Source organism: Bufo gargarizans, chromosome 2, assembly GCF_014858855.1.
Source record: "Bufo gargarizans isolate SCDJY-AF-19 chromosome 2, ASM1485885v1, whole genome shotgun sequence".
Taxonomy (NCBI): domain Eukaryota; kingdom Metazoa; phylum Chordata; class Amphibia; order Anura; family Bufonidae; genus Bufo; species Bufo gargarizans.
In genome coordinates this window covers 461,488,462-462,641,894 of record NC_058081.1, presented here as the reverse complement: position 1 = coordinate 462,641,894, position 1,153,433 = coordinate 461,488,462, and the positions used below count along the sequence as shown (strand labels likewise).

General features: G+C 44.7%; 1 pseudogene; it reads left to right on the top strand.

The window, feature by feature from the left end:
* Positions 1-126,310: 126,310 nt before the first annotated feature.
* Positions 126,311-140,092, top strand: LOC122926047 (annotated as a pseudogene).
* The last annotated feature ends 1,013,341 nt before the right edge of the window (positions 140,093-1,153,433 follow it).

Sequence of the window (1,153,433 nt, the reverse complement as noted above, 5' to 3'; positions counted from 1 at the left end):
GTCCACTCGTAGAGGGAGGGGTACTGTCTCAACCAGACAGCTGAGAAGCTCTGACAGAAGCCTTTCAGAACCTCCTCCTTGAGTTTTCTTTGTATTGGTCTTCAGTTCCTCATCTCGTTAGCCTCTCTCAGCTGTCATGTAGTTGTACTGATTGCTTCCCTTGAAATTCCTCCCCATAATGCATTACTGGGCGGCTTATACTTCTTCCTGGAGTGTGTGTGTATGGTGATCCTATTTCCCAGTCTGCTACTAAGTTAAGTGCTGTACATTTATCTGTTATTTTCTGTTTGCTGGATCCCCGGTGACCCTGACTCCCTCCGTGTCTGGTGTAGGGAGCCGGTGGTCGTGTCCCCTCACTATTGTAGGGTGTTCAGGTGTTATATAGTCGAGGTACGTGGATATGCAACCATCCACCTCTGGGATTTTTGCATAGGCTGAGCAGCCAGGGAAAGTGCCAGGTTTTGTTGGTTCCTTAGCTTTGGATCCAGTGAGTCATATATGCATGTTGCATTGTCTTGTTTTCTGTACACCGTCCGTGACAATTTGGTGGTGCAGAGGTTCCTTAAAAATTACCCTGATATGTCAGAGCTGCTGCATAAAGTGCGGGCCGTCTGTGCATGGTTTCGGCGTTCTCACCCTACTACTGCTCGACTGTCAGCGCTGCAGCGTAACTTCAGCCTTCCCGCTCACCGCCTCACATGCGACGTGCTCACAAAGTGGAACTCCTTGCACATGCTGGCCAGGCGATAGTGGAGTTTCAGCTGTAGCATGCACGGGTGAGTCACTTTGCAGAACAGAACCACTTCACCACCAATGACTGGGCCTCCATTCAAGACCTGTGTTCCTTGTTGCACTGTTTCGAGTACTCCACCAACATGGCCAGTGCCGATAACGGGTATAAAGAGAAAGAAAAAAACGAGGGTTAATCCAGTCTAGTGGATGACTCCAAGAGACAGGATATAACTAGAGGCACCAGTGGATGAAGAACAGGGAAAGAAAAAACAGAGGGAGGAGAAAAAAGTAATGTAGCAGGGGAGGCAGCTGGAAGGGGTGTTCACACTTAAAGAAATCAGTGGGTGGGAGGAAATGAACGAAAGTGACTTAAGTCATGGAGGTTATACCCCTAAAAAGAAGCGCCAAAAACCCAAGAGTGTATGTATTAGAGAAATATTTTAGTATGCAATAAAGTGATTAATTGATAACTAACTGTAAATGAGAGTTAGTCGACCACCCAGATCAGGGTGACTAAAAGAAAAAAGTGGAGTCAGTGGACAATATATGTGAATACTTTCACTTATTGTGATTATAGGCATGCTATAGTGGTGTGTTCATTGTCCACTGACTCCACTTTTCTCTTTTAGTCACCCTGATCTGGGTGGTCGACTGACTCTCATTTACAGTAAGTTATCAATTTATCACTTTATTGCATACTAAAATATTTCTCTGATACACTCTTGGGTTTTTGGCGCTTCTTTTTAGGGGTGTAACCTCCATGACTTGTTAAGTCACTTTCGTTCATTTCCAGTGCCGATAACGCCGTTCTCAGCGTTACTATCCCACTTCTATGCCTCCTTGAAAAAACGCTCCTGGCAATGATGGAAGAGGATGTGGCACAGGAGGAGGAGGAGGAGGAAGAGGGATCATTTCATTTGGTTTCCAGCCATTCATTCACAAGTGGCTCCGAGGGTGGGTTCCTGCACCCACAAACGCCAAGTACACAATTGTCCAGCCAGTGCACAGTTCTGGAGGATGACGAGGTGGAGGATGAGGAAGAGGAGATGGAGGAGGAGGAACCATGTTCACAGCAGGGTGGCCCACAAACCAGCTCATGGCCATACAGAGGACACAGACGATACACCTCCCACAGAGGACAGCTGAAAGATGGGAAATTTATTAAAGTGTGTCACAAATGTGTGACAAATTATTGAAGCGCAAATGTGAGACAACTTGTTAAAGTTTAAGCATTAAATGAAAGGAGGTGGCACGCATGAATTAAAGAAGAATTTCTGAAATTTTATTCCCTGTCACCTATGCCGAGCTGGGTTTCTATCCGGCAAAATTTGAAAAATGTCACCTGAGAATGCAACATTTTTGGAAATTTATGTTCCTGTCACCTATGCAGAGGTGCCCCCGTGACGTCCACCGTTCATTTGGATATCTTCTCTATCAAATTCCGATGTTCTTTTCTGTGCCTACCATGTTGATCTTTGTTATCGGCGAATCAGGGTTCCAATCCGGAGAGGGAGAGTGAGAAAGAGAGACCACATCCAAGGTTGATAAATGGATGATTTTTTTATCGAGCGGAAATATGGGAAAAGTTATTTAAGCGCAAATGTGGGACAAATTATTGAAGCGCAAAAGTGGGACAAATTATATGGCGCGCATCAACTAAAGAAGAATTTCAGAACTTTTATTCCCTGTCACCTATGTAGAGCAGGGGTTTATTCACGTGCAAAATTGTAAAAATTAGTGAAATTTATTAACCTGTCTACTTGGTAGAGCAGGGGTCTAAGACAGAAAAAATTTGTTTAATATCACCTGAAAATGTAAAAGAAAAGTAGTGAAATTTATTATGCTGTCAATTAGGTAGAGGAGGAGTATATCACACCCAAATATTGGTGAATTTCCCCTGAAAATGTAACAGACAAATTTGTGAATTATTTTAACCTGTCTACTAGGTATAGCAGTGGTATATCACACCCAAAAATTGGTGAATATTACCCGAAAATGTTACAATAAAAAAAAAACTATATAGATTTATGAGGTGGAGGTCCATATGGAGTAGGAGTTTGAGTAGGTGGTGGATGGATGTAGCATTGCAGGTGGAAGCAGCGTTGGAGGATGATGAGGTAGCCAACACTAGTTTTTGGTTTTAATTTTATTTTTTAATTATGGTACACTCCAAAAGAGTGGGAAATATCTAAAAAACAAGAATGAGCAATTGCACTGTAGTAACTGTTTGCCGAGTCCTGACTCAGGAAGTACTGGTACTTCCTAACTTTAAAAGTACATTGCGGCGCGGCGGGGGTTAATAGGAACAGGCATCCTGTCACAACGCCGGGGGGGGTCATGTGGCCCCCCCGTATCGGCAATTCAGACCTGCGGTTTGCGGCTTTTACCTGCAGTTTCGGTTGCGGTGGCAGGCGGTGCCATCGGGTCCCCATGCGGCTGTAGGGGGGACACGATGGCATGGAAGGCAGTGCGATGTCTAAGGAAGGCATTGCGCTGCCTTCCGGTGATGAGCCTGTGAGATCCAGCCCCCTGGATCTCACAGGCCGGAAGCTGTATGAATAATGCACACAGTATTACTCATACAGCCAATGCATTCCAATACAGAAGTATTGGAATGCATTGTAAAGAAGCAATGTAAAGAAGGTAGGGTTCGCATGGCCCAAAAGATCAAGTCAAAGTGGGACAAAAAATAAAGTGAAAAAAAGTTGAAAAAATAAAGTTTTCCCCCCAAAAAATTAAAAGTTTCAATTAAAAATAAACAAAAACGTAATTTTTCCCAAATAAAGTTAAAAGAAAATTGGTAAAACATAGGGGGAAAAAAAAGTATACATATTAGGTATCGCCGCGTCCGTATCGACCGGCTCTATAAACATATCACATGACCTAATCCCTCAGATGAACACCGTAAAAATAAAAACTTTGCTAAATAAACAATTTTTTGTTACATCATAAAAAGTACAATAGCAAGCAATCAAAAAGGTGTTTGCCCACCAAAAATAGTACCAATCTAAGAGTCACCTCATCCCGCAAAAAATTAGCCCGTACCCCTACCTGAGACAATCGCCCAAAAAAAATAAAAAAAACTTTGGCTCAGAATATGGAGACACTAAAACATCATTTTTTTGGTTTAAAAAAAGCTGTTATTATGTAAAGTTTACATAAATAAAAAAGCATACGGATTTGGTATCGCCGCATTCGTATTAACCGACTCTATAAAAATATCTGACCTAACCCCTCAGGTGAACACTGTAAAAAATCTAAAATAAAAACTGTGCTAAATAAACCATTTTTTTCACCATACATCACAAAAAGTGTAATAGCAAGCGATCAAAAAGTCATATGCACCCCAAAATAGTACCAATCAAACCGTCATCTCATCCTGTAAAAAATAAGACCCTACCTGAGATAATCGCCCAAAAACTGTAAAAACTCTGGCTCTCAGAATATGGAGACACTAAAACATAATTATTTTTTTTGTTTTAAAAATGATATTATTGTGTAAAACTTAATTAAATAAAAATAAGTAGACATATTGACCGGCTCTATAAAAATATCTCATGACCTAACCCCTCAGATGAACACCGTAAAAAATTTATAATAAAAACTGTGCTAAATAAGCCATTTTTTGTCACCTTACATCACAAAAAGTGTAATAGCAAGCGATCAAAAGGGTCACACACACCCAAAATAATGCCAATCAAACCGTCATCTCATCCCGCATGGGGTAATCGCCCAAAAACTTAAAAAAATTATGGCTCTCAGACTATGGAAACACTAAAACATATTTTTTTTTGCTTCAAAAAAGGAATCATTGTGTGAAACTTACATAAATAAAAAATAAGTATACATATTAGGTATCACCGCATCCGACAACCTTCTCTATAAACATATCACATGATCTAATCTGTCAGATGAATGTTGTAAATAACACAAAATCTAAACAGTGCCAAAACAGCTATTTCTTGTTATCTTGCCGCACAAAAAGTGTAATATAGAGCAACCAAAAATCATATGTAACCTAAACTAGTACCAACAATACTACCACCCTATCCCATAGTTTCAAAAATGGGGCCACTTTTTGGAGTTTCTACACTAGGGGTGCATCAGGGCGGCTTCAAATGGGACATGGTGTCAAAAAAAACAGTCCAGCAAAATCTGCCTTCCAAAAACCGTATCACATTCCTTTCCCTCTGCGCTCTGTCGTGTGCCCGTACAGCGGTTTACGACCACATATGGGATGTTTCTGTAAACTACAGAATCAGGGCCATAAATTTTGAGTTTGGTTTGGCTGTTAACCCTTGCTTTGTAACTGGAAAAAAAAATATTAAAATGGAAAATCTGCCAAAAAAGTATTACTATTACTATGTATTATAGAAGTAGATAAATTAAAACTTGGAAATTTGCAATTTTTTAAAAATTTTGGGTAAATTTTATATTTTTTTATAAATAAAAATTATTATTTTTTAACTTCATTTTACCAGTGTCATGAAGTACAATATGTGACAAAAAAACTGTCTCAGAATGGCCTGGATAAGTCAAACGTTTTAAATTTATCACCAGTTAAAGTGACACTGGTCAGATTTGCAAAAAATGGCCAAGTCCTAAGGTGAAATAGGGCTGAGTCCCTAAGGGGTTAAGGCTTATATACATGTCTATTCTGCACAAGGTACAGACAAGTCCTTGTGGGATCTATGCCTGGTTCATTTTAATGAACGTGAGCTTGTCCACATTTGCTGTGGATAGGCGGCTGCGCTTGTTTGTGATGCCGCCCCCTGCCGTGCTAAACACACGTTCAGATAATAGAATGGCTACAGGGCAGGCCAGCACCTCCAAGGCATAAAGGGCAAGCTCAGGCCATGTGCCCAAATAGGAGACCCAGAAGTTGAAGACGGCAGACCCGTCATTTAGTATGTGTAGGCGTGTGCACACATACTGCTCCACCATGACAGTGAAATGCTGCTTCCTGCTAAGACGGTCCATATCAGTTGGTGGTGCTGGTTGTTGTGGCGTGCTGACAAAGTGTTTCCACATTTCGGCCATGCTAACCCTACCTTCTGAGGTGCTTGTGGTGCCCCAGCTGTGTTGGCTAACTCTTCCTCGCCCTCTGTCTTCACCTGGTGCTTCCACTGTGCCCCCCGCTGTCAGGTGGGAATGCCACCAGCAGCGCGTCTACCAGTGTGCGTTTGTACACGCGCATCTTCCGATCATGCTCCAGTGAGGAAATTAAGGATGGTACGTTGTTCTTGTACCGGGGATCCAGCAGCTGGTAGAGAATGAGGAAGTGGATTAGGAGGAGGAAGCAACAGGAGGCAAACTGAAGCACCCTGCAATCCTCGGTGGTGGAAGGACATGCGCCAAACTTCTATCCGCCTCAGGCCCAGCTGCCACTGCATTTACCCACGGTGCTGTTAGGAAGATATAACGTCCCTGACCGTGGTTACTGGTCCACGTATCCGTATTGAGGTACACCTCCCCACAGGCAGCGTTGTGCAGTGCACACCGGATTTTGTCCCCCACTTGGTTGTGCAGGGAAGGGATGGCTCACCTGAAAAAGTAGTGGCGGCTGGGCACGACGTACTGTGGGACAGCCACCACCATAAGGCCTTTAAAACTATCCGTCTCCACCAGATGGAATGACAGCATTTCAAAGGCCAGTAATTTAGAAATGGTGGCATTCAGGGCTAGGGATCATGGGTGGGTAGGGGGGTACTTTGTCTTTCTCTCCAGTGTTTGGGAGATGGAGAGGTGAACGCTTTAGTGGGACATTGTGGAGATGCTTGGTGACCCAGATAGTGGTGTTGCTGGCAGATCCTCTGTTTGCGGTGTTACAGGTGGCACTGTCACTCCAGAGGTGGATGAAGAAGCAGAGACTGCAGCAGAAGAGAAAGCAGGAGGAGCCAGAGACCTTTCTTGGTTTTTGAGGTGTCTTCTCCACTGCAGCTTGTGCTTAGCATTTAAATGCCTGGTCATGCAGGTTGTGCTCAGGTTGAGAACGTTTATGCCTCGCTTCAGGCTCTGATTGCACAGCGTGCAAACCACTGGTGTCTTGTTGTCAGCACATTGTCTGAAGAACTGCCACGCCAGGGAACTCCTTGGAGCTGGTTTGGTGTGCTCGGTCCCTTGTTGTGGTGGGCAGTAGCAGGCATACTGTCTAGAGGACGGCCGCTCCACTTTTGCACCCTGCTCCCTCTTCCGCTGTGCTGGTGGCTCTGTGCGACCACCGCCTCTTTCTCCGAAATACATAGGTCACTTGTATGACCTTGATTCCATGTGGGGTCGAGGACCTCATTGTCCTCCACATCATCTTCCACCCAATCTTCACCCCTGCCCTCCTTGTCGGTCTGCACACATTCGAAAGCCCAAACATCTGTGTTTTGTCATCATCCGAGACATGCTGCGAAGGTCCTCCCATGTACTCATCTTGACACATAAGTGGTTGGGCATCGGTGCACTCAATCTCTTCCACTTCTAGGGCAGGGATAGGTAGATGGCCCTGGGAAAACCTGCTAACTGAGTCATCAAAAACCAGAAGAGACTGCTGAATGACTTGGGGCTCAGACTGCTTCACTGATTTGCAAGGGGGTGAGGTGAAAGACTGATGGACATCAGCGGCAGGTGCCAACTCTGATCTTTCAGCAGGAGACTGGGCGGGAGACAATGTGAAGGAACTGGAGGCACTGTCAGCAACCCAATCTACTATCACCTGTACTAGTTCAGGCCTCACCATTCGTAGAGCACTATTCCCACTTGTGCGTGTAGCTGGCACAGATCGACCACGTCCTCTCCCTGCAACAGGAGCTCCACCAGCAGCACCATGACCTGGGCCACGTCCCTTATTTGACACTCTCCTAATATTTCTCAAATTTAGGATCTTGCCCTAAATGGGTGTTTAATTAATAGCAGAATAGAGCCACAGTATGTAAAGGCTGTATCTCACACTCCCTTATCCAGACTAGGCCGCAATTAAAGATTTGTGCCCAAAACGGGTGTTTGTTTAATAACTGAATATGACAGCAGTATATAACACTTGAATTTCACATGTGCTGATGGTGCAAGCTCAAAATTTTTTACTATTTTGCTCAAAATAGGGTGTTTTATTAAAAGAAGACTATAACCCCAGTATATAAAGGGTGTATCTCACATGCCCTGACCCACACTAGGCCTCAATTAAAGATTTGTGCCCAAAATGGCTGTATTTAAAATAACTGAATATAACCACAGTATGCAAAGGCTGTATCTCACACGCCCTAATACAGACTAGGCCGCAATTAAAGATTTGTGCCCAAAATGGGTTTGTTTAATAATTGAATAGAACCACAGTATGTAAAGGTTGTATCTCACACGTACTGATCCAGACTAGGCTGCAATTACATTTTTGGCCCAAAATGTGTATTTGTTTAATAACAGAATATGACAGCAGTATATAACCCTTTAATTTCACACTGACAGATGCATCAAGGGCTGTAAAATTGGGTATTTTGGCAAAAAATAGTTTTTAAAAACCCCCAAAATTATGGCTGTATTTCTAGCTTAAATTGCACACTGACTAATCCAGATGTTGTATATTGACAAAAAAGTGTTTTTTTTTTAGTAACAGAATATGAAAGCTGTTATATAACCCTTGAATTTCACACGTGCCGGTGCTGCAAGGGCTGTTAAATTGGGTATTTTTGGAAAAAAGTGTGTTTTTAAAAAAAAAGAAGAAAATTATGGCTGTATTTCTAGCTTAAATTGCACACTGACTAATCCTGCAAATGCACCAGATGTTGTATATTGCCAAAAAAGAGTGAGGTTTCTTTAAAACCAGATTATTCGTGCAGTTTTTCAAGCTTGGATTTCAATGTCACAAAAGCTCAGATGCAGTGCTGGTGCACTGAGCTTGCATAAAATGGCCACTACCCACCTAACTAACAGACGGATAAAATGTATTTTTATTTTTTATCACTGGGCTCAGGGCAGGGTAAAATGATTGTGCCCTGCACCCACACAATTAAATGTATGTAGATTGCTGAGTTAGATTCAAGTTCTGAACAAAGATTCTCTCTTATTCTCTCCCTGAAATCACCAGCAGCATCATCTCCCTACACTAGTAAAAGCAGAGTGACGTGCAGCGCTACGTGACTCCAGCTTATATAGGGGCTGGGTCACATGCTGCACTGGCCAATCACATTAGTAGGCATGGCTGTGATGGCTTCTAAGGTCAGACAGTTAAACGCTTGTTGATTAGCTGCTCTGCAGCCTTTCAAAAAGCGCCATAAAAAGCACCGAACACTGAACCCGAACTTTTACTAAAATGTTCGGGTTCAGGTCCGGGGTCCAAAAATCCTAAAGTTCAGTATGAACCCGAACTTTACAGTTCGGGTTTGCTCAACCCTATTTACCATCTATTCACAATTAAATCAAGCAGCTCTAATAAGTTAAAAACATTCATGTATTTTTATATGCTCCATCTGCATTTGATCCCCACAAGACAAGACAGACGAGCCTCACCTTTGGAGTCCAAGTCCAGTTTCTTAAGATCAGGAATTCCATCAGAATTGTGCTTAACAATTTTGCTTCTTGTGCAAAGCCATAACAAAAGGACTCTGTAGGCATACACATCAGAGGAAGCTAAAGCTGGTTGCCCCAATTTTAATTCAGGAGCAGTAAACAACGGGAAGCAAATAAAGGTGGCTGAACTCTGCTGCTATCTCTTGTGAAGTCAATGTCTCCAGCTATGCCCCTCTCGCGATTTATAGCAAATACATTATTTTTATGTAGAGATTAGGGTTGAGCGAACCCAAACTGTAAAGTTTGGTTCGTACTGAACTTTACGGTGTTCGGCACCCCAACCAGAACCCGAACATTTCAGTAAAAGTTTGGGTTCAGGTTCAGTGTTCGGGTAATATTAATATACCATCTGATCAGAGTTTTTTCCAATCCGATAGTATATTTTAACTTGAAGCGTCCCCATCATCATGCGAACGCCTCTAAGTTAGAATATACCATCGGATTTGAGTTAGATCATGAAAACTCAGATCCGACAGCATATTCAAACACAGAGGCGTTCCCATAGTGATGGGGACTCTTCAAGTTAGAATATACTGAGAACTGTGTACATAACGGCCCCCTGCTGCCTGGCAGCACCTGATCTCTTACAGGGGGCTGTGATCCGCACAATTAACCCCTCAGGTGCCGCACCTGAGGGGTTAATTGTGTGGTTCACAGCCCCCTGTAAGAAATCGGGTGCTGCCAGGCAGCAGGGGGCCAGACCCCCCTTCCTCCTTAGTATTAAAATCATTGGTGGCCAGTGCGGCCCCCCACCCTCCCTCCCCAGTATTAAAATCATTGGTGGCCAGTGCGGCCCCCCCTCCCTATTAAAATCATTAGTGGCTAGTGCGGCCCCCCACCCCCTATTAAAATCATTGGTGGCTAGTGCGGCCACCCACCCCCTATTAAAATCATTGGTGTCCAGTGCAGCCTCCCCTCTCCCCCACTAATTAAAATCATCGGCTAACAACCCCCCTCCCCCCCCATCATTGGTGGCAGCGGAGCGGCAGTTCCGATCGGAGTCCCAGTTTAATTGCTGGGGCTCCGATTGGTTACCATGGCAGCCAGGACGCTACTGCAGTCCTGGCTGCCATGGTTACTTAGCACTTTTAGCAGCATTATACTTAAATGCGCTGTCTGTGACTGGCCGGCGCTCCTCCTACTGGTAAGTGAAAGGTCTGTGCGGCGCATTGCTTATAGCACAGACCTTTCACTTACCAGTAAGGCGAGCACCCGGCTTGCCACAGACAGCGCACATATATATAATGCTGCTAAAAGTAGTAAGTAACCATGGCAGCCAGGACTGCAGTAGCGTCCTGGCTGCCATGGTAACCGATCGGAGCCCCAGCAATTAAACTGGGACTCCGATCGGAACTGCCGCTCCACTGCCACTAATGTTGGGGGGTTGTTAACCTGTGGCCACTACCACCAATGATTTTAATTAGGGGTGGGGGGGAGAGGGGAGGCCGCACTGGTCAATGATTTTAATAGGGGGGGGCCGCACTAACCACCAATGACTTTAATAGGGGGGTCGCACTGGCCACCAATGATTTTAATACTGGGGAGGAAGGGAGGGATGGAGGGGGGGCGATTTTAATACTGGGGAAGGAGGGGGGTCTGGCTCTTACAGAGTGCTGAGATCCGCACAATTAACCCCTCAGGTGCGGCACCTGAGGGGTTAATTGTGCAGATCACAGCCCCCTGTAATAGATTGGGTGCTGTCAGGCAGCAGGGGGCCGTTATGTACACAGTTCTTAGTATATTTTAACTTGAAGCGTCCCCATCACTATGGGAACGCCTCTGTGTTAGAATATACTGTCGGATCTGAGTTTTCACGATTGCGAAAACTCAGATCTGAAAAAGCTAATACTATTATTTTCCGTTATAACCATGTTATAACAGATAATAATAAAGTGAAGTTCGGGTCCCATTGACTTCAATAGGGTTCGGGTTCAAGTTCGGATCAAGTTCGGATCCTGAACCCAAACTTTTTTTAAAGTTTCGCAGAAATCCCCGAACCCGAACATCTAGGTGTTCGCTCAACTCTAATAGAGATCAAATAATTATGTTGGAGGCATGTAGTGTATGCAAGCCATTTGTGACCCCTCTCAATTAAGGGCCTACTTTCCATTTAGCAGTGCAGTTATATGTGGTAAAGCCCTTTTTGTGGTGAAATTTTTTATGTGACACTGGATTTTTGGGGAAAATGTATGGGTAAATGTACACATCCTTTTTCGATATGGACTGAAGTACTTAGTGGTGAAATTCTTTGTGACACTGTTTTTTTTGGGAAAATGTATGGGTGAATGTACACCTCCTTTTGCGGTATGGAATGACTTACTTAGTGGTGAAATTCATTATGTGACACTGGCTTTTTATCGGAAAATGTATGGGGGATTGTACACCCCCTTTTGCAGAATGGACCGACTTATGTTGGAGGCATGTATGGGAACATCATTTATCGAAAGCATATGCAAACACCAACCGATGGTGTGTAAATCTCCAGAAATAGGTAATCGGCACGAAGGAGCAGTAATTTTCACAGCCAGCTCGAGGCATCCTCCTGGAAGCTTGACCTCTGCATGTCAATGGTCTGCATTGCGAAGCTTGTCTAAAAGAAAAATCCCACAGTGCTCCTTCAATAACAATGGACTCTGTATACCATTATACCAATGTATAATTTCTCATACATGAGATTGAAAGAGTATTCCAATCACCTCTATGCCCACATCACTGCCAAAAAGCAGAAGGGTCTTGCCATTGAAGTGGGCATAGAGCTGAACCTAAAAGCTCAATTTTCATGTTTACCGGGACTCAAAGGAAGGGACAGAGATCCTGTGCTCATGCAGATTTGATCAAAGCCTCCACTCACCAAGGCAAGCACAGAGGATCAGATTGTGTGGACAAGTTGGTTCTGTGGTACGTGCACAGAGGACGATCTATTGGAGGTGTTACCAAAGACATTTACTTGCCTCCTGCTCTTCCTGCAATATGGCTCTGAGGCACTCATGGCTATTTTGGGGACGTGGTTCCAAAGATACTTTGACTATTGTTTGGGTAAGCTGGTGATCAGTTCTCAGGACCTTATTTGGGTAGCAGCAATGTGGACCGGGTATGACGTGTCTGGATCAGGGTCGGCCACAGAGCTTGTTTTCTCTGTGCCTGTCGAACCTCGCATAGACATTTCTTATCCCATCCACACAGAGGACTTCAAGACTTAATGGAATGATATTCATAAATCAAAGGACTAGGTCACGTTGGAGGATCCAGTTATCAGCAACCCAGCTCGTCAAGGAATGAGCTGAAGTTGGCTTTTTTGCTGGACTGTTCTCCTTTTATCGGCCATAACCCCATACGTTTCTTGATCCATATGCATTACCATTGTGGTTACCCTGACACTGGTCGTCAATCCATTCTTGCTGATGAAGCACTTTGTTTTTTTCAGTTTGTCTTTTAAATCTTGGTTTTGCCCCTTCTGTGTTGTATTTTATGTGTGCTAATATCCTGTTTGTTAAATAAAGTTGTTTTTTCTACCCTGTTAAAAAAATAATAATAATTGGCTTGTGATTTGGTAGCCAGAAGAAGAAGACATGCAACTATTCCATTTGCGTGTCATCTCTGCTTTGGATTCACTCCTGTTTTTTGGGCATTAGCAATACTAATGGATTACTGATCAAATGCTGACCGGGTGAAGGCGGAGGCTCAACAGACAGCATCCGCTTTTTGGTGGCTATTGTTCTGACGTTTTAGAGGAAGGGCAAAATAATCAGTGACGTCAACACAAACTTACTGCTGACACTCTCTCCACTCTGTTGGGGGGGCTCTACTTGTATAAGCATTTAAAAGAACAGGTTCTTTAGACATCGATGTGGAATCAGCTGATGATGGTGTAAAAGGACTCACAGTCAAACTGACTCACAGTATTATTTCACTGCCACAACACACTCACTATGCGTGTTACTGCAAGGCACAGTGTTCTACACCACTATACAGTCTCTCTGCAGCTAGGAAATAGCTGTTTTTAACACAATTCGCCACAAATAAATTTGGATCAAATCAAATATTTTCGGAAAATTCGGCGAACCGACCGAATTAAATTTTTGAGAAACTCTAGTGGTAAACAACGTCTGACTTTTTCCCTCCAAAACATCGTCTTCTTTAAACCCTATGGCAGCTGTGGAAAATTACCATCTTCTCATTCAAATTCCTAACACTCTCTCAGTATTCATTAGCTCCTTCCACAGAGCCTTGCAAATACAGTGATAATGAACAGGATATATATCCCAACATACAAACAACATGTAGTAAAACTGTAATAAACAGTATAAGTTAATAATTTTAAGAGTAATAAAGTAAAAAGTTTTAACTTTGCACAGGGGAAAAGGCAAATTTCCACAAATGTCCAAACGTCTAAGTATCCCCTAATCCAGGGCACTGCATATGCTACTTAACAGTGCTGTAATTTCAAGTCGACAGATTTGATCTACTATATTAATCTACTCTGGAAAATGGAGGGGCGGGTGGCTCCTATAAATGTGAGCCACAGGCGAGTAGAATCTCAGAAGGGGAGGTAAATTGACAGAGCGTATATGTACAATTGTGCTCACTGGAATTTGCCTCACTTGAACGGGCATCATATTTGCAGACAGCAGCATATTCAATGCTAGGTTACTGTGAAATGCAAAAACTGAAAAACCCAGTTGCTAACATGGTCTGTTTATTTAGTTCATGTTAAAATAATGGAGCAGTGCAATCATAAAAAACAGTCCCAAAATGCACTTTGTACGCATCTGTGCTTAGTCATATCATATACTATTGTAGGAACCAGTGAAATTTAAAAACCACAAGAACCAATAGCTAGTGTTGATTGTGAATATTCTAATCGCAATTTTTTTTTTCCGAGAATATTGGCACTTTGAGAATTTGCAAATATCCAGAATATAGTGCTATATCTTCGTAATTTCAAATATTTTAGATTTTTATTCAGTACCCATGATCCCTCACTGCTGCTTGCTTGTGGGCCAAGGAGAAGGCTGCAATATCTTTAATTTTAGGAGTAGTGTTGATCGCAAATTTTCATTTTGCTAATTTTTATTGCAAATTTTCCAATTGACGATTTTCGCAATCAAGAAAATGATGACTGGAGATCACAAATTCTCAAATTTGTGAATATATGATGAATATTTGCGCAAATATTAGCGAAATATTGCAAATACGAATATTGCCCCTGCCGCTCATCACTGCCAATAACCATGAAAACGAAAATGACATAATCATAGTGTAATATGTATCATAATCATGGTGTAATATGTATAAAAAAATATATATTGTCATTATTATTTATATTGATATTATATCAATATAAATACTAAAGATCATTCCTCCAATTAATACCCAAAGGGAAGTTGGTGTTAGGATTTAAAATCCAAAATGCTTCTCTCATGAACAAAGATGCTGCCAATTTCCTCTCCGTGTGGGTTTGTTAACCCTTTCAATGCCATAGGACTTAAAGCTAGACAGACTGCCTTTATGTTGTTCAATAATATACTTCAAAGCACTAGAAGAATTCACCTGATATTTGAAAATATATGATACATTTTCATCAATGTCTGTCTTGATTTTTTCTAATTAGACAGCTGTCACAATTAATGAAAAATTCTTATTTTGTATGGTGTACTCAAGGAAGCTAAAATATATATATTTTTCTCAGTGTATTTACAACCGTACAACAGTTGCCTCCACATGCCGCTGCACCATTTTAAGATACTCGTAGCTCCTCCCCCTCTTTGCTGCACAAACACTGTCTTTCTCTATGATCGCACATCATTTTTTATTACCCTATAACATAGGTAAATATTTGAACTCTTGGCTGAAGACTGTGGAAAAAATGTTCAATTTTTTTCTTGTTTAGTGTATCTTGAAAAAATGATTGCCTAGATTTTTTTTATTAACCGGATATAAGGCTCTGTCTAGCATCCATATGTTGTATCCTCTCTTGAAAAATATCCCATTCATTTCAGATACCTGCATTTAAAAAAAAAATCATAATTCAAACATTGCAGTCATTGCAGTAATAATGTAGCAGGGATGGCATGATGTAGCCTCCAGAATTGCATTATCTGCCAATGGTTTTATGCACCTTGATACATTTATTTACACTGGCCCCTTTCAAAGTAGGATCTAAAAAATGAACCTCATCCTCATGGGTTATACTGGTAAATTTCTGATTACAATTATTATTAACACAATCCAAAAAGGCCTGGGTGGGTGCCATATTGCAGTGCTAAATGATAAGAATATCATCAATATAGCTCCCATACCAAGCGATATCCTCCCTAAAAGGATTTGATGCAGAAAAAATAATAAATACATTTGAATATTGAAACTTGCATGGGAGGAAATTGGCAACATCTCCTATTCATGAGGGAAGTATTTTGTATTTAAAATCTTAACATCCACTTCCCTATCGGCCTTAATTAGACAAATGATCTTCTGCATTTGTCTTGATATAATGTTTTTTTCTTTTATATGCATTGAGATTGTCATTTCTGGTACCATGATCATTGGTCCTTGTGATTTTTTAATGTCACTAACCCATACAAGCATTTATGCTGATTAAGCATGGGTATATGCAAAACGCGCCAGTGTCCTTGGACCTTTTATTATGATTGCATTGTTCTCTTACTTTAATATGAACTAAATAAACCGGCCATTTTAGCAGCAAGATCTTCCTTTTCCTGCAATAGTGCTTACAGTGGGAGTAATGCTTTACCTAATGTTCTTTCTATTGAGGTGTAGAAAGCGGAAACAGCAGCACTCCAAAGATGATAGCGCACCAGAAAGGCAGCAGGTAGATGGGTGTTCGTTTTTTTTCCTATTTTATCACAATTGCTGCATTTTCTAAATAAATTGGTCAACCCTTATAAGCCCAATTTAATTTCTATGAAAACTATCTGCATTAAGAGGAAAATCTATTTCCATATGCAAGGATTTGTAGATGACTATAAGTGAAAATGTAAAATATAGCAATATAATGTAGACACTTTATAATATTCTTTTAGAAACTCAATTTAATTTTCAAACCAGCATTTAAAATGGAAAGAGGCAAATGTAAGAGTGTGTATGGGTCAAAGTGAGTCATGTTGCATTAAAGGTGAAGTCTTCCAATTTAAGCTGGTGGAGCTGCCTTCACCTACTATTAGATTTAATTCTAGATGTCCTTTCTTTCGTGTGCAAGATTTATCATAGCAAGATTGGTGCTTAAAGCAAAACTGCAGCCATTGTATTGCTAAGTGCTACTTGTACACTACCAAACTCATTTTTCAATGTATTATTTAGATAAGCAGAAACCTGAACACATTTTTCTTGCCCTTGAATTATGTTGACTGTGCTTTCAGAGAAACATATGACTGCCAAATGTGATTGGTGGCTTTTAATGGATGGTATACAAACATGAAATGCTAAGGCTATGAGACCTAATTATGGAGCAAGGGCAACTTCTTCGGCTCTTCTTGGTATCAATCTCTACAAAAAAAAGAACATGACATTTAAAGAACAAAATAATATATTTTATTTTTTCTATCTTAACCATCTGCATTAGGAAGAAGATATAAATGTTGAAGAAGAAAACTTGATCAAGGGTTTAAGATCTTATTCACACATTTCAGATTTGGTCAGTATTTTGCATTATTTTGAAGCCAAAATCAAGGGTGAAAGCAGAGAAGTGAAGATATTGAAATCTTTCCATTATATTTCTGCAGTGTTTAGTATCCCATTCTGGTATTGACTTTAGAGATGAGGGAATCAAAGCTGACAAGTAGAATTTGTTACGAATTTCAGAATAAGTTTGATTTGCACCGAATTCGAATTTCCTCACGCTTCATAGTAACCAATCACATTTTTACTAAAATGACTGCTGCATGCGTGAGGACATGGAGAAAGGAAATCTGGGAAGGCGGGATCACCCATACTGACATGCATGCAGTCAATCAGCAGCCAGCCAACCCTGTTATGTCACAGCCGTATAAATATAGCAGCCATCTTAGATTCTGCCCAGGGAGAGACGTGTCTGCAGGCGCTAGGGACAGTGGTAGAAAAATCATCATTGTGCAAAAAAAAAAAAAAGATTTACAAGTGCAGGGAAAGATTATTTAAAGTGTAGGGAAAGGATAGAGAGGAATCATTCCACTGCATTATTGTTGTTCAGTTATATGTTCAGTTATATGTTCTAGAGCATTTTTGGCTTGTATTAGTGGGACAAAAAGTGATTATTAGCTGTTGTCTGGTGAAGTGCAAAAATGACAGCTCTTTTTGTCGTGTATTAGTGGCAAAAGTAAAATATATTTGCTGCTCAGCGGTGCACTTATCTGTTTTAAAGCCCTTTTTTGCATATATTAGTGAAAAAAGAAAAAATATATTTGGTGCTCAGTGGTGCAGTTATTTGTTTTTAAAGCCCTTTTTTGCGTGTATTAGTGGAAAAAGTAAAAATATCTTTGCCGCCTAGCGGTGCAGTTATCTGTTTTAAAGCCCTTTTTTGTGTGTAGTAGTGGAAAAAGGAAAACTATATTTGCAGCTCAACGGTGCAGTGAGATATTTTATAGCCCAGTTTGCCGTGTATTACTGGCCAAATACAGATATATACGCCTTTCATTGTTGCACTTATCTGTAGAAAAGCCTTTTGCGTAAAAATATAAAAAAATTAGGGTCTAATTGCCATTCAATGGTGCAGTGAGATATTTTACAGCCCAGTTTGCCGTGTATTACTGGCGAAATACAAATATATTTGCCTTTCATTGTTGCACTTATCTGTAGAAAAGCCTTTTGTGTAAAAATAGAAAACCACTGTTCAGTGGTGCGGTGAGATATTTTACAGCCCAGTTTGCTGTGTTTTACTAGTGAAATACAAATACTGTATATTTGCCTTTTTAATGGTTGGCTCCTGATAGATATGGACATGTTGTGTTAGACAACTGTTCACATGGTGCAGTACTGCGTGGTGGCCTTTGTTTATGTGGTGCTGCACTGGTGGGTTGGTGGGACCCAGTGCCATGGGTGGCATTGTCAGACAGCAGGGTTGCTGTTTGACTCCTGGGTCCCACCGCCTACTAGGGCAGAGCCGCTTTGTCACCGCATTGTGCTGTGCCTTTTTGTCCGAGTAGGTCCCACTCAAAGAGGTGACTTTGGCGTGGTGAGTGGGCTTATGCCTTTTGATCAAAATGTACACTAATGCCTCTTGTACAGCATGCAGTTTTGACCTCATGACTGCCCAAATACCTGAAGTGTGCAGTGATTCTAAGAGTGACGCCTGTCATCTGCATTTCATACGGACTCACAGTATTATTTCACTGCCAAAGCAGACTCCCTATGAGTGTTACTGCAAGGCACAGTGTTCTACACCACTAGCCAGGAAATAGCCGTTTTTTAACTAAATTTATGCAAATTTATTTGGAATGAATTTTTCCAAAATAAAATTGCCAAACCGAATAAAACATTTTAAAAATTCGCTCATCTCTAATTGACTTACAGATGTTGACAATAAATACTGGTCAAAACTGCAAAATCTGAACAAATCCTAAGTCATCTGTCAATTATTTTTTTTTTTTATTAAACCTACAAATGATGTCAATAACATAGATATAAATGTACACCAATATCATCAAAATATTTTCTTTTATTACACAACCAAAGCAGATAAATGGTCAAAATAAATGGCCATTGGCACTGAGTGTGTTGCAGAGAAGTAGTATGGCGTGTGGTGGGTAAAACTTCATATGATATTTCTGTGTATGTTTAAATAGAATTGATGCTCCTCCTGATGATCTCATTATCTTAGTAATATTGTTACTCATGCCATGCTCTGTACATTTGTCCACCTTTTTTGTTTCAGCTGTTGCATGTGCACTTGCCAGCTGAAGGTATCTGTGTTGGTCCCATGTTCATAAGTGTCCGCATTGCTGAGAAAAATGACATTTTAATATATGCAAATGAACATCTAGGAGCAACAGGATTTACCTTACTTTTATTCATCATCTACTTCCTTGATAAACTTGGACATTTTTTTTCAATAATGGAAAGTAAATTTGTAACAAAATAGAAACCTATCATTTTCTCATCCCATTTAGCCAAATTCCAAAATATTAATTAGCTATATTCATAGATCCAATATATGTCTGTAACAATTTTTCAATTAAAAAAACATATTAGGATTGTCATGATAAAACTGTTGAACTTTATTAGACCATATTTTCAAAAAAGAAAATAATCATTTTAAGCATAGTGCAGACAATAGTTTTAGTAAAAATAAAAAAAAACATTAGTTACTTCCTTTTTCATGAAGATGGATATATATTTGGGTATATGAAAATAATTATGTCCATGCATTTTGTATTGGCATTACAAAGCGAAGAATTCAAGTATATATTTTTTAAATAATTCCCTTTCTAAGTTAAATAGCTTGCCCTTAACATTTGCGTTCACAAATAAATCAACTTAATTAATACAGTATATTACCAAGTTTATTGGCAGCATTTTTGCACAATTATCTAAATGTCAACTACCATCTGACAAATGCCTCACATTTGGAAACAGATTTTTTTGTATTTCTCATAGTCCAATTAAAAAAAAGAACATAAGAAAAATTGAGGCTTTTCTCATGTCTAGGTAACAAACAATATTACTTGATGTCAGAACTACCGTAGGCTATATCACTTTATGCAACTCTCAGAAATGCATTGTTATTATTCATTATTCCTTGGAGAAATGTCTCCACAACTTTCCTATACATTGTAATCCCAAGCTGGGAGGTAACATAAATCATTGTTCTTAATAGAGATCATGGAAAGGTAGAACTGGACCAAATGCTTACCTTAACTTTTCACCCAATACTACCTCATCTGTCATTGCTGCTGAAGATCAATGAAGAGGATGAAGACCCTAACCCTTACTTAATGGAGCTTCAGGTGCTCCTGTAGCTATCATGATCGGCGTGCTGATCACATATGTGATGCAAAGGGAGGGAAATGGGAAGGCCCTGTCCAAGGGAGAGGGAAAGGTGGTGACCCCTAACTCACCTTGAGGCTGGCCCCTCACTGCCCTGACGTCCCTAGACGGGTTCCTCACCCGTATGCCGATCACGTGCCTAAACCCTGGCTTTCCCTAAGATGAGCCCTACGTAGTGAATAGGGCGGTGGGAACACTAGTCCGCACCACTAACACTAAATGAAAACACCAAGGAGAGGACAGACAAAACATATAATCCCAGGTGGGCGACAACAAACAACCAACAGGGATCCGGAGGGTAACACTCTGGAACAACAACCAGGAATCACAGCTACACAGCTCCAGTGGGTCAGTATAGAAGTCCAGGCAGGAAGCTCTATATCTGGCAACCAGAGAAGTGGGAGAGGGGAATATAAGGAGGTTGGGAGTGCTAGACAAGAAACAGCTGAGGAGCTACGGATCCCTGAGTGAGCCAATAAGGATTGCAAGGCTAACCCAGAAAGCTACCATTAAGAAACAGCACTATCTTTAGACATAGAGCGCGCAGCCACCCGCTGGGTCCTGACCCCGGGTATAACAGAGTCAGACGTGGCTCTTGACACCCTCGTGACAGTAGCATACAGTATGCATCATGTCACAATAAAGCCACTCTGATGTCATCTTGAGTGTATAGAATGACTTTGGAATTTGAGCCTCCATCCAGCATCCTCACTAGATTCCATGCCTCTTTTAACTTGGTTTCTTTGTGCCGTTTATTTCAAGAAAATTTTGTAAAAGTGTTTTGCTACCTATAGCTTGTTCATATGCAATCACATTAATCTATTGAAATTTGAACAGAACTGGTTAGAACTGTGCTAAGCATATTACATGTTCAGGCATATGACCATGTTCTAGAAGACTTTTAAAGGGATTTCAGAAATATACAGCAAAAACACATTAGAAAATATGAATATTCAAATATTCAATGGAAATTCAGGAATATATTACACCACACAATTCATAATTCCAGATAAAGGGAGTCTGTCACCAGGAAATTCACAGTTAAACCACAATGCCTTGTAGGAATAGTTTATCTGAATATAATGGTACCTTTCACTTTGTGATCAATTACTTTATTTTGGAGAAAAAAAATTACTTAATCCACATGCAAATAGGCAGTTACATAGACAGAGGGCAAGCTCAAGCCACTCAGTGGACCTTTACTCCTCCTGCTTCCACTGCCAGCACCTTCCTCTCCATCTTGATTGACAAGACCAGATGATAACTATGCAGGAACCTGGCCCTGTCATTTAAGGCTGAGTTCACATCTCAGTTATTTGGTCAGTTATTGCCATCAGTTATTTTTAACCAAAACCAGCAGTGAAGCCTACTCAGAGATTAGATATAATAATTAGATATGCATCAGTTCTGTGTTTTTGACCAACATCTGACTTAAGATAACTGATCAAATAGCCGAAGTGTGAAGTCAGTCTAAGATGGAAAAGGGATGTGGTTCCATATTTCCCTATGGATCCAAATATATTTTATTTTTTGTAGACATTGTAGATGATATATGTTATATTTACACATTGACATTTATTTGCATACATGATGTGGTTCCAATTGGGTCAAAAATAAATTTTATTTTTTTTAGACCTTGCACATTAAATATTTTTAGCATGTATATTTAATGCTACTGTGTTAATATGTAGTGTCAGATTTTTGCATGTGTACTAATGGTGCTGAGCAGCCCAACTGACAACATAGTGTATTAGCAAGACAGAAATCTTAAGTGCATCTGAAAAAAAGCTAAATAAAGTAGGATCAAAAGAGAAAGTTCTAACTATTCATAAGCTGGGTGTAAACTGGACAGCAGGCTTGCAGAAGAATATTTTAGTAAGTGGGGAATATTTATCTTAGCTGTATATTCACTCATTTTGACCGATATTATGGTGGATGCATAATCCTAGAAAACTGATCTTGTACTGTACCTGCTAGCACAAGATTTGCCAGATTAATGGATCCTCTGGGTTGCTACAGATTTTACTATGGGCTAAAGCGGTAAAATGGAGTCTAAGGGAATTTGTGTTCTTCACCCTTAAACCCTTAAGTGTGGACATTCCCACAGGGAGTCCCCAGAATGCTTCACTGAAGTAGTCCTCATTAGCAATGGCTGATGTGCAGATGGATGAAACATCAGTTTGTGTTACCAAACTAGGAGGCAAACATGGTTGGGCAGACAAAATATAAGGGTAAGCAGAGTTCTTGCATATGACAGACAGGAGTACATAATACCAGGAAACACAGGAGAGGAAACAACTGCCTTCACACTGTTATAATGTAAACCTTTGATGCCCTCACATTGTAATAATGTTCCCATGTGTGCCCCCACAAAATAACAATGTTCCCAATTGTGCCCCCATATTGTATTAATGCACCTCATTTGTGTCCCCACATTATTATACTGTCTGCTTCTATGCACCCACATTATCATAATGTCCCTATTTGCCCTACACATTGTTATGATCCTCCTGCACATTGCTATAATATTTTCTTTCTGTGTCCCCATACGTTATTATGTCCTCATTTGTGCCCACAGCTTGTTATAATGTATCCATTCTGTGCCCCATCTTGTTATAATGACCCCCTCTGTGTCACCACATTGTTATAATGTCTCCATTTGTGCCAATAAAAACAAAAGTATTAAAAGGGTTGTGTCACATCATACATTGGTAGAATATCACTAGGATATGACACCTATAGGAACTATCTCTAGAACAGGATCTCCGAAATGAACAACAGTGCTCATGGAAATTAATGGAGGGAGGTCACGTATATGCGTTAAGCTGTCGTTCACTTTAGATGCTCCGCTTTATAGATAGGTGCGGGTTGAGGGTCCCACTTAGCGATATGCCACCAATATCTGAGATGAGAAAGCCCCCTTAAACTCACCTGTCTCTCAATTCTCATTGCTAGAAGTCTGATCTTCCTGCGGTCTGCTGTCCATCAGTTTCCTGAAGCAGGTAACGTGATGACATCACTGTATCACACCCCCCATGCTAGGACACTGACATCATCACAGTATTTAGTAAGCCACATGACTAAGCCAGCCTGTGACTTAATAGATTAACTGGCCGGGCAGGGAGTGAAAGGCTCTCTATATCACCATATCTTTCAACTGGATCCATATCCTAAGGATGCAGATCCAGTTGAAAATGCCACTGGACATTGATGGCCATCCTTTCCCTTCTGGCCCAATAAGGCCTCTTTCACACGGGCGTCATGTTTTTTGCCCGGATAAGAGCCGGGTGCGTTGCGGGAAAATGCGCAATTTTCCCGAGCGAGTGCAAAACATTGTCATGCGTTTTGCACTCGCGTGAGAAAAATCGCGCATGTTTGGTACCCAAACCCGAACTTCTTCACAGAAGTTCGGGCTTGGGATTGATGTTCTGAAGATTGTATTATTTTCCCTTATAACATGGTTATAAAGGAAAACTATAGCTTTCTGACTACAGAATACATAGTATAATAGTGCTGGAAGGGTTAAAAAAAATAAAAAAGTTAACTCACCTTATCCTCTTGTTCGTGTAGTTCGTTCCCGATCTGTTCTTTGCTAGCTGTGGGCTTGGGCTGGGGGGGCGGAGCTAACGCCAGCAGGAGATGGCTGCATGAGTGAATAGCTCCGTACACAAATCGCCCTAACTAGCCTGGATATATAGCCTGGAGATCCAACCATGGTCAAAATCGGAGGACCCAAGCCTAGTGACACTGCTGACCAGCATAAAACCCCTGCCTGCAAAGGAGATATGGACAAATTTATTTTAAAAAAGCGGCCTCTGCTTATGTGGCGCGGGAAAGCAAGATGGCGCCGGCCTCACCTCGCACTGCAGGCCGCCCACAGAAAGAACCGTCCGATTCGTCTCAGGAAGCGGAGGCAGAGGTAGACAGCTTACCTATCTCTAGATCGTATCTCAAAGATGTCCTCACCTCCTCTCTAACGGCAGCGCTGGAGCCTCTGAGCACAGACCTTACAGCGATTAAACAGGACGTTAGCTGTGGGCTTGGGCTGAATGACCTGTGGTGACGTCAGATCACATGCTCCAATCACATGGTCCATCACCATGGTGATGGAGCATGTGATCTGACGTCATCAAAGGTCCTTTAGCACAAGCCCACAGCTAGCAAAGAACAGACCGGGAACGAACTACGCGAACAAGAGGATAAGGTGAGTTAACTTTTTTATTTTTTTAACCCTTCCAGCACTATTTTACTATGCATTCTGTATTCAGAATGCTATTATTTTCCCTTATAACCATGTTATAAGGGAAAATAATACAGTGAATAGACTGTCACCTAGAACCCATGCGTGAAAATCGCACCGCATCCGCACTTGCTTGCGGATGCTTGCGATTTTCACGCAGCCCCATTCACTTCTATGGGGCCTGCGTTGCGTGAAAAACGCACAAAATAGAGCATGCTGCGATTTTCATGCAACGCATAAGTGATGCGTGAAAATCACCGCTCATGTGAACAGCCCCATAGAAATGAATGGGTCAGGATTTAGTGCGGGTGCAATGCGTTCAATTCACGCACCCGCGCGGAATACTCGCTCGTGTGAAAGGGGCCTAAGAGTTACATCCCCTGGGATCTCAACACTGCTGGTACTATGTACTATATCTCATTATGTTATGCCAATGCAATCATACAGTCATTTAGTTTTACTTTTATTGAAAACAAAAGATACAGTAACACATACTTGTATTTTGCTTTCTATTCTTGCATGTTATGTTCGTGCCTAAAATACTGGAAGAACCAGACTATAAGACTACTTGGGTAATTGAATTGATGGAATTTCAATGTTGTTTTATTTTATTTTATTTTATTCAATGTGTAATCCTTTCCTTTCATACAATGAACTTTTCTAAAATATCCATAATTCGGCTATTATTATGTTATACTATTAACCATTTGTGCATGTATAATCACTTATGAATGGTTCCCAGGAGCCTTATACTTGCTTGTGTCATTTCACATATAACATGTGTAGTTTTGAACAAAAGGGGATATCCAAGAGCTATATTATTATGTATATTTTTCCTTAGTATTGTGATCTTTGTACCATATCTGTGATGCATGCTTATGGTCACATCAGAATAAATAAATCACACTTTGTGCCTCAAATATCATAAGGCTGCCATAATAATTATCTTGCTATGTAAGTTTAGGCTTACACAACCTGCAATGTGAACATTTGATAGTTGCATAAAAAAATAAAATAGAAAAGATAAATAAGCTTCAGTTCTTTTTGACCATTCCACTGGAGCTCTACACCTCCCTAAATTTTGATATACATTAAACATACTTTCTAAATCATGGCAGGTGGCTCCTGGGAGGTAGGACAATGTGGCAAAAAATAAATTAAAAAATTAAGCACTGACACATTCCTTTTCTTTGACCATGACACATGACTCTCCCTTTTTATCATGTACCATGTTTCTTTTTGTGACCCACCTCCTCCATGCATGTTTAGGCACTGGGGCTAAGTCTGATGACACACCATTCCAGCAACACATACAGTTAAAGTTCAGGAAGAGCTGCTTTATGGAAGAAATCAGCCCTCTATTAAGCTATCACGTCTGATATGGCAGGTAACATACGTGTGGTGCAGAGAAGAGGGAAGGAGGGTACCCTTTCACAAGGGAGAGGGAGGAGTGGTGACGCCTATATCACCTAGCACTGGCACCTGGCTGCCCTGACTTCCCTAGATGGGCTGCTCACGAGTATGCCGATCACGTGCCTCATCCCTGGCTTATCCTGAAGAAGCCAGAGGTAGTGAGTAGGGCAATGGGAGCACTAGTCCTCACCACTGACACCTAGGGTAACAACAAGGAAAGGACAAACAACAGTAGCACCACATACAATCCCCGAAGGGAGACAACAAACAGGAGAAAACCAGAGATCCGACAGCACCAGTTCCAACAGCTCCACAGCAACTCCACCAGAGGTGAGAATAGAAAATCTGGAAGGAGGTCTATATCTGGCAACAAGGGAAGTAGAAAGGGAGAATATATAGTAGCTGGGAGTGGCTGACAGAGAACAGCTGAAAGGAAAAGCTACAGATTCCTAAATGGGAAAAAATAGGATTGCAAACCAAAGCAGAAAAACCTGGACCGGAATTAATTCCCACAACTAGGTCATGGAGCGATCTCTTGCAACCGAGCGAGTAGCCACCCGCTGCAACCTTCTGACCCCAGGCACAATAGGGTCAGTGATTGGTCATGACACCCTTGTGACAACTGCACCCTGGAGTTTTGCTAGCTCTTCCTTGAGTCTGGGAGGTCTATGTGACATTCTAGGAGATTTAACAAATATGCCTTAAAGAGGACCTTTCACCAGAATAAAGTATCTAAACTGACTATACAGACGTGTAGAGCGGCACCCAGGGATCCCCCTGCACTTACTGTTATCCCCGGCGCCACTCCGTTCTCCGGTTATAGCCTCCGGTATGTTCATAGTTAGGCTCCACCCAGGGGAACCTGCCGCGGTCTCCTTCTCCTATGCTGTAGCGCTGGCCAATCGCAGCGTTCAGCTCATAGCCAGGCTATGAGCTGAGCGCTGCCATTGGCCAGCGCTACAACATAGGAGAAAGAGACGCCGGCAGGTTCCCCTGGGTGGAGCCTAACTATGAACATACCGGAGGCTATAACCGGAGAACGGAGCGGCGCCCGGGGATAACAGTGCAGGGGGATCCCTGGGCGCCGCTCTACACGTCTGTATAGTCAGTTTAGATATTTTTTTCTGGTGAAAGGTCCTCTTTAATACCACTGAAACTTGTAGAATTGTTTTAAATTTTATTTCCCTATACAACATTTAAAGAAAGACTTACTGAACTTAGTGATTGTGATTAGCAAGTTATATATTTTAGACAAGCATTTTTAAGTAATAAACCAAAGTAGTTCGTAGTTGGCACATTCATAAAACCGAGAGCATTTAATAATGCCCTCAGTCTGTGTGTGATGTATGAGATCCATGGGAGTGCCGGGTTAGAACAAGGACTGTTTTCTTAACACTTTGTGCCATCTTGAAAGAATACTTAAAAAGCCAAAGATTGTCAGATGACAGCAAATCTATCCTACAGAATAACTGTAGGGCTTGTTCACATATTTCTGATCTTCAGCCAATAGTTCAAGCTGTTATACAAAATTTCAAGTATTTCTAGAGGGGAATGTTAATTAAGCAAATGTTGCATTGTTCATGACTTCCAGGTCTCCTTCAATCTTAGCAATATTATCTATACCGTTGCCTTGGAATGGAAGAGTAAAAAGTCAAGCAAATGTTCTTTGCTTAGCACTGTTAAAGGGTAGTTACCCATAAAGAAATGGGTTCCTGGTATGAGACACTCTGTTTTCTTTTTCTTTTGGAAAAGGAAGTAGCTTGCATGTCTCTTTTTAAACAGAAGCATTATGTGGGGATACAAGAACAGCAATAGATATAAAAGGGGAAAATTAAGTAACATACGTTTTGCTTTTATCCTGAAAGAGCAAGTTACAGATGTAAGGCTTAGGCCGTATTTTCTTTCCGTGTCCGTTCCAATTTTTTTTTTTGCAGACCGTATAAGAAATCATTAATTTCAATGGGTGGGCCAAAAAAAATGGAAGGTGCTCCCCTTGAGGAGGCTTCCTTAAATATCAGAGGAACTTAAATAATTGTCTAAGGAAGGATTTGCAGATGCATGCACAAGCCTTTAAAGAGGTCACAGCTGAGCATGCACACTCCCTAAGGGGAGAGACTGGGGCAATGGAGACAGCAGCGGTTGCCAAGTGTCATAGTAAATAGCAGGGCAGGGAAGGGCACAAATCTCTGACCTGCGGTAACAAGTGCCCCTTTGTGCCACAACATAATAATAATAATATCTACTTTTGTGCTCTCTCCCCACAAACAGTAATAATTCCCTTTTTAGGATTCACACAGTAGTAGTGCTCTTAGATTTTTTCAGATACATAGTTCTCCGACACTGTATTAGTGTCCCTTTGTGCAAGAACATTGATCTGAAGTCGATTCATTAAAAAATTTCTCTGTACAGCATTAAAATGTATTGGCTCCTTGGAGCCAAACTTTGTTTCATGTGAAGTCACGCAAGACTTCGGTGAATTAATTCAGTATTCATTTCTGCATCTTTGAAAACATTTACAATTATTAATCCAAAGTCAGGTTTGGTACCGACTTCGGATTGCTATTTTAAAATGTTTTTAAAGACAATTAAGTGATTACAGAATTTATTCACCAAAGTCTAGTGCAACTTCGGCTGAAACCAATTTTGCCTACAGTGAGACAATACATTTTAATGCTGTACTGAGACAGCATTAAAACAGAAGTATTTAAACAAATTGACTTCGGGTCTCTGATCTGTAGCTCGATTCATTCAAATTATGACATTGTAGACAGATATCTCCCTGGGTATCATTTACTTAACCGTTTTACTGAGTAGACAGAAGCAATGTGTAGTTTTGATGGCTGTATATTTGATTGACTACTTTGCTGCAATCCAAATATGTTACCTTCTGCAACCAAACTATTGCTATAATTTAATATGGCATTGTTATTTAAGACAAAAAAGATTGTGTCTGTATTTTAAAAAGCTGTGTTTCAGTAAAATTCTGCCATAGCTCAGCAATCAGAAACTCTTTATATTACACTTTATTTAAAATGACATGTGGAAATGCCTATCGGCTACCTAGACTAAAAGTGGCAGCAACCCACTCAAAAGCAGGGAATGTATAACTGGGAACATCTGTTTGGGGAGAGGAGAGAAAGTGACAATTATTTTGCTAAGTCTCTGGTGATATCTGAAGCTATTATTCAAGATGTGAAAGTCAGCCATTTCTGAAGATGATATTATGCTTTGAATAAAAGTCTCTTCATATCGTCAAGAAAGTAGGTGCTGGTCCTTCTTTGCTATATACTAGTGGGCCGCCTTCGCTGGACACGTGCACCACGTTCAAACTGCAGGGCCGACCCATCTTCTTCAATACTCATGATATCTCACAGTCTGATAAAAGTGGCAGGAGAGGTGAAGACTCAGATGAATATTGTCTGCTGGATAGAACCTCGCAGTCGGATCAAGGTGCTGAGGAGGAGGCAACATAAGTGAATAAGGGCAGTGGCAACAGCAATAAAGAGAAGTGTCCATGTACCTCCCAAAGAACAATCAAAGCCACGTCTGCTTTGGGATCTAGTGATCCCTACATCAGCCGTAAAATAAGGTAATTCAATATCAATGGGGAAAGCCTTTATTATTCCAGTGCCAGCATGCCAAACAACACCACCCAGTTTGCACCGCTTAGAGGGACCAGGTCTTAATGATGACAATCCTCATCTTATACTGGGTTTACTTCATCCAAATCATCCTTCAAAGTCTCCATGTCCTAAAAAAGTCAGCAAGATGCAGAGAAAGGAGGAGCTGGATGTTCCTGTTGACATATGCTCATTAGTGATGAGCAGCAGGGGCAATATTCAAATTTGTGATATTTTGTGAATATTTTGTAGAATATTCATTATATATTCACGAATTTGATAATTCGCTATTATTTTATTGATTGCGAAAATCAGCAATGTAATATTCGAGCAAAGCGAGTCGCTTTTGCTACATTTTCCAAGCTGCTAAAAGTTTACTGAAGATACAAGATGTGCAGCACCTGATACTGTGGATACTGGAAGCCTGTGCTAGCATTTCTCCTGCGGTGTTGCTATCAGTGTGTGAAGAGTGGGAGAAGAGGGTTGCATTGACAATCCAACACAATGGGCAGCACATTGAACACATTTTATAAGTGGTCAGAAACTTGTAAATAACTCATGAAAGTATAATGTTACGCTAAAACCAAGCACACCTTTGTTTTTCTTGCGAAATTCCTAATAAGTTTGATGTGTCACATGACCCTCTTCCTATTGAAAAAACTAAAGTTGGATTCAAAATGGCCGACTTCAAAATGGCCGCCATGGTCACCACCCATCTTGAAAAGTTTCCCCCCTCACATATACTAATGTGCCACAAACAGGAAATTGATATCACCAACCATTCCTATTTTATTAAGGTGTATCCATATAAATGGCCCACCCTGTATATGTATATATATATATATATATATATATATATATAAGCTAACTAACAATCTAATGTAATGAGTGGAAAGCACAGAGCACAGCAATGACACTGCTGTCTCTCTCAGAACTTAAAAAAAAACTGCATAAAAATGGCTGCTGGGGAGGTTCTTATATAGTAAGAGGTAGGCAATTTTCCTATTGGTTGCTAGGGACGTTGCTAAGCTCAGACGACTTTGCAGCCTTCTTATTGGCCCACATACAAGAATCAGGGAGGGATCATGGGTTCAGATGAAAAAAAAAAAAAGTAGAATATTCAAAAATACTAATATTTATCACTGTGTTCTAAATATTTACGAAATCTTGAAATGCCGATATTCGCGATTAGTATTTGCTATTCGAATATCCGCGCCCAACACTAATGCTCATCAGTATAAGATGAAGTAGAATGGAAGGAAAAGCAGATGGCAGAAGAAGGGCTATCACCTGTAGGACAGGAGAGTTCTGGGGTTGGACAAGTGGGTGCAACCCATTTAAAGGTGCTGCACGGCCATTAACAGTGAAGACCTACTGTACAGTGTGGTCTTTGTTATTAAATTAAAGGCAGCTGCGGGCTAATTGGCCACTCGGTTCTTCACCCACGCCTCCCATGGCACGGCTGCTCCATGTGGCCATAGCACTAAGGCAGAGTGACCTGGGTTTACCTGATTTATAGCAATTTGTGACAAATTAATTTGTAACAAATCACATTTCTTTTTACTAAACTTTGCTCATCTCTAAACTGGACAATAAGGTTTGGGGTATAGCAAATATCTATATTTCACCACTTGTTAAGCATAGGTGATTCTAATTTTACATTAATTCATGTTAGCTAGAAATAATGCAGCACTATTTGCAATATGGGATTTTAATGCAGTAATAAATAAGACATTAGATGTAATAGTTCATGTAGCGTAAAATCACAGAAGAAAAATCGGTCCTGCAGGAACTGTGATGGGAGAGAATATGAAGGATACAGAACCCATGTCGGTTAGTCTATTTCTGTTACTCCAGGAAGCATTTCAAATTATCATGTATAGGTTTGGTAATAGCAAATAAAAATGCTTTACACCTGGTGGATAATAAGATAATATATATGCCTAGGGATGTATCGGATGATTACGTTGATTACGCAGGATGGGGCGGACGCTGGTGAAAGACCGAGATTAATGATAAATCCAGCTTGGTTGGATATGATTGGTGCACAAGACAATTATTATTATTATTATTATTTTTTATTAATGAGGGCTCATTGGCAGACACAAGAGGTACTAAGGGAGACAGGGAAGGCATATAAGAAGGGTTATTTTATTTTAATATATTTCCGTACATAAAAAAACCAAAAGTGATGCAATTAAAATGACTTTAACCCCTTAACGCAAAACGCTGTGCATGTACGGCAGGGGATGCATTGCAGAAGGAGCTGCACCTGCCCGATCACTGCAAGGGCCTGGCAGTCCCTGGTAGCTGGGTCCCTGCTGTATCCGCTGTTTACAACGATGCCAGCGTATTAACCACTTCTATGCCACGGTCAGTGCTAACCGCAACATAGAAGTGGTTTGCGGCAGGCGAAGGAACTCATTGGGTCCCCGCCCTGCTGTGGCAGTGACCCGATGTGTGACAAGGAAGCCTGATGTCATGCAGAGACTGCCCAATGCCTTGCATGGCATCAGGACCTGACTTCTACGGGTGCCGAGGAGATCCAGCCTCAGGCTGGGTCTCCTAGGCAACCTGTTAGTGTATTACAAGTTGAAAAAAGAAAAAAAACTCCACTTTCCCCTGATTTTATAATAAAAAACAGAAAGAAAAAAAGAAAAACCACACATATTAGGCATCGCCGCATCCGGAACAACCGGCTCTAAAAATATGTCACATGATCCACACCGTTCAAAAGACACCATAAGAAAAAAACTGTAAAACAAGCCATGTTTGTCAACTTACATCACAAAAAATGAAACACTTACCCTGGGTTCACACCTGAGCGTTTTACAGCGCGTTCAAACGCGCTGTAAAACGCTCAAGACATGAAATCCAATGCTTCCCTATGGGAATGGTTCACACCTGGGCGTTTTACAGCGCGTACGAACGCGCTGTAAAACGCCCGACGCTCAAACAAGTACTTGAGCTTCTTTGGGGCGTTTTGACGCGCGTTTGTAGCCATAGGACACTGCAGTCAATGACACAAACGCGCGTCAAACGCGCGTTTACTATTACAAAAAACGCGCATAAGAACGCGCGACAAAAACGCGCGTAAAACGCGCGTTTGCGCAACGCTCAGGTGTGAACCCAGGGTAAGTGATCAAAAAGGCACATGCCCCCAAAAATAGTACCTATCTGTCACCTCATCCCACAAAAATTGAGCCCCTACTTAGGATAATCAACCAAAATATTTAAAAAAAAATATGGCTCTCAGACTATGGAGACACTAAAACGTGATTTTTTTGGTTTAAAAAAATGCTTTCATTGTGTTAAATGTAAAAAAAAAAAAAAATAGTATACATATTAGGTATCGCCACGTCCATAATAACCTGCTCTATAAAAATACCACATGACCTAAAAACTCAGGTGAACACCGTAAAAGAAAAAGGTGTCAAAAAGCCATTTTGTCACATTGCATCACAAAAAGTGTAATAGTAAGTGATCAAAAAGTCATATGCACCCCAAAATTGTACCAATAAACCAGACATCTCATCCCACAAAAATGAAACTCTACTTAAGACAATCGCCCAAAAAATTAAAAAACGATGGCTCTCAGACTATGGAGACACCAATGCATTTTTTTTTGTTTGTTTCTAAAAAGATATTAGTGTATAAAACTTAAATAAATAATAAAAAGTATACCTTTTAGGTATTGTTGCATCTGTAACGACCTGCTCTATAAAAATATCACATGATTTATCCCCTCAGGTTAACACTGTAAAAAAAAATCTAATACAAATGGTATCAAAAAGTCATTTTGTCACTTTACATCACAAAAAATATAATAGCAAGAGATCAGTCATACACACCCCAAAAAAGTGCCAATCAAACCATCAGCTCATCCCGCAAAAATGGTATGCTACATAATACAATTGCTCAAAAAATATATATATATATGTCTCTCAGACTATGGAGACACTAAAACATGATTTTGTTGTTTGTTTCAAAAAATATATTATTGTGTCACCTTACATTACAAAAAGTGTAATACCAAGCGATCAAAAAGTCATAAGCAGCCCAAAATCGTACCAATCAAACTGTCATCTCATCCTGCTAAAATCATACTCTACTTAAGACAATTGCCCAGAAAAATAAAATAAAAACTATGGAGACTATGGAGACACTAAAGCATGATTTTTTTTTAGGTTAAAAAATGCTGTTATTGTGTAAAACTTAAATGAAAAAAGCATACATATTAGGCATTGCCATGTCCGGAACAATCTGCTCTATAAAAATATCCCATGACCTAACCCCTCAGGTGAACACCGTAAAAAAACACAAAAAGTGGAATAGCAAGCCATCAAACAGTCATACGCACCCCAAAATACAGTGGGATGCGAAAGTTTGGGCAACCTTGTTAATCGTCATGATTTTCCTGTATAAATCGTTGGTTGTTACGATAAAAAAAGTCAGTTAAATATATCATATAGGAGACACACACAGTGATATTTGAGAAGTGAAATGAAGTTTATTGGATTTACAGAAAGTGTGCTATAATTGTTTAAACAAAATTAGGCAGGTGCATAAATTTGGGCACTGTTGTCATTTTATTGATTCCAAAACCTTTAGAACTAATTATTGGAACTCAAATTAGCTTGGTAAGATCAGTGACCCCTGACCTACATACACAGGTGAATCCAATTATGAGAAAGGGGGTCAATTGTAAGTTTCCCTCCTCTTTTAATTTTCTCTGAAGAGTAGCAACATGAGGGTCTGAAAACAACTCTCAAATGACGTGAAGACAAAGATTGTTCACCATCATGGTTTAGGGGAAGGATACAGAAAGCTGTCTCAGAGATGTCAGCTGTCTGTTTCCACAGTTAGGAACACATTGAGGAAATGGAAGACCACAGGCTCAGTTCAAGTTAAGGCTCGAAGTGGCAGACCAAGAAAAATCTAGGATAGACAGAAGCGACGAATGGTGAGAACAGTCAGAGTCAACCCACAGACCAGCACCAAAGACCTACAACATCATCTTGCTGCAGATGATGTCACTGTACATCGTTCAACCATTCGGCGCACTTTACACAAGGAGATGCTGTATGCGAGAGTGATGTAGAGGAAGCCTTTTCTCTGCCCACAGCACAAAAAGTGCCGCTTGAGGTGGGCTAAAGCACATTTGGACAAGCCAGCTTCATTTGGAATGAGGTGCTATGGACTGATGAAGCTAAAATTTAGTTATTTGGCCATAACAAGGGGCGTTATGCATGGAGGAAAAAAAACACAGCATTCCAAGAAAAACACCTGCTACCTACAGTAAAATATGGTGGTGGTTCCATCATGCTGTGGGGCTATGTGGCTAGTGCAGGGACTGGGAATCTTGTCAAAGTTGAGGGATTGTCATGGTCTTACCTTCTTGCTGTTCTCCTTCGTTTGACATGTGCTGGCGGCCATCTTGGTTTCTGGGTTTCTTGTAGCCTCCCACCCTGCGGCTTCTCCTTCCCACTGGGAGCTCATATATATAGGAGGTCTGTGGCTTCAGTTCCTTGCTTGGTCCTCCTGTGTTCACATGCTTCTAAGACTGCTGCTGCTTCTGGTTCCTGATCCTGGCTTCGTCTGACTACCCTGCTGGTTCCTGATCCAGGCTTCGTCTGACTACCCTTCTGGTTCCTGACCTCTGGCTTCGCAAGACCCTGCTTCGGTTTAGCCATCCGTTTGGACTTTTGCCTTACAGCTTGATTTTCAATAAAGCCTTCTTATTTCCACTTATCTCTTGTTGTACGTCTGGTTCATGGTTCCATGACATTAGGACCAAGCCATGAATTCTGACGGTACAGGGCCATCCTCGCTACCTACGCTGGTTGCCAGACTTGATCAGCAGGATCACCTGTTGGGTCGGTTCGCTGTGGCGTTGCAAACCCTGCTTGAACGCACGGCTCATTTAGCTTCCGTTGCCGATGGGTCGGTTGTCGCTCCTGGGCCCGCTCCTACTGCCGCTCCGGTTGTTGCGCCAGACTCTCCCCTGACACCTGTTGCTGCGCCTGCGGTGTTTCGGGGTATGACCGGTTCTGCCCCCCTTCCACAGCGCTTTGGGGGAGAGCCAACTCAGTGCCGAGGTTTCCTTAACCAGGTGGGCATTTATTTTGAGTTGCTGCCACATGCCTTTCCTACTGAGAGATCAAAGGTGGGCTTCTTGATCTCGCTGCTCTCGAACAAGGCCTTGGCCTGGGCCAGCCCTTTATGGGAGAACAACAATCCGGTGGTTGCCGAGTTTTCCAGTTTTGTTGCTTCTCTTCGGAAGGTATTCGATGTGCCGGCTCGTGCTGCCTCTGCTGCGAAGCTCCTTATGTCCATCAGACAGGGTTCACGATCCGTAGCTGAATACGCCATTGAGTTTCGTACCCTGGCAGCAGAGGTGGGCTGGAATAATGAGGCTCTGGTCGCTGCTTTCTCTCATGGTCTCTCGGATGCCTTGAAGGATGAGGTTGCAGCTAAGGACCTACCAGTGGAGCTCGAGTCTCTTATTACTTTCCTGATTTTGATTGACACCAGACTCAGGGAGAGACCTTCCTTTAAGGAGAGCCTGCGGAGGCCTTCTAACAGATTGGCGCCTACGTTTGCTGTCCCACCCGTGCCTCCCTCTCCTCCCACGCCTCCTGGGGATGACTTGTCTGGGGGTGAACCCATGCAGCTGGGGTTTGCTCGCCTGTCCGAGCGGGAGAGGGCACTCCGGAGACGGGAGGGCCGGTGCATGTACTGTGGTCTCGGTGGGCATTTTCGGTTGGCATGCCCGAACCGTCCGGGAAACGCTCGCACCTGAGATCCTGTCGGGGGCAGATCTTGGGTGGAGTCTCCTCGTCCCCGGTTTCCCGTTTTGACAAACCACTGATTACTGTTGTCCTCTCCTGGGTTGGGGGCTCGGTGACGACCCAGGCGTTGGTGGACTCTGGTGCTGGTGGTTTGTTCATTGATAGTGTGTTCGCTGCCGCCAATTCCATTCCTCTGCAGCCTCGAGGTTCCCCACTGGCTCTTGAGGCGATAGACGGCAGACCCTTTCTGCCGCCACACGTGACTCATGAGACCCTTCCAGTGGGGATGGCCATTGGTGCCGTTCACAGAGAGTCGGTCTGTCTCCAGGTTATTTCGTCTCCACACTACTCGGTGGTCTTGGGGTACCCCTGGCTCCAGAAGCATAATCCGACTTTCAATTGGAGATCGGCCGAGATCCTCTCGTGGTCACCGCAGTGTGGGGCTAGTTGCATCCATGGGTCTGTCAAGTTGCTGTGTACTTCCTCGGACTCTCTGTTGCCTCCTGAATACGAGGAGTACCGGGATGTATTCGATAAGGTGCGTGCGGTTGCCCTACCTCCGCACCGTCCATACGATTGTGCCATAGAGTTACAATCTGGTGCCGTTCCTCCTCGTGGCAAAGTCTATCCACTGTCGGTAGCGGAGAATGAGGCCATGGAGGAGTACGTAAGGGAGGCGCTTTCACGCGGACACATTCGCAAATCCTCGTCCCCGGCAGGGGCTGGATTTTTCTTTGTGAAAAAGAAGGGCGGTGAGTTGAGGCCTTGCATCGATTACAGGGGTCTCAATCGCATCACGATCAAGAACGCTTACCCGATACCCTTGATTTCCGAGCTGTTCGATCGCCTCAAAGGGGCCACGGTCTTTACCAAACTCGACCTGAGGGCGGCATATAACCTGGTAAGGATCAAGGCGGGCGATGAGTGGAAGACCGCGTTTAACACCAGGACCGGTCATTATGAATCCTTGGTTATGCCCTTTGGGTTGTGCAATGCGCCCGCAGTCTTCCAGGAATTCATCAACGATGTTTTCCGTGACCTGTTGCAGCAGTGTGTGGTGGTCTATTTGGATGACATCTTGGTATATTCTGAATCCATGGAGGCCCACATTCTGGATGTCAGACGAGTGTTGCAACGGTTACGAAAGAACAAGCTGTTCGGTAAGCTTGAGAAATGCGAATTTCACCGATCCCAGGTAACCTTCTTAGGTTACATCATTTCCGCTGAGGGGTTCTCCATGGATCCTGAGAAGGTTTCGGCTGTCTTACAGTGGCCCCAGCCCAGTGGTCTTCGTGCCCTGCAGCGCTTTTTGGGCTTCGCCAATTATTATCGGAAGTTCATCAGGGACTTTTCCATGCTAGCCAAGCCTCTCACGGATCTGACCAGGAAGGGCAGTAATCCCCAGGTCTGGCCGCTCGAGGCCATCCAAGCTTTTGAGGCTCTAAAGTCCGCCTTTGTGTCGGCTCCGATTCTGTCGCATCCCAACCCTGGGTTGCCTTTTGTCCTCGAGGTGGACGCGTCTGAGACGGGAGTAGGCGCCCTTCTGTCTCAGCGTAGAACACCAGAGGGTCCTCTGCTTCCTTGTGGGTTTTACTCCCGGAAACTGTCTTCCGCGGAGTGCAACTATCAGATTGGTGACAGGGAGTTATTGGCCATCGTGCAGGCCCTTAAAGAATGGAGGCACTTGCTCGAGGGCTCGGTGGTTCCGGTTCTCATCCTGACGGACCACAAGAATCTGACCTACCTCTCTGAGGCCAAGAGATTGACACCACGTCAGGCCAGATGGGCTCTGTTCTTGTCACGTTTTAATTACGTGGTCTCCTACCTACCCGGTTCCAAGAACATCAGAGCGGATGCCTTATCACGGCAGTACTCCGAGCTGTCCGGGGAGGAGTCGATTCCGACTTCGGTCATACCTCCGAATCAGATCCTGGCCGCCATTCGCACCAGCCTGACCTCTCCCCTGGGTGAGCAGATTTTGGCGGCTCAATCTGGTGCTCCCTCTGGGAGACCCAACGGCAGATGTTTTGTGCCTGAGGAGTTGCGCACTCGGTTGTTGCGAACCTACCATGACTCCAAGGCCGCGGGGCATCCTGGAAAGAATCAGCTGTCCTGGGCTGTTTCACGTCTGTTCTGGTGGCCTTCTCTACGTTCCGACATCGCCGCATATGTAGCGGCATGCTCCGTTTGTGCCCAGAGTAAGTCCCCTCGGCACCGTCCGTTGGGCCTTTTGCAACCCATAGCCACCGGGGAGCGTCCATGGTCACACCTGGGGATGGATTTCATTGTGGACCTCCCTGCATCCCGAGGCCATACGGTCATTCTCATGATTGTGGATCGGTTTTCCAAAATGTGCCACTGTGTTCCTCTCAAGAAGTTACCCTCTGCACAAGAGTTGGCCACGATTTTTGCCAGGGAGGTCTTCCGGTTGCACGGTTTGCCCAAGGAGATTGTGTCGGATCGGGGGAGTCAGTTTGTGTCCTGGTTCTGGCGCTCCTTTTGCTCCAAGTTGGGGATTCATCTCTCTTTCTCCTCGGCCTACCACCCTCAGTCCAATGGGGCCGCAGAACGATCCAATCAGGCCTTGGAGCAATTCCTTCGTTGCTATGTCTCCGATCACCAAGACAATTGGGTTGACCTCCTGCCTTGGGCTGAGTTTGCCAGGAACACGGCGGTGAACTCTTCCTCTGGGACGTCTCCCTTCATGGCCAATTATGGGTTCCAACCTGCCGTGTTACCGGAGGTATTCTCTCCCCAGGATATTCCGGCTGTGGAGGATCACCTTTCCGTCCTACGTGCTTCTTGGGTACAGATCCAGAGGTCCCTTGAGGTCTCTGCGCAGCGCCAGAGACTCCAGGCTGATCGCAGACGAGCGCCCGCTCCTTCCTACCAGGTCGGAGACCGCGTATGGTTGTCCACCCGCAACCTCAACCTTCGAGTGCCCACTCCCAAGCTGGCGCCTCGCTTTGTTGGTCCCTTCCGAGTGCTTCGCAGGGTAAACCCGGTAGCCTATGCCCTTGCGCTTCCTCCTGGCATGCGGATCTCCAACGTGTTTCATGTCTCCCTGTTGAAGCCACTGGTGTGTAATCGTTTCACTTCCTCGGTTCCTCGGCCTCGTCCGGTCCAAGTGGGCAATCGTGAGGAGTATGAGGTGAGCAATATCCTGGACTCACGCCTGGTCCGCGGTCGGGTGCAGTTTTTGGTCCATTGGCGTGGTTATGGTCCAGAGGAGCGTTCCTGGGTTCCCTCCGCAGATGTCCATGCTCCTGCCTTGCTCCGAGCCTTCCACGCACGCTTCCCTCAGAAACCGTTCTTTACTCCGCGGAGGAGGGGCCCTTGAGGGGGAGGTACTGTCATGGTCTTACCTTCTTGCTGTTCTCCTTCGTTTGACATGTGCTGGCGGCCATCTTGGTTTCTGGGTTTCTTGTAGCCTCCCACCCTGCGGCTTCTCCTTCCCACTGGGAGGAGCTGGATGCCTAGCTCATATATATAGGAGGTCTGTGGCTTCAGTTCCTTGCTTGGTCCTCCTGTGTTCACATTCTTCTAAGACTGCTGCTGCTTCTGGTTCCTGATCCTGGCTTCGTCTGACTACCCTGCTGGTTCCTGATCCAGGCTTCGTCTGACTACCCTGCTGGTTCCTGATCCAGGCTTCGTCTGACTACCCTTCTGGTTCCTGACCTCTGGCTTCGCAAGACCCTGCTTCGGTTTAGCCATCCGTTTGGACTTTTGCCTTACAGCTTGATTTTCAATAAAGCCTTCTTATTTCCACTTATCTCTTGTTGTACGTCTGGTTCATGGTTCCATGACAGGGATGCATGGATTCCACTCAGTATCAGCAGATTCTGGAGATCAATGTCCAGGAATCAGTGACAAAGCTGAAGTTGCGCCGGGGCTGGATCTTTCAACAAGACAACGACCCTAAACACTGCTCAAAATCCACTAAGGCATTAATGCAGAGGAACAAGTGCAACATTCTGGAATGGACATCTCAGTCCCCAGACCAGAATATAATTGAAAATCTGTGGTGTGACTTAAAGAGAGCCGACCATGCTCGGAAGCCATCAAATCTGAATCAACTTAAGATGTTTTGTTAAGAGGAATGGTCCAAAATACTTTCAACCAGAATCCAGACTCTCATTGGAACCTACAGGAAGCGTTTAGAGGCTGTAATTTCTGCAAAAGGAGGATCTACTAAATATTGATTTTGTTTCTTTTTTGTGGTGCCCAAATTTATGCACCTGCCTAATTTTGTTTAAACAATTATAACACACTTTCTGTAAATCCCAAAAACTTAATTTCACTTCTCAAATATCACTGTGTGTGTCTCCTATATGATATATTTAACTGAATTTTTTATCGTAACAACCAACGATTTATACAGGAAAATCATGACCTTTAACAAGGTTGCCCAAACTTTCGCATCCCACTGTAGTACCAATCAAACCGTCATCTAATACTGAAAAAAATGAGCCCCTACATAAGACATTCTCCTAAAAAATAAAACTATGGCTTTCAGAATATGGAGACACTAAAAATATTTATTTTTCAAAAATGTTTTATTATGTAAAACTGAAACAAACAGCCAAAAGTCATATTTGGCATTGTCGCGTCCATAACAACCTGCTCTATAAAGATAACTCATGATCTAACTTGTCAGATGAACGTTGCAAATAACAAAAAATAAAAACAATGACAAAAAAGCAATTATTTTTTTTTACTTTGCCTCGCAAAAAGTGTAATATAGAGCAGCCAAAAATCATCTGTACCCTAAAATAGTACCAATAAATCTGCCACCGTATCCCGTAGTTTCCAAAATGAGGTCACTTTTTTGAGTTTCTACTCTAGGAGTGCTTCAGGTTGTCTTCAAATGTGACATGGCAAGTTAAAATTATCCCAGTGAAATCGGCCCTCCAAAAACCATATGGCGTTCCCTTTCTTCTGCGGCATGCGGTGAGCCCATACAGCAGTTTACGACCACATATGGGGTGTTTCTGTAAACTACAGAATTAGGGCAATAAATATTGAGTTTAGTTTGGCTGTTAATCCTGGCTTTGTTAGCAGAAAAAAATGATTAAAATGGAAAATCAGTAAAAAAAAAAGTTAAGCTCTGAAATTTTATCTCCTTTTTTAAATAATTCTTGTGGAAAACCTAAAGGGTTAACAAAGTTTGTAGAATCAGTATTGAATAGATTAAGCGGTGTAGTTTCCAAAATGGGTTTTTTGGGAGTTTCTACTCTAGGGGTGCATCTGTGTTGCTTCATGTAACGGCATACAAGGGAATGCTCCAAACTCCGGACGGAACCTCACAATTAGCTGCTAGCAGACGAATAGGAAAAGCACCCAAGCGGCTTACACTCCTAGCAATCAGTCTAACAGCATACAGTGAATCCCCCCAAGAATGAGACGATGCTCCGTGTTGAGGGTCAAGCAGAAACTGACTGTACTTCAAGTACAGCCTCTTTTTATTCACAAACCACAAACATAGTACTGCCCACAGGGTTTTGAAATGCAACCAATCAGTATATTACAACACATACAATGTAAGTAAAGCAACCAATCGTTCACACCCCCAAAGGACCAGAAGGGAGACTGCGACACAGGACAGATACAACACATCCCCACAATGCATCATGGTTTCCTCCTCTCTGTCCCGGAGACAACCGAGGAGCAATCCAATTATCTCTCAGGACAAAGGGAAATCGCCAATACACATGTGGAGACAACAGGACAGACATCACCATTTAAAAACACAGTGGAACACACCCAGCATTTTCCTCCCTTCTGTCTATCCACCCAACTGTCTCCCAAGCTGACAAGTTACACAAACATATATACGCTTGGTTCTTTAAAGTGGTATACCCATATGCCCTAACATAATACTTACAGGAATTACCGTATATAGTGGCTGGGTTTGCCACAGGGCCATAATCCCGAGGCAAGAGGCTTTTTGTCAGACGAAGCCTGGATCAGGAACCAGCAGGGTAGTCAGACGAAGCCTGGATCAGGAACCAGCAGGGTAGTCAGACGAAGCCAGGATCAGGAACCAGAAGCAGCAGCAGTCTTAGAAGCATGTGAACACAGGAGGACCAAGCAAGGAACTGAAGCCACAGACCTCCTATATATATGAGCTAGGCATCCAGCTCCTCCCAGTGGGAAGGAGAAGCCGCAGGGTGGGAGGTTACAAGAAACCCAGAAACCAAGATGGCCGCCAGCACATGTCAAACGAAGGAGAGCAGCAAGAAGGTAAGACCATGACAGTACCTCCCCCTCAAGGGCCCCTCCTCCGCGGAGTGAAGAACGGTTTCTGAGGGAAGCGTGCGTGGAAGGCTCGGAGCAAGGCAGGAGCATGGACATCTGCGGAGGGAACCCAGGAACGCTCCTCTGGACCATAACCACGCCAATGGACCAAAAACTGCACCCGACCGCGGACCAGACGTGAGTCCAGGATATTGCTCACCTCATACTCCTCACGATTGCCCACTTGGACCGGACGAAGCCGAGGAACCGAGGAAGTGAAACGATTACACACCAGTGGCTTCAACAGGGAGACATGAAACACGTTGGAGATCTGCATGCCAGGAGGAAGCGCAAGGGCATAGGCTACCGGGTTTACCCTGCGAAGCACTCGGAAGGGACCAACAAAGCGAGGCGCCAGCTTGGGAGTGGGCACTCGAAGGTTGAGGTTGCGGGTGGACAACCATACGCGGTCTCCGACCTGGTAGGAAGGAGCGGGCGCTCGTCTGCGATCAGCCTGGAGTCTCTGGCGCTGCGCAGAGACCTCAAGGGACCTGTGGATCTGTACCCAAGAAGCACGTAGGAGGTGATCCTCCACAGCCGGAATATCCTGGGGAGAGAATACCTCCGGTAACACGGCAGGTTGGAACCCATAATTGGCCATGAAGGGAGACGTCCCAGAGGAAGAGTTCACCGCCGTGTTCCTGGCAAACTCAGCCCAAGGCAGGAGGTCAACCCAATTGTCTTGGTGATCGGAGACATAGCAACGAAGGAATTGCTCCAAGGCCTGATTGGATCGTTCTGCGGCCCCATTGGACTGAGGGTGGTAGGCCGAGGAGAAAGAGAGATGAATCCCCAACTGGGAGCAAAAGGAGCGCCAGAACCTGGACACAAACTGACTCCCCCGATCCGACACAATCTCCTTGGGCAAACCGTGCAACCGGAAGACCTCCCTGGCAAAAATCGTGGCCAACTCTTGTGCAGAGGGTAACTTCTTGAGAGGAACACAGTGGCACATTTTGGAAAACCGATCCACAATCATGAGAATGACCGTATGGCCTCGGGATGCAGGGAGGTCCACAATGAAATCCATCCCCAGGTGTGACCATGGACGCTCCCCGGTGGCTATGGGTTGCAAAAGGCCCAACGGACGGTGCCGAGGGGACTTACTCTGGGCACAAACGGAGCATGCCGCTACATATGCGGCGATGTCGGAACGTAGAGAAGGCCACCAGAACAGACGTGAAACAGCCCTGGACAGCTGATTCTTTCCAGGATGCCCCGCGGCCTTGGAGTTATGGTAGGTTCGCAACAACCGAGTGCACAACTCCTCAGGCACAAAACATCTGCCGTTGGGTCTCCCAGAGGGAGCACCAGATTGAGCCGCCAAAATCTGCTCACCCAGGGGAGAGGTCAGGCTGGTGCGAATGGCGGCCAGGATCTGATTCGGAGGTATGACCGAAGTCGGAATCGACTCCTCCCCGGACAGCTCGGAGTACTGCCGTGATAAGGCATCCGCTCTGATGTTCTTGGAACCGGGTAGGTAGGAGACCACGTAATTAAAACGTGACAAGAACAGAGCCCATCTGGCCTGACGTGGTGTCAATCTCTTGGCCTCAGAGAGGTAGGTCAGATTCTTGTGGTCCGTCAGGATGAGAACCGGAACCACCGAGCCCTCGAGCAAGTGCCTCCATTCTTTAAGGGCCTGCACGATGGCCAATAACTCCCTGTCACCAATCTGATAGTTGCACTCCGCGGAAGACAGTTTCCGGGAGTAAAACCCACAAGGAAGCAGAGGACCCTCTGGTGTTCTACGCTGAGACAGAAGGGCGCCTACTCCCGTCTCAGACGCGTCCACCTCGAGGACAAAAGGCAACCCAGGGTTGGGATGCGACAGAATCGGAGCCGACACAAAGGCGGACTTTAGAGCCTCAAAAGCTTGGATGGCCTCGAGCGGCCAGACCTGGGGATTACTGCCCTTCCTGGTCAGATCCGTGAGAGGCTTGGCTAGCATGGAAAAGTCCCTGATGAACTTCCGATAATAATTGGCGAAGCCCAAAAAGCGCTGCAGGGCACGAAGACCACTGGGCTGGGGCCACTGTAAGACAGCCGAAACCTTCTCAGGATCCATGGAGAACCCCTCAGCGGAAATGATGTAACCTAGGAAGGTTACCTGGGATCGGTGAAATTTGCATTTCTCAAGCTTACCGAACAGCTTGTTCTCTCGTAACCGTTGCAACACTCGTCTGACATCCAGAATGTGGGCCTCCATGGATTCAGAATATACCAAGATGTCATCCAAATAGACCACCACACACTGCTGTAACAGGTCACGGAAAACATCGTTGATGAATTCCTGGAAGACTGCGGGCGCATTGCACAACCCAAAGGGCATAACCAAGGATTCATAATGACCGGTCCTGGTGTTAAACGCGGTCTTCCACTCATCGCCCGCCTTGATCCTTACCAGGTTATATGCCGCCCTCAGGTCGAGTTTGGTAAAGACCGTGGCCCCTTTGAGGCGATCGAACAGCTCGGAAATCAAGGGTATCGGGTAAGCGTTCTTGATCGTGATGCGATTGAGACCCCTGTAATCGATGCAAGGCCTCAACTCACCGCCCTTCTTTTTCACAAAGAAAAATCCAGCCCCTGCCGGGGACGAGGATTTGCGAATGTGTCCGCGTGAAAGCGCCTCCCTCACGTACTCCTCCATGGCCTCATTCTCCGCTACCGACAGTGGATAGACCTTGCCACAAGGAGGAACGGAACCAGATTGTAACTCTATGGCACAATCGTATGGGCGGTGCGGAGGTAGGGCAACCGCACGCACCTTATCGAATACATCCTGGTACTCCTCGTATTCAGGAGGCAACAGAGAGTCCGAGGAAGTACACAGCAACTTGACAGGCCCATGGATGCAACTAGCCCCACACTGCGGTGACCACGAGAGGATCTCGGCCGATCTCCAATCGAAAGTCGGATTATGCTTCTGGAGCCAGGGGTACCCCAAGACCACCGAGTAGTGTGGAGACGAAATAACCTGGAAACAGACCGACTCTCTGTGAACAGCACCAATGGCCATCCCCACTGGAAGGGTCTCATGAGTCACGTGTGGCGGCAGAAGGGGTCTGCCGTCTATCGCCTCAAGAGCCAGTGGGGAACCTCGAGGCTGCAGAGGAATGGAATTGGCGGCAGCAAACACACTATCAATGAACAAACCACCAGCACCAGAGTCCACCAACGCCTGGGTCGTCACCGTGCCCCCGACCCAGGAGAGGACAACAGTAATCAGTGGTTTGTCAACACGGGAAACCGGGGACGAGGAGACTCCACCCAAGATCTGCCCCCGACAGGATCTCAGGTGCGAGCGTTTCCCGGACGGTTCGGGCATGCCAACCGAAAATGCCCACCGAGACCACAGTACATGCATCGGCCCTCGCGTCTCCGGAGTGCCCTCTCCCCCTCGGACAGGCGAGCAAACCCCAGCTGCATGGGTTCACCCCCAGACAAGTCATCCCCAGGAGGCGTGGGAGGAGAGGGAGGCACGGGTGGGACAGCAAACGTAGGCGCCAATCTGTTAGAAGGCCTCCGCAGGCTCTCCTTAAAGGAAGGTCTCTCCCTGAGTCTGGTGTCAATCAAAATCAGGAAAGAAATAAGAGACTCGAGCTCCACTGGTAGGTCCTTAGCTGCAACCTCATCCTTCAAGGCATCCGAGAGACCATGAGAGAAAGCAGCGACCAGAGCCTCATTATTCCAGCCCACCTCTGCTGCCAGGGTACGAAACTCAATGGCGTATTCAGCTACGGATCGTGAACCCTGTCTGATGGACATAAGGAGCTTAGCAGCAGAGGCAGCACGAGCCGGCACATCGAATACCTTCCGAAGAGAAGCAACAAAACTGGAAAACTCGGCAACCACCGGATTGTTGTTCTCCCATAAAGGGCTGGCCCAGGCCAAGGCCTTGTCCGAGAGCAGCGAGATCAAGAAGCCCACCTTTGATCTCTCAGTAGGAAAGGCATGTGGCAGCAACTCGAAATAAATGCCCACCTGGTTAAGGAAACCTCGGCACTGAGTTGGCTCTCCCCCAAAGCGCTGTGGAAGGGGGGCAGAACCGGTCATACCCCGAAACACCGCAGGCGCAGCAACAGGTGTCGGGGTAGACTCTGGCGCAACAACCGGAGCGGCAGTAGGAGCGGGCCCAGGAGCGACAACCGACCCATCGGCAACGGAAGCTAAATGAGCCGTGCGTTCAAGCAGGGTTTGCAACGCCACAGCGAACCGACCCAACAGGTGATCCTGCTGATCAAGTCTGGCAACCAGCGTAGGTAGCGAGGATGGCCCTGTACCGTCAGAATTCATGGCTTGGTCCTAATGTCAAGGAACCATGAACCAGACGTACAACAAGAGATAAGTGGAAATAAGAAGGCTTTATTGAAAATCCAGCTGTAAGGCAAAAGTCCAAACGGATGGCTAAACCGAAGCAGGGTCTTGCGAAGCCAGAGGTCAGGAACCAGAAGGGTAGTCAGACGAAGCCAGGATCAGGAACCAGCAGGGTAGTCAGACGAAGCCTGGATCAGGAACCAGCAGGGTAGTCAGACGAAGCCAGGATCAGGAACCAGAAGCAGCAGCAGTCTTAGAAGCATGTGAACACAGGAGGACCAAGCAAGGAACTGAAGCCACAGACCTCCTATATATATGAGCTAGGCATCCAGCTCCTCCCAGTGGGAAGGAGAAGCCGCAGGGTGGGAGGCTACAAGAAACCCAGAAACCAAGATGGCCGCCAGCACATGTCAAACGAAGGAGAGCAGCAAGAAGGTAAGACCATGACACTTTTAAACAGGCCACTCCAAAACCCAGTGGCGAGGTTGGTTTTGCCACACATCTCCCCCTCCCAGGGAAGACTAACCAGATACCTGACCTCACGGTCAGTACCTGAGTTAGTCTGGCAGTCCAACTACAACCCAATACTGGACCTGTTGAATCTTGGGGCCTGGCTCTGTTCTGTATGTCCCCAGCTGTTGAGTGTGCATCTGCCACTCCTTGCTTTGTGGCTCTCCAGCTTGGAGCTGTAGGTACTTGGTGGGCAGAGGCCGACTGCGCTCTGCCCAGATGCCAGCTCTTCTGCTGGGGTGAGGGGGGTACAAGCCAGTCCTGTAACAAGGGGGTCGGTGGAGCAGAGGCTAGCGGCTCTCTGCCCTGATGCCAGCTCTTCCGCTGGGAAGGGATCAGTGGGTATCGCAGGCTCATCCCCTGCCCCCAGAACTCGGTTGGGAAATAGCTGGGAAGGGGATGGCTCGCTTACCTCCTCCTCCTGGTATCCCTGCGGAGATGGCTGGAGATCTGGTTGTTTGAGGGGGAGACCGACTGTCTCTTCTTTGGCTAAACAGCCCTGTTGCTGGGGGACAGGTCCCACTGTCCCTACCCCCTGTGCTGTAAGTGCAGAGGCCACAGTCCCATCTGCACAGTTGTGGGGCTTACTGTCTCCCCCTGGTAAGTTAAGCTGCCGCTGGGGAATGGAGACTAGGCTCCCAGTTCCCAACAAATCCTTCTGTTGCTGTGGGATGGAGACTGGGCTCCAAAATCCCAACAACTCAATCTGCTGCTGGGGGACAGGACCGACTGTCTCTGCCACCTGTAACTCAGCCTGCCACTGGGGAATGGAGACTGGGCTCCCAATTCCCTGTAAATCACCCAGCCGCTGGGGAAATGAGACTGGGCTCCCAATTCCCTGCAGGACCGGTGGAGAGACCTCGGTCCCATCTCCGCCGGCCACCTGGGGTTCTTCCCAGTAAACCTCCACAATATCTTCCCAGCTGAAGAGGTATGGCTCTGGGTCTGTCACTCTGCTCTCCTGCTGAGCCTTCTTACTGGAGTGGAACAGCTGCTGGTAGCCCTGTTCCAGCTCCATCTCCCGGGTCACCAGGTCGACCAGGTCCTGCTCAATCTCATGAGTGTTGTCCCAGTCATACCTGCTCTCCCACCACTCAAAGAGGTCCCTGAACCGTGCTTCTGTAGGGCTCCCAAACTCCAGCTCTGAAAATGTCTCCCATAACAAGCCAGGACCATGAAACTCCTCTCCCTCTGGCTTGTCATGCTCAGCTGTCCTGGGTAGGTACTGTGCCCCATACCACCAGAGCACCTGGTAGGCATCTTCCTTAAAGGGAACCTGTCATCTGGATTTTGTGTATAGAGCTGAAGACATGGGTTGCTAGATGGCCGCTAGCACATCCGCATTACTCAGTCCTCATAGCTCTGTGTGCTTTTATTGTGCAATAAAAAGGATTTGATACATATGCAAATTAACCTCAAATGAGTCCTGTCCTTGACTCATCTCACGTACAGGACTCATCTCAGGTTAATTTGCTTATGAATCAAATCTTTTTTTTACACAATAAAAGCACACAGAGTTATGCGGACTGGGTATTATGGATGGACTAGCGGCTATCTAGCAACCCATGTCCTCAGCTCTATACACAAAATCCCAGTGACAGGTTTCCTTTAAGATGAAAAATGACCCGGTCCTTAAGGGGTTAAGTTCCAATTAAATAAACAGGACCAACAGTAAATAGCAAATCCGTCTGATACCAATAGGATGGCATGGCAGCAGATACAAGATCAATATAAAGAGAAAAATATATATGAATATATGAAAAGGATTAAAATTCTGCAAGGAAGGAAACACTTTTTACAGGGTAATTTACCAGGTAAATTGTTGGGTTCATTAGTAGCTGCCCAAAGGAAAACAAACTATATCGCTAAGTTATCTAATAGTAAAGGACAAGAAGTTGAAACACAAAAAGGGAAAATGGAATTGGTAAGGGAATATTACGCAGATTTATATAAAAGTAAGTTCCAAAAGGATAAGGATGAGATTGGTGCATTTTTGGGAACTGTAAATATTCCATATTTAACAAAGACCCGGATGGAGATGTTACAGGCCCAAATTATGGTGTACAACACAGGAAATATAGTGAGTATTGCATTCCATAACAAAAAATGAATCCACTGGGTTGGATGGCTTATCGTTTGAGTAAAGTGGGGTATTGGTACCCAAGCTATTGGATGTGTGGAACGCCTTGGTGCACAGAGCCTTGTTACCTCCCACTAGTGATAGACGAACATCGGCCGTAACGATTCGCATATCATTTTTTTTTTTAGGCCACGGGAGTACAGGCTCCCAAAATTAGGCATTCACCTGACAGAAAACATCAAGTGATTATGTAGTTGGAGGTACAGTACAGACCAAAAGTTTGGACACACCTTCTCATTCAAAGAGTTTTCTTTATGTTCATGACTGACAGGGCACACCTATGAAGTGAAAACCATTTCAGGTGACTACCTCTTGAAGCTTATCAAGAGAATGCCAAGAGTGTGCAAAGCAGTAATCAAAGCAAAAGGTGGCTACTTTGAAGAACCTAGAATATGACATATTTTCAGTTGTTTCACACTTTTTTGTTATGTACATAATTCCACATGTGTTAATTCATAGTTTTGATGCCTTCAGTGTGAATCTACAATTTTCATAGTCATGAAAATAAAGAAAACAAACTCTTTGAATGAGAAGGTGTGTCCAAACTTTTGGTCTGTACTGTACATTAGGCGGTCAGTGGATATCAATTTAACTGCAGGGTACAAAATATATGTCAAATACATATGATTAAAAGAACAAAAATTATAAACTTGGATTAAAAACAAAGCTAACAAAATCTCCCCTCTTGAAAAAACAAACAAATGATAATAGTTGAAATTCCATAACACGTGGTCATCGACAACAGGTGTTGAATTCCTCCAAGGTCCCAAACATTAGGCATTCACCAGACAGAAAAGAACAAGTAATTAAGTGGCTGGAGGTATATCAGAAGTTCATTCAATATAAATTTTACTGTAGGCCAGTGTAGTACAGGTCCCAAACATTAGGCATTCACCAGACAGAAAAGAACAATTGATAATGTGGCTGAAGGTATGCATTCAACGTACATAAATGATGAAGTGATTATGTGGCCGGAGTGATATTAGACGGTCAATGGATATCAATTTTACTGCAGGCCAATGGACTACAGGCCCCAAAATGTATTCAATCACCGTACAGAAAAGCACAATTGATAATGTGGCTGGAGGTAAATTAGGCGGTCACCGTATATCAATTTTACTGTTTGCCAGTAAGATTACAGGCCCCAAAAATTATGCATTCACCGTATATAAATGATCAAGTGATTATGTGGCTGGAGGTATATTGGACGTTCATTAGATATCAATTTCACTGCAGGCCATTACAAATAGAAGTCAAATACATATGTTTAAAAGAACAAAAAATATAAAATTGGATTAAAAACATGGCTAACAAAATCCCCCCCTCTTGAAAAAAAAACAAATAATAATAGTTGAAATTCGATAACACGTGGTCGTCACAGGTGTTGAATTCCTCCGAGGTCCCAAACTTTAGGCATTCACTGGACAGAAAAGGTCTTTTATGCTGCTGTATTCAAAAGACAGGGACCATATTTTGTTCTGGGTGGTTGTGGACATTTGTGGGCTGTCATGAGGAAATTCAATTAAACGTGGTCGTCACAGGAGTTGAATTCCTCAGAGATCCATGCCTAATTCATTTTTAGAAATGTGAGGTAGTCCACACTGTCTTGAGCTAGGCGAGTGCGCTTATCGGTCATGATCACCCCTGCTGAGCTGAACGTCCTTTCGGACAGGACACTCGACGAGGGACAATCCAAGAGTTCCATGGCAAATTGTGCCAGCTCTGGCCACAAGTCAAGCCTGCAAAGCCTGCAAGTGACCAATGCATATTCAAACCACCCTCTTCTTGCAGGCAGGGTAGGATTGGTACCCGCACCTGTTTCGCTGTGGGTGGAAATTCCTCTGCCAGCGGCTGCAACACTTGAATGCAGCATCTCTTGTGTAGAGGCCTGGAAATGCTGCATTCTGCCAGCCCTCTGTGATTCTGGTAACATGTTTGCCATTTTGTGTTTGTACCGGTGGTCTAAGTACGTTGCCACAAAGTACTGGTCCATTCCCTTTATGCTTTTTGTATGGAGGTGCCTCTTCAAACACTGGAGCATGAAGGCCACCATTTGCACTAAATTGGAAGCAGTGGAGCACCCTGGCTCCTGCTCATCGCCCAGGAGAATGTCGTCCTCGGTCTCCTCCCCCAGCCACGGACAACACCATGGATCCCCAAAAAGTTTAAAGTCCCCCTAAAACCATGCTCTTCTTGCTCCTCCTTCTCCTTCCCCCAGCCACAATCCTCCTCTAACTCCTCTGCAGACTCCTGCTGACATGTCTCAGATGGAGTAGCCCCATCTGTTAATTTATTCAGCATTGTGACTTCCTCATCTTACAGCTCCTGCTTGTCGATGGCTTTATCAATGACACAACGCAATGCACACTCCAGAAAGAAGGTACAATGCCAATGATGGTGCCCTGGCTGCGACTGACCAGTTTGGTGATCTCATCAAATGGCTGCAGAAGTCTGCATGCGTCACGCTCCCCAGAACCTGTCCTGCCACAGAGTTCGTACAGGTAGTTGTTAACGGCACGTTTGTGCTGGAGAAGCCTATCAAGCATATACAAGGTGGAGTTCCAGCGTGTCGTGCTGTCACAAATCAGACGTCTGACGGGCAAGTGCGAGCATCAGCATGGCGAGCCATGGCCGTGTAAGACCTTCTAAAATAGGCAGAGATTTTCCTGGCCTCCCACAAGACATCCTGGACCCTGGGGTATTTGGCAACAAATCACTGCACAACTAAGTTCAGGATGTGTGCCATGCACGGCATTTGTGTCATTTTGATCTGTTTCAGCACGCTCAGCAGATTGGCACCATTGTTGCACACCACTTTACCAACTGTAAAATTGATCGGGGTTAGTCACTGATCGGCCTGTGACCGCAAAGCTGAAAAGAGTGCAGGATTGGTGTGGCTCTTGGTTTCCAGGCACAACAGCCGCAGCACAGCATGGCAATGTCTTAGCTGGCACGTCAAATATAGAGATGTCGCAAACAAAAAAATTTCCGTTCGCTAACGGCGAATGCGATTTTCTACAAATGTTCGTGAACGGGCGAACCGGGCGAACCGCCATTGACTTCTATAGGCAGGCGAATTTTAAAACCCACAGGGACTCTTTCTGGCCACAATAGTGAAGGAAAAGTTGTTTCAAGGGGTCTAACACATGGACTGTGGCATGCCGGAGGGGGATCCATGGCAAAACTCCCATGGAAAATTACATAGTTGACACAGAGTTGGATTTTAATCCATAAAGGGCATAAATCACCTAACAATCAATTTTTTTTTTAACAACGTGGTTTAAAACATCCAGTGTGTGTATACGATCAGGTATGATGTTGTATCGATAAGGTAGTGTAAGGGTTACGCCCGCTTCAAAGACATTGACAGACCAAATTCCCCTTTTAATGCACCGCAAACAACCGCAAACAGTCCATTTGCACAAGGTTGGATACCAAGCTAGCCATGTCCCATTGAGGTCATTGAAGGTTTCTTCCTCCACCCAGCCACGTACAACACCACGGGTGCCGGAAAGGTGAATTGAATGGATTTTTCGAACGGGGAGATGGTCAAAAAAATGCTGGCTCCCTCTCCTTTGTTTGAATCCACAGTCACTGCATCTGTGCCGTGCAATTTACTGTCCCACCCGACATGAGTGCTATTTTCTATAGTTCTCTCTTCTCATCAGTTTAATCCCTGTTACGTCCCCAATCTGGGGTCCATTTATTAAATGGATTTTTTGAACGGGGAGATGGTTAAAAAAACGCTGGCTCCCTCCCCTTTGTTTGAATCCACGCCACGGTCACTGCGTCTGCGCCGTGCAATTTACTGTCCCACCCGATATGAATGGTATTTCCTGTAGTTCTCTCTTCTCATTAGTTTAATCCCTGTTACGTCCCCAATCTGGGGTCCATTTATTAAATAGATTTTTCGAACGGGGAGATGGTTAAAAAAACACTGGATCCCTCCCCTTTGTTTGAATCCATGCCACGGTCACTGCGTCTGCACCGTGCCATTTTATTGTCACACCTGATATGAGTGCTATTTTCTGTAGTACTATTCTCATCAGTTTAATCCCTGTTACGTCCCATATCAGGGTGGTATTGCCTTTTGTGGAAAAAAAAATTAGGCCGGGTACCTTCGACTGCCTTCACAGTGAAAGACCAAACTCTGATACACCAAACTGAATTGATTTTAGGAACCGGGAGATGGAAAAAGCAGCTTGGTCGGTCCTCTTACTCCCAAGTTGGGGGACTGCGCACGCACGGAGCAACGTGCTGTGACACCCTATATGAGTGGTGTCTTAACTAGTACTATTCCTATCAGTTTAATCCCTGTTACGTCCCCTATCCGGGGACGTGTGTCGAATTGATTAGTCATTGTCGAATAAACGACATCCTGAAATAATTTTGTTCTTAGCTCTCTACTTGCTTTGTATTGGAATTGATGGGGATTTAAAAAATTGTCTGCATTATTTCTAATAAACTATTAAGAGACTTTATTATGATTTTTTTTTTTATGTATTTAAAACCCACCCATACAACGTAAAAAAAAAAAAGAATGTACTGTATTTTTCGCCCTATAAGACGCACCGGCCTATAAGACGCACCTAGGTTTTTGAGGAGGAAAATAAGAAAAAAAATATTTTGAACCAAAAGGTGTGCTTTTGGTGGGTTTTGAACTAATTGTGGTCTGTGGATGGCACTGTTATGGGGGATCTGTGGGTGACGCACTGTTATGGGGGATCTGTGGGTGACGCACTGTTATGGGGGATCTGTGGGTGACGCACTGTTATGGGGGATCTGTGGGTGACACTTATGGGGGATCTATGGGTGACACTTATGGGGGATCTGTGGGTGGCTTTTATTGGGGTCTCTGTGTATGACAGTTTTGGGGGGGGATCTGTGGATGACACATATATAGCATCTTATGCTATGTGTCATCCACAGATCCCCTCCATAAGTGTCCCTGTAGTGAATGACCCTCAATACAGGTCTGGGGGCCGGCATCTGGCTTTATAATGACAGCGGGGCCCGTGCAGTGACTGTATTCTACTACACGGGCCCCGCTCACTGTATAATCGTATATCTAATAGTAAATAGTTATGTGCATAATCGCATAATGAGCGGAGTACTTACAACTACAAGCGCTCGCCGAGAGGAGGGAGGAGGCAGGAGGCAGGCCGGGAGGACAGGCGCTGGCAGCGTGAGTCATACGTCATGCGCCCACGCCGCCTGCTTCATTCATAAAGTGGGCGGCGAAGGCGTATGACTCACACACTGCCAGCGCCCGTCCTCCCAGCCTGCATCGCGGCGGGTGTATCATTGAAAATCGCAAAATAATTTGCGCAAAAAATTCGCACGAAAATTCGCAAATAAGCTGCATTCGCCGTATAAGACGCACTGCTATTTTCCCCCCACTTTTGGGGGGGGAAAGTGCGTCTTATACGGTGAAAAATACGGTACGTTTTTTCTATGAGAAAACATCTAGCCGATCGCTTTTGGTCTGATTATAATGAAGCAACGGCCTTATCATCTGGGATGTGGCAACATTGCCAACACACTCATAGAGGTGATGATTGCTTCATTGTGATACGCAAGCCCCTTCACCACAACAAGGTAACGATCACGAAAGGGGAATTGACACTTGTATGTGCCTTTTTTGTTTTGTTTTGTTTTTGCAGCAACAGTGCAGCACCAGAGGCCAGAAAAATTAGGCATGTACATATGCCTGAAAAACAATGTTATTGTTGCAGCCGCTGTTGTAGCAGCGGCCGGAAAAATTGATGTTTTCAAGGCAGAAAGGTGAGTAAAACATTGCGGCTTGAACCCTAGTTGGTGGTGGAGAGTTCACGAAAGTCATCCGGTAGGCAGACATTAAATACATCAGCATGGGGACCATTTTGAGGCCAAGGCATGTCATCAGGCCTTTTGTTAGTTAAACGTATCCCCTACTGTCAGTCCCTTTGGTATCCATGCCTCATTCACCTTAATGAAGGTGAGGTAATCAACACTTTTTTGACCAAGGCGACTTCTTTTGTCAGTGACAATGCCTCCTGCTGCACTGAAGGTCCTTTCTGACAGGACACTTGAAGCAGGGCAGGCCAGAAGTTCTATAGCAAACTGGGATAGCTCAGGCCACAGGTCAAGCCTGCACACCCAGTAGTCAAGGGGTTCATCGCTCCTCAGAGTGTCGATATCTGCAGTTAAGGGGAGGTAGTCTGCCAACTGTCGGCGGAGTCGTTCTCTAAGGCTGGATCCCAAAGGGCTGTGGCGATGTGTAGGACTGAAAAAGCTCTGCATGTCCTCCATCAAAAACAAATCTGTAAAACGTCCTGTCCTTGCCACCGTGGTCGTGTAAGGAGGAGGATTACTTTCACCTCTCCCCCAGTTAGATTCCCGTTGTGCTGTGACATCCCTTTTATAAGCTGTGTAAAGCATATTTTTTAGTTTGGTTTTGAACTGCTGCATCCTTTCTGACTTCTGGTAACTTGGTAACATTTCCGCCACTTTCTGCTTTTAACGGGGGTCTAGTAGCGTGGCCACCCAGTACAGGTCGTTCTCCTTCATCCTTTTTATACGAGGGTCCCTCAACAGACATGACAGCATGAAAGACCCCATTTGCACAAGGTTGGATGCCGAGCTACTACAGGTGACTACAACGAGCACCCTGGGATGCCTTCTGTGGATGGTGTTCCTCCTCCTCAAAGCCACATTCCTCCTCTAACTCCTCTTCCTCATACTCCTCTTGCAGCGTTGCCGCAGGTCCGGCAAGCGATGATGACAAGGCTGTTTCTGGTGGTGATGGTGACCACAACGCTTCCTCTTCACGCTCATCTACAGCCTGATCCAGCACTCTTCGCAGGGCACGCTCCTGGAAGAAAACAAATGGGATGAGGTCGCTGATGGTGCCTTTGGTGCGACTGACTAGGTTTGTCACCTCCTCAAAAGGACGCATGAGCCTACAGGCATTGCGCATGAGCGTCCAGTAACGTGGCAAAAAAATTCCCAGCTCCACAGATGGCTTTTTCTTGTTGGAGCAGGCGGTCGAACATTAGGCGTGTTGAATTCCAACGTGTTGGGCTGTCGCAAATCAAGCACCTCACTGGCATGTTGTTTCGGCGCTGAATGTCTGAAAAGTGCGCCATGGCCGTGTAGGAACGCCTGAAATGGCCACACACCTTCCTGGCCTGCTTGAGGACGTCCTGTAAGCCTGGGTACTTAGACACAAAGCGTTGTACGATGAGATTCAACACATGTGCCATGCATGGCACATGTGACAACTTGCCCAAATTCAATGCCGCCAACAAATTGCTTCCATTGTCACACACCACTTCAGTCCAGTTGGTGCGAGGTCAGCCACTGATCCACCTGTGCGTTCAGGGCGGACAGGAGTGCTGGTCCGGTGTGGCTCTCTACTTTCAGGCAAGTCAACCCCAAGCCGTCAGCAGGTTGACCCAATGCGCAGTGTAGGTGATATGCCTGCCCTGACCGTGCTTTGCAGACCAGGTATCAGTGGTCAGATGGACCCTTACTGAGTAGAGGTTTGGGATTGCCTTATTCGAAAAAGAAATTTGTCCGGTTACCTTCCACTGTGGTGTCCCAATAGCGACAAATTTTTTGAAGGCCTCAGACTCCACCAGCTAGTATGGTGAAAGCTGGCGGGCTAAGAGTTCCGTCAAGCCAGCTGTCAGACGCCAGGCAAGGGGGTGACTCTGTGACATTGTCTTCTTACGCTCAAACATTTCCTTTACAGACACCTGACTGTGGGCAGATGAGATGGAACTGCTGAAGGTGAGAGGCGGAGTGGCGGGTGGTTGAGAGGGGGCAAGGAGGACAGCAGTGGTTGACGTGGCTGAAGATGCTGGACCAGGAGGAGGATGGTGGCTTTGAGCTTGTGTGCTGCTTGTACTCGTCATAATGTGTTGATCCCATAGGCGTTTGTGATATGCGATCATGTGCCTTCGCAAAGCAGTTGTACCTATGTGGGTGTTGGATTTCCCACGACTCAGTTTCTTTTGGCACAGGTTGCAAATGGCATCGCTGTTTTCAGAGGCAGACACACAAACAAAAATGCCACACTGCTGAGCTTTGCAATGACGGCATTCTGGTGGTGGCAACAGCATGCGTTGATTGGCGTGCTGTCTGGCTGACCCCGGGTGCCGATACATGCTGTCTGACTGTGCCACTTGCTCCTTGCGACGACCTCCCCCTGCTTCCAACTCGTCTCCTCCTTTTCTCTGTCTCCCCTTCTGAACTTTCCCCCTCTTCTTCTCTTCGAGCAGGCACCCACGGACATATTGTCATCATCAGCCACTTCACTTGCATCTGACACCTCAGCAAAGGAAGCAGCAGCGGGTACAACATCATCATCATCATCACACTGTACGTCCATGTGTGTAATGCTGCCTGACTGAGACATATCCCTGTTATCTACATCCCCTGGCAATAATGGTTGCGCATCACTAATTTCATCCAACTGATGTGTAAACAACTTCTCTGAGGGATCGAGTGAAGTGGCTGTGGTGGCTGTGGTGGTAGTGGTGGTGGTGGCGGCGGGAGGGAGAGTGGTAACTTGAGAGCAGGTGACCAAAGCTGAGCTGGAAGAGGATGGTGCGTCAAGGATCTTAGTGGAAGCTGTTGAAGATTGGGTGTCCTGTGTAAGCCATGCAACTATTGACTATCAGAATTTTTTGGGTTCAGGGTACGTGGCCTCTGAACACTGGACATTATTCCAGGGCCAGTGGAAATCACAGCACCACGAACACGACGGCCCCTGCAGCGTGGCCTGCCTCTGCCTGTCATTTTTTATTAGATAAGTGTTACTATGCGTGCAAGATACTGTGCCACCCTATATAAGTGGTGGGCAGTGGGCACAGTACAGTCTGTGTGGGCCTGACACACACGGGCTTGCAAATGTAATTATATCACAGAAAAAATTTCAATAGAATTTTTATTATCTGCAAGGTATTTGAGTGAATGACACCCTGTAATGGTATGAGTGCAGGCCTAGCCACTAGCCAGTGGGCACAATACAGTATGTGCTGGTTGACACACACGGGCTTGCAAATGTGATTAGATCACAGAAATTTTTTAAATATATATATTTTTTTCTGCAAGGTATTTCAGTGAATTACACCCTGTAACGGTATGAGTGCAGGCCTAGCCACTAGCAGTATACAGTATGTGTGGGCCTGACACACACGGGCTTGCAAATGTGATTATGTTACAGAAAAATATTAAATATAATTTTTTTTTTATCTGCAAGGTATTTTCTGTCACACCCTGTATGAATGGTGTGACTGAGCCTTCAGCCTCTCACACACGGGCAGCCAGGCAACTGCAATATCTATCTATATATATATATATATATATATATATATAAAAAACAAATACAAAAATAAAAGCACACTGATGTACCAGCCCTGAAAAAGGCTTTTTGGGGTGCTGTCTGGATGCTGTCCTTACAGCAGATGAGTCTGTGGACACAGAACAATGCCCTAGCTAACGCTTTCCCTATTGAATCAGCAGCAGCTACACTTTCCCTCCTCTCACTGTGAATGCAGTTTTCAAATGAATCTAAAATGGATGCTGTCCAGGAGGTGGGAGGGTCTGGGAGGGATGGTCTGCTGCTGATTGGCTGGAATGTGTCTACTGACTGTGAGGTACAGAGTCAAAGTTTACTCAATGATGATGTATAGGGGGCGGACCGAACATCGCATATGTTCGCCCGCAGCGGTGAACGCGAACAAGCTATGTTCGCCGGGAACTATTCGCCGGCGAATAGATCGGGACATCACTAGTCAAATAGCTTCTTGGGAGCTGGGAGGGTGCAGCAGAAGAGGTGGTAGCAGTGGAAAAGGAGGAGTCAGCCGAGGAGGAGACGGAGGATTGAGTAGGAGGAGGAGGAGAAGAAGAGGCAGGCCTGCATGCAATCCATGGCGGTAACACCAAATCCACATGGGTGCCATGGGTTACATGCTTGACAGCAGTCAGAAGGTTCACCCAGTGGGCAGTAAAAGTTATGTACCTTCCCTGCCCGTGTTTGCTAGACCACGTGTCTGTGGTCAGATGTATCTTGGCACTGACACTGTGTGCCAGCGATAAATTCACTTGCCGCTGAACGTGGCCATGTAGCTCTGAAGTGCCCTTCTGGGAGAAATATTTCCTTCTGGGGATCTTCCATTGCAGTGTGCCAATGGCCACACATTTTCTAAAGGCCTCTGAGTCCACCAATTTATATGGCAGTAGTTGGTGGGCTAGAAGTCCCGACAAGCCAGCGGTCAGACGTTGTGCAAAAGGATTATACAGCATCATCATTTTTTTACACTTGAACATTTGGGCCACGGAAGCCTGCCTTGTGCCAGATGAACACAACGACGGTACAGTGGAAGGTGGAGTGGAGGGCAAATGGGAAGAGAGAGAAGAAGGAGCAGGATGTGGAGCACCAGGAGTGTGGCTTTGTGGGTTATGACGGCATTGCTCCCACTGGGCTCGTGATGGAAGGCCAGGTGCCTTCTTAAGGCGGTCGCCCTAGGTGAGTGTTGGGATTACTGCGACTTGTGCATTGACAGCGGCTGTTGCTACCTCCTCTTCCTCATCCAACGCCAAGAATGGCTGCACATCGGTAAGGTCTGGGATTTGATGGGAAAATAATTCCTTTGACTCAAGTAGAGGGGCTATGGTGTTGGTTGTTGTGGTGGTGGGTGGTGTCTTTGGTAGTGCACACAGTTGAGAGTAAGGAAGGTGCAAATAATGAGGATGAGGAGGGTGCAGAAGCGGAAGTGAGCCACTCAACCAACTCTGGTCCGTCCTTTGACGTAATTGAACGCACCTTCTCCTACTTCCCACTTAGACTCCGGCCTGGTGCACCTGCCCGACCACTACCACCCATGTGGAATGACCTGACTCTTCTTCTGCATATCATTTTCAAAATTATTGTATGAAAAAGTACCTATAGAAGAGCAGTATTTGTGGAAAAAGGTACATAGAACCCCTTTTCTGGTTTTCTGGTGCCCACAAGGGCTGGATTAGCCGCGTTATATGCAGTAGAGATTGAGGCGCTCAGATCATTCAGCTTTGCATTTAAAAAAATATTTTTTATTGATACTTTGGTTTCATAATCCAGTTGCTAAATTTTCACATCAAACTTAAATAAAGGAAAATGACTGAACGTTTCAGTCTCTATGGACCTTCCTCAGTGGTCAAATTTTATCTGCAAATAACGGGTTCATAAGAAATATTGTCATTGTCAAGCAGTATGAAAACTCATAAAAGAGGCAAAAGAAAGGAAAGAAACAGACAAATAAAAAATAAATAATAATTCACTATAGTGGCTGTCACCCTAGAGCCACAAAAAAAATCTCTACCCCGTTCACAATATACACGGGTGGACCACATTGTCACCGATGACACTACAAAAAATTTGAGACTCCACAGCATGACCAACAAATCTTTAGACAGGGGCTACCCACAATCTATTCTGAATAATACCTTATATGACTTGACAGAAACTTCTTTGCCACTTCAGACTAAACAAGACAAACGTGATAGAATAGCTTGTGTTACAAGCCTTAAAGAAACTTTGGTCATTACTAACCAAAGCATATCCAGATGTTAAGGAGTTCCATCAGCCCGCATTAACTTGCTACAAGAGATCACCCAATATTAGGGATGAGTTATTCAAGGCCGATGTTGGTAGCTTCACCAGGACACCAAAACAGTCATTCTTAAGCAGCCGCAACTGGGTACATATCCCTGCCTACACAGCACCCAATGTTTAAGCGTAATCTAGGGAGAATATGTTACACATCAATGCACGGGACAGAACTTTCCAATCAAAGGATTCTTCACTTGTGATTCCAGTTTTGTGGTTTATTTATTAAAATGTCTATGTGGTCTCGCATTTGTTGGGGAAACTACACAACATATCAGAGACTGAATAAATAAAACACAAAGACCGTGATCGCCGAACAGTGTGCTGTCTTCCTGGCGCTAGAGTTCGACACATCGCGGATCGGGTTGACAGATTACTGGGAGGGGCTGGAGAAGATCCAGCGGTCATGGTCCATATCGGTACCAATGACAAAGTTAGGGGTAGGTGGAGAGTCCTTAAAAATGATTTCAGGGATTTAGGTCAAAAGCTGAGGGCAAGGACCTCAAAGGTAGTATTTTCCGAAATACTACCTGTACCACGGGCCACACAAGAGAGGCAGCGGGAGGTTAGGGAAATTAACAAGTGGCTCAAAAACTGGTGTAGGAAGGAGGGGTTTGGGTTCCTGGAGAACTGGGCCGACTTCTCTGTCGGCTACAGGCTCTATCATAGGGACGGGCTGCACCTCAATGGGGAAGGGGCAGCTGTGTTGGGGAGGAAGATGGCTAGAAGGTTGGAGGAGTGTTTAAACTAGGGCCTGGAGGGGAGGGTAATTATGTTATAGAATGGGAAGATAGTGCAGATAGAGACCGGGGGCGAGGTAGTGAGACTGGGGGAGGAATGGAAGGAGGGACTAGAACAGTTCAGAAGGAAAGGTGTAGAGTAAAAAATATACATAAACCTCTCAAATGTATGTATACTAATGCCAGAAGCCTGACTAATAAAACTGGTGAACTGGAATTAGTGATGTGTGAGGAGGACTATGACATAGTGGGAATAACTGAGACATGGCTGGATGATAGCTATGACTGGGCAGTTAATGTGCAGGGTTACAGTCTGTTTAGAAAAGATCGTCAAAATCGGAGAGGGGGAGGGGTCTGCCTTTATGTAAAGTCCGGTCTAAAGACCACACTCCGTGAAGATATAAGTGAGGGACATGAACATGTGGAGTCACTGTGGGTAGAGATACATGGCGCTAAAAACAATAATAAATTACTAATAGGAGTTTACTATAAACCACCTAACATACCAGAGTCCACCGAAAATCTACTACTAAACGAGATAGACAAGGCGGCAAATCATAATGAGGTGGTTATTATGGGGGACTTCAACTACCCAGATATAGACTGGGAAACTGAAACTTGTATATCTCATAAAGGAAACAGGTTCTTGGCAATAACTAAAGACAATTACCTCTCCCAACTGGTTCAGGACCCGACTAGAGGGACGGCCATACTGGACTTAGTATTAACCAATAGGCCTGACAGAACAACAGACATGCAGGTTGGGGGACACCTGGAAAAAAGTGACCACAAAGTAATAACCTTCCAATTATCATTCAAAAGAGTGTTTCTACAGGGAGGAACAAAAATACCAAACTTCAAAAAAGCTAAATTTAGCCAACTAAGAGAGGCCATAGGCCTAACTAAATGGGATAAAGTCCTCACAAATAAAAATACAGCCACAAAATGGGATATCTTTAAAAGCATCCTAAAATCACATTGTGAGAGGTACATACCGTATGGGAATAAAAGGTTAAGGAACAAAAAGAAACCAATGTGGATAAACAGAACTGTAAAGAAAGCAATAAATGACAAAAAGAAAGCATATAAAACACTAAAACAGGAGGGTAGCACGGAAGCACTGAAAAACTATAAGGAAAAAAATAGAACATGCAAAAAACAAATAAAAGCGGCCAAACTAGAGACTGAGAGATTAATTGCCAAAGAGAGTAAAATTAACCCTAAAATGTTCTTCAATTATATAAATGTTAAAAAGTATAAATCTGAAGGTGTCGGCCCGTTAAAGAGTAATGAGGGGGGAGTCGCAGAGAGCGACGAGGAGAAAGCAAAGCTGTTAAATATTTTTTTCTCCAATGTATTCACTGAGGAAAATAAACTGTCAGATGACATGCCGAATGTTGAAATAAATTCCCCATTAAAAGTGTCCTGTCTGACCCAGGAAGAAGTGCAACAGCGACTTAGAAAGATTAAAATAGACAAATCGCCAGGACCGGATGGCATACACCCCCGTATCCTAAGGGAATTAAGTAATGTCATAGCCAGACCCTTATTTCTGATATTTGCAGATTCTATATTGACAGGGAATGTCCCACAGGATTGGCGCATGGCAAATGTGGTGCCAATATTCAAAAAGGGTCCAAAAACAGAGCCTGGAAACTATAGGCCGGTAAGTTTGACATCTGTTGTGGGTAAACTGTTTGAAGGTTTTCTGAGAGATGCTATGTTAGAGCATCTTAACGGAAATAAGCAAATAACGCCATATCAGCATGGCTTTGTGAGGGATCGATCATGTCAAACAAATTTAATCAGTTTCTATGAGGAGGTAAGTTCTAGACTTGACAGCGGCGAATCAATGGATGTGGTGTATCTGGACTTCTCCAAAGCATTTGACACTGTACCACATAAAAGGTTAGTATATAAAATGAGAATGCTCGGACTGGGAGAAAACGTCGATAAGTGGGTAAGTAACTGGCTCAATGATAGAAAACAGAGGGTGGTTATTAACGGTGCACACTCAGATTGGGTCACTGTCACTAGTGGGGTACCTCAGGGATCAGTATTAGGCCCTATTCTCTTCAATATATTAATTAATGATCTTGTAGAAGGCTTGCATAGTAAAATATCAATTTTTGCAGATGACACTAAACTGTGTAAAGTAATTAACACTGAAGAGGACAGTATACTACTACAGAGGGATCTGGATAGATTGGAGGCTTGGGCAGATAAGTGGCAGATGAGGTTTAACACTGACAAATGTAAAGTTATGCACATGAGAAGGAATAATGCAAGTCACCCGTACTTATTAAATGCTAAAACACTCGGTAACACTGACATGGAAAAAGATCTAGGAATTTTAATAAACAGCAAACTAAGCTGCAAAAAACAGTGTCAGGCAGCTGCTGCCAAGGCCAATAAGATAATGGGTTGCATCAAAAGGGGCATAGATGCCCGTGATGAGAACATAGTCCTACCACTTTACAAATCATTAGTCAGACCACACATGGAGTACTGTGTACAGTTTTGGGCTCCAGTGAACAAAGCAGACATAGCAGAGCTGGAGAGGGTCCAGAGGAGGGCAACTAAAGTAATAACTGGAATGGGGCAACTACAGTACCCTGAAAGATTATCAAAATTAGGGTTATTCACTTTAGAAAAAAGACGACTGAGAGGAGATCTAATTAATATGTATAAATATATCAGGGGTCAGTACAGAGATCTATCCCGTCATCTATTTATTCCCAGGACGGTGACTGTGACGAGGGGACATCCTCTGCGTCTGGAGGAAAGAAGGTTTGTACACAAACATAGAAGAGGATTCTTTACGGTAAGAGTAGTGAGACTATGGAACTCTCTGCCTGAGGAGGTGGTGATGGTGAGTACAATAAAGGAATTCAAAAGGGGCCTGGATGTATTTCTGGAGTGTAATAATATTACAGGCTATAGCTACTAGAGAGATATCGTTGATCCAGGGATTTATTCTGATTGCCTGATTGGAGTCGGGAAGGAATTTTTATTCCCCTAAAGTGAGGAAAATTGGCTTCTACCTCACAGGTTTTTTTTGCCTTCCTCTGGATCAACCTGCAGGATGACAGGCCGAACTGGATGGACAAATGTCTTTTTTCGGCCTTATGTACTATGTTACTATGTTACTATGTTACAAGTCAACCATTAGACTGGGCCACACCCTGCTACCTATCCCATATCATTTTTCTGTAAAAAAACACCAGGTCTCCCAACTACGATATCAAATTTAGGAACAGGTTGATTCACCCAGGAGAGGGGTAACCGGAAACTCCTTTTAAAACAAAGAGAAGCCTTCTGGATCCACAAATTGGGAACACTTTCACCGCACGATCTAGCTCACGAATGTGACTTCTTTATCAATGTCTAACATGTCTTATATGGTTATACATGATGTGTGTAGGATCTAACATCTTGTTGTTTTTATTTGTTTACAGACCCACCGATTCTTTAACTACATGGTCTTTCCCATCCCTTTTTTTCCTCCCCCCTTCCATTTTCCTTCCTTTCCCTCTGCCTCTCCCCCCTTCTCCCACCCTCTACCCTGGTTCCTTCCCTTCATTTTTATATTTTTTCATATTTTTTCTTTAATTAGGCAATATTGATTTCCTAACGTTATATTGTCTTCCTTCCTCTGGATCTATATTTGATAGTTTATACCGGGCATCCTGCATTTAGTGTTGGTGACAGTTCTTCCACACTATTTAAATATATCCAGCCCATACATACTAAGTAAGACATAATTTATTACGACGGGGGCGGAGCTAACTGCCAAGGAGTGAGGACGCTCTGAACTGCAGCTCCTGCTTTATTGAAAGAATCCATAGGCATCAAGCCTTCAAAATAACCCAACGCGTTTTTAAACGCTATCATACAATAGATCCACCTTGCTGAACATAAATATCTGTTCATCGTACTCAAAATTCAACTCGGGAGGACTTATAAACTTGCGGCCTACAGAAGCCTGAGTCGGGTAGGCCGGACGGACGGCTAACAAGAAAGAGTTCTCCATTACCATCATCTAGAAGGAGTTCTTCTCCACAAGAGGACACGATCGGAGGATAAGGAGAAGTCTGATATAAAGGATTGCAGCCGGCGGGGCTGATTGGTGCGGCCTGAGGCGGAGGGAGAAGTCGCGGCCTATCAGAGCAGGTGGAGCGCTAACCGGCCGACTCGCTCTTAGGAACGGTGAGCCCACAGCGTGCCCTGGAGTGTCCCCCCACACTCAGTCCATAACCCGGAAGACTGAAGGAGGTGCCCGGTAGCCACTGCGAATGTGCCGGAGGTGAGGCGGGCCTCTGCATCAGCATTGGAAGTTGCGGCCTAGTCCGGACCCGCGACCGCGGACTAAAGTTACAGCCGGCTGACTGTAGGCCTCTAAATTATACTTGAGGGGGACCATCCATACATTATACTAACACCGGAGGATACGGGCAAGACTCCGATCATTACCACGGCCGTGCCCCAGCTGAAAACCGATACCTTTGCAACACAAGACCCTGCGGCCTAGTCCGGCCCCAAGACCGCGGCCTATATTTACAACCGGCATCATTTTTGGGGATCTGATCCAGCGCCCTGTCCTGCAGCAGAGGAGTCTTTTAAGGGCTCCAGAACCCAAGAGTTAAGGTACTCACCTTGCCTTACATGCTCCGGTTTTCAAGGAGATCATATTCACCAGCATTGGCTCCCGTTGCATTGCTCAGGGACTTAGCTCAAACAGCAGTGGTGTGCTCAGGTGCAACTTCACTGTACCAGGCCTGTATGCGCCTTATAGAGCTGGTCTGTGATAGCTTATTACCTCACAACCCCTCGGTTGTGACTGCCTAACTTAAAACATAAAAGATTCCTGCATGGTAAATACTGCTAAAATTTAAAGAGACAGTAACCAATTTTTGTCTAAGTGCAGATTACACTACAGCACCTGTTCCCATCTATAAAATGGCCTAAAGGGCCTAATTTGGCTTTCCTATTTTACTTCTTAAAGGGACAGTACCACATTTGAATGTACAGAGCATCATGGTCGCTGCTACCTAGATCCTCCTCATGGGGTCAGTGAGGAGGGAAAATAAGTGACTGACATATGCACATATCGAGTGATGTGACAATTTATTTGACAGTTTTATGAAGTAGTGAGTAAAGTGCTGACAGGGCTAGATCATTAGCACTTATGGTGAAAACTGGTAGACACAGGGGGACTGATCAAGACTCTCACAAACAGTTAAAAGGCCCTTCTCTTGCACAAACAGACCTTGATAGGTTCATGATGAAAAAAAATCCAAGCACTCAAGGGGCCTCTCAGTCCACTCCAAAAAATACCTCACAAAAACAACATTTAGCTCAGCTAGACAGAGACAGTGAGGAAGAAGAACGAATGCTACTCCTGGCCTCCCTATTTCAAGGTCCTTCATATCACAAGCGTTATCCAGGGCTCTAAATCTGGTGTTAGAAGAGCTTTCAGAGAAAAAAAAAAGAGAAGTGAGGCAAATTGGCCATAGGGTTGAAGCACTGGAGTCAAGTCAGTCAGCCATAGCTGAATACACAAGTAAGAACTCGGTTGCTCTCTCTGTCTACCAACATCATATTGACCAATTATATGACTACCTGGAGGACCAGGATAATAGAGGCAGGAGGAACAACATCCGTATTAGAGGCGTCCCAGAATCCGTTGCCATGGAAGCAATTCCGTCCGCAACAAAATAAATATGCCTACCATTACTAGGTGAAGATTATAATGATTCTATTATAATAGAAAGAGCACACCGTGTCCTCCGCCCTAAACCTAAACAAGGTGACCCCCCAAGGGATATAATCTGTAAGCTCCTAAATTTTGCTCAGAAGGACCTAATAATGAAAAGAGCCAGAGAAAAAGGAAGTGTCGAATATGAAGGCTCACAAATCCTCCTGTTTCAAGATCTGGCCCCAACCACCCTTAATAAAAGACGTGAATTAAAACCTCTCACAGACCACCTCAGACAAAAACGCATTGCTTTTAGGTGGTTGTTCCCATTTGGAATGTTGATTACTTACAGAAAAAAAAATATGTCTTGAGATCGCCAAAAGATCTTCCGGATATTCTCACAGCTCTAGAAATACAAGATGTGAACATTCCGGACTGGTCGGCCACCAATGATATTCTAATCCCACAGGAAATCATACCTCCTACATCCTGGGAAACCGTTGTGGGAAGTAAGCCACAAAGATCTAAGAAGAAACAAGGGAAACTCACCCCAAGACTAGGGATGAGCGAACTCGAACTGTATAGTTCGGGTTCGTACCGAATTTTGGGGTGTCCGTGACACGGACCCGAACCCGGACATTTTCGTAAAAGTCCGGGTTCGGGTTCGGTGTTTGTCGCTTTCTTCGCGCTTTTGTGACGCTTTCTTGGCGCTTTTTGAAAGGCTGCAAAGCAGCCAATCAACAAGCGTCATACTACTTGCCCCAAGAGGCCATCACAGCCATGCCTACTATTGGCATGGCTGTGATTGGCCAGAGCACCATGTGACCCAGCCTCTATTTAAGCTGGAGTCACATAGCGCCGCCCGTCACTCTGCTCTGATTAGCGTAGGGAGAGGTTGCGGCTGCGACAGTAGGGCGAGATTAGGCAGATTAACTCCTCCAAAGGACTTGATTAACTGATCGATCTGCAGCTGTGGATCATTGAGCTGCTGATCCTTAATTGCTCACTGTTTTTAGGCTGCCCAGACCGTTTGTCAGTCACATTTTTCTGGGGTGATCGGCGGCCATTTTGTGTCTTGTGGTGCGCCAGCACAAGCTGCGACCAAGTGCATTTAACCCTCAATGGTGTGGTTGTTTTTTGGCTAAAGCCTACATCAGGGTGAAGCTGTCACACCAAGTGCATTTAACCAGCAATAGTCTGTTTATTTTTTGGCCATATACTACATCAGGGGCAAGCTGCGCCTGTCACCAAGTGCATTTAACCCTCAATGGTGCGTTTGTTTTTTGGCTAAAGCCTACATCAGGGTGAAGCTGTCACACCAAGTGCATTTAACCAGCAATAGTCTGTTTATTTTTTGGCCATATACTACATCAGGGGCAAGCTGCGCCCGTCACCAAGTGCATTTAACCCTCAGTAGTGTGGTTGGTCAAGCTATCACACCAAGTGCATTTAACCAGCAATAGTCTGTTCATTTTTTGGCCATATACTAAATCAGGGGCAAGCTGCGCCCGTCACCAAGTGCATTTAACCAGCAATAGTCTGTTCATTTTTTGGCCATATACTACATCAGGGGCAAGCTGCGCCCGTCACCAAGTGCATTTAACCCTCAGTAGTGTGGTTGGTCAAGCTGTGACACCAAGTGCATTTAACCAGCAATAGTCTGTTCATTTTTTGGCCATATACTACATCAGGGGCAAGCTGCGCCCATCACCAAGTGCATTTAACCAGCAATAGTGTGGTTATTTTTTGGCCATATCCCAGTCTAATTCTGTCACTAAATCCATACCGGTCACCCAGCGCCTAAATACTAGGCCTCAAATTTATATCCCGCTAAATCTCTCGTTACCGCTGTCCTGTTGTGGCTGGGAAAGTTATTTAGTGTCCGTCAAAGCACATTTTTTGTTCTGGGTTGAAATACAATTCCCAATTTAGCAATTTAAAAATTTAGTGGTTTCTGCTGTATCAGAGCTATTTGAAATCTATCCCTAAAAGGGTATATAATATTCAAGGTGCACATAGGGTCATTCAGAATAACTTCACACACCCGCTACTGTGCATTTCCAAGTCTAATTCTGTCACTAAACCCATACCTGTCACCCAGCGCCTAAATACTAGGCCTCAAATTCATATCCAGCTAAATCTGTCGTTAGTGCTGTAGCTGGGCGAGTTATTTAGTGTCCGTTCAAGCACATTTCTTGTTCTGGGTTGAAATACAATTCCCAATTTAGCAATTTCATAATTTAGTGGTTTCTGCTATATCAGAGCTATTTGAAATCTATCCCTAAAAGGGTAGATCATATTGAAGGTGCACATAGGGACATTCAGAATAACTTCACACACCCGCTACTGTGCATTTCCAAGTCTAATTCTGTCACTAAACCCATACCTGTCACCCAGCGCCTAAATACTAGGCCTCAAATTTATATCCAGCTAAATCTGTCCTTAGTGCTGTAGCTGGGCGAGTTATTTAGTGTCCGTTCAAGCACATTTCTTGTTCTGGGTTGAAATACAATTCCCAATTTAGCAATTTCATAATTTAGTGGTTTCTGCTATATCAGAGCTATTTGAAATCTATCCCTAAAAGGGTATATAATATTCAAGGTGCACATTGGGTCATTCAGAATAACTTCACACACACCCGCTACTGTGTATTTCCAAGTCTAATTCTGTCACTAAACCCATACCTGTCACCCAGCGCCTAAATACTAGGCCTCAAATTTATATCCTGCTAAATCTCTCGTTAACGCTGTCCTGTTGTGGCTGGGAAAGTTATTTAGTGTCCGTCAAAGCACATTTTTTGTTCTGGGTTGAAATACAATTCCCAATTTAGCAATTTCATAATTTAGTGGTTTCTGCTATATCAGAGCTATTTGAAATCTATCACTAAAAGGGTATATAATATTCAAGGTGCACATTGGGTCATTCAGAATAACTTCACACACACCCGCTACTGTGTATTTCTAAGTCTAATTCTGTCACTAAACCCATACCTGTCACCCAGCGCCTAAATACTAGGCCTCAAATTTATATCCTGCTAAATCTCTCGTTAACGCTGTCCTGTTGTGGCTGGGAAAGTTATTTAGTGTCCGTCAAAGCACATTTTTTGTTCTGGGTTGAAATACAATTCCCAATTTAGCAATTTCATAATTTAGTGGTTTCTGCTATATCAGAGCTATTTGAAATCTATCCCTAAAAGGGTATATAATATTCAAGGTGCACATTGGGTCATTCAGAATAACTTCACACACACCCGCTACTGTGTATTTCCAAGTCTAATTCTGTCACTAAACCCATACCTGTCACCCAGCGCCTAAATACTAGGCCTCAAATTTATATCCTGCTAAATCTCTCGTTAACGCTGTCCTGTTGTGGCTGGGAAAGTTATTTAGTGTCCGTCAAAGCACATTTTTTGTTCTGGGTTGAAATACAATTCCCAATTTAGCAATTTCATAATTTAGTGGTTTCTGCTATATCAGAGCTATTTGAAATCTATCCCTAAAAGGGTATATAATATTCAAGGTGCACATTGGGTCATTCAGAATAACTTCACACACACACGCTTCTGTGCATTTCCAAGTCTAATTCTGTCACTAAATCCATACCGGTCACCCAGCGCCTAAATACTAGGCCTCAAATTTATATCCTGCTAAATCTCTCGTTAACGCTGTCCTGTTGTGGCTGGGAAAGTTATTTAGTGTCCGTCAAAGCACATTTTTTGTTCTGGGTTGAAATACAATTCCCAATTTAGCAATTTCATAATTTTGTGGTTTCTGCTATATCAGAGCTATTTGAAATCTATCCCTAAAAGGGTATATAATATTCAAGGTGCACATTGGGTCATTCAGAATAACTTCACACACACACGCTTCTGTGCATTTCCATGTCTAATTCTGTCACTAAATCCATACCGGTCACCCAGCGCCTAAATACTAGGCCTCAAATTTATATCCCGCTGAATTTGAATACAATACATTGGGCCAAATAATATATTTGTTGTTGTGGTGAACCATAACAATGAGAAAAACATCTAGTAAGGGACGCGGACGTGGACATGGTCGTGGTGGTGTTAGTGGACCCTCTGGTGCTGGGAGAGGGCGTGGCCGTTCTGCCACATCCACACGTCCTAGTGTACCAACTACCTCAGGTCCCAGTAGCCGCCAGAATTTACAGCGATATATGGTGGGGCCCAATGCCGTTCTAAGGATGGTAAGGCCTGAGCAGGTACAGGCATTAGTCAATTGGGTGGCCGACAGTGGATCCAGCACGTTCACATTATCTCCCACCCAGTCTTCTGCAGAAAGCGCACAGATGGCGCCTGAAAACCAACCCCATCAGTCTGTCACATCACCCCCATGCATACCAGGGAAACTGTCTCAGCCTCAAGTTATGCAGCAGTCTCTTATGCTGTTTGAAGACTCCGCTGGCAGGGTTTCCCAAGGGCATCCACCTAGCCCTTCCCCAGCGGTGAAAGACATAGAATGCACTGACGCACAACCACTTATGTTTCCTGATGATGAGGACATGGGAATACCACCTCAGCATGTCTCTGATGATGACGAAACACAGGTGCCAACTGCTGCGTCTTTCTGCAGTGTGCAGACTGAACAGGAGGTCAGGGATCAAGACTGGGTGGAAGACGATGCAGGGGACGATGAGGTCCTAGACCCCACATGGAATGAAGGTCGTGCCACTGACTTTCACAGTTCGGAGGAAGAGGCAGTGGTGAGACCGAGCCAACAGCGTAGCAAAAGAGGGAGCAGTGGGCAAAAGCAGAACACCCGCCGCCAAGAGACTCCGCCTGCTACTGACCGCCGCCATCTGGGACCGAGCACCCCAAAGGCAGCTTCAAGGAGTTCCCTGGCATGGCACTTCTTCAAACAATGTGCTGACGACAAGACCCGAGTGGTTTGCACGCTGTGCCATCAGAGCCTGAAGCGAGGCATTAACGTTCTGAACCTGAGCACAACCTGCATGACCAGGCACCTGCATGCAAAGCATGAACTGCAGTGGAGTAAACACCTTAAAACCAAGGAAGTCACTCAGGCTCCCCCTGCTACCTCTTCTGCTGCTGCCGCCTCGGCCTATTCTGCTGCTGCCGCCTCGGCCTCTTCCTCCGCCTCTGGAGGAACGTTGGCACCTGCCGCCCAGCAAACAGGGGATGTACCACCAACACCACCACCACCACCTCCGTCACCAAGCGTCTCAACCATGTCACACGCCAGCGTTCAGCTCTCCATCTCACAAACATTTGATAGAAAGCGTAAATTCCCACCTACCCACCCTCGATCCCTGGCCCTGAATGCCAGCATTTCTAAACTACTGGCCTATGAAATGCTGTCATTTAGGCTGGTGGACACAGACAGCTTCAAACAGCTCATGTCGCTTGCTGTCCCACAGTATGTTGTTCCCAGCCGGCACTACTTCTCCAAGAGAGCCGTGCCTTCCCTGCACAACCAAGTATCCCATAAAATCAAGTGTGCACTGCGCAACGCCATCTGTAGCAAGGTCCACCTAACCACAGATACGTGGACCAGTAAGCACGGCCAGGGACGCTATATCTCCCTAACTGCACACTGGGTAAATGTAGTGGCAGCTGGGCCCCAGGCGGAGAGCTGTTTGGCGCACGTCCTTCCGCCGCCAAGGATCGCAGGGCAACATTCTTTGCCTCCTGTTGCCACCTCCTCCTTCTCGGCTTCCTCCTCCTCTTCTTCCACCTGCTCATCCAGTCAGCCACACACCTTCACCACCAACTTCAGCACAGCCCGGGGTAAACGTCAGCAGGCCATTCTGAAACTCATATGTTTGGGGGACAGGCCCCACACCGCACAGGAGTTGTGGCGGGGTATTGAACAACAGACCGACGAGTGGTTGCTGCCGGTGAGCCTCAAGCCCGGCCTGGTGGTGTGTGATAATGGGCGAAATCTCGTTGCAGCTCTGGGACTAGCCAATTTGACGCACATCCCTTGCTTGGCGCATGTGCTGAATTTGGTGGTGCAGAAGTTCATTCACAACTACCCCGACATGTCAGAGCTGCTGCATAAAGTGCGGGCCGTCTGTTCGCGCTTCCGGCGTTCACATCCTGCTGCTGCTCGCCTGTCTGCGCTACAGCGTAACTTCGGCCTTCCCGCTCACCGCCTCATATGCGACGTGCCCACCAGGTGGAACTCCACCTTGCACATGCTGGACAGACTGTGCGAGCAGCAGCAGGCCATAGTGGAGTTTCAGCTGCAGCACGCACGGGTCAGTCGCACTACAGAACAGCACCACTTCACCACCAATGACTGGGCCTCCATGCGAGACCTGTGTGCCCTGTTGCGCTGTTTCGAGTACTCCACCAACATGGCCAGTGGCGATGACACCGTTATCAGCGTTACAATACCACTTCTATGTCTCCTTGAGAAAACACTTAGGGCGATGATGGAAGAGGAGGTGGCCCAGGAGGAGGAGGAGGAGGAGGAAGAGGGGTCATTTTTAGCACTTTCAGGCCAGTCTCTTCGAAGTGACTCAGAGGGAGGTTTTTGGCAACAGCAGAGGCCAGGTACAAATGTGGCCAGCCAGGGCCCACTACTGGAGGACGAGGAGGACGAGGATGAGGAGGAGGTGGAGGAGGATGAGGATGAAGCATGGTCACAGCGGGGTGGCACCCAACGCAGCTCGGGTCCATCACTGGTGCGTGGCTGGGGGGAAAGGCAGGACGATGACGATACGCCTCCCACAGAGGACAGCTTGTCCTTACCCCTGGGCAGCCTGGCACACATGAGCGACTACATGCTGCAGTGCCTGCGCAACGACAGCAGAGTTGCCCACATTTTAACCTGTGCGGACTACTGGGTTGCCACCCTGCTGGATCCACGCTACAAAGACAATGTGCCCACCTTACTTCCTGCACTGGAGCGTGATAGGAAGATGCGCGAGTACAAGCGCACGTTGGTAGACGCGCTACTGAGAGCATTCCCAAATGTCACAGGGGAACAAGTGGAAGCCCAAGGCCAAGGCAGAGGAGGAGCAAGAGGTCGCCAAGGCAGCTGTGTCACGGCCAGCTCCTCTGAGGGCAGGGTTAGCATGGCAGAGATGTGGAAAACTTTTGTCAACACGCCACAGCTAACTGCACCACCACCTGATACGCAACGTGTTAGCAGGAGGCAACATTTCACTAACATGGTGGAACAGTACGTGTGCACACCCCTCCACGTACTGACTGATGGTTCGGCCACATTCAACTTCTGGGTCTCTAAATTGTCCACGTGGCCAGAGCTAGCCTTTTATGCCTTGGAGGTGCTGGCCTGCCCGGCAGCCAGCGTTTTGTCTGAACGTGTATTCAGCACGGCAGGGGGCGTCATTACAGACAAACGCAGCCGCCTGTCTACAGCCAATGTGGACAAGCTGACGTTCATAAAAATGAACCAGGCATGGATCCCACAGGACCTGTCCGTCCCTTGTCCAGATTAGACATTAACTACCTCCCCATAACCATATATTATTGGACTCCAGGGCACTTCCTCATTCAATCCTATTTTTATTTTCATTTTACCATTATATTGCGAGGCTACCCAAAGTTGAATGAACCTCTCCTCTGCCTGTGTGCTAGGCCTAAATATATGCCAATGGACTGTTGCAGTGGTGGCTGACATGAAGCCTGATTCTCTGCTATGACATGCAGACTAATTCTCTGCTGACATGAAGCCAGATTGTCTGTTACGGGACCTTTCTCCTCTGCCTGGGTGCTGGGCCTAAATTTATGACAATGGACTGTTGCAGTGGTGGCTGACGTGAAGCCTGATTCTCTGCTATGACATGCAGACTGATTCTCTGCTGACATGAAGCCAGATTGTCTGTTACGGGACCTCTCTGCTCTGCCTGTGTGCTAGGCCTAAATATATGCCAATGGACTGTTGCAGTGGTGGGTGACGTGAAGCCTCATTCTCTGCTATGACATGCAGACTGATTCTCTGCTGACATGAAGCCAGATCGTCTGTTACGGGACCTCTCTGCTCTGCCTGTGTGCTAGGCCTAAATATATGCCAATGGACTGTTGCAGTGGTGGGTGACGTGAAGCCTCATTCTCTGCTATGACATGCAGACTGATTCTCTGCTGTCATGAAGCCAGATTGTCTGTTACGGGACCTCTCTGCTCTGCCTGTGTGCTAGGCCTAAATATATGCCAATGGACTGTTGCAGTGGTGGCTGACGTGAAGCCTCATTCTCTGCTATGACATGCAGACTGATTCTCTGCTGACATGAAGCCAGATTGTCTGTTACGGGACCTCTCTCCTCTGCCTGTGTGTGTGCTGGGCCTAAATATATGCCAATGGACTGTTGCAGTGGTGGCTGACGTGAAGCCTCATTCTCTGCTATGACATGCAGACTAATTCTCTGCTGACATGAAGACAGATTCTCTGTTACGGGACCTCTCTCCTCTGCCTGTGTGTGTGCTGGGCCTAAATATATGCCAATGGACTGTTGCAGTGGTGGCTGACGTGAAGCCTCATTCTCTGCTATGACATGCAGACTGATTCTCTGCTGACATGAAGCCAGATTGTCTGTTACGGGACCTCTCTCCTCTGCCTGTGTGTGTGCTGGGCCTAAATATATGCCAATGGACTGTTGCAGTGGTGGCTGACGTGAAGCCTCATTCTCTGCTATGACATGCAGACTGATTCTCTGCTGACATGAAGCCAGATTCTCTGTTACGGGACCTCTCTCCTCTGCCTGTGTGTGTGCTGGGCCTAAATATATGCCAATGGACTGTTGCAGTGGTGGCTGACGTGAAGCCTCATTCTCTGCTATGACATGCAGACTAATTCTCTGCTGACATGAAGACAGATTCTCTGTTACGGGACCTCCCTCCTCTGCCTGGGTGCTGGGCCTAAATATATGCCAATGGACTGTTGCAGTGGTGGCTGACGTGAAGCCTCATTCTCTGCTATGACATGCAGACTAATTCTCTGCTGACATGAAGACAGATTCTCTGTTACGGGACCTCTCTCCTCTGCCTGGGTGCCGGGGCCTAAATATCTGAGAATGGACTGTTCCAGTGGTGGGTGACGGGAAGCCAGATTCTCTGCTATGGAACCTCTCTCCAATTGATTTTGGTTAATTTTTATTTATTTAATTTTTATTTTAATTCATTTCCCTATCCACATTTGTTTGCAGGGGATTTACCTACATGTTGCTGCCTTTTGCAGCCCTCTAGCTCTTTCCTGGGCTGTTTTACAGCCTTTTTAGTGCCGAAAAGTTCGGGTCCCCATTGACTTCAATGGGGTTCGGGTTCGGGACGAAGTTCGGATCGGGTTCGGATCCCGAACCCGAACATTTCCGGGATGTTCGGCCGAACTTCTCGAACCCGAACATCCAGGTGTTCGCTCAACTCTACCCAAGACGCATCTTACCTGAAGAAGAATAAGCTCATTCACACTAAATGTCATTTCTACTGCATTGTTTTAATTAGATATGTGTGACGGGGTGTTCGCTGGTCATGTGGGTCCCTCTAGTTATCCATTTCGCTCTCTTAGTGCCAGTGTCGGCGTGTAGGAATCTGGATTGGGGGGCCCGGGGGGCCCGGGTGGCCAGCGGCACAGGCTCTTGCTGATTTAAGGGGGGCTCAGTAGTGGCCTTCCCGGTTAACACTCCAGCAAGTATCTGTGAGATTAACAACTAATTTTTTTTGCTAACTATACTACTCACTGCTTCTACACTTCTTATGTTTAACTCATATCACCACAGTCTTTAGATTTATATACAGTTGCAAGAAAAAGTATGTGAACCCTTTGGAATGATATGGATTTCTGCACAAATTGGTCAGAAAATGTGATCTGATCTTCATCTAAGTCCCAACAATAGACAATCACAGTCTGCTTAAACTAATAACACACAAATTAAATGTTACCATGTTTTTATTGAACACACCATGTAAACATTCACAGTGCAGGTGGAAAAAGTATGTGAACCCTTGGATTTAATAACCTCCTTTGGCAGCAATAAATTCAACCAAACGTTTCCTGTAGTTGCAGATCAGACGTGCACAACGGTCAGGAGTAATTCTTGACCATTCCTCTTTACAGAACTGTTTCAGTTCAGCAATATTCTTGGGATGTCTGGTGTGAATCGCTTTTTTTGAGGTCATACCACAGCATCTCAATCAGGTTGAGGTCAGGACTCTGACTGGGCCACTCCAGAAGGCGTATTTTCTTCTGTTTAAGCCATTCTGTTGTTGATTTACTTCTATGCTTTGGGTCGTTGTCCTGTTGCATCACCCATCTTCTGTTGAACTTCAGCTGGTGGACAGAAGGCCTTAAGTTCTTCTGAAAAATGTCTTGATAGACTTGGGAATAAATTTTTCTTTCGATGATAGCAATCCGTCCAGGCCCTGACGCAGCAAAGCAGCCCCAAACCATGATGTCCCCATCACCATACTTCACAGTTGGGATGAGGTTTTGATGTTGGTGTACTGTGCCTCTTTCTCCACACATAGTGATGTGTGTTTCTTCTAAACAACTCAACTTTGGTTTCATCTGTCCACAGAATATTTTGCCAGTACTGCTGTGTAACATCCAGGTGCTCTTGTGCAAACTGTAAACGTGCAGCAATGTTTTTTTGGACAGCAGTGGCTTCCTCTGTGGTATCCTCCCATGAAATCCATTCTTGTTTAGTGTTTTACGTATCGTAGATTCACTAGCAGGGATGTTAGCATATGCCAGAGACTTTTGTAAGTCTTTAGCTGACGCTATAGGATTCTGCTTCACCTGATTGAGCAGTCTGCGCTGTGCTTGTGCAGTCATCTTTACAGGACGGCACCTCCTAGGGAGAGTAGCAGCAGTGCTAAACTTTCTCCATTTATAGACAATTTGTCTTACCGTGGACTGATGAACAGCAAGGCTTTTGGAGATATTTTCCAGCTTCATGCAAGTCAACAATTCTTAATTGTAGGTCTTCTGAGAGCTCTTTTGTGCGAGGCATCATTCACATCAGGCAATGCTTCTTGTGCAAAGCAAACTCAGAACTGGGGTGTGTTTTTTTATAGGGCAGGGCAGCTGTAGCCAACACCTCTAATCTCATCTCATTGATTGGACTCCAGTTGGCTGACACTTCACTCCAATTAGCTCTTGGAGGTGTCATTAGTCTAGGGGTTCACATACTTTTTCCGACTGCACTGTGAATGTTTACATGGTGTGTTCAATAAAAACATGGCAATATTTAACTCTTTGTGTGTTATTAGTTTAAGCAGACTGTGATTGTCTATTGTTGTGACTTAGATGAAGATCGGATCACATTTTATGACAAATATGTGCAGAAATCCATATAATTCCAAAGGGTTCACATACTTTTTCTTGCAACTGTATATGCAAGTCATAGTCAGTTTTATGAGTATAATACCTCTGCTTCCTCTGACCTCAATGTAGGTTCTGACCTAATTAGGTCTGTTAAAGGGACAATGTTATCCCGGGTATTGAATATTCGCAGAGGGATGTTACTGTTTGCTCATTTCTTGTTCTTGATGTTATTTCTTTTACCTTTCAGTCCCCTCCCACCCCTCCATGTCCTTAATATGTGTGAACCAATGTGTCATCAGCGGGGCTATGTAAGTACAAGATTGCATTACCATCACATTTACCATGATGGAGATACATCTAGCCACATATAATGTCAGGGGCTTTAAATCCCCTGCAAAAAGAGGTCAGATTCTTCATTTTTTGCACAAAGAAAAAAATGATGTGATATTCCTACAAGAAACACACTTTAAAAACAAAAGATCCCCTATTTGTCTAGATCGCATTATAACCTTTGGTTCCATAGCTCTTCTGAGCACTCTAATAAACTGGGAGTAAGTATTGGCTTTCACAAACACATTGACTTCAACATGAAAGATATAAAAACTGATCCCAATGGAAGATTTCTGTTTGTAAAAGGTATTATAAATTCCCAAATATATACATTTGCTAACCTGTACGCCCCAAATGCTAGCCAGATAACCTGGTTCAAAAACACATGGCAGCAGTTTGAGGAATTCAGAGAAGGAACGACCATTATAGCCGGAGACCTCAACGTCGCACTTAATCCTCAAGTAGACACCTCTTTGGGCAAGTCATCGGTTTCGACAAAAACGCTCAACACTATTAAGAGGTTAGTCACTAAAAGTAACCTTATTGACGCCTGGAGAGCCAACAACCCAAATACGAGAGACTTTTCCTATTACTCTCACCCGCACAACACATACCATAGAATCGATTATATTTTAATCCTTGTAGCTCTGATACATTGCTGTACAGAGACACGTATTGGAAATATAATACAATCCGACCACGCACCTACATTCCTTACCATTAAACTACCTGATGCATCCCCTAGGACATTCATATGGAGACTTAATGAGACTCTTTTAGACAATTCACAAGTCAGAGATAAAATTGATGCAAAGCTTAAAGAATATTTCTTACTAAATAATGTGGGATCGATATCCCCTCTGATGTTGTGGGAGGCGCATAAATCAGTTTTTAGAGGTGAAATCATCTCAATAGCCTCTCACGAAAACAAACAGAGACAAGCTAAAGCAGATGACTTATATAAGAAAATTTCCAAATTGGAATCCATGCACAAAAGTTCCCTCAACAAACAACTATTACTAGAACTTTCCTCTACTAGGGAAGAACTTAGGGAACTCCTTAATAAATACTCAAGATATACCTAACCACCATTCATAAATTTTACGCCATCCCAAGATATACCTAACCACCATTCATAAATTTTACGCCCATGGAAACAAACCTACTAAATTTATGTTGGCAGTAATAAAACAGCGTAAAAGGAAATCTAGAATCTCAGCAATTCGGATTGATGGGAGTACAGTAGTTAATAAAGATCAGGAAATAGCAAAGGCCTTCCATAAATTCTACTCAGATTTGTACAACATAGGGAAGTCTAAAACTGACACCCTTACGGAAGAAAAAAGGGCCATCACAAAAGAGTTTCTTAGTAAAATTCAGCTCCCTAGTCTGAATTCTGAACAAGCTATGAACTTATGTGCCCCGATCAAACCCTCTGAACTATCAGACAAGTTAAAGAAGATGGCTAAAGGAAAATCCCCCGGACCGGATGGTCTACCAATGCTGTATTACCTCACTTTTAAAGAGACATTAATGCCTCGCCTACTTAACTCCTTTAATGAAGCATTTGCTGGCAAGGCTTTCCCATCTCAGTCTGTTGGTGCACACATCACTCTGGTCCCCAAACCACAAAAGGACCCCACCTTATGCTCCAGTTACAGGCCTATATCTTTGTTGAACTTAGATATTAAAATATATGCCAAAATTCTGGCTAACAGAATAAAACCTATTTTAAATATACTCATACACCCGGATCAAACAGGGTTTGTTCCTGGACGTGAAGGTAAAGATAACACGTACAAAGTTATCAACACTATAGCTCTTGCAAAAAAGACTGGGACTCCATTTGTGGTATTGGGGACGGATGCTGAAAAAGCATTTGACAGAGTGGCATGGACCTTTGTTAAAAGTATTTTGATCAAGTTAGGCTTCCCCATCCCTTTTATAGAGGCGATTTTCTCTATGTATACATCTCCTAGCGCCAATATTAAAGTCAATGATACCCTCTCTCAGTCAGTTTTGATAAACAATGCAACCAGACAGGGTTGCCCCTTATCTCCGATTCTTTTCATTCTAACGATTGAACCTCTTCTCCAATGCATTAGGCAATCTAAAGAGATAAAGGGCTTACTATGTGGTCAATTGGAGATCAAGCAAGCCGCATACGCCGACGATCTACTCTTAATGATCTCAAATCCAACACAAGCTTTCCCTGCTATAATCGAGATTTTTAAAACCTTCGGCTTCATTTCAAACTTTAAAATAAATCTAGCCAAATCGGAAGCGATGAACATAAACCTCCCTCCCAAACTCCTACAGTCACTTAAAGAAAACTCCCCATTTGAATGGACTAACTCACATATTAAATTCCTAGGAATAAATATTACACCGGACTTAAATAGATTATATGAAGCTAACTTCCCTCCTCTCTTAAAATCCATCCCAGCAATATTAAACTCTTGGTCACCATCCTTTATCTCATGGATAGGTAGGCATAATATATTTAATTCTCTAATAGTCCCTAAATTCACTTACTTACTACAAGCCCTCCCAGTAAAACTACCAAACAGCTTCTATGTATCCTTCAGAAAAATGTGCTCCTCTTATATCTGGGGAAATGTTAAACCCAGAATTTCCAATAAGATTCTGCTCCTTCCTTTCACAAAAGGTGGAATTGGATTACCATCTATTAAAAGATACCACAGAGCTGTGCACCTTAATAGAATCATTGATCTGATCAGGAAACCTCACCACAAACTATGGATCCCATTGGAAAATAAACTGGTAGGCTGTCCTATTAGACCTTTATTACTATCAGATTTTGAAAAGCCACCTCGCACGTACACAGGTGGTCCACTGGCGTCGGTAACGCTAGCACTTTGGAAGAACAAAGCTGTAAAAGATACCTGTCTTAAATACCCATCATCAATTATTAACATAGGGGACTCCATCAGCATTTGTAAATACAGTTCTTATATCTTCCCTCCTCAATTAATAAACTCTAACCAGCCAATACAGGAGCTACTAGATGAGGAAGGCACCTTCCTTGACCTACCCGCCCTAACGAGTAAATTAAACCTACCTAACCTCAACCAGATGCAATTTTCATGCTTAAAATCTATATTCGGCCCTATTCGTAAAAAGAACCAAAACAGTTCTTCTTTAAATTGGTTTGAGAAATTAGCCTCACAAACTCAATACCCATCAAAGATTACCTCCCCGGTGATGAGAAATTTATTACCATTAGATGTTATTCCCTCTTTATACTTCATTAGGGAATGGGAAAATGATTTAGGAAAGAAATTCTCTGATAAGGAGTTACAGATTATTTTAAGTGCTCAGAAAAACATCTCAAGATGTGTAACCATACAAGAGAATGCATACAAAATTCTCACAAGATGGTACCTAACCCCAGTTAGGTTAAGTCAGATGTATGGTTGCACATCTAACAGTTGCTGGAGATGTTTGTCTGAAAAGGGCTCTTTCCTACATATATGTTGGACGTGCCCTATAATAAAAGCCTTTTGGGATCTGGTCTTTAAGCTGGTGAGGGAAATCCTTGATATGAAGGGGGAAGCGCTTCCTTGCTGCCCTGAAATCGCTTTATTGTCGCTAGTACCTAGCCCTATTTCAGTCTCAAAAACATATCTTTTGAAGATACTGATGGCAGCAGCTAGATTATTGATAGCATCTAACTGGAAATCAGTGGTTCCACCTCCATTAACGCAATGGAGAGGTAAAATAGAAGCTATAGCCAGAATGGAGGAACTCTCACACTGGGACCTCCGATCCCGTCATAAATATATTAAAATATGGTCTCCATGGACGGCTAAGAAAAACATCATTTCTCCTCACCAGCTTGGGGAGTGAATCCCCTCATCTCCCTGAGCACCAGTTCACATTACACTTCTTCACTACATTTTCAGTGGGTAATGAGCCACCTATATCTCATTACGCCTGAAATACCGCTGATTTGTTAGGAAAACCTTTGCATCATATTAGCATACCCTACATATTAATACTTGGTATGCATTCCTCTGATTCGCGGGCCCAAAATCATCGCACAGTCTGTTCACATTCCTATCCTCTCCGTCTTCCCCCCCCCCCCCCCCCTCGTTATCTACCTACAGTGCCTTTACTTCTGTTGTCACTGTTCCTACGTTTTAATTCCGGAATACAGTCACTAGCAATTTGCTGGTCTAACTAAATTACAGCACTTTCTCTCTTCTGAATCTAAGCTTGAGCCCATGTGGTCTCATATAGAGGTTGAGCAGGTTTGCAAATTTGCGGTAAACGTGATCCAGGATTTTTAATGTTGGTGCGCCCATGGATATGGATATCACCCTCTTTCTTGAACAGCACCCCATATATAGTTGATTCTCAGTCTTCGATGTATCTGTACCGCTTGTTAGCCAGATTTCATATATTCTGCTGTATTAGCTCTGCCATAATGTATTAATATCTGTGCTTTGTACAAAATACGGTCTTGTATTCCATGTTTGTAACACTTACTTTACATGTTTTAAAATCAACAAAAAGATTTTAAAAAGAAAGACATTATTTATTACATTTTTCATAATCTGTAATCGACTGAGCTGGTGGAACGCATATCTAGGGGTCTTCCGCTCATGTGACATCACATGAGGCGCAACCACATGACCAGAACTACATCTGGTCAATACATTATAGATAACGCCGCACGTACAGCGCCCTGCCAACTGTTCCACATGCTTGACAGGTACCTAACATTCTCTTTTTCTTTTAGGATTATCCCCCTTCTTTATGTGATACCGGCATGTTTGTTACATTATGAACCACTGCAGGGTCATTTACTAATGTATTGTATATTGTGCATATTCTCTCAGTCCACCGGATATTATAATCTACAACTACCTGTATCCATATATATTATTGTTTGCAACCACCCTTAATCATGTATATAATCATGTATCCAGAAAACAAAGGATCAATTCCAGCTTCTGAAGTATAAAATAGTTTGTTCTTTATTTGGCTTCTAAAATTTAAGATCCAACATACATCACACGGAGAGACACAAGGTAATTGTGACGTGTTTCGGGCTACTGTATTGAGCCCTTCATCAAGACAATACATAGTGCACTAAAAACAAGTACTTATATACAACACAGATAGGTTCCTCCTCCTTTTTTGATTGGCTAAAGGTCACATCCCAGGCCCAGGTGTTCTGATCGCAAACAGAAACTTTTAAGTAGAGAAATATATTGGATGTTTGTTTTGGAAACTTGTATACCGAAGGGCCTAAACAGAAAATATGATTTAACACTGCAATACATGTAGTCCATCAGTGTGTGCTTTCAAATACATTTTACTAATTTGTTGCCTCCCCACCCATGTGCTCTTGGCTGGACTCCTTTACCTAATCCAGGAACACCTGGGCCTGGGATGTGACCTTTAGCCAATCAAAAAAGGAGGAGGAACCTATCTGTGTTGTATATAAGTACTTGTTTTTAGTGCACTAGATATTGTCTTGATGAAGGGCTCAATACTATAGCCCGAAACGCGTCACAATTACCTTGTGTCTCTCCATGTGATGTATGTTGGATCTTAAATTTTGGAAGCCAAATAAAGAACAAACTATTTTATACGTCAGAAGCTGGAATTGATCCTTTGTTTTCTGGATATTCTAAATGTGGCTGGGTTCAAGCCTTATCTTCCGTGCTTCACAAGGGTGATCAGAGGTGAGAGCTGCAACTTTCTTTTTTTTCTATATAATCATGTATATTATTGTCTATAATCACCTTCAATCATGTTTACTTTGTACCACCTGATACGCATCTCCTTACCTTTTCATATCTTGTATAGCTAGATGCTTCATTTGAATTTGAATTTTTTTATTTCTTTGTCTGTCTCTTTGCTCCCTTATGTTTTCATACTGGTTCACAATGACAATATGTCCTAGGTACCCGTTATTTGCAGATAAAATTTGACCACTGAGGAAGGTCCATTGAGACCGAAATTTTCGGTCATTTACCTTTATTTAAGTTTGATGTGAAAATTGGGCAACTGGATTATGAAATAAATGTATCAATAAAAAATATTTTCTGAAATGCAAAGCTGAATGATCTGACTGACTTTCTTCACAGGTCAGGGTCAAAGTCAAAATGAGTTACAGATTTACTGTTTATTTCTATGCTGAATAACATGGCAAAAGAAGGTCCAAAGCTGACTATAGCTGAGTCTATATCTCTACGGTATGTGTAGTTGCAATAATAGGCATTTTACTTCTCTGAAATACTGATGAAAACATGGTAATTTTACTTATTTGCTAGAGCCATCAAAGTTGTAGAAGAGCCTAAAGCTCAATGCTAAAGTTGCTACCTTGCAAACCAAATAGTTTTTGGGTTTAAGACCCAATAAAAACTTTAATAACAGAAATGTATTTTTACATCCTAGCTAGGAGACAAATTGAAAGGATGTTTGACTTTGATATCTGACTTTCATCACTGGTCAGCATTAGGGATGAGCGAACTCGAACTGTATAGTTCGGGTTCGTACCGAATTTTGGGGTGTCCGTGACACGGACCCAAACCCGGACATTTTCGTAAAAGTCCGGGTTCGGGTTCGGTGTTCGTCGCTTTCTTCGCGCTTTTGTGACGCTTTCTTGGCGCTTTTTGAAAGGCTGCAAAGCAGCCAATCAACAAGCGTCATACTACTTGCCCCAAGAGGCCATCACAGCCATGCCTACTATTGGCATGGCTGTGATTGGCCAGAGCACCATGTGACCCAGCCTCTATTTAAGCTGGAGTCACATAGCGCCGCCCGTCACTCTGCTCTGATTAGCGTAGGGAGAGGTTGCGGCTGCGACAGTAGGGCGAGATTAGGCAGATTAACTCCTCCAAAGGACTTGATTAACTGATCGATCTGCAGCTGTGGATCATTGAGCTGCTGATCCTCAATTGCTCACAGTTTTTAGGCTGCACAGACCGTTTGTCAGTCACATTTTTCTGGGGTGATCGGCGGCCATTTTGTGTCTTGTGGTGCGCCAGCACAAGCTGCGACCAAGTGCATTTAACCCTCAATGGTGTGGTTGTTTTTTGGCTAAAGCCTACATCAGGGTGAAGCTGTCACACCAAGTGCATTTAACCAGCAATAGTCTGTTCATTTTTTGGCCATATACAAAATCAGGGGCAAGCTGCGCCTGTCACCAAGTGCATTTAACCCTCAATGGTGTGGTTGTTTTTTGGCTAAAGCCTACATCAGGGTGAAGCTGTCACACCAAGTGCATTTAACCAGCAATAGTCTGTTCATTTTTTGGCCATATACTAAATCAGGGGCAAGCTGCGCCTGTCACCAAGTGCATTTAACCCTCAATGGTGTGGTTGTTTTTTGGCTAAAGCCTACATCAGGGTGAAGCTGTCACACCAAGTGCATTTAACCAGCAATAGTCTGTTTATTTTTTGGCCATATCCCAGTCTAATTCTGTCACTAAATCCATACCGGTCACCCAGCGCCTAAATACTAGGCCTCAAATTTATATCCAGCTAAATCTGTCCCTAGTGCTGTAGCTGGGCGAGTTATTTAGTGTCCGTTCAAGCACATTTCTTGTTCTGGGTTGAAATACAATTCCCAATTTAGCAATTTCATAATTTAGTGGTTTCTGCTATATCAGAGCTATTTGAAATCTATCCCTAAAAGGGTATATAATATTCAAGGTGCACAATGGGTCATTCAGAATAACTTCACACACACCCGCTACTGTGTATTTCCAAGTCTAATTCTGTCACTAAACCCATACCTGTCACGCAGCGCCTAAATACTAGGCCTCAAATTTATATCCAGCTAAATCTGTCCCTAGTGCTGTAGCTGGGCGAGTTATTTAGTGTCCGTTCAAGCACATTTCTTGTTCTGGGTTGAAATACAATTCCCAATTTAGCAATTTCATAATTTAGTGGTTTCTGCTATATCAGAGCTATTTGAAATCTATCCCTAAAAGGGTATATAATATTCAAGGTGCACATTGGGTCATTCAGAATAACTTCACACACACCCGCTACTGTGTATTTCCAAGTCTAATTCTGGCACTAAACCCATACCTGTCACCCAGCGCCTAAATACTAGGCCTCAAATTTATATCCCGCTAAATCTGTCCTTAGTGCTGTAGCTGGGCGAGTTATTTAGTGTCCGTTCAAGCACATTTCTTGTTCTGGGTTGAAATACAATTCCCAATTTAGCAATTTCATAATTTAGTGGTTTCTGCTATATCAGAGCTATTTGAAATCTATCCCTAAAAGGGTATATAATATTCAAGGTGCACATTGGGTCATTCAGAATAACTTCACACACACCCGCTACTGTGTATTTCCAAGTCTAATTCTGGCACTAAACCCATACCTGTCACCCAGCGCCTAAATACTAGGCCTCAAATTTATATCCCGCTAAATCTGTCCTTAGTGCTGTAGCTGGGCGAGTTATTTAGTGTCCGTTCAAGCACATTTCTTGTTCTGGGTTGAAATACAATTCCCAATTTAGCAATTTCATAATTTAGTGGTTTCTGCTATATCAGAGCTATTTGAAATCTATCCCTAAAAGGGTATATAATATTCAAGGTGCACATTGGGTCATTCAGAATAACTTCACACACACCCGCTACTGTGTATTTCCAAGTCTAATTCTGGCACTAAACCCATACCTGTCACCCAGCGCCTAAATACTAGGCCTCAAATTTATATCCCGCTAAATCTGTCCTTAGTGCTGTAGCTGGGCGAGTTATTTAGTGTCCGTTCAAGCACATTTCTTGTTCTGGGTTGAAATACAATTCCCAATTTAGCAATTTCATAATTTAGTGGTTTCTGCTATATCAGAGCTATTTGAAATCTATCCCTAAAAGGGTATATAATATTCAAGGTGCACATTGGGTCATTCAGAATAACTTCACACACACCCGCTACTGTGTATTTCCAAGTCTAATTCTGGCACTAAACCCATACCTGTCACCCAGCGCCTAAATACTAGGCCTCAAATTTATATCCCGCTAAATCTGTCCTTAGTGCTGTAGCTGGGCGAGTTATTTAGTGTCCGTTCAAGCACATTTCTTGTTCTGGGTTGAAATACAATTCCCAATTTAGCAATTTCATAATTTAGTGGTTTCTGCTATATCAGAGCTATTTGAAATCTATCCCTAAAAGGGTATATAATATTCAAGGTGCACATTGGGTCATTCAGAATAACTTCACACACACCCGCTACTGTGTATTTCCAAGTCTAATTCTGTCACTAAACCCATACCTGTCACGCAGCGCCTAAATACTAGGCCTCAAATTTATATCCAGCTAAATCTGTCCCTAGTGCTGTAGCTGGGCGAGTTATTTAGTGTCCGTTCAAGCACATTTCTTGTTCTGGGTTGAAATACAATTCCCAATTTAGCAATTTCATAATTTAGTGGTTTCTGCTATATCAGAGCTATTTGAAATCTATCCCTAAAAGGGTATATAATATTCAAGGTGCACATTGGGTCATTCAGAATAACTTCACACACACCCGCTACTGTGTATTTCCAAGTCTAATTCTGGCACTAAACCCATACCTGTCACCCAGCGCCTAAATACTAGGCCTCAAATTTATATCCCGCTAAATCTGTCCTTAGTGCTGTAGCTGGGCGAGTTATTTAGTGTCCGTTCAAGCACATTTCTTGTTCTGGGTTGAAATACAATTCCCAATTTAGCAATTTCATAATTTAGTGGTTTCTGCTATATCAGAGCTATTTGAAATCTATCCCTAAAAGGGTATATAATATTCAAGGTGCACATTGGGTCATTCAGAATAACTTCACACACACCCGCTACTGTGTATTTCCAAGTCTAATTCTGGCACTAAACCCATACCTGTCACCCAGCGCCTAAATACTAGGCCTCAAATTTATATCCCGCTAAATCTGTCCTTAGTGCTGTAGCTGGGCGAGTTATTTAGTGTCCGTTCAAGCACATTTCTTGTTCTGGGTTGAAATACAATTCCCAATTTAGCAATTTCATAATTTAGTGGTTTCTGCTATATCAGAGCTATTTGAAATCTATCCCTAAAAGGGTATATAATATTCAAGGTGCACATTGGGTCATTCAGAATAACTTCACACACACCCGCTACTGTGTATTTCCAAGTCTAATTCTGGCACTAAACCCATACCTGTCACCCAGCGCCTAAATACTAGGCCTCAAATTTATATCCCGCTAAATCTGTCCTTAGTGCTGTAGCTGGGCGAGTTATTTAGTGTCCGTTCAAGCACATTTCTTGTTCTGGGTTGAAATACAATTCCCAATTTAGCAATTTCATAATTTAGTGGTTTCTGCTATATCAGAGCTATTTGAAATCTATCCCTAAAAGGGTATATAATATTCAAGGTGCACATTGGGTCATTCAGAATAACTTCACACACACCCGCTACTGTGTATTTCCAAGTCTAATTCTGGCACTAAACCCATACCTGTCACCCAGCGCCTAAATACTAGGCCTCAAATTTATATCCCGCTAAATCTGTCCTTAGTGCTGTAGCTGGGCGAGTTATTTAGTGTCCGTTCAAGCACATTTCTTGTTCTGGGTTGAAATACAATTCCCAATTTAGCAATTTCATAATTTAGTGGTTTCTGCTATATCAGAGCTATTTGAAATCTATCCCTAAAAGGGTATATAATATTCAAGGTGCACATTGGGTCATTCAGAATAACTTCACACACACCCGCTACTGTGTATTTCCAAGTCTAATTCTGGCACTAAACCCATACCTGTCACCCAGCGCCTAAATACTAGGCCTCAAATTTATATCCCGCTAAATCTGTCCTTAGTGCTGTAGCTGGGCGAGTTATTTAGTGTCCGTTCAAGCACATTTCTTGTTCTGGGTTGAAATACAATTCCCAATTTAGCAATTTCATAATTTAGTGGTTTCTACTATATCAGAGCTATTTGAAATCTATCCCTAAAAGGGTATATAATATTCAAGGTGCACATAGGGTCATTCAGAATAACTTCACACACACGCTTCTGTGCATTTCCAAGTCTAATTCTGTCACTAAATCCATACCGGTCACCCAGCGCCTAAATACTAGGCCTCAAATTTATATCCAGCTAAATCTGTCCCTAGTGCTGTAGCTGGGCGAGTTATTTAGTGTCCGTTCAAGCACATTTCTTGTTCTGGGTTGAAATACAATTCCCAATTTAGCAATTTCATAATTTAGTGGTTTCTGCTATATCAGAGCTATTTGAAATCTATCCCTAAAAGGGTATATAATATTCAAGGTGCACATTGGGTCATTCAGAATAACTTCACACACACCCGCTACTGTGTATTTCCAAGTCTAATTCTGGCACTAAACCCATACCTGTCACCCAGCGCCTAAATACTAGGTCTCAAATTTATATCCCGCTAAATCTGTCCTTAGTGCTGTAGCTGGGCGAGTTATTTAGTGTCCGTTCAAGCACATTTCTTGTTCTGGGTTGAAATACAATTCCCAATTTAGCAATTTCATAATTTAGTGGTTTCTGCTATATCAGAGCTATTTGAAATCTATCCCTAAAAGGGTATATAATATTCAAGGTGCACATTGGGTCATTCAGAATAACTTCACACACACCCGCTACTGTGTATTTCTAAGTCTAATTCTGTCACTAAACCCATACCTGTCACCCAGCGCCTAAATACTAGGCCTCAAATTTATATCCTGCTAAATCTCTCGTTAACGCTGTCCTGTTGTGGCTGGGAAAGTTATTTAGTGTCCGTCAAAGCACATTTTTTGTTCTGGGTTTAAATACAATTCCCAATTTAACAATTTCATAATTTAGTGGTTTCTGCTATATCAGAGCTATTTGAAATCTATCCCTAAAAGGGTATATAATATTCAAGGTGCACATTGGGTCATTCAGAATAACTTCACACACACACGCTTCTGTGCATTTCCAAGTCTAATTCTGTCACTAAATCCATACCGGTCACCCAGCGCCTAAATACTAGGCCTCAAATTTATATCCCGCTGAATTTGAATACAATACATTGGGCCAAATAATATATTTGTTGTTGTGGTGAACCATAACAATGAGAAAAACATCTAGTAAGGGACGCGGACGTGGACATGGTCGTGGTGGTGTTAGTGGACCCTCTGGTGCTGGGAGAGGACGTGGCCGTTCTGCCACATCCACACGTCCTAGTGTACCAACTACCTCAGGTCCCAGTAGCCGCCAGAATTTACAGCGATATATGGTGGGGCCCAATGCCGTTCTAAGGATGGTAAGGCCTGAGCAGGTACAGGCATTAGTCAATTGGGTGGCCGACAGTGGATCCAGCACGTTCACATTATCTCCCACCCAGTCTTCTGCAGAAAGCGCACAGATGGCGCCTGAAAACCAACCCCATCAGTCTGTCACATCACCCCCATGCATACCAGGGAAACTGTCTCAGCCTCAAGTTATGCAGCAGTCTCTTATGCTGTTTGAAGACTCCGCTGGCAGGGTTTCCCAAGGGCATCCACCTAGCCCTTCCCCAGCGGTGAAAGACATAGAATGCACTGACGCACAACCACTTATGTTTCCTGATGATGAGGACATGGGAATACCACCTCAGCATGTCTCTGATGATGACGAAACACAGGTGCCAACTGCTGCGTCTTTCTGCAGTGTGCAGACTGAACAGGAGGTCAGGGATCAAGACTGGGTGGAAGACGATGCAGGGGACGATGAGGTCCTAGACCCCACATGGAATGAAGGTCGTGCCACTGACTTTCACAGTTCGGAGGAAGAGGCAGTGGTGAGACCGAGCCAACAGCGTAGCAAAAGAGGGAGCAGTGGGCAAAAGCAGAACACCCGCCGCCAAGAGACTCCGCCTGCTACTGACCGCCGCCATCTGGGACCGAGCACCCCAAAGGCAGCTTCAAGGAGTTCCCTGGCATGGCACTTCTTCAAACAATGTGCTGACGACAAGACCCGAGTGGTTTGCACGCTGTGCCATCAGAGCCTGAAGCGAGGCATTAACGTTCTGAACCTGAGCACAACCTGCATGACCAGGCACCTGCATGCAAAGCATGAACTGCAGTGGAGTAAACACCTTAAAACCAAGGAAGTCACTCAGGCTCCCCCTGCTACCTCTTCTGCTGCTGCCGCCTCGGCCTATTCTGCTGCTGCCGCCTCGGCCTCTTCCTCCGCCTCTGGAGGAACGTTGGCACCTGCCGCCCAGCAAACAGGGGATGTACCACCAACACCACCACCACCACCTCCGTCACCAAGCGTCTCAACCATGTCACACGGCAGCGTTCAGCTCTCCATCTCACAAACATTTGAGAGAAAGCGTAAATTCCCACCTAGCCACCCTCGATCCCTGGCCCTGAATGCCAGCATTTCTAAACTACTGGCCTATGAAATGCTGTCATTTAGGCTGGTGGACACAGACAGCTTCAAACAGCTCATGTCGCTTGCTGTCCCACAGTATGTTGTTCCCAGCCGGCACTACTTCTCCAAGAGAGCCGTGCCTTCCCTGCACAACCAAGTATCCGATAAAATCAAGTGTGCACTGCGCAACGCCATCTGTGGCAAGGTCCACCTAACCACAGATACGTGGACCAGTAAGCACGGCCAGGGACGCTATATCTCCCTAACTGCACACTGGGTAAATGTAGTGGCAGCTGGGCCCCAGGCGGAGAGCTGTTTGGCGCACGTCCTTCCGCCGCCAAGGATCGCAGGGCAACATTCTTTGCCTCCTGTTGCCACCTCCTCCTTCTCGGCTTCCTCCTCCTCTTCTTCCACCTGCTCATCCAGTCAGCCACACACCTTCACCACCAACTTCAGCACAGCCCGGGGTAAACGTCAGCAGGCCATTCTGAAACTCATATGTTTGGGGGACAGGCCCCACACCGCACAGGAGTTGTGGCGGGGTATAGAACAACAGACCGACGAGTGGTTGCTGCCGGTGAGCCTCAAGCCCGGCCTGGTGGTGTGTGATAATGGGCGAAATCTCGTTGCAGCTCTGGGACTAGCCAATTTGACGCACATCCCTTGCTTGGCGCATGTGCTGAATTTGGTGGTGCAGAAGTTCATTCACAACTACCCCGACATGTCAGAGCTGCTGCATAAAGTGCGGGCCGTCTGTTCGCGCTTCCGGCGTTCACATCCTGCTGCTGCTCGCCTGTCTGCGCTACAGCGTAACTTCGGCCTTCCCGCTCACCGCCTCATATGCGACGTGCCCACCAGGTGGAACTCCACCTTGCACATGCTGGACAGACTGTGCGAGCAGCAGCAGGCCATAGTGGAGTTTCAGCTGCAGCACGCACGGGTCAGTCGCACTACAGAACAGCACCACTTCACCACCAATGACTGGGCCTCCATGCGAGACCTGTGTGCCCTGTTGCGCTGTTTCGAGTACTCCACCAACATGGCCAGTGGCGATGACACCGTTATCAGCGTTACAATACCACTTCTATGTCTCCTTGAGAAAACACTTAGGGCGATGATGGAAGAGGAGGTGGCCCAGGAGGAGGAGGAGGAGGAGGAGGAAGAGGGGTCATTTTTAGCACTTTCAGGCCAGTCTCTTCGAAGTGACTCAGAGGGAGGTTTTTGGCAACAGCAGAGGCCAGGTACAAATGTGGCCAGCCAGGGCCCACTACTGGAGGACGAGGAGGACGAGGATGAGGAGGAGGTGGAGGAGGATGAGGATGAAGCATGGTCACAGCGGGGTGGCACCCAACGCAGCTCGGGTCCATCACTGGTGCGTGGCTGGGGGGAAAGGCAGGACGATGACGATACGCCTCCCACAGAGGACAGCTTGTCCTTATCCCTGGGCAGCCTGGCACACATGAGCGACTACATGCTGCAGTGCCTGCGCAACGACAGCAGAGTTGCCCACATTTTAACCTGTGCGGACTACTGGGTTGCCACCCTGCTGGATCCACGCTACAAAGACAATGTGCCCACCTTACTTCCTGCACTGGAGCGTGATAGGAAGATGCGCGAGTACAAGCGCACGTTGGTAGACGCGCTACTGAGAGCATTCCCAAATGTCACAGGGGAACAAGTGGAAGCCCAAGGCCAAGGCAGAGGAGGAGCAAGAGGTCGCCAAGGCAGCTGTGTCACGGCCAGCTCCTCTGAGGGCAGGGTTAGCATGGCAGAGATGTGGAAAACTTTTGTCAACACGCCACAGCTAACTGCACCACCACCTGATACGCAACGTGTTAGCAGGAGGCAACATTTCACTAACATGGTGGAACAGTACGTGTGCACACCCCTCCACGTACTGACTGATGGTTCGGCCCCATTCAACTTCTGGGTCTCTAAATTGTCCACGTGGCCAGAGCTAGCCTTTTATGCCTTGGAGGTGCTGGCCTGCCCGGCAGCCAGCGTTTTGTCTGAACGTGTATTCAGCACGGCAGGGGGCGTCATTACAGACAAACGCAGCCGCCTGTCTACAGCCAATGTGGACAAGCTGACGTTCATAAAAATGAACCAGGCATGGATCCCACAGGACCTGTCCGTCCCTTGTCCAGATTAGACATTAACTACCTCCCCATAACCATATATTATTGGACTCCAGGGCACTTCCTCATTCAATCCTATTTTTATTTTCATTTTACCATTATATTGCGATGCTACCCAAAGTTGAATGAACCTCTCCTCTGCCTGTGTGCTAGGCCTAAATATATGCCAATGGACTGTTGCAGTGGTGGCTGACGTGAAGCCTCATTCTCTGCTATGACATGCAGACTAATTCTCTGCTGACATGAAGACAGATTCTCTGTTACGGGACCTCTCTCCTCTGCCTGGGTGCCGGGGCCTAAATATCTGAGAATGGACTGTTCCAGTGGTGGGTGACGGGAAGCCAGATTCTCTGCTATGGAACCTCTCTCCAATTGATTTTGGTTAATTTTTATTTATTTAATTTTTAATTTAATTAATTTCCCTATCCACATTTGTTTGCAGGGGATTTACCTACATGTTGCTGCCTTTTGCAGCCCTCTAGCTCTTTCCTGGGCTGTTTTACAGCCTTTTTAGTGCCGAAAAGTTCGGGTCCCCATTGACTTCAATGGGGTTCGGGTTCGGGACGAAGTTCGGATCGGGTTCGGATCCCGAACCCGAACATTTCCGGGATGTTCGGCCGAACTTCTCGAACCCGAACATCCAGGTGTTCGCTCAACTCTAGTCAGCATCACAAAGAGTTTTAGAGTTACTGTGTATTTTTTTGCTAAATCATATAGCCAAAGAAAATCCACACCTGCTTAGAGCTGAGTCTATAGCTTAATAGTAATATTTGGTTTATAAACTAGTATATTTTAGGCTCAACACCCAATTAAACCTAACACACGCTATATTTTTAAACCCTATCTAGGAGACAAATTGAAATTATGTTTGACTTTGACGTCTGACTTTACTCACTGGTCAGCATCAGTGTTAAAAAGAGTTGAGAGATTCTATCCTTTCTACCTCCTTACTTGCACCCCTTAGTACGCTATGTAATTTCCCCCTCCTTTCTATTCCTTCTATATATTCTCAACAGTCTCTAATGGTGCTCTCGGCTACACATTGCCTCTGTACCTTCCTTTGTATGTGATGTTTTAATGTATAGTCGGCAGCAAAATACCATCCCTACTCACATTCCTTGGGTTATGCTCCCTATGTTCCCAGAGGCCCTTAGATTATATACATCATAGATGTGTAGTCATCTAGAAATATTATATTCGGGACGGGGTAGATCCGACTGGTATTCAAGGATCCTTGGCATTGCTCCCGACCTCACAGTGCCTCTGTGCTTAGATACGTTTGCGACGATCCAGTGTGAGGCCGGCAGTATACTCTCACAATTATTCGCACAGCCCAGTATGTTGTATTTTATCTTCATATCCAGCGGCCTTAAGATTATGCGCATGTCGTTTCTGCAACCTCTTACAGATGCTACTTTCGTGATGAGGTAGTTCCGACTGGTACTCAAAGATCCTCGCTGGTACTCTTGGCCCCACAGTGCCTGTGTGCTTGTTCTACCTGTGTGAGGAGCCAGTGTGAGGCCGGCAGTTTACTATTATAAATATTCGCATAGACCAAGATATTTTATCTTTGTACTCAGCGGCTGTACGGTTATATGTATGACATATTTGGAAACCATATACAGACACTATTCTTAGAGCAATGTAGTTCTAACCTGCAATCAGCGGTCTCTGACGGCGCTCCCGGCTGTGCTCTGTCTCTGTGCTTTCATATACATGTGATGATTCAGTGGACAGCCGTCAGCGTAAGGTCATACCTATTCACGCTGCAAGTGCCCCTTTCTATCTGTTCTCTGCGGCCATAAGCTTATATTTAAACCATGATTAAACTCACCTATAGGTCTTAGGGTTACTGCTTGGATGTTCGGTTAGGCACTCAACAGACATTAACAGTGCTCCCGGCTACACATTGTTTCTGTGCTCTCTATTTATGCGATGATTCAGTGAGTAACCGGCAGCACAGAAGTGTACCCTATCCGATCTATTTTATTTTATTCTACATGTACTCAGCGGCCTTAGGCTTATAGTTTCAATATATTTGGATTAAGATTCTTAAATATCCCCATTTAATGAGGTTTTAGCTTGTACTTTATAACCACTGGTGATGATGCCGACTACACATCATCTTCATGCTCTCCTTTTCTGCATGGATTTCATGTGTAGTTAGTAACATAATAGCTCATTATCCCATTAACACTTGAGTTCTGTTCTATTTTTATGTATCCAGCGGCCCCAAGCTTCATTTTGAAATTCCTGGGAGAATTAATCCTAGGTGCTATGGATACATCCTTTCCAATCCTATTTTCCCTTAAAGATAATTAGCTTAGCTCTCTACTTGATAGGTCATTCAAGACCAGTTTAGTATGATTCTAATAGGTTCTTTTCTGTTCAATTTATATTTGTTCTTTTTTTGTTCTGCACAGGTCTCTCATTATCCAGTGGTGCATCCATCCGCGACGGTCCATCCTACCTCTGAGACAATGGCTTTTAATTCATACGTCTTACTCAAAAGCTAAGTACCCTGAGCAACTCACGTTCCTTAAACGCTTCCTCAAGTGTTGGTTGCGTCGCTCTGCCACTCCTCGTCACCCCATAATGGCTATTAGTATTGCCTCTTATAATGTTAAGGGATGTAATTTGCCTTCTAAGCGGATCCAGATCTTTGGGGTGTTGAGGAGAGCCAAAGCGAACGTAATCTTCTTACAAGAAACACATTTTAAATCTCAGCACTTTCCCAATTTATCCTTCTCATTTTGCCCTACTTGTTTTCATTGTGGTTCCCCCATATCAAGATCCAAAGGAGTTAGTATCGGCTTCCAGAGTAAGTTACCCTTCATCCTAGATGACCAGCTATGTGACCCTGAGGGTTGTTTCATTATGATCAAAGGCAGATAGGCCAACACCTATACACCTTTATAAATGTCTACGCCCCAAATAGTTGCCAGATTCCCTGGCTAAAGTCAATCCTACTAAAAATATAATTTTTTAGAGATGGCATCACTTAAACCTGGTCCTAAATCAATTCATTGACTACTCATCACACAAATCAGCCCAATCTCAAAAGGGCATTCGCTCTTTATTGAGGTCACCTAAGGTGCCAAAACTCACCTAATAGATGTCTGGCGTACCATACACCCAGACTCTAGAGACTATACTTTCTACTCATCACTGCACAGATCGTACCAACGCCTAGACTATTTATTTATCTCAAAGGAACATCTTCACTTGTGTGCTAGAGCTGAAATAGGTTCCATAATCTTATCTGATCACGCTCCCATATTTCTACATATGAATTCCCCCCTTAACCATAAACCCTCTAGTCATTGGCGATTTAATGAGCAACTCACCAATCTACCAACCACTAAATCTAAACTGAAAGATCTTCTTGAAGAATATTTCAACACGAACTGTTCCCCCGAGGTATCGCCTCAAATAATTTGGGATGCCCACAAAGCATTTATTAGGGGCCACTGTATTAGCTTAGGGGCGCATGTAAAAAAAGAAAGACAAAAACAGTTAGACGCCCTCTATGAGAAAATTAGCTGGAGGGTGCCCATAAAAAATCCCAATTAGAATCACACTTAATAGAACTCTCTGCATGTAGGGCTGCCATCAAAAATCTATTAAATACGGCCTTTGCTAAACTATACCTACACTCTCAATATAAAATATTTGCTCATGGAAATAAAGCTTCTCGATATATGATGTCCAGACTAAAACGTAGGAAACTAAATAATTATATACATAAACTAAAGACCCCAGAAGGTCCACTAACCTTCGAACCAAGTAAAATCGCTTCCCTATTTAGAGACTATTATGAATCTCTCTACAATCTTAACTCGACGCAACCTCCCTCTGGCAATACGGTGGTCCCTCCACCCCTTACTTCATATTTTAGCGGCTTGTCCCTCTCCTCTCTCTCGGAACAGGATAAGGTTTACTTAGCCTCCCCATTTTCTTCAGAAGAACTCCTACAAGCCATTAAAAATTCCCCAAAAGGAAAATGCCCAGGCCTGGACGGGTTCCCTATACCCTACTACATGGCTTTCCATGAAATATTAATCCCACACCTTATCCCAGTATACAATAACGCCTTACAAGGTATTCCACTATCGACGGACATGACCAATGCCCACATTACCCTAATTCCCAAGGAAGGCAAAGACCATTCTTTATGTCCCAACTACAGACCCATCTCTCTTCTTAATATTGATTTAAAACTTTTAGCTAAGATGCTCGCAAACAGGTTATCAAAGTTTCTCCCCGCGTTAGTCCATAGAGATCAAGTGGGATTCGTGAAAAATTAGGAAGGGAAAGACAACACGGCCCGTATTCTTAACATTATACATTATGTTAAGAGGAAAGGCCTTCCTCTGGTCCTTCTCAGCACAGATGCTGAGAAGGCATTCGACAGAGTTAATTGGCCCTTCATGTATGCAGCGTTGCAATCTCGTAACTTCCCCCTTCCCTTTATAGCAGCAATTAAAGCAATGTATCAGCATGCCTCAGCCTCAATTAGGGTCAATGATACCTTATCAAAACCATTTAAGATTAGTAATGGCACCCGGCAAGGCTGCCCCCTATCTCCCCTCCTGTTTGTCCTCGCCTTAGAACCCCTTCTACAGACTATTTGGATGGATTCTGACATCTTAGGAATAAATCTGGGTGACCAACAACATAAAATAGCCGCGGACGATCTGCTCTTAATAATAAGTAATCCTGGAATAGCTCTCCCAAACATTTATGGCCATTTAGAAACATATGGCTCACTTTCTAACTTCAAGGTGAATCATAATAAATCACTAATAATTTCCACAGGACTTAAAAAATCTTTGAAGACCCATCTAGAAGCGGACTCGCCGTTTAACTGGTCGTCCCCTTTCCTAACCTATCTAGGTATCAAAATGAGTACAGATCCCAATCAACTCTTTAATTTGAACTATATTCCTCTTCAAAATAAATTGGCAGAAGATTTAACTTCCCTTGATATCCCCACACTCTCGTGGTTTGGGAGGAAAAACATATGTCACTTATTATCCCTAAACTCACGTACCTCCAACAAACTTTACCAATTCCCAACCCTTCCATTTATTACTCTAAACTTAAGTCCATGTTCCGTTCCTTTATATGGAATAAGAAAAAGGCCAGAATGTCCTATATGTCTTTGTCTTACCTGAGAGAGAGGGGAGGGATTGCGTTGCCAGACCCTGAACTCTACGGTAGAGCTATTTTACTCACTAGAGTGGTGGACTGGTTGACGGCTCCCAAGCAAAAATCCTGGGTCCCAATGGAGGAGACACTGCTGGGACTTCCGTTCAGAGCGGCTTTACTGGGACGCATGTCTCCGCTGCCCCCTCATCCTGATATCACCCCGGTTATGAAGGCCACTCTGAATGCGTGGTACACCTTACAAAAATCACCCTTGTGCTCCCCACTCCCATCTCCGATCCTTAAAATAGAGGACATTTTTCATTTAGCCCCCCAGGCCTTACAGAACAGCATACCCACTGAAATTGCACGGTCTAATTTGAAGCTGACGGATCTTTACAAAGATTGCAAACTACTTACATAAATGAAATGGGCGATCTCTTAAAAAGCTCACGCCCTAACTTTTCTGAGCTCCATTTCTTAAGAGCATACATGTCTCAAAACATACAATTACATATGTTGCTACATCCTATTACTTGGTTTGAACACATTATCTGCCGAGATTCTACCCCATATAAGCTGATTTCACAATGGTACAACAGATTAAGAACTCCTCCTGAAGCCCTAACGCCGGCTTTTATAAGACTTTGAGAAAAAGACCTAAACAAGAATCTCTCTTCGGAGGATACCTGCATCATTTTTAACTCTTCACATAAATCCTCAAGATGTGTCAGGGTTCAGGAGAATAACTATAAAATCATCTCAAGATGGTATAAAACCCCTGACAAGACATGCTTATACTGAACTTCAGCTTCTGACACTTGTTGGAGATGCTCAAAAGAAAGGGGCGCTTTTATCCACATATGGTGGTCCTGTCCAACTTTACTCAGTTGGTGGGAAAAGGTTTTCCAAGTCTGTAATAAGATTTGCAATACCAACATCACCCCGTCTCCGGAAGTTGCTCGCCTGAATCTTTACCCTCGCAACCCCTCTCCCCCTAATCTACTTCGTCTCAAACAGCTAGTGAACGCCTCAAAATTGCTGATTCCTTTATTATGGTTGTCAACCGAGGTTCCCTCTATGGATCAATGGTACCAGAAGATTGACCAAATCTTCCGACTGGAAGAGCTATTCTCATGGGAATTGAGATCTCATCATAAATTCCTAAAGATCTGGAGCCAATGGATTTCCTTTAGAGGATATTAGATGAAAGTTAGCACAATTAGTATGTTCCCTGGGGTTACAGCATTAAGGTCCCATATCAGCTAGCTTCCCATTTGCTCCTTTCCTGACCCCCCTCACATTATTTAGCGTTGAGTTGCTCAGAAGGTAATGTTGCTTATGTTTTGGGCCGTCCCGGATGGATCGTAACGCCTAGATTTAAGGTAATTAGCGGATATCTTTATGACAATAATTGCTACCTGGTTATTAAGCATGCTTTTATAAAGCATACCTATCGGAGGCTTGTGCTGCTGATTAGCCCTTGAGACTTTGTCTTATCTTACTTGGTGTATAATTAATATCTGACAGACCTGTACTCTGTCTCTTTTGTATGTAAGAGCAGAGGAGTATGTTACTTCTCTTCCGCTCTATTTTTGTTTTGTATTGATTTATTCAATACAAATTTTAAAAATCAAAAAAAAAAAGTTTAGAGCCAAGTCTTCTGATTTTTCTCACTGGTCAGCGTAAAATGAGTTTCAGATATAAATAAATATATGCTGCTAAATCACATAAGGGAATACGGAATCCTGCAATAAGGAATTCACTTACTTTAGGGTGCAATAGCAGGTTTATTTACTTTAGAGTTCAATAAGGGGTTAATTTCTTTTGGGGTGCAATAAGGGATTCACTTACTTTAGGGTGCAATGGAGGTTCACTTAATTTAGAGTTTAATAAGGGGTTAATTTACTTTAGGGTGCCGCTCTGTTCTCCTGCTTTGCCCTCCGGTATGTTCAGCCACTTGGTTATAGTAGGCGGAGACTTAGGTTTCTATTGGGTCTTGGGCCCAAAAAAAACCTGTGGTTTGAAAGGCAGAAACCTTAGCATTGAGCTATAGGTTCGTCTAAAGGTTTTTTGTTTTTGTTTTTGCAAATTAACTATGTTTTCATCAGCATTTCAGAGAAGTAAAATGCTTATTACAACTGCACATACCATAGAGCTATAGACTCAGCTATAGTCAGCTATGGACCTTCTTTGGCTATGTGATTTAGCATACAGATTAACAGTACATCTATAACTCATTTTGACTTTCACCCTGACCTTTAAAGAAAGTCAAACATCAAAGTCAAACTCAGATATCCGAGTGAGCAGACTGAGCAGATATAATAGTCAAGAATCAGAATAAACACTGTACGGGTATCATACAGTTGATCGCTGTGTGCATCATGTTCTAGTGCAGGGACATTCAGAGTTAGTCTACTTTCACACTCGCGTTTTAGCTTTCCATTTGTGAGATCCATTAAGGGCTCTCACAAATGGTCCAAAACGAATCAGTTTGCATTCTAATGCATTCTGAATGGAAAAGGATCCGCTCAGAATTCATCAGTTTGTATCAGTTTGCATCAGATCAGTCTCCATTCCGCTTTGGAGATGGAAACCTGCTGAAGAGATGCTGAAACTGAGCCAAGCGGATCCATCCTGGCACACAATGTGAGTCAACGGAGACGGATCTGTCCTCCAATGTTCAAGACGGATCCGTCCTCCAATGTTCAAGACGGATCCATCTTGGCTATGTTAAAGATAATAAAGCGCATCCGTTCTGAGCGGATGCAGACGGTCGGACAAAAAAATTGCTTTTTATACACTTTTTATTACTGTGTTCATCTGAGGAGTTAGGTCATGTGATATTTTTATAGAGCAGGTTATTACGGATGCGGCGATACCTGATATGTATACTTTTTTATTTACTTAAGTTTTACACAATAACAGCTTTTTTCTGTCTTCATATTCTGAGCCATAGTTTTTTATATTTTTTGGGCGATTGTCTTAGGTAGGGGCTCATTTTTTGCAGGATGAGGTGACTGTTAGATTGTTACTATTTGGGTGGGCACATGCCTTTTTGATCGCTTGCTGTTGTACTTTTTGTGATGTAAGGTGACAAAAAAATAGTTTATTTAGCACAGTTTTTATTTTTTATTTTTACGGTGTTTATCTGAGGGATTAAGTCATGTGATATGTGTATAGAGTCGGTCGATACGGACATGGCGATAACTAATATGTCAACTTTTTTTATTTTTCTAATTTTTACCAATTTTTTTTTTACTTTATTTGGGTAAAATTACGTTTTTGTTTATTTTTACTTGAAACTTGTAATTTTTTGTGGGGAATTTTTTTTTTATTTCAACTTTTTTTTTCACTTTATTTTTTCATCTTTTAGGGGTCTGATCCCCTATATCATACAGGTTCCTGCCTGTGAGATCCAGGGGGCTGGATCTCATAGGCTCATCACCGGAAGGCAGCGCTGATGCCTAAGTAAGGCATCGTGCTGCCTTCCATGCCATCGGGTCCCTCTTACAGCCGCACAGGGGTCCCGCCAACCGGTGCCACCGCAACCTGTAAAAGCTGCAAACCGCAGGTCTAAATTGACCTGCAGTTTGCAGTGATCGCAGACACGGGGGGGGGGGGGGGGCACAGGACCAATGATTTGAGCAGGCACCTCTTTGCGATCACCGCCCGCCAGGCATCGGTGATCGGAACTACACATCACAAACCATTACGTCATGTGTCCTCAACAGGTTAAATGCCAGTGTCATATATCGCCATGTGCATCATGTTCTAGTGCACCGACATTCAGAGTTAAACCGTGAATTTAGTTATACAGTTATTGTGCCTCAGCATTAAAAGGCAGGTGTCATGTATTGGCATGTGCATCACGTCCTAGTGCACCTATGTTCAGAATTTAACCGTTATTTTAGTTAAACAGTATTAAAGGCATATGTAATATATTGCTTTGTGCATCACTGTGCAGTGCATTCATATCTAATCTGTTCTGTGAGCTGTAGAATTACATTATGTCCATATTACGAGCAGGGAAAATTTTGCTCCCTTTACATAACTGTGCAGTGGAGGGAAATTCATCATATCAAATCCCTTCTTTTAGCTGTACCGTTATGTTAAGTCTGTATAACGGACAGGTGTATTTTATTGCCGTGTACATAATTATGCATAGGAGATAAATTTATCATAGCTAATCCCTTCTGTTAGTAATACAGTTGCTATACACTATGGCCCAAAGAGAGTTGCCTGGGTTCTCCAAAGGAATGGGCAGTTGCAAAAATATTACTGTAGCCAGCACAAAAAGCATCAAAAGAAGAGTAAGCCAAGCCAGAGCTGCCACTGTCATCCAGCAGTTATATTTCAATTAACAATCCAGCTGTACTGGAACGGTTGACTTGCTCTTCAACATCATCTCAAGTCAAGCCAGGAATCTGTGGGTTCCTCTGACACCATGATTAGTTGTATGGCCCAGGAACTGCCTCTATGCCCTCACATGTCCTGAAAATGCTTCTTGTTTTTGCTGCTCTGTCTGTTAGCCAATTAACGGTAGCCGCTGGATCTGCTCCGTTTTCAGCGACGATGAGCTTTTTGAGGACAGTCAGCAGTTTCAGGCCAGCATAGAATGCACCTGGCAACCAGGAGAAAGGGGGTTACTATCATCAAGGGGTGGTGAAGATGGCAGCATGCCTTTGAGACAGCAGGGTGGAAGTGTGCCCATGAGACATCAGGGTGGAAGAAGTGGGAGATCTGTCGCTAAATGTGGGAGAGGTACACCATCTGCTACTTGGGAGAGTGCCTTTGAGGAATGCATTATCAGTGCACGGCTTCATAAAAGCAGAGGAAGGAAAGGCATCACATAGTGGGGGGGGGGGGTAAATGCCACACTCAGCAGTGTGGGAATTTTCAGGGTACATTGGCATGGCTGAATGCATGGTTTGTGGGCAGAAGGAGAGCCAGGGCACTTATGTTGGCACAACGGCCCTGCATCAACACATGGAGCCTTGGAGAAAGACAGACAGGATTCTGAGGAAAAGTGCAGCCTGATCTATAAGTGTTATTCCCTCTGAGTATCTTGCAAAGACATTGCCTGCCATTATTGTAAAGCCTGCCTGTATTCAACATTTTATGTGTGGAACCGACCAAAGACTGTGAATAGTTGAACTGTTTCAGTAAAGGAAGTTCTGGTTCACTGTAACTTGTGTTCCTCAATTATTCCTACAATAAATCGGTGTGCCACCATTACCGGCACTGACGTCACAAACTTAAAGGGATCTTGCCACCGGCACATTAAAAAAAACTGCAACATCCAGGTGCAGTCACAAAAACCATCAAGCGCTACAAAGAAACTGGCTCACATGCAAACCGCCCCAGGAAAGCAAGACCAAGAGTCACCTCTGCTGCGGAGGATAAGTTCATCTGAGTCACCAGCCTCAGAAATCGCAGGTTAACAGCAGCTCAGATTAGAGACCAGGTCAATGTCACACAGAGTTCTAGCAGCAGACACATCTCTAGAACAACTGTTAAGAGGAGACTGTGTGAATCAGGCCTTCGTGGTAGAATATCTGCTAGGAAACCACTGCTAAGGACAGGCAACAAGCAGAAGAGACTTGTTTGGGCTAAAGAACACAAGGAATTAGACCATGCAGGGGCCTGGAGCTGCAGTTCTATCCGCCCCTACGTTAATCCAGCCCTGCCCCACTTAATCAGCTTCATGTCCTGAACCAGCTCAGGCTCTCTTTTATGTGCCTGGTTCACGCTGTCTGTCACAACATCTTTATCAACACTGCACATGAGCTCGCTAACCATAGAACACTGTGGAGACTGCTTATCTTCACCTGAAACGTGTGGTACACCTAACACTGCCACATTTTCCTGCACATTTTCAACAATGGGTTCTCCCAGCTGTGTGTTCTCAACATTAATCAGCATTTCTAAATCACATACATCTTGACTAGCAGAGGGAGCTTCTTCCCTGGTCACAGCCTGCAAAGGCAAAGAGGTGTCATCATTATCATCTTCACAATTACATATTTCACATAACTTCACATTTTCATTAGGCCTTTCAGTTAACTTGATATGTTAACTTTGCACCTTATCTGCACCACTGTTTTCAATGGTCATTTCACTTAAACCATTGTGTTCAATGTGCATCTCCCTCACACTTTCATTTAAAGGGATAGGTACAAGCTCTGCAGAAGTTTTGTCACTTGCTGCAGAAGTGTCTCCATTTCCCCACAACTCCCAGAACAAGGCGAAATCACAGCCCAACATTACACCATACATGAGTGTATTCGCAACTCCAAGTTAATAGGTCCCAGTTTCCACTGGAGTCTCATACTCAGTGAGGGTCACAGGATAGTTCTCTCTATCCCCATGACTGTCCAGCACACTTAGCATTTTGTCCAACATAGGCTACTTTCACACTGGCGTTTTGGCTTTCCGTTTGTGAGATTTGCTCAGGGCTCTCACAAGCGGTCCAAAACGGATCAATTTTGCCCTAAAGGAAAAGGATTCACACAGAATGCATCAGTTTGCCTCCGTTCCACCTCCATTCCGCTCTGGAGGCGGACACCAAAACGCTGCTTGCAGCGTTTTGGTGTCCGTCTGACAAAACTGAGCCAATGGTGTTCAAGACAGATCTGTTTTGGCTATGTTAAAGATAATATAAACTGATCCATTCTGAACGGATGCAGACGGTTGTATTATCTGAATGGATCCGTCTGTGCAGATCCATGACGGATCTGCACTAAACGCGAGTGTGAAAGTAGCCATATAGTCCCCAGCTACCAATATGTTATGTACCAGGCTCACCTGGCTCCCTGCGTCCAACAACGCTTGGACTGGAGTGCAATTCACCACAATGTTTCACATTTTCGTATCAGTCTCTAGTCCTGGTGTCTTAACACCTACCGGCTCGGCGCATAGCGGCTGCCGCCGGCTCACATCACAGTTCACGGCTTCTGAGGTACCAGGGCACTGGTCAACAACATGCCCAACCTCCCTAGCCATGATCACTGTCACTTTGTCTGCTACACAAGCAATAACAGGAACGCTCTTACCCATTGACGTCACAGGTTTCACAGTCCCGGGAAATGAGGGTGCACCAGGAACATCTCCCCCGAGGTTATCATTCTTCTCCTGGATCATCTTCTTCTTCTGGATCGTGGGAACCTTCTACCCTGCCACGATCACATGCAAACTTCTCCATGCAGTGGTTGCCATGGGAAACACCTTAACCTTGAAACGCATTCTTTTCCGGACAATGAGTCACACATTCTACTGAAGACTTTTCCTCTGATTCTCCAGCCACACAATAAGAAGCACTTTCTCTGTTCCAATGGAAAGTCTTTGCCCAGCACAAATTCCACTTCCAGGGTCTCACATTTTAAGAGCTCCCATTGCACAGAGCCATAGTCTGTTACAAAGGTCAGACACACAGTGGTATCTGTCTCTGGCCCCCACTTCATAAAGTCCAGAGTTTTGGTCATATGTTTAAAAAAAAATTGAGAATCGCACTCTGTTTGCTCAGCGTTTAGGTACCAGTCAAGGGCTATAAATAGCCAATAAATATAGAAGTAAATTTGAGGCACACAATTTTTCACGATTTTCAAAAATAGGGCATTTATTCATTAGCATATATTGCTGTCATCCATAGGCCCAATCTTTTTCAGATGCATCCAGCGCCCCACTCACCAACACTCGTCCGAGCAGATAAAACCGCAGATGAAAGGTCCTTCGTGACCGAAACGTACGGTTTCTGCCAATATGTGTGTAATCTGAAAAAGATTGGGCCTATGGATGACAGCAATATATGCTAATGAATAAATGCCCTATTTTTGCAAATCGTGAAAAATTGTGTGCCTCAAATTTACTTCTACAGAGTTTCGGTCATGACCTGAGACACTTGGCGGGAATCTAGTGTGACCCACACCTGGCTTCCTCCAATCACCATCTTGCAGGTTCTCTAAAATGTTTTGTCACGTCTCCTGATCAAACAATCCTCCATTGCACTTTGCGCCTGTTGGTTGCCCTTAGCAACGACACCCATCGCCTTTTCCTTTGGAACTCCAGGCACATCATTGACACCTTGGACCTTTACAAAGTGTCCACTCAGCATTGAAGAGTTTCTCTTCAGGGCCATCTGCAGTTGATCCTCCAAAGCCTCCTGCTCTGCATCAAACCACATCAGCTCACATTGGGTACAACCCATCTGTTTGGCTAGGTTTTCCTGCCGTTTTATCTGCCACTACCGCTTGGCATACCCCTCCATGAGACCCATGGTAACAGACAGTCCTGTAGCAACAAAGTTTATGCAACTTTGGCTTCTGGCCCTTTAAATTTCATCAAGTTTATTTTTTTTTTTTCTTGTAACACAGCAAAAACATTTTCTCCACTGGTCAGTCTATTTTACTTGGGCTTCCAGCCCTTTAAATCATCACAGCAAACAGTGTCCAGATTTGCAACAGCTTCACCGGACAAACAGACTTCCGGCCATTTAATTCCAACACCGTAGCAAAGCAGCATTCAGCAGCACCGGCTCTTTCTGTCAGGCTGTTGCACCTGGCAACACTTTTCTTTTCACTTTCCATTGCCCCTAGCAACTGGCTGTTGTGTGCATCCTTCACCAATTGTAAGGGATCGCTCTCTCTCAGGGGGTCGCAATCACAGACTTCTTCGCAGACAACAGCATTTAATGTCCAAACTGGGCGCTTTATCGTGGCAATTCAGCACCCGCACAAACATAAGCATCAAAACAAACACCTGTCTGTCTAGGCTCTGACTAATACACAGTATTTTTCCCTGACACCTCTAAGCACACCTTATACATAGGGTCTTAAGGTCCAGGCCTTAGCAGGTCCGCTCACCGAACACAAGTCCAGACAGGGAAGAGATTGGGCTGCACATAGCCTTCTTTCCCCTCCGCCCTCTTGGCTGAGACCACCCAAAGCCTCTGTAGGCCTCTGTTTCCAAGTTTTCCCTCCCCAGACTGACACACAGAGGGTTGGTTTTATCCTTCCTTGATTGCAGCAGGCCTCACCTGCGATCACCTCTGGCAAAAGACAACACAAGGGAGGGTGTGGACTAACAGATCCCACTGCCAAACCTCTTCCCCAGTCCAAATGAAATCCAGCCCAGAACAAAATGTAGACAAAACTGTCTCAGCAAACTACGCTTGGCTGAAACCCCTGCGGCTTTCTGGATTTTATTTATCTCACCCAGCTGAGGTATCTGGGTGGGATATACATGCCTTCCAGCACTTATACTGTACATATCACCACACTACCCATAGACAACATTTTATGTTCCATACTATGCTGTTTCTGCTGTCGCTAGTTTTGTGGACGAAAGTTACTATATCCATACTCTGTCCACATACACACTGCACTCTTTCTGCTCCCAATTAAAAGGCATAATTTTTTTGACTTGTTCAAAACAACCCACTTTTTATTCTTCTGACCCTGTCAGGCAAAATTTTTGGTTGCTTGATCCCCCATGGCACTTTTTCATTAAAAAAAATTTATGCCCTAAATGTGTGATTACCTGTAGCGATGTATGTCAGTGTCACTTAGACATCATTTACTATTGCTGTTATTGCGTTCCAGAGCATGGGGAGGGGAAAATAAAAAAATCTTAAAAAATAAATGAAAAGAGATAACAAGTTTTCCTAAAAATTCCTAAGAGTCATTGGAGGCAAGAGGGGATTATATACAAATTTTCAGGGCAATTGGAGAAACTTTGGCTCAACCCAAATTGATTTGGTTCCAAACTAAACTTTTTGAAAAAATTGGAGATCCTGGACCAAAACAAATCACTCTTCTTTAGTGGCTCGCTCTTCTTTAGTCTGAACCGATTTGGAACTGAAGTTTTTGAAAAAATTGTCAAACTTGAACCATATCTCAACAGGTTCACTTATCTTCAAGCAGCAGCATACATGCCTATTGGTAGCTGGTAGTGTGTGATAACAAACAGCTGATTTGAAAGCACATTGCACTGTTAGACAGATTTGTAAAATGGTGGCTGTCTCAAGCGATTTGTAAGGGCCAAAGAATCAAAAAAAGTTTGGGATTTACCATAATTGGGGGGGAGTAATTTGTAACAAATTAGATTTGTGTGCAATCATTTTGCTCCTCTCTACTGTAAAGTTGAATTTACACCGCATAATTTTATAGCCAATTGTCGGGAAGGAAGTGTTCCTTCCTGACATTTGGCTGCTCGTTTAGTGAAGGCGAGTGCTGCATTTACATGCAGCGATCTCCTTCACAGTATGTGGATGAGGGATTAGAGTTGAGCGAACACCTGGATGTTCGGGTTCGAGAAGTTCGGCCGAACATCCCGGAAATGTTCGGGTTCGGGATCCGAACCCGATCCGAACTTCGTCCCGAACCCGAACCCCATTGAAGTCAATGGGGACCCGAACTTTTCGGCACTAAAAAGGCTGTAAAACAGCCCAGGAAAGAGCTAGAGGGCTGCAAAAGGCAGCAACATGTAGGTAAATCCCCTGCAAACAAATGTGGATAGGGAAATGAATTAAAATAAAAATTAAATAAATAAAAATTAACCAAAATCAATTGGAGAGAGGTTCCATAGCAGAGAATCTGGCTTCCCGTCACCCACCACTGGAACAGTCCATTCTCAGATATTTAGGCCCCGGCACCCAGGCAGAGGAGAGAGGTCCCGTAACAGAGAATCTGTCTTCATGTCAGCAGAGAATTAGTCTGCATGTCATAGCAGAGAATGAGGCTTCACGTCAGCCACCACTGCAACAGTCCATTGGCATATATTTAGGCCCAGCACACACACAGGCAGAGGAGAGAGGTCCCGTAACAGACAATCTGGCTTCATGTCAGCAGAGAATCAGTCTGCATGTCATAGCAGAGAATGAGGCTTCACGTCAGCCACCACTGCAACAGTCCATTGGCATATATTTAGGCCCAGCACACACACAGGCAGAGGAGAGAGGTCCCGTAACAGAGAATCTGGCTTCATGTCAGCAGAGAATCAGTCTGCATGTCATAGCAGAGAATGAGGCTTCACGTCACCCACCACTGCAACAGTCCATTGGCATATATTTAGGCCTAGCACACAGGCAGAGCAGAGAGGTCCCGTAACAGACAATCTGGCTTCATGTCAGCAGAGAATCAGTCTGCATGTCATAGCAGAGAATGAGGCTTCACGTCAGCCACCACTGCAACAGTCCATTGGCATATATTTAGGCCTAGCACACAGGCAGAGCAGAGAGGTCCCGTAACAGACAATCTGGCTTCATGTCAGCAGAGAATCAGTCTGCATGTCATAGCAGAGAATCAGGCTTCACGTCAGCCACCACTGCAACAGTCCATTGTCATAAATTTAGGCCCAGCACCCAGGCAGAGGAGAGAGGTCCCGTAACAGACAATCTGGCTTCATGTCAGCAGAGAATTAGTCTGCATGTCATAGCAGAGAATCAGGCTTCATGTCAGCCACCACTGCAACAGTCCATTGGCATATATTTAGGCCCAGCACCCAGGCAGAGGAGGGAGGTCCCGTAACAGAGAATCTGTCTTCATGTCAGCAGAGAATCAGTCTGCATGTCATAGCAGAGAATGAGGCTTCACGTCACCCACCACTGCAACAGTCCATTGGCATATATTTAGGCCTAGCACACAGGCAGAGCAGAGAGGTCCCGTAACAGACAATCTGGCTTCATGTCAGCAGAGAATCAGTCTGCATGTCATAGCAGAGAATCAGGCTTCACGTCAGCCACCACTGCAACAGTCCATTGGCATATATTTAGGCCTAGCACACAGGCAGAGCAGAGAGGTCCCGTAACAGACAATCTGGCTTCATGTCAGCAGAGAATCAGTCTGCATGTCATAGCAGAGAATGAGGCTTCACGTCAGCCACCACTGCAACAGTCCATTGGCATATATTTAGGCCTAGCACACAGGCAGAGCAGAGAGGTCCCGTAACAGACAATCTGGCTTCATGTCAGCAGAGAATCAGTCTGCATGTCATAGCAGAGAATCAGGCTTCACGTCAGCCACCACTGCAACAGTCCATTGTCATAAATTTAGGCCCAGCACCCAGGCAGAGGAGAGAGGTCCCGTAACAGACAATCTGGCTTCATGTCAGCAGAGAATTAGTCTGCATGTCATAGCAGAGAATCAGGCTTCATGTCAGCCACCACTGCAACAGTCCATTGGCATATATTTAGGCCCAGCACCCAGGCAGAGGAGGGAGGTCCCGTAACAGAGAATCTGTCTTCATGTCAGCAGAGAATCAGTCTGCATGTCATAGCAGAGAATGAGGCTTCACGTCAGCCACCACTGCAACAGTCCATTGGCATATATTTAGGCCTAGCACACAGGCAGAGGAGAGGTTCATTCAACTTTGGGTAGCCTCGCAATATAATGGTAAAATGAAAATAAAAATAGGATTGAATGAGGAAGTGCCCTGGAGTCCAATAATATATGGTTATGGGGAGGTAGTTAATGTCTAATCTGGACAAGGGACGGACAGGTCCTGTGGGATCCATGCCTGGTTCATTTTTATGAACGTCAGCTTGTCCACATTGGCTGTAGACAGGCGGCTGCGTTTGTCTGTAATGACGCCCCCTGCCGTGCTGAATACACGTTCAGACAAAACGCTGGCTGCCGGGCAGGCCAGCACCTCCAAGGCATAAAAGGCTAGCTCTGGCCACGTGGACAATTTAGAGACCCAGAAGTTGAATGGGGCCGAACCATCAGTCAGTACGTGGAGGGGTGTGCACACGTACTGTTCCACCATGTTAGTGAAATGTTGCCTCCTGCTAACACGTTGCGTATCAGGTGGTGGTGCAGTTAGCTGTGGCGTGTTGACAAAAGTTTTCCACATCTCTGCCATGCTAACCCTGCCCTCAGAGGAGCTGGCCGTGACACAGCTGCCTTGGCGACCTCTTGCTCCTCCTCTGCCTTGGCCTTGGGCTTCCACTTGTTCCCCTGTGACATTTGGGAATGCTCTCAGTAGCGCGTCTACCAACGTGCGCTTGTACTCGCGCATCTTCCTATCACGCTCCAGTGCAGGAAGTAAGGTGGGCACATTGTCTTTGTAGCGTGGATCCAGCAGGGTGGCAACCCAGTAGTCCGCACAGGTTAAAATGTGGGCAACTCTGCTGTCGTTGCGCAGGCACTGCAGCATGTAGTCGCTCATGTGTGCCAGGCTGCCCAGGGGTAAGGACAAGCTGTCCTCTGTGGGAGGCGTATCGTCATCGTCCTGCCTTTCCCCCCAGCCACGCACCAGTGATGGACCCGAGCTGCGTTGGGTGCCACCCCGCTGTGACCATGCTTCATCCTCATCCTCCTCCACCTCCTCCTCATCCTCGTCCTCCTCGTCCTCCAGTAGTGGGCCCTGGCTGGCCACATTTGTACCTGGCCTCTGCTGTTGCCAAAAACCTCCCTCTGAGTCACTTCGAAGAGACTGGCCTGAAAGTGCTAAAAATGACCCCTCTTCCTCCTCCTCCTCCTCCTCCTCCTGGGCCACCTCCTCTTCCATCATCGCCCTAAGTGTTTTCTCAAGGAGACATAGAAGTGGTATTGTAACGCTGATAACGGTGTCATCGCCACTGGCCATGTTGGTGGAGTACTCGAAACAGCGCAACAGGGCACACAGGTCTCGCATGGAGGCCCAGTCATTGGTGGTGAAGTGGTGCTGTTCTGTAGTGCGACTGACCCGTGCGTGCTGCAGCTGAAACTCCACTATGGCCTGCTGCTGCTCGCACAGTCTGTCCAGCATGTGCAAGGTGGAGTTCCACCTGGTGGGCACGTCGCATATGAGGCGGTGAGCGGGAAGGCCGAAGTTACGCTGTAGCGCAGACAGGCGAGCAGCAGCAGGATGTGAACGCCGGAAGCGCGAACAGACGGCCCGCACTTTATGCAGCAGCTCTGACATGTCGGGGTAGTTGTGAATGAACTTCTGCACCACCAAATTCAGCACATGCGCCAAGCAAGGGATGTGCGTCAAATTGGCTAGTCCCAGAGCTGCAACGAGATTTCGCCCATTATCACACACCACCAGGCCGGGCTTGAGGCTCACCGGCAGCAACCACTCGTCGGTCTGTTGTTCTATACCCCGCCACAACTCCTGTGCGGTGTGGGGCCTGTCCCCCAAACATATGAGTTTCAGAATGGCCTGCTGACGTTTACCCCGGGCTGTGCTGAAGTTGGTGGTGAAGGTGTGTGGCTGACTGGATGAGCAGGTGGAAGAAGAGGAGGAGGAAGCCGAGAAGGAGGAGGTGGCAACAGGAGGCAAAGAATGTTGCCCTGCGATCCTTGGCGGCGGAAGGACGTGCGCCAAACAGCTCTCCGCCTGGGGCCCAGCTGCCACTACATTTACCCAGTGTGCAGTTAGGGAGATATAGCGTCCCTGGCCGTGCTTACTGGTCCACGTATCTGTGGTTAGGTGGACCTTGCCACAGATGGCGTTGCGCAGTGCACACTTGATTTTATCGGATACTTGGTTGTGCAGGGAAGGCACGGCTCTCTTGGAGAAGTAGTGCCGGCTGGGAACAACATACTGTGGGACAGCAAGCGACATGAGCTGTTTGAAGCTGTCTGTGTCCACCAGCCTAAATGACAGCATTTCATAGGCCAGTAGTTTAGAAATGCTGGCATTCAGGGCCAGGGATCGAGGGTGGCTAGGTGGGAATTTACGCTTTCTATCAAATGTTTGTGAGATGGAGAGCTGAACGCTGGCGTGTGACATGGTTGAGACGCTTGGTGACGGAGGTGGTGGTGGTGGTGTTGGTGGTACATCCCCTGTTTGCTGGGCGGCAGGTGCCAACGTTCCTCCAGAGGCGGAGGAAGAGGCCGAGGCGGCAGCAGCAGAATAGGCCGAGGCGGCAGCAGCAGAAGAGGTAGCAGGGGGAGCCTGAGTGACTTCCTTGGTTTTAAGGTGTTTACTCCACTGCAGTTCATGCTTTGCATGCAGGTGCCTGGTCATGCAGGTTGTGCTCAGGTTCAGAACGTTAATGCCTCGCTTCAGGCTCTGATGGCACAGCGTGCAAACCACTCGGGTCTTGTCGTCAGCACATTGTTTGAAGAAGTGCCATGCCAGGGAACTCCTTGAAGCTGCCTTTGGGGTGCTCGGTCCCAGATGGCGGCGGTCAGTAGCAGGCGGAGTCTCTTGGCGGCGGGTGTTCTGCTTTTGCCCACTGCTCCCTCTTTTGCTACGCTGTTGGCTCGGTCTCACCACTGCCTCTTCCTCCGAACTGTGAAAGTCAGTGGCACGACCTTCATTCCATGTGGGGTCTAGGACCTCATCGTCCCCTGCATCGTCTTCCACCCAGTCTTGATCCCTGACCTCCTGTTCAGTCTGCACACTGCAGAAAGACGCAGCAGTTGGCACCTGTGTTTCGTCATCATCAGAGACATGCTGAGGTGGTATTCCCATGTCCTCATCATCAGGAAACATAAGTGGTTGTGCGTCAGTGCATTCTATGTCTTTCACCGCTGGGGAAGGGCTAGGTGGATGCCCTTGGGAAACCCTGCCAGCGGAGTCTTCAAACAGCATAAGAGACTGCTGCATAACTTGAGGCTGAGACAGTTTCCCTGGTATGCATGGGGGTGATGTGACAGACTGATGGGGTTGGTTTTCAGGCGCCATCTGTGCGCTTTCTGCAGAAGACTGGGTGGGAGATAATGTGAACGTGCTGGATCCACTGTCGGCCACCCAATTGACTAATGCCTGTACCTGCTCAGGCCTTACCATCCTTAGAACGGCATTGGGCCCCACCATATATCGCTGTAAATTCTGGCGGCTACTGGGACCTGAGGTAGTTGGTACACTAGGACGTGTGGATGTGGCAGAACGGCCACGTCCTCTCCCAGCACCAGAGGGTCCACTAACACCACCACGACCATGTCCACGTCCGCGTCCCTTACTAGATGTTTTTCTCATTGTTATGGTTCACCACAACAACAAATATATTATTTGGCCCAATGTATTGTATTCAAATTCAGCGGGATATAAATTTGAAGCCTAGTATTTAGGCGCTGGGTGACCGGTATGGATTTAGTGACAGAATTAGACTTGGAAATGCACAGAAGCGTGTGTGTGAAGTTATTCTGAATGACCCTATGTGCACCTTCAATATGATCTACCCTTTTAGGGATAGATTTCAAATAGCTCTGATATAGCAGAAACGACTAAATTATGAAATTGCTAAATTGGGAATTGTATTTCAACCCAGAACAAAAAATGTGCTTTGACGGACACTAAATAACTTTCCCAGCCACAACAGGACAGCGGTAACGAGAGATTTAGCGGGATATAAATTTGAGGCCTAGTATTTAGGCGCTGGGTGACAGGTATGGGTTTAGTGACAGAATTAGATTTGGAAATGCACAGTAGCGGGTGTGTGAAGTTATTCTGAATGACCCTATGTGCACCTTGAATATTATATACCCTTTTAGGGATAGATTTCAAATAGCTCTGATATAGCAGAAACCACTAAATTATGAAATTGCTAAATTGGGAATTGTATTTCAACCCAGAACAAGAAATGTGCTTGAACGGACACTAAATAACTCGCCCAGCTACAGCACTAAGGACAGATTTAGCGGGATATAAATTTGAGGCCTAGTATTTAGGCGCTGGGTGACCGGTATGGATTTAGTGACAGAATTAGACTGGGATATGGCCAAAAAATAAACAGACTATTGCTGGTTAAATGCACTTGGTGTGACAGCTTCACCCTGATGTAGGCTTTAGCCAAAAAACAACCACACCATTGAGGGTTAAATGCACTTGGTGACAGGCGCAGCTTGCCCCTGATTTAGTATATGGCCAAAAAATGAACAGACTATTGCTGGTTAAATGCACTTGGTGTGACAGCTTCACCCTGATGTAGGCTTTAGCCAAAAAACAACCACACCATTGAGGGTTAAATGCACTTGGTGACAGGCGCAGCTTGCCCCTGATTTTGTATATGGCCAAAAAATGAACAGACTATTGCTAGTTAAATGCACTTGGTGTGACAGCTTCACCCTGATGTAGGCTTTAGCCAAAAAACAACCACACCATTGAGGGTTAAATGCACTTGGTCGCAGCTTGTGCTGGCGCACCACAAGACACAAAATGGCCGCCGATCACCCCAGAAAAATGTGACTGACAAACGGTCTGGGCAGCCTAAAAACAGTGAGCAATTGAGGATCAGCAGCTCAATGATCCACAGCTGCAGATCGATCAGTTAATCAAGTCCTTTGGAGGAGTTAATCTGCCTAATCTCGCCCTACTGTCGCAGCCGCAACCTCTCCCTACGCTAATCAGAGCAGAGTGACGGGCGGCGCTATGTGACTCCAGCTTAAATAGAGGCTGGGTCACATGGTGCTCTGGCCAATCACAGCCATGCCAATAGTAGGCATGGCTGTGATGGCCTCTTGGGGCAAGTAGTATGACGCTTGTTGATTGGCTGCTTTGCAGCCTTTCAAAAAGCGCCAAGAAAGCGTCACAAAAGCGCGAAGAAAGCGACGAACACCGAACCCGAACCCGGACTTTTACGAAAATGTCCGGGTTCGGGTCCGTGTCACGGACACCCCAAAATTCGGTACGAACCCGAACTATACAGTTCGAGTTCGCTCATCCCTATGAGGGATCACTATTTCGATCCCTCATCCCCATACAGAATCATTGTTTCTGGTCAGTAGATTGCTATTTAGACATCATGATCTGCTGCCCAGAAACTTAGATTGATGTGCCTGCAGCAGATTTAATTGTCAGGAAGGAGCATTTGCAGGAAAGGTTGTTCCCGATAATCTGCCCGAGAAACAGGCAGTCTAAATTCACCTTAACTCACTGTCTGACCTTTACTTCTAGATGTTACAATAATTCATTTATTAAAGAATGATAAAAATGAAGGCATTATACAGTGTCTAGACAGAACATGTTAAATGTATTCTTGAAATTAAAAATGAAGCAAAATTGCACCTAATATGCTCCATATTCTGTACCTGTATAAATATATTATTTCTACAGCATATTTCAATGCACAGATGTGAAGGAGGCCTTAGGCTGTTTATGTAGCACTTAGAACACAGCTGTATAAGCTGGTACCCAGATCAGATCTTGTTGACCTCCACTACAAGGTTTGACAGTGAATAACTTTCAATACAGGAAATGTCAGTTTACCATCTGTAGCACAGAAGGATTCCTACACTGTTTACAACATTAAGAACCATTTTTCATTCACACTATTTGTATTTTTATAGAGTTTTACTTAAACTGGATATTTATGTACAAAAATGTTGAACTCCAGTTGGATTAATGAAAGCAAAAAATTTAAAAACTGATAAATTCACCAATGCAACAGTCAATGCAATAACTAAATCAACTATAACTTGTATAAATACATTCCAATTTCACACCCTGACACCTTGCATTACTTGGAGAAGGAGATTTCTGACTGTGCTACTGATTGGAAGACAAAAGGAACACAGAACAAGCACTATGATCACTAGAAACGATTAGAAGCAAACAGATGGAGAATGACATCTAGTGGTGGTGGGACATTAGTTATGGTATTTTACACAATGTTAACATAAAACTCAGTTGTGGGTTAATTATTTGTGCAGCATGTTCATAAAAAAAAAAAAGCACACGCAAGCCATAGAAATGTAAAGAGAAGCTGTAATATGAAAAGTCAAAGACAAATTAGTACTTACTAGGGAGTACTGTATAATGGAGCTAATAGCTGTTTCTCAGTTATTTGCAAGATAATAGTAATATTTTTGTATCCAAATTGATTCTACCCAATCAAAGGTGCTCCAATAACCTTAAAAATTGGTATATGACATGCTGAGGTCTCTTATGAGGTCTCCTATTTTTCTCTCTCTACGGCACTGGCAGCAGCATCCATATGCTATGGAACATGATGGTTGGCAGGCAGAAAGCAGTAGTGGCATGATGGGGCTGACAATAAATAGCCACCATCAGCAGTGGCAGATACATTCACTGGTCTGAGCCTGATGTGTCATCGTGGCACCATGCCTGATTAATTTTGACAAAAAATGATGTATTGGACTCTGGAGAAGGCCAACTCATCTGTTTGGATGTGATGACACCACTTTTAAACCTGGAAAACCCTCTCTGAGATGACACTGGAGACTGGACAAGACAATACAGAGATAGCTAATTGGGCCAGTTCCAGCAACTGTTCCAATCTGCCTGCCCAGAAGTCCATGTGGTGAGGGAACGGGGTATGTGCAGAAAAAGGGTCACAGTCCAGGTAGGACTGAACCTGGTTATTTAGGTGTAAGTCTATATTTGCTGATTTACCTCAGCCTGTTATGGCACCTGAAAAAAACTAGCAGCTTCTGCTACTTGTGGTGGCAATGTGGGTGGAAGGTGGGTGACTCGGAGGGGTGTAGAGGGGCCTTCTGGTAAGACACGTGGGCAACAGTTGTCTGATAAAAGCTGCAGCACACAGTATATCCTGATAAAACAGCAATTTGTTTTGGTAACAGAAAAATATTCTTCTATTTTGCTCTGATAACGAGGGCTTAAAAGCATGGCTATCCAGCAATCATCAGTACATAACCAAGCAAACACACAGCTTGCCATGCTGACAAGTGTGCCTGAGGACCACATTGTTTCCTGATCTGCCCCCCCCCCCCCCCCCCACTGGCTGTCACGAACAGTTTCATCATCATCAGTCTTGTGCTCCCCCACCAATGACTCCTCCTCTTCCAGTGGTAGCTCCTGATCCTCATCTACCCCTTCTTCCTCCATGAGACTTTGTCTGTATGGGTCCTCAACAGATACAAGGGTGGCCAGTAAGATGTGCAAGCTGTTCCTCTTCCAAGATCCCTTGTTGCATCCGTGTGAGTATCTGCTCTACGATAAATATCAGGAGGATGACATTGTTGATGCTGTAGTTGTCCCTACTGACAAATCAGTTGGCCTCTTCTAAGGCCGGACTATGCAGCATGTGTGTCTGATGAGCTGAAACTGCCTGACCTCAAAACAATACATGCTCCCTGCTCAGTGGGTCTGGTGCATGATGAAAATTATTCACAGATATACAGGGAGTGCAGAATTATTAGGCAAGTTGTATTTTTGAGGATTAATTTTATTATTGAGCAACAACCATGTTCTCAATGAACCCAAAAAACTCATTAATATCAAAGCTGAATATTTTGGGGAAGTAGTTTTTAGTTTGTTTTTAGTTTTAGCTATTTTAGGGGGATATCTGTGTGTGCAGGTGACTATTACTGTGCATAATTATTAGGCAACTTAACAAAAAACAAATATATACCCATTTCAATTATTTATTTTTACCAGTGAAACCAATATAACATCTCAACATTCACAAATATACATTTCTGACATTCAAAAACAAAACAAAAACAAATCAGTGACCAATATAGCCACCTTTCTTTGCAAGGACACTCAAAAGCCTGCCATCCATGGATTCTGTCAGTGTTTTGATCTGTTCACCATCAACATTGCGTGCAGCAGCAACCACAGCCTCCCAGACACTGTTCAGAGAGGTGTACTGTTTTCCCTCCTTGTAAATCTCACATTTGATGATGGACCACAGGTTCTCAATGGGGTTCAGATCAGGTGAACAAGGAGGCCATGTCATTAGATTTTCTTCTTTTATACCCTTTCTTGCCAGCCACGCTGTGAAGTACTTGGACGTGTGTGATGGAGCATCGTCCTGCATGAAAACCATGTTTTTCTTGAAGGATGCAGACTTCTTCCTGTGCCACTGCTTGAAGAAGGTGTCTTCCAGAAACTGGCAGTAGGACTGGGAGTTGAGCTTGACTCCATCCTCAACCCGAAAAGGCCCCACAAGCTCATCTTTGATGATACCAGCCCAAACCAGTACTCCACCTCCACCTTGCTGGCGTCTGAGTCGGACTGGAGCTCTCTGCCCTTTACCAATCCAGCCACGGGCCCATCCATCTGGCCCATCACGACTCACTCTCATTTCATCAGTCCATAAAACCTTAGAAAAATCAGTCTTGAGATATTTCTTGGCCCAGTCTTGACGTTTCAGCTTGTGTGTCTTGTTCAGTGGTGGTCGTCTTTCAGCCTTTCTTCCCTTGGCCATGTCTCTGAATATTGCACACCTTGTGCTTTTGGGCACTCCAGTGATGTTGCAGCTCTGAAATATGGCCAAACTGGTGGCAAGTGGCATCTTGGCAGCTGCACGCTTGACTTTTCTCAGTTCATGGACAGTTATTTTGCGCCTTGGTTTTTCCACACGCTTCTTGCGACCCTGTTGACTATTTTGAATGAAACGCTTGATTGTTCGATGATCACGCTTCAGAAGCTTTGCAATTTTAAGAGTGCTGCATCCCTCTGCAAGATATCTCACTATTTTTGACTTTTCTGAGCCTGTCAAGTCATCTTTTGACCCATTTTGCCAAAGCAAAGGAAGTTGCCTAATAATTATGCACACCTGATATAGGGTGTTGATGTCATTAGACCACACCCCTTCTCATTACAGAGATGCACATCACCTAATATGCTTAATTGGTAGTAGGCTTTCGAGCCTATACAGCTTGGAGTAAGACAACATGCATAAAGAGGATGATGTGGTCAAAATACTCATTCGCCTAATAATTCTGCACTCCCTGTACAATGCTCATACAGACACCCCTGTATATACAAAGTGGAATTCCAGCAAGTTGGAACATCGCTGATCAAGGGGTGCAATGCCAGATTGTTCTGTAGCTACAAATACATGAGGGGATTTCTTGTCACATGCAGGGATCATGTGTTAATTCTCCCAAATGCAGCACATTCACAAAGTCCCTGCCATTATCGATGACCACGTTGCCCAGTTGGAGTTGGCGGGGAGGCATTCGGTGGGATATTTTCTGCTTGATGCACTGCATTTTAGCAACGGACCGGCTGGGTAGAACATCTCAGGCAGGCTCATAAGCTCTAACACAGCATGGCAACTCTTCCCTTTACACATATGATAGGAAGGAGCGAAAATGGAAGAAACACTCTTGCTTGCTTCTGTTGGGGAAGGGAGGCTGTCTATTGACGATGATGGGAGGGATAAGTAGTCTGACAAGCACCTGGTGTGGGAACCAGACTAAGGGTCCATTCACACGTCCGTGAATGTGTCCGCACCCATTCCACAATTCTGTGTGTGCATATAACATTTAATATGTGCAAGGCAAACAGAAAGGAATGGGGAAGTGGACGTGATCCTGTGGACGCAGAGGCCATGATCCTGGGCGCATTGAAACTGTGCCTGCTGCCAGAGCAGAAGAAAAACAATCATCCACGATACCTAGCTTCATGTCCCAGTTTGCAGGACGTCGCAGGACAAAACTCTTGAAGTCAGACCAGTGCAACCAGGTGGTCAGTTGGATTGCAGCAGATAATGCTTCCAGTCGGTTAAGCACCACCCTTTCTTCCACAAAGTCCAGTCACAAAGTCCAGTCTCAGTAGCCAAGAGTCTGGTCAACAGAATCCTCTCCCTGATCCTCCTCCTCCCACCATGGAGAGTCTGGCCAAACAAGTGATCCCACACTCGGAAATTCTGAGGATCTCTTTTCATCGCCATTACTTGATTTGGCCCTATCGCCAAGCATGCTTGAAGAAGGACATGAGATTTTGTGCCTGATTCCCAACCTCTTGAGCATCCACAGTCACAAGAACATGACGGTGGGGAACGGCAATTAGTGTTTAATGAGGTGGATGATGATGAGACACCGTTGCCAAGGAGTCAAATGCAATTACTGTCTCAAGAGGTTGATGAAGAGGATGAGACACAGTTGTCAATCACTGAGGTTGTAGTTAGGTTAACAAATCAAAAGGATGATCAGAGTGAGGAAGTGGAAGAGGAGGTGGTGGACGATGAGGTCACTGACCCAACTGAATGAATGGTCATCGCCTTTCCAGTCAGCTTCTTTTAATCAGAAGCAAGTTGTGGGCATGGATGTCTGACCTCTGTGACGTTTTAAGAAACTATGAGGGATCAACACAGATGTTGAGTGGTGATAACGCTATTATCAGCATAACCATCCCACTTCTGTGTCTACTCAAACGCTCACTGCTCATAAGTAAGGATGTCATGATTTTCATGTGAAAGAGGTGGAAATGGGGAAAGAAGACATTACACAGGGTGATAGCCAGACCACCCTCCGTCCGTCTTCTCAGTGCGAATTGGACGATGAAGAGGAGGACGAGGAGCAGGAGACGGTTGCCTCCGCTACAGAGGGTAGTACACATGGAAGTTTAATTCTATCTTTTCACCGTGGGTGGGCAGAAGAGGAGGAAGAGGATAAGGAGATTGAGAGTGATCCTCCTGATGACGACAGCGAAGTCTTGCCTGTTGGGACTCTGGCACACATGGCTGACTTCATATTAGACTGCCTTTCCCGCGACCCACATGTCATACGCATTTTAGACAACACGGATTACTGGGTGCTCACCCTTCTCGACCCCGCTACAAAGAGAACTTCTCATCTCTCATTCCCCAGGTGGAGAGGACGAGCGAAACGGTGCAATACCAGAAGATACTTGTTGAAAAATTGCTCAAAAAATTTCCATCTGACAATGCTGGCGGCAGAGTCCGTATTTCCTTGGGTAACCGAAGAGAGGAGACAAGGGGAACACACAGCAGTTCCAACAGAGGCAGGGCAACACTCTCCAAGGCCTGGAACAGTTTCATGACACCCCGCCAGCACCCTCACCCTGATGCGTGGCCTAGTGTCACACGGAGGGAACATGGTGAAGTAGTACGTAGCAGACCGTGTCAGCGTTAGTGTTGAGCGGGAGGTGAAATATTCGATTTTGCGATTATTCACTTGAATATTCGTCTTATATTCGTCTAAATTGAATATTCATCATTTTTGTATTTATCGCAATTAATATGCGATTTAATCATTCGCATATTATGATTTTTTAGCTTAGAATTAGAAGTTATAAATTATAACTTCTATTTGCCTTATAACTTATTAATATGGCAACTTTCATATTCTTTAATCTTGGAGATCTAGATTTAACACAAATATAGCGCTATATTCTATGTCTTTATATTAATAAAAGAATCAAGATAGTAAAGTATTCTTTATTCTACATCAACAAAGATAATGAAGTATTTTTCATCAACGTAGATAGCGAAGTATTCTACATCAACAAAGATAGCGAAGTAATCTACACCAACGAAGATAGCAAAGTATTCTACAATATAGAATACTTCGCTATCTTCGTTGATTTAGAATACATTGCTATCTTCATTCATGTAGAATACTTCGCTATCTTCGTTGATGTAGAATCTACATCAACGAAGATAGCAAAGTATTCTACATCTTCCTCAATTTAAGTTATTATAGCATTACGCAATAATAATAACTAAGAAAGAGTAACTTTAATACGGTGTTATGCTAACTTTTGTGGAGGATTTCAATGCTGTATTGGGACAACATAGGAAGATATATCGCTTTACTCGATAATTATGTAGTTATTATTAAGGTACCAATATGATATTTGCCTGCCTATACAGTCTACTATGTTTGATTTGTTATCCCGATAATACATCATTTAAATAATCGTGTGCGTGTGTCTGTACGTGCGTGCGTCTGTACGTGCGTGCCTGTATTTGGATTGGAAAGAGAGTAGAGAGAGACCGATTCTAGAGAAATTTTGGAAGGCCGTTATCAAAGTCACTGTTAAAGGCGAGGCCGTTGTTAAACTCACTGTTAAAGGGGCGGCCACTGTCAAAGTCACTCTTAAAGGGGCGTCCACTGTTCAAGTCACTGTTGAAGGGGAGGCCACTGTCAAAGTCACTATTAAAGGGGAGGCCGTTGTCAAAGTCACTGTTAAAGGGAAAGCCATTGTCACAATCACTGTTAAAGGGGAGGCCGTTGTTAAACTCACTGTTAAAGGGGCGTCCACTGTTCAAGTCACTGTTAAAGGGGAGGCCATTGTTAAAGTCACTGTTAAAGGGGCAGCCACTGTCAAAGTCACTGTTAAAGGGGAGGCCGTTGTTAAAGTCACTGTTAAAGGGGCGGCCACTGTCAAAGTCACTGTTAAAGGGGCAGCCACTGTTCAAGTCACTGTTAAAGGGGCGGACTCTGTCAAAGTCACTGTTAAATGGGAGGCCATTGTTGAAAGTCACTGTTAAAGTTGGGGTATCTTGTTAAAGTGGCACCCACTGTAGAGTTTAGTTCTTATATTTGTCTTGAATATAAATGTTTTTATTTTTATTTTACTTCCATATAGTTCCATAGGGAACTATATAAATATCTACTCATTTACCGTTTTGATATAAAATTTTATTTTTGATGGTTGATCTTACCTTGCAGCATATGTTGCAGAAGGGATATGATGAGTTAAGGTCCCGTACAGAGAAGCAGGCCATTGTTCGGAGAGAAACATACCGGCTGTGGCAGCTACATGGCAGCATTCATTGCAAAAATGCAATTTTAAAAAAGTGGTCGGACCTGAAATGACACAAGATGGATCTGATCAAAGAGGTCAGAGCCAAAAATTGTCCAGGTACAATGCTTACATTAATTTTCTATCACCCACCTATTGTTAGTTATGTGTTCAGTTATGCAAATAAGTATGTCTATCCCTTTACAACTGATTACTTAGTACAGTGGTGTCAAACCGATGAAGCGGGTGCTAGAGGAGGCACTTAGAGCCCTCTCTGTGAGCCGCATACCCCTGAAAAGGTCTAAGGAGTACTAATCGGCTTTAGACATTTCCTACCATACAGCTTCGCAGGCACACTATTAACAGCACAGTCAGCATATTGAATGTAGTCAGGCTCTTTCAGCAAAATGATAATTGTGTGGAAGACAGACTATACTGGTATTCAGGTACAATGGCAGTGTTGGCTATTTGAGATAAATAAATTAGTTGGTTTTCTGTTCTGCCTCAAAAAAGTTCTCCAGCACGGATTTAGTACATGGTGGGACACGTAGCTGATTATTCCTTTAAAATATATACATACACTCACAGCGAGATACAGATCTGTATATGATGTAAACCCTTACCCAATGTGAAAACAGTTGACTTGGTCCACCTCATTTCAATAACCCTGCAACAGTATCTTCTGAACCAATACCCCCCGCTACCTCATCCTAACTATTAACGTACTCAACTGTAAACCATCTGAAAGACTTCATTTGTAGTTTCATCTAACACCAAATCAAGTGAAAGCAAACATAGGGGTAATCATTATGCCATCCAGATCCCACCATAGATTAATTTGTGTACCGTTATCTTATTTTATTTTTTATTTTTGCTTTCCTTGTTTATCTTGGTATTTTTGGAAAATTTAGTCATTACAGATGCTCCTTTTCCAAAAGTACGTGCTAAGCATTCTAGAAAGAAGGTGGTGGTGGAAGAGAAGGAGGTGACAGAGGATGAGAAGGGTGAGGAGAAGGAGCAGGCAGGACCATCAGGGCATCCGGCCCATAGCCCACCTGATGCAGATGAGGTTCGAGGATGATGATGAGGAGGAAGATGACGAGGTGGTGACACCCCACGCCAGGAGGGTAAATATATTCTGTTGATGTTTTAATTTAAAAAATGTACCCACACACATACAGGTGTCAGTTTAGTCTTCACCACAGGCAGATTTTATTCAAGCAAACAATTATAAATAAGTTCAAGTTCAAACTCTAATTTTTATTCAGACTTCAGATATTGCATAACCTAAAGTCCCCCACTTTGCGTTCACTCCAAGCAGTGTAACAAAAAGATTGGTATATCATCACTCTTTAGGGTCTGTCAGAGACCATGCTCATTTCTCTGCAGGTTCAGTTTTCACATCTCCTGTCCACCCTTGAAAACCCAGACCCTAATTAAATCCACGTAAAAAGCTTAAGTAGTCTTAAGAGCACCTTTCGGATTTCACCGGTCATTTTTACAGATTTTGATTTCAAACTACTTCTTACGCATCTGGGCCCCTAAAATGCCAGGGCAGTATAACTACCCCACAAGTGACCCCATTTTGGAAAGAAGACACCCCAAGGTATTTTGTGATGGGCATAGTGAGTTCATGGAAGTTTTTATTTCGTGTCACAAGTTAGTGGAATATGAGACTTTGTAAGAATAAAAAAAAAAAAAAAAAAATCAGCATTTTCCGCTAACTTGTGACAAAAAATAAAAAGTTCTATGAACTCACTATGCCCATCAGCGAATACCTTAGGGTGTCTACTTTCCAAAATGGGGTCATTTGTGGGGTTTTTCTACTGTCTGGGCATTGTAGAACCTCAGGAAACATGACAGGTGCTCAGAAAGTCAGAGCTGCTTCAAAAAGTGGAAATTCACATTTTTGTACCATAGTTTGTAAACGCTATAACTTTTACCCAAACCATTTTTTTTTACCCAAACATATTTTTTTTATCAAAGACATGTAGAACAATAAATTTAGCGAAAAATTTATATATGGATGTCTTTTTTTGCAAAAAGTGAAAAATACCACCAAAAAGCAATGAAATACCACCAAATGAAAGCTCTATTAGTGAGAAGAAAAGGAGGTAAAATTCATTTGGGTGGTAAGTTGCATGACCGAGCAATAAACGGTGAAAGTAGTGTAGTGCAGAAGTGTAAAAAGTGGCCTGGTCATTAAGGGTGTTTCAGCTAGGGGGGTTGAAGTGGTTAATGCTCGGGTTCCCCCATTGACTTCCATTATACTCGGGTGCTCGGTAGAGCACCTGAGCATCCCGATTAGTGATGAACAAACATCTGCCGGGATGGTTCGCGAACCTGAAAAACCTTCAGCTCATATTTGCAGCTAATAAATAATTACTAGAAGTGCACAAATAGTCCCACAACATGGACAGTGACATACCAGATGTATTATTCAAATTTGCGATCTCCATTCATTTGCGACTGGTATATCACACCAGTTATAATTATTTTTTCCAATACCGTTTGTCACTGTGTGTAGCAGAGGGAACACAGCAAAAGTGCAAACAAATGCTGCTGTACCCAAATGCACTATAAAGAAATTATATTATTGGTATATAACACCCCGCTTCTATCAGTTTTTTTGGGGGGCGACTGGTATATCACACCAGTTATGATTATTTTTTCTAATAGTGTTTGTCACTCTGAGTAGCTGCAGTATCACTGCAGAACCGCTCACCACTGCTGCACAATACAAATCCACTATAATATGTGAAGAGAAATGTGACTCCATCTTGTCTGGAGACATCACCCCGCTCTGATTTACAATCTGTACCCAATGTTGTCCTGGAAGCCAGACCCATCACATACCAATCTGCACAAGCAGCAGAATTAATTGCACTCACGAGAGCATGCATACTACATGAAGGCAAGCCAGTCACCATTTACACTGATAGCAGGTATGCACATGGAGTGGTCTGGGACCACAGAGTTATTTGGCAAAGGAGAGGATTTATTGCAGCTGATGGTAAGCACATCTCACATTCTTGTCATACAACTTTTAGAAGCCATAAGATTGCACTCACAGATTGCAATTGTCCACTGCAGGGTGCATACTGGTGGTAAGGTAAAGATCATGTGTCCCAAGGCAATGCCCTGGCAGATGCGGAGGCCAAGAAGGTTGCACTGATGGCCCCGGCCACATTGCAAATGGTGAATTTAGTACCTTCTTCACTTGGGTTAACTCAGATGCTTGTAGATCTCCAGTCCTCAGCTACTGACAATGAAATGGCCGATTGGTGTTATCCAATCTTGCAGAAGAATCCTAGGACAGGATCAATCTGCAAAGAGGTGAAACCATGCATACCACAGCACAGCTCCCCTCTGTTCATTGCACATTTTCATGGTGTACGACACAACAGCATTCAAACAACACACATGCTGCTAGCACAGAATTTCTATATTACAGGCATTAAACAGTTAGTGTCAGATTATGTTTGAAGGTGTATCACATGTTTGAGGAACAACCCAAACACCAAAGTCAAAGTCCCATATCAACACCTTGATTACCCCACCACTCCTTTTACACATCTGCAGGTAAACGTTACATACATACCTAGACAGAAAGGTAAACAAGAATATGCCTTGGTCATAGTTGACATGTTCTCAAGATGGCCAGAGGTCTACCCTACAAGATCAGAAGATGCCAAAACAGTAGCAAGGATACTGACACATGACATCATTCCAAAGTGGGGCTGGAATGATGGTAATTGAATCTGACCAAGAGCCAGATTTCACCTCAAAGGTAAACAAGGAGCTGACAAGACTACTTAAGCTTGAATGGAAATTTCAAATACCATACCACCCACAAAGCTCCAGCATTGTGGAACGCATGAACAGAACCCTAAAAGATAAATTGAGAAAGGCAACAGGGGGCACATTTGAGAAATGGAAATATATACTGCCAATAGTCTTAGCTGAGATCAGGATCACCCCTAATAAAAAGCTAGGGATATCACCATTTGAGATACTCATGGGGAGACCTTTTCCCATACCATGGGCAAAGAACCTCATGGTAGTATAGGAAGGGGACCTCAACCTCATTAGAGAAGAATATGTAACCAGATTGATTAAAGCCCTAAGTGAAATTGAGGAAAAAGTTGCTTGTAAGTCTCTTTGTCTTCCACAGGAACCAACTCATCCATTCCAAGTGGGAGATATTGTGCTAATAAAGAAATCAAAGAAAGGAAAATTTGCAGGAGACTTCACCTACGGACCACCGACTACAGTGGTAGCCGTGACCCGCACAGCTGTACTTACAGAAGAAGCACCTACCTGGGTCTACGCCACCAGAGTAAAACTGGTAAAGGAGGCACCCCAAAAGGAGGTAATAATGGGGACAGACAGTCTTGACCTCAAAAAAGGACAAAGTGAGGTACTAACGGGAGCAGACAGCTCTGACCTCCACCAGGATGCACTCCCTCAATTCTGGAAGATGGCCCAGACGGTCCACTTGGACTGTGGGATTACTGACAATCCTAATGACTCTGCCGGAGGATAACAAAGCTGAAGTTGCTATAACCCAGAAAGGTGGAATCACTACCTTCTGGTACAATTCCTCCAGTACTCACGTTGCAACTTAATCCTTCTGTTTATGCAGCATAATGAAGTGCAGTCCTTCCACGAGATGTGGCAACCACTATAAGAATGGAAAGGCTTAAATCTGTATTACTGACCCTTATTGGGGTAATAGATGCACATACTGGGGGTCAGTAGGATGGAATACAGGAGAAGACTGTAGGTATAAACCACAGAATGCGCTTAATCGAAAGGATAAGAATTGTAAATCCTTGATTAGTAGAATGACAATTATCAACGGAGGGGAGTGCCACATAGATGTTAGCCTATATCCTACAGAATGGGCATGCCCTAAGATGATGTCTAAGATGAAAATAGTTATAAAAATAGAAAACCCCAACAAAGGTGATGAAGATGATTATGTGCTGGGATGGTACTTTCACAACATGGGGGGGGGGGGGGCAGAGATTTCATTGGTCACCAAACACTTTGAAATAAGAGATATGTGTCAATCCTCATAATGGACATATCCTCAGAATCAAACATACCCTCTAAAAACCCATATACAGTCCCTAGGAAACATACTGGCTATTTCTGACCCTACCTATGAGGATACCCTGGCAGCAGAAACTGGGTTCTCTGATGTCAACCTATGGTTAGAATGGATGAAGTACAGTGCAGCTTCAGTAAATAAAAGTAATTGTTATATTTGTGGGGCTGCAAAGCCACATTTAGGGACTGTACCCCTGAACCTTCCCCCCATCGTAGAAGGATGCTTCCTTGAACTGTTTACTAACTCCACCTCCAAGAGTTCTTCTTGCGAGAATTGGAAAACAAAATACCCTGTCCTCACAAAAATACCAAATACAGGGGAGGGAATACGTGTTTACCCAGGAAATTACACCTGTTACAAAGGAGGAAAAACAGGGAGATTCTTGGGAAAATTTAGTAGAGAGTATTGCCACAATTACAGCCATCAAAACACTAACACGACCCAAGGCCAGGTGCAATCATTGAGGGACATATACTGGATATGTGGAGACGGGAAGATAAGATCTTGGTTAGAGGGGGCTTGGAAAGGAGAATGCACTCTTGCTAAAGCCATCATGAACATACACATCTTCACTGAAAATGAAAAAGACACCAACACACATATATGCAACCGTCGCGCCCTACCAAAAGGTAGCTTTGACCCACACGTGTATATTGATGCAATTGGGGTCCCAAGAGGGGTCCCTGATGAATTCAAGGCCAGAGGTCAGGTGGCAGCAGGATTTGAATCCATAATTCCCCACATAACAATCAACAAAAATGTAGACTGGATCAACTATATCTACTATAATCAACAAAGGTTTGCAAACTACACCAGGGATGCGTTACAGGGTGTAGCAGAACAGTTACAGGCAGATTCCATTATGATATTTCAAAACCGCATGGTACTCAATATGATACTTGCAGAAAGAGGTGGTGTCTGTAAGGTATTGACGGACCCCTCATCATGCTGCACGTTCATACACAACAACACCGACCATAATGGTAAGGTCACACCGGCAATAAAGAAACTCGAGGATTTATCAATTGAGCTCAAAAGAAACTCAGGTATCAATAACCCTTGGGATCAGTATTTTGGCTGGTTCACTACCTAGAAACAAGCACTTGTACAGTTGGGAATCATTATCCTGATAATTATTATAGTAATAGCAATAGTTGCAACATGTATCATACCATGTGTACGGAAACTGATAATTAAAGGAGTATCAAATATGTCATTTTATGAGACTCTACTGCCTAATCCTGAAGGCAACTCACCTGAAGGATATAGAAAATATCTGGCGGTATACAGGGGCAAGGGTAAGAACCATATTATCTAAGACATTTGGTTCTAAGAGGGGATTAAAGAGTAATGTGACTCCATCTTGTCTGCTCTAAATATGTAAAGAATTGTGATAATATCTCACCCATGCACTGTTTCAAGTTCCCCGCTGTGAGTTAAGTTTTGCTTATCTGGAATCCCCCAGAACTAGTACAGACATTCTTGCCTTATTTAGGGTCATTTGGCCCAACTGCATAACTGATTAAAACATATTCTTTTTGCTTACTGCAAGTACATATACCATATAAGGATGCTCCGGTAGTATGTGTATGAGCAACAATGTGTATCTTTATGATTCGTTTAACGCTGTTATGCAAACTTTTCTACTGCCTATATAAGGCCAAGCTATAGCATAATAAAGTTAGAGTATTTCTCAGTGATACCTGGGTGTGTGTCATGTTATTGCAGGCTGAAAAATATCTCTCCTGAAGTCAGTAAGATAAAACCAAGGTGGTCGTAGAGGTCCAGAAAGGTCCAAATCCTTTCAATATGCTTTCTATGTTAGAAAGTATATTATAAGTGTATTACACCCCTCTGTACTGCACACCTATCAATAGTACACCTATACTAGACCTTAAAAGGACTTTGGTGGACCTATCTGATAGCGTTTTTGTCCCTAACAGTCTGTCCCTGCTCCCCACAGCAACCTTTCCCTACACTGACAAAAGAATGAATGTAAAATGGCAGCCAGATCAGGTATTTATTAGGTAGGGGGATGTCCATAAGCTGAATCATCTCAATTTGCTGTCCTGTACCACCTGATGGATATGTCATGTGTCAAAGTTCTTCAAAATGTAAAAAAATATGGCAGACAAGAATATCTCCATATGTTCGCATGTTCGGCGAATCGCAAACGGGCAAAGTTTGCCACGAACCGACCGTCGGGCGAACCGCAAGGCCATCTCTAGTCCTGATGTGTTCAGCAAGAGCACCCGAGCACTTTGGTGCTCGATCATCACTAGGGTTGAGCGAACCCGATCTGTAAAGTTCGGATTCGGACGAACTTTAGAATTTTTGGACCCCGAACATCAACCCAAGCTTTTCAGTAAAAGTTCAGGTTTGGGTTCGGTGTTCGGCGAGAAAATGGTGCTTTTTGAAAGCGCCAATCAACAAGCGTTTAACTCGTTTGCATGGAAAGCATGGCTGTGATTGCCCAGTGCAGCATGTGACCCAGCCTCTATATAAGCTGGAGTTACATAGCGCTGCACGTCACTCTGCTCTTATTAGTGTTGGGATATGATGCTGCTTCTGTGTGGGAGAGAATAGGAAATCATTTTTATCAGAATTGCTTGGTAACTCAGCGATCTCTAGCGATTTTGTTTTGTGGGTGCAGTGCACAATTTTTTTACCCTGCCCTGAGCCCAGTGACACAGAAAAGGAACTTTTATCCGTCTGTTAGTTATGTGGGCGTCGGCAACCAATTTATACAAGTTCAGTGCACCAGCACAGCATATGTGCATTTGTGACAGTCAAGTACAAGCTTGAAATACTGCAATTATATTCTGGGTTAAAAAAAAAAAACATTTTTGGCAATAACCTACATCTGGGGCCTTTGCTGCATTTGTCACTGTGAAATACAAGATTTAAATACTGCAATAATATTCTAGGTTTAACAAAACACCAATTTTCGTCAATACCCTACATCTGGTGCCTTTGCTGCATTTGTCACTGTGAAATACAAGCTTGAAAGACTGCAATAATATTCTTGGTAAAAAAATATATATATTTTTGGGCAATACCCTACATCTGAGGCCTTTGCTGCATTTGTCACTGTGAAATACAAGCTGGGAATACTGCAATAATATTCTGGGTTTAAAAAAAATCACCCATTTTTGGAAATAGCCTACATCTGGGGCCTTTGCTGCATTTGTCACTGTGAAATACAAGCTTGAAATACTGCAATTATATTCTGGGTTAAAAAAAACACAAACATTTTTTTTTTTTTCAATACCCTACATGTGGGGCCTTTGCTGCATTTGTCACAGTGAAATATAAGTGTTAGATAGTGCTGTAATATTCTTTCATAAAAAAACACCCTTTTTGGGCAAGTTAATAAATTTGCTGCATTTGCTGCATTTGTCACAGTAAAACACAAGCTTGAAATACTGCAATTATATTCTGTTTTTTTTTTTAAATGCCAGTTTTTTGCAATAGCCTACATCTTGGGCCTTTGTTGCATTTGTCACTGTGAAATACAAGCTTTAAATACTGCAATTATATTCTGGGTTAAAAAAAAAACACCAATTTTTTGCAATACCCAACATCTGGTGCCTTTGCTGCATTTGTCACTGAGAAATACAAGTAATACTGCAATCATATTATGTGTTTAAAAAAAAAAAAAACATTTTTGGCAATACCTTACATCTGGAGCTTTTGATGCATTTGTTTCTGTGAAACACAAGCTTAAAATGCTGCAATTATATTCTGGGTTTAAAAAAAAACAACTAAATATTTTTTGCAATAGCCTACATCTGGGCCTTTGCTGCATTTGTCACTGTGAAATGCAAGATTGAAATACTGCAATAATGTTCTAGGTTTAACAAAACACCAATTTTCAGCAATACCCTACATCTGGTGCCTTTGCTGCATTTGTCACTGTGAAATACAAGCTTGAAAGACTGCAATAATATTCTTGGTAAAAAAAAACTCAATTTTTTGGCAATACCCTACATCTGAGGCCTTTGCTGCATTAGTCACTGTGAAATACAAGCTGGGAATACTGCAATAATATTCTGGGTTTAAAAAAATCACTTATTTTTGGCAATAGCCTACATCTGGGGCATTTGCTGCATTTGTCACAGTGAAATACAAGCTTGAACTACTGCAATTATATTCAGTTTTTTTTTTAAAACACAAACTTTTTTTGCAATACCCTCATGTGGGGCCTTTGCTGCATTTGTCACAGTGAAATATAAGTGTTAGATAGTGCTGTAATATTCTTTCATAAAAAAAACACCCTTTTTGGGCAAGTTAATAAATTTGCTGCATTTGCTGCATTTGTCACAGTAAAACACAAGCTTGAAATATTGCAATTATATTCTGGGTTTTTAAAAAATGCCAGTTTTTTGCAATAGCCTACATCTTGGGCCTTTGTTGCAGTTGTCATTGTGAAATACAAGCTTTAAATACTGCAATTATATTCTGGGTTAAAAAAAAACACCAATTTTTTGCAATACCCTACATCTGGTGCCTTTGCTGCATTTGTCACTGAGAAATACAAGCAATACTGCAATCATATTCTGTGTTTAAAAAAAAACACCCATTTTTGGCAATACCTTACATCTGGAGCTTTTGCTGCATTTGTTTCTGTGAAACACAAGCTTGAAATACTGCAATAATATTCTGGGTTTAATTTCTTTTCTTTTTTGCAATAGCCTACATCTGGAGCCTTTGTTGCATTTGTGACAATGAAATACAAGTGTTAGATAGTGCTGTTATATTCTGTTATTAAAAAAATACCCATTTTGGGGAAGATAATACATTTTCCGCCTTTGTTGCATTTGTGACAGTCAAATACAAGCTTTAATTACTGCTGTTATATTCTGGGTTTAAAAAAAACACCAATTATTTGCAAGACCCTACATCTGGGGCCTTTGCTGCATTTGTCACAGTTAAATACAACCAGTGAATACTGCAGTTACATTGTTCGTTGACAAATTAACATTTTTTTGTGACCATGAAGTAATTCCCACTGTAATTCACACTGTTGTGTGAACTCAAGAAATGTTTCCTCTTTATGACACTGGCACTGCCTTATTTTAAGTTAACTTAATTGTTGACTATTGGGGGTTACATTGTCGCCTGACAAAAACCATCTGTTAGTTTGGTTTGTGAACACAAAGAATGAGGAGAGCATCAAATAAGAGACACTGCCCCGGTTGTGGTGCTGCTGGTGAAGCTCCTGTTGCAGGGAGAGGACGTGGTCGATCTGTGCCAGCTACACGCACAAGTGAAACACCTTCCTCAGGTGCAAGTAGGCGACAGAACCTTCAGCGTTATTTGGTAGGGGCGAATGCGGCTCTATGAATGGTGACACCAGAACAAGTACAGGCGATAGTAGATTGGGTGGAGATGACAGTGCCTCCAGTTCCTTCACATTGTCTTCCGCCTAGTCTCCTGCTGAAAGATCAGAGTTGCCACCTGTGGTACATGTCCATCAGTCCTTCACCTCATCACCTTGCAAATTAGCCAACCAGTCTGAGCCCCAAGTCATGCAGCAGTCTCTTCTGCTTTTTGATGACTCTGCTAGCAGGGTTTCCCAGGGTCAGATGAAGACTGGGTGGAAGATGATGTGGAGGACGAAGAGGTCCTCGACCTCACATGGAATCAAGGTCATGCGAGTGACCTGTGTAGTTAGTTCGGAGGAAGAGGAGGTGGACGCACAGAGCCTCCAGCACAGCAGAAGAGGGAACAGGGTGCAAAAGTGGAGCGGCTGTCCCCTAGACAGTACGCCTGCTACTGCCCACCGCAGCAAGGGACTGAGCACACCAAAGCCAGCTCAAAGGAATTCCCTGGCGTGGCAGTTCTTCAGATAATGTGCTGTCGACAAGACGCAAGTGGTTTGCACGCTGTGCAAACCTGAGAACAACCTGCATGACCAGGCATCTAAGTGCAAAGCACGAGCTGCAGTGGAGTAGACACCTCAAAAACAAAGAAAGGTCTCTGGCTCCTCCTGCTTTCTCTTCTGCTGCAGTTTCTGCTTCTTCATCCATCTCTTGAGTGACAGTGCCACCTTCCACCCAGAAAACAGAGGATCTACCAGCAACACCACCATCTGGGTCACCAAGCATCTCCACAATGTCCCATGGAAGTTTTGAGCTCTCCATCTTCCAAACACTGGAGCAGAAGAGGAAGTACACCCCTACCCACCAGCGATCCCTGGCCCTAAATGCCAGAATTTTTAAATTATTGGCCTTTGAAATGCTGTCATTCCGTCTGGTGAAGACAGAGTTTTATAAGCCTTATAGCGGCGGCTGTCCCACAGTACGTCGTGCCCAGCCGCCACTATTTTTCCAGGCGAGCCATCCCTTCCCTGCACAACCAAGTGGGGGACAAAATCAGGTGTGCACTGCGCAACGCCATCTGTGGCAAGGTCCACCTAACTATGGATACGTGGACCAGTAAGCACGGTCAGTGATGTTTTATCTCCCTGGGTAAATGCAGTGGCAGCTGGCCCTGAGGCGGACAGCAGTTTGGCGTATGTCCTTCCACCACAGAGGATTGCAGGGCGCTTTAGTTTTATTCCTGTTGCTTTCTCCTCCTACTCCGCTTCCTCATCCTCTACCACCTCCTCATCCGGTCAGCGTAACACCTTCACCACCAACTTCAGCACAGCCAGGGGTAAACGACAGCAGACAGTTTTTAAACTTATCTGTTTGGGGGACAAACAGACCGATGAGTGGTTGGTGCCAGTGAGCCTCAAGCCCGGCCTGGTGGTGTGCAATAATGGGCAAAATCTCGTAGCAGCTCTGGGCCTAGCCGGTTTGACGCACATCCCTTGCCTGGCGCATGTGCTGAATTTGATGGTGCAAAGGTTCCTTAAAAAATGCCCCGATATGTCAGAGCTGCTGCAGAAAGTGCAGGCCATCTGTGTGCGCTTTCGGCATTCTCACCATGCTGCTGCTCGCCTGTCAGTGCTGCAGTGTAACTTCGGCCTTCCCACTCACCACTTCATATGTGACGTGCCCACAAGGTGGAACTCCAACTTGCACATGCTGACCAGACTGCGTGAGCAGCAGCAGGCAATAGTGGAGTTTCAGCTGCAGCATGCATGGGTGAGTGGCTCGCGGAACAGCACCACTCCACCACCAATGACTGAGCCTTCATTCGAGACCTGTGTGTCTTGTTGCGCTGTTTCGAGTACTCCACCAACAGGGCCAATGCCGATGATGCCATTCTCAGCGTTACTATCCCACTTCTATGCCTCCTTGAAAAAATGCTTTGGGCGATGAGGGAAGAGAATGTGGCACAGGAGGAGGAGGGTTTCAGGGTTTCAGGCCAGTCATTCACAAGTGGCTCCGAGGGTGGGTTCCTGCGCCTACAAATGCCAGGCTCACAATTGTCCCGCCAGGGCACAGTTCTGGAGGATGATGAGATGGAGGATGAGGAGTAGGAGAAGGAGGAGGAGTACCTGTGTTAACAGCAAGGTGGCACCCAAACCAGCTCATAGCCATCACTGGTACGTGGCTGGGGGAATACAGAGGACACAGACGATACACCTCCCACAGAGGACAGCTTTTCATTTCCTCTGGGCAGCCTGGCACACATGAGCGATTACATGCTGCAGTGTCTCCGCAATGACTGCCGAGTTGCCTAGATTCTAACTTGTGCTGATTACTGGGTGGCCACGCTGCTGGATCTCCATTACAAGAACAACATACCATCCTTAATTCCGTCACTGAAGAGTGATCGTAAGATGCGCTAGTACAAACGCACGCTGGTAGACGCGCTGCTGGTGGCATTCCCACCTGACAGCGGGGGCACAGTGGAAGCACAAGGTGAAGGCAGAGGAGGAGGAAGAGGTCTCCAATGCAGTACCTCAGAAGGCAGGGTTAGCATATCCAAAATGTGGAAAATCTTTGTCAGCACGCCACAACAACCAGCACCACCAGCTGATGGTGGAGCAGTATGTGTGCACATACCTACACGTACTGGATGATGGGTCTGCCCCTTTCAATTTCTGGGTCTCCAAAATGGGTATCTGGCCTGAGCCCTGGAGATGCTGGCCTGCCCAGCAGCCAGTGTATTGTCTGAACGTGTGCTTAGCACGGCAGGGGGCGGTAACACAGACAAACGCAGCTGCCTGTCCACAGCCAAAAGACAAGGTCACGTTCATTAAAATGAACCAGGCATGATAACACGTCACTGGCTCTTGACTGTGCCTGTTGCCGCCCGTTGTCTCCCGGTGTGTCACCCCCGCCCAGTGCTTCACCATAGTGGCCAGCGCCAAGTGGAAGCAGGAGGAAAAGCATCTGAAATTGCTCCAGGAGATGACTAGCCTCCCCCACAACCGCAGGTGCTTCAACTGTGACCAGTGCAGCCGGCCTACGCCAATATGACGGCGTGGGCCTTCATGTGAACGTCGTGCTCTGCCATCCTGCACGGTTTGAACCCACCCCACTGAGTGAAGTCAATCTCTATGACCACGTTTACACAGCAAGAAATATAATTCCTTCAGAAGCATGGCAATAACGTGTGCAAACAGAACTGGCTAGTATTATTTGATGATGGGTCTTCTGCAATCCCAGACTTTAGAGATCCTCAAAAAGTTAAAGAACTCCTATAGGAGAAATATGAAAAGAAGCGATGGTATGTTCCATCAGAACAAGCCTGGGTGGTGGCCTTTGTTCATGCCTTAATATCTGGGTCCTATGCGAGTAGCACCAGTAGTACACCAGAAGAAAAACCGTTAAAAACTCTATTGAGGGAGGCTGCTCCGTCTCTGCAGCTGAACAAGTGGACCCCTAGCCAGTCTCCTGTTGTGGCTCGCAATTAGGTGCCCCAGCAGCAGCATCATCATCATCATCAAGAGAAGAAGCAGTTTGACCTCCTGAGTGACCTTGGAGCAGACATCTTCGCCACCCCTGCACCGCAGCCGGCTGCCACCGCTAACTTTGCCAATTTTGCAAACTTCAACAGTCAGACAGCCCAAAATGCTGCCAATGCAGACTTTGCAAACTTTGATGCATTTGGACATTCTAGTGGTGCCAGTAGTTTTGGAGCGTTCCCCACATTGAGTCAGACACCCACCCAGCCTTTAAATACAGCTGCAAATGCAAACTTTGCTCAGTTCAACAACTTTCCCAAGTCCTCCAGTGCCGACTTTGGGGCCTTTAAGTGAACTGGAGCTAGTAAAACAGCTGCTGTTAGTAAACCAAGTCAGCCTTCAGCAGATAAATATGCAGCTTTTTCAGACTTAGACAGCATCTTTGGCAGTGTGCAAGGTGCCAGTGCACAAGGAAGTAGCTTTAGCAGTGCAACAGTTTCCTCTAACCCTATCCTGGCTGCTCCTGCCCCAACAGATAACAATGTTTTTAGAATCCCAGCTGCAGTCCCAGCAGCGCACACCCACCCACCTCAGTCAGTTGGGGGAGCATTTGGAGCTTCTGCCTCCACAAACCCGTTTGTTTCTGCTTCTGTTGCACCTGCCGTAAACGCCTTCCAGACAAATGGCCAAGCGCCTCCAGCTTCTTTTGGAACAACCTCACTAAGCATGCCCGCTGGGTTCGGGACATCGGCATCATACAGCCTTCCTACCAGCTTTAGAGGCACTTTTCATCAGCCTGCATTCCCCCCTCAGACTGCCTTCCCCCAACAGACTGCTTTTTCACAGCAGCCTAATGGTAATATACAAGGAGCTGATTTTGGTGTGTTTGGTCCAGCAAAGTCAGTGGTTACTCCATTTAGATAGGTTGCGGCTCCTGCAGTCTCTAGTAATCCTTTTATGGCCGGGGCACCCTTGGGACGGTTTCCAGCAGGAAGTTCATCAACAAATCCTTTCTTATAGCCTCAGACTAACACAGGAACTTACCAGGCATCACCGTGCATGCACTGCCTCTTGCACTATTTGTCTTGTTTAACCAGCGTAAGCTTTAAACACAGGGAGTTCTTTCAGAGCCTGCAATTATTTATATATTTATTTAAAATAAACCAGGCATGGATCCCACAGGACTTGTCCGTACCTTGTGCAGAATAGACATGTATACCGGCCTTACCCAGCCATTGTTATATTACAGCGCAATTGCTCATTGTTGTATTTTTGATATTTCCCACTCTTTTGGGGTGTACCCCAATTTAAAAAAAGAAATAAATTAAAACCAAAAACCTGTGTTGGCTACCTTGTCCTCATCCAGCGCCATTTCCACCTACACGGATACGTGGACAGGTTAATAAATTTCACTAACTTTTCTGTTACATAATTGGGTGACATTCACCAATTTTGGGCTGTGATATACCCCTGCTCTACCTAGTGGACAGGTTAATAAATTTCACTAATTTGTCTGTTACATTGTTGGGTGAAATTCACCAATTTTTGGCTGTGATATACACCTGCTCTACCTAGTGGACAAGGAAATACATTTCACTAATTCATCTGTTACATTCTTGGGTGACATTCTAACATTTTTGCCATGAATATACCCCTGCTCTGCATAGGTGAAAGGGACCTAAATTGCAATAAATCATCTGTTACACTGTCAGGTGACATTTTACCAATTTTGCCTTATACAAACCCCTGCTCTGCATAGGTGACTCAGACCTTATTTTTTGTAAAATCGCCTGTTAAATTGGTGGGTGACATGAACACAGTTTTGCCGTGAAATAAACTACTGCTCTACATAGTTGACAGGGCCCGAAATTTTTTATAATTGTCTGTTCCATTGGTGGGTGACATTAACCCATTTTTGCTGATGAAAAACCCCTGCTCTGCATAGGTGACAGGGACTTAAATTTGTAAAATTTGACTTTAATTGGCCCTTTCATTCGATCCTTCTGCTTTAATGACTTTTCAGCCCACATTTCAGCTCGACCACATTGCAGCCATTGAACTCCCTTGGATGTGGATCACTTTCTCATGCTCCAACTCCAGAGTGGAACCCTGATTCGCCATTAACCATGATCAACATGGTAGGTGTATTAAAGTACATCAAAAGTTGATAGAGAAGATATCCAATTGGATTGTGGACGTCACGGGTAGAGTTGAGCGAACACCTGGATGTTCGGGTTCGAGAAGTTCGGCCGAACTTCCCGAAAATGTTCGGGTTCGGGATCCGAACCCGATCCGAACTTCGTCCCGAAGCCGAACCCCATTGAAGTCAATGGGGACCCGAACTTTTCGGCACTAAAAAGGCTGTAAAACAGCCCAGGAAAGGGCTAGAGGGCTTCAAAAGGCAGCAACATGTAGGTAAATCCCCTGCAAACAAATGTGGATAGGGAAATGAATTAAAATAAAAATTAAATAATTAAAAATTAACCAAAATCAATTGGAGAGAGGTCACATAGCAGAGAATCTGGCTTCCCGTCACCCACCACTGGAACAGTCCATTCTCAGATATTTAGGCCCCGGAACCCAGGCAGAGGAGAGAGGTCCCGTAACAGAGAATCTGGCTTCATGTCAGCAGAGAATTAGTCTGCATGTCATAGCAGAGAATGAGGCTTCACGTCACCCACCACTGTAAGAGTCCATTTTCATAAATTTAGGCCCAGCACCCAGGCAGAAGAGAGAGGTCCCGTAACAGAGGATCTGGCTTCATGTCAGCAGAGAATTAGTCTGCATGTCATAGCAGAGAATGAGGCTTCACGTCAGCCACCACTGCAACAGTCCATTGGCATATATTTAGGCCCAGCACCCAGGCAGAGGAGAGAGGTCCCGTAACAGACAATCTGGCTTCATGTCAGCAGAGAATCAGTCTGCATGTCATAGCAGAGAATCAGGCTTCACGTCACCCACCACTGCAACAGTCCATTGTCATAAATTTAGGCCCAGCACCCAGGCAGAGGAGAGAGGTCCCGTAACAGACAATCTGGCTTCATGTCAGCAGAGAATTAGTCTGCATGTCATAGCAGAGAATGAGGCTTCACGTCAGCCACCACTGCAACAGTCCATTGGCATATATTTAGGCCCAGCACCCAGGCACAGGAGAGAGGTCCCGTAACAGACAATCTGGATTCATATCAGCAGAGAATCAGTCTTCATATCATAGCAGAGAATCAGGCTTCACGTCACCCACCACTGTAAGAGTCCATTTTCATAAATTTAGGCCCAGCACCCAGGCAGAGGAGAGAGGTCCCGTAACAGAGGATCTGGCTTCATGTCAGCAGAGAATCAGTCTGCATGTCATAGCAGAGAATCAGGCTTCACGTCAGCCAACATTGGAACAGTCCATTGGCATATATTTAGGCCCCGGCACCCAGACAGAGGAGAGGTTCATTCAACTTTGGGTAGCCTCGCAATATAATGGTAAAATGAAAATAAAAATAGGATTGAATGAGGAAGTGCCCTGGAGTCCAATAATATATGGTTAAGGGGAGGTAGTTAATGTCTAATCTGGACAAGGGATGGACAGATCCTGTAGGATCCATGCCTGGTTCATTTTTATGAACGTCAGCTTGTCCACATTGGCTGTAGACAGGCGGCTGCGTTTGTCTGTAATGACGCCCCCTGCCATGCTGAATACACGTTCAGAGAAAACGCTGGCCGCCGGACAGGCCAGCACCTCCAAGGCATAAAAGGCTAGCTCTGGCCACGTGGACAATTTAGAGACCCAGAAGTTGAATGGGGCCGAACCATCAGTCAGTACGTGGAGGGGTGTGCACATGTACTGTTCCACCATGTTAGGGAAATGTTGCCTCCTGCTAACACGTTGCGTATCAGGTGGTAGTGCAGTTAGCTGTGGCATGTTGACAAAAGTTTTCCACATCTCTGCCATGCTAACCCTGCCCTCAGAGGAGCTGGCATTGACACAGCTGCCTTGGCGACCTCTTGCTCCTCCTCTGCCTTGGCCTTGGGCTTCCACTTGTTCCCCTGTGACATTTGGGAATGCTCTCAGTAGCGCGTCTACCAACGTGCGCTTGTACTCGCGCATCTTCCTATCACGCTCCAGTGCAGGAAGTAAGGTGGGCACATTATCTTTGTAGCGTGGATCCAGCAGGGTGGCAACCCAGTAGTCCACACAGGTTAAAATGTGGGCAACTCTGCTGTCGTTGCGCAGGCACTGCAGCATGTAGTCGCTCATGTGTGCCAGGCTGCCCAGGGGTAAGGACAAGCTGTCCTCTGTGGGAGGCGTATCGTCATCGTCCTGCCTTTCCCCCCAGCCACGCACCAGTGATGGACCCTGGCCATGTTGGTGGAGTACTCGAAACAGCGCAACAGGGCACACAGGTCTCGCATGGAGGCCCAGTCATTGGTGGTGAAGTGGTGCTGTTCTGTAGTGCGACTGACCCGTGCGTGCTGCAGCTGAAACTCCACTATGGCCTGCTGCTGCTCGCACATTCTGTCCAGCATGTGCAAGGTGGAGTTCCACCTAATCGGAACGTCGCATATGAGGCGGCGAGCGGGAAGGCCGAAGTTACGCTGTAGCGCAGACAGGCGAGCAGCAGCAGGATGTGAACGCCGGAAGCGCGAACAGACGGCCCGCACTTTATGCAGCAGCTCTGACATGTCGGGGTAGTTGTGTATGAACTTCTGCACCACCAAATTCAGCACATGCGCCAAGCAAGGGATGTGCGTCAAATTGGCTAGTCCCAGAGCTGCAACGAGATTTTGCCCATTATCACACACCATCAGGCCGGGCTTCAGGCTCACCGGCAGCAACCACTCGTCGGTCTGTTGTTCTATACCCCGCCACAACTCCTGTGTGGTGTGGGGCCTGTCCCCCAAACATATGAGTTTCAGAATGGCCTGCTGACGTTTACCCCGGGCTGTGCTGAAGTTGGTGGTGAAGGTGTGTGGCTGACTGGATGAGCAGGTGGAAGAAGAAGAGGAGGAAGCCGAGAAGGAGGAGGTGGCAACAGGAGGCAAAGAATGTTGCCCTGCGATCCTTGGCGGCGGAAGGACGTGCGCCAAACAGCTCTCCGCCTGGGGTCCAGCTGCCACTACATTTACCCAGTGTGCAGTTAGGGAGATATAGCGTCCCTGGCCGTGCTTACTGGTCCACGTATCTGTGGTTAGGTGGACCTTGCTACAGATGGCGTTGTGCAGTGCACACTTGATTTTATCGGATACTTGGTTGTGCAGGGAAGGCACGGCTCTCTTGGAGAAGTAGTGGCGGCTGGGAACAACATACTGTGGGACAGCAAGCGACATGAGCTGTTTGAAGCTGTCTGTGTCCACCAGCCTAAATGACAGCATTTCATAGGCCAGTAGTTTAGAAATGCTGGCATTCAGGGCCAGGGATCGAGGGTGGCTAGGTGGGAATTTACGCTTTCTCTCAAATGTTTGTGAGATGGAGAGCTGAACGCTGGCGTGTGACATGGTTGAGACGCTTGGTGACGGAGGTGGTGGTGGTGGTGTTGGTGGTACATCCCCTGTTTGCTGGGCGGCAGGTGCCAACGTTCCTCCAGAGGCGGAGGAAGAGGCCGAGGCGGCAGCAGCAGAAGAGGTAGCAGGGGGAGCCTGAGTGACTTCCTTGGTTTTAAGGTGTTTACTCCACTGCAGTTCATGCTTTGCATGCAGGTGCCTGGTCATGCAGGTTGTGCTCAGGTTCAGAACGTTAATGCCTCGCTTCAGGCTCTGATGGCACAGCGTGCAAACCACTCGGGTCTTGTCGTCAGCACATTGTTTGAAGAAGTGCCATGCCAGGGAACTCCTTGAAGCTGCCTTTGGGGTGCTCGGTCCCAGATGGCGGCGGTCAGTAGCAGGCGGAGTCTCTTGGCGGCGGGTGTTCTGCTTTTGCCCACTGCTCCCTCTTTTGCTACGCTGTTGGCTCGGTCTCACCACTGCCTCTTCCTCCGAACTGTGAAAGTCAGTGGCACGACCTTCATTCCATGTGGGGTCTAGGACCTCATCATCCCCTGCATCGTCTTCCACCCAGTCTTGATCCCTGACCTCCTGTTCAGTTTGCACACTGCAGAAAGACGCAGCAGTTGGCACCTGTGTTTCGTCATCATCAGAGACATGCTGAGGTGGTATTCCCATGTCCTCATCATCAGGAAACATAAGTGGTTGTGCGTCAGTGCATTCTATGTCTTTCACCGCTGGGGAAGGGCTAGGTGGATGCCCTTGGGAAACCCTGCCAGCGGAGTCTTCAAACAGCATAAGAGACTGCTGCATAACTTGAGGCTGAGACAGTTTCCCTGGTATGCATGGGGGTGATGTGACAGACTGATGGGGTTGGTTTTCAGGCGCCATCTGTGCGCTTTCTGCAGAAGACTGGGTGGGAGATAATGTGAACGTGCTGGATCCACTGTCGGCCACCCAATTGACTAATGCCTGTACCTGCTCAGGCCTTACCATCCTTAGAACGGCATTGGGCCCCACCATATATCGCTGTAAATTCTGGCGGCTACTGGGACCTGAGGTAGTTGGTACACTAGGACGTGTGGATGTGGCAGAACGGCCACGTCCTCTCCCAGCACCAGAGGGTCCACTAACACCACCACGACCATGTCCACGTCCGCGTCCCTTACTAGATGTTTTCCTCATTGTTATGGTTCACCACAACAACAAAAATATTATTTGGCCCAATGTATTGTATTCAAATTCAGCGGGATATAAATTTGAGGCCTAGTATTTAGGCGCTGGGTGACCGGTATGGATTTACTAACAGAATTGGACTTGGAAATGCACAGTAGCGTGTGTGTGAAGTTATTCTGAATGACCCTATGTGCACCTTGAATATTATATACCCTTTTAGGGATAGATTTCAAATAGCTCTGATATAGCAGAAACCACTAAATTATGAAATTTCTAAATTGGGAATTGTATTTCAACCCAGAACAAAAAATGTTCTTTGACGGACACTAAATAACTTTCCCAGCCACAACAGGACAGCGGTAACGAGAGATTTAGCGGGATATAAATTTGAGGCCTAGTATTTAGGCGCTGGGTGACCGGTATGGATTTACTAACAGAATTAGGCTTTGAAATGCACAGTAGCGTGTGTGTGAAGTTATTCTGAATGACCCTATGTGCACCTTGAATATTATATACCCTTTTAGGGATAGATTTCAAATAGCTCTGATATAGCAGAAACCACTAAATTATGAAATTGCTAAATTGGGAATTGTATTTCAACCCTGAACAAAAAATGTGCTTTGACGGACACTAAATAACTTGCCCAGCCACAACAGTACAGCGGTAACGACAGATTTAGCGGGATATAAATTTGAGGCCTAGTATTTAGGCGCTGGGTGACCGGTATGGATTTAGTGACAGAATTAGACTGGGATATGGCCAAAAAATAACCACACTATTGCTGGTTAAATGCACTTGGTGACGGGCGCAGCTTGCCCTTGATGTAGTATATGGCCAAAAAATGAACAGACTATTGCTGGTTAAATGCACTTGGTGTCACAGCTTGACGAACCACACTACTGAGGGTTAAATGCACTTGGTGACGGGCGCAGCTTGCCCCTGATGTAGTATATGGCCAAAAAATGAACAGACTATTGCTGGTTAAATGCACTTGGTGACGGGCGCAGCTTGCCCCTGATTTAGTATATGGCCAAAAAATTAACAGACTATTGCTGGTTAAATGCACTTGGTGTGATAGCTTGACCAACCACACTACTGAGGGTTAAATGCACTTGGTGACGGGCGCAGCTTGCCCCTGATGTAGTATATGGCCAAAAAATGAACAGACTATTGCTGGTTTAATGCACTTGGTGACGGGCGCAGCTTGCCCCTGATTTAGTATATGGCCAAAAAATGAACAGACTATTGCTGGTTAAATGCACTTGGTGTGATAGCTTGACCAACCACACTACTGAGGGTTAAATGCACTTGGTGACGGGCGCAGCTTGCCCCTGATGTAGTATATGGCCAAAAAATGAACAGACTATTGCTGGTTAAATGCACTTGGTGTCACAGCTTGACCAACCACACTACTGAAGGTTAAATGCACTTGGTGAAGGGCGCAGCTTGCCCCTGATGTAGTATATGGCCAAAAAATAAACAGACTATTGCTGGTTAAATGCACTTGGTGACAGGCGCAGCTTGCCCCTGATTTAGTATATGGCCAAAAAATGAACCGACTATTGCTGGTTAAATGCACTTGGTGTGATAGCTTGACCAACCACACTACTGAGGGTTAAATGCACTTGGTGACGGGCGCAGCTTGCCCCTGATGTAGTATATGGCCAAAAAATGAACAGACTATTGCTAGTTAAATGCACTTGGTGACGGGCGCAGCTTGCCCCTGATTTAGTATATGGCCAAAAAATGAACAGACTATTGCTGGTTAAATGCACTTGGTGTGATAGCTTGACCAACCACACTACTGAGGGTTAAATGCACTTGGTGACGGGCGCAGCTTGCCCCTGATGTAGTATATGGCCAAAAAATTAACAGACTATTGCTGGTTAAATGCACTTGGTGTGACAGCTTGACCAACCACACTACTGAGGGTTAAATGCACTTGGTGACGGGCGCAGCTTGCCCCTGATGTAGTATATGGCCAAAAAATGAACAGACTATTGCTGGTTAAATGCACTTGGTGTCACAGCCTGGATGTTGAAGCTCTATATACCAGCATCCAACACGATCTTGGCCTAGCAGCAATCAGACATTATTTAAACAAAAAAGGGATACAACACCAAGAGCACAATGAGTTTGTTTTATCACTATTGAATTTTTTATTGACACACAATTATTTCACTTTTAATGGGAAGTATTATTTACAGATAACTGGGACAGCTATGGGGACCATCTGTGCCCCGAGCTTTGCAAATTTATTTCTAGGGTGGTGGGAAGAACAGGTGGTTTTCACAGAGGATAATTTACAGTTCACAGATCACATACTATACTGGGGTCGTTTTATAGACGACATTATAATTTTGTGGGACAGCACAAGTATACAATTTCACGAGTTTGTTAATAAACTTAATAATAATTTATTAGGCCTTAAATTTACTGCGGAGATAGACCAGAGAGCTATTAACTTCCTAGATCTCACTATAGCCCTGGAATCAGATGGTGGCCTTAAAACTACCATCTATAGGAAGCCCACGTCGACAAACAGCCTCCTACATTGGGAAAGCCACCATCCAACCAGCCTTAAAAAAGGAATCCCAATAGGACAATATCTGAGGGCAAAACGAAATTGTTCGACAACTGAAGACTTTGAAAGAGAATGTGGGCTCCTTTATGACAAGTTCTTGGCAAGAGGATATCCAAAAAAAGACTCTACATTTCGCATACAATAGAGCGAAGAAAAGCTGCAGAATGAATCTACTTCTTGGAAATAGACAAACAAGAACACCAGATGACAAAACAATACGATGTATTGGTACGTATGATGGACAACATGAAAAGATACGTAAGATCTTGACACGTCATTGGCCTATACTACTCTCAGACGACGAGTTGAGGGAGATCATCACCCCTAGACCAGCCATTACGTACAGAAGAGGGCAGAATATAAAAGAAAAACTAGTGCACAGTCACTTTATTCAGGACAAAACACAAACAAAACCCACCTGGCTCAGAACGGTTGGGTCTTATCCATGTGGGGACTGTAGCTTCTGCGGGCTGATGTCACCAAGGAAGGAATTTACAAACCCTAGTGACAATAAAAAATATAAGATCAAAGAATATATCAATTGTAAATCAATGGGAGTAGTCTACGCCATTCAATGTGACTGTCCGAAGATTTATGTGGGTAAAACCATGCAAGAATTGAGAAGACGCATCTCAAAACATCTTAGCATGATTAATACTACTGGCGATACACCCCTCTCAAGACATATGCACTATATACATAATGGCAATGCTCAGAATTTGAAAGTATGGGGAATACAAAAACTGAAATTAGGCCCAAGAATGGGCAACCTAGACCAGAGACTACAACAAGTGGAAACCAAATGGATATATCGGCTAGGTAGTCTGGCCCCGTATGGCCTGAATGAGGGATTTACCTATGCCTCATTCCTATGAGAAAGATTCCTAAAAAACAATTTTATATTAATGTAAATAAAGAAATGTATAGAACTTATGATTTGCATAATATGGGACGGATAAGATGACTCCTGGGAAACCAAGACAATGATCAGAATACTGGATATGATTCTGATAGATATGATGTACCACCAAGCAGATATATGTGAGTACAAAAAATAGAGAGTAGATGATACAGAATAATATATCTCATACAAGACCCCTCTAAATATATCCGTATATATTTATATATAAAAAAAATAAAAAAATAAGATCTATATAAAATAATAAAAAAATAAGATCTATATATATAAAAAAAAAATAATAATAAATATAATGAGTAAAGGAAACAATAACCAATAAACCTTAATCTAAAAGTATATAAAAAATAAAAATCCCTACATTATAATGGACATAACAATATTAGATCAAAATAACTCAAGACCTGCTATTCACTATGATTAAGAGGTGTGAAAATAAGTAAACAAATATGATCAAAGAGTGTATTAATTTAAAAAGATAGAATAAGTAGACACAAATAATGTCAGTAATGAATCACAAAATATAGAATATAAAATAATAATTCAAAGGATAATAATAAAAAACCAAACAAAACACATTAATAAGTATATTTAACAAGACTTAGAAATGAGCACGTGCCTAATTGCACAGTCATGCACTAATAAATACTTACGTGGTGGGAGTCTGGAGAGTCCTGGGATGTGTGACATCCTATTAGAACCTATAAAATACAAAAGATAAAAAAGACATTGATATAGGGCAGGCAGTGTCCAATAATAAATAAATTGCAGATAGAGGGGCTCAATCAGGTATAGATAAGATACTGATATAACATTAGACTGTACATCAGATAAGCCCGATAGAAAAATTAAGAACAGGGTAGTATGTAGTATCAGATGATGAAGGGAGAATAGAAGTACACCTAATGAGTCTCAGCATATACTGTATGTAGGGGTAATAAAAATATTAAAAATTAAAAATATTAAAAATTTTAAAAAAATATATATAAAAATAAATATAAAATATTAATTTATAGATAGGGATATGGATGTAATGAAAGAGAGGGGAGTGCACATTGAGATGCATCATTATTAGTAGTTAAAATAAGGTCAAAGGATTAGAACCTAATGAGATATCTGCACCTGAAATGTACAGGGGAGAATAAATACAAGTACCTAACAAATCTGACGTGTCTGCACAATCACCCTGAGCAGCCGCACTACGATCTATGACCGGACGGAACTGAGACTAAGTCAGATGACATGCGCAATGGGAGATGGCGCATAGTCTAGACGTCATCTAGAATGGAAGAGCGCATATAGATGGAATTGACATCAGCCAGCGACCAAGTGCCCAGACATGCGCATTTGGTCAAAAGGATCGACAATTTAGACCAAGGATTAGCGCAACCTAGTTGGCGCAGGAGAACGGTCATTGGCTGGGGAGACACTAGGAGGAGACATCAAGGAACGATAAGTGGTAGACACATTAAGAGTGGTTGAGCGGTCTGACTAAGAGAAAGAGAGACACGCATTGGATAACAGAACCGCCACGCCCATAGGGAGGTTTTATAAACCGGGATCCGCCCCCAACACACACTTCACTGCCCAAACCCCTGAAGACGCCAAGTGTTTGGCGAAACATGTCGGGGGGCAGATAGTGTGTTTTAGCCAGTGTATGCATGGCTAGGAGATGACCTGTTGTTAATATAAAAAGAGAAAGTGTACCTCATGAGGGCGACTGCTGTTTGAAATAGCGCACTGTGCCAATAACAGAGCGCAGTAACATAGCACTGGGGCACCGTAATAATAGGCAGGAGAGCCTCAAACAGCTATTAGTTACAAGCGCCCTCTAGTGGGATCACCCAGTAAACAGAGTCACCGGCACTATGATGAATGTATCTAGCAAGCATAGCTGATTATTTTAATTGTAGTGTTCGAAACATTTTAAGGACAAGTAATAAATGTTACATTTTAGACTTAGTAACACGTGTCAATCAAGGACATCTATGGTCCTAGTGACCAATTGTAAATAAATAATTGTATAGTCCTAACACGTGTTAGGGAGAGATATGTAAAGGTGGTCATACAGCTTGACCAACCACACTACTGAGGGTTAAATGCACTTGGTGACGGGCGCAGCTTGCCCCTGATGCAGTATATGGCCAAAAAATGAACAGACTATTGCTGGTTAAATGCACTTGGTGACGGGCGCAGCTTGCCCCTGATTTAGTATATGGCCAAAAAATGAACAGACTATTGCTGGTTAAATGCACTTGGTGTGATAGCTTGACCAACCACACTACTGAGGGTTAAATGCACTTGGTGACGGGCGCAGCTTGCCCCTGATGTAGTATATGGCCAAAAAATAAACAGACTATTGCTGGTTAAATGCACTTGGTGTGACAGCTTCACCCTGATGTAGGCTTTAGCCAAAAAACAACCACACCATTGAGGGTTAAATGCACTTGGTGACAGGCGCAGCTTGCCCCTGATGTAGTATATGGCCAAAAAATAAACAGACTATTGCTGGTTAAATGCACTTGGTGTGACAGCTTCACCCTGATGTAGGCTTTAGCCAAAAAACAACCACACCATTGAGGGTTAAATGCACTTGGTCGCAGCTTGTGCTGGCGCACCACAAGACACAAAATGGCCGCCGATCACCCCAGAAAAATGTGACTGACAAACGGTCTGGGCAGCCTAAAAACAGTGAGCAATTGAGTATCAGCAGCTCAATGACCCACAGCTGCAGATCGATCAATAATCAAGTCCTTTGGAGGAGTTAATCTGCCTAATCTCCCCCTACTGTCGCAGCCGCAACCTCTCCCTACGCTAATCAGAGCAGAGTGACGGGCGGCGCTATGTGACTCCAGCTTAAATAGAGGCTGGGTCACATGGTGCTCTGGCCAATCACAGCCATGCCAATAGTAGGCATGGCTGTGATGGCCTCTTGGGGCAAGTAGTATGACGCTTGTTGATTGGCTGCTTTGCAGCCTTTCAAAAAGCGCCAAGAAAGCGTCACAAAAGCGCCAAGAAAGCGACGAACACCGAACCCGAACCTGGACTTTTACGAAAATGTCCGGGTTCGGGTCCGTGTCACGGACACCCCAAAATTCGGTACGAACCCGAACTATACAGTTCGAGTTCGCTCATCCCTAGTCACGGGGACATGTGATCAGGCAAACGTTATCTAAAGTCAACAAAGCGGCAGCAGTGCCTCTCCTGTCTAAATTTTCCAATTCCAATATACCCCAGTGAAATTCCCAATAATTTTCTATTCCTGTATTGTTATTTATTGTCACTACCTCTCCGATTCGAAAGAGGGTAATTGCCATGCGCCCCCTCCTTTACTTGGAAGCATTGGCTTCAATAATTTGTCCCACATTTTCGCCCGATCACATTTAATTTCATCCATTGACCTCCATTGGATGTGCTATCCCTTTCTCACGCTCCCTCTCTGGCGCGGAACCCTGATTCGCCGCTAACCTTGATCAACATGGTAAAAGAACATCGAAAGTTGATAGAGCAGATATCCAATTGGATTGTGGAAATCATTCAGGGGGACGTGCGACATGGACGTGCGACATGCGACATGGTGGAGCAGTATGTGTGCACACGCCTACACGTACTGACTGATGGGTCTGCACCCTTTAACTTCTGGGTCTCCAAATTGGGCACATGGCCTGAGCTTGCCCTTTACGCCTTGGAGGTGCTGGCCTGCCCTGCAGCCAGTGAATTATCTGAACATTTGTTTAGCATGGCTGGAGGGGGTTATCACAGGTTATATTTCACAATGTTTTGGGTGTGTACCCTAATTTAAACAAAAAATAAACATTAAAAACAAAAAACACTGTAGGCTACCTCCTCCTCCACCGTCGCTTCCACCTACACCACCAAATCCACCACCTCATCAACCTCCTACTCCATATGGACCTCGTCCTCCTAGATCAAGATTATTATTTTTTTATTTTTGCGTATTTTATGTTATTTTAAGTCATATTGCCATGCTCTTAACCACATTTTGATGCCATTTGCAGCCCTCTAGCTCTTTCCATGACTTTTTTAGAGCCATTTTAGTGCTCCAAAGTTCGGGTCCCCATTGACTTCAATGGGGTTCGGGTTCGGAGTCAAGTTCGGGTCCCGAACTCAAACTTTTTTGTGAAGTTCGGCCGAACCCATCGAACCCGAACATCCAGGTGTCAGCTCAACTCTAATCATCACTAATACTGAGTTTACTCTGAAGATCAGGGTCAGAGCAAACACATCCATTTGTGTCCAATAAGTTTAAAGGATAACTCTTGTATATATTTATTTTTTTGGGAGTTTTGAATTGTGGTGATTAATATCTCCTTGGTGGCCCTATTTCAACTTTTCACTGTGGATTCAATTACCTCTTATTTCCACATTTTTGTTCCCTGTACTGCCTATTTTTACCTTTGCTTAAAATAGGGTTGCTAGGCATGGTACGTCTATCTGCTGATAGATGGAGCACGCAGCGTGCAGGCTCATATTACTGACAGCCAGGGACTGTAAGTACATGATTAAACAAGCCAGGTCCTCCCCAGCAGCTGGTAACATTGCCTGGGCTGTGTGCACTTCTCCCTGCGCTTGGCAAACGCTCACTCACTCAGCAGAGCTAGAGAATGCAGAGTTGGAGCAGCGCACAATAGGGAAGGGAGATCTGCCGTCTGCTCAGTGTATAAATGAAAGCAACATGTGGTAAGAGGACCCCTTTGTGCTGCAGGAGAATAACCCTTTAGGGGGGAGGGCTCTGGTTACTGACACTTTTGGGGGGCTACTGTTACTGGCTAGTGCATGTGAGGAGCTCAATGCATTTTGGATAGTGAGGGCAGGCGGGATTAGCCTCAGGGTGAGGGCAGTGGTGGCCATCTTAACTGAATAGTGAAATTGCAGTTTTATGCAGACTGGTTGCTTAGGGCTGAATCTTATTAAATATGCGGTAAGTCAGTCTAATAGTAACTGATTCTGGAATATCATGTTATTAGTAGCTACGTATATGAAAATTGAAATTAGGGTCTAAATGTGACAGTTATCCTTTAATAAGGGCAAGGATGATGATTAGAGAATAGCGAATCAAAGTTGATAAAATTGAATTTGATCTGAATTTCAGGAAAGATTTGATTTTTACCGAATCTGAATTTCCTCATGCTTCGTGGTAACGAATCGCATTTTGTTCCTAAAATGACTGTTGCACATGTTAGGACATGGAGCAAAGAACTCTGGGAACGAGAGATCGGCCACAATGCCATGCATGCAGCCAATCAGCAGCCAGCCAGCCCTGTGATGTCCCAGCCCTATTAATAGCCTCAGCCATCTTGGATTCAGCCATTTTCCAGTGTACTTAGTGCAGGGAGAGACGTCAGCAGGCGCTAGGGAAAGTGCTAGGAAAGACTTAAAAACTTTTATTTTGCTGAATAGAAGTTCAGGGAAAGAGCATTAGAAGTATATGGAAAGGATAGGGAGGAATTATTCCACAGTATTAATAGCAGAACAGGGTCCAATAGGGGAGTGTACAGCCTGGGTAATAGGAACTATTCTTTTACACCTTGCTGCACTGACTGGGAATCCAAATTGCCATTATACTGCTGTTTTCAGGTTTGCAATAGATGATACCTCTGTAATTCCAGCAAACCGTTCTTTTTATTGGGTTGCAAGTTCTGTGTGATACAGCCATTAATTAACAGGGTGTATTACTAGGAAATATTTTTATGTCTTATTAGCCCTTCGGTGGTGCAGTTATATGTTCTAAAGCCTTTTTTAGGGTGTATAAGTGGGGGAAAAAAGACTTATTAGCCGTTGTGTGGTGAAGTGAGAAAATTGCAGCCCTTTTTGGGGTGTATTAGTGGAAAAAGAAAATTATTATTTGCCGTTCAGCAGTGCAGTTATATGTCCTAAAGCTTTTTTGGCCATTCGGCAGTGCAGTTATAGGTTCTAAAGCTTTTTTACAAATTTTATTGAGCAAATCAATACAATACAAAAATAGAGTAGAGGAGGAATGACAAATCTCCACTACTCTTACATAGGTCAAAACAAAATACAGGTCTGTCAAGTATATAATATATAATGCGGCATAATCCATGAGGAAAATCGATAGGCAGACACCAATTGAAAAAGATAGATAGAGGACATCACATTCTGTGTCAAAGTGTCACTGAATATCACAATACATCTGAGTATCACATCACAGTATCACATCACATCCGAGACGCACATCACATCCGAGACGGGCCATAATGGGGAGAATAGTACCTTCTGTAGAGTTTGTAGATGAGGAGGTATTGGAGATGGAGGGGGGAATTAGATGCAGTGACCCCATAAAAATAGGGGTCGGTTAATTACGGGATAACTTGTCTAATGGCCTCTAAAGGAAAGCCATTGATTCCAGATCTTTAGAAATTTGTGGTGAGATCTCAGCTCCCATGAGGATAGCACTTCTAATCGGTAAATTTGATCAATTTTCTGATACCATTGTTCCATAGAAGGAACCTCGGTGGATAACCATAATAAAGGGATCAACAATTTGGCAGCGTTCACTAGTTGTTTGAAAAGAGCTAAATTAGGGGGAGGAGGGTCACAAGGGAAAAGATTCAGGAGGGCAACTTCTGGAGTTGGGATGACAGTGGATTTGCAAATCTCATTACATATTTGAAAAATCCTTTCACACCATCTTTGTAAAACTGGGCATGTCCACCAAATGTGGAAAAAAGTACCTCTCATCTTTGAGCACCTCCAACATTTGTCTGATGCCAAAGCTGAGTAAAAACATGTCTTATCAGGGGTTTTATACGACCGTTTGATAATTTTATAGTTATTCTCCTGAATCTTGACACATCTTGAGGCCTTATGCGAAGAGTTATAAATGTTGAGGGTTTCTTCTGGGGAGAGACATTTATCTAGGTCTTTTTCCCATAATCTAATGAAAGCTGGCGTTAGGGCGACAGGAGGAGTTCTCAATCTGTTATACCATTGTGAGATCAATTTATATGGGGTAGAATCTTGAGAAATAACGTGCTCAAACCATGTTATAGGGCGTAGTAAAGTGTGCAAATGGGCGTTTTGAGACATGTATGCCCGCAAGAAGTGAAGCCCGTTAAAGCTAGAGCAGGGTATTTTCAAGAGATCACACATTTCATTTAGAGAAATTAGTTGGCCATTCTTATAGAGATCTACCAATCTCAACTTAGACTGACTAATCTCTGTGGTAAGGCTGCTCTTTAAGGCCTGGGGAGCTAAATTAAATACGTCACCTACTTTATGAATAGGAGATGGGAGTGGGGAGCTTAGGAGTGAGTTCTGCAAGGCGTTCCATGCATGTAGGGTAGCTTTCATAACCAGGGTGATATTTGGATGAGGGGGTAATGGAGACATGTGTCCTAGTAGAGGCGCTCTGAAAGGGAGTCCAAGCAAGGTTTCCTCCATCGGGACCCAGGATTTCTGTTTGGGAGCAGTCAACCAGTCTACTACTCTAGTGAGTAATATAGCTCTACCATATAATTTGGGGCCTGGCAATGCTATACCTCCCCTCTCTCTTGGGTAAGACATAGATTTATAGCACATTCTGTCCTTTTTCTTATTCCATATAAAGGATCGGAGCATGGACCTAAGTTTAGAGTAGTACGAGGAAGGGACGGGTATTGGTAAGGTCTGTTGGAGGTAAGTAAGTTTAGGAATGATAAGAGAAAGTAGGATATTTTTCCTCCCGAACCACGAAAGTGTAGGGACATCCAGGGAAGTTAAGTCCTCAGCCAATTTTTTCTGGAGAGGGATATAGTTCAAGTTAAAGAGTTGGTTTGGGTCTGTGCTCATTTTTACACCTAGGAAGGTTAGGAAAGGAGAAGACCAATTAAAAGGCGAACACGATTCAAGGTGATTTTTCAAGGATTTTTTAAGGCCGGTGGAGATTATTAGTGATTTATTGTGATTCACCTTAAAATTAGAAAGTGACCTGTATGTTTCCAGGTGGCCATAAATCTTAGGGAGAGCTATTTCGGGATTGCTTACTATTAAAAGCCAGTCATCCGCAAAGGCGGCTATTTTGTGTTGTTGGTCACCAAGAGTTATTCCCTGAATGTCACTATCCATCCGTATGGTCTGTAAAAGAGGTTCCAGGGCGAGGACAAATAGGAGGGGAGATAGAGGGCAGCCTTGATGGGTGCCGTTACGTATCCTAAAGGGGTCAGACAAGGTATCGTTTACCCGATCTGATGCTGAGGCATAATAGTACATAGCTTTTATTGCATGTATAAAGGGAGAAGGAAAATTGCGAGTACATAAAGGACCAGTCGACTCTGGCGAAGGCCTTCTCAGCATCCGTGCTGAGAAGGAACAAAGGGAGGCCTTTTTTCTTGATATAATGATGATATTGAGAATACAGGCCGTGTTATCCTTTCCCTCTCTTTGTTTAACAAAACCCACTTGATCTCTGTGGATTAGTGAGGGGAGACGTTTCGCCAATCTGTTTGCAAGCATCTTGGCTAAGAGTTTTAAATCTATATTAAGAAGGAAAATTGGTCTGTAATTGGGGCATACAGATTAGTCTTTACCCTCCTTGGGGATTAGAGTAATGTGAGCTCTGGTCATATCAGTTGATAATGGTATACCCTGCAGGGTGTCATTATAAACTGGTAGGAGGTGCGGGATCAGTACTTCATGAAAAGACATGTAGTAGGGTATAGGGAGTCCATCAGGGCCTGGGCATTTTCCCCTGGGGGAGTTCTTAATGGCCTCCAAAAGTTCCTCAGAGGAGAACGGGGAAGCTAAGTGTATTCTGTCCTGTTCCGAGAGTGAGGGGAGGGCTAAGCCATCTAAATATAAATCAGAAGGTGACAAAGCTACTGTGTTACCCAAAAGAGATTGTGGTGAATTGAGGTTATTATTCGTAGTAATCCCTAAATAAGGAAGCTATTTGACTAGATTCAAAGGTTAATGCACCCTCTGGGGTTTTCAATTTATGTACATAATTTTTTAGCTTCCTACGTTTGAGCCTGGACATCATATAGCGGGAGGCTTTATTTCCGTGAGCAAATATTTTGTATTGGGAGTGTAAGTAAAGTTTGGCAGAGGCCATATTTAAAAGGTTTTTGAGGGTGGCCCTACATGAGGATAGTTCTTTCAAGTGAGATTCCAACTGAGACCTTTGTGGGCACTTTCAAGGGAACTAATTTTTTTCATGTAGGCAAGCTATCTTTTTTAATATGAGCCCCGAGGCTGATACAGTGGCCCCTTATATAGGCTTTATGGGCATCCCAAATTGTTTGTGGTGAGACCTCAAGGGTGCAACTTGTAGTAAAGTATTTTTCTAAAAGGCATTTCAGCTTAGATTTAATATCTGGTGAGCTAGTGAGTTGTTTGTTAAACCGCCAGTGGCTAGTGGGTCTATGGTTAAGGGGAGATTTCATATGAAGATATATCGGGGCATGGTCGGATAGGATTATGGATCCCATTTCAGCCCTAGAACACAACTGTAGATGTTCATTTGAGACAAATAAATAGTCTAAGCGGTGATATGACCTGTGCAGTGATGAGTAAAAGGTATAATCTCTGGAATCTGGATACATGTTACGCCAGACATCAATTAGGTGACCTTTGGCCAAAGTATGTAGCAGCGAGCGAATACCCTTTTGAGATTGAACAGATTTTATGGGAAGAGGAATCGATGAGGGGGTTTAGGACGAGGTTTAAGTCTCATCCTAGCACTGTAATGCCCTCTCTAAAAGATTCCAATTTTTGTAGGATTGCTTTAATCCAGGATATCTGACGACTATTTGGGGCGTATATATTCACAAAGGTATAAAGGTGTTGACCTATCTTACCTTTGATCATTATAAAGCGACCGTCAGGGTCACACAATTGATCATCTAAAATAAAGGGGACCTTGCCCTGAAAGCCAATGCTTACTCCTTTAGAATTTGACGTTGGGGAACCACAGTGATACCATGTGAGGTAGAATGAAAAAGATAGGTTAGGGAAGTGATGGGTCTTGAAGTGTGTTTCCTGCAGGAAAATTATATTTGCTTTATCTCTCTTCAATATCCCAAAAATCTGGCTCCGCCTGGATGGTGAGTTGCAGCCCTTAACGTTATAGGAGGCAATTCTAATAGCCATCATGGGGATGAAGAGGAGAGGCAAATTGCTGAATCCGGATGGCATGAGGGCTTATTACAATAGTAAACTGTACAAGGTACTCAACGTTTAGTCGGATTGGTAGAAATGCCGGACGTAGTTTTGGTGATGAGATGGCCCGTCTCGGATGGACACACCGCTGAATATTGAGAGACCTAGATAGAAAACAATAGAACAAACACAAAATAAATAAAAGAAAAATGGAAGTAAACACAACAAATGAGTCCTGAGAGACCTGGAGAGAGGGGGAAAGTGGCATTTGCCAATTATTATGGACCCGGCTCTCTATTGTAAATATCATATAAGCCGCAAGGCTGAAGCTATAAGGTGTATGAGATAGATAGGAATGGGGTGCTGGACCATATACACCCTTAATATGTTATCTAGTCTGATGGTACAAGGAGAAAGGTAGGGGAGCAGATAGATGGATAATGGGGTATAGGGGGGTGTATGGGGGGGGGGCAGGACTAAAGGAAGGAGGATATTTTCAGCCAATAGAAATCTTTGGGACATGTGAACTCCGGGATATAGGTATCTGGGACTGGAATTAGTACCTTGAGGGATTATACATTACAGGAGGCACAGAGTTAAGCCAGAGGCTGCTGAAGGTGCTGAGAACACAATGTGGCAAAGTGATACTGAACTGAGAACATAGCATTGCCACAGAATTCTTAGTATACAGAGAATTAAAATAACGAGACAGATATTAAGGCATTCTGTCTCTGGATATGATACTTGAAAGTAATCCTGGTACCTTAGGCATATCTCAAGGAAAGAGAAGAGGAGGAGGAATCAGAAAGTATACCCTGAGACATATATAGAAAAGAAGGGAGATAAGGGGTACAGAGAGGGAAAGCTGAGAGCTTTATACTCATCATATGAGGCACAGAATGTAGAGATATGGCGTTTTATTGCTTCAGAAGGTGTCTGTAGCTATGCGTCTTGGGGTGAGAGGTTGGTTTTAATTCTTCTCTTTCTATCTTTGGGCCTTGGGGGTGCACTTTGTTTCAAAGGGCACGATCCTGGGAAGTTCCGGCAGTGAAGTGAAGTCCTGGACAGCGTCCCAATTTTTGATTTCCAGGGGGAAATGTCTAAAAGGGTTGAATGCAGGGCCCAGGTCCAGGTGAAACTTGATGGTAATCCTCTTTCCTTGGTAAGAAAAGGATAGTCCGAACGGGAACTGCTATCTGTAGAGGATTTTATGGCTTTTGAGCCAATCTGTGAGAGGTTTGAGGGTCCTTCTTTTCTGAAGTGTCATTGGAGCTAGATCTTGGTAGACACTTATTGGCACCCCATTGCATTTTTCTCCACCTGGCAGACGTGCCTTGGTTATTACAGCTTCCTTGTCTTGGAAGTGGAGGAATCTGCAGATGATATCTCTAGGGGGCTCCTTACCTTTCAGTTTCGGACATAAAGCCCGGTGAGCTCTCTCAATTATTAAATTATTATTGAAGCGGAACGTTCTGGGCCTAGCAAGCCCTCGCATGTCTCTTTGACAACATCAGAGGAGTCTTGAGGAGAGTCTGTCTCTGGAACCCCCCTAAAGCATAAGTTATTTCTTCTCCCACAATTTTTCTGATCCTCTAGGGCATTAAATGCCTCGTTGAGATGTGATTGGCATTTCTGCAGGCTGATGGCTGTGGCCGTCTGGAAATCCAGGATTGCGGCCTGGTTATTCTCAAGGGCTTCCACCCTGCCACCTACATGCCTGACGTCCTCACGAGCGGTTCCATCGCTCTTTGCAGTGCAGAGTCCAGATATTTTCTGGAGATTGGGAAGTGTTTGAGGTGCTTGTGGTCCTCTGCATCACTGCCGTCAGCCTGAAGTTACGGCTCACTCTCCTCTGCTTCTTTGTATGGCTCCGGCGCCATCTTGGCTTCCCGCGCAGCACAGATTACAGCGGCTATTTTGATAAACTTGTCCATATCTCCACAATTCGTGGAGTGCTTTTTGGAGAGGAACGGGTCCCCTGTTTTCTGCTGGCCGATTTTGCCCATTATGTACGCTAGGCAGCCAACGTTAGCTGATATAATGCCGGGTCTAAGCAGCAGAGCTCAAGCGCACATGTCCATTCCGGTCTGGCGCTAGCTCCGCCTTCCTTCTAAAGCTTTTTTGGTGTGTATTAGTGGCAAAAAAAAAGTATTATTTGCCGTTCAGCGGTGTAGTTATTAGTGTTGAGCGAGCACCAAAGTGCTTGTGTGCTTGGCTGCTCTGGCCGAACACATCAGTATGCTTGTGTGTTCTACCGAGCATCTGAGCACAATGGAGGTCAATGGGAGAACCCAATGCACCCCCTGCTCTAAAGAAGAGAGGGTGTCTGGTTCACAAAAAAAGGTTAGAAATTGAAGGAAACCCCATCTGGAAACAGCATTAAGAGGAAGGCTGAATGAATCTTGGACTGCTATTATCTATGACATACAATAGACAACCACACAAAGGCTATATGCCAAAAGCCAGGTATATGCAAGCCATCAATCTATCCATGAGACAGATAACAGGCTTAGTCAGCATATCTTACAATGGCAGCCTTGTGCACTCTGAGACATCCCAAACCAGCTCTCATTTGACTGAGAGCAAGTAAGCCTCAATGTTACTTCAGATCTGTTGGATGGCTTGGGTGGACCTGCGCACCTAGATAAATATCATTAGGGAGACAAAAAGTTTTTCTGATTGTCCTAACATAATATTCAATAACCTTTCTATACAGTTTTGTCGTGTAAACTAATTTGCATAAACATGGGCATATGGGAAAGACATGCAAATGTGTCAGGACTGGAATAGTGGATCAGGTATGGAATCCTTTGGCAGGGACGAAATAATCCCAAAAATTAGTGTAGTACAAAAAGGTCAATCCAATCGGGTAGTTGGTTCCAGGTCCGGGTCGTGGCGGGGAGCAGAAATCGTAAATCGAGGAAACAGGCAAGGAGTCGGTAGCTGGGAAGTCAGAATAAACAGTGGATTCACAGGGAAGATCTGGGTGTTCACCATAAGGTTTAATAACTCAGGAATGAGTCAAGGCTCTCACTGGCTTTAAGTACACAGTGAACCCAAGACCACTCTCCAGGTTGCCGGGCAACCAGGAGGCTTCCTTAGTCAGAAGCCAATCATAAGGCTGAGGGCGGTGATGGAGGCTGAAGCCCTCCCCCATCCTGAGTAGCACCTGTGGTCTGGAATGGCGCATGTGCACTACACTCGTACCCCCGCGCACTCGCGTGCGGCTTGTGTACCGCTCACGAGCAACCGGCGTCCGACTCGCGCAGATGCACTGGCCACATTGACGTCAGGTGTCCTGTCAGGAGGAAGAGGAGGATCTATCAGCGCCCGCCGCCTGCGAACCCAATGCGAAATGGCCCCCCTGGTTCCCTGACAAAATGAGCAGAATCTGATAGTTTTTTAGCTGAAAAACCATTTGCATGGAAAATTTGTGATCTACACTACTCATGAACAGCACCATCTATTGGTTTCATAGTCTTATGACAAGACAATTGCTCTTGTCATAAGACTATAAAATCAATAGATGGCGCTGTTCATGAGTAGTGTAGATCGCAAATATTATAATTGCAAATTTGTATTGTGAATTTTCCATGCAAAAGGCTAAACTAATAATCTTGTCATAAGACTATGAAACCAATAGATGGTGCTGTTAATGACTCATGAATAGCACCATCTATTGGTTTAATGGTCTTATGACAAGAGTAATTGTCTTGTCATAAGACTATGAAACCAATAGATGGCGCTTTTCATGACTCATGAACAGCGCCATCTATTGGTTTCATAGTCTTATGACAAAAGTAATAGTCTTGTCAAAAGACTATGAAACCAATAGATGGCACTGTTCATGAGTAGCGTAACTTGCAAATTTTCCATGCAAATGGTTTTTCAGCATGAAAACCATATGCTTATGAAGGTTATTGAATTTTATGTTAGGACAATTAGAAAACTTTTAGTTTCCCTAATGATATTGATCTAGGTGTGCAGGTCCATTCAAGCCATCAACAGGTCTGAAGTTAATTTGAGGCTTACTGGCTCTCAGTCATATGAGAGCTGGTTTGGAATGTCGCATAGTGCACAAGGCTGACATTGTAAGGTATGCTAACTAAGCCTGTCATCTGTCTCATGGATAGATTGATGGCTTGTATATACTTGGCTTTTGGCATATAGCCTTTGTGTGGTTGTCTATTGTATGTCGTAGATAATAGGAGTCCAAGACGCATCCAGCTATTCTCTTAATGCCGTTTCCAAACCATTTTGGTAGGGTTCCCATCAATTTCTAACCTTTTTTTGTGAACCAGACATGCTCTTCTCTTCAGAGAAGAGGGTGCGGGGGGTTCTTCCATTGACTTCCATTGTGCTCGGTATAGCAGTGGTACTATACACCCAAAAATTGCTAAATTTAACTAGAAAATTTAAGTAGTAAAATGATATAAAATATGTAAAAAAAATATATAATTGATTTATGAGGTGGAGTTCCATATTGAGTAAGAGTTTGAGGAAGGGGCGGTGGACGTAGCAGTATAGGTGGAAGCGGAGGTGGAGGAGGACGAGGTAGCCAACACAGGTTTTTTGTTTTAATTTTATTTTTTAAAATTAGGGCAAACTCTAAAAGAGTGTGAAATATCCAAAACACGAGAATGAGCAATTGCGCTGCAGTATAACAATGGCTGGTTAGTGCCGGTATACAAGTCTATTCTGCACAAGGTACGGACAAGTCCTGAGGGATACATACCTGGTTCATTTTAATGAACGTGAGCTTGTCCACATTGGCTGTGGACAGGCGGCTGCACTTGTCTGTGATGACGCCCCCTGCCGTGCTAAACACATGTTCAGATAATACACTAGCTGCAGGGCAGGCCAGCACCTCCAAGGCGTAAAGGGCAAGCTCAGGCCATGTGCCCAATTTGGAGACTCAGAAGTTGAAGGGGGCAGACCCGTCATTCAGTACGTGTAGGCGTGTGCACACATACTGCTCCACCATGTTGGCGAAATTATTCCTCCTGCTAAGACGTTCCATATCAGCTGGTGGTGCAGGTTGTTGTGGCGTGCTGACAAAGCTTTTCCACATTTTGGCCATGCTAACCCTGCCTTCTCAGGTGCTGGCGGTGCCCCAACTGCGTTGGCAGCCTCTTCCGCCTCTTCTGCCTTCGCCTTGTGCTTCCACTGTGCCCCCGCTGTCAGGTGGGAATGCCACCTGCAGCGCGTCTATCAATGTGTGCTTGTACTCACGCATCTTATGATCACACTCCTTGCGGAGCACTGCAGCATGTAATCGCTCATGTGTGCCAGGCTGCCCAGAGGCAATGAAAAGCTGTCCTCTGTGGGAGGTGTATCGTCTGTGTCCTCTGTATCCCCCAATCCACGCACCAGTGATGGCCATGACCCAGTCTGGGTGCCACACTGCTGTGAACATTGTTCCTCTTCCTCCATCTCCTCCTTCTCACCCCCCACCTCGTCATCCTCCAGAACTGTGCCCTGGCTAGACAATTGTGTACCTTGGGTTTGTGGGTGCAGGAACCCACCCTCTGAGCCACTTGGGATTGACTGGCCGGAAACCCTACGAAATGATCCCTCTTCCTCCTCCTCTTCCTGTCCCACATCTTCTTCCATCATCGCCAAGGAGGCATAGAAGTGGGATAGTAACGCTGAGAATGGCAATATCGGCAATATCGGCACTGGCCATGTTGGTGGAGTACAGCGCAACAAGGATCACAGGTCTCGCATGGAGGCCCAGTCATTGGTGGTGAAGTGGTGCTGTTCCATCTAGCGACTCACCGGTGCGTGCTGCAGCTGAAACTCCACTATCGCCTGCTGCTGTTCGAACAGTGTTGCCAGCATGTGCAAGGTGGAGTTCCACCTTGTGGGCACGTCGCATATGCAGTCAGGTTCAGACCCTGATGAGAATGACGAGCATGCAGATGAACTTCCCTGAGATGGTTTCTGACAGTTTGTGCAGAAATTCTATGGTTATGCAAACCGATTGTTGCTACAGCTGTCTGGGTGGCTGGTCTCAGAAAATCATGGAGGTGAACATGCTGAAAGTGGAGGTACTGGGCTAGTGTGCTTACACGTGGTCTGTGTTGTGTGGATCTACTGCCAAATTCTCTGAAACGCCTTTGGAGATGGCTTATGGTAGAGAAATGAGCATTCATTGTATGGGCAACAGCTCTGGTAGACATTCCTGCAGTCAGCATGTCAATTGCATGCTCCCTGAAACATTGCAACATCTGTGGCATTGTGCTGCGTGATTAAACTGCACATTTCAGAGTGATCTTTTATTGTGGGCTGTCTAATCAGCACCTTGATATGCCACATCTGTGAAGTGGGATGGATTATCTCGGCAAAGGAGAAGTGCTCACTAACACAGATTTAGACAGATTTGTGAACAATATTTGAGAGTAATGGGTCTTTTTTGTATGTAGAAAATGTTTCAGATCTTTGAGTTCAGCTCATGCAAAATAGGAGCAAAACCGAAAGTGTTGCCTTTATATTTTTGGTCAGTGTAATTACATAGATATTTTAAAGTATTTTCCGCTCCATAAGATGTACAGTATATAGGATTTAGATGAGTCAAAAAAGGAAATAAATATTTTTTTTTAACAAACTTCAGATCAGACTCCCAATCTTCAGACCTTATATCAGACCCCTAATCTTCATCACATCCCCAAATCATAGCCCCCAGTCCTCATCAGACCTCAGATCATCCACCCAATCTCCATCAGATCAGACACTCAATTTTCATCAGACTCCTAAATCAGACCCCCAGTATTCTTAAGACCTCAGACCAGACCCCAAATGTTCATCATACCCCCAATCTTTATCATACTCCCAAATCAGGCCACCAATCCTTATCAGACCTTAGATCAGACCCCAAACCTATGTTCTGATGCTGTACACAGTCAGGACACAGCACATCGAGCACCAGAAGAGAGAGAGCAGTGAGTACAGACAGCACCAGGAGCGCTATATTCACAGCTCTCTGGTCCTACTGTGTACTAGTGAGCGCTTACATAACGGGGAAAAAATGGTCTCATGGAACAAAAAATTTTCCATTACAAATTGCAACTTTTGCCACAAAAACACAAGCACGCCTATGGCTATGTCACTGGAAAAATATAGTTGTTGTGGCTCTTGGAAGGCCACAAAGAAAATCTTTCCTTTTCTTTGTTGATTGTTTTTTCATTGCTGCATTGAAGCCTTAGACATGCAGATTTTTTTTATAACGTTTGTATTGTGGGTACTGTGCATACAAAAGATTGGGCAACTACAGGTAATAATGATTGGAAAAGAGTTTCCGTTTTTTATCGTTATTGTGATGGGTTGTTGTTTGCCCGTTCCACAAGTAACTACAATTTTTAGATTAGATGTGTGGATGTGTCACAGATAAGCCATAATCTTTTTCCCAGATACATTTGGCTGATCTAGGGAAAGTGAAAGATTTGAAATATTTGTTGTTCATCGTTCAATCGTTTCACACTATGATTTTGTCACTTAGAATGAGTTAGCAAGTCTAATAGGGGCCTTATATTTGTACTGGGCACTTTATCATGTTACTTATCTGGAGTTTCTGCAAAACAAGATACTTCATCCTTTTATTATCTGATGAAAGCACATCAACAGATCTTAAGAGTATTGCATGCATCACTATTTGATAAGGTCATGTCCATTTTTCATACAAGTTCATTTCTGCTTAGAGCTTTTATAACTCAGTTCCCATCCTTGCATCAGACAAAGGATTCCTTTTTTTTTTGTGGAACTTTGGGCATTCAGATTCTACTAAAATAAATGTTGCCCGAGGAAAGCACAGCTACTGCGCTGGTATTCTGCAAAATAATACATTTTCAGTCAGTCTGGTCACAGTTCAGGAAGTATTGACATGTTTACAAACTTCATTATATTAAATGTATTTTTAAAGGGAACATGTCACTATGAAAATGCTAAATAATTCACAGGCAGCACATTATAAAGCAGAAGGAAATGAGCAGATTGATATATAGTATTATGTGAAAAGATTCAATAAAACTTGTATTTTATACATTTATATTTCTGTCCATTTTGGGCTTTGAAGTCAAGGAGTCTTTCCCATAAAATCCTTTCCCATAAAACCATATAAAATCTATCTATAAAACTATATATCAATCTGCTCTGCTTCTCTTGCTCTATAACATGCTGCCTGCAGCGTAGACACAATGTTCAATGTGACAGGTTCCCTTTAAGATACATTTAAACAGAAATGTTAATTTCCAGGGGCTATATGATAAAATGAAAATTGCCAAACAATTTCTGATTGGAAGTTCTCTAGACACATTGGGAAAGATTTATCATGAGGGTAATTTTTACATAAGGGACATTTTGAAAGTCAATTGTGCACTGTGCAGTAGTTTGTGTTGCCATAATTTGTACAAAATTGATGAAATGTCACAAACTTTTTGATATATTTGGTGAATCTTTAACCCCTTCAGGACCATGACATTTTTCACCTGAAGGACCAGGCCATTTTTTGCAAATCTGACAAGCTTTTGCTTATCCAAGCCATTCTAACATTGTTTTCTCATAACACATTGTACTTCATGATTGTGGTAAATCTGAGTAAATATGTTTTACCTCTATTTATTAAAAAAATACCAAATGTAAGTAAAATTTGGAAAAAAAAATGAATTTCTCTGCTTTTAAGATGGATAGTGATCTCATAAAGAAGTCACTACTTAACATTCTCCATATGCCTACATTATGATGACATTGTTTTGTAAATGTTTTTAGTACATTAGATGGCTTAGAAATTAGAAGCAATTTTTAAAATAATAATAAATAAAAAATATCAAAACCCCCTTTTTAAAGGACTAGTTCATTTATGATGTCACTTTGAGAGTAATAAATTGTCACATTTTGGAAACTACACCCTCTAAATGATTCAAAACTGATTTTACAAACTTTGTTAACCCTTTATGTGTTCCACAAGAATTGCAAGTGCAGGTGAAATTTCAAAATGTAACTTTTTTTTGTTGCAGATTTTCAATTTTTTATACATTTTCCTGTAACACAGCAAGGGTTAACAGCAAAACAAACCTCAATATTTTTAACCTTGAATCTGAAGTTTCTAGAAACTTCCCATATGTGTTTGTAAACTGTTGTATGGGCACATAGCAGGGTTCAGAAGGGATGGCAAACCATATATGGTTTTTAGAGGGCAGATTTTGCTGCAATGGTTTTCATGCACCATGTTGCATTTGAATAGACACTGAGGTACCCCTATAATGTAAACCTCAAAATATGACCCTGTTTTGGAAACTACTCCGTTCATGTAATATTTTGAGGATTGTAGTGAGTGCTTGGATCCCACAGACTTTTCATAACATTTAGAAACCTGCAGCTACAGTATGAAAATGAAAACTTACATTTTTTTTCCAATAAAATATTTCATTATATTCATTTTATGTTCACAAGGTGTAACAGGAAAAAAACATCCCAAAATGTATTACCTATTTTCTCCTGAATACAGCAATACCCTATATTTGGTCATAAACTTTTTTCTTTAGGTTTTTCAGGCTCTATGTCACAATTGAAGACCCCCTGAGGTACACCTACAGTAGAAACCCCCATAAGAGACCCCATTTTGGAAACTAAAGGGGTGTACTGTGCACTTTAGAATTTAGAAACTGCAACACCCCATATGTGGTCATAAATTAATGTATGAGCCCATAGCAGGGCTCAGAAGGGAAGGAGCACCATTTGGCTTTTGGACAGCAGATTTCACTGGAATAATGTAAAGGCATCATTTGCAATTGTAGAGACTCTGAGGTACGTACCCCTACTGTGGAAATCAACAAAAGTAGACTACATTTTTGGAAACTAAACCCCCAATGAACTTTTAAAAGGTCTGTAGTGAGCACCTTAGCCCAAAGGGTTTTTTATGAAATTTAGAAACCAGAAAGGCCCATGTTTTTTTTTTTCATTTTTACAAGGGGTAACAGATGAAAATCACCATTCAATTTGTTCCCCATTTCCTCATATGTGGTCCTAAAGTGCTGTTTGTGCACACTGCAGGGCTCAGAAGAGAAGGAGTGCCCTGTGAATTTGAAGCTTAGATTGATGATTTATACAGCATTGACTGACAACTGCTTTGGCCTTGAGGTTAAACAAAAATGGAAACTCCCATGAAGTGACCCCATTTTATAAATCACACCTCTCTCAGAATTTATCAGTGGGTGTAGTGAGTATTGTGACCCAACAGGTGCTTTGCAAAATTAATTCACAGCAGATGTTGAAAAGTGAACATTATAGTTTTTCCACAAATATGCAATTTTGTTGCCAGATATCTTGTGCCCATCATGTGCTAGTGTGAAAAGTAATCCCTCTACATGTGGCCCTAATCTTTTACCTGAACATACACCATTCATGTTTGAGGCTCAATGTGGTGACTTACTCATCTAGTGCTGACAACTGTGGAGGCTCTGGGGTGAAATAATAAATTGAACCCCTCAGAAGTAACCCTAAATCAGAAACTAGACCCGTCAAGGTATTTATTAAGGGGTGGAGTGAGCATTTTGACACAACAGGTGTTTTACAGAAATGAATGAGCATATATAATGACCAATTTTATGGGGATACGTTGTACTATTTAAGAGCACCATTTAATTTATTATGTCTGTTATTGGAAAATGGGAAAATAATTCTTTGTGTGGTTAGTGAAAAAAATAAAATATAGAATTCCGCCAAGGTTTTCAGAAGTTGTAACATGACAGTGTTCACAATATGCTTAAAATGTTATAACATCTTTATACTGAAGCGATACCAAACATGAATATTTTTATTATCTACTACTTTTAAAAAATAAAAACCTTTGAAAAAAATCTAAATTTTCTTTCCATCACCTCTTTCTGACAGCCATAACTTTTTTTATATTTCAGTGTACAGAACTGTATGAAGGCTCATTTTTTGCGGGACGAAATTTAGATTTTATTGGTACCATTTTTGTAGTATGCACATATTTTTGATCACTGTTATTCAATTTTTTTTTGGGGGGAGGCCTACAAAAAATGGTGAACTGTGTGTTTTTAATTTTTTATCCAGTATGGTGATAAGCGTGTATTACATTTTTATTCATATTTTAATAGTTCAGACATTTTTGAACGAGGCAATAACTAATTCGTTTTTTTTATAGTTTTTTTTATATATATTGGGAAAGGGGAGTAATGAAGCAGAAATTTTCTGGATAGTTAACACATTTTCGTTTATCCATCTTAAGTTTCAAAACTGATAGCACTATAACAGATCACTTTATCAAAATCTGTCCAGATTGCCTTGTATACTTAGTGCTGACATCAGCTTGAGTACATCCAAACAGGTATGGACATGCCCATTGGAATATCTCCAATATAATGCATTAATATTATAGCTGAATAGGCTTTGCATGTAAAACTTAAAATCTAGACGTGTCAGGCAAATTCCGAGTTCATATTTGGAATCAGCGCGCTCATTTTTGTATAAATCACATGTTTTTCTCTCAGTAGCAAAATCATTGTTGTGCGTAAATGTGTAATTCATTTGAACTGCAGAGTAATCATTTTTCATAAAAAATTAAAATAGCTGGTATAAATAAAGCAGTGAAGAGCAGAACCTAGCGTTCCTAATATGATAATGCCGTGTATGATTTACTGAGCATTCTTCCTGCCTTTAATTTAATTTATTCCATTTTTATTATATTTATTAGAAACAAACGCAAAAGGTATTTCCTATAAAATGTAAAGAATAGATGTTTCTGTTGTAGCCGTCATTTAGATAAAACTGTCTGGATAAGTTCACGTTCACTATGCACTATGCTTTTCCTCAAAAATATTAAAAAGAATTTTATTGATAAAATGAAATGGAATGCATCATATTAGTTTATACAATATTGCTATTATTATTCGATACACTTGTTTAGGCACATTATGCATTATGTGTTTCCTTCCAGGTTGCCTTCCAAGATTATTACATGAAAAAATCTATTATAATCCAATGTTGCTAAACTATAAAATTTTCACTTCTCAAAAGGCCCATGATCGAGTTATCGAATCAATCTTCTCTGATTTAAATGTTTGACATGTAGTGCCTTTGGCATAGGAAAAATGAAAGCAACACAACATAGAGGTGCATATGTCATACAGTGGCCACGCAACTACTTTATGTGGCTGTCAAAAGTCAAAGATCTCATATTGTATAAATACACAGCCAGATCTACAGGATAAAGGCAAGGTCATATGGCTATTGTATGACGCTGTATACTTTTGTAATGTTTATATACCATACATCTTGAAGCTCTCCAATGAGAAAGCTGTTACTGCACCCAAGTACCATATGCATTTTACAAAATGGTAATTGCAGAGATGCAAAGTGAAATTGTGATAGTTGGGGGGCTCAGATTCTGCATTGGGCTTCCAAAAGGTTGCATTTATAAATGTATGCATGAAGGGGCACCTGGCAAATCATTAAAACAGAAGAACTTTTAATGCAAAACAATTAAAATGTTAATTTGGACCCCTTTAGTCAAAAGTGAAGCTTAAAAGCCCGATACACAGATGATGTCAGGAGGAGAAAGAAGAATAAAAAAAAAAAAAAATTTTGTTTGATCATTTTGCTCTCCATGGCTTCTCCTTTCTTCCCATTGAAAAGACATACACAATTGGTCAAACCAAACGTTTATGTGTATGGGACAGTTGGGAGGGAGTCAGACGAGATAGCTGTTGATCAAACAATAATTTCACCAACAGCTATTGAATGTGTATGGCTAGGTGTTAGAGAAAGTGATTTTAATGTTTTAGAGCCTGGAATCTGAACAGCTGGATGTCGACACAGATTACTAGTAAGCCAAGAATTGAAGTAAATCAAGTGATAGTTATAACGATTCCATGCCTCAAAAGGGCATGCTGCTGATGGTGGTTATGAGCATATACTTTTGTACTGATATGGTGGGTTTAAAATTGTGAAATGTGAATACATTCATTGTTGCATTGTTTAATAAAAGAACACTCCTGGTGAAACTGATCTTCTGTGTATAGACCCTCTAGAGGCCATCAGTGTATGTGCAGTGTCCCAGTCGGACCATTGCAAAGGTGATTGGTTTGCTAAAAAGGGTTAAAAATTTGATGTGCAATATTTGTGTATTGAATTCTATCCTGTGGAGTGTGCAGATGGGGTTAACACCAGCCTGTTAGCAACTGTAGTTAGGTGGGATCTCTTAGTTAGGTAGGTTGTTTTACTGAAAGCTAGTTCAGTCTAAAGTGTGAGTCAGGAGAAGAGGAAGCAGAAAGCCCCCCTGGGGGAATGAAAAGCTGCCAGCTTGGGAGAAAGACACTAAACAAACCTCTGCGGAAGAAATTGAGGAACATTTGGGAGATAAAAGCTTTTGAGGAGAGGTGTTTGTTAATGTTTATGGAGAAAGCCTGCATATAGCTTTGTAACTTCATAACATATTTGTCTAAGAGTATCAGAAGCTTTAGCACCCATGTACAGTGTTGAAACAGCCTGATTCACTGTTATATGCTAGGGCAACAACTCTCTACCAACAATCAGGGCCGCATCTGTGGCTGTTCAGCCTCATAGGCCTAACCACTAGGCCTGAAGCCTATATAGTATACCCTATATAGAGTCAGTAGAAAGTCCAAAATGATATCACAGTAACCTAGGATCTAACCTGATCACATCATCACCCCAGACCCAGGCAAGTGGGGTGATGTCATCAGGACTGCCTGCCCTGAGATGTACGTAGCAACTCATGCCACAGATTGGAAGAGGTCTATGGCCTGCATTTCAAATAGTGAAGGGGAACAGGAGTGATTTTAAATTTTTATTGTACTAAACAATAACACTATTGGGTGACCATTATATACTGGTACTGTGAGTAGCGCAACAGAGGGCGGCATTATATACTGGTACTATGGGGGCATTACAGGAGTAGCATTATATACTGGCACTACAGGAGGATTGAAGGGTCTATATACATTTGAGGACTGATCAGGCTTCTATAAATTTGTCTGTAAAAAATAATTCAAAGCAACTGGACGTACTGTAGATTTCTTGAAAACGTTTCACTCGTTCTTCCAACGAGCTTTCTCAATTCTGAGTGATTGTACAAAAATTTTGGGAATAAATATGTAACTGAATCCACATCTGGTAATTATACCCAGCATTGGGTCAAAGGTGTTGATCCCATTATCCTAATTGGAGTCAGTAGGTGATAAAGACTTCCCAGAAAAAGGAGTCAAGACAGCATTGTATGTGGTAGACAATAGATGTCTAACCCCCCACCTCTATTCAAGCTTAGCTTCTCCATTTTTACATAGATGGCCTCCTTCACGCCTCGTTTGTACCAATCGGCCTCCTTATCCAAAACACATACTTGACTGTCTTCAAAGGTGTGACCTGTTCCTTTTAGATGTAAGTACACGGCTGAATCTTGACCAGAGGTTTTGGCTCTTCTATGCTGAGCCATACGCTGATGTAGTTGTTGTTTTGTTTCGCCGATATACAGTTCTGAGCATTCCTCGTTGCACTGGACTGCGTACACAATGTTGTCCATCTTGTGTTTAGGCGTTGGGTCTTTGGGGTGAACCAGTTGTTGCCTCAGTGTGTTCTATAAATTTGGTTTCTGATCTGGTGGTCTGTATAAATTAGGGGGCTGATTTTGGGTCTATATAAATTTGGGGCTGATCTAGTGGTCTGTATAAATTTAGGGGCTGATTTGGGATCTTTATTTTCGTTTTTTTATTTTCAATATGTTTATTGAGTTTTTGAGGGGTTTTATTAAAGAAATTATGATTTATTGTATAGACGAGCACTCCTCATCTGGTCTTATGCAGAACTTGGCATTTATTGGTTAAAATGTTTTTTTTTTTTTTTAAAAGATATACAATGTAGATATAAGATTATAAAAAATGATATGACGTGTACAGTTGCTCATTTGGAATCTCACATGGACACGGACATGTATTCAATACAAACTTAGTTGCAGTTGGTGCAAATGAGAGTGCCAATGAAGAAGAAGTCAGTTTCAGACTCTGAAACGTGTATGGTGTGAATAAGGACTATACACACATTCTACATATGAATAAATCGCACATAACTCCTTTTGTTTCTCCCTGAAAGCACTTCCAGTCATCACAGCAAACCCTGTCCGTGGATTGGCCAAAACAGGATCGGCACTGTACATGTAGGAGGCTGAAAGGCTGATGTCTTTTTTGCGTGCCTGCCCTACAGCAAAACTAGAGAAGGAGAGTCGGATTTGCAAGAGCTGCTATAAGCAGGATAGCCGCGAAGACACCAGACAGGTAACGGCAGTTGAGGTTGCTATCGGCGGTCACGTGGGATGCCACGGTAGGCCCGACAACCCACTGCCTGAAAGTTACACTTACCCACCTAACAAGTGTGAATATATTGTCATCAAGTTTTATTAACGATATTCATTAGATCGACTGAACTATATTAACCACTACTAATCCATTGGGACATTGCAATATTAACAACTATAGAAGGACATTAGAATTGTCCAACAGGGGAAAAGAGACTACAAGACAACCATAGGAGAATCTCTCTCTCTCTCTCTCTCTTTCTCTCTCTCCTTCCAGAAATATATATATTTATAGCAACGGTGAGGGTGGCAGAACGATCATCGGGTGGAGGGTCTGGATTACCTCGGATCCCGTCATCACCCGAACGCTGCCCTTATGCTGCGCGGACCACGTCGAGTCTGAGAACATAGCCTGATCTGTGAAAACACTGAGCGATTAGTTTCCACAACCCGATCCATGCCTGATCACACAATAAGTAAACAATCCTACCTAGCGCTCCCGCTCCTGCCCGGCCCTGCATAAGTTTGCGAACCTGCAGTGCAGTAAAAGCTCCATCGGACCTGTCTTTCCCCAACCTTAAGACCTATATCACTGCAGTCTGGCCACACAGCAACTGGCGTCCACAAATCCTACACACCTCGAGCCAGAACCCCTCATTACAAACCAAAAGGGCAACTCCGCTTTCAGATATACCTGAAGCACGGATACATCGTTGGACCGCAGGAAGCATTACATCGCCGCGGAGACGCATCGCAGCGAACTCAAAGAGGACTGGTTCGCAGCAAGGTTAGCACTCATACATCGCGGACAAGGTGCCGTACTCCTGGAGCCGTTGTGAACAAGACATCACCGCTGAAGTCCTGACGCTGACAAGTGGAAGCCGCCACAGCGCAGCACAGTAAAGAATTGTAGTGTCCCACTAGGTATGGGTGGGCACTACACAAGGGTCAATTGGTGTGCGCGTTACTCCTACTCACAAGGAACAGAAATGTCATATTTAATTCTGCATTTAATGTATGTTTAAATGTGTTGTTATATGCAATGTACCCCTGTCTAATGCAGCAGCAGGCCTAGTTGGGTGTAGTTAGACATCCCAGACACTAGAGGGAGATAGGGAGCCCCTAGCATAAATGTCCAGGCCCAGACAGGGAGAGTTAGTGCAGAGTCAGGAGTCTGAGAAGACAGAGGTTAAGAAGCCTGCTCCTGACATGCAGCTGGATAGCCCTGGCTGCTAGTGATGTCCAGGAGGCTGTTGAGAAACTCCATTGTCCAGTAAAGTTTACGTTTGGTTCACTGCATACTTGTGTACCCTCATCTTTCCAACCATCAACCGGCGTGCCACCGGCCAAAGGCACTGGCGTCACGAATACCACAGGGACCTTGCCCCAGGCACACAAAATACCTGTAACATCCAGGGCACCTCAACTACCATCAGGCCTGGTCCCTCTCTACAGAGCGTGCCCCAGAGGAATTGTGTCTACCTCTCCTTCACTGCCACGCTCCTGCCCAGGGTTCTTCAAATATAGTGAGTACCCTCGATTGCCCATAACTGTGACCTCACTTCGTCATCCCCTGCAGGTCTGGCGTGTTGCATAAATTGGCGTCACGAACAGGATCCGAATATTCCTGCGCCATAGCGGATTTTAAAACTGTGTGCTGAAAGTTGTCTTAAAGTGACATGCCCCAATTGTTTTATTGAAAATTGCTGGGCCAAAGTGAACTGTAATATTTGCGGTGTGAAGATTGCATTGTATGGACTGTTTTCTGCTTATTTAAGCCACCTCTTGCTGTCAGTGACTAGACAGCTATTTTGCTCAAAGATGGCCGCTGAGCTTGCTTGAAATTGTTTGCTGCGTCATCTTCATCATAAATTGGCGGTAAAAATTGGCGCCTTCTGCTAAAAGTGCGGGAAGGCTGTATGCTGGCGCCACCGCCCTGTCTGGACATTTGCATGTCTGCTGTGATGGACTCCGCCTCCCCAATACTGGAGTACCTGGGGGGCGGCCTCCCAGTGCAATGGGAGGATCTGTCTGAACTTATTGGCGCCACCCTGTCGCTCTCCAGAGAAGGATTGAGCATGTTGAGAAGTGAGGACTTTCCTGCTGATATGTCCGCGCCTGATTTATTAAACATGAATGTGACTGGTGTCGAGCAAGAGGACGCTCCACCGGCCTACTCTCCGGGACCGGAGAGACCCGCCTGCCCGCCACCGAGGACGCAACCGGAGACCTATTATGGCTCCTGGAGAGACTTCTTCCAGCCCTCGTTCAAGTGGTCCGCATTGATGGCAGAGATCCGGGAGGCCGCAATTAAGAAGACGACTAAAACTAAGATTTACTACGAAGAACTGGCAAAGACCGTTCACGAGTGCCACACTGACACACAACCCCGCCTGGAAAGGAGGATGGGGTTGGTTGTGGCCTTTGACAAGGACCGAGGCTTCGGTTTTATAAAAGACTACCTGACTGGACGAGACTTATATGTCAACAGGAGGTCCGTCAAGCGGAGTTACCTCCCAGAACGTCTACACAACCTCCGCGAGGGAGAGGAGGTTGAATTTACCCCTGCTGAGGGCCTGCGAGGCCCCTACGCCACTGCCGTGTCCCGTCCTAGGAAGAAGACAGAGGACTGGGACCTTGATGAGGACTACTCTGGCTGCGAGCGTGAGTCTGTGCGCTCTCCGGAGGACAACCCTGGCTGCGAGCGTGAATCTGAATGCTCTCCAGGACCGGCCCATCATGCCTTCCAGGAACGGGGCTCTTTCATTGGCCCAAATGTGTTCTGGCAGCCGACAGTGGTAGAGAAGAGGGTTAGCCCATGGCCCTCACCTGAGTTGCCTCGCAGGGAGAAAACTGTCCGTGAGCTTCAGGATGCAGAGAGATTCAGAGCTGCCCTGGAGAATATCCGCAGAGGGAGGAAAGCGGACGCCTCACCTGAGCCTGCAGCGGCTGCGCAGGACGAACCACCCACCGCTCAAGTGCCGACGACGACAGCGGAGACCAGCGATCCCGACTCCGAAAGCCTGGATGACCAGATCGTGCGGCTGGAGCTGAAACTGCGGGAGCTACGCCAGACTGCCTCCGCCAGGATCCGGACTCCACCTGGCCTACAACGTAAGGACTCAGACGTCTCTGGGTCTAAGGTGAGAGTACCTGTCCCTGCCAGTCGTCCCTCCTTAGTACCGGCACCTGCGGTGGGATCCTCATACGCTGTGCACCGGCGCACAGAGCCAGTCGTTCCAGAACCCACCGGACCGCTTGCAGCAGCGGTACCCAGGCCAGTGCAGCAGCCTACGATTGTTATGCCTGCTCCGGTGAGGTCAGCGACTGTGATAACCCCTAGGCCTATGGGGCCAATACCTATTAGGGGTCCATTTATGTTACATTTGCCCCCCAATACTGTGTTGTGGGCACATCCATCGATTGAACCTCAGTACAGGCCCAATATACAAATGGAGCCAGGGAGCACCACTGAAATGCAAAGTGGATATGATATGCCCCTGTGAATTGGCCTGCTAGGCCCTTGATGTTTGCTTGTTTTGCCAAGGGATCCTAAAGAAGATTTAACCCTTTCAGGACAGGAGTCCTTCGTTGTTTTGGCCCTCTGTTGCTGCTGCCAGTTACCCACGGCTCAGTGGAAGCGGCAAGCCACTGAAGTACCACGTGCAGCAAGGCCATCTTGTTTACAGGACCTCCTGCCTGCTTTCTCAGAGTGAAAACCCAGTTGTGCCTGTTTTCATGCTGCACCTTTTAACCCTTTAACCCCCTTTTCAGGTTGATTAAGGGTATTACAGCACTACTTTGATGTGTATGCCATTTAAATAATGTGGACTATTTTATGTGCTGCTATTTTATTATGCAACTGAAATTTAAAGGAATTGGGCCCAGGGATAGACTCAAATGCACATGAGCCTCTGAGATTTTGCTACTATTTTAAAGTATTGTGCCCAGAGATGGACTCCACCATGTGTGAGCCTCTGTGATTCTTGCTGCCCTTTATAGCCTCCTTTGCCTATATCTCTACTTAGCTGTGGATTGAACAAAAAGAAAAGAACCTGGGTACGGACTCATTTTAAATGCTTTGAGCCTCCAAGAGCTGTTATTTAATGTTTACATTTTCCATGGACTACAACTGTTCTATCATGGACAATTTGCACTTACAAAGTATTATATGGACTATCCTGGTATTTATTGTTATGCTGTGCCAGGTCAGCGCCCCTGTTCCCATTGTTTTATCCTGAGAGAAGAGAATGACGCCCCTTTTCACCATTACTTGCTCCTATTCCAGTGGAACTGCCTAATATATGTATACATATAATGTATATTTTGCAAATGTAGATGTGTTTTCCTGCTTTGCTTTATTGTCCTCATTACAGGTGCAGTATCCAGCTGTGCAGGGACCCTCCATGTTGCGCCGAGGACGGGCAACGTTATAGCGTGGGGGTATGTAGTGTCCCACTAGGTATGGGTGGGCACTACACAAGGGTCAATTGGTGTGCGCGTTACTCCTACTCACAAGGAACAGAAATGTCATATTTAATTCTGCATTTAATGTATGTTTAAATGTGTTGTTATATGCAATGTACCCCTGTCTAATGCAGCAGCAGGCCTAGTTGGGTGTAGTTAGACATCCCAGACACTAGAGGGAGATAGGGAGCCCCTAGTATAAATGTCCAGGCCCAGACAGGGAGAAGTTAGTGCAGAGTCAGGAGTCTGAGAAGACAGAGGTTAAGAAGCCTGCTCCTGACAAGCAGCTGGATAGCCCTGGCTGCTAGTGATGTCCAGGAGGCTGTTGAGAAACTCCAGCCTTCCTGAGAACAAGGGAGCCTAAGTTAGCTCTGAAGAGATACCCCAGTTGCAGGATTCAACCTCCTGGGAGAAACCAACAGTTACCCACCTGATAGGAGCAGGCGACCCAGGGTAAGCAAAGTGACCCTGATAGGCAGAGGAACTTAGGAATCATAGCAAGCAGTATAATACCTGAGGAAGGAAGTAACCAAGGATATAAGCCACCCTTTTAGGCATCCGGGCCTTGGGAGATATAAAGCCAGAGCAGGAGTTCTAGAAAGGACATTGTACAGTGATTCTGGGAAAGGTACAACCTGCTGCTGAGTGCTTGTGGAATTTACCCTCAGTGTAACTTGCATGACTATTGCCTGCCATATTTGTGAATAAGCCCCTTTTGTGGAACTGTAATACAGAGACTATACTACTCCCTGCTGTACAAAGTTGGATTGTCCAGTAAAGTTTACGTTTGGTTCACTGCATACTTGTGTACCCTCATCTTTCCAACCATCAACCGGCGTGGCACTGGCGTCACGAATACCACAGGGACCTTGCCCCAGGCACACAAAATACCTGTAACATCCAGGGCACCTCAACTACCATCAGGCCTGGTCCCTCTCTACAGAGCGTGCCCCAGAGGAACTGTGTCTACCTCTCCTTCACTGCCACGCGCCTGCCCAGGGTTCTTCAAATATAGTGAGTACCCTCGATTGCCCATAACTGTGACCTCACTTCGTCATCCCCTGCAGGTCTGGCGTGTTGCAGAATCCCACACAGCTGGCGTACAAGATCATTGGTAGCTGACCTGGGCGCCGGGATTAGAAGAACAGCTGAGCCTGCTTAAGCTACCGGAGGTCAAAGAAGATCCCAAGCCGAATACCTGATCTCAAACGTGAGTACTCCTGCACAGCACTGTTTTCAGAACTGACAGGCAGGGAGATCATATTCAGCGATCGGAGTGACACACATAGCCAAACCCGCAGATGCATCTAGTGACAGGCTCAGGCTCCTTATCCCATTCTACCTTACTCAACGCTTTCACACCGGTAGAGTTGACAATCTCAGACATCTGTTCTAACAGTAATGGTCAAAATCGGCCCAAGCAAATCCAGACCTCCCTCCAGCAAGTGTCTCATGGGCTCATTAGACTCTTACATGCAGAAACGCCCTCTGGCACCACCAGCAAAGGCTTCACACACGCAAAAATCCACGCCTAATAGCTCTTCACTCAAAACACCACCACCAATAATTCAGAGCTGGAAAGCTGGAAGGATTAGTACGTGATCACTGCGGCAAGTCTACAGTGATCACGTGGGGCACTTGGAGCCTGAAGATAGTGGAGCGCGCGCACGGGAGTGAGAGAGCAGACAGGCAGGCATCGCGTACAGCGCATGCGCGATTCTGTTACATGGTCGCACTTGTGTACGCCCGAAAGACGGGAACGAGAGGCGATTGAGGCGGAAGGCGGCAGGGGCGGTACGGCCAGAGGAGAGGGAAGGGCTACCCCCTTGACTTGTTTCTTGACTGTTTGAGCAAGAAATTTGAACTTTATAAGAAGATTTTTTTATGAATAAACAGCGCAGGAGAGCGGGACTAACATGGATAACTACACACTCAAGATAATCTATAAGGTACTGTTGATAGTTTATAAAGTGAAAATGTGGTGAAAGGTTCGCTTTAATGAGACTCTTCTCACTACTCCAGAGGCACACAAAAGAATATCAGAAAGTCTCCACACATACTTCAGGTTAAATATCAACACGGAAGTATCCATGCCAGTAGTATGGGAGGCACACAAGGCAACCATCAGAGGCGAATTCATCTCCATCGGCACATATTGCAAAAGACAGAGACCAACAAATTAGATCCCTACAGACAGAGATCTCACATTTTGAAAAACTTTGCAAACAAACAATCTCTAATAGCGCCAATCCTTTAAAAACTTAGAGTCCCGCCTAAAACTCAGAAACCTACTGAACAAAAACTCTGCTAAATTATATATGTCAGTCAGGGCATTCTTTCTATGCCCATGGGGATAAGGCCTCCAAACTAATGATGTCCCTTATTAAGAGAAGAAAACCCCACACTTTTAGAAAATAAATTAAGGATAAAACAGGGACTATTACTACCGACCCCGAGAAGATTGAAAAATAATTTATTGCCTTCTACTCCACTTTATACCAACTACACCCTTTAGATCAACGAGTAAGTCCACAAGAAACCCTTGCAGCAATTTCCAAATTTCTAACCAGAGCCTCCCTCCCCAAACTAGATCCTAGTACACATTCTAACCTGTTAAAACCCTTCTCACAGGAAGAGGTCCGGTCCACCCTGCGAAGGTGCCCTAAACAGAAAGCACCAGGCCCAGATGGTCTCCCCTGCTCTTATTATGATTCTTTTTCAGATATTATTCTCTCTCACCTGACGGACACATTCAATGCGTACCTCTCAGGCTCTAACATACAGAGACAGACCCTTGAAGCCTATATTACCTTAATCCACAAAGTATATGCCACCCAATTAGTTATAGGCCTATCTCTTTGTTAAACACAGACCTGAAACTTTATGCAAGCTTGCTGGCCAACAGACTTAAACCTCTAATTCCCTCATTGATTTCTCCAGAACAAGTGGGGTTTGTGTCCGGAAGGGAGGAGAAGGATAATACCCTGAGAATTCTCTCCATAATGCAAATAGCCAACCAGAAGAAAAAAAAACTGGTTCTGCTGGGAACAGACACGGAGAAAGCTTTCGACAGGGTGGACTGGACCTACATGAAACAGGTACTCTTACACTTTGGCCTACCACAAGAGTTTGTTGATGCCATATTCCGGATGTATGATACCCCTTCAGCCAGACTCTGTATAAACCAAACCCTCTCTGCACCTTTTCATATTTGTAATGGTACACGTCAGGGTTGCCCTTTATCACTAATCCTTTTTGTCCTCTCTTGAACCACTATTAGTCTCTATCAGACTCCACCCAGACATAAAGGGATTTGATGATGGCAAATTTGAACATACCTCAGCTGCATATGCAGATGATATTTTACTGACACTGTCGAACCCATTTTCTGCCTTACCAGCGCTGCGGGATATCTTATAGAATATGGCATGATATCGAACTTCAAAATAAATGCTTCCAAATCAGAAGCACTAGGACTTAACATTAGTAAAGAAGAGACTGAAACCTTGTGATCATCCTTTTCATTGGCAAAAATCATATATCACATACATAGGCATAAAATTCAGCCCAAAATGGAATGAATTATATTCGCTCAACTACGCCCAGATCCCGAACACCTTTAGTCAAATACTATCATCATGGTCTTTACCCTTCCTATCCTGGATGGGTCATAAAAACCTAATAAAAGCGATACTGCTCCCCAAATTGACATACCTGTTTCAGACTCTCCCGATACCACTCCCAGTAACTTTTTTCAACAACTTACGCAAAATTGTCAGCATCTACCCTTGGAACGGCAAAAAAAACGGATTAAATTGGATCCTACTAACACAGCACAAATCAAGGGGAGGTATGTCAATCCCTGACTGGAGATTTTATTACGAAGCCACCCAAATCACTAGGATAATACATTGGCTAAGGGAAGATGAAAACAAACTTTGGCTCCCATTAGAAAACCTACTAGCCCCCCTTAGAGCACTGCTTTGAAAAAAAAAGAAAAGAAAAACCCACCTCCCAACTTACGCTAAATGTCATGACACAAGCCACTATATCAATTTGGTACCAGTATATGAACTCTCTAAGTCCCATAGTTTCTCCCTTAAAGGGGTATTCCCATCTTGCTAAATCATCCTGAGCTGCAGTTACAGCAGAAATCACTTCCTGGTTTGAGGCTTCTAAAGCTGGGCTGGCTTAGAAAGCTAGAGTGAAGGCTGGCCACGTCTCCTTATTAGCTCACACTGAGAGCTCGTTCATGTGGATAGTATGATAGTATTGTCCCCAGTGTCCCTGTACTACATAACATTGTGCCCAGCGTTCCTGCAAAAAATGACATTGTGCACGGCATCCCTGCAATAAATCACATTGTGCCCAGGGTCCCTGCAATAAGTCACATTGTGCCCAGCGTCCCTGCAATAAATCACATTGTCCCCAGCGTCCCTGCACTACATAACATTGTGCCCAGCGTCCCTGCACTAAATCACATTGTGCCCAGCTTCCCAAAACTAAATTACATTGGCCCCAGAGTCCCTGCAATAAATTACATTGTGTCCAGCGTCCCTGCTCTATATATTTTACCCCCTTTGATAGTTCTAATAAATAAAATCGTTGGTGGATAAGTGGTTGAGATTCTCCTGGCACTTACATATGCTGTCTGTGCACCTCCTCGCTCCTATGGGCACCCTCTCTCTCTCTCTCCGACGCTCGCCTGGAAGGCCGCGCTGCATACAGAGCAAGCAGCTCTGTATCAGACACGGCAGAGAAGAAATTAGATCAGCGAATGCGCGGTTAGCGTGCGCGTTCCTGTGAGACTGTCTGGCCGTCTGGGTGAACAGTAAGTGCGGTCTGCGCAAGCGCAGCCCATAGATGCGGCCGTGGAGCTGTGGCCGTATCTATGGGTTTCCAAATGTAAACAATGCTGTAAGAGGGAAATAATTTTTCAGAATGGCTGCATTATAAATAATAGAACCTAATTGCAAAAATAGTCTATGGCACTAGGGGAATTTTTTTAGCTATGATCTTAAAGATGAGAATACCCCTTTAATGACGTTAGCAGGCATCCCAGAACTACATCAGGAGAAAAACAAAGATACAGGTCTCAAGTTTACAGATGTTAGCTCCATCATGTTACATACCTTTCTCAACCCAGAACAATTGGAAGATCCTTTGAATCACCTCCCATTGCACGCATTACATAAAGCACATGTCTGCTCACTAATTAAACCGTACCTCATCCAAGCTACTATTCCCAGGGAACTAACACAATTTGAAAAATTGGCGGCCTCCTCCAACCCCCCTAAACATTTGCTATCGCAGATTTATAACATTTTACAAGTAACTAAACATCCACATACGGGAGGTTATCTGGGGGAATGGGAGGAAGACCTAGACACCACCTGGTCTACCGCGGAGACCAAACTAATTTTCCTAAAATCTCATGGAATTTCTAGATGTACCCGGCTTCAAGAAAACTCATATAAGATAGTTACTAGATGGTACCGTACACCTGTGATACTCAAACAGATGACCTGTCTAAATTCAGACACATGCTGGAAGTGTAAAAGCTCAAGAGGCATGTATATCCACATGGGGTGGGACTGTCCGGCGATTAAACCATTCTGGAACCAGGTACTTAACTTAATCAAAGTGATATGCACCTTAACACAAGACCCAACTCTGGCCTCTATTTTCCTTAACATCCGCCTTGATAACATTCCACTAGAGAAAATAATACTTTTCCAATACCTCACCGCTGCAGCTAAGCTATTGATACCCCAACATTGGAACCAACCAAGCTCTTTTCACAGTGGCTGCACAAAGTTAACCATATTTTCCACATGGAAGAACTTTCGGCATGGGAGCTAAGAACACATGCTAGATTTCTCAAAATATGGGATGGATGGGTTAAATACTGCATCTCAACTCCTGCTATACAACTTTTAGACTCAATCTAACATACCCCATGGGTGATCATAACCTCTCTCCATATAATTGAGGTCCTTCCCTTCTTCCCCCCCTTTTTCAGCATTTTCCCCTCTCTCAGCATTATTAGTTCAAATTGCCTTTACTGAATAAGTGTTAAGCAAAATACTAGTATTTGGCTGTATTTGTGAGAGGAGAGGCTGATTACATGGCTACTTACTTGCACCTGTGAGGCCAGGCTGGGTGGGTACTAGGCTATTTATAGGCTCCTGTAGGCCTAGGCTGACGACGGTTCAGCTGATTTCACTACCTGTGAGTCAGCTCTAGGATACAGCAGCATGGTGTGGAGGCTCCTTACGGCTGGGCGATGGCAGAATGTCTTAGCAGGGCGCTGGTATTCACGGTAGGATCGGAGTGGTTTGCACGGGACCAACGCTGCGGTCCGCGACATGTAGCGCTCTGAGATGTAGCAGAGTCGGGCGCTAAACGGTTGAATGAGGGTTGTTAGTTGGTTCAAGTCATGCATGCTGTGTTTTTGGTAAGAAAAAAAAAAAAAAAATGCTGTGGTATTGCATTTGATGGCATGGTGCCTACAGGGCGGCATGCGATGTGCAGTACTCTGGTTCAAAGCAGAGCGGGGTGCTAACGGTCTAGGGAATGCTCGGCTGTCTAGGGGCTTGTTGGGGGTCATTGCTTATAGTTGTTGGCCTAGCAGGCGCCTGGTGTAAGTATGGTCGCAGGTTTCCTCTATTAAAAAAAAAAAAAAAAAAAAAAAGTGTGTTTTTAACATGCAGGGGCACATCCGTAGCTAATGCCAAACATGCAAGGAGTTGGGGTATGTATACCAGGGGTCTGCATGTGGGGATCCACGCAGATCAGTTGAGGTGCCCGCATTTGAGTTCTGATGCTCCTATAGGTAAGAGTGGTTTATCTATAAACTGTATGTTATGGGCACGCATGTGTCAGCGGTTCTGGGCTGGGGTATAGGTGCATTATATGTTGCCTTATTGTCGTTGCTTCAAGGTTCATGTTCATACACGTTTATGTTTTGTTTTTTGGTGGTGCTGTGGTGACCATCCCGGAAAAAAAAAAAAAAAAAAAAAAAGCCTGCAAGCATTATGTGGGGGTGTTACCTTCATAGCTATGGCCACGTGTCTGCATTTACAATTTATACTCTGTTCACCACTAGAGCTGCGTCCATGAGTTGCTGTTGCATAACATTGATCCCCTGTTATCTCAGATTGCATTCACAGCTGCGTTATACAGTGCTCTTCATGCTCACAGCTGGGCCCATATCATGTTTCAGGCACTACTCACATCCAGAGCTGCATTCTCCCACCTGTTCATACATCACTTCGGCTTCCACTTAAGGCCGCGTTTTCCTTTTCATTGCTACATCATGGTTACTCAGTATTTTCTCGGGGGCAGTCAGTACACCGCTCTGATACCGTTCTCCTAATGAACATAGCTGCTTTCCTTCAGGTCACATTTCTTCCCTCGCAGACGCCTGGCCCCACCATTAGGGTCTCTCGCGCCTGGCAGTTAATAAGTCCTGTCACGATTACAGGCGATTACGAAATCCTGTCATGTCTACAGGTTAATAAGTCCTGTCACGTCTTCAGGCAATCACGAAATCATGGCACGACTACAGGTTAATAAGTCCTGTCGCGATTACGTCCCGATCCATTATCAGAGTTAAGCGGCTTATGCCATCCTCTAAGTTTTTGGGTCCTTTATTAATAATAAGAAAGAATTTAAGCAGTGGCCTGGGGGATAAGTATAGGTGTAGTATTTGCTACCAGCAATAGTTGGTGTCCGAGCAGGGCCCTTAGCGAATGGTTGGACTTCATTAAGTCTTCTATCACATTCACCATTGTTATTTCAGTCCGCAGCTCCCGGGTTCAGACCTTCTTGCAATATGTTCATATGATCGTCAACATAGGGGTAAATCGTTTCTGACTACCGTCCGCTCTTTCAAAACATCAACTTTAGCTACCTCCTAAAACAACGGCACGTGACAAAGAGGTAAGGTGTATAGAAGTCGCTGATATGTACGGTATATTCCGCACCTTCATCGGGCAGAGTTTTCGGCGTTCAAAGCGGGCATCGTAATGGTATGTATATATTTATTCTAAATACGGTCCATGCTTTTTGGCCCCTTTAGGCTGCCCTACAGCAGCAGTTACGGCACAATTCTACTGCTTGTTGAAGATAGGGTTAGATAGGTTAGGGACACCTTTCTGATAGCCGATCCGAACACAAGTGTTAAGCAAAATACTAGTATTTGGCTGTATTTGTGAGAGGAGAGGCTGATTACATGGCTACTTACTTGCACCTGTGAGGCCAGGCTGGGTGGGTACTAGGCTATTTATAGGCTCCTGTAGGCCTAGGCTGACGACGGTTCAGCTGATTTCACCCACCCACCCACACCATCTTACAGTCACTTCATATAGGGGTGGCCCCCTTTAGGCTGCCCTACAGCAGCAGTTACGGCACAATTCTACTGCTTGTTGAAGATAGGGTTAGATAGGTTAGGGACACCTTTCTGATAGCCGATCCGAACACAAATAGTCTTTATGCTGTACAGAACATTGTAATAACATTTGTTGAATACTGAACTATATTCTGATTTATGCATACAATGTACTCCCATTGTTGAATCATATACTTTTCATAAAATCAATAAAAATAAAATTTAAAAGAAAGGATTATGGGTTGCATTGACGTCACCACGGAGGATTAGTTTACCCTGCTTAAGTTTTAAAACTTTCAGCTTGAGATAGTTTAGAAATCTAAGAGGGCATTTGTTTGGAGCATATACCACTACCACTGTGTAGATGACATTATTGAAGTAACCACATCGGATTATGTAGCGGCCATTTGGGTCTATCTGGGAGTTCATAGAAGCAGGAATTCCTCAAAAAGTTACAGGTGAAACTCGAAAAATTTGAATATTGTGCAAAGTTCATTTATTTCAGTAATGCATCTTAAAAGGTGAAACTAATATATGAGAAAGACTCATTACATGCAAAGCGAGATATTTCAAGCCTTTATTTGTTATAATTTGGATGATTATGACTTACAGCTTATGAAGCCCCAAAGTCACAATTTTGAGGTACCTTTTGATTAGGTGGTATGGATTAATTAGTTATTAATTTTAAGCTGAATTAATGCAATTCCTTTTAATTTGCATTACTGAAATAAATGGACTTTTGGATGCTTTTGCATCATATTCTAATTTTTAGAGTTTCACCTGTAGGGCTAAAAAAATAAAAAATGAAACAAAAGCAGTAATAGCGGCATGAATAGCCGCCTACAGCATTTGGGGTGAAGTCCAGCAATAGTTATCGAGTCACGACGGAATGGGCAGTTCCACCACACTGTTGGTTAAAGTTGTAATGGTTCTTCTTCCTTCTTGGGACCACCAGGTGCCATTCTTGGTCCTCATGCTGATGAGTGAGTGTAGATCGGGCACCAGACGAGGCCAATGGTATGTTTCATGAGTGCAAGAGCTCTTTCTCTTCCTCCAATGTGCAGATAGTGAAGCATTCACCATTTCTTTAAATTAGGATTTTAACAGTATACTCCCAACGTTATTGATTATTGGTCTTGCAATGTCAGTGTGATGGGGCATAGGTGGCGGCGTAGTTGGAGGGTAACTGCCGATAGGTCTACAAAGGGCTACACAGATTGGTATAGGGCTGGTAGTTTCCCCATTTTCTTGCAGCTTCTAGAGTGGCCTCTTTAATATGGAAGTGTATTTTTGCCAAGATATCTCTCGGGCCCTCTTCCGGCACGTGTTTATGCAATGGGTGGCCGCACCCCAGGGCCCTCTATGTTGCGTACCAGATATATGAAATGCTGAGTGGTATGTTGCGGCCTAAAATGTCTCTTTATGTGTGTCACGGTGCTCCTACCTGGATACAGCTGGACCCCAGGCTTTGGCTCCAAAGCAATAAATAGGGGGAATAATTGAGTGATTTGAAGAAATAACTTGAGACCAGACCTTGAGATGAAGTTCAATGGCAGCTTTACTTGAATAAACGTTTCTCCAAACATTTTCAGGCTTTGTCTTGGTTGCAGCAGGCTTTAGCATTAAACTGTCAGGCAAACTCCACTCTGCTATATTTTTCTCTCACTCTGCTGTACTGACAAGCTAACTTTGTGTCCTTGTTTCCTCTTTATGCTGCACTTCACTCTTGTAGTCAGACTTATGTTCAGTCAAAAAGTAGGTTAGAATCATGGCAGCTCCAACATGGAGTGTCAACCAGCACAAACCAGAACTGCCCCACTTCCTACCCGTAGCAAGCAGGACTGTCCCACTTCTGAACAAAGGGGAGAGGGGGAGAATGAAATGGTGAGTTCCATTCTATATAACTATAGCTCTGCCGTGTTTGCTGTCTCCTGCTAGTGAACCAGGCACATTACATGAACAGTTACATAACATTATTATAAATGCACAGTGTTGAGGGACCTGGAAATAAATATATAGGTGACATACAGGTTAGACCATAAAATAAAGTAGCAAGGTGCAGAAGTGGTAACATAACGTTGGGACAGCACAGTGAGCTCTATCTATAGCAAAGTCCAGTACAGAGCAATCCGGTAAAAGTACAGACATAATGTCCACTATGTATTTCTGTAGCTCTGAAGGCTGTATATCCTTGGAGGTGCCGCAGAACTTTACATTGTTCCGTCTGGATATATCCTCTAAATCCACTAGTTTGGATCTCAAATATTCCACATAATCTGTTAGGACACTGTGAGCATCAATTAGGTGATTGAGTGAAGAGGCAAAGTCCCCCATTTTAAATTCCACATATCTCATTTTACCATCCAATTCCTTCACAGCGGATTGGATTAGGGATGTAAACTGCGTCAGGTTGGCGGACATGGAGGTGCTAAACTCCATCAGCATCTGCTTTAATAAGTTACCTGATGCTGGCTGCTCTGAGGTTTGGAATTTCTGCAGGGATTCCACCAGCATGCTGCAGCCTGGTGCTTTAAGGGAGTCTCGGCGGCATGGCCTTTGCTTTGCTGGGCTGGTCGTCGGAGTCGGCAGGAAAGAAGGCATATGTGGCTGAATAGCAGGTAGGCCCATGTCTGCCTTTGCCAGTGGATCATACCTCATTTTCGGCAAAGGCACCGTGGAAATGTGCAGAGAGGCCATGGAGGCTTGTAGATTGTCACCCGGTGAGGCAGGCAGAGAACCAGGGCCCCGCTGATGGGCCTGTGTCGGGCTGGTGCTGGAAGGAGAGGAGTGTGCACTGGTCTCGGCGGCATTATTGTTATGCTCCTGTTGGAAGAAGAAATCCAACTTGCTTTGTGGATTCTTTTCCCTCTCGGCATCATGGGCATAGGTTTGTAAAGTTCAGGAGTGAAATTAGAGTGAGAGGAGTTGCTATAGCAAGCTTTGCTGGTTTTGGTCTGCAGTGGAGACGGAGCTCAGGAATTATGTTGCCATCTTCCTCGGCTGCCTAGCCACACCTATCTGGGGTCATTATAAGTTTGGGAACTGATTTGCAAAATCTTTAACAATCTTCCATCTAGCATGTGCCATATAGTAATACAAGAGTCTTCTTTATGTGGCAGAGGGTGCTGCACACACCTGTCCAAAGATGTGTGCCTTTGATGGTCTGGACCAAATGGAGAATAAAAGGAAAGTGAACATCTCAAAACTGTTGAAACATCAACTGTAAATCACTGAATCTGCCCTTGAATACTTCTTTTAAAATATGTTGTTCCCCTTATTCGAAAATAATGTCTGTTTAAATTGATTCAATGGGAGAGGGGACACAATTTGCCTTCTCCGCCTTGGGCACCAAAATGCTTTGTCCCAGCTAGGGATGAGCGGACCGCTGTTTAGGTTAATCATGTCACCCATTAGACGTCTCTTCTCAAGATGAAATAAATATAATTTTTTTTTTTTTATCTTCCTTCATAACCAGGACCCTCCATGCCGCTTCTAAGTTTAGTCACTCTCACTCAGTACTTTTTCCAGCTGTAAAGCATCCTTTCTATGGACTGATGCTCAGAACTGAACCAGATGAGGCCGCACCAACGTGGTAATATTACATCCCTGCCCGGCGAGTCCGTGCCTTGTTACTAGTGTTGTTCGAGCACCAAAGTGCTCGGGTGCTCGAGTAGAACAGCTCAGGATTCTCGGGAGAACAATGGAAGTCAATGGGAGAACCAGAGCATTAAACCAGGCACCCACTGCTCTGCTGAGCAGGGCCTGCTGCTGAGCTGACCCTCTAAAACATTAGGAGTGAGGGCAGCCTAATAAACATGTTAATATGATGGAGGAGGAGGACAAGATAAGGGAGATTGAACCATATACCTTTTTTAGTGGTGGAAGGGGTGCATGGGATTTATTTATTTATTATGCCCCCGGCAGAACTAAATACACGCTCTGACAAAACAAAGACGGCGGGGCAGGTCAGCACCTCCAAGGGGTAGAACGCCAGTTCGTGCGACGTGTCAAGCTTGGATACCCAATATTTCTAAGGCACAGAGGGATCACTGAGGATGCTGACACGGTCTGCTACATACCCCTTCAACTTCTTCTAAAATGTTTCCCTCTATTGTGACACTAGGCCGCTCATCAGGTTTAGAGTGCTGCCGGGGTGTCATAAAACTGTCCCAGGCCTTGAAGAGTGTTGCCCTGCCTCTGTTGTGACTCCTGTGTGTTCCCCTCGCATCTCCAACTCAGTTGACCAAGGAACTACGTACTCTGCAGCCAGCGTTGTCAGCTGGAACTTTTTGGAGCAATTTTTCCACAAAGACATTCTTGTATTGCACCATTTTGCTTGTACATATCCACCACAGGAATGAAGGATGAGAAGTTCTCATTGTAGCGGGGGTCGATAAGGTTGAACAACCAGTAATCGGTGTTGGCCAAAATACATACAACGTGAGCGTCACGGGAAAGGCAGCCTAACATAAAGTCAGCCATGTGTGCCAGAGTCCCAAAAGACAATACTTTGCTGTCCTCATCAGGAGGATGACTCTCAATCTCCTCCTTCTTCTCTTCTACCCATTCATGCTGAACAGATGGAATAAAACGTCCATGGGTACTACCCTCTGTAGCAGAGGCAACAGTCTACTGTCTTCCCAAATTTCCACCTCTTTCACATGCAAACTGTTTGCCTTAATTGTGATCAGCTAGTGTTTAAGTAGACACAGAAGTGGGATGGTTACGCTGATAGTAGCGTTATCGCTGCTCACCATCTGTGTTGATTCTTCAAAGTTGCGTAAAACCTCACAGAGATTAGCCATCCCTGCCCACCTGTCGCTTGTGAAGAACGGAAACTGACTGGAAAGGCGACGACCATGTTGCAGCTGGTATTCCACTACTGCCCTCTGCTGCTCACAAAGCCTGGCCAACATGTGGGACGTGGAGTTCCAAAGCGTGCTCACATCACACAACAGTCAGTGAGCTGGTAATTGCAAGTGCTGCTGCAGCATTGCCAGACCAGCAGAAGCAGTCGATGACTTGCGGAAATGGGCAGACATACAGCGCACCTTGACCAGTAGCTCAGGCAAATTGGGGTTGATTTTGAGAAACCATTAGGTTGAACATGTGGGCTAGGCATGGTATGTGTGTGAGCTTGCCGAGCTCCAAAGCTGCCACCAAGTTACAGCCATTATCAAAAACCACCATGCCTGGTTGTAGGTTGAGTGGCGAGAGCCACAGCTCAGTCTGGTCCCTTATCCACTGCCACAGTTCTGTGGTGGTATGCTGTTTGTCACCTAATCAGATCATTTTAATGACGGCCTGTTGCCGCTTTCCTACTGCAGTGCTACACTGCTTTCAGCTCCTGAATGATGTCTGACTTTTGCTGCATGATGATAATTCTGAGGTGGAACTAGGGGAGGAGGCAGAGGAGGAGACGTGGGCTTGCAGCCAGTAACGTAGGTGGTGGTGAAAACCATGATGGAATTAGGGCCCACAATTCTTGGCGTTGGTAGCACCTGTGCCATCACAGGGTATGACTCGCTCCCTGCCTCAACAACGTTCACCCAGTGTGCGGTCAGGGAAATGTAGCATCCCTGGCGAAAAGCACTTGTCCATGTGTTATTCGTTAAGTGGACCTTCCCAATAACTGCATTGGTCAGGACACATGCTGGTGTAAGGCTGAGAGTACACACCGTGAAATATATTGGCGGCTGGGGACAGAGTAACGCGGACGGTCACCGCCATCAGGCTGCGGAAAGCCTCATTGGCCACAAGCCAAAATGGCAACATTTCCAGGGCCAACAATTTGGAAAGGTGTGCATTAAGTGTTATGGTCTGTGGGTGGGTGGGTGTATGGGTATCTGCGCTTTTGTTCAAAGGCCTGGAGTATAGACATCTGTATGCTGCGCTGGAACACAGAAGTCGATGTGTTAGCTGATGGTGTTTGTGAAGGTCCAGGTGCATGTCGGGAGGCATCTGTCACGGCCTTTGCTGTGTGCGCCGTGACACTTGTGCAATGCATGCAGTTGCCGGTGGCAACGTGTTGCTGTTATGGCATGTGGTGGCAGTGTCTTTGCTTTGGCTGTGTGCACCGTGACATGGTTGCCACGCATGCTGTTGCCGGTGGCAATGTGGTTGCTGGTGTGTGCATGTCCCCTTTAAGTTGTAGCCTTCCCCTGTCTGGTGCTGTAAGGGTTAACCCCCGATTGGGTGTGGTCGCTTTGGGCTATTTAGCTTCTGCTGGAAGCCTGTAGCTTATTGTTCCTCCAGCCTTGGTGTGTGCTGGTGGTTCACTGCTCCTGGCTTTACCATTTGTTCAGTGAGGGCCACCCTGTGGTCATTAAGGTCTTCCCAGTTTCTCCCTTGTATCCTCTATATACCCAACCCCACTTGTTGTACAAACCGGATTCCAACAAAGTTGGGACACTATACAAATCGTGAATAAAAACTGAATGCAATGATGTGGAGGTGCCAACTTCTAATATTTTATTCAGAATAGAACATAAATCACGGAACAAAAGTTTAAACTGAGAAAATGTACCATTTTAAAGGGAAAAATATGTTGAATCAGAATTTCATGGTGTCAACAAATCCCCAAAAAGTTGGGACAAGGCCATTTTCACCACTGTGTGGCATCTCCCCTTCTTCTTACAACACTCAACAAATGTCTGGGGACCGAGGAGACCAGTTTCTCGAGTTTAGAAATAGGAATGCTCTCCCATTCTTGTATAATACAGGCCTCTAACTGTTCAATCGTCTTGGGCCTTCTTTGTTGCACCTTCCTGTTTATGATGCGCCAAATGTTCTCTATAGGTGAAAGATCTGGACTGCAGACTGGCCATTTCAGTACCCGGATCGTTCTCCTACGCAGCCATGATGTTGTGATTGATGCAGAATGTGGTCTGGCATTATCTTGTTGAAAAATGCAGGGTCCTCCCTGAAAGAGATGACGTCTGGATGGGAGCATATGTTGTTCTAGAACCTGAATATATTTTTCTGTATTGATGGTGCCTTTCCAGACATGCAAGCTGCCCATGCCACACGCACTCATGCAACCCCATACCATCAGAGATGCAGGCTTCTGAACTGAGCGTTGATAACAACTTTGGTTGTCCTTGTTCTCTTTGGTCCGGATGACATGGCGTCCCAGATTTCCAAAAAGAACTTTGAATCGTGACTCGTCTGACCACAGAACAGTCTTCCATTTTGCCACACTCCATTTTAAATGATCCCTGGCCCAGTGAAAACGCCTGAGCTTGTGGATCTTGCTTAGAAATGGCTTCTTCTTTGCACTGTAGAGTTTCAGCTGGCAACGGCGGATGGCACGGTGGATTGTGTTCACTGACAATGGTTTCTGGAAGTATTCCTGAGCCCATTCTGTGATTTCCTTTACAGTAGCATTCCTGTTTGTGGTGCAGTGTCATTTAAGGGCCCGGAGATCACGGACATCCAGTATGGTTTTACGGCCTTGACCCTTACGCACAGAGATTGTTCCAGATTCTCTGAATCTTCGGATGATGTTATGCACAGTTGATGATGATAGATGCAAAGTCTTTGCAATTTTTCGCTGGGTAACACCTTTCTGATATTGCTCCACTATCTTTCTGCGCAACATTGTGGGAATTGGTGATCCTCTACCCATCTTGGCTCCTGAGAGACACTGCCACTCTTAGAAGCTATTTTTATACCCAATCCTGTTGCCAATTGACCTAATTAGTGTTAATTGGTCTTCCAGCTCTTCGTTATGCTCAAATTTACTTTTTCCAGCCTCTTATTGCTACTTGTCCCACCATTTGTTGACACCGTGAAATTTTGAATCAACGTATTTTTCCTTTAAAATGATACATTTACTTGGATTAAACGTTTGATCTGTCATCTACGTTCTATTACAAATAAAATATTGACATTTGCCATCTCCACATCATTGCATTCAGTTTTTATTCATAATTTGTTTAGTGTCCCAACTTTTTTGGAATCCGGTTTGTATGTTTGGTGTGGGTTTATGTTCAGGGTTTGTTGTACGTCTTGTTTCTTGTTACATGTCTGAGCTGTTGTTGGTGCTTGTCCCTGCATGTGTGCAAGACGTTTTCCTTGTGTGTGTTGTACTTCCGCGAGTGAGCTGGTTTCCCGGAGGGGGAACCATAAACCTGTATCTAGTGCTGCCTGGAGCTTCCGTGCATTTGGTGTTCGCATGGAGGTCTGGTAAGATTTTTGGTGCCGTCTTTCCATCTCTGCTGCGGCACGTAAGTGTTGGTTGTTGCTAGTGTTCTGTTGTTACACTGTTTACTTGCCTGACGTTCAGTTGCTGCATATGGTATTTTCCCTTCACCTGTTACTAGGCAGCTGGAGACTAGACATGTCCCGAACTATTCGCCGGTGAACAGTTCCCGGCGAACATAGCTTGTTCGCGTTCTCCGCAGCGGGCGAACATATGCGATGTTCAATCCGCCTCCTATATATCATCATTGAATAAACTTTGACCCTGTACCTCACAGTCAGTAGACACATTCCAGCCAATCAGCATCAGACCCTCCCTCCCAGACCCTCCCACCTCCTGGACAGCATCCATTTTAGATTCATTCGGAAGCTGCATTCTTAGTGAGAGGAGGGACAGTATAGCTGCTGCTGATTTAATAGGGAAATCGATAGCTAGGCTAGTGTATTCAGTGTCCACTACAGTCCTGAAGGACTCAACTGATCTCCGCTGTAAGGACAGCACCCCAAAATGCCTAGAACCTCAGTCTGCTTTTTTTTTTTCCTGTGTAATCAAATTGCAGTTGCCTGCCTGCCTGCCAGTATGTGTGTCAGGCTCACAGCCCTGCAAGTGCGTAGTGTCACCAGTGCAACTCATATCTGGTATCACATTCGATTACATTTAAAGAAAAATAACAATTTTGACTGTGAATAACTAGCAGTCAGTTGCATACACGTGTTTGTGTGTTTAAGGCCCAGCTGCAAGTCCATAATGTCACTTCAGCACCATTCATATCTGGTGTCACATTCGATTATATTTAAAGAAAAACAAAAATTTTGACTGAATAACTAGCAATCAGTTGCACACACACGTGTTTGTGTGTTTAAGGCCCAGTGCCAGTGCATAGTGTCAATTCAGCGCCACTCATATCTGTTGTCACATTCGATTATATTTAAAGAAAAACAATAATTTTGACTGTGAATAACTAGCAGTCAGTTGCACTCACGTGTTTGTGTGTTTAAGGCCCAGTGCCAGTGCATAGTGTGTGTAGAGGGAAGTCAGGTGGGCGTATGTATATGGATAAATATATGTATCTGCCCCTTCTTTGATATGTGTATACAGTATTTATGTATATATATGGGCCCCTTTATACGGCCAATAGGGATATATATTTCCTGTATGGCCGTGTATATATTGGCACTGTATGACAAGTGTGGACATATGCATGTCCCCTGTATGTGATGCCCCAGGTATATGCGAGTGTGTGTGTGTGTATATATAGATATGTGTATGTATTTTCACGCATGTCTATGTATATACATTCATGTCAGCATGACAGTATGTATGTGGGCTTATTGCTGCCCATTCATGCCCCCGGTTTTGTATGTATGTGTATATGTTTATAGATGTGCCCCAAGCATCTGTGGATATATGTAGAGGGAAATGTATTAAATATTCCCTAAATTCAAATCCCTATCAACTCTTATTAACAGTTCATCCCCCATGTTTAGAGAAAAACTTGTGCTGATAGCCTGTAGGATAACAGCTGATTAGTATCTAGTCCTCTTTTATTCAAGCCCCAAACAATCAGACTCTCTGGCACCGTTTGTCAGGGGGCTTTCTAATCAGAGACATCATAAATAGAGTTGAGCGAACACCTGGATGTTCGGGTTCGAGAAGTTCGGCCGAACATCCCGGAAATGTTCGGGTTCGGGATCCGAACCCGATCCGAACTTCGTCCCGAACCCGAACCCCATTGAAGTCAATGGGGACCCGAACTTTTCGGCACTAAAACGGCTGTAAAACAGCCCAGGAAAGGGCTAGAGGGCTGCAAAAGGCAGCAACATGTAGGTAAATCCCCTGCAAACAAATGTGGATAGGGAAATTAATTAAAATAAAAATTAACCAAAATCAATTGGAGAGAGGTTCCATAGCAGAGAATCTGGCTTCCCGTCACCCACCACTGGAACAGTCCATTCTCAGATATTTAGGCCCCGGCACCCAGGCAGAGGAGAGAGGTCCCGTAACAGAGAATCTGTCTTCATGTCAGCAGAGAATTAGTCTGCATGTCATAGCAGAGAATGAGGCTTCACGTCAGCCACCACTGCAACAGTCCATTGGCATATATTTAGGCCTAGCACACAGGCAGAGGAGAGAGGTCCCGTAACAGAGAATCTGGCTTCATGTCAGCAGAGAATCAGTCTGCATGTCATAGCAGAGAATGAGGCTTCACGTCAGCCACCACTGCAACAGTCCATTGGCATATATTTAGGCCCAGCACACACACAGGCAGAGGAGAGAGGTCCCGTAACAGAGAATCTGTCTTCATGTCAGCAGAGAATTAGTCTGCATGTCATAGCAGAGAATGAGGCTTCACGTCACCCACCACTGCAACAGTCCATTGGCATATATTTAGGCCTAGCACACAGGCAGAGCAGAGAGGTCCCGTAACAGACAATCTGGCTTCATGACAGCAGAGAATCAGTCTGCATGTCATAGCAGAGAATGAGGCTTCACGTCACCCACCACTGCAACAGTCCATTGGCATATATTTAGGCCTAGCACACAGGCAGAGGAGAGAGGTCCCGTAACAGAGAATCTGTCTTCATGTCAGCAGAGAATCAGTCTGCATGTCATAGCAGAGAATGAGGCTTCACGTCAGCCACCACTGCAACAGTCCATTGGCATATATTTAGGCCCAGCACCCAGGCAGAGGAGGGAGGTCCCGTAACAGAGAATCTGTCTTCATGTCAGCAGAGAATTAGTCTGCATGTCATAGCAGAGAATGAGGCTTCACGTCAGCCACCACTGCAACAGTCCATTGGCATATATTTAGGCCCAGCACACACACAGGCAGAGGAGAGAGGTCCCGTAACAGAGAATCTGGCTTCATGTCAGCAGAGAATCAGTCTGCATGTCATAGCAGAGAATGAGGCTTCACGTCAGCCACCACTGCAACAGTCCATTGGCATATATTTAGGCCCAGCACACACACAGGCAGAGGAGAGAGGTCCCGTAACAGAGAATCTGGCTTCATGTCAGCAGAGAATCAGTCTGCATGTCATAGCAGAGAATGAGGCTTCACGTCAGCCACCACTGCAACAGTCCATTGGCATATATTTAGGCCCAGCACCCAGGCAGAGGAGGGAGGTCCCGTAACAGAGAATCTGTCTTCATGTCAGCAGAGAATTAGTCTGCATGTCATAGCAGAGAATGAGGCTTCACGTCAGCCACCACTGCAACAGTCCATTGGCATATATTTAGGCCCAGCACACACACAGGCAGAGGAGAGAGGTCCCGTAACAGAGAATCTGGCTTCATGTCAGCAGAGAATCAGTCTGCATGTCATAGCAGAGAATGAGGCTTCACGTCAGCCACCACTGCAACAGTCCATTGGCATATATTTAGGCCCAGCACACACACAGGCAGAGGAGAGAGGTCCCGTAACAGAGAATCTGGCTTCATGTCAGCAGAGAATCAGTCTGCATGTCATAGCAGAGAATGAGGCTTCACGTCAGCCACCACTGCAACAGTCCATTGGCATATATTTAGGCCCAGCACCCAGGCAGAGGAGGGAGGTCCCGTAACAGAGAATCTGTCTTCATGTCAGCAGAGAATTAGTCTGCATGTCATAGCAGAGAATGAGGCTTCACGTCAGCCACCACTGCAACAGTCCATTGGCATATATTTAGGCCCAGCACACACACAGGCAGAGGAGAGAGGTCCCGTAACAGAGAATCTGGCTTCATGTCAGCAGAGAATCAGTCTGCATGTCATAGCAGAGAATGAGGCTTCACGTCAGCCACCACTGCAACAGTCCATTGGCATATATTTAGGCCCAGCACACACACAGGCAGAGGAGAGAGGTCCCGTAACAGAGAATCTGGCTTCATGTCAGCAGAGAATCAGTCTGCATGTCATAGCAGAGAATGAGGCTTCACGTCAGCCACCACTGCAACAGTCCATTGGCATATATTTAGGCCCAGCACACACACAGGCAGAGGAGAGAGGTCCCGTAACAGAGAATCTGGCTTCATGTCAGCAGAGAATCAGTCTGCATGTCATAGCAGAGAATGAGGCTTCACGTCAGCCACCACTGCAACAGTCCATTGGCATATATTTAGGCCCAGCACACACACAGGCAGAGGAGAGAGGTCCCGTAACAGAGAATCTGTCTTCATGTCAGCAGAGAATTAGTCTGCATGTCATAGCAGAGAATGAGGCTTCACGTCACCCACCACTGCAACAGTCCATTGGCATATATTTAGGCCTAGCACACAGGCAGAGCAGAGAGGTCCCGTAACAGACAATCTGGCTTCATGACAGCAGAGAATCAGTCTGCATGTCATAGCAGAGAATGAGGCTTCACGTCACCCACCACTGCAACAGTCCATTGGCATATATTTAGGCCTAGCACACAGGCAGAGCAGAGAGGTCCCGTAACAGACAATCTGGCTTCATGTCAGCAGAGAATCAGTCTGCATGTCATAGCAGAGAATGAGGCTTCACGTCACCCACCACTGCAACAGTCCATTGGCATATATTTAGGCCTAGCACACAGGCAGAGCAGAGAGGTCCCGTAACAGACAATCTGGCTTCATGACAGCAGAGAATCAGTCTGCATGTCATAGCAGAGAATGAGGCTTCACGTCACCCACCACTGCAACAGTCCATTGGCATATATTTAGGCCTAGCACACAGGCAGAGCAGAGAGGTCCCGTAACAGACAATCTGGCTTCATGTCAGCAGAGAATCAGTCTGCATGTCATAGCAGAGAATGAGGCTTCACGTCACCCACCACTGCAACAGTCCATTGGCATATATTTAGGCCTAGCACACAGGCAGAGCAGAGAGGTCCCGTAACAGACGATCTGGCTTCATGTCAGCAGAGAATCAGTCTGCATGTCATAGCAGAGAATCAGGCTTCACGTCAGCCACCACTGCAACAGTCCATTGTCATAAATTTAGGCCCAGCACCCAGGCAGAGGAGAGAGGTCCCGTAACAGACAATCTGGCTTCATGTCAGCAGAGAATTAGTCTGCATGTCATAGCAGAGAATCAGGCTTCATGTCAGCCACCACTGCAACAGTCCATTGGCATATATTTAGGCCTAGCACACAGGCAGAGGAGAGGTTCATTCAACTTTGGGTAGCATCGCAATATAATGGTAAAATGAAAATAAAAATAGGATTGAATGAGGAAGTGCCCTGGAGTCCAATAATATATGGTTATGGGGAGGTAGTTAATGTCTAATCTGGACAAGGGACGGACAGGTCCTGTGGGATCCATGCCTGGTTCATTTTTATGAACGTCAGCTTGTCCACATTGGCTGTAGACAGGCGGCTGCGTTTGTCTGTAATGACGCCCCCTGCCGTGCTGAATACACGTTCAGACAAAACGCTGGCTGCCGGGCAGGCCAGCACCTCCAAGGCATAAAAGGCTAGCTCTGGCCACGTGGACAATTTAGAGACCCAGAAGTTGAATGGGGCCGAACCATCAGTCAGTACGTGGAGGGGTGTGCACACGTACTGTTCCACCATGTTAGTGAAATGTTGCCTCCTGCTAACACGTTGCGTATCAGGTGGTGGTGCAGTTAGCTGTGGCGTGTTGACAAAAGTTTTCCACATCTCTGCCATGCTAACCCTGCCCTCAGAGGAGCTGGCCGTGACACAGCTGCCTTGGCGACCTCTTGCTCCTCCTCTGCCTTGGCCTTGGGCTTCCACTTGTTCCCCTGTGACATTTGGGAATGCTCTCAGTAGCGCGTCTACCAACGTGCGCTTGTACTCGCGCATCTTCCTATCACGCTCCAGTGCAGGAAGTAAGGTGGGCACATTGTCTTTGTAGCGTGGATCCAGCAGGGTGGCAACCCAGTAGTCCGCACAGGTTAAAATGTGGGCAACTCTGCTGTCGTTGCGCAGGCACTGCAGCATGTAGTCGCTCATGTGTGCCAGGCTGCCCAGGGGTAAGGACAAGCTGTCCTCTGTGGGAGGCGTATCGTCATCGTCCTGCCTTTCCCCCCAGCCACGCACCAGTGATGGACCCGAGCTGCGTTGGGTGCCACCCCGCTGTGACCATGCTTCATCCTCATCCTCCTCCACCTCCTCCTCATCCTCGTCCTCCTCGTCCTCCAGTAGTGGGCCCTGGCTGGCCACATTTGTACCTGGCCTCTGCTGTTGCAAAAAACCTCCCTCTGAGTCACTTCGAAGAGACTGGCCTGAAAGTGCTAAAAATGACCCCTCTTCCTCATCCTCCTCCTCCTCCTCCTGGGCCACCTCCTGTTCCATCATCGCCCTAAGTGTTTTCTCAAGGAGACATAGAAGTGGTATTGTAACGCTGATAACGGTGTCATCGCCACTGGCCATGTTGGTGGAGTACTCGAAACAGCGCAACAGGGCACACAGGTCTCGCATGGAGGCCCAGTCATTGGTGGTGAAGTGGTGCTGTTCTGTAGTGCGACTGACCCGTGCGTGCTGCAGCTGAAACTCCACTATGGCCTGCTGCTGCTCGCACAGTCTGTCCAGCATGTGCAAGGTGGAGTTCCACCTGGTGGGCACGTCGCATATGAGGCGGTGAGCGGGAAGGCCGAAGTTACGCTGTAGCGCAGACAGGCGAGCAGCGGCAGGATGTGAACGCCGGAAGCGCGAACAGACGGCCCGCACTTTATGCAGCAGCTCTGACATGTCGGGGTAGTTGTGAATGAACTTCTGCACCACCAAATTCAGCACATGCGCCAAGCAAGGGATGTGCGTCAAATTGGCTAGTCCCAGAGCTGCAACGAGATTTCGCCCATTATCACACACCACCAGGCCGGGCTTGAGGCTCACCGGCAGCAACCACTCGTCGGTCTGTTGTTCAATACCCCGCCACAACTCCTGTGCGGTGTGGGGCCTGTCCCCCAAACATATGAGTTTCAGAATGGCCTGCTGACGTTTACCCCGGGCTGTGCTGAAGTTGGTGGTGAAGGTGTGTGGCTGACTGGATGAGCAGGTGGAAGAAGAGGAGGAGGAAGCCGAGAAGGAGGAGGTGGCAACAGGAGGCAAAGAATGTTGCCCTGCGATCCTTGGCGGCGGCAGGACGTGCGCCAAACAGCTCTCCGCCTGGGGCCCAGCTGCCACTACATTTACCCAGTGTGCAGTTAGGGAGATATAGCGTCCCTGGCCGTGCTTACTGGTCCACGTATCTGTGGTTAGGTGGACCTTGCTACAGATGGCGTTGCGCAGTGCACACTTGATTTTATCGGATACTTGGTTGTGCAGGGAAGGCACGGCTCTCTTGGAGAAGTAGTGCCGGCTGGGAACAACATACTGTGGGACAGCAAGCGACATGAGCTGTTTGAAGCTGTCTGTGTCCACCAGCCTAAATGACAGCATTTCATAGGCCAGTAGTTTAGAAATGCTGGCATTCAGGGCCAGGGATCGAGGGTGGCTAGGTGGGAATTTACGCTTTCTATCAAATGTTTGTGAGATGGAGAGCTGAACGCTGGCGTGTGACATGGTTGAGACGCTTGGTGACGGAGGTGGTGGTGGTGGTGTTGGTGGTACATCCCCTGTTTGCTGGGCGGCAGGTGCCAACGTTCCTCCAGAGGCGGAGGAAGAGGCCGAGGCGGCAGCAGCAGAATAGGCCGAGGCGGCAGCAGCAGAAGAGGTAGCAGGGGGAGCCTGAGTGACTTCCTTGGTTTTAAGGTGTTTACTCCACTGCAGTTCATGCTTTGCATGCAGGTGCCTGGTCATGCAGGTTGTGCTCAGGTTCAGAACGTTAATGCCTCGCTTCAGGCTCTGATGGCACAGCGTGCAAACCACTCGGGTCTTGTCGTCAGCACATTGTTTGAAGAAGTGCCATGCCAGGGAACTCCTTGAAGCTGCCTTTGGGGTGCTCGGTCCCAGATGGCGGCGGTCAGTAGCAGGCGGAGTCTCTTGGCGGCGGGTGTTCTGCTTTTGCCCACTGCTCCCTCTTTTGCTACGCTGTTGGCTCGGTCTCACCACTGCCTCTTCCTCCGAACTGTGAAAGTCAGTGGCACGACCTTCATTCCATGTGGGGTCTAGGACCTCATCGTCCCCTGCATCGTCTTCCACCCAGTCTTGATCCCTGACCTCCTGTTCAGTCTGCACACTGCAGAAAGACGCAGCAGTTGGCACCTGTGTTTCGTCATCATCAGAGACATGCTGAGGTGGTATTCCCATGTCCTCATCATCAGGAAACATAAGTGGTTGTGCGTCAGTGCATTCTATGTCTTTCACCGCTGGGGAAGGGCTAGGTGGATGCCCTTGGGAAACCCTGCCAGCGGAGTCTTCAAACAGCATAAGAGACTGCTGCATAACTTGAGGCTGAGACAGTTTCCCTGGTATGCATGGGGGTGATGTGACAGACTGATGGGGTTGGTTTTCAGGCGCCATCTGTGCGCTTTCTGCAGAAGACTGGGTGGGAGATAATGTGAACGTGCTGGATCCACTGTCGGCCACCCAATTGACTAATGCCTGTACCTGCTCAGGCCTTACCATCCTTAGAACGGCATTGGGCCCCACCATATATCGCTGTAAATTCTGGCGGCTACTGGGACCTGAGGTAGTTGGTACACTAGGACGTGTGGATGTGGCAGAACGGCCACGTCCTCTCCCAGCACCAGAGGGTCCACTAACACCACCACGACCATGTCCACGTCCGCGTCCCTTACTAGATGTTTTTCTCATTGTTATGGTTCACCACAACAACAAATATATTATTTGGCCCAATGTATTGTATTCAAATTCAGCGGGATATAAATTTGAGGCCTAGTATTTAGGCGCTGGGTGACCGGTATGGATTTAGTGACAGAATTAGACTTGGAAATGCACAGAAGCGTGTGTGTGAAGTTATTCTGAATGACCCAATGTGCACCTTGAATATTATATACCCTTTTTGGGATAGATTTCAAATAGCTCTGATATAGCAGGAACCACTAAATTATGAAATTGCTAAATTGGGAATTGTACTTCAACCCAGAACAAAAAATGTGCTTTGACGGGCACTAAATAACTTTCCCAGCTACAACAGTACAGCGGTAACGAGAGATTTAGAGGGATTTAAATTTGAGGCCTAGTATTTAGGCGCTGGGTGACAGGTATGGGTTTAGTGACAGAATTAGACTTGGAAATACACAGTAGCGGGTGTGTGTGAAGTTATTCTGAATGACCCAATGTGCACCTTCAATATTATATACCCTTTTTGGGATAGATTTCAAATAGCTCTGATATAGCAGGAACCACTAAATTATGAAATTGCTAAATTGGGAATTGTACTTCAACCCAGAACAAAAAATGTGCTTTGACGGACACTAAATATCTTGCCCAGCAACAACAGTACAGCGGTGGGTAACGAGAGATTTAGAGGGATTTAAATTTGAGGCCTAGTATTTAGGCGCTGGGTCACCGGTATGGATTTAGTGACAGAATTAGACTTGGAAATGCACAGAAGCGTGTGTGTGAAGTTATTCTGAATGACCCTATGTGCACCTTCAATATTATATACCCTTTTAGGGATAGATTTCAAATAGCTCTGATATAGCAGAAACCACTAAATTATGAAATTGCTAAATTGGGAATTGTACTTCAACCCAGAACAAAAAATGTGCTTTGACGGACACTAAATATCTTGCCCAGCAACAACAGTACAGCGGTGGGTAACGAGAGATTTAGAGGGATTTAAATTTGAGGCCTAGTATTTAGGCGCTGGGTGACAGGTATGGGTTTAGTGACAGAATTAGACTTGGAAATACACAGTAGCGGGTGTGTGTGAAGTTATTCTGAATGACCCAATGTGCACCTTCAATATTATATACCCTTTTTGGGATAGATTTCAAATAGCTCTGATATAGCAGGAACCACTAAATTATGAAATTGCTAAATTGGGAATTGTACTTCAACCCAGAACAAAAAATGTGCTTTGACGGACACTAAATATCTTGCCCAGCAACAACAGTACAGTGGTGGGTAACGAGAGATTTAGAGGGATTTAAATTTGAGGCCTAGTATTTAGGCGCTGGGTCACCGGTATGGATTTAGTGACAGAATTAGACTTGGAAATGCACAGAAGCGTGTGTGTGAAGTTATTCTGAATGACCCTATGTGCACCTTCAATATTATATACCCTTTTAGGGATAGATTTCAAATAGCTCTGATATAGCAGAAACCACTAAATTATGAAATTGCTAAATTGGGAATTGTACTTCAACCCAGAACAAAAAATGTGCTTTGACGGACACTAAATATCTTGCCCAGCAACAACAGTACAGCGGTGGGTAACGAGAGATTTAGAGGGATTTAAATTTGAGGCCTAGTATTTAGGCGCTGGGTCACCGGTATGGATTTAGTGACAGAATTAGACTTGGAAATGCACAGAAGCGTGTGTGTGAAGTTATTCTGAATGACCCTATGTGCACCTTCAATATTATATACCCTTTTAGGGATAGATTTCAAATAGCTCTGATATAGCAGAAACCACTAAATTATGAAATTGCTAAATTGGGAATTGTACTTCAACCCAGAACAAAAAATGTGCTTTGACGGACACTAAATATCTTGCCCAGCAACAACAGTACAGCGGTGGGTAACGAGAGATTTAGAGGGATTTAAATTTGAGGCCTAGTATTTAGGCGCTGGGTGACAGGTATGGGTTTAGTGACAGAATTAGACTTGGAAATACACAGTAGCGGGTGTGTGTGAAGTTATTCTGAATGACCCAATGTGCACCTTCAATATTATATACCCTTTTTGGGATAGATTTCAAATAGCTCTGATATAGCAGGAACCACTAAATTATGAAATTGCTAAATTGGGAATTGTACTTCAACCCAGAACAAAAAATGTGCTTTGACGGACACTAAATATCTTGCCCAGCAACAACAGTACAGCGGTGGGTAACGAGAGATTTAGAGGGATTTAAATTTGAGGCCTAGTATTTAGGCGCTGGGTCACCGGTATGGATTTAGTGACAGAATTAGACTTGGAAATGCACAGAAGCGTGTGTGTGAAGTTATTCTGAATGACCCTATGTGCACCTTCAATATTATATACCCTTTTAGGGATAGATTTCAAATAGCTCTGATATAGCAGAAACCACTAAATTATGAAATTGCTAAATTGGGAATTGTACTTCAACCCAGAACAAAAAATGTGCTTTGACGGACACTAAATATCTTGCCCAGCAACAACAGTACAGCGGTGGGTAACGAGAGATTTAGAGGGATTTAAATTTGAGGCCTAGTATTTAGGCGCTGGGTCACCGGTATGGATTTAGTGACAGAATTAGACTTGGAAATGCACAGAAGCGTGTGTGTGAAGTTATTCTGAATGACCCTATGTGCACCTTCAATATTATATACCCTTTTAGGGATAGATTTCAAATAGCTCTGATATAGCAGAAACCACTAAATTATGAAATTGCTAAATTGGGAATTGTACTTCAACCCAGAACAAAAAATGTGCTTTGACGGACACTAAATATCTTGCCCAGCAACAACAGTACAGTGGTGGGTAACGAGAGATTTAGAGGGATTTAAATTTGAGGCCTAGTATTTAGGCGCTGGGTCACCGGTATGGATTTAGTGACAGAATTAGACTTGGAAATGCACAGAAGCGTGTGTGTGAAGTTATTCTGAATGACCCTATGTGCACCTTCAATATTATATACCCTTTTAGGGATAGATTTCAAATAGCTCTGATATAGCAGAAACCACTAAATTATGAAATTGCTAAATTGGGAATTGTACTTCAACCCAGAACAAAAAATGTGCTTTGACGGACACTAAATATCTTGCCCAGCAACAACAGTACAGCGGTGGGTAACGAGAGATTTAGAGGGATTTAAATTTGAGGCCTAGTATTTAGGCGCTGGGTGACAGGTATGGGTTTAGTGACAGAATTAGACTTGGAAATACACAGTAGCGGGTGTGTGTGAAGTTATTCTGAATGACCCAATGTGCACCTTCAATATTATATACCCTTTTTGGGATAGATTTCAAATAGCTCTGATATAGCAGGAACCACTAAATTATGAAATTGCTAAATTGGGAATTGTATTTCAACCCAGAACAAGAAATGTGCTTGAACGGACACTAAATAACTCGCCCAGCTACAGCACTAGGGACAGATTTAGCTGGATATAAATTTGAGGCCTAGTATTTAGGCGCTGGGTGACCGGTATGGATTTAGTGACAGAATTAGACTGGGATATGGCCAAAAAATGAACAGACTATTGCTGGTTAAATGCACTTGGTGTGACAGCTTCACCCTGATGTAGGCTTTAGCCAAAAAACAACCACACCATTGAGGGTTAAATGCACTTGGTGACAGGCGCAGCTTGCCCCTGATTTTGTATATGGCCAAAAAATGAACAGACTATTGCTGGTTAAATGCACTTGGTGTGACAGCTTCACCCTGATGTAGGCTTTAGCCAAAAAACAACCACACCATTGAGGGTTAAATGCACTTGGTGACAGGCGCAGCTTGCCCCTGATTTTGTATATGGCCAAAAAATGAACAGACTATTGCTGGTTAAATGCACTTGGTGTGACAGCTTCACCCTGATGTAGGCTTTAGCCAAAAAACAACCACACCATTGAGGGTTAAATGCACTTGGTGACAGGCGCAGCTTGCCCCTGATTTTGTATATGGCCAAAAAATGAACAGACTATTGCTGGTTAAATGCACTTGGTGTGACAGCTTCACCCTGATGTAGGCTTTAGCCAAAAAAACAACCACACCATTGAGGGTTAAATGCACTTGGTCGCAGCTTGTGCTGGCGCACCACAAGACACAAAATGGCCGCCGATCACCCCAGAAAAATGAGACTGACAAACGGTCTGTGCAGCCTAAAAACAGTGAGCAATTGAGGATCAGCAGCTCAATGATCCACAGCTGCAGATCGATCAGTTAATCAAGTCCTTTGGAGGAGTTAATCTGCCTAATCTCGCCCTACTGTCGCAGCCGCAACCTCTCCCTACGCTAATCAGAGCAGAGTGACGGGCGGCGCTATGTGACTCCAGCTTAAATAGAGGCTGGGTCACATGGTGCTCTGGCCAATCACAGCCATGCCAATAGTAGGCATGGCTGTGATGGCCTCTTGGGGCAAGTAGTATGACGCTTGTTGATTGGCTGCTTTGCAGCCTTTCAAAAAGCGCCAAGAAAGCGTCACAAAAGCGCGAAGAAAGCGACGAACACCGAACCCGAACCCGGACTTTTACGAAAATGTCCGGGTTCGGGTCCGTGTCACGGACACCCCAAAATTCGGTACGAACCCGAACTATACAGTTCGAGTTCGCTCATCCCTAATCATAAACCTGTTTTCCACACCTCTGCCCCATGGCTAAACTCCATGCCCCTACTTCCAACATTTTGGGACTAGGGGGAAGCACTCTTGGGATTTGAGGAAGGCACACTATGATGTCACAAGCCTGAGAAGGGGGGGGGGTGAGCTGTTTCTGGGGCTGATATAGGAGTCCCAAGTGAGGAACAAGGGGGCTCTTGCAACCGGTCTACATGGAGAGACACATGGGAGAGAGCAGCTCCATGACATGCCCCTGGAGAAGGAGCCTGTATCCTGGACCAGAAGGACCCCCCTAGAGACGAGCAACCCCCCCTGGAAAACTAGCATAAGTATCATTACCCTATCCCACCAACGAATACCTACCCTATACCTGTGGCCCCTACCTACCCCATTACCCCTGTTATACCCTTATCCCTGTCACCTGCACCCCTACCCTTAACCCCTGGACCACTAATCCCCCACATTAACCTTATAGGAGCATCTCCGCTCCCTATTCTCGGTTAATCCCTGCAACCCTGTGTCTTTGGCCTGCATTTACCCTTGCAGCGCCTCTGTAAACCCTTCGTTCTTAGGGATAGTTTTTAGTCCAGTTTGGGTGGGCTGCTAGTGTGTGTGTGTAAGTGTATTGTATAGTTAGTTTGTGGGTGGAACTTGGGATTGTGTAGTGTAGTTTACTGTATATTTAGTGCTGTATTGTTAGTGCTGTATTGTTAGTGCTTTGCGTACGTTGTGTACTGTAGGTTAATAAATACTGTGTGTTATTTTTACCTACTGTGTAACGTGTTTTTATTAGCGGTAGCTGGCTTAGTTAGGCGCTTGCAGCTAGCTTAGTGATTAGCGTATGGCAAGGCAAAGTATTGTATTATTATATAAAGGTATAAATAGGCAGTCGATAGACGGCTCCTCCTATTTATAAATATTAATTTTTGATATTTGCATAAATATTGGTGATTAATATTCCCCTTTTACAGTGTCTCTTCAGCGCCATTCATATCTGGTGTCACAGCTTGCATGCATAGTACAACTTAACTGATCAAGAAAAAAATGACAGGCAGAGGCAGGCCACCCCGCAGGGGCCATCGTGGTCATGGTGCTATGATTCCCTTTGGTCCTAGAATAATGCCTAGTGTTCAGAGGCCACGTACACTGAACTCGAAAAGTTCTGAGGACATAGTTGACTGGCTAATACAGGACACCCAATCTTCTACAGCTTCCGCTCGGAACCTTGACACACCATCCTCTTCCAGCTCAGCTTCGGGCACCTCTCAAGCTACCACTCACCCGCCGGCCGCCAACACTAGCACCACAGCCGCTTCACTTGATCTGTCAGAGGAGTTATTTACACATCAGTTGGAAGAAATGAGTGATGCGCAACCATTATTGCAAGAGGATGTAGAAAACAGGGAAATGTCTCAGTCAGGCAGCATTGCACAGATGGACGTATGCTGTGATGATGTTGTACCCGCTGCTGCTACCTTTGCTGAGTTGTCAGATACAAGTGAAGCGGTTGATGATGACGATGTGTCCGTGGATGTCACGTGGGTGCCCGGTCGAAGAGAAGAACAGGGGGAAAGTTCAGATGGGGAGACAGAGAGGAGGAGACGAGTTGGAAGCAGGGGGAGGTCATTGCAGGGAGCTAGTCGCACAGTCAGACATCATGTATCGGCACCCGGGGTCAGCCAGACATCACGCCAATCAACGCATGCTGTTGCCACCATCAGAATGTCATCATTGCACAGCTCAGCAGTGTGCCATTTTTTTTGTGTGTCTGCCTCTGATAACAGCAATGCCATGCAACCTGTGCCAAAAGAAATTGAGTCGTGGGAAGTCCAACACCCACTTAGGTACAGCTGCTTTGCGAAGGCACATGATCTGAAATCATAAATGCCTATGGGATCAACACATGAGTCAAAGCAGCACACAAACTCAAAGCCACCATCTTCCTCCTGGTCCAGCATCTTTAACCACATCAACCACTGCTGTCCTCCTTGCCCCCTCTCAACCACCCGCCACTCCGCCTCTCGCCTTGAGCAGTCCCTGCTCATCTGCCCACAGTCAGGTGTCTGTCAAGGACATGTTTGAGCGTAAGAAGCCAATGTCACAAAGTCACCCCCATGCCCGGCGTCTGACAGCTGACTTGTCTGAACTCTTAGCCCGCCAGCTTTTACCATACAAGCTGGTGGAGTCTGAGGCCTTTAAAAAATTTGTAGCTATTGGGACACCGCAGTGGAAGGTACCCAGCCAAAATTTCTTTGCACAAAAGGCAATCCCCAACCTGTACTCGATTGTGCAAAAGGAAGTCATGGCATGTCTGGCACACAGTGTTGGGGCAAGGGTCCATCTGACCACTGATACCTGGTCTGCAAAGCACAGTCAGGGCAGGTATATCACCTACACTGCGCATTGGGTAAACCTGTTCATGGCTGCCAAGCATGGAATGCGTGGCTATGCAGAGGAGTTGGTGACACCGCCACGACTTGCAGGCAGGCCTGCTGCCACCTCCTCTACTCCTCCTACTCCATCCTCTTCCATAACCTCCTCGGCTGAGTCCTCTTCTGCTGCTGCATCTTGCTCCACATCAACGGCACCCCCCCAGCTCCTCAGGGGCTATTCCACATCCCGGATACGACAGTCTTAGGGTTGACTTGCCTGAAAGCAGAGAGTCACACCAGACCAGCACTCCTGTCCGCCCTGAAAGCACAGGTGGATCAGTGGCTGACTTTGCACCAACTGGAGATCGGCAAAGTGGTGTGTGACAACGGAAGCAATTTGTTGGTGGCATTGAATTTGAGCAAGTTGACACATGTGCCGTGCAATACACATGTGTGTAATCTGATCGTACAACGCTTTGTGCATAAGTACCCAGGTTTACAGGATGTCCTCAAGCAGGCCAGGAAGGTGTGTGGCTATTTCAGACGTTCCTACACGGCCATGGCACACTTTTCAGAAACAACATGCCAGTGAGGCGCTTGATTTGCGACAGCCCAACACGTTGGAATTCAACACTCCTAATGTTCGACCGCCTGCTCCAACAAGAAAAAGCTGTCAACGAGCATTTGTATGACCGGGGTGCTAGGACTGCCTCTGCGGAGCTGGGAATTTTTTGACCACGTTACTGGACGCTCATGTGCAATGCATGTAGGCTCATGCGTCTTTTTGAGGAGGTGACAAACCTAGTCAGTCGCACAGAACAGAACAGTCAGTGTTATATCTGTTTGGTGCATTCTCTCTGTGTGTTCTCTATGATTGCTACATTCTGTGTAGTTTACTCTTGTGGTGCATGTGGACCGCGTCGATATCCTCCATTGTATGCATATTTTGCTGGGGTTAGTCGATTACTGCGGTCCACATGCGGTCGGGCTGCTCCCCTAACTAAAGACACGCTACAGTGTCATGGGCTGAGCAGCTCCTCCAGAATTGCCACTAATTTTTTTGTTTTTCATTTTCTGTCTTGTTAGATTTGAGTGTGTTTGCCTTTATTTGGCACTCTAGCACTTTTTTGCACCTGGTAACCTCCCTCACATGGTCTGGTGTGGGTGTGGCTCACGGCCTGGCTTCATCCACATTGTACAACCACAGCATTTATGCTGGGCAATTGTGGGGAGCTTGGCTGTGAGCTGAATTATATCATCCCCAGACCGTGTTCACACCATAGTCAGAGCAGTGGTTAGGACCTCTTGCCATGCTGAGAAACCGTGACGTGGTGCATGTGGGCTCCGATATCTCCATGACTGGAACATATTGGCAAAAGTCTCAGCTTTTAATACCTTTACTTATGTCTTGCCAGCATAGTCAGTGTTATATCTGTTTGGTGCATTCTCTCTGTGTGTTCTCTAGTCAGTCGCACAGAAGGCACCATCAGCAACCTCATCCCATTTGTTTTCTTCCTTGAGCATGCCCTGCGAAGAGTGCTGCATCAGGCCATAGATGAGCGTGAAGAGGAAGAGTTGTGGTCACCATCACCACCAGAAACAGCCTTATCAGCATCGCTTGCTGGACCTGCGGCAACACTGGAAGAGGAGTGTGAGGAAGAGGAGTCAGAGGAGGAATGTGGCTTTGAGAAGGAGGAGGAAGACCAACCACAACAGGTATTCCAGGGTGCTCATTATCACCTATCTGGTACCCGTGGTGTTGTACGTGGCTGGGGGGGAAGAACATACCTTCAGTAAGATCACTGAGGACGAGGAACGGGACATGAGTAGCTCGGCATCTAACCTTGTGCAAATGGCATCTTTCATGCTGTTGTGCCTGTTGAGGGACCCTCGTATAAAAAGGCGGAAGGAGAACGACCTGTATTGGGTGGCCACGCTACTAGACCCCGGGTATAAGCAGAAAGTGCCTGAAATGTTACCGAATTACCTGAAGTCGGAAAGGATGCAGCAGTTCCAAAATAAATGAAAAAGTATGCTTTACACAGCGTATAAGGGTGATGTCACAGCACAACGGGAATCTAACAGGGGAAGAGGTGAAAGTAATCCTCCTCCTACCACGACCACGCTGGCAAGGACAGGACTCTTTACAGACGTGTTGTTGATGGAGGACATGCAGACCCCTTCGGGGTCCATCCTCAGAGAACGTCTCGAGCAGACTACCTCGCCTTAACTGCAGATAGACACTCTGAGAAGCAATGAACCCCTTGACTACTGGGTGTGCAGGCTTGACCTGTGGCCTGAGCTATCTCAATTTGCGATAGAACTTCTGGCCTGCCCCGCTTCTAGTGTCCTGTCAGAAATGACCTTCAGTGCAGCAGGAGATATTGTCACTGAGAAGAGAAGTTGCCTAGGTCAAAAAAGTCTAGATTACTTTACCTTTATTAAGATGAATGAGGGATGGATCCCGAAGGGACTGACAGTGGGTGATACATTCGACTAAAAAAGGCCTGATGACTGAGATGAGCTGCCTTGGGCCACACGCTGCTGTATTTTATCTCTGAATGCCGGATGACTTGCATGACTTATCCGCCACCAACTAGGGTTCAAGCCGCAATGTTTTAGGGCACTTTCTGCCTGGGAAACATCAATTTTTCTGTCCGCTGCTACAGCAGTGGCTGTAACAATACCAAATTTTTCAGGCATGTGTACATGCCAAATTTTTCTGGCCTCTGGTGCTGCACTGTGGCTTCAAAAACCAAACAAAAAAAAGGCACATACATGTGTCAATTCCCCTTCGTGATCGTTACCTTGTTGTGGTGAAGGGGCTTGCATATCACAATGAAGCGACCACCTCTATGAGTGTGTTGGCAATGGCAATGTTGGAACACCCCAGATTATAAGGTCGTTGCTTCATTGTGAACAGACCAAAAGCGGTTGGCTGGATAATTTTGCATAGAAAAAAACATAAATTTTCTTTGTGATCATCTAAGGTAATCATTAAAGCCTACTAGGCCAACAATGGGGCCCATTGTTTTTCAAAGCCTATGGTCATGCTGAGGTAGTTCAGTGACCCAGAAAACAATGATTCTGCAGTGTGGGCCACTGAACTACCTCAGCATGACCATAGGCTTTGAAAAACCGCCATCGCCTGCAATCTCCCAAACGTGCGCACGAGCACAGTCATCACTACAGAAAAAAAATTCTGTCATGAGTGTGTCAACTATTGACAACTCTTTGCGGTTGTCTAAAATCTATTCCATACACGTCCCCTGATAGGAATAGTACTACTTAACACACCACTCATATCTGGTGGCACATTAGATTGCACGCGCAGTGCCCCAAATTGGAAGTAGGAGGACCGACCAAGCATCTTTTTCCATCTCCCGGTTCCTAAAATCGATTCCATATACACGTCCCCTGATAGGAATAGTACTACTTAACACACCTTATAATAATGCAGAAAGAGGCAACGCGGAGAGAGGAGTCTGAAGAAGAGGAGTCAGAGAAGGAAGGTGGCTTTGAGGAGGTGGAAGACCAAACACAGCAGGTGTCCCAGGGGGCTTGTCACCTTTTGGGGACCCTTGGTGTTGTACGTGGCTGGGTGGAGGAAGAGACCTTTAATGACATCAGTGAGGACAAGGAACGGGACATGGCTATCTTGGTATCCAACATTGTGCAAATGGGGAGTTTGCAGTTGTGCAAATGGACTGTTTGCGGTGCGTTAAACAGGGAGTTGGGTCTGTCATAGTTTGGTCTGTCACTGAAGCGGGCGCAACCGTTACACTACCTGATGGATACAACATCATACCTGATGTTTTAAAACACGTTATTCCAAACAATTTAGGAATGTTAGGTGATTTATGCCCTTTATGGATTAAAACCCGACTCTGTGTCAACTACGTAATTTTCCATGGGAGTTTTGCCATGGATCCCCCTCCGGCATGCCACAGTCCAGGTATTAGTCCATTTGAAACAACCTTTCCATCACTATTGTGGCCAGAAAGAGTCCCTGTGGGTTTTAAAATTTGCCTGCCTATTGAAGTCAATAGAGGTTCGCCCATTCGCGAACATTTGCGGAAAAATCACGTTCGCCGTTCACGAAGGGAAAATTTGATGTTTGCGACAGCTCTACTGGAGACTCCTTGTTCATCTGATTCCCTGAGGAATCGGTTATCTCCTATTTCTGACCCCTATGCCAGGGACCGTTAGCGTCAGCAGGATCCAGGTTCCAGGGCATGAGCCCTCCCACCTTCAGGGTTTGCTCATGCGTTTAGGAGATCAGGGTCAGGATTAGGGCAGTTGTAGGTTGTGGCCTGATACCTTTGCTGTAGTCTGTCCTAGTAACAGTTCCCACTATGCGGCAGGGAGTTTCCCCCACTCCCCACCGTGACAGCATCCGGGTTTACATCTTGGACAGGAGATTGGCCCGCTCTTAACACAGGGGAAGAGGAGTAATGGTGTGATCCGCAGACACTGATTGTGGACCTAGGCGTTTGTCCCACCTATTAGACTGCTTTGATGCCATGTGGCGGATCATGCTGGTGGTTGTGGGGTTGCTAGTGTTCACGCCCCTGCTTATTTTGGCACGGCACAGGTTGAAAAATGACAATTTTTTTATCATCTGCACTTTCCTTGAAAAAGCACCAGACTGCGGAACACCTACCCCTTGGCAAGGGAGATTGCCACAAGGGGGTGCTCCGGGGAACGTGGCTGGCCTTTTTGGTGTGGTCTGCCTTCTCCCTTTTGCCACCCCACTGCCTCTTCCAACCTGTTGTGGTGCTGCGGATCCCTCCCCCTCTGTACTGCTGTCGGCTTGCCACCTTCCCAGGTTGGGTGAGTGACTTCATCGTCCACCACCTCCTTTTCCATTTCCTCACTCTGGTTATCTTCCTGACTTGTTGAACTAACAACCTCATTTATTGACAACTGCGTCTCATCCTGATCATCAGCCTCTTAAGACACTAATTGCCGTTGACTTATTGGCAACTGTGTCTCATCATCTACCTCGTGAAACACTAATTGCCGTTCCCCACCATCATCTTCTTGTGATTGTGGATGCTCAAGAGTTTGGTAATCAGGGCACATGATCTCATGTCCCTCTTCAAAGGGGCTTGGTGAGAGGGCTAAATCAAGGAATGGCGATGAAATGAGCTACTTGGAATATTCTAGTGGTGGGAAGGAGTATCAGGGTGAGGATTTTGTTGACCAGACTCTTGGCTATTAAGACTGGACTTTGTGGAAGACAGAGTGGTGCTTAACCGACTGGAAGCATTATCTGCTGCAATCCAAACGACCACCTGGTTGCACTTGTCTGACTTCGAGAGTGGTGTCCTGCGCCGCCCTGCAAACTGGGAAATGAAGCTAGGTATTGTGGATGAGTGTGTTACACCGTGCCCAGTGCCATAACCTCTGCATGCACCATCAGCAGCACGCCCACTTCCCCGTCCCTTACTGCTCGCCTTAAGCATATTAAATGGTATATATGCTTGCAAGTATGTCACACATACAGTAGCGCAGGTTTTGTAAGTGTATGCCCAAATAAAGCACACAGAATGTCACTGATATTTTTGGATGCGCTTAGGACAGGAGATGTAGCACAGATAATGTCGCTGTCTGCACCGTCTATGAAAAAAGTACACTGTATGTCACAGATAATTTTAGAATGTGCAAACATTATACAGGAGGTATAGCACAAATAATGTCTCTGTCACCAGTGGCTAATAAAAAAAAATTACACTGAATAAATGTCACTGATATTTAGGATCCACAAACTTTATACAGGAGCTATAGCGCTGGTAATGTTGCTGTCACCAGCAGCCAAACAATTGCGCTGAATGTCACAGATTTAGCAGAAGTTGTGTCACTATCAGAAGCTAACTAACAATTGCAAGCAGTTTAGCCCGTTTAGTTGCGCTAATAATATATATTGCAGCCAGATACAACTATAGTCCTTTAAAAGGACTATTGGGTCTCTAACAATTCCACGCAATTTAGCGCAGGTTGCGCTAATAATTATATTGCTGACAGATACAACAATAGTCCTTAAATGGACTTTTGGGTCTCTAACAAGTTTTTTCACTAAAATATTAAAATTTCACTCCCTACACTATCTGTCCCTTCTTCAGCACAACTCTCCCTAACTAAGACTGAGCCGGACACGTGTCATCGGATGCTATAAAGCCAATCACTGTAATGCCAGTAGCCAACATGACTACGGCATAACAGTGAGTGCTAATTCCTCTAGTAAAATTAGTGTTCAGCAGAGCATGCTCGCCCAACACTACTCGTTACATAAAAATAAAAAATAACAATCTTGAACCAAGAGGCGGAGGTCCAAGTGGAGAAAGAATTTGAGGAGGCTGTGGAGGTGTAGGTGGAAGAGGCAGAGGAGGTGGAGGAAGAAGCTAACACTCATTTTTTATTTTATTTTTTAAATGTGTCTATTGTTAAATGTGTCTGTCATTTATGTGGGTGACCTTTAGACATTTTTGGTGGTGTGGCCAGTATATTTCTCTACTCTGCCAATATATGACATAATAATCTTGAGCCTTGAGGCGGAGGTCCCAGTGTAAGATGAGTCGGAAGTGGCGCTGCAGGTGGAAGAGGAGGACGTGGCGGTACAGACGGAGGGGGCAGACGTGGAGGCCCTAAAACATTGGGAAATAGCAAAGAAAATGCACAAACTGCAGTGGAGTTTAACAATGGCTGGGTGCAGCCGGTATACCTCTCTACTCTGGTCAAAGTATGGACAAGTCCTGTGGGATCCATACCTGGTTCATTTTAATGAATGTGAGCTTGTCCACGTTTGCTGCAAGACAGGCCAGCACCTCCAAGACTTAAAGGTGGTGAAATGGTGCTGTTCCGCAGAGCGACTCATTCGTGCGTGCTGCAGATGAAACTCCACTATCATCCACTGCTGCTCGCACCGTCTCTCCAGCATGTGCAAGGTCAAGTTCCACCTTGAGGGTACGTTGCATATGAAATGGTGAGCAGGAAGGCCGAAGTTACGCTGCAGCTCAGACAGGCAAGCAGCAACAGGGTGAGAACACTGAAATCACGCAAAGACGGCCCTTACTTTCTGCATCAGCTGTGACATATTGGGGTAATTCTTCACGAACTTCTGCACCATCAAGTTCAGCACTTGTGTCAGGCAAGGGATGTGTGTCAAACCAGCTAGGCCCAAAGTTGCTACGAGATTTCGCCTGTTGTCGCATACCACCAGGCCAGGCTTGATGCTCAGCGGCACCAACCACTCATTAGTCTGTTCTTCCATGCCCGCCCACAGCCCCTACACAGTGTGGGGTCTTTCCCCCAAACATAAGTTTCAGAACAGCCTGCTGTCATTTACCCCTGACTGTGCTGGTGGTGAGTTGGTGGTGCAGGTGTTGCACTGCTATGTTGAAAAGGTGGTACAGGAGGAAGCAGATGAGGAAGCAGAGAAGGCAAAAGGAGGCACCGAGAAATGACCAATGATCCTTGGTGGTGGTAGGACATGCACCAAACTGCTGTCCGCCTCAGGCACAGGCACCACTACATTTACCCAGTGGGCAGTTAAGTAGATATAACATCCCTGCCCATACTTACTGGTCCATGTGTCGATGGTTATGTGGACCTTGCCACTGATGGCGTTGCGCAGCGCATATCTGATTTTTTTTTACCGACACTGGTTCATGCAGGGCAGGGATGGCCCGCCTGGAAAAAGGATTGGCGGCTGGGAACCACATACAGTGGGACAGCTGCCATCATGACATTTTTAAAACTCTTCATTTCTATCAGATAGAATGGAAGCATTTAAAAGGCCAGCAATTTTTAAATTCTGGCATTCATGGCCAAGGCTCACAGGTGGGTATGGGGGCACTTCCGCTTTCTCTCCAGTGTTTGGGGGATGGACAGCTGAACGTTTCCATGGGACAGTGTGGAGATGCTCGGTGGCGGTGGTGTTGCTGCCACATCCTCTGTTTGCGGGGTGGCAGGTGCCACAGTCACTCCAGAGAGGGAGGAAGATGCCAAGAAGGCAGCAGAAGTAGGAGCAGGAGGAGCCTCTGATCTTTAGTGGTTCTTGAGGTGTCTACTGCACTGCAGCTCGTGCTTTGCGGTTAGATACCGGATCATGCAGGTGGTGCTCAGCTTGAGAACATTTATGCCTCACTTCTGGCTCTAACTGCACAGCATGCAAACCACCCATGACCTGTTGTCAACACACTGCCTAAAGAACTGCCATGCCAGGGAACTCCTTTGCCCTGGCTTTGGTGTGCTATGTCTCTTTGCATGGCTGTGATTGGCCAACTGCAACATGTGACCCAGCCTCTATTTAAGCTGGAGTCAAGTAGCACCGCCCATCACTATGCTCGGATTAGAGTAGGGAGAGGCTGCAGCTGCTGTGAGGGAGAGATCAGGGAGAAATCTTATGAAGATTCAGAACTGCTTCTTTACTCAACGATCAACAGCAAATGTGTTTTGTGGGTGCAGTGCACAATTTCTTTAAGCCTGCCCTGAGCCAACTACTACTGAAAATGAACTGCACACCTGGGATTACACCTGCATAAGTGATTGTCACATTTAGGCCAGAAATACAGCTTTTAGTTTAGTGGGGTGAAAATAATGCATCTGTTTCATATAGTGCACATCTGGGATAAGACATGCATAAGTGAGTGTCACATTTAGGACAGAAATATGGCTTGGCATACTGGGGTGAAAAAACCCTCTGATATACTGCACATCTGGGATAACACATGCATAAATGAGTGTCACTTTAGGCCAGAAATGCAGCTTTTTGCTTACTGGGGTTAAAAAAAAAAAACTTGAATATACTACACATCTGTGATTACACATGCATAAGTGATTGTCACATTTAGGCCAGAAATACGGCTTTGGCATCCTGGGCTGAAAAAAACCCTCTGATATACTGCACATCTGGGATTACACATGCATAAGTGAGTGTCACATTTAGGCCAGAAATACAGCTTTTTGCTTACTTTGGATAAAAAAAACTCTAACATACTGCACATCTGAGATTTATACATGCATAAGTGATTGTCACATTTAGGCCAGAAATACGGCTTTGGCATACTGGGGTAAAAAATAAACTCTAACATACTGCACATCTGGGGTTACACATGCATAAGTGAGTGTCACATTTAGGCCAGAAATACGACTTTGGCATACTGGGGTGAAAAAAGTCTCTGACATACTGCACATCTGGGATTACACCTGCATAAGTGATTGACACATTTAGGCCAGAAATACAGCTTTGGCATAATGGAATAAAAAAAGCCTCTAATATACTGCACATCTGGGATTACACATGCATAAGTGATTGTCACATTTTGGACAGAAATATGGCTTTGGCATACTGGGGTGAAAAAACCCTCTGATATACTGCACATTTGGGATTACACGTGCATAAGTGATTGTCACATTTAGGCCAGAAATAGGCTTTTGCATATTGGTGTGAAAAAATCCTCTAATATACTGCACATCTGGGATCACACATGCATTAGCGATTGTCACATTTAGGCCAGAAATACTGCTTTGGCATACTGGGCTGAAAAAACACTCTGATATATTGCACATCTGGGATTACACCTGCATAAGTGATTGTCACATTTAGGCCAGAAATACGCTTTGTGCTTACTGGGGTGAAAAAAGCCTCTAATATACTGCATATCTGGGATTACACGTGCATAAGTGATTGTCACATTTAGGCTAGAAATATGGCTTTGGCATACTGGGGTGAAAAAATCCTCTGATATACTGCACATCTGGGATTACACATGCATGAGTGTCACATTTTGGCCAGAAATATGGCTTTTTGCTTACTGGGGTTAAAAATAACCTCTGATATAGTGCACATCTGGGATTAGACGTGCATAAGTGACTGTGAAATTTAGGCCACAAATACTGCTATCATATAGAATAAAAGAAAATAAAAAAATTAGTGCAATACCCTACCTACATCAGAGTTTTTATTGGCGGTTAATTATTTTTAACAGATATAACCACTTTTTACTTTGCTTGGTGAACGCTAACTATGAGGCAAACATCTAATAAGGGATGCGGTCATGGTCGTGGTGTTGGTGGAGACTCTGGTGCAGTGAGAGGACGTGGCCGTTCTGCCACAGCTACACGTCCTACTGAACCTACTACCTCAGGTCCCAGTAGCCACTAGAATCTACAGCGATATTTGGTCAGCCCCCAATGCCGTTCTAAGGATGGTAAGGCCTGAGCAAGTACAGGCGCTAGTTAATTGGGTGGCCAACAGTGGATCCAGCACGTTCACATTATCTCCCACCCAGTTTTCTGCAGAAAGCGCACAGATGGCGCCTGAAACTCATGCCCATCAGTCTGTCACATCACCCCCGTGCATATCGGGGAACCTGTCTGAGCCTCAAGTCATGCAGCAGTCTCTCATGCTGTTTGAAGACTCTGCTGGCAGGGTTTCCCAAGGGCATCCACCTAGCCCATCCCCAGGGGTGGAAGACATAGAATGCACTGACGCACAACCACTTATGTTTCCTGATGAGGATATGGGAATACCTCAGCACGTCTCTGATGATGACAAAACACAGGTGCCAACTGCTGCGTCTTTCTGCAGTGTTCAGACCGAAAAGGAGGTCAGGGAGGAAGACTGGGTGGAAGACGATGTAGGGGACGATGAGGTCCTAGACCCCACATGGAATGAAGGTCATGCCACTGACTTTCAGAGTTCGGAGGAAAAGGCAGTGGTGAGACCGAGCAAACAGCGTAGCAAAAGAGGGAGCAGGGTGCAAAAGAGCAGCCATCGCGAAAACAGTTCGCCTGCCACTGGCCACCGTCACCAGGGACCGAGCACACCAAAGTCAGCTTCAAGGAGTTCCCTGGCATGGCACTTCTTCACACAATGTGCTGACAACAAGACACAAGTGGTTTGCACGCTGTGCCATCAGAGCATGAAGCGAGGCATTAGCGCTCTGAACCTTAGCACAACCTGCATAACCAGGCATCTACATGCAGTGGAGTAAGCACCTTCAAAACCAAGAAATGGCTCCCTCTTCTGCTGCTGCCTCGGCCTCTTCCTCCGCCTCTGGAGGAATGTTGGCACCTGCCGCCCAGCAAACAGGATGTGCCACCAACAACACCACCTCCAACACCAAGCATCTCCACCATGTCACACGGAAGCGTTCAGCTCTCCATCTCACAAACCTTTGAGAGAAAGCGCAAATTAACACCTAGCCACCCTCGATCCCTGGCCCTGAATGCCAGCATTTCTAAACTGCTGGCCTTTGAAATGCTGTCATTCAGGCTGGTGGAGATGGACAGCTTCAAACAGCTCATGTCAATTGCTGTCCCACAGTATGCCGTTCCCAGCCTCCACTACTTCTCCAGGAGAGCCGTGCCCTCCTTGCACAACCAAGTATCGGATAAAATAAGTAAGCACGGCAAGGGGCGCTATATCTCCCTAACTGCACACTGGGTAAATGTAGTGGCGGCTGGGCGACGGGCGGAGAGCTGTTTGGCGCACATCCTTCAGCCGCCAAGGATCACAGGGCATCATTCTTTGCCTCCTGTTGCCTCCTCTTCCTACTCGGCTTCCTCCTCTTCATCAGGTCAGCGACAGACCTTCACCACCAACTTCAGCACAGCCAGGTGTAAACGTCAGCAGGCCGTTCTGAAACTGATGTGTTTGGGGGACAGGCCCAACACTCTGCAGGAGTTGTGGCAGGGTATAGAACAACAGACCGACGAGTGGTTGCTACCAGTAAGCCTCAAGCCCAGCCTGGTGGTGTGCGATAATGGGCAAAATCTTGTTGCAGCTCTGGAACTAGCCGGTTTGACACACATCCCTTGCCTGGCGCATGTGCTGAATTTGGTGGTGCAGAAATTCATTCACAACTACCCCGACATGTCTCAGTTGCCGCATAAAGTGCGGGCCGTCTGTGCGCGCTTCCGGCATTCTCATCCTGCCGACGCTCGGCTGTCTGCTCTACAGCGTAATTTCGGCCTTCCCGCTCACCGCCCCACATGCGATGTGCCCACCAGGTGGAACTCCACCTTGCACATGCTGGAGAGCAGCAGCAGGCCATAGTGGAGTTTCAGCTTCACCACTTCACCACCAATGACTGGGCCTCCATGCGAGACCTGTTGCGCTGTTTCGAGTACTCCACCAACATGGCCAGTGGCGATGACGCCATTATCAGCGTTATAATACCACTTCTATGTCTCCTTGAGAAAACACTTAGGGCGATGATGGAAGAGGATGTGGCCCAGGACGAGGAGGAGGAAGAGGGGTCATCTCTAAAACTTTTCAGGCCAGTCTTTTAGAAGTGGCTCAGAAAGAGGATTTTTGCAACAGCAGAGGCCAGGTACAGTACAAATTTGGCCAGCCAGGGCCCACTACTGGAGAACGAGGAGGATGAGGAGGAGGATGGGGATGAAGCATATTCACAGCACGGTGGCATCCAACGCAGCTCGGGCCCATCACTGGTGCGTGGCTGGGGGGGATACGGAGGACGCAGACGATACGCCTCCCACAGAGGACAGCTTGTCGTTACATCTGGGCAGCCTGGCACACATGAGCGACTACATGCTGCAGTGTTGCCCACATTTTAATGTGTGCTGACTACTGGGTGGCCACCCTGCTGGATCTCCATTACAAAGACAATGAGCCATCCTTAATTCCCTCACTGGAGCGTGATGGGAAGATCCGCGACTACCGGCGCACACGGGTAGACGCGCTCCTGAGAGCATTCCCGACTGATGCCGGGGGACAAGTGGAAGCACAAGGCGAAGGCAGGGGAGGAGGAAGAGGTCGCCAACACAGATGTGTCAGCACTAGCACCTCAGAAGGCAGGGTTAGCATGGCCGACATGTAGAAAAGCTTTGTCACCTTGCCGCAACAACCGGCCCCAACTGCTGATATGAAGCGTGTTAGCAGGAGGAAGCATTTGAACAACATGGTGGGACAGTACCTATGCACACGCCTATACGTACTGACTGATGTTTCTGCCCCATTCAACTTCTGTGTCTCCAAATTGTCCACATGGCCAGAGCTTTCCCTATATGCCTTGGAGGTGCTGGCCTGCCCTGCAGCCAGTGAACTCTCTGAACGTGCATTTAGTACGGCAGGAGGCGTCATTACAGACAGACACAGCCACCTGTCACAGCCAACGTGGACAAGCTCAATTAAAATTAACCAGGCTTGGATCCCACAAGACATGTCTGTACCTTGTGAAGATTAGACATTTATACCACCATAAAACATACATTCTTGTACTCAAGTCAAGTGCAATGATTCTTTGTTTTCTTTTTTTTTATTTGTCCCAATATTTTGGGGGCAACCTACCCCAATAAAAAAAAAAATATATATAAACATTGTTGGCTACCTCCTCCTCCTCCATTGCTGCCTACACCTACCACACCACATTCACCGCCTCCTCAACCTCCGACTCCATATCCACCTCCTTCTCTGAGTTGCAGGTTAATAATTTGTAATTTTTAGTTATTTTATTTTAAGTTATTTCCCTATCCACATTTGTTTGCAGAGCAGTTGCGATGCTCTTAAGCACATTTTACAGCCTTTTACATCCCTCTAGTCTTTTCAAGGACTATTTTAGAGCCATTTTAATTTAAAAAAGTGGCAATTTTAGTGCCCTAAATTGAAAAAATTGTTATTTTCAATTGTCGGGTGACATTTTACACTTTTTGGCGTATACAAACCCCTGCTGTGCGTGGGTGACAGGGGCCAAAATCTCTCAAAATCATCTGCTCTATTGCTGGGTGAAATGAACCCCCCTTTGCCGTGAATGAACGCCTGCTGTGCCTGGGTGATAGGGGCCTAAATCTCTCAAAATCCTCTGTTCTATTGCTGGGTGACAAGAACCCCCTTTTGCCATGAATGAGCCCCTGCTGTGCCTGGGTGACAGAGGCCTAAATCTCTCAAAAGCCTCTGTTCTATTGCTGGTTGACAAGAAACCCCTATTGCCGTGAATAAACTCCTGCTATGCCTGGGTGACAGGGGTCTAAATCTCTCGAAATCATCTGTTCTATTGCTGGGTGACACGAACCCCCTTTTGCCATGAATAAACCCCTGCTGTGCCTGGGTGACATGGGCCTAAATCTCTCAAAATCCTCTGTTCTATTGCAATGCTAAGTGATATGAACCACCTTTTGCCGTGAATGAACCCCTGCTGTGCCTGGGTGACAGGGGCCTAAATCTCTCAAAATCTTCTGTTCTATTGCTGGGTGACATGAACCCCTACTTTGCCGTGAATGAACCCCTGCTGTGCCTGGGTGATAGGGGCCTAAATCTCTCAAAATCCTCTGATCTATTGCTGGGTGACAAGAACCCCCTTTTGCCGTGAATGAACACTTGCTGTGCCTGGGTTACATGGGCCTAAATCTCTCAAAATCCTCTGTTCTATTGCTGGGTGACATGAACCCCCTTTTGCCGTGAATGAACCCCTGCTGTGCCCGCGTGACAGGGGCCTAAATCTCTCAAAACCTCTGTTCTATTGCTGGTTGGCAAGAAACCCCTTTTGCCATGTATAAACTCCTGCTGTGCCTGGGTGACATGGGCCTAAATCTCTCAAAATCCTCTGTTCTATTGCTGGGTGACAAGAACCCCCTTTTGCCGTTAATGAACCCCTGCTGTGCCTGGGTGACAAGGGCCTAAATCTCTCAAGAGGTTGCCAACGCAGCTGGGGCACCACCAGCACCTGAGAAGGCAAGGTTAGAATGGCCCAAATGTGGAAAAGCTTTGTCCACCTTGGAGGTACTGACCTGCCCTGCAGCCAGTGTAGAGTGTGAATGTGTGTTTAGCACGGCAGTGAGCATTATCACAGGCCACAGCCAATGTGGACAAGCTTACGTTTATTAAAATGAACCAGGCATGGATCCCACAGAACTTGTCCGAACCTTGTGCAGAATAGACATTTATAGCAGCCTCAACAATCCATTCTTGTACTCAAGTGAGGCTATTCTTTGTTTTATTTTGTTATATGTCCTGATATTTTGGGGGGATACCTCAATTTAAAAGTAAAATATAACACAAATCAGTGTTGGCTACCTATTCCTCCTTTACCACGGCTTCCACCTACACCGCCAAGCCAACCAACACCGCCACATCCACCCATCCACTGCCTCCTCAAAATCCTACTCCTAGATCCAGATTGTTATTTTTAATTTTTCTGTATTTTATGTTATTTTAAGTCATTTTTCTATCCACATTTGTTTGCAGAACAGTTGCCATGCTCTTAAGCATATGTTGATGCCTTTTGCAGCCCTCTAGCCTTTTCCAGGACTATTTTATAGCCATTTTTGTGCCCAAAAGTTCAGGTCCCCATTGACTTGGGGTTCGGAGTCAAGTTCGGCTCCCGAACCTGAACTTTTTTTTTAAGTTTGGCCGAACTCGTCGAACCCGAAGATCCAGGTGTCCGCTCAACTCTAATTAGGTAGAGAAAAGTGTGTTAGTGCTAAAAGCCACAAGGGAAAAATTGGACTTTTGTGGTTGTATATGACAGAGAGAAAACTAAAGTTTCAGGAAGATTGACTCAGAGAGCAATCATATAGGCATGTCTGCCCTTCCCTCCGTCTGTAGAACTCTGAGGACTGTGGAGATTGGAACTTGTATAAGAATCTGCTGTTCAATGCATGATAAAGACTGCATCTGCTGTGTTTGAAGTTTATTGTAAGTAAAGGACAGTTATTTGTTGCTCACCATTGACCTATACTTCAGGGAACCCTGTCTTGCACCTCAGAACATAGCACCATAAATGGCCCCCCAAATCAGGCCATCAGGCAGGAGAATTCCCAAGGACAAGGAGTTTCCTAAAAGGAAAAAAAAAAACAGGTGTGCCCTTCCCATCACTGTACACTGGCCCAGGGAGTAAGAAATACAGAGCAGGCAGTGTGAGTACAACTACTCCTATCCACTGTGCTGCTCCTGCGGTCCGGACGTTACATGACAATATGCACACTCCCAGTTTAGGACTTGCACACTTGGTACAACAGTGTACAGCTTTGCCAACAATGTTAACAATTATCTATAACAAATGCTAATAGCTTTATCAAAGGTGGGCCAGAGAGACCAAATTATTCATATAAAAATCATTCTAGAAGGGTAAGAGGCAACAAAAGAAGGAAGAGAGAGATGAATAGCATTTTAGAGAACACAAATGTGGCATGACAAACAACTTTTCACTGTAGAACTGTTATAAAACCAAGAGCTTCTCTCAGAACATGACCCTTGTTCCAGCCTACACTACAAAATTAAGCATTATCCCTGAACTTGCTTCAAAAGCAAATGAATAGACCAGAAACATGATTCACTGTTTCCTATTTTATTTATGTGAACTTTCCTCTGTTCAGTATAAAGAATTTATAGAAAAAATGCTACTGAAAAATTATTAGCATTAGCAGTGTCTAATAACTGCATATCTTTAGCCCCCCCCCCCCCCCCCCAAGTACATGGCTTCTTAATGGTTCATTGTGCTCATACAGAGTAACCTCCACATGCCATGCTATAATGGAGAGATCTCTGATGCCAATACACAGATCCAATGGTGAAGCACAAGTTGAACTCAGCAGTCAAGAAAAGCTTACTGACTTCTTTAGCCAGGGTGCTTAAGTCGCGAGGCTGCCTTCAGAATTTGTCAGAGACACCAGGCTCAGCGATCTCCCCACAACAGACCATCCATAGACTCCGCCACCAAGAAAAGTCTAAACCCTGTGTTTACCTACCATCATAATGGGACATCCACATTTAAACTTCATACATTCTAAGGTTCTGATGGCCCTGTCACTGTCAGTGCATTAAATAACAAAGGGGGTATCTTTCCACAAAGACATTACCAAAGATCTTAATATCGTCTCTCAGTAGCTGCAAAAAAATGCAAACTAACCTAGAGAAATTTGGCTCTCGTACTACCTATATTGAAAACAAGATAGGAGAGTTCTTAGCTGCACATAATGATCTGTTGGACTCACGTGCATCTCTTGAAGAGGAGGTCCATGTTCTCCACAATAAAATGGTGGATTTGGAGGATAGATCGAGGGGGAACAATATAATTTAAAAGGCATACTGGAAAATATTCTGCCTACTGAATTTGGCACAACTTTTCCAAGTACTTCTATCTTTATGCCCTGATATTGATTTTACTATTGACAGGGCGCCTAGAATTCCAAAAGTGAAGTTAGCGTCAGATAATCCACCCTGGAATGTATTGGTGTGAATTCACATCTACCATATTAAGGATATCATATATGTTATATCTTCTTTTAACTATTAAGATCCTGATTTCTACAACATTTCTTAATAAACTCCAAGCCCTCATCAATAGTTACATTTGGGGAGTATCCTGGGCCAGAATTAAGTGTTCAACTCACTGATGTAATTGACGGTCTGTTCTTCCCCCCTCTTCACGCTCATCTACAGCCTGATCCAGCACTCTTCACAGGGCACGCTCCAGGAAGAAAACAAATGGGATGAGGTTGCTGATGGTGCCTTCGGTGCGACTGACTAGGTTTGTCACCTTCTCAAAAGGACGCATAGGCCTACAGGCATTGCGCATGAGCGTCCAGTAACGTGGCAAAAAAATTCCAAGCTCCGCAGAGGCTGTCCTAGCACCCCGGTCATACAAATACTCGTTGACGGCTTTTCTTTGTTGGAGTAGGCGGTCGAACATTAGGAGTGTTGAATTCCAACGTGTTGGGCTGTCGCAAATCAAGCGCCTCACTGGCATATTGTTTCGGCGCTGAATGTCTGAAAAGTGCGCCATGGCCGGGTAGGAATGCCTGAAATGGCCATACGCCTTCCTGGACTGCTTGAGGACGTCCTGTAAGCCTGGGTACTTAGACACAAAGCGTTGTACACTGAGATTCAACACATATGCCATGCACGGCACATGTGACAACTTGCCCAAATTCAATGGCGCCAACAAATTGCTTCCATTGTCACACACCACTTTCCCGATCTCCAGTTGGTGCGGGGTCAGCCACTAATCCACCTGTGCGTTCAGGGCGGACAGGAGTGCTGGTCCAGTGTGACTCTCTGCTTTCAGGCAAGTCAACCCCAAGAAAGCGTGACACTGTCGTATCCAGGATGTGGAATAGCACCTGGGGAGCTGAAGGGATTCAGTTGATGTGCAGCCAGACGCCGCAGCAGAAGAGGACTCAGCCGAGGAGGTTATGGAAGAGGATGGAGTAGTAGGAGTACAGGAGGTGGCAGTAAGCCTGCCTGCAAGTCGTGGTGTGTCACCAACTCCGTTGCAGAGCCACACATTCCATGCTTGGCAGCCGTCAGCAGGTTGACCCAATGTGCAGTGTAGGTGATATGCCTGCCCTGACCGTGCTTTGCAGACCAGGTATCAGAGGTCAGATGGACCCTTGCCCCAACACTGTATGCCAGAGATGCCATGACTTCCTTTTCAATCACTGAGTAGAGGTTTGGGATTGCCTTATTAGAAAAAAAAAATTCGTCCGGGTACCTTCCACTGTGGTGTCCCAATAGCGACAAATTTTTTGAAGGCCTCAGACTCCACCAGCTGGTATGGTAAAAGCTGTTGGGCTAAGAGTTCCATCAAGCCAGCTGTCAGACGCCGGGCAAGGGGGTGACTCTGTGACATTGGCTTTTTACACGCAAACATTTCCTTTACAGACACCTGACTGTGGGCAGATGAGATGGAACTGTTCAAGGTGAGAGGCGGAGTGGCGGGTGGTTGAGAGGGGGCAAGGAGGACAGCAGTGGTTGACGTGGCTGAAGATGCTTAACCAGGAGGAGGATGGTGGCTTTGAGCTTGTGTGCTGCTTCTACTCGTCATCATGTGTTGATCCCATAGGCGTTTGTGATGTGCGTTCATGTGCCTTCGCAAAGCAGTTGTACCTAGCTGGGTGTTGGATTTCCCATGACTCAGTTTCTTTTGGCACAGGTTGCAAATGGCATCACTGTTGTCAGAAGCAGACACACAAAAAAAAATGCCACACTGTTGAGCTTTGCAATGACGGCATTCTGGTGGTGGCAACAGCATAGCATGTGTTGATTGGCGTGCTGTCTGGCTGACCCCGGGTGCCGATACATGCTGTGTGACTGTGCCACTAGCTCCTTGCGACGACCTACCCCTGCTTCCAACTCGTCTCCTCCTTCTCTCTGTCTCCCCTTCTGAACTTTCCCCCTCTTCTTCTCTTCGAGCAGGCACCCACGTGGCATCCACGGACACATCATCATCATCATCAACCACTTAACTTGTATCTGACACCTCAGCAAAGGAAGCAGCAGGGGGTACAACATCATCATCATCACACTGTACGTCCATGTGTGTAATGCTGCCTGACTGAGACATATCCCTGTTATCTACATCCCCTGGCAATAATGGTTGCGCATCACTAATTTCATCCAACTGATGTGCAAATAACTCCTCTGAGGGATCAAGTGAAGCGGCTGTGGTGGCTGTAGTGGTAGTGGTGGTGGTGGCGGCGGGCGGGAGAGTGGTAACTTGAGAGCAGGTGACCAAAGCTGAGCTGGAGGAGAATGGTGCGTCAAGGTTCTTAGCGGAAGCTGTTGAAGATTGGGTGTCCTGTGTAAGCCAGTCAACTATTTTCTGGCCTGCCTCTGCCTGTCATTTTTTATTAGATAAGTGTTACTATGCGTGCAAGGTACTGTGCCACCCAATATAAGTGGTGGGCAGTGGACACAGTACAGTCTGTTTGGCCTGACACACACGGGATTGCAAATGTGATTAGATCACAGAAACATTTTCAATAGAATTTTTTTTATCTGCAAGGTATTTGGGTGAATTACACCCTGTAACGGTATGAGTGCAGGCCTAGACACTAGTCAGTGGGCACAATAAAGAATGTGTTGTCCTGACACACACAGGCTTGCAAATGTGATTAGATCACAGAAATTTTTTTAATATAATTATTTTTTTCTTCAAGGTATTTGAGTGAATGACACCCTGTAACAGTATGAGTGCAGGCCTAGCCACTAGTCAGAGTGGGCACAATACAGTATGTGTTGGCCTGACACACACGGGCTTGCAAATGTGATTAGATCACAGAAAAATTTTCAATTGAATTTTTTTTTTCCTGCAAGGTATTTGGGTGAATGACACCCTGTAACGGTATGAGTGCAGGCCTAGCCACTAGCCAGTGGGCAGGATACAGTATGTGTTTGCCTGACACACACGGGCTTGCAAATGTGATTAGATCACAGAAAAATATTCAATAGAATTTTTTTTTTTTTCTGCAAGGTATTTGAGTGAATGACACCCTGTAACGGTATGAGTGCAGGCCTAGCCACTAGCAGTATACAGTATGTGTGGTCCTGACACACACGGGCTTGCAAATGTGATTATGTCACAGAAAATACTAAATAGAATTTTTTTTTATCTACGAGGAATTTTCTGTCATACCCTATATGAATGGTGTGCACTGTGCACACAGTGCTGCTGTCTATGACTGAGCCTGTAGCCTCTTACACACGGGCAGCCAGGCAACTGCAATATACATATATGTACAGGGAGTGCAGAATTATTAGGCAAGTTGTATTTTTGAGGATTAATTTTATTATTGAACAACAACCATGTTCTCAATGAACCCAAAAAACTCATTAATATCAAAGCTGAATATTTTTGGAAGTAGTTTTTAGTTTGTTTTTAGTTTTAGCTATTTTAGGGGGATATCTGTGTGTGCAGGTGACTATTACTGTACATAATTATTAGGCAACTTAACAAAAAACAAATATATACCCATTTCAATTATTTATTTTTACCAGTGAAACCAATATAACATCTCAACATTCACAAATATACATTTCTGACATTCAAAACAAAAACAAAAACAAATCAGTGACCAATATAGCCACCTTTCTTTGCAAGGACACTCAAAAGCCTGCCATCCATGGATTCTGTCAGTGTTTTGATCTGTTCACCATCAACATTGCGTGCAGCAGCAACCACAGCCTCCCAGACACTGTTCAGAGAGGTGTACTGTTTTCCCTCCTTGTAAATCTCACATTTGATGATGGACCACAGGTTCTCAATGGGGTTCAGATCAGGTGAACAAGGAGGCAATGTCATTAGATTTTCTTCTTTTATACCCTTTCTTGCCAGCCACGTTGTGGAGTACTTGGACGCGTGTGATGGAGCATTGTCCTGCATGAAAATCATGTTTTTCTTACCTTGCAGACTTCTTCCTGTACCACTGCTTGAAGAAGGTGTCTTCCAGAAACTGGCAGTAGGACTGGGAGTTGAGCTTGACTCCATCCTCAACCCAAAAAGGCCCCACAAGCTCATCTTTGATGATACCAGCCCAAACCAGTACTCCACCTCCACCTTGCTGGCGTCTGAGTCGGACTGGAGCTCTCTGCCCTTTACCAATCCAGCCATCTGGCCCATCAAGACTCACTCTCATTTCATCAGTCCATAAAACCTTAGAAAAATCAGTCTTGAGATATTTCTTGGCCCAGTCTTGACGTTTCAGCTTGTGTGTCTTGTTCAGTGGTGGTCGTCTTTCAGCCTTTCTTACCTTGGCCATGTCTCTGAGTATTGCACACCTTGTGCTTTTGGGCACTCCAGTGATGTTGCAGCTCTGAAATATGGCCAAACTGGTGGCAAGTGGCATCTTGGCAGCTGCACGCTTGACTTTTCTCAGTTCATGGGCAGTTATTTTGCGCCTTGGTTTTTCCACACGCTTCTTGCAACCCTGTTGACTATTTTGAATGAAACGCTTGATTGTTCGATGATCACGCTTCAGAAGCTTTGCAATTTTAAGAGTGCTGCATCCCTCTGCAAGATATCTCACTATTTTTGACTTTTCTGAGCCTGTCAAGTCCTTCTTTTGACCCATTTTGCCAAAGGAAAGGAAGTTGCCTAATAATTATGCACACCTGATATAGGGTGTTGATGTCATTAGACCACACCCCTTCTCATTACAGAGATGCACATCACCTAATATGCTTAATTGGTAGTAGGCTTTCGAGCCTATACAGCTTGGAGTAAGACAACATGCATAAAGAGGATGATGTGGTCAAAATACTCATTTGCCTAATAATTCTGCACATAGTGTGTGTATATATATATATATATATATATATATATATATATATATATATATATATAAAACACACTGATGTACCAGCCCTGAAAAGGGCTTTTTGGGGTGCTGTCAGGACGCTGTCCTTACAGCAGATGAGTCTGTGGACACAGAACAATGCCCTAGCTAACGCTTTCCCTATTGAATCAGCAGCAGCAGTATTCTCCCTCCTCTTACTGTGAATTCAGTTTCCGAATCAATCTAAAATGGATGCTGCCCAGAAGATGGGAGGGTCTGCTGCCGATTGGCTGGAATGTGTCTGCTGACTGTGAGGTACAGGGTCAAAGTTTACTCAATGATGATGTATAGGGGGCGGACCGAATATCGCATATGTTCGCCCACAGCGGCGAACGCGAACAAGCCATGTTCGCCGGGAACTATTCGCCGGCGAATAGTTCGGGACATCACTACAGGTGGTATCTCTCTTATATAATGTTTCCTCATGCCAAATACCTGTGACATTTCTTGTAATTTTTTATTATCCGCTAATGACAGCATTGACATTATCTGCGGGATATCTCCTGTGTGACGTTTCCACATCCCAAATTACCTTTTTAAATTTGTTTGCGCATACACTTCCAAATCCTATGCTACTGTACGTGTGACATACTTTCAAGCATATATAACATTTAATATAAAGAAGGCGAGCAGTACGGGACGGGGAAGTGGCCATGATGCTGATGGTGCATGCAGGCCGTGGCCCTGGGCAGGTAAAAATGATGCCTGCTGCCAGAGCACAAAAAAAAAAAAACAATACCTAGTTTCATGTCCCAGTTTGCAAGGTGATCCCACACTCGGATATTACGAGGACCTCTTTTCATCGCCATTCCCTGATTTGGCCCTCTCACCAAGCATGCTTGAAGAGGGACCTGAGATCTTGTGCCCCGATTCCCAACCTCTTGAGCATCCAGAGTCACAAGAGCATGACGCTGGGGTAAGGCAATTAGTGTGTAATGAGGTGGATGATGATGAGACACAGTTGCCAATGACTCAACCGCAATTACTGTCTCAAGAGGTTGAGGAAGAGGTTGACACACAGTTGTCAATCACTGAGGTTGTGGTTAGATCAACAAATCAGGAGGATGATCAGAGTGAGGAGGTGCTGGACAACGAGGTCACTGACCCAACCTGGGAAGGTGGCAACAAGCCGTGCGAGAAGAGCAGTAAAGAGGGGGCAGAGATCTGCAGCAATGAAACAGGCTGGAGGAGGCAGTGGGGTAGCAAAGGTAGAAGGCGGGCACCACTGAACAGGCACGCAACTGTTCCACAGAACACCCCCTTGCAGGAATCTCCATTGACAAGGGGTAAGTGTTCGGCAGTATGGCACTTTTTTTAGGAAAGTGCAGACGACATGATACACCACATGGCATCCAAGCACTGTAATAAGTGCGAAAAGCGCCTTGGTCCACAGTCTGTGTCTGCAGGTCACACCACTGCACCCTCTTCACTGTGTTACATGCTGGACAATTCCCTGTCGAAGGTGCAGTCCTGATACCTCCCGCTTTGCACCTGGACCTTAGCAAGCCCCATCAGCGACCACCTCCACTTCCGTGTTTCAGCGCAGCGTCCAATTGTCCTTGCCCCATGTCTTTGAATGCAAGCGCACATTCCCAGACAACCACCCACAGGCCATAGCACTAAATGTGCAGCTTTACAAATTACTGGCCCTAGAAATGTTGCCATTTAGTCTTGTGGACACTGAGGCCTTCCGCAGCCTGATGTCAGTGGCCGTCCGTTTTACGCAGTCCCCAGCTGCCACTATTTTTCAAGGTGTGCCGCGCCAGCAGTACACTAACATGTGTCCCGTAACATCACACATGCCCTGACCAACGCCGTTACTGGGAAGGTCCACTTAACCATGGACACATGGACAAGTGCATTCGACCAGGGACACTACATTTCCCTGACAGCACACTGGGTGAACGTTGTGGAGTCCATGAGCGATCCGTACCCTGGGATGGCACAGGTCCTACCGACGCCAAGGATTGCGGGCCCTACTTCCATCAGGGTTTCCGCAGCACCTACGTTAGTGACTCCAACTCCCACTTTTCCTCCTCAGCCTCCTCCTCCACTACCACCTTCGAATTATCTGTGTGCAGCACTAGTTATCCATCAGTCGGTAGCTGTAAGCAGTGTAGCACTCTAGTGGGGAAGCGGCAACAGACCATGCTGAAGCTGATATGCTTAGGGGACAAACATCACACAGCCGCAGAGCTGTGGCAGGAGCTAAGAGACCAGACTGAGCTGTAGCTCTCGCTACTTAACCTAGAACCAGGCATTGTTTTGCCTGATAATGGCTGTAACTTGGTGGCTGCTTTGGAGCTCGGCAAGCTCACACACATTCTATGGCTTTCCCACATCTTAAACTTAGTGGTTCAGTGGTTTCTGAAAACCTCCCCCAATTTTCCTGAGCTACTGGTGAAGGTGTGCCTCGTGTGTGCTTATTTCCACAAGTCGTCGGAAGCTTCAGCTGGCCTGTCAACGCTGCAGCAGCCCTGGGAATTGCCAGCTCACCGGCTGTTGTGTGACGTGAGCACGCGCTGGAACTCAGCGTTCCACATGTTGGCCAGGCTTTGTGAGCAATAGAGGGCAGTAGTGGAATACCAGCTGCAACATGGTCGTCGCCTTTCCAGTCAGCTTCCGCCATTCACAAGCAAGGAGTGGGCATGGATGTCTGCCCTCTGTGAGGTTTTAAGAAACTTTGAGGATTTAACACAGATGGTGAGCGGCGATAACGCTATTATCAGCGTAACAATCCCACTTCTGTGTCTACTCAAACGCTTGCTGCTCACAAATAAGGACGACATTTTGCATGTGGAAGTGGTGGAAATGGGGGAATACATTACACAGGGTGATAGCCAGACCACCCTAATTTCATCTTCTCAGCTCGAATTGGACGAGGAAGAGAAGGAGGAGGAGCAGTAGACGGTTGCCTCCGCTGCAGAGGGTAGTATCCATAGAAGTTTAATTCCATATCTTCTGCGTGAGTTGGCAGAAGAGAAGGAAGAGGATGAGGAGATTGGGAGTTATCTGATGATGACAGCGAAGTCTTGCCTGTTGTTATTCTGGCACACATGGCTGACTTCATGTCAAGCTGCCTTTCCCGCTACCTGCACATTAAACGCATTTTAGACAACACGGATTACTGGTTGTCCACCCTTCTCAACCCCGGCTTTAAGGAGAACGTCTCAACTCTCATTCCTCTGGTGGAGAAGACAAGCAAAATGGTGCAATACCAGAAGGTCCTTGTTAAAAAATTGCTCCACAAATTTCCATCTGACAATGCTGGCGGCAGAGTCCGTACTTCCTTGGGCAACTGAGTAAGGGAGAAAAGGGGAACTCATTGCAGTTCCAACAGAGGCAAGACAACACTCTCCAAAGCCTGGGACAGTTTCATGACACCCCGCCAGCACCCTCACCTTGATGCGCAGCCTACTGTCACAAAGAGGGAAACATTTTGGAAGATGGTGAAGGAGTACATAGCAGACCGTGTCAGCGTCCTCAATTATTCCTCAGTGCCTTACCACTACTGGGTGTCCAAGCTGGACATGTGGCATAAACTTGCGCTCAACGTCTTGGCGGTGCTGGCCTGCCCTGCCACAAGCATTTTGTCTGAGAGGGTATTTAGTGCTGCTGGTAGGATTATAACAGATAAGCGTAGCCACCTGTCAACTGCTAACAGGTAGACATAAAAATGAACAAGGCCTGAATTGACCCTGACATCTTGACTCCACCAGAGGAAAGCTGATGAACATAAAGGCACTTAAAATGTGTTTATAATGTACTGAATACACTGTACAGTACAATTACCATGCCACCCCTTCCACCACAAAAAGGGGTATATTTGTTGAATCTTCCTTTTCTCCTCCTCCTCCTCCTCTTCTATCATATCAACATGCTTATTTGTCGCATATAATGCCCTCACATATATGCCCTTGCATATAATGTTTTACAGGGTCAGCTCACCTACAGGCCCTCACATATAATGTTTTACAGAGTCAGCTCAACTTCAGGCACTCACAACCTTTTAGAGGGTCAGCTCACCAGCAGGCCCTCACCTACAAACTTTTACAGGAACAGCTCACCTGCAGGCCCTCACATATAATGTTTTACAGAGTCTGCTCACTTGCAGGCCCTCACCTACAACTCTATGGAATGGTCAGCTCACTAGTAGGCCCTTACTTACAATCTTTTACAGGGTCAGCTCAACTGCAGGCCCTTGAATATAATTTTTTTAGAGTGTCAGATCACCAGCAGGCACTCACCCATAATTTTTTTTAGAGAATCAGCTCAGCAACAGACCCTCAACTATAATTTTTTTGATGGTCTGCTCAGCAGCAGGCCCTCAACCATAATTTTTTCATGTTCCGATCAGCAGCAGGCCCTCGCCCCTAATGTTTTAGAGAGTCAGCTCACCAGCAGACGTGAATCATAATTTTTTCGATGGTCAGATCAGCAGCAGAGACTCGCCCCTAATGTTTTAGAGAATGTAACGGTCGCGTACACATAGACACAGGGGGGAGGGAAGTGACCACTGCGCTACACCCTTACCCCTGGCCCTGCCTACTTGCCTCGCGAGTCCTAATGACAGGGGACAACTGGACAGCAATCTCTAGCTTGAACTAAGTGCAGGGATGACAGACAGACAAACAACAGAACGTGAACGGACTGAGTCAATACCAGGAAAGCTACAAAGTACAAATGGAGCAAGCAGAGAATAGTCAGGAGAAGCCGGGGTCATAAATACCAGGAAAGTCGTGAAGTACCAAAGGAGTAAGCAGAGGATCGTCAAGAGGAGGCCGGGGTCAGAATACCAGGAGAGCAGCAAAGTACACAAGGAGCAGGCAGACAATCGTCAGGAAACATCAGGAGGTAAGTGCGCCAGGAAATACAACATCACAGGTGGAACCTAAATTAACAGGCAACCTGTGGCCAGCAGGCTGCCTGTATTTATAGTGGGGAGTGAAGTCATGTGACGTGGCCAGCGTCACATGACCGACAGACCAACCAGTCGAGCACCAAGTGATCAGCTCGGCGCTCAAGGCAGACATAGGAGCAGGGAACCTCCCAGCTAGCAAAGCCACCCTGGGAACGAGGTCAAGCACAGATCCTTGCTTCCGAAGCTAAGTAGCAGGTCTGCGGCTAATGGGAGACCGAGTGCACCTTCGGAACCCCATTACAGAGAATCAGCTCAGCAGCAGACCCTCAACTATAATTTTTTTGATGGTCAGCTCAGCAGTAGGCCCTCAACCATAATTTTTTCCATGTTCAGATCAGCAGCAGGCCCTTGCCCCTAATGTTTTAGAGAGTCATCTCACCAGCAGACCCTTAACCAGATTTTTTTAAATGATCAGCTCAGCAGCAGGCCCTCACCCCTAATGTTTTAGATGGTCAGCTCAGCAGCAGACCCTTACCCCTAATGTTTTAGATGGTCAGCTCAGCAGCAGGCTCTCGCCCGTAATGTTTTAGAGGGTCACCAGCAGGCCCTCACCCCTTATGTTTTAGAGGGTCACCAGCAGGCCATCAATCATAATTTTTCAAAGGTGTGTATGATGCCCTCCTTTATATGTAATAAAGGGTGTATTGGAGTGCTGGTTCCTTGTAACTTTTGGCAGCCCTTTCACTTAGTGCATAGGCTTTATGAGTGTAGGAGTACCACTGCCTGAACAATTGTACCACAATGTGAATGAGGCCCTCCTTTATGTGATATACAGGTTTTAATTTTTGGCAGCACTTGCATTTTATATACAAATAAATATACAGGAAGTAATGTTTCCTAACAATTTTTCCTCTAAAATATATTTTATCTTCTGTTTTGTGCATATTGTTGTCAGTCTGTAAAAGTGGCATACTACTATGACAACATCATTCTCAGCAGCGACCTGGGAGTCCAATATGCATCCAGACATCCTCCCCATGCTGTTCCAGGACCATTTTGGTGGTGTTTCCACCTATTTCTGACCTTTTGTTCAGATACCCTCCCCTCTTCCAAGCAGGGGGTACCTGGCTTAATGCTTGGGTTATCCCATTGACTTCCATTGTGCTCAGGTGCTTGGTAGAGCACCAGAGCATCCTGAGGTGTTTGGCCCGAGCACCTGAGCACTTTGGTGCTTGATCAAAACTAATCTAGTCTTCATCACATGCATCATAGCGTTTTTCATCAACTGTCATTTGAAAAAATAAGAGTGAGCAACCTGCTTCATAATAGTTTCACTGTCTGCCATCGGAAACATTTCTGATTAAAATTGCTTATGATTGTGAAATATCATTCCCGTTGTATTTTACTGTTAAACTGATCTATGTGCTAAGTATATCCTTGCCAGTGGCTTATCCCCATGGGTAGGGAAGCAGAGATCAAAGAATAGTCGGACAGCAAATTAGTTTGCAGATTCCCCCAAAATTGTTTGCAATGTAATATGTTTGGTCAATTTTACATTGAATAGATAGGCAGATATAATATAAAAATGTATACCTGAAAAATTAGCACTAAGCAATATCAACCCCTATACAAAAACCTTAAAGTACATCCTTCCCTCAGCAAGCTACATAGGCTTTGGGGTCTGGTTAAAGCCTTAAATTGGCATCGGGCAGCAAGAATTCTAACTTTCAGCACTAGTCTCTAATAAAATTGCCTATGCAAGGGTAGAAATAATATAGTAGCATGTTTTATTCATAGCAATGGATTACTTAATTGTTTCCAAGATGATTTCTAACATGGCTTGCCATGTTTTATTGAACATCAAAACATTGAAGGATTTAAAAATTAATGCAAAAGTTCCTAAGTTGAAATGATTTTGGAATAAAATACTTAAAAAAAAATGGAAGTTTAAAAGTAGGACAGCTCAGCATTTCTATTCTGTATTTGCTCTAATTTTAAAGGTGTTGAGCTGGGCTGTGAGAATTCTTACTGTTTTTGTGCTTATATCTAAAAGTTAACAAAACCTAATTACAATACAATATTTTGACACATTACACTTTGGTGAATAATCAGCTTGGCCTTTCTTAATAGTGATAGACGAACATCGGCTGGGATGAAGGTTTATGAACCGCAAGTTTGCGGTGGGCACCATTCACTTTAATGGGAGGCGAACCTGAAAAACCTTCAGGTCATTATTTCAGCCACCAAAAACATACAAGAAGTACACAAATCGTCCCACAACATGGACAGTGACATACCAGAGGGGGATCAATGGAAAAAATTCCTACAAAAATATGTATTTTATTTAGGGGCCATTTTTATGCATCTTTAAGGGAAACTCCCAAAAATGTGGTCTGCTGGAGCCTAGATATTTTTTTTTTTTTAGGCCACGGGAGTACAGGCCACAAAAATTAGGCATTCACCTAACAGAAAACATCAAGTGATTATGTGGCTGGAGGTATTTCTAGACAGTCATTGGATATCAATTTTACTGCAGGCCAGTACAAATAGATGTCAAATACATATGTTTAAAAGAACAAAAAATATAAAATTGGATTAAAAACAAGGCTAACGAAATCCCCCCTCTTGAAAAAAACACAAAAAATAATAGTTGAAATTCGATAACACATGGTCGTCGTCAACATGTGTTGAATTCCTCCGAGGTCCCAAACATTAGGCATTCACCGGACAGAAAAGAACAATTGATAATGTTGCTGGAAGTACATTAGGCGGTCAACGTATAACAATTTTACTGTTGGCCAGTTATATTACAGGCCCCAAAAATTATGCATTCATCGTACAGAAAAGATTAAGTGATTATGTGGCAGGAGGTATATTAGACGTTCAATGGATATCAATTTTAATGCAGGCCAGTGGAGTACAGACCCCAAACATTAGGCATTCACCGAACAGAAAAGATGAAGTAATTATGTGGCTGGAGGTATATTAGACCGTCAATGGATATCAATTTTACCGCAGGCCAGTGGAGTACAGGCCCCAAACATTAGGCATTCACCAGACAGAAAAGATCAAGTGATTATGTGGCTGGAGGTATATTAGACGGTCAATGGATAACAGTTTTTCCGCAGGCCAGTGGAGTAGAGACCCCAAACATTAAGCATTCACCATACAGATTAGAAAAAGAGACCAGAAAATGGCCAAATGGTAGGAGTGGAAGCAATCTCCACCCAACAAAACCATAGGTCACTTATACAAATAACTCAGTACCAGCTCCCAAGCAAATAAACAAAGAACGGAGCTCTAAGTACCGTATGTAAAAAAATTTTTTTTATTATGACATGATTTAATGATAATATATATAATAAGCCGTTTAAAAAGTGAAGGAGAGTGACAGAGAAAGTGCCATCCTGGCACTGCACACATATAAAAAAAAAGATATAATAATAAATTTAAAAAAGCGTCAGAATGTAATATAGTTGTCAACTGTTTGAACATATAGCAAATAGTACATATAAAGAATATATGGTGAGTCTCAATCAAAATGGCTACATGGCTAAAGGATAAGGGATCACATGCATGTGCTAAAGTATCCAGACTGCAGGCGATCCACAGTAGTAACCAGGTATAAAAAAAAAACACCTATATCCAATGCCAATAAAGCCAAAAGACAGGGACTCACCTAATAATATTAGTGTGCTGTACCAACCAGGATGGCGTGTTTCGGCGTGCCTTCGTCCGGGGGTAACGCCATCACTGTGAATCACATATTTATATGTCTCTTCCACCAATCGGATGCGAAAAGATAATCACATGTACTTGTCCCCATCTGTGTATGTGTATCGGCGCGCAGAGCTCCAGCCAAACCGCGCCCACATCACAGCAGAGGAGAAGAAATAACATTAACCAGTTAGTGATAAATCACATAAACTGGCTATCTGCATCTGCGAGTATGAGGACATTTGAAAAGAGTCAACATATAATTATGAATTATATTGTGCATATGTATGATAATAAATAATAATAATGACATAGGATGTCTGATCCCCTTTGAAATATACATGATTATAGATATTCATTATGAATTAAACACATAAAAAAAACATAATTGTAATAATACATAATTATGATAATAGATAATAGTACACATTATGTGATAATACATGATTATACATATCAATTACAAGACACATACATAATTATGATAATGAACAAATTTGATAGTCTATGTAAATACATATAATTGTGATAATATATAAGTTATAAATAAATTAAATACATTAATACATAAGATCAATGAACAATACATAATTGTGATGATGTTAGTGATGATGAATCAATGTGAAAAAATTAAATTATTATTTTGTGATTCATAATGAAAAAGGGGGGAGGGAAAGGGAAGGAAAGAAAGGAAAAGGGGAGGGGGAAGGGGGAAGGAAAGAGGGGAGAAGAGGGAAGGGGAGGGGATGGAAAAGGGGAAGAGGAAGAAAAGAGGATATAAAAAAAGTGGATAACAAAATGTCACATACATATTATCCAAGAGTGGTATATAAGAAGTAAACATAAGTACAAAAATTTGATGAAAAATGAAAAAGTGATACACCAAAATTGATTTAAAAAAATGCATTATGAAATAAAGGATATACTCAAAAAACATATTATGATGACATCATGACGATCATGACTGCAGTGAGGAGATGAGTGATATGTCAAATGAAAAGGGAGTGTCCCAAAATGTGAGAACCCAATCCATGGAAGGATAGGGGTTCAAAAGAAGAGAAAGAAGAAAGAGGAGAAGCCCACGTTGTGCAAGACATCAAAATAGTAGATAAATATCCCATCCTATGAGGGAAAGAGAACATATTAAGTAACAAAATAAAATTATTAAAAAATAATAAATGAAAAATAACAAAAAAAATAATAATAATAAAAAAATTTAAAAAAGAAGATTCACAGTCGTGGCCCCAGCGATGACAGGAATTGTTGTTTAGACCCCTGGGACGTAAAGTCCCAAGAGTCCAAATCCACCAGCTCTCTTTTTGAGCTAGTCTCTTAGATACGTTGCCTGCACGTAAATTGACTTGGACATAGTCGATCTCTGACCTTTAGAAATCTGGGAATACATGAATGAAATTCCTTGAAATGTCTAGCAATTGGTTTTGCTCATTCCCATTTGTTTCTTGTACATTGATAATATCTTTTACGTGTTCACGTACACAAACTTTTAGTTTGCGCGCTGTCAAACCCACATATATTTTAGAACATGGGCATGATGCATAATACACTACCCTGGAGCTCGAACATGTGAGAGAATGATGAATTTTAAAGGACTTCTTCCCAGAAGAGTCCACAAAAGCATCTGCCCACTCCATGTTGGGGCATGCGACACATCTACCGCAAGGTCTAAAGCCAGTTTTTGGTCTACCTTGTCTGGCAAAAAGTTGGGGAGATGGTGGTTGTAGATAACTTCTGACTAGATTGTTACGTGTTTGCTCTACGGGCTGCGACTAAAAGCCGTGTAGACAAAAGTTATTCCAAGATAGGATCTGTCAATAGTATGGGCCAGTGTTCAGTCAAGGGTTTTCTCATTTCTTCCCAACAGGAATGGTATGTGCTTATAAACCTGATTTTATTGTCAGATACTGTATCTCTTTTTGGTTGTAGTAAATCTACTTGTTTTTGTGTCTTTGCTCTCCAGTATGCTTTCTTAACCGCTTTAAGTCCGCCCATAGGATATAAACGTCCTATGGGTGGACCTCTATTTCTGAAAGCACGTTTTAAAACGTCCTTTCAGAAATAGCAGCTGCACGCTAATCGTGCAGCTGCTGATCGGGTTGCCCGCTGTCAGTGACAGCAGGGCAACCCAGAGAGAAGGCAGGGACAGTGCCCAGGTGTCCCTGCCTTCCGGATCGCTGCAGACACAGCGCTCACCGAGCACTGTGTCTGCAGAGCAGGAAGCGCTGAGCGCTTCCTGTTCCGGCCTGGCGGTTATGTGACCGCCGGGACCGGAGCGTGCAGGAGCTGTGTGACGTCTTACAGAGACCTCGATCAGCCCTGCTCTGAGGCTGTACAGCGCAGAATCACGCTGTACAGCCTCTCTGGGGGGTGCATTTCTTCTGTAACTGGGGCTACTATGTCAGGCCCAGTTACAGGAGAAATCAACAGTGAAAAAAAAAAAGAAAAAGTGAAGCAAATGTCCCCCAGAGGTCTTGTATGACCTTATGGGGGACGAAAAGTGTAAAAAAAAAATAAAAAAAATAAAGGGTTGAAAAAAATAAAATAAAAAAAGTTTCACATGTAAAAAAAAATAAGGTCCCCAAGTAAGGAATAAAAAAAAAATTAAAAATAGAAAAAATAAAATAGACATATTTGGTATTGCCACGTCCGTAAAAACCAGCTCTATAAAAATATCACATGAGCTAACCCCTCGGGTGAACACCGTAAAAAAAAAAAAAAAAAAAAATGTGTCAAAACAAGCAATTTTTGTCACCTTGCATCACAAAAGGTGCAACACCAAGTGATCAAAAATGCGTATGTCCCACAAAATGGTACCAATAAAACCATCACCTCATCCCACAAAAAATGAGCCCCTACATAAGAAAATCTCTCAAAAAATAAAAAAAAATATAGCTCTTAGAACATGGAGACACTAAAACATCATTTTTTGGTTTTAAAAATACTATTATTGTGTTAAAGTGAAACAAATAAAAAAAAGTATACATATTAGGTATTGCCGCGTCCGTAAAAACCAGCTCTAAAAAATATCACATGAGCTAACCCCTCAGATGAACACCGTAAAAAAATAAATAAAAAAACTGTGTCAAAACAAGCAATTTTTGTCACCTTGCATCACAAAAGGCGCAACACCAAGTGATCAAAAATGCATATGTCCCACAAAATGGTACCAATAAAACAGTCACCTCATCCCGCAAAAAATGAGCCCCTACATAAGAAAATCTCTCAGAAAATATAAAAACTATAGCTATCAGAACATGGACACATTAAAACATAATGTTTTTGTTTCAAAAATGCTATTATTGTGTAAAACTTTAATAAATGAGAAAAAGTATACATATTAGGTATCGCCACGTCCGTAACAATCTGCTCTATAAAAATGTCACTTGACTGAACCCCTCAGGTGAACGCTGTAAAAATAAATAAAAAGAAACTGTGCTAAAACAACCAATTTTTTGGTCACCTTGCCCCATAAAGTGTTATAATGAATGATCAAAAAATCATATGTACCCAAAAATAGTACTAATAAAACTGGCACCTTATCCCCTAATTTTCAAAATGGGGTCACTTCTTGGGAGTTTCTACTGTAAGGGTGCATCAGGGGGCTTCAAATGGGACATGGCATCTAAAAACCATGTGGAGTTCCTTTTCTTCTGCGCCCTGCCGTGTGCCCATACAGCAGTTAATGACCACATGTGGGGTGTTTCTGTAAACCGCAGAATCTGGGTAATAAATATTGAGTTTTGTTTGGCTGTTAACCATCGATGTGTTAAAGAAAAAATTGGATTAAAATGGAAAATCTGCCCAAAAAGTGAAATTTAAAAATTTGATCTCCATTTTCCTTTAATTCTTGTGTAACGCGTAAAGGGTTAACAAAGTTTGTAAAATCAGTTTTGAGTAACTTGAGGGGTGTAGTTTCTACAATGGGGTCATTTATGGGGGTATCCACTATGTAGGCCCCACAAAGTGACTTCAGACATGAACTGGTCCTTATAAAGTGGGTTTTGGCAATTTTCTTAAAAATTTGAAGAATTTCTTCTAAACTTCTAAGCCTTCTAACGTCCTAAAAATATAAAATGACATTTCCAAAATGATGCCAACATAAAGTAGACATATGGGGAATGTTAAATAATAAATATTTTATGAGGTATCACTTTCTGTTTTAAAAGCAGAGAAATAGAAATTTAGAAAATTGCGAATTTTTTAAATTTTTGGGTAAATTTGGGATGTTTTCATAAATAAAGGTGAAATATTTTGACTCAAATTTATGACTATCATGAAGTACAATGTGTCACGAGAAAACAATCTCTGAATGACTTGGATAAATAAAGGCGTTCCAAAGTTATTACCACATGAAGTGAGATATGTCAGTTTTGCAAAATTAGGCCTGGTCAGGAAGGGGGCAAATGGCCCAGATGGGAAGTGGTTAATAGAGCGATGGCTGTAGCCTCTTCTTCAGATAACTAGCTTGTTTTTCAAAGGTCGCATCATCAGAATATATCCAGCGGATGCGTAAAAATTGACCAATTGGAATAGCACTGATCGTGTTTCTGGGATGTAAAGAGGTTGCATGCAAATAAGCATTTACAGCTTCCTTGCGGTAAACATCTGTCCTAATATGACCGCCAGAGTCTCTAATCACAGATACATCTAAGAAATCGACTCTCTGCTTGTGATACATATACAGGGAGTGCAGAATTATTAGGCAAGTTGTATTTTTGAGGATTAATTTTATTATTGAACAACAACCATGTTCTCAATGAACCCAAAAAACTCATTAATATCAAAGCTGAATATTTTTGGAAGTAGTTTTTAGTTTGTTTTTAGTTTTAGGCTACTTTCACACTAGCGTTGTTTTAATCCGGCGTTCAATTCCGACACTGGAACTGCCCGCCGGATCCGGAAAAACGTGTGAAAACGGATTACATTTGAATCCTGATCAGGCTTTCGATCACAATGGAAAAATGCATTGGAAAAAACGGATCCGCCATTTATGGACTTTAACTTTTTTTTCACATTTTTCGGGTTTAACATGCAAAAGCCGGATCCGTTTTGACTGAACACACAGGGCCGGATCCGGCGTTAATGCAAGTTAATGGGAAAAAAGCCTGATCAGGCGTTCAGTCAAAGTGTTCAGGCTTTTTGGCCGGAGGTAAAAATACTGCATGCTACGTTTTTCTGAAAAGCCTGATCAGTCAAAAAGACTGAACAGAAGACATCCTGATGCATCCTGAAGGACTGACTCTCCATTCAGAATGCATTAGGATAAAACTGATCAGTTATTTTCCGGATTTGAGCCCCTAGGACGGAACTCAGCGCCGGAAAAGAAAAACGCTAGTGTGAAAGTACCCTTAGCTATTTTAGGGGGATATCTGTGTGTGCAGGTGACTATTACTGTGCATAATTATTAGGCAACTTAACAAAAAACAAATATATACCCATTTCAATTTATTTTTACCAGTGAAACCAATATAACATCTCAACATTCACAAATATACATTTCTGACATTCAAAAACAAAACAAAAACAAATCAGTGACCAATATAGCCACCTTTCTTTGCAAGGACACTCAAAAGCCTGCCATCCATGGATTCTGTCAGTGTTTTGATCTGTTCACCATCAACATTGCATGCAGCAGCAACCACAGCCACCCAGACACTGTTCAGAGAGGTGTACTGTTTTCCCTCCTTGTAAATCTCACATTTGATGATGGACCACAGGTTCTCAATGGGGTTCAGATCAGGTGAACAAGGAGGCCATGTCATTAGATTTTCTTCTTTTATACCCTTTCTTGCCAGCCACGCTGTGGAGTACTTGGACGCGTGTGATGGAGCATTGTCCTGCATGAAAATCATGTTTTTCTTGAAGGATGCAGACTTCTTCCTGTACCACTGCTTGAAGAAGGTGTCTTCCAGAAACTGGCAGTAGGACTGGGAGTTGAGCTTGACTCTATCCTCAACCCGAAAAGGCCCCACAAGCTCATCTTTGATGATACCAGCCCAAACCAGTACTCCACCTCCACCTTGCTGGCGTCTGAGTCGGACTGGAGCTCTCTGCCCTTTACCAATCCAGCCACGGGCCCATCCATCTGGCCCATCAAGACTCACTCTCATTTCATCAGTCCATAAAACCTTAGAAAAATCAGTCTTGAGATATTTCTTGGCCCAGTCTTGACGTTTTAGCTTGTGTGTCTTGTTCAGTGGTGGTCGTCTTTCAGCCTTTCTTACCTTGGCCATGTCTCTGAGTATTGCACACCTTGTGCTTTTGGGCACTCCAGTGATGTTGCAGCTCTGAAATATGGCCAAACTGGTGGCAAGTGGCATCTTGGCAGCTGCACGCTTGACTTTTCTCAGTTCATGGGCAGTTATTTTGCGCCTTGGTTTTTCCACATGCTTCTTGCGACCCTGTTGACTATTTTGAATGAAACGCTTGATTGTTCGATGATCACGCTCCAGAAGCTTTGCAATTTTAAGAGTGCTGCATCCCTCTGCAAGATATCTCACTATTTTTGACTTTTCTGAGCCTGTCAAGTCCTTCTTTTGACCCATTTTGCCAAAGGAAAGGAAGTTGCCTAATAATTATGCACACCTGATATAGGGTGTTGATGTCATTAGACCACACCCCTTCTCATTACAGAGATGCACATCACCTAATATGCTTAATTGGTAGTAGGCTTTCGAGCCTATACAGCTTGGAGTAAGACAACATGCATAAAGAGGATGATGTGGTCAAAATACTCATTTGCCTAATAATTATGCACTCCCTGTAGGTGAGTTTGATATTCCTAGAGTTGTTATTGAGTTAACTCAAAAATCTCATGTAATTGTCCCTCGGTTCCCTGCCATATCAAGAAGACATCATGAATGTACCGAGCCCAAAGAATGGCATGGTCCATGATGACGTGTCTGTCTGACAGAAAAAGGTCCCTCTCCCACAGCCCCTGGAACAAATTTGCATATGAAGGCGCACATGCTGCCCCCATAGCGGTCCCCTGGAGCTGCAGGAAGAAGGACCCATTGAAGGAAAATAAATTCCTAGTAAGGATAAAATTTAGCAATAGAAGCAAAATCCCTTGACATATTGCTGGCAGAAAGGAAAAATTCCACTGCCTGCAAACCATCAGTGTTGAATACTCGTGTAGAAGGATTCTACGTCACAAGTCACCATATAGGTGTCCTCCTCTAGGGTAATTCCCTGTATCTTTTTGGATGATGAGAGCTTCATATATCTGGAGATGTTTTTCTCCAATCCATTATCCAGAATTTTCATCAATTCACCTTTAAAGTAAAGTAAAGGATTGAATGTTAATTTTTGATAACACATTTTATTGCTTAATTGTCGATACGCTTCCGCTAGATACATATCGCGAGGCCATATCACTAAATTACCCCCTTGTCAGCTGGTTTGTAAACCACAACCAACATATTTCTCAGTCTTTTCAAACTTTGTCGCTGACCGTCCCTAAGATTGTCAGGATGAATAGGGTCACTTATAGGTCACTTATACAAATAACTCAGTACCAGCTCCTGAGTGAAACAGAGAGGCCTTATCCCCCGCTGCCTCAGGATACAAGTCTTTCCCTCTTTTCCCATTGATGAGGAAAACTTTGTCTCTAAATGGGAGGATACTTGCAATCAAGGCTCTTTTAAATTCATGGAGCTTTTGGTTGGTCTAAAAAAAGAAGTCATTGCAGTGCGGAATTATTGAAAAACTTCAAGGAACAACTAGATACAAAATACCCAATTTGGAAAAGGAAATTCAGTATGTAAAGGTAAAGAAATTTGCCAGAGACAGTAACTATGCACAACAAAATTGTGTCTATAGATGGAGAAATAAAGAATACAATAGAAATAGACCCCTCAGTAGATCCTCCTCAGTGTCTTCCCTGTCATCTCTGGGGGACTCCCAACCACAGGGGGCTCACCCTACCCGCCTGGCTCGCAATAAGAGGAAGATGGACCATGGAAATGGACCTGGGAGAAAACGACAACAAGACCCAGCCACAAATACAAAACATCTGGAGAAAGATAAGGTAATTAATTTATCAAGTCATGTATTCTCTGATACGGACATTTCATTGTTGGAGAAGGGCTTATCATAGGCACCCAGTTCCAACTTTGATCACTTTACTGCCATCAAAGATTTACATCTCTAGGAATATAAAACTCACCTATATGTATCACAAGCATTTCTTAGACGTATCTGTGATTAGAGACTCTGGCGGTCATATTAGGACAGATGTTTACCGCAAGGAGACTGCTGTAAGTGCTTATTTGCATGCAACCTCTTTACATCCCAGAAACACTATCAGTGTTATTCCGGTTAGTAAATTTTTATGCATCCGTCAGATATGTTCTGATGATGCGACCTTTAAAAAACAAGCTAGTGATCTGAATCATAATTATTTATGTGTCTTGCAATTGATATTTATAATTATGTATTATCACATAATGTGTACTATTATCTATTATCATAATTATTTATTATCACAATTATGTTTTTTATGTGTTTAATTCATAATGAATATCTATAATCATGTATATTTCGAAGGGGATCAGACATCCTATGGCATTATTATTATTATTTATTATTATACATATGCACAATATAATTTATAATTATATGTTGACTCTTCAAACATACTCATACGCGCAGATGCAAATAGCCAGTTGGTGTGATTCATAACTAACTGGTTAATGTTATTACTTCTCCTCTGCTGTGACGTGGGCGCGTGGCGCACGGTGCCAGCCCCGGCACCTCTCGCCTGTGCGTCCTTACGCCAAGACCATCCGATCTTATGACTATGTCACATGAGTGTGGGCGTGGTGGCGGGACGCCGGCCGGGAGGAGAGCTGGGAGCGGTTTGACTGGAGCTCTGCATGCTGATACACATACACAGGTGGGGACAAGTATATGTGATTATCTTTTTGCAGCCGATTGGTGGAAGAGACATATAAATATGTGATTCACAGTGATGGCGTTACCCCCGGACGAAGGCATGCCGAAACGCTCATTGGGGTAGTGCTATCCTGTTTAGTACAGCACACTATCATTATTAGGTGAGTCCCTGTCTTTTGGCTTTATCTAAGAGGTCAGCGTCTCACACGCGCCTCTTCAGATGAGCCGTGACACGCTCCTAATCTTCCCGGCTCAAGTAAGATGCCTTAAGGTTGAAAGATTTGATATATATCTTTCTTTATACAGCCACAGTAGTAACACTCCTTGTCGGCGAACAGACAATATATACCCCCTAAAACTTCTGCCAGTAGACGCTTTTACATTTGCCAACTACATCTGATAGTGCCTGTGTATACATATAAATATATGAAATATCAGTCACATACTTATTTAAGTCACCTGCTACTATATTTTATAGCCTGACCCAGGATTTGCTTTTAGTCACTATTATTTTGCCACTCTGTGGCTAATACAATATAAAATCTATTTTCATAATAGAGATTTCGATTATATATATATAAATATAGCAGCATAGATACGATAATATTTTTAATTAATATTTTTTTTATCGTTTATGATCATTGCTGCTGTTTTTGTATATATATATATATATATATATATATATATATATATATATATATAGTAATTCCCCTCTTTTGTGCACTTTAGTGATACCTACCATTTTTATATCCTTTGATACCTTTTATTTATAGCTATATTCTTCAATATTTATTTATTTATATATTTATTTATATATCCTGTTTGTTATACAGAATCATCACAGGGAAGCACAAAATTTATGTCTTCAAATATATGTTTCTCTGTTTTTGTTTTTGTCTTTATTTTAACCCTTTTTTTTAGACTTGATAAAGGGGATTTTAACCCCCGAAACGCGTTGTCTTATGAATAAATGGAACATTGCCGAAATTAAAACACGGTCCTTGATTGGTTGTCTCGTGCGCCCTCAGCAGTCCACACACTCAACTTAAGGTTTAGCGTACTCCTCTTCATTCCCATTACCCTAGTGGCAGGGTGACCCCTGCCCAAGGTGTTAGGACGGATCTTGGCTGCACCAACCTTCCTCTATCTATACTCGATCTCCATTGCAGTTGCATCCAATTGATGCAACCGCAGTAGGTGAGCAAACCATTTCTTTTTCTAGAAAATTGTTTGTTTGAACTTACTCACCCTATAAGCGCCTTCTCTATCCTACTGGCCATCATTGCTTTTGGCTTTATCGGCATTGGATATAGGTGTTTATCTGATACTTGGTTATTACTGTGGGTCGCCTCCAGTCTGGATACTTTAGCACATGCATGTGATCCCTTATCCTTTAGCCATGTAGCCATTTTGATTGAGACTCACCATATATTCTTTATATGTACTATTTGCTATATGTTCAAACAGTTGACTAGGGATGAGCGAACCCGAACTGTATAGTTTGGGTTCGTACCGAATTTTGGGGTGTCCGTGACACGGACCCGAACCCGAACATTTTAGTAAAAGTCTGGGTTCAGTGTTCATCGCTTTCTTGGCGCTTTTTGAAAGGCTGCAAAGCAGCCAATCAACAAGCGTCACACTACTTGCCCCAAGAGGCCTACTATTGGCATGGCTGTGATTGGCCAGTGCAGCATGTGACCCAGCCTCTATTTAAGCTGGAGTCACGTAGCACCGCACGTCACTCTGCTCTGATCAGTGTAGGGAGAGGTTGCAGCTGCGACGTTAGGGCGAGATTAGGCAGTGATTAACTGCTCCAAAAGACTTCATTCAGTGATCGATCTACAGCTGTGGATCATTGAACTGCTGCTATTCAATTGCTCACTGTTTTTAGGCTACCCAGTGCGTTTTTCAGTCACTTTTTTCTGGGGTGATCGGCGGCCATTTTGTGTCTTGTGGTGTGCCAGCACAAGCTGCCACCAAGTACATTTAACCATCAATAGTGTGGTTATTTTTTGGCTATATCCTACATCAGGGGCAAGCTGAGCCTGTCACCAAGTGCATTTAACCCTCAATAGTGTGGTTGTTTTTTGGCTATATCCTACATCAGGGTCAAGCTGTCACACCAAGTGCATTTAACCATCGATAGTGTGGTTATTTTTTGGCCATATACTACATCAGGGGCAAGCGGAGCCTGTCACCAAGTGCATTTAACCCTCAATAGTGTGGTTGTTTTTTGGCTATATCCTACATCAGGGTCAAGCTGTCACACCAAGTGCATTTAACCATCAATAGTGTGGTTATTTTTTGGCCATATACTACATCAGGGGCAAGCTGAGCCTGTCACCAAGTGCATTTAACCCTCAATAGTGTGGTTGTTTTTTGGCTATATCCTACATCAGGGTCAAGCTGTCACACCAAGTGCATTTATCCATCAATAGTGTGGTTATTTTTTGGCCATATACTACATCAGGGGCAAGCTGAGCCTGTCACCAAGTGCATTTAACCATCAATAGTGTGGTTGTTCTTTGGCTATATCCTACATCAGGGTCAAGCTGTCACCAAGTGCATTTAACCCTCAATAGTGTGGTTATTTTTTGGCTATATCCTACATCAGGTTGAAGCTGTCACCAAGTGCATTTAACCATCAATAGTGTGGTTATTTTTTGGCTATATCCTACATCAGGGGCTTGGCCGTGCTTGCTATTTTATTGAGGGGTGAAATACAATTGCCAAAATAGCAGTACCCTAAATCTGGTGTTTCAGCTGTGGCCAGCCAATTGTAATACTGTCTGCTGTCTGGCAAAGGATATATTTTTGTACAGGGTTGAAATACAATTCCCAACTTAGCAATTTCCTAAATTAGTGGTTTCTGCTGTATCAGGCCTACTTTAAATCTATCCCTAAAAGGGTATATAAGATTCAAGGTGCATATAGGGTTATTCTCAATAACTTCACACACACGCTACTGTGCGATTCCAAGTCTAATTCTGTGTGTAAACGTATACCTGTCACCCAGCGCCTAAATAATAGGCCTCAAATTTATATTCATCCAAATCTGTGGTTATTGCTGTAGCTGGTCACGTTATTTAGTGTCCGTCAAAGAACAGTTTTTGTTCTGGGTTGAAATACAATTCCCAATTTAGCAATTTCCTAATTTAGTGGTTTCTGCTGTATCAGACCTACTTTAAATCTATGCCTAAAAGGGTATATAAGATTCACGGTGCAGATAGGGTTATTCTCAATAACTTCACACACACGCTACTGTGCAATTCCAAGTCTAATTCTGTGTGTAAATGTATACCTGTCACCCAGCGCCTAAAAAATAGGCCTCAAATTTATATTCATCCAAATCTGTGGTTATTGCTGTAGCTGGTCAAGTTATTTAGTGTCCGTCAAAGAACAGTTTTTGTTCTGGGTTGAAATATAATTCCCAATTTAGCAATTTCTAATTTAGTGGTTTCTGCTGTATCAGACCTACTTTAAATCTATCCCTAAAAGGGTATATAAGATTCACGGTGCAGATAGGGTTATTCTCAATAACTTCACACACACGCTATTGCGCAATTCCAAGTCTAATTCTGTTCATAAACGTATACCTGTCATCCAGCGCCTAAATACTAGGCCTCAAATTTATATTCTGCTAAATCTGTTGTTACTGCTGTGCCTTTTTTTAGTGTAATACGGTACCTAAATAGATAGCCAGATAGTGTTGGGTGTCTGTAAAAAAAGGCCTGAATTTGAATTCAATACATTGGGCCAAATAATATTTTTCTTATTGTGGTGAACGGTAACAATGAGGAAAACATCTAGTAAGGGACGTGGACGCGGACATGGTCGTGGTGGTGTTAGTTGACCCTCTGGTGCTGGGAGAGGACGTGGCCGTTCTGCCACAGCCACACGTTCTAGTGTACCAACTACCTCAGGTCCCAGTAGCCGCCATAATTTACAGCGATATTTGGTGGGGCCCAATGCCGTTCTAAGGATGGTAAGGCCTGAGCAGTTACAGGCATTAGTCAATTGGGTGGCCGACAGTGGATCCAGCACGTTCACATTATCTCCCACCCAGTCTTCTGCAGAAAGCGCACAGATGGCGCCTGAAAACCAAGCCCATCAGTCTGTCACATCACCCCCATGCATACCAGGGAAACTGTCTGAGCCTCAGGTTATGCGGCAGTCTCTTATGCTGTTTGAAGACTCTGCTGGCAGGGTTTACCAAGGGCATCCACCTAGCCCTTCCCCAGCGGTGGAAGACATAAAATGCACTGACGCACAACCACTTATGTTTCCTGATGATGAAGACATGGGAATACCTCAGCATGTCTCTGATGATGACGAAACACAGGTGCCAACTGCTGCGTCTTTCTGCAGTGTGCAGACTGAACAGGAGGTCAGGGATCAAGACTGGGTGGAAGACGATGCAGGGGACGATGAGGTCCTAGACCCCACATGGAATGAAGGTCGTGCCACTGACTTTCACAGTTCGGAGGAAGAGGCAGTGGTGAGACCGAGCCAACAGCGTAGCAAAAGAGGGAGCAGTGGGCAAAAGCAGAACACCCGCCACCAAGAGACTCCGTCTGCTACTGACCGCCGCCATCTGGAACCAAGCACCCCAAAGGAAGCTTCAAGGAGTTCCCTGGCATGGCACTTCTTCAAACAATGTGCTGACGACAAGACCCGAGTGGTTTGCACGCTGTGCCATCAGAGCCTGAAGCGAGGAACCTTAGCACAACCTACATGACCAGGCACCTGCATGCAAAGCATGAACTGCAGTGGAGTAAACACCTTAAAAAGAAGGAATTCACTCAGGCTCCTGCTGCTACCTCTTCTGCTGCTGCCGTCTCGGCCTCTTCTGCTGCTGCTGCTTCGGCCTCTTCTGCTGCTGCCGCCTCGGCCTCTTCCTCCGCCTCTGGAGGAACATTGGCACCTGCCGCCCAGCAAACAGTCACCAAGCATCTCAACCATGTCACACGGCAGCGTTCAGCTCTCCATCTCACAAACATAAGAGAGAAAGCGTAAATTCCCACCTAGCCACCCTCGATCCCTGGCCCTGAATGCCAGCGTTTCTAAACTACTGGACTATAAAATGCTGTCATTTAGGCTGGTGGACACAGACAGCTTCAAACAGCTCATGTCGCTTGATGTCCCACAGTATGTTGTTCCCAGCCGGCACTACTTCTCCAAGAGAGCCGTGCCTTCCCTGCACAACCAAGTATCCGATAAAATCAAGTGTGCACTGCGCAACGCCATCTGTGGCAAGGTCCACCTAACCACAGATATGTGGACCAGGAGAGCTGTTTGGCGCACGTCCTTCTGCCGCCAAGGATCGCAGGGCAACATTCTTTGCCTCCTGTTGCCACCTCCTCCTACTCAGCTTCCTCCTCCTCTTCTTCCACCTGCTCATCCAGTCAGCCACACACCTTCACCACCAACTTCAGCACAGCCCGGGGTAAACTTCAGCAGGCCATTCTGAAACTCATATGTTTGGGGGACAGGCCCCACACCGCACAGGAGTTGTGGCGGGGTATAGAACAACAGACCGACGAGTGGTTGCTGCCGGTGAGCCTCAAGCCCGGCCTGGTGGTGTGCGATAATGGGCGAAATCTCGTTGCAGCTCTTTGATGCACATCCCTTGCCTGGTGCATGTGCTGAATTTGGTGGTGCAGAAGTTCATTCACAACTACCCCGACATGTCAGAGCTGCTGCATAAAGTGCGGGCCGTCTGTTCGCGCTTCCGGCGTTCACATCCTGCTGCTGCTCGCCTGTCTGCGCTACAGCGTAACTTCGGCCTTCCCGCTCACCGCCTCATATGCGACGTGCCCACCAGGTGGAACTCCACCTTGCACATGCTGGACAGACTGTGCGAGCAGCAGCAGGCCATAGTGGAGTTTCAGCTGCAGCACGCACGGGTCAGTCGCACTGCGGAACAGCACCACTTCACCACCAATGACTGGGCCTCCATGCGAGACCTGTGTGCCCTGTTGCGCTGTTTCGAGTACTCCACCAACATGGCCAGTGGCGATGACGCCGTTATCAGCGTTACAATACCACTTCTATGTCTCCTTGAGAAAACACTTAGGGTGATTATGGAAGAGGAGGTGGCCCAGGAGGAGGAGGAGGAGGAGGAAGAGGGGTCATTTTTATCACTTTCAGGCCAGTCTCTTAGAAGTGACTCAGAGGGAGTTTTTTTGCAACAACAGAGGCCAGGTACAAATGTGGCCAGCCAGGGCCCACTACTGGAGGACGAGGATGAGGAGGGGGTGGAGGAGGATGAGGATGAAGCATGGTCACAGCAAGGTGGCACCCAACGCAGCTCAGGCCCATCATTGGTGTGTGGCTGGGGGGAAACGCAGGACGATGACGATACGCCTCCCACAGAGGACAGCTTGTCCTTACCTCTGGGCAGCCTGGCACACATGAGCGACTACATGCTGCAGCGCCTGCGCATTGACAGCAGAGTTGCCCACGTTTTAACGTGTGCGGACTACTGGGTTGCCACCCTGCTGGATCCATGGTACAAAGACAATGTGCCCACCTTACTTCCTGCACTGGAGCGTGATAGTAAGATGCGCGAGTACAAGCATATGTTGGTAGACGCGCTACTGAGAGCATTCCCAAATGTCACAGGGGAACAATTGGAAGCCCAAGGCCAAGGCAGAGGAGGAGCAAGAGGTCGCCAAGGCAGCTGTGTCACAGCCAGCTCCTCTGAGGGCAGGGTTAGCATGGCAGAGATGTGGAAAAGTTTTGTCAACACGCCACAGCTAACTGCACCACCACCTGATACGCAACGTGTTAGCAGGAGGCAACATTTCACTAACATGGTGGAACAGTACGTGTGCACACCCCTCCACGTACTGACTGATGGTTTGGCCCCATTCAACTTCTGGGTCTCTAAATTGTCCACGTAGCCAGAGCTAGCCTTTTATGCCTTGGAGGTGCTGACCTGCCCGGCGGCCAGCGTTTTGTCTGAACGTGTATTCAGCACGGCAGGGGGCATCATTACAGACAAACGCAGCCGCCTGTCTACAGCCAATGTGGACAAGCTGACGTTCATAAAAATTAACCAGGCATGGATCCCAAAGGACCTGTCCATCCCTTGTGCAGATTAGACATTGACTACCTCCCCTTAACCATATATTATTGTACTCTAGGGCACTTCCTCATTCAATCCTATTTTTATTTTCATTTTACCATTATATTGAGGGGCAACCCAAAGCTGAATGAACCTCTCCTCTGTCTGGGTGCCGGGGCCTAAATATCTGACAATGGACTGTTCCAGTGGTGGGTGACGTGAAGCCTGATTCTCTGCTATGACATGCAGACTGATTCTTTGCTGACATGAAGCCAGATTCTCTGTTATGGGACCTCTATCCTTTGCCTGGGTGTCTGGGCCTAAATATTTGACAATGGACTGTTACAGTGGTGGGTGACGTGAAGCCTGATTCTCTGCTATGACATGCAGACTGATTCTCTGCTGACATGAAGCCAGATTCTCTGTTACGGGACCTCTCTCCTCTGCCTGGCTGCCTGGGCCTAAATATCTGACAATGGACTGTTCCAGTGTTGGGTGACGTAAAGCATGATTCTCTGCTATGACATGAAGACTGATTCTCTGCTGACATGAAGCCAGATTCTCTGTTACGGGACCTCTCTCCTCTGCCTGGGTGCCTGGGCCTAAATATCTGACAATGGACTGTTACAGTGGTGGGTGACGTGAAGCCTGATTCTCTGCTATGACATGCAGACTGATTCTCTGCTGACATGAAGCCAGATTCTCTGTTATGGGACCTCTCTCCTCTGCCTGGGTGCCGGGGCCTAAATATATGACAATGGACTGTTCCAGTGTTGGGTGACGTGAAGCATGATTCTCTGCTATGACATGAAGACTGATTCTCTGCTGACATGAAGCCAGATTCTCTGTTAAGGGACCTCTCTCCTCTGCCTGGGTGCCTGGGACTAAATATCTGACAATGGACTGTTACAGTGGTGGGTGACGTGAAGCCAGATTCTCTGCTATGGGACCTCCCTAGCCACATTTGTTTGCAGGGGATTTACCTACATGTTGCTGCCTTTTGCAGCCCTCTAGCTCTTTCCTTGGCTGTTTTACAGCCTTTTTAGTGCCGAAAAGTTCGGGTCCCCATTGACTTCAATGGGGTTCGGGACGAAGTTCGGGTCGGGTTCGGATCCCGAACCCGAACATTTCCGGGAAGTTCGGCCGAACTTCTCAAACCCGAACATCCAGGTGTTCGCTCAACTCTACAGTTGACAACTATATTACATTCTGACACGTTTTTTTACTTATTATTATATCTTTTTTTGATATGTGTGCAGCGCCAGAATGGCGCTTTCTCTGTCACTCTCCTTCACTTCTTAAACAGCTTATGATATATATTATATTTAATCATGTTATAATAAAAATTACATTCACCATACAGAAACGAATAAATGATTATGTGGCTGGAGGTACATTAGGTGGTCACAGTATAATAATTTTACTGTTGGTCAGTTAGATTACAGGCCCCAAAATGTATGCATTCACCAGACAGAAAAGATCAAGTGATTATGTGGCTGGAGGTATATTAGACGGTCAATGGATATCAATTTTACCGCAGGCCAGTGGAGTACAGACCCCAAACATTAGGCATTCACCGTACAGAAAAGAACAATTGATTATGTAGCTGTATTTACATTAGGCGGTTACCGTATAACAATTTTACTGTTGGCCAGTTAGATTACAGGCCCCCAAAATTATGCATTAACCGTACAGTAAAGATCAAGTGATTATGTGGCTGGAGGTATATTAGACGGTCATTGGATAACAATTTTACTGTAGGTCAGTACAAATATATGTCAAATACATATGTTTAAAAAAACTTAAAGTATAACATTGGATTAAAAACATGGCTAGCAAAATCTCCTCACGTGTCACAAAATCTCCTAGGTGAAATTCAGTAACACGTGGTCGTGACAGGTGTTGAAATGCTCCAAGGCCCAAACAATTAGGCATTCACCATACAGAAAAGATTAAGTGACTATGTGGCTGGAGGTATATTAGACGGTCATTGGATACCAATTTTACTGCAGGCCAGTGGAGTATAGGCCCCAAACATTAGGCATTCACCAGACAGAAAAGGCCTTTTATGCTGCTGTATTTACATAAGACAGGGACCATTATTTGTTCTGTGTGGTGGCGGATATGTGTGGGCTGTAGGAAATGCAATTATTCATGGTCGGCACAAGTGTTGAATTCCTCCGAGATCCATGCCTCACGACAGTGTGTAATCCACACTGTCGTGATATAGGCCAGTGTGCTTATCAATCGCGATCCCCACTGCTGCGCTGAACGTCTTTTCGGACAGGACACTCGACGAGGGGCAAGCCAAGCGTTCCATGGCAAATTGTGCCTGTCCACAGGTCAAGCCTGCACACCCAGTAGTCCAGGGGTTCCTCGCTTCTCAGAGCATCCACAACGGCCGTTAACCCGATGTAGTCGATCTAGGCGTTCCCTGAGGCTGGATCCGGAGTGCGGTTCTCGATGGGTTGGCTGCAAGAATGATCTCATATGCGAAGTGACCAACACTTCTTCAAACCGCCCTCTTCTTGCATGCGCAGTAGGATCGGTACCCGCAACTGTTTCTCTGTGGGTGGAAATTCCTCTGCCAGCGCCCGCAACAACAGAATGTGCAGCACGCCAGACCTGCAGGGTATAGCGACAGTGAGGTCACGGTAGGGGCAATCGAGGGTTACTCACTTTTTGGAGGACCCTGGGCAGGCATGCAGCAATGAAGGAGAGGTAGACACGGTTCCTCTGGGGCACACTCTGTATGTAGGGACCAGGCCTGATGGTGGATGAGGTGCCCTGGATGTTACGGGTATTTTGAGTGCCTGGGGCAAGGTCCCTTTAAGGTTCGTGACGCCAGTGCCTTTGACGGTGGCACACCGGTTGATAGTTGGAATAAGTGAGGTACACAGGTGGTGTAGTGAACCAAACGTTGCTTTACTTAACAGTCCAACTTTGTAAATACAGATGGTAACACAGTCTTTTAGATCACAGCTTTACAAGCAGGCTTATTCCACAAGATGGCAAGTATTGATTATGCAAGATACTCAGAAGGTAAATCCACAATGCACTCAGAATCAGGTTGTACCTTTCCTCAGAAATAGCGTACACTGTTCTTTCTAGAACTCCTGTCTGGCTTTCTATCCCAAGGCCCGGATTCCTAAATGGTGGCTTAAATCCTTGGTAAAATATATATCTTCCTCTCGTATTAAATCCTTGCTTTGCTTTTCTAAAGCATCTGCCCATCAGTGTTACTTATCTTTGCTTGTAATATCCTGACTTGTCTGGTGAAGGACTGTGGGTTTCTCCCAGGAGGTTCTGTCCTGCTACTGGGGTATCTCAACTGAGCTAAGCTTAGCCTCAGGAGCTTCAGGCTGACGAGGTAACTCCTCTAGTCCCCTGGAATGAACTCGGTCTCCAAGCAGGCTGTACTTCATCTAGCCCCTTGGTGCAGCTAGAAACCAGGACTGCTCAGCTGCATGTCAGGAGGAGACCCTCAGCATATCCTGGGCTGGTGCCTTCTCACTTCTGTCTCCACAGACTCCTGACTATGACCTAACCACTCCCTGTCTGGGCCTGGACATTTATACTAGGGGCTCCCTAGCTCCCTCTAGTGTCTGGGATGTCTAACTACACCCAACTAGGCCTGCTATTGCATTTTACAGGGGAACATTGCATATAAAAACACATTAGAACATACATTAAATGCACTATTAAATATAACATTTCTGTTCCTTGTGAGTAGGAGTAACGAGCACACCAATTGACCCTTGTGTAGTGCCCACCCCTACCTAGTGGGACACTACAAATGCAGCATCTCTCGCAGCAAGGCCTGGAAGTGTTGCATTCTGACAGCCCTCTGTGATACTGGTAACATGTCCGCCATTTTGTGTTTGTACCAGGGGTCTAAGTACGTTGCCACCAGTACTGGTCTTTGCCCTTTATGCTTTTTATACGGGGGTCTCTCTTTAAACACTGAAGCATGAAGGCCCCAATTTGCACTAAATTGGAAGCAGTGGAGCGCCCTGGCTCCTGCTCATCGCCCATGAAAATGTTGTCCTCGATCTCCTCCCCCCTATCCACGGACAACATCAGGGATCCCCAAAAAGTTTAAAGCCTGTTCTTCTTGCTCATCCTCCTCCCCCATGAACCATCCTCCTCTGACTCCTCTTTAGACTCCTGCTGACTTGTCTCAGATGGAGTAGTTCCCCCAGGAATTCATTCAGCATTGCAACTTTATCATCTTCCAGCTCCTGTTCCTTGACGGCTTGATCAATGACACAACACAATGCACGCTCCAGATAGAAGGCGTAAGATACGAGGTCACTGATGGAGCCCTGGCTTTGAATAACCAGTTTGGTGATCTCATCAAATTGCTGCAGAAGTCTGCATGCATTACGCATGAGTAGCCACTGGCACGATGAAAAGAAACCAAGCTCCCCAGAACCTGTCCTGCTGCAAAATTCGTACAGGTAGTCATTAACGGCACGTTGCTGCTGGAGCAGCCTATCAAGCATATAGAAGGTGAAGTTCCAGCGCTGTCACAAATTAGACGTTTGACGGGCAGGTGATGTCACCGCTAAACGTCAGCAATGCGAGCTATGGCCGTGTAAAATCTTGTAAAATGGCCAGAGATTTTCCTGGCCTGCCATAAGATTACCTGGAACCTGAGGCATTTGGCAATTATTAACCGCACAACTAAGTTCAGGATGTGTGCCATGCATGGCACATGTGTCATTTTTGCATTGTTTTGCGTGCTCAGCAAATTGGCACCGTTGTCGCACACCACTTTACCAACTGTCAAATTGGGCAGGGTTAGCCAATGATCGGCCTGTGACCACAAAGCTGAAAGGAGTGCAGGACCGGTGTGGCTCTTGGCTTCCAGGAACAACATCCACAGCACAGCATGACAACGTCTCACCTGGCATGTCTTGGGGGGCGCAGAGGAAGAGGCAGTAGCAGTGGAAGAGGAGGAGTCAGCCGAGGAGGAGATGTAGGATGGAGCAGGAGCAGTAGAAGAAGAGGCAGGCCTGCATGCAATCCATGGCGGTAACACCAAATCCACACGGGTACCATGGGTTGCATGCTTGACAGCCGTCAGGTTTACCCAGTGGGCAGTAAAAGTTATGTACCTTTCCTGCCCATGTTTGCTAGACCCCCTCGATCAGTATTTGGCGAAAACAGGTATATACAGTGGGATGCGAAAGTTTGGGCAACCTTGTTAATCGTCATGATTTTCCTGTATAAATCGTTGGTTGTTACGATAACAAATGTCAGTTAAATATATCATATAAGAGACACACACAGTGATATTTGAGAAGTGAAATGAAGTTTATTGGATTTACAGAAAGTGTGCGATAATTGTTTAAACAAAATTAGGTAGGTGCATAAATTTGGGCACTGTCATTTTATTGATTCCAAAACCTTTATAACTAATTTTTGGAGCTCAAATTGGCTTGGTAAGCTCAGTGACCCCTGACCTACATACACAGGTGAATCCAATTATGAGAAAGAGTATTTAAGGGGGTCAATTGTAAGTTTCTCTCTTCTTTTAATTTTTTCTGAAGAGTAGCAACATGGGGTTCTCAAAACAACTCTCAAATGACCTGAAGACAAAGATTGTTCACCATCATGGTTTAGGGGAAGGATACAGAAAGCTGTCTCAGAGATTACAGCTGTCTGTTTCCACAGTTAGGAACATTTTGAGGAAATGGAAGACCACAGGCTCAGTTCAAGTTAAGGCTCGATGTGGCAGTCCAAGAAAAATCTCGGATAGACAGAAGCGACGAATGGTGAGAACAGTCAGAGTCAACCCACAGACCAGCACCAAAGACCTACAACATCATCTTGCTGCAGATGGAGTCACTGTGCATCGTTCAACCATTCGTCGCACTTTACACAAGGAGATCCTGTATGCGAGAGTGATGCAGGGGAAGCCTTTTCTCCGCCCACAGCACAAAAAGTGCCACTAAAGCACATTTGGACAAGCCAACTTAATTTTGGAATAAGGTGCTGTGGACTGATGACACTAAAATGGAGTTATTTGGCCATAACAAGGGGCGTTATGCATGGAGGAAAAAGAACTTAGCATTCCAAGAAAAACACCTGCTACCTACAGTAAAATATGGTGGTGATTCCATCATGCAGTGGGGCTGTGTGGCCAGTGCAGGGACTGGGAATCTTGACAAAGTTGAGGGACACATGGATTCCACTCAGTATCAGCAGTTTCTGGAGACCAATGTCCAGGAATCAGTGACAAAGCTGAAGCTGCGCCGGATCTTTCAACAAGACAACGACCCTAAACACTGCTCAAAATCCACTAAGGCATTTATGTAGAGGAACAAATACAACGTTCTGGAATGGCCATCTCAGTCCCCAGACCTGAATATAATTGAAAATCTGTGGTGTGACTTAAAGAGAGCTGTCCATGCTCAGAAGCCATCAAACCTGAATGAACTAAAGATGTTTTGTAAAGAGGAATGGTCCAAAATACCTTCAACCAGAATCCAGACTCTCATTGGAACCTACAGGAAGCATTTAGAGGCTGTAATTTCTGCAAAAGAAGGATCTGGTAAATATTGATTTCATTTCTTTTTTGCGGTGCCCAAATTTATGCACCTGCCTAATTTGTTTAAACAATTATAGCACCCTTTCTGTAAATACAATAAACTTCATTTCACTTCTCAATTATCACTGTGTGTGTCTCCTATATGCTATATTTAACTGACATTTTTTATCATAACAACCAACGATTTATACAGGAAAATCATGATGATTAACAAGGTTGCCCAAACTTTCGCATCCCACTGTAGCACCACTCAATCAGTATTTGGAGGAAACAGGTATATGGCACCCCTCAATCAGTATTTGGTGGAAGAAAGTATATAGCAATAGCACCCCTAAATCAGTTTTTATTGGAAGAAGGTATATGGCACCCCTCAATCTGTATTTGGCGGAAACAGGTATATAGCACCCCTCAATCAGTATTTGGCAGAAACAGGTATATAGCACCCCTCAATCAGGATTTTGTGGAAGTAGGTATATAGCATCCATCAATCAGTATTTGGCGGAAACAGGTATATGGCACCCCTAAATCAGGATTTTGTGGAAGCAGGTGTATTGCAGCCCTCAATCAGTATTTGGTGGAAGAAGGTATATAGCAAGCACCCCTCAATCAGGATTTTGTGGAAGTAGGTATATAGCATCCATCAATCAGTATTTGGTGGAAATAGGTATTTGGTACCCCTCAATCAGTATTTTGTGGAAGCAGGTGTATCACACCCCTCAATCAGCATTTGGTGGAAGAAGGTATATAGCAATAGCAGATCTCAATCAGTATTTTGTGGAAGAAGGTATATGCCACCCTTCAATCAGTATTTGGCGGAAACAGGTATATAGCACCCCTCAATCACTATTTTATGGAAGCAGGTGTATCGCAGCCCTCAATCAGTATTTGTGGAAGCAGGTATATAGCAATAGCACCCCTCAATCAGTATTTTGTGGAAGAAGGTACAGGGAGTGCAGAATTATTAGGCAAATGAGTATTTTGACCACATCATCCTCTTTATGCATGTTGTCTTACTCCAAGCTGTATAGGCTCGAAAGCCTACTACCAATTATGCATATTAGGTGATGTGCATCTCTGTAATGAGAAGGGGTGTGGTCTAATGACATCAACACCCTATATCAGGTGTGCATAATTATTAGGCAACTTCCTTTCCTTTGGCAAAATGGGTCAAAAGAAGGACTTGACAGGCTCAGAAAAGTCAAAAATAGTGAGATATCTTGCAGAGGGATGCAGCACTCTTAAAATTGCAAAGCTTCTGAAGCGTGATCATCGAACAATCAAGAGTTTCATTCAAAATAGTCAACAGGGTCGCAAGAAGCGTGTGGAAAAACCAAGGCGCAAAATAACTGCCCATGAACTGAGAAAAGTCAAGCGTGCAGCTGCCAAGATGCCACTTGCCACCAGTTTGGCCATATTTCAGAGCTGCAACATCACTGGAGTGCCCAAAAGCACAAGGTGTGCAATACTCAGAGACATGGCCATGGTAAGAAAGGCTGAAAGACGACCACCACTGAACAAGACACACAAGCTGAAACGTCAAGACTGGGCCAAGAAATATCTCAAGACTGATTTTTCTAAGGTTTTATGGACTGATGAAATGAGAGTGAGTCTTGATGGGCCAGATGGATGGGCCCGTGGCTGGATTGGTAAAGGGCAGAGAGCTCCAGTCCGACTCAGACGCCAGCAAGGTGGAGGTGGAGTACTGGTTTGGGCTGGTATCATCAAAGATGAGCTTGTGGGGTGAGGATGGAGTCAAGCTCAACTTCCAGTCCTACTGCCAGTTTCTGGAAGACACCTTCTTCAAGCAGTGGTACAGGAAGAAGTCTGCATCCTTCAAGAAAAACATGATTTTCATGCAGGACAATGCTCCAGCACACGCGTCCAAGTACTCCACAGCGTGGCTGGCAAGAAAGGGTATAAAAGAAGAAAATCTAATGACATGGCCTCCTTGTTCACCTGATCTGAACCCCATTGAGAACCTGTGGTCCATCATCAAATGTGAGATTTACAAGGAGGGAAAACAGTACACCTCTCTGAACAGTGTCTGGGAGGCTGTGGTTGCTGCTGCACGCAATGTTGATGGTGAACACATCAAAACACTGACAGAATCCATGGATGGCAGGCTTTTGAGTGTCCTTGCAAAGAAAGGTGGCTATATTGGTCACTGATTTGTTTTTGTTTTGTTTTTGAATGTCAGAAATGTATATTTGTGAATGTTGAGATGTTATATTGGTTTCACTGGTAAAAATAAATAATTGAAATGGGTATATACTTGTTTTTTGTTAAGTTGCCTAATAATTATGCACAGTAATAGTCACCTGCACACACAGATATCCCCCTAAAATAGCTAAAACTAAAAACAAACTAAAAACTACTTCCAAAAATATTCAGCTTTGATATTAATGAGTTTTTTGGGTTCATTGAGAACATGGTTGTTGTTCAATAATAAAATTAATCCTCAAAAATACAACTTGCCTAATAATTCTGCACTCCCTGTATATGGTACCCCTCAATCAGTATTTGGTGGAATCTGTTATATAGCACCCCTCAATCAGTATTTGGCAGAAACAGGTATATAGCACCCCTCAATCAGGATTTTGTGGAAGAAGATATATAGCATCCCTCAATCAGTATTTGGCAGAAACAGGTACATAGTACTTCTTGATCTGTATTTGGCGGAAACTGGTATATAGCACCCCTCAATCCGTTTTTGGCGGAAACAGGTATATAGCACCACTTAATCAGGATTTTGTGGAAAAATTTATATTGCAGCCCTCAAGCAGTTTTTTGGGGGGCAACAGGTATATCACACTCGTTGCAATTAGTTACTCCAATAGAGTTTTTCCCTTTATCTAGCTGCGGTATTGCAGCAGAATTGCACACAACTGCTACACAATACAAACACACAATAATATAATTTCTATGAAAGAATATTATTAGTATATCACACCCCTCTATATCACACCTGTTGATAGCACACCTATTCCAGTCCTTAAAAGGACTTTTGTGGCTGGCCCTATTAGCTAGCGTTTGGTTTTTCCTAACTGTCCCTGCTCCAAAATGCAACCTCTCCCTACACTGGCAAAACACATCATGTAAAATGGCTGCCAGATCAGGTTCTGTTATAGGGTTGGGGGTGTGTCCATGTGCTGAAAAGTCTCAATTCGCTGTCCTGTCCCACCTGATGGATATGTCATGGATCAAAGTTCGAAACTATGCAAAAAAATATGGCACGTGCGAATATCGCCATATGTTCACATGTTCGGCGAATTGTGAACAAGCCCACCGCAAAATGGCCACGAAATGACCGCCAGATGAACCGCAAGGCCACCTCTATTAGCTAGCACATCCACTTCTGTGTCCCAGTGCAGCGTACATATGTCTATAACCCAGGCCTTTGAATGAAAGCGCAAATACCAAGCCACCCACCCACAGGCCATAGCACTAAATGCGCACCTTTCCAAATTGCTGGCCCTTGAAATGTTGCCATTAAGGCTTGTGGACACTGAGGCTTTCCGCAACCTGATGGTCGTGACCTTCCATCGTTATTCTGTCCCAAGCCGCCAACATTTTTCATGGCATGCAGTCCCAGCCTTACACTAGCATGTGTCCCGTAACATCACCCGTGCCCTGACCAACGCAGTTATTGGGAAAATCCACTTAACGATTGACACATGGACAAGTGCTTTTGGCCAGGGACATTACATTACCCTGATGGCACACTGGGTGAAAATTGTGGAGGCCAGGAGCGAGTTCTACCCAGAGATGGCACAGATGCTACCGATGCCAAGGATTGCGCTCCCTACTTCCATCAGGGTTTCTGCCGCCACCTACGTTAGTGGCAGCAACCCCCCCTTCTCCTCCTCCGCCTCCTCCTCCACTTCCACCTCTGAATTATAATCTTGCAGCACCACTCAGACATCAGTTAGTAGCTGGAAGCAGTGTAGCACTTCAGTGGAGAAGCGGCAACCGGCCAGGCTTAAACTGATCTGCTTAGGTGACAAACAGCACACCGCCGCAGAGCTGTGGCAGGGAATAAGGGACCAGACTGAGCTGTGGCTCTCACCACTCAATCTACAACTAGGCATGGTTGTGTCTGATAATGGCCGTAACTTGGTAGCTGCTTTAGAGCTCGGAAAGCTCACATACATACCATGCCTACCCCCACGTGTGATACTTAGTGCTTCAGCCAGGGGAGTAGCTAGAAATGACTGGGCCCCATAGCAAAAAAAATTATGGGCCCCCCCTCCCGGATCTCCCACCCCCACATACCTATTGGACCTCCCACCCCTTCCAGAGAACCTGACTACTCCTTCCTTGGCTTCCCCCCAGCCAGGCCCGAGCCGCGGACCGCCCAAGCCCCGCCCACTACAGCCGCGGACCGCCCAAACCCCGCCCACCTGGCTGCCCGGCTGTGTAAAAAAAAAAAAAAAAAAAGAATGCAGTCCGGGACGGGCCCCCAGTGGCGTAGGGCCCCATAGCCACTGCTATGGTTGCTATGGCAATCCCTACGCCACTGGCTTCAGCGGTTTCTCAAAACCTACTCCAATTTGCCTGTGTGCCCATTTCTGAAAGTCATCTAGAGCTGCCGCAGGTTTGGCAGTGCTGCAGTAGCATTTGAAATTGCCAGCTCACCTGCTGTTGTGCAACGTGAGCATGTGCTGGAACTCCACATTCCACATGTTGGCCAGGCTTTGTGAGCAGCAGAGGGCAGTAGTGGAATACCAGCTGCTATATGGTCGTTGTCTTTCCAGTCAGTGTCCATTATTCACAAGGAGTGTGCATGGATGTCTGACCTCTGTGAGGTTCTACACTACTTTGAGGAATCAACACAGATGGTGAGCGGCAATAACGCTATTATCAGCATAACAATCCCACTTCTGTGTCTTCTCAAACACTCACTGCTCACCATGAAGGTGGACACTTTGCATGTGGAAGAGGTGGAAATGGGGGAAGACATTACACAGGGTCATAGCCAGACCACCCTAGTTTCGTCTTGTCAGCGCGAATTGCATGATGAGGAGGAGCAGGAGACGGTTGTCTCCGCTACAGAGGGTAGTACCCATAGCAGGTTTATTCCATCTGTTCAGTATGGACGGATAGAAAAGGTGGAAGCGGATGAGCAGATTGAGAGTCATCGTCCTGATGAGTACAGCAAAGTCTTGTCTCTTGTGACTCTGGTACACATGGCTGCCTTTCCCGTGACCCTCGTGTTTGTACACATTTTGACCAACACCAATTAATGGTTGTTCACCCTTCTCAACCCCCTCTACAAAGAGAACTTCTGCTCTCTCATTCCTGTGGTTGAGACAATGAGCAAAATGGTGCAATACCAGAAGGTCCTTGCAGAAAAATTGCTCCAAATATCCAGCTGTGAACGCTGACTGAAGAGTACATAGTTCCTTGGCTAACCAAGGAGGGGAGATGTGGGGAAAACACAGCAGTTCCAACAGATGCAGGGCAACACTCTCCAAGGCCTGGGACAGTTTTATGACATCACACCAGCACCCTCAACCTGATGCGCGGCCTAGTGTCACAAGGATGGAAACATTTTGGAAGATGGTGAAGGAGTACATAGCAGACCGTTTGAGCTTCCTCAGTGATCCCTCTGTGCCTTACAACTATTGGGTGTCCAAGGCCTGGATTGCCCCTGACTTCTCTACTCCACCAGAGGAAAGCAGTTGAACATAAAGGCACTCTAAATGTGGCTTTTATGGAGTATTGAATACACTGCACCCTTTCCAACACTAAAAATGGTATATGGTTCAATCTCCCTTTTCTCGTCCTCCTTCTTCCTCATATCAACATTCTTATTAGGCTGCCCTCACTCCTAATGTTTTAGAAGGTCAGTTCAGCAGCAGGCCCTCACTCATAATGTTTTAGAGGGTCACCAGCAAGCTCACATCCATAATGTTTTTGAGGGTCACCAGCAGGCCCTCACCCATAATGTTTTAGAGGGTCACCAGCAGGCCCTGGTCCATAATGTTTTTGAGGGTCACCAGCAGGCCCTCACCCATAATGTTTTGAGGGTCACCAGCAGGCCCTGAACCATAATGTTTTTGAGGGTCACCAGCAGGCCTTTGCCCATAATGTTTTTGAGTGTCACCAGCAGGCCCTGAACCATAATGTTTTTGAGGGTCACCAGCAGGCCCTTGCTCATAATGTTTTTGAGGATCACCATCAGGCCCTTGCCTATAATGTTTTAGAGGGTCACCAGCAGGCCCTCACCCATAATGTTTTTGAAGGTCACCAGCAGGCCCTAACCCATAATGCTTTAGAGGGTCACCAGCAGGCACTTGTTCTTAATGTTTAGAGGGTCCCCAGCAGGCCCTCGCCCCTAATGTTTTAGATCATCAGATCAGCAGCAGGCACTTGCCCCTAATGTTTTAGAGGGTCAGCTCAGCAGCAGACCCTCACCCCTAATGTTTCAGATGGTCAGATCATCAGCAGGCACTCTACCCTAATGTTTTAGAGGGTCAGCTCAGCAGCAGGCTCCTGCCCTTAATATTTTATATAGTCAGATCAGCAGCAGGCACTCGCCCCTAATGTATCAGATGGTCAGATCAGCAGCAGACCCTCACCTCTAATGTTTTAGATGGTCAGATCAGCAGAAGGCACTCGCCCCTAATGTTTTAGAATTTCAGCTCAGCAGCAGGCCCTCGCCCCTAATGTTTTAAATGGTCAGATCAGCAGCAGGCCTTTGCCCCTAATGTTTTAGAGGGTCAGCTCAGCAGCAGGCCCTCGCCCCTAATGTTTTAGAAGGTCATATCAGCAGAAGGCCTTCGTCCCTAATGTTTTAGAGGGTCAGCTGAGTAGCAGGCCCTCGCCCATAAAGATTTAGATAGTGTTGATCGAGCACTGTAGTGCTCGGGGGCTCAGGCCGAACACATAGTGATATTTGGGAGCACCTGTGTATAATGGAAGTCAATGGGAGAAACCGAGCATTAAGCCAGGTACCCCCCTGCTCTGAAGGGGGGATGGTGCCTGGTTCATAAGAAAATGTCAGAAATTGTTGGTAACACCACCGAAATGGTTCTGTAACAGCGTGGGGAGGGTGTATGGATGCATCTTGGACTTGCTGGTCGCTGCTGGGAACTATGTTGTCCAAATAGTATGCTACTTTTACATAATGACAATGATACGCACAAAACCAGGGGGGGGGGGAATCGATTTTAGAGGATAAATTGATAGAAAACATTATTTCCTGGATATTTACTTTTATGTAAAGTGCAAGTGCTGTCAAAAATTACAAGGAAGAGGCACTCCGATACACCCTTAGTTACACATAAAGGAGGGCATCATACACACTCTTTATAAATTATGATTGATGGCCCGCTGGTGACCCTCAAAAACATTAGGAGCAAGGGCCTGCTGATCTCACCATCTAAAACATTATGGGCGGTGGCCTGCTGCCGCTTTGGTGACTCTAGTTAACCTGGGGCCGATGGCAAATCCCCTTGACGGCGACGATCCATTCAGATGTCTGGCCTATCAACTTGCGATGTAATTGTCAGCTCAAAACAATTGTAAACTATAGGTAGCAGGGAATCAGTGCTTGATTCCGGAGAGAGGCCTGAGAAACGGCTAACACATCCAAGGAAGGCAAGCGGGTGGCGCACAAATCACACACTCCCGACTTGTGGAGGTAGTGACGATAAATAACAATACAGAACTCTTAAGATGCCCTGTTATTGGAATGAGTAATAAAAAAATTACAGAGAATGTCACTGCGGTATTTTGTATGAGGAAACGTTATACAGCAGAGGCACTGCTGCCGCTTTGTTGACTCTATATAACTTCTGCCTCGTGATGTCCATGGTCCATTTGGATATCTTCCCTATCAACTTTTGATGTTCTTTTATGCACCTAATATGGTGACCACCGGTAATGGGGAATCATTGTTCGATTTCGGAGAGGGAGCCTGATAACTGATAGCTACTACTTTAAAGCAGTAGGTAGGTGAGCTGACCCAGTAAAAGATTTTAGGTGCGGGCCTGCTGGTGAGCTGAAGTGGAACCGACAAACCCAACTTGATTTTGATGGCTACATTAATCTGCTGGTGACCGTCATACAGCTCTACAGATTTGTTTCCACCTGCATCTTTCTCAACAATCTGTGGCCTTAGTCTTTTATCCAGACTCTGTCATTGTGCCACTATGTGGCCTCCTCATGCTGCCATTTCCACAGTATGTCACCTTGCCACTCGTGTTTATCACCATGCTGCTGCTGATGCTGCTTAAAAGGCCTTAAAGTGATCACCAGGCCCACAATCTAATTAGGGTTTTACGCACAAAACCAAAGTAATCTATTTTATAGGAAAAATTAATTGAAAACATTATTTCCTGTATATTTACTTGTATATAACGTGCAAGTGCTGAAAAAAATTACAAGGAAGAGGCACTTCGATACAACCTGTATATCACATAAAGGAGGGCCTCCTTCATTTTGAGTTGCGGGCCTGCAGGTGAGCTAACCCTGTAAAAGATTTGAGTTGCGGGCCTGAAGGTGAGCTGACCCTGTAAAATATTTAAGGTTTGGCCCTGCAGGTGAGCTGACCCTGTAAAAAATTAGATGTGAGGGCCTTCTGGGGAGTGGACCCTGTAAAAAATTAGATGTGAGGGCTTGCTGGTGAGTGGACCCTGTAAAAAATTAGATGTGAGGGCCTGCTGGTGAGCAGACCCTCTAAAAAATGATATGTGAAGGCCTGCTAGTGAGCGGACCCTCTAAAAATTATATTCAAAGGCCATATATGCGAGGGAATTATATGTGACGAATAAGCAATGCATGTTGATATGATGGAAGAAGAGGAGGAGAAAAGGAAGATTCAAACATATACCCTTGTTTGTGGTGGAAGGGGTGCATGTAAAGTGCCGTTATGTTCATCAGCATTCCTCTGGTGGAGTCGGGAAGTCATGGTCAATCCAGGCCTTGTCAGCATTTTCAGTTGACAGGCGGATGGGCTTATCTGTTATAATGCCCCCAGCAGCACTAAATACATGCTCAGACAAAACGCTGGCGGCAGGGCAGACCAGCACCTCCAAAGCGTAGAGCGCCAGTTTGTTCCTTGTGTGTAACTTGGACACCGAGTAGTTGTAAGGTACTGAGGGATCATTGAGGACGCTGACATGGTCTGCTATGTACTCCTTCACCATTTTCCAAAATTTTTCTCTCCTTGTGGCAGTAGGCCGCACATCAGGGTGAGTGTGCTGGCGGGGTGACATGAAACTGTCCCAGGCTTTGGAGAGTGTTGCCCTGTCTCTGTTAGAACTGCTGTGTGTTTCCCTTGTCTCCCCTCCTCGGTTGGCCAAGGAAGTACGGACTCTGGTGCCAGCGTTGTCAGATGGAAAGTTTTGGAGCAATTTTCCAACAAGGATCTTCTGGTACTACACCATTTTGCTCGTCCTCTCCACCTGAGGAATGAGAGATGAGAAGTTCTCTTTGTAGCGGGGGTCGAGAAGGGTGAATAACCAGTAAGCCGTGTTTTTTAAAATGCGTATAACATGCCGGTCACGGGAAAGGCAGTCATGTGTGCCAGAGTCCCAACAGGGGAGACTTCGCTGTCGTCATCAGGAGGATCACTCCCAATCTCCTCATCCTCTTCATCATCTTCTGCCCACCCACGCAGAACAGATGAAATTAAACTTCCTTGGGTACTACCTTTTGTTGCAGAGGCAACCATCTCCTGCTCGTCCTCGTCTTTAGCATCCAATTTGCGTTGAGAAGGCAAACTGAGCGTGGACTGGCTATTATCAACCTGTGTAATGTCTTTCCCCATTTCCACCTCTTCCACATGCACAGCATCGTCCTTAAAGGGAACCTGTCACCGGGATTTTATGTATAGAACTGAGGACATGGGCTGCTAGATCGCTGCTAGCACATGCACAATACCCACAATACCCAATCCCCATGGCTATGTGTGATTTTATTGTGTAAAAAAAAAAGATTTTATAGTTATGCAAATTAAACTGATATGAGTCCTGACCAGGACTCATCTCAGGGACAGGACTCATATCAGGTTAATTTGCATATGTATCAAATCATTTTTTTTTTTCACAATAAAAATACACAGAGCTATGGCGACTGGGTATTGTGGATGTGCTAGCGGCCATCTAGCAACCCATGTCCTCAGCTCTATACAAAAATTCCCGGTGACAGGTTCCCTTTAATTGTGAGTAGCGAGCATTTGAGAAGATACAGAAGTGGGATGGTGACGCTGATAATAGCGTTATAGCTGCTCACCATCTGTGTTGATTCTTCAAAGTTGCGTAAAACCTCACAGAGGTCAGACATCCATGCCAAGTCCTCGCTTGTGAATAGCGGAAGCTTACTGAAAAGGCGACGACCATGTTGCAGCTGGTATTCCACAACTGCCCTCTGCTGCTCACAAAGCCTGGCCAACAAGTGGAACGAGGAGTTCCAGCACATGCTCATGTCACAAAACAGCCAGTGAGCTGGCAATTTCAAGCGCTGCTTCAGCATTGACAGAGCGGCTGAAGCTGTCGGTGACTTGTGGAAATGTGCACACACGCGGCGCACCTTCCCAAGTAGCTCAGGCAAATTGGGGTAGGTTTTTAGAAAAAACAGAACCACAAGGTTGAATATGTGGGCAAGGCATGGGATGTGTCTAAGGTTCCCCAGCTCCAAAGCAGCCACCAAGTTGCGGCCATTATCAGACACAACCGTGCCTGCTTATAGGTTGGGTGGTAAGAGCCACAGCTCAGGCTGGTCTCTTATCCCCTGCCACAGCTTTGCGGCGGTGTGCTGTTTGTCATCTAGGCAGATCACCTTCAGCTCAGACTGTTGCCGCTTCCCCACTGCAGTGCTACACTGCTTCCAGCTACCGACTGATGACTGACTGGTGCTGCACGCGGATAATTCTGAGGTGGAAGTGGAGGAGGAGGCAAAGTGGGGGTTGGAGCCACTAATGTAGGTGCAGGCGGAAACCCTGATGGAAGTAGGGCCCACAATCCTTGGCGTCGGTAGCACCTGTGCCACCCCTGGGTACAAGTCGCTCCCGGCCTCCACAACATTCACCCAGTATGCCATCAGGGAAATGTAGCATTCCTGGCCGAAAGCACTTGTCCATGTGTCCGTCTTTAAGTGGACATTACCAGTAACTGCGTTGGTCAGGGCACGTGTGATGTTAATGGACACATGTTGGTGTAAGACTTGCACGGCACACCTTAAAAAATTGTGGAGGCTGGGGACTGCGTAAGAAGTGACGGCCACCAACATCAGGCTGTGGAAGTCCTCAGTGTTCACAAGCCTAATTGGCAACATTTGCAGGGCCAGTAATTTGGAAAGCTGAACATTTAGTGCTATGACCTGTGGGTGGGTGGCTGGGTGTTTGCTCTTGTGTTCAAATGCCTGACAAAATGACATTTGGACGCTGCGCTGAGACAGGGAAGTGGATGTTGTCGCTGATGGTGCTTGCAAAGGTCCAGGTGCATGCTGGGAGACATCTGGGCCTGCGTCTTGGACAGGGCATTTGCCAGCATGTATCACGGGGAAGAGCAGGCAGTGTTGTGACCCGCAGGCACAGATTGCGGACCCAGGCATTCGGCCCACCTATTAGGGTGCTTTGATGCCATGTGGCAAATCATGCTGGTGGTGGTGAGGTTGCTAGTGTTAACGCCTCAGCTCATTTTGGTGTGGCACAGGTTGCAAACTACTATTCTTTTGTCATCCTCACTTTCATCAAAAAAGCACCATACTGCCGAACACGTCCCCCTTGGCAAGGGAGATTTACGCAAGAGGGGGCTCTGTGGAACAGTTGCGGGCCTGTTCGGTGGTGCCCGCCTTCTTCCTTTTGCCACCCCACTGCCTCCTCCAGCCTGTTGCAGTGCTGCAGATTCCTCCCCTTCTTTACTGCTCTCCTCGCTCGGCTTGTTGCCGCCTTCCCAGGTTAGGTCAGTGACCTCGTCGTCCAGCACCTCCTCTTCCACTTCCTCCTTCTGATCATTCTCCTGATTTGCTGAGATAACCACAACCTCAGTGATTGACAACTGTGTATGATCCTCTTCCTCAACCTCTTGAGACAGTAAATGCGGTTGAGTCATTGGCAACTGTGTCTCATCATCATCCACCTCATTATACACTAATTGCCTTTTCCCAGCGTCATGTTCTTGTGACTCTGGATGCTCAATAGGTTGGAAATCGGGGCACAAGTTCTCAGGTCCCTCTTCAATCGTGCTTGGTGAGAGGGCCAAATCAATTAATGGCGATGCAAAGAGGTCCTCGGAATATCCGAGTGTGGGATCACTTGCTTGGCCAGACTGTAAATGGTGGGAGGATCAGGGTGAGGATTGTGTGGCCCAGACTCCTGGCAACTGAGACTGGACTTGTTGGAGGACAGGGTGGTGCTTAACCGACTGGAAGCATTATGTGCTGCAATCCAACCAACCACCTGCTTGCACTGGTCTGACTTCAAGAGAGGTGTCTTGCGCCGCCCTGCAAACTGGGATATTGTTTTCTGGCAGCAGGCACAGTTTCACCGCGCCCAGGGCCGTGGCTTCTGCGTGCACCATCAGCATCACGGCCACTTCCCCGTCAATTAATGCTCGCCTTCTTCATATTAAATGTTATATGTTAAAAAGGACTGTTTATAGGCAAAGTGTGGATAAATTATGGAAAATATATATTTGTTGTCAGTAATATTTTTCCCTATATCTGGCCCTGACACACACACACACATGCTTGCAGCGCAGATGTGACAATTCACTGCAGACACTATTTATAGAAAAAGTGTGGATGAATTATGGGAAAAATATATTTGTTGTCTGTAATATTTTTCCCAATATCTGGCCCTGAAACACTCATGCTCTTGCAGCGCATATGTAAAAATTCACTGCATACACCGTTTATAGGCAAAGTGTGGATAAATTATCGAAAATATATACCGTATTTTATAAGACGCACCGGCCCATAAGACGCACCTAGGTTTTTGAGGAGGAAAATAAGAAGAAAAATATTTTGAACCAAAAGGTGTGCTTTTGGTGGGTTTTGAACTAATTGTGGTCTGTGGATGGCACTGTTATGGGGGATCTGTGGATGGCGCACTGTTATGGGGGATCTGTGGGTGATGCACTGTTATGGGGGATCTGTGGGTGATGCACTGTTATGGGGGATCTGTGGGTGATGCACTGTTATTGGGGATCTGTGGGTGACACTTATGGGGGATCTGTGGGTGACACTTATGGGGGATCTGTGGGTGGCTCTTATTGGGCTCTCTGGATGGCACTGTTATGAGGATCTGTGTATGACAGTTATGGGGGGATCTGTGGATGACACATCTATAGCATCTTATGCTATGTGTCATACACAGATCCCCTCCATAAGTGTCCCTGTAGTGAATGACCCCCAATACACGGGGTGGGGGTCGCATCTGTTTTTATAATGACAGCGGGGCCTGTGCAGTGACTGTATTCTACTACACGGGCCCCGCTCACTGTATAATCGTATCTCTAATAGTTAATTGTTACGGTATGTATATAATCGCATAATGAGCGCTGTGTATTACTTACAACTACAAGCGCTCGCCGCTCGGTAGGTAGCACAGAGGAGGCAGGCCGGGAGGACAGGCGCTGGCAGCGTGCGCCTGCTTCATTCATAAAGTGGGCGGCGCAGGCGCGTGACGTATGACTCACACTGCCAGCGCCCATCCTCCCAACCTGCCTCCTCCCTCCTCTATGCTACCTACTACCGAGAGGCGAGCGCTTGTAGTTGTAAGTAATACACAGCGCTCATTATGCGATTATATACATAACAGTTAACTATTAGAGATACGATTATACAGTGAGCGGGGCCCGTGTAGTAGAATACAGTCACTGCACGGGCCCAGCTGTCATTATAAAAGCAGATGCCGGCCCCCAGCCTCTCCTCCCTCACAGCCAATACACCCGCCGCGCGGCATCGCGGCGGGTGTATAATTGAAAACTCGGCAAAATCAGCAGCATTTGCTCCATAAGATGCACTGCTATTTTCCCCCCACTTTTGGGGGGGAAAAAGTGCGTCTTATAGGGCGAAAAATACGGTATTTGTTGTAAGTAAAATTTTTCCCAATATCTGGACCTGACACACACACGCGTGTTTGCAGCGCAGATGTGAAAATTCACTGCAGACACCGTTTATAGGCAAAGTGTGGATAAATTATGCAAAATATATATTTGTTGTCAGTAATATTTTTCAGAATATCTGGCCCTGACACACGCGCTTGCAGCGCAGATGTGACATTTCACTGCAGACACCATTTATAGGCAAAGTGTGGCTAAATTTTGGAAAATATATATTTGTTGTCAATAATATTTTTCAGAATATCTGGCCCTGACACACACACACACGCACGCACACTGAAAATTCACTTCAGACACCTGTCATGCCCCACTCTGACAATGAGCGAAGGTCAGCCAGGATAGCAGCACGGGTTTAGTGGTTGATTTGGAGCCGTGCTAGATCCGCCTCTCATCAGGTGCACTGGGTGGGGTCATTAGTTTAAATAGCACACTGCCCAGTGCCCTGAGCGGATTATACTGTTCATTTTGGTCTGGGAAGCTTGGAAGGAAGGTTGGCTGTCAGTTCCTGCTCTCAGAGATAAGTGTCATTTCTAGTTCGGTTGTTTGTGTCTTCTATTCCATCCAGGTTCTGTGCGAGCAGACTGCTCCTATCTCCCCACTTCACCATCTTAGTGAGTTCAGGGTTTTGTCAGCCCAGGCTGGAGGACACAGCACACCTACCTTCAAGGTCTGCTGTGGGCTGAGCAGTGCAGGGAAAGAGGTCAGGGAGAAGCTAGGAGGTGACCCTTCCCCTGTCTCTTGTCCAGAGCCTGGTTGGTGTGTTATCTTTTGTACAGAGTGCACGTCCCACATGACATTATAATCCGCCATACTGTGACGGCCATTGCTCAGCGCTTTTGTGATGGCGTCAATTGATGCACTGGTTGACCGCACGCAGGGTTTATCCCTAGAGGTTGCGGATCTGTGTAGTTCGGTCACACAGTGTCAGAGGGTGCTGGCAGCAGGTACAGGTCAAATTGTTGGGGAGCCTAAAGTCGCTCTTCCTGAGAAATTTGCAGGGGGTACTGATGATTTTTTCCTCTTCAAAGAGTCATGTAATTTGTACTTTTGATTGTGCCCATTTTCTTCAGGTAATGAAGATCAAAGGGTGGGTATTGTCACGGATGAGCCGCGAGAATATTGAACTGTCCTCCCAATATTATCAATATTACTCTGCCTTATTAAACAGTAATTATTTCCCTAGGCCCCAGAACCTACAATTTGATTATTCAGAGCGTCTTCTTCTGTTGTACCCAGAGAACAACATAGTCCTTTTGTTCAAGTCAGTCAATAGATGCCTAGCAGATAACGCAATTACAGCTGGCTTCCTATGGTTGACAAAAGAACTTCTCTTCCTGAAGAGATATCACAGCTAGGTGTGAAGACAGCACCTGGGGGGAGCCGATTGGTGTCGCTGCTATCAGGATCTGTAAGCTGGCTTGCTGCAGACAAGCCGGCACCAAGGTTTCCCAGACTGCAACATGAATCTGAGATATGATTTTTACCCCTTTAAGAGAGCCCATGCATCTTACGGACGTAAAAATTACATCATCGTGTCACTCAGAAGTCACTGGACGTTTACATAGGACAAACATAACTCTAAGATGTGCCCAGGTAAAGTTATGGTGTTACTCCATCATAGAACCAGTTATAATAGTAATATTTGGTATCCCTGAACTCCATATTTTGTAGGGAATGTGAATATGTGCTTGTTACTTGTGTACAGCGGAGACATCCCACGATATGGCACATGCCATATTTCAGAACTGACATTCACCTCAGGAATACAGCCGGCCCCAGCAGGCGGACTCTCAATTCCCCGCCTTGATTCTGAGACCCTTTATAACACATCTAGAATCTGCTAAAGGAGTTCTCCACTTTTAACAACACCTAAAGAGGGCCTCAGCCAGAGAACCTGTGGGCTGTAGGCATATTACACTGGACAAAGGCTTCTTGGACTTGACCCCTGCAACGGACTATTTCCCCAACGGACATCTTTTCTGCGGAAACTAAGTATTTTCTTTCTTTTCTCTCTTTTTGTTTATTGGACTATACTCTCCTTGATTATTGTGTTAATAATTACTGTGCATCGTGATAATTTGTATTGTATATAGATATATAATAAATGACCTCCAAGTCATTTCTCTAGCCATATGCCTGTTTTCAAACACTGCAAAAACTTACCCTAGCCTCTCCGAAGGGAAAGCTACTCGGTTGTGTTATCTAGATAGTGGGGTCCTTGCTCCCATAAATTGCAAGGTGGTGGCAGTTAAACTACCCTGTGTGTAGTTCCGGTCGCAGTTCGTCGCACGCTTACTTGCGGTCAATCGGAGGTCCACTCCCTGCGCTTTCAGCCTATCGACTGTACGGACTCAAGTTAGACTGTCGGTGTGCTGGAAGTGGCTGGGGGGCCTGTTTGCGGATTGACCACTAGGGGCGCTGTGACGGTTTCGTGACGTATTGTGGCCGCGGCGGTCGCAGTTCGTCACAGGTATCATCATGTCTTTGCTTAAAGGGGTCTCGCAATCCTGGGCTTTTTCTCTGCCGCCCGGTTCTCTGGCCCTCCGGTCGGTGGAGGAAAGCCCTGGGATTGATTTACGATGACCCAGATCGAGTTTCGATGGCAGAATCAAAATTACATAACTTACTACAGGGTAAAAATACTGCTGAGGTTTACTGCACAGAGTTTAGGAGGTGGGCTATGGAGTCGGGGTGGAATGACCCCACGTTACGTAGTCAATTTTGTCAGCGGTTATCTGAAAGGTTGAAAGATGCCCTGGCTTTTCATGAATACCCAGATACTTTGGAGAATGCAATGTCTTTGGCTATACGTTTGGATAGACGTATCAGAGAGGTGTAAGGGTCCCTCTGTGCAGGGAATTCCTCCCGCGTGCGGTTTTGTTTTACCAGCTGCCCAGGGTGATATTGCTTGTTACTCTGGGGTAGGGGAGGAACCCATGCAGTTAGGTCAGATATCTGGCCATTCTGATAGTAGAGACCTTCGAAAAGTGCACAATCTATGTTTCTATTGTGGGAAGAAGGGTCATTTTATTTTTTCTTGTCCTTATGTTAAATCACAGGTGGAAGAGAGAAAGGAAAAAAAACCTCCCCTCACACTTGGTAGTATGAATGGTGTGGTGGAGCAGACGGGTATGCAAGCTCCCTGCAGTTCCCGTTTTCTCCTTTCAGCTATGGTGGTGCTAGAGTCTAGAAATGTGTTTGTTGATGTTTTCCTTGATTGTGGTGCTGGGGTAAATTTAATTGACTTTCTTTTCTTCAGGGCCTGGGACTAAGTACTTGCACGTTAGAGAACGAGATTTGTGTTTTTGCAATTGATTCTTCCCCTCTTTCTCAAAGGAGCCTTACTCACAATGTTCATGGTATTCATTTAAGGGTGGGTGATTCACATGCTGAGATTATTTCTTGTTTTGTCATGAAGGATTTGTCAGCTCCTATAGTGTTGGGGTTGCCATGGTTGTCTAGACATAACCCAATTATAGACTGGCAAGCAAGACAAATCATTGGTTGGAGCAAGTTTTGTTCGGATAATTGTCTTGTTACATCTATCGCTGAAGTGTCCATTACGGCCTTGCCTCAGTATCTCTCGGATTTTTCGGATGTCTTTTCGGAGGGTGGAGTTCAGGAATTGCTCCCTCATCGAGACTATGATTGTCCAGTGAATCTCATTCCGGGGGCTAAGTTGCCTAAGTCTCGGCTTTACAACCTCTCTCAACCCGAGAGAGAGGTCATGCGAAAGTATGTCGCCGAGAGTTTGGCAAAGGGTCATATCAGACCATCTAAGTCTCCAGTGGCAGTAGGTTTGTTCTTCGTGAAGAAGAAAGATGGATCACTGAGACCGTGTTTGGATTTCCGGGAGTTGAACCGTATTACAGTCCGGGATCCATATCCCCTGCCTTTGATCTCTGATCTTTTTGATCAGATTGTTGGAGCCAAGGTGTTCTCCAAGTTGGATTTGAGAGGAGCATACAATCTGATCAGGATCAAGGAGGGGGATGAGTGGAAAATGGCCTTCAATACGAACGAGGGTCATTTTGAGAACCTGGTAATGCCTTTTGGGTTGACAAATGCGCCAGCGGTATTTCAGCGATTTGTCGATGATATTTTTCATCACTTGGTGGGGAGGTTCGTAGTAGTTTACCTAGATGACATCTTAATTTATTCTCCTGATCTGAAGACCCATCAGGATCATGTGAGACAGGTTTTGACTAGTGATGAGTGGAAGGGGTAATATTCGAATTCGCAATATTTCACGAATATTTTTTAGAATTCGAAAATTCGCGATTTTTTTTTTCTTGAAAAAAATCGACAAGGTAATGATTGTGGAATATGCGAATTTTCGTAATTAGAATTTTCGGATTAAAATTTTTATTACGAATTTTTCAGCTTACAACTATTAGACAAAGAAGATTATAGCACTATATTAGCTAAATTGCTCTATATTAGATTTTTTGAATATTCGCTATATTGCTGTAACAGTTTTTTCGAATATTCGTAATTTATAGCAATATAGCGAATATTCGAAAAAAAAACAAATATAGAGCAATTTAGCTAATATAGTGCTATAATATTTTTTTTTATAGTTGTCATTTTTTTCCAATCTGAACTTCAGATGAGAAAAAAATTACAACTATTAGACAAAGAAGATTATAGCACTATATTAGCTAAATTGCTCTATATTCGTTTTTTTTTTTTCGAATATTCGCTATATTGCTATAAAACTTAGTTTTTTCGAATATTTGTAATATTCTAAAACAAGAATATATAGCAATATAGCAATATAGCGAATATTCGAAAAAACGAATATAGAGCAATTTAGCTAATATAGTGCTATAATCTTCTTTGTCTTAAAGTTGAAAAATTTGCAATAAAAATTTGAATCCGAACATTCGAATTACGAAAATTCGCATATTACACAATCATTACCTTGCCGAATTTTTCAAGAAAAAAAAATCGTGCACTTTCGAATATGACCCCTGCCGCTCATCACTACTCCTAAAGTCAAGTATATTGCAGCCTTCTTATTGGCCCACAAGATAGAAGCAGGAAGGGATCATGTGTACTGATTAAAAGAAAAAAGAAAAAGTCTAAAAGAAAAAAATCGGAAAAAAAATCGAATATTCGAAATTGCGAATATATAACTATATTAGCGAATTTTCGAAGTACCTATATTTGCGATAAAAATTCGAAATTCTAATATTCGTGATCAACACTAGTTTTGACGATCCTTCGGGAGAATAAGTTATATGCTAAACTGAAGAAATGTTTTTTTGCAGTGCAAGAGCTTCCGTTCTTGGGATACATGCTTTCTGATTCCGGTTTTCGTATGGACCCCGAAAAGGTCCGGGCAGTTCTGGAGTGGGACCAACCGGAGAATCAGAAAGCTTTGATGCGGTTCTTGGGGTTTACGAATTATTATAGAAAATGTATTTCGAATTATTCCAACCTAGTCAAACCCCTTACTGATATGACCAAGAAGGGCGCTGATGTCTGTCTGGTCGGATGAGGCATTGCAGGACTTTTCGGCTATTAAGGAGCGTTTTGCGTCTGCTACCATTCTGGTGCAGCCGGATGTATCTCAGCCATTCGTGGTGGAGGTTGATGCATCAGAGGTGGGGGTTGGGGCGGTGCTTTCGCAGGGTTCTTCTCCTGGCAAGTGGGTCCCATGTGCCTTCTTCTCCAGGAAGCTCTCGGTCGCCGAGAGGAATTATGATGTTGGAGATAGGGAGTTGTTGGCTATCAAGTTGGCCTTTGAGGAATGGCGTCACTGGTTAGAGGGGGCGTCTCACCCCGTTACGGTGTATACAGACCATAAGAATTTGGCCTACCTGCAATCTGCCAAGCGCCTGAACCCTAGACACGCCAGATGGTCATTGTTTTTTACCAGGTTCAATTTCGTGGTTACCTTTCGCCCAGGGGTTAAGAACGTCAAGGCAGATGCCTTGTCTCGTAGCTTCCCTGGGGGAGGTGATTCAGAAGATCCAGCGCCGATTTTGGCAGATGGAGTGGTGGTCTCCACTCTGTACTCTGAATTGGAGATAGAGGTATTGGGAGCTCAGGAGGGGGCTCCTGGTTCGTGTCCCCCAGGGAGGTTGTTTGTTCCTGAGGGCCTACGATACAAGGTATTCAAGGAACATTGCGATACTGTTCTCGCTGGACATCCTGGTGGTAAGTCCACCTGTGATCTGGTGTCCCGGAGGTTCTGGTATCCAGGGTTACGTAAGAGTATTGAGAATTACGTGACAGCTTGTGAAACCTGCGCTCGGTCAAAGGTTGCTCATACTTGACCGCCTGGTTCACTTCTTCCATTGTTTATTCCATCTTGTCCTTGGACGCATTTGTCCATGGACTTTATTACGGACCTGCCGAGTTCCTCCGGGAGAACAGTGATTTTGGTGGTAGTCGACCGTTTCAGTAAAATGTCTCACTTTATACCACTAACGAGTCTGCCTAATGCTAAGACTCTTGCACAGATCTTTGTGGATAATATTGTGAAATTGCACAGTATTCCTTCGGATGTGGTCTCTAATAGGGGCACACAGTTTGTCTCCAGGTTTTGGAGGGCGTTCTACTCTCGGCTTGGCATTCAACTTTCTTTCTCGTCGGCTTTTCACCCACAGTCGAATGGTCAGACGGAGCGTACCAATCAAAACCTGGAGACCTACTTGAGGTGCTTTGTGGCTGAGAATCAGGAGGACTGGTCCTCATTCTTATGCTTAGCAGAATTTGCATTGAATAACCGTAGGCAGGAGTCCACGGGTAAGTCGCCATTTTTTGGCGCATACGGTTTCCATCCTCAGTTTGGTACCTTTTCTGGGTCTGGTTCCTCCGGGATGCCAGAGGAGGAGAGATTCTCTTCTGCCTTGTCGTCTATCTGGCAGAGGATTCAAGGGAATTTGGAGAGGATGGGTGAGAGGTATAAACGAATGGCTGACAGGAGACGTGTGACTGGTCCAGACCTGTGTGCGGGTGATCTGGTGTGGTTGTCCACTAAGAATATCAAGTTGAGAGTGCCATCTTGGAAAATGGGTCCAAGATTTGTTGGTCCGTATAAGATTTCTGCGGTGATCAATCCGGTGGCGTTTCGGCTGGATCTTCCGCAGACTTGGAGGATCCATGATGTCTTTCGCAGGTCTTTGCTAAAAAAATATGTTAAACCGGTGGTACCATCACCATTGCCTCCTCCTCCTGTTCTAGTCGAGGGAAACTTGGAGTTCGAGATCTCCAGGATTCTCGACTCGAGAGTTCTTCGGGGTTCCCTCCAGTACCTGGTGCACTGGAGGGGATACGGTCCTGAGGAGAGGATGTGGGTTCCGGCGTCAGATGTCAACGCCAGCCGACTGGTGAGGGCCTTTCATAGGTCCCATCCGGATAAGGTTGGTCCAGGGTGTCCGGAGGTCACCCATAGAAGGGGGGTACTGTCATGCCCCACTCTGACGATGTACGTAAGTCAGCCAGGATAGCAGCACAGGTTTACAGGTTGCTTTGGAGCCGTGCTGGATCCGCCTCTCATCAGGTGCACTGGGTGGGGTCATTAGTTTAAATAGCACACTGCCCAGTGCCCTGAGCGGATTATACTGTTCATTTCGGTGAGGGAAGGTTGGCTGTCAGTTCCTGCTCTCAGAGATAAGTGTCATTTCTAGTTCGGTTGTTTGTGTCTTCTATTCCATCCAGGTTCTGTGCAAGCAGACTGCTCCTACCTTCCCACTTCACCATCTTAGGGAGTTCAGGGTTTTGTCAGCCCAGGCTAGAGGACACAGCACACCTACCTTCAAGGTCTGCTGTGGGCTGAGCAGTGCAGGGAAAGAGGTCAGGGAGAAGCTAGGAGGTGACCCTTCCCCTGTCTCTCGTCCAGAGCCTGGTTGGTGTGTTATCTTTTGTACAGAGTGCACGTCCGTCGTGACAACACCATTTATAGGCAAAGTGTGGATAAATTATGGAAAATATATATATTTGTTGTCAGTAATATTTTTCCCAATATCTGGCGCTGACACACGCTTGCAGTGCAGATGTGAAAATTTACTGCAGACACCGTTTATAGGCAATGTGTGTATAAATTATGGAAAATATATATTTTTGTCAGTAATATTTTTCCCAATATCTGGCCCTGACACACTCACATGTGCGCTTGTAGCGCAGATGTGAAAATTCACTGCAGACACCGTTTATAGGCAAAGTGTGGATAAATTATGGAACATGGCTACTGGCATTACAGTGATGGAAGTACTTATTTGCACGTTTATTGGCGAAAAATGTCAGGGGAGGAGACTCAAGCATGGTGCTCGAGCACATGCAGTACTCGGCCGAGTAGCGCCATGTGCCAAGCATAGCGATGCTCGAGCCAAACAGGTATCCGGTCAACACTAGTTTTAGATGGTCAGATTAGTAGGCTCTTGCTCCAATAGTTTTTGAGGGTCACCAACAGGCCATCAATCATAATTTTTTAAGAGTGTGTGTGATGCCCTCCATTATGTTTAATAAAGGGTGTATTGTAATTTTTTGCAGCCCTTTCACTTAGTGCATAAGCTTTATGAGTAAAGGAGTCCCACTACCTGAACAATTGTACCACAATGTGAATGAGGCCCACCATTATGTGATATACAGGTTGTATCGGAGTGCCTCTTCCTTGTATTTTTTGGCAGCTCTTGCACTTTATATACAAGTAAATATACAGGAATGAATGTTTCCTAACAATTTTTCGATTTTTATGTTTGGCTTTGTGAGTATCATTGTCAGTCTGTAAAAGTGGCTTAATACTCAGACAGCATCATTCCCAGCAGCGACTTGGGAGTCCAAGATGCATCCAGAGTGAAATTATAAAATATGTGTATTGTACAGTGGGGAAATGTTGCAATTACAATTATTATTATCAATGAGTAAATATGGAAGTATAAAGGAACATATATATATATATATATATATATATATATATATATATATATCACATACATAGATACTTGTACACAATAATAGTCAGAATTGCTTAAACTACAAAATTACAATATAAAAATACCCCCAAGACCATTTGGTAACTAAACAACTAAATCACTCTTACTTTACAGTAATTACCATACATGGGTCTGTCTAGGTCTCTCAATCAGTCCTTCTTTTTCCACTTCCAGTTTCTATGTCCTCCTTCTCTGCCTGTGCTTTCTTCTTTTCTTTTCTCTTCCTCCCTTGCTGTCCAGTCCCCGTCCTCCTTTGGGTCTCACACTTTGGCCTTTTATATGATTAACAGCCAGTTGCAGAATCTTCTTGAACATGGCCTGGACACATCTGATTGGTTGCTCCCTATGATTTTCTAGCACTTTCTGGTTAACTCTGGTTAAGATTGATAGAAGTAGCTGGAATGTCCAGCATTTTCCTTCCCCATTAGCCACTGTACCACCTACAGGACAACTATCACACATTCCTTAGGCAGTTCACAACTATTTGATGCCTTTGATATGTTAATATTCTTTTTCCCAGACAGTACCTGCTCATGCTGGCTTTGAAAACCTTTCATACGTCCAGGGTACCAATACAATATATAGCTTATATTATTTTCCTAAAAATGTATAAAAGTCTGTATTTCTTACAACTGGAGGTAACATTTTAACATGGGTGTTGTAGAGTTAAAAAGGCATTTGTAGAATGCTCACCTCTACAGGTCTTGCTCTACACCTCTATTATCTGGTCTGCTTCTGGCAGTTGTTCATTTCTCCTTAAGGCCTCCAACTGACTGATACCTGGGTCCATGGGTGGCTATGGTGTCAGCTTCCTCTAGCACTGCAGTCTCTGAATGAACTAGTTTAGACTGGATTAGATTACTCAGCCTCATTTACTGACTCCGCATTATTCTGACTCACTCCTTTCCTCCTCTCTAGTGGCGGCTGTGAGATATGTGCTTGCATAATTACACAGTAACTGTACCCCCACAGTGTCAGTAGCATCACCAGATCCTAAAGCAGACATGTCCCTCGCTGATCTTTGAGAGGTACGTGGCCCCTGATATTTATTGCTGCTGCCATCACCCTCCTCCTCTGATGTTGCCCTCCTCCTCTGATGTTGCCTTCTCCTTAGCACAGAATGATGTTCTTCTCATTCTGCTAGATCACCTCTCTGCCTGCTGTAGCACGTATTGGCTCATCCAGGCTGTCTGTCAGCCTGGGAGCCAATCAGCCAACCTCCTCTCACTTCCACTCAGGGTCACCTGAGAACCCTTCTTCCTCCAAAATGCTTTTTTCCCACCAACATGTGCACTAAAATGGTGCTATGCACTATTGTAGTGGATTCATCCTGAACCCACCTAAAAAGATTTGTGTTCATCTGCCATCGGAAAAATAGCAAAGTTCAGATTGAACTTGGTTCAGTCCGACCTGGTTCTCCCAGCCTTACTTCATACATATCACAACACACACTAGTTTAAAGTCAGATTCATCTCCCAGTTTGGAGAGCCCCCCTCTGAAAGAAGAGAGGACCAGGCTCTCTGTCCTGGAGAGAGAACACCAAAAAAAAAAATGATGCATTAAATGTCTATAACAGTGCGATAATTTAATTCTCGTGACAATTTTCTTACGAATTAAATCCTGTAAAAATGCAGGAGTATCTATAATAAAAAAATTACTATTCAAGGTGCTAGAGAGTGCTAACCTCAGTTGAAAATATGCAAACCAAGCCACCTCACCTAAATTTGCCCTTAGTTCCGTAAGGGACAAAATTTGTCCACCACTGACTACTTGGTGTAAGTACTGCACATTTTTGGTCCTCCAATACTGGCGGCAGCTTGAGTCGTTTAGATTAAGAAGTTTTGGGTTATGCCATAATGGGGTGCAAATAAGCGAAGCCTTAACTCCACACCAACTCCTTATGAGAGAGCAAGTCTTCATAGCCATTCTGCAGAAAAATGTGTATCCGCTCAGTGTGTTTAGTAAATAATCTGATTCCAGTACGGTGAAAAAATCGGAGAAACCTGCATCTTTCACCACTTTACTGCAGAAGGGACTATTTTGCCAATCATTAACCTCCTCCCGTCACACTAACGCCGAAAGGCGTCAATGCTGCGGCGCTCCCAGGTCACACTAACGCCAATAGGCGTCATCTCGCGAGACGCGAGATTTCCTGTGAACGCGCGCACACAGGCGCGCGCGCTCACAGGAACGGAAGGTAAGCGAGTGGATCTCCAGCCTGCCAGCGGCGATCATTCGCTGGCAGGCTGGAGATCCGAATTTTTTAACCCCTAACAGGTATATTAGACGCTGTTTTCATAACAGCGTCTAATATACCTCCTACCTGGTCCTCTGGTGGTCCCTTTTGTTAGGATCGACCACCAGAGGACTCAGGTAGGTCAGTACAGTCGCACCAAACACCACACTACACTACACTACACCCCCCCCCGTCACTTATTAACCCCTTATAAACCCCTGATCACCCATGATCACCCCATATAAACTCCCTGATCACCCCCCTGTCATTGATCACCCCCCTGTCAGGCTCCGTTCAGACGTCCGTATGATTTTTACGGATCCACGGATACATGGATCGGATCCGCAAAAAGCATACGGACGTCTGAATGGAGCCTTACAGGGGGGTGATCAATGACAGGCGGGTGATCACCCATATACACTCCCTGATCACCCCCTGTCATTGATCACTCCCCTGTAAGGCTCCATTCAGACGTCCGCATGATTTTTACGGATACATGGATCGGATCTGCAAAACACATGCGGACGTCTGAATGGAGCCTTACAGGGGGTGATCAATGACAGGCGGGTGATCACCCATATACACTCCCTGATCACCCCCCTGTCATTGATAACCCCCCTGCAAGGCTCCATTCAGACGTCCGCATGCGTTTTGTGGATCCGATCCATGTATCCATGGATCCGTAAAAAATCATGCGCATGTCTGATTGGAGCCTTACAGGGGGGGTGATCAGTGACAGGGGGGTGATCACCCTGATTACCCTGATCACCCCCTGTCATTGATAACCCCCCTGTAAGGATCCATTCAGACGTCCGCATGCGTTCTGTGGATCCGATCCATGGATCCGTAAAAAATCATGCGCATGTCTGATTGGAGCCTTACAGGGGGGGTGATCAGTGACAGGGGGGTGATCACCCTGATTACCCTGATCACCGCCTGTCATTGATAACCCCCCTGTAAGGATCCATTCAGACGTCCGCATGCGTTCTGTGGATCTGATCCATGTATCCATGGATCCGTAAAAAATCATGCGGATGTCTGAATGGAGCCTTACAGGGGGGGTGATCAGTGACAGGGGGGTGATCACCCTGATCACCCCTGTCATTGATAACCCCCCTGTAAGGCTCCATTCAGACGTCCGCATGCGTTTTGTGGATCCGATCCATGGATCCATGGATCCGTAAAAAATCATGCGGATGTCTGAATGGAGCCTTACAGGGGGGGTGATCAGTGACAGGGGGGTGATTACCCTGATCACCCCCTGTCATTGATAACCCCCCTGTAAGGCTCCATTCAGACGTCCGCATGCGTTTTGTGGATCCGATCCATGTATCCATGGATCCGTAAAAAATCATGCGGATGTCTCAATGAAGCCTTACAGGGGGGGTGATCAGTGACAGGGGGGTGATTACCCTGATCACCCCATGTCATTGATAACCCCCCTGTAAGGCTCCATTCAGACGTCCGCATGCGTTTTGTGGATCCGATACATGTATCCATGGATCCGTAAAAAATCATGCGGATGTCTGAATGGAGCCTTACAGGGGGGGTGATCAGTGACAGGGGGGTGATCACCCTGATTACCCTGATCACCCCCTGTCATTGATAACCCCCCTGTAAGGCTCCATTCAGACGTCCGCATGCGTTCTGTGGATCCGATACATGTATCCATGGATCCGTAAAAAATCATGCGGATGTCTGAATGGAGCCTTACAGGGGGGGTGATCAGTGACAGGGGGGTGATCACCCTGATTACCCTGATCACCCCCTGTCATTGATAACCCCCCTGTAAGGCTCCATTCAGACGTCCGCATGCGTTCTGTGGATCCGATACATGTATCCATGGATCCGTAAAAAATCATGCGGATGTCTGAATGGAGCCTTACAGGGGGGGTGATCAGTGACAGGGGGGTGATCAGGGAGTCTATATGGGTGATCACCCCCCTGTCATTGATCACCCCCCCCTTGGTAAGGCTCCATTCAGACATTTTTTTTGGCACAAGTTAGCGGAAATTTTTTGTTTGTTTTTGTTTTTGTTTTTTCTTACTAAGTCTCATACTCCACTAACTTGTGTCAAAAAATAAAATCTCACATGAACTCACCGTACCCCTCACGGAATCCAAATGCGTAAACATTTTTAGACATTTATATTCCAGACTTCTTCTCACGCTTTAGGGCCCCTAAAAAGCCAGGGCAGTATAAATACCCCACATGTGACCCCATTTCGGAAAGAAGACACCCCAAGGTATTCCGTGAGGGGCATATTGAGTCCATGAAAGATTGAAATTTTTGTCCTAAGTTAGCGGAAAGTGAGACTTTGTGAGAAAAAAACAAAAAAAAAACAATATCCGCTAACTTATGCAAAAAAAAAAAAATTCTAGGAACTCGCCATGCCCCTCATTGAATACCTTGGGGTGTCTTCTTTCCAAAGTGGGGTCACATGTGGGGTATTTATACTGCCCTGGCTTTTTAGGGGCCCGAAAGTGTGAGAAGAAGTCTGGGATTCAAATGTCTAAAAATGCCCTCCTAAAAGGAATTTGGGCCCCTTTGCGCATCTAGGCTGCAAAAAAGTGTCACACATGTGGTATCGCCGTACTCAGGAGAAGTTGGGGAATGTGTTTTGGGGTGTCATTTTACATATACCCATGCTGGGTGAGAAAAATATCTTGGTCAAATGCCAACTTTGTATAAAAAAATGGGAAAAGTTGTCTTTTGCCAAGATATTTCTCTCACCCAGCATGGGTATATGTAAAATGACACCCCAAAACACATTCCCCAACTTCTCCTGAGTACGGCGATACCAGATGTGTCACACTTTTTTGATGCCAAGGTGGGCAAAGGGGCGCATATTCCAAAGTGCACCTTTCGGATTTTACCGGCCATTTTTTACACATTTTGATTGCAAGGTACTTCTTACACATTTGGGCCCCTAAATTGCCAGGGCAGTATAACTACGCCACAAGTGACCCCATTTTGGAAAGAAGACACCCCAAGGTATTCCGTGAGGGGCATGGCGAGTTCCTAGAATTTTTTATTTTTTGTCGCAAGTTAGTGGAATATGAGACTTTGTAAGGAAAAAAGATAAAAAAAAAAAAAATCATCATTTTCCGCTAACTTGTGACAAAAAATAAAAAATTCTAGGAACTCGCCATGCCCCTCACGGAATACCTTGGGGTGTCTTCTTTCCAAAATGGGGTCACTTGTGGCGTAGTTATACTGCCCTGGCAATTTAGGGGCCCAAATGTGTGAGAAGTACCTTGCAATCAAAATGTGTAAAAAATGGCCTGCAAAATCTGAAAGGTGCACTTTGGAATATGTGCCCCTTTGCCCACCTTGGCAGCAAAAAAGTGTGACACATCTGGTATCGCCGTACTCAGGAGAAGTTGGGGAATGTGTTTTGGGGTGTCATTTTACATATACCCATGCTGGGTGAGAGAAATATCTTGGCAAAAGACAACTTTTCCCATTTTTTTATACAAAGTTGGCATTTGACCAAGATATTTTTCTCACCCAGCATGGGTATATGTAAAATGACACCCCAAAACACATTCCCCAACTTCTCCTGAATACGGCGATACCAGATGTGTCACACTTTTTTGCTGCCAAGGTGGGCAAAGGGGCACATATTCCAAAGTGCACCTTTTGGATTTCACCGGTCATTTTTTACACATTTTGATTGCAAAGTTCTTCTCACACATTTGGGCCCCTAAATTGCCAGGGCAGTATAACTACGCCACAAGTGACCCCATTTTGGAAAGAAGACACCCCAAGGTATTCCGTGAGGGGCATGGCAAGTTTTTAGAATTTTTTATTTTTTGTCGCAAGTTAGTGGAATATGAGACTTTGTAAGAAAAAATAAAAAAAATAAAATCATCATCATTTTCCGCTAACTTGTGACAAAAAATAAAAAGTTCTATGAACTCACTATGCCCATCAGCGAATACCTTAGGGTGTCTACTTTCCGAAATGGGGTCATTTGTGGGGGTTTTCTACTGTTTGGGCATTGTAGAACCTCAGGAATCATGACAGGTGCTCAGAAAGTCAGAGCTGTTTCAAAAAGCGGAAATTCACATTTTTGTACCATAGTTTGCAAATGCTATAACTTTTACCCAAACCATTTTTTTTTTGCCCAAACATTTTTTTTTTATCAAAGACATGTAGAACAATAAATTTGGCGAAAAATGTATATATGGATGTCGTTTTTTTTTGCAAAATTTTACAGCTGAAAGTGAAAAATGTCATTTTTTTGCAAACAAATTGTTAAATTTCGATTAATAACAAAAAAAGTAAAAATGTCAGCGGCAATGAAATACCACCAAATGAAAGCTCTATTAGTGAGAAGAAAAGGAGGTAAAATTCATTTGGGTGGTAAGTTGCATGACCGAGCAATAAACCGCTAAAGTTGTGGAGTGCAGATTTGTAAAAAAGGGCCTGGTCACTAGGGGGGTATAAACCTGTGGTCCTTAAGTGGTTAAAAAGGCATAGTTGGGAGGCCACAAAATAGCCCCTAAAGTAAGGGAGGTTAAGACCTCCCTGACTATAGGGCATAGAAAAATAAAGTGCCTTCAGTCTCACGCGCTTCCTCCCCCATAATAAATCATTGAGTATACGCTCTATCAATCTGAAATACTTGTCTGGGATCCATATAGGCGAGTTGCGCAGGACATAAAGAACCTGGGGGAGCACTACCATTTTTATCAATGAGATTCTGTCCGCTCTTGCTAGCAGAATTTTTTGCCATGTCTTAATTTTCGCTCTTAACTTCGTCAACAAGGGAATCAAATTAAGTTGTAAATATTCCTGAGGTTTAGCGGAAACTGTTATCCCCAGGTACTTTATTGAATCAGAAATCATTAATCGGTTATTAAATTTGCCTCGCAATTCGTCTATAGGGAGGAGGACGGTCTTCTCCCAGTTGATCTCAAGTCCGGATAAATCGGAGAAGTGATCAACCAGGTCCATTATACGAGGGAGAGTAGTATCTGTTTGATGAATAAAAACCAGAATATCATCTGCATAGAGGGATACACGGTCATGCTTCCCCATTATGCCAAAACCAGCCACCTCCGGATCTTGTCTTATCATAACCGCTAGAGGTTCAATATAAATATTGAATAAGAGGGGGAGAGGGGACAGCCTTGGCGAGTGCCTCTTCCCAAAGTAAAGCTCTCTGTCATTGAATCATTGATCCTAATCCTGGCAACTGGGGAATTGTAAAGTAACTGGACCATCGCAATAAATCTTGGGCCAAAGCCCATTTTTTTCATTATCTCCCAGAGAAAAATCCACTCCACCCTGTCGAAGGCTTTTGTAGCATCCAGCGACAGGATGGAGCGGGCACCACGCTCCGGGGATTGATTATTAGTGAATAACCTATGCAAATTGTGATGGGTGCCCCTATTTGGCATAAAGCCATTTTGATCTGGGTGAATAATCGTGGGCATAACCCGCGAGAGCCTCCTAGCCATAACTTTTGATAATAGCTTAGCGTCAGTATTTAATAAGGATATTGGTCTGTAGGAGCTCAGTTCTACCGGATCTTTATCCTTTTTTAGAATTAAAACAATGAGAGCCTCCATCATAGAATGTGGCAGTTTCCCCTCCCTGAGCCGCTTGGGAGAAAACCTCCGACAGGTGGGGGAGAATCACATCGCTATACTTGCGATAGACCTCATATGGGAGGCCATCTGCCCCTGGCGATGAGTTCCCCGAGACAGACCCAAGGGCCTCCTGCAACTCCGTAAGAGACAGCTCCTCCTCCAGATATCCCCTCTGAGCTTCATTTAACGTTGAGAGTGGAATTCTCTCTAGGAACTGCATCGCCAGCCCAGATGACAAACCAGGAGAGGATCTGTATATCTGAGCAAAGTATTGTAAAAAAGTATTCCCAATTCCCTCTAAATCTGTTATGGTTTCACCCTCTGCATTACGGATGAAAGTAATGGGTTGTTTTTTCTTGTCTTGTTGTGTAATTATTCTGGCTAAAAGCTTACCCGGGCGTCCAGATTCGATAAAATAATTGAGCCCTCTTAAAGAATACCCTATGGTTTGCTTTCTCTGTTACATATTTCTCCAAAGAACAGCTAGCCTTCTGCATTCCTTCCCTATTGTACTCAGTAGGGTGGCTAGCATATCGCTCAGCTGTAAGTGCGGCAGTCTTAGCTAACTCCTCCTCTTTCTTCCTAAATGTTCTTTTTGCTGCGGCAATCTCACTTATAAAGGCCCCCCTCAAGTATGCTTTAAAAGCATCCCACACTGTGTTGATATTGGCAGAGGGAAGATTCACCTCCCAAAAGGAGGACATCACTAATTTCATTGACTGTAGATTATCCATAATAGTGACCCAATATGGATTCAACTTAAATCCTAGCCCCCTGGTATCCTTATTCTTTCCGCTGCGGACCTCAACCAGTACGGGCGAGTGATCAGAGACTGTTCTTACTCCATATCGCATCTTACAGATATTACTCAAGTTGCTCTCATTGGTAAGTGCTAGATCGATCCTTGACATTGCTCTACCCCCCCTGCTCACACAGGAGTATACTCTCTTTCCTCCGCCAAAATATTCCCATATATCCACCACTCCAAGCTCTGTGCAAAATTGAAGCAGCGGGGAATTACAGGGATTCCTCCCCCTTTCCGCATCCAGTGAGAATCTATCTTTTTTAGGGTCAATGACCGCATTAAAATCCCCCATCAGGATTAAGCGACATTCTGGTCTCTTTTCATAAAAGAGCATTAACTGAAGCAATGGATACATTGAGAATGGCAGGGGTATATAGAAAAAAGCTAAAATATAACTATCGCCATACAGCATGCCATGCAAGAAAATAAATCTACCCTGAGCATCTATATAGGATTTTATGAGGGTAAAGTCTATAGAATTATGAATAAGAACCGAAACACCCCTAGAGGAGCCACTAAAGGTAGAATGATACGATTGGGAGTGCCATCCCATTGTCAAGCGGAACACGGTTTCTTTGGTTAAATGAGTTTCTACTATACAGATAATCGCTGGAAGGTATCTTTTTAATGCATCCATGATCGCTTGTCTTTTAACTCTTTCCCCAAGTCCTCTGACATTCCAAACTGGGAGAATATAGGGGAAAGTTTAAAACTGGTTTCACACAATTTTAACCACATTGTGGTACAATTCAATATTTTGCACAAAATGTATGTGACACCTGTATGGTTATATAGAAGAGGATTCAGGGCCTCCTCAGACTGCCCACGCTGTGGCGATCCCGAGGCAGATCATTTACATCTGTTCTGGGACTGCCCAATGGTGAGTAGGTACTGGAGTCTGGTCCAAAAGAATTTGGCGCGCAAACTTAAAATTGTTGTTCCCCTGTCCCCCAGGATCTGGGTCCTGGGAGACTTATCTGAGGTTAACCATCAACCTATAAAAAGTCACTTGTTGGTTAAGGTGATGTTCTTGGCTAGGCTCCTGATTTCAAGATCTTGGTTCTGCTCTCCCGCCCCAGACTGTAATAATTGGCTGAGCCTGGTGGAAAAAGTGAAAAGCTATGAGAAGATCCTACACAAACAAAGGATCTTATTCAAAGTGGAATAGCCTATGGAAAGACTGGGATATGGCTAACTAATTAGGACTTTTTCCCTTTTTTTTTTTTTTTTTCTTTGGTTTTGTTTTGTTTTGTTGTTTCCTGCAAGGTGGGGGATGGGTGGGAGGGGTGAGTTGGGGAAAATTCTATTTGTCCGGTGTTTCTTTATGTACTGTAGTGATGAAGAATGTGAAGGTATATCCGAGCATGGGTGAGTCTCCAGGATGGTGGAGGGGGGACTTCCCGGCATTGAATGATGTTGGGAGCTCTCAGCTATTTAAAATACCGAGCGATATGTGGGCGGGGGGTGGCGGCTTGGAGTCCGGGGGTCCCCGGGTGCCGGGCGCGGCTCGGGGTACGGCTCTTCCCGTTGGATACGGAGTTCGAGCGCAGGCAGGGATGGATTATACGCGACGAGCACGCTATTGTGTGCCCTTTTAAGGAGACAGAGCTGATTTCAGGCTCTGTTCTCTGTCTATATTTCTTTTTTCAACTGCCAGTGTCTGACATTCGATTTGAGTTCCCTGCTGCATGAAATATCTATGCGAATATATGCAAGGTATGGCGAACTATGGCCCTGATATTGATTAATCATATGGGGATGAGGCAGTGAAATATGTGAGTGGGTTTTCTACCACTGTGGTGAGACTGCTGGACCCCCCTTCTTGGCTTTTGCCCTATTAAAGGCTTGCGATTAAAGATCGCTGCAAGCTCGCCTACAGGTAGTATGGGAATATCAAGCGATTGGCCACATTGGTGCCAACCTCTTGGCTTGTACTTACCTGTGTCTGGGTGAGGGCGTGCGTGAGTGGTGCTCACTGCTTGGCGGATGTCTGGACTTCGGACCTCTATCCCTATAGCCACATAGAACTTGGGCTGAGAGTTCATTTACTCTATTAAGCCATGGATGCTGGGTGGTCCTGGCACCCTCCCACTAGGAGACCTCCCTTTGTTTTTTGTTTTTCTTTTTAATGTTAACACTGTTATGGATATTTGTATGAAATTTTTGTTAATTATGCTTACTAGGGATGAGCGAACCCGAACTGTATAGTTCGGGTTCGTACCGAATTTTGGGGTGTCCGTGACACGGACCCGAACCCGGACATTTTCGTAAAAGTCCGGGTTCGGGTTCGGTGTTCGTCGCTTTCTTCGCGCTTTTGTGACGCTTTCTTGGCGCTTTTTGAAAGGCTGCAAAGCAGCCAATCAACAAGCGTCATACTACTTGCCCCAAGAGGCCATCACAGCCATGCCTACTATTGGCATGGCTGTGATTGGCCAGAGCACCATGTGACCCAGCCTCTATTTAAGCTGGAGTCACATAGCGCCGCCCGTCACTCTGCTCTGATTAGCGTAGGGAGAGGTTGCGGCTGCGACAGTAGGGCGAGATTAGGCAGATTAACTCCTCCAAAGGACTTGATTAACTGATCGATCTGCAGCTGTGGATCATTGAGCTGCTGATCCTCAATTGCTCACTGTTTTTAGGCTGCACAGACCGTTTGTCAGTCTCATTTTTCTGGGGTGATCGGCGGCCATTTTGTGTCTTGTGGTGCGCCAGCACAAGCTGCGACCAAGTGCATTTAACCCTCAATGGTGTGGTTGTTTTTTGGCTAAAGCCTACATCAGGGTGAAGCTGTGACACCAAGTGCATTTAACCAGCAATAGTCTGTTCATTTTTTGGCCATATACAAAATCAGGGGCAAGCTGCGCCTGTCACCAAGTGCATTTAACCCTCAATGGTGTGGTTGTTTTTTGGCTAAAGCCTACATCAGGGTGAAGCTGTCACACCAAGTGCATTTAACCAGCAATAGTCTGTTCATTTTTTGGCCATATCCCAGTCTAATTCTGTCACTAAATCCATACCGGTCACCCAGCGCCTAAATACTAGGCCTCAAATTTATATCCAGCTAAATCTGTCCCTAGTGCTGTAGCTGGGCGAGTTATTTAGTGTCCGTTCAAGCACATTTCTTGTTCTGGGTTGAAATACAATTCCCAATTTAGCAATTTCATAATTTAGTGGTTCCTGCTATATCAGAGCTCTTTGAAATCTATCCCAAAAAGGGTATATAATATTGAAGGTGCACATAGGGTCATTCAGAGTAACTTCACACACACCCGCTACTGTGTATTTCCAAGTCTAATTCTGTCACTAAATCCATACCGGTGACCCAGCGCCTAAATACTAGGCCTCAAATTTAATTCCCTCTAAATCTCTCGTTACCCACCGCTGTACTGTTGTTGCTGGGCAAGATATTTAGTGTCCGTCAAAGCACATTTTTTGTTCTGGGTTGAAGTACAATTCCCAATTTAGCAATTTCATAATTTAGTGGTTTCTGCTATATCAGAGCTATTTGAAATCTATCCCAAAAAGGGTATATAATATTGAAGGTGCACATAGGGTCATTCAGAATAACTTCACACACACCCGCTACTGTGTATTTCCAAGTCTAATTCTGTCACTAAACCCATACCTGTCACCCAGCGCCTAAATACTAGGCCTCAAATTTAAATCCCTCTAAATCTCTCGTTACCGTTGTCCTGTTGTAGCTGGGAAAGTTATTTAGTGCCCGTCAAAGCACATTTTTTGTTCTGGGTTGAAGTACAATTCCCAATTTAGCAATTTCATAATTTAGTGGTTCCTGCTATATCAGAGCTATTTGAAATCTATCCCAAAAAGGGTATATAATATTGAAGGTGCACATAGGGTCATTCAGAATAACTTCACACACACCCGCTACTGTGTATTTCCAAGTCTAATTCTGTCACTAAATCCATACCGGTGACCCAGCGCCTAAATACTAGGCCTCAAATTTAATTCCCTCTAAATCTCTCGTTACCCACCGCTGTACTGTTGTTGCTGGGCAAGATATTTAGTGTCCGTCAAAGCACATTTTTTGTTCTGGGTTGAAGTACAATTCCCAATTTAGCAATTTCATAATTTAGTGGTTTCTGCTATATCAGAGCTATTTGAAATCTATCCCTAAAAGGGTATATAATATTGAAGGTGCACATAGGGTCATTCAGAATAACTTCACACACACCCGCTACTGTGTATTTCCAAGTCTAATTCTGTCACTAAACCCATACCTGTCACCCAGCGCCTAAATACTAGGCCTCAAATTTATATCCAGCTAAATCTGTCCCTAGTGCTGTAGCTGGGCGAGTTATTTAGTGTCCGTTCAAGCACATTTCTTGTTCTGGGTTGAAATACAATTCCCAATTTAGCAATTTCATAATTTAGTGGTTCCTGCTATATCAGAGCTCTTTGAAATCTATCCCAAAAAGGGTATATAATATTGAAGGTGCACATAGGGTCATTCAGAGTAACTTCACACACACCCGCTACTGTGTATTTCCAAGTCTAATTCTGTCACTAAATCCATACCGGTGACCCAGCGCCTAAATACTAGGCCTCAAATTTAATTCCCTCTAAATCTCTCGTTACCCACCGCTGTACTGTTGTTGCTGGGCAAGATATTTAGTGTCCGTCAAAGCACATTTTTTGTTCTGGGTTGAAGTACAATTCCCAATTTAGCAATTTCATAATTTAGTGGTTTCTGCTATATCAGAGCTATTTGAAATCTATCCCAAAAAGGGTATATAATATTGAAGGTGCACATAGGGTCATTCAGAATAACTTCACACACACCCGCTACTGTGTATTTCCAAGTCTAATTCTGTCACTAAACCCATACCTGTCACCCAGCGCCTAAATACTAGGCCTCAAATTTAAATCCCTCTAAATCTCTCGTTACCGTTGTCCTGTTGTAGCTGGGAAAGTTATTTAGTGCCCGTCAAAGCACATTTTTTGTTCTGGGTTGAAGTACAATTCCCAATTTAGCAATTTCATAATTTAGTGGTTCCTGCTATATCAGAGCTATTTGAAATCTATCCCAAAAAGGGTATATAATATTGAAGGTGCACATAGGGTCATTCAGAATAACTTCACACACACCCGCTACTGTGTATTTCCAAGTCTAATTCTGTCACTAAATCCATACCGGTGACCCAGCGCCTAAATACTAGGCCTCAAATTTAATTCCCTCTAAATCTCTCGTTACCCACCGCTGTACTGTTGTTGCTGGGCAAGATATTTAGTGTCCGTCAAAGCACATTTTTTGTTCTGGGTTGAAGTACAATTCCCAATTTAGCAATTTCATAATTTAGTGGTTTCTGCTATATCAGAGCTATTTGAAATCTATCCCTAAAAGGGTATATAATATTGAAGGTGCACATAGGGTCATTCAGAATAACTTCACACACACCCGCTACTGTGTATTTCCAAGTCTAATTCTGTCACTAAATCCATACCGGTGACCCAGCGCCTAAATACTAGGCCTCAAATTTAATTCCCTCTAAATCTCTCGTTACCCACCGCTGTACTGTTGTTGCTGGGCAAGATATTTAGTGTCCGTCAAAGCACATTTTTTGTTCTGGGTTGAAGTACAATTCCCAATTTAGCAATTTCATAATTTAGTGGTTTCTGCTATATCAGAGCTATTTGAAATCTATCCCTAAAAGGGTATATAATATTCAAGGTGCACATTGGGTCATTCAGAATAACTTCACACACACACGCTTCTGTGCATTTCCAAGTCTAATTCTGTCACTAAATCCATACCGGTCACCCAGCGCCTAAATACTAGGCCTCAAATTTATATCCCGCTGAATTTGAATACAATACATTGGGCCAAATAATATATTTGTTGTTGTGGTGAACCATAACAATGAGAAAAACATCTAGTAAGGGACGCGGACGTGGACATGGTCGTGGTGGTGTTAGTGGACCCTCTGGTGCTGGGAGAGGACGTGGCCGTTCTGCCACATCCACACGTCCTAGTGTACCAACTACCTCAGGTCCCAGTAGCCGCCAGAATTTACAGCGATATATGGTGGGGCCCAATGCCGTTCTAAGGATGGTAAGGCCTGAGCAGGTACAGGCATTAGTCAATTGGGTGGCCGACAGTGGATCCAGCACGTTCACATTATCTCCCACCCAGTCTTCTGCAGAAAGCGCACAGATGGCGCCTGAAAACCAACCCCATCAGTCTGTCACATCACCCCCATGCATACCAGGGAAACTGTCTCAGCCTCAAGTTATGCAGCAGTCTCTTATGCTGTTTGAAGACTCCGCTGGCAGGGTTTCCCAAGGGCATCCACCTAGCCCTTCCCCAGCGGTGAAAGACATAGAATGCACTGACGCACAACCACTTATGTTTCCTGATGATGAGGACATGGGAATACCACCTCAGCATGTCTCTGATGATGACGAAACACAGGTGCCAACTGCTGCGTCTTTCTGCAGTGTGCAGACTGAACAGGAGGTCAGGGATCAAGACTGGGTGGAAGACGATGCAGGGGACGATGAGGTCCTAGACCCCACATGGAATGAAGGTCGTGCCACTGACTTTCACAGTTCGGAGGAAGAGGCAGTGGTGAGACCGAGCCAACAGCGTAGCAAAAGAGGGAGCAGTGGGCAAAAGCAGAACACCCGCCGCCAAGAGACTCCGCCTGCTACTGACCGCCGCCATCTGGGACCGAGCACCCCAAAGGCAGCTTCAAGGAGTTCCCTGGCATGGCACTTCTTCAAACAATGTGCTGACGACAAGACCCGAGTGGTTTGCACGCTGTGCCATCAGAGCCTGAAGCGAGGCATTAACGTTCTGAACCTGAGCACAACCTGCATGACCAGGCACCTGCATGCAAAGCATGAACTGCAGTGGAGTAAACACCTTAAAACCAAGGAAGTCACTCAGGCTCCCCCTGCTACCTCTTCTGCTGCTGCCGCCTCGGCCTATTCTGCTGCTGCCGCCTCGGCCTCTTCCTCCGCCTCTGGAGGAACGTTGGCACCTGCCGCCCAGCAAACAGGGGATGTACCACCAACACCACCACCACCACCTCCGTCACCAAGCGTCTCAACCATGTCACACGCCAGCGTTCAGCTCTCCATCTCACAAACATTTGATAGAAAGCGTAAATTCCCACCTAGCCACCCTCGATCCCTGGCCCTGAATGCCAGCATTTCTAAACTACTGGCCTATGAAATGCTGTCATTTAGGCTGGTGGACACAGACAGCTTCAAACAGCTCATGTCGCTTGCTGTCCCACAGTATGTTGTTCCCAGCCGGCACTACTTCTCCAAGAGAGCCGTGCCTTCCCTGCACAACCAAGTATCCGATAAAATCAAGTGTGCACTGCGCAACGCCATCTGTAGCAAGGTCCACCTAACCACAGATACGTGGACCAGTAAGCACGGCCAGGGACGCTATATCTCCCTAACTGCACACTGGGTAAATGTAGTGGCAGCTGGGCCCCAGGCGGAGAGCTGTTTGGCGCACGTCCTTCCGCCGCCAAGGATCGCAGGGCAACATTCTTTGCCTCCTGTTGCCACCTCCTCCTTCTCGGCTTCCTCCTCCTCTTCTTCCACCTGCTCATCCAGTCAGCCACACACCTTCACCACCAACTTCAGCACAGCCCGGGGTAAACGTCAGCAGGCCATTCTGAAACTCATATGTTTGGGGGACAGGCCCCACACCGCACAGGAGTTGTGGCGGGGTATAGAACAACAGACCGACGAGTGGTTGCTGCCGGTGAGCCTCAAGCCCGGCCTGGTGGTGTGTGATAATGGGCGAAATCTCGTTGCAGCTCTGGGACTAGCCAATTTGACGCACATCCCTTGCTTGGCGCATGTGCTGAATTTGGTGGTGCAGAAGTTCATTCACAACTACCCCGACATGTCAGAGCTGCTGCATAAAGTGCGGGCCGTCTGTTCGCGCTTCCGGCGTTCACATCCTGCTGCTGCTCGCCTGTCTGCGCTACAGCGTAACTTCGGCCTTCCCGCTCACCGCCTCATATGCGACGTGCCCACCAGGTGGAACTCCACCTTGCACATGCTGGACAGACTGTGCGAGCAGCAGCAGGCCATAGTGGAGTTTCAGCTGCAGCACGCACGGGTCAGTCGCACTACAGAACAGCACCACTTCACCACCAATGACTGGGCCTCCATGCGAGACCTGTGTGCCCTGTTGCGCTGTTTCGAGTACTCCACCAACATGGCCAGTGGCGATGACACCGTTATCAGCGTTACAATACCACTTCTATGTCTCCTTGAGAAAACACTTAGGGCGATGATGGAAGAGGAGGTGGCCCAGGAGGAGGAGGAGGAGGAGGAGGAAGAGGGGTCATTTTTAGCACTTTCAGGCCAGTCTCTTCGAAGTGACTCAGAGGGAGGTTTTTGGCAACAGCAGAGGCCAGGTACAAATGTGGCCAGCCAGGGCCCACTACTGGAGGACGAGGAGGACGAGGATGAGGAGGAGGTGGAGGAGGATGAGGATGAAGCATGGTCACAGCGGGGTGGCACCCAACGCAGCTCGGGTCCATCACTGGTGCGTGGCTGGGGGGAAAGGCAGGACGATGACGATACGCCTCCCACAGAGGACAGCTTGTCCTTATCCCTGGGCAGCCTGGCACACATGAGCGACTACATGCTGCAGTGCCTGCGCAACGACAGCAGAGTTGCCCACATTTTAACCTGTGCGGACTACTGGGTTGCCACCCTGCTGGATCCACGCTACAAAGACAATGTGCCCACCTTACTTCCTGCACTGGAGCGTGATAGGAAGATGCGCGAGTACAAGCGCACGTTGGTAGACACGCTACTGAGAGCATTCCCAAATGTCACAGGGGAACAAGTGGAAGCCCAAGGCCAAGGCAGAGGAGGAGCAAGAGGTCGCCAAGGCAGCTGTGTCACGGCCAGCTCCTCTGAGGGCAGGGTTAGCATGGCAGAGATGTGGAAAACTTTTGTCAACACGCCACAGCTAACTGCACCACCACCTGATACGCAACGTGTTAGCAGGAGGCAACATTTCACTAACATGGTGGAACAGTACGTGTGCACACCCCTCCACGTACTGACTGATGGTTCGGCCCCATTCAACTTCTGGGTCTCTAAATTGTCCACGTGGCCAGAGCTAGCCTTTTATGCCTTGGAGGTGCTGGCCTGCCCGGCAGCCAGCGTTTTGTCTGAACGTGTATTCAGCACGGCAGGGGGCGTCATTACAGACAAACGCAGCCGCCTGTCTACAGCCAATGTGGACAAGCTGACGTTCATAAAAATGAACCAGGCATGGATCCCACAGGACCTGTCCGTCCCTTGTCCAGATTAGACATTAACTACCTCCCCATAACCATATATTATTGGACTCCAGGGCACTTCCTCATTCAATCCTATTTTTATTTTCATTTTACCATTATATTGCGAGGCTACCCAAAGTTGAATGAACCTCTCCTCTGCCTGTGTGCTAGGCCTAAATATATGCCAATGGACTGTTGCAGTGGTGGGTGACGTGAAGCCTCATTCTCTGCTATGACATGCAGACTGATTCTCTGCTGACATGAAGCCAGATCCTCTGTTACGGGAGCTCTCTCCTCTGCCTGGGTGCTGGGCCTAAATTTATGACAATTGACTGTTGCAGTGGTGGGTGACGTGAAGCCTGATTCTCTGCTATGATATGAAGACTGATTCTCTGCTGACATGAAGCCAGATTGTCTGTTACGGGACCTTTCTCCTCTGCCTGGGTTCTGGGCCTAAATTTATGAAAATTGACTGTTGCAGTGGTGGGTGACGTGAAGCCTGATTCTCTGCTATGATATGAAGACTGATTCTCTGCTGACATGAAGCCAGATTCTCTGTTACGGGACCTTTCTCCTCTGCCTGGGTTCTGGGCCTAAATTTATGAAAATTGACTCTTACAGTGGTGGGTGACGTGAAGCCTGATTCTCTGCTATGATATGAAGACTGATTCTCTGCTGACATGAAGCCAGATTCTCTGTTACGGGACCTCTCTCCTCTGCCTGGGTGCTGGGCCTAAATTTATGACAATGGACTGTTGCAGTGGTGGCTGACGTGAAGCCTGATTCTCTGCTATGACATGCAGACTGATTCTCTGCTGTCATGAAGCCAGATTGTCTGTTACGGGACCTCTCTGCTCTGCCTGTGTGCTAGGCCTAAATATATGCCAATGGACTGTTGCAGTGGTGGCTGACGTGAAGCCTCATTCTCTGCTATGACATGCAGACTGATTCTCTGCTGTCATGAAGCCAGATTGTCTGTTACGGGACCTCTCTGCTCTGCCTGTGTGCTAGGCCTAAATATATGCCAATGGACTGTTGCAGTGGTGGGTGACGTGAAGCCTCATTCTCTGCTATGACATGCAGACTGATTCTCTGCTGACATGAAGCCAGATTGTCTGTTACGGGACCTCTCTGCTCTGCCTGTGTGCTAGGCCTAAATATATGCCAATGGACTGTTGCAGTGGTGGGTGACGTGAAGCCTCATTCTCTGCTATGACATGCAGACTGATTCTCTGCTGACATGAAGCCAGATTGTCTGTTACGGGACCTCTCTGCTCTGCCTGTGTGCTAGGCCTAAATATATGCCAATGGACTGTTGCAGTGGTGGGTGACGTGAAGCCTCATTCTCTGCTATGACATGCAGACTGATTCTCTGCTGACATGAAGCCAGATCCTCTGTTACGGGAGCTCTCTCCTCTGCCTGGGTGCTGGGCCTAAATTTATGACAATTGACTGTTGCAGTGGTGGGTGACGTGAAGCCTGATTCTCTGCTATGATATGAAGACTGATTCTCTGCTGACATGAAGCCAGATTGTCTGTTACGGGACCTTTCTCCTCTGCCTGGGTTCTGGGCCTAAATTTATGAAAATTGACTCTTACAGTGGTGGGTGACGTGAAGCCTGATTCTCTGCTATGATATGAAGACTGATTCTCTGCTGACATGAAGCCAGATTCTCTGTTACGGGACCTCTCTCCTCTGCCTGGGTGCTGGGTAGTGTTGAGCGCGAATATTCGAAAAGCAAATTTTTTTCGCGAATATCGCAACTTCGCGATTTCGCGAATATTTCGAATATAGTGCTATATATTCGTAAAAACGAATATTCGTTTTTTGTTTCCCCCCCCCCCCCACAAAATTACAGTACACATATAATTGATTGTTTCCCAAAGGTCCAACAGCTCAGATCTTACTCACATTGCCTAGAAAGTGATTGAGGCGCGAATCTTCGTAAGGCGATTTTATTAGCGCACATGCGAATATCGGCACGTCCCAGAACAGAGGCAAAGGGCTTTGCATTCATACATTAGTGAATTGAGTTGCGAATCTTCGTAAGGCGATTTTATTAGCGCACATGCGAATATCTACACTTGTCCCAGAACAGAGGCAAAGGGCTTTGCATTCATACATTAGTGATTGAATTGAGCTGCGAATCTTCGTAAGGCGATTTTATTAACGCAAATGCAAATATCTACACTTGTCCCCAGAACAGAGAGGCAAAGGCCTGTGCATTCATATAGTATAGCACCATATTCGCGAATACGTAGAACTTCGTAAAAGTCGATTTACGAATATTCGTATTTTTTATTTTACTTTCCACCTTACAGATTACATTGATCTGTACTCTGTCAACTACTGTCATCACCCCCCACTGTATCTCGATTGATTCCCAAAAGTCTCACATTCCCTAGAAAGTGATTGAGGTGCGAATCTTCGTAAGGCGATTTTATTAGCGCACATGCGAATATCTACACTTGTCCCAGAACAGAGGCAAAGGGCATTGCATTCATACATTAGTGATTGAATTGAGTTGCGAATCTTCGTAAGGCGATTTCATTAGCGCACATGTGAATTTTGCATAGCATATGTATTATGCGATAATTCGAATTATCGCATATGCGAAATAATAACGAATTTGAATAATCGCGAATATTTTACGAATATTCTTTCGAATATTCACAAAATTTCGCGAATTCGAATATGGGACATGCCGCTCAACACTAGTGCTGGGCCTAAATTTATGACAATGGACTGTTGCAGTGGTGGGTGACGTGAAGCCTGATTCTCTGCTATGACATGCAGACTGATTCTCTGCTGACATGAAGCCAGATTGTCTGTTACGGGACCTCTCTCCTCTGCCTGGGTGCTGGGCCTAAATATATGCCAATGGACTGTTGCAGTGGTGGCTGACGTGAAGCCTCATTCTCTGCTATGACATGCAGACTAATTCTCTGCTGACATGAAGACAGATTCTCTGTTACGGGACCTCTCTCCTCTGCCTGGGTGCCGGGGCCTAAATATCTGAGAATGGACTGTTCCAGTGGTGGCTGACGTGAAGCCTCATTCTCTGCTATGACATGCAGACTAATTCTCTGCTGACATGAAGACAGATTCTCTGTTACGGGACCTCCCTCCTCTGCCTGGGTGCTGGGCCTAAATATATGCCAATGGACTGTTGCAGTGGTGGCTGACGTGAAGCCTCATTCTCTGCTATGACATGCAGACTAATTCTCTGCTGACATGAAGACAGATTCTCTGTTACGGGACCTCCCTCCTCTGCCTGGGTGCTGGGCCTAAATATATGCCAATGGACTGTTGCAGTGGTGGCTGACGTGAAGCCTCATTCTCTGCTATGACATGCAGACTGATTCTCTGCTGACATGAAGCCAGATTCTCTGTTACGGGACCTCTCTCCTCTGCCTGTGTGTGTGCTGGGCCTAAATATATGCCAATGGACTGTTGCAGTGGTGGCTGACGTGAAGCCTCATTCTCTGCTATGACATGCAGACTGATTCTCTGCTGACATGAAGCCAGATTCTCTGTTACGGGACCTCTCTCCTCTGCCTGTGTGTGTGCTGGGCCTAAATATATGCCAATGGACTGTTGCAGTGGTGGCTGACGTGAAGCCTCATTCTCTGCTATGACATGCAGACTAATTCTCTGCTGACATGAAGACAGATTCTCTGTTACGGGACCTCCCTCCTCTGCCTGGGTGCTGGGCCTAAATATATGCCAATGGACTGTTGCAGTGGTGGCTGACGTGAAGCCTCATTCTCTGCTATGACATGCAGACTGATTCTCTGCTGACATGAAGCCAGATTCTCTGTTACGGGACCTCTCTCCTCTGCCTGTGTGTGTGCTGGGCCTAAATATATGCCAATGGACTGTTGCAGTGGTGGCTGACGTGAAGCCTCATTCTCTGCTATGACATGCAGACTGATTCTCTGCTGACATGAAGCCAGATTCTCTGTTACGGGACCTCTCTCCTCTGCCTGTGTGTGTGCTGGGCCTAAATATATGCCAATGGACTGTTGCAGTGGTGGCTGACGTGAAGCCTCATTCTCTGCTATGACATGCAGACTAATTCTCTGCTGACATGAAGACAGATTCTCTGTTACGGGACCTCCCTCCTCTGCCTGGGTGCTGGGCCTAAATATATGCCAATGGACTGTTGCAGTGGTGGCTGACGTGAAGCCTCATTCTCTGCTATGACATGCAGACTAATTCTCTGCTGACATGAAGACAGATTCTCTGTTACGGGACCTCTCTCCTCTGCCTGGGTGCCGGGGCCTAAATATCTGAGAATGGACTGTTCCAGTGGTGGGTGACGGGAAGCCAGATTCTCTGCTATGGAACCTCTCTCCAATTGATTTTGGTTAATTTTTATTTATTTAATTTTTATTTTAATTCATTTCCCTATCCACATTTGTTTGCAGGGGATTTACCTACATGTTGCTGCCTTTTGCAGCCCTCTAGCTCTTTCCTGGGCTGTTTTACAGCCTTTTTAGTGCCGAAAAGTTCGGGTCCCCATTGACTTCAATGGGGTTCGGGTTCGGGACGAAGTTCGGATCGGGTTCGGATCCCGAACCCGAACATTTCCGGGATGTTCGGCCGAACTTCTCGAACCCGAACATCCAGGTGTTCGCTCAACTCTAATGCTTACAGATTAGAAATGGTGGATTCATGGAGTATGTAATAAGGATTTAAAATTTTGCACTGAAATAATAAAATATTTATAAAAAAAATAAAAAAAAGTCAGATTCATCTAAGCTGAAATCCAAGGTGTACAAGCATATATTCTTCCTCCCTTAAAGCATAATGTTTGGACACTTGTGCAGAGCAAGCCACTCTTTCTCCGGACAATTAACACTTCTGCATGTACAAATATGGGCAAGCATTCTGCCCCCATTAAGGCATAGTTTTTGAATGCTAATGCAGAATGACCCACACTTTCTCGTGACAATTAACATTTGTGAACAGATAAACATGGGCACACATCCTGCCCATGTTGAGGCATAATTCATGGATGCTTGTTCCCAATAAGCCACAGTTTTTTTCTATAACACCATGTGTGTTTAAACACTATCTGCCCCGGACAATTTTTGGAAGCTTTCTAATATGAAAATTCATAACACAGCGATGGCACATGTATTTTTAATCATGATGTTTGTTAGCACCGTCAAACATGCATTTTCCCATAACTATATATATCATTGTCACTGACACTATTGCTGTCATTGTGTTCAAGAGCTTAAAGGGTTGTGTGAGAGACCAAAATTCATAAAAAAAATTATAAAATTAGAAAACTATTTTCATTTTTAAAAGTCCTAGCCGACTAGAGGGTTTTATATACCAGTTTTTTGGGGGGAATTCAAGCAACTTTGTTTTGTGACAAATCGATTCAGGTCCGAACCAAACTTTGTTAAAAATTTGCCAAATTGGGCACAAAGGGAATCTCAAGAAGTTTTCTTTCTCTCTAGTGATGCGTCATTTAGATGGAAGGAAAATGATGGTTCAAAGTGCAGGATGATAGCAAAATGTACTCTGAATCCATTAGCTAAGATGGCAAATAATTATTCCGCTATCATCCGTAGGATCAATATCAAGTACTCATTTTAAAAATACAGAAAACATATGATCACATTGATAGCTAAAGTAGTGTAGTAACTAAACAATTTCCAAAAGTAGATTTTCCACAAAAAAAATTATCTAACCTTGTAGTTTCCACAAGACAAATACAAACTGTTGATCACTTGATACTGTGTAGAACTACTTGAATTTAAAGGCTATGTTCACCTTCACAATCACATTTCTTGCACTGTCCAAGTACATACATTGAACATGAAAAATAAAAAGTATGACTGTGTTGTGACCTGGAGCAAGGGTACTTTGGAGTCTGGATGTTTATGGACATTTGCCCATATTGCTGCTATGCAACACCATCTACTACTTTAGTGTACTTTGAAGGATTAGCTTGCACTATGATCTATGTTATTGTTTACACTTATATTGTTTTATACTATTAAATTGCTGTGCACAGAGAAGCTAGTACATTTCCACTGTTTTCATAATGGACTATGCAGAGCTGAATTTTGGAGGGGAATGCCACATAGTGACCTTTTATCTTTCTGGTTTAGCTTTTTCAGACTGTTGTTGAAAACTACTTAGCCATTCCTATTAACTTATAGTGATGCCCAATAATGGTATATGGCAGCCTTGGACTGCATATTATTGTTTTTAAACGGTGCTTCTCCATCTTCACCCCCCCATTATAAGGTTTTAGATCAGTTAGCAACTATATAACAGTAGAGCAGTCAGAGCTCCTAGTTATCTGCAGATAGGGACCAGTGACTGAGCCAGGACAACTGAGCCACTGAACCTGGGCCACTAGCCCTTTGGCCAGAGTCCCAGTATTCTACTATAGAGAGAGAGATAGATAGATCAGGCCTCTACTCAACACTGAATCTTCTGCTACTATAAAGGAGACTGGACAAGCCAGCTCAGTGAACTGCCTGTATTGTTTTATACCAGAGTTCCTCTAGAACCACACTGTTTTACTGCAATCCTGACTTATTTCCCATTTGGGTGAATCCCGCTTTACCATCCTCTCCTGAGAGCATGAACACATGGTGACACTTCAACAGTGTATGGACCAAGCATGGAGGGCCACCTCAAACCGACTCATTGCAACTGCAGAACCAGACTACGTAAAGTTTTTGTTGTAGTCTGTTAACACAGAGACACATGGATCTGCCTAAAATTCATAGATACAAAACTACAGAATATGTCTAAACAAGATGTTTTGCATAGTTGCTAAATTATTTTTAATCTTAGACTCTATACAGAAGTCATCCAAAAAAAGCAAAACTTTAAATTATGGGGCCCTTACTTTTCTATGTACGCCACTTTATTTTTATTTATTTTTTACAACTGCCCTTCAATTTACCTTTCCTCTTGCCTTGAAATTTCCTGAGACAATTGTCACAACATGACTAGGTTTAAAATAAATGTTATTCACAATGACTTAAAGAGTAATACAAAATTATTTTTCAAAGATGGTCCTTTTGCATCAGTCATCCTGGAATGTATTGAGCCATGAGGAAAGGTAAAGAAATAGATGCTTTCAATAATATACTTGTAAAAACTTCTAAAATCCTAAATTGGTGGATTTGGAAACCAGATGGATCCATTATACATGCCCATAGAGTTCTATTATGACGGATCATACTTTTAAAAAATACAAAGGCCGAGCACTCGTATGTGCCAAGCATAGCGATGCTCGAGCCGAACAGCAGTTTGGCAGAGCATGCTCGCCCAACACCATCTTTAACCCCTTAAGGACTGAGCAATTTTCCATTTTTTCGCATTTTCATATTTTACTCTGCCTTCCTAGAGCTATAACTTTTTTTTTTTTTGCACACATAGCCATATTAAGGCTTATTTTTTGCAGGATACGGTGTACTGTCTAATGGCAATATGTTAGATTGCATAAAATGTAGCAGGAAGCTGGAAAAAAAATTCCAAGTTCGGTATTGGAAACAAAATGCAATATCACTCTAGTTTTATATCTTTTGTTCCCTGTGCGGTAAAACTACCTGTTTCCTTCACTGTACAGATCAGCACAATTATGGCAATACCACATTTACTGTATATACTTTTGCTTGTGTTTTAATACTTAAAAAAATAAAAATGCATCACCATTTTCTGCCCCCACAACGTTTTTACATGTACACTATATAACTACGGAGCTGGCTCCTTTTTTGAGGAGTGATTTGTACTTTTTATGGATACCATTTCCGGGATATGTCCTATCTTCTGCTATATCTTGTGGATCCCTTCAAATCAGTGGGTCTGTACCGCAATACGGGATTCACACGGCCAGGCACAGAGCCCTTACGTTCATGCGAATGCACTCTTACTTTTATGACCTGTTTAACTGATGTGTGGAGAATCCTTTAACATTTAAAGGGGTTGTCTCACTTTAGCAAATGGCATTTATCATGTAAAGAAAGTTAATACAAGGCACTTGCTAATCTAAAGTTATTATCCATATTGCTTCCTTTGCTGGTTGGACTCCTTTTTCCAACACATTATACACTGTTTATTTCCATGGTTACAATCACCCTGCAATCCATCAGTGGAGGCCGTTCTTGTACACTATAAAAAAAAAGCTTTGGCCGATTTGGTGGGCGGGACCATGGGAGTGTCCATAGGCCAGTACTTTTTCCTATTGTGTGCAAGCACAGCCACTACTGCTGGATTACAGGGTGGTTGTAACTCCTGTATACAAGCAGTGTATAATGTGATGAAAAAATGAATCCAGCCAGCATTAGTAAGTGTCTTGCATTAATTGTATCTACATATTAAATACCATCTGCTGAAGTGAGACAACCCCTTTAAATCCATTTGCTTAAAGTAGTTGTCACAGGAAAAAAATATTGTTTATTGTTAAATCTAGTTCATTATTTTAAACATGTTTGGTATTTATACCTATTAAGAATGCTTTTGTCCCGAGATAGTCCAATGTTAATACAATGCCACCTGCTATTTCTATTAAACAGTATTATTGTATCCACCTCAGTAATTATGTTGAGGTGGTCACAAAAATACATTTCTTATGCCTTAGGGCTTGTTTACACGACTGTTTCCCCTCCGTGCCCGTGCTGTGGACCGCAAATTGTAGTTCGCAATGCATGGGCACCGGCCATGGGACTGCCGCATTCACATTGCGACCCCATTCACTTGAATGGGGTCTGCGATCCGTCCGTTTCGCAAAAAGATAGAGCAAGCCGGGCCACAATATGGCAATGGAGGGGCAACAGTCCTGTGAATGAGCCCTTAGGCTAGGTCTACACGACGACATTTGTCGCGCGACATTTTGTTGCATCAATGTCGCGCGACAATTTTTATAATGTCAGTCTATGGTGTCGCACTGCAACATGTGACATGCTGCGACTCCGACGCGAAAGTCGCAGAAAATCCATTCAAGATGGATTTTTCTGCGACTGTCACGTCGCAGTCGCAACATGTCGCATGTTGCAGTGCGACACCATAGACTGCCATTATAAAAATTGTTGCGCGACATTAGTGCAACAAAATGTCGCGCGACAACTGTTGTGCCCTATCTGTTGCGCAACTTTTTGTCGCGTGACAAATGTCGTCGTGTAGACCTAGCCTTATTCACACAGTCACTGCTTTGGTCAGTGATTTCCATCAATGATTGTGAGCCAAAACAAGGTGCGCTCTAAACACAGAACAGGTGCAGATTTTTCCCTTATACCTTATGTCTGTGGAGCTTCCACTCCTGGTTTTGGAGCACAATCACTGACCAAAACACTGACGTATGAATATGGCATTACAGATATGTGACAAACTACTGGTTCTCTCTATTCTTCTTTCAAATTTGTATTGCAGTTTAGTATAGGTGGTACGATAAGCAAAATGCCAACCTGTAAATATTTTTTGACTATATTTGCTTCAGCAACAAAATATTGAAAGGATAATAACCAGAACTAAACAAGATGATGATTTATTGTCACCAAATAATTGTATCAATTTGTCAAGCAGTACTAAAACAAGGGCAAAAAATAACAAAAAAACAGGACTTTTCAAATTATGTTTCGCTCATCAGTTTTCTTTGCAAATTAGCTGCTTGGATGAGAGTTATGCGAAGAAAGAGAGAAATAAAATTGGTGTCTCCAGGGTATAAATTAAAACATTAAATTAAATACTGTATCTTGACAACCTTGTTGAAACTGCCATTGTGTGCAATATGTATTTTCTAGATAATGATATGTGTTCAACCTTGTAACTTCGCAGTTTTACTTTAACTTAGTCTATATATAATTTACCGTGATTATCAAGTTCAGTGTTGGCAGGAAACTGGACAAAGGCCAAGTGCAAGAATAATTGTGCATTCTAGTAATGTGGCATATTAAATTTCCCTCTTTATATTGCTACCGTTGCCTTGCCATGAACTGAGGGTTTTAACAAACTCAAAGTTACACAATTCACAGCCTGACAGAACGTTATAACAAAAATAATAAATATTTTATTAGAAAATAAGGGTAGGTATAGATAAAATCAGGCATACAGGAATCAGTAGTGTGGAGAGGGGACTGTAATATACCATCCACAACTCTGATCGCCTGAATAAATCACCTATTTATATGTGGCAGGAATCCAGTGTTGGAGCACACTGATTGATATCCAGCCTCAATATATAAGGTATAATAAGTACAACACCCAGCCTGGGACTACTATATAATATGCAATGTTGTTGTAGCTGCTAATGGTGTGAACTAGCAGACTGATACTTGCATATATTAGTGTTTGCAGTCCATTGGGCCAGATTTGCCCAGAAACTGCTCCCCTATAGGCTGAGCGAGGTACCACACAAACTGTGCTGAAGCAGCGGCACTCGTGATGGTGATATCACTATATTAGTATGCCTTCTGCCCTAAACACAGCTGACACCAGTGCTACGCTCTACGCGTTTCAACATGCTGAGGTGGCCGCATGTCTCATCAGGAGCGAGCTACACTTCAAATCGTGTGTCAAAATCTGAACACTGCACTGTAACGTGCGTCTCTCGGCACTGTGATGGCCATGTGTGGCCAGCCGCACGTCGAGACTAAATAATCTAAGACCCGCCCCCATGCCGGTGGGTGCCAGCTCCAGCATCCAATCAGGGATAGAGACGCATCCTCTGATGCGCTCCCTGACGATGCCGTCGCCCTCTCCAGCATAATGCCAGCACGGGGAGGAGCATCACTATGCTCTCTTTGTATCTAAAGGGAATACTTACAATGCGGTCGCACAACAGGCAAGTGACAGCGCTAAGATAAGATGATCAGGGTATTTCAAAGGGGTCTATAGAGAAAAGGAGCAGCCATGTATACCCTATATACAGCAGGATGAGTGACGTATAGGGTTTGGAATATCTGACAAAGTACATCCCTATTCATTAGATGATGTAAAGACTAGTGTTCAGAAATGACCTAGAGGAGAACTAAGGGCGCTACTACATGATGCATGTGAGCTCTAGATAAAGCATGCAAATGACAATGCCTCATTATGTCCCTTGGGGTAAGCAGTGTCTAGCTTAAAAATCCACTGCGTCTCCTTGCGGAGCAGTGACACATCAATGTCACCTCCGCGGATAGATGTAGTGGCATGTTCAATACCCTGGACACGAAGCACGTCTGGATTGCCCTCATGAGACTCACAGACGTGACGTGCAACAGATGTATCGCGCTTGTTCTTAATGTCCAAAAGGTGTTCGCCAATACGTCTCCGTAGCTCACGCCTGGTTTTCCCCACATATTGTACACCGCACACACAGGTGATAAGGTATACTACTCCCACTGATGTACATCTGATCAGAGATCTGATACAAAATCTCTCCTTTGTTACCTGGCTCACGAAATATTGCCCCTTCATAATGTTACTGCAGATGACACATTTACCACATGGGAAGGTGCCAGTAAGCGTATTCCTGAGCCAGGTATCAGATGTGGGGTGTAGATAGGTACTGTGGACCAGGCGATCACGAATATTGGAGCTACGGCGGTATGTGATGGCGGGACGGTCTGACACTAGTGTACCAATGTCAGGGTCCGATTGCAGGATAGGCCAATGTTTCTGAAGAATCTCCCGTATGCGCACTTCTGCTTTGTCGCTATGATTCTTCTGCTTCTGCATATGTCGCTATGATTCTAGGGAGATGTGGGTCCGGTGGCCTCTGTTTAGGTGTCAAAAGTTGATCACGGCTCACACTCATCGAGTGATGGTAGGCCTTTCTGAGTGTATGCTCGGGATACCCCCTGCGTGTGAACCGTGATCGCAAGTCATTCGCAGCCACCTTAAAATCCCGAAGTTCGGAACAGTTCCTCCTAGCCCTCAGATACTGGCCTTTCGGAATGCCGCGTCTGAGGGCCAGGGGGTGGCCACTGTCCCACCTCAGCAGACTGTTTGTAGCTGTCGAAACAAGTTGGTCGTGATTCTCCTGTCTGGTGACACAGTGACAGTCAAGTCCAGAAATGTAATTGCCCTCTCCTGTATATCGGACGTGAAAAATAGGCCCAACTGGTTACTATTTAGTTCAGCTACAAATTTAGCAAACCAGTCCTTAGACCCTTTCCATAGCAGAAACACGTCGTCGATATACTTGATCCAGATTAATATCGACGACGTGTACTGTTCCATGGAATCGCCAAACACGACCTCCTTTTCCCACCAGCCCAGGTAGAGGTTTGCGTAAGTCGGGGCACATGGACTACCCATCGCAACTCCCCTGAGCTGGTGGAAAACTTGACGGTCAAACAAGAACACGTTGTGATTAAGGACAAATTCTAGTAAATCCATCACAAAGGTATTGTGGCGGATAAGATGTGCACCTCTCTGTTGGAGGAAGGTCCGTACAGCTTGACAACCCTTGTCGTGTGGAATAGAGCTGTATAGGGCCTCCACATCCAAACTAGCCAGCCACGTGTCTGTCTCACATACAATACCCTCAAGGCGTTGTAGAACATCCATCGTGTCACGGGCATACGATGGTAGACATGCCACAAAGGGCCTCAAGATCACATCAACATATGTGCTAATGTTAGCTGTGAGGCTCCCAACCCCCAACACGATGGGTCTGCCTTTCAATGGTATACTCTGCTTATGCAGCTTGGGAAGGCTGTAAAACACAGCACGAATTGGGAACTTAGGTGACAAGAACTCCAACTCGGTCTTGCTTATAAGTCTCTCCCTAGCCGCTGCCTTTAGGAGTGTAGACAGTTGTTCACTGAAAATGGAAGTTGGGTCCGATGGAAGACGTCTGTACGTGGTTGCATCTCGTAGGATGGTGAGGCACATCTCACGATACGCATCCTGATCCATAATGACAATGTTACCCCCCTTATCTGAGGGCTTAATGACTATGTTGGTGTCACCCTCTAAGCCTCCCAATGCTGTTCTTTCCTGGGGACTAAGGTTGTCACGACCTGCCGTTTGGCCCTTCAAATTACGAAGGTCCTGAGTGACAACCGTGACAAAGGTGTCAATGGGGGTATTGTCACTTATTGGGGGGAACATCTTGGAAGGATGTCGCAAGTCTGTGAATGGTCCATCACCAATGTCCCTAGTGCCTTCCTCATACAGACCCGCCAGTAGCTGTACGTCTTCTAGCTCCTCCATCCTAATACCCAACTCCTGACACATGCGAGTGTCATGAGTGAGGAAGAATTTTTTCCATTTGAGCTTGCGTGCATAGAGGTGAAGGTCTTTGACCCAGTTGAACAAATTAAATTTTTGTAGAGGCACAAAAGAGAGACCCTTTCTTAAAACATCCATTTCTGGTTGGGACAGCGTTCGTTTAGACAGGTTTACCACTTGGAGCTCCTCTATTTGGGACCCTCTGTTGTCTTTTTGTGGCGTAGCAGATAGTCTGACACTGGGGGTGTATTGTCTAAAAAAAACCCTCTTGAACCTCTGCCTGATCTTCCACGTTGTCTCCCACCGCTCGTTCGTGATGATCCTCTGGATCCCCCTCTACCTCTAAACGTATTAGAACCTGTTTCAATGTCCGTATCTGCCTCGGAGGATGATAATTCCGTATCAACCTACGATGTAGTAGGTCGTTTGGGCCCGAAGTCAAAGATCTTTCCCTCCTTGAAGTCCTTGATGTCCCTGTTGTATAATAGGTGTTTGTTTTCTTTTATGTAACACGTGAACCGTTCTATATTCTGCTGTAATAAGGTCTCCTTTTTAGCGAAATCAATATGATCGCTAAACTTCTTGGTCTGAGCTATGCTTTCTTTTAGCTCACTATCACTCTTATTAAGCAGCCGTTTTTCTTCGTCAAGTAGTAACCTCATAAGGCGTAAGGAGCCATCAATCGACTCTTGTTCCCACTTGGCGAGGAAATCACTCAAAGTTACATTAAAGCCTAAATACATTCCATATGCAGTACTTCTATCGAAAGCAGATGAAATGTCAAGCCTTGACCACTGCACCTGTCTGCTGGCAGTGTAAAATCTGCTTTGTGCTAAGTAACTGAGTCATTTGATTCTAGTGTTGCTACCCCATTGCTAAACAGTTTTAAATGAGGTTGGAAAGCACAATATTAACAAATCAGTCTCCAGTATTCTAGGTTGAATATGCACTAAAAGGACAAAGAAACAGCAGTGAGGTTTGGAACACTTGTCTCGGGTAGAACAGAACATCGAAGACTTATCCCCAGTGTGCTGTCCACCAGCCCCATGCTGATCAGCTGTAGTGATGAGCAGCATAGGCAATATTCGTTTTCACAATATTTCGCAAATTTTTGGCCTAATATTTACCATAAATTCAAAATTCGAGGATTTGTGATCTCGTCATTATTTTCTTGATTGCGATAAGTGGCAATGCAATATGCGCGTATTGCACGCACGATACAGGCGTGGCTCTCTTAAGCTACATTTTTCAAGCTGCTAGAAGTTTCCTGAGTCTGTATAAAATGCACAGTACAGTAATTCCTATCACACTACATAACACCCTGCACTGGAACCAGCTACACTATATCACCATCTAACCTACATTGACTATCTCACACTAACATCTGTATTATATACAGTATATGAGCTAACTAACTATCTAATGTAATTGAATAAGGATCCAGATGACACAGCAAAACACAGAGCCTAGTAATGACACTGCTGTCTCTCAAAACTGCAAAAAAAATGCAGAAAATGGCTGCTAGGGAGTTTCTTATATAGTAAGGGGTCGGCAACTATCCTATTGGTTGCTAGGGATGTTGCTAAGCTCAGGCAAAGATATTGAAGCCTTCTCATTGGCCCACAAGCCAGAAGCAGCGAGGGTACTGATGAAAAAAAAAACTAGAATATTTGTGATTTCAACGATATAGCAATATATTCTAGATCTTTGCAAATTCTTGAAGTGCCGATATTTGCGATAAATATTTGCTATTAGAGTATTTGCGGTCAACACTAATCAGCTGTTTGAAGAGGCCATGGCATTTGGGTGAGTGCCATAACTTCTTCCTAGCTCTATGACGTCATGTCTGTTGGTCACATGGTCTTTCTGAAAGGGATTGACCTGCAATACCAAGTATAACCACCAAACAATGAACAGCATTGCACTTGGTAAAGTATGAAAATGCAACAATGCTTGTCTAAGTGTTGAAACCCCTTCAAACAGCTGATCAGTGGGGGTGCTGGGAGATGGACTCACACGGATTAGATATTGATTACATCAATATTTAATTACTAGAAAACCACTTAAATGACATTGATGTAGTATCACTGTCTAATGATTATATCTGAGTGGACAAATTACCACTAAGAAGTCCATTACATTAAACTTTATAGGTTGCAATACATAGCAAAAACATTGCTTAGAGATATCACTTTTATGCATACAATATAGACTATGCATAAATTACTAAGGAAAAATGGGGTTGCAAGTTACTCAAGTAGCAATACCTCTGTCATGAAACAAAGGACCATGTTTAGTGACAGCCTAAATAAAATTTACTGAAAATGACATTAAAGTCAACTATCTTTATAAAAGGATACAGATTAACTAATTTTTAATTACCAGCTAATATAACAAATTTTTTTTAGAAAATGCAGCCCTTATTGAGTTCCCAAATTAAGTCTCTCCTTACATTAGCATTTACTGTATAATGGAGTTAAAGGGTTGTCCCATAATTTGTTTTACAGTTTTTAAACCAGTACCTGGATCTGAATACTTGTAATTGCATGTAATTAACAATTTAGCATAGCCACTGATTTACTCACTAAAATCTCTGTTAAGCATCACCCGCTGTTTGTTCTTTTTCTTATTTCTTTGTCTTGCTCACTGAGATGGCTACACATGCTCAGTTTCATCCTTTAACTGCCTTTCTGAGCTGTGATAGGGAGATCATGGACACACACCCTTAGTTGCAGCAGAAAAGACAATCCCCTTGAGTTGTCAGCTTGATATAAATCTAGCAGAGCAATGAATGTGGAGAGCTTTGGACCCATGTCAGGTACAGGGCTGTTTCTAGCTTTATTGGAAAAAGATTTGCATATACCATATCATGTCTGATTTTCTTTTTTTTTTTTTACATTAATCATGGGAATACCCCTTTAAGACAGATATGCTGGATACGTTTTCCAATAGAAACCAACAGATCCTGACTGCAACGAGTTTAAATGTGTCTGTAAGGGTTACAGTGATTTTATGTCAAAATTTGTTCTGCAGAGTTTTATTCTTGCTATTAAAAATACCAGAACAGTTAATAATAAAAAATAACTGTTATATACTCTTTAACACATCAGAGCCTAAAATTGCAAACAAAATTACAGATTATTATTATCACATCACTGGAAAATTGAATCAGGTAAAAAACAATATTCATTTCTATTATGTCATTGTGTATGTCTATATCTCCTTCTGTTGTTTCTACATGTTGTCTCTTATCTTTTATCCCTGTGTCTATTCTTTCAGTTTCCCTGCATCTGTCTCCTGATGTATCAAGCTGTCAGCCATCTGACCTACCTCATGGAGCTTTTATCCCTTTGTGAAAAAATATGAAATATCTGGTATTTAAATAGTGCCAGTGTTCCTTCAGAAAAGAAACACCATGCTGTGTCGTATATACAGGTGCATCTCAATAAAATAGAATATCATCAAAAAGTTAATTTATTTCAGTAATTCAATTCAAATTGTTAAACTCATATATAATATAGATTAAATACATAGACAATGATCTATTTCAAGTGCTTATTTATTTTAATGTTAATGATTTTGGCTTATAGCTATTGAAAGAAAAAAAAGTTTCCCAAAGGAGATAAGCAAGCCAGGCAAGATTTGTTTTGTTTGATGTGCACTGAATTATTTGAAAAAAATAAATAAAAATCACTGTTGGCTTAAATCAATTCACCCACAAACTAGCAAGAGAGAGAAACCAAAATAGAGCCTAGTACATAAATGTATGTATGTATTAAGGTACTCTTTCTTATTATGCAAAAAAAGTACGCCACATATGCAGTATCGTAGGCCAAATTATGCCCCTACTATAACAAGTATATGTACACAGTATTGTAGGCCAGGCAACGCGCCAGATATGCTAAGTACATGTGCACAGTATTGTAAACGAGGCGATGCCACTCTAGATTTCTGGGAAAGATATTCAAATTTGCGTCCCTAAACTTATCTGGCGCCAGAAAATTTGCATATATTTTACCCATGAATCCAAAGGAGCATTGTCTATCCTAGTCATCATGTATATCAACTGGTCTCCATAATAGAAATACTCACCCAAAGGTTCCTCCTAAAGCCTTGCAACTAGAAATATGGTTCTCATCTGCTTTTCTCTGATTAAGGGATTTTGTGTTTGGTTGTTGAAAGAGCTAGTTAAGAACATGAGGCTGCTTTGCTATTTTTCTATCTATGCTACGTAAACCTGTCTAAAGGACAAGAAAGCACAATACACGGGGCTTCGGCTGTGTGCATTCCGCATCACGGCATGACCAATAGAGATGTCGCGAACATAAAATTTTCGAATTAGTAGTATTAGTACTGGAGAGGACACCAGCCTGGCCAGACATATGAGAGAGAAGCATAAGGGCAAAAATATGGATATTAAAGTCTGGGGAGTGATGAAGGTTAAAACAGGCCCACGAAAAGGAGATATAGATAAAAAACTTCAACAAGAAGAAACCAAATGGATCTACTTACTGAATAGTCTATCTCCAAACGGCTTGAATGAGGGGTTCACGTACTCGTCCTTCCTATAGATGCCACCCATACCTGAGAAGAAAAGGAAAAAATAAAAACAATATAAGAAAAATTATAGATCAGAACAGACAACATAATATCAGAAAAAAGAGCAGCCTCACTCAGGCTAGACCTTAATAATAAAAATATCTCCAAAGGTAAGATAGAAAAAAGCAAAATAGAACAAGGACAACTCTATAGAAGAAGTTGGAAACTCAAATAAGGTCCTGTCGATTTATTAAAATAACTAGCACCACCAAAAAGACGAAGACTATTCAAAATGTCTTGAATCCCTGAAGTAGAGAATGTATAAAGGGTGGTGAGCTCAAAGTAATCGATTGGACAAAAAAGAAAAAAGAGAGGAAAATGAATTTAAGGAGATCAAAATAAATAGAAGGACAATCAATAGAGCCAGGCATAAGGTAATCTGTGATGATGATAAAATATATTCTATGAACAAATAAATTGGAAACAGTCCAGAGGACACCATATCTAATGTGGAATCATACAGATATATGGGTATAATAACTGAAGTAAAAAATTAAATAAAGTAAGTAGCTCACAGGCCTTGTATATATTTTGTGTCTCCTTATTCCTCTCTTATGTCTCTCCCCTTCCCTAATAGTTTGGACAATTTGAAAAATAAGTCCAGCGTAATATATATCTTAAAAAAAAAAAAACTAGAAAAGTATGGGAAAAAAACATATGGAAAAACTAGGGGAGACACACCGATTCTGAAGAAATGACAACCCAACTATTATTCTGGAGAATAAATATGAAATGAAGGAGAAAAACATGATAAAAATTGGGGGACACTTGCTGGGAACTAGTCATCGCCGTTGGTGAATAAAGAGGCAATGAGCTCAATGTAAAATAACATAGCTAGCTGGTTTTGGTAGTGATCACTTTAGGAATAGACGTACTGTGAAACCGCCGGAGCCGAAGTCAACGAGCATGCGCAGTGGAAAGTCCCGACCGTGAGCAAAGTTTGTGAGCATGCGTAGTGATGCAGGAGCGGAGAAAGCTCCTGCGTCAGTAATAAGCGCGGCACGGAATGATGACCTGCACCAATAGACAGCAGAGGAACCGTAAACAAACTGACGTCAAGGGGCGAGGTCAGCTCGTCATAGAACCGAGCCCAACAATTCATCCAATCAGCAGCCCAGCAAAAGCATGTATCACGCCCCCAAGAGAACACGTAGTAAATACGTCATCAACCAAGGTCATATAAGCCTGAAGTGAAGCGAACACGCTCATACACTGCCCTAACCCCTGAGGACGCCGTGATACGGCGAAACATGTCGGGGGGCAGCGTGAGGCTCTAATTTTAAAACAGTATTCACTATAGCCTACATTTAGCAAATAACACTAGATACAGTGCCATTAAAGAACACAGGCAAGGGTGCAGCCTGTTATGGCAATAGTGTATCTAGGCATATGAAGTCAGCTAAGATAATGACAATACGTCCCAAGTGACAAGAAAAGGCCAGTGACACTGGGAATTTTAAATCACTATATGTATGTTGGTGTATTACAAAAAAACTTTTTATTTAATAAGTAATAAAAGTTAAGTCTTAGGTAACTGGTAGGTGCAGGAATAATAGGTGTCAATAAGTCCTAAAGGACATTAATAGTAATTAGTTGTTGTTTAACACACCATATCCTAGCACTCAAAGGGAAAACGTGGAAGTTGAACTTCAACAGACATGACAGCATGAAAGACCCCATTTGCACAAGGTTGGATGCTGAGCTACTCATTTCCCGTTCCTCCTCCTCACTGATGTCATTGACGTTCTGTTCTTCCCCCCCCCCCCAGCCACGTACAACACCACGGGTCCCAGATAGGTGACAACAACGAGCACCCTGGGATGCCTGCTGTGGCTGGTCTTCCTCCTCCTCAAAGCCACATTCCTCCTCTGACTCCTCTTCCTCATACTCCTCTTGCAGCGTTCCGGCAAGCGATGATGACAAGGCTGTTTCTGGTGGTGATGGTGACCACAACTATTCCTCTTCACGCTCATCTACAGCCTGATCCAGCACTCTTCGTAGGGCACGCTCCAGGAAAAAAAACAAATGGGATGAGGTCGCTGATGGTGCCTTCGGTGAGACTAACTAGGTTTGTCACCTCCTCAAAAGGACGCATGAGCCTACAGGCATTGCTCATGAGCATCCAGTAACATGGCAAAAAAATTCCCAGCTCCGCAGAGGCTGTCCTAGCACCCCGGTCATACAAATATTCGTTGATGGCTTTTTCTTGTTGGAGCATTAGGAGTGTTGAATTCCAACGTGTTGGGCTGTCGCAAATCAAGCGCCTCACTGGCATGTTGTTTCGGCGCTGAATGTCTGAAAAGTGTGCCATGGCTGTGTAGGAATGCCTGAAATGGCCACACGCCTTCCTGGCCTGCTTGAGGACGTCCTGTAAGCCTGGGTACTTAGACACAAAGCGTTGTACAATGAGATTCAACACATGTGGCATGCACGGCACATGTGACAACTTGCCCAAATTCAATGCCGCCAACAAATTGCTTCCATTGTCACACACCACTTTGCCGAACTCCAGTTGGTGCGGGGTCAGCCACTGATCCACCTGTGCGTTCAGGGCGGACAGGAGTGCTGGTCCGGTGTGGCTCTCTGCCTTCAGGCAAGTCAACCACAAGACAGCGTGACACTGTTGTATCCGGGATGTGGAATGGCCCCTGGGCAGCTGGGGGATTCAGTTGATGTGCAGCCAGACACCGCAGAAGAGGAGGACTCAGCCTAGGAGGTTATGGAGGAGGATGGAGTAGTAGGAGTAGAGGAGGTGGCAGTAGGCCTGCCTGCAAGTCGTGGCGGTGTCACCAACTCCGCTGCGGTGTCCGCAGGTTGACCCAATGCGCAGTGTAGGTGATATACCTGCCCTGACCGTGATTTGCAGACCAGGTATCAGTGGTCAGATGTACCCTTGCCCCAACACTGTATGCCAGAGATGCCTTGACTTCTTTTTCAATCACTGAGTAGAGGTTTGGGATTGCCTTATTTGAAAAAAAAAAAATTGTCCGGGAACCCTCCACTGTGGTGTCCCAATAGCGACAAATTTTTTTAAGGCCTCAGACTCCACCAGCTGGTGTGGTAAAAGCTGGCGGGCTAAGAGTTCTGTCAAGCCAGCTGTCAGACGCCAGGCAAGGGGTGACTCTGTGACATTGGCTTCTTACGCTCAAACATTTCCTTTACAGACACCTGACTGTGGGCAGAAGAGATGGAACTGCTGAAGGTGAGAGGCGGAGTGGCGGATGGTTGAGAGGGGGCAAGGAGGACAGCAGTGGTTTGAGGTGGCTGAAGATGCTGGACTAGGAGGAGGATGGTGGCTTTGAGCTTGTGTGCTGCTTGTACTCGTCATCATGTGTTGATCCCATAGGCGTTTGATGTGCGATCATGTGCCTTCGCACAGCAGTTGTACCTAGGTGGGTGTTGGATTTCGCACGACTCAGTTTATTTTGGCACAGGTTCCAAATGGCATCGCTGTTGTCAGAGGCAGACACACACAAAAAAAATTCACACTGCTGAGCTTCCAATGATGGCCTTCTGGTGGTGGCAACAACATGTGTTGATTGGCGTGCTGTCTGGCTGACCCCGGGTGCCGATACATGCTGTCTGAATGTGCCACTAGCTCCTTGCGACGACCTCCCCCTGCTTCCAACTCGTCTCCTCCTTCTCTCTGCCCCCCGTTCTGAACTTTCCCCCTCTTCTTCTCTTCGAGCAGGCGCCCAAGTAGCATCCACAGACACATCGTCATCATCAACCACTTCACTTGTATCTGACACCTCAGCAAAGGAAGCAGCAGCAGGTACAACATCAATATCATCATCATCACCACACTGTACGTCCATGTGTGTAATGCTGCCTGACTGAGACATATCCCTGTTATCTACATCCCCTGGCAATAATGGTTGTGCATCACTAATTTCATCCAACTGATGTGTAAATAACTCCTCTGAGGGATCAAGTGAAGCGGCTGTGGTGGTGGTGGCAGCAGACGGGAGAGTGGTGACCAAAGCTGAACTGGAGGAGGATGGTGCGTCAAGGTTCTTAGCGGAAGCTGTTGAAGATTGGGTGTCCTGTGTAAGCCAGTCAACTATTTTCTCAGATTTTTGGGGGTTCAGGGTACGTGGCCTCTGAACACTGGGCATTATTCCAGGGCCAGTGGAAATCACAGCACCACGACCATGACAGCCCCTGCAGGGTGGCCTGCCTCTGCCTGACATTTTTTTTTAGATAAGTGGTTTATGCGTGCAAGGTACTGTGCCACCCTATATAAGTTGTGGGCACAGTACAGTCTGTGTGGGTCTGACACACATGGGCATGCAATTTGCAAATGTGATTATATCACCATTTTTTTTTATAGAATTTTTTTATCTGCAAGGTATTTGAGTGAATGACACCCTGTAACGGTATAAGTGGAGGCCTAGCTACTAGCCAGTATACAGTATGTGTGGACCTGACACACACGGGCTTGCATTTTGCAAATGTGATTATATCACAGAAAAATTTTAATATTATTTTTTTTTATCTGCAAGGTATTTGAGTGAATGACACCCTGTAATGGTATGAGTGGAGGCCTAGCCACTAGCCATTGGGCACAATACAGTATGTGTTGGCCTGACACATACGGGCTTGCAAATGTGATTATGTCACAGAAAAATATTAAGTAGTATTTTTTTTTTTATCTGCAAGGTATTTTCTGTCACACCCTGAACACAGTGATGTCTATGACTGAGCCTGCAGCCTCTCACACACGGGCAGCCAGGCAACTGCTATATATATATATATATATATATATATATATATATATATTATAAAAAGCAGACTGATGTTCCAGCCCTGAAAAGTGCTTTTTGGGGTGCTGTCTGGACGCTGTCCTTACAGCAGATGAGTCTGTGGACACAGAACAATGCCCTAGCTAACGCTTTCCCTATTGAATGTTCGACGGCGAACTATTCGGGACATCACTAATGACCAACATAAATACCATAGTGCAACACACTGTCCTGAGGCCAACAATACAGTTGAGCTCAGCTGCCAGACAGGTAGATAAATACCTGATGCACCTAGCATTAATTAATGCTTACATAATAAGATCATTATGTACCTGGTTAGTAGCTTTGAGGAGGGATTGGGTACCCCCATGGATATCAGCCCACAGGGGAAAATTCCCTGTATGGTCTATGGCCAGTCCACCGCTGAATGTATATGTTTTGTGGGATGTTGTAATTCTCTTATCACACTTTCAGTTAAATGTTACTTTGGAGATCTCTCTGGGTCATATGATGTTGAACTAAAATAGGGAAATAAAATAGATAGAGCTGTGTATGTTTTTGCTATTCAGGTAATGTATGCTCAGGTTAACAGAAGAGAGCTATAATTAAACCTACTTGCTGCTGCACAGGAAGTAGGTAACCATCAAAAACATAACAGCAATATGAGCACTTCATTATTTTCACACACCAAATTAACAGAAATGCTTTTGTGCATTTTAAACATAGTGACATAGCAAAGCAAAAAAAAGAGCTACAGCAGCCTCACATCTGCAAGTGGTTCTCTCATGACCTTAATCCGAAAAAAGCAGATGAGAACCATATCTCCAGTTGCAAAGCCTTAGGTGAAACCCCTGGGTAAGGTGGGCACTATTCCCATTATGGAGACCAGTTTATATACGTGATGACTATTGTAGGCTAGACAACGCTGCTCTGGATTTCTTGGAAAATATCTGCCGGTGTCAGAAAGGTTTAGGAAAGCTAATTTGAATATATTTCCCAGCAACTCAATGGAGCATCACCTGGCCTACAATACTCTCTCCGTCTCTCTCTCTCTCTAAAATGTGGGTTTTACTGAAGCTGGAATTTTTGAGAAGTTCAGACTGAATCCTAAACTCATTATTAACACAGTTATCTGTTTCAAGCGTTGGTCTTTTACTGATTATGGCTTACAGCAAGTGTTACATAGTAACATAGTATATGAAGCCCAAAAAATACATTTGTCCATGCAGTTCAGCCTGTTATCCTGCAAGGTGATCCAGAGGACGGCAAAAAAAAAAACTAAAGACTGTGAGGTAGAAGCCAATTTTCCCCACTCTAGTAGCTATAGCCTGTAATATTATTACACTCCAGAAATACATCCAGACCCCTCTTGAACTCTTTTATTGTACTCACCATCACCACCTCCTCAGGCAGAGAGTTCCATAGTCTCACTGCTCTTACCGCAAAGAATCCTCTTCTATGTCTGTGTACAAACCTTCTTTCCTATAGACGCAGAGGATGTCCCCTTGTCAGTCACAGTCCTAGGGATAAATAGATGATGGGAGAGATCTCTGTACTGTCCCCTGATATACAGTGGGATGCGAAAGTTTGGGCAACCTTGTTAATGGTCATGATTTTCCTGTATAAATCGTTGGTTGTTACGATAAAAAATGTCAGTTAAATATAGCATATAGGAGACACACACAGTGATATTTGAGAAGTGAAATGTAGTTTTGGGGATTTACAGAAAGTGTGCTATAATTGTTTAAACAAAATTAGGCAGGTGCATAAATTTGGGCACCACAAAAAAGAAACAAAATCAATATTTAGTAGATCCTCCTTTTGCAGAAATTACAGCCTCTAAACGCTTCCTGTAGGTTCCAATGAGAGTCTGGATTCTGGTTGAAGGTATTTTGGACCATTCCTCTTAACAAAACATCTTTAGTTCATTCAGGTTTGATGGCTTCCGAGCACGGACAGCTCTCTTTAAGTCACACCACAGATTTTCAACTATATTCAGGTCTGGGGACTGAGATAGCCATTCCAGAACATTGTACTTGTTACTCTGCATAAATGCCTTAGTGGATTTTGAGCAGTGTTTAGGGTCGTTGTCTTGTTGAAAGATCCAGCCCCGGCGCAGCTTCAGCTTTGTCACTGATTCCTGGACATTGATCTCCAGAATCTGCTGATACTGAGTGGAATCCATGCATCCCTCAACTTTGACAAGATTCCCAGTCCCTGCACTAGCCACATAGCCCCACAGCATGATGGAACCACCACCATATTTTACTGTAGGTAGCAGGTGTTTTTCATGGAATGCTGTGATCTTTTTCCTCCATGCATAACGCCCCTTATTATGGCCAAATAACTAAATTTTAGCTTCATCAGTCCATAGCACCTTATTCCAAATGAAGCTGGCTTGTCCAAATGTGCTTTAGCCCACCTCAAGCGGCACTTTGTGTGCTGTGGGCAGAGAAAAGGCTTCCTCTACATCACTCTCGCATACAGCATCTCCTTGTGTAAAGTGCGCCGAATGGTTGAACGATGTACAGTGACTCCATCTGCAGCAAGATGATGTTGTAGGTCTTTAGTGCTGGTCTGTGGGTTGACTCTGACTGTTCTCACCATTCGTCGCTTCTGTCTATCCGAGATTTTTCTTGTTCTGCCACTTCGAGCCTTAACTTGAACTGAGCCTGTGGTCTTCCATTTCCTCAATGTGTTCCTAACTGTGGAAACAGACAGCTGACATCTCTGACAGCTTTCTGTATCCTTCCCCTAAACCATGATGGTGAACAATCTTTGTCTTCACGTCATTTGAGAGTTGTTTTCAGACCCTCATGTTGCTACTCTTCAGAGAAAATTAAAAGAGGAGGGAAACCTACAATTGACCCCCTTAAATACTCTTTCTCATAATTGGATTCACCTGTGTATGTAGGTCAGGGGTTACCGAGCTTACCAAGCCAATTTGAGTTCCAATAATTAGTTCTAAAGGTTTTGGAATCAATAAAATGACAACAGTGCCCAAATTTATGCACCTGCCTAATTGTGTTTAAACAATTATAGCACACTTTCTGTAAATCCAATAAACTTCATTTCACTTCTCAAATATCACTGTGTGTGTCTCCTATATGATATATTTAACTGACATTTTATATCGTAACAACCAACGATTTATACAGGAAAATCATGACGATTAACAAGGTTGCCCAAACTTTCGCATCCCACTGTATTTATACATAGTAATTAGATCTCCCCTCAGTCATCTTTTTTCTAAAGTGAATAACCCTAATTTTGATAATTTTTCAGGGTACTGTAGTCCCTCCATTTAGCTGCCCTCCTCTGTACCCTCTCCAGCTCTGCTATGTCTGCCTTGTTTACAGGAGCCCATAACTGTGCCCAGTACTCCATGTGTGGTCTGACTAGTGATTTGAAAACTAGTAGGACTATGTTCTCATCACGGGCATCTATGCCCCTTTTGATGCAACCCATTACCTTTTTGGCATTGGCAGCAGCTGCCTGGCACTGGTTTTTACTGCTTAGTTTGTGTTTCACCAAAATTCCTAGGTCTTTTTCCATGTCAGTGTTTTACCATTTAGTATGTACTGGTGATTTGCATTATTCCTTCCCATGTGTATAACCTTACATTTGTCAGTGTTAAACCTGATCTGCCACTTCTCTGCCCTGCCAAAGCCTCCAATCTATCTAGATCCACCTGCAGCCGTATACTGTCCTCTTCCGTATTAATTACTTTACACCGTTTAGTATCAGCTGCAAAAATTTATATTTTACTATGCAAGCCTTCTACAAGATCATTGATAAATATATTGAAGAGAATAGGACCTTCAGATTTATACTTTTTACCATTTATATAATTGAAGAACTTTTTAGGGTCAGTTTTGCTCTCTTTGGCAATTAATCTCTCGGTCTCTAGTTTGACTGCTTTTGTTTTTTACATATTCAATTTTTTTCTTTATAGTTTTACAGTGCTTCCTCACAACCCTCCTGTTTTAGTGATTTCAGTGCTTTCTTTTTGCCATTTTTTGCTTTCTTTACAGTTCTATTTATCCACATAGTTTTTTTTTTTCTTTTTCCATAACCTTTTATTCCCATAAGGCATGTACCTCTCACAATTAGATTTTAGGATGCTTTTAAAAATATCCCATTTTGTGACTGTATTTTTATTAGTTGGCTAAAACCAGCTTTTTTAAAGTTTGGTATTTTTGCTCCTCCCTGTAGAAACACTCTTTTGAATGATAATTGGAAGGTTATTACTTTAAATTCACTATTTCCCAGTTGTCCCCCAACCTGCCTATCTGTTCTGTCAGAATCTTGGGAAGATTCACAAAGAGTGAACTGCAGCTATAATCAGTGCTTCAAGAGCCACATCCTCCCTGGGATAAGGAGAAAAAGGACTGGACTGTTGCTCAGTGTTTAAAAGTCCTGTAATCCGATGGGAAAAAATAAAATAAAAATCAAGGTCCAAGCCCCAGGAGGAAGATTGGAGAGGCACACAATCAAAGTTGCTTGAGGTCCAGTGTGAAGTTTCCACAGTCAGTGATGGTTTGGGGAGTGAAGTCATCTGATGGTGTTGGTCCACTGTGCTATATCAAGTCTAAAATCAGAGCAGCTATCTACCAGGAAATTTTAGAACACTTTGTGCTTCCCTCAGCTGAGACGCTTTATGGAGATGATTATTTAATTTTCCAGCAGGACTTGACGCCTGCACTGCTAAAAGTACTAATACCTGGTTTAAAAAACACAGTATTGTGGTTTTAAAAACCACACATTGCGCTTGATTGGCCAGAAAATTTGCTTGGCCTAAACCTCATAGAGAATCTATTGGTAGTGATAACAGGAAGATGAGAGACACCAGACCCAACAATACAGACGAGTTGAAGGCCACTATCATAGCAACCTGGGCTTCCTTAGCACATCAGCAATACATTACATACAGCACTACAAAACATATGGGGTAATGCAGTGCCACATAACTCTTACGCCTAGTAATGTCTGCTGTGATGTAGACTTCCTATTTCCTCATCTTCTTCTTTCAGACCAGACCACCATGATGATATCTTTCAGCCATCTCTTGCCTTTGTAGAGTGTAAAAAAACAAGCATCTTAGTTTCCTACTTTTCCATCATCCTCTCCACTATCTCAACACCCCATCCTGCCACCCCCAACACTGTGCCCACTGTGCTCCCCAATAATATATTGCAGAACAGTCCCCTTGAAAATATTAGTCCCATGCAGATAGTGACCCCTTCAATAATTGCTGGCACACAGTGCTCTAAAAAATAATGTCTACCAAAAATAATTGTGCTAAGCTGTGCATGGGTGTCCCCCACAGTAATAGTGCTCTCCAAAGTCCCACCAATAGAAATAGTGCCCTTAATGTTAACAGTTCCCCAATTGTAATAATCTCCCCATTGTGCCCATACTAATGATTGTGTTTCCCATAGTCCACAGTAGTAATAATTCTCCTTGGGTCTAATCTGGGATATGTATGAATTTGGGGGTTTATCTACAATCTACATTCATATCATGTCTTTAATAAGAAGAGGCTGTCCATCTATGTTAACTGTAGATGGACAAAAAAAGTAGTGGCAACTAAGGGAGCTCTTGGTGTCATTCTCAGGTGAGTTGAAGTTTGGGAAGATGAACTCCATACACATACAGTGTATGTACTGATATACACTATGTGCTTACTGTGGCCCATCAACTGGATGTTTTCTATGTGTGGCCCTTATATCCTTGAGACCCCTGCTCTATGCTAAGTCTGAGAAGTGCCTCTTCAAAAAAACATCTCTTCTTTTCTGGGCTATGTTATCTCCAATTTCAGTCTGCAGGTGTACCCTGAGAATTTGTCTGTGGTTCTTCACTTGACCCTGTCTATAGGGTCTATAAACTATCCCATTGTTCTTGGACTTTGCTGATTATCATATACAACATGCCACTTTATTCAATTATTTTGCTTAACCCTGCTGTCACCCAGACACAGGTTAACACTAAAGTATGGATACCTGAGGCCAAAGTTTAATTTAAAGGCTATGTACACCTTTGGAGGCAATTTTTTTTATGATTGCATGTTACTCATTTTTGGCAATTTTTTTTTTTTTTCAATTGGCCTTTATTAAAAATATTGAGCTGTTCTCTCACAAAGGGGTTAACTGTGTTTCTAGCTATGTGACTGCTGCTTTCACTTATAATAAACCTTATCTATAAACTACAAAGAGTTCAAAAACACTTATTTAACCACTTCAACCCCGCTAGCTGGAACCCCCTTAATGACCAGGCCACTTTTTACACTTCTGCACTACACTACTTTCACCGTTTATTGCTCGGTCATGCAACTTGCCACTCAAATGAATTTTACCTCCTTTTCTTCTCACTAATAGAGCTTTCATTTGGTGGTATTTCATTTCTGCTGACATTTTTACTTTTTTTGTTATTAATCGAAAATTAATGTTTTTTTTGCAAAAAAAATGATATTTTTCACTTTCAGTTGTAAAATTTTGCAAAAAAAACAACATCCATATATAAATTTTTCGCTAAATTTATTGTTCTACATGTCTTTGATAAAAAAAAAGGTTTGGGTAAAAGTTATAGCGTTTACAAACTATGGTACAAAAATGTGAATTTCCGCTTTTTGAAGCAGCTCTGACTTTCTGAGCACCTGTCATGTTTCCTGAGGTTCTACAATGCCCAGACAGTAGAAAACCCCCACAAATGACCCCATTTCGGAAAGTAGACACCCTAAGGTATTCGCTGATGGGCATAGTGAGTTCATAGAACTTTTTATTTTTTGTCACAAGTTAGCGGAAAATGATGATTTTTATTTTTTTTTCTTACAAAGTCTCATTCCACTAACTTGCAACAAAAAAAAAAAATTCTAGGAACTTGCCATGACCCTCACGGAATACCTTGGGGTGTCTTCTTTCCAAAATGGGGTCACTTGTGGCGTAGTTATACTGCCCTGGCAATTTAGGGGCCCATATGTGTGAGAAGTAGTTTGCAATCAAAATCTGTAAAAAATGACTGATGAAACCCGAAAGGTGCACTTTGGAATGGGTGCCCCTTTGCCCACTTAGGCTGCAAAAAAGTGTGACACATCTGGTATCGCCGTACTCAGGAGAAGTTGGGGAATGTGTTTTTTGGTGTCATTTTACATATACCCATGCTGGGTGAGAGAAATATCTTGGCAAAAGACAACTTTTACCATTTTTTTAATACAAAGTTTGGCATTTGACCAAGATATTTATCTCACCCAGCATGGGTAGATGTAAAATGACACCCCAAAACACATTGCCCAACTTCTCCTGAGTACGGCGATACCAGATGTGTGACACTTTTTTGCAGCCTAGATGCGCAAAGCGGCCCAAATTCCTTTTAGGAGGGCATTTTTAGACATTTGGATCCCAGACTTCTTCTCACGCTTTCGGGCCCCTAAAAAGCCAGGGCAGTATAAATGACCCCATTTTGGAAAGAAGACACCCCAAGGTATTCAATGAGGGGCATGGCGAGTTCATAGAATTTATATTTTATTTTTTTTGGGCACAAGTTAGCAGAAATTGATTATTTTTTGGGGGTATTTTCTCACAAAGTCTCCCTTTCCTAACTTGGGACAAAAATTTCAATCTTTCATGGACTCAATATGCCCCTCACGGAATACCTTGGGGTGTCTTCTTTCCGAAATGGGGTCACATGTGGGGTATTTATACTGCCCTGGCATTTTAGGGGCCCTAAAGCGTGAGAAGTCTGGAATATAAATGTCTAAAAAATTTTACGCATTTGGATTCCGTGAGGGGTATGGTGAGTTCATGTGAGATTTTATTTTTTGACACAAGTTAGTGGAATATGAGACTTGGTAAGAAAAAACAAAAAAAAAAAACAAAAAAAAAAAATCCGCTAACTTGGGCCAAAAAAATGTCTGAATGGAGCCTTACAGGGGGGTGATCAATGACAGGGGGGTGATCAGGGAGTCTATATGGGGTGATCACCCCCCCCTGTAAGGCTCCATTCAGACGTCTGTATGATTTTTACGGATCCACGGATACATGGATCGGATCCACAAAACGCATACGGACGTCTTACAGGGGGGTGATCAATGACAGGGAAGTGATCAATGACAGGGAAGTGATCAGGAAGTCTATACGCGTGAACACCCCCTTGTCATTGATCACGCTTCTGTAAGGCTCCATTCAGACGTCCGTATGTGTTTTGCGGATCCAATCCATGTATCCGTGGATCCGTAAAAATCATACGGACATCTGAATGGAGCCTTACAGGGGGGTGATCAATGACAGGGGGTGATCAGGGAATCTATATGGGTGATCACCCGCCTGTCATTGATCACCCCCCTGTAAGGCTCCATTCAGACGTCCGTATGTGTTTTGCGGATCCGATCCATGTATCCGTGGATGCGTAAAAATCATACGGACGTCTGAACGGAGCCTGACAGGGGGGTGATCAATGACAGGGGGGTGATCAGGGAGTGTATATGGGGTGATCATGGGTGATCAGGGGTTCATAAGGGGTTAATAAGTGACGGGGGGTGTAGTGTAGTGTTTTGTGGTACTTTACACAGCTACCTGTGTCCTCTGGTGGTCGATCCAAACAAAAGGGACCACCAGAGGACCAGGTAGCAGGTATATTAGACGCTGTTATCAAAACAGCGTCTAATATACCTGTTAGGGGTTAAAAAAAAAAGTTTAAGCATTAAATGAAAGGAGGTGGCACGCATCAATTAAAGAAGAATTTCAGAAATGTTATTCCCGGTCACCTATGAAGAGCAGGGGTTTATTCACGTCTAAAATTGTAAAATTTTAACTAAAGAATGTAACAGAAAAAATTGTGAAATTTATTAACCTGTCTACTTGGTAGAGCAAGGGTCTATGACAGAAAAAAATTGTTTAATGTCACTCGCAAATGCAAAAGAAAAATTAGTGAAATTTATTAAGCTGTCAACTAGGTAGAGGAGTGGTATATTACACCCAAATATTGGTGAATTTCACCTGAAAATGTAACAAATTTGTGATTTATTTTCTAACCTGTCTACTAGGTATAGCAGTGGTTCATCACACCCTTAAATTGGTGAATCTCACCAGAAAATGTAACAAAGTAGTGAAATGACATAAAATAAAATACGTACAAATAAAATAAAAAATTGATTTATGAGGTAAAGGTCCATATGGAGAAGGAGTTTGAGGAGGTGGTGGACATAGCTTTGTAGGTGGAAGCAGCGTTGGAGAAGGACAAGGTAGCCAACACTGTTTTTTGGTTTATTTTTTTTATTAGGGTACACTCCAAAAAATATATTCAAAATACAAGAATGAGCAATTGCGCTGTAATATAACAATGGCTGGTTAAGGCCGGTATACAGGTCTATTCTGCACAAAGTACGGACAAGTCCTTTGGGGTCCATGTCTGGTTCTTTTTAATGATCATGAGCTTGTCCACATTGGCTGTGGACAGGCAGTTGCGCTTGTCTGTGATGAATCCCCCTGCCAGCACCTCCAAGGCGTAAAGGGCAAGCTCAGGCCATGTGCCCAATTTGGAGACACAGAGGTTGAAGGGGGGCAGACCCGTCATTCAGTACGTGTAGGCGTGTGCACACATACTGCTCCACCATGTTGGTGAAATGCTGCCTCCTGCTAAGACGTTCCATATCAGCTGGTGGCGCTGGTTGTTGTGGCGTGCTGACAAAGCTTTTTCTCTTTTCGGCCATGCTAACCCTGCCTTCTAATGCTAACCCTGCCTTCTTTTTTTTTTTTTTTTTTTTTTTCAAAATTGGTGTTTTTCTAATAGCAAAATTGAACCACAGCATGTAAAGGGTTTATCTTACATGTACAGATGCAGACTAGGCGGCAATTAAAGATTTTTGCCCAAAATGGGTGTTTTAATAGCAGAATAGAACCACAGTATCTAAAGGGTTTATCTCGCAATGCCATATGCAGCATACTCTTCCAAATTAAGTTTTTTGCCCAAAATGGGTGTTTTTCTAATAGTAATGGATGAACATCTGTTGATTGCGCGAATGCGATCAAATGTTTTGTGAACCGCAAGTTCGTGGCGGGTCCCATTCATTTTAATTGCAGGCGAACCTGAAAAACCTTCAGCTCATATTTGCCACCAATAAATAATTACTAGTGCACAAATTGTCCCACAACATGGACAGTGACATACCAGATGTATTATTCGAATTTGCAATCTCCATTCATTATTTTTTTTCAATGCAAAATATCGGCAATAAAATTTTCATGGGTCAAAGTTCTCCACAATGTAAAAGAATATGGCGGGCGCGAATATCTCCATATGTTCGTATGTTGGACGAATAGCGAACACGCAAAGTTTGCAGCAAAAGGACCTCCGGGTGAACCGCAAGGCCATCTCTATTTTCAAATAGCAGAATAGAACTACAGTATGTAAAGGGTGTATCTCACACATACAGATGCAGACTAGGCCGCAATTAAACTTTTTTGCCCAAAATGGGTGTTTTTCTAATAGCAGAATAGAACCACAGTATGTATAGGGTGTCTCTCACACGTACAGATCCAGACTAGGTCGCAATTGAAGAATTTTGCCCAAAATGGGTGTTTTATTAATAGCAAAATAGAACCACAGTATCTAAAGGGTGTATCTCACAATGACATATGCAGCAAAGGCTGCAAAATTAAGTTGTTGTTTTTTTTGTCCAAAATGGGTATTTTTTTTATAGCAGAATAGAACCACAGTATCTAAAGGGTGTATCTCACTATGACATATGCAGCAAAGGCTGCCAAATTAAGTTTTTGGGGCGCGAATATCTCTATATGTTCGCATGTTGGACGAATAGCGAACACGCAAAGTTTGCAGCAAAAGGACCGCCGGGTGAACCGCAAGGCCATCTCTATTTTCAAATAACAGAATAGAACTACAGTATGTAAAAGGTGTATCTCACACATACAGATGCAGACTAGGCCGCAATTAAAGATTTTTGCCCAAAATGGGTGTTTTTCTAATAGCAGAATAGAACCACAGTATGTATAGGGTGTATCTCACACGTGCAGATCCAAACTAGGCCGCAATTGAAGATTTGAGCCCAAAATGGGTGTTTTATTAATATCAAAATAGAACCACAGTATCTAAAGGGTGTATCTCACAATGACATATGCAGCAAAGTCTGCAAAATTACGTTTTTTGTCCTGATCTGGCCACCATTTTACATTCAGTGTTTTTCCAGTGTGGGTTGCTGTGTGGAGCAGGCACAGGCTGTTAGGGACACCAAATGCTAGCTAATAGGTCCACAAAAGTATTTTTAACCCCTTAAGGACTTAGGGCGTACCGGTATGCCCTATTTCCCGAGTCCTTAAGGACTCAGGGCGTACCGGTACGTCCTAAGTTTAAATAGTGATTGCGGCACCCCGGGGGTTAATCCGAACAGAATGCCGGCTGAAGCCGGCATCCTGTCACAATGCCAGGGGGGGGTCATGTGACCCCCCCCCGTGTCGGCGATCGCAGCAAACCGCAGGTCAATTGACCGCAGGGATCAGAAACTTTAGTGTGCCTAAAATAAAGATTTTGCACCCCTGCATGATTTTATGCTGGAGGGTAGTGCAGGGGGGGTTGTGGGCAGTGGGGGCGCTGCGGGAGGCGGGCGGTGCGGCAGGCGGGATTGCGATCCCCCGCCCGCCTCACCTTGAAAACTTGTTGGTGTACAGTGGTTATACTCCCTCCCTGTTAACCTCTTCCTTACAGCGGTCCCTCGGACCACGGCATGGAAGGGGTTAAATGACTGACATTACAGCACAGATGTCAGCCGTTTCAAGCAGAGTGTCAGCAATGATCTTTCACTTCCTGCGGTATGCGGGCAAGGCGTGATGAGTCACATAGGAGCAGGTGTTGCGAATGTTCAGGCTCTTGGCCCTGAGACCATTGAGGTGGACGTCAGGTGGACGTCAGTGACGTGCAGACAGTAGTGGATGATGATATAACCGGGTGAAGAAGGGGCTTCATCATTATAAGGAGAGAAGGGGGTCGGCTTGCGTGAGGCAGTAGCTGAGCCAGCAGGGTGGCAGCAGTGCAAGATCGGGAGCCAAATGTGCCTGGGGTACACCACCCACTTCGTAGGAAGCCTACATGTCCAGGAAGTAGTGGTGCAGGGATTCAAGGAGGCAGCAGTAGCAGTCAGTCAACGCGGAGTGTTGTGGGGAAAATGCCATACTCGGCGGTGTAGCAGTTATTCCTGAAGCTGTCAGAGGAGGTGAACATGGCCATTTTCCAAATCTATGGGCAGAAGGTGGAGCATGGTCAGGGTGCTAATGTTGGCACCACAGCCCTGCATCAACACATGCGTGGCCATAGAGTGGCCTGGGAGAACTGTGGCTCCAATGTAGTGGTTCAGCCTGCTGCAGCAACTGCTTCATCATCCAGTGGCCTGCACCCCGTTTTCTGCAGTCAAGGCTCCACCAAGTGGTGGACTCTCCACCTTTCAGAGAACTGATGGCTTGTGTCGAGCCATGGTGGAGAGTCCCAAGCTGTCATTTCTTTGCAAAAATGTCAGTACCAGCTCTGCACACATATGTTCAACAGAAAGTGGGCCAGTCCTTGAGCCTGTCAGTGTCCGTTCAATTTCACGGCAGCACTGACGTGTGGAGCTGTAACTATATGAACTTTATGGCCCACCACACCAGCAACTTGGCCAGGTGACGCCACTGCCGCCTAAACGTTCTCAAGCTGTCGGTTCCTGCACCAATATCCGCCTCTGCCTCCTCATCCTCCACCATGTCCTCAGCCTCCACTGCAGGGACAATTGAGAGTGCTCCTCCAGCATACCTCAGGTGCAGGGCACTATGGTGTCACGCTGTTCTGCACCTAGTTTGCCTGAGCGAACTGAGTCATACAGGGGAGGAACTGCTCCGCTTCCACCATCAAGAAATCAAATCCTGGCTTTCTCCTCTCCAACTCAAAATCAGAAGCATGGTCACCGATAACGGGAAGAACATGGTGTTGGCGCTGCATCAAGGGGGGCTGAGCCATGCGCCTTGCATCGCGCAAGTGTTTAATCTGATTGTAAAGAGGTTTCTGAAGTCTTCCACCCATCAGGAAGACATCCTGAAAATGTTCAGGAAACTGTGCATGCACTTCAGCCACTCTTACATTGCAAAGCACACCCCCTTGAGTTGCAAAGGCAGTATGGCCTTCCCTAACATCGGCTGATATGCAACATTTCTACCAGTTGGAACTCCACCCTCCATATGTTGGACCGACTATATGAGCAATGAAAGGCCATAAACAATTTCTTGATGATACAGGCGGACAGAGGTACTCCCCTGTGTAACTTTGATTTTAGCCAGTGGCAGCTCATGCGTGACACCTGCCATTTGCTTGGGCCCTTTGAGGAGGCCACTTTATTTTTCAGTCACCAGGAATACGGTATGATCAACGTCATTCCACTGCTTCATGTCCTAGAACAGATGTTGCTAAATCTGGCTGGCCAGGTGACAGGAGACATGGTGCCTAAATCTCATGGCCACTAGAGCCCTGTGGGGGCTAAACTGGTGGAGGAGGAGGACATTCACGCGCAAGCAATGTGTAGAGAAATGGGTGGATTTTCTGCACAGGTGACAGGAGAAGAGGAGCATGAGCAGCCAGAGGAGCTACAGGTTGTTGAGGAAGACCAGGCAGATGACCCAGACACAGTGTGGCTTTATGCAGTGGAGATGGAGGCAGGGAGTCCCTGCAGGGAGAGATGACTACTGGCTCTCCACCATGTTAGACCCTCTCTACCAGTCCAAACTGGGGGCCTTATTTTACACCCGCTAAGAGGGAGGACAAACTGAACTAGCATCAGAGTGGGTGTTTAGTGCAGCAGGGGCCATAGTTACCCCAAGGAGACCTCTACTTTCCACCCAATATGTGGAGAAACTGACCTTTGTGAAGATGAATCAGGCGTGGATCAGCCAGGATTTCCACACACCAATGCTTGATGCATCAGACTAGATCATCTATGGTGCAGCACCCAAACGTTGGAAAAAAAAAGACCTGTTTCTTTTGTCTACCTGCTTAAGCAACTATTCTGATTCTGCCACCAGCCTGCTGCCAGGTGATACTACTGCCACCCACCATCTTAGGTACTGGCTAGGCTTTTGACCCCCACCTTCCCACTATTTTACTGGGCCACTCTGTGGTCTCCTTATGCTGCTGCCACCTCCCCACTCTGTCACTTGTGAACTTCTCATGCTGTTCCCACCCTCCCCACTCTTTGACACGGTCGCCAATTTCCCTTTTCGGCCTTGTTGACATCACCATTTATTTTGCCCTCCTTATGATCTGTCAGAAGGATGGAAAAAGGAGACACATGGATCACATGGTTCCTATATTGCATCAGGATATGGTCATGATTTGGTAGCCAAAAGCAGGAGTGGGTACAAAACACAGAAGGCATGCAAATATTCCATTCACATGTCATCTCTGTCTTGGATGCACTACTGTTTTTTGTTTGGCCTTAGAAATACTGATGAGTTACTGACCAAATTCTGACCGAGTGAAGCCAGATTCTCAACACACAGGATCTGTTTTTTTGGGGTTGTTCTGATGGATCAGAAGAAGGGCAAAATAATCAGTGACATCAACACAAACTTGCTGCTGACACCCACTCCACTCTGTCGAGGGAGCTCAACTTGTATCAGCGTTTAAAAGAACAGGTTCTGTAGAAACATGTAAGGAATAAGATGGTGTAAAATGAGTGCGCTCTTTAACGCTATAGTAGGATCTTGGGCCTCTGCCTGATTATTTATACCTGACGCTAGCATTGACCTGTTAGGCCCCTTTCACACGGGTGAGAATTCCACAGGTGAGAATTGAACGCATTGCACCCGCACTGAATCCAGACCCATTCACTTCAATGGGGCTGTTCAGATGAGCGTGATTTTCAAGCATCACTCGTGCATTGCATGAAAATCTCAGCATGTTCTATATTCTGCATTTTTCACGCAATGCAGGCCCCATAGAAATGAATAGGGATGTGTGAAAATCGCAAGCATTTGCAAGCAAGTGTGGATGCAATGCGATTTTCACGCATGATTGCTATGGAGACGATGGATTAGTTATCCGGGACCCCATTTACTTTATTCTTTTCCATTATAACATGGTTATAATGGAAAATATGGTTAAATTCTTTAATTCAGAATGCTAAGTAAAAGGTCCATTGTGGGGTTAAAAATTAAAAAAAAATTAACTCTCCTCAGCCACTTGATCGCGAAGCCGGGTTAGTATTTTTTTATTTTTCTTCTTGCAGGACCTGGCTGGAAAAGGACCTTTGGTGACATCATGGTGCTCACCACGTAGTGAGCGCGGTGATGTCAGCACAGGTCCTGCTGAATGAAGATAGAAGAACCTTCAGTGAAGAAGTCTGGGTTCGGGTCTCAGTACCACAGTCAGTTTTTTTTATCACGAGTGTGCAAAACGCATTGTACACGCGCGATAAAAACTGAACATCGGAACGCAATCACAGTCAAAACTGACTGCAATTGCGTACCTACTCGCACGATTTTCCCTGATCGCAGACGCAACGCATCCAGACACACTCGTCTGCAGGGGGCCTTACTGACCAAATAAGTGAAGTGTGAATTGATTCTAAGAGTGACACCTGTCATCTGCATGTCACACTGACCTGTCATCTGCATGTCCATCCAGTTTGGCCTGTTATCCTGCAAGTTGATCCAGAGGAAAAAAAAAAAAAAAAACTGTGGTAGAAGCCAATTTTCCCCACTTTAGGGGAATATAAAATTTCTTCCCGATTCCAATCAGGCAATCAGACTAACTCCCTGGATCAACGATCCCTTTCTAGTAGCTATAGCCTATAATGTTATTACACTCCAGAAATACATCCAGGGCCCTTTTGAATTCCCCTATTGTACTCACCATCACCACCTCCTCAGGCAGAGAGTTCCATAGTCTCACTGCTCTTACCATAACAAATCCTCTTCTATGTTTGTGTACAAAACTTCTTTCCTCCAGACACAGAGGATGTCTCCTCGTCACAGTCAGTCACAGTCCTGGGGATAAATAGATAATGGGATAGATCTCTGTACTGACCCCTGATATATTTATACATATTAATTAGATCTCCCCTCAGTCGTCTTTTTTGTAAAGTTGAATTAGCATCAGAGTAGGGTTGAATAACCCTAATTTTGATAATCTTTCAGGGTACTGTAGTTGCCCCATTCCAGTTATTACTTTAGTTGCCCTCCTTTGGACCCTCTCCAGCTCTATGTCTGCCTTGTTCACAGGAGCCCAGAACTGTACACACTACTCCATGTGTGGTCTGACTAGTGATTTGTAAAGTGGTAGGATTATGTTCTTATCACAGGCATCTATGCCCCTTCTGATGCAACCCATTATCTTATTGGCCTTATTGGCTGCTGCCTGACACTGGTTTTTGCAGCTTAGTTTGCTGTTTTTTAAAATTCCTAGATCCTTTTCCATGTCAGTGTTACCCAGTGTTTTACCATTTAGTATGTACGGGTGACGATGGAATCTTTTTGGAAAATTTGACGAACCAACCGAATTTTGTTTTTTGAGAAATTTGCTCATCTCTAATTCTGCCATTAAGGCATCATTTTTGAAGGCTTAGTCCCCCAACAAACCTCAATTTTTTATTTATTTATCCCATAACACTTGTGTGTTTAAGCACTATCTGCCCCGATGAGGTACAGTTTTTGAAAACTTTGTAATATGAAAAGCATAACACATGTAACAGTGCTGTGTTTTTAAAGACTCTGTCCATAATGCCATCAAACATGCATTTTTCCATAGCTATGTATGTCAGTGTCCCTTGAAGTGGTGGGGGAGGCAAAAATTCATAGACATTCATATACCGAAAAGAAATAACATCTTTTACTAAAAATTCAGAATCCTAGGAGACAAGAAGGTGTGTTATTTACCAATGTGTAGGGCAATTGGAGCCGTTTTGATAGAATTAAAACCAAAAATTTTAAAAGATGTGGTGAACAGGAACCAAACCTATTCTCAAAAGCTTTGCTCATCGCTAGAACACTGTTGTTTTGGCCATTGTATGACAGCATGATTTGGGAATGGAATGCTATTGTTAATTGTATGTACAATTAGTAGTGGTACTATTTGAGGCTATATAGCTCAGTTATTTGGCTATATTATAATGTTATTATTCACAAAGTAGGCAAATAATATATGGATGGTGCTTGGTAACATTGTTGGATTATGCTTCTGCATGTAGCCTTTTTCTACTATAAATACTGTATAGTACTGTTACTTGGCCAATGTGATAGTATTATTCTGGTACTGCATAGTGTAGCATAATATATTGCAACACCACACAGCTTCTTCCATTGTGTAGTGGATATACTGTATTTTCACCCTATAAGACAAACCTAGGTTTTAGAGGACAAAAATAAGAAATAAATATTTTCCATCAGATCTCAGCTCAGAGCCCCAATCAGACACTCAATGTTTCTCAGACCTTTGCTAAGAGCCCCCATCAGACCCCCAATGTTATTTAGAAGGTTTTGTAACAGCTTGTTATCTATTTAGTTGCCCTGTAAAGCATGACATTAAATGAGTTGAGTTCTCCATAAATCAGGCATGGACAATCACTGAAACTCCAGCTGTTGCTCTACTACAATTAAAATAATATGCACTCATGCACTGTTTCACTAGAAAAAAAGAAACACATGGGTTATTCGATTATAATGCATGAAAAGCCAAGAAACGTTATACTTTGCTTTTGCTATAGCTGAAAATAATATATTTTTACAATAAGTGACCTAGAGTATCCCCACTAAAATGTAGTTGAATATTTGACATCTGGTACATACAAGGAACACCTGTTCCACTTTGAATTTTATGAACCATTGCTAGGATTAGGGTAGGGGTATTCCATCTGGCTGTACATTTAGCTATACTAGATCAAATTCATTTTTAAACAATAATTGTGTATGATTAAAATAAGCTTGTCGCTAAATTTTATTAAACTATACCAGAAGAAATGCAAAAACATCAGCACAATGGAGAAGACACAGAACTCCAGTTGCTATTGAAAAGGCAACCAAAAGTTTCAACAGTCGTGATCAAAGGTTAAATTGATCTGAGCGATTGCAGCATCAATCACAGGCACCCTTCCACGTATAACTTGTGTGTTAAGCAGGATTGTCTATGCTGTCAATGAATGGTATGATGAATGACAAGGCTAATGCATATTAAAAAGGTAACATTAGCTTTTTTGTTTTAACACCTTAGTGACCACCTGCTTTAGACTTTAATGACCATTAATTAATTTTGTATTTGTTTTTTTTGTTTTTTTTCACTTTATTATGACCACCAGCTAATATCCAGAGTAACTGCTGTGTACAGCATGGACAGAGGCTAGATTGGTTGGGAGTTACTCAATAAGTTCCTGGTAGGTGGTCACAGGTATCTGGAGCCATGCTGACGCTGTGCATCCCGCAGATGCTGGAAAGTGTATGAGGTAGGATCTATAGAGTGACTGTGATGAACGAGGTGGGCCAGTGTAGTATTTGGTCATACTCTTCCAGCCAATGTCGGCCTGGGAAATAAAAATATTCCCCAGATGATAACACTGCCTCTGCCAGCTTATGTTCTTCTAGCAATAGTTGCAGGGTATTCATACTCTGATTTTTTTTTTTTGCCAGTCATGTCAATGTCCATTAGTTCTATGAAGCAGAAAACATGACTCATCGGAGAAGACAATCCTTTGCCAATCAATGGAGGTCCAATTCCAATACTATCATAAAAATTGAAGTCCTTTCTGCTAATTTAACTTTGTTGGTGGAGATGTAGTGACCATCCATCTGCTGTGGAGTCCCATATGCAATAGGGTTTGCTGAACCGGTGTTTTACACAAGTTTGGTAGCCTGGTTCATTTTGGTGGTGTCCGGCAGCCCTCATGCACCTTTGAAGCCGACGTTCACCTATCATAGTATGTGGTGCTCTGCAGATTCCACGTTGCTTATTCACAATGATGCCATTTGTCCATTCATGATACACTTTCAACACAGCAGCATGCGAACACAAGCTGTACAGTTTCAGATATTCGCCACCTTCACTGCTGCCCAAAAACCAATAATTGTCCCTTTTTGCAACTCTGATCGCCCCATTTACCCATGAAAGCAACAAACAATATGTGTTCAGACAGCTTGTCTCACACCTTATATACCCATCAAGCCAGCTCATGACTCATGAATTCCTTCATGAGCTACGACTTCGAAAGTAGGATGTGGTCATGATAATGTCACTCAACTGTGTTTTTATGTTATATTAAATAATTAATGTAGCTTTTATATTTCCAAGGAATCCTAAAAAATATGTATTTTTTTTTTTTAACTGGTCTCAAAGCCTAATGATAGCAACCACATCCTTGTCTGTAGAGGTCATTTTTCAGAAAACGTATTATCAACACAGGCATGGAATACAATGACGGATATCGCCTATATTTATACGTAGATAATACAGTATCCACCATTCTTAATAGAGGATTGACTTTTTTTTTTACTTTTCAAAACTCTTTTTATTCGTTTTATATAGAACACAATACAGTATGTCGGCATTACATTTGGCCACAGCATGTAAAACAATAAAGGCACAAACAGTTATATAATAATGAGAGCAGATCATCCTAAATTTGCATAAATATATGGATTTTGAGTATTAGATCAGTTCACATAGAGCTATAACGCAACATGCCTAATCAAATAAACAAGGAATATAGTCAAATATTGCGAATTTCCTCGCACTTCGTAGTAACGAATTGCAATTTTTCTAAAATGGCCGCTGCACATGTTAGGACTGAGGACCTGGGGCATGGAACTCTGAGAAGGCAGGATCACCCAAAATTGACATGCCTGCATGAAGCCAATCAGCAGCCTGTAAGCCCTGTGATGTTGCAGTCCTATAAATACGGCAGCCATTTTAGATTCTGCCATTTTTATGCGTTCACAGTGCAGGGACAGACGTGTGAAGGCACTAGGGACAGCTTAAACCTCTGTTTAAAACAAAAAATAACTTAAAAATGTATTTATAAGTGCAGGGAAAGAACATTTCACAGCATCTTAGTGCAGGGAGAGACATCAGAAGGAGCTAGAGATTTCCAAGTGCAGGGAACGATTATTTGGGGATCCAAATAGTCATTAGACAGCTGTGTCATTCCAGCTTTTTGTTATTGGGCTGCAAGTGTTATGTTGCAAAGCCTTTAATGGCTTATATCTTAGTATCTTATTCAGTACGACAAGAAAAATATATATGCATTTCACTTCTCCAGTTATTTCTGTTGAAAGCGTATGGGGGCGTATTACAGTACAACATGAAAAATATATACGCACTGCACTGTTGCAGTTACTTCTAGTGAAAGCGTATAGGGGCATATTATGGTAAAAAAAGAAAAATATATTCTCAGTGTATTTCTGCAGTTAATTCTGGTGAAAGCGTATAGTGGGCGTATTTCAGTAAAATAATAAAAATATATACGCACTGCACTGTTCTAGTTATTTCAGTTGAAAGCGTATAGGGGCATATCACAGTAAAAAAATACAAATATATACACACTGTACTGTTGCAGTTATTTCTGGTGAAAGCGTATGGGAGTGTATTTCAGTAAAATAAAAAATATATATATACACACTGCACTATTGTTTTCTGGTTAAAGCGTATAGTGGCCTATTTCATTCCAGCAAGAAATAGATATTCTCAGCTCACTTCTGCAATTATTTCTGGTGAAAGTGTACATGAATGTATTTCATTAAAAAAGACAAATACAGTGGATATTAAAAGTCTACACACCCTTGTTAAAATGTCAGGTTTCTGTGCTGTAAAAAAAATGAGACAAAGATAAATAATTTCAGAACTTTTTCCACCTTTAATGTGACCTATAAACTGTACCACTCAATTGAAAAACAAACTGATATCTTTTAGGTGGAGGGAAGAAAAAAAAAACTTAAATAATGTGGTTGCATAAGTGTGCACACCCTTTTATAACTGGGGATGTAGCTGTGTTCAGAATTAAGCAATCACATTTAAAATCATGTTAAATAGGAGTCAGTATGCACCTGCCATAATTTAAAGTGCCTCTGATTAACCCCATATAAAGTTCAGCTGCTCTAGTTGGTCTTTCCTGAAAATGTCTTAGTCACATCCCACAGAAAAAGCCATGGTCCACAGAGAGCTTCCAAAGCATCAGAGGGATCTCATTGTTAAAAGGTAGCAGTCAGGAGAAGGGTACAAAATAATTTCCAAGGCATTAGATATACCATGGAACACAGTGAAGACAGTCATCATCAAGTGAAGAAAATATGGCACAACAGTGACATTACCAAGAACTGGTCTGTGAGGCTAGCAAGAGGCCTACAGCAACATTAAAGGAGCTGCAGGAATATCTGGCAAGTACTGGCTGTGTGGTACATGTGACAGCAATCTCCCGTATTCTTCATATGTCTGGGCTATGGGGTAGAGTGGCAAGACGAAAGCCTTTTCTTATGGAGAAAAACATCCAAGCCAGGCTATATTTTAGAAAAACACATCTGAGGTCTCCCATAAGCTTGTGGAAAAAGGTGTTATGGTCTGATGAAACCAAGGTTGAACTTTTTGGCCATAATTCCAAAAGATATGTTTGGTGCAAAAACAACACTGCACATGACCAAAAGAGCACCATACCTACAGTAAAGCATGGTGGTGGCAGCATCATGCTTTGGGGATGTTTTTCTTCAGCTGGAACTGGGGCCTTAGATAAGCTAGAGGGAATTATGAACAGTTCCAAATACCAGTCAATATTGGCACAAAACCTTCAGGCTTTTGCTAGAAAGCTGAACATAAAGAGGAACTTCATCTTTCAGCATGACAACGATCCAAAGCATACATCCAAATCAACAAAGGAATGGCTTCACCAGAAGAAGATTAAAGTTTTGAAATGGCCCAGCCAGAAAACAGACCTGAATCCGATTTAAAATATGTGGGGTGATCTGAAGAAGGCTGTGCAGCAAACCAGATGTGTGAGCCTCATGTGCATTTCTACGTCATAAGGTCACTGTGGGAGGGGGAGTTAGGTTGCCATTTTTGAATGCGCCAATGATACTGTCATTAATATGGAATAAAATTTGCAAACTACTCCCATTTTGTCAAGAAGCCAATAGTCTTTTCTTAAGAGACACCCCTTTTGTGATGCCATGTTTGCTATTTAAGTTAATGTATCTTAAATAAAGCTCTTTTGCTCAGGGGGGTGAGAAGATGCTTTCATGAAACCAACTTGTGTGTCTGGTCTCTTTATGAAAGCAGTATATGGTACGTACATATTTATACTTCTAATTGATTTGGCACTACACAAAGAAGATGATAATCACATGAATTGCGGTAAGAGGACCGATAAAACATGTTTTGAAAGGTAAACATGCACTTTATGGGTTTTGTTTGCATGCCGCTCACTATGAAGTAAAACTGACTTATGCCCTTCGTTCTCAGGGAAAAGCCTCTTTCACACGACTGTATGGCTTTTTCAGTGTTTTGCGGTCCGTTCTAAACTGATCAGTTTTTCAGTTTTTTGTTTCAGTAGTGTTTCTGTTTCCATTTAGCTTCCATTCAGTTTTGCCGTTTGGTCTCCGTTTTTTGCAGATCGGAAACAGAAGTATGTCATATACAGTATACAGTAATTACATAGAAAAATTGGGCTGGACATACCATTTTCAATAGATTGTTCCGCAAAAACGGAATGGATACTGAAGACATACAGATGCATTCTGTATCCTTTCAGTTTTTTTACAGCACCATTGACTTGAATGGAGCCAAGGAACGTGATTTGCGGGCAATAATAGGACATGTTCTATCTTTAAATGGAATAGAAATATAGAAACTGAGTACATAACTTTTTTTTGGGTGACCTATTGAAATGAATGCTTTCATCAGCGGACCTTATACGGAACACAAAAAAACTGAACATAAATGGAAAAAAATTAAGTTTGTGTTCAAGAGACCTAAGTGCGACTATACTGATGCCGCATTTATATAGTTATTCTAAAAAAAAAACTTTCATTAGTGTTGAGCGAGCATACTCAGCTGTTCAGCTCGAGCATCGGCACATGGCGGTACTTGGCCAAGTAACGAATGTGCTTGAGCACCATGCTCGAGTCTCCTTCCCGCACGTTTTGCGGCTGCTATGTAGACATTAAACGTGCCCTCACTGTAATGCCAGTAGCCATTATTTGGAGTTACATCTGTCCAATACCTTCTGTGTGTCAGGGCCAGAGATTAGAGAAATATAACTGAAAAATACTATATTTTTTGCATAATTGTCATATAGTCTGCAGTGACTAGTGACATCTGCCCAATACCTTCTGTGTGTCAGGGCCAGAGATTGGAGAAATATAACTGAAGAATACTATATTTTTTGCATAATTTTCAATAATTTTCATATAGTGGGTGTCTGCAGTGACTAGTGACATCTGTCCAATACCTTCTGTGTGTCAGGGCCAGAGATTGGAGAAATATAAGTTAAAATTAATATATTTTTTGCATCATTTTTAATAATTTTCATATAGAGGGTTTCTGCAGTGACATCTGTCCAATACCTTCTATGTATTCAGGGCCAGAGATTGGAGACATATAACTAAAAAATATTATTTATTTTTTTCATAATTTTCAATAATTTCCATATAGAGGGTGTCTGCAATGACTAGTGACATCTGTCCAATACCTTCTGTGTGTCAGGGCCAGAGATTGGAGAAATATATAACTGCAAAATTCAATATTTTTTGCATCATTATCAATAACATTCATATAAAGGGTGTCTGCAGCGATTTAGTGACATTTGTCCAGGGCCAGAGATTGGAGAAATATAAGTTAAAATTATAATATTTTTTGCATGTTGACCGTATGATGAGACACAGTTGCCAATGAGTCAACTGCAATTACTGTCTCAAGAGGTTGATGAAGAGGATGAGACACAGTTGTCAATCACTAAGGTTGTGGTTAGGTCAATAAATCAAGAGGATGATCAGAATGAGGAAGTGGAAGAGGAGGTGGTGGACGATGAGGTCACTGACCCAACCTGGGAAGTTGGAAAGCCGAGCCAGGACAGCAGTACAGAGGGGGAAGGATTTGCAATAGGCTGGAAGAGGCAGTGGGGTGGCAAAACTTAGAAGATGGGCCACACCAAACAGGGCAACAACTGTTCCATGGTGAACCCCCTTGCGTAAATCTCCCTTGCAGGGGTAGGTGTTCCGCAGTTTGAGGAAAGTGTGGATGACAAAAAAATAGTAGTTTGCAAACTGTGCCACACCAAAATGAGCTGGGGAGTGAACACTAGCAACCTCAACACCACCAGCATTATCCACCACATGGCATCCAAGCACCGTAATAAGTGTGACGAACGCATGGGGTCCACAATCTGTGTCTGCGGGTTACACCACTGCCTCCTCTTCCCCTATGGTACGTGCTGGCCAATCGCCTGTCAAAGGCTCAGGCAAGGATGCCTCCTGCCCTGCACCTGGACCTTCGCAAGCACCATCAGCGACCACATCCAGTTCCCTGTCCCAGCGCAGCGTCCAAATGTCATTATCCCAGGCATTTGAACGCAAGCGCAAATACCAAGCCACCTACCCACAGGCCATAGCACTATATGCGCACCATTCAAAATGACTGGCCCTTGAAATGTTGTTGTTTAGGCTTGTAGACTCTGAGGCCTTACGTAGCCTAATGTCAGCGGGCCATCCCGCGGTACTCTGTCCCTAGCCGACTTTATTTTTCGAGGTGCGCCAACATGTGTACTTAAACGTCACACGTGCCCTGACCAACGCAGTTACTGGGAATGTCCACTTAACCATGGACACATGGACAAAAGCTCTTGGCCAGGGGAGCTATATTTCCCTGACGGCACAACTGGTAAACATTGTGGAGGCCAGGAGCGAGTTGTACCCTGGGATGGCACAGGTGCTACCGATGCCGAGGATTGCAGGCCCTAATTCCATCAGGGTATCCACCAGCACCTACGTTAGTGGCTCCAATCCCCACTTCTCCTCCTCCGCCTCATCCTCCACTTCCACCTACGTATTATCTGTGTGCAGCACCAGTCAGCCATCAGCCGGTAGCTGGAAGCAGTGTAGCACTGCAGTGGGGAAGCGTCAACAGGGGATAAGAGACCAGACTGAGCTGTGGCTCTAGCTACTCAACCTACAACTAGGCATGGTTGTATGTGATAATGGCCTTGGTGGTGGCTTTGGAGCTCGGCAAGCTCACACACATCCCATGCCTAGCCCATGTCTTAAACTTAGTGGTTCAGCGGTTTCTCAAAACCTACCCCAATTTGCCTGAGCTACTGGTGAAGATGCGCTGCGTGTGTGCACATTTCTGCAAGTCCTCGACAGCTTCAGCCGGTTTGTCAATGCTGCAGAACCGCTTGAAATTGCCAGCTCACTGGCTGTTGTGCGATGTGAGCATGCACTGGAACTCAACGTTCCACATGTTCGCCAGGCTTTCTGAGCAGCAGAGGGCATTGTCACCTTTCCAGTCAGCTTCCACTAATCAGAAGCAAGGAGTGGGCATGGATGTCTGACCTCTGTGAGGTTTAAAGTAACTTTAAGGAATCAACACAGCGCAACCATCCTACTTCTGTGTCTATTCAAACACTCGCTGCTCACAATTAAGGACGACGCTTTCAGAATCAGAATCAGCTTTATTCGCCAAACACAACACAGTCGTTTGTGCTCGGAATTAGGTTAGGCACAGGTACAGGCATAGTACTAGGGGTGGGATGGGGGGTAGGGTTATGGTTATGCAATGGGCACATCAGGGACAAGGGATTATGGGCGGGAGATGGGGCGTGGTGATTTCAGCAGTCTGACGGCCGTTAGGAAGAAAGTGTTCAGCCTCCTCGATGTCCTTGCAGGGATGGCCTGATACCTGCGGCCGGACTTTAGATGTCTGAAGAGATGATGGCCCGGATGGGAGTGGTCATTGGATATTTTCAGAGCCCTGGAGCGCAGTCTGTTGGAGAAGATTGAGTCAAGGGGTGGTAGTGGCAGTCGAGTAGTTCTCTCCGCCGAGCTGATGACCCTTTGTAGTTTGCGCTTGTCACCAGGGCCGTCTTAAATATTGATTGGACCCTGGGCAAAAATTTACTTGGGCCCCCTGGATCCTGCCTTCCCACACCTTAGCAGGCAATCACGCCCTCCACCACAACACACACACAAAAAATCCAGCGGCTCAGGATCAGTGCTCTGGGCAGCTGGGCTCAGACTGGAAGTGGGCACCGCTCTGCAGGAAGGAGACCAGGGCTCGGCTAACCCTAGTGTTACAGTGCACCACAGCACCCCACAGTATGCAGTATAGCACCCTATAGTATACAGCAAACCGTAGTATGCAGTATAGCACCCTATAGTATACAGCAACCCACACTATACAGTACCCATCAGTATATAGTATAGCAGCCCACAGAATACAGCACCCCACAGTATACAACAGTATACAGTAGAGCAGTATAGCACCTCACCGTATACAGCACCCCAAACTATACATGATACAGCACCCCACACTATACAGTACAGCAGTATAGCACTCCACACTATACATCACCCACAGTATACAGCCCCCCACAGTATACAGTACAGCAGTATAGCACTCCACAGTATACAGGCCCCCACATTATACAGGCCTCCCACACACTATACAGGCCTCCCACACACTATACAGGCCTCCCACACTATACAGCCCCCCCCCCAGTATACAGCCCCCCCAGTATACAGGCCCCCCACACTATACAGACCCCCCCCCCCAATATACAGGCCCCACACAATATACAGCCCCACACAGTATACAGCCCCCACACAGTATACAGGACCCACACAGTATACAGGCCCCACACAGTATACAGGCCCCCCACACTATACAGCCCCCCCCCCACACTATACAGCCCCCCCCACAATATACAGGCCCCACACAGTATACAGCCCCACACAGTATACAGCCCACCACACAGTATACAGCACCCCACTATACAGTAGTTTACAGTATATTAGCATAACAGCCCCTGAGTGTCACCTTTTTCTGATATAATCTTCACACAAAAAACTCCACAGTTAAGGCAAACTTCACCTGCAACACTCAAGGACCTGTGATGACCTCATAGCCATGTGACCAGTAATATTGCTAGGTTACTGGTCACATGGTGATGATGTCATTAAGGTCCTAGATCACATTCACAGCTCTAACACAGTACGATGTCGGGACTCACCACCTGTGAAGCTGACAGCCTGACACTCAGGGCAGTGGCTAGCAGGGCTCAAGAGGCAGCTGCCTTGGGCCCCCCAGGAGCAACTGGGCCCGGGGCAGATGCCCCTTTTGCCCCTTGGTAAAGACGGCCCTGCTTGTCACTGGCTGATGAGCCGACATACCACACCAGAAGAGACGAGCACAGTACCGACTTGATGGTACAGGAGTAGAAGGACTTCAGTAGGTCCTGAGCCATGCCGAACTTCCTCAGTTGTAGAATGAAGTAGAGCCGCTGGTGAGCCTTCTTTATGATGGAGGAGATGTTGGGGCGCCCGGATAGGTCCTCAGAGATTGTCGTGCCTAGGAGGCGGGCACTGGGTAACCTTGCGACTGCAGATGGACTGAGCAATATTTCAGGAACGCAGGAGTGACACCATTGGGACCGGGGGCTTTCCTCGCATTTAGCTTGGACAGCAGGGTGCGAACCGTAGTCACATTTTTTGCATGTGGAAGAGGTGGAAATGGGGGAATAATAATAATCTTTATTTATATAGCGCCAACATATTCGGCAGCGCCTTACATTTCAGGGGTTCATGTACAAACAGTCATAAATAACATAGCAACAGACAAGTCGATTATTACAAGAGGAATGAGGGCCCTGCTCACAAGAGCTTACAATCTAGGAGGGGATAGGGGTGACACAAAAGGTAGAAGTGCTTGTTATGTATGATAGTCCAGCCATCTTGGGAGAATAGGGGAGCAGATATAAAGCCACATGAGCCGGTCAGCATCCAATATATGAAGTGCTTCTGGGTGCAGTGCAGGCTCAGCTTCAGGGAATGATAAATGGATTATAGGAGGTTAGATCAAGGGAGGTGATAGGCCACCCTGAAAAGATGTGTTTTTAGTGAATGCCTAAAACTGTGCATGCTGTGATTAAGCCTGATTTCTTGGGGTAGGGCATTCCAGAGAACTGATGCAGCTCGGGAGAAACCTAGGAGTCGGGAGAGAGAGGTTCAGACTTTTGTGGAAGTCAGTCTTAAGTCATTGGCTGAACAGAGAGCACGGATAGGGTGGTAGAAAGAAATGAGGGAAGAGATGTAGGGTGGTGCAGCACTGTGGAGGACTTTGTGGGTGAGGACAAACAGTTTGAATTGGATTCTATAGTGTATGGGTAGCCAGTGCAATAACTGACACAGGGCGGAGGCATCAGAGAAGCGGTTGGACAGATAGGTGACCCTGGCTGCTGCATTAAGAATAGATTGGAGAGTAGAGAGTCTGGTGAGGGGGAGGCCAATTAATAGTGAGTTGCAGTAATCAAGGCGGGAGTGGATCAGGGCAACAATGAGAGTGTTGTTTCCATAGTGAGAAAGGGGCAGATACTAGAGATGCTTTTGAGGTGCAGGTGACATGAGTGGGAGAGAGATTAAATATAGGGGGTGAAAGAAAGATCAGTGTCAAAAGTCACCCCGACATAACAGGAGTGCTGCCTAGGAGTGATGACGGTGTTGCACACCAAGAGGCAGACATCAGGTTTAGGTAGGTTAGTAGATGGAGAGAACACAAGAAGTTTAGTTTTTGAAATCTGCTGATGGTCTGTCCAATTGGTGCTGTGTGCAGGGAGAAGAGGAGGGGGCCTAGGACTGAACCCTGAGGAACTCCAACAGTAAGAGGGAGAGGTGAGGAAGTGGAGCCAGCGAATGATACACTGAAAGAGCGACCAGAGACATAGGAAGAACACCAGGAGAGGGCGGTGTCCTTTAGACCGATGGATTGGAACATGGCGAGAAGGAGAGAAGGAGATGTGGTCTACAGTGTCAAAAGCTGTAGAGAGGTCAAGGAGAATAAGCAGAGAGTAGTTACCATTGCATTTTTCTGTCAGGAGCTCATTTGTCACCTTGGTGAGGGCACTTTCTGTCGAATGCAGGGGGCGGGAACCAGATTGTAATGGATCGAGGAGAGAGTGATCTGAGAGATAGCAGGTAAGGCGAGAGTAGACCAGATGCTCCAGGAGTTTAGAGATGAAGGGAAGACTGGAGACTGGTCTGTAGTTAGTTGTGCAGGAGGGGTCGAGAGATGTTTTTTTTTCTAATTAACAGAGTAATGATAAAGTGTTTGAAAGAGGAGAGGAAGATACCAGAACAGAGGGAGAGGTTGAAGATTTTTGTTAGGTGAGTGGTGACAGCTGGAGAGAGAGACTGGAGTAGGTGTGAGGGAATGGGATCAGAGGTGCACGTGGTAGGACGATGAGAAGAGAGGACCCTGGAGACTTCTTCTTCTGTGACTGGGTCAAATGTGGACAGTGAGCCAGAGGAAATGTGGGGGGGAGGGGGACGAATAGCACTTAGTGGCTGGGAGCTGATTTCATGACGGATATGTTCTATTTTCTCTGTGAAGTAGGCGGCTAAGTCTTCAGCAGAGGGGTCTGTGATGGGTGCATGAACTTTAGGACTGAGGAGGGATTGGAAAGTGTCAAAGAGTTTTTTTGTGTTGTTGGACAGTGAGGAGATTAGAGTGGTGAAGTAAGTCTGTTTAGCGAGGTTGAGGGCAGAGCATGAATTTGTAATGTAGGAAATTCTCGGGTGTGCGAGTTTTCCTCCATAGGCGTTCAGCACTCCTGGAGCAATGCTGGAGGAAGCAAGTTTGTGGTATAAGCCAGGGTTGCTTTGATCTGTGTTTGAAGGTTCTGAGGGTAGGGGGAGCTACTTTGTCCAGGGTGCTTCTTAGGGTGTCATTGTAGTGATTTACATCCTTATCGGGCCAGGAAAGGGAAGATATTGGGGACAATGATGCATGTAGAGTGTATGTAAGTGTATGAGGGTCAATGGCCTGTAGATTTCTGTGCATGTAATAGGTATGGGAGTGCTGGGATGGGTGCAGATTTGTTTGCGTGAAGGATGGGATATTGTGTTCAGAAAGCGGGAGAGGAGAGTTATTAAAGTTGGAGATTGAGCAGAGCCAGTAGAAAACCAAGTGTGTTACCGTCTTTGTGTCTCTGAGAGTTAGAGAGTTAAGAAAGGCCAAGAGAGGATGTTAGGGAGAGAAGCTGGGAAGCAGATGGGGATGTGGGGCCGTTTATGGGGATATTGAAGTCTCCCAAGATAAGGGTTGGTATTTCTAAGGACAGGAAGTGTGTTAGCCATGCAGCAAAGTGATCCAGGAACTGGGTGGGTGAGCCAGGGGGACGGTATACAACCGCTACTCTGAAGGAAAGAGATTGGAAGAGCGTGTGAAGAGTGTTTGAGAGTGATGGAACTTGGGGGATGACCTGGAAAGTGCATTGTGAGGACAGGAGAATGCCAACTCCACCACCATGTCTGTTCTCAGGTCTGGGGGTATGGGAGAAGTGTAGGCCGCCATAGGACGGAGCAGCGGGGGAAGCCATGACAGATTCCTGAATCCAGGTTTCAGTGAGGGCCAGCAGGTTAAGAGAGTTAGTTAAAATGAAGTTTTTAATGTAGGGGATCTTGACCGTGAATTCCAGAGCGCACAGTTAAAAGAGGGGAAAGAAGATGGCTAACAAATGTTGATGAGGTTTGCAAGGTTTCTGTGAGCGATGGGGGAGGGGTTGATGTGGGGGCAGGGGTTAGGAGAGATATCCCCTGAAATAAGAAATAAAAGTAAAGAGAGGGAAATCAAATGGTTGTAGGATTTGTGGTAGAGCTTGTTGTGCTACACCCTGAGACACAATGGTTTCAATTGATTAAGGAAGGTGAAAAAAGCATGGGAGCTGTACATGGGGGAGTGGAGGATAGAGGGGCAGATGTGGATGGAAGGTAATGTACCATAGGAGGAAAAGGGCAGTGAATGTGGAGGTAAAAGGCACATATAAAAAGGGACATAGAGACAAGGCACATAGTTGAGGAAAAGTGTGGGGATGTGTAGTACTGATAACCTACCTGTCTCCTGTCCCGTCTAACTGACTGTTTAACTGCATGACACTTTGCGGTAGAAGACCCGTGCATGCACCCCACACCCAGTGCACCCCTAAAGCTGTGTCTACATTTATAGAACTGAGTATGTAGGGAGCTATAGGAAGTAATCTGGTTTGGGCTAATTAACAAGCTGATTTGCACCAGAAGAGGAGGAAGAAAAATAAACAAATCTAGGACCATGGCTGGCTCCAGCTACACACTAAATATCACACATTCTAACTACAGATACAATCTAAATTGAGTGATCAAGACAGTCGTAAACAGAATATCATAAACAGAATATCAGCAAATGTTTGAAAATGGCGCTCTACATTATATACAACTAGCAGAGTTATTGTACCATAAGGCCCCATGCACACGGCCGTGTTTCACGGCCGTGTGCGGGCCGTGGAACCGCGGCCTGGATCCCTCCTGAGAGCAGGAGCGCACGGCGTCACTGGTTGCTATGACGCCGTGCGCCCCCTGCTGCCGGCACAGTACAGTAATACACTGGTATAGATCATACCGGGTGTATTACTGTATTGTGGCGGCAGCAGGGAGCGCACGGCGTCATAGCAACCAGTGACGCCGTGCGCTCCTGCTCTCAGGAGGGATCCAGGCCGCGGTTCCACGGCCCGCACACGGCCGTGTGCATGGGGCCTAAGAGTGGAGATCGTGCAGGAGAGGATGCTGAAGAATGAGGCAAGCAGAGTTATTGTACCATAAGAGTGGAGATAGTGCAGGAAAGGATGCTGATGATGAAGCAGAAGAAGTTACACAGGATGATAGCCAGACCCCCCTCCGTCTGTCCTCTCAGCGCAAATTGGACGATGAAGATGAGGAGGAGGAGCAGGAGACAGTTGCCTCCGCTAGAGAGGATAGTACCCATAAAAGTTTAATTTCATCTGTTCTGTGTGGGTGGGCAGAAGAGGATAAGAAGATTGAGAGTGATCCTCCTGATGACGACAGCGAAGTCTTGCCTGTTGGTACTCTGGCACACATGGCTGACTTCATGTAAGGCTGCCTTTCCCGCGACCCGCGTGTTATACACATTTTAGACAACACAGATAACTGGTTGTTCACCCTTTTACGACCACCGCTACAAAGAGAACTTCTTATCTCCCATTCCTCAAGTGGAAAGGACGGGCAAAACGGTACAATACCAGAAGGTCCTTGTTGAAAAATTGCTACAAAAACTTCCATCTGACAACGCTGGCGGCAGAGTCCGTAGTTCCTTGGCCATCCAAGGAGAGTAGACAAGGGGAACACACAGCAGTTCAAATGGAGGCAGGGCAACACTCTCCAAGGCCTGGGATAGTTTCACGACACCCCGCCAGAACACTCACCCCAGTGTCACATGGAGGGAAAAGTTTTGAAGATGGTAAAGGAGTACATAGCAGTCCTTAGTGATCCTTCAGTGCCTAACAACTACTGGGTGTCCAAGCTGGACACGTTGCACAAACTTGCGCTCTACGCCTTGGAGGTGCTGGCTTGCCCTGCCACTAGCGTTTTGTCAGAGCGTGTATTTAGTGCTGCTGGTGGCATTATAACAGATAAGTGTATCCACCTGTAAACTGAAAATGCTGACAGGTTGACTTTTATAAAAATGAATAAGGCCTGGATTGAACCAGACTTCTCAACTCCACCAGAGGAAAGCAGATGAACATAAAGACACTTTAAATGTGTTGCTTAATGTACTCAATACAGTTCAGAAGGAAAGGGTCCGGGTAAAAAATATACATAAACCTCTTAAATGTATGTATACTAATGCCAGAAGCCTGACTAATAAAACTGGGGAGCTGGAATTAGTGATGTGTGAGGAGAACTATGGCATAGTGGGAATAACTGAGATATGGCTGGATGATAGCTATGACTGGACAGTTAATGTACAAGGTTCCAGTCTGTTTAGAAAGGATCGTCAAAATCGGAGAGGGGGAGGGTTTTCCTTTATGTAAAGTCATGTCTAAAGCCTACACTCCATGAAGATATAAGTGAGGGACGTGAACATATGGAGTCAATGTGGGTAGAGATACATGGAGCTAAAAACAATAATAAATTACTAATAGGAGTTTACTATAAACCACCTAATATACCAGAGTCCACAGAAAATCTAAATGAGATAGACGAGGCGGCAAATCATAATGAGGTGGTTATTATGGGGGACTTCAACTACCCAGATATAGACTGGGAAACTGAAACTTGTTTATCTCATAAAGGAAACAGGTTATTGGCAATAATCAAAGACAATTACCTCTCCCAACTGGTTCAGGACCCAACTAGAGGGACGGCCATACTGGACTTAGTATTACCAATAGGCCTGACAGAACAACAGACATGCAGGTTGGGGGACACCTGGGAAATAGTGACCATAAAGTAATAACCTTTGATTTATCATTCAAAAGAGCTTTTCTACAGGGAGGAACAAAAATACCAAACTTCAAAAAAGCTAAATTTAGCCAACAAAGAGAGGCCATAGGCCTAACTAACTGGTACAAAGTCCTTAAAAATAAAAATGCAGCCACAAAATGGGATATCTTTAAAAGCATCCAAAAATCTCATTGTGAGAGGTACATACCGTATGGGAATAAAAGGTTAAGGAACAAAAAGAAACCAATGTGGATAAATAGAACTGTAAAGAAAGCCATAAATGACAAAAAGAAAGCATATAAATCACTAAAACAGGAGGGTGGCACGGAAGCACTGAAAAACTATAAGGAAAAAAAATTGAACATGTAAAAAACAAATAAAAGCGGCCAAACTAGAGACCGAGAGATTAATTGCCAAAGAGAGTAAAACTAACCCTAAAATGTTCTTCAATTATATAAATCTTAAAAAGTATAAATCTGAAGGTGTCGGCCCTGTAAAGAGTAATGAGGGGGGAGTCGCAGAGAGCGACGAGGAGAAAGCAAAGCTGTTAAATATTTTTTCTCTCCAATGTATTCACTGAGGAAAATAAACTGTCAGATGACATGCAGAATGTAAAAACTAATTTCCCATTAAAAGTGTCCTGTCTGACCCAGGAAGAAGTACATCAGTGACTTAAAAAGATTAAAATAGACAAATCGCCAGGACCGGATGGCATACACCTCTGTATCTTAAGGGAATTAAGTAATGTCATAGCCAGACCCTTATTTCTGATATTTGTGGACTCTATACTGACAGGGAATGTCCCACAGGATTGGCGCATGGCAAATGTGGTGCCAATATTCAAAATGGGTCCAAAAACAGAGCCTGGAAACTATAGGCCGGTAAGTTTAACATCTGGTGTGGGTAAACTGTTTGAATGTGTTCTGAGAGATGCTATCTTAAAGCATCTAAACAGAAATAAGCAAATAACGCCATATCAGCATGGCTTCGTGAGGGATCGGTCATGCCAAACTAATTTGATCAGTTTCTATGAGGAGGTAAGTTCTAGACTTGACAGCAGCAAATCAATGGATTTTGTATATCTGGACGTCTCCAAAGCATTTAACTGGCTCAATGATAGAAAACAGAGGGTGGTTATTAACAGTACACACTCAGATTGGGTCACTGTCACTAGTGGGGTACCTCAGGGGTCAGTATTGGGCCCTATTCTCTTCAATATATTTATTAATGATCTTGTAGAAGGCTTGCATAGTAAAGTATCAATTTTCGTAGGTGACACTAAACTGTGTAAAGTAATTAACACTGAAGAGGACAGTATACTACTACAGAGGGATCTGGAAAGATTGGAGGCTTGGGCAGATAAGTGGCAGATGAGGTTTAACACTGACAAATGTAAAGTTATGCACATGGGAAGGAATAATGCACGGGTATGTCACCCGTACATACTAAATGTTAAAATACTCGGTAACACTGACATGGAAAAGGATCTAGGAATTTTAATAAACAGCAAACTAAGCTGCAAATCCAGTGTCAGGCAGCTGCTGCCAAGGCCAACAAGATAATGGGTTGCATAAAAAGGGGCATGATAAGAACATAGTCCTACCACTTTACAAATCGCTAGTCAGACCACACATTGAGTACTGTGTACAGTTCTGGGCTCCTGTAAACAAGGCAGACATAGCAGAGCTGGAGAGGGTCCAGAGGAGGGCAACTAAAATAACTGGAATGGGGCATCTACAGTACCCTGAAAGATTATCAAAATTAGGGTTATTCACTTTAGAAAAAAGACGATTGAGGGGAGATCAAATTAATATGTATAAATATATCAGGGGTCAGTACAGAGATCTATCCCATCATCTATTTATTCCCAGGACTGTGACTGTGACGAGGGGACATCCTCTGCATCTGGAGCAAAGAAGGTTTGTACACAAACATAGAAATGGACTCTTTACGGTAAGAGCAGCGAGACTATGGAACTCTCTGCCTGAGGAGGTGGTGATGGTAAGTACAATAAAGGAATTCAAGAGGGGCCTGGATGTATTTCTGGAGTGTAATAATATTACAGGCTATAGCTACTAGAGAGGGGTCGTTGATCCAGGGAGTTAGTCTGATTGCCTGATTGTCGGGAAGGAATTTTTTATTCCCCTAAAGTGGGGAAAATTGGCTTCTACCTCCGTTTTTTTTTTGTCCTTCCTCTGGATCAACTTGCAGGATAACAGGCCGAATTGGATGGACAAATGTATTTTTTCGTCCTTATGTACTATGTTACTATGTTACTAATACATTGTATTCCCATGCACCCCTTCCACCACAAAAATGGGTATATGTTTAAATCTTCCTTTTCTCATCCTCCTCTTCCATCATATCAACATGCTTATTTGTCACATATAATGCCCTAGCATATATGCTGTTGCATATAATATTTTTACAGGTCAGCTCAACTGCAGGCCCTCACATATAATGTTTTTCAGGGTCAGCTCAACTGCAGGCCCTCGCATATAATGTTTTACAGGGTCAGCTCAACTGCAGGCCCTTGCATATGTTTTACAGGGTCAGCTCAACTGCAGGCCCTCGTATATAATGTTTTACAGGGTCAGGTCACCTGCAGTCCCTCACCTAAAAATTATTTTACAGGGTCAACTCAACTGCAGGCCCTTACATATAATATTTTACAAGGTCAGCCCTCGTATATAATTTTTTACAGGGTCAGCTCAACTGCAGGCCCTCGCATACAATTTTTTACAGGGTCAGCTCAACTATGTTTTACAGAGTCAGCTCAACTGCAGGCCCTCGCATATAATGTTTTATAGGGTCAGGTCGCCTAAAGGCACTCACCTAAAATCTTTTACAGGTTCAGCTGAACTGTAGGCCCTCGCATATAATGTTTTACAGGGCCAAATCACTTGCAGGCCCTCACCTACAATCTTTTACAGGGTCAGTTCACCTTCTGATGATGACAGCGAAGTCTTGTCATTTGGTTTTCTGGCACACATGGCTAATTTCATGTTAGGCTTCCTTTCCCACGACCCACGCGTTATACACATTTTAGACAACACTACTGGTTGTTCACCCTTCTCGACCCCCGCTACAAATATAACTTCTCATTCCTCTGGTGGAAAGGACAAGCAAAACGGTGCTATACCAGAAGGTCCTTGTTGAAAAATTGCTCCAAAGTTGATAGGTCAGACATCCGAATGGATTGTTGCCGTCACGGGGGCATGCGATCGCCTAGAAATTATCTAGAGTCAGCAAAGTGGCAGCAGGGCCTCATCTACAAGTCCAGTCTTGGTAGCCGAGAGTCTGGTCAACACAATCCTCATCATGATGGCACACTGGGTGAACATTGTGGAGGCCAGGAGCAAGTTGGCTGCTGGCACCAGACTTGCCATCCAATAGATCCTCGTTAGCGGAAAGTGTACTCACAGTGCCGCTTAGGAGTGCTGTATTGTTATTTATCGTCACTACCTCACCGAGTCGGGAGTGGGTAATTTTCGTGTGCCTGCTGCCTTTCTTGGATGCTTGTGCTTTAATAACTTGACCCACACTCTCTGGGTGGTTCACAATTAGGAAAAAAAAAGGGCAAGAAACAACAGCCAATCAGATTTCATCCATTGACCTCACTTAGATGAGGTAGCCCTTTCTCCGGCATCGAACCCTGATTGCCCGTTACCCATGATCACCATGGTAGGCGCAGAAAAGAACATTGAAAGTTGATAGGGCAGACATCCGTATGGATCTTCGCCGTCACGGGGACGTGCAATTGCCCAGAGGTTATCTAAAGTTGTCAATGCGGCAGTAGGCGATCGCCCCTAATGTTTTAGATGGTCAGATCAGCAGGCCGTTGCTCCAAATGTGTTTCAGCAGGCCATCATTAAAAAAATTTCAAGGGTGTGTATGATGCCCTCCTTTATTTGTAACAAAGTGTGTTTTGGAGTGCTGGTTCCTTGTAATTTTTGGCAGCCTTTTCACTTAGTGCATAGGCTTTATGAGTGTAGGAGTCCCACTACTTGAACAATTGTACCACAATGTGAATGAGGGCTCTCATTATGTGATAAATAGGTTGTAACGGAGTACCTCTTCATTGTAATTTTTGCAGCACGTGCACTTTATATACAAGTAAATATACAGGAAAGAATGTTTCTTTTTTTTTTTTTCTTCCGGTTTTAGGCCTATTATTGTCAGTCTGTAAAAGTGGCATATATCCATTCTCCCCATGCTGCTCCCCACCCATTTCAGTGGTGTTTCCATAAATTTATGAAATTTTCCTATTAACCAGGCACCCTCTCCTCTTCAGAGCAGGTGGTGCCTGGTTTAATGCTCGGGTTCTCCTATTGACTTCCATTATACATCTCGATGTGTACGGCCAGAGCACCCGAGCACTTTGGTGCTCGTTTATCACTAATTACCATATTCTAGCCGCCATAACCTTTTAATGTCTACAGAGCTGTGTGAGGGCTCATTTGGGGGTGAAGTGACAGTAAAACAGTGAATCGGCCATTTATTTTTTTTAGATTTTAATAGTGATGCCTATGATTAGAGATGAGCAAAATTTGTAAAAATTCAATTTGGATGCTTCACCAAATTTCAACAAGAAATTCAATTCAGTACAGATTATTTTGTCATGAATCATTTTGCATTGCATGGAGTGAGTGCAATGACGGGGAACGGCGTTCTCGACGCTACCTCGATATTAAACCCTCAAATGCCAAATTCAACGCTGATCGTGACATCTATGACTCACAATAAGCCTTTAACCCCCTTTAATCATGGTTAAAAAATAATAATACCTCATGCACTTGCTCACGGAGAGGCACCATTACTGGTGAGGTCATCATGCTCGCCGCAGGTCCTTTTGCAGGTTTTCTTAAATCAAGACTGGAGTGGATGGACTCCATGAGCAAGTGGATGAGGTGAGTATAATTTTTATTTTTATTTTCAGTCACCTTTTAGGAAAAATGTATTAGTTACCATAAAGCGCAAGGAAATTTGGCTTTGTGACAAATGTTTCCCTGAAATTTAAATCGAAGTCCACTTTGGATATTTAAATTCACTCAGCTCTACCTATGATGTTCATATGTTCATATTTTTTTCATATGTTTGCCAAGTCCTTAAGGACTCAGGACGTACCGGTACGTCCTAACTTTAAAACGCGATTGCGGCGCAGTGGGGGTTAATCGGAACAGGATGTCTGCTGAATTCATTCAGCAGGCATCCTGTCACAACGCATCGTCGATCGCAGAAAATTGACCTGCGGTTTGCTGCCTTTCCGGTCCATTCGGGTCTCCGGTGACCCGATGAACCAGAAAAGGACGATCTGACCAGTCACAGTCCGAGCATTTGGGAGAGGCTGTGCTGGCCGTGGTGCTGATGGGTGCTGTCCATGGTGCTGATTGGTGCTGGAGAGAGGCGGGAGATTCAAACTACCAACGCTCCTCTCCTCTTCCTGCTGCTGCACCTGCACCGTCCAGCACCATCCAGCACCAGCTCCTGCGATTTCCCCGTCGGCACCCATCACCATCATGCACCCATCACACTCCAGGTAGGTTAGGGTCAGTGAGGGAGAGGCACGATTAGGCAGGGATAGAAGGGAAAAGTTAGTTAGGGGAAAAAAAAAACACTTTATCTGATTTATTGTTTCTGGTGGTTGGGGTCCACAGCACTTAGCTGTGAGACCCTAGACCCACCCCTGCCACATTTTTGTTGTTCCTAAAATGGTTATATAGTGTAAAATCTAAATAAATTTTAAAATGTAGACATATTAGGTATTGCCGCGTCCGTAAGAATCTGCCCTATAAAAATAACATTTGACTAAACCCCTCGGATGAACAGCCTTAAAAATATAAAATAAAAACTGTGCCAAAACACCCATTTTTTGGCAAAGTTTCCATTTGAATCCTTTTTTTACATTAATAAAGCAAGGGTTAACAGCCAAACAAAACTAAATATTTATTGCCCTGAATCTGTAGTTTGCAGAAACACCCCATATCTGGTCGTAAATGGCTATATAGCCACACGGCAGGGCACAGAACGAAGGGAACGCCATATGGTTTCTGGAAGGCAGATTTTGATGGACTGTTTTATTTACACCATGTCCCATTAGAAGCCCCCCTGATGTAGCCTAGACTAGAAACTCAAAAAAAGTGACCCCATCTAAGAAACTACACCTCTCAAGGTATTCAAAAGTTACTTTACAAACTTTTCTAACCCTTTAGGTGTTCCACAAAACTTAATAGCGAAAGTAGAAACAATTTTAGAATTTAAATTATTTGTTACCTTGCCTCAAAAAAGTGTAATATAGAGCAACCAAAAATCATATTTACCCTAAAATAGTCCCAAAACAACAACAACCACCTTATCCCATAGTTTCCTAGATGGGGTCATTTTTATGAAGTTTCTACTCTAGGGGTGCATCAGGGGGCATAAAAGGGTACATGGTGTAAATAAACCAGTCCAGCAAAATCTGCCTTCCAAAAAACATATGGCGTTCCCCTTCTTCTATGTCCTGCCGTTTAGCAAAATAGTAGTTTACAACCACATATGGGGTGTTTCTGCAAACTACAGAATCAGGGCAACCCATATTGAGTTTTGTTTGGCTGTTAACTCATTTTTTCCAGTAATAAAGTAAGGGTTAAAATGGAAAATTTTCCAAAAAATTGAAATTCCTAATTTTTTCTCCATCTGCCATTAACTCTTGTGGAACACCAAAAGGGTTAACACAGTTTGTAAACCCAGTTTTGAATACATTGAGGGGTGTACTTTCTTAGATGGAGTCACTGTTTTGGAATTTCTATTCTGGGGGGGAACGGGGGGCTTGAAATTGGACATGGTATAAACAAAACAAGTCCTGCAAAATCTGCCTTGCAAAAACCATATGGCATTCCCCTCCTTCTATGTCCTCCCGTTTGGCTAAACAGTAGTTTAGGACCACATATGGGGTGTTTCTGCAAGCTACAGAATCAGGGCAACCCATATTGAGTTTTGTTTGGCAGTTAGCCCTTGCTTTGTTCCTGGTAAAAATGGCTTATATTGGAAAATTTTCCAAAATTTCAAAATTCTTAAATTTTATGTCCATTTGCCATGAAGTCTTGTGAAAGACCTTAAGGGTTAACAAAGTTTGTAAAATCAGTTTTGAATACCTTGAGGGGTGTAGTTTCTAAAATGGGGTCATTTTTGGATGGTTTCTATTACTTAAGCATCACAAAGTTACTTCAGACCTGGACTGGTCCAAAAAAAGTGGGATTTGGAAAATTTCAGAAAAATTTCAAAATTTGCTTCTAAACTTCTAAGCTATGTAACATCCCCAAAAAATAAAATGGCATTCCCAAAATGATACAAACATGAATTTGACATATGGGGAATGTAAAGTCATCACAATTTTGGGGGGTATTACTATGTATTACAGAAGTAGAGAAACTGAAACTTTGCAAATTTTTTTAAATTTTCAGTAAATTTGGTATTTTTTATACAAAATAATTTACTTTTTGCATTAACTTTTTTGACCCAAGTTTAGCAGTGTCATGAAGTACAATATGTGACAAAAAAAAACAATCTCAGAACTGCCTGGGTAAGTCAAAGCGTTTTAAAGTTATCAGCACTTAAAGTGACACTGGTCAGTTCTTAAGGTAAAATAGGGGTTAAAAACTTTATCTCCTTTTTATTTTTATTTTTTTACTCTTGTTATGCCCCTTAGGAACACCAGCATGCAATCATTATATTGCCATTTGTATCCTGTATAGGAATTGTATCCATTATCAAATACAGAAAATAAATATTTTCCAATGCAGTGCTGCCTCCTGCGGGTCTGCATTGGATTATACCAGCACTGGAATATACCAGTAATAGGCTTAGAAGCCTTCTAAGGCTCTGGCCTATTACCGCTAAGGAACATCTTCCCTGATCTCAGAGAAAGGAAGCTGCTCCTGCCCAAGATGTGAGCGCTTCAGTTATTTTTTACCTTTAAATGTCGAATATCGCCATTAGGCAGACATTAGCCCTAGTTGTCTGCTGCAACATTTTTAAAGACCCTACCACTGATGTATATATTTGTACGGTAGTAAGGAAATAATTAAATGTATGATATACTTTAAAGGGTTTTTCCAAGATTTTTATATGGATGGCTTATCCTTAGGATAGGACATCAATATCTAATTGGTGGGGATTCAACTCCTAGCACCCCTACAGATCAGCTGTATGATTGTTTATCGGTCACATGGCCTAGGCGCAGCTCAGTTCCATTTAAATTAATGGGGTTGAAATGTCATATTAAGCATAGCCGCTGTCCAATGGATGGCACTGTGGTTGATAAGTTGTGAGGAGGCGGATGTGCTTATAGGGGGAGCTCATCAAAATAGAATACCTTAGAAAAAAAAAAAATCCAGAAGGAAAAAAAAAATATTTGATACAATTAGCCACTATAGAGAACACCACAAGTGGCAGATAAGATATTATGGTATGCACTGCAAACATATTTCCTCACAATTACTTTTACCTCAGTATGTTTTTTTTAAGATCCAAATTATATTACAATTTTAAGATTAATATTTCAAAGCATGAATAAAAATGTCAAGTCGGTAGCAGGGTTTATTTTGCCATTTATTTGGTAAAGTGTAGCTAAAATAACCGAGCTTTGGATATTGCTACAAAAGAACAAGATCAATAAATGATATATGAAAAATGTACTCATCTTAGTAGGTCAAAAAAGTAATTTGCTGAAACTGCTAAGGTAAAAATGAAAAAATGAAAACCTGAAGCTTAGTCTGAGAATATTGTATTTTTCACTTGTATTCACAGAACATGATCTTTAAATCAATCGAACAGCGTTGTGGAAAGCAATGATATTTCTTTTATAATCCTGTGCTTATGGACTGGATTGAACACATTAAAGTGCTAATTGTAGTAAAAAAATATTATTAATCAAATGGAAACACTATAATACTGGACAGACTGCCCCTTTAATGTGGATTGCTGTAGAAATAGGCCATATTACACAAGCGAAAAAGTAATCTATAAAGAAAAAAATACAAAGATTCATCAGCCAATGTGTGCTCAAAGGAAATTATGGGTCAGATGCATTTTAATACAAAGATGGGAAACTACCCCTACTACTGCTCCGTGATGCTTTGCAAACAACCAGAGCCCTGAATAAGCTATAGCAAGCATGCAATGGTGTGCCTAGCCTTTTTGCTGCATGAGGCAAAAATTTTAATGGCACCCCCCACCCGAGCCAAATTCTCAAACTAAATCCACCCCACAGCCATACTGTCAAAGAGAATATGTCCTCAGAAAATGACCTATTTTTTAAATAATATTTTTAAATCTTTTTTTATTTAAACGACCCTACTTTCACCGTTTATTGCTCGGTCATGCAGCTTACCACCCAAATGAATTTTACCTCCTTTTCTTCTCACTAATAGAGCTTTCATTTGGTGGTATTTTATTGCTGCTGACATTTTTACTTTTTTGTTATTAATCGAAATTTAACGATTTTTTGCAAAAAAAAGACATCCATTTATAAATTTATCGCTAAATTTATTGTTCTACATGTCTTTGATAAAAAAAAAAGTTGGGGTAAAAAAATGGTTTGGGTAAAAGTTATAGCGTTTACTAACTATGGTACAAAAATGTGAATTTCCACTTTTTGAAGCAGCTCTGATTTTCTGAGCACCTGTCATGTTTCCTGAGGTTCTGCAATGCCCAAACAGTAGAAAAATCCCACAAATGACCCCATTTCGGAAAGTAGACACCCTAAGGTATTCGCTGATGGGCATAGTGAGTTCATAGAACTTTTTATTTTTTGTCACAAGTTAGCGGAAAATTATGATTATTTTTTTTTATCTTGCAAACTCTCATATTCCACTAACTTGTGACATAAAATAAAAACTTCCATGAACTCACTATGCCCATCATAAAATACCTTGGGGTGTCATCTTTCCAAAATGGGGTCACTTGTGGGGTAGTTATACTGCCCTGGAATTTTAGGGGCCCAGATGCGTGAGAAGTAGTTTGCAATCAAAATCTGTAAAAAAAATGGCCTGTGATATCAGAAAAGTGCTCTTTGGAATCTGGGCCCATTTGCCCACCTAGGCTGCAAAAAAGTGTCACACATGTGGTATTGCCATACTCAGGAGAAATTGGGGAGTGTGTTTTGGGGTGTCATTTTACATATACCTATGCTGGGTGAGAGAAATATCTTGGCAAAAGACAACTTTTACCATTTTTTTTATACAAAGTTGGCATTTGACCAAGACATTTCTCTCACCCAGCATGGGTATATGTAAAATGACACGCCAAACCACATTCCTCAACTTCTCCTGAGTACGGCAATACCACATGTGTGACACTTTTTTGCAGCCTAGTTAGGCAAATGGGCCCACATTCCAAAGAGCACCTTTCTGATTTTACAAGCCATTTTTTACAGATTTTGATTTCAAACTACTTCTCACGCATCTGGGCCCCTAAAATGCCAAGGCAGTATAACTACCCCACAAGTGACCCCATTTTGGAAAGACGACACCCCTGATTTTTATGATGGGCATAGTGAGTTCATGGAAGTTTTAATTTTTTGTCACAAGTTAGTTGAATATGAGAGTTTGTAAGAAAGAAAAAAAAATTAAAAATCATCATTTTCCGCTAACTTGTGACAAAAAAAAAAATTCTAGGAACTTGCCATGTCCCTCACGGAATACCTTCAGGTGTCTTCTTTCCAAAATGGGGTCACTTGTGGGGTAGTTATACTGCCCTGGCATTTTAGGGGCCCAGATGCGTGAGAAGTAGTTTGAAATCAAAATCAGTATAAAATGGCCTGTGAAATCCGAAAGGTGCTCTTTGGAATGTGGGCCCCTTTGCCCACCTAGGCTGCAAAAAAGTGTCACACATGAGGTATCACCTTACTCAGGAGAAGTTGGGTAATGTGTTTTGGGGTGTCATTTTACATATACCCATGCTGGGTGAGATAAATATCTCAGCAAAAGTCAACTTTTCACATTTTTTTATACAAAGTTGGCATTTGACCAAGAGATTTATCTCACCCAGCATGGGTATATGTAAAATGACACCCCAAAACACATTCCCCAACTTCTCCTGAGTACGGCGATACCACATGTGTGACACTTTTTTGCAGCCTAGGGGCGCAAAGGTGCCCAAATTCCTTTTAGGGGAGCATTTTTAGACATTTGGATCCCAGACTTCTTCTCATGCTTTAGGGCCCCTAAAAAGCCAAGGCAGTATAAATACCCCACATGTGACCCCATTTTGGAAAGAAGACACCCCAAGGTATTTAATGAGGGGCATGCAGAGTTCATATTAAAAAAAAAAATTGCACAAGTTAGCGGAAATTGATAATTTTTAGTTTTTTCTCACAAAATCTCCCTTTCCGCTAACTTGAGACTAAAATTTCAATCTTTCATGGACTCAATATACCCCTCAGCGAATACCTTGGGGTGTCTTCTTTCCAAAATGGTGTTATTTGTGAGGTGTTTGTACTGCACTGGCATTTGAGGGTCTCCGCAATCATTACATGTATGGCCAGCATTAGGAGTTTCTGCTATTCTCCTTATATTGAGCATACGGGCAATGAGATATTTTTTTTTCGTTCAGCCTCTGGGCTGAAAGAAAAAATGAACGGCACAGATTTCTTCATTTGCATCGATCAATGTGGATGAAAAAATCTCTGCCAAAAAAAAAAAAGGAGGGGAAAGGCGTCTGCCAGGACATAGGAGCTCCGCCCAACATCCATACCCACTTAGCTCATATGCTATGGATGAATAAATCATTGCCAGGATTTTTATTTTTTTATATATACAAAGTGTTTGCCAAAGCATATGAACACCGCCACCTCCTCAGCTCATGTGCCTCGGCAAAGTATCTTTTACTGCAGAGGAGAAATCTCGTCTTGCAGCGCCGCATACACCGACTTGTGTGTAATCTGACAGCAGCGCAATGCTTCTGTCAGAGTGCACATCAAGTGCTGCAGCTAGTCGATCGGTTGGTCCACCTGGAAGGTAAAAAAAACAAAACAAAAAAGAAAAAACCAGGCCGCAACGCAATACATTTTATTAACTTTATAATAACTTTAGAACAGAACATATAAACTTTATTTAACTTTTGAAACTGAACTTTTTTGCTTACTGGTGTTTTTTTTTTTTTTTAACCTTTATAGGACAAACCTCTCCTTCCCCATGGGACAATGTGCAAAGCGCAAATCGCCCAAAAATGTGGCGAAGTGTGTTATGCACTTTGTCCCAGGTGAAAGGAGAGTTTTGCAGCAGCTGTGTGTGAATGGGCCCTAATAGCCCTGTGTGCCTGTCCTCTGAAATGCAATCCCTATGCTAAGTGTACCTGTGTGTGGTACTTCCGGAAACACTCTCCAAAGTATAGGGCAGGGTGGTCAGGGCAGTCAGGACAGAAATAGCGGGTGCCACGCCTTATTCCACTCCTGCTACAGACACAACATATTTTTCGGGGTGACGGTTGGGTTGAGGTACCAGGAACGACACTGGGGAAATATCGCTTGTGTAGACGGCTAATTACACTGGTGGATGGGGCCACGGAACCTCCTGGATACAGGAGGTTCTCGATGATCTCTTTCTGAAATTTGAGGAAGGATCATGTTCTCCCAGCCTTACTGTAGAGAACAAAACTATTATACAGAGCCAATTGAATTACATATACAGACACCTTCTTATACCAGCGTCTGGTGCGTCGGGAAACTAAATACGGAGACAACATCTGGTCATTGAAGTCCACCCCTCCCATGAGAAAATTATAGCCGTGGACCGAGAGGGGCTTTTCAATGACTCTGGTTGCTCGCTCAATTTGGATTGTTGTGTCTGCGTGAATGGAGGAGAGCATGTAAATGTCACGCTTGTCTCTCCATTTCACCGCGAGCAGTTCTTCGTTACACAAGGCAGCCCTCTGCCCCCTTGCAAGACGGGTGGTAACGAGCCGCTGGGGGAAGCCCGCGCGACTAGTTTGCGCGGTGCCACAGCAGCCAATCTGTTCTAGAAACAAATGCCTGAAGAGGGCCACACTTGTGTAGAAATTGTCCACATAAAGATGGTACCCCTTGCCAAATAAGGGTGACACCAAGTCCCAGACTGTATTCCCATTGCTCCCCAGGTAGTCAGGGCAACCGACCGACTCCAGGGTCTGATCTTTTCCCTCATAGATCCGAAATTTGTGGGTATAGCCTGTGGCCCTTTCACAGAGCTTATACAATTTGACCCCATACCGGGCGCGCTTGCTTTGGATGTATTGTTTGAAGCCAAGGCGCCTGGTAAAATGTATTAGGGACTCTCGTCTACGCAGATGTTTTGCTGTTTATACAAATCTGCAAATTTCTGGTTGAAGTGGTCTATGAGGGGCCGAATTTTGTGGAGCCGGTCAAAAGCTGGGTGGCCTCTGGGACGGGAGGTGGTGTTATCACTAAAGTGCAGGAAACGCAGGATGGCCTCAAATCGTGCCCTGGACATGGCAGCAGAGAACATGGGCATGTGATGAATTGGGTTCGTGGACCAATATGACCGCAATTCATGCTTTTTGGTTAGACCCATGTTGAGGAGAAGGCCCAGAAAAATGTTTAATTCGGAAACTTGGACTGGTTTCCACTGGAAAGGCTGGGCATAAAAGCTTCCCGGGTTGGCGGATATAAATTGAGTGGCATACCGGTTTGTTTCTGCTACAATTAAGTCCAAGAGCTCCGCAGTCAAGAACAGCTCAAAAAATTCCAGGGCCGGACCGATCTGAGCTGTCTCAACCCGAACTCCAGACTGGGCGGTGAAAGGGGGAACTAATGGTGCGGCTGAAGTTGGGGACTGCCAATCAGGATTTGTCAGCACCTCAGGGATTCTAGGGGGTCTACAGGCCTGTCTTTGCGGTGGCTGCGACGGGGTAACTAATGCACGTGCCACCGTACCAGCTTCAACTGCCTTTCTGGTGCTCGCCACTTCACCATGTTGTACGGCAGTGCTGGTACTAGGTCCAGGGAGGGCTGCGCAGCTGGTGTATGCCTCACCACGTAATCTGACAGCGCCAGCCCCACTCTGCTGCCCTTGAAGTGGATCCTGCGCAACCTGTGGTCTAGCAACGCGCGGCCGGGTATGCCTGGTGGTATCAGGGACCTCAACCTCCTCGTCCGAACTTTGTGTCAGACTGCCACTGCTTTCTACAGGTTCATATTCTGACCCACTAGATTCGTCAGATGAGGGTTCCCATTCCTCATCCGACTGGGTCAGAAGCCTGTAGGCCTCTTCAGAAGAATACCCCCTGTTTGACATTTGGGCTGCTAAATTTAGGGGTATTCCCTGAGACTACCCAAGAAAAAAAGCAAGCCTGTCTTACAAATGGGAGTCTAGCGAAGTACCGGAGGCCGCTGTGGTTGATAAAAAATATCAAAACAGATTTTTTTTATCGCCGCAGCGCTTGTAAAGTGAATGTGCACTGCGGCGGGGCGGGCGTGGGCGAGCGCACGTGTGGGCGACCGATCAGGCCTGATCGGGCAAACACTGCGTTTTGGGTGGAGGGCGAACTAAGGTGACACTAATACTATTACCCTAAGTCAACACCTGAGCATTTTACAGCGCGTTCCTACGCGCTGTAAAACGCTCAACACTGGAAAACCAATGCTTCCCTATGGACCTGATTCACACTTGAGCATTTTACAGCACGTTTGAACGCGATGTAAAACGCCCGACTCATAAACAAGTTCTTGAGCTTTTTTTGGGGCGTTTGTTGCGCGTTTTGGCCCATAGACTTCAATGGGAACGCGCAACGCTTGAATTTAGCGCATTTTTGACACAGAAAACGCGCGTTCGAACGCGCGTCTTGGATTTTGCAACATGCAGGAAAAGGCCCAACACCAGGTGCAAAGCATAGTTTTGTGGAGAGAATCCAGCATGGAGGAGTCTCTGTGGGACACAGAGAACCTCATCAGGCTGGTGCAAGGCAAACGCTGCCTGTATGACACACAGGATGCCAACTACAAAAATCGGAGGAGCAGGCAGCAGGCCTGGGAGGATATTGGCAAAAGCATCTGGCCAGATTGGAGAAGTTTCACCAAGACAGTGAAACAGGGAAAAGGAATTTCCATGTGTGTTCTAATGTGAAAAGTAAACTGCTTGTGTGCAGCGGTGTCCCAACTATATGTAATAGCCCTAGCCAGCTCTACCTGCAGCCCTCCAGCTGTTGTCAAACGCCACCTCCACAAATGCTGGGCTGTATTGTCCTTGCTGGAGCCTGTGCAGGCATGCATGGACTTGGATTTTAGCAACAGCTAGAGGGACGCAGCATCACCATCCCTGTTCTTGTATAGGGGCACTCAGTGGCCTTAGTTTACAAAGAATGATGTGCACATTACATGTTGTAATAGTGTCCCCTCGCCCCTTTAGTTTTTAGTACTGTCCTGGTTCAACCTCCCCCACATTCTGGTACAAAGCAAAGGCCCAGTATGTTCAATTTGCAGTGGTTCCACTGTCTTGTGCCAGACTGCGCTCTTTCAATCCGCAAATGTAGTGGCATTTTGAAATGTAGGCCTAAGTTTGGGTTGAGGGATGTGAATCCTAAGTTGTTATTGATATTGTGTACTTTTTAGAATTAGACTGTTTGTGGGCTATGAGTGGCCAGGCATATGTTAGGTGCTTCGGTTTATAACGTGCCAGTATTGGGCACCTTGATGGGATCCGTTATTTCACCCTCCTTGGCTTATATTCTACTGGCCGAGTATTGGCCACTTAAATGGGACACATGATTTCGCCCACATTTATAACCCTTGTTAATGGGCGACTATTGATGGCCACTATAGGGGCATCCTCAAGGGGCACTATATAGGTGAAAAAAACGAAATGCAAAAAAGATCGTTTCCAAATTTCTAATTTAGCCCTAGTAATAAACAACCAAATTTGAAAATCAAATAATATATAAACACTCTTTTCAGAATAAAAATATAAATTAACATAAACTTAGATGGCTTCCAATTGCCAGGGTAACGCCCCCTGTGGTGACAAAAAATATGCGTTGAAGTGGTCCTGGACAGCTGCACCATGCCGGTTCCCACGCACACCGCTCGGATTAGGACTCTCAAAGGAATGGCTGAGGGAATCTTCAAAATTAAAGCCATCCCGTACATGGACAAAATTATGCAGAGCACACGCTGCCTTCACGGCCGAGATGGCGGTCTCCAATTTTAAATAAATGGGAGAATGGAGAAAGCGCCATTTGTTAGCTAAAATCCCGAAGGCGAACTCCACCACCCTGCGTGCCCTTGTCAGCCGGTAATTAAATACCCGCCTGGCAATGGAGAGTCCCCGGCTGGAGTACGGCCTCATCAGATGCTCCCCCAGCGCAAAGGCCTCGTCCCCCACAAAAACAAAGGGCATAGCTGGATAAGTGGTCCCAGGCAGTGTGGTGTTCCCCGGGAGGTCCAGCTCATTATTATTGAGCATTTGCCCAAAGGCAGAATGCCCCAAAACAGCTGAGTCTGAGCTGCTGTCGTAGGACCCCACGTCAATATACCTGAAGCAATAGCTTGCATCACACACCGCAAAAAGAACAAACGAAAAATATTTTTTATAATTAAAAAATTGACTCCCGCTCCTGATGGGCTTCTTAACGCGGATGTGTTTGCCGTCTATTGCGCCGACACAGTTTGGGAAATTGCAGGATTCTAAAAACTGATCCGCAATTTGCAGCCAGTCCTCCTTCTGTGGTTGGGCCATCACAGCAGGATGAAGGACGTCCCAAATTGCCACACAGGTTTCCGGGACGATCATACTGGCTGTGGACTTCCCGATGAGAAAGGCGAAGTGTAGACTGGCCAATGACTGTCCGGTAGCTAAATACCTGAAACAAATGTAAGAAAATAAAGAGACATGAACAGATGCTTTTTATTTTGTTTTTCATAGTCAACACTATCAAAGGCAAATGGAAAAGCCTGAAAGACGCCTTTATCCGCCATCGCCGCAAAGAAAGGGAGCAGAGGAGCGGATCGTCCCCAGGCGCACGCTCCAGTTATGTGCATGCAGCACAAATGTCATTTTTGATACCGTGCACGGAAATGCGGAGGTGAGTCAAGGGCATACACATTGAGGAGAGGATGTGGTATGACATTACATACATTCAATTTCATATGGGGAACATACTTACCTATATTTTCCACTTCACAGCACCAATAGCAGCTGGGAACACAGCCAGGCGCAAGCTGATGAGGAAGATGACGAGGGCACAATCATGGACAGTAAGCCCGGACCATCTATGGGGCCAATGAGTCCTCCAGCCCCCCCCCCACTCCGAGTTTTGTCAGCCCCATGCAGACTGTCCAAGCCGTACCAGAGGCAAGTCGGCAGCCCCGACATAAAAGGAGGAGAACAGAGAGGCATGAGGACAGGCTAATAGGCTGCCTGGATGCCCTGGCACATCCTGTGCCAAAACTTAGCAGCGATGCCTATTTTCTCCTCAGTCTAGAGGAGAAAATGCTACATGTGCCGAGAAATCTTGTCACAAAAGTAAGGGAGGAGGTGACTAACACCATTGATAAGTATTGCATCCCTTATGAGATAGCAACGTCTATCAGTGCCCCACAGCAGGCCCCACAGCAGGCCCCACAGCAGCCACCACAGCAGCCAGCACAATATGGGCCACAATGTGGGCCACAATATGGCCCACAATATGGCCCACTAAATCCCCAACATGCACAACAACACCCTCACACATACCCAGCACACACATACACACAAAGTAACATACAACACCCTCTTGACACATGGCAGACACAACACACATCATACCCATATCCCTCTTCAAGCACGGGCCCAAGCACCTCCACCATCACCACCACTGAAATGCCACCCGCCAATCAGTCTCGCGGAATAGAAAGAAATCCCAGCAGACGTGTCTTCAATGCTTGTGAAATTTATTTTGCAAGTAGCAATATGTCCATGAATAGGACGCGTTTCGGCTCAATAGCCTTTCTCAACAGATAAATATACATGGTCAACAGCTCATACATATACACATATCAATGATGAGAACCTCCCAGGAGTGAAAACGCCCAAGATGGAGGCGGTACATACATAGTCACGTGATAACAAAATCAAGGCAATCAATCAAAGAATCAAAAAAAGCACAACAGGTATCAGAATACATATCAGTAGTAATATTATTAGATATTGTAATTAAATACCAATACAGTTGAGGGACTCCTTCATTTATATAGTCGATGTCTAGAAAAATATAATATAATACAAAAAATTATAATATAATACAAAAAACTAAAAATTACAACCATAAAATAAAAGTGAATAGAAAATAGCATCAATAAAGATCAAATATGCGTAATTTCATAGTCGCGGTTCAGACCTCTTGGATGAAGGGTATCAAGGGTGTGTATCCAGTAGGCCTCTCGGCGCAAAAGTAGTTTTTTGATATCGCCACCTCTTCTAGGTCTAGAAATCTGTTCTATGACCTGGAACTTTAATTGGGCTATTGTGTGATTAAATTTATCAAAATGGGAGGGAACTGGTAAAAGTCAATTTTTTGTCCTGATAGTGGATTTGTGTTTTCCAATGCGATCTTTCACACTCTGCATAGTTTCCCCAATGTATAACAACCCACAAGGACATTTTATTAGATATATAACATTGGCTGATTCGCATGTGAAAAAGCCATTAACTGCGTATGTCCGTCCAGTATGTGGGTGGTGAACATTGGGGCCTTTGATGACATTAGAGCATTGGAAACAATGGAGACACGGAAAGGTGCCCTTCCGTTGTGTGGCCAGTACCCCCTGTTTGAGAGTACCACGGGTGCTCCCAATATCCGCTCACACAAGCTTATCTCTATAGCTAGGGTTTTTTTTATTACAGATAAGGGGCGGAGCCTGGAATTCCCTAACTTGGGGGTATGCTTTACCTAACAAACACCAGTGCTTCTTTACAACATAATCCAATTTGGAATTAAATGGATGGTACTTGTGAATTAATGCCACTCGTGGGCTTTTATCTTGTTCCTTTCCAGAACTCTGAGGGGTTTCTAACTCATTCAAGGTGTTTGTTAGGATAAATGGTGGGTACCCTCTTTCTTCAAATCTTGTGGTCATCTCTTCTATTCTGCATCCCAGTACTGAGGGACTAGAGACAATGCGTCTGACCCTCTGGTACTGGGACTTTGGAATAGCTTTTTTAAGAGCCGGTGGATGGGCGCTGGTGAAGTGGAGGATACTGTTTCTGTCTGTCTCCTTCCGAAATAAATCAGTTGAAAGATTACCATACAAATCCTTGATAACCCTTGTGTCCAAGAAGCTAACCGTCCGACTGTTACTTGTAACTGTAAATTCCAGACCAGTACGTGCATGGTTCAAGTGTGAAATGAATGCCGTGAGGGGCTCTTGTGGCCCCGCCCATATGCAAAAGATGTCGTCTATAAATCTTTTCCACAATAAAATGTGGTTACAATACCATTGACTGTTATAAACAAAATTGTCCTCAAATTGCGACATATATGCATTTGCATAGGGCGGGGCCACATTAGACCCCATCGCGGTCCCCCGCTTCTGCAAATAGTAGGAATCCTCAAACATAAAGTAGTTCTCATATAAGACGAGGTGAAGCAGCTCTACAAAAAATTCCCGCTCTATGGGGGAATAATCACTCCTTTCTAGGAACGACTTGACAGCCTGTACACCTCCATTGTGTTCTATGGAGGTGTACAGGCTGACCACGTCAATCGTTACCAGTAAGCTGTCCGGTGGAACTAGACCCAATTGCGCAATAGTGTTCAGGAAGTCCTGCGTATCTACCAGGTATGAAGGAATATCTCTTATCAGAGGTATAAGGACCTTCTCAAGCACTATTGCCAAGGGAGACAAGATAGATCCCACCGAGGCCACAATAGGGCGACCTGGAGGATCATTTAGGGTTTTATGTACTTTAGGGAGCACATAAAAAACGGGTGTTATCGGTGTTTGGTTGACCAGAAAGGTATGCAAGCTGTTATCAAGAACACCCAGTGTAGCAAAGTGATCCACCACTTTCAATATTTTACGTTTTATTGAAAAAACTGGATCAGTGTTCAACAATTCGTATGTGGCACGATCTGAAAGTTGTCGGTTCACTTCCGCCACATATTTTGTCCTATCCATAAGGACAATAGCACCCCCTTTGTCTGCTGGCTTCAAAATGATTCTCTTGTCTTCCATTAGTGATTTAATAGCCACTTTTTCCTCTGATGTTACATTAGATGTGAACCGCATTTCACCCCTCTTAATACTATCCATATGTATCTTTATGTCCCTACAAACCAGTTCAATGTAGGTCTCAACGGGATGGTAAAATTTGGGGGGCATGAATTTGCTCGAGTTCTTTAAACCTAGATCACTCAAGCATAGATTAGGTCTCTCACTGTCACTGTCACCCGGACCGGTAATTCTATCACCTTTATCCATGAAGTGGGCCTTTAAACGCAATTTGCGAAAAAACGGATTTAAATCAATGTCAAATTGAAAAGTGTCAAAATAAGTGGAGGGACTGAATGAAAGCCCTTTCTGGAGGGCCGACATCTGAACGGGACTCAGTATCTGTGAAGACAGGTTAATCAGGAGCGACTGTTCCTTACCTGTGAACGGGTCTGAACGGTTTGACTCGGTCCCGACTTCGATGTGGCGGCTGCGGTGTTTGCGCCCCGCGCGCCTCCTCCTCCTCGTGGACGCTGACTGCTTTTCCGAAAAAAAAGTAGCAGAGCGGGTGTCTTCACTTCCAGAGCTAGAGGTAAAAGATCCAGGTCTTGACGGGCGTCTGTAACTTGATTTTTGGTGCCAAGCAGGATCTTGCCATTTGTAGACACGATTTAAATGGTAGTCCTCGTTATCCCGCAAGAACTTGGATCTCTTCTTCGTCTCCGTTTCCTTGCGGTATGTCAAGATATAGTTGTCCACGGATTCCTTCAGTGTCCCGAACTCCTCTGAAGTCAAGGAGTCCCTCAGCTGTTGTTCGGTAGCTGCATTCTGTGTTTGTAGTTCAGCGATCGCCGTGTGGAGACGTCTGAATGTTAGCAGAATTAGGTCATAGGAACACTTGTTAATGATTTTCTCAAAATCGCTGGTATATTCAAGATCATTGGAGAAAAGGGTAGGGCGTAAATGAACCCTTAACCCTCTAGGGATCCTTTTTACCTTGAAGTATTCTGCCAAAGTAGTAGCGTGTAACTCATAGGAAATGAGTCTCCGACGTTCACGTTCCCAGTGCCGTTTTTGAAATTCACTTATGGGAATGTTGAGAAATTCGGAAGTAGATGTCACTTGTGAGAGTAACCTTTCGACATCGACATCTGCAAAGCTTAGTGTTGAGGCGTCAGAAGACTCATTTCCTATGAGTTTTAAAAAAACTGTGAGTGGGCACATAATCTGGCATAACTACTGTGAGTGGGCACATAATCTGGCATAACTACTGTGAGGGGGCACATAAACTGGCATAACTACAGTTAGGGGGCACATATCTAGGCATATCTACTGCGATAGGCACATAATCTGGCATAACTACTGTGAGGGGCCACATAATCTGGCATAGCTACCGTTAGGGGGCACATGTCTAGGCATATCTACTGCGAGAGGCACATAATTTGGCAGAAATACTGTGAGTGGGCACATAATCTGGTATTACTACTATGAGGGGTGCACAATCTGGCATAACTACTGTGAGGAGACACATAATCTGGCATAACTACCATTAGGGGGCACATAATCTTGCATAACTACTGTGAGGAGTCACATGATCTGGCACAACTACCGTTAGGGGGCACAAATCTGGGCATATCTATTGTGAGGGGCACATAATCTGGGGGCTGAGAGGCATAATGGGGCTGATGAAAGGCATAAGGGCTGATAATGGTGGCTGATGAGAGGCATTTGTCTTATTTACATTGGGGGCTGATTGGGGCTGTCAGTTAAGGTCTAATTAACATTGGGGGTCTGATTGGTGGTCTGACCTGAGGTGTAATGAAATTTTTTTTTTTCTTATTGTCCCCCTCTAAAACCTAGGTGCCTCTTATAGGTCTCCTGAACTGCAGAGCGGTGCCCACTTCCAGCCCTGAGCCCAACTGCCCAGAGCACTGATCGTGAGCCTGCTGGAGTCTTCAGAACTGTATTTACAGTCATTCACTGTAAGCTATATTATACAGTCAGGTCCATAAATATTGGGACATCGACACAAGATGTACTGTAACTGCAGACTGCCAGCTTTAATTTGAGGGTATTTACATCCAAATCAGGTGAATGGTGTAGGAATTAAAACAGTTTGCATATGTGCCTCCCACTTAAGGGACCAAAAGAAATGGCACAATTGGCTTCTCAGCTGTTCCATGGCCAGGTGTGTGTTATTCCCTCATTATCCCAATTACAATGAGCAGATAAAAGGTCCAGAGTTCATTTCAAGTGTGCTATTTGCATTTGGAATCTGTTGCGGTCAACTCTCAAGATGTGATCCAAAGAGCTGTCACTATCAGTGAAGCAAGTCATCATTAGGCTGAAAAAACAAAACAACCCCATCAGAGAGATAGCAAAAACATTAGGTGTGGCCAAAACAACAGTTTGGAACATCCTTAAAAAGAAGGAAAGCACCGGTAAGCTCAGCAACACCAAAAGACCCGGAAGACCACGGAAAACAACTCTGGTAGATGACCGAAGAATTCTTTCCCTGGTGAAGAAAACACCCTTCACAACAGTTGGCCAGATCAAGAACATTCTCCAGGAGGTAGGTGTATGTGTGTCAAAGTCAACAATCAAGAGAAGACTTTACCAGATTGAATACAGAGAGTTCACCACAATATGTAAACCATTGGTGAGCCTCAAAAACAGGAAGGCCAGATTAGAGTTTGCCAAATGATATCTAAAAAAGCCTTCACAGTTCTGGAACAACATCCTATGGACAGATGAGACCAAAAACAACTTGTACCAGAGAGATAGGAAAAGAGGACTATGGAGAAGGAAAGGAACTGCTCATGATCCTAAGCATACCACCTCATCAGTGAAGCATGGTGTTGGTGTGGGCGTGTATGGCTGCCAATGGAACTGGTTCTCTTGTATTTATTGATGATGTGACTGCTGTCAAAAGCAGCAGGATGAATTCTGAAGTGTTTCGGGCAATCATTTCTGCTCATATTCAGCCAAATGCTTCAGAACTCATTGGACGGCGATTCACAGTGCAGATGGACAATGACCCAAAGCATACTGCAAAAGCAACCAAAGAGTTTTTTTAAAGGAAAGAAGTGGAATGTTATGCAATGGCCAAGTCAATCACCTGACCTGAATCCGATTGAGCATGCATTTCACTTGTTGAAGACAAAACTGAGTGGAAAATGTCCCATGAACAAGCAGGAACCGAGGACAGTTGCAGTAGAGGCCTGGCAGAGCATCACCAAGGATGAAACTCAGCACCTGGTGATGTCTATGCGTTCCAGACTTCAGGCTGTAATTGACTGCAAAGGATTTGCAACCAAGTATTAAAAAGTGAAAGTTTGATGTATGATTATTATTCTGTCCCATTACTTTTGGTTCCTTAACAAGTGGGAGGCACAGATGCAAACTGTAATTCCTACACCGTGTACAGATGTAGCAGGGTTAGCACTCCAGCTAAATTTCTTAACTCATTGCATTATCTTGCGACAAAAGCAACTGAAAATCAATTGAAGGTGTTTGCTTAGATTAGATAACGCAAATCTCGGAAAACAGGAGTGTTAACTCTACTTCATCCGTAGGTGATGTGGGCGGCGCAATATGTGGGTGGGGCTGTGTGTTGGTGTGACTTGAAGATGGGCGGGACACAGAGGCCCCATAATCTCCTATTGCCCGGGAGCCCCATGAGTTGTCAGTCCGCCCCTGCCACATACCTATTATATCCAGGGATGTCTCCTCTGATGTAGACATTTTGTTTCTTCAACTTCTCCATTTGGCCCAGACTCCCTTGATGACATCTATCAGCCATGTCTTTTCTCTGCAGAGTTTAGCACATAGACATCTTAGATTCCTCACTTTTCCATCACCCTCCCCTTGCCAGTGCTACAAAAATGTTCTGCTGCTATCCCTCAATACTGTGCCTGCTGTTCTCACCAATGCTCCAAAATACTAAACTGCAAAAAAGTCCCTCCAGTATTAATAATGCCTCCTATAGTGCTTTCAGTAATAGTAGTGCTGTTATACTGCCCCCAGCAATAACAATGTCCCGGTTGTGTTGCCAGTATTAATAATGCCCCTATAGTGCACTCAGTAATAATAATGTCTCTACAGTGCCACCGCTAATAAATAAAAAATACCCTTTTATAGTGCATTCAGCAATAATAATTCCCCCTATTTTTCCTCCGGTTATAATATTGCCACCTCAGTGCCCCAGTAATAATAATGTACCCAGTAATGTTTCTATAATATCCCTAATAATGTTCCTATAGTGCTCCCAGTAATATACCTACAGTACTCCAAGTACCATCCACGAAACTGTCCAAAGTAATGTCTTCTCTGGTCAAGTGCCCAGGGGAAAATAAAAGAATACTCACCTAAGTTTCATTACCTGCCGCAGTCTGATATGCAGGACTACAAGAGGCAGTAACATAAATAAAACATAGCCTTTAATTGAAATCACGTAAAGAATAGCCCCTAAAATCACTGACAAACAGAAAATAAACAAAAACACATACTATACCCTGGGGACCTAAACTAGGTCACCGGGCGCTAGACACGGAGCCCAACAAAAGGTCACAACTAGAGTTGAGCGAACACCTGGATGTTCGGGTTCGAGAAGTTCGGCCGAACATCCCGGAAATGTTCGGGTTCGGGATCCGAACCCGATCCGAACTTCGTCCCGAACCCGAACCCCATTGAAGTCAATGGGGACCCGAACTTTTCGGCACTAAAAAGGCTGTAAAACAGCCCAGGAAAGAGCTAGAGGGCTGCAAAAGGCAGCAACATGTAGGTAAATCCCCTGCAAACAAATGTGGATAGGGAAATGAATTAAATTAAAAATTAAATAAATAAAAATTAACCAAAATCAATTGGAGAGAGGTTCCATAGCAGAGAATCTGGCTTCCCGTCACCCACCACTGGAACAGTCCATTCTCAGATATTTAGGCCCCGGCACCCAGGCAGAGGAGAGAGGTCCCGTAACAGAGAATCTGTCTTCATGTCAGCAGAGAATTAGTCTGCATGTCATAGCAGAGAATGAGGCTTCACGTCAGCCACCACTGCAACAGTCCATTGGCATATATTTAGGCCCAGCACCCAGGCAGAGGAGGGAGGTCCCGTAACAGAGAATCTGTCTTCATGTCAGCAGAGAATTAGTCTGCATGTCATAGCAGAGAATGAGGCTTCACGTCAGCCACCACTGCAACAGTCCATTGGCATATATTTAGGCCCAGCACACACACAGGCAGAGGAGAGAGGTCCCGTAACAGAGAATCTGGCTTCATGTCAGCAGAGAATCAGTCTGCATGTCATAGCAGAGAATGAGGCTTCACGTCAGCCACCACTGCAACAGTCCATTGGCATATATTTAGGCCCAGCACACACACAGGCAGAGGAGAGAGGTCCCGTAACAGAGAATCTGGCTTCATGTCAGCAGAGAATCAGTCTGCATGTCATAGCAGAGAATGAGGCTTCACGTCAGCCACCACTGCAACAGTCCATTGGCATATATTTAGGCCCAGCACCCAGGCAGAGGAGGGAGGTCCCGTAACAGAGAATCTGTCTTCATGTCAGCAGAGAATTAGTCTGCATGTCATAGCAGAGAATGAGGCTTCACGTCAGCCACCACTGCAACAGTCCATTGGCATATATTTAGGCCCAGCACACACACAGGCAGAGGAGAGAGGTCCCGTAACAGAGAATCTGGCTTCATGTCAGCAGAGAATCAGTCTGCATGTCATAGCAGAGAATGAGGCTTCACGTCAGCCACCACTGCAACAGTCCATTGGCATATATTTAGGCCCAGCACACACACAGGCAGAGGAGAGAGGTCCCGTAACAGAGAATCTGGCTTCATGTCAGCAGAGAATCAGTCTGCATGTCATAGCAGAGAATGAGGCTTCACGTCAGCCACCACTGCAACAGTCCATTGGCATATATTTAGGCCCAGCACCCAGGCAGAGGAGGGAGGTCCCGTAACAGAGAATCTGTCTTCATGTCAGCAGAGAATTAGTCTGCATGTCATAGCAGAGAATGAGGCTTCACGTCAGCCACCACTGCAACAGTCCATTGGCATATATTTAGGCCCAGCACCCAGGCAGAGGAGGGAGGTCCCGTAACAGAGAATCTGTCTTCATGTCAGCAGAGAATTAGTCTGCATGTCATAGCAGAGAATGAGGCTTCACGTCAGCCACCACTGGAACAGTCCATTCTCAGATATTTAGGCCCCGGCACCCAGGCAGAGGAGAGAGGTCCCGTAACAGAGAATCTGTCTTCATGTCAGCAGAGAATTAGTCTGCATGTCATAGCAGAGAATGAGGCTTCACGTCAGCCACCACTGCAACAGTCCATTGGCATATATTTAGGCCCAGCACCCAGGCAGAGGAGAGAGGTCCCGTAACAGACAATCTGGCTTCATGTCAGCAGAGAATCAGTCTTCATATCATAGCAGAGAATCAGGCTTCACGTCACCCACCACTGTAAGAGTCAATTTTCATAAATTTAGGCCCAGAACCCAGGCAGAGGAGAAAGGTCCCGTAACAGACAATCTGGCTTCATGTCAGCAGAGAATCAGTCTTCATATCATAGCAGAGAATCAGGCTTCACGTCACCCACCACTGTAAGAGTCAATTTTCATAAATTTAGGCCCAGAACCCAGGCAGAGGAGAAAGGTCCCGTAACAGACAATCTGGCTTCATGTCAGCAGAGAATCAGTCTTCATATCATAGCAGAGAATCAGGCTTCACGTCACCCACCACTGTAAGAGTCAATTTTCATAAATTTAGGCCCAGAACCCAGGCAGAGGAGAAAGGTCCCGTAACAGACAATCTGGCTTCATGTCAGCAGAGAATCAGTCTTCATATCATAGCAGAGAATCAGGCTTCACGTCACCCACCACTGTAAGAGTCAATTTTCATAAATTTAGGCCCAGAACCCAGGCAGAGGAGAAAGGTCCCGTAACAGACAATCTGGCTTCATGTCAGCAGAGAATCAGTCTTCATATCATAGCAGAGAATCAGGCTTCACGTCACCCACCACTGTAAGAGTCAATTTTCATAAATTTAGGCCCAGAACCCAGGCAGAGGAGAAAGGTCCCGTAACAGACAATCTGGCTTCATGTCAGCAGAGAATCAGTCTTCATATCATAGCAGAGAATCAGGCTTCACGTCACCCACCACTGTAAGAGTCAATTTTCATAAATTTAGGCCCAGAACCCAGGCAGAGGAGAAAGGTCCCGTAACAGACAATCTGGCTTCATGTCAGCAGAGAATCAGTCTTCATATCATAGCAGAGAATCAGGCTTCACGTCACCCACCACTGTAAGAGTCAATTTTCATAAATTTAGGCCCAGAACCCAGGCAGAGGAGAAAGGTCCCGTAACAGACAATCTGGCTTCATGTCAGCAGAGAATCAGTCTTCATATCATAGCAGAGAATCAGGCTTCACGTCACCCACCACTGTAAGAGTCAATTTTCATAAATTTAGGCCCAGAACCCAGGCAGAGGAGAAAGGTCCCGTAACAGACAATCTGGCTTCATGTCAGCAGAGAATCAGTCTTCATATCATAGCAGAGAATCAGGCTTCACGTCACCCACCACTGTAAGAGTCAATTTTCATAAATTTAGGCCCAGAACCCAGGTAGAGGAGAAAGGTCCCGTAACAGACAATCTGGCTTCATGACAGCAGAGAATCAGTCTGCATGTCATAGCAGAGAATCAGGCTTCACGTCAGCCACCACTGCAACAGTCCATTGTCATAAATTTAGGCCCAGCACCCAGGCAGAGGAGAGAGGTCCCGTAACAGACAATCTGGCTTCATGTCAGCAGAGAATTAGTCTGCATGTCATAGCAGAGAATCAGGCTTCATGTCAGCCACCACTGCAACAGTCCATTGGCATATATTTAGGCCTAGCACACAGGCAGAGGAGAGGTTCATTCAACTTTGGGTAGCATCGCAATATAATGGTAAAATGAAAATAAAAATAGGATTGAATGAGGAAGTGCCCTGGAGTCCAATAATATATGGTTATGGGGAGGTAGTTAATGTCTAATCTGGACAAGGGACGGACAGGTCCTGTGGGATCCATGCCTGGTTCATTTTTATGAACGTCAGCTTGTCCACATTGGCTGTAGACAGGCGGCTGCGTTTGTCTGTAATGACGCCCCCTGCCGTGCTGAATACACGTTCAGACAAAACGCTGGCTGCCGGGCAGGCCAGCACCTCCAAGGCATAAAAGGCTAGCTCTGGCCACGTGGACAATTTAGAGACCCAGAAGTTGAATGGGGCCGAACCATCAGTCAGTACGTGGAGGGGTGTGCACACGTACTGTTCCACCATGTTAGTAAAATGTTGCCTCCTGCTAACACGTTGCGTATCAGGTGGTGGTGCAGTTAGCTGTGGCGTGTTGACAAAAGTTTTCCACATCTCTGCCATGCTAACCCTGCCCTCAGAGGAGCTGGCCGTGACACAGCTGCCTTGGCGACCTCTTGCTCCTCCTCTGCCTTGGCCTTGGGCTTCCACTTGTTCCCCTGTGACATTTGGGAATGCTCTCAGTAGCGCGTCTACCAACGTGCGCTTGTACTCGCGCATCTTCCTATCACGCTCCAGTGCAGGAAGTAAGGTGGGCACATTGTCTTTGTAGCGTGGATCCAGCAGGGTGGCAACCCAGTAGTCCGCACAGGTTAAAATGTGGGCAACTCTGCTGTCGTTGCGCAGGCACTGCAGCATGTAGTCGCTCATGTGTGCCAGGCTGCCCAGGGGTAAGGACAAGCTGTCCTCTGTGGGAGGCGTATCGTCATCGTCCTGCCTTTCCCCCCAGCCACGCACCAGTGATGGACCCGAGCTGCGTTGGGTGCCACCCCGCTGTGACCATGCTTCATCCTCATCCTCCTCCACCTCCTCCTCATCCTCGTCCTCCTCGTCCTCCAGTAGTGGGCCCTGGCTGGCCACATTTGTACCTGGCCTCTGCTGTTGCAAAAAACCTCCCTCTGAGTCACTTCGAAGAGACTGGCCTGAAAGTGCTAAAAATGACCCCTCTTCCTCATCCTCCTCCTCCTCCTCCTGGGCCACCTCCTGTTCCATCATCGCCCTAAGTGTTTTCTCAAGGAGACATAGAAGTGGTATTGTAACGCTGATAACGGTGTCATCGCCACTGGCCATGTTGGTGGAGTACTCGAAACAGCGCAACAGGGCACACAGGTCTCGCATGGAGGCCCAGTCATTGGTGGTGAAGTGGTGCTGTTCTGTAGTGCGACTGACCCGTGCGTGCTGCAGCTGAAACTCCACTATGGCCTGCTGCTGCTCGCACAGTCTGTCCAGCATGTGCAAGGTGGAGTTCCACCTGGTGGGCACGTCGCATATGAGGCGGTGAGCGGGAAGGCCGAAGTTACGCTGTAGCGCAGACAGGCGAGCAGCAGCAGGATGTGAACGCCGGAAGCGCGAACAGACGGCCCGCACTTTATGCAGCAGCTCTGACATGTCGGGGTAGTTGTGAATGAACTTCTGCACCACCAAATTCAGCACATGCGCCAAGCAAGGGATGTGCGTCAAATTGGCTAGTCCCAGAGCTGCAACGAGATTTCGCCCATTATCACACACCACCAGGCCGGGCTTGAGGCTCACCGGCAGCAACCACTCGTCGGTCTGTTGTTCTATACCCCGCCACAACTCCTGTGCGGTGTGGGGCCTGTCCCCCAAACATATGAGTTTCAGAATGGCCTGCTGACGTTTACCCCGGGCTGTGCTGAAGTTGGTGGTGAAGGTGTGTGGCTGACTGGATGAGCAGGTGGAAGAAGAGGAGGAGGAAGCCGAGAAGGAGGAGGTGGCAACAGGAGGCAAAGAATGTTGCCCTGCGATCCTTGGCGGCGGAAGGACGTGCGCCAAACAGCTCTCCGCCTGGGGCCCAGCTGCCACTACATTTACCCAGTGTGCAGTTAGGGAGATATAGCGTCCCTGGCCGTGCTTACTGGTCCACGTATCTGTGGTTAGGTGGACCTTGCTACAGATGGCGTTGCGCAGTGCACACTTGATTTTATCGGATACTTGGTTGTGCAGGGAAGGCACGGCTCTCTTGGAGAAGTAGTGCCGGCTGGGAACAACATACTGTGGGACAGCAAGCGACATGAGCTGTTTGAAGCTGTCTGTGTCCACCAGCCTAAATGACAGCATTTCATAGGCCAGTAGTTTAGAAATGCTGGCATTCAGGGCCAGGGATCGAGGGTGGCTAGGTGGGAATTTACGCTTTCTATCAAATGTTTGTGAGATGGAGAGCTGAACGCTGGCGTGTGACATGGTTGAGACGCTTGGTGACGGAGGTGGTGGTGGTGGTGTTGGTGGTACATCCCCTGTTTGCTGGGCGGCAGGTGCCAACGTTCCTCCAGAGGCGGAGGAAGAGGCCGAGGCGGCAGCAGCAGAATAGGCCGAGGCGGCAGCAGCAGAAGAGGTAGCAGGGGGAGCCTGAGTGACTTCCTTGGTTTTAAGGTGTTTACTCCACTGCAGTTCATGCTTTGCATGCAGGTGCCTGGTCATGCAGGTTGTGCTCAGGTTCAGAACGTTAATGCCTCGCTTCAGGCTCTGATGGCACAGCGTGCAAACCACTCGGGTCTTGTCGTCAGCACATTGTTTGAAGAAGTGCCATGCCAGGGAACTCCTTGAAGCTGCCTTTGGGGTGCTCGGTCCCAGATGGCGGCGGTCAGTAGCAGGCGGAGTCTCTTGGCGGCGGGTGTTCTGCTTTTGCCCACTGCTCCCTCTTTTGCTACGCTGTTGGCTCGGTCTCACCACTGCCTCTTCCTCCGAACTGTGAAAGTCAGTGGCACGACCTTCATTCCATGTGGGGTCTAGGACCTCATCGTCCCCTGCATCGTCTTCCACCCAGTCTTGATCCCTGACCTCCTGTTCAGTCTGCACACTGCAGAAAGACGCAGCAGTTGGCACCTGTGTTTCGTCATCATCAGAGACATGCTGAGGTGGTATTCCCATGTCCTCATCATCAGGAAACATAAGTGGTTGTGCGTCAGTGCATTCTATGTCTTTCACCGCTGGGGAAGGGCTAGGTGGATGCCCTTGGGAAACCCTGCCAGCGGAGTCTTCAAACAGCATAAGAGACTGCTGCATAACTTGAGGCTGAGACAGTTTCCCTGGTATGCATGGGGGTGATGTGACAGACTGATGGGGTTGGTTTTCAGGCGCCATCTGTGCGCTTTCTGCAGAAGACTGGGTGGGAGATAATGTGAACGTGCTGGATCCACTGTCGGCCACCCAATTGACTAATGCCTGTACCTGCTCAGGCCTTACCATCCTTAGAACGGCATTGGGCCCCACCATATATCGCTGTAAATTCTGGCGGCTACTGGGACCTGAAGTAGTTGGTACACTAGGACGTGTGGATGTGGCAGAACGGCCACGTCCTCTCCCAGCACCAGAGGGTCCACTAACACCACCACGACCATGTCCACGTCCGCGTCCCTTACTAGATGTTTTTCTCATTGTTATGGTTCACCACAACAACAAATATATTATTTGGCCCAATGTATTGTATTCAAATTCAGCGGGATATAAATTTGAGGCCTAGTATTTAGGCGCTGGGTGACCGGTATGGATTTAGTGACAGAATTAGACTTGGAAATGCACAGAAGCGTGTGTGTGTGAAGTTATTCTGAATGACCCAATGTGCACCTTGAATATTATATACCCTTTTAGGGATAGATTTCAAATAGCTCTGATATAGCAGAAACCACTAAATTATGAAATTGCTAAATTGGGAATTGTACTTCAACCCAGAACAAAAAATGTGCTTTGACGGACACTAAATATCTTGCCCAGCAACAACAGTACAACGGTGGGTAACGAGAGATTTAGAGGGAATTAAATTTGAGGCCTAGTATTTAGGCGCTGGGTCACCGGTATGGATTTAGTGACAGAATTAGACTTGGAAATACACAGTAGCGGGTGTGTGTGAAGTTATTCTGAATGACCCTATGTGCACCTTCAATATTATATACCCTTTTAGGGATAGATTTCAAATAGCTCTGATATAGCAGAAACCACTAAATTATGAAATTGCTAAATTGGGAATTGTACTTCAACCCAGAACAAAAAATGTGCTTTGACGGACACTAAATATCTTGCCCAGCAACAACAGTACAGCGGTGGGTAACGAGAGATTTAGAGGGAATTAAATTTGAGGCCTAGTATTTAGGCGCTGGGTCACCGGTATGGATTTAGTGACAGAATTAGACTTGGAAATGCACAGAAGCGTGTGTGTGAAGTTATTCTGAATGACCCAATGTGCACCTTCAATATTATATACCCTTTTTGGGATAGATTTCAAATAGCTCTGATATAGCAGGAACCACTAAATTATGAAATTGCTAAATTGGGAATTGTACTTCAACCCAGAACAAAAAATGTGCTTTGACGGGCACTAAATAACTTTCCCAGCTACAACAGGACAACGGTAACGAGAGATTTAGAGGGATTTAAATTTGAGGCCTAGTATTTAGGCGCTGGGTGACAGGTATGGGTTTAGTGACAGAATTAGACTTGGAAATACACAGTAGCGGGTGTGTGTGAAGTTATTCTGAATGACCCTATGTGCACCTTCAATATTATATACCCTTTTAGGGATAGATTTCAAATAGCTCTGATATAGCAGAAACCACTAAATTATGAAATTGCTAAATTGGGAATTGTACTTCAACCCAGAACAAAAAATGTGCTTTGACGGACACTAAATATCTTGCCCAGCAACAACAGTACACCGGTGGGTAACGAGAGATTTAGAGGGAATTAAATTTGAGGCCTAGTATTTAGGCGCTGGGTCACCGGTATGGATTTAGTGACAGAATTAGACTTGGAAATACACAGTAGCGGGTGTGTGTGAAGTTATTCTGAATGACCCTATGTGCACCTTCAATATTATATACCCTTTTTGGGATAGATTTCAAATAGCTCTGATATAGCAGGAACCACTAAATTATGAAATTGCTAAATTGGGAATTGTACTTCAACCCAGAACAAAAAATGTGCTTTGACGGGCACTAAATAACTTTCCCAGCTACAACAGGACAACGGTAACGAGAGATTTAGAGGGATTTAAATTTGAGGCCTAGTATTTAGGCGCTGGGTGACAGGTATGGGTTTAGTGACAGAATTAGACTTGGAAATACACAGTAGCGGGTGTGTGTGAAGTTATTCTGAATGACCCTATGTGCACCTTCAATATTATATACCCTTTTTGGGATAGATTTCAAATAGCTCTGATATAGCAGAAACCACTAAATTATGAAATTGCTAAATTGGGAATTGTACTTCAACCCAGAACAAAAAATGTGCTTTGACGGACACTAAATATCTTGCCCAGCAACAACAGTACAGCGGTGGGTAACGAGAGATTTAGAGGGAATTAAATTTGAGGCCTAGTATTTAGGCGCTGGGTCACCGGTATGGATTTAGTGACAGAATTAGACTTGGAAATACACAGTAGCGGGTGTGTGTGAAGTTACTCTGAATGACCCTATGTGCACCTTCAATATTATATACCCTTTTTGGGATAGATTTCAAAGAGCTCTGATATAGCAGGAACCACTAAATTATGAAATTGCTAAATTGGGAATTGTATTTCAACCCAGAACAAGAAATGTGCTTGAACGGACACTAAATAACTCGCCCAGCTACAGCACTAGGGACAGATTTAGCTGGATATAAATTTGAGGCCTAGTATTTAGGCGCTGGGTGACAGGTATGGGTTTAGTGACAGAATTAGACTTGGAAATACACAGTAGCGGGTGTGTGTGAAGTTATTCTGAATGACCCTATGTGCACCTTCAATATTATATACCCTTTTAGGGATAGATTTCAAATAGCTCTGATATAGCAGAAACCACTAAATTATGAAATTGCTAAATTGGGAATTGTACTTCAACCCAGAACAAAAAATGTGCTTTGACGGACACTAAATATCTTGCCCAGCAACAACAGTACAGCGGTGGGTAACGAGAGATTTAGAGGGAATTAAATTTGAGGCCTAGTATTTAGGCGCTGGGTCACCGGTATGGATTTAGTGACAGAATTAGACTTGGAAATACACAGTAGCGGGTGTGTGTGAAGTTATTCTGAATGACCCTATGTGCACCTTCAATATTATATACCCTTTTTGGGATAGATTTCAAATAGCTCTGATATAGCAGGAACCACTAAATTATGAAATTGCTAAATTGGGAATTGTACTTCAACCCAGAACAAAAAATGTGCTTTGACGGGCACTAAATAACTTTCCCAGCTACAACAGGACAACGGTAACGAGAGATTTAGAGGGATTTAAATTTGAGGCCTAGTATTTAGGCGCTGGGTGACAGGTATGGGTTTAGTGACAGAATTAGACTTGGAAATACACAGTAGCGGGTGTGTGTGAAGTTATTCTGAATGACCCTATGTGCACCTTCAATATTATATACCCTTTTTGGGATAGATTTCAAATAGCTCTGATATAGCAGAAACCACTAAATTATGAAATTGCTAAATTGGGAATTGTACTTCAACCCAGAACAAAAAATGTGCTTTGACGGACACTAAATATCTTGCCCAGCAACAACAGTACACCGGTGGGTAACGAGAGATTTAGAGGGAATTAAATTTGAGGCCTAGTATTTAGGCGCTGGGTCACCGGTATGGATTTAGTGACAGAATTAGACTTGGAAATACACAGTAGCGGGTGTGTGTGAAGTTATTCTGAATGACCCTATGTGCACCTTCAATATTATATACCCTTTTTGGGATAGATTTCAAATAGCTCTGATATAGCAGGAACCACTAAATTATGAAATTGCTAAATTGGGAATTGTACTTCAACCCAGAACAAAAAATGTGCTTTGACGGGCACTAAATAACTTTCCCAGCTACAACAGGACAACGGTAACGAGAGATTTAGAGGGATTTAAATTTGAGGCCTAGTATTTAGGCGCTGGGTGACAGGTATGGGTTTAGTGACAGAATTAGACTTGGAAATACACAGTAGCGGGTGTGTGTGAAGTTATTCTGAATGACCCTATGTGCACCTTCAATATTATATACCCTTTTTGGGATAGATTTCAAATAGCTCTGATATAGCAGAAACCACTAAATTATGAAATTGCTAAATTGGGAATTGTACTTCAACCCAGAACAAAAAATGTGCTTTGACGGACACTAAATATCTTGCCCAGCAACAACAGTACAGCGGTGGGTAACGAGAGATTTAGAGGGAATTAAATTTGAGGCCTAGTATTTAGGCGCTGGGTCACCGGTATGGATTTAGTGACAGAATTAGACTTGGAAATACACAGTAGCGGGTGTGTGTGAAGTTACTCTGAATGACCCTATGTGCACCTTCAATATTATATACCCTTTTTGGGATAGATTTCAAAGAGCTCTGATATAGCAGGAACCACTAAATTATGAAATTGCTAAATTGGGAATTGTATTTCAACCCAGAACAAGAAATGTGCTTGAACGGACACTAAATAACTCGCCCAGCTACAGCACTAGGGACAGATTTAGCTGGATATAAATTTGAGGCCTAGTATTTAGGCGCTGGGTGACCGGTATGGATTTAGTGACAGAATTAGACTGGGATATGGCCAAAAAATGAACAGACTATTGCTGGTTAAATGCACTTGGTGTCACAGCTTCACCCTGATGTAGGCTTTAGCCAAAAAACAACCACACCATTGAGGGTTAAATGCACTTGGTCGCAGCTTGTGCTGGCGCACCACAAGACACAAAATGGCCGCCGATCACCCCAGAAAAATGAGACTGACAAACGGTCTGTGCAGCCTAAAAACAGTGAGCAATTGAGGATCAGCAGCTCAATGATCCACAGCTGCAGATCGATCAGTTAATCAAGTCCTTTGGAGGAGTTAATCTGCCTAATCTCGCCCTACTGTCGCAGCCGCAACCTCTCCCTACGCTAATCAGAGCAGAGTGACGGGCGGCGCTATGTGACTCCAGCTTAAATAGAGGCTGGGTCACATGGTGCTCTGGCCAATCACAGCCATGCCAATAGTAGGCATGGCTGTGATGGCCTCTTGGGGCAAGTAGTATGACGCTTGTTGATTGGCTGCTTTGCAGCCTTTCAAAAAGCGCCAAGAAAGCGTCACAAAAGCGCGAAGAAAGCGACGAACACCGAACCCGAACCCGGACTTTTACGAAAATGTCCGGGTTCGGGTCCGTGTCACGGACACCCCAAAATTCGGTACGAACCCGAACTATACAGTTCGAGTTCGCTCATCCCTAGTCACAACCAGAAATAATTAGCCAAGAATCACCGTAAGGGTGTCATGGTGGGGAGTGGGAAAAACCCCCACCATACAATATAAAGGGATAAAGGGGAAGCCGCTAGGCCAGGATGCCAGAATCGAGGAGCAGGTCACCTCCTATTGCATCCCTAACTCCACACTATAGGAGCGGACCTGGATGGTAGGACGGCTCATAACAGTATACCTATGGCCCTGAGTCTCCCTGATAATCCCTCACATAGGAGCAAGGGAGAGACTACCTGTTCTTCTTAAACATGGATGAACAGGAGTCTCAAATGGCCTAGCAGGAGGGAAAAGGGAAGCCCATACACAGCTAGAGGATCGTCAGGTAAGAGCAACAAGACAACTCACTTACCTGTCAGCCTCCACAACTGGAACCTGTGCATAAGTACAGGAGCCCAAACACACAGCAGGTCACAGTACAAACAACCAGACAGGAATCCAGCATACCAACTCTGCCAGAGCCCCCCATGCTCACACAGTGCATGGCAGCCCCAAGGAGCGCTGCATACAGGCTTATGGTTCACCCCTCCGTGAAACCAACCCCTTGCAAAGGTACAACACACACAGGGAAAACTTCTTGCACAGATGCAGGGAGAAGCACCAACAGCCCAGACATGAAACAACAAACAAGACGTACAACAAACCTCCAACTCAAACCCACACCATAAACAACACACCAGGAGGGAAAGGAAGACAAGGAGGAAACACACAGAAACTGGGAAGACCTTGATGACCACAAGGGTGGCCCTCACTGGACAGATGGTAAAGCCAGGAGCAGTAAAACACCAGCACACACCAAGCCTGGAGGAACACTGAGCTACAGGCTTCCAGCAGAAACTAAATAGCCCAAAGTGACCCAACCCAATCAGGGAGGTAACCCTTACAGCACCAGACAGGGGAAGGCTACAGCTCAAAGGGGAAGGGCACACAGCAGCCACCACGTTGCGGTCAACAGCATGCATTGCAACCATGTCATGGTGCACACAGCCAAAGCCGAGACACTGCCACCACATGCCATAACAGCAACAGCATGCGTGACAACCAGTGTCACGGCGCACACAGCAAAGGCCGTGACAAAGGGTGACTGGCTGGTAACACCTGTTGTTACAGATGTTATACAAATAAAGAGAGAAGATTAGCCAAATTACACCGTAAGGGTGTCCTGCTGGTAATGCCTATAAACACAGATGTTATAAAACTCAAAATATATATGGGTGGGTCTTACAAGACAGGCTGAACGCTCTCACATGGAAACGTAGAGGCAACTTGATTGTACTCACTGGTCTCAGTGTAGGTCACGAATCGGGGCAGAGCAGCAGGAAAGATTACTATCCCTGATGTGCCCTACTTGGACTATGCTTTCCCTAGTTTCCTCCTAACACAGAGTCATCGCCCCGAAAAGGGCGGCCCCGTCCGGAACCTACCCCTCAGCTAATGGCCCTAGAATACCCTAAAAAAGGGGCGTGCAGAGGATGATTACCGCAAAACTTAGCCGGCTAGGACCAGAGTACCTTTTGTGATGACTTTGAAATCTTGTTGGCATTTGAGAAGCTCTCACAGTAGAAGTGCAGTTCCAATAATGGTCCAATGTGTTTCATCAATTAGAATAAGCCCCACGACTCATCAGGGGACACCGGGCTGGAAGAACTGGTGATGAACGATGCAGGTGACTATCTATCGGCTGCCATACCACTAAGCCCTGCAGGGACACAATTTATGTTGGGTGTCTCTTCGGACTAGAGCCCAGCCATACGCTTGCCTCCGGATTAATATTAAAACAGGTGAGCATAGTCGCCTGTATCGTTCATCACTGGTTCTCCCAGCCCAGTGTCCCCTGATGAGTCGTTGGGCTTATTCTAATTGCTGAAACGCGTTGGACATTATTGTAACTTCACTTCTACTGTAGGAACTTCTCAAATGTCAACGAGATTTCAAAGTCCTAAGAGCCTGAGCTGTCGCCATCAATAAAGAGTTCTTCTTCACACTCAATCTAGAGTCTTGTCTCTTATTGGAGGCAACAAATATACCGCTATCACACTAGTGCTTGCAAGAGATTCTTTACTTGGATCACTACTGGATCGTGAAAAGGACACCCTCCAGTGGTGGAAACCCCTCTACGTTCCAGGGTAACCGCTACAATCCTATCATGTGTGATACTATCTGCTGAACTGTGTATCTAATCCTATTATGTGTAATACTGTCTGCAGAGTCGTATATCTAAGCCTTATGTGTGTAATACTGCCTGCTGAGTTGTGTATCTAATCCTGTCACGTGTGATATGGTTTACAGTGTTGTGTATCTAATACTATTCTGTGTGATACTGTCTGCTGAGCTGTGCATCTAATCCTACCATGTGTGATACTGTCTGCAGAGTCATGTGTCTAGGCCTATTGCGTTTGATACTGTCTGCTCAGCTGTGTATCTCATCCTATCATGTGTGATAATGTCTGCTCAGCTGTGTATCTAATCCTATAATGTGTGATACTGTCTGCCCCCCTGTGTATCTAATCCTATCATATGTAATACTGTCTGCTCAGCTGCGTATCTAATCATATCATGTGTGATACTGTCTGAAAAGCTGCATATCTAATCCTATCATGTGTGATACTGTCTGCATAGTTGTGTGTCTAAGCCTATTGTGTGTGATACTGCCGCCTGAGTTGTGTATTTAATACTATCATGTGTGATACTGTCTGCTTTTCTGTATATCTAACTGCAATCTTAATAGAAAACTGCAGCACTCTCCAGCCTTGATCTTTCCAAACTTTATTTCACCAATACAAATGCGACGTTTCGATCTGTGTGATCTTTCTCAAGCAATTTAACAATGTGAACTAAAAGCCGGATACATATACCCTACTAAGTTGGACATATGACCTAATCAATTATGTTAATACACCGTAAAAAAAAAAACGGAGTACCGCCCCTTCCTCTATTCGTCCTACAGCGGGGTTAACTTAATGTGTCATTCTCAAACATCATATACTGTGGCTCCAGCGCCGAGCCTCCGGTCACTGTATAAAGCCCCTATGGCTGCTGCCATGGTAACCTTACATATAGTGTCCTCTTCTGTACAAAGCTTGCAAACAAGGTATATATAAGGTTACCATGGCAGCAGCCATAGGGGCGTTATACAGTGACGGGAGGCTTGGCGCTGGATCCTATCGCCGCTGAGGCTGGGTGCGCATGCGCGCTTTGTTTCAGTGGTGACGTGGATGGGAGGCGCCCGGTCTCCATGGCACCAGTTGAGTGTCCTGAGGCTGACGTCATGAAGTAGACACGCAGGCGCATTCGATATGGAGGAACGCAGAGGGAAGTGATGCGATCGGCCGCACATGCCGTTGAAGTCTACCTCAGTGACGGTTTCCCCCGGTTCACATTTTGCATTGCAGTAAGTTGATGGAGTTGTATCTATGTATATGTATGCACAGTATATGATGTTTGAGAATGACACATTAAGTTAACCCCGCTGTAGGACGAATAGAGGAAGGGGCGGTACTCACCGTTTTTTTTGAACGGTGTATTAACATAATTGATTAGGTCATATGTCCAACTTAGTAGGGTAAATGTATCCGGCTTTTAGTTCACATTGTTAAATTGCTTGAGAAAGATCACACAGATCGAAACGTCGCATTTGTATTGGTGAAATAAAGTTTGGAAAGATCAAGGCTGGAGAGTGCTGCAGTTTTCTATTACAATTGCATCTGGATTTGGGGAAGCACAAGACTGGCTTCTGACACAGCGAGCACCACCACAGTAAGGAACAACCATCATTTTTGTAGTGCTGCTACATTTTTCTTTTCCTTTTTGTCTGTATATCTAACCCTATTATGTGTGATATTGTTCGCGGAGTTGTGTATCTAATCCTATTCTCTGTGATACTGCCTGCTGAGCTGTGTATCTAATCCTACCATGTGTGATACTGCCTGCTGAGCTGTGTATCTAATCCTATCCTGTGTGATACTGTCTGCTAAGCTGTGTATCTATATCGTGTGATACTGCCTGCTGAGCTGTGTATCTATATCATGTGTGATACTGCCTGCTGAGGTGTGTATCTAGTCCTGTCATGTGTGATACTGCCTGCTGATCTGTGTATCTAATCCTACCATGTGTGATACTGCCTGCTGAGCTGTGTATCTATATCATGTGTGATACTGCCTGCTGAGGTGTGTATCTAGTCCTGTCATGTGTGATACTGCCTGCTGATCTGTGTATCTAATCCTACCATGTGTGATACTGCCTGCTGAGCTGTATATCTATATCATGTGTGATACTGCCTGCTGAGGTGTGTATCTAGTCCTGTCATGTGTGATACTGAGGGAGGTGCTAATGGATTTTAGTCCCTGTATTTCCCTGTCTTGTGGATGAGGCCTGATTACAAAGTGAATAAGTTATAGAAGCCGATTCATGTTGCTATTGGAAAACATAACACAAAACATACTTATTGTCTTGGGTCCCTGAGGCGGTGCTTATTTAAAAAAAATAAATAAAATGAACACTTTCCACAGAGCACTACATGCCACTGGTTTTGTCCCCATTACATTTTTTTTTGGGGGGGGGGGGGGGGGGGGGGCGGTTCGGACCTTCACCCGGTGGCAGACCCAGATATGTGGACCTTTAGAAAAAATGCTCAAACTTTAATTATGAGTTTAATGCAGAAAATAACAATTGCACCATTTTCATTTACAGCATTTCCCAATTCCAATTAATTACAATGATGCAGCTGTATCCAGGACCACATCATGGATTTACAGTAGGTCTGCCCTTTACTCTTCAATGGGTAACATGACAAGCTTTAGTGATACAGAATGTTACATGCCAGTGACATGGCCTTTCTTTTCTATCACTGTTAGCATTTAGCATTATAGCTTCTCATCTAAGTGTCCAGGCCTCATATTTACTGCTTATGCCAAGGTTCCAGTCTCCAGGCCCTGTCTCTTTATCGGCTGTCTGTTTGCTCTGACTATTCACCATTGTAACCTGGGAATGTAAAATGAGCCACTGTATCACACATAATAGGATTAGATACACAGCTCAGCAGGCAGTATCACACATGATCAGGGCCGTCTTTAATATTGATTGAACCCTGGGCAAAAATTTACTTGGGCCCCCTGGATCCCGCCTTCCCACACCTTAGCAGGAAATCACGCCCTCCACCACAACACACACACACACATACAAAAAAAAAATCCACACATCTGGTAGAGTCCAGTGAATGACTGTAAATACTTCCAGTTCTGAAGACTCCAGCGGCTCAGGATCAGTGCTCTGGGCAGCTGGGCTCAGGCTGGAAGTGGGCACCGCTCTGCAGGAAGGAGACCAAGGCTCGGCTCACCCTAGTGTTACAGTGCACCCTAGCACCCCACAGTATGCAGTATGGCACCCTATAGTATACAGCACCACACAGTATGCAGTTTAGCACCCCAGACTATACGGTACCGCACAGTATATAGTAGAGCAGTATAGCAGCCCACAGTATACAGCACCTCACGGTATACAACACCTCACTGTATACAGCACCCCAAACTATACACGATACAGCCCCCCACACTATACAGTACAGCAGTATAGCACTCCACACTATACCGCACCCACAGTATACAGCCCCCCCACACTATACAGTACAGCAGTATAGCACCCCCCCCACACAGTATACAGCCCACCACACAGTATACAGGCCACCCCCCCCCCCCCCACACACAGTATACAGCCCACCACACAATATATAGCCCACCACACAATATATAGCCCACCACACAATATATAGCCCACCACACAGTATACAGCACCCCACTATAGAGTAGTTTACAGTATATTAACATAACAGCCCCTGTCACCTTTTTCTGATGTAATCTTTACACAAAAAAGCTCCACAGTTAACTTCTGCAACACTCCACAGGACCTGTGATGACCTCATAGTCATGTGACCAGTAATTGCTAGGTTACTGGTCACATGGTAATGATGTCATTAAGGTCCTAGAGCAAAACTCATTAAGGTCCTAGAATTAAGATCATTAGCACAGCCACGATCATGATGCCTGTGTAGCCGACAGCCTGACACCCGGGGCAGTAGCTAGCAGGGCTCAAGAGGCAGCTGCCCCTTTTGCCCCTTGGTAAAGATGGCCCTGCACATGATAGGAATAGATACACAGCTCAGCAGAAAGTATCACACACGACAGGATTAGATACACAGTTCAGCAGACAGTATCACACATAATGGGATTAGATACACATCTTAGCAGACATTATCACACAGAATAGGATTCGATACACAGCTAATCAGGCAGTATCACATATAATAGGATTAGATACACAGCTCAGCAGAAATAATCACACATGACAGGATTAGATACACATCTTAGCAAAACCAATCACACATGATAGGATTAGATACGCAGTTAGTAGACAATATCACACATTATAGGATTAGATACACAGCTTTGCACACAGTATCACATATGAAAGGATTAGATACACAGCTCAGCAGAAAGTATCACACATAACAGGTTTAGATACACAGCTCAGCAAAAAGTATTACACATGATAGGATTAGGCACAGCTCAGCAGGCAGTATCAGACAATAGGCTTAGATAAACAACTCTGCAGACAGTATCGCACATGATAGGATTAGATACATAGCTCAGCAGAAAGCATCACACATGCTAGGATTAGATACACAGCTCAGCAAGAAGTATCAAACATGATATGATTAAATACACAACTCAGCAGGCAGTATTACACACAATAGGCTTAGATACACAACTCTGCAGACAGTATCACACAGAATAGGAGTAGATACACAGCTCAGCAGGCAGTATCGCACATGATAGGATAAGAAACACAGCTTAGCAGATAGTATCACACATGCTAGAATTAGATATGCAGCTTTGCAGACAGTATCACACATGATAGGTTTAGATACACAACTCTGCAGACAGTATCACACAAGGTTGAATTAAAGAGGTACATGACAAAGTATCACATATGATAGGATTAGATACACAGCTCATCAGGCAGTATCACACATAATATGATTAGATACACAGCTAAGCAGGCAGTATCACACATGATTAGGGTTGAGCGAACCCGAACTGTAAAGTTCGGGTTTGTACCAAACTTTAGGATTTTTGGACCCCGGACCCGAACATTTCAGTAAAAGTTTGGGTCCGGTGTTGGGTCCTTTCTTGGCGCTTTTTGAAAGGCTGCAGAGCAGCCAATCAACAAGCGGTTAGCTGTCTGACCTTAGAAGCCATCGCAGCCATGCCTACTAATGGCATGGCTGTGATTGGCCAGTGTAGCATGTAACCCAGCCTCTATATAAGCTGGAGTCACGTAGTGCTGCACGTCACTCTGCCGTGGTTAGTGTAGGGAGAGGATGCTGCTGGTGATTTCAGGGAGAGCATAGGAGAGAGTCTTTGCTCAAAATCAGAATCTAACTCAGCGATCTACATACATTGTGTTTTGAAGGAGCAGGGCACAATTTTTGTATCCTGCCCTGAGCCCAGTGACCGAAAAAAACAAAAAACTTTAATAAGTCAGTTAGGTTGGCAGCGGCCATTTTATGCAAGCTCAGTGCACCAGCACTGCATGTGAGCTTTTGGGACATTGAAAATCCAAATTTTTTGGGCAATTTGCAACATCTGGATTAGTCAGTGTGCAATTTAAGCTAAAAATACAGCCATCATTTTCTGGGGTTTTTAAAAACACACTTTTTTGCCAAAAAACACTATTTTCAGGCCTTGCAGCATCAGCACGTGTGAAATTACAGGCTTATATACTACTGTCAAATTCAGTTATTAAACAGACACCCGTTTGGGCAAAAAAAAAATAAGTTGGCAGCCTTTGATGCAGCTGTCATTGTAAGGTACACCCTTTATTCATTTGGGTTAGATTCAGATATTTGAAATACCGCCATTTGGTGCATAAATGTTTAATTCAGGCCTACTGTGGGTCAGACCGTGTGAGATACACCCTGTATATACAGGCATTATATTCTTTCATTAATAAAACACCCTTTTTGGGGCAGAATACACAATATTTTAGACCTTGCAGCATAAGCATGTTTGAAATTCCTGGGTTATATACTGCTGCCATATTGAGTTTTTAAACAAACACCCGTTTAGGCAAAATAAGTTTATTTGGCAGCCTTTGCTGCATATGTCATTGTGAGATACACCCTTAATACATTTGGGTTAGATTCAGATATTTGAAATACCGCCATTTGGTGCACAAATCTTTAATTTAGGCCTACTGTCAGGCCGTGTGAGATACACTCTGTATATACAGGGGTTTGATTCAGGTATTTGAAATACAGCCATTTTGAGCAAAGAAATCTTAAATTTCGGGCCTATTGTGGGTCAGGCCGTGTGAGATACACGCTTTACATACAGGGGTTTGATTCAGATATTTGAAATGCAGCCATTTTGGGCAAACAAATCTTTAATTGAGGCCTTCCGTGGTTCAGGCCGTGTGAGATACACCCTTTACATACAGGGGTTTGATTCAGGTATTTGAAATACAGTCATGGGAGCGCTGGATGTCTGATGCTAGGCTCCGCCCCTCCTCTATCCATGCACGCTGGCCGCCCGATACCAGCCGGATCACCTGCTTGCTGCGCCGGTTCGCTGTGTGATGGCGTCCGTGAACGTTTGGGTTCGTCCCGGACGCTGATCCCTGCCTGTCCTTACTGGAGAGCTGTGATCCTCGCCTGCTTTACCCGGGGGGGTGTCCTGGTCCCTGCCTGCCGCTGCTGGAGGATTGCCTGCTGGGTGGTGAGCTACTGTGGTGGCCGGAGTGAAAAGAGTGAAGGAGATTGACAGTGAAGGTGCAGCTGGCCTCTCCTCCTCTTGTGACCCTGTATGCTGTCTATTTGCTTGTCCACTACTGCTGCTGACTATTGGCGTGATGCCCGCACCCACTGCTGATTGGCAGTCGATGTTGGTACCTGCTCTGAGATGCCCGGTGGGAATTAGACGCCATCACTGAGGCTGGTTTGCGTTTTCCCACTCCAGTGAGAAGTGGAAGGGATACAACAGCTGGCGAGTCTTGCCTAATAAGGTTGGGGTGGCTGTGGCTGGGGCCACAGTGGAAATTCTTATTGTACTGAATATAGAGGGTTACAGAGGGAATACACTGCTTTGGGGGTCTGCTTCTGATGCCTCTTTTTTTCTGGAATGAACAAAATGAAAAATAAGAGTGGAACGAAAACAAAAGGGGGATTGAAGATATGTTTGGTGGCTGATACAGTTTACTGTAGTCGTCATACACTTTCCCCCATATGTGTTCCTGTATGTGTCCGGACCCTAGACTCTAGACCCTAACCCTCTAAAGAAGTTGCTTCCCTTTACAGGTCTAATGCCTAATTTAACATTGTTAAACTCTTCTGAATTAACCAGGGACGAACTACGGACTAACTTACTATTATGTGTCTTAACCCTTGTATTTGAATTGAAAGGGGATTATATGTTGTGCCACTACTGTGATTTTCTTTCTTTTGGGGTCCCTTTTCATTTTTAAGGGGTTTTCATGGATGTTCGGAAACGATCTTAACTGGTTTTTCTCTAACTCTTTTTTTATTTATTTTTTATGTTTTTCCTCCTTTCTTTGTTCCTCTCCACCCTCCCACATATTAACAATTTGTGTTCTTAACAACGGTATGGTTGCTGTAACTAATTGTTTGTTATAATACGCAAATAAGATCCTGTGTTTAAGGGCCTATATATTGTTGGATCTAGGGTTTTGCCGTAAGTGTAAACGCGGAGGGGGGAAGGCGAGGGAAGGGAGGATAAAATCCAAAATGCCATAAAAAAAGGGAGGAACAGCGTGGCCCTACGGGGAGTACCGCCAGGCGATCAGCAACAGGGTTAGAGAGTGGGCCTAAACAACAGGATTTAAATAAGTTTTTGGTCCCGAACTCGCCCGGGTCTAGATCCCCACAAAAAGAAAAAACTATGGACGTCGGACCTTGGACGACCGAGGGGGGAGAGAGGGGAATCCCGGTGACATATACAGAGACAGATGCAAGAATGATGCAGGACATATTTTGCACTGTCTCGAGGATGGAAAATGTAATGGGTAACCTGGTAACACAGCTCGGGGCAGTGCAAACGGATGTTACGGTAATATGAGATGGAAAAAGTAAGGCAGCGTTTGCATGAGATGGAGAAAAGGATTCCCACCCTAGAACATTCTGTGCAGAATTTAGAGAAGGAGGTGGTACTTTTAAAATGGATAAATGGCAAGATGGAACAAAAATTGGTTAATCAAGAAGATCCAATATAAGATGTGTGGGGATCCCAGAGCGAGCAGAGGGGGATAACTGTACTGAATTTATGGAGAAATGGATAAGGGAGAATTGTAAAGAGGGTACTCTCTCCCCCCTGTTTGCTATTGAAAGAGCACACAGGGTCCCCACAAAAAATAGGGTCCCAGGGGATTATCCTAGACCGATATTGGTGAAATGTTTACTAACTAAGGATTGCAATGGAATACTATCTGATGCCAGAAATTCTGAAAAATATCAGATACAGGGTGTAAAGATAAAATTTTTCCCAGATTATTCATCTAGTACTAATGCACAAAGAAAATAATTTATAACTGTAAAAAAAGATTAAGGGAGGCAGGTCTAAAGTACAGCTTGCTTTTTCCGGCAAAATTAAGGGTGGAATATAAAGGAAGGAGTGTATTTTTCCAGACTCCGGAAAAGTTGGAGAGTGGGCAGACGGGGAGGGCCTCTGAGGCTGGGGGTGGAAAGGAGTCCTTATGCTAAGTTATGGAGTCGTCCCGACTGCTAGTCAGCAGAAGGGGGGACTATTTAGATTGGAGAGGTATCTATGGGATGTGGGACGTGTGTGTGTGGGTGTTTTGTTTTGTTTTTTCCCCTTTTTTTTTAATGGAAAATAATGGTTCCGCTAGTAGATTAATTGTTTGGGATACTGTTAAGGCATTTTTGAGAGGAGTGTTGTTTAAAAAGGTAAACCATTGGAAAAAAAGTACTAGAGAGTGCGGTAATGCATTGGAAAAAAAACTACAAGAAGCAAGAATGGTATGTATAAGGTATCCCACCGATTTTAATAAGAGTTTGGGAGAAAGAACAGGAAAAGTTAAAAATATACCAATTAGACAAAAGTAGGAAAAAATTACTTTTTCAAGGGATCCGGTTAACTTCGGAGGGTGAAAAGGTCGGTAAAATCTTAGCAAGTATAGTGAGAAATCAAAGAGGGAAATCGTGGATTGGTGCGACTAGAGATAAAACGGGTGAAGTAATTAGTACACCAGAAGGCATTAAAAATGTGTTCTTGGAATATTTCCTAGAGCTTTACAAGTCTAGGGTACAATATTCAAAACAAGAATTAGATCTATACTTAGATCAGATTGCTTTCAGAGAGATATCCAAGGCCCAAAAAGATAAATAAATATCGGTGGTGGAAATGAATGCGGTTTTGGGGAAGGTAAAATCTGAAAAAGCACCAGGGGGAGATGGACTCCCCTTTGAAATATATAAAACCTTTTCTCTGGTGTTAGTGCCAGAGTTAAAAACAACACTGGATGAGGCTAAAAAATTAGGCGATCTACCGGACTCCATGAAAGAGGCACTTATTACATTAATTCCAAAAAAGGGGAAAGAACAACTAGATCCCGGGTCATACAGGCCAATATCTCTCCTGAATACGGATGTCAAAATTCTGGCAAAGGTCTTGGCTGATAGGCTGTCAAAGGTTATTAACCCCTTAAGGACACATGACGTACCGGTACGGCATGTTTCCCGAGTCCTTAAGGACACATGACGTACCGGTACGTCATGGCTTTAAATAGCGATGCCGGCGCCGCGGGGGTTAATCGGAACGGGATGCCGGCTGAAATCATTCAGCCGGCATCCTGTAACAATGCAGGGGGGGGTCATTTGACCCCCCCGCATCGACGATCGCAGAAAACCGCAGGTCAATTCAGACCTGCGGTTTTCTGCGTTTCCGGTCCATTCGGGTGTCCTGTGACCCGATGAACCGGAAAAAGACTGCGATCGGTGGCGTAATTTTACACCACCAATCGCAGTCCGAGGATTTGCAGAGGCGGAGCTGGCCCTGGTGCTGAACGCCGCTGTCCAGGGTGCTGATTGGTGCAGGGGAGAGAGGCGCGAGATTCAAACTTCCTGCGCTCCTCTCTCCCCTCCTCTTCCTGTCCAGCACCCTGACCGTGCAGCATCGTCCAGCACCAGCTCCTGTGTCCCCCTAATCGCCATCCATCACCCTCCTGCACCCATCGCCACCCAGGTAGGTTAGGGTCAGTGAGGGAGAGGCACCTTTAGGCAGGGATAGAAGGGAAAAGTTAGAAAAAAAAAAGAAAAAAAAAAAGCACATTTATTCCAAACTTTTTTTTTTCAGCTACCAGACCCCAGACCCCCCTGCCACTTGCCCCCCCCCCCCGCATCCCCCCCACCACCAGCCCCCCCCCAACCAGACCCCCCCCCCACCAGACCCTTCCCCCACCACCACTTTTTTTTTTTTTTCTGCGTGCGCTGACTGGCCGGCACTTTTTAGCGTCCGTCCACTGTTAGCGCATCGCCCGCCCCACCGCCCCACCACCCCACCGACCGCTGATCAGCGTTGAACCGCTGATCAGCAAGTTTGAACTTTTTTTTTTTTTTTCTAACACTTGCCCATTTTTTTTGCCTGGACTTTTAGTACGTGAACACCCGTGCCCCCACACACACGCACATAGAATAAAGGTTTACACGCACGCACATACACACGCACACACACACACCCATGGCCCGCCGGGTGTTCTCGGCCGAGGAGGCATATGCCCAGATTGCCTCCGACTCTGAGAGCCCCAGTGAGGATGAGGATGACCCCACGTTCCTTTTGTCATCCGCATCCTCCTCATCATCATCGGATGACGATGAGCCACCAAGGCAGCGGAGACGCCGCCAGGCGGAGCCAGGGGCCACACATGCTAGGGATCCTGTGGCCCACCCTAGTACGAGCCGCCCTGGGGTTCGTACTGGTTTCCCGGCCCACCAAATAAGTTCACCGGAGCCCCCTGCCGATGAACTTAGCTGGTGTCCCCCAGTGGACTTTGAGCCTGAGATTCCGGATTTCGCTGGCAATCCTGGAATCCAGATTCCCACAGTGGGGTTTACTGAAATAGACTTTTTTAGTTTTTTTTTCAGTAACCCACTGGTGAATCTGATGGTGGAGCAGACGAATCTGTACGCCCAACAGTTCGTCGCTCAAAACCCGGGCTCATTTTTGGCTAGACCCGGTGGCTGGACGCCGGTCAGTGCAGCCGAGATGAGGACATTTTGGGGCCTCGTGCTGCATATGGGTCTAGTGCAAAAACCCAGTGTCAGGCTGTACTGGAGTGGGGACGTCCTATACCAGACCCCACTGTACAGTACGGCCATGACACGCTCCCGGTTTGAGGCCATCCGGAAATGTCTGCATTATTCCTATAATGCAGCATGTCCCCCCCGAAGTGATCCTGCCTATGACCGGCTGTACAAGATACGGCCGGTCATCGATCACTTTGGGGCCACATTTCAGCAGGCCTACGTACCTGGAAGGGAGGTCGCGGTTGATGAGTCTCTCGTTGCGTTCAAGGGGAGACTCAGTTTCCGCCAATACATTCCCACAAAGCGGGCGAGGTATGGCGTGAAGCTATACAAAATTTGTGAGAGTACCTCAGGGTACACTTACAAATTTCGTGTGTACGAGGGGCGAGATTCCCGGATTCAACCACCAGAATGTCCCCCCACTCTGGGTGTTACCGGGAAACTCGTGTGGGACCTTATGTACCCACTGCTGGATAAGGGTTACCACTTGTACGTGGACAACTTTTATACCAGCATTCCCTTGTTCAGGTCCCTTGCCGCCAGATCCACGTTCGCTTGTGGGACCGTGCGGAAAAATCAACGCGGCCTCCCTGCCCACCCCCTCCAGGTACCTATCCCCAGGGGTGAGACCCGTGCACTTACCAGTGGAAACCTGTTGCTGGTCAGGTATAAGGACAAGAGGGATGTCCTTATGCTGTCCACAATCCACGGTAACAGCACCACCCCAGTCTCTGTGCGAGGTACCACGGCAACGGTCCTCAAGCCCGATTGTATCGTCGACTACAATCGGTATATGGGAGGAGTTGATCTCTCTGATCAAGTCCTCAAGCCATATAATGCCATGCGCAAAACCCGGGCATGGTACAAAAAAGTTGCGGTCTACATGGTGCAGGTTGCCATGTACAACTCTTTTGTACTATCCCGAAGCGCTGGCAGCACAGGGACATTCCTCCAATTCTATGAGGCAGTCCTCAAAGACCTGATCTTTTCGGACCGGGAAAGAGCAGGCCGGAGTACCTCGGGAACTGGAGGCGCCCGGATCGTCCCTGGCCAACACTTTCCAGGTGTGGTCCCCCATACTGGAAAGAAGGGACGAACCCAAAAAAGATGCAGAGTGTGTCACAAGAGGGGGATACGGAAGGACACCACTACTCAGTGTGACACTTGCCCCGATCATCCGGACCTCTGCGTTATCGATTGCTTCAGGGAGTATCACACTTCCATGGAGTACTAAATTTTTATAATCTCCAACAGTCCCCTAGAGAACATAAAACACTATGTCTCTCAGACTTTGGAGACACAGAAACAATTTTTTTTCCAAAAAAAAATATTAGTTTTAGTGCAGGCATCCTCAAACTGCGGCCCTCCAGATGTTGTAAAACTATAACTCCCAGCATGCCCAGACAACCTACAGCCATCAGCAGGGCATGGTGGGAATTGTAGTTTTACAACATCTGGAGGGCCGCAGTTTTAGGATGCCTGCTTAGTGTCTCCAAAGTCTGAGAGCCATACATATTGGGCATCGTCGCGTGCGTAAAAGTCGTCGCTATAAAAATAACATTTGACCAAACCCCTCGGATGAACGGTGTTAAAAATATAAAATAAAAACGGTGCCAAAACACCCATTTTTGGGCAAAATTTCCATTTGAATCCTTTTTTTCCAGTAATAAAGCAAGGGTTAACAGCCAAAAAAAACTCAATATTTATGGCCCTGATTCTGTAGTTTGCAGAAACACCCCATATGTGGTCGTAAATGGCTATATAGCCGCACGGCAGGGCATAGAACGAAGGGAACTCCATATGGTTTCTGGAAGGCAGATTTTGATGGACAGTTTTTTTTTTTTGACACCATGTCCCATTAGAAGCCCCCCCTGATGTAGCCTAGACTAGAAATTCCAAAAAAGTGACCCCATCTAAGAAACTACACCCCTCAAGGTATTCAAAAGTTACTTTATAAACTTTGTTAACCCTTTATGTGTTCCACAAAACTAAATAGCAAATGTAGAAAAATTTTAGAATTTTATTTTTTTGTTACCTTGCCTCAAAAAAGTGTAATATAGAGCAACCAAAAATCATATTTACCCCTAAAATAGTACCAAAACAACAACCACCTTATCCCATAGTTTCCTAGATGGGGTCACTTTTATGGAGTTTCTACTCTAGGGGTGCATCAGGGGGCTTGAAAGGGTACATGGTGTAAATAAACCAGTCCAGCAAAATCTGCCTTCCAAAAACCGTATGGCGTTCCCCTTCTTCTATGTCCTGCCGTTTAGCCAAATAATAGTTTTACGACCACATTTGGGGTGTTTCTGCAAACTACAGAATCAGGGCAACCCATTTTGAGTTTTGTTTGGCTGTTAACCCATTTTTTTCAGTAATAAAGTAAGGGTTAAAATGGAAAATTTTCCAAAAAATAGAAATTTCTAAATTGTTTCTCCATCTGCCATTAACTCTTGTGGAACACCTAAAGGGTTAACAAAGTTTGTAAACCCAGTTTTGAATACCTTGAGGGGTGTACTTTCTTAGATGGAGTCACTTTTTTGAAATTTCTATTCTAGGGGTGCAACAGGGGGCTTCAAATGGGACATGGTATAAACAAAACCAGTCCTGCAAAATCTGCCTTCCAAAACCCATATGGCGTTCCCCTCTTTCTACGTGCTCCCGTTTGGCCAAACAGTAGTTTACGACCACATATGGGGTGTTTTTGCAAACTACAGAATCAGGGCAACCCATATTGAGTTTTGTTTGGCTGTTAACCCTTACTTTATTGCTGGAAAAAATGGGTTAAAATGGAAAATTTTCCAAAAAATAGAAATTTCTAAATTGTTTCTCCATCTGCCATTAACTCTTGTGGAACACCTAAAGGGTTAACAAAGTTTGTAAACCCAGTTTTGAATACCTTGAGGGGTGTACTTTCTTAGATGGAGTCACTTTTTTGAAATTTTTATTCTAGGGGTACAACAGGGGGCTTCAAATGGGACATGGTATAAACAAAACCAGTCCTGCCAAATCTGCCTTCCAAAACCCATATGGTGTTCCCCTCCTTCTATGTCCTCCCGTTCGGCCAAACAGTAGTTTACGACCACATATGGGGTGTTTTTGCAAACTACAGAATCAGGGCAACCCATTTTGAGTTTTGTTTGGCAGTTAACCCTTGTTTTACTCCTGGAAAAAATTGATTATATTGGAAAATTTTCCAAAAAATAGAAATTTCTAAAATGTTTCTCCATCTGCCAATAACTCTTGTGGAACACCTAAAGGGTTAACAAAGTTTGTAAACCCAGTTTTGAATACCTTGAGGGGTGTACTTTCTTAGATGGAGTCACTTTTTTGAAATTTCTATTCTAGGGGTGCAACAGGGGGCTTCAAATGGGACATGGTATAAACAAAACCAGTCCTGCAAAATCTGCCTTCCAAAACCCATATGGCGTTCCCCTCCTTCTATGTCCTCCCGTTCGGCCAAACAGTAGTTTACGACCACATATGGGGTGTTTCTGCAAACTACAGAATCAGGGCAACCCATTTTGAGTTTTGTTTGGCAGTTAACCCTTGTTTTTTTCCAGGAAAAAATTGATTATATTGGAAAATTTTCCAAAAAATCTAAATTCTAAAAATGTATGTCCATTTGCCATGAAGTGTTGTGGAAGACCTAAAGGGTTAACAAAGTTTGTAAAAACAGTTTTGAATACCTTGAGGGGTGTAGTTTCTAGAATGGGGTCATTTTTGGGTGGTTTCTATTATGTAAGCCTCACAAAGTGACTTCAAACCTGAACTGGTCCATAAAAAGTGGGATTTTGAAGATTTCTGAAAATTTCAAAATTTGCTTCTAAACTTCTAAGCCTTGTAACATCCCCAAAAAATAAAATATCATTCCCAAAATGCTACAAACATGAAGTAGACATATGGGGAATGTAAAGTCATCACAATTTCTGGGGGTATTACTATGTATTACAGAAGTAGAGAAACTGAAACTTTGAAATTTGCAAATTTTTCAAAATTTTTGGTAAATATGGTATTTTTTTATGCAAAAAAATTAACTTTTTTGACCCAATTTTAGCAGTGTCATGAAGTACAATATGCGACGAAAAAACAATCTCAGAACGGCCTGGGTAAGTCAAAGCGTTTTAAAGTTATCAGCACTTAAAGTGACAGTGGTCAGATTTGCAAAAAATGGCCTGGTCCTTAAGGTGAAATAGGGCTGTGTCCTTAAGGGGTTAAAGTAGTAATAAATAAAGATCAGACAGGTTTTATACCTGGTAGAAAAATATACTCAAATAAAAGAAGGTTGTTCCTTAACCACTTCAGCCCCCCTAGCTTAAACACCCTTAATGACCAGGCCACTTTTTACACTTCTGCACTACACTACTTTCACTGTTTATTGCTCGGTCATGCAACTTACCACCCAAATGAATTTTACCTCCTTTTCTTCTCACTAATAGAGCTTTCATTTGGTGGTATTTCATTGCTGCTGACATTTTTTCATTTTTTGTTATTAATCAAAATTTAACTTTCAGTTGTAAAATTTTTCCCAAAAAAACTACATCCATATATACATTTTTCGCTACATTTATTGTTCTACATGTCTTTGATAAAAAAAAATATATGTTTGGGTAAAAAAAAAAATGGTTTGGGTAAAAGTTATAGCGTTTACAAACTATGGTACAAAAATGTGAATTTCCGCTTTTTGAAGTAGCTCTGACTTTCTGAGCACCTGTCATGTTTCCTGAGGTTCTACAATGCCCAGACAGTAGAAAACCCCACAAATGACCCCATTTCGGAAAGTAGACACCCTAAGGTATTCGCTGATGGGCATAGTGAGTTCATAGAACTTTTTTTATTTTGTCACAAGTTAGCGGAAATATTTATTTTTTTTCTTGCAAAGTCTCATATTCCACTAACTTGTGACAAAAAATAAAAACTTCCATGAACTCACTATGCCCATCGCAAAATACCTTGGGGTGTCTTATTTCCAAAATGGGGTCACTTGTGGTGTAGTTATACTGCCCTGGCATTTTAGGGGCCCATATGCGTGTGAAGTAGTTTGCAATAAAAATGTGTAAAAAATGGCCTGTGAAATCCAAAAGATGCTCTTTGGAATGTGGGCCCCTTTGCCCACCTAGGCTGCAATAAAGTGTCACACATGTGGTATTGCCGTACTCAGAAGTACGGCAATGTGTTTTGGGGTGTATTTTTACATATACCCATGCTGGGTGAGAGAAATATCTCGGCAAAAGACAATTTTTCCCTTTTTTTTTTTTTTTTTTTTTTTTTTTTTTTACAAAGTTGGCATTTGACCAAGATATTTTTCTCACCCAGCATGGGTATATGTAAAATGACACCCCAAAACACATTCCCCAACTTCTCCTGAGTACGGCGATACCACATGTGTGACACTTCTTTGCAGCCTAGGTGGGCAAAGGGGCCCACATTCCAAAGAGCACCTTTCGGATTTCATAGGCCATTTTTTTACAGAATTTGATTTCAAACTACTTCTCACGCATCTGGGCCCCTAAAATGCCAGGGCAGTATAACTACCCCACAAGTGACCCCATTTTGGAAAGAAGACACCCCAAGGTTTTTCATGATGGGCATAGTGAGTTCATGGAAGTTTTTATTTTTTGTCACAAGTTAGTGGAATATGAGACTTTGTAATAAAAAAATAAAAAAAATCATCATCATTTTCCGCTAACTTGTGACAAAAAAAAATGGTTTGGGTAAAAGTTATAGCGTTTACTAACTATGGTACAAAAATGTGAATTTCCACTTTTTGAAGCAGCTCTGATTTTCTGAGCACCTGTCATGTTTCCTGAGGTTCTGCAATGCCCAAACAGTAGAAAAATCCCACAAATGACCCCATTTCGGAAAGTAGACACCCTAAGGTATTCGCTGATGGGCATAGTGAGTTCATAGAACTTTTTATTTTTTGTCACAAGTTAGCGGAAAATTATGATTATTTTTTTTTATCTTGCAAACTCTCATATTCCACTAACTTGTGACATAAAATAAAAACTTCCATGAACTCACTATGCCCATCATAAAATACCTTGGGGTGTCATCTTTCCAAAATGGGGTCACTTGTGGGGTAGTTATACTGCCCTGGAATTTTAGGGGCCCAGATGCGGTAGAAGTAGTTTGAAATCAAAATCTGTAAAAAATGCCCCGTGAAATCCGAAAGGTGCTCTTTGGAATGTGGGCCCATTTGCCCACCTAGGCTGCAAAAAAGTGTCACACATGTGGTATTGCCGTGTCCAGTAGAAGTTGGGGAATGTGTTTTGGGGTGTCATTTTACATATACAAATACACCACTGGTCAATGAGACCAAAAGAAATCCCTGTAGGGGTATACTATTTTTGAAAATTAAGACATACACTTTATTAAGTCAATTTAAAAAGGGGGGTTATAGATGCCCCAAAATACCACACATTTAAAACTATCAGACGATGGTACAAATTTGTGTAGAGATTACTTTTTCTCTCAATTTCTGTGGGAGAGATGTGATTGTGCAGGTGGGTGGCATACAGTTTGCCACACTTTTAGGATATAACCCTATTTTTAGGTGTCCTGGGACCTGGGCCCAGGTCCCGACTAACACTCTGTGTTATGTCAACTGTGTGTCCCTCTTCACTGATGCCACAACACACCACACCATTCAACACATACTGATATAACCCTAATACTGGGCGAAGTTAACACAAATACTGCCGTCTGTCTAAAAGAAGCGCCTAACACTAGTCCCCACCCGACATGTTTCGCCGCGATGCGGCTTCATGAGGGGTTTGGGGTATTAGCGTCGGCGCGCTGAGACAACACAGGTTTTATGCACTAAGTCACGCCCATTGTTTGTGTATCGCGGCTGGTCCATTGGTCACGGCCGCGAGGGGCGTTTACCACTGTATCACGTGCACGGACGCCTGATGTCATCACAGGCTGTATGCGCTCGGTCACATCCCGGTTCGTTCATGGCGGCTGATCTATTAGTCACAGCCGCGAGGGGCGTGGCTACTGCACCACATGCACAGACGCCTAGTGACGACCTCATCACCAGGTGACTTCTGCCCAATCCATTCATCGGCGCCGTCTGATGTCATCATGTTCGGCGTCATCACTTCACCTCCTCTCTGTCACGGAGGTGGGAGTGGCTATCCAAATGGATACAATAACATAGTCCATAGCCCTCCACTGGATACATTTTTATGATAAATGACTGGATACAGACAAATGGGTGTTAGTTAGTTAGATACAGTTAATGGAAAGCGAGGCAGAACAGTGTGTATTTTACTGACAACAGCAGGGTGTACATATATGTGTACAGCTGGCTGGTCAGAACATTACAAAATATATTTGTCAGATATTAATAGCCTCCTTTCTCCATTATACCACGGCATGTATACCTATGTTGACTCTTCAAAAAGAGGGAAATTTATGGGGTCATCTTATACCTTTATATATATTTATTATTTTATTTTATCCTCACATAAATGGCAATTTAGTCCAGATTTCACCCAAACAATTATTTGTCTGGCGAGATGTTGTTTATAAGAAGGCAGAAAAGGAGAAGCCTTCATTAAGTCCAGATGGGGTCTGGCTTGACAGTCTGTATATCCATTTGGCTTCTTCTCTTAGTAGTCTGGCATCCAAGTTGCCAGACCTCGGGCCCAGTTTGGCTTGAAAGAGCCCCCAGAATTTAAGTACACTTATATGGCCATTGTGGACATACGAAACATGTCTATACAAGGAAGTATCTTTTTTTTGTGTTAATTGCACTAATATGCCCCGATATCCGTCTCCTCAATTCCTGAACCGTCTTGCCAACATATAATTTCGGGCACATGCACGAGGCTATATAAACTATTCCACTGCTTTTACAATTAAACCAGTCCCGAATCTCATATTCCCTACCATCGACTGGATTCGAGAATCTTTTGATTTTGGGTAAGAAAACACAGAAAGTACACCCACCACACGGATAGGAGCCAGTCACCCTAGATCTCAACCACATGCTGTTTTCCTGTCCAATTTTGGGGAGGAAACTATGTACCAATTGGTCCTTTAAACTTGGACCACGTCTAAAGGTGACACTAGGATAAGGAGGAAGTACCCGACGTAGATCTGGATCATTTGTAATAATTTTCCAATATTTCCTCAAAATATTTGTCATCAAATGGTGATGGCCATCAAAGGTGCCTATACAACGGATGGTCTTGCTGTCCTGGGAGGTCACAGGGGGGGCAACCCCACCTAAAATAAGGGAATCTCTTTTCAGGGCCTTGGCTCGATTAAAAGCCCTTTTAAGAACTTTACGAGGGTACCCCCTGTCGCGGAACCGATTATATAAATCGTCTGCTTGGATCTTAAACAAACAATTCGTCTGTTGAGCAATTTCTCCTGGCGCGTAGATATTTTCCAAATGGTATTCAATTTTTTAGTGCAGTTGGATGCCAGCTCGAGAAATGCAAAAAACAGTTTGTTGAGGTAGGTTTACGATAGATATCGGTCTGAATCTGCCCAGACTCATCCTTTTGTATTTTAAGGTCCAGGAAATGTATTTGAGTCGGGTTAATTTCAAACGTAAAATGCATCCCGATATCATTCGTATTAAGTAGCTCAACAAAGTCAAGAAATTGCCCCCTCTCCCCCTCCCAGAACAGCAAGACATCATCAATAAATTTGCCCCAATAGCTGATGTGCTTTGTATAGGATTCCATGGCCTCAGAAAAAACAATATTGTGCTCCCACCACCCAAGAAAAAGGTTCGCGAATGTCGGGGCACAAGGCGTGCCCATCGCGGTCCCGTGAATCTGGTGAAAAAAAAGTTCCATTACATAAAAAATAATTGTGCGTAAGGACAAACGTTAATAATCGTAGTACGAAGTCATTATGCCTGTGAAATGACGCGCTTTTTGTGTATAGAAAAGATTTAACCGCCTCAATACCTAATTTGTGCTCAATATTAGTATATAAGGCCTCAATGTCGAGGCTGGCTAAAAACGTGGATTTTGATAATGTGACATTAGCTATTTTTGACAATACATCATTCGTGTCCTTAATATAGGAGGGTAATTCTATCACGAACGGCCTTAGGATAGTATCGACATACTCACTAGCAGGTTGGGTAAATGCATCATTCCCCGAGACAATGGGTCTACCTGGTATTGGGACCCTATTTTTATGCACTTTAGGAAGTGCATAAAAAGTGGCGATGGTCGGATGTTTATTATATAGGAAATCAAATTCCTCCTTGGAAATTAATTGATCATCTCGTGCATCCTTTAAAATCGCATGCAGTTCAGTGAGGTAACCATTTGTTGGATTGCCGTCCAGAATTTCATAGACTTTTTTTATCACTTAGTAATTTTTCAACCATCGAATCATACTCAATCCTATCTTGCACCACTATATTGCCCCCTCTATCGCTTGACTTAATTACAATTTTATCATCTCTTTTTAAAGATTCCAAAGCAGAAGCCTCCTCACTATTCAAATTATTCGCCCCGCCGAATTTGTTCAATTTGATGGTTCTGATTTCATCAGTAACTAAATCAACAAATGTTTCAATGTTTTTATATTGAGAAAAGGGTGGTGTCCACTTTGAACGAGGTTTCAAGTTAGTCAAGGGGGGTTCCACAGTGGTGCAGATACCCTCACTTTCTGCATGTAGACTCTTCAATGTTAGTAAAGCCTTCTGTTCCTGCTGAATTAATTTGTGTGAGTCCTGTGTCAGGCTTAAGTGTTGTTTTATGAAGTGCAAGTTTACGTGCAAAAAGATTAATGTCCTTCACCCAGGTAAATTTATCGCACTGAGGCACTAGCGTAAAAGTCAGGCCCCTACTTAGGACATCGATTTGTAGTTGCGACAAGATCTTAGAGGATAAATTTATTACTTGTGTGGTGATTGATCTACCGCCAGGTTCTAAATTCCTGGATATATCACAACAGCACGAAAGGTCATCATTATATTGTGTTCCAGTCATACTTGACTCATTAGGTACAGCCCTCCTTTGTATCATTTCATCGAGTAGGCCCATTTCTCCCTGTCCCTTGATTGTACCCCTGATTGACCTAAAAAAAGGGGAGCTATTGGGGGAGTAACAGATGAACTCATAGGAAATTGATTTCCAGATAGTGTTAAAGAAGATCCACTTATTCTGGACTCTGCATTCAATGGTTGCTCTATTTGGAAAATATCTACGCGCCAGGAGAAATTGCTCAACAGACGAATTGTTTGTTTAAGATCCAAGCAGACGATTTATATAATCGGTTCCGCGACAGGGGGTACCCTCGTAAAGTTCTTAAAAGGGCTTTTAATCGAGCCAAGGCCCTGAAAAGAGATTCCCTTATTTTAGGTGGGGTTGCCCCCCCTGTGACCTCCCAGGACAGCAAGACCATCCGTTGTATAGGCACCTTTGATGGCCATCACCATTTGATGACAAATATTTTGAGGAAATATTGGAAAATTATTACAAATGATCCAGATCTACGTCGGGTACTTCCTCCTTATCCTAGTGTCACCTTTAGACGTGGTCCAAGTTTAAAGGACCAATTGGTACATAGTTTCCTCCCCAAAATTGGACAGGAAAACAGCATGTGGTTGAGATCTAGGGTGACTGGCTCCTATCCGTGTGGTGGGTGTACTTTCTGTGTTTTCTTACCCAAAATCAAAAGATTCTCGAATCCAGTCGATGGTAGGGAATATGAGATTCGGGACTGGTTTAATTGTAAAAGCAGTGGAATAGTTTATATAGCCTCGTGCACGTGCCCGAAATTATATGTTGGCAAGACGGTTCAGGAATTGAGGAGACGGATATCGGGGCATATTAGTGCAATTAACACAAAAAAAAGATACTTCCTTGTATAGACATGTTTCGTATGTCCACAATGGCCATATAAGTGTACTTAAATTCTGGGGGCTCTTTCAAGCCAAACTGGGCCCGAGGTCTGGCAACTTGGATGCCAGACTACTAAGAGAAGAAGCCAAATGGATATACAGACTGTCAAGCCAGACCCCATCTGGACTTAATGAAGGCTTCTCCTTTTCTGCCTTCTTATAAACAACATCTCGCCAGACAAATAATTGTTTGGGTGAAATCTGGACTAAATTGCCATTTATGTGAGGATAAAATAAAATAATAAATATATATAAAGGTATAAGATGACCCCATAAATTTCCCCCTTTTTGAAGAGTCAACATAGGTATACATGCCGTGGTATAATGGAGAAAGGAGGCTATTAATATCTGACAAATATATTTTGTAACGTTCTGACCAGCCAGCTGTACACATATATGTACACCCTGCTGTTGTCAGTAAAATACACACTGTTCTGCCTCGCTTTCCATTAACTGTATCTAACTAACTAACACCCATTTGTCTGTATCCAGTCATTTATCATAAAAATGTATCCAGTGGAGGGCTATTGACTGTTATTGTATCCAATCGGATAGCCACTCCCACCTCCGTGACAGAGAGGAGGTGAAGTGATGACGCCGAACATGATGACATCAGACGGCGCCGATGAATGGATTGGGCAGAAGTCACCTGGTGATGAGGTCGTCACTAGGCGTCTGTGCATGTGGTGCAGTAGCCACGCCCCTCGCGGCTGTGACTAATAGATCAGCCGCCATGAACGAACCGGGATGTGACCGAGTGCATACAGCCTGTGATAACATCATCAGGCGTCCGTGCACGTGATACAATGGTAAACGCCCCTCGCGGCCGTGACCAATGGGCCAGCCGCGATACACAAACAATGGGCGTGACTTAGTGCATAAAACCTGTGTTGTCTCAGCGCGCCGACGCTAATACCCCAAACCCCTGATGAAGCCGCATCGCGGTGAAACATGTCGGGTGGGGACTTTTGTTAGGCGCTTCTTTTAGACAGACGGCAGTATTTGTGTTAACTTCTCCCAGTATTAGGGTTATATCAGTATGTGTTGAATGGTGTGGTGTGTTGTGGCATCAGTGAAGAGGGACACACAGTTGACATAACACAGAGTGTTAGTCGGGACCTGGGCCCAGGTCCCAGGACACCTAAAAATAGGGTTATATCCTAAAAGTGTGGCAAACTGTATGCCACCCACCTGCACAATCACATCTCTCCCACAGAAATTGAGAGAAAAAGTACAGTGGAGGAAATAATTATTTGACCCCTCACTGATTTTGTAAGTTTGTACAATGACAAAGAAATGAAAAGTCTCAGAACAGTATCATTTCAATGGTAGGTTTATTGTAACAGTGGCAGATAGCACATCAAAAGGAAAATCGAAAAAATAACTTTAAATAAAAGATAGCAACTGATTTGCATTTCATTGAGTGAAATAAGTATTTGAACCCCTACCAACCATTAAGAGTTCTGGCTCCCACAGAGTGGTTAGACACTTCTACTCTATTAGTCACCCTCATTAAGGACACCTGTCTTAACTAGTCACCTGTATAAAAGACACCTGTCCACAGAATCAATCAATCAAGCAGACTCCAAACTCTCCAACATGGGAAAGACCAAAGAGCTGTCCAAGGATGTCAGAGACAAAATTGTAGACCTGCACAAGGCTGGAATGGGCTACAAAACCATTAGCAAGAAGCTGGGAGAGAAGGTGACAACTGTTGGTGCGATTGTTCGAAAATGGAAGGAGCACAAAATGACCATCAATCGACCTCGCTCTGGGGCTCCACGCAAGATCTCACCTCGTGGGGTGTCAATGGTTCTGAGAAAGGTGAAAAAGCATCCTAGAACTACACGGGAGGAGTTAGTTAATGACTTCAAATTAGCAGGGACCACAGTCACCAAGAAAACCATTGGAAACACATTACACCGCAATGGATTAAAATCCTGCAGGGCTCGCAAGGTCCCCCTGCTCAGGAAGGCACATGTGCAGGCCCATCTGAAGTTTGCCAATGAACACCTGAATGATTCAGAGAGTGATTGGGAGAAGGTGCTGTGGTCTGATGAGACCAAAATAGAGCTCTTTGGCATTAACTCAACTCGCTGTGTTTGGAGGAAGAAAAATGCTGCCTATGACCCCCAAAACACCGTCCCCACCGTCAAGCATGGGGGTGGAAACATTTTGCTTTGGGGGTGTTTTTCTGCTAAGGGCACAGGACAACTTATTCGCATAAACGGGAAAATGGACGGAGCCATGTATCGTGAAATCCTGAGCGACAACCTCCTTCCCTCTGCCAGGAAACTGAAAATGGGTCGTGGATGGGTGTTCCAGCACGACAATGACCCAAAACATACAGCAAAGGCAACAAAGGAGTGGCTCAAGAAGAAGCAAATTAAGGTCATGGAGTAGCCTAGTCAGTCTCCGGACCTTAATCCAATCGAAAACCTATGGAGGGAGCTCAAGCTCAGAGTTGCACAGAGACAGCCTCGAAACCTTAGGGATTTAGAGATGATCTGCAAAGAGGAGTGGACCAACATTCCTCCTAAAATGTGCGCAAACTTGGTCATCAATTACAAGAAACGTTTGACCTCTGTGCTTGCAAACAAGGGTTTTTCCACCAAGTATTAAGTCTTTTTTTGTTAGAGGGTTCAAATACTTATTTCACTCAATGAAATGCAAATCAGTTGCTATCTTTTATTTAAAGTTATTTTTTCGATTTTCCTTTTGATGTGCTATCTGCCACTGTTACAATAAACCTACCATTGAAATGATACTGTTCTGAGACTTTTCATTTCTTTGTCATTGGACAAACTTACAAAATCAGTGAGGGGTCAAATAATTATTTCCTCCACTGTAATCTCTACACAAATTTGTACCATCGTCTGATAGTTTTAAATGTGTGGTATTTTGGGGCATCTATAACCCCCCTTTTTAAATTGACTTAATAAAGTGTATGTCTTAATTTTCAAAAATAGTATACCCCTACAGGGATTTCTTTTGGTCTCATTGACCAGTGGTGTATTTGAGGTTTACCTCCCGAGGGTCTTTACTAGGGCCTAATTTGTGTATTTATTTTACATATACCCATGCTCGGTGAGAGAAATATTTTGGCAAAAGACAACTTTTCCCATTTTCTTCTACAAAGGTGGCATTTGACCATGATATTTATCTCACCCAGCATAGGCATATGTAAAATGACACCCCAAAACACATTCCCCAACTTCTCCTGAGTACGGCGATACCACATGTGTGACACTTTTTTTGCAACCTAGAAGCGCAAAGGTGCCCAAATTCCTTTTAGGAGGGCATTTTTAGACATTTGGATCCCAGACTTCGTCTCACGCTTTAGGGCCCCTAAAAAGCCAGGGCAGTATAAAAATACCACACATGTGACCCAATTTTGGAAAGAAGACACCCCAAGGTATTCAATGAGGGGCATGGCGAGTTCATAGAATTTCTTTATTTATTTTTTTCTCAGTCTCACTTTCCGCTAACTTGGGACAAAAATTTAAATCTTTCATGGACTCAATATGCCCCTCAGTGAATACCTTGGGGTGTCTTCTTTCCAAAATGGGGTCATTTGTGGGGTGTTTGTACTGCCCTGGCATTTGAGGGTCTCCGCAATCATTATATGTATGGCCAGCATTAGGAGTTTCTGCTATTCTCCTTATATTGAGCATACAGGTAATGAGTTTTTTTTTTTTTTTTTCCGTTCAGCCTCTGGGCTGAAAGAAAAAATGAACGGCACAGATTTCTTCATTCACATCGATCAATGTGGATGAAAAAATCTCTGCCTTCCCCCCCCCCCCCCAAAAAAAAGGAGGGGAAAGGTGTCTGCCAGGACATAGGAGCTCCGCCCAACATCCATACCCACTTAGCTCGTATGCCCTGGCAAACCTGATTTCTCCATTCACATCAAAGCATATGAACACCGCCGCCTCCTCAGCTCATATGCCTCGGCAAACGTATATTTTACTGCAGAGGAGAAATCTCGTCTTGCAGCACCGCATACACTTTTGTGTAATCTGACAGCAGCGCAATGCTTCTGTCAGAATGCAAATATGCTTCTGTCAGAATGCACATCAGTGCTGCAGCTAGTCGATCGGTTGGTCCACCTGGAAGGTAAAAAAAAAAAAAAAAAAAAAAAAAACAGGCCGCAACGCAATACATTTTATTAACTTTATTTAACTTTTGGAACTGAACGTTAACTTTTTTGCTTACTGGTGTGTGTGTGGTTTTTTTTTTTTTTTTTTTACCTTTTATAGGACAAACCTCTCCTTCCCCATGGGACAATGTGCAAAGCGCAAATCGCCCAAAGATGTGGCGAAGTGCATTATGCACTTTGTCCCAGGTGAAAGGAGAGGTTTGCAGCAGCTGTGTGTGAATGGGCCCTAATAGCCCTGTGTACCTGTCCTGTGAGATGTGATCCCTATGCTAAGTGTACCTGTGTGTGGTACTTCCAGAAACACTCCCCTAAGCATAGGGCAGGGTGGTCAGGGCAGTCAGGACAGAAATAGCGGGTGTCGCGCCTTATTCCACTCCTGCTATAGACACGACATCTTTTTTGCGGTGACGGTTGGGTTGAGGTACCAGCAACGACATTGGGGAAATGTCGCTCATGTAGACGGCTAACTACACTGGTGGATGGGGCCACGGAACCTCCTGGAAATAGGAGGTTCTCGATGATCTCTTCCTGAAATTTGAGGAAGAATCCTGTTTTCCCAGCCTTACTGTAGAGAACAAAACTATTATATGCAGCCAATTGAATCAAATATACAGACACCTTCTTATACCAGCGTCTGGTGCGTCGGGAAACTAAATATGCAGCCAACATCTGGTCATTGAAGTCCACCCCTCCCATGTGAAGGTTATAGTCGTGGACTGAGAGAGGCTTTTCAATGACACTGGTTGCTCGCTCAATTTGGGTTGTCGTGTCTTCATGAATGGAGGAGAGCACACTTGTGTAGAAATTGTCCACATAAAGATGGTACTTCTTGCCAAATAAGGGTGACACCAAGTCCCAGAATGTCTTCCCACTGCTCCCCAGGTAGTTAGGGCAACCGACCGGCTCCAGGGTCTGATCTTTACCCTCTTAGATCTGAAATTTGTGGGTATAGCCTCTGGCCCTTTCACAAAGCTTATACAATTTGACCCCATACCGGGTGCGCTTGCTTGGGATGTATTGTTTGAAGCCAAGGCGCCCGGTAAAATGTATTAGGGACTCGTCTATGCAGATGTTTTGCCCAGGGGTATACAAATCTGCAAATTTCTGGTTGAAGTGGTCTATGAGGGGCCGAATTTTGTGGAGCCGGTCAAAAGCTGGGTGTCCTCTGGGACGGGAGGTGGTGTTGTCGCTAAAGTGCAGGAAACGCAGGATGGTCTCAAATCGTGTTCTGGACATAGCAGCAGAGAACATGGGCATGTGATGAATTGGGTTCATGGACCAATATGACCGCAATTCATGCTTTTTGGTTAGACCCATGTTGAGGAGAAGGCCCAGAAAAATTTTAATTTCGGAAACTTGGACTGGTTTCCACTGGAAAGGCTGGGCATAAAAGCTTCCCGGGTTGGAGGATATAAATTGAGTGGCATACCGATTTGTTTCTGCCAAAACTAAGTCCAAGAGCTCCGCAGTCAAGAACAGCTCAAAAAATCCCAGGGCCGAAACGATCTGAGCTGTCTAAACCCGAACTCCAGACTGGGCGGTGAAAGGGGGAACTACAGGTGCAGCTGAAGTTGGGGACTGCCAATCAGGGTTTTCCAGCACATCAGGGATTCTAGGGGCTCTACGGGCCTGTGTGTGCAGTGGCTGCGACGGGGTAACTACTGCACGTGCCACCGTACCAGCTTCAACTGCCCTACTGGTGCTCACCACTTCACCATGTTGTACGGCAGTGCTGGTACTAGGTCCAGGATGGGCTGCGCTGCTGGTGTATGCCTCACCATGTAATCCGTGAAAAAATGTCCTCCCCTTAATAAAAGAACTTAGAACCAAAATACCAATGTCAATACAGGGTCGGGTAAACCTATTAAAAATTGTTTTCCTCCCAAAAATACTCTACGTTCTACAAAATGCCCCAGTGAGACTATCGCTGAATATTATTAAGTTACTTGATAGCCTAATGGGGGATTTTATCTGGAAGGGTGCTATCCCTCGGATAAAGAAAGTGCTTCAGTTTCCAGTGCGGGAGGGTGGATTAGCGGTTCCTAATTGTTTTTTCTATTTAATAACACAATATGGGAATATAAAGGGTAGTTTAGATGGTTTGGTGGGTAGTCGGGAAATAAATAGATTGGGATGGAAAGAGGAATGGAATCACTTAGAGGTGCTGGAATCGGGTACTTTGGGGGAAAAAATACAGGTAATAGAATACTAAATTTAGTGGAGTATGTATGGGGGGAAATTAAAAAAATATTAGAGATTAAAGGGTTTTTGCACTTTGCCCTGATTTGGAAAAAATCGAAATTTTAAAGGAAGTGGAAACAATCAGGATTTATCTAGACTGGGAAAAAAAAGGAATGAAATATTTAGACCAGATATTTGAGGAGGATAAGCTGAAGGACTTTAATACATTAGTTGCGGAATTCGGGATTCCCCATAGGGATATGTATGAATACTTTCAGCTCAGGAATGTGCTGCGGACAGTGGAGCAGGATGATAAGTATACCGGGAGTGCAGAATTATTAGGCAAATGAGTATTTTGACCACATCATCCTCTTTATGCATGTTGTCTTACTCCAAGCTGTATAGGCTCGAAAGCCTACTACCAATTAAGCATATTAGGTGATGTGCATCTCTGTAATGAGAAGGGTTGTGGTCTAATGACATCAACACCCTATATCAGGTGTGTATAATTATTAGGCAACTTCCTTTCCTTTGGCAAAATGGGTCAAAAGAAGGACTTGACAGGCTCAGAAAAGGCAAAAATAGTGAGATATCTTGCAGAGGGATGCAGCACTCTTAAAATTGCAAAGCTTCTGAAGCGTGATCATCAAACAATTAAGCGTTTCATTAAAAATAGTCAACAGGGTCGCAAGAAGCGTGTGGAAAAACCAAAGCGCAAAATAACTGCCCATGAACTGAGAAAAGTCAAGCGTGCAGCTGCCAAGATGCCACTTGCCACCAGTTTGGCCTTATTTCAGAGCTGCAACATCACTGGAGTGCCCAAAAGCACAAGGTGTGCAATACTCAGAGACATGGCCAAGGTAAGAAAGGCTGAAAGACGACCACCACTGAACAAGACACACAAGCTGAAACGTCAAGACTGGGCCAAGAAATATCTCAAGACTGATTTTTCTAAGGTTTTATGGACTGATGAAATGAGAGTGAGTCGTGATGGGCCAGATGGATGGGCCCGTGGCTGGATTGGTAAAGGGCAGAGAGCTCCAGTCCGACTCAGACGCCAGCAAAGTGGAGGTGGAGTACTGGTTTGGGCTGGTATCATCAAAGATGAGCTTGTGGGGCCTTTTCGGGTTGAGGATGGAGTCAAGCTCAACTCCCAGTCCTACTGACAGTTTCTGGAAGACACCTTCTTCAAGCAGTGGTACAGGAAGAAGTCTGCATCCTTCAAGAAAAACATGATTTTCATGCAGGACAATGCTCCATCACACGCGTCCAAGTACTCCACAGCATGGCTGGCAAGAAAGGGTATAAAAGAAGAAAATCTAATGACATGGCCTCCTTGTTCACCTGATCTGAACCCCATTGAGAACCTGTGGTCCATCATCAAATGTGAGATTTACAAGGAGGGAAAACAGTCCACCTCTCTGAACAGTGTCTGGGAGGCTGTGGTTGCTGCTGCACGCAATGTTGATGGTGAACAGATCAAAACACTGACAGAATCCATGGATGGCAGGCTTTTGAGTGTCCTTGCAAAGAAAGGTAGCTATATTGGTCACTGATTTGTTTTGTTTTGTTTTGTTTTTGAATGTCAGAAATGTATATTTGTGAATGTTGAGATGTTATATTGGTTTCACTGGTAAAAATAGATTGAAATGGGTATATATTTGTTTTTTGTTAAGTTGCCTAATAATTATGCACAGTAATAGTCACCTGCACACACAGATATCCCCCTAATATAGCTAAAACTAAAAACAAACTAAAAACTACTTCCAAAAATATTCAGCTTTGATATTAATGAGTTTTTTGGGTTCATTGAGAACATGGTTGTTGTTCAATAATAAAATTAATCCTCAAAAATACAACTTGCCTAATAATTCTGCACTCCCTGTAGAAGGGAAAAATCAGATATGTTGGATAAATTTACTAGCGGAAGGGAAAGAGGAGGAACAACTGCAAGGAGATATAGGATCTTGATGGAGGGAAAGAGAAAACGGATTACAATGCTTGCCGTGAAAAAATGGGAGAAAGATTCTAGTTCTTTTACGGAAGAGAAATGGAGAGATGCCCTTAGAAGCTATGCAAGGGTCTCGGATAGGGGTTAACATAAGATCTCACAGTTTTTCATAGTTCACAGATTACATCGATCCCCATGGATGTTGAAAAGAATGGGTGTGAGAACCTCAGATAAGTGTCCAAAATGTTGGGGAGAGAAAGCAGACTTAATACATTGTTTCTGGTGATGTCCCAAACTCTTTAGATATTGGACAGAAATAGCAGAGATCGTATTTCTATTTTTGAAGGTTCAACTATCCAATGATCCAGTAATTTGTATACTAGGGGCAACTGAACATTTGAAGTTAAATAAAAAGATACGATTGGTTTTGAATAAAGTATTATTCCAAGTCAGACTCCTTAAACTTAGGAAATGGGTAAAGGTAGATTCCCGACAGTGGGACAGTGGAGAAAAGCAATAGATAACTTAATTAAAGAAGAACGAGTGATGGAGGGCCATAGTAAAAAAATCACAAAATCTTGACGAAGTATGGAAAATGGTTACTCTAGGGTTGGATATGGCGTGTTTTTTTTTCTTTCTTTCACGTCCCCCTCCCTCTCCCTTTGGGTGGTGGGTGGGTATAGAATAAAGATAAATTGTAATTATTAACTGTTAATATGGATTTTTTTCTACTGTTGGATTGATGTGTTTTTTGGGTATAGATGTAGATGTTTCTATGAAATTGAAATAAAAATGAATTTAAACAAAAAAATAGAAATAGTCATTTTGGGCAAATAAATCTTTAATTGAGGCCTACTGTGGGTCAGGCCGTGTGAGATACACCCTGTATATACAGGGGGTTGATTCAGGTACTGCCATTTTGGGCAAATAAATCTTTAATTGAGGCCTACTGTGGGTCAGGCCGTGTGAGATACACTCTGTATATACAGGGGGTTGATTCAGGTACTGCCATTTTGGGCAAATAAATCTTTAATTCAGGCCTACTGTGGGTTAGGCCGTGTGAGATACACCCTTTACATACAGAGGTTTGATTCAGGTAATTGAAATACAGCCTTTGGGCAAATACATCTTTAATTTAGGCCTAGTCTGGGCCAGGCTGTGTGAGATACACCCTTTACATACATTCTATTCTACTATTAATTAAACACCCATTTAGGGCAAGATCCTAAATTCGAGAAATATGAGGAGAGCCCCAAATAAGGGACGTGGCCCAGGTCGTGGTGCTGCTGGTATAGCTCCTGTTGCAGGGAAAGGACGTGGTCAATCTGTGCCAGCTACACGCACAAGTGAAACCCCTTCCTCAGGTGCAAGTAGGCGACAGAACCTGCAGCGGTATTTGGTCAGGCCTAATGCGGCTCTACGAATGTTGAGGCCTGAACAAGTACAGGCAGGGCTGGCCTTAGGTGTTCAGGCGCTCTGTGCGAGCTAATCTTGTGGCTCTCACCCCCTTCCATGTTCACCAAAACATACACAAAGAGGAAAACAAGGGTACTGGATAAGGGTGACACTGGGTATGATTAAGGGGTGCAGGGGACCGGATAAGGGGGACACTGGGTATGATTAAGGGGCAGGGGACTGGACAAAGGTGACAGGGTATGATTAAGGGGTGCAGGAGACTGGCTATGGGTGACTCTGGGTATGATTAAAGGCCTTATAATGTGCCAGTAAAAAGGGACCCACATAACGCCCCCAGATAATGTGCCAGTAAGTGTCCCCATAGATGCCCCCCATCATGTGCCAGTATCAAGTGCCTCTCTCCTTCCCCCACATGTCCCAGTATCATAGTGCCATCTCTCCCACCAATGTGCCAGAATCAGTGCCATTTCCACCCCAATGTTCCCATAGATGCCCCCCATCATGTGCCAGTATCAAGTGCCTCCCCCCATGTCCCAGTATCATAGTGCCATCTCGCCCCCTTCAAAAGTCCCAGTATCAAGTGCCTCTATCCTTCCCCTCCCCCATGTGCCAGTATCATAGTGCCAACCCCCCATGTGACCGGTAACAAGTGCCAAACCCCCCATTGTGCCAGTATCAAGTGCCTCTCTCCCCCCCATGTCCCAGTATCATAGTGCCATCCACCCAAAAAGTGCCACTATCAAGTGCCTCTCTCCTTCCCCCCCATGTGCCAATATCATAGTGCCATCTCCTGACCAATGTGCCATTATTAAGTGTCTCTCTCCTCCCCCCCATATGTGCCAGTATCATAATGCCATCTCCCCCCCTCTCCCAATGTGCCAGTATCAAGTGCCTCTCTTCCCCCATGTCCCAGTATCATAGTGCCACCCCCCCCCCCAAAAAAAAGTGTCAGTATCAGGTGCCTCTCTCCTTCCCCCCCATGTGCCAGTATCATAGTGCCATCTCACCCCCAATGTGCCAGTATCAAGTGCCTCTCTCCTTCCCACCCACCCCCCCATGTTCCAGTATCATAGTGCCATCTCCCGACCAATGTGCCAGTATTAAGTGCCTCTCTCCTTCCCACCCCCATATGTGCCAGTATCATAATGCCATCTCCCCCCCTCTCCCAATGTGCCAGTATCAAGTGCCTCTCTCCTTTCCACCCCTACCCCCCATGTGCCAGTATCGTAGTGCCAAACCCCCCATGTGCCAGTATAAGGTGCCAACCCCCTTCCCCCCATGTGCCAGTATCAAGTGCCTCCTGCTCCCCCCATGTGGCAGTAACAGTCTGCAGTGCCTCTCTCCCCCCATGTCCCAGTATCATAGTGCCACCCCCCCCCCAAGAAAAGTGCCAGTATCAGGTGCCTCTCTCCTTCCCACCCACCCCCATGTGCCAGTATTAAGTGCCTCTCTCCTTCCCATCCCCCATATGTGCCAGTATCATAGTGCCATCCCCCAATGTGCCAGTATTAAGTGCCTCTCTCCTTCCCACCCCCCATATGTGCCAGTATCATAGTGCCATCCCCCCATTGTGCCAGTATTAAGTGCCTCTCTCCTTCCCACCCCCATATGTGCCAGTATCATAATGCCATCTCCCCCCTCTCCCAATGTGCCAGTATCAAGTGCCTCTCTCCTTTCCACCCCTACCCCCATGTGCCAGTATTGTAGTGTCAAACTCCCATGTGCCAGTATAAGGTGCCAACCCCCCTCTCCCCCCATGTACCAGTAACAGTCGGGTATTAAAAAAAAAAAAAAAAAAAAGACTTATACTTACCTTCATGTCAGCGATGCAGTCTTTTCTGGCCTGTGTCCCGCGCTGTATGTCCATATATGGAGTCAGTGCTTGTGTATTCTAATTTAGCCTGTGTTTAAGAAAAGTTTCTGCTGGGACTTGAACCCATGACCTTCTGTATCAGAAGCATGGCACTTAACCACACAGCTATAAGAGCTGCATAGCCACTACCTGAAAAAATATGAGACTTCTACTGTAGACTAGTGTACATCCATACACATAATAGCTGCCCAGGCACACCCAGCTCTGCTACATCTATACACATGACAGCTGCAATAGCAGAGCTGGGTGTGCTGGGGCAGCTATCATATATAGAGATATAGTAGAGCTGAATGTGTTGGGGCAGCTGTCATGTGTATTAGATGTAGCAAAGCTGGGTGTGCTGGGGCAGCTATCATATATAGAGTAAAAATTAGATACGGGGACCGCACTATATCTTTAGCAGTTTATATCAGTAGTTGGAATAAAGATCCAAAAACCTGGAGAACTGAGTTCATGTCCTGCTGTCGGAGGTGGCAATCGCAAGTCCGTACTTCACATACACTGAGCCTGCTATCACAGGTCTATACTTTGCATGCAGTGAACCTGTTATCCACCTCCAGCCTGTAGTCATATCTCGCTTTGAGCCGCCGACCGCCCACTCCAAACCGGGTACAAGATTGCCTTCACAAAAGGACAGAAAAGATGGTGCAATACCCTCAACAATCAGAGGTAATAAAGTTTTATTTTACTCACATATTCCACAGTTTTCACATGCGTATAAGATTGGGCCTCAATGCGCCTGCGCCGATGACGTCACATCTACACCCGGCGCAGGCGCATTGAGGATGGAGCGGCTGAGCGACCGTGTCTCAGTACTCCTGCGCCGATTGAAGACCGGTACGGCCACGGCGCAGGCGCCAGATTTTGAATGCAAACAGGCAGGGCCAGCACAGAACGATTCCGTTCCCTGGCCCTGTCAATCACAATGCGGAGGGGCCGTCTTTAGGATCGGAGGATGCGGCTGCTACCAGCAAGTAGCCGCCCTACTTGCTGGTAGCAAGGTAATTAGCATATTTTAAAAGCATGTTTTTAACAAAATGTACAGGACCAAAATGATTGATTAGCTCATGTAGCCATAAATCGCAATGTAGGGATTATAAGTAAGCAGAAAAAAAGTTTAGTGGGGTGACAGAAGCCCTTTAATCTCCTACTCCATATGGAACTCCACCTCATAAATCAATTTTTATTTTATTTGTACATATTTAATTTTATATCATTTCACTACTTTGTCATTTACATTTTCGGGTGAAATTCACCAATTTTTGGGTGTGATGTACCACTGTTATACCTAGTAGACCGGTAAAAAAAAGTCATTTAAATTTTTGGGTGAAATTCACAATTTTTGGGGTGTATAGTACCACTGCTATACCTAGTAGGCCTGTAAAAAATAAAATAAAATTGTCATTTACATTTTCGGGTGAAGTTTACTAATTTTTTGGGTGTGATGTACCACTGTTATATCTAGTAGGTCTGTAGTAGGTTGCGTCTTAATAGCTTTTCCCACATTCCTGCTTGATTCCAAATTTTTAAAATAAATTTATCTCCCTTAAATTTGGTCTCTTTTTCTCCCTCTCCAGCCTGGAACCCTGATTCCCCGCCACCCGCGATCACCATGGTAGGCGCATAAAAGAACATCGGACGTTGATAGAGCAGATATCAAATTGGATCGTGAACATCACAGAGACGTGCGACATGGTGGGGCAGTAAGTATGCACACGCCTACACAAACTAATTGACAGGGGTCAGCCCCTGCAACTTCTGGGTCTCCAAATTGGGCACATGGCCTGAGCTTGCCCTTTACGCCTTGCAGGTGCTGGCCTGCCATGCAGCCAGTGTATTGTCTGAACATGTGTTTAGCACGACTGGAGGGTTATATTTCCAATGTTTTGGGGTGTACCCTAATTTAAAAAAAATATATATTTTTTAATTTTGAAGCCAAAAAGCAGTGTAGGCTACCTCCTCCACTGCCACTTCCACCTACACCGCCACATCCACCGCCTCCTCAACCTCCTACTCCATATGGACCTGGTCCTCCTAGATCAAGATTATAATTTTTTTATTTTTAAGTATTTTATGTTATTTAAAGTCATTTCCCTATCCACGTTTGTTTGCAGAGCACTTGCCATGCTCTTAACCAATTTTTGATGACATTTGCAGCCCTCTAGCCCTTTTCATGACATTTTTACAGACATTTTAGTGCTCAAAAGTTCGGGGTCAAATTCAGGTCAAGTTCGGGTCCCGAACTGGAACATTTTTGTGAAGTTCGGCCAAACCCGTCGTAGCCGAACATCCAGGTGTCCGCTCAACACATGATATTTGGATTCTGGATTTAGTGTTTCTTTATTCTCATGTGTTTGACTTTTGCACATTTAATATTCTCTATACATCTCACCAAATCTAGCAAGGTCTGCCGCTAAATATCCCATATTTGAACCTAGCTTCTTTGCAGCTTAAGCAATAAGCTAAATGTGGAGCAGTCACCGCCCAGTGCTTGTGATGTGTATTGTAGCCTTTTAGAGTTTAGTTACAGTCTCGCGATATGATGTTTTGCTGTCAGGACAAAAAAAATTTTAAAAAGAAAGAATTCAATTTTTCCCTTCATAATAAAAAATTTAAGATAACATTTGACAGTGCTGAGTTTGAGTACATCCATACACAGTCTGCTAACACAGCAGATATAACACATTATATCTCACATTGAACAGGCAATAAAGTACAAATCTATACGTAGTTTTCACTATCCAAAATAATTAACAAGCTCCCCGTTCGATACTAGAATTGACTCTGATCTCCCATTATCTATACATACTTGTCACCCATACCCCCCACTTCCCCTCCCATGGTAGTCATCTCAGTAGAAGTCGCCAATGGTCATGTCAGTCTCTCTCACCCCCCCCCCCCCCATCCCCCCGGGTGGCGGCAACTCTCATTTAGCACCTGCCGCATTTTCCTCATACCTCTCCATCCTTGCCATTAGGTTCTTCCACTCCATAATGTTAGGTGCTCTTTTTGATCCCCGCTCTCTTGCGACAATAACTTTTGCTGCCATAAGGCCTCTTGTCCAGACCCTTTTTTTCTTTTTCTCCCTGATAAATGAGGGAAAAGAGCCTAAAACGACCACTTCCAGTTTATATTGAAGGGCTATTAGGGCCATAGACCTCTCGCCAATATAATTGCATGTTTGGGCAAGTCCATATTATATGCATGCAATCAACAGACTCTTTTCTACATTTCCAACATCTTGATTCTCGTTCTTTATACATCTTGTTTAGCAATATTGGAGTCAAATATATTCTGTGAATAATATTAAAATAAATAATCCTAAAGTTACTAGAGATCGTCGTGTTTTTTTTATATTTGTATATATATTCCCCCATTCTATTGTGTTTGATCCTATATCTTTTGCCCATTTTTCCTCACTGTTAAACTTTAATATTTTTCCCAATCCCTTTCTTATTGTCCTGTACACTTAAGTGGTCACCCTTGTTGTTGTATGTTGATAACAAAAATCTATAAATTTTGTGTTTTGTGGTGCTTCAAATACATTTTTTAATTGGTAATATCAATATTGACTCATCAAATCTATATTTATTCCAGGGCATCATTCTTTTAGTGCTTTTATTGTCCCATCCTTTACTAACTGGGATACATAAATAGTACAGTGATTTTCCCAGTATTTATAAGCTGTGATTAATTGGAATTCTACAATATTGCTATTACACCACAGAGGTGAAAAGTATAAGGTGGTCGAAATTCCCAATATTCTTTTTATCTTTCCCCAAGACAGGTCCACCATTCGACATATTGGGCATTTTTCACTTAATTTTAATAAATCCTGTCTCCAATATGCTGAATATATTATTCCTAGGGCCAATAAAACCCCCTTCCAGATATTCTTTTATATTATTTCCCCCTGACTTTATCCACTAGACTTGGGAAGCTAAATAATATCCCTGGAAGAAAGGGACTGACAGTCCTCCATCCTCCACCGCTAACCAGAGATATTTTTGTTTGAGTTTTACCCTTTTTCTTCCCCAGATTAAGTCATTCAGCAGCCGTTTCAGATGGTTGAAAAAATGATCCTCTATCCAGACTGGACAGGCCACCAAAATATACAAAATCTGAGGAAGCAAAATCTACTTTATTAATGCAATTCTGTCCGCCTGTCCAATTGATAACTTCTGCCAAACACAGATTTTACTTTTACAGCTAGTCAAAAGGGGAGTAACATTCAATCTCACAAAATCTAATATACTCGCACTCAGCTTTATGCGCAAATATTCCATGAATCCCATGGTTTTTAAGACCCTGATTCCTAAGGAGTTTGATGGTCTTTCCTGGTCAAGTGGTAACAGTACTGATTTTGCCCAGTTAACTTCATATCCGGAAATATCACTGAACATATTTATTAATTCCATAAGATGGGGCAATTGTAATATTGGGTTCTCCAAGAAAATCAGATGATGGCAATGCTGCCTCCACATTGTGATTGTGGTATTTCTACTCCAATGTCCTCCTCTGCCTCTTCATCCTCCACCTTGTTCTCAGCCTCCAATGTAGGCAGAGTTCAGAGTGGTCCTCCAGCATACCACCTATGCAAAGCACAGCGCTGTCACGCGGTTCTGCACCTGGTCCCCCTGGGCGAACAGAGTCACAAGGGAGGAACTGCTCAATGTCATCAGCCAAGAAAACAAATCATCCTTGCCTCCTGGAGATTAGTGTTGGGTGCGAATATTCGAATAGCGAATATTAATTCACAAATATTTAGTATATAGTAATATATTTGTATTTTTGAACTTTTTTTTTTTTTTTTCATCTGAACCCATAATCCCTCCCTGCTTCTTGCTTGTGGGACAATGAGAAGGCTGCAATGTTTTTGTCTGAGGTTAGCAACATCCTTAGCAACCAATAGGAAAGTTGCCTACCCCTTACTATATAAGAACCTCCCCAGCAGTCATTTTCTACAGTTTTTTTAAGATTCTGAGAGACAGCAGCAGTGTCATTGCTGTGCTCTGTGCTTTCCACTCCTTACTTTAGATAGATAGTTAGATAATATATATATATATATATATATATATATGATAGTTAGTGGGAGATAAATCGGTGTAGGTTATATTCTGATATAGTGTAACTGTTGCAGGGTAGTGTGATAGGTTCTGCTGTCCATACATACAGTACAGACCAAAAGTTTGGACACACCTTATCATTCAAAGAGTTTTCTTTATTTTCATGACTATGAAAATTGTAGATTCACACTGAAGGCATCAAAACTATGAATTTCCACATGTGGAATTATATACATAAAAAAAAAAGTGTGAAACGACTGAAAATGTCATATTCTAGGATATTCAAAGTAGCCACCTTTTTGCTTTGATTACTGCTTTGCACACTCTTGGCATTCTCTTTGTGAGCTTCAAGAGGTAGTCACCTGAAATGGTCTTCCAACAGTCTTGAAGGAGTTCCCAGAGATGCTTAGCACTTGTTGGCTCTTTTGCCTTCACTCTGCGGTCCAGCTCACCCCAAACCATCTCGATTGGGTTCAAGTCCGGTGACTGTGGAGGCCAGGTCATCTGGCGCAGCACCCCATCACTCTCCTTCATGGTCAAATAGCCCTTACATAGCCTGGAGGTGTGTTTGGGGTCATTGTCCTGTTAAAAAATAAATGATGGTACAACTAAACGCAAACCGGATGGAATAGCATGCCGCTGCAAGATGCTGTGGTAGCCATGCTGGTTCAGTATGCCTTAAATTTTGAATAATCCTCAACAGTGTCACCAGCAAAGCACCCCCACACCATTAGACCTCCTCCTCCATGCTTCACGGTGGGAACCAGGCATGTAGAGTCCATCCGTTTACCTTTTCTGCGTCGCACAAAGACACAGTGGTTGGAACCAAAGATCTCAAATTTGGACTCATCAGACCAAAGAACAGATTTCTACTGGTCTAATGGCCATTCCTTGTGTTCTTTAGCCCAAACAAGTCTCTTCTGCTTGTTGCCTGTCCTTCGCAGTGGTTTCCTAGCAGATATTCTACCATGAAGGCCTGATTCACACAGTCTCCACTTAACAGTTGTTCTAGAGATGTGTCTGCTGCTAGAACTCTGGGTGGCATTGACCTGGTCTCTAATCTGAGCTGCTGTTAACCTGCGATTTCTGAGGCTGGTGACTCGGATTAACTTATCCTCCGCAGCAGAGGTGACTCTTGGTCTTCCTTTCCTGGGGCGGTCTGCATGTGGGCCAGTTTCTTTGTAGCGCTTAATGGTTTTTGTGACTGCACTTGGGGACACTTTCAAAGTTTTCCCAATTTTTCGGACTGACTGACCTTAATTTCTTAAAGCAATGATGGCCACTCGTTTTTCTTTACTTAGCTGCTTTTTTTCTGGCCATAATACAAATTCTAACAGTCTATTCAGTAGGACTATCAGCTGTGTATCCACCTGACTTCTCCACAACGCAACTAATGGTCCCAAGCCCATTTATAAGGCAAGAAATCCCACTTATTAAACTTGACAGGGCACACCTGTGAAGTGAAAACCATTTCAAGTGACTACCTCTTGAAGCTTATCGAGAGAATGCCAAGAGTGTGCAAAGCAGTAATCAAAGCAAAAGGTGGCTAGTTTGAAGAACCTAGAATATGACATTTTCAGTTGTTTCACACTTTTTTGTTATGTATATACAGTGGGATGCGAAAGTTTGGGCAACCTTGTTAATCGTCATGATTTTCCTGTATAAATCGTTGGTTGTTGCGATAAAAAATGTCAGTTAAATATATCATATGAGACACACAGTGATATTTGAGAAGCGAAATTAAGTTTATTGGATTTACAGAAAGTGTGCTATAATTGTTTAAACAAAATTAGGCAGGTGCATAAGTTTGGGCACTGTTGTCATTTTATTGATTCCAAAACCTTTAGAACTAATTATTGGAACTCAAATTGGCTTGGTAAGCTCAGTGATCCCTGACCTACATACACAGGTGAACCAATTATGAGAGAGTATTTAAGGGGGTCAATTGTAAGTTTCCCTCCTTGTTTAATTTTCTCTGAAGAGAAGCAACATGGGGGTCTCAAAACAACTCTCAAATGACCTGAAGACAAAGATTGTTCACCATCATGGTTTAGGGGAAGGATACAGAAAGATACAGAAAAATAGATTTCAGCTGTCTGTTTCCACAGTTAGGAACATATTGAGGAAATGGAAGACCACAGGCTCAGTTCAAGTTAAGGCTCGAAGTGGCAGAACAAGAAAAATCTCGGATAGACAGAAGCAACGAATGGTAAGAACAGTCAGAGTCAACCCACAGACCAGCACTAAAGACCTACAACATCATCTTGCTGCAGATGGAGTCACTGTGCATCGTTAAACCATTCAGCGCACTTTACACAAGGAGATGCTGTATGCGAGAGTGATGCAGAGGAAGCCTTTTCTCCGCCCACAGCACAAAAAGTGCCGCTTAAGGTGGGCTAAAGCACATTTGGACAAGCCAGCTTCATTTTGGAATAAGGTGCTGTGGACTGATGAAACTAAAATTGAGCTATATGGCCATAACAAGGGGCGTTTTGCATGGAGGAAAAAGAACACGGCATTCCAAGAAAAACACCTGCTACCTACAGTAAAATATAGTGGTGGTTCCATCAGGCTGTGGGGCTGTGTGGCCAGTGCAGGGACTGGGAATCTTGTCAAAGTTGAGGGACGCATGGAGGGGGGCGGAGCCTGACCGCTGAGCGTGATGGAGGTCTGAGACAGAGCTCCTGCCGTCTAGACCCGTGCTTTACTACATAAAGACACCCAGAAGCGGATAAATATGGTCAAGATCGGAAGGGACAAGCCCAGAGACCATCAGGCAACCCCTAAACATAAAAAGGGGCAGACGGAGATGGACCGCTTTATAAGAAAGAAGCTGGCGCTTTCACTAGCACGCCTAAGCAAAATGGCGCCGCCGCCCTCGATACCGGACTCGGAGGAGGAGGACTGAGAGAAATGCGTGGGAGCCGATGGAGGTAGAGAGGAGGCTGACTCCTTCCAGCCTGACGACAGTGACACAATCCTTACAAGATCTTTTCTTAAAGACTCGCTGGCGCAGGCAATGGCCCCGCTACTAAAGGAGGTGAGAGACATGAGGGAAGACTTAAAATCCCTAGGCCACAGAGTCGAGTCCCTAGAAGGGAATCAGAGCTTACTAACTAATAGAGCATCGGCTGTCTCCGATCTCCTGGTCGCTCAATCTAAATCAATCAACAATGCTTTATTGCTGTTAGAGGACCAGGAGAATCGGAGCAGAAGAAAAAACATATGATTTAAAGGACTGCCAGAAACGGTGGGAACCGCCGAGTTACAAACCACTGCTGAACAGCTTTTTATCGACATACTAGGGGCAGACAAAGCTCAGGACATAACCATTGAGAGAATTCACAGATCCCTGCGCCCTGTCCCAAAGAAAGGCAAACCACCGCGTGATCTCATTTGCGGCCTACTAAGTTTTAGAAGCACCGCAGCTCTACTCCAAGCGATGCGCGAAAGAAAGGAGCTACGTTTCGAAGGCGCAAAAGTCTCCTTATATCAGGACATTGCCCCGTCTACACTATACAAAAGGAGAATCTTGAAGCCCTTAACTGACTATCTGCGAGACCAAAAAATCTTATACAGGTGGCTTTTTCCCTTCGGACTTACTTTCAGCAAAGATGGCAGACGCTGCACGATCCAAACCCCGTCAGACTTGCCAGAAGCATGGGACCACCTCGGAACTGATCCGATACCAGTGGACTCCTGGATGCCTTTGGATGGTCCCGCTAAACAACTGCCCCCACTCCCACGTTTGGAGCCATGGTCGACTCCTGCGAGAAGCAAAAACTCCAGATCAAGCAGAAGATGAGAAGTGACTCGGTTCCCAGAAGAACCATCCATCCATCTAGATGACTTCCAAGAACTGATATGCTGCTTCTAAACTGTGAAAAGGTCCCACTCATGTGCTTCTGATCCTCCTACATCATCAAGAAGACATAAGTCATATTGTTCTTACATCGTAGTTTCATTTCACACTCTTCTCCACTGTTTTTCTATATTATCTCTACCTCTATGCCCCCCCCTCTCACTTTAAAGGATTTCATTCTACTTTTTCTCCTTCTGTGCTTCCTCTCCCATTTTTTATTTTTATATATATATATATATATATATATATATATATATTCTTACGCCTCCTTGATCTTGACTATTATCTAGTCTCCATTTCCTATTATAGATCAGTTATTATTATCCTTTATTGATATCTCTTATTATGCTACAGAACTTACTCATTCCAGTAATAGTTAGCTATATGTTTGGATGTATCTGCATCCTGCGGATGTAACATACATCCGCTGGTTGCAGTGCATATTAGCTTCATTAGCAACGCATATATTGGTGTCTTTACATAATTATATGATTGTGTAAGTTGGGCATGTATAAAAGGTATCAATTGAGTCACTATGGCCGCTACCCGATCAGCTTCTTAGCTGATCTTCATATAGGTCACTCAGATATAAAATTATTATCCCACCATTAAGAAGCTTCAGAGGCTTCAACTCACCTCAAAAGAGATCCCAGGTACTTTCTCTTCTGAGGAAGAGCAAATCAGACGTTTGCTTTCTTCAGGAGACCCACTTAAAATCCGGTAGGATACCCAACTTTCCACATACGCATTATAACAAAAAGGCGGCGAGAGGAGTCAGCATAGAGATAGCTAAACACATTCCCTTTGAACCTATCTTGACACTCTCTGACATGGAGGGAAGATACATTTTTGTTAAAGGTAGGATTGGTCATACCTTGGTATCCCTGGCAAGCATTTATGCCCTGAATAAAAACTAATACTCTTGGCTTAAGGATACACTCGGCAAATTTCAGACTTTTGCAGAAGGTTTGCAGCTAATAGGTGGTGATCTAAACATATCCCTTAACCCAATCCTAGACACCTCAAAAGGCTTATCAGCCGTGTCACAAAAAACACTTGGAAACATTCAAAAACTACTGACCAAATATCATTTAATACATGGAGAACCCTCAACGCCTCCACTAAAGATTACTCCTACTACTCACAAGTTCACCAATCTTTCCAAAGAATAGATTACATACTCATTTCAGATAATCACCTAAACGCCCTTAAAAAAGCTGAAATAGGATCTATAACTATATCAGATCATGCACCGGTCTTAGCTTGCATATCCTTTCCCTCCCTCCCAGTGAGAGAGTAGGCCTGGAGGCTTAATGAGACCTTGCTGGACTCAGACCGTGCCCTAGCTGATATCTTTAGAAAACTAGCTCTATACTTCGAAGATAATAAACCCTCAGATACCTCCCAGACCATTATCTGGGAAGCACGTAAAGCATTTGTCAGAGGGGAACTTATAGCGTTAGGTACAAAAATCAAGAAAGACAGACAGAAGATGCTAAACTCACTGCTAACACAAATAGCGGCTTTAGAGTCTATTCAGAAACAATCAAAAGCGAGAATTTTGCAAGATAACTTAATTGCACTGAGACACAATTTAAAGGAACTGCTTAACTTTAGATGTGCCAAAGCATATCAATATGCACAATTCAAATACTATGCACATGGTGACAGAGGGAGTAAATTAACGTCCCACTTAATTAAAAAGAGAAAGGACGCCCAATTCATTAAAAGCATTAAAACCCACTCAGGCACTTTAACCAGCATCACAAGAGATATAGCTACTGAGTTTAGTTATTTCTATAGCCAATTATATAACCTCTCCACAGGCCAGCAGTCAGACATGAACCAACAGAAAATTGATGAATTCCTTTCCAAACTTAATTTACATACTATCTCCAAAGAGGATAGCATATCCTTACTGACCACTATAACTACAGATGAAGTCTCTGACATCATCAAATCCCTTCCAAACGGGAAAGCCCCAGGACCAGATGGGCTGCCCGCCGGGTACTATAAAAAAAATTCTACCGGTATTACTCCCTCATATTACAGAATGGTGCCGGGCCTTGATGTTGGGCGCTTCCCCCCCCCAAAACAAACCTTAGAGGCTACTATTACAGTAATAGCAAAAGGAAAAAACGAAACTGAATGTGGCAGCTACAGACCCATTTCCCTCCTCAACCTAGACGTAAAGATATGGGCAAAGATCTTAGCAAACAGACTGAACAAAATTGTCCCAAAGATAATTCATCCAGATCAAGCCGGATTTGTGACAGGTAGGGAAGGTAATTTTCACTCCTGCAGAGTCCTTCACGCGATCAAATTGGCAAAAGACAAGAAGAGACCCCTCATCCTTCTTAGTACAGATGCTGAGAAGGCATTTGACTGCGTTAATTGGCTATATATGCAAAGGGCATTGCATAGATTTGGAATACCATACCCCTTTATCACTGCTGTTATGTCCCTATACCATCTTCCAAGTGCTAGAGTGAGGGTTAATGGCATACTGTCTAATCCCTTCAACATAAGTAATGGTACGCGCCAAGGCTGTCCATTGTCCCCCACTCTTTTCATCATCACTATGGAAACTCTTCTGCAGGCGATAAGAGATAACTAGAGTTGAGCGAACACCTGGATGTTCGGGTTCGAGAAGTTCGGCCGAACATCCCGGAAATGTTCGGGTTCGGGATCCGAACCCGATCCGAACTTCGTCCCGAACCCGAACCCCATTGAAGTCAATGGGGACCCGAACTTTTCGGCACTAAAAAGGCTGTAAAACAGCCCAGGAAAGAGCTAGAGGGCTGCAAAAGGCAGCAACATGTAGGTAAATCCCCTGCAAACAAATGTGGATAGGGAAATGAATTAAATTAAAAATTAAATAAATAAAAATTAACCAAAATCAATTGGAGAGAGGTTCCATAGCAGAGAATCTGGCTTCCCGTCACCCACCACTGGAACAGTCCATTCTCAGATATTTAGGCCCCGGCACCCAGGCAGAGGAGAGAGGTCCCGTAACAGAGAATCTGTCTTCATGTCAGCAGAGAATTAGTCTGCATGTCATAGCAGAGAATGAGGCTTCACGTCAGCCACCACTGCAACAGTCCATTGGCATATATTTAGGCCCAGCACCCAGGCAGAGGAGGGAGGTCCCGTAACAGAGAATCTGTCTTCATGTCAGCAGAGAATTAGTCTGCATGTCATAGCAGAGAATGAGGCTTCACGTCAGCCACCACTGCAACAGTCCATTGGCATATATTTAGGCCCAGCACACACACAGGCAGAGGAGAGAGGTCCCGTAACAGAGAATCTGGCTTCATGTCAGCAGAGAATCAGTCTGCATGTCATAGCAGAGAATGAGGCTTCACGTCAGCCACCACTGCAACAGTCCATTGGCATATATTTAGGCCCAGCACACACACAGGCAGAGGAGAGAGGTCCCGTAACAGAGGATCTGGCTTCATGTCAGCAGAGAATCAGTCTGCATGTCATAGCAGAGAATCAGGCTTCACGTCAGCCACCACTGCAACAGTCCATTGTCATAAATTTAGGCCCAGCACCCAGGCAGAGGAGAGAGGTCCTGTAACAGACAATCTGGCTTCATGTCAGCAGAGAATTAGTCTGCATGTCATAGCAGAGAATGAGGCTTCACGTCAGCCACCACTGCAACAGTCCATTGGCATATATTTAGGCCTAGCACACAGGCAGAGGAGAGAGGTCCCGTAACAGACAATCTGGCTTCATGTCAGCAGAGAATCAGTCTGCATGTCATAGCAGAGAATGAGGCTTCACGTCACCCACCACTGCAACAGTCCATTGGCATATATTTAGGCCTAGCACACAGGCAGAGCAGAGAGGTCCCGTAACAGACAATCTGGCTTCATGACAGCAGAGAATCAGTCTGCATGTCATAGCAGAGAATGAGGCTTCACGTCACCCACCACTGCAACAGTCCATTGGCATATATTTAGGCCTAGCACACAGGCAGAGCAGAGAGGTCCCGTAACAGACAATCTGGCTTCATGACAGCAGAGAATCAGTCTGCATGTCATAGCAGAGAATGAGGCTTCACGTCACCCACCACTGCAATAGTCCATTGGCATATATTTAGGCCTAGCACACAGGCAGAGCAGAGAGGTCCCGTAACAGACGATCTGGCTTCATGTCAGCAGAGAATCAGTCTGCATGTCATAGCAGAGAATGAGGCTTCACGTCAGCCACCACTGCAACAGTCCATTGGCATATATTTAGGCCCAGCACCCAGGCAGAGGAGGGAGGTCCCGTAACAGAGAATCTGTCTTCATGTCAGCAGAGAATTAGTCTGCATGTCATAGCAGAGAATGAGGCTTCACGTCAGCCACCACTGCAACAGTCCATTGGCATATATTTAGGCCCAGCACACACACAGGCAGAGGAGAGAGGTCCCGTAACAGAGAATCTGTCTTCATGTCAGCAGAGAATTAGTCTGCATGTCATAGCAGAGAATCAGGCTTCACGTCACCCACCACTGCAACAGTCCATTGGCATATATTTAGGCCCAGCACCCAGGCAGAGGAGGGAGGTCCCGTAACAGAGAATCTGTCTTCATGTCAGCAGAGAATTAGTCTGCATGTCATAGCAGAGAATGAGGCTTCACGTCAGCCACCACTGCAACAGTCCATTGGCATATATTTAGGCCCAGCACACACACAGGCAGAGGAGAGAGGTCCCGTAACAGAGAATCTGTCTTCATGTCAGCAGAGAATTAGTCTGCATGTCATAGCAGAGAATGAGGCTTCACGTCAGCCACCACTGCAACAGTCCATTGGCATATATTTAGGCCCAGCACACACACAGGCAGAGGAGAGAGGTCCCGTAACAGACAATCTGGCTTCATGTCAGCAGAGAATTAGTCTGCATGTCATAGCAGAGAATGAGGCTTCAAGTCACCCACCACTGCAACAGTCCATTGGCATATATTTATGCCCAGCACCCAGGCAGAGGAGGGAGGTCCCGTAACAGAGAATCTGTCTTCATGTCAGCAGAGAATTAGTCTGCATGTCATAGCAGAGAATGAGGCTTCACGTCAGCCACCACTGCAACAGTCCATTGGCATATATTTAGGCCCAGCACACACACAGGCAGAGGAGAGAGGTCCCGTAACAGAGAATCTGTCTTCATGTCAGCAGAGAATTAGTCTGCATGTCATAGCAGAGAATGAGGCTTCACGTCAGCCACCACTGCAACAGTCCATTGGCATATATTTAGGCCCAGCACACACACAGGCAGAGGAGAGAGGTCCCGTAACAGACAATCTGGCTTCATGTCAGCAGAGAATTAGTCTGCATGTCATAGCAGAGAATGAGGCTTCACGTCACCCACCACTGCAACAGTCCATTGGCATATATTTAGGCCCAGCACCCAGGCAGAGGAGGGAGGTCCCGTAACAGAGAATCTGTCTTCATGTCAGCAGAGAATTAGTCTGCATGTCATAGCAGAGAATGAGGCTTCACGTCAGCCACCACTGCAACAGTCCATTGGCATATATTTAGGCCCAGCACACACACAGGCAGAGGAGAGAGGTCCCGTAACAGAGGATCTGGCTTCATGTCAGCAGAGAATCAGTCTGCATGTCATAGCAGAGAATCAGGCTTCACGTCAGCCACCACTGCAACAGTCCATTGGCATATATTTAGGCCTAGCACACAGGCAGAGGAGAGAGGTCCCGTAACAGACAATCTGGCTTCATGTCAGCAGAGAATCAGTCTGCATGTCATAGCAGAGAATGAGGCTTCACGTCAGCCACCACTGCAACAGTCCATTGTCATAAATTTAGGCCCAGCACCCAGGCAGAGGAGAGAGGTCCCGTAACAGACAATCTGGCTTCATGTCAGCAGAGAATTAGTCTGCATGTCATAGCAGAGAATCAGGCTTCATGTCAGCCACCACTGCAACAGTCCATTGGCATATATTTAGGCCTAGCACACAGGCAGAGGAGAGGTTCATTCAACTTTGGGTAGCATCGCAATATAATGGTAAAATGAAAATAAAAATAGGATTGAATGAGGAAGTGCCCTGGAGTCCAATAATATATGGTTATGGGGAGGTAGTTAATGTCTAATCTGGACAAGGGACGGACAGGTCCTGTGGGATCCATGCCTGGTTCATTTTTATGAACGTCAGCTTGTCCACATTGGCTGTAGACAGGCGGCTGCGTTTGTCTGTAATGACGCCCCCTGCCGTGCTGAATACACGTTCAGACAAAACGCTGGCTGCCGGGCAGGCCAGCACCTCCAAGGCATAAAAGGCTAGCTCTGGCCACGTGGACAATTTAGAGACCCAGAAGTTGAATGGGGCCGAACCATCAGTCAGTACGTGGAGGGGTGTGCACACGTACTGTTCCACCATGTTAGTGAAATGTTGCCTCCTGCTAACACGTTGCGTATCAGGTGGTGGTGCAGTTAGCTGTGGCGTGTTGACAAAAGTTTTCCACATCTCTGCCATGCTAACCCTGCCCTCAGAGGAGCTGGCCGTGACACAGCTGCCTTGGCGACCTCTTGCTCCTCCTCTGCCTTGGCCTTGGGCTTCCACTTGTTCCCCTGTGACATTTGGGAATGCTCTCAGTAGCGCGTCTACCAACGTGCGCTTGTACTCGCGCATCTTCCTATCACGCTCCAGTGCAGGAAGTAAGGTGGGCACATTGTCTTTGTAGCGTGGATCCAGCAGGGTGGCAACCCAGTAGTCCGCACAGGTTAAAATGTGGGCAACTCTGCTGTCGTTGCGCAGGCACTGCAGCATGTAGTCGCTCATGTGTGCCAGGCTGCCCAGGGATAAGGACAAGCTGTCCTCTGTGGGAGGCGTATCGTCATCGTCCTGCCTTTCCCCCCAGCCACGCACCAGTGATGGACCCGAGCTGCGTTGGGTGCCACCCCGCTGTGACCATGCTTCATCCTCATCCTCCTCCACCTCCTCCTCATCCTCGTCCTCCTCGTCCTCCAGTAGTGGGCCCTGGCTGGCCACATTTGTACCTGGCCTCTGCTGTTGCCAAAAACCTCCCTCTGAGTCACTTCGAAGAGACTGGCCTGAAAGTGCTAAAAATGACCCCTCTTCCTCCTCCTCCTCCTCCTCCTCCTGGGCCACCTCCTCTTCCATCATCGCCCTAAGTGTTTTCTCAAGGAGACATAGAAGTGGTATTGTAACGCTGATAACGGTGTCATCGCCACTGGCCATGTTGGTGGAGTACTCGAAACAGCGCAACAGGGCACACAGGTCTCGCATGGAGGCCCAGTCATTGGTGGTGAAGTGGTGCTGTTCTGTAGTGCGACTGACCCGTGCGTGCTGCAGCTGAAACTCCACTATGGCCTGCTGCTGCTCGCACAGTCTGTCCAGCATGTGCAAGGTGGAGTTCCACCTGGTGGGCACGTCGCATATGAGGCGGTGAGCGGGAAGGCCGAAGTTACGCTGTAGCGCAGACAGGCGAGCAGCAGCAGGATGTGAACGCCGGAAGCGCGAACAGACGGCCCGCACTTTATGCAGCAGCTCTGACATGTCGGGGTAGTTGTGAATGAACTTCTGCACCACCAAATTCAGCACATGCGCCAAGCAAGGGATGTGCGTCAAATTGGCTAGTCCCAGAGCTGCAACGAGATTTCGCCCATTATCACACACCACCAGGCCGGGCTTGAGGCTCACCGGCAGCAACCACTCGTCGGTCTGTTGTTCTATACCCCGCCACAACTCCTGTGCGGTGTGGGGCCTGTCCCCCAAACATATGAGTTTCAGAATGGCCTGCTGACGTTTACCCCGGGCTGTGCTGAAGTTGGTGGTGAAGGTGTGTGGCTGACTGGATGAGCAGGTGGAAGAAGAGGAGGAGGAAGCCGAGAAGGAGGAGGTGGCAACAGGAGGCAAAGAATGTTGCCCTGCGATCCTTGGCGGCGGAAGGACGTGCGCCAAACAGCTCTCCGCCTGGGGCCCAGCTGCCACTACATTTACCCAGTGTGCAGTTAGGGAGATATAGCGTCCCTGGCCGTGCTTACTGGTCCACGTATCTGTGGTTAGGTGGACCTTGCCACAGATGGCGTTGCGCAGTGCACACTTGATTTTATCGGATACTTGGTTGTGCAGGGAAGGCACGGCTCTCTTGGAGAAGTAGTGCCGGCTGGGAACAACATACTGTGGGACAGCAAGCGACATGAGCTGTTTGAAGCTGTCTGTGTCCACCAGCCTAAATGACAGCATTTCATAGGCCAGTAGTTTAGAAATGCTGGCATTCAGGGCCAGGGATCGAGGGTGGCTAGGTGGGAATTTACGCTTTCTATCAAATGTTTGTGAGATGGAGAGCTGAACGCTGGCGTGTGACATGGTTGAGACGCTTGGTGACGGAGGTGGTGGTGGTGGTGTTGGTGGTACATCCCCTGTTTGCTGGGCGGCAGGTGCCAACGTTCCTCCAGAGGCGGAGGAAGAGGCCGAGGCGGCAGCAGCAGAATAGGCCGAGGCGGCAGCAGCAGAAGAGGTAGCAGGGGGAGCCTGAGTGACTTCCTTGGTTTTAAGGTGTTTACTCCACTGCAGTTCATGCTTTGCATGCAGGTGCCTGGTCATGCAGGTTGTGCTCAGGTTCAGAACGTTAATGCCTCGCTTCAGGCTCTGATGGCACAGCGTGCAAACCACTCGGGTCTTGTCGTCAGCACATTGTTTGAAGAAGTGCCATGCCAGGGAACTCCTTGAAGCTGCCTTTGGGGTGCTCGGTCCCAGATGGCGGCGGTCAGTAGCAGGCGGAGTCTCTTGGCGGCGGGTGTTCTGCTTTTGCCCACTGCTCCCTCTTTTGCTACGCTGTTGGCTCGGTCTCACCACTGCCTCTTCCTCCGAACTGTGAAAGTCAGTGGCACGACCTTCATTCCATGTGGGGTCTAGGACCTCATCGTCCCCTGCATCGTCTTCCACCCAGTCTTGATCCCTGACCTCCTGTTCAGTCTGCACACTGCAGAAAGACGCAGCAGTTGGCACCTGTGTTTCGTCATCATCAGAGACATGCTGAGGTGGTATTCCCATGTCCTCATCATCAGGAAACATAAGTGGTTGTGCGTCAGTGCATTCTATGTCTTTCACCGCTGGGGAAGGGCTAGGTGGATGCCCTTGGGAAACCCTGCCAGCGGAGTCTTCAAACAGCATAAGAGACTGCTGCATAACTTGAGGCTGAGACAGTTTCCCTGGTATGCATGGGGGTGATGTGACAGACTGATGGGGTTGGTTTTCAGGCGCCATCTGTGCGCTTTCTGCAGAAGACTGGGTGGGAGATAATGTGAACGTGCTGGATCCACTGTCGGCCACCCAATTGACTAATGCCTGTACCTGCTCAGGACTTACCATCCTTAGAACGGCATTGGGCCCCACCATATATCGCTGTAAATTCTGGCGGCTACTGGGACCTGAGGTAGTTGGTACACTAGGACGTGTGGATGTGGCAGAACGGCCACGTCCTCTCCCAGCACCAGAGGGCCCACTAACACCACCACGACCATGTCCACGTCCGCGTCCCTTACTAGATGTTTTTCTCATTGTTATGGTTCACCACAACAACAAATATATTATTTGGCCCAATGTATTGTATTCAAATTCAGCGGGATATAAATTTGAGGCCTAGTATTTAGGCGCTGGGTGACCGGTATGGATTTAGTGACAGAATTAGACTTGGAAATGCACAGAAGCGTGTGTGTGAAGTTATTCTGAATGACCCTATGTGCACCTTCAATATGATCTACCCTTTTAGGGATAGATTTCAAATAGCTCTGATATAGCAGAAACGACTAAATTATGAAATTGCTAAATTGGGAATTGTATTTCAACCCAGAACAAGAAATGTGCTTGAACGGACACTAAATAACTCGCCCAGCTACAGCACTAAGGACAGATTTAGCGGGATATAAATTTGAGGCCTAGTATTTAGGCGCTGGGTGACAGGTATGGGTTTAGTGCCAGAATTAGACTTGGAAATACACAGTAGCGGGTGTGTGTGAAGTTATTCTGAATGACCCAATGTGCACCTTGAATATTATATACCCTTTTAGGGATAGATTTCAAATAGCTCTGATATAGCAGAAACCACTAAATTATGAAATTGCTAAATTGGGAATTGTATTTCAACCCAGAACAAGAAATGTGCTTGAACGGACACTAAATAACTCGCCCAGCTACAGCACTAAGGACAGATTTAGCGGGATATAAATTTGAGGCCTAGTATTTAGGCGCTGGGTGACAGGTATGGGTTTAGTGCCAGAATTAGACTTGGAAATACACAGTAGCGGGTGTGTGTGAAGTTATTCTGAATGACCCAATGTGCACCTTGAATATTATATACCCTTTTAGGGATAGATTTCAAATAGCTCTGATATAGCAGAAACCACTAAATTATGAAATTGCTAAATTGGGAATTGTATTTCAACCCAGAACAAGAAATGTGCTTGAACGGACACTAAATAACTCGCCCAGCTACAGCACTAAGGACAGATTTAGCGGGATATAAATTTGAGGCCTAGTATTTAGGCGCTGGGTGACAGGTATGGGTTTAGTGCCAGAATTAGACTTGGAAATACACAGTAGCGGGTGTGTGTGAAGTTATTCTGAATGACCCAATGTGCACCTTGAATATTATATACCCTTTTAGGGATAGATTTCAAATAGCTCTGATATAGCAGAAACCACTAAATTATGAAATTGCTAAATTGGGAATTGTATTTCAACCCAGAACAAGAAATGTGCTTGAACGGACACTAAATAACTCGCCCAGCTACAGCACTAAGGACAGATTTAGCGGGATATAAATTTGAGGCCTAGTATTTAGGCGCTGGGTGACAGGTATGGGTTTAGTGCCAGAATTAGACTTGGAAATACACAGTAGCGGGTGTGTGTGAAGTTATTCTGAATGACCCAATGTGCACCTTGAATATTATATACCCTTTTAGGGATAGATTTCAAATAGCTCTGATATAGCAGAAACCACTAAATTATGAAATTGCTAAATTGGGAATTGTATTTCAACCCAGAACAAGAAATGTGCTTGAACGGACACTAAATAACTCGCCCAGCTACAGCACTAAGGACAGATTTAGCGGGATATAAATTTGAGGCCTAGTATTTAGGCGCTGGGTGACAGGTATGGGTTTAGTGCCAGAATTAGACTTGGAAATACACAGTAGCGGGTGTGTGTGAAGTTATTCTGAATGACCCAATGTGCACCTTGAATATTATATACCCTTTTAGGGATAGATTTCAAATAGCTCTGATATAGCAGAAACCACTAAATTATGAAATTGCTAAATTGGGAATTGTATTTCAACCCAGAACAAGAAATGTGCTTGAACGGACACTAAATAACTCGCCCAGCTACAGCACTAAGGACAGATTTAGCGGGATATAAATTTGAGGCCTAGTATTTAGGCGCTGGGTGACAGGTATGGGTTTAGTGCCAGAATTAGACTTGGAAATACACAGTAGCGGGTGTGTGTGAAGTTATTCTGAATGACCCAATGTGCACCTTGAATATTATATACCCTTTTAGGGATAGATTTCAAATAGCTCTGATATAGCAGAAACCACTAAATTATGAAATTGCTAAATTGGGAATTGTATTTCAACCCAGAACAAGAAATGTGCTTGAACGGACACTAAATAACTCGCCCAGCTACAGCACTAGGGACAGATTTAGCTGGATATAAATTTGAGGCCTAGTATTTAGGCGCTGCGTGACAGGTATGGGTTTAGTGACAGAATTAGACTTGGAAATACACAGTAGCGGGTGTGTGTGAAGTTATTCTGAATGACCCAATGTGCATCTTGAATATTATATACCCTTTTAGGGATAGATTTCAAATAGCTCTGATATAGCAGAAACCACTAAATTATGAAATTGCTAAATTGGGAATTGTATTTCAACCCAGAACAAGAAATGTGCTTGAACGGACACTAAATAACTCGCCCAGCTACAGCACTAGGGACAGATTTAGCTGGATATAAATTTGAGGCCTAGTATTTAGGCGCTGGGTGACCGGTATGGATTTAGTGACAGAATTAGACTGGGATATGGCCAAAAAATAAACAGACTATTGCTGGTTAAATGCACTTGGTGTGACAGCTTCACCCTGATGTAGGCTTTAGCCAAAAAACAACCACACCATTGAGGGTTAAATGCACTTGGTGACAGGCGCAGCTTGCCCCTGATTTAGTATATGGCCAAAAAATGAACAGACTATTGCTGGTTAAATGCACTTGGTGTGACAGCTTCACCCTGATGTAGGCTTTAGCCAAAAAACAACCACACCATTGAGGGTTAAATGCACTTGGTGACAGGCGCAGCTTGCCCCTGATTTTGTATATGGCCAAAAAATGAACAGACTATTGCTGGTTAAATGCACTTGGTGTGACAGCTTCACCCTGATGTAGGCTTTAGCCAAAAAACAACCACACCATTGAGGGTTAAATGCACTTGGTCGCAGCTTGTGCTGGCGCACCACAAGACACAAAATGGCCGCCGATCACCCCAGAAAAATGTGACTGACAAACGGTCTGTGCAGCCTAAAAACAGTGAGCAATTGAGGATCAGCAGCTCAATGATCCACAGCTGCAGATCGATCAGTTAATCAAGTCCTTTGGAGGAGTTAATCTGCCTAATCTCGCCCTACTGTCGCAGCCGCAACCTCTCCCTACGCTAATCAGAGCAGAGTGACGGGCGGCGCTATGTGACTCCAGCTTAAATAGAGGCTGGGTCACATGGTGCTCTGGCCAATCACAGCCATGCCAATAGTAGGCATGGCTGTGATGGCCTCTTGGGGCAAGTAGTATGACGCTTGTTGATTGGCTGCTTTGCAGCCTTTCAAAAAGCGCCAAGAAAGCGTCACAAAAGCGCGAAGAAAGCGACGAACACCGAACCCGAACCCGGACTTTTACGAAAATGTCCGGGTTCGGGTCCGTGTCACGGACACCCCAAAATTCGGTACGAACCCGAACTATACAGTTCGAGTTCGCTCATCCCTAGAGATAACCCAATGATTAAGGGGCTAAAAACTAACATAACAGAACATAAATGTGCCGCTTTTGCGGACGCCCTCCTACTCCTGATCACAAACCCAATCCAGGCCTTCCCACCGCTAATGACATTATTTGAACAATTTGGTACTTTATCAAATTTTAAAATTAATTACTCCAAATCTGAAGAGCTCAACATCTTGGTTCCGACACCCCAAATTCACAGTCTGAAATCTTCTTACCCTTTTACATGGCAACAGGAAAAAATTAAATACTTAGGTATTTACCTAACAAACACACTGTCTAACCTGTATTCCATGAACTACGTTCCCTTAATGAAGAAAATCAGAGACCAACTAAACTCACTATCTCTCCCCTTTGTATCATGGCTAGGTAGGAAGAACCTACTACAAACATACATTATGCCTAAACTACTATACCTCCTCCAAATGATCCCCATCCACCTCCCGCAATCCTTCTTTAATATTATAAGATCTATATTTTCATTCTACCTCTGGAAAGGGAAAAAAACACGCTTAGCTTATGACAAATTAATCAGAGCCCGCTCTCATGGCGGTATGGGTCTTCCAGATGCCCTGACATATTATAAAGCGATCCAATTGAAAAGATGGCTACAGTTATGTATCCCACGCTTCAGAATACTAGGCTCGGATATAGAACTAGTCACCTTAAATAATCGCCAACTAGCAAGTCTATGGGACATTGGGAAACCTACCCCCCCAATAGAGGGACTAACCAGAGGGATTTACTCAGTGTTTAACACTCTGTCCAAATGCACGCAATTACTCTCCGATCCCCCAAGAATGCTACCTTCGGCATTAAGCCCGTATTTGATATACCCCAACCTCCCCAACCCCCCAGACTTCTGGAACTTGTTTAAAGACTTAAATATAGAGGAACTTTTATCTCAGACAAATACAAAATCTGCAGTAAACGCATTCTGTGCCCTTCACTTGAAACAGGCCAATTTCTTAGACCTAAAAATATTCAAGGACACATGCTCCAAATTACAAGATAAATGTAGAACAATCAAAGAAAGTGCCTGGTTCGAAAAACTTACGCAAGGACAAATAATGACTAAACGCGCAGTTTCCAATATCTATAAGAACCTGTTAAGTTTACAGAAAACTAGCAAACCTGCATATATTACCCAATGGGAGAGAGAACTCGGGACATCATTCAATGCAGCGGAGATTGACCAGATACATCTTGGATCCCACGGATTCTCTAGATGCGTAAAAATTCAGGAACATTCTTATAAAACGATGGTCAGATGGTATATCGATGGTCAGATGGTATATCGACCCCAGCAAACTCCACACAATGGGCCTATCAAAAACAAATACATGTTGGAGATGCAACAGAGAAATAGGCACTCTGGGCCACATATTCTGGTTTTGCCCGTTAATTACCAGTTACTGGTCCGCAATTGAAACAAAAATAAACCAAATATGTGGCACTTCTCTCCAGCTTACCCCTACCTCAGTACTATTATGGTTACCTTCCAAGAGCTAAACCATTTGACCTCCCCACCTGGCTTGTTCGAGCAGCTAGGTCCCTTATCCCGCTGCATTGGCTCGACTCAGCGCCCCCCACTGTCTCCCAATGGGAAATAAAAGGGAACCAACTATATCTTATGGAAGAACTCAGCAGCTGGGCAAACAGATCCCACTCCAAATTTTTACAGTTATGGAAACCATGGATTGACTACAAGAAAACATAAGCCGAAGGAGACGCCTTCTCCGCCTTTAGTCTTTAAACATAAAGTATATTCTAGCATTTTGTGTTAAACTATACTGTGAACAACCTGTCTTCTATTTGTTCTACATGGAGGATACTACACCCCTCCGTGAGTTATACTGATCTTAGTTCTTGTTGTTTTTACTCCTGTCAAGGCCTACTAGTCTTTATATGGGAATAAACGCAAAGCCTAAATTGCTGTAAATCTGGTCAAACTAACCAGAGTATGGTTTACCACTTTCACCCATGTACTGCCCTAATCTATAGGCATTGACGAGAGAATGTTATTTCATAATTATAAACTCTGTTATAATTGCAACTATGAAAAAACGAATCTGTAACTTTTACATTATCATATGTGATTGCATATTGTACACTTATATTCTTTCTGAAAAATCAATAAAAATATATTTGATTAAAAAAAAGTTGAGGGACGCATGGATTCCACTCAGTATCAGCAGATTCTGGAGACCAATGTCCAGGAATCGGTGACAAAGCTGAAGCGACGTCGGGGCTGGATCTTTCAACAAGACAACGACCCTAAACACTGCTCAAAATCCACTAAGGCATTTATGCAGAGAAATAAGTACAACGTTCCTGGAATGGCTATCTCAGTACCCAGACCTGAATATAATTGAAAATCTGTGGTGTAACTTAAAGAGAGCTGTCCATGCTCGGAAGCCATCAAACCTGAATGAACTAAAGATGTTTTGTAAAGAGGAATGGTCCAAAATACCTTCAACCAGAATCCAGACTCTCATTGGAACCTACAGGAACCGTTTAGAGGCTGTCATTTCTGCAAAAGGAGGATCTACTAAATATTGATTTCATTTCTTTTTTGTGGTGCCCAAATTTATGCACCTGCCTAATTTTGTTTAAACAATTATAGCACACTTTCTGTAAATACAATAAACTTCATTTCAGTTCTCCAATATCACTGTGTGTGTCTCCTATATGATATATTTAACTGACATTTTTTTATCGTAACAACCAACGATTTATACAGGAAAATCATGACGATTAACAGGGTTACCCAAACTTTCGCATCCCACTGTAATTCCACATGTCTGAAGGCATCAAAACTATGAATTAACATATGTGGAATTATATACATAACAAAAAAGTGTGAAACAACTGAAAATATGTCATATTCTAGGTTCTTCAAAGTAGCCACCTTTTGCATTGATTACTGCTTTGCACACTCTTGGCATTCTCTCGATGAGCTTCAAGAGGTAGTCACTTGAAATGGTTTTCACTTCATAGGTGTGCCCTGTCAGGTTTAATAAGTGGGATTTCTTGCCTTATAAATGGGGTTGGGACTATCAGTTGCGTTGTGGAGAAGTCAGGTGGATACACAGCTGATAGTCCTACTGAATAGACTGTTAGCTACTTTTTTCTTGCCATAATACAAATTCTAAGTAAAGAAAAACGAGTGACCATCATTGCTTTAAGAAATGAAGGTTAGTCAGTCTGAAAAATTGGGAAAACTTTGAAAGTGTCCCCAAGTGCAGTCACAAAAACCATTTAAGCGCTACAAAGAAACTGGCCCACATGTGGACCGCCCCAAGAAAGGAAGACCAAGAGTCACCTCTGCTGCGGAGGATAAATTAATCCGAGTCACCAGCCTCAGAAATCGCAGGTTAACAGCAGCTCAGATTAGAGACCAGGTCAATGCCACCAAGAGTTCTAGCAGCAGACACATCTCTAGAACAACTGTTAAGAGGAGACTGTGTGAATCAGGCCTTCATGGTAGAATATCTGCTAGGAAACCACTGCTAAGGACAGGCAACAAGCAGAAGAGACTTGTTTGGGCTAAAGAACACAAGGAATGGCCATTAGACCAGTAGAAATCTGTTCTTTGGTCGGAGTCCAAATTTGAGATCTTTGGTTCCAACGACCGTGTCTTTGTGCGACGCAGAAAAGGTGAACGGATGGACTCTACATGCCTGGTTCCCACCGTGAAGCATGGAGGAGGCAGTGTGATGGTGTGGGGGTGCTTTGCTGGTGACACTGTTGGGGATTTATTCAAAATTGAAGGCATACTGAACCAGCATGGCTACCACAGCATCTTGCAGTGGCATGCTATTCCATCCGGTTTGCGTTTAGTTGTACCATCATTTTATTTTTTAACAGGAAAATGACCCCAAACACACCTCTAGGCTATGTAAGGGCTATTTGACCATGAAGGAGAGTGATGGGGTGCTGCGCCAGATGACCTGGCCTCCACAGTCACCGGACTTGAACCCAATTGAGATGGTTTGGGGTGAGCTGGACCGCAGAGTGAAGGCAAAAGAGCCAACAAGTGCTAAGCATCTCTGGGAACTCCTTCAAGACTGTTGGAAGACCATTTCAGGTGACTACCTCTTGAAGCTCATCAAGAGAATGCCAAGAGTGTGCAAAGTAGTAATCAAAGCAAAAGGTGGCCACTTTGAAGAACCTAGAATATGACATATTTTCAGTTGTTTCACACTTTTTTGTTATGTATATAATTCCACATGTGTTAATTCATAGTTTTGATGCCTTCAGTGTTATTCTACAATTTTCATAGTCATGAAAATAAAGAAAACTATTTGAATGAGAAGGTGTATCCAAACTTTTGGTCTGTACTGTACACTGATTGCATTTTCTTTTATCAAAGACACGTAGAACAATATATTTAGAGAAAAATTTATATAGAAATGTAGTTTTTATTTGAAAAATTTTACAACTGAAAGTGAGAAATGTCATTTTTTGCAAAAAAAAGATACATTTCGATTAATAACAAAAAAAGTTAAAATGTCAGCAGCAATGAAATACCACCAAATGAAAGCTCTATTAGTGAGAAGAAAAGGAGGTAAAATTCATTTGGGTGGTAAGTTTTATGACTGAGCAATAAACCGTGAAAGTAGTGTAGAGCAGAATTGTAAAAAGTGGTCTGGTCATTAAGGCGTTTTAAGCTAGGGGAGCTGAGGTGGTTAAAAGCCTGTTGCTGGTGCTTTTCTGTCTTTCATTTAATGTAAACAGAAGACAGAGGGGCGGTCCTTCACACTGCACACCTGCATTAGGCTTCAAAGTAGGGAGGCGTGTCTCTTAATCTTACAATCTAATTGGCTATCAGGAAGCAGCTGGCTGAAGCAAGTGTGTATTTGAATTGAGGGAAGGCAATTTTGGCCTCAGAACTGGCAGAGGAGCCATTTTGAGAAGATCCTTATATTGTAGGGTTCAAAACAGCCGTAACGAAGGGAAAAGCTGAAGTAAAATAGTGGCATGTGAAGAAACTAAAGATTTCTTTATGCATAATGCTACAGCAGCAATAAAATATTTCAAATATATATAATTTTTTTTTTTTTATGAAAACATGACAGTTTTTAACCATTAAACAGACTTTTTTTTAACCATTTAATAGTCCCACCAGGGGACTATAACAGGCAATCTTTTTATTGCTTTTAAAATACACTGCACTGTTCATGCAACATTTTATACACTCAGTGCTATACTGACATCAATCAGCAGGTTGCAACAGAGAGCTAAGGCATGCTAGAATATGCAGGAGTCAGGCCTGTGGCCTTAATTGGGGTGAAGCCTGCATGCACATACATAAGCACCCCTCGATCTCATTCAGGTTTCTGTTAAGAAGTCCTGCACTTTACTGGACAAAACAGCGAAGCTGCTGCACTTGTTTACTTAGTACAGTAAAAGTTAACTTTGAAAGGAATACCCACTTTACATATTTATGGCATATGTATGCCATACATGTGTAATAAATGTAGGTTCCTTTTCTGCAACTTACTGTGAACTCCACAAAAGGGGTCCCCTGTCCACCATCCTTCCTGCAGAGGTCGCCAGCCACTACATCATGGAGAATAATGAGCTAATCTCTCCCTTCATTTAAATAGTGAGTAATAGAGGCTTATAAGCAAGGAGGAGAGACAATGCTCTGTCTATGTGTGCACATATTTCTTTCTCCTGATTATAGTTATCATAGGGATCTTAGCATTTAGACCAACACCGATCAAAAGCTTTGATGTGTCATTATGACATATTAAACATTTTATGGAAATACAGTTACACTTAAAAAATTATGTGAGTTAAAGGGGTTAGCCCATGAATAATGTAAACATGAAAATCAGATATCATATAGTATATGACAATCTCTTTCTAACAAAGCTAGAACCAGCCCTGTACCTGACATGGGTCCAGATATATCCATATTATCTGCTCTGCTAGATTTTTATGAAGCTGACAGCTCAAGAGGAGTGTCTGGTCTGCTGCAGCTAAGGAGGCGTGTCTCATCTCTGCCTATCACAGCTCAGGAGGCAGTTGAATGATGAAACTGAGCATGTGCGGCCATCTCAGTGAGCAGGACAAAGAAATAAGAAAAAGAACAAAGTGCAGGTGTCGCAATACACATACATTTTATTGAATAGCTCAGTGGCTATACAAAATTGCAATCACAGAAGAATTCAGATCCAGAAGATGGTTTGAAAAGTGTAGAATATTTTTCATGGGACAACCCCTTTAATCCAGAAATTTGGCTTCATACTCTATTTGTGAACTTAAAGTGTAACTCTTGTTTAGGTTTAAAGATACTTTTATTAAAGCTGGACCTGAGCGTAAAAAAATAGTCTGTCTTCAGCGTTTTACCAAACACTGAGGTCTCTTTTACAAGGGCGTCATGGATTTGGGCCGGATAAGATGCGGGTGGGTCATGGGAAAATGTGCAATTTTTCTGCACAAGCGCAAAACAATTTAGTTTGTTTTGCACGCGTGTGAGGAAAAAACGGCATGTTTGGTACCCAAACCTGAACTTCTTCACAGAAGTTTGGGTTAGGTGTTGTGTAGATTGTATTATTTTCCCTTATAACATGGACCTGGGTGAAGGACCTTTGATGACATCACTGCACTCATTACATGGTCCATCACATAATCCATCACCATGGTGCTGGTGCAGTGCAGTGGCGTCACCACAGGTCCTTTTCCTCCTGCACAGCAAAGAAGAAGAAAGAAGAGAAACTGGGCTGTGCGAACAAGTGGATTAAGGTGAGTTAAATTATTTTCAATTTTTTTTTAACCCCTCCAGCCCTATTTTACTAAGCATTCTTTATTAGGAATGCTATTATTTTCTCTTATAACTGTGTTATAAGGGAAAATAATAATGAACAGGTCCCCATCCCGATCATCTCCTAGAAACCATGCGTGAAAATCGCCCCGCATCCACACTTGCTTGCAGATGCTTGCGGTTTTCACGCAGCCCCATTCACTTATACGGGGCCTGCCTTGCATGAAAAATGCACAAAATAAAGCATTCTGTGATTTTCATGCAACGCACAAGTGATGCGTCAAAATTATCGCTCATGTGCAGAGCCAAATTAATGGGTCCGGATTCAATGCGGGTGCAATGCGTTCACCTCGCGCGTTGCACCCATGCGGAAATCTAGCCCATGTAAAAGAGGCCCCAAGGATACCTGTGTTTAACAAGTCAGATAGGCAGATTAATGGATAGTGATAGTTAGGTCACATGTCCATTGTCAGGGATCAGGGACTCAGGTAGTGATAAGAGGAGCTTGGAGTCCTCTGCATGTTACACACTGGCATCTTCTGCAGACTGAAGACAGATTCTCTTTATCAACGCAGTTAGAGCTTTCATAAGCAGACTCTTAATGCCCTGTTTTCTAGTAGAACAAAACAATTTTTTTTCCTAATAAAGTGCATAACAATTTTTTTTTACATGTGTCCCTACATAATATTAGTGATGAGCGGCATAGGCAATATTCAAATTTGCAATATTTTGCAAATGCAATAAATTTGAGAATTTGTGATCTCCAGTTATTGTTAACTTGATTGCAAAAATCGGCAATGTAATAAATTTGCATGTGAATGTTCAACACTATTCAAGAATACGAATCTATAGCACTATATTCAAAATATTAGCAATTTCTCAAAGTGGTGATATTCGCGATTAAGATTCATGATTCGAATATTCGTGCTCAACACTACATAATATTAAAAATAGAAACAACAGTTATACTTCAAATTGAGTTTTCTGCCATGAAGTGCTATTAAACCTATTTTAGCTGTGCTATATACCATTCAAGCAAGGAAGAAGACAGGTTATTAGTAACACTAGCAATTTTCTACAGATTACTTTGTCATAATAACAGTAATCATGAAACATTTGGAAGTTGAGAGTATTTGACAGAAAAGTAAAGTTCTTAAAATTTAGCCAATTTTTCTTGTCCAAAGAACACTGTAATGATTTTATTCCTTAACAAAGTTAACCTTTAAAAGAAATGTATGCTTAATTATTTCTGTGGAGTATTAATAAACCAAGGGCTGCAAAGTTAATGTCCTAGAACAAAGTTTACACCTTTTGTATATACCAGAAAAACTTTTGAATTGTGTGATACAATAAAACTTTTAGTTTCACACAGGTTTTCTGTGTTTTTTCCTGACCTTTTTCCCTAAAGCATGTGGGAAAAGGTGTTTTGGTCTGATGAAACCAAGGTTGAACTTTTTGGCCATAATTCCAAAAGATATGTTTGGAGCAAAAACAACACTGCACATCACCAAAAGAACACCATACCCATAGTGAAGCATGGTTGTGGCAGTATCATGCTTTGGGGCTGTTTTTCTTCATTTGGAACTGGGGCCTTAGTTAAGCTAGAGGGAATTATGAACAGTTCCAAATACCAGTCAATATTGGCACAAAACCTTCAGGCTTCTGCTAGAAAGATGAACATGAAGAGGAACTTCATCTTTCAGCTGACCACAACCAAAAGCATACATCAAAATCAACAAAGAAATGGCTTCACCAGAAGAAAATTAAACTTTTGGAATGGCCCAGCCAGACTCCAGACCGGAATCTGATTAAAAAATCTGTGGGGTGATCTGAAGAGGGCTGTGCACAGGAGATGCCCTCGCAAACTGACAGATTTGGAGTGTTTTTTCCAAGAAGAGTGGGCAAATCTTGCCACGTCAAAATGTGCCATGCTGATAGACTCATACCCAAAAAGACTGAGTGCTGTAATAAAATCAAAAGGTGCTTCAACAAAGTATAAGTTTAAGGGTGTGCACACTTATGCAACCATATTATTTTAGTTTTATATTTTTTCTTCCTTCTACCTAAAAGATTTCGGTTTGTTTTTCAATTGAGTTGTACAGTTTATCGGTCACATTAAAGGTGGAAAAAGTTCTGAAATGATTTTTCTTGTCTCCTTTTTTACATCACAGAAACCTTACATTTTAACAGGGGTGTGTAGACTTTTATATCCACTGAATATATACAGTATATATCTCTTTAGAAATTTAATGTGGGCTTTACAAACTAAAATAAAAACTTGAAATAGAAATTGGCTAGAGGAAAATATAGCATTTTGTAAGCATGGGAGCACATTCCTGCTGTAGACAAAGAACCTGATACAGTCAAAGGTGTCTAATTTTTTTTGTTGTTGTTGCCCCAGTCTGGCAGGGGCCCATTCCTGGGAACACATTCCTGCTGCAAACAAAGTACCTGCTGCTGTCTGTTCTGGCTGAGTTTGGCCGAGCTTTGGTAGGTCTTATATGCAATCATTATTATGTACCTACTGCTGCTGCTATCTGTCCTGATGTTTTTGGCCGAGTTATGTGTAGGCCTTATATTTGACCCTTACTATGTACCTGCTGCTGCTGCCTGTCCTGATCCTGCTGAGTTTGGCCGAGCTATGTGTAGACCTTATACTACACCAATACCATGTACCTGCTGCTGCTGTCTGTCCTGATCCTGCTGAGTTATGTGTAGGCCTTTTACTCAACCGTTACCTTTACCTGCTGCTGTCTGTCCTGATAAGTTTGCCCCTGGACTAAAAGGGTCTTACTGCAACCTTATAGGTTAAAATTAATAATAAACATAACAATATAAAAAAATGAAAGCAAACATTGTAATGAAAAAAAAACTATTTATTAACAATTTAGAGCAACAATAATTGGTCTCTAAGGTAGCTTTTCTAGTTGCTTATGTAGGTCCAGCGACTCCTGCATCCCATTCTTGTGCAGCTTCTCAAACTGCTGCACCTTACTATGTAGATGCCGATACTGCTCCTTTATCTTTTTTTGAAGCTTCATTATATTGCTTTGCTGTGCCCTAATCTCCTTTGTGGCCTTTGTCTCCTCCTGCTGCAGCTTTATATATTATTTATTGTATGGATGTATTGTATGGAGTACTGTTAGCACAAAAAAAAAACATTACTTTCAATTAAGATAAAGAGGCAATTAGTGCTTTGTGTGTAGTATTTGTTAAGGCACTGCCGATAGCTGCACACATTTCACATACAAACAATAGAACTGAGAAATAGGGATCATTCTAAATTAAAGTTTGTGTTAGGTACCCATCTGCAGAAGCCACCTTTATGCCTGGTAGATGGGCCCGACACACGTTTGATCAAAGAGATTCAATTTTTTTCATTTATAGTAGGTATAATACCACTTTAATGTAGAATGATCCCCATTTCTCAGTTCTATTGTTTGCACATGAAATGTTGTGCAGACAATTTTTTTTATATCAACTATGTTCGCTTGATGGATATGCACCTGTGATTATGATTATGAATGTACTAATCTAAATTTTCTTGTACTATGATATTTATGATGATTATACAGTTGGTTGGTTAGTGATAGATCAGTAGAGTATAATTTAATTTGGTTGGTTAGTTTGTGATAGTTATTAGTTGGTTAGTTAATTGTTTTTATAGAAAAGGGAGGAATAGAGGCTCACCCAGTTGAAGGAATGGACTGGTGCTCTAGTCACGTGTTGACCCACCCAGTCAAGAGAAGAAACAAAAATTGATTATAGAGTAAAGTGACTGGCACTCGACCTTTGACACCATGAGTTGGTATATAGGAAAACAATTTATTTGCAGAGTATAATGTCAAATGTGGATAAAATGGTTCATACAATATGTATAAAATTGCAGATAAGAATACTTATGATGATTAATGCAGTATGAATAAAATCGCAGACGAAATCCAATTTTAACTATAGTAGACAGTGTAATTTCGAATAGGCAGTTGAGTATGAAATACTTCAAGAGAATAGATGTTGAATAATGACTTTTTTGGATGATGAAATCGAATAATGGTTGATTGTCGGTCTATACCTCTGCTGCTACGTGGCGTCCCACGGAGCGGTCAGTAAACCGACCTTACCTCCCTCCTGTGGATGACTCCGGCTGTATTAGTTCACCGCCTGGGTACAATACCCTGCGTGGTCCTAGAGGTGTCAGCTCAGCATCCCACGTGTTCACTCCTTCATCAGTGGTCATGAAAGTCACTATTCAACATCTATTCTCTTGAAGTATTTCATACTGACTCAACTGCCTATTCGAAATTACACTGTCTACTATAGTTAAAACTGTGGATTTCGTCTGCTAAACATCGAGTGAGAGGACCATCCAAATACCACCCATAGGCTTTAAGAATTGGGATTATAATATATACCAATGCAAATTCATGTTGGTGTGTGATATAATTGCGATTTTTAGCCATAAGATTATACCTATGCAAATTATTTTAGCTATCTTATCTGCGATTTTATTCATACTGCAGTAATCATCATAAAGTATTCTTATCTGCAATTTTATACATATTGTATGAACCATTTTATCCACATTTGACATAATACTCTGCAAATAAATTGTTTTCCTATATACCAACTCATGGTGTCAAAGGTCGAGTGCCAGTCACTTTACTCTATAATCAATTTTTGTTTCTTCACTTGACTCTATTACTGTAGTGTGTGTTTTTCCCATGATTGTTGGCCATTTTATTGTTTCTGTACATGTTATGGAAACAGAAATATATTGCTATGTGCACATATTTACCCTCCTGGCGAGAGCTGGTTAGAACCTCCTCCTCTTCTTCCTCATCTGGAGCTTGGGTGGGGATGCGGCTGTCGGGAGGGTCCAGCCTCCTTCACCTCTAACTCTTCGCCCACATCAGGTGGGGGTGGTGTATCCTGCTGTGGCTGGGAGGGTCCTCCTCCTACTCCTCCTCCTCTGTGGACACCACCAACACAACCATCTCGTCCATAGATGACCTACAGCAGACGGAGGGAACGGGAACACCTAAATTAACACAATGTTCAGAATTTAGACAAACAGAACTCCTAAAAAAAGGAAATTAGGTGGGGATGTAATGATGGGTGGGGCCTTTTACTGAAATACAGAATGACGATTGCAGTTTATGTATATATAAAAACATATATATATATATATATATATATATATATATATATATATATATATACACATACAGGTAAAACTAAAAAAAATTAGAATATTGTGCAAAGTTCATTTATTTCAGTAATGCAATTTAAAAGGTCAAACTAACATATGTGATAGACTCATTAGATGCAAAGCGATTTATTTTAAGCCTTTATTTGTTATAATTTGGATGATTGTGGCTTACAGCTTATGAAACCCCAAAGTCACAGGGGGTATGGATTAATTAGCTGAATAGAGTGTCACACTTTGAGTCTAAAATATTGAACTTTTTCACAAAATTCAAATTTTAAGTCCTTTTAATTTGCATTACTGAAATAAATGGACTTTTGCACGATATTCAAATTTTTTGAGTTTCACCTGTGTGTGTGTGTATGTGTGTATGTATATGTGTGTGTATATATATATATATATATATATATATATATATACACAAAAACAGCTGGTTACATCATACATCTCTACCTCACTGTATATGTGTGTATATATATGTAATTGTGGGAGGGGCATGCAGTACTTAGGCCGGCACTCACCTCCTCTCCAGCCTGACGTTCCAGCGGCGTGCAGTACGGTTCGGTCCTCAGCTGTGGCCTCCCCACTTCCGGGTCCGCCCCTCAGCTTCCTCCTGCTGCGTCTCCAGCGTTCGGCTCTCCTCAGCTCCCGGCGGTCAAGGACACCACACGTGCAGTGCGCTCCAGTACTCAGCTGTGGCCTCCTCACTTCCGGGTCCGCCCCCTCAGCTTCCTCCTGCTGCGTCTCCAGCATCGGCCTTCTTTCGCTCCCGGCATCTCAAGGTATGTCTAGCGCAGCCCCTGCCTGCCACCTCACGCTGCCTGGGTGAATCGGCCGCCAGGGTCTCGCTTCTAGTGTTGATCACGAATATTCGAGTTGCGAATTTTAATCGCGAATATTGGCACTTCGAGAATTCGCGAATATTTCGAATATCGCAAATATATTCGTAATTGCGAATATTCGATTTTTGCGAAAATACTAGTCCATGCGAATTTTTATGCGAAAAATTGTATGCGAATTTTATGCGAATTGCAATCAAGAAAATAATGCCTGGAGATCATGAATTGGCGAATTCTCGAATACATGGCGAATTTGAATATTGCCCCTGCCGCTCATCACTACTCGCTTCCCGCGTCTGTCTGGTCTGAATGCCTGTCCCTTACCCTCCCTCATCTCTTTCTGTCTGCCCCCCTCTGTCCTTGGGGCTTGGTCTTTTCTCTGCTTCCCTGGAGGTACTTGCGCGTTTCTGGGGCTATTGTCACGCGTTCCCATAGTCTGGTGGGGCGCACAACAATAAACGCACGCTTGTTCTGAGGCTGCACCTGTTGGACGCCTGCGGCTTGCGCCTACAGAACACAACATGAATGCTCAGGTCCTAACTCTGCCTGCGGTGAGTTGAGGCTTGGTCCACACCTGCATTCTGCTGGTTCCAGTTTCATCAATCTGCAGGTAGGTGCATGGTTCAGGTGCTTAATCCACCATTTTTTCGTCCCCCAGCTGCAGCATGTTTTTCCTCCAGCCACTGCGGAGTCTTGTTCCATGCTCCGAGTATGTCGGCCTCCGCAGTCGCTAGTTCATGTCTTTGAGCCTCATCTCTGGTTGTCCTTTTTCTATCACACCACCTTTTCCATTACACCGCAGGCCTCGGTCTCTCCGAGTGTTCCGCATCACAGCATTCTCGCCTTATTTTCTGTTGTGGCTTATTCTTCCCGGGTCCCCGGGCTCTCTCTCTCGCGGTGTTCGTCCGGTCTCAAGCCTTGGATCGCCCAGGGTCGTCTCTTTTCCGGTTCGCCCGGTTCGCGTGTTTGTCTCCTGGATCGCCCAGGTCCCTTCCCTAGTTCGCCTGGGGTTCTTCTTTCTCCTGGATCGCCCAGGTCTCTTCCCTATTTCGCCTGGGGTTCTTCTTTCTCCTGGATCGCCCAGGTTTCTACCCTGGTTCGCCTGGGGTTCTTCTTCTTTCTCCTGGATCGCCCAGGTCTCTACCCTAGTTCGCCCGGGGTTCCTCCTTCCTCCTGGATCGCCCAGCTCTGTTTTTCAGTTCTCGGTTACCTGGTCTCTCTGCTATTCACGGGTGTGGGTCGACCATGCTTCTTGCTTCCAGTCGGCTGTCCCTTGTACCCCTGGGTCCTGTCTCAGGCTCTCCCATCTCCTGGGCCAGTCTGGTCGACTGATCCTCTTCTGGCATCTTACCTGTCTTCGCTTCCTTTGGGGGTTCGCCTCCCATCTCGCTTCCCAGCTGTCGCTCATCTGGTCCTCATATGCGTTATCTTCAGATCGCAGGTTCGGTCCGTTTTTTCGGCTCGCGTCAGTCAAAGGTTTTTAAAATCTTTCCTAAGGTAAGTTCAGGTCTTGTTCGGTCCCTCTGAGGACCGTATTTTTTGTTTGTTTTCCTCTTCTCTTCTGAAGGTCTGGATTTTTCTTTAGCTTACCGATTCGCATTCGGATTCAGATCTCCTTTTCCTTGGTCTTGGGCGTCTTCTGGTAAGTATTTTAAATAGTTTTGTTTCCCTCGCTTTTCATCTTCATTTTCGGCTGCTCCTTCATGTCCGCAGCTTCGTTTTTCCTCTCATTTACATTCTTCCGCAGGTCAAGGATGTCGCACGTATCTGAGATGGAAGACAATATTTCCCTTCCTGGAACATCGGCTTCTGGTCACTCCGTCAGCGCTTCCTTACGGAGCTGGACCGTGCCTATTTTGATCACCGAGCTCAACTGCAGGAGGATTCGTCATCCCGCGTCAGCCCGCAAGGCGGAGTTATACCGCTTGCTGATGACGGCCCCGAGTTCACTGGAAACTCAGTCTAGCTCTCCTTCCATGCAATACTCGTCAGTTGAGGAAGCCATTCAGCTCATTCTCCAGTCGGGGGTTGGGTCCTGGCTTGCCAAGGTAGACATAACTGATGCCTTCAAGCTTCTCCCGGTCCACCCGCATCTTTGGAGGTACTATGGTATCAATTGGTAGGACAGGTTTTATTTTGCCAACCGCTTAACCTTTGGGTCCAAGAGCAGTCCCTGGCTGTTCGACCAGTTTGCCAGGGCTCTCCATTGGATCCTGGTGCATCACGGAGGTCTTCCCATGGTAATTCATTACTTGGACGATTTCTTGCTCATTGAGAATCCTCATCCGGTCCCTTCAATTCCCGCTACCCTCTTGGAGTTCTTCTCCCTCCTCCAGGTGCCCGTGGCCTCCTCCAAGACCGAGGGCCCTGCCACCAGGGTGACCTTTCTGGGCATCACATTAGATTCCGTCAAGATGGAGGCCAGTCTGCCATCTGAAAAGTTGACCAGGATCCGCTCTGCCATCTCCCGGGCGGTCAGCACTCTGTCCCTGACCAAGGCGGAGCTTCAGTCCTTACTGGGTCTGCTGAATCACGCCACGAAGATCATGCCCCAGGGCCGGTCTTTTCTGGCCAGCCTGTTGCATCTTCTTTCCACAGTTCGTGACCAGGATTCTGTTGTCCACCTCGACCGCCACGCCATCTCGGATCTTGCCATGTGGAACACCTTCCTTTCAGAATGGAACGGCATTTCCCTCTTTGTTCCCCGCTGGGACTTGGCTTCCCAGATTATTTTCTCGGACGCAGCCGGTTCCATCGGCTTTTCCGACATCTTCAGGTCCCACTGGCTGGCGGCCAGGTGGCCCCCGGAAATCCAAGCAGACCCAGCTGCCATCGGGTCTTCTCCTTTCCTGGAATTATATCCCATCGTGGCTGCCGCCTTGGTCTGGGGCAGCTCCTGGTCCAAATTGCCAGTCTTGTTCGTCACGGACAACCAGTCCCTGGTCGATATTATCAATTCCGGCAGGTCCAGATCTCTCCGGGTCATGGCTCTACTGCGGAAATTAGTGTGGCTATCCCTCACCCACAACTTCCACGTCCGTTGTGCTTACATTCCAGGGGATTCCAATACTGCCGCTGACGCCCTCTCCCGTTTCTGTTTTTCCACTTTCTTTCAGGAAATGCCCGAAGCAGATCATTCCGGTACGCAGGTTCCTCCACTCAGCTCATTCATCCTGGATTAGCATCCCTGGTGGTCCAGGCAGAGAGACTGGTTGAGGGTTCTCTTTCCCACAACACAGCTAGGAATTATCGGGCCGGCTTCACAGCTTTCAGCAAGTTTGCTCGAGAATTCCCAAGGGGTCAGCTGGAGGAAACCTCATATGTCTTGGCGTTCATTGCATTTTGCCACACTCTCCTCTCCTTGTCGCACACCACCATCAGGCTATTTAGCAGGGCTCCAGCATTATCGCATGATCGCCAAGCCAGATGGGGGTTCCATCCTTGCTTCACAAGCCGTCAAGGCAACACTCAGTGGTCTGCAGAAGAAGGGGAAGTGTCCGCGCACCCGTAGACTGCCGGTGTCGGGGGAATTGTTCAGAGCCCTATCCTCGGCCTTAGACGGCAGTCCTTTTGGGCCCTCTCTCAGCACGGTTCTGCAGGCGGCTGTTTACCTCTGGTTCTACAGCTTCCTCAGGCCTGGTGAATTCACGTCGGGCTCCGGGCGTCATAGCTTCCTCCAGAAACGCCACCTAGTCTGGTCCACAGACCATTTTGTCCTCCATCTCCTGTCCTCCAAAACCAACCAGTCTGGTCCTCCCACGGAGATTAAGTTCTTCCCTTCAGGTAACCGTTGGTGCCCGGTCAAGGTTCTGTGGCAATTATCGTACTGCTTCACGGTCTCTCCACCAGACTCCCCTCTTCTGCCTTGCGTGGGTAAGCCACTCACCACATCAAAATTCATGTCCCTCGCCCGGTCCCTGATGCAGGGGTTGGGTCACGACCCCAGTACCATTTCAGGTCATTCCTTCCGCATTGGGGCTGCGTCGGCAGCTTCCAAGCATCAGGTGCCCGCACATGTCATTCGCTGCATGGGGCGTTGGCGTTCGTCCTGTTTCGCCCGCTATATACCAAATCCCCAGGCAGAAATCTCTCAGGCCTTCCGTCCACTGGCTTTGTGATATTCAATAAAACTATGTTACCTATTCATAGTCTTTGGCCCCTTTTCTTGGCGTACCCGCGACCGTGGCTCCCGGCACACCCCAGCCTCTAGGTTCAGGGTTAAGGGTTTCCCACTTCCACCATCCTAGCCCTGACCACAAATATATATATATATATTCACAGTGAGGTAGAGATGCATGATGTAACCTGCTGATTTGCTTCTTGTCACACCAGGTAGTAAGTAATCATTTGTAAAGGGATAAAATACTAATTTGCATAACTGTATATATACATTACAGAGTGCTGGCGAGAGATACAAAAGTTATGAAGCATTGTACCTGGGCATTTGCGGTCACAGATTTCAGTGATCCCGTCAGAGTGCCTCCTTTTCAAATCGGACCAATGCTTAATGATAGCCATCGCATTATGCCTTCCCTTGCACTTTCCCTCACTATCCGCTGCTTCTCTTCTTGGGCCCGGGTCCTATCATAGCCCTACTCCAACATGCGCTGCAGGATAAAGATGCAAGCATATAATCCCAATTTTTTAACTACAAGTATTTAAAATAATGTACTCAACAAAACAGCAAAAAGTATTTAAGTCTTTGATGGGGAAATATTAGATTTTATGTTGCCATTATAAGATCGGATTGCATTGCAATTGTATGTGTGTGAGGTCTGAGAAATCGGATATTGGCCAGCTGAGCAGAGATGTACCTGTCTAGTGAAGTGATGGTACGGTATTGGGTGTAAAACTGGTTCGCCTCCTCATGGTGCACCCTGGGTAACGCTAAATGAAACCGCAAATACTGGTGGTCGGACAAAGAAAGTTTCTCCTGAGTCCTGACCAACAGGACACAAACTCTAATCTATAGACAGTGTGTGTTTGTAATATATAGTGTGTGGCAGGAAAATGAATGTGCATGTGAGAGATATTTATCTGCTGTCCATACACACATGCTACAGACATAGTGCTGTAATCACAGCAATACTTAGTGTACCACTCTGTAATAACTACTGAGGCCTAATAAAATGTGAAGTTGTATGTATTGCACAAATATATGTACATTATTTGCGAACATATTGCAATACTCTATAAAGCTATTGTTCTGCCAGACATGCAATATGTAGGCAAAAACAGTCTGTAAAGTATAATTACTTACTGTGTTTCGGAGTTCTTCCTCACATTCGCGAAAGTTGCTGCCAGCCATTTTATTCAGTCTCAGGAAACTTCAGACGGTTTGAAAACTAGCAAAAGTAGGCCACGCCTCTATTATGTGTGCGCAATACGCACGCGCATATTACATTGCCGATTTTGCAATAAAAATTATTCCAAAATTCATGAATTGATGAATTTAAAACGAATCTTCGATCATAAATTCTCAAAATATCGCAAATTTGAATATTGCCCCTGCCGCTTATCACTACATGTTTCTCGTTCACAGCATTACTGCAAACAAGGGTTGATACAGAGAGTTATTCTGATTGCCTAATTGGAGTCGAAAGGTATTTTTTCTCCTAAAGTAAGGAAAATTGGCTTCTACCTCCACATTTATTTATTTTTTTGCCTTTCCCTGGATCAACTTGCAGGATAACAGGATGAACTGAATGGACAGATGTTTTTTTTCAGCTTTATAAACTATGTTACTATGTTAGTAAGTGGGACAGTGGTTAGCTGTCAATGGCAGGGCACACACTGGGCACCATGACACCTTTTGCTAAGCGCAGGAAACAGGGGTGTTTAATGAAGGTATAATGAAGGTGTCACTTGTCTAAATGGTAGGCAATGAAACTATGGGAGCTGCTTGCGCTTCTTGGTTGATCAAACAATCTTTTCTAATATAAAAATTATGACATTGGTAATTGGGAACTTCCGGCTATAAAATGGACCTTCAAGGAATGGCAGCATTAGGAGCCCAACACCAGGTCATTGTACTTACCTGTTGTACCTTGACACTGCTAAGTGCTTGAACCTCAGACAAACACGCAGGGCCTTGTTCTTCACCCGGTTTAATTTTATTGTTACCTATCATCTTGGGTCTGGTAATGTGAAAGCAGATGCCTTGTCACGTCGTTTTGCGACCTGTGAGTCTATTGATATCAAACCTATTCATGCTCTTCCTGGTATTGTCATTGTTGCAGTTAATCCTGATCTTGCCTCGGAAATTCAATGTTGTTACGATTTAACTCCCAGTAATCTCCCTATAGGTAAATTGTTTGTGTCTACAAATCTTCATCTTAACGTTTTGGAGGAGTACCATTGTTTAGTACTCACAGGTCATCCAGGACTAAACATCTGGTCTCCAGAGCTAATTGATGGCCTACTTGTTCACGAAATGTAGTTGCCTTTGTTTAAGGATGTGATGTTTGCACAGGGTACCCAGGAGACGCCCTGCAGGCCTACTTTGTCCCTTGACCATTCCACAGAGACCCTGGACTTATATTTCTATGGACTTTATATTAGATCTTCCCCCTCTTAGGGGAGGACAGTTATCTGGGTAGTCATTGACAGATTATCCAAGATGTGTCATCTGGTTCCGCTAAAGAAGATTCCTGATGCTAAGAAACTTGCCTTTTTTTTTTATTGATAATTTTCTCAAATTGCATGGGGTACCTGAGCACATTGTCTCTGACAATGGGAGTAGAGATGGTCTCTAGATTCTGTAGAGAGTTTAGAAAAAGGTTGGGAATCAAACTGTCCTTCACTTCAACATTCTATCCTAAAACAAATGGACAAACAAGCAGGTTTTGGAGCAGTTTTTGATGTGCTTTGTATCTGATTGTGAGATTAAATGGAATTTTTTTTTGTCACTAGCGGAGTTTGATCAACAACCACGTCAGCTTCTCTAGTGTCTTCTCACCTTCCTGAAGCAATTATGGGTTGAATCCACATTTTAATTCTGTGTTTGAGTTCAGTTCTCCGAGTCCTGCGGTGGATGCCATGATGAAAGATCCCTGCACAGTTTGGGGGCTCATAGGAGCCTGGAAAAATCTCAAAGCATCTGGTGTGAACAAGCCAATAGAAAATGTTCCTTGGGTCAGAATTTTGTTCTAGGGGAACTTCTATGGCTTTCTATTAAAAATATGTGCCTATCTTTTCGGTATCTTTTGCTTTTCAGTTTCCATCCTTCTTTAGGATACAGAGGGGGAATTTATCATGAGGGGAAAATTTAAAGTCCGTTTTACTTGAGCCTATGTTGGAGTACTTTATGCCACATTTATAAAATGTCTCATGTTACTTGATAAATTTGGCTTAGGGCTCATGCACACGGCCATTGACAAATGGGCCTGGATCCATTTGCAGAATGTTGCCCGTGCACTGGGGACTTCAAATTGCCCCAATGCATGGAACGGCCAACCAACGTACGTGTGCATGAACCCTTTACTTAGACCTAACACTTTTGTGACTTAGCCATTATGTTGACTCCTCATGCTGTTGCCACCCTCCCCACTCTGTAATCGGGCTGCTAGGTTGACTCCTCATGCTGTTGAAACCCTCACCCTTCTGTGACGGGGGCACTATTGTCCTTGTTTGGCCTTGTTGACATCACCGTTTATTTTACCCTTCTTCTGATCTGTCAGAAGAACCGAAAAAAGAAACAACATAACAGATCATGTCTTTGGAGCATCCAGAAGGCTTCTATCACATGGTCAGTATTTTGCATCAGGATTTGATCATGATTTGGAAGCCAAAAGAAGGAGTGGGTCCAAAACACAAAATAGAAATACTTCCATCATATGTTATCTCTGTTTTGAACCCACTCCTGTTTTTGCCTTACCAATACTGATCAAATGCTGACCGTGTGATTGAGATTATTAAAGTCCTGCATGCAGGACCTCTTTTTCATCTGAATAAAAGCAATTTCAGAGGCAAATGGCCAAAACGTATGCAAATTGAGCATGACGCCTCTATCTCATGGTACATAAGGATTTGATCATGATTTGGAAGCCAAAAGCAGGAGTGGGTCCAAAACACAGAAGACATACAAATATTCCCATCATGTGTGATCTCTGTTTTGGACCTACTCCTGATATTTTGGCCTTACCAATACTGATCAATTACTGGCCAAATACTGACTGTATAAAGGCATATGCTCAAAAGATAGGATGCGTTTTTTGAGGTTGTTCTTCTGACAGATCATAAGAAGGAAAATTAAACAGTGACATCAACGTAAACCTACTGCTGACGCCCTCTCCACTCTGTCATGGGGTCATTACTTGTATCAGAGTGTAACAGTACAGGTTCTTTAGCAATCTATGTAGAATCAGTAGACAATGTAAAAGGATTGTGCTCTTTCACTCTATAGTACAATTGTGGGCCACTGCACAGTTAAGTACATTATACTTGACGCTAACATTGATTGGTAAGGCTGAGTTCACACTTCAGTTATTAGGTCCGTTTTTGAACCGTAACTGACCAAATAAATGATGTGTGAACTGAGTCTAATGCTTGTCACCTGCCTGTCATACTAATGCTACCACAATGGACTAGCTTTGCATGTTTGCACAATGCATAGTGAAGTACTCCACGATACACTCTCTATGCAGGCCGGGAAATAGTTGATTTATAATGTGCTTCGTGACAAATTAATTTGGATCGTATCAAATTTTTTTGAGAAATTTTGCGAATCGCCCAAATCAAATTTTTTAAAACAGACTTCTATCGTAGATATCATCCCACAATAATGTTTGTCTTTTTCCTGATGCAGAATTCTAATCTGATTATGTCAAAGAACTCTGGGAATGAGGGATCACCTACAATGCCATGTATGCAGCCAATCAGCAACCAGCCAGCCCCTGTGATATCACAGCCCTATAAATAGCCTCAGCCATCTTGGATTCAGCCATTTTACAGTGTACTTAGTGCAGGGAGAGAGGTTAGCAGGTGCTAGGGAAAGTGGTAGAAAAGACTTTAAAACTATTTGATGTCAACTCTGAAAATAAGATCCAAAGAGCTGTCACCATCAGTGAAGCAAGCCATCATTAGGCTGAAACAACAAAACAAACCCATCAGAGAGATGGCAAAAACATTAGGTGTGGCCAAAACAACTGTTTGGAACATTCTTAAAAAGAAGGAATGTGTCAGTGAGCTCAGCAACACCAAAAGACCCGGAAGACCATGGAAAACAACTGTGTGGTGGATGACCGAAGAATTCTTTCCCTGGTGAAGAAAACACCCTTCACAACAGTTGGCCAGATCAAGTGTGTGTATGTCAAAGTCAACAATCAAGAAAATACTTCACCAGAGTGAATACAGAGTGTTCACCACAAGATGTAAACCATTAGTGAGCCTCAAAAATGGGAAGGCCAGATTAGAGTTTGCCAATCGACATCTAAAAAAGCCTTCACAGTTCTGGAACAACATCCTATGGACAGATCAGACCAAGATCAACTTGAACCAGAGTGATGGAAATAGAAGAGTATGTAGAAGGAAAGGAACTGCTCATGATCCTAAGCATACCACCTCATCAGTGAAGCATGGTGGTGGTAGTGTCATGGCGTGGGCATGTATGGCTGCCAATGGAACTGGTTCTCTTGTATTTATTGATTTATGTGACTGCTGACAAAAGCAGCAGGATGAATTCTGAAGTGTTTCAGGCAATATTATCTGCTCATATTCAGCCAAATGCTTCAGAACTCATTGGATGGCGCTTCACAGTGCAGATGGACAATGACCCAACGCATATTGTAAAAGCAACCAAAGAGTTTTTTTAAGGGAAAGAAGTGGAATGTTATGCAATGGCCAAGTCAATCACCTGACCTGAATCCGATCACCTGACCTGAATTTCACTTGCTCAAGACAAACTGAAGGCAAAATGCCCCAAGAACAAGCAGGAACTGAAGACAGTTGCAGTAGAGGCCTGGCAGAGCATCACCAGGGATGAAACCCAGCACCTGGTGATGTCTATGCGTTCCAGACTTCAGGCTGTAATTGACTCCAAAGGATTTGCAACCAAGTATTAAAAAGTGAAAGTTTGATTTATGATTATTATTCTGTCCCATTACTTTTGGTTCCTTAACAAGTGGGAGGCACATATGCAAACTGTTGTAATTCCTACACTGTTCACCTGATTTGGCTGTAAATACTTTCAAATTAAGGCCTCATCATGCACACGACCGTTGTTTTGTTCCGTTCCGCAAAATGGGGTTCCGTTGTTCCGTGATCCATTTCCGTTTTTTTTTTACGTGTGTCTTCCTTTATTTTTGGAGGATCACCAGACATAAAGGAAAGTAAAAAAAAAAATCTAAGTCAGGTTTGCCATGCAAATGATAGGAAAAAAATGGACATGGATGCGGATGACAATCTTGTGTGCCTCCGCATTTTTTTTGCGGTCCCATTGACTTGAATGGGGCCGCAAACCGTGTTCCGCGAAAATACACGGACCCGTCCACAGATCACGGACGCGGATGACAAACGATGCATTAGCCAAGTTTTCAACTGACCCATTGAAAGGCAATAGGTCCGCAAAAAATCACAAAAAACGGAACAACTGATACGGAATAAAACCGGTCGTGTGCATGAGGCCTCAAGCTGACAGTCTGCAGTTAAAGCACATCTTGTTTGTTTCATTTCAAATCCATTGTGGTGGTGTATAGAGCCAAAAATGTTAGAATTGTGTGGATGTCCCAATATTTTTGGACCTGACTGTATGTTTTTGAAGCCTTTTTTTGTGGTGTATTAGTGGAAAATAGGGCTTATTTGCCGTTCAGTGGTGCAGTTATATGTTCTAAAGCCTTTTTTGTTGCATATTAGCGGAAAAAAAGACTTGTTAGCAGTTGTGTGGTGAAGTGACAAAATGACAGCCTTTTTTGGGGTGTATTAGTGGAAAAAAAGTCTTATTAGCCATTCAGCAGTGCAAGTATATGTTTTAAAGCCTTTTTGGGGGTGTATTAGTGGGAAAAAATTTATTAGCCGTTGTGCTGTGAAGTGATAAAATTACAGCCTTTATTGCAGTGTATTAGTGTAAAAAAAAAAAAAAAAAAAAAAAAAAGTCTTATTAGCCCTTCAGCGGTGCAGTTATATGTTCTAAAGCCTTTTTTGGGGTGTATTAGTGGAAAAAAAGGCTTGTTAGCCGTTGTGCTGTAAAGTGACAAAATTACAGCCTTTTTTGGGGTGTATTAGTAAAAAAAAGTCTTATTAACTGTTCTGCGGTGAAGTGCCAAAATTACAGCCTTTTCTGGGGGTGTATAAGTGGAAAAAAAAGTATTAGCCATTCAGCGGTGCAGTTATATGTTCGGAAGCCTTTTTCCGGGTGTATTAGTAGAGACAAAAAAGCCTTTGTGCCGCGAAGTGACAAAATTACAGCCATTTTTGGGGTGTATTATTGGAAAACAAAATCTTATTAGCAGTTGTGCAGTGAAGTGACAAAATTACAGCTTTTTTGGGGGTGTATTAGTTGAAAAAAAATGTCTTATTTGCCGTTTAGTGGTGCAGTTATATTTTTAAAGCCTTTTTTTGTGGTGTGTTAGTGAAAAAATGGCTTGTTAGCCGCAGTGGCGTCGCCAGAGGGGGCCACGGCCCCCCCCTACATCATGCTGTGCCCCCCCCCCCCCAACTAAAATGGCCCCCCAAGTGAGCCGCCGCAGTCGGGCACAGGTAGATTAGTGATGTCCGGTTCATGAACTAATCGTTCTTTTGAATCGATTCAGTTCACTGAACTGGAGGAGTCCATTCCTCTGACTGAGCTGATCCGAGTGAAACAGCTCAGTCAGATAGCAGAGCAGAGAGACGCTGGCAGCAGGGAGGAGTGTTAATCTGATCCTAGAGTGGAAGCCAGCCCCTCCCCTCCCCGCCCACCCCGGCCTGCAACCAATCAGAGCTGAGACAAGCAGCTGAGTCAACACACTGTACAGGGAGTCTAAGAATCGAATGAGTCACATGTTAAAAAAATCTAAAGATCCGACTTAGGCCTCTTTCACACGGGTGTCATGTTTTTTGCCCGGATAAGAGGCAGGTGCGTTGCGGGAAAATGCGTGATTTTTCCGCGCGAGTGCAAAACATTGTCATGCGTTTTGCACTCGCGTGAGAAAAATCGTGTATGTTTGGTACCCAAATCCGAACTTCTTCACAGAAGTTCGGGCTTGGGATTGATGTTCTGAAGATTGTATTATTTTCTCTTATAACATGGTTATAAGGGAAAATAATAGCATTCTAAATACAGAATGCTTAGTATAATAGTGCTGGAAGGGTTAAAAAAAATAAAGTTAACTCACCTTATCCTCTTGATCGCGTAGTTCCCGGTCGGTCTCTTCTTTAGCTGTGGGCTAAATGACCTGTGGTGATGTCAGATCACATGCTCCAATCACATGGTCCATCATGTGAGTCCCAAGCCGTCATTTCTTTGTGAAAAAAAGGCAGTTCCAGCACTGCGCAAATATGTAGAACAGAAGGTGGGCAAGTCTTTGAGCCTGTCGGTGTCTGAGCCTGTCTGTGTCTGCCAAAGTGCACTGCATTGCCGATGTGTGGAGCTGTAACTACAGTCAGGGACAATACATGTCCTTTACGGCCCACTGAGTGAATGTGGTTTCTGCCCAGCCACACCAGGAACTTGGCCAGATGACACCCCTTCCACCTCCACGTTCTCACGCCGTTGGTCCTGCGACAATGTCCGCCTCTGTCTCAACCACCACAGTGTCCTCATCCTCCACTGCAGGGACAATTCGTAGTGTAACTTCAATGTTAGCCAGTGGCAGCTCATGTGTGACACCTGCCATTTAGTCAGGCCCTTTGAGGTTGCCACGTTATTTGTCAGGACTAAGAGATGAACAACGTCATTCCACTGCTTCATATCCTGGAACAGATGCTGGTAAATCTGTCTGGTCAGGGGACTGGAGATGTGGAACCTACATCTCGCGGCCACATGAGCCCTGTGGGGGCTGAACTGCAGGAGCAGGACATTGGTGCACAAGCAATGTGTAGCGAAATGGGTGGTTTTTCTTGACAGGTGACAGGAGAGTAGGAGCAGGAGCAGCCGGAGGAGCAAGAGGGAGATGAGGAAGACGAGGCAGATGACCTAGGCACACCGTGGCAGCATGCAGTGGAGATGGAGGCAGGGAGTCTCTCCGAGTCACTTGAGCAAATGGCCTGCTGCCTGCTCACTTGCTTGGGGAGTGACAGCCGAATTGTCACTATTCGGCAGAGGGATGACTTCTGATACTGCACCTTGTTGGACCCTCGCTACCGGTCTAAAATGGGGGGACTTTTTTACACCTGCTGAGAGGGAGGACAAGTTGAACTACTATAGAGACATCCTATGTAGTTAGTTGGCTGCTGCCTATCTGCGCCATCGTCCATCCTATCGCAGGTCTGACCGGGGGGCCCTTTGCGCTCTTGTTCCACTGCCATGGCTGCTGTGGCGGGGTAAGGGGATGGGAGTAGTGCCAGCTCCATCAGCAGCAGCTTGTATCTAGAGTCACTGATGAGCAGCTTTCTTCACCCGCCTAGTGAAGAAACTACTCACCAGCACCAGCAGCTAGAGCTGGAGCAGAACCTGAACCAGAAGGTGATGGCATACTTGGACAGCACCCTGCCACCCCACATAGAAGATCCGCTGGACTACTGGACATTCAAACTGGATTTGTGGGCGCAACTGGCCGAGGTTACCCTGGAAAAGCTGTCCTGCCAGGCCAAGTAGTGTGGCATCAGAGCAGGTGTTTAGTGCGGCGAGAGCCATACTTACCCCAAGGAGAACTCGCTTGTCCACCCAAAATGAGGAAAGACTGACCTTTGTCAAGAAGAATCAGGTGTGGATCATACACGATTTCCACTCACCAATGCCTGATGAATCAGATTAGATCATCCATGCTGCCTCACCAAATCCTTGACAAGAGAGACTGGTTTCTTCTGGGTACCTGCCTAAGCTGCTATTCTGATGCTGTCACCTGCCTGAAGCCACAGATCTGATGCCAAGTACTCCTACTTACACCCACCATCGTCAGGCGGGTACTGTTATTGCCACCCACCTCCCCACTCTGTCACAAGGTCACTCTGTGGTCTACTGATGCTACTGCCATCTCAACAGTCACGTCTTCTGGTACTGCTGTTGCCACCTCCACACTATGTCATTGTTCCACTCTGTGGTCTCCTCATGCTGCTGCCACATCACTACTCTGTGGTCCCCTCATGCTGCTGCCACATCACCACCCTGTGCTTTCCTCCAGGGGCGTAGCTAAAGGCTCATGGGCCCTGGTGCAAGGGTTCAGCTTGGGCCCCCCTTTCCTCAGTGCTTTGTGGCCAGGGGCCGGGAAGCACATAGCCCTCCTGCAGCCTGAGGCAAAAATTGAAACCTTCCCCCCCTATTCCAAATTCTTGACCAACCCCCTTCCCTCCAGCCAGAGATATAACTTGATTGAATATTCTGGGGCCCCAGTGCAAAATCTATAACTGAGCCACCTTCTAATATACCAGTTTCTTCTTATGTGGCACATGGGTCTTTGGGCCCCCTCAGGCTCCTGGGCCCGGTAGCGACTGCTACCTCTGCACCCCCTATAGCTGCACCCCTGGTCTCCTCATATTGCTGCCACATCACCACTCTGTTGTCTCCTCATGCTGCTGCCACATCACCACTCTGTGGTCTCTTAATTCTGCTGTCACATCACCACTCTGTGGTCTCCTCATGCTGCTGCCACATCACCACTCTTTGGTCTCCTCATGCTGCTGCTACCTCAACACTATGTCACTGGGCCACTCTGTGGTCTCCTCATGCTGTTGTCACCTCAACACTATGTCACTGGGCCATTCTGTGGTCTCCTCATGCTGCTGCTACCTTACCACTATGTCACTGGGCTAGTCTGTAGTCTCCTCATGCTGCTGCCACCTCACCACTATGTTATTGGGCCCCTCTGTGGACTTCTCATGCTGTTCCCACCCTCCCCCTTCTGTGGCTGGGCCACTAGTGTCCCTGTTTGGCCCTGTTGACATCATCATTTATTTGACCCTTCTTCTGATCTGTCAGAAGGAAGGAAAAAATAGATGCAAAAATAGATCCTGTCTATGTAGCAACTGTAAGGCCCATATGGTCCCATCAGAATTGGATCATGATTTGGTAGCCAAAAGCAGGAGTGGGTGCAAAACACAAAAGACATGCAAATATTACATTCACATGTCATCTCTGTTTTGGATCCACTCCTGTTTTTTTGGGCTTTAGCAATACTGATGGATTACTGACCAAATGCTGACCAAGTGAAGGTGGATGCTCAATAGAGAGGATCCGTTTTTTGGGGGTTATTATTCTGACGGATCAGAGGAAGGGCAAAATAATCAGTGATGTCAACACAAACTTACTGCTGACACCCACTCCACTCTGTCAGAGGGCGCTCTACTTTGTATAAGCATTTAATAGAACAGATTCTGTAGACATCTATGTGGAATCAGCTGACGATGTTATAAAATTAGTGCTCTCGTTCACGCTGCAGTAGGATCTTGGGTCTCTGCATTGTTCTCTATACCTGGTGCTAACATCGACCTGTAAGGCTGAGTTCACACTTGATGTATTTGGTCAGTTTTGGCCCCATAACTGCCCAATTAAGTGAAGTGTGCAGTGATTCTAGGAGAGACGCCTGTCATCTGCCTGTCATACTAACGCCTCATGCACACGACCGTTGTTTTGGTCCACATCAGAGCTGCAGTTTTTTCTGTTTGGATGCAGACCCATTCACTTCAATGGGGCCGCAAAAGATGTGGACAGCACTCCGCTCAGAGGAGGGCAACTAAAGTAATAACTGCAGAAGAACAGAAAAATGGAGCTCAGAGTACCAAAGAATAAAAATATTTTATTGAAGCATAATTAAAAATGCACATAAATATAATGCCGTAAACAGGATACATGAGAGCAATGGAAAGAAAAAATGCGCCACCCTGGGAGGGCATACAGGTCACAAGTACATAAATATATGGCAGTCATAGAGAAATACTCGGTACCATGACCGATCTATGAGTGAAGTACATACAAAAAAATTTAAGTAAAGCGGTGACGAAGGCACGCCAAAAAGAGCGTTGGGGTAGCGCCATCCTGGGTTGTTTCACACACGGTCTGCTTCTGGTTTTAGGGCATACCTCCATGGCTTTTGGACCTTGGTGTTTTACTCCACCTGGTCTTTATTACTTTACTTTGGTTGTTCGATTACTTTCCATCCATTACTCTGCAGCTTTTTGTTCAACACACTATGTTGTCTGCCGTGGTTGGTCCCTAACTGACCTTCACTCACCGCTTTACTTTTATTTTTTGTATGTACTTCACTCATAGATCGGTCATGGTACCGAGTATTTCTCTATGACTGCCATATATTTATGTACTTGTGACCTGTATGCCCTCCCAGGGTGGCGCATTTTTTCTTTCCATTGCTCTCATGTATCCTGTTTACGGCATTATATTTATGTGCATTTTTAATTATGCTTCAATAAAATATTTTTATTCTTTGGTACTCTGAGCTCCATTTTTCTGTTCTTCTGCTATTGTACTCGGGAGCTTGTACCGAGTTACCTTCCATGGGTGCCCCTTGTGGTCACATTGTGCGGGCACTGTTCTTCTCCCCTTTGGGACACCCGGGGTCGTTTTTTGTTTTCTAATTAAAGTAATAACTGGAATGGGGGGACTACAGATTTATCAAAATTATGGTTATTCACATTAGAAAAAAGACGACAGAGGGGAGATCTAATAACTATGTATAAATATATCAGAGCTCAGTACAGAGATATCTCATCATCTATTTATCCCCAGGACTGTGACTGTGACGAGGGGACATCCTCTGCATCTGGAGGAAAGAAGGTTTCTACACAGACATAGAAGAGGATTCTTTACGGTAAGAGCAGTGAGACTATGGTACTCTCTGCCTGAGGAGGTGGTGATGGTGAGTACAATAAAGGAATTCAAGAGGGGCCTGGATGTATTTCTGGACTGTAATAATATTACGGGTTATAGTTATTAGATTTCTGGAGAGGTCATTGATCCAGGGAGTTATTCTGATTGCCTGATTGAAGTCGGGAAGGAATTTTTTCCCCTTAAGTGAGGAAAATTGGCTTCTACCTCACAAGGTTTTTTTTTCCTTCCTCTGGATCAACTTGCAGGATAAGAGGCTGAACTGGATGGACAGATGTCTTTTTTGACCCTTATAAATGTTACTATGTTACTATGTATATGTTGGCATATAACAAAGAAATGCATATATATACAAAATAATGGCATAGAAGTTAATGAACATACAACAGATTGTTTTTCCAATTTAGACATGATGGAAACAATACCAACTCTGGATACTGCTTCCAGTTGTGTCCAGGTTTACTAACTGTAAAATGTATCACAACATTATATTCCTTCTTACAATGGTGTTTACAAGATCCACTGTTCCATGAGCATTCGTGGTGCTTACTTGTGGGTGTGAAACGTGGGTCATTTCTTGGTATGACATTTCATGTTTTCCACTATCCCATGCACATGTGTCGTCTACTTATCGGAGTGGAATAAGGCCATTTCACAGTATGGAAATTCACTTAAGCTATTATCCTATGCAAATGCACCAGCTACTTGTGGTAGTGGATTAGAGCCATTTCTTGGTATGGCAATTCGCTGGTGCCAGTGTTCCATGCGCAAACTTCATTTTCTTGTGAATAGTAACATTGTACTTTTATATTGTCCCTTTTTCAGTATTGCAGGGGTTAAACTCTCTTGCTAAGACGTTATGCTTGTGACTGTATCTGCTTTGTGTCTGATCTGATCCTGTCTGCGTTCCTGCTGTATTCAGTCTGTGTTACGCTGCTAATTTGGTCTCAGTTTTGTTCTGTTTAGGATTTAGTCGTCCAGTCTGGTATTTCAGCTCTGTTTCCATCCTGCCTGTTTTTGTGTGCCATTTGGATCCCAGAGAGTTGTGTTCTTGTCTTGGTACCTATTTATACAGTGAATGTGGTTTTGGTGCACTTTTGGAGTGTTTTGTAGTTCCTGAGCCTCCTAGTACTTGCACCAGATTTCCTAATTCCGGGGGCTACCTGCCAAATATATCAATGCAACAAAACTGTCCCAGATGGTAGTGAGAATACAACAATTAGAGCCTACAATAACCCAAAAACAGTACCTCACTCCCCAACCTACTGCAACTTGTACAAAAAAAGAGCAAGGATTTTTACAAGGTAAAAAATCTCATTTTATTCAATATAAATCACATGATCATTACAGGTAATGCTCAAATGGGACAGGACATGGAGACTGGGCCACAAGGGGCTATACAATGTGGAGAATCACAATGGGGGATAATGTGACCATACCCATCAGAGAACAACTACTGACTATTGCTCACAACCTCTGTCCAAGGATGCTGTGAGGTGTCAATGGACGGTGCAGTACTACTAATAAAGATGGCATATAACAATGAACTGCAAACCTCTCGTCCCACCCTGATCCATCTACCAAGATACCTACCCATGTTGTTGCTGTAGAATGGTAACAAGACTCCCCCACTGCTTCAACCTCGACACGTGTTTCGCTACGTAGGCTTCGTCAGGAGGTATGATGAGAATACAACAGTCACAGAATGCACACTGATTTGCGTTCACATATTGTGATCCTATGTGATGCAAAATACCCTATAGTAACGTACCCACTCAGTGAACATAAGCATACACGAACAAAGGATAAACTGAGACTAGACGGGTATAGTAGCAAAATATACATATACTTTATTAGACAATAAATAAAAAGTAAATTTATATGTGATGTATCGCATAAGATAAAAAGGTGGACTACACCTGAGGGGACATAACATAGTTACATACAATTAGAGGGCAGTAAGGCTAACAATCAGCTAAGATTCACAAATGTCCAGAAAAAGTGCAAATGCATATCTCCAAACTTGTACACATATATACACGCACATAGGACTACTTCACATGTAATAAATTGTCACAAGTATTCACAATTTTACTGGTATACACATATGAATCTCCGGAAAAAAGGCTGCCAGTGCATCAAAGACCCCGATTTGAGATATACACGTGTGTATAGCAACTGGACAATCACAAGGTCCCATCCACTTGTAAAAATGGACTAATGCCTCAATCTCAGCAAAAAAGTGCGTATGTGCATATTATCATCCATTATAAAAATAGACATACAAAACCAAGTCCCATAGACATGCGTGAACATATATGTACATATCACCTTAAGGGCAAGTAGGATTACTGCCAGTGCCTTAAGAATAGAGCCATGTATGGATGCATATACAGATACAGATACATACACACAGGAATCAATCACCTAAATAGCTGTGTCTAAACAGATAGAATCAAAAAATCGCTTTACAGAGCAAAGAGTAGCCTCACACTATGAAATTACATACACATAAAATGAAAAACTGTCCAATCTCAGGAGAGCCACGTACCCCGACGTGCGTTTCGGCTGGAATGCCTTCTTCTGGGGGATGTGGCTCAACCTGCAATGTGTGTATATTTAAAGCACCTAGCTCACCTGTGTATAATTTAGACTAAATTTGCAGACTGCTACGTCTGCCAATGATGACATCTCTGGAGGAGAAAAGGTGGGGCGTGCCAGGCCACTCGATGGCCAGTCAGGCGGCAGTGCACGCAATTCCACCTCATGACGCGATAGTCACGTGATGGCCAGTCACGTGACCGGCCACGTCATGCACAAGGAAGGTCCTCAAATCAAAGAGCAAAGAAATTCACCCGCATCACGAAGGTCCTTGAACCGTAAAATAGCAACAATATAATAGAATAGTCTCTCCCACCGTTGAAAATGTAAAGAGAGGAGAAAGGAAAAAAAAGGTAGAAAATAAGATAAAGAATAAAGTAGAAAAAATCCAGTCAGTGGAATTGAAGTACCATGATGTAACACATTTAAGGGTATAGACCATGTACCGCTGTACACATATGTAGATATCAAGCATATATCGAAAGATCCACATGATAAATAAATAAGTGTCTAACCAATTATTATGTGATACGAATAAGTGCTAAAAAAGGGATACAATTCATTATACTACTGAATACATTCAGTGAATGATAAAAAGCAATGAAAAAAAATTCATAACTCCCATACACATACAACAGGGCTGTGCACGTTATCCCAAAAAACGATGCATTAAATCATGATTACATGTACAATCATTCCTAATAAGCGAAAAAGATATAATACATAATATATAAGTGAACGTGCAAAAAAGTATACATATACATAAAAAAAGTGAAAACAAGGAAATTGAAAAAATATATAAATATGATTAATAAAGCCTAATGATAAATAGAAAAAAAAAAATATATATATATATATATATACACAAATGTGGATCAACATATGTATACGTGTAGTATGATTGATAATACAGAAAATACTGCAAAATGTATCTCGTATATAGACAGCTGTGTAGCCATACTCATTGGCACACATGTCCACACGTTGATCGCAGCAATTCAGATTGATCAGAATGGAGGGCATTCAGTACATATTTTTTCCTGAGTTTCACCAAGGGTCATCAGAGATGGAAATAGCAACACATATATGTGATGGAAAAGAGTGATCTAGTTATATAAAGAATTACAAAAAAAATATTAACTAAAAACACATATTATTTAATATATTTGTTTCTTATTTTTATCTATTGTGCAAATATGAGCACAATAGATAAAAATAAGAAACAAATATATTAAATAATATAATGATGACTAGAGTTGAGCGAACACCTGGATGTTCGGGTTCGAGAAGTTCGGCCGAACATCCCGGAAATGTTCGGGTTCGGGATCCGAACCCGATCCGAACTTCGTCCCGAACCCGAACCCCATTGAAGTCAATGGGGACCCGAACTTTTCGGCACTAAAACGGCTGTAAAACAGCCCAGGAAAGGGCTAGAGGGCTGCAAAAGGCAGCAACATGTAGGTAAATCCCCTGCAAACAAATGTGGATAGGGAAATTAATTAAAATAAAAATTAAATAAATAAAAATTAACCAAAATCAATTGGAGAGAGGTTCCATAGCAGAGAATCTGGCTTCCCGTCACCCACCACTGGAACAGTCCATTCTCAGATATTTAGGCCCCGGCACCCAGGCAGAGGAGAGAGGTCCCGTAACAGACAATCTGGCTTCATGTCAGCAGAGAATCAGTCTTCATGTCATAGCAGAGAATCAGGCTTCACGTCACCCACCACTGTAAGAGTCCATTTTCATAAATTTAGGCCCAGCACCCAGGCAGAGGAGAGAGGTCCCGTAACAGACAATCTGGCTTCATGTCAGCAGAGAATCAGTCTTCATATCATAGCAGAGAATCTGGCTTCCCGTTACCCACCACTGGAACAGTCCATTCTCAGATATTTAGGCCCCGGCACCCAGGCAGAGGAGAGAGGTCCCGTAACAGACAATCTGGCTTCATGTCAGCAGAGAATCAGTCTTCATATCATAGCAGAGAATCAGGCTTCACGTCAGCCACCACTGCAACAGTCCATTGTCATAAATTCAGGCCCAGCACCCAGGCAGAGGAGAGAGGTCCCGTAACAGACAATCTGGCTTCATGTCAGCAGAGAATCAGTCTGCATGTCATAGCAGAGAATGAGGCTTCACGTCACCCACCACTGCAACAGTCCATTTTCATAAATTTAGGCCCAGCACCCAGGCAGAGGAGAGAGGTCCCGTAACAGAGGATCTGGCTTCATGTCACCAGAGAATCAGTCTGCATGTCATAGCAGAGAATCAGGCTTCACGTCACCCACCACTGCAACAGTCCATTTTCATAAATTTAGGCCCAGCACCCAGGCAGAGGAGAGAGGTCCCGTAACAGAGGATCTGGCTTCATGTCACCAGAGAATCAGTCTGCATGTCATAGCAGAGAATCAGGCTTCACGTCAGCCACCACTGCAACAATCCATTGGCATATATTTAGGCCTAGCACACAGGCAGAGGAGAGAGGTCCCGTAACAGACAATCTGGCTTCATGTCAGCAGAGAATCAGTCTTCATATCATAGCAGAGAATCAGGCTTCACGTCAGCCACCAATGCAACAGTCCATTGTCAGATATTTAGGCCCAGCACCCAGGCAGAGGAGAGAGGTCCCGTAACAGAGGATCTGGCTTCATGTCAGCAGAGAATCAGTCTTCATGTCATAGCAGAGAATCAGGCTTCACGTCACCCACCACTGTAAGAGTCCATTTTCATAAATTTAGGCCCAGCACCCAGGCAGAGGAGAGAGGTCCCGTAACAGACGATCTGGCTTCATGTCAGCAGAGAATCAGTCTGCATGTCATAGCAGAGAATGAGGCTTCACGTCACCCACCACTGCAACAGTCCATTTTCATAAATTTAGGCCCAGCACCCAGGCAGAGGAGAGAGGTCCCGTATCAGAGGATCTGGCTTCATGTCACCAGAGAATCAGTCTGCATGTCATAGCAGAGAATCAGGCTTCACGTCACCCACCACTGCAACAGTCCATTTTCATAAATTTAGGCCCAGCACCCAGGCAGAGGAGAGAGGTCCCGTAACAGAGGATCTGGCTTCATGTCACCAGAGAATCAGTCTGCATGTCATAGCAGAGAATCAGGCTTCACGTCAGCCACCACTGCAACAATCCATTGGCATATATTTAGGCCTAGCACACAGGCAGAGGAGAGAGGTCCCGTAACAGACAATCTGGCTTCATGTCAGCAGAGAATCAGTCTTCATATCATAGCAGAGAATCAGGCTTCACGTCAGCCACCAATGCAACAGTCCATTGTCAGATATTTAGGCCCAGCACCCAGGCAGAGGAGAGAGGTCCCGTAACAGAGGATCTGGCTTCATGTCAGCAGAGAATCAGTCTTCATGTCATAGCAGAGAATCAGGCTTCACGTCACCCACCACTGTAAGAGTCCATTTTCATAAATTTAGGCCCAGCACCCAGGCAGAGGAGAGAGGTCCCGTAACAGACGATCTGGCTTCATGTCAGCAGAGAATCAGTCTGCATGTCATAGCAGAGAATGAGGCTTCACGTCACCCACCACTGCAACAGTCCATTTTCATAAATTTAGGCCCAGCACCCAGGCAGAGGAGAGAGGTCCCGCAACAGAGGATCTGGCTTCATGTCAGCAGAGAATCAGTCTGCATGTCATAGCAGAGAATCAGGCTTCACGTCAGCCACCACTGCAACAGTCCATTGTCATAAATTCAGGCCCAGCACCCAGGCAGAGGAGAGAGGTCCCGTAACAGACAATCTGGCTTCATGTCACCAGAGAATCAGTCTGCATGTCATAGCAGAGAATGAGGCTTCACGTCAGCCACCACTGCAACAATCCATTGGCATATATTTAGGCCTAGCACACAGGCAGAGGAGAGGTTCATTCAACTTTGGGTAGCCTTGCAATATAATGGTAAAATGAAAATAAAAATAGGATTGAATGAGGAAGTGCCCTGGAGTCCAATAATATATGGTTATGGGGAGGTAGTTAATGTCTAATCTGGACAAGGGACGGACAGGTCCTGTGGGATCCATGCCTGGTTCATTTTTATGAACGTCAGCTTGTCCACATTGGCTGTAGACAGGCGGCTGCGTTTGTCTGTAATGACGCCCCCTGCCGTGCTGAATACACGTTCAGACAAAACGCTGGCTGCCGGGCAGGCCAGCACCTCCAAGGCATAAAAGGCTAGCTCTGGCCACGTGGACAATTTAGAGACCCAGAAGTTGAATGGGGCCGAACCATCAGTCAGTACGTGGAGGGGTGTGCACACGTACTGTTCCACCATGTTAGTGAAATGTTGCCTCCTGCTAACACGTTGCGTATCAGGTGGTGGTGCAGTTAGCTGTGGCGTGTTGACAAAAGTTTTCCACATCTCTGCCATGCTAACCCTGCCCTCAGAGGAGCTGGCCGTGACACAGCTGCCTTGGCGACCTCTTGCTCCTCCTCTGCCTTGGCCTTGGGCTTCCACTTGTTCCCCTGTGACATTTGGGAATGCTCTCAGTAGCGCGTCTACCAACGTGCGCTTGTACTCGCGCATCTTCCTATCACGCTCCAGTGCAGGAAGTAAGGTGGGCACATTGTCTTTGTAGCGTGGATCCAGCAGGGTGGCAACCCAGTAGTCCGCACAGGTTAAAATGTGGGCAACTCTGCTGTCGTTGCGCAGGCACTGCAGCATGTAGTCGCTCATGTGTGCCAGGCTGCCCAGGGGTAAGGACAAGCTGTCCTCTGTGGGAGGCGTATCGTCATCGTCCTGCCTTTCCCCCCAGCCACGCACCAGTGATGGACCCGAGCTGCGTTGGGTGCCACCCCGCTGTGACCATGCTTCATCCTCATCCTCCTCCACCTCCTCCTCATCCTCGTCCTCCTCGTCCTCCAGTAGTGGGCCCTGGCTGGCCACATTTGTACCTGGCCTCTGCTGTTGCCAAAAACCTCCCTCTGAGTCACTTCGAAGAGACTGGCCTGAAAGTGCTAAAAATGACCCCTCTTCCTCCTCCTCCTCCTCCTCCTCCTGGGCCACCTCCTCTTCCATCATCGCCCTAAGTGTTTTCTCAAGGAGACATAGAAGTGGTATTGTAACGCTGATAACGGTGTCATCGCCACTGGCCATGTTGGTGGAGTACTCGAAACAGCGCAACAGGGCACACAGGTCTCGCATGGAGGCCCAGTCATTGGTGGTGAAGTGGTGCTGTTCTGTAGTGCGACTGACCCGTGCGTGCTGCAGCTGAAACTCCACTATGGCCTGCTGCTGCTCGCACAGTCTGTCCAGCATGTGCAAGGTGGAGTTCCACCTGGTGGGCACGTCGCATATGAGGCGGTGAGCGGGAAGGCCGAAGTTACGCTGTAGCGCAGACAGGCGAGCAGCGGCAGGATGTGAACGCCGGAAGCGCGAACAGACGGCCCGCACTTTATGCAGCAGCTCTGACATGTCGGGGTAGTTGTGAATGAACTTCTGCACCACCAAATTCAGCACATGCGCCAAGCAAGGGATGTGCGTCAAATTGGCTAGTCCCAGAGCTGCAACGAGATTTCGCCCATTATCACACACCACCAGGCCGGGCTTGAGGCTCACCGGCAGCAACCACTCGTCGGTCTGTTGTTCAATACCCCGCCACAACTCCTGTGCGGTGTGGGGCCTGTCCCCCAAACATATGAGTTTCAGAATGGCCTGCTGACGTTTACCCCGGGCTGTGCTGAAGTTGGTGGTGAAGGTGTGTGGCTGACTGGATGAGCAGGTGGAAGAAGAGGAGGAGGAAGCCGAGAAGGAGGAGGTGGCAACAGGAGGCAAAGAATGTTGCCCTGCGATCCTTGGCGGCGGAAGGACGTGCGCCAAACAGCTCTCCGCCTGGGGCCCAGCTGCCACTACATTTACCCAGTGTGCAGTTAGGGAGATATAGCGTCCCTGGCCGTGCTTACTGGTCCACGTATCTGTGGTTAGGTGGACCTTGCTACAGATGGCGTTGCGCAGTGCACACTTGATTTTATCGGATACTTGGTTGTGCAGGGAAGGCACGGCTCTCTTGGAGAAGTAGTGCCGGCTGGGAACAACATACTGTGGGACAGCAAGCGACATGAGCTGTTTGAAGCTGTCTGTGTCCACCAGCCTAAATGACAGCATTTCATAGGCCAGTAGTTTAGAAATGCTGGCATTCAGGGCCAGGGATCGAGGGTGGCTAGGTGGGAATTTACGCTTTCTATCAAATGTTTGTGAGATGGAGAGCTGAACGCTGGCGTGTGACATGGTTGAGACGCTTGGTGACGGAGGTGGTGGTGGTGGTGTTGGTGGTACATCCCCTGTTTGCTGGGCGGCAGGTGCCAACGTTCCTCCAGAGGCGGAGGAAGAGGCCGAGGCGGCAGCAGCAGAATAGGCCGAGGCGGCAGCAGCAGAAGAGGTAGCAGGGGGAGCCTGAGTGACTTCCTTGGTTTTAAGGTGTTTACTCCACTGCAGTTCATGCTTTGCATGCAGGTGCCTGGTCATGCAGGTTGTGCTCAGGTTCAGAACGTTAATGCCTCGCTTCAGGCTCTGATGGCACAGCGTGCAAACCACTCGGGTCTTGTCGTCAGCACATTGTTTGAAGAAGTGCCATGCCAGGGAACTCCTTGAAGCTGCCTTTGGGGTGCTCGGTCCCAGATGGCGGCGGTCAGTAGCAGGCGGAGTCTCTTGGCGGCGGGTGTTCTGCTTTTGCCCACTGCTCCCTCTTTTGCTACGCTGTTGGCTCGGTCTCACCACTGCCTCTTCCTCCGAACTGTGAAAGTCAGTGGCACGACCTTCATTCCATGTGGGGTCTAGGACCTCATCGTCCCCTGCATCGTCTTCCACCCAGTCTTGATCCCTGACCTCCTGTTCAGTCTGCACACTGCAGAAAGACGCAGCAGTTGGCACCTGTGTTTCGTCATCATCAGAGACATGCTGAGGTGGTATTCCCATGTCCTCATCATCAGGAAACATAAGTGGTTGTGCGTCAGTGCATTCTGTCTTTCACCGCTGGGGAAGGGCTAGGTGGATGCCCTTGGGAAACCCTGCCAGCGGAGTCTTCAAACAGCATAAGAGACTGCTGCATAACTTGAGGCTGAGACAGTTTCCCTGGTATGCATGGGGGTGATGTGACAGACTGATGGGGTTGGTTTTCAGGCGCCATCTGTGCGCTTTCTGCAGAAGACTGGGTGGGAGATAATGTGAACGTGCTGGATCCACTGTCGGCCACCCAATTGACTAATGCCTGTACCTGCTCAGGACTTACCATCCTTAGAACGGCATTGGGCCCCACCATATATCGCTGTAAATTCTGGCGGCTACTGGGACCTGAGGTAGTTGGTACACTAGGACGTGTGGATGTGGCAGAACGGCCACGTCCTCTCCCAGCACCAGAGGGTCCACTAACACCACCACGACCATGTCCACGTCCGCGTCCCTTACTAGATGTTTTTCTCATTGTTATGGTTCACCACAACAACAAATATATTATTTGGCCCAATGTATTGTATTCAAATTCAGCGGGATATAAATTTGAGGCCTAGTATTTAGGCGCTGGGTGACCGGTATGGATTTAGTGACAGAATTAGACTTGGAAATGCACAGAAGCGTGTGTGTGAAGTTATTCTGAATGACCCTATGTGCACCTTGAATATTATATACCCTTTTTGGGATAGATTTCAAATAGCTCTGATATAGCAGGAACCACTAAATTATGAAATTGCTAAATTGGGAATTGTATTTCAACCCAGAACAAAAAATGTGCTTTGACGGACACTAAATATCTTGCCCAGCAACAACAGTACAGCGGTAACGAGAGATTTAGCAGGATATAAATTTGAGGCCTAGTATTTAGGCGCTGGGTGACAGGTATGGGTTTAGTGACAGAATTAGACTTGGAAATACACAGTAGCGGGTGTGTGTGAAGTTATTCTGAATGACCCAATGTGCACCTTGAATATTATATACCCTTTTAGGGATAGATTTCAAATAGCTCTGATATAGCAGAAACCACTAAATTATGAAATTGCTAAATTGGGAATTGTACTTCAACCCAGAACAAAAAATGTGCTTTGACGGACACTAAATAACTTTCCCAGCTACAACAGGACAGCGGTAACGAGAGATTTAGCGGGATATAAATTTGAGGCCTAGTATTTAGGCGCTGGGTGACAGGTATGGGTTTAGTGACAGAATTAGACTTGGAAATACACAGTAGCGGGTGTGTGTGAAGTTATTCTGAATGACCCTATGTGCACCTTCAATATGATCTACCCTTTTAGGGATAGATTTCAAATAGCTCTGATATAGCAGAAACCACTAAATTATGAAATTGCTAAATTGGGAATTGTATTTCAACCCAGAACAAAAAATGTGCTTTGACGGACACTAAATAACTTTCCCAGCTACAACAGGACAGCGGTAACGAGAGATTTAGCAGGATATAAATTTGAGGCCTAGTATTTAGGCGCTGGGTGACAGGTATGGGTTTAGTGACAGAATTAGACTTGAAAATACACAGTAGCGGGTGTGTGTGAAGTTATTCTGAATGACCCAATGTGCACCTTGAATATTATATACCCTTTTAGGGATAGATTTCAAATAGCTCTGATATAGCAGAAACCACTAAATTATGAAATTGCTAAATTGGGAATTGTACTTCAACCCAGAACAAAAAATGTGCTTTGACGGACACTAAATAACTTTCCCAGCTACAACAGGACAGCGGTAACGAGAGATTTAGCAGGATATAAATTTGAGGCCTAGTATTTAGGCGCTGGGTGACAGGTATGGGTTTAGTGACAGAATTAGACTTGAAAATACACAGTAGCGGGTGTGTGTGAAGTTATTCTGAATGACCCAATGTGCACCTTGAATATTATATACCCTTTTAGGGATAGATTTCAAATAGCTCTGATATAGCAGAAACCACTAAATTATGAAATTGCTAAATTGGGAATTGTACTTCAACCCAGAACAAAAAATGTGCTTTGACGGACACTAAATAACTTTCCCAGCTACAACAGGACAGCGGTAACGAGAGATTTAGCGGGATATAAATTTGAGGCCTAGTATTTAGGCGCTGGGTGACCGGTATGGATTTAGTGACAGAATTAGACTGGGATATGGCCAAAAAATAACCACACTATTGCTGGTTAAATGCACTTGGTGACGGGCGCAGCTTGCCCCTGATGTAGTATATGGCCAAAAAATAAACAGACTATTGCTGGTTAAATGCACTTGGTGTCACAGCTTGACCAACCACACTACTGAGGGTTAAATGCACTTGGTGACGGGCGCAGCTTGCCCCTGATGTAGTATATGGCCAAAAAATAAACAGACTATTGCTGGTTAAATGCACTTGGTGTGACAGCTTCACCCTGATGTAGGCTTTAGCCAGAAAACAACCACACCATTGAGGGTTAAATGCACTTGGTGACAGGCGCAGCTTGCCCCTGATTTTGTATATGGCCAAAAAATGAACAGACTATTGCTGGTTAAATGCACTTGGTGTGACAGCTTCACCCTGATGTAGGCTTTAGCCAAAAAACAACCACACCATTGAGGGTTAAATGCACTTGGTGACAGGCGCAGCTTGCCCCTGATTTTGTATATGGCCAAAAAATGAACAGACTATTGCTGGTTAAATGCACTTGGTGTGACAGCTTCACCCTGATGTAGGCTTTAGCCAAAAAACAACCACACCATTGAGGGTTAAATGCACTTGGTGACAGGCGCAGCTTGCCCCTGATTTTGTATATGGCCAAAAAATGAACAGACTATTGCTGGTTAAATGCACTTGGTGTGACAGCTTCACCCTGATGTAGGCTTTAGCCAAAAAACAACCACACCATTGAGGGTTAAATGCACTTGGTGACAGGCGCAGCTTGCCCCTGATTTTGTATATGGCCAAAAAATGAACAGACTATTGCTGGTTAAATGCACTTGGTGTGACAGCTTCACCCTGATGTAGGCTTTAGCCAAAAAACAACCACACCATTGAGGGTTAAATGCACTTGGTCGCAGCTTGTGCTGGCGCACCACAAGACACAAAATGGCCGCCGATCACCCCAGAAAAATGTGACTGACAAACGGTCTGGGCAGCCTAAAAACAGTGAGCAATTGAGGATCAGCAGCTCAATGATCCACAGCTGCAGATCGATCAGTTAATCAAGTCCTTTGGAGGAGTTAATCTGCCTAATCTCGCCCTACTGTCGCAGCCGCAACCTCTCCCTACGCTAATCAGAGCAGAGTGACGGGCGGCGCTATGTGACTCCAGCTTAAATAGAGGCTGGGTCACATGGTGCTCTGGCCAATCACAGCCATGCCAATAGTAGGCATGGCTGTGATGGCCTCTTGGGGCAAGTAGTATGACGCTTGTTGATTGGCTGCTTTGCAGCCTTTCAAAAAGCGCCAAGAAAGCGTCACAAAAGCGCCAAGAAAGCGACGAACACCGAACCCGAACCCGGACTTTTACGAAAATGTCCGGGTTCGGGTCCGTGTCACGGACACCCCAAAATTCGGTACGACCCCGAACTATACAGTTCGAGTTCGCTCATCCCTAGTGATGACATAAGAACATAAAAATAATTATAATCAAAAAAGTGGCGTGGCACTCAGAGAAAAAGAGCGAAACCACAGACATCATTAAGGCCCCTTGGTTGTATCGTATCCAAGGTCCAAATCCACCTTGTCTCACGCTGAGCAAGCATCTTCATAACATTTCCACCTCTCATTCCCACATTCATGTGGTCAATACCACGTCTTTTCAAGAGGGACTGATTTCCTTTGCGCATTCGTATGCCAATCGCTTCCTGGGGCTGTGGGAGAGGGAACTATTCAAGTCAGATCACATTACGTCGATGGACCGGGTCATTTTCTGGGCCCGGTACATCGACAATATCTTCTTGATCTGGCATGGTTTCGCTGCTGAATTACAGGGGTTCATGGATAGTTTGAATATTAATATGTATACAATATTTATTTAATTATAATTTCAATCCCAAAACGGTGGATTTTCTAGATGTTAAGATCAAGACTGATGACATGGGCTATTTACAGACGGATGTGTATAGAAAGGAGACATCTGCTAATACTTTATTGCATGCGTCCTCATCACATCCAATCCAAACTATCAGAGGAATTCCAACTGGTCAATTTATTAAGATAAGGAGGATATGTTCTAGTAATGATGACTTTGAGAAACAGGCAGATATCCTGAAAAATTGTTTTCCTCGAAAGGGGATATAGTAAAAGATCTATCAAAAAAGCTTAAAATAGAGCAAAAAATACACCACGAGGGAGTTTGGTGAACCCTAAGGTGAGGCATCAATCTGTTGAAACAGTGAAGTACATTACCAACTATCATTCCCAGTGGGAAGATATGTACCAGTTATTAAAAAGGTTCTGGCCAATCTTGAGGACTTATTCAGTCCTGGCGCAATATTTGCCCGCTCATCCATCATTGGTAGCCAGGCGCTCGAGAAACCTGTGTGACCATCTAGTCAAATCCTATTATACACCTGCAGATAGGGGAGTAATTTTTGGTTCCAGGGGACCGAAATGGGGCTGTTCCCCATGTGGCAGATGCGTAGCGTGTCCAAATATAGAGAAGGCCACGGACTAGTAACTCAACTCAGACTAAAATGTATCAAATTAGACACAGCATTACCTGCACTACTAAAGCAGTAGTGTATTATGCAACTTCCCCATGTCAAAAAATTTATGTTGGCCTCCCCACTAGGGAACTAAAAATCTGAGTGATGGAACATATTCGAGACATAGTGAAAGCCAAAGATGTTGTCGAGTTAGTCAATTTAAAACCCATTCCCAAGCACTTTAAAAAATTCCATCAGGGAAATCCGTCCCTCTTAAAAATATGTGGTATTGACCACGTGAATGTGGGAATGAGAGGTGGAAATGTTATGAAGATGCTTGCTCAACGTAAGACAAGGTGGATTAAGACCTTGGATACGATACAACCAAGAGGCCTTAATGATGTCTGTGGTTTCGCTCCTTTTCTCTGAGTGCCACACCACTTTTTTAATTATAATTATTTTTATGTTCTTATGTCATCATTATCTTATTTAATATATTTGTTTCTTATTTTTATCCATTGTGCTCATCTTTGTTTATGTGTTTTTAGTTAATAATTTCTTTTTTATTCTTTATATACCTAGCTCATTCTTTTCCATCACATATACAGTACAGACCAAAAGTTTGGACACACCTTCTCATTCAAAGAGTTTTCTTTATTTTCATGACTATGAAAAGTGTAGATTCACACTGAAGGCATCAAAACTATGAATTAACACATGTGGAATTATATACATAACAAAGTGTGAAACAACTGAAAATATGTCATATTCTAGGTTCTTCAAAGTAGCCACCTTTTGCTTTGATTAATGCTTTGCACACTCTTGGCATTCTCTTGATGAGCTTCAAGAGGTAGTCACCTGAAATGGTTTTCACTTCACAGGTGTGCCCTGTCAGATTTAATAAGTGGGATTTCTTGCCTTATAAATGGGGTTGAGACCATCAGTTGCGTTGTGGAGAGGTCAGGTGGATACACAGCTGATAGTCCTACTGAATAGACTATTAGAATTTGTATTATGGCAAGAAAAAAGTGGCCATCATTACTTTAAGAAATGAAGGTCAGTCAGTCTGAAAAATTGGGAAAACTTTGAAAGTGTCCCCAAGTGCAGTCAAAAAAAACATCAAGCGCTACAAAGAAACTGGCTCACATGCGGACCGCCCCAGGAAAGGAAGACTAAGAGTCACCTCTGCCGCGGAGGATAAGTTCATCCGAGTCACCAGCCTCAGAAATCACAGGTTAACAGCAGCTCAGATTAGAGACCAGGTCAATGCCACACAGAGTTCTAGCAGCAGACCTCTCTAGAACAACTGTTAAGAGGAGACTGTGTGAAATCAGGCCTTCATGAGGTAGTCGCCAGGTGCTGAATCTGTTGATTGCTTTTCCTTCACTCTGTGTTCCACCTCATCCCAAACCATCTCATTAGGGTTAAAGTGGTATTCCCATCTTAGACAATGGGGGCATATTGCTAGGATTTTTTGGATTTTTCATTTCTATGGGGCCAACCGAAATAGTCTAGCCAGTGTTTTGCTATTTTTGGCGGCCCCATAGAAATGAATGGAGGGTGGGTGCACATGCACAGTGCCCCTTCATTCACTTGCGGGGACCTGTTCTCGATATAGGTGTGGGTCTCAGCAGTGGGACCCACACCTATCAGACAATGGAGGCATATCCTGGCCCGCCATATGCCCCCATTGTCTCAGATGGGAATACCCCTTTAAGGTCATGTGATTGTGGAGACCATATAATCTGAAACAGCAGTCCATCACTCTTCTTCTTGGACAAAGATCCCTTATATAGCCTGGAGGTATATTTGGGTCATTGTCCTGTTGAAAAACACTAAGCGCAAACCAGATGGGATGGCATGTTGCAGCAAAATGCTGTGACAAAATTATATTTTAGTTAAATTGGGGACCAGATTAACAATGTAAAAAATGAAAATCTAGTACATGACAACATGTATCCAGAGATCCCCCCATTCATTGTTGTTTCAAGCTGTCAGCTTAGGAGGCATGTCCTTTCTCCAGGTTGGGTACTTTCTGCTGCAGCTTGTGGCAACTGAAGGAAATAATTGAGCATGTGCTTACATCTCAGTGAACAGGACAGGGAAATTAGAAAAAGAGCAAACAGCAGATAGATCTCATTGAATAACTCAGTAGCTATAATACATTTTAATTACATGAAATTGCAAAAGAATTCAGATCCATGTGCTGGTTTGAAAACTGTAGAATATTTTTCATGGGACAACCCCTTTAAGCATGCCTTGAATTTTCCCAGTAGGTGATTGTCAAACCTTATCAACTTCTTCAATGTTCAATGACTGCACAGGTCACAAAGCATGCCTATAAATCTCCATAGAAATCAATTAGCCCCTTGCAGACTATTGTGTCTATGGCCCATGGTGACTAATGTAAAGCATATCTCTAAATGCTATTAACACCAGCTCAGGCAAGACGGTTGACTCCATAGTTATTTTCAGAATGTAGAATAAAAAAATTCACAGTCATAAAATACAAAACAGACTAGAAAAAAAGGACTTATCTGGTTTTAACTAGTAGAAAATACAGTTGTAGATGACATAGCCCCTTTAAAGCGCTATTTTGCAATTATTATTAATCTCTAAATGCAAATGACCATGTAATATTTTAGTTTAACATAACATTTGTGAAATATTAATTTGAAACCAAAACTATTATGATAACCAAGTGAGGAGAAATAAAGAAGTGTGATGCAAATAATCCAAATATATAGAAAATTGATATATCGATTATGCTCAAATAGTAATCGCAATTATACTATTAAAAAGTTTTATTTATGTATAAAAAAATATAATTAAACTGGTAACAAATTAAAGTTATGGAAGTAATTTCACCAAATAATGCCCTGCATCAATTATAAATAAGACATAAGCATAAAAGCACGTACTACAGAGACTTTATTGCCTTGTAAAATACTGATCGAAAAAATGATGAATAAAATGTCAATTGGGGCAGATAGTTGTAGAAGAGATAAAGTAAAGGTATCATCCACAGAAAAGCTAAATAATGCAAATAGTTATCAATGCCAATCTGAACAAAAATAGACAAATGCAATTAGTGATACAATGGAGAGAGATTAAAGCTTGTGTTAGAAAGTCAGATCAGCAAGCGATTGTCCGGAGGGAAGCATTTCCTCCAAGCAATCGCTTGCTAGCTAGCAGAGGAGACCACTGCTGTTACATGCAGCGATTTCCTCCGCAGCATGGGGAGGAGCATTCGTTATGCAAGTATGCTTAAGAATCAGAATTGCCCAATGAATGATTGCTTGAAAATCTGGCAATTGGTGGCAGTATTACACTGTAAGATGATTGCTAATGAGTAGGGATGAGTACCGAATTTTGGGGTGTCCATGACACGGACCCAAACCCGAACATTTTCGTAAAAGTCTGGGTTCAGGTTAGGTGTTCGGCGCTTTCTTGGCGCTTTTTGAAAGGCTGCAAAGCAGCCAATCAACAAGCGTCATACTACTTGCCCCAAGAGGCCGTCACAGCCATGCCTACTATTGGCATGGCTGTGATTGGCCAGTGCAGCATGTGACCCAGCCTCTATTTAAGCTGGAGTCACGTAGCACCGCACGTCACTCTGCACTGATCAGTGTAGGGAGAGGATGCAGCTGCTTCTGTTAGGGCGAGATTAGGCAGGGATTTACTCAGCAAAAACACTTAATTCAGCGATTGATCTACAGCTGTGAATCATTCAACTGCTGCTATTTAACTGCTCACTGTTTTTAAGCAGCCCAGAGCGTTTTTCTGTCACTTTTTTCTGGGGTAATCGGCAGCCATTTTGTGTCTTGTGGTGCGCCAGCACAAGCTGCCACCAAATACATTTAACCATCAATAGTGTGTTTTTTGTTTGTTTTTTGTTTTTTTTTGCTATATCCTACATCAGGTGCTTGGCTGTGCTTACTATTTTATTGAGGGGTGAAATACAATTGCCAAAATAGCAGTACCCTAAATCTGGTGTTTCAGCTGTGGCTAGCCAATTGAAATACTGTCTGCTGTCTGGCAAAGGATATATTTTTGTTCTGGGTTGAAATACAATTCCCAACTTAGCAATTCCCTAAATCAGTGGTTTCTGCTGTATCAGGCCAAGTTTAAATCTATCCATAAAAGGGTATATTAGATTGAAGGTGCGGATAGGGTCATTCTCAATAACTTCACATGTTACTGGGCATTTCCAAGTCTAATTCTGTCCGTAAACGTATACCTGTCATCCAGCGCATAAATAATAGGCCTACAATTTATATTCAGCTAAATCTGTTGTTACTGCTGTGGCTGGTCAATTTATTTAGTGTCCGCCAAAGCACGGTTTTTGTTCTGGGTTGAAATACAATTCCAAACTTAGCAATTCCCTAAATCAGTGGTTTCTGCTGTATCAGGCCAAGTTTAAATCTATCCATAAAAGGGTATATTAGATTAAAGGTGCGGATAGGGTCATCCTCAATAACTTCACACGCTACCGTGCATTTCCAAGTCTAATTCAGTCCGTAAACGTATACCTGTCATCCAGGGCCTAAATAAATATTTATATTCAGCTAAATCTGTGGTTATTGCTGTGGCTGGTCAAGTTATTTAGTGTCCGTCAAAGGACCGAGGACCCAAAAGGCAGCTTCAAGGAGTTCCCTGGCACTTCTTCAAACAATGTGCAGATGACAAGACCCGAGTGGTTTGCATGCTGTGCCATCAGAGCCTGAAGCGAGGCATTAACGTTCTGAACCTTAGCACAACCTGCATGACCAGGCACCTGCATGCAAAGCATGAACTGCAGTGGAGTAAACACCTTAAAAACAAGGAACTCACTCAGGCTCACCCTGCTACCTCTTCTGCTGCTGCCGCCTCGGCCTCTTCCTCCGCCTCTGGAGGAACGTTGGCACCTGCCGCGCAGCAAACACAGGATGTACCACCAACACCACCACCTCCGTCACCAAGCATCTCAACCATGTCACACGGCAGCATTCAGCTCTCCATCTCGCAAACATTTGAGAGAAAGCGTAAATTCCCACCTAGCCACCCTCGATCCCTGGCCCTGAATGCCAGCATTTCTAAACTACTGGCCTATGAAATGCCGTCATTCAGGCTGGTGGACACAGACAGATTCAAACAGCTCATGTCGCTTGCTGTCCCACAGTATGTTGTTCCCAGCCGCCACTACTTCTCCAAGAGAGCCGTGCCTTCCCTGCACAACCAAGTACTCGATAAAATCTAGTGTTCACTGCGCAACGCCATCTGTGGCAAGGTCCACCTAACCACAGATACGTGGACCAGTAAGCACGGCCAGGGACGCTATATCTCCCTAACTGCACACTGGATAAATGTAGTGGCGGCTGGGCCCCAGGCGGAGAGCTGTTTGGCGCACGTCCTTCCGCCGCCAAGGATCGCAGGACAACATTCTTTGCCTCCTGTTGCCTCCTCCTCCTACTCGGCTTCCTCCTCCTCTTCTCTTCTTCCACCTGCTCATCCAGTCAGCCACACACCTTCACCACCAACTTCAGCACAGCCCGGGGTAAACGTCAGCAGGCCATTCTGAAACTCATATGTTTGGGGGACAGGCCCCACACCGCACAGGAGTTGTGGCGGGGTATAGGACAACAGACCCATGAGTGGTTGCTGCCGGTGAGCCTCAAGCCCGGCCTGGTGGTGTGCGATAATGGGCGAACTCTCGTTGCAGCTCTGGGACTAGCACATCCCTTGCCTGGCGCATGTGCTGAGTTTGGTGGTGCAGAAGTTCATTCACAACTACCCCGACATGTCAGAGCTGCTGCATAAAGTGCAAGCCGTCTGTTCACACTTCCGGCGTTCACATCCTGCCGCTGCTCGCCTGTCTGCGCTACAGCGTAACTTCGGCCTTCCCGCTCACCGCCTCATATGCGACGTTCCGACCAGGTGGAACTCCACCTTGCACATGCTGGACAGACTGTGCGAGCAGCAGCAGGCGATAGTGGAGTTTCAGCTGCAGCACGCACGGGTCAGTCACACTGCGGAACAGCACCACTTCACCACCAATGACTGGGCCTCCATGCGAGACCTGTGTGCCCTGTTGCGCTGTTTCGAGTACTCGACCAACATGGCCAGTGGCGATGACGACGTTATCAGCGTTACAATACCACTTCTATGTCTCCTTGAGAAAACACTTAGGGTGATGATGGAAAAGGAGGTGGCCCAGGAGGAGGAGGAAGAGGGGTAATTTTTAGCACTTTCAGGCCAGTCTCTTCGAAGTGACTCAGAGGGAGGTTTTTTGCAAGAGCAGAAACCAGGTACAAATGTGGCCAGACAGGGCCCACTACTGGAGGAGGAGGTGGAGGAGGATGAGGATGAAGCATGGTCACAGCTGGGTGGCACCCAACGCAGCTCGGGTCCATCACTGGTGCGTGGCTGGGGGGAAACCCAGGACGATGACGATACGCCTCCCACAGAGGACAGCTTGTCCTTACCTCTGGGCAGCCTGGCACACATGAGCGACTACATGCTGCAGTGCCTGCGCAACAACAGCAGAGTTGCCCACATTTTAACGTGTGCGGACTACTGGGTTGCCACCCTGCTAGATCCACGGTACAAAGACAATGTGCCCACCTTACTTCCTGCACTGGAGCGTGATAGGAAGATGTGCGAGTACAAGCGCACATTGGTAGACGCGCTACTGAGAGCATTGCCAAATTTCACAGGGGAACAAGTGGAAGGCGAAGGCAGAGGAGGAGCAAGAGGTCGCCAAGGCAGCTGTGTCACGGCCAGCTCCTCTGAGGGCAGGGTTAGCATGGCAGAGATGTGGAAAACTTTTGTCAACACGCCACAGCTAACTGCACCACCACCTGATACGCAACGTGTTAGCAGGAGGCAACATTTCACTAACATGGTGGAACAGTACGTGTGCACACCCCTCCACGTACTGACTGATGGTTCGGCCCCATTCAACTTCTGGGTCACAAAATTGTCCACGTGGCCAGAGCTAGCCTTTTATGCCTTGGAGGTGCTGGCCTTCCCGACGGCCAGCGTTTTGTCTGAACGTGTATTCAGCACGGCAGGGGGCGTCATTACAGACAAACGTAGCCGCCTGTCTATAACCAATGTGGACAAGCTGACGTTCATAAAAATTAACCAGGGCTTGGATCGCACAGGACCTGTCCATCCCTTGTGCAGATTAGACATTTATAACTACCTCCCCTCAACCATATATTATTGTAATCCAGGGCACTTCCTTATCCAATCCTCTTATTATTTTCATTTTACCATTATATTGCGCTGCAACCCAAAGTTGAATGAACCTCTCCTCTGTCTGGGTGCCGGGGCCTAAAAATATCCGACAGTGGCCTGTTCCAGTGTTGGGTGACATGAAGCCTGATTCTCTGCTATTACATGAAGCCTGATACTCTGCTATGGGACCTCTCTCCTATGTCTGGGTGCCGGGGCCTAAAAATATCTGACAGTGTCCTGTTCCAGTGTTGGGTGACATGAAGCATGATTCTCTGCTATGACATGAAGCCTGATTCTCTGCTATGGGACCTCTCTCCTCTGTCTGGGTGCCGGGGCCTAAAAATATCTGACAGTAGCCTGTTCCAGTGTTGGGTGACATGAAGCCTGATTCTCTGCTATGACATGAAGCCTGAATCTCTGCTATGGGACCTCTCTCCTCTGTCTGGGTGCCGGGGCCTAAAAATATCTGACAGTGGCCTGTTCCAGTGTTGGGTGACATGAAGCATAATTCTCTGCTATGGTAACTCTCTCCTCTGTCTGGGTGCCGGGGCCTAAAAATATCTGACAGTGGCCTGTTCCAGTGTTGGGTGACATGAAGCCTGATTCTCTCCTATGACATGAAGCCTGATTCTCTGCTATGACTTGAAGCCTGATTCTCTGCTATGACATAAAACCTGATTCTCTGCTATGGGACCTCTCTCCTCTGTCTGGGTGCCGGGGCCTAAATATCTGACAATGGCCTGTTCCAGTGGTGGGTGACGTGAAGCCTGATTCTCTGCTATGACATGAAGCCTGATTCTCTGCTATGACATGAAGCCTGATTCTCTGCTATGGGACCTCTCTCCTCTGTCTGGGTGCCGGGGCCTAAATATCTGACAATGGCCTGTTCCAGTTTTGGGTGACGTGAAGCCTGATTCTCTGCTATGACGTGAAGCCTGATTCTCTGCTATGACGTGAAGCCTGATTTTCTGCTATGACATGAAGCCTGAATCTCTGCTATGGGACCTCTCTCCTCTGTCTGGGTGCCGGGGCCTAAATATCTGACAGTGGCCTGTTCCAGTGGTGGTTGACATGAAGCCTGATTCTCTGCCATGACACCTCCCTCCAATTGATATTGGCTAATTTTTATTTATTTTATTTTTACTTTAATTCATTTCCCTATCCACATTTGTTTGCAGGGGATTTACCTACCTTTTGCAGCCCTCTAGCCCTTTCCTGGGCTATTTTACAGCCTTTTTAGTGCCAAAAAGTTCGGGTCCCCATTGACTTCAATGGGGTTCAGGTTCGGGGCGAAGTTCGGGTCGAGTTCGGATCCCGAACCCAAACATTTCCGGGAAGTTCGGCCAAACCTTTTGAACCCGAACATCCAGGTGTTTTCACGAACCCTCATTTAGCGATTATCGGCCGAAATATCTTCCAGTGTAATACAGCCTTAAAGGGGTTGTCCGGGATCAAACTCACTTTTTTTTAAAGTAGCTTACTCACCATTATTAGCCAAGTTTATGTTCCCAAGATGCTTTTAGGTAGCTTTTACACTGCTGCATTGCTCCTATAGTCCCCAACAGACTGTTTACATATCTGTTTATGTATGCCATCACTTCCTGCTGCAAAGTATTGTGTGTCCCAGTGCAGCTCAGCGGCAGGCAGTTTCTACAGTGTAAGATCACCCCCCCCCCCCCCCCCATACATATTCAGCCTCCTGCACATTATTCACTCCTCCATAGATCCGCCCCCCTCATACATATTCAGCCTCCTGCACATTATTCACTCCTCCATAGATCCGCCCCCTCATACATATTCAGCCTCCTGCACATTATTCACTCCTCCATAGATCTGCTCCCTCATACATATTCAGCCTCCTGCACATTAGTCACTCCTCCATAGATCCGCCCCCTCATACATATTCCTTCCCCCATAAACTCCTCCTTGCAAATGTCATGTGCTCAATGCTTGCAGAGCAGAGAGGCAGACAGTGAATCCACATACAGAAAGCACAGCTTTCCAGAATGGTACATCATTTATACTGCATTCCTTTTATGTTTACATTCATCATTACAATAACCACTTTATAGTAATCTATCCAAGCGATGATAAAGTTGTTTTTAAAATGTCCCTAAATTTGCTCTGCTACACAGATAAGGCTAATTTCACACTTGCGTTTGGTGTGGATCCATCATGGACGGATCCCCATCTATAATACAGCTGTCTGCATCTGCTCAGAATGGATCCGTTTGTATTATCTTTACCTGCCAATACGGATCCCTCTCGAACACCATTGAAAGTCAATGGAGGATGGATCCTTTTTTTATTGTGCCATATTGTGTAAGTGAAAACGGATCCGTCCCATTGACTTACATTGTGTGTCAGGATCCGTTTGGCTCAGTTTCGTCAGACGGACACCAAAACGCTGCAAGTAGCCTGCAGAGCAGAATGGTGTCTGATCGGACCGCTTGTGTGATCCCCAAAACAGATCTCACAAACGGAAACCAAATCGCTAGTGTGAAAGTAGCCTTAGGCTACATGCACACAACAGTTGTTTGTTGCTGTCCGTAAATCGTGGATCAGCAAAAAAAAAAAACAATGATGCCAGTTTTTTTTCGTAGGATCCGTTTTTTTCACAGATCCCTTTTAATAAATGCCTATCCTTGTCCGCAAATGAGAAAAAAGTCGGACATACACTATTAATTAATTTTTTCTTATGGAAACCACGGACAATGCAGAACACCTATCATAATTTTTTTATTGACCCATTAAATTGAATGGGTCCCCATCCTATCCGGAAAAAAAAACAGAACGGACTCCCGGAAAAACAACTGTCCACATTGACGGATCTGCAATATACGCGCACCGTTCCGTGTGCATTCCACATCACGGATGCAGACCCATTCGCTTCAATGGGTCTGCAAATCCAGAGATGCGGAACAGAAGCGCGGAATTTATCACTAAGGAAACACTATGGAGTGCTTCCTGGGGTTCCATTCTGTGCCTCAGCACCACAAAAAGATAGAACTTGCTCTATCTTTTTGCGGAACAGATGGATCGTGGACCCGTTCAAGTGCATCACGGTGCATTGTGGACCTAGATTTGCTGTCTACAGCACGAGCACGGGTTGCACCAAGTTGTGCAAACAAGGCCTTATGCGGGCGTTAAATTGTGATTTCTCAAAATACGAATGCCGTCTGTGTGCCGTCAGAAATTTGCCTAAACAAACGGTCAGTCCATTAGGGCTCATGTACACTGCGGCTGCCCAACCGTGGCCGTATTGTCTCCCACATACAGTGGGTCCACAATACATGTCAAGTGGACGTGTGTAACACGGATCACGGACCCATTCACTTGAAAGTGTCCGCAATCATGGAGATGCGGTGCAGAAGTACGTAGCGGAACCCTATGGAACCACTACGGCGTTTCTAGCCATGCCTCTGCACCGAAAAAAAAAAATCATGCAATACGGTTATGTGAAACGGAAGTATCACGGACACAATCAAGATGAAAGGATCTGGATCTGTCCCGGCGGCCGTATGGACGTTGCCCATGCATTGTTGACCTGAAATTGAGGTCACTAGTGCACGGAACGGCACACCTACATGTGAATGAGCCCTCATAGGAACAAATCTTTTTTTCAGGAAGACGGACAAGAATAGGAGATAATATGCTGACAGCATCACACTATAAGGGCCACACTCCCACACCTATCTATAAACATCGCTGACAGCGTCACACTATAAAAGACACGCTCCCACATCTATCCATAAACATCGCTGACAGCTTTACACAATATCATTTTTGAAACCAAAAAATTGTTTTAGTGTCTCCATAGTCTGAGAGCCCTAGCTTTTTTATTTTTTGACCGATTGTCTTAGTAAGGGTCAGATTTTTTGTGGGATGAAATGACGGTTTAATTGATACTATTTTTGCGGTCATCCGCCTTTTTGATCGCTTGGAGTTGCACTTTATGTGATGTTAGGTGCCAAAAAAAATATGGCTTTCTTGGTACTGTTTTTATTTTATTTGTTTCACGGTGTTCACCGGAGGGGTTAGGTCATGTGATATTTTTACAGAGCCGGTTGTTATGGACGTTGCGATACCTAATATGTCTACTTTTACAAATTTATTTAACTTTATCACAATAATAGCATTTTTTTATTTATTTTTTATGTTTTAGAGTCTCCATGTTCTAAGAGCAATATTTTTTTTAAGCAATTTTCTTATATAGGGGCTCTTTTTTGCAGGATGAGGTGACTTTTTTATTGGTACCATTTTGTGGGACATACGCCTTTTTGATCACTTGCTGTTAAAACTTTGTGATGTAAGGTGTAAAAAAATTGCCTTTTTTACACAGTTTTTATTTATTTTTTGTGGTGTTTATCAGACATGGTGGATCATGTGATATATTTATAGAGCCGGTTATTTTGGACCTGGCAATACCCAATATGTGTATTTTTTAAATTAATAAAAAAAATATAATGGCGGAAAATGAATGGATATGAGAAAAGACTATTTTATTAAAAATTTTATATAAATTTTTATTGTTTTATTTTTATTTATTTTTAATAGAGTTGAGCGAACACCTAGATGTTCGGGTTAGGGGAGTTCGACCGAACTTTAAAAAAAAGTTCCGGTTCGGGACCCGAACTTGATCCGAACTTGGACCCGAACCCCAATGAAGTCAATGGGGACCCGAACTTCACTTTATTATTTTCCATTATAACATGGTTGTGACGGAAAATAATGGTATTAGCTTTTTCAGATCTGAGTTTTCAGGATCGTGAAAACTCAGATCCGACAGTATATTCTAACACAGAGGCATTCACATGGTGATAGGGATGCTTCAAGTTAGAATATACTAAGAACTGTGTACATAACAGCCCCCTGCTGCCTGGCAGCACCCGATCTCTTACAGGGGGCTGTGATCCGCACAATTAACCCCTCAGGTGCCGCGCAGGCCAGTGCGGCCCCCCCTCCCTCCCCAGTATTAAATTTATTGGTGGCCAGTGCGGCTCCCCTCCCTCCCCAGTATTAAATTCATTGGTGGCCAGTCCGGCCCCCCCTCCCTCCCTCCCCAGTATTAAATTAATTGGTGGCCAGTGCGGCCCCCCTCCCTCCCCAGTATTAAATTAATTGGTGGCCAGTGCGGCCCCCGTCCCTACCTCCCCAGTATTAAATTCATTGGTGGCCAGTGCTGCCCCCCCTCCCCCCCCCTCCCTAGTATTAAATTAATTGGTGGCCAGTGCGGCCCCCCTCCCTCCCTCCCCAGTATTAAATTCATTGGTGGCCAGTGCGGCCCCCTCCCTCCCCAGTATTAAATTCATTGGTGGCCAGTGCGGCCCCCCTCAGTCCCCAGTATTATATTCAGTATTACATTCCGATCAGAGTCCCAGTTTAATCGCTGGGGCTCCGATCGGTTACCATGGCAGCCAAGGCGCTACTGCAGTCCTGGCTGCCATGGTTACTTAGCAATTTTAGCAGCATTATACTTACCTGCGCTGTCTGTGGCCGGCCGGCGCTCCTCCTACTGGTAAGTGACAGGTCTGTGCGGCGCATTGCTTATAGCACAGACCTGACCCTTACCAGTAAGAGGAGTGCCCAGCCGGCCACAGACAGCGCAGGTAAGTATAATGCTTTCAAAATTGCTAAGTAACCATGGCAGCCAGGACTGCAGTAGTGTCCTGGCTGCCATGGTAACCGATCAGAGCCCCAGCGATTAAACTGGGACTCCGATCAGAATTCTCCGCTGCCACCAATGATGGGGGGGAGGGGAGGCCGCGCTGGCCACCAATGAATTTAATACTGGGGTGGGAGGGAGGGGGGTTCGCACTGGCCACCAATGAATTTAATACTGGGGAGGGAGGGCCGCACTGGCCACCAATGAATTTAATACTGGGGAGAGGGGGCCATACTGGACACCAATGAATTTAATACGAGGGGGGGGGCGCACTGGCCACCAATGAATTTAATACTGGGGTAGGGGGGCCGCACTGGCCACCAATGAATTAATACTGGGGAGGGAGGGGGGCCGCACTGGCCACCAATGAATTTAAAACTGGGGAGATAGGGGGGTCTGGCCCCCCTGCTGCCTGGCAGCACCTGATCTCTTACAGGGGGCTACGATACGCACAATTAACCCCTTAGGTGCGGCACCTGAAGGGTTAATTGTGTGGATCACAGACCCCTGTAAGAGATCAGGTGCTGCCAGGCAGCAGGGGGTAGTTATGTACACAGTTCTTAGGATATTCTAACTTGAAGCGTCCCCATCACTATGGGAATGCCTCTGTGTTAGAATATACTGTTGGATCTGAGTTTTCACGATTTAACTCAAATCCAATGGTATATTATAACATAGAGGCGTTCCCATGGTGATGGGGACGCTTCAATTTAAAATATACCATCGGATTGGAGAAAACTCTGATCCGATGGTATATTAATATTACCTGAACACCGGACCCGAAGTTTTACAGAAAGGGGGCAATTGAGGACAATGGGGGCCCATACATGAGGGAGGATTTATTTGATGACCGGCACTGGGGCACATATGAGGGGGACTTTTATTTTATAAAGGGAACTGGGGGCACTTACTCGCTTTCAGGCAGCGATCTCCACTCTGAGTGGAGATTGCAGCCTGAAATCAGCATTTTCACAGTACCGCGCTCCAATTGGTTGGTCTGCATAGACCAACCAATTGGAGTGAGCGTGGGCAAGGGACCACTCTGATTGGTCCCTTGTCGGAACCTGGTGACATCACCAGACTGTAGGGGGCGGAGCTTATCAGGATCTCAGCCAGACTAGTTACCACCCCTCCAATACTTTGCATAATTAGCTAGGCTGGCAGTGACGTCACCAGGCTCCCTGAGCAGCGGAAGAGGAAGCTTTCCTCCTCCTCAAGGGACCCGGTACATCACTGAGTGAAAGAAAACCTTCACTTCAGGCAGAGAATTTATTGGAGCAAAAGGGGGCATTAGAAGTAAGTTCATCAGGTAGGACATGGGTGTTGTTGATGTGTGTGACACTGCAGTACTATAGGACAAAGGTCCCAAATCCCGGACAACCCCTTTAAAAAAGAAATTGCTTGGATATTTCTTTCTTTCTTTTTTTTTTTGTGCAGTTTCTGTTCAAGGTAAGATTTCTGATCCTGACAGCTGTGATGGAACTAGGACTGTGCATTAGAGCTGTGATTTTGCTGGTTGGTACATTGGCCAGTACCCACAAAATAACAGTGATAAGTATTTATATTGTTAGATATATGCATTACTCATCATTAAGTAGCTTAACTATACATTCAAAGAGAACACCCATTAAGTCTCACACATATAGTATAAATCAATCTTTATTAGTTAAACTGAAGATTATACATAAATAGTACAACAGTGCGATTTCATATAGTAGTAGTGATGCAGGAGAAATGTGACAAGTACAAAGGGAGCCACCATCAATCCTCACAATTAGAGTTGAGCGAACACCTGGATGTTCGGGTTCGAGAAGTTCGGCCGAACTTCCCGAAAATGTTCGGGTTCGGGATCCGAACCCGATCCGAACTTCGTCCCGAACCCGAACCCTATTGAAGTAAATGGGGACCCGAACTTTTCGGCACTAAAAAGACTGTAAAACAGCCCAGGAAAGGGCTAGAGGGCTGCAAAAGGCAGCAACATGTAGGTAAATCCCCTGCAAACAAATGTGGATAGGGAAATGAATTAAAATAATAAATTTTATAAAATAAAAATTAACCAAAATCAATTGGAGAGAGGTCCCATAGCAGAGAATCTGGCTTCCCGTCACCCACCACTGGAACAGTCCATTCTCAGATATTTAGGCCCCGGAACCCAGGCAGAGGAGAGAGGTCCCGTAACAGAGAATCTGGCTTCATGTCAGCAGAGAATTAGTCTGCATGTCATAGCAGAGAGTGAGGCTTCACGTCAGCCACCACTGCAACAGTCCATTGGCATATATTTAGGCCCAGCACCCAGGCAGAGGAGAGAGGTCCCGTAACAGACAATCTGGCTTCATGTCAGCAGAGAATCAGTCTTCATGTCATAGCAGAGAATCAGGCTTCACGTCACCCACCAATGTAAGAGTCCATTTTCATAAATTTAGGCCCAGCACCCAGGCAGAGGAGAGAGGTCCCGTAACAGAGGATCTGGCTTCATGTCAGCAGAGAATTAGTCTGCATGTCATAGCAGAGAATGAGGCTTCACGTCAGCCACCACTGCAACAGTCCATTGGCATATATTTAGGCCCAGCACACAGGCAGAGGAGAGAGGTCCCGTAACAGACAATCTGGCTTCATGCCAGCAGAGAATCAGTCTGCATGTCATAGCAGAGAATCAGGCTTCACGTCACCCACCACTGCAACAGTCCATTGTCATAAATTTAGGCCCAGCACCCAGGCAGAGGAGAGAGGTCCCGTAACAGACAATCTGCCTTCATGTGAGCAGAGAATTAGTCTGCATGTCATAGCAGAGAATGAGGCTTCACGTCACCCACCACTGTAAGAGTCCATTTTCATAAGTTTAGGCCCAGCACCCAGGCAGAGGAGAGAGGTCCCGTAACAGAGGATCTGACTTCATGTCAGCAGAGAATTAGTCTGCATGTCATAGCAGAGAATGAGGCTTCACGTCAGCCACCACTGCAACAGTCCATTGGCATATATTTAGGCCCAGCACCCAGGCAGAGGAGAGAGGTCCCATAACAGACAATCTGGCTTCATGTCAGCAGAGAATCAGTCTTCATGTCATAGCAGAGAATCAGGCTTCACGTCACCCACCACTGTAAGAGTCCATTTTCATAAATTTAGGCCCAGCACCCAGGCAGAGGAGAGAGGTCCCGTAACAGAGGATCTGGCTTCATGTCAGCAGAGAATTAGTCTGCATGTCATAGCAGAGAATGAGGCTTCACGTCAGCCACCACTGCAACAGTCCATTGGCATATATTTAGGCCCAGCACCCAGGCAGAGGAGAGAGGTCCCATAACAGACAATCTGGCTTCATGTCAGCAGAGAATCAGTCTTCATGTCATAGCAGAGAATCAGGCTTCACGTCACCCACCACTGTAAGAGTCCATTTTCATAAATTTAGGCCCAGCACCCAGGCAGAGGAGAGAGGTCCCGTAACAGAGGATCTGGCTTCATGTCAGCAGAGAATTAGTCTGCATGTCATAGCAGAGAATGAGGCTTCACGTCAGCCACCACTGCAACAGTCCATTGGCATATATTTAGGCCCAGCACACAGGCAGAGGAGAGAGGTCCCGTAACAGACAATCTGGCTTCATGTCAGCAGAGAATCAGTCTGCATGTCATAGCAGAGAATCAGGCTTCACGTCACCCACCACTGTAAGAGTCCATTTTCATAAATTTAGGCCCAGCACCCAGGCAGAGGAGAGAGGTCCCGTAACAGAGGATCTGGCTTCACGTCAGCCACCACTGTAAGAGTCCATTTTCATAAGTTTAGGCCCAGCACCCAGGCAGAGGAGAGAGGTCCCGTAACAGACAATCTGGCTTCATGTCAGCAGAGAATCAGTCTGCATGTCATAGCAGAGAATCAGGCTTCACGTCACCCACCACTGCAACAGTCCATTGTCATAAATTTAGGCCCAGCACCCAGGCAGAGGAGAGAGGTCCCGTAACAGACAATCTGGCTTCATGTCAGCAGAGAATTAGTCTGCATGTCATAGCAGAGAATGAGGCTTCACGTCACCCACCACTGTAAGAGTCCATTTTCATAAGTTTAGGCCCAGCACCCAGGCAGAGGAGAGAGGTCCCGTAACAGAGGATCTGACTTCATGTCAGCAGAGAATTAGTCTGCATGTCATAGCAGAGAATGAGGCTTCACGTCAGCCACCACTGCAACAGTCCATTGGCATATATTTAGGCCCAGCACCCAGGCAGAGGAGAGAGGTCCCGTAACAGACAATCTGGCTTCATGTCAGCAGAGAATCAGTCTTCATATCATAGCAGAGAATCAGGCTTCACGTCACCCACCACTGTAAGAGTCCATTTTCATAAATTTAGGCCCAGCACCCAGGCAGAGGAGAGAGGTCCCGTAACAGAGGATCTGGCTTCATGTCAGCAGAGAATCATTCTGCATGTCATAGCAGAGAATCAGGCTTCACGTCCCCAACATTGGAACAGTCCATTGGCATATATTTAGGCCCCGGCACCCAGACAGAGGAGAGGTTCATTCAACTTTGGGTAGTCTCGCAATATAATGGTAAAATGAAAATAAAAATAGGATTGAATGAGGAAGTGCCCTGGAGTCCAATAATATATGGTTAAGGGGAGGTAGTTAATGTCTAATCTGGACAAGGGACGGACAGATCCTGTGGGATCCATGCCTGGTTCATTTTTATGAACGTCAGCTTGTCCACATTGGCTGTAGACAGGCGGCTGCGTTTGTCTGTAATGACGCCCCCTGCCGTGCTGAATACACGTTCAGACAAAACGCTGGCCGCCGGGCAGGCCAGCACCTCCAAGGCATAAAAGGCTAGCTCTGGCCACGTGGACAATTTAGAGACCCAGAAGTTGAATGGGGCCGAACCATCAGTCAGTACGTGGAGGGGTGTGCACATGTACTGTTCCACCATGTTAGTGAAATGTTGCCTCCTGCTAACACGTTGCGTATCAGGTGGTGGTGCAGTTAGCTGTGGCGTGTTGACAAAAGTTTTCCACATCTCTGCCATGCTAACCCTGCCCTCAAAGGAGCTGGCATTGACACAGCTGCCTTGGCGACCTCTTGCTCCTCCGCTGCCTTGGGCTTCCACTTGTTCCCCTGTGACATTTGGGAATGCTCTCAGTAGCGCGTCTACCAACGTGCGCTTGTACTCGCGCATCTTCCTATCACGCTCCAGTGCAGGAAGTAAGGTGGGCACATTGTCTTTGTAGCGTGGATCCAGCAGGGTGGCAACCCAGTAGTCCGCACAGGTTAAAATGTGGGCAACTCTGCTGTCGTTGCGCAGGCACTGCAGCATGTAGTCGCTCATGTGTGCCAGGCTGCCCAGGGGTAAGGACAAGCTGTCCTCTGTGGGAGGCATATCGTCATCGTCCTGCCTTTCCCCCCAGCCACGCACCAGTGATGGACCCGAGCTGCATTGGGTGCCACCTCGCTGTGACCATGCTTCATCCTCATCCTCCTCCACCTCCTCCTCATCCTCGTCCTCCTCGTCCTCCAGTAGTGGGCCCTGGCTGGCCACATTTGTACTTGGCCTCTGCTGTTGCCAAAAACCTCCCTCTGAGTCACTTCGAAGAGACTGGCCTGAAAGTGCTAAAAATGACCCCTCTTCCTCCTCCTCCTCCTCCTCCTCCTGGGCCACCTCCTCTTCCATCATCGCCATAAGTGTTTTCTCAAGGAGACATAGAAGTGGTATTGTAACGCTGATAACGGCGTCATCGCCACTGGCCATGTTGGTGGAGTACTCGAAACAGCGCAACAGGGCACACAGGTCTCGCATGGAGGCCCAGTCATTGGTGGTGAAGTGGTGCTGTTCTGTAGTGCGACTGACCCGTGCGTGCTGCAGCTGAAACTCCACTATGGCCTGCTGCTGCTCGCACAGTCTGTCCAGCATGTGCAAGGTGGAGTTCCACCTGGTGGGCACGTCGCATATGAGGCGGTGAGCGGGAAGGCCGAAGTTACGCTGTAGCGCAGACAGGCGAGCAGCAGCAGGATGTGAACGCCGGAAGCGCGAACAGACGGCCCGCACTTTATGCAGCAGCTCTGACATGTCGGGGTAGTTGTGTATGAACTTCTGCACCACCAAATTCAGCACATGCACCAAGCAAGGGATGTGCGTCAAATTGGCTAGTCCCAGAGCTGCAACGAGATTTCGCCCATTATCACACACCACCAGGCCGGGCTTGAGGCTCACCGGCAGCAACCACTCGTCGGTCTGTTGTTCTATACCCCGCCACAACTCCTGTGCGGTGTGGGGCCTGTCCCCCAAACATATGAGTTTCAGAATGGCCTGCTGACGTTTACCCCGGGCTGTGCTGAAGTTGGTGGTGAAGGTGTGTGGCTGACTGGATGAGCAGGTGGAAGAAGAGGAGGAGGAAGCCGAGAAGGAGGAGGTGGCAACAGGAGGCAAAGAATGTTGCCGTGCGATCCTTGGCGGCGGAAGGACGTGCGCCAAACAGCTCTCCGCCTGGGGCCCAGCTGCCACTACATTTACCCAGTGTGCAGTTAGGGAGATATAGCGTCCCTGGCCGTGCTTACTGGTCCACGTATCTGTGGTTAGGTGGACCTTGCTACAGATGGCGTTGCGCAGTGCACACTTGATTTTATCGGATACTTGGTTGTGCAGGGAAGGCACGGCTCTCTTGGAGAAGTAGTGGCGGCTGGGAACAACATACTGTGGGACAGCAAGCGACATGAGCTGTTTGAAGCTGTCTGTGTCCACCAGCCTAAATGACAGCATTTCATAGGCCAGTAGTTTAGAAATGCTGGCATTCAGGGCCAGGGATCGAGGGTGGCTAGGTGGGAATTTACGCTTTCTCTCAAATGTTTGTGAGATGGAGAGCTGAACGCTGCCGTGTGACATGGTTGAGACGCTTGGTGACGGAGGTGGTGGTGGTGGTGTTGGTGGTACATCCCCTGTTTGCTGGGCGGCAGGTGCCAACGTTCCTCCAGAGGCGGAGGAAGAGGCCGAGGCGGCAGCAGCAGAAGAGGCCGAGGCGGCAGCAGCAGAAGAGGTAGCAGGGGGAGCCTGAGTGACTTCCTTGGTTTTAAGGTGTTTACTCCACTGCAGTTCATGCTTTGCATGCAGGTGCCTGGTCATGCAGGTTGTGCTCAGGTTCAGAACGTTAATGCCTCGCTTCAGGCTCTGATGGCACAGCGTGCAAACCACTCGGATCTTGTCGTCAGCACATTGTTTGAAGAAGTGCCATGCCAGGGAACTCCTTGAAGCTGCCTTTGGGGTGCTCGGTCCCAGATGGCGGCGGTCAGTAGCAGGCGGAGTCTCTTGGCGGCGGGTGTTCTGCTTTTGCCCACTGCTCCCTCTTTTGCTACGCTGTTGGCTCGGTCTCACCACTGCCTCTTCCTCCGAACTGTGAAAGTCAGTGGCACGACCTTCATTCCATGTGGGGTCTAGGACCTCATCGTCCCCTGCATCGTCTTCCACCCAGTCTTGATCCCTGACCTCCTGTTCAGTCTGCACACTGCAGAAAGACGCAGCAGTTGGCACCTGTGTTTCGTCATCATCAGAGACATGCTGAGGTGGTATTCCCATGTCCTCATCATCAGGAAACATAAGTGGTTGTGCGTCAGTGCATTCTATGTCTTTCACCGCTGGGGAAGGGCTAGGTGGATGCCCTTGGGAAACCCTGCCAGCGGAGTCTTCAAACAGCATAAGAGACTGCTGCATAACTTGAGGCTGAGACAGTTTCCCTGGTATGCATGGGGGTGATGTGACAGACTGATGGGGTTGGTTTTCAGGCGCCATCTGTGCGCTTTCTGCAGAAGACTGGGTGGGAGATAATGTGAACGTGCTGGATCCACTGTCGGCCACCCAATTGACTAATGCCTGTACCTGCTCAGGCCTTACCATCCTTAGAACGGCATTGGGCCCCACCATATCTCGCTGTAAATTCTGGCGGCTACTGGGACCTGAGGTAGTTGGTACACTAGGACGTGTGGATGTGGCAGAACGGCCACGTCCTCTCCCAGCACCAGAGGGTCCACTAACACCACCACGACCATGTCCACGTCCGCGTCCCTTACTAGATGTTTTTCTCATTGTTATGGTTCACCACAACAACAAATATATTATTTGGCCCAATGTATTGTATTCAAATTCAGCGGGATATAAATTTGAGGCCTAGTATTTAGGCGCTGGGTGACCGGTATGGATTTAGTGACAGAATTAGACTTGGAAATGCACAGTAGCGTGTGTGTGAAGTTATTCTGAATGACCCTATGTGCACCTTGAATATTATATACCCTTTTAGGGATAGATTTCAAATAGCTCTGATATAGCAGAAACCACTAAATTATGAAATTGCTAAATTGGGAATTGTATTTCAACCCTGAACAAAAAATGTGCTTTGACGGACACTAAATAACTTTCCCAGCCACAACAGGACAGCGGTAACGAGAGATTTAGCGGGATATAAATTTGAGGCCTAGTATTTAGGCGCTGGGTGACTGGTATGGATTTACTAACAGAATTGGACTTGGAAATGCACAGTAGCGTGTGTGTGAAATTATTCTGAATGACCCTATGTGCACCTTGAATATTATATAACCTTTTAGGGATAGATTTCAAATAGCTCTGATATAGCAGAAACCACTAAATTATGAAATTGCTAAATTGGGAATTGTATTTCAACCCAGAACAAAAAATGTGCTTTGACAGACACTAAATAACTTTCCCAGCCACAACAAGACAGCGGTAACGAGAGATTTAGCGGGATATAAATTTGAGGCCTAGTATTTAGGCGCTGGGTGACCGGTATGGATTTACTAACAGAATTGGACTTGGAAATGCACAGTAGCGTGTGTGTGAAGTTATTCTGAATGACCCTATGTGCACCTTGAATATTATATACCCTTTTAGGGATAGATTTCAAATAGCTCTGATATAGCAGAAACCACTAAATTATGAAATTGCTAAATTGGGAATTGTATTTCAACCCTGAACAAAAAATGTGCTTTGACAGACACTAAATAACTTTCCCAGCCACAACAGGACAGCGGTAACGAGAGATTTAGCGGGATATAAATTTGAGGCCTAGTATTTAGGCGCTGGGTGACCGGTATGGATTTACTAACAGAATTGGACTTGGAAATGCACAGTAGCGTGTGTGTGAAGTTATTCTGAATGACCCTATGTGCACCTTGAATATTATATACCCTTTTAGGGATAGATTTCAAATAGCTCTGATATAGCAGAAACCACTAAATTATGAAATTGCTAAATTGGGAATTGTATTTCAACCCTGAACAAAAAATGTGCTTTGACGGACACTAAATAACTTGCCCAGCCAGAACAGGACAGCGGTAACGAGAGATTTAGCGGGATATAAATTTGAGGCCTAGTATTTAGGCGCTAGGTGATCGGTATGGATTTAGTGACAGAATTAGACTGGGATATGGCCAAAAAATAACCACACTATTGCTGGTTAAATGCACTTGGTGACGGGCGCAGCTTGCCCCTGATGTAGTATATGGCCAAAAAATGAACAGACTATTGCTGCTTAAATGCACTTGGTGTCACAGCTTGACCAACCACACTACTGAGGGTTAAATGCACTTGGTGACGGGCGCAGCTTGCCCCTGATGTAGTATATGGCCAAAAAATGAACAGACTATTGCTGGTTAAATGCACTTGGTGTGACAGCTTGACCAACCACACTACTGAGGGTTAAATGCACTTGGTGACGGGCGCAGCTTGCCCCTGATGTAGTATATGGCCAAAAAATAAACAGACTATTGCTGGTTAAATGCACTTGGTGTGACAGCTTCACCCTGATGTAGGCTTTAGCCAAAAAACAACCACACCATTGAGGGTTAAATGCACTTGGTGACAGGCGCAGCTTGCCCCTGATGTAGTATATGGCCAAAAAATAAACAGACTATTGCTGGTTAAATGCACTTGGTGTGACAGCTTCACCCTGATGTAGGCTTTAGCCAAAAAACAACCACACCATTGAGGGTTAAATGCACTTGGTCGCAGCTTGTGCTGGCGCACCACAAGACACAAAATGGCCGCCGATCACCCCAGAAAAATGTGACTGACAAACGGTCTGGGCAGCCTAAAAACAGTGAGCAATTGAGTATCAGCAGCTCAATGATCCACAGCTGCAGATCGATCAATAATCAAGTACTTTGGAGGAGTTAATCTGCCTAATCTCGCCCTACTGTCGCAGCCGCAACCTCTCCCTACGCTAATCAGAGCAGAGTGACGGGCGGCGCTATGTGACTTCAGCTTAAATAGAGGCTGGGTCACATGGTGCTCTGGCCAATCACAGCCATGCCAATAGTAGGCATGGCTGTGACGGCCTCTTGGGGCAAGTAGTATGACGCTTGTTGATTGGCTGCTTTGCAGCCTTTCAAAAAGCACCAAGAAAGCGTCACAAAAGCGCGAAGAAAGCGACGAACACCGAACCCGAACCCGGACTTTTACGAAAATGTCCGGGTTCGGGTCCGTGTCACGGACACCCCAAAATTCGGTACGACCCCGAACTATACAGTTCGAGTTCGCTCATCCCTACTCACAATGTGAATACATATGGTAAAATTGGGCTGAGTCGCAGAGTTTCACACCTAAACCGATGCGATGTAATTGTAACAATACATATATATACCCACACAGGGGATAAGCAACTATATATCAGACCACATGTCACCAATGAGTCATATTCATTGCAATAATGTTGCAGAGAGGTCAGCACAAGATGTACATAAGCACAAATGTATCACTAGTATACTGAGCTACATGCAGCAAACAATAAATACAAGGGACAAAGGAACAGCCCATACTAACCAAGGGAGGAATGCAGGATGATGGCTCCTAGCCCGACGCGCGTTTCGCCTCGCTTCTTCAGGGGGCGTGTCACTCTGTGACTCAGCCCAATTTTACCATATGTATTTACATTGTGAGGATTGATGGTGGCTCCCTCTGTACTTGTCACATTAGCCTCCTGCAATACTACCACTATATGAAATCGCATTGTTGTACTATTTATGTATTATCTTCTTTTTAACTAATAAAGATTGATTTACACTATATGTGTGAGACTTAATGGGTGTTCTGTTGAATTAACACACATATCTTATTTGTATGCAAAATTTTGGTTGTATACATACAAAGAGCTAAGAAAAAGAAGAATTTTAAGGGTCCATTCACACGTCCACAATTTCGTTCCGCATTTTGCAGAACGGAATTGCGGACCCATTCATTTCTATGTGCTGCCCGATCCGGAATTGCGGATCAGCACTTCCGGGTCCGCAATTTCGATCCCGAAAAAAATAGAACATGTCCTATTCTTGTCAGCAATTGCGGACAAGAAAAGGCATTTTCTATGAGAATGCCGGCGATGTGCGGTCCGCAAAATGCGGAACGCACATCGCCGATGTCCGTGTTTTGCGGATCCACGTGTGAATTGACCCTAAAGCAAATAAGATATGTTCTACTTTTAAATCTGTAATTGACTAATATACTGTATTGACTGAAACAGTATCTATATTAATTATCTAAGCAGTTAAACTGTAAAATGTAATAACGGATCATGCTGGAGAGTTTCAATCAGATATTCTTTAGTTGTTGAGAATTTAGGACAGTGAATATATAAATAATTTGACTTAAGTGGCACTTTTACACAGGATGCTAAATTAGGTTTCATCTTTAACAAGGAAACAAGTGGAGATACTCTTAAGTATATTCTGCTTTGCATCCTGCTGGGGAAGAGCTCTTTAATTAGTTGGTATAAGATGTGCTTGGTTGTAAATCCTGCACTTTCTATAATCAGATCATATATAAGAAGAAATACATTATATCTCCTCTTGAAAGCCCCAAGAATTATTATAAAAGACCCAGTAGTGACATGTATTATATTAGTATTTAAAGCAGCAGGGATAAATAAATGCTCATATTATAAAGTCTGATGACTGAATAAAGGAATGATGGCACTTTTATGTACCTCGTGGCCGACCCCTAAAAAAAACTAAACTCCATAACATTATCCTTCCTCAACTATACTTTACAGTTGGCACAATGTAGTCAGGTAGGCAATGTTCTCCTGGCATTTGCCAAACCCAGACTCATCCATCAGGCCACTAGATAGAGAAGTGTAATTCATCAGTCCAATTAACATGTTTCCACTGCTTCATTTAATGCTAGGTATTTTGCTTGGTGACGTAAGGCTTGAATGCAGCTGCTCAGCTAGGGAAATTCATGCCATAAAGCTTCCGATGCACACTTTTTGTGTTGATGTTAATTCCAGAATATGTTTGGAAAGTATTGGATCAGCAGAGACTTAGCAACTTTAATGTACTATGCTCTTCAGAACGCAATGAACTCACCTAACTTTGTGTGGTCTTCCACTTCATGGATGAGCTGTTGTGCTCCCTAAATACCATTTTCAATAATACCTCTCACAAGTGATTGTGGAAAATATAGGAAGGAAGAAATTTCACAAACTGATTTGTTGGAATGGTGACATCCTGTTACAGTATCAATCTAGAATTCAGGGAGTTCTTTCAAATGACCCATTCTTTCATAAATGTTTATAAAAACAGACTTCATAATTAGGTGTTGAATTGAATTGTCGGGGCTCTATGCCGGAAGAATCCTGATCAGTTTTATCCTAATGCATTCTGAATGGAGTGAAATCCGTTCAGGATGCATCAGGATGTCTTCAGTTCCTGGAACGGAACATTTTTTGGCCGGAGAAAATACCGCAGCATGCTGCGCTTTTTGCTCCGGCCAAAAATCCTGAAGACTTGCTGCAAGGCCGGATCCGGAATGAATGCCCATTGAAAGGCATTGATTCGGATCCGGCCTTAAGCTAAACGTCGTTTCGGCGCATTGCCGGATTCAACGTTTAGCTTTTTTAGAGTGGTTACCATGGCTGCCGGGACGCTAAAGTCCTGGCAGCCATGGTAAAGTGTAGCGGGGAGCGGGGGAGCAGCATACTTACCATCCGTGCGGCTCCCGGGGCGCTTCAGAGTGACGTCAGGGCGCCCCAAGCGCATGGATCACGTGATCGCATGGCACGTTATCCATGCGCATGGGGCTCTCTGACGTCACTCTGGAGCGCCCCGGGAGCCGCGCGGACTGTAAGTATACCGCTCCCCCGCTCCCCGCTCCTACTGTGGCAACCAGGACTTTAATAGCGTCCTGGGTGCCATAGCAACACTGAAAGCATTTGAAGACGGATCCGTCTTCAAATGCTTTCAGTACACTTGCGTTTTTCCGGATCCGGCGTGTAATTCCGGCAAGTGGAGTACACGCCGGATCCGGGCAACGCAAGTGTGAAAGAGGCCTTAGTGACCACTTCTCCTTTGCCGAGATCATCTATCCCACATCACAGGTGTGGCATATCAAGGTGCTGATTAGACAGCATAAATATTGCACATGTGTGCCTTAGACTGGTCACAATAAAAGGACATTCTGAAATGTGCAGGTTGATCACACAGCAGAATGCCACAGATGTCGCAATGTTTGAGGGAGCGTGCAATTGGCATGCTGACTGCAGGTATGTCTACCGGAGCTGTTGCCCATGCAATGAATGTTCATTTCTCTACCATAAGCTGTCTCCAAAGGCTTTTCAGAGAATTTGGCAGTACATCCAACCGGCCTCACAACCGCAGACCACGTGTAGCTACACCAGCCCAGGACCTCCACATCGAGCATGTTCACCTCCATGATCGTCTGAAACCAGCCACCCAGACAGCTGTAGCAACAATCGTTTTGCATAACCAAAGAATTTCTGCACAAACTGTCAGAAACCATCTCAGAGAAGCTCATCTGCATGCTGGTCGTCCTCATTGGGGTCTGGACCTGACTGCAGTTTGTCTTCGTAACCGACTTGAGTGGGTAAATGCTCACATTCAATGGCGTCTGGCACGTTGGAGAGGCGTTCTGTTCACGGATAAGTCCTGGTTTTTACTGTTCAGGGCAGATGGCAGACAGTGTGTGTGGAGTTGTGTGGGTGAGCGGTTTGCTGACGTCAACGTTGTGGATCGAGTGGCCCATGGTAGCGGTGGGGTTATGGTATGGGCAGGCGTATGTTATGGACAACAAACACAGGTGCATTTTATTGATGGCATTTTGAATGCACATAGATACAGTGACGAGATCCTGAGGCCCATTGTTGTGCCATTCATCCACAACCATAACCTCATGTTGCAGCATGATAATGCACGGCCCCATTTTGCAAGGATCTGTACACAATTCCTGGAAGCTGAAAACATCCCAGTTCTTGCATGGCTAGCATACTCACCGGACATGTCACCCATTGAGCATGTTTGTGATGCTCTGGACTGGCGTATACGACAGTGTGTTCCAGCTCCTGCCAATATTCTGTAACTTCGCACAACTGAAGAAGAGTGGACCAACATTCCACAGGCCACAATCAACAACCTGATCAACTCTATGCGACAGAGATGTGTTGCACTGCGTGAGGCAAATGGTGGCCACACTAGATACTGACTGGTTTTATGACTCCCCCCCCCCCCCTCCCCCAGTAAGGCAAAACTGTGCACATTTCAGAGTGGTCTTTTATTGTGGGCAGTCTAAGGCACACCTGCGCAATATTCATGCTGTATAATCAGAACCTTGATATGCCACATCTGTGAGGTGGGATTTTGAGTTCAGCTCATGCAAAATTTGTGTTTCTAATTTTGTTCAGTGTATATATATATATATATATATATATATATATATATATATATATACAGATGTAGTAGCAGTAAATAGATTTCAGTGAATTTTTGATTCTGATACAGGGCTCTAGAAGCATCCTATGTACTACCAGTAATTTCAGTTGAGATGTTTTGTAGGTGTGTCTGTGTGCTAAATAAGGATGCAGGGAAAGTGTCCATAGAAAATTTGTCTGTCCATGAATTTTACCTCAGTTGTCCAGAAATAACTCATGGCAAAGTTAGCAGCCATGGTGGCAGGGTGGGGGGACAATAGGCCACAAGCAAGATCTGGGGGGGGGGGGGGTTAGGAGGAGCTTCCTTGCTTTAGCCTGCTGTGGTCTATTGTATAATGTAAAGCAGGCAGTGCAGCCAGGGAAGGCCTTCTTCTCTCTGCATGATGCGCAGAGCCCCTCCACCTGGACCTACACACCTTAAATATTGTGCAGCTCCTCCTCCAGTCTTCTGCTGCCTTCAGAACTAGGAGGGAGGAAGAAAAGCTGCAACAGCTTCTGTCAGAGACAGCCACATGGTGGGCAGTTTGTAAAACAGACTGGATGGTGAGTTCTATCACAGGGAAGGAAAAAAAAATAGTTTCAGTACAGTAGCTTTATGTTGGGGCCCTGAGTAATAAGTAAAGTGTTTCTATGTAGGACGAGGGTGAGACTCTTACCACCTTCATCCTCAACAATCTTTTAGCCTCATCCTGCACATTCCACACTAAGGAGTTCACACTACATACTTTCTGCAAATTTTCTGAGTGAAAAATCTATGGAAAAACCTTCTCCCTTTGATTTTAATGGGAGGTGGCGCCATGGCAGGCATTCTTTATTTGTGCTGGAAACGTTTTCTGCTGCTGATAAAATATGTGCCTTGCTCCATATCACTGCAGATGACCGTGGCGGATACCAAAGTCGGGATTTCAGCAGTGGAAAAATCTTCAAAATGGGTGAATAAGCGGATTGTGGATTTCCTGAAACTGATTTACTTGCCCCTTTGACTTAAATTGGATTTCAATGTTTTCTGTCCAAATATAGTACACTTCTTTTTTTCAGTGAGCTAAAAATTGAGTCATTGAAAATTCTCTGAACTTCAACTGGTGTTTGTTGGGAGCAGCCTACCAGTGATGATAAATACTTAATAATACTATTCTTATTACCATCTGATTGTCATGAATTTTAGCCCCACTGTAAGTTCTGTGGTAGCTGAGTACTGAGATACATTGTTAGTAACTGGAAAAAAGTGTCTTCTAAACAACTAATGTCAATCCAACAGAACAGATGCCGTTATGATGATATGCTTCCGGTCAGAGGCTACATTCATACAACAGTGGGAAAAAAGGCAAATACACTATCAGTTTTTCGTGGCCATTTTTCAACCATTTGTGCATCCATTTATAAATTTTCTGGTTGGCTATCCATTTTTAACGGCCGTGAAAAAATGATCATTAAAAAACAATTATTTTGATTGAGCTTTTAAGTTAAAGGGGTTGTCCCATGAAAAATATTGAACAGATACAGATTGTTCAAACCAGTACCTGTAAATGAATACTGTTTTAATTGCATGTAATTAATCTCCTACAGACACAGGGCATACCTGTACGCCCTGATGTCCTGGTAGTTAAGGACACAGGGCATTCGGTTACGCCCTGTGTAGTTCCGATCATACATGTCCGTGGAGCAGGGAGAGAGAGGAGCCTCCAGCTGCAGTGTAAGTTTTTTGTGCAATAATGATGAGCCCCCAAGGCGGCGGAGATGCCGCCAGGCGGAGCAAGGGGACCGCCATGCCAGGGACCTACTAGTTTTCTGGCCCACCAGATAAGTCCACCTGAGCCCCCTACCAGTGATCTTGCATGGTGTATCCCAGAGGATTTTGAGTCTGTGATTCCTGATTTTGTTGGCCAACCAGGAATCCAGATTCCCACAGTGGGCTTCACTGAATATGACTATTTTAGTCTTTTTTTCAGTGACCACTTTGTGAATCTGATGATGGAGCAAACAAACTTGTACACCCAACAGTTTATTGCTCAACACCCGGGCTCCTTTTTGGCTAGGTCCGGTGGCTAAACTCTGGTCAGTGCAGCCGAGATAAGGATGTTTTGGGGCCTCGTGTTGCACATGGGCCTAGTCAAAAAACACAGTGTCAGGCATTACTGGAGTGGGGACGACCTCTACCAGACCCCACTTTACAGTACGGCCATGCCACGTACCAAGTTTGAGATAATGCAGCATGTCCTTCCCGATTTTTTGGAGGCCTATGTACCTGAAAAGGAGGTTGCGGTTGATGAGTCTCTTATTTCTTTCAAGGGGAGACTCATTTTCTGCCAGTATGTTCCCTCTAATCGGGCTAGGTATGGCGTGAAGCTGTAAAAAACTTTGTGAGAGTACCACAGGGTACACTTACAAGTTTTGTGTGTACGAGGGGCGAGATTCCCATATTGAACCCCCAGAATGTCCCCCCACTCTGGGTGTTAGCGGGAAACTTGTGTGGGACCTTATGCACCCACTGCTAGATAATGGTTACCACCTGTACTTGGATAACTTTTATACTTGTATCCCCTTGTTTCATTCCCTCGCCGCCAGATCCACGTCCGCTTGTGGGACTGTGCGGAAAAATCAACGCAGCCTCCCTACCCACCCCCTCCAGGTACCTATCCCCAGGGTTGAGACCAGTGCCCTTACCAGTGGAAACCTGTTGCTGGTCAGATATAAGGACAAGAGGGATGTCCTTGTACTGTCCACAATTCACGGTAATGTCATCACCCCTGTCCCTGTGTGAGGTACCGTGGCAACGGTCCTCAAGCCCAATTTTATTGTCGACTACAATCGGTATATGGGAGGAGTTGATCTCTATGATCATATCCTCAAGCCATATAACGCCATGTGCAAAACCCGGGCATGGTACAAAAAAGTTGAGGTCTACTTGGTACTGGTTTTGTGCTGTCCCGGAGCGCTGGCAACACAGAGAAATTCCTCCAGTTTTATGAGGCAGTCCTCAAGGCCCTGATCTTTTCTGACCGGGAAAGAGTAGGCTGGAGTACCTCAGGAACTTGATGTGCCCGGATCGTCCCTGGCCAACACTTTCCAGGTGTGGTTCCCCATACTGGAAAGAGTGGACGGTCCTAAAAAAAAAAGTGCAGAGTGTGTCACAGGAGGGGGATACAGAAGGATACCACCATTCAGTGTGACACGTGCCCTGATCATCCGGGGCCTCTGCATTAATGGTTGCTTCAGGGAGTACCATACTTCCATGGAGTACTAAATTTAAAATCCCCTTCCCCAATTTTTTAATTTCATTTAGCCACTGACAATCAAAAAAAACTATGGTTCTCAGACTTGAGACACCCCAAAAAAATATTTATTTTCAAAAATGATATTTTGTAAAACTAAAATAAATAAAAAAGTAGACATATTAGGTATGGCCGCAACTGTAAGAATCTGCTCTATAAAAATACCCCATGACCTAACCCCTCAGATGACCACGGTCAAAAAACATAAATAAAAATTACATAACAAAAAGTGTAATAGCAAGCGATCAAAAATTTATATGCCCCTGTCACGAGGGTGTCAAGAGCCACGTCTGACTCCGTTATACCCGGGGTCAGGAAGTCGCAGCGGGTGGCTGCGCGCTCTATGTCTAAAGATCACGGTGTTTCTTAGTGTTTGTTTTCTGTGTTTGCCTTGCTATCCTTTTTGTCTCACTCAGGGATCCGTAGCTTCTCCTCCTCAGCTGTTTCTTGTCTGCCACTCCCAAACTCCTTATATTCTCCTCTCACACTTCTCTTGTTGCCAGTTATAGAGCTTCCTGCCTGGACATCTATGCTGACCCACTGGAGCTGAGAATCTGGTTGTTGTTCCAGAGTGCTACCCTCCGGATCCCTGTTGGGCTTTTGTTGTCTCCTGTTGTTGCCCTCCTGGGATTATATGTTTAGTTTGTATTGTCTGTCCTCCCCTTGGTGTTTTCCTTTAGAGCTAGTGGTGCGGACTAGTGTTCCCACCGCCCTGTTCACTATCTAGGGCTCATCCTAGGGAAAGCCAGGGTTTTAGGCACGTGATCGGCGTACGGGTGAGGAACCCGTCTAGGGACGACAGGGCAGCCAGGCGCCAGTCGCAAGGTGAGTCAGGGGTCACCACCTTCCCTCTCACTAGGGCAGGGCCTCCCTCTTTTCCTCCCTCCGTGTCACGTATGTGACAGTTACGCCGATCGTGATATTATAACTGGCCCTTATTTATTTTTTTGAGAAAAAAAAAATATATATATATAATTTTTTTTTTCTCTACTTAGAATCCAATATGGATCCTATTGCTGCTTTGGCAAAACAGCTTCAAGGCCTGTCTTTGGAGGTGGCAGGATTGAAGGCGTCTGTCCTCCAACAGCAGCAGCAAATGCAGCAGACCGTAAGCCCAGCGGTTGCTATGGGTAACCAGGTTGTTACAGAACCCAAGGTTGTTCTTCCTGACAGATTCTCTGGGGGAAGGGACAAATTTGTGTTGTTCCGTGAGGCCTGCAAATTATATTTTAAGCTGCGCCCTTACTCCTCAGGTAATGAAGAACAGCGGGTGGGGATTGTTATTTCCCTGCTTCAGGGGGACCCGCAATCCTGGGCGTTCTCGTTACCCCCTGGTTCCCAGGCTCTCCGGTCAGTGGAGGGATTTTTTGGGGCTTTGGGTCTCATATATGATGACCCTGACCGTGTCGCCCTGGCTGAGTCGAAGTTACGGAGACTCCTACAGGGAGATCGGCCAGCAGAGGAATATTGCTCAGAGTTCCGCAGGTGGGCTACGGATACTCAGTGGAACGACCCGGCTCTCAGGAGTCAGTTCTGCTCTGGGTTATCTGAAAGGGTTAAGGATGCGCTGGCGCTGTATGAGACCCCCCTTTCCCTTGATGCTGTTATGTCCCTCTCTATCAGGATAGATAGACGTCTTAGGGAGAGATCGAAAATTCCTGAGCAATCGGTAACCTCTCCCAAGCAGCAGTTAGTCTGTACTGACTTGGATGAGCCTATGCAGCTAGGAGGAACTTCTCGTCAGGTCCGTCCTCCTGAGGTTCGCCGTAGGTGGGGGGCTTGTTTTTTCTGTGGGGGGAAGGGTCATTTCATTAATGTCTGTCCCTCCTTTTCCCAAAAACAAAAGACCGTCGGAAAACTACTAACCCCAGGCTGTGCGGAGGATGTCAGCCGGGGGGTATACGTTTCCTCCATACGAACATCTCAATTTGTGTTGCCAGCGGTTATTGTTTTTGGTGATAAGACAGAGACTATTTCTTTTTTTCTAGACAGTGGTGCAGGGGTAAATTTGATAGATGCCCATTTTGCCCGCACTATGGGTTTGTCTCTCTGTACGCTGCAGAGACCCATTCCCATATTCGCTATTGACTCTGCTCCTCTGTCTCAGAGAAACCTCACTCACGTCGTCCATAACTTACATCTTCGGGTAGAGGACCACCATAAGGAGCGTCTTTCATGTTACGTTCTGGAGGGCCTTCCCTCTCCTGTGGTATTGGGTCTTCCCTGGTTGGTAGCGCACAATCCAGTGGTGGATTGGCAGGCCAGGGAGATATTGGAGTGGAGTGAGCATTGCAGAGAGAATTGCTTAAATAACAATTGCTTAATCGCCTCCATAGCTTCCCTACCTACATTTATTTCGGACTTTGAGGACGTTTTTTCTGAAAAGGGTTGTCAGAGGCTACCACCTCATCGTCCTTATGATTGCCCGGTTAACCTGATTCCCGGTGCAAAATTACCCAAGTCCAGGTTGTATAATCTTTCGGGTCCCGAGAGACAAGCCATGAAAGATTATATCTCCGAGAGTCTGGCCAAGGGACACATCAGACCCTCTTCTTCACCCGTGGCTGCAGGGTTTTTCTTTGTTAAAAAGAAAGATGGGGGCCTGCGTCCTTGCCTAGATTTCCGTGAGCTAAACCGGATAACCGTCCGAGACCCATACCCTCTTCCTCTCATTCCTGACCTTTTTAATCAGATTGCGGGTGCTAGGTGGTTCTCCAAACTTGATCTTAGGGGGGCCTACAATCTGATTCGTATCAAGGAAGGGGATGAGTGGAAGACAGCTTTTAACACCCCTGAGGGGCATTACGAAAATTTAGTCATGCCTTTCGGTCTGACCAATGCCCCTGCTGTCTTCCAACATTTCGTTAATGATATTTTTAGTCATCTCATCGGCAGGTTTGTAGTCATATACCTAGATGATATCTTAATTTATTCGGCTGATCTGAAAACACATGAAGTACATGTCAGGCAAGTACTGCAGGTCCTACGGACGAATAAATTATATGCGAAAATTGAAAAATGTGTCTTCGCCGTTCAGGAAATACAATTCCTGGGATATCTATTATCTGCTTCAGGTTTCCGTATGGATCCTGGGAAGGTCCAGGCAATTTTAGATTGGGATCTTCCTGAGAACCTTAAAGCTCTACAACGGTTTTTGGGTTTCGCAAATTTCTACAGAAAGTTTATTAAAAATTATTCAGTGATCGTTAAACCCCTTACTGACATGACTAGGAAGGGGACTGATTTTTCTAAATGGTCTGACGCCGCTAAAATTGCATTTTCCTCTCTAAAAGAGAGATTTACCTCGGCACCTGTCCTAATTCAACCTGATGTCTCCCAGCCTTTTATTGTTGAAGTTGATGCGTCGGAGGTGGGAGTGGGGGCTGTATTGTCTCAGGGTCCGTCTCCTGGCAAATGGCGTCCTTGCGCTTTCTTTTCCAAAAAATTATCTGCAGCAGAAAAGAACTATGATATTGGAAATAGGGAACTGTTGGCGATTAAACTGGCGTTTGAAGAGTGGCGTCACTTCTTAGAGGGAGCAATCCACCCCGTCACGGTAATTACGGATCACAAAAACCTTCTGTACCTAGAATCGGCTAAGCGTCTCACCCCTAGACAAGCTAGGTGGTCGCTATTCTTTACCAGATTTAACTTTGTAATCACCTATCGTCCTGGGGCAAAAAATACCAAGGCAGACGCATTGTCTCGTAGTTTCCCTGGAGGGGGTAATGTTAGTGATCCGGTACCTATTTTACAAAGAGGAGTGGTTGTCTCTGCTGTACACTCTGTTCTAGAGGGAAAGGTGTTAGAGGCCCAGGGGGACGCCCCGGCCTCTTGCCCCTCAGAGAAATTGTTTGTACCGTTAAACCTGCGTCTTGAGTTATTGAAGGAACATCATAATTCGGCACTTGCTGGGCACCCGGGTAGTAAAGCAACCTTGGAGCTATTGTCTCGTCGTTTTTGGTGGCCAAGGTTGCGTCAGGATGTAATAGATGTCGTGTCTACTTGTTCTACTTGTGCACGCGCGAAAGTCTCTCATACACGTCCAGCAGGGTCTTTATTGCCACTTTTCATCCCCAATAGACCATGGACACATCTATCAATGGATTTCATCACTGACTTACCTTTGTCTGCGGGTAAAACAGTTATCTTGGTAGTAGTAGACAGGTTTAGCAAAATGGTACACTTTATTGCGCTACCCGCACTTCCTAATGCTAAGACTCTTGCTCAGGTGTTTATCAGTGAAATCGTGAAGCTTCACGGGGTCCCTTCCGATGTGGTTTCGGATCGGGGAACCCAGTTTATTTCTAAGTTTTGGAAAGCTTTTTGTACCCGTTTAGGGGTACACTTATCCTTTTCCTCAGCTTTCCATCCTCAGTCGAATGGACAGACTGAGCGTACCAACCAAAACCTAGAAACATATTTAAGGTGTTTTGCGTCTGAAAACCAAGAGGTGTGGTCATCATATTTACCGTTAGCCGAGTTTGCCATAAATAATCGCCGTCAGGAATCCACTGGCAAGTCACCATTTCTTGGTGCATACGGTTTTCATCCCCAATTTTGTACTTTCAAAGAGGGGGGGTCTTCTGGGGTTCCCGAAGAGGAACGGTTTTCTTCATCTCTTTCATCGGTATGGCAGAAGGTGCAAACTTGAAAAATATGAGTGGTAAATACAAATGCATGGCCGATAAGAAACGGTCGCCAGGTCCGGACCTAGGAGTGAATGACTATGTGTGGTTGTCTACTAGGAATATTAAGTTGAAGGTTCCCTCTTGGAAACTGGGTCCTAGGTTCATTGGTCCTTATAAAATTGTAGCCGTCATTAACCCTGTGGCTTTTCGCCTGGAGCTACCTCAGACTTTTAAGATCCATAACGTCTTCCATAAGTCGCTGCTCAAGAAGTATGTTTCACCTCTAGAACCATCACCGCTGCCACCTCCTCCTGTTGTTGTGGATGGTAATCTGGAGTTTCAAATATCCAGAATTGTTGATTCTCGTCGGGTCCGCCGCTCTCTTCAGTATCTGGTGCATTGGAGGGGTTACGGTCCCGAGGAAAGAATGTGGGTTCCAGCATCAGAGGTAAACGCCAACAGGTTGATTCAGGCTTTCCATGTCTCTCATCCGGAGAGACCTGGTCCTGAGTGTCCGGAGGCCCCTCGTGAAAGGGGGGGTACTGTCATGAGGGTGTCAAGAGCCACGTCTGACTCCGTTATACCCGGGGTCAGGAAGTCGCAGCGGGTGGCTGCGCGCTCTATGTCTAAAGATCACGGTGTTTCTTAGTGTTTGTTTTCTGTGTTTGCCTTGCTATCCTTTTTGTCTCACTCAGGGATCCGTAGCTTCTCCTCCTCAGCTGTTTCTTGTCTGCCACTCCCAAACTCCTTATATTCTCCTCTTACACTTCTCTTGTTGCCAGTTATAGAGCTTCCTGCCTGGACATCTATGCTGACCCACTGGAGCTGAGAATCTGGTTGTTGTTCCAGAGTGCTACCCTCCGGATCCCTGTTGGGCTTTTGTTGTCTCCTGTTGTTGCCCTCCTGGGATTATATGTTTAGTTTGTATTGTCTGTCCTCCCCTTGGTGTTTTCCTTTAGAGCTAGTGGTGCGGACTAGTGTTCCCACCGCCCTGTTCACTATCTAGGGCTCATCCTAGGGAAAGCCAGGGTTTTAGGCACGTGATCGGCGTACGGGTGAGGAACCCGTCTAGGGACGACAGGGCAGCCAGGCGCCAGTCGCAAGGTGAGTCAGGGGTCACCACCTTCCCTCTCACTAGGGCAGGGACTCCCTCTTTTCCTCCCTCCGTGTCACGTATGTGACAGTTACGCCGATCGTGATAGCCCCCCAAAATAGTGCCAATAAAACCGTCCTCTCATCCCGCAAAAAATGAGCCCCTATCTAAGACAATCGGCTAAAAAAATGAAGATACAAAAGTTTTTTTTTTTTTTCAAAAAGGATAATATAGTGTAAAACCTAAATAAAAAAATAAAAAGTAGACATATTAGATATTGCTGGGTCCGTAAGAATCTGTTCTATAAAAATACCCCATAAACTAACCCCTCAGATGAACATGATCAAAAAAATGAAATAAAATGCTGCAAAAACAGCTATTTTTTGGCACATTTTCCATTTTCATAAATTTTTTGAAGTAACAAAGCAAGGGTTAACAGCCAAACAAAAAATTATATTTATTACTCTTATTCTGCAGTTTACATAAACACCCCATATGCGGTCGTAAACTGCTGTATGACCAAACGGCAGGGTGAAGAAGGAAAGGAACGCCATATGATTTCTGGAAGGCAGGTTTTGATGGTCTTTTTTTTGGCACCATGTCCCATTTGAAGAACCCCTGATGCACCCCTAGAGTAGAAGTTCCATAAAAGTGAACCCATCTAAGAAACTACACCCCTCAAGGTATTCAAAACTTATTTTACAAACTTTATTAACCCTTTAAATGTTCCCTAACGGTTTATGCAAATGGAGATGTAACCTTGCCTCACAAAAATGTAATATAGAGCAACCAAAAATCATATGTACCCTAAACATAGTCCCAAAAAAACTGCTACCTTATTCCGTAGTTTCCAAAATGGGGTCACTTTTATGGAGTTTCTACTCTACTCTGTACGCCCTACCGTGTGCCCGTACAGTAGTTTATGACCACATATGAGATGTTTCTGCAAACTACAGAATCAGGGCAATAAATATTGAGTTTTGTTTGGCTGTTAACCCTTGCTTTGTTACTGAAAAAAAATTGATTAAAATTGAAAATTTGCCCAAAAAATGAAATTCTTAAATTTAATCTCCATTTGCCAATAACTCTTGTGGAACACCTAAAGGGTTGACAAGCTTTGTAAAATCAGTTTTAAATACCTTGAGGGGTGTAGTTTCTTAGATGGGGTCACTTTTATGGAGTTTCTACTCTAGGGGTGAATCAGGGGAGCTTCAAATGGGACATGGTGTAAATAAACCAGTCCAGCAAAATCTGCCTTCCAAAAACCACACGGCGCTCCTTTCCCTCTATGCCCTACCGTGTGCCCATACAGTAGTTTATATGCAACAATGGTCTACAAATTTTCAGTGTCACAGTGTTATATGGGATTTTGTCGGAGTGGTGTGATTGGCAATTCTCAGGGTGTGATTACGTGCACAATAATTTGGTAGGATCCCTTAATAGGGTATACCTCATCCCACCAATTGATGTGGGATGGTATTGACGATGGCAGTTATTAGGCAGATTCCTGGCAGTGGATAACTACGGAATGCTGGTATGAATATCTCTCCTGCCACACTTTCTTTGCTAAATGGTCCCTATATACAAGGTTACCAAACAGCTAACTTTGTTGCTGATCTCGTATTTGTAGCTACTTGTATGCACCGCAGAGATTTCAGTAATTCAACAGTCTTCCTAACCACTATCTGCCCTCCTCTCTAAACTCTGCTGACACTGCACTGCGTCCTCTATTACTAACTCATAGAACGTATGAGTGGCCGCTGCAATCTACATTCCTGTGGCCTCACACTCTCTCCTTGTCTATTCAGCTGCTATCTGCCGCGTATTGTTGGCAGTTTCCCTATCACTGTTCACTGTGTTAAAAGATCGCCCTATACCACCCCTCCCGACATGTTTCGCCACCAGCTGTGGCTTCGTCAGGGGATGCGGGGTATATGAGCGCGCGCGCTTCATAAGACCTTCTTATAAACTTTAACAGATCCCGCCCATCTGTCAGAGCCATCCCCGGCGACCAATCACAGGCGCCTCCTCCGTCGGATCCTCCGCTTTCCGGTCAGGTCAATCCACTGACGCAATATCCTATGCGTCTCCCTCTAACTCCTCGTCATCTCCACTACCTGGTAACTACAACATCAGGTATGAATGGAGAAACGCTTGCGATCTCCCTGAGATGGATGTACTCGTCACTAGCCTCCACCCCCCTTTGTTTGTAAATACTCCCCCTTCCTCCTTGGTCTATTTTAACCCGTTCATAACCTCCGTTTATAGCCTCCCAGCTGTTATAGTCCATCCTCACTATGTATGATCATATACTGTTTATATGCACATAAAGTAGCGTTTGTAGTCCAGGATGACTAACATGAGGCTATAGAATTGATTATATTATTAACAGTATATAAAACGTCCACCATACTTTACACTGTTCATGGTAAGAGTTATACCCTTATATCCAGATTGCCAATGGGTGACGTATCCACCATACTTTATACTATACCATAAAGTGGCATGTGCCGCAGGGGAGTTGCGACTCAATCGGGTGGCTTTTTTTAGTTACAATTAATGATTTGTTGTTTGACAAAAATGTCCTGATGTAGTCCATCCGCTGCACTTAATATTCTTCCTGAAGATAACACTTATAGTCGGTTTCTTCTCCATGATGTGTGTATATATATATATATATATATATATATATATATATATATAGGTGGAGATGAAAACTGGATTAGTAAGATTGTCCTGTAATAATACGTTTTTGTTTTTTTTTGGGGGGGAGGGGGAAAAAGAGGGGGAGAGGGGGATTTGATTTGACTATCCTATGATTACATGGCGGTAATTTCTGTAATTGAACTGAGGTCTATATTGAACATTTCTTCTAATTTAGTATTATTAGTATATAATTTCTTTCACTTTTTATTTCTTTTACTTGTCACCTTTGCGCTATGTTGGATTTAAATGAAGGCCGTATAAGAAAAACCCTCATTTAGGCCACCTGGACTCGGGGTCTGCAATCTGTGTATCCATCTGGCCTCTTCCTGTAGGAGTTTTGTATCTAAATTGCCTCTCCTTGGTCCCAAAGTTTTCTTCTCAAGTCCCCAAAATTTGAGGACCTCCAGGTTTCCACCATGTGCATAAGTTATATGCCTATATAATGACGTGTCTTTTCCCGTGTTTATGGCACTGATGTGACCAGATATTCTGCGCCTCAATTCCTGTGTGGTCTTACCCACATATAATTTGGGACAATTACATGAGGTGATATAGATAATACCACTGCTCCGGCAGTTGAAGAACTCTCTGATCACATAATCACGTCCATCTATAGGATTTTTGAATTTTTTCACTTTAGGTAGGTATTTGCAAAAGGTGCAACCTCCACAGGGAAATGAACTGGTAATGCTGGATTTTAACCAACTCGTATTTGTCATTTGTCTTTCAGGAAGGAAACTATGGACAAGCCTGTCCCTGATGTTTGGTCCTCTCCTATATGTGACACTGGGATAAGATGGCAGAACAGCTCTTAGTTGGTCATCGCTGGTAAGTACCTTCCAATGTTTCTTTAAGATCTTCATCACCCTTTGATTGCCACAGTCATAGGTCCCTATGCATCTAATCCTTTTATCTCTTCCTTCTTTATCCTGATTGGCTTTGTAATTTTCCGATATTAATTCATCCCTATCCATGCCCTTTGCACGATTGAATGCCTTTTTAAGGCATTTGCTTGGGTAACCCCTGCTCCTAAATCGATTTAAAGAGCTCATCAGCCTCTTTCTTAAAAGCCTCTTCCGTGGTGCAGTTCCGTCTGGCTCTCAAGTACTGCCCCACTGGTATTCCTTTTCAATGCCACTGGATGCCAGCTAGTCCAGTGGAGAAGGCTATTAGTTGAGGTAGGTTTTCGATATATCTGTGTTAGGATTTGCCCATCCACATTTTTCTGGATCAAAAGGTCAAGGAAACATATCTTATTGGGATGAATTTCGAAAGTAAAATGCATACCTATTTGGTTCTGATTTAACCTATCAACAAAAGTGACAAACTCTTCTTCCGTCCCCTCCCAAAACAACAAAACATCGTCGCAGAATCGACCCTAAAATAAAATGTGATTGGTGAATTGTGCCATACTGTCCGTAAAGACAATGGTGTCTTCCCACCACCCTAAAAACAAATTCGCAAAAGTCGGTGCACACGGGGTCCCCATCGCGGTACCCTTCATCTGTTGGTAAAAGGTACCGTTACAGAGGAAATAGTTATGAGTTAAGATAAATCTTAACAGTGATAAAATAAATAAACTGTGCTCGTGAAAATTGGTGCTCTTTGTGTCCAAAAAGTATTTGATAGTCTGGATGCCCAGCTCATGATCTATATTACTATAGAGAGCTTCCACATCCAAGCTTGCCAGGAATGTGAATGAAGATAAGGAAATTCCCCTGATTCTTGTTAGTACATCTGTCGTATCGAGGGGAGAGAAGACACAAAAGGCCTCAATATCTCATCCACATATTCACTGGCAGGTTGGCTTAGAGAGTCATTACCCGAGACTATCGGGCGCCCGGGTATCGGATGCTTCCTCTTATGCACTTTTGGCAGTGCATAAAAGGTTGGAATTGTGGGGCTCTTATTGTATAAAAAATCCAGTTCATCTTTGGATATGAGATTATTTCTTCTCTCGGTTCCCAAGATATCTTTAAGATCTTCCAGATATCTCTTGGTGGGGTTTTCTTGTAGGATCTGATACACTTCTTTATCCCCCAGCAGTCTATTCACCATACCTTCATAGTCATCCCTGTTCAGGATAACTATGTTACCCCCCTTGTCACTTGGTTTTACTATTATATCTTTATTGGCTCCTAGTTCGTCCAGAGACACAAGTTCTTCCTTAGTTAAATTCCCTGGGGTAACTTCCCTGTTTATTCTAACTTTATTGATATCCTGAGACACCAGCTGTACAAAAGTGTGAGAAGGGGGGGGTCCACTTGGACCTTGGCTTAAGACCTGTTAATGGGGGTGTAATTTCTACACTATAGCCCTCACTTTCCAAATGTAGGCTCTCCAATATATCTAACGCTTGTTGCTCTTTTTGGATACGTTTTCCAGTCTCTGTGTTTGTACTGGAAAACTGCTTGTGCAGTGCCAATTTACGTGCAAAAAGGTTAATGTCCTTTATCCAACTGAATTTATCAAAATTAGGTACCGGCGTGAATGTTAGTCCCTTTAATAATAGGGTGACTTGTGTTTCTGTGAGAAGCTGTGACGAAAGGTTTATAATTTGGGTCGATTCTATATTTCCACTCGGGACTATTTTGTGTTGTACCCCCATTTGTCCCTGTCCTTCGATTGGACATTGCTCTGCCCTAAAAAAAGGGGGGCTATGGGTGGTGTACCAAACAAATTTGGTTGCCCTGACGCAATAAGGCCTTGATTTTGTGGTATAGCCACACTTGTACCACTCATGCTTGCATGTTTGGGCACTGATGATGTCGTTTCAAGAGGGGTCATTGTGGTAGAGGGTATCTTGAAAAAAGGAATACCAGTGGGGCAGTACTTGAGAGCCAGACGGAACTGCACCATGGAAGAGGCTTTTAAGAAAGAGGCTGATGAGCTCTTTAATCGATTTAGGAGCAGGGGTTACCCAAGCAAATGCCTTAAAAAGGCATTCAATCGTGCAAAGGGCATGGATAGGGATGAATTAATATCGGAAAATTACAAAGCCAATCAGGATAAAGAAGGAAGAGATAAAAGGATTAGATGCATAGGGACCTATGACTGTGGCAATCAAAGGGTGATGAAGATCTTAAAGAAACATTGGAAGGTACTTACCAGCGATGACCAACTGAGAGCTGTTCTGCCATCTTATCCCAGTGTCACATATAGGAGAGGACCAAACATCAGGGACAGGCTTGTCCATAGTTTCCTTCCTGAAAGACAAATGACAAATACGAGTTGGTTAAAATCCAGCATTACCGGTTCATTTCCCTGTGGAGGTTGCACCTTTTGCAAATACCTACCTAAAGTGAAAAAATTCAAAAATCCTATAGATGGACGTGATTATGTGATCAGAGAGTTCTTCAACTGCCGGAGCAGTGGTATTATCTATATCGCTCCCAACTGCCGTTCTGAAGCCCCGCCCATCTCATCAATATTCACTTCGCTGGGCGGCGGCTACAACTCTCCCGACTCAAGATCCTGCGCATGGCCCATTCAATCCTCCGTCCAATCTTCAGCGCATGCGCCCGGCCGAGGTCACATCGCGCCTGCGTACAGAGCGCTGCAGCCTCTGCTTTATGCGCATGCGCCGGGCACTTGAGTCGGGAGAGTTGTAGCCGCCGCCCAGCGAAGTGAATATTGATGAGCTGGGCGGGGCTTCAGAACGGCAGTTGGGAGCGGCTGGCTGGGCGCATTTTGACATGAAGCGCTGCCCCTTGGGCAGATTGGTGACCGGACAAGCAGGTTATAAAACTTTATATTTCGGTATTTATAAGGTGGACAGGGGGGCTACTTAGATGATTTTAATAGACTTTAGAAGACCTGTACTGACATACAGTGGAGGAAATAATTATTTGACCCCTCACTGATTTTGTAAGTTTGTCCAATGACAAAGAAATGAAAAGTCTCAGAACAGTATCATTTCAATGGTAGGTTTATTGTAACAGTGGCAGATAGCACATCAAAAGGAAAATCGAAAAAATAACTTTAAATAAAAGATAGCAACTGATTTGCATTTCATTGAGTGAAATAAGTATTTGAACCCTCTAACAAAAAAAGGCTTAATACTTGGTGGAAAAACCCTTGTTTGCAAGCACAGAGGTCAAACGTTTCTTGTAATTGATGACCAAGTTTGCGCACATTTTAGGAGGAATGTTGGTCCACTCCTCTTTGCAGATCATCTCTAAATCCCTAAGGTTTCGAGGCTGTCTCTGTGCAACTCTGAGCTTGAGCTCCCTCCATAGGTTTTCGATTGGATTAAGGTCCGGAGACTGACTAGGCCACTCCATGACCTTAATGTGCTTCTTCTTGAGCCACTCCTTTGTTGCCTTTGCTGTATGTTTTGGGTCATTGTCGTGCTGGAACACCCATCCACGACCCATTTTCAGTTTCCTGGCAGAGGGAAGGAGGTTGTCGCTCAGGATTTCACGATACATGGCTCCGTCCATTTTCCCGTTTATGCGAATAAGTTGTCCTGTGCCCTTAGCAGAAAAACACCCCCAAAGCAAAATGTTTCCACCCCCATGCTTGACGGTGGGGACGGTGTTTTGGGGGTCATAGGCAGCATTTTTCTTCCTCCAAACACAGCGAGTTGAGTTAATGCCAAAGAGCTCTATTTTGGTCTCATCAGACCACAGCACCTTCTCCCAGTCACTCTCTGAATCATTCAGGTGTTCATTGGCAAACTTCAGACGGGCCTGCACATGTGCCTTCCTGAGCAGGGGGACCTTGCGAGCCCTGCAGGATTTTAATCCATTGCGGTGTAATGTGTTTCCAATGGTTTTCTTGGTGACTGTGGTCCCTGCTAATTTGAGGTCATTAACTAACTCCTCCCGTGTAGTTCTAGGATGCTTTTTCACCTTTCTCAGAACCATTGACACCCCACGAGGTGAGATCTTGCGTGGAGCCCCAGAGCGAGGTCGATTGATGGTCATTTTGTGCTCCTTCCATTTTCGAACAATCGCACCAACAGTTGTCACCTTCTCTCCCAGCTTCTTGCTAATGGTTTTGTAGCCCATTCCAGCCTTGTGCAGGTCTACAATTTTGTCTCTGACATCCTTGGACAGCTCTTTGGTCTTTCCCATGTTGGAGAGTTTGGAGTCTGCTTGATTGATTGATTCTGTGGACAGGTGTCTTTTATACAGGTGACTAGTTAAGACAGGTGTCCTTAATGAGGGTGACTAATTGAGTAGAAGTGTCTAACCACTCTGTGGGAGCCAGAACTCTTAATGGTTGGTAGGGGTTCAAATACTTATTTCACTCAATGAAATGCAAATCAGTTGCTATCTTTTATTTAAAGTTATTTTTTCGATTTTCCTTTTGATGTGCTATCTGCCACTGTTACAATAAACCTACCATTGAAATGATACTGTTCTGAGACTTTTCATTTCTTTGTCATTGGACAAACTTACAAAATCAGTGAGGGGTCAAATAATTATTTCCGCCACTGTATATATATACCTAAATATGCTATTTGGGCCTGTCAGTGTCCCTTTAACCTGTTAATAAGCACTTACTAACAAGCTTCCATAGCAGGCAGAGCGGCTGGCAGCATTACGTCACTCACTTACGTTGCACTCCTGCTCCGCCTGCTTCATTCATAAAGTGGGAGGAGCAGGCGTGCAACGTTAGTGAGTGACGTTACTGCTGCCATCTGCTCTGCCTGCTATGGAAGCTTGTTAGTAAGTACTGTACGGATACAGGGGATACAGGGGAACAGGGGAGAGCGCAGCGTTAGTTAAACTTAATAACAGGTTAAGGATTACCATCTAGAAATACTTCAGTGAGTGGTGGGGCCCGGTGTAAGTGTACAGTGACTGCACCGGGCCCCCCCGCAAGTTCCAGACTCCAGCCCCTCCTCTCTCCCCGCTCATACATCGCAGGCTGCAATGCTGCAGCATCGCAGACTGCGATGTAAAATGGAAGCATTTGACCCACAAAATGCAGGGGCATTTCCCCCCCACTTTTGGGAGTGCGTCTAATGGGGCGAAAAATACGGTACTTTTTCTGTTATTTACTCTGATATCATATAGTGGCCTATTTTAGTCCAATACGAGAAATATATTTACAGGTCAAGTTTGCTTGTATTTTTTCAATAATTTAGTGGCCTATTTCAGTACAATACGAGAAATATATACTCAGTTCACGTTTGCTGTTATTTGTGCAGAAATAATTTCGTGGCCTATTTTAGTACAAAAAGGAAAATTTATTTGTTGCTTTTAGGGGTGTTCTAATTTCCGTTTCATTTGTTTAGTTCAGCTACAAATATTTCAGGCAGAGAAGTGCCAGGCCATGCACAGAGGAGTGGCAGAGGCATAAATGTTTCTGGCGCAAGTAGAGGTGGCAGCAGAGTAAGGGGTCGTGGCAGCAGTAGTTGCAGCGAGAGACCTGAGCTCCCAGTGTCATCTATCGGTTGTGTCTTGACCAGCAAACCAGTTTTTCTTGATTGGTTATCTCAGTCATCCTTGTCATTCCAAGCAACATCAGACACCCCCAGCCAATAGTCGGTGGGTTCGTCAGACACAACCCTTAGTTAGCATGGCTCAGGAGCAGGCCCTGTGCCCTCATCTGTCCTCAACCTGCCTCTGGCATTTTCTATTCCATCACCGCAAGAAGTACTACATGCAGTGGGCTCAGCTTCACTTTTCAACGAGGATGAGCTACTAGAGGACATTCAAAAGCTACTGCTCAGCCAAGATGTAGAGGAGACTTCCGCCACTTCCTCCGCTAGGCGGGAAAGTAGTGATAAGGAGAGTGGCATGGGAGCTTGTGTTACGAATGGTCAGGCTCCTGACCTAGAGGCCATTGAGGAGAACTTCACTGATGTGTAGACACTAATTGATGATGATGAAGCCGATCACACCTGTTATTTGGGTGCAGAAGGTGTTTCATGATCATCAGGAGAAGAGGGTGGCAGCTTGCCCGTGAGGCAGCGGCGGAGCCAGCAAGGTGGTAGCATGGCTGGGAGTAAGCAGGGCAGCAGTGGGAGGTTTGGAGCCAAACGTTCCCGGGGTAGACCAGCCTACCTAGCCGGGAAGTAGTGGTGCAGGGGTTCACGGAGGCAGTGGCGGTAGCATTTAGCCAGTGCGGACTGTTGGGGGTAAAATCATCTAGTCGGCGGTGTGGCAGTTTTTAATTAAGCTGCCATAGGAGGTTAAAGTGGCCACATGTAGAATATGTGGGCAGAATGTGAAGCGTGGCCAGGGTGCCAATGTTAGACACTATGGCCCTGCGTCAACATCTGCAGCATCGCCATGACATGGGAGAACCGTGGCTCTGATGTGGTGATCCAGCCTGCCGCAGCTACTGCTGCATCACACAGTGGCAGGCACCTGGTTTCAGCCAGTCAAAGCTTCACCACCTCAGCTGAATGGAGCTGTCTGTCATTCCCGTCTTCTGCTTGTCCAGATGCTCCTGCTCCTACTCCTCAGTCATTCCATCAGCAATCGATCACTGAAGCGATTGCCAAGAGACAGCAGAATGCGTGCACGTATCCAACAGTGCATAAGCTGAACATGCTCCTGTCCAAGTTGCTGGTGCTGCAGTCCCTCCTTTTCCAAGTGGTAGATTCTGCACCTTTCGTAGAACTGATGGCTTGTGTTGACCCGAGGTGGAGAGTCCCAAGCCGTAATTTTTTTGCGAAAAAGGCAGTACCAGCCCTGCACAAATATGTCAAACAGAAGGTGGGCCAGTCCTTGAGCCTGTCAGTGTCTGCCAAAGTGCACGGCAGTGCCGACGTGTGGAGCTGCAACTACAGTCAGGGACAGTACGTGTCCTTTACGGCCCACTGGGTCAATGTGGTTCCTGCACAGCCACACCAGCAACTTGGCCAGTTCACGCCGCTTCCGCCTCCACGTTGTCAAGCCATTGGTCCTGCAACAATGTTTGCCTCTGCCTCCTCATTCTCCACCATGTCCTCTGCCTCCATTGCAGGGTCAAGTCACAGTGCCCCTACAGCATACCACATGTGCAGGGCTCGGCAGTGTCACGCTGTTCTGCACCTGGTTTGCCTTGGCAAACGGAGTCCCACAGGGGAGCAACTGCTTCGTGTGATGCATCAAGAAATCGAATCCTAGTTTTCTCCCAGACTATGGTCGGAACTCGGGTGACCAACAATGGGAAGAACATTGTGTCGGCGCACAGGTTTTCAGTCTGTTTGTCCAGCTGTTCCTGAAGTCTTCCACCCATCTTCAAGACATCCTAAAAATGGACAGGAAACTTTGCATGCACTTCAGCCACTCGCATACTGCAAAGCACACCCTCCTTGAGTTGCAGTGCCAGAACGGCATCCCCCAGGCTGATCTGCAACATTTCCACTCGTTGTAATTCCACCCTCCATATGTTAGACTGACTATACAAACAGAGAAAGGCCATCAACGATTTCTTGATCATTCAAGCGGATAGGCGTACTCCCCTGTGTAACTTTGATGTCAGCCACTGGCAGCTCATGCGTGACACCTGTCATTTGCTCAGGCCCTTTTGAGAACGCCTTGTTATTTGTCAGTTGCCAGGACTACGGGATGAATGTCACCATTCCACTGCTTCATGTCCTGGAACAGATGGTGGTAACAATGGCTGGTAAGGGGACAGGAGACGTGGCGCCGCGATCTCACGGCCACATGAGCCCTATGGGGGCTGAACTGGAAGAAGAGGGGGAGGAGGACATTGGAGCACAGACAATGTGTAGCCAAATGGGTGGTTTTTCTACTCAGCTGACAGGACAGGAGTAGCAGGAGCAGCCAGACGATGAGGAAGACGAGACAGAGGATCCGGACACACTGTGGCAGTATGCAGTGAAGATGGAGACAGGGAGTTCCTCTGAGTCACTTGCACAAATGGCCCGCTGCATGCTCACTTGCTTGCTTAATAAGTGGGATTTCTTGCCTTATAAATGGGGTTGGGACCATCAGTTGCGTTGTGGAGAAGTCAGGTGCATACACAGCTGATAGTCCTACTGAATAGACTGTTAGAATTTGTATTATGGCAAGAAAAAAGCAGCTAAGTAAAGAAAAACGAGTGGCCATCATTACTTTAAGAAATGAAGGTCAGTCAGTCCGAAAAATTGGGAAAACTTTGAAAGTGTCCCCAAGTGCATTCACAAAAACCATCAAGCACTACAAAGAAACTGGCTCACATGCGGACCGCCCCAGGAAAGGAAGACCAAGAGTCACCTCTGCTGCAGAGGATAAGTTCATCCGAGTCACCAGCCTCAGAAATCGCAGGTTAACAGCAGCTCAGATTAGAGATCAGGTCAATGCCACACAGAGTTCTAGCAGCAGACACATCTCTAGAACAACTGTTAAGAGGTGACTGTGTGAATCAGGCCTTCATGGTAGAATATCTGCTAGGAAACCACTGCTAAGGACAGGCAACAAGCAGTAGAGACTTGTTTGGGCTAAAGAACACAAGGTGAAAAGGTGAACGGATGGACTCTACATGCCTGGTTCCCACCGTGAAGCATGCAGGAGAAGGTGTAATGGTGCTTTGCTGGTGACACTGTTGGGGATTTATTCAAAATTGAAGGCATACTGAACCAGCATGGCTACCACAGCATCTTGCAGCAGCATGCTATTCCATCCGGTTTGCGTTTAGTTGGACCATCATTTATTTTTTAACAGGACAATAACCTCAAACACACCTCCAGGATGTGTAAGGGCTATTTGACCATGAAGGAGAGTGATGGGGTGCTGAGCCAGATGACCTGGCCTCCACAGTCACCAGACCTGAACCCAATCGAGATGGTTTGGGGTGAGCTGGACCGCAGAGTGAAGGCAAAAGGGCCAACAAGTGCTAAGCATCTCTGTGAACTCCTTCAAGACTGTTGGAAGACCATTTCAGGTGACTACCTCTTGAAGCTCATCAAGAGAATGCCAAGAGTGTGCAAAGCAGTAATCAAAGCAAAAGGTGGCTACTTTGAAGAACCTAGAATATGACATATTTTCAGTTGTTTCACACTTTTTTGTTATGTATATAATTCAACATGTGTTAAATCATAGTTTTGATGCCTTCAGTGTGAATCTACAATTTTCATAGTCATGAAAATAAAGAAAATGCTTTGAATGAGAAGGTGTGTCCAAACTTTTGGTCTGTACTGTACCTCCAGCTACAGAATCCAAAGTTCTTTGCTGTCAGGTGAATGCCTATTGCCTAATTTTCAGGGCCTGTACTGGCCGACAGTTACATTTTTTATCTCTAGCCACATAATCACACCTCTGTCTCACTCCTCTGCCTCTTATTATAGTGTCATATGATTTGCATTCACCATAAGGACCTTTTTAATGTCACAGGGTCATCTGACTGTGCCCCTTTATACCCTGCATTGTGCCCTCTCACCACACACTGTGCAGTGCCCCTAGTCATTCCCTGTACTGTGCCCTCTTATACCTCTTTATCCGGTCACGGTATGGCAGTGTTATTCTGTCACTGTACAGATGTGTTATTCGGTCAATGTATGGAGGTGGTATCAAATAACTGGATGGCCATAATGTATCCCTTTGCCTGCCCACACCATCCTTTTTTAGACCTGGCATGAGTGGGAAAATATGCAGATTACGGTGCTAAGGACCTTTGCGCCACAATCTGTGTGAGAAATACGCCTAACATAGATGTATTTCAAAATAATAAATGACCACCTAATTGTATTATTATTCAGGGGTAGGGCTAATATCTTTATATTATATAGATTCTAGTGTTTTATATTGTGCCCTGTATTTCTCAGTAGAAAATTATCCTTGGCAAACAGAGACCTCCTCCCTGACCACCAGGACCAAGTAGCGCTCTGTCAGTACATGGTGGCCTCCCCTCTCCGCCACGCTGCTCTTATGTGTACTGGTGCTTATTCTGACACTAGGGCTGGGTCCACATTCTATTTTTGCCACCCATTTAATGCATACTGAAAATGTATACATTAACAGAGGCCTCAGACTGATGCCGTACAGTGGCGTCCGTTCACCATACAGTTCCATGGTAGAAAAAAATATTACGTTAACGTATGAATTTTTTAAATGGACTCTGCAGGATACAAAAACGTGGAGTGCTGCACATTTGTATACATCAAACTGATAGGAAATACATTTTCTTCTAGGCTCCAGCAGGGCACATTTTTGAGAGTTTCCCTTTAAGATGCATAGAAATGGCCCCTGATTAAAATACATATTTTTTTGTGTTTTCTTTTGCCAATGATCCCCCTCTGGTATATCACTGTCCTTCTTGTGGGACTATTTGTGTACTTCTAGTAATTGTTTGCTGGCTGCAAATATGACCTGAAGGTTTTTCAGGTTCGCCTGCCATTAAAGTGAAAGGGGCCCGCCGCGAACGCGCGGTTTGCGAACATTTGATCGTGAACGCGAATCATCTCGGCTGATGTTCATCCATCACTACTGCTAATCTGCTTAAAGGATTTGGTCTCTTTCCTATATTGATGACTTATTTTCAGGATATGGGATTAATATTAGATTGACAGTGGCCCGACGGCACCCCTGCCAATCAGTTATTTGAAGTGACCACAGCGCTCCTGTGAGCACTGCTTTATCTTCACTTGTCATCAACATCACAGTGGCGGGAAGGTGTAATTGCAGCTCCTCCGTCCCATTCACTTCTATAAGAAGGAGCAGGTGAATGGGACAGCAGAGCTGCAATTATACCTGTTTGTGACAGCGAGCAGGTAAACAGTGAAGAGAATGCAGCACTCACAGGAGACCTACATTCTTTTCAAACAGCTGGAACCATTCATTTCAATAGGTCCGCAAAAAGAACAAAAGGTACTCTGTGTGCATTCCGTTTTCGTTCTGCAAAAAAATAGAACATGTCCTATTATTGTCCGCATTACGGACAATGATAGCACTATTCTATTAGGGGCCAGCTGTTCCGTTCCGCAAAATACCGAATGCACACAGTTGTCATACGTATTTTTTGCGGATCCGTTTTTTGCAGAGCACAAATTATATACTGTGGTGTGCATGAGGCCTTAAGAGTATGCACACAGTACGTTAGCTGTACAGCACATCAGCTAAACTATTCCAATAAATAAAAACACATAAAGCTCACACTTTCAATTACCATATGTTCCTTTTAAATAGTAAAAAATTTATTACTGCGTATAATTTGTGGTGCTATTTCACAGAAATACTTTTTTTTTTCTTTCAAAAATGATTTGTTAATCTACAAAAATTCATTATTTTATTTTTAAAATGTCAAGTAAAAAAAAACGACAACAATAGAGATGCAATATAAAACGAAACAAATTGGTTACAGTTAGAAGCATTTGGTCTCTTGTAAGTGTTGTTTTAAGATGAAGCTGCAGGAGAAAAGGCAATGCAATTTCCCTAGTACTGGTAGAGTCTATAAAGCCTGTTCTTTTTAAATGGATTGTTTTTTGTTTGTTTACTGTGATGCCTAAAGCTGAAATCCCTCAACGCACCGTTTGTGCAAATAAATGGAAGTCTCGTCCTATTCTTCAGCAGGGTCTAGGATGAATGCTCAGAAACATTCACCTCTACGTCCTAATTCTTCGCCAATTTTTCAGAATACAAGTGTGTGTATATATAGGCAATAAATTAGAAATATTAACTGATAAATAAATAACCAATCACTAAAATATTATACACAAAATCCTACAACCAATTCAGTTTCTCAGGCAGACATAACTGAAAGATAAATGTTAGGTTATAAGTTATTTAGGGCTTATTCTCACATGGTAAATTTGTTACAGACATTTCATCTACTGTCCTTTTCATCTCAAGGGGGCTTGCAGAAATCCAAGTGCTTCCTGCTAAAACAACCCCATTCAGATGAATGGAACCAATTTTCACACGCAGAAAAATCAGCAATAAATCGCCTTCCTGTGATTATACCAGAGATCAGGCCACAGCACAGCATATTTGCCAAGGTGGGGCTGGATCTCAGCCGGACCCCATTATAGTAGATGAGGCCGCGCGGACATGCAGCGCACAGTTGTACACAGTAGTTACGGATCGGGCATGCTATTCCCCTGCCGGGACAAGTAATGCCAGTGTGAAGCAGTCCTTAGAAAAGCTGTCTAGACCTACACCAGGTTTATCACATTGGCTCTTGCTACAGGTAGATGCATGCAGTACTTTTGGTGCGGCTGCCTCTCGGCGTGCGCTGCCGGAACTCGCACCCGGCCCCATTATAGTCAATGGGGACGGAGTGGCAGTCCGGGGGGCACATGTTAACTAGCGGCAGGATGGATCAGACAGGCTGTTCACCCGCCGGAACAGCCTGCCAGAGTCCCCTGCCGCTAGTATGAAAGTACCCTTAGGGTGAGCTTGGAAGAGGCATCCAGGAGACTCCATCGACATCCAAAAGCAAGAGCATCCTCCAGGGACCAGAGCTGCAGCCAAGGGGAGCTGATCATGTCCATTATTCTGATCTTGTCCAGAGGTAGGGGAACTGCTGCCAGAAACGCAGATGAGAGCTGATGAGTAAGGCCTCATGCACACGACAGTTTTTTTTCACGGTCCGCAAAAACGGGGTCCGTGGGTCCGTGATCCGTGACCGTTTTTTCGTCCGTGGGTCTTCCTTGATTTTTGGAGGATCCACGGACATGAAAAAAAAGTCGTTTTGGCGTCTGCCTGGCCGTGCGGAGCCAAACGGATCCGTCCTGAATTACAATGCAAGTCAATGGGGACGGATCCGTTTGACGTTGACACAATATGGTGCAATTGCAAACGGATCCGTCCCCATTGACTTTCAATGTAAAGTCAGGAGTCCCTTTACTTTCACACTTGTGTTCATAATGCAGACGGTGGCTCCGTTCAGAGCGGATCCGTCTGCATTATATTGGTAAAAAATATCTAAAGTGTGAAAATAGCCTCAGACGGATCCGTCCAGACTTTACATTGAAAGTCAATGGGGGACGGATCAGTTTAAAAATTGAGCCACAGTGTGTCATCTTCAAACGGATCCGTCCCCATTGACTTACATTATAAGTCTGGACGGATCCGCTTGCCTCCGCACGGCCAGACGGACACCCAAACATAACTTGAAGCGTCCCCATCACCATGGGAACGCCTCTACGTTAGAATATACTGTCGGATATGAACTACATCGTGAAACTCATTTCCGACAGTATATTCTAACACAGAGGCGTTCCCATGGTGATGGGGACGCTTCAGGTTAGAATACACTGAAAAACTGTGTACATGACTGCCCCCTGCTGCCTGGCAGCACCCGATCTCTTACAGGGGGCCGTGATCAGCACAATTAACTCCTCAGGTGCCGCACCTGAAGGGGTTAATTGTACTATCATATCCCCCTGTAAGAGATCAGGGCTGCCAGGCAGCAGGGGGCAGACCCCCCCCTCCTCCCCAGTTTGAATATCGTTGGTGGCACAGTGTGCGCCCACCATCGCCCCCCCCCTTCCTCCCTCTATAGTTAAAAATCGTTGGTGGCACAGTGTGCGCCCACCATCGCCCCCCCCTTCCTCCCTCTATAGTTAAAAATCGTTGGTGGCACAGTGTGCGCCCACCATCTGCCCCCCCTCTCCCTATAGTAGTAACAACCATTGGTGGCAGTGTGCGGCCTCCCATCTCCTCCCCCCCCCGATCATTGGTGGCAGCGGAGTTCCGATCGGAGTCCCAGTTTAATCGCTGGGGCTCCGATCGGTAACCATGGCAACCAGGAAGCTACTGCATCCCTGGTTGCCATGGTTACTTAGCAATAGTACAATTGTAGAAGATTCATACTTACCTGCTTGCTGCTGCGATGTCTGTGACCAGCCGGGAGCTCCACCTACTGGTAAGTGACAGGTCTGTGCGGCGCATTGCTAAAGAACTGTCACTTACCAGTAGGAGGAGCTCCCGGCCGGTCACAGACATCGCAGCAGCAAGCATGTAAGTATGAATCTTCTACTGTGGGGGGGGGGGAATGGGAGGCCGCACACTGCCACCAATGGTTGTTACTACTATAGAGAGAGGGGGGGCGATGGTGGGCGCACACTGTGCCACCAACGATTTTTAAATATAGAGGGAGGAAGGGGGGGGCGATGGTGGGCGCACACTGTGCCACCAACGATTTTTAACTATAGAGGGAGGAAGGGGGGGCGATGGTGGGCGCACACTGTGCCACCAACGATTTTTAACTATAGAGGGAGGAAGGGGGGGCGATGGTGGGCGCACACTGTGCCACCAACGATATTCAAACTGGGGAGGGGGGGGGTCTGCCCCCTGCTGCCTGGCAGCCCTGATCTCTTACAGGGGAATATGATAGTACAATTAACCCCTTTAGGTGCCGCACCTGAAGGGGTTATTTGTGCTATCATATCCCCCTGTAAGAGATCGGGTGGTGCCAGGCAGCAGGGGGCAGTCTTGTTCAAAGTTTGCAGTGTATTCTAACTAGAAGCGTCCCCATCACCATGGGAACGCTTCTGTGTTAGAATTTACTGTCGGAAATGAGTTTTCACGAAGTGAAAACTTAGATCAGAAAAAGCTTTTATGCAGACGGATCTTCGGATCCGTCTGTATGAAAGCAACCTACGGCCACGGATCACGGACACGGATGCCAATCTTGTGTGCATCCGTGTTCTTTCAAGGACCCATTGACTTGAATGGGTCCGTGAACCGTTGTCCGTCAAAAAAATAGGACAGGTCATTTTTTTTTGACGGACAGGATACACGGATCACGGCCTCGGCTGCAAAACGGTGCATTTTCCGATTTTTCCACGGACCCATTGAAAGTCAATGGGTCCGCGAAAAAAAACGGAAAACGGCACAACGGCCACGGATGCACACAACGGTCGTGTGCATGAGGCCTAAAGCTTATGGTACCGCACTTTTGCTGGAGAAGCCATTGCTCCGTCCCAGTCACCAGCTTACACAAAGCAGACCCAGGTCGGTAAGACTAATCATGCACGCATCTCATACTGCTTTGGTGCCTAGTATCCCAGAGACTGAGACCAGTAGTTAGTTTGGTTTGCTGTTTGTGTCAGGCCACAATTTAAAATGTCAGTTCACACCAGAGAGCTGATAAGCTTCACAACTAATTCAAGTGTGGCTAAAACAGGCGAAACACCATACCACATGCTGTTTAACCAGTTGTTGGGGGAGGGAATTGTTATAGTATGGAATAAGATTGTAAGCTGTTGTGCTGTACTATGGGCTTGTCTAGGGATGAGCGAATCGACTTCGAATGAAACATCAGAAGTCGATTCACATAAAACTTTGTTTTAATACTGTAGTGCTTAGAATGTATTGGCTCCGATGAGCTGGTTATTACTTTGTGAAGTCTCGCAAGACTTTGTGTAATAACTTCAGAAATTGAATTATACTGTAAATTTTTTTTCCCAAACTCTGGTTCGGATCTAAGTGGTACCTTGGAACCGAAACCAAGTTCGGGAAATGTTTTTTTACAGTATAAATTAATTTCTGAAGTTATTGAACTCTGAACTTTGCAAAGTAATAACTTCGGCTTGTCAAACCCAATACATTCTAATACTGTACAGAGTGCTCGCTCCGTACAGTACTGAAACAAGGTTTTATGCGAATTAACTTGCTCATCCCTAGGCTTGTCTGCATTACGCACCCAACAATTGTGCCTGACTCTAGGGTAATAAGAAGTAAGGCACGTCTGATCAAATTGAGCCCGTCAGAAGGTATATTTACCGCTAATACCTCCAGCGTCCACTGGAGGATGCCACGCTGTACAGCACAAGGGTCTCAGCATCCTGGCTGGGTGTATGTAAATGTATTTGTGTGTTACTAGCATCTGTGATTGCATTCATGATCACGATAAAGTAAAAAAATATGGTTTTGGCTAAACTGGTGTTTGATTTGCTTTTCTCGTTCAGCACTTTTTTGTATCCTGGGGAGCACACCCCGGTACATGGCTTACAGAAGAGTGTTTGCATATGTAGAAGTATGCGTGTAAAAGAGTGGTGTAAAAGTATGCATGCAGAAGAGTGTCGGCATATGTAGAAATACATATGAGACAAATATTCTTCCTGGCCACAGCACACTATGCTACTTGCATAATACGATCTAATGTAATGTAAATAAGCAGAACACTACACAAATAGCAGTCATATGATTGTAGTGTAGATTTGTTTGATGTCTACTACAAATGTATGCATGTAAAAGAATGTGGACCTGCATGGGTAAAAGTATGAGTAGAAGACTCAGTTTATATGTCAGTTTGGAGATCCGGCAGACTGTTCTGGCATAGAAAAGCCTGCCGGATCTCCTGGATCTAGTTTTGTCTTATCTTCTACCTCACATAAACCGTCTTGTTACAGCCGAAACACGAAATTTTTGCCGGAAGTCATCCGGATCACTGTCAGACCCCATTGCAGTTAATGGAGATTCGGCTTTAAAGTAGAGGATATGGCAACACCGTATCCGGGAGATTCGGCTAGCTATTTTGTGGCTGTGTTTTTTTTTGTGGTTTTAACAGCGGATTTTACCATTTTCAAAAGAAGGTTGAGATCTGTGGCAAAACTGCATCAAAAACTGCAATTAGAAATTGGTTCTGTTACTGTATCTATACACACAGCTTTGTTATGTTACTTTATCTATACACACAGCTTGGTTCTGTTACTGTATCTATGCACACAGCTTGGTTCTGTTACTTTATCTATACACACAGCTTGGTTCTGTTACTGTATCTATACACACAGCTTTGTTATGTTACTTTATCTATACACACAGCTTGGTTCTGTTCCTTTATCTATACACACAGCTTGGTTCTGTTACTGTATCTATACACACAGCTTGGTTCTGTTACTTTATCTATACACACAGCTTGGTTCTGTTACTGTATCTATGCACACAGCTTGGTTCTGTTACTTTATCTATACACACAGCTTGGTTCTGTTACTGTATCTATGCACACAGCTTGGTTCTGTTACTGTATCTATACACACAGCTTGGTTCTGTTACTGTATCTATACACACAGCTTGGTTGTGTTACTGTATCTATACACACAGCTTGGTTGTGTTACTGTATCTATACACACAGCTTGGTTCTGTTACTGTATCTATACACACAGCTTGGTTCTGTTACTGTATCTATACACACAGCTTGGTTCTGTTACTGTATCTATACACACAGCTTTGTTCTGTTACTTTATCTATACACACAGCTTGGTTCTGTTACTTTATCTATACACACAGCTTGGTTCTGTTACTTTATCTATACACACAGCTTGGTTCTGTTACTGTATCTATGCACACAGCTTGGTTCTGTTACTTTATCTATACACACAGCTTGGTTCTGTTACTGTATCTATGCACACAGCTTGGTTCTGATACTGTATCTATACACACAGCCTGGTTCTGTTACTGTATCTATACACACAGCCTGGTTCTGTTACTGTATCTATACACACAGCTTGGTTCTGTTACTGTATCTATGCACAGAGCTTGGTTCTGTTACTGTATCTATGCACAGAGCTTGGTTCTGTTACTGTATCTATACACGCAGCTTGGTTCTGTTACTGTATCTATGCACGCAGCTTGGTTCTGTTACTGTATCTATACACACAGCTTGGTTCTGTTACTGTATCTATACACGCAGCTTGGTTCTGTTACTGTATCTATGCACGCAGCTTGGTTCTGTTACTGCATCTATGCACAGAGCTTGGTTCTGTTACTGTATCTATACACACAGCTTGGTTCTGTTACTGTATCTATACACACAGCTTGGTTCTGTTACTGTATCTAAACACACAGCTTGGTTCTATTACTGTATCTATACACGCAGCTTGGTTATGTTACTGTATCTATGCACACAGCTTGGTTCTGTTACTGTATCTATACACACAGCTTGGTTCTGTTACTGTATCTATGCCTACAGCTTGGTTCTGTTACTATATCTATGCACACAGCTTGGTTCTGTTACTGTATCTATACACACAGCTTGGTTCTGTTACTGTATCTATGCCTACAGCTTGGTTCTGTTACTATATCTATGCACACTGCTTGGTTCTGTTACTGTATCTATACACATGGCCTGGTTCTGTTACTGTATCTATACACACAGCTTGGTTCTGTTACTGTATCTATACACACAGCTTGGTTCTGTTACTGTATCTATGCACACAGCTTGGTTCTGTTACTTTATCTATACACACAGCTTGGTTCTGTTACTTTATCTATACACACAGCTTGGTTCTGTTACTGTATCTATGCACACAGCTTGGTTCTGTTACTGTATCTATACACACAGCTTGGTTCTGTTACTGTATATATACACACAGCTTGGTTCTGTTACTTTATCTATACACACAGCTTGGTTCTGTTACTGTATCTATGCACACAGCTTGGTTCTGTTACTGTATCTATACACACAGCTTGGTTCTGTTACTGTATCTATACACACAGCTTGGTTCTGTTACTGTATCTATGCACACAGCTTGGTTCTGTTACTGTATCTATACACACAGCCTGGTTCTGTTACTGTATCTATACACATGGCTTGGTTCTGTTACTGTATCTATACACATGGCTTGGTTCTGTTACTGTATCTATACACACAGCTTGGTTCTGTTACTTTATCTATACACACAGCTTGGTTCTGTTACTTTATCTATACACACAGCTTGGTTCTGTTACTGTATCTATACACACAGCTTGGTTCTGTTACTGTATCTATGCACAATGCTTGGTTCTGTTACTGTATCTATACACACAGCTTGGTTCTGTTACTGCATCTATACACACAGCTTGGTTCTGTTGCTGAATCTATGCACACAGCTTAGTTCTGTTACTGTATCTATGCACACAGCTTAGTTCTGTTACTGTATCTATACACACTGCCTGGTTCTGTTACTGTATCTATGCACACAGCTTGGTTCTGTTACTGTATCTATACCCACAGCTTGGTTCTGTTACTGTATCTATGCACACAGCTTGGTTCTGTTACTGTATCTATACACACAGCTTGGTTCTATTACTGTATCTATACACGCAGCTTGGTTATGTTACTGTATCTATGCACACAGCTTGGTTCTGTTACTGTATCTATACACACAGCTTGGTTCTGTTACTGTATCTATACACACAGCTTGGTTCTGTTACTGTATCTATGCACACAGCTTGGTTCTGTTACTGCATCTATACACACAGCTTGGTTCTGTTGCTGAATCTATGCACACAGCTTAGTTCAGTTACTGTATCTATGCACACAGCTTAGTTATGTTACTGTATCTATACACACTGCCTGGTTCTGTTACTGTATCTATGCACACAGCTTGGTTCTGTTACTGTATCTATACCCACAGCTTGGTTCTGTTACTGTATCTATGCACACAGCTTGGTTCTGTTACTGTATCTATACACACAGCTTGGTTCTATTACTGTATCTATACACGCAGCTTGGTTATGTTACTGTATCTATGCACACAGCTTGGTTCTGTTACTGCATCTATACACGCAGCTTGGTTATGTTACTGTATCTATACACACAGCTTGGTTCTGTTACTGTATCTATGCACAATGCTTGGTTCTGTTACTGTATCTATACACACAGCTTGGTTCTGTTACTGCATCTATACACACAGCTTGGTTCTGTTGCTGAATCTATGCACACAGCTTGGTTCTGTTACTGTATCTATACACACAGCTTGGTTCTGTTACTGTATCTGTGCACACAGCTTGGTTGTGTTACTGTATCTATACACACAGCTTGGTTCTGTTACTGTGTCCATACACATAGCTTAGTTATGTTACTGTATGTATGCACACAGCTTAGTTCTGTTACTGTATCTATGCACACAGCTTGGTTCTGTTACTGTATCTATACACACAGCTTGGTTCTGTTACTGTATCTGTGCACGCAGCTTGGTTCTGTTACTGTATCCATACACATAGCTTAGTTATGTTACTGTATCTATGCACACAGCTTGGTTCTGTTACTGTATCTATACACACAGCTTAGTTCTGTTACTGTATCTATGCACACAGGTTGGTTCTGTTACTGTATATATACACACAGCTTGGTTCTGTTACTGTATCTATGCACACAGGTTGGTTCTGTTACTGTATCTATGCACACAGCTTGGTTCTGTTACTGTATCTATACACACAGCTTGGTTCTGTTACTGTATCTATACACACAGCTTGGTTCTTTTACTGTATCTATACACACAGCTTGGTTCTGTAACTGCATCTATACACACAGCTCGGTTCTGTTACTGTATCTATACACACAGCCTGGTTCTGTTACTGTATCTATACACACAGCTTGGTTCTGTTACTGCATCTATACACACAGCTTGGTTCTGTTACTGCATCTATACACACAGCTTGGTTCTGTTACTGCATCTATGCACACAGCTTGGTTCTGTTACTGCATCTATGCACACAGCTTGGTTCTGTTACTGTATCTATATATATATAGCTTGGTTCTGTTACTGTATCTATACACACAGCTTACAGAAACAGAACTATCTATACACACAGCCTGGTTCTGTTACTGCATCTATGCACACAGCCTGGTTCTATTACTGTATCTATGCACACAGCTTAGTTCTGTTACTGTATCTATGCACACAGGTTGGTTGTGTTACTGTATCTATACACACAGCTTGGTTGTGTTACTGTATCTATGCACACAGCTTGGTTCTGTTACTGTATCTATGCACACAGCTTGGTTCTGTTACTGCATCTATACACACAGCTTGGTTCTGTTACTGTATCTATACACAGCTTGGTTCTGTTACTGTATCTATACACACAGCTTGGTTCTGTTACTGCATCTATGCACACAGCTTGGTTCTGTTACTGTATCTATGCACACAGCTTGGTTCTGTTACTGCATCTATGCACACAGCTTGGTTCTGTTACTGTATCTATGCACACAGCTTGGTTTTGTTACTGTATCTATACACACAGCTTGGTTCTGTTACTGCATCTATACACACAGCTTGGTTCTGTTGCTGAATCTATGCACACAGCTTAGTTCTGTTACTGTATCTATACACACAGCTTGGTTCTGTTACTGTATCTATACACACAGCTTGGTTATGTTACTGTATCTATACACACAGCTTGGTTATGTTACTGTATCTATACACACAGCTTGGTTGTGTTACTGTATCTATACACACAGCTTGGTTGTGTTACTGTATCTATGCACACAGCTTGGTTCTGTTACTGTATCTATACACACAGGTTGGTTCTGTTACTGTATCTATGCACACAGCTTGGTTCTGTTACTGTATCTATACACACAGCTTGGTTCTGTTACTGTATCTATACACACAGCTTGGTTCTGTTGATGAATCTATGCACACAGCTTCGTTCTGTTACTGCATCTATGCACACAGCTTGGTTCTGTTACTGTATCTATACACGCAGCTTGGTTCTGTTACTGTATCTATATACACAGCTTGGTTCTGTTACTGTATCTATGCACACAGCTTGGATCTGGTACTGTATCTATACACACAGCTTGGTTCTGTTACTGTATCTATACACAGAGCTTGGTTCTGTTACTGCATCTATACACACAGCTTGGTTCTGTTACTGTATCTATACACACAGCTTGGTTCTGTTGATGAATCTATGCACACAGCTTCGTTCTGTTACTGCATCTATGCACACAGCTTGGTTCTGTTACTGTATCTATACACGCAGCTTGGTTCTGTTACTGTATCTATATACACAGCTTGGTTCTGTTACTGTATCTATGCACACAGCTTGGATCTGGTACTGTATCTATACACACAGCTTGGTTCTGTTACTGTATCTATACACACAGCTTGGTTCTGTTACTGCATCTATGCACACAGCTTGGTTCTGTTACTGTATCTATATATATATAGCTTGGTTCTGTTACTGTATCTATACACACAGCTTGGTTCTGTTACTGTATCTATATACACAGCTTGGATCTGTTACTGTATCTATACACACAGCTTAGTTCTGTTACTGTATCTATACACACAGCCTGGTTCTGTTACTGCATCTATGCACACAGCCTGGTTCTATTACTGTATCTATGCACACAGCTTAGTTCTGTTACTGTATCTATACACACAGCTTGGTTCTGTTACTGTATCTATGCACACAGCTTGGTTCTGTTACTGCATCTATGAACACAGCTTGGTTCTGTTACTGTATCTATACACACAGCTTGGTTCTGTTGCTGAATCTATGCACACAGCTTAGTTCTGTTACTGTATCTATACACACAGCTTGGTTCTGTTACTGTATCTATACACACAGCTTGGTTATGTTACTGTATCTATATACACAGCTTGGTTGTGTTACTGTATCTATACGCACAGCTTGGTTGTGTTACTGTATCTATACACACAGCTTGGTTTTGTTACTGTATCTATACACACAGGTTGGTTCTGTTACTGTATCTATGCACACAGCTTGGTTCTGTTACTGCATCTATACACACAGCTTGGTTCTGTTGATGAATCTATGCACACAGCTTGGTTCTGTTACTGTATCTATACACGCAGCTTGGTTCTGTTACTGTATCTATGCACACAGCTTGGTTCTGATACTGTATCTATGCACACAGCTTGGATCTGGTACTGTATCTATACACACAGCTTGGTTCTGTTACTGTATCTATGCACACAGCTTGGTTCTGTTACTGTATCTATACACACAGCTTGGTTCTGTTACTGTATCTATGCACACAGCTTGGTTCTGATACTGTATCTATGCACACAGCTTGGATCTGGTACTGTATCTATACACACAGCTTGGTTCTGTTACTGTATCTATACACGCAGCTTGGTTCTGTTACTGTATCTATGCACACAGCTTAGTTCTGTTACTGTATCTATACACACAGCTTGGTTCTGTTACTGTATCTATACACACAGCTTGGTTCTGTTGTTTTATATATGCACACAGCTTGGTTCTGTTACTGTATCTATATATACAGCTTGGTTCTGTTACTGTATCTATACACACAGCTTGGTTCTGTTACTGTATCTATACACACAGCTTGGTTCTGTTACTGTATCTATATATACAGCTTGGTTCTGTTACTGTATCTTTACACACAGCTTGGTTCTGTTACTGTATCTATGCACAGAGCTTGGTTCTGTTACTGTATCTATACACACAGCTTGGTTCTGTTGTTTTATCTATGCATACAGCTTGGTTCTGTTTCTGTATCTATACACACAGCTTAGTTCTGTTACTGTATCTATACACACTGCCTGGTTCTGTTACTGTATCTATGCACACAGCTTGGTTCTGTTACTATATCTATGCACACAGCTTAGTTCTGTTACTGTATCTAAACACACAGCTTGGATCTTGTACTGTATCTATACACACCGCTTGGTTCTGTTACTGTATCTATGCACACAGCTTGGTTCTGTTATTTTATCTATGCACACAGCTTGGTTCTGTTACTGTATCTATGCACAGAGCTTGGTTCTGTTACTGTATCTATACACACAGCTTGGTTCTGTTACTGTATCTATACACACAGCTTGGTTGTGTTACTGTATCTATACACACAGCTTAGATCTGGTACTGTATCTATGCACACAGCTTGGTTCTGTTACTGCATCTAAACACACAGCTTGGATCTTGTACTGTATCTATACACACCGCTTGGTTCTGTTACTGTATCTATACACACAGCTTGGTTCTGTTACTGTATCTATACACACAGCTTGGATCTGTTACTGTATCTATAAACACCGCTTGGTTCTGTTACTGTATCTATACACACCGCTTGGTTCTGTTACTGCATCTATGCACGCAGCTTGGTTTTGTTACTGTATCTATACACACAGCTTGGATCTGGTACTGTATCTATACACACAGCTTGGTTCTGTTACTGCATCTAAACACACAGCTTGGATCTTGTACTGTATCTATACACACAGCTTGGTTCTGTTACTGTATCTATACACACCGCTTGGTTCTGTTACTGCATCTATGCACGCAGCTTGGTTGTGTTACTGTATCTATACACACATCTTGGTTCTGTTGTTTTATCTATGCATACAGTTTGGTTCTGTTACTGTATCTATACACACAGCTTGGTTCTGTTACTGTATCTATACACACAGCTTGGTTCTGTTGTTTTATCTATGCACACAGCTTAGTTCTGTTACTGTATCTATACACACTGCTTGGTTCTGCAACTGTGTCTATGCACAGAGCTTGGTTCTGTTACTGTCTCTATACACAAAGCTTGGTTCTGTTACTGTATCTATACACACAGCTTGGTTCTGTTACTGTATCTATACACACAGCTTGGTTCTGTTACTGTATCTATACACACAGCTTGGTTTTGTTACTGTATCTATACACAGCTTGGCTCTGTTACTGTATCTATACACAGCTTGGATCTGGTACTGTATCTATGCACACAGCTTGGTTCTGTTACTGCATCTATACACACAGCTTGGATCTTGTACTGTATCTATACACACCGCTTGGTTCTGCTACTGTATCTATACACACAGCTTGGTTCTGTTACTGTATCTATACACACAGCTTGGTTCTGTTACTGTATCTATACACACAGCTTGGTTCTGCTGCTGTATCTATACACACACAGCTTGGTTCTGTTACTGTATCTATACACACAGCTTGGTTTTTTTACTGTATCTATACACACAGCTTGGATCTGGTACTGTATCTATGCACACAGCTTGGTTCTGTTACTGCATCTATTCACACAGCTTGGATCTTGTACTGTATCTTTACACACTGCTTAGTTCTGTTACTGTATCTGTGCACGCAGCTTGGTTCTGTTACTGTATCTATACACACAGCTTGGTTCTGCTGCTGTATCTATACACACACAGCTTGGTTCTGTTACTGTATCTATACACACAGCTTGGTTTTTTTACTGTATCTATACACACAGCTTGGATCTGGTACTGTATCTATGCACACAGCTTGGTTCTGTTACTGCATCTATTCACACAGCTTGGATCTTGTACTGTATCTTTACACACTGCTTGGTTCTGTTACTGTATCTGTGCACGCAGCTTGGTTCTGTTACTGTATCTATACACACAGCTTGGTTCTGTTACTGTATCTATACACACAGCTTGGTTCTGTTACTGTATCTATGCACAGAGCTTGGTTCTGTTACTGTATCTATACACACAGCTTGGTTCTGTTACTGTATCTATACACACAGCTTGGTTCTGTTACTGTATCTATACACACAGCTTGGTTGTGTTACTGCATCTATACACACAGCTTGGTTCTGTTACTGTATCTATGCACAATGCTTGGTTCTGTTACTGTATCTATACACACAGCTTGGTTCTGTTACTGTATCTATACACACAGCTTGGTTCTGTTACTGTATCTATACACACAGCTTGGTCCTGTTACTGTATCTATACACACAGCTTGGTTCTGTTACTGTATCTATGCACACAGCTTGGTTCTGTTACTGTATCTATACACACAGCTTGGTTCTGCTACTGTATCTATACACACAGCTTGGTTCTGTTACTGTATCTATGCACACAGCTTGGTCCTGTTACTGTATCTATACACACAGCTTGGTTCTGTTACTGTATCTATACACACAGCTTGGTCCTGTTACTGTATCTATACACACAGCTTGGTTCTGTTACTGTATCTATACACACAGCTTGGTTGTGTTACTGTATCTATACACACAGCTTGGTTCTGCTACTGTATCTATACACACAGCTTGGTTCTGTTACTGTATCTATGCACACAGCTTGGTTCTGTTACTGTATCTATGCACACAGCTTGGTTCTGTTACTGCATCTATGCACGCAGCTTGGTTCTGCTACTGTATCTATACACACAGCTTGGTTCTGTTACTGTATCTATACACACAGCTTGGTACTGTTACTGTATCTATGCACACAGCTTGGTTCTGTTACTGTATCTATACAGACAGCTTGGTTGTGTTACTGTATCTTTACACACAGCTTGGTTCTGTTACTGCATCTATGCACACAGCTTGGTTATGTTACTGTATCTATACACACAGCTTGGTTCTGTTACTGTATCTATACACACAGCTTGGTTTTGTTACTGTATCTATACACACAGCTTGGATCTGTTACTGTATCTATGCACACAGCTTGGTTCTGTTACTGCATCTATGCACACAGCTTGGTTCTGTTACTGTATCTATACACACAGCTTTGTTATGTTACTGTATCTATACACACAGCTTGGATCTGTTACTGTATCTGTGCACTCACCTTGGTTCTGTTACTGCATCTATGCACACAGCTTGGTTCTGTTACTGTATCTATAAACACAGCTTGGTTCTGTTACTGTATCTATGCACACAGCTTGGTTCTGTGACTGTATCTATACACACAGCTTGGATCTGGTACTGTATCTATACACACTGCTTGGTACTGTTACTGTATCTGTGCACACTGCTTGGTTCTGTTACTGCATCTATGCACACAGCTTGGTTCTGTTACTGCATCTATGCTTGAAATCATAATTCACATAGCATATGTGAACGAGCAGAGTGTACAATCAGTGTGCATGCAATAGCACACTTAGCGGTGAATACCACAGTAGCATTATACTGGGAGTCTGTCACCCCCATAGCACAACGTATCATACATTGCAAGTCTAAACTAAATACATTAACAGGCTACATGTGGGGTGCTGATATTGCATAATAATAACACACTGTTTGTCCCTGGAAAACAGTGTTTATTAACAACATAGTGCTATAAAGTAAAGCACTGAACTGACTACTGCTATACTAACAGTAGTGTATTTTAAGTACATCAAACAATCAATATCACAGTTGAATCACACTGCTAATAAGCACCCCCATAATAACCACCCCCAGAACATATTGTTGCTGTTACCAGAAACGCATTACACTATGCACAGCAATACCATAGAGGGTGCAAAAGTGAATATACAACGAGGAGTTGATATTATAATAAAAATATTAAAGGGAACCTGTCACCGGGATTTTGGTTATAGAGCTGAGGACATGGGTTGCTAGATGGCCGCTAGCACATCCGCAATACCCAGTCCCCATAGCTTTGTGTGCTTTTATTGTGTAAAAAAAACGATTTGATACATATGCAAATTTGCTAAATTGCTGTATATTAGTTTTTTTCGAATATTCGATATATTGCTATATATTCTTGTTTTAGAATATTATGAATATTCGAAAAAACAAAGTTATAGCAATAAAGCAAATATAAAAAAAAAAGAATATAGACAATTTTGCTATTATAGTGCTATAATCTTTTTTTTAAATAGTTGTAATTTATTTCCAATCTGAACTTCAGATGAGAAAAAAAAATACAACTATTAGACAAAGATTATAGCACTATATTAGCTAAATTGCTCTATATTTGTTTTTGTTTTTCCGAATATTCGCTATATTGCTAGATATTCTTGTTTTAGAATATTATGAATATTCGAAAAAAAGAAGTTATAGCAATTTAGTGTCACCACCAGACATCTGAGAAGCTCTGACAGACGTTCTTCTGAACCTCCTCCTTGAGGTTCCTTTTGTTTTGCTTTCGTTTTCTCATCTCATTAGCCTCTCTCAGCTGTCATGTAGTTGCACTGATTGCATCCCTTTAAATCCCTTCCCATACTGCATCACTTTGCGGTTTTTACAACTTCCTGGAGTGTGTGCATGCTGGATGCTACTACTGAGTCTTCTACAGATAAGTTTTGTTCATTCATTTGTGTTTTCCTGTTTGCTGGATCCCAGGTGATCCTGACTCCCTCCGTATCAAGTGTAGGGAGCCGGTGGTCGTGTCCCCTCACTATTATAGGGTGTTCAGGTGTTATACAGTCGAGGAACGAGGATATGCGATCATCTACCATTGAGATTTTTGCATAGGCTGAGCAGTTAGGGAGAGAGCCAGGTCTGTTGCAGGGTTCTCCCTTTGGTTCCTTAGTTTTGGATCCACTCAGTCGGATCTTCATTTTGTGTCTTCTAGTTTTCTATACACCTTCCGTGACGGTATATACCGCCAAAACCGTCTCAAGCATGGATCCGGTTTCACTTTTGACTGAACACCATGGATCCGGTTTCACTTTTGACTGAACACATGCAGGGTCTTTCATTGGAGGTAGCAGATTTCCGTAAAACGGTTTCTCAGTTTCAGGTGACCGGTTCAGCTTGCATTCATGGAGTTTGTTCTGAGCCTAAGATCTCACTCCTGGATACGTTCTCCGGGGGTAGTGAGAATCTACATTCAATATCTGTATAGTCCAAACGGAATGTGCATTTTTATCTCAATATAAAATATAAAATATTTTAGGATTTCTCTCGCTCAAAAGTCTTTTATATATATATTTTTATATATTTTAAAGTGTATTCTACATTTTATGAATTTTATTTGTTATTTACATATATAGTATACCATTATTTCCATTTATCCATTATCTTAAACTGTTATATAAAACTGGATATTTAAATGAATGATGAATTTAGATTAATATATGTATTAAGAAAAAATGAGGAAACAGCATCTACATATAGTACTTTTATTTTTATTATTGAAGTTTAAGTATAAATATCATTATTGTAGTAGTATATGTTACTATATCCAGAAAAATGAGAATATCTTATACATGCAACCCGCAATTTCAAATTGGTTTTTTGCAAAGTATAGAAAATGTCAAAAGGAATCTATAATATAAAAAACGCATGTATGCGAAAAAAACCGCATCAAAAACACATATAAAGAAACGCATGCGTTTTCTTCCAAGTTGAAAGTTATTCCAGTTATCCAGGATTTGGTGCAATCTTTGGACATAAAAAGCGGAGAAACACAGGTGATATTGTACCACTGACGAAGGGATAGAGTTCCCGAAACGCGTCTGGGCACACACCTGTGAAAGAAATCTCCGCAACCTATGCATGGCCATGCAAGTATTAATATAAACAGAAGGATTTGAATTACCGAGACGCCGAGCACAGAATCCTGTATACTATTCAGGACGTATACCTCCTCCGAAACCCCGCGAAATCCCGCGAGATCAGAGAACAGTACATCACAATAGCTACGAGCTAGACGCCGGAGCTGCTCTCTGCCGCTGAATTATTCAACACGCTCACAGAGGCGCTCGTATGGTTCGGAGTGGAAGGTAGGAACATCACATTTGTACCTTGCAAAATCTACACGATACTTGACCAAATCATCGTTACTTAAGATACCAAAGTATGTGTTTACACAGGAAAGGCTTGATTCGCCTGCTCATTATTAACATTGGAGTGATATCTGTGAACTGCTCTGAGTTGCACATGAAAATTGAAGCGCACTTTTTGTTACTAACTACTCAGATTGGCTACATTTGCACGGCCTGACTTATTTGCTCATCATTAACACTGGAGCGAGATTTATGAACTATTCCAAAGTGGACATGGAAATTGATATGCAACTTTGTCATTAACTGCCCGGATTGATCATATTTATACCAGTGATTTCGGATTTTAGTAACAGATTTTTATATATGTGAATTGTTATGTATTTTATTGATAGTTCTTTTACATTTCTAATATCCGCGTTATTATTGTGATTTAATAAATATTTTATCCACATCCAATTGGTGCCAAGTGCTGAGTGCTCGCCCTAATTTTGATTTTAGTGAGAATTTTGTTCGTTTTAGAGAGGCTCGCCTACTTCCCCATTCCTCTGGTGATGAGGAGCAGAGGGTGGGGATCATCATCTCGCTGCTCAGGGATAACGCTTAGTCCTGGGCCTTTTCGCTGCCGATGGGGGCACAGCCCCTCTGTTCAGTGGATTAATTTTTTTTAGCCCTGGGTCAGATATATGATGATCCGGAACGTATTGCTCTGGCTGAGTCTAGACTACGTCTTTTATGCCAGGGTAAACAGTCCGCAGAGATATACTGTTCAGAATTTCGGAGATGGGCATCTGATACTGGTTGGAATGATGCTGCACTCCGAAGTCAATTTTGCCATGGTCTTTCAGAGGGATTGAAAGATGCATTTGCCTTTCATGAGAGACCTACCTCCTTGGACTCTGCCATGTCTCGGGCCGTTCGTATTAACAGGCGTCTTAGAGAGATAGGAGAGATCACTCCTTCCTGTCATACTCAGTCCAAGGACAGTGTGGCGGTCTCATTCAGTGCACAGGGGTCTCAGTCGCTCTCAATCCCTTCTGAGCAGGGGCCCATGCAGCTGGGTTTGCTTGCCTCTGACAATAGAGGATTCAGCTCTCATAGGAAGGTTTGTTTCTGTTGTGGAGGTATAAATCATTTGGCAAATGTTTGTCCCTCTAGGAGATTCAGGCAGTTTTTTTAGAGTAATAAAGAAACAAAAAGAAAAAAATCCTCTAAAAACGTTCCATCTGTTACTATTGGCAAGGTTGATGCGGAAATTGAAGGTTTTCCGTTTGCTTGTAGTTCCCGTTTTGTCCTACCTGCCAGGGTGGCGCTAGAGAGCAAGAATATTTTTTATGAGAGTTTTGTAGATAGTGGAGCAGCTGTCAATCTCATTGATAATCAATCTGCTATAACTCATGGTTTCCAGGTATGCACTTTGGGAAAGGATATACCTGTTTTTGCTATTGATTCCGTTCCACTTTCTCAGAAATCGTTAAAGGGCATAGTTCACAATATCCGTTTGATTGTGAGTGATACTCATGTTGAGGATGTGTCATGTTTCGTCCTAAGAGGGTTGCCTACTCCTCTAGTGTTGGGGCTACCCTGGCTCACTAAACATAACCCCACCATTGATTGGCAAGCGAGGCAAATAAATGGTTGGAGTGACTTTTGCAGAGAGAATTGCCTCACGACATCTGTTTCTGAGGTTTCTACTAAGACTGTACCATCTTTTCTCTCTGAATTTTCGGATGTGTTTTCTGAGAGTGGTGTTCAGGACTTACCCCCGCACAGGGAGTACGATTGCCCTATTAATCTCACCCCAGGTGCCAAGCTGCCTAAATCTCGTTTATACAATCTCTCCCAACCTGAAAGGGTCGCTATGCGTGCTTATATCTCTGAGAGTCTGGGAAAGGGACACATACGACCCTCGAAGTCACCTGTTGCCGCTGGTTTTTTCTTTGTTAAGAAAAAAGATGGTTCTTTAAGACCATGTCTGGATTTCAGGGAGCTGAACAGTATCACAATTCGTGACCCTTATCCGCTTCCTCTGATCCCGGACCTGTTTAACCAGATTGTTGGGGCTAAAGTTTTTTCCAAGTTGGATCTAAGAGGGGCATACAACCTGGTCAATGTCAGAGAAGGAGACGAATGGAAGACGGCCTTCAATACCCCTGAGGGCCATTTTGAGAATTTGGTTATGCCTTTTGGTTTGATGAATGCTCCAGCCGTCTTTCAGCATTTTGTGAACAGCATTTTTTATCATTTAATGGGGAAATTTGTATTAGTGTATCTAGATGACATTTTGATTTTTTCTCCTGATTTCAAAACTCATAAGGAACAATTACGTCAGGTCTTGCTCATCCTGCGGGAGAATAAATTGTACGCTAAACTGGAAAAATGTGTGTTTGCGATTCCAGAAATTCAATTTCTGGGGTTTCTTCTCTCCGCTTCTGGTTTTCGCATGGACCCCGAGAAGGTCCGCGCTGTGCTTGAGTGGGAGCTTCCTGAGAATCAGAAGGCGCTGATGCGTTTCGGGGGTTTTGCCAATTATTACAGGAAGTTTATTTTGAATTATTCCTCTGTTGTTAAACCACTCACTGATATGACTAGAAAGGGGGTAGATTTTTCCTCCTGGTCGGTAGAGGCGCGTAAGGCCTTTTCTAATATCAAGGAGAGTTTTGCTTCCGCTCCCATCTTGGTACAACCTGATATTTCTCTACTCTTCATAGTTGAGGTTGATGCTTCTGAGGTGGGTGTGGGTGCGGTCTTGTCTCAGGGTCCCTCTCCTGCCAAATGGCGACCGTGTGCCTTTTTCTCGAAGAAACTCTCCTCCGCAGAGAGAAATTACGATGTGGGAGATAGGGAGTTGTTGGCCATCAAGTTAGCTTTTGAGGAATGGCGCCATTGGCTAGAGGGAGCCAGACACCATATTACCGTGTTTACTGACCATAAGAATCTGGCCTACTTGGAGTAAGCCAAGCGTCTGAACCTGAGACAGGCCAGATGGTCTTTGTTATTTTCAAGGTTTAATTTTGTTGTCACGTTCCGCCCTGGGGTTAAGAATGTGAAGGCGGATGCCCTGTCACATTGTTTTCCGGGAGGTGGGAATTTTGAAGACCCGGGTCCCATTTTGGCTGAAGGTGTGGTGGTCTCTGCTCTTTATCCTGAATTGGAGGCAGAGGTTCAGGTAGCCCAGTCAGAGGCTCCTGATCTTTGTCCTCCTGGGAGGTTGTTTGTGCCTCTCGCTTTAAGACACAAGATTTTTAAGGAGCACCACGATACTGTCCTTGCTGGGCACCCCGGGGGCAAGAGTCACAGTGGATCTCATCGCTCGGAGATTCTGGTGGCCGGCGCTTCGTAAGTCGGGTGAGGGTTTTGTGGCAGCCTGCAAGACCTGTGCTCATGCCAAAGTCCCTCATTCACGGCCATCAGGTCCTCTCCTTCCGTTACCCATTCCTTCCTGTCCTTGGACACATCTGTCCATGGACTTTATTACAGACCTGCCTCGTTCCTCGGGGAAGACTGTGATTCTGGTGGTGGTGGACCGTTTAAGCAAAATGGTGCATTTCATTCCTTTTCCTGGCTTGCCCAATGCTAAGACGCTGGCGCAGGCATTTATTGATCACATTGTCAAATTGCATGGTATTCCTTCAGACATAGTCTCTGATAGGGGCACACAGTTTGTTTCCAGATTCTGGAAGGCTTTCTGTTCTCGCTTGGGGGTTCGGTTGTCATTCTCCTCTGCTTTCCACCCTCAGTCGAATGGTCAGACAGAGCACGTCAATCAGAATCTGGAGACATATCTGCGCTGTTTTGTGGCGGAAAATCAGGAGGATTGGTGTTCTTTTTTGTCCCTTGCTGAGTTTGCTTTAAATAACCGTCGTCAGGAGTCCTCTGATAAGTCACCATTTTTTGGTGCATATGGGTTTCCTCCGCTGTTTTGGGACATTCTCTGGAGAGGGGTCTTCTGGTTTACCTGATGAGGACAGATTCTCCTCGTCTTTGTCATCTATTTGGCAAAACATTCAGGATAATCTAAAGAGCATGAGTGAGAGATATAAGCATGTGGCGGATAAGAGACGTGTGCCTGGTCCGGACCTGAATGTTGGTGATCTGGTGTGGTTGTCTACTAAGAATATCAAATTGAAGGTTCCCTCCTGGAAGTTTGGTCCTAAGTTTATTGGGCCTTACAAAATCTTGTCCGTCATCAATCCTGTTGCCTACCGACTTGATCTTCCTCAGACTTGGAAGATCCATAATGTTTTTCATAAGTCCTTATTAAAACCTTATGTACAACCCATTGTACCCTCGTCTTTGCCTCCTCCTCCGATTGTGGTTGATGGTAATCTTGAATTTCAGGTCTCTAGGATTGTGGATTTTCGTGTTGGGTCTTCTGGGTCTTCTCCTCTTCTCCTGGACATTACGAGTTCATGCAAAGCTGCAAATATTGCAATTTGCCCAGAATTTGATGGTCCGGAACGCTATGTCGGTTCTGGGGTCACTAACCTCCTGTATTCCAGCGGTAGAATGGTCCTAATTTCATACTCAACAGCTACATAAAGAAATACTCCTATCACTGAGGAAGACTGGGGGATCTTTGGACTCTTTGGTGGGAAGACAGCACGAATCTGAGTTAGGGGAATCCTTGGGGTTACCCCGATCCAGTAGTGGTAACAACAGATGCCAGCCCGTGGGGGTGGGGAGCTCATTTTTTCGATAAGATCATTCAGGGTCAGTGATCTCCAATGCAGAAAACATTCTCCTCAAAAAGGAAAGAGCTGCTAGCCATAAGACTGACTCTGAAGACAGCGTTACCCTTTACTCATCTAAAACAATTCAGGATAATGTCGGACAACCGGTCTGCAGTAGCTTGCATAAATCATCAACGGGCGACAAGCTCTGTTTTCCTCATGAGGGAAGCAGATCAGTTGTTCCAGTATATGGAAGGGAAGGTTAGTCATCTTTCTGCACTCCACATAAGGGGCCAGAAGAACTTCCAGGCGGATTTCTTGAGCCGTCATCAGCTGAGACAGGGAGAATTGTCCCTGAACCCTTGTCTTCTCAGAGATAGTCAATCTCTGGGGGAATCCCTTAATTGATCTCTTTGCCACCAGACAGAACAGAAAGATAGAGAGGTTTTGTTCTCTCAACTCAAGAAAATTCCCAGATGGGGTGAATGCCTTTCTTCAGAAATAGAATTACCCATTAGGCTACACCTTTTCCTTGTTCCAGCTCATTCCTCTAGCCCTCCAAAAGATCAGGGACAAGGCTGCAAGAGTAATTATGATAGCCCCCTTCTGGCCAAAGATGGCATGGTTTTCTCTCCTGAGGTCCATGTCAGACTCAGATCATTGGATCCTTCCGGAGAGCCCAAACCTTATGGTGCAGGGCACAGTATGTCATCCAAATATCAGGGGTCTGCATTTTTCATCCTGGAATTTGAGAGGTCATTACTAATAAGACAGGGGTTTTCTGAAGCTCTAGTGTCTACTTTACTAAGAAGTAGGAAAGCTGTGCAAATATCTATCTATACAATTTCTAGATTTTTCAGGGATAGAGGCAGGCACTTTGCCCTGTGAGATTTCAGTCCAACAGATTATGTAGTTTCTCCAGAAGGGGTTGTCCATGGGATTAGCTAAGAGCACCCTTAAAGTACAGGTCCTGCCCCTTTCTGCCCTCGGGGGGGGGGGGGGGGGATTTTACTATTGACCCTTTGGTAATAAGATTCTTCAAAGCAGTAGACAGAATCATTCCAATGAAAGTACCCAGGTTCCCCCTGTGATCTAAACCTAGTGCTAAAAGCCTTAACGAGGGAGCCCTTTTGAGCCATTGTCATCCTGTTCAGTAAAGTTTTTTACCTTTAAACTAGTCCTGTTGGTAGAACTAACCTCTGCAAGATGTGTTAGTGAAATTCAATCTCTCTCTATCAACCCTCCTTTTATGTCTATTCTAGAGGATAGGGTTATTCTTAGACTGAACCCAAATTTCTTTGTATAACATGCTCCAAGAAATAGTTCTTCTGTTCTTTTTTGCTAAGCCCAAGAGCCAGGAGGAAACGTTTTTCCACTGAGTAGATGTTAGGAGAAGTCTTTTGTGTTATCTAGTGGTTATGAAAGATTGGAGGAGGTTCTCTCCCTTGTTTGTTCTTTTTTCTGGCATAAAAAAGGGTAAGGTGGCCTCAAAAAGTTATCTAGCCAGGTGGATTAGGGCGGTTATTTTTCTGGCCTACTCCCTTTCTGGAAGTCCTCCTCCTCTATTTCTGAAGGCACATTCTATTTGTACAGTTTCTACCACCTGGGCTGAGAGAGCTAATGTCTCTATTGAGCAAATCTGTAGGGCTGCCACGTGGTCTTCTCCTTGTACTTTCTACCATCACTATCTGCTTCAACTGAATCCTGTCTCTGATCTTCTGTTTGGAGAGAAGGTTCTGGAAGTCGTTTCCCCCCTTAAGGAAGGGGGTTTTCTGTAATCCCTCTCTGTGGTGCTGTCGTGGGGCAAGGGAAAAATGATGATAACACTCACTGGTAATCGTATTTTCCATATGCCACGACAGCATTCTTATTCACTTCCTGGTGTTCCCAGTTTCTGGTTAAAATTGCACAGGGTGTTTTCATAAACTAACCTCACTCTCATGCTCTGTAAACTACTGAGGTGGGAGAGAGGCTCCCCATTTTTATTCTGCAGGTTTCCTGTCCCTGGAGACGGATCCTCTCTGTCTGTGGTGCTGTCGTGGGGTCTGGAAAATCTGATTACCAGTGAGTGTAATCATCATTTTCTAACCTTTCTCGCAGATTACCAGGAGCTGTGAGACCGGAGGTTTAGGGAGAGTGCTTTTCTTCCTTCATGGTGTGAAGAACCTTTAATGTTGTCATCACAGCAGGGTCCTTCTAACTCGCAACTTTACTAGTACTTCAGGACTTGCATTGTCAGTGTAGTTCCTGTATTACCATGTCAGATGGCGACCTGATAGACCGTCTCATCGGGAATCTGACCAATAGGGCAGATTACCAGTCTGAACCCACCTCCTTTCCTGGTTTGTGAATTTAGGTGGGCCCCCATGGCTTCTAATGTGATGCATTGTTTGCACAAAGGTGGTACCATGTTTCATAGCAAAGGGGGATAAATACATATGCACATATTGTACTTATTTATTTTTAAATGTTTTTTTTTTTTCCCATTCCACTCTAAGGGCTCTTTCACACCTGCGTTCTTTTCTTCCGGCATAGAGTTCCGTCGTCGGGGCTCTATGCTGGAAGAATCCTGATCAGTTTTATCCTAATGCATTCTGAATGGAGATAAATCCGCCCAGGATGCATCAGGATGTCTTCAGTTCCGGAACTATACGTTTTTTGGCCGGAGAAAATACCGCAGCATGCTGCGCTTTTTGCTCCGGCCAAAAATCCTGAAGACTTGCCACAAGGCCGGATCCGGAATTAATGCCCATTGAAAGGCATTGATCCGGATCCGGCCTTAAGCTAAACGTCGTTTCGGCGCATTGCCGGATCCGACGTTTAGCTTTTTCTGAATGGTTACCATGGCTGCCGGGACGCTAAAGTCCTGGCAGCCATGGTAAAGTGTAGTGGGGAGTTGGGGAGCAGCATACTTACCATCCGTGCGGCTCCCGGGGCGCTCCAGAGTGACATCAGGGCGCCCCACGCGCATGGATGACGTGATCGCATGGCACGTCATCCATGCGCATGGGGCGCTCTGACGTCACTCTGGAGCGCCCCGGGAGCCGCTCGGACTGTAAGTATACCGCTCCCCGCTCCAACTATGGCAACCAGGACTTTAATAGCGTCCTGGCTGCCATAGTAACACTGAAAGCATTTTGAAGACGCATCCGTCTTCAAATGCTTTCAGTACACTTGCGTTTTTCCGGATCCGGCGTGTAATTCCGGCAAGTGGAGTACACGCCGGATCCGGACAACGCAAGTGTGAAAGAGGCCTAAGACTAACCTATTTCCACTATAAAAACATGGTAAAATACATATGTTTGAAATACAAAAAAAAACAAAACAGAAACAATGTATACTGTGTATACAAACAGACATTCGTGCACACACAGAGCCATACAGTAGAGATGAGCCTTTCATATAATTACAATAAAAACTGTTGAAATAGCTATTCATTCTTGATTATCAGGAGATCTGGTTTCAGCTTTTCAAAGAAACCTGCAGAGATGTTTCTCAAAATCTCTCGTAAACCTGTAAAGCTTAGACTTGAAGTTAGAAACATTTCTTCATTGCATGATGCAAGCTATTGTACTCCAAACACATTCAATGATGCTGAGGCCTGAGCACTGAGATGGCTGGTGTATTCTTCTGAAATCTCCAGCAGTGTCTTTGCTTGAAATGTCCCTCTTGATCTTTACATCAGTGTAGCATTCATGCCGCTGTCAATTAATTATAAATCACAAGTTTTAGGTTTTCTTATAAATCTCCATACAGTCATGGTTTAAGTTATGATTCAAAGAGTATCATTTTTTTCAGCTACATATACACTGCCTGCTCAAAAGAAAGTTGCCGCCTGGCAGGGGCGTCGCTAGGTTAAAACATTCGGGGCCTGGGCCCCGGATGTTTTGTCCCATGCCCCGAATGTCCTGCCTGCCTGCTAGATACAACTGTATTGCCGTACACAGAACGGCAATACAATTGAATCTTACACTGGGAAGAGGCGAAGGACCTGTGGTGACATCACAGGTCATGTGATCAGCAAAACAGGCTGTGATAGGATGACCTGGATGATGTCACCATCATGTGACCAGTGCAGGATTGGACCAGAATGAAGAGGAGAAGGAGCCTAATGGTGATATCTGTACATGAGGAGAGGTAAGTTAAGGGAGAGGCAGATGCTGGGAGTTGTAGTTATTTAACTGGGATGTATGTTAGGGCTGAAGGGAGGGATGTTATTGACATGGAACTGTGTGCTTGAGGTGGCTGGGGAAGGGAGTGATGTTATTTACATGGGACTGTATGTTGAAAGTGGATGGTGGGGAGAATGATGTTTATGTACATGGGAATTATTGTTTAGGGTACGTTCACACTTGCGTTTGGGGATCCGCTTGTGAGATCCGTTTCAAGGCTCTCACAAGCAGCCCTCAGTTTAACCCCAATGCATTCTGAATAGTTGCGGATCCATTCAGAATGCATCCGTTCAGGACCGATTCGTTTGTATCAGATTTGAATTTCTAAGTCCCAATACGGATCCGTCCTGACTTACATTGAAAGTCAATGGGGACGGAACCGTTTACAATTGCACCATTTTGTGTCAATGCAAAGGGATCTGTCCCCATTGACTAACATTGTAAGTCAGGACAGATACATTTGGCCCTGCAAGGCCATGCGGACACAAAAACGCTGCGTGCAGCATTTTGGGGTCCGCCTCCAAAACGGCTACACGCAGCGTTTTTGTGCCTTGCAGGGCCAAACGTATCCGTCCTGACTTACAATGTAAGTCAATGGGACGGATCCCTTTGCATTGACACAAAATGGTGCAATTGTAAACGGTTCCGTCCCCCATTGACTTTTAATGTAAGTCAGGACAAATCCATATTGAGACTTAGAAATTCAAATCTAATACAAACTAATCGGTCCTGAACGGATGCATTCGTTTGTATTATCGGTGCGGATCCGTCCTGTACAAGTACAGGACAGATCCGCACGAACGCAAGTGTGAAAGTAGCTTTAGGGGGTGATGTTTACATTGGATTGTGCGTTGGAGGCGGCTGGGGAGGAGGTTATTTACATGGGACTGTATGTTGGAAAGTGGATTATAACTGCAGGGGGCACTGCAGATCCAGGGGACATTATAGGCGGTCTTATTACTACTGGGGGCTCTATAGGAGGGTCCTATAGATCCGCCTTATTTCTACTAACCGCACTATGGTGGCCTTATTACTACTGAGGGGTCTGTAGGGAGCTTTATTAACACTGGGGGAACAATAGGGGGCCTTATTTTTTCTGGGGACTCTGTGAGGGTATTATTAATATGGGATGACTCTTCTAATAATGGGGGCATTGTTGAGGAGCATTATAACGGTTGGGATAGTGTTACTAATGAATGCATTCTAGAAGGGAATTACTATTGGTGGGACTATGAGGAGCACTATTACTATGGGGGGCAGTAATGTTTCTTCAGGATAGTATTGGGGGGGCAGGGGCGTAACTAAAGGCTCATGGGCCCCGGTGCAAGAGTTCAGCTTGGGCTCCCCTTCCCTCAGTGCTTTGTGTGTCTTCTTATGCGGCACACGTGTCTTTGGGCTCCTGGGCCCGGTAGCGACTGCTAGATCTGCACCCCCTATAGCTACACCCCTGGGGGGGCACAGCAAGCAGCAGGATAAGACTGTGGGGACTCCAGTTGGGGGATAATGATAGAATGTGAGGAAGCTTAGATGTCTGTGTGTCACACTCTGCAGAGACGAGGCGGCTAAGAGAAGTGTCCGGACCGAGTGGAGAATATCTACAGAGAAGATGATGACAGAGAGGAGACGTCACCTGGAGGCCCTGGAGGTGACAGGTAAGTGCTGCTGTATAGTAAGTACAGCAAAGTGCGGGGGCAACATATTTATTGGGGCTTATGCCCCGGATCTTTTGAGACCCTAGCAACGCCCCTGCCACCTGGATTTAACTAAGCAAATAGTTATGAGCCTCCTATTAGATAATTACTGCATGAGTGATTATCTTTCAGCTGGCAGCAAGTTATTTAACCCCAACTGGTACAATGAGTTGCTTCTCGTTTCTTAAACAACCATGTCGAAAGACATATCTCGTGGTCATGGAAAAAATGTTAGTCTGTTTGTGAAGGGTCAAATCATTGGCATGCATCAAGCAGAGAAAACAGCTAAGGAGATTGCAGAAACTACTAAAATTGGGTTAAGGACTGTCAAACGCATTTTTGAAAACTGGAAGTATAGTGGGGACCCATCGTATTCGAGGAAGAAATGTGGCAGGAAATAAATCCTGAATGATCGTGATCGGCAATCACTTAAACGTTTGGTGAAATCAAATCGAAGAAAAACAGTAGAACTCAGGGCAATGTTTAATGGTGAAAGTAAGAGCATTTACACAAGCACAATGTGAAGGGAACTCAAGGTATTAGGACTAAACAGCTGTTTAGCCGTAAGAAAAGCAATAATCAGTGAGGCAAACCAGAAAAAAAGGCTTCAATTTGCTAAGGAGCATGAAGATTGGACTCTGGAAGAAGGTAATGTGGTCTAATGAGTCCAGATTTACCCTGTTCCAGAGTGATGGGTGCATCAGGGTAAGAAGAGAGGCAGATGAAGTGATGCACCCATCATGCCTAGTACCTACTGTACAAGCCTGTGCGGGCAGTGCTATGATCTGGAGTTGCTGAAGTTGGTCAGGTATTGGTTCAGCAACAGTATGTGCTCCAAAAAGGAGGTCAGCTGACTACCTGAACATTCTGAATGACCAGATTATTCCAGCAATGATTTTTTTTTTTCTCTGATGGCACGGGCAAAGATGACAATGCCAGGATTCATCAAGCTCAAATTGTGAAAGAGTGGTTCAGGGAGCATGAGACATCATTTTCACACATAAATTGGCCACTACAGAGTCCAGACCTTAACCCCATTGAGAATGTTTGGGATGTGCTGGAGAAGGCTTTGCGCAGCAATCAGACTCTACCATCATCAATGCAAGATCTTGGTGAAAAATTAATGCAACACTGGATGGAAATAAATCTTGTGATATTGCAGAAGCTTAACAAAACAATTCCACAGTGAATGTGTGCCCTAATCAAAGCTAAAGGCGGTCCAACGAAATATTAGAGTGAGTGACTTTTTTTTTTTGGTGGCGACCTTTTTTTGGACAGGCAGTGTATATTGCCTACAGCTACTTCTTTAGTTTAGATTCTTCAGCTCATAAATCTTTAGGGCTCATGCACATGGCAAAGCTACGAGCCTTGATCTTTTACAACAGTGCACAAAGACTGTATGACTACTTAGCAGCGCTTTTATTTGTGAATATATAAATCTTTCTACCATACACAATAAAAAAGTCACTTACAGCACTGGAGTCCTAGTTTGAATCCAGTGCAACATCTGCATGGACATTGTATGTTCTCCGTGTGTTTGTGCGGGTTTCCTTCAGGTTCCTCCCACACTCAAAAAAACATACTGATAGGCAGGGGAGGGCTGGCAGCCTTAGTCCTGGGGGGCAAATCCAGTCAAGTGGCCCATTTAGCCCCGCCCATTATTAAAAGCCCCTCCTACATATAATAGGCCACTCCCAACAAACACTGTACAGCTGAAATTCTATTGTTGAGGCCTGTCTCTACACATCATACAGAGAGGGGAGGCCTGTCCCGGTTGCACTGTCTGCTTTACATTATACAATAGACAACAGAAGGCTACAGCCAGGAAGCTCCTCCGCTCTCCTCCCTCCCCAGATCCTGCTCAAGGCCTGTGGTTCCCCCCACCATCTGCCACCAGTCCGTGGACTGCTGCCCCCCTTTGGCCGTCCTCACCCAGCTCTGAATCCTCCTTCTGCAAATGGCAGGGGAAGGAACCGGAGCATCTACTCTCCTACATAGCGCCCCATACCTCTTAAAACAAGTGATGTCACCTTTGTTGTAGACGTTCTCTTTCTTTATCTTCTCCATTCAGACAAGACCGCCATGATGATTTTTCAGTCATCTCCCGTCTCTGCAGAGATTGACAAACAGACATTAGTTTCCCACATTTCCATCATCTTCACATCTTCTGAACACCCTTTCCTGCCACCCCCAATACTATACTGCAGAAACAGTCCCCCTGGAAATACTACTACCTCACAGATAGTGCCCCCTTCAACAATTATTGGCACACAGTGCTCTAAAAAATAACTGCGCCCAGACACTAATAGTATAAAGATAATGTCCCCCAAAAATAATTGTGCTAAGCTGATACTATGCCAGGGTTCCCCCCAAAGTAACAGTGCTCCCCAAAATCCCACCAATAGAAATAATTCTCTGCCAGAGCACACTTAGTAGTAATAATGCCCCTATAGTGCCCATACTAGTAATTATGTTCCTCATAGCCCCCCAGTAGTAGTAAAGCTCCGCATAATACCTCCTAGTAGTAACAATTCTCCCTATAATATGACAGTACATGAAATACCCCCGCTTAGTGCCCGCAGTTGAGCTAATGTCCCCATAATGTATGCCAGTATAAAATACCCCTATATAGTGCCCAGTAAATGCCCTCATAGTGCTCCTCTCCCCCTTCCCCATAGTGTCCCCCATAATATGCCAGTAAAAAAAATGCCATTTCTTAGTGCCCCCAGCAGATGCTCCTATAGTGCTCCTCTCCCCCATAATGTGCCAGTAAAAAATGCCCCTTCTTAGTGCCACCAGATGCTCCAATAGTGCTCTACTCCCCCATAGTGCCCCCAAATAATGCCACATAGTGCCGCTCTCCCCTAAAGTGCCTCCCATAATGTGCCAGTAATAAAAATGTCCCCTTAATGCCACCAGATGCCATAGTGCCCCCATAATGTGCCAATAAAAAAAGGACCCTTTAGAGCCCTCACTTCCCTAAAGATGCCCCATAGTGCCGCTCTCCCCTATAGTGCCCCCATAATGTGCCAATAAAAAAAAGCCCCTCTAGAGCCCCTAGATGCCCCATAGTGCGCCTCTCCCCCATGGTGCACCCCCATAATGTGCTGGTAAGAAATACCCCCATAGTGCCCCCCAAAAAAATGGGCAAGAAATAAATGCACCCAGAGTGCCACCCCAAAAAAATGGGGCTGTAAGAAATGTCAGCTCCTCCCGCAAAGAAAAAAAGAAAAAACACTAATACTTACCTCCATCAGCAGTGATGTGATGCAGGCCTCTTCCGGCCTGTGTCCCCCGCTGTGTGCTGCCCAACTCAGGCAGTGTGATGATAATGACGTCATTGCGCCGCCTGAGCCGGCCTCTGATAGGCTGCAGGCATTAGTGCCTGCGGTCTATCAGAAGAACAGGGAAGGAAGACGCCTCTCCCTCCCCTGCTGCAGCACAGGCATCTGTATCGCTGTCCTGAGGACGGCGATACAGATGAATATGGAGATGAGCGCTTCCACAATGGAAGCTCTCATCTCCTACTGCCCTCCCACCGCTGCTGGCAACTAGAACCAGGGCCGCACCGCCTGTGGTGATCGGCGGTGCGGCCCTGAGGCAGTTTTTAACATGCTTTAGGGCGGCCTGGGGGGCAATTGCCTCCCTGCCCCCCTTCCCAGCCCTCCCCTGCTGATAGGGAACTTAGATTGTGAGCTCCACTGGGGACATCAAGCAGTAATAATGTCTGTAAAGAGCTGCGGAATATGTAAGCGATATATGTGAGTAAAATAAGTAAATCAATATATACAGTACAAGAAAAAAAAAAAAAAAAAAAAATATATATATATATATATATACACCTTTTTTTTACCCCGGTATAAAAAGAAAACAAAAAATACTGAAATAAAAATGAATCACAAAGAAAGGACCAAAAATTATTATAAGTGCATGTGCTGTACTTAAAATAAAACAAAAAAAGCAGCTGGTCAGGATTCAGGAATGTCAAGATTCCTACAGGTCACTTGATGATTTATTTTTATTTTTATCCATGCAACTGTGGTACAGTTATGCCCACATTTTTTTCTGGTGTGCAGAGCCTAGGTCGAAAAGGGTGTAGACCTGCTTTCTGCTCAATGTATGACTAAGTCTCCAAAAATGATGACTAGTGTAGCTGATAGGGTCCAGTGTAGGTTGTTAGGTACATAAGGGCTCTTTCACACTTGCGTTGTCCGGATCCGGCGTGTACTCCATTTACCGGAATTACACGCCGGATCCGGAAAAACGCAAGTGAACTGAAAGCATTTGAAGACGGATCCGTCTTCAAAATGCATTCAGTGTTACTATGGCAGCCAGGACGCTATTAAAGTCCTGGTTGCCATAGTAGTAGTGGGGAGCGGGGGAGCAGTATACTTACAGTCCGTGCGGCTCCTGGGGTGCTCCAGAATGACGTCAGAGCGCCCAATGCACATGGATGACGTGCCATGCAATCACGTCATCCATGCGCGTGGGGCGCCCTGACGTCACTCTGAAGCGCCCCGGGAGCCACACGGACAGTAAGTATACTGCTCCCCCGCTCCCCACTACACTTTAGCATCCCGGCAGCCATGGTAACCATTCAGAAAAAGCTAAACGTCGGATCCGGCAATGCGCCAAAACAACGTTTGGCTCAAGGCCGGATCCGGATCAATGCCTTTAAATCCGGCCTTGCGGCAAGTGTTCAGGATTTTTGGCCGGAGCAAAAAGCGCAGCATGCTGCGGTATTTTCTCCGGCCAAAAAACGTTCCGTTCCGGAACTGAAGACATCCTCATGCATCCTGAACAGATTTTTCTCCATTCAGAATGCATTGGGATAATCCTGATCAGGATTCTTCCGGCATAGAGCCCTGACGACGGAACTCTATGCCGGAAGAAAAGAACGCAAGTGTGAAAGAGCCCTTAGTTAGGCAGCTCATATATATATATGGAAAAAGAAAAAAGAGTTTGTTTCTGTGTTTTAGTTTGGGTAGTGATAAGTGTCAGCGTCTTTTGTCTTTGAAGAAAAAAAAAAGTATTTTTCTATGTTTTAGAGTTAGTGTTTTAGGGTTTCGTGTGGGTAGTGATTAGTGTCATTGACTATTTTCTGTGATAAAGAAAACCCATATGCACCAAAAAATGGTGACTTATCAGAGGACTCCTGACGACGGTTATTTAAAGCAAACTCAGCAAGGACAAAAAAGAACACCAATCCTCCTGATTCTCCGCCACAAAACAGCGCAGATATGTCTCCAGATTCTGATTGACGCGCTCTGTCTGACCATTCAAAGGAATGAAATGCACCATTTTGCTAAAACGGTCCACCACCACCAGAATCACAGTCTTCCCTGAGGAGCGAGGCAGGTCCGTAATGAAGTCCATGGACAGATGTGTCCAAGGACGGGAAGGAATGGGTAAGGGAAGGAGAGGACCTGATGGCCGTGAATGAGGGACTTTGGCACGAGCGCAGGTCTCGCAGGCTGCCACAAAACCCTCAACCGACTTACGAAGCACCAGCCACCAGAATCTCTGAGCGATGAGATCCACTGTGGCTCTTGCCCCCAGGTGCCCAGCACAGACAGTATCGTGGTGTTCCTTAAAAACCTTGTGTCTTAAAGCGAGAGGCACAAACAACCTCCCAGGAGGACATAGATCAGGAGCCTCTGACTGGGCTACCTGAACCTCTGCCTCCAATTCAGGATAAAGAGCAGAGACCACCACACCTTCAGCCAAAATGGGACCCGGGTCTTCAAAATTCCCTCCTCCCGGAAAACAACGTGACAGGACATCCGCCTTCACATTCTTAACCCCAGGGCAGAACGTGACAACAAAATTAAACCTTGAAAAGAACAAAGACCATCTGGCCTGTCTCGGGTTCAGACGCTTGGCTGACTCCAAGTAGGCCAGATTATATATTATTATGGTCAGTAAACACAGTAATAGGGTGTCTGGCTCCCTCTAGCCAATGGCGCCATTCCTCAAAAGCCAACTTGATGCCCAACAACTCCCTATCTCCCACATCGTAATTTCTCTCTGCGGAGGAGAGCTTCTTAGAGAAAAAGGCACACAGTCGCCATTTGGCAGGAGAGGGACCCTGAGACAAGACCGCACCCACACCCACCTTTAGAAGCATCAACCTCAACTATGAAGGGTAGAGAAATATCAGGTTGTACCAAGATGGGAGCGGAAGCAAAACTCTCCTTGATATTAGAAAAGGCCTTACGCACCTCTACCGACCAGGAGGAAAAATCTACCCCCTTTCTAGTCATTTCTTTTCCAGACTCAATGTGCCCGATATGGAAACTGACAGCAGACCAGTGTGGGCGGCATGTGGAGCGCTGTGTGGCGATTGGTATCTAAGAGGTCTATTTTCCAGTGTTGTTTATGTATGGAGGGCAGTGTCCAGAGATCACACTGAGGACTATGGGGTACACTATAGTAGGGCTGAAACGATTAATCAATTGAATCGAGTGATTTGACAAAAAAAGCCAATGTGGTCAAGTTCCCTTGCCATTTAATATAGACTGTTCCTACTAATGTTTATGCACTACTGTTCTAGCACCCGTTATTCTAACGGGCTTAATGTGTGGTGTAATATATATATACATATATTTCAATAATAAGTGAATTGAATGAATAAATAAATAAGAGGTTTAATAAATTAATGAAAAAATAGATAAATAAACTAATCGACTGATAAAAAAAAAATATATATATTTGCCAAATAAATACATAAAGGAATTCATCAATAGAGAAATATATAAATAAATTCAGCAATAAATACATACATCTATACAGAAATATATAAATAAAGGCATCAATAAATAAATATATAAAAAATAATAATCCCTAAATAAATAAATAGATAAAATCATCCAGAAATATATACAGAAGTTAAAAAACAACAATGTTTTGGAGGGAGAGGGATTGACAAGGGACCCTTCAGCGCCCTGAACCGACGGCAGGGGCCAAGAAGTTGTCATCGATCCATTTTGATACATGTCAGTCTGTGGACAGACGGGTCCGCTTGTTGGTGATACCCCACCTGCTGCGCTGAATGCTTACTCAGAAAGAACGCTGGAGGGGGGCAAGACAGTACTTCCAGCGCATACTGAGCGAGTTTAGTATGGGGTCGTCGGTGATCATGCTTTTGGAAGCACCGACGGACCCCATGTAGTCAGCCACCATGTGGGCCAACCGCTGGTGGTGACTGCTGCTGCTGCTCCTACTGGATCGCGCAGGCTGGTAGAACAGTCTCATCTCAACCATAAAATCACCTGCTCGGCTGGAGGTGCTTGGGCCAGCCACCTGCTTGGTGAGATGAGCGGGGAGAACTGGAGCATGAGGCAGAGGGTTGTCTCACAGGTGTTGCATAGGGGCATCCCGCCGGCTGGCTGGGATGAACTGCTCCAGTTTCCCCTTGCAGTGAGGGTCTAAAAAGGTGGCCAACGAAAAATCATCCCTCTCCTTAATTTTTCTGATCCGGGGGACCCTCCCGAGGCAGCGCAGCATGTGGGCAGCCATGGGGAAGAGGACAGCCCGCTGTGACTCTTCTGGCTGCTCCTGCTCACTCTGGAGTTGCCCTACCCCCGGACTAATGGTGCCCCCAGCACCGTCTTTCCCTTCTGACCAGGCCCAGACTCCCTTCTGACCAGGCTGAAACCACCCACACAAGTTGGAAGGGATGTCACTGGGGTACTGACGGGCGGTACCCCTTCCTCGTCCTCCTCCATCTCTTCCAAAAGGTCCTGAGCATCTGGACCAAGCTGTAGCTCACTCTCCTGCATTACTTCCCCCAAGATGTCCCTCTCACTGTCATTGTCAAACAGAATCAGGGATGAGTCTTGGGGGTTGGGGTCTGATGCTGCAGGAGGCAGAGAGCTGATGATGATCAGAGCTGGGGCAGAGGACTCCATGCCACTGGCTTGTGTCATGAATGACACATCTGCCTCAGCGTCCTGAGATGAATAGGGGCGGCTGCCATGCCCCAAAAAATCTCTGATAAGGTGGACGCCCCTGCCAGCTATGCCCGCCCCTCCGTGGACAGAGGAGTGGCCCCGTGCTGGCAGCAGTCCAGTACTGGAACCAACTCCCCTACAATGACCACGGCTGAAGGCATGCCCACGTCCAATCATGATCGACTCTGCAAACACTGTTTTTAAACACCAATTTTTTTTTTTTAAGAAAATGAAGAGGGAATTTGGACTAACTTTATTAGGTTTGGGAAAATGGGGCAAAATTGAAATAAAATAGACACGAAACCAGACAACCTTTTTTTTTTTTTTCACAGACGAACAACGATGACAATAATTCCTCCCTAGCACACGAAACTGTAAGACAATGACACTAAAATATCAAGCAAGCTTTTTTTTTTTTTTTTCAACAGATGAACGACGATGACAATAATCCCTCACTAGCACACAAAACTTTAAAACAATGACACTCAAACACCTAGCAAAATCCTTTTTTTTTTTTTTTCACAGATGAATGACGATGACAATAATCCCTCCCTAGCACACGAAACCCTAAGACAATGACACTTAAACACCAAGCAAAATACTTTTTTGTTGTTTTTTTTTAACAGATGAGCGACAATGACAATAACCCCTTGCTTCTCAGCTACACTCACTAACTAACCTACACTGACTATCTCCCACTAATTAACTATCTGTATTTTCTATTTAAGCTAACTAACTAACTATATAATGTCCCTAACACCCTGCACTTGAACCTATCAGCTACACTAATCACTATACTGAGTATCTTCCACTAACTATCTGTATTATATTCTATATATAAACTATATAATGCAATGTATGATGACACAGGAAATCACAACACTCCTCTCTCTCTCACAACTGCAAAAAAACAACATGAAATGGCTGCTGGGGAGGTTCTTATATGGTGAAGGGGTAGGCACCTTTCCTACTGGTAGCTAAGGATGTAACTATGCTCTTAAAAAGATATTGCAGCCTTCTAATTGGGCCACAAGCAAGAAGCAGTGAGGGATCATGTGTGCTGGTGAAAAAAATATATCCAATATTTGCGGTTACGAATATATAGCGCTATATTCAAAGTATTTGCAAATTCTAGAAGTGCTGATATTCGCAATAAAAATTTGCAATACGAATATTCGTGCTCAACTCTAATACAGACACACCCTACTTCCTGCTACTCACTTTTAAACAGAATCATGGACATGAGCCACATATAAACCCCAGAGTGGACCGTGGGGAGTAAGCACCCACTCAGCTCTTTGATTACTCCCAGTAAAAGCCAGACCCGGCTTAGCTGATACCGGCTATACTAAGTAGCAACAGTGTCCACTATCTATCTTAGAGGACACGCTAGTTACTGGCTTCCACTCCAACAAGGCCGGGTACCTTGGTGGCATGTCTTAGGTGCACCACAGTAAACCGCAATATGCATCTTCTTAGTAGGTTCCTTGCCCCATTCTCGGAGATACATACCGTCCTTCATATATGAGGTCTGTCACTGCCTCGCAATATATACAGTAGATATAAAAAGTCTACACACCCCTGTTAAAATGTTAGGTTTCTTTGATGTAAAAAAATGAGACAAAGATAAATCATTTCCGAACTTTTTCCACCTTTAATGTGACCTATAAACTGTACAACTCATCTGAAAAACAAACTGAAATCTTTTAGGTAGAGGGATGAAGAAATATAAAAATAAAATAATATGGTTGCATAAGTGTGCACACCCTTAAACTAATACTTTGTTGACGCACCTTTTGATTTTATTACAGCCCTCAGTCTTTTTGGGTATGAGTCTATCAGCATGGCACATTTTGACTTTGTCTTTGCAAAATCACTCCAAATCTGTCTGATTGTGAGGGTATCTCCTGTGCACAGCCCTCTTCAGATCACCCCACAGATTTTCAATTGGATTCAGGTCTGAGCTCTGGCTGGGACATTCCAAAACTTTAATCTTCTTCTGGTGAAGCCATTCCTTTGTTCATTTGGATGTATGCTTTGGGTCGTTGTCATGCTGAAAGATGAAGTTCCTCTTCATGTTCAGCTTTCTAGCAGAAGCCTGAAGGTTTTGTGCCAATATTGACTTGTATTTGGAACTGTTCATAATTCCCTCTGACTTAACTAAGGCCCCAGTTCCAGCTGAAGTAAAACAGCCCCAAAGCATGATGCTGCGACCACCATGCTTCACTGTGGGTATGTTCTTTTGGTGCTGTGCAGTGTTGTTTTTGCACCAAACATATCTTTTGGAATTGTGGCCAAAAAGTTCAACCTCAGTTTTATCAGACTATAACACCTTTTCCCAAATGCTTTTGGGAGACTTCAGATGTGTTTTTGCAAAATGTAGCCTGGCTTTAATGTTTTTCTTCGTAAGAAAAGGCTTTCGTCTTGCCACTGTACCCCATAGCCCAGACATATGAAGAATACGGGAGATTGTTGTCAAAATTATTTTTGGGAACTATGTGAGAAGCTCAAGTCTAGGACTTCCAAGGTAGTGTTTTCAGAAATGCTACCAGTGCCACAAGAATCACTAGAGAGACAATGGGAGCTTAGGGAGTTAAATAAGTGGCTCAGAAGCTGGTGCAGGAAGGAAAGGTTTGGGTTCATGGAGAACTGGGCTGACTTCGCGATCGGTTACAGGCTCTACAGTAGGGACGGGCTGCACCTCAATGGGGAGGGTACAACTGCCCTGGGGGAAAAAATGGTTAGACGGCTGGAGGAGCTTTTAAACCAGGATCTGGGGGGGAGGTGTAGTTTAGATAGAGAGTGGGTTATAGAAAGGGGACAGTGGGGATTTAGTGGGGGCTGGGATTAGCAAGGAAAATAGGGAGAAGACTGGGCATAACTATATATTAAAAAAAAAAATAGAACTGCTGGTAACACGAACCTGCTACATACAAAAATTAACCAAGGCAACCAAAAAATCCCAGATAATCACTTTACAGGTAATAGTAATTTAAAATGTTTTTTCACAAATGCTAGAAGTCTAGCTAGCAAAATGGGGGAGCTGGAGGCTATGGTACTAGAAGAACACATAGATGTAGTTGGTGTAGCTGAGACATGGTTGGACTCTTCGCATGACTGGGATGTAAATATTGAGGGTTTTTCACTATTTAGGAAAGACCGGGTCAATAGAAAAGGTGGTGGTGTGTGCCTGTATGTGAGGAGTGATCTGAAGACAAGTGTGAAAGAGGAGATTGTGGGTGAGGATGGTGAGGATGTGGAAACCTTATGGGTGGAAGTTCAAAGGGATAAAAACTGTGAATAATACTTGGTGTAATCTATAGACCCAATAACATCACAGAAGAAATAGAAATGCAACTGTATAACCAAATAGAGCGGGCGGCAAAGGCTGGTACAGTTGTCATAATAGGAGATTTTAACTTCCCAGACATTGACTGGAGTCATGGTTCTGCCTCAACTGCAAAGGGGAGAAAATTCCTCAACTTGCTGCAGGACCACTTTATGGGCCATTTGTAGAAGCTCCCACTAGGGGCGATGATCTGTTGGATCTGGTAATTTCTAATGATGCAGAGCTTGTTGGTAATGTTACTGTTCGAGAAACACTAGGTAATAGTGACCACAATATAATTATATTCCCCCTAAACTATAAAAAAAACTCTGTCAGGCAGAGCAAAACACTGAATTTCAAAAAGGCTAATTTCCCTGGGTTAAGGGCAGCATTTCAGAACATAGTCTGGGAGCAGCTACTGTCACATAATAATACAGAGGATAAATGAGATCCCTATAGGTAACAAGTGTAAACGGCTAAAATTAACCCCCCCTCCCCCATGGCTTAAAGCTACTGTAAAAAGAGCAATAAAAGACAAAAAAGGGCATTTAAAAAATACAAATCTGAGGAGTCAGCTGTAGCGTTTGAAGATTACAAAGAGCTTAATAAAATCAGCAAAAAAGAGATAAAATTTGTAAAGATACAAAAATAAAAGCAGGGAGCAAAAGAAATCAAAACAAATACCAAAAAGTTTTTTTTTAAATATATATAAATGCTAAAAAACCTAGGTCTGAGCAGGTAGGTTCCCCTAAATAATGGTAAAGGGGGGGGGGGGGGATAGTCACTGAAGATAAGGAAAAAGCAGAGTTCCTAAATAGTTCTTTTTTAGCTCTGTATATACAAAAGAAGAGAAAGGAGCTGAATGATATCTGTGGTGCCGGGGCTGTTAGTACACCCAGTAATATACTCAATTGGCTGTAGATATGGTCCAAGAGAAGTTAAATAGGGTAAATGTGAACAAAACTCCAGGTCCAGATGGTTTACACAAAAGAGTGCTTAAAGAGCTCAGATCAGTCATTGATATGCCCTTGTTTATAATTTTTAAGGATTATCTAGGGACTGGTACAGTGCCAAGTGATTGGTGCAAGGCAAACGTGGTGCCCATATAAAAAAAAAAAAAAGGATCAAGGTCCTCCACAGATAATTATAGACCAGATAGTTTAACTTCTGTTGTGGGAAAAATATTAGAAGGACTCTTAAGGGACTATATACAGGAGTTGTGACTATAAATAATATTATAAGTGATAACCAGCATGGGTTTACCAAGGACAGAAGTTGTCAGACTAACTTGATTTATTTATATGAGAAGGTGAGTAGTAGCCTGGACAGGGGCGGCTGTGGATGTAGTGTTTCTGGACTTTGCAAAGGCTTTTGATACTGTCCCTCATAGACGCTTAATAAGTAGAGTTGAGCGGACACCTCAATGTTCGGGTTTGAAGGGGTTCGGCCGAACTTCACAAAAAAGTTTGAGTTCGGGAACCGAACTTGACCCGAATTTGACCCCGAACCCCATTGTAGTCAGCACTAAAATGGCTCTAAAAAAGTCATGGAAAGGGCTAGAGGGCTGCAAATGGCAGCAAATTGTGGTTAAGAGCATGGCAAGCGCTCTGCAAATTTGGATATGGAAATTACTTAAAATACCATAAAATACATAAAAATTAAAAATAACAATCTTGATATACGAGGATGAGGTCCATATGGAGTAGGAGGTTGAGGAGGCGATGGATGTGGTGGTGTAGGTGGAAGCGGCAGTGGAGGAGGAGGAAGCCAAAACTGTTTTTTTTTTTGTTTTTTTTTTATTATTTATTTCTTTTTGTTTAAATTTGGGTAGACCCCAAAACATTGGGAAATATAACCTGCTAAACAAACGTTTAGACAATACACTGGCTGCAGGGCAGGCCAGCACCTCCAAGGCGTAAAGGGCAAGCTCAGGCCATGTGCCCACTTTGGAGACCCAGAAGTTGAAGGGGGCAGACCCATCATTCAGTACGTGTAGGTGTGTGCACGCATACTGTTCCACCATGTTGCTGAAATGCTGCCCCCTGCTAAGACGTTCCATATCAGCCGGTGGTGCTGGTTGTTGTGGCGTGCTGACAAAACTTTTTCACATTTCAGACATGCTAACCCTGCCTTCTGAGGTGCTGGTGGTGCCCCAGCTGCGTTGGCGACCTCTTCCTCCTCCTCTGCCTTCACCTTGTGCTTCCACTGTGCCCCCGCTGTCAGGTGGGAATGCAAACAGCAGCGCGTATACCAGCCATCCCTTGTACTCGCGCAGAATTAAGGGCGGTGCGTTGTCCTTGTAACAGGGATCTAGCAGCGTGGCCACCCAGTAATCATAACAAGTTAGAATGTGGCCAACTCGGCAGTAGTTGCGGAGACACTGCAGCATATAATCGCTCATGTGTGCCAAGCTGCCCAGAGTCAACGACAAGCTGTCCTCTGTGGGAGGTGTATCGTCTGTGTCCTCTGTATCCCCCCCGGCCACGCACCAGTGATGGCCATGAGCTGGTCTGGGTGACACCCTGCTGTGAACACGGTTCCCTCTCCTCTATCTCCTCCTCCTCAACCTCCACCTCATCATCCTCCAGAACTGTGCCCTGGCTGGACAATTGTGTACCTGGCGTTTGTGGGTGCAGGAACCCACCCTTGGAGCCACTTGTGAATGACTGGCCTGAAACCCTTGGAAATGATCCCTCTTCCTCCTGTGCCACAAAAGTGTTTTTTCAAGGAGGCATAGAAGTGGCATAGTAACACTGAGAACGGTGTCATCGGCACTGGCCATTTTGGTGGAGTACTCGAAACAGCGCAACAAGGAACACAGGTCTTGCATGGAGGCCCAGTCATTGGTGGTGAAGTGGTGCTGTTCCACAGAGCAACTCACTCGTGCTTGCTGCAGCTAAAACTCCACTATCAACTGTTGCTGCTCACACAGTCTGGACAGCATGTGCAAGGTGGAGTTCCACCTTGTGGGCACTTCGCATATGAGGCGGTGAGCGGGAAGGCCGAAGTTACGCTGCAGCGCTGACAGGCGAGCAGCAGCAGGGTGAGAATGCCGAGTGCGCACAGACGGCCCACACTTTCTGTAGCAGCTCTGACATATCGGGGCAATTTTTAAGGAACCTTTGCACCACCAAATTTAGCAAATGCACCAGGCAGAGGATTTGCGTCAAACCGGCTAGTCCCAGAGCTGCTACGAGATTTTGCGCATTATCTCAAACCACCAGGCCAGGCTTGAGGCTCACTGGCACCAACCACTAATCGGTCTGTTGTTCCATGCCCGTCCACAGCTCCTGCGCGGGGTGGGGGTTTGTCACCCAAACAGATACGTTTTAAAACTGCCTGCTGTCGTTTACCCCTGGCTGTGCTGAAGTTGGTGGTGAAGGTGTTATGCTGACTGGATGTGGAGGCAGTAGAGGATGAGGAAGCGGAGAAGGAGGAGGAAGCAATAAGAGCAAACTGAAGCGCCCTGTAATCCTCAGTGGTGAAGGACATGTGCCAAACTGCTATCCACCTGCATTTACCCAGTGTGCTGTTAGGGAGATATAACATCCCTGACCGTGCTTACTGGTCCACGTATCCGTAGTTAGGTGGACCTTGCCACAGATGGCGTCTCGCAGTGCACACCTGATTTTGTTCCCCACTTAGTTGTGCAGGGAAGGGATGGCTTGCATGAAAAAGTAGTGGCGGCTGGGCATGACATACTGTAGGACAGCTACCGGTATAAGGCCTTTAAAACTCTCCGTCCCCACCAGACGAAATGACAGCATTTCAAAGGCCAGTAATTTTGAAATGCTGGCATTCAGGGCCAGGGATTGTGGGTGGGTGGGGGGGGGGGGTACTTCCTCTTCTGCTCTAGTGTTTGGAAGATAGAGAGCTGAACGCTTCCATGGGACATTGTGGAGATGCTTGGTGACGCAGGTTGTGGTGTTGCTGGCAGATCCTCTGTTTGCAGGGTGGCAGATGCCACTGTCACTCCAGAGGTGGATGAAGAGGCTGAGACTGCAGCAGAAGAGGAAGCAGGAGGAGCCAGATACCTTTCTTGGTTTTTGAGGTGTCTACTCCACTGCAGCTCGTGCTTTTCAGTTAGATGCCTGGTCATGCAGGTTGTGCTCAGGTTGAGAACGTTTATGCCTCACTTCAGGCTCTGATTGCATAGCGTTCAAACCACTCATGACTTTTCGTCAGTACATTGTCTGAAGAACTGCCACGCCAGGGAACTTCTTGGAGCTGGCTTTGGTGTGTTCAGTCCCTTGCTGCGGTGGGCAGTAGCAGGCGTACTGTCTAGGAGACAGCCTCTCCGCTTTTGCACCCTGCTCCCTCTTCTGCTGTGCTTTCTCCGAACTACACAGGTCACTCGCTTGATTCCACGTGGGGTCGAGGATCTCATCATCCTCTACATAATCTTCCACCCAGTCTTTACCCCTGCAGTCCTTGTCGATCTGCACACTGCAGAAAGCCACAGCAGTTGGCACCTGTGTTTTGTCATCATCCGAGACGTGCTGCGGTGGTCCTCTCATGTACTAATCTTGAAACAAGTGGTTGGGCATCGGTGCACTCAATCTCTTCCACTTCTGGGACAGGGTTATGTGGATGGCCCTGGGAATCCCTGCTAGCAGAGTTATAAAAAAGGAGAAGAGACTGCAGCATGATTTGAAGGGGGTGAGGTGAATGACTGATGGACATGGGCTGCAGGTGCCAACTCTGATCTTTCAGCAGGAGACTAGGTGGGAGACAATGTAAAAGAACTGGAGGCACTGTCAGCAACCTAATCTACTGTCGCCTGTTCTTGTTCTGGCCTCACCATTCGTAGAGCCGTATTCGGGCCGACCAAATAATGCTAAAGGTTCTGTCGCCTGCTCGCACCTGAGGAAGGTGTTTCACTTGTGCGTGTAGCAGGCACAGATCGACCAAGTCCTCTCCCTGCAGCAGGAGCTCCACCAGCAGCACCACGGCCACGTCCCTTATTTGACGCTCTCCTCATTCTTTGCTTTCACCCACCAAACTAACAGATGGTTTATGTCAGGCAACAATGTAACCGCCAATAGTCAACAATTTAATTTACTGAGAGTAAGGCAGTGCCGGTGTCAAAAAAGAGGAAAGATTTCTTAAGGTCACACAACAATTACTTTATGGCCCCAAGAAATGTTAATTTGTCAGCCAACAATGTAACTGCAGTATTGACTGGTTGTATTTGGCTGTGACAAATGCAGCAAAGGCCCCAAATGTAGGGTCTTGGCCAAAATGTTTTTTTTTTTAATAACAGAAGGTAACGGCAGTATCTAACGCGTGTATTTCACACTGACAAATGCAGCAAAGGCCCCTAATTTTGTATTTTGCCCAAAATAGGTGTTTTTTAATCCCAGAATATTATGGCAGTATTTCAAGCTTGTATTTCACACTGACAGATGCAGCAAAGGCCCCACATGTAGGGTATTGCCAAAAATGGGTGTTTTTTTTTTTTTAAACCCTGAAATTATGGCAGTATTTTAAGCTTGTATTTCACAATGACAGATGCAGCAAAGGCTGAAAATTTTGTATTTTGCCCAAAATGAGTGTTTTTTTATATATACAGTTGCAAGAAAAAGTATGTGAACCCTTTAGAATTATATGGATTTCTGCACAAATTGGTCATAAAATGTGATCTGATCTTCATCTAAGTCACAACAATAGACAATCACAGTCTGCTTAAACTAATAACACACAAAGAATTAAATGTTACCATGTTTTTATTGAACACACCATGTAAACATTCACAGTGCAGGTGGAAAAAGTATGTGAACCCTTGGATTGAACCTCCTTTGGCAGCAATAACTTCAACCAAACGTTTCCTGTAGTTGCAGATCAGACGTGCACAACGGTCAGGAGTAATTCTTGACCATTCCTCTTTACAGAACTGTTTCAGTTTAGCAATATTCTTGGGATGTCTGGTGGTGTGAATCGCTTTCTTGAGGTCATGCCTCGGCATCTCAATCGGGTTGAGGTCAGGACTCTGACTGGGCCACTCCAGAAAGGGATATTTTCCTCTGTTTAAGCTATTTTGTTGTTGATTTACTTCTATGCTTTGGGTCGTTGTCCTGTTGCAACACCCATCTTCTGTTGAGCTTCAGCTGGTGGACAGATGGCCTTAAGTTCTCCTGCAAAATGTCTTGATAAACTTGGGAATTCATTTTTTCCTTCGATGATAGCAATCCGTCCAGGCCCTGACGCAGCAAAGCAGCCTCAAACCATGATGCCCCCACCACCATACTTCCCAGTTGGGATGAGGTTTTGATGTTGGTGTGCTGTGCCTCTTTTTCTCCACACATAGTGTTGTGTGTTTCTTCCAAACAACTCAACTTTGGTTTCATCTGTCCACAGAATATTTTGCCAGTACTGATGTGGAACATCCGGGTGCTCTTGTGCAAACTGTAAACGTGCAGCAATGTTTTTTTTGGACAGCAGTGGCTTCCTCTGTGGTATCCTCCCATGAAATCTATTCTTGTTTAGTGTTTTACCTATCGTAGATTCGCTAACAGGGATGTTAGCATATGCCAGAGACTTTTGTAAGTCTTTAGCTGACACTCTAGGATTCTTCTTCACCTCATTGAGCAGTCTGCGCTGTGCTCTTGCAGTCATCTTTACAGGATGGCCACTCCTAGGGAGAGTAGCAGCAGTGCGGAACTTTCAACATTTATAGACAATTTGTTTTACCGTGGACTGATGAACAGCAAGGCTTTTGGAGATACTTTTATAACCCTTTCCAGCTTTATGCAAGTCAACAATTCTTAATTGTAGGTCTTCTGAGAGCTCTTTTCTGAGAGGCATCATTCACATCAGGCAATGCTTCTTGTGAAAAGCTATCCCAGAACTGGTGTGTGTTTTTTATAGGGCAGGGCAGCTGTAACCAACACCTCCAATCTCATCTCATTGATTGGACTCCAGTTGGCTGAAACCTCACTCCAATTAGCTCTTGGAGATGTCATTAGTCTAGGGGTTCACATACTTTTTCCACCTACACTATGAATGTTTACATGGTGTGTTCAATAAAAACATGGTAACATTTAATTCTTTGTGTGTTTATTAGTTTAAGCAGACTGTGATTGTCTATTGTTGTGACTTAGATGAAGATCAGATCACATTTTATGACCAATTTGTGCAGAAATCCATATCATTCTAAAGGGTTCACATACTTTTTCTTGCAACTGTAACAGAATATTATTGCAGTATTTCAAGCTTGTATTTTACACTGACAGATGCAGCAAAGGCCGCAGATGTAGGATATTGCCAAAATTGGGTGTTTTTTCAAACCCAGAATATTATGTCAGTATTTCAAGCTTTTTCACACTGACAGATGAAGCAAAGGCCGCAAATTTAGTTTTTTGCTTAAAATTGGTGTTTTTTTAATAATAGAATATTATTGCAGTATCTAACACTTGTATTTTACACTGACAAATGCAGCAAAGGCCGCAAATTTAGTATTTTGCCCAAAATATGGTAGGTGTTTTTTTTGTGACAGAATATTATTGCAGTATTTCAAGCCTGTATTTCACACTGACAGATGCAGCAAAGGCTGAAGATGTAGGATAATGCCAAAAATAGGTGTTTTTTTAAACCCAGAATATTATGGCAGTATTTCAAGCTTGTATTTCACACTGACAAATGTAGTAAAGGCTGCTAATTTGGTATTTTGCCCAAAATGGGTGGTTTTTTTAATAATAGAATATTATTTTAGTATCTATAGCTTGTATTTTACACTGACAAATGCAGCAAAGGCCGCTAATTTAGTATTTCACCCAATTTCAGTATTTTTTTTAAATAACAGAATATAACAGCAGTATTTAACACTTGTATTTCACATTGACAAATGCAGCAAATGCCGCAAATTTAGTATTTTTCCCAAAATTGAATATTATTGGTTATTTCACGCTTGTATTTCACATTGACAAATGCAGCAAAGGCCCCAGATAGGGTATTGCCAAAAAAAAATATTTTTTTTTAATAACAAAATATTATGGCAGCATTTCAAGCTTGTATTACAAACTGACAAATGCAGCAAAGGCACCAAATGTTGGGTATTTTTTTAATAACATAATATGAATGCAGTTTTTCAAGCTTGTATTTCACAATGGAAAATGCAGCAAAGGCCAAAGATGTAGGGTATTGCCAAAAATTGGTGTTTTTTCAATAACAGTATATTATTGCAGTATTTCAAGCTTGTATTTCACACTGACAGATGCTGCAAAGGCCGAAGATGTAGGCTAATGCCAAAATATATATTTTTTTTTAATCCAGAATATTATGGCAGTATTTCAAGCTTGTATTTCACACTGACAGATGCAGCAAAGGCTGCTAGTCTAGTATTTTGCCCAAAATGGGTGTTTTTTTATAACAGAATATAATAGCAGTATATAACACTTGTATTTCACACTGACAAATGCAGAAAAGGCCGCAAATTTAGTATTTTTCCCAAAATGGGTGTTTTTTTTTACAAACCGGATTCCCAAAAAGTTGGGACACTATACAAATCGTGAATAAAAACTGAATGCAATGATGTGAAGGTGCCAACTTCTAATATTTTATTCAGAATAGAACATAAATCACGGAACAAAAGTTTAAACTGAGAAAATGTACCATTTTAAGGGAAAAATATGTTGAATCAGAATTTCATGGTGTCAACATGGCCATTTTCACCACTGTGTGGCATCTCCCCTTCTTCTTACAACACTCAACAGACGTCTGGGGACCGAGGAGACCAGTTTCTCAATTTTAGAAATAGGAATGCTCTCCCATTCTTGTCTAATACAGGCCTCTAACTGTTCAATCGTCTTGGGCCTTCTTTGTTGCACCTTCCTCTTTATGATGTGCCAAATGTTCTCTATAGGTGAAAGATCTGGACTGCAGACTGGCCATTTCAGTACCCAGATCCTTCTCCTATGCAGCCATGATGTTGTGATTGATGCAGAATGTGGTCTGGCATTATCTTGTTGAAAAATGCTGGGTCTTCCCTGAAAGAGATGACGTCTGGATGGGAGCAGATGTTGTTCTAGAACCTGAATATATTTTTCTGCATTGATGGTGCCTTTCCACACATGCAAGCTGCCCATGCCACACGCACCCATGCAACCCCATACCATCAGAGATGCAGGCTTCTGAACTGAGCGTTGATAACAACTTGGGTTGTCCTTGTCCTCTTTGGTCCGGATGACATGGCGTCCCAGATTTCCAAAAAGAACTTTGAATCGTGACTCGTCTGACCACAGAACAGTCTTCCATTTTGCCACACTCCATTTTAAATGATCCCTGGCCCAGTGAAAACGCCTGAGCTTGTGGATCTTGCTTAGAAATGGCGTCTTCTTTGCACTGTAGAGTTTCAGCTGGCAACGGCGGATGGCACGGTGGATTGTGTTCACTGACAATGGTTATCTGGAAGTATTCCTGAGCCCATTCTGTGATTTCCTTTACAGTAACATTCCTGTTTGTGGTGCAGTATCGTTTAAGGGCCCGGAGATCACGGGCATCCAGTATGGTTTTACGGCCTTGACCCTTACGCACAGAGATTGTTCCAGATTCTCAGAATCTTCGGATGATGTTATGCACAGTTGATGATGATAGATGCAAAGTCTTTGCAATTTTTCACTGGGTAACACCTTTCTGATATTGCTCCACTAACTCTCTGTGCAACATTGTGGGAATTTGTGATCTTCTACCCATCTTGGCTTCTGAGAGACACTGCCACTCTTAGAAGCTCTTTTTATACCCAATCGTGTTTCCAATTGACCTAATTAGTGTTAATTGGTCTTCCAGCTCTTCGTTATGCTCAAATTTACTTTTTCCAGCCTCTTATTGCTACTTGTCCCAACTTTTTTGGGATTTGTTGACACCGTGAAAATTTGAATCAACGTATTTTTCCTTTAAAATGATACATTTACTCGGATTAAACGTTTGATCTGTCATCTACGTTCTATTACAAATAAAATATTGACATTTGCCATCTCCACATCATTGCATTCAGTTTTTATTCACAATTTGTTTAGTGTCCCAACTTTTTTGGAATCCGGTTTGTATAACAGAATATTATTGCAATATTTCAAGCTTCTATTTCACAGTGACAGATGCAGCAAATGCCGCCAATTTAGTATTTTCCCCAAAATTTGTGTTTTTTTATTAGCAAAATATTATTGCAGTATTTCAAGCTTGCATTTCCCACTGACAAAGGCAGTAAAGGCCGCTAATTTAGTATTTTGCTCAAAATGAGTGGTTTTTTTTTATAACAGAATATAATAGCAGTATATAACACTTGTATTTCACTCTGACAAATGCAGCAAAGGCCGCCAATTTAGTATTTTGCCCAAAATGGGTGTTTTTTTAAATTTCAGAATATTATTGCAATATTTCAAGCTTCTATTTCACACTGACAGATGCAGCAAAGGCTGCCAATTTAGTATTTTTCCCAAAATGGGTGTTTTTTTTTTTATAACAGAATATTATTGCAGTATTTCAAGATTGTATTTCACACTGACAGATGCAGCAAAGGCACAAGATGTAGGGTATTGCCAAAAATGGGTGTTTTTTTTTAAACCCATTATATTATTGCAGTATTTCAAGCTTGTATTTCACAATGACAGATGCAGCAAAGGACACAAATTTAGTATTTTGACCAAAATTGGCATTTTTTTAATGACAGAATATAACAGCAGTATCTAACTCATGTATTTCACACTGAAAATTGCAGGAAAGGCCGCTAGTTTAGTATTTTTCCCAAAATGGGTGTTTAAATGTTGAATTTTATTTCAAGCTTGTATTTCACACTGACAGATGCAGCAAAGGCCGCAGATGTACAGTCGTGGCCAAAAGTTTTGAGAATGACACAAATATTAGTTTTCACAAAGTTTGCTGCTAAACTGCTTTTAGATCTTTGTTTCGGTTGTTTCTGTGATGTAGTGAAATATAATTACACGCACTTCATACGTTTCAAAGGTTTTTTATCAACAATTACATGACATTTATGCAAAGAGTCAGTATTCGCAGTGTTGGCCCTTCTTTTTCAGGACCTCTGCAATTCGACTGGGCATGCTCTCAATCAACTTCAGGGCCAATTCCTGACTGATAGCTACCCATTCTTTCATAATCACTACTTGGAGTTTGTCAGAATTAGTGGGTTTTTGTTTGTCCACCCGCCTCTTGAGGATTGACCACAAGTTCTCAATGGGATTTAGATCTGTGGAGTTTCCAGACCATGGACCCAAAATTTCAACGTTTTGGTCCCCGAGCCACTTAGTTATCACTTTTGCCTTATGGCACAGTGTTTCATCGTGCTGGAAAATGCATTGTTCTTCACCAAACTGTTCTTGGATTGTTGGAAGAAGTTGCTGTTGGAGGGTGTTTTGGTACCATTCTTTATTCATCGCTGTATTTTTGGGCAAAATTGTGAGTGAGCCCACTCCCTTGGATGAGAAGCAACACCACACATGAATGGTTTCAGGATGCTTTACTGTTGGCATGACACAGGACTGATGGTAGCACTCACCTTTTCTTCTCTGGACAAGCCGTTTTCCTGATGCCCCAAACAATTGGAAAGAGGCTTCATCGGAGAATATGACTTTGCCCCAGTCCTCAGCAGTCCATTCACCAAACTTTCTGCAGAAGATTAATCTGTCCCTGATGTTTTTTTGGAGAGAAGTGGCTTTTTTGCTGCTCTTCTTGACACCAGGCCATCTTCCAAAAGTCTTTGCCTCACTGTGCGTGCAGATGCACTCACACCTGCCTGCTGCCATTCCTGAGCAAGCTCTGCACTGGTGGCACTCCGATCCCGCAGCTGAATCCTCTTTAGGAGATGATCCTGGCGCTTGCTGGACTTTCTTGGACGCCCTGAAGCCTTCTTAACAAGAATTGGACCTCTTTCCTTGAAGTTCTTGATGATCCTATAAATTGTTGATTGAGGTGCAATCTTAGTAGCCACAATATCTTTGCCTGTGAAGCCATTTTTATGCAACGCAATGATGGCTGCACGCGTTTCTTTGCAGTTCACCATGGTTAACAATGGAATAACAATGATTTCAAGCATCACCCTCCTTTAAACATGTCAAGTCTGCCATTTTAACCCAATAACGCCTAACATAATGATCTCCAGCCTTGTGCTAGTCAGCATTCTCACCTGAGTTAACAAGACCATTTTTTGGGGGATTAAGTTAATTTTCATGGCAAAGAAGGACTATGCAATTCATCTGATCACTCTTCATAACATTCTGGAGTATATGCAAATTGCTATTATACAAACTTAAGCAGCAACTTTTCCAATTTCCAATGTTAATGGAATTTTTAAAAACTTTTGGCCACGACTGTGGGTTATTGCCAAAATTGGGTGTTTTTTTTAAATAGACTATTATTGCAATATTTCAAGCTTGTATTTCACACTGACAAATGCAGCAAAGGGCGCAAATTTAGTATTTTGCCCAAAATAGGTGTTTTTTTAATAACAGAATATTATTGCAGTATTTCAAGCTTGTATTTCACACTGACAGATGCAGCAAAGGCCCCAGATGTAGGGTATTGCCAAAAATTTGTGTTTTTTTTTAAACCCTGAAATTATGGCAGTATTTTAAGCTTGTATTTCACAATGACAGATGCAGCAAAGGCTGCAAATTTAGTATTTTGCCCAAAATGGGTGTTTTTTTATAACAGAATATAACAGCAGTATCTAATGCTTGTATTTCACACTGACAAATGCAGGAAAGGCCGCTAATTTAGTATTTTGCCCAAAATGGGTGTTTTTTTTATATAACAGAATATTATTTTAGTATCTATAGCTTGTATTTTACACTGACAAATGCAGCAAAGGCTGCTAATTTAGTATTTTCCCAAAATGGGTGTTTTTTAAATTGAATATTATTGGACTATTTCACGCTTGTATTTCACACTGACAAATGCAGCAAAGGTAGGGTATTGCCAAAAAAAAGATGTTTTTTTTTAATAACAGAATATTATGGCAGTATTTCAAGCTTGTATTACACACTGACAAATGCAGCAAAGGCCGAAGATGTAGGGTATTGCCAAAAATGGGTGTTTTTTTTTTAATAACAGAATATTATTGCAGTATTTCAAGCTTCTTTTTCTCACTGACAGATGCAGCAAAGGCCGGGGTCCAAAAATCCTAAAGCACGGTAGGAATTCGAACTTTACAGTTCAGGTTCGCTCAACCCTTGTGATGACGTTTTCACTGCCTGTAACAGCAATGCACCTATTATTCCTAGAGGCTTATTTGCATATATTAAGCTTTCATTTTTCTTAGCAATGCGGACACGTATGAACATGGGACAAACACAGATGTCTTCAGCTGCCAAGTGCACATATGACAGGTCAGCCAGTTTCATAGGTACAAATCTGCTGACAGATGCCCTTTAAGTATAATGTACTGCAAGTAGTGATGGCCTTGCGGTTCGCCCGGCGGTCTGTTTGGTCATGTTCGCGCCCGCCATATTCTTTTACATTGTAAAGAACTTTGACCCATGACACATGCATCAGGTGGTACAGGACAGCCAACTGAAAATTTTCCACACATGGACATACCCCCTACCTTATAAATAGACCTGATCTGGCCGCCATTTTGCATTGAGTCTTTTGTCAGTGTAGGGAGAGGTTGCTGTGTGAAGCAGGCACAGACTGTTAGGGACACAAATCGATAGCTAATAGGTCAACAAAGGTCCTTTTAAGGACTGTTATAGGTGTGCTATTGATACAGTACAGAGAGGTGTAATACACTTGTAATATACTTTCTAACATATAAATCATATTATAGTGGATTTGTATTGTGCATCAGTGGTGGTGAGCGGTTCTGAAGCCATACTGTATCTATACAGAGTGACAAACGCAATCACAAAAAATAATTCCACTCACAGAGAAACAGTTGCGGGTACCAATCCAACAGAGCATGCAATCAGAGGGCGGTTTGATGATGTGTTGGTCACTTCGGATATGAGATTATTCTTGCAGCCAACCCATCAACAGCTGTCCTCCGGATCCAGCCTCAGGGAACGCCTAGACCGACAGGTGTCCGACTACATCGGGTTAACAGCCGATGTGGACGCTCTGAGAAGCGATTAACCCCTGAACTACTGCGTGGGCAGGCTTGAGCTGTGGCTAGAGCTGGGACAATTTGCCATGGAACTGTTGGCTTGCCTCTCGTCCAGTGTCCTGTCCGAAAGGATGTTCAGCGCAGCAGGGGGGATCGTGACCGATAAGCGCACTCGCCTAGCTCGCTATAGTGTGGACTACCTCACATTTCTAAAAATTAATGAGGCATAGATCTCGGAGGAATTCAACACATGTGACGATTCGACCATATTTGATTGAAATTTCTCATGACAGCCCACAAATATCCGCCACAACCCAGAACAAATCATGGTCCCTGTCTTAGGTAAATACAGTGGCATAAAAGGCCTTTTATGTCTGTTAAATGCCTAATTTTTTAGGCCCGTACTGGCCGACAGTTACGTATTTATTCTGTGACCGCCTAATGTACCTCCAGCCACAGAATCCAAATTCTTTGCTGTCAGGTGAACGCCTATTCGCAAATTTTTGGGGCCTGTACAGGCCGACAGTTAAATTTTTATCCTGTGACCGCTTAATGTAACTCCAGCCACACAATCCTACAAAGTTGTGTGCTGTCAGGTGAATGCCTATTGGCTAATTATTGGGGACTGTACTAGAGTGGCAAGTTCGCACAACAATACTTAGTGCACCAATCACTAATATCTCATAAGACCTTATAAAATGTGAAGTTGTGTGTACCGCAAAAAAATAAATCGCATCATTAGGGATTTTCGCAATGGCACTTTTTTCAAACACTCAAACTGCATATACAGAGATTGTTATAACATGCATGTGAAATGTAATCAAATACACTACTTTAATGTTAAATTACTTACAGTGATCAGAAATTCTTCCTCAACATCGCGATAAATTGTTGCCAAACATCTTTTCTGAACGCATCCAACTTCGGTCTCGTGGAAACCCAGTAGCTGATTGCCGATATTTTGCATTGAAAAAAATAATGAATGGAGATCACAAATTCGAATAATATATCTGGTATGTCACTGTCCATGTTGTGGGACGATTTGTGCACTTCTTGTAATTATTTGGTGGCTGCAAATATGAGCTGAAGGTTTTTCAGGTTTGCCTGCCATTAAAGTGAATGGGGCCCGCAGCGAACTTGTGGTTCGCGAACATTTGATCTTGTTCGTGAACTGTCCCAGCCGATGGTCGTCCATCACTAACTGCAAGGTTTTAACATCTCTGGAGCTGGAAGTCTCGTTAGAATATAGCACAAGTATAAGAACCTGTGCTTGATCACCCCCCTGTAAGGCATTTTTTACACATTTTGATTGCAAAGTTCTTCTCACACATTTGGGCCCCTAAATTGCCAGAGCAGTATAACTAGGCCACAAGTGACCCCATTTTGGAAAGAAGACACCCCAAGGTATTCCGTGAGGGGCATGGCGAGTTCCTAGAATTTTTTTTTTTTTGTCGCAAGTTAGTGGAATATGAGACTTTGTAAGGAAAAAAGAGAAAGAAAAAAAATCATCATTTTCCGCTAACTTGTGACAAAAAATAAAAAATTCTAGGAACTCGCCATGCCCCTCACGGAATACCTTGGGGTGTCTTCTTTCCAAAATGGGGTCACTTGTGGCGTAGTTATACTGCCCTGGCAATTTAGGGGCCCAAATGTGTGAGAAGTACCTTGCAATCAAAATGTGTAAAAAATGGCCTGCAAAATCTGAAAGGTGCACTTTGGAATATGTGCCCCTTTGCCCACCTTGGCAGCAAAAAAGTGTGACACATCTGGTATCACCGTACTCAGGAGAAGTTGGGGGATGTGTTTTGGGGTGTCATTTTACATATACCCATGCTGGATGAGAGAAATATCTTGGCAAAAGACAACTTTTCCCATTTTTTTATACAAAGTTGGCATTTGACCAAGATATTTTTCTCACCCAGCATGGGTATATGTAAAATGACACCCCAAAACACATTCCCCAACTTCTCCTGAGTACGGCGATACCAGATGTGTCACACTTTTTTGCTGCCAAGGTGGGCAAAGGGGCACATATTCCAAAGTGCACCTTTTGGATTTCACCGGTCATTTTTTACACATTTTGATTGCAAAGTTCTTCTCACACATTTGGGCCCCTAAATTGCCAGGGCAGTATAACTACCCCACAAGTGACCCCATTTTGGAAAGAAGACACCCCAAGGTATTCTGTGAGGGGCATGGTGAGTTCCTAGAATTTTATATTTTTTGTCGCAAGTTAGTGGAATATGAGACTGTAAGAAAAAATAAAAAAAATAAAATCATCATCATTTTCCGCTAACTTGTGACAAAAAATAAAAAGTTCTATGAACTCACTATGCCCATCAGCGAATACCTTAGGGTGTCTACTTTCCGAAATGGGGTCATTTGTGGGGGTTTTCTACTGTTTGGGCATTGTAGAACCTCAGGAATCATGACAGGTGCTCAGAAAGTCAGAGCTGTTTCAAAAAGCGGAAATTCACATTTTTGTACCATAGTTTGCAAATGCTATAACTTTTACCCAAACCATTTTTTTTTTGCCCAAACATTTTTTTTTATCAAAGACATGTAGAACAATAAATTTGGCGAAAAATGTATATATGGATGTCGTTTTTTTTGCAAAATTTTACAGCTGAAAGTGAAAAATTTCATTTTTTTGCAAAAAAATCGTTAAATTTCGATTAATAACAAAAAAAGTAAAAATGTCAGCGGCAATGAAATACCACCAAATGAAAGCTCTATTAGTGAGAAGAAAAGGAGGTAAAATTCATTTGGGTGGTAAGTTGCATGACCGAGCGATAAACGGTGAAAGTAGTGTAGTGCCGAAGTGTAAAAAGTGCTCTGGTCATGAAGGGGGTTTCACCTAGCGGGGCTGAAGTGGTTAAAATTTGCAATTGAATATTAGTCACTGAGATTAATAAGTACAATGTTTTTAAAGAATATAATATATAATAGAATCAGTGGCTACACCAACCTATGAAACTATGGATCGGTGCTAAACCCTTGCGACACACCCCAATGTCATAGAAAATTAGTGCAAGTAAACTAGATTGTGGGGGGCACTCAACTATCCTCTCACAAATGGTAGGGATAAGTGCTGCACTAAGCTCCACCCACACCATTATCCCTACCTACTTGCACAGTCCGTCCTAACTGACAGTGTGCAACTGGGCAGCGGTCCCTAGCTTAAGTACGTGTAGGGGCTTATAGGGAGGAACAAAAGTGGAGGAAACAACAAAGCAAGGACAGAACACACAGAAGCAAATACTAAGCAGAACACAATACCAAGGTTAAAACTCGCTAATGTCAGAACCAGGAGATCACGTCAGTACCAGGGGAAACAGCAAAATCAACATCAAATACAAACCGAGGTCAGTAGTCAGGAGGTCAGGCAGAACAAAGGGGTAACACAGGATCAAGAGTCAAATTCAAGCCGAGGTTGATTTCACAAAGTCACACAAGCAGACAAACACTAGTAAGGTTGAAAGACCAATCACAGGCAACCTGTGACCAGCAAGCTGCCTGTTTAAATAGAAAGGAACAAGTCAGTCACATGACGTGGCCAGCGTCACGTGACCCAAATCCAGCCCAAACATCTGAGCTCGGATTACTCACGATCAGCGCTCAGTTCACACATCAGCTAGGAGGACACCGGCCGTGCTGAGGAGGCGTGCACGGCCGGGGCCCCACCACCCCCCTGGTCTCCATGGAGATGAGGACGTCAGCAACGTCCTCGCTCCTGCACCGAGGCGGGATGTCGGCGGCGCAGGAATAAGGAAGTGCTTGGCTGGCTCCTCATTACATATCCAGTGCTGTATGGACTGATTGCAGATGATATTTTTACACCTGTAAATTTATTCAACATACAACGTAAGACATAAATAAAAGATAAACATATTAATACATGGATATGTGAGATCCGCCTTTTGTATAAGATGGAGGTCACATACTCTGTTTGTTGATCAACATCAAAAGTAATAAAAAATAAATAAAAATCAAACGGTAATATAAAATGTGTAAAAAATAGTTGCTTTAAAAAGAGCTTCCTGTATATATAAATGGCAAAGGGTAGCATGATAATTTATGCAAAATATGTAAGAGGATGAGTCACTTTCTAATATTTTTCATTCACTAAAGTATAAAAAGCAAAAAAAGTCAAAATATATTGGGGATGATGTGTGGTTATATCGATTCTGATGGCAATTGCGCTTTTATTTATTATATATAGCACTAGTAGTTCTTTGGACTTGCTCTCAATCAATATATCCTCTCATTGTAAGAAATGATATATATATTATCCCATGCAGTAGTTGGTGAATAGGGCAATCGTTCATTTGAGGCTGAGGCTGTATGTTACCAATCCGCAGCGTCGGTGTGCCCGGGCTGTCAATGCTGCTATCAGACACGCAATGGTTCTTCTGCGTCGCTCACCAGCTCGTAACATAGCATCCCATGTGAGCAGGAGCTGCAGAGATGTTCTGTCTCAGAATGGCTACGGAACTACCGGCTGTGTCAGCATCCTTTGTTAGGCAGGGTTAGATGGTAGGTTCTTCGTGATATTAGAGGAAATGCTTGATTGCATACATGGTGCTTTTTACTTTTTACTGCATGTTACCATACGCATTTTGGGGCGCCCTCAGTGGCCACCAAAGAACTACTACCGCTATATATGCATTAACTTTATATTAATTAATAATAGCGCAATTGCCGTCAGAATCAATATAACCACGCATTATCCCCAATATATTTTGACTTTTTTTGCTTCTTATACTTCAGTGAAAGGACAATATTAGCAAGTGACTCATCCTCTTACATATTTTGCATAAATTATCTTACTATCCTTTTCCATTTATATATACAGGAAGCTCTTTTTAAAGCAAGTATTTTTTACAAATTTTATATTAGGCTGGGTTCACACGGGCGTGTCCGGATTAGGTCCGGATGCGTCCCGGTGTATTGTGGCAAACCCGCGCGATTAAGGTACGCAATTGCAGTCAGTTTTGACTGCGATTGCGTTCCGATGTTCAGTTTTTATCATGTGGGTGCAATGTGTTTTGCACGCGCGTGATAAAAAACCGACTGTGGTACCCAGACCCGAACTTCTTCACAGAAGTTCAGGTTTGGGTTCTGTGTTATGTAGATGTTATTATTTTCCTTTAGAACATGGTTATAAGGGAAAATAATAGCATTCTGAATACAGAATACTTAGTAGGTGATCAATTTAGGGTTAAAAAAAATAAAAAAATTAACTCACCTTATCCTCTTGATCGTGTAGTTCCCGGTCTTATACAATTGCAAATCCATGTAATAATATGTTTATCTCTTATTGAGGTCTTTCATTGTATGTCGAATAAATTTACAGGTGTAAAACTATCGTCTGCAATCAGTCCATATAGCACTGGATAGTTGCGTGTGTCCCCCCCCCCCACACACACACACTCAATCTAGTTTCCTTGTTTTTAAAGAATGTCACTTTAAACTTCAGCTAAAAGAAGTGGATTTTACATGCAAACTGCAATCCAGTAAACTGCACAGAGTAAAATTAAAATAAAAACTGAAAAAAAAAACATTATACAGTATAAAAAATGAAATAATAGATTTTGCCATTGCCAATATTTCCATATTTCATTTTAGGAAATTACTACTGTAAATGACAACCAGCAACTTGTCCAGTGATCGCCAGGGCAATTATGTTAATCCAGATTTATTTCAATCACCCAAAATAGCCACAGTCTATTGTCCTAATGCAGGCATCATTATGTGCATATTAGAAAAGGGTGAGACAAAGGAACAATCACTTTCAAAAGAGCCTAAAAAAAACCTCCATTGTTCACTAAGCAAGATCACACCTTTCAAACTTGACAGGTTTCATCTCTTTTATATATAGGAAATACACAAAAAAGGTTTTAATAATACATCAGAGTGTGTCCTTAGACAGCTGTGGGAACAATGGTTCATGCATTATCTATTGTGCACAGTATATTGTAGCTAATGCTACATATTAACATTCACCGATTCTAATTACATTAAAAACGCCATTACATAAAGAAGATAATGAAAAATGTAGGTACTGTATATGCCTGCATTCTTACTTCCAGTCTGCAATTTTTTTTTTTTTTTTTTTTTTCAGAAGATAGATTATATTGAAATCAGAGGAAAAACAAGCCCATTTAAACATTAATCATTCATCAAAGTGCATGAAAAAACACTGACAAATAAAACCCTGATACCAAAAAAGTCGGGACACTATGTGAATTGTACATGGAAGTAAATAAAAACAGAAGGCAATGATTTGCTAATTTTGTAGACCCATATTTTATTCACAGTAGACCAAGAAACACATATCAGATCTTGAAAGTGAGAATTATTACCATTTCATGATAAAAAAAAAAACTTTTAGAACTTGATGGCAGCAACACATCTCAAAAAAGTTGGAGCAAGGCCATGTCTACCATTGTGTAGCATCCCATCGTCTTTTAAAAACAGTCTATAATTGTTGAAGAAGTGAGTAGTTCAAATACTGGAGTTTTGGGAGAGAAATGTTGTCCTGTTCTTGTATAATGTAGAATTCTGCTCAACAGTCCTGGGTCTTTAGCAGATTTTATACTTCCTAATGCACAAAATGTTTTCTATTGGTTCTATTCTTCTTCAGTAAAGCCCTGCTGTTGTGATGGATGCTCTATGTGGTTTGGCATTTTATTACTGAAATATGCAAGGTAGTGTTGATCGAGCATGCTCGGCCGAATACCAGTCTCGATGCTTAGCACTTGGTGGTATTCGGCCGAATACCGCATATGCTCAAGCGCAATGCTCGAGTCTCCTCCCCACACGTATCTACGTGCAGGTAAGTACTGCCTTTATTGTAATACCGTAGCCATATTGGCTACTGGCATTACAGTGATTGGCTAGCCGGAACGCGTCATTGGGTGCTATAAAGGATGACGCATGTTCAACTCAGTCTTAGTCAGGGAGAACTGTGCTGAGGAAGAGACAGACAGTGTAGGGAGTGATATAGGAATATTTTTATTAGAAAAACTTGTCAGAGACCCAAAAGTCCTTTTAAGGACTATTGTGCGTGGCAGCAATATCTATTTTTAGCGCATCCTGCGCTAAATAGCGTGCAATAGTTTGGTCGCTGCAGACACCGACATTAGCTGCGCCACATCTCCTGTGTAAAGTGTGCGCATTTCAAAAATATCTGTGACATCCAGTTTCCGTAGACGGTGTCGACTGTGGACAGTGACATTACCAGTGCCACATCTGCAGTGTAACGTGTGTGCTGAAAAAATGTATCTGTGACATACAGTGTACTTTTTCAATAGACGATTTCCACTTCTGACAGTGACATTACGAGTGCCACATCTCCAGTGTAACGTGTGCACATCCCAAAAATATCTGTGACATACAGTGTACTTTTTCAATAGACGGTGTCCGCTTCTGACAGTGACATTACCAGTGCCACATCTCCAATGTAAAGTGTGTGCATCCCAAAAATATCTGTGACATCCAGTGTACTTTTTCCATAGACAGTGTCCGCTGTGGACAGTGACATTAGCTGTGCCACATCTCCAGTGTAATGTGTGCACATCCAGAAAATATCTGTGACATACAGTGTACTTTTTCAATAGACGGTGTACGCTTCTGACAGTGACATTACCAGTGCCACATCTCCAGTGTAATGTGTGTGCATCCAAAAAATATCTGTGACATCCAGTGTACTTTTTCCGTAGACTGTGTCCACTGTGGACACTGACGTTAGCTGCACCACATCTCCAATGTAAAGTGGGCGCATCCCAAAAACATCCAGTGTACTTTTTCCATAGACAGCGTCTGCTGCGAACAGTGACATTACCAGAACCACAACTCTAGTGTAACGTGTGCGCTGAAAAAAAATGTTTCTGTGACATACAGTGTACTTTTTCAATAGACGATGTCCGCTTTTGAAAGTGACATTACCAGTGCCACATCTCCAGTGTAACGTGTGTGCGCATAAAATTTTTATGTACTTTTTCCGAAGATGCTGCGGTCAGTGACATTACCGTTGGTACCTCTTCTGTATAGCATTTCCTCATCTAAAATATCTGTGAAATTCCATGTTATTTTTTATCAGCCTCTTGACAGCATTGACATTTTCTGCAAGAAATCTCCTGTGTGACGTTTCCACATCCCAAATTCCTTTTTAAATTTGTTTGCGCATACACTTCCAAATCCTACGCTACTGTACGTGTGACATGCTTTCAAGCATATATAACATTCAATATGAAAAGGCGAGTAGTAAGGGATGGGGAAGTGGGCATGATGCTGATAGTGCACGCAGAGGCCGTAGCCCTGGGCGCATTGAAACTCTGCAGAAGAAAAACAATCATCCATGATACCTAGCTTCATGTCCCAGTTTGCAGAGCAGTGCAGGACACCACTCTTGAAGTCAGACCAGTGCAAACAGGTGGTCGGTTGGATTGTAGCAGATAATGCTTTCAGTTGATTAAGAACCACCATGTCTTCCACCAAGTCCAGTCTCAGTAGCCAAGAGTCTGCTCAACACAATTCTAACGCTGATCCTCCTTCCTCCCACCATGGAGAGTCTGGGCAAAAAAGCGATTCCACAGTCAGATATCTGAAATATTATTTTCAGCATCATTCCTTGATTTGGCCCTCTCGCAAAGCACGCTTGAAGAGGGACAGATCTTGTGCCCTGATTCTCTTGAGCATTCATAGTCACAAGAAGATAACGGTGGGGAACGGCAATTACTGTTTAATGAGGTGAATGATGATGAGAGACAGTAGCCAATAAGTCAACAGCAATTATTGTCTCAAGAGGATGAGACACAGTTGTCAATCACTGAGGTTGTGGTTAGGTCAAAAAGTCAGGAGGATGAGCAGAGTGAGGAAGTGGAAGAGGATCTGGCTGACGATGAAATCACCGACCCAACCTGGGAAAGTGGAAAGCCGAGCAAGGACAGCAGTACAGAGGGGGAGGGATATGCAGCACCGCAACAGGTTGGAAAAGGCAGTGGTGTGGCAAAAGGGAGAAGGTGGACCACACCAAACAGGCCCGCAACTGTTCCACGGAGTACACCCTTGTGGAAATCTTCCTTGCCAAGGGGTAGGTATTTGGCAGTATGGTGCTGTAACGACATACAAGGCAATGATCCAAACTCCGAACGGAACCACACGAATAGCTTCTAGCAGATAAATAGGAAACACACCCAAGCGGCTTACACTCCTAGAAATCAGTCTCTAACAGCATACAGTGAATCCCCCCAAGAACGAGACCAAGCTCCGTGTTGTGGGTCAAGCAGTGGTCAGTCAGAGCTGTGTGTTTATTGTTCTTATATAACATTGTTACACACTAGTACCACCCACAGGGTTTTGTAAAAACAACCAATAAACACGTACAATACAGTAAAACACTCCCACACAAAATCCTCCCCTCTGCCTGTGATACAATTACCTTGCACAATGGGTTGATGTAATTATCACAGGCAGGAGAATGCACAATGTCTTCTGTCCTGGAGACAACCAAGGAGTAATTCAATTATCTCTCAGGGCAAAGTGAAATCACCAATACACACATGGAGACAATAGGACAGACATCACTATTTAAATATACAATGTCCCAACCATTACAGTAAACATAGACATTTAACATACCCAAAAATGGCACGAATTAGACCAGGGGTTCAAAAGTTAGTAAAAGTCCTTTGTGAACAAAGGAAGCATGGCTTTTCTGCCCAAGACCAGTTTTTACAAATGTAGGCTGTGTGAGATAATTAGCTTAACTGGATGTGGTAAGCCAACTAGGGACATAAAATACCTCTATTCACAACAGCAAAACTACACAAAAATACATAACACCTATCAAACTGAACAGAACCTCCACATTCAACTTATCCCCAGATGGCTTGGATCTGAGCGCTCAATATCCGAACAGCGCTCAGATGCCACAAACACAGTCAAATCGCCATGGGGTTTAAGTTTAGCATGGGCTGATGAGAGGGCCCATAATCCTGAGGCAAGAGGCTGGCAACCAGTCTTCTCCAGCACCCATTGGCAAGGTTGGTTTCGCCACAGGCGCTTTTTTGAGGAAAGTGCAGACGACAAAAGAATAGCAGTTTGCAACCTGTGCCATACCAAAATGAGCTGGGGCGTGAACACTAGCAACCTCACCACCACTAGCGTGATTCGCCACATGACATCAAAGCACCGTAATAAGTGGGACGAACGCCTGGGTCCACAATCTGTGTCTGCGGGTCACTGTGGGTCACTGCCTCCTCTTCCCCTGTTATGTGCTGGCCAATGCCCTGTCGAAGATGCCTCCTACTCTGCACATGGACCTTTGCAAACACCATTAGCAACCACATCCACTTCCGTGTCCCAGCGCAGCGTCCAAATGTCTTTACCCCAGGCCTTTGAACGCACGTGCAAATACCCACCCACCCACCCACAGGCCATAGAACTAAATGTGCAGCTTTTCAAATTACTGGCCGTGGAAATGTTACCATTTAGGTTTGTGGATACTTAGGCCTTCCACAGCCTGTTGTCAGGCGACCATCCCGCGTTACGAAGTCCCCAGCCGCCACTATTTTTCAAGGTGTGCTATGCCCGGCTTGCAACAACATGTATTCTGTAACTTCACACGTGCCCTAACCAACGCAGTTACTGGGAAGGTCCACTTAACCACGGACACATGGACAAGTGCATTCAGCCAGGGATGCTACATTTCCCCGATGGCACACTGGGTGAAAATTGTAGAGGCCAGGAGCTAGTCATACCCTGGGATGGCACAGGTGCTACCGACGCCGAGGAGTGTGGGCCATACGTCGATCAGGGTTTCCACCAGCACCTATGTTAGTTGCTCCAACCCCCACTTCTCCTCAGCCTCCTCCTTCACTTCCACCTCCGAATTATCCGCATGCAGCACCAGTCAGCCATCAGTCGGTAGCTGGAAGCAGTGTAGTAATGCAGTGAGGAAGCGGCAACAGGCTGTGCTGAAGATGATATGCTTAGGGTACAAACAGCACACTGCCGCAGAGCTGTGGCAGGAAATAAGAGACCAGACTGAGCTGTGGCTCTCACCACTCAACCTAGAACCAGGCATGGTTGTGTCTGATAATGGCCGTAACCTGGTGGCAGCTTTGTAGCTCAGCAAGCTCACACACATACCATGCCTAGCACACGTCTTAATCTTAGAGGTTCAGCAGTTTCTCGAAACCTACCCCAATTTGCCTGAGCTACAGGTGAAGGTGCGCTGCATGTGTGCACATTTCCGCAAGTCATCGACAGCTTCAGCCGGTCTGTCAACGCTGCAGCAGAGCTGAAAATTGTCAGCTCATCGGCTGTTTTGCGACGTGAGCATGTGCTAACTCCACGTTCCACGTGTTGGCTAGGCTTTGTGAGCAGCAGAGGGCAGTAGTGGAATACCAGCTGCAACATGGTCGTCGCCTTTCCAGTCAACTTTCACTATTCACAAGCGAGGAGTGGGCATGTATCTCTAGCCTCTGAGAGGTTTTAAGAAACTTTAAAGAATCAAAACAGATGGTGAGCGGCGATAACGCTATTATCAGCGTAACCATCCCACATCTGTGTCTGCTCAAACGCTCGCTGCTCACAATAAAGGCAGAAGCTTTGCATGTGGAAGAGGTAAAAATGGGGGAAGACATTACACAGGGTGATAGTCAGACCAGGAGCAGGAGACGGTTGCCTCCGCTACAGAGGGTAGTAGCCATGGAAGTCAAATTCCATCTGTTCTGCGTAGTTGGACAGAAGAGGAGGAAGAGGATAAGGAGATTGAGAGTCATCCTCCTGATGACGACAACAAAGTCTTGCCTGTTGGGACCCTGGTACACATGGCTGACTTCATGTTAGGCTGCCTTTCCAGTGACCCGCGCGTTATACGCATTTTAGACAACACGGATTACTGGTTGTTCACCCTTCTCGACCACCGCTACAAAGAGAACTTCTCATCTCTCATTCCTCTGGTGGAGAGGACAAGCAAAATGGTGCAATACCAGAAGGTCCTTGTTGAAAAATTGCTACAAAAATTTCCATCTGACAACGCTGGCGGCAGAGTCCTTAGTTCTTTTGGCAACCGAGGAGGGGAAACAAGGGGAACACATAGCAGTTCCAACAGAGGCAGGGCAACACTCTCCAAAGCCTGGGACATTTTCAGGACTACCCGCCAGCATCCTCACTCTGATGCATGGCCTACTGTCACAAGAAGGGAACAATTTGGTAAGATGGTGAAGGAGTACATATCAGACTGTGTCAGCATCCTCAATGATCCCTCAGTGCCTTTGGAAACATTGGAAACCTTCAGGACCATCAAGGTTAATTTTTTTTCTTATCAGAGAATAAAACTTTCTTCCGCCTTTGAATGTCCCATGTTTGGTGCTCTTTTGTAAATTCCAAACGAGCAGTTCTGAGGTCCTTGAAGATGTTTTTTGTTTTTGAAGCCCTTCAGTCTCAGATGCCGTCTGATGGTTATGGGGCTGCAGTCAGCACCAGTAAGGGCCTTAATTTGGGTCAAGGATCGTCCGGTGTCTTGACGGACAGCCAATTGGATCCTCCGGCTCAGTGCTGATGAAATTTTTTTGGGTCTTCCACTTGACTTTTTTGTTCCATAACCCTCAGGATCATGTAAAGAAATTCCAAATGACTGTCTTACTGCGTCCCACCTCAGCAGCGATGGCGTGCTGTGAGAGACCCTGCTTATGCAGTTCAACAACACGACCACGTTCAAAAAGGGAGAGTTTTTTTGCCTTTACCATCACAACGTGTGACTACCTGACAGAAAATGACAATGAATCCACATCTTTGCACAGATTTGGCCTTTTAAAGGCATGTGGTCCTAAAATTTGGATCAGCTGAAAAACAGCCTGTTTCAGTTTAAGGCCCCTTTCACACGGGCAAGTATTCAGCGCGGGTGCTTGCGCAGTCCGACATCTCTTCTATCTTCTTCTTTGCTGTGTGAAGGAAAAGGACCTGTGGTGACGTCACTCCGGTCATCACATGATCCATCACCATGGTAAAAGATCATGTGATGGACCATGTGATGACCGGAGTGACGTCACCACAGGTCCTTTTCCTGTACACAGCAAAGAAGAAGACAGAAGAGATGCCGGGCTGCGCGATCAAGTGGATTAAGGTGAGTTAAATTATTTTTTATTTTTTTAACCCCTCCAGCGCTATTGTACTATGCATTCTGTATTCAGAATGCTATTATTTCCCCTTATAACCATGTTATAAGGGAAAATAATACAATCTACAGAACACCGATCCCACCGTGCGTGCAAAACGCATTACAATGTTTTGCACTCGCGCTGAAAAATCGTGCATGTTCCTGCAACTCTCCACACCTTTTGCCGCAACGCCCATGTGAAAGGGGCCTAATTGTTATTTCCAATTATTTGAATGCTCAAAAAATGTTTTGTCTCACTCTCATTTCTTCTTGTTGCATGTTGAAGCTCTACTTGGAATCTTCTTAAGATCCAACAATGTAAAATAAGATTTTTTGTTATTTTTCAAGTGGTCTTAAACTTTTGATCAGGACTGTATTATAGAAAGTGCATGCTATTCAAGTTACACCTCTGGCTAGAGGTAAGGGGTTAGGTCAAGAATTTGCCATGGGGGGAAATGCCGTTTCAAATTTTGCCTCAGGCAGCACAAAGGGTATGTGCTTCCCTGCCCCTGGTGACAAAGCACTGAGAGAAGGGGGACCCAAGCTGAACTCTTGCACCAGGGCCCATGAGCCTTTAGCTACGCCCCTGCATATATCATAACATTCACAAAGGCAAAGAAAATATAGCTGAGCAACCAGAAATGCTATTATTACCAAGCACAAGAAGTAAAAAAAATTGACAAACTGATTTTAACAGCTCAAAGTGTTATCAAGAAGCTGACTACTCAAGGAACCACCCAAGACATGGTGGAAAGAGGCGCATTGATTAGAGAACCCTAACAAAGTTGGAAACAACATTCAGCATTCAAAGAACTTTAGGCTAATGATTAGTGATGATCGAGCACCAAAGTATTTGGGTGTTCTGGTGCTATATTTGTGTGCTCGGCTAAGCACCCGGGTATAATGGAAGTCAATAGGAGACAACCTGCTCTGAAGAGGGGAGGGTGCCTGGTCCATTGGAAAAGGTCAGAAAGTGACACAAAAAACACCGAAATGGATCGGGAACAGCATGGGGACGATGTCTGGATGCATATTGGACTCCCAGGTCGCTGCTGGGAACCATGTTGTCCGAGTTGTATGCCACTTTTACAGACTGACAAAAACACAAACAAAACCCCTCCCAAAAAATCAATTTTATAGGAAAAATTGTTAGGAAACATTCTTTCCTGTATATTCAATTGTATATATAGTGCAAGTGCTGCAAAAAATCACAAGCAAGAGGCACTCTGAAACAGCCTGTATATCACATAAAGGAGGACATCATTCACATTGTTGTACAATTGGGCTGCCAAAAATTACAAGGAACCGGCACTCAAAAACAATCTTCGTTACACATAAAGGAGGGCATCATACACACCCTTGAAAAATTATGATTAATGGCCTGCTGGTGACCCTCAAAAACATTTGGAGCAAGGGCCTGCTGATATGATCATCTAAAACCTTAGGGCGAGGGCCTGCTGCAGCAATGGTGACTCTAACCTCTGGGTGACCTTCAGGTATAGCACGGTTTTGCTTGTCCTCTCCACCAGAGGCATGAGAGGTGAGAAGTTTGCTTTGTAGCGGGGGTCGAGAAGGGTGAACAACCAGTAGTCCGTGTTGCCTAAAATGTGTATAATGCGCGGGTCGTGGGAAAGGCAGCCTAACATGAAGTCAGCCATGTGTGCCAGAGTACCAACAGGAAGACTTTGCTGTGAGCTGACTCTGTAAAACATTATATTCAAGGGCCTGCAGTTGAGCTGACCCTGTAAAAGATTATATGCAAGGGCCTGCTGTTGAGCTAACCCTGTAAAACATTACATGCAAGGACCTTCAGTTGAGATGACCCTGTAAAAGATTTTAGGTGTGGGCACTCAGGTGAGCTGACCCTGTAAAACATTATATGCGAGGGCTTGCAGTTGAGCTGACCCTGTAAAACATTGTATGCAAGGACCTGTAGGTGAGCTGACCCTGTAAAACATATACGAGGGCCTGCAGCTGAGCTGACCCTCTAAAACATTAGGGGGAGGGCCTGCTGGTGAGCTGACTCGCTAAAACATTATATGCGAGTGCCTGCTGGTAAGCTGACGCTCTAAAACATTATATGAGAGTGCATGCCGTACAGTTGATGCTCTAAAACATTATTTTCAAGCTAACTCTCTAAAACATTATATGCGAGTGTACAGCTGACCATCTAAAACATTATATGCGAGTGTATGCTGTTCAGCTGACCCTATAAAAACATATTTGAGGGCCTGCAGTTGAGCTGACCCTATTAAAAAAAAATTAGAGTGGAGGGAATATATGCAATCTGGATGAGGAGGAGAAGAAAACAAGATTCAACCATATACTCTTTTTTTGTGGTGGAAAAAGTACATGGGAATACACTACAGTAGATTGAGTACATTATTGATGATAGATTGAAATTGCCTTTGTTTTCATCATCAGGTCAGCTCTCCTCTGGTTGAGTTGAGAAGTCAGGGGCAATCCAGGCCTTGTTCATTTTTATCTGAGTCAACCTGTCAGCATTGCCAGTGGACAAGTGGATACTCTTATCTGTTATGATGTCATCAGCAGCATTAAATACACGCTCAGAAAAAACACCGGCAGCAGTGCAGGCCAGCACCTCCAAGGCATAGAGCGCAAGTTCATGCCACGTGTCCAGCTGGGACACCCAGTAGTTGTAAGGCACTGAGGGATCATTTAGGACACTGACACGGTCTGCTATGTATTCCTTTACCATCTTCCAAAAATTTTCCCTCCTTGTACCACTAGGCCGCGCTTCAGGGTGAGGTTGCTGCCGGGGTGTCATGAAAGTTTCCCATGCCTTGGAGAGTGTTGCCCTGCCTTTGTTGGAACTGCTATGTGTTCCCCTTGTCTCCCTTATTCGGTTGCCTAAGGAAGTACGGACTCTACCAGCCGCGTTGTCAGATGGAAACTGTGCCTGCTGCCAGAGGCAAGAAACACACTCATACATAATACCTAGCTTCATGTCCCAGTTTTCAGGGTGGCGCAGGACACCACTCTCGAAGTCAGACCAGTGGTCGGTAGGATTGCAGCAGATAATGCTTCCAGTCGGTTAAGCACCACCATGTCTTCCAAAAAGTCCAGTCATAGTAGCCAAGAGTCTGGTCAACAGAATCCTCACCCTGATACTCCTTCCTCCCACCATGGAGAGTCTTGGCAAACAAGTGATCCTACACTTGGATATTCCGATGATCTCTTTTAATCACCATTCCTTGATTATGCCCTCTCGCCAAGCCCATTTGAAGAGGGACATGAGGAGATCTTGTGCACTGATTCCTAGACTCTTGATCATCCACAGTCTGAAAAAGATGATGGTGGGGAACGGCAATTAGTGTTTCACAAGGTGGATGATGATGAGACATAGTTGCCAATAAGTCAACCGCAATTAGTGTCTCAAGAATTTTTAAACCCACAGGGACTCTTTCTGGCCACAATAGTGATGTAAAGGTTGTTTGAAGGGGACTAACACCTGGACTGTGGCATGCCGGAGGGGGATCCATGGCAAAACTCCCATGGAAAATTACGTAGTTGACGCAGAGTCGGGTTTTAATCCATAAAGGGCATAAATCACCTAACATTCCTAAATTGTTTGGAATAACGTGCTTTAAAACATCAGGTATGATGTTGTATCGATCAGGTAGTTTAACGGTTACACCCGCTTCACAGTGACAGACCAAACTATGACAGACCAAACTCCCTGTTTAACGCACCGCAAACAACCGCAAACAGTCCATTTGCACAACCGCAAACCGCAATCGAATGTGACAACAGATATGAGTTGCGCTGAAGTGACACTATGTACTGCACTGGACCTTAAACAAACAGACACGTGTGTGAAACTGACTGCTAGTTATTTGCAGTCAAAATTGTTGTTTTTCTTAAAATGTAATCGAATGTGACACCAGATAAGAGTTGCACTGGTGACACTATGCTCTCGCAGGGCTGTGAGCCTGACACACATGCTGGCAGGCAGGCAACTTCAAATTGATTACACAGAAAAAAAAGGAAAAAAAAAGAAAACTGATGTTCTAGCCCTAAAAATGGCTTTTTAGGGTGCTGTCCTTACAGCAGAGATCAGATGAGTCCTTTAGGACTGTAGTGGACACTGAAAACACTTTCCCAGCTATCGATTTCCCTATTTAATCAGCAGCAGCTACACTGTCCCTCCTCTCACTAAGAATGCAGCTTCCGAATGAATCTAAAATGGATGCTGTCCAGGAGGTGGGAGGGTCTGGGAGGGAGGGGCTGCTGCTGATTGGCTGGAATGTGTCTGCTGACTGTGAGGTACAGGGTCAAAGTTTATTCAATGATGATGTATAGGGGCGGACCGAACATCGCATATGTTCGCCCGCTGCGGCGAAAAAGCTATGTTCGCCGGGAACTGTTCGCTGGGACATCTCTATCTGCGGGTAACACCACTGCCTCCTCTTCCCTCCTGTTATGTGCTGGCATCCCCAGATGCCTCACGCCCTGCACCTGGATCTTCACAGGCAACATCATCTACCACACCCACTTCCGTTGTACCAACGCAGCGTACAGATGTCCATACCCCAGGCCTTTGAACAAAAGCACAAATACCCAGCCAACCACCCACAGGCCATAGCACTAAATGCACACCTTTCCAATTTGCTGGCCTCGGAAATGTTGCCATTTAGGCTTTGTGGACAACAAGGCTTTCCACAGCCTGATGGCAGTCTCCGTTAATCGTTACTCAGTCCCCAGCTGCCACTATTTTTCCGGGTGTGCCGTCCACACCTTACACCAGCATGTGTCCGTAACATCACCCGTGCCCTGACCAATGCAGTTATTGGGAAGGTCCACTTAACAACTGACACATGGACAAGTGTTTGAGGCCAGGGACTCTACATTTTCCTGACGGCACACTGGGTGAGCATTTTGGAAGGTGGATGCGAGTCGTACCCTGGAATGGCACAGGTGCTACAGACGCCCAGGATTTCCGCCACCACCTACATTAGAGGCTGCCACTCTACCTTCTCCCCCTCCACCTCCACTTCCTCCTCTGAATTATCATCTTGCAGCACCAGTCAGCCATCAGTCAGTACCTGGAAGTAGTGTAGCACTGCAGTAGGGGAGCGGCTACAGGCTGCGCTGAAACTTATTTGCTTAGGTGAGAAACAGCACACCACTGAAGAACTGTGGCAGGGTATAAGGGACCAGACTGAGCTGTGCCTCTCGCCACTCAACCTACATCCAGGCATGGTTGTGTCTGATAATGGCTGTAAGTGGATGGCGGCTTTGGAGCTTGGCAAGCTCACACACGTACCATTCCTAGCCCACGTGTTCAACTTAATGGTTCAGCGGTTTCTCAAAACCTACCCCAATTTGACTGAGCTACTGATGAAGGGCGCTGTGTGTGTGCACATTTCCGAAAGTCATCGACGGCTGTTGTGCTATGTGAGCACGAGCACGTTTCACATGTTGACTATGTCAGCTCAGCAGCAGACCCTTACCACTAATTTTTTAGATGGTCAGATCAACAGAAGGCCCTCGCCTCTAATGTTTTAGATGGTCAGCTGAGCAGCAGACCCTTACGCCTAATGTTTTCGAAGTTCAGATCAGCAGCAGACCCTCACCCCGAATTTTTTAGATGATCATATCATCAGCAGACCCTCACCCCTAATGTTTTAGATGGTCAGCTCAGCAGCAGGCCCTCGCCCCTAATGTTTAAGAGAGTCACCAGCAGGCCCTTGCTCCTAATGTTTTTGAGGGTCACCAGCCGGCCATCAATCTGGGGCATTGCTAGGGTCTTAAAAGATCCGGGGCCCAAGCACCAATGCATATGGCCCAATTCCTTAAGTTGAACAACCACATCCCTCCCCCCCAGCAAACACTAGCACTGAAGACATTTTGCTGTACTTGCTATACAGCAGAACATATCTCTCACATCCAGGGCCTCCCAGGTGAGGTCTCCTCTGATGTAGATCTGTCATCATCTTCTCCATTCGGTCCGTACAACTTCTCTCAGCTGCCCCATTTCTGCAGAGTGTGACACACGGGACATCTTAGCTTCCTTACTTTTCTGTATCCCCAAATACTATCCTGCCATACAGATAATTTTCCCCTTAGTATTAGTGCTCCTTATAGTCTCACCAATAGCAATTCCCTTCTAGAATGCTCTCATTAGTAATACTGCCCCCTACTGGACCCAACAGTGATAATGCTCCACAAGAGTGCCCTCATTAGTAATACTGCCCCCTACAGTGCCCCCAACAGAGATAACGCTCCCCAAGAGTGCCTTGATTAGTAGAAGAGCCCTCCAGTATTAATAATGCCCTTACAGAGCCCCCAGTAGAAATGAGGCTCCCTATTGTCCCCCCCAGTGGTAATAATGCTTTCTACAGACCTTCAGTAGTAATAAGGGCCCCCATAGTGCTCTTAGTAGAAATAATGCAGATCTATAAGTCCTTACTATAGAGCCCCCAGTAGTAATAAGAACGCCTAATGTCCCCTGGATTTAAAATTCCCCCACATTGCCCCCAGTATTTATGTTGCCCCCTACTGTTATAATGCTCACCCTGACATGCCCCAGTATTTATATTGCCCCCTACTGTTATAATGCTCGCCCTGAAGCGCCCCAAGTATTTATAATGCCGCCTGCAGTGCCCCTTTAATTCCTCAGCACCTCTACCATACAGTCCCATGTAAATAACACTATTTCCCTCCCTTCGCCATAGAGTTCCATATAAATACCATAACACCATCTCTCCAGCCCCCTCCAATATACAATACCATGTAAATAGCATCCCTCTCAATCTATAGCCCCCTCCAAAATACAGTCCCATGTACATAACATCACACCATCTTTCCTGCCCCTTCCAACATACAGTCCCATGTAAATAACTGCCTCAATATTTAGTCCCATATAACATCACTCACTCCCCCAGACACCTTCAACATACAGTACCATGTAAATAAAATCACCCCCTCCCAAGCCACCTCCAACATGCAGTCCCGTGTAAATAACATTACCCCTTAAAGGGGTATTCCCATCTTGCTACTTCATCCTCACCTGCAGCCAGCTATGCTGTTCACTTCCTGGTTTCCTGCTTCTAAGGCTGGGTGGGCTTAGGCAGTTTGAGTGAAGGCCGGCCACGCCTCTGTATGACATCACACTGAGAACTCGGTCCTTGTGTGCTCATTCATGTGGATTCTATGAGTCATCAGTCTGGCAGCCTGCAGTGTGTGTGAGTCCCCTCCCCCTGATGGGGAATCATCAGAGGGCCATGGGAAGTGAGTGAAGACAGTAACATGTGGCTGTCCTGCAGTCTAATACAGTTTTACACACAAAACCCATTCTGAGCAGCAAAACAATAATTCAATACTATAAATAAGCCCAAAAGCATGTTAGCTAGTAGCCAAATGATCTGTGCTTTTGCCTCCCCTAAAATATTACCATTCCCCACTGATCAACACTGATGCAGATTTGTTTCCATTACAGCTCTAAAACAGTTATGTATACACCTAAAGCTACTTTCACATTAGCGTTTTTCTTTTCTGGCATAGAGTTCCATCCTAGGGGCTCTATACCGGAAAATAACTAATCAGTTTTATCCCCATGCATTCTGAATGGAGAGTAATCTGTTCAAGATGCATCAGGATGTCTTCAGCTCAGTCTTTTTGACTGTTCAGGACGGAGATAATGCCGCAGCATGCTACGGTTTTATCTCTGGCCAAAAAAACTGAACACTTGCCTGAATTTTTCACCAAAGGAATGTATTAGTGCCGGATACGGCATTCAAAATACCGGAATTCCGGATCCATCCTTTCCGGTCTGCGCAAGATCAGTTTTGCCGGATGACACCAGAAAGACGGATCTGGCATTTTAATGCATTTTTCTGACTGATCAGAATCCTGATCAGTCTTACAAATGCCATCAGTTGGCATACGTTTTGCCGGTGATGGAACTGCTTGCCGGATCACTCTGCTGCAAGTGTGAAAGTAGCCTTAGACCATGTATCTGTATAGATGCATATACAGCTATGCTACATCTGTGTCCACCAGTAACCTTCAGCACTGTGGCAGAACCGCTTCCTATACAGCTCTGCTACATCTGTCTCCGCCAGTACTCTCCAGCACTGTGGCAGAACCGCTTCCTATACAGCTCTGCTACATCTGTCTCCGCCAGTACCCTCTAGCACTGTGGCAGAACCGCTTCCTATACAGCACTGCTACATCTGTTTCTGCCAGTACCCTCTAGCATTTCCATACACGGGTGGAAAAAAAAATGATGGAATGGACACAGACAAAAAATACTTTCTTGTGCATGAGCCCTAAGGGTAGGTTCGCACTGAAGTTTTTTAAGCAGTTTTTAAGGCAGATTTCCTAAAGCCAGCAGTGAATCCAGAAGGAAGGTGACGTTAAGTACTTATTTTACATTTCTGATTCCTTTCAAACCCACTTCTGGATTTGAATGAAAAATCTGCAGGAAAATTTGCCTCAAAACCTCCTCCAAAAATCTCTGTGTGAACCTACCCTTATTCATGTGCTTTTACGCAAATAACTGAAAAATAACGGGGCATATCTGTCAATCTTCTGGACAAAATGCTGTATTTATGAAGTGCTGCTCTGTACCATCGCCAGTGTTGATAAACCTGCATTCACACTGCAGTCAGTGGACGCAGTTGGCGTATATAGCCATAGGCCTGTATTCACCTGATGGAGGCCAAAAAAGCTTCCTCTTGGCTTCTATGGCAATTTATTACCTCATAAAAGCACGTTGGGCTGCCTATTTCTATACAGCAGGTCATAGCTTTTTTTATTATTATTTAGTAGCCATAGCTTTTTAATTTTTTGGCCGATTGTCTTAGGTAGGGGCTCATATTTTGCAGGATGAGGTGACGATTGGTACTATTTTGGGGGGCATACGCCCTTTTGATTGCTTGGTGTTGAACTTTTTGTGATAGGTGACCAAAAAAATTCTTTTTTGGCACAGTTTTTATTTAAAAAAATTTACAGTGTTCACTTGAGGGGTTAGGTCATGTGACATTTCTATAGAGCCGGTCATTACGGATGTGGCGATACCTAATATGTATACTTTTTCTGATTTATTTAAGTTTTACACAATAATAGCATTTTTGAAACAAAAAAAATAATGTTTTAATATCTCCATTGTCTGAGAGCCATAGCTATTTTATTTTTCTATTGTCTTAGGTAGGGGCTCATTTTTTGTGGGATGAGGTGACGGTTTGATTGGTACTATTTTAGGAGGCATACGCCCTTCTGATCGCTTGGTGTTGCACTTTTTGTGATACTAGGTGACAAAAAAATAATTTTTTGGCACTGTTTTTATTTTTTATTTTATACGGTGTTCACCTAAGAGGTTAGGTCATGTGATATTTTTATAGAGCTGGTCGTTATGGATGTGGTGATTTCAAACATGTTTAGGGTATTTTATTTTCTTAATTTTTACTGAATTATAAAAGTGCATATATGGGAAAATGTTAGATTTAATTTTTTTCAATTTTTTTTATTTTATTTTTACACTTTTTTTTACTCAGACCCACTAAGTTCTTGAAGATTCATTGGGTCTGATGCCTGTATAATACACTGCAGTACACAGTATAGTGTACTGCAGTGTATTTTCTATTACACTAAGCCTGGTCAGGCTCCTGCCTTTAGCAGGAGCCTGATCAGGCTTAGATATACCATGGCAAGCGGGATGCCTGCAAAGGTGTCCGGTTGCCATGGTAACCATTGGGCTGACACAGCAGCGCAGCACTGGATGGGGGAGGGAGCTCCCCCTTCCATACAGCGGTCCCTATGAACCGCGGGATGGAAGGGGTTACCGGCTGACATCAGTGCAGTCATGGGGGCATGGGGTTCCGCTCGGTCATCCTGGAATTGAAAGAGGTGGGGGGGGGGAGGCCGGCAAAGTTATACACAGCAGAGCAGCCCCGATCTCCTCACCATTCACTGAGGAGATCTGGGCTGCGCTGCTGAACGCTGAAAGCCCCGACCGCTCACCTCCTCCTCCGCTAATAAGACACCATTCTCTCCCCCTACGGCCTTCTCCGAACTGTTCGGGTGGCCGCGCATGCGCTGATTTATATTCTTTTGTGCTGCGTTGACTATGGCTCTACTTTAGACGCGACTCAAAGAAATATAAACTCAGCGCATGCGCGGCCGCCAGGAGCCGCCGGAGCCGTGCACGTTCACATTTTCTATGTGAGGCCAGCCACTGGATTGCAGGAGCTCCTCTGCGCAAGCGCAGCCCATGGATGTAGCAGGCGAGAGGTGGACGTATCCATGGGAAACGTGCATCACCAATGAAAAAGGAAACATCAATTTTTAATAAGAACGGTAGGAATTTTTAAATGAAAAGTATTGGGAAAAATGTTCACTGGGGAAAAAATATTTAAATAAAAGATGATCCATAAGATGGGAATACCCCTTTAACATTCAATCACATGTAATAATTATCACTCCCTCCCACAGCTGACTTCAACATACAGTCCCATATAAATAACATTACCTCTCACCATACAGTCCCATGTAAATAACATCACCTTACCCCAGCCACTTCCAAATTTCAGTCCCATGTAATTAACATCACTCCACCTCACTTTCCTATGCAAATATCTTCCCTCCCTTCAGCCCTAACATACAGTACCAGTTAAATAACTACAACTCCCAACATTGCTCTGCCTCTCACACTGAGTAATTGTCATGGTCTTACCTTCTCACTGTCCTCCTTTGTTTGACATGTGCTGGCGGCCATCTTGGTTTCTGGGTTTCTTGTAGCCTCCCACCCTGCGGCTCCTCCTTCCCACTGGGAGGAGCTGGATGCCTAGCTCATATATATAGAAGGTCTGTGGCTTCAGTTCCTTGCTTGGTCCTCCTGTGTTCACATGCTTCTAAGACTGCTGCTGCTTCTGGTTCCTGATCCTGGCCTCGTCTGACTACCCCGTTGGTTCCTGATCCTGGCTTCGTCTGACTACCCCGTTGGTTCCTGATCCTGGCTTCGTCTGACCACCCTCCTGGTTCCTGACCTCTGTCTACGCAAGACCCTGCTTCGGTTTAGCCATCCGTTTGGACTTTTGCTACGGCTTGATTTCCAATAAAGCCTTCTTATTTCCACTCATCTCTGTTGTACGTCTGGTTCATGGTTCCATGACATTAGGACCAAGCCATGAATTCTGACGGTACAGGGCCATCCTCGCTACCTACGCTGGTTGCCAGACTTGATCAGCAGGATCACCTGTTGGGTCGGTTCGCTGTGGCGTTGCAAACCCTGCTTGAACGCACGGCTCATTTCGCTTCCGTTGCCGATGGGTCGGTTGTCGCTCCTGGGCCCGCTCCTACTGCCGCTCCGGTTGTTGCGCCAGAGTCTACCCCGACACCTGTTGCTGCGCCTGCAGTGTCTCGGGGTATGACCGGTTCTGCCCCCCTTCCACAGCGCTTTGGGGGAGAGCCAACTCAGTGCCGAGGTTTCCTTAACCAGGTGGGCATTTATTTCGAGTTGCTGCCACATGCCTTTCCTACTGAGAGATCAAAGGTGGGCTTCTTGATCTCGCTGCTCTCGGACAAGGCCTTGGCCTGGGCCAGCCCTTTATGGGAGAACAACAATCCGGTGGTTGCCGAGTTTTCCGGTTTTGTTGCTTCTCTTCGGAAGGTATTCAATGTGCCGGCTCATGCTGCCTCTGCTGCGAAGCTCCTTATGTCCATCAGACAGGGTTCACGATCCGTAGCTGAATACGCCATTGAGTTTCGTACCCTGGCAGCAGAGGTGGGCTGGAATAATGAGGCTCTGGTCGCTGCTTTCTCTCATGGTCTCTCGGATGCCTTGAAGGATGAGGTTGCAGCTAAGGACCTACCAGTGGAGCTCGAGTCTCTTATTTCTTTCCTGATTTTGATTGACACCAGACTCAGGGAGAGACCTTCCTTTAAGGAGAGCCTGCGGAGGTCTCCTAACAGATTGGCGCCTACGTTTGCTGTCCCACCCGTGCCTCCCTCTCCTCCCACGCCTCTTGGGGATGACTTGTCTGGGGGTGAACCCATGCAGCGGGGGTTTGCTCGCCTGTTTGAGGGGGAGAGGGTACTCCGGAGACGCGAGGGCCGATGCATGTACTGTGGTCTCGGTGGGCATTTTCGGTTGGCATGTCCGAACCGTCCGGGAGAACGCTCGCACCTGAGGTCCTGTCGGGGGCAGATCTTGGGTGGAGTCTCCTCGTCCCCGGTTTCCCGTGTTGACAAACCACTGATCACGGTTGTCCTCTCCTGGGTCGGGGGCTCGGTGACGACCCAGGCGTTGGTGGACTCTGGTGCTGGTGGTTTGTTCATTGATAGAGTGTTCGTTGCCGCCAATTCCATTCCTCTGCAGCCTCGAGGTTCCCCACTGGCTCTTGAGGCGATAGACGGCAGACCCCTTCTGCCGCCACACGTGACTCATGAGACCCTTCCAGTGGGGATAGCCATTGGTGCCGTTCACAGAGAGTCGGTCTGTCTCCAGGTTATTTAGTCTCCACACTACTCGGTGGTCTTGGGGTACCCCTGGCTCCAGAAGCATAATCCGACTTTCGATTGGAGATCGGTCGAGATCCTCTCGTGGTCACCGCAGTGTGGGGCTAGTTGCATCCATGGGCCTGTCAAGTTGCTGTGTACTTCCTCGGACTCTCTGTTGCCTCCTGAATACGAAGAGTACCGGGATGTATTCGATAAGGTGCGCGCGGTTGCCCTACCTCCGCACCGCCCATACGATTGTGCCATAGAGTTACAATCCGGTGCCGTTCCTCCTCGTGGCAAAGTCTATCCACTGTCGGTAGCGGAGAATGAGGCCATGGAGGAGTACGTGAGGGAGGCGCTTTCACGCGGACACATTCGCAAATCCTCGTCCCCGGCAGGGGCTGGATTTTTCTTTGTGAAAAAGAAGGGCGGCGAGTTGAGGCCTTGAATCGATTACAGGGTTCTCAATCGCATCACGATCAAGAACGCTTACCCGATACCCTTGATTTCCGAGCTGTTCGATCGCCTCAAAGGGGCCACGGTCTTTACCAAACTCGACCTGAGGGCGGCATATAACCTGGTAAGGATCAAGGCGGGCGATGAGTGGAAGACCGCGTTTAACACCAGGACCGGTCATTACGAATCCTTGGTTATGCCCTTTGGGTTGTGCAATGCGCCCGCAGTCTTCCAGGAATTCATCAACGATGTTTTCCGTGACCTGTTGCAGCAGTGTGTGGTGGTCTATTTGGATGACATCTTGGTATATTCTGCATCCATGGAGGCCCACATTCTGGATGTCAGACGAGTGTTGCAACGCTTACGAGAGAACAAGCTGTTCGGTAAGCTTGAGAAATGCGAATTTCACCGATCCCAGGTAACCTTCTTAGGTTACATCATTTCCGCTGAGGGGTTCTCCATGGATCCTGAGAAGGTTTCGGCTGTCTTACAGTGGCCCCAGCCCAGTGGGCTTCGTGCCCTGCAGCGCTTTTTGGGCTTCGCCAATTATTATCGGAAGTTCATCAGGGACTTTTCCATGCTAGCCAAGCCTCTCACGGATCTGACCAGGAAGGGCAGTAATCCTCAGGTCTGGCCGCTCGAGGCCATCCGAGCTTTTGAGGCTCTAAAGTCCGCCTTTGTGTCGGCTCCGATTCTGTCGCATCCCAACCCTGGGTTGCCTTTTGTCCTCGAGGTGGACGCGTCTGAGACGGGAGTAGGCGCCCTCCTGTCTCAGCGTAGAACACCAGAGGGTCCTCTGCTTCCTTGTGGGTTTTACTCCCGGAAACTGTCTTCCGCGGAGTGCAACTATCAGATTGGTGACAGGGAGTTATTGGCCATCGTGCAGGCCCTTAAAGAATGGAGGCACTTGCTCGAGGGCTCGGTGGTTCCGGTTCTCATCCTGACGGACCACAAGAATCTGACCTACCTCTCTGAGGCCAAGAGATTGACACCACGTCAGGCCAGATGGGCTCTGTTCTTGTCACGTTTTAATTACGTGGTCTCCTACCTACCCGGCTCCAAGAACATCAGAGCGGATGCCTTATCACGGCAGTACTCCGAGCTGTCCGGGGAGGAGTCGATTCCGACTACGGTCATACCCCCGAATCAGATCCTGGCCGCTATTCGCACCAGCCTGACCTCTCCTCTGGGTGAGCAGATTTTGGCGGCTCAATCTGGTGCTCCCTCTGGGAGACCCAACGGCAGATGTTTTGTGCCTGAGGAGTTGCGCACTCGGTTGTTGCGAACCTACCATAACTCCAAGGCCGCGGGGCACCCTGGAAAGAATCAGCTGTCCTGGGCTGTTTCACGTCTGTTCTGGTGGCCTTCTCTACGTTCCGACATCGCCGCATATGTAGCGGCATGCTCCGTTTGTGCCCAGAGTAAGTCCCCTCGGCACCTTCCGTTGGGCCTTTTGCAACCCATAGCCACCGGGGAGCGTCCATGGTCACACCTGGGGATGGATTTCATTGTGGACCTCCCTGCATCCCGAGGCCATACGGTCATTCTCATGATTGTGGATCGGTTTTCCAAAATGTGCCACTGTGTTCCTCTCAAGAAGTTACTCTCTGCACAAGAGTTGGCCTCGATTTTTGCCAGGGAGGTCTTCCGGTTGCACGGTTTGCCCAAGGAGATTGTGTCGGATCGGGGGAGTCAGTTTGTGTCCAGGTTCTGGCGCGCCTTTTGCTCCCAGTTGGGGATTCATCTCTCTTTGACCTCCTGCCTTGGGCTGAGTTTGCCAGGAACACGGCGGTGAACTCTTCCTCTGGGACGTCTCCCTTCATGGCCAATTATGGGTTCCAACCTGCCGTGTTACCGGAGGTATTCTCTCCCCAGGATACTCCGGCTGTGGAGGATCACCTTTCCGTCCTACGTACTTCTTGGGTACAGATCCAGAGGTCCCTTGAGGTCTCTGCGCAACGCCAGAGACTCCAGGCTAATCGCAGACGAGCGCCCGCTCCTTCCTACCAGGTCGGAGACCGTGTATGGTTGTCCACCCGCAACCTCAACCTTCGAGTGCCCACTCCCAAGCTGGCGCCTCGCTTTGTTGGTCCCTTCCGAGTGCTTCACAGGGTAAACCCGGTAGCCTATGCCCTTGCGCTTCCTCCTGGCATGCGGATCTCCAACGTGTTTCATGTCTCCCTGTTGAAGCCATTGGTGTGTAATCGTTTCACTTCCTCGGTTCCTCGGCCCCGTCCGGTCCAAGTGGGCAATCGTGAGGAATATGAGGTGAGCAATATCCTGGACTCACGCCTGGTCCGCGGTCGGTTGCAGTTTTTGGTCCATTGGCGTGGTTATGGTCCAGAGGAGCGTTCCTGGGTTCCCTCCGCAGATGTCCATGCTCCTGCGTTGCTCCGAGCCTTCCACGCACGCTTCCCTCTGAAACTGTTCCTTACTCCGCGGAGGAGGGGCCCTTGAGGGGGAGGTACTGTCATGGTCTTACCTTCTCACTGTCCTCCTTCGTTTGACATGTGCTGGCGGCCATCTTGGTTTCTGGGTTTCTTGTAGCCTCCCACCCTGCGGCTCCTCCTTCCCACTGGGAGGAGCTGGATGCCTAGCTCATATATATAGAAGGTCTGTGGCTTCAGTTCCTTGCTTGGTCCTCCTGTGTTCACATGCTTCTAAGACTGCTGCTGCTTCTGGTTCCTGATCCTGGCCTCGTCTGACTACCCCGTTGGTTCCTGATCCTGGCTTCGTCTGACTACCCCGTTGGTTCCTGATCCTGGCTTCGTCTGACTACCCCGTTGGTTCCTGATCCTGGCTTCGTCTGACCACCCTCCTGGTTCCTGACCTCTGTCTACGCAAGACCCTGCTTCGGTTTAGCCATCCGTTTGGACTTTTGCTACGGCTTGATTTCCAATAAAGCCTTCTTATTTCCACTCATCTCTGTTGTACGTCTGGTTCATGGTTCCATGACAGTAATCTACCCCTTCACTTACCTCTCCTCATGTAGCAGACCTCACCACAGCTTCTTCCCAGGACTTCTCTTCACTGCTGAGCCGTCCTCTCCTGTACTGGTCACATGATGGTGACATCATCCCAGGTCCTTTTCAGCTACTACATTTAGAACTGATCATATGACCTATGATGTCATCACAGGTCCTTCAGCTCTTGCAATGAATTAGATTCAATTGTATTGCTGTCCTGAGAATGGCAATACAGTTATATCTACAGTTGTATAGGCAGGCCGTACAATCGGGGCCTGGGACAAAACATCAGTCGATGTATATATAGTGTTTTGAAAGTTTTGACCTAGCAACGCCCCAACATCAATCATAAGTACAGTATAATGCCGTCCTTTATGTGTAATAAAGGGTGTTTTGGAGTGCTGGTTCCTTGTAATTTTTGACAGCCCTTTCACTTAGTGCATAGGCTTTATTAGTGTAGGAGTCGCACTACCTGAAAAAGTGTACCGCAATGTGAATGAGGCCCTCCATTATGTGATATACAGGTTGTATCAGAGTGCTTCTTCCTTGTAATTTTTAGCAGCACTTGCACTTTATATACAAGCAAATATTCAGGACAGAATGTTTCCTAACAATGTTTCCTCTAAAATTGATCTTATCTTCGGGTTGGTGTGTATTATTGTCAGTCTGTAAAAGTGGCGTACTACTCGGACAACATTGTTCCCAGCAGCGACCTAGGAGTCCAAGATGCATCCAGACATCCTCTCCATGCTGTTACTGAACCATTTCGGTGGTGTTTCCATCAATTTCTGACCTTTTCCTATGAACCAGACACCCTCCCCTCTTCAGAGCAGGGGGTGCCTGGTTTAATACTCGGGTTCTCTCATTGACTTCTGCCGAGCACCCGAGCATCCCAAAGTGTTCTACTCGAGCACCCGAGCACTTTGCTGCTCGATCAACACTATATATAAGGACAAAAAAAGACATCTGTCCATCCAGTGCAGCCTGTTATCTTGCATATTGATCCAGAGGAAGGCAAAAAAAAATAACTGTGAGGTACAAGCCAATTTTCCCCACTTTAGGGAATAAAAATTCCTTCCTGACTACAATCAGAATAACTCCCTGAATCAACGACCCCTCTCTAGTAGCTATAGCCTATAATTAGGGATGAGCGTACTCGAACTGTATAGTTCGGGTTCGTACCGAATTTTGGGGTGTCCGTGACACGGACCCGAACCCGGACATTTTCGTAAAAGTCTGGGTTCGGTGTTCGTCGCTTTCTTGGCGCTTTTGTGACGCTTTCTTGGCGCTTTTTGAAAGGCTGCAAAGCAGCCAATCAACAAGCGTCATACTACTTGCCCCAAGAGGCCATCACAGCCATGCCTACTATTGGCATGGCTGTGATTGGCCAGAGCACCATGTGACCCAGCCTCTATTTAAGCTGGAGTCACATAGCGCCGCCCGTCACTCTGCTCTGATTAGCGTAGGGAGAGGTTGCGGCTGCGACAGTAGGGCGAGATTAGGCAGATTAACTCCTCCAAAGGACTTGATTATTGATCGATCTGCAGCTGTGGGTCATTGAGCTGCTGATACTCAATTGCTCACTGTTTTTAGGCTGCCCAGACCGTTTGTCAGTCACTTTTTTCTGGGGTAATCGGCGGTCATTTTGTGTCTTGTGGTGCGCCAGCACAAGCTGCGACCAAGTGCATTTAACCCTCAATGGTGTGGTTGTTTTTTGGCTAAAGCCTACATCAGGGTGAAGCTGTCCCACCAAGTGCATTTAACCAGCAATAGTCTGTTTATTTTTTGGCCATATACTACATCAGGGGCAAGCTGCGCCTGTCACCATGTGCATTTAACCCTCAGTAGTGTGGTTGGTCAAGCTGTCACACCAAGTGCATTTAACCAGCAATAGTCTGTTCATTTTTTGGCCATATACTAAATCAGGGGCAAGCAGCACCCGTCACCAAGTGCATTTAACCAGCAATAGTCTGTTCATTTTTTGGCCATATACTACATCAGGGGCAAGCTGCGCCCGTCACCAAGTGCATTTAACCCTCAGTAGTGTGGTTGGTCAAGCTGTGACACCAAGTGCATTTAACCAGCAATAGTCTGTTCATTTTTTGGCCATATACTACATCAGGGGCAAGCTGCGCCCGTCACCAAGTGCATTTAACCCTCAGTAGTGAGGTTGGTCAAGCTATCACACCAAGTGCATTTAACCAGCAATAGTCTGTTCATTTTTTGGCCATATACTAAATCAGGGGCAAGCTGCGCCCGTCACCAAGTGCATTTAACCAGCAATAGACTGTTCATTTTTTGGCCATATACTACATCAGGGGCAAGCTGCGCCCGTCACCAAGTGCATTTAACCCTCAGTAGTGTGGTTGGTCAAGCTATCATACCAAGTGCATTTAACCAGCAATAGTCTGTTCATTTTTTGGCCATATACTAAATCAGGGGCAAGCTGCGCCCGTCACCAAGTGCATTTAACCAGCAATAGTCTGTTCATTTTTTGGCCATATACTACATCAGGGGCAAGCTGCGCCCGTCACCAAGTGCATTTAACCCTCAGTAGTGTGGTTTGTCAAGCTGTGACACCAAGTGCATTTAACCAGCAATAGTCTGTTCATTTTTTGGCCATATACTACATCAGGGGCAAGCTGCGCCCGTCACCAAGTGCATTTAACCAGCAATAGTGTGGTTATTTTTTGGCCATATCCCAGTCTAATTCTGTCACTAAATCCATACCGGTCACCGAGCGCCTAAATACTAGGCCTCAAATTTATATCCCGCTAAATCTGTCGTTACCGCTGTACTGTTGTGGCTGGGCAAGTTATTTAGTGTCCGTCAAAGCACATTTTTTGTTCAGGGTTGAAATACAATTCCCAATTTAGCAATTTCATAATTTAGTGGTTTCTGCTATATCAGAGCTATTTGAATTCTATCCCTAAAAGGGTATATAATATTCAAGGTGCACATAGGGTCATTCAGAATAACTTCACACACACGCTACTGTGCATTTCCAAGTCTAATTCTGTTAGTAAATCCATACCGGTCACCCAGCGCCTAAATACTAGGCCTCAAATTTATATCCCGCTAAATCTCTCGTTACCGCTGTCCTGTTGTGGCTGGGAAAGTTATTTAGTGTCCGTCAAAGCACATTTTTTGTTCTGGGTTGAAATACAATTCCCAATTTAGCAATTTCATAATTTAGTGGTTCCTGCTATATCAGAGCTATTTGAAATCTATCCCTAAAAGGGTATATAATATTCAAGGTGCACATAGGGTCATTCAGAATAACTTCACACACACGCTACTGTGCATTTCCAAGTCTAATTCTGTCACTAAATCCATACCGGTCACCCAGCGCCTAAATACTAGGCCTCAAATTTATATCCCGCTAAATCTGTCGTTACCGCTGTACTGTTGTGGCTGGGCAAGTTATTTAGTGTCCGTCAAAGCACATTTTTTGTTCAGGGTTGAAATACAATTCCCAATTTAGCAATTTCATAATTTAGTGGTTTCTGCTATATCAGAGCTATTTGAAATCTATCCCTAAGGCCTCATGCACACGACCATTGTGTGCACCCGTGGCCGTTGTGCCGTTTTCCGTTTTTTTCTGCGGCTCCATTGACTTTCAATGGGGCCGTTGAAAACTCGGCTTGTGCACCGTTTTTACACCGCGCCCGTGACCCGTGTTTCTAGGCCGTGAAAAAAATATGACCTGTCCTATTTTTTTCACGGCCAACGGTTCACGGGCCCATTCAAGTCAATGGGTCCGTGAAAATCACGGATGCACCCAAGATTGTCATCCGTGTCCGTGATCCGTGTCCGTGATCCGTGTCCGTTTTTTCCTATCATTTCAATGGCAAACTTGACTTAGAATTTTATTTCATTTTTCATGTCCGTGGATCCTCCAAAAATCACGGCAGACCCACGGAAGAAAAAACGGGCACGGATCACGGTACAACGGAACCACGTTTTGCGGGACGTAAAAAAATACGGTCGTGTGCATGAGGCCTAAAAAGGGTATATAATATTCAAGGTGCACATAGGGTCATTCAGAATAACTTCACACACACGCTACTGTGCATTTCCAAGTCTAATTCTGTTAGTAAATCCATACCGGTCAACCAGCGCCTAAATACTAGGCCTCAAATTTATATCCCGCTAAATCTCTCGTTACCGCTGTCCTGTTGTGGCTGGGAAAGTTATTTAGTGTCCGTCAAAGCACATTTTTTGTTCTGGGTTGAAATACAATTCCCAATTTAGCAATTTCATAATTTAGTGGTTCCTGCTATATCAGAGCTATTTGAAATCTATCCCTAAAAGGGTATATAATATTCAAGGTGCACATAGGGTCATTCAGAATAACTTCACACACACGCTACTGTGCATTTCCAAGTCTAATTCTGTCACTAAATCCATACCGGTCACCCAGCGCCTAAATACTAGGCCTCAAATTTATATCCCGCTAAATCTCTCGTTACCGCTGTCCTGTTGTGGCTGGGAAAGTTATTTAGTGTCCGTCAAAGCAAATTTTTTGTTCTGGGTTGAAATACAATTCCCAATTTAGCAATTTCATAATTTAGTGGTTCCTGCTATATCAGAGCTATTTGAAATCTATCCATAAAAGGGTATATAATATTCAAGGTGCACATAGGGTCATTCAGAATAACTTCACACACACGCTACTGTGCATTTCCAAGTCTAATTCTGTTAGTAAATCCATACCGGTCACCCAGCGCCTAAATACTAGGCCTCAAATTTATATCCCGCTGAATTTGAATACAATACATTGGGCCAAATAATATTTTTGTTGTTGTGGTGAACCATAACAATGAGGAAAACATCTAGTATAGGACGCGGACGTGGACATGGTCGTGGTGGTGTTAGTGGACCCTCTTGTGCTGGGAGAGGACGTGGCCGTTCTGCCACATCCACACGTCCTAGTGTACCAACTACCTCAGGTCCCAGTAGCCGCCAGAATTTACAGCGATATATGGTGGGGCCCAATGCCGTTCTAAGGATGGTAAGGCCTGAGCAGGTACAGGCATTAGTCAATTGGGTGGCCGACAGTGGATCCAGCACGTTCACATTATCTCCCACCCAGTCTTCTGCAGAAAGCGCACAGATGGCGCCTGAAAACCAACCCCATCAGTCTGTCACATCACCCCCATGCATACCAGGGAAACTGTCTCAGCCTCAAGTTATGCAGCAGTCTCTTATGCTGTTTGAAGACTCCGCTGGCAGGGTTTCCCAAGGGCATCCACCTAGCCCTTCCCCTGCGGTGAAAGACATAGAATGCACTGACGCACAACCACTTATGTTTCCTGATGATGAGGACATGGGAATACCACCTCAGCATGTCTCTGATGATGACGAAACACAGGTGCCAACTGCTGCGTCTTTCTGCAGTGTGCAGACTGAACAGGAGGTCAGGGATCAAGACTGGGTGGAAGACGATGCAGGGAACGATGAGGTCCTAGACCCCACATGGAATGAAGGTCGTGCCACTGACTTTCACAGTTCGGAGGAAGAGGCAGTGGTGAGACCGAGCCAACAGCGTAGCAAAAGAGGGAGCAGTGGGCAAAAGCAGAACACCCGCCGCCAAGAGACTCCGCCTGCTACTGACCGCCGCCATCTGGGACCGAGCACCCCAAAGGCAGCTTCAAGGAGTTCCCTGGCATGGCACTTCTTCAAACAATGTGCTGACGACAAGACCCGAGTGGTTTGCACGCTGTGCCATCAGAGCCTGAAGCGAGGCATTAACGTTCTGAACCTGAGCACAACCTGCATGACCAGGCACCTGCATGCAAAGCATGAACTGCAGTGGAGTAAACACCTTAAAACCAAGGAAGTCACTCAGGCTCCCCCTGCTACCTCTTCTGCTGCTGCCGCCTCGGCCTCTTCTGCTGCTGCCGCCTCGGCCTCTTCCTCCGCCTCTGGAGGAACGTTGGCACCTGCCGCCCAGCAAACAGGGGATGTACCACCAACACCACCACCACCACCTCCGTCACCAAGCGTCTCAACCATGTCACACGCCAGCGTTCAGCTCTCCATCTCACAAACATTTGAGAGAAAGCGTAAATTCCCACCTAGCCACCCTCGATCCCTGGCCCTGAATGCCAGCATTTCTAAACTACTGGCCTATGAAATGCTGTCATTTAGGCTGGTGGACACAGACAGCTTCAAACAGCTCATGTCGCTTGCTGTCCCACAGTATGTTGTTCCCAGCCGCCACTACTTCTCCAAGAGAGCCGTGCCTTCCCTGCACAACCAAGTATCCGATAAAATCAAGTGTGCACTGCGCAACGCCATCTGTAGCAAGGTCCACCTAACCACAGATACGTGGACCAGTAAGCACGGCCAGGGACGCTATATCTCCCTAACTGCACACTGGGTAAATGTAGTGGCAGCTGGGCCCCAGGCGGAGAGCTGTTTGGCGCACGTCCTTCCGCCGCCAAGGATCGCACGGCAACATTCTTTGCCTCCTGTTGCCACCTCCTCCTTCTCGGCTTCCTCCTCCTCTTCTTCCACCTGCTCATCCAGTCAGCCACACACCTTCACCACCAACTTCAGCACAGCCCGGGGTAAACGTCAGCAGGCCATTCTGAAACTCATATGTTTGGGGGACAGGCCCCACACCGCACAGGAGTTGTGGCGGGTTATAGAACAACAGACCGACGAGTGGTTGCTGCCGGTGAGCCTCAAGCCCGGCCTGGTGGTGTGTGATAATGGGCGAAATCTCGTTGCAGCTCTGGGACTAGCCAATTTGACGCACATCCCTTGCTTGGCGCATGTGCTGAATTTGGTGGTGCAGAAGTTCATAAACAACTACCCCGACATGTCAGAGCTGCTGCATAAAGTGCGGGCCGTCTGTTCGCGCTTCCGGCGTTCACATCCTGCTGCTGCTCGCCTGTCTGCGCTACAGCGTAACTTCGGCCTTCCCGCTCACCGCCTCATATGCGACGTGCCCACCAGGTGGAACTCCACCTTGCACATGCTGGACAGACTGTGCGAGCAGCAGCAGGCCATAGTGGAGTTTCAGCTGCAGCACGCACGGGTCAGTCGCACTACAGAACAGCACCACTTCACCACCAATGACTGGGCCTCCATGCGAGACCTGTGTGCCCTGTTGCCCTGTTTCGAGTACTCCACCAACATGGCCAGTGGCGATGACGCCGTTATCAGCGTTACAATACCACTTCTATGTCTCCTTGAGAAAACACTTAGGGCGATGATGGAAGAGGAGGTGGCCCAGGAGGAGGAGGAGGAAGAGGGGTCATTTTTAGCACTTTCAGGCCAGTCTCTTCGAAGTGACTCAGAGGGAGGTTTTTGGCAACAGCAGAGGCCAGGTACAAATGTGGCCAGCCAGGGCCCACTACTGGAGGACGAGGAGGACGAGGATGAGGAAGAGGTGGAGGAGGATGAGGATGAAGCATGGTCACAGCGGGGTGGCACCCAATGCAGCTCGGGTCCATTACTGGTGCGTGGCTGGGGGGAAAGGCAGGACGATGACGATACGCCTCCCACAGAGGACAGCTTGTCCTTACCCCTGGGCAGCCTGGCACACATGAGCGACTACATGCTGCAGTGCCTGCGCAACGACAGCAGAGTTGCCCACATTTTAACCTGTGCGGACTACTGGGTTGCCACCCTGCTGGATCCATGCTACAAAGACCATGTGCCCACCTTACTTCCTGCACTGGAGCGTGATAGGAAGATGCGCGAGTACAAGCGCACGTTGGTAGACGCGCTACTGAGAGCATTCCCAAATGTCACTGGGGAACAAGTGGAAACCCAAGGCCAAGGAAGAGGAGGAGCAAGAGGTCGCCAAGGCAGCTGTGTCAATGCCAGCTCCTCTGAGGGCAGGGTTAGCATGGCAGAGATGTGGAAAACTTTTGTCAACACGCCACAGCTAACTGCACCACCACCTGATACGCAACGTGTTAGCAGGAGGCAACATTTCACTAACATGGTGGAACAGTACATGTGCACACCCCTCCACGTACTGACTGATGGTTCGGCCCCATTCAACTTCTGGGTCTCTAAATTGTCCACGTGGCCAGAGCTAGCCTTTTATGCCTTGGAGGTGCTGGCCTGCCCGGCGGCCAGCGTTTTGTCTGAATGTGTATTCAGCACGGCAGGGGGCGTCATTACAGACAAACGCAGCCGCCTGTCTACAGCCAATGTGGACAAGCTGACGTTCATAAAAATGAACCAGGCATGGATCCCACAGGATCTGTCCGTCCCTTGTCCAGATTAGACATTAACTACCTCCCCTTAACCATATATTATTGGACTCCAGGGCACTTCCTCATTCAATCCTATTTTTATTTTCATTTTACCATTATATTGCGAGGCTACCCAAAGTTGAATGAACCTCTCCTCTGCCTGGGTGCTGGGCCTAAACTTATGAAAATGGACTCTTACAGTGGTGGGTGACGTGAAGCCTGATTCTCTGCTATGACATGCAGACTAATTCTCTGCTGACATGAAGCCAGATTGTCTGTTACGGGACCTCTCTCCTCTGCCTGGGTGCTGGGCCTAAATTTATGAAAATGGACTCTTACAGTGGTGGGTGACGTGAAGCCTGATTCTCTGCTATGATATGAAGACTGATTCTCTGCTGACATGAAGCCAGATTGTCTGTTACGGGACCTCTCTCCTCTGCCTGGGTGCTGGGCCTAAATATATGCCAATGGACTGTTGCAGTGGTGGCTGACGTGAAGCCTCATTCTCTGCTATGACATGCAGACTGATTCTCTGCTGACATGAAGCCAGATTGTCTGTTACGGGACCTCTCTCCTCTGCCTGGGTGCTGGGCCTAAATATATGCCAATGGACTGTTGCAGTGGTGGCTGACGTGAAGCCTCATTCTCTGCTATGACATGCAGACTAATTCTCTGCTGACATGAAGCCAGATTGTCTGTTACGGGACCTCTCTCCTCTGCCTGGGTGCTGGGCCTAAACTTATGAAAATGGACTCTTACAGTGGTGGGTGACGTGAAGCCTGATTCTCTGCTATGACATGAAGACTGATTCTCTGCTGACATGAAGCCAGATTGTCTGTTACGGGACCTCTCTCCTCTGCCTGGGTGCTGGGCCTAAATATATGCCAATGGACTGTTGCAGTGGTGGCTGACGTGAAGCCTCATTCTCTGCTATGACATGCAGACTAATTCTCTGCTGACATGAAGCCAGATTGTCTGTTACGGGACCTCTCTCCTCTGCCTGGGTGCTGGGCCTAAACTTATGAAAATGGACTCTTACAGTGGTGGCTGACGTGAAGCCTGATTCTCTGCTATGACATGAAGACTGATTCTCTGCTGACATGAAGCCAGATCCTCTGTTACGGGACCTCTTTCCTCTGCCTGGGTACTGGGCCTAAACTTATGAAAATGGACTCTTACAGTGGTGGGTGACGTGAAGCCTGATTCTCTGCTATGACATGAAGACTAATTCTCTGCTGACATGAAGCCAGATTGTCTGTTACGGGACCTCTCTCCTCTGCCTGGGTGCTGGGCCTAAATTTATGACAATGGACTGTTGCAGTGGTGGGTGACGTGAAGCCTCATTCTCTGCTATGACATGCAGACTAATTCTCTGCTGACATGAAGCCAGATCCTCTGTTACGGGACCTCTCTCCTCTGCCTGGGTGCTGAGCCTAAATTTGTGAAAATGGACTCTTACAGTGGTGGGTGACGTGAAGCCTGATTCTCTGCTATGACATGAAGACTGATTCTCTGCTGACATGAAGCCAGATTGTCTGTTACGGGACCTCTCTCCTCTGCCTGGGTGCTGGGCCTAAATATATGCCAATGGACTGTTGCAGTGGTGGCTGACGTGAAGCCTCATTCTCTGCTATGACATGCAGACTAATTCTCTGCTGACATGAAGCCAGATTCTCTGTTACGGACCTCTCTCCTCTGCCTGGGTTCCGGGGCCTAAATATCTAAGAATGGACTGTTCCAGTGGTGGGTGACGGGAAGCCAGATTCTCTGCTATGGGACCTCTCTCCAATTGATTTTGGTTAATTTTTATTTATTTAATTTTTATTTTAATTCATTTCCCTATCCACATTTGTTTGCAGGGGATTTACCTACATGTTGCTGACTTTTGCAGCCCTCTAGCCCTTTCCTGGTCTGTTTTACAGCCTTTTTAGTGCCGAAAAGTTCGGGTCCCCATTGACTTCAATGGGGTTCGGGTTCGGGACGAAGTTCGGATCGGGTTCGGATCCCGAACCCGAACATTTTCAGGAAGTTCGGCCGAACTTCTCGAACCCGAACATCCAGGTGTTCGCTCAACTCTACCTATAATATTAATACACTCCAGAAATAAATCCAGATCCATCTTAAACTCTTTTAGCGAACGTACCATCACCACCTCCTCAGGCAGAGAGTTCCATAATCTCACTGCTTTTACTGTAAAAAATAATTTTCTATGTTTGTTTACAAACCTTCTTTCCCCCAGATGCAGAAGATGTCCCCTCATAGTCACAGTCCTGGGGATAAATAGATGATGGGAGAGATCTCTGTACTGAGCCCTGATATATTTATACATAGTTATTAGATCTCCCCCCAGTCATCTTTTTTCTAAAGTGAATAACCCTAAGGCCTCATGCACACGCCCATTCCATGCATTGGGGACTGCAATTTCCGTGCCCAATGCATGGGCAACATCCATGCAGCGGGCCGGACCCATTCAACTTTAATGGGTCCAAGGTATGTCTGCACCGCAAAAAAATATGACATGTCATTTTTTGCGGTGCGGAACCACGGAAAGAAACAACACAGAAGCACTCCGTAGTGCTACCGGTGTTCCATTCCATCGCTCCATTCCGCTTCTCCGGAATTGCGGACCCATTCAAGTATTGGCCTTGGCAGCAGCTGCCTGACACTGGTTTTTGCAGCTTAGTTTGCTGTTCACTAAATTTCCTAGGTCCTTTTCCATGTCAGTGTTACCCAGTGTTTTACCATTTAGTATGTACGGGTGACTTGCATTATTCCTTCCCATGTGCATAACCTTACATTTGTCAGTGTTAAGCCTCATCTGCCACTTCTCTGCCCAAGACTCAAATCTATCCTGATCAATTTGTAGCAGTATACTGTCCTCTTCCGTGTTAATTACTTTACACAGTTTAGTGTCACCTGTTACAATTTATATTTTACTGTTCAAGCCTTCTACAAGATCATTAATAAATATATTGAAGAGAATAGGGCCCAATACTGACCCCTGAGGTACCCCACTAGTGACAGTGACCCAATCTGAGTGTGTACCACTAATAACCACCCTCTGTTTTCTATCACTCCGCCAGTTAGTTACCCACATACAGACGTTTTCTCCCAGTCCGAGCATTCTCATTTTATATACTAACCTTTTATGTGGTGCAGTGTCAAATGCTTTGGAGAAGTCCAGGTATACAAACCGGATTCCCAAAAAGTTGGTACACTAAACAAATTGTGAATAAAAACTGAATGCAATGATGTGGAGATGGCAAATGTCAATATGTTATTTGTAATAGAACGTAGATGACAGATCAAACGTTTAATCCGAGTAAATGTATCATTTTAAAGGAAAAATACGTTGATTCAAATTTTCACTGTGTCAACAAATCCCCAAAAAGTTGGGACAAGTAGCAATAAGAGGCTGGAAAAAGTAAATTTGAGCATAACGAAGAGCTGGAAGACCAATTAACACTAATTAGGTCAATTGGCAACATGATTGGGTATAAAAAGAGCTTCTCAGAGTGGCAGTGTCTCTCAGAAGCCAAGATGGGTAGAGGATCACCAATTCCCACAACGTTGTGCAGAAAGATAGTGGAGCAATATCAGAAAGGTGTTACCCAGCGAAAAATTGCAAAGACTTTGCATCTATCATCATCAACTGTGCATAACATCATCCGAAGATTCAGAGAATCTGGAACAATCTCTGTGCGTAAGGGTCAAGGCCGTAAACCATACTGGATGCCTGTGATCTCCGGGCCCTTAAACGACACTGCACCACAAACAGGAATGCTACTGTAAAGGGAATCAGAGAATGGGCTCAGGAATACTTCCAGAAACCATTGTCAGTGAACACAATCCACCGTGCCATCCGCCGTTGCCAGCTGAAACTCTACAGTGCAAAGAAGAAGCCATTTCTAAGCAAGATCCACAAGCTCAGGCATTTTCACTGGGCCAGGGATCATTTAAAATGGAGTGTGGCAAAATGGAAGACTGTTCTGTGGTCAGACGAGTCACGATTTGAAGTTATTTTTGGAAATCTGGGACGCCATGTCATCCGGACCAAAGAGGACAAGGATAACCCTTGTTATCCGGACCAAAGAGGACAAGGACAACAGTTGTTATCAATGCTCAGTTCAGAAGCCTGCATCTCTAATGGTATGGGGTTGCATGAGTGCGTGTGGCATGGGCAGCTTAAATGTCTGGAAAGGCACCATCAATGCAGAAAAATATATTCAGGTTCTAGAACAACATCTGCTCCCATCCAGACATCATCTCTTTCAGGGAAGACCCTGCATTTTTCAACAAGATAATGCCAGACCACATTCTGCATCAATCACAACATCATGGCTGCGTAGGAGAAGGATCCGGGTACTGAAATGGCCAGTCTGCAGTCCAGATCTTTCACCTATACAGAACATTTGGCGCATCATAAAGAGTAATGTGCAACAAAGAAGGCCCAAGACGATTAAACAGTTAGAGGCCTGTATTAGACAAGAATGGGAGAGCATTCCTATTTCTAAACTTGAGAAACTGGTCTCCTCGGTCCCCAGACGTCTGTTAGTGTTGTAAGAAGAAGGGGAGATGCCACACAGTGGTGAAAATGGCCTTGTCCCAACTTTTTGGGGATTTGTTGACACCATGAAATTCTGGTTCAACATATTTTCCCCTTAAAATTGTACATTTTCTCAGTTAAAACTTTTGTTCCGCGATTTATGTTCTATTCTGAATAAAATATTAGAAGTTGGCACCTCCACATCATTGCATTCAGTTTTTATTCACGATTTGTATAGTGTCCCAACTTTTTGGGAATCCGGTTTGTACGACATCCATTGATTTGCTGCTGTCAAGTCTAGAACTCACCTTCCTATAGAGAGAAATATCTCACTGTCCTGGTACTCCAGCAAAATGACAGTGGATTCAATTTCCCTGACACAAATAAAAGAGTGGCCATAGCCATTTCTATTTAGATGAGTCAGCATTATATTTCTTAAGAAATTTGGTTTGTTTAAATTATCTCTGTCTGCCAGGCTATTTCTTTCATAGACTACTGACTTAAATTGATTTTCTCAACATTTGTAGTTGAGCTACTAATATTCAACTGTCTCATCTTTATTCTGTCTCTTTCTATGTGCTTGGAGTATAATTGTATTCAGTTTAATTCAAACATTTGTTCTCTCAGACTTTGATATGCAATATATAAAATATTGTGCTAAGAGATTCGATTAGACTTATCTTATTTCTGTACATAAAAGCAACTGCAACAAATTAGTTTAAAGAAATAACAGCGTCAGAATGAATGCAGCATTGTTCTTTATGTTGTTTTACCAAAGTTTTGTTCAGATACCTGTGTTATACTGATCTATTAAAGATGAGATACAAAGACTTGGATAAGGCATTGTCTATTCACATAAAATAATATGCTTTGCTCTATACTATGTTCATTATTCCTATTGTATGGCTCCTCAATTATAATTGTATTACCCAGGAGCAGATTATTATAGTGAAAATTAATTGCAGTACATGGAAGCACCTAGACTTTCTGCTCCCTGAGGCAAAAATTGAAATGACAATCCCTCCTTCATGCCAAATTTTCAATCTAATCCCTTCCTACCAGGCCTACTATTACAGAAATACCTGAAACACATAACATGCACCTCTACAAAACATAGACGGTAATACAGTGCCACATACCTCTTACATCCAGTGATGTCTCCTCTAATGTATATGTTCTCTTTCCTCACCTTCTCCATTCATACGAGTCATGGTGACTTTTTTCAACCATGTCTTGTCTCTGCAGAGTTTGACAAAATCACAGAAATATAGTGACAAATATGGGGGAACTGCTCAAACCCCAAACACTGTAGTGTGTTTCTCATTGGGGGAGCAGTCAAAAAATGCGTACAATGGAGGATGCCGGCGCGGTCCACATGCACCACAAAGGCATCCTACACAAAACGGAGCATTGTGCGGATGAAAATATAATGATATAAATCACAGAAAAAATGCAACAAACGGATATGCCACTGACTATACTAGCTAGTCATACAAGCAGATATTAAAAGCTGGTGTGGGGGTGCTTTTCTGGTGACACTGTTGGGGATTTATTCAATATTGAAGGCATACTGAACCAGCATGGCTACCACAGCATCTTGCAGCAGAATGCTATTCCATACGGTTTGCGTTTAGTTGGACCATCATTTATTTTTCAACAGGACAATGACCCCAAACACACCTCCAGGCTGTGTGAGGGCTATTTGACCATGAAAGAGTGATGGGGTGCTGCGCCAGATGACCTGGCCTCCACAGTCACCAGACCTGAACCCAATCGAGATGGTTTGGGGTGAGCTAGACTGCAGAGTGAAGGCAAAAAGTGTTCTCAGGAACTCCAGAAAGTATTTGATTGCAAAAGTCAAAGCAATTGCAGCCAACTACAATTTGGGGATGCAGCTTTCTGCCTTAGCAGTCCCTGATAACAGGACGTGTGGACAGTGCTTAAATTGTCTTGGCTGCTTCAACAAATCTTGCATATATCAATAGTACAGAGAAGTATAAGAAACTTTGAACTATACTTTTTCTCAGAAAAAAACATTTCTTTCTGAATATACTGTATGCAAAGGAGCCTCTAGGAACAAGGGTGTTGCCGCTACACCTTAAGGTTTCCCTTACTCTTCAACTGCCGCACCCTCTCCACTTTAATTGATAAGACCAGGTCTGATAATGTTTAGACTGCCTGGCCCTGTCAATAAAAGTGGAGAGAGCGCAGGTGTTGCAGAGACTGGACCAGATTTTAATTGCAAGGTGACTTTTTGTTTGATTATGACTTCTTGTTTTGTCACTTTCCTAAAGTGTGATTAAAACACTGAACTGTTTGATCCAAAGAACTTGTTGTTGTCTCTATACTGCGTCCGCTAATCCTGTCTACCAGAGCGAAACCCCACACTACATATTACTGATTGGTGCACTAAGTATTGTTGTGACATCACATCATTATATCTGTAGCATGTATATATGGACAGCAGAACCTATCACACTGCCTAGTCCCCTGCACTGCAACAGCTACACAATATCAGGATATAACCTACACTGACTATCTCCCACTATCTATCTGTAATATATATATATATATATATATATATACTCACCTAAAGAATTATTAGGAACACCATACTAATACAGTATTGGACCCCCTTTTGCCTTCAGAACTGCCTTAATTCTACGTGGCATTGATTCAACAAGGTGCTGATAGCATTCCTTAGAAATGTTGGCCCATAGTCATAGGATCTTGCAGTTGATGGAGATTTGAGGGATGCACATCCAGGGCACGAAGCTCCCGTTCCACCACATACCAAAGATGCTCTATTGGGTATAGATCTGGTGACTGTGGGGGCCATTTTAGTGCAGTGAACTCATTGTCATGTTCAAGAAACCATTTTTCCAGTCTTCAACAGTCCAATTTTGGTGAGCTCGTGCAAATTGTAGCCTCTTTTTCCTATTTGTAGTGGAGATGAGTGGTACCCGGTGGGGTCTTCTGCTGTTGTAGCCCATCCGCCTCAAGGTTGTGCGTGTTGTGGCTTCACAAATGCTTTGCTGCATACCTCGGTTGTAACGAGTGGTTATTTCAGTCAACTTCCGGTTATGCGATCCACAACCGGTTTGCAAATATCGTCCCGATCACTCACCGGCTTGCCTGGCATTGCCTATGTGGCTCTAAATGGCTTTATGTTTCATTATTTTTCAATGTTTAGTCTAAATATGTGTGTCCTCAGTGTCCTTTCTCGTTATGTGGCTGTGTTTTGGCTGGTGGAGCGCATATGCGTTCCACCATGCGTTCCACCAGCCGATCATGTGACTTACGCTTCCGGTTTCCTGTTTTGACTGGAGTCTGATATGCTCACGCACTGACCACAGTTCCTGCTGCACAGGTGAATGCAAGTATAGCTTATTTAACACCCTATATTAACTGACGCTCCAACACACAGTCTTTCACCCCTGAGGAAGCGGATTGCTCCGGCGACACGCGTTGGGCGCTTGTTATGTTTCCAGGTCCACTGCACCAGCTGGCTATGTAGGTTTGGCTCTTGATATTTGACCCCATGTCGGTCTGTCTGCACCTTCAATTCTAGTGGTCTCACCTTACCTTACATTTGCTATATGTGATTGTATTGCTTTATATGCTGGTTGATAACGCATACATTTATATGTGATAATTCAGTGGACCTGTGTGTGTCGGCTACATATATTTTATTGCATACCGCACTTAGTTCTATATTGTATACATTTTTTTAATGCGTGTGTGTTGTTGTGTCTAATAAACATTATATATATTTTTATCCTTCAATGGTTGGATGTGCATTTATGGGGTGGCTCTTTTGACTCTCTCTTGGGTCAGATTATTTGTCATATTTCAGGCAACGTTGCTCTTCTATCAGCTTGAATCAGTCGGCCCATTCTCCTCTGACCTCTAGCATCAACAAGGCATTTTCGCCCACAGGACTAAAAATGGTTGTGCGTGAAAATCCCAGTAACTGAGCAGATTGTGAAATACTCAGACCGGCCCGTCTGGCACCAACAACTATGCCATGCTAAAAATTGCTTAAATCACCTTTCTTTCCCATTCTGAGATTCAGTTTGGAGTTCAGGAGATTGTCTTGACCAGGACCACAACCCTACATGCATTGAAGCAACTGCCATGTGATTGGTTGACTAGATAATCGCATTAATGAGAAATAGAACAGGTGTTCCTAATAATTCTTTAGGTGAGTGTATATAAGCTAACTAACTATCTAATGTAATTAAACAGCAAAGCACAGAGCACAGCAATGACACTGCTCTCTCTCTCTCTCTCTCTCAGAACTGCAAAAAAACTGCAGAAAATGGCTGCTGGTTCTTATATAGTAAGAGGTAGGCAACTTTCCTATTGGTTTCTAGGGATGCTGCTAAGCTCAGGCAAAGAAACTGCAGCCTTCTCATTGGCCTACAAGCAAGAAGAGAAGTTACTGATGAAGAAAAAAAATCTAGAATATTCGCAGATACGGATCCGGCATTCCGACAAGTGAAAAAAAAAACCTTAAGAGGGACTGAACTGATGTATCCTGATGCATACTGAATGGAATGATCTCCAGTCAGAATGCATTAGGATAAAACTGATTAATTTTTTTTCCGGTATTGAGCCCCTAGGACAGAACTCAATACCGGAAAAGTAAAACACTAGTAACTCAGCTGGCAGCGTGAAATCTAGCAGAGCAACTGGAAAAATGAATGGGTTGATTTCTAAATCCATGTAAGGTACAGGGCTGGTTTTAGCTTTGTTAGAAAGAGGCTACCATGTACTACATGTCTTGTTTTCATTTTCACATTAGTGATGAAATATCCCCTTAAACAGAGCAGAACTAAATGGTTCCCTGCGGATACATTAGGTTTGTGTCCCGGAGCTGCTCCAGCTCATATGCCGATGACAGTGTTGAAACATAATGTGAACATACCCTGAAAAAAGAAACACATGCATGAAAATACATTGTAACTCAGTTAATGAAAATTACATTCTATTACAGTAAGTCAATACTTCGTTATTACTGAGCACATTAAGAAGACTCTGCTACATTTGTACATGGACATATGGATCACGATCTCTGCCTCTAGCTATAATCCATGAGATTGGTTTAAAAACATTCTATTGTAAGTGTGGAAAAAAATATGTAAGACATAACATAATTCAAGGTCAACTGGTTGGCAATAGTTTATTTTCTATGCTCGCTGGTGTACATAGTCATCACTTTGATAGGTGAACTACTAGCAATTTCTGGGAATTAACATATATCTGGGAAGAAGTTGTCAATAGCCATTTGTTCTTTCTTCTTAATGAGAAGGACCGCTCCAGGGTTAAGAAAACACAGTAATAACATCACAGGAGTCAATTGTCAGTGGGTCTGGAATAAAAACTTCAACCAATATGTCCCTCATGACATAAATGTGTCTACATGCTGCGGTATCGAGCAATCAAAGATTTTGCTTAGAGCTAAAAAGATTAAATAATTGAAGCTCCCTATGAGCTTCATTATTCTTCCATTACACAATGGAATAAATAACATTTCCCAAAGTACAATATTAATTTTCACCTAGTTAGTGTATAGTCAGCTCAACATGAAACTGAAATATAGTAGGGAAAATGACACTCTGTGCCTTGTAGAATGTCAAGCTATGAGGTTATATGGCTGGATTTGCTAATCCCAACACTTAATGCATTAAGCAGAACTGGTATGTACTGGTTTTTAAAAATTTGGGTGCCTTTACTTGATTTACTTTAACCCTTCCTTTTACAAATATGGTTTTTTACAAATGTTGCAAGAGGTTTGCGTGAATATGATCCATTTTGTGAAACTGTCTCATATCTGAAATGATTATGACAAGTTTAGGTCAAGTTTAAACTGGCATCTGTGCATCACTGAAAAAGATGGAAAAACGTAGAATTTTTAATTTATTTTTGTCTTCACATTGAAGTCAATCTGGACAAGTGATACAGAAATGTCATAGCTGTCTAACCTTCTTCTGCATTCAAAGACATAAAAGTTCATAAATGTAAAGAGGACCCATCATATCCCCAAAACATAAAACTGAAAACATAGCTTTACTTTTACCTCCCCCATTCTCCCTACATCGGAATTTGTTAGCTTCAGTAACTGATGCATTAATTAAAGGGGTTCTCGGGGAATTAAGAAAATGAAAATGACTAAATATTACTTCCTTACAAATATATTCCCAAATACATTTCATTAGTTATAAAAGCTTGTTTTGTCTAGAAATCATTAAGAGAAATAAAATGGCCGCCATCCTATTAGTACACATAAAACCTGTCCAAATCACACAGAGAACAAGTTACTTCACAATACTGAGGTGAAGAACTGTCTCATCCTCCTCTCTGCTCTGATTGTCAGGGATTATGATCCTGAATACAGCTGATAAGTAGGGTTGAGCGAACCCAAACTGTAAAGTTCAGGTTCATACCGAACTTTAGGATTTTTGGACCCTTGACCCAAACCTGAACATTTCAGTAAAGTTTGGGTTCGGTGTTCGGCGATTTCTTAGCGGTTTTTTAAAGTCTGCAGAGCAGCCAAACAACAAGAGTTTAACTGTCTGACCTTAGAAGCCATCACAGCCATGCCTACTAATGGCATGGCTGTGATTGGCCAGTGCAGCATGAGACCCAGCCTCTATATAAGCTGGAATCATGTAGCACTGCATGTCACTCTGCTGCTGGTGATTTCAGGGAGAGAATAGGACAGAATCTATGATCAGAACTCAAATCTAACTCAGTGATCCACATACATTTAGTTGTGTGGGTGCAGGGCACAATCTTTTTACCCTGCCCTGAGCCCAGTGACAGAAAAAAAATAACTTTTATCCGTCTGTTAGGTGGGCAGTGGGGGCCATTTTATACAAGCTCAGTGCACCACCACTTCATCTGAGCTTTTGTGACATTCAAATCCAAGCTTGAAATACTGCACTAATAATCTTTTTTTTTTTTTTTTAAATCACCATTTTTTTTGGCAATATACAACATCTGGTGCATTTGCAGGATTAGTCAGTGTGTAATTTAAGCTAGAAATACAGCCATAATTTTCCGGATTTTTAAAACACCTTTTTTTGGCAAAATACACAATTTTACAGCCCTTTCAGCATCAGCACGTGTGAAATTCAACGGTTATATACAGCTCACTTTTTTGGCAATATCCAACTTCTGGATTAGTCAGTGTGCAATTTAGGCTAGAAATACAGCCCTAATTTTCTGTTTTTTTTTGTGTTAAAGTGAAGCGTAATATACTGCTTTCATATTCTGTTACTAAAAAAACACACTTTGTTGGCAATATACATCTGGATTAGTCAATGTGCAATTTTAGCTAGAAATACAGCCATCATTTTCTGGGCTTTTAAAAACACCCTTTTTTGGCAAAATACAATACAACTTTTTGGGCAATATCCAATATCTGGATTAGTCAGTGCGCAATTTAAGCTAGAAATACAGCCATAATTTTATGGGTTTTTAAAAACACACTTTTTTTTGCCAAAATGCAAAATTTTTCTGCCCTTGCAGCATTAGCATGTGTGAAATTCAAGGGTTATATACGGCTGTCATATTCAGTTAATAAACAAACACCCATTTTGGGCAAAAAAGTTTATTTTACAGTCTTTGCTGCATTGTGAGATGCACCCTTTAGATACTGTGGTTCTATTCAATAATTTGTAAAACACCCATTTTGGGCACAAATCTTTAATTGCGGCCTAGTCTGCATCAGGACATGTGAGATACACCCTTTACATACAGTGGTTCTATTCAGTTATTAAACAAACACCCTTTTTGGGCTAAAAACTTTAATTGCGGACTAGTCTGCATCTGTACGTGTGAGATTCAACCTTTATATACTGTCATTCTATTCTGATATCAATTAAACACCCATTTAGGGCAAGATCCTAAATTTGAGAAAAATGAGGAGAGCATCAAATAAGGGACGGGGCCCAGGTCGTGGTGCTGCTGGTGGAGTTCCTGTTGCAGGGAGAGGATGTGGTTGATCTGTGCCAGCTACACGCACAAGTGAAACCCCTTCCTCAGGTGCGAGTAGGCGACAGAACCTGCAGCGGTATTTGGTCGGGCCTAATGCGGTTCTACGAATGGTGAGGCCTGAACAAGTAAAGGTGATAGTAGATTGGATTGCTGACAATGCCTCCAGTTCCTTCACATTGTCTCCCACCCAGTCTCCTGCTGAAAGATCAGAATTGGCACCTGCAGCCGATGTCCATCAGTCTTTCACCTCACCCCCTTGCAAATCAGCCAAGCAGTCTGAGCGCCAAGTCATGCAGCAGTCTCTTCTGCTTTTTGATGACTCTGTTAGCAGGGTTTCCCAGGGCCATCCACCTAGCCCTGCCCCAGAAGTGGAAGAGATTGAGTGCACCGATGCCCAACCACTTATGTTTCAAGATGAGTACATGGGAAGGCCATCGCAGAGCGTCTCGGATGATGTCGAAAGACAGGTGCCAACTGCTGGGTCTTTCGAAAGTGTGCAGACTGACAAGGAGGGCAGGGGTGAAGACTGGGTGGAAGATGATGTGAAGCACGATAAGGTCCTCGACCAAACATGGAATCAAGGTCATGTGAGTGACCTATGTAGTTCGGAGGAAGAGGCGGTGGTCGCACAGACCCACCAGCACAGCAGAAGAGGGAGCATGGTGCAAAAGCGGTGCGGCCGTCCCCTAGACAGTAGGCCTGCTACTGCCCATCGCAGCAAGGGACTGAGTACACCAAAGCCAGCTCCAAGGAGTTCCCTGGCATTACAGTTCTTCAAATAATGTGCTGACAACAAGACACGAGTAGTTTGCACACTGTGCAATCAGAGCCTGAAGCTAGGCATAAACATTCTCAACCTGAGCACAGCCTGCATGACCAGACATTTAAGTGCTAAGCGCGAGTTGCAGTGGAGTAGACACCTCAAAAACCTCTGGCTCCTCCTGCTTCCTCTTCTGCTGCAGTCTTGGCCTCTTCATCCACCTCTGGAGTGACAGTGCCACCTGCCACCCCGCAAACAGAGGATCTGCCAGCAACACCATCACCTGGGTCACCAAGCATCTCCACAATGTCCCACGGAAGCGTTCAGCTCTCCATCTCCCAAACACTGGAGAGGAAGAGGAAGTACCCCCCTACCCAACCGCGATCCCTAGCCCTGAATGCCAGCATTTCTACATTTCTAGCCTTTGAAATGCTGTAATTTTGGTGGAGACAGATAGTTTTAAAGGCCTTATGGCGGTGGCTGTCACACAGTACATCGTGCCTAGCCGCCACTACTTTTCCAGGTGAGCCATCCCTTCCCTGCACAAACAAGTGGGGGACAAAATCAGGTGTGCACTGCACAACGCCATCTGTGGCAAGGTGCACCTCACTACGGATACGTGGACCAGTAAGCATGGTCAGGGACGTTATAAATCCATAACAGCACACTGGGTAAATGCAGTGGCGGCTGGCCCTGAGGCGGATAGCAGTTTGGCGCATGTCCTTCCACCACGAGGATTGCAGGCTGCTTCAGTTTGCCTCCTATTGCTTCCTCCTCCTACTCCGCTTCCTCATCCTCTACTGGCTCCTCATCCAGTCAGCGTAACAGCTTCACCCCCAACTTCAGCACAGCCAGGGGTAAACGACAGCAGGCAGTCTTAAAACGTATCTGTTTGGGGGACAAACCCCACACCGCGCAGGAGCTGTGGGCGGGCCTTGAAGAACAGACCGATGAGTGGTTGGTGCCAGTGAGCCTCAAGCCCGGCCTGGTGGTGTGCGATAATGGGCGAAATCTCGTAGCAGCTCTGGGACTTGCCGGTTTGATGCACATCCCTTGCCTGGCGCATGTGCTGAATATGGTGGTGCAGAGATTCCTTAAAATTACCCCAATATGTCAGAGCTGCAGGATAAAGTGGGGGCCATCTGTGCGTAGTGATGCAGCATAACTTCGGCCTTCCTGCTCACCGCCTCATATGCGAAGTGCCCACAAGGTGGAACTCCACCATGCACATGCAGGCGATAGTGGAGTTTCAGCTGCAGCAAGCACGGGTGAGTCGCTCGGCGGAACAGCACCACTTCACCACCACATGACTGGGCCTCCATGCGAGACCTATATTCCTTGTTGCGCTGTTTCGAGTATTCCACCAACATGGCCAGTGTCGATAACGCCGTTCTCAGCGTAACTATCCCACTTCTATGCCTCCTTGAAATAACGCTGCTGGCGATGATGGAAGAGGATGTGGCACAGGAGGAGGAGGAGGAAGAGGGATCATTTTGTAGGGTTTCCTGCCAGTCAATCACAAGTGGCTCTGAGGGTAAGTCCCTACACCCACAAACCTAAGGTACACAATTGTCCAGTCAGGGCACAGTTCTGGAGGATGACGAGGTGGAGGATGAGTATGAGGAGATGGAGGAGAAGGAACCATGTTCACAGCAGGGTGGCACCCACACCAGTTCATGGCCATCACTGGTGCGTGGCTGGGGGTCTACAGAGGAGAAGACGATACACCTCCCACAGAGGACAGCTTGAGTGATTACATGCTGCAGTGTCTCCGCATTGACCGCCAAGTTGCCCACATTCTAAATTGTGCTGATTACTGGGTGGCCACGCTGTTGGATCTCCGTTACAAGGACAACGTAACGTCCTTAATTCCCTCACTGGAGCGTAATCGTAAGATGCTCAATTACAAGCGCACGCTGGTGGCATTCCCACCTGACAGCGGGGGGACAGTGGAAGCACAAGGCGAAGGCAGAGGATGAGGAAGAGCTCGCCAATGCAGCAGAAGGCAGGGTTAGCATGGCCGAAATGTGGAAATGCTTTGTCAGCACGCCACAACAACCAGCACCACCAGCTGATATGGAACGTCTTAGCAGGAGGCAGCATTTCAGCAACATGGTGGAGCAGTATGTGTGCACACGCCTACACGTAATGAATGACGGGTCTGCCCCCTTTAACTTCTGGGTCTCCAAATTGGGCACATGGCCTCAGCTTGCCCTTTACGCCTTGGAGGTGCTGGCCTGCCCTGCAGCCAGTGTATTATCTGAACGTGTGTCTAGCACGGCAGGGGGCGTCATCACAGACAAGTGCAGCCGCTTGTCAACAGCCAATCTGGACAAGCTCATGTTAATTAAAATGAACCAGGCATGGATCCCACAGGATTTGTCCGTACCTTTTGCAGAATAGACATCTATCCTGCCCTTAACCAGCCATTGTTATACTGCAGCGCAATTGCTCATTCTTTTATTTTGGATATTTCACACTCTTTTGGGGTGTAACTTAATTATAAAAATAAATTAAAAACAAAAACCAGTGTTGGCTACCTCGTCCTCCTCCACCACCGCTTCCACCTACACCGCTAAGTCCACCGCTTCCTCAAACTTCTACTCCATATGGAACTCCACCTCATAAATCAATTATTATGTTTTATTTGTAAATGTGACAGCTTAATAAATTTCAACAATTTTTGGGTGTGAAGTACCACTGCTATACCTAGTAGACAGATAAAAAAAAAAAACTGTCAGTTACATTTTCTGGTGAAATTTACCAATTTTTGGGTGTGAAGTACCACTGCTATACCTAATAGACAGGTGAATATATATATATATATATATATATATATATAGTCAGTTACATTTTCTGGTAAAATTCACCAATTTTTGGGTGTGATGTACCACTGCTATACCTAGTAGACTGAAAAAATAAAAATTGTCAATTCCTCCCCTACCTAGTTGACAGCTTAATACATTTCAATAATTTTTCTTTAAAGGGGTTGGCCACTCTTTAAATACTCTCTATTACAGTGTGGCAGGCAAGGAAAAAATGAAGTTGCTAATATACTTCATTAAACACATCTGCCTGCTTCTCTTTCAGTTATAAGCCACGCCTCCTTAGTCCTGCTCTACCTTGCAGCTGAGTTCGTCCATGGCTGCACGCAACATGGAGGAGCTTGAGAGGAAGCTCGTCCATGCGCATGTGCAGTCTGCTCCTGTCAGTGGTCGGATTCCTGCTGCCCGCTCCAACTGGCTCAGTTAGGCCACGCCCCCTGCAACCAAAAGGGAAAGCAGGACATCTAGCCAGGAACTATGATTTTGTGTGTGTGTATATATATATATATATATATATATATATACAGTACAGACTACAAGTTTGGACACACCATCTCATTCAAAGAGTTTTCTTTATTTTCATGACAATGAAAATTGTACATTCACACTGAAGGCACCAAAACTATGAATTAACACATGTGGAATTATATACATAACAAAAAAGTGTGAAACAACTGAAAATATGTCATATTCTAGGTTCTTCAAAGTAGCCACCTTTTGCTTTGATTACTTCTTTACACAATCTTGGCATTCTCTTGATGAGCTTCAAGAGGTAGTCACCTGAAATTGTCTTCCAACAGTCTTGAAGGAGTTCCCAGAGTTGCTTAGCACTTGTTGGCCCTTTTGCCTTCACTCTGCGGTCCAGCTCACCCCAAACCATCTCGATTGGGTTCAGGTCCGGTGACTGTGGAGGCCAGGTCATCTGGCGCAGCACCCCATCACTCTCCTTCATGGTCAAATAGCCCTTACACAGCCTGGAGGTGTGTTTGGGGTCATTGTCCTGTTGAAAAATAAATGATGGTCCAACTAAACGCAAACCGGATGGAATAGCATGCCGCTGCAAGATGCTGTGGTAGCCATGCTGGTTCAGTATGCCTTCAATTTTGAATAAATCCCCAACAGTGTCACCAGCAAAGAACCCCCACACCATCACACCTCCTCCTCCATGCTTCACGGTGGGAACCAGGCATGTAGAGTCCATCCGTTCACCTTTTCTGCGTCGCACAAAGACACGGTGGTTGGAACCAAAGATCTCAAATTTGGACTCATCAGACCAAAGCACAGATTTCCACTGGTCTAATGTCCAGTCCTTGTGTTCTTTAGCCCAAACAAGTCTCTTCTGCTTGTTGCCTATCCTTAGCAGTGGTTTCCTAGCAGATATTCTACCATGAAGGCCTGATTCACACAGTCTCCTCTTAACAGTTGTTCTAGAGATGTGTCTGCTGCTAGAACTCTGTGTGGCATTGACCTGGTCTCTAATCTGAGCTGCTGTTAACCTGCGTTTTCTGAGGCTGGTGACTCGGATGAACTTATCCTCCGCAGCAGAGGTGACTCTTGGTCTTCCTTTCCTGGGGCGGTCCACCTGTGAGCCAGTTTCTTTGTAGCGCTTGATGGTTTTTGTGACTGCACTTGGGGACACTTTCAAAGTTTTGAAGACTGACTGACCTTCATTTCTTAAAGTAATGATGGCCACTGGTTTTTATTTACTTAGCTGCTTTTTTCTTGTCATAATACAAATTCTAACAGTCTATTCAGTAGGACTATTCTCCACAACGCAACTGGTGGTCCCAACCCCATTTATAAAGCAAGAAATCCCACTTATTAAACCTGACAGAGCACACCTGTGAAGTGAAGACCATTTCAGATGACTACCTCTCCTGAAGCTCATCAAGAGAATGCCAAGAGTGTGCAAAGCAGTAATCAAAGCAAAAGGTGTCTACTTTGAAGAACCTAGAATATGACATATTTTCAGTTGTTTCACAATTTTTGGTTATGTATATAATTCCACATGTGTTAATTCAAACTTTTGCCTTCAGTGTGAATCTACAATTTTCATAGTCATGAAAATAAAGAAAACTCTTTGAATGAGAAGGTGTGTCCAAACTTTTGGTCTGTACTGTATATATATATATATATACATACATACACCTTTACCTTGGAGTGCTGCCTGCTTTTTGGATTTTATATATATATATATATATATATATATATATATCATCGCGTCCGCATGGGTAAATAATCTATTTTCTATTTTCATCTACAAACCGGATTCCAAAAAAGTTGGGACACTATACCAATCGTGAATAAAAACTGAATGCAATGATGTGGAGGTGCCAACTTCTAATATTTTATTCAGAATAGAACATAAATCACGGAACAAAAGTTTAAACTGAGAAAATGTACCATTTTAAGGGAAAAATATGTTGAATCAGAATTTCATGGTGTCAACAAATCCCCAAAAAGTTGGGACAAGGCCATTTTCACCACTGTGTGGCATCTCCCCTTCTTCTTACAACACTCAACAGACGTCTGGGGACCGAGGAGACCAGTTTCTCAAGTTTAGAAATAGCAATGCTCTCCCATTCTTGTCTAATACAGGCCTCTAACTGTTCAATCGTCTTGGCCTTCCATGTTGCACCTTCCTCTTTATGATGCGCCAAATGTTCTCCATAGGTGAAAGATCTGGACTGCAGACTGGCCATTTCAGTACCCGGATCCTTCTCCTACGCAGCCATGATGTTGTGATTGATGCAGAATGTGGTCTGGCATTATCTGGTTGAAAAATGCAGGGTCTTCCTTGAAAGAGATGACGTCTGGATGGGAGCATATGTTGTTCTAGAACCTGAATATATTTTTCTGCATTGATGGTGCCTTTCCACACATGCAAGCTGCCCATGCCACACGCACTCATGCAACCCCATACCATCAGAGATGCAGGCTTCTGAACTGAGCGCTGATAACAACTTGGGTTGTCCTTGTCCTCTTTGGTCCGGATGACATGGCGTCCCAGATTTCCAAAAAGAACTTTGAATCGTGACTCGTCGGACCACAGAACAGTCTTCCATTTTGCCAAACTCCATTTTAAATGATCCCTGGCCCAGTGAAAACGCCTGAGCTTGTGGATCTTGCTTAGAAATGGCTTCTTCTTTGCACTGTAGAGTTTCAGCTGGCAACGGCGGATGGCACGGTGGATTGTGTTCACTGACAATGGTTTCTGGAAGTATTCCTGAGCCCATTCTGTGATTTCCTTTACAGTAGCATTCCTGTTTGTGGTGCAGTGTCGTTTAAGGGCCCGGAGATCACGGGCATCCAGTATGGTTTTACGGCCTTGACCCTTACGCACAGAGATTGTTCCAGATTCTCTGAATCTTCGGATGATGTTATGCACAGTTGATGGTGATAGATGCAAAGTCTTTGCAATTTTTCGCTGGGTAACACCTTTCTGATATTGCTCCACTATCTTTCTGCGCAACATTGTGGGAATTGGTGATCCTCTACCCATCTTGGCTCCTGAGAGACACTGCCACTCTGAGAAGCTCTTTTTATACCCAATCATGTTGCCAAATTACCTAATTAGTGTTAATTGGTCTTCCAGCTCTTCGTTATGCTCAAATTTACTTTTTCCAGCCTCTTATTGCTACTTGTCCCAACTTTTTTGGGATTTGTTGACACCGTGAAAATTTGAATCAACGTATTTTTCCTTTAAAATGATACATTTACTCGGATTAAACGTTTGATCTGTCATCTATGTTCTATTACAAATAAAATATTGACATTTGCCATCTCCACATCATTGCATTCAGTTTTTATTCACAATTTGTTTAGTGTCCCAACTTTTTTGGAATCCGGTTTGTAATGAGAGTGCTGTTGTTTTGCCTTTTATATATATACATACATATTTATTCATACACAAAATATAACACACGTGTTTAATATATTTTAATATATCCACGGATCGGCAAAACACGGACAGCGACAATGTGCGTTCCGCATTTTGCGGACCGCACATTGCCTACACTAAGAGAAAATGCCTATTCTTGTCCGCTATTGCGGACAAGAATTGGACATGTTCTATTTTTTTAAGGAACGGTATTGCAGATCGGGGCCGCACGTCATGCTTCCCATATGTAGTGTCCCACTAGGTAAAGGTGGGCACTACACAAGGGTTAATATGTCTGTTGTACTACTGTGATGTTTCTGTTCATTTTCCCTGTGTTATCTGGGTAGCAGGCCTATTGGAGTGTAGTTTAGCCTCCTATACACTAGAGGGAGCTAGTAAGCCTTTAGTATAGCTAGGCCCAGACAGGGAAGGGCAGTGCAGTCCAGGTGGCTAGTAGTGTAGTCTAGCCAGCCTGAAGTTCCTGAGTCGTTTTCTAGCTCAGAAGAGTCACCCCATGAGAAGAGTTTTCCTCCTGGGAGAAACCTGCAGTTTCCACAAGCAGAAGCAGAGCCAGTATCCAGCTAAGACAAGTAAGCTGAAGGGCAGAGGAGTCATAAATATAGAGCAAGGATAAATACGGGAGGAAGATTATTTGCCAAAGATAAAAGCCAGCATTTGGGCATACGGGCCTTGGAATACAGCCAGACAGAATAACTGAGGAATAGTGCAGCCTGGTCTGGGAAGTGTTGATTTTTACCCTTTGAGTATCTTGCAAAGAACTTTTGCCTGCCATCTATAAAGAGCCTGCTGATTGTTATGGCTTCAATGTGAAAACTCAACTGTACAAAGTTGAACTGTTGTTCCAGTAAAGCAAAGTTTGGTTTACCATACAACCGTGTTCCTCCATTACTGCAACTATAAATCGGTGTGCCACCGTTACAGGCACTGGCATCACAATTCTGAAAGGGACCTTGCCCCAGGCACATAAAACACCTGCAACATCCAGGGACCTCATCCACCATCAGGCCTGGTCCCTATATACAGAGTGTGCCCCAGAGGACTCCTGTGCCAGCCTCTCCTTCACTGCCGTATGCCTGCCCAGTGTTTTCCTACAAAACTGTGAGTAACTCTCACTTGCCCATAAACTGTGACCTCACCATTGCAATACCCTGCAGGTGTGGCGTGCTGCATAAATTGGCGTCATGAACAGGATACGATCATTCCTGCGCCACTGCAGACTATAAACTGTGTGCCGTTATATACCTATAAAGTGACTAAGCCCTACTTGTTTATTGAAAAATTGCTGGGCCAAAGAACTGTAATAATTTGCGGCGTGAAACTGTATAGCATATGGACTGTTTTGCTGCTTATTTAGTCACCGCTTTCTGTCAGTGAATAGGCAGCTCTTTTCTGCTCAAAGACGGCCGCTTAAGCTGACTGGATTAATAGTGAGCCTCGTTGTGCCCGTTTGCCGTGAAAAAGACAAGAAGAAGGTACCGCCCAGCCTGCAAGGAGGAAAAACACCGCCCTGTCTGGAGAGAGGATACCGCCTACCTGGAATCACGGAGTTCGAAGAGGCCGCGCCTACCTTCTGACACTGTGTGTGGGACTCCCGTCTGACGTCGCCATGCATCTCGCGAGATTTGGAGCGAGCACCGCCGGAGTAAGTACAAACTTTACCATTTACCGGCCCCTTCATATAACTGTACCGGGGAGGTCCCGACCATTGCTAGGAGACCTGGGAGGGTCCCCCATTAGCAATAAGAGACTTAACCTGAAAAAAAAAATCTGTCCATCTTAGCTCCAGTCTGCTCCGCAGTTCCTTAAAGGGCCATACCCATTTAGCAACACTATGTCCGCACCTGGAGAAGCAGGCCAGGCGGCCCCTTATGTGCCTACCGAAGTGCCCAAAGCTGATAATAGGGTGCCTGCCGCCGCGGCAGCATCATGCCACTGACCATGCCGTATTGTTTTGGGGCCCCCTGGTTCCCGCGATATTCCGGAGAAGCCCATAAATTAAAGGACTTTAGAGACCAGATCCTGTACTAATTCCGGCTCTACCCAATCTCTGCTGAACAACAAATGGAGATCCTCCTAGCTCAGTTAGAAGGGGCCGCCCGCAGAGAAGTCATGTCATGGCCCCGTTCTGAAAAGAGTAGCCTGGAGCAGATTTTTGATCGCCTTGGCACCACATTTGAGGCCAGAATGGTGTCCGAAGTAAAAATGTGATTTTTCAGCAGGAAGCAACAGCCTGGGGAGTCGCTCCGTGATTTTGCTCTGTCCTTGCAAGAGACCCTGCGGGCTGTAGTCCAGGTGGACCCCAAGGAGGCCGAGGACCAGGACAGGACTCTTAGAGAGCAGTTCATTGCGGGTATAAGTACTGAACATTTAAAGGGCCAGCTGAGGATGCTGTCAGCTCAACACCCAAATTGTGCATTTTTGGACTTTAAAGAGCTGGCCATCAGTTTTCTAGGCCAAAACCTGGCCACAGGGCCAGCAGCCTCCCCTGAACCGCCGGCTTGTCCACCAAAGACTGTCAATGTGGGGCCGGCTGGAGTCTCAGTCTCCAGTAACAGATGTAGTGGCAGCACTAATGGAGCAAGTAAACTATATCACTCTGAGCTTAGAGAAAGTATGCAAGAAAATAGAGGAATGGGAGAGACCATTGTTACTGGAAGATGAAGGCCCTGTTCCTTCAAGGCTCCCGCCTGCATATAGAGATGTATACCCAAAGGAACCTGATGGATGACCAAGTTACCGGTCTAGAAATCGTAAGCAGCCTGTCTGTCACTATTGTAAAAAATATGGACATACCGAATCAATGTGCTAGCAGTTAAATGGGCAAACCCTGAGGCAGAGGACCGCCCCTTGGGAGGTAGAACAGTAGGTCCAAAGGATCCAAGCTAGATGCCTAAATATGTAGGATATCTTCCAAAAATTAACATGTGTATCAACGGGATATCTTTTGAAGCCCTGCTGGATACTGGGTCTCAGGTCACCACCATCCAACGACCTGCCTTTGACAAGTTCTGGGATTTAAGTCTCCTCACCCAGCCACCAGAGTCCTGGCTAGATATCATTGCCAGCAACAGTAAGCCAGTGAAAGTCTATGGGTACTGGGAACCTACTCTTCAGGTGGGAGAAGCCACCTTACCACAGCAAGGAGTGATTGTGGTACAAGCAGGAGATAAAGGAGGACACCCTGTGATCCTAGGGACTAATATCTTTAAAAATTGTTACTCCGAAGTGCTTGAAGCTTTGAAATAAACTATATTTTCGGCCTTGCCTGCTTCCAGAAGAGTCATTCAAAAGGCTATCAGTGTGCTGTGTGCTCAGCAAAGGTTTACCAATGGAAAATGAGAAATCTGTACTGTCCGGATCCAGGATAACCGGCCGGTAATTCTGCCTCCAAATTCCCAGATCATCCTCAGCTTTTCCAGGTGTCTTTCCAGGATGTGATCCGTCTGCCTGCCACGGAGACGTTCCAGACCGCACAGAGCAGCAGCATCACTGCCAGCGCCCCTACAACATCCTGGTGGGAAGAACTTCATGTGGGGAACGAATCCACCCCGAAGGAGCAAATAGAGGGAGTTCTGAATCTGGTGAAAGAACACCACAAGGCCTTCAGCAAGCACTCCACGGACTACGGAGAGGTCAGTGTAATCAAACACACCATACCCACTGGCTCTCATCCTCCTATCAAGACCCATACCACCTACTACCTATCAGTCTGTAAAAGAGATGATACAAGAGATGAAAGACTCTAATATAGTCCAGGACAGTCATAGTCCCTGGGCTGCGCCCCTAGTTCTTGTCCGAAAAAAAGATAAGGTAAGGCAGGTAAGGCAGCATAAGGTTCGGCGTAAATTACAGAAAAATATATCAAATCACCCACAAAGACGCTTATCCGTTACCACGCATTGAGGAGTCCTTGACTGCCCTGGGGTCATCAGCCTACTTCTCCACTATGGACTTAACTAGCGGGTACTGGCAGGTACCTATGGCTCCAGAAGATCGTGAGAAGACCGCTTTCACTACACCTATGGGCCTGTTTGAATTTAATTACATGCTGTTCGGGCTGTGTAACGCTCCAGGGACATTCCAGCGGCTGATGGAACGTTGTCTAGACCATAGAAATTTTGAGACTGTACTACTATACCTGGATGACGTCATTTTATATTCCAAGATGTATGAGGACCATTTAATACACCTAGCTGAAGTGTTTCAAGTTCTTACTAAATATGGCCTTAAAATCAAGCCGTCCAAGTGCCACCTGCTGAAACCAACAGTAAAGTACCAACAGTAAAGTACGTTGTCAGTGCTGAAGGAGTCCAACCTGATCCTGATAAACTTGCCCCTGTTCGTAATTGGCCTACTCCCACCACCGTGAAAGAGGTGAGAAGTTTCCTCAGCTTTGCAGGATATTATAGACGCTTCATCCCGCATTTTGCACAAATTGTGGATCCAATCCAGGAACTCCTAAGGGGGCATCCCAAGAAGAGTCCAAAGACTCCTATCCCTGTTGAATGGAATATAGAACGGAAGATTGCCTTCCAGCTCTTAAAGAAGAAGCTAACAGAACCCCCTATCCTGGGTTACCCGGATTATCAGAAGCTGTTCCACCTCTACACGGATGCCAGTAAAAGAGGCCTGGGAGCCGTGTTGGTCCAAGTGCAAGCCAACTATGACTTCACTGTGAAATACCGGGCAGGCCGCTCCAATGACAATGCTGATGCCCTGTCTCGGCTCCCCACTACAGAAGCCCCAGATGAACCAAAGGATGCCTGGGAAGAAGTGGAAATGCCAGCGTTTTACAATAAATTCGCTCAACAGGATAATATCCGCACTGAAAACCACTCCGATGCCGATTCTTCCTCATCAGATATTCCGGAGTCCAGGGGCGACCAAGAAAGGTGGATTAAGCTCCAGTCCGAAAGTAGAGTCCTCGGTGAACTGCTCGACTTCCTTACCAGTGGAAGAACTCCTGAGAGAGTCTGCAGGAAGAGTGCAGACCCAGAACTAATGACACTGTGGAGAGATCGCCACCAACTCTTCCTTCAAAAAGGCCTGTTGCTTAGAAGGAGCCTGGATCCAGTGTCCTGTGATAGGATATATCAGATCCTCATACCACGTCGAGATGCCAGTCTGGTGTTAGAGATGTATCATAACCAGTCCGGACACTTCGGCGTGCAGAAGACTGAGGCCACCATTCGCAGGAGATTCTATTGGATCGGGATAAGAGAAGACATTGAGAAATGGTGCCGAGAATGCACTGCTTGTGCTGTGGGGCGAAGTGAACGCCATGAACAGAGGGCGCCTCTCCTTCCAATTGTGAGTAAAACTCCTTTAGAACTTGTTGCTATTGATCATGTGAAGTTGGAGTCGAGTCGCTCAGGGTCTACTTATGCCATGACCATTATTGATCACTTCACTAAGTTTGTCGTAGCAGTGCCTGTGAAAGACCTGACAGCTAAGACGACAGCGGAGGCGTTCTGGAAGCATTTCCTCCTGCCCTATGGCTGCCCAGAGAGGATCCTCACTGACCAAGGGTCTGCGTTTGAGTCACAGCTGTTCCAAGAGATGTGCCTACTGCATAATTGCCAGAAAGTCCGGACCACCGCCTATTATCCGCAAGGTAACGGACTCTGTGAAAAGATGAATCAAACTCTCATTGAAATGCTGAGAGCAGTACCCCCTGAGACAAGGGGTGATTGGCCTACTCTGTTGCCACAACTCATGTATACCTATAACAACACAATTCACACCGGGTACACACCTTTCTATCTGATGTTCAGCCGTCAAGGGAGGTTGCCTGCTGACCACTCCCTAGATGTACAAGTGCCTGATGTCTTCAATCTACTACCAAAGACTGATTGGGTTGTGGAGCATCAACGACGTCTCCTCAATGCTAAGGAGATCGTTCAGGAGCACATGGAGAATGCCCGGGAACGACAGCAAAGAGACTATGACCTGGCTGCTCATGCGGAACCCCTAGTTCTAGGAGACATGGTGTGGAATAACAACCATCGAACCAGTAAATTGGACAGTAAATGGGAAAGGATTCCCTATGTCATTTCTGCCATTCCTAATGCTGAGGCTCACATTTACCAAATCTCCAGAGAAGGTAAAGGCTCCCAAGTTGTACATAGAAATCGTTTAAAACCCTGTATAGAAGGAGAACCTGCAGCAGAGGACATTGAGCCGGAGTCTCCTGAGCCCGAATTGTCAGCCCAACCTGTTGATCCTATGCAGGCTGTTGAGAACCTAATACATGACAAAGATCCACTTCATTGGTTTCTCACACCCTGGTTGAACTTGGTGGTACCAGCTCAGGTTCCTGCCAGTTCTCAACTCCAGGGCAATCTGTCCCAGAGCGTACCTAAAACAGCTCCAGAGCCTATGAGCTCCTCTGACCCTCCTGAGCCAAGGCAGGGAGAACCTCTGCCAGTAAGGAGGTCCACACGGTCTACCAAGGGGCACCCACCTGTGAGATTTGGAGACTATATTATGGGCCCAGGTAGCCCCTCACGGGAAACCCCTGTTTAACCTTCTACAAGCCCCGGCTACGGACTCATTTTGTTCTTTGAGCATCCAGGAACTTATGTTATATTTGCATTTTCTATGGACTATTATTATGGACTATCCTGGTTATCCTTGATTCGCTGTACCAGGTCAGCGCCCCCTGTTCCCTTATATTATCCTGAGAGAAGAGAACAACGCTCCTTTTCACTGCACTTTCCAGTGGAACTGCTTGATATATTGATACTAGTAATGTGGTGATTACTGTATATTCCTGTTCTCCACTTTGTCTTTCAGGTTAAAGTTTCCAGCTGGGTGGGCCCCTTATGTTGCGCCGAGGACGGGCAACGTCATAGCATGGCGGTATGTAGTGTCCCACTAGGTAATGGTGGGCACTACACAAGGGTTAATATGTCTGTTGTACTACTGTGATGTTTTTGTTCACTTTCCCTGTATTATCTGGGTAGCAGGCCTATTGGAGTGTAGTTTAGCCTCCTATACACTAGAGGGAGCTAGTAAGCCCTTAGTATATATAGCTAGGCCCAGACAGGGAAGGGCAGTGCAGACAAGGTGGCTAGTAGTGTAGTCTAGCCAGCCTGAAGTTCCTGAGTCGTTTTCTAGCTCAGAAGAGTCACCCCATGAGAAGAGTTTTCCTCCTGGGAGAAACCTGCAGTTTCCACAAGCAGAAGCAGAACCAGTATCCAGCTAAGACAAGTAAGCTGAAGGGCAGAGGAGTCATAAATATAGAGCAAGGATAAATACGGGAGGAAGATTATTTGCCAATGATAAAAACCAGCATTTGGGCATACGGGCCTTGGAATACAGCCAGACAGAATAACTGAGGAATAGTGCAGCCTGGTCTGGGAAGTGTTGATTGTTACCCTCTGAGTATCTTGCAAAGGACTTTTGCCTGCCATCTATAAAGAGCCTGCTGATTGTTAGGGCTTCAATGTGGAACTGAAAACCCAACTGTACAAAGTTGAACTGTTGTTCCAGTAAAGCAAAGTTAGGTTTACCATACAACCGTGTTCATCCATTACTGCAACTATAAATCGGTGTGCCACCGTTACAGGCACTGGCGTCATGATTCTTAAAGGGACCTTGCCCCAGGCACATAAAACACCTGCAACATCCAGGGCACCTCATCCACCATCAGGCCTGGTCCCTATATACAGAGTGTGCCCCAGAGGACTCCTGTGCCAGCCTCTCCTTCACTGCCATATGCCTGCCCAGGGTTTTCCTACAAAACTGTGAGTAACCCTCGCTTACCCATAAACCGTGACCTCACCATCGCAATACCCTGCAGGTCTGGAGTGCTGCACATAGAAATGTATGGGTCTGCAATGGAATTGTGGATGGAATTGTGGAATTGTGGATGTGTGAATGGAGCCTAAGTATGTGTACATATAAATATATATATATGACTATACATACACATATGTATATATACATATATTTACACACATGTGTATGTGTGTGTATACATTGCAATGCATGGGCGCCAACAGTGTGTCCACTGTTTGCAGACATGAACTCATTAATTTAAATGGGGTCTGCAATCTGCATCCAACAGTACTTTTTCACAGTGCGGAGGCATAGACAGAAAACCCATGGATGCACTCCATAGGTTTCCAATCTGTGCTTCCATTCCAGACCACACCGTATCTTTCGTATTTCAGACCCATCACTTGATATGGTGCGCACACGGCTGGTGCCTGTATATTGCAGACCCCCTGTTCGCTGGCCTAAAGCTGTACCTCCTTCCAGTATCCGGCAGGACAGTCCCGGATTTCCGTGGCGGTCCTGGTACAGGGGAGGTATGTCGGAAATGGATCAGTTTTGCCCTAATGCATTCTGAATGGAAAAGGGCATCAGTTTGCCTCCGATCAGTCACCATTCCGCTTTGGAGGCGGACACCAAAACGCTGTCCGCTTGATGAAACTGAGCTAAACGGATCAGTCCTGGCACACAATGTAAGTCAATGGGGACGGATCAGTTTTCTCTGGCACTATAGAAAACGGATCCGTCTCCCATTCACTTTCAATGGTGTTCAAGATGGATCAGTTATGGTTATAGAAGACCTAATACAAATGGATCCGTTTATGACGGATGCATGCGGTTATATTATGGTAACAGAACCGTTTTTGCAGATCCATGACGGATCCACAAAAAACACAAGTAGCCTTGGGCACGTAGTGTCCCTCTTCCTTCTATTCTAAAGTTGGGAGGTATGCTAAAGCACTGATGAAATGACACCTAATGTGCTGTTGTCACTATAGCATCACAAGTAGGCAGAGATGTCATGTGACTGCTCCCCGGGAGATGCTTGCTGTGATGCATGCTGGGATTTTTACTTTCACTTTGCAGCTGCTCCACCCACACAGCCCCTCATTAATGGGAGCATGCTATGCCGAATGCAGTAGAAAAATGATATATATACAGTATATCTGTCATGATACAAATTCCTCTTGGCTTTAGTTATTGTCTGGGGCACTTTATTGATTTTTATACTTATGGTGGCCAACCCCTTTAACATTTTCGGGTGACAATAAACATTTTTTTTTGGTCATAGACCCCTGCTCTACCAAATAGACAGGTTAATACATTTCACAAATTTTTCTGTTACATTATTGGGTTGACATTATACAATTTTAGATGTGAATATACCCCTGCACTGCATAGGTGACAGGGAATAAAATTTCCGATTTTTTTTTTCTTTAATTGATGTGCGCCACCTCGTTTGATTCAATGCTAAAACTTTAACAAGTTGTACCACATTTGCGCTTTAATAATTTGTCCAACAATTCCGCTTTACTCTTTTGGCCAACATTTGGGCTTCTGTAATTTGTACCACATTTGCGCTTTAACACCTTTTCCCACATTTCCGCTTTACTCTTTTGGCCCACATTTGGGCTTCTGTAATTTGTCCAAAATTTTTGCCTCAATAATTTTTCCCATAATTCCGCTTTACTCTTCTGTCCCACATTAAGGCTTCTGTAATTTGTCCAAAACTTTCGCCTCAAATTTGTTTTCCCATAATTCCGCTTTACTCTTCTGGCAAACATTTGGGCTTCTGTAATTTGTCCAAAATTTTGACCTCAATAATTTTTCCCATAATTCCGATTTACTCTTCCGGCCCACATTTGGGCTTCTGTAATTTGTCCCACATTTGCAATTTAACAGATTTTAGCACATTTCCGCTGAACCCCAATTTTTTAAAATAGATTTATCTCCCTTAAATTTGGTCTCTTTTTCTCACACTCCCTCTCCGGCGTGGAACCCTGATTCGCCGATAACCGTGATCAACATGGTAGGCTCAGAAGAGAACATCGAAAGTTGATAGAGAAGATATTCAAATGGATGGTGGATGTCACTGGGGCACCTCTACATAGGTGACAGGAACATAAATTTTAAAAAATCGTCAATTAAATTGTCAGATGACATTTTTAAAATTTTGCCGTATAGAAACCCCTGCTCTGCATAGTTGACAGGGAATAGAATTTAATAAATTCTTCAGTAATTAATGTGCTCCACATCCTTTCATTCAATGCTTAAACTTTAAAAATTTGTCACACTTTTATGCTTTAATAATTTCTCCATAATTCAACTCTATAATTCTAAATTAGAAAAAATGAATCCTCCCTTGGATGTGGTCTCTCTTTCTCACGCTCCCTCTCCGGCATAGAACCCTGATTCCCCACCACCCGTGATCACCATGGTAGGCGCAGAAAAGAACATAGAAAGTTTATAGAGCAGAAATTAAATTTGATTGTGAACATCACAGGGACGTGCGACATGGTGGGGCAGTAAGTTTGCACACGCGTACATGAACTGACTAACAGGGGTAAGCCCCTGCAACTTCTGGGTCTCCAAATTGAGCACTTGGTCTGAGCTTGCCCTTTACCCTTGGAGGTGCTGGCCTGCCCTACAGCCAGTGTATTGTCTGAACGTGTGTTTAGCACGACTGCAGGGGGTTATCACAAGTTACATTTCCCAATGTTTTGGGGTGTACACTCATTTAAAAAAATAAAAATAAATTTAAAACCAAAAAGCTGTGTAGGCTACCTCCTCCACCGCCGCTTCCACCTACACATCCACCGCCTCCTCATCCTCCTACTCCAAATGGACCTCATCCTCCTAGATCAAGATTATAATATTTTATTTTTACGTATTTTATGTTATTTAACCAGCTCAGCTCCCCTAGCTTAAACCCCCTTAATGACCAGACCACTTTTTACAATTCTGCACTACACTACTTTCACGGTTTATTGCTCGGTCATACAACTTACCACCCAAATTAATTTTACCTCCTTTTCTTCTCACTAATAGAGCTTTCATTTGGTGGTATTTCATTGCTGCTAACATTTTAACTTTTTTTGATATTAATTAAAATTGACCGAAATGTTTGCAAAAAAATGACATTTTTCACTTTCTGTTGTAAAATTTTTCAATTAAAACTACATTTCTATATCAATTTTTCTCTAAATTTATTGTTCTACATGTCTTTGATTTGAAAAAAATGCAATAAGTGTATATTTATTGGTTTGGGTAAAAGCTATAGCGTTTACAAACTATGGTGCAAAAATGTGAATTTACGCACTTTGACTTTCTGAGCACCTGTCATGTTTCCTGAGGTTCTACAATGCCCATACAGTAGAAACACCCCACAAATGACCCCATTTTGGAAAGTAGACACCCTAAGGTATTCGCTGATGGGCATAGTGAGTTCATGGAAGTTTTAATTTTTTGTCACAAGTTAGCGGAAAATGATATTTATTTATTTATTACAAAGTCTCATATTCCACTAACTTATGACAAAAAATAAAAATTTAAATGAACACGCCATGCCCCTCAAGAAATACCTTGGGGTGTCTTCTTTCCAAAATGGGGTCACATGTGGGGTATTTATACTGCCCTGGCATTTTAGGGGCCCTAAAGCGTGAGAAGTAGTTTGGAATCCAAATGTGTAAAAAATGCCCTGTGAAATCCTAAAGGTGCTCTTTAGAATTTGGGCTTCTTTGCACACCTATGCTGCAAAAAAGTGTCACACATGTGGTATCGCCATACTCAGAAGAAGTAGGGCAATGTGTTTTGGGGTGTATTTTTATATATACCCATACTGTGTGTGAGAAATATCTCTGTAAATGACAACTTTAAAAAAATGTTTATACAAAGTTGTCAGATTACAGAGGTATTTCTCTCACCCAGCATGGGTATATGTAAAAATACACTCCAAAACACATTTCCCTACTTCTTCTGAGTACGGCGATACCACATGTGTGACACTCTTTTGCAGCTTAGGTGCGCAAAGGGGTCCAAATTCCAATGAGTATATTTTAGGAGGGCATTTTTAGGCATTTGGATTCCAGACTTCTCACGCTTTAGGGCCCCTAAAATGCCAGCGCAGTATAAATACCCCACATGTGACCCCATTTTGGAAAGAAGACACCCCAAGGTATTCCGTGAGGGGCTGAGGGGCATGGCGAGTTCATAGAAGTTTTTTTTGGGGGGGCACAAGTTAGCGTAAATTTTTTTTTTTCTCACAAAGTCTCCCTTTCCGCTAACCTGTGACAAAAAGTTCAATCTTTCATGGACTCAATATGCCCCTCAGCGAATACCTTGGGGTGTCTACTTTCCGAAATGGGGTCATTTGTGGGGTTTGTTTACTGTTCTGGCATTTTGGGCGGGGCTAAATTGTGAGCAACCCTGTAAAGCCTAAAGGTACTCATTGGACTTCCGTCCCCTTTGTGCACCTAGGCTGCAAAAAAGTGTCACACATGTGGTATTGCTGTACTCAGGAGAAGTAGGGCAATGTGTTTTGGGGTGTATTTTTACATATACCCATGCTGGGTGAGAGAAATATCTCTGTAAATTGGCAACTTTGTATAATTTTTTTTTTAAAGTTGTCATTTACAGAGATATTTCTCACACACAGTATCGGTATATGTAAAAATACACCCCAAAACACATTGCCCTACTTCTCCTGAGTACGGCAATACCACATGTGTGACACTTTTATGCAGCCTAGGTGCACAAAGGGGCCCAAATTCCAATGAGTACCTTTTAGGAGGGCATTTTTAGGCATTCAGATTCCAGACTTCTTCTCACGCTTTAGGGCCCCTAAAATGCCAGGGCAGTATAAATACCCCACATGTGAACCCATTTTGGAAAGAAGACACCCCAAGGTATTCCGTGAGGGGCATGGCGAGTTCATAGAATATTTTTTTATTTTTTTTGGCACAAGTTAGCGGAAAATGATTTTGTAAGAGAAAAAAAAAAAAAAAAAACATTTTCTGCTAACTTGTGCCCAAAAAAATATTCTAGGAACTCACCATGCCCCTCATGGAATACCTTGGGGTGTTTTCTTTCCAAAATGGGGTCACTTATGGGGTATTTATACTGCCCTGGCATTTTTGGGCCCTAAAGCGTGAGAAGTCTGGAATATAAATGTCAAAAAATTTAGGATTCCGTGAGGGGTATGGTGAGTTCATGTGAGATTTGATTTTTTGTCACAAGTTAGTGGAATATCAGACTTTGTAAGAAAAAAATATATATATTTCCGCTAACTTGTGCCCAAAAAAAAAATCTTCTATGAACTCGCCATGCGCCTCAAAAGTGATCTTTATAGCGCCGCAGCGATTTTACGGTGTTTTTGCAGTCATCGGGAAAAAAAAATTCTTTCACTGCGGTGGGGCAGACTGAACGCAAGGCCTGATCGGGCGAACACTGCGTTTTTTGTAGAGCCTATAGAACATGTCCTATTCTTGTCCGCAATTGCGGACAAGAAAAGGCATTTTCTATATAGTTCTGGCAATGTGCGGATCCGCAAAGTGTGGAAAGCACATTGCCGGTGTCCGTGTTTTGCAGATCCACGGTGTTCGTCTTTTGCGGATCCATGGTTCCGCAAAACACATACGGGCGTCTGAATGGAGCCTTACAGGGGGGTGATCAATGACGGGGGGTGATCAGGGGTTAATAAGGGGTTAATAAGTGACGGGGGGTAGTGTAGTGTGGTGCTTGGTGCTACTTATTACAGAGCTGCCTGTGGCCTCTGGTGGTCGATCCAAGCAAAAGGGACCACCAGAGGACCAGGTACCAGGTATATCAGATGCTGTTAACAAAACAGCGTCTGATATACCTTTCAAGGGTTAAAAAAATTGCATCTACAGCCTGCCAGCGAATGATCGCCGCTGGCAGGTTGTAGATCAACTAGTTTACCTTCCGATCCTGTGAACGCACGCTCCTGTGAGCTCGCGTTCACAGGAAATCTTGCGTCTCACGAGATGACACGCCGATGCGTTAACGAGGAATAACCCGGCCGCCCGCAGGACGTAGCGGTTAAAGTCATTTCCCTATCTACAGTACATTTGTTTAAAGAAGACTTGCCATGCTCTTAACCACATTTTGATGCCATTTGCAGCCCTCTAGACCTTTCCATGGCATTTTTCGAGCCATTTTAGTGCTCAAAAGTTCGGGTCCCCATTGACTTCAATGGGGTTTGGGTTCGGGGTCAAGCTTTTTTCCGAAGTTCGGCCGAACCCAAACATCCAGGTGTCCGCTCAACTCTAGCTATAAGCTATAAGCCAAAAGCCAGGTATATTTAAGCCACCAATCTATCCATGAGGCAGACAGGCTGAGTCAGCATACCTTACAATGGCAGCCTTATGCACTATGAGACATCCCAAACTAGCTCTTATCTGATTGAGAGCCAGTAAGGCTCAAAGTTACTTCAGATCTGTTGGATGGCTTGGGTGGACCTGCGCGCCTAGATCAATATCATTAGGGAGACAAAACATTTTCTGATTGTCCTAACACAATATTCAATAACCTTTCGATACAGTTTTGTCATGTAAAAACTAATTTGTATAAACATGGACATATGGGAAAGACATGCAAATGAGCAGAATCTAACTTATTTTTTAGCTGAAAAAAACACTTTTATGGAAAATTTGCAATCTACACTACTCATGAACAGCTCTATCTATTGATTTCATAGTCTTATGACAAGAGTAATAGTCTTTTCAATTAAGATTATGAAACCAATAGATGGCGCTGTTCATGAATATTCATGATTATTATGTTAGGACAATCAGAAAACTTTTTGTCTCCCTAATGATATTATTCTAGGTGTGCAGGTTCACCCAAGCCATCCAACAGATCTGAAGTAACTTCTCAGATGAGAGTTGGTTTTGAATGTCTCATAGTACACAAGGCTGCCATTGTTAGGTATGCTGACTAAGCTTGTTATCTGTCATGGATAGGTTATGGCTTGCACATATGTCTCTTTTGGCATATAGCCTTTGTGTGGTTGTCTATTGTATGTTGTAGATAATAGAAGTCCAAGAAGCATCCAGCAATCCTATTAATGCTATTTCCAAACCATTTTGATGGGGTTTCCATCCATTTCTAACCTTTTTTTGTGAACCAGACACCCTCTTCTCTTCCGAGTAGGGGGGTCTGGGGTTATCCCATTGACTTCCATTGTGCTTGGTGGAGCACACGAGCATACCGATGTGTTCGGCCCGAGTACACAAGCACTTTGGTCCTCGATTAATACTACTGCCTATCATTCTGACACAGTAATTGTTTCACTACCAGAAAGGATTAGCTATGTATGTTGGTGCAATGTACACTTATGTACACCGAGATACACTCTCCCATAAGTTTACCTTCAGGTTGGCAAAGACCTGACTTAATGCGCTTTATGACAAATTAATTCGTAACTATCTGAATTTCTTGGTGAAATTCTGTGAAACGTCCAAATCAAATTTTTGAAAACTTTGTTCATCTCTAATCAGAGGTCAGTTTGCACATATGAGAGGTCTGGATGCCAAGTTGACTGATTACGTGTAAGAGACAGCCCTGCAATGAATAAAGCCTTGGTCCGGACGGATTCACAGCAGCTTTTTATAAAACTTTCAAATCCCTTTAATAGCATTTCTCCTTCATGCCCATTCACACTCCAAACTTTTGAGGCCCACATGACTGTTGTCCCTAAACCAAATAAGGACTATTCGGCATGCAGCAACTATCACCCAATTTTCTTAATCAATTGTGACATCAAACTATACTCCAAACTGTTAAGAAATCATCTGAGGGATGTTTGCTACCATTCATGTTGATCAGGCTGGTTTGTTCCAGGAAGGGAGGCCAAGAATAACACTTACTCTCAGCCTAATCTCACATGTCCAATGCCGCAAGATACCTTTCTGTTTATTATGGCGATTGATAGGGTCCATTAGAGGTTCTTATGGGCAACCTTGCGCCAACTAGGCTTGGGTTTTCACTTTATGAGGTGATAGCTTTGAAATCGAAGCCAACAGCTAGGATAAGAGTCAATGGCTCTATTGAAATAACAAACAGTGAACGTCAGGGATGTCCTGTATATCTTGACAATGGAACATCTTGCAACAATGCTACTGAATAACCTTAATATTCATGAAGTTAGAGTGGACAATAAACACCATAAACTGCATTGTTTGCAGATCATTTACTGTTATGTGTGTCCTCTCCTAGAATGTTTCTCCTTTTGGTTCTTAAAGAATTTGAAATGTTGGGCATTTAAACTATTTCAAAGCTAACGAATCCAAGATAGAATCTCTCAATATCTCCCTAACCACCTCAAAATTACATTCTTTGGAGAAAAAAATGACAGGTTGAAGTGGCGGAAGATCAGTATCACTTATCTTGGTGTGATGAAAGAGATAAAGATGGATATATTTCCAAGGTTTCTCTATTACTTCCAGACCGGCTCTACATGCTTACCAATTGGTTATTTTAGGACCTTGCATTATACTATTTGCATAGGGCACTAGTAGGCCACAACTGAATAAAAGCATCTTAACAAACGCCAAATCTGTTGGTGGGGTGGGTTAACCCGATCTGTAACTATATGATGAGGCAACTCTTATTGCCAGAATATTGGACCGGGTGCACTCAGAATCTACCAAAGAATGGATGGAGTTGGAATTCCATTTTTCCCCTTGGTACCTAAGGATTGCCACTTGACTACAACTAGAGGACAGACAATGACTAGGTCAGGCTCAATTCTTGAATGCTCATACTCTGGTGATCTGGAATAATTGGGTATCTAAAAGGAAGATTTCCACTAGACACGTCGCCCTCTCTGGACCTTGGGTCTTGAAAATGTGTACGCTTGCACATGGCATTTCTTTGGGATTCCAGGTAAAGGAGAAGAATTTTAAAAGAATATTGAATTGGTATTGCTGCCGGTATGTGCTCACCTGTCCCTGAGACTTGTTGAAGGTGTGGTTCGGAACATGGTTCCACATCTGGTGGGCCTGTCCTAACATCAAAACTAGAGATGAGCAAATTTTTAAAAAATTCAATTCGCTGGTTCATCAAAATTTTTGGGAAAAATTTGGTTTGATCCGAATAAATCTGCAGCGAATTGCGTTAAAAAACAGCTATTTCCTGGCTGCTGAGAGCCCTTATAGTGGCGTAGAACACTGTGCCTTGTAGTAACATGCATAGGGAGTCTGTTTTGGTGGTGAAATAATACTGTGAGCCCATATGACATGCAGATGACAGACGTTACTCTTAGAATCACTGCACACTTCACTTACTAGGGCAGTCACGGGGCCAAAACTAACCAAAAACCTCAAGTATGAACTCAGCCTTACAGGTCGATGTTAGCGCCAAGAAGAGGCGCACTACTTTTACACCATTGTCAGCTGATTTCACATAGATGTCTACAGAACCTGTTCTATTAAACGCGTATACAAGTAGAGCCCCCCAGACAGAATGCAGAGGGTGTCAGCAGTAAGTTTGTGTTGACGTCATTGATTAATTTGCCCATCCTCTGATCCGTCAGAACAATAACCCACAAAAAACTGATACTGTCAGTGGAGCATATGCCTTCACTCGGTCAGCATTTGCTCAATAATCCATCAGTATTGCTAATGCCAAAAAAAAAACAGGAGTGGATGTAAAACAGAGATGACACATAAATGGAATATTTGCATGTCTTCTGTGTTTTCTACCCACTCCTGCTTTTGGCATTCTGATAAGACCATGCAAGCCTTACAGCTGCTTCACAGACAGGATTCATTGTGTGTCTCATTTTTGCTTCCTTCTGACAGATCAGAAGAAAGGTCAAATAAATCATATAAATCATGATGTCAGCCAGCCGGATAATAGTGGCAAAATAGTGGCCCGGTCATGAAGTGGGGAGGGGGGAACAGCATGAGAAGTCAACAGAGTGGACCTATGACATAGTGGTGAGCTGAAAGCAGCATGAAGAGACCACAGAGTGGCCCAATAGCAGGGTCTGGAGTTGGCAGCAGAATGAGAAGGCCACCGAGTGGCACAATGACTAAGTCTGAAGTTGGCATCAGTATGGGGAGGCCAACGAGTGGCACAATGACCGAGTCTGGAGGTGGCAGCATCAGGAGAAAGCCACCGAGTGTCACAACAACAGAATCTGGAGGTGGCAGCAGCATAAGTAGGCCACAGAGTAGTACAATGACGAGTCTAGAGGTGCCAGCAGCATGAGTAGGCCACAGAGTGGCACAACAACAGAGTTTGGAGTTGGAAGCAGTATGAGTAGGCCACAGAGTGGCACAATGACCGAGTCTGGAGAAGACAGCAGCACGAGGAGACCACAGAGTGGCAAGATGACATTGTTTGGAGGTGGCATCAGCATCAGGAGGTGACAGAGTGGCAAGGTGACATAGTGTGGATATGGCAGCAGCATCTGGAGACCACAGAGTAGCAAGGTGACATAGTTTGGAGGTGGCATCTGCATCTGGAGGCGACAAAGTGGCAAGGTGACAGTGTGGCGATAGCGGCAGCATCTGGAGACAACAGAGTGGCAAGGTGACAGTGTGGAGATGGAAGCTGCATGAGGAGACCACAGAGTAGCAAGGTGACATAGCTTGGAGGTGGTGGCAGCATGAGGAAACCACAGAGTGGCAAAGTGACATAGTTTGGAGGTGGCAGCATCAGGAGAAAGCCACCGACAACAACAGAGTTTGGAGTTGAAAGCAGCATGAGTAGGCCACAGAGTGGCACAATGACCGAGTCTGGAGATGGCAGCAGCATGAAGAGACAACAGAGTGGCAAGGTGACATAGTTTGGAGGTGGCGACAGCATCAGGAGGCAACAGAGTGGCAAGGTGACATAGTGTGGATATGGCAGCAGCATCAGGAGACCACAGAGTGGCAAGGTGACATAGTTTGGAGATGGCAGCGGCAGCTGCATCAGGAGACCACAAAGTGACCCGGTAACAGAGCGGGGCGGTGTGTGGCAGTACCATTACCCGCTGATGAAGGTGGGTGAAATAAGGAGCACCTGGCATCAGTTGGGTGGCATCAGGCGGGTTGCAGCTGCAAAGTAGGAGCTGAGCAGAATCTCGAGGTGGAAGCAGCATGAGGAGACCAGAGTGGCACAATGACCGATTCTGGAGGTGGCAGCAGTATAAGTAGGCCACAGAGTGACACAATAACCGAGTTTGGAGGTGGCAGCAGCATGAGTAGGCCACAGAGTGGCAAAAGTGACAGAGTGTGGAGGTGGCGGCAGCATCAGGAGGCAAAAGAGTGGCAAGGTGACATAGTGTGGATATGGTGGCAGCATCCGGAGCCAACAGAGTGGCACGGTGACATAGTGTGGATACGGTGGCAGCATCCGGAGACCACAGAGTGGCAAGGTGACATAGTGTGGAGATGGCAGCAGCTGCATAAGGTGATCACCAAGTGACCCGGTAACAGAGTAGGGGGGGGGGGGCTGGCAATACCAGTACCCGCTGATGAAGGTGGGTGAAATCAGTAGCACTAGGCATCAGATGTGTGGCATCAGGCGGGTTGCAGCATCAAAGTAGTAGCTGAGGCAGTGGGCCGTAAAGGACATGTATTGTCCCTGACCGTAGTTACAGCTCCGCACGTCGGCACTGCCGTGCACTTTGGCAGACACTGACAGGATCAAGGACTGGACCACCTTTTGTTCTACATGTGTGTGCAGGGCTGGTACTGCCTTTTTCACAAAGAAATGACGGCTTGGGACTCTCCACCTTGGCTCGGCACAAGCCATCAGTTTTCTGAAAGGTGCAGAGTCCACCACTTGGAAAGAAAGGGACTGCAGCACCAGCAACTTGGACAGGAGCACTTTCAGCTTCTGTGCCTTTGGATGCATGTTTGCATACTGCTGTCTCTAGGCAATCGATTCGGTGATTGATTGCTGATGGAATAACTGACGAGGAGTAGGAGCAGGAGCATCTGGACCAGCAGAAGATGGGATTGACAGACAGCTCCCTTCGGCTGAGGTGGTGGAGCCTTGACTGGCTGAAACTGAGTGCGTGCCACTGGGTGATGTAGCGGTAGCTGTGGCAGGCTGGACCACCACATCAGAGCCACGGTTCTCCCAGTCCACTTTATGGTGGCGCTGCATATGTTGACACAGGGCCGTGGTGCCAACATTTGCACCCTGCCCACTCTTCACCTTCTGCCCACATATTATACATATGGCCTCCTCTGGCGGCTTCACAAAAAACTGCCATATTGCCGAGTACCTGATTTCCCCCCCAACACTACTCCCTGGCTGACTGCTATCGCTGCTGTTTCCGTGAACCCCTGCACCATTCCTTTTCGGGCAGGTAGACTGCTGCAAAGCGAGTGTTATACCCAGTGCCCTTTTGGCTCCTGACCTCCCACTGCTGCCACCCTGCTGACTCCCGGCCACGCTAGCGACTTGCTGGCTCCACCGCTGGCTCACAGACAAGAAGCTGCCACACTTTTCTCCTGATGATGACGAAGCCACTTCTTCACCCGGCTCCCAAGTGCAATTGGCTTCATCATCATGCAGTAGTGTCTGCACATCACTGATGTTCTCCTCCACGGTCTCTGGGTCAGGACCGCTCACAACACAAGCTCCTGTGCCACTCTTCTCATCACTACTTGCCCGCCTAGCAGAGGAAGCGGCAGATGTCTCCTCCAGATCTTGGCTGGGCAGTAGCTGCTGACAGTCCTCTAGTAGCTCTTCCTCACTGAAAAGTGGAGCTGAGCCCACAGCATGTAGTACTTTGCACGGTGAGGGAACAGAAAAGGCCAGAGGCAGGTAGAGGATAGGTGAGGGCACAGGGCCTGCTCCTGGGCCATGCCAAATAAGGGTTGTGTCTGACTAACCCATCGACTGTTGGCTGGGGGTGTCTGATGTCACTTGGGATGACAAGGATGACCGAGTTAACCAATCAAGAACCGCTGGGTTGCAGGTCAAGACATGACCACTAGATGACACCAGGAGCTCAGGCCTCTCACTGCGACTCCTGCTGTCACGCCTCCTTACTCTTCTGCGACCTCTGCTTGCCCCAGAAACTGAAATGCGCAACTATACGCAACATTGCGTATATATTTTAATTTTTTACTGCAATGCGCCCCTATACGCTTTCACCAGAAATAACTGTAACAGTGCAGTACGTATATATTTATCTTTTTTTACTGAAATACGCCCCTATATGCTTTCAACAGAAATAACTGCAACAGTGCAGTTTTTATATATTTTTCTTCTTTTACTGTAATACACCCCTATACGCTTTTAACAGAAATAACTGCAACAGTGCAGTGCGTATATATTTAAAAAAAAACACGGAAATACGCGTATATATGCGTATATATGCGTATATATTTTTCTTGTAGTACTGAATATGATTATAAGATATAAGCCTCTAACAAATAGCTGGAATGACAGAGCTGTCGAATCACTATTTTGGATCCCCAAATAATCGTTCCCTGCACTTGTAAATCACTTTCTTATCAATGTCCCTAGCGCCTTCTGACATCTCTCCCTGCACTAAGATGCTGTGAAATGATTCCTCCCTATCCTTTCTCTGCGCTTATAAATCGTTTTTTCTGTCTTTTTTTTCCACAATGGTTTTCCACTTGCTGTCCCTATCGCCATCACACATCTGTCCCTCCACTCTGAACACTGGAAAATGGCAGAATCTAAAATGGCTGCTGCATTTATAGGGCTGTGACATCACAGGGCTGGCTGGCTGGCTGCTGATTGGCTCCATGCTGGCATGTCAATCTGGGTGACAGTTCCTTGCCCCATGCCCTTAGTCTTCACACGTGTAGCCGCCATTTTAAGAAAACTGTGATTCGTTACCACGAAGCCCGAGGAAATTTGCATTTGCTGCAAATCTAATTTTTCCTGACATTCTAAACGAATTCCACTTCGTCAGCTTCGATTTGCTCATCTCTAATCAAAACGTTCTTAGTTTGCATTTTACAGAGGTATAAAAATGTATTTAGGAAATATATCTCTAATACTCTTAAATGCACACTCTTATCCCTAACACCTGGAAATATATCTCTAATACTCTTAAATGCACACTCTTATCTCTAACACCTGGAAATATATCTCTAATACTCTTCAATGCACACTCTTATCCCTAACACCTGGAACCTTAGCTCAAGTTTAAAATAATATTCTACATTATCTTCTTACAGCAGCTATGATGGTTAGGCCAATACATTAGAGATCGATAGTAGTCCACTCTTCGTAAATGGTCTGAGGAAGTTTGACTAGAATGGAAGGAATCGTTAGCGGCCGCTCAACTATTTTTTTAAACCCTGTGTACTGTAGCTGCTCTATGCAGAGGAAACACCACAAATTAGTATTGGCAGCCTATAAGTGTGAGTTCTTCTGTATGCTTACCCCTGCTTTTTATTTTTTTTAATATTTTTTGTACTTTTCTTCCCCTCCCCTATGGTCACTCTTTTTTTTCTTTTTCTTTGTCTCTTCCTTCACAGCAGATACTTGCTTCTCCAGATCTTTATCTTGATTAACCCTTAAGGCTGCATTGCACCTACTGATTTTTCAGCAGATGGTCGCTAATGAGCATTCATATGAATACTTGTTATCAATCATCTTGCCGTGTAATACTGCCGCCGGATGCCCGAGAGCTAGCAAACGCTTGTTCATCAGGCAATTGTGATTTTTAAGCAAGATTAAAAATCATTGTTTGTCGGTGGTAGATTGTGCTGTCTAATTAGGATCTTCCACTGGACAGTATGGGAACAAGCAATGGCATGCTGAGGAGGAGATCGCTGTATGCAATAGCAATAAAACACAAAAACAACCATGGGTGTCAGTTGCCGAATAAGTGTACACTACAATAGTGCGGCTAAATGAACAGACTACCTAACTTTATATAACTGGACAAGCTTATTAAATACAGGAAATAAACAAGAGAACTAAAGCTCATAGATGTCTAATAATGAAAAATATTATACTTTATTAGTTACAAAAATCAATGGATAATAAATACCATAAAAAGGGGGGATAAGAAGCAAAAAACACCATCCCAGTATTACAGAGTCTAAATGTATAGCGTCAGATGGAAATAGCACGGACTCACCTAGAAGTAACAAAGACCTGAGTACCTGGGGTGGCGTTGGGGTAACGCCATCCCAGGTACTCAGGTCTTTGCAACTTCTAGGTGAGTCCGTGCTATTTCCATCTTTACTCATGGCTTGTCATACATAGTCAGGATATGGCTCCAGTGGGTCTATACAGCAGCTCCTTGCTGCGTTTCTTTGTATAACACCCTTTGGGGATACTACCTGTTATAGCTATACTGTTTGGCAATTTTTCTATGGCGTTTTTATACTAGGACCTGCCTCTATTAATCAGTGTGTATTTCAGTGTGACGCTATACAGTTAGACTCTGTAATGCTGGGATGGTGTGTTTTGCATCTTATCCCCCTTTTTTATGGTATTTATTATCCATTGATTTTTGTAACTAATAAAGTATACTATTTTTCATTATTGGACGTCTATGAGCTTTAGTTTTCTTGTTTCTTTCCTGTATGTAATAGCAGCACAGTCTCCTCCAACAGCTAGCAGGCGATTGCCAGGAGGGAACAATTCCCTCCTGACAATCGCTTGCTCAATCGACCTGTGTAATACAGGCATTATTCAGTCCTCCTCTAATAAGGGGGGGCAAAATATATGAGACAATTACTGTTTGCCTGTCTAGATGTAATTCTCACTTTAATGGTAATATTTGATTGCACATTTGTGTTTTGATGTCAACATGTTGAGTTGTGTTATATGCTTATTATCTAATTGGACAAAACTTGTATTGAAACCTTAATAAAAACAGATTATAGTTAAAGTCTACCATAAAGTCTGCATAAGAAGCATTTGTTTGTAGTTTCTGCAGCTCAGGAGGCTTATTAACTTATATAGTTTATGGAGCAGATACTTTCCTGAGAGTGATATTAATGTTTGTTAAATAAGTTTTCTAAACAATGCAATAATAATTTATATAAAGGCCTGGATTATGCCAGTATTTACTCTCACTTTGCCTAAATAAAATAAATAAATTAATTAAAGAAGCACTCCCATGAAAATTTTTATTCTCTGACCTGTTAGAAAGGAACATGATGTAAACTGAAGTGAAGTCTTTTTGTTATCAGTGACTATGATTGTGAGTTATAACCTCCCTTCTGATCCTTAGCTGTTTCATGTGACTAATCTTATGTGTGGATAGGAAGCCTTTTTTTTATATGTATTCGTTTGGGAGCCTTGATGTTAGTGTCATTGAAATGAATAGAGAAGTTACTGACTCTCTTGTCCCGTGTTAGGCCTCTTGCACATGAAATAAATATATATATTTTTTCTGTTTACGTTCCGTTTTTTGTGTTCCGTATACGGAACCATTCATTTCAATGGATCCGCAAAAAAAATGGAAGGTACTCCGCTCAAAGATAGAACATGTCCTATTATTGTCCACATAACGGGCAAGCATAGTACTGTTCTATCAGGGGCCAGCTGTTCCGTTTCGCAAAAAAACTGAATGCACACGGACGTCATTCTAATTTTTTGCAGATTCGTTTTTTGCAGACAGCAAAATACTGAAAAATCCATATGGTCGTGTGCAAGAGGCCTTAGTTGGAGATCAGAGAGTTGATCATATGACAGAGTTGAGGATCAGAAGGGAGGTTAAAACTCACAAATATAGTCATTAGAAAGAATAACTTCACTTTAGTTTAAATCATGTACAGTACTACAGCTGTTAGAAAGAGCTCAGAGAATAAAACATTTTGTGGGAGTGCTTCTTTAAAGAATAAATGATTTGGAGACATCATCCAAAAAATTGGAATAAATTTTTACATGACTGTAAGAAAAAACAATCTGGATTCTGGACTGAGCAAGACAGCCGCAGAGAAAGCAAGTTCCATGTGGCTTTCCTCTAGGCTGTCAACTTCCAAATCAGAAGTATGCTTACATTAGGAGGACAAAACAGCTACTGTTTAAGTACTGGAAATTATTTTAGTTTGATTTCTCTATAGATATCTATTTTATGGACTTAACACATGTTTCTTATTTCCCCCCCCCCCCCCAAGATTATAGGACCTTTTCTCTGACAAACTGACCGGTCTGCTTTGGTAATATAATTTTGTATTTAGAGCTCAACCCATTAAGAGCCTAATTGAACAGCAGGTAAAGATTTATGATGCTTCCTTGAGGAACGTATTTACTGTTTATTCCAATAGATATATTGTACATGGGTCAGTCGCATTCAATTATACCTTATGTTTGCTTGTTTTGTAGCCAAGAAAAAATCCTCAGGAGTAATGTGCAAAAGTTTGCATCTGTGGGTGGAGAAATGAAATCAGCTTCTCAGTGCAGCTGTCAATGAAACCTGGATCTTTCTGGCACCAGTGTGACACTGGACAGCCAAAATAAAGTTAACGTGTGACTTTGAAAGGCTCTGCTGTCTGTTCCACTTTTCTATCCATCCATAAAAAAATATGTAACCTCAGGTGACTGGCAATCAAAAATCTCTGCTGTCTAGCAGGCTGCATAGAGGTAGGGGGTTAATCACTTTCACTGCCAGTCACAATTAGCTAGCAGGAGTTATACGGTCAACATTTTCTTTAAGAGGATCATAAAAACTCATTTGTGTGATATGCCTGACCGATAGATAAATTATGATATACAATTTGAAATCATGGAAGCATCCTTAGAAATTATGTTCTCTCTTTAATGACTTGACTATAAAGCTTCTTGCTGAAGGAGAAATATTTTGTTTGCTTCATTGGAGACTCTCTAAATATCCTTTGGATTTTGACTGAAAAACACCCACTTCCCAAAACCCACTAAATTTAGTTTGGCACGTTACAAATGCGCCAAGGGAGGGAAAGGTAAAATATTTTTAGTTTGATTACTATTCATGGAATATTTCTAAACATTAAAGGGGTTTCCTCACGTCAGAAAATGGCTGGATTTCATTTTTCCATCACATTATACACTTCTAATTTCCATGGTTACGATCACTTTGCAATCCATCAGTGGTGGTAATTTTTTTTTTCATTTACGCTGTGCTGAGGGCCCTATCTTATGTACTGGCACTCATGGGAGGCACTATGGAGGGGGGAGCACTATGGAGGGATCTACTGGGGGGCTCTATCATATATACTGGCACACATGGGGGCACTGTGTAGAAGGGGGGGAACACTATGGAGGCATTTACTGGAGTTCCTATCTTATGTACTGGCACACATGGGGGGCACTATGGAGAAGAGGGGGAGAGGAGCACTACAGGGCATCTACTGGGAGGAATTATATACTGTCACACTTGGTGGGCACCATAGAAAAGGGGGAGAGGTGAACTATGGTGGCATCTACTGGGGGGATTAATATACTGGCACACATGGGGGAAATATGGAGAAGTGGGAGAGAGGAGCACTATTAGGGCATTATAAATAGCTTTATACTGGAACGCATTATGGGGGCACTATGGAGAAGGGGGCATTTTTTACTGGCACAACATGCCAGGCACCATGGGGATGAACACTATGGGGGCATTATATAGTAATATTTTATACTGATGCAAATTACACAAAAGAGCACTATGGGGATCTTAGCTCAACTGGGGGCACTAAGAGGGGGTATTTTTTTTACTGCCACACAACAGGGCATTTTTATGTACTGCAGGACATTAGAAGGGGGATTTTTTAATTGTCACATATTATAAAGGGAATTAATACTACTGGGTTCATGATGGTGGGCTTTATTACAATCGGGGGACTATGAGGAACATGAATGGGCACTATGGGGAGCATTATTACTTCTGGGGCACAGTGGGGACATTATTACTGTTGGGAGCACTATTACTAATATGTGCCATCTGGCAGATAATTATTTCTATTGTTGGGGACTTTGGGGAGCACTATTACTGTGGGGGGGGGGGGCACCATGGCACAGTATCAGCTTAGCACAATTATTTTAGGGGGGCATTATGTTTACACTATTAGTGTCAGGGAAACTATTTCCTGGGCACAGTTTTTTTAGAGCACTGTGTACCAATAATTACTGAAGGTGGTATTATCTGTGTGTGACTAGTATTTTCAGGGGTACTGTTTCTGCAAGATAGTATTGGGGAGCACAGCAGGCACAGTATTGGGGGTGGCAGGAAGGGGTGTTCAGAAAGTGGCAGGATGATGGAAAGCTAGAAAACTAAGATGTCTGTCTGTCAAACGGCAGAGAGAAAGGATGGCTGAAAGAAATCATCATGGCGGTCTGGTCTGAAAGGAGAAGATGAGGATAGAGAACATCTCATCAAAGAAGACGTCACTGGATGTAAGAGGTGTGTGTGGCGCGTTCACATCTGACTTAGTGAGTCTGGCAGCCTGCAGACGGAATGCTCGCCTGCCCCATTAACTGTAATGGGGTCCAGCAGAGATGCAGCCACAATCTGGCAAAAATGCAGAGAATCGATGGGATACAAACTGCTGCATGCTGCAGTTTGTGTCAAGCTGATTACTTGCATTCTCTGCCGGATCATGTGGCCACAGGTGTGAAAGTAGCCTTACCCTGTATGTCTTGTATTGCTATATGTAATGTTAGGACGGGATAGGTTAGGTCAGAATTTGGTTTGGGTGGCCCAGGCACATTCTTTGCACAGGGGCCCTCAGATGTCTGTGTCCACCCTGAACCAAACGTATTCTAATGTTCTTTTATCAGAAAACTTAGTCAAATACTGTTTTCAATACAAAGGCATCTTATACAAAACATTATGGGAGTTATTTACTAACAGAAATATGCCTATTTTTGGTGTATTTCTGGCACAGATTGCGGCGCAAATGTTATTTGGACTGCAATCTGCAACTTTTCGCCAGGTCTAAAAAAGGGGGCATGGCATGGGTGGGAAAGAGGACAGGCCAGCAGGCCCATGTAATTTATAATTTTCTACACCTGTTTTAGGCATATTAAGGGTCTAAATTTAAGCCAGCCAGTCTTAATTAATGACCCCCTATATATTTTTATTAGAAGTGGAAGTCAGTGCCATACTTTTGCAACTGTATGGCCCACAGTTACAAATATTTTAGCAATACGCTTAGCATATCTCACATTGGAAGATTTTCCTGCCATACCCACCACATGTAGTATGAACAGAGCCTAAATGTTATATGAACAACAATGCAGAATTCCCAAATTTCCTCCAGTTTGGGTTGTAATAAATCTATGACATGTTTATGTTGAATATTTTGAGGGACCACAATTATTATTTTTTTATAAAGCACATAACCTGCTGATCTATTTGATAGCAGCACAGCTAGACTAGCAAGGGTGTTTATTTGAAAAACAGTATCCGCCTGATCAACAATATTTCAACAAAGGAAATTGTAATTTTTAATACTAAAATACATCATTTGTGTAGTTTTTTTTTAAAGAGTATTACAAGTAATATAGCAATGATCTATGTTTGGATATTTGTCTTTTCAAAAAGTCACTGCAAATACTGTTATCTCATTAGAAAAAGGTAGGCATTCATGTTCCAACTAGAATGTGAGATAAAATTAATTTGATAACATCACATTTGAATTGTGTTTTACAAATGTAATTTATTTTATGCATTGCAAATATAATACGGTAGGAATAAAACATGTATAAAAGGCCATTGTAGAAATAACTAACGGAATACAGTGTCTGGGAAAAACTATGAGAACATTTCTCATTTGCCTGGTTGAACATCCATTATATACTTTTTCCCTTCAACCAGCCAAAGGATTCATGTATAAGATAAAAAAAAAAAGTGCAAGTGCCAGTGCCTAAACTGTATCTGGTAATGCAACTTTTAAAGATAGCCTAAAAGCAAGTTTTGTTTCTGAACATGATTACATTGAAATCAAGAGCAAGGGAAGTTGTCTTCACATTTCATAGTAGATGAAGGTCATAAATGGGAGACCACTCTCTATTAACCGATAATTCTATAATAGGGTATAGGTTTTCTAATAGAGTTGAGCGAACACCTGGATGTTCGGGTTCGAGAAGTTCGGCCGAACTTCCCGGAAATGTTCGGGTTCGGGATCCGAACCCGACCCGAACTTCGTCCCGAACCCGAACCCCATTGAAGTCAATGGTGACCCGAACTTTTCGACACTAAAAAGGCTGTAAAACATCCCAGGAAAGAGCTAGAGGGTTGCAAAAGGCAGCAACATGTAGGTAAATCCCCTGCAAACAAATGTGGATAGAGAAATGAATAAAAATAAAAATAAAATAAATAAAAATTAACCAATATCAATTGGAGAGAGGTCCCATAGCAGAGAATCTGGCTTCACGTCACCCACCATTGTAACAGTCCATTGTCAGATATTTAGTCCCAGACACCCAGGCAGAGGAGAGAGGTCCCTTAACAGAGAATTTGGCTTCATGTCAGCAGAGAATCAGTCTGCATGTTATAGCAGAGAATCAGGCTTCACGTCACCCACCACTGTAACAGTCCATTGTCATATATTTAGGCCCAGGCACCCAGGCAGTGGAGAGAGGTCCCGTAACAGAGAATCTGGCTTCATGTCAGCAGAGAATCAGTCTGCATGTCATAGCAGAGAATCATGCTTCACGTCACCCAACATTGGAAAAGTCCTTTGTCATATATTTAGGCCCCGGCACCCAGACAGAGGAGAGGTTCATTCAACTTTGGGTTGCCTCGCAATATAATGGTAAAATGAAAATAAAAATAGGATTGAATGAGGAAGTGCCCTGGAGTACAATAATATATGGTTAAGGGGAGGTAGTTAATGTCTAATCTGCACAAGGGATGGACAGGTCCTGTGGGATCCATGCCTGGTTCATTTTTATGAACGTCAGCTTGTCCACATTGGCTGTAGACAGGCGGCTGCGTTTGTCTGTAATGACGCCCCCTGCCGTGCTGAATACACGTTCAGACAAAATGCTGGCCGCCGGACAGGCCAGCACCTCCAAGGCATAAAAGGCTAGCTCTGGCCACGTGGACAATTTAGTGACCCAGAAGTTGAATGGGGCCGAACCATCAGTCAGTACGTGGAGGGGTGTGCACACGTACTGTTCCACCATGTTAGTGAAATGTTGCCTCCTGCTAACACGTTGCGTATCAGGTGGTGGTGCAGTTAGCTGTGGCGTGTTGACAAAACTTTTCCACATCTCTGCCATGCTAACCCTGCCCTCAGAGGAGCTGGCCGTGACACAGCTGCCTTGGCGACCTCTTGCTCCTCCTCTGCCTTGGCCTTGGGCTTCCACTTGTTCCCCTGTGACATTTGGGAATGCTCTCAGTAGCGCGTCTACCAACGTGCGCTTGTACTCGCGCATCTTCCTATCACGCTCCAGTGCAGGAAGTAAGGTGCACACATTTTCTTTGTACTGTGGATCCAGCAGGGTGGCAACCCAGTAGTCCGCACACGTTAAAATGTGGGCAACAGCGCAACAGGGCACACAGGTCTCGCATGGAGGCCCAGTCATTGGTGGTGAAGTGGTGCTGTTCCGCAGTGCGACTGACCCGTGCGTGCTGCAGCTGAAACTCCACTGTGGCTTGCTGCTGCTCGCACAGTCTGTCCAGCATGTGCAAGGTGGAGTTCCACCTGGTGGGCACGTCGCATATGAGGTGGTGAGCGGGAAGGCCGAAGTTACGTTGTAGCGCAGACAGGCGAGCAGCAGCAGGATGTGAACGCCGGAAGCGCGAACAGACGGCCCGCACTTTATGCAGCAGCTCTGACATGTCGGGGTAGTTGTGAATGAACTTCTGCACCACCAAATTCAGCACATGCGCCAAGCAAGGGATGTGCGTCAAACCGGCTAGTCCCAGAGCTGCAACGAGATTTCGCCCATTATCGCACACCACCAGGCTGGGCTTGAGGCTCAACGGCAGCAACCACTCGTCGGTCTGTTGTTCTATACCCCGCCACAACTCCTGTGCGGTGTGGGGCCTGTCCCCCAAACATATGAGTTTCAGAATGGCCTGCTGACGTTTACCCCGGGCTGTGCTGAAGTTGGTGGTGAAGGTGTGTGGCTGACTGGATGAGCAGGTGGAAGAAGAGGAGGAGGAAGCTGAGTAGGAGGAGGTGGCAACAGGAGGCAAAGAATGATGCCCTGCGATCCTTGGCGGCGGAAGGACGTGCGCCAAACAGCTCTCCGCCTGGGGCCCAGCTGCTACTACATTTACCCAGTGTGCAATTAGGGAGATATAGCGTCCCTGGCCGTGCTTACTGGTCCACGTATCTGTGGTTAGGTGGACCTTGCCACAGATGGCGTTGCGCAGTGCACACTTGATTTTATCGGATACTTGGTTGTGCAGGGAAGGCACCGCTCTCTTGGAGAAGTAGTGGCGGCTGGGAACAACATACTGTGGGACAGAAAGCGACATGAGCTGTTTGAAGCTGTCTGTGTCCACCAGCCTAAATGACAGCATTTCATAGGCCAGTAGTTTAGAAATGCTGGCATTCAGGGCCAGGGATCGAGGGTGGCTAGGTGGGAATTTACGCTTTCTCTCAAATGTTTGTGAGATGGAGAGCTGAATGCTGCCGTGTGACATGGTTGAGACGCTTGGTGACGGAGGTGGTGGTGGTGTTGGTGGTACATCCCCTGTTTGCTGGGCGGCAGGTGCCAACGTTCCTCCAGAGGCGGAGGAAGAGGCCGAGGCGGCAGCAGCAGAAGAGGCCGAGGCGGCAGCAGCAGAAGAGGTAGCAGGGGGAGCCTGAGCGACTTCCTTGTTTTTAAGGTGTTTACTCCACTGCAGTTCATGCTTTGCATGCAGGTGCCTGGTCATGCAGGTTGTGCTAAGGTTCAGAACGTTAATGCCTCGCTTCAGGCTCTGATGGCACAGCGTGCAAACCACTCGGGTCTTGTCGTCAGCACATTGTTTGAAGAAGTGCCATGCCAGGGAACTCCTTGAAGCTGCCTTTGGGGTGCTCGGTCCAAGATGGCGGCGGTCAGTAGCAGGCGCAGTCTCTTGGCGGCGGGTGTTCTGCTTTTGCCCACTGCTCCCTCTTTTGCTACGCTGTTGGCTCGGTCTCACCACTGCCTCTTCCTCCGAACTGTGAAAGTCAGTGGCACGACCTTCATTCCATGTGGGGTCTAGGACCTCATCGTCCCCTGCATCGTCTTCCACCCAGTCTTGATCCCTGACCTCCTGTTCAGTCTGCACACTGCAGAAAGACACAGCAGTTGGCTCCTGTGTTTCTTCATCATCAGAGACGTGCTGAGGTGGTATTCCCATGTCCTCATCATCAGGAAACATAAGTGGTTGTGCGTCAGTGCATTCTATGTCTTCCACCGCTGGGGAAGGGTTAGGTGGATGCCCTTGGGAAACCCTGCCAGCGGAGTCTTCAAACAGCATAAGAGACTGCTGCATAACTTGAGGCTCAGACAGTTTCCCTGGTATGCATGGGGGTGATGTGACAGACTGATGGGCTTGGTTTTCAGGCACCATCTGTGCGCTTTCTGCAGAAGACTGGGTGGGAGATAATGTGAACGTGCTGGATCCACTGTCGGCCAACCAATTGACTAATGCCTGTACCTGCTCAGGCCTTACCATCCTTAGAACGGCATTGGGCCCCACCAAATATCGCTGTAAATTCTGGTGGCTACTGGGACCTGAGGTAGTTGGTACACTAGGACGTGTGGCTGTGGCAGAACGGCCACGTCCTCTCCCAGCACCAGAGGGTCCACTAACACCACCACGACCATGTCCGCGTCCGCGTCCTTTACTAGATGTTTTCCTCATTGTTATCGTTCACCACAACAACAAAAATATTATTTGGCCCAATGTATTGAATTCAAATTCAGGCCTTTTTTTACAGACACCTAACACTATCTGGCTATCTATTTAGGTACCGTATTACACTAATACAGGCACAGCAGTAACCACAGATTTAGCTGACTATAAATTTTAGGCCTATTATTTAGGCGCTGGGTGACAGGTTTACAGGCAGAATTAGACTGGGATATGCACAGTAGCGTGTGTGTGAAGTTATTGAGAATGACCCTATCTGCACCTTGAATCTAATATACCCTTTTAGGGATAAATTTAAAGTAGGCCTGATACAGCAGAAACCACTAATTTAGAGAATTGCTAAATTGGGAATTGTATTTCAACCCAGAACAAAAACTGTGCTTTGACGGACACTAAATAACTTGCCCAGCCACAGCAATAACCACAGATTTAGCTGACTATAAATTTGAGGCCTATTATTTAGGCGCTGGGTGACAGGTATACGTTTACGGACAGAATTAGACTGGTATATGCACAGTAGCGTGTGTGTGAAGTTATTGAGAATGACCCTATCAGCACCTTGAATCTAATATACCCTTTTAGGGATAAATTTAAAGTAGGCCTGATACAGCAGAAACCACTTATTTAGAGAATTGCTAAATTGGAAATTGTATTTCAACCCAGAACAAAAACTGTGCTTTGACGGACACTAAATAACTTGCCCAGCTACAGCAATAACCACAGATTTAGCTGACTATAAATTTGAGGCCTATTATTTAGGCGCTGGGTGACAGGTATACGTTTACAGACAGAATTAGACTGGGATATGCACAGTAGCGTGTGTGTCAAGTTATTGAGAATGACCCTATCAGCACCTTGATTCTAATATTCCCTTTTAGGGATGGATTTAAAGTAGGCCTGATACAGCAGAAACCACTAATTTAGAGAATTGCTAAATTGGGAATTGTATTTCAACCCAGAACAAAAACTGTGCTTTGACGGACACTAAATAACTTGCCCAGCTACAGCAATAACTACAGATTTAGCTGACTATAAATTTGAGGCCTATTATCTAGGCGCTGGGTGACAGGTATACGTTTACAGACAGAATTAGACTGGCATATGCACAGTATCGTGTGTGTCAAGTTATTGAGAATTACCCTATCAGCACCTTGATTCTAATATACCCTTTTAGGGATAAATTTAAAGTAGGCCTGATACAGCAGAAACCACTAATTTAGAGAATTGCTAAATTGGGAATTGTATTTCAACCCAGAACAAAAACTGTGCTTCGACGGACACTAAATAACTTGCCCAGCTACAACAATAACCACAGATTTAGCTGAATATAAATTTGAGGCCTATTATTTAGGCGCTGGGTGACAGGTATACGTTTACAGACAGAATTAGACTGGGATATGGCCAAAAAATAACCACACTATTGATTGTTAAATGCACTTGGTGTGACAGCTTGACCAACCACACTATTGAGGGTTAAATGCACTTGGTGACAGACTCAGCTTGCCCCTGATGTAGTATATGGCCAAAAAATAACCACACTATTGATGGTTAAATGCACTTGGTGTGACAGCTTGACCAACCACACTATTGAGGGTTAAATGCACTCGGTGACAGGCTCAGCTTGCCCCTGATGTAGTATATGGCCAAAAAATAACCACACTATTAATGGTTAAATGCACTTTGTGTGACAGCTTGACCCTGATGTAGGATTTAGCCAAAAAACAACCACACTATTGAGTAGAGTTGAACGAACACCTGGATGTTCGGGTTCGAGAAGTTCGGCCGAACTTCCCGAAAATGTTCGGGTTCGGGATCCGAACCCGATCCGAACTTCGTCCCGAACCCGAACCCCATTGAAGTCAATGGGGACCCGAACTTTTCGGCACTAAAAAGGCTGTAAAACAGCCCAGGAAAGGGCTAGAGGGCTGCAAAAGGCAGCAACATGTAGGTAAATCCCCTGCAAACAAATGTGGATAGGGAAATGAATTAAAATAAAAATTAAATAAATAAAAATTAACCAAAATCAATTGGAGAGAGGTCCCATAGCAGAGAATCTGGCTTCCCGTCACCCACCACTGGAACAGTCCATTCTCAGATATTTAGGCCCCGGAACCCAGGCAGAGGAGAGAGGTCCCGTAACAGAGAATCTGGCTTCATGTCAGCAGAGAATCAGTCTGCATGTCATAGCAGAGAATCAGGCTTCACGTCAGCCACCACTGCAACAGTCCATTGTCATAAATTTAGGCCAAGCACCCAGGCAGAGGAGAGAGGTCCCGTAACAGACAATCTGGCTTCATGTCAGCAGAGAATCAGTCTTCATATCATAGCAGAGAATCAGGCTTCACGTCACCCACCACTGTAAGAGTCCATTTTCATAAATTTAGGCCCAGCTCCCAGGCAGAGGAGAGAGGTCCCGTAACAGACAATCTGGCTTCATGTCAGCAGAGAATCAGTCTTCATGTCATAGCAGAGAATCAGGCTTCACGTCACCCACCACTGTAAGAGTCCATTTTCATAAATTTAGGCCCAGCACCCAGGCAGAGGAGAGAGGTCCCGTAACAGAGGATCTGGCTTCATGTCAGCAGAGAATTAGTCTGCATGTCATAGCAGAGAATGAGGCTTCACGTCAGCCACCACTGCAACAGTCCATTGGCATATATTTAGGCCCAGCACCCAGGCAGAGGAGAAAGGTCCCGTAACAGACAATCTGGCTTCATGTCAGCAGAGAATCAGTCTTCATGTCATAGCAGAGAATCAGGCTTCACGTCACCCACCACTGTAAGAGTCCATTTTCATAAATTTAGGCCCAGCACCCAGGCAGAGGAGAGAGGTGACGTAACAGAGGATCTGGCTTCATGTCAGCAGAGAATCAGTCTGCATGTCATAGCAGAGAATCAGGCTTCACGTCACCCAACATTGGAACAGTCCATTGGCATATATTTAGGCCCCGGCACCCAGACAGAGGAGAGGTTCATTCAACTTTGGGTAGCCTCGCAATATAATGGTAAAATGAAAATAAAAATAGGATTGAATGAGGAAGTGCCCTGGAGTCCAATAATATATGGTTAAGGGGAGGTAGTTAATGTCTAATCTGGACAAGGGACGGACAGATCCTGTGGGATCCATGCCTGGTTCATTTTTATGAACGTCAGCTTGTCCACATTGGCTGTAGACAGGCGGCTGCGTTTGTATGTAATGACGCCCCCTGCCGTGCTGAATACACGTTCAGACAAAACGCTGGCCGCCGGGCAGGCCAGCACCTCCAAGGCATAAAAGGCTAGCTCTGGCCACGTGGACAATTTAGAGACCCAGAAGTTGAATGGGGCCGAACCATCAGTCAGTACGTGGAGGGGTGTGCACATGTACTGTTCCACCATGTTAGTGAAATGTTGCCTCCTGCTAACACGTTGCGTATCAGGTGGTGGTGCAGTTAGCTGTGGCGTGTTGACAAAACTTTTCCACATCTCTGCCATGCTAACCCTGCCCTCAGAGGAGCTGGCATTGACACAGCTGCCTTGGCGACCTCTTGCTCCTCCTCTGCCTTGGCCTTGGGCTTCCACTTGTTCCCCTGTGACATTTGGGAATGCTCTCAGTAGCGCGTCTACCAACGTGCGCTTGTACTCGCGCATCTTCCTATCACGCTCCAGTGCAGGAAGTAAGGTGGGCACATTGTCTTTGTAGCGTGGATCCAGCAGGGTGGCAACCCAGTAGTCCGCACAGGTTAAAATGTGGGCAACTCTGCTGTCGTTGCGCAGGCACTGCAGCATGTAGTCGCTCATGTGTGCCAGGCTGCCCAGGGGTAAGGACAAGCTGTCCTCTGTGGGAGGCGTATCGTCATCGTCCTGCCTTTCCCCACAGCCACGCACCAGTGATGGACCCGAGCTGCGTTGGGTGCCACCCCGCTGTGACCATGCTTCATCCTCATCCTCCTCCACCTCCTCCTTATCCTCGTCCTCCTCATCCTCCAGTAGTGGGCCCTGGCTGGCCACATTTGTACCTGGCCTCTGCTGTTGCCAAAAACCTCCCTCTGAGTCACTTCGAAGAGACTGGCCTGAAAGTGCTAAAAATGACCCTCTTCCTCCTCCTCCTCCTCCTCCTCCTGGGCCACCTCCTCTTCCATCATCGCCCTAAGTGTTTTCTCAAGGAGACATAGAAGTGGTATTGTAACGCTGATAACGGCGTCATCGCCACTGGCCATGTTGGTGGAGTACTCGAAACAGCGCAACAGGGCACACAGGTCTCGCATGGAGGCCCAGTCATTGGTGGTGAAGTGGTGCTGTTCTGTAGTGCGACTGACCCGTGCGTGCTGCAGCTGAAACTCCACTATGGCCTGCTGCTGCTCGCACAGTCTGTCCAGCATGTGCAAGGTGGAGTTCCACCTGGTGGGCACGTCGCATATGAGGCGGTGAGCGGGAAGGCCGAAGTTACGCTGTAGCGCAGACAGGCGAGCGGCAGCAGGATGTGAACGCCGGAACCGCGAACAGACGGCCCGCACTTTATGCAGCAGCTCTGACATGTCGGGGTAGTTGTGTATGAGCTTCTGCACCACCAAATTCAGCACATGCGCCAAGCAAGGGATGTGCGTCAAATTGGCTAGTCCCAGAGCTGCAACGAGATTTCGCCCATTATCACACACCACCAGGCCGGGCTTGAGGCTCACCGGCAGCAACCACTCGTCGGTCTGTTGTTCTATACCCCGCCACAACTCCTGTGCGGTGTGGGGCCTGTCCCCCAAACATATGAGTTTCAGAATGGCCTGCTGACGTTTACCCCGGGCTGTGCTGAAGTTGGTGGTGAAGGTGTGTGGCTGACTGGATGAGCAGGTGGAAGAAGAGGAGGAGGAAGCCGAGAAGGAGGAGGTGGCAACAGGAGGCAAAGAATGTTGCCCTGCGATCCTTGGCGGCGGAAGGACGTGCGCCAAACAGCTCTCCGCCTGGGGCCCAGCTGCCACTACATTTACCCAGTGTGCAGTTAGGGAGATATAGCGTCCCTGGCCGTGCTTACTGGTCCACGTATCTGTGGTTAGGTGGACCTTGCCACAGATGGCGTTGCGCAGTGCACACTTGATTTTATCGGATACTTGGTTGTGCAGGGAAGGCACGGCTCTCTTGGAGAAGTAGTGGCGGCTGGGAACAACATACTGTGGGACAGCAAGCGACATGAGCTGTTTGAAGCTGTCTGTGTCCACCAGCCTAAATGACAGCATTTCATAGGCCAGTAGTTTAGAAATGCTGGCATTCAGGGCCAGGGATCGAGGGTGGCTAGGTGGGAATTTACGCTTTCTCTCAAATGTTTGTGAGATGGAGAGCTGAACGCTGCCGTGTGACATGGTTGAGACGCTTGGTGACGGAGGTGGTGGTGGTGGTGTTGGTGGTACATCCCCTGTTTGCTGGGCGGCAGGTGCCAACGTTCCTCCAGAGGCGGAAGAAGAGGCCGAGGCGGCAGCAGCAGAAGAGGCCGAGGCGGCAGCAGCAGAAGAGGTAGCAGGGGGAGCCTGAGTGACTTCCTTGGTTTTAAGGTGTTTACTCCACTGCAGTTCATGCTTTGCATGCAGGTGCCTGGTCATGCAGGTTGTGCTCAGGTTCAGAACGTTAATGCCTCGCTTCAGGCTCTGATGGCACAGCGTGCAAACCACTCGGGTCTTGTCGTCAGCACATTGTTTGAAGAAGTGCCATGCCAGGGAACTCCTTGAAGCTGCCTTTGGGGTGCTCGGTCCCAGATGGCGGCGGTCAGTAGCAGGCGGAGTCTCTTGGCGGCGGGTGTTCTGCTTTTGCCCACTGCTCCCTCTTTTGCTACGCTGTTGGCTCGGTCTCACCACTGCCTCTTCCTCCGAACTGTGAAAGTCAGTGGCACGACCTTCATTCCATGTGGGGTCTAGGACCTCATCGTCCCCTGCATCGTCTTCCACCCAATCTTGATCCCTGACCTCCTGTTCAGTCTGCACACTGCAGAAAGACGCAGCAGTTGGCACCTGTGTTTCGTCATCATCAGAGACATGCTGAGGTGGTATTCCCATGTCCTCATCATCAGGAAACATAAGTGGTTGTGCGTCAGTGCATTCTATGTCTTTCACCGCTGGGGAAGGGCTAGGTGGATGCCCTTGGGAAACCCTGCCAGCGGAGTCTTCAAACAGCATAAGAGACTGCTGCATAACTTGAGGCTGAGACAGTTTCCCTGGTATGCATGGGGGTGATGTGACAGACTGATGGGGTTGGTTTTCAGGCGCCATCTGTGCGCTTTCTGCAGAAGACTGGGTTGGAGATAATGTGAACGTGCTGGATCCACTGTCGGCCACCCAATTGACTAATGCCTGTACCTGCTCAGGCCTTACCATCCTTAGAACGGCATTGGGCCCCACCATAAATCGCTGTAAATTCTGGCGGCTACTGGGACCTGAGGTAGTTGGTACTCTAGGACGTGTGGATGTGGCAGAACGGCCACGTCCTCTCCCAGCACCAGAGGGTCCACTAACACCACCACGACCATGTCCACGTCCGCGTCCCTTACTAGATGTTTTCCTCATTGTTATGGTTCACCACAACAACAAAAATATTATTTGGCCCAATGTATTGTATTCAAATTCAGCGGGATATAAATTTGAGGCCTAGTATTTAGGCGCTGGGTGACCGGTATGGATTTAGTGACAGAATTAGACTTGGAAATGCACAGTAGTGTGTGTGTGAAGTTATTCTGAATGACCCTATGTGCACCTTGAATATTATATACCCTTTTAGGGATAGATTTCAAATAGCTCTGATATAGCAGAAACCACTAAATTATGAAATTGCTAAATTGGGAATTGTATTTCAACCCAGAACAAAAAATGTGCTTTGACGGACACTAAATAACTTTCCCAGCCACAACAGGACAGCGGTAACGAGAGATTTAGCGGGATATAAATTTGAGGCCTAGTATTTAGGCGCTGGGTGACCGGTATGGATTTACTAACAGAATTGGACTTGGAAATGCACAGTAGCGTGTGTGTGAAGTTATTCTGAATGACCCTATGTGCACCTTGAATATTATATACCCTTTTAGGGATAGATTTCAAATAGCTCTGATATAGCAGAAACCACTAAATTATGAAATTGCTAAATTGGGAATTGTATTTCAACCCAGAACAAAAACTGTGCTTTGACGGACACTAAATAACTTGCCCAGCCACAACAGTACAGCGGTAACGAGAGATTTAGCGGGATATAAATTTGAGGCCTAGTATTTAGGCGCTGGGTGACAGGTATAGATTTAGTGACAGAATTAGACTGGGATATGGCCAAAAAATAACCACACTATTGCTGGTTAAATGCACTTGGTGACGGGCGCAGCTTGCCCCTGATGTAGTATATGGCCAAAAAATGAACAGACTATTGCTGGTTAAATGCACTTGGTGTCACAGCTTGACCAACCACACTACTGAGGGTTAAATGCACTTGGTGACGGGCGCAGCTTGCCCCTGATGTAGTATATGGCCAAAAAATGAACAGACTATTGCTGGTTAAATGCACTTGGTGTGACAGCTTGACCAACCACACTACTGAGGGTTAAATGCACTTGGTGACGGGCGCAGTTTGCCCCTGATGTAGTATATGGCCAAAAAATGAACAGACTATTGCTGGTTAAATGCACTTGGTGTGATAGCTTGACCAACCACACTACTGAGGGTTAAATGCACTTGGTGACGGGCGCAGCTTGCCCCTGATGTAGTATATGGCCAAAAAATAAACAGACTATTGCTGGTTAAATGCACTTGGTGTGACAGCTTCACCCTGATGTAGGCTTTAGCCAAAAAACAACCACACCATTGAGGGTTAAATGCACTTGGTCGCAGCTTGTGCTGGCGCACCACAAGACACAAAATGGCCGCCGATCACCCCAGAAAAATGTGACTGACAAACGGTCTGGGCAGCCTAAAAACAGTGAGCAATTGAGTATCAGCAGCTCAATGACCCACAGCTGCAGATCGATCAATAATCAAGTACTTTGGAGGAGTTAATCTGCCTAATCTCGCCCTACTGTCGCAGCCGCAACCTCTCCCTACGCTAATCAGAGCAGAGTGACGTGCGGCGCTATGTGACTCCAGCTTAAATAGAGGCTGTGACAATAGTAGGCATGGCTGTGATGGCCTCTTGGGGCAAGTAGTATGACGCTTGTTGATTGGCTGCTTTGCAGCCTTTCAAAAAGCGCCAAGAAAGCGTCACAAAAGCGCCAAGAAAGCGACGAACACCGAACCCGAACCCGGACTTTTACGAAAATGTCCGGGTTCGGGTCCGTGTCACGGACACCCCAAAATACGGTACGAACCCCTACTATTGAGGGTTAAATGCACTTGGTGGCAGCTTGTGCTGGCGCACCACAAGACACAAAATGGCCGCCGAAAAAAGTGAATGAAAAACGCTCTGGGCAGCCTAAAAACAGTGAGCAATTAAATAGCAGCAGTTCAATGATCCACAGCTGTAGATCGATCACTGAATTAAGTCTTTTGGATGAGTTAATCACTGCCTAATCTCGCGCTAACGTCACAGCTGCAAACCTCTCCCTACACTGATCAGAGCAGAGTGACGGGTGGCGCTACGTGACTCCAGCTTAAATAGAGGCTGGGTCACATGCTGCACTAGCCAATCACAGCCATGCCAATAGTAGGCATGGCTGTGATGGCCTCTTGGGGCAAGTAGTATGACGCTTGTTGATTGGCTGCTTTGCAGCCTTTCAAAAAGCGCCAAGAAAGCGACTAACACCGAACCCGAACCCGGACTTTTACGAAAATGTTCGGGTTCGGGTCCGTGTCACGGACCCCCCAAAATTACCTGTGTGAATTTGGCACCCCATGTTCTAAAATTTCAAAAAGAAATACACCAGAAATACACTGATTTGGTTAAATGCACTTGGTGGCAGCCCTTGGTGAAACCCCACCCACTTTCCACCCCATGTTTTTAAATTTCAAAAAGCAATACACCATTCGTTTGTGCTGCGTTTGTGCTGGTTTGTGCTGCAAAAATTAACGTTTGCGCCGCTTTGGTTTCCGAGATATTGCGCGCTTGATTTGCTGAAACCCCGCCCACTTTCCACCCCATGTTTTTAAATTTCAAAAAGCAATACACCATTAGTTTGTGCTGCGTTTGTGCTGGTTTGTGCAGCAAAAATTAACGTTTGCGCCGCTTTCGTTTCCGAGATATTGCGCGCTTGATTTGCTGAAACCCCGCCCACTTTCCACCCCATGTTTTTAAATTTCAAAAAGAAATACACCATTCGTTTGTGCTGGTTTGTGCCGCAAAAATGAACGTTTGCGCCGCTTTCGTTTCTGAGATATTGCGCGCTTGATTTGCTGAAACCCCGCCCACTTTCCACCCCATGTTTTTAAATTTAAAAAAGAAATACACCATTCGTTTGTGCTGCGTTTGTGCTGCAAAAATGAACGTTTGCGCCGCTTTGGTTTCCGAAATATTGCATGCTTGATCTGATGAAACCCCTCCCACTTTCCACCCCATGTTTTTAACCCTGACTCTAGACCCCCCAGGTGTGCTGCAGCTTGCCCCCCTCCCGCCCCCTTTCACAACTTTTTTTGGGGCACAAGCATATTATATATTTTTTTTTTTGCGTACGCTGACTGTGGCCATGACTCTTAGGCCTCTTTCACACTACAGTATGTTGAATTCAGTGTTTTGCGTTCCGTTTTTCACGGATCCGTTGTTCAGTTTTATACTGAATCCGTATACGGAACGCAAAAAACGGACCGCAAAACGGAAAAAAAAAACGGTAGTGTGAAAGAGGCCTTAGGCTACATTCACACGTCAGTATTTTCCTATATCCCGATTTTCGGTCCGTTTTTTGCGGATCCGTTGTTCCTGAAAATGTTTCCGTATGTCATCCGTATGTCATCCGTTTTTTGCAAAAAACGGAACCATGTATAAATTTCAATAATCAAATAAAGTTGTTTGGATTTCTTGTACCAGGATCCGAATTTTGCGGAAAAGAATAGGACATGTTTTATATTTAAACGGACATGCGGAACGGAACAACGGAAACTGTGCTGTCCGATTTATTTCCAGGACCCATTGAAAATGAATGGGTCCAGATCTGGTCCAGATCTGTTCCGCAAAAAACTGAACAGATCAGGAAAGAAAAAACGGACGTGTGAATGGACCCTTAGCGTCACTGTTAGCGCATCGCACGCCCCACCGCTGATCAACTTCGGACGGTTGATTAGCGAGTTTGAATTTTAAAAAAAAATCACATTTTTGGGGCTTTTTTTATTTTTTTGGTCTGTAAGGTTTAGGGTAAGTTCCCGAACACCCGTCCCCCCACACACATGCACACCAAATAAAGTTTATCACACACACACACTCCCCTATGGCCTGCCGGATGTTCTAGGCGGCATATGCCCAGCTTGCCTCCGAGAGCCCCAGTGAGGACGAGGATAACCCCACTTTCCTTTTGTCATCCGCGTCCTCCTCATCATCTAGCAATGATGATGAGACCCCAAGGCGGCGGAGACGCCGCCAGGTGGAGCAAGGAGATCGCCATGCTAGGGACCCTGTGGCCCACACTAGTACGAGAAGCTCTGGGGCTCGTACTAGTTTTCCGGCCCACCAGTTAAGACCACCGGAGCCCCCTACCGGTGAACTTGTCAGAGCGTTTTGAACCCGTGATTCCTGATTTTGTAGGCCAACCAGGAATCCAGATTTCCACAGTGGGCTTCACTGAATGCGACTACTTTAGTCTTTTTTTCAGTGACCCCTTTGTGAATCTGATGTTGGAGCAGACGAACCTGTACGCCCCACAGTTCATTGCTCAACACCCAGGCTCCTTTTTGGCTAGGCCCGGTGGCTGGACTCCGGTCTGTGCAGCCAAGATGAGGAGGTTTTGGGGCCTCGTGCTGCATATGGGCCTAGTCAAGAAACCTAGTGTCAGGCATTACTGGAGTGGGGACATCCTCTACCAGACCCCACTTTACAATTATGCAGATAATGCAGCATGTCCCCCCCAAGGTGATCCTGCCTATGACCGCCTGTACAAAATCAGGTCGGTCATCGATCACTTTGGGGCCAAATTTGTGCAGGTCTATGTACCTGGAAGGGAAGTCGCGGTTGATGAGTCTCTCATTGCTTTCAAGGGGAGACTCATTATCAGCCAGTATGTTCCCTCTAAGCGGGGGAGGTATGGCGTGAAGCTGTACAAACTTTGTGAGAGTACCTCAGGGTGCACTTACAAGTTTTGTGTGTACGAGGGGCGAGATTCCCGTATTTAACCCCCAGAAGGTTCCCCCACTCTGGGTGTTAGCGGGAAACTTGTGTGGGACCTTATGCACCCACTGCTAGATAAGGGCTACCACCTGCACGTGGATAACTTTTATACTAGTATCCCCATAGTTTTATATCCGATTGTCAGGGGCTAAAATGGGGAAGGGGAACATAAATGTAGTACTCCATGGAAGTGTAGAGGCCCGGATGATCGGGTCACGTGTCACATTGAGTAGTGGTGTCCTTTCGTATCCCCCTCCTGTGACACACTCTGCACCTTTTTTGGGTCCGCCCTTCTTTCTAGTATGGGGGACCACACCTGGAAAGTGTTGGCCAGGGACGATCCGGGCGCCTCCAGTTCCCGAGGTACGCCGGCCTGCTCTTTCCCGGTCAGAAAAGATCAGGTCCTTGAGGACTGCCTCATAGAACTGGAGGAATGTCCCTGTGTTGCCAGCGCTCCGGGACAGCACAAAAGAGTTGTACAAGGCAACCTGTACCAAGTAGACCGCAACTTTTTTATACCATGCCAGGTTTTGCGCATGGCATTATATGGCTCGAGGACTTGATCAGAGAGATCAACTCCTCCCATATAACGATTGTAGGCGACGATACAATCGGGCTTGAGGACCGTTGCCGCGGTACCTCGCATAGGGACAGGGGTGATGCCGATACCATGAATTGTGGACAGTACAAGGACATCCCTCTTGTCCTTATACCTGACCAGCAACAGGTTTCCACTGGTAAGGGCACGGGTCTCACCCCTGGGGATAGGTACCTGGAGGGGGTGGGCAGGTAGGCCGCGTTGATTTTTCCGCACGGTCCCACAAGCGAACGTGGATCTGGCGGCAAGATACTGGAACAAGGGGATACTAGTATAAAAGTTATCCACGCAAAGGTGGTAACCCTTATTTAGCAGTGGGTGCATAAGGTCCCACACAAGTTTCCCGCTAACACCCAGAGTGGGGGGATATTCTGGGGGTTGAATACAAGAATCTCGCCCCTCGTACACACGAAACTTGTAAGTGCACCCTGAGGTACTCTCACAAAGTTTGTACAGCTTCACGCCATACCTCGCCCGCTTAGAGGGAACATACTGGCGGATAATGAGTCTCCCCTTGAAAGCAATGAGAGACTCATCAACCGCGACTTCCCTTCCAGGTATATAGACCTGCACAAATTTGGCCCCAAAGTGATCGATGACCGACCTGATTTTGTACAGGCGGTCATAGGCAGGATCACCTTGGGGGGGACATGCTGCATTATCTGCATAATTGTAAAGTGGAGTCTGGTAGAGGACGTCCCCACTCCAGTAATGCCTGACACTAGGTTTCTTGACTAGGCCCATATGCAGCACGAGGCCCCAAAACGTCCTCATCTTGGCTGCACAGACCAGAGTCTAGCCACCGGGCCTAGCCAAAAAGGAGCCCGGATGTTGAGCAATGAACTGTGGGGCGTACAGGTTCGTCTGCTCCAACATCAGATTCACAAAGGGGTCACTGAAAAAAAGACTAAAGTAGTCGCATTCAGTGAAGCCCACTGTGGAAATCTGGATTCCTGGTTGGCCTACAAAACCAGGAATCACGGGCTCAAAACGCTCTGGGGTATACCAGACAAGTTCACCGGTAGGGGGCTCCGGTGGTCTTAACTGGTGGGCCGGAAAACTAGTACGAGCCCCAGAGCTTCTCGTACTAGTGTGGGCCACAGGGTCCCTAGCATGGCGGTCTCCTTGCTCCACCTGGCGGCATCTCCGCCGCCTTGGGGTCTCATCATCATTGCTAGATGATGAGGAGGACGCGGATGACAAAAGGAAAGTGGGGTTATCCTCGTCCTCACTGGGGCTCTCGGACTCGGAGGCAAGCTGGGCATATGCCGCCTAGAACATCCGGCAGGCCATAGGGGAGTGTGTGTGTGTGATAAACTTTATTTGGTGTGCGTGTGTGTGGGGGGACGGGTGTTCGGGAACTTACCCTAAACCTTACAGACAAAAAAAAAAAAAAAGGCCCAAAAATTAGATTTTTTTTTAAATTCAAACTCGCTGGTCAACCGTCCGAAGTTGATCAGCGGTGGGGCGTGCGATGCGCTAACAGTGACGCTAAGAGTCCCGGCCACAGTCAGAGTACGCAGAAAAAAATATATAATATGCTTGTGCCCCAAAAAAAGTTGTGAAAGGGGGCGGGAGGGGGGCAAGCTGCAGCACACCTGGGGGTCTAGAGTCAGAGTTAAAAACATGGGGTGGAAAGTGGGCGGGGTTTCATCAAATCAAGCACGCAATATCTCGGAAACCAAAGCGGCGCAAACGTTCATTTTTTCTGCACAAACCAGCACAAACGCAGCACAAACGAATGGTGTATTTCTTTTTGAAATTTTAAAACATGGGGTGGAAAGTGGGCGGGGTTTCAGCAAATCAAGCGCGCAATATCTCGGAAACGAAAGCGGCGCAAACGTTAATTTTTGCAGCACAAACCAGCACAAACGCAGCACAAACGAACGGTGTATTTCTTTTTGAAATTTAAGAACATGGGGTGGAAAGTGGGCGGGGTTTCAGGAAATCGAGCGCAATATCTCGGAAACCAAAGCGGCGCAAACGTTAATTTTTGCTGCACAAACCAGCACAAACGCAGCACAAACGAATGATGTATTTATTTTTGAAATTTAAAAACATGGGGTGGAAAGTGGGCGGGGTTTCAGCAAATCAAGCGCGCAATATCTCGGAAACGAAATCGGCGCAAACGTTAATTTTTGCAGCACAAACCAGCACAAACGCAGCACAAACGAACGGTGTATTTCTTTTTGAAATTTAAGAACATGGGGTGGAAAGTGGGCGGGGTTTCAGCAAATCGAGCGCAATATCTCGGAAACCAAAGCGGCGCAAACGTTCATTTTTGCAGCACAAACCAGCACAAACGCAGCACAAACGAATGGTGTATTTCTTTTTGAAATTTAAAAACATGGGGTGGAAAGTGGGCGGGGTTTCAGCAAATCAAGCGCGCAATATCTCGGAAACCAAATCGGCGCAAACGTTCATTTTTGCAGCACAAACCAGCACAAACGCAGCACAAACGAATGGTGTATTTATTTTTGAAATTTAAGAACATGGGGTGGAAAATGGGCGGGGTTTCAGCAAATCAAGCGTGCAATATCTCGGAAACTAAAGCGGCGCAAACGTTCATTTTTGCAGCACAAACCAGCACAAACGCAGCACAAACGAATGGTGTATTTCTTTTTGAAATTTAAGAACATGGGGTGGAAAATGGGCGGGGCTTCATAAAAATCTAACGCGCAATATCTCAGGAACCGAACCGGCAGAAACGTTAATTTTTGCGGCACAAACCAGCACAAACGCAGCACAAACGAATGGTGTGTTTCTTTTTTAAATTTAAGAACATGGGGTGGAAAATGGGCGGGGCTTCATAAAAATCTAACGCGCAATATCTCAGGAACCGAACCGGCACAAACGTTCATTTTTGCGGCACAAACCAGCACAAACGCAGCACAAACGAATGGTGTATTTCTTTTTGAAATTTAAGAACATGGGGTGGAAAATGGGCGGGGCTTCATAAAAATCTAACGCGCAATATCTCAGGAACCGAACCGGCACAAACGTTCATTTTTGCGGCACAAACCAGCACAAACGCAGCACAAACAAATGGTGTATTTCTTTTTGAAATTTAAGAACATGGGGTGCCAACTTCACACAGGTCCCAAAATTCGGTACGAACCCGAACTATACAGTTCGGGTTCGCTCATCCCTATTTTCTAAACCAAAAAAAAAAAAAAAGAACTTTAGGATGGGTTCACATGTAGGTTTTTCTGGGCACTTTGTTTTTGCGTAATTGTGATGTTCTTTTCATCTGCATTTGTGGTGTATAAAAATGCCAGCTCCAGATGTTAACTGAAGGGTTATGAGAAATATGAAGCACAGGATGCACAAGCATTGTTTGTTACTGCTGTTTTTGTTCATTAAGTGGCCTTAATGGCTACTGGCATTACAGTGATTGACTGGCCGGAATGCGTAATCGGGTGCTATATGTCCTGTATTGTCATTCCACAACAAACAAGGGTATATGGTTGAATCTTCCTTTTCTAATCCTTTTCCTCCTCTTCCATCATATCAACATTAGAGATGTCCCAAACTATTCGCCGGCGAACATCGCTTGTTCGCTTTCACCGCGGCGGGCGAACATATGCGATGTTCGGTCTGCCCCCTATTTGTCATCATTGAGCAAACTTTGACCCTGTACCTCACAGTCAGCAGACACATTCCAGCCAATCAGCAGCATACCCTCCCTCTCAGACCCTCCCACCTCCTAGCAAAAAGCAAGGACAGCATCCATCTTAGATTCATTCGGAAGCTGCAGTCTTAGTGAGAGGAGGGACAGTGTAGCTGCTGCTGATTTAATAGGGAAATCGATAGCTAGGCAAGTGTATTCAGTGTCCACTCCAGTCCTGAAAGACTCATCTGATCTGCTGTAAGGACAGCGTCCTGACAACACCCCAAAAAGCCCTTTTTAGGGCTAGTACATCAGTCTGCTTTTTTCTTTTTCCTCTGTAATCTAATTGCAGTTGCCTACCAACGTGTGTGTCAGGCCCACAGCGTATACTGTGCCCACTTGCCCAGTGCCACCACTCATATCTGGTGTCACAGTAGCTTGCATTTAAAAAACAACAACAACTTTTTTGACTGTAATATAATTGCAGTTAGTTGCCTGCAAGCGTGTGTGTCAAGCCTACAGCGTCAGCGTGTACTGTGCCAACTACTGCCAGTGCACAGTGCCACCACTCATATCTGGTGTCACAGTAGCTTGCACGCATAGTACAACTAATCTAAAAAAAATGACAGGCAGAGGCAGGCAACCCCGCAGGGGCTGTCGTGGTCGTGGTCGTGGTGCTGTGATTTCCTTTGGCCCTTAGAATAATGCCCAGTGTTCAGAGGCCACTTACCCTGAGCTCGAAAAGTTCTGAGGACATAGTTGATTGGCTAACACAGGACACCCAATCTTCTACAGCTTCCTCTTGGAACCTTGACGCACCATCCTCCTCCAGCTCAGCACCTCTCAAGTTACCACTCGCCCGCCTGCTGCCACCACCAACACTAGCACCACAGCTGCTTCACTTGATCTGTCAGAGGAGTTATTTACGCATCAGTTGGAAGAAATGAGTGATGTGCGACCAGTATTGCCAGAGTATGTAGATAACAGGGATATGTCTCAGTTAGGCAGCATTACACAGATGGACGTACGGTGTGATGATGATAATGTTGTACCTGCTGCTGCTTCCTTTGCCGAGTTGTCAGATAAAAGTGAAGCGGTTGATGATGACGATGTGTCCGTGGATGTCACGTGGGTGCCCACTCGAGGAGAAGAAGAACAGGAGGAAAGTTCAGATGGGGAGACGAAGAGGAGGAGGAGACGAGTTGGAAGCAGGGGGAGGTCGTCGCTAGGAGCTAGTGGCACAGTCAGACAGCATGTATCGGCACCCGGGGTCAGCCAGACAGCACGCCAATCAACGCATGCTGTTGCTACCACCAGAGTGCCATCATTGCAAAGCTCAGCAATGTGGCATTTTTTTGTGTGTCTGCCTCTGATAACAGCGATTCCATTTGCAACTTGTGCCAAAAGAAACGGAGTCGTGGCAAGTCCAACACCCACCTAGGTACAACTGCTTTGCGAAGGCACATGATCTCACATCACAAACGCCTATGGGATAAACACATGATGACGAGTTCAAGCAGCACACAAACTCAAAGCCACCATCCTCCTCCTGGTCAAGCATGTTCAGCCACGTCAACCACTGCTGTCCTCCTTGCCCCCTCTCAACCACCCACCACTCCGCCTCTCGCCTTGAGCAGTTCCTGCTCATCTGCCCACAGTCAGGTGTCTGTCAAGGACATGTTTGAGCGTAAGAAGCCAATGTCACAGAGTCACCCCCTTGCCCAGCGTCTGACAGCTGGCTTGTCGGAACTCTTAGCCCACCAGCTTTTTCCATACAAGCTGGTGGAGTCTGAGGTCTTAAAAAAATTTGTAGCTATTGGGACGCCGCAATGGAAGGTACCCGGACAATTTTTTTTTTCACAAAAGGCAATCCCCAACCTGTACTCTATTGTGGAAAAAGAAGTCATGGCATGGCTGGCACACAGTGTTGGGGCAAGGGTCCATCTGACCACCGATACCTGGTCTGCAAAGCATGGTCAGGGCAAGTATATAACGTACATTGCGCATTGGGTAAACATGCTGATGGCTGCCAAGCATGGAATGCGTGGCTCTGCAGAGGAGTTGTTGACACCGCCACAACTTGCAGGCAGGCCTGCTGCCACCTCCTCTACTCCTCCTACTCCATCCTCTTCGCTAACCTCTTTGGCTGAGTCCTCTTCTTCTGCTGTGTCTTGCTCCACATCAAATGCACCCCCCCAGCTCCCCAGGGGCTTTTCTACACCCCGGATACGACAGTGTCACGCCGTCTTGAGGTTGACTTACCTGAAAGCAGAGAGTCACACCGGACCAGCACTCCTGTCTGCCCTGAACGCACAGGTGAATCAGTGGCTGACTCCACACCAACTGGAGATCAGCAAAGTGGTGTGTGACAACGGAAGCAATTTGTTGGCGGCATTGAATTTGGGCAAGTTGACACATGTGCCTTGCATGGCACGTGTGTGTTATCTGATCGTACAACGCTTTGTGCATAAGTATCCAGGCTTACAGGACGTCCTCAAGCAGGCCAGGAAGGTGTGTGGCCATTTCAGGCATTCCTACACGGCCATGGTGCACTTTTCAGATATTCAGCGGCGAAACAACATGCCAGTGAGGCGCTTGATTTGCGACAGCCCAACGCGTTGGAATTCAACACTCCTACTGTTCGACCGCCTGCTCCAACAAGAAAAAGCCGCCAACGAGTATTTGTATGACTGGGGTGCTAGGACAGCCTCTGCAGAGCTGGGTATTTTTTTTGCCACGTTACTGGACGCTCATGCGCAATGCCTGTAGGCTCATGCGTCCTTTTGAGGAGGTGATAAACCTAGTCAGTCACACCGAAGTCACCATCAGCGACATCATCCCATTTGTTTTCTTCCTGGAAGAGTGCTGGATCAGGCTGTAGATGAGCGTGAAGAGGAAGAGTTGTGGTCACTATTACCACCACAAACAGCCTTATCAGCATTGCTTGCTGGACTTGCGGCATAGCTGGAAGAGGAGTATGAGGAAGAGGAGGAATGTGGCTTTGAGGAAGAGGAAGACCAACCACAGCAGGCATCCCGGGGTGCTTGTTGTCACCTATCTGGTACCCATGGTGTTGTACGTGGCTGGGGGGAAGAACTGACCTTCAGTGAGATCAGTGAGGACGAGGAACGGGACATGAGTAGCTCTGCATCCAACCTTGTGCAAATGGGGTATTTTATGCTGTCGTGCCTGTTGAGGGACCCTCATATAAAAAGGCTGAAGGAAAACGACCTGTACAGGGTGGCCACGCTACTAGACCCCCAGTATAAGCAGAAAGTGCCTGAAATGTTACCGAATTACCAGAAGTTGGAAAGGATGCAGCAGTTCCAAAACAAGTTAAAAAGTATGCTTTACACAACGTATAATGGTGATGTCACAGCACAATGGGAATCTAACAGGGGAAGAGGTGAAAGTAATCCTCCTCCTACCACGACCACGCCGGCAAGGACAGGATGCTTTACAGACGTGTTGTTGATGGAGGACATGCAGAGCTTTTTAAGTCCTACGCATCGCCACAGCCCTTCGGGGTCCACCCTCAGAGAACGACTAGACCGACAGGTAGCAGACTACCTCGCTTTAACTGCAGATATCGACACTCTGAGGAGCGATGAACCCCTTAACTACTGGGTGTGCAGGCTTGACCTGTGGCCTGAGCTATCCCAATTTGTGATAGAACTTCTGGCCTACCCCGCTTCAATTGTCCTGTCAGAAAGGACCTTCAGTGCAGCAGGAGGTATTGTCACTGAGAAGAGAAGCCGTCTAGGTAAAAAAAAGTCTAGATTACCTCACCTTTATTAAGATGAATGAGGCATGGATCCCGAAGGGACTGACAGTGGTCAATACATTTGACTAAAAAATGCCTGATGAGATGAGATGCCTTGGGCTAAAAATGGTCCACACGCTGCTGTATATTATCTCTGCATGCCGGATGACTTGCGTGACTTCTCTGCCACCAACTAGGGTTCAAACCGCAATGTTTTAGGGCACTTTCTGCCTGGAAAACATCAATTTTTTCTGACAACAATACCTAATTTTTCAGGCATATGTGCATGCCTACATTTTCTGGCCTCTGGTGCTGCACTGTGGCTGCAAAAACAAAACAAAAAAAAGGCAAATACATGTGTCAATTCCCCTTCGTGATAGTTACCTTGTTGTGGTGAAGGGGCATGCGTATCACAATGAAGCAATCACCTCTATGAGTTTGTTGGCAACAGCAATGTTGGCACACCCCAGATGATAAGGCCGTTGCTTTATTGTGAACAGACCAGAAGCAATCGCTTGATAATTTTGCATAGAAAAAACATTTATTTTCTTTGTGATCGTCTAAGGTGATCATTAAAGCCTACTAGGCCAACAATGGTCCCACACTGCAGAATCATTGTTTTCTGGGTCACTTAACTGTCACTGAACTACCTCAGCATGACCATAGGCTTTGAAAAACCGCCATTGCCTGCAATCTCCCAAACGTGCTCACGAGCACTGTCATCACTACACCAAGATTGACATAGAGGAATAAAATTTATGTCATGAGTGTGAACTATTGACAACTCTTTGCGGTTGTCTACAATCTATTCGATACACGTCCCCCGTGCCCCAAATTGGAAGTAGGAGGACCAACCAAGCATCTTTTTCCATCTCCCGTTTCCTAAAATCTATTCCATAGACCGGCCCCTGATAGGGGACGTAACAGGGATTAAACTGATAGGAATAGTACTACTTAACATACCACTCATATAGGGTAGCACAGTACATTGCACGGCACACGCGCAGTGCCCCAAATTGGAAGTAGCAGGACCAACCAAGCATCTTTTTTCATCTCCCAGTTCCTAAAATCTATTCCATACACGTCCCCTGATAGGGGACGTAACAGGGATTAAACTGATAGATTGGTCTGTCACTGTGAAGCTGGAGTAACCCTTGCACTACCTGATCGATACAACATCATACCTGATCGTATACACATACTGGATGTTTTAAAGCACGTTATTCCAAACAATTTAGGAATGTTAGGTGATTTATGCCCTTTATGGATTAAAACCCAACTCTGCGTCAACTATGTAATTTTCCATGGGAGTTTTTCCATGGATCCCCCTCTGGCATGCCACAGTCCAGGTGTTAGTCCTCTTGAAACAACTTTTCCATCACTATTGTGACCAGAAAGAGTCCCTGTGGTTTTTAAAATTTGCCTGCCTATTGAAGTCTATGGCGGTTTGCCCATTCGTGAACATTTGCGGAAATTCCCGTTCGCCATTCGCGAACGGAAAATGTTATGTTTGCGACATCTCTAATCAACATGCATTGCTTATTCGTCACACATAATGCCCTCACATATATGTCCTTCGAATATAATTTTTTAGCGGGTCTGCTCACCAGCAGGCCCTCACATCAAATTTTTTACAGGGTCTGCTCACCAACAGGCCCTCACATATAATTTTTAACAGGGTTCGCTCACCAGCAGGACCTCACATATAATTCTTTACAGGGTCCGCTCACCAGCAGGCCCTCACATATAATTTTTCACAGGGTAACTTTTCCTATAAAATAGAGCCGCATTCGGGCCTACTAAATAATGCTGAAGGTTCTGTCGCCTACTCGCACCTGAGGAAGGTGTTTCACTTGGGCGTATAGATTGCACAGATCGACCACGTCCTCTACCTGCAACAGGAGCTCCAACAACACCAGCAGCACCACGATCAGGACCATGTCCCTTATTTGTCGCTCTCCTCATTCTTTGCATTTACCCACAAAACTAACAGATCGTTTATGTCAGGCGACAATGTAACCGCCAATAGTCAACAATTAAGTTTACTGACATTAAGGCTGTGCCGGTGTCATGAAGAGAAAAAAAATCTTGAGGTCACACAACAGTGGGACAGTTGAATTTAATACAAATATTTCACTGTCAAAAAAAAAAATGTATTTTTCAAACAGCAATGTAACAGCAGTATTTACTGGTTTTATTTGACTGCCAGAAATGCAGTGCAGGCTGCAAATTTACTATCTAGCACAAAGTGTTATTTCTTCAACCAACAATGTAACATCAGTATTTAATGGTTTTATTGGACTGTCATAAATGCAGTGTAGGCCGCAAATGTACTTTCTAGCGCAAAAGATGAGAATTTGTCACCCAACAATGTAACAGACGAATTTGTGAAAATAATTTCCCTGTCCACTATGTAGAGCATGGGTATATCACAGCCAAATAATGGTGAATGTCACACAACAATGTAACAGACAAATTTTTGAAAGTTATTTCCCTGTCCGCTATGTAGAGCAGGGGTATATCACAGCCCAAAAAGTTTTAATGTCACACAACAATGTAACAGGCGAATTTGTGAAATTTATTTTCCTGTCCGCTATGTAGAGCAGGGGTATATCACACCCAAAAATTGGTTAATGTCACACAACAATGTAACAGACGAATTTGCGAAATGTATTTCCCTATCCGCTATGTAGAGCAGGGGTATATCACAGCCAAATATGCAAATATGTCAACCCCTTAATTCAGAGACGGATTAACTATATTAGTGTCCCTGGCACATATGCAGTTGCAGGTGTACTTCACAAAAAAATTGTTTTGTCGCCCACTGAACTAACAGACGGATTAAGTATTAAATTATTAATATTTATTTTACATGTTGCATTGTGCCCACCAAATAATTGCTGTAGGAAGGTCAGTCACAGATTGAACATGCAGAAAAATTATCTTTCTGTGTCAGGACTGTAAAAATTGTGTATTGCACATGTGCCCTGGTTGTACAATTGTGTACCTGGTCTATTTTGGTGCAGGAACCCACCATCCGAGCCACTTGTGAATGACTGGCCTGATAACCGTGGGGTGGGAATGTCACCCCCCCCCCCCCATAATCAAACAGATGGATTTGCTAAATTTATTGGCCTGGCTGTCACATATGCAGTGTAGGCCGCAGGGTTAGTTGAAAGTCCAAACTGTGAATATGTCACCCCACAATCCAACAGATGAATTTAGTGTATTTATTTGCCTGGCTGTCACATATGCTGCACAGGCCGCAAAGGTATTTTCTGGCCAAAGAAAAACATATATTTTTTTTTTCACCAACAATGAAACAGATGGATTTAACTAATTTTTCTTTCACTAACACAAACACAGAGTAGGCAACAAAGGTATTTTATGGCCAAATTTTTTTATTATTATTATTTTTTTTTTTACAAACAATGTCCAAGTTGTATTTACTGATTATATTTTACTGCAAAAGGCTGCAAAATGTGCTTGCATGGCAAGTGCTCAGCAAACAAATGTGGATAGGAAAATGACTTAAAATAACATAAAATATGTAAAAATAAAAAATAATAATCTTGTTCTAGGAGGTGGAGGTCCATATGAAGTAGAGGGTTAAGGAGGCGGTGGACGTAGTGGTGTAGGTGGAAGCGACAGTAGAGGAGGAGGAGGTAGCCAACTAGGTAAACCCCAAAAGATTGGGAAATATAAAAAAAAAAAACAATGAGAAAGTGTGCTGGAGTATAACAATGGCTGGGGCCAGTATGCATGTCTATTCTGCACAAGGTAAGGAACAAGTCCGGTGGGATCCATGCCTGGTTCATTTTAATGAATGTGAGCTTGTCCACATTGGTTGTGGACAGGCGGTTGTGCTTGTCTGTGATAACGCCCCCTACCATGCTAAATACACATTCAGACAATACGCTGGCTGCAGGGCAGCCCAGCACCTCCAAGGCATAAAGGGCAAGCTCAGGCCATGTGCCTAAGTTGGAGATCCAGAAGTTGAAGGGGGCAGACCCATCAGTCTGTACGTGTAGGCGTGTGCACACATACTGTTCCACCATGTTGTTGAAATGCTGCCTCCTGCTAAGACGTTTCCTATCAGCTGGTGGTGCTGGTTGTTGTGGCGTGCTGACAAAGCTTTTCCACATTTCTGCCATGCTAACCCTGCCTTCTGAGGTGCTGGCAGTGCACCAGTTGTGTTGGTGACCTCTTCCTCCTCCTCTGCCTTCGCCTTGTGCTTCCACTGTGCCCCCGCTGTCAGGTGGGAATGCCTTCAGCAGTGCGTCTACCAGCGTGCACTTGTACTCGCGCATCTTCCGATCATGCTCCAGTGACAGAATTAAAGACGGTACGTTGTCCCTGTAACTGGGATCTAGCAGCGTGGCCACCCAGTAATAAGCACAAGTTAGAATGTGGCCACCCAGTAATAAGCACAAGTTAGAATCGGCGGTCGTTGCGGACACACTGCAGCATGTTATCGCTCATGTGTGCCAGGCTGCTCAGAGGCAAGTGTAATGAGCAGGACACTAGTACAATGCAGTGGGTCAGGATAGATATGTGTATAAGTTTATAGCTTGTTTGTGACGCCAATTGCGTCAATTGCAGTAAATTTGAGTGTGGTCAGTAGGAGTAATTGAGGAATGATTGAGATCCAGACAGGAGATATAATCCAACTTGTCTTTACTGAATGGCAACAGATATCCATACGAGTTACATCTTTAGTCTTTAGGTCCCAGCAGGTATTGGCAATATGGGCAGGAATCTATATATATTCTTGTCATATGCCTAGAGAATCTGGCAGGTATCTATCTTCTGCTCTGTCCGTCTTCTGCTTAGTATGGGCCTGACTAGCTGAGGAGGAGTTTGCCTTCTCCTGGACTCTGGATGTTACTCACAGTTATGCTCACAGGGATTGATTCTTCCTGGAGATCTGTAGTTCTGGAGGTTTGCTTGCTTGTCATCAGCTGAGGTAGATGACTCAGGCTGGGAAAAGGGATCCTTGCCTCAGCCGAGGCTGGATCCTAGGTTGGGATCCCTGGTTCTGGGAGCTCCTACTAACACAGCCTACCCCTGGCAGGGGTGGCTGATACACTAACTTAACTTCCTTCTCCTCCTCATGAGACAGGATATGGGAACAGCCCACTTCTGCTCAGACAGGGGAGGCTAGACGGGAATGGACTATTCCAGGCCTAGATATACTAAAATGGCTATAAACCTGATCACACATTGCCGCCACCTGCTGGTGTACAGGGAAATTACAGCATGATATATGAAACAGGCATAGAAAATGTATGTACAGGAAAAATGCAATGTTAGACTACACAAGATGACAATACATATACACCTAACAGGTGTATGGAGGCACTGTCAGCCACCCAATCTACTTTCACCTGTACTTGTTCTGGCCTCACCATTCATAAAGCCGCATTCGGCCGTACCAAATAACGCTGAAGGTTCTGTCGCCTACTCTTACCTGAGGAAGGTGTTTCATTTGGGTGTGTAGTTGGCACAGATCGAACACGTCCTCTCCCTGCAACAGGAGATCCACCAACACCAGCAGCATCACGACCAGGGCCACGTCCCTTGTTTGACGCTCTCCTCATATTTTGCGGTCACCCACTGAAGTAACAGACATTTTTACTAAATTAAGTTCCTTGTGCACAATGCAGAGCACATGTTTTTTGATGGCCAAAATGGGTTACTGTCACCCAACAATGGAACAGACAAATGTAAGAAATTTAGGTTCCTGTTACCTAGGCAGAGCAGTGGTTTATTGACGAAAAAAATGGGTTAATGTAACCCAACAATGGAACAGACACATTTTTTAAACTTATTGCCAGGTCTGCTATGCAATGTAGGCTGCAAAGGTACTTTTATTGCCCCTAACTGTATTTCTTTTAACTACCAGAAAGGCAGCACAGAGCAAAAAGGTACTTTATTGCCCCCCCAAAAAGTTTTTTTAACCCTAAATGAAGCAGATAGATTTAACTGAGAATATATTTGACTCTCACAAATGAAGCACAGTAGTTTTTGACATAAAAAATGGTGGATATGTCACCCCTACAATGGAACAGATGGATTTGCTGAATTTATGTGCCTGCCTGTCATATGTGCAGGCCTCAGAGGTACTTTACACCCCAAAATGGGAATTTGGAGCCCAAAAATGTAACTGCAGTATTTTCTGGTAGTGATGGACAAACCGCAAGTTCAAGGCGGTTCTAATTGTTCTTTCCAATACCGTTTGTCACTGTGTGTAGCAGAGGGAATGCAGCAAAACCGCAAACAAATGCTGCTAGACCCAAATGCACTATATAGAAAGTATATTATTTGTATATAACACCCCGTTTCTAATTGCGTTTGTCACTCTGTGTAGCTGCAGTATCGCTGCAGAACCGCTCACCACTGCGGCACAATATAAATCCACTATAATATGCTTTCTATATTAGAAAGTATATTATAAGTGTATGCCTGGTTCATTTTAACCGCCTAACGCAGGATTGCGGTCCGGAGGCGGCTGTCCCAGACACAGTCACGCATCTACGCGTCATGTCGCGAGACTTCCTGTAAACGCGCGCACACAGGCGCGCGCGTTCACAGGATCGGAAGGTAAGAGAGTGTATCTACAGCCTGCTAGCGGCGATCGTTCGCTGGCAGGCTGTAGATGCGATTTTTTTAACCCCTAACAGGTATATTAGACGCTGTTTTGATAACAGCATCTAATATACCTGCTACCTGGTCCTCTGGTGGTCCCTTTTGTTTGGATCGACCACCAGAGGACACAGGCAGCTCAGTAAAGTAGCACCAAGCACCACACTACACTACACCCCCCCCCCCGTCACTTATTAACCCCTTATTAACCCCTGATCGCCCCATATAGACTCCCTGATCACCCCCCTGTCATTGATTCTTTCCAAAATGGGGTCACATGTGGGGTATTTATACTGCCCTGGCTTTTTAGGGGCCCTAAAGCGTGAGAAGAAGTCTGGGATCCAAATGTCTAAAAATGCCCTCCTAAAAGTAATTTGGGCTCTTTTGCGCATCTAGGCTGCAAAAAAGTGTCACACATGTGGTATCGCCGTACTCAGGAGAAGTTGGGGAATGTGTTTTGGGGTGTCATTTTACATATACCCATGCTGGATGAGATAGATATCTTGGTCAAATGCCAACTTTGTATAAAAAAATTCGGAAAAGTTGTCTTTTGCCGAGATATTTCTCTCACCCAGCATGGGTATATGTAAAAAGACATCCCAAAACACATTGCCCTACTTCTCCTGAGAACGGCGATACCACATGTGTGACACTTTTTTGCAGCCTAGGTGGGCAAATGGGTCCACATTCCAAAGAGCACCTTTCGGATTTCACAGGCCATTTCTTACAGATTTTGATTTCAAACTACTTTGCATGCATTTGGGCCCCTAAAATGCCAGGGCAGTATAACTACCCCACAATTAACCCCATTTTGGAATGAAGACACCCCAAGGTATTTCATGATGGGCATAGTGAGTTCATGGAAGTTTTTATTTTTTGTCACAAGTTAGTGGAATATGAGACTTTGTAATAAATAAATAAATAAATATCATTTTCCGCTAACTTGTGACAAAAAATAAAAACTTCCATGAACTCACTATGCCCATCAGCGAATACCTTAGGGTGTCTACTTTCCAAAATGGGGTCATTTGTGGGGTGTTTCTACTGTCTGGGCATTGTAGAACCTCAGGAAACATGACAGGTGCTCAGAAAGTCAAAGTGCGTAAATTCACATTTTTGCACCATAGTTTGTAAACGCTATAACTTTTACCCAAACCAATAAATATACACTTATTGCATTTTTTTTTTATCAAAGACATGTAGAACAATAAATTTAGAGAAAAATTGTTATAGAAATGTAGTTTTAATTGAAAAATTTTACAACAGAAAGTGAAACATGTCATTTTTTTGCAAACATTTCGGTCAATTTTAATTAATATAAAAAAAAGTTAAAATGTCAACAGCAATGAAATACCACCAAATGAAAGCTCTATTAGTGGAATATAAGAGTTCTATGAATTCACTATGCCCATCAGTGAATACCTTAGGGTGTCTACTTTCCTAAATGGGGTCATTTGTGGGGGTTTTCTACTGTCTGGGCATTGTAGAACCTCAGGAAACATGACAGTGGCTCAGAAAGTGCTCAGAGCTGCTTCAAAAAGCGGAAATTCAAATTTTTGTACCATAGTTTGTAAACGCTATAACTTTTACCCAAACCATTTTATTTATTTTTTCTACCCAAACATTTTTTTTTTATCAAAGACATGTAGAACAATAAATTTAGCGAAAAATTTATATATGGATGTCGGGTTTTTTTGAAAAATTTTACAACTAAAAGTGAAAAATTTCATTTTTTTGCAAAAATTTCGTTAAATTTCGATTGATAACAAAAAATGTCAGCAGCAATGAAATACCACCAACTGAAAGCTCTATTAGTGAGAAGAAAAGGAGGTAAAATTCATTAGTGTAGTGCAGAATTGTAAAACGTGGTCTGGTCATTAAGGGTGTTTAAGCTAGGGGGGCTGAGGTGGTTAATGAACGTGAGCTTGTCCACATTGGCCGTGGATAGGCGGATGCGCTTGTCTGTGATAATGCCCCCTGCCGTGCTAAACACACGTTCAGATAATACACTGGCTGCAGGGCAGGCCAGCACTCCAAGGCGTAAAGGGCAAGCTCAGGCCATGTGCCCAATTTGGAGACCCAGAAGTTGAAGGGGGCAGACCAGTCATTCAGTACGTGTAGGCGTGTGCACACATACTGCTCCACCATTTTGGTGAAATGTTGCCTCCTGCTAAGACCTTTCATATCAGCTGGTGGTGCTGAATGTTGTGGCGTGCTGACAAAGCTTTTCCACATTTCGGCCATGCTAACCATGCCTTCTGAGGTGCTGGTGGTGTCCCAGCTGCATTGGCGACCTCTTCCTCCTCCTCTGCCTTCAACCTTGTGCTTCCACTGTGTCCTCGCTGTCAGGTGGGAATGCCACCAGCAGAACGACTACCAGCGTGCACTTGTGCTCACGCATCTTACGATCACGCTCCAGTGACGGAATTAAGGACGGTACGTTGTTCTTGTAACGGGGATCCAGCAGCGTGGCCACCCAGTAATCAGCACAAATTAGAATGTGGGCAACTCAGCGGTCGTTACGGAGACACTGAAGCATGTAATCGCTCATGTGTGCAAGGCTGCCCAGAGGCAACGAAAAGCTGTCCTCTGTGGGAGGTGTATCGTCTGTGTCCTCTGTATCCCCCCAGCCCCAGCCACGCACCAGTGATGGCCAGGAGCTGGTCTGGGTGCCACCCTGCTCTGAACATGGTTCATCCTCCTCCATCTCCTCCTCCTCATCCTCCACCTCGTCATCCTCCAGAACTGTGCCCTGGCTGGACAATTGTATACCTGGTATTTGTGGGTGCAGGAACCCACCCTCTGAGCCACTTGTGAATGACTGGCAGGACACTCTATGAAATGATCCCTCTTCCTCCTCCTCCTCCTGTACCACATCCTCTTCCATCATCACCAGCAGCGTTTTTTCAAGGAGGCATAGAAGTAGGATATTAATTTTGAGAACGGCGTTATCGGCACTGGCCATGTTGGTGGAGTACTCAGAGCAGCGCAACACGGTCTCGCATGGAGGCCCAGTCATTGGTGGTGAAGTGGTGCTGTTCCGCAGAGCAACTCACCCTTATGTGCTGCAGCTGAAACTCCACTATCGCCTGCTGCTGCTCTTGTGGGCACGTCGCATATGAGGCAGTGAGGCCGAAGTTATGCTGCAGCGCTGACAGGCGATCAGCAGCAGGGTGAGAACGCCGAAAGCGCACACAGACGGCCTGCACTTTCTGCAGCAGCTCTGACATATCAGGGTAATTTTTAAGGAACCTCTGCACCACCAAATTCAGCAGATTTGCCAGGCAAGGGATGTGCGTCAAACCGGCTAGTCCCACAGCTGCTACAAGATTTTGCCCATTATTATTTGTTACACTTATGATCATGTCACTATTTATTATCCTTTGATTCATATTATATGCCCATTGATGGTCCTTTCCTTATATGACATTTCCTGTGAGCGTGGGGCCCGGTGGGGATACAGCAGGTGTGTGCCTGCAGCATTGTGGCAATCGTGCGATTACATTCCATCCCCTAGTTTCTTTCAGAGCCGCGGATTGCGGTTCACCTGCGTTCCACGGGGGTCGCGGGGTGCGCATGCGCTGGGTGACGCCATCTCGACGCGCTCCATGACGTCTGCAAGTGCCGCCGCGCATGCGCGGTGCGCAGACGTGGATGCGCTGAGAGTTAGCGCCGCGTATCATGGAGCTTCCCGCGCCCGTTTGTGTGCTCCACAGATGTGCTGAATCCAGGTAATTTCTGTCCATCGCCCCACCCCTACCATGTTCTATATATACCCTGCTCATGCATCATATAGTACCTCCTGACGAAGCCGTTGAGGTGAAACGCGCGTCGAGGTCTCGCGCCCAGGGCTTGTCATTCAACTTGCCACCATGTCCTCAGGTACGTTCTGTATTTAGCACGGTTTTAGATTGTGTGTGGGGTACCCCTGTATGTGTCCACGCTGGGTCCCTTGCACTTAGGCGTATACCAGTTTTATTATTTTGATCCCAGCCAAGTGATCTTTCATTATTATATTACCTTATTGGGCTGATTGTGACGCCTATATTAATCCGTGTATGCTAGCTACGACTTTGGGTTTACTACATTTCGTCTGTGGTGCTTTGTGTACCATACCCCTATTGGGGAGACCATTATATGTGATACTTCTTTGGTTTCCCAGAGCCTTAGCTTTAGCCTTACCTTTTGATCGTACCCATCTGTGCATTACTTTGCGCAGCCTCATGGTGGTTCTTTTGATTTGACTTACCCTGTGCTTCTCCGTGTACTGTATTACATCCTGTTGTTCTCCATTTTTTATATTTTATAATAAATGACATCTTTTGATATAACACTCCACTTGTTTGGTTTTTAGTTTACTCTGGATGTGGTACAAGTGGTCACTATAGCTGTCTTAGTTGACAGAGCTGCCTTTTTGTAGGTTAACATTATCGCACACCATCAGGCCGGGCTTGAGGCTCACTGGTACCAACCACTTATCTTGCGTGGTGTGGGGTTTGTCCCCCAAACAGATACGTTTTAAAACTGCGTGCTGTGCTGAAGTTTGTGTTGAAGGTGTTACGCTGACAGGATGAGGAAGCGGAGTAGGAGGAGGTAGCAACAGAAGGCAAATTAAAGCGCTCTGCGCCAAACTGCTGTCCGCCTCAGGCCCAGCCGTCACTGCATTTACCCAGTGTGTTGTTATGGAGATATAACGTCCTTGACCATGCTTACTGGTCCGCGTATCCATAGTGAGGTGCACCTTGCCGCAGATGGCGTTGTGCAGTGCACACCTGATTTTGTCCCCCACTTGCTTGTGCAGGGAAGGGATGGCACGCCTGGAAAAGTAGTGGCAGCTGGGCACGACGTACTGTGGGACAGCCACCAACATAAGGATTTTACAACTCTCCGTCTCCACCAGATGGAATTACAGCATTTCAAAGCTCAGTAATTTTGAAATGTTGACATTCAGGGCCAGGGATCACGGGTGGGTAGGGGGGGTACTTCCTCTTCCACTCCAGTGTTTGGGAGATGGAGAGCTGAACAATTCTTGGGACATTGTGGAGATGCTTAGTGACCCAGATGGTCATGTTGCTGGCAGATCCTCTGTTTCCGGGGTGGCAGGTGGCACTGTCACGCCAGAGGCGGTTGAAGAGGCCGAGACTGCAGCAGAAGAGGTAGCAGGAGAAGCCAGAGACCTTTCTTGATTTTTAAGGTCTCTACTCCACTGCAGCTCGTGCTTTGCACTTAGATGCTTGGTCATGCAGGTTGTGCTCTGGTTGAGAATGTTTATGCCTTGCTTCAGGCTCTGATTGCACAGCGTGCAAACCACTCGTGTCTTGTTGTCAGCACATTGTCTGAAGAACTGCCACGCCAGGGAACTCCTTGAAGCTGGCTTTGGTGTGCTCGGTCCCTTGGTGCGGTGGGCAGTAGCAGGTGTACTGTCTAGGGGACAGACGTTCCGCTTTTGAACCCTGCTCCCTCTTTTGCTGTGCTGGTGGCTCTGTGCAACCACTGTCTCTTCCTCTGAACTACACAGGTCATTCGCATGACCTTGATTCCATGTGGGGTCCAGGATCTCATCGGCCCCCACATCTTCCACCCAGTCTTCACCCTTGCCCTGCTTGTTGGTCTGCACACTTTTGAAATCCACAGCAGTTGGCAACTGTGTTCCGTCATCATCCGATATGTGCTGCGATGGTCCTCCCATGTACTCATTTTGAAACATAAGTGGTTGGGCATCGGTGCACTCAATCTCTTCCACTTCTGGGGCAGGGCTAGGTGGATGGCCCTGGGAAACCCTGCTAGCAGAGTCATCCAAAAGCAGAAGAGACTGCTGCATGACTTGGGGCACAGACTGCTTGATCTTTCAGCAGGAGACTGGGTGGGAGACAATGTAAAGGAACTGGAGGCACTGTCAGCAACCCAATCTACTATCGCCTGTACTAGTTCTGGCCTCACCATTCGTAGAGCCACATTAGGCCCGACCAAATACCGCTAAAGGTTCTGTTGCCTACTCGCACCTGAGGACGGTGTTTCATTTGTGCATGTAGCTGGCACAGATCGACCACGTCCTCTCCCTGCAACAGGAGCTCCAACAGCAGCACCACAACCAGGGCCATGTTTCTTATTTGACACTCTCCTCATATTTCTCAAATTTAGGATCTTGCCCAAAATGGGTGTTTTTTTTTAAATAACAGAATTGAACAACAGTACCAAACGCGTGTATCTCACAATTACAGATGCAGCAAAGGCTGCAAATTAAGATTTTTCCCCTAAATGGGTGTTTTTTTAATAGCAGAATAGCACAGCAGTATCTAAGGTGGGTATCACATGTACAGATGCAGACAAGGCCGCAAATTAAGATTTTTGCCCAAAATGGGTCTTTATTTAATACCAGAATAGCATAGCAGTATGTAAAGGGTGTATCTCACAATGACAGATGTAGCAGAGGCTGCAAAATTAAGTTTTTTGTATAATAGAATATGACAGCAGTATGTAACGCTTGAATTTCACACGTACAGATGCAGCAAGGGCTCTTCTGCCCAAAAAGGGTGTTTTTTAAAACCCCGAAAATTATAGCTGTATTTCTAGCTTAAATTGCAACCTAACTAAGGCGGCAGAGGCCCCAGATGGAGGGTACTGCAAAAAATTTGTGTTTTTTAAAACCCAAAAAATTCTTGTATTTCAAGCTTGTCTTAACAAAAACAGTTGCAGCAAAGGCTGCAATATTAAGTACTTTGCCCAAATCGGGTGTTTTTTTAAATAACAGAATATGACAGCAGTTATAACGCTTGAATTTCACACTGACAGATGCAGACAAGGCCGCAAATTAAGCATTTTGGCAAAAATGGGTGTTTTTTTAATAACAGTATATGACAGCAGTATATAACGCTTGAATTTCACACGTACAGATGCAGCAAGTGCTGTAAAATTGAGTATTTTGCCCAAAAAGGCTGTTTTTTAAAATCCAGAAAATTATAGCTGTATTTCTAGCTTAAATTGCACACTGACTAATGCTGCAAAGGCACCAGATGTAGGATATTGCCAACGATGGGTGTTTTTTTAAACCCAGATTATTATTGCATTATTTCAAGCTTGGATTTGAATGTCCCAAAAGCACATATGCAGTGCTGGTGCATTGAGCTTGCATAAAATGGCCGCCGCTGCCCACCTAACTAACAGAAGTATAAAAGTTATTTTTCTCTGTCACTGGGCTCAGGGCAGGGTAAAAAGATTGTGCACTGCCCCCACACAACAAAATCTATGATGATCGCTGAGTTCAATTGAAGTTATGATTAAAGTTTCTTCACTATTCTCTCCATCACAGCATCAGCATCCTCTCCCTACACTACTAAGAGAAGAGTGACGAGCAGCGCTACGTGACTCCAGCTTATATATAGGCTAGGTCACATGCTGCACTGGCCAATCACAGCCATGCCAGTAGTAGGCATTGCTGTGATTGCTTCTAAGGGCAGAGAGTTAAACACTTTTTGATTGGCTGCTCTGCAGTCTTTCAAAAAGCACCATTAACTCGTTGAACCCCGAACTTTTACTGAAATGTTCGGGTTCGGGTCCGAGGTCCAAAAATCCTAAAGTTCGGTAAGAACCCTAACTTTACAGTTCGGGTTCACTCAACCCTAATCCCCTGCCAAAATATTTGCAGTTTGTTTTTAAAGAGATTGGTTGTTACTGGAGATGGCCTTGCGGTTCGCCAGGCGGTCATTTTGCGGCAAACTTTGCTCACCGATGCAATATTCTGCAGTATTTGTTTGCGGTTTAGCTCAGTTACCTCAGCTACAGATAGGGACAAACACCATTGGAACAAATCATTTCTAATGGTGGGATATACCAGTTGCCCCCCAAAAAAACTAATTAAAGCAGAGGTGTTATATACCATTAATATACTTTCTGTATAGTGCATCATTTGTTTGCGATTTTGCTGCGTTACCTCAGCTCACAGTGACAAACGCTATTGGAACAAATAATTTCTACTGCTGTGATATACCAGTTGCCCCCCCCCCCCCCAAAAAAAAAAACTGATTGAAGCAGGGGTGTTATATACCAATTATATACTTTCTATATAGTGTATTTGGGTAGTGTAGCATTTGTTTGCGGTGAGTTACCTTAGCTCACAGATTGACAAATGTTTTATTAATTTTTAATTTCTACTGGTGTGATATACCATTACCCCCGCAAAAAAAAACTGATTGAAGCAGGGGTGTGATATACCTTCTTCCACAAGTTCTGCTCTTCTATAGGGACTTTGTCACAGGGTCAATTTGAAAATGACAGGTAGAGGAAGAGGCAGGCCATTCCGCAGGGGTGGTAGGGGTCGGGCAGGTGCCCCAGGCCGGAGCCTAAGTAGGAAGTTGCAGAAGGTGCGTGCAATTACGTCAAAGCACGCACCAGACTTGGTTAAGTGGCTCACTCAGCCTTCCGTTTCTGCACCCTCCTCATTCTCTCTATCTGCACCATCTACACTCTCTGCTGTGTGCAAAGACACCACCACCAATTATTTTCCCATCCATTACAAGACCAGGAATTCTTGGCATCGGATCAGGAAGAGGAAGTATGAACTGTCGCTACCCAGCAGTCTGACGACAATACTCAGATCAGCACAAGGAGGGTGGTCCCCGCTGTTTGCCGCCTTCTTCGAGATCTCTAATGTCAGTGGTGGTGAAGGAGATGAAGTTGACCTGTATATGGATGTCATGTGGGTGCCCACAAGAGGAGGGGAATTTAGAGTGAGAGACAGAGCAGTAGATAGGGAGAAGAAGGAGAAGAAGCAGGCAGAAATTTCAGTGCACAGGAGGCAAATAGCAGACTGCTAATGTATCTGGAACGAGCCATCCATCATGCACGGTCACATCTTGCGCTCCCAGGACGCCGGCTTATGGCTCCGCAGTGTGGGCTTTTTTTTAAACGTCTCCGCTGCTGACAATAGTGTTGCCATCTGCAGCCTGTGCTGTTAATGCTTAAGCCCAACACTCACCTAGAGATGATTGCCTTAAGAATGCACCTGGCCTCCCATCACAGAGCCCAGTGGGAGCAACACCGTCAGAACCCACAAAGACACACTCCTGGTGCTCCATGTCCTGCCTCCCCTCCTTCTCCTTCTCATCTCTCCTCCCATTTGTCCTCCACTCCACCTTCCACCATGCCATTGTCGCGTTTATCTGGCAAAAGGCAGGCTTCCATGGCCCAAATGTTTGAGCGAAAAAAGTTGATGACGCCGGAAAACCCTCTTGTCCAACGGCTGACCACTGGCTTGTCGAAACTGCTAGCGCGCCAACTACTGCCATATAAACTGGTGTATTGGGAGGCCTTTAGAAAATCAGTGGCTATCCCCGCTCAATTTGACAGTTGGTAAAGTGGTGTTCGACAATGGTGCCAATCTGCTGAGCGCGCTCAAACAGGGCAAAATGACACACGTGCTGTGCATGGCACACATCCTGAACTTAGTCTTACAGCGATTGTAAGAATCGTTGCAGAATACCCCGGGGTCCAGGACGTCTTGCGGCAGGCCAGGAAAATCTCTGGCCATTTTAGAAGATCTTACACAGCCATGGCTTGCCTTGCTGATGTTCAGCGGCGACACAACGTTCCCGTCAGACGTCTGATTTGTGACTGCCCTATGCGCTGGAACTCCACATTGTATATGCTTAATAGGCTGCTCCATCAGAAACATGCAGTTAACGACTACCTATACTAACTCTGCGGCAGGACAGGTTCTGGGAAGCTTGTTCTTCACCGCGCCAGTGGCTGCTCATATGCGATGCATGCAGACTTCTGCGGCCATTTGATGAGATCACCAAACTGGTCAGTTGCAGCCATGGCGCCGTCAATGACATTATACCTTATGCCTTCTTTCTGGAGCATGCATTGTGTCGTGTCATTGATCATGCAGTCAAGGAGCAGGAAGATGAAGAAGTAGCAATGCTGGATGAATTCCCAGGGGTGGCTACTCCATCTGAGACAAGTCAACAGAAATCTGAAGAGGAGTCAGAGGACGATGGTGCCAGGTTGGGGGAGGAGCAAGAAGAGCAAGCTTTAAATGTTTCTATGATCCCTGGTGTTGTCCGTTGCTGGGGGGAGGAGACCGAGGACGACATTATCCTGGATGATAAGCAGGAGCCAGGCCACTTCAACGCTTCCAGTTTAGTGCAAATGGGGGCCTTCATGCTCCAGTGTTTGAAGAGGGACCCCCATATACAAACCGGATTTCAAAAAAGTTGGGACACTAAACAAATTGTGAATAAAAACTGAATGCAATGATGTGGAGATGGCAAATGTCAATATTTTATTTGTAATAGAACGTAGATGACAGATCAAACGTTTAATCCGAGTAAATGTATCATTTTAAAGGAAAAATACGTTGATTCAAATTTTCACAGTGTCAACAAATCCCCCAAAAGTTGGGACAAGTAGCAATAAGAGGCTGGAAAAAGTAAATTTGAGCATAACGAAGAGCTGGAAGACCAATTAACACTAATTAGGTCAATTGGCAACATGATTGGGTATAAAAAGAGCTTCTCAGAGTGGCAGTGTCTCTCAGAAGCCAAGATGGGTAGAGGATCACCAATTCTCACAATGTTGCGCAGAAAGATAGTGGAGCAATATCAGAAAGGTGTTACCCAGCAAAAAATTGCAAAGACTTTGCATCTATCATCATCAACTGTGCATAACATCATCCAAAGATTCAGAGAATCTGGAACAATCTCTGTGCATTAGGGTCAAGGCCATAAAACCATACTGGATGCCTGTGATCTCTGGGCCCTCAAATGACACTGCACCACAAACAGGAATGCTACTGTAAAGAAAATCACAGAATGGGCTCAGGAATACTTCCAGAAACCATTGTCAGTGAACACAATCCACTGTGCCATCCGCCGTTGCCAGCTGAAACTCTACAGTGCAAAGAAGAAGCCATTTCTAAGCAAGATCCACAAGCTCAGGCGTTTTCACTGGGCCAGGGATCATTTAAAATGGAGTGTGGCAAAATGTATGACTGTTCTGTGGTCAGACGAGTCACGATTCATAGTTCTTTTTGGAAATCTGGGACGCCATGTCATCCGGACCAAAGAGGACAAGGACAACCCAAGTTGTTATCAATGCTCAGTTCAGAAGCCTGCATCTCTGATGGTATGGGATTGCATGAGTGCGTGTGGCATGGGCAGCTTGCATGTCTGGAAAGGCACCATCAATGCAGAAAAATATATTCAGGTTCTAGAACAACATATGCTCCCATCCAGACGTCATCTCTTTCGGGGAAGACCCTGCATTTTTCAACAAGATAATGCCAGACCACATTCTGCATCAATCACAACATCATGGCTGCTTAAGAGAAGGATCCGGGTACTGAAATGGCCAGTCTGCAGTCCAGATCTTTCACCTATAGAGAACATTTGGCGCATTATAAAGAGGAAGGTGCAACAAAGAAGGCCCAAGACGATTGAACCGTTAGAGGCCTGTATTAGACAAAAATGGGAGAGCATTCCTATTTCTAAACTTGAGAAACTGGTCTCCTCGGTCCCCAGACGTCTGTTGAGTGTTGTAAGAAGAAGGGGAGATGCCACACAGTGGTGAAAATGGCCTTGTCCCAACTTTTGGGGGATTTGTTGACACCATGAAATTCTGATTCAACATATTTTTCCCTTAAAATGGTACATTTTCTCAGTTTAAACTTTTGTTCCATGATTTATGTTCTATTCTGAATAAAATATTAGAAGTTGCCATCTCCACATCATTGCATTCAGTTTTTATTCACGGTTTGCATAGTGTCCCAACTTTTTGGGAATCCGGTTTGTAAAAAGCATAAAGGGAAAGGACCAGTACTGAGTGGCAACTTACCTAGACCCTTGGTACAAACACAAAATGGCAGACATGTTATCAGCATCACAAAGGGCTGTCAGAATGCAGCACTTCCATGCCTTGCTTCGAGAAATGCTGCATTCTGCTTTTGCGGGCACTGGCAGAGGAATTTCCACTCACAGAGAAACAGTTACGGTTACCAATCCAACAGCTCATGCAAGAAGAGGGCGGTTTGAAGATGTGTTTATCACTTCGGATATGAGATCATTCTTACAACCAACCTGGCAACAGCCGTCCACTGGATCCAGCCTCAGGGAACGCCTAGACCAACAGGTGTCCGACTACATCGGGCTAACGGACGATGTGGATGCTCTGAGAAGTGAGGAACCCCTGGACTACTGGGTGTGCAGGCTTGACCTGTTTTTATGTACGCTGAATGAATAATTGTTGCGGCCTTGGAGGAATTCAACACCAGTTACGACCACTTGTTATCGAGTTTCAACTATTATCATTAGTTTTTTTTTTTCAAGAGGGGGGATTTCATTAGCGATGTTTTTAATCCAATTTTATAGTTTTAGTTCTTTTAAACATATGTGACCAGTATTTGTACTGGCCTACAGTAAAATTGATATCCATGACCGTGTAATATACCTTCGGCAACATAAACACTTGATCTTTTCTGTCTGGAGAATGCCTAATGTTTGGGGCTTGTAGTCCAGTGGCCTAAAATAAAATTTGTATCCATTGACCGCATAATGTACCTCGAGCCATATAATCAGAATTTTGTTTATTTCAGGTGAATGCCTAATTTTTAAGGCCCGTACTTCTGTGGCCTAAAATAATTTTTTTCTAGGCTCCAACAGGGTACATTTCAGAGAATTTCCCATTAAGATGCATAAAAATGTCCCCTGAATTTATGTCATGGATCCCCCTCTAGTATGTTCCTGTCCATGTTGTGGGACTATTTGTACACTTCTACTAAGTATTTGGTAGCTGCAAATTTGAGCTGAAGTTTTTTTTAGGTTTGCCTGCCATTAAAGTGCCTGCCATTTCATTGCGTTCGCACGATAGCGTTCGCGATCCGTCCCGGCAGATGTTCGTCCTCCACTAGTAGTTACCACCAACAACTATTGGGGAGATTTATCTTTCCTTTTATACCTGAAAAGTGGCGTTAAAAAGTCAGAGGTGGGACTATACCTGCGACTTTTTAAAAAAAATTGTCTTCCCTTTTTAATCATCATCACCACTTTTCTAAAAGGGGGTATGGAAAGGGCAGAGAAGGGGGCTTTACCAGCTGTAGCAGCATATTTATCTTCATTTATGTCAGTTTTCTGGCGTAAATGGAGCCAATAATCTACATAAGCTCTGAGCTGTCATAGATTTCTGGTTAATAAAAGGTAAATATCAAAATGGTTGGCACTCCACCTAATAGATAAGGCCCGGTGCTCTGTGGTAGGGAAAGTCCCAGTGTATAATCAGAAAAGAAATCACGGCACTAGGATTAGTAATGCAGGTAAAAGGAGACATTCTAATCGCATCCAATTGTTTTCATTGCAAATGAAATATACAGTAGATACAATAATAAGTCCAATTGGACATAATATCTCACATAAAAATAATGGGCCTTTGAAAAAAAAAAAAGATTTTTGAAAATCAATACAAGGTTGTGGTAGTCGCTTATTGATATACATATAGGAGCCAATCATTCAGCAGAACTGGACATAAAGTACATACTAGTAGGTATATATGATACTGGAAGATTTTAAGGAAATGAGGGCATTCAGGTATCTTGAGAATGAAGTAATCAGGAATAGAATCACCAGGGCAAAGCATCTTGTAATGTCATCTTATAGCACAGTATCTCAAATTAGTAGTCACTTAAGTTATTCACTTAAATTCTGCATAGCCATATTTACTAGTATACATCTAGTTCAAAGAGATTTGTTGCTGACGAAAAGCAATATTGGACAAACGGATCATAGATGTGTGAGCAGAATATTATATTACTTATAGCGGTTGTTGGTATAATATAAGTTAATGCTGCTACAAGTTTTATTGGCAAATGTTTTTTTGTTTAGATAGACATGTGTCTTGACGGTTACATAATATGTTTGTTACTATGTGCCTACTATTTGGTGATTAAATGATATATAGTGACCATATTCCCCTCTTCCTTGAAAGCACTATTACTCTGTCCCTCAGTAGTATGCCACACTTTTATGGTGATGTTTTCCAACTCTTTTTTAATATATTGATTATATGTATTTAATAAAGATTATCATTTTTAATGCCATTTGTGACTCAGCGTCTTATTGTGTAGGTTTGTTTAGTTGTTGTTGAGCTGGCTTCTTTGAGGGGCTGTGGACACTGCCGATCATTCAGTGTGGGCAGACATTTGTCTTTGTGTTTATGTAACCTGCATTTTCTTATAATTTTCTAGTTCTGTAGCCCTATCCTTTGTATTGGTGGAAGCTACAGGATGGGCATATTAAAGGGGGCAGCTGGAAGATGAGAGTTCTTTGCTATACAGTGTGGGGATAGACGGCAGAAGCAATGAGTCTAGTGAGAGGTGTGACCTAATTTTCTGGGCCCTAATTTAAAATTTGTAACAGCCCCAACCCCCATCTATCATGTGCCATTTATTAATCCTGGTCTCTTCTGATATTATAGAGGGAGTAGTACACCCCTGACCAAAAATGTTTGGCCATGATGGTCTGAACCAAACGGAAAAGAATAGCAAAATGAACAACTGAAATCGGTGGAGAAGTCACCTGTAAGTGGTATTGGGTATACCATGACTGCTTCTTATAAGATGTGTTTAAATCACTTTATTAGGAAGTTGGGTCAATGTGAATTGATTTGGTGTTGGAATGGTGGAGTAATTTGCCTGCTCAGCCTCGGGCACCAAAATACCTTGTCCCGGCCCTGTCCACACCAGATTTCCAAATGGACTCATTTTAAAAAATGATTTAAAGTATATTTATTAATCCATGTTACACAATGCCCAACGAGTTATACTACATTGATTGTACTGTATATATTTTCAGCAGTAGTATGTTCGATGGTGACATAGCAAAATGTTATGGGGCTCAAAGGGGTTTCTGGGATTTTACAAGTGATACCCTAACTTCAGGATAGGCCATCAGAATCTGATCGCCAGGGCCTGACACTGCACACCCCAGCTGGTTAGCTGTTCTGCAATAGCTGTGGTCTGGAAGTCAGACACAGCTCTGTCCAACACTATTCCTATTGAAGTGATATGTACCCCAAAATGGTGCCGATAAAATCTGCATATATTGCTTTTGGAAATAGTGACTTTTAAAAATACCTTTATTTATGATAGTACGGGTATAGGTATGTATATACCAACAAGGTGTACTACATTTCAAAAGGGTTATATATAAGTTTATTTTGACAGGGGAGTAGTGACCCCTACACAGAACATTTACTAGTGACACAATACTGTCTATAGACTTAACGGTTTGAGAAACAGACCAAAAAAGGACAGGGTCTGAAAAAAGGGCAGGGCAGACACAATGCTTACCCTAACAGCCCTAATAACTGCTCAGCCCAGGGTGACCCCCTGATGGTGGGGGTTCACTGTCCCCGAACCTAAGACTATCAAATCCCTAGATTGACCCTAACCAGGGAAAAATATTAGAAATATACTATCGAAAAAGGAAGATATACCGGAAGTGGAAGGTGGTTCAAATAAGTGGGGTCGCCACCTGCCCTCTCCGAAGATCAAATACAATTATTAAAAATACAAAAAAAGAATGGAAGGCGGTCCAGATTCTGGGAAAATCACCATTCCTCTCAAGTAAACAATACGCACGTTTTTTGAATTGCACATCTTATTACACGAACCTCAACGCGTTTCACCTGTACATCAGGCTCATCAGGAAGTAGGTAAACATTTGGACATAGTCCAACCATGATATAGATGTGATCAATGATACAAGGGCGATAGTGTAAATGGAGCGATACTTAGCAGCTAGAGATGTTCAATAAAGGAGGCGTAGATAAAGCGTTACCAGAAGGCAAGATATTTGCATCCCAACAGGAAATACCTTGTTTATAAATGGAGGAAAATTAGGTCTAGGATAACTAAAGAAATAACAGCTATCATAGTAAAATCGTAGGTTTTAGGCTCATCCTGCAACTTACATGATGTTGATGCTGGCCAAAAGCTCCCCCAGTAACCTGCTCAGGGCCCAGGTAAGGTGCCAGCAACAATTAAACCCATTTATAGGGCCAGGTCGGTGCGTCCGGACGCCGGGGAGGCACATTGGCAAGACTAAGAGGGAATTACGGAGAAGAATCTGTGAACATCTAAATGACATTATAAAATCTAAGGATACTTCGGTGGCCCATCACTTTAATAGCTGCCACAAGGGTGATGTGAGTTCGGCTTGTTTCTCGGTGTTGGAGGTGGTCCCCTTTCCTGAGAGGAGGGGCGACTGGGACAGAAGGATTCTCCAAAAAGAGTCCAGCTGGATTTATCGTTTTCAATCCCAGTCTCCCCTTGGTCTCAATGAAAGACTTAATTTTGCATGCTTTATTTAATATCCTCCTTGTCTGTTTTAATATTGACAATCCTAAATAACTTTTCTAGTATCAGCGGTATGTGACCCAGGTATTCTGTACTGATCAGTGTGAAAAGCACCACTTTTATTAAGGGGTTAATAAGACTGACTCCCCTTATCTGCAAATACTACCTGGTACCTCTAAACTCCATCAATATGATTGTAGAGGCAGGTCTTTATGTATTTTTTCATCATGGTTAATATCCTTAATTTTATGTATTGTCTGCTGAGTGATACATTTATGTCTTCATAGGGGCTGTTACTGAGGGTCTCTTGTGCCCCTTGTTTATTAATTTGTCATCTAAATATCTCTTATCTGTGGCACATTCTGGAGAATTTATGGTCATCTGCAGCTCTGATTTCTATTAACAATATGCTGGTATTCTATCTATAACCCTCCTATGTTTAAATTGCCTGGATAGTACGGCCTTCTCCTGTTATCTTCCGGTGCCGGCATCGAGCCATATGCGGTTCACGATGCGTTCCACAGCGCCAGAAGTGACGGAGGCCGGAAGCCCTAATGCGTTCCACAGTGCGTCCTGGGAGCCGGAAGTGCCTCCCCGGCATCCGGACGCACCGACCTGACCCTATAATTGGGTTTAATTGTTGCTGGCACCTTACCTGGGCCCTGAGCAGGCTACTGGGGGAGCTTTTGGCCAGCATCAACATCATGTAAGTTGCCGGATGAGCCTAAAACCTGCGATTTTTACTATGATAGCTGTTATTTCTTTAGTTATCCTAGACCTAATTTTCCTCCATTTATATACACCTCTCTAGGTATTTCCTGTTGGGATGCAAATATCTTGCTTTCTGGTAACGCTTTATCTACGCCTCCTTTATTGAACATCTCTAGCTAAGTATCGCTCCATTTACACTATCGCCCTTGTATCATTGATCACATCTAAATCATGGTTGGACTATGTCCAAATGTTTACCTACTTCCTGATGAGCCTGATGTTGTACAGGTGAAATGCGTTGAGGTTTGTGTAATAAGATGTGCAATTCAAAAAACGTGCGTATAGTTTACTTGAGAGGAATGGTGATTTTCCCAGAATCTGGACCGCCTTCCATTCTTTTTTTGTATTTGTAATAATTGTATTTGATCTTCGGAGAGGGCAGGTGGCAACCCCACTTATTTGAACCACCTTCCACTTCCGGTATATCTTCCTTTTTCGATAGTATATATCTAATATTTTTCCCTGGTTAGGGTCAATCTAGGGATTTGATAGTCTTAGGTTCGGGGACAGGGAACCCCCACCATCAGGGGGTCACCCTGGGCTGAGCAGTTATTAGGGCTGTTAGGGTAAGCATTGTGTCTGCCCTGCCCTTTTTTCAGACCCTGTCCTTTTTTGGTCTGTTTCTCGAACCGTTAAGTCTATAGACAGTATTGTGTCACTAGTAAATGTTCTGTGTAGGGGTCACTACTCCCCTGTCAAAATAAATTTATATATAACCCTTTTGAAATGTAGTACACCTTGTTGGTATATACATACCTATACCCGCACTATCATAAATAAAGGTATTTTTAAAAGTCACTAATTGCAAAAGCAATATACTTAAAACTCATGTGATAACAAAATCTAAAAAAAACGGATTATTAGGCAAGTTTTCGATTACATCTACAGCCTGTCTTGCAAAAAACAAGCCCTAACCTGGAATATTTTATAGAACAATTAAAATAATACCAAAAAGATTTATTTTAAAAGTCATTATACAGTGTAAAAAAGGTAAAACTTAAAAATAATAAAAAGAATATATATGTTTGATAATGTTTTAATCGTATCAAAAACATATACGGTAAACATAAAAAGAAACATCTCTTCCATTCTATCCAGCATGCCAGTATCTGTACACTCACTTAAGGGCCAGTGTGCATGCTTCCAAATTCTTCCCCAAGGGGTCACTGGGATTTAGTACACCCTTTCCAGGCAGAGGGTCCCAGAGCTCTAAGGTTCCTTGTGACCAAAGTTGAAGGCTAAAGCTTCTGCGATTCTCCTGCATTTTGCCTGTGTTTATCCTGCATTTGTTCCTGTTTTATGCTCCAGCACTGTAATCTCCCTGCCTGTATGCTCCTACACTTCTTGTGTCAGTTTGTGTTCTGTTCATGTTTAAATTAACCCTTTCTGTCTGCCTTATTCATGTGGTTCATGTGCCTGTCAAGTACCCAGTCTGATAGCCCGGCCTGTGTCTTCACTAGCACCCAGCCTACCAGTTGTTCCTGTGTCGTCATTCATCTACAGTCTGCAGTCCTTATCTAGTAGCCTGCATTTAGTAACTGTTTAGACTGTTAATTAGTGTATGTTAATGTGCTGTAATTATTAAATCCCCCCATTGAGAGCTGCGTAAAGCTATATGTGATTGTGCTGCCCTAGTGGTGGCTTTAAATAAACAGAATTATTGTTTTGAAGAGAGTAAGCAGAAACACTTTAGTGCCATGGCTTCTGAACCCATAGTGGTGAAGTGTCTGGTGAGTGGTAAGAAATTACACCACTAAGGTACAACATACAGAATATAAACAAGACCTATGAGCACTGTCATAAAATAGAAATCTACAGAGCAGAGTTATAAATAGCGAGGGTGCAACCCTGCATCTGCTTGCATATGGGGACCCACTGGGGTAGAACAGCAATATAGTCACCCCCTGGGGAGTTTAACTTTCAGTTGTTAAAAATGTGGTAGAGGCTCCCTGCTCTGCCAGTCTCCATTTTGTAGGCCAGAGGCCACTTTAATCTACGATCTACAAAATGGCAAGGGTCTGCTTTACTGCACATGTCTTGGACTGGAGATCAGAGTGAGGTAAGTACTTCACCCTGTGGCACAAACGTGGATTTTTTTCAATGGGCAGGCACTTAGGAGACACCATTACCTTTTAATAGGGCACATGGGGCATTATTTCTTATTGAGGACATTATTTATGACTTTTAAAAGGATGAACTAAGTGACTATTATCACATTTTTAAGGGAATACTCAGGGGGCATTATTTCCTTTAAAGGAGGCACTCAGGGGGTATTATTACTTTTAATTGGGCATTATAAATTTTTAGGGGGCCCTCCTCAGATATTCTTACCTTTAAAGGAGCATATAAGAGGAATTATTACTACTGTCCAGGGGGCAAAAGGGGGGCACTTTTACTTTCTATGTGGCATTGTTTCATTTTAGGGGTACACACCGTACATTGCTTTCAACAGTATACAAAGGGGTCGTTGTTACTGTCTAGAGGGCATAAAGTGGGAATGAATACTTTGTAAGGGGCACAACAGTAGGCATTATTATATAAGGGGGAGCTAGAGGGGTACTATTACTGTAAGATAGCACAAAAGGGGCATTGTTACTGTATGGGACACTGAGAAGATCACTATTACTTTGTGGGGTACAAAAGATGGCACCATTTCTGTGAGTCACAATATGGGGCATTATGAATCTAGCACTATAATTTTTAGGGGCACTATATGGAGCTGTTGTTGTCTGGGGTTCTGTCTACATGGCACTATTTGTGGAGAGGAATTATAGCTATGACAATATTTTTGAAGTGCAGTATTTGTGGGCATGATGTCAGACAGTAGGTACTGTAATAGGAGCAGGTGGGGCAGCAATAAGCAGAAAATTGGGGGTGTCAGGAGGATGGGGCTTTGTTTCCTTGGCTGCAGTGATGATATGCTTACATAATCCACATGTCACCTGTAGCCAGTTACTTGTGTCAGTGGTCTAGCGCCATATACGGATACGGCCAGTCATTGGCTGCTGCAATGTAGCGCGTTTACGGCCGCGTCATTACTGCAGCCAAGAAGATGACATTTTGAGCAGCAGTGAGAATTATCGCAGTGGGTGGGGAATAAAATAATTAAATATACAGTTTATTTCTTTATTACAATAGCTGGCTGTTGGGGATTTTTTTTCAGTAAGTCGGACAATGCCTTTAACTTCACTGGAAAGGGAAATATAATACAATATAGTACTAGATTTCCTATTGCTTTCTAGTGATTGGACCTACAGAATCTCTGTGTTCATATTGTTATATAAATCATGAATACATTTTTCCCCTACATATTCCCAAGGCAGTAAATAGCTGAGGCACATAAGCACAAGTCATTGACATATAAAAATAATTTTACTTCCCCCGTTGCAACCTTTTTTTTGTAAATTCTATTCTCCCTCCTAAGGTTATAAAGAGATCTATTATTAGGTGTTTTTCTTCTGCACTCTGACGAGATCATCATGTGCTGATGATTCACAGGGTTATATACAGATACTTATCATCTCACTCTGATTTTATGTGATATTGTGGAAAAAGTGACGGCATCTCACAGGGAAACAATATTGCACATTCTAAAATGGTCCACAACACGCATTAGGGACAGATCTGTTGGAGCTATATGAATCAGCCTTTAAAGTGAAATGCTTAATGAGGAAATTCACCCAACATCATGCCATCTGTAAGCTTTTTAATATTTAGATTTCTAGAACTATAGAGCACTGAAGTGCACTTGGTAATGCTCATGAATGTCCTTTTGCTTCGAATGTCAGTTTTATTGGTTTCCATGCAAACTGATTACAGTCGCATGACTGCTACCCACCAGCTCCGGTGGCTACATGAGTGTAATAGAGAGGAACACCCAATGATTAGTTTTGTCAGATGTAGAGGGAGTGAGGACTAAAGATAGCCTTGAGATTCGCCTAGTGGTCGAACTTTGCGCATTCACGATTCAACGAACATGCAAACATATGGCGATGTCTGCCGGCGCCATATTCTTTTGCATTGCGCCAAACTTTGACCCATGACACACACATCAGGTGGGACAGGACAGCCAATTGAGATGTTTCAGCACATGGACACACCCCCACCCCATAACAGAACCCAATCTGGCAGCCATTTTATATTCTGTGTTTTGCTAGTGTAGGGAGAGGGTGCTGTGTGGAGCAGGGACAGACTGTTAGAGACACCAAACGCTAGGTAATAGGGCCACAAAAGTCCTTTAAAGGACTGGTATAGGTGTGCTATTGATAGGTGTGACATACTGAGGGGTGTGATATACTTATAAATATATTTTCTAACATAGAAAGTATATTATAGTGCATTTGTATTGTGCAGCAGTTGTGTGCGGTTCTGCTGCAAAACAACGTCTATATAGAGGGACAAACGCTATTGGAGTAACTAATTGCAACTGTGTGATATACCTGTTGCCTCCCAAAAAACTGATCGAGGGGTGTGATATATCTATAATATACTTTCTAACATAGAAAGTATATAGTGCATTTGTATTGTGCAGAAGCTCTGTGTGGTTCTGCTGCAACACCGCAGGTATATAGAGGGACAAGCGCTATTGGAACAACTATTTGCAACGGGTGTAATATACCTGTTGCCCCCAAAAATATACGGGTGTAATATACCTGCTCACACAAAATACTGATTGAGGGGTGCAATATACCTGCTTCCACCAAATGTTGATTAAGGGGTTCTATATACCTGCTTCCACAAAATACAGATTGAGGAGTGCGATATACCTGGTTCTACAAAATACCGACTAAGGGTTTTTATATACCTGCTTCCACAAAATACCGATTTAGGGGTGCGATATACCTGCTTCCACCATATATTGATTAAGGGGTTCTATATACCTGCTTCCACAAAATACAAATTGAGGGGCGCAATATACCTGCTTCCACCAAATATTGATTGAGGCCTGCGATATACACATGCTTTCACAAAGTACTAATTAAGGGGATTGATATACCTGTTTCCACCAAAGACTGATTGAGGCCTGTGATATACCTGCTTCCACAAATACTGCTCTTCTCTGGGAACTTTGGCACAGGGTTATTTTGAAAATGACAGGCAGAGGAAGAGGCAGGCCGGTATGATAGGGGTTGAGCAGGTCCACCAGGCTGCAGCCTAAGTGGGAACTTGGAAAAGGTGCATGAGATTAAGTCAAAGGACGCACCAGAGTTGGTTGAGTAGCTCACTCAGACTTTCGCTTCTGCACCCTCCTCATCTTCTGTATCTGCACCCTCCTCACTCTCTGCTGTGTGCACCCCCAAAGACACCACCACCATGGCCACTCCACTCGAGTCAGAGATAATATTTTCCCATCGATTTCCAGACCTTACCGATGCGCAGCCATTCTTGGCATCAGATGAGGAAGAGAAGGTAGCAACGGCCGCCATCCAGTGGTCTGACGACAATACCCAGATCAGCCCAAGGAGGGTGGTCCCCGCTGTTGCTGCCTACTCAGAGATCTCTAATGTCAGTGGTGGAAAAGGTGTCGATGACGTGTTGATGGACGTCAAGTGGGTGCTCACAAGAGAAGAAGAGGAAGAGATTTCAGAGTGAGAGACGGAGCAGCAGATAGGGAGGAGAAGCAAGCAGAACTCACAGTGCACAGGAGGCAAAAATCAAACTGCAAATGTATATGGAGCGAGCCATCCACCATGCACGGTCAAATCTCACGCTACCAGGATGCCGGCACATGGCTCCGCAGTGTGGGCTTTTTTAAAGTGTCAGCTGCTGACAAAAGTGTTGCCATCTGCAGCCTGTGCTGTCAAAGCATAAGTCGCGGTAAGCTCAACACTCACCTAGGGACGACCGCCTTAAGAAGGCACCTGGCCTGCATCACCGAACCCAGTTGGAGCAACACCGTCAGAACCCACAAAGCCACACTCCTGGTGCTCCACGTCCTGACTCTTCTCCTACTCCTCTCTCCTCCCATTTGTCCTCCACTCCACCTTCCACCATGCCGTTGTCGCGTTCATCTGGCAGAAGGCAGGCTTCTGTGGCCCAAATGTTCACGAGTAAAAAGTTGACGACACCAGATAACCCTCTTGCCCAACGGCTGACTGCTTTCTTGTTGGAACTACTAGCCCTCCAACTACTGCCATATAAACTGGTAGTCTGGGAAGACTTTAGAAAATTTGTGGCCATTGGCATACCGCAATGGAAAGTCCCCGGAAGGAAATATTTCTCCCAGAGTTATTTGGCCACGTTCAGCGGCAAGTGAATATATCTCTGGCACACAGTGTCACTGCTAAGATACATCTGACCACAGCAAACAGAAGCAATTCTTACAATTTTTAAGAAAAATGCCAAAACTCACTTTTTATGGACCAGTTCAGGTCTGAAGTCACTTTGTGGGGCATACATAGTGGATACATCCATAAATGACCCCATTGTAGAAACTACACCCCTCAAGTTACTTAAAACCGATTTTACAAACTTTGTTAACCCATTAGGCATTCCACAAGAATTAAAGGAAAATGGAGATCAAATTTTTAAATTTCACTTTTTTGGCAGATTTTCCATTTTAATCCAATTTTTTATTTAACACATCGATGGTTAACAGCCAAACAAAACTCTGTATTTATTATCCAGATTCGGTGGTTTACAGAAACACCCCACATGTGGTCATAAACAGCTGTATGGGCACACGCCAGGGCGCAGAAGAAAAGGAATACAAATATTGCTTATTTTGACACAGTATTTAATTTTTTTATTTTTTACGGTGTTCACCCGAGGGGTTAGTTAATGTGATATTTTTATAGAGCTGGTTGTTACGTACGCGGCAATACCTATGTATACTTTTCTTTTATTCATTTCACTTTAACACAATAATAGAATTTTTGAAACAAAAAAAAAATGTTTTAATGTGTCCTCGTTCTGAGAGCTATTGTTTTTTATTTTTTGAGAGATTTTATTAGATTTTATGTAGGGGCTCAATTTTTGCAGGTCGAGGTGACAGTTTTATTGGTACCATTCTGTGGGACATACGCCTTTTTGATCACTTGGTGTTGCACTTTTTGTGACGTAAGGTGACAAAAAATGTATTTTTTTGACAGTTATTTATTTTATTTTTTATGGTAATTATCGGACTGGGTTGATCATGTGATATATTTATAGAGCCGACCGCCATGGATGCGGCAATACCAAATATGTATATTTTATTAAAATTTTTCAATTTTTTTTTTTTTTATTCGTTCCTTGGGGATTTTTTTTTTTACATGTGAAACCTTTTTTTTATTTATTTTTTTAACACTTTATTTTTTATTTTTTATTTTTTATTTTACACTTTTTGTCCCCCATAAGCTCGTACAAGACCTCTGGGGGACATTTACTTAACTTTTTTTTTTTTTTTTCACTGTAGCCCAAGTTACAGGAGAAATATACTCCCTCAATACAGCGCTGTACAGCCTCAGTGCAGGGCTGATAGAGGTCTCTGATAGACCTCACACAGCTCCTACACTCTCCTGTCCCGACGATCACATGACCGCCGGGCCCTAACAGGAAGCGCATAGCGAGTGATTATGTGGCTCGAGGTATATTAGGCAGCCACTGGATAACAATTTTACTGTAGGCCACTGGAGTAGAGGCCCAAAAAATTAGGCATTTACCTGACTGAAAAGGCCATTTATGCCGTTGTACATACATGAAACAAGGACCATCCATTGTTCTTTGTGGTGGCGTGAGGAAATTAAATTAAACATGGTCGTGGTCGACATAGGTGTTAAATTCCTCCAAGATCTATGTCTACTTCATTCATTATCAGAAATGTGCATTTATCCACACTGTCATGAGCTAGGCAAGTGCGCTTATCTGTCACGATCACCCCTGCTTCGCTGAACATCCTTTCGGACAGGACACTCGACGAGGGGCAAGCCAATGGTTCCATGGAAAATTGTGCCAGCTCTGGCCATAGGTCAAGCCTGCACACCCAGTAGTCCAGCAGTTCCTCGCTTCTCAGAGCATCCACATCAGCCATTAGCCCGATGTAGTTGGACACCCTGTCGGTCTCGGTGTTCCCTGAGGCTGGATCCGGAGGGCGGCTGTCGATGAGTTGCTTGAAAGAATAATCTCATAAATGAAGTGACCAACACATCTTCAAACCGCCCTCTTCTTGCAGGCGCTGTAGGATTGGTACCCGCACCTGTTTCACTGTGGGTGGAAATTCCTCTGCCAGTGCCTGCAACAGCAGAGTGTAGCATCTCTCGCAGTAAGGCCTGGAAATGCTGCATTCTGCCAGCCCTCTCTGATGCTGGTAACATGTCTGCCATTTTGTGTTTGTACCGGGGGTCCATGCCTTATTTTTAGAAATGTGAGGTAGTCCACACTGTCGTGGAGCAAGGTGAGTGCGTTTATCGGTCACGATCCCCCCTGCTGCGCTGAACGTCCTTTCAGCTGGACACTGGACGAAGAGCAAGCCAAGAGTTCCATGGCAAATTGTCCCAGCTCTGGCCACAGGTCAAGCCTGCACACCCAGTAGTCCAAGGGTTCCTTGCTTCTCAGAGCATCCACATCGGCCGTTAACCCGATGTAGTCGAACACCTGTCGGTCTAGGCATTCCCTGAGGCTGGATCTGGAGGACGGCTGTTGCTGGGTTGGCTGTAAGAATGATCTCATATCTGAAGTGACCAACACATCTTCAAACCGCCATTACCATTACTAGCCTACATTAAAATTGTTACCCAGTGGCCATTGTGACACAGTGAAAGGAATGGTCTGGGAAAACAGGTATTTTCCTCCCAGCGTGTGCTGCTGGGCTGATTTTCAATTTAATTGCCGGTCTGGGTTTTCGGCAGCACCTGACAGTTCTTGAATAGGCAGCTGGGCTCAGCAGCAGGATCTCTGTGTTGGGATCTGAGGCTTAGTGCCAGGTTGGAGGGTTGAGACCCATGGGCTAAGGAAACAGGCCCCCTAAAGTTGGCCGTGGACTGCTGGAGGAAGAACTGACATCAAGGTGACTTGTCTGTATGAACTTTCAAATTTGTGTGAAGTAACACCAAGATGTACTTTCCATTGTGTATGAAATAAACACCAAGACTGCAAAGTAACGCATTGTTTTGTGCATTTGCCTCAAGTGTGAATAAACACTGAAGTTTTACATTAAGAAATTGTCTTTTGCCTCTGTACTGCGTCCGCTTACCATATCTATCAGAGCGAAACCCCACACCGCCTAATGTACCTCCAGCCACATAATCACTTGTTATTTTCTGTCATGTGAATGCTTACATTTTGAGGCCTGTACTCCACTGACCTACAGTAAATGTGTTCTTCAGTGACCGCCTAATGTACCTCCAGACACATAATCACTTCTTCTTTTCTGTCAGGTGAATGCCTAATTTTTTTGATCCTGTACTGGCCTACAGTAAAATTGTTATCCAGTGACCATCTAATATACCTCCAGCCACATAATCACTTGTTCTTTTCTGCAAGAGGAATTCCTAATTTTTGGGGCATGTAAAGGCCTACATTAAAATTGTTATCCAGTGACCGTTTAATATACCTCCAGCCACATAATCACTTGTTCTTTTCTGCCAGGTGAATGCCTAATTTTTGGGGCATTTACTCCACTGCCCTACAGTAAAATTATTATTCAGTGACAACCTAATATACCTCCAGCCACATAATCACTTGTTCTATTCTGTCAGGTGAATGTCAAATTTTTGGGGACTGTACTCCACTGGCCTACCGTAAAGTTGTTATTCAGTATTTACCTCCAGCCACACAATGATTTGTTGTTTAATGTCAAGTGAATGCCTAATTTTTGAAGCCTGTACTGGCCTACAGTAAAATTGTTATCCAGTGACCATCTATTTTACCTCCAGGCACATAATCACTTTTACTTTTCTGTCATGTGAATACCTACATTTTGAGGCCTGTACTCCACTGGCATACAGTTAATGTGTTCTTCAGTGACTGCCTAATGTAACTCCAGCCACAAAATCACTTGTTCTTTTCTGTCAGGTATAATGCTTATTTTTGGGGGCCTGTACTAGCCTACAGTAAAACTATTATTCAGTGACAGCCTTATTTACCTCTAGCCACATAATCACTTGTTCTTTTCTGTCAGGTATAATGCTTATTTTTGGGGGCCTGTACTAGCCTACAGTAAAACTATTATTCAGTGACAGCCTTATTTACCTCTAGCCACATAATCACTTGTTCTTTTCTGTCAGGTAAATGCCTATTTTTTGGGAACTGTACTCCACCGGCCTACAGTAAAATTGTCATCCAGTAACTGCCTAATGTACTTCCAGCCACATAATCACTTGTTCTTTTCTTTCAGGTGAATGCCTAATTTTTGGGGGCTGCATTCCACTGGCCTACAGTAAATGTGTTATTCAGTGACCACCTAATGTACCTACAGCCGAATAATCACTTGTTCTTTTCTGTAAGGTGAATGCCTAATTTTTGGGGCCTGTACTGGCCTACAGTAAAATTGTTATTCAGTGACAGCCTAATGTACTTTTAGCCACATAATCATTTATTCTTTTCTGTCAGGAAAATGCCAAATTTTTCGGGACCTGTACTCCACAGGCCTACAGTAAAATTGTTATCCAGTGACCGCCTAATGTACTTCCAGACAAAAAAATCACATTTTCTTTTCAGTCAGGTGATTGCCAAATTGTTGGGTCCTGTACTCCACTGGCCTACAGTAAATGTGTTATTCAGTGACCGCCTAATGTACCTCCAGCCACATAATCACTTGTTCGTTTCTGTCAGGTGATTGCCTAATTTTTGGGGCCTGCACTCTACTGGCCTACAGTAAATGTGTTATTCAGTGACCGCCTAATGTACCTCCAGCCGCATAATCACGTGTTCTTTTCTGTAAGGTGAATGCCTAATTTTTAGGGCCCGTACTGGCATACAGTAAAATAGTTTTCCAGTGATCGTTTATCATACCTCCAGCCACATAATCACTTGTTCTTTTCTGTGAGGTGAATGCCTAATTTTTGGGGCCTGTACTGGCCTACAGTAAAATTGTTATTCAGTGACAGCCTAATGTACCTTTAGCAACATAATCATTTGCTCTTTTCTGTCAGGTAAATGCCAAATTTTTTTGGAACCTGTACTCCACTGGCCTACAACAGAGGGTTATAGTCAATGGAGAACATTCAAAACAAGGTCATGTTACCAGTGGGGTTCCACAGGGATCTGTACTGGGACCAATTTTGTTTAATATCTTCATAAGTGATATTGCAAAAGGCCTCGATGGTAAGGTTTGTCTTTTTGCTGATGACACAAAGATATGTAACAGGGTTGATGTTCCTGGAGGGAAACGCCAAATGGAAAAGGATTTAGGAAAACTAGAAGAATGGTCAGAACTCTGGCAACTGAAATTTAATGTGGATAAGTGCAAGATAATGCACCTGGAGCGTAAAAACCCAAGGGCAGAATATAGAATATTTGACACAGTCCTGACCTCAGTATCTGAGGTAAGGGATTTAGGAGTAATTATTTCAGAAGACTTAAAGGTGGGAAGACAATGTAATAGAGCAGCACGAAATGCCAGCAGAATGCTTGGATGTATAGGAAGAGGTATAAGCAGTAGAAAGAGTGAAGTGCTTATGCCGCTGTACAGAACACTGGTGAGACCTCACTTGGAGTATTGTGCGCAGTACTGGAGGCCATATCTCCAGAAGGATATAGATACTCTAGAGAGAGTTCAGAGAAGAGCTACTAAACTAGTACATGGATTGCAGGATAAAACTTACCAGGAAAGGTTAAAGGACCTTAATATGTATAGCTTGGAAGAAAGAAGAGACAGAGGGGATATGATAGAAACTTTTAAATACATAAAGGGAATCAACTCGGTAAAGGAGGAAAGCATATTTAAAAGAAGAAAAACTACCACAAGAGGACACAGTTTTAAATTAGAGGGGCAAAGGTTTAAAAGTAATATAAGGAAGTATTACTTTACTGAGAGAGTAGTGGATGCATGGAATAGCCTTCCTGCAGAAGTGGTAGCTGCAAATACAGTGAAGGAGTTTAAGCATGCATGGGATAGGCATAAGGCTATCCTTCATATAAGATAGGGCCAGGGACTATTCATAGGATTCAGATATATTGGGCAGACTAGATGGGCCAAATGGTTCTTATCTGCCGACACATTCTATGTTTCTATGTTTCTACAGTAAAATTGTTATCCAGTGACCGCCGAATGTACTTCTAGCCAAATAATCACATTTTCTTTTCAGTAAGGTGATTTCCAAATTTTTGGGGCCTGCACTCCACTGGCCTACAGTAAATGTGTTATTCAGTGACCGCCTAATGTACATCCAGCCGCATAATCACATGTTCTTTTCTGTAAGGTGAATGCCTAATTTTTGGGGCCTGTACTGGCATACAGTAAAATTGTTATCCAGTGACCGTTTAACCGGTACAGGACCGCCGTACGCAGGATTGCGTCCTGCCGGCGGCCCTGCTCTTCTGGGTGGACGCATATACGCGTCCTCCCGCGATACCCGAGATTTCCTGTGAACGCGCGCACGCAGGCGCGCGCGCTCACAGGAACGGGAGGTAAGAGAGTGGATCTCCAGCCTGCCAGCGGCGATCGCTCTCTGGCAGGCTGGAGATGTGATTTTCTTAACCCCTAACAGGTATATTAGACACTGTTTTGATAACAGCATCTAATATACCTGATACCTGGTCCTCTGGTGGTCCCTTTTGTTTGGATCGACCACCAGAGGACACAGGTAGATGTGTAAAGTAGCACCAAACACTACACTACACTACACCCCCCCTGTCACTTATTAACCCCTTATGAACCCATGATCACCCCATATAGACTCCCTGATCACCCCCCTGTCATTGATCACCCCCCTGTCATTGATCACCCCCCTGTCAGGCTCCGTTCAGACGTCCGTATGATTTTTACGGATCCACGGATACATGGATCGGATCCGCAAAACACATACGGACGTCTGAATGGAGCCTTGCAGGGGGGTGATCAATGACAGGCAGGTGATCACCCATATAGATTCCCTGATCACCCCCTGTCATTGATCACCCCCCTGTAAGGCTCCATTCAGATGTCCGTAAGATTTTTACGGATCCACGGATACATGGATCGGATCCGCAAAACACATACGGACGTCTGAATGGAGCCATACAGGGGGGTGATCAATGACAGGCGGGTGATCACCTATATAGATTCCCTGATCACCCCCTGCCATTGATCACCCCCCTGTCATTGATCACCCCCCTGTAAGGCTCCATTCAGATGTCCGTATGATTTTTACGGATCCACAGATACATGGATCAGATCCGCAAAACGCATATGGACGTCTGAATGCAGCCTTACAGGGGGGTGATCAATGACAGGGGGGTGATCACCTCACATACACTCCCTGATCACCCCCTATCATTGATCACCCCCCTGTAAGGCTCCATTCAGACGTCCGTATGATTTTTACGGATCCACGGATACATGCATCAGATCCGCAAAACGCATACGGACGTCTGAATGCAGCCTTACAGGGGGGTGATCAATGACAGGCGGGTGATCACCCATATAGATTCCCTGATCAACCCCTGTCATTGATCACCCCCCTGTCATTGATCACCCCCCTGTAAGGCTCCATTCAGACGTCCGTATGCGTTTTGCGGATCCGATCCATGTATCCGTGGATCCGTAAAAATCATACAGACGTCTGAATGGAGCCTTACAGGGGGGTGATCAATGACAGGGGGGTGATCACCCCATATAGACTCCCTGATCACCCCCCAGTCATTGATCACCCCCCCTGTAAGGCTCCATTCAGACATTTTTTTGGGCCCAAGTTAGCGGAAATTTTTTTTTTTAGTTTTTGTTTTTTTGTCTTACAAAGTCTCATATTCCACTAACTTGTGTCAAAAAATAAAATCTCACATGAACTCACCATACCCCTCACGGAATCCAAATGCGTATTTTGTTTTGACATTTATATTCCAGACTTCTTCTCACGCTTTAGGGCCCCTAAAAAGCCAGGGCAGTATAAATACCGCACATGTGACCCCATTTCGGAAAGAAGACACCCCAAGGTATTCGCTGAGGGGCATATTGAGTCCATGAAAGATTTAAATTTTTGTCCCAAGTTAGCGGAAAGGGAGTTTTTGTGAGAAAATACAAAAAAAAAATCAATTTCCGCTAACTTGTGCCAAAAAAAAATTTCTATGAACTCGCCATGCCCCTCATTGAATACCTTGGGGTGTCTTCTTTCCAAAATGGGGTCACATGTGGGGTATTTATACTGCCCTAGCTTTTTAGGGGCCCGAAAGCGTGAGAAGAAGTCTGGTATCCAAATGTCTAAAAATGCCCTCCTAAAAGGAATTTGGGCCGCTTTGCGCACCTAGGCTGCAAAAAAGTGTCACACATCCGGTATCGCCATGTCATTTTACATATACCCATGCTGGGTGAGATAAATATCTTGGTCAAATGCTCAACTTTGTATAAAAAAAATGGGAAAAGTTTTCTTTTGCCAAGATATTTCTCTCACCCAGCATGGGTATATGTAAAATGACAACCCAAAACACATTCCCCAACTTCTCCTGAGTACGGCGATACCAGATGTGTGACACTTTTTTGCCGTCTAGGTGGGCAAAGGGGCACACATTCCAAAGAGCACCTTTAGGATTTCACAGGTCATTTTTTACACATTTTGATTTCAAACTACTTACCACACATTAGGGCCCCTAGAATGCCAGGGCAGTATAACTACCCCACAAGTGACCCCATTTTGGAAAGAAGACACCCCAAGGTATTCCGTGAGGGGCATGGCGAGTTCCTAGAATTTTTTATTTTCTGTCGCAAGTTAGTGGAATATGAGACTTTGTAAGAAAAAAAAAAAAAAACATAATTTTCCGCTAACTTGTGACAAAAAATAAAAAGTTTTATGAACTCACTATGTCCATCCGCGAATACCTTAGGGTGTCTACTTTCCAAAATGGGGTCATTTGTGGGGTGTTTGCACTGTCTGGGCTTTGTAGAACCTCAGGAAACATGACAGGTGCTCAGAAAGTCAGAGCTGCTTCAAAAAGCGGAAATTCACATTTTTGAACCATAGTTTGTAAACGCTATAACTTTTACCCAAACCATTTTTTTTTTTTGCCCAAACATTTTTTTTTTATAAAAGACATGTAGAACAATAAATTTAGTGAAAAATTTATATATGGATGTTGTTTTTTTTGCAAAATTTTACAGCTGAAAGTGAAAAATGTCATTTTTTTGCAAAAAAATCGTTACATTTTGATTAATAACAAAAAAAGTAAAAATGTCAGCAGCAATGAAATACCACCAAATGAAAGCTCTATTAGTGAGAAGAAAAGGAGGTAAAATTCATTTGGGTGGTAAGTTGCATGACCGAGCGATAAACGGTGAAAGTAGTGTAGTGCAGAAGTGTAAAAAGTGGCCTGGTCATTAAGGGGGTTTCAGCTAGCGGGGTTGAAGTGGTTAATATACCTCCAGCAACATAATCACTTGTTCTTTTCTGTCAGATGAATGCCTCATTTTTGAGGCCTGTACTGGCCTACAGTAAAATTGTTATCCAGTGACCGTCTAATATACCTCCAGCCACATAATCACTTTTTCTTTTCTGTCAGGTGAATGCCTAATATTTTGGGCCTACACTCCACTGTCCTACAGCAAAATTGTTATTCAGTGACCGCCTAATGTAACTCCAGCTGCATAATCACTTATTCTTTTCTGCAAGGTAAATGCCACATTTTTGGGGCCTGTACTGGCCTACAGTAAAATTGTTATCCAGTGACCGTTTAATATACCTCCAACCACATAATCACTTGTTCTTTTCTGGTAGTCGAATGGCACATTTTTTATGCCTGTACTGGCCTACAGTAAAATTGTTATTCAGTGAACGCCTAATTTACCTTTAGCCACGTAATCACTTGTTCCTTTCTGTCAGTTCAATGTCTATTTTTTCGGGCCTGTACTCAACTGGCCTATAGTGAAATTGTTATCCAGAGACCGTCTAAAATATTTCCAGCCACATAATCACTTGTTCTTTTCTGTCAGGTGAATGCCTAATATTTGGGGCCTGCACTCCACTGGCCTACACTAAAATTGCAATTCAGTGATCGCCTAATGTACCTCCAGCCACATAATCACGTGTTCTTTTCTGGAAGGTAAATGCCTAATTTTTGGAGCCTGTACTTGACTACAGTAAAATTGTTATCCAGTGACTGTTTAATATACCTCTAGCCGCATAATCACTTGATCTTTTCTGTCAGGTGAATGCTTAATTTTTGGGGCCTATACTGGCCTACAGTAAAATTGCTATCCAGTGACCGGTTAATATACCTCCAGTCAGACAATCACTTGTTCTTTTCTGTAAGGTGAATGCCAAATTTTTTGGCCTATACTAGCATACAGTAAAATTGTTATCCAGTGACTGTCTAATATACCTCCAGCCAGACAATCACTTGTTCTTTTCTGTCAGGTGAATGCCTAATTTTTGGGGCCTGTACTGGCCTACATTAAAATTGTTATTCAGTGACCGCCTAATGTACCTTTAGCCACATAATCACTTGTTCCTTTCTGTCAGGTGAATGCCTAATTTTTTTGCAACTGTACTCCACTGACATACAGTAAAATTGTTATCCAGTGACCGTCTAATATACTCCCAGCCACATAATCACTTTTTATTCTCTGTCAGGTGGATGCCTATTATTTGGGGCCTGCACTCCACTGGCCTACAGTAAAATTGTAATTCAGTGACCGCCTAATTTAACTTTAGCCACATAAACACTTGTTCTTTAATGTCTGGTGAATGCCTAATATTTGAGCCCTGCACTCCACTGGCCTACGGTAAAATTGTTATTCAGTGATCGCCTATTTTATCTCCAGCCTCATAATCACTTGATCTTTTCTGTCAGATGAATGCCTAATTTTTGGGGCCTATACTGGCTTACAGTAAAATTGTTATCCAGTGTCCGTTTAATATACCTCTAGCCAGACAATCACTTGTTCTTTTCTGTCAGGTGAATGCCTAATTTTTGGGGCCTTTACTGGCCTACAGTAAAATTGTTATTCAGTGACCGCCTAATGTACCATTAGCCACATAATCACTTGTTCTTTTCTGGAAGGTGAATGCCTAATTTTTTGGGACTGTACTGGCCTACAGTAAAATTGTTATCCAGTGACCGTTTAATATACCTCCAGCCACATAATCACTTGTTCTTTTATATCTTGTGAATGCCAAATTTTTGGGGCCTGTACTCCACTGGACTACAGTAAATTTGTTATTTAGTGACCGCCTTATGTAGCACCAGACACATAATTACTTCTTCCTTTCTATCAGGTAAATGCCAAATTTTTGGGGCCTATACTGGCCTAAATAAAAATATTATTAGTATTATTATTTATTATTAAAGCACCATTCATTCCATAGCGCTGTACATGTGATAAGGGGTGCACATACATAATCCAGACAATTGCACTAATCATAAACAAGATGAGTTACAAACTGGTACAGAAGGAGAGAGGGCCCTGCCCGCGAGGGCTTACAATCTACATGGTATGGGAGAAGGACACAGTAGGTGCGGGTTAAGTTGGTCATGGCGGTATAGAGGCAGCAGGGTCACTGGTTGTAGGCTTGTCTGAAGAGGTTGATTTTCAGGTTTCTTTTAAAGGATTCCACTGTAGGTGAGAGTCTGATATGTTGGGGGTAGCGACTTTCAGAGTATGGGGGATGCATGGGAGAAATCTTGGAGACGATTGTGGAAAGAGGCAATAAGAGGAGAGGAGAGAAGGAGGTCTTGTGAGGATCGGAGAGTGCGTGTGGGGGTGTATCGGGAAAGTAGCTCAGAGATGTAGGGAGGGGACAGGTTATGGACGGCCTTGTATGTATTTGTTAGTACTTTGAAGTGAATTTGTTGGGCAATGTGGAAGCCAGTGAAGGGATTGGCAGAGGGGAGAGGCAGAGGAGTAATAGGGTTAGAGGTGGATTAGTTGGGCAGCAGAGTTAAGGATAGATTGGAGGGGTGCGCGAGTGATAGATGGAAGGCCACAGAGGAGAATGTTGCAGTAGTCTAGGCAGGAGATAATGAGGGCATGTACAAGCATTTTCGCTGATTCAAAGTTAAGGAAAGCACAGATGCGGGAGATGTTTTTGAGTTGGAGGCGGCAGGTGGTGGAAAGGGCTTGGCTGTGCGGTCGGAAGGAAAGGGCAGAATCCAAGGTGACTCCAAGGCAGCGGGCTTTGTTGACTGGGGAGAGTGTGCAGCCATTGATCATGATAGATAGGTCTGTTGGGGGGGTTGAACAAGATGGGGGAAAGATGATGAATTCTGTCTTATCCATGTTAAGTTTAAGAAAGGGAGAGGCGAAGAAGGATGATATAGAAGACAGACATTCTGGGATTCTTGATAGTAAGGTAGTGATGTCTGGACCAGAGAGGCAGATTTGTGTGTCGTCAGCGTAGGAGTGATACTGAAAGCCATGGGACTCTATGAGCTGTCCCAGGCCAAAAGTGTAGATAGAGAAGAGCAGGGGTCCTAGGACAGAGCCTTGCGGGACACCAACAGAGAGGGAATGAGACGAGGAGGTGGTGCAGGAGTGGGAGACGCTGAACATCCAGTCTGTGAGGTATGATGTGATCCAGGAGAGGGCCAGGTCAGTGATGCCAAGAGATGAGAGAGTTTGCAACAGAAGGGAGTGGTCAACAGTGTCGAAGGCAGAGGACAGGTCAAGGAGAAGGAGGACAAAGTATTGTTTCTTGGTTTTGTCTGTCAGTAGGTCATTGGTGACTTTGGTAAGGACAGTCTCGGTCGAGTGGTGGGGTCGGAATCCAGATTGTAGGCGGTCAAAGAGGGAGCAGGAGGAGAGGTGGGAGGACAGTTCTGAATGGACATGTTGTTCAAGTAGTTTTGAGGCATACCGAAGAAGTGATATGAGGCGATAACTGGACAAGGAAGATGGGTCAAGTGAAGGCTTTTTGAGGATGGGTGTAATGGTAGCATGTTTAAAAGCAGAGGGGAAGACACCAGAGTTTAGTGATAGGTTGAAGAGATGAGTTAGGGCTGGGATAAACACTGTGGTGAGGTTAGGGATGAGGTGGGATGGGATTGGGTCAAGTGCACAAGTGGTCAGATGAGATTTGGAGAGTAGAGTGTAGAGTTTTTCTTCTGTAATGGTGGAGAAGCGGGTTTTGGGAGAAGAAAACTGAGCAGTTTTGTAGAGGGTCTGTGGGGACTGTGCAGTAAAGCTTTCTTTTATGTGGACTATCTTTTGTTTGAAATATTTGGCAAAGTCCTCAGCTGAGAAGAGAGGAGAGGATGGGGGCGCTGGGGACGGAGAAGGGAGTTAAAAGTGCTAAAAAGTTGTTTAGGGCTGTGTGACAGGGAAGATATGAGAGATGAGAAGTAGGCCTGTTTTGCATCAGCGAGTGAGGATTTGAATATGAGAAGAGATTGCTTGTATGCAGTGAAATGATCTTTAGAATGGGATTTCTTCCATAGCTGCTCAGCAGCCCTGGAAGCTTGTCTGAGTTTTTTGGTCAGGTTGGTGTGCCAGGGTTGTCTGTTGATTTTCCGGATTTTGTTGTGTGTGAGGGGGCAACAGTGTCCAGAGCTGTACTTGTTGTGGTGTTATATAGGGTGGTAGCAGCTTCTGGGTCTTGGAGGCAACAGATGGTAGAGAGTGGGAGAAGAGAGTCAGAAAGCAAGCGAAAGTCGAGATGTTTGAGGTTCCTGCGGGGGTGTGCTAGTGTGTGGACCGGCGGAGCTGCAGAAGAGACCAGTGAAGAGAAGGTGAGTAGGTTGTGGTCGGATAGGGGGAGAGGCGAATTAGAAAGGTTAGATAGGGAGCAGAGGCGGGTAAAGATCAGATCCAGAGTGTGACCGTCTCTGTGGGTGGGAGCTGAAGACCACTGTGATAGGCCGAAAGAGGAAGAGAGTGACAGGAGTTTAGAGGCGGCCGAGTGGCATGTGTGAATAGGGATGTTGAAGTCACCCATGATGATAGTGGGGATGTCGGCAGAAAGAAAGTGTAGTAGCCAGGTGTTAAAGTGGTCAAGAAAGATGGTGGCTGGGCCTGGAGGGCGGTAAATGACAGCTACTTGAAGGTTGGAGGGAGAGTAGATGCGAACAGAGTGTACTTCAAATAAGGTGGCAGTGGAGTTGGGCTGTAGGAGCAGGTGTCTGATAGGAGAAGACCAACTCCTCCACCATGTTTGCAGCCGGGGAGGGGGGTGTGAGTGAATTGAAATCCACTATAAGAGAGTGCAGCAGGGGATGAGGTGTCTGAGGGTGTCAGTCATGTTTCTGTGAGACCCAGAAAGGAAAGGTTTTGAGAGATGAACAGTTCATGAATGTATGACAGTTTGTTACAGACGGAGCGCGCGTTCCATAATGCTCCTGCAAGAGGAACTAAAGGAGCAGGGGTCAGAGGAATGGTAATTAGGTTTAAGGGGTTGCAGAAATTTGTAGAAGGAGATTTGTCGTGGGACATGGAGGTGATAGTGGGGATTTGCTGATGGGGTCCTGGACTTGGAGAGATATCACCAGCAGTAAGGAGAAGCAGAGAAAGTGTTAATAGATGAGAATAAGAGAGGGCATGATGTGTCTGCGTGTGTTTGGGAAGGAAGTGTTTTATGTTTGCAAACAGGTTTGTGCAAGCTGTCAGATGAGAAGGTAAGATGGAGGAAGAGATGAATAGTTCCTTGCTGGGTGAATGTATGTGGGGGTATTTCAGGAGGTTGTGGAAAAGTAGAAGGAGTAAGAGGGAAAATGTAAACATTGTTAGCATTGACTATGTCTGTATTTACCTGTGGTCCCCTTCTGGTCCAATTCTGGTATAATTCAGTCTGTGCACTTAAGAGTTGCACTTGAGATGTTGCATGTGGAAAGACCAAGCTAGTTATCAAGTGATCGCCAAATCTACCTCCGGCCAGACAATCACTTGTTCTTTTCTATCAGGTAAATGACAAATGTTTGGGGTCTGTACTGGCCTACAGTAAAATTGTTATTCAGTGACCGCCTAACATACCTTTAGCCACATAATCACTTGTTCTTTTCTGTCAGGTGAATGCCTAATTTTTGGGAACTGTACTCCACTGACATACAGAAAAATTGTTATCCAGTGACCGTCTAATATACTTCCAGCCACATAATCACTTTTTCTTTTCTCTCAGGTGAATGCCTAATATTTGGGGCCTGCATTCCACTGGCCTACATTAAAATTGTAATTCAGTGACCGCCTAATTTACCTTTAGCCACATAATTAATTATTCTTTAATGTCTGGTAAATGCCTTATATTTGAGGCCTGCACTCCACTGGCTTACAGAAAAATTGTTATTCAGTGACTAATGCCTAATGTACCTCTAGCCGTATAATCACTTGATCTTTTTTGTCAGATGAATGCCTAATTTTTGGGGCCTATACTGGCCTACAGTAAAATTGTTATTCAGTGACCGTTTAATATACCTCTAGCCAGACAATCACTTGTTCTTTTCTGTCAGATGAATGCCTGATTTTTGGGAACTGTACTCCACTGACATACATTAAAATTGTTATCCAGTGACCGTTTAATATACCTCCAGCCACATAATCACTTGTTCTTTTCTGTCAGGTGAATGCCAAATTTTTGGGGCCTGTACTCCACTGGACTACAGTAAATTTGTTATTTAGTGACCGCCTAATATAGCACCAGCCACATAATTACATCTTCTTTTCTGTCAGGTAAATGCCTAATTTTTGGGGCCTATGCTGGCCTACATTAAAATAGTTATTAAGTGATCGTCAAATCTATCTCCAGCCAGGGGCGTGGTTTGGCAGCTGAGCGTGATGGCCGCTTGAACTTGCTGCTCCTGCACAAAGCGACTGATTTAGCAAGGTATTCCCTTTGAAACACCCTGTGCCATTCACCCCAAAGTGCCTGAGCCGCTTGCAAGATGCCCAGGGGCAAGAGGGTGCACGCCAAACAAGGCAAACTGGATTTTTACTTTGAAAAGGATGGGTACGCCTCACAGCAGAGCCTAGCAACCCCGCCATCTTTGCCTCATGCGGCTGAAAAGGAACCCACATCCTCTCCAGCTCACCAGCGAGAATCACCGCAGCCAGCGAGGAGCGATTCCAGCTTACACACGCCTGAGAACCGGTCTACGTCGACAGGCAGCTCCGCTGGTTCATCTCCCCCTCCAGTGTCGCAAAGGCACAGTCGCCACTTTGCTCCGACACAAGAAGTCTGGAGAAGCAGAGGCCTAAACTCCAACCGGCTGCAGACGTAGAGGTGACCGCTGAGGGCCTTGATGCCCACTCTGTTACCAGCATATTATGCAAGTTACCCACCTCAGATCAACCTGCGTCGGGAAACCTCTTGAAGGAGATGCTAATCGCTTTCAGTGTGGTCTTTCATTCAGATTTCTCCTCCCTGATTACCCCGCTAAAATCGTCTGTTGCGGGCCTAGAGTCGAGAGTGGCACATGTGGAAATCAAAATGGGGGAATTTGCGACCTCGCATAACCAGCTGATAGACAATCAGGAAGCCATGCAAGCGGACATTGACCGCATCCAAGCCAAAATAAATTACCTAGAGGACCGCTCTAGGTGTAACAACATTAAATTTCGGGGCATACTAGAAGACATTAGTCCCTCAGAGCTAATGGACTATCTGAAATCCTTAATGAAAAAGCTGTTGTCTTCATGTGCAGATCAGGACTTGATCATAGACAGGGCTCATCGGATCTCTAGACCTTGGCACTTGCTGGAGAACACCCCAGAGACACTCTGGCCCGGATGCATTTTTTCTGCACGAAAGAAGCTGTATTAATGGCGGCCCGGCAGATGTCTGAGATGCCTGCGCCTTTTCAGTCTGTGAAATTATATGCAGACCTGTCGGCTTCCACGCTACGACAAAGGCGCCTTCTGGCTCCTATTACCACCGTTTTTAGGGAGCACAGTATTGCCTATAAATGGGGGTTTCCTGTGAAGCTTCTGCTCACCCATAATGGCAAGCACCACAGCATCGCATCAGTGGAAGAGGGTCGTCGCCTACTGAGTTCCTGGAACTTTCCTTTAGCCTCAGAAGAGGATCTCCTCTCCTTGCCCCCTCGCCACTTAAATGCAGAATGGCACACAGTCGGTGCCAAAAGGGGTACCAAGCATTGAAGTTATCTACTTTAATTTGTGCACTGGAGTGCATTCTAGTGCTTGGCATCAAACAGGACTAGTTCCCTCTAAGTCCTAAAACCGGATATACACCTCCGTGGGTGACTATTCACTCTGGTTTGATTTGATGTTTGTTTTCCTCCTTTTTCTTTCTTTGTTATATATTTGTTCTTTTTTATTTTTCATCTGCCTTTACAGTCATGTATCAGATGGTATTGCTAGATGGGGCATAGAAGGAGTTGGGAACGGGCCTTTTATTGTATTCAGAACAATCCTAGCGGGTGTCCTTAGCTTGTTGACCATTTCTCATGGTTCTTAAGTTAGTCTCTCTGAACGCTAAAGGGCTAAATAGCCCTCAGAAGAGGTCTTTTATGTGGTCAGAATCACTTGATCTCAAAGCTGATATATTATGTGTGCAGGAGTCCCATATAATAAGCAAAGATGCGCATAGGATTAAACATCATCTATTCCCACATGTCGTACAGTCTCATTACTGCAAAAAGCTAAGAGGAGTCATACTGGCCTTTAAGAACACCATTGCCTTTTCAATCAATAAAACACTTATAGACAAGAACGGCAGATTCATTATCTTAACTTGCACTCTGAATAATATGGCACATACCATAGTAGCCGTTTATGCTCCAAATAGGCATCAGTTGCACTTCCTTAACAAGTATTAGCAACAACGGCGAAACTACAACAGGGCCATTTAATAATCTGTGGAGACTTCAACTTAGTGCCTTATGCCAAGATTGATTCCTCGGCCAAGAACAGGAGTTCTTATCCCACTCTGAGTCCTCTTTTGAGACAAGAGCTGTACGACATCTGGAGAATCCATCATGCATCGGAAAGAGATTACTCTTTTTTCTCACCTGTGCATAATTCATACTCCCGCATAGACCTTTTCTTGGTGAGCAGATCACTTCTCCAGTTAGCCACGCAGTCTACGGTTGAAACAATAAAATGGTCTGATCATGCTGCTATATCTCTGTCAATACAAGAAACGTATAATATACATGACACTCTCTGGCGCTGTAGCCCTTACATTGTTTCTAACCCAAAGTATAAGGCGGAAATCAATAGAGCTCTAATTAACTATTTTGAGCTAAACACGGGCTCAGTCTCTAATCCCTATAGCCTGTGGAATGCCCATAAGGCTTTCATTAGAGGCGTATTCATCAAATTGGGACACCAGGCGAAAAAACTTAGGGAACAAAAATTACATGCCATAATTTCTCAACTAACCTCCCTGGAATCCCTAAATAAATCCTCTACATCTGCAGAAAGGGTAGCCCAAATACATACCCTGAGAACACATCTTAGGGAATGTCTTCTTTTCACTTTTGAAAAGAACTTGAGGGCCACTAAAGCCGGCTACTATTCGCAGGATAATAAAGCAGGGAAACTATTGGCCCGCCGCCTAAAAACGAGAGCAGCCAAAGCCAGAATCCCTCACCTGATTCACCCGGTTAAAGGTCATAAGATTTATGACCCAAAGGCTATGGCAGATCAATTTGTTGAATACTACTCGGCCCTATACAATCTAAAGGACTCCCCTGAGATAGAGTCTATTTTGCCCCTTGAAATTAACTCATATTTGGAAAAACTAAACCTCCCGGCCCTAAACGACCAACAGAGAAACAAATTGTCCCTCCCTATTAGCATCCCTGAGATTTCTAAAGCCATATCATCGCTCCATCCTCACAAATCCCCTGGTCTAGATGGTCTATCCAATATTTACTACAATACTTTTCAAGACCAGCTCATTCCCCACCTATTACCGGTATATAATAAGGCATTTATGGAGGGTTCTTTCCCGGCCGAGATGCTATCTGCAACTATAGTAGCACTGCCAAAACCTGGTAAAACGCCAGATAGACCCCAGAATTTTAGACCCATCTCCCTGTTAAACACGGATTTGAAAATGTATGCCAAGATTTTAGCAACTAGATTATCGGATATTATACCAATCCTTACATCTACGGACCAGACGGGATTTGTCAGGGGGAGGCAAATTACAGATAACTCCTGCAGAGTATAGAATATCATAGATGCTATAAATCGTAGGGAGACTTGTGCGCTACTGGTGACCTTGGATGCAGAGAAGGCGTTCGACCGATTGAACTGGTCGTTCGCCTTCTCTGTGTTGAAAACAATGGGACTATGAGAGGCATTTATTGATGCAGTACGAGCCCTTTACTCTAACCCCTCAGCTAAAGTGTTTATCAATGGGGCATTATCTACATCATGGCGATGGAGCCCCTGGCCCAGGCCATTAGACTCAGCCCAGATGTACCTGGAATTCAAATTGGGAAGTTTAAGCATTGCATCTCTATGTATGCAGATGACGTGCTTATGACACTCTCATCGCCTCAAATTGCACTCCCGGTAGCACTTTCTCTTATTAAAGAGTATGGCCGCTTATCATACTATAAAGTCAATGAGTCCAGATCCCAAATTCTCCCTCTAAACATGGAAAGCAATTTGGTAGACTCCCTAAAGAGTGCCTTCCCTTTCGATTGGAGATATGATAGCATAAAATACCTGGGTATAAATTTACCTCCAACCTTTTCCAACATGTTTAGTATTAACTATCTCCCCCTGTTAGAGATGATCAAATGAGACTTTGCCTCATATAGCAAATTTGAAATATCCTGGGTGGGCTGCATTGCGACCTTCCAAATGTTTACAGGGAGTGCAGAATTATTAGGCAAGTTGTATTTTTGAGGATTAATTTTATTATTGAACAACAACCATGTTCTCAATGAACCCAAACAACTCATTAATATCAAAGCTGAATATTTTTGGAAGTAGTTTTTAGTTTGTTTTTAGTTTTAGTTATTTTAGGGGGATATCTGTGTGTGCAGGTGACTATTACTGTGCATAATTATTAGGCAACTTAACAAAAAACAAATATATACCCATTTCAATTATTTATTTTTACAAGTGAAACCAATATAACATCTCAACATTCACAAATATACATTTCTGACATTTAAAAAGAAAACAAAAACAAATCAGTGACCAATATAGCCACCTTTCTTTGCAAGGACACTCAAAAGCCTGCCATCCATGGATTCTGTCAGTGTTTTGATCTGTTCACCATCAACATTGCGTGCAGCAGCAACCACAGCCTCCCAGACACTGTTCAGAGAGGTGTACTGTTTTCCCTCCTTGTAAATCTCACATTTGATGATGGACCACAGGTTCTCAATGGGGTTCAGATCAGGTGAACAAGGAGGCCATGTCATTAGATTTTCTTCTTTTATACCCTTTCTTGCCAGCCACTCTGTGGAGTACTTGGACGCGTGTGATGGAGCATTGTCCTGCATGAAAATCATGTTTTTCTTGAAGGATGCAGACTTCTTCCTGTACCACTGATTGAAGAAGGTGTCTTCCAGATACTGGCAGTAGGACTGGGAGTTGAGCTTGACTCCATCTTCAACCCGAAAAGGCCCCACAAGCTCATCTTTGATGATACCAGCCCAAACCAGTACTCCACCTCCACCTTGCTGGCGTCTGAGTCAGACTGGAGCTCTCTGCCCTTTACCAATCCAGCCACGGGCCCATCCATCTGGCCCATCAAGACTCACTCTCATTTCATCAGTCCATAAAACCTTAGAAAAATCAGTCTTGAGATATTTCTTGGCCCAGTCTTGACGTTTCAGCTTGTGTGTCTTGTTCAGTGGTGGTCGTCTTTCAGCCTTTCTTACCTTGGCCATGTCTCTGAGTATTGCACACCTTGTGCTTTTGGGCACTCCAGTGATGTTGCAGCTCTGAAATATGGCCAAACTGGTGGCAAGTGGCATCTTGGCAGCTGCACGCTTGACTTTTCTCAGTTCATGGGCAGTTATTTTGCGCCTTGGTTTTTCCACACGCTTCTTGCGACCCTGTTGACTATTTTGAATGAAATGCTTGATTGTTCAAAGATCACGCTTCAGGAGCTTTGCAATTTTAAGAGTGCTGCATCCCTCTGCAAGATATCTCACTATTTTTGACTTTTCTGAGCCTGTCAAGTCCTTCTTTTGACCCATTTTGCCAAAGGAAAGGAAGTTGCCTAATAATTATGCACACCTGATATAGGGTGTTAATGTCATTAGACCACACCCCTTCTCATTACAGAGATGCACATCACCTAATATGCTTAATTGGTAGTAGGCTTTCGAGCCTATACAGCTTGGAGTAAGACAACATGCACAAAGAGGATGATGTGGTAAAAATACTAATTTGCCTAATAATTCTGCACTCCCTGTATATTGCCAAAGCTTCTGTTTGTTTCCAATGGAGGTCTAAATCTTCCAGATCTTATGGATTACTTCCTGGCCACCCAAATAAACACTTGTTTATATGTGTTAACTCACCTGACTCACCTGAAATATATTGCACCGCCATCTATGAGTACCTATATGTATCATTGATTATCTACATTGTAACTGATGCTGTTTATTTTTGGATGCTGTTGAAAAATTTCAATAAAAAATGATTGTCTGGCTGGAGATAGATTTTTAATTTCAATCACTTGTTCTTTTCTTTCAGGTAAATGACAGATTTTTGGGGCATGTACTGGCCTACAGTAAAATTGTTTTTCAGTGACCTTCTAATGTACCTTTAGCCACATAATCACTTGTTCTTTTCTGTCAGGTGAATGCCTAATTTTTGGTGCCTGTACTCCACTGGCCTACAGTAAAATTGTTATTCAGTGACCGCCTAATGTGCTTGCAGCCACATAATCACTTATTCTTTTCTGTCAAGTGAATGCCTAATTTTTGGAGCCTGCACTAGCCTACAGTAACATTGTTATGCAGTGACTATTTAATATACCTCCAGCCACATAATCACTTGTTCTTTTCTGTCAGATGAATGCCTAATATTTGGGGCCTGCACTCCATTGGCCTATAGCAAAATTGTTATTTAGTGACCGCCTAATTTACCTCCAACCATATAATCACTTGTTCTTTTCTGTCAGGTGAATGCCTTATTTTTGGGTCTTGTACTCCAGTGCCCTACAGTAAAATTGTTATTCAGTGACCATTTAATATACCGTATTTTTCGCCCATAAGACGCACCTAGGTTTTTGAGGAGGAAAATAAGAAAAAAAATATTTTGAACCAAAAGGTTTGCTTTTGGTGGGTTTTGAACTAACTGTGGTTTCTGGATGGCACTGTTATGGGGGATCTGTGGATGGCGCACTGTTATGGGGGATCTGTGGGTGACGCACTGTTATGGGGGATCTGTGGGTGACGCACTGTTATGGGGGATCTGTGGGTGACGCACTGTTATGGGGGATCTGTGGGTGACACTTATGGGGGATCTGCGGGTTACGCACTGTTATGGGGGATCTGTGGATGACACTTATGGGGGATCTGTGGGTGACACTTATGGGGGATCTGTGGGTGACACTTATAGGGGATCTGTGGGTGACACTTATGGGGAATTTATGGGTGGCTCTTATTGGGCTCTCTGGATGGCACTGTGTATGACAGTTATGGGGGGGATCTGTGGATGACACATATATAGCATCTTATGCTATGTGTCATCCACAGATCCCCTCCATAAGTGTCCCTGTAGTGAATGACCCTCAATACACGCTGGGGGCCGGCATCTGCTTTTATAATGACAGCAGGGCCCGTGCAGTGACTGTATTCCACTACACGGGCCCCGCTCACTGTATAATCCTATGTCTAATAGTTAATTCTCTGTAATCGCATAAGGAGCGCTGTGTATTACCGGTACTTACAACTACAAGCGCTCGCCGCTCGGTAGGCAGAGAGGAGGGAGGAGGCAGGCCGGGAGGACGGGCGCTAGCAGCGTGAGTCATACATCATGCGCCCACGCCGCCTGCCTCATTCATAAAGTGGGCGGCGCAGGCGTGTGACGTATGACTCACACTGCCAGCGCCCGTCCTCCCGGCCTGCCTCCTCCCTCCTCTCTGCCTACCGAGCGACGAGCACTTGTAGTTGTAAGTACTGGTAATACACAGCGCTCCTTATGCGATTACATACAATTAACTATTAGACATAGGATTATACAGTGAGCGGGGCCCGTGTAGTGGAATACAGTCACTGCACGGGCCCCGCTGTCATTATAAAAGCAGATGCCGGCCCCCAGCCCCTCCTCCCTCACAGCTGATACACCCGCTGTATCATTGAAAACGCAGCAAAATCAACAGCATTTGCCGTATAAGACGCACTGCTATTTCCCCCCACTTTTGGGGGGGGGGGAGTGCGTCTTATACGGCGAAAAATATGGTACCTCCTGCCACATAATCACTTGTTCTTTAATGTCAGGTGAATGCCTAATTTTTGGTTCCTGTACTCCACTGTCCGACAGTAAACTTGTTATCCAGTGACCGTCTAATATACCTCCAGCCACATAATCACTTGTTCTTTTCTGTCAGATGAATGCCTAATATTTGGGGCCTGTACTCCACTGGCCTACAGTAAAATAGTTTTTTTAGTGACCGCCTCCAGCCACATAATCACTTGTTCTTTTCTGTCAGGTGAATTCCTAATTTTTGGGGCCTGTACTCCACTGGCCTAAAATTTAATTTGTCTAGGCTCCAGCAGGGCACATTTTTGAGAGTTTCCCTTTAAGAGGCTTAAAAATGTCCCCGGATTAAAATACATATTCTTGGTGTGGAATTTTTGCCATTGATCCCTCACTGTCCATGTTGTGGGACTATTTGTGCACTTCTAGTAAGTATTTTGTGGCTGCAAATATGTCCCGATGTTTTTTTCTGGTTCTCCTGCCATCAAAACGAATGGGGTTCGCCACGAACGCGCAGTTCTCGAATATTTGTTTGCGAACTCGCATTTGCGAATCTTCCCGGCTGATGTTGGTCCATCACTAGTGTGGACTATGGATCCTATTACACAGCCAAAATATTGAGCCAACCATCATCTTTGTACAAACGCTTGTTTTCAAAAATACGCTCATGTAAAAGGGCCACCGATCGGCTGACAAACAGGTGATGTACTGCCCACGTAATGTGAAAGTTTGAAGAGCAAATAATGCTAGCTATGATTGTCCATCCTTCTTGCATTTACATCGGCCTGTGGAATGCAGGTGCAATGCTATATGCTGGAAACACAAGTGCAGTGCTAACATAAGGGCATTCTTCGAAGTAATGCCACAAAAACTTTTTTCCATTTTGCCCTGCATAGTTATATATAGCATACCTCGAAATAATACTAACCTAACATGAGCCACATTCTGAACAGCTAGATACAGTTCTGATCAGAGAATAAACAAGAAAATTCTATAGAAAACCCCTTTTGTTATTATTTTTATGGTGCTCTCTTTTCCTATTTTCAATCTAATCTAAATTGACATAAAATCTTTTTTTAGTAATCCCTGCAGAGTTTGCTATCTAGAGTCCTTGTTTATGTATAAACATACTATACCTCTATTGACAGCTAGGACAGCCATAGATTGACCCCATGAAAGCCACAAAATCCTTGTTGTCAATGACAATGATTTTAATGTCCCATATACTAGTCACAATGCCCCACATAACAAACACAATCAGCTGGGGATATGGTTGGTGCACACAACTTATCTATCCCTATATCATATATAGATCCTATATCCTATATACCTATATAGATCCCGGGAGCGATACTCAATATGTTTGTCCCACAGAAAGAAAATACAAAGAATTTTGATATAAGACCCATGCGATCTTTATGTATAATATATAAACTGTTCACAGTCACATTTATTTAATGATATTCGGAAATATTGTAAATGCAGATGATACCTGGTGATGACTCCTCCCACAAGGGGCGTCACCCAGGTACATCGTTTTTGGCTTTTTTTTGGAGTTATTTACCTATAAATAATGTAATACTTGCTATGTATATATGTAACCTGATGAAGGGGAGTGTTTCATCCCCGAAACGCGTTGTTTCCAATTAAAAACAAGAATAATCTATTAAGACTGATCATACTGGTGGATTTGCGCCGATGCAGAACTTCTTCTTCTCTTTACCTACGAATTCTTTTGGAGGGACTGGACATCCCAGCCAAAAGATCCCAAAAATCTGCGGCTGCAACCCTGGTTCAAATGGTCTTATTTTTTTCAAGTTTACAGTAGCGTTGTGCCTACCGGAGCACAACCCTATAAGGTGAGTTTGGATATTTCTCACTCTGATATCCCTATCTGGTGCTTTGAACATACTACCCTATTGTGTGCTCCTTTTTCTCTTTTTTCCCTTGTTTCCGAGGGAAATTTAGATTTGTCCGTACTTCATACAAAGGACCTTTTGAAACTCCCCGATCACATGATCGTAAATCCGGTCATGTGATCCGGACTATCATGTCACATGTCCTAACTGGCATTCTCGCGAGTAACTGGATGGTGAGACGTCATGCGTTCCACCATCTTGTGGAACACATGTTTCACCATGGAAATCTAACAACCAATCGCATGAGATCCACTGCTAATCCAACGCTTGTATATCCTGGCTCCGCCTGCAAACAGTGTAATGGATCTGCTTAGCTGGGTGGATAGTCTTGTATACCGACGTCAATTATGGAATTGAAGGGTAAGTGGGGATATCACAATACGTGGCAATATCACAATGTTCTATATTCAGAAAGAGTGTATAGCGGAAGTACTGCATATGGCGTGCATATAATCTGTTGATAGACTGAATCAAAAGATATCAGTGTCCCTCCAGAATACATGCAGGATCAAGAATAATCAATAAAATCATACTGGTAATTGAAAATAAAAAGGGAAGTATAAACATCAATATTACTGATTAGCCCCCTAGTCATACGAGGAGTCCAACCTGTATGACGTGTGTTGGTTACACATGATCTCAAGTCGGAGCACCACCACGGTCAGTGGGCTGCCATCCCTGGATGTCCAACCTGATCAATGGGGGTAGCATCCTCTAGATTACAGGGGCAGTAACAAAAGTATATTAGTCAAGCCACATGTGTCGCCCTCCCATCGTATCCAAGCTGATCACTGATGTCCCACAAATCAGGCCCCCGACCAAAGCTGTATAGAGTATTAGCATAGCCACATAGCACTGAGCACCGAACAGTGCTCAGTACAGGCAGTAATTCTCATGTGAGTGGTGTAAATAAGCAAATGTTATTAATATAGTCAGCAAATATAGATATAAGTAAAAACTGTTAATAGTAAACAAAACACTTAAATACAGTGCTGTTGGTTCCAAATATGTGTTAATTCATGTTAAGGGTCAGGAACCATATCAACCCAGTTGACCCACATTCTACCACTCGCTCTTCACAAAAGACCCACTTCCTCATCACAAATCTGCAAGAGAGGAAAAAATATTAAAATCACTCTGTTGTTCAACAAGGGGCACTAACAATAACTCCCAAAGGAAAAAGACACAGAATCAGAATAAAGCCCACTCAGGATAATAGCCAAGGCTTATAGTCTACATTTAGCCCCTGAGGTCTTAATGTGTTTAATTTGGAGATCCAATGAATCTCACATTTTTTTTGTACTGTGTGTCTGTTGCCACCACTCCTAGGAGTGGGGACATGATCTATTAGCATGCACTTCAAATCCCTTTCTTTATGGCCCAAGTCCGCAAAATGCTTAGGGACTGGGAGATCCATGCGATTTTTGAAGATCATGTATCTATGTTGGTTTATTCTGGTTTTAAAATCCAGAGAGGTCTCACCAACATATAGCATCTGGCATGGGCACAATAGTATATACATAACAAATGTTGATTCACATGTCAAGAAATGTTTAATGTAATATCTCTTTTGTGTCCCTGGATGTAGAAAGAAGCTACCTTCATGCATGTATCGGCAGTTTACGAAGTTCAAACAGGGGGAAACGCCCCAGTTTTGGACAGCGTAAAATCGTTTGGCCAGGCGACTTTTGTGGGCCAATGTCAGTATGTATCAGTTTGTTCTTTACGTTCCTGGCTCGTTTGTACAACATGAGGGGAGGAAGTTGGAATTCTTCAATCTCCCCGGGCGGTGTGTTTGCGCTTTAGGGTGCACACCCTAATGCAATATGCTGCGCACGCCTATGACAGGTTCCCTTTAAGTTCACCCCAACATATGAAAGAACAGTGTTGTCAGTGAATGTCAACAGTCTTTTATATATAGTAGTATTGAGTGAGCATGCTCGGCCAAACTGCTGTTCGGCTCGAGCATCGCTATGCTCGGCACATCGGAGTGCTCGGCGGAATACAGCGGGTGCTCGAGTACAATTTAATGCAATGAAAGCCAATAGTAGACCCGAGCATCAAACCAGGCACCCCCTGCTCTGAAGAAGAGAGTGTGTTTGGGTCACAGAAAAAGGTTAGAAATTGATGGAAACCCCATCAAAATGGTGTGGGAACAGCATTAAGAGGATGGCTGGATGCGTCTTAGACTCCTGTTATCTACGACATACAATAGACCAGTGATAGGCAACCTGCGGCTCTCCAGCTGTTGCAAAACTACAACTCCCACCATGCCCTGCTGTAGGCTGAAAGCTGTAGGCAGTCTTTGCATGCTGGGAGTTGTAGTTCTGCAACAGCTGGAGAGTCGCAGTTTGCCTATCACTGCAATAGACAACCACACAAAGGCTATATGCCAAAAGCCAGGTATGTGCAAGCAATCAATCTATCCATGAGACAGATAACAGGCTTAGTCAGCATACCTTACAATGGCAGCCTTGTACACTATGAGACATTCCAAACAAGCTCTCATCTGACTAAGAGCCAGTAAGCCTTAAAGTTACTTCAGATCTGTTGGATGGCTTGGGTGGACCTGCACACCTAGATCAATATCATTAGGGTGACAAAAAGTTTTCTGATTGTCCTAACATAATATTCAATAACCTTTATATACAGTTTTGTCATGTAAAAACTCATTTGCATAAACATGGGCATATGGGAAAGACATGCAAATGAGCAGAATCTGCCTTGTTTTTTAGCTGATAAACCAATTGCATTGAAAATGTGCGATCTACACTACTTATGAGCAGCTCCATATATTGGTTTCATAGTCTTATGACAAGATTAATAGTCTTGTCATAAGACTATGAAACCAATAGATGGGGTGCCTGGGGTTTTTCCATTGTGCTTGGATGCTCGGTAGAGCACACGAGCATACCGATGTGTTCAGCCAGAGCACCTGAGCACATGAGCACTTTGGTGTTCGATCAACACTAATATCTAGAGTTTGATCATCTGTTTTGCATAAAGGGTTTTTCAAAGAATATTAACTATCACAGGAAGGCCCATAGCTGACAACGCCTCCTGAAAGATTCATACTTACCTGCTCCCTGCTTCTCTGGTCTTATGTGCTGGCTCCTGTTCCACCATCTTCCATGTCTTGGATTGTTCTCTTCCAGTCAGGAAGGACATGGACATGTGCTCCACTGGAGCTAATGACCAAGTTCAGCAGTAACCAGAGGAGCGAAAAACAAGCCAGGAACCAGAAGATGGAGGAATTGGTTCCACGGGGCAGAACCAGAGCGGCAGGGAGCAAGTGAATATGAGTCTTTCAGGAGACAATACAGGCTAAAGGCCTTCCCTTGATAATTAATATTCCCGGCAAACTAATTTAACAATAAGCTGTCGTTATGACTAGAGATGAGCAAAGTTCTTAAAAATCTGGTTCGGCTGCTTTGCTGAATTTTACAAAAAAACTGTCTGTGTGACTAATTGCGGAGATTGCACTGCTCCCCGTCATTGGACCCACCTGATGCCATGTTCATTACTGATTGTAGCATCTGAGATTAACATTGAGGGCTTTAAAGGGTTAATCATAAAAAAAGTAAAAATGTACTTACCTTATCCATTTGACTGCAAAGATGCTGCAGCAACCATCTTGCTTGAAGATCCAGCACAAAATCTTGACTGTGTGTAATGACGCTATCCCATGGCTGGCATGGTCACATGTCACTGTGCACAAGATTTTGCGCGGGATCTTCAAGCAACATGGTTGCAGCAGCCTCTTCACGCTCAGATGGATGAGGTAAGTATTAGGGATGAGCGAACTCGAACTGTATAGTTCGGGTTCGTACCGAATTTTGGGGTGTCCGTGACACGGACCCGAACCCGGACATTTTCGTAAAAGTCCGGGTTCGGGTTCGGTGTTCGTCGCTTTCTTCGCGCTTTTGTGACGCTTTCTTGGCGCTTTTTGAAAGGCTGCAAAGCAGCCAATCAACAAGCGTCATACTACTTGCCCCAAGAGGCCATCACAGCCATGCCTACTATTGGCATGGCTGTGATTGGCCAGAGCACCATGTGACCCAGCCTCTATTTAAGCTGGAGTCACATAGCGCCGCCCGTCACTCTGCTCTGATTAGCGTAGGGAGAGGTTGCGGCTGCGACAGTAGGGCGAGATTAGGCAGATTAACTCCTCCAAAGGACTTGATTAACTGATCGATCTGCAGCTGTGGATCATTGAGCTGCTGATCCTCAATTGCTCACTGTTTTTAGGCTGCACAGACCGTTTGTCAGTCACATTTTTCTGGGGTGATCGGCGGCCATTTTGTGTCTTGTGGTGCGCCAGCACAAGCTGCGACCAAGTGCATTTAACCCTCAATGGTGTGGTTGTTTTTTGGCTAAAGCCTACATCAGGGTGAAGCTGTCACACCAAGTGCATTTAACCAGCAATAGTCTGTTCATTTTTTGGCCATATACAAAATCAGGGGCAAGCTGCGCCTGTCACCAAGTGCATTTAACCCTCAATGGTGTGGTTGTTTTTTGGCTAAAGCCTACATCAGGGTGAAGCTGTCACACCAAGTGCATTTAACCAGCAATAGTCTGTTCATTTTTTGGCCATATACTAAATCAGGGGCAAGCTGCGCCTGTCACCAAGTGCATTTAACCCTCAATGGTGTGGTTGTTTTTTGGCTAAAGCCTACATCAGGGTGAAGCTGTCACACCAAGTGCATTTAACCAGCAATAGTCTGTTCATTTTTTGGCCATATACTAAATCAGGGGCAAGCTGCGCCTGTCACCAAGTGCATTTAACCCTCAATGGTGTGGTTGTTTTTTGGCTAAAGCCTACATCAGGGTGAAGCTGTCACACCAAGTGCATTTAACCAGCAATAGTCTGTTTATTTTTTGGCCATATCCCAGTCTAATTCTGTCACTAAATCCATACCGGTCACCCAGCGCCTAAATACTAGGCCTCAAATTTATATCCAGCTAAATCTGTCCCTAGTGCTGTAGCTGGGCGAGTTATTTAGTGTCCGTTCAAGCACATTTCTTGTTCTGGGTTGAAATACAATTCCCAATTTAGCAATTTCATAATTTAGTGGTTTCTGCTATATCAGAGCTATTTGAAATCTATCCCTAAAAGGGTATATAATATTCAAGGTGCACATTGGGTCATTCAGAATAACTTCACACACACCCGCTACTGTGTATTTCCAAGTCTAATTCTGTCACTAAATCCATACCGGTCACCCAGCGCCTAAATACTAGGCCTCAAATTTATATCCCGCTAAATCTCTCGTTACCGCTGTCCTGTTGTAGCTGGGAAAGTTATTTAGTGTCCGTCAAAGCACATTTTTTGTTCTGGGTTGAAGTACAATTCCCAATTTAGCAATTTCATAATTTAGTGGTTTCTGCTATATCAGAGCTATTTGAAATCTATCCCTAAAAGGGTATATAATATTCAAGGTGCACATTGGGTCATTCAGAATAACTTCACACACACCCGCTACTGTGTATTTCCAAGTCTAATTCTGTCACTAAACCCATACCTGTCACCCAGCGCCTAAATACTAGGCCTCAAATTTATATCCCGCTAAATCTCTCGTTACCGCTGTCCTGTTGTAGCTGGGAAAGTTATTTAGTGTCCGTCAAAGCACCTTTTTTGTTCTGGGTTGAAGTACAATTCCCAATTTAGCAATTTCATAATTTAGTGGTTTCTGCTATATCAGAGCTATTTGAAATCTATCCCTAAAAGGGTATATAATATTGAAGGTGCACATTGGGTCATTCAGAATAACTTCACACACACCCGCTACTGTGTATTTCCAAGTCTAATTCTGTCACTAAACCCATACCTGTCACCCAGCGCCTAAATACTAGGCCTCAAATTTATATCCCGCTAAATCTCTCGTTACCGCTGTCCTGTTGTAGCTGGGAAAGTTATTTAGTGCCCGTCAAAGCACATTTTTTGTTCTGGGTTGAAGTACAATTCCCAATTTAGCAATTTCATAATTTAGTGGTTCCTGCTATATCAGAGCTATTTGAAATCTATCCCAAAAAGGGTATATAATATTCAAGGTGCACATAGGGTCATTCAGAATAACTTCACACACACGCTTCTGTGCATTTCCAAGTCTAATTCTGTCACTAAATCCATACCGGTCACCAAGCGCCTAAATACTAGGCCTCAAATTTATATCCCGCTAAATCTCTCGTTACCGCTGTCCTGTTGTAGCTGGGAAAGTTATTTAGTGTCCGTCAAAGCACATTTTTTGTTCTGGGTTGAAGTACAATTCCCAATTTAGCAATTTCATAATTTAGTGGTTTCTGCTATATCAGAGCTATTTGAAATCTATCCCTAAAAGGGTATATAATATTCAAGGTGCACATTGGGTCATTCAGAATAACTTCACACACACCCGCTACTGTGTATTTCCAAGTCTAATTCTGTCACTAAACCCATACCTGTCACCCAGCGCCTAAATACTAGGCCTCAAATTTATATCCTGCTAAATCTCTCGTTACCGCTGTCCTGTTGTAGCTGGGAAAGTTATTTAGTGTCCGTCAAAGCACATTTTTTGTTCTGGGTTGAAGTACAATTCCCAATTTAGCAATTTCATAATTTAGTGGTTCCTGCTATATCAGAGCTATTTGAAATCTATCCCAAAAAGGGTATATAATATTCAAGGTGCACATAGGGTCATTCAGAATAACTTCACACACACGCTTCTGTGCATTTCCAAGTCTAATTCTGTCACTAAATCCATACCGGTCACCAAGCGCCTAAATACTAGGCCTCAAATTTATATCCCGCTAAATCTCTCGTTACCGCTGTCCTGTTGTAGCTGGGAAAGTTATTTAGTGTCCGTCAAAGCACATTTTTTGTTCTGGGTTGAAGTACAATTCCCAATTTAGCAATTTCATAATTTAGTGGTTTCTGCTATATCAGAGCTATTTGAAATCTATCCCTAAAAGGGTATATAATATTCAAGGTGCACATTGGGTCATTCAGAATAACTTCACACACACCCGCTACTGTGTATTTCCAAGTCTAATTCTGTCACTAAACCCATACCTGTCACCCAGCGCCTAAATACTAGGCCTCAAATTTATATCCTGCTAAATCTCTCGTTACCGCTGTCCTGTTGTAGCTGGGAAAGTTATTTAGTGTCCGTCAAAGCACATTTTTTGTTCTGGGTTGAAGTACAATTCCCAATTTAGCAATTTCATAATTTAGTGGTTCCTGCTATATCAGAGCTATTTGAAATCTATCCCAAAAAGGGTATATAATATTCAAGGTGCACATAGGGTCATTCAGAATAACTTCACACACACGCTTCTGTGCATTTCCAAGTCTAATTCTGTCACTAAATCCATACCGGTCACCCAGCGCCTAAATACTAGGCCTCAAATTTATATCCCGCTAAATCTCTCGTTACCGCTGTCCTGTTGTAGCTGGGAAAGTTATTTAGTGTCCGTCAAAGCACATTTTTTGTTCTGGGTTGAAGTACAATTCCCAATTTAGCAATTTCATAATTTAGTGGTTCCTGCTATATCAGAGCTATTTGAAATCTATCCCAAAAAGGGTATATAATATTCAAGGTGCACATAGGGTCATTCAGAATAACTTCACACACACGCTTCTGTGCATTTCCAAGTCTAATTCTGTCACTAAATCCATACCGGTCACCCAGCGCCTAAATACTAGGCCTCAAATTTATATCCCGCTAAATCTCTCGTTACCGCTGTCCTGTTGTAGCTGGGAAAGTTATTTAGTGTCCGTCAAAGCACATTTTTTGTTCTGGGTTGAAGTACAATTCCCAATTTAGCAATTTCATAATTTAGTGGTTTCTGCTATATCAGAGCTATTTGAAATCTATCCCTAAAAGGGTATATAATATTCAAGGTGCACATTGGGTCATTCAGAATAACTTCACACACACCCGCTACTGTGTATTTCCAAGTCTAATTCTGTCACTAAACCCATACCTGTCACCCAGCGCCTAAATACTAGGCCTCAAATTTATATCCCGCTAAATCTCTCGTTACCGCTGTCCTGTTGTAGCTGGGAAAGTTATTTAGTGTCCGTCAAAGCACCTTTTTTGTTCTGGGTTGAAGTACAATTCCCAATTTAGCAATTTCATTATTTAGTGGTTTCTGCTATATCAGAGCTATTTGAAATCTATCCCTAAAAGGGTATATAATATTGAAGGTGCACATTGGGTCATTCAGAATAACTTCACACACACCCGCTACTGTGTATTTCCAAGTCTAATTCTGTCACTAAACCCATACCTGTCACCCAGCGCCTAAATACTAGGCCTCAAATTTATATCCCGCTAAATCTCTCGTTACCGCTGTCCTGTTGTAGCTGGGAAAGTTATTTAGTGCCCGTCAAAGCACATTTTTTGTTCTGGGTTGAAGTACAATTCCCAATTTAGCAATTTCATAATTTAGTGGTTCCTGCTATATCAGAGCTATTTGAAATCTATCCCAAAAAGGGTATATAATATTCAAGGTGCACATAGGGTCATTCAGAATAACTTCACACACACGCTTCTGTGCATTTCCAAGTCTAATTCTGTCACTAAATCCATACCGGTCACCAAGCGCCTAAATACTAGGCCTCAAATTTATATCCCGCTAAATCTCTCGTTACCGCTGTCCTGTTGTAGCTGGGAAAGTTATTTAGTGTCCGTCAAAGCACTTTTTTTGTTCTGGGTTGAAGTACAATTCCCAATTTAGCAATTTCATAATTTAGTGGTTTCTGCTATATCAGAGCTATTTGAAATCTATCCCTAAAAGGGTATATAATATTCAAGGTGCACATTGGGTCATTCAGAATAACTTCACACACACCCGCTACTGTGTATTTCCAAGTCTAATTCTGTCACTAAACCCATACCTGTCACCCAGCGCCTAAATACTAGGCCTCAAATTTATATCCCGCTAAATCTCTCGTTACCGCTGTACTGTTGTTGCTGGGCAAGATATTTAGTGTCCGTCAAAGCACATTTTTTGTTCTGGGTTGAAATACAATTCCCAATTTAGCAATTTCATAATTTAGTGGTTTCTGCTATATCAGAGCTATTTGAAATCTATCCCTAAAAGGGTATATAATATTCAAGGTGCACATAGGGTCATTCAGAATAACTTCACACACACGCTTCTGTGCATTTCCAAGTCTAATTCTGTCACTAAATCCATACCGGTCACCCAGCGCCTAAATACTAGGCCTCAAATTTATATCCCGCTGAATTTGAATACAATACATTGGGCCAAATAATATATTTGTTGTTGTGGTGAACCATAACAATGAGAAAAACATCTAGTAAGGGACGCGGACGTGGACATGGTCGTGGTGGTGTTAGTGGACCCTCTGGTGCTGGGAGAGGACGTGGCCGTTCTGCCACATCCACACGTCCTAGTGTACCAACTACCTCAGGTCCCAGTAGCCGCCAGAATTTACAGCGATATATGGTGGGGCCCAATGCCGTTCTAAGGATGGTAAGGCCTGAGCAGGTACAGGCATTAGTCAATTGGGTGGCCGACAGTGGATCCAGCACGTTCACATTATCTCCCACCCAGTCTTCTGCAGAAAGCGCACAGATGGCGCCTAAAAACCAACCCCATCAGTCTGTCACATCACCCCCATGCATACCAGGGAAACTGTCTCAGCCTCAAGTTATGCAGCAGTCTCTTATGCTGTTTGAAGACTCCGCTGGCAGGGTTTCCCGAGGGCATCCACCTAGCCCTTCCCCAGCGGTGAAAGACATAGAATGCACTGACGCACAACCACTTATGTTTCCTGATGATGAGGACATGGGAATACCACCTCAGCATGTCTCTGATGATGACGAAACACAGGTGCCAACTGCTGCGTCTTTCTGCAGTGTGCAGACTGAACAGGAGGTCAGGGATCAAGACTGGGTGGAAGACGATGCAGGGGACGATGAGGTCCTAGACCCCACATGGAATGAAGGTCGTGCCACTGACTTTCACAGTTCGGAGGAAGAGGCAGTGGTGAGACCGAGCCAACAGCGTAGCAAAAGAGGGAGCAGTGGGCAAAAGCAGAACACCCGCCGCCAAGAGACTCCGCCTGCTACTGACCGCCGCCATCTGGGACCGAGCACCCCAAAGGCAGCTTCAAGGAGTTCCCTGGCATGGCACTTCTTCAAACAATGTGCTGACGACAAGACCCGAGTGGTTTGCACGCTGTGCCATCAGAGCCTGAAGCGAGGCATTAACGTTCTGAACCTGAGCACAACCTGCATGACCAGGCACCTGCATGCAAAGCATGAACTGCAGTGGAGTAAACACCTTAAAACCAAGGAAGTCACTCAGGCTCCCCCTGCTACCTCTTCTGCTGCTGCCGCCTCGGCCTATTCTGCTGCTGCCGCCTCGGCCTCTTCCTCCGCCTCTGGAGGAACGTTGGCACCTGCCGCCCAGCAAACAGGGGATGTACCACCAACACCACCACCACCACCTCCGTCACCAAGCGTCTCAACCATGTCACACGCCAGCGTTCAGCTCTCCATCTCACAAACATTTGATAGAAAGCGTAAATTCCCACCTAGCCACCCTCGATCCCTGGCCCTGAATGCCAGCATTTCTAAACTACTGGCCTATGAAATGCTGTCATTTAGGCTGGTGGACACAGACAGCCTTAAACAGCTCATGTCGCTTGCTGTCCCACAGTATGTTGTTCCCAGCCGGCACTACTTCTCCAAGAGAGCCGTGCCTTCCCTGCACAACCAAGTATCCGATAAAATCAAGTGTGCACTGCGCAACGCCATCTGTAGCAAGGTCCACCTAACCACAGATACGTGGACCAGTAAGCACGGCCAGGGACGCTATATCTCCCTAACTGCACACTGGGTAAATGTAGTGGCAGCTGGGCCCCAGGCGGAGAGCTGTTTGGCGCACGTCCTTCCGCCGCCAAGGATCGCAGGGCAACATTCTTTGCCTCCTGTTGCCACCTCCTCCTTCTCGGCTTCCTCCTCCTCTTCTTCCACCTGCTCATCCAGTCAGCCACACACCTTCACCACCAACTTCAGCACAGCCCGGGGTAAACGTCAGCAGGCCATTCTGAAACTCATATGTTTGGGGGACAGGCCCCACACCGCACAGGAGTTGTGGCGGGGTATAGAACAACAGACCGACGAGTGGTTGCTGCCGGTGAGCCTCAAGCCCGGCCTGGTGGTGTGTGATAATGGGCGAAATCTCGTTGCAGCTCTGGGACTAGCCAATTTGACGCACATCCCTTGCTTGGCGCATGTGCTGAATTTGGTGGTGCAGAAGTTCATTCACAACTACCCCGACATGTCAGAGCTGCTGCATAAAGTGCGGGCCGTCTGTTCGCGCTTCCGGCGTTCACATCCTGCTGCTGCTCGCCTGTCTGCGCTACAGCGTAACTTCGGCCTTCCCGCTCACCGCCTCATATGCGACGTGCCCACCAGGTGGAACTCCACCTTGCACATGCTGGACAGACTGTGCGAGCAGCAGCAGGCCATAGTGGAGTTTCAGCTGCAGCACGCACGGGTCAGTCGCACTACAGAACAGCACCACTTCACCACCAATGACTGGGCCTCCATGCGAGACCTGTGTGCCCTGTTGCGCTGTTTCGAGTACTCCACCAACATGGCCAGTGGCGATGACACCGTTATCAGCGTTACAATACCACTTCTATGTCTCCTTGAGAAAACACTTAGGGCGATGATGGAAGAGGAGGTGGCCCAGGAGGAGGAGGAGGAGGAGGAGGAAGAGGGGTCATTTTTAGCACTTTCAGGCCAGTCTCTTCGAAGTGACTCAGAGGGAGGTTTTTGGCAACAGCAGAGGCCAGGTACAAATGTGGCCAGCCAGGGCCCACTACTGGAGGACGAGGAGGACGAGGATGAGGAGGAGGTGGAGGAGGATGAGGATGAAGCATGGTCACAGCGGGGTGGCACCCAACGCAGCTCGGGTCCATCACTGGTGCGTGGCTGGGGGGAAAGGCAGGACGATGACGATACGCCTCCCACAGAGGACAGCTTGTCCTTACCCCTGGGCAGCCTGGCACACATGAGCGACTACATGCTGCAGTGCCTGCGCAACGACAGCAGAGTTGCCCACATTTTAACCTGTGCGGACTACTGGGTTGCCACCCTGCTGGATCCACGCTACAAAGACAATGTGCCCACCTTACTTCCTGCACTGGAGCGTGATAGGAAGATGCGCGAGTACAAGCGCACGTTGGTAGACGCGCTACTGAGAGCATTCCCAAATGTCACAGGGGAACAAGTGGAAGCCCAAGGCCAAGGCAGAGGAGGAGCAAGAGGTCGCCAAGGCAGCTGTGTCACGGCCAGCTCCTCTGAGGGCAGGGTTAGCATGGCAGAGATGTGGAAAACTTTTGTCAACACGCCACAGCTAACTGCACCACCACCTGATACGCAACGTGTTAGCAGGAGGCAACATTTCACTAACATGGTGGAACAGTACGTGTGCACACCCCTCCACGTACTGACTGATGGTTCGGCCCCATTCAACTTCTGGGTCTCTAAATTGTCCACGTGGCCAGAGCTAGCCTTTTATGCCTTGGAGGTGCTGGCCTGCCCGGCAGCCAGCGTTTTGTCTGAACGTGTATTCAGCACGGCAGGGGGCGTCATTACAGACAAACGCAGCCGCCTGTCTACAGCCAATGTGGACAAGCTGACGTTCATAAAAATGAACCAGGCATGGATCCCACAGGACCTGTCCGTCCCTTGTCCAGATTAGACATTAACTACCTCCCCATAACCATATATTATTGGACTCCAGGGCACTTCCTCATTCAATCCTATTTTTATTTTCATTTTACCATTATATTGCGATGCTACCCAAAGTTGAATGAACCTCTCCTCTGCCTGTGTGCTAGGCCTAAATATATGCCAATGGACTGTTGCAGTGGTGGCTGACATGAAGCCTGATTCTCTGCTATGACATGCAGACTAATTCTCTGCTGACATGAAGCCAGATTGTCTGTTACGGGACCTCTCTCCTCTGCCTGGGTGCTGGGCCTAAATTTATGCCAATGGACTGTTGCAGTGGTGGCTGACGTGAAGCCTGATTCTCTGCTATGACATGCAGACTGATTCTCTGCTGTCATGAAGCCAGATTGTCTGTTACGGGACCTCTCTGCTCTGCCTGTGTGCTAGGCCTAAATATATGCCAATGGACTGTTGCAGTGGTGGGTGACGTGAAGCCTGATTCTCTGCTATGATATGAAGACTGATTCTCTGCTGACATGAAGCCAGATTGTCTGTTACGGGACCTTTCTCCTCTGCCTGGGTTCTGGGCCTAAATTTATGAAAATTGACTCTTACAGTGGTGGGTGACGTGAAGCCTGATTCTCTGCTATGATATGAAGACTGATTCTCTGCTGACATGAAGCCAGATTCTCTGTTACGGGACCTCCCTCCTCTGCCTGGGTGCTGGGCCTGAATATATGCCAATGGACTGTTGCAGTGGTGGGTGACGTGAAGCCTGATTCTCTGCTATGACATGCAGACTAATTCTCTGCTGACATGAAGACAGATTCTCTGTTACGGGACCTCTCTCCTCTGCCTGTGTGTGTGCTGGGCCTAAATATATGCCAATGGACTGTTGCAGTGGTGGCTGACGTGAAGCCTCATTCTCTGCTATGACATGCAGACTAATTCTCTGCTGACATGAAGACAGATTCTCTGTTACGGGACCTCTCTCCTCTGCCTGTGTGTGTGCTGGGCCTAAATATATGCCAATGGACTGTTGCAGTGGTGGCTGACGTGAAGCCTGATTCTCTGCTATGACATGCAGACTAATTCTCTGCTGACATGAAGACAGATTCTCTGTTACGGGACCTCCCTCCTCTGCCTGGGTGCTGGGCCTGAATATATGCCAATGGACTGTTGCAGTGGTGGGTGACGTGAAGCCTGATTCTCTGCTATGACATGCAGACTAATTCTCTGCTGACATGAAGACAGATTCTCTGTTACGGGACCTCCCTCCTCTGCCTGGGTGCTGGGCCTAAATATATGCCAATGGACTGTTGCAGTGGTGGCTGACGTGAAGCCTCATTCTCTGCTATGACATGCAGACTGATTCTCTGCTGACATGAAGCCAGATCGTCTGTTACGGGACCTCTCTGCTCTGCCTGTGTGCTAGGCCTAAATATATGCCAATGGACTGTTGCAGTGGTGGGTGACGTGAAGCCTGATTCTCTGCTATGACATGCAGACTGATTCTCTGCTGACATGAAGCCAGATTCTCTGTTACGGGACCTCTCTCCTCTGCCTATGTGTGTGCTGGGCCTAAATATATGCCAATGGACTGTTGCAGTGGTGGCTGACGTGAAGCCTCATTCTCTGCTATGACATGCAGACTAATTCTCTGCTGACATGAAGACAGATTCTCTGTTACGGGACCTCCCTCCTCTGCCTGGGTGCTGGGCCTAAATATATGCCAATGGACTGTTGCAGTGGTGGGTGACGTGAAGCCTGATTCTCTGCTATGATATGAAGACTGATTCTCTGCTGACATGAAGCCAGATTGTCTGTTACGGGACCTTTCTCCTCTGCCTGGGTTCTGGGCCTAAATTTATGAAAATTGACTCTTACAGTGGTGGGTGACGTGAAGCCTGATTCTCTGCTATGATATGAAGACTGATTCTCTGCTGACATGAAGCCAGATTCTCTGTTACGGGACCTCCCTCCTCTGCCTGGGTGCTGGGCCTGAATATATGCCAATGGACTGTTGCAGTGGTGGGTGACGTGAAGTCTGATTCTCTGCTATGACATGCAGACTAATTCTCTGCTGACATGAAGACAGATTCTCTGTTACGGGACCTCTCTCCTCTGCCTGTGTGTGTGCTGGGCCTAAATATATGCCAATGGACTGTTGCAGTGGTGGCTGACGTGAAGCCTCATTCTCTGCTATGACATGCAGACTAATTCTCTGCTGACATGAAGACAGATTCTCTGTTACGGGACCTCCCTCCTCTGCCTGGGTGCTGGGCCTAAATATATGCCAATGGACTGTTGCAGTGGTGGCTGACGTGAAGCCTCATTCTCTGCTATGACATGCAGACTGATTCTCTGCTGACATGAAGCCAGATTCTCTGTTACGGGACCTCTCTCCTCTGCCTGTGTGTGTGCTGGGCCTAAATTTATGCCAATGGACTGTTGCAGTGGTGGCTGACGTGAAGCCTCATTCTCTGCTATGACATGCAGACTAATTCTCTGCTGACATGAAGACAGATTCTCTGTTACGGGACCTCCCTCCTCTGCCTGGGTGCTGGGCCTAAATATATGCCAATGGACTGTTGCAGTGGTGGCTGACGTGAAGCCTCATTCTCTGCTATGACATGCAGACTAATTCTCTGCTGACATGAAGACAGATTCTCTGTTACGGGACCTCTCTCCTCTGCCTGGGTGCCGGGGCCTAAATATCTGAGAATGGACTGTTCCAGTGGTGGGTGACGGGAAGCCAGATTCTCTGCTATGGAACCTCTCTCCAATTGATTTTGGTTAATTTTTATTTATTTAATTTTTATTTTAATTCATTTCCCTATCCACATTTGTTTGCAGGGGATTTACCTACATGTTGCTGCCTTTTTCAGCCCTCTAGCTCTTTCCTGGGCTGTTTTACAGCCTTTTTAGTGCCGAAAAGTTCGGGTCCCCATTGACTTCAATGGGGTTCGGGTTCGGGACGAAGTTCGGATCGGGTTCGGATCCCGAACCCGAACATTTCCGGGATGTTCGGCCGAACTTCTCGAACCCGAACATCCAGGTGTTCGCTCAACTCTAGTAAGTATGTTTTATTTTTACTGTCGTTTCAGGGAAAATTGATTCATTACCACAAAGCACGAGGAAATTTGACTTTGCTGTATTTTCCCTGAAATTTGGGTCAAAGTCCACTTTGGATACTTTGATTCGCTCAACACTAGTTACAACACACATAAACTAGGCTAGAAGAGAAAATGCCTGATAAGAAAAGAAAGACTGATAATCATTTGAAACAAAGTTAAATAAATCACACTGACTACAAAATATACATTCCTACAGTGCTAGGCATTAAAGATGGCTTAAAGATTATGTAGCTATGACTGTGCCATAGATAAGAAAATATATAAAAGGCAATACATTATTGAATTTGCATCTTTCATCTCAGTAGGATGCCACCACAGCATCTCATTGCATTGTTAAATGTATTCAAAGAGAAGTAAAACTTAATTACATCTTCGATGTTTTTATAGTTTCAGCGTCATACTTTTATATTATGTACTTTCCTGCATTTACATTTCTAACTTCTTTACATGATTATTTAATTGGTAACAATCGGCATACAACTTATGTTTTCTATTATTAAAACGAAACACTCAGAATTTGGGGAATTCTGTTATCAGGGAATTGAGAGTAAAGTATCAATTTCACGGATTTACAAAAAAATAAAGAAGGGGTTAGGAGGGGTGACTAGATTTAATAGCGAAAATAAATGGGTACTAGAGGTGGAACCTGGTACTTTGGATTGGAGAAGTATTTATAAAAGTATAAAGAGGAGCACCATCTCCAGTAGTTTCCGACTGACGCAGTTTTTTATCCTCCACCGGACCTACATAACTCCCTGGGTATTGGGTAAGATGTACAAAACAAGGGACGCAAAATGTTGGAAGGGTAGAGAGGAGAATACGGATTTTATTCATCTGATCTGGTACTGCCCCATTGTGCAGGGTTATTAGACCCAAGTTTCCAGGACCTCACCAGAGTAATGGGGTGTTACGCCCCACTGGAGATTACTATAGCAGTATTGGGAGATATTAGGAAAATCGGGGTGGACAAAGAAAGTGAAAGGAAATGGGAAAAAGGATTAATGCTCGCGCGGGTGTTGCTGGCCAGAGAGTGGGGAGCGGACAGACCACCAAGTGTCGCAGAGTGGAAAAATTTATGCGAGAGGGTGCAGAGATATGAGTATGCCTGTCAGGTGGAAAGAGGGGTAATAATGAGTGCAAAAAATTTAGTAGGAGGGAAAAGGGATGATACAAACTCCTGAAAATAGATCATTGGAAATAAATCGCCTTATAGACACTCCCAAGACAACCGAGGGTGGAGGGGAGGGAGGGGGGTATATGGTTTCTTTCTTCAGCATTTTTTTTTTTCTTCTTGTGAAATGAAAGCAATTCAAATAAGGTTAGAATTGTCATTGCCTATAGCAATTATGTAATATACGCGGGTGTATATTTTTATATTTGCAATGTCTATTCCCTGTGCTTCTGGGGTTTTCTTGCCTCTTTTGTTTCTCTGTTTTATAGGAAGAAAATGATAAATAAATATAAATTTTAAAAAAGAGAAGTAAAACTTAATTACATCTCCAATGTTTTTATAGTTTCAGCGTCATACTCACATTATGTACTTTCCTGCATTTACATTTCTAACTTCTTTACATGATTATTTAATTGGTAACAATCGGCATACAACTTATGTTTTCTATTATTAAAACAGACACAGAATAGATATATAAACACTCCAAATTGCAAGTCCACAATTAGAGATGAGCGAATCGAAGTTGACAAAGTGGAAATCGATCCGAATTTCAGGAAAAATTCTATTCACACCAAATCTGAATTTCCTCATGCTTCGTGGTAATGAATTGCATTTTTTCCTAAAATGGCTTCTGCACGTGTTAGGACATGGAGCAAAGAACTCTGGGAATGAGGGTTCACTCACAATGCCATGCATGCAGCCAGTCAGGAGCTAGCCAGCCCTGTGATGTCACAGCCCTATAAATAGCCTCAGCGATCTTGGATTCAGCCATTTTCCAGTGTACTTAGTGCAGGGAGAGACGTTAGCAGGCACTAGGGAAAGTGCTAGAAAAGACTTAAAAACTTTTATTTTGCTGAAAAGAAGTTCAGGGAAAAATCGTTAGAAGTGTAGGGAAAAGATAGGGAGGAATTATTCCACACTGTAAAAGGAGAACAGGGTCCAATAGGGGAGTGTACAGCCTGGGTAATAGGAACAATCCGATTACAGTTTGCTGCACTGACTGGGGATCCAAATTGCCATTATACTCCTGCTTTCAGGTTTGCAATAGATGATACCTCTGTAATTCCAGCAACCTTGCTTGTTATTGGGGTGCAAGTGCTGTGTGATACACCCATTAATAGGGAGTATTACTAGGAAACATTTCTGCGTCTTATTATCCCTTGTGCGGTGCAGTTATGTGTTCTAAAGTCTTTTTTGGTGTGTATAAGTGGAAAAAAATAAGGGCTTATTTACCGTTCAGCGGTGCAGTTAAATTTTCTAAATCTATTTTTGGGGTGTATTAGTGGGAAAAAATGGCCTAATTAGCCATTGTGTGGTGAAGTAAGAACATTACAGCCTTTTTTGGGGTGTATTAGTGGGAAAAAATAAGGGCTTATTAGCCTTTCAGCAGTTCAGTTATATGTTCTAAAGCATTTTTTGGGGATGTATTAGTGCAAAAAAAAGGGGCTTATTAGCTGTTGTGTGGTGAAGTGAGAAAATGACAGCCTTTTTTGTCATGTATTAATGGAAAACAAAAAGTGGTATTAGCCGTTCAGCGGTGTAGTTATATGTCCTAAAGCCATTTTTTGCGTGTATAAGTGGCAAAGAAAAAGTATTATTTGCCATTCAGCGGTGCAGTTATATGTTGTAAAGCCTTTTTTGTGGTGTATTAGTGGGAAAAAATAAAGGCTTATTTGCCGTTCAGTGGTGCAGTTATATGTTCTAAAGCCTTTTTTGTGGTGTTTTAGTGGAAAAAAAATAAGGGCTTATTTGCCGTTCAGCGGTGCAGTTATATGTTCTAAAGCCTTTTTTGTGGTGTATTAGTGGAAAAAAAATAAGGGCTTATTTGCCGTTCAGCCGGTGCAGTTATATGTTCTAAAGCCTTTTTTGGGGTGTATTAGTGGGGAAAAAGGGGCTTATCAGCCGTTGTGTGGTGAAGTGAGAAAATTACAGCCTTTTTGGTGTATATTAGTGAAAAAAAATAAGGGCCTATTTGTCGTTCAACGGTGCAGTTATATGTTCTAAAGCATTTTTTGGGGTGTATTAGTGGAAAAAAGGGCTTATTAGTAGTGTTGATTGAGCACCAAAGTGCTCAGGTGTTCGAGTTCTCGAGCACAATGGAAGTCAATGGGAGAAAACGAGCATTGAACCAAGCACACCCTGCTCTGAAGAGGGGAGGGTGTCTGGTTCATAGGAAAAGGTCATAAATTCATGGAAACACCACCAAAATGGTTTGAGAACAGCATGGGGAGGATGTCTGGATGCATCTTGGACTCCCCGGTCGCTGCTGGGAACAATGTTATCCGAGTAGTATGCCACTGTTACAGACTGACACTAATACGCACAAAACCGAAGATAAAATCGATTTTAGAGCCAGAATTGTTAGGAAACATTATTTCCTGTATATTTACTTGTATATAAAGTGCTGCCAAAATTACAAGGAAGAGGCATATCAGATACAACCTGTATATCACATAATGGAGGGCCTCATTCATATTGTGGTACAATTGCTCAGGTAGTGGGACTAGTGGGACTCCTACACTTATATCACCTATGCACTAAGTGAAAGGGCTGGCAAAAATTACAAGGAACCGGCACTACAGTACACCCTTTATTACACATAAAGGAGGCCATCATACACCCTTGAAAAATTATGATTGATGGCCTGCTGGTGACCCTTAAAAACATTACGAGCGACGGTCTGCTGCTGAGCCGACCATCTAAAACATTAGTGGTGAGGGTCTGCTGCAGAGCTGACTTTCTAAAACATTATGGGCGAGTGCCTGATGCTCATCTGAGTATCAAAAAAATTATGGGCGAGTGCCTGCTGCTGAGCTGACAATTGAAAAAATTATGGATGAGGGCCTACTGGTGAGATGACCCTGTAAAACATTATGGTTGAGGGCCTGCTCATGAGCTCACCCTCTAAAACATTACATGTGAGGGCCTGCAGGTGAGCTGACCCTCTAAAATATTGTAGGTGAGGGCCTGCTGGTGAGCTGACCTTCTAAAATATTGTAGGTGAGGGCCTGCTGGTGATCTGATCCTGTAAAACATTATGGTTGAGGGCCTGCTGGTGAGCTGACCCTCTAAAACATTATATGCGAGGGCCTGCAGTTGAGCTGACCCTCTAAAAGATTGTAGGTGAAGGCCTGCTGGTGAGCTGACCCTCTAAAACATTACATGCGAGGGCCTGCAGATGAGCTGACCCTCTAAAAGATTGTAGGTGAGGGCCTGCTGGTGAGCTGACCCTCTAAAACATTACATGCAGGGGCCTGCAGGTGAGATGACCCTCTAAAAGATTGTAGGTGAGGGCCTGCTGGTGAGCTGACCCTCTTAAGCATTATATGCAAGGGCCTTCTGGTGAGATGATCCTCTAAAAGATTGTAGGTAAGGGCCTGCTGGTGAGCTGACCCTGTAAACCATTATGGTTGAGGGCCTGCTGGTGAGCTGACCCTCTAAAACATTATATGCGAGGGCCTGCTGGTGAGCTTACCCACTAAAAGATTGTAGGTGTGGGCCTGCTGGTGAGCTGACCCTCTAAAACATTATATAAAAGGGTCTGAAAGTGAGCTGACCCTCTAAAATATTGTAGGTGAGGGCCTGCTGGTGAGCTGACCCTCTAAAACATTACATGTGAGGGCCTGCAGGTGAGCTGACCCTCTAAAATATTGTAGGTGAGGGCCTGCTGGTGAGCTGACCCTGTAAACCATTATGGTTGAGGGCCTGCTGGTGAGCTGACCCTCTAAAACATTATATGCGAGGGCCTGCAGGTGAGCTGACCCACTAAAAGATTGTAGGTGTGGGCCTGCTGGTGAGCTGCCCCTCTAAAACATTATATAAAAGGGTCTGAAAGTGAGCTGACCCTCTAAAATATTGTAGGTGAGGGTCTGCTGGTGATCTGATCCTGTAAAACATTATGGTTGAGGGCCTGCTCGTGAGCTTACCCTCTAAAACATTATATGCGAGGGCCTGCAGTTGAGCTGACCCTCTAAAAGATTGTAGGTGAGGGCCTGCTGGTGAGCTGACCCTCTAAAAAATTACATGCAAAGTCCTGCAGGTGAGCTGACCCTCTAAAAGATTGTAGGTGAGGGCCTGCTGGTGAGCTGACCCTCTACAACATTAGGAGCAAGGGCAGACTAATAGGCATGTTGATATGATGAAAGAGGAGTAGGACGAGAAAAGGAAAATTGAACCGTTTACCCTTTTTTGTGTTGGAAGGGGTGCATGGCAATACAGTGTATTCAGTACATTATAAAAAACACATTTAAAGTGTCTTTATGTTCAGCCGTTTTCCTCTGGTGGAGTAGAGAAGTCAGGGGCAATCCAGGCCTTGTTCATTTTTATAAGAGTCAACCTGTCAGCATTTTCAGTTGACAGGCGGATGCGCTTATCAGTTATTATGCCCCAACAGGGCAGGCCAGCACCTCCAAGGCTTAGAGAGACAGTTTGTGCCACGTTTCCAGCTTGGACACCCAGTAGTTGTTAGGCACTGAAGGATCATTAAGGGCGCTGGCACGGTCTGCTACGTACTACTTCACCATCTTCCAAAACGTTTTTCTCCTTATAACACTAGGCCGCGCATCAGGGTGGGGGTGCTGGCAGGGTGTCATGAAACTGTCCCAGGCCTTGGAGAGTGTTGCCTTGCATCTGTTGGAACTGCTGTGTGTTACCCTCATCTCCCCTCCTCGGTTGCCCAAAGAACTACGTACCCTACTGCCATCGTTGTCAGCTGGAAATTTTTGGAGCAATGTTTCAACAAGGACCTTCTGGTATGGCACAATTTTGCTAGTCCTCTCCACCACAGGAATGAGAGATGAGAAGTTCTCTTTGTATCGGGGGTCAAGAAGGGTGAACAAACAGTAATGGTGTTGTCCAAAATGCATAAAATGCATGGGTCGCGGTAAAGGCAGCCTGACATAAAGTCAGCCACGTGTGCCAGAGTCCCAACAGGCAATAAGATGATTCTCAATCTCTTCCTCCTTTTCTGCCGATCCATGATGAACAGATGGAATTAAACTTCCATGGGTACTAACATCTGTACGGCGGCAACTGTCTCCTGCTCCTCCTCCTCCTCATCCAATTTACACTGACAAGACGAACTGAGGGTGGTCTGGCTATCACCCTATGTAATGTCTTTCCCCATTTCCACTTCTTCCACATGCAAAGTGTCGGCCTTAATTGTGAACAGCGAGCGTTTAGGTAGACAGAAGTGGGATGAAAATAAAGATAAACAGCTGTTAGTATGTTTTTATGGTGCGTCGCAAGTTCCAATTGTGAAGTGGGCACTGTTCACATACACAGGTGCGTTTAGTCAAATGGATGCTCCAGAGCAAACAGAAAGATCCTCCCTTCCAAATCACACAGACATCCTTGGGTATGGGAAAGCATTCAGGTCACTTGGATTCACTTTCCCCTCTCCTTTGTGAACCTCTGTGAAAGATCAAGGTTGCCACAAATAGTGAAGCACAGTCACATGGGTTAATCTGCGAAGGTTTTATTGTACTTACAGAATCAAAGAAGGTAACAAGCAGAGTATAAAAATCAATCACCCGACTCGGGTTTTGCTTCAGAAAGCTTTGTCAGGGGTATTTCCTCCACCCACTTTAGGGCGGTCTTTATAAACCCACAGGTGGGGATCCACCACACCTCCATAAAATCATCATAGCCAATATGGCTCATTACAAAAGTTAAAACCCTTATAAAGGTACATAAAATACAAGCTCATACAATTTACATCACATAAAAACCTCCTTTAAGTCGCCTAATTCCATAATTCACAGGGAATCTACCTCAAAAACAGTTACATAGTATTCTCCCATTCAGAAGTATCCACCCTCCCCACGTGACCCATATTACAACCAATAGTGAAATACACGCCCTAGGACCACCTCCTTTCATTCATGGATTGCAGAACACGTCATACCCCACATGATGCAGTCCGGCCAATCACAGTCCTCTAGCAGTACTGCCAAAGGTCCCTGAATGGCTCCAGTGGATATTGCGGTACGGGATGTTCTCTCAAGTGAGGCAAAGTTTCAGATCAAACTCCACGTTCATCCCTTTAGGTTGTAGCGTATTGTCACGCCCATGAACATGGTCGTGACACCTTGGGAGCCACATGCAGTTGCCCGCAGTCTGGGTGTTGTGTCAACCGAAGCTGGGGGCACTTAGTTGTTTGCCTCAAGTGCGGTTGCCGCGGACAACAGGTTTGCATGCGGTTGCCTCTGGCTTTGTGTCTGTGTTTGTGTGCACTTTCTATGTCTGGTGTGCACAAGGTATTGTGTAGGTGGTAGGTGTGCACTGTGACACTTCCCTTCACTTGTGGCTGCCCGAGGCAACGTGTTGTATTGTGTACATGTGGTGGCAGTGTCTCAGCCTTCTGGCTGACTCCCAGGACACGGTTGCCACGCATGTCATTGCCTGCAGTAACAGCTCCAGTGCAATTGTGTGCATATTTCCCTTTGAGTTGCTGTCTTCCCTTCCCTGGTGTGAGAAGGGTTAATTCTTCTCCTAGACTGTGAGCACTGGGTGTGTCTTTGTGGTTGTGGCTACATGGGCTATTTAGCCTCTGCTGAGAGTAGTAGTCAGAGGGGTACCTCAGCCATGGTCTGCTGGAGTCATCCTCCTACTTTATACCATCTGCCAGTGAGGGCCACCCTTGTGGTCATAAATGTTGTTATGTGATGCTAAGTTATGTTTATGTTATTATTGCAGCTATGGTTCTGGCTTCCTGTGTGTTTATGTGTGCTGTGTCCTTTTATGTCTGTGTGTGGACTTCAGCACTTGTGTCCAGGGATCCAGTCAGTGTGTCTGTGGCAGGTAGAGGTGGAAGTCTTTCACTCTCCTGCCATATCCATAGTCTGTTTATGTTTATATCCCCTTGCAGCTCGGCCAGTTTAGACTCCTGTTTCTCTGCATCCAGGAGGAACAGGTGATCTACCCAGCTCCTAGTTCAGGGATCGGCAGTGGGTGAGAAGGGATCCGAGGTTCCTGAGCATGAGCCCTCCTACCTTCAAGGTCGGCTCATGCAACTAGGAGTCAGGGTCCGATTAGGGATGCGTTAGGAGGTGACCTGCTCCCTTATTCTGTTGTCCTGGCTGAGCAGCGACTAACATCTCGTGGCATCGCACGGCTGAGGGTTTCCCCCATCTTCAACCGTGACACGTATCCATTCTATAGATCCATTCAACCTCCCTCCTATTAATCCGCTCAATGGAATTCCCTCCACGCCAAAGTGGTTTAACCAGCTTGACCCCAAAAAATGACAGGCCACTGGGATCTTTCTGATGTTTAGTTTTAAAGTGCATAGAGACACTATGCGTCTCAAGTCCCTTTCTAATGTTCCGGACGTGCTCTTGAATCCTTACTTTCAATTTTCTCATAGTTCGGCCCACATATTTGAGGCCACAAGGGCACTCCAGCATCTAAACCACCCCTACACTCTCACAGGTAATAAGCCATTTTATTTTATGGTCCTTATCTTTCTGGTTGGAATGCACAATCTGTGTATCCCTCTTTCTCTTGTCTTTCTACCTATTGCGGCACGGCAGACAGAACCCACACCAGGTGAATTTATTCCCTTTTCTTACACCCTCAGAACGTATTGAGCTATGCACCAATTTGGTCCGTAGGCTCGGTGCCTTTCTAAAGATCACACTTGGTTAATCCGGAATTTCTTTCCTTAATACTAAATCGTTCTTTAGGGTTGACCAATTCTTTTTATCACATTTTTAATAATCCACATTAAATTGTGTAAGGAAGGAAAAGCGGAAATCTTTATTTTTTTATTTTTTGTGATTCTCCCTCTCTGTCCTTCTTACATTTCACTAGTTAGGTCGAGGAAATTGATAGTATTTTTGCTGACTTGTGAAGAAGAGGTTCCACTGATTCACATTCGGATCACCTATGAAGTCCAGAAGACCCTGTCTCTCTCCCCTCCAAACAATTAAACAGTCATCAATAAACCTCTTCCAAACAATAAGCTCACCAAAAGCTGTTACTTTATTCAGGACGGGGCTACTGTTTTCTTTTTCCCAAGCCCCCATAAAAATATTAGCAAAACTGGGGGGCGAATTTCGACCCCATCGCCGTCCCAGTGCGCTGAAGATAGTAATTGTCCTTATACCAAAAGTAATTGTGACAGAGGCAAAAGTCCAAACAGTCGAGGATAAACCTCTCCTGTTCCTCTGTCATCAACGGGTCCTGTCTCATTTCTTCTTCTATTGCCCTAAGGCCCAAATCCTTAGGGATCACAGTGTATAAGGATGTTACATCAACCGTGGCTAGCCACATGTCAACAGGGCAAACACCAAACCCTTTGAGTAGATCCAAGACGCTACCTGAATCCTTCAGGTAAGAGGGTATCAGTGGAACATACTTTTGAAGAAAGTAGTCCACATATTCTCCTTATCTACTTGTGAGGGAATGTATCCCAGACACAATGGGTCTGCCAGGGGGGTTAGTCAAACTTTTGTGTATTTTTGGTAGAAAGTATATTACCGCCGTCACCGGGAACTTGTTATTCAAATATTCAAACTCTTTTTATTTATAATTTTATCTGTAAAACCTCTAGTCAAGAGTAGATCAAATTTCCCTTTAAAGGGAACCTGTCACCAGTTTTATGGTGTCCTAACTAAGGGCAACATAAATAAGTGACTGATTTGCTTAGCAAAATGCTGGGTCACTTTCTTTAATTGATCCAGTCAACATCTTGTATTGAAAGGCTCCAGCTGATAATGATGAGTCATGAATATTCATGAGCTCCTGACTCTCCCCGCCCATCTGCTGCTGAATGACAGTTTGTTTCCGTATGAATCAGCAGCAGGTGGGCAGGGGAGTGGCTATAGCTCTGAATTAAATATACGCTGGACTCACTGACATCATACTGGACTCCAATCAGCTCATTAGCATGCAGCATGCGGCATCTTTGTGTGTATATTATGAGGTAACCATCTGTCACACCAGTAAGTGAATACATCTAAGGTACTTTTTAGTAGTTAATGATTGTATATAATTAGTTAGATTATAATCAAATATCCACATGACAGGTTCCCTTTAAACTCAGTTGTTGGGTTATTTTTTAAAACCTGGTATGTCTCACGATCTGACAGCAACCTGAGCATTTCTACCTCATATTTCTCTACATCCATGACAACTACCCGGCTCCCTTGTCTGCTGGCTTTATAACAATTTTGTGATTGTCATATAGACTCTTAAGTGCATTTCTCTGTTCCTGTGTCAGGTTCGTGCCTATTGCTTCTATTTCCTTCGGAGACAGAAAAACAGACAACTCCACTAAAAAGAAACCATGTAGAGGAAAAACAGGGGGGAGGAAGCACCAGCCCAAACCCCCCAAAAAGCAGGGGGACCTAATGGGGAGCTGGTGTGTTTTTTCAGACCCTGAAAGAGAGGTTTTGGGGAAAGGTCTTAAGTTTGCACTCACTTCGAGGGTTAACAAATTAGAGGCCTTTCTGGATGTACATAAGTTTATGCAAAAATGTAATATTGCAAAATACTGTTTATCCAATCAAGCCCCTTTGAGAAATAGTGAGGGAAATGGTAGTATTGTCCACACACATTTGAAAGAAAAATCTACCTTCTTCCCAAAAATAAAAATAATGAGTGTGTAGAAGCCTTTAGAAGGAGGAGTTTTGAAGATAATAGAGCAATAGGCGCAAAACCAAGGAGGCAGAAACTGACGCAGGAACAGAGAAATGCACTCAAGAGTCTAAATAACAATCACAAAATTGTTATTAAGCCAGCAGACAAGGGAGGAGGGGGTAGTTGTCATGGATGTAGAGAAATATGAGGCAGAAATGCTCAGGTTGCTGTCAGATGGGGAGACATACCAGGTTATAAAAAATAACCCAACAATTGAGTTTAAAGGGAAACTTGATCTACTCTTGACTAGAGGTTTTACAGATAAAATTATAAAGAAAAAGAGTTTGAATATTTGAATAACAAGTTCCCGGTGATGGCGGTAATATACTTTCTACCAAAAATACACAAAAGTCTGACTAACCCCCCTGGCAGACCCATTGTGTCTGGGATAAATTCCCTCACAAGTAGATTAGGAGAATATGTGGACTACTTTCTTCAAAAGTATGTTCCACTGATACCCTCTTACCTGAAGGATTCAGGTAGCGTCTTGGATCTAATCAAAGGGTTTGGTGTTTGCCCTGTTGACATGTGGCTAGCCACAATTTAATGTGCATGCCGGGATTATTAAAAATATGATAAAAAAGAATTGGTCAACCCTAAAGAATGATCCAGTATTAGGGAAAGATATTCCGGATCAACCAAGTGTGATCTTTAGAAAGGCACCAAGCCTACGGACCAAATCGGTGCTTAATTCAATACGTTCTAACGGTGTAAGAAAAGGGAATAAATTCACCTGGTGTGGGTTCTGTCTGCTGTGCCGCAATAGGAAGAAAGAAAAGAGAAAGAGGGATACACAGATTGTGCATTCCAACCAGAAAGATAAGGACCATAAAAGGGCTTATTACCTGTGAGAGTGTAGGGGTGGTTTACATGCTGGAGTGCCCTTGTGACCTCCAATATGTGGGCCGAACTATGAGAAAATTGAAAGTAAGGATTCAAGAGCATGTTCGGAACATTAGAAAGGGACTTGAGATGAATAGTGTCTCTAAGCACTTCAAAACTAAACATCAGAAAGATCCCAGTGGCATGTCATTTTTTGGGGTCGAGCTGGTTAAACCACATTGGCGTGGAGGGAATTCCATTGAGTGGATTAATAGGAGGGAGGTTGAATGGATCTTTAGGATGGATACGCTACAACCTAAAGGGATGAACGTGGAGTTTGATCTGAAACCTTGCTTCACTTGAGAGAACATCCCGTACCGCAATATCCACTGGAATCCATTTGAGGACCTTTGGCAGATCTTTGATCGGCCGGAGTGGATCAAGTGGGGTATGACGTGTTCTGCAATCCATGAATGAAAGGAGCTGGTCCTAGGGTGTGTATTTCACTATTGGTTGGAATATGGGTCACGTGAGGAGGGTGGATACTTCTGAATGGGAGAATACTATGTAACAGTTTTTGAGGTAGATTCCCTGTGAATTATGGAATTAGGCGATTTAAAGGAGGTTTTTATGTGATGTAAATTTTATGAGTTTGTATTTTATGTACCTTATAAGGGTTTTAACTTTTGTAATGAGCCATATTGGCTATGATGATTTTATGGAGGTGTGGTGGATCCCCACCTGTGGGTTTATAAAGACCGCCCTAAAGTGTGGTGAGGAGATACCCCTGACAAAGCTTTCTGGAGTGAAACCTGGGTCGGGTGATTGATTTTTATACTCTGCTTGTTACCTTCTTTTATCCTGTAAATACAATAAAACCTTCACAGATTAACCCATGTGACTGAGCTTCACTATTTGTGGCTACCTTGATCTTTCACAGAGGTTCACAAAGGAGAGGGGAAAGTGAATCCAAGTGACCTGAATGCTTTCCCATATCCAAGGAAGTCTGTGTGATTTGGAAGGGAGGATCTTTCTGTTTTCTATGGAGCAGCACGGTGCATTTGAACAAAAGCAGAAGTGGGATGGTTTACGCTGGTAATAGCGGCATTGCCACTTACCATCTGTGTTGATTCCTCAAAGTTGTGTAGTACCTGACAAAGGTCAGACATTCATGCTTACTCGTCGCTTGTGAAGAGCGGAAGCTGACTGGAAAGGTGACGACTATGTTGCAGCTGGTATTCCACTACTGCCCTCTGCTGCTCACAAAGCCTTGCCAACATGTGGAACGTGGAGTTCCAGTGCGTGCTCACATCGCATAACAGTCGGTAAGCTGGCAATTGCAAGCACTGCTGCAGCGTTTCCAGAGCGGCGGTAGCTATAGATGACTTTAGTAATTGGGCACACACACGGAGCACCTTCACCACTAGCTCAAGCAAATTTGGGTACGTTTTGAGAAACCGCTGAACCACTAAGTTTAAGAGGTGGGCTAGGCATGGGATGTGTGAGCTTCCTGAGCTCCAAAGCCATCACCAACTTACAGCCTTTATTAGACACAACCATGCCTGGTTCTAGGTTGAGTGGCGAGAGCCACAGCTCAGTCTAGTATTTTATCCCCTGCCACAGCTCTGCGGCGGTGTGCGTTTTGTCACCTAAGCAGATCAGCTTAAGCACGGCCTGTTGACGCTTCCCCACTGCAGTGGTAAACTGCTTCCAGCTACCGACTGATGGCTGACTGGTGCTGCAAGAGGATCATTTTGAGGTGGAAATGGAGGAGCAGGCGGAGGAGGAGAAGTGGGGGTTGGAGCCACTAATGTAGGTGGTGGCGGAAACCCTGATGGAATTAATGCTCAAAATCCTTGGCGTCGGTAGCACCTGTGCCATCCCAGGGTACCACTCACTCCTGGCCTCCACAACGTTTACCCAGTGTGCTGTCAGGGAAATGTATTGTGCCTGGCCACAAGCATTTGTCCATGTGTCAGTGGTTAAGTGGATCTTCCCAGTAACTGCGTTGGTCAGGGCATGGTTGATGTTACGGGACACATGCTGGTGTAAGCGGGCACTGCACACCGTGAAAAATAGTGGCGGCTGGGGACTGCATAAAGAGAGACGGACGACATCAGTCCACAAGCCTAAGTGGCAACATTTCCAGGGCCAGTAATTTGGAAAGTTACGCATTTAGTGCTATGGCCTATGGGTGAGTGGCTGGGCATTTGCGATTGCATTCATTTGCCTGGGATAAGGACATTTGTATGCTGCGCTGGGACACTGAAGTGGATGTGGTAGCTGATGGTGCTTGTGAAGGTCCAGGTGCAGGGTGGGAGGCATCTGGACCTGCGCCTTGGACAGGGGATTGGCCAGCACGTAACACAGGGGAAGAGGAGGCAGTGGTGTTAACCGCAGACACAGATTGTGGACCCAGGCGTTCGGCCCACCTATCGCGGTGCTTTGATGCCATGTGGTGGATACTGCTGGTGGTGGTGAGGTTGATAGTGTTAAAGCCCCTGCTCATTTTTGTATGGCACAGGTTGCAAATTACAATTCTTTTGTCATCTGCAATTTCTTTAAAAAAGTGCCAGACTGACTTTCCTCAAAAAAGCGCCTTGGCAAGGGAGATTTCAGCAATGGTGTGCTCCTTGGAACAATTGCGTGCCTGTTTGGTGTTGCCTGCTTTCTCCATTTTTCCACCCCACTGCCTCTTCCAGCCTGTTGCGATGCTGCGGATTCCTCCCCCTCTGTACTGCTGTCCTCACTCGGCTTGCCACCTATCCAAGTTTGGTCAGTGACTTCATGTCTACCACCTACTCTTCCACTTCCTCATTTTGCTCATCCTCCTGACTTGTTGACCTAACAACAACCTCAGTTATTGACAACTGTGTCTCATCCTCATCATCCACCTCATGAAACACTAATTGCCATTTACCACCGTCATCTTCTTGCAACTGTGGATGCTCAAAAGTTTGGGAATCAGGGCACAAGATCTCATGACCCTCTTCAAGTTGGCTTGTCGAGAGGCCCAAATGAATGAATGGCGCTAAAAAGAGCTCCTCGGAATATCCGAGTGTCGGATCACTTGTTTGGCAAGACTCTCCATGGTGGGAGGAAGGAGGATCAGGGTGAGGATTGTGTTGACCAGACTCTTGGCTAATGAGACTGGACTTGGTGGAAGACAGGGTGGTGCTTAACCGACTAGAAGCATTATCTGCTGCACTCCAACCGACCACCTGGTTGCACTGGTCTGACTTTGAGAGCATTGTCCTGCGCCGCCTTGCAAACTGGGACATGAAGCTAGGTATCAAGGATGATTGTTTTTCTTGTGCTCTGGCTGTAGGCACAGTTTCACTGCTCCCAGGGCCACGCCCTCTGCGTGCACCATCAGCCTTCTTCATATTAAATGTTATATATGCTTGAAAGTATGTCACACGTCTACGGTCAAGGACAATATATGTCCTTTACAGCCAACTGAGTAAATGTGGTTCCTGCCCAGCCAAACCAGCATCTTGGCCAGGTGACGCCGCTTCCGCCTCCAGGTTCTCATGCCGTTGGTCCTGTGACAATGTCCGTCTCTGCTTCCTCATCCACCACCGTGTCCTTAGCCTCCACTGCAGGGACAACTAACAGTGCCAAACCAGCATACCACATGTGCAGGGGTAGGAGCAGTACCAGCTCCATCAGCAGTAACTTAGGTCTAGAGTCACTGATGAGCAGCTTTCTTCACCCGCCTAGTGAAGAAACTACTCACCAGAAGCAGCAGCAGATAGACCTGGAGCAGGACCTGAACCAGCAGGTGGTGTCATACTTGGACAGCACTCTGCAATCCCACATTGAAGATCCTCTGGACTACTGCGCAGCCAAACTGTATTTGTGGCCGCAACTGGCAGAATTTGCCCTGGAAAAGCTGTCCTGCCCAGCCAGTAGTGTGGCATCAGAGCAGGTGTTTAGTGTGGCTTAACTCACCTACCCACCCAAAATGTGGAGAGACTGACCTTTGTCGAGATGAATCAGGAATGAATCAGCCAGAATTTCCACCCACCAATGCCTGATGCATCAGATTAGATCATCCATGCTGCATCACCCAAACCTTGACAATAGAGACCTGTTTCTTCTGGCAACCTGCCTCAGCTACTATTCTCATGCTGCCATCTGCCTGATGCCTGATGCCACACATATAATGCCAAGTGCTCCTTCTTACACACACCATTGTAAACAGGTACTGTTATTGCCAACCACCTCCCCACTCTGTCACCGAGTCGCTCTGTGGTCTCCTGATGCTGCTGCCACCTCACCACTCAGGTCTCCTCATGCTGCCACCTCCACACTCTGTCATTGTGCCACTCTGTGTCCTTCTCATGCTGCTGCTACTGCCACCTGCACACTCTATCATTGTGCCATTTTGTGGCCTCCTCATGCTGCTGCTGCTGCTGCCACCGCCACGCTATGTCAACTTGCCAGTCTGTGGGCTCCTCATGCTGCTGCTGCTGCCACCTCCCTACTATGTCACTGGGTAACTCTGTGGTCTCCTCATGCTGCTGCTATCTCAACAATATGTCATTGGACCACTCTGTGTACTACTGAAGCTGTTCTCCCACCCTTCCCACTCCATGACAGGGCCACTATTTTGCCTTTTTGGCCTGGTTGACATAATAATTTATGTGACCCTTCTTCTGATCTGTCAGAAGGAAGGAAAAATTAGACGCACAACGGATCCTCTCTGTGTAGCAACTTTAAGGCCTGCATGGTCCCATCAGAATTGACGTATGATTTGGTAGTCAAAAGCAGGAGCGGGTACAATACACAGAAGACGTGCAAATATTCCATTCATGTGTTATCTCTGTTTTGGATGCACTCCTGTTTTTTTGGGGGGCTTTAGCAATACTTATGGATTACTGACCAAATGCTGACCAAGTGAAGGTGGATGGTCAACAGACAGGATCCATTTTTTGGGGGTTTATTGTTCTGATGGATCAGAGGAAGGGCAAAATAATCAGTGACGTCAACACAAACTTACTGCTGACACCCTCTCCACTCTGTCAGGGGGGCTCTACTTGTATGAGCGTTTAATAGAACAGATTCTGTAGACATCTATGTGGAATCAGCTGACGACGGTGTAAACGGAGTGCACTCTTTCACGCTACAGTAGGATCTTGGGCCTCTGCACTGTTCTTTATACCTGGCGATAAAATTGAACTGTAAGGCTTGAGTTATTAGGTCAGTTTTGGCCCCGTAACTGCCCAAATAAGTGAATTGTGCAGTGATTCTATGAGCAACGCCTGTCATGTGCGTGTCATACTTACGCACAGTATTGTTTCACTACCACAGCAGACTACTTATGCATGTTAATGCAAGGCACAGTGTTCTACATCACTTTACAGGCTCTCTGCAGTCAGGAGATAGGTGTTTTTTTAACGCGATTCACCATGAATAAATTCAGATCGAATAGAATATTTTTTTTGAAATTTGCTCATCTCTATCCACAACCTTCCTGTGATAAAGGGTAAAAACAGTCACATAATGAACAGAACTTGGAGTAAATTGAACAAATAGCATCTTTGATGCATGAAATGTGCGTTTTTATCTCACCACCTTCAATGTCTGTTAAAGGGGTTGTCTGGGTTCATTACATGTCCCCTTCTTCCCCCACTCAGCCCCTCTGAGATGAGCATTGGACCATTTTATGCTGTGATGTTCTCCTTTGCCCTGTGCTGAATGGCTATTTATGAGACTGCTAGGTGGAAGCTTCTGCCTATCACTGTTCCCGGTAATGTCACCGGCACTGATGTGCGGGCTTTAGCGATGCCCTAGCCGTTTTACAGCTGAAGAAGGGGATATGTCCTGGGGTATTATTTATTGCTTATGCATGTAAGAAATGTAGTTCTTAGTGAGGGGCGGGGGGTTCAGGCAGTTCATCCTCTAGATTTGTAGTACATCCACATAATACAGGAAATACAGTGATATTATCACTTTCAATGGTTTGCAATGTATTTCAGGACACTGTACATTTACTCAACCACTGTGACATAAGGGTACATCACGGTGGTTGAAGGGTTAAAAGGGGTTGTGTCACTTTAGCAAGTGGCATTTATAATGCCTTGTATTAACTTTCTCTACATGATAAATGCCATTTGCTGAAGTGGCACAAGCCCTTTAAGGACTGAGCCAATATTTGTATTAGTGATTTCATTTTTTTATTCTTTCCGCCTACCAAAAGCCATAACTTATTTTACTTTTTTGTTCACTTAGTCATATGGAACAAATTGTATTTCTTAATTGCATCATTAATAGTGATGAGTGGCAGGGGCAATATTTGAATTAGTGATATTTTGTTAATATTTGGGCGAATATTCGTCATAAATGAGCAAATTCGAGAATTTGCCATTATTTTCTTGATTGCGAAAAATCGGCAATGTAATATGCGCGTATTGAGGGCACAATTTGCTACATTTTTCAAGCTGCTAGAAGAGGTCACTTTTGCTACATTTTTCAAGCTGCTAGAAGTTTCCTGAGACTGGAGAAAATGGTGGGCATGGCAGAACATTACAATAGCTTTATGTGCAGCTAGAGTGCTCCAACATATTTGAGATTGCGCAAATAGTCAATAAATGATGCACATATTTTGGTGCAATACGTGCAACTTCACATTTTAGCAGGTCTGACTGCATATTACTGATTAGTGCACTAAGTATTGTTGTGAACTTCACATCACAGCACTATATCTGTAGCATGTATGTACAGTTTAGTGATGAGTGAGCATGCTCGGCTGAATATCTGTCCGGCTCGAGCATCACTATGCTCGGCACATGGCGGTACTCGATCGAGTACCGCATGTGCTCGAGTGCAATGCTTGAGTCTCCTTCCCGCATGTTTGTGGGTTTTAAGCAGCCAATAAAGGTGCAGGTAAGTACTGCCCTCATTGTAATGCCAGTAGCCATGTTGGCTGCTGGCATTAAAGTGATTGGCTGGCCGGAACGCGTCATCGGGTGCTATATAGCACCCGATGACGCATGTTCGGCTTAGACATAGACAGGGAGAGCAGAGCATAAGAAGGGAAAGACAGAGTAGGGAGCGAATTTTACAGTTTTTATTCTGAGAAAGCTTTTGCAAGACCCAAAAGTCCTTTTAAGGACTAGTGTACAGTATGTGTGTTTTAGAGCAGCAATCGGGTGCCATATAGCACCCGATGACGTATGTTCAGCTCAGATGTAGACAGGGGGAGCAGAGCATAAGAAGGGAAGGACAGAGTAGGGCGCGAATTTCACAGTTTTTATTCTGAGAAAGCTTTTGCAATACCCAAAAGTCCCTTTAAGGACTAGCTTGTGTGTGTTTTAGAGCAGCAATCGGGTGCCATATAACACCCGATGATGTATGTTCAGCTCAGATGTAGACAGGGGGAGCAGAGTATAAAAAGGGAAAGACAGAGTAGGGAGTGAATTTCACAGTTTTTATTCTGAGAAAGCATTTCCAAGACCCCAAAGTCCTTTTAAGGACCTCTGTGTGTGTTTGACAGAAGCAAGATATTTTTATTTCATACCTATTAGTGACATATACTGTACATCATCCGCAGACTGTGTCTTTAGTAATCTGAAACACATCTAGTGTCGATAGTGTTTGGCATTGTGCAAAAAATACTGAACTACATCAGAAAACATGTGTCTGTATTGCAGATTCCAATAATTTGGGCCTATTATAGTGTCCATAATCTGTGGTGTTCTGTAACCGATACTGTATTACATCAGAAAACATGTGTCTGTATTGCAAATTCCAATAATCTGAGCCTAATATAGTGTCCATAATCTGTGGTGTTCTGTAACCAATACTCTACTACATCAGAAAACAGTGTCTGTACTGCAAATTCCAATAATCTAATCCTAATATAGTGTCCATATTCTGTGGGTTTCTGTGACATACTTTAGCGGAGAGTAAAACAATCTGCACCACATCTAGTGACAAAACCATTAATATGAAGAAGGTGAGCAGTAAGGGACGGGGAAGTGGGCGTGATGATGATGGTGCACGCAGAGGAGTCAGGAGGATGAGCAGAGTGAGGAAGTGGAAGAGGAGGTGGTGGACGATGAGGTCAATGACCCAACATGTGAAGGTGAAAAGCCAAGTAAAGACAGCAGTACAGAGGGGGAGGGATCTGTAGCACCGCAACAGACTGGAAGAGGCAGTGGGGTGGCAAAATGGAGAAGTCGTCCCACACCAAACCGGCCCACAACCATTACACCGAGCACCCCCATGCGCAAATCTACCTTGCCAAGGTGTGTTTCGCAGTATGGCGCTATTTTGAGGAAAGTGCACACGACAAAAGAGTGATAGTTTGCAACCTGTGCCATACCAAAATGAGCAGGGGCGTGAACACTAGCAACCTCACCACCATCAGCATTATCCACCACATGGCATCCAAGCACCCTAATAAGTGGACCGAACGCCTGGGTCCACTTAACCACGGACACATGAACAAGTGTGTTTGGCCAGGGATGCTACATTTCCCTGACAGCACACTGGTTGAACGTTGTAGAGGCCCAGAGTGAGTCGTGCCTTGGAATGGGACAGGTGCTACCGATGCGAGCCCTAATTCCATCAGGGTTTCAGCCAGCACGTTAGTGGCTCCAATCCCCACTTCTCCTCCTCCGCATCCTCCTCCACTTCCACCTCTGAATTATCCGCGTGCTGCACCAGTCAGCTATCTGCCGGTAGCTGGAAGCAGTGTAGCACTGCAGTGGGAAAGTGTCAACAGGCTGTGCTGAAGCTGATATGCTTAGTGAACAAACAGCACACCTCTGCAGAGCTGTTGCAGGGGATAAGAGACCAGACTGAGCTGTGGCTCTCGCCACTCAACCTACAACCAGGCATGGTTGTGTGTGATAATGGCCGTAACTTGGTGGCGGCTTTGGAGCTCAGCAAGCTCAGACACATCCCATGCCTAGCCCACGTCTTAAACGCAGTGGTTTCTTAAACCCTACCCCAATTTGCCTGAGTTACTTGTGAAGGTGTGCCATGTGTGTCCACATTTCCGCCGGTCTGTCAACACTGCAGAAGCGCTTTAACTTGCCAGCTCACTAGCTGTTGTGCGATGTGTGCGTGCGCTGGAACTCCACGTTCCACATGTTGGCCAGGCTTTGTGAGCAGCAGAGGGCACCTTTTCGCCTTTCCAGTCAGCTTCCGCTAATCAGAAGCGAGGAGTGAGCATGGATGTCTGACCTCTGTGAGGTTTTAATAAACTTTGAGGAATCAACACAAATGGTGAGCGGCGATAACAATTTTATCAGCGTAACCATCCCACTTCTGTGTCTACTTAAACACTCGCTGTGATTGAGAGTGATCCTCCTGATGACGACAGCAAAGTCTTGCCTGTTGGTACTCTGGCACATATGGCTGACTTCATGTTAGGCTGCCTTTTACATAACCCACGCATTATAAGCATTTTAGACAACATGGATTACTGGGTGTTCACCCTTTTCCACCTCCACTACAAAGAGAACTTCTCATCCCTCATTCCTCTGGGGGAGAGGACAAGCAAAATGGTGCTATACCAGAATGTCCTTGTTGAAAAATCGCTCCAAAGTTGATAGGGCAGACATCCAAATGGATTGCCGCCGTCACTGGACGTGAGATCACCTAGAAGTTATCTAGAGTTAACAAAGCGGCAGCAGGCCCTCACATACTGTCATGGTCTTACCTTCTTGCTGTTCTCCTTCGTTTGACATGTGCTTGCGGCCATCTTGGTTTCTGGGTTTCTTGTAGCCTCCCACCCTGCGGCTTCTCCTTCCCACTGGGAGGAGCTGGATGCCTAGCTCATATATATAGGAGGTCTGTGGCTTCAGTTCCTTGCTTGGTCCTCCTGTGTTCACATGCTTCTAAGACTGCTGCTGCTTCTGGTTCCTGATCCTGGCTTCGTCTGACTACCCTGCTGGTTCCTGATCCAGGCTTCATCTGACTACCCTGCTGGTTCCCGATCCAGGCTTCGTCTGACTACCCTTCTGGTTCCTGACCTCTGGCTTCGCAAGACCCTGCTTCGGTTTAGCCATCCATTTGGACTTTTGCCTTACAGCTTGATTTTCAATAAAGCCTTCTTATTTCCACTTATCTCTTGTTGTACGTCTGGTTCATGGTTCCGTGACATTAGGACCAAGCCATGAATTCTGACGGTACAGGGCCATCCTCGCTACCTACGCTGGTTGCCAGACTTGATCAGCAGGATCACCTGTTGGGTCGGTTCGCTGTGGCGTTGCAAACCCTGCTTGAACGCACGGCTCATTTAGCTTCCGCTGCCGATGGGTCGGTTGTCGCTCCTGGGCCCGCTCCTACTGCCGCTCCGGTTGTTGCGCCAGAGTCTACCCCGACACCTGTTGCTGCGCCTGCGGTGTTTTGGGGTATGACCGGTTCTGCCCCTCTTCCACAGCGCTTTGGGGGAGAGCCAACTCAGTGCCGAGGTTTCCTTAACCAGGTGGGCATTTATTTCGAGTTGCTGCCACATGCCTTTCCCACTGAGAGATCAAAGGTGGGCTTCTTGATCTCGCTGCTCTCGGACAAGGCCTTGGCCTGGGCCAGCCCTTTATGGGAGAACAACAATCCGGTGGTTGCCGAGTTTTCCGGTTTTGTATCTTCTCTTCGGAAGGTATTCGATGTGCCGGCTCGTGCTGCCTCTGCTGCGAAGCTCCTTATGTCCATCAGACAGGGTTCACGATCCGTAGCTGAATACGCCATTGAGTTTCGTACCCTGGCAGCAGAGGTGGGCTGGAATAATGAGGCTCTGGTCGCTGCTTTCTCTCATGGTCTCTCGGATGCCTTGAAGGATGAGGTTGCAGCTAAGGACCTACCAGTGGAGCTCGAGTCTCTTATTTCTTTCCTGATTTTGATTGACACCAGACTCAGGGAGAGACCTTCCTTCAAGGAGAGCCTGCGGAGGTCTTCTAACAGATTGGCGCCTACGTTTGCTGTCCCACCCGTGCCTCCCTCTCCTCCCACGCCTCCTGGGGATGACTTGTCTGGGGGTGAACCCATGCAGCTGGGGTTTGCTCGCCTGTCCGAGGGGGAGAGGGTACTCCGGAGACGCGAGGGCCGATGCATGTACTGTGGTCTCGGTGGGCATTTTCGGTTGGCATGCCCGAACCGTCCGGGAAACGCTCGCACCTGAGATCCTGTCGGGGGCAGATCTTGGGTGGAGTCTCCTCGTCCCCGGTTTCCCGTGTTGACAAACCACTGATTACTGTTGTCCTCTCCTGGGTCGGGGGCTCGGTGACGACCCAGGCGTTGGTGGACTCTGGTGCTGGTGGTTTGTTCATTGATAGTGTGTTCGCTGCCGCCAATTCCATTCCTCTGCAGCCTCGAGGTTCCCCACTGGCTCTTGAGGCGATAGACGGCAGACCCCTTCTGCCGCCACACGTGACTCAGGAGACCCTTCCAGTGGGGATGGCCATTGGTGCCGTTCACAGAGAGTCGGTCTGTCTCCAGGTTATTTCGTCTCCACACTACTCGGTGGTCTTGGGGTACCCCTGGCTCCAGAAGCATAATCCGACTTTCGATTGGAGATCGGCCGAGATCCTCTCGTGGTCACCGCAGTGTGGGGCTAGTTGCATCCATGGGCCTGTCAAGTTGCTGTGTACTTCCTCGGACTCTCTGTTGCCTCCTGAATACGAGGAGTACCGGGATGTATTCGATAAGGCGCGTGCGGTTGCCCTACCTCCGCACCGCCCATACGATTGTGCCATAGAGTTACAACCTGGTGCCGTTCCTCCTCGTGGCAAAGTCTATCCACTGTTGGTAGCGGAGAATGAGGCCATGGAGGAGTACGTGAGGGAGGCGCTTTCACGCGGACACATTCGCAAATCCTCGTCCCCGGCAGGGGCTGGATTTTTCTTTGTGAAAAAGAAGGGCGGTGAGTTGAGGCCTTGCATCGATTACAGGGGTCTCAATCGCATCACGATCAAGAACGCTTACCCGATACCCTTGATTTCCGAGCTGTTCGATCGCCTCAAAGGGGCCACGGTCTTTACCAAACTCGACCTGAGGGCGGCATATAACCTGGTAAGGATCAAGGCGGGCGATGAGTGGAAGACCGCGTTTAACACCAGGACCGGTCATTATGAATCCTTGGTTATGCCCTTTGGGTTGTGCAATGCGCCCGCAGTCTTCCAGGAATTCATCAACGATGTTTTCCGTGACCTGTTGCAGCAGTGTGTGGTGGTCTATTTGGATGACATCTTGGTATATTCTGAATCCATGGAGGCCCACATTCTGGATGTCAGACGAGTGTTGCAACGGTTACGAGAGAACAAGCTGTTCGGTAAGCTTGAGAAATGCGAATTTCACCGATCCCAGGTAACCTTCTTAGGTTACATCATTTCCGCTGAGGGGTTCTCCATGGATCCTGAGAAGGTTTCGGCTGTCTTACAGTGGCCCCAGCCCAGTGGTCTTCGTGCCCTGCAGCGCTTTTTGGGCTTCGCCAATTATTATCGGAAGTTCATCAGGGACTTTTCCATGCTAGCCAAGCCTCTCACGGATCTGACCAGGAAGGGCAGTAATCCCCAGGTCTGGCCGCTCGAGGCTATCCGAGCTTTTGAGGCTCTAAAGTCTGCCTTTGTGTCGGCTCCGATTCTGTCGCATCCCAACCCTGGGTTGCCTTTTGTCCTCGAGGTGGACGCGTCTGAGACGGGAGTAGGCGCCCTTCTGTCTCAGCGTAGAACACCAGAGGGTCCTCTGCTTCCTTGTGGGTTTTACTCCCGGAAACTGTCTTCCGCGGAGTGCAACTATCAGATTGGTGACAGGGAGTTATTGGCCATCGTGCAGGCCCTTAAAGAATGGAGGCACTTGCTCGAGGGCTCGGTGGTTCCGGTTCTCATCCTGACGGACCACAAGAATCTGACCTACCTCTCTGAGGCCAAGAGATTGACACCACGTCAGGCCAGATGGGCTCTGTTCTTGTCACGTTTTAATTACGTGGTCTCCTACCTACCCGGTTCCAAGAACATCAGAGCGGATGCCTTATCACGGCAGTACTCCGAGCTGTCCGGGGAGGAGTCGATTCCGACTTCGGTCATACCTCCGAATCAGATCCTGGCCGCCATTCGCACCAGCCTGACCTCTCCCCTGGGTGAGCAGATTTTGGCGGCTCAATCTGGTGCTCCCTCTGGGAGACCCAACGGCAGATGTTTTGTGCCTGAGGAGTTGCGCACTCGGTTGTTGCGAATCTACCATAACTCCAAGGCCGCGGGGCATCCTGGAAAGAATCAGCTGTCCTGGGCTGTTTCACATCTGTTCTGGTGGCCTTCTCTACGTTCCGACATCGCCGCATATGTAGCGGCATGCTCCGTTTGTGCCCAGAGTAAGTCCCCTCGGCACCTTCCGTTGGGCCTTTTGCAACCCATAGCCACCGGGGAGCGTCCATGGTCACACCTGGGGATGGATTTCATTGTGGACCTCCCTGCATCCCGAGGCCATACGGTCATTCTCATGATTGTGGATCGGTTTTCCAAAATGTGCCACTGTGTTCCTCTCAAGAAGTTACCCTCTGCACAAGAGTTGGCCACGATTTTTGCCAGGGAGGTCTTCCGGTTGCACGGTTTGCCCAAGGAGATTGTGTCGGATCGGGGGAGTCAGTTTGTGTCCAGGTTCTGGCGCGCCTTTTGCTCCCAGTTGGGGATTCATCTCTCTTTCTCCTCGGCCTACCACCCTCAGTCCAATGGGGCCGCAGAACAATCCAATCAGGCCTTGGAGCAATTCCTTCGTTGCTATGTCTCCGATCACCAAGACAATTGGGTTGACCTCCTGCCTTGGGCTGAGTTTGCCAGGAACACGGCGGTGAACTCTTCCTCTGGGACGTCTCTCTTCATGGCTAATTATGGGTTCCAACCTGCCGTGTTACCGGAGGTATTCTCTCCCCAGGATATTCCGCCTGTGGAGGATCACCTTTCCGTCCTACGTGCTTCTTGGGTACAGATCCAGAGGTCCCTTGAGGTCTCTGCGCAGCGCCAGAGACTCCAGGCTGATCGCAGACGAGCGCCCGCTCCTTCCTACCAGGTCGGAGACCGCGTATGGTTGTCCACCCGCAACCTCAACCTTCGAGTGCCCACTCCCAAGCTGGCGCCTCGCTTTGTTGGTCCCTTCCGAGTGCTTCGCAGGGTAAACCCGGTAGCCTATGCCCTTGCGCTTCCTCCTGGCATGCGGATCTCCAACGTGTTTCATGTCTCCCTGTTGAAGCCACTGTTGGGTAATCGTTTCACTTCCTCGGTTCCTCGGCCTCGTCCGGTCCAAGTGGGCAATCGTGAGGAGTATGAGGTGAGCAATATCCTGGACTTACGCCTGGTCCGCGGTCGGGTGCAGTTTTTGGTTCATTGGCGTGGTTATGGTCCAGAGGAGCGTTCCTGGGTTCCCTCCGCAGATGTCCATGCTCCTGCCTTGCTCCGAGCCTTCCACGCATGCTTCCCTCAGAAACCATTCTTTACTCCGCGGAGGAGGGGCCCTTGAGGGGGAGGTACTGTCATGGTCTTACCTTCTTGCTGTTCTCCTTCGTTTGACATGTGCTGGCGGCCATCTTGGTTTCTGGGTTTCTTGTAGCCTCCCACCCTGCGGCTTCTCCTTCCCACTGGGAGGAGCTGGATGCCTAGCTCATATATATAGGAGGTCTGTGGCTTCAGTTCCTTGCTTGGTCCTCCTGTGTTCACATGCTTCTAAGACTGCTGCTGCTTCTGGTTCCTGATCCTGGCTTCGTCTGACTACCCTGCTGGTTCCTGATCCAGGCTTCATCTGACTACCCTGCTGGTTCCCGATCCAGGCTTCGTCTGACTACCCTTCTGGTTCCTGACCTCTGGCTTCGCAAGACCCTGCTTCGGTTTAGCCATCCGTTTGGACTTTTGCCTTACAGCTTGATTTTCAATAAAGCCTTCTTATTTCCACTTATCTCTTGTTGTACGTCTGGTTCATGGTTCCGTGACACATACAAGTCCAGTCTCAGTAGTCAAGAGTCTAGTCAACACAATCCTCACCTTGATGGCACAATGGGTGAACGTTGTGGAGACCGGGACCAAGTTGGCTGCTGGCACCAGACTTGCCCTCCAATAGATCCTCGTTAACGGAAAGTGTACTCATTCCAATAACAGGGCCGCTTAGGAGTGCTGTATTGTTATTTATTGTCACCGCCTCCCCGAGTCAGCAGTGGGTAATTGCCACGCGCCTGCTGCCTTCCTTGGATTCCTGTGCTTTAATAACTTTACCCACCCTCTCTGTGTGGTTCACAATTTGAAAAAAAAAGGGGCAAGGCAACAACAGCCAATCAGATTTCAGCCATTGACCTCCCTTGGATGTGGTAGCTCTTTCTCAGGCTCCCTCTCAGTCATTGAAGCCTAATTCCCTGTTACCCGTGATCAACATGGTAGGCACAGAAAAGAACATCTAAAGTTGATGGGGCAGATGGATAATCGCTGTTGCGGGGACGTGCAATCACCCAGAGGTTCTCTAGAGTCACCAATGTAGCAGCAGGCCCTCGCCCCTAAAGTTTTAGATGGTCAGATCAGCAGGCCCTTGCTCCTAATGTTTTTTAAGGGTCACCAGCAGGCCATCAATCTTAATTTTTCAAGGGTGTGTATGATGCCCTCCTTTATGTGTAACAAAGGGTGTTTTGGAGTGCCGCTTCCTTGTAATTTTTGGCAGCCCTTTGCACATAGTGCATAGGCTTTATGAGTGCAGGAGTCCCACTACCTGAACAATTGTACTATAATGTGAATTAATCCCTCCTTTATTTGATGTACAGGCTACTTCGGAGTGCCTCTTGCTTGTAATTTTTTGCACCACCTGTACTTTATATACAATTGAATATACAGGAAAGAATGTTTCCTAACAATTTTCCCTGTAAAATAGATTTTTGGGGTTTTTTTGTGCGTATTTTGATTAGTCTGTAAAAGTCTGTACAACTCGGACAACATGGTTCCCAGCAGCGACCTGTGAATCTAAGATGCATCCAGACATCGTCCCCATGCTGTTCCCGATCCATTTCGGTGGTGTTTCTGTCACTTTCTGACCTTTTCCAATGGACCAGGCACCCTCCGCTCTTCAGAGCAGGGGGTGTCTGGTTCTCTCCCATTGACTTCCATTATACTCGGGTGCTCGGTCGAGCACACGAATATAGCAATATGTTCGGGCCGAACACCCAAATGCTTTGGTGCTCGATCATCACTAATACGGTATAGACAGCAGAAGCTATTAACTAAAATATATCACTATCTAACTTACACTGACTATATCCCACTAACTATCTGTATTCAGTGGCGACTCTAGGAACAATATATAGGGGGGGGGGGCACAAAGAATAAGTATATATAAATTAGATTACAAAATACGAGAGAATTGCGGTATGCAGGGATACATTTATAATAAAACAATTTACTTACAAAAAAAGCTATTAAGTTGTCTGCTGTGCTGTCCTCTGCTTGCTTCAGCAGATTATTTCCCCCTCTTTCTGTCTCTCGTCAGTGTGCAGGCACACTGTTATGGGGGCTTCTGTGGATGACACACTGTTATGGTGGATCTGTGGATGATACACTGTTATGGTGGATCTGTGGATGACACACTGTTATGGGGGATCTGTGGATGACACACTGTTATGGGGGATCTGTGGATGACACACTGTTATGGGGGATCTGTGGATGACACACTGTTATGGGGGATCTGTGGATGACACACTGTTATGGGGGATCTGTGGATGACACACTGTTATGGGGGATCTGTGGATGACACACTGTTATGGGGCATCTGTGGATGACACTGTTATTATGCCTCTCATTAGCCCTCATTATGCCTCTCATCACTCCCATATCAGCCCTTATGCCTCATTAGCCCCATTATAAGCCCTTATGACTCATTAGCCCCCATTATCCTTTTTTTTTTTTTTTTTGGATGAACTTTTTATTAAAAGAATTTCCAAAAAGTACAGACTTTTTCACAAGTAAAACATGGACAAATCAAAATCAAGTACAATCAGGTACAAATTAGTGTTACAGGAATCTGAGATTTTTCTCAAACTTTGGGACAAATGCAAGTTCAGCCAAATTCTTTGAGTCCGTGAAACAGTAACTTAGAGCATCCGACAGGTTAACATTGTAAAGCTTGTATATCTAAATTAATGCTATATTAGGTCTGGACAAGCATATAAAAGCATATAGCAGCTAGTATCATAGAGGCAGCGTCCAAATGCGGGGGAGGCAATTAATCGTATTTCCTAAAAGACGACCATTGTGACCAACATTTCTTGTAAGCAATTATACTTCTGTTTTCCCAAGATGCCAGTTCCTCAAATCTTTAAATTTGATCAACCTTGGCAAACCACCTAGGGATGGGTGGTGTTTCTGTTGAAAGCCAATAGCACGGTATCAGGAGACGGGCCGCATCCAGTAAATGACTGAACAGGGGAGGAATGGAAGTCCTACTATTGGAGATGTGTGTCCCTAGAAGGGCTAGGTCTGGGGAAACGGGGATGGACAAATTGCAGATCCTGTTGCATTGTTCAAATATAACTCCCCACCATACTTTAATTTTGGGACAGGACCACCATATGTGGAAGAAAGCGCCTTTTTCTACTCCACACCTCCAGCACCTGTCTGAGAGCGTAGGATTAAATCTACAGGTAATTTCCGGGGTTTTGTACCACCTAGTTAACATTTTATAGGCATTCTCCTGGATACGTACACATCTCGAAGCTTTATGAGGTCTAATAAGTAGTCTGGAAATCGTTGCCTGGGTGAACGAGGAGTCAAGGTCTCTCTCCCACATACCAATGAATGCCGGCTTTACTATTGGCTTAGGAGAATTTAGGTTTTTATAAATCAGGGAAATCAGTTTAGGTTGTGGATTAGGCTTATTTAAAAGGTTCTCAAACCATGTGAGTGGGCGCTGTAAGGAGCTTTTGTTAATGAACTTGTTAATAAAGGACTGTAGGAAGGAAAAGAAAGGAATGGGAAATTTGCAATCTGGGAAAAGTCTAGTGACAGAATCTAGGCTCGTTAGTTTACTGTTATCATCTAGCAGCGAGATCACCAACTGATCAGAGTCTCTTATGGATTTTGGGAGACTGTCCAACAGAGCTTTAGGTGCTAATCCCACTACATCTCTCAATTGAACCAGAGGGGACGGTAATGGGATCGCATGAGTAGATGTTTGGAACCAATCCCAAGCCCTTAATGTGGATTTGACTATAGGGTTGTTGTTTGTGGCCCTTTGTTGGGGAATTTCCCTACTTATCAGAAGCCCTCTAAAAGGAGTGCCATAATGTGTCTGTTCAAGATCGACCCAGGGTTCCTTCGAAATACCTTTAATCCATCCTACAAACCTAGCAAGGAGGACTGCATTGTTATATAATTCAGGGTCAGGTAGAGCTATCCCACCAAAGGGTTTGGGCTTCTTCAAAGTTGTAAAAGATATTCGAGCTTTCTTGCCAGCCCAAATAAATGTCCTAATCATCCGATTGAATGAGACATAGAATGATTTGGGCACTGGGATTGGTAAGACTTGTTGGAGATAAGTCATTCTGGGAATAATGAGTGAAGTCACTATATTTTTCCTGCCAAACCAGGACAGAAGAAGATTGTTAAGGGAGGACAATTGATCTTGTATTGAATTCAAAAGCGGAACATAGTTTAGGCGGAATAATGTGTCTGGATCAGGACCTATTTTAACTCCCAAATATGTGATGTGCGGATGATCCCAATTAAATGGAGATTTCGACCTGAGTTTATTAACCATGGATGAGGGAAAGCCAACATTAAGGACATGTGATTTTGTGGCGTTTATTTTAAAATTAGAGAGTCTACCAAAAAGTCCAAGTATACGTTCAATATGTGGGAAAGCTACGGTCGGGTTCGTAAACATAATAAGCAAGTCATCAGCAAATGCTGCGACTTTGTGGTTGTGACATCCAGCCCTAATCCCTTGAATCCCCTCCTCATTCCTGATGGCCTGTAGCAGTGATTCCATTACTAGAACAAATAAGAGAGGGGAAAGGGGGCAACCTTGTCTAGTCCCGTTGTGTATGTAAAAGGGAGAGGATAGTGAGTTGTTTACGATTACCAAGGCTGATGCATTGGAGTACAGGGAAAAGATTGCATTTAAGAACTTTTCAGGAATCCCAAAAGTTGATAAAACTTTACACATAAAATCCCAATCTACCCTATCAAATGCCTTCTCAGCATCAGTGCTGAGAAGGATCAGAGGGCGTTTAAGTCTTTTTGCCTGAAAAACGCAGTTTAAGACTCTAGCCGTGTTATCCTTCCCCTCCCTACCTTTTACGAAGCCTACTTGATCCTTTTGGATTAGGGAGGGAAGGAGGGAGGATAAACGGGAGGCCAATAACTTAGCAAGTATTTTTAGGTCTAAGTTTAGCAAAGAGATGGGGCGATAACTGGCACAATCCGAACTATCTTTCCCTTCCTTATGAATTAAAGAGATGTGAGCTTTCGTCATGTCTGTAGTCATATTAGATCCGTTTAGGGCACTATTACATACATCTAGTAGAAAGGGGCTTAAAATGTCAGAAAGCGATTTATAGTATAAAGCTGGGAGTCTGTCAGGGCCGGGACATTTTCCTCCTGGAAGCTGCATGATAGTTTCTTTTATTTCTTGGAGAGTGAAAGGGGCTTGTAACTGTTGGGCCTGCTCCTTGGCTAATGATGGTAATGACAAAGATTGTAAAAAGGATAATATTAGATCATTAGGTGGGAAAGGGTATTGCACATCATTATCCGGATACTTTAGATTATATAGAGAATGGTAAAATTCCTTAAATTGAGCAGCTATTTCGGATGTAGTGTAGACTAACTTACCAGTAGTGGTCTTAATCTGGTGAATAAAATTGTGAGCCTTTCTCTGTTTAATCCGCTGCATCATGAACTTAGATGCTCTATCACCGTGGGCATAATATTTAAAACATGCTTGTAGATAATATTTGGCTGAGATAGAGTTTAGAATCTTTTTTAAGGCTTCCCTTACAGCTGTTAATTCAATAAGGTGAGACTCTAGCAGTGATTGTTTATGGAGAGTTTCCAGCTCTTGGATTTTACTAAGTAAGGCATCTACTCGGGCTTGTCTTTCTCTTTTGGCTCTTGCTCCCATTGAGATGAAATGACCTCTTATGAATGCCTTATGGGCATCCCATAGAACCTGGCAGGAACTCACTGAGTTATTGTTGAGAGTAAAGTATTCCTTTAACGCTATCTGCGTCTGGGATAAAGGGTCACCCGGGGCAATTAATTGCTCATTGAGTCTCCATCTGAACGGGCGCGGGTCCTTGTTAGGGGTGGACAGTGTCAAAAAGATAGGGGCATGATCGGATAAATGCATAGTGCCAATGCTGGCCTGGCTGCAATGCTGAAGATGTTCCTTTGATATGAACAAATAATCTAATCTATGATAGGATCCATGTACATGGGAAAAAAAGGAGTAATCTCTTTCATTGGGGTTAAAAAGCCTCCAGGCGTCACATAGAGACCAATTGTGTAGGGTTTTCTTGAGGCGCCTAAGCACTTTGGTAGCTAACGGCGGTTTTTTAGAAGTGGAATCAATGTGAGGTTCAAGTGTTAGATTGAGGTCCCCTCCAAAAACTACCACTCCCTCTCTAAAAGGTTCTAATAAGGATAGTACCTCTATAAGCCATGCAGCCTGGCCAGCATTGGGGGCATATATATTAATAAAGGTGTAGATCTGGTTAGCTAAGGAACCCTTGAGTAGTAGGTATCTACCTTCCTGGTCTTGGGTATGGTACATATAAGTAAATGGAGTGTTTTTCCTAAACCCTATGCTTACACCCCTGGAGGACGATGATCCTGAGCCACAGTGATACCAGTCTGAAAACAAGGAATTCTTAAGGTTCGGGTATTTGTTGAATTTGAAGTGGGTCTCTTGAAGGAATAAGACTGAGCATTTTTCTTTTTTCAAGTGTGAGAAGATTTGACTCCGTTTAGAAGGAGAGTTGAATCCCTTCACGTTGAAGGATGCGATACGAAGATCATCCATGCCTCAAAGCGAAGGGATGTACTGCAAACGTGCTTAATGTGGCGAATATGAAACCTGGTATTGTTAGAAATGTGGAGCATTCAACCTCCAGGAGCGCAGCATCAGTTTGGCCCAAGAGTCTTGGAAAAAGGTGTGTGTCCTGTACACAAAGAAAGGTACCTGATTGAGAAACAGAAACAACAAAGGAAAAAGAAAATAAATAGCAACAACTGTGGAGAGAACACAGTAAAGTGCATTAAACATGTTATGGAAGAGTAATAAAACACTCATCATCTAGGGGGGAGAGAGAAATAATTATCTCGCTATATCCTTCCCTAGAGCACAGTGGAACCAGACCAAGGTTTGCATATGGAGAAATAACAATTTATGATCGCAAGTTAAAAGCCAAAAGCGCAGTTCCCAAGTATCGGGGTTTGCGAATTAGGCCTAACATGTGGGGGAAAATTCAGGTGAATAAGTACAATCTTCAACTAGAACATTCAGATGAGATCATTCGCAAAATGTAGTGTATACTAAAATTACGATACTCTTACATCATGCGAATTGCGTTAAGGTTATGAGGGTATATCTGAGCAGTTAACTGGAAAGATTTCAGGAAACAGTAAAGCGTTTATAATTTCCACATTTCGAGTCAAGGGGGAGTGACCCTGGGTTACAAAGGCATATCTGCGCTATCAGGTGAAAAAGCGTAATCTAAGAGACAAATGCGAACGATCTCAAATTGCAACAGTCACTGGCATAAAGATTCTCGTGCAGTCCTGCGAATTTATACTTATTGTGAATGTTGTCCTTAGCGAGTCAAAACATAGATAACCTGGGTAATGTGGACGCCGTTATTCCTCCATCTCAAGGCGCCACTCGCAACGACTGACTCTATTCCAACCCTTGGGGCATGCGAAATCAACTTAACTTAACTTAAGCCGCTAGGAGTTAACAATGCAGCTATCTACAAAGACATCAGAAGCAAGCAGGTAACAGCATCTTCGTATAATGATGTTCCCTTGCGAATACTGCCACGACAGTGCTGCGAAAATATACTTATACTTATCAGGAGAAGACTGGGTTCAGTCGTCGCTCAGAGGGTGTCTTCTCGGAGTGGAAGCAGACATTCTTCTACCCCTCTGCGGTTTTGGAGTACGTGGAGGTTCCCAAGGGATGAAGGGTGGTAGGTCCGGCAGAGAGATAGTGTTTTGGAGCACTTCCCAGTTTTCAATTGGCAACGGCCGGATTTGAAGCTGCGCGTAGATCTTTTCTAGGTCCTTAGGTGAGGAGACAAACATGTGACGGCCGTCATGGGAGAATGAAAGACCGAAGGGGAAGGACCATCGGTATAATATCTTCCGAGATCGCAACCAGTCCGTGAGTGGCTTAAGCGCTCTGCGTTTGCGAAGTGTAGTTTGAGCTAGATCTTGATAAATCGAGATTTCATTGCCTTCCCACAGTATCTCCGGGCTGTTCCTAGCGCTAGAGAGAATCGCTTCTTTGGCTGGAAAGTGTAGAAATCTACATATAATATCTCGTGGAGGTTCATTCGGAGGCGGCTTGGGTCTTAAAGCCCTATGCGCTCTTTCGATTATGACCTCATGCGCTGTATCGGGACCCAGTAACTGGAGGCAGATTTGCATCACTGCTTCTGATATATCACTCGAGCCCACAAATTCAGGGATACCTCTAAACCTGAGGTTATTCCTTCGTCCCCTGTTTTCCTGATCCTCCAGCGCCGTGTAAAGCGAATTAATGTGAGTTTGATGTTCAGCCAGATTCGCAGACACCTCGTTCTGATGCGCCACCATCTTCTGCTGGTTTTCTTCCAGGGTTTCTACTCTGGATCCAATGTGGCGAATGTCAGTTCTTATAGCCGCAAGTTCAGAGCTAAGAGGTTCAAGAGCCTCAGCCAGCGAATCTTTGAGAAAGCTCCTGGAGATTGGAAAGGCGTCTGGGCTGGGGGAAGATTCCCTGCCTCCTTCACGCATGGTGGGGCCTGTTGTTTGCAGCCGGCCGCTCTCAGTGTTCCGGGCGCCATCTTAGTTTCCCTTGCCACATATGAGGCGGCAGCTTTCTTAATGAATTTGTCCATTTCTCCAGGCTGAGTCGGCGCTTTGGTAGGACCGGATTGTTCTGTGTTCTTTTGACCACCGATTTTTACCATTTTCGGTCTGGTTAGCAAATGATAGAAGGCTTTGAAGGATATCTAGTTAGCGGAGCGACGCTTCACACAGCCATCCACTCTCGGCGCCGGCTCCGCCCCCCCCCCTTATGCTTCTTATTAGCCCCTAGTATGCCTCTCATCCCTCCCATATCAGCCCTGATGCCTCATTAGCCCCCATTATAAGCCATTATGCCTCATTAGCCCACATTATGCGTCTTATTAGCCCCCATATGACTCATTAGCCCTATATGCTTCATTAGCCCCCATTGTATCTCTAATTAGCCCCCATGATGCCTCTCATTAGCCCCCATTATGCATCTTATTAGCCACCATATGCCTCATTAGCCCCATTATGCTTTTAATAGTCTAATTAGCCCCATTATGTCTCTAAATAGCCCCCATTATGCCTCTCATTAGCCCCTATTATGCCTCTTATTAGCGCCCATATGCCTCATTAGCCCCATATGTCCCATTAGCCCCATATGCCTCCTTAGCCCCCATTATGCCCCATTTGCCCCATTATGCCTCTAATAGTCTAATTAGCCCCCATTGTGTCTCTAATTAGCCCCGATGATGCCTCTCATTAGCCCCCATTATGCATCTCATTAGCCCCCATATGCCTCATTAGACCCCATTATGCCCCTAGCAGCCTTATTTTTTTTTTAAAACACTTACCTCTCATGCTCCTGGATGTGGCCTGCAATTTTCTTTCTCCTCAGTCGACTGTGCTCTGAACTGTCGCACACAGCGTGAGGTCACAGAGCGCCCTCACGCTGTGCGCAGCCCTGCACATCCGACAGCTGAGGACCAGGAAGCGGTAAGTACATAGCGTTCACCACTTCCTGGTCCTTCGGTACTAATGAGCACTTCCATAATGGAAGCGCTCATTAGTATTCACCTGGAGCTCAAGAGGCAGTACAGCTGCTTTGGGGAATCAGCGGGGGTCTGACATTAGCAAAGCACAGAGCACAGCAATGACACTGCTGTCTCTCTCAGAACTGCAGAAAATGGCTGCTGGGGAGGTTCTTATATAGTAAGGGGTAGGCAACTTTCCTATTGGGTACTAGGGATGTTGCTAAGCTCAGACAAAGACATTGCAGCCTTCTCATGGGCGCACAAGCAAGATGCAGGGAGGTATCATGGGTTCAGATGAAAAAAATCTAGAATATTCGTGAATACGAATATATATATATCTAAATCGCAAATTCTTGAGGTGGCAATACTCACAATTAAAATTAGCGATCAAAATATTCGCACCCAACACTAATCATTGAATTTACTATATATTGTATTGAAAAATTGGAAAAAGAAGTGGGGTGAAATTGAAAAAATGCTATTCTAGAATATTTTTTTGTGTTCTGTTTTTACGGCTTTCACTATATGCTAAAATCTATGTGCTAAAATATCATGACACCCTTATTCTGTGGTTTAGTACAATTATAGTGATACCAAATTTATATACAGTAGTTTGTATTTGTTACTACTTTTAAAATCTAAAAACCTTAGGATTTTTTTTTCTCCTTACAATATTCAGATAAAAATGTACTTCTGACTATACAGAGCTGTGTGAGGGATTATTTTTTGTGGGGCCAGCTGTATTTTTTTTGTGCCATTTTGGGTTGCATATAACTTTTTGATCATTCTTTACTTAAATGGGGGAGGGGGGCAAGGTGACCAAAAAATGGCAAATAAGTAGATCTGTAGTTTAGAACCATGGTAGACAGGTAAGCAATGACTGCGACTTCAGCAGTGTATTGTAGCCTTCCTTAGTGTTTGCCTGTACCTGGCCTCTAACATGTAGCCGATATTGTACTGATCGTTACTTGACCGGACTCTGATACTGAGAATGTCCCCTGATAAGCTGGATACAAACAAAAACATTTCATAGTGGGACATACTGACAGGGTCATTTTAGGGCATGTAGCTCAAATATATGTTGTCGGGGTTAGTGCTCTGTGGGTAGGTTTTAATGACAAAGTGGCCACCTGATAGGACATACTAGGGACATTGTTGGACATGCCTTGTAAACTATTTTATTTGTCCTATTCCCTAGGAATGCCAGGGATATCTGGACTAGTCTATCGGGCTTCCAAGGTGGTAAGACCATAGCGGTTAACCACATATGTGAAAGTATGATTGTACGTGGTACTTTTAACAAATGATCTTTTTTTTCTGGCATTTTGAGGTTCAATTTATAAGGGTACCCGTTTTATTTTGGATTTTGTTATTATTTTTTTTATGTGACAACTAAAGGTGGTTTTAGATGCTGTGACTCACCTCCCTTCTGCTCAATTTTGATGAGTAGTGGTTCTGGCTGGTGAGAGTACCATAATAACTATTAGTTGTACATAAAGAAATAAATGCAATCAGGTCACCATCTTTGTTAGTCCTCATTTCATGGTTCCTAAGGAGAAGCACATCCACTGTAGAAACAAAAGTAATGGGTCCAGCACTCGGGTCTTGAATAAAACCATACATTTTTTATTTTAAATATTTAAAAAAATAAAAATAAATGGCACACAGCAGGACATCTCCCCACACCAGTCAATATGTCTCTGACTGTACTCAGTCCTTATTCATGACAACACAACAATCAGTTGTTGTTTGTGATACTGATACTTACCAGCTGCCCACCACTGCATGCTCCTTTGCTCCCCAGTCTAAGTTGCATTGCTCGAGTCCCCCACTGATAACATCCGCTGTGACACTGCTCCCCCTGTATCATGTCAATTGGTCATGTTAAACAAGGTAGGCAGGTCATCATTATGGACAGTGATTGCCTGCAGTAGCATCAAAGCAGATGTTGACAGCAGGGGACTCAAGCAAGGCCAGCGAGTGACAGATCCGGGATTAAGTGGTGTGAAGCTGGTAAGTATGCCTCCCTTTGCAGGTCTGCCCAGGAAGGGGGTGAGGGTGGCCCCCCCAAAAAAAAAGATGCCAACCCCTACAAGGAGAGCTTTATTTAATTCACAGATGCTCTGTAACAACTGGGCAAAGTTTTGCATAATAAATAATACACCTTCTACAACAACCTCTTTTAAGAACAAGTAAACTTTATTTTCATGAAGCTGCCCCTTTTCTCGATAGCGAGGTTCTGTAGAGGGTGCAGTGTGTATTATAACCGTGCATTAACCCTCTTCTGAAAACAACACAACACAAATTCTAAAAGCTGAAAATCCTTTTTTAATTGTGCGGTTACCATTTAAGTGAAAGGGGTTTTCTGAGATTTTCAAACTTATGACCTACCCTCCAGATAGGTCATCTGTATCTGATTATGGGGGGTCTGACATCCGGGACCCCTGCTGCTCAGCTAGTTGAAAAGGCACTGGAGTTTGTAGTAGTGCCTTCTCAGATCTACGCTAGAGCAATGGACAGTGTGTTGGCTTAGTGGTGCCTTGCAATGATTGGATCAAACCTGACTGAGGGCAACATCTGCATGGAGATTGTATGTTCTCCCTGTGTTTATGTGGGTTTCCTTCCACAAGCTAAAAATATACACCGATACAGAATTTAGACTGTAAAACCTACTGAGGAAGACAAGTAGTGACAATGCCTGTAAAGCACTGTGGGAAGCCATCAATGCTATATAAGTAAGAGAAATAAATAACAGATGAGATGCTAATATCAAAGATATATAATATAGTTTATTCATATTTTATTCAGTATTTTAAGTAATATGTCCATCCAGTTCAGTCTATTCTCCAGTAAGATTGATCCAGAGGATGTCAAAAACCATAATAAGGTAGAGGTCAATATTAATAATTTTAAAGTAAAATCCCCCCTTAATTATTGATCTAGAATAACTCTTTGGATCAACAATCCTTTTCCAGTAATCTACTGTAGTAGCTATTAGTAATGAGCGACATAGGCAATATTCGTTTTTGCGATATTTCACAAATGTTTTGCATAATATTCACAATAAATTAGCAAATTCTAGAATTTGTGATCTCCAGTCATTATTTTTCGCGATTGTGCAAAGCGGCACTAATGATGTGCATATTTTTTGCGCAATACATGCAACTTCACACTTTATCAGGTCTGAGTAGATATTACTGATTAGTGCACTAAGTATTGTTGTGACATCACAGCACTGTGTCTGTAGCATGTATGTATGGACAGCAGAGAAACAGTAATTCCTATCACACTACCTAACACCTTGCACTGGAACCTATCAGCTACACTATATCACCATCTAACCTACACTACATCTCCCACTAACTGTATTATATACAGTATATGAGCTAATCAACTATCTAATGTAATTGGATAAGGAATAGGATCCAGATGAAAGCACAGAGCACAGCAGTGACACTGCTTTCTCTCTCAATGGGTGCTGGGAAGTTTCTTATATAGTAAGGTGTAGGCAACTTTTCTATTGGTTGCTAGGGATGTTGCTAAGCTCTGACAAAGATATTGCAGCCTTCTCATTGGCCCACAAGCAAGAAACAGGGAGGTTACTAATGAAAAAAAAATCTAGAATATTTGCTATTACGAATATATAGCACTATATTCTACATCTTCGCAAATTGTTGAAGTGCCCATATTTGCAATAAAAATTTGCCATTAGAATATTCGCGATCAACACTAGTAGCTATAACTTGTAATATTGTTACTAGAGATGAGCAAAGTTTTGAAAAAAATTTGATTAGGCAGATTTGCCAAATTTCGTCAAGAGATTTGATTCATTACCAATTACTTTGTCACTAATCGCTTTTCTTTGTATGGAGCAGGGCGCAATGATGTAGAAAGGCGACCGCGCCGCCCCCCCATCATTTAACCCCTCAGATGCTGTGTTCAATGCTGCTCGAGGCATCTGAGAGTCACATTCATGTGCTCGGGGGGTAATACAGGGTTAAAAAAAAAAAAATCCTAACCTCATCCACTTGCTCACGGAGAGGCTGTCTGCTCCCATCTTGACTGATGAAAACCCTGCGGTGAACGTGAAGACATCACCACATGATCACGCAGGTCGCAAGTGGTGACGTCTGATGATCAAGTGGATGAAGGGAGTATATTTTTCATTTTCAGCCACCATTTTAGGAAAAATCTATTTGCTACCATGAAGCTAAACTTTGAATCGAATTTGTATAATTTGATTATCTCAACACTAATTGTTATACTCCAGAAATGCAATTGAGTGCATTCATTATTACCACCTCCTCTGACAGAGTTTCATAGCCTCAACGCTCTTACAGTAAAGAACTTCCTTCTATGTAGATGTAGAAATCTTCTTTGGACATAGAAATGTTTCCTTGTCATGATCGCAGTCCCAGGTATAAACAGATGATGTGAGAGATTTCTGTATTGAGCCTTTGATATACACTGCTCGATAAATATAGGGAACACTAAAATATCACATTCTAGATCCCAGTGAATGAAATACTCTAGTTGCAAATCTTTACTCATTACATAGTGGAATGTGTTGAGAACAATAAAACATCAAAATGATCAATGTAAATCAAAATTAATACTCATTGAAGTCTGGATTTGGAAAGATACAGTAATCAAAATTAAAGTGAAAAATCACATTTCAGGCTAATCCAAATTCAGTGGAAATGCCTAGTGATAAGCGGCAGGGGCAATATTCAAATTTGTGATATGTCGCTAATATTTTGTAGAATATTCGTCATATATTCTCAAATTTGAGATTATATTCTTGATTGTGAATGTATTATTCACATAATGCATGCGAAATACCGGCGTGGGTCACTTATGCTACATTTTTCAAGCTGGTATAAGTTTCCTGAGACTGGAGAAAATGGCTGGCACGGCAGAACATTACAATAGTTTTTTATGCAGATAGAGTGCTCCAATATATTTGTGCTTGCAAACTTTTGGCAATTAATGATGTAGATATTTTTTGCAATACGTGCAACTTGTGACATCATATCACTATGTCTGTAGCATGTATGTATGGACAGCAGAACCTATTGCAGTGTCTCACTACCCTCGTGGGTACTGCAAAGTCGTAGTGTCGTGCTTTGTATGCTTTAAATAACCTGTTTTATGCTGCAGTGAATCTTTATGCATAATCACTGCCTACATATGTGTTAGATTCCATTACACTAAGCCTACCACTAGGGGGAGACAACACAACTCATATATATATAGTCCAGCTCAGGCCTAGTTAGGCGGAGTGTGTGTTCAGTTTAGTCAGAGTTCAGTTCAGTTTGGTCTTAGCTCTCAGTCTGGAGTCTTCAGCCCTGAGCTGAAGTGGTCCACATACTCAGAAGGATATATTAACCCAAAAAGCACTAAAGAAACAGACTAGAGTTGAGCGAACCCGAACTGTAAAGTTTGGGTTCGTACCGAACTTTAGGTTTTTCGGCACCTGGACCCGAACCGGAGTCAATTAGCGCCGCCCGTCACTCTGCTCGGAATAGTGTAGGGAGAGGCTGCAGCTTCTGTGAGGGAGAGATCAGGGAGCGATCTTATCAAGAACTGGTTTATGTACTCTGGTTTATGAGCGATATACAGAAAAATTGCTTTGTGGGTGCAGTGCACAATTTTTTTTAAGCCTGCCCTGAGCCAACTACTGCTGAAAACGAACTTTTTTTTCTTCAATTCATCAATATCAATACCTGATTGGCAGCCATTTTTTGCAACGATAGTGCACCAGCATAGGCTATCTGCAAGTCCAGAAATACAGCTTTGGCATACTGGGGTGAAAAAAGCCTCTCATATATTGCAAATCTGGGATTAGACAAGCATAAGTGACTGTCACATTTAGGACAGAAATCCAGATTTTTGGTTACTGGGGTGAAAAAAACCTGTAATATACTGCACATCTGTGATTACACGTGCATAAGTCACTGTAACATTTAGGACAGAAATACAGCTTTTTGGTTACATACTGCACATCTGTGATTACAGATGAATAAGTCACTGTCACATTCAGGACAGAAATACAGATTTTTGGTTACTGGGGTGAAAAAAGCCTCTAATATACTGCACATCTGTGATTACACTTGCATAAATCACTGTCACATTTAGGACAGAAATACAGCTTTTTTCTTACTGGGGTGAAAAAACCCTCTGATATACTGCACATCTGGGATTACTCATGCATAAGTGACTGTCATATTTAGGCCATAAATACGGCTTTGGCATACTGGGGTGAAAAAAAGCCTCTCATATACTGCACATCTGGGATTACACATGCATAAGTGACTGTCACATTTTGGACAGAAATACGGCTTTGGCATACTGGGGTGAAAAAGCCTCTCATATACTGCACATCTGGGATTACACGTGCATAAGTGACTCACATTTAGGACAGAAATACAGCTTTTTTGTTAGGGTGAAAAAACCCCCTAATATACTGCACATCTGGGATTAAATATGCATAAGTGACTGTCACATTTAGGCCATAAATACGGCTTTAGCATACTGGGGTGAAAAAAGCCTCTCATATACTGCACATTTGGGATTACACGTGCATAAGTGACTGTCACATTTAGGCCATAAATACGGTTTGGCATACTTGGGTGAAAAAAGCCTCTCATATATTGCACATCTGGAATTACACATGCATAAGTGACTGTCAGATTTAGGACAGAAATACAGCTTTTTTGTTTGGGTGAAAAAACCCTCTAATATACTGCACATCTGGGATTACACGTGCATAAGTGACTGTCACATTTAGGTAATAAATACGACTTTAGCATACTGGGGTGAAAAATGCCTCTCAAATACTGCACATCTGGGATTACATATGCATAAGTAACTGTCACATATAGGCCATAAATGCAGCTTTTTGGTTACTGGGGTGAAAAAAGCCTCTAATATTTTGCACATCTGGGATTACATATGCATAAGTGACTGTCACATTTAGGCCATAAATTCGGCTTTAGCATACTGGGGGCAAAAAAAGCCTCTCATATATGGCACATCTGGGATTACACATGCATAAATGACTGTCACATTTAGGCCAGAAATACGGCTTTTTGGTTACTGGGGTGAAAAAAGCCTCTAATATACTGCACATCTGGGATTAGAAAAGCATAAGTGACTGTCACATTTAGGCCAGAAATACGGCTTTTTGGTTACTGGGGTGAAAAAAACCTCTGATATACTACACATCTGGGATAAGACGTGCATAAGTGAGTGTCACATTTAGGCCACAAATACCACTGTCATATACAGTGCAATACCCTACATCAGGGTTTATATTGGCGGTTAATTATTTTTAACATGCTTAACCACTTTTTACTTTGCTTTGTGAACGCTAACTATGAGGCAAACATCTAATAAGGGACGCGGTCATGGTCGTGGTGGTGGTGTTGGTGGAGCCTCTGGTGCAGGGAGAGGACGTGGCCGTTCTGCCACAGCTGCACGTCCTACTGAACCAACTACCTCAGGTCCCAGGAGCCGCCAGAATCTACAGCGATATTTGGTCGGGCCTAATGCCATTCTAAGGATGGTAAGGCCTGAGCAAGTACAGGCACTAGTCAATTGGGTGGCCGACAGTGGATCCAGCACGTTTACATTATCTCCCACCCAGTCTTCTGCAGAAATCGCACAGGTGGCGCCTGAAACCCATGCCCATCTGTCACATCACCCCTGCGCATAAGTCTGTCACATCACCCCTGTGCATATCGGGGAACCTGTCTGAGCCTCAAGTCATGCAGCAGTCTCTTATGCTGTTTGAAGACTCTGCTGGCAGGGTTTCCCGACGGCATCCACCTAGCCCTTCCCCAGGGGTGGAAGACATAGAATGCACTGACGCACAGCCACTTATGTTTCCTGATGAGGACATGGGAATACCACCTCAGCACGTCTCTGATGATGACGAAACACAGGTGCCAACTGCTGTGTCTTTCTGCAGTGTGCAGACCGAAAAGGAGGTCAGGGAGGAAGACTGGGTGGAAGATGATGCAGGGGACGATGAGGTAGTAGACCCCACATGGAATGAAGGTCGTGCCACTGACTTTCACAGTTCGGAGGAAGAGGCAGTGGTGAGACCGAGCCAACAGCGTAGCAAAAGAGGGAGCAGTGGGCAAAAGCAGAACACCCACCGCCAAGAGACTCCGCCTGCTACTGGCCGCCACCATCTGGGACCGAGCACCCCAAAGGCAGCTTCAAGGAGTTCCCTGGCATGGCACTTCTTCAAACAATGTGCTGACGACAAGACCCGAGTGGTTTGCACGCTCTGCCATCAGAACCTGTAGCGAGGCATTAACGTCCTTAGCACAACCTGCATGACCAGGCATCTACATGCGAGACACGGGCTGCAGTGGAGTAAACACCTTCAAAACCAAGAAAAGGCTCAGGCCCCTCCTGCTCCCTCTTCTGCTGCTGCCTCGTCCTCTTCCTCCGCCTCTGGAGGACGTTAGCACCTGCAGTCCAGCAAACAGAGGATGTGCCACCAACACCACCTTCGTCACCAAGCATCTCCACCATGTCACACGGAAGCGTTCAGCTCTCCATCTCACAAACCTTTGAGAGAAAGCGTAAATTCCCACCTAGCCACCCTCGATCCCTGGCCCTGAAGTCCAGCATTTCTAAGCTGCTGGCCTTTGAAATGCTGTCATTCAGGCTGGTGGAGACGGACAGCTTCAAACAGCTCATGTCTTTTGCTGTCCCACAGTATGTCGTTCCCAGCCGCCACCCTCCCTGCACAACCAAGTATCGGATAAAATCAAGAGTGCACTGCGCAACGCCATCTGTGGCAAGGTCCACCTAACCACAGATACGGGGACCAATAAGCATGGCCAGGGACGCTATATATCCCTAACTGCACACTGGGTAAATGTAGCGGCGGCTGGGCCCCAGGCAGAGAGCTGTTTGACGCACGTCCTTCCGCCGCCAAGGATCGCAGGGCATCATTCTTTGCCTCCTGTTGCCTCCTCTTCCTACTCGGCTTCCCCCTCCTCCTCTTCTTCCACCTACTCATCCGGTCAGCAACAGACCTTGACCACCAACTTCAGCACAGCCAGGGGTAAAGGTCAGCAGGCAGTTCTGAAACTGATGTGTTTGGGGGACAGGCCCCACACTGCGCAGGAGTTGTGGCGGGGTATAGAACAACAGACCAACAAGTGGTTGCTGCTAGAGTTGAGCGGACACCTGGATGTTTGGGTTCAAGAAGTTCGGCCGAACTTCCCGAAAATGTTCGGGTTCGGGATCCGAACCCGATCCGAACTTCGTCCCGAACCCGAACCCCATTGAAGTCAATGGGGACCCGAACTTTTCGGCACTAAAAAGGCTGTAAAACAGCCCAGGAAAGGGCTAGAGGGCTGCAAAAGGCAGCAACGTGTAGGTAAATCCCCTGCAAACAAATGTGGATAGGGAAATGAATTAAAATTAAAAATTAAACAAATAAAAATTAAACAAATTCAATTGGAGAGAGGTCCCATAGCAGAGAATCTGGCTTCCCGTCACCCACCACTGGAACAGTCCATTGTCAGATATTTAGGCCCCGGCACCAATGCAGAGGAGAGAGGTCCCGTAACAGAGAATCTGTCTTCATGTCAGCAGAGAATCAGTCTGCATGTCATAGCAGAGAATCAGGCTTCATGTCAGCCACCACTGCAACAGTCCGTTGTCAGATATTTAGGCCCAGCACCCAGGCAGAGGAGAGAGGTCCCGTAACAGAGAATCTGGCTTCATGTCAGCAGAGAATTAGTCTGCATGTCATAGCAGAGAATCAGGCTTCACGTCAACCACCACTGCAACAGTCCATTGGCTTATATTTAGGCCCAGCACCCAGGCAGAGGAGAGAGGTCCTGTAACAGACAATCTGGCTTCATGTCAGCAGAGAATCAGTCTTCATGTCATAGCAGAGAATCAGGCTTCACGTCACCCAACATTGGAACAGTCCATTGGCATATATTTAGGCCCAGCACACAGGCAGAGGAGAGAGGTCCCATAACAGAGAATCTGTCTTCATGTCAGCAGAGAATCAGTCTGCATGTCATAGCAGAGAATCAGGCTTCACGTCAGCCACCACTGCAACAGTCCATCGGCATATATTTAGGCCCAGCACACAGGCAGAGGAGAGAGGTCCCGTAACAGGGAATCTGTCTTCATGTCAGCAGAGAATCAGTCTGCATATCATAGCAGAGAATCAGGCTTCACGTCAGCCACCACTGCAACAGTCCATCGGCATATATTTAGGCCCAGCACACAGGCAGAGGAGAGAGGTCCCGTAACAGAGAATCTGTCTTCATGTCAGCAGAGAATCAGTCTGCATGTCATAGCAGAGAATCAGGCTTCACGTCAGCCACCACTGCAACAGTCCATCGGCATATATTTAGGCCCAGCACACAGGCAGAGGAGAGAGGTCCCGTAACAGAGAATCAGGCTTCATGTCAGCAGAGAATCAGTCTGCATGTCATAGCAGAGAATCAGGCCTCCCGTCACCCACCACTGGAACAGTCCATTCTCAGATATTTAGGCCCAGCACACAGGCAGAGGAGAGAGGTCCTGTAACAGAGAATCTGTCTTCATGTCAGCAGAGAATCAGTCTGCATGTCATAGCAGAGAATCAGGCTTCATGTCAGCCACCACTGCAACAGTCCATTGGTATATATTTAGGCCCAGCACACAGGCAGAGGAGAGAGGTCCCGTAACAGAGAATCTGTCTTCATGTCAGCAGAGAATCAGTCTGCATGTCATAGCAGAGAATCAGGCTTCACGTCAGCCACCACTGCAACAGTCCATTGGTATATATTTAGGCCCAGCACACAGGCAGAGGAGAGAGGTCCCGTAACAGAGAATCTGTCTTCATGTCAGCAGAGAATCAGTCTGCATGTCATAGCAGAGAATCAGGCTTCATGTCAGCCACCACTGCAACAGTCCATTGGTATATATTTAGGCCCAGCACACAGGCAGAGGAGAGAGGTCCCGTAACAGAGAATCTGTCTTCATGTCAGCAGAGAATCAGTCTGCATGTCATAGCAGAGAATCAGGCTTCACGTCAGCCACCACTGCAACAGTCCATTGGTATATATTTAGGCCCAGCACACAGGCAGAGGAGAGAGGTCCCGTAACAGAGAATCTGTCTTCATGTCAGCAGAGAATCAGTCTGCATGTCATAGCAGAGAATCAGGCTTCACGTCAGCCACCACTGCAACAGTCCATCGGCATATATTTAGGCCCAGCACACAGGCAGAGGAGAGAGGTCCCGTAACAGAGAATCAGGCTTCATGTCAGCAGAGAATCAGTCTGCATGTCATAGCAGAGAATCAGGCCTCCCGTCACCCAGCACTGGAACAGTCCATTCTCAGATATTTAGGCCCAGCACACAGGCAGAGGAGAGAGGTCCTGTAACAGAGAATCTGTCTTCATGTCAGCAGAGAATCAGTCTGCATGTCATAGCAGAGAATCAGGCTTCATGTCAGCCACCACTGCAACAGTCCATTGGTATATATTTAGGCCCAGCACACAGGCAGAGGAGAGAGGTCCCGTAACAGAGAATCTGTCTTCATGTCAGCAGAGAATCAGTCTGCATGTCATAGCAGAGAATCAGGCTTCACGTCAGCCACCACTGCAACAGTCCATTGGTATATATTTAGGCCCAGCACACAGGCAGAGGAGAGAGGTCCCGTAACAGAGAATCTGGCTTCATGTCAGCAGAGAATCAGTCTGCATGTCATAGCAGAGAATCAGGCTTCACGTCAGCCACCACTGCAACAGTCCATTGGCATATATTTAGGCCCAGCACACAGGCAGAGGAGAGAGGTCCCGTAACAGAGAATCTGTCTTCATGTCAGCAGAGAATTAGTCTGCATGTCATAGCAGAGAATCAGGCTTCACGTCACCCACCAGTGCAACAGTCCATTGTCATTTATTTAGGCCCAGCACCCAGGCAGAGGACAGAGGTCCCGTAACAGAGGATCTGGCTTCATGTCAGCAGAGAATCAGTCTGCATGTCATAGCAGAGAATCAGGTTTCACGTCAGTCACTACTGCAACAGTCCATTGTCAGATATTTAGGCCCAGCACCCAGGCAGAGGAGAGAGCTCCCGTAACAGAGAATCTGGCTTCATGTCAGCAGAGAATCAGTCTGCATGTCATAGCAGAGAATCAGGCTTCACGTCAGCCACCACTGTAAGAGTCCATTGGCATATATTTAGGCCCAGCACACAGGCAGAGGAGAGAGGTCCCATAACAGAGAATCAGGCTTCACGTCACCCAACATTGGAACAGTCCATTGGCATATATTTAGGCCCCGGCACCCAGACAGAGGAGAATTTCATTCAACTTTGGGTAGCCTCGCAATATAATGGTAAAATGAAAATAAAAATAGGATTGAATGAGGAAGTGCCCTGGAGTACAATAATATATGGTTAAGGGCAGGTAGTTAATGTCTAATCTGGACAAGGGACGGACAGGTCCTGTGGGATCCATGCCTGGTTCATTTTTATGAACGTCAGCTTGTCCACATTGGCTGTAGACAGGCGGCTGCGTTTGTCTGCAATGACGCCCCCTGCCGTGCTGGATACACGTTCAGACAAAATGCTGGCCGCCGGGCAGGCCAGCACCTCCAAGGCATAAAAGGCTAGCTCTGGCCACGTGGACAATTTAGAGACCCAGAAGTTGAATGGGGCCGAACCATCAGTCAGTACGTGGAGGGGTGTGCACACGTACTGTTCCACCATGTTAGTGAAATGTTGCCTCCTGCTAACACGTTGCGTATCAGGTGGTGGTGCAGTTAGCTGTGGCGTGTTGACAAAAGTTTTCCACATCTCTGCCATGCTAACCCTGCCCTCAGAGGAGCTGGCCGTGACACAGCTGCCTTGGCGACCTCTTGCTCCTCCTGTGCCTTGGCCTTGGGCTTCCACTTGTTCCCCTGTGACATTTGGGAATGCTCTCAGTAGCGCGTCTACCAACGTGCGCTTGTACTCGCGCATCTTCCTATCACGCTCCAGTGCAGGAAGTAAGGTGGGCACATTGTCTTTGTAGCGTGGATCCAGCAGGGTGGCAACCCAGTAGTCCGCACACGTTAAAATGTGGGCAACTCTGCTGTCGTTGCACAGGCACTGCAGCATGTAGTCGCTCATGTGTGTCAGGCTGCCCAGGGGTAAGGACAAGCTGTCCTCTGTGGGAGGCGTATCGTCATCGTCCTGCCTTTCCCCCCAGCCACGCACCAGTGATGGGCCCGAGCTGCGTTGAGTGCCAGCCCGCTGTGACCATGCTTCATCCTCATCCTCCTCCACCTCCTCCTCATCCTCGTCCTCCTCGTCCTCCAGTAGTGGGCCCTGGCTGGCCACATTTGTACCTGGCCTCTGCTGTTGCAAAAAACCTCCCTCTGAGTCACTTCGAAGAGACTGGCCTGAAAGTGCTAAAAATGACCCCTCTTCCTCCTCCTGGGCCACCTCCTCTTCCATCATCGCCCTAAGTGTTTTGTCAAGGAGACATAGAAGTGGTATTGTAACGCTGATAATGGCATCATCGCCACTGGCCATGTTGGTGGAGTACTCGAAGCAGCGCAACAGGGCACACAGGTCTCGCATGGAGGCCCAGTCATTGGTGGTGAAGTGGTGCTGTTCCGCAGTGCGACTGACCCGTGCGTGCTGCAGCTGAAACTCCACTATGGCCTGCTGCTGCTCGCACAGTCTGTCCAGCATGTGCAAGGTGGAGTTCCACCTGGTGGGCACGTTGCATATGAGGCGGTGAGCGGGAAGGCCAAAGTTACGCTGTAGCGCAGACAGGCGAGCAGCGGCAGGATGTGAACGCTGGAAGCGCGAGCAGACGGCCCGCACTTTATGCAGCAGCTCTGACATGTCGGGGTAGTTGTGAATGAACTTCTGCACCACCAAATTTAGCACATGCGCCAGGCAAGGGATGTGCGTCAAACCGGCTAGTCCCAGAGCTGCAACGAGATTTCCCCCATATCGCACACCACCAGGCCGGGCTTGAGGCTCACCGGCAGCAACCACTCGTCGGTCTGTTGTTCTATACCACGCCACAACTCCTGTGCGGTGTGGGGCCTGTCCCCCAAACATATGAGTTTCAGAATGGCCTGCTGACGTTTACCCCGGGCTGTGCTGAAGTTGGTGGTGAAGGTGTGTGGCTGACTGGATGAGCAGGTGGAAGAAGAGGAGGAGGAAGCCGAGAAGGAGGAGGTGGCAACAGGAGGCAAAGAATGTTGCACTGCGATCCTTGGCGGCGGAAGGACGTGCGCCAAACAGCTCTCCGCCTGGGGCCCAGCTGCCACTACATTTACCCAGTGTGCAGTTAGGGAGATATAGCGTCCCTGGCCGTGCTTACTGGTCCACGTATCTGTGGTTAGGTGGACCTTGCTACAGATGGCGTTGCGCAGTGCACACTTGATTTTATCGGATACTTGGTTGTGCAGGGAAGGCACGGCTCTCTTGGAGAAGTAGTGGCGGCTGGGAACAACATACTGTGGGACAGCAAGCGACATGAGCTGTTTAAAGCTGTCTGTGTCCACCAGCCTAAATGACAGCATTTCATAGGCCAGTAGTTTAGAAATGCTGGCATTCAGGGCCAGGGATCGAGGGTGGCTAGGTGGGAATTTACGCTTTCTCTCAAATGTTTGTGAGATGGAGAGCTGAACGCTGCCGTATGACATGGATGAGATGCTTGGTGACGGAGGTGGTGTTGGTGGTGCATCCCCTATTTGCTGGGCGGCAGGTGCCAACGTTCCTCCAGAGGCGGAGGAAGAGGCCGAGGCGGCAGCAGCAGAAGAGGCCGTGGCGGCAGCAGCAGAAGAGGTAGGAGGGGGAGCCTGAGTGACTTCCATGTTTTTAAGGTGTTTACTCCACTGCAGTTCATGCTTTGCATGCAAGTGCCTGGTCATGCAGGTTGTGCTAAGGTTCAGAACGTTAATGCCTCGCTTCAGGCTCTGATGGCACAGCGTGCAAACCACTCGGGTCTTGTCGTCAGCACATTGTTTGAAGAAGTGCCATGCCAGGGAACTCCTTGAAGCTGCCTTTGGGGTGCTCGGTCCCAGATGGCGGCCGTCAGTAGCAGGCAGAGTCTCTTGGCGGCGGGTGTTCTGCTTTTGCCCACTGCTCCCTCTTTTGCTACGCTGTTGGCTCGGTCTCACCACTGCCTTTTCCTCCGAACTGTGAAAGTCAGTGGCACGACCTTCATTCCATGTGGGGTCTAGGACCTCATCGTCCCCTGCATCGTCTTCCACCCAGTCTTGATCCCTTACCTCCTGTTCAGTCTGCACACTGCAGAAAGACGCAGCAGTTGGCACCTGTGTTTCGTCATCATCAGAGACTTGCTTGTGGTATTCCCATGTCCTCATCATCAGGAAACATAAGTGGTTGTGCGTCAGTGCATTCTATGTCTTCCACCGCTGGGGAAGGGCTAGGTGGATGCCCTTGGGAAACCCTGCCAGCAGAGTCTTCAAACAGCATAAGAGACTGCTGCATAACTTGAGGCTCAGACAGTTTCCCTGATATGCATGGGGGTGATGTGACAGACTGATGGGGTTGGTTTTCAGGCGCCATCTGTGCGCTTTCTGCAGAAGACTGGGTGGGAGATAATGTGAACGTGCTGGATCTACTGTCGGCCACCCAATTGACTAATGCCTGTACCTGCTCAGGCCTTACCATCCTTAGAACGGCATTGTGTGAAGTTATTCAGAATGACCCTATGTGCACTTTGAATATGATATACCCTTTTAGGGATAGATTTCAAATAGCTCTAATACAGCAGAAACCACTAAATTATGAAATTGCTAAATTGGGAATTGTATTTCAACCCAGAACGAAAACTGTGCTTGGACGGACACTAAATAACTTGCCCAGCCACAGCAATTTAGCTGGATATAAATTTGAGGCCTAGTATTTAGGCGCTGGGTGACAGGTATAGGTTTACTGACAGAATTAGACTTGGAAATGCACAGTAGCGGGTGTGTGAAGTTATTCTGAATGACCCTATGTGCACCTTGAATATGATATACCCTTTTAGGGATAGATTTCAAATAGCTCTGATACAGCAGAAACCACTAAATTATGAAATTGCTAAATTGGGAATTGTATTTCAACCCAGAACAAAAACTGTGCTTGGATGGACACTAAATAACTTGACCAGCCACACCAGTAACGACAGATTTAGCTGGATATAAACTTGAGGCCTAGTATTTAGGCGCTGGGTGACAGGTATACGTTTACTGACAGAATTAGACTGGAATATGGCCAAAAAATAACCACACTATTGATGGTTAAATGCACTTGGTGACAGGCGCAGCTTGCCCCTGATGTAGTATGTGGCCAAAAAATAAACAGACTATTGCTGGTTAAATGCACTTGGTGTGACAGCTTCACCAACCACACTACTGAGGGTTAAATGCACTTGGTGACAGGCGCAGCTTGCCCCTGATGTAGTATATGGCCAAAAAATAAACAGACTATTGCTGGTTAAATGCACTTGGTGTGACAGCTTCACCCTGATGTAGGCTTTAGCCAAAAAACAACCACACCATTGAAGGTTAAATGCACTTGGTGACAGGCGCAGCTTGCCCCTGAAGTAGTATTTGGCCAAAAAATAAACAGACTATTGCTGGTTAAATGCACTTGGTGTGATAGCTTCACCCTGATGTAGGCTTTAGCCAAAAAACAACCACACCATTGAAGGTTAAATGCACTTGGTGACAGGCACAGCTTGCCCCTGATGTAGTATATGGCCAAAAAATAAACAGACTATTGCTGGTTAAATGCACTTGGTGTGACAGCTTCACCCTGATGTAGGCTTTAGCCAAAAAACAACCACACCATTGAGGGTTAAATGCACTTGGTGACAGGCGCAGCTTGCCCCTGATGTAGTATATGGCCATAAAATAAACAGACTATTGCTGGTTAAATGCACTTGGTGTGACAGCTTCACCCTGATGTAGACTTTAGCCAAAAAACAACCACACCATTGAGGGTTAAATGCACTTGGTGACAGGCGCAGCTTGCCCCTGATGTAGTATATGGCCAAAAAATAAACAGACTATTGCTAGTTAAATGCACTTGGTGTGACAGCTTCACCCTGATGTAGGCTTTAGCCCAAAAACAACCACACCATTGAGGGTTAAATGCACTTTGTCGCAGCTTGTGCTGGCGCACCACAAGACACAAAATGGCCACCAATCACCCCAGAAAAAAGTGACTGACAAACCGTCTGGGCAGCCTAAAAACAGTGAGCAATTGAGTATCAGCAGGTCAATGATCCACAGCTGCAGATCGATCAATTAATCAAGTCCTTTGGAGGAGTTAATCTGCCTAATCTCGCCCTACTGTCGCAGCTCCAACCTCTCCCTACGCTAATCAGAGCAGAGTGACGGGCGGCGCTATGTGACTCCAGCTTAAATAGAGGCTGGGTCACATGGTGCTCTGGCCAATCACAGCCATGCCAATAGTAGGCATGGCTGTGATGGCCTCTTGGGGCAAGTAGTATGACGCTTGTTGATTGGCTGCTTTGCAGCCTTTCAAAAAGCGCCAAGAAAGCAACGAACACCGAACCCGAACCCGGACTTTTACGAAAATGTCCGGGTTCGGGTCCGTGTCACGGACACCCCAAAATTCGGTACGAACCCGAACTGTACAGTCCGGGTTCGCTCATCCCTAGTTGCTGCCAGTGAGCCTCAAGCCCGGCCTGGTGGTGTGCGATAATGGGCGAAATCTTATTGCAGCTCTGGGACTATCCGTTTGACTCGCATCCCTTGCCTTGCACATGTGCTGAATTTGGTGGTGCAGAAATTAATTCACAACTACCCCGACATGTCTGAACTGCTGCATAAAGTGTGGGCCGTCTGTGCGCGCTTTCGGCGTTCTCACCCTGCTGCTGCTCGTCTGTCAGCGCTGCAGCGTAACTTCGGCCTTCCCGCCCACCGCCTCATATGCGACGTGCCCACCAGGTGGAACTCTACCTTGCACATGCTAGACAGACTGTGCAAGCAGCAGCAGGTCATAGAGGAGTTTCAGCTGCAGCACGCACGGGTCAGTCGCACTGCGGAACAGCACCACTTCACCACCAATGACTGGGCCTCCATGCGAGACCTGTGTGCCCTGTTGCGCTGTTTCGAGTACACCACCAACATGGCCAGTGGCGATGACGCCATTATAAGCGTTACAATACCACTTCTATGTCTCCTTGAGAAAACACTTAGGGCGATGATGGAATGTGGCCCAGGACGAGGAGGAGGAGGGGTCATCTCTAACACTTTCAAGCCAGTCTTTTAGAAGTGGCTCAGAAAGAGGATTTTTGCAACAGCAGAGGCCAGATATAAATTTGGCCAGCCAGGGCACACTACTGGAGGAGGAGGAGGAGGGGGATGAGGAGGAGGAGGAGGATGGGGATGAAGCATGTTCACAGCGGGGTGGCATCCAACGCAGCTCGGGCCCATCACTGGTGCGTGGCTGGGGGATACGGAGGACGCAGACGATACGCATCCCACAGAGGACAGCTTGTCCTTACCTCTGGGCAGCCTAGCACACATGAGCGACTACATGCTGCAGTGCCTGCACAACGACTGCACAGTTGCCCCCACATTTTAACATGTGCTGACTACTGGGTGGCCACCCTGTTGGATTCCCGTTACAAAGACAATGTGTCGTCCTTAATTCCCTCACTGGAACATGATTGGAAGATGCGTGACTACAGGCGCACGCTAGTAGACGCGCTTCTGAGAGCATTCCTGACTGATGCCATGGGACAAGTGGAAGCACAAGGCGAAGGCAGGGGAGGAGGAAGAGGTCACCAACACAGCTGTGTCAGCGCTAGCACCTCAGAAGGCAGGGTTAGCATGGCCGACATGTGGAAAAGCTTTGTCACCTCACCGGAACAACCATCCCCAACTGGTGATATGGAGCGTGTTAGCAGGAGGCAGCATTTGAACGACATGGTGGAACAGTACCTGTGCACACAACTACACATACTTACTGATGGTTCTTCCCCATTCAACTTCTGGGTCTCCAAATTGTCCACATGGCCAGAGCTTGCCCTGTATGCCTTGGAGGTGCTGGCCTGCCCTGCTGCCAGTGTACTCTCTGAACGTGTATTTAGCACGGCAGGAGGCGTCATTACAGACAGACGCAGCCACGTGTCACAGCCAACGTGGACAAGCTCAATTAAAATGAACCAGGATCCCACAAGACTTGTCTGTACCTTGTGGATCCCACAAGACTTGTCTGTACCTTGTGCAGAATAGAAATTTATACCACCATCAAACATACATTCTTGTACTCAAGTCAAGTGCAATCATTATTTGTTTTCTTTTTTTTGTATTTGTCCCAATATTTTGGGGGCTACCTACCAATAAAAAATAAACATTGTTGGCTACCTGTTCCTCCTCCATTGCTGTCTCCACCTACAACACCACATTTGCCGCCTCCTCAACCTCCGACTCCATATCCACCTCCTTCTCTGAGTTGCAGGTTAATAATTTGTCATTTTTTGTTATTTTATTTCATTTTAAGTTATTTCCCTATCCACATTTGTTTGCAGAGCAGTTGCCATCCTCTTAAGCACATTTTACTGCCTTTTACACCCCTCTAGCCTTTTCAAGGACTATTTTAGAGCCATTTTAATTTAAAAAAGTGGAAATTTTAGTGCTCTAAATTAATAAAATTCTTATTTTCAATTGTCGGGTGACATTTTACCATTGTTGGCGTAAACAAACCCTTGCTGTGCCTGGGTGACAGGGGCCTAAATCTCTCAAAATCCTCTGTTGTATTGCTGGGTGACATGAACCCCATTTTGCCGATATTGAACCCCTGCTGTGCCTGGGTGACAGGGGCCTAAATCTCTCAAAATCCTCTGTTGTATTGCTGGGTGACATGAACCCCCTTTTGCCTTGAATGAACCCCTGCTGTGCCTGGGTGACAGGGGCCTAAATCTCTCAAAATCCTCTGTTGTATTGCTGGGTGACATGTACCCCCTTTTGCCATGAATGAACCTCTGCTGTGCCTGGGTGACAGGGGCCTAAATCTCTCAAAATCCTCTGTTCTATTGCTGGGTGACATGAACCCCCTTTTGCTGTGAATGAACCCCTGCTCTGCATTGCTGAGAGGGAACTAAATTTAGTGAAAACATCTGTTACTGATCGGAAGATGCGCGACTACAAGCGCACGCTGATGATAGCATTCCCACCTGACAGCGGTGGCACAGTGGAAGCACAAGGCGAAGGCAGAGGAGGAGGAAGAGGTTGCCAATGCAGCTGGGGCACCTTCAGCACCTGAGAAGGCAGGGTTAGCATGGCCCAAATGTGGAAAAGCTTTGTCAGCCTTGGAGGTGCTTACCTCCCCTGCAGCCAGTGTGAAGTTGTAAGCTGTGTTCCGGGGGTGGGCTCCCCAGGATACAGCAAAGTCACAGACAAGGAAGCGACACTGACACCAGCTTTATATGCAAGAATATAAACTTTACTTTGGAAACAGTATTAACACAAGTACAAACAGTATAAGTAATACCCCAGTCACCGTCCCTGTCCGAGGGACAGGCCTAGCCCGTTGGCGTACACAGCAGAGCCTATAAGTCGTACTGTGCCGCTATAGAGGACACACCTAACAGGTGGCAGATGCAGCAGAGCCTGCAAGTCAATTACTGCGCTGCAGTCCAGTACAGTAAGGCCTAACAAAGCTATAACCCTATCTAACTAGCTAATACAAGGCCTAGGCTAGTCTCTGTTACTTTAGGCGCCAAACAGTAAAGTACAATTGGTAATCAGGTGTACTGACCTGCGTGCGTTCTGGGCCCTAGGATGCCGCTTACTCGGGATGGCCACCAGCAATCGTGCGGCCTTGCTTGATGATAAGGTTTTCTGTCCATAAACTGGAACTGGTCTTCCTGGGACAACCTCTCTTTTAAAAAGCTGGATCCAGACAGGGGGCAGCAGATACTCTCCTTCCTTTCAGTGTCCATTCACGGCCGGACATCCGCAAGCCAGGATGGAATTGGATTCAGTCCCTCACAACACAATCCTTCCACCATGTCAGATCAACACTTCCTGGTTCACACAGAAGCATGAGTCATAATTTGCTTTGCATATGCAGATCCCAGAGCTGGCTCTGCTGACTGTGCTGCAAAACAGTGGCCTCTAGTGCCCAGAATGCCAACTGACAGCTCCAATACAATTTAAACATAAATATCATACAGGCAGAGCTTATCCACAATCTCACATAGTGTGAACGTGTGTTTAGCACAGCAGAGAGCATTATCACAGGCCGCAGCCAATGTGGACAAGCTTACGTTTATTAAAATGAACCAGGCATGGATGCCACAGGACTTGTCCGTAGCTTGTGCAGAATAGACATTTATACCAGCCTCAACCATCCATTCTTGTACTCAAGTGCACTTATTCTTTGTTTTATTTTGTTATATCACGTCAAGGTCGCCTCTATGAGTGGTCACTAACACTAGTTCCTACCTGTTATGGGCCATGTCAGCCACACAAAGTCCAGGGAGCGCAGGTACAGCATGCACGCCAGGCACACTCTGCTTTTAACCCCGTCCGTTGCCATTAAAGCTTCAATTGGATCCAGGGATGCAAGTACCAACATGCATGCTGAGCCCACTATATACTTCTCCTGGAGCCAAATGGCTACTGGTAGGTGCTATGAAAGCAGACTCAGTTTTATAATGACTTTAAAACCAGCCTTCAGGGCATACTAACTGGTCAGGTGTGCATGACTGCATGGAGATCGCCACGCCTCCAGTATATACTCCAAAGAAAAAAATGTGTGGGTTCAGTCAGCACAACCCTGTATGCAGGTGCACATTGCTATGGCGAAATACACATACAAGCGTAAAAACACAAATGCAATCGCACTCTGCAACCAGCACTCTACCCTGCCTCTATGCTGGATGTTGAATGAGGCATTAGTGCACATTTTGGCCAAAGCATAATAAGCCACTCACCACGTCAAGGTCACCTCTATGAGTGGTCCCTAACACTAGTTCCTACCTGTTATGGGCCATGTCAGCCACACAAAGTCCAGGGAGCGCAGGTACAGCATCCACGCCAGGCACACTCTGCTTTTAACCCCGTCCGGTGCCATTACAGCTTCCATCAGATCCAGGGATGCAAGTACCAACATGCATGCTGAGCCCACTATATACTTCTCCTGGAGCCAAATGGCTACTGGTAGGCGCTATGAAAGCAGACTCAGTTTAATACTGACTTTAAAACCAGCCTCCAGGGCAGACTAACTGGTCAGGTGTGCATGACTGTATGGAGATCGCCATGCCTCCAATATACACTACAAAGAAAAAAATGTGGGAGGTTCAGTCAGCACAACCCTGTATGCAGGTGCACATTGCTATGGCGAAATACACATACAAACGTAAAAACACAAATTCAATCGCACTCTGCAAACAGCACTCTCCCCTGCCTCTATGCTGGATGTTGAATGAGGCATTAGTGTACATTTTCAGGACTATTTTAGAGCCATTTTAGTGCCCAAAAGTTCGGGTCCCCATTGACTTCAATGGGGTTCGGGTCAAGTTCGGGTCCCAAACCCAAACTTTTTTTTCAAGTTCGGCCGAACCTGCTGAACCTGAACATCCAGGTGTCCGCTCAACTCTAAAACAGACACCTAAAGTGTTACGGCCATTGCTATACGTGCCTTAGGACCTTTGGAGTCAAAAGTGAAGGATTTACTGGCCTCCAGCAGCCTCACTAACCTGCACTGGGATAACAGGGACCAGCGTAGAAGTCTTCTACCAGTAAGCATAACACTTATATCATTAATAGCCAGAGACAGACATCACACCTGTAAGCAGTGGACCTCTTGCAGCTTTACCTCTGTCCATCTTGAAGAGACTGTATTTCATATCTGGATGTACTAGAGACTGTTTAATACTTGGATGTAACAGTTACCAGGAGCAACGTTTAGTAAAAGTTATAAGTTGGATTGCATCATCCTTGTCTCAATCTCCAATTCCTCAATTAACACAGTAAATGGTTGTACCACCATAAAAGATACTGGCGTCACGACTACAAGGGACCTTGCCATAGGCACATTAATACAGACCATCAAGGGTACTTCAAACCACCATCTGGCCTGTGTCCCTTACACCAAAGTGTGCCCGTAGAATTCCTGTGCCGTTCTCCTTATCACTTGTGGAGGCCTGCCCAGGGATGACGTAACCGAGAGTAACCAGAACTGTATTTACCTCTGCCCACCTACTACTCACACCATGACCTCACATATAATTCCTCTGTCAGTCTGGCATACTGCACTGTTACACTGTCTAACACCCTGCACTATTAGCTACACTAGAGATCAATCTAACCTACACTGACTATCTCCCCCTTACTATCTGAATTATATATATATATATATATATATATATATATATATGTTAACTGTCTAATGTAATAAAACAAAGCACAGAGCACAGCAATGACACAGCTGTCTCTTTCAGAACTGCAATAAACCTTAGAAAATAGCTGATTCATATATAGTAAGGGGTAGGCAACTTTTCTATTGGTTGCTAGGGATGTTGCTAAGCTGTGACAAAGCCATTGGCCAACAAGCTAGAAGAAGGGCGGAATGATCCCCTGATGTGTACTGTGTTAAAAAAAACTAAAAAAATAAATGCATATTCGTCATTACAAATATATAGCCCTATATTCTAAATATTCACAAATTCTCGAAGTGCCGATATTTGCGATAAAAATTAGCTTTTCGAATATTCACGCTCAACACTAGAAATGCCTCAAGGCATTGACAAGGAAATGAGGCTCAGTAGTGTGTGAAGCCTCCATGTGCCTGTATGACCTACCTACAACGAATGGGCATGCTCCTGATGAGGCGGTGGATTTTCTCCTGCGGGATCTACTTCCAGACCTAGATTAAAGCATCAGTCAACTCCTGAACAGTCTGTGGTGCAATGTGACGTTGGTGGATGGAACGAGACATGATGTCCCACATGTGCTCGATTGGATTCAGGTTTAGGGAACAGGCAGGCTAGTCCATAGCATCAATGCCTTCATCATGCAGGAACTGCTGACACACTTCAGCCACATGAGGCCTAGCATTATCATGCATCAGAAGGAACCCAGGGCCCACTGTACCTGCATATGATCTCACAATGGGTCTGAGGATCTCATCTGGCTAGCACATGGAGGGCTGTGCAGCCCTCCATAGAAATGCCTCCTCACACCATTACTGACCCACTGCCAAATCAGTCATGCTGCAGGATGTTGCAGGCAGCAGAACATTCTCCATGGCGTCTCCAGACTCTGTCATGTTTGTCACATGTGCTCAGTGCGAACCTGCTCTCATCCGTGAAGAGCACAGGGTGCCAAAGTCAAATATGCAAATCTTGGTGTTCCCTGGCAAATGCCATCGCCCTGCACTGTGTTGGGCTGTAAGCACACAATCGTCTTGAGGACATTGGTCCGTAATACCACCCTAATGGAGTCTGTTTCTGAAAGTTTGAGCAGACACATGGATATAAGTTGCCTGCTGGAGGTAATTTTGCAAGGCTCTGGCACTGCTCCTCCTGTTCCTGCTTGCACAAAGGAGGAGGTAGAGGTCCTTTTGATTGGTTGTTGCCCTCCTAAGGCCCCCTCTACGTGTCCTGGTGTAATGGCCTGTCTTCTGGTATCTGCTCCATGCTCTGAACACTGTGCTGACAGACATTGCTAACCTTCTTGCCACAGCTTGCATTGATGTGCCAACCTGGATGAGCTGCACTACTTGAGCAACTTCTGTCGGTTGTAGACACCGCTTCATGCTACCTCTAGGGGTGAGAGCAATAACAAAATGCAAAAGTGACCAAAACAACAGCCAACAAGGATGAGAACAGAGAAATGGTCTGTGGTCAGCACCTGCAGATCCACTCCTTTATAAGGGTTGTCTTGCTAATTGCCTATCATTTCTACCTGTTGTCTGTTCAATTTGCGCAACAGCAGGGGAAATTGATTCACAATCAGTGTTGCTTCATAACTGGACTGGTTGATTCCACAGAAGTGTGATTGACTTGGAGTTACATTGTGTTGTGTAATTTGTTCCCTTTATTTTTAGAGCAGTGGTATTTATACACAGTTATTAGATCTCCCATCAGTAGTCTTTTTTCTAACCCAAATAACTCTACAATAATCGTAATCATTTACTGTACTGTAGTCCACCCAATCTATGTATTACCTTGCTTTCTTGCCTTTGGACCTGCTTAAGTTCTACCATATCCTTTTGGGCACTCGTGCCCTCTGACTAGCAATAAATTGGTAAAACAATTTATGAACTGATGTATGCTAGTTTTCTGGCATATATCTGTCACAGATCTCATGCCAGGTCTAAAAAGGGGGGGGGGGGGGGGGCGTGGTGTGGGATCGGAAGGGGGTGGGCCCTCAGACCTGTCTCATTTAATATTTTCTACGCCTGTTTTAGGAAGCTGGCTTGAATTTAGATCGGCAGTGGATGTGCTGAAGTTATGTAGAGGCTGGCGGCTCTACAAAACTTTGGCAGAACCACCGCCAGAGCATGGCTTATTAAGACAGATTCAATGACCCCCTATGTTCTTGTCATATGCATCTATGTTCCCTTCTGATGCACCCTATGATCATCTTTGCCTTCTAATCTAGGAATGCTGGTAGTCTGACCCCTGGGACCTCCCTGGATCGTAAGAACAAGGGTCCCCAAGACTCCTATGTGAAATGGAGCTGTAGTGAACATGTGTGACCACCACTCCATTCTCTCTCTATGAACTGCCAGTAAAGTACTCACCACTCGCTTATATCCAACAGTTCCATGCATGCGAATGTCCACTTCCTTTATGCAGGGGACTCTGAGATCTCTGTTCACATGGTTGGCAGTGTTCCCAGGTTGGACCCCAGTGATTTTGCATTTATCACCTATCCAGTAAATAGATGATACATATTATTTGTGGGTCACCCTATTTATGTTTACTGTCAACTAAAATTTGTAAGTCCTGGTAATATACAGTAGAAAGCTAATAAATTGCTGCTAGAAGTCACAGAGAATGCAAGAAAGTCCTGCTTCCCCCCCTCTTCCTGACAACCTTTGTACATGTAAATTCTGAGTCAAACTATCTCCAATCCCATTCCCAGCATCTCTCCCTTTATACAATACTGCCTTCAAATATGTAAGCTAACACAAGAGACAAATAAACTAAAAAACAATAGTGTACTCACCATGAAGATAGACCCTGCTATGGGTTTGTGGTGAGAGAGGCCCCAGTGCTGAACTTCCTTTACTGCTTCCTGACATAGATTTACAGCATTTTCCTTCAGCAATCACTAGGGCGAGCTAACTCCAAAGAGCGTTTTACAGCTACCATTGAATTCAATGGGGTCTTTTTATATTCGTACACCTAAAACCCCCTATAGTTTTGGCTGTAGGCATCCATTTATTGTGTAATGTGTAATTTGAATCAGAAATGTAATTGAGAACATGACATACAAAGTGGGTGAGACGGATCACAAGTGTCCTCCACCTTTTTAATTAGACATGTGTTGGAAAAGGAGATTCATAAGCTAAGTATGCCATCTGGTGATAAATCTGTTATATTCTGCACAGTGATGAGGATACTGGCATACATCTTCTACTGTGCCATTTAAGGGATTGGTCACTACTCATTTCTTAAAAATATTTTCTAAATGCTCCTAGTGCATGATGTGGTATTTCTCTTACTTCAGCGGCTGGTTACAAGGCCTCTACTTGCTGTTCACAGCCTATGTAAATAAAGCAAAGCAAAAGCCAGTTTCGACCAAATGCTGAAGCCCCATTTTTTTAAATCTGACGTGTCACTTTATGTGGTACTAACGTTGGACTGTTTTCACTTGTCCAAGCCATTCTGAGACAGTTTTTTCGTGACACATTGTACTTGTGTTAGTGGTCAATTTGAGTCAATGTTTTTCCTTTATGTATAAAAAATCTTTGAAATTTGTATTCCTCTGCTTTTGAGACAGATAGTGTGATACCTCATAAAATAGTTATTATTTAACATTCCCCATATGTCTACATTGTGTCAGCATTTTAGGATCTTAGAAGGCTTACATTTTTAGAAGCAATTTTTAAAATTTGCGGAAAATGTTCAAAACTTACTTTGTTAAGGACTAATTCAGTTGTGGCGTCACTATGAGGGACTTCCAAAAATAGAAACTACTCATCTCAAAATTGTGAAACTGATTTTTGAAGCTTTTTTAACCCTTTATGTGTTACACAGGAATTAAAGCAAAATGGAGGTGAAATTTGAAAATTTCATTTTTTTGTGTGCAGATTTTCAATTTTAATCAATTATTTTTTCCTGTAACACAGCATGGTTTAACAGCAAAACAAACCTGATTCTGCAGATTACATAAATACTGCACAGATGGTCACACTGTAAACCGCTATGTGGAAGCACGGCAGGGTTCAGAAGGAAAGAAGCACAATGTTGTTTTTGGAGGTCAGATTTTGCTGGAATTGTTTAACCCAACAAGCATTTTATAGAATTTACAAACACTTGGCTGTGAAAATGAAAAGTTACATTTCATTTCCAATGAAATGTTGCTTTAGCGCCAACTTATTTTTTATTTTCACAAGGGGTAACTAAATGAGAAAATGAACCCCACATTTGTTATGCATTTTTTCCTAAATACAGCAATACCTCATATGTGTGTTGTTGTAAACTGCTGTTTGGGCGCACAGCAGCATTCAGAAGGACATGAGCGGCATCTGGATTTTTTAACATGGAATTTTCTAAAATTGTTTTTAGGTGCCATAACTTTTTTACTTTTTTGTTGACTGAGCTGTGTGAGGGCTTGTTTGTTAAGGGACAAGCTGTATTTTTTTGTACCCTTTTCGGGTACCTATGACTTTTTTTATTTCTTTTTATACCATTTTTAGGAGGTGAGGTGGGCAAAAACTGCAATTCTGTCAGTGTGTTTTATTTAAATTTTTATGGGGTTCGCCATGTGATATATATTATATGACAATGTTATTCTGTGGGTTGATATGGTTATGGCAATCCCAAACTAGTATTTTGTTTTTTGTACTAGTGAATAGTTTTTTTCATGTTTTAAAGCTTTTGCAGCATAAAAGGGCTTGTTTTTTTTTTTTTAAGGACAAGCTGTAGTTTTTATTGGTACAATATTGGAGTACATATGACTTTTTGATCACTTTTTAAAGGGTTTCTACCACCAGAAATACTGTTATGTAGCTGACTGACATTAGCGATGCGCTAATGTCAGCACTACATAACAGTATGTTTCTAACAGTAGTTCCTGCAGCCGTTTTTGTTAAAAACTTACTTTTATAGATATGCTAATGAGCCTCTAGGTGCTATGTGGGCGTCATTAGCACCTAGAGGGCTCCGTCCACTAACCATTTCAGCCACCCATCGCGTCCCTCCAGCCCGCCCCGCTCCTGTTGATTGACTTGAAACTTCTCAGTATCTCGTACCAACTCCCGCGCCTGCGCCGTGCGCTTCTGTATTCTCCCGGCTATTCTCCTCACTGCATTCTCCTCACTGCGCCTGCGCCAACTACGTTGCAATGAGGAAGCCGGCACCAGGAGTGCGGCATTCACTTACTGCACCTGCGCCGAATACAGAAGCGCACGGCACAGGCGCGGGAATTGGTACTCGATACTGAGAAGTTTCACGTCAATCAACAGGAGCGGGGCGGGCTGGAGGGACGCGATGGTTAGTGAACGGAGCCCTCTAGGTGCTAATGTCAGTCAGCTACATAACAGTATTTCTGGTGGTAGAAACCCTTTAAATCTTTTTTGGGAGATGAGGTGGGTAAGAATTGCAATTCTGTCAGTGTTTTTTTATTATTATTTTTTTTTCACTGTGTCTACCATATGGGATAAGTAAAATGATATTTTTATAGATGAGGTTGTTACAGATGTGGAAATAGCAATTCAAATATTTTTTTTTCATAGTTTTTATTTTTTTCACTTTATAAATTCTTTATTTTTCATTTTTCTAATAATAGAATCATATAAATATGACAAATACAGGAAAAAACCATGCAGTATTAATATCCAATGTCTCACAATAGCGAGCATAGTAATCTATCTGTAAGCATACATGGATTATTATCATTGTCATTATTGTTCAAGTCCCCCTAATATGCAAGGAACTATAAAGAAGAAGGGAAATAATCAGATCTAATTCTCTTCCTTGAGATTTCATATTTAAGTTATTTAGGGGAAGTATAGTAATAGTGTAAGTATGAGAAGTTGAGAATAAGGGGTAGAAAAGACAGAGAAAGTTGAGAGAGAACAGGTACGGCGGGTGTGGGGGGGGGGGGGGTGGAGGAAAAGACACATGAGCAAATGATGTCCCAAATCTGTATTTTGGTGAGTCTGCTTAATCAGGGTTCACCTCCGCCAGGGACCTCCAAGGACTCCATAACCTCAAGAATTTATCATGAGTCCTGTTAATCCACCCAGTCATCTCTTCAAATCTGCAGATTTGAGTTACTTTAGCTTTCCATTCTTGTATGGAAGAAAGTTTTTTTTTTTCTTTTTTTTACCAGTTATACAGGTCCTTCTCAAAAATTAGCATATTGTGATAAAGTTCATTATTTTCTGTAATGTACTGATAAACATTAGACTTTCATATATTTTAGATTCATTACACACCAACTGAAGTAGTTCAAGCCTTTTATTGTTTTAATATTAATTATTTTGGCATACAGCTCATGAAAACCCAAAATTCCTATCTCAAAAAATTAGCATATCATGAAAAGGTTCTCTAAACGAGCTATTAACCTAATCATCTGAATCAACTAATTAACTCTAAACACCTGCAAAAGATTCCTGAGGCTTTTAAAAACTCCCAGCCTGGTTCATTACTCAAAACCGCAATCATGGGTAAGACTGCCCACCTGACTGCTGTCCAGAAGGCCATCATTGACACCCTCAAGCAAGAGGGTAAGACACAGAAAGAAATTTCTGAACGAATAGGCTGTTCCCAGAGTGCTGTATCAAGGCACCTCAGTGGGAAGTCTGTGGGAAGGAAAAAGTGTGGCAGAAAAGGCTGCACAACGAGAAGAGGTGACCGGACCCTGAGGAAGATTGTGGAGAAGGACCGATTCCAGACCTTGGGGGACCTGTGGAAGCAGTGGACTGAGTCTGGAGTAGAAACATCCAGAGCCACCGTGTACAGGCGTGTGCAGGAAATGGGCTACAGGTGCCGCATTCCCCAGGTCAAGCCACTTTTGAACCAGAAACAGCGGCAGAAGCGCCTGACCTGGGCTACAGAGAAGCAGCACTGGACTGTTGCATGTCATTCGGAAATCAAGGTACCAGAGTCTGGAGGAAGACTGGGGAGAGGGAAATGCCAAAATGACTGAAGTCCAGTGTCAAGTACCCACAGTCAGTGATGGTCTGGGGTGCCATGTCAGCTGCTGGTGTTGGTCCACTGTGTTTTATCAAGGGCAGGGTCACTTCATGCTTCCATCTGCTGAAAAGCTTTATGGAGATGAAGATTTCATTTTTCAGCACGACCTGTCACCTGCTCACAGTGCCAAAACCACTGGTAAATGGTTTACTGACCATGGTATTACTGTGCTCACTTGGCCTGCCAACTCTCCTGACCTGAACCCCATAGAGAATCTGTGGGATATTGGGAAGAGAAAGTTGAGAGACGCAAGACCCAACACTCTGGATGAGCTTAAGGCTGCTATCGAAGCATCCTGGGCCTCCATAACACCTCAGCAGTGCCACAGGCTGATTGCCTCCATGCCACGCCGCATTGAAGCAGTGATTTCTGCAAAAGGATTCCCGACCAAGTATTGAGTGCATAACTGAACATAATTATTTGAAGGTTGACTTTTTTTGTATTAAAAACACTTAGGAAATTTGGGTTTTCATGAGCTGTATGCCAAAATCATCAATATTAAAACAATAAAAGGCTTAAACTACTTCAGTTGGTGTGTAATGAATCTAAAATATATGAAAGTCTAATGTTTATCAGTACATTACAGAAAATAATGAACTTTATCACAATATGCTAATTTTTGCAGAAGGACCTGTATATGATCAGATATGGAAAAAAGCAATAATTTTTTTTAATTGAAATTTTTGTTTTACATTTTTTCACTTTTTTTTACAATTGCAGTCAAAAATAGGCATTTCTATCATAGGGCTGGCCGTTTTGTTACGCATAAGGCAGAACTCACACGGACCGTGTTTTGTGGATCCACAATTTGAATGTCTGAATGAGAGCTAAGTCTAATCAGGCCTTGCCTCAGGGCATATGAAGCTTAGGTATATGACAAGCCTGGATTCCTTTGTAAGATGTCTGGCTGCCATGGCAACCATCGGGTTCCTGCAAATGCATTGTGTGGGCCTGTTGGGAGAGAGAAGGATGCCGCAGGTCCTGGCCGTTACAGCAGAATGTCAGCTGTACGTTCTGTATATCATTGAAGGCACTGAGGGGGCACAAATTGCGGCATTGAGGTGGCATAGTGGGTTCACTAAGAGGTAAACAGGTGAATACTAGCTGCCTTTATTCAGGCTCTGATTGGAAATGAAAGGACCAATCTGATTGGTTGCTATGGACTTTCTTGTCACGCATAGTCCCTTTTCGTCTTCAACAGGTCCTTCCTACTATAGAAAATTATATAGATTGACGCTGTATTTAGCCACAGCAAATAAAGTACATTATATATAATTTCATGATGTTGTTTTAGACTCCCCACAATGTATGAACAAAACTAAGGGGCTGAATCAACTATACTGTGTTTTTGTTCATCTTAAACATACATTTAATAAAGAAAATGATTGTTGTTAGTGTGTGCCTGTCTGAAATGAACGGTTGATACTTGGGATATGATTTCTGCCAGGAATGTTCTTTCTGTTGACATTTAAGACCAATTCTCCTGACAGCTAAGAGTCAAACTCAGATTTTCTTTTACTTTTTTTCTAGCAACCAGCAAAGCAGAAATTTTACTAACAATACCGAGAAAGACTGACACAAGATATCCTCTGTCTCAGGTCTTAGCGGGGAAGGGATTCAAGCTCTGTCATTATTATAGAAATTGTGCTAACATTGAAAATACTGTATGTTAGAGGCAGAAAAGAGCCAATATCAGTCAACAATGACTATCCTTCAAGCAAATTGAGGTATAGGTGAACAGGTTAGTTTTGGTTTCTGTTGGCCTTCTTCTACTCTCTACAACATATTTAATTACTGCATTGAATTCATAAAACACTCAGTAAGGGATATTAGTCAGCCAAACTTAAAGCGGTTTTCTGGGCAGATAATATTGTTCAATCAATCATAAAGAGTTAAAAATGGCAGAGAAGCATAACTTAGTTCTACCGATTCTCCACCTCTGCCATTTTCCGTGGCTCTAAATGCCCTCTCCATGGCAGTAAAAGTCCGCTCAGCCTATTACTTGCTCAGGTGGTCACCGCTAAGGCCAGGGATTGATTAAGTTGACCTTTCCTGGCATTTCTAGCTTGTCGAGCCATGACCAGCAACTGAAAAGCCCAATTGCTGAAGTAGCATCAGAGCGGCTGAGGTGGGGCATCAGCAGAGGTGAATGTAATTTTTCACCTCTGTTTTAACAACATTATCTGTTGATTTGCGACTTTAGAAAGGTTGTCCCAAAATATAAACTGTGGCAGTTCCATAGACGATGAATGGAAAGGCAGGGCACATGCCTGGCCCTTTCTCCATTCATTCACTCAAGTCCAGAATTTTTGTGACTGGTAGGGTCATAGTAGTCAAACTACTGTGGAAGATGCCCCTAATCAGGGCCAATCATGTTTGCTCTACTGCTTCAAGTTAACAGTAACCCAAGGGATTTACATGCACGAAAGAAAATAACTAATAAATAATGATACACACACTGGGGTCAAGGCAAATTCTCATTTATTATAGGAAGTACAGCAGTTTATATAGACATCAGAGGGGCATTTCCGCTGAGGCATGTGGCATTGTTACATTGGCTAAAATATAAAAATATGAAAAGAGATAACATTTGGCATCTGCCCAGTGTTCGCTGTTTTACTAACTGTGGTATGTGTACTATGTAAATATCTAGCTGTAAGCGTCATCTTGGAATGAAGTCTTCACTAACAACAAAAAAGCATATATGACGTAGCAAGGAGGCGTGTTCTCTTCGGTAGGATGGAACCTTTGTGCTCTGGAGAAGATTAGGTGTTGTCTGAGAGCTAAAGTATGTGGGATCTTTCTTAGCTGAATCAAAGAATGTAGTCCATATCTCTATCAGTCCCCCCTTGGACCTCTGTACTCATGCTCCGAATCCTCTTCGCCAGCTTCCATGACAACCTAGCCTAGTGCATGGCCTCCCATGTCAGATGTCAGTCCCTATGGTCGATGATCTCCAGGTGGCGTCGTAGGCAGAGGGGACCAACAGAACTAAGTGGACTTTGTCTCCCATCCTCATGTAATTCTCGCATGATCATCTCCGGGGTAGCCTCAGCTACGGTTTTGAGCAGAAGCCTCCTAATGCAGGGGATGACACAACAAACAATTACTGCAAGCAGGGCCGGTGCAAGGATTTTTGCCAACACAAGTGAAGCTACATTTAGGCGCAACCCCCCTCCCGCCTCGCAGCTCACTTGGCCCTGGTCCCGTCTGCAGCAGCTGGCTTCTCCTCTGTGTGGTCCTGGTTTCTTCTCTCTGCTTTAGGCAATTGCTCGTTTGAGGACTGTATTTTTTGCACTATAAGACGCACAGGCCCATAAGATGCACCTAGGTTTTAGAGGAGGATAATAAGAAAAATATATTTTCCATTACACCTCAGTTCAGACCAGCAATCAGACCGCCAATGTAAATCAGACCTCAGCTCACAGCTCCAATCAGACCCCCAATGTTAATCAGACCTCAGATCAGATTACCAATGTTAATCAGACCTCAGATCAGACCCCAATGCCTCATATCAGCCCCCCATGTCAGCCATCAGCCCCCATGTCAGCCATCAGCCCCCCATGTCAGCCATCATGCCCCCCCATGTCAGCCATCAGCGCAAATAAAATAAAATAAAAATAACTTACCTCTCCTTCTCCTGGACGCCGCCGCTCCTTGCCACCAGCGCTCTCTCTCTTCTTCCTGGTTTTTCGGCTGTCAGCTGTAAAGGCTGCGCACAGCGTGAGTTCGCATGGTGTGCAGCCCTGCACAGCAGACAGCTGAGCAGAGGACCAGGAAGCGGTGAGTACAGATACTTCACCACTTCCTGGTCCTCCAGTACTAATGAAGAGCTTCAAAAATGGAAGTGCTTCATTAGTATTTGCCCCATAAGACATTTGGGGCTTTGGGGGGAAAAAACTGAGTCTTATAGGGCGAAAAATACGGGGTATTTAAAAAAAATGAAAGTAAAATTTTTCTGCTTGGTCTGTCTCCGGGCCTGACTGCAAGGATCAATAAATTCCATGATTATAACATTCCAATTTGTAACAAGGTCTCGTTTCAATTTTCAATCCCGTTTTCGAACCAATTTTCCCATGAACTATCCACCCCACAATTTCTCTTTAACTCTTCTGAAAGAGAAGTCCCTTCAGGGCATTCATGACCTGATTATTTGGTCCTAAGTTATCAGGAATTACAGTACAGCAGGTTTCACCAATCATTTTGCCCACACCACCTTTTTCTGCTAGTAGCATGTCCAGGGCCATTCTATTTTGGGCCCCAGCTGCCCCACTATACCCTTTAATGCATCTCTGGTGTAATTCACAAATCTCTGCTGATTATAATAGATGTAGTTGATCCAATCCACATTTTTGTTTATAGTAACTATAGGGATTAAAGATTCAAACCCTGCTGCCACTTGACTTCTGGCTTTGAACTCATCTGGGACCCCCCTGGGCACTCCTATAGCATCTATATACACATGGGAATCTAGGCTCCCTCCTGTGCTGGTATCCTGCCTTCTCCTCACCATTGTCTTTCCTTGGGCATAGCCAAATCCTAACCCAGGGTTCCATATTTTCTCAATGGGTTTCTCCCATCCCAATCAACTTTGTCCTGAGTTTCATATCTGCACACAACCAGATCACATCCCCTAATGCTTGAATCTGGTTCATTAAATGACTTTGATAGGATTCACCGGTAGTAGTCACCACAGTTCCACAATATCCACTGCCAATGTCTCCTCTACAGTAAAGAGGGGTCTAGCAACTTTCCTTGGTAACAAGGGGTTGTGCTCTGGATATTTCCTCAAAACGTACATGCCCAAGTCTGTTGGTTGGGGGGATTCTATTGTCAGTATTAATGGCTGACTACCCAGGACCCCCCCTTGATCTGTGGGATATTTTTGATATGTTTTGATGAGTTTTTCCCATTTTCTTGGTATTTAAATACATTCTGGTTACAAGAGGTTTTCCCATTTTATAATTTCTTTGCATCCCCTCAGCTGGTTTGTAACCCCAGCTGACTCCTGTATTAGTGAGTACATCGGACCAGGCAGCACACTACTCATTATTGGTCCTGGTGACACATACACATGTTTTAAGAATCAGGTCGCCTCTTCCCCTTTCCCTACTGCTCAAGGTTTTCCCAGGGTATATAGACTTAGGCATGAAGGCATGTGCATATCCATCATAAGGGTATGCACATGTGCACAGCAGTATAAGGAAAGCCTTAGGGATCACTAGTAGGTGACCCTTTTCTCCCTAGCTTTTGGGCCTAGTAAATTGTTCTGGTTGTTTTCCCTGTGTTTGGTTATTTACCTGCTTACCTACGACAGGTGAGTCCGCAGTGTGGCCCATATCTCCTGGGCCACTTCAGCTGTGAAGGCAGTTCCTTGATCACTCTCTATCACTTCAGGTACCCTAAATCTGCAGACAATCTCATTTAACAGCTTCTTCACTGTTGTCTTTGCTGTCTGATTCTTCATGGGATAGGCTTCATGCCATCCAGAGAACATGTCTATGACCACTAGAGCATACTGGAATCCCTGTACAGGGGCCATCTGTATGTGGTCAATCTGGATCTTTTGAAAGGGGTAGAGAGGTTTTGGTGAACACTTGACAGAGACTTTTTCCATTTTTCCTGGGTTGCATCTGGCACAGACCATGCAGCTGCTTACATATCGGGCAGTGTACATGGCTGGAGCCAAGAATATGGAGGATATAAGATTATTCATGGCTTCCTTCCCGAGATGAGTAGGGCCATGTGCCTAAGTCACAGTGATAGGGTAAAGACTTTGGGGTAGGCATATTAGATGCCCAAGCTTCCACATGTAATCATCATCTGAGTCTGGTCCCGCTCCCTTCCTACCCCATGCAGACACTTCTTCATCTGATGCTTCATTCTGTCTGTCTATCAGGAACCATTTGTCCCCATAGAGTCATTTAGGAAGTCCTTCAGAAGTCTTCTCCACCTTTCTCGGGGCATGGACATTTTCTTTGGTAGGGTGGGACCCACGTTGCATCTGAGTCTCATCTCTTATGACCTTTGACCGTGTCTGGGCTACCATTGTCTTCACCTCCTTCATTCTCCTTATTGCAGCTTCCTTTGCTACTCTGTCAGCTCTGGCATTTCCTTGGGTCCCTGGAGTATCTGGTTTTGAGTGTGCCTTGACCTTAAGTATGACCACGCTGTTTCTGCCCCCATGGCTTTGAGTAAGGACCTCTGTGGCATGTCCCTGACGTTCCATGATATACAGTCTAAAAGGCAGGCTGTAATTAGGCAGTCCTAAGGCAGGAGAGGAAGAAGCCACTGCCTTCAACTGATTAAAACAGAGTTTAGCGTCCTCTGTCAGATAGAATGGAGTGTATGATATGCAGTTATGCAGTGGTTGCAGGAGGACAGAAGCATCTATGATCCAAGGGCGGCAGTATGAGTTGAGGCCTAGGAAGGCCTGCAACTGTTTTGAGGTAGTTGGTTCTTGGATCTGCAAGATAACATTTTTTTTCTCTTCTGTAAGATGTTTTGTACCAGGACTAAGGCAGTGTCCAAGGAACACTACTTTTGATTGACACCACTGGATTTTGTCTTTGGAAACCTTGCATTCCTGATCTGACAGGAAACGGAGCAAGGCAAGCGAGGCATTTAAACACACACAGGTGTCCTGTGCACAGACTAAAAGATCATCCACATACTGCAGCAGGACAACATCCTCATGAACTTGCTTCCAATCTTCCAAGATAGAAGACTGTCAAGGCCTATGGTGTACACTGTGACACTGTTGCCCATGGCAACGTGTTGCTGTGAGAGCATGCGGCTGCAGTGTCTCGGCCTTCTGGGTGATTGCCATTACATGGTTGCCATGCATGCTGTTGCCGGTGGTTACGTGTTTGGTATGCTTATGTGTGCACTTCCCCTTTAAGTTGTAGCCTCCCTCTGTCTGGCTGGTGCTGTAAGGGTTAACTTCCTGACTGGGTGTGGTCACTAGGGTTTTATCCCCTGTGGCTCCCTGGCTGGAGTCAGTTGTACTTCAGCTGTCGTTGGTGCTGGAGCTCTGCTCCAGTCCAGGGTGTTCCATCTGTCCAGTGAGGGCCACCCTTGTAGTCATCAATGTCATCCCGGTGTCTCCTTCCCTTCCTGTCCCTATTTGTATGGAGTGGATTACGTTCAGGGGGTTTGTATGCATAGTTTGGTGTTACATATCTGGTGGTGTTTGGTGTCCATCATGTTTACTAGACCTTCCCCTGTCTCTTGTTTATTGCAGCTATGGGTGTCCTGGGTTCCTGTGTGGTTTATGGTGTGTGCTGTGTCCTTTAATGTTGGTGTGGACAGCAGCACTTGTGCACGGGTTCCAGTCAGTGTGTCTGTGGCAGGTAAGTGTGTTATTGGTTTCGCTTACCTGCCATCTCCTTGCAGCATGGCCTCAGATACAGACTCCTGTTCCTCCATTACTGGGATGAACAGGTCGTCTCTTCCCTGCTCCTTGGTGAGGGATTACCAGGGTGACTTAGGGTCTCTAGGAATCCAGAATATGAGTCGTCCTACCATCAGGGTCCGCTCAAATGGTGAGGAGTCAGGGAGAGGATTAGGGACGCTGTAGGAGGTGACCTGCTCCCTTATTACTCCTTTTGACCAGGCTGATCCCCTTTTACCCTTTGACACCGCACGGTGGGGGGTTTCCCCCACTCCCCATCGTGAGAAAGACATGGCTTTACTAAACTGGGATGGGCTATTTTGAGCTCCTTGTGACATGACTGTAACTGTGATCCTGCATGGGTGAAGGCAAAAAGGTATTGACATTTGGGGTGTAAAGGTATTAGCTAGGTCAATGACTGTAAGGGCCACTGTATCCGGTGGTACTGCGAAGAGCAGAGTCTGGGGGTTTGGTACAATCGGAGTTTCCAAGATGGTTGCTTCATTCAAAGCCCGAAGATCATGAACCATCCTGTAAGTGTCAAGTTGTCATTTTTTACCTTGCTTCCTCACTGGGAAGAGGTGGTGTGAATTATTGCCCCAGCTTTTAAGAAAGCATGTGACTGTTGAGTGACAGCATCCATCTGTGCTACAGACAGAGGATACTGCGGTTTGCGAGGGAGAACAGCACCTGGTTTCAGGTGTACCATCACAGGTTGCACCCGAAGCCTGCCTACATCCTGTGGTCCATTTGCCCACAGCGTCTCAGGTATGACAGATAAAACAGCAGCTGGAAGTGAACATTCAGACGGATAGTCTTCTAAGGACAGGTTAAGTGGACATGTGGAGAAGACTACAAACTGTGAAGGCACTTCATTGGACGGCTGTGGTCCAAAAGAAACACTGAGAGGTTTTGTTAAGGGAGAGGATTGAGCATGGCCGTAAATGCTGATGCACTGCACAGTAATGTTGTCCATGAAGGAGGGGTTGGAGATCTCATCCTGTCGGATTACACTTCTGCCTGTACCAGTATGCACAAGAAAAGTGTGTACGTCTCACCCTATCTGCAGCTGCACTGTAGGTGCAGGTACACAGTGGGAAGGGAGGAGGGCCATGGTGGGGTTGGATCCTCCGACATGTGGATCTGGCTTGCCCCTGTCCTAGGGGGCGTGGTACCCCTACCTTCCCTGTTGCGGTGAAGGAGGAGGGGGAGCATAGGCCCCCTTCTTCCTCGCTGAGGGTGGTTATGCGGGCACTCTCTTCTGAAATGTCCAAGCCGGCCACACCCATAGCAGCGAGGGGGGGGTTGTTACTGGTATCTCCCCTCAGGTGGGAGGGGTGCTCTTCTGCTGCGAGCATTATGTTAGTTTGGGGAACTGCCTCTATGCCTTTAGCCACCAAGGTTAACGTTTCAAGAGGAACAGAACGATACTCTGGGCGAGCAGTCTTTAGGGACTTTTGGATAAGAGGTTTTAATCCATCAGCAAAGGCACTATACAGCATCCTGGTTTGCACTGGGTCCTGTTTAGAGAACCCCATGTCCTTAAACATTTGCTCCATTCGGTTGCAAATTTTTCCACTTACTCTGCCTTATCTTGTTTTAGATCCTGAATTTGGATAGCCTGATCGGCCAGTCTGGTTCTAGCCCAAGTCTCTAATATTTTACAGAAATGCACTCCAAACTGATAGTTTTTTTGGTATTCTTCATCCCCATGGTTTGGGGCTGACAGCTTCTTAGCCATGGTTGGCCCAAAAAGAATCCCCTGCCTTAATTTGGGTAAGTCCAGAGAGATCCCTGTGGTAAGAATGCGTTTTTATGATCTGTTCTAATGCCCTATAGAAGGGCATGGGACGTTGTTCAGGGTCAGGGAGAGAGTTCACTAGATTAGTGGCCTGTGTGGGGTTAAAAGTCACGTATCTCCCCTGATGGCTCATTTCAGGCGGAGGCTTAGGGGTCTAAGCTTGTCTGGTCAGGACCTCTATTTGTCCGGCTAACCTGGCCACCTCCAGGTCTCTTTCTCTCTCTCTCTCCATCTCCCCTCCCTTTCTGCACTTCCCCTGTATCTCCTCCTCCTACTTCTCCTGGCAGGTGCATGAAGGAAGGGGGGCTAACAGGAGTACTGACTGCTGGGTCTTTAGAAGGTTTTGTCTCTTCCTCCTCCTGCTGCTATTTCTGTTCTTTCTGTCCCAGTGTCTCCACTCCCATCATGAAGGGCACATTCCCCTGCCAGGGGAAATCTCTTGCTCTGCTTAACCGTTAACTGTGAAGGTGCCTGACACAAACCACACAGACAAAGCACAAACACCGAAGAGCAAACTCAAAGGATTCTAGGAACTCAGGATTTTACATCAACCGAAGTTGCTACTACGTACGTAACCTCAATAGCAGAACAGATTACCACAGCACAGTGGAGCACAGCAAGAGGCAGATGAGGTAACCACATTTTCCCACCTGGTTTATGTGAGGATGTATTCCAGCGTGCTCCACCGTGCCCTGGGAACCCCAAACTTCGGCTAGCGACGTTACTTCTCCTTAACCCCACATTTTGGGTGCCTACTGTGGAAGATGCCCCTAATCAGGACTGATCACGTTTGCTCTACTGCTCCAAATTAATAGTAACCCAAGGGTTTTGCGTACACGGAAAAAAAAATAACTATGACACACACACTGGGGTCAAAGCAAATTCTCATTTATTATAGGAAGTGCAGCAGTTTATAAAGTCATCAGAGTGGCATATTCCCCCTGAGGCATGTGGCATCGTTACATTGGCTAAAATATGAAATATCTAGCTGTAAGCGCCATCTTGAAATGGAGTCTTCACTAATAACAAAAAAATCATATATGACGTAGCAAGGAGGCGTGTTCTCTTCGGTAGGATGGAACCTTTGTGCTCTGGAGAAGATAAGGTGTTGTCTGAGAGCTAAAGTATGTTGAATCTTTCTTAGCTGAATCAAAGAATATAGTCCATATCCCTATCACTACCACTGATCACATGCTTATCCCCTATACTAAAAGATATTAATTCACTGTTTGGGTAAATTATTCAAATTAGTATAGCTATCTGTTTTATCTATTTCATTCTCACACACTGTGGTATTTATTTTTATTAAACATTTTTTTTTCACTCATGTTGTTATAGTTATGTCATTTTATTAACATCTGGCAGTGGTTACAGAAATCAAGTAGGCAGGTTTCAAGATAAAGTAACTATTTCAGAAAATTGGGCTACTACCAATCAGCACCTGGACAAAGCAGCGATGGTAAGAGCAGAAATTTGATAAGTGAACAAAGCAAGAACAGAGAGTGCATCAGGCAACCCTGAAATTAACTTTAAAGGCTAATAGCAAAGTCCATAGTTGTGAAGTAAGCGCTAAGTTCGTAGTTATGTGAAATTCTGTAGTACAGCTGTGTTTGCAGTTGTGAAGCATCCAAGTTCAGTTTGCAGTTTTGAAAGATCTCAGATACAACAAGCAGGCACTAGGAGTAGTGACTAGCAGTAGACCTCTGACAGAACCAGCAAATACTAGGGCCATAGAACAGGAGAATGTTATTGGACATCAGGATACACCAGGAGAAGTGACAAGCAGTAGGCCTTGGATAGAACCATTTGGACCAGAAACAGACCTTGGACTCAGAAAGATAAGACTCCAGGAACTGGGTAGAGTAGCAGGCCAAAGTTGCTGGACTGAAATAAGATCACCATAGGTGGAATGGAGTGTGATCACAGTAGCATAATCTGGAGTGCAATCACAGTAGCAAAGTCTAAAGCATGATCACAATAGTGAGGTCTGGAACTCAGTCACAATAGCAAAATCTGGAGTACGGGAACATATTGAGGCACGGTCCCAGTAGCAAGGTCAAGAATAGACCAAATAGAAACAGATTAGAAACTAGGTGGTTTGAAAAAAAAATCCACAGGATCAAAGACCAGATAGGCCCGTCTAGAAAAATATTGGGAATAGTAGATTAATGACTGTTAGGGCAAGCTAGATTTAAAAGACAGAACACATGAAAAGTAGCCAGTGAAACAGTATGATGTTGCCCAGCAATAAACTCCAGCTCTAGTAACACAGTAGCATAGTACATAAGGCCGAAAAAATACATTTGTCCATCCAGTTCGGCCTGTTATCCTGCAAGCTGATCCAGAGGAAGGCAAAAAAAAAACTGTGAGGTAGAAGCCAATTTTCCCCACTTTAGGGGAATAAAAAATTCCTTCCCGACTCCAATCAGGCAATCAGAATAACTCCCTGGATCAACGACCCCTCTCTAGAAGCTATAGCCTGTAATATTATTACACTCCAGAAATACCTCCAGGCCCCTCTTGAATTCCTTTATTGTACTCACCATCACTACCTCCTCAGGCAGAGAGTTCCAGAGTCTCACTGCTCTTACCGTAAAGAATCCTCTTCTATGTTTGTGTACAAACCTTCTTTCCTCCAAACGCAGAGGATGTCCCCTCGTCACAGTCACAGTCCTGGGGATAAATAGCTGATGGGATAGATCTCTGTACTGACCCCTGATATATTTATACATAGTAATTAGATCTCCCCTCAGTCGTCTTTTTTCTAAAGTGAATAGCCCTAATTTTGATAATCTTTCAGGGTACTCTAGTTGCCCCATTCCAGTTATTACTTTAGTTGCCCTCCTCTGGGCCTTCTCCAGCTCTGCTATGTCTGCCTTGTTTACAGGAGCCCAGGTCTGACCACTCCATGTGTGGTCTAGGAAAGAGTTAATCATACAGTAGCTTTGCTGGTATAGCAGGATGTAGTTGAGAAGTGAACATAGCACACCATAGGAACATAGCAAAACTCAACTGTACCCAGAACAGCAAAGCTAAAATACTGCAGGAGTCAAATAGCATTCATCCAGTGGGGGAGAGAAGGATAACAGCAAAGTTCATGACACTATTGTATCTAAAGGGTTGCAGTAATTGCCATCTCTTCCTACTATGCCACGTAGCAAAAATAATGAATTATGCAGCCTGCAAGTGAATCAAGTTATCAATAAAGTGACTAATTCTCGATTAGAAACTTGATTTTTACATGAAGGTGCATATCTTCTTAAGATGATCTTAAAGTAGTTGTCTGCTTTTCTCTATTGAAGACCTATCCTCAGGATAGGTCATTAATATCAGATTAGAACCAGAACCCCTGCCGATTAACTGTTTGAGAAAGCAGCTCTCGTCCGAGCGCTGCCTTCTCTTCATTTGTTTATCCTTTCACCGTGGTAACTGCAGCTTTAAAACTATGGTATTCTTATTTACTTCTATGCGATGGCTCCGTCCTATTCACTTGAAGAGATGGAATTTCCCCATTGAGATGTACGGGGACGCCACAGTTGTTATTACACCTGTTCACCGCTGCAGTTGCAATGACAAGCAGGTAAACAGAGCAGAAAAGCACTGCTTTCTCTTCAAACAGCTGATTGGTTGGGGTGCAGGGAGTCAGACCCCCACTGATCTGATATTGAAGACCTATCTTTATTTTTATTTTTTATTGAGCTTTATTGAAAACTTTGCAGTATACATACATTTTCCATAACAACATTACATCAAACATTGGTGTTAACACAAGTACAGTGTAAATGCTTCATGTAAAGTAAAGTAGTGGGGTGGGCAGTATGTTAATCTAGATAAACAAATATATAAGTTTCATTCTCTTCTGAATCCCCTGTATAATTCCCAGTCTTTCCATTGAGCTCGAAATTTGAGGAAGGTACGGTTTTCCCATGCTGCTATTTCTTTGAACCTGTAAATAGTGTCACCTTTCCCTATCCATTGCTCCATAGGGGAAGCTAAGATGTGAGCCAATATTGAGGCACCAAAATGTGTGCCGCAATCACAAGTCTCTTAAAGAGAAAAGGTACTCCTCCTGCGGTGTCAAGAGACGAGAGGCCTAGAAGAGGCAGTTGGGGAGAAGGGGGAATTTTTGACCTGCATACTTCATTGCTTCTTTTTATTCTTTTAAAAATCTCACCCCACCACTTCTGTATTTGTGGACATGTCCACCATGTTGGAATGATCCACTCTCCTCTCTGCACTACCAACAATCTACATTTGAGTTGTTATTAGAGTTGAGCGAACACCTGGATGTTCGGGTTCGAGAAGTTCGGCCGAACTTCCTTAAAAAAATGTTCGGGTTCGGAAGTCAATGGGGACCCGAACTTTTCGGCACTAAAAAGGCTGTAAAACAGCCCAGGAAAGGGCTAGAGGGCTGCAAAAGGCAGCAACATGTAGGTAAATCCCCTGCAAACAAATGTGGATAGGGAAATGAATTAAAATAAAAATTAAATAAATAAAAATTAACCAAAATCAATTGGAGAGAGGTCCCATAGCAGAGAATCTGGCTTCCCGTCACCCACCACTGGAACAGTCCATTCTCAGATATTTAGGCCCCGGAACCCAGGCAGAGGAGAGAGGTCCCGTAACAGAGAATCTGGCTTCATGTCAACAGAGAATTAGTCTGCATGTCATAGCAGAGAATGAGGCTTCACGTCAGCCACCACTGCAACAGTCCATTGGCATATATTTAGGCCCAGCACACAGGCAGAGGAGAGAGGTCCCGTAACAGACAATCTGGCTTCATGTCAGCAGAGAATTAGTTTGCATGTCATGGCAGAGAATGAGGCTTCACGTCAGCCACCACTGCAACAGTCCATTGGCATATATTTAGGCCCAGCACACAGGCAGAGGAGAGAGGTCCCGTAACAGACAATCTGTCTTCATGTCAGCAGAGAATTAGTTTGCATGTCATAGCAGAGAATGAGGCTTCACGTCAGCCACCACTGCAACAGTCCATTAGCATATATTTAGGCCCAGCACACAGGCAGAGGAGAGAGGTCCCGTAACAGACAATCTGGCTTCATGTCAGCAGAGAATTAGTTTGCATGTCATAGCAGAGAATGAGGCTTCACGTCAGCCACCACTGCAACAGTCCATTGGCATATATTTAGGCCCAGCACACAGGCAGAGGAGAAAGGTCCCGTAACAGACAATCTGGCTTCATGTCAGCAGAGAATTAGTCTGCATGTCATAGCAGAGAATGAGGCTTCACGTCACCCACCACTGCAACAGTCCATTGGCATATATTTAGGCCCAGCACACAGGCAGAGGAGAGAGGTCCCGTAACAGACAATCTGGCTTCATGTCAGCAGAGAATCAGTCTGCATGTCATAGCAGAGAATCAGGCTTCACGTCACCCAACATTGGAACAGTCCATTGGCATATATTTAGGCCCCGGCACCCAGACAGAGGAGAGGTTCATTCAACTTTGGGTAGCCTCGCAATATAATGGTAAAATGAAAATAAAAATAGGATTGAATGAGGAAGTGCCCTGGAGTCCAATAATATATGGTTAAGGGGAGGTAGTTAATGTCTAATCTGGACAAGGGACGGACAGATCCTGTGGGATCCATGCCTGGTTCATTTTTATGAACGTCAGCTTGTCCACATTGGCTGTAGACAGGCGGCTGCGTTTGTCTGTAATGACGCCCCCTGCCGTGCTGAATACACGTTCAGACAAAACGCTGGCCGCCGGGCAGGCCAGCACCTCCAAGGCATAAAAGGCTAGCTCTGGCCACGTGGACAATTTAGAGACCCAGAAGTTGAATGGGGCCGAACCATCAGTCAGTACGTGGAGGGGTGTGCACATGTACTGTTCCACCATGTTAGTGAAATGTTGCCTCCTGCTAACACGTTGCGTATCAGGTGGTGGTGCAGTTAGCTGTGGCGTGTTGACAAAAGTTTTCCACATCTCTGCCATGCTAACCCTGCCCTCAAAGGCATTGACACAGCTGCCTTGGCGACCTCTTGCTCCTCCTCTGCCTTGGCCTTGGGCTTCCACTTGTTCCCCTGTGACATTTGGGAATGCTCTCAGTAGCGCGTCTACCAACGTGCGCTTGTACTCGCGCATCTTCCTATCACGCTCCAGTGCAGGAAGTAAGGTGGGCACATTGTCTTTGTAGCGTGGATCCAGCAGGGTGGCAACCCAGTAGTCCGCACAGGTTAAAATGTGGGCAACTCTGCTGTCGTTGCGCAGGCACTGCAGCATGTAGTCGCTCATGTGTGCCAGGCTGCCCAGGGGTAAGGACAAGCTGTCCTCTGTGGGAGGCGTATCGTCATCGTCCTGCCTTTCCCCCCAGCCACGCACCAGTGATGGACCCGAGCTGCGTTGGGTGCCACCCCGCTGTGACCATGCTTCATCCTCATCCTCCTCCACCTCCTCCTCATCCTCGTCCTCCTCGTCCTCCAGTAGTGGGCCCTGTCTGGCCACATTTGTACCTGGCCTCTGCTGTTGCCAAAAACCTCCCTCTGAGTCACTTCGAAGAGACTGGCCTGAAAGTGCTAAAAATGACCCCTCTTCCTCTTCCTCCTCCTCCTCCTCCTGGGCCACCTCCTCTTGCATCATCGCCCTAAGTGTTTTCTCAAGGAGACATAGAAGTGGTATTGTAACGCTGATAACGGCGTCATCGCCACTGGCCATGTTGGTGGAGTACTCGAAACAGCGCAACAGGGGACACAGGTCTCGCATGGAGGCCCAGTCATTGGTGGTGAAGTGGTGCTGTTCTGTAGTGCGACTGACCCGTGCGTGCTGCAGCTGAAACTCCACTATGGCCTGCTGCTGCTCGCACAGTCTGTCCAGCATGTGCAAGGTGGAGTTCCACCTGGTGGGCACGTCGCATATGAGGCGGTGAGCGGGAGGGCCGAAGTTACGCTGTAGCGCAGACAGGCGAGCAGCAGCAGGATGTGAACGCCGGAAGCGCGAACAGACGGCCCGCACTTTATGCAGCATCTCTGACATGTCGGGGTAGTTGTGTATGAACTTCTGCACCACCAAATTCAGCACATGCGCCAAGCAAGGGATGTGCGTCAAATTGGCTAGTCCCAGAGCTGCAACGAGATTTTGCCCATTATCACACACCACCAGGCCGGGCTTGAGGCTCACCGGCAGCAACCACTCGTCGGTCTGTTGTTCTATACCCCGCCACAACTCCTGTGCGGTGTGGGGCCTGTCCCCCAAACATATGAGTTTCAGAATGGCCTGCTGACGTTTACCCCGGGCTGTGCTGAAGTTGGTGGTGAAGGTGTGTGGCTGACTGGATGAGCAGGTGGAAGAAGAGGAGGAGGAAGCCGAGAAGGAGGAGGTGGCAACAGGAGGCAAAGAATGTTGCCCTGCGATCCTTGGCGGCGGAAGGACGTGCGCCAAACAGCTCTCCGCCTGGGGCCCAGCTGCCACTACATTTACCCAGTGTGCAGTTAGGGAGATATAGCGTCCCTGGCCGTGCTTACTGGTCCACGTATCTGTGGTTAGGTGGACCTTGCTACAGATGGCGTTGCGCAGTGCACACTTGATTTTATCGGATACTTGGTTGTGCAGGGAAGGCACGGCTCTCTTGGAGAAGTAGTGGCGGCTGGGAACAACATACTGTGGGACAGCAAGCGACATGAGCTGTTTGAAGCTGTCTGTCTCCACCAGCCTAAATGACAGCATTTCATAGGCCAGTAGTTTAGAAATGCTGGCATTCAGGGCCAGGGATCGAGGGTGGCTAGGTGGGAATTTACGCTTTCTCTCAAATGTTTGTGAGATGGAGAGCTGAACGCTGCCGTGTGACATGGTTGAGACACTTGGTGACGGAGGTGGTGGTGGTGGTGTTGGTGGTACATCCCCTGTTTGCTGGGCGGCAGGTGCCAACGTTCCTCCAGAGGCGGAGGAAGAGGCCGAGGCGGCAGCAGCAGAAGAGGCCGAGGCGGCAGCAGCAGAAGAGGCCGAGGCGGCAGCAGCAGAAGAGGTAGCAGGGGGAGCCTGAGTGACTTCCTTGGTTTTAAGGTGTTTACTCCACTGCAGTTCATGCTTTGCATGCAGGTGCCTGGTCATGCAGGTTGTGTTTAGGTTCAGAACGTTAATGCCTCACTTCAGGCTCTGATGGCACAGCGTGCAAACCACTCGGGTCTTGTCGTCAGCACATTGTTTGAAGAAGTGCCATGCCAGGGAACTCCTTGAAGCTGCCTTTGGGGTGCTCGGTCCCAGATGGCGGCGGTCAGTAGCAGGCGGAGTCTCTTGGCGGCGGGTGTTCTGCTTTTGCCCACTGCTCCCTCTTTTGCTACGCTGTTGGCTCGGTCTCACCACTGCCTCTTCCTCCGAACTGTGAAAGTCAGTGGCACGACCTTCATTCCATGTGGGGTCTAGGACCTCATCGTCCCCTGCATCGTCTTCCACCCAGTCTTGATCCCTGACCTCCTGTTCAGTCTGCACACTGCAGAAAGACGCAGCAGTTGGCACCTGTGTTTCGTCATCATCAGAGACATGCTGAGGTGGTATTCCCATGTCCTCATCATCAGGAAACATAAGTGGTTGTGCGTCAGTGCATTCCATGTCTATCATGGAACCATGAACCAGACGTACAACAAGAGATAAGTGGAAATAAGAAGGCTTTATTGAAAATCAAGCTGTAAGGCAAAAGTCCAAACGGATGGCTAAACCGAAGCAGGGTCTTGCGAAGCCAGAGGTCAGTAACCAGAAGGGTAGTCAGACGAAGCCTGGATCAGGAACCAGCAGGTTAGTCAGACGAAGCCTGGATCAGGAACCAGCAGGGTAGTCAGACGAAGCCAGGATCAGGAACCAGAAGCAGCAGCAGTCTTAGAAGCATGTGAACACAGGAGGACCAAGCAAGGAACTGAAGCCACAGACCTATATATATATATATATATATGAGCTAGGCATCCAGCTCCTCCCAATGGGAAGGAGGAGCCGCAGGGTGGAAGGCTACAAGAAACCCAGAAACCAAGATGGCCGCCAGCACATGTCAAACGAAGGAGAGCAGCAAGAAGGTAAGACCATGACAGTACCTCCCCCTCAAGGGCCCCTCCTCCGCGGAGTAAAGAACGGTTTCTGAGGGAAGCGTGCGTGGAAGGCTCGGAGCAAGGCAGGAGCATGGACATCTGCGGAGGGAACCCAGGAATGCTCCTCTGGACCATAACCACGCCAATGGACCAAAAACTGCACCCGACCGCGGACCAGGCGTGAGTCCAGGATATTGCTCACCTCATACTCCTCACGATTGCCCACTTGAACCGGACGAGGCCGAGGAACCGAGGAAGTGAAACGATTACACACCAGTGGCTTCAACAGGGAAACATGAAACACGTTGGAGATCCGCATGCCAGGAGGAAGCGCAAGGGCATAGGCTACCGGGTTTACCCTGCGAAGCACTCGGAAGGGACCAACAAAGCGAGGCGCCAGCTTGGGAGTGGGCACTCGAAGGTTGAGGTTGCTGGTGGACAACCATACGCGGTCTCCGACCTGGTAGGAAGGAGCGGGCGCTCGTCTGCGATCAGCCTGGAGTCTCTGGCGCTGCGCAGAGACCTCAAGGGACCTCTGGATCTGTACCCAAGAAGCACGTAGGACGGAAAGGTGATCCTCCACAGCCGGAATATCCTGGGGAGAGAATACCTCCGGTAACACGGCAGGTTGGAACCCATAATTGGCCATGAAGGGAGACGTCCCAGAGGAAGAGTTCACCGCCGTGTTCCTGGCAAACTCAGCCCAAGGCAGGAGGTCAACCCAATTGTCTTGGTGATCGGAGACATAGCAACGAAGGAATTGCTCCAAGGCCTGATTGGATCGTTCTGCGGCCCCATTGGACTGAGGGTGGTAGGCCGAGGAGAAAGAGAGATGAATCCCCAACTGGGAGCAAAAGGAGCGCCAGAACCTGGACACAAACTGACTCCCCCGATCCGACACAATCTCCTTGGGCAAACCGTGCAACCGGAAGACCTCCCTGGCAAAAATCGTGGCCAACTCTTGTGCAGAGGGTAACTTCTTGAGAGGAACACAGTGGCACATCTTGGAAAACCGATCCACAATCATGAGAATGACCGTATGGCCTCGGGATGCAGGGAGGTCCACAATGAAATCCATCCCCAGGTGTGACCATGGACGCTCCCCGGTGGCTATGGGTTGCAAAAGGCCCAACGGACGGTGCCGAGGGGACTTACTCTGGGCACAAACGGAGCATGCCACTACATATGCGGCGATGTCGGAACGTAGAGAAGGCCACCAGAACAGACGTGAAACAGCCCAGGACAGCTGATTCTTTCCAGGATGCCCCGCGGCCTTGGAGTTATGGTAGGTTCGCAACAACCGAGTGCGCAACTCCTCAGGCACAAAACATCTGCCGTTGGGTCTCCCAGATTGAGCCGCCAAAATCTGCTCACCCAGGGGAGAGGTCAGGCTGGTGCGAATGGCGGCCAGGATCTGATTCGGAGGTATGACCGAAGTCGGAATCGACTCCTCCCCGGACAGCTCGGAGTACTGCCGTGATAAGGCATCCGCTCTGATGTTCTTGGAACCGGGTAGGTAGGAGACCACGTAATTAAAACGTGACAAGAACAGAGCCCATCTGGCCTGACGTGGTGTCAATCTCTTGGCCTCAGAGAGGTAGGTCAGATTCTTGTGGTCCGTCAGGATGAGAACCGGAACCACCGAGCCCTCAAGCAAGTGCCTCCATTCTTTAAGGGCCTGCACGATGGCCAATAACTCCCTGTCACCAATCTGATAGTTGCTCTCCGCGGAAGACAGTTTCCAGGAGTAAAACCCACAAGGAAGCAGAGGACCCTCTGGTGTTCTACGCTGAGACAGAAGGGCGCCTACTCCCGTCTCAGACGCGTCCACCTCGAGGACAAAAGGCAACCCAGGGTTGGGATGCGACAGAATCGGAGCCGACACAAAGGCGGACTTTAGAGCCTCAAAAGCTCGGATGGCCTCGAGCGGCCAGACCTGGGGATTACTGCCCTTCCTGGTCAGATCCGTGAGAGGCTTGGCTAGCCTGGAAAAGTCCCTGATGAACTTCCGATAATAATTGGCGAAGCCCAAAAAGCGCTGCAGGGCACGAAGACCACTGGGCTGGGGCCACTGTAAGACAGCCGAAACCTTCTCAGGATCCATGGAGAACCCCTCAGCGGAAATGATGTAACCTAAGAAGGTTACCTGGGATCGGTGAAATTTGCATTTCTCAAGCTTACCGAACAGCTTGTTCTCTCGTAACCGTTGCAACACTCGTCTGACATCCAGAATGTGGGCCTCCATGGATTCAGAATATACCAAGATGTCATCCAAATAGACCACCACACACTGCTGCAACAGGTCACGGAAAACATCGTTGATGAATTCCTGGAAGACTGCGGGCGCATTGCACAACCCAAAGGGCATAACCAAGGATTCATAATGACCGGTCCTGGTGTTAAACGCGGTCTTCCACTCATCGCCCGCCTTGATCCTTACCAGGTTATATGCCGCCCTCAGGTCGAGTTTGGTAAAGACCGTGGCCCCTTTGAGGCGATCGAACAGCTCGGAAATCAAGGGTATCGGGTAAGCGTTCTTGATCGTGATGCGATTGAGACCCCTGTAATCGATGCAAGGCCTCAACTCACCGCCCTTCTTTTTCACAAAGAAAAATCCAGCCCCTGCCGGGGACGAGGATTTGCGAATGTGTCCGCGTGAAAGCGCCTCCCTCACGTACTCCTCCATGGCCTCATTCTCCGCTACCGACAGTGGATAGACTTTGCCACGAGGAGGAACGGCACCAGATTGTAACTCTATGGCACAATCGTATGGGCGGTGCGGAGGTAGGGCAACCGCACGCACCTTATCGAATACATCCCGGTACTCCTCGTATTCAGGAGGCAACAGAGAGTCCGAGGAAGTACACAGCAACTTGACAGACCCATGGATGCAACTAGCCCCACACTGCGGTGACCACGAGAGGATCTCGGCCGATCTCCAATCGAAAGTCGGATTATGCTTCTGGAGCCAGGGGTACCCCAAGACCACTGAGTAGTGTGGAGACGAAATAACCTGGAGACAGACCGACTCTCTGTGAACGGCACCAATGGCCATCCCCACTGGAAGGGTCTCATGAGTCACGTGTGGCGGCAGAAGGGGTCTGCCGTCTATCGCCTCAAGAGCCAGTGGGGAACCTCGAGGCTGCAGAGGAATGGAATTGGCGGCAGCGAACACACTATCAATGAACAAACCACCAGCACCAGAGTCCACCAACGCCTGGGTCGTCACCGAGCCCCCGACCCAGGAGAGGACAACAGTAATCAGTGGTTTGTCAACACGGGAAACCGGGGACGAGGAGACTCCACCCAAGATCTGCCCCCGACAGGATCTCAGGTGCGAGCGTTTCCCGGACGGTTCGGGCATGCCAACCGAAAATGCCCAGCGAGACCACAGTACAAGCATCGGCCCTCGCGTCTCCGGAGTACCCTCTCCCCCTCGGACAGGCGAGCAAACCCCAGCTGCATGGGTTCACCCCCAGACAAGTCATCCCCAGGAGGCGTGGGAGGAGAGGGAGGCACGGGTGGGACAGCAAACGTAGGCGCCAATCTGTTAGGAGACCTCCGCAGGCTCTCCTTAAAGGAAGGTCTCTCCCTGAGTCTGGTGTCAATCAAAATCAGGAAAGAAATAAGAGACTCGAGCTCCACTGGTAGGTCCTTAGCTGCAACCTCATCCTTCAAGGCATCCGAGAGACCACGAGAGAAAGCAGCGACCAGAGCCTCATTATTCCAGCCCACCTCTGCTGCCAGGGTACGAAACTCAATGGCGTATTCAGCTACGGATCGTGAACCCTGTCTGATGGACATAAGGAGCTTCGCAGCAGAGGCAGCACGAGCCGGCACATCGAATACCTTCCGAAGAGAAGCAACAAAACCGGAAAACTCGGCAACCACCGGATTGTTGTTCTCCCATAAAGGGCTGGCCCAGGCCAAGGCCTTGTCCGAGAGCAGCAAGATCAAGAAGCCCACCTTTGATCTCTCAGTAGGAAAGGCATGTGGCAGCAACTCGAAATAAATGCCCAACTGGTTAAGGAAACCTCGGCACTGAGTTGGCTCTCCCCCAAAGCGCTGTGGAAGGGGGGCAGAACCGGTCATACCCCGAAACACCGCAGGCGCAGCAACAGGTGTCGGGGTAGACTCTGGCGCAACAACCGGAGCGGCAGTAGGAGCGGGCCCAGGAGCGACAACCGACCCATCGGCAACGGAAGCTAAATGAGCCGTGCGTTCAAGCAGGGTTTGCAACGCCACAGCGAACCGACCCAACAGGTGATCCTGCTGATCAAGTCTGGCAACCAGCGTAGGTAGCGAGGATGGCCCTGTACCGTCAGAATTCATGGCTTGGTCCTAATGTCATGGAACCATGAACCAGACGTACAACAAGAGATAAGTGGAAATAAGAAGGCTTTATTGAAAATCAAGCTGTAAGGCAAAAGTCCAAACGAATGGCTAAACCGAAGCAGGGTCTTGCGAAGCCAGAGGTCAGGAACCAGAAGGGTAGTCAGACGAAGCCTGGATCAGGAACCAGCAGGGTAGTCAGACAAAGCCTGGATCAGGAACCAGCAGGGTAGTCAGACGAAGCCAGGATCAGGAACCAGAAGCAGCAGCAGTCTTAGAAGCATGTGAACACAGGAGGACCAAGCAAGGAACTGAAGCCACAGACCTCCTATATATATGAGCTAGGCATCCAGCTCCTCCCAGTGGGAAGGAGGAGCCGCAGGGTGGAAGGATACAAGAAACCCAGAAACCAAGATGGCCGCCAGCACATGTCAAACGAAGGAGAGCAGCAAGAAGGTAAGACCATGACAATGTCTTTCACCGCTGGGGAAGGGCTAGGTGGATGCCCTTGGGAAACCCTGCCAGCGGAGTCTTCAAACAGCATAAGAGACTGCTGCATAACTTGAGGCTGAGACAGTTTCCCTGGTATGCATGGGGGTGATGTGACAGACTGATGGGGTTGGTTTTCAGGCGCCATCTGTGCGCTTTCTGCAGAAGACTGGGTGGGAGATAATGTGAACGTGCTGGATCCACTGTCGGCCACCCAATTGACTAATGCCTGTACCTGCTCAGGCCTTACCATCCTTAGAACGGCATTGGGCCCCACCATATATCGCTGTAAATTCTGGCGGCTACTGGGACCTGAGGTAGTTGGTACACTAGGACGTGTGGATGTGGCAGAACGGCCACGTCCTCTCCCAGCCCTAGAGGGTCCACTTACACTACCACGACCATGTCCACGTCCGCGTCCCTTACTAGATGTTTTCCTCATTGTTATGGTTCACCACAACAACAAAAATATTATTTGGCCCAATGTATTGTATTCAAATTCAGCGGGATATAAATTTGAGGCCTAGTATTTAGGCGCTGGGTGACCGGTATGGGTTTAGTGACAGAATTAGACTTGGAAATGCACAGTAGCGGGTGTGTGAAGTTATTCTGAATGACCCTATGTGCACCTTCAATATGATCTACCCTTTTAGGGATAGATTTCAAATAGCTCTGATATAGCAGAAACCACTAAATTTTTAAATTGCTAAATTGGGAATTGTATTTCAACCCAGAACAAAAAATGTGCTTTGACGGACACTAAATAACTTTCCCAGCCACAACAGGACAGCGGTAACGAGAGTTTTAGCGGGATATAAATTTGAGGCCTAGTATTTAGGCGCTGGGTGACCGGTATGGACAGGGCCGGCCTTAGGCCTTTAGGCGCCCTGTGCAAGAAAGCTTTACAGCGCCCCTCAGTAACCACGCCCCTCAGTAACCACGCCCCTCAGTAACCACACCCCTCAGTAACCACACCCTTTCAGTGGTCACACCCATTTCTCCAATATCTGCTCAATTTAAGATTGAGCCATATGGTGTCATCTTCAAACGGATCCGTCCCCATTGACTTACATTGTAAGTCGGAACGGATCCGCTCGCCTCCGCACGGCCAGGCGGACACCCGAACGCTGCTTGCAGCGTTCAGGTGTCCGCTCACTGAGCGGAGCGGAGGCTGAGCGCTGGCAGGCGGATGCATTCTCAGTGGATCCGCCTCCACTGAGAATGCATTAGGGCCAGACGGCTGCGTTCAGGGCCGCTCGTGAGCCCCTTCAAACGGAGCTCACGAGCGGACACCTGAACGCAGGTGTGAAAGGAGCCTAATGTGGTAGTGTTACCTGCAGTCCTATGTAAAACCACAGATAACACTAGTGCTGATAATGTGGTAGTGTTACCTGCAGTCCTATGTAAAACCACAGATAACACTAGTGTAGATCATGTGGTAGTTTTACCTTAGTCCTTATTGTGCCTTCCTGTGTCTATCGCACGGACTCCATGCTGGCGGCGCTGCCTCCTCTTCCTTCTTCCTCCGCACAGAACGTTCTGATGCAGCTGCGTCAAGACATAGGAACAGTGGGCATGGTGATGGTGACACACAGGGACAGACACACACACACACACACACACACACAGTGGCATTGGCACATTTCTCCCTGTCCCCTCCAGATGGGCAGCATCATCAGCACATCATGTGCTGATGCTGCCCATCTGGAGGGGACAGGGAGAAATGTGCCAATGCCATGGTGACGCGGGGGACAGATGTGCTGATGCTGCCCACCTGGAGGAGAAATGTGCCAATGCCATGGTGACGCGGGGGCGGGGGTGGGACAGAGATGTGCTGATGCTGTCCATCTGGAGGACAAATGTGCCAATGCCATGGTGATGCGGGGGCAGGGGTGGGACAGAGATGTGCTGATGCTGCCCATCTGGAGGAGAAATGTGCCAATGCCATGGTGATGCGGGGGCGGGGGTGGGGGGGGGGACAGAGATGTGCTGATGCTGCCCATCTGGAGGGGACAGGGAGAAATGTGCCAATGCCATGGTGACTGGGGGAGCGGGGGTGGGGGGGCAGAGATGTGCTGATGCAGCATCAGCACATCTCTGCCCCCCCCCACCCCCGCTCCCCCAGTCACCATGGCATTGGCACATTTCTCCTCCAGATGGGCAGCATCTGGAGGAGAAATGTGCCAATGCCATGGTGACTGGGGGGGGGGGACAACAGAGACTCTGTCCCCCCCCCCAGTCACCATGGCATTGGCACACTTCTCCCTGTCCCCTCCACTTGGGCAGCATCAGCACATCTCTGTCCCGTCCCCCCATCCCCCATGGCACTGTTGGCACATTCACATAAATCATAATCATTTCTCCAAATAAAAAATACCTACTTGTTGTTCTCTAGCTGTAGACTAGTGCTGCCGCGTGGGCCTTGCTGACTCTGCTGGCTGGGCGCGCTCTGTCTCCTCTCTGGAGGCGGAGCTCAGTGGCTATGCTCCAGCAGCCACTGGTCTGCTCTCTTAAAGAGACAGGCAGGCCAGCCAGGCAGCAGAGCGGAGCTCAGAGCGGCCGCGAGCCCCGCCCCCTCCTCACTCCTTCAGTCCGGACCGGAGCGCAGTGTGTGTCATACTGTGAGTAGTGTGACTGAGTCTGTGTTGTAAGTCCGCCGCCCGCCCGCAGGCCCTGCCCCCTGAAGAATAAAGATTCGCGTCACTGCGGGCTGCCGCCCGGCGCTCTATGTGACTGTGTTGTAAGTCCGCCGCCCGCCCGCAGGCCCTGCCCCCTGCAAAATAAAGATTTGCGTCACTGCGGGCTGTCGGCCGCCCGGCGCCCCTGTTGCTATGGCGCCCTGTGCGGCCGCACAGCCCGCACACCCCAAAGGCCGGCCCTGGGTATGGATTTAGTGACAGAATTAGACTGGGATATGGCCAAAAAATAACCACACTATTGCTGGTTAAATGCACTTGGTGACGGGCGCAGCTTGCCCCTGATGTAGTATATGGCCAAAAAATGAACAGACTATTGCTGGTTAAATGCACTTGGTGTCACAGCTTGACCAACCACACTATTGAGGGTTAAATGCACTTGGTGACGGGCGCAGCTTGCCCCTGATGTAGTATATGGCCAAAAAATGAACAGACTATTGCTGGTTAAATGCACTTGGTGTCACAGCTTGACCAACCACACTACTGAGGGTTAAATGCACTTGGTGACGGGCGCAGCTTGCCCCTGATGTAGTATATGGCCAAAAAATGAACAGACTATTGCTGGTTAAATGCACTTGGTGTCACAGCTTGACCAACCACACTACTGAGGGTTAAATGCACTTGGTGACGGGCGCAGCTTGCCCCTGATGTAGTATATGGCCAAAAAATGAACAGACTATTGCTGGTTAAATGCACTTGGTGTCACAGCTTGACCAACCACACTACTGAGGGTTAAATGCACTTGGTGACGGGCGCAGCTTGCCCCTGATGTAGTATATGGCCAAAAAATGAACAGACTATTGCTGGTTAAATGCACTTGGTGTGATAGCTTGACCAACCACACTACTGAGGGTTAAATGCACTTGGTGACGGGCGCAGCTTGCCCCTGATGTAGTATATGGCCAAAAAATGAACAGACTATTGCTGGTTAAATGCACTTGGTGTCACAGCTTGACCAACCACACTACTGAGGGTTAAATGCACTTGGTGACGGGCGCAGCTTGCCCCTGATGTAGTATATGGCCAAAAAATGAACAGACTATTGCTGGTTAAATGCACTTGGTGACGGGCGCAGCTTGCCCCTGATGTAGTATATGGCCAAAAAATAAACAGACTATTGCTGGTTAAATGCACTTGGTGTGACAGCTTCACCCTGATGTAGGCTTTAGCCAAAAAACAAACGCACCATTGAGGGTTAAATGCACTTGGTGACAGGCGCAGCTTGCCCCTGATGTAGTATATGGCCAAAAAATAAACAGACTATTGCTGGTTAAATGCACTTGGTGTGACAGCTTCACCCTGATGTAGGCTTTAGCCAAAAAACAACCACACCATTGAGGGTTAAATGCACTTGGTCGCAGCTTGTGCTGGCGCACCACAAGACACAAAATGGCCGCCGATCACCCCAGAAAAATGTGACTGACAAACGGTCTGGGCAGCCTAAAAACAGTGAGCAATTGAGGATCAGCAGCTCAATGATCCACAGCTGCAGATCGATCAGTTAATCAAGTCCTTTGGAGGAGTTAATCTGCCTAATCTCGCCCTACTGTCGCAGCCGCAACCTCTCCCTACGCTAATCAGAGCAGAGTGACGGGCGGCGCTATGTGACTCCAGCTTAAATAGAGGCTGGGTCACATGGTGCTCTGGCCAATCACAGCCATGCCAATAGTAGGCATGGCTGTGATGGCCTCTTGGGGCAAGTAGTATGACGCTTGTTGATTGGCTGCTTTGCAGCCTTTCAAAAAGCGCCAAGAAAGCGTCACAAAAGCGCCAAGAAAGCGACGAACACCGAACCCGAACCTGGACTTTTACGAAAATCTAAGGGTCTACCCCCCTTTGCTGGACTGGCAGAAAATGACCCACAAAACCCTTTAGTGTTCCTAGCTCCAGACCAGAAGGTCACAGGAAGATGGTTCTGGGACCAACGGATCCGCCTGGGTTTCCAGCTACCAGCAAAGTCCAAGCATGGTACTATTATTTGGTTTCTGTGGGGAGATATCTCCCTTCCCTGGCATCCCACCACCACACTAAAACCACGGGCCTGTTTATCGTGGCCACAGGGACACAAATATGTATCCGGTTTGTGCCTGTGATGGCTGGGTGATTTATAATTCCTTATAAATAGTGATGGACGAACATCTGCTGGGACGGTTCGCGAAGGCGATCGCGCCAATGACATCAAATGTTCACAAACTGCAAGTTCGCGGTGGGTCCCATTCATTTTAATGGCAGGCGAACCTGAAAAACCTTCAGCTCATATTTGCAGCCAATAAATAATTACTAGAAGTGTGCAAATAGTCCCACAACATGGACAGTGACATACCAGATGTATTATTTGAATTTGCGATCTCCATAAAAAAAATTCTATGCAAAATATGGACAATATAATTTTTGCGTATGCGCATGCGCAAATGCACTATACAGTACCCAAATGCACTATTAAGAAAGTATATTGGTATATAACACCCCTATTCAATCTGTTTTTTGGAGGGACAACTGGTATATCACACCAGTAGAAATTATTTGTGTCCCTCTATATACCTGCAGTATCGCAGCAGCACCGCACACAACTGCCGCACAATACAAATGCACTATAATATACTTTCTATCATAGAAAGCATATTATAACATTGTACAAGGAAGGCAATCCATTAGAATAGACATAAAGATAAAATGTAACCTTTAATAATTTTACTATGAGGGTCCATTCACACGTCCGTAAGTGTTTTGCGGATCTGCAAAACACAGACACCGGCAATGTGCATTCTGCAATTTGTGGACCGCACATCGCCGGCACTATAATAGAAAATGCCTAATCTTGTCTGCAATTGTGGAAACGGAAGCATAGATGCGGAAGTGTGGATCCGCGGATGCGGACAGCACATTCCGGCCCCATTGAAAGTGAATGGGTCTGCACCCGTTCCGCAAAATTGCGGAACGGATGCGGACCCATTTTGCAGACGTGTGAATGGAAAAGATATCCCTCAAAATTAAAATAAATTAGATTATTAAAGTTAAGCAAAAAGCATAAATGTGGTAGGCAATAACAAGTGCTCAGCGGCACTAAATCAGGTGTTCAGCGGAACCAAATCAGAAACCATATGTCCTACCACAATCCGGGAGGTTCCAGTGCACATCGATGAATCCAGGAGGGAAAGCAAAAAAACATCCATCCCTGGGCTAGATGATGTGGAATTGAAGGACAGGACTGTCCCTGATATTGCCCTACAGGGGGGTGCTATTCTGGCCCTGATAGCCTAACCACAGACCACCCGCCCTGATAAGAGCAACCCCATCCGGAACCTTACCCTATATAAAAATGGCCCTAGTAAGCCCCTAGCCCCAAGGCCCTGACTTCCAGGTGATCACTATATAGATCTATGTGTTTTTGACTTATTATAATAGTATAAGTATATTGCACCCCTCTGTGTATCACACATATCAATAGCACACCTATACTTAGCTATGCTTAAAAATACTTTTGTGGCCCTATTAGCTAGCGTTTTGTGTCCCTAACAGTCTGTCCCTGCCCCACACAGCAACCTCTCCCTACACTGGCAAAACAGTGAATGTAAAATGGCGGCCAGATCAGGTTTATTTATGAGGTAGGGGGTGTGTCCATGTGCTGAAATGTCTCAATTGGCTGTCCTGTACCACCTGATGGATGTGTCATGGGTCAAAATTCTTCACAATGTAAAAGAATATGGCGGGCGCAAATATCTACATATGTTCGCATGTTTGGCAATTCACGAACACGCAAAGTTCGCCGCGAAAAGCTGGACGAACCGCAAGTACATCTCTACTTATAAATTGCCGGTTCCATGCTGTCTGCTAGATTTGATTGAACTGGGGAATGGACTAGACCTCATACTGAGAGATTCTTCCTGTCACATCATCTCGGTTCCTTGCTGACTGGTTGAGGTGTGAATTTGTACGCATGTGTCCTCCTTGAAGCCAGAACCTCTGCTATCTGACAAGCAGGGGGTTGAAGTGAGAACTTATTTTGCATGTACACTGACAAAGGTGAATCAGATAAAAATCATGGCTGCCAGTAAATAGTGATCCACAGTCCTCACAGATGTTTTTATCCTCTGAAAATCCTGTTTATTTTGTACGCAAATGAGCCAGTAAGGTACCCAGAGGGGTGTCACTCTTGTAGTAAGGAGCCCATATACAATGTGTTCACCCTCAAAAGACTTAAATCCCTACCTCCAGGTCCCACTAAGCTTCGCCTATGTCTGGTTAGGCCACGCCCCCTCACATGCCTGAGACAACGGGGATTGAAAAAATGAAGGTAAAAATCTACTTCTGTCAGCTGCAGGGGTGGGAAGGAGGGTGACTTTCTCCCTGCAGCTTACACTCAGACAGCACAGTGCTGCTGTCTTACAGTGAGCTGTTCAAAAGGACACACCCCCGATCCTGTAAAGGCCACTGCTAAAGGGGCAGGCCCCTGTGTAGGTCACTGTCAAGGGGGTGGTATGCCGTGAAAGTCACTTAAAGGGGAAGGCTGCTGTAAAAGTAAAAGTTAAGGGGGTAGGCCGCTGTGGAGGTCCAATTTTAAAGGGACAGGGCACTATGGGGGGGTCAGTGTTAATGGGTGGGGGGCTGTGGAGGTCACTGTTTTGGGGGCGGGGTGCTGTAGATGTCACTGTTATAGTGGATAGTGTTGATATCTTTTAACGGCACACAAACATTAAATGAAACAGATTAAATATACCCGAAGCCGGGTCCTTCAGCTAGTACCAAATAAAAATGAAAAATTTTACAAAATGCAATATATTTCAAATATGATATGCTATTATGTCACCGTTTTTTGGTATTTTGCTTTAGTTACTGTCAACCAAGGCAGCTGAGTTTCTGGAATTAACTGGATATTTTGTCAAAAATATTGCTATTCATACAGTAGGTATGATTATTCTACAGATGCAGTACTAAGGCTCCCAAACTGAAAAAGGAAAGATGAAGATGAACATGAATCTAAAGCAACCCAAAACTAACTTACTTATGGGATTTATGTTCCCACTTATCCCTTGGTTGAACTTAATGGACTTATGTCTTTTTTCTGTATTAGCTATGTAACTATGTAATAGGCAGAACACAAGTATATGTGTAATATATCTACTGATTCAGCAAGTTTTGGGAAGCGAAGGAGTTAAAAAACATAGACTTCAGTATTAAAGTCCTGTTTTTTTTATTTTTGTAACTCAAATTAATTTGAATATAATATGTATCGGTTGCATCTTAATGAGCAAGGTAAGCAAATACCTGAATTTTGATGGTAATCCTTACTGAATGCATACATTTGGGTTTATAAGTGCAGACTTTAAAAGGAATCTGTCAGATACAAAACATCTCCTCCCTAATCTACAGTCAGACAGACAGAAAAATTTATTGAGATGACTTCCTCTTCAATATGTGTGAGGTCAGGAGTCCTCTCAATGCATTGTTCTGCTATCTTGCAGCAACACAGCATCGAAATGCAAGTACATGAAGATACAGAGGACTCCTGAATAGAGTTGAGCGAACACCTGGATGTTCGGGTTCGAGAAGTTCGGCCGAACTTCTCGGAAATGTTCGGGTTCGGGATCCGAACCCGACCCAAACTTCGTCCCGAACCCCATTGAAGTCAATGGGGACCCGAACTTTTCGGCACTAAAAAGGCTGTAAAACAGCCCAGGAAAGAGCTAGAGGGCTGCAAAAAGCAGCAACATGTAGGTAAATCCCCTGCAAACAAATGTGGATAGGGAAATGAATAAAAATAAAAATAAAATAAATAAAAATTAACCAATATCAATTGGAGAGAGGTCCCATAGCAGAGAATCTGGCTTCACGTCACCCACCACTGTAACAGTCCATTGTAATATATTTAGGCCCAGGCACCCAGGCAATGGAGAGAGGTCCCGTAACAGAGAATCTGGCTTCATGTCAGCAGAGAATCAGTCTGCATGTCATAGCAGAGAATCAGGCTTCATGTCAGCCACCAGTGCAACAGTCCATTGTCATATATTTAGGCCCAGGCACCCAGGCGGAGGAGAGAGGTCCCGTAACAGAGAATCTGGCTTCATGTCAGCAGAGAATTAGTCTGCATGTCATAGCAGAGAATCAGGCTTCACGTCAGCCACCAGTGCAACAGTCCATTGTCATATATTTAGGCCCAGGCACCCAGGCGGAGGCGAAAGGTCCCGTAACAGAGAATCTGGCTTCATGTCAGCAGAGAATCAGTCTGCATGTCATAGCAGAGAATCAGGCTTCACGTCAGCCACCACTGTAACAGTCCATTGTCATATATTTAGGCCCAGGCACCCAGGCAGAGGAGAGCGGTCCCGTAACAGAGAATCTGGCTTCATGTCAGCAGAGAATCAGTCTGCATGTCACAGCAGAGAATCAGGCTTCACGTCAGCCACCACTGTAACAGTCGCGCATCTTCCTATCACGCTCCAGTGCAGGAAGTAAGGTGGGCACATTGTCTTTGTACCGTGGATCCAGCAGGGTGGCAACCTAGTAGTCCGCACACGTTAAAATGTGGACAACTCTGCTGTCGTTGCGCAGGCACTGCAGCATGTAGTCGCTCATGTGTGCCAGGCTGCCCAGGGGTAAGGACAAGCTGTCCTCTGTGCGAGGTGTATCGTCATCGTCCTGCGTTTCCCCCCAGCCACGCACCAGTGATGGGCCCGAACTGCATTGGGTGCCACCCCACTGTGACCATGCTTCATCCTCATCCTCCTCCACCTCATCCTTGTCCTCCTCGTCCTCCAGTAGTGGGCCCTGGCTGGCCACATTTGTACCTGGCCTCTGCTGTTGCAAAAAACCTCCCTCTGAGTCACTTTGAAGAGACTGGCCTGAAAGTGCTAAAAATGACCCCTCTTCCTCCTCCTCCTCCTCCTTCTGGGCCACCTCCTCTTTCATCATCACCCTAAGTGTTTTCTCAAGGAGACATAGAAGTGGTATTGTAACGCTGATAACGGCGAGGCGGCAGCAGCAGAAGAGGTAGCAGGGGGAGCCTGAGCGACTTCCTTGTTTTTAAGGTGTTTACTCCACTGCAGTTCATGCTTTGCATGCAGGTGCCTGGTCATGCAGGTTGTGCTAAGGTTCAGAACGTTAATGCCTCGCTTCAGGCTCTGATGGCACAGCGTGCAAAACACTCAGGTCTTGTCATCAGCACATTGTTTGAAGAAGTGCCTTGCCAGGGAACTCCTTGAAGCTGCCTTTGGGGTGCTCGGTCCCAGGTGGCAGCACTCAGTAGCAGGCGGAGTCTCTTGGCGGCGGGTGTTCTGCTTTTGCCCACTGCTCCCTCTTTTGCAACGCTGTTGGCTCGGTCTCACCACTGCCTCTTCCTCCGAACTGTGAAAGTCAGTGGCACGACCTTCATTCCATGTGGGGTCTAGGACCTCATCGTCCCCTGCATCGTCTTCCACCCAGTCTTGATCCCTGACCTCCTGTTCAGTCTGCACACTGCAGAAAGATGCAGCAGTTGGCACCTGTGTTTCGTCATCATCAGAGACATGCTGAGGTGGTATTCCCATGTCCTCATCATCAGGAAACATAAGTGGTTGTGCGTCAGTGCATTCTATGTCTTCCACCGCTGGGGAAGGGCTAGGTGGATGCCCTTGGGAAACCCTGCCAGCGGAGTCTTCAAGCAGCATAAGAGACTGCTGCATAACTTGAGGCTCAGACAGTTTCCCTGGTATGCATGGGGGTGATGTGACAGACTGATGGGCTTGGTTTTCAGGCGCCATCTGTGCGCTTTCTGCAGAAGACTGGGTGGGAGATAATGTGAACGTGCTGGATCCACTGTCGGCCACCCAATTGACTAATGCCTGTACCTGCTCAGGCCTTACCATGGTTAGAACGGCATTGGGCCCCACCAAATATCGCTGTAAATTATGGCGGCTACTGGGACCTGAGGTAGTTGGACGTGTGGCTGTGGCAGAACGGCCACGTCCTCTCCCAGCACCAGAGGGTCCACTAACACCACCACGACCATGTCCGCGTCCTTTACTAGATGATTTCCTTATTGTTATCGTTCACCACAACAACAAAAATATTATTTGGCCCAATGTATTGAATTCAAATTCAGGCCTTTTTTTTAAAGACACCTAACACTATCTGGCTATCTATTTAGGTACGGTATTACACTAATACACGCACAGCAGTAACCACAGATTTAGCTGACTATAAATGTGAGGCCTATTATTTAGGCGCTGGGTGACAGGTATACGTTTACAGACAGAATTAGACTGGGATATGCATAGTAGCGTGTGTTTGAAGTTATTGAGAACGACCCTATCTGCACCTTGAATCTAATATACCCTTTTAGGGATAAATTTAAAGTAGGCCTGATACAGCAGAAACCACTAATTTAGAGAACTGCTAAATTGGGAATTGTATTTCAACCCAGAACAAAAACTGTGCTTTGACTGACACTAAATAACTTGACCAGCTACAGCAATAACCACAGATTTGGATGACTATAAATTTGAGGCCTATTATTTAGGCGCTGGGTGACAGGTATACGTTTACAGACAGAATTAGACTGGGATATGCACAGTAGCGTGTGTGTGAAGTTATTGAGAATGACCCTATCTGCACCTTGAATCTAATATACCCTTTTAGGGATAAATTTAAAGTAGGCCTGATACAGCAGAAACCACTAATTTCGAGAATTGCTAAATTCGGAATTGTATTTAAACCCAGAACAAAAACTGTGCTTTGACGGACACTAAATAACTTGACCAGCTACAGCAATAACCACAGATTTGGATGACTATAAATTTGAGGCCTATTATTTAGGCGCTGGGTGACAGGTATACGTTTACAGACAGAATTAGACTGGGATATGCACAGTAGAGTGTGTGTGAAGTTATTGAAAATGACCCTATGTGCACCTTGAATCTTATATACCCTTTTAGGGATAGATTTAAAGGAGGTCTGATACAGCAGAAACCACTAAATTAGGAAATTGCTAAATTGGGAATTGTATTTCAACCCAGAACAAAAACTGTGCTTTGATGGACACTAAATAACTTGACCAGCTACAGCAATAATGACAGATTTGGATGACTATAAATTTGAGGCCTATTATTTAGGCGCTGGGTGACAGGTATACGTTTACAGACAGAATTAGACTGGGATATGCACAGTAGAGTGTGTGTGAAGTTATTGAAAATGACCCTATGTGCACCTTGAATCTTATATACCCTTTTAGGGATAGATATACGTTTACAGTCAGAATTAGACTGGGATATGGCCAAAAAATAACCACACTATTGATGGTTAAATGCACTTGGTGTGACAGCTTGACCCTGATGTAGGATATAGCCAAAAAACAACCACACTATTGAGGGTTAAATGCACTTGGTGACAGCTTGCCCCTGATGTAGTATATGGCCAAAAAATAACCACACTATTGATGGTTAAATGCACTTGGTGTGACAGCTTCACCCTGATGTAGGATATAGCCAAAAAACAACCACACTATTGAGGGTTAAATTCATTTGGTGGCAGCTTGTCCTTGCACACCACAATACACAAAATGGCCGCCGATCACCCCAGAAAAAAGTGACTGAAAAACGCTCTGGGCAGCCTAAAAACAGTGAACAATTCAATAGCAGCAGTTCAATAATCCACAGTTGCAGATCGATCTCTAAATGAAGTCTTTTGGAGGAGTTAATCTGCCTAATCTCGCCCTAACGTCGCAGCTGCATCCTCTCCCTATACTGATCAGAGCAGAGTGACGTGCGGCGCTACGTGACTCCAGCTTTAATAGAGGCTGGGTCACATGCTGCACTGGCCTATCACAGCCATGCCAATAGTAGGCATGGCTGTGACTGCCTCTTGGGGCAAGTTGTATGACGCTTGTTGATTGGCTGCTTTGCAGCCTTTCAAAAAGCGCCAAGAAAGCGACAAACACCGAACCCAAACCCGGACTTTTAAGAAAATGTCCAGGTTCGGGTCCGTGTCACGGACACCCCAAAATTCGGTACAAACCCGAACTATACAGTTCGGGTTCGCTCATCCCTACTCCTGACCTCACAAATAGTGACCATAAAGTAATAACCTTCCAATTATCTTTCAAACGAGCGTTTCTACAGAGAGGAACCAAAATGCCAAACTTCAAAAAAGCTAACTTTAGCCAACTAAGAGAGGCCAAAGGCCTAACTAACTGGGAAAAAGTCCTAAAAAATGTAAATACAGCCACAAAATGGGATATTTTTAAAAGCATCCTAAAATCTAATTGTGAGAGGTACATACCTTATAGGAATAAAAGGCTAAGGAACAAGAAGAAAGAAGAAACCAATGTGGATAAATAGAACTGTAAAGAAGGCAATAAATGACAAAAAGAAAGCATTTAAATAACTAAAACAGGAGCGTAGTGAGGAAGCACATCAAAAAAATGGAATATGTGGGGGGGGGGGGCGGAGCCAGTGCCGGTCTAAGATGGCCGCTTGTTTCTGAGCTCCGTGACAAAGCCTGTCCATAGCACAAGCAACTAGAAGCTGCGAACCCGAAAATTGTCAAACTTGGGAACCCTAAAGCAGGAGAACACCCGAGTACCAACAAGAGTCACATCTCGGGAGGAGATATGGATAAGTTTATCAGAAAAGCTGCCTCTTCGTTCGTTGCCCGTGACTCCAAGAAGGCGCCGGCGCCACCACACAAAGCCGGCCTGCAGGACAAATCGGAGGATGAAAGCGATACAGAGGAGCTTCAAGGTAGGGGAGCTCTCCCAATCACCAGGAATTACCTGAAAAACACTCTAAATAAAGCCCTAGAGCCCCTGCTAAATGAATTTGCTGCCTTACGCCAAGATATGAGGCAGGTGGGCAATCGAGTGGAAGTGCTCGAAAACCACCAAACTCAGATCCTAGAAAACCACTAAACATCAGAGGGCCGTTTCATCCTCATTTAAAAAATGCAGCACTTACCTAAACGAACTGCACAATGCTCTTGAGGATCAAGAAAATAGGAGACGCTGGAACAACCTGCGCCTCAGAGGGATCCCGGAGACCGTTCTGCCTGGTGACATCCCGGCTGCAGTTGTCTCCCTCTGCTCCTCACTGCTTGGCCCAGAGTTTGCCCTGGAGATCATTATTGAAAGAGCTCATAGAGCCTTGCGACCGAAACCTAAACCAGAAGATCCCCCTAGGGATGTAATTTGTAAATTTCCCAACTTTCAAGTTAAGTCAGCTGTGCAAGAAGCTGCAAGGAACAGATCTGATATCCTATTTGAAGGTGCTCAAGTGACTGTTTACCAGGATCTAGCCCCCTCCACTTTAAGGAAGCGCAAAACACTTATGCCTTTAACGCAGTGGCTACGGGCTAATAGAATCCTATATAAATTGAACTTTCCCTTTGGTCTCTCTTTCTCTCAAGGAGGACGCCGCTTCAATATTTCCACACACGCTCTATCACTAGATGAATACTTTGCCCTGAATGCTCACCCAGATCTCTCGCCCCAAACTCTCTGGGACGCTCACAAGCCCTTTATTAGGGGTGAATTCATCAGCATTGGTTCACATCTGAAAAAACTCAGAGAGAATACCATAAATAATCTTCTATCTAAGATTAACAAGTTGGAGTCAACTCCCAAGCGCTCCCTGTCTGAACCCCAACTCCAAGACCTCTCCAAAGCCAGAGCTGAATTAAAAGCTTTACTGCAAGCTAAATCAGCCAAATATTATCTCAATTCACAATTCAAATACTATGCACATGGGGACAAAGCCATCAAATTTATCATGAATAGAATCAAAACCAGAAGAGCAGATAATTACATAGATCAATTATCCTCCCCCAAAGGAGAACCTGTCTATGCGTCGTTCAAAATTGCTAAGCAATTTAGAGATTTTTACGAAGAATTATACAATCTTCCACACCCCCTTTCACCTACTTCCCATTCTTCGCTGATCACCGCGTTCTTAAAATCAGCATCCTGCCCAAAATTGTCATTAGACCAGAAACAATCACTTGAGGCCCCATTTACCATGGACGAACTCTCTTTAGCCCTTTTCCCAAATGCCTCAGGGGAAGAGCCCTGGTGCAGATGGACTTTTAGAAAACAATTATTACCACATCTCCTTACTGTTTGTAACCAAACTCTTCAAGGCACCCCCTTATCCAGAGATATGACGATTGCTCATATAGCTTTAATTCCCAAAGAGGGGAAGGACACAAAATTATGCGCTAATTACTCGCCGATGATGTTATGATAATGACAACTAACCCTAAAACATCCCTCCCTAAAATCCAGGAACATTTGAAGACATATAGTGCACTTTCCAACTTTAAGATTAATGAGAGTAAATCCATCATATTGAGTACTGGTATATCCCCCCATCATAAACTTGAACTCCCCATTCAATTGTTCGTCCCCAACTATCACTTATTTAGGAGTAAAACTTAGCCCCAATATTTCAGATCTCTTTGCACTAAACTATATCCCCCTAAGAGCCTCCATTTTCAAAGCTATCGATAAAATCACCAAATCTGCTCCAACTCTCTCATGGTTTGGTAGAAAAAACCTTCTCACTTCTCTTATCATCCCCCGCCTCATTTACCTCCAGCAAGTTCTCCCTATCCCTATTGCTAATTCTTATTACACCTCCCTTAAAAAAAAATTCAGAGCCTTTTTATGTAATGGGAAAAAAGCCAGACTTTCCTACTCTTTCCTGTCTAGATCCCGTACTGTAGGTGGAATAGGACTCCCTGACTCGGAACTCTATGGGAAAGACATTCTGCTTTCCAGAATCACTGATTGGCTTAGAAATTCAAGAAGCAAATCCTGGGTGGCACTGGAACAATGTATCTTGGGAATGCCAGCTCGGGCTTTATGCCTGGGTCACAATACCCCGCCTCAAATCAATTTACAGACCTTCCCAGTAATAAAAGCCACTTTGGAAGCTTGGAAATGGTTGAACTATTCTCATTGCTCTGTACCTTTTCCTTCTCCCCTAATCAATATAAGTGATATATTAGGCTCATCCTCCATTGGGCCACGCCACTCCTCCTCTAAATTAGTTAGATCCTCTACATTGCCAATCTCTCACCTCCTCGAATCCCAAGGTTCGTTACTATCAATGGACACCATCAAAACCCTATTAAATCCACAACCCTGTGATTTTGCCCTAATACCACTTATTAAATCTTTTGTTAAAAAAAAACACCAACATGAAAGGTGAGCTTTTACGCCCCCTAACTTGGTTCAAGGCTTTAATAGTTAACCCCAACTCCCCAAAAAAGCTCATCTCATTGATTTATAATAAACTAAGATCCCCTCCCTATCCCCCCCCCCCCCCCCCCAATTGTCAAGCCATCATTCATCCGTTCTTGGGAAAAAGACACTGGGGTCGATATACCTCTCTCGAGTCTACCCGCACTTTTAGAAACCCCTCATAAATCCTCAAGATGTATCTGGGTCCAGGAAAATGGGTACAAAATTCTGTCTCAATGGTACATTACCCCAATTAAGTCCTCGCACATCAATAAATCTTCCTCCAACAAGTGTTAGAGATGCCAAGAGGAAGAAGGCTCGTTTCTTCACATTTGGTGGCTTTGCCCCCCTATTAAAAAGTGGTGGTCAGATATTATTCAGATTTGTAATTCTATCTGTTCTGCCTCTGTTAAAATATCCCCTTATGGAGCCCTGCTTTCCTACTTCAATGAAAGTACTATTCCCTCCCCATCATTTCTCTTCAAACAACTTTTGATAGCGGCCCGCCTTCTAATACCCAAATATTGGCTACAAACCAATGTCCCCACGGTGGAGCAGTGGAAGCTAAAGGTTGATCAAATCTACAGTTTCGAGGAGCTTGCTTCCTGGGAAGCTCGAAATCACCCGACTTTTATTAAACGTTGGGCCCCATGGACTAATTATAGGTTTCTTAGGACCTAATTATCACTTAGCTTTAAAGCACTGGTATTTTTCAGCCCCACCTTTTGATGCTCCACTGCTAAACTGTGTTGGGCCTTATTGGTGTCACCATTAGATGGCAGAAGGAAAAAGTCTGGCCGACCTCTAACATCTCATATTCCTTCAAGTAGGGTAGAGGATATTGACTAGGAAGGTCCCTCACTTTGAACCCCTGTCTATCTGGTTTCTACTTGGTCACTATCCAAATTAGGAAATGTATTGTCTAATAGGACGGTGTTTGTCTCCCTAAGTTTTGATTTGTACAATATGTATTCCTGTATCCACATAATTGTAATCAAATGCTACTATTTTCCATTCTCGCTATTCAATGCTATCTTGGAGGATCTCAATGAAAACAAGCAAATAACATCATATCAGCATAGCTTCATGAGGGATCGGTCATTTCAAACTAATTTAATCAGTTTCTATGAGGAGGTAAGTTCTAAACTTGACAGCGGCGAATCAATGGATGTCGTATATCTGCACTTCTCCAAAGCATTTGACACTGTATCACCTAAAGATTAGTATATAAAATGAGAATGCTCGGACTGGGAGAAAACATCTGTATGTGGGTAACTGGCTCAATGATAGAAAACAGAGGATGGTTATTAACGGTACATACTCAGATTGGGTCACTGTCACTAGTGGAGTACCTCAGGGGTCAGTACTGAGCCGTATTCGCTTCAATATATTTATTAATGATCTTGTAGAAGGCTTGCATAGTAAAGTATCAATTTTTGCAGATGACACTAAACTGTGTGAAGTAATTTACACTGATGAGGACAGTATACTGCTACAGATGGATCTGGATAGATTGGAGGCTTGGGCAGATAAGTGGCAGATGAGGTTTAACACTGACAAATGTAAGGTTATGCACATGGAAAGGAAAAATGCAAGTCACCCGTGCATATTAAATGGTAAAACACTGGGTAACACTGACATGGAAAAGGACCTAGGAATTTTAATAAACAGCAAACTAAGCAGTAAAAAACAGTGTCAGGCAGCTGCTGCCAAGGCCAGTAAGATAATGGGTTGCATCAAAAGGGGCATAGATGCCCGTGATGAGAACATAGTCCTACCGCTTTACAAATCACTAGTCAGACCCAAATGGAGTACTGTGTACAGTTCTGGGCTCCAGTGAACAAAGCAGACATAGCAGAGCTGGAGAGGGTCCAGAGGAGGGCAGCTAAAGTAATAACTGGAATAAGGGAACTAGAGTACCCTGAAAGATTATCAACATTAGGGTTATTCACTTTAGAAAAAAGATGACTGAGGGGAGATCTAATTACTATGTATAAATATATCAGGGGTCAGTACAGAGATCTATCCCATCATCTATTTATCCCCAGGACTGTGACGAGGGGACATCCTCTGCGTCTGGAGGAAAGAAGGTTTGTACACAAACATAGAAGAGGATTCTTTACGGTAAGAGCAGTGAGAATATGGAACTCTCTGCCTGAGGAGGTGGTGATGGTGAGTACAATAAAGGAATTCAAGAGGGGCCTGGATGTATTTCTGGAGTGTAATAATATTACAGGCTATAGCTACTAGAGAGCAGTTGATGATCCAGGGAGTTATTCTGATTGCCTGATTGGAGTCGGGAAGGAATTTTTTATTCCCCTAAAGTGGGGAAAATTGGCTTCTACCTCACATTTTTTTTTTTTTTTTGCCTTCCTCTGGATCAACTTGCAGGATAACAGGCCGAACTGGATGAACAAATTTATTTTTTCGGCCTTATATACTATGTTACTATGTTACAAATGACGAATCAGACTCAGCTTCATTTATACAATACATCCCTTGCTCTAATTTTGGAGCTGACGGATTCCCATCCCTGACTTTTTACACATGCAATATGCAATTGCTCTACATGCACTTGGGTCAGCATTTCAAACTGTATTTCCCCCTGGAGATCTTTTGCGATTCTATGTATACATTTCAAGCATTGATATATACAGTACTGTAATGAGAAGCATTCTCTGTGGACCACTTGGATAATGCTCAGATGAAGTGGTCTCTGCTTGTACTGATAACTGAAGAGCTATGTACAGCATCTCTCCGCATCCCATATTGTAAATTTAGAAACATAATTGCATACTGTTAAGTGTATTGAAATAGAATTAAGTGGAGACTTTTACCGCACTGTAAAACTGAATTCTGCGTGGATTTCTAGTTGAGTCACAGGGAGTTAATAAAAGTTTGTTTTTACATTCTAACTAGAACTTTACATGGAGTACCTTACTAGGTCACATCTTTATATGGAGCCATGCTGCCATCTACTGGCTGACAAAGGGACCTCTGTGTCTGAAAAAGTTTTTTAAAGGATATTGGTCTTAGGTGCAATTTACGGACCGCACAACATTCTATGGTCATTGGCATGAGCCCTTAGAAATATAATGTAAATTAACATATAAAGGTTCAGGATTCTTGAAGCAGTTTTGGAAGCCAAAACCAGGATGAATAAAAAAAAGAGAAGGGGTTCTCCGAGCTTTTAATATTGATGACCTATCCTCAGGATAGGTCGTCAATATCAGAACAGCGAGGGTTCGACACCCGGCACCCCTGCCGATCAGCTGTATGAAGGGAATGCTTGCACACGTGCCGTTGCAGGAGATGGCATGCGGGCACTGTGCGTGCCTTCCCTTCATACTGCTGATTCGATCTGATATTGATGACCTATCCTGAGGATAAGTCATCAATATTGAAAGCCCAGAGAATGCCTTTAATTCTTTCTTTCCTTCTATGATCCACTCTAGATTTCGGCTTCCATAACTGCATCTAAAAACCTGAATATGTGGACAAACCTTAAGTGTGATTTTTAAAAATGATTATTTTATACTTTGTCCGAATGGTTTCCCCCCCCCCCCCCCCCTTTTTTGGAAGACAGATAGGCTTTAACCACTTCCCCCCAGTGCATTACAGAACAGGGTGGGTTTTTAAAGATGACACGGCTCGCAAGGGCAGCTGGAGCCATAGTCGTCAGGTGTAGTGATAGCCTTGCAGTTCGCCCGGTGGTCGGTTCGCGGCGAACTTTGCTAGTTCGCGATTTGCCGAACATGCGAACATATGGCAATATTCGCGCCCGCCATATTCTTTTACATTGTGAAGAACTTTGACCCATGATACATCCATCAGGTGATACAGAACAGCCAATTGAAAAGTTTCAGAACATGGACATACCCCCTACCTTATAAAAAGACCCGATCTGGCCGTCACTGTAGGGAAATGTTACTGTGTGGAGCAGGGACAGACTGTTAGGGACAAAAACACTATCAAATAGGTCCACAAAAGTCCTTTTAAGGACTGGTACAGGTGTGCTATTGATAGCTGAGACTTACTGAGGGGTGTAATATACTTTCTAACATAGAAAGCATATTATAGTGGATTTGTATTGTGCAGCAGTGGTGAGCGGTTCTGCAGCGATACTGCAGCTACAGAGTGACAAACGCAATTAGAAAAAATATGTGATATACCAGTCGCCCCCCAAAAAACTGATAGAAGCGGGGTGTTATATACCAATTATATACTTTCTATATAGTGCATTTGGGTACAGCAGCATTTGTTTGCTATTGGAAAAAATAATTATAACTGGTGTGCGCATGCAAGGAACGCGAAAATTATATTGCTGATATCTTGCATTAAAAAAAGATAATGGATGGAGATTGCAAATTCAAATAATACTGGTATGTCACTGTCCATGTTGTGGGACTATTTGTGCACTTCTAGTAATTATTTCTTGGCTGAAAATATAAGCTGAAGGTATTTCAGGTTCGCCTGCCATTAAAATGAATAGGGAAGAAGGGTAGTTGAGCGGCACTCCTTTAGATAATCGGCGGTGCTCAGTGGTAAGGGTGCATAACTTGATATCAAAGAACCACGGCACTCAATAGCTGCTTATGAATCAGTTGTTTTCTTTTTCTTTTTTCTTTATATATCTTTTTTCATTTTTATATATCCATCCAAAAAATTAGTAAGCCACTGGCCAACGTTTCGGTCTATTTGACCTTGTTCACGGCCTAATATGTGGATAAGTTATAAATTATAAATTAATAATTACATATACAATAATAGTAAATAGTTCTTGGTTAAATCACATGATATAGTTAACAAAGTATTAGTGATTGCGTCATTCTTGAGAAAAAGTCTCTATCGTATCTAGGAGAATACATAAAACGGACCAAATACATATAGACATATATAACATCATTTGGTAATCTATCAATAATATGGTGAGGCATAGAGTGCAAGTAGTAGTCTGAAATGGAACTCTGTAATAGGGATTTCCAGATGGCATTGATGTATGGTATCTGTGAAGTCCAAATAGTATAATGTTAAATATAGACCCAGACGGTGTTACAATCATTCAGGTGATGTAAATAGTATAGTATAGTATAGACCACTTAAATATGTTGCTGATAAACTAGGATAAGAGTAATGGCTACAGAAGTAGTATCCAATAGGAGTGGCATAAATAGTAATACTGGCAAGGTCCTGTATACATAGCATCTGGGAGCGCACATACCTTAGTCTGCATAGTCATGGAGTTCTGGGATGGTGTGGGGACGCTACGAGTCTGTTCGTTTTATGAGGTAGAAATACAGAAATCAAAGTCTCTATTTAACCCACGGGGTGCCAAGGTGTTAAGTTCGAAGATCCAATACGCCTCACGTTGTTTTAAGCGTAATACATGCGCATCCTCATACGTCGTCTATCTAATCCGTTGCCCGTGCGGACTGGCATATGTAGGCGAAACCACCCAAAGTGTACGGGACCGCATTTCTAAGCATAAATCGGATATCCGTTGCCAAAAAACTGAACTACCTGTACCACACCATTTCATCTCTGCCAATCACCAGATCAATCAATTAAAGTTCCAAATTCTCGAACAAGTAGGATCGGCGAGACGCGGAGGCAACAGGATAGCACACTTAAAACAACGTGAGGCGTATTGGATTTTCGAACTTAACACCTTGGCACCCCGTGGGTTAAATAGAGACTTTGATTTCTGTATTTCTTGACTACTGTATTTCTTGATTCTCTACATGCCAGCAATTTATTCCGTTTTCCATTTACAAGTTATTGTTGAATATACTGTATATATGAGAGACAATATATGATTCCAGATATTAATCTTCTTTTTCTCCCCCCCCCCCCTCCCTCCTCTTTATTTTCTATAGGTGAAATGACCACTGTTACACAGGTAGTATTATGCCACCACCAGGGCCGGCGTCATAACCCGGCATCCCCGGGCAAGTGCCGGGGCCCAATGCTCCTGGGGGGGCCCACTGAGCTGCTATGAGCACTTCCATCAATACAGATGGGAGCTCTCACTGCTGTCACTTCACTTACGCAGTACCCCTTTGGTGGGGCCCTCTGAGCTGCAGAGACTCAGACACGCCCCCTCTACACAGGACACACCCCCTCTACACAGGACACACTCTGCCTGAGGAGAGAGACCGAGGGCTGGAGCTGGAGCTGAAGACAGTCTGTGAGTGAGTCTGCAGTCTGCACTGTGAATGTCTCTTGTCTGTGGGACAGAAGGGGGGGTCTCTTCGATCGGCTGCTGCTTCATTCTATTTAGTTGTGTTACTGTTTCATTAAGCAGTTTGCCCCCATGACACCTGCCCCCCCCCCCCCATATCCTGTCCTATCTCATCCTCATGGGGCCCCTGCTGTCTCCTTTCCTCCCTCATGTATCCAGAGCTCCTGTTTCACCCTCCTATCTCCTGTTGTTTCCCTGCACAGACCTCCTGCCCCTACTTGTATGAATCCCCCTCAGAGCCCCTTCCCCCTACTTGCTGTGTCCACCCCTCCTGTCCACCCAGGGCCCCTGTCTCACTCCTCTGCCTCTCATTATAGTGGCATCTGAACAGCATTCACCATAAGGACCTTCTAACGTCACAGGGTCATGTGACTGTGCCCCCCACCCCGTACTGTGCCCACTTATACCCTGCATTGTGCACTCTTACCACACCCTGTGCAGTGCCCATAGTCATTCCCTGTACTGTGCCCTCTTATACCCTTTTATCCGGTCACTGTATGGTGGTTTTATCATTGTATGGCGGTGTTATCACTATATGGCGGTGGTATCCAATAACTGCATGGCCATAACTGTATCCCTTTCCCTGCCCACGCCATCCTTTTTTAGACCTGGCATGAGCGGGAAAAGATACAGATTGCAGTGCTAAGGACCTTTGTGCCACAATCTGTGTCAGAAATACGCCTAAGTCTAGTTTCACACTAGCGTTCGGCTGTCCGCTCGTGAGCTCCGTTTGAAGGGGCTCACGAGCGGACCCGAACGGATCCGTCCAGCCCTGATGCAGTCTGAATGGATGCGGATCCGCTCAGACTGCATCAGTCTGGCGGCGTTCAGCCTCCGCTCCGCTCAGCAGGCGGACACCTGAACGCTGCTTGCAGCGTTCGGGTGTCCGCCTGGCCGTGCGGAGGCATGCGGATCCGTCCAGACTTACAATGTAAGTCAATAGGGACGGATCCGTTTGAAGATGCCACAATATGGCTCAATCTTCAAGCGGATCCGTCCCCCATTGACTTTCAATGTAAAAGTCTGGACGGATCTGCTCAGGCTAATTTCACACTTAGCTTTTTTTTTGCCAATTTAATGCAGACGGATCCGTTCTGAACGGAGCCTCCGTCTGCATTAATATGATCGGATCCGTTCAGAACGGATCCGATCGAACGCTAGTGTGAAAGTAGCCTAAGGCTACTTTCACACCTGCGTTTAGGTGCGGATTCGTCTGGTATCTGCACAGACGGATCCGCACCTATAATGCAAACGCTTACATCCGTTCAGAACGTATACGTTTGCATGATAATGCAAACGGATCCGTTTAGACTTTACATTGAAAGTCAATGGGGGACGGATCAGTTTTAAAATTCAGCCATATTGTGTCAACTTCAAACGGATCCGTCCCCATTGACTTACATTGTAAGTCTGGATGGATCCGCGCGCCTCCGCACGGCCAGGCGGACACCCGAACGCTGCAAGCAGCGTTCAGGTGTCCGCCTGCTGAGCGGAGCGGAGGACAGACTGTGCCAGACTGATGCATTCTGAGCGGATCCGCATCCACTCAGAATGCATTAGGGCTGGACGAATCCGTTCGGGGCCGCTTGTGAGTAGGGATGAGCGAACTCGAACTGTATAGTTCGGGTTCGTACCGAATTTTGGGGTGTCCGTGACACGGACCCGAACCCGGACATTTTCGTAAAAGTCCGGGTTCGGGTTCGGTGTTCGTCGCTTTCTTGGCGCTTTTGTGACGCTTTCTTGGCGCTTTTTGAAAGGCTGCAAAGCAGCCAATCAACAAGCGTCATACTACTTGCCCCAAGAGGCCATCACAGCCATGCCTACTATTGGCATGGCTGTGATTGGCCAGAGCACCATGTGACCCAGCCTCTATTTAAGCTGGAGTCACATAGCGCCGCCCGTCACTCTGCTCTGATTAGCGTAGGGAGAGGTTGCGGCTGCGACAGTAGGGCGAGATTAGGCAGATTAACTCCTCCAAAGGACTTGATTAACTGATCGATCTGCAGCTGTGGATCATTGAGCTGCTGATCCTCAATTGCTCACTGTTTTTAGGCTGCCCAGACCGTTTGTCAGTCACATTTTTCTGGGGTGATCGGCGGCCATTTTGTGTCTTGTGGTGCGCCAGCACAAGCTGCGACCAAGTGCATTTAACCCTCAATGGTGTGGTTGTTTTTTGGCTAAAGCCTACATCAGGGTGAAGCTGTCACACCAAGTGCATTTAACCAGCAATAGTCTGTTCATTTTTTGGCCATATACAAAATCAGGGGCAAGCTGCGCCTGTCACCAAGTGCATTTAACCCTCAATGGTGTGGTTGTTTTTTGGCTAAAGCCTACATCAGGGTGAAGCTGTCACACCAAGTGCATTTAACCAGCAATAGTCTGTTCATTTTTTGGCCATATACAAAATCAGGGGCAAGCTGCGCCTGTCACCAAGTGCATTTAACCCTCAATGGTGTGGTTGTTTTTTGGCTAAAGCCTACATCAGGGTGAAGCTGTCACACCAAGTGCATTTAACCAGCAATAGTCTGTTCATTTTTTGGCCATATACAAAATCAGGGGCAAGCTGCGCCTGTCACCAAGTGCATTTAACCCTCAATGGTGTGGTTGTTTTTTGGCTAAAGCCTACATCAGGGTGAAGCTGTCACACCAAGTGCATTTAACCAGCAATAGTCTGTTCATTTTTTGGCCATATACAAAATCAGGGGCAAGCTGCGCCTGTCACCAAGTGCATTTAACCCTCAATGGTGTGGTTGTTTTCTGGCTAAAGCCTACATCAGGGTGAAGCTGTCACACCAAGTGCATTTAACCAGCAATAGTCTGTTTATTTTTTGGCCATATACTACATCAGGGGCAAGCTGCGCCCGTCACCAAGTGCATTTAACCCTCAGTAGTGTGGTTGGTCAAGCTGTGACACCAAGTGCATTTAACCAGCAATAGTCTGTTCATTTTTTGGCCATATACAAAATCAGGGGCAAGCTGCGCCTGTCACCAAGTGCATTTAACCCTCAATGGTGTGGTTGTTTTCTGGCTAAAGCCTACATCAGGGTGAAGCTGTCACACCAAGTGCATTTAACCAGCAATAGTCTGTTTATTTTTTGGCCATATACTACATCAGGGGCAAGCTGCGCCCGTCACCAAGTGCATTTAACCAGCAATAGTGTGGTTATTTTTTGGCCATATCCCAGTCTAATTCTGTCACTAAATCCATACCGGTCACCCAGCGCCTAAATACTAGGCCTCAAATTTATATCCCGCTAAATCTCTCGTTACCGCTGTCCTGTTGTAGCTGGGAAAGTTATTTAGTGTCCGTCAAAGCACATTTTTTGTTCTGGGTTGAAGTACAATTCCCAATTTAGCAATTTCATAATTTAGTGGTTTCTGCTATATCAGAGCTATTTGAAATCTATCCCTAAAAGGGTATATAATATTCAAGGTGCACATTGGGTCATTCAGAATAACTTCACACACACCCGCTACTGTGTATTTTCAAGTCTAATTCTGTCACTAAACCCATACCTGTCACCCAGCGCCTAAATACTAGGCCTCAAATTTATATCCTGCTAAATCTCTCGTTACCGCTGTCCTGTTGTAGCTGGGAAAGTTATTTAGTGTCCGTCAAAGCACATTTTTTGTTCTGGGTTGAAGTACAATTCCCAATTTAGCAATTTCATAATTTAGTGGTTTCTGCTATATCAGAGCTATTTGAAATCTATCCCTAAAAGGGTATATAATATTCAAGGTGCACATTGGGTCATTCAGAATAACTTCACACACACCCGCTACTGTGTATTTTCAAGTCTAATTCTGTCACTAAACCCATACCTGTCACCCAGCGCCTAAATACTAGGCCTCAAATTTATATCCTGCTAAATCTCTCGTTACCGCTGTCCTGTTGTAGCTGGGAAAGTTATTTAGTGTCCGTCAAAGCACATTTTTTGTTCTGGGTTGAAATACAATTCCCAATTTAGCAATTTCATAATTTAGTGGTTTCTGCTATATCAGAGCTATTTGAAATCTATCCCTAAAAGGGTAGATCATATTGAAGGTGCACATAGGGTCATTCAGAATAACTTCACACACACCCGCTACTGTGTATTTCCAAGTCTAATTCTGTCACTAAACCCATACCTGTCACCCAGCGCCTAAATACTAGGCCTCAAATTTATATCCCGCTAAATCTCTCGTTACCGCTGTCCTGTTGTAGCTGGGAAAGTTATTTAGTGTCCGTCAAAGCACATTTTTTGTTCTGGGTTGAAGTACAATTCCCAATTTAGCAATTTCATAATTTAGTGGTTTCTGCTATATCAGAGCTATTTGAAATCTATCCCTAAAAGGGTATATAATATTCAAGGTGCACATTGGGTCATTCAGAATAACTTCACACACACCCGCTACTGTGTATTTTCAAGTCTAATTCTGTCACTAAACCCATACCTGTCACCCAGCGCCTAAATACTAGGCCTCAAATTTATATCCTGCTAAATCTCTCGTTACCGCTGTCCTGTTGTAGCTGGGAAAGTTATTTAGTGTCCGTCAAAGCACATTTTTTGTTCTGGGTTGAAGTACAATTCCCAATTTAGCAATTTCATAATTTAGTGGTTTCTGCTATATCAGAGCTATTTGAAATCTATCCCTAAAAGGGTATATAATATTCAAGGTGCACATTGGGTCATTCAGAATAACTTCACACACACCCGCTACTGTGTATTTTCAAGTCTAATTCTGTCACTAAACCCATACCTGTCACCCAGCGCCTAAATACTAGGCCTCAAATTTATATCCTGCTAAATCTCTCGTTACCGCTGTACTGTTGTTGCTGGGCAAGATATTTAGTGTCCGTCAAAGCACATTTTTTGTTCTGGGTTGAAATACAATTCCCAATTTAGCAATTTCATAATTTAGTGGTTTCTGCTATATCAGAGCTATTTGAAATCTATCCCTAAAAGGGTATATAATATTCAAGGTGCACATTGGGTCATTCAGAATAACTTCACACACACCCGCTACTGTGTATTTCCAAGTCTAATTCTGTCACTAAACCCATACCTGTCACCCAGCGCCTAAATACTAGGCCTCAAATTTATATCCCGCTAAATCTGTCCCTAGTGCTGTAGCTGGGCGAGTTATTTAGTGTCCGTTCAAGCACATTTCTTGTTCTGGGTTGAAATACAATTCCCAATTTAGCAATTTCATAATTTAGTGGTTTCTGCTATATCAGAGCTATTTGAAATCTATCCCTAAAAGGGTATATAATATTCAAGGTGCACATAGGGTCATTCAGAATAACTTCACACACCCGCTACTGTGCATTTCCAAATCTAATTCTGTCACTAAACCCATACCTGTCACCCAGCGCCTAAATACTAGGCCTCAAATTTATATCCCGCTAAATCTCTCGTTACCGCTGTCCTGTTGTGGCTGGGAAAGTTATTTAGTGTCCGTCAAAGCACATTTTTTGTTCTGGGTTGAAATACAATTCCCAATTTAGCAATTTCATAATTTAGTCGTTTCTGCTATATCAGAGCTATTTGAAATCTATCCCTAAAAGGGTAGATCATATTGAAGGTGCACATAGGGTCATTCAGAATAACTTCACACACACGCTTCTGTGCATTTCCAAGTCTAATTCTGTCACTAAATCCATACCGGTCACCCAGCGCCTAAATACTAGGCCTCAAATTTATATCCCGCTGAATTTGAATACAATACATTGGGCCAAATAATATATTTGTTGTTGTGGTGAACCATAACAATGAGAAAAACATCTAGTAAGGGACGCGGACGTGGACATGGTCGTGGTGGTGTTAGTGGACCCTCTGGTGCTGGGAGAGGACGTGGCCGTTCTGCCACATCCACACGTCCTAGTGTACCAACTACCTCAGGTCCCAGTAGCCGCCAGAATTTACAGCGATATATGGTGGGGCCCAATGCCGTTCTAAGGATGGTAAGGCCTGAGCAGGTACAGGCATTAGTCAATTGGGTGGCCGACAGTGGATCCAGCACGTTCACATTATCTCCCACCCAGTCTTCTGCAGAAAGCGCACAGATGGCGCCTGAAAACCAACCCCATCAGTCTGTCACATCACCCCCATGCATACCAGGGAAACTGTCTCAGCCTCAAGTTATGCAGCAGTCTCTTATGCTGTTTGAAGACTCCGCTGGCAGGGTTTCCCAAGGGCATCCACCTAGCCCTTCCCCAGCGGTGAAAGACATAGAATGCACTGACGCACAACCACTTATGTTTCCTGATGATGAGGACATGGGAATACCACCTCAGCATGTCTCTGATGATGACGAAACACAGGTGCCAACTGCTGCGTCTTTCTGCAGTGTGCAGACTGAACAGGAGGTCAGGGATCAAGACTGGGTGGAAGACGATGCAGGGGACGATGAGGTCCTAGACCCCACATGGAATGAAGGTCGTGCCACTGACTTTCACAGTTCGGAGGAAGAGGCAGTGGTGAGACCGAGCCAACAGCGTAGCAAAAGAGGGAGCAGTGGGCAAAAGCAGAACACCCGCCGCCAAGAGACTCCGCCTGCTACTGACCGCCGCCATCTGGGACCGAGCACCCCAAAGGCAGCTTCAAGGAGTTCCCTGGCATGGCACTTCTTCAAACAATGTGCTGACGACAAGACCCGAGTGGTTTGCACGCTGTGCCATCAGAGCCTGAAGCGAGGCATTAACGTTCTGAACCTGAGCACAACCTGCATGACCAGGCACCTGCATGCAAAGCATGAACTGCAGTGGAGTAAACACCTTAAAACCAAGGAAGTCACTCAGGCTCCCCCTGCTACCTCTTCTGCTGCTGCCGCCTCGGCCTATTCTGCTGCTGCCGCCTCGGCCTCTTCCTCCGCCTCTGGAGGAACGTTGGCACCTGCCGCCCAGCAAACAGGGGATGTACCACCAACACCACCACCACCACCTCCGTCACCAAGCGTCTCAACCATGTCACACGCCAGCGTTCAGCTCTCCATCTCACAAACATTTGATAGAAAGCGTAAATTCCCACCTAGCCACCCTCGATCCCTGGCCCTGAATGCCAGCATTTCTAAACTACTGGCCTATGAAATGCTGTCATTTAGGCTGGTGGACACAGACAGCTTCAAACAGCTCATGTCGCTTGCTGTCCCACAGTATGTTGTTCCCAGCCGGCACTACTTCTCCAAGAGAGCCGTGCCTTCCCTGCACAACCAAGTATCCGATAAAATCAAGTGTGCACTGCGCAACGCCATCTGTAGCAAGGTCCACCTAACCACAGATACGTGGACCAGTAAGCACGGCCAGGGACGCTATATCTCCCTAACTGCACACTGGGTAAATGTAGTGGCAGCTGGGCCCCAGGCGGAGAGCTGTTTGGCGCACGTCCTTCCGCCGCCAAGGATCGCAGGGCAACATTCTTTGCCTCCTGTTGCCACCTCCTCCTTCTCGGCTTCCTCCTCCTCTTCTTCCACCTGCTCATCCAGTCAGCCACACACCTTCACCACCAACTTCAGCACAGCCCGGGGTAAACGTCAGCAGGCCATTCTGAAACTCATATGTTTGGGGGACAGGCCCCACACCGCACAGGAGTTGTGGCGGGGTATTGAACAACAGACCGACGAGTGGTTGCTGCCGGTGAGCCTCAAGCCCGGCCTGGTGGTGTGTGATAATGGGCGAAATCTCGTTGCAGCTCTGGGACTAGCCAATTTGACGCACATCCCTTGCTTGGCGCATGTGCTGAATTTGGTGGTGCAGAAGTTCATTCACAACTACCCCGACATGTCAGAGCTGCTGCATAAAGTGCGGGCCGTCTGTTCGCGCTTCCGGCGTTCACATCCTGCCGCTGCTCGCCTGTCTGCGCTACAGCGTAACTTCGGCCTTCCCGCTCACCGCCTCATATGCGACGTGCCCACCAGGTGGAACTCCACCTTGCACATGCTGGACAGACTGTGCGAGCAGCAGCAGGCCATAGTGGAGTTTCAGCTGCAGCACGCACGGGTCAGTCGCACTACAGAACAGCACCACTTCACCACCAATGACTGGGCCTCCATGCGAGACCTGTGTGCCCTGTTGCGCTGTTTCGAGTACTCCACCAACATGGCCAGTGGCGATGACACCGTTATCAGCGTTACAATACCACTTCTATGTCTCCTTGAGAAAACACTTAGGGCGATGATGGAAGAGGAGGTGGCCCAGGAGGAGGAGGAGGAGGAGGAGGAAGAGGGGTCATTTTTAGCACTTTCAGGCCAGTCTCTTCGAAGTGACTCAGAGGGAGGTTTTTGGCAACAGCAGAGGCCAGGTACAAATGTGGCCAGCCAGGGCTTACTACTGGAGGACGAGGAGGACGAGGATGAGGAGGAGGTGGAGGAGGATGAGGATGAAGCATGGTCACAGCGGGGTGGCACCCAACGCAGCTCGGGTCCATCACTGGTGCGTGGCTGGGGGGAAAGGCAGGACGATGACGATACGCCTCCCACAGAGGACAGCTTGTCCTTACCCCTGGGCAGCCTGGCACACATGAGCGACTACATGCTGCAGTGCCTGCGCAACGACAGCAGAGTTGCCCACATTTTAACCTGTGCGGACTACTGGGTTGCCACCCTGCTGGATCCACGCTACAAAGACAATGTGCCCACCTTACTTCCTGCACTGGAGCGTGATAGGAAGATGCGCGAGTACAAGCGCACGTTGGTAGACGCGCTACTGAGAGCATTCCCAAATGTCACAGGGGAACAAGTGGAAGCCCAAGGCCAAGGCAGAGGAGGAGCAAGAGGTCGCCAAGGCAGCTGTGTCACGGCCAGCTCCTCTGAGGGCAGGGTTAGCATGGCAGAGATGTGGAAAACTTTTGTCAACACGCCACAGCTAACTGCACCACCACCTGATACGCAACGTGTTAGCAGGAGGCAACATTTCACTAACATGGTGGAACAGTACGTGTGCACACCCCTCCACGTACTGACTGATGGTTCGGCCCCATTCAACTTCTGGGTCTCTAAATTGTCCACGTGGCCAGAGCTAGCCTTTTATGCCTTGGAGGTGCTGGCCTGCCCGGCAGCCAGCGTTTTGTCTGAACGTGTATTCAGCACGGCAGGGGGCGTCATTACAGACAAACGCAGCCGCCTGTCTACAGCCAATGTGGACAAGCTGACGTTCATAAAAATGAACCAGGCATGGATCCCACAGGACCTGTCCGTCCCTTGTCCAGATTAGACATTAACTACCTCCCCATAACCATATATTATTGGACTCCAGGGCACTTCCTCATTCAATCCTATTTTTATTTTCATTTTACCATTATATTGCAAGGCTACCCAAAGTTGAATGAACCTCTCCTCTGCCTGTGTGCTAGGCCTAAATATATGCCAATGGATTGTTGCAGTGGTGGCTGACGTGAAGCCTCATTCTCTGCTATGACATGCAGACTGATTCTCTGGTGACATGAAGCCAGATTGTCTGTTACGGGACCTCTCTCCTCTGCCTGGGTGCTGGGCCTAAATTTATGAAAATGGACTCTTACAGTGGTGGGTGACGTGAAGCCTGATTCTCTGCTATGACATGAAGACTGATTCTCTGCTGACATGAAGCCAGATCCTCTGTTACGGGACCTCTCTCCTCTGCCTGGGTGCTGGGCCTAAATATCTGACAATGGACTGTTGCATTGGTGGCTGACGTGAAGCCTGATTCTCTGCTATGATATGAAGACTGATTCTCTGCTGACATGAAGCCAGATTGTCTGTTACGGGACCTCTCTCCTCTGCCTGTGTGCTAGGCCTAAATATATGCCAATGGATTGTTGCAGTGGTGGCTGACGTGAAGCCTGATTCTCTGCTATGACATGCAGACTGATTCTCTGGTGACATGAAGCCAGATCCTCTGTTACGGGACCTCTCTCCTCTGCCTGGGTGCTGGGCCTAAATTTATGAAAATGGACTGTTGCAGTGGTGGGTGACGTGAAGCCTGATTCTCTGCTATGACATGCAGACTGATTCTCTGGTGACATGAAGCCAGATCCTCTGTTACGGGACCTCTCTCCTCTGCCTGGGTGCTGGGCCTAAATTTATGAAAATGGACTGTTGTAGTGGTGGGTGACGTGAAGCCTCATTCTCTGCTATGACATGCAGACTGATTCTCTGCTGACATGAAGCCAGATCGTCTGTTACGGGACCTCTCTCCTCTGCCTGGGTGCTGGGCCTAAATTTATGAAAATGGACTCTTACAGTGGTGGGTGACGTGAAGCCTGATTCTCTGCTATGACATGAAGACTGATTCTCTGCTGACATGAAGCCAGATCCTCTGTTACGGGACCTCTCTCCTCTGCCTGGGTGCTGGGCCTAAATATCTGACAATGGACTGTTGCATTGGTGGCTGACGTGAAGCCTGATTCTCTGCTATGATATGAAGACTGATTCTCTGCTGACATGAAGCCAGATTGTCTGTTACGGGACCTCTCTCCTCTGCCTGTGTGCTAGGCCTAAATATATGCCAATGGATTGTTGCAGTGGTGGCTGACGTGAAGCCTGATTCTCTGCTATGACATGCAGACTGATTCTCTGGTGACATGAAGCCAGATCCTCTGTTACGGGACCTCTCTCCTCTGCCTGGGTGCTGGGCCTAAATTTATGAAAATGGACTGTTGCAGTGGTGGGTGACGTGAAGCCTGATTCTCTGCTATGACATGCAGACTGATTCTCTGGTGACATGAAGCCAGATCCTCTGTTACGGGACCTCTCTCCTCTGCCTGGGTGCTGGGCCTAAATATCTGACAATGGACTGTTGCATTGGTGGCTGACGTGAAGCCTGATTCTCTGCTATGATATGAAGACTGATTCTCTGCTGACATGAAGCCAGATTGTCTGTTACGGGACCTCTCTCCTCTGCCTGTGTGCTAGGCCTAAATATATGCCAATGGATTGTTGCAGTGGTGGCTGACGTGAAGCCTGATTCTCTGCTATGACATGCAGACTGATTCTCTGGTGACATGAAGCCAGATCCTCTGTTACGGGACCTCTCTCCTCTGCCTGGGTGCTGGGCCTAAATTTATGAAAATGGACTGTTGCAGTGGTGGGTGACGTGAAGCCTGATTCTCTGCTATGACATGCAGACTGATTCTCTGGTGACATGAAGCCAGATCCTCTGTTACGGGACCTCTCTCCTCTGCCTGGGTGCTGGGCCTAAATTTATGAAAATGGACTGTTGCAGTGGTGGGTGACGTGAAGCCTCATTCTCTGCTATGACATGCAGACTGATTCTCTGCTGACATGAAGCCAGATTGTCTGTTACGGGACCTCTCTCCTCTGCCTGGGTGCTGGGCCTGAATTTATGACAATGGACTGTTGCAGTGGTGGCTGACGTGAAGCCTGATTCTCTGCTATGATATGAAGACTGATTCTCTGCTGACATGAAGCCAGATTGTCTGTTACGGGACCTCTCTCCTCTGCCTGGGTGCCGGGGCCTAAATATCTGAGAATGGACTGTTCCAGTGGTGGGTAACGGGAAGCCAGATTCTCTGCTATGATATGAAGACTGATTCTCTGCTGACATGAAGCCAGATTGTCTGTTACGGGACCTCTCTCCTCTGCCTGGGTGCTGGGCCTAAATTTATGAAAATGGACTATTACAGTGGTGGGTGACGTGAAGCCTGATTCTCTGCTATGATATGAAGACTGATTCTCTGCTGACATGAAGCCAGATTGTCTGTTACGGGACCTCTCTCCTCTGCCTGGGTGCCGGGGCCTAAATATCTGAGAATGGACTGTTCCAGTGGTGGGTGACGGGAAGCCAGATTCTCTGCTATGGAACCTCTCTCCAATTGATTTTGGTTAATTTTTATTTATTTAATTTTTATTTTAATTAATTTCCCTATCCACATTTGTTTGCAGGGGATTTACCTACATGTTGCTGCCTTTTGCAGCCCTCTAGCCCTTTCCTGGGCTGTTTTACAGCCGTTTTAGTGCCGAAAAGTTCGGGTCCCCATTGACTTCAATGGGGTTCGGGTTCGGGACGAAGTTCGGATCGGGTTCGGATCCCGAACCCGAACATTTCCGGGATGTTCGGCCGAACTTCTCGAACCCAAACATCCAGGTGTTCGCTCAACTCTACTTGTGAGAGCCTTCAAACGGAACTCACAAGCGGAGCCCCGAACGCAAGTGTGAAAGTAGCCTAACAGACGTATTTCTATGTAATAAATGACCCCCTAATTGTATTATTATTTGGGGGTAGGGCTAATATCTTTATATTATATGGATTCTAGTGTATTATATTGTGCACTGTATTTCCCAGTAGAAAATGATCCTTGGGAAGCACAGTCCTCATCCCTGACCAGCAGGACCAGGTAGCGCTCTGTCAGTACATGGCGGCCTCCCCTCTCCGCCACGCTGCTCTGCTGTGTACTGGGGCTTATTCTGACACTAGGGCTGGGTTCACATCCCATTTGTGCCATCCATTTAATGTATACCAAAAATGTATGCGTTACCAGATGCCTCAGACTGATGCCGTACAGTGGCGTTCGGTCACCATACAGTTCCATTGTAAAAAACCATATACGTTAACGTATGCATTTTTTACTTGACTCTGCAGGATACAAAAACGTGGAGCGCTGCACATTTGTATACATCAAACCGATAGGAAAAACGTGATGTGAACACACATTGGGGAGGAGGGGGGCGTACTAAAATTTGCTGTGGGGCCCAGTCAGTTCCAGCTACATCACTGCACATCTCCTTCTCTGCTCCAGGCCTGGCTCACTGCTGCAGTGGGCCGGAGGAGAGAAAGAGCGCAGGGAGCTGCGGTTAGTGATGGACAGGACGACCAGCTCCCCTGCAATGATAGGTATGTGAGGGGGCCACTGGGGGGTCATTCATCATACTGTGAGGGCCCCTTACACAGTATAATGACTCCCAGTGCCCCCCATTTAGTATAACGATCCCCATTGACCCTCCATTTAGCATAATGACCACCAGAGCCCCCATTAAATATAATAACCCCTCGTGCCCCCTCCATACAGTATAACCCCCAGTGTGGTGGCGACTGGGGGTCATTATTCTGCATGGAGTGTCGCTGTGGGGTCATTATACTGTGAGGGCCCTTTACATAGTATAATGACCCTCAGTGTCCCCCATTTAGTATAATGACCCCCAGAGCCCCCTCCATACAGTATTCCCCCAGTGTGGGGGCTACTGGGGGTCATTATTCTGAATGGGGGCGACTGGGGGTTATTATTTTGAATGCAGGGCCACAGGTGGTCATAATACAGGGGGGGGGGAATTGGGGGTTCATTATACTGTGTGAAGGGCCACTAGTAGTCATTATACTGTGTGAAGGGCCACTAGTAGTCATTATACTGTGTGAAGGGCCACTAGTAGTCATTATACTGTATAGGGGTCACTGGGGGTCATTATACCGTGTGGGAGCCACAGGGGGACATGTCAATGTAAAAAAATGCCTCACGGGGGCCCACTGGGATTTATCGCCCAAGGGCCCACATGAACCTGGAGCCGGCCCTGGCCACCACCATAGTATATTAGAATGATATAATGATAGAGTACTATATAGATGTTGAGATACATAGAGATATATCTAATTTCTAGCTTTAACATATATGTCTATATCCCTCTAATAGATAGCAATTATGTCCTAATATGAACAAATTACATAAGATTAATGTCTACTCCGTGTCCTCTGTGTTGTAATACTTTTTGTCCAATAGCATTGCGATCACTATACAAATGCACACATCCCTGTAGATATGGCCAGTTCCCTTTCTAGACCAGCGCTCTCTATTGCGCATGCGCCCGCATACCCGTCATCCGACTCCAGCTTCATGCGAATATAAAATCGCTCTGCGCATGCGCCCGCTTGTGACGCTAGCCATGTGAGTCTAGTACCTTTGTTTACATATGCGCACGCTCATGACGCTGGTCAGCCGGCGCTAGACACGCCTCCCCGCTACCTCATAAAACGAACAGACTCGTAGCGTCCCCACACCATCCCAGAACTCCATGACTATGCAGACTAAGGTATGTGCGCTCCCAGATGCTATGTATACAGCAGGGGCGTACACAGAAATCATTGGGCCCCATAGCAAGAATTTAGATTGGGCCCCCATGCCCGTTCCTAGTCCCTCCTACTATGCGCCCTGGCTCCTCTCACTACCCTCCCTAACTTCTCCCCTGCCCCACCTCATGCAGAAGTATTTTGTTCTACAAAATGGCAGTACTCATGCCGGAACCCAACAGACCCATTAGGGTACTTTCACACTTGCGGCAGGACAGATCCGACAGGCTGTTCACCATGTCGGATCCATCCTGTGGCTATTTCGCCGCGCCGCCGGACCGCCACTCCGTCCCCATTGACTTCACGGTGCACGGCGAAAGTCGCCGGACTAAAAAGTCAGACATGCAGTACCTTTTAGTCTGGCGGCTTTCGCCGTGCACCGCCATGCTGCGCCAGAGCTCCGCCCCCGTTATAGTCAATGGGGACGGAGCGGCGGTCGCGCTAAATAGCCGCAGGACGGATCCGACATGGTGAACAGCCTGTCGGATCCGTCCTGCCACAAGTGTGAAAGTAGCCTTATAGAGAATGGGATCTGGTAGGTCCCGGTGGTGTTCAGCATATATTGACAAGAATCTGTGGCGTTACTTGATGTAATACCACCCAACTTTCCTGCTGTCCAGCATGGCACATGCACATGCGCATAGACATGAGAAAAGTTTGAGGAAGCGAGTGCCCCCCTCCCCCATCCTCTGTGTCATGCAGGACAGCTGGGAGACACTGACATTACTTGCTATCCTGCATGACACATGTGCAGAGACAGGAGTCTCTGGGAAAGCTGGGTGAACCCCTCCCCCATGCCTTTCCATGTTCTTATTATCCGCATTTATGCCTTGCAGGATAGCAGGAAATCTGAGTGACATTGCATGATGTAATAGCACCCAGCTTTTCTGCTGTCCTGCCTGGCACATGTGGAGAGACATGAGAATAGTCTGAGAACGCTGAGTGACACAGCTCCCACCAGGGGCGTAGCTAGAAATGACTGGGCCCCATAGCAAAAAAAATTATGGGCCCCCCCTCCCGGATCTCCCACCCCTACATACCTATTGGACCTCCCACCCCTTCCAGAGGCACCACCCAAACACCCCTCCAGGACCTCCCACCCCAACATCCCCCCCAAGTGTCGTCCACAGATCCCCCCTTCAGTGTCCTCCACAGATCCCCTCTTCAGTGTCCTCCACAGATCCCCCTTCAGTGTCCTCCAAAGATCCCCCCCCCCTTCAGTGTCCTCCACAGATCCCCCCTTCAGTGTCCTCCACAGATCCCCCCTTCAGTGTCCTCCACAGATCCTCCCTTTAGTGTCCTCCACAGATCCCCCCTTTAGTGTCCTCCACAGATCCCCCTTCAGTGTCCTCCAAAGATCCCCCCTTCAGTGTCCTCCACAGATCCCCCCTTCAGTGTCCTCCACAGATCCCCCCTTCAGTGTCCTCCACAGATCCCCCCTTCAGTGTCCTCCACAGATCCCCCCTTCAGTGTCCTCCAAAGATCCCCCCCCCTTCAGTGTCCTCCACAGATCCCCCCTTTAGTGTCCTCCACAGATCCCCCCTTCAGTGTCCTCCACAGATCCCCCCTTCAGTGTCCTCCACAGATCCCCCCTTCAGTGTCCTCCACAGATCCCCCCTTCAGTGTCCTCCACAGATCCCCCCTTCAGTGTCCTCCACAGATCCCCCCCTTCAGTGTCCTCCACAGATCCCCCCCTTCAGTGTCCTCCACAGATCCCCCCCCTTCAGTGTCCTCCACAGATCCCCCCTTCACTGGCCTACCTCATCTTCTGCTCGTGCAGCAGTGCGCCTCGGGCCCGCCTACTCCAGTCCTGACCTGACTACTCCTTCCTTGGCTTCCCCCCAGCCAGGCCCGAGCCGCGGACCGCCTAAGCCCCGCCCACTACAGCCGCGGACCGCCCAAGCCCCGCCCACCTGGCTGTGTAAAAAAAAAGAATGCAGTCCGGGACGGGCCCCCAGTGGCGTAGGGCCCCATAGCCACTGCTATGGTTGCTATGGCAATCCCTACGCCACTGGCTCCCACCTACCCTCATATCTTCTCCTGCCTCTGCACTTGTGCCATGCAGGACATCAGGAAAGCCGAGTCACATTACATAATAGCACCCAGCTTTCCTCCTGTTCTGAATGGCATATGTGCAGAGGAATAGCCTGGGAAAGCTGAGTGACCCCCCCCCCCCCCTACAAGTGGTCACTTACTTCATTACTGGTGGGGTAGTGGCAATCCAGAGAGGAATCAGGCATAATGGAGCTAACAGGCGGGAGGCGGAGCTAGCGGCGGGAGGCGGGGCTAGGAGGCGGGGCTAGCAGACGGGAAACAGTTAGGAAGATAGACGGGGGCGGGGCCTCTCCTCCACTGCGGGCCCCTCTTCCTCACGGGCCCCATAGCAGCTGCGTGGTCTGCCTATATGGTAGGTACGCCACTGGTATACAGGACCTTGCCAGTATTACTATTTATGCCACTCCTATTGGATACTACTTCTGTAGCCATTACTCTTATCCTAGTTTATCAGCAACATATTTAAGTGGTCTATACTATACTATACTATTTACATCACCTGAATGATTGTAACACCGTCTGGGTCTATATTTAACATTATACTATTTGGACTTCACAGATACCATACATCAATGCCATCTGGAAATCCCTATTACAGAGTTCCATTCCAGACTACTACTTGCACTCTATGCCTCACCATATTATTGATAGATTACCAAATGATGTTATATATGTCTATATGTATTTGGTCCGTTTTTATGTATTCTCCTAGATACGATAGAGACTTTTTCTCAAGAATGACGCAATCACTAATACTTTGTTAACTATATCATGTGATTTAACCAAGAACTATTTACTATTATTGTATATGTAATTATTAATTTATAATTTATAACTTATCCACATATTAGGCCGTGAACAAGGTCAAATAGACCGAAACGTTGGCCAGTGGCTTACTAATTTTTTGGATGGATATATAAAAATGAAAAAAAGATATAGAAAGAAAAAAGAAAAAGAAAACAACTGATTCATAAGCAGCTATTGAGTGCTGTGGTTCTTTGATATCAAATTAAAATGAATAGGATCCGCCGCAAACTTGCGGTTCGAGAACATTTGATCCCGGGAGATGTTCGTCTATCACTAGTCAGGTGCCTGCTGTTTTAAATCCCCAGGGATTATGTATGCGATCAACGAAAACATTTGTCATATACGATTAACTCCTAGGATGCCGTTATCAAACATGACTACGGCATCTGGAGGCGCACTAGCGGGGATCAAGGGAGCAAGATGTAGTGTGTGGAATCCTTGGTTCTCCTGAATGATTTGAGCAGGCATCCTTGTAAAACTACAACTCCCACAATGCCCTGCTGTAGGCTGATACCTGTAGGCTGTTCGGGCATGCTGGGAGTTGTAGTTTTGCAACAGCTGGAGGGCCGCAGTTTGAGGATGCCTGGATTTGAGGCTGCTGCAACATAAGTTCCTATGGAGACCCTGCCTGTGGCATGGCATCATAGGAACATAATATAATCCTCATAGACTCCAAGTTCCTTTGTTAAAGTTACTTGCTATAAAAACGTGTAATATATACAGTGGCGTACCAACCAGGGAAGCAGGGGAAGCAGCTGCTTCGGGGCCCGGGCTGACAAGGGGCCCAGAGCAGTAGTAAACAGACTGGCCACACCCCCCTCTACACTCACTTCACTTCTGCTTTAGAATGTCCTCGGAGCAGAGCAGGGAGCTAAGCCCCGCCCATCAGCACGGACCATTAATAGAGGAGCCTGGCTGCTTAATAGTGCAGCCAGGGCTCAGTACTGTGTGCTTCAGGGAGATCCTGTCTCCCCTCCCTCTCCTGACTATTAGTAAAGCCCAGCTTCTGCTACAGAGACTGCTCTGTAGTCGGCAGTAACAGGAGGGAGAGGGGAGACTGAATAGTGACAGGAAGTGCTGCAGAATGAAGATGCTGTGCCTGTCACTATCAGGAGCCCATACATTCCAGGCTTATCCCTGCCAACCCTAGCTGTCCTGCATCTCATGTAGCCCCCCCCCCCCCCCCCCCCAGCTGCATTCATCTGCTGCAGGGGCGTACATAGAAGTCATTGGGCCCCATAGCAAGAATCTGAATTGGGCCCCCTAACCACGCCCACTACCTAACACTGGCCCATCCCACCACCTGTCCTGGCTCCTCCCCTGACACCTCCCAATTATGCCCCCCAAAATGCCCGGCCACCCCATACAGGTAATACTTACTCCTCTCCCTGGCACCAGCGTCGATTCCTGATGCCCTCACGACTGCCACTGCATCCCCCTGTCGTGCGAATCTGGCGATGGGGAGCGGTTGAGGTGTTGTGCAGCCAACAGAAGGCTGTGACGGGAATGAGCCTCCCTAGCATCACCCGCGATGCTAGGGAGGCTTTTCCCATCACTGCCTGCTATTGACTGCCCCCCATGTTGCCGGATGTTTTCATCCGCTTAACAGGTAGATGCAGTGGCAGCCGTGCTGGGGAGCGGGGTGCTGGGGAATGCAGTAAGTATTACCTGTATGCAGTGCCTAGGCATTTTGGGTGCTTAGTATGCATAAACACCCCCTACACAAACACATACACACTTCAAGGTGACTAAGTGAGGATGGGCTGCTGGGCGCATACTGTCCACTATATGAGCAATATGTTTTTTTTAAACCAGAATATAACAGCAGTATCTAACGCTTGTATTGGACTGTCGGAAATGCAGCAAAGGCTGCAAATGTAGTATCGTGCACAAAATGGGAGTCTTTTTAAAACCAGAATATAACAGCAATATTTAACGCTTGTATTGGACTGTCGGAAATGCGGCAAAGGTCGCAAATGTAGTACCTAGCACAAAATGGGAGTCTTTTTTTAAACGAGAATATAACAGCAGTATTTAGCGCTTGTATTGGACTGTCAGAAAAGAAATGCAGCAAAGGCTGTAAATGTAGTATCTTGCACAAAATGGGTGTTTTTTTTAAACCAGAATATAACAGCAGTATTTAATGCTTGTATTGGACTGTCACAAATGCAGCAAAGGCTGCAAAGGTACTTTATGGGGAAAAAAAATATGATTTTTTCACCCACAATTAAACAGATGGATTTGACAGATTTTCTTTAACTATCACAAAGTGCAGTGCAGTGCAGGTGCACTTAAAAAATGGGTATATGTTGCCCACTGAACTAAAAGAACAGGATTAAATTATTGTGCCTGGCATATATGCAGTGCTGGTGCACTGAACTTGCACAAAATGGCCGCCGACGCCCACCTAACTAACAGACAGATAAAACTTATTTTTCTGTGTCACTGGGCTCAGGGCAGGGTACAAAAATGTTGCACTACACCCACAAAAAAAAAAAAAAAAAAAAAATCGCTCTAGATCGTAGAGTTAACAACAAGTTATGATTCTTTCCTATTCTCTCCCTCACAGCAGCAGCATCCTATCCCTACACTAGTAAGAGCAGAGTGACGTGTGGTGCTACGTGATCAGCTTATATAGAGGCTAGGTCACATGCTGCACTGGCCAATCACAGCCATGCCATTAGTAGGCATGGCTGTGATGGCTTCTAAGGGCACATTCGTTAAACGCTTGTTGATTGGCAGCCTTTCAAAAAGCGCCATTAAATCGCCAAACACCTAACTTGAACCCAAACTTTTACTGAAATGTTCAGGTTCGGGGCCGGGGTAAAAAATCCTAAAGTTCGGTACGAATCTGAACAGTTCGGGTTAGCTCAACCCTACTACAGTACCATTTTTTTTTTTCCAGAATTGTTTATACTTTTCTATAGAGGATGTCTGCAGTGACTTGTGACATCTGTCCAATACCTTCTTTGTGTCAGGGCCAGAGATAAGAAAAATAAAAGTGAAAACAAGTATATTTTTTCCAGCATTTTCAATATTATTTTTTTATAGCGGGTGTCTGCAGTTACTTGTGAAATCTGTCCAATACCTTTTGTGTGTCAGGGCCAGAGATAGGAAAAATATAAGTGAAATCTATTTTCCCTTTTCCATACTTTTACGTATTTTTTCCATATACTGTGCTTGCTGTGAACTGTGACATCCGTGCCACATCTTGTGCGTCAAGCATGCATATAACATTTATTATGAAGAAGGTGAGTGTTAAGGGACGGGGAAGTGGCCGTGATGCTAATGGTTCACGCAGAGGCCGTGGCCCTGGGCGCGTTGAAACTGTGACTGCTGCCTGAGCACAAGAAAAACAATCATCCACGATACCTAACTTCATGTCCCAGTTTGCAGGTGGTCGCAGGACAAAACTCTTGAAGTCAAGCTAGTACGACAAGGTAGTCAGTTGGATTGAGGCAGATCATGCTTCCAGTCGGTTAAGCACCACCTAGTCTTCCACCAAGTCCAGTGTTAGTAGCCAGGAGTCTGGACCACACAATACTCACCCTGATCCTCCTTCCCCCACCATTTACAGTGTGGCCAAACAAGTTATCCCACACTCTAATATTCCAAGGAGCTCTTTTCAGCGCCATTACATGATTTGGCCCTCTCGCAAAGCACGCTTGAAGAAAGACATGAGACCTTGTGACCTGATTCCTAACCTCTTGAGCATCCACAGTCAAAAGAACATGGCGATTAGAGTTTAATGAGGTGGATGATGATGAGACACAGTTGCCAATGAGTCAACCGCAGTTACTGTCTCAAGAGGTTGATGAAGAGGATGAGACACATTTGGCAATCACTGAGGTTGTGGTTAGGTCAACAAATCAGGAGGATGATCAGAGTGAGGAAGTAGAAGAGGAAGTGGTGGACGATGAGGCCACTGACCCAACGTGGGAAGCCGAGCGGCAACGTGGCAGCCGAGCGAGAAGAGCAGTACAGCACCACAACAGGCTGGAAGAGGCAGTGGGGTAGCAAAAGGGAGAAGGCGGGACAAACCAAACAGACCTGCAACTGTTCCACGGAGCACCCCCTTGTGTAAATCTCCCTTGCAAAGGGGTAGGTGTTCGGCAGTATGGCGCTTTTTTGAGGAAAGTGCGGACGACAAAATAATAGTAGTTTGCAACCTGTGCCACACTAAAATGAACTGGGGCGTGAACACTAGCAACCTCACCACCACCAGCATAACCTGCCACATGGCATCTAAGCACTGTAATAAGTGGTACGAACACCTGGATCCACAATCTGTGTCTGCGAGTCACACCACTGCCTCCTCTTTCCCTATAGTACATGCTGGCCAATCGCCTGTTGAAGGCTCAGGCAAGGATGCCTCATGCCCTTCACCTGGACCTTCGCAAGCACCATCAGCGACCACATCCACTTCCCTGTCCCAGCGCAGCGTCCAAATGTCATTACCCCAGGCATTTGAACACAAGCGCAAATACCCAGCCAACCACTCACAGGCCATAACACGAAATGCGCAGCTTTCCAAATTACCGGCCCTGGAAATGTTGCCATTTAGGCTTGTGGACACTGAGGCCTTCCGCAGCATGATGTCGGTGGCCATCCCGCAGTACTCTGTCCCCAGCCGCCACTATTTTTCAAGGTGTGCTGTGCCCGCCTTACACCAACATGTGTCCTGAAACGTCACACGTGCCCTGACCAACGCAGTTACTGGGAAGGTCCACTTAACCATGGACACATGGACAAGTGCATTTGGCCAGGGATCCTACATTTCCCTGATGGCACACTAGGTGAACATTGTGGAAACCGGGAGCGATGCATACTCTGGGATGGTACAGGTGCTACCGACGCCAAGGATTGCGGGCCCTAATTCCATCAGGGTTTCTGCCAGCACCTACGTTAATGACTCCAACCCCCACTTCTCCTCCTCCACTTCCACCTCTGAATTATCCGCGTGCAGCACCAGTCAGCCATCAGCCGGTAGCTGGAAGCAGTGTAGTACTGCAATAGGGAAGCGTCAACAGGCCGTGCTGAAGCTGATATGCCTAAGGGACAAACAGCACACCGCTGCAGAGCTGTTGCAGGGGATAAGAGACCAAACTGAGCTGTGGCTCTCGCCACTCAACCTACAACCAGGCATGGTTGTGTGTGATAATGGCCGTAACTTGATGGCGGCTTTGGAGCTCGGCAAGCTCACACACATCCCATGCCTAGCCCATGTCTTAAACTTAGTGGTTCAGCGATTTCTCAAAACCTACCCCAATTTGCCTGAGCTACAAGTGAAGGTGTGCCACGTGTGTGCACATTTCCGCAAGTCATCGACAATTTCAGCTGTTCTGTCAACGCTGCAGTAGCGCTTTGACTTGCCAGCTCACCAGCTGTTGTGCGACGTGAGCACGCGCTGGAACTCCACATACCACATGTTGACCAGGCTTTGTGAGCAGCAGAGGGCATTAGTAGAATACCAGCTGCAACATGTTCGTCGCCTTTCCAGTCAGCTTCCGCTAATCAGAAGTGAGGAGTGGGCATGGATGTCTGACCTCTGTGAGGTTTTAAGAAACTTTGAGGAATCAATACAGACGGTGAGCGATGATAACGCTATCATCTGCGTAACCAACCCACTTCTGTGTCTACTCAAACGCTCGCTGCTCACCATTAAGGACGACGTTTTGCATGTGGAAGAGGTGGAAATGGGGGAAGAAGACAGACCACCCTCCATCCGTCTTCTCAGTGCGAATTGGATGATGAAGAGGAGGAGGAGAAGGAGACGGGTGCCTCTGCTACAAAGGGAAGTACCCATGGAAGTTTAATTCCATCTGTTCAGCTTCAGTGGGCAGAAGAGGAGGAAGAGGATGAGGAGATTGAGAGTAATCCTCCTGATGACGACAGCGAAGTCTTGCCTGTTGGTACTCTGGCACACATGGCTGACTTCATGCTAGGCTGCCTTTCCCTCGACCCGTGCATTATTATGCATTTTAGACACGCATTACTGGTTGTTCACCCTTCTCGACCCCCTCTACAAAGAGAACTTCTCATCTCTCATTCCAAAGCAGTGCTATACCAGGAGTTCCTTGTTCAAAAATTGCTCCAAAGTTGATAGGGCAAACATCCAAATTGATTGTCGCCATCACGGGGACAAGCGATTGCCTAGAAGTTATCTAGAGTCAACAAAGAGGCAGCAGGCCCTTACCTACAAGTCCAGTCTCAGTAGCCAAAAGTCTGGTCAACACAATCCTCACCATGATGGCACACTGGGTGAACGTTGTGGAGGCCAGGAGCAAGTTGACTGCTGGCACCAGACTTGCCCTACAATAGATCCTCATTAACGGAAAGAGTACTCATTCCAATAACAGGGCCTCTTAAGAGTGCTGTATGGTTATTTATCGTCACTACCTCCCCGATCGGGAGTGGGAAATGAATGCACGCCTGCTGCCTTTCTTGGACGCTTGTGCTTTAATAACTTGTCCCACAATTGTTAACTTGTTCACAATTAGGAAAAAAAGGGGCAAGGCAACAAAAGCCAATCAGATTTTAGCCATTGACCTCCCTTGGATGTGGTAACCCTTTCTCAGGCTCCCTCTCCAGCATCAAACCCTGATTCCCATTTACCTGTGATCACCATGGTAGGTGATTTTGGAGTGCCGGTTCCTTGTAATTTTTGGCAGCCCTTTCACTTAGTGCATAGGCTTTATCAGTGTAGGAGTCCCACTACCTGAACTATTGTACCACAATGTGAATGAGGCCCTCCATTATGTGATATACAACTTCTTCAGAAGAAGCTGAGTGAAACGCGCGTCAGGGGTGCACTCACCAGGGTCTCAAGGTTGGTTCCCCTCTACTTGATTTTATATGTATTTTCCATGCTGGCAGTTTAGTGTCATATGTTGGATGCACTTTTGCACGGTCTGGTGCTATGGTTTGGGAGAATTTCCACACATTGCATCCATTTCATATGCTTATTACAGCTAGCATGGCAATTATTATATTGTTATTTCAAGCCCACGTCTCTACCTGGCCGGTGTATGAGAACAGTGTTCTCGTGTAACCATGTGGTTGGCACAGGCTAGTAAGTGACGTGCGCTTGGGGGATACACCCGCACTGTAACCTTGGTGGGGCGCTGACTTGTAGTGTCGCCACTTTATTGCTGCTATTTATTTATTTAGTTCATGTCTACGGTTTTTTGTCCTTCATGTGATGAATTAATAAAATATTTTGTTATTTACGTATATGTGTGTTGTTGTTTATCGGATCCATTTGAGTTTTGCTCACACATGGTTTTCTCACTAGTTTTGAGAAACTTTTCGGTTATAATATGTTACTATGTTTGTAACATGCTGATGTTCCCAGAAGCTTTGTTTTGTACTCTTTGTTTGATGTACACTTATCTCTACAGATGGCCTTACGGTTCTTCTAGCGGTAGTTTTGCGGCAAACTTTGCTTGTTTGTGGTTCGCTGAACGGGTGAACATATGGCGATGTCCTCCGGTGCCATATTCTTTTACATTGTGAAGAACTTTGACCCATGACAAATCCATCAGGTGGTACAGGACAGCCAAGACGTTTGAGACGTTTCAGCACATTGACATGCAGTGTTTCGGTCCGCAGGGGAGTACACATGAGGTTCACGGTGGGCCGACGGGTGTAACAGTTCATCGGTTACTCAAGGTTAGCAGATGCCTCCCTGGGCCAGCAGTGCAGTGAAGAGGAGAACAGCACCAGATTCTACAGGGCACAGTCTGTTACAGGGGACACCGGCCAGGTGGTGATCGAGGTGCCCTTGATCGTGATTGGGTTTTTGAGTGTTTGTGCGGCTGGGCCCCTGACTTAAGTGATGTCGTGATGCCAGCACCTTCATGGTCGAAATTGATGAGAGTGGTGATAGTATGGAGATAGAAGAATGAGGCAGATTTAAATCCAACTAAGAACTTTACTGTAACCAGGACCTTGTCAATGGTTTACATCCAGTTATAAAACAATCTCTAATAAACATGCAGGTTGAATGTAGTGACTTCCAGTAACAGGCTGTACATGTAGTTATGTTTCAGGCTATCATAGGTAGTTATGTATTCACTGATATTCAGCTCCTTGCCTTGCTTCAGTCTCAGTAGAGATAGTTCAAGTATTTATCTTCTACACACAAGTGATGCAACAGATATCTTATCTGTCCTTAAAATAACGGTGAGGCTGCCGGAAGCTGATAAATCGTTCATCTTGGTACAAAGGCTCCTAGAGCCTAGAATAATGGCTTTACAGACTTCACCTCTGCCTATTTTCGTGGCTTGACACTGAGATATAAATTGGCTCCTCTGGACCGTGGATCCCAAGAGATAGCTGAGAGGGGAGGGGACCTCGCCTTACCCATTGCTCCTCACTCCATCTCCTTCTTCCTACAAACTCTAACTCCAACCCCCTAACTAGGCATGAACTATGCTATATAAACTGTGGTGCTATCCCCATCTAGTGGTGGAATGTGTGTAATGCACCAGACAGCCTGGTAACAGGAATTTCACATAAGAATGAAATACACAGCATGATATAACATAGGACATAATAAACTTTTGCAGTGCCCACGTACATTAGTGGGATGCTGCAGACATACCCCCTATCTTATAAAAATAAATAAAAAATCTGGCTGCCATTTTATATTCAGTCTTTTGCTAGTGTAGGAAGAGGTTGCTATGTGGAGCAGGGACAGACTGTTAGGGACACCAAGCTATAGCTAATAAGGCCACAAAAGTAATTTTAAGGACTGGCATAGTTGTGCTATCGATAGGTGTGACTTACTAAGGGGTGTAATATACTTATAATATACTTTCTAGCATAGAAAATAATATTATAGTGCATTTGTATTGTGCAGGAGTTGTGTGCGGTTCTGCTGTGATACTGCAGCCACACAGAGTGACAAACACTATTGGAACAAATAATTTCTACTGGTGTGATTTACCAGTTGCCCCCCAAAAAAGTGAATGAACCAGCGGTGTTATATACCAATAATATACTTTCTATATAGTGCATTTGGGTAGTGCAGCATTTGTTTGCGGTTTTGCTGCGTTACCGCAGCTATACAGAGTGATAAACGTTATTGGAGCAAACAATTTCAACTGGTGTGATATACCAGTTGTCTCCCCAAAAAAAACTGATTGAAGCAGGGGTGTTATATACCAATAATATACTTTCTATATAGTGCATTTGGGTAGTGCAGCATTTGTTTGCGGTTTTGCTGCGTTAACGCAGCTACACAGAGTAACAAACGCTATTGGAACAAATAATTTCTACTGGTGTGATATACCAGTTGCCACCTAAAAATACTGATTGAAGCAGGGGTAATATATACCAATAATATACTTTCTATATAGTGCATTTGGGAAGTGCAGCATTTGCTTGAGGTTTTGCTACACTGAGTGACAAACGATATTGGAACAAATAATTTATACTGGTGTAACATAGTAACATAGTACATAAGGCCGAAAAAAGACATTTGTCCATCCAGTTCGGCCTGTTATCCTACAAGTTGATCCAGAGGAAGGCAAAAAAAAACTGTGAGGTAGAAGCCAATTTTCCCCACTTTAGAGGAATAAAACATTCCTTCCCGACTCCAATCAGGCAATCAGAATAACTCCCTGGATCAACGACCCCTCTCTAGTAGCTATAGCCTGTAATATTATTACACTCCAGAAATACATCCAGGCCCCTCTTGAATTCCTTTATTGTACTCACCATCACCACCTCCTTAGGCAGAGAGTTACATAGTCTCACTGCTCTTACCGTAAAGAATCCTATTCTATGTTTATGTACAAACCTTATTTTCTCCAGACGCAGAGGATGTCCCCTCGTCACAGACACAGTCCTGGGGATAAACAGATGATGGGATAGATTTCTGTACTGACCCCTGATGTATTTTTACATAGTAATAAGATCTTCCCTCAGTCGTCTTTTTTCAAAAGTGAATAACTCAAATTTTGATAATCTTTCATGGGGGTAGTTCCCTCATTCCAGTTATTACTTTAGTTTCTCTCCTCTGGACCCTCTCCAGCTCTGCTATGTCTGCCTTGTTCACAGGAGCCCAGAACTGTACACAGTACTCCATGTGTGGTCTGACTAGTGATTTGTAAAGTGGTAGGACTATGTTCTTATCACGGGCATCTATGCCCCTTTTGATGCAACCCATTATCTTATTGGCCTTGGCAGCAGCTGCCTGACACTGTTTATTAAAATTCCTAGATCCTTTTCCAGGTCAGTGTTACCGAGTGTTTTACCATTTAGAATGCACTGGTGACTTGTATTATTCCTTCCCAAGTGCATAACTTTACATTTGTCAGTGTTAAACCTCATCTGCCACTTATCTGCCCAAGCCTTCAATCTATCCAGATCGCTCTATAGTAGTATACTGTCCTCTTCAGTGTCAATTGCTTTACACTGTTTAGTGTCATCTGTGAAAATTGATATTTTACTATGCAAGCTTTCTACAAGATCATTAATAAATATATTGAAGAGAATAGGGCCCAATACTGACCCCTGAGGTACTCCACTAGTGACAGTGACCCAATCTGAGTGTGTACCGTTAATAACCAGCCTCTGTTTTCTATCACTCAGCCAGTTACTTACCCACTTACAGATGTTTTCTCCCAGTCCGAGCATTCTCATTTGATGTGCTAACCTTTTATGTGCTACAGTGTCAAATGCTTTGTAGAAGTCCAGATATACGAAATCCGGTCCTGGAGATTTGTCTATTTTAATATTTTTAAGTCGCTGTTGTACTTCTTCCTGGGTCAGACAGGACACTTTAAATGGGGGATTTATTTTTACACTCAGCATTTCCTCTGACAGTTTATTTTCCTCAGTGAATACATTGGAGAAAAAAATATTTAACAGCTTTGCTTTCTCCTCATCGCTCTCTGCACCCCCACCCCTCATTACTCTTTAAAGGGCCAACACCTTAAGATTTATACTTTTTAACATTTATATAATTGAAGAACATTTTAGGGTTAGTTTTACTCTCTTTGGCAATTAATCTCTCGGTCTCTAGTTTGGCCGCTTTTATTTTATTTTTTACATGTTCTATTTTTTTTCTTATAGTTTTTCAGTGCTTCCGTGCTACCCTCCTGTTTTAGTGATGTATATGCTTTCTTTTTGTCATCTATTTCTTTCTTTACAGTTCTATTTATCCACATTGGTTTCTTTGTGTTCCTTAACCTTTTATTCCCATATGGTATGTACCTCTTACAATGAGATTTTAGGATGCTTTTAAAGATATCCCATTTTGTGGCTGTATTTTTATTTTTGAGGACTTTGTCACAGTTAGTTAGACCTATGGTCTCTCTTAATTGGCTAAATTTTGCTTTTTTGAAGTTTAGTATTTTTGTTCCTGCCTGTAGAAATGCTTTTTTGAATGATAATTGGAAGGTTATTACTTTATGGTCATTATTTCCCAGGTGTCCCCCAACCTGCACGTCTGTTGTTCTGTCACTTAATACTAAGTCCTGTATGGCCATCCCTCTAGTCGGGTCCTGAACCAGTTGGGAGAGGAAATTGTTTTTGGTTATTGCCAAGAACCTGTTTCATTTATGAGATATACAAGTTTCAGTTTCCCATTCTATATCTGGGTAGTTGAAGTCCCCCATAATAACCACCTCATTATGATTTGCCGCCTTGTCTATCTCGTTTAGTAGTAGATTTTCTGTGGACTCTGGAATATTAGGTAGTTTATAGTAAACTCCTATTAGTAATTTATTATTGTTTTTAGCTCCATGTATCTCTACCCACAGTGACTCCACATGTTCATGTCCCTCACTTATATATTCCCTGGGTTTTAGACAGGACTTTACATAAAACATACGATTTTGATGATCTTTTCTAAACAGATTGTAACCTTGTACATTAACTGCCCAGTCATAGCTATCATCCAGCCATGTTTCCGTTATTCCCACTATGTCATAGTCCTCCTCATATATCACTAATTCCAATTCCCCAGTTTTATTAGTCAGGCTTCTGGCATTAGTATACATACATTTGAGTGGTTTATGTATATTTTTTACCCTACACCTTTCCTTCTGAACTGTTCTAGTCCCTCCTTCCATTCCTCCCCCAGTCCCACTACCTTGCCCCCAGTTTCTATCTGCACTATCCTCCCCTCTTATAATGTTATTTCCCTCCCCCCCAGTCTCTAGTTTAAACACTCCTCCAACCTTCTAGCCATCTTTCTCCCCAACACAGCTGCCCCTTCCCCATTCAAGTGCAGCCCGTCCCTACGATAGAGCCTGTAGCCGATATAGAAGTCGGCCCAGTTCTCCAGAAACCCAAACCCCTCCTTTCTACACCAGTTCTTGAGCCACTTGTTAATCTCCCTAATCTCCCGCTGCCTTTATTTTGTGGCCCGTGGTACAGGCAGTATTTCGTAAAATACTACCTTTGAGGTACTTGCCCTAAGCTTTTGACCTAAATCCCTGAAATTATTTTTGAGGACTCTCCACCTACCTCTAACTTTGTCATTGGTTCTGATATGGACCATGACCGCTGGATCTTCTCCAGCCCCTCCCAGTAATCTGTGAACCCGATTCGTGATGTGTCAAACTCTAGCGCAAGGAAGACAGCACACTGTTTGGCGTACACTGTCTTTGTGACAGATTGCCCTATCTGTTCCCCTAATAATGGAGTCTCCCACTACCAGCACCTGTCTGTCCTGCCCTTTTCTCCTGGTTCCCTGCTTACTGGAGCTGACATTTCCCTGACTGGCAGAGGAAGTGTCCGATTGCAGCAGTGCCGTCCCTGGACTGACATCCCACTCATCTGCCAAAAGTGCAAACTTGTTGGGGTGTGTCAGATCAGGGCTAGCCTCCTTGGCACTCTTCCCTCTACCCCACTTTCTAACTGTTAGCCAGCTAGCTAACTCACTTTCCTCAGCCTCCTCCTCCTCTGTCACTCTCCCCCTCATCTACCCCAAAGAGTGCTTGCTTGGTGAGAAGCAAACTCTTTTGCAAATTGTCAATGCCTTTCAGTGTTGCAACTTGCCCGTTTAGAGATTCGATTTGTGATTCCAAATGGGTAATTTGCTCAAATCTTGAACAAAGATATACACCCTCGAATGGCTGTTCCAGGACTGCATACATCATGCAAAATGTGCACTGGACTGCGTTGTCAATTTTGTAACACATACTAAATGGGGATTACACCACAAAAATACAAAATACAATATAATGTAGTAATAAGAAACTGGCTAATTGCAGTCCCCCACTGAAGTCCCTGAATCTAAAGTCACTTAATCTTAAGTCACACCCTTACACAACCACATACTTAATCAACCACGCGTCGCGGTCAAACTCAAGTTATATATCTGCCTATATAAATATAAATGAAGCTCACTACACCAGCCTGGTTTGTTTTTCCTTTGGATTCAATAATATACTTTCTATATAGTGCATTTGGGTAGTGTATCATTTGTTTGTGATTTTGCTGCATTACCTCAGCTGCACAGAGTGACAAACGCTATGATTTATGAGACATGTTTTCTAAACTAAATGCATTAAGCAAACACCTTCAATTGCTATTCAATGTCTTTTGTCTCAAGACAACGAGATGAGTTAAGAAATTTGAGTTAAGAGCTTGAGTGCTAACCCTGCTACATCTGTACCAATAATATACTTTCTACATAGTGCATTTGGGTGGTGCAGCATTTGTTTGCAGTTTTGCTGCTTACTGAAGCTACACAGAGTGACAAACGCTATTGGATCAAATAATTTCTACTGGTGTGATATATCGGTTGCCCTCCCAAAAAACTGATTGAGGCTGGGGTGTTATATACCAATGATATACTTTCTATATGTGCATTTCTGTAGTGCAGCATTTGTTTGTGGTTTTGCTGCATTACTGCAGCTACACAGAGTGGCAAACGCTATTGGAACAAATAATTTCAACTGGTGTGATATACCAGTTGTTCCCCCAAAAAACGTATTGAGGCAGGGTGTAACGGTCACGTACACACACAGGGGGGAGGATAGTGACCACTGTGCTCCACCCTCACCCCTGGCCCTGCCTACTTGCCTCACAAGTCCTGATGACAGGGGACAACTGGACGGCAGTCCCTAACTTAGGATACGTGTGGGAAGGACAGACAAGACAAATAACGGATAGTGAACGGACCGGGTCAAAACCAAGAGGACAACGCAGTACAGAGGGATAAGCAAAGAATGGTCAGGAGAAGGCGGGGTCATAAATACCAGGAGAGTCGAGAAGTACCAAAGGAGTCCGCAAAGAATAGTCAGATGGAAGCCGAGGTCAAAATACCAGGAGGGATGCGCAGTACAGGAGGAGCAGGCAAAGGATCGTCAGGGAACAGGATCAGGTAAGTATACAGGTATCCAACAAACGCCAGGAACCTAAATTAACAGGCAACCTGTGGCCAGCAGGCAGCTTGTACTTATAGTGGGGATCATGTGATGTGGCCAGCGTCACATGACCGACAGACCAACCAGTCGAGCACTGAGTGATCAGCTCGGTGCTCAAGGCAGACCTAGGAGCAGGGAGCCTTCCAGCTAGCAAAGCTGCCCTGGGAATGAGGTCAAACACAGATCCTCACTCCCAAAGCTAAGCGGCAGGTCTGCGGCTGATGGGAGACCGAGTGCGCCTTTGGCATCCCGTTACAGTACCACCCCTTTTACCAGGGGCCACCGGATTCAAGACTTCAGGCGAGGGCCTTTCAGGTTGTTCTAAATGAAATTTTCGAACAAGTCTAGGAGCATGAACCTCCCTGGCAGGTACCCAAGATCTCTCTTCAGGTCCATACCCCTTCCAGTGAATCAGGTACTGCAAGGAATTACGCACCTTCCTGACATCCACTATTTTAGACACCACATACTCGACAGCATCATTAACAAGAACCGGCAGAGGCGAGGCATTCGATGGTACTACCGGTTCAAAATATTTTTTTAAGTAGAGCTTTATGGAACACATTATGAATGTGGAATGACTCGGGCAGCTCCAACCTAAATTATACCGGGTTAATCACCTCCTTGATCTTATATGGTCCAATAAAACGAGGAGCAAACTTTTTAGAAATTACCCTAAGAGAGAGCTTCTCGGAGGACAACCATAACTTATCCCCAACCTGAAAATTCACCCTCCTTGAACGTCTCCTATCGGCCTTGAGTTTCTAAGAACTTTTAGACTTTTCTAAGTTCGATTGAACCCGGGCCCAAAATGTGCACTGTTCGGAGCAGAGCCTGTCCGCCTCAGGGTTAGAGGAGGAGATGGATGACCCAGAATGAAAACGGGGATGGAAACCATGGTTACAAAAGAAAGGTGAAACCCCAGCAGAAGAATTGACACGGTTATTCAAGGCAAATTCAGCCAATGGAAGAAATTTAACCCATAATTGCTGGTCATCAGCAACATACAACCTCAAGAATTGTTCCACAGACTAATTAAGGCGTTCAGTCTGCCCATTACTCTCAGGGTGGTAGGCAGAGGAAAAAGACAATAAAATTTGACATTTTTAACAGAAGGCCCTCCAGGATTTGGACACAAACTGCACACCCCTGTCAGAAACAATATTTTCCAGGATACCATGCAATCGAACAATTTCTTTCACAAAAATAGATGCCAGGGTTTTGGCATTCGGGAGTTTAGACAGGGGAATGAAATGGACCACCTTGCTAAACCTATCAACTACTACCCAAACCACAGTCTTACCCTCCGCGGGCGGTAGGTCAGTTATAAAGTCCATCAAGATATTGGACCAGGGTCGGGGGTGGAGCCTGACCACTGAGCGTGATGGAGGTCTGAGACAGAGCTCCTGCCGTTTAGACCCGTGTTTTAGCGCATAAAGACACCCAAACTCTGATAAATATGGTCAAAATCGGAAGAGATAAGCCCAGAGATCATCAGGAAACCCCTAAACACAAAAAGGGGCAGACGGAGATGGCTTTCTCCAGTGCGTCTGAGCAAAATGGCGCCGCAGCCCTCGCTACCAGACTCAGAGCCGAGGGAGAAAGGGAAGAGGTCGACACCGTACAATCGGATGACAATAACACCATCCTCACGAGATCCTTCCTCAAAGACTCTTTAGCTCAAGCAAAGAGTCGAATCCCTGGAAGGGAACCAGAGTCTGTTGACTTATCGGGCGTCTGCAGTATCCGATCTCTTGGATGTGCAAGCCAAATCGCTTAATAATGCTTTAATGTTAATTGAAGACCAGGAGAATCGGAGTAGAAGAAAAAATATCCGATTCAAAGGATTACCAAAAACAGTGAGTAATGCGGACCTTCAAGCTGTTGCTGAGCAATTATTTACTGACATACTGGGTGCAGACAAAGCTCAGGACATTATCATCGAAAGAATCCACATATCCCTGCACCCAGTCCCAAAGAAAGGTGAACCGCCGCGCGACGTTATCTGCGGCCTACTAAGCTTTAGAAGCACCGCAGCCCTACTACAATCGATGAGGGAAAGGAAAGAGCTACGTTATGAGGGTACGAGAATCTCCTTATATCAAGACATAGCTCCGTCCACGCTGTATAAAAGAAGGCTATTGAAACCATTAACGGACTACCTTCGAGACCAGAAGATATTATATCGGTGGCTTTTCCCTTTCGGTCTCACTTTCAGCAAAGATGGACGACGCTGCATGATCCAAACCCCAACGGACCTACCTGAAGCGTGGAACTACCTCAACATTGATCCTATACCAGTGGACTCATGGATGCCTATGGACAGCTCTACTAGACAGTTGCCCCCACTACCACGACTGGAACCGTGGTCGACCCCCGCCAGGAACAAAAATTCCAGATCCAGCAGAAGATGAGACATTATCCGGATCCAGGAGGGAACATTTACCGAGAATACCAGCTTGAATGAGTATTGCACTTCTGATTAGTGAAGCTACTAATCCATTCGCTGCTAATCTCCCTCTTCCTATAGGGAAGCAAAAGCAATATCGCTTACATATTGCGTTCTCATCTGTTGTCTTATTATCTTCTCTTACCTTATTATCTCTTATCTCTTACTTCTCTCCCCCTTCTTATCTTCGCTTCTCCCACCCTCATCCTCTCACTTTAATGATCTCAGTTTTTACCTCCCCATTTCCTCCTTCTATCTCATATCTTGTATTCTTCCATCTCCACTACTACTCTCTCGTCCACTTACTTGTTTCTACCTTTATATATCTCTTAATTCTTATCTGCAATTGATACCTCATGTCTTGCCATAGATCCAACATAATCTTATAGCGACTTGCTACAGTATGGGGTATGTCTGCGATAAGTGGATATGAAATAGATCCACTGGTTGCAGCACATATAGTTACCGTTGGCGACGGATATATCGGTGTCTTTACTTATTTGTATATCCAGGCACAAAAGTCATGCATATGTGTATTATGATTCGGTGATACCATAACCTCTCATTGTACACCACCTCAGTTAATAAGTTAATAACTATTTTGGTCACACTAAATGTTTATTTAATTCGGCTCCACCATTGAGAAGCTAATCCCCCCCCCTCCCCCTTCTCCCCACCGCCCCCACTCAAGCTTATGACATTGGTTAATGGTTGGATCTGTGAAATTATTATGTCCTGAATTGTACCTAATAGTACATTTATAGACAGCATGCCTTTGCTTCTATCAAACATGGGTCTGCGGTGCCAGATCAGGAATTGTTCTTGATTCTCTGTCCCCGCATATCCTTTCTGCATGAGGAACAGCGGCCAGCATACTAGGCCCATTTTATCATGCAGAGAAACTTGGTCCTCCTTAAAACTTGCTCTAAGAATACTTCTAACAGAACCTACCATTGTTGATAAGTCAGAATTTACTGACTCTGTCATTGTTTCTTTTGTGTATAGTTTGACACAGGCTGTTCCCAGGAGTTTCTACTAAGATGACTGCACACCCTCACAAATTCCAACACCATGGTGACCGTAACTACAACCTCCTTTAATGTCAGAGGCTTCAACTCACCTCAAAAGAGGTCTCAGGTACTTGCTCTCTTGAGGAAGAGCAATTCAGACATTTGCTTTCTTCAAGAGACCCACTTAAAAACTAATAGAATCCCTAACTTACCACATATATATGCTTTAACAAATGGTTTCATTCCACATACAAAAAGGCAGCTAGAGGAGTTAGCATAGCAATAGCTAAACACATACTTTTTGAACCCACCTTAACGCTCTCAGATATAGAGGGAAGATATATTTTTGTAAAAGGTAAGATAGGTCATACCTTATTATCCCTAGCAAGCATTTACGCACCGAACAAAAATCAATACCCGTGGCTTAAAACCACACTTGAAAAATTCCAAATGTTTGCAGAAGGTTTAAAGCTAATAGGAGGAGACTTGAACATATCCATTAACCCAAGTTTAGACACCTCCAAAGGTATATCAGCTTTATCACAAAAAACCCTTGGAAACATTCAAAAACTTTTAGCCAAAAACCATTTAATTGATACCTGGAGAACCCTTAATGCCTCAGCTAAAGATTACTCCTATTTCTCACAAGTCCATCATTCCTTCCAAAGAATAGACTACATGTTCATTTCAGATACTCACTTAAACACCCTTAACCACTTCCCATCTGGGCCATTTGCCCCCTTCCTGACCAGGCCTAATTTAGCAAAACTGACATATCTCACTTTATGTGGTAATAACTTTGGAACGCCTTTATTTATCCAAGTCATTCAGTTATTGTTTTCTCATGACACATTGTACTTAATGATAGTCATAAATTTGAGTCAAAATATTTCAGCTTTATTTATGAAAAAATCCCAAATTTACCCCAAAATTTGAAAAATTCGCAATTTTCAAAATATCAATTTCTCTGCTTTTAAAACAGAAAGTGATACCTCATAAAATATTTATTACTTAACATTCCCCATATGTCTACTTTATGTTGGCATCATTTTGGAATGTCATTTTATTTTTTTAGGACGTTAGAAGGCTTAGAAGTTTAGAAGCAATTCTTCAAATCTTTAAGAAAATTGCCAAAACCCACTTTTTAAGGACCAGTTCAGGTCTGAAGTCACTTTGTGGGGCCTACATAGTGGATACCCCCATAAATGACCCCATTGTAGAAACTACACCCCTCAAGGTATTCTAAACCGATTTTACAAACTTTGTTAACCCTTCAGGCGTTCCACAAGAATTAAAGGAAAATGGAGATCAAATTTTTAAATTTCACTTTTTTGGCAGATTTTCCATTTTAATCAAATTTTTTCTTTAACACATCGATGGTTAACAGCCAAACAAAATTCAATATTTATTACCCAGATTCTGCAGTTTACAGAAACACCCCACATGTGGTCATAAACTGCTGTATGGGCACACGGCAGGGCGCAGAAAAAAAGGAACTCCACATGGTTTTTAGATGCCATGTGCCATTTGAAGCCCCCTAATGCACTCTTACAGTAGAAACTCCCAAGAAGTGACCCCATTTTGGAAACTAGGGGATAAGGTGCCAGTTTTATTAGTACTATTTTTGGGTACATATGATTTTTTGATCATTCATTCTAACACTTTATGGGGCAAGGTGACCAAAAAATTGGTTGTTTTAGCACAGTTTCTATTTATTTATTTTACAGCATTCACCTGAGGGGTTCAGTCAAGTGACATTTTTATAGAGCAGATTGTTACAGACGTGGCGATACCTAATATGTATACTTTTTCTCATTTATTAAAGTTTTACACAATAATAGCATTTTTGAAACAAAAAAAATTATGTTTTAATGTGTCCATGTTCTGAGAGCTATAGTTTTTTATTTTTTGAGAGATTTTCTTATGTAGGGGCTCATTTTTTGCGGGATGAGGTGACTGTTTTATTGGTACCATTTTGTGGGACATACGCATTTTTGATCACTTGGTGTTGCACCTTTTGTGATGTAAGGTGACAAAAATTGCTTGTTTTGACACAGTTTTTTTTTATTTTTCTTACGGTGTTCACCTGAGGGGTTAGCTCATGTGATATTTTTATAGAGCTGGGTTTTACGGACGCGGCGATACCAAATATGTCTATTTTATTAATTTCTTTCTATTTTTAACTTTATTTTTTTATTCCTTTCTGGGGACTTTTTTTTTTTTACATGTGAAACTTTTTTTTATTTTCTTTTTTCAACCCTTTATTTTTTATTTTACACTTTTTGTCCCCCATAAGGTCATACAAGACCTCTGGGGGACATTTACTTCATTTTTTCTTTTTTTTTTTCACTGTTGATTTCTCCTGTAACTGGGGCTGACATAGTAGCCCCAGTTACAGGAGAAATGCACCCCCCAGAGAGGCTGTACAGCGCAATACAGCGCTGTACAGCCTCAATGCAGGGCTGATTGAGGTCTCTGAAAGACTTCACGCAGCTCCTGCACTCTCCGGTATGCAGCGATCCAGAAGGCAGGGACACCTGGGCACTGTTCCTGCCTTCTCTCTGGGTTGCCCTGCTGTCACTGACAGCGGGCAACCCGATCAGCAGCTGCACGATTAGCGTGCAGCTGCAGTTTCTGAACGGACGTTCAGAAACGTCCATTCAGAAATAGAGATCCACCCATAGGACGTTTATATCCTATGGGCGGACGGAAAGAGGTTAAAAAGGCAGAAATAGGGTCTATTACGATATCAGACCACGCACCGGACTCGGCGTGCATGTCTCTATCCTCCGTTCCAGTGAGGGAATGGGCATGGAGGCTAAATGAGACTCTGCTGGACTCAGACCACTCCCTAACAGATTTATCTAGAGAATTGGCCCTTTACTTTCAAGAGAACAAATCATAAGACTCCTCTCAGACCATAGTCTGGGAGGCGCACAAAGCTTTCATTAGAGGAGAACTAATAGCGCTAGGTACAAAAGTCAAGAAAGACAGACAAAAAATGCTAAATATCCTCCTGTCACAAATAGCAGCCCTGGAATCTATCCAGAAACATTCAAAAGCGAAAATCATGCAAGATGACCTGATTGCACTTCGCCACAAACTAAAGGAATTGCTCAACATTAGATGTGCCAAAGCGTATCAGTATGCACAATTCAAACACTACGCACATGGCGTCAGAGGGAGCAAGTTAACGTCCCACTTAATTAAAAAAAGTAAAGATGCCCAGTTCATTAAAAGTATCAAAACTCACTCAGGCAATCTGACTAATAACACGAGAGACATAGCCACTGAATTCAGCTATTTTTATAGCCAATTGTATAACATCACTTCGAACACACAAACAGACATGAAACAGCAGAAAATTGATGCATTTCTTTCCAAACTTAATCTTCCCACCATTCCCGAAGAAGATAGTCTATCTTTGTTAGCTCCTATAACCACAAATGAACTCACGGATATCATCAAATCACTCTCTAGTGGGAAAGCTCCAGGCCCAGATGGACTACCCGCTGGATACTATAAAAAATTACTCCCGTTACTACTCCCCCATATTACAGCATGGTGCCAAGCACTTATGTCAGGTACTCACCCCCCAAAACAAACTTTAGAGGCTACTATCACAGTTATAGCAAAAGAAGGCAAAAAAGAGACGGAATTCGGTAGTTATAGACCAATTCTCAATTTAGACGTAAAGATCTGGGCGAAGATCCTAGCGAATCGACTTAATAAAATTGTCCCAAAAATAATTCACCAAGATCAAGCCGGATTTGTGACAGGTAGAGAGGGCAATTTTCGCTCCTGCAGAATTCTGCATGCGATCAAGTTAGCAAAGAATAAGAAACACCCTCTCATCCTTCTCAGTACAGATGCCGAGAAGGCGTTTGACCGTGTTGATTGGCTATACATGCAAAGGGCTCTGTATAGGTTTGGTATACCCTTCCTCTTCATCACTGCAATCATGTCCCTCTACCATCATCCTAGTGCAAGAGTGAGGGTCAATGGCACTTTATCTAGCCCATTCAACATAAGTAATGGTACACGCAAAGGCTGCCTGTTGTCCCCCATTCTTTTCATTATCACCATGGAAACACTATTGCAGGCAATAAGAGACAATCCACTGATTAAGGGACTAAAAACCAACCTAGAAGAGCACAAATGCACCGCTTTTGCGGATGACCTTCTACTCCTGATCACAAACCCCATCCAAGCATTCCCACCACTAATGTCACTATTTGAACAATTCAGAACTTTATATAATTTTAAAATTAATTACTCTAAATCTGAGGCACTCAATATTTCCGTCCCATCATCCCAAATCCACATACTGCGTTCTTCCTACCCCTTTGCATGGCAGCAAGAAAAAATTAAATACCTAGGTATCATCCTAACAAATGATGCAATGATTCTTTACTCCAGGAACTATATTCCCTTACTGAAAAAAATCAGGGACCAACTAAATTCACTATCTCTTCCCTTTGTATCATGGCTAGGTAGAAAAAACCTTCTTCAGACATATATTATGCCTAAACTGTTATATCTTCTTCAAATGGTCCCCATCCACCTGCCGCAATCCTTCTTTGCTACCACACGCTCACTATTTACATCTTTCCTCTGGAAAGGCAAAAAAACACGTCTAGCATACGATAAACTGATTAGAGTCCGATCACAAGGAGGTATGGGTCTTCCTGATGCCCAGACTTACTACAGAGCAATCCAATTAAAAAGGTGGTTGCAACTGTGCATCCCTAAATTCAGAATCTTAGGCTCGGACATACAGTAGAGCTCCTTACCCTGACTAATGGCCAACTAGCAAGTTTATGGGGCATCAGGAAATCTAATTCCCCAATTAAAGGGTTGACTAAAGGGATCTCTTCGACATTTAACACTCTGTCCAAGCACACACACCTGCTCTCTGAACCCCCTAGATTTTTCCTTTCTCTGTTCAGTCCATTCCTGGTCTATCCTAGCATCACCAACTCCCCGGATTTCTGGAACTCATTTAAGGCCTTAAATGTTAGGGAACTACTAGATAAGACAAGTACAACAACAGCAATAAATGCACTATGTTCCCTCCACATGAAACAAGCTAACTTTTTAGACATAAAAGTTTTCAAAGACACTTGCTCTAAACTGCACGACAAGTATACGACAATGAAGGAAGCTACTTGGTTTGAAAAAATAGTGCAAGGGCAAACGACTCTTAAACACATAATTTCCAATATTTATAGGAACCTATTATGCTTAAGCAAACAGAATAAACCCGACTACATTGTCCAATGGGAGAAGGATCTGGGAGTATCATTCAGTGCAAAGGAGATAGACCAAATGCATCTAAGATCCCATGGATTCTCTAGATGTGTAAAGATCCAACAACATTCCTACAAAACGATGGTTAGGTGGTATAACGACCCCAGCAAACTCCAAAAAATGGGTTTATCAAAGACAAATGTATGCTGGCGCTGCTTCCAAAGTAAAGGCACCCTAGGCCACATATTGTGGTCATGCCCATTACTCACAGGATTTTGGTCGCATATTGAAGCTGAAATAAATAGAATATGTGGCACCACCCCTATTTCAGTGCTGCTTTGGCTACCATCTAAGGGTTGGTCCCCTAAATCCTTTGATCTTGCCACATGGCTAGTCCAAGCAGCTAGGTCACTTATCCCACTGCACTGGCTTGACCCAGATCCTCCTACCATCTCCCAGTGGAAGGCTAAGGTAGACCAACTATATCTCATGGAGGAGCTTAGCAGCTGGGCCAACCGATCACATTCCAAATTCCTGCGGCTGTGGAAATCATGGAACGATTACAGGAAAATATAGAACTGTTGGGAATTACTAGGCCCTGGAACTGATACACAATCCTTCCAGACCCGTCTCTCTCATGTTCCCACATATCCCTGAGAGCACCTCTCTGTCAGCAAATGTACAGGGTACAAATACTCCTCCATATGGGGATATGGGAGTTGATATTGGTAACCATGGTCTACAAAACACATCTCATCGACCAATGAAAAGCGGAACTGGGAACATCCTGCGTTATCTGTTTTGCTTTCTTTTCTTGGAGGATTTCAAACTCCCCCAGAAGTTATCTTTGTTCTTACCAATATTGTCATACTGCGACAAAGATCATTAGTCTAAGTATAATAACAACCGCGACACCCGAGTGGTTCAAGGCCCATGTTGGTCCAATTGAAATAATAATAATTGTCACTCATTTCTCTATATTACCAAACTGCTTATATTGCCAAGCGTTTGTTATGTATGTCTTTCTCTCTACATTGTGCTACATTTGCAACTATGTGAATTTGAATATGTAACTTTACACTATTCTGTAACATTGCAAATGCTGCATATATTTTCTTTGTGAAAAACTAATAAAAAGATATTTGTTAAAAAAAGATACGGGACCAGGGTCTACTGGGAATGGGTACGGGTCGTAGGTTACCAGCAGGGCGAGTCCTAGGTGTCTTGGACCTGGCACAAACCTCATAGGCTGACACGTAGGACTTGACATCCCTAGTTAGAGTGGGCCACCAATAAGATCTAGAAACCAGATCCTTAGTGCCCTCAACAACCAGATGTCCACAAAAGGCAGAATCGTGACACTCACCCAACAGCTGGAGACGGGTGGATACTGGTGCCAGATGTTGTTCAGACCTAATGCGAGCCGAAATATCCAGTTTTTTATAGCTGCTATGAAGATTTTTGCTGGTAGGATGGATTCAGGTGGTACCTCAGTAGGTTGAAAAGCATGGAAGCTCTGAGATAATGCATCCACCTTCACATTTTTACTTCCTGGCCTGAACATAATGGAAAAATCTAAACGAGTAAAAAACAGAGCCCATCTGGCCTGACGGGGAATCAACCTCTTAGCAGACTTGAGAAACATAAGGTTTTTATGGTCAGTGAAAACAGTTACACAATGCCTTGCCCCCTCCAGAAAATGCCTTCACTCCTCAAATGCCCATTTAATGGCCAGCAGCTCCCTATTCCCTATGTTGTAGTTTCTTTCCGTGGAAGATAATTTCCTGGAGAAGAAGGCATGCGGTCTCAGGTTAGTGAGGCTAGCAGGACTTTGTGAAAGGACTGCTCCTGCGCCGTCCTTGGACACATCCACCTCCACAATAAAAGGTCTCTCCTGATCAGGTTTGATCATAATGGGAGCGCTACTGAATGCATTTTTTAATTTTTCAAATGAAGAAATGGCCTCAGTAGACCAATTCTCCAAATCCGCTCCTTTCTTAGTAAGGTCAGTCAACGGTTTAGCAATTACAGAAAAATTCATAATAAATTTACGATAGTAATTGGCGAAACCTAAGAACCATTGTAAGTCCTTTAAGGATGAAGGTCTTACCTATTCCTTAAGTGCTGGTACATTACCAGGATCCATCTTGAAGGCGTGATGAGTCAGAACATGCCCTAGAAACAGAATCTCCTGTACACCAAAGACACATTTCTTTTGCTTAGCGGATAGCTGATTCTCCCTCAACACCTCTAATACTTGTTTAACATGAGTCACATGGGATTCAAAGTCAGGAGAGAATATCAAAATGTCGTCAAGATAGACAATAACAAATTTACCTAAGAACTCCCTAAGAATATCATTCATAAAGTTTTCGAACACAGCTGCGGCATTGCTGAGTCCAAAAGGCATCACCTGATATTCAAAGTGTCCTGCCGGAGTATTGAACGCCGTCTTCCATTCGTCTCCCTCCTTGATTCGGATTAGATTGTATTCCCCTTTCAGGTCAATCTTGGAAAACAAGGTTGCCCCCAGAACCTGGTTAAATAAATCCAGAATCAATGGGAGTATCTATTCTGGACAGTGATTTTATCTAATCTCCGGTAATCAATACATGGCCTATAACCACCATCTTTTTTCTTAACGAAGAAAAACCCTGCCCCTATAGGAAAGACAGAAGGTCTAATATGCCCTTTACCAAGGCTCTCCTTAATATAATCTTCCATGGCCTTGCGTTCGGGCTTAGAAAGATTATAAATTCGCCCCCTCTAGGAAACTTGGCCCCCTCTACTAGCTCTATAGTACAATCATAAGGTCTATGGGAGGTAGAAGTTCCGGGGTTGCTGATGAGAATACATCAGAATATTCCCTAACAACAGTGGGTAAAGTATCAGACTGAGACTTTACTGAGATAAGCACGAGTCACACTTAGGCCCCATCTCACCAACTCCCCCTTGGACCAATCTTTAGTGGGGTTATGTAGTTGGAGCCAATGCAACCCTAGTACCACCTCAACCAGTAGGTTCTCCAGGACTAAAAGGGAACATCTTTCTGAGTGGCACACACCCACTGTTAGAGAAATCTCTGAGGTACATGAGCTCACCGTACCACCATTAAGAGGAGTAACATCAATAGCCATGACATGGATAGGAGTTGGTAAAGTAAACATTGGAATACCCAATCTTACAGCGTACTCAGATAAAGCTGGCCGCTGAGCCAAAATCAATAAAGGCCTTACCCAGCCATTTATCTACCCCCAGAGAAATCGTAATGGGTACCAAAAGCTTACATTTAGAAAAATAAGGGTGTACCTGGTCTTTAGGTTGCCTTGCCTTAGGAGACTTGACAGAGAGGACCTTCTTAGGACACTGGTTGATCCAATGGTCTCTGGAAGTTGATAACTGACCAGAAGATCCTTTAAATTATCAGACAGACCTGACCTGTAGTGACTCTTCAGGGCTGGTTCGTTCCATCCTGAGGGGACACACCACCTTCTGAATTGGGTGCAATAATCCTCTGCAGGTAGATTGCCCTGAACCAGTGCCTTTAGAGCCGTCTCGGCTACCAGAGCCCTGTCTGGTTCATCATAGAGGGTACCCAGGGCCTGAAAGAACCCCTCCACAGAAGTTAAACAACTGGCGCCAGCTGGTAAAGTGAATGCCCAGTCCTGGGGATCACCCTGTAGTCGTGACAACGCAGTACAGAGGGATAAGCAAAGAATGGTCAGTAGAAGCCGGGGTCATAAATACCAGGAGAGTCGAGAAGTTCCCAAAGGAGTCCGCAAAGTTTAGTCAGGTGGAAGCCGAGGTCAAAATACCAGGAGGGATGCGCAGTACAGTAGGGGCAGACAAAGGATCGTCAGGGAACAGGATCAGGTAAGTATACAGGTATCCAACAAGCAGCAGGAACCTAAATTAACAGGCAACCTGTGGCCAGCAGGCTGCCTGTATTTATAGTGGGGAGTGAGGGTCATGTGACGTGGCCAGTATCGCATGACCGATAGACCGACCAGTCAAGCACCGAGTGATCAGCTCAGCGCTCAAGGCAGACCTAGGAGCAGGGAGCCTTCCAGCTAGCAAAGCCGCCCTGGGAATGAGGTCAAACACAGATCCTCGCTCCCGAAGCTAAGCAGCAGGTCTGCAGCTGATGGGTGACCGAGTGCGCCTTTATCACCCCGTTACACAGGGGTGTTGTATACCAAAAATATACTTTCTATATAGTGCATTTGGGAAGTGCAGCATTTGTTTGTGGTTTTGCTGCGTTACCGCAGATGCACAGAGTAACAAACGCTATTGGAACAAATAATTTATACTGGTGTGATATACCAGTTGCCACCTAAAAATACTGATTGAAGCAGGGGTTTTATATACCAAAAATATACTTTCTATATAGTGCATTTGGGAAGTGCAGCATTTGTTTGTGGTTTTGCTGCGTTAACGCAGCTACACAGAGTGGCAAACGCTATTGGAACAAATAATTTCTTTTGGTGTGATATATCAGTTGCCACCTAAAAATAATGATTGAAGCAGGGGTTTTATATACCAATAATATACTTTCTATATATAGTGCATTTGGGTAGTGTAGCATTCGCTTGTGGTTTTGCTGCGTTACCGCAGCTACACAGAGTGACAAACACTATTGGAACAAATAATTTCCACTGGTGTGATATACCATTCCCCCCCTAAAAAAACTGATTGAAGCAGGGGTGTTTATACCAATAATATTATTTCAATATAGTGCATTTGGCCAGTGAAGCATTTGTTTGAGGTTTTGCTGCATTACCGCAGCTATACAGAGTGACAAACGACATTGGAACAATTAATTTCTACTGGTGTGATATAGCAGTTACCCCCCAAAATTTTTTATTGAAGCAGGGGTCTTATATACCAATAATATACTTTCTATATAGTGTATTTGGGTAGTGCAGCATTTGTTTGTGGTACAAAGTGACAAACGCTATTTGAACATATAATTTCTAATGGTGTGATATACTTGCTTCCCCCAAAAAAACGAATTGAGGCAGTGGTGTTATATACCATTTATATACTTTCTATATAGTGACAAACACTATTGGAAAAACTAATTTCTACTGGTGTAATATACCAGTTGCCCCACAAAAAAACTGATTGAGACAAGGGTGTGATATACCTTCTTCCACAAATACTGCTGTTCTATAGGGACTTTTGTCACAGGGTCACTTTCAAAATGACAGGCAGAGGAAGGTAGGGGTTCGAGCAGGTGCACCAGGCCAAAGCCTAAGTGGGAGGTTGCAGAAGGTGCGTGCGAGTATGTCAAAGGATGCACCAGAGTTAGTTGGGTGGCTCACTCAGCCTTCAGCTTCTGCACCCTCCTATTCCTCTCTCTCTGCACCCTCTTCACTCTCTGATGTGTGCACCCCCAAAGACACCACCACCACCATATTCCCTCCATTTCAGTCAGAGGAATTATTTTCCCATCCATTCCAAGATCTTACCAATGCGCAGCCATTCTTGGCATCGAATCAGGAAGATGAGGTATCAATGGACAGTACCCAGATCAGCCCAAGGGTGGTGGTCCCTGCTGTTGCTGCCTACTCCGAGATCTCTAATGTCAGTGATGGTGAAGGGGACGATGATGATGTGTCTATGGAGGTCACGTGGGTGCCCACAAGAGAGGAAGAGGAGGGGAGTTCAGAGGAAGAGACCGAGCAGCATATAGGGTGGAGAAGGAAGAGATGCAGGTAGAACTTACAGTGCACAGCAAGCAAAAAGCAGAATGCTAATATATCTGGAACGAGCCATCCACCATGCACGGTCACATCTGGCGCTCCCAGGACCCCGGCACATGGCTCCGCAGTGTGGGCTTTTTTGAATGTGTCTGCTGCTGACAATAGTGTTGCCATCTGCAGCTTGTGCTGTCAACGCATAAGTCGCAGTAAGCCACTCACCTAGTGATGATCGCCTTAAGAAGGCACCAGGCCTCCCATCACTGAGCCCAATGGGAGCAACGCCATCAGAACCCACAAAGCCACACACCCATCGCTCCACGTCCTGCCTCTCCTCCTTCTCCTCTCTTCTCCCATTTGTCCTCCACTCCACCTTCCACCGTGCTGTCATTGCGTTTATCTGGCAAGAGACTGGCTTCCGTGGCCCAAATGTTCGAGCCTAAAAAGATAAGGACGCCCGATAACCCTCCTGCCCAACGGCTGACTGCCGGCTTGTTGGAACTGCTAGCCCGCCAACTACTGCCATACAAACTGGTGAACTCAGAGGCCTTTAGAAAATTTGTGGCCATCGACACACTGCAATGGAAGGTCACCGAAAGGAAATATTTCTCCAGAAGGGCATCCCGAAGCTATATGGCCATGTTCAATGTCAAGTGAATGTATCTCTGGAACACAGTGTCGGTGCCAAGATACATCTGACCACAGACACGTGGTCTAACAAACACGGCAGGGAAGGTACCATACATAACTTTTACTGCCCACTGGGTGAACCTTCTGAAGGCCGTCAAGCATGCAACCCGTGGCACCTGTGTGGATTTGGTGTTCCCGCAAAGGATTGCATGCAGACCTGCCTCTTCTCCTCTTCCTCCTACTCCATCCTCCTTCTCCTCCTTGGCTGTCTCCTCTTTTTCCACTGCTACCGCCTCTTCCGCTGTGTCCCCCAAGCTCCCCAGAACCTATTCGACGTGCCAGGTGAAACGTTGCCATGCTGTGCTGCGGCTGTTGTGCCTGGAAGCCAAGAGCCACACCGGTCCTGCACTCCTTTGAGCTTTGCGGTCACAGGCCGATAATTGGCTAACCCTGCTCAATTTGATAGTTGGTAAAGTGGTGTGCGACAAGGGTGCTGCTGAGCATTCTAAAACAGGGCAAAATGATGTTCAGCGCAACAGAGGGGATCGTGACCGATAAGCGCACTCGCCTAGCTCATGACAGTGTGGACTACCTCACATTTTTTTTAAATAAATGAGACATGGATCTCGGAGGAATTCAACACATGACGAGTGAACGACCACGTTTGATTGAATTTCCTCATGATAGCCCACAAATATCTGCCGCCACCTAGAACAAATAATGGTCCCTGTCTTAGGTAAATACAGCGGCATAAAAGGCCTTTTCTGTCCAGTGAATGCCTAATGTTTTGGGCCACGGAGGATTTCAACACCTGTGACAACCATGTGTTTAAACTATTATCATTAGGGTTTTTTTCAAGATGGGGGATTTCGTTAGCCATGTTTTTAATCCAATTTTATATTTTTAGTTCTTTTAAGCATATTTATTTCACCTGTATTTGTACTGTCCTTCAGTAAAATTGATATCCATTGACCGTCTAATCGACCTCCAGCCACATAATCACTTGATCTTTTGTGTACGGTATATGCATAATTTTTAGGGCTAGTAGTCCACTGGCCTGCTGTAAAATTGATATCCAATGACCATGTAATCTACTTCCAACCACATACTTGTTCTTTTTTGTACGTTGAATACATAATTTTTGGGGCCTGTAGTCCACTGGCCTGCTGTAAAATTGATATCCAATGACCGTGTATTCTAGTTCCAGCCACATACATACTTGTTCTTTTCTGTACGTTGAACGCATAATTTTGGGGGCATGTAGTCCACTGGCCTGCTGTAAAATTGATATCCAATGACGGTGAAATCTACCTCCAGCCACATACTTACTTGTTCTTTACTGTACGCTGAATGAATAATTGTTGAATTCAACACCAGTGATGACCACTTGTTATCGAATTTCAGCTATTTTCATTTGTTTTTTTTTTTCAAGAAGGAGGATTTTGTTAGCCATGTTTTAATCCAATTTTATATTTTTTGTTTTTTTAAAGATATGTATTTGACCTGTATTTGTACTGGCCTGCAGTAAAATTTATATCCATTGACCGTGCAATATATCTCCGGCCACATAATCACTTGATCTTTTCTGTCCGGTGAATGCCTAATGTTTGGGGCCTGTAGTCCAGTGGCCTACAGTAAAAATGTTATCCATTGACTGCATAATGTACCTTGAGCCACATAATCAGAATTTCTTTTATGTAAGGTGATTGCCTCATTTTTAATGCCGTGGCCTAAAATAAAAATTTTCTAGGCTCCGACAGGGCACATTTCATAGAATTTCCCTTTAAGTCCCATAAAAATGTCCCCTGATTAAGATACAAATGTTTTGTTAGATTTGGTGGCTGCAAATATGAGCTAAAGGTTTTTCAGGTTCGTCTGCCATAAAAGTGAATGGGGCCCAACGCAAACTTGCGGTTCACGAACATTTGATCGCATTTGCGAATCGTCCCGGCCGATGTTCGTCCATCACTACTTATCTCTAGTCACCCCCCTACTTTTTTTTTACTAACCCAAGCTCACACTAAATCCCTACTATGTCCTCCTAATTCCCACTCTCTATCTACTCTATCTACACCCATATTGATATAACCACTCTCTCCCAGATCCTAGTTTAAAAGCTCCTTCTTTTCCCCAGCACAGCTGCACCCCCACCCCATTAAGGTCCCTATTGTGAAACCTGTAAGCAACATACAGGGAGTGCAGAATTATTAGGCAAGTTGTATTTTTGAGGATTAATTTTATTATTGAACAACAACCATGTTCTCAATGAACCCAAAACACTCATTAATATCAAAGCTGAATATTTTTGGAAGTAGTTTTTAGTTTGTTTTTAGTTTTAGCTATTTTAGGGGGATATCTGTGTGTGCAGGTGACTATTACTGTGCATAATTATTAGGCAACTTAACAAAAAACAAATATATACCCATTTCAATTATTTATTTTTACCAGTGAAACCAATATAACATCTCAACATTCACAAATATACATTTCTGACATTCAAAAACAAAACAAAAACAAATCAGTGACCAATATAGCCACCTTTCTTTGCAAGGACACTCAAAAGCCTGCCATCCATGGATTCTGTCAGTGTTTTGATCTGTTCACCATCAACATTGCGTGCAGCAGCAACCACAGCCTCCCAGACACTGTTCAGAGAGGTGTACTGTTTTCCCTCCTTGTAAATCTCACATTTGATGATGGACCACAGGTTCTCAATGGGGTTCAGATCAGGTGAACAAGGAGGCCATGTCATTAGATTTTCTTCTTTTATACCCTTTCTTGCCAGCCACGCTGTGGAGTACTTGGACGCGTGTGCTGGAGCATTGTCCTGCATGAAAATCATGTTTTTCTTGAAGGATGCAGACTTTTTCCTGGACCACTGCTTGAAGAAGGTGTCTTCCAGAAACTGGCAGTAGGACTGGGAGTTGAGCTTGACTCCATCCTCAACCCGAAAAGGCCCCACAAGCTCATCTTTGATGATACCAGCCCAAACCAGTACTCCACCTCCACCTTGCTGGCGTCAGAGTCGGACTGGAGCTCTCTGCCCTTTACCAATCCAGCCATGGGCCCATCCATCTGGCCCATCAAGACTCACTCTCATTTCATCAGTCCATAAAACCTTAGAAAAATCAGTCTTGAGATATTTCTTGGCCCAGTCTTGACGTTTCAGCTTGTGTGTCTTGTTCAGTGGTGGTCGTCTTTCAGCCTTTCTTACCTTGGCCATGTCTCTGAGTATTGCACACCTTGTGCTTTTGGGCACTCCAGTGATGTTGCAGCTCTGAAATATGGCCAAACTGGTGGCAAGTGGCATCTTGGCAGCTGCACGCTTGACTTTTCTCAGTTCATGGGCAGTTATTTTGCGCCTTGGTTTTTCCACACGCTTCTTGCGACCCTGTTGACTATTTTGAATGAAACGCTTGATTGTTCGATGATCACGCTTCAGAAGCTTTGCAATTTTAAGAGTGCTGCATCCCTCTGCAAGATATCTCACTATTTTTGACTTTTCTGAGCCTGTCAAGTCCTTCTTTTGACCCATTTTGCCAAAGGAAAGGAAGTTGCCTAATAATTATGAACACCTGATATAGGGTGTTGATGTCATTAGACCACACCCCTTCTCATTACAGAGATGCACATCACCTAATATGCTTAATTGGTAGTAGGCTTTCGAGCCTATACAGCTTGGAGTAAGACAACATGCATAAAGAGGATGATGTGGTCAAAATACTAATTTGCCTAATAATTCTGCACTCCCTGTAGAAGTAAGCCCAGTTCTGAAGGAACCCATACCCTTGCTGCACCTGCTTCTGATCCACGTATAGCTTTCTTTCTTTCTAGTGACATTTGTGGCACTTGTGGTATTTCTGATAACACTACCTTGAAGGTTCTGAACTTGAACCTTCCTCCTAGATCCCTAAAATAATTTTTAAGGACCTTCCATCTCCCTCTGAGTTTGCCATTGGTAACAATGTGCACTATGACAGCCAGGTCTTCCCCAGCCCCACCCAGCAATCTGTCTGATCTGCAGTATATCAAACCCTATCACCTGGAAGACAACACACTATTAGTCATTCATGGTTTCAGCGACAGATTATCCTGTCCATCTACCTGATAATAGACTCCCCTATAACCAGCATCTGCCTGACCTTACCTGCACTCTTCTTCCCATCTTCCTACAGCAGTCCTCTTCCTGGTTGCTAAGAGCAATGCCCTGCTGCAGTGGGCATGTATCACTAATATCCAGGGCCGGCTCCAGGTTCATGTGGGCCCTTGGGCGATAAAGCCTCAGTGGGCCCCCCTGTGCTAAGGCCCCTTGCAGACAAGCATTCCTCCCGCAGCGAGTCCGCATCGCAGCACCCGGCCTTACCTCCCAGCACTGATGGGATTCACATAGCATTATATTGATTTATGATGCTATGTAACCCTTATAGTCCTGGAATGTATTAGATGACACTAACAGCATTATGCCAGTTATCCAATACATTCCAGAACTTTAAGGGTTAGATCAATCAATATAATGCTATGTGACCTCCGGCAGTGCTGGGAGGTCAGGCCGGGTGCTGCGATGTGGACTTGCTGCGGGAGGAACGCTAGTCTGCAAGGGGCATAAGGGCTCTTTCATACGAGCGGATGCCGTGCGGGTAATCCGCTGCGTGAAAGAGTGCCAAGCCCCGTCCAGGACAGCAGAGACACGGAGCAGTAACATGATTGATAATGCTCTTTGCCTCTCTGTGATCATTTTACTACAAAATCACAGTGACAACTGTATCTCACTGTCATTTTGTAGTAAAAATGTCAGAGAGGCAAAGAGCATTATCAATCATGTTACTGCTCCGTGTCTCTGCTGTCCTGGACGGGGCTTGGCACTCTTTCACGCAGCGGATTACCCGCACGGCATCCACTCGTATGAAAGAGCCCTTAGGCCTCATGCACACGGCCGTTGTGCATCCGTTGCGGTCCCCAATGCACGGGCAACGTCCATGCAGTCGCCGGGACGAATCCGGACCCATTCAACTTGAATTGGTCCGTTAACCGTCCGCCCCCCGCAAAAAAATTGAATAAGTTCTATTTTATTGGGGTGCGGAGACACGGCCAGAAATACCACGGAAGCACTCCATAGTGCTTCCATGGGGTTCCAATCCATGCGTTCGTTCTGCATCTCTGTGATTGCGGACCCATTCAAGTGAATGGGTCCGCATCTGTGATGCGGAGTGCACATGGGCCGGTTCCCGTGTATTGCGTTGCGGACCTGCCGTATGCGGGCCGCAATACAGCCATGGGCACACAACGGCCGTGTGCATGAGGCTTAAAACAAACTCCTATAAGAAAATGATAATCAATAATACACTTTATTGTCAAAAATTCATAAGAGGAAAATTTCCTCTTATGAAGTTTTGCCAATAAACTGTATAATTGATTTAATGTGTTCTGGTATTTTCTTATAGGAGTTTATATTGTGTTTTAGGCCGAATGCACACGTCCGCGTTCCACGGCTGTGAGCGGTCCGTGGTATCCCGGCCTGGCATCCTGCTGAGAGCAGGAGCGCACGGCGTCATTGGTTTCTGCTATGACGCCGTGCGCTTCATGCCGCCGCTGCACTACAGTAATACACTCGTATGATCTATACGAGTGAATTTATGTAGTGCAGCGGCGGCATGAAGCGCACGGCGTCATAGCAGAAACCAATGACGCCGTGCGCTCCTGCTCTCAGCAGGATGCCAGGCCAGGATACCACGGACCGCTCACAGCCGTGGAACGCGGACGTGTGCATTCGGCCTAAAACACAATATAAACTCCTATAAGAAAATACCAGAACACATGAAATCAATTATACAGTTTATTGGCAAAAATTCATGAACTGGTCTTGGTATGTGACTGTTACTAGTTCACCTTAATTCTAAATTTAAAACGAGTCCAGCAGCAGCATTCAGCTCCTCCAGGTTTCCTCTGGGCTGGGCGCCAGGTTTCCTCTGGGCTCGACTATGCGTCCTGTCTTCTGAATCTTCTGCAGCTGCGCCGAGACGAGTCCTGCTGCTGGCCGAGGGCGGGCTTACAGTCAGACTCAGAACTGTGCCTGTGCGGCGTGCGCTGCTGTGGAAACCAGTACTCACGCCGCACGGCACACAGACGCTCTGCCTGGAGACAAGTCAGACGATCATGTGAGAGAGGGGCCGGGCGGCGGGCGCTGCGCAGCATGAATTAACTTGTATGTAAACATTTTAAAGGGGCCGCCGCCGCGCCGCGGAAACGAGTGGGCCCCCTAACTTACAGTGGGCCCCGGCACTTGCCCGGGTATGCCGGGTTCTGACGCCGGCCCTGCTAATATCAGTCAGTCATATTTATTAGGGCATGCCAACTCAGGACTAGCCTACCTGGCACTTTTCCCTCTACCCTTTCTGCTGTTATCCAACTATGGAACTCTGAGTACTGATTATGCACACCTCCATCCACCTCTATTTCACAGGCCCAAGACAGTTTCTGTGCAATGAAATCTAAACCTTTCTTCAGGTTTGCAGTGGTTCTGAGTGTTGTAATCTGCACAAAACCTTGGCTTCCAAATATTCAACATGCTTGCATCTAGTGCAGATATATTTACCCTGAAATAGTTGTTCAAGGCATGTATACATTGCACAAAACCAGAACACACTTAGTAGCATTGTCCATGCAGCACAAGAAAAAACAAAAACACAGAATAAATGGGGTGATGAGCCTGACCGCTGATGGAGGAAGACGTGTGAGAGCACAGCTCCTCCACAACAGTTTCTACAAGCAGCCTGAAAACCACCTTCTCCAGCTTCAACATAGTCAGACAAGAAGGTCTGATCAATCGGGTGCAAAACAACATCATAATAACCTGTTGGACCTTCACATATTTCTGCAACAGAAGACCTCGAACTCCAAGCCTGCAAAGATGGTGCCTGAAGAGTCGGCTGCGGCTGAGAGCGCAAATGACCAGCACAGAGTTACAGCAAGCAAACAAGGGGACTCTGACTAAGCTGCTACCTCCAAAGCTTTCTTCAAGGTGACTATCACCCAGGCCATGCGCCCTGTTTTATCTGAGCTTTCGGAGATTAAAACGGAAATCAAATACATTGGAGCATTGGTGGAAGGGCTAGAAGCCACATGCTCTGCCATCATGGCGCACTCGAGTTGAGATCTACGGAGCAAATTGCTCACATCAATAAGGCTCCTTTATATAAGTTCAGGACAATAGAAATAAAAGACAAAATATTCATATTAAGGGCAGCTCATTGGAGAACCTGCTGCACAGGGGGTTACCATCGAGATAATGCAGAGGTCTCTTAGGCCCAAACCTACAGTGTTCATTTTAGGACATGGTCAGATATCATAGTCAAGTATCAAAATAATGCCAATGTGACACCTGACCCTGACACCTGACTCTGACCCCTGACACCTGACCCTGACACCTGACCCTGACACCTGACCCTGACGCCTGACCCTGACACCTGACCCTGACACCTGACCCTGACACCTGACCCTGACACCTGACCCTGACTCCTGACCCTGACGCCTGACACCTGACCCTGACGCCTGACACCTGACCCTGACACCTGACTCTCACATCTGATACTGTAGTTTTATATGCTACATCACATAGATGAACAAAATTCACAAGCTTATATAAGGCTAGCTGGTAGCTCAGTGGTAATGCTGCTGCCCCATGTCCAGGCTTTCTGAGTTCAAAGCCCCTTTCAGCCTCTCAGAAATGTTTACATTTTATTATGCCCTAGATAAGAGGAAAATTTAAATGATGTGTGACGCTGATATGTGACGCTGATATCTCACGTCCTTCACTTCTCAGTGTCACAAAAGATCTTAGTTTTACTGTGGTTTTGTATGCTACATCACATAGATGAACAAAATTCACAAGCTTATACAAGGCAAGCTGGTAACCCAGTGGTAATGTCATTACCTTGTGTCCAGGCTTTGTGAGTTCAAATCCCCTTTCAGCCTCTAAAAATATTTTACATTGTATTATGCCCTAGATATGAGGCAAATTTAAATGATGTGTGCCGCTGATGTGTGACGCTGATATCTCACGTCCTTCACTTCTCAGTGTCACAAAGGATCTTAGGTTTAATGTGTTTTTTGCTATACTACATCTCGTAGATCAAAAAAATCACTAGCTTTGGTGTCTAAAGCTATAGCTCAGTGGTAAGACACTTGCTTTGCATGTAGTGTTCATGGGTTCAAAACCCCATTCAGGCTTTTATTAATATTTAAAATTTTATAGAGCTCTATATCAGAGACAAATTCAAGTGCTGTGTGATATAAGTAGTCCTTTTTTATTTTATTAGCACTATAGTAAAGGGGGCACTAATTTACTGTATCTTCATCTATTTCAAGTTGACAGTTTTTTTTGTTTTGTTTTTTTGTTGTCTTGAAACAGTCACTGTACAATATAATAATGTATATTCTGGAGTAGCTGATGAGGAGACTTGCCAGATTCATTACCTCTTCACAGCAAACCGAATTATCTTACTGTAAGTCTGGTCTCCTCCACTATCTTACATGGCTTATACATTGATTCACCTCTCTCAAGTGTGTATGCAGTTCCATATTAGCTAGAATCACTGTATTTCTGGTATTTTTAAAAACTGTCTAGTCATGCTGCTTTTACTGTATAGCTTCCTCTAATTTGTTGTTCAGTTTCAATAATAGGCATTTTATGCATCATATAAGCCACTTTTTTTTACCACTTAGGAGATATAGCATGCCTACCTACTGTCACTCTTTTCGACCAAAGTTCCTCTATCACTTTTTGCAACGTAAAAAAGTTGTCCGGATTCAGCTCTGGGCCCCTGTATTCACTCATATACTATAAGTGGAGCATCAGAGCTCCCCCTTGCACTTCACTGCATAGTGCAGGATAAGGGCTTATTCTTTACTACCGGTGACGTACTAGCATTGAGCCCAGTGATGTCACTGTCACAAATGGGCGATCTTCAGCGCTGCCCTAGGCTGTTTTAGAGCTTAGGGCAGTACTGTAGAATTCCCATTTGTGCCAACGACATCATCGGGCTCACTGCTAGTTGGAAGTTTTAAGCATTTTAAGCTGGCACCATCGCTATGTTGACTAAAGTACCTTATTTCCAGGAGTCTTCTTTTTACTTTATTTTGTTTTGTAGTTTTGATATAAATTTTCCTCTTATCTAGGGCATAATAAAATGTAAACATTTCTGAGAGGCTGAAAGGGGCTTTGCACTCAGAAAGCCTGGACATGGGGCAGCAGCATTACCACTGAGCTACCAGCTTGCCTTATATAAGCTTGTGAATTTTGTTCATCTATGTGATGTAGCATATAAAACTACAGTATCAGATGTGAGAGTCAGGTGTCAGGGTCAGGTGTCAGGGTCAGGCGTCAGGGTCAGGCGTCAGAGTCAGGCGTCAGAGTCAGGTGTCAGGGTCAGGCGTCAGGGTCAGGCGTCAGGGTCAGGTGTCAGGCGTCAGGGTCAGGCGTCAGAGTCAGGTGTCAGGGTCAGGTGTCAGAGTCAGGTGTCAGAGTCAGGTGTCAGGGTCAGGTGTCAGGGGTCAGAGTCAGGTGTCAGGTGTCAGGGTCAGGTGTCACATTGGCATTATTTTGATACTTGACTATGATATCTGACCATGTCCTAAAATGAACACTGTACAAACCATCCCCGTCAGATCCCCTCCAAGATGTTATATGTGGTATGCTCTCCTTTGTGGACACAGCCTTGATCTTAAAAGCTGTGCAAGAAAATGCCCCCATGTCATATGTAGAGTTGAGCGGACACCTGGATGTTCGGGTTCGAGAAGTTCGGACGAACTTCCCGGAAATGTTCGGGTTCGGGATCCGAACCCGATCCGAACATTGTCCCGAACCCCATTGAAGTCAATGGGGACCCGAACTTTTCGGCACTAAAAAGGCTGTAAAACAGCCCAGGAAAGGGCTAGAGGAGTGCAAAAGGCAGCAACATGTAGGTAAATCCCCTGCAAACAAATGTGGATAGGGAAATGAATAAAAATAAAATAAATAAAAATTAACCAATATCAATTGGAGAGAGGTCCCATAGCAGAGAATCTGGCTTCACGTCACCCACCACTGGAACAGTCCATTCTCAGATATTTAGACCCCGGCACCCAGGCAGAGGAGAGAGGTCCCGTAACAGAGAATCTGGCTTCATGTCAGCAGAGAATCAGTCTGCATGTCATAGCAGAGAATCAGGCTTCACGTCAGCCACCACTGCATCAGTCCATTGTCATATATTTAGGCCCAGCACCCAGGCAGAGGAGAGAGGTCCCGTAACAGAGAATCTGGCTTCATGTCAGCAGAGAATCAGTCTGCATGTCATAGCAGAGAATCAGTCTTCACGTCACCCAACATTGGAACAGTCCATTGGCATATATTTAGGCCCAGGCACCCAGGCAGAGGAGAGAGGTCCCATAACAGAGAATCTGTCTTCATGTCAGCAGAGAATCAGTCTGCATGTCATAGCAGAGAATCAGGCTTCATGTCAGCCACCAGTGCAACAGTCCATTCTCAGATATTTAGGCCCCGGAACCCAGGCAGAGGAGAGACGTCCCTTAACAGAGAATCTGTCTTCATGTCAGCAGAGAATTAGTCTGCATGTCATAGCAGAGAATCAGGCTTCACGTCAGCCAACAATGCAACAGTCCATTGGCATATATTTAGGCCCAGCACCCAGGCAGAGGAGAGAGGTCCCGTAACAGAGAATCTGTCTTCATGTCAGCAGAGAATTAGTCTTCATGTCATAGCAGAGAATCAGGCTTCACGTCAGCCAACACTGCAACAGTCCATTGGCATATATTTAGGCCCAGCACACAGGCAGAGGAGAGAGGTCCCGTAACAGAGAATCTGTCTTCATGTCAGCAGAGAATCAGTCTGCATGTCATAGCAGAGAATCAGGCTTCACGTCACCCAACATTGGAACAGTCCATTGGCATATATTTAGGCCCAGGCACCCAGGCAGAGGAGAGAGGTCCCGTAACAGAGAATCTGTCTTCATGTCAGCAGAGAATTAGTCTGCATGTCATAGCAGAGAATCAGGCTTCACGTCAGCCACCACTGCAACAGTCCATTGGCATATATTTAGGCCCAGTACCCAGGCAGAGGAGAGAGGTCCCGTAACAGAGAATCTGTCTTCATGTCAGCAGAGAATTAGTCTGCATGTCATAGCAGAGAATCATGCTTCACGTCAGCCAACATTGGAACAGTCCATTGGCATATATTTAGGCCCCGACACCCAGACAGAGGAGAGGTTCATTCAACTTTGGGAAGCCTCGCAATATAATGGTAAAATGAAAATAAAAAAGGATTGAATGACGAAGTGCCCTGGAGTACAATAATATATGGTTAAGGGGAGGTAGTTAATGTCTAATCTGCACATGGGATGGACAGGTGGGATCCATGCCTGGTTCATTTTTATGAACGTCAGCTTGTCCACATTGGCTGTAGACAGGCGGCTGCGTTTTTCTGTAATGACGCCCCCTGCCGTGCTGAATACACGTTCCCTGACCTCCTGTTCAGTCTGACACTGCAGAAAGACGCAGCAGTTGGCACCTGTGTTTCGTCATCATCAGAGACGTGCTGAGGTGGTATTCCCATGTCCTCATCATCAGGAAACATAAGTGGTTGTGCGTCAGTGCATTCTATGTCTTCCACCGCTGCGGAAGGGCTAGGTGGATGCCCTTGGGAGACCCTGCCAGCGGAGTCTTCAAACAGCATAAGAGACTGCTGCATAACTTGAGGCTCAGACAGTTTCCCTGGTATGCATGGGGGTGATGTGACAGACTGATGGGCTTGGTTTTCAGGCGCCATCTGTGCGCTTTCTGCAGAAGACTGGGTGGGAGATAATGTGAACGTGCTGGATCCACTGTCGGCCACCCAATTGACTAATGCCTGTACCTGCTCAGGCCTTACCATCCTTAGAACGGCATTGGGCCCCACCATATATCACTGTAAATTCTGGCGGCTACTGGGACCTGAGGTAGTTGCTACACTAGGACGTGTGGATGTGGCAGAACGGCCACGTCCTCTCCCAGCACCAGAGGGTCCACTAACACCACCACGACCATGTCCACGTCCGCGTCCCTTACTAGATGTTTTCCTCATTGTTATCGTTCACCACAACAACAAAAATATTATTTGGCCCAATGTCTTGAATTCAAATTCAGGCCTTTTTTTACAGACACCTAACACTATCTGGCTATCTATTTAGGTACCGTATTACACTAATACAGGCACAGCAGTAACCACAGATTTAGCTGGATATAAATTTGAGGCCTAGTATTTAGGCGCTGGGTGACAGGTATAGGTTTACTGACAGAATTAGACTTGGAAATGCACAGTAGCGTGTGTGTGAAGTTATTCAGAATGACCCTATGTGCACCTTGAATCTGATATACCCTTTTAGGGATAAATTTAACCACTTCAACCCCGCTAGCTAAAACCCCCTTCATGACCAGGCCACTTTTTACACTTCTGCACTACACTACTTTCACCGTTTATCGCTCGGTCATGCAACTTACCACCCAAATGAATTTTACCTCCTTTTCTTCTCACTAATAGAGCTTTCATTTGGTGGTATTTCATTGCTGCTGACATTTTTACATTTTTTGTTATTAATCGAAATTTAACGATTTTTTTGCAAAAAAATGACATTTTTCACTTTCAGCTGTAAAATTTTTTAAAAAAAACGACATCCATATATAAATTTTTCGCTAAATTTATTTTTCTACATGTCTTTGTTTGGGCAAAAAAAAATGGTTTGGGTAAAAGTTATAGCGTTTACAAACTATGGTACAAAAATGTGAATTTCCGCTTTTTGAAGCAGCTCTGACTTTCTGAGCACCTGTCATGTTTCCTGAGGTTCTACAATGCCCAGACAGTAGAAAAACCCCACAAATGACCCCATTTCGGAAAGTAGACACCCTAAGGTATTCGCTGATGGCCATAGTGAGTTCATAGAACTTTTTATTTTTTGTCACAAGTTAGCGGAAAATGATGATTTTTATTTTAATATTTTTTTTTTCTTACAAAGTCTCATATTCTTCTTTCCAAAATGGGGTCACTTGTGTCACTAGTTATACTGCCCTGGCAATTTAGGGGCCAAAATATGTGAGAAGTACCTTGCAATCAAAATGTGTAAAAAATGGCCTGCGAAATCCGAAAGGTGCACTTTGGAATGTGTGCCCCTTTGCCCACCTTGGCTGCAAAAAAGTGTCACACATCTGGTATTGCCGTACTCAGGAGAAGTTGGGGAATGTGTTTTGGCGTGTCATTTTACATATACCCATGCTGGTAGAGAGAAATATCTTGGCAAAAGACAACTTTTCAAAATTTTTTATACAAAGTTGGCATTTGACCAAGATATTTTTCTCACCCAGCATGGGTATATGTAAAATGACACCCCAAAACACATTCACCAGCTACTCCTGAGTACGGCGATACCAGATGTGTGACACTTTTTTGCAGCCTAGATGCGCAAAGGTGCCCAAATTCCTTTTAGGAGGGCATTTTTAGACATTTGGATCCCAGACTTCTTCTCACACTTTCGGGCCCCTAAAAAGCCAGGGCAGTATAAATACCCAACATGTGACCCCACTTTGGAAAGAAGACACCCCAAGGTATTCAATGAGGGGCCTGGCGAGTTCATCGAATTTTTTTTTTTTTTGCATAAGTTATATTTTTTTTTTTTTCTCACAAAGTCTCACTTTCCGCTAACTTAGGACAAAAATTTCAATCTTTCATGGACTCAATATGCCCCTCACGGAATACCTTGGGGTGTCTTCTTTCCGAAATGGGGTCACATGTCGGGTATTTATACTGCCCTGGCTTTTTAGGGGCCCTAAAGCGTGAGAAGAAGTCTGGAATATAAATGTCTAAAAATATTTACGCATTTGGATTCCGTGAGGGGTATGGTGAGATCATGTGAGATTTTATTTTTTGACACAAGTTAGTGGAATATGAGACTTAGTAAGAAAAAACAAACAAAAAAAATATATATTTCCGCTAACTTGGGCCAAAAAAAATTCTGAATGGAGCCTTACAGGGGGGGTGATCAATGACAGGGGGGTGACCAATGACAGGGGGGTGATCACCCATATAGACTCCCTGATCACCCCCCTGTCATTGATCACCCCCCTGGTAAGGCTCCATTCAGACGTCCGTATGATTTTTATGGATACATGGATCGGATCCATGGATACATGGATCGGATCCGCAAAACACATGCAGACGTCTGAATGAAGCCTTACAGGGGGGTGATCAATGACAGGGGGGTGATCAATGACAGGGGGTGATCAGGGAGTGTATATGGGTGATCACCCCCCTGTCATTGATCACCTCCCTGTAAGGCTCCATTCAGACGTCCGCATGTGTTTTGCGGATCCGATCCATGTATCCATGGATCCGTAAAAATCATACGGACGTCTAAATGGAGCCTTACAGGGGGGTGATCAATGACAGGGGGTGATCAAGGAGTGTATATGGGTGATCACGCCCCTGTCATTGATCACCCCCCTGTAAGGCTCCATTCAGACGTCCGAATGATTTTTACGGATCCATGGATACATGGATCGGATCCGCAAAACACATGCGGACGTCTGAATGGAGCCTTACAGGGGGGTGATCAATGACAGGGGGTGATCAGGGAGTGTATATGGGTGATCACCCCTCTGTCATTGATCACCCCCCTGTAAGGCTCCATTCAGATGTCCGCATGTGTTTTGCGGATCCGATCCATGGATCCATGGATCCATAAAAATCATACGGACGTCTAAATGGAGCCTTACAGGGGGGTGATCAATGACAGGGGGTGATCAGGGAGTGTATATGGGTGATCACGCCCCTGTCATTGATCACCCCCCTGTAAGGCTCCATTCAGACGTCCGAATGATTTTTACGGATACATGGATACATGGATCGGATCCGCAAAACACATGCGGACGTCTGAATGGAGCCTTACAGGGAGGTGATCAATGACAGGGGGGTGATCAATGACAGGGGGTGATCAGGGAGTGTATATGGGTGATCACCCGCCTGTCATTGATCACCCCCCTGTAAGGCTCCATTCAGACGTCCGCATGTGTTTTGTGGATCTGATCCATGTATCCATGGATCCGTAAAAATCATAAGGACGTCTGAATGGAGCCTTACAGGGGGGTGATCAATGACAGGGGGTGATCAGGGAATCTATATGGGTGATCACCCGCCTGTCATTGATCACCCCCCCTGTAAGGCTCGATTCAGACGTCCGTATGTGTTTTGCGGATCCGATCCATGTATCCGTGGATCCGTAAAAATCATACGGATCCCTGAACGGAGCCTGACAGGGGGGTGATCAATGACAGGGGGGTGATCAGGGAGTTTTTATGGGGTGATCATGGGTGATCAGGGGTTCATAAGGGGTTAATAAGTGACGGGGGCGTGTAGTGTAGTGTGGTGTTTGGTGCGACTTTACTGAGCTGCCTGTGTCCTCTGGTGGTCGATACTAACAAAAGGGACCACCAAAGGACCAGGTAGCAGGTATATTAGACGCTGTTATCAAAACAGCGTCTAATATACCTGTTAGGGGTTAAAAAAAATCACATCTCCAGCCTGCCAGCGAGCGATCGCCGCTGGCAGGCTGGAGATCCACTCGCTTACCTTCTGTTCTTGTGAGCGCGCGCGCCTGTGTGCGCGCGTTCACAGGAAATCTCGGCCCTCGCGAGATGTCGCGTATATGCGTCACCCTGCGCAGGGCTGCCGCCTCCGGACCGCACATCTGCGTTAGGCCGTCCGGAGGCGGTTAAAGTAGGCCTGATACAGCAGAAACCACAAAATTAGGAAATTGCTAAATTGGGAATTGTATTTCAACCCAGAACAAAAAATGTGCTTTGACGGACACTAAATAACTTGACCAGCCACAACAGTACAGCAGTAACGACAGATTTAGCTGGATATAAATTTGAGGCCTAGTATTTAGGCGCTGGGTGACAGGTATAGGTTTACTGACAGAATTAGACTTGGAAATGCACAGTAGCGTGTGTGTGAAGTTATTCAGAATGACCCTATGTGCACCTTGAATCTGATATACCCTTTTAGGGAAATTGCTAAATTGGGAATTGTATTTCAACCCAGAACAAAAACGGTGCTTTGACGAACACTAAATAACTTGACCAGCCACACCAGTAACGACAGATTTAGCTGAATATAAACTTGAGGCCTAGTATTTAGGCGCTGGGTGACAGGTATACGTTTACTGACAGAATTAGACTGGGATATGGCCAAAAAATAACCACACTATTGATGGTTAAATGCACTTGGTGTGACAGCTTGACCAACCACACTACTGAGGGTTAAATGCACTTGGTGACAGGCGCAGCTTACTCCTGATGTAGTATATGGCCAAAAAATAAACAGACTATTGCTGGTTAAATGCACTTGGTGTGACAGCTTGACCAACCACACTACTGAGGGTAAAATGCACTTGGTGACAGGCGCAGCTTGCCCCTGATGTAGTATATGGCCAAAAAATAAACAGACTATTGCTGGTTAAATGCACTTGGTGTGACAGCTTCACCCTGATGTAGGATTTAGCCAAAAAACAACCACACCATTGAGGGTTAAATGCACTTGGTGACAACTTGCCCCTGATGTAGTATATAGCCAAAAAATAAACAGACTATTGCTGGTTAAATGCACTTGGTGTGACAGCTTCACCCTGATGTAGGATTTAGCCAAAAAACAACCACACCATTGAGGGTTAAATGCACTTGGTGACAGGCTCAGCTTGCTGCTGATGTAGTATATGGCCAAAAAATAAACAGACTATTGCTGGTTAAATGCACTTGGTGTGACAGCTTCACCCTGATGTAGGATTTAGCCAAAAAACAACCACACCATTGAGGGTTAAATGCACTTGGTGGCAGCTTGTGCTGGCACACCACAAGACACAAAATGGCCGCCGATCACCCCAGAAAAAAGTGACTGAAAAACGCTCTGGGCAGCCTAAAAACAGTGAGCAATTCAATAGCAGCAGTTCAATCATCCACAGCTGCAGATCGATCTCTGAATGAAGTCCTTTGGAGGAGTTAATCACTGCCTAATCTCGCCCTAACCTCGCAGCTGCAACCTCTCCCTATGCTGATCAGAGCAGAGTGACGTGCGGCGCTACGTGACTCCAGCTTAAATAGAGGCTGGGTCACATGGTGCTCTGGCCAATCACAGCCATGCCAATAGTAGGCATGGCTGTGACGGCCTCTTGGGGCAAGTAGTATGACGCTTGTTGATTGGCTGCTTTGCAGCCTTTCAAAAAGCGCCAAGAAAGCGATGAACACCGAACCCGAACTCGGACTTTTAAGAAAAACTATACAGTTCGGGTTCGCTCATCCCTAGTCATATGCAACATCAGAGCTTGCCCTCTATCAAGATGTAGCTCCATCTATAATTGCTAAATGGAGAACCCTCCGACCCCTTCTGGAGCAACCACACATGAAAAATTTAGCCTACTCTTGGCTATAACCATTTGGTCTTTATATCACACATAATGGTCGGCACCTGAGAGTTCACACCTCGGATGATCTTGCTATCATGTGACAAGCACTGGATATAGCCCCAATCAAAATACCATCTTGGATGCCGGATATCTCCTTTCCCTCACTGCCTCGTCCGGAGCCATGGCACCCAGTTTCCAAGGGTAAACGCCAGCAATCTGGATCCCATGCAGCTCAAGGCCTCTTTGACCCAGCCTGAATGGGACTATGACTGTATCCTTAACTGTTTCTCTGAGGTTTGGGCCTAGTCGAGACCTAGGAGTTAGTGTTACTCCACCTCACTGTGAGCCCTCACACCTAATGTTGGTGCTTGGATTGGTTCTAGACATAGACTCAGACTCTTAACTAGAGTTGAGCGGACACCTGGATGTTCAGGTTCGACGGGTTCGGACGAACTTCGGAAAAAAGTTTGAGTTCGGGACCCGAACTTGACCCGAGCTTGACCCCGAACCCGAACCCCATTGAAGTCAATGGGGACCTGAACTTTTGGCTGTAAAAATGTCATGGAAAGGACTAGAGGGCTGAAAATTGCGTCAAAATGTGGTTAAGAGCATGGCAAGTGATCTGCAAACAAATGTTGATAGGGAAATGACTTTAACCCCTTAAGGACTCAGCCCTATTTCACCTTAAGGACTTGGCCATTTTTTGAAAATCTGACCAGTGTCCCTTTAAGTTCTCATAACTTTAAAACGCTTTGACTTACCCAGGCCGTTCTGAGATTGTTTTTTCGTCACATATTGTACTACATGACACTGCTAAAATTGGGTCCAAAAAGTTAATTTTTGTGCACAACAAAATACAATTTTTACCAAAAATTTTGAAAAATTAGCAAATTTAAAAGTTTCAGTTTCTCTACTTCTGTAATACATAGTAATACCCCCCAAAAATTGTGATGGCTTTACATTCCCCATATGTCTACTTCATGTGTGTAGCATTTTGGGAATGATATTTTTTTGGGGATGTTACAAGGCTTAGAAGTTTAGAAGCAAATTTAGAAATTTTTCAGAAATCTTCAAAATCCCAGTTCAGGTTTGAAGCCATATTGTGAGGCTTAGATAATAGAAACCTCCCAAAAATGTCCCCATTCTAGAAACTACACCCCTCAAGGTATTCAAAACTGTTTTTTCAAACTTTATTAACCCTTTAGGTCTTCCACAAGAGTTAATGGCAGATGGAGAAACAATTTAGAAATTTCTATTTTTGGGAAAATTTTCCAATATAATCAATTTTTTCCAGGAGTAAAACAAGGGTTAACTGCCAAACAAAACTAAAAATGGGTTGCCCTGATTCTGTAGTTTGCAGAAACACCCCATATGTGTTTGTAAACTACTGTTTGGCCGAAAGGTAGCACATAGAAGGAGGGGAACACCATATGGGTTTTGGAAGGCAGATTTTGCAGGACTGGTTTTGTTTATACCATATCCCATTTGAAGCCCCCTGTTGCACCCCTAGAATAGAAATTTCAAAAAAGTGACTCCATCTAAGAAAGTACACCCCTCAAGGTATTCAAAACTGGGTTTTCAAACTTTGTTAACCCTTTAGGTGTTCCACAAGAGTTAATGGCAGATGGAGAAACAATTTTGAAATTTCTATTTTTTGGAAAATTTTCCAATATAATCAATTTATTCCAGGAGTAAAACAAGGGTTAACTGCCAAACAAAACTCAAAATGGGTTGCCCTGATTCTGTAGTTTGCAGAAACACCCCATATGTGGTTGTAAACTACTGTTTGGCCAAACGGCAGGATATAGAAGGAGGGGAACGCCATATGGGTTTTGCAAGGCAGATTTTGCAGGACAGGTTTTGTTTATACCATGTCCCATTTGAAGCCCCCTGTTGAACCCCTAGAATAGAAATTTCAAAAAAGTGACTCCATCTAAGAAAGTACACCCCTCAAGGTATTCAAAACTGGGTTTACAAACTTTGTTAACCCTTTAGGTGTTCCACAAGAGTTAATGGCAGATGGAGAAACAATTTAGAAATTTCTATTTTTTGGAAAATTTTCCAATATAATCAATTTTTTCCAGGAGTAAAACAAGGGTTAACTGCCAAACAAAACTCAAAATGGGTTGCCCTGATTCTGTAGTTTGCAGAAACACCCCATATGTGGTTGTAAACTACTGTTTGGCCAAACGGCAGGAAATAGAAGGAGGGGAACACCATATGGGTTTTGCAAGGCAGATTTTGCTGGACAGGTTTTGTTTATGCCATGTCCCATTTGAAGCCCCCTGTTGCACCCCTAGAATAGAAATTTCAAAAAAGTGACTCCATCTAAGAAAGTACACCCCTCAAGGTATTCACAACTGGGTTTACAAACTTTGTTAACCCTTTAGGTGTTCCACAAGAGTTAATGGCAGATGGAGAAACAATTTTGAAATTTCTATTTTTTGGAAAATTTTCCATTTTAACCCTTCCTTTATTACTGGAAAAAATGGGTTAACAGCCAAACAAAACTCAAAATGGGTTGCCCTGATTCTGTAGTTTGCAGAAACACCCCATATGTGGTCGTAAACTACTATTTGGCTAAACGGCAGGACATAGAAGGAGAGGAACGTCATATGGTTTTTGGAAGGCAGATTTTGCTGGACTGGTTTATTTACACCATGTACCCTTTCAAGCCCCCTGATGCACCCCTAGAGTAGAAACTCCATAAAAGTGACCCCATCTAGGAAACTACAGGATAAGGTGGTTGTTGTTTTGGGACTATTTTAGGGGTAAATATTATTTTTGGTTGCTCTATATTACTCTTTTTTGAGGCAATGTAACAAAAAAATTAAATTCTAAAAATGTTTCTACATTCGCTATTTCGTTTTGTGGAACACCTAAAGGGTTAACATAGTTTGTAAAGTAACTTTTGAATACCTTGAGGGGTGTAGTTTCTTACATGGGGTCAGTTTTTTTGGAGTTTCTAGTCTAGGCTACATCAGAGGGGCTTCTAATGGGACATGGTGTCACAAAAAAAAAACTGTCCATCAAAATCTGCCTTCCAGAAACCGTATGGAGTTCCCTTCGTTCTATGCCCTGCCGTGCGACTATATTTCCATTTACGACCACATATGGGGTGTTTTTGCAAACTACAGAATAAGGGCCATAAATATTGAGTTTTGTTTGGCTGTTAACCCTTGCTTTATTACCGGCAAAAAGGATTCAAATTGAAATTTTGCCCAAAAATGGGTGTTTTTGGCACCGTTTTTATTTTATATTTTTAACACCGTTCATCCGAGGCGTTTGGTCAAAGGTTATTTTTATAGTGACGACTTTTATGCACGCGACGATGCCCAATATGTATGGCTCTCAGACTTTGGAGACACTAAGCAGGCATCCTAAAAACTGCGGCCCTCCAGATGTTATAAAACTACAATTCCCACCATGCCCTGCTGATGGCTGTAGTTTGTCTGGGCATGCTGGGAGTTATAGTTTTACAACATCTGGAGGGCCGCAGTTTGAGGATGCCTGCTCTAAAACTAATATTTTTTTGGGGGAAAAAAGTTTCTGTGTCTCCAAAGTCTAAGAGCCATAGTGTTTTATGTTCTCTAGTGAACTGTTGGGGATTATAAAAATTTTGTACTCCATGGAAGTGTGATACTCCCTGAAGCAATCGATAACGCAGAGGCCCGGATGATTGGGGCACGTGTCACATTGAGTAGTGGTGCCCTTCCGTATCCCCCTCTTGTGACACACTCTGCATCTTTTTTGGGTTCGTCCGTTCTTTCCAGTATGGGGGACCACACCTGGAAAGTGTTGGCCAGGGACGATCCGGGCGCCTCCAGTTCCCGAGGTACTCCGGCCTGCTCTTTCCCGGTCCGAAAAGATCAGGTCTTTGAGGACTGCCTCATAGAATTGGAGGAATGTCCCTGTGCTGCCAGCGCTTCGGGATAGTACAAAAGAGTTGTACATGGCAACCTGCACCAAGTAGACCGCAACTTTTTTGTACCATGCCCGGGTTTTGCGCATGGCGTTATATGGCTTGAGGACTTGATCAGAGAGATCAACTCCTCCCATATACCGATTGTAGCCGACGATACAATCGGGCTTGAGGACCGTTGCAGCGGTACCTCGCACAGAGACTGGGGTGGTGCTGTTACCGTGGATTGTGGACAGCATAAGGACATCCCTCTTGTCCTTATACCTGACCAGCAACAGGTTTCCACTGGTAAGTGCACGGGTCTCACCCCTGGGCATAGGTACCTGGAGGGGGTGGGCAGGGAGGCCGCGTTGATTTTTCCGCACGGTCCCACAAGCGAACGTGGATCTGGCGGCAAGGGACCTGAACAAGGGAATTCTGGTATAAAAGTTATCCACGTACAAGTGGTAACCGTTATCCAGCAGTGGGTACATAAGGTCCCACACGAGTTTCCCGCTAACACCCAGAGTGGGGGGACATTCTGGGGGTTGAATACGGGAATCTCGCCCCTCGTACACACGAAATTTGTAAGTGTACCCTGAGGTACTCTCACAAATTTTGTATAGCTTCACACCATACCTCGCGCGCTTTGTGGGAATATATTGGCGGAAACTGAGTCTCCCCTTGAACGCAACGAGAGACTCATCAACCGCGACCTCCCTTCCAGGTACGTAGGCCTGTTCAAATTTGGCCCCAAAGTGATCGATGACCGGCCGTATCTTATACAGCCGGTCATAGGCAGGATCACCTCGGGGTGGACATGCTGCATTATCGGAATAATGCAGACATTTCCGGATGGCCTCAAACCGGGGATGTGTCATGGCCATACTGTACAGTGGGGTCTGGTATAGGACGTCCCCACTCCAGTATTGCCTGACACTGGGTTTTTGGACTAGACCCATATGCAGCACGAGGCCCCAAAATGTCCACTCGGCTGCACTGACCGGCGTCCAGCCACCGGGTCTAGCCAAAAATGAGCCTGGGTTTTGAGCGACGAACTGTTGGGCGTACAGATTCGTCTGCTCCACCATCAAATTCACCAGTGGGTTACTGAAAAAAAAACTAAAATAGTCTATTTCAGTAAACCCCACTGTGGGAATCTGGATTCCAGGATTGCCAGCAAAATCCGGAATCTCAGGCTCAAAGTCCACTGGGGGACACCAGCTAAGTTCATCGGCAGGGGGCTCCGGTGAACTTATTTGGTGGGCCGGGAAACCAGTACGAACCCCAGGGCGACTCGTACTAGGGTGGGCCACAGGATCCCTAGCATGTGCGGCCCCTGGCTCCGCCTGGCGGCATCTCCGCCGCCTTGGTGGCTCATCGTCATCCGATGATGATGAGGAGGATGCGGATGATAAAAGGAACGTGGGGTCATCCTCATCCTCACTGGGGCTCTCAGAGTCGGAGGCAATCTGGGCGTGTGCCTCCTCGGCCGAGAACATCCGGCGGGCCATGGGTGTGTGTGCGTGTAGGTGTGCGTGTGTGGAAAACTTTATTATATGTGCGTGTGTGTGGGGGCAACGGGTGTTCGCGTACTAAAAAAAGGAAAAAAAAGGGGCAAGTGTTAGAAAAAAAAAAAGGTAGGGGGGGGGCAAGTGGCAGGGGGGGTCTGGGGTCTGTTAGATGGATCAAAGAAAGTTTTGTGTAAAAGTTCTTTTTTTTTCTTTTTTTTCCTAACTAACTTTTCCCTTCTTTCCCTTCCTAATGGTGCCTCTCCCTCACTGACCCTAACCTACCTGGGTGGCAATGGGTGCAGGAGGGTGATGGATGCCGATTAGGGGGACACAGGAGCTGGTGCTGGACGATGCTGCACGGTCAGGGTGCTGGACAGGAAGAGGAGGGGAGAGAGGAGCGCAGGAAGTTTGAATCTCGCGCCTCTCTCCCCTGCACCAATCAGCACCCTGGAAAGCAGGCATCAGCACCAGGGCCAGCTACGCCTCTGCAAAGCTTCGCACTGCGATTGGTGGTGTGTAATCACGCCACCGATCGCAGTGTTTTTCCGGTTCATCGGGTCACAGGACACCCGAATGGACCGGAAACGCTGAAAACCGCAGGTCTGAATTGACCTGCGGTTTTCTGCGATTGTCGATACGGGGGGTCAAATGACCCCCCCCCCCCCCCGCGTTGTTACGGGATGCCGGCTGAATTAACCCCCGTTCCGATTAACCCCCGCGGCGCCGGAATCTCGAATTAAAGCCATGACGTACCGGTACATCATGGGTCCTTAAGGATTCGGGATCCATGCCGTACCGGTACGTCATGGGTCCCTAAGGGGTTAAATAACATAAAATGAGTAAAAATAAAAAATAATAATCTTGATCTAGGAGGACGAGGTCCATATGGAGTAGGGGGTTGAGGAGGCGGTGAATGTGGCGGTGTCGGTAGAAGCGGCAGTGGAGGAGGAGGTAGCCTACACTGTTTTTTTTAAAAAATTTTATTTTTAAACTTAGGGTATACCCCAAAACATTGGGAAATATAAACTGTGATAACCCCCTCCAGTCATGCTAAACACACGTTCAGACAATACACTGGCTGCAGGGCAGGCCAGCACCTCCAAGGGGTAAATGGCAAGCTCAGGCCATGTGCCCAATTTGGAGACCTAGAAGTTGCAGGGGCTGACCACTTTAAGTACAGTTCATGTAGGCGTGTGCACACTTACTGCCCCACCATGTCGCACGTCCCCGTAATGTTCACAATCCAATTTGATATCTGCTCTATCAACTATAATTAGAGTTGAAATATGGGAGAAATTATTAAAGCATAAAAGTGAGACAACTTTTCAAAGTTTAAGCATTGAATGTAAGGATGTGGTGCACATTAATTACTGAATAATTTATAAAATTTTATTCCCTGTCACCTATGCATAGCAGGTGTTTATTCACGTCTAAAATTGTATAATGTCAACCCAAGAATGTAACAGAAAAATTATTGACATTTATTAAGCTGTCAACTAGACAGAGGAGGATATATTACACCCAAAAATTGGAGAATTTCACTAGGTATAGCAGTGGTACTATACACCCAAAAATGTGTTTATTTCGCCACAAAAAATGTAACTGACAATTTATTTATTTTTTACCGTTCTACTAGGTATAGCAGTGGTACTATACGCACCAAAATTGGTGAATTTCACCCTAAAATGTAAATGACAGTTTATTTATTTTTTTAACCGGCCAACTATAGTACATACACCCCAAAATTGGTTAATTTAAGCCGAAAAAGTAAATGACGATTTTTTTTTTCTTTGTTTAAACTGTCTACTAGGTATAACAGTGGTACTATACACCCAAAAATTTGTACATTTCACCATTAAATGTAACTGACAATTTTTTTTTTTACCGGTCCACTAGGTATAGCAGTGGTACTATACACACCAAAATTGGTGAATTTCACCCTAAAAGGTAAATGACATTATTTTATTTGTTTAACCTGTCTACTAGGTATAGCAGTGGTACTATACACCCCAAAAATTGCTAATTTCACCATAAAATGTAACTGACAATCTTTTATATATTTTTTTTCTCGTCTAATAGGTATAGCAGTGGTACTATACACCCCAAAATTGGTGAATTTCACACTAAAATGTAAATAACAAAGTAGTGAAATGATATCACATAAAACACATACAAAAAAAAAATGGATTTATGAGGTGGAATTCCATATGGAGTAGGAGTTTGAGGAGGCGGTGGATGCAGCGGAGTAGGTGGAAGCGGCGGTGGAGGAGAACGAGATAGCCAACACTGGTTTTTGGTTTTAATTTAATTTTGTAAAATTTAGGTACACTCCAAAAGAGTGTGAAATATCCAAAATACAAACATGAGCAATTCAGTTGCAGTATAACAATGGCTGCTTAGTGCCGGTATACATGTCTATTCTGCACAAGGTACAGACAAGTCCTGAGGGATCAATGCCTGATTCATTTTAATGAACGTGAGCTAGTCCACATTGGCTGTGGACAGGCAGCTGCGCTTGTCTGTGATGACGCCCCCTGCCGTGCTAAACACACATTCAGATAATACACTGGCTGCAGGGCAAGCCAGCACTTCCAAGGCGTAAAGGGCAAGCTCAGGCCATGTGCCCAATTTGGACACCCAGAAGTTGAAGGAGGCAGACCCGTCATTCAGTACGTGTAGGCGTGTGCACACACACTGCTCCACCTGTCGGGGATTTATTTCACATAAGATATGAAATCATAAAAATATGATTTCATATTTTTATGAAAAAAATAAAAAAATAAAAAATGAAAAATTTAATTGGCGGACATATAAACGCCAGTTCTTTTATTGATGAGATCTAAAGTTAATTTGTGCAGCTAATGAAACAGGGTGCAATTAATTATACAAAATATAATTTATTATAAATACAAGCAGAAAACATGGCATACAAATACAAAGATAATATCAAAATTGACCATAAGATGGTGCTCCACCGTTTACAGGCTGACTTAAGTACAATACAATACTACTTTTTCTTTTTACCAAATTATTACCGATTAATATACTGGTAATCAAAATATTATAATGCAACAACAAAAAAAAAAACAATAGAAATGAATCTGTGGAAAATCCCTTATGCTCAATCAGAGAATATGGCAGTAAGAGACACCTTATAAATACGCCCGTTGACCTAACTACGGATAATAAAATCCGATCAGAGATTCCACTCTGATAGCAATATTACAGGAATTCTAATGATGTGCACGTTCATAAAAATTTCCCGTAAAATTAATGTTAACCCTATTGACCCACTAATAATGGGGTCTCAACTATATGCCAATTGGAGCGATTTATAATTACTGCAAATAAAATGGATTATACATTACCCCTTGCTTTGGGATAAAGAGCTTTTAGAAGGGACCCAGCTTTCCAAGATTCAGATCTATCCCGTCCTGTGGTACGTTTTCTGACGTGTGAAGTGATGCTGATGAATGAATTCCCAAGTGTTCTCTCTGAAGAAGTTCCAAGTGATGTTTGGCTCAAGTCCTCTTTGTCTGAAGTGATTTTTCAAGTGATCTTTTCTTTTTTTGCATCTCCAAAAACTGCCTTAGATATCCTCATCCTTATCTATGCCCATCCCCTCTTGGATTAGGGATTTCCAATTAGATAAGGTGGGTGTTACGTATGGTAATCATGGAGATGATGTCATTTAATTGGCATTCCTTCTGCCCATCTACCACTTGATGGCACTGTTGTATCATATAGCAATTTTTAGAATTAACATATATATCCGGCTTTATTACACCTCTTAACCTTTGGTCTCTCCCAACTTAAATCAATTAGGAGGTATTCTTTCTGACACTTTAGGATCACTTTCCCAGACACCATGGATCCATTTTGACAGTTAACAGACCATCTTATTTATGGTCAGATAAGAGAACCATAAACTTCTAGCTTTTGCCCTGGTTTGTATACACCTAATTGTCACAGCTATTTGAATAATGATGTTTGAAATACCCTCAGCTCCTCTGAATAGACCCTTCTTAAGAGAAGAAAACAACAACTTGCTATATCCCCTCAATGAGATACAATACAAAAAGATACATTAATAATGTTTGGTTATAATACATTAATATTGCATAGTATATATGAATCATTAACAAGTTCAAACGCTAAATAAATGCACACAGGAATATATATATATATATATATATACGAATAGATATCTATTCCACACCAGATGTGTTTTATGGACGTCTCTTATCAGATGGTTTAGTCATGCAACACCCATTGTTCCTCAGACTGATATGTTTAGAGAAACCAGTGTTTTTAAGCAATAACCTCTCTTGACCCCGGTATTTGAGACAGTCTATGTGAGACCCATTACATTCTCTTAAGATACCACATCTGTTGGCAATAACTTTTAAAACAATATACATTATAGGCCAGTGACCATCATGAATTCCTCTGGCTTATTCCAACAGAGAGTTTGGCCTCTTAAAGGTAATGTGAATCTCCATTTTGGTTCTAATATTGTCAGACCTTAATGTGCAGATATAAATATGCCCGACAAATCCCCCTTTATTCCAAAATATTCCATAACATGTGAATGCATTTGGAATGTAATAAAGGGCTTTCCATATATTTTCTTCGATGCGTAGACTTGGCTTATAGTGTTCCAACCAGAGCTTGGTTAAAGTTCTTCTGGAGAACCTTATCTAACGCATGACTTGGATGGGACACAAATTCAAACATCCCATAGATCCTGCAAAACAGGATATACGTTCGATAAAGGTTTGTTTTGAGTCTCCATCTCCACATGAATGTTTAATAGGTTCCTTTTCAATGAACCAACTTCAAGTTCCAATGTCTTGATGGAGATGGAGTTGGCAACTGTCACACTTGTGGCAATAACAGCGCCCACTACGCCAAAGACTATGGCGGCTACGATTGCAAACATGAATCGCTTTAGTCTGTAGAAAACTGTTCTCTGGTCAAGGTCTTCCTTGCTTGCTTCAGGATCTGCGTAATCCGTTCTTGGAAATATCCGATGTGCATCTGGTACCAGGATTGGAGCTCCGTCGACAGGATCTCAGACACGTTGAGTTGTTTTCCGACGAAGACACGAGGATCCAGGCTGATGTAGATCTTCTGGGATAATATCCTCTTGTTCGTTAATATGAACCCCGCGGTGTCCTGTAGCATGATTCCGGATGAAGGACTTGGCATAGCAATCGGCTCAGCGTGGAACTTCTTCCCCAAGATCAGGACGACGTAGATAATGGCAATCATCTTTGATGACATCTTACGCCCCTAAAATATTGTATGACACATATGAGTACATACACTTTTCAACTTTATCCTGCAAGAAAAGAGTTACTAATACCATATACCTCTGATTGGCATAAGTTCTTTTCTTGGACAGAGTAAGTTTTGGTTTCAGAGGTGAGTTAGGAGACATTTTGTTACAGAGGAAACATACATCAGGATGGGTTAGTATGAGTTAAAGATGTTCAATAACAGATAACACTTTTTAGTTCATACGATACCAATCCTTATTTCCGTCTTTAGCTGGAACCATAAAGTCTCTTCACCTCTTTTCATCCAACTCCTTCAATCTCTCGAAGTCGCGCACTAGGGTGACAAACACGTAGCTGATTAATGTGCACCCATTTTTCAATAAACTCATCCCCCTTAGGGATTTTGATCTTGTAGACCACTGGAGATAATTTGTCAGTGATGACATAGGGACCTTTCCAGGAAGGTAGGAATTTTCTCTCCTTCACTTGATCCCGAGCGAAGTTATAGAGATATACCCGATCGGAAATTTGATACTCCTTCTGTGTAGTCTTCAGATCGTAGTATGTCTTAGCATTCATTGCGGCTTTCTCTATATTCTTCTGTGCGAACGCAAAAGCATGCTGAAGGTGCTTGCGTAAATTTTCCACATACTGATGCGATGTTGTAGCATTGATCAAGTTATGGTCCGTTGTTCTGTAAAGTAAATGCTGGGGTAACACCATCTTCCTTCCCGTGATCATCTCAAAGGGAGAAAGCTTAGTTGCTGCGCTTGGGGTGGCTCTGATGGCCATAAGCACCAAAGGCAACTTGACATCCCAGTCCTTACCAGATTCATTGACAAACTTTTTCAGGATGTTTACAATGGACTGGTTGTAACGTTCTACTCCACCACTAGAGGCTGGTCGATAAGCTATATGTAGCTTCCTCTTTACCCCCAGGATTTCCCACATCTTTGTCATCACCTCACTGGTGAAGTGACTTCCACGATCGGATTCAATGCGCTGGGGAAGACCAAATCTAGAAAATACGTGGTTAATGAGCAGAGATGCACATACGCTTGAACTGCATGTTTTGCACGGCAAACATTCCACCCATTTGGTGAACAGGCAAGTTACGGTTAACATATACTTGTTTCCTTTTGATGAGGTTGTTACTGGTCCAATGAAGTCAATTTGGATGTCTGACCATGGCATGGATATCCCCCTTTTCATCAGCGGTGCCCGATGAGTGGGTCCTTGTGGCTGGAATTGAGGGCAGATTAGACATCCGTGACAATATGTTCGCACATCTGGTAACATAGTCCCGTAGTAACTCGTAAGTTATTTTCTCACCTCGATGACCAGCGGTTGGGGCATCATGTGCATGTTGCAACATCAGACCTCGGTATGCTGCAGGTACTACCCATTGTGTGATACCGTTCTTCGAGGTCCTTATCAGTAATCCATCCTGTAATGAGAATTGGGACTTACCTTTCATCAAAATTAGTAACTCCTCGTTATCCATACAGTCTTCCGTGGTTATGGGACAGTTGTGTGGATCCTCAATGTACTTATAAAAGAGACCAATAATCGGATCCCCCTTTTGGCTCGCAATGAGATCTTCACTAGGGGAATCTTGGCTCCACTGTGCCACATTGGCTTCAGCTCCCTTTTGGGCCTGACTCCTTGTCATAGCATCCACTTGGACAGTTCCCATGAGGTCGTCAACATCAAAGACTTCTCCGTCAATGGCTGCCTGCTTGGCAAGGGAATCTGCTAGGTCATTCCCCTCTTTATCCATGCCTGGATACTATGAATGACCTTTTACCTTCTTCCAATAAACGATAAGACTGTGGACGGTAACCATCTCATCAATTTTACAAAACATCTTACCATGCTTTACTGGCTTGTTATTGCTTCTCATCATGTCGGATCTTTTCCATCCGGGAAAGTACTCCACAAAGCTGTTACGAACATAATCAGAATCTGTGATGATTACAAACTCCTTAATATCATATTCAATAGCCATTTGTACGGCTTTGTACACAGCAGTAAGCTCTGCAACCTGGCTGCTTTTAGAACCAATTTTGTATCCATCGGATACATCTAGGAATGTATTATTCCACACGACTCCAATACCTGCAACCAATGTACGTTCGGATCCTTCATCGGCATGGAATGAACAGCCATCTACGTACACACATGGTAACGATTTGCAGTACTCCTCTTCATAAGATTTATGTGGTGATGATGATTGTTTCTCCAGGAAATCATTTTCCGTTGTCTCACCTTTACGTTCCGTATTGGTACAGTCATGGAGTTCTGCTAATCCCTGAGCAACTGGGTTCTTATTATTTTGTTTGTACCTGATCTCCAATGGCCATCCCATTAAGGACATTGTCCAGGCGGTTATCCTGCTGTTTGACAAGTTTCCATCTCTTATACGATCACTCTGCAAGTATTGCAGCGGCTGGTGTGCGGTCTCCACAATGATCCTTTCGCCTTGGATAAAACTCCTAAAATATTGCAGAGCCCATACAGTTGACAATAATGCTTTTTCACAGCTATTGAATTTTACCTCTACCGGTGACAATGACTTGCTGGCATAGGCGATGATCTTGTTTCGGTTTTCCTGTTTTTGGAAAAGAACTGCACTTATGCTTTTATCAGTGAAACCTGTTTCCACGAAGAAAGGTTTTCCCCCTTCTGGATAAGCAAGGCATGGAGCCTGGATAAGTTTGGCCTTGAGCTCAGTTACAGCTTGCTCATGACGCTCGCTCCATTCCCATTTTACTCCTTTCTTTAGCAACTGTAAAAGAGGTTTTGTAATTTCGGCATAATTATCTATGAACTTACGTGAGTAGTTCATCATACCCAGGAATGATCTCAACTCCTTGAGATTTGTAGGAGATTTTGTCTTGGTCACTGCTTCCACCTTCTTTTTCTGTGGGTTAATTCCATCCGCAGTGACTTCATGACCTAGGAAATTAACCTTGGTCCGGCACCATTGAGCCTTCTGCAAAGAAAGTTTTACACCTGCTTTCCTCAGCTGGGTTAGTACATGCCTCAACTCCTGAATATGTTCCTCAAAAGTTGTACTTTTGATCAGGATGTCATCCACATAGGATAAGGTACCTCGTTCAGCGGCATCAGGCATTGCCTTATGCATGAACACTGCAAACTCATGGCCCGCATTTATGTACCCGAAGGGCAATCGGGTCCATGCATACTGTCGTTTGCCAAATGTAAAGGCCAGTTTGTACTGATCCCTTTCATCTATCTTAATCGTCCAATATCCTTGTGCACAGTCAAGGGCAGTGAAGATTTTGGATCCTTGTATTTGTGCCAAACTTTGGTCAATATATGGCACGGGCCATCCGGACATATAAACACGTTTGTTCAACTGTCTTAGGTCCGAGCAGAGACGAAATTGACCATTAGGTTTGAGGACTCCAAGTATCGGATGATTGAATGAACTGTGTACTGGACGGATGATACCCCTTTCCTCCAAGTTCTTGACGATTTCCGATAGTGACTCGTAAGCCGCCAGCGGAAGTCGGTATTGTTTGACAAAAACAGGGGGTGCATCGGGATCTGTTTGGATTCTTGTAACGTGTAGGTTTGTTTCCCCACAGTCATAAGAATCCTTGGCAAACATCTCCTGGAACTCTGCGAAGAGGTCCTTTAGCCGTTGACGCTTCGACTCGTCGGAGCATGCGTCAGCCATGGAGATTTGTTCTTCCACCCGCTCCTGAAATTCTGGGAAAATCTCAGGCTGACTTAACTCGTAAGCTTCTTCAAGCTCACTGGTTAAATCATTCTGGGTGTAGCGTACCTTATCCTTTCCTTGCTGGTATGATTCATACTCTTTTTCATCGATCTCATGGTTGAAAACTAATGATGACTCTTCGATGTGGCATGTACCTTCTTCAGAGCTGAAAGGATAAACAGAGTGTATGTTAAATAACCCCTCAGGGACTGAGGAAAAATGTTGTTCCACTGTTTGTTCCTCTGTCAGGTATTCATCAGGAATTATTCCAATAACATCATTTTGGAATCCAAACGTGTAGTATTCCGAATCCATAGCTAAACCAATTACGGTGTCCTTTTGTAGGGAAATGCTATGGGGAACCATGTTATGAATTACCATGTGTAACTGATCCTGATGGATGTTTATCAGTGGAGTAGGTTTTACCTTTAGGCTGAGTTGCTGCATTCGGTTGGATAAACAGATCAACGCGTCTGCGTTCTTCAGCTTCTGTCCCTTCTTTACTTTAATGTGGAGAAGAAATGGTTTGCATCCTTCAGGAATTTCAACTTTCTCAGCAACCATGATACTTACGGCATAGGGCATCTGTTGTCCCCCTCGTAAGGCTTGTTCTTCATCCTGGAACCCCTCTGGGTTTCCCGGCAATCTGGACCATAAGGTGTTATTTACCATGTCAATCTTTATGGCAAATCGGTGCAGAAGGTCATTACCTATATAGATTTGATACCGTGGTTCATTTACCACGATGAAAACGTGCTCCGTAGTTTTACTTCCTATGGAGATAGATAAAACACATCTTGCAACAATATTATGACTCTGGAAATCTCCATCCAGATCATGAACCCATTGGTCCTGTGGAGAGGAACTTTTAATCATTTTAGGGTTGGTGATCTGTTTTAAAAGTCCTAGGCTTATGTAACTCGCTTCGGATTTCAGATCCAACTTGGCATATTTCACCCGGGCTATATTGTTTACCTGTACAGGAATCAATAAATTGTCATTGACCTTTTCAATCCGTACCATCGATTGAATGTGCCTGGTCAGGTCCACGACTTCGTGATTCCCCCTTTCAAGAGAAATGGTTAATAGATCATCATCCAGAGTTACCTTTTTGATTTTGTCCCTCTGGATGGTAATGGTGTGAGCAGCACCATTGACATCTTCCTCGGGCTTACCATTCTTCAGGATTGTGACCTCCGGTATTTGATTGTTCCTGAAATGCACTTCAATAGAGTTAGGTTTCTCTTCAATCACATGACAACTGTGTTGTGCTTGTGTGTTGCAAGAGTATTCATAGGCAATGGGTGCCTTCACCTGAGTCCATACTGCTTCATTAATGAAATCAACTATGGGACTCAATCTTTTTAATAAATCGATTCCTATGATCATCCGATCATATGGAAGATCCACAATCAATGTGGGATGTCTAATTGTCTTCTTGCCAATCTTAAATGTCAACCAGGATGTTCCTTTTACCTGTAAGGCATTTCCGCCTACACTTATCAAAGAGCCATCAAATGACCTTAATCGTGGCTTCTTTGATGTTAAATCTGAAACTTGTTTGAAATAGGTGTAAGATAAAATGGTGGCTTGTGATCCAGTATCTATTAATCCTTTGATTGGTCCGATAAGTTCATTTTGTAGATATATGTCCACAAAGTATCGACCATCCACCTGCAACAAATCACAGAGAAAATTAGGATGTTTACCCATCTGCTGTCTGAGAGGTTGACCTCTCTGCAGCTCCGTGACCTCTGCATTCCTGAGTCTCCCAGGACAAGCTGGAGGAGCAGCGTTAGCCCCCCCCTTTTGGGACAAGCTGTGTGACATCACAAATCACAGCTGGCTTATGGCTAGATGCTGAAACGATGGGATTACACACTGGAACAGACATCTGGTCAACTGAATTGACATCACTAGCCTGCAAGACAAATGACATATTAGACATTTCCCCCCTGGCCCTAATTTCAGGGTCAGGGGTACTGCAAGGAAATAAAGAATTAGGAATCACATCAGATTCTACCACAATCAATTTAATATCCTTACAGTGGCCTGGGTTTTGACCCGGCCCAATCTGCTTTATGCTGTTACATTGCTGGGACCGGCAGTTGCCCCTAAAAAAAGATTAGGCTGTTTTTCTGGGGATAACTGGGACAACTTATTTACCATATTGCTCAGCTGGGCCACTTGCTCTACCAGCTGATCAAACCTGTTTGGTTTGGGTACATTTTGGCTTTGTTGGGCACCCTGGTTATTAGTAGGTGACCTACTCCTGGGTGAATTCAAGGATTCCTGCCTATCTTCCCTCTGTTGTCTGGGCCTATTATCCCAACGTCTATAACCCTGATAAACTCGATTGTTATAGGGCCTATATCCCTGGGGACCGTAATTGTAATAGGGACGGTAGTTAGACTTCCCATTACCTGAATTATTCCCCTCTAATCCATTATTATTTAGGGGTTTGGTCTGTTTGGGCGGTCCTACCTGTTGTTGCTGGGCTTGTTGAGAAGGTCCTGTAGACTGAGGGAACCTTCGTGGCTGGCTTTCAAATCCCAAGTTAGGGTTTACCTTAGCTTCAGCTACCCTTTGCTCTGGGGAATTTTTAAACCTTCTCTCACCTGTTGTATGGCACTCACTGATATTATACAGCATGGTGGCAGCCGTCACCAACCTATCCAAGGGAGCATCAATATCCAGATCTCTGGCTAAGTTAAGTTTGATCTGGGTTGGCATAGCATCATAGAATAACTGCTTGAATTCTTCAGATTCCCAGTTTGGGGATCTATATGCCAACCCATAGGCATTTTTGAGGACAGAGAGGAATTCACGGGGACTCTGATTGGGTCTACACGTAAGGCTATATATGTCCCGTTTTGCAGCAGTAGTGGTTCGGTATGGACCGAATTCCAATTTAACCTCATGCAAAACACTTGGCCAATCTAGTACTCCTCTCTCCTTAAAGGATGTAAAATAATGACGGTATCTATCATCAAATGCCCATGGAAGGAACCTAATCCGGTCAGCATCAGAGTATAATTTTAAAGAATCCATAGTGGATTCATACAGTTCTAAGTGATTGGCTATCTGAGAAGAACCTTTCTTGGAAAACTTGGATACTGTACTATTTAAAAACTTAATTATGCTGGAGGAGCTCTGATCCTTTTCTGAATATTGGGAATTTTTCTTCCTAGAAACCACCTCAGCATATGTTGGTCGCCTGTGATTTTGTGGCAAGGAATAAGTCACACGCTTCCCCACATCACCGTCAGACTCACATGCACTTTCACAACTTTCATGAGACTTATATCGCACAGGTGATTTAACCCTAACCCTAACATGTCTATCCAGGGGAGTATGAGGAGAGACACTTCTAGGGGCTTCCATAATATCAACACCTAGTAAGGTGGTTACAGTTTGGAATGCGCGACCTAATTGGGTTAATGCCTCCTGTTTAATCATGCTAACACTTTCAGGTTGCTGAGTGTTTTGAATGGGGTCTGCTGTAAAAGCATGTGATGGCATGTCTGGATATTGGGGAGTAAGAAATGGAGGGTCAGGAGATCTCACAGTGTTAGATGGATCCCTTTCAGCATTGACTATATTACGGGCTGATTCATCTGTCTGTTTAATTTTGGAATATTGGAGATATAAATCCTCTAAATCACTTTTTGCCTTTTGGCATGCGTCAAGGCTGAGACTAAGGTTGTACTCTAAGTCTTTGACCTTCGCTTCTGCGGATTTTAGTTCTGATTCCATTTTGGATACATATATTTTTGTACCCATTATAGACTCATACCTAATTTTAGAAAGAGTACTGACTGCCAACAATGCATACAAAACAGGTGGCAATGCACATAAGAGGTGTTGGTCCCTCTTGGTATTATCATTTGCCAAATCCATATATGTCAGGTATCTATCAACCATGCCACCTAACTTCCATACATCACAGCGTTCTTCAAAGGCCCTTATTTGCAGCTCATTAGTCCATTCATCTATATTTTTATCAATCTTCAAACGGGAATAAACATAATTGATAACCTTAGAGATTATCTTTTCTGGGTCAGAGGGATTATCTGCTAAAACCTGGCCATTACCTGGGTCGCTGTTTGTTACACTCATGATTATGATCAATAATCAATAACAACAACAATTTGACTTGCCAATAAGGATTAAATAATATTTTCACTAATTGCACAAATTGGTTATAGAAATATCTCAATCAATCTCGGTGGGACCTCCAGATATGTCGGGTATTTATTTCACATAAGATATGAAATCATAAAAATATGATTTCATATTTTTATGAAAAAAATAAAAAAATAAAAAATGAAAAATTTAATTGGCGGACATATAAACGCCAGTTCTTTTATTGATGAGATCTAAAGTTAATTTGTGCAGCTAATGAAACAGGGTGCAATTAATTATACAAAATATAATTTATTATAAATACAAGCAGAAAACATGGCATACAAATACAAAGATAATATCAAAATTGACCATAAGATGGTGCTCCACCGTTTACAGGCTGACTTAAGTACAATACAATACTACTTTTTCTTTTTACCAAATTATTACCGATTAATATACTGGTAATCAAAATATTATAATGCAACAACAACAAAAAAAACAATAGAAATGAATCTGTGGAAAATCCCTTATGCTCAATCAGAGAATATGGCAGTAAGAGACACCTTATAAATACGCCCGTTGACCTAACTACGGATAATAAAATCCGATCAGAGATTCCACTCTGATAGCAATATTACAGGAATTCTAATGATGTGCACGTTCATTAAAATTTCCCGTAAAATTAATGTTAACCCTATTGACCCACTAATAATGGGGTCTCAACTATATGCCAATTGGAGCGATTTATAATTACTGCAAATAAAATGGATTATACATTACCCCTTGCTTTGGGATAAAGAGCTTTTAGAAGGGACCCAGCTTTCCAAGATTCAGATCTATCCCGTCCTGTGGTACGTTTCTGACGTGTGAAGTGATGCTGATGAATGAATTCCCAAGTGTTCTCTCTGAAGAAGTTCCAAGTGATGTTTGGCTCAAGTCCTCTTTGTCTCAAGTGATTTTTCAAGTGATCTTTTCTTTTTTTGCATCTCCAAAACTGCCTTAGATATCCTCATCCTTATCTATGCCCATCCCCTCTTGGATTAGGGATTTCCAATTAGATAAGGTGGGTGTTACGTATGGTAATCATGGAGATGATGTCATTTAATTGGCATTCCTTCTGCCCATCTACCACTTGATGGCACTGTTGTATCATATAGCAATTTTTAGAATTAACATATATATCCGGCTTTATTACACCTCTTAACCTTTGGTCTCTCCCAACTTAAATCAATTAGGAGGTATTCTTTCTGACACTTTAGGATCACTTTCCCAGACACCATGGATCCATTTTGACAGTTAACAGACCATCTTATTTATGGTCAGATAAGAGAACCATAAACTTCTAGCTTTTGCCCTGGTTTGTATACACCTAATTGTCACAGCTATTTGAATAATGATGTTTGAAATACCCTCAGCTCCTCTGAATAGACCCTTCTTAAGAGAAGAAAACAACAACTTGCTATATCCCCTCAATGAGATACAATACAAAAAGATACATTAATAATGTTTGGTTATAATACATTAATATTGCATAGTATATATGAATCATTAACAAGTTCAAACGCTAAATAAATGCACACAGGAATATATATATATATATACGAATAGATATCTATTCCACACCAGATGTGTTTTATGGACGTCTCTTATCAGATGGTTTAGTCATGCAACACCCATTGTTCCTCAGACTGATATGTTTAGAGAAACCAGTGTTTTTAAGCAATAACCTCTCTTGACCCCGGTATTTGAGACAGTCTATGTGAGACCCATTACATTCTCTTAAGATACCACATCTGTTGGCAATAACTTTTAAAACAATATACATTATAGGCCAGTGACCATCATGAATTCCTCTGGCTTATTCCAACAGAGAGTTTGGCCTCTTAAAGGTAATGTGAATCTCCATTTTGGTTCTAATATTGTCAGACCTTAATGTGCAGATATAAATATGCCCGACACACCATGTTGGTGAAATGCTGCCTCCTGCTAAGACATTCCATATCAGCCGGTGGTGCTGGTTGTTGTGGCGTGCTGAAAAAGCTTTTCCACATTTCGGCCATGCTAATCCTGCCTTCTGAGGTGCTGGCGGTGCCCCAGCTGCGTTGGCGACCTCTTCCTCATCCTTCACCTTGTGCTTCCACTGTGCCCCCGCTGTCAGGTGGGAATGCCACCAGCAGCGCATCTACCAGCGTGCCCTTGTACTCGCTCATCTTACGATCACGCTCCAGTGACGGAATGAAGGATGGTACGTTGTACTTATAATGGAGATCCAGAAGCGTGGCCACCCAGTAATCAGCACAAGTTGGAATGTGGGCAACTCGGCGGTCGTTGCGGAGACACTGCAGCATGTAATCGCTCATGTGTGCCAGGCTGCCCAGAGGCAACGAAAAGCTGTCCTCTGTGGGAGGTGTATCATCTGTGTCCTCTGTATCCCCCCATCCACGCACCAGTGATGGCCATGAGCTGGTATGGGTGCCACCCTGCTGTGAACATGGTTCCTCCTTCTCCATCTCCTCCTCCTCATCCTCCACCTCCTCATCCTCCAGAACTGTGCCCTGGCTGGACAATTGTGTACCTTAGGTTTGTGGGTGCAGGAACCCACCCTCGGAGCCACTTGGAAATGACTGGCTGGAAACCTTTACGAAATGATCCCTCTTCCTCCTCCTCCTCCTGTGCCATATCCTCCTCCATCATCGCCAGGAGAGTTTTTTCAAGGAGGCATAGAAGTGGGATCGTAGCGCTAAGAATGGCGTTATCGGCACTGGCCATGTTGGTGGAGTACTCGAAACAAGGAACACAGGTCTCCCATGGAGGCCCAGTCATTGGTGGTGAAGTGGTGCTGTTCCGCCGAGCGACTCACTCGTGCGTGCTGCAGCTGAAACTCCACTATTGCCTGCTGCTGCTCGCACAGTCTGGCCAGCATGTGCAAGGTGGAGTTCCAACTTGTGGGCATGTCGCATATGAGGCAGTGAGCGGGAAGGCCGAAGTTACGCTGCAGCGCTGACAGGCGAGCAGCAGCAGGGTGAGAATTCCAAAAGTGTGCACAGATGGCCGGCACTTTATGCAGCAGCTCTGACATGTCGGGGTAATTTTTAAGGAATCTCTGCACCACCAAATTCAGCACATGCGCCAGGCAAGGGATGTGCGTCAAACCGGCTAGTCCCAGAGCTGCTACGAGATTTAGCCCATTATCGCACACCACCAGGCCGGGCTTGAGGCTGACTGGCACGAACTACTCATCGGTCTATTGTTCAAGGCCCGTCCACAGCTCCTGCGCGGTGTGGGGTTTGTCCCTCAAACAGATAAGTTTTAAAACTGCCTGCTGTTGTTTACCCCTGGCTGTGCTGAAGTTGGTGGTGAAGGTGTTACTCTGATCGGATGAGGAGCTGGTAGAGGATGAGGAAGCAGAGTAGGAGTAGGAAGCAACAGTAGGCAAACTTAAGCGCCCTGCAATCCTCAGTGGTGGAAGGACATGCGCCAAACAGCTATCCGCCTCAGGCCCAGCCGCCACTGCATTTACCCAGTGTGCTCTTATAGAGATATATAACGGCCCTGACCGTGCTTACTAGTCCACATATCCGTAGTCAGGTGCACCTTGCCAAAGATGGCGTTGCGCAGTGCACACCTGATTTTGTCCCCTACTTGGTTGTAAAGGGGAGGGATGGCTCGCCTTGAAAAGTAGTGGCGGCTGTGTACGACATCCTGTGGGACAGCCACCGCCATAAGGCCTTTAAAACTATCCGTCTCCACCAGACGGAATGACAGCATTTCAAAGGCAAGTAATTTAGAAATGCTGGCATTCAGGGCTAGGGATCGTGGGTGGGTAGGGGGGTACTTCTTCTTCCTCTCCAGCATTTAGGATATGGAGAGCTGAACGCTTACGTGTGACATTGTGGGGATGCTTGGTGACCCAGGTGTTGGTGTTGATGGCAGATCCTCTGTTTGTGGGGGGCCAGGTGGCACTGTCACTCCAGAGGTGGATAAAGTGGTCGCGACTGCAGCAGAAGAGGAAGCAGGAGGAGCCAGAGACCTTTCTTGGTTTTTGAGGTGTCTACTCCACTGCAGCTCGTGCTTTGCACTTAAATGCCTGGTCATGCAGGTTGTGCTCAGGTTGAGAATGTTTATGCCTCGCATCAGGCTCTGATTGCACAGCGTGCAAACCACTCGTGTCTTGTCGTCAGCACATTGTCTGAAGAACTGCCACGCCAGGGAACTCCTTGGACCTGGCTTTGGTGTGCTCAGTCCCTTGCTGCGGTGGGCAGTAGGAGGCGTACTGTCTAGGGGACGGCCGCTCCGCTTTTGCACCATTCTCCCTCTTCTGCTGTGCTGGTGGCTCTGTGCGACCACCGCCTCTTCCTCCGAACTACATAGGTCACTCGCATGGCCTTGATTCCATGTGGGGTCGAGGACCTCATCGTTCTCCACATCATCTTCCACCGCTGCCTTCCTTGTCGGTCTGCACACATTCAAAAGCCCCAGCAGTTGGCACCTGGGTTTCGTCATCATCCGAAACATGCTGCGATGGTCCTCCCATGTACTCATCTTGAAAAATAAGTGGTTGGGCATCTTCCACTTCTGGGGCAGGGCTATGTGGATGACCCTGGGAAACCCTGCTAACAGAGTCATTAAAAAGTAGAAGAGACTGCTGCATGACTTGGGGCTCAGACTGCTTGGCTGATTTGCAAGGGGGTGAGGTGAAAGACTGATGGACATCGGCTGCAGGTGCCAACTGTGGTCTTTCAGCAGGAGACTGGGTGGGAGACAATGTGAAGAAACTGGATCCACTGTCAGCAACCCAATCTACTATCACCTGTATTTTTTCAGGCCTCACCATTCGCAGAGAAGCATTTGGCCCGACCAAATACCGCTGCAGGTTTTGTCGCCTACTCGCACCTGAGGAAGGGGTTTCACTTGTGCATGTAGCTGACACAGATCAACCATGTCCTCTCCCTGCAACAGGAGCCCCACGAGCAGCCCCACAACCTGGGCCACATCCCTTATTTGACGCTCTCCTCATATTTTTTTTATTTAGGATCTTGCCCTAAATGGGTGGTTAATTAATAGTAGAATAGAACGACAGTATGTAAAGGGTGTATCTCACACGGCCTGAACCTCTGTAGGCCTGACGTAAATATATGTCTGCACAAAAAGGCTGTATTTCAAATAGCTGTATTTCAAATGCCTAATTCAAACCCCTGTATGTAGAGGTAGTATCTCAGAGGGCCTGAACCTCTGTAGGCCTGAATTAAATATATCTTTATGCAAAATAGCTGTATTTCAAATGGCTGCATTTCAAATGCATAATTCAATCCCCTGTATGTAAAGGTGGTATCTCACAGGGCTTGAACCTCTGTAAGCCTGCAGTAAATATATCTTTGCACAAAATGGCTGAATTTCAAATGGTTGCATTTCAAATGCATAAATCAAACCCCTGTATGTAGAAGTGGTATCTCACAGGGTCTGAACCTCTGTATACCTGCAGTAAATATATATTTTGCACAAAAAGGCTGTATTTTAAATGCCTAATTCAAACCTCTGTATGTAGAGGTGGTATCTCACAGGGCCTGAACCTCTGTAGGCCTGCAGTAAATATATCTTTGCACAAAATGGCTGTATTTCAAATGCCTAATTCAAACCCCTGTATGTAGAGGTGGTATCTCACAGGGCCTGAACCTCTGTAGGCCTGCAGTAAATATATCTTTGCACAAAAAGGCTGTATTTCAAATGGCTGTATTTCAAATGCCTAATTTTAACCCCTGTATGTAGAGGTAGTATCTCAGAGGGCCTAAACCAGTGTAGGCCTGCAGTAAATATATCTTTGCACAAATCAGCTGTATTTCAAATGGCTGTATTTCAAATGCCTAATTTAAACCCCTGTATGTAGAGGTAGTATCTCAGAGGGCCTAAACCAGTGTAGGCCTGCAGTAAATATATCTTTGCACAAAATGGCTGTATTTCAAATGGCTGTATTTCAAATGCCTAATTCAAACCCCTGTATGTAGAGGAGGTATCTCACAGGGCCTGAAACTCTGTAGGCCTGCAGTAAATATATCTTTGCACAAATCGGCTGTATTTCTAATGGCTGCATTTCAAATGCCTAATTCAAACCCCTGTATGTAGAGGTAGTATCTCACAGGGCCTGAACCAGTGTAGGCCTGCAGTAAATATATCTTTGCACAAAATTGCTGTATTTCAAATGCCTAATTCAAACCCCTGTATGTAGAGGTGATATCTCACAGGGCCTGAACTTCTGTAGGCCTGAAGTAAATATATCTTTGCACAAATTGGCTGTATTTCAAATGGCTGTATTTTCAAATGCCTAATTCAAATCCCACAGGGCCTGAACCAATTTTTTTTAGCTAACAGAATAGGAAATCTGTATATATTTAACTTGAATTTAACACTTGCAGATCTGGAAAATACTGTTTTTTTAGAAAAAAAAAAGTGTGTTTTTCAAAACCCAGAAAATGATGGGTGTATTTCTAGCTTAAATTGGACACTGAGTAATCCAGATGTTGTAGATTGCCAAAAAAGTCATTTTTTGCTAACAGAATATGAAAGCTGTATATATTAAACTTGAATTTAACACTTGCAGATCTAGAAAATACTGTTTTTTGAAAAAAAATTGTGTTTTTAAAACCCCAGAAAATGATGGGTGTATTTCTAGCTTAAATTGCCCACTGACTAATCCAGATGTTGTAGTTTGCCCCCCAACAAAAGGTGATTTGCAATGTCTCAAAAGCTCAGATGCAGTGCTGGTGCACTGAGCATGCATAAAATGATCCCACCCACCCACCTAACTAACAGAATTCTAAAAGTTAGTTAGTTTTTTGGTCAATGAGCTCAGGGCAGGGTAAAATGATAGTGCCCTGCACCCACACAAGTATTTGTCTGTAGATCGCTGAGTTAGATTCTCTCCTATTCTCTCCCTGAAATCACAAGTCCAGCAGCATCCTCTCCCTACACTTGTAACAGCAGAGTGACGTGCAGGGCTATGTGATTCACGCTTATATTGAGCCTGTGTCACATGCTGCTCTGGCCAATCACAGCCATGCCATTAGTAGGCATGGCTGTGATGGCCTCTTGGGGCAAGTAGTATGATGCTTGTTGATCGGCTGCTGCACAGCCTTTCAAAAAGCGCCAAGAAAGAGCCGAACACCAAACCCGAACCCAAACTTTTACGGAAATGTTCGGATTCGGGATCCAAAAATCCTAAAGTTCGGTACAGACCCGAACTTTACAGTTCGGGTTCGCTCAACCCTACTCTAAACTATTTAATTTTTTTCTCTACTACTAGCAAGCGGACCTTTGTTGGGTCTTACACTTGTACCCTGTTTTTTTTGGCTTGCTTGTGTCTTATTTTTTATCTTTTTTCCTTTAATTTTTTTATTTATGTTTCTATCTTTTTTGCATGGAGTCTAATACTTCTCCTTGTCAAGTTCCTTCTTCGCAGGGTCTGGATAGATTGTTGGGCTCTGTGCCCCATCACACCAGAACTCTAGAGTCTTTCTATGCACTACTCCACGTTAGACAGACCATAAGTCACCTTTTATGTTTATATAGATATTGCACACCAATCTGCTCTAGGATGTTTTGTTATATGTTGGAATATCAACCTTTTTTTGTATATTGTTGGTCCAGACAGGTTTTTGTCTTTGCTCATTCGCACAACCCCCCCTTGTCATTACTTATTTGACTCCTAACTCTACTCCCCTCCCTTTTTGTCCCTCTTATTTTCTCCTTCCTTCTTCTCCCCTCCCCCCCAAAAAACATTCAATTTACATCTAAAGATTTACTTTCCATCTACTTCCTACCAGCCTCCTCCACCTTCCAACATAGATGGATTGCACGATAACTACCTTTAAAACTAAAGGTCTTAATTCCCTCAACAAGAGGAGCCATATCTTCCTCTTGCTTCACAAATTAAAGACTCACATTCTCTTTCTGCAAGAGACTCACTTCAGAAAAAGTTGCATCCTCAAATTTCCTAAATCCCCTTTCTTGCAATGGTTTCACAGTAGTCATGCTTATTCAGCCTCCAATGGAGTGCCAATAGCTATCCATAACTCTAGCCCTTTTGTATTAAAACAACAATACACTGATTTGGAAGGGTGAGTACTAATGGTCAAAGGGGAGATTGGATCACAGATGTACACCCTAGCTAACTTTTATACGCCCAACTCTGTCCAAGTCTCATGGTTGTTAACCCCTTCAGGACTTAGGGCGTACTGGTACGGCGCGGCGGGGGTTAATTGTGACAGGATGGCCGCTGAAATCGTTCAGCGGGCATCCTGTCACAACCCCGTATCGGCGATCACCGCAAACCGCAGGTCAATTCAGACCTGCGGTTTGCAGCTTTTACCTTATCCGGCGGGCGGCGGAGACGGTGCCGTCGGGTCCCCATGCGGCTGTGGGGGGGACCCGATGGCATGGAAGGCAGAGCGATGTCTAAGGAAGGCTAAGTGAAGAGCCTGTGAGATCCAGCCCCCTGGATCTCACAGGCCCCGGAAGCTGTATGAGTAATACTCACAGGCAAATTTTTACTTGAAAGTGTGGGCCAAATTGCTAGCTGTCCGTATTAGCCCTATACTCTCCCGTCTCATTGGAAAAGAACAGGCAAGCTTTGTGAAGGGTAGAGAGGGCATAGACAATTCATGTAAACTACTTCACACAATGCATACAGTTGCAAGAAAAAGTATGTGAACCCTTTGGTTTGATATGGATTTCTTCAAAAATTGGTCATAAAATGTGATCTGATCTTCATCTAAGTCACAACAATAGACAATCACAGTCTGCTAATAACACACAAATAATTAAATGTTACCATGTTTTTATTGAACACGCCATGTAAACATTTACAGTGCAGGTCAAAAAAGTATGTGAACCCCTAGACTAATCACATCTCCAAGAGCTATTTGGAGTGAGGTGTCAGCCAACTGGAGTCCAATCAATGAGATGAGATTGGAGGTGTTGGTTACAGCTGCCCTGCCCTATAAAACACACACACAGTTCTGGGTTTGCTTTTCACAAGAAGCATTGCCTGATGTGAATGATACCTCGCACAAAAGAGTTGTCGGAAGACCTAGAATTAAGAATTGTTGACTTGCATAAAGCTGGAAAGGGTTATAAAACTATCTCCAAAAGCCTTGCTGTTCATCAGTCCACGGTAAGATAAATTGTCAATAAATGGAGAAAGTTCAGCACTGCTTCTACTCTACCTAGGAGTGGCCGTCCTGTAAAGATAACTGCAAGAGCACAGCACAGACTGCTCAATGAGGTGAAGAAGAATCCTAGAATGTCAGCTAAAGACGTATAAAAGTCTCTGGCATATGCTATCATCCCTGTTAGTGAATCTACGATACATAAAACACTAAACAAGAATGGATTTCATGGGAGGATACCACAGAGGAAGCCACTGCTGTCCAAAAAAAAAACACTGCTGGCATGTTTACAGTTTGCACAAGAGCACCTGGATGTTCCACAGCAGTACTGGCAAAATATTCTGTGGACAGATGAAACCAAAGTTGAGTTGTTTGGAAGAAACACACAACACTATGTGTGGAGAAAAAGAGGCACAGCACACCAACATCAAAACCTCATCCCAACTGTAAAGTATGGTGGTGGGGGCCTCATGGTTTGGGGTTGCTTTGCTGCATCAGGGTCTAGACGGATTGCTATCATTGAAGGAAAAATGCATTCCCAAGTTTATCAAGACATTTTGCAGGAGAACTTAAAGCAATCTGTCCACCATCTGAAGCTCAACAGAATATGGGTGTTGCAACAGGACAACGACCCAAAGCATAGAAGTAAATCAACAACAGAATGGCTTAAACAGAAGAAAATACGCCTTCTGGAGTGGCCCAGTCAGAGTCCTGACCTCAACCCGATTAAGATGCTATGGCATGACCTCAAGAAAGCGATTGACACCAGACATCCCAAGAATATTGCTGAACTGAAACAGTTCTGTAAAGAGGAATGGTCAAGAATTACTCCTGACCGTTGTGCACGTCTGATCTGCAACTACAGGAAACGTTTGGTTGAAGTTATTGCTGCCAAAGGAGGTTCAACCAGTTATTAAATCCAAGGGTTCACATACTTTTTCCACCTGCACTGTGAATGTTTACATGGTGTGTTCAATAAAAACATGGTAACATTACATTTTTTGTGTGTTATTAGTTTAAGCAGACGGTGATTGTCTATTGTTGTGACTTAGATGAAGATCAGATCACATTTTATGACCAATTTGTGCAGAAATCCATATCATTCCAAAGGGTTCACATAATTTTTCTTGCAACTGTATAGCACATAGGCGTAAGCTACCTCTTGCGCTACTGGGAATTGATGCTGAAAAAGTGTTTGATTGGGTCAATTGGTCATTCATGAAAGTTACCTTATGTAAGTTTAATTCCCCCCCCTGAGTTGGTCTCTGCCATCTTTACACTTTATGCACAACCAACCGCCCGTAACAAAATAAATGTCACCCTGTCTTCCCTTTTTTGCATTGCTAACAAGACAAGGCAGGGTTGCCCCCTCTCCCCCTATCTTTTTATTCTACAGTAGTATTAGAAACCCTTCTCCAAAGCGTACACCAGAACCCTTCCATTGTAGGCTTTAAGGCTGACCCCCTACAGATTAAATGTGTCGCCTTCACAGATGATTTGTTATATCTCCTTTATAACCCAGTCTCCAATCTCCCACTACTCACAAAAATACTAGATTACTTTGTCCCCCTTTAAATTTTCAAAGTAAATGTAACAAAATCAGAAGTTCTTAATGTTACGATCCCAGCCCCAGAGATCTCCAATGCCAAACAACACTCCTTGTACCCATGGGTCTCCACATCCCTAAAGTACCTAGGCATCCAAATCCCAAGCCATCTCACTGACTTGTATAAGCCTAATTTTCTACCCCTCTTAACAAAGCTTAAATGACTTCCAAAAGTCTATGATTTCCCTTTTATATTGTGGATAGGTCGCAAGAACCTACTCAAGACATATATTATGCCTAAAATACTGTATACTTTATCAATACTTCCTATTTACTTACCTGCCTCCTTTTTTAACTCCATCAGATCCCTGTTCACTAAATTCCTGTGAAAAGGACATAAACCCAGATTTCCATATTCTCTCCTAATGAAGAGGCGTGAGCATGGTAGAATGGGGGTACCGGACATTGCATCATATTACAAGGCTATACACCTCAACAGATGGTTAGAGTTGCTTAAACCTAGCAAACAACTGGACTTTGATGCCTTGATGCAGCAGTCTTTGGGCTCTTCATTGCCCAGAGCCCTTTGGCTGTCTGTTGCTGCTATCTCTCACATATCTGGAGGGAGTGTCCCCTCTTCACATCATACTGGAAACATGTTGAGCAGAATATTCAGAAGATTTGTTCTCCCTCTTTCACCCTCAGAATTGATTATGTAGTATTGGCCAGACCTAGCTCTGTCTACAACTCGTCTAAGAGAATCTCATTACCCATTTTATTAGCGACTGTCAAAGTCTTAATTCCTTTGCACTGGCTTAGCCAATCGCCTCCCTCACCCCAAGAATGGGAAGCGAAGGTGAACCAACTATGTCAATTCGAAGTCCTAGCCAATAGGACAAGAGACAGTTATTTTAAAATCTGGTCTCCGCGGCGACAATTCCAGTCACATTGAGCATACAATACCCCATGACTTGGCTCTACATAAAGACCATCAAAAAGGCTTGAGGACTATCTGGCGGTTCAACCACCACCCCCCCTTCTTTCTCCTCTTCCACAGTCGGTTGTATTTCAGCTGGATTGTGAAAAATGTATGAAACTTTCTATGCCTTGTCTTCATTGAACTAAGGCTTAGTGTTAATCTATGTACTTCTCTATGCCCGAATGTGCAAATTTTTGTTGGAAAATATGTTACATTCTGGCAATGGCAGACACGCTTCTCTGTAGTTCTGCCAGTGTCTGGTTGCTAGAGAGATGGCTGGGTTTGCCTGTGAAGGAGCACCAGCCAATCAGGGCCAGCACTCGCACATTAGCTGTGCTGTTGTCCCTGGTCACGTGACAGCACACGTGTCAAGTGACCAAGAAGCGCAACCTATTTAAACAGGCATACTATTGGCCACAGGTTGCCTGTGAATGGTATTGTCTTCTACAATTGGTTCACTAGCCCTTGGAGTGTACTACTGATTTCTGGATATCTGACCCTTGGATTTGGACCCTGACTTGGACCTTGCTTGACTCTGTTCTGGATGCTCTCTTGGCTTTGACCCCTGACTACTCCTGCTTTCTGCCTTCTGGTTCTGATTTGGTACTATTGTATTCTACTGGTATTGATCTCAGTATGGTACATTTCTAGATTTGACTTCTATTTTCTGTGTTATTCTTTCACTAGTCATTTTTTATGTTATCTTTTATGTTTTTATGTTTAGGGTAGATGTTTAGGGTAGATTGTGCAAATAGGTAAGGACAATGCTTAGGCAGGATTTCAGGGTTCTCTGTTCCTTATCATGACAAAATGTATGATACTGAATGTGTAAGAGTTATGTATACAGACTGTTAGAGTGTTCTTGTGCAGGAAACAACTCCAAGTCCTTGTTATAACAATGGACATTGTGTCTAACTTAATTTACTGTCTATAGCGTAATTGTATGATGTTGCTTGTGGTAAACTTTGTCTTTTGCCGTATGCGTACTGTTTATTGAACTATTGTCGCGGATGGTGTAACAGAAAACAAGAAGTTACAAATAAGGATCCGACTGGCTTGATCTGAAACTAAGGAACAAAAGGGTGACCCCTATTAAAGCCCTGAAGCTCTCCCTGTCTTCTCCGCCCATGCAAAGATCTCTATGATAGATAATTGCATGGCCTTGTGCCTCGACTGTATGACACCTGAACACCCTATAATAGTGAGGGGACACGACCACCGGCTCCCTACACTTAATACGGAGGGAGTCAGGGTCACCTAGGATCAAGGCAACAGGAAAACACAAATAAATGAACCGACTTATCTGTAGAAGTATCAGTTGCAGCTTGCAGCATGAGCACACTCCAGATAGTTGTATAAACCTCAAGGTGAGGCAGTATGGGGAGGAGATACATAGGGAGGCAATCATTGCTAATAGATGACAGCTGGGAGAGGGAGGAGAGATGTCAAAATGAAAGCAAAACAAAAGAAGATCATGCAGGAGGTACTGAAGAACGTCTATCAGAACTTCTCAAAGATCTGGTGGTGACAACTATTTGCTTTGTTTTACTATATGGGACACTGTGAGAGTGCCAACAGTCAGAGTTTTTCTTGTTTTGTTTTTATGCATAAAATGTAATGCAGAGCCACACTGCTCCTCAAAAAACAGGAGAAGCTTAATTTTCAAAAATACAATTAGTGAATTGGAAAGACACCAGAGTGTCTGATAAGCAGCCAGAAGCAGGAGGCTATGTTTGAGGAAAGCTGCAGGTCATTAGAGGGAAGTTGATTCAGACGATAATGAATTGCTAAGTAGGGCAAAATCTGCGTAAAGTGTGATAATCACAGTGAAAGATGCCATACTGAACTTCTAGCTACGGTGCAACCTACCCTAGTGAGAGAGTATCAAACATCACCAGACTCTATTACAAGAGAGCAACTACTGCTGTAGCAGCCACATTTACTGCTACATGGCCTCAGCCCTGCACTAGTAAGCATTATTTCTCTGGATGACTTGGCACTGGTAAAGAACATCATGATAATAGCTAGCACTATGAAGTTCTTTACTGTTTCTATGTAAAACAGTGCCCCACCCAAAAACAGTTTAGCACTAGAAGAGGAGTGCAGGAGAAGCATGCAGTTGTCCTGTGCATCCCAAACTGCAGTGTGTGTGCACCAGGGTGATGTGTCTCTGAGGCCTAAAGTGACTGTGTAAGTCGCAGAAGTGTGTAACTGTCTCTATCACTTGATTTGTAGATCAGTGACAAGAGAGAAAAGGAGTGGAGCGGGATATAAGAGGGAGGGAGGGGCTCAGAGGGAGGTAGGGGACACTGACATATATGGGCTCATGAAAAAATGACTAGTGACTACTGACCAGAAAGTGCTGCTGACTGCACCCCAAATGTCAGTCTGCACTGCTGACTGAGTTTTGGAGTGTTGTTACTGCTGTGTGGGACCTATTAAGAGATTCTGTTAATAAAGAGGTTGACCATCTTTTTTTTAGACCCTGCAGCGTGGCTAGACCCGCACTGGTGATCATACTCACCTGATCCCCATCTCTGGATTTCAGCTCCACAGCTCCACCGCTGGCTTTGCAGGTCCCCGTTCTCCACACATCACCATCCATTTTTTTGCATGGGGCACATGACTGCTACAGTCAATAACTGACCCGGTTCAAAAATGTACTGTGGAGCTCAGTCATTTCTAGTTACATCTCTGCTCTGATAGCTTTGCGAGTTGAAACTTCAGTGTTATTATCTCTGACTGACCACAGGAGGGCAAACATCCCCGACGCCACAGTCTTGAAAAGGTACCAGCCATCATGCTGCCCCATTTTGCTCAATTTATATTTTACAACAGCCAAGAATAGTGTCTGATTTCAGTGAAACCGCCAAGTGTTGTGTGTAAAGTGATAGTAACTGTTAACACTTCCAGTTGGAAGTGGGCTAATTTCTCCAAAGTCAACTTTAATCTAATGTGTATGGGCAGTCTTACTGCTATGATTAATAATACAATTAATTCCTTTGTTATGCTATAATGACCAATTATAGGGTGATATACAATAACCTTTAAAGGGATTCTGTCACCTCCCCTAAGGCAAAAAACGATTTAAAACCAGCCATGCAGCACAGCTTACCTGGATTAGGCTGTGCTGTTCAATCTTGAAATCCGTCCAGCAGTTAGTTCAAAAAACGAGTTTGATCAATGAGGAAATGCGTCCTGAAGGTGCCCAGAGGGGCGTTTTTTTCTTCTGAGAGAGCCCAGTCCCGCCCCTTTTTCAGTGCCCAGCCCGCCTTCCTTTTACTTCCTAACCGCCGCCCCCAGCCTGCCACAGCCTCCCCTTCCTCTCCTCCCCCTCCCTCTTGCCGAACGAAGTCTCGCACAGGCGCAGTACCCACTGAGGGCTGCGCCTGTGCGATCATCAGGAGACTGAGGGCGGCAGCTTCATCTTCGTCACTGGGCATGCGCCGAGCCCAGTGACGTCCGATGCTCGCTCTTCCCTCAGTCAGCAGGGAAGAGCGAGCATCGGACGTCACTGGGCTCGGCGCATGCCCAGTGACGAAGATGAAGCTGCCGCCCTCAGTCTCCTGATGATCGCACAGGCGCAGCCCTCAGTGGGTACTGCGCCTGTGCGAGACTTCGTTCGGCGTGAGGGAGGGGGAGGAGAGGCAGGAGAGGCTGTGGCAGGCTGGGGGCGGCAGTTAGAAAATACAAGGAAGGCGGGCTGGGCACTGAAAAAGGGGCGGGACTGGGCTCTCTCAGAAGAAAAAAACGCCCCTCTGGGCACCTTCAGGACGCATTTCCTCATTGATCAAACTCGTTTTTTTAACTAACTGCTGGACGGATTTCAAGATTGAACAGCACAGCCTAATCCAGGTAAGCTGTGCTGCATGGCTGGTTTTAAATCGTTTTTTGCCTTAGGGGAGGTGACAGAATCCCTTTAAACCACTCCCTAGTGAGAGACCACTCAAATGACCCATATTTTCTTGTAATCAAGGAACATTGAATTCTATTCACTTTAACTCCCCCCCCCCCTTCCCCCCAGCACCCACCCACCTTCCTTGGGTTTGACGATTCATTAGGATTTTGCAAGATGAAATATTTCATGTAATGTAAATTACCCTGGGACTAACTAATGCTGACCTTAAATTTTTCTGTGCTCCTTTAATAGGAGTCTCATAAACTGACTGAGCCTAACATTTATTAATATAAATGAAACAAAGCTGCAATATAGTAGAATACCCTTAATGAACATGCTGTTAATTAAAAAATGCAAAGCTGACATTTCGATTCAGCGAACACCTATTTAGAATTTGGATAGAAAATGGAGATGGCCAATATTTAATTTATACAGTATCTTTGTGAACAACGACATACATACTATATAGGCAGATATAGGGCTGTTATCAGGTCTATCAAGGAAGGTCGCCCAATTCAGGTTTCATCATGCTTCTTTTCCATGAAAACTTGCACACAGATCCTGAGAACTTGCACAAGGATCTTTCTCTAGATTAGCAAATTAGGCAAGGGGTATCAACACAGGCCGCAAGTCTGAAGATCAATGAACACCAAACTGTTCTGTTACAAGGATGGCATGAGCTCATTTCGCTTTTGCTATAGAGACCACTCCCTTCTATGCATGGCAAGAGTCTGCTAGAACATGGGGATGCTTATAAAACTACAGAAATGATGGGGTGCATTTGAGAATTACAGGGTGATTCATAAAGGAAGTCCTGTAGTTAAAGTAAGCAAATTGGGCACAGCTTTCAATTTTCAAAAACAGAATTTGTTTAAGGCCTTTGCCTTTACTCCATCCATTTTGAATCACCCTGTTTCTTGACTCTGTTGATTTCACGCTATGAGTTGGTGTGATATCCAACATGTATCAATTGTCACTGTTATAATTCATGTCATCGATCGATGTAATGACTTATTTCAGCCACTAGAGGTCACTGTAGCTCTGAGAAAGAGGAAGCTGAACTGTTTCTGAGATACACAAGAGGTAGGAGGAGCCAGAGTCCAGGCTAGAGGTGGGAGTGCCCTGAGAGCTGTGAGAGGATTGCTGCCATGTTAGGAGCCAAGTAAAGGCTAGTGATGGGACATGGAGCCTGACTGATGGAGTCCTGAGAAGCTGGCTGTGCTGGAGACAGGCCAAGATAGACTCTGAACTAAAGTGCTGCGGCTGTGACCCAGAGAAAGATACTGCACAGTGTGTTACAGAGGAGTGGGACCGTGCTTTAGAGACCACTACAAGCCGGATCCTTCCTGCCAGAGCTGAAGAAGATCTGCATCTGCTGTGACCAGAGAGAGAAAGACAGACAAGCAAGCAACTAGACCTGGAGCCAGACTGAATCTTATGGGATCAAGGCGAATCTGCAGAACTGTGAGTGGCACCGGTTCTTATCTGTGATAGGTTATAGAGTCAGGGACTTAGTCAGTGTGCTGTAGAAGCATCTCCTGGGTAGCAGGGCTAGATAGGAGTATACTAGTTGAGTGTAGCCTGGACTCTGATGTGTATACTGTGGAACGCATTTATTCTAACTCTTGTTCACGTATTCTGTGTAAACCTGTTTATACTGTTAATCCGATTTTCCGGCAGTTACATCTGGTTCTTTAAAGGGCTTCTACCACCTCATTTGGACCTAATTAGCTGTCAGACACTAGCGATCTGCTACTGTCTGCTCTACCTAACCATGCTATTCTAAGATCTTTCTGTGCGGCCGTTACACTAAAAAAACAAGCCTCCATCTCATCCATCGGCCGAATTCTCGCACCTGCGCCGTGTGCGCCTGTATTCAGCGCAGACGCAGTGACTGTCTGAACGCTCCCTACGCCGGCATCTCCACTGTGCCTGCGCCGATTAAGTCAGAGTGCTCCGAGGAACAGACGGCGCAGGCGCAGTGGAGATGCTGGCGCAGGGAGGGTTCAGACAGTCACTCCGCCTGCGCTGAATACAGAAGCACACAGCGCAGGCACGAGAATTCGGCCGATGGATGAGATGGAGGCTGGCAATCTAAAGGAGATGGGCGGGCTTGACGGACGAGCGGGGCAGAATACAGGGTGAGTAGACGGAGCCTCTAGGTGCTGAAAAGACGCCCCCATAGCACCTGGAGGCTCATTTGCATAGCAATAAAAGTTTTTTTTTTGTGTAACGGCTGCACACAAAGGTATTAGAATAGCATGGTTAGGTAGAGCAGACACTAGCAGATCGCTAGTGTCAGACAGGTAATTAGGTTCAAATGAGGTGGTAGAAACCCTTTAATAAAGCCGGTTTACCTTCAGTCTCCTTGTCCGCTGTACTGTACTTGAATCCTGCCTCGCGGTCTCTCCCTCCTCTGACTGCTACAGATAGGCTGCTTCCCTTGGGATCAATAAAGTGTATTGTACCATATTGTGCTCATTCCAGAGGTACAAATCTAATTTGGTAGTATGTAGAGCTTGGACTAATGTCCTTTTCATAATGCATGAAATTAGTTGTTCAGCTAGTAAAATATGCTTAAAAAAATTTAAATATTAAAATTGCTATAATTTAAAAATAAAAGTCATGGCCATCACTACAATCCCCTGCTGCAAGCATTCCAATGCTTCCACATTGGTCTCTACTTCCTGATCCTAATTTACTGTCCATGAAAATTAGGGTGGATTTACACTTGCCGATAATCTGGCAGATTATTGGGAACGAGTGCTACTGCGAATGCTTATTCCCGCTAATCTGCCTATCTAAAGATGTAGTCGATTACCCGATGCTCATCGGGTGAAACTATTGTTCGTGCAGCCAAGTAAATTATTGTTTCTGGAAAGCAGATCATACTATCTAAACAGAGATCTGCTGCCCAGAAACAATGCAGCTGTATGAGGACGATCAATCACAATGGTGATCCCTCGTCCTCATACTGTGGAGGTGATCGCTGCATGTAAATGCAGTGCTTCACCCTCACTGAATGAGCAATGATTCCTTTCCGATAATTGGCTGTTCCTTGGTACATGTAAATCCACCTTTAGACTGCTTTGTCCATCACTGCTAAGGCCATTGATGGACTATGCAGTCACATTTCTTGTGCTATGAGTAGATACCAGTGGGTGACCCAGAATGGGAGTCTCTGGGTTATCCATGAGAAGAGTATGACTTTAATTTATTTAAGCTATTCTGGCATTTTTATTTTTTTTCCTGACTGGATATCCTGATTTAGATATAGTGACGTATTCTGTTTTCTTACAAGGATTCAGACTTTACACTGCCTATACAAGGCATGCTCAGAAAGTAATTACATGGTTTCTGGAAGATAAGTATGAGTTCTGTGCTACATGCTGTGCATTAAAATATTCACAAATATGTTTGCTCTTTTTTCTATGTTTCCATATGCTGTACAGAGTTCCCAATTGGGTAACAAATGGTATTAGATATTTGTTTTAAATACAAGATATCCAAGTGGACTAAATTTGCGAAAGGAATTAATGTAAAATTTTTAATTTTAGCGATTCTTTTAATTTTTTTTTAGGTCTTGATGTATGGATTATGTTCTACATTTGTACTTCATTTGGGATATTTATATTTTTATATGGTTGTTGAGATGTTGTGTTTTGGTTTGCCTTGGTTTGCTCAAAACCGGAGGAAAATGTCCACATTCATTTGCAATGGGGACAAAACTGAACAACCTGGAACAGGGTGCATCAGAGTGCATTCATATATCGTATTTTTTGCTTTATAAGACGCACCTGGTGATAAGACGCGCCTGGGTTTAGAGAAAAAAAAAAAAAGAAAGAAAATATTTGGGACCAAAAGATGTGCTAAAATATGTGCAGTACATGGGTGTATTCCTATCAATGAAGGGGGTTCTGGTCATGTTTAATATAAACACTTAGGCCAATTACAGTACAATCCCTGGACAGTGTTTATATTAAATGTGACTATAACTCCCCTCATCCATAGGAATACAGGAGGCTCATTCCCATCGTGGCTTGTTATTGGCTAATCCCCCCTCCGTGGCCTGATGCTTTGATCCGTGCGAAGGGGAGATGCAGCGGCAGTCGTGCAGGCATCAGAAGCAACACAGGTCTAAGGTAGAGATGAGAAAACCAGTTGAGATTTGTTTTGGGTCTGGTTTCCCAAATTCTTGAAAAAATTTGGTTCGGACTGAACCGAAGTTGCTCCACTTGTCCTGAAAGTTGGTATATAACTCCCTCTAGCCTTCTAGGACTCATAGGGGCATATTTATTAAGACTGGCATTTTAGACACTGGTCTTAATAAACCCCTAAGCTGGCTGTGGTTCTGCCAAAGTTATAAAGAGGTGGATGCCTCTACATAAAGATGATCCCCCGACACTTCTACATTTATACCTTTTTCAAAGCATGAAGCAGGAATAGAAAATAATTAATGAGATGGACTGTCCGGTCTGCCCCCTTCCCCACCCATGCCACGCCTTATTTTTTAGACCTTGCGGGAGCATGGAGAAGTCGCAGATTGCGGCACAAATAACCGCTGTGCTGCAATCTGCACCTGAAATACAGCCTAATATAGGTGTATTTCAGCATCATAAATAACCCCCAGAATTTTTAGGAAAACTTGTTATCTTTTTTGTTTACTTTTTTATCAATTTTTTTCCCCTCCAACATCCTGCTCTGGAACACAATGACCGCGCTAGTAAATGATGACATACAGTTAGGTCCATATATTTTTGGACACTGACACAAATTTTGTTTTATTTACCTGTTTACTACAACTGGACTGTATTATTCAGTTGGGTTATCTAAACAGAGTGATCGTGCTAACGGCCATTGAGCCATATCTTTATCTTTATTTGTATCCTCTTTTTTGACATCCCCTGATGAATCCGATAATAATTTTTACCAGAGGAAACGCGTCGGGATACATTTTTAACATCTGGCTATGCAGACACTGGGAGATTTTTTCCAGGGTGAGAATAACAGGGCCGGCCACCGATAAGTGGGGTCGCTCCCTTTGGGGGTGATTCTCCCGCATTTAGGCGGGAGATCTCTCCGCTTTCAGGCAGGGTTAATATAGTTGGTTAGGGATATACTTCTCCCTTTAACTTACCCTCCCTGTATAAGGAGAGCCAGTTACCTTAGATTGATTTGGATTATTTTTGCAGCGAAGAAACGAACAACCGTGGATACTGCCTCACTTCCTGCCGCAAATACGTCCATCTGCCCTGGTACAGAATACCTCCACAATAGCGTACATCAAACCGTGAGTGGTGACTATCAAGTCTAAATTGTATTCTCAGCTGTTTATTCAGTGTCATTTTTTCCTTATATATCCGTGCATAAGCCTCATCTACCATATGCAGTTATTTAAGACTTTTTCTGTGGGACTAATTTTAACTAATACCAATATAAAAGTTACGTTTAAGTGGGATAATTATTCAGTGATATACAGTTTATATATACCTACAATATACGTTATCTTTTCATGCTGTGATTTTTTTATTTTATTTACCTGTTTGCTACAACATATTCAAGTTATAGTTTTATAATGGACATGGGCATAAAGTCCAGACTTTTAGCTTTCATTTGAGGGCATCCACATTAAAGTTGGATGAAGGGTTTAGGAGTTTCTTCTCCTTTACATGTGGCACCCTGTTTTTAAAGGGACCAAATGACTCAAAGGCTGTTTCATGAGCAGGAGTGGTCAATTCCTTCATTATTTCATTCTCAATTAAGCACATAAAAGGCCTAGACTTGATTTGAGGTGTGGTGCTTGCATTTTTATGACTTTGCAAAGAAGTAAAGGAGCTCTCCATGCAGGTGAAACAAGACATCCTTTATCTGAGAAAACAGAAAAAAACATCTTAGAAATTGTTGAACTATCAGAAGAGGTAAAATCTACAGTTTGGTATATCCTGAGAAAGGAAAAAAAAGCACTGGTGACCTCAACAATGCAAAAATACCTGGAAGCCCACGGAAGACAACAGTGGTGGATGATCGCAGAATAATTACCATGGGAGAGGGGAGAAAGATAGGCAGCGAGCAGCAAGCATCCGCGCGGTTGAGAAGCGAGAAGCCCTGTGTGTTGGGGATTGCCGCAGTGGATTTCTCCTCCATTCTCCCCTGCCCTGGCATTTCTTTGAAGGAATTGAAGGAGCAATAAGAAGGTGCTGTCCCTTGGAACCAGCTAAGCGTGGACGGTTTGCTGCAAAGGACGGGCAAGTTTGAAAACTTTTTTTGATATATTTATGCACCATTGTGACGGTGACGGGGCAGGCACTGTGCGGCGGTGGCGGTGGCGGGGCAGGCACTGAGATGAGCGCTTCCATTGTGGAAGCAAAGCGCTCATCTCCATAGTGATCTGTTTGTATCGCCATCCTCAGGACAGCTGCAATATGCCAGTCCTGCAGGGTGAGCGATTATGAGGTCACAGGGGACAGTTAACAGACTGAGGGCTGCTATTGGTACTCACAGTTTTTATTATACCCTGGGCAGGCGTACAGCAGTGATGGAGAGGCTGGCACATAGATCCTCTGGGGCACTCTCTGGGTATAAGGACCAGGCCTGGTGGTAGGTGAGGTGCCCTGAGTGTTGTAGGTTTAGTCTGCCGGTGGCAAGATCCCTTATAGTTCGTGACGCCAGTGCCGGTAACGGTGGAACACCGATTTATTGTAGGAATAATTAAGGTACACACAGTTTTAGTGAACCAGAACTCCTTTTTACTGAACAGTTCAACTATATACAGGTTCCATATGCAGGGACTTGGTAACAGGCAGGCTTCACATAAATGGCAGGCAAAGTTCTTGCAAGATACTCAGAGGGAATAACACTCACAGATCAGGCTGTACTTTCTTCAGATCCTGTCTGGCTATCTCCAAGGCCCATATGCCCTATAGCTGGCTTTATCCTTGGGTAGGGAAACCTTCCTCTGGTATAAATCCTCTTGCTGTAAATATCCTTCTGCCCTTCAGCTTTCTACTTGGCTAAATAAAAGTGTCTCTGTTCTGTACTTTTCAAGGTGCTAGATATCTTCAGGAGGCAACTTCTTCTCCTGGACTAACTTCTGAGCTTCACTTGCTGCACTTCAGGCAGGCTAGACTGCACTACTTAGCCTCCTGGACTAGACTAGACTGCTCCTTTCCTGTCTGGGCTTAACTATATATACTAGGGGGTTCCCTAGCTCCCTCTACTGCCTAGGAGGAGGAACTACACCCCTAACAGGCCTGGTACACAGGAGATAACATGACAACATACATTAAAATGCAATACAAAATACCATGACCATGTTCCGTGACCCAATTAACCCTTGAGTAGTGCCCACATTTACATAGTGGGACACTACATACCCTGCTGCTTTGAGGTTGCCCATCCTCGGCGCAACACAGGGAGCCCGCCCAGCTGGAAACTGTGACCTGAAAGACAAAAATGCAAAACAGGCATATACAACAATCACTCGTTTTGCAATAAAAATATATCAGGCAGCTCCACTGGCAAAGGACAAATGCGGTGAAAAGGGGCCGTCGTTCTCTTCACAGGATAGTACAGGGAACAGGGGCGCTGACCTGGTACAGCATATCAGCAATAACCAGGGTAGTCCATAATAATAAAATTGCAATAATAACATAAGTTCCTGGAGGCTCAAAAGAAAAACATGAGTCCGTACCCGGGTCTTGTAGACAGTTAAACAGGAGTTTCCTGGGGTGAGGTACTCTGGTCAACAACATAGTCTCTGAATCTCACAGGAGGGTGCCCCCTAGTAGGCTGCGGGGACCTCCTTACTGGCAGAGACTCTTCCTGCCTTAGCTCAGGGGGGCCAGAGGGATCCACAGGCTCTGGAGCCCTTTCTTGTATACCCTGGGATAGGTCATCCTGGGGTCGAGGACTAGTAGGAGCTGGAGCCGGTACCACCAAGTTCAACCAGGGTGTGAGGAACCAATGAAGTGTCTCCTTGTCATGTAACAGGTTATCGACAGCCTGCATAGGATCAACAGGTTGGGCTGACGACTCTGGCTCAGGAGACCCTGGCTCAATGTCCCCTGCTGCAGTTTCTCCTTATATGCAGGGCTTTAAATGGTTCCTGTGTACGATCTAGGAGCCTTTACCCTCCCTGTAAATTTGGTAAATGTGGGTCTCAGCTAGGGGTGGGCGATATGGCCTAAAATCTATATTGCGATATAATTTTAAGCATGTGCGATATGCGTTATATATTGCGATATATTGTTTTCTATATGGGGGGGGGGTGTTTAAATTATTTTTTTTTAACTTTTTATTTTTTAACTATTGGCCTCATTAAGGGCTAGAACCCTTATCATATTCACCCTAATAGAGCTCTATTAGGGCGAATAGGACTTTACACATGGCGCCAGCCTCTCATGTGCTCCCCCAGCCTCTGATCTGCCCCCCTTCCCCAGCCTCTGATCTGCCCCCCTTCCCCAGCCTCTGATCTGCCCCCCTTCCCCAGCCTCTGATATGTCCCCCTTCCCCAGCCTCTGATCTGCCCCCCTTCCCCAGCCTCTGATCTGCCCCCCTTCCCCAGCCTCTGATCTGCCCCCCTTCCCCAGCCTCTGATATGTCCCCCTTCCCCAGCCTCTGATATGTCCCCCTTCCCCAGCCTCTGATATGTCCCCCTTCCCCAGCCTCTGATATGTCCCCCTTCCCCAGCCTCTGATATGTCCCCCTTCCCCAGCCTCTGATATGTCCCCCTTCCCCAGCCTCTGATATGTCCCCCTTCCCCAGCCTCTGATATGTCCCCCTTCCCCAGCCTCTGATATGTCCCCCTTCCCCAGCCTCTGATATGTCCCCCTTCCCCAGCCTCTGATCTTCTCCCCCTGCTTCTGATATGTCCCCTCTGCTAACTCAACGCATTAATCATTGGTGGCAGTGGCCACAGGGTCCCCCTCCTCCCCCCCATCATTGGTGGCAGTTTGCCGTTCCGATCGGAGCCCCAGCAGTGTAATGCTGGGGCTCCGATCGGTTACCATGGCAGCCAGGAGTCACGCTGCTGAAGTCCTGGCTGCCATGGTATGTTAGTGAGCAGCGCATTATACTCACGTGCGCTGTGGCCGCCGGTCGCTCCTTCTCATAGGTCTGTGCGGCGCATTGCTAATGCTGTAAGCATTAGCAATATGCCGCACAGACAGAAGAAGCAGCGACCGGCGGCCACAGCGCACGTGAGTATAATGCGCTGCCCTCTGCTCACTACTAACATACCATGGCAGCCAGGACTTAAGCAGCGTCCTGGCTCCCATGGTAACCGATCGGAGCCCCACCATTACACTGCTGGGGCTCCGATCGGAACTGCAAACTGCCACCAATGATGGGGGGGGGGGGACCCTGTGGGATATGGCCGGCACAGTCATTGGTAGCGCAGTGGCCACAGTCCCTCCCCTCCTCCTCCTACTCTGTCCTCATTGGTTTTCAGCGGCAGCCGCGCACAGTGGGGAGGGAGGGACTCCCCCCTCCTCCCTCCTCCTCCTCCCTCCGCTGTGCCGGCTCAGGAGAAAATGATCATATCGCGGTCAGGCGATATAGGCGATATGGCGAAAATCCATATCGTGGCCCAAATTCATATCGCATATCGCCTATATCGCCTATACCGTCCACCCCTAGTCTCAGCATTAGGAATAGCAGTTATGACGTAGGGAGTCCTTTCCCACTTACTGTCCAGTTTACTGGTTCCTTTGGTTATTCCTCAACCACACCACGTCTCCTATAGCAAGAGGTTCTGCATGAGCAGCCAGGTCATAGTCTCTCTGTTGCTGCTCTCGGGCACTTTCCATGTGCTCCTGAACAATCTCTTTGTCATTAAGAAGACGTCTTTGATGCTCCACCACCCAATCAGTCTTTGGTAGTGGGTTGATGACATCGGGTACTTGCACGTCCAGGGAGTGGTCGGCAGGCAGCCTCCCTTGACGGCCAAACATCAAATAGAAAGGCATGTACCCAGTGGAGCAGTGAATTGTATTGTTATACGTATACATAAGTTGTGGCAGCAGAGTAGGCCAATTACCCCTTGTCTCAGGGTGTACTGCTCTCAACATTTCAATAAGAGTTTGATTAATCTTTTCACAGAGTCTGTTACCTTGCGGATGATAGGCTGTGGTCAGGACTTTCTGCCAATTGTGGAGCAGGCACATCTCCTAGAACAGCTAGGATTCAAACGCAGACCCCTGGTCGGTGAGGATTCTCTCTGGGCAGCCGTAGGGCAGGAGGAAATGCTTCCAGAACGCTTCCGCCGCAGTCTTGGCTGTCAGGTCCTTCACGGGCACTGCAACAACAAACTTAGTGAAGTGATCAATAATGCTCATGGCATAAGTATAACCTGAGCGACTTGGCTACAACTTCACATGATCAATGGCAACAAGCTCACAATAGGATGGAGAGGCGCTCTCTGGTCATGGCGCTCACTTCTCCCAACGGCACAGGCAGCACATTCCCGGCACCATTTTTCAATGTCTTCTCTCATTCCAATCCAATAGAACCTTCTGCGAATGGTGGCCTCAGTTTTCTGCACGCCGAAATGTCCGGACTGGTTGTGATACATCTCTAATACAAGACTGGCCTATCACAGGACACTGGATCCAGGCTCCTTATTATCAACAGGCCTTTTTGAAGGAAGAGTTGGTGGCGATGTCTCCACAGTTTCAATAGTTCTGGGTCTGCACTCTTCCTGCTGACTCTTTCAGGAGTTCTTCCACTAGTAAGGAAGTTGAGAAGTTCACTGAGGACTCTACTTTCTGACTGGAGCTTAATCCACCTTTCTTGTTTTCCCCTGGCCTCAGGAGTATTCGGTGGAGAGGGATTAGCAGCTGAGTTATTTTCAGTGTGAACATTATCTTGTTGAGCAAATTTGTTGTAAAACGCTGGCATCTCCACTTCTTCCCAGGTGTCCTTTGGTTCATCTGGTGCTTCTGTAGTGGGAAGCCGAGACAGTGCATCAGCATTATCATTTGAGCAGCCTGCCCTGTATTTCACAGTGAAGTCATAGTTGGCAAGGCAGGAGGCCCATCTTTGCTCCAGAGCCCCTAACTTGGCTGTATTCAGATGTGCCAGGGGATTGTTGTCTGTGAAGGCGACAAATGGAGTGGCAGCAAGGTAGTCCTTGAATTTTTCAGTCACAGCCCACACTAAAGCGAGGAATTCCAGCTTGAAGGAACAATAATTCTGATCGTTTTTTTCAGCTCCCCTCAGGGATCTTCTGGCGTAGGCAATCACCCTTTCTTTGTTGTCTTGCACCTGAGCTAACACAGCTCCCAGGCCTCTTTTACTGGCATCCGTATAGAGGTGAAACGGCTTCTGATAATCCGGGTAACCCAGGACAGGGGGTTCGGTCAGCTTTTTCTTTAGGAGCTGAAAGGCAATCTTTTTGGGATGCCCCCTTATGAGTTCCTGGATCGGATCCGCAATCTGTGCAAAATGCGGGATGAAGCATCTGTAGTATCCTGCAAAGCTGAGGTAACTTCTCACCTCCTTCACGGTGGTAGAAGTAGGCCAATTGCGGACAGCAGCAAGTTTATCAGGATCAGGCTGGACTTCTTCTGCACTAACAACATGTCCCAGGTACTTTACCGCTGGGTTCAGCAGGTGGCACTTGGACGGCTTGATTTTAAGGCCATATTTAACGAGGACTTTAAACACTTCAGTCAGATGTTTTAAATGATCCTCATATGTCTTGGAGTAGATAATGACGTCATACAAGTATAGCAATACAGTCTCAAAGTTCTTATGGCCTAAACAATGCTCCATCAACCGCTGGAACATCCCTGGAGCATTACACAGTCCAAAAGGCAAGTAGTTGAGTTCAAACAGGCCCATAGGCGTAGTGAAAGCGGTCTTAAGTCCAGAGTTGAGAAATAGGCTGATGACCCCAGGGCAGTCAAAGACTCTTCAATGCGTGGGAATGGATAAGCATCTTTGTGGGTGATTTGATTGATTTTTCTATAGTCCACACAGAACCTAATGCTGCCATCTTTTTTTCGAACAAGAACTAGGGGCGCAGACCAGGGGCTATGACTGTCCCGGATTATAATAGAGTCCTTCATTTCCTATATCATCTCTTTTATGGACTTGTAGGTAGTAGGTGTTATGGGTCTGTATCTGTCCTTGATAGGAGGATGAGAGCCAGTGGGTATGGTGTGTTTGATTACACTGACCTCTGGAGCGCTTGCTAAAGGCCTGGTGGTGCTCTTTCACCAGATTCAGGACTCCCTCTATTTGATCCTTCGGGGTGGATTCGTTCCCCACATGAAGTTCCTCCCACCAGGATACTGAAGAGGCGCTGGCAGGGGTGCTGCTGCTCTGTGCAGTTTGAGACGTCTCCGTGGCAGGCAGATGGATAACATCCTGGAAGGATACCTGGAAAAGCTGAGCAACAGGGCAGTGCTTAGAGAGAGTAACAGGGTGATCACTGAAATTAATCAAACGGACAGGCACTTTACCTTGAGATACAGTCACCAGGCTCTTGGCCGCTCACACGAAGGGATGATTCTCAATTCGGATAGGCTCCACTAGGGCTGGATAGTCTTGACCCTGGATCCGGGCAGTACAGATTTCTCCTTTTCCATTTGCAAATTTTTGCTGAGCACACAGCACACTCATAGTCTTTTGAATTACTCTTTTAGAAGCAGGTGAAGCTGAAGGTATGGATTGGTTCAGTGCCTCAAGCACTTCGGAGTAACAATTTTTAAAGACATTAGTCCCTAAGATCACGGGGTGTCCCCCTTTATCTCTGTCTTGCACCACAATTACACCTTGCTGTGGTAAGGTGGCTTCTCCCACCTGAAGGGCAGGTTCCCAGTACCCATGGACTTTCACCGGCTTGCCGTTGCTAGCAATGATATCCAGCCAGGATTCCGGTGGCTGGGTGAGGAGACTTGAATTCCAGAATTTGTCAAAGATGGGTCGTTGGATGGTGGTGACCTAAGACCCAGTATCCAGCAGGTCTTCAAAAGGTATCCCGTTGATGCATATGTTAATTTTTGGACGAGATCCTACGTATCTTGGCATCCAACTTGGATCTTTGGACCTACTGTTCTACCTCCCGAGGGGCGGTCCTCGGCCTCGGGGGTGGCCCGTTTAACTGCCAACACGTTGACTCAGTATGGTCATATTTTTTTAAAATAGGTGCAGACAGGCTGCTTGCAATTCATAGACCGGTAACTCGGTCGTCCATTGGGTTCTTTGGGGTAGACCTCTTTATATGCAGGCAGGAGGAGCCTTTGAGGTAGGGGGCTTTCGTCTTCCAAAAACAATGGTCTTTCCCATTCCTCTATTTTCCTGCTCACCTTTTCCAGGCTCTTAGTCAGATGGTTAACTTGCTCCATTAACGCCGCCACCACATCTGTTATTGGAGCCTGGGTGGCTTGACTGGCTCCGAACGGTTTCACATCAATAATTTTTGGCTGGCAGGCCTGAGGTTTAAGGGAGACCGCCGGCCCTGTGGGCGGGTTTTGACACAGGATACTGATGGCCAGCTCTTTAAAGTCCAAAAATGCACAATTGGGGTGTTGGGCCGATAGCATCCTCAGCTGGCCCTTTAAGTGCTCAGCATTTACACCCGCAATGAACTACTCTCTCAGAGTCCGGTCCTGGTCCTCAGCCTCCCGGGGGTCCACCTGGACCCCGGCCCTCAAGGTCTCTTGCAGGGACAAAGCAAAATCATGGAGTGACTCACCGGGCTGTTGCTTCCGGCTGAAAAATCACATCTTAACTTGCGACACCGTCCTGGCTTCAAACGTGGCCCGAAATAATATGGCATGGTCTCTCTCTAGGCCATTGCTATGGGTGACCACGGAGAGGGTATGGCCCTTTAAGGAGCGGCGGAGCAGGCCAAAATCCGAATTGGATGTGTTTCCCCTGGATCAAGTCCTTTATTACTAACGAGGGAACTCCCCCCAGTCTCCCAGCAAGGATAAGAATCTTTCCGGTACTTGAATACAAAGGGGTCGGTTAATACCGAAAGTTTACTCACTCCAGTGATGCGCAGTCCAAGTCTCGCGAGGTACGTGATTACGTCGTGCGGAGGTCCCACGTGCAGCGTCAGGAGATGGGCACGGCCTCTCTCAGCTTCAGGATTCAAGGTAGGCGGTATCTTCTTTGCAGGCAGGGCGGTACCTTCTCTTCCTTTTTGCACCAGACGGACACAACGATGGTGCAACGATTATCCAGTCAGCTTAGGCGGCCATCTTTAAGCATAATGCTGTCAATTCACTGACAGCAAGCGGTGACTCAGAAATCAGCAAACAGTCCACACTGTACAGTTTCACACTGCAATTTTTCACAGTTCTTTGGCCCAAACTGTTCAAATAAACAGGGCATTTATCACTTAGTAGGCAAAGCCGCTGACGAAGCAGCTGAGGTGAAACGCGCGTCGAGGTCTTGCGCTCAGGGCTAGTATCCTCCTGTGTTCATTATGTCTTCAGGTACGTCCCATGTATAGTACTGTTTTATATCTATACATGGCTTTGTATTACATCCATATTAGGCCAAGGACATATTTTGTTGGGTCATCACTATACCTTGGTATCTAGTGATAGACTTGACTCGAGATATTCTTTACTATACACTTTAGTCCTGGTTGTCTACTTTCCTTGGACATGAGGTGCTATTCATGGACATCCAGCTATTATTTGGTTCTGCCATATAGTATATAGCCCTAATTGAGCATTATCACCTCTACCTGTCGGTCATCTATGCTCACTGTTGCGTGGATACATATGTAAACGCAGTTGTGTATACCGCCCTTTGCTTCTCTGTATACTGTCTACCATCCTGTCTTTTCCCCATTTTTTATATTTGATAATAAATTGATATTTTGGTATATTATCTCCACTTGCTTTTTTGTTAGTAAATTATGGCACACAGTTCAGATTCCACTATGGCGTAGAAATATGTGTATCCTGTTCGTGACGCCAAAATATGCAATACGCCAGTCCTGCAGGGTAAGCGATTATGAGGTCACAGGGGACAGTTAACAGACCGAGGGTTGCTATTGGTACTCACAGTTTTTATTATACCCTGGGCAGGCGTACAGCAGTGATAGAGAGGTTGGCACATAGATCCTCTGGGGCACTCTCTGGGTATAGGGACCAGGCCTGGTGGTAGGTGAGGTGCCCGGGGTGTTGTATGTTTAGTGTGCCGGTGGCAAGATCCCTTATAGCCAGTTATGGTGTCAGGTTATATATCCCTTATATAACCTGACGCCAGTGCAGGTAACAGGCTAGACTGCATTACTTAGCCTCCTGGACTAGATTGAACTGCTCCTTTCCTGTCTGGGCCTAACTATATATACTAGGGGGTTCCCTAGCTCCCTCTACTGCCTAGGAGGATGAACTACACCCCTAACAGGCCTGGTACACAGGAGATAACATGACAACATACATTAAAATGCAATACAAAATATCATGACCATGTTCCACAGGAGGTGGAGAACACTGTGACCCAATTGACCCTTGAGTAGTGCCCACATTTACATAGTGGGACACTACACAGCGATGCAAACAGAAGGCTGTGCGGAGGAGCAGGGCAGGGAGGTGTGTCAATTTCCTGTTCCTCTGATAGGCTGCCGGCACTACTAGGCCGGCAGTCTATCAGAGGCTGGCATAGGCGGCACGATGATGTCATTGCGCCGCCTGGACCGTACAGCGCTGGAGTCGGGACACAGGCTGGAAGAGGCCTGCATTGCATTGCTCCAAAGATATAAGTATAAGTTTTAATTATTTTTTTTTAACTACATACAATACTTTTTTTTTTTTTTTCTGGCACAGAATAGGCGGGCCCTGTTATTACTGGCACATGATTGTGGGGCCCTGTTATTACTGGCACATGATTGGGGGGGGCCCTCTTATTACTGGCACATGATTGGGGGGTCTGTTATTACTGACACATGATGGGGGGGCTGTTATTACTGGCACATGATTATGGGGTGTGTTATTACTGGCACATGATTGGGGGGTCTGTTATTACTGGCACATGATTGGGGGGGCTGGTATTACTGGCACATGATTGGCGGGGTCTGTTATTACTGGCACATGATTGGGGGGCCCTGGTATTACTGGCACATGATTGAGGGGGCCCTGGTATTACTGGCTCATGATTGGGGGGGTCTGTTATTTCTGGCACATGATTGGGGGGTCTGTTATTACTGGCACATGATTGGGGGGGCTGGTATTACTGGCACATGATTGGCGGGGTCTGTTATTACTGGCACATGATTGGGGGGCCCTGGTATTACTGGCTCATGATTGGGGGGTCTGTTATTTCTGGCACATTATTGGGGGGGTCTGTTATTACTGGCACATGATTGGGGGGCCTGGTATTACTGGCACATGATTGGGGGGCCCTGTTATTACTGGCACATGATTGGGGGGCCCTGTTATTACTGGCACATGATTGGGGGGGCCCTGTTATTACTGGCACATGATTGGGGGGCCCTGTTATTACTGGCACATGATTGGGGGGTCTGTTATTACTGGCACATGATTGGGGGGTTCTGTTATTACTGGCACGTGATTGGGGGTTCTGTTATTACTGGCACGTGATTGGGGGGTTCTGTTATTACTGGCACATAATTGGGGGGGGCTGATATTACTGGCACATGATTGGGGGGCTGTTATTACTGGCTGATGAGAGGCGCTGGGGGGGCTGATGAGAGGCACTGGGGGGCTGATGAGAGGCAGTGGGGGCTGCTATGAGGCATGGGGCTCTTAACTGAGATCTGATTGGGGGTCATTCATATTGGGGTCTGAGCTGAGGTGTGATCTGAGGTCTTATTAACATGTGGGATCTTATTGGGGCTGTTAGCTAAGGTCTGATTAACATTGGGGGTCTGTCTGATTGATGGTCTGACCTGAGGTGTAATTAAAAATATTTTTTTCTTATTGTGCCCACTTCCAGCCCGGAGCCCAGCTGCCCAGAGCACTGATCCGGAGCAGCTTGGAGAAAAAGGCCTCACAGTCTCCCACACTCCTTCTGCCCGGCCAAGCCAGCCATCACCCCTGAGGCCAAGCCAGCCAGCACCCCAGAGTCTTCAGAACGGTAAGTAAATTATATATAAGGGGACATTATTGTTTCGGCGGGGGAATCTAAATCTTTTGTTATCGTACAGTATTATGATTCTTAGTTTAAATTTAGTTTTTTCTGGAACCTTAAAAGTCAGTTTGAGTGAAGAAAGTCAGAATGGATATCCGTGATTTTTTTTTTTTTACAAAGCCTAGTAAAGCAAATACATCCTCATCAAGCTCAGAAGCATGTCAACAAAAAGAGATCACTGAATCACCAGTCATGCATCATTTGTTGAGCCAGGAAAGGAATATGCTGAGACAGTGTCTTTAGAAGCAGTTGGCCTCATGGGTGACTCAAGAAGTGATGGTGAGAAAGACCATGCTTATAGTCCTGCAATCAAAACTGTAGATGTTCATAGTAAATCTAAAACATACATGAAAGGAAAATGCATTTTTCTTCCAGCTGATGATGAGAAAACATTACGAACGGCAGTGGTACCAAATCAACCAGACTACAAAACAATTCCAGCTCAGACCATTGTAACGCAAAAGGCAAAGAAGCGTGTTCTACATTTTCAAGAGTGCTGGTTCCAAAGCTTTCCATGGCTGCACTATAGTTTTACTCTTGAAGGGGTACTATGTTTCTACTGTGCTAAAGCAGCCGTCCTGAATCTGACTCAACTTGAAAAGAACACTGAGCCAGCATTTGTGCGTGTAGGCTTTAAAAATTGGAAAAAAGCTATTGAAAAGTTTAAAGAACATCAGTTGTTCTGCTCATACATATTCTATAAAGCAACTATTGTGTCATAAAGATTCACAACCCATTAATGCTCAGCTTTCACTACAAATTCAACAGCAACAGAATGATGCATGGCTGTGTCTCATCAAGATAGTACAAACAATAGCCCTGTTGGCAAAACAAGGTCTCCCTCTTCGTGGCCATGAAGACAATGATGGCAATTTTAAACAGTTTCTGCTTGCACGAGCAGATGATGTGTCTTATCTAAAAAATTGGATATCACACAAAGCAGAATACATGAGTCCCGACATTCAAAATGAGATTTTGAAGTTATTGTCTCACACCGTATTACGCCTTATTCGGAAACAGATTGGAAATAATGTATTTGCAATTATTGTTGATGGCACACAAGATATATCTGGTCAAGAACAAGAAAGTTTCTGTATCCGCTATGTTGATGAAGACTTGTACCCACATGAGGACTTCATAGGCTTATATCAAGTTGATGAAACAAGTGGATCTGCAATCGCACAGATTGTCAAGGATGCTTTATGCCGTAATGGGCTTTGTATGTTAATGTTGCGAGGGCAAACATATGATGGAGCTTCAAATATGGCTGGTAAATATCATGGTGTCCAGGCATTAATCAAGCAGGAACATCCACTTGCCATTTATGCGGTGCACATTGCACAAATTTAGTTATGCAGGCCGCAGCATATCAATGTCCAATAATGGAAGATGCACTTATGTGTGTGCAAGATCTTGGCAAACTCTTTGGGCAATCTATGAAATGCAGAACCACACTTTCAGAAATTGTGCATCGTGAAGCTGAAGGGTCTCTTAAAGTCTTGCATATTAAACCATTGTGCCCAACACGCTGGACTGTTCGAGTGAAGCCTGTGAAAAAAATTCGGGATAATTACCAGCTGATTTTGGAAACACTTGAAGAAATTGCAAATACCAGTACCACCAGTAGTGGAGATATAAATCCACGTGCACGTGGCCTACTACAACAATTTAGGCAAGGGAAAACTTTACTAGGTCTTCAAATCTCTCTTAGCATCATGGAGATCTTAAAATGACTGAATGTAGACTTGCAAGGCAGAGAACAAACCATATCAGGAGTTTTAGCAAGTGTACAATGGACCCATGATGCTATACGAAAGTTACGATGTGACACGTCCTTTGAAAGAGTTCTTGCTACCACTATTAATTTTGTGGAAAAATACCAGCTAAAAGAGGTTACGGTAACCTAATATTTCTAAACGCCTTCAACATGGTCCAACTGAACAATTTCATGCAAAGACTGTGAAGGAATACTATTGTCCTCAGTATTTCCAAATAATGGATATTAAATCGACACAGTTAATGCAGCGCTTTGATCAAGAGGGCTTACTTGTATATGAAAAACTGGAACATTATCTGTTGACAGGACAAGCTAGTGAAGTTCTTCCCCAGTACCCAGAGATTGAATATCAACCTCTCTGCCCAGATAACCACCTTATCAAGTGTTTACAAGTACACTTCAGTCTCTGAGGTTGTAGATATTTTGTGAAAGATGCCTGCCAGAGAAAGATGCTTTTTCTCTCAAGTAGAAAAAATTGTCAGAATCCTATTAACTATTCCTGCTTCTTCCTGTGAAGCTGAGAGAAGTTTTAGTGCACTGCGTAGATTAAAAACCTGGTTGAGGTCCACAATGACCCAGAAACGTTTGAACCATGTTGCTATATGCAACATCGATAGAGACATAATGTATAAAGTAGACATTGAAGCCAAAGCAAAGGAATTTGCAATGTGTTGTGATCGCCGAAAAAAAGTTTTGGGATTTTAAAAACTTGCGTTCTTCAGATTTGGCTTATAGGAAACTTTATGGAGAGTACTTATTTGTTCCATTGTGCCTTGTGTGAATGTGTGCACACTTACCACACATCTCCTGTAGCTTTAGTGTGTGAGCTGGCAGTGGCAGGCACACATTTACAGGAACAGCTACCTTGCACCTAGTTAGCTGAAGTACGCTGCAGTGGTTGTGGTGCTTGGAGGGTCTCACTCTATCTGCAGTTAGAAAATTTTGTATATAGTTATAGTATTTATTTGTATTTATACAAGATCTTTTGTTTTGTTAAAATCAGGCAAAGTGCATTACTTAAAGTATTATTACTACTAGTTTTAAGTGGAATAACTGAAATATATGCCAAACGTTTGGTTAATTTCTGTGACCTGATAAACAAAGAACTGTTCCTTTTTGCATATTTTTTTGTTGTGAGATTTTTCACAAACACACACTTAAAATTTAACAATATAAACAACTCGCAGTTCACTGAATAAGAATATACCCGGGGAGCAAAAATGCTGTCCCCCCCAGATTTTTGGGGGTTCCTACACCCATGGCGCCCAACCCTTATTGTAGGATATATATAGTCGTGGCCAAAAGTTTTGAGAATGACACTGAATCCTCTTTAGGAGACGATCCTGGCGCTTGCTGGACTTTCTTGGACACCCTGAAGCCTTCTTAACAAGAATTGAAGCTCTTTACTTGAGGTTCATGATGATCCTATACATTGTTGATGAGGTGCAATCTTGATAGCCACAATATCCTTGCCTGTGAAGCCATTTTTATGCAACGCAATGATGGCTGCACGCGTTTCTTTGCAGGTCACCATGGTTAACAATGGAAGAACAATGATTTCAAGCATCACCCTCCTTTTAACAGGTCAAGTCAGCCTGACATAATGATCTCCAGCCTTGTGCTCGTCAACATTCTCACCTGAGTTAACAAGACGATTACTGAAATGTTCTCAGCGGGTCCTTAAATGACAGCAATGAAATGCAGTGGAAAGTTTTATTGGGGATTAAGTTAATTTTCATGACAAAGAAGGACGATGCAATTCATCTGATCACTCTTCATAACATTCTGGAGTATATGCTAATTGCTATTATAAAAACTTAAGCAGCAACTTTTCCAATTTCTCAAAACTTTTGGCCACGACTGTGTATATATATATATATATATATATATATATATATATTCCTTCTTTTCTCTGATTGTCATCATGCCTGCTAAAGTTCATAACAGAAAGTCTGTTGGCCCCACATCTCCCAAATGAACTGTCCTTAAAAGCCCTCAGAAAAATATAGAAAAGTTCCTCAAGTCTTCTCCTACTAAAACCAGAGGGGCGACTTAAATCAATGTCAGGGTGGAGGGTAAGGAGGGGGTTATTGCCAGCCCTGTGTCAGAAGACCAAAAGCTGGAAGATATTTTAGTATATATAATGCGCTGGGTGCTCTAACCATGACAGTCTCCTCCTTGCAGTCAGAAATCTCTTTGATTAGAGATTATATTAACAAAGTACATTTAAGGGTGCAGGAAACGAAAAAAAAACTATTGGAGAAACAAAGAACGAGGTTGCCAATCTTAAAAAAAAAAGCGGAAGATATGGAGCTGGAATATAAATCTATGAGAGACAAAATTACAGACTTAGAAGACAGATCCCGCAGAGGAAACATGCAGTTGGTAGGTTTCCCTGAAGATGCAGAAGGGGATGACCCAGAGTTTTTTATATAGAAATGGTTAATTGATACAATGGGCAATTAATCTTTCTATCTTCCATGTTTGTAGTGTAATGGGCCCATAGAATTACAAATAAAAAAAACCCGGTGGGAGGAACGCCACGTGCCTTAATCGCTAAGATTCTCTGTTCTAGTGATAGAAACAAGATCTTTAGGCGCAAGAGAGAACGGGAACTAGATTGAAATATACCCAGACTATTCTAAAGATACCCAGATAAAAAGACGGGAATACCCCGATATTAAGAGACGTCTCTTGCAGGCTCATTTTAAATATTCAATGATGTATCCCGTTAGATTAAGGATAATATATGAGGATACTGTTATATTTCCGCAGAATCTTGTGGAGGCAGTCTCGTGGCTGGACTCCAAGGGTCTATAATCGTATATATGTAATGTCTCCATAGTTGGAGTTTAAAATTAATTGGCGGTTTGGTGGGGGGGGGGCATAGGTGATGTGTAAGAGGATCAGGAGGCAGGTTAGCCATTTGGACCAAGCTGGGAAGATGAATAGGGAGTGGGGAGGGTTGGGATATACTACTGCTGCTGGACCAAGGTGTAGGATGAAGATGGGGAAGGGTTGGGACTGCTTCACCCCACGGGAATAATGTCTTGGATTATGGCATGGAATGTCTGTGGTTTAGCGGACACAGTAAAGATAAAAGTGGTATTTGATTTAATCTCTAGACATCTACCTGCTATTATTAGTTTGTCTGAGACCCATTTCTCAGCAGAGAAGAGTCATTTCATGAGAAGAAGTTGGGCACGATATGAATACCACTCTTATCTTTCGGCATATTCCCATGGGGTTATACATCCATAGAAAGCTAGACTATAAACCATATGATCAATGGGTAGCTAGAGAAGGTAGATTTGTGTTCCTGTTTGGTCGATGGGAGGGCCTGATATGTATAATGGGATTCGTAAACATCCCACCACCCTTCTCTTCCAAAGTATTAAGGAAGCTCGCTACATTTATACGTAAAAGGGATAGGTGCCCTATATTGGTTTTGGAAGATTTCAGTTCTGTAATGGATAACGAGGGTGGGGGGTCCTGTAACGGCCTTAGTGGGATATACCAAGAGATGGCACTATTAGCTGTATGGCCTGTCGTGCAGTGTTCCAGATAGATAAAAAGATCCAAATCTACTCTACAGAGGTTCCATACGCAGTGCTACACACTTTGAGCCCATTCGTGAGAAACTAGGCCCAGCAGAGCTGGAGCTCGGACTTTGGCCTAACCGGAAGTTGAAGCCTCGGACAAAATTTTCGGCCCAACTGCGGATTTATCGGCACCCCGGGCAAAAACACCTCACCGGAGCTGATGACCAACACGAAGAAAGGCACACAATAGTTTACTTGATCTTAGACAAAGTGATCTATCGACTGGTATAGATGTGACCGCCAGACAAAAACACCTCGGGCCTAACTTCCACAACTGCTTTGCCCGCTTCACCGGATCACCTGATAGACACAGGAGATTGCTGACGGTTCCCACGTCCAGTCCGACACGGTGAGTGAGGGGATATTGGAAACCCCTATCAATTAGCGTCTGCATCTGGAGGAGGTGCGGACATCACAACACTACAAAGGTACACTGTTTAACCCTTGGAGCACTGGACTGCATTGAGAGTTCTAACATTAGACAGTGTAACATCTCTGGCAGTCAGCTGAAAGATTAACCGGACCTGTTTAACCCACCACCTGAATATCTATCTCTGCAGTCTGGTCATACGACAACAGGACCTGCACATACGACATGTGGGACCTGCACTTCCTGGATTCATGGTCGCTGTTATGGCACCCAACAGGTGAGCTTTAGTGTTAGGACCGGTCTTATAGAGATCGCCTTGGCGTTCGGCAGACGGGCTCAAATGATTTTGTACAAAATTTATTTGCTAAGCATCTCTAAGTTATTAGCATAGCATTTGCAATGTAATATACTTTTGTACTCTACTTTTGGTTTGTATATTTGCAGCCACAAGCAACGTGCACCTGCGTATTGGAATGTGCTGACCCCCCCTTTTGTGTTTCTAGTATTATATATAGGAGTAGTGGCTGACTCCTATATGCTGGATCATGCACTCCCTCCTGCCCCTTCCCTGCCTTGCAGGCTGATTTTAATTATATTGAGTACATAGTCTGCTCAGCATGCATGCTGGTACTTGTAGCCCCTAGATTCAATGAAGGCCATTTTGGCTCCACATAGACATAAATCAAGGGGGCCCAGCATGCATGTGGGACCTGCACTTTCTGGATTCATGGTCGCTGTTATGGCACCCAACAGGTGAGCTTTAGTGTTAGGACCCGTCTTATAGAGATCACTTTGGCGTTCGGCAGACGGGCTCAAATGATTTTGTACAAAATGTATTTGCTAAGCATCTCTAAGTTATTAGCATAGCATTTGCAATGTAATATACTTTTGTACTCTACTTTTGGTTTATAGAGTGCTGTTGCACCATGTGTTTGTCAGATGTATATTTGCAGCCACAAGCAACGTGCACCTGTGTATTGGGATGTGCTGACCCCACCCCCCCCCCCTTTTGTGTTTCTGGAAGAATTTATATCAGCAGGCACATATCATAAAAAACAAAGGGAATTACAAACACGACTATTACAAGATGAGATCTTACGACTAGAGAAGCTTCATAAAAAATCATTAATTGCATCCCATCTGCAACAACTCACTGACTCCCGTCTCCAATTAAAATATATTCTAAACAAATCCAAAGATTTTTGTGTCGGCCAAACACTCATTCTACGCACACGGAGACAAGGACTCAAAATTAATGATGTCACTTATTAAAAAGAAAAAACTCATATTATGAAACTTTCTTGTCGGTTCTCCTCCCCTATCTGGCAGACACATATAATGTATACCTTAATTCAGGTACTGAATTGCCACAACAATCTTTAGAGGCGTATATCACCCTCATTCACAAAGAGGAAAAAGACCCCACTCAATGCGGCAGCTACAGACCTATTTCGTTATTAAACGTAGATCTGAAGATATATGCTGGCCTCCTCGCTAACAGACTTAAACCTCTATTTCCTAAATTAATCTCTCCGGAACAGGTGGGATTTGTGTCTGGCAGGGAGGGAAAAGATAACACTATGAGGGTCCTGTCTCTGATACAAATTGCATCATGTAGCAAACTTCCATTAGTGTTGCTGGGGACAGATGCAGAAAAGGCCTTCGACAGGGTAGATTGGAGCTACATGAAACAGGTGTTACTAAACTTTGGCTTCCCACAACCTTTTATAGATGCCATTTTTATCATGTACTCACGTCCCACGGCCAGACTACGTATAAACCAATCTCTAACTGCCCCTTTTCAGATAAAGAATGGTACCCGTCAGGGATGCCCCCTTTCACCGACCTTATTTTGTTCTTATTAGCCTCGATCAGAGTTCACCCAGACATCAACGGGTTTGATGACGGAAAATATATACACAGCTCAGCTGCCTACGCTGATGACATTTTACTAGTATCTGATCCATCCTAAGCATTTCCTGCGTTGCAATCTCTCCTTCGAGAATACGGAGCTATCTCTAATTTCAAAATAAACACCTCCAAATCAGAAGCCCTAGGCTTCAATATAGACACAAAAGAACTAAACCTCTTAAAGTCACACTACCCATACCAAAATCGCACATTACATATTTAGGACTTAAACTTAGCTCTACCTGGAGTGAACTATACTCTCTTAACTATGCTCTTATCCCACAGAAGTTCAAACGAACACTAGAATCCTGGTCTCTCCCTTTTTTATCATGGATGGGATGGAAAAATCTTATAAAGGCAATACTACTCCCCAAACTGTTATATCCAATTCAAACTCTCCAAATCCCACTCCCAGCTCAATTCTTTACAAATATCAGGAGATTAATAAGCAACTATCTCTGGCGAGACGGCAGACTTAGACAATGTCATAACCTCCTGGTTCAGCCCAAACGGAGGGGTGGTATCTCTTTACCAGACTGGAAACAATATTATGAGGCAGTCCACTTGTCCAGAGTAATATACTGGCTACGTAAAGACACCAACAAACTATGGGTTCCACTTGAGGAACACTTAGCGAAATGCCCATTGAATTCCCTCCTGTGGGAAAAAGACCAAATACATCGTAAATCTCCTGCCTATCTTACACAAAACGCTATTACTCAAACCACACTGAAGATTTGGCGCACATATGCAGAAAATATTAGCCCAAACCTCTCTCCTCTAATGTCGATAGCTGATATTCCAGAACTATACCAGAAGAAATCACCAGAGACTATCATCAATATCCAAGATACGAAATCCATTTTACTATACTCATTTTTGAGCACTGACACATTGGATGACCCCATGACAGATTCCACCTTCCATTTTTTACAAAAGGCACACATACGCTTGTTAGTATTGCCTTACTTATCTCAAAGTATTGCACCTAGGGATCTCACAGCTTTTGAAAAATTGATAGCTTCAAAGAACATCCCTAAACATCTACTCTCAAATTTCTACGGAATTTTACAAATGGTTAAATCACCAGTAGACAGGGGATATGTTTCAGAATGGGGTATGGATTTTGGGACTATTTGGACCCCACTAGAGGTTAAACAAATATATAGTAAGGGTCCATTCACACATTCCGTTGTTTCTTTCCTGATCTGTTCCGTTTTTTGTGGAACAGATCTGGACCAGATCTGGACCCATTCATTTTCAATGGGTCCTGAAAAAAATCGGTAAGCACAATGTCTGATTTTTTTTCAGGACCCATTGAAAATGAATGGGTCCAGATCTGGTCCAGATCTGTTCCGCAAAAAACGGAACAGATCAGGAAAGAAACAACGGACATGTGAATGGACCCTAAATCTCACGGTATATCCCGATGCACCAGTATCCAAGAAAATTCATTTAAACTTACTTCCAGATAGTACCACACTCCAATGAGGCTTAAAAAGATGAACTGTCTCAGCTCTGATTTATGTTGGAAGTGTCATCAGTTGCAAGGCTCTTATTTTCACATGTGGTGGTCCTGTCCTGTGCTAACACCCATTTGGTCTGAAGTGATAAAATTCACCAAGAGAATTTGCTCTTTAGACAAAGATCCCTCCCCTATTGCTATTTTACTAAACATTAGATTGGAAGACATACCTCACACAAAACAGATATTATTCCAACATCTCATGGCAGCTGCGAAATCTGTAATCCCGTTGCGTTGGAATCAGCAGTGTCCTCCAAGTATATCTCAATGGCTACAAAAGGTCAACTACATATTCCTCATGGAGGAACTCTCGGCTTGGGAGTTACGATCACACACAAAGTTCCAATCTATATGGAAAGATTGGGTTACTTTCCGCTCTATTTCATATGCCCTCCAGCAATTAACTGAGGAACCTCAAGATACAACAGACTAACTAGCTTTAGATATCTGTTTACTTTGAGCCCCCTTTCCTCCCCCCTTCCCTCTCTCCCTCCTAAGCTATCCTTATCCCACCTTTCCATCTATAATATCTTCTTAACCTATAACATTTTGGTACAACATGCCGATTATATATATGTGCATTGTCAATAAATCTGGATACATGGTTTCTTTATTATTCATGCCAATTGTGTTTTATAATCAATAATGTACCACTTGTCCAATTTTCTGCTTACTTTAAAAGAAAAAAATCAATAAAAAGAGAATTGAAAAGAAAAGATGTATGGAGTTCATTATACGGAGATAAAATTGACTTCTCATGTTGTAGCAGGTCCTGCAGGGTGCTGTCCAGAATCGACCTCGCCCTTGCCGATGTTGAGTTCCTAGATAAGATTAAAAGAATGAGGTACAAACCACATGGGATCTCTGACCATTGCCCTGTACTTATTAATGTGGAGCTTTCAAACAAACAGGCAATAAGAAAGGCCTTCAGATTGAACCCTTATTGGATTCAGATCTTTCAGGAACAAGATACCATCTGTAGAGATTTCTGGTCCCAAAATATAGGGTTTACTCATATTTTTTTTGTTTGGGATGCCTTTAAAGCTATGCTGTGAGGTTCCTATTTAGTAAAGATAGCTAAAAAGTGAGCAAAATGTATTAGTACTAAAAGTTAGAAGACTGGAGGTGGACTTAGGAGGGAATAATGACTTGGCTACTCTGCAGGCATTGGAAAAGGCAAAGGGAGAACTTCAGGATTAGCTAGTTAAAAAATCTCAACACCGGCTCCTCTTTGCTGGTCAGAAGGTGTTCTATGAGAAAGGGAAACCAGGTAGGATGCTGGCTTCTATAGTGGCCAATCAAAAGAAGCAAACAATAATAAGGTGCCTTAAGTCAGGTCCGGGGAATTTAAATTTGAGTTATGATTTGGATACTATAAAAACGATTCTGCTTAAACATTTTGCTAAATTGTATCAGACGGCACTTGGGGAGGACAAGGACATAGTTATATCCTACCTGAAGAATATAGATCTCCCCCAGTAAACTGAACAGGATGCGTCTATCTTGAACGCCCCAATTACAGTAAAGGAGATCCAGGAAATGTTGAGGAGTATCAAGGGGAATTCTGCCCCTGGCAGGAATGATTTCCCCTTTGAGATTTATAGACAACTAAAATACTAATACCTCTTTTATTGGAAATATATAATCAGTCCTTCCAAGACGGTTCCCTTCCTCCCTCATTAATGGAGGCCTCCATTACTTTAATACTCAAAAAAGGGAATGATAAAACAGAAATTGGATCTTACCACCCAATTGCATTACTTAATACAGAATATAAGATCTTGGCTAAATTATTAGCTAATAGACTGAGGAAAGTAACCCATAAGCTGATACACCCGGACCAAACCGGATTTATATCTAAACGGTATATACAAACCAATATGCATAGAGCTTTTATAAACATCCATGTTGGTGGGGGGGGGAAGACCACTCCATCCTGTCGTTGGACGCTGAGAATGCCTTCGAAAGGGTGGAGTGGCCCTTCTTATGGACAGTTATGGAGAGAATGAATTTGGGATATAATTTAATCCGGTGGGTCCGCCTCCAATTTCAGGGACCAAGGGCAAGCATTAGAGTTAATGGTATAGATTCTGAGCCATTCTCCCTCTATCGGGGAACTAGACAAAGCTGCCCCCTTTCCCCATTGTTGTTTGCTTTAGCATTGGAACCTTTAGCATGTAATCTTAGACAGAATGACAATATTATGGGTTTTGGAGGGAAGAGCTTGGGAGGCAAACTTTGTTTATATGCTGACAACGTTCTTTTATTTTTGAGGTAGGGATGGAGTGTGCTCCCCTCAGTGATGAGTATTATAGAGACTTATGGTTCGGCATCAGGATTTAAAGTGAATTGGTGTAAGTCAGAATTTTTACCTCTGGTCCGGCCGCCCCCCAGGGGCACCTTCTAAGTCAAAAATCCTTACTCCTGATGACTCAATAAGGTATATCTGAATCAAAATCACAATATAATGTCTTGAATACTATCCCAAAGATTAACGGTAGTAGAGAAAAAACGCGTATTTGGCAGAAGCTGCCTATCTCACAAGCAGAAAGGATAGCGCTAGTGAAGATGGTGCTCCTCCCAATCGTTCTGTACACAATTACAGCCTGCCCAGTATGGATAGATGATACTTTGTTTCACCTTCTGGAAAGAACAATAAATTATTTGATTTCGGGGAGGAAAAGGGTGAGAATCAAGCAAAACTTTATATGGCTACCGGAGAAGGATGGAGGTTTATCCCTCCCCTTCTTTCAGGGATATTACTTGTGTGACAACCACCCGCCAATCCCGTCGTACTAAGCCACAGTTGCCATACAGGTCTCCACTAGAGACTTCTGGAGGCGAATCCACTGTGAGCACAGAAGACGTTTAAGATTGGTTGGTGGGCCCAGACAGGATGCAATCACGATTGTATGTACAATCGGTAAAAATAAAATTACTGATTTCACGCTGGAAATCAAATTAATTTGCTGCCACCACTCTTCGTATTGAATCGGGGCGAAGAGACCCCGGCTAGCTAATCCTGAAGGGACGAAACGGTTATTTGCAATCTAGCTAGTACATTAACAATTTATAAAAATAGCACAATTTGGTAGGACAGAGTTCTTAGCATAGATCGGGTCATCAAGTAACAAGGGCAAAACTGGAACGATGAAATCGTTAGTTTTTATTCTAAAACTACACACAAAAATATATACAAACCGGATTCCAAAAAAGTTGGGACACTAAACAAATTGTGAATAAAAACTGAATGCAATGATGTGGAGATGGCAAATGTCAATATTTTATTTGTAATAGAACGTAGATGACAGATCAAACGTTTAATCTGAGTAAATGTATCATTTTAAAGGAAAAATACGTTGATTCAAATTTTCACATTGTCAACAAATCCCCAAAAAGTTGGGAGAAGTAGCAATAAGAGGCTGGAAAAAGTTAATTTGAGCATAACGAAGAGCTGGAAGACCAATTAACACTAATTAGGTCAATTGGCAACATGATTGGGTATAAAAAGAGCTTCTCAGAGTGGCAGTGTCTCTCAGAAGCCAAGATGGGTAGAGGATCACCAATTCCCACAATGTTGCGCAGAAAGATAGTGGAGCAATATCAGAAAGGTGTTACCCAGCGAAAAATTGCAAAGATTTTGCATCTATCATCATCAACTGTGCATAACATCATCCGAAGATTCAGAGAATCTGGAACAATCTCTGTGCGTAAGGGTCAAGGCCGTAAAACCATACTGGATGCCCGTGATCTCCGGGCCCTTAAACGACACTGACCACAAACAGGAATGCTACTGTAAAGGAAATCACAGAATGGGCTCAGGAATACTTCCAGAAACCATTGTCAGTGAACACAATCCACCGTGCCATCCGCCGTTGCCAGCTGAAACTCTACAGTGCAAAGAAGAAGCCATTTCTAAGCAAGATCCACAAGCTCAGGCGTTTTTACTGGGCCAGGGATTATTTAAAATGGAGTGTGGCAAAATGGAAGACTGTTCTGTGGTCAGACGAGTCACGATTCGAAGTTCTTTTTGGAAATCTGGGACGCCATGTCATCTGGACCAAAGAGGACAAGGACAACCCAAGTTGTTATCAACGCTCAGTTCAGAAGCCTGCATCTCTGATGGTATGGGGTTGCATGAGTGCGTGTGGCATGGGCAGCTTGCATGTCTGGAAAGGCACCATCAATGCAGAAGAATGTATTCAGGTTCTAGAACAACATATGCTTCCATCCAGACGTCATCTCTTTCAGGGAAGACCCTGCATTTTTCAACAAGATAATGCCAGACCACATTCTGCATCAATCACAACATCATGGCTGCGTAGGAGAAGGATCCGGGTACTGAAATGGCCAGTCTGCAGTCCAGATCTTTCACCTATAGAGAACATTTGGCGCATCATAAAGAGAAAGGTGCAACAAAGAAGGCCCAAGACGATTGAACCGTTAGAGGCCTGTATTAGACAAGAATGCGAGAGCATTCCTATTTCTAAACTTGAGAAACTGGTCTCCTCGGTCCCCAGACGTCTGTTGAGTGTTGTAAGAAGAAGGGGAGATGCCACACAGTGGTGAAAATGGCCTTGTCCCAACCTTTTGGGGATTTGTTGACACCATGAAATTCTGATTCAACATATTTTTCCCTTAAAATGGTACATTTTCTCAGTTTAAACTTTTGTTCCGTGATATATGTTCTATTCTGAATAAAATATCAGAAGTTGGCACCTCCACATCATTGCATTCAGTTTTTATTTACGATTTGTATAGTGTCCCAACTTTTTTGGAATCCGGTTTGTATATTAAAGCTGACAGATAAATATACCGGCCAGTTGAACAGATTGGTTTGGATAGAAATAGGTAAGAGGTGGAAGGGAATAGAATGTCTGTAAGTTCAGAATTACCGTGGTAGTGTCAGTAATAGGCAAAGTCTTTGAAATAATAATCCAAGATGGTGGGGTGTGCCCGTGTCCCGCGGGCGGTCGAGATGTTAGACGACGTCAGATGGTAGGTGAAGGACGCAGGACCTGAGTGTGTCACTGTTTTTACCTACTCTGAAGCGGGGAGTGGTTATGACACGTTCAGGTCCAGCCATGTGTAATTGGAACAGGGGCCGTCCTTTGCCCCATAGGGAGAAAATCTGGCAGAATCTTTGCTTTGCCCATTTCTCCATATCCCGTAAGTCCAATCAAGAAATATAGTTGATATTGATAATCAGTACAATTTTACGCATCATCTGATAACAAATACGACTAAAAGATAATACAGGGTGCCTGAGAACCTTTATATCTCAGAGCGGGAATCTCTGATTTGCCCGCGGGTTTCCTAGAAGGTGGCTTAGAAGAACCAAAACCATCTCTGAAAAGATGGTTCCTTTCACATTTCCATAACCCATGAAATATTAGGAAAATATGGGAAAAATATGAAGCTTATGGATTGAAGAGGACTTTCAGGTCATCTTCCTTCCTGTACCAACCAGCTGTGTGATAAGGATCTGTCCTTTTCTTCTGAAGCTCGCTGCCCAGGCTAAAGGTGTGAGACCCCTGCTGGTATTGGAGACACTATGGCTGCAGAAAGACCAGGCTTATGAGGTTCTGTCATAAGAGAACTAGATTGATGGCTACTCAACTTGGCATGGGCAGGAAAAGTTTGTCACAAGGTGGTGATAAAGGCACCTCTGCTCTGTAAATTACTTTTTTTTAAGAGAAGATTCTTAGTGAAGGCTCTTTTGTCTTTGTGATTGTGAAATAAGATAGGGCCAGGGGCTATCCATAGTATTCAGTATATTGTGCAGACTAGATGGGCCAAATGGTTCTTATCTGCCGACACATTCTATGTTTCTATATTTGTATGCTGATATGGCGCATTTGCGATTTCCTAGTATCGCAAAGTGTCAGACCTCCCCTTCTGGAAGATTGGGGAAGGAGTGGTCAGCAAGACTGGGACTGAAGCAATCCCAACTCCCTATTTGAGCTCGTTACAGCGGGAAAGTCCGTCAGCATTCTGATGGCGACTTCCCGGTTTGTGCTGAATCGTGAAATCGTACTGTTGGAGCGCTAAGCTCCAGCGGAGAAGTTTTCCGTTGGTACCAGAAGTACGATTCAGCCAGCTGAGAGGGTTGTGATCTGGGATGACCATGAAGGATCATCCATATAGGTACGATTGTAGTTTCTGTAGGGCCCATACGATCGCTAGTCACTCATTCTCAGTGGTGCAGTACGCGGTTTCCCGCAGAAGTAGTTTTCGGCTCAGGTAGAGGACGGGGTGCTCATTCCCGGTTGTGTCCACCTGACTAAGGACGGCTCCCAGACCGTGGTCTGAGGCGTCAGTTTGTACTAGGAACTGACGGGAGAAGTCGGGAGCTTGAAGGACAGGAGCGCTAGCTAGCGCTTCCTTCAGGGCCCGAAATGCCTGTTCTAGTTCCGAGTTCCATGTGACCGTGTTGGGTTGTTTTTTGCCCGTTGCATCGGTCAGCGGTTTAGCCAGAGTACTATAGGATGGAACAAACTTCCTATAGTACCCTGCCGTTCCCAGAAATGCCTGTATTTGTTTTTTGGTGTTAGGCCGGGGCCATGCTACAATGGCATCGACCTTCCCTATCTGAGGTTTCAGGGTCTGGCTGCCTACTCTGTGTCCTAAGTACTGAACCTCTGTCATGGCAATCTGACATTTGTTGGGCTTAACGGTCAGATTGGCAGCGAACAGTCTTCCCAAAACCTGTGACAGATGGTCAGGGTGATCTTCCCAGGTTGGACTATATATGGCTATATCGTCCAGATATGCTAGGGCATAACCTTGCATTCCTTCCAACAGTTCATTCATGGCCCGCTGAAAGGTGGCGGGTGCATTCTTTATCCCAAAGGGCATACGAGTAAACTCATAGAGGCCAAAAGGGGTGATGAATGCGGATTTCGCTCTCGCCTCTGGCGCAAGCGGAATCTGACAGTATCCACGGCTCAAGTCCATGATTGTTAGATAGCTGGCGGACGCCAGCTGATCCAGCAATTCATCAATTCGAGGCATGGGATACGCATCGGTTATGGTGATGTCATTCAGTCTCCGATAGTCGACACAGAACCGGGTTGTCTTGTCCTTTTTGGGGACTAAAACAACCGGGGCGGCCCATGGACTAGAGGATTTCTGGATGACCATTAACTGTAGCATCTCATCAATCTCTCGTTTGATTTCAGCCTGCACTTCGGGTGAGGTGCGATAGGGGCCCTGCCGTAAGGGCTTGTGGGTCCCTGTGTCAACTCGGTGAGCTGCTAGGTTGGTTTGGCCAGAGATGCCTGAGAATGTGGCGCTGTGCGCACTCAGGAGAGTGGTGAGCTGAAGCTTCTGTGGGTACGAGAGGTGGGGGTTGATGTTCCAATCATCTGCCACGTCTCGTAGCTCTGCTAGCAAGTCTATCAGTGGATCTGGCTCTTCGGGTTCTAGCTGGCTACACACTGCTAATACATACTGCTCTCTTTCCTCGTGTGCTTTTAACATGTTCACGTGGAACAGTTTCTGTCGCTTACCCCCGAGACTCACTAGGTAAGTGACTGGGTTCACCTGTCTCAGAATGGTGTATGGCCCTTCCCAGGCAGCCTGCAATTTGTTCTGCCTGACAGGGAGTAGGGCGTATACCTTCTGACCTGCTGGGTATGACCGCTCTCTGGCATGCTGATCATACCAAGCCTTCTGTTTGGCCTGTGCCTTTGCATGGTTTTCTGTCACTATGGTCATGAGGGACTCCATCTTGTCCCGAAATTTTAGGACATATTCAACCACAGAGACTTCTGAGGGGTCACCTTTTCCCTCCCAGGTCTCCCAGTTTTAAGGGCCCTCGGACATCTCGTCCATATAGGAGTTCAAAGGGTGAGAACCCAGTGGACTCCTGTGGCACTTCTCTGTAAGCGAACAGCAAATGAGGCAGGTGCCGCTCCCAGTCCTCCCCCTGCGATTCCACGAACGTGGCCAGCATTTGCTTTAACGTTCCGTTGAAACGTTCGCAAAGGCCGTTGGTTTGCGGGTGAGACGCACTGGAAGTGGTGTGCTTGATTTGCATCCTCTCACAGAGGGCTTCCATTAGCTCTGACATGAAGCAAGAGCCCTGATCAGAGATCATCTCGCTGGGGAAACCTACACGTGAGAAAATCCCGATCAAGGCATCTGCCACCGTGGCCGACCTAAGGGAAGACAGTGCTACCGCCTCTGGATAACGGGTGGCATAGTCCACGACCGTTAAGATGTAGCGTTTGCCAGAACTGCTAGGATAGGGAAGGGGACCAATTATATCCACTGCCACTCGCCGGAAGGGCTCTGTAATCACGGGCAGTGGCTGCAAAGGAGCTTTGCGGGGTCCTCCAGCCTTCTTAACCCTCTGGCAAGTGGTACACGATCGGCAGTACTTAGTTATGTCCGTTCCCATCGTGGGCCAGTAAAAATTGTTCTGAACATGTTTGTGGGTCTTTCTGATACCCAAATGTTCTGCAAGTGGAATGTCGTGGGCTGCTTTGAGCACCTGTGCCCGAAACTCCCTAGGGACTACCAGCTGTCTCGTGTTCTCACCTGCGCCACCTTTTGCAGGCTGTACAGCTTCACAGTACAGTCGGTTGTTCTCCCAATAGATTTGATATGGAGTGCCCTCACCTGGAGGCCGGCCAGCTCGGGCCCTAAGTGCCTCCAGACTAGGGTCACCCTTTAAGGCCTGCACGAATGCAGCCCCACCGGTCTCCTCCAGCTGACCAGTGACGTATGAAGTCAGCTGTGGAGAGTTACCGTCAATGCTGGGGTCAGAGGTGGGTGGAGGGACGGCTGGTTCTGTCCCCGCAGCTCCATCTGAGCCCAGGTTACTGGCGACACTGGAAGCGTCTACCAGCGCAGTGACACAATCATCATCACATGGAAAGGTCTTTCTCGCATTGTCATCCGCCTGAGGGTCAGAATCGCCCGAGGGGGTCCCTGCAGTCAGTTCTGAGTTCAGGCGGCTGGCCATGGAACGTGTAATGGCCAGAACAGGTACAGCATCATGTATATCACCATTGCTAACACTAACACACGCATTCGGATCAACAATGACAGGTGCAGAAGTAGGCAAATGACATTCGGTTGCTTGTACATTTAAATCTGATACCTCCCTAGGTGCGTTAGGGACAGTAGAAATAGCAGGCAAAGTGTCCCCGTCTCCCTGTTTCCCCAAAGGGCTGTACAGTACCTGGTTTAGGTCAGGGAGCCCTGCTTGGGCCTCCTGCGCGCTTGCAGGGTATTCGTAATGGGAAACAAGGGTGCCCAAATTAGTACCAAGCACTGTGGCAATGGGAATATCATCCAGGACCCCAACAACTCGCTTTTGCCGTCCCATTCCCCAATCAATGGTGACTTGGGCTTGGGCCACATGAGTGCGAGTGCCCCCAACTCCGGTCAGAGCGAGGTACTTTCCTGGAAGGATATCCTTCTCCGTAACAAGATATGAACGGACCAAGGTGACATCTGCACCGGTATCACGGAATCCGATGACAGTCTGGCTGTTCACAGTGACAGGCTGGTGATTCTGGGATCCGCTGTGCACCTCGGGTCCTCCGACCAGCAATACAGCAGATGAGGTTGGTGTGAAAACGTTGGCGTCGTCGCGGTGCTAGGAGGTTGGGCCGGCTTCCCTGCGTAACAGTTTTGCTTGGTGTGACCTGGCCTGCGACACAGCTCACACCAGGGCCTGGTTGTCTCACGGTTCACAGGGCCAGTGGGCCTGCCTTCTCTCCAGTTCTGGGACATGGCTCTGTCCTGGTTGGGTACTGGAGTTTTGCGGCTGTCAGGTACCAGGGGTTTGCGGATGTCTGATACCACCGGCCTGCGGATGTCCGTCATCACAGGTTTGCGAATGTCCGGTACCCGGGTTGCGACAAACATGTCTGCCAGCTCAGCAGCTTCTTTCACAGACTGGGGCTTGCGCTCCAACACAAACTGTCTCACATCTGTAGGACATATCGCAAGGAGTTGGTCATGGATCATCAAATCCTCAAGGTTAGCATAAGTCTTTTCTTTAAGAATTCTAGTCCATTGGCGGAATGTGGTGCATAAGCGGCTAGCCACATCCGCGTAAGAGTCTGTGGATCCTTTCTGGATAGCACGGAACTTTCTCTGGTAAACATCAGGGGTTAACTGGAACTTAGCAATTATGGCATCCTTGATAGTTTGATAATCGCAATCTTGGTCTGTGGGTAGTTCAGCAAAAGCATCCAGCGCTTTACCAGTCAGCTGAGGCGTCAGGTGTAGAGCCCACTGATCCTCAGGGATGCAGAACTGGCGGCACGCTCTCTCAAACGAGTGTAAATATAAATCAATGTCCCCGTTTTTCTCCATAACTGGAAACCTTGCTTTGGGGACCACGGGTAGAGGAATGCCTCCTGCAGCAGGAGTGTTAGGAGAGGAAGACCGCTCGGCCTGTCTCACTTGGGCCAGTTCTAGTGCACGCTGGTGCTGCAGCGCTTCTCTCTGAAGCTGGAACTGCTGCTGTCGCTCCTCTATTTGCTGCTGTCACTCCTCTCTTTTGAGCTGCATCTGAAGCTGGAACTGCCGCTCCTCTCTTTGCTGCTGTTGCTGCATCTCCAGGTAAAAACGTAAATCCGCGCCAGTCAGGCCCGGTAACAACTGCTGGCTCATAGGGCCCAAGGCAGTGAAGTTCAGTCCAGAGCTGCTTGTTCCTTGCTGAGGGTTAGCAGGAGCTGTGGACATGCTGTTATCCAGGGTTCCTGCATCACCCGGAGCTGAAGTAGCAACATCAGCACTCCCATAGCTGGCGGTGCTGGGTGACGTTGAACGAAGGGGCAGCAAAGCCTCCTGTATGGGATTGGAATCCTCCATCGCTTGGCCGTCTCTCTCCGTCAAAGCTTTGATCAGCTGTGATCGATTTTTGTTCAGAATGGCAATGCCTTGCGACTCACACACGGCTTGTAAGTCGGCGACAGACCAACTTTGGTAATTTGGAACTGAATCAGACATTCAGAAAAGAAGAGGAAAAGAATAGGATATAGCAAAGAAAAGGTGTGGAAAATGTAAACCAATCTATTCCTATCAATGTGTACTGTTTTGCGCCCGGAACACAAGTTCCGCAGGACAGGATACTAAGTAACCGCTGTCCTATTGTTATGATTGCGCAAAAAGCTGCACTTGTTAGTTCTTTGTGCTCTGATCTCCCAAAAGCTGACTTCTGTCTGGTTTTGGGTTCTGCTATCCCACTAGCTGCCACCAATGTGACAACCACCCGCCAATCCCGTCGTACTAAGCCACAGTTGCCATACAGGTCTCCACTAGAGACTTCTGGAGGCGAATCCACTGTGAGCATAGAAGACGTTTAAGATTGGTTGGTGGGCCCAGACAGGATGCAATCACGATTGTATGTACAATCGGTAAAAATAAAATTACTGATTTCACGCTGGAAATCAAATTAATTTGCTGCCACCACTCTTCGTATTGAATCGGGGCGAAGAGACTCCGGCTAGCTAATCCTGAAGGGACGAAACGGTTATTTGCAACCTAGCTAGTACACTAACAATTTATACAAATAACACAATTTGGTAGTATGTCTTCTGAGGACAGAGTTCTTAGCATAGATCAGGTCATCAAGTAACAAGGGCAAAACTGGAACGATGAAATCGTTAGTTTTTATTCTAAAACTACACACAAAAATATATATATTAAAGCTGACAGATAAATATACCGGGCAGTTGAACAGATTGGTTTGGATAGAAATAGGTAAGAGGTGGAAGGGAATAGAATGTCTGTAAGTTCAGAATTACCGTGGTAGTGTCCAGTAATAGGCAAAGTCTTTGAAATAATAATCCAAGATGGTGGAGTGTGCCCGTGTCCCGCGGGCGGTCGAGATGTTAGACGACATCAGATGGTAGGTGAAGGACGCAGGACCTGAGTGTGTCACTGTTTTTACCTACTCTGAAGCGGGAGTTGTTATGACACGTTCAGGTCCAGCCATGTGTAATTGGAACAGGGGCAGTCCTTTGCCCCATAGGGAAAAAATCTGGCAGAATCTTTGCTTTGCTCATTTCTCCATATTCCGTAAGTCCAATCAAGAAATATAGTTGATATTGATAATCAGTACAATTTTACGCATCATCTGATAACAAATACTAAAAGATAATACAGGGTGCCTGAGAACCTTTATATCTCAGAGCGGGAATCTCTGATTTGCCCACGGGTTTCCTAGAAGGTGGCTTAGAAGAACCAAAACCATCTCTGAAAAGATGGTTCCTTTCACATTTCCATAACCCATGAAATATTAGGAAAATATGGGAAAAATATGAAGCTTATGGATTGAAGGGGACTTTCAGGTCATCTTCCTTCCTGTACCAACCAGCTGTGTGATAAGGATCTGTCCTTTTCTTCTGAAGCTCGCTGCCCAGGCTAAAGGTGTGAGACCCCTGCTGGTATTGGAGACACTATGGCTGCAGAAAGACCAGGTTTATGAGGTTCTGTCATAAGAGAACTAGATTGATGTCTACTCAACTTGGCATGGGCAGGAAAAGTTTGTCACAAGGTGGTGATAATGGCACCTCTGCTCTGTGAATTACTTTTTTTTAGTCAAAAGAGAAGATTCTTAGTGAAGGCTCTTTTGTCTTTGTGATTGTGAAATAAGATAGGGCCAGGGGCTATCCCCTGTTGTTTCACATTTTTTTGTTATGTATATAATTCCACATGTGTTAATTCATAGTTTTGATGCCTTCAGTGTGAATCTACAATTTTCATAGTCATGAAAATAAAGAAAACTTTTTGAATGAGAATGTGTGTCCAAGCTTTTGGTCTGTACTGTATGTACATTAGGTCTTCCCTTAAATTTAAACCCAAAGGGTATCTTGTATTTAAATTCAAGATCCAAAAAGCTTCCCTTTGAAGAGTTAATTTTTGCAGATCTCCTCCCCTTGATGGAAGAAAGATATGTTCAATTGCATATGCAGAAAAAGTATGCAGACTTCTGTTGTGCGAAGTAATAAAATGTTTGCAGCGTTTTTGAAATATTCACATATGCGCTGTTCATGATATAATTTAAGTGTTCCAATAATCTCGATTTCTATTTTTGAGTTGTACAATCCACATACAGAAGTCTGCATTCCACACATTCGATCATATAGACCACTCCAGTAGAGTTACAATTGATGTACGATTTAATGGGAAAACTGTTATTATCTGAAGAGTCTCGAAAAAGTCTTGCAAGGGAGGACATAACCGCATACTCTACAAGGGTGACTACCGCAACATGTGAACCCGGTGTATTTTAATCAAGTCTGTTTGGATTTAGACCTGGGTAAAGAAGTGAAGAGAGAGGGAGACAGTAAGGTCGCAAGATACGGAGGTCGTCTTGAGACCACCCTGTGTCCATCTCTCAACAATTGATATAACACTAGGGTCGGTAATTGTTTGGTGTTTTTGAAGGTATTGCTAGATTGCATGTTTCCAAACAACAGGTCCCTGTGCTTTTTCTCTGTGCTATTGCTTGCACCTGTTGTATCATCCATGAGGATATTTTCTGAATGCAAGACGTGCAGCGATGACATTGCTCTCATGATGAAAGGATATGTCATCACTGCAATTTCGTCTTCAGCAAAATTGCATCTCGGATGGGCTGCCACTGCCTAATCTCAAAGCAACACATGTTCCCTGCTGCTGAGGCTGTCTGGAGCATGACAAAAATTTTCATGGCATTCCGCTTATAGTACAGCTGCTCAAGTATGTGCAATGTCGAATTCCAGCGAGTTGGCATGTCGCGGATTAAGTGGTGAAGCAGTAGGCTGTTCTGTCGCTGCAGGTCCAATAGAGCATACCTCACCATGTAAGAGTGGCTGAAAAACCTGAACAGTCTCCTGGACTTAGCTAGCACCTTGATCAAGCCAGTGTATTTATTTAGAAAGCACTGCACCACTAGGTTGATGATGTGTTTCATGAAGGGAGCATTTGTTATTTCGCCCAGGGTTCAGGGCCGCCATGATGTTGTGCATATTGTTGCTGACCACTTTGCACAGTTGGATTCGGTGTGGCTACTTTCTCCTAGGCCAATCAGTTCCAACACTGCGTGGCAACGCTTGATCTGACATAAGTGATATGAAGTAGGGGTAGTGCCTTTCTGCTGTTGGGGACGGGACTGTGTCCATGGAGGGGGAAGTTGAGGAGGCAGATAAGTGCCTGCTGTGGGAGCAGGTCCCATGATATGGTGGGAGGTGGTCGAAATGACCTGCCCATGTTGCTGGGGTGCTGCCTCTCCACTGCTGCAAAAAACATTGACCAGTGGGCATTGAAAGACATGTACTATCACTGTTCATGGCTGAAAAACATTCCATTATAGATTTCTCATGATGGAGCTGAGAACAAATATACTGTACTGCTTGGGGATGCGGGTGTCACGGCCTATGGTGTATGCCATGACACTGTTGCCACGCTTGCTGTTGCCGGTGGCAACATGTTGCTGTTTTGGCATGTTGTGGCAGTGTCACGGGTTTTGCTCTGTGTGTCGTGACTTGCTGGCCATGCATGCTGTTGTCTGCGGCAACCTGTTGCCTTTTGCTTGTGTTTGCAATTCCCCTTTAAGTAGTGTCTCCCTGCTGTGTGGTGTGTGTGGGGTTAATACACTGGCTGGAGCAAAGTGGTGAGTTGGGTGTGGTCTCAGGTCTCTTTATATACTTTTTCTTGAAGACCGAGATGGGTTTTGGTTTGTCTGCCTTGCTTGTGAGATGCTTGCTCTGTGCATGAATGAGATCTGAGGGCCATCCAAGTTCGACATCGATGTTCTTAGCAATGTCATCTGCAATGTCATACTGTGTGTTTCCTCATTGTCTTCCTTCCCCTCCTGGTGTGTTTATAATGTGGGTTTGAGTTGGAGGTTTGTTGTACGTCTTGTTTGTTGTTGCATGTCTGAGATGTTGTTGGTGTTTGTCCCTGCATGTGTGCAAGACGTTTCCCTTTGTGTGTGTTACCTCCGAAAGGGGGCTGGATTCTTGGAGGGGTGAACCATAAGGCTAAATGCATCGCTACCTGGAGCTTCCATGCATCTGGTGTTCGAATGGAAGTCCGGGTAGAAGTTTGGTGTTGTTTTTCCATCTCTGCTGCGGCAGGTAAGTGTTGGTTGTTGCTAGTGTTCTGTTGTTACACTGTGTACTTACCTGCCGTGCAGTTGCTGCATTGTCTTTCTCCCTGTCAGCTACTGGGCCTCTGGAGACGCCTTTCATCTGTGGTGGATGAACAGGAGGTCTCTGGCCTGTCACAATGTTGAGGCTGATGCAGGGATTTCTAGACTTCTAGGTTTGTGGGTATGAGCCCCCTTACCATTGAAGGCGGCTCATACAGCTAGGAGACTATGGCTGCTTGAGGGAAGCTTTAGGAGGTGACCAGCTCCCTTTTCCCTGCCTATGGTCTAGTATTTGGTGACATTGTATTGTGGGGGGTGTCACGGATGATCCGTGAGAATACTGAACCGTTATCAATATCCCTATCCCTTATTGATCAATGGGTCTATTAAACAGTATTTATTTCCATAGTCCCAAGAACTTACAATCTGATTACTAAGAGCGTCTCCTGCTGTGTACCCAGAGAACAAAAGGGTACTTTTGTTCAAGTCAGTCAACAGATGCCCAGCAGATAACGCAATTACAGCTGATTTCCTTAGGTTGGCCCTACACAACAGAACTTCCCTTTCTGCAGAGATATCACAGCTTGGTGTGAAGACTACAACTGGGGGGAGCCATTTGGTGTTGCTGCCATAAGGAGCTTGTAAGCTAGCTTGAGTCAGTCAGACCGGCACCAAGGTTCCCAGATTGAAACATGAATCTGATATATGATTTTTACCCTTTTTAAGAGAGACCATGCATCTTACGGATGTAAAAATGACATCATCGTGTCACTCAGAATTCACTGGACATTTACATATGACAAACATAACTCTAGGAGATGCCCAGGTAAAGTTATGGTGTTACCCTATCATAGAACCAGTTATAATAGTCATGTTTGGTATCCCTGAACTCTATATTTTGTGGGGAATGTGAATATGTGCTTGTTACTTGTGGACAGCGGAGACATCCCGAGATATGGCACATACCATATTTCAGAACTGACATTCACCTCAGGAATACAGCCTGCCCCAGCAGGCAGACTCTCAATTCCCCGCCTTGATTCTGGGACCCTTTATAAAAAAGACCTAGAATCTGCTAAAGGAGTTCTCCACTTTTAACAACACCTGAAGAGGGCCTCAGCCAGAGAACCCGTGGGCTGTAGGCATATTCAGATTATTATACTGGACAAAGGTTTCTTGGACTTTATCCCTGCCACGGACTATTTCACCAACGGACATCTTTTCTGCGGACAATAAGTATTTTCTTTCTTTTCTCCCTTTTTGTTTATTGGACTATACTTTCCTTGATTATTGTTTTAATAATTACTGTACATCTTGATAATTTGTATTGTGTATATATATATATATATATATATATATATAAAGAAATAAAAAAGCAATGACAGCACCGTCCTCAATGCAGGCTGGTGGGTGCAGCAGGCCCAATATGGATCGCTCCAAAAATACAAAAATGGAAAAATGGGCAGCACTCCAAAGAGTAAAATATAGAAAAACTTTATTTACCCCAGTGGGAAATGCGCGACGTTTCGGCTCCGAATCAGAACCTTTCTCGAGCTTGAGAAAGGTTCTGATTCGGAGCCGAAACGTCGCGCATTTCCCACTGGGGTAAATAAAGTTTTTCTATATTTTACTCTTTGGAGTGCTGCCCATTTTTCCATTTTATATATATATATATATATATATATATATATATATATATATATAAAATAAATGACCTCCAAGTCATTTCTCTAGCCATATGCCTGTTTTCAAACACTGCAAAAAAACTTACCCTAGCCTTTCCGAAGAGAAAGCTACTCGGTTCTGTTATCTAGATAGTGGGTTCCTTGTTCCCATAAATTGCAAGGTGGTGGCAGTTAAACTACCCTGTGTGTGGTTCTGGTCCGGTCGCTCACACGCTTACTTGCGGTCAATCGGCGGTCCAATTCCTGCGCTTTCAGCCTATCGACTGTACGGACTCTAGTTAGACTGTCAGTGTGCTAAAAGTGGCTTGGAGGCCTGTTTGCGGATTGACCACTAGGGGCGCTGTGACGTTTCGTGATGTATTGTGGCCGCGGCAGTCGCAGTTCGTCACAGGGGTTTTTCCCCACTCCCTACCGTGACAGCAGGTTGGCTGCCACAAAGAGGACCAGGAAAAGGACAGACTTGTTCTAATTAGGAATGCTGGCCAGTTGTATTTTCCCAAAAGATCTGTTGATGCCGCCTTATGTGCTTCAATAGATTTCACCTCCTTCAGTCGGTCTTGCCTGTCCACATTTTGGTTTAGGCCCCTGTACTTAGTGGGACATGTCTTATGATGGATCATGCAAGTAGGAAGGGACAGTGGAGTGGGTGGAGTACAGAGCTGCTCTGTTGCCTTCCCCTTTTATGACATCTAAATTGCAGTTAGAGCAAGATGGCTGCCCCCATACTGAAGCAAAATATTAGATTTTTGTAGGGTGTTGCAAGTAACACAAGCATTTTTTATTCACACCTGGTCATGTTGTGCCACTCATCTCAGGAGGACAATAACATTCAAAAATCAAAAGAAACATTTGGATACATATTTCCTTAAAGCTTAATGTCAAAAACATTGCAACATCGATTGCCTCATAATTGCTGTATGTAAAACTAACTTTCAGATGTTTGATTTATTTCATCTTTTTTTTTTTCTTTAGCTAATCATTTTTATTCATCCTACTCACTTACCATTATACTTACAGAAAGATCCTCCTACATTCTAACAATGTGCTTTTGACTGCTGTTCTATGAACAATTACTTTTCAAATTCTTAAACTTTAATCAACGGTTTCTTGTAAACCTCTGGTTACATCTTCTCAGTTCTTAAAATCATACTACAATGATTTGCAAGTTATATTATATTTTTAAGTATTTTTCCCTATCTCTCAGCATAGACTATTAAATGACTAAGAGTAGAAATTTGCAAACCACCCGAGATTCGGTTCTTTTCAGGTTCGCAGAATTTTTGAAAAAGCTTAGTTCAGATCTGAATCGATTTAGGCCATACCAAGGTTGCTCCAATTGCCCTGAAAATTGATATATTACCCTCTCTAGCCTCCTAGAACTGTGAATTTTTTAGATAACTTATAATTTTGTTTATTTTTTTTTTCATATTTTTTTCCCTCCCCTCTCCCTAAGCTGTGGAACACAATGACAGCAGTAGTATAGTAAATAATGTCTTATTGACACTGACGCACATAGCTACTAGGGTTGAGCGAACCTGAACTTTCGGAGTTTTGGACCCCGGACCCAAACCCGAACATTTCCGTAAAAGTTCGGGTTTGGGTTTGGCGCTTTCTTGGCGCTTTTTTAAAGGCTGCACAGCAGCCAATCAACAAGTGGTTAACTGTCTGACCTTAGAAGCCATCACAGCCATGCCTACTAATGGCATGGCTGTGATTGGTAAGAGCAGCATGTGACCCAGGCTCTATATAAGCTTAAATCACGTCACTCTGCTGTTACAAGTGTAGGGAGAGGAGGCTGCTGGACTTGTGATTTCAGGGAGAGAATAGGAGAGAATCTAACTCAGCAATCTACAGAGAAATAGTTGTGTGGGTGCAGGGCACAATCATTTCACCCTGCCCTGAGGCCATTGACCAAAAAAAACCTAAAAACTTTTAAAATTCTGGGTGGCGGCGGCGACGGCCATTTTATGCAAGCTCAGTACACCAGCACTGCATCTGAGCTTTTGGGACATTGCAAATTACAATTTTTGGGGGGCGAACTATAACATCTGGAGGAGTCAGTGTGCAATTTAAGGAAGAAATACACCCATCATTTTCTGGGGTTTGAAAAACACACCTTTATTTTTCCAAAAAACAGTATTTTTCTAGATCTGCAAGTGTTAAATTCAAGTTTAATATATACAGCTTTCATATTGTGTTACCAAAAAAAAACACTTTTTTCGCAATCTACAACATATTGATTACTGTATTTTTCGCCCCATAAGACGCACTCCCCCCCCCCCCAAAAGTGGGGGAAAAATGCCCCTGCGTCTTATGGGGCGAATGCTGCCGTTTTACAACGCAGACTGCTGGTGTATTGTTTGAACGTGTGTTTAGCACAACTGGAGGGTTATATTTCCCAATGTTTTGGGGTGTACCCTAATTTAAAAAAATGCAAATAGATTTTAAAACAAAAAGCAGTGTAGGCTACCTCCTCCTCCACCGCCACTTCCACTTCCACCGCCACATTCACCGCCTCCTCAACCTCCTAATCCATATGGACCTGGTCCTCATATTTTAAGATTTTTTATTTTTTTATTTTTACGTATTTTATGTTATTTAAAGTCATTTCCCTATCCACATTTGTTTGCAGAGCACTTGCCATGCTCTTAACCACATTTTGACGACATTTTCAGCCCTCTAGCCCTTTCTATGACATTTTTATACCCATTTTAGAGCTCAAAAGCCCGGGTCCCCATTGACTTCAATGGGGTTCGGGTTCAGGGTCAAGTTCGGGTCCCGAACTCGAACGGTTTTCTGAAGTTCGGCCGAACCGGTAGAAACCGAACATCCAGGTGTCCTCTCAACTCTAATAGCTACAGTATGGGTAAACACGAGTTAAGAGGTTATTGGGTTTATTAGGGTATTAGATTATTGGTTATTTATTCAGGGCCTCTCTAACAACCCCCCCAACTTCCCCATGCTCACACCTCTCCCAAATAAGCACACACAGCCACTGTTCAGATTAAATTGGCCACAGCAGCCATTTATAAAATGAAATAAATACATAACATAAATAATAATAAATTAACCCTGACGAGGGAGGTCGTAGAAGCCCCAAAAATTAACATCCATAAAAACCAACATGACAATTCCATCTTGCCTCCAGCCGTGTAACACCAGCTCAGAGACACCAAATGATGGACGCCTCTCCAAAGCAACCAAGTGCCCCAACAATGAGAGTCCAGCCCCACCATTGAGGCCCTCCCATTCTCCAATACCATCCTATACCACCAGCTTCTATGACCTCCAACAACGCCCAGCTTGAACCCTACTACCGTCAAGCTTGCGTGTTCCTCCACAACCTTAACACTCTCTGAATACCTCACTGCAAACACAGGGACTACAAATCAATACCCACCACGTTGAGGTGCACCCCGTTAGCTCTTCAAAATCCACCACCACCTGACTCTAACTTGGGATGTCTGACAGCCATGGCCATGAACCTACCAATGGCCCTATTTAACTTAATCCTTGCCTTATTAATGTGCACTACTGACCGTGCCTCCCGCCACGTCTTATGAGGCACTATATCCAACCACACCATTATCATGGCTGGGAAAAGGGACCATAATCGCAATAAATCAAACTTTATGTCCCTGATCAGTTCCCTGCAGGGCCTAACTCCCAAGTCATTTCCCCCAACATGTAAGACTAAGATGTCTGGAGGTCTATCCAAATGGGCAAAACGATGAACTACCCTCAAAACACTGCCCCATAACATACCTCTGCACCCGAGCAACCTTATTACAGCGACTTCCCTCTCAAAGCCCAGCTGCCACCCAGAAACGCAAAAGCACAAATAACAGATCAATAACAATGCCCCCTTTACTACTACCAATCTCCCAACCTGACAAACGTCCTAAAACGGGCAGATTCCCACCTCCTGATCATTTTAATCACCTCATCGCTCATGCCTAGCCTGGCTGCCTCCGTTGCCGCACCGATCTGGAAGGAATGACCCGTGAAAGAAACGTGACAGGGGCCTCCCACAAAACTTGTACCCAACCTGTATTCCTGTAAACACCTAACCGGACACATAGGTGTGCGCACAGGGTATGCCGGGTGTGCCTGGGCACACCCTAATCAAGTCAAAAAATTGAGGTTCTGTCACCTCCAGTAGCTGCCTCTTGAGCGCCGCTGGCTGACGAATACTAATGAAGCGCTTCCATTTTGGAAGAGCTTATTAATACCGGAGGACCAGGAAGCGGTCCTCGGCTGTCGGCTGTGCAGGGCTGCACACAGCGTGAGGCGCTTTGTGACGTCACGCTATTCACAGCTGAGAGCCGACAAGAAAATTGCGGGCGGCGGCGTCCAGGAGCAGAGAGGTAAGTGGTTTTTTTTATTTTATAAAAAAATGAAGCTGCTGGGGGGCATAATGGAGGCTATTGAGAAGCATAATGGGGGCTAATGAGAGGCATATTGGGGGCTAATGAGGCACATGGGGCTAATGAGAGGCATAATGGGGCTAATGAGAGGCATAATGGGGGGGCTAATGAGTCATAAGGGCTGATAATGGGGGCTAATGGCATAAAGGCTACATACAGTGGATATAAAAAGTCTATACAACCCTGTTAAAATGTCAGGTTTCTGTGATATAAAAAGAATGAGACAGAGATAAATCATTTCAGAACTTTTTCCACCTTTAATGTGACCTAGAAACTGTACCACTCAATTAAAAAACAAACTGAAATCTTTTAGGTGGAGGGAAGAAAACAAAAAAACTAAAATAATGTGGTTGCATTTTCATTGTGAAAACCTGGGGGTAGTGCAGGCGATCAATTGTTTGACCGCTTCTTCACTTCCGGTGGTTCGGTTATTGCAACATTTGGTTTTACTTTGTTTGCCGCTTGGATTGTGGCTGTCCATGTGCCAGGGGTTTCTAATAGCATAGCTGATGCCTTTTCTCGTTTGTAGTGGCAGCATTTTCAGCAACTGGCCCCAGAAGCAGATACAGAAGGATTGGTGTATCTGGAGTCCCTGTGGGAGCTCTTGGAGGTACGGTAGAAGGGTTTTTGATGGAGTTATTGAGTGTGAGTACATGGGCGGCATATGGTAAGGTGTGGCGGAGTTGGGAACAGTGGTGTGAGGATTTGGGGGGGGTGGATGACGGGGAAGACCTTTTGTTATTATTCTTGGGGAATGGCAAAGAAAAGGGTTGGTCGGTAGTGCACGTAAATCATTGTATGGCGGGTCTGGCTTTTGGTTTTAAATTGAGGGGTTTACCGGATGTTACAAAAACATTCTTAGTCCAGCAAGTATTGAGGGGCTGTAGAAGGGGGAGGCGTGCGATGGATAGTAGGAGGCCGGTGTCATTTGTGATGTTGTTGCAGATAGGTGTTCAGGCGGGTTCGATGTGCAGGTCATAAAGCGAGGTGCGGCAGTTTAGGTTAGCGTTTTCACTTGCCTTTTTCGGGGTGTTTCTCTTGGTGGAGTTCATTTGCAAAAGTGTACAATCTAGGGGTGGTTTGTATGAGGAGGATGTAGACCAGTATAGGGACAAGGTTGTGGTACGTCTTCAATTATCTAAGACAGATAGGGAGGGTAGAGGTTGCTGCGTTACTTTGGGTGTTTGGTATGTCTGGTCATAGGCGTGCGCAGCCTATTGCATTAGGGTGTGCACCCTAAAGCACAAACACACACACCCCGTGTGCATGAGTATATATTGTAGGGATTTGCTCTGGTAGGCAGGGTAAGCGGATGCAGTACAGAGGCAAGAACACGGTAATAAAGGAAAGTTCAGTGTTTATCCACACAAAAAGCAACAAAGCAAAAATTACACTGTGCAGAGTCCTGGTGTTAATTCACACCACATAAAGTCCACAGCACAAATGTGTAATCTGGCGGACTGTTTTGTCCAGGGCAATCCTCAGGCGTCCACCGCAGTCTTTAAGGCGCCTGATTTTCAGCTTACGGCTCTCCAACACGCTAACAACTGTTTGGAACCCAAACACCTCAGTGCTTCACAGATCCACTATGAAATTGCAGGGTAATCCACACACAGCTGTGACTGCTGGCTGGATTTTTATTCCCAGCCCAAAACCTGGCCTGGACGTGGGGAACAGCTTTGGCTTTACAGCCACACTAAGTAAAGCAGTGTCAGCGAGCACTAGCTGGCGCTGACACACAAAATTACCAGTTCGTATGACGGACCCTTACGCCTTCCTACTATACATATATATACATATATATATTATATGAAATCCGGCAGCACTCACTTTAGAGGTTATCAGGTGCAAGCGTCTCGCCTTTGACCATAGACTTGTATATTCAAGGAAAAATCAACGCAGCACTCTTCTTGTAAAAAAACACAGTGTCTTTATTCACACATGTGACACAAAAATAGGCAACGCTTCAATCCCCTTCCGGGATCCTTCTCAAGCCAAGTGCACAGACCAACAACATGCTGGCATATAAATACATATCCAACTTTTCAATACATGTGTACAACATCAATGAATCAAGTGATTACAATTAGTGACAGCTGATACAAAATCAAAGTAAAAAAAATTTGCTCCATTCCAATCTTTCAACGGATCTTCTTGTATTGTGATCTTGATATATATATTCTCATGCGTCTTTGTATATAAAGTGCTTGTGCCAATAAAGTGCAGCTTCCAATCAAAGTATACAAGAACAATCTCATATTATAAAAAAGTGCAAGTGCATTTTAAAATCACAATAAAACCACTTGGCTATATTAAATTCATCAATTCATCAGGATAGAGAGGCGCGTGCTGTACTTGAATGCATTTCATCCAGCTTGCAGTTTTTTTGAAAAAAAACGCATAGTGTGAATCCGCATCTGCAGGGTACATAAAAAAAAATTATATATATATATATTTTTTTAATCCTTTATTTCTATAGATGATCATGTCAGTGCTATCTCTTGAGTTGCGGGCTGGTCTGCACAGGGATCTAGTGCCACGTGGTCATGTGACACCTATTTGGCGCCTAAGAATATCCAATCTTCCCACAGAGAAAAATGTTTGGGGAATCATCTTCTATTCTCATAGTTTTCTCAATTATGTTGTTATATTACACTACACCACAGAGCACCACTACTCTCTGTGCAGTCACTCATCCACAACACATAGACAACACTTCCCCAAAAACAAACGCATGCTTGGGAGTCGGTGTGAATTGCCGTCAATACCAGCATTCGGCATTAAGTATACTTCCCATTTAAATCAAATGTAGCACAAACATTTTTTGGGGGACATATTTAGTCATCCCGCAGGATGCCTCTCTCATCCCATGGATCCACATATCTGTAATACAAAACAAATATCATTATCCTCGCAAAAATTCATAACTGGTCTGTACATTCAATGTAATGATGTGTCTAGTGATCATGCAATCGGGAGCCCGTGTCCCTTATCTCATTCCTACTGTAACGCGATAATCTATATTCAAACCATGGGGTTTTAATGTACCAAGGTGATGTATCCATTTTAGTTCACATTTCTTCAAGAGAGTAAGTCTGTCCCCCCCTCTTTTTAACACATTAATTCTTTCCAAAATTGTAAATTTCAGATCTTGTTCCTTATGTTGTTTTTCGGAAAAATGTTTAGCAACGGGAAGATCTTTTCTTTTATCCCTAATAGACTGTCGATGATTATTTAGTCTCGCCTTAATATCGCACGTAGTCTCCCTCACATAGAATAAGTGACATGGGCACTACAACACGTATACTACCCATGAGGAATCACAAGTCAAGTATTCTTTGATCTCAAAACGCTCCCCAGTCTGCGGATGTGTGAAATCCCTACCCTTCTGTAGATACTTACAATTCACACACCGCAGACATTGGTAACAACCTGTCCTCTTAGATTTACATAAGGTCTGCTGGACTTGTTTTTTCTGCCCCTCTACCTCAGTTCTAACAATGCTGTCTTTGATGTTTCTGGAGCGTTTATATGACATTAAGGGCGGTGCAGTGAAGACCGAAATCGCAGGGAAACCGCTCCTCAATGCACCCCAGTGTGAACGCACAATCCGCTCCACTGCCGGACTTAACTCATTGAATGTTGTTACAAATGGTATCCTCTCTATATTTGATTTTACTTTACCCCTCAATTTTCCAATTTTTTTAACGCCCCTTCCGCGTGCTCCTCATTGTCTACAATGCTTTTTACCAGCAACATTTGGCCATATGGTAGTGACCTGATCGTTTTTCGTGGGTGCTCACTTGCAAAATGTAAAATCGTGTTTTTATCTGCAGCTTTAATATTTAGATCTGTATGTAGGCTCCCATTTTCCACATAGACCTGTGTATCTAAAAGTTGCACCCGCTCACTCGAGGCTGTTAGCGTAAATTTTATATTGTTATCCATATTGTTCAGAAAATCATGAAATACATATAGCGACTCGCTTGTACCATTCCAAATAATGAACACATCATCTATGAATCTCCACCACCCCAGCACATTGCTGAAGTGGGGAGAGTCGTAGATGACGCGTTCCTCCAATGATCGCACAAAGATATTTGCATAGGTGGGCACGACGTTGGATCCCATCGCCGCGCCCACCCTCTGCACGTAATACCTGTCCTGGAAGGCAAAATAATTATGCCGCAGCGTAATCTCCAGCATATCCACCAAAAGACTCCTCGCCTGTTCCGTATAATGGGAATGTTGCAACATATTGCGTACAGCTTCAAGTCCCTGTTCATGCCCTATTGATGTATATAGCGAGACTATATCAAAGGACGCCAATATCATTCCCTCCGTAACTGAAATCTTTGCAATCTTCTGCAAAAAGTCTCCAGTGTCCCTGATATACAACCTTGCTTCCATAGGAAACTGCCTCAGTGCTCTGTCCAAAAAAATTGCAATATTGGACAAGATTGATCCCCTGCCCGAAATAATCGGGCGACCTGGGGGATCAATCAGGCTTTTATGGATTTTTGGAAGGACGTATATCAGGGATGATTGAATATGTCCCACAATTTTTGTGCTACATTTGATTTAAATGGGAAGTATACTTAATGCCGAATGCTGGTATTGACGGCAATTCACACCGACTCCCAAGCATGCGTTTGTTTTTGGGGAAGTGTTGTCTATGTGTTGTGGATGAGTGATTGCATGGGAAGTAGTGGTGCTCTGTGGTGTAGTGTAATATAACAACATAATTGAGAAAACTATGAGAATAGAAGATGATTCCAATTTTTTTTTCTCTGTGGGAAGATTGGATATTCTTAGGCGCCAAATAGGCGTCACATGACCACTTGGTACTAGATCCCTGTGCAGACCAGTCCGCAACTCAAGAGATAGCACTGACATGATCATCTATAGAAATAAAAAAGAACTTTTTTATGTACCCTGCAGATGGGTGGTGTTCAAAATAACAGCAAGCTGGATAAAATGCATTCAAGTGCAGCACGCGTCTCTCTATCCTGATGAATTGATGAATTTAATATAGCCAAGTGGTTTTATTGTGATTTTAAAATGCACTTGCACTTTTTTATAATATGAGATTGTTTTTGTATACTTTGATTGGAAGCTGCACTTTATTGGCACAAGCACTTTATATACAATGACGCATGAGAATATATATCAAGATCACAATACAAGAAGATCCGTTGAAAGATTGGACTGGAGCGAATTTTTTTTACTTTGATTTTGTATCACTTGATTAATTGATGTTGTACACATGTATTGAAAAGTTGGATATGTATTTAGATGCCAGCATGTTGTTGGTCTGTGCACTTGGCTTGAGAAGGATCCCGGAAGGGGATTGAAGCGTTGCCTATTTTTGTGTCACATGTGTGAATAAAGACACTGAGTTTTTTTACAAGTAGAGTGCTGCGTTGATTTTTCCTTGAATATACAAGCCTATGGTCAAAGGCGAGACGCTTGCACCTGATAACCTCTAAAGTGAGTGCTGCCGGATTTCATATAATATATATATATATATATATATATATATATATATATATAGAAACCAAAAACAGAATCACAGCAGCACAAGACCAAAAAATTGCGGGTGCAAGTCCTCTCAGTCGCAGGCTCAAACGGCTATAAATGAGTATAGCATCCAAAGAACGAGGCAGCACTCCAGATAAAGTGAAAAAAGTGGATCCTTTATTCCCCTCTGTGCAACGTTTCAACCGGTTGAAACGTTGCACAGAGGGGAATAAAGGATCCACTTTTTTCACTGTATCTGGAGTGCTGCCTCGTTCTTTGGATGCTATATATATATTTATATATATATATATATATATATATATATATATATATATATATATATATATAGAATAAGTATCTTATAAGTGATAAGATTATCTGTTTGTGTGAGATACTGACTGAGGTATGTGTAAAATTGTATTGTGCTGTGGAGGATCGTTATATGCCCCACTTCTTCAGCTAGGAATATTCTGTTGACCCGGAGTACGTAAACGCAAGTGGCAGTCCAAAATAGTAATAGTCGATAGGGGTCCAAAGAGTATAGAGAGACATTAAGATACGAATCCGCTGATCAGTTGACAGGATTTTTGTCGGAGCCTCCACAGTTCAGTACAGCCAGTACTGACAGCGATTGTCTCACTTATTCTTTGAAATGAAAATACCAACATGGGAGGACAAGGGTCTAAAACTAAATACCCTAAACCAGAACCAGGAGAAACTTGCAAAATCTATGTAGCTTGTGTTAGTCCAACAAACTATTACCTGATCAACCCGTGGGTAGATAATTTAGCAGGCTGGACTGAGGTAATGGATGCTGCAGATCCATTCCCCAGGGACGGTGATAATAGTATTTATTATATGGATATGGTCAAAGGACTATGTCTAGGTGATAAGACAGCCGGGCCGCATTTTGATGCTGATCCTTCCTGGGACATGGAGTACATGTCCAGGGGAGGGGAATAGTGGCTGGAAATAGCCCCCGATTGGTATGATGCAGGTAATAGGTAAAATAATAAGAATCCAAAAGGTCCCAAAAATTATAGGACTCTACATGAAATAGAACAGGAGGTAGGCACAAAGAAGAGAAGTCAGAAACCCCCTCCGCCCTATAATAAATTCACCCCCATGGCACCTCTATACCCAGTTCTAACCCAAGATGAAGAGGACGCTGTGATAGCAGCCATACCATTAAAACTAGAAGAAAAATACCGACCCCCCACGCCAACATTTGGAAACATAATGGAGCGCGGTCTAATTACTGGTACATCGCATACTAGTTGTAATACACACAGTACAAGTAGAATGAAAGATGAAACAGAACAGGATGAATCAAAGGAGGAGGTCCAACTAACTGCTCCCTTTCTGACAGTAGGACAACACTTAGTAAAAAAAGCCCATAGAAATAGAGGACCTCAACAAAATTATTAAATATTGTCCCAAACCTTCCATAGCCCCACTGGGGACTATTACATACCTAAAGAAACCCTGTAAAGGGAGGAACTACACACAGGAAGATTTAAGGTTTATCCTGGATGGTATTATAGGCACACAAACAATATGGGATTGGGAGCAGGTAAAATCCATATCTACTGTTATACAACGTGTTGAGGCTCCAGATTATATATGAAACACAGAAGAGGGTCAGAAAAGGATATGGAGGGAGATAGAGGAACATATGAATGAGGTATTCAAGCAAAAATGTTCATTGCCCGTAGCAGTGGTCTGCAAACAGAAATCTGTTGAAACAGTCACTGAATTCTGGAAATGATTCATGGACTGTTGGAAGACTGAGGCGGGGCTACCTGTGCGTGACAATGATAGTTTGATTATCTCCACATTTGTGAACAATTTGTCAGACAAATTGATCTTAACTGTGAAACAAAATGTGTCCCCCTGGACTTCAGATAAAACCGATGATTTTGAGAGACATCTCTTTGAAAAGGAAGCAACAGAATGCTTTGAGATAAGGAAAACAACATCCCCCACACACGCATATAGTGGCAGAGGCAGGGGCAGAGGAGGAAGGAGGGGTGGAAATAACAGCAGACCCTACAATGGAAGACAGGATTTATTGCCAAATAATTGTTGTTATAACTGTGGAAAGGAAGGACATTGGGCACGGCAATGCTGCGCACCAAGGAGGGGTGGGGGAGGTCAAGACTACAACACACAGAGGCCCAACACTCACAGTCACAAAACAATGAAACAAGTCAGACAAGCCAAAGACAAGGTTCACAGAGTCAGCCCAGATTCCCACTAGATTGGCACCCGTAACAATCATACTGAGGATGCCCGGAGGGACAAAACCCAACTTTCACACAGGTTTAACAACACATTGGAAGGACACACCAGTAATTCTACTTAGAGTAGGAGGAAGGAGAGTGGGATTTATGGTAGACAGTGGAGCTACTTCTAGTGTGTTAAATAGCTCAATGTACAAGGGGCCTTTAAGGAAGTGTGAGCCTTCTATGGGAATAAATGAGGTATTGACAAGGACATACAGAACAGATTCCTTACCAGTAGAAACCATTGATAGGGAATACATTACAGATCATGCTTTTAGCATCATACCTGAATGTCCTGTGAGCCTTCTGGTAAGAGACTTGTTCATTAAGTTAGAGTTGCAAATTACTGTCGAGAACAATGGCATTAGTGTACACTCTGATGCTCTGCCCATAGTGACCCCTGTGCCTTTAATCCTCACAAGCATACAAGATCACTCAGAATTGGGGGACATAGACCCATCCTTATGGGCAAAGGGGGACTATGACACAGGATTCATTGACTGCACACCATACAAAGCAACCATCAAAGAAGGCAGTACACCTGTATATCAGAAACAATACCCGCTGTCAAAAGAGAAACTTGATGGACTTAGGCTAATGATAGAAGAATTCCTACAAAAAAGAATCCTGGAAGAGGTGATTTCACCCTACAGCATGCCTGTGAATCCAGTGACAAAGGCAGATGGTACTACTCGCTTTGTACAGGATTTAAGGGCAATAAATAATGTCATTGTGCCCATTGCTCCTATTGTCAACTCACTTCTTTCTGCAATTCCTGCAGACTCTGTCTATTTCAGTGTGATAGATCTGAAGAATGCTTTCTTCTCTATCCCAGTTGATAAGGCAACCAGACTACTTTTTGCTTTTTCCTTTGAGGGACGTCAACTGACCTGGTGCAGCATGCCCCAGGGATATGCTTATTCACCTGTAGTGTACAGCATAGTCTTCCAAGCCACGTTAAAACCATGGTACCCCCCCCCCAAGGTTCTGTGCTGTTGATGATTTGTTACTGTGTAGCATGTCAGCGGAGGCCAGGATTCGGGATGTTTGTTTTATCACTGCAAGATGTGGTCACAAAGTGGCACTTAAGAAAATGCAATGGTGTAAAATGCAGGCTGAATACTTGGGCTTTGTCCTCACAAAAGGTGAAAGGAGAATCAGCGCAGAAAGAGTCCAGTCTATTGCGGGCCTGGTCACCCCGCACACCAAGAAAGAAATGTTATCTTTCCTTGGTATGATAAACTACTATAGACAATGGATTCCTGATTGCGCCTATTATGACAATATTTTGAGGCAAGCCACTCTGGACGAAAATCCAGATTTGATTAAATGGTCTTCTGAAATGTACAATGCATTTGATTATCTGAAATGTTCACTCATGTCGAGTCCAGGGCTGGGCCTCCCTGACTATAATATGCCCTTCCACATGTTTGCACGCCAAAATTGTAAAACCATGGCAGGGTACAGTACTGACACAAGAACACGGAGGCAAGTTGAGTCCTTGTGCATTATTCTCAAAGGTTATGCGGCCTCTGTTCAGGGGATGCCGGCATGTCTGCGTTCCCTTGCAGCCTGTGCAATGATGGTAGAATTAGCAACCACTTTCACCCTGGGACATTTAACCTTCTTGCACACTACACATGATGTTGTAGGCTTGCTCAGAGGTGTACATACACAACACATGTCAGCACAAAGATTATCTGGATATGAGATCATGTTGCTCAGTAACCCTTCACTCCAGATTAAATATGCATCCAGCATTACAGGACTAGCACCTATTTTGAATGCATTACTAGGGCTGAAAGGAACAGAAGACGTCCTTCCTGACACACATGATTGCCTACAGGTGCTCAATCATGAGACATCACCCAGGGCTGACTTATCAGCTGTTCCCATACCTGACGCACCAGAAGTTTTTGTTGATGGATCATTTTCTCGCCCCACTGACACTATATTCTGTGCAGCATATGCTATTGTCATGCTGCCAGATATAGTCTTGGAAACAAGCCCAATTCCCATCCAGTCTGCACAGGCAGCTGAACTCATTGCACTCACAAGGGCTTGCATACTACACACCAATAAACCTGTCACTATTTACACAGACAGCAGATATGCTCATAGTGTAGTATGGGATCATGGAATGATTTGGCAGAGGAGAGGATTCACTGCAGCAGATGGTAAGAGAATCGCACATGCACAGCTAGTCACGGACCTCTTGGCCGCAATCAGATTGCCTTCAGATCTAGCTATAGTACATTGCAGGGCACACACAAATGGAAAATAAGGAATTTCAAGAGGGAATGCACTTGCAGATAATGTAGCTAAAGACACAGCCAAGAGAAACCCAAACAGAACGAATCATGACAATTGGGAAATGGCAGTCCTACACCCACCCTCACCTGATTCGACATGCTAGCAGACCTACAAAGGTATGCAACTGAAACAGAGGAAAAGGATTGGTGCTATCCAATTTTGCAGAAAAATCCACAGTCTGGATTTGTCTGCAAGGAGGGTAAGCCATGCATACCTCAGCATAGTGCATCCATCTTCATTGCACACTTTCACAGGGTAGGACATAACAGCATACAAACTACCCACATGTTGTTGAGCCAAACTTTTTACATCACTAATAGCAAACAGCTAGTCACGGACTACATACACAGAGGTAATACGTGCTTGAGAAACAACCCTAACAACCCACTGAAAATGCCCCACCAACACCTTGACTACCCCACTACACCATTCACCCACTTGCAGGTGAATTGCACGGATATACCTAAAACAAAAGGGAAACAAGAGTATGCATTAGTGATAGTGGACATGTTCTCAAGGTGGCCAGAAGTCTTTCCTACAAAGGCAGAAGATGCTAAAACTACAGCCAAAAGTCTGACTCAGCAAATAATCCCAAGGTGGGGCTGTCCTCTGGTTATAGAGTCAGACCAGGGGCTGGCCTTCACCTCAAAACTTAACAAGGAGATAGCCAGACTGTTACAAGTGGAATGGAAATTTCATATTCCGTACCACCCACAAAGCTCAGGCATTGTGGAAAGAATGAATAGGACAGTTAAAGACAAACTCACGACGGCCACTCCTGGTACATTTGAAAAATGGAAACAAATCGAGGGGACATCCTCTGCGTCTGGAGGAAAGAAGGTTTGTACACAAACATAGAAGAGGATTCTTTATGGTAAGAGCAGTGAGACTATGGAACTCTCTGCCTGAGGAGGTGGTGATGGTGAGTACAATAAAGGAATTCAAAAGGGGCCTGGATGTATTTCTGGAGCGTAATAATATTACAGGCTATAGCTACTAGAGAGATATCGTTGATCCAGGGATTTATTCTGATTGCCTGATTGGAGTCGGGAAGGAATTTTTATTCCCCTAAAGTGAGGAAAATTGGCTTCTACCTCACAGGGTTTTTTTGCCTTCCTCTGGATCAACTTGCAGGAAGACAGGCCGAACTGGATGGACAAATGTCTTTTTTCGGCCTTATGTACTATGTTACTATGTTACTAATCCTACCCATAATACGTGCAGAAATTAGAATGACGCCTAATAAGAAGTTAGGGATGTCACCATTTGAAATTCTAATTGTTAGGCCTTTCCCCACACCATGGGCAAAACGCCCCCTGGAAGTGCAAGAAGGGGACTTGGAGCTGATCAGAGAGGAGTATGTTACTAATCTGATCAAGGTCCTCAGTAAAACTGAAGAAAAGTTGCTTGTAAGTCTCCTTCTCTTTCCCAGGAACCAACCCACCCATTCCGGGTAGGCGATCAGGTGATGGTCAAGATCTTAAAGAAGGGAAAGGAACCAGGAAGCTTCACCTACGGACCACCCACCAAGGTAGTCACGATCACCAGAACAGAAGTCCTCACTGAACAGTCACCCACGTGGATCCACACCACAAGGATTAAGTTGGTGAAGAAAAGAGAGGTACTAACGGAGGCAAACAGCCTTGACCTCGAAGAAGATACAGAAGGGGTACTAACGGAGGCAGACAGCCTTGACACCCAACGAGATGATGCAGTCGGGAAATTCCTCGAGATGGCTGAGATGCAGTGCCTTGATAATTGCAATTTTGTGTCTCCTACTCACTGTCCCACGGCTGTGGAACAGACAGACATGCCTGGAAACAGGATGCAGGGGGAAGACAATTTATGGAAAACGAAGGAGAACTTGTGGCTGTACATAGCCAAAACTCTGAACTTAACTAATTTCTGTCTCCGAACCCTGTCTCCGAACCACTTTAACCGCATCTAACATCTTGGAGACCTGTCTGGTAGCAGTCCCCACCCCAGTAGCTGTATGGACGGGGCTTCTATGTTCCCAATGGAATGACACTGATCTACAAAATGATGATGTTAAATATGGACATGTAAATCCTTATCATGCTTGTTATAACTGTTCTAGATATGAGACTCTGCAAGGTAACATGATAAGAATAATTACAGGTCTTGTTACAGCAGCAGAAATATGTTACAAGTTCACCTGTGATGAGAAACTATTGCCTCCCTGCATACAATCAAAAATGCAGAACAAGACTAAGCCAAATATTTGAAACAGAAATATAAGTAGCTGTAAAAAGATAGTATCAGGAAAGAATATGCAATGTAATATTACAAAAACAGTACCATCTCTAGACAAACATGTACCTCTACCAACAGGATGGGTATTGGTCTGTGGAAATAATAGTTACACGTATATACCGGCCAATATTACAGAGGGACCCTGTACAATAGCTAGGTTGACATTTAACAATGATACCACTAGTCTCAGCAATGCGGACGTGACACACGAGAGACACTTCCCTACAGCTACCAGAAAATTGTGACTAATGTGAATCTCCTCTCTAGAACAGAATACATGAGTTTAGGGATATCTATGATAGGGGTACCAGGGTTGGCCATATATAATCACAGGACAATATCAAAACTTGCCTGTTTTATGGTAAAACAAATAAATGCCACTAGTGAAATTCAGCAAGATATACTGCTGGATATACAATCATAAAAAAAGGCTATCTTGCAGAATAGGGCAACTATTGACTATTTATTGCTACAACCTGATGTAGGATGCTCAGCGTTTGCAGGGATGTGTTTCAATTTATCAGATCACTCCAGTGGAATAAAAGATAAAATAGGCCAACTAGAAGAGATGATTAAACATATAAAACAAGATGTTGACCAAGGATGGTGGGACTGGCTTTTTGGCTGGAGACCTGACTTTGGTCAAATAAGGTATGTCTTAGGAGTGACACTCGCCCTGGTCGCTGCAATAGTGTGTTTCTGCTGTTGTCTACAGTGTGTGCCCTCCCTTCTTGCCATATGTTAAAAAGTGGCCGAAAGAGGGGTACACTCAACATTTCTCTATACTCTGGTAAAGATGGAAGAGGCAAACACAACCTCAACAAAGACTGAGGATTATACTCCTGAAGGGTATATGGAATATCTAAAGGCTTACAAACAAACTAAGGGAGAAAAGAAAAAGAACCATATAGTATAAGATATATAAGGTTCTAAGAGGGGATTGAAGGGATATATGTGACTCCATTGGACAGTTTCTTGAGATCCCTAAATTCCTAAGTGAAAACAGGTCATTCTGGCATAATATGTACCAGCCTATATGTGTCTACACATGCTTGGTTAATGATGTTACTATGTAAATTATACTCTGCCCTTTTAAAAGGCTGGACTGAAGGGCAATAAAATTAGAGTGAATTTGAACAGACACGTGTTTGTGTTGTATCTGATTTATTGTGTTGTATCTGATTGCGAATATTCAAGATTTTTTTTCATCTGTAACCAATAGGAAAGTTGCCTACCCCTTACTATATAAGAACCTCACCAGCAGACATTTTCTGTAGTTTTAATGAGTTCTAGGAGATACAGCAGTGTCATTGCTGTGCTCTGTGCTTTACTGTTTAATTACATTAGATAGTTAGTTAGCTTATATATATAATACAGATAGTTAGTGGGAGATAGTCAGTGTAGGCTAGATAGTGATATAGTGTAGCTGATAGGTTCTGCTGTCCATACATACATGCTACAGACATAGTGCTGTGATGTCACAAATTCACAACAATACTTAGTGCACCAATCAGTAATTTGTAGTCAGACCTGCTAAAATGTGAAGTTGCACGTATTGCGCAAAAATATGCGCATCATTAATTGCCGATTTGCGCAATATTGGAGCACTCTATCTGCATATATAGCTATTGTGATGTTCTTCCGTGCCAACCATTTTCTCGATTCTAAGGAAACTTCTAGCAGCTTGAAAAATGTAGCCACAAGTGACCCACGCTTGTATTGTGCGTGCAATACGTGCATATTACATTTCCGATTTTTGGAATCAAGAAAATAATCGCAAATTCTCAAATTTGCAAATATATGACGAATATTTGCCCAAATATTCGCAAAATATCGTGAATTTGAATATTGCGACTGCCGCTCATCACTAATTACCACCACCATCAACACACGTAAGCATGGGGTCCCCTAGCTCTACGGCATGGGGTCAGACTCTGATGTCACCTCCACATCATCCTTCTGCAATTGAGATCAGGAGTGAGCCATACAATCTACAATCTCATACTATTTTTCCAGTAAGCGTGACATCAATAGTGGGGAAATTAATGGAAACCATACTTAAGGAGAGGATTGTGGAACATCTAAAATCCCATGGATTGAAAGATGAAAAACATCATAGGTTTACATCAGGGAGATCATGTCAAACTAATCTTATTGATTTTTTTGATTGGGTGACTAAACTAATAGATGGAGGAGGTGCAGTAGACATTGCTTACCTAGACTTTAGTAAGGTCTTTGAGCTTAGACTCCCATATTGTTGAATGGATTAGGCAGTGGCTGAGGGACAGACAACAGAGGGTTGTAGTCAGACCATGGTCTTGTTACCAGTGGGGTACCTCAGGGATCTGTTCTGGAACCCATATTGTTTAATATCTTTATCAGCGAAATTGCAGAAGGCCTCGATGGTAAGGTGTGTCTTTTTGCTGATGACACAAAGATTTGTAACAGGGTTGATTTTCCTGGAGGAATATACACCAAATGGAAAAGGATTTACTGTAGGAAAACTAGAGGAATGTTCAAAAATCTGGCAACTAAAATGTAACCTGGCAACCTCCTGACGAAGCTGAGGGGAAACGCGCGTCAGGGTTTTCAGCCTGTCCTGTGCCTGCTGTTTCTGCCCTCCATCATGTCTCACGGTAGGTTATAATTTCCAACTAGATGTCCACAGGCGAGCTTTGGTTATAGTCTGTATTAGATGGCTTGATGGGGACCTGTTCACTTGAGTACTTTAGATAGATATTACTTTACTTTTGCTGCCATTTGTGTATTATAAAGTATCCAACATAGATATACTCGTCTAGTGGCTATGCATTGGAATGATGATCACAGGTATTATTTAAATGGTTAGTACCACATACCACTTTTCTGTGAATCACCCCACTGCATACTATACATACACCTGACATGTGTTCCACCTTTTTGGCGGGCTACAGAGACACCGGCCTGGGGACTGCGGTATCTGGGTCTTTTGCAGATTTTTTTCAAATCTTTTTTTGTGTTATCTTTTATATCTGTATAATCATGTTCTATTAATGATAAAATAAAGTATATATTTTTGAATACATTAAGCATTCTCTGGTTGTTTGTTTAGCAACATTTTTAGGTTTATACGGTTGTTTTTACGTTTGCCCTACCCTACGGCATCATAGTGAGTTTTTTTTTTTGGTTCTATAATAAAATGTATTGTTGAAAAGTAGAGTTGAGCGGACACCTGGATGTCGGGGTTCAACGGGTTCGGCCGAACTTCACAAAAAGTCAATGGGGATCCAAACTTTTGAGCACTAAAATGGCTCTAAAAATCTCATGGAAAGGGCTAGAGGGCTGAAAATGCCAGCAAAATGTGGTTAAGAGCATGGCAAGTGCTCTGCAAACAAATGTGGATAGGGAAATGACTTTAAATAACATAAGATACGTAAAAATAAAAAAATTATAATCTTGATCTAGGAGGACGAGGTACATATGGAGTAGGAGGTTGAGGAGGCGATGGATGTGGCGGTGTAGGTGGAAGCTGTGGTGGAGAAGGAGGAAATAGCCTACACTGCTTTTTTGTTTAAATTTTATTTATTTATTTTTAAATTAGGGTGCATCCCAAAACATTGGGAAATATAACCTGTGATAACCCCCTCCAGTCGTGCTAAACACACTTTCAGACAATACACTGGCTGCAGGGCAGGCCAGCACCTCTAAGGCGTAAAGGGTAAGCTCAGGCCATGTGCCTAATTTGGAGACCCAGAAGTTGCAGGGGGCAGAACCATCAGTCAGTTCGTGTAGGTGTGTGCAAACATACTGCCCCACCATGTCCCATGTCCCTGTGATGTTCATGATCCAATTGGATATCTGCTCTATCAACTTTCGATGTTCTTTTCTGCGCCTACCATGTTGATCACAGTTAGCGGCGAATCAGTGTTCCACCCCGGAGAGGGATCGTGAGAAAGAGAGACCACGTCCAAGGGAGATCAATGGATGAAATTTATTGTGATCGAGCGGAAATTTGGGAGAAGCTATTAAAACGGAAGAATTGAAGGAAAGAGGTAGTGACGATAAATAACAATACAGGACTCTTAAAATGCCCTGTTATTTGAATGATTAATACAAAAAAATACATGGAATGTCACTGCAGTATTTTGGATTAGGAAACGTTAGACAGGAGAGGCCCTGCTACCGCTTTGTTGACTCTAGATAACTTTTGCCTGATCGCATGGCACTGTGACGTCCACCATCCATTTGCATATCTTCTTTATCAACTTTCGATGTTCTTTTCTGAGCCTACCATGTTGATCGCGGTTATCGGCGAATCAGGGTTCCACGCCAGAGAGGGGGCGTGAAAAAGAGAGTATGCAACAATGGTCTACAATAGACCTTGAATCCCTATAGGGGTCCCTAACAAATTTTATAAAAATTATACTTTATTATTATTTGAAAATACACACTACAAAAAAAGAAATGAATAGTTAAAATTTTCAGTGTCACAGTGTTATATGGGATTTTGTCAGAGTGCTTTGATTGGCAGTTCTCAGGATGTGATTACGTGCACAATAATTTGGTAGGAACCCTTAATAGGGTACACCTCATCCCACCATTTGATGTGGGATGGTATTGACGCTGGCAGTTATTAGGCAGATTCCTTGGCAGTGGATGACTACGGAACGCTGATATGAATATCACTCCTGCCACACTTTCTTTGCTAAGTGGTCCCTATGTACAAGGTTACCAACCAGCTAACAATGTTGCTAATCTCGTGTTTGTAGCTGTTTGTATGCACCGCAGAGCTTTCAGTGATTCAACAGTTTTCCTAACCACTATCTGCCCTCCTCTCTAAACTCTGCTGACACTGCACTGCGTCCTCTATTACTGACTCATATGAGTGGCCGCTGCAATCTACATTCCTGTAGCCTAACACTCTCTCCTTGTCTATTCAGCTGCTGGCTGCAGCATATTATTGGCAGTTTCCCTGACACTGTTCACTGTGTTAAAAGGTCGCCCTATACCACCCCTCCCGACATGTTTCGCCACCAGCTGTGGCTTCGTCAGGGGATACGGGGTATATGAGCACGCGCGCTTCATAAGACCTTCTTATAAACTTAAACAGATCCCGCCCATCTGTCAGAGCCATCCCCGGCGACCAATCACAGGCGCCTCCTCCGTCGGATCCTCCGCTTTCCGGTCAGGTCAATCCACTGACGCAATATCCTATGCGTCTCCCTCTAAGGAGGAGTTAGGATCCGATGGAGGAGTGGACCCCCCCCCTTCTCACAGTTCCAAAAGATTGACACTTTTGTACAGCTGGTGTCTCAGGACATCAATAAAGTGAGAATAAATAGGGAAGTTACCCCTGGGAATTTAACTAAGGAAGAACTTGTGTCTCTGGACGAACTAGGAGCCAATAAAGATATAATAGTAAAACCAAGTGACAAGGGGGGTAACATAGTTATCCTGAACAGGGATGACTATGAGGGTATGGTGAATAGACTGTTGGGGGATAAAGAAGTGTATCAGATCCTACAAGAAAATCCCACCAAGAGATATCTGAAAGATCTTAAAGATATCTTGGGAACCGCGAGAAGAAATAATCTCATATCCAAAGACGAACTGGATTTTTTATACAATAAGAGCCCCACAATTCCAACCTTTTATGCACTGCCAAAAGTGCATAAGAGGAAGCATCCGATACCCGGGCGCCCGATAGTTTCGGGTAATGACTCTCTTAGCCAACCTGCCAGTGAATATGTGGATGAGATATTGAGGCCTCTTGTGTCTTCTCTCCCCTCGTACATCAAAGATACGACAGATGTACTAACAAGAATTAGGGGAATTTCCTTATCTTCATCCACATTCCTGGCAAGCTTGGATGTGGAAGCTCTCTATAGTAATATAGATCATGAGCTGGGCATCCAGGCTATCAAATACTTTTTGGACACAAAGAGCACCAATTTTCACGAGCACAGTTTATTTATTTTATCACTGTTAAGATTCATCTTAACTCATAACTATTTCCTCTGTAACGGTACCTTCTACCAACAGATGAAGGGTACCGCGATGGGGACCCCGTGTGCACCGACTTTTGCGAATTTGTTTTTAGGGTGATGGGAAGACACCATTGTCTTCACGGATAGTATGGCACAATTCACCAATCACATTTTATTTTGGGGTCGATTTATCGACGATGTTTTGTTGTTTTGGGAGGGGATGGAAGAGGAGTTTGTCACTTTTGTTGATAGGTTAAATCAGAACCAAATAGGTATGCATTTTACTTTCGAAATTCATCCCAACCAGATATGTTTTCTTGACCTTTTGATCCAGAAAAATGTGGATGGGCAAATCCTAACACAGATATATCGAAAACCTACCTCAACTAATAGCCTTCTCCACTGGACTAGCTGGCATCCAGTGGCCTTGAAAAAAGGAATACCAGTGGGGCAGTACTTGAGAGCCAGACGGAACTGCACCACGGAAGAGGCTTTCAAGAAAGAGGCTGATGAGCTCTTCAAACGATTTAGGAGCAGGGGTTACCCAAGCAAATGCCTTAAAAAGGCATTCAATCGTGCAAAGGGCATGGATAGGGATGAATTAATATCGGAAAATTACAAGGCCAATCAGGATAAAGAGGGAAGAGACAAAAGGATTACATGCATAGGGACCTATGACTGTGGCAATCAAAAGGTGATGAAGATCTTAAAGAAACATTGGAAGGTACTTACCAGCGATGACCAACTAAGAGCTGTTCTGCCATCTTATCCCAGTGTCACATATAGGAGAGGCCCAAACATCAGGGACAAGCTTGTCCATAGTTTCCTTCCTGAAAGACAAATGACAAATACGAGTTGGTTAAAATCCAGCATTACCGGTTCATTTCCCTGTGGAGGGTGCACCTTTTGCAAATACCTACCTAAAGTGAAAACATTCAAAAATCCTATAGATGGACGTGATTATGTGATCAGAGAGTTCTTCAACTGCCGGAGCAGTGGTATTATTTATATCGCCTCATGTAATTGTCCCAAATTATATGTGGGTAAGACCACACAGGAATTGAGGCGCAGAATATCTGGTCACATCAGTGCCATAAACACGGGAAAAGACACGTCATTATATAGGCATATAACTTATGCCCATGGTGGAAACCTGGAGGTCCTCAAATTTTGGGGACTTGAGAAGAAAACTTTGGGACCGAGGAGAGGCAATCTAGATACAAAACTCCTACAGGAAGAGGCCAGATGGATACACAGATTGCAGACCCTGAGTCCAGGTGGCCTAAATGAGGGTTTCTCTTATACGGCCTTCATTTAAATCCAACATAGCGCAAAGGTGACAAGTAAAAGAAATAAAAAGTGAAAGAAATTATATACTAATAATACTAAATCAGAAGAAATGTTCCATATAGACCTCAGTTCAATTACAGAAATTACCGCCATATAATCATAGGATAGTCAAATCAAATCCCCCTCTCCCCCTCTTTATCCCCCCCCCCCCAGAAAAACGAATCCGTATTAGTACAGGACAATGTTACTTACCCAGTTTTCATCTCCACCTATATATATCCAGTTTTCATCTCCACCTATATATATATATACATCATGGAGAAGAAACCGACTATAAGTGTTATCTTCAGGAAAAATATCAAGTGCAGCGGATGGACTATATTAGGACATTTTTGTCAAACAACAAATCATTAATTGTACCTAAAAAAAAGCCACCCGATTGAGTCGCAACTTCCCTGCGGCACATACCACTCTATGGTATAAAGTATGGTGGATACGTCATCTATTGGCAATCTTGATATAAGGATATAACTCTTACCATGAACAGTGTAAAGTATGGTGGATGTATTATATACTGTTGATAATATAATCAATTTTATAGCCTCATGTTAGTCATCCTGGATTATAAACGCTATTTTATGTGCATATAAATAGTATATGATCATACATAGTGAGGATGGACTATAACAGCTGGGAGACTATTAACGGAGGCTATGAACGGGTTAAAATAGACCGAGGAGGCAGGGGGAGTATTTACAAACAAAAGGGGGGTGGAGGCTAGTGACGAATACATCCATCTCAGGGAGATCGTAAGCGTTTCTCCATTCATACCTGATGCCGTAGTTACCAGGAAGTGGAGATGACGAGGAGTTAGAGGGAGACGCATAGGATATTGCGTCAGTGGATTGACCTGACCGGAAAGCGGAGGATCCGACGGAGGAGGCGCCTGTGATTGGTCGCCGGGGATGGCTCTGACAGATGGGCGGGATCTGTTTAAGTTTATAAGAAGGTCTTATGAAGCGCGCGCGCTCATATACCCCGTATCCCCTGACGAAGCCACAGCTGGTGGCGAAACATGTCGGGAGGGGTGGTATAGGGCGACCTTTTAACACAGTGAACAGTGTCAGGGAAACTGCCAATAATATGCTGCAGCCAGCAGCTGAATAGACAAGGAGAGAGTGTTAGGCTACAGGAATGTAGATTGCAGCGGCCACTCATATGAGTCAGTAATAGAGGACGCAGTGCAGTGTCAGCAGAGTTTAGAGAGGAGGGCAGATAGTGGTTAGGAAAACTGTTGAATCACTGAAAGCTCTGCGGTGCATACAAACAGCTACAAACACGAGATTAGCAACATTGTTAGCTGGTTGGTAACCTTGTACATAGGGACCACTTAGCAAAGAAAGTGTGGCAGGAGTGATATTCATATCAGCGTTCCGTAGTCATCCACTGCCAAGGAATCTGCCTAATAACTGCCAGCGTCAATACAATCCCACATCAAATGGTGGGATGAGGTGTACCCTATTAAGGGTTCCTACCAAATTATTGTGCACGTAATCACATCCTGAGAACTGCCAATCAAACCACTCCGACAAAATCCCATATAACACTGTGACACTGAAAATTTTAACTATTCATTTCTTTTTTTGTAGTGTGTATTTTCAAATAATAATAAAGTATAATTTTTATAAAATTAGTTAGGGACCCCTATAGGGATTCAAGGTCTATTGTAGACCATTGTTGCATATATATAAATATCCCGAGGGTCCTTAAAAGGGACTTTGATTAAAAATATAGTGAAAAAGAGAGACCACATCCAAGGAGATCAATGGATGAAATTTAATTTTGATCGAGCGGAAATATGGGAAACGTTATTAAAGCAGAAGGATCAAAGGAAAGTGCCAATCAAAGATGAAATTTTGAAATGTAAATCCCTGTCACCTATGCAGAGTAGGGGTTTTTCATCACCAGAAATGGGTTAATGTCACCCATCAATGGAACAGATGATTTTTTAAAATTTCGGTCCCTGCCACCTATGCACAACAGGGGTTTATTCACGTCAAAAATTGTAAAATGTCAACCCAAGAATGTAACAGAAAATTGTGTGAAATTTAGTAACCTGTCTACTAGGTAGAGCAGGGGTATTTCACAGCCAAAATTTGTTTAATTTCACCCGAAAATGTAAAAGTTAAATTAGTGTTTATTAAGCTGTCAACTAGGTAGAGCAGGGGTATATCACAGCCAAAAATTGGTTAATTTCATCCGAAAATGTAGCAGACAAATTAGTGATTTTTTTTTTATCTGTCTACTAGGAATAGAAGTGTTATATCACACCAAAAAATAGGTACATTTCACCAGAAAATGTAACAGACAAATTAGTGATTTCTTTTTTTTTACCTGTCTACTGTAACGGGGTGCCGAAGGCGCACTCGGTTTCCCATCAGCCGCAGACCTGCTGCTTAGCTTTGGGAGCGAGGATCTGTGTTTGACCTCGTTCCCAGGGTGGCTTTGCTAGCTGGGAGGCTCCCTGCTCCTAGGTCTGCCTTGAGCGTCGAGCTGATGACTCGGTGCTCGACTGGTCGGTCTGTTGGTCATGTGACACTGGTCATGTCACATGACCCTCACTCCCAGCTATAAATACAGGCAGGCTGCTGGCCACAGGTTGCCTGTTAATTCTAGGTTCCTGGCATTTTGTTGGACTACTGAATACTACCTGATCCTGTTCCCTGACGATCCTTTGCCTGCGCCTCCTGTACTGCGCATCCACCTGACGATTCTTTGTGGACTCCTGTTGTACTTCGTTTCTATCCTGGTATTTGACCTCGGCTTTTCCTGACTATTCTCTGCTCATTCCTTAGTACTGCGTAGCTCTCTAGGTATTGACCCGGTCTGTTCACGTTCCGTTAATTGTCTTGTCTGTCTTCCCAGCACGTATCCTAAGTTAGGGAATGCCGTCTAGTTGTCCCCTGTCATTAGGACTTGCGAGGCAAGTAGGCAGGGCCAAGGGTGAGGGTGGAGCGCATGGTCACTATCCTCCCCCTGTGTGTAGTGTACGTGACTGTCACATCTACTATGTATAGCAGTGGTATATCACACCCCAAAATAGGTGAATTTCACCTGAAAATGTAACAGACAAATTAGTGATTCTTTTTTACCTGTATACTAGGTATAGCAGTGGTATATCACACCCAAAAATAGGTGGATTTCACCTGAAAATGTAACAGACAAATTAGTGATTATTTTTACCTGAATACTAGTTATAGGAGTGGTATATCACACCCAAAAATTGGTGAATTTCCCCCGAAAATGTAACAGACAAATTTGCCCTTTTTTTTTTAACCTGTCTACTAGGTATAGCAGTGATATATCACACCCAAAAATTGGTGAATTTTTCCCAAAAATGTAACAGATAAATTAGTGAATTTTGTTAACCTGTCTACTAGGTATAGCAGTGGTATATCACACCCAAAAATTGTTGAATTTCACCCAAAAATGTAACAGACAAATTAGTGATTTTTTTTAACCTGTCTACTAGGTACAGCAGTGGTAAATCACACCCAAAAATTTGTGAATTTCACCCAAAAATTTAACAAAGTAGTGAAATTGTTTTACCTGTCTACTAGGTATAGCAGTGGTATATCACACCCAAAAATTGGTGAATTTCACCCAAAAATGTAACAGACCAATTAGTGAAATGACATAAAATAAAATACAAATACATTTAAAAAAAATTGATTTATGAGGTGGAGGTCCATATGGAGTAGGATTTTGAGGAGGCGGTGGACGTAGCCAACAAGGTAGCCAACACTGGTTTTAATTTTTTACATTTTTATTTTTTATTAGGGTACACCTTTAAAAGAGTGGAAAATATCAAAAATACAACAATGAGCAATTGCGCTGTAGTATAACAATGACTGGGAAAGGCCAATATACATGTCTATTCTGCACAAGGTAGGGACAAGTCCTGTGGGATCCATGCCTGGTTCATTTTAATAAACGTGAGCTTGTCCACATTGGCTGTGGACAGGCGGCTGCGCTTGTCTGTGATAATGCACCCTGCCATGCTAAACACACGTTCAGATAATACAATGGCTGCAGGAAAGGCCAGCACCTCCAAGGAGTAAATGGCAATCTCAAGCCATGTGCCCAATTTGGGGACCCAGAAGTTGAAGGGGGCAGACCCGTCATTTTGGTGGTGCTTGTTGTTGTGGCGTGCTGACAAAGCTTTTCCATATTTCAGCCATGCTAACCCTGCCTTCAGAGGTGCTGGCGGTGCCCCAACTGCATTGGAGACCTCGTCCTCAGCCTTCACCTTGTGCTTCCACTGTGCCCCCGCTATCAGGTGGGAATGCCACCAGCAGCACGTCTACCAGCGTGCGCTTGTACTCACGCATGTTACTATCACGCTCCAGTGAGCGAATTAAGGACAGTACGTTGTCCTTGTAATGGGGATCCAGCAGCGTGACCACCCAGTAATCATCACAAGTTAGAACGTGGGCAACTTGGCCGTCGTTGCCAAGACACTGCAGCATGTAATCGCTCATGTGTGCCAGGCTGCCGGAGGCAACGACAAGCTGTCCTCTGTGGGAGGTGTATCGTCTGTTTCCTCTGTATCCCCCCAGCCATGCACCAGTGTTGGCCATGAGCTGGTCTGGGTGCCACCCTGCTGTGAACAATGTTCCTCCTCCTCCATCTCCTCATCCTCCACCTCGTCATCCTCCAGAACTGTGCCCTGGCTGTGTACCTGGTGTATGTGGGTGCAGGAACCCACCCTCAGAGCCACTTGGGAATGACTGGCCTGAAACCCTACAAAATGATCCCTCTTCCTCATCCTCCTCCTGTGCCACATCCTCTTCCATCATCGCCAGCAGCATTTTTTCAAGGCGGCAAAGAAGTAAAGCTGCGAACACTGTTATCAGCACTTGCCATGTTGGTGGAGTACTCAAAACAGTGCAACAAGGAAAACAGGTCTCACATGGAGGCCCAGTCATTGGTGGTGAAGTGGTGCTGTTCCGCAGAGTGACTTACCCGTGCGTACTGCAGCTGAAACTCCACTATCGCCTGCTTCTGCTCGCACAGTCTGGCCAACATGTGCAAGGTGGAGTTCCACCTTGTGGGCACGTCGCATATGAGGCTGTAAGCCGGAAGGCAGAAGTTACGCTGCAGAGCTGACAGGCAAGCAGCAGCAGGGTGAGAATGCCAAAAGCGCGCACAGATGGCCTGCACTTTATGCAGCAGCTCTGACATATCGGGGTAACTTTTAAGGAATCTCTGCACCACCAAATTCAGCACATGCGCTCGGCAAGGGATGTGTGTCAAACCAGCTTGTCCCAGAGCTGCTACGAGATTTCACCCATAATCGCACACCACCAGGCTGGGCTTGAGGCTCACTGGCACCAACCACTCATCGGTCTGTTGCTCAAGGCCTGTGCACAGCTCCTGCGCGGTGTGGGGTTTGTCCACCAAACAGTTAAGTTTAAAAACTGCCTGCTGTCGTTTACCCCTGGCTGTGCTGAAGTTGGAGGTGAAGGTGTTACGCTGATCGGATGAGGAGTCGGTAGAGGATGAGGAAGCGGAGTAGGCGGAGGAAGCAACAGGAGGCAAACTGAAGCGCCCTACAATCCTTGGTGGTGGAAGGACATGCGGCAAACTGCTATCAGCCTCAGGCCCAGCGGCCACTGCGTTTACCCAGTGTGCTGTTACGGAGATGTAACGTTCCTGACCGTGCTTACTGGTTCACGCATCCGTAGTGAGGTGGACCTTGCCACAGATGGCGTTGCACAGTGCACACTTGATTTTGTCTCCCACTTGGTTGTGCAGGGAAGGGATGGCACGCCTGGAAAAGCAGTGGTGGCTGGGCACGACGTACTGTGGGACAGCCAGCGCAATAAGGCCTTTAAAACTATCCATCTCCACCAGACGGAATGACAGCATTTCAAAGGCCAGTAATTTAGAAATGCTGGCATTCAGAGCTAGTGATCGCGGGTGGGTAGGGGGGTACTTCCTCTTCCTCTCCAGCGTTTGGGAGATGGAGAGCTGAACGCTTCTGTAGGAAATTGTGGAGATGCTTGGTGACCTAGGTGATGGTGTTGCGCAAAGATCCTCTGTTTGCGGGGGTGGCATGCCTTGCTTTAGGCACTGATTGCATAAGCCTTTATGTCTTGTCGTCACCACATTGTCTGAAGAACTGCCACGTCAGGGAACTCCTTGGAGCTGGCTTTGGTTTGCTCGGTCCCTTGCTGCGGTGGGCAGTAGCAGACGTACTGTCTAGAGGACGGCCACTCCGCTTTTGCACCCTGCTCCCTCTTCTGCTGTGCTGGTGGCTCTGTGCGACCACCGCCTCTTCCTCCGAACTACATAGGTCACTCGCATGACCTTGATATCATGTGGGGTCGAAGACCTCATCGTCCTCAACATCATCTTCCACCCAGTCTTTACCCCTGCCCTCCTTGTCGGTCTGCACACTTTCAAATGCCCCAGCAGTTGGCACCTGTGTTTCGTCATCATATGAGTTGTGCTGCGATGGTCCTCCCATGTACTCATCTTGAAAGATAAGTGGTTGGGCATCGGTGCATTCAATCTCTTCCCCTTCTGAGGCAGGGCTATGTGGATGGCCCTGGGAAACACTGCTAATAGAGTCATCAAAAAGCAGAAGAGACGGGGCGGAGCTAGCGCCAGACCTGAATGGACGTGTGCGCTTGAGCTCTGCTGCTCAGACCCGGCTTTACATTAGCTAAAGTCAGTTTTTTACCTGAAATATGGGCAAGATTGGCCAGCAAAGAACAGGAGACTCGCCCCTACCTCCCAAGCACTCGTCGAACTGTGGCGACATGGATAAGTTTATTTAAAAAGCTGCAGCGATATCTGCCGCGATGGAAGCTAAAATGGCGCCGGAGCCAAGCAGAGACAGAAGAGAGCGAGGCCGAGATGCAAGCTGACGGTAGCGACGCTGAAGATTCAAGGAATCGAAAACATCTCCCGATCTCCAGAAAATATCTGGACTCTGCTCTCCAAAGGGCTATGGAACCGCTTGTTAGCGAACTCTCCTCTATGAGGCAAGATGTTAGACATATAGGCGGCAGAGTGGAAGCCCTAGAGAACAACCAGGCCGCAATCCTGGATTTCCAAGCGGCAACAGCCCTCAGCCTTCAAAAATGCCAATCGCCGCTAAATGTGGCGTTTAACGCCCTGGAGGACCAGGAGAATTGTGGGAGAAGAAATAATCTCCGATTCCGAGGAGTGACAGAAACAGAATCCGCTCAAGATGCCTCTGCCATAGTGAAAGAGATCTGCGAAGAATTACTGGGCCCGGCATTGCGCCCAAAACCTCAGGGCAATGAACCCCCCAGAGATATAATATGCCGGTTCCTCCACTTCCAAGACAAAGAGGCTATAATAAATAAAGCTCGTCTTCCTGGTGGAGCTAAGTATAAGGGGGTGCCGATCAATATTTTCCAAGACCTTGCTCCGGTGACCCTGCAGAAGCGGAGGACTCTTAAACCCCTCACCGATTGGCTCAGAAACAACAAGATTCTTTATCAATGGCAGTTCCCGTTCGGATTGTCCTTTTCGTATCAAAGCAGGAGAATAACCATCAAGTCGCATCTGGACTTAGGCCCTGCATTCGATCTGCTGGATATAAATCCCCTGGACATCGAGGACTGGGACGCTATACAGGACATTACTGCACTTCCGAAACTACCCAAGGTGGTACCGTTTGAAATGAAGGGTACCCCTAAAGCACAAAGGCAAAAGGAGAAGAAGAAAAATCACGCTCTTACCCCGAGGCGCATTGCTACCGACGTCTTCTGAGATTGAGACTTTATGCCTCGTACTAGTCATTTTCGCATCGGATGAGTATCAGTCATTCTATCTTCCTTCTTCTCACCTTTACCCCTGCCTCATGTAGTGTGTCTCTGGTGCACCTCTAGTCCTCCCATTGTATTGCTTCCCTGTCACTTCCTCCGAATTTCCAAGTCCGACACCTGAGGCACTTAATCGTGTTCCCCAAGTTTACCTTAACTTACACTTCGCATGTTGCGAATACTTAAGGCCCTTAACATCGCCGCATATTGTGATTTTCCTAAGTCTTACTGGATGAGATACGGCTTATGTTTGTCCATATCCTTCTTGTAACCGGCGCATTTAGTTGAATATTGAATATTGTTCGGTTACGGGATCACCTGGCGTCTCATGTTAGTGGAGATACGATTTGTATGTCGCCGTGCTCATTAGTATAGTCCAATTATTCTTTATATGCGCATAGTATGAACGGACAACTTTGGCTTCAAAGTTTGCTTTATATCTCCGAGATATGCGTAACATGCGATTCTGCTTGTGATATATCCTAGTGATATTCAGTATCGGTTTTCTATTATAGCTCATGGGCTACCTAAAAGACTGGTGTTTGCAATTTCTGCTTAACATGTGGGTTCTGTTTTATATACACTGTTGTCCTGGTATGCGCACTGAATCTATGCTTCTTTCTTTTTCTGCTGCGATTTAATGCGCAACCGTCTATAGAAAACTGTATTATGTACTCAGTGCCTCTGGGCTATTTTATATCCTCAGCAACCCCTGATGGTGTACTTGACTATACATTATTCCAGAACTCGTTTCCTGGGCCATGGCTTAGTGTTTATCCAACACTACGAAACTACATTTGGGTATCGGAGTCCCAGGGCTACCTTGCGACCCGATGTCCCGGCATGTCGGTCCCGTCTACACACTGAAGTAGGGCGCTTCTATCTATGCGATCATTTAGTGTGTAGTCGTCACCATATTTTAGAATGCTGTCATTGTCGTCTTGGGACAAGTTCTCGTTGGCACACTCACCTATGTGGGTCAAGTCTCTGATGAATATGTAGGAGCATGAACTGATCCCAACACCTAAGATCTAATGTATGTACTCAGCGACCCATGGTCTCCCCCCTTTTTTGCAAGCCGAGACTTGGACCCTTAGGGCCCTTACTCTGACAGCCATTGCCCTATTAGCATGTATATTAGACAGCTTATTGATCGAACGACTGGTTATATTTGTCCTTGAATGCCGGGTCCAAAAATTGGCGAATGCCATTCCCCCCCTTCATTAGAGTCCCTCAGGACCTATGTGTAGTTCCCATTTTTATTTTGTTTGTTTTTAATATGCTTTCCGATTGTTTCCGCAGGTCTCTCATTGTGTGGAGCACTACCCATCCAAGACAGGTTGCCCCGTCACCTAAACTTTAACTTTCTCTCCTGCTAGGTCACCTAGTTACTAAGTATTCTGCTAAAATTTTCTTCTTAACTGTTTCCCAGGCTCGCATGCTTCAGCATTTTGCCTTTCCTCTCTATTCCCATGATGGCTCTTAAAATTGCCTCCTATAATGTGAAGGGTTGCAGTTCACCTTCTAAGCGGAGCCAGATGTTCAGAATTTTGAGAAAAGATGAAGCAAACATTGTATTTCTACAGGAGACCCACTTTAAGTCCCAACACTTCCCAAACCTGTCCTACTCATATTTCTCTAAGCATAGGGTTTCAGGGCAAAGTACCTTTTATTCTAGACGACCAGTTGTGTGACCCTGTTGGCCGTTTCATAATGGTTAAAGGGAAGATAGGCCAACATCTGTATACTTTCGTGAATGTCTATGCCCCGAATAACCAACAGATTCCCTGGCTTAGATCTTTATTAGCAAAAATGGAATCCTTTAGAGAAGGAGTTACGGTGATGGGGGGGCCTTGAATCTTGTCCTCAACCCCTTTATAGAGTCCTCCTCCCATAAATCTGTCCAATCCCAGAAAGGGATTATTCGGGCACTATCCAAGGCTCACTTAATTGATGTCTGGCGCACTATACATCCAGATTCTAGGGACTATAGCTTTTTTTCACCAATGCATAAGTCCTATCAGCGTCTAGACTATCTGTTTATTTCAAAGGAACATCTCCAGCTCTGCTCTGAAGCAGATATTGGGTCCATTATCCTTTCGGATCATGCCCCCATATACATTCACATAAAGCCTCCTCTTACCCATAAACCCACTAGCCATTGGCGATTTAATGAAATGCTCATAGGTTCTCAGGATAGTAGAGCTAAGCTACAACACCTTCTAGAAGAATACTTTGACATTATCCATATGTAGAGCCTCCCTCAAAAATCTTTTAAATGTGGCATCAGCTAAACTTTTTTTACATTCCCAATACAAAATGTTTGCTCATGGGAACAAAGCCTCCCGTTACATGATGTCTAGGCTCAAGAGTAGGAAATCAAATAACTATATGCACAAACTGAAAACCCCAGAAGGTGGGCTAACTTTTGAGTCAAAATCGCCTCATTGTTTAGGGAATATTACCAATCCATCTACAATCTCGATTCCTCGCGCTCTCTCTCGGGTAGCACAGACTCCTCGACGCCCTCTAGTTCATATCTGGAGAACCTGACACTCCCCCTGATCACGGAACAAGATAGAATCCATCTAGCCCAGGGATGTCAAACTCGTGGCCCTCCAGCTGTTGCAAAACTACAACTCCAATCATGCCTGGGCATACTACAGCTATCAGGGAATGATGGGACTTGTAGTTTTGCAACATCTGGAGGGCCATGAGTTTGACATCCATGATCTAGCCTCTCCTTTCTCTTATGACGAAATCTTAGATGCAATTAGAAACTCCCCCAGAGGAAAATGTCCAGGTCCAGACGGACTCCCAACACCGCATTATCTATCCTTTCATGAAATATTGATCCCTCACCTCCTGCCAATCTACAACGATTCCTTACGAGGCGTTTCCTTATCTGCTGACATGACATTACGTTAATTCCCAAAGAAGGTAAAGACCATTCCCTCTGTCCCAATTATAGGCCCATTTCCCTTCTCAATATAGATTTGAAAATCTTAGCTAAGATGCTGGCAAACAGACTGGCGAAATTGCTTCCCTCACTAATTCATAGAGATCAAGTAGGATTCATGAAACATAGAGAGGGGAAAGACAATACAACTCAAATACTTAACATTATCCACTATGTCAAAAGGAAAGGCCTCCCCCTAGTCCTTCTTAGCACAGATGCGGAGAAGGCATTTGACAGAGTCAAATGGTCCTTTATGTACTCAGCACTGCGCACTCGAAACATCCCCCCCCCTCTTCATCAGTGCCATTGAAGCTATGTACTCACATGCCTCTGCCTCGGTTAATGACACTCTGTCAGATCCCTTTATAATACGAAATGGTACTCGCCAGGGCTGCCCTCTCTCCCCCTTATTATTTGTCCTTGCCCTTTAACCCCTTCTTCAGACCATTCAGTTGGATAGGGACATCCAGGGAATAGCTCTTGGGGACAAACAGCACAAAGTTGCCACCTTTGCGGATGATATACTTTTATCAATAGGTAACCCTGAAACGGCTCTCCCTAAGATTTACGGCCATCTGGAAGTTTATGGATCTCTCTTTGACTTCAAAGTCAATCACAATAAATCACTGATAATTTCCACTGGCATTAAAAATTCAGTTAAGACTCACCTAGAGGCTTGCTCGCCTTTCAATTGGTCTTCCCCTTATTTAACCTATTTAGGGGTGAAAATAAGTGCTGACCCTAACCATCTTTTTAACCTAAACTACATCCCTCTCCAGAATAAGCTGATTGAGGATATAAATTCCCTGGATGTCCCTACGCTCTCATGGTTCGGAAGGAAAAATATTCTACTCTCTCTTATTCTCCTTAAACTTACCTATCTTCAACAGACATTACCTATCCCTGTTCCATCCACTTACTACTCAAAGCTCAAATCTATGTTCAGATCCTTCATATGGAATAAAAAGAAGGCTAGGTTGTCATATAAACTGTTGTCCTACCCGAGAGAGAGAGGAGGCATATCTTTGCCAGACCCGGAATTATGTGGTCGAGCTATCCTGCTCACTAGAGTGGTAGACTGGTTGGTGGCCGCTGAACACAAATCCTGGGTTTCAATGAAAGAATCCTTATTGGGGACTCCTTTCAAAGCGGCCCTCTTAGGTCGTATATCCCAGATACCTACACACCCCAATTTTTCCCCTACCATAAAAGCTACCATTCACGCTTGGTACTCCCTGCAAAACACCCCCTTAAATTCCCGGCTACCGTCACCGACTCTCAAGGTAGCTGATGTTTGCCACTTGGCCCCACAAGCCCTAAGGGATAGCCTTCCCATTGAAATTAGTAGGTCGTCAGTGAGATTGGTGGACCTCTACAGAGATTGCCAATTACTCTCCATGAAGGATACGAGAGATCTTTTGAAAGTCTCCGGTTCAAACTTTTTAGGTCTCCATTTTCTACAGGCCTACATGTCCCAAAATGCCCAACTACATACTCTGCTACGGCCCATAACCTGGTTTGAGCACATAATCACTCAAAATCCCTTGCGCCAGAGGATGATCTCACAGTGGTATAAAAGATTGAGGACTCCCCCATTCGCCCTGACACCGGCTTTTATTAGGTTGTGGGAAAAGGACTTAGATAACTGTTTAGCCCTGGTTGATACCATTACTGTTTTTAACTCCTCACATAAGGCCTCGAGGTGTGTCAAAATCCAGGAGAATAAATACAAAATTATCACAAGATGGTAAAAAAAAAACTGACAAAACATGTATGTACTCAGCTACAGCTTCTGACAGTTGCTGGAGATGCCTGAAACAGAGAGGTACCTTCTTTCACATATGGTGGACGTGTCCATTATTATCAGCATGGTGGGGAAAAGTTTTTCAAACAAGCAATGAGATTTGTGGTTCTGATATAAATACATCTTCTGAAGTGGCTCTACTAAACCTTTTTCCACGAGACCCTTCCCCTCCTAACTTGGCACTTTTTAAGCACCTAATAAATGCTGCTAAATTACTGATCCCTCTAATGTGGCTATCCACGGATGTTCCCCCAATGGAAAAATGGTTCCAGAGAATTGACCAGATCTATAGACTAGACGAACTATCTTCCTGGGAACTTAGATCGCACCACAAATTTTTGAAGATTTGGGACAGATGGATCTCATTTAGAGGGTACCAGAAGATCATTGCCAATTAATTTTGCCTCAGTTAATACACATATGTGAGCCAATCACACACAATTGGACTTTTCAGTCCCACTCTCTCCCCATTACCTAATACCCATTTGCAGATAAGACCCCCCCTCCTTCGCTCTAACCTGTCTCGGATGTGAGATATTGCGATACACAGGGACTCCTGGTAGTAATAATAATAGGTGACTATTTTCGTTATTAAGCTACGGATTTTCTGCTACGTGATCTGTATCTTGGATTTATCTGTCTTATACGCATTGCATTGTCTGACCTGCAGTTTATGCTATGTTGTTTTTCTATGTTTTGATATATGTAGGAGTGTGGAGGCTTGTCTTCCAACACTCAAATATTGTATCTTATTGCTTGGCTCAATAAATTATGCCTTAAAACAAAAAACAAAAAAAACAAAAAAAAAAGGGAAAATGCTAATTTATCTTAATGCTTTTGCAATTGTGATAAATAAAAAGGCAGCAAATGCTATATTCAATAATAAATCAAATCTTGTAATGAGAAAAAAAAAAGCAGAAGAGACTGCTGCATGACTTGGGGCTCAGACTGCTTGGCTGATTTGCAAGGGGGGAGGTGAAAGACTGATGGACATCGGCTGCAGGTGCCAAGTGTGGACTTTCAGCATGAGACTGGGTGGGAGACAATGTGAAGGAACTGGAGCCACTGTCAGCAACCCAATCTACTATCGCCTGTACTTGTTCAGGCCTCACAATTCGTAGAGCCGCATTAGGCCCAACCAAATACCGCTGACGGTTCTGTCGCCTACCCCCACCTGAGGAAGGGGTTTCACTTGTACTTGTAGCTGGCACAGATCGACCACGTCCTCTCCCTGCAACAGGAGCTCCCCTGGCAGCACCATGACCTGGGCCATGTCCCTTATTTGACGCTCTCCTGATATTTCTCAAATTTAGGATCTTGCACTAAATGGGTGTTTAATTAATAGTAGAATAGAACAACAGTATGTACAGGGTGTATCTCACACGCCCTGAACCAGACTCAGCCTCAATTAAATTTGTTTGCCCAAAGTGGCTGTATTTCAAATATCTAAATAGAAGCCCTGTATTTAAAGGGTATATCTCACACGCCCCGAACTAGACTAGACCTCAATTAAATTTGTTTGCCCAAAATGGCTGTATTTCAAATACCTGAATAAAACCCCTGTATTTAAAGGGAATTTCAAATGTCTTGATGATGTAAGGGCAAAACAATTGTGTATTTTGCCTCAAAAAGGGTGCTTTATTAATAGAAGAATATAAGCCCTGTATATAGAGGGTTTATCTCACACGGCCTGACCCACACTAGGCCGCAATTAAAGATTTGTGCACAAAATGGCGGTATTTCAAATATCTGAATAGAACACCTGTATTTAAAGGGTGTATCTCACAATGACATCTGCAGGAAAGACTGCCAACTATTTTTTTTTTCCCCAAACGGGTGTTAGTTTAATAACTGAATATGACAGCAGTGTATAACCCTGGAATTTCAAACGGCTTGATGCTGCAAGGCCTGAAAAATTGTGTATTTTGCCCAAAAAAGGGTGTTTTATTAATAGAACAATATAACCCCTGTATATAAAGGGTGTATCTCACACGCCCTGACCCACAGTAGGCCGCAATTAAAGGTTTGTGCACAAAACAGCTGTATTTTAAGTAACTGAATATAACCCAAATATATAAATTGTGTATCTCACAATGACATATGCAGCAAAGGCTGACGAATATATTTTTTTTGCACAGAACGCATGTTAGTTTAATAACTGAATATGACAGCAGTATATAACCCTGGAATTTCAAATGTCTTGATAGTGCAAGGGAGCAACAACTGTGTATTTTGCCCAAAAAAGAGTGTTTTATTAAGAGAACAATATAAAGGGTGTAAATAAAGGGTGTATCTCACACGCCCTGGATCCAAAATAGGCCTCAATAAAAGATTTGTGCCCAAAATGGCTGTATTTCAAATGCCTGAATAGAACCCCTATATTTAAAGGGCGTATCTCACACCCCCTGACCCACACTAGGCCTCAATTAAAGATTTGTGCACCAAATGGCGGTATTTCAAATATCTGAATATAACCCAAATATACAAAGGGTGTATCTCACAATGACATCTGCAGCAAAGGCTGCAAAATAAAACAAAAATTGCCCAAGTTAGTTTAATAACTGAGTATGGCAGCAGTATATAACCCTGGAATTTCAAACGTCTTGATGCTGCAAGGCCTGAAAATTTGTGTATTTTGCCCTAAAAAAGGGTGTTTTATTAATAGAAGAATATAAGCCCTGTATAAACAGGGCATATCTCACACAGCCTGACCCACACTAGGCCGCAATTAAAGATTTATGCACAAAATGGCGGTATTTCAAATACCTGAATAGAACACCTGTATTTAAAGGGTGTATCTCACAATGACATCTGCAGCAAAGGCTGCCAAACATTTTTTATTTTGCCCAAACGGGTGTTAGTTTAATAACTGAATATGGCAGCAGTATATAACCCTGGAATTTTAAAAATCTTGATGCTGCAAGGCCTGAAAAATTGTGTATTTTGACCAAAAAAGGGTGTTTTATTAATAGAAGAATATAAGCCCTGTATAAACAGGGCGTATCTCACACAGCCTGACCCACAATAGGCCGCAATTAAAGATTTATGTACAAAATGGCGGTATTTCAAATATCTTAATAGAACCCCTGTATTTTAAGGGTGTATCACAATGACATATGCAGCAAAGGCTGCCAAATAAACTTTTTTTGCCCAAACGGGTGTTTGTTTAATAACTGAATATGACAGCAGTATATAACCCTGGAATTTCAAATGTCTTGATACTGCAAGGGCGCAGCAATTGTGTATTTTGCCCAAAAAAGGGTGTTTTATTAATAGAAGGATATAAGCCCTGTATATAAAGGGTGTATCTCACACGGCCTGACCCACACTAGGCCGCAATTAAAGATTTGTGCACAAAATGGTGGTATTTCAAATACCTGAATAGAACCCCTGTATTTAAAGGGTGTATCTCACAATGAAATCTGAGGCAAAGGCTGCCAAATATTTTTTATTTTTTTGCCCAAACGGGTGTTAGTTTAACCACTTCAACCCCCCTAGCTGAAACCCCCTTAATGACCAGGCCACTTTTTACACTTCTGCACTACACTACTTTCACCGTTTATTGCTCGGTCATGCAACTTACCACCCAAATGAATTTTACCTCCTTTTCTTCTCACTAATAGAGCTTTCATTTGGTGGTATTTCATTGCTGCTGACATTTTTACATTTTTTGTTATTAATCGAAATTTAATGATTTTATTGCAAAAAAATGACATTTTTCACTTTCAGTTGTAACATTTTTCAAAAAAAACGACATCCATATATACATTTTTCGCAAAATTTATTGTTCTACATGTCTTTAATTTTTAAAAAAATGTTTGGGTAAAAAAAAAAAATTTTTGGGTTCAAAAGAAATTGTTTGGATAAAAGTTATAGCGTTTACAAACTATGGTACAAAAATGTGAATTTCCGCTTTTTGAAGCAGCTCTGACTTTCTGAGCACCTGTCATGTTTCCTGAGGTTCTACAATGCCCAGACAGTACAAACACCCCACAAATGACCCCATTTCGGAAAGAAGACACCCCAAGGTATTCCGTGAGGGGCATAGTGAGTTCATAGAACTTTTTATTTTTTGTCACAAGTTAGCGGAAAATGATGATTTATTTTTTTCTTACAAAGTCTCATATTCCACTAACTTGTGACAAAAATAAAAACTTCCATGAACTCACTATGCCCATCACAAAATACCTTGGGATGTCTTCTTTCCAAAATGGGGTCACTTGTGGGGTAGTTATACTGCCCTGGCATTTTAGGGGCCCAGATGCGTGAGAAGTTTGAAATCAAAATCTGTAAAAAAGTGACCTGTGAAATCCAAAAGGTGCTCTTTGGAATGTGTGCCCCTTTGCCCACCTAGGCTGCAAAAAAGTGTCACACATGTGGTATTGCCGTACTCAGGAGAAGTTGGGCAATGTGTTTTGGGGTGTCATTTTACATATACCCATGCTGGGTGAGAGAAATATCTTGGCAAAAGACAACTTTTCCCATTTTTTTATACAAAGTTGGCATTTGACCAAGATATTTATCTCACCCAGCATGGGTATATGTAAAATGACACCCCAAAACACATTCCCCAACTTCTCCTGAGTATGGCGATACCACATGTGTGACACTTTTTTGCAGCCTAGATGCGCAAAGCGGCCCAAATTCCTTTTAGGAGGGCATTTTTAGACATTTGGATCCCAGACTTCTTCTCACGCTTTCGGGCCCCTAAAATGCCAGGGCAGTATAAATACCCCATATATGACCCCATTTTGGATAGAAGACACCCCAAGGTATTCAATGAGGGGCATGGCGAGTTCATAGAAATTTATTTTCCCTTTCCGCTAACTTGGAACAAAAATTTCAATCTTTCATGGACTCAATATGCCCCTCACGGAATATCTTGGGGTGTCTTCTTTCTGAAATGGGGTCACATGTGGGATATTTATACTGCCCTGGCATTTTAGGGGCCCGAAAGCGTGAGACGAAGTCTGGAATATAAATGTCTAAAAAAATGTATGCATTTGGATTCCGTGAGGGGTATGGTGAGTTCATGTGAGATTTCATTTTTTTACACAAGTTAGTGGAATATGAGACTTTGTAATAAAAATAAAATAAAAATAAAATATATATTTCCGCTAACTTGTGCCAAAAAAAAAGTCTAAATGGAGCCTTACAGGGGGTGATCAATGACAGGGGGGTGATCAGGGAGTCTGTATGGGGTGATCACTCCCCTGTCATTGATCACCCCCCCTGTAAGGCTCCATTCAGACACCCGCATGTGTTTTGCGGATCCGATCCATGTATCTGTGGATTCGTAAAAAACATACGGACGTCTGAATGGAGCCTTACAGGGGGGTGATCAATGACAGGGGGGTGATCAATGACAGGGGGGTGATCAGGGAGTCTATATGGGTGATCACCCCCCTGTCATTGATCACCCCCCTGTAAGGCTCCATTCAGACGTCCGTATGTGTTTTGCGGATCCGATCCATGTATCCGTGGATTCGTAAAAATGATACGGACGTCTGAATGGAGCCTTACAGGGGGGTGATCAATGACAGGGGGGTGATCAGGGAATCTATATGGGTGATCACCCCCCTGTCATTGATCACCCCCCTGTAAGGCTCCATTCAGACGTCCGTATGTGTTTTGCAGATCCGATCCATGTATCCGTGAAAATCATACGGACGTCTGAATGGAGCCTTACCTGGGTGATCAATGGCAGGGGGGTGATCAATGACAGGGGGTGATCAGGGTATCTATATGGGTGATCACCCCCCTGTCATTGATCACCCCCCTGTAAGGCTCCATTCAGACGTCCGTATGTGTTTTGAGGATCCAATCCATGTATCCGTGGATCCGTAAAAATCATACGGACGTCTGAATGGAGCCTTACAGGGGGGTGATCAATGACAGGGGGGTGATCAATGACAGGGGGGTGATCAATGACACGGGGTGATCAGGGAGTGTATATGAGGTGATCACCCCCCTGTCATTGATCACCCCCCCTGTAAGGCTCCATTCAGACGTCCATATGTGTTTTGCGGATCCGATCCATGTATCCGTGGATCCGTAAAAATCATACGGACGTCTGAACGGAGCCTGATAGGGGGGTGATCAATGACAGGGGGGTGATCAATAACAGGGGGGTGATCAGGGAGTCTATATGGGGTGATCAGGGGTTCATAAGGGGTTAATAAGTGACAGGGGGGGTGTAGTGTAGTGTAGTGGTGTTTTGTGGTACTTTACTTAGCTACCTGTGTCCTCTGGTGGTCGATCCAAACAAAATGGAACACCAGAGGACCAGGTATATTAGACGCTGTTATCAAAACAGCGTCTAATATACCTGTTAGGGGTTAAAAAAATCACATCTCCAGCCTGCCAGCGAACGATCGCCGCTGGCAGGCTGGAGATCCTGTCTCTTACCTTCCGTTCCTGTGAACGCGCGCGCCTGTGTGCGCGCATTCACAGGAAGTCACGGCTCTCGCGAGATGACGCGTATATGCGTCACTCTGTGCAAAGCTGCCGCCTCCGGACCGCAGATCTGCGTTAGGCGGTCCGGAGGCGGTTAATAACTGAATATGGCAGCAGTATATAATCCTGGAATTTCAAACGTCTTGATGCTGCAAGGCCTGAGAAATTGTGTATTTTGACCCCAAAAGGGTGTTTTATTAATAGAAGAATGTAAACCCTGCATATACAGGGTGTATCTCACACGGCCTGACCCACACTAGGCCGCAATTAAAGATTTGTGCACCAAATGGTGGTATTTCAAATATCTGAATATAACCCAAGTATATAAAGGGTGTATCTCACAATGACATATTCAGCAAAGGCTGACAAATAAACTTTTTTTTGCCCAAACGGGTGTTTGTTTAATAACTGAATATGACAGCAGTATATAACCCTGGAATTTCAAATGTCTTGATACTGCAGCCTTGTCAAGGAACCATGAACCAGACGTACAACAAGAGATGAGTGGAAATAAGAAGGCTTTATTGAAAATAAAGCTGTAAGGCAAAAGTCCAAATGGATGGCTAAACCGAAGCAGGGTCTTGCGAAACCAGAGATCAGGAACCAGAAGGGTAGTCAGATGAAGCCAGGATCAGGAACCAACAGGGTAGTCAGACGAAGCCAGGATCAGGAATCAGCAGGGTAGTCAGACGAAGCCAGGATCAGGAACCAGAAGCAGCAGCAGTCTTAGAAGCATGTGAGCACAGGAGGACCAAGCAGGGAACTGAAGCCACAGACCTCCTATATATATGAGCTGGGCATCCAGCTCCTCCCAGTGGGAAGGAGGAGCCGCAGGGTGGGAGGCTACAAGAAACCCAGAAACCAAGATGGCCGCCAGCACATGTCAAACGAAGGAGAACAGCAAGGAGGTAAGACCATGACAAGCCTGCAGCCTTTTCAAAAAGGGCTGAGATAACGCCAAACACCGAACCTGAACTTTTACTGAAAGGTTTGGGTTCGGGTCCGGGGTCCAAAAATCCTAAAGTTCTGTACGAACCCGAACTTTACAGTTCGGGTTCTCTCAACCCTAATTATTTGCCATTCAGCGGTGCAGTTATATGTTCTAGAGCCCTTTTTGGGGTGTATTAGTGGCAAAAATATATACAGGTCCTTCTAAAAAAATTAGCATATTGTGATAAAGTTCATTATTTTCTGTAATGGACTGATAAACATTAGACTTTCATATATTTTAGATTCATTACACACCAACTGAATTAGTTCAAGCCTATTATTGTTTTAATATTGATGATTTTGGCATACAGCTCATGAAAACCCAAATCTAAAAAAATTAGCATATTTCATCCGACCAATAAAAATTTGCTTTCATCCGAAAAAAGTACTTTGGACCACTGAGCAACAGTTCAGTGCTGCTTCTCTGTAGCCCAGGTCAGGCGCTTCTGCCGCTGTTTCTGGTTCAAAAGTGGCTTGACCTGGTTAATGCGACACCTGTAGCCCATTTCCTGCACATGCCTGTACACAGTGGCTCTGGATGTTTCTACTCCAGACTCAGTCCACTGCTTCCGCAGGTCCCCCAAGGTCTGGAATCGGTCCTTCTCCACAATTTTCCTCAGGGTCTGGTCACCTCTTCTCTTTGTGCAGCGTTTTCTGCCACACTTTTTCCTTCCCACAGACTTCCCACTGAGGTGCCTTGATACAGCACTCTGGGAACAGCCTATTCATTCAGAAATTTCTTTCTGTGTCTTACCCTCTTGCCTGAGTGTGACAAAGATGGCCTTCTGGACAGCAGTCAGATCGGCAGTCTTACCCATGATTGTGGTTTTGAGTAATGAACCAGGCTGGGAGTTTTTAAAAGCCTCAGGAATCTTTTGCAGGTGTTTAGAGTTAATTAGTTGATTCAGATGATTAGGTTAGTAGCTCGTTTAGAGAACGTTTTCATGATATGCAAATTTTTTTAGATAGGAATTTTGGGTTTTCATGAGCTGTATGCCAAAATCATCAATATTAAAACAATAAAAGGCTTGAACTTCTTCAATTGGTGTGTAATGAATCTAAAATATATGAAAGTCTAATGTTTTTCAGTACATTACAGAAAATAATGAACTTTATCACAATATGCTAATTTTTTTAGAAGGATGTTCTATATTATATATTATTTGAAATTATTTGACGTTCAGCGTATATTATTTGACGTTCAGCGGTGAAGTTACATATTCTAAAGCCTTTTGTGGCGTGTATAAGTGGAAAAACTTAAGGGCATATTTGCCATTCAGCTATTCAGTTAAATGTTCTAAAGCCCTTTTTGGCGTATATTAGTGGCACAAAAAGAAGTATTTGCCGTTTTGTGTTGAAGTGAGAAAATGACAGCCCTTTTTGGCGTGTATTAGTGGCAAAAAATATATAGAATATTTGCCGTTCAGTGGTGCAGTTATATGTTCTAAATCCCTTTTTGGGATGAATTAGTGGCACAAAAAAGTATTTGCCGTTGTGTGGTGAAGTGAGAAAATTACAGCCCTTTTTGGTGTGTATTAGTCGCAAAAAATTATATATTTGCCTTTAAGCGGTGCAGTTATAGCTTCTAAAGCACTTTTTGGCATGCATTAGTGGGAAAAACTAAAGTATTTACCATTGTGTGGTGTAGTGAGAAAATTACAGCCCTGTTTAGCATGCATTAGTGGCAAAAAATATATATTTGCCGTTCAGCGGTGCAGTTATATGTCCTAAAACCCTTTTTGGCATGTATTAGTGGAAAAAAGTAAGGGCCTATTTGCCGTTCAGCTGTGCAGTTATATCTTCTAAAGCCTTTTGTGGCGTGTATAAGTAGAAAAAAGTAAGGGCCTATTTGTCGTTGATTGGCCTTCTTTGGTGTGTATTAGTATAAAAAAGGGCTTATTAGCCATTGTGTGGTGAAGTGAGAAAATTACACAGAGTTTTTTTGGGTGTTTTAATTTCCTTTTTATTTATTTATTTGATCTAACAATATGTCAGACAGAGAAGTGCCAGGCTCTGCACGGGAAAGTGGCAGAGGCCTAAATGTGCAGGCAGAGGTCACAGCAGAGTAAGGGGGTGTGACAGCAGGAGTCGCAGCGAGAGGCCTGAGCTTCCGGTGTCATCTTGCAGTCGTGTCTCATGTACAGTGAGCATGAGCTACTAGAGGAAAATCAGCAGCTACTGGCCAGCCAAGATGTGAAGGAGACATCCGATGCTTCCTCCGGTAGTCGGGCAAGTAGTGATGAGTAGAGTGGCGTGGGAGCTGGTGTTGCGAGTTGTTAGGCTCTTGACCCAGGGATCGTTGAGGAGGACATCAGCAATGTACAGACAATACTTGATGATGATGATGTAGCTGATCGCACTTGGGAGCCGGGTGAATTAGGGGCTTCATCATCATCGGGAGAAGAGGGTGGCAGCTTGACCGTAAGGCAGCAGTGGAGCCAGCAAGTCGCTAGCATGGCCGGGAGTCAGCAGGGTGGCAGCAGTGGGAAGTTGTGAGCCAGATGTGCCTGGGGTAGACCATCCGCTTCGCAGGAGCCTAACTGCCCGGAAATTAGTGGTGCAGGGGTTCACAGAAGCAGCGGCGGTAACAGTCAGTCAGTGTGGAGTGTTAGGTGTAAAATCACCTACTCTCCGTGTGGTAGTTTTTTGTTAAGCCGCCGGGGGAGGTGAACATGGCCATTTATAGAATCTGTGGGCAGGAGGTGAAGCGTGGCCAGGGTGCCGTGGCTCCAATGTGGTGGTCCAGCCTGCCGCAGCAACTGCTGCATCACCCAATGGCACGCACCTAATTTCAGGCAGTCACCTAATTTCCACCTCAGCCGAAGGAAGCTGTCTGTCCTTGTCATATTCTGCTGGTCCTGATGCTCCTGCTTATCCTCAGTCATTCCATCAGCAATCGATCATCAAAGCGATTGCCAAGAGACAGCCATATGCGTGCACTCATCCAACGATGCAGAAGCTGAATGTGCTCCTGGCCAGGTTCCCTCTCTTTCCAACTGGTGGACTCTGCACCTTTCATAGAACTGATGCCTTGTGCGAGCCAAGGTGGAGAGTCCCGAAAAGTCATGTCTTTGCCAAAAAGGCAGTACAAGTCCTGCACACATATGTAGAATAGAAGGTGGGCCAGTCCTTGAGCCTGTTGGTGTCTGCCAAAGTGCACGGCAGCGCCGACGTGTAGAGCTGAAACTACAGTCAGGGACAATACATGTCCTTTAAGGCACACTGGGTGAATGTGGTTCCTGCACAGCCACAGCAGCAACTTGGCCAGGTGATACCGCTTCTGCCTCCACGATCTCACTCCGTTGGTCCTGTGACAATGTCCTCCTCTGTCTCCTCATCCTCCACCGTGTCCTCAGCCTCCACTGCAGAGCCAATTCACAGTGCCCCTCTAGCATACCATATGTGCAGGGCACGGTGGTGTCATGCTGTTCTGCACCTCGTTTGCCGGGGCGAACAGGGTCACACAGGGGAGGAACTGCTCCGTATCCATCATCAAGAAATCGAATCCTCGCGGCAACTCAAAATCTGAACCATGGTGACTGATAGTGTTAAGCGCGAATATTCAAATAGAGAATTTTAATTGCAAATATCCACACTTTGAGAATTAGCGAATATTTAGAATATAGCGCTATATATTCGTAAAATCGAATATTCTTTTTTTTTGTTTTATTTTTACACAGTACACATCATGTGATCATCCCTCCCTTCTTCTAGCTTGTGGGCCAATGAGGAGGCTTTGTCACAGCTTAGCAACATCCCTAGCAACCAATAGAAAAGTTGCCCATCCCTTATTATTGCCGAAAATTCTTAAGTGCAAATATTTTAGAGCTCTCTATCTGCATATAAAGCTATTCTAATGTTCTGCCGGTCCAACCATTTTCTCCAGTCTCAGTAAACTTATACCAGCTTGAAAAACGTAGTATAAGTGACCCACGCCTGTATTTCACTCGCATTACATGTATATTACATTGCCGATTTTTTTCAAGAATGTAATCTTGAATTCTCGAATTTGCGAATATATGACGAATATTCTACAAAATATTTGTGAAATATCGCAAATTTGAATATTGCCCCTGCCGTTCATCACTAGTGACCGACAACATGAAGAACATGGTGTCGGCACTGCGTCAAGGAGAGCTGAGCCATGCGCCCTGCATGGCACACGTGTTCAATCTGGTTGTCAAATAGTTCCTGAAGTCTGCCACCCATATGCAAATTATCCTAAAAAGGGCCAGGAAACTCTGCATGCACTTCAGCCACTCGTACACTGCAAAGCATACCCTCCTTGAGCTGCTGCAGCAGTACAGCATCCCCCAACAAAGGTTGATATGTGACGTTTCCATCCGTTGGAATTCCACCCTCTACAGTATATGTTGGACCGAATATACTAATGGAGAAAGGCCATAAATGATTTCTTGATGATCCAAGCGATCCTGTGTAACGTCGATGTCAGCCAATGGCAGCTCATGCGTGACATTTGCTCGGGCCACGTTATTTGTCAGTCACCAGGACTACAGGATGAACAACGTCATTCCATTGCTTCATGTCCTCGAACAGATGCTGGTAAAACTGTCTGGTCAGGGGACTGGAGACGTGGCAGCGCCTATACGAACCAACTCAATAGCCCCCATGAATGATACCAGAATATACTTATGTGATAAATCATGAATCTTTTATTATGACAAAAATTAATTGGACAAGGTGAAAATAACAGAAAAGGGGGAAGAGATAAAATAATCTCCTCACTCTCCTCATAAAATAATCTCCTCACTCCTGATACCCCTGATCGAGGGAATCGCACAGGTACTCAGCTGATTGTAATGATGATGTAAAATATCCCTGGGCAAAACATGTATACATAGCTCCCACAATGCACAGTGTGGATTAAACACACTGTGACTATGATAGTAGTTGATGGTACAACTAGAATATACACATAATGAATGGGGACCAATATCAAGCCAGAGCAATGTCCAGTCAAAGAATGACACAAATTAAATTAAAAGGTCCGCATGTCAAGGTGTTTATACAAAGGGGGGCTACAAGTGACGACAGCTGCTAACTGCAATGAACACTAATGCAGATACATGCCCACAGTAAATATATCAATGAACATACAGAGGAGATACAGCTGCATGCAGGTGGTTAGGGGGGACCAGTGGTCTATTAGACAGATAACCAGTACCAAATCATATAATAAAGCCCAATGGTCCACCCACAAACCACACAACCATTGCTGTAAGTATAAGTAACACAATATAACTGAAGACCAACATTGTTAGTTACCCATGATGAGCGAGATTATGCAGATTATGCTGCAAGACCCATGATATAGGGCCCAAAAAAGTGACAAGTGCCAAAAACAAATTACATACATGCAAATTTCATGATGGTATCAATAAGTAAATAAAAGTTAAAACATGATAATAAAGTGCAGTGCAGCAAGAGAACATAAAAGGTCAGAAGACCAAATAGTCCATGAGGATAAAGTGACAAGTGCAGAAAAGCCGTTTTCCCATCCAATCACAGCTTCTAAGGACAAATTATATCTTGCTGGAGAGATGCTTTAAATCAAAGGTGCTGGAAGTATAAAACACATAGTATATATGTGAATAAAAACGCATAAAAATACCCACAATCGATCTCCGCAGAGACCGAAAATAAAAAAGCGCACTTCAAAGAAAGGGCCTGAAACTAACTGTTTCATTCAATACCAGGGGGATCTCAGTTTTAAGCAAAACTATCCACTTGGTCTTCCTTTGCAGTAGAGTCTTTTTATAATCACTGCCTCGGCAGCCTAGGGATACCCTGTCGAAACCCCTTGCTCGCAAACCACTCGGATCACAATTATGTTTTTCTTTGAAGTGCAGAACAATGGGTTGCGACTTGTACAGGTCCTCCGTCCTCATTGTTTCTACCCTTCTAATCTTGCTTGTGTGTTCCAAAATCCTCACTCAGAGTTCCCTGGTGGTCATGCCCACATACAAAAGATTGCAGGGGCATTCTAGGAGGTAGACAACTGCTGTGGATCTGCAATTAATGTGGTGTACTATCCGATATTCCTTCTTACCACTGGAGTCTCTAAAGGTGGTTAACCTTGACATATGTGTACAGGCCCGACAGTTGCCACAAGGAAATGACCGCCATCTGGGACCCCTGCTGCCAAAGATACCACCCCTGTCCGGTGGGACGTAGTGACTCCTTGTCAGCAGGTCTCCCAGATTTCTTGACCTCTTACATGTAATTAACGGATAGTCGGAGAGCGATCCCCTGAGATCACTATCCGACAGTTGGATAGGCCAATAGTGGGACATAATGTCCCGAATCTTACCCCAGTGACAGTTGAAAGGTGTAATAAATCTTAATTTGGTGTAATTGTTCTTCTGTTTACTCACCAGCAGGGAATCTCGAGACTAGCCTCTGGCTCTTTCATATTCTCTCCTGATGTCATATTGGTTATAACCCCTATGACGAAACCTGGTGGACAAATCCCTAGACTGGGTTTCGAAGCGTTCATCACTGGAGCAGATCCGACGCAGTCTTAAGAATTGGCCAGTTGGCATGGCTTTAATCGTCTGTGGATAATAGGAGGAATTAGAGTGTAAAAGAGCATTTGTTGCTGTCGGTTTTCTGAAGAGGTCCGTAGAGACCCTTCCATCCGCTTTCCTGCGTAACAGAATATCCAAAAACTCAATTTGTTCCCTACTGTATTTCCATGTGAGTTTGATGTTAAGATCATTGACATTGAGTTGCGCAATGAAATCATCTAGGTCTACCAGAGAGCCCTGCCGCACAAATAGGATATCATCGATATACCTAACCCACGAGACCCGAGACCACCGCGCTGAACCCAGGCAGATTCTGGACAATCTCTCTCTCCCACAACCCCAGGAACAAGTTAGCATATGAGGGCGCAAAGGTGGCCCCCATCACTGTTCCCTGGAGCTGTAGGAAGAGGTGGTCCTTGAACGTAAAGTAATTATGTCTAAGTACAAAGTCCAAAATTTGGACAATGAACTCTAAATATTCAGGTTCAAAATACATGTCATCCTCCAGACTAACCCCATTAAATCTAGGAGACGTGGCACCTATGTCTCATGGCCACATGAGCCCTGTTGGGGCTGAACTGGAGGAGAAGGACATTGGAGCACAAGCAATATGTAGAGAAATGGGTGGTTTTTATACACAGGTGACAGGAGAGGAGGAGCAGGAACAGCCAGAGCAGCTACAAGGAGATGAGGAAGAGGAGGCAGAGGACCCAGACACACAATGGCAGTATGCAGTGAAGATGGAGGCAGGGAGTTCCTCCGAGTCACTTGCACAAATGGCCCGATGCATGCTTAAATACTTGCGTAGTGACAGCCGAATTGTTAGCATTTGGCAGATGGATGACTTCTGGCTCTCCACCTTGTTGGACCCTCACTACTGGTCCAAAATGGGAGCCTTGTTTACACTCGCTGAGAGAGAGGACAAACTGAACTACTATAGAGACATCCTATGTAGTCAGTTGGCTGCTGCCTATCTGTGCCATCGTCCATCCTCTCGTAGGTCTGACCTCTGCACTCACATTCCTCGGCCATGGTTGCTGTGGCAGGGTGGGCTGGTAGGAGTAGTTTCAGCTGTATCAGTCGCTGATGAGCAGCTTTCTTCACCCACCTAGTAAAGAAACTACTCATCAGCAGCAGCTAGACCTGGAGCAGGACCTGAACCAGCAGGTGGTGGCATACTTGGACAGCACCCTGCCTCCCCACATTGAAGATCTGTTGGACTACTGGGCAGCCAAACTTGATTTGTGTCCGCAACTGGCAGAATTTGCCCTGGAAAAGCTGTCCTGCACGGCCAGTAATGTGGAATCAGAGTGGGTGTTTAGTGCGGCGGGGGCCATAGTTACCCCAAGAAGAATTCGCCTCTCCACCCAAAATGTGAAGAGGTTGACCTTTGTCAAGATGAATCAGGCACCGATTAGCTAGGATTTCCACCCACCAATGCCTGATGCATTAGACTAGATCATCCATGGTGTCACACCAATACTTTGACAAAAGAGACCGGTTTCTTCTGGCTACTCGCCTCAGCTACTATTCTGATGCTGCCACCCGCTTGATGCCACACATCTGATGCCAAGTGCTTGTTCTTTCACCCACCATCTTCAGCTGGTACTGGTATTGCCACCCACCTCCCCACTCTGTCAACGGATCCCTCTGTAGTCTCCTGATGCTGCTGCTGCCACCTCCACACTGTCATTGTGCCAACCTGTGACCTCCTCCTGATGCTGCCGCTGCCACCACACTCTGTCATTGTGCCATTCTGTGGCATCCTAATGCTGCTTCTGCCACCTCCACACTGTCATTGTTCCAACCTGTGGCCTCCTCCTGATGCTGCTGCCACCTCCAGACTCTGTCATTGGGCCACTCTGTGGTCTCCTCATGCTGCTTCCACCTCACCACTCTATCATAGGGCCAATCTGTGGACTTCTCATGCTGTTCCCACCCTCCCCACTTCATAACTGGGCCAATATTTAGCCTTTTAGCCTGGCTGACATCATTATTTATTTGACCCTTCTTATGATCTGTCAGAAGGAAGGAAAAATTAGACGCTCAACGGATCTTGTCTATGTAACAGCTGTAAAGGCCTGCATGACACGGCCCCTATTTTGCATCCGAATTGGCATATGATTTGGTAGCCAAAAGCGGGAGTGGGTACAAAACAAAGAAGACATGAAAATATTCCATTCACGTGTCAACTCCGTATTGGATCCACTCCTGTGTTTTTTGGCTTTAGCAATACTGATGGATCCCTGACAAAATGCTGATCAAGTGAAGGCGATGCTCCACAGACAGGATCCATTTTTTCGGGGTTATTGTTCTGACGGATCAGAGGGAGAGCAATACAAATCAGTGGCATCAACACAAACTTACTGCTAACACCCACTACACTCTGTCGGGGAAAAGGGCTCTACTTGTATAAGTGTTTAATAGAATAGGTTATGTTGAAATGCAATTTATGTGGAATTAGTGAATTGGTGTAAAAGGCGTGCGCTCTTTCATGCTATAGTAGGATCTTGGGCCTCTACACGGTTCTTTATACCTGGTGTTAACATTGACCTGAAAGGCTGAGTTCACATTTGAGTTATTTGGTCAGTTTTGGCCCCGTAATTTCACAAATAAGTGAAGTGTGCCGTGATTCTAAGAGCGATGTCTGTCATCTACATGTCATACTGACTAACAGTATTATTTCACTACCACAGCAGTCTCCCTATGCGTATTACTGCAAGGCACAGTGTTCTACACTACTATAAAGGCTCTCTGCAACCAGGAAATAACCGTTTTATTTGCGTGATTCGCAGTGAATAAATTCGGATGAGACCAAATTTGTTCTGAAAATTTGGCAAACCGTCCGAATTGAATTTTTGAGAAAGTCGCTCATATCTAATTAATACGTTTGGATACAGAACTCTGTGAACAGCCAGCTTCTTTAGCAATGACCTTTTATGACATACCTTCCTCTCGGAGGGTGAAAATGACTTCTGGAAAACTGTCATTAGTCTTCCCCCTGACTGTGTAGCTTACCAAACCAGGCTGAAGGACCATTTAAAGGCTTAGGAAACCACAGCGGGAGTTTTGTGTTAATAAGCTGATTTTTGTGACACCATGAGTTTACAATAATGAACTTTTCCACAATATTCTATATTTCTGAGATACAAAATTTGGGTTCTAATTAACTGTAAGCCATAATAATCAACATTAAAAGAAATAAACACTTGAAATAGATCACTCTGTTTGTAATGAATAATATATATATATATATATATATATATATATATATATATATATGGAAACGGACAGCGCATCCAGTAGAAAAATAAATAATTTTTTGGGCCACAGTGGCACAGTGAGGCGACGTTTCGGCTCAAAACACAGAGCCTTTCTCAAGCTTGAGAAAGGCTCTGTGTTTTGAGCTGAAACGTCGCCTCACTGTGCCACTGTGGCCCAATAAATTATGCATTTTTCTACTGGATGTGCTGTCCGTTTCCATCTACATTTGTGGGTAAGCAGTGACACCCTTGGACATTGCACCCGCTATTCACATTGAGAATTGGTGCTGCCACACTTTTCCTTGTGTTTTATAAATATATATATATATATATATATATATATATATACACAGTACAGACCAAACGTTTGGACACACCTTCTCATTCAAAGAGTTTTTTATTTATTTTCATGACTATGAAAATTGTAGATTCACAATGAAGGCATCAAAACTATGAATTAACACATGTGGAATTATATACACAACAAAAAGTGTGAAACAACTGAAAATATGTCATATTCTAGGTTCTTCAAAGTAGCCACCTTTTGCTTTGATTACTGCTTTGCACACTCTTGGCATTCTCTTGATGAGCTTCAAGAGGTAGTCACCTGAAATGGTTTTCACTTCATAGGTGTGCCCTGTCAGGTTTAATAAGTGGGATTTCTTGCCTTATAAATGGGATTTGGACCATCAGTTGCATTGTGGAGAAGTCAGGTGGATACATAGCTGATAGTCCTACTGAATAGACTGTTAGAATTTGTATTACAGCAAGAAAAAAGCAGCTAAGTAAAGAAAAACGAGTGGCCATCATTACTTTAATAAATGAAGGTCAGTCAGTCCGAAAAATTGAGAAAACTTTGAAAGTGTCCCCAAGTGCAGTCACAAAAACCATCAAGCGCTACAAAAAAAACTGGCTCACATGCGGACCACCCCAGGAAAGGAAGACCAAGAGTCACCTCTGCTGTGGAGGATAAGTTCATCCGAGTCACCAGCCTCAAAAATCGCAGGTTAACAGCAGCTCAGATTAGAGACCAGGTCAATGCCACACAGAGTTCTAGCAGCAGACACATCTCTAGAACAACTGTTAAGATTGTGTGAATCAGGCCTTCATGGTAGAATATCTGCTAGAAAACCACTGCTAAGGACAGGCAACAAGCAGAAGAGACTTGTTTGGGCTAAAGAACACAAGGAATGGACATTAGACCAGTGGAAATCTGTGCTTTGGTCTGATGAGTCCAAATTTGAGATCTTTGGTTCCAACCACCATGTTTTTGTGCGACGCATGGACTCTACATGCCTGGTTCCCACCGTGAAGCATGGAGGAGGAGGTGTGATGCTGTGGGGGTGCTTTGCTGGTGACACTATTGGGGATTTATTCAAAATTGAAGGCATACTGAACCAGCATGGCTACCACAGCATCTTGCAGCGGCATGCTATTCCATCCGGTTTGCGTTTAGTTGGACCATCATTTATTTTTCAACAGGACAATGACCCCAAACACACATCCAGGCTGTGTAAGGGCTATTTTACCATGAAGGAGAGTGATGGGGTGCTGCGCCAGATGACCTGGCCTCCACAGTCACCGGAACTGAACCCAATCGAGATGGTTTGGGGTGAGCTGGACCGCAGAGTGAAGGAAAAAGGGCCAACAAGTGCTAAGCATCTCTGGGAACTCCTTCAAGACTGTTGGAAGACCATTTCAGGTGACTACCTCTTGAAGCTTATCAAGAGAATGCCAAGAGTGTGAAAAGCAGTAATCAAAGCAAAAAGTGGCTACTTTGAAGAACCTAGAATATGACATATTTTCAGTTGTTTCACACTTTTTTTGTTATGTATATAATTCCACATGTGTTAATTCACAGTTTTGATGCATTCAGTGTGAATCTACAATTTTCATAGTCATGAAAATAAAGAAAACTCTTTGAATGAGAAGGTGTGTCCAAACTTTTGGTCTGTTCTGTATATATATATATATATATATATATATATATATATATACATATATATGAGTTTCACTTTTTGACTTACCAAAATAAATTAACTCTTCGATTACATTTTAATTCATTGAGCTGCATCGGCACAATTAATACCTATTCATAGTATAGCAAAAAGAAAACTTTGGCTTATGATCTTTCCTGATTACATATTGCTCAGACAGTATACAGGACCTTAGCTAAGGCTTCATTGTTAGAGGCTAAAACAAACTGTGTGTATTCAGATACTACAGTCATGTATTAGTCTACTCTCTATGAAAATTAAAAGAATATCTTTAGCCAACAAAATGACCACCTAAACATATTTTACAGGCAAAAGTTTATCTTTAAAAAGATTAAAAGGTTAGCTGCTAAAATTCAAAATTCACACACAAATATTCTAAACTATAATTACCACTGAGTATCAGAAAGGGATTTTGGAATTACAGAAGAAGCAGAAAATAAATTGCAAGTTGTGCTAATGATAATTAAAGAAGCCATTGTCTAATTAAATAGAAAACATCGGCAAAGTATAGAGAAGAAAGCAGGATTTACTGATGTCTGTTCCATATTTATTAAAGTGGAGGATACAATAATTAGTGATTTTATCTTGGTAGTCTCTCCGAGAACACCAAGAACAGATGACATTTCTGTGATTTCTGTTTCCCACAATCCTTAGGGCTCCTAAGGGAGCAATGTCAATTACACCACCATAAATGCAAATGGCATTTTAAAGACTTTCTGTTATATGCCAGGAATGTTAATATTCAAAAAAGATACAAACAGTCAGTACGATGTTTCCAAAACCTCCTTAACCCATCATGTCTCTTTATTCAGCTGCTACTAATCCTATCATTACTTTGTGACAGACTGCTGGTCACCCACTTTGCCTGTCAATCAAAATCACCCACTAAAAACAAACCATTTTCTGAAGCCACCAAGTGTGGAATTAATTTTTCACAGTAAAAAGCTAAACTTTTGACTATACAGAGTGATTATGACTATAGTCAGCTGGCTTTCTTGCTTCATGGGTTATTCTTATTAAGATAAAATGTTTCCCGAAAGCAGCTTAAATACTTATCAATATAACAAGTCTGTGGAAAAAATATGAAATGCAGAAGGGTAAAAGCTGAAATAATCCAGGTGTGGCTTTTCCCATTTTAGATGTGTGCTGCAGCTCATGAATAATATTCACTTATAAATAAGACAGGGGTGAATGCATACTGTGTCTCCTGTCTAGAGTCTGAAAAAAATCAATCCATTTTCCATATACTGTCTGTAGCAAAGTTTAATAACTGCTATGGGGAAAAGAATGTAGCCCAATATCTTTTGGGAGGGGGGGGGGGGCAGACATCTTGCCTGAACAGCAGTTCCTGAAATTTGATTTAGGCCACTTTCAGGGTAGTTGCACATGTATGGTTTTTAGAGGTTTTTTGGGCTTCTAAAAGACTCTTGAATTTTAGGGTCACACAATGTTCCATTTTTTCATCCTTTTTCAATATAGTGAAGCCTAGTGGAAAATACTTGAAAAACACCACACCCAGAGCATGCTCTGATTTAAAAAACATGGACAAAAAAATGCTTGTTTGTAAAGGTGTGTGTTTTCTTACAAATTAGACTCCACCGACAGTCCTTGCTCCTAAAGTTAAATCTACGCCAACTAGATGCTGGTGTAGATTTAAGTCTTTCGCACAAGAAAACTGGCCCCCTTTTTGGGAAAGTGTCGAGGGCGAAGCAACAACTTAAAAACCTACATTTAGGCGCAATGGCATTTAATAAGTTGTTTTTATGTTAAAAAAAAACTGGTGTGAAGGAATAATAAATCTCCCCTAAGACTTGGAGGAACTTCAAATGAATAAAATGAATAAAAGTTAAATTCAATAGTAAGCAAAACTTAATTCACACATGGCGATATTTTATGCCACAGGCCAATTCGCTTAGCATGAGGATTTTGATGCAGATTTGCCACATACTTGCTGTAACTTTGACTGTTACTATGCATTACTGTGACTATTCCATGGACAGAGTCTAAGGCACAAAACAATCTCTGTCTACAGGCTCATAAGATGCAAATGTGGTGTTGGCAATTGTATATTGTCTGATTTAAATTCAATGTTGAATACCTTGTTCAGCCCATGCCAATTCTACGGACATAAGTAAATGAAACACCTCTTCTCTGCATGTTCTGTGTATGATTTAGGGATTTTTTGATAGTGAGTCAAAAAAAATATACTATTTACAAGAATTTCAATATCACATTTCACACTTTTTAATGCATTTTATATTATGATCCATATGTACAAAAGCCTGGTGAATGAGCCCAAATGCTTTTGAGTTTGATTAAAATCTTTCATAGTTCAAAAATTGCCCATCATTTTCCTTCATCATCTATTTGCTAGCCATATAAAACAGCGAATTATGTTATAACGGTCTATTTAATGCATCGCCTAATCTCCAGAATTTGCCTCATTTCTTTTACAATTACATATTGTTGAAAGTAGTTTTAGTTGGGAATTAATACAATTTTAGAGGATTTATGCAGGATTGTATACAAAAGATGCTAAATCACCACTGCAGTGATTTGTGAAGTAGGTAATTAAAATGTGTTTTGATGAGCATGGTTGAATCTGTAGTCTCCTGAGTTAATGTGCAGGATTTATTGAAAAGTTTTATCTTTAAATTTACTGAAACAAAATTGTTAGAAAGAAGTGATAAAATGTGCAATACCACAACCACAAAATGTGATGTTTTAAGTATGAATGTATGATTATTGTTTTGTTTTTTTACAGAAATCGGCACATTTATAGTCATACAACTGTAACAGCAAATAGGTTCTTTCAACGGGGCCTTCATTGTGAGAGACACTGTGATGATCTGCTCTTTAGAGAAGTCAGCCAAATAGTAAGGCTCCATTCATACGACCAATGTGCCTCCAATGTGCATTTATGCCTTTTTCTCTGTTCCACAGTCCCGCAAAAAAGATACAACATGTCCTATTCTTGTCCGTTTTGTAGACAAAAATAGGTCTGGAAGAAAAAAACCTTATGTTGCATCATCCATATTTTTGCAGACCGCAAAATACATACGGTCATGTGAATGCACCCTAATTCAGAAGAATGGAAGTGTATGTCATATATGGACCTTGTAAGATTGACAGAGCAATGGTTGCCACTTCATAATGTCTCTAGTAATTTAAAATGTATTTTTGCAAATGCCAGAAGTCTAGCTAGCAAAATGGGGGAGCTGGAGGCTATGGTACGAGAGGAACACATAGATGTAGTTGGTGTGGCTGAGACATGGTTGGACTCTTTGCATGACTGGGCTGTTAATAATAAGGGTTTTACACTATTTAGGAAAGACAGGGTCAATAGAAAAGGCGGTATCGTGTGCCTGTATGTGAGGAGTGATATGAAGGTGAGTGTGAAACAGGCAATTGTGGGTGAGAATGTTGAAACCTTATGGATGAAAGTTCAAAAGGATATAAACACTAAAAAATAATGCTTGGTGTAATCTATAGACCCCCTAACATCACAGAGGAGATAGAAGCTCAATTGCGTAACCAAATAGAGCGGACGGCACAGGCTGGTACAGTGGTCATAATGGGAGATTTTAACTTCCCAGACATTGACTGGGGTCATAATTCTGCCTCAACTTGCTGCAGGACCACTTTATGGGCCAGTTTGTAGAAGCTCCCACTAGGGGCGATGTTCTGTTGGATCTGGTAATTTCTAATGATCCAGAGCTTGTTGGAAATGTTACTGTTCGAGAAACACTAGGTAATAGTGACTACAATATAATTATATTCCCCCTGAACTATGAAAAGCTAACTCTGTCTGGCAGAGCAAAAACACTGAATTATAAAAGGGCTAATTTCCCTGGGTTAAGGGCATTCAGGGAATAGACTGGGAGCAGCTACTGTCACATAATAATACAGAGGATAAATGAGATCCCTATAGGTAACAAGTGTAAACGGCTAAAATTAAACCCCACATGGCTTACAGCTACTGTAAAAAGGGCAATAAATGACAAAAAAGGGCATTTCAAAAATACAAATCTGAAGGGTCAGATGTAGTCTCTGTAAAATGGAGATAAAATTTGTAAAAATACAAACAGCAGGTGGCAAAAGAGAGCAAAACAAATCCCCAATTTAAAATATATATATATATATATATATATATATAAATGCTAAAAAAAAAAACGATCACATAGATCCCCTAAATAATGGTAAAGGGGGGTTAGTCACTGAAGATAAGGAAAAGGCAGAGTTACCAAATGTTTTTTTTTTAGCTCTGCATATACAAAAGAAGAGAAAGGAGCTGATATCTGTGGTGCTGGGGCTGTTAGTGCCATGGATTTAAGGCGGGCTGCTGCCATGGGGCCATTTAAATAACAGTTTGGTTGTGACGCCAGTTGCATTTCGGCAAGGAGGGAATGAGTCCCCCTAAGTAGGTGGTGATGATGAAACCAAGGTGTAGGAATGCAAGAGTGGTGTAAGGGTAGCCTATAATGTCCCTTTAGGAGGTGTGGCTGTGCACATGTCACAGTGCTCCTATATGGATATCCTGGAACCCCAGGTGCAGTCATCCGAAGAAGTGCAAGGGTTAGTTGATGAAGAAATGAATTGAGTCCAGACTTGTGTTGGAACCTATAACAGCTTTATTTGCATAAACTTTCATCAGGAAACAGTCTTCAAACTTTGTCTTGGTTACCAGCAGGCTTTGGCTTAAATTCTGGCAGGCAAACACACTTGGCACTGGTACATCTGAAACTTTTTAGCTCTGCTGTGCTAACAGGATTAAATAAAAACGTTTCCTTTCTTTCTGCTGTACTTAGCTTGGCAGTCTGACTCTGTATTTGTCTCTCTATCTTTATCTTTATCCATGGAACCTTTCCAACTGGCCTCTGAGGCTTTCTGCTTCTTCCTCTTGTTCCACTAGAACTGATGGTGCTCTGCTGGCTGGGAAACAACATCCCCTTTGGACTCACTTCTGCAGGGCTTGTCCAGCAGGGATGAGGACCTGCTTCCTTCTCCAAGGAGGGGGTAAGCTAGACTGACTTTCACTAACTAAACTCCTTCCTTTGTAGATAGGGCTAGAATGAAAAGGCCTCCATTCTAGGCAAAATAGCTCTGCCATTGATGCCGCCACCAGGCACATTACATGTTAACAAAATCAGAAATACAAATACACAATGTGCAGGACCTGGAAATAAATACACATGCTGACATTAAATCAATCATAAAAGATTGTAGAGGAGCGTAAAAGGTGGAAATGCACCTCTGGGGTGTTACATTAGTACATCCAGTAAAATACTCAACTGTTCATATGGTCCAAGCTAAGTTAAATGAGGTAAATGTGTACAAGGCCCTGGGTCCAGATGAATTACACCCAAGAGTTCTTAAAGAGCTCAGTTCCGTCATTGCTGTGCCCCTGTTTATAATTTTTTAAGATTATCTAGGTACTGGTACAGTGCCAAATGATTGGCACAAGGCAAATGTGGTGCCCATAATAAAAAAAGGATCTAGGTCATCAACAGGTAATCATAGACCAGTTAGTTTAACTTCTGTGTTAAGAAACATTTTTGAAGGTCTCTTAAGAGACTATATACAGGAGTATGTTACTGTAAATAATATCATAAGTGATAACCAACATGGGTTTACCAAGGACAGAAGTTGTCAGACTAACTTGATTTGTTTTTTATGACGAGGTGAGTAGTAGCCTGGACAGAAGATAGGCTGTAGATGTAGTGTTTCTGGATTTTGCAAAGGCTTTTGATACTGTCCTTCATGGACATTTAATAGATATAGTAAGGTCTATAGGCTTGGAAAGTATAGTCTGTAATTGGTTTGAAAACTGGCTGAAGGACCATGTCTAGAGAGTTGTGGGCAATGAGTCCTATTCAGAATGGTCCTGGGTTATAAGTGGTGTGCCCCAAGGTTCAGTTTCTGGGCCCTCTATTATTTAATTTATTTATTAATTATATAGAGAATGGGATTAATAGCACCATTTCTATTTTTGCAGATTACACTAAGCTATGTAGTACTGTAAAGTCTATGGAAGATGTCCATAAAATACAAGCTGACTTGTTTGGGCATCAACTTGGCAAACAAGGTTCAATGTGGATAAATGTAAAGTTATGAATCTTGGTAGTAATAATCTCTGTCCTATGTTCTAGGGGATGTAACACTGGGAGAATCACTTGCAGAGAAGGACTTGGCTGTCTTTGTAGATGGTAGATTAAATAACAGCATACAATGTTGATCAGCTGTTTCTAAGGCCACCAGGAAACTGTCATACATTAAACGAGGCATAGACTCGCGGGGCAGGGATGTAATACTACCACTCTACAAAGAGTTGGTGCGGCCTCATCTGGAATATGCAGTTCAGTTGTGGGCACCAGTCCATAAAAAGGATGCACAACAGCTGGAAAAAGTACAGAGGAGAGCAACTAAACTGATAAGGGACATGGAGGGTCTTAGCTATGAAGAAAGATTAAAATAATTAAATTTATTTAGTCTTGAGAAGAGACGTCTAAGGGGGGGACATGATTAACCTATACAAATATATAAATGGGCCATACTAAAAATACGGTGAAAAAAGTCCATGTCAAATGCCCTCAAAAGACAAGGGGGCACTGCCTCCAACTGGAGAAGAAAAAGTTCAGTTTCCAGAAGCCTAAAAACTTCTTTACTGTAAGAACTGTGAATCTGTGGAATAGACTTCCTCAGGACGTGGTCACAGCAGGAACAGTGGACAGTTTACAGTTTTAAAAAGGGTTTAGATGAATTCTTAAAAGTAAATGACATTAATGCTTATGAAAACGTGTAGAAATCTGAGTCTCACATCCTTCTGGGATTCGCGTCCCTACACATCCCTTAGTTGAACTTGATGGACTTGTGTCTTTTTTTAACTGTATTAGCTATGTAACTATGAGATATAATTACCATTTTTGCCACACATAAAAACTATAAAGCATATTTCTAGGTTTGAACACCATTTTACAAATTCAATTAACCCCTTAAAGGCCAGACATTTGCATTTTGATTTTTCATTCCAAGAGCCATGACTTTTTTAATTCTCATTCATATAGCCATATGAGGGTTTATTTTTTTCATGGCACCATTTAATTTTCCATGTCATGTATTAAAAAACGGGGAAAAAAATGTTGTGGGGTGAAATTAAAGAACAAAATAAGTTTTAGGCTTTAATATTTGGGTGTTCACTGTGCTCTAAAAATGACTTGACATGCTTATTCTTCGGGTCAATAAGATTATGGTGATACCAAATTTGTATGGTTTCTTTTTTGTTTTACTACATTTAAAAAAGTTAAAACCCATTGCATCGCCATTTTCTGACAGCCATTGCTTTTTTATATTTCTGTCTACAGTGCTGTATGCAGGCTTTTTCGCTGGATAAATTGTAGTTTTTATTGGTACCATTTTCAGGGTACATAAGACCTGCTGATAGCCGTTATTCAATTTTTGTAGGGACAAGGTGACAAAAAATGGCAAATCATATGTTTTTATTCTATATTTGTATTTTAATAGTTCAGAAATTTTAAGGCGCGGCGATACAAGTTGTCTATTTTTTATTGTTTACTTTTATGGCCTTTTTAAACAATTATTTTTAGTCCCCCTTAGGGGGCTAGACCCTGTGATCTTTAGAAATTCTGGCTCTGGAAAAAAAAATTGGCCCCATGTTGTGGATGGGTCCAAAATGATAGAAGGTGGGGTAACACAAGTAGGCAGGGACAACAGAAAGTGGAGCCAGCAATTGCATAGTGCAGCACAATACTGCCCCATCAGAAGCAAATACTACAGTGCAGCACAATATACTGCTACCCTGGCCACAGTAGTTAACTGTCCTGAGGACAGCAATACAGTTGAATTAAGAAAGGTACCTGTGGCAGCTGGACAGGTACATAAATACCTTATGCTCCTAGCATTTATTAATGCTGAGAGCATCAGATCAGCCAGCAGCTGTGAAGGGTCTTGAGCTGCCCTCTGAGCATTTGCCCACTGGGAATGTCTCTGTAGGGTCTATTGCCAATCCACCCCTGATTGTGTTCTATGGGATTCTAACACTCTTCCTGCAGAGCCGTGTCTCATGCGTGACTTTACAGGCAGTTATCCATAACAGGCCCGGGAACCTTCAAGGCTGTCATGGTAACCGATCTGAGCCCCACAATTTTTCTGCAGGGTCTCTGACCAGAAGGCAGGGGGATCCCCTCTCTCTGCCTTACCACTCAGATACTGCCATTACCATTAAAGGCGGCATTTGAGAGGTTAAATGATTGTGTTCGGAGTCATCACTAATCCCGGTCTTTGTAGTTGGGCGCCTTATATATCTTATAGTCAGCACCAGTCATGTATGGAGCAGGCTCAGTGCAGCAGCCCACTCTATACAGCTCTTAGCACTTAATGACATACAAGTACGGGATTATGCGATAAAGAGTTAAGGTACATAAAAACATTAGTTAATGTAAGCACATTGCTCTAAGAGGATCAGTACAGGGGTCACTAACTGCTGCACTCCCTAGCTACAAAAGTTTCTAGTGAACAATGATTGCATCTATATATATAAGCTGCCTCTTTCAAAAGGTATACATAAAGGAGATCACATGCTTACTTTTTTCCAAAACCAACACCACCCGTCAGCAAATTGTAAATGATGTTACTTCTCGGCACAATTAAAGGGGTTGTCTCACTACAGCAAATAGCATTTGTCAAGTAAAGTTAATACAAGGCACTTACTAATGTATTGTGATTGTCCATATTGCCTCCTTTGCTGGTTTGATTAATTTTCCATCACATTTGTAACAAAAGCCCTCTATTTGTCTGTTGATATGATTGAGTTACATACAGTTTCTGACCTAATTATCTTCCAGGCAGAGGGGAGGCATTGTGTGTCCTGTATGGGGTTTTACTGTCTGGAGATGATTGGGTTACATACAGCATCTGACCTAATTATCTTTCAGGCAGAGGGAGGCATTGTGTGGGAGTGTCCCGGATTGTGTGGCTATTTCCATTGGTCTGTGCGTTTGTCACCCAGCTCCTTGCATGGGGACTTATATATAAGGCCAAGTGTGGTACCAATAAAGGTGAATCTTCCTATCCTCAACTCGCAGCCTCGTCTCGTGTTGTAGGGAACAGCTACAGTTGCAAGAAAAAGTATGTGAACCCTTTGGAATGATATGGATTTCTGCACAAATTGGTCATAAAATGTGATCTGATCTTCATCTAAGTCACAACAACAGACAATCACAGTCTGCTTAAACTAATAACATACAAAGAATTAAATGTTAGGCTACTTTCACACTTGCGTTTTTCTTTTCCGGCATAGAGTTCCGTCACAAGGGCTCTATACCGGAAAATAACTGATCAGTTTTATCCCCATGCATTCTGAATGGAGAGTAATCCGTTCAGTTTGCATCAGGATGTCTTCAGTTCAGTCGTTTTGACTGATCAGGCAAAAGATAAAAGCGCAGCATGCTACGGTTTTCTCTCCGGCAAAAAAAACTGAAGACTTGCCTGAACGCCGGATCCGGCATTTTTTCCCATAGAAATGTATTAGCGCCGGATCCGGCATTCAGAATACCAGAATGCCGGATCCGTCGTTCCGGCATGCGCATATCGGTAAAAATGTGAAAAAATGTACAAGACGGATCCGTCGGTCCGCATGACAAGCGGAGAGACGGATCCGTCCTTGCAATGCATTTGTGAGACGGATCCGCATCCGGATCCGTCTCACAAATGCTTTCAGTCAGCGGCAGATCAGCGGATCTGGCGGGCAGTTCCGACGACGGAACTGCCCGCCGGATCACACTGCCGCAAGTGTGAAAGTACCCTTATTCTTTAAAAAAAGTCTAAGTCAAAACGGATCTGTCCTGACTTGCATTGAAAGTCAATGGGGGACGGATCCGTTTTCAACTGCACCATATTGTGTCAGGGAAAACAGATCCGTCCCTATTGACTTACATTGTAAGTCAAGACGGATCCGTTTGGCTCTGCATCGCCAATCGGACACCAAAATGCTGCAAGCAGCGTTTTGGTATCCGCATCCAGAGCGGAATGGAGGCAGAACTGATGCAGTCTGAGCAGATCCCTATCCATTCAGAATGCATTGGGGCTGAACTTGGGGACCGAAGTTTGTGAGATCCCTGAAACAGATCTCACAAACGGAATTCAAAACGCCAGTTTGAAAGTTGCCTAATCATGTTTTTATTGAACACACCATGTAAACATTCACAGTGCAGGTGGAAAAAGTATGTGAACCCTTGGATTTAATAACTGGTTGAACCTCCTTTGGCAGCAATAACTTCAACCAAACATTTCCTGTAGTTGCAGATCAGACGTGCACAACGGTCAGGAGTAATTCTTGACCATTCATCTTTACAGAACTGTTTCAGTTCAGCAATATTCTTGGGATGTCTGGTGTGAATCGCTTTCTTGAGGTCATGCCACAGCATCTCAATCGGGTTGAGGTCAGGACTCTGACTGGGTCACTCCAGAAGGCATATTTTCTTCTGTTTAAGCCATTCTGTTGTTGATTTACTTCTATGCTTTGGGTCGTTGTCCTGTTGCAACACCCATCTTTTGCTGAGCCTCAACTGGTGGACAGATGGCCTTAAGTTCTCCTGCAAAATGTCTTGATTTAAACAACTCAACTTTGGTTTCATCTGCCCACAGAATCTTTTGCCAGTACTGCTGTGGAACATCCAGGTGCTCTTGTGCAAACTGTAAACTTGCAGCAAGTTTTTTTTTTGACAGCAGTGGCTTCCTCTGTGGTATCCTGCCATGAAATCCATTCTTGTTTAGTGTTTTACGTATCGTAGATTCGCTAACAGAGATGTTAGCATATGCCAGAGACTTTTGTAAGTCTTTAGCTGACACTATAGGATTTTTCTTCACCTCATTGAGCAGTCTGCGCTGTGCTCTTGCAGTTATCTTTTCAGGACGGCCACTCCTAGGGAGAGCAGCAGTAGTGCAGAACTTTCTCCATTTATAGACAATTTGTCTTACCGTGGACTGCTGAACAGCAAGGCTTTTGGAGATACTTTTATAACCTTTTCCAGCTTTATGCAAGTCAACAATTCTTAATTGTAGGTCTTCTGAGGCTCTTTTGTGTGAGGCATCATTCACATCAGGCAATGCTTCTTGTGAAAAGCAAACCCAGAACTGGTGTGTATTTTTTATAGGGCAGGGTAGCTGTAACCAACATCTCCAATATCATCTCATTGATTGGACTCCAGTTGGCTGACACCTGACTCCAATTAGCTATTGGAGATGTCATTAGTCTAGGGGTTCACATACTTTTTCCACCTGCACTGTGAATTTTTACATGGTGTGTTTAATAAAACATGGTAACATTTAATTCTTTGTGTGTTTTTAGTTTAAGCAGACTGTGATTGTCTATTGTTGTGACTTAGATGAAGATCAGATCACATTTTATGACCAATTTATGCAGAAATCCATATCATTCCAAAGGGTTGACATACTTTTTCTTGCAACTGTATATTACTACTAGCTCTTGTAGGAGCTGCACAGCTACTGGGAATCACAGCTCGGCCTTGGAAGTCGCTGGAGCAACTCTACAGTGCCACTCTTACTAGGGGAGAAGGAAGTTGCCAATGGTTGATACCGTTACATTGGTGGCAGCAGTGGGATGCTCCTTCTACCCCAGGAGGTGTGCAGGTCGAATGGAAAGCTGATATGAGCTAAGCTAAAAAGGATGCCCTCAAGGATCTACTGGAAAGTCGTGGAGGGAGTGCAAGCAACCGACCTAAGAGGGATTGCAGAGTTACAGCAGCTGGATCGGAATTCTGCCATGGCTGAAACCCCTACCCCATCTGGAGATGAAACGACTTGCATAGTGAGGGAGCAGTTGGCAATCTATGGGCCAAAGCCCTCTGAGGAATGGATTGCACAGATTTTTGCCCCGGTAGCAGCTGAAGTTCGAGAACAGAGGGAATATGAGCTGCAACTAATTATTGCCCAGCGACCCCCAGAGCCACCCCCAGTCATCCTTACTCCGGCCAGCACAGAAAAACAAAAGTACAGTTTGCAGCATTTAAAGAGTACCTGGCGGCAGAGGGAGATATTGACAGCTATTTGGCTGACTTTGAAAGGTAGTGTGTGCTCCACAAGGTACCCCCAGAGGATTGGGTTACCATTCTATTCGGCCAGCTATCCGGGAGCGCAGCAGAAGCCTTTCGGGCCATCCCAGAGGATGAGCTAAAACAATATCACCTTGTCAAAGACACCTTACTTAAACAGTATGCTATAACTCCGGAATCATACCGGCGGAAATTCCAAAATACCAAAAAATGGGCATGTGACACCCACATGGAATGGGCTAACAGGTTACACCGCACCGCTACCCAGTGTATAGATGGTTGCCAGGTTGTATCTGCCAAGGAGGTGCTACAACTTTTTCTCTTGGAGTATTTCTTCTACAATCTACAGCAGGACGTAAGCAACTGGGTAAGAGACCGACTTCCCCACACCATCACAGGCGACTGGACCCAGCGTTATCCCGACCTCATCCTTGAGTGGATCCCCGGGTCCCCATTGTATCCAGACCCTCTCCTCGACCGGAGTTTAGGTCCCCTGTTCTGCCCATGCCCCCTTGTTTTGCTAGTCCTTCCAGGAATAGTTCAGAGTATTCCAAAGTGAAATGTCAACAATGCCGCAAACCCGGGCACCTAGTGGTCAATTGCCCTTTTGGCCCTCCCGATCTTCCTGGAACAACTCACCTGCTGCATAACGTGCCCCGGCTGTCCACTCCGTGGACACGGACACTCACAATGAGGAATATCTGGGGATATTATGAGGCCAATCCCATTCAGGCTAATTCTGGGGATAATAAACAGCAGCACTACAAGAGGTCAAACTCGATGGACAGGTCACCCAAGAATTTACGGGACACCGGGGCTACCATTACACTGGTTCAGAGGCACTTGATTCCAGCCGATAAGCGTACGGGCTAAACCGTAGCTGCTCAAATGGCTGGGGGAGCCATATTTCGCCTGCCTACCGCCGGCGGGCACCTAGACTGGGGAGCCAGATCAGGTGTAGTAAAAGTCGGCATAATGGATCACTTACCTGCAGAAGTCCTTCTGGGCAACGATCTTGGCCCCCTCACTTCTGCCTACGTCCCCACCTCTACAGCAGCTGCACAACCTGTGATAACCAGGGCCCAAGCTAGAACCGAGCAGACCAGTTCACCAGCTCAGGAGACCCAGATAAGACAACACCCGACTGTGACTAAACCCTAGACCTTGATAGCTTAGGACAACCCTGAGGAGTTTGTGATGGAGACTAGAGGGGATCCGTCACTCCATAAATAAACAACAAAGTTTTTATGTGGGGCGCTAATAATGTATATCGGGTCACTGCCAGGTCAGAATCCCTACCAAAAGGGCCAGTTAGTAATCCCCAGCAAGTATTGAAGGGAAATCCTTAGGATTGGGCACAACATTCCTTTGGCTGGACACTTAGGAGTAACCCGTACCTTACACTGGTAACCCAGGCAGATGTACGGACTTACTGCTGAACCTGTTATGTGTGCCAGCGAGTGGGGAAAAGAGGGGATCACTCGAAGGCTAACTTGGTACCCCTGCCAATTATTGAAGATCCCTTCAGCAGGATAGCCATTGACCTTGTGGGACCCCTCGCCAAACCTAGTCCATCCGGTAAGAAGTACATATTTACTGTGGTGGACTATGCTACTCGCTATCCAGAGGCAGTTGCTCTGTCAAACATACAGGCAGACAATGTAGCTACCGCTCTGGTACAGATTTTCTCCTGAGTCGGGTTTCCAAAGGAAATCTTCTCATACAGAGGCACACAATTTACTGCAGAACTGACACAGCAGCTTTGGGGCAGCCTGCCCCCATATAGTAATTTGCCCCACACTGCCCCATACAGTAATTTCCACCACACAGAAATTTCTCCCACACAGAAATTTCCCCCACACAGTAATTTGCCCCACACTGCCCCATATAGTAATTTGCCCCACACTTCCCCCATATAGTAATTTACACCACACTGCCCCCACACAGTAATTTCCCCCACACACTTCCCACCACTACCCCCATATAGTAATTTGCCCCACACAGTAGTTTCCCCCACAATGCCCCATATAGTAATTTGCCCCCTAATAGTAATCCCTCCCATAATTATTGCCCCCACATAATAATCCCTCCCCTAATAATATGCCCCCACATGTCCTCCTCTTGTACCCCAAAGTTGGCACATAAAAAAAAAGAAGATAAATACTCACCTATGTCCAGGCGCTTGCTCGCAGAGGAAGGCGTCCCGGCACAGGTGCGCACGATGACGTCACCGGGTACGCCTGCCCTAGGATTTCACTAACGCATAGGCCTCAGGCTGTATGTATAAATATATCAGGGGACAGTACAGAGATCTATCCCATCAGCTATTTATCCCCAGGACTGTGACGAGGGGACATCCTCTGTGTCTGGAGGAAAGAAGGTTTGTACACAAACATAGAAGAGGATTCTTTACGGTAAGAGCAGTGAAACTCTGGCAAAAAGGTGGTGACGGTGAACTCACTAAAATAGTTCAAGAGGGGCCTGGATATATTTCTGGAATGTAATAATATTACAGGTTATTGTTATTAGATTTTTGGAGAGGTCATTGATCCAGGGAATTATTCTGATTGCCTGAGTCGGGAAACTATTTTTCCTCCTAAAATAAGGAAAATTGGCTTCTACCTCACAAGGTTTTTTGCCTTCCTCTGGATCAACTTGCAGGATAATAGGCTGAACTGGATGGACAGATGTATTTTTTCAGCCTTACAAACTATGTATGTCAGCAAAATAAACATAAAGAAACAATTCAGAATGTATAATTTATTAGTATACATTGTACACACATGGATATAATCATATAAACAAGTACAGTAAGGATACAAATCCAAGGTCTAAAGTTGAACAATTCCTAGTATTAAATCATAATTTCAGATATTGATTTGTTCACTTTGTTCTCTGTGCAAATGTTAGTCTACTACAAACTGGAATTGTGAATGTCAACATGTTTCACTTTTATGTCAGTATTACTTCTTTTTCCAGTAAAGCTGGAAAGAAACTTCCTTCTGATTTACTGCTGAAACCTGGAATCATTAGTACAGTAAATGCAAATTTGCTTGTGGAATCATCACTTATTCTTAATGACAAGTTCAATGGTTACAGTAGCTCTCATACTGCAATTATTGTGTGATATCCTTTGCAGATCTATAAATCATATATAACAAGGTCACTGATTTAGCTAACTGAAGCAGAGGTGACCCCATTAATAGTTAATACTCCCCTGGTGGATTTAAATACTTATTTTATTTATTTTCGCAGTGTTCCAGGGAATATCAGAAGGTTTATTTGAAAATTATCATCTTTTTTTTTATCTATAGTTGTACAACAGAAATCATGTTCATCAGTTCTGTGGCAGATGGACGCTATTTGTGGCATTTACTGATTTGATCTGGATGCTGAACACTTTAGTTTACTTGTTTTTCTAGTTTCTGGGCTGTCATGTTACTGCAATAGTGGTGTACATACATACCACTGTTATCTTATTGGGAGTTCATTTCTTACTTCTGGCCACGTGTGATCTATATTATTCGCTTTCTATACCTTTGAACACCTTTGTGCCTGTTAGCTTTAAGTATTGAGATCCTTGCTGAGCATGTCCAGGCTACAAGGCAATATTTGGTGCCAGGGGCGTAGCTATGGGCTCATGGGCCCTGGTGCTAGAGTTCAGCTTGGGCCTCCCCTTCCCTCAGTGCTTTGTGGCCAGGGGCAGGGAAGCACATAGCCTTCGTGCTGCCTGAGGCAAAAACCTCATCCTCACCCCTGACATGCCAAATTTAACCCCTTCCCTTCAGCCAACTTGACCAGCATGCACTTTCTATAATGCCAGTGTCTTTTTATGTGGCACAAGGGTCTTTGGGCCCCTTCAGGCTCCTAGGCCTGGTAGGGACTGCTACCTCTGCACCCCCTATAGCTACGCCCCTGTTTGGTGCCCATATCACCAATCTGGTTGAACCTTTTAGTTTCACAGTAAGCTCATAAAAGTGAAATGTTAAATCTGATTTATAACTATTCACATATAAGCCAGTTTTGGAAAATCAAGACATCATTGTTATTTTCAAAACTTTAAATAGGTTATACCCTCCCCTCCTCTTGGTCAGACCTTCAAATGGAAGAATACAGTATTTAGTAGCTTCCTGGCACTGGCTTCCCACTCTTTCTCACCCTGTCCCTGGCTTCTCCTCTGTGCTCCCAGACTATACATTTCTGTTTTGATGCAGATACAGCCACCCACTAGCTGCAGCTGTGTCAAAATGTTAAGAGCTGGATAAAATTGGAAAAAATATATATACATTTTTACACAGAACCTTCATACCCCAAAGGTTTCATTTTCTGCCAGAAAAGTGCCACAAGTTGTATAATAAATTAAACTCATAGTGTGCGAAACTATTACACAGGCAGATTCATTTATTTTATTGAGATACATCACCGCTGTAGCCAGTTATTGGCTACAGCAGTCACATGACCTATATCCAACAGGATGTTGATGCGTGGACATTGGTGGGGCCTTGGCGGAGCTAGACATCAGAGGCAGGGATCAGGTACGTACAATTGCCACAGTGGGTCTCTCCATGCTCATTAGTTCAGTAGGACTGTGGAGTGTTGAATACAGTGTTCCCGGTGCTGCACTTTGTGCTGTGACCTTTGTGCTGTGACTTCACACTGCGCAATATCGAGTTACAGCACAACGTGGCATGAAGAGCAGAAAAAACACTAGATTTCAGAAGCAGCGACGGCACAGGAGAGACGAGTTGATTTTATAAATCTTTTTTGTCTGATGTGAGATTTGATTAACATTGGGGGCCTGGGGTATAATTAACATTGGAGGTCTGATCTGAGATCTTATTGGGGTCTGACTAACATTGTGGGTCTGATCTGAGGTCTGATTTGGGGGTCTGACTAACATTGGGGGTCTGATCTGAGGTCTGATTGGGGGCTCTGAGCTGGGGTCTAATTAACATTGGGGGTCTGCTCTTAGGTCTGATTGGGGTTTGATTAACATTGAGAGTCTGATCTGATGTCTGATTTGGGGTTTGATTAACATTGGGTATCTGAGCTATGGTCTAATTAGCATTGGGGTCTGATTTGAGATCCAGTGGCGCAGATGGGGGGGGGGGGTGCAAAATTGCAGGGGGTGCAAGGCAGCAAGCACTTTAATGAGGGCCACAGGAGCCTATGGCTCCCATCCCTACGTTCTTCCTCATAGGCTTCAGTCTAGGCTAGTGGCCTGAAGCCTATGAGGCGGTACAGCGACCGTAGTGACTAGAATGCAGTTACTCCTGGCAGGTATGATGTTAGGGGAAGAGGCGGAGTCTCATCATCCAGGGGGAGGGGCCTCAATATTTGCAGGAGATTCTACAGAGCATGTTGTTGGAGAGAGGAGGAAAGGCTGCAGGTCAGTGTGTGGAGGAGAATATTGACTGGTATGTTTATTTGGGGGGCTTTTTGCATGGGCTGAAGGGAGGAGGAATAAAAAAACTCTTGAATAGAGAAACTTTTTGGATGCATGAATTAGGCACCTGTGTCCCAAGGGGTCTAAATAAGAGATATGATTTGATTTTACAATATTAATGAGAGTTACCCCTAACAATTGCCATTTTTTCTCATAAAGAAAAACTGTTATTCTATTGTATTTATTGTATATGTTGTTTTTTTTCTGTAGGTGAAGGGTTAATGAGTGTGGTGAATGTCCAACCGCCTACTACCGGTGAGCCTGCTTAGCCTCCCGATGTTTGATGGGAGTCAGGAGGTTTTATATAGAGTGACATTTGTAGAGCACATTTGTCATGAGTAAGGACTGTAATCTGTGAGACCGAAACACATAGACTGTGTACTACTGTCCTGTGTATGGGGAAAAAAAATTAACCACTGGAATAAAGAAAATTGGATTTTCGAAACTGGACCTTTCCATTTTTTCTTCATATTACAAGGAATAATCCTTGTACTGGAGACTGTAGGTTAGAGGGGTCTAAAGAGAGGGTAGCGGGGGTGATATTATTTACATGGGACTGTATGCTGGAGGAGCTGAAGGCGGGGGATGATATTATTTGACATGGGACTGTATGTTGGAGGGGCTGAAGGCAGGAAGAGTGGTGAATTTTACATGGGACTGTTTGCAAGAAGGGCTAGAAGGCAGGGGGAGTGATGTAGCTTATAGGACCGTTTGCTGGAGGGGCTGAAAGCCAGCAGTGAAGAGAGGGATGGTGATATTATTTACATGGGCTGTATGCCAGAGGGACTGAAGGCGGGGGAGTTTAGTATTTTACATGGGACTGTATGTTAGAGGGGCTGAAGGCAGGGAGTAATGTATTTTACATGGGACTGTATGCTGGACGGGCTAAGTCAGGGAAGTGATGTGTCATACATGGGACTGTATGCTGGAGGGGCTGATGGCAGAGGGGGGTTGTATATTACATGGGGCTATGTGCTGGAGAGGCTGAAGGCAGGAGAGTGATGTTTCTTACATGGGACTGTATGCTGGAGGAGCTGAAGGCAGGGGGAGTGATGTATTTTACATGGGACTGTATGCTGGAGGGGCTGAAGGCAGGGGGAGTGATGTATGTTACATGAGACTGTATGCTGGAGGGGCTAAAGGCAGGACGAGTGATGCATTTTACATGGGACTGTTAGCAAGAAGGGCTGGAACGCAGGGGTGTTATGTGTCTTACATGGGACTGTATGCTGAGGGGCTGAAGGCGGGGAGTGATGTGTCTTACATGGGACTGTATGCTGGTGGGGCTGAAGGCGTTAATGTTTTCCGGTATTGAGATCCGTCATAGAGTCTCTATACCAGATAAAACGCTTCCGTTTTGTCCCCATTCATTGTCAATGGGGACAAAATGTAACTGACCAAAATGGAATGCTCCAAAATGCATTCCATTTCGTTCTAATACCGGAGATGCGGAGCAAGATTGATTCGTCCTGAGATGCGGAGCAAGATGGATTCGTCATGACCCACAATACAGGTCTATGGGGACGGATCCGTTTTCTCTGACACAATAGAAAACGCATCTGTCCCCCATTGACTTTCAATGGAGTTCATCACAGATCCGTCTTGGCCATGTTAAAGATAATACAATCAGATCAGTTTATAACGGATGCAGATGGTTGTCAGTTATCAGTAACGGAAGTGTTTTTGCTGAACCCTGCCGGATCCAGCAAAAATGCTAGTGTGAAAGTAGCCTTACATGCTAGAAGTGTATAGCCCTCTGTGGGCATCTTTAAAGGGAATCTATCCCCATGATTTTGAAGTATGATCTTCAGTACTTTATGAATAGTACTGTGAAGAAGTCCAGGTGACTATAAACATGCGTGTAGGGACTAGGCAGGAAAGAGCTTTATAGGGCGCATTAATTCCAGGGTTAGGTTCCTGACTGTGCCTGGTCACAGGGGCCTGTAATCAGGTCACCTAGGCCAGTATAAGTTCCCTAGGGCATCACTAGGGCTAGAAAGCCTAGCGTCCCTAACCCTGTGTTTGGCAACTGCCTCTAGCAACAGTGTACGTTCATCATCTAACACTGGTGAGGCAATCGCTGTACTAAGGAGCATCTCATCAGAGTGGTAGGACCACCTGGTTACCTTTTTTTGGTGCCGCCAAGCACCTATTGTTACCTAAGTGTGTTCTGGTCACCGAGTGCCACAACTATTTGTGGGGTGACCTTCCGTGCTGCTCCCCCTTTTTTTTTGTATCTTCTATGTTGTTATCCATTTATCTTGGGGCCAATTTTCTATGAATAGATTATTAAAAGTTAAGTTTTAAATTGATCACTTATCTCAGTTTTCTGTATGACTTAGGTGGTCTAGCTCTAATCTGTTATCTATATTGTTATATACACATTATAACCATACCATTATGTCATCTGGGTGTTTATTCACTGTTCTGGAAAAGCAATTTTATTCCTATGAAAAATATCTCCCAAGTGCCCAGCTGGACGGGCTTTTTTTTTCAAACTGCCCAAGCCCCCTGCCCTTCCTTCAGTCTGCTCCTCCCCTAACCTCCTAAGGCTTCCTCCCCTGGATTGCTGTGATGTCAGGCGAGAGCGGTTGCAGCCTTGGGAGATTAGGGGAGAGGCAGACAGCGGGATTGGGCACTTTGGACCATACCTGGATATTTAATAAATACCCAGATGACATAAAGGTATGGTTATAATTAGAGATTAGCAAATAATTGAAAAAATGTATACGGCTTCTTCGTGGAATTTTACAAATAAAATTTGCTTTGTCACAAAGCGTATTTCTTTGTAAGTAGTGGGAGCAATGACAGGGAGCGGCGATTTCGCCACTCCCCGTCATTGCACCCCACAGATGCCTCGTTCATAGCTGATTGCGGCATCTTGCTTTGAAGATCTAGTGTGAAATCTCGCACGGCCTGTGATGACGCGTGGGATTTCGTACGAGATCTTTAAGCAAGATGGCAGTGGCCTGCCCTTCGCAAGCAAATGAAGCTGGTAATTTTTTTTTTTATTCATTAGTTTTTTACACTATTTCAGGTTAAATTGATTCGCTACCAAGAAGCACAAGGAAATTTGGCTTCACAGCGCATCAAATTTATCCTGAAATTCGAAGCCTAATTTCCTTGCGCTTCGTGGTAGCTAATCAATTTAACCTGAAATAATGTAAGAAAACAAAAAAAAAACATATTTACCTGATCCATTTGCTCGCAAAAGCCATCTTGCTTGAAGGTCTCGTACTAAATCCCATGCGTCCTCATAGGCCACACAAGATTTTGCACCAGATCTTCCAGCAAGATGGAGTCAAACTAGTTATAATGATTTTACAACATTCTGATGGCCATTGTAGTTATATTAGTGACATTTATATGATAGACTCCCTTTAAGGTTTGATTCCTACTTGGTTTCAGTTCCTGACCTCTACCTTCACCTTTATCAGGAGATTTTAATTTCTTGATACAAATTTATTAAAGTGTTTACACCACTTTTATTACATAAAAAAGTCACAAATTATGGTGCACTTAATATTTTCAACATTATTTGAGACTTTTAGAGCTTCTAGCCATGTTTGAAAAGTTGAGAAAAGGGGGACAGCACTTGCTATAATTTACACCAGAAAGCGTCATAAATTATAGTTCAATTCTACACCAGCTCATAGTTAGCGTAGGCTTCAGTTTCTGATTCTTATTAAATTGGTGAATCTTACTCTAGCAGTCTTTTCACTAGGACCAGCTTATGAAATACAGAACAGTTACAGTATAACTTAAAGTGCAAAGTCTATACCAGGGCCCTTGACCACCCTGTTCTATTTACAGTATTGGTGTTCTTTAAATTTGTGGGAAAGGGGCCATCTGGCCCCATAAGATAATAGGGCCTAAGTGTGACTGAACGTTTGAACCCTTATTTTGCATAAATACTTTATTTATTTAAAAAAATACACATATATATATATATATATATATATATATATATATATATATATACAGTACAGACCAAAAGTTTGGACACACCTTCTCATTCAAAGAGTTTTCTTTATTTTCATGACTATGAAAATTGTAGGTTCACACTGAAGGCATCAAAACTATAAATTAACACATGTGGAATTATATATATAACAAAGAAGTGTGAAACAACTGAAAATATGTCATATTCTAGGTTCTTCAAAGTAGCCACCTTTTGCTTTGATTACTGCTTTGCACACTCTTGGCATTCTCTTGATGAGCTTCAAGAGGTAGTCACCTGAAATAGTTTTCACTTCACAGGTGTGCCCTGTCAAGTTTAATAAGTGGGATTTCTTGCCTTATAAATGGGGTTGGGACCATCAGTTGCGTTGTGGAGAAGTCAGGTGGATACACAGCTGATAGTCCTACTGAATAGGTGGCTAGAATTTGTATTATGGCAAGAAAAAAGCAGCTAAGTAAAGAAAAACGAGTGGCCATCATTACTTTAAGAAATGAAGGTCAGTCAGTCCGAATAATTGGGAAAACTTTGAAAGTGTCCCCAAGTGCAGTCACAAAAACCATCAAGCGCAGCAAAGAAACTGGCTCACATGCGGACCGCCCCAGGAAAGGAAGACCAAGAGTCACCTCTGCTAAGTTCATCTGAGTCACCGGCCTCAGAAATCGCAGGTTAACAGCAGCTCAGATTAGAGACAATGTCCATGCCACACAGAGTTCTAGCAGCAGACACATCTCTAGAACAACTGTTAAGAGGAGACTGTGTGAATCAGGCCTTCATGATAGAATATCTTCTAGGAAACCACTGCTAAGGACAGGTAACAAGCAGAAGAGACTTGTTTGGGCTAAAGAACACAAGGAATGGACATTATACCAGTGGAAATCTGTGCTTTGGTCTGATGAGTCCAAATTTGAGATCTTTGGTTCCAACCACCGTGTCTTTGTGCGACGCAGAAAAGGTGAACGGATGGACTCTACATGCCTGGTTCCCACCGTGAAGCATGGAGGAGGAGGTGTGATGGTGTGGGGGTGCTTTGCTGGTGACACTGTTGGGGATTTATTCAAAATTGAAGGCTTACTGAACCAGCATGGCTACCACAGCATCTTGCATGCTATTCCATCCGGTTTGCGTTTAGTTGGACCATAATTTATTTTTCAACAGGACAATGACCCCGAACACACCTCCAGGCTGTGTAAGGGCTATTTGACCATAAAGGAGAGTGATGGGGTGCTGCGCCAGATGACCTGGCCTCCACAGTCACCGGACCTAAACCCAATTGAGATGGTTTGGGGTGAGCTGGACCGCAGAGTGAAGGCAAAAGGGCCAACAAGTGCTAAGCATGTCTGGGAACTCCTTCAAGACTGTTGGAAGACCATTTCAAGCTCATCAAGAGAATGCCAAGAGTGTGCAAAGCAGTAATCAAAGCAGAAGGTGGCTACTTTGAAGAACCTAGAATATGACATATTTTCAGTTGTTTCACACTTTTTTGTTATGTATATAATTCCACATGTGTTAATTCATAGTTTTGATGCCTTCAGTGTGAATCTACATTTTTTATAGTCATGAAAATAAAGAAAACTCTTTGAATGAGAAGGTGTGTCCAAACTTTTGGTCTGTACTGTATATATATTAGCTCACGGGACGGGATTAGCTCACGGGACCACCGTCTCCTGGGATAGACGGGCGCTATGGGCACATAAAACACAGTCCAGTCCAAGCAAGTATGGTGCTACTGGCCTCAGCCAATTTTATTGACTTTTGCAGAAAAATAAATATTGAACAAAACAGTTCAAAACAAATGAAATACCTGGCCGTCTGGCCACTACGTCTAAACAGGCTGTAGTCCCTAACTGCATGAAACTGAGCCTTGTGCCCAGCTCCATCAACAAAACACACTGTTGTTTTTCACTCACCCAGCAGGGTTCTTCCCAGGAGCAGAGAGAGCTCAGCTAGTGAGCTGTTTGCCCTTTTATAGCACACTCAGGTTCCAAGGTGATTAGCCACAGTTACCTGAATACCTGGAGTGGCTAATTGGAGCAGGAACCCACCCAACTCTCCCTGCTCCAAGCAGCCAGGCCCTTCTAACCAGGTTTTTAACAAAACCCTTGCAAAGAGAAAACCTAGTTATCCTTGCTGTCAATTCCCTGGCTGCTTTTTAGAACGTATAAGATAGGAACCTAGGTGAAATGTAGACTCCTTCTAACATTTTTCCCCTGGTCCTGTCACAATATATATATATACACACAATATATTACAGATGTCTATTCAAGTTTTCTTTAAATAGTGTATCATCTTCCTTAATAAGTGAAATGGATTCTTTGCACAGAAGCAGAAATCAGAGCTGTGTTCATTTAGCACATTTTCATGCATAAACGGAATGAGAGATTATTGAACAATTACTGCTCTTTTCAGTCACTCTGCACAATGATCACAGATTTGGACATGTGCTGTTGCATTAGAGAAGATCTTTAAGTAATGCTTAATCAGGGAGCTTTCCTTATTTGAATAGCTAATACAGACTGAATCTGCATATTCAATACAACTGCAATGTCACCTTGTACTGATTGATTTTTTAATATTCTAAGTGTTTAGCCCCATGGCTACTTGAGCATGGGAAAGTCTTTACAATTCTAAACTTAAGGACAAGATGACAAGCACAATGAATAGGCACAGAATATCAATACAACTTTTCGACAAACTTTGTTTAATGAAAATAACTTTTTAAAAACTAATCTGGAATGTACAATTGAAGCCTTACCTCTTCAATATGACAAGTATTGTCATCTATATAGATACACAAAGAATGTTATCTTAATTTACAGTCATTTGCACTAGAAACCTATGAATTTAACTCCCTTCTCCCAGGCAGACAGGTTCTCTCATGTAGGAGCAAAGCAAGAGCCACCAGGTGCAGAAAAGATCTAAATGCAACTGTTCAAAATTATAGCTCATGGGACCTAAAAATAAAAACATAGTGACACATTTGATTCTAAAGTTTGCAGGTCCCTCCATCATTATAATCATCCTACTCGGTCCATGGAGTAGACTTATACATTCACATTGTGCAAATAACTTAAATAAAGGTTCAGGAAAGAGGACAAGCATCACTCCAGACCATATAAGAAATTTGATGACCAGGATCACTTTAATTAGATTATCAAACACTGTAGATTTGGTAGATGCTGCATTTTCTGACTAACCGTTTCCATCCCGTAAATCAATTCTTTTTTTTAATTTTGAGGGACTTATTTTTTAATTGAGGCTATATGCACTGTAATATGAGATCATTTTGTCAAAGGACCAAGCTGTCTTAAAACCGGCAAGAAAATGAGGGCACATTCTAAGTCTATACACAGCAACTGCAAGTCGCATTTCATACTTTATCATTTTGATCCAAGACCATACTATAAATAACAATTCAACATTTATTTCTGAAATAAACATCTGGAAATAATTTGTTTCTGTTCCACTGGAAATTTCTCATGGAGTATCCAATAGGTAGAGCCTCATTATGAAGTCAGAACATGTCTGCATAGAACCAGATGTCTATGCCCGTGTATTTTGTTTGCACTTAACTTTATTGACAACATGACAACATCACCTAGAGACAGGCAGCCTTTTACAACATCACCAAGAAGCCGCAACCATGTACTGTAAATACGCACAAAGCAAAAGGGGGTCAGCACATCCCAATGCGTAGGTGCATGTAGCTATGTCTGAAAATACATATAGAACAACACATAATGCAACAGCACTCTACAAAGCAAATAAAGTACAAAGGTATATTGTATTGCAAATGCTATGCTAATAAATTAGAGATGCTTAGCAAACGCATTTTGTACAAAAGTATTTGAGCCTGTCTGCCGCACGCCAAGGCGATCTCTATAAGACAGGTCCTAACACTAAACTCACCTGTTATGTGCCATGGAAACGACCATGAAATTCAGGAAGTGTAGGTCCCACATGCATGCTGGGCCCCTTTTGGCTTATATCTCCGTGGTGTAAATACGCACAGAAATGTAGTTATTGTAATAACCACAATAAAAAAAAACACTGTTCCACTAGTTCTATATAGTTATCACATAAATGTGTCCTGTGTGTTCAGCCAGCACATGTTTGTGAAGTAAAACTGTTGTTTACTGAGTGAAGGGTGTCACATGACTGATGCCATAAATCAGTTAGTCCGTGAATACATTACACAGGACTGATACATGGGGTAAACCATTCTGCTGTGCATATAGGGGTCAACTGCCTGATATAAGAAAGGTATGTGAGCCAAATTTTAAATCTATGTATATTAGAAAATTGTATGATTTCCTATGATATAAACAAACAAAACACATACAAAAATAAAAAGTTGAATACCCCATAAATTTTAAAAAATATATAAACTTGAATACGGAATAAAGTTCAGCTCTTTATCTGTCTGGTTTAATAATTGTCTGTATTCACTATGAAATAACAATGCTAGACATAATTTTTCTTAGAACTGTGTCTACTGTTTTTCCACCTAGAAATGTCCCAATAACTTGTCAATAGGGTGCAGGCAATAAGAATTTCAATGTCTACTCTGTAAGGGCAAGTAGCTATTTATGCCAGTTTGAGTTTAGTAGAAATTGATAATGATGTCTTTACAACCAGCGTCCTAGAGCAAAAAAAGTATCTAATATATTAAAAACCTATATTCAGTGACAAAATAACATGTGATGAATACAACATGTCATATAACATTTTCTTATGTGGTGCCTCCTTATACTCTTCTATGTATCTTCCATTTACTGTAGATGACATAAATTTCTGTCTCAGTGACCACAGAGTCTTAGAGTCTAATCATGGTCACAGACAGTAATTCAGTTAGAGAGAAAATGGATGCTTCACCTACAAAGCCAGGGGCAGTTATTGAATATGGCTCACATGGTTAAGCAAGGGAATGGGAAACAGATGGAGTAAAAGGGTAGTCATGTGCATTGAGCTCGGGTTAATATAAAGAATACAGGCTTAAAGATGTGTCCACTCTTACATTTTGAACTTGGTTAAAAGGGTTCTCTGGTAAAAAGAAAATGAAAATGCTTAAATATTACTTTATTATAAATGTATTCCCAAATACCTTTCATTGGTTATAATGGCTTGTTATGCCTGGGGAGCAATCATTAGGAGAAATAAAATGCCCACCATCCTATTAGTACACACAAAACGTGTCTTAATCACACAGGTGGACAATTTACTTCACAGCACTGAAGTAAAGAGCTGCCTCATCCTCCTCTCTGCTCTTCTTGTAAGGGATTATGGTCCTGAATACAGCTGATAAGATCTTCAGCTAAATCGTTGTAGGAATGGAGTTCATGAGGAGACATGAAGTACAGAGAGGATGAACAGGACAGACTGTGGTAATGTGGGGCTGTGGTAATGGAGACTGCATACAAGAGCTGCTGCTCATTACCAACATCCCACCTTCTCTTTGTACTTCATGTTTCCTCATCATTTCCATTCCCACAGAGATGTAGGTCAGCTGAAGATCATATTAAACTTTATCCAGGATCATAATCTCTGACAAGTAGAGCAGAGAGGAAGATGAGGAAGCTCAGTGTTGTGAAGTAACTTGTCCTCTGTGTGATTCGGATAGGTTTTGTATGTACGAATAAGACAGTGACAATTTTATTTCCCCTGATGATTGCTCCCAAATCAAAATGAGCCATTATAACTAATGAAAGATATTTGGGAATATATTAATAATAAAGTAATATTTAGCGTAATTTTATTTTCTTAATAAACCCCTTCAAGGACTCCAGTTTTATATTAAACAAATTCCATACAATATCACAACATTCTAGCAAAACTACTGGCAGGCTATAATTCCCATCACAACTATGCATGTTTACACATAGTCATCTCATGCCACACATCTCAACATATTTTGAGTGAATTTCTCAAACAGTCGATTCTGTCGGTTTGCCAAATAGATTATTTTTATCTTAATTTATTGGCAGCAAATCGCATAAAAAAATGGCTATTTCCTGGCTGCAGAGAGACTTTATAGTGGTGTAGAACACTGTGCCTTGTAGTAGCACGCATAGGGAGTCTGCTGTGGTAGTGAAATAATACTGTAAGTCAGTACAACGATCATAGGGGTTGCTCTTAGAATCACTGCACATTTTATTTGGGCAGTTATGGGGCCAAAACTGACCAACTAACTCAAGTGTGAACTCGGCCTTACAGGTCGATGTTAGCGTCTTCACGCTTCAAGAAGTGCACTCCTTTTACACTGTCCTTTTACACCGCTGATTCCACATAGATGTTTACATAACCTGTTCTATTAAACGCTTATACAAGTAGAACCCACTGACAGAGTGGAGAGGGTGTCAGCAGTAGGTTTGTGTTGACATCACAGATTATTTTGCCCTTCCTCTGATCCGTCAAAACAATAACCCCCATAAAATGGATCCCGTCTGTTGAGCATCCACCTTCACTTGGTCAGCATTTGGTCAGTAATCCATCAGTATAGCTAAAGCAAAAAAAAAAAAAAACTGGGGTTTCCCCACCTTGCTTGGGATCCCTGTGGGTGTTCTGGTTCCTCCCCTCCTCCTTCACCATAGTTTGGGGATACCTCTCCCCCTTTGTCTTATTCCTCATTTTAACCCCCCCCCCTTCTCACAGTCATGATAAGTTTAGAGGGGGCTTTGCAGGCATGACCTCATTTTAACCCCCTTTTTCCCTTTCTTTGCTGGCCTTCAGGTTGGAGGTGGCAGGGCAGGAGTTAATGTGATCCGCCTTGTATCCCTGTTTCCTGGGTTTTGGCCTCTCCTGTAGCATACTTAACTCCCCCTTCCACTTCCGTCCGGCCTCTTGGCTGGAGAAACGTTGTTCCTCCCTCCCTAATCTATGTCTGCAGCTGCTCGTCATATGATTCGGTCTTAATTTATGATGTTTTCTTGTGGTTGTTTATATATCTTTCAGAGTTGGTTTCCTGGTTCAATAAAGTCACAGCTGGCGGAGGGGCCCAGTGACATAGTGGTGAGGTGGAAGCAGCATTAGGAGACTACAGATTAGTGATGTGGCAGCAGCATGAGCAGCAGTGACATAGTGTTGAGGTAGCAGCAGCAGCATGAGGAGACCACAGAGTGGCCCAATGACATAGTGTTGAGGTAGCAGCAGCATCAGGAAACCACAGATTAGTGATGTGGCAGCAACATGAGGATACCACAGATTAGTGAGGTGGCAGCAACATTAGAAGTCCACAGTGTAGTGAAGTGGCAGCAGCATGAGGAGAACACAGAGTGGCCCAGTGACATAATGTTGAGGTGGCAGCAGCATGAGGAGGCCACAGAGTAGTGATACTCTGTGGTGGAGCAATAGAGTGATTATCCAGCAGTCCGACTGCCCCCCGGAACAATGCCAGAAGATGCCAGTAGCACATAGGTTAAGAAATGACAAGCTCAGTCTTGTCTACAAATGCTTGCAGTTTAGGGAATAAGATCAATGAACGTGAGTCTATAATGGCATCTGAGAATATAGATTTAGTGACTGCTACTGAGACATGGTCAATTAGAGTGAGTAATGACTGGGATATAACAATACCAGGGTTCTCTCTATATAGGAAAAACAGAGAAGGCAAGAAAGCGGGAGGGGTGGCCCTGTATGTGAAAGATAGCATAAAATCTAATCTAATACAAGTTAGTCAGACCAATTTAGAGTCAGTTTGGGTTACGTTGCAGCTTGATAATCATAAGGTAACCTGGCCAAGTCAAAGAATTAGATGATCTACTAGTTGAGGAAATAGCTAAAACGACATTGAAGGGGTGAGTTATCATTATGGGAGACTTTAATCTTCCTGATGTAAACTGGAAAACCAAAATAGCTAGTTCTGCCAGGAGTACAGATATTCTAAATTCCCTAATGGGATTATCTCTACAGCAAGTAGTTGAGGAGCCAACCCGGAAGGAGGCCATTTTAGATTTAGTATTCACAAATGGGAATTTGGTATCTGATATTACTGTAGGAGAAAGCTTGGGATCTAGTGATCACCAGTCAGTGTGGTTTACTATGTACTTTACTAAGTACAGTGAGTCACACCACACAAAAATACATGTTTTCGATTTTAGAAAAACAGACTTTTCTCCCAGTCCCTATCAGACTGGAACAATTTTAATGGAGTCCAGGAGAAATGGGACTACTTAAAATTGGCACTATAGAAGGCAACTGTCACGGCGGGGAGTGGGGGAAACCCCCACCGTACAATATCAGTCGCTGCTATGTCAGATAGCAGGGAACAAGGAGCAGGTCACCTCCTAACGCGACCCTGAAGATCTCCCTAAACTCCTAATGCATTAGCCGCCTCAGAAGGTAAGGGGGCTCATGCTCACCAACCTAGAACCCTATGTATCCTTGCTATGCCCTAAGCCTGAAGACAGGGCCGAGACCACCCATTCATCCTACACAACGGATGCATGGTGTCTCCAGAAGCCCAGCAGCTGGCCACCAACTAGACAGGGTTCGCAGTCGAATGACAGGTAAGTAACAAAAGGCAACATGCACTTTCCATAATACCAGTGTCTTTTTATGTAGCACAAGGGTCTTTGGGCCCCCTCAGGATCCTGGGCCCAGTAGCGACTGCTACCTCTGCACCCCCTATAGCTACGCCTCTGAGAAAGGGTGTATCTCTCATGTACAGATCCAGACTAGGCCGCAATTAAATATTTTTGTACAAAATGGGTGTTTTATTAATAGCAGAATAGAACCACAGTATGTAAAGGATGTATCTCACACGTACAGATGCAAACTAGGCAGCAAATAAAGATTTCTGCCTTTTTTTTTTTTTTTTTTTTTATAGCAGAATAAAACCACAGTATCTAAAGGGTGTATCTCACAATGACATTTTCAGCAAAGGCTGCAAAATTAAGTTTTTTGCCCAAAACGGGTGTTTTTTTAATAACAGAATATGACAGCAGTATATAACGCTTCAATTTCACACGTGCAGATGCAGCAAGGGCTGTAAAATTGTTTATTTTGCCCAAAAAGGGTGTTTTATTAATAGCAGAATGGAACCAAAGTATCTACAGTGTGTATTTCACCCGTACAGATGCAGACTAAGCCGCAATTAAGGATTTTTGACCAATATGGGTGTTTTATTAATAGCACAATAAAACCACAATATCTAAAGGGTGTATCTCATACATACAGATGTAGACTAGGCCTAAACTTTTGCCAAAAATGAGTGTTTGTTAATAGCAGAATAGAACCACAGCATCTAAAGGGTTTATCTCAAAATGACATATGCAGCAAAGGCTGCAAAATCAAGTTTTTTGCCCAAAATGGCTGTTTTTCAAATAACAGAATAGAACCACGGTATCTAAAGTGTGTATCTCACAATGACATATTCAGAAAAGGCTGAAAAATATTATTTTTTTGTCCAAAATGGGTGTTTTCTTAATAACAGAATATGACAGCAGTATATAACGCTTGAATTTCACATTATAGCTGTATTTCTAGCTTAAATTGCATGCTGAGGCCTAAAATGAAGGTTATTGCCAGAAAAATGGGTGTTTTTTTCAAAGCCAGAAATTGCACACTGACTAATCCTGCAAATGCACCAGATGTTGTATATTGCCAAAAAGGGTGTTTTAAAAAAAAACAACAGATTATTAGTGCAGTATTTCAAGCTTGGATTTGAATGTCACAAAAGCACATATGCAGTGCTGGTGCACTGAGCTTGCATAAAATGGCCGCCGCTGCTCACCTAACTAACAGACGGATAAGTTCTTTTTTTCTGTCACTGGGCTCAGGGCAGGGTAGAAAGATTGTGCACTGCACCCACACAAATAAATCTATGTAGATCGCTGAGTTCAATTGGAGTTCTGATTAAAGATTCTGTCCTATTCTCTCCCTCACAACAGCAGCATCCTATCCCTACACTAATCAGAGCAGAGTGACGTGCAGCGCTACGTGACTCCAGCTTATATAGAGGGTGGGTCACATGCTGCACTGGACAATCACAGCCATGCCATTAGTAGGCATGGCTGTGATGGCTTCTAAGGTCACACAGTTAAACGCTTGTTGATTGGCTGCTCTACAGCCTTTCAAAAAGCGCTAAGAAATCGCTGAACACCGAACCCGAACTTTTACTGAAATGTTCGGGTTCGGGTCTGGGGTCCAAAAATCCAAAAGTTCAGTACAAACCTGAACTTTACAGTTGGAGTTCGCTCAACCCTAATCCTGATTCATCCTGAACGGATTGCTCTCCATTCAGTATGCATTGGTATAAAACTGATCAGTTCTTTTCCGGTATAGAGCCCCTAGGAACTCTATGCCGGAAAAGAAAAACGCTAGTGTGAAAGTACCCTAAGCTGCTTAATCTATTTACATTGTTTAATTATTTATAAAACCTTTCAAAGATACTAAATGTATTAAAATAATGAAAGCGCATGTGTCCCCACAACTTCTAGTGGTGCCCACCCGCTCTCTGTTTATAAATAGATTTGTATATTACAAAATATTGCAGCATTAGCTTCAGTGAATAGACGATGCACGCTTCACCAGACAATTTCCCAAAGTCCATGTAATATTAGTAAAAGTGATCCAGGCATTGAAGGTTACTTTATTGTACCACATGCAACATTTGTTAAGCATAGTCTCACATAGATCTGAAAACTGAAAAGTTAGCTAGCTAGCTCCTCACTTGCCTTTTGTCATACATTGCTGAGTAAAGTGATTGCCTTCTACAGTGATAGGCCATATACAGCTATACCACCACTGCAGCCTGTAAACAAACAAAAAATGAAAGTGAGGAGCAGAACTGCTTTGCTGAAAATTGAAAGATTAAGTGTTTTAACACATTGAGGTGTGTTGGGAGGCTTTTGAAATAATGTTGCTATTGCAAATGATTCCACTCAAAAGTATTTGTGATTATTTTATCCTGCTTACAATATAGCCATGCTCTCTGCAACCACATGACTACTGAACTATGCGATACAATATATTTTTAAATCTACTGTATGTATGTATATTATACAGCTATAGAATGAATCTTGCACCACTTGCTTTGGTCTGAATATTTTGGCAAAATAAAAATAAAATCTGAAACCTGGCTGCAGGGGTGGCATCCCACAGGTAATCGCCGATGTGGAAATTGTCCCTGCTGCCGATTTAACCCACAATGGGAAAACTTGGTATTTGGAGGTTTACAACATATGGTGGACACATTCATTACTCGTAAAATTAAATTTGTAGTCTATCTTATACTGTGTGCATATGTGGCAGGTTCTACATAGGTAAAACGATAAGGAGCCTTAGTGAGAGAATAAGAGAGCATCTTCTCTCACTCACCTCCGGGAAGGGTTGCCCACATCTTATGCAATTTTTCAGATATTGTCTGAATGATGAGCACATCTCTGACCCCAGAATGACCTCACAGGTGAGCGCCGAGGTTGAGCGCCACCCTGTGATGACAGACAAGGGGTTTGCACACAGGTATTTAAGCTTGCATTTGTATGCTGATGTTATGCTGGCCCGACGAAGAGCTGTACGTGCGAAGCGGCCGTCACCACACATCTATTTGCACTGCAAGTACGATTGTCCACCTACTGCCGATTTATACTCTTTATCCAAGCATTGGAATTAATAAATAAGGACTGCAACTAATGGTGAGTTCCACTGATTTTCCTGCTTTGTCTCAAATTTACAATATAGCCATGCTCTCTGCAACTACAATGACTACTGAACTATGCAATGCAATATATATATATATATATATACTGTATGTATGTATATTATAGAGCTATAGAATGAATCTTGCACCACTTGCTTTGGTCTGAATATTTTGGCAAAATAAATGTATTTGTATCCATATAATATCCCTATTGTTATAAGCTTAAATGGGCAACAATAATACATTCTGCAAATCTGCACAATATACATATATTTAGAACACTGAAGTACCGTATGTGAATTTCTAAAATGTGGAATATGGTAATGATCACTACTGTAGAACAGTAGTGACATCTACAGGCCAAACCAATGATTGCTTTACAATACAGTAGAATAATTCCTGATTCACCAATTGCTGTGCTTGTGGGGGCACTTAAATCTGTCTCAGAAATAGAGATGAGGGAATTTGTTGAAATTAGTTTTGGGTCCAATTCTAACAAATTGGTCAGAAATGTCAATTTGGGTACAAATAAATTTGACTGAAATCAAAATTGCTTCAATTGGACTTAACATTTGTGTAGCACACTCTGATGGCTCTGATTTATATTTTTCTCTCTTGTCTTTCTCTGTTTTTGTCTTTTTTTGGGGAAAATTTTCTCTCTCACTCTCCCCTCTCAAGCTCTTTAATAGAAGCACAGCAATTGTAAATGTGTGTTAAGGCATGGTTAACAAACAGCATGTTTAAAAACATGCAATGTTGGATTAAATTTTTATTTCAAATGAAAATAAAACCTTTCAAAATTTTTCCTTATGGTGGACAGATACCTGCCAACGTTTATACACAGACATGGTAGTATCAGAAGAGGCAGTGGCTTGTTCTGAACAAGCATCCAAAAATTCTCCCTTTTTAACATCAGCAACAGTGTGGCTGTGTAGGAGTAGTAGTTTCAGCAGCAGAAGCAGCACAGTATGGAACTTGCAGGACAAGGCAGGAGATGTGCAACTGTGTAGGCGTAGTAGTGGCAGTAGGGCAGATACAAACTGCGGCAGCAGCAGTATCAATACAGTATGGAACTTAGACAAGCAGAAAGTGGCAGTGACATCACTGGGCTGACGATAAACAGCCATGGTCATCAATGGCAGATCCTTTTACTGACATCAGTCAGAGGTGTTTTGAAATCCTCATGTATTCATGGTTGATTTTTTTTTTAAATGTAATGTTCAAATCTGCCTCCCCAGAAGTTCACATGGTCAGGGAACAGGGTATACGATTGAGAAAGGGCATAGTCTAGGAAGGAGTGAACCTGATTATTCACACAGTACCTATACATTTGTTGATTTGTGTCAGTTTGGTGCAACACTTGAAAAAACTGTTCCATCATGTTCGTGAAACGGAACGGAATTGGTTTCTGCTGAAGCTACTGTTGTTTCTTCAACTTGTCATAACATAGATGGCAGGAGGTCCGAGAGAGGCCTCCTGGACAGATGCAAGAACGACAGAAGTTTGCTCTACGAAAGCTGCAGCACGCTGTGTACATAGCGTATCCTGGAAGTGCAACAATTTTTACCTCCCTTTCAGCATCAGGAAAACATTATCCATTAAATGGTGAGGGTCTAGAAGCATTACTATCCAGTAGTCATCACTTTGCTTGATGCTAGCAATACATTTGTTAGCAGATAAGCAACCAAAGATGCAGCTTGCCATGTTCACTGTCGTACCTGAGGAACCAGTTCTCTCAGGTTCTTCCTTCACACTGTGATGGTTGGTCACCACCAGTGTCTTCATCATCAGAGCAACAGCAGCATGTCTGCCATTATGAGTGTCAGCCTAATCTCTGAGCTGTACCTCAGAAAGCTCCATGTCCCTCTGCACCATCAACTCCTGCCGACTATGTACACTTCCTGTCAACAGTATATCTAAAGGTGGTGGCCTCTTTTAGCAGGATAAATTGTCCTGTACCATTGCAAAAATGGTTGGAGAAACATGACAGAGAGTTCAAGGCATTGACTTGACATCAAAATTTCCCATATCTTTGTCAGATATTCTGGAAAAACAAATCAGATCCATAGATGCCCCACCTTGCAGCTTTAAGGACTAAATAATTGGTCTGGGCACCAAATTTCACAGACGTACAAGACTTTCAGAGGTCTTGTGAAGTCCATGTGAGTTGTTTTGGCTGACATAGGAGAGACAGGTTGTTTTAATGTTATAGTAAGTGTATATTCACATTGTAGCCATTTTTGTACTTTACTTTTATTGATGAAACAAAACCTAAACAGGCCTCAATACAACAAATCAGCGTATGTATATTGACCAGAACATATACCTATAATGTTGCTCACTCACAAACAACATACCCAATAGAGTCAAAAATATATCCACTTTATTACATAAAAATCCATGTACACAATGTATAACAATATAATGGTAATGGTAAAAGGAAAACGACAGATGTATAAGGGTGCCAGAATCACCTGACCTATGCTGCTACTACTCCCAAAAAGATCTTCCTCATGTCAAGTGTCACAATGTCCAAAGAGTATACACAATAAAACATGAATATCACAAAATGGCCTACCTGTTACTACATGCCTCCCTCAGTACGGGTAGATACCTATATCAAGTTCACATTTAGGACGCGTATAATAGCACTCCTTAATAAATATTGCCCAAAACAATGGTACAGCATAAGCCTAGGAATAAATAATGGGAAGGAGAGAATGGAGGAAAAAAATAAAAAACTGAAAAAAGAAGAGTGAAAAACAGAAAGAAGAAGAAAAAGGAAAGTAAAAGGAAGAAGAGAACCCCGCCAAAAAATACTAGCCACAACCTGGTCAGGAAAGCCAATAACAATGTGACCAAAATTTGCCACAAGTTGCCATAATATTATGTGCAATACATACCACAAGACATGATTGGGGGTTAACAAAGCAGCGCAGGTCAGCGAAAAATACCTCAATGGCGTTTTGCCTCTGCTTCATCAGGAGGTAGTGATATGTATCCCCAAACCCCTTTTTAAATCCAAAAAAGGCACCAAGTATCGATGAATAACTTGGCCATTGCATAACATTCCACTTCTTTCCCTTAAAAAACTCTTTGGTTGCTTTTGCAGTATGCTTTGGGTCATTGTCCATCTGCACTGTGAAGCGCCGTCCAATGAATTCTGAAGCATTTGGCTGAATATGAGCAGATAATATTGCCCGAAACACTTCAGAATTCATCCTGCTGCTTTTGTCAGCAGTCACATCATCAATAAATATAAGAAAACCAGTTCCATTGTCAGCCATACATGCCCACACAATGACACTACCACCACCATGCTTCACTGATGAGGTGGCATGCTTAGGATCATGAGCAGTTCCTTTTCTTCTCCATACTCCTGTTTTTGAGGCTCACCAATGGTTTACATCTTGTGGTGAACCCTCTGTATTCACTCTGGTGAAGTCTTCTCTTGATTGATGACTTTGACACACATACACCTACCTCCCGGAGAGTGTTCTTGATCTGGCCAACTGTTGTGAAGGGTGTTTTCTTCACCAGGGAAATAATTCTTCGCTCATCCACCACAGTTGTTTTCCAAGGTCCTTTGGTGTTGCTAAGCTCACCGATGCGTTCCTTCTTTGTAAAAATGTTCCAAACTGTTGTTTTGGCCACGCCTAATGTTTTTGCTATCTCTCTGATGGGTTTGTTGTGTTTTTTCAGCCTAATGATGGCTTTCTTCATTGATAGTGACAGCTCTTTGGATCTCATCTTAGGAGTTGAAAGCAACAGATTCCAAATGCAAATAGCACACTTGAAATGAACTCTGGACCTTTTATCTGCTCATTGTAATTGGGAAATGAGTGAATAACACACACCTGGTCATGGAACAGCTGAGAAGACAATTGTCCCATTACTTTTGGCCCCTTAACAAGTGGGAGGCACATATGCAAACAGTTTTTATTCCTACACTGTTCAACTGATTTGGATGTAAATACCCTCAAATTAAAGCTGATAGTCTGCAGTTAAAGCACATCTTGTTTGTTTCATTTCAAATCCATTGTGGTGGTGTATAGAGCAAAACATGTTAGAATTGTGTCGATGTCCCAATATTTATGGACCTGACTGTACTTAAAGAAAATATTGATTAAGGGGTTCTATATACCGGCTTCCACAAAATATAGATTGAGTGGTGTGATATACCTGCTTCCATAAAATACTGATCAAGGACTCATGCACATGACCATATGCCCTCTGAGACATATTGTCTGTGAGCGGGCCATATGTCCCGGAGTGGCATACATTGTGTGCACAGGAGCATACAGGATCATAGGTTACTATGATACTGTGCGCATCGGGCCGCCCACGGGGCTATTGTCCTGCAATCATATGATCATATGAGTGCAGGACAATAGACCTGCTGTCGGCCTGATGCACACAGTATCATAGTGTTGCGGCAGGCCAAGGGTCAGCCACGTGATGATCGTTGCCTCGTGTTCAGGTGAATGACGTTGACGGAGGAAAATGACAGAAGTCTGAGTATAGTTCAAAACCTTGTCAGGACCCTAAAGTGAAAGTGTCCTGCACCCTTTATTTATACACAGTTCAAAGGGTGTAACCCCTCAACGTAAAACATGATTGGTTTACAGACATTTCAATAATGGCTTTTGAATCCATCTATTGTTTGGTTAGTTATTTTTCAAGTTTCACTTTTACAAAAATGTGTTAACTAATGAGTTTAGATTTTAAGCAAGAGAGGCATAATTTCCCAGAGTAGTACAAATGTTATCTTATCTTAACACACACAGTTCACTTCTATAGTTTTTTTTAGCTTATGCTTGTTCTTTTCAAATGTCACCACATTATATCATATACACAGAGAAAATGAAAAACATCTTATGAATTTTATATCCACTTTCAGAAAAGCTGGATAATTTCCTTAACATTTCCCTCCTTTTTTTCAATTTTTCTGTTCACGTGGTAGACGTTTTATTCTGAAGGCTTCATTGTATCATGTGTGTGTCTTGCTAACTACTCACCTGCCTGAACAAACAAATGACCCCTTAGACAGCCCGTACTTCACAGAGTATACAGATAAGCTGCATAGACCATGCGATGCAAGCATCGATTCCAGTCTGTCTAGTAGTTGTCATTTGATTAAGCATACATACATTTTATTAAAACCACATACGGCACACAAACACACTAAGTGGATGTAGGTGCAGCATTGTTGTTCCATGCATCATTGTCCATAGTTCTGGATACACCTTCTTCTGCTCCTGTGTTGGAATCTCTAGGAGCTGGTAGGTCAGCTATACCTGCTAGGAGCATCAGCAGTAAGCCTAAAAGTTTCTGTGTAGCTGTTGTCCTCTGTTGTAGAATCAGGAAGATGAACATCATCTTGGGCGTTGCTGTCCCTTGGTTGGACAGTGCTGTCAATCATGGCATATCCCTTGACCAATATGGTGAGTAGGCCTGGAACCGCCTTGAAAGTCCACCTCCATCCTCCTCTAGTCAACGTTATGGACACTTCGGTGATGGGAAACCTGGAATGGACACTTCCTTCCTGCAAAAGATGTGTCTCCATCCGAACTTCCACTTAGGACCTAGAGCTACTTAATACAGAACAGAAAGTAATAAAGCAGTAACCGTACAACATGAGTGATTCCATCTTGGACCACCACTATAGTGACTCCATACTGTTGAGAGTGTAGAGCTTGTGTGATCCCTAGGGTCTTCAGTATGTGTCCCATTATCTCCCCAGTGAAGTGGGTACCTCTGTCTGACTCTATCACCTATGGGATCCCATATCTGCAGACTACCTCTGACAATATTTTCTTAGCAGTGTTTTTGGCTGTAGCCGTAGTTACTGGCCAAGCTTCTGACCAGCCTGAGAATACATCAATGGCTACAAGGACATACTCATATGTGCTCACCTTGGGTAGCTGTATGTAATCCACCTGCACTCTTTGAAACGGGTACAAGGGTTTGGGAGTGTGTTTCTTGGGGGTCTTTACAAACCTCCCAGGGTTATGTGTGGCACATGTAAGACAACCCTGAACAAACTTTTCAAAGAGGGTCTGAATTCCAGGTGCAAACACTAGTGCACTCATAGCTCCTTTCGACAAATGAGTAGGGCCATGTGCTAAATTGGCCATCATCGGATGCAAACTCCGAGGCAAACATGTTCTGCCATTTACCTGCCAGAGCTCTCCTGTCTTCGTAGCCCCCGCCTCCATCCATACCTTTTTGTCTTGAGGCATTATCTGGACCTGTAATTCCTGTAAGAGCGACAAATCTGGCATAGTTGGAAAACAATGTCAGGAGCGGCAGACCGGCTGCTTGTTTGGCTGCTTGGTCTGCTTGAGCATTTCCCACAGCTAGCGGATCATCTTGCTTCACATGGGCTGGCACTTTAACAATGGCTACCTCTGTGGGCAGCTCTAGGGCCTCTATGAGGCTCTGTACTGCTTCTGAATTTTTAATTGGTTTGCCCGCGGAAGTCAGAAATCCCCTAGTTTTCCAGATAACACCAAAGTCATGTGCTACCCCGAAAGCATACCTGGAATCAGTGTAACAATTTATTCTCAGTCCCTTACCCATTGTACATGTGTGGTTGTGCTCATATTTGCTCAATTTTTGATTCAAGATTTGGATGCGGTTTTTGGGATCCAGTTTTTTTAGCACCACAAGAGACCCCAACATGGACCCCCAGACACCATAACAGCAATCCCAAACACACATCACCAACGGAACACACAATAATATATATATAAAAAAACTGGATCCCAAAAACCGCATCCAAATCTTGAATCAAAAATTGAGCAAATATGAGCACAACCACATAGGACAACACATGTAGCACCAATAAGGAGCCCAATTCCCCCACCAGCACCTATCACAAAACACACTACCCTAACACCACCACCTAACACACCCCTGTCAATACACACAACAATACACTGCACTCTTCATTAGATATCACCACCCCACAAACACTCCCCAGAAACACATCACGTAAAAACACAGCAATATTGTAGGTAAAACACAAACACAAAAATCACACCAGGCCTCTTAGACACCAAATATCCCCAAAAATCAAACCTACCCAAAAAACGCACCCCAATCAAAAATCCCTAAAATCCACCTAAAAACACATTGCTGAAAAAAACGCACCATCAAAAACGCACCAGAGAAACGCAAAGGCAACACAGGAATACACCATATAAATCACAATAATGGATCCCAAAAACCGCACCCAAATCCTGGACCAAAATTGAGTATAATGAAAATCCATTCCCCCACTAACACCCAGAACGGAACGCACTACCCCAACCACCCACATTACCTGTCACTAATGTCCCCACACACAACCCCCGCTAACACTCATTATAACACACTGTTATGATCACAAAACGCACCATTGAAAATACGCAGCAATACCGCAGGGTAACAAAAACCACACAAGGTCTCTCAGATACCAAATTTCCCCATGAATAAAAATTAAAACACAACGCGGACAAAATACCGCAGGAAAGATCAAAAGCACAGAATCCAGAGTACATTAGAGACCAGTAATCAATAAAGAACAATCCACTGAGGGAAAAAATACAGCGGTAACATAACAAAAAAACACAGAATCCACACTAGGGTCCCCTAACAGGCCCGAATACAAAAATGCACAACTAGTAGAAGCCGCAGCGGTACCGCAGCAAACACAGACACTGAGAGAGAAAAAAAAAAAAAAAACGCTGAATTAAGTCAGAAACCATAAATCAACAAAGAACCAAAACAATAACGAGCAAACACATCACACTACCAACAACAGTACAAAAAACAAACACACACACACACAGAAAAAAGCAAACAAAAGAAGACACCTAACTAGTACTTATCCAGATTTTCGATGGAACCATCACATCCAAAAGTCTGGACCATAGAAAATGAGATCCAGTCCAGGTCTTTGAAAGATCCACCAGCAGCATAAAAGGCAGTACAACAGCAGTCAGAGGGCTACCACTGATGAAGAAGGCAGCTAAGTCCTTCGAAACGCGTCTGGTGACCTCCCTCTAAAACCTGCTAAGAACCTTATCCTGGAAGCGCTTCCGAATAACGAATTCCATCTGAATCCTCCGGATCGAAAAAGACCACCAACGAAAATCTCAAAACCAAGTCCGGCAAAGACATGTGAGACGCCGAAGAAGTGACGTCATATCCACGTGGCACGCCGAGAAGACCGGGAAAACAAACACTGCAGAGCGCAGCAAGGCTGCTCCAACAGCCAGGACACCTCGCAAAGAAGGTAAACAGTCAGGGTGCAGTCTTCTTTAATGTGTGGGACGCCACACTAAGTACAGCACCCGACTGACATACCACCTATATATATTTTTGTATTTTATATTTTTATCCTTTTTACCTTTTCATCGCTCTAGCCATATACTATATACTTTCTATGTGACCAACACCGGTGGTACAGACAGACAATTTTTTATGGACTGTACACAAATGGACACAGCCATTTACTGTACCCACTGAAGGTGGAAAACGCTACCAGACAATCACTGCATTGTCACATCTCCACTCTGCATATTTTTGTTATTGTGCACCTTTAATGCTGTATATTGCAAAACATCATTTTTATTTTTGTGAACCTCCTTTTTTGGGACTTCCACATTTTTAGAACCTCTACCTTTTTATTCTCCACTCTTAAAACGTACCCTTATAAAAATAAATACATATTTTACTATCCTGCGTGTATATTGCCTCCTTACACCACACTACCCTAACACCACCACCTAACACACCCCTGTCAATACACACAACAATACACTGCACTCTTCATTAGATATCACCACCCCACAAACACTCCCCAGAAAAACATCACGTAAAAACACAGCAATATTGTAGGTAAAACACAAACACAAAAATCACACCAGGCCTCTTAGACACCAAATATCCCCAAAAATCAAACCTACCCAAAAAACGCACCCCAATCAAAAATCCCTAAAATCCACCTAAAAACACATTGCTGAAAAAAACGCACCATCAAAAACGCACCAGAGAAACGCAAAGGCAACACAGGAATACACCATATAAATCACAATAATGGATCCCAAAAACCGCACCCAAATACTGGACCAAAATTGAGTATAATGAAAATCCATTCCCCCACTAACACCCAGAACGGAACGCACTACCCCAACCACCCACATTACCTGTCACTAATGTCCCCACACACAACCCCCGCTAACACTCATTATAACACACTGTTATGATCACAAAACGCACCATTGAAAATACGCAGCAATACCGCAGGGTAACAAAACCACACAAGGTCTCTCAGATACCAAATTTCCCCATGAATAAAAATTAAAACACAACGCGGACAAAATACCGCAGGAAAGATCAAAAGCACAGAATCCAGAGTACATTAGAGACCAGTAATCAATAAAGAACAATCCACTGAGGGAAAAAATACAGCGGTAACATAACAAAAAAACACAGAATCCACACTAGGGTCCCCTAACAGGCCCGAATACAAAAATGCACAACTAGTAGAAGCCGCAGCGGTACCGCAGCAAACACAGACACTGAGAGAGAAAAAAAAAAAAAAAACGCTGAATTAAGTCAGAAACCATAAATCAACAAAGAACCAAAACAATAACGAGCAAACACATCACACTACCAACAACAGTACAAAAAACAAACACACACACACACACAGAAAAAAGCAAACAAAAGAAGACACCTAACTAGTAGGGATGAGCGAACTCGAACTGTATAGTTCGGGTTCGTACCGAATTTTGGGGTGTCCGTGACACGGACCCGAACCCGGACATTTTCGTAAAAGTCCGGGTTCGGGTTCGGTGTTCGTCGCTTTCTTCGCGCTTTTGTGACGCTTTCTTGGCGCTTTTTGAAAGGCTGCAAAGCAGCCAATCAACAAGCGTCATACTACTTGCCCCAAGAGGCCATCACAGCCATGCCTACTATTGGCATGGCTGTGATTGGCCAGAGCACCATGTGACCCAGCCTCTATTTAAGCTGGAGTCACATAGCGCCGCCCGTCACTCTGCTCTGATTAGCGTAGGGAGAGGTTGCGGCTGCGACAGTAGGGCGAGATTAGGCAGATTAACTCCTCCAAAGGACTTGATTAACTGATCGATCTGCAGCTGTGGATCATTGAGCTGCTGATCCTCAATTGCTCACTGTTTTTAGGCTGCCCAGACCGTTTGTCAGTCACATTTTTCTGGGGTGATCGGCGGCCATTTTGTGTCTTGTGGTGCGCCAGCACAAGCTGCGACCAAGTGCATTTAACCCTCAATGGTGTGGTTGTTTTTTGGCTAAAGCCTACATCAGGGTGAAGCTGTCACACCAAGTGCATTTAACCAGCAATAGTCTGTTTATTTTTTGGCCATATACTACATCAGGGGCAAGCTGCGCCTGTCACCAAGTGCATTTAACCCTCAATGGTGCGTTTGTTTTTTGGCTAAAGCCTACATCAGGGTGAAGCTGTCACACCAAGTGCATTTAACCAGCAATAGTCTGTTTATTTTTTGGCCATATACTACATCAGGGGCAAGCTGCGCCCGTCACCAAGTGCATTTAACCCTCAGTAGTGTGGTTGGTCAAGCTATCACACCAAGTGCATTTAACCAGCAATAGTCTGTTCATTTTTTGGCCATATACTAAATCAGGGGCAAGCTGCGCCCGTCACCAAGTGCATTTAACCAGCAATAGTCTGTTCATTTTTTGGCCATATACTACATCAGGGGCAAGCTGCGCCCGTCACCAAGTGCATTTAACCCTCAGTAGTGTGGTTGGTCAAGCTGTGACACCAAGTGCATTTAACCAGCAATAGTCTGTTCATTTTTTGGCCATATACTACATCAGGGGCAAGCTGCGCCCATCACCAAGTGCATTTAACCAGCAATAGTGTGGTTATTTTTTGGCCATATCCCAGTCTAATTCTGTCACTAAATCCATACCGGTCACCCAGCGCCTAAATACTAGGCCTCAAATTTATATCCCGCTAAATCTCTCGTTACCGCTGTCCTGTTGTGGCTGGGAAAGTTATTTAGTGTCCGTCAAAGCACATTTTTTGTTCTGGGTTGAAATACAATTCCCAATTTAGCAATTTAAAAATTTAGTGGTTTCTGCTGTATCAGAGCTATTTGAAATCTATCCCTAAAAGGGTATATAATATTCAAGGTGCACATAGGGTCATTCAGAATAACTTCACACACCCGCTACTGTGCATTTCCAAGTCTAATTCTGTCACTAAACCCATACCTGTCACCCAGCGCCTAAATACTAGGCCTCAAATTCATATCCAGCTAAATCTGTCGTTAGTGCTGTAGCTGGGCGAGTTATTTAGTGTCCGTTCAAGCACATTTCTTGTTCTGGGTTGAAATACAATTCCCAATTTAGCAATTTCATAATTTAGTGGTTTCTGCTATATCAGAGCTATTTGAAATCTATCCCTAAAAGGGTAGATCATATTGAAGGTGCACATAGGGACATTCAGAATAACTTCACACACCCGCTACTGTGCATTTCCAAGTCTAATTCTGTCACTAAACCCATACCTGTCACCCAGCGCCTAAATACTAGGCCTCAAATTTATATCCAGCTAAATCTGTCCTTAGTGCTGTAGCTGGGCGAGTTATTTAGTGTCCGTTCAAGCACATTTCTTGTTCTGGGTTGAAATACAATTCCCAATTTAGCAATTTCATAATTTAGTGGTTTCTGCTATATCAGAGCTATTTGAAATCTATCCCTAAAAGGGTAGATCATATTGAAGGTGCACATAGGGACATTCAGAATAACTTCACACACCCGCTACTGTGCATTTCCAAGTCTAATTCTGTCACTAAACCCATACCTGTCACCCAGCGCCTAAATACTAGGCCTCAAATTTATATCCAGCTAAATCTGTCCTTAGTGCTGTAGCTGGGCGAGTTATTTAGTGTCCGTTCAAGCACATTTCTTGTTCTGGGTTGAAATACAATTCCCAATTTAGCAATTTCATAATTTAGTGGTTTCTGCTATATCAGAGCTATTTGAAATCTATCCCTAAAAGGGTATATAATATTCAAGGTGCACATTGGGTCATTCAGAATAACTTCACACACACCCGCTACTGTGTATTTCCAAGTCTAATTCTGTCACTAAACCCATACCTGTCACCCAGCGCCTAAATACTAGGCCTCAAATTCATATCCAGCTAAATCTGTCGTTAGTGCTGTAGCTGGGCGAGTTATTTAGTGTCCGTTCAAGCACATTTCTTGTTCTGGGTTGAAATACAATTCCCAATTTAGCAATTTCATAATTTAGTGGTTTCTGCTATATCAGAGCTATTTGAAATCTATCCCTAAAAGGGTATATAATATTCAAGGTGCACATTGGGTCATTCAGAATAACTTCACACACACCCGCTACTGTGTATTTCCAAGTCTAATTCTGTCACTAAACCCATACCTGTCACCCAGCGCCTAAATACTAGGCCTCAAATTTATATCCAGCTAAATCTGTCCTTAGTGCTGTAGCTGGGCGAGTTATTTAGTGTCCGTTCAAGCACATTTCTTGTTCTGGGTTGAAATACAATTCCCAATTTAGCAATTTCATAATTTAGTGGTTTCTGCTATATCAGAGCTATTTGAAATCTATCCCTAAAAGGGTAGATCATATTGAAGGTGCACATAGGGACATTCAGAATAACTTCACACACCCGCTACTGTGCATTTCCAAGTCTAATTCTGTCACTAAACCCATACCTGTCACCCAGCGCCTAAATACTAGGCCTCAAATTTATATCCAGCTAAATCTGTCCTTAGTGCTGTAGCTGGGCGAGTTATTTAGTGTCCGTTCAAGCACATTTCTTGTTCTGGGTTGAAATACAATTCCCAATTTAGCAATTTCATAATTTAGTGGTTTCTGCTATATCAGAGCTATTTGAAATCTATCCCTAAAAGGGTATATAATATTCAAGGTGCACATTGGGTCATTCAGAATAACTTCACACACACCCGCTACTGTGTATTTCCAAGTCTAATTCTGTCACTAAACCCATACCTGTCACCCAGCGCCTAAATACTAGGCCTCAAATTCATATCCAGCTAAATCTGTCGTTAGTGCTGTAGCTGGGCGAGTTATTTAGTGTCCGTTCAAGCACATTTCTTGTTCTGGGTTGAAATACAATTCCCAATTTAGCAATTTCATAATTTAGTGGTTTCTGCTATATCAGAGCTATTTGAAATCTATCCCTAAAAGGGTATATAATATTCAAGGTGCACATTGGGTCATTCAGAATAACTTCACACACACCCGCTACTGTGTATTTCTAAGTCTAATTCTGTCACTAAACCCATACCTGTCACCCAGCGCCTAAATACTAGGCCTCAAATTTATATCCTGCTAAATCTCTCGTTAACGCTGTCCTGTTGTGGCTGGGAAAGTTATTTAGTGTCCGTCAAAGCACATTTTTTGTTCTGGGTTGAAATACAATTCCCAATTTAGCAATTTCATAATTTAGTGGTTTCTGCTATATCAGAGCTATTTGAAATCTATCCCTAAAAGGGTATATAATATTCAAGGTGCACATTGGGTCATTCAGAATAACTTCACACACACCCGCTACTGTGTATTTCTAAGTCTAATTCTGTCACTAAACCCATACCTGTCACCCAGCGCCTAAATACTAGGCCTCAAATTTATATCCTGCTAAATCTCTCGTTAACGCTGTCCTGTTGTGGCTGGGAAAGTTATTTAGTGTCCGTCAAAGCACATTTTTTGTTCTGGGTTGAAATACAATTCCCAATTTAGCAATTTCATAATTTAGTGGTTTCTGCTATATCAGAGCTATTTGAAATCTATCCCTAAAAGGGTATATAATATTCAAGGTGCACATAGGGTCATTCAGAATAACTTCACACACACCCGCTACTGTGTATTTCTAAGTCTAATTCTGTCACTAAACCCATACCTGTCACCCAGCGCCTAAATACTAGGCCTCAAATTTATATCCTGCTAAATCTCTCGTTAACGCTGTCCTGTTGTGGCTGGGAAAGTTATTTAGTGTCCGTCAAAGCACATTTTTTGTTCTGGGTTGAAATACAATTCCCAATTTAGCAATTTCATAATTTAGTGGTTTCTGCTATATCAGAGCTATTTGAAATCTATCCCTAAAAGGGTATATAATATTCAAGGTGCACATTGGGTCATTCAGAATAACTTCACACACACACGCTTCTGTGCATTTCCAAGTCTAATTCTGTCACTAAATCCATACCGGTCACCCAGCGCCTAAATACTAGGCCTCAAATTTATATCCTGCTAAATCTCTCGTTAACGCTGTCCTGTTGTGGCTGGGAAAGTTATTTAGTGTCCGTCAAAGCACATTTTTTGTTCTGGGTTGAAATACAATTCCCAATTTAGCAATTTCATAATTTAGTGGTTTCTGCTATATCAGAGCTATTTGAAATCTATCCCTAAAAGGGTATATAATATTCAAGGTGCACATTGGGTCATTCAGAATAACTTCACACACACACGCTTCTGTGCATTTCCAAGTCTAATTCTGTCACTAAATCCATACCGGTCACCCAGCGCCTAAATACTAGGCCTCAAATTTATATCCCGCTGAATTTGAATACAATACATTGGGCCAAATAATATATTTGTTGTTGTGGTGAACCATAACAATGAGAAAAACATCTAGTAAGGGACGCGGACGTGGACATGGTCGTGGTGGTGTTAGTGGACCCTCTGGTGCTGGGAGAGGACGTGGCCGTTCTGCCACATCCACACGTCCTAGTGTACCAACTACCTCAGGTCCCAGTAGCCGCCAGAATTTACAGCGATATATGGTGGGGCCCAATGCCGTTCTAAGGATGTTAAGGCCTGAGCAGGTACAGGCATTAGTCAATTGGGTGGCCGACAGTGGATCCAGCACGTTCACATTATCTCCCACCCAGTCTTCTGCAGAAAGCGCACAGATGGCGCCTGAAAACCAACCCCATCAGTCTGTCACATCACCCCCATGCATACCAGGGAAACTGTCTCAGCCTCAAGTTATGCAGCAGTCTCTTATGCTGTTTGAAGACTCCGCTGGCAGGGTTTCCCAAGGGCATCCACCTAGCCCTTCCCCAGCGGTGAAAGACATAGAATGCACTGACGCACAACCACTTATGTTTCCTGATGATGAGGACATGGGAATACCACCTCAGCATGTCTCTGATGATGACGAAACACAGGTGCCAACTGCTGCGTCTTTCTGCAGTGTGCAGACTGAACAGGAGGTCAGGGATCAAGACTGGGTGGAAGACGATGCAGGGGACGATGAGGTCCTAGACCCCACATGGAATGAAGGTCGTGCCACTGACTTTCACAGTTCGGAGGAAGAGGCAGTGGTGAGACCGAGCCAACAGCGTAGCAAAAGAGGGAGCAGTGGGCAAAAGCAGAACACCCGCCGCCAAGAGACTCTGCCTGCTACTGACCGCCGCCATCTGGGACCGAGCACCCCAAAGGCAGCTTCAAGGAGTTCCCTGGCATGGCACTTCTTCAAACAATGTGCTGACGACAAGACCCGAGTGGTTTGCACGCTGTGCCATCAGAGCCTGAAGCGAGGCATTAACGTTCTGAACCTGAGCACAACCTGCATGACCAGGCACCTGCATGCAAAGCATGAACTGCAGTGGAGTAAACACCTTAAAACCAAGGAAGTCACTCAGGCTCCCCCTGCTACCTCTTCTGCTGCTGCCGCCTCGGCCTATTCTGCTGCTGCCGCCTCGGCCTCTTCCTCCGCCTCTGGAGGAACGTTGGCACCTGCCGCCCAGCAAACAGGGGATGTACCACCAACACCACCACCACCACCTCCGTCACCAAGCGTCTCAACCATGTCACACGCCAGCGTTCAGCTCTCCATCTCACAAACATTTGATAGAAAGCGTAAATTCCCACCTAGCCACCCTCGATCCCTGGCCCTGAATGCCAGCATTTCTAAACTACTGGCCTATGAAATGCTGTCATTTAGGCTGGTGGACACAGACAGCTTCAAACAGCTCATGTCGCTTGCTGTCCCACAGTATGTTGTTCCCAGCCGGCACTACTTCTCCAAGAGAGCCGTGCCTTCCCTGCACAACCAAGTATCCGATAAAATCAAGTGTGCACTGCGCAACGCCATCTGTAGCAAGGTCCACCTAACCACAGATACGTGGACCAGTAAGCACGGCCAGGGACGCTATATCTCCCTAACTGCACACTGGGTAAATGTAGTGGCAGCTGGGCCCCAGGCGGAGAGCTGTTTGGCGCACGTCCTTCCGCCGCCAAGGATCGCAGGGCAACATTCTTTGCCTCCTGTTGCCACCTCCTCCTTCTCGGCTTCCTCCTCCTCTTCTTCCACCTGCTCATCCAGTCAGCCACACACCTTCACCACCAACTTCAGCACAGCCCGGGGTAAACGTCAGCAGGCCATTCTGAAACTCATATGTTTGGGGGACAGGCCCCACACCGCACAGGAGTTGTGGCGGGGTATTGAACAACAGACCGACGAGTGGTTGCTGCCGGTGAGCCTCAAGCCCGGCCTGGTGGTGTGTGATAATGGGCGAAATCTCGTTGCAGCTCTGGGACTAGCCAATTTGACGCACATCCCTTGCTTGGCGCATGTGCTGAATTTGGTGGTGCAGAAGTTCATTCACAACTACCCCGACATGTCAGAGCTGCTGCATAAAGTGCGGGCCGTCTGTTCGCGCTTCCGGCGTTCACATCCTGCCGCTGCTCGCCTGTCTGCGCTACAGCGTAACTTCGGCCTTCCCGCTCACCGCCTCATATGCGACGTGCCCACCAGGTGGAACTCCACCTTGCACATGCTGGACAGACTGTGCGAGCAGCAGCAGGCCATAGTGGAGTTTCAGCTGCAGCACGCACGGGTCAGTCGCACTACAGAACAGCACCACTTCACCACCAATGACTGGGCCTCCATGCGAGACCTGTGTGCCCTGTTGCGCTGTTTCGAGTACTCCACCAACATGGCCAGTGGCGATGACACCGTTATCAGCGTTACAATACCACTTCTATGTCTCCTTGAGAAAACACTTAGGGCGATGATGGAAGAGGAGGTGGCCCAGGAGGAGGAGGAGGAGGAGGAAGAGGGGTCATTTTTAGCACTTTCAGGCCAGTCTCTTCGAAGTGACTCAGAGGGAGGTTTTTGGCAACAGCAGAGGCCAGGTACAAATGTGGCCAGCCAGGGCCCACTACTGGAGGACGAGGAGGACGAGGATGAGGAGGAGGTGGAGGAGGATGAGGATGAAGCATGGTCACAGCGGGGTGGCACCCAACGCAGCTCGGGTCCATCACTGGTGCGTGGCTGGGGGGAAAGGCAGGACGATGACGATACGCCTCCCACAGAGGACAGCTTGTCCTTACCCCTGGGCAGCCTGGCACACATGAGCGACTACATGCTGCAGTGCCTGCGCAACGACAGCAGAGTTGCCAACATTTTAACCTGTGCGGACTACTGGGTTGCCACCCTGCTGGATCCACGCTACAAAGACAATGTGCCCACCTTACTTCCTGCACTGGAGCGTGATAGGAAGATGCGCGAGTACAAGCGCACGTTGGTAGACGCGCTACTGAGAGCATTCCCAAATGTCACAGGGGAACAAGTGGAAGCCCAAGGCCAAGGCAGAGGAGGAGCAAGAGGTCGCCAAGGCAGCTGTGTCACGGCCAGCTCCTCTGAGGGCAGGGTTAGCATGGCAGAGATGTGGAAAACTTTTGTCAACACGCCACAGCTAACTGCACCACCACCTGATACGCAACGTGTTAGCAGGAGGCAACATTTCACTAACATGGTGGAACAGTACGTGTGCACACCCCTCCACGTACTGACTGATGGTTCGGCCCCATTCAACTTCTGGGTCTCTAAATTGTCCACGTGGCCAGAGCTAGCCTTTTATGCCTTGGAGGTGCTGGCCTGCCCGGCAGCCAGCGTTTTGTCTGAACGTGTATTCAGCACGGCAGGGGGCGTCATTACAGACAAACGCAGCCGCCTGTCTACAGCCAATGTGGACAAGCTGACGTTCATAAAAATGAACCAGGCATGGATCCCACAGGACCTGTCCGTCCCTTGTCCAGATTAGACATTAACTACCTCCCCATAACCATATATTATTGGACTCCAGGGCACTTCCTCATTCAATCCTATTTTTATTTTCATTTTACCATTATATTGCGAGGCTACCCAAAGTTGAATGAACCTCTCCTCTGCCTGTGTGCTAGGCCTAAATATATGCCAATGGACTGTTGCAGTGGTGGGTGACGTGAAGCCTCATTCTCTGCTATGACATGCAGACTGATTCTCTGCTGACATGAAGCCAGATTGTCTGTTACGGGACCTCTCTCCTCTGCCTGTGTGCTAGGCCTAAATATATGCCAATGGACTGTTGCAGTGGTGGCTGACGTGAAGCCTCATTCTCTGCTATGACATGCAGACTGATTCTCTGCTGACATGAAGCCAGATCGTCTGTTACGGGACCTCTCTGCTCTGCCTGTGTGCTAGGCCTAAATATATGCCAATGGACTGTTGCAGTGGTGGGTGACGTGAAGCCTCATTCTCTGCTATGACATGCAGACTGATTCTCTGCTGTCATGAAGCCAGATTGTCTGTTACGGGACCTCTCTGCTCTGCCTGTGTGCTAGGCCTAAATATATGCCAATGGACTGTTGCAGTGGTGGGTGACGTGAAGCCTCATTCTCTGCTATGACATGCAGACTGATTCTCTGCTGACATGAAGCCAGATTGTCTGTTACGGGACCTCTCTCCTCTGCCTGTGTGCTAGGCCTAAATATATGCCAATGGACTGTTGCAGTGGTGGCTGACGTGAAGCCTCATTCTCTGCTATGACATGCAGACTAATTCTCTGCTGACATGAAGCCAGATTGTCTGTTACGGGACCTCTCTCCTCTGCCTGGGTGCTGGGCCTAAATTTATGACAATGGACTGTTGCAGTGGTGGCTGACGTGAAGCCTGATTCTCTGCTATGACATGCAGACTGATTCTCTGCTGACATGAAGCCAGATCCTCTGTTACGGGACCTCTCTCCTCTGCCTGGGTGCTGGGCCTAAATTTATGACAATGGACTGTTGCAGTGGTGGCTGACGTGAAGCCTGATTCTCTGCTATGACATGCAGACTGATTCTCTGCTGTCATGAAGCCAGATTGTCTGTTACGGGACCTCTCTGCTCTGCCTGTGTGCTAGGCCTAAATATATGCCAATGGACTGTTGCAGTGGTGGGTGACGTGAAGCCTCATTCTCTGCTATGACATGCAGACTGATTCTCTGCTGACATGAAGCCAGATTGTCTGTTACGGGACCTCTCTCCTCTGCCTGTGTGTGTGCTGGGCCTAAATATATGCCAATGGACTGTTGCAGTGGTGGCTGACGTGAAGCCTCATTCTCTGCTATGACATGCAGACTAATTCTCTGCTGACATGAAGACAGATTCTCTGTTACGGGACCTCCCTCCTCTGCCTGGGTGCTGGGCCTAAATATATGCCAATGGACTGTTGCAGTGGTGGCTGACGTGAAGCCTCATTCTCTGCTATGACATGCAGACTAATTCTCTGCTGACATGAAGACAGATTCTCTGTTACGGGACCTCCCTCCTCTGCCTGGGTGCTGGGCCTAAATATATGCCAATGGACTGTTGCAGTGGTGGCTGACGTGAAGCCTCATTCTCTGCTATGACATGCAGACTGATTCTCTGCTGACATGAAGACAGATTCTCTGTTACGGGACCTCTCTCCTCTGCCTGTGTGTGTGCTGGGCCTAAATATATGCCAATGGACTGTTGCAGTGGTGGCTGACGTGAAGCCTCATTCTCTGCTATGACATGCAGACTGATTCTCTGCTGACATGAAGCCAGATTCTCTGTTACGGGACCTCTCTCCTCTGCCTGTGTGTGTGCTGGGCCTAAATATATGCCAATGGACTGTTGCAGTGGTGGCTGACGTGAAGCCTCATTCTCTGCTATGACATGCAGACTGATTCTCTGCTGACATGAAGCCAGATTCTCTGTTACGGGACCTCTCTCCTCTGCCTGGGTGTGTGCTGGGCCTAAATATATGCCAATGGACTGTTGCAGTGGTGGCTGACGTGAAGCCTCATTCTCTGCTATGACATGCAGACTAATTCTCTGCTGACATGAAGACAGATTCTCTGTTACGGGACCTCTCTCCTCTGCCTGTGTGTGTGCTGGGCCTAAATATATGCCAATGGACTGTTGCAGTGGTGGCTGACGTGAAGCCTCATTCTCTGCTATGACATGCAGACTGATTCTCTGCTGACATGAAGCCAGATTCTCTGTTACGGGACCTCTCTCCTCTGCCTGTGTGTGTGCTGGGCCTAAATATATGCCAATGGACTGTTGCAGTGGTGGCTGACGTGAAGCCTCATTCTCTGCTATGACATGCAGACTGATTCTCTGCTGACATGAAGCCAGATTCTCTGTTACGGGACCTCTCTCCTCTGCCTGTGTGTGTGCTGGGCCTAAATATATGCCAATGGACTGTTGCAGTGGTGGCTGACGTGAAGCCTCATTCTCTGCTATGACATGCAGACTAATTCTCTGCTGACATGAAGACAGATTCTCTGTTACGGGACCTCCCTCCTCTGCCTGGGTGCTGGGCCTAAATATATGCCAATGGACTGTTGCAGTGGTGGCTGACGTGAAGCCTCATTCTCTGCTATGACATGCAGACTAATTCTCTGCTGACATGAAGACAGATTCTCTGTTACGGGACCTCTCTCCTCTGCCTGGGTGCCGGGGCCTAAATATCTGAGAATGGACTGTTCCAGTGGTGGGTGACGGGAAGCCAGATTCTCTGCTATGGAACCTCTCTCCAATTGATTTTGGTTAATTTTTATTTATTTAATTTTTATTTTAATTCATTTCCCTATCCACATTTGTTTGCAGGGGATTTACCTACATGTTGCTGCCTTTTGCAGCCCTCTAGCTCTTTCCTGGGCTGTTTTACAGCCTTTTTAGTGCCGAAAAGTTCGGGTCCCCATTGACTTCAATGGGGTTCGGGTTCGGGACGAAGTTCGGATCGGGTTCGGATCCCGAACCCGAACATTTCCGGGATGTTCGGCCGAACTTCTCGAACCCGAACATCCAGGTGTTCGCTCAACTCTACTAACTAGTACTTATCCAGATTTTCGATGGAACCATCACATCCAAAAGTCTGGACCATAGAAAATGAGATCCAGTCCAGGTCTTTGAAAGATCCACCAGCAGCATAAAAGGCAGTACAACAGCAGTCAGAGGGCTACCACTGATGAAGAAGGCAGCTAAGTCCTTCGAAACGCGTCTGGTGACCTCCCTCTAAAACCTGCTAAGAACCTTATCCTGGAAGCGCTTCCGAATAACGAATTCCATCTGAATCCTCCGGATCGAAAAAGACCACCAACGAAAATCTCAAAACCAAGTCCGGCAAAGACATGTGAGACGCCGAAGAAGTGACGTCATATCCACGTGGCACGCCGAGAAGACCGGGAAAACAAACACTGCAGAGCGCAGCAAGGCTGCTCCAACAGCCAGGACACCTCGCAAAGAAGGTAAACAGTCAGGGTGCAGTCTTCTTTAATGTGTGGGACGCCACACTAAGTACAGCACCCGACTGACATACCACCTATATATATTTTTGTATTTTATATTTTTATCCTTTTTACCTTTTCATCGCTCTAGCCATATACTATATACTTTCTATGTGACCAACACCGGTGGTACAGACAGACAATTTTTTATGGACTGTACACAAATGGACACAGCCATTTACTGTACCCACTGAAGGTGGAAAACGCTACCAGACAATCACTGCATTGTCACATCTCCACTCTGCATATTTTTGTTATTGTGCACCTTTAATGCTGTATATTGCAAAACATCATTTTTATTTTTGTGAACCTCATTTTTTGGGACTTCCACATTTTTGGAACCTCTACCTTTTTATTCTCCACTCTTAAAACGTACCCTTATAAAAATAAATACATATTTTACTATCCTGCGTGTATATTGCCTCCTTAGCATTACTGATAGATGTAGAGTGCCGGTTTTCCACTATATACATAAGCGCACATGTCCCCCTAAAAACAGAGCCCCCTATCACATAGGTGCACAGCACCCCTAAGCACAGAGCCCCCTATCACATAAGCACACAACCCCCCTAAACACAGAGCCACTCTATCACATAGGCGCAAAGCCCCCTTAAACACAGAGACCCGCTATTACATAAGCACTTAGTGCACCTAAGCACAAAGCCCCCTATCACATAAGCGCACAGCACCCCTAAGCACAGATCCCCCAATCCACATAAGCACACAACCCCCCTAAACACAGAGCCCCCAATCACATAAGCGCACAGCACCCCTAAACACAGAGCCCCCCCTAATACATAGGCGCACAGCCCCCTTAAACACAGAAACCCCATCACATAAGTGCACAGCGCCTCTAAACACAGATCCCTCCCATCACATAGTAGCTCCATTCCCCTGAAGATGCCGCTGATGCGGTGAAACATGTTGGGGGAGCTGTGTCTTTAACATTTTAACAATAAATGGTAGGGCTGAGAAGGACATAGGGAAAGGCGATCTGCAGACGCCGGATCCCCCTGTGGGCCAGAGTAGGAATACATGTACGGCATAAGTAATTGCAGATAGGCAGTGAAGGACACACAAGTAAGGCAGAGCCTAAGACGCAACAATTAGCAATAAAGTGTGGCGTGACCGGTCATATACTCAGTGTCAGGCGACACCCGTAGACATCAAAGTGTAACTACACAGGCTAGACACAAGTAGCCTGTATATGGTCTGTGTATGATCTGTGTACTAAAGAGCAAGTCCCCCTGAATAATGCAATACAAGTCCTCCTGAATAATAGGTATACTGAGCCCACGGGTTCAAGCCCTCCATATACTTTTTTAAAAAGTGTGTTTTTTCTGTGTGGAATATAGTTTAATAAAAGGAAATAAAAGTTATATTTTAATTATAGGACCAGAAACGGGAAAATATAGTCAGTAGACTATTGGAATAATTGAATTAACTTCCTGGGTTAGTGGGTCATCTGAAAATATGTATCTCCCATCACATAAGCGCACAGCCCCCCTAAGCACAAAGCTCCCTATCACAGAAGCGCACAGCGCCCCTAAGCACAGAGCCCCCATATCATATAAATGCACAGCACCACTAAGCACAGAGCCCCCCATCACATAAGCACACAGCACCCCTAATCACAGCGCCCCCCTATCCACATAAGCACACAACCATCGTAAACACAGAGCTCCCCTATCACATAAGCGCACAGCGCCCCAAAGCACAGGGCCCCCCTATCCACATAAGTGCACTGCTCCCCTAAGCACAGAGCCCCCCGATCACATGAGCGCACAGCTCCCCTAAACACAGAGCCCCCTATCACATAAGCACACAGCGCCCCTAAGCACAGAGCCCCCCTATCCACATAAGCGAACAGTCCCTTAAGCACAGAGCTCCCATATCACATAACCGCACAGTGTACCTAAACACAGAGCCCCCATCACATAAGCACACAGCGCCCCTAAGCACAGAGCCCCCCTATCCACATAAGCGAACAGTCCCTTAAGCACAGAGCTCCCATATAACATAACCGCACAGTGCACCTAAACACAGAGCCCCCATCACATAAGTGCACAACACCCCTAAGCACAGAGCCCCCCCTATCCACATATGCGCACAGCGCCCCCAAGCACAGAGACCCCCCATCACATGAGTGCACAGCACTCTTAAACACAGAGCCCCCCTATCACATAAGCACACAACCCCCTAAACACAGAGCCCCCCTATCACATAAGCGCACAGCACCACTAAGCACAGAGCCCTCTATCACATAAGTGTACAGTGCCCCTAAACACAGAGCCCGTCCATCACATAGGCGCATAGCCCCCTTAAACACAGAGCCCCCCTATCACATAAGCACCCCTCACCCCTAAGCACAGAGCCCCCCTATCACATAAGTGCACAGCACCCCTAAACACAGAACACCCTATCACATATGAGCACAGCACCCCTAAACACAAAGCTTTCCTATCACATAAGCGCACAGCCCCACAAAACACAGAGCCCCCTATCACATAAGTGCACAACGCCCCTAAGCACAGAGCCCCTCTATATACATATGCGCACAGCGTCCCTAAGCACAGAGCATCCCTATCACTTGAGTGCACAGCCCGCCTAAACACAGAGTTCCCCTATCACTTAAGCGCACAGCGCCCCTAAACACAGAGGCCCCCTATCCACATAAATGCACAGCCCCCCTAAGCACAGAACCCCCTATCACATAAGCACACAGCACCCCTAATCACAGAGCCCCCCTATCCACATAAGCACACAACCACCCTAAATACAGAGCCCCCCTATCACATAAGCGCACAGCGTCCCGAAGCACAGGGCCCCCCTATCCACATAAGTGCACTGCTCCCATAAGTACAGAGACCCCCTATCACATGAGTGCACAGCTCCCCTAAACACAGAGCCCCCCTATCACATAAGCTCACAGCTCCCCTAAGCACAGAGCCTCCCATCCACATAAGCGAACAGCTCCTTAAGCACAGAGACCCCTATCACATAATTGCACAGCGCACCTAAACACAGAGCCCCCCATCACATAAGTGCACAATGCCCCTAAGCACAGAGCCCCCTATCCACATATGCGCACAGTGCCCCTAAGCACAGAGCCCCCCTATCACATGAGCGCACAGCGCCACTAAGCACACAGTTTCCCTATCCACATAAACACACAGCCCCCCTAAGCACAGAGCCCCTAAACACAGAGCCCCCTTATCACATAAGCGCACAGCGCCCCTAAACACAGAGCCCCCTATCACATAAGCGCACAGACCTCCTAAACACAAAGCCCCCTATCACATAAGCGCCCAGCGCCCCTAAACAAAGAGCCCCCTATCACATAAGCGCACAGCGCCACTAAGCACAGAGCCCCCCTATCACATGAGCGCACAGCGCCACTAAGCACACAGCTTCCCTATCCACATAAACGCACAGCACCCCTAAACACAGAGCCCCCTATCACATAAGCACACAGACCTCCTAAACACAAAGCCCCCTATCACATAAGTGCCTAGTGCTCCTAAGCAAAGAGCCCCAATTCACATAAGCGCACAGCGCCACTAAGCACAGAGCCCCCTATCCAAATAAGCACACAACCCCCCCTAAACACAGAGCCCCCCTATCACATAAGTGCACTGCGCCCGAAAGCACATAGCCCCGCTATCACATGAGCACACAGCCCCCCTAATCACAGAGCCCCCTTTCACATAAGAGTACAGCATCCATAAGCACAGAGCCCCGCTATCACATGAGCACACAGCCCCCCTAAACACAGAGCCCCCTTTCACATAAGAGCACAGCGCCCATAAGCACAGAGCCCCCCTATCCACATAAGCGAACAGCACACCTAAACAAAGAGCCCCCTATCACATAAGCGCACAGCCCCCCTAAGCACAGAGACTTCTATCACATAAGCGCACAGCCCCCATTAACACAGAGCCCCCATATCCACATGAGCATACAGCAACCCTAAACACAGAGCTTTCCTATCCCATAAGCGCACAGCGTCCCTAAGCACAGAGCCCCCTATCACATAAGCTCACAGCACCCCTAAGCACAGAGCCCCCATATCCACATAAGCACACAGCCCCCTATCACATAAGCGCACAGCCCCCCCTAAACACAGAGCCCCCCTATCCACATATGCGCACATCGCCCCTAAGCACAGAGCCCCCCCATCACATGAGCGCACAGCCCGCCCAAACACAGAGCTCCCATATCACTTAAGTGCACAGCCCCCCTAAGCACAGAGCCCCCTATCACATAAACGCACAGTGCCCCTAAACACAGAGCTCTTGTATCACATGAGCGCACAGCCCCCTAAACACAGAGCCCCCCTATCACATAAGCGCAAAGTGCCCCTAAACACAGTGCCCCCTATCACATAAGCGCACAGCCCTCCTAAACACAGAGCTTCCTATCACATAAGTGCACAGCGCCCCTAAGAACAGAGCCCCCCTATCACATAAGAGCACAGCCCTTCTAAACACAAAGCCCCTATCAAATAAGCGACAGCGCCACTAAGCACAGAGCCCCCTATCACATAAGTACACAGCACCCCTAATCACAGAGCACCCTATCACATAAGCCCGAAGCACAGGGCCCCCCTATCCACATAAGCGCACTGCTCCCGTAAGCATAGAGCCCCCCGAAAACATAGCGCACAGCCCCCTAAACACATAACCCCCCTATCACATAAGCGCACATCGCGCCTAAGCACATAGCCCCCCTATCACATAAGCACACAGCGCCCCTAAGCACAGAGCCCCCTATCCACATATGCGCACAAGGCCCTAAGCACAGAGCCCCCCCATCACATGAGCGCACAGCCCGCCTAAACACAGAGCTCCCATATCACATAAGTGCACAGACCCCCTAAGCACAGAGCCCCCTATCACATAAACTCACAGTGCCCCTAAACACAGAGCCCTCATATAAAATGAGCGCACAGCCCCCAAAACACAGAGCCCCCCTATCACATAAGAGCACAGCGCCCCTAAACACAGTTCCAACTATCACATAAGTGTGCAGCGCCCCTAAGAACAGAGCCCCCCATCACATAAGCGCACAGCCCTTCTAAACACAGAGCCCCTATCACATAAGCACACAGCACCCCTAATCACAGAGCCCCGCTATCCACATAAGCACACAACCTCAGTAAACACAGAGCCCCTTATCACATAAGCGCACAGCGCCCCTAAGCACAGTGCCCTCCTATCCACATAAGCGCACAGCCCCCCTAAACACATAGCCCCCTATCACATAAGCTCACAGCGCCCCTAAGCACAGAGCCCTCCTATCAACATAAGCGAACAGCCCCTTAAGCACAGAGCCCCCCTATCAAATAAGTGCACACCACACCTAAGCACAGAGCCCCCCTATCACATAGCACCCCTAAGCACACAGCGCCCCTAAGCACAGAGCCCCCTATCCACATATGCGAACAGCTCCTTAAGCACAGAGCCCCCTATCACATAAGCGCACAGCCCCCCTAAGCACAGAGCCCTTCTATCACATAGGCGCACAGCACCCCTAAACACAGAGCTTTCCTATCACATAAGCGCACAGCGTCCCTAAGCACAGAGCCCCCTAT